Here is a 1080000-nt window from a genome sequence, read left to right on the forward strand (position 1 = left end):
TGCATTTTTCCAACACGTTCACTGTTTGAGTACCTCAAGCTGGATTCAGCCATGTAACCTATGGCATGATCACCCCCAAGAACATACACTGTATAGCTGCTATATGAATACATGCATGATGCAGTCTACAGGGGAATCAGGAGAATTTTAGCTATGTCGGTAAATTTCCACATTGGTAGGTAGCTGGTGATGTCCCAGTAGCATTATTAAAACTAGGCAGAACTATATGGGTACTATATGGGTACAAATTATTCAGAGAAATTATCCTAGGACATTTTGAAGTTAGAAAGAAAACAGAAAGATTTTTCTCAGATTTTTTTTCCCCACAGAAATCTGTCTTGCGGGCTACATATCAGCACATGTGCAAATGACATTCAGAAAAATTAACCATCCATTATCTGTTCACTTTGGTTGAAGCTGAGATGCAGAAGTTCATGGCCTGAAAACATACAAAAGATGGAAGACTGACTTTTAAGATAATCTTCAGAAAGAAAGTTATCAGAAGGGCCTATAGTAACTTTTTAAATCAATCATGTGCATTCTGCTGTACAAAGTGGCACTACCTAAAATGTTGAGGTACAACACTCTGCCTGAAAGCTGGCTGAAGAAAGAGACAGTGACCTTGTTAAAAGTATACAGGTCTAGATTTAACCAGTGCCTGAATGGGAGGCTGTTTTGCAGCTTTATACATTTCATAATGAGTTCTATTATAAAGGAATGTAACCAGTTAATAAAATGATTCCATGACCTGTTCCTGCCAGGCTTTTAAAAAATTCAGCACAAGAATACATTCATATTTTTAATCTTCATAATAGCTGAGATCCAGCAAAAGCAATAGCTAAGCATAAATAAATTGAGACATGCTTTCAGGCTCCGCATGAAAGAAAAAGCAACACAGATCAAAATAAGGATCAGCAGCACAGGGCATTATTTATTTTTCTCAGATTTATACTGTTTTTCTCCAGGGTCTCAAGGTGATTTCCTTTTATCTGCACAGGAACAACTGTGTAAGGTAGGCTGGGCTGAGGAAGAGGGACTGGCCGAAGTTACCAAGAAAGTTTCCATGGCTGAGGGTCTCTGCAGTCCTAGTGCAACCTCTTCACCACTATATCACACTGGTATTAAATAAGTAGTCCAAAATAGGGAAGGCTGATATATTTTTAGTATAATAATAAATAAAGGACTAGGATAGATTAGATGGGGCTACCAAGACAGGACGGGTGTGGTTTAATCTCTTTAACTGGACAGTGTGTTTTTAATCTATGCTTCTCATGCTATTCTCAAACAGTTGTGTAGGAGTGGTAGGTACACAGTAGGTAAGATATCTACAAGAGTTTAATCCCTTTGTTTGACCAGTAGAGGAATAATATTGGAATTCTAATTTTTATTCCAAAACCACTGGTTGCTTACACGTTAGTTTTCTTTTTTATAGTCAAGAGGAACTATTTATCCTTCTGTTAAACTATGTTCCAGGTTTTTCTCTTTCTCCTTTGTCCTTTTTCAATAGAAAAGCATTCTATTTTATACAATGCACTCTCCCAGAAAAGTAACATGGATTTCTTGGCTGCATATGCAAATTTACACAATTTGGATTATCTTCTATTTTTTTGCCCCCAGAGATCTTTTTCCTATGGAATCTAATGTGATCAGGGTTATATCTGCTTCTAAATTTACACTAACCTTCCACTTAATAATATCAAGTGTGATTAACTTTGAATGTTCAGAACCTCTGGACCAAGCACTTAACTGCATTCCTACATCTGAAATACATTGATTAATTTAACAGCCATTGTGGGGCAATTTAGTAATGTGAAAATAATTTCTTATTTTTCTGCTGGAGTGCACATGATGCTGCACTGAATAGATGGGACTTGTTTTAACATCCTATTATAACCTATTCTGACAGGTAAGGAATAGAATCTTTTGCCATAGTGATATTATGTAGAAGTACATATATAAAACAACTTAGTCCCAGTTACAATTCCACATCAGTAGCAACAGACTCACAGAGGGAAGGGAGGCAGAAGAGGTATGGATCAAGGCTCTTTTTACTGAACTTTCCAGCAGATTGTGGCAAAATTCAGACAGCCAGAGAATTGTATTTAGAATTGCTCCGTAACTCTACCATCCTCATCACTTCCCTACTTCTCCTGCTCGGAATTTCTTTAGGGGTTAAAATTGTGACTTTTCCTCTTGTTCCTGAGCATCATCAGTCTACAAAAAGTAAAATATTGCTGGATCATGTTCAATGTAGCAAATTCAAATTGTTGATTGTGCACAAGGTAAGTCTATCTCGTAAACAGAATGTAGAATTGTTCAGCCAAGCAATTTCTTTCATTTAGGGGAAAAAAAACAACTGAGAAATATAACTGAGAAAATGAGCAAAAGAAAACAGCCTTCTGGAATTTGTGTTTTTCCAACTGTTTAAAACTGGAAATCGTTTCTTTTAACTATCCATAAGGTAATAACCATTTTAAAAAATTGTGGCTATTTTAAGTCTCATCTTAATAAGATGCATTATGTTCTACAAGATAATGGTTTAAGTAGAAAAGCTAAATAAACTGCCACATATGTGCTGACAACATCAGACAATAGCAGATAGCAGAACCACAAATCATGGCAAGTAAAGCTTCTGACATCCACCAAATATATTTTTTTCCAAAATAGCTCATCTGAAAATTGAACCAGTAAGTGGAAATCAGGCACTGAGCTTGTTTTATAATGGAATGAAGTGAAATTATAACTCTCCCAGTGCTAGCAATGTTTACATTCTATAGAAACTAAAAAGCCATTCTTAAAGTGTAAAATGGCATTTTAACAATTTTGCAAGCTCCTTGTTTCTCACAGTTAAACTGTCACAGCATGAAAATATTCCCCTACTGGCTGATTTTTACCAACTGATTTTCTTTGTGGAAGTGTGCAAAAGAAAAAAAAATTGAAGTCATTATTGACATCTCATACAGTATCCTATATTTTATTAGACTAAAAATAGGAAGCAAAGAACGTGCTGTCAATCCAAAGGGAGGAGCAGTAGGGCTTTTAAAGTCTGTTGACTTTGATGCATTTCTGCATTTAATGCAGAAGAATGAAGCTTATTAGGTTCATAGGAGGCTTGATAACACAGAATCTAATTATTGGAAGTCTATTTAGTTGCCTGTTTGCTAAGGCAAAGGTTAACGAGAACAGTACTGAAAAAACCTCCTGTGGTATAACAAAGTATTTTTATGCTGTATGAAATGTAAATGAAAAGTATTCTAATCAAGTCTGTCTTTAACTCTTTCGCTATTAGAAGTTAAATTAATACTCTTGAAGAACTATCACTGAGACATCTTTCTATTAAAATTAAGTTATTTCCAAAAGCCTGGAATTTTAAAAAGGGGGAAACTAACACTTAATGCTAGAAACAGGCTTTATAAATAGGAAAGGAGGGGCAATTGTTCAGACTGTTATTACTAACATTAAATCTTCATAAATATTAAGTTGGAGGTTCTAAATTCAGATAAAAATTAATTATATTTTTGGGAGTAACACATTCAGAAATGTTTACACAGCTGACGGGGCTCAGCTGCAGTAGTTTCAAGCTGGGAGCTTTCTGGACTCATCTGCTTGAAAAGCAGATGACTTAACAATCACCAATTTCATTAAACTTGAAAAGGAAAAAGAAAATCACCTGCAACATTGTCACTTGTTAAAACAGAGTTTAAAATAGATTTGTGTGTTTTATTCACACTGGACATCCTATCATACAGAAAAGCTTTTCCTTTTTGTTTAGTTGGCTACTTTCCAAACAGCTGCTGGTATTTGGATTAGAAATCATGGGTTTTCAAATCCTTTCTGGCCTAAACTCAACTAGCAACAGATGACAACACACCAATATATTTCAGAAGCTGCAATTAACCTTGTCTATGTTTGTTTTCATCAAAAGCTTCAGTTCTACATCCAAAATAAGGACTAGCTACTTTCCTTGAAAATACCAGTGTGGCACTCTTCTGCCGAATGTACTGCAGTGAACAGCCTTTCTTTGCCCTTGGAATCTAAGCGAACTTAAAAAAAATGTGTGACAAGTGTTTTGTAACATGCTATACTCCAAATTGCAGATAATATGGAATGACTATAAAGTTAAAATCTGTACTACAGCCTGAAACATCTGTTTTAGGTGAATCTTCAGATACTTGCAAAGAATTGTCTCTTTCTACAAAAGTATAAGAAACAGTTTTTCCTCTTTCTTATAATGTTTTCATAAGCATTCTTGTAAACCTATATAAACAGTAACAAAAATGTATAAAACTGCACATGGCTTTTTAAAAAAATAGTCTCACATTTCACCAAACTTATTCCCTGGTAGATCTATACAGAATTAAACACCTATGGTACCTTCTTGCAGGAACATCATGATACAGAACACTGTATGGTACACTGATCTAGCATTGCCAAAGGTGGTTGAAACAGCAGTTTACCAAATGATAGCTTTGTATAATCATATCACAAAACATATCAACTGTTATTTCTACTGTATTAAGACTTTTCCTCAATGTTTTTCCTCTTGGTTGCTCACTGAGTACTAAGAGCCCTAAATTAGTGGTTCAGTTGATTTAGTGTACTATTAGCCCAGATGAATGACAGCACCTGGCCATCCTTGGCTGATCATGAAAATCTAAACAGAGTAGGATGTTTAGTAATTGGATAAAAGACCACCAGGAAATACCACAAAATCAAGAAAAGATCCTGGAAGAAGGTAAATGCAAACTGCTTCAGTACTAGCACCAAAAAAAGTACATAGGTGTGAGGTCAGCTGGAGTCCTTGGATCAAAAATGGCTTACTGAATTACAAACTTATTTGCAAAGAAATATTTTTTAAAAGTAACCGATATTTCCAACAGAAAACCACAATATGGATTAGAAAAATGCTACAGTGTTTATGGTAATGCTGAAGTAATTATGACTTACTGAGTCATCTGTAGCAGAAGCAGGCCAGCCTTCCCACAACTGATGACGAACAGGGATGCTAGTCAGGTCATACACATTTCGCTTAACCTGCAAACAAACAAACAGAGTTGTATATAATAATAGTGGCTGCCAATGGTTACTTTATATAACTTCAAACATTTCTGTTCAATAATTTAAATACTACTGTTTTTTATATACTACTGTTTTACATATGTTGCATTCGAGCTGAGAAATTGTGACTTTTTTTAAAGCAATCATTTTGACCTCTGATGAACTAGAAACAAAATTCAGTTACTTACTTCCACGCCTAATGTTTTACAGATAGAACCATCATGTTTTAAACACAGTACTTCAGTACTATGAAATTACTTGGACATAAATGTACCTGGTGCATATAGGAAATATAACATAAAATGTACCTCAAAAAGGAAATGCCACCTTATAAAAACAAGTGTTCAAATTTTGTTTAAAAGTGATCAGAGAGGTTGGTGACCATACATCAATGGTCAAATTCAGTATTTTCAATCCAAAGATCTTAATAGTGAAGTAGAATCTTTCTATTTTTCAAACAATTCTAAGGAATGGTAGACTGGGAAACATGATTTTAGAGAAAACTAGACAACCCTGTGACCTGCTGGGTCATCCTTTGAGAGAAAGGTAGTGCAGAATGATGTGACCAGAATGAACATTAAATTTTAGGTGGACCATATTTTTTTTAACCCAATGCTGGATGGTCCCATGGTCATCTAAGAAGAGTATATATCATAAATAGAAAAATAATTGTAGTGACAAATGAACTTGAATAATAAGTCAATATTTACTTATCTAAACAGATAAACAGAATCACCATGGACAGGCAAAAAAGCAGTGGTAGTGGGAGCAACTTTTGACTTCCTGCCAGCTTCCCCATTGACTTTCCTTGTGAGTAGCTGGCAGGGAGTGTTGGAAATCACAATCGTGTGACCACGAGGACACTGCAATGGCAACAAGTTTGTGAATAAAAGTGGTGTGAACATCATGGAAATTTCAATTCCACAGGAGTAATGGGACCTGGATTTTTAACATATTCTTTAAGTTAGTGGATTTTAGGTACCTTGATTCAAAAATTGTTGCAGTATAATGCAGCTTTTGGGCTAACTTGAGGGTACAAGCAGACAGATAAACACAATGAGAGTTTTAGTAGTATATAGATAGTGACCTTACAGTGGAAGAAGGGGCTGAGTTTACTCCTTGTGGCCAGACTGTCATTTTTGTAGGCTTCTACCTGGGCAATAACATCATGTAGCCCTTGAAAGGAGTCCAAAAAGGAATCTGGCCCACTGGCTGGAAAAAGTTCCCCATCCCTAATCTATGCTCAAGCCTCTGCGCCAATTTGTATTTCTTAGATTACAACACCTACCTGATGAAGTAAAAAATAAATTAACAAGGCCAGACTGGCGTTCAGGAATAACATACTACAGGACAGAATTAGAAGAGAGTCCATGGTTATCTACTGCTCCTAGTTAAAGCATTCTGTCACAATAGGTAGCAGCATCTGGCTGGCCTACTCTATGCCAGGAAACTTCGTTAATACTTGGATGAGGGACTATTAGGGAATAACAGGACTCTAGGCTAGACTGGGGAATTGAAAAACTTCCCAGAAGAAGACAGTTCCATAACTGTTTCCAAGAAAACTGCATGGAAGTATTCATGAAGTCATCAGGTGTTTAGTTTGACTCAAAGGAGACTTAATCTTTGAAAGCATGCTACTATGTCATGTATTATTTACAGTCACTCAGAACAATATTTCTCTCTCATACTTGTTTAAAACAGTAGTTCTGTCCATATAAGTAGCCTCAGTCCTAAAAGGTGCTCACTGCAACAGGCTGCATGTAGACTCCATTGTAAATTCAAAAACCAATTTTGTCCCTACTGAAGGATCTAAGAAAATCAAACACAACATTGCTATTTTCATTTGTTCATCTTCCAATATGATATACACTACCACCTGTTACTTTAAAGTGGCCACTGATGAATAGAAGGACTTCACTGGCAGACTCTATTGTGAGATCACTGAATTTTAACTTACTAAGTTCAGTTCTTTCACCTATAGCCTGAAACACAATGATTTTATCCGATTACAGATATTATTTGGCTAACAAATTATTATTAACACTAGATTGTGAATGGTCATTGTCAAACTATTTAGCTGCTCTCTAAAAAGAAAGTGATTGGCATGCCTCTGACAGAATTCTCTTTAGTAAGATTTATTGAGATAGATGGGATGAGGTTACAATAATTCCCACATCTGAATTCTTTTCAATTTAGAACTAATATGAATTTAAAGTTAATATGTACATTAGAATGGAGACTTTCTGATTTTCTTTCTTACAGCCTTCTGATGAACTGGTGAGGAAGAGGGTCTCTTTACTGATAATGGGGACATCTGCAGCTTGATAAATCTCTATCAGTCTGGGAACCAACTCTTACAGTCTCTAATCAATTGTATATACATTAAGGTTTTAATATAATAATAGTCTGTATTTTTTACATTTTATTTTTAACTCATTGCTTATATGTAAACAATCTCTCCCTCTCTTCTCTCCCCCTTCCCTGCTGTTTTGGAAAATGACACACCTGTTGAACTGGACTATAGTTCAAGAAAGCTTATGCCATAGTAACTATATTTAATATGCTACAAGATCCTTAATTGTTTTGTTTGAAAAGCTTAGAATGATTCCTAAGGAATTATTATATTTCAGTATTGTTTTTTGTGTACAAATTGAAATTTTATATTAGCTCATAATACGGTTCCAGCAATATTTGTGTTGTATTTTTATTTATTTTATTTATTATTCATATCTTGCTACTGCCCATCTCCCCCAAAAGAGGGACTCTGGGCAGTTTACAATAAAATTAAGACTATAATAATAAACAATTAATTGTATCATAGCTCAGGAAAAGTTATTACTCTACACACACATACACACACACACTCAACATAACACATGCATAGGGTGACCAAGAAAATCTTCAACGTTTTGCATTTTAGATTACAAGCCAATAATTCCAGAATGGGTGTTTTAACTAGTGTAGGATATACTCTCTATCAACTTGCAGAAAATAAGGATGAGCTTCCTAAACAGTTAAGAACAGTTTTAAAAACAGTGTCAGCATAGAAATAAAGGGCATTCAAAATATTTTTTCCTATTTATTACAGAAATTATTATTTTAATAATTAAGATACATACTATGAAGATAGGGAGTCTGCTATATCTAAGAAACCAACATGTTAGCCATATAATAAAATCTACTAAAACAGCAATAAGAGGTAAACAAATACTGTTCTTCAACACCAATGAAGTAAAAATAACTAAAATCTGGAAACTGGATTCCTTACATTCCATTCTAATTCCAAAACATAACACCACAGCATTATGAAATAAACAGTATTCTCCTTTTTCCATTCATTCATCTGTAACTCCACTGATTTCAATAACATTCCTTTGCTATTCTAAGCCTGAAAGGCATTTCTAGTTATAGTGTTATGTTGGTATAAAGCACAATGCCAGACTGATGTGCTGAACTAAAGTGATCAAAGTTTGAGTAACGTTAGCCAACACACAAGTATTATTCAACCAGAATGACATCTGTTGAGCAGCTTGTTGCAAAATACACTAGTTGTTAGAGACAGGCCTCAGCTGGGAAGTAATAGGTAAAATGTACTTAGGCATACAGTATGTTTGGTTAAACAAATGGCTGAGGCCATTTTCACAAATGCATTCTGAAAAGATGCCAAAGCCAGTCCTCTCTCGACTTGCAGTCAGTATTTTTTTTTTAGTTGCTCTCTCTGATGATGTATCAACTGGTCTAATTTAAAAAAAAATCTATCAATGCCATGTTCTAAAATGAACAGATCCTATGTTAATGCACAGAGGATTCTATGTTGAGAATATTTTATGTAAAATGAAGAGGTTTCGTACATTCCTATACAGCCAGGGCTTAGTATAAAAGTGGGAGAACTTAGAGGCCTGAAGAAAGATAGGCCTGCGGAGTAACATGGCAGCTTCTTGTAGTAAATATTCGGGAACAGTGGCAGCAACAGTGGCCCCTCTTCTTCCATTCCAAGTTGTTGTTGTTTATTTGTTCAGTCGCTTCCGACTCTTCGTGACTTCATGGACCAGCCCACGCCAGAGCTTCCTGTCGGTCGTCAACACCCCCAGCTCCCCCAAGGTCAAATCCGTCACCTCTAGAATATCATCCATCCATCTTGCCCTTGGTCAGCCCCTCTTCCTTTTGCCTTCCACTTTCCCTAGCATCAGCATCTTCTCCAGGGTGTCCTGTCTTCTCATTATGTGGCCAAACTACTTCAGTTTTGCCTTTAATATCATTCCCTCAAGTGAGCAGTCTGGCTTTATTTCCTGGAGGATGGACTGGTTTGATCTTCTTGCAGTCCAAGGCACTCTCAGAATTTTCCTCCAACACCACAGTTCAAAAGCATCGATCTTCCTTCGCTCAGCCTTCCTTATGGTCCAGCTCTTGCAGCCATATGTTACTACGGGGAACACCATTGCTTTAACTATGCAGACCTTTGTTGTCAGTCTGATGTCTCTGCTCTTAACTATTTTATCGAGATTTGTCATTGCTCTTCTCCCAAGGATTAAGCGTCTTCTGATTTCCTGGCTGTAGTCAGCGTCTGCAGTAATCTTTGCACCTAGAAATACAAAGTCTGTCACTGCCTCTACGTTTTCTCCCTCTATGTGCCAATTATCAATCAAGCTGGTTGCCATAAGCTTGGTTTTTTTGAGGTTTAACTGCAAGCCAGCTTTTGCACTTTCTTCTAACCCTGCTGCACTCCTTTCCCAATTTTAAACCAGTCCGTTGTTCTGTGGTCTGTTCTTACCATTGCCACTTGGTCGTTATACAGATTCCTCAGGAGGCAGACAAGATGATTTGATATCCCCATACCACCAAGAACTTGCCACAATTTGTATGGTCCACACAGTCAAAGGCTTTAGAACAGTCAATAAAACAGAAATAGATGTTTTTCTGAAACTCCCTGGCTTTTTCCATTATCCAGCGGATATTGGCAATTTGGTCCCTAGTTCCTCTGCCTTTTCTAAACCCAGCTTGTACATTTGGCAATTCTCACTCCATGAATTGCTGAAGTCTACCTTGCAGGATCTTGAGCATTACCTTACTGGCATGTGAAATAAGTGCCACTGTTTGATAGTTTAAGCATTCTTTAGTGTTACCCTTTTTTGGTGTGGGGATCTAAGTAGATTTTTTCCAATCTGATGGCCATTCTTGTATTTTCCAAATTTGCTTATGGCATGCATCACCTTGACAGCATCATCTTGCAAGATTTTGAACAGTTCAGCTGGGATACCATTGTCTCCTGCTGCCTTCTTATTAGCAATGCTTCTTAAGGCCCATTCAACCTCACTCTTCAGGATGTCTGGTTCCAACTCACTGACCACACCCGCAAAGCTATGCCCGATATTATTATCCTTCCTATACAGATCGTCCGTATATTCTTGCCACCTTTTTTTGATCTCTTTTTCTTCTGTTAGGTCCTTGCCATCTTTGTTTTTGATCATACCCATTTTTGCCTGGAATTTACCTCTGATGTTTCTAATTTTCTGGAAGAGGTCTCTTATCCTTCCTATTCTATTGTCTTCTTCCAATTCCACACATTGCTTGTTTAAAAATAATTCCTTATCTCTCTGGCTAACCTCTGAAATTTTGCATCTAATTGGGCATATCTCCCCCTATCACTGTTGCTCATCATCATCATTCCAAGTTACAGCCTTCCATATGCCATGGGATGGCTCATATTAACCTCCACTGTCCATTATGGCTTTGGTCAAATGATACTGTCATATAACCTTTTTTAGTAAGACAGAGAAGGTACAGGCTAGGATAACAGCCTTGACTGTACCTGTGCTATATGCAGCATTAATGACAGTACAGATCAGTTTTTAGCACATTTTGGCCAGTGTGTCACAAGAGCAACAAAGTAGTATTCCATGTAGGCTATGATTTCTAATCTATAGACTACTTGCAAGCCGACATATTGCTGCCGGCATCCTACCACTAGGAGATATATGCATACTGATATACTCATCATAATTCTGAACACTGATATTCCAAAGATCATTAGGTTCAAAGGGTACAGTATTTTGCACATGTGTGTTCAGAATAGATATAACATAGTAAAAGAGCAATCTGCATTTTTTAGCTTACACCTCTTCAATCTAAAAGCCTCTTATTTTGAACAGATTCCATATTAAATATTTGTTCCATGTAATACATCTTAAAATGGCAAATGTAAAACTTTATCAGTCTCAATTCCAATTATTTACTTATTTATCATTTTATATAGCAACTGCATTTCACACAAAAAACTGTTAGAAATGAATGTAAATTGTTAGTGAAATACAATATATTGTAGGATTTCATTTGGAAATATAAATTCAAGGACTTCTGGTGGGTACATGGCAGACTAACACTGGTGCCCTTGGTCTCAGCAGGCAGAACTGACAATGTGGCAGTTTTTTTGGGCTCAGGCAGGTTTTTCCTAAAGCCCAGGAGTGTTTTTCCAGAAAAAGGAAAACATCTGGAATCACCCCATCTGTCCTCCGGATGGCTGCTTGCAACGAGAAGATTGCAAATAGCATTTGCACTTGACTGGTAAGAGCTAGCCGGGAGGCTGGGACGTCACCATTTCCAAGCCACGCTGTAGCCCTAAAGGGACACTAAGACCAGCCACCCAATTTCTAAATCACCCAATTTATATTTCTTTTAAGTACAAATACCCTAAGAGGGGCTTTCTACAGCAAGGAGAAGCGGGTTCTCCTGGTGCTTATCGTTATTTTTGGGATCAATTTTTTTTAAAAAAATCTTTTTAAGTTTTGGACTTCGTTTTCCATCCAAATATTAAGGAGGATTGAGAGTAAATCATTGTCTCCCTGTTATTATTAGCATTTTCCTACATGTTGAATTGGCTGTTTTGAACTTTCAGTTTTCTGCTTCTACTTTCCCTGGGGAACTGTCTGCATATCTCACTTTCACTTATGTAAAAACATTGTGGAATTCTTTCATATCTTTGACTTTCACTGGTTAAACTCCTAGGAGGCGCCATAATCTACTGTTTGAGACATGGACGATTTTAAACAGACTGTCTCTGACTTCCAGTAAGATTTTAAGCAGATTCTTTCTGATTCCTACCAAGTTTTTATGCAAGGCACTCAGGAACATTGTGCAAAATATGAGGTCTAAAATGTGTCATCTGGTTGGGGATGTCATGGATGAAACTGAGGAATTTAACAGCAACTGAAATGTCTCTTCTAAGAGTGAGATTGGGACTTCTGTTGAAATGCTGGATGAAGATCAGATAGTCGAGCTGAAGAAATTAAAGGGAGAGATCGAGTTGGAAGCCGTAAGTGAAATTGATTTTCTGATGGAACACCATGGAAAAGAAGGGATTATGTATAGGAGGTCTCCTGAAGAGAAGTCAGAGTTTTTGAGGGGGGCAGTTGGGCTGTTTGATTTTTTAAAGAAAAAAGCTCTGTGCACATTGTGGGGATGTGTAAATGCTCTGGTTTATCTTGAAGTGGGATAAGGGTTTAAGAATATTTATCTGGATTGCTTTTAGGGTTTGACTGATTTCATTTATCTTTAACAATTTGGATTAAGATTATTAAGGTATAATAAAAAATAATAAATGTCTGGTTTTAGGTTTAATATGATTAAGATTATTAAAACTGTTGTATTATCAAGTACAATGGCAGACAATTTATACGTTTTCTAGTTTGATCTTTATTATAGTAGACAGGAATGTATAGAATAGTAGTAAGAAGGAAATAAATAAATGTTATATATAGGGGGGAGTTGATTAGTAATTAAAATTTCTATTTTTTTTTCTTTTAATATAAGGGGAGGAAGCAAATATATAGAGTGATTTTTATTATGTGCCAATGGAATGATTTATAGAAATAATGTGATTTTGGTTTAATATACTGTAGAGTAAGGGATTATGGGAAATTGTTGTATGTCCTTGCTGTTAAAAGTTGGAAGTCACCTCTTTTTGTAATTTTGAAAAATTTTCTCTTATGTTTCTACACTTTTTTAGTTTTTTCTTTTTTTTTCTTTGTAGTTTTTTGTTTTTCTATAGCTTTTATCTTGCTTGAAACTTAATAAAATTCTTACAAAAAAAAAGGAAATATAAATTCAAACAGCTAGTATAAAATAAATGACTCACTGACATAGCAAAAAGCCTGCCAATAAATGTTATCAAAAGATCATCTGCTTTGGGGGATAGGTAATATATTAAAAAACATAACATCAGGGAACTCAAGTTCCATAGCTTCTTCTGCCTACATGAAAATCATTGATTTTAAGAGTAAAATCAAAATATGTTCTCTATTTTGTAGATGTGGCATTATTATAAGATTACTGTCAGTGGAATAACATGATTTGTGCAGCAATGTATAGCTGAATGGTGTTTTTTAAATATCACATGCCCTGCCCCCAAAGGTTTGTTGTTTAAGGGCACCTGCAGAAGCACCGAAAACAAACAGATCAATAGAACAGACAAATGGAGTGGTGAAGGGTCATTTACGCAGGATTGTATTACAGAACAGGCAGGTTGCACAAATTCTTTTTTTTTAAAGACAGAGGAGATAAAAACAAAACATTAGACTGTGTGTTAGTCAAGAGGCTGCAGCCCTAAACTTATTTATTAGGAGGTAAATCCACTGAACACAGTGAATAACATGTTCTGGACTGAACTCCACAACTTAAAAGGATACTACAGAAAGTGTGCAAGACTGATTAAAGAGCAAAGAGTGCTCCCAAACATTTTTAGAGGCAACATCTAGTTTAAAATCATATACAAGACTTAATCCACATTGTATATTCCTTGACTAAAAAAAATAATAATCTAATTGGCATTTTTCCTCTTGTATCTCAGCTTTCACTTTTTCTTAAGCTCCCTCTCTCCTTGCCTGTTTCTGCTCCATCTTTTTCTCTCCCTACTACTCCTCCATTGCTCTTCAAAACTTGATCAGTGCAAATCAAGCCAGCTAGGAGAGCAGTTGGGGATTGGGTATAAAAATATACGGAAGGGCCAGGATGGTTATATGAGAGTTGATTTGGAAGTCAGTTAGAAAAAATACATTCTAGTGTGTTACCTGTTGCAGATGAAAGTTAACCACATCTAACCCTAGCCCTTGCCTTTCCCAATAGGACACAAAACATCATCTAGTTTTCAAGCTCCCCATAATTTTCTTTTATGACACCTAACCAACGTTTTCACATAGAAGTACTGTATGTCTGAAAAATGCTCTTTTTGGGGGGTGGGGAGACTTTGATAACACCCGAGGGAGAGCTCTCTTGTAAGGCTATAGCAGAACAATAGCATAATTATGGTAAAATGCTGGAATATAACTCTAGGGTTCCTCTCAATAAAATGACACATTCTTCCAATGCAGCAGGGCTGGCGGCCCATTATATTTTGAAGTAAGGGTAGTAAAATCTATTACCAGTAAAAGAGGGGACTCTTAAAATGTGAGTATAAAAATTCTTAATTTCACTTCTAGAAGCAGTTGGAAGAGAACTGCTTCTAGCAAGTTCCTCACCCCAGAATGTCCTTCTCTCGTGATGTAACCACAAAGACTGATTTATGAAAAATCAGTGTCTTCAGCTGCTTAAAAAGATAATTGATTGAAGGAATTTAAAATCTAAAATTTGACCCAGGAAATACAGAGGAAAAGAAGAGCTGCACATTCTCAAACTTAATTTCAGTCAGTGGAAATAATGAAGATACCAGACATGGTATGAAAGGATCATGAAAACTACCCCTGAAGCTGCTATTTGCCCTGCAAGAAAGAGAGATAAGTACCATAAAAATTTCTGCCATGACTTGTTCTCCATTACCCTGTGTCAGAACCAAGGTTGCCTCTGACTCAGAATTAGTTTCACTTTCTGAGTCAGAGGAGGAATTGGAAACGAACGTCGCTGGGATCAGAGAAATGAAACTCCAGCATGACTCAGCAGAGCAGGAAGAACCTACAAAGCTGATTGGGCGAGATCCGGAGGACGATTTGAATACGCCAATCAGCGTGTGCCAGAGATGGGCTGAAAAGCGTGCGAAGGAGAAGGCAGCCCAATTGGCTACAGGAGACTCCAAGCGCGCCAACGATCGGGATAAAAGGCAGCCACGCAGACAGCAAGCTGCTGGAGACAACCGGTCCTCTAAGCCTGCAGCTTCGGGAGAAGAGTCCTTACCGGTGTCAGAGTCAGCGTCTGTGGCTGAAGAGGAACCAGCATTCGAGCTCCACTCCAAAGACGAATCGAATCCTGCATCTGCTGCCAGCGAGGAATCAGCGTCAGCCGTGCCCAGTAGCCTTTGCCTAGCTTCCAGCCGTGAATCTCCGTGATATCCTCAGCAGCATGGGCAAGACTTGACTTTCCAGCACCGCCGCTTGTCCGCAGTTCTATGCAACCGCAGTTCGCAGACTCCAGCATGTTTCAAAGTTTCACACGTATCTTGTTCATGATTTGGGCTCGTGGTCCACGCGGTTCTTCCAGCCGAGTCCAGCCTAGTTCCCAGTTCCAAGCCTTGCCCCAAGTCTCCAGTTCAAAGAGACTTGACTACTCTGGAACACCCAGCCAAGTTCAGCCTTGCTCCAGTTTCAAGCCTTGTCTTCAAGCCTTCAGTTCAGCGTACCCAGCCTAGTCCAGAACCTCCAGCTGAGTCTAACCTCGCTCTGAGTTTGAGTCCTGCTCCAAGTCTCCAGTTCATCCCTGTCTGCTGTTCATAGTCCTTTTCCAGGTCCAGTGAGTCAGAGATTCAATGTCAATGCCATTCCAGTACCGTTCCAGTTCAAGAACTGTTGCCTCCAGTCAGCCCAGTTGGGCTAGCTTAACCAAGTATAGCATATCAAGGACTTCATTATTGTAAACAGTTACTTAATAAAGATTGTTCTTTGAGAACCTGTCTGGTGCTTAGTCTGAACAGGACACCCTGAACAAATTGGCCACAACTTCACCTGGAAGGAATCCCTGACCTCTCAACAAAATGACAGGAGAAATGCCACAAATCATATTAAAATAGAATATTTTGAAAGATCAAAATATCTGTCAAAATTGTTCTGTGATACTTTCAGTTTGCAAACCGCTATCAGACAGAAGACAGACAGACAGATACTGAGAGGATGACTGTCCCAAATGTATGAGAAGAAAAGTTTAGAAGTTTGGGAAAGGAGAGAAGGTTTGTTAATATGTGAGTAAGGTAGAGACTGTAAAAAGCAGGAATAAAGTTTAGGGTTAGCAGATGGTACTTTACAGGAAGCAGTGAAGCTGGAGGGAGGAAAAGAGTAAAGGTTATTGGAAAGGACTGACTAGCAAGTGGTCCACTCCTAGAGAGTTGCCTAGTTTATTTAAATTAAATAAAAGGAAAATATGAAATGCTACTTCACATTGCCTTTTTCACTCAGATTGCCAAACCTGTAGATGTACCCCTCATACCACTAGCACGAGATCTATACAGACAAAAAGTTAGTGGGAAGACCCTAGAAAAATATAGCAAACGATTCCCACCTGCTACCTGACACAATCCCTGTGCAAGTTCCTGGTTCTGATCTTGGGGCCAAAGTTCAGGTTCCTTTGTTTGGTGGTATTGGGTGACTCTAATCTTCATCTCTGTTGATGGGTCCAGGAAGGCTACTTGGGATTTTATGGCTTCCATGGCAACCATGGGCTTCTCCCAAATTATCTCAATTATACCCTGACAGACACAGGCAGCTACATACAGTACAAGCATTCCAATAAAGCATCTTTCCTACTGGAGACAAGGCAACAGTTGTCAAAATTGGTCATGTCTAGGAAGATCCTTTTGAGGAGGGGCATCATTGAAAGACTGCATGCAGCACCTCCTCAGTGATGCACTCCTATATCCAGCCAGTCACATGGAATGAAGAATTGGAATTTGAGAATCAATGGGTCTAGGTGCTAAAAACATGAAATACAATTTAAAAATGAAATCAATTCATCAGAAAAATATGATTTCATGTGTACTGGATCTCTCAAAGAATGTTTTAAAAGAGATGGACATTAAGGGTTTTTTTGTGTGTATGTTGATATTATGGTTTCAGATTATATGTACGTCAATACATTTTTGGGAAAGAATATTGTAGTTAAAGATCTCAATGTGATGTTGAACTATATTTCTAAAATATGGATTTTGTCATCTCATGCCTTCACTCTATTAAGCCAGGAGCATACCAAAGAAGATAATTTTACATAAGAGGAAAGAAACTTATTCTCCTGATTTTAAGGAAAGGATCCAGGATATGAGGTTTTTTTTTACCAATACCTAAAAGGTTTCTCTTCAGCAAAGGATCGTTACCTTGTCGTGGTGCTGGAGCTTGAGCACCTCAATGATGCCATGAGCTAAACCGTGAAGGGCCACCCAAGATGGGAAGGTCATGACAGAGAGGTCAGACTAAATGCGATCCCTGGGGAAGGTAATGGCAACCCACCTCAGTATTCTTGCCGTGAAAACTAAATGGATCAGTACAACCAGAGATATGTCGGTATACCATCGGAAGATGAGACCCCCAGGTCGGAAGATGGTCAAAATGCTACTGGGGAGGAACAGAGGATGAGCTCAACTAGCCCCAGACGTGATGACACAGCTAGCTCAAAGCCGGAAGGACGGCTAGCGGCCGACGGTGCTGGTGGTGAACGGCGAATCCGATGTTCTAAGGATCAACACACCATCGGAACCTGGAATGTAAGATCTATGAGCCAGGGCAAATTGGATGTGGTTATTGGTGAGATGTCAAGATTAAAGATAGACATTCTGGGCATCAGTGAACTGAAATGGACTGGAATGGGCCACTTCACATCAAATGACCACCAGATCTACTACTGCGGACAAGAGGATCACAGAAGAAATGGAGTAGCCTTCATAATTAATAGTAAAGTGGCTAAAGCAGTGCTTGGATACAACCCAAAAAACGACAGAATGATCTCAATTCGAATTCAGGGCAAGCCATCTAACATCACAGTGATCCAAATATACGCCCCAACCACAAATGCTGAAGAAGCTGAAGTAGAGCAGTTCTATGAGGATCTGCAGCACCTACTGTACAACACGCCTAAAAGAGATGTTATTTTCATCACAGGAGACTGGAATGCTAAGGTGGGCAGTCAAATGACACCTCGAATTACAGGTAAGTATGGCCTGGGAGAACAAAACGAAGCAGGACACAGGCTGATAGAATTTTGCCAAGACAATTCACTCTGCATAACAAACACTCTCTTCCAACAACCTAAGAGACGGCTTTATACATGGACTTCACCAGATGGACAAAACCGAAATCAGATTGATTACATCCTTTGCAGCCAAAGGTGGCGGACATCTGTACAGTCGGTAAAAACAAGGCCTGGAGCTGACTGTAGTTCAGATCACGAAATTCTTCTTGCACAATTTAGGATCAGACTAAAGAGATTAGGGAAGACCCACAGATCAGCTAGATATGAGCTCACTAATATTCCTAAGGAATATGCAGTGGAGGTGAAGAATAGATTTAAGGGACTGGACTTAGTAGATAGGGTCCCGGAAGAACTCTGGACAGAAGTTGGCAGCATTGTTCAGGAGGCGGCAACAAAATACATCCCAAAGAAAGAGAAAACCAAGAAGGCAAAATGGCTGTCTGCTGAGACACTAGAAGTAGCCCAAGAAAGAAGGAAAGCAAAAGGCAACAGTGATAGGGGGAGATATGCCGAATTAAATGCAAAATTCCAGAGGTTAGCCAGAAGAGATAAGGAATTATTTTTAAACAAGCAATGCGCGGAAGTGGAAGAAGACAATAGAATAGGAAGGACAAGAGACCTCTTCCAGAAAATTAGAAACGTCAGAGGTAAATTCCAGGCAAAAATGGGTATGATCAAAAACAAAGATGGCAAGGACCTAACAGAAGAAGAAGAGATCAAGAAAAGGTGGCAAGAATATACAGAAAACCTGTATAGGAAGGATAACAATATCGGGGATAGCTTTGACGGTGTGGTCGGTGAGCTAGAGCCAGACATCCTGAAGAGTGAGGTTGAGTGGGCCTTAAGAAGCATTGCTAATAACAAGGCAACAGGAGACAACGGCATCCCAGCTGAACTGTTCAAAATCTTGCAAGATGATGCTGTCAAGGTAATGCATGCTATATGCCAGCAAATTTGGAAAACACAAGAATGGCCATCAGACTGGAAAAAATCAACTTATATCCCCATACCAAAAAAGGGAAAGACTAAAGAATGTTCAAACTATCGAACAGTGGCACTCATTTCACATGCCAGTAAGGTAATGCTCAAGATCCTGCAAGGTAGACTTCAGCAGTTCATGGAGCGGGAATTGCCAGATGTACAAGCTGGGTTTAGAAAAGGCAGAGGAACTAGAGACCAAATTGCCAATATCCGCTGGATAATGGAAAAAGCCAGGGAGTTTCAGAAAAACATCTATTTCTGTTTTATTGACTATTCTAAAGCCTTTGACTGTGTGGACCATAACAAATTGTGGCAAGTTCTTAGCGGTACGGGGATACCAAGTCATCTTGTATGCCTCCTGAAGAATCTGTATAACGACCAAGTAGCAACAGTAAGAACAGACCACGGAACAACAGACTGGTTTAAGATTGGGAAAGGAGTACGGCAGGGCTGTATACTCTCACCCTACCTATTCAACTTGTATGCAGAACACATCATGCGACAAGCTGGGCTTGAGGAATTCAAGGCTGGAGTTAAAATCTCTGGAAGAAACATTAACAATCTCAGATATGCAGATGATACCACCTTGATGGCTGAAAGTGAAGAGGAACTGAGGAGCCTTATGATGAAGGTGAAAGAAGAAAGTGCAAAAGCTGGTTTGCAGCTAAACCTCAAAAAAACCAAGATTATGGCAACCAGCCTGATTGATAACTGGCAAATAGAGGGAGAAAATGTAGAAGCAGTGAAAGACTTTGTATTCCTAGGTGCAAAGATTACTGCAGATGCTGACTGCAGTCAGGAAATCAGAAGACGCTTAATCCTTGGAAGAAGAGCAATGACAAATCTCGATAAAATAGTTAAGAGCAGAGACATCACACTGACAACAAAGGCCCGCATAGTTAAAGCAATGGTGTTCCCTGTAGTAACATATGGCTGCGAGAGCTGGACCATAAGGAAGGCTGAGCGAAGGAAGATCGATGCTTTTGAACTGTGGTGTTGGAGGAAAATTCTGAGAGTGCCTTGGACTGCAAGAAGATCCAACCAGTCCATCCTCCAGGAAATAAAGCCAGACTGCTCACTTGAGGGAATGATATTAAAGGCAAAACTGAAATACTTTGGCCACATAATGAGAAGACAGGACACCCTGGAGAAGATGCTGATGGTAGGGAGAGTGGAAGGCAAAAGGAAGAGGGGCCGACCAAGGGCAAGATGGATGGATGATATTCTAGAGGTGACGGACTCGTCCCTGGGGGAGCTGGGGGTGTTGACGACCGACAGGAAGCTCTGGCGTGGGCTGGTCCATGAAGTCACGAAGAGTCGGAAGCGACTAAACGAATAAACAACAACAAAAGGTTTCTGTTTTCTAAAAAATAAAATGCAATGTTTCTATATGTCTAGATTTAATGATAATCTTGATTGAATTAACTTTATATTATTATCTAGAGTTATAAGAGATCTTTATTATGGATCCTTTATTATCTTTGTTAGTTTTATTTTTTTCTTTTGTCACATGTATTTTAATCATTATAACACATCTAGGTTTTCTTTTTTAAGTGTATAATTACTATGTATCTTTTATTTTCTGTTGGTATTGTTGGGTTTGTTTTTTGCATTTCACCATATAAACCAACCAACCAACCAACACTATCACCTAGTCTCTAGACTCTAACCTTCCTTTCCTTAGGAGGGTTATGTAGAGGGTGGTAGGATGACAGCTATCAAGCATTCTACAAGAACCAGGTAAACTGGATCCATTTTTGTTAGGATTCAGCCATGGGCATGGGACAGAAACAGCATTAGTCATGCTAATGGATAACATCTGCTGGGACCTAAATGGGAATAGTGCACTCTTTCTGGTCCTGTTAGATTTCCCAGTGGCATCTGAATATCATCAACTATAGTATCTTCGTGACTACCTACAAGGGTTGGGGATTGGAAGCATTGTTCTTCAGCAGTTCTACTTTTTCCTTAGTGGGCAATTTCAGTCGGTGGTTATAGGGGAAGAATGATTGTGCTAATCACTGTTCACATGCAGGGTGCTGCAAGTTTCCTTGGTCCTCTCCCCCTCCCCCCATTATTTAATATCTACATGAAGCCTCTTGGAGAGGTAATCATAAATTCAAAGTAGAGTATCATCAGTAAACTGACATCTACCTTTAAATTGCTATCCTGGCCTGAGCTGGCAATGCTGTGGAAGTCTTGCCCTAGTGCCTGGAAGCTATCAAGATCTGGATGAGGCAAAACAGGCTGAGGCTGAAGATGGAGTTGTAATTTCTACAATGAAGTTCTTACCAGCTCTGATGTTGTTTCTTGGTGGGGAAGCATTTTCTCTGAGGGAGCAGGCCCATACCTTGAGGGTCCTCCTGGATTCATAGCTATTACTAGATGGGCAGGTAGAGGCTATGTCCAGGAGATCTTTGCCCAGCTGCTGTGTCATCTGTAGCCCTATTTGAAGCACAAGGACCTTGCAAGAGTAACTTATGTCCTCATCCCCAAATGTCTACAGGTACTCAATGCAGTCTACATGGGGCTGCCCCTGAAGATCACCTAGAAGCTATAAATTGGTGCAGAATGTGGCAGCTAGTTTTGTCACAGGTACTAATAACCAGGAACACATTACACCTGTGTTCAAACCCTTGCATTGGTTGCCAATAAGTTTGGATTGCAATTCAAAATACTATTTTTGATCAGTGAAGCTATATATGGCTTGGCACCTTCTCCAACCAGACCTTTCCTTTATGCTCATTATGGGAGAAGCTCTTGAGGGTTCTGCATTTCCATGAGATAAGGAGGGGTCAAGCCAGGAGACAATGTTTTTCTGTTATGGGTTCAATATTATGGAATGCCCTCTATTTAGATATAAGGCTTGCTAAGTATTGGTCTTCTAAAAAGCATTAAAAACTTATTAACTTCGAGTTCACAGTGTTATTATTGCAAGACTGGTACAGTGATGTGGCAGCTGTGGTACAGTGAGGACAACTGGTAATTATTTTATATTATTGATTAGTTTACTTACTTCTACCACATTGCCTTTCGCTGCACACATTTCCAGTAGATAGGTAATTACCATGTCTGGAAATCACCAACAGTTAGTATTCAAGCTAAAAGTTATGAGTAGAGAATGTGAATACCTTTTTGGAAAATTGGATGAAGGTACGGATTTTTAAAGATATTGATAACATTTGTATATTTTCTGAAGGACTTCATTTGTTTTTATAGTTTGTATCAATGAATGTTGTTTTCCAGAACAGATTCCATTTTTCCTGGTATTTTGGTTGCAATTTCACGGGTTGGCTTATTCACAGATGGGCTTATATGTGAGACTATTTGGTAATATTAATACTGATAACACTACTGTTTGTCATTATTCCAAAACAGATGTACATAACCATGTAAAGGGAACAAAAAGGAAAAAAATCTGAAAAAATAAAATAAAATAAGATAAAATCAGTAAAAACAATATTAAGAAACTACAGTATATAGTTTTAAATTCCCTCCCATTGAATTTGACTAATGATTACACCAACATTTTTAGAAGTATATAAATTGCTTCTACTTACTGTTTTTACATCAATTATTTCCCCCTTAAAAACCATACTCTAATGTCTGAGTTTGCCTTGTTGGATGACATAAGAAATATACGGGACCCATTCTTGCTTAGATTTAGTCAAACTTCTGTTCTGAATGTATACTGTTAATTTTGCCATCGATGCGCATTTCCCAAGTTTGGTTTCTAGTCTGATACTGTTGACAAAGTGTCTCTTTTCCGATTTTGAGCTAGATTTGTCCTTGTAGCTGTCAGCATGTATCTTAATAAATTGTGATACTTTTAATTTATTTGTTCTGGAACAATTCCTAGTAGTAAAAACTGAGATTTCAGTTTAAACTTTCTTGGATAATGCTGCATATTTCTTTCTAGTACTTCTGAGGTTTTTTTACATGTCTACCACATATGATAAAATGTTCCATTTGTATCACAATATTTCCAAAACTTTTAATTATATGATTTATTTTTATAATTATTGACAAAGTTATATACATCTGTAAAACATTTTGAACCAATTTCTCTTAAATTATAGCATGGGTAAATTTTATTGAGTGTTTTTCCAGAAGTCTTCCCATTGTTGTAATGTAATTATTTAATTAAAATTTTGTATCCACTTTGTCATACTTTTTTTTTTACTTGTTCTATCTCCATGTCACATTTTAATAACAATTTATATATATGTCCTAATAAGTGGTCTTGGTTCTATATACATGTTTCAAATTCTGTCATTTCTTTTAAAAACCCTCCTTCTTTGTTAAGGTTGCTTTTTTACCATGGAAATTTTTATTGTTTATAACCATGTTGAATTGTCAATGTTTTAATTTTTGTTGTAAGCTGACATGAGTTGGTATGGATTTGGTGACATTAAACATTAAAAAATAAACATGCTATATGCCCAAGAAGCTATAAAAATATAATTACAGATATAAAATAAAAATATTATAGCTCACAGGTTCATTATAAACTTTTAGCATGTTCTAGTCCTGAATAAGTTACTTTCTCCATAGAAGAGAATAAGAAGCAATTGATGAATCTATCTATTCCATCATCTGTTTCTCACAGTAGCAAGATGTCCACAAGAAGAATATTGAGGAAAATATCTTTCCAATGTTGGTACCTGCAACTCCTATTCTACTCTATTATAGATAATAGCCCAAACACTTTATCAGTAGCAAAATAAAACAGAGTGAATGATCAATAATTGAAGTGCAGTTCCACAAAGGAAATAAGAGGATTGCTTAACAGAGACAGAAACTAGAATTCATAGTCTTACAGCATAACCACCAATATTCAGTGAATGCAACAGAGTGATTAATCTAGAATAGAAATGAGAACAAATGGCACAATTTTTAATGTTGACTATGGATAATATTTTTGGAGACACTTAGTTGTTTGTCACGTGTTTGGAAGGGCCAAATACGTTGGCAGACATGGTGACATTTTCCAGCTTGACAAACTATGGGCCTGGAGTTTGGTATAAGCCTGCAGAGTGTACTCTTTTATCAACAGGCTTTCAAACTGTGTTTATTTGGCTGCAGTACAGATAACACAAGAGTTGCTGGATATTCTAAATCTCTGGGGTCAGGAAGTAAAGAGGACATGAAACCTAATTTCAGACAATAAATAAAAATCCTGCCATAACAGAATGAAAGTATTCCAGAAAAATCTGGACTACCTAGTGAACAATAAGGTGAATGCATTGATTTCAGCAGTACAACACTGCACTACCACAACATGAAAATGGCTAAGTGTGGAACCTGGATGAATGTTCTAGCACTGGCTCCTCAGTCCCAGACTTTTGCATGTTGATGAAGTAGAAAGTTAAAGCAGCCGCAATAACCATATTCAAGTAAACGTGGCACTCCTCCATGCAAGCATAAACTCTTCTTGTGCATAGATTCGGATGAAATTGCTTCTGGACTTTTACTGTCACTCGTCAGTTCCTATGCATACCCAAATGGCATCTCTATATGTGCACAGAAGGCTGACAGAATGAGGGATGTTTTTCAGTATGTGCATTCAGCAAATGTTTGTAGCGTTCTTCAAAAAGGGGAGTAATTCCTAAATATGATTAAATGGTTGCAGTTCTTTTAAGTTGTTTAGAAACAGCTTGTCTCTATTTGACAAACAAAACCACAGGCCTCAAAATCAGTAACCCATATGTAAGAGTAACTTCCTGTGATACACCAAAAATGAAACAAGGTATTAATATATTTTGTTATGCCATATATATAATCAGGCCTTGGACTCTAAAGATACGCTTCCAAGTTGAAGGTTCTCCCTGGGTGCACAACACAAACAGATCCCTTCACAAATGAGAAAATAAGATTTCAAGAAAAGTCATAGAGTACTTTGGATCTTAAAATAAGAGATAAACACTGGAATAGAATGAACAGCAGGCTTGGGAAATGTTGTCAAGAAATGGTCCAGGCAAACTCTTAGTCATCCTTGAACTAATACTAGGAAAGCAATCAAGGAAGACAACTGGTACTCAAACTCATGGGCAGTTATAAGGTTCAAACAAAAAGTGCTGAGGATTCAAGTGACTTGGAGACTGTGCTCCAGATGGGCAGAATAAAGAATCAATAGGATGATCTGTCTGAATGAAAGGGAAGCACATGGTGGGTCTTAACTATTCCATTGTTTAGCTCTGATCAGTAAAAGAAAGCAATGCAGTATGAGTAGTGCCTAGGGGATATACACTGACCAGTGGATCTGTCTTAGTAATAGGAACATTTCAGAATTGTGTGGTTTCTTTTCTTCAAAAAGGCTCTGAGCTGACCAATTTATAGGTTGGTTGCATCAGGTTACATGGGTCAATTGGCTGGGTACTGACATGGCAGAGAGGCATTTAAAGATATTGGTCATACATTATAAGCAGTTCCTCTTTAATTTAATGAAGGAAGGAGCAACATAATTCTGACTTAATCATTATAGGAAATGCATAAATAACAAGATTCTGTCTCTTCTGTACTTCAGCAATTCTTTTGTAACAGCACATCTCTTGCTCTGTTATTTTCTCAAACATATCCATATAGATATGCAAACTACTTCCATTCATGAATCACGTGTGAAGCAAAGCTCTCACACCCCATTGACAAAACAGCAGTCTCATAGACACAAGAACTGACAGCTGACCAATGTGTCAGTAAAAATGCCTTTTCTCTCTAATTTTCCTTCCATCTAATATTTCCATTTGCTTATAATAATTAACATTGCTTGTCAGATGCTTAAGTTCCTCAAGATAATTGAAACTTAGTTCCATTGTAACCAAGAAGGGAAGCACAAAGAGTTTTTTTATGTTTTCAGAGGTATAACAAACAGTACTACAGGCTTCAAGAGTAAAACATTTAAGCCCATAACAGAAATTTATGCTTAAATACAAATACGTTTCATAGTGAATGTTAACATCTGTAAAAGTAAACATTCTAACATTACTCTGTTGTTGTACTAATAAGCAGTCCTAGTACATAGAAAGAATTCTTTTAAAAATGTATTTCCATTTAACTACTCACTAACAAAGCTATTCCTTAGCTCATCTCTGCCATAACCTCCTCTATTCAGAAACATATGGGAAAAGACATTAAATAACTACTGCAAAGCACAGACTTCTAGTATTAGTGCTACACACTGCATACCCCTATTCATTGTTCTACCTCCCCTATTTAATCTATCATTATGATTCAGTGACCCTACACTAAATTTAAAGCAGATCCTTCCTTCCTCCCATGCCTAAATGCACATACTTTTCTGGTTGTAGATGCCCTCAAGTATTACCTACTCTACAGGGTTTCTCTAATCTCACCTCTGAGCTATGCAGCGTTATACAATCAAGAAATTGCTGTGTACATCTTTAACTATGGAGGCTTACACCCAAAACAAAATTGAAATGTTTTCTTAGAAATGTTTTATTTTATTATATTCCAACATTAAAAACCCACAACAGAACTACACAATATACCATTCTAAATGCTTATGAACGTTCAGTTTTTAAAGCATATTCAAACAGATTATAACCCACCAACTTTTATTACATTATATTGATTGTAATGTATCCCATCCAAAATTTGTTGATCATATGTAATCAAGCAAATGATAATTTCTAAGAAAATAAAGATTAAATAAAAAGAGCAATTGAAGGATGATTTGTGCTTAGTTTATTGCAAATACATCTACTCTGTCACTTCCTTCAAGCCCTTTATGTTGTACTAGAATCTGGTCGAGAACTTCACTGGATTTCAAACCACTGGTTTGAAACTTGATTTGCTGAGCTTGCCGATCGGAAGGTTGGCGGTTCGAATCTGCGTGACAGGGTGAATTCCCATTGCTAGTCCCAGCTCCTGCCAACCTAGCAGTTCGAAAACATGCAAATGTGAGTAGATTAATAGGTACCGCTTCGGCGGGCAGGTAACGGTGTTCCATGTAGTCATGCCGGCCACATGACCACGGAACTGTCTACGGACAAACGCTGGCTCTTTGGCTTTGAAACGGAGATGAGCACCGCCCCCTAGAGTCGGACACAACTGGACTTAATGTCAAGGGAAACCTTTACCTTTACCTAGGCGGTACCCATTCAAAAAGCCCAACCCAAAACCCAGTAGGAATGAAGAATAAGCAGAATAATACTCTGGATCAAGCCCACAGACCCAATGAAATCCAGCACTTGATGAATTGCACTAGCCTTGCCTGTTAACTCACATGCTTCAGTACACCCTTCTATTTGCTACCTGACTTGAGGAAAAAAAAAGAATTGTTAAACATTTGGTAGGTCTAATATTCCAACAACCTATTCTTTCTTAAATCAAGAAGAAATATTTTTAAAATGACCAAAAATTGTTTTAAATAGAATTCATACAAAATGCATAAACACAAAGCAATATAACTATGTTAAGTCTTACAGAAAATGTGTTGTATCTAATACGTTCCTGACAACTACATTTAAAGATATCAAACTATTAAGTTAGAAAATAGGTTTTATTTTTATTAAAAAGCTATGTTGAAATAGCTAACATTCTTGCTCAAATACGTAGGTAAGGAGGAAAAGATATAGAAAGATGTTGATCAATTATTGAATGTGGACATATTCTATCAATATTACCACCTCCTGTCATTTCTCTTTTGAAGCCGCTGCTCAATTTATTGCTATTTAAATGGTACAGAGATGGGGGAAGGAGGAAGAAACAGAATGAAAAAACAAGTCACTTAAAAAGCTTGGCTAAAAAAATAACTTATCTAATGGCACAGAAGTGAGATACGAATTTGCCAATGTAACAGAACACTGTATCTTTCATCTGGGATTCTATCCTATGAAATTAATGTGCTGGTATTTGTTAAGAGTCATTTGATGGCCATATGGAACTTCATGTCTGCCAATTTCAGATAAAAGATTCAGATGAGGTCCCATTGAAAAGTGAGCAGGCTTACTTCTACAGACACTATACATAGATTTGCAAAATATAAAAGAACAAGATTGTTGCCTTACCCTAAGATTCAAAAGTTTTGATCAGGGTTTTATTATAGTTTATTATTATAATCTGCCCAATTTGTGATCCCTTTCTTAATTTTATTCTGAGCATTATCTTAGAGCTGTACATGCTACAAAAATGATTCAGAAGCGGTGTTCTGGAATGTGCTGAAGTGCAGACGCAGCATTTTAACAAGGAGTTGGATTTTTTTCAGGTTTCCATGTGAGCCTGAAAAAAGACACAGTTCATTTAAGTTGTCAATTAATTACAGTAGCCACATCCTTAATGAAGATACATCTGTTTTCAGGCTCTATTGAAACCTTTAGAAGGTACCTCTGCTTTGCATTCTGAAAATCTCTTCTGAATCATATATACACAGCCTTAATGTATATATTCCCAGTTCTCATTTTTATTCTTTTATCTGCTATGCAGTTTCAAACAGATGCACAATGAAACTCAACAAGACTGTGTTACAACTGTATGAAGCTATTTTATTTATTTAGCATTATTTACTGATTGCATTTCTATCTCAATTTTGCTGCTGAAAGGTCAAAGCTGCTTATGGCGTCTTTCTTAATTTAACAAACATAACAAATGTTATCCCCTATGAGGTAGTTGTGATAAATGGATCACCCAGTGAGCTTCACTGTGCAGTGGAGACTTGAACGGGAATCAGTCTTGTCCCAGCTTAACATCCTCACTACTAATAGAGGAAATTACTCCAAATTCTTTGCTCATCAAAAAAGCATTTTTAAAAACATATATAGAATTATTTTTCATTATTTTTCAGGCATAGGTGCTCAGTTGGTATCTATCCAGTGACATTAGTCCACTCTCTAAATTAGGTTTTGCATTAGGATATCTGTGGCCTTGTCTTTATTTTTGGCATTTTTAAACCTGGTACCTTTATCATTTCATCAGACCTTCATATTTATCCCCTTTCCTGCTTATTAATCTACTGTTTATATTTGACCCATGTTCTATGAAGATCTGCATTCACTTTTTCAATATTAAATTTTCTTTAAGAAGGACTGATTCAAAGCAGCTGCTATTATAATACTTGAATTACGCCAGCGAAGAGCACCAGTGCACCGACAACATTCCATAAACACACAAGAGTAGCTAGCTCACAATGACTGAGCAGTCATGAGTGCAGTTCACAAATCCACCCTGGCCAAGGGAGCACAACGGATGGAGGGGGAGGGAGTAATGGAGGACTAACACAGCCATCTGGTGCATAGAGACTCTCAGGCAAACATTAGGTCATAAAAGCTATAACAAAAGACTGGTATGCAATAAAAAACATAGACATACAAACATGATGAATGTGTTCTGGACTCCTCTGCAAGGAGTTCATAATACAGCATACACAGTGATACATGGAGTGCATCAACAGAGAAAAACAGCCACTGACATGAGCACAGGGGGCAACAGAAGCCTGGAGAACCAATTAGCTTAACACTGAAAGACTGAAGAAGCCTGAAGGTTAGTGACAGTGGGGTGTCGGTGGCTTTGAGGATGCTATAGACATTGGTATTCTGTGTTGTAGAGGAATTCTACACTCCCACAGTCCTGAACAATGAAATTCCATCCATAACATCATCACAAGCAGCTGCAACATTGAACACAACACTGTAGATGATTGTTCCAATGCAAAAAAAAACAACCACCAACCACCAACAACATGGATTTTAAAAGTTGAAAATGAAATAATTCCAAACTTCTCTATCCCCATTGTCCAACTCTAAAGAGCCAGATGTAGCCTTGGGCACAGATGTACAATGAAGTTAAGGGCTGCAAAAACATTAGCTATATAAATAACACAAGCATTACACAGAGAAAACCTGTTTGAGCATTACAATATGGTTCACTGGGCAGTCAATAAATGTATTTATTCATAAATTAGAAAAGCCCCATATAAAGCATCAGCAAAAAGCCATTACCTATTATGAATGTCCCTCCTGGAAAACAACAATTAAATGAAAAATGCTTTCAAATACTGTACATTTTGGTATTGCAATCCAAAACCAATTTATATCGGGGAAAAGGTTCTGTGAATTTAACTATGTATGTACGTACATACATATACATTCATGCCAAGGATCACATCTGAAATAAACTACAAAACTAACGGCAATATTTGTCATTCGCATATTGATTATGAAAAGGAAATACGGCATACACATGGATTATAATGATAGAGTACAATCTTTACAGTATACTGAAGAATATAATAGACTTAAATGTTATGCAAGTTCTTTTTCCTATATAAATCTACTATCCACAGTTATATTGGGTGTCCTGGGTTCCAAAATCCTATGAGAGAGGCTAATTTCACCCTGTCTATAGAACACATACTTTTGTAAACTTTTATTCATTTTTTCCCCCTAAACTGAACACTCTAAAATGTTTTAGCCTTTCCTCGGAAAAAAAGTAATTCCAGTATTTTGATTATTTTTGTTCCATGTATTTCTTAGTTTGTGGGATATGAGAAATACTATGTTTGCTTGCTAGGTAGTCTCTAAATTACAGGTGCTGCTTTGCAAAGTATACTGTTTGTGGCATACCAGTCAAAATACGAAGACTGGATTGTCTTCATTGTCAGCAAGGAAGGCTGCATGTAGCATAGATAAGCCTAAGGGTAGTATATATCTTATCTATTTGTCTCAAAAGCATTATGTAAAAGCCCCAACTGACTAAGCCATGATGGGCAGTAGAGATGGGGCTATCTGATGATGACCATTATATATGGAAGACTACTGGAGTGTATGAGGAGAAAATGATAAATACCATGGATTAACAAATGAATGAAAGAAAAAATATAAAAGATGCAGTTTGTTCTTCAGCAGGTTACTGATATATGAGACTGTTTATTGTGCATGTGTTAATTTAGAAAATGTATAGAATAGAATACTAGAATAGAAAAGGCTTGAATTATGGAATATGTGCAAATATGGAATTGAAGGTCTACTACTGAATGTGATTAAAATAGTATGTAAAGAGCATGTGCATAATAATAACATAATGATAATGGTAACAACATAATAAATTAACTTCTTAGCATATGGTACCGTACTGAACACAATAGGTCAAGAGTATGTGATGTTCTTTTAGTTGTTTAATGTATTTAAGTATAAATGTTTAAGGAATGCTTGTGATGACATCAGAGCTGTGCTGGTTGGGGAAATAAATGTGCATGTGCTTTTGTATACAGATGGTGCCATGTTGTTTGGCTGAGAACCTGAATGATTTGCAGTGAAAGTTACATGAACTATATGATGCAGTGAGGAACATGGATCTGAAATGTATCAATGTATCAAAACAGATAGCTGTGTTTAACAGATAAACTATTGTAAATGACTGCAGGCTATTATATATTAATAGATAATATTATATATTAATAGCCTGCAGGCTGAAAAAACAGTGTGAAAGGTCCCCTGTGCAAGCACCAAGTCATGTCTGACCCTTTGGGGGGATGCCATTTTCATGGCAATTTCTCGGCAGACTATATCAGGGTGGTTTGCCATTGCCTTCCCCAGTCATCACCTTCTCCAGCAAGCTGGGTGCTCATTTTACCGACCTCAGAAGGATGGAAGGCTGAGTCAACATGTGCTGGCTACCCAGAATCCAGCTTCTGCTGGGATCGAACTCGAGTCATGGGGAGAGTTTCAGTTTCAGTACTGCTGCCTACCACTCTGCGCCACACGAGGCTGTATATATTAATCATGGACTAGAACAATGAATTCCTATATCTTCATATATGAGGTGAATTCATATATCTTCATAGAATGGTTACTGAAGATGAGAAAATGGCTGGAGAAATTTTCAGGCATGCAAATGCTGGTAGAAAGATAATGTGTAGGATGTGGTCTGTTGTGAGGAATGGAAGTTTGGTGAAAAAGCTGTGTATAAGAGCATGCTTTTTCCTGCTTTTGTTATATGTGGTATGTCAGGGGAAACATAAAAGTTAATTGAAATGAGAATGGGGAGGTTTCTATGATAAAACATGGATAGGGTCAGGCATGAATGGGTGCTAAAGTAATATGGATCAAATGGAAAAGCAAGTGACTAGTTGTCCTGTTCAGACTATGACTCAGGCAGGCAGATTTAATCTCAAAAAATACTCTTTATTAAATAACTATTTACAATAAATAAGTCCTTAGAATCGAGAAGTAGACTGGTTTTGATCAAGATCAATTGGGTAGCAACAAGGAAACTGGCAAGGTTGCAGGGGGAGACAGTAGCAAAACAGCAGAGCAGGATTCTCTGGCGGAGGCTGGAAGGCTGGGAGAAGCTAGGGCATGTGGCACTACTGGAACTGGAATCGAATGACCATGAACTGGAACACTATTCAAACTAGGCGGGCACCAGAATGCTGGGCAAGGCTGAATGGAGCCCCCTGGACAAGTCTTGGTTCTGACAACAGGACTGGACTGGAGTTGGTGACTCAGGCTGGACTGGATACTCGGAACTGGGGACTTGGAACAAGGCTGAGAACTCGAAGCAAGACTAGACTTGGCTGGAGGCACTGGGCTGGGCTGGATACTCTGGAGTAAAAACTCAGAGCAAGGATGAGAACTTGAAGCAAGACTGGCTTCAGCTAAAGATTCCTGGCAAGGCTGGAAGCTAGGCACACAAGACTGACCTGGAAGTTCTGGACTAGGCAAGGGACTCGAGACACGACAGGACTAGATCACAGGTTCTAGACAAGGTTGCAAACCTAGTTCACAACAAGATAGGTGTGAAACTCCAGAACAATGTTGTGCAACCTGGGCGCGGCAAGACTGGGTTGAAGTTCCAAGGCAAGGCTGGAGATCGAAGGCACAATGAAGCTGTACTGGAGACCTTGGACAAGGCTGGGAGCTAGAAGCATGGCAAGGTTGAACTGGAGACTCGTGGCAAGGCTGCGGACTTGAAGGATGACAAGACTGGACTGGAGACTCTGGACACAGCTGGAAACTCAAAGCAAGACTTGAAGCACACCTGGAGCACACACAAGGTGGACACAGAGAACCGAAGCTGGACGTGAGACTGAGGTTACTGGGTCCAGTGAAGGGAAGATCCTTGTTGGCAGCGGATGCAGGATCCAAGTCCTGTCCAATAGGAAACACTGGCACTGATTCCTCTCCAGTTACAGATGCTGTTTCCGACGCGGGTAAGGACTCTTCTGCAGGAACTGCAAGCTTGAAGGATCGGTTGTCTCCAGCAGCTTCCTCTTTGCGTGTCTGCCTTTTATGCCAATCCTTTGCACACCTATTCCCTTCTGCAGCCAATCAGGCTGCCTTCTCGTTTGCGCACTTTTCTGCCCGTCATTGGTGCACACTGATTGGAGGATTCAAATCTTCCTCCAAAGACTGGCCAATCAGTGTTAGTGACTCTTCCTGTGCTGCTGACTCATCTTGGGTTTCGCTTTCCTGGTTTCAGCCGGTAAGTTCTATTACCCCCTCTGACTCAGAAAGAGTTTTGTTTTCTGAGGGAGGATGGCTGGAATCTCACACTAGTATGAAAGAGGTACATTAAGATGGTTTGGTCATACAGAGAGACTGAATGAGGATCCAACTGCAAAATAAATATATGAAGAAAAAATGAATGGGTTGAGAGGAAGACTGAGAAAGTTGTGGTTGGATGGAGTCAATGGGATCCCAAAAGAGAGAGGAGAAATGTTTAAAGAACAAAAGAACAAAATCCTTCTGGACCAGCTACAAGGGTTGGGAGTGGGAGGTACTGTGTTGTAGTGGTTCATCTCCTTCCTCAGTGGTTGGTCTCAATCAGTGCTGGTGGGAGAGAAGAGATCTCATTCACGGCCCATCATTTGTGGGGTGCTTCAGGGTTCAGTGCTCTTTCTTCTCTTATTTAACTTCTACATGAAACCACTGGCTGAGATCATCCAACACTTTGGGGTTCAGTATCATCAGAATGCTGATGATAGCCAAATGTACATCTCAACCCTGGGCTGCTCAGGTGAAGCTTCCAATGTACTATAAAGTGGCTGTGGCTCAGCCTGGGTCAGGGATGTTTTCACTGTTGGTTGCAACTTAAGGGTCCTCCTGGACTCATAGCTCCTGTTTGAACAGCAGGTGGCAGCTGTGGCCAGGTGGGCCTTTGGACAGGTTCATCTTGTGCGCCAGTTACTTCCTTTCCTTACTGGGAGGCCCTTCAGTCACTCATGCCCTGGTCACCTCATCACTGGACTACTGCAATGTACTCTACATGGAGCTGCCCTTGAAGACCTTCCAGAAGCTACAGCTGATATCAAACACAGCAGCATGAATAGTAATGGGCATTTCATGATATGCCCATGTGTCACTACTGCTCTGCAAGTTGCATTGGTTTCAGTTTGCTTCCAGGTGCAATTCAAGGTGGTTTGCCACCTATGAAACTCTTCACAGCACAGAGGCTGTGATTCTTTCTTGCCATCTTTTATCTTTTATCCTTCTATTGGTTTCATTGTAATTTCATTGTTTTGATTGTTGTGAGCCACTCAGAGTCATTGGGAGTTGGGTGGCATACAAGTTTAATAAATTACCATGTACACTTGTGTATAAGCCCATTCATGGATAAGCCAAAATACCAGGAAAAATATGCCCCACGCAGATAAGCCAACCTGCAAAACTGAAACCAAAATACCTCAAATTCTGTGACAGCAACAGAATTGTTCATCTTCTCCACTCTACTAATAACTTTTAGCTTGAAAGCTGCATCATATGCTAACCATTGGCGATTTCCAGACATGGTGATCACCTACCTACCATTACAGATACAATACAGTATTGCTATGGTTATTGTTATTGTTATTAAGACCAATCTAGCATTATTGGTCTAGAACATAAAAGAGATGTGGCCAGGCCATATTTGTGCTGAGGCTAGATGCAAGTGAAGAAGGGCCCTTAGTAAGAATTAAACTATTCAGGAGTTTTCCATGATATCATAGCAGTTCAGTGGCAATGGATTCTCAGCTAGGCAGTCTTAACTTACTATAAAATGTACATACAATTTGATCACAGTTCAAATATATTGTAATTACATCAATATTAGGGATGCCTTGTCCAGAAAATTTAATTGCTGCTGTTTCTAATTTCTAATTTCAGTGCTAATTTCTTTGCTATATCAACTACACTGCATCAAAATTTGTTTCTGGAGCCAGTAAAAGGTACAAGTTCTCTCTTTTATGTATCTATAGATATTTGAAAGAACTATCTCCTCCTTCTAAAATCAGTTTTAATACAATTTTCCGGTGAGTCAATGGTCTGACCAATATTTAAACTGCCATTTATTCCTTACTTCCTTCTGTTTGTTTTGCTTTTCTATTCTCCTTCAATTACTGGATTGCTTTGTTTTACTGTGTGCCATTTACATTTTCTAAAAGAAATGTTGATTATTTAATGTTTGTTTGTTGTAGGCCACTTTAAGCAGCTCATGAACTATAAAGGCAGAATATTAATATTTAACCAAAAATAAATAGTAAAACGGTTAAGATAGCCACCAGGGAACTAAGTTTACAGTTTGGGTTCTAATTTTGTTTCTGGGATTAACAATGATTAATACTGCTCAATCAGGAAGGGGGAAGGTCTTGTTTTGTACAGACACAATACTAATATTATCAAAAAGAGAATTGTACAAATACAATATACAAAGAAATTATTGTGTGCTTCTGATTATTGCCGTGCTGACTCCCTGCCAAACTGATGATGTGATGCTACTATTAACCTGCAATTATTGACTTACAAGTAGAAAACCAGAGAAACCTTACAGATCTAATTAACATCATGATACTTTTAAAATGCTATTATATATGAGTAGCTAATCCTCTATGTTCCTAAACCACCATTTCAAATCCATATACTACATACTACATATACTAATTATAAGAATCAGCAATGAAGGTACAGCATATTCAGTATTTAAAATTTAGCCTGTGTTTACTAATGTAGATTATTAATAAGAACTATGCAAGGACATAGGCAGCTTTTCCTGACCACAATGATGCCATAATTATAAAATATGCATGACATCACACAATGCAAACTCTATCCTTTCTTAAGTGGTTGGACTTTGTGTCTAGATGCACATTTTGTCACCCCCATATGGAATACCTATGGGCAAAAAAGCCATTTAATTTAACACAATTTGTGTTATATTGTTATTCAAATAACTGATCGATTATTGAGATTTAGTACAGTACATACAATTATTTTAAGGTTCCTAGTATAATTCTTTTCCTCACTTTCCTCTTCCGGGACCTCATGAACATGAGAAATTAAAAACAACAGATATTGTGTCTTATACTTTCTTCACATTTTATAATAGCAAAAATCTATCTGTTAGTAATGAAAACAAGCCTTGATGCCTGACATATTTATGCTAAGGAAAAGACCATGAATACAAAGTGCTCTAAAAATTTTCCTTTTTTTTTTTAATTAGCTGCAGCTTGTCATGTCATCCAAAGACAACAATAAGTAATCTTTACTGGGTTAAGTCTGAAATAATCAAGTTCCAATCTCCACATTATCTAGTTTGCCCATAGTTTTAAAATGATTTTTTCCTTCGTGCTCTAAGACACATTTTAAAACAAAATTCCATGTATAAATAAAATACAAAAAGAATAATTTAGAATTTAAAAAAAAACTAAAGCAGACAGAGCAGTAAGATGCTCTTTGGTGAACCCTTTGTTAACAATATTCTTATATATCTGGCCACTCTAGTTGACTTTGGAAGTTCAGGTGAGCAAGAAAGAAACTTACTAGATAATTCTTTCTTATGAGTTAACATTTTATATAATGCCATATTTTATTTAGAATACATTATATAATGTAATATTTTATATAATGTATTCTAAATAAAATATGGCAATTATGTGCCACTATATTTGGTAAGATTCTGGCAAATTTGGTAAGTTTCCAGCAAAATTTGTCCCCTAGAAATAGGTATAGTAAAATGTTAGTAATTACTGATTTTTAAAAGAAAAATACCTATTTCTGAAACTTTCCTCAGTCCCCATCAGAAGATACAACTGAAGTTGGCATGTTATTATATTTGTTTAAATGTACCTTATGAAGTTTGTTTTAAACATTATTCTCACTCTTTTCATAATATTATATTAAAACACTTTAATAATATGTTTGCCTATCAGACATACTAAAGATATTCAGCAATAAGATAATGATATGGATATTACAGTCCCGCAGGAACATTTTCTACATCTATAATAACCACACTTTTTTGCTTTTAAAATAATTCTCAAGTTCCTCATCCTGGCAGGTCTATGAATACTTTCAATTTTTGATTTTGCTAAGATACTGCAACCTAAACTGAAATATTATTTCTTCTTGTGCCAATTATTTCTCTTTCCTTACACTTCTTTATACATGATGCTACATATAAATATGCAAAAAAATTTCTTAATTTTATTATCCCAGCATGTCCAGAAAGCAATTGTAGGCACAGATGTAACAAAACAGAAAACAGTCACTATTGGATAAGATAAGGCATTAGATGAGAAACAACACTGTCAGACTTTTTAATTCTTGTAATCTTCCATTATAAAAATATATGTATTCTTTGTAAAAATATTCAGCAATAATGGCTTGTGTAGAGCCATCCATAAAATGATATCAGATTCTCAAGAGGATTGTTAACAGAAGAAAGGATAGTTTCACCAATGATCCTTTCTTTGCCACCATCTTTAATGTTCCTTGAGTCTGGGCATTTCAATCTTAGTGTATTTGGTTAGGTTGCGTGCATTGTGTAGTAAGGCCTGCAATGGATTCTTTCACTAGTTCTGGATCTATGGAAATGAAGAATGCTGTGACACCAAATGAAACCATAATTTCATCTTCTTCTAGATGAAATTCTTAGGAATATTCTATCAACCTTTGCCTCACCACCTACTTTCAGTTCAACAAATACATCAACAAATCAGAGGAATACTGTAATGGTATGTGGGAATGACCTTGGGAGACAGGAGGAAGAGCCCAGACTAGACAACAGTAGACAAGAGGCAGCTGAGACTGCAGAAGAAATGTGGGCATGGCAGACGTCTCAGAAGGGACCCTCCCTAATTTTTTGGACTGTAAAGGCAAGAGGGGAAGAGATGGACTTTCAGACTTGCAAGATTGATGTCAGCCTTGCAAGGTAGTCCAGACAAGAAGCACACTCAGAAGTACTAGCTCTAACTTATTGTAAGGTTACATTAACAGAATCCTGCAAGTCTGAAAGTACAAATACCTATGGGATCCCCACTCTCAGGATTTATAGCACAGACTGTGATGCAGCATCTGGAAGCCATAGCACTCCCACATATAAAACTAAAAGTATGGATCTATTATGTAGATGACACCTTCATCATGATAAAAAAGGAACAACTAGAGAAGACACATGAGTCAATCAACAACATCTTCAAAGGAATAAAATTCACAAAGGAAGAAGAAAACAACAACACACTACCCTTCATGGATATCATCATCAGCAGAGGAAATGATGGCGAATTAGAAACACAAATCTATTGAAAAACAACCCACACAACCCAAGTGCTCCACTACCAAAGGAACAACCCAACCTCCCATAAGAGGAGTTGTGTAAGAACATTATTCAGAGAGCACAAAAACACTTCAGCAACCCAGAATGCCAGAAAGAAGAAACAGATCACCCTTACAACATCTTCAACATAATGGAACCAACATACTTTATCAAAAACTGCCTGACCACACAACCCGCTACAGCACAACCAGTACAACCTATGAAAAGGATAACACTCCCATTCATCAAAAACATCTCAGAGACAACCAACAGATATTACAACTACTCGGCATCACTGTAGCACACATACCAACTGAAGTCCTCCAAAACATCCTAAGCAAACCAAAAGACCCAGTAACTCAAGGAAAAAAAAAAAGAGTCATCTACAACTGTAATGGTATGTGGGAGTGACTTGGGAGACAGCAGGAAGAGCCACAGCCAGGGGAATGGTCAGATAAAAGGCAGCTTAGCCTGCAACAGGAATGTGAATGTGGCAAGTGTCTCAGAAGGGCCACTCCCTCGTTTCTTGGGCTGTAAAGGGGACAGGGGACAAGTATACTTTCAAACTTGCAAGATTCTGTTAATGTAACCTTACAATAAAATATAGTTAGTTCATCTGGATGGGTTTCCTGTCTGGACTACCTCACGGGGCTGACAACAACATACAATGCAAGGACTGCAACAGCCACTATGTCAGACAGACAGGCAAGACTAGACTATCAGAGTGCAACCATGAACACTAACTAGCAATCAGATGACATGACAAACACCCCTTAATCTCACAACAGGACAGACTCAACCACAGTTTCAACTGGGAAACTATTAGCATTTCAACTCAAGCCAAATCCAAAAATGTTAGAGAATTCCTGGAAGCTTGGCATTCAGACAAATCAGCCATCAGTAGACACACAGAAATAAATCATATTTACATACCATTCGAAAGAGACAATACAAAACCTAGGAAGGACATGAAAAGACTAGAACATATCCCGTCCAGCAGCCAATACTCTGATAAGCAGGGATCAACACTAGACAAACAATCAGGCAGAAAACAATACTCTTATCAAGGAACCACCAAGGAGGAAGCTATACTCTCACCAAAACTGGCAGGGTAAGCTACTACGTATAAACAGGCAGCAGACCCCACGCTTATTCACACTGATTGTTACCTAGCTGGGTAATGAAATGTCTGCAAATAAACCACCAAGCTCAGAGAGCTGGTTCAAACCTGTGCTACATATAGTATATTCTCTTCTACTGGAGTTTGTAGTATTATTTGGGATGGAAGATATCAGAACTTGTTCCACTGTTCAGGTGCATCCTTATAACAAAGAAGTCTTGACATACCTTGAAGTTTAGTACATCTATTATTGTATAAGATTGTATAAGCTTTTGTGGATCACAATGCATTTCACCAGATGCATTCTGTATAGTCCTAAAAGAGTAGCATTATACATACGGTATGTATAGCTATTATTGGCTGGAAAAGAAGAGTTTGACTTATGAACTGCAATCAACAAGTTTATGCAATAATAAACTTATTAGTCTTTACAGTACATAAGATTAGCATTGCTACACTTTGGACCGTCTAGTACTTTTGATTTGCCATTTGTCAGGTACTATCTTCAAAACTTATTTGAAGATTATACAGTACCTAACAAATGCAATCATAATATTATGAATGTTCAAATATACCTAATTCTTTATTAGTCTTCTTCTGTTCAACCTTCTTAATATAATGACAAAGTTGTATATAAGTTTGCACATTCACACAGCCCTCGTGCATTCCATTGAAATCACTTGGTATGCTCTCATGATCTTATAATTTATGCTGTCAATGAATTTAATTCTAAGAAGAAGCTCTATAGACAAATATTTATGATTTCATATTAGATCCTTATATTATCAAAACTGAGCCAAATAGGATGTGAGTGATCAGAGCAGCTCTTGAATCTAATTTTTTTCACCTGAGGAATCATAGAGTTACCTATTAACATTTAATACAGTCATGTCTTAGTTTCTGGCTTCTAAACTCTAAACATCTTTTGTAAGTATTCCCCTATTGCCATAAACAATGACGCTATGTTACTTTCATTATCTAAAATACATCTAGACAATTTACATTTGTTTTGGGGTCTATTGTTCTAAATATGATTTTAATTACAAGTTATAAAGTCTTATAACAACCAAGTATGATTATATCACCTAGTGTTAGCCCTCTGAGGTAGTCCAGGCTAGGAAACCATAGTTATGAATGCTAATACTAATTTATTATAGGATTACAGTAGCAGAACCTTGCAAGTTTAAATGCGCCTCCCCTGTCCCTGCCATTATCCTTAAGAAAATTGGGGAGGGTCAAGTCTGAGACGTTTTCTCAAATTACATTTCTGCTTTGAACTCAGTTTCTTCTATCTGACCATTATACTGATTGTGGCTATTTTTCCTGTACCTCAAGGTTATTCTTACATCCCATTACACCTAGTTGGTGGGATGCTGGCAACAAGTTGTTTCTAGGTTAGAGATCCTTTCTTGTACAGAATCGTACGAGCATGTTTTAGATAAAGTGAGTTTGGGATATATTTCTGGTATATTGATAATATTGCATGTGGCACTAAGGCTGATAACCTAGTCCAGTGTTTCTTAAACGTTTTTCTCTCAAAAGCCCATCCCACTTTTAAAAATTATGGAGGAGCCCCAAAGAACTTTTGTTTGTATGAGTTATTGTGACAGTCCCAGTACCAGGATTTTAACTTAAGGAATTCTCCAGATAGTTCATTAGAAGCTTAAAGAATCCATTTATTAAAATCCGATTACACACAAGACAGTTTGAATAAAGTTTTGGCGCCAAAGCATTCAAAGTAATTCCTTTTCTGTGACATCATCCTTCCTCCCTGTCTGACAAACAAGCTCTTTCTCACTCCTGATCTCCCCTTCCCAGTCCAGGTGTCTTATCAGCAAAACCTTGGCTCTAATGCTCTGTGAAGGAATGTGTCATGAGTACTGATGGTGAGCAGGAGGGGGCCTCTATCCAGGGGGGAAAACGCATGCGTAGTACTGAGGAGTTAAGCAGCCATTCAAAGAGACACAGATGAGACCCGCCTTAACTTTTGGGGTTTATCTGTCTGGGTTTTTCCCACGCTTCTTCAGTTTGTTAGGATTTTGTGTCTTACGTAGCAGTAATAAACACTAGAGACCTACTCCTCGTCTCAGCGTGATTCCTGACTGTTAGGACAGAATGTGCTGAAGCATTCTCTCTGTGTGTGAAGCTGCAAATCTGCAAAGCTGACATGGGTTTGTTCTCCCTCGGCTGATACGTGTAGCAGGCTGATACGTGTAGCAGTGCTTTATGGCAGGCATGCGAAGGGAGCCTGACAGTTATATTTATCGATATCCAGGATTCCGAAAAATATAAAATTCCTGAGAAATGCCAGGAAGGAATTCCCACATGGAAACATTGGCTGTGATTACCAGCATGATTCCTCTTCTTTCAAGCTTGCAGCTTTGTTTTTATGTACTACAAAAATCGTCTCACATACCATTTGGCTAAAAGAAAATATAGTTTATCATTTACATAGAGATATTTTAACTGCTATTCATATTCATGTCATAAGGAGATTATGTCCAAATAATCTACTTCATTCCTATTTCATTCATAACTGTTTTCAGATACTACCACAGTTACTTTTTCAGGAAGGCTATAGGCTTTTAATCCCAACAAAATATTTGCTCGAAATCAAGAACCCAATGTTTTGGTAATAAAAATACAAATTTGCAATCTTTAAGGTCTGAACAGCTTAGAAGTTGGATACCTGAAATCAGCAGGAGAGATTCATCTGTCTGCTCCTTTTGTACCTTAGACATGTTTGTGGAGAAAACAGAAGTGGACTTTCAACATAGCTACACCAAGGCTGTGAAATTCCTTGCCCAAGCAAATTCTTTCTTATTGACATTTTCTACATTTTGAACATACATATATTCCAGTGAATATTACTTGGTTAGTTGTCTGCTTTTAATTAATTTTAATGTATATTTTACTATTCTGAAAATAATATTTATTAGCCACTCCTAACATGTTCAGATGGAAGAAGGGACAATAAAAAGATCTGTTGCCAGCTGTTTTATTGAAATACCTCCCAACAGTATTTCTAGCAACTAAAGTCTGAATACACTTGAGCTGTTACAGTTGCCAAATCATCAGTAACTTCACAAAAAATATAGGAAGACAGAATCTCATCTGTTGGTGAGAATAGCAGTTCCTGGGATATAGTCCCTAATTTCAGAGAGGAAAAAAAAACTTTTACCATAAATAATTATATGTTTGATGCCATATTGAGGTAAAACTATATAAAAAGTCTTTGTTTCTTTTGTCTTTAAAAAAATATTTACATACACCCTTCAGAGCCAAAAAGAGTTTCATTCCAATTCATTGTTTGTATCATTAATGCACCATCTCAGTCTCCTCCAACATATTTATGGCTATTTCCTTACACTCGTTCAAAAACCCTATAAAATAAGTTAAGCTGAAAGCAGTAGCTTTGGTCATAGCAAGTAAAGTCTCCATTTCATCTCCAGCTGACTACATAGACAAGTCCACACTGTTTTCTTGGCAACAGTACAGAAGTGATTTACTATTTCCTTCTTCTGAGATTTTTTTTGACAATAAACTAATGCATAATGTGGTTTATACAGTTTGGGCTTAGCACACTGTGTGGAGCAAGCCAATGAGGTTTGTGAACCATGGTTTATGGTTTAATGTGTTATATATGAATCCATCCACTTGTGGCTTATTCAATAAACTATGGCTCCATAAACCAAAACTCTGCACAGTCTATGAACCCAAACAGTGATTGGTCCAGTTTCAACTAAAGAGCTTCACTACACAACAGGGTTCTGAACCAGATCTCTCTTGTTGCTAGTCCAAATTCAACATCCTCTCCCATGCTTCCCCAGTCTAATGTTTGCAAATGAATCAGGAGTACAACTCTCAAAGAATTCTCAGTCGTGCTGGCCAATTCTGAGAGCTGTAGTGCCAGTACATCTGGCAGACACCATGTCAGGGAAGGCTGTTTATTTTTTTTACCTACTGCATATAAGATTTAGAAGATAAGATTCCTGGATGTGCTATTTCTTGATGATAAAATAGCTCATTTATGCTTACATATATAAGACTCATATTTATTATTTATTTACTTTCATTTATACAAATTTAATGCTTATTGACATTTGTGGAGCATTCTTTCCACAATATTTACATATAAAAGAAAACAGAATTTCTTTACTATCAGTGAGAGTTTTAATGTAAAGTCACACAATTAACTAGCAAACAAATTTCAGTTACATTTGGCTTTATATCGCATACTTTGGACCAGTGGGTAGGAAGTCAACATTCTAGAAGAAAATCAGCAACTAAATGTTCTTTTATTATTCATTTTTCCTGTAATATTAAGGGAAACTTCAGTGACAAAAACAGATGTCAAAAGGTTGCTGTAAATCAGCTAGATTTATATGGTACTTTACATGTGGCTATTATTACTGCCTAAGTTTCACAATAATTATATTAATTATATTAATAATTATATTAATTATATTAAACAAAATACATACCTATGTAAGAAATCAATTTGTTTCTTTTCCTTAGCACATTGCCTAGGCAAAATGTTACTTTTACATTTTACTTTCAAAATGATAGAAAAATTATTGTTCAATAATTTTATCTATATGTAAGATAAAATACTAGTATTCCTCTTCTAAGAGTTGTTTGGTTGTTGTTTTTTTCTGTGATGACCCAACACAAAGATGCATCCTCTTTACTTTATCTATCTGGCCATGTATGGTGACAGCTGCATTTGGAACAACTTAAATTTCATCTTAGTGGAATCTAATCCAGAGGGTGGTACAAACAGCATGGAAGAGTCAGTGTCAAAATTAAACAATGCCGGATTTTCCAAGAACAGATGCTTTTCGCTTGCAGCTGTAAAAATCTTAAAGCAATCCTGTACCACTCTGTCTGGTCACGCAACAACTACAAAGCAAAGCATAAATTTGGCCACTGATTGCAAATGTTTGCTCAGAGCTTTAAAAACAGTAACAGGGATTTATTGTGGGTGATTATGAGACTACATTACCTTTTAAATTAGTTTCATGGGAGTTTAATTTGCACCATGATTTTTCTATATTGACAAAGAAACAAACTTTGATATGTTGAGTTTTTAGAGCATTTTATTCTTACATGACAGCACTTCTTGAACTATTCATAATATCAGTTATGTGTCAATATCATTTTAAGATTATTTATCTTCTATTTATAACTACAGTAGTATTCTATATACAAATTGAGGTGTATTTGTGTGTTTTGTATACATGCACTTATGTGTATGTATACAAAAAGACACAAGCACTACTCACCCTATACCATACAGAAAGGGATACTGATATAGCTGCAACTGTACTGGTACTGAAGAAACTACTTATAGCAGAACAACCACCTGATAAGCATCCCACCTGTGATGTCATCCAGTATAAATAAAATGATCATAAGTCCATGGTATTTTAACATATTACATTAACATTCATTCTAAACAGGAAAAAAACCCTCTGAAATTATGCTTATCTGGTAAACAGAGAATATGGCATGAGATTAAGAGTCAACAGGATTTAAAACATAGAATTAAACTAGTCACAATCATACAAATAACAAAAATCTGATCATATTTTTAAAATATAATTCCAAGTTTATTTATTTGTTTGTTTGTTTATTAGATTTATATGGCTACCGGGTTCACAAGAGCAAATATGGTAGTATGTTCCTTTCAGATTTATTCTACTCATATTATTTCTATATTAATTTATTATCTTTACTTGCATATATTTAGGACACCTGCAAATTAACTTTAACATTAAAATATACTCAAGAAATACTTTCAAATCTGCAATTATTTTTAACACTGATTTACAGAAACTTTTGCTAGAATTAGCAGTTCATTAGCACTTCCCTACTTATCAATATAATTGGATTGTTTGATGGACTCATTGTTTGAAGAAGTCATCTTCTTCTCAAATCTACATTTAAAAAGCAAGGTGAAAAATGACCAGATTAATAAGTCTAAGTAATCATAATTATCTGAAATGGCATAAAAGATACCAATTTTACCAGTGGGAAAAGAAGATATGGGCTTGCTTCCCCTGCGTTTTAAATATATATTAATAGTGAACTTGTATTCTTTATCTCTTCTCCCTTACTTCATTATATCTATTTCACATAAATATTTAAAGATATATTAAGAGTTACCAGTAGAGATGAACTATGCACATTTTTCAATGCTAAGCGTATACATGCTATACAACATTTAAATATAACGATCTGCCAATGAAAGTATTAGTCAGAAATATTGAAACAAAAATCTCATATTTATATTAAGTTATAAGGAATACACATTTATTTGCAAAGGAAATAGTATTGTTAAGGTGATTATATCTCTTTGTGAACTGTAACTATTTACCTATTTTTTCTATAATTTTAAAACTGACACCCTTTCAGAAGTATTACTCCTGACATTTAAAGAACATTTCTGAAATGTAAGGCAAATTTTATAGTCTTTAATTAAATTTCTCTATAAATTAGCAGAATCAAATCCCAATTTAAAAGCCTCAAAGTCACGAGGTGCAGTTTTAAAGTCACGCACTAATTCAGTGACTTAAAATTCAATTTTTTTTCTATGTCCAAAAACAAGTTCCCTGTTAATGTATTTGTAATATAAGCAGCATAATCCTATATTCAGAAATAAACACCATCGATTTCACTAAAATTCACTCCCAGGTAAATGTATGCAGAATTTCAATGTAAATTATGTTTAAACTAGACTGTTATAGTTATATACATGCCCCTCTCCCAAGTAGCTATGTGCATCTGTAAGAATATATTATATGTGTATAAATACACAACATAAGTAAACATACAGGTGTGTTTGTGTGTGTACACCCACACAACATATACATATATACATACAGGGTTAGGGTTAAGATTAACAGATGTGTGACTTCTAATTAGTTATAATAATCTCTGCTTCAATGCTATTGGAAAAAGCTTCTCTTTTCTTTAGAAATTAACATGCTTTTTAATTTTGCTTTATGGATGTTTCAAAATCAGTGCTTTCTTTTAAAAAAAGCAATAAAGGTATCTGGTTTCTGTGGAAAATTTCAGATCTCTACAATGGTAAGTTTATCAAAAAATATTAAAATATAATTATCCTAAACAAACACAGTCCTGTGAAACTAACCTCACATTCATATTAAAATACAAGGAGCTTGCTATAATGAATTTGATTCATCCTTGGGACACAAAGCTTTACCACAGTAAACTCAGTCAACTGTTGCTCTTGCTTTTATATTCATGGTACTTAAATAGCGCACTTTAAAACAAAAACCAAAAAAACCCCACCACCAATTGGCTTTTCAGACATCCACCCTTCCCAAAAATAACGCAGTTGAAAAACCTAAAATGATATGAAAAGGCTTCAAGGCCTCTTTTCTCCCTTTCAGAGAACTTTTTTTTTTTAATTTCTGTTTGCAGTAATCTGCCTTTCACTTTCTCCTTGCTACAGAACAAACGAGGAGGCTCAGGACTTTGAAAAGGGGGCTTGATGTGTAATGGGCCCACTAGAATTAATTTAGTTGCACCAAATCCATTGAGCACTGAAGGGTTCCCCCCCTTCTCTTCTTCTCAAATCATTCGTTGGATGCAGCCCCCCAGCCTTTGTAATTCTAGTAAAGCACTTAAAGTGCACAGTAGGTGTTCATCAGGACCATCTGGTCAAAAGCAAAACAAGCTGCTGATTTTGCCTTTGAATAGAATGAAGCAAGTGTGAATTAGTCTCTTCAATTAGCACTATTACAACCTGTCAAGTGCATATTGTAAAACAGGATTATTACAGTATTGGTCACCAGTGCAATTATTTACTCTCTGCCTTTTCTTGCATATAAATATGTCCTGGTTTATTAGTTTCTGATACCTAGAAGTGGTTTATTTAAAGCTTATGCCTTTCCAAGACATCAGCTATACAAATTACAGGTGATTCTAGCAATACAATACTATATCAAATAATTAGTAGTAGAATGTTTTAAAAAGAAAAGACTTCCATTATATTGGCTTCATTGTTTCAATAATGTATTTAAAAATCACTATATAATCAGGACTACAAAGATATGCCTACACATATCCTTATCTACTAAACAACATTTTGATACCAATATGTCTTTATTACACTGAACAGATAAAGCCTACTTCATGTCAGGCTCAACTCCTGAAAACTATATGGACACAGGCATGCAGTTCTTTTGGCAGAGTTACAGAAGGGTTTGCCTTTGCCTCATTCTGGGAATTTTTCAATTTTGCAGTCTAGCCTACAGCTGTAGTATTCCCTGGTGGCATCCCATCCAAGTGCTAACTAGGCCCAACCCAGCTTAGATTCCAAACCTAGACAAAGTGCTTCAATGTGCTGAGCTGTCCAAGCAGATACAAGGATTTAAAATTAAACAAGAAAAAAATTCATTTGTAATTAAAATTGTTTTCTTATAGCTGTGCAGCACAGCCCAACTTACCAAACACATTTATCAATATAGTCTCTTTTTCAGGAAGCTCCTCTGGAGTAGGAGAAAAGAAGGCTATAGATTGTAACATTAGGGTGGTTCTCTTCATATCTTTGTTAGTATTCAGACCTATTTCTCATACTGCATTTATGGATTCTTAAAATGTGGATTTTGGCTTTTAACTGGTCAATGGACAATAAATTTAAAATGTCTTACATCCTTTTCTCTCACAGTAAACTCTCCCAGTTCCAGATAATTAGTTTAAAAAATGTGTTTTCTATTTAATTGTCTAACATATTTCAAAATCATATTTTTAATAAAAAAATATTTTATCCAAGCAATGCAAATACAGGTCATGATGAACCTATGGGAAGGTAATTTAGTGTATCTGAGGTCTACACTTTGCTTTCTTGAAAACTAGTCCCATATGCCAATTTGTAACTCTTTTATATAACTCAGAGTTGCAGAATCAAGTTGTGACATGGCATTGGAGGAATCTAAATTTTTAAAAAAAGCTCAATTTTTTCCCTTGGTTTTGAATTACGGCCATGGAACACTGACAAAGACATTATCAACATTCTGTTTGACTCTGGTACTTTTAGCAGAAATATTATGAAGCTAACTAGCAAAGCTATTTAAATTATTGGAATGGGTGCATTATTTTATGGCCTGATTCAACTAAGAAGTCGTATTACTCATGGAAGCTTGGTTCTGCATCTATACCTCTAAGGTGGATGGGAACTGGACATAACTCCACTCCTGCTACCAACAATTCCCCTGTTATATCCAATGGCAGAAATTAGGTATATATATGTAGCCCTGTTTGGATACTGTTGATCATCTATTTGATATGGAAAAGTCAGAACCACACTTAGCCCTACATGCTTTCCACTCTCCTGAACCGCTGATACAGATATCATACTGGAGCTATGATTGCTGTATGTGAAGAGTTGGAGCTGTACGTTCCTGTCTATTACGTTTTTTCACCTAGAGCAGAGCTTTCCAAACTTTTCATGTTGGTGACACACTAACACACTGCAGGTGCGGCCGTGTCACCGAAACAGAATCAGTTGTTTTGATGCGATTACGCATACTGCACATGCGCAGTACCTGTATGATCCCTCGACTAACACACTGCAGGTGCGGCTGCGTCACCAGAAGTCACGTGGAATCAGCTGTTTCGACGCGATTACCCATACTGCGCATGTGTAGTACCTGTATGATCCCTTGACCGCGCGACACACCTACACACTGCAGCCGACACACTAATGTGTCGTGACACATAGTTTGGAAAGCTCTGACCTAGAGGTTTCTAAAAATCTCTCTCTCAAAAAAAATCCCATTCATTCTATGCAATACTTAAACTATATCTATGTTTTTTGTAAGAAACCTCTGCCTACGTTTACTTAGATAAGAATCTATACACAGGGTTTTCATATTTTTGGTATACATTAAAAGTACTGTGTATATCATTTTGTTCCATGTATAAGTACATAGAGGCTTTCAAGTAAAATTTCCCTTTGATTAAGCTCAACTGGTGACTACTTGCACACATTCCTGTAGTTCTTTGGTAAGAACATGGAAACTGTTTGCCATCATCTTCTTCCAGGATATTGTTTTGACTTCCCAGTCTAGCTTACATCCATGGGATTCCTGTTTTTATACTTCCCAAAAGAAAACTAAAAAGAAAAACCTTGTGAAGTATCTTCCTATCAGCTGATGAAAACTTTACTGAAGTAATCAGTGTCCCTAAATACACAATCTTCTATGGCAAGATTATGGGTCTCATCAGTAGGAAACCAACCATAAAAGGGCAGCAGACTGTTGTTGCTTGAAAGAACAATTTATAATCTCAATTATTTCCCCATTTCCTCTGCAAGTTCATATAGCTTAGAGAATCCCCATTCACTGCAGTTTCATTTTAATACCATATGCAGTGAATTAAATCTTAATGTAGACATGGAAGGGGAGGTGTATCCTAATCAGGAGCATGTAAAGCATTTAATTGACATGAATGAAATCTATGTTCCTAGTTTCCATTGGAAAACTGTCCAACTTGCTCAGATACATGCGATAAAAAATAAACCAGCAAGTACAAAGACCACAAAATAAACCAAACGATATGGTAATTTCGATATATTAGAAATTCTCAAATTTTGAGATACTAATAAAATGATAAATTCATTTGTGTGATCCTGTCCCCTTGAATAAAATAGTTACTTCACTGGGATTAAGCAAGATATAAATATACCATGGATTGTTAATAATTTAATTTTAATTTCTCTAACACGGGGGTTCTCAAGATTTGCATTACCGTAACTGCCCACTGGGGCTTGTGCAGGCAAAGCAAGAAACAAAACCAGAGCAAGTTTTGAAAGCATTCCCATTCTGCTTGTGCAAAGCTATCAGCTTAAAAAATGTGACCCCTTCTAAGTTGCTTGTGATCTACCCAGGGTATCCTAACCCACAGTTCAAAAAGGCCTGTGCTGAAAGACATTGCAACATAATAAATTCAATAACTCAAGGTCAACTGCCACGTCTCAGTAAAAAGAAAATATGTATGTTCATGGCAGACTTCAGTAACTTAACTAATTGAAACACAAATCTGTGGACAGGAGCAGCAATACAGACTAGAACACTTAATCAGCATAACCAAAGTTCACCAACTTGAATTGGAAGCTTGGGAAAATGGATAGTACTGTACTGTTTAACATTTGCAACATTTCCTTAGCAAGGAAAAAAATCTCAGGATACCAGGTTCTGATAGTTTTCCAGATGATTGGTATAAAAAGTATATTTTGAGAGATTTGTACTAAAGTGTTTTCAATAAATACCTGGCTTTTAGTTTTATTGCCGAAGACATTACATTTCCAAATCAAGAAAGGAATTTACTATATGTTCTAACTACAGACCTATCTCCTTGACAACATTTTACATTTTGGATTCATAATACTATAATTTTTATTTTATTTATTAGATTAATATCTCATCTTTCATTCAGAAGCTGGTTCCTCCCCACCCCCCATTTTTACCAACAACCCTGTGAAGTAGGTTGACTTGAGAGTGACTAGCTCAAAGTCACCCAGTTATATGATTAATTCAGTTCCTAAATCATGGATGATTATTAATGGTTTGCCTTCTCCTTAGATACATTTATGTTAAGGAATACTAAAGATGCCTCTTTCTCATTTTCTTTTTAATTTGGCTTTAGAATGCCTTGCCTACATAATAACAATTTGTGAGAAAAATCAATGCAATTACTTTTTGACCCATTTGCTCATGAAAAGCTTTACCCATGAAATTCCAGTTTAAAAATGTTTGGGGGGGTGTAAACTGGGTTTCTTTCACAATATTTTTACTTTGAATCAACTCAGTACTGAGGAAGATTTTTTTTAACTTTTGCATAATTAAAAGATGAGTTTGATTTCCCCAAAATGCTTCTTAGCAATACAGTATATTCAAATTAGTATTTATTCTGTTTACTTGGGCCAGATACAATTACTACTTACAAAGTTCCACAGTGGTTAGAGATTTTGTATCAATCATCTGTACCTTCTAAGTAATTCTTCTTTATGGGAAGGTAAAGGAAGCTGATGAAAATTGTATTACTTACTTACATGATCTCTGGAATAATGATCTTAGATGTCTTGTTCCAGTAAACCAATGAGATTTGCATTAAACAACTTGAAACTAATTTCCTATCTTCTTAAAATGAAGTTCTACAAAAAAATTTTTTAAAATGGCTTTGTGTATACTGGATGTCTAGTCAACTAGCTTTAAACATTTAATTTAAGAGTTGAAGCATTAACCCAAACCCAGGTTTGGTCTTTTCCTATTGTTGTGTTTTGGACTTATATCAATAGGATTATTAACGTGACTCTGAATCAACTGCTATATGTTAAAGATGCATGTGTTCTACTTGGCTGTTATCTGTGATATTTAGATCTATCAAAATATCAACAAAATGCAGAATTTGGATGCATGCTAAAAGAATTATTATATAAAGTTGGAAGGAGACAACTGATTCCCAGCAAGGGATAGCTGGTATGTGCTTCTTGTCAACATCTGGATTACTGTAGTATTTTTTTTTTAAAAAGAGTTAGGAAAAGGCTTTCAAGCAACATGATCAACAGTTTTGGAGCTGTTCTGTTTATAACATAATTTCCAGGCATTTTTTCTTTTTTTCCCTTTTTTAATTACTAGGCTTATCAGTTTTGAGCTTGTGTTGACCCTTTAATGCTGTTGTATGTATTTTTCTTTTGCTGATTAGTTTAGGAAAAGAAAAGAAAAAAAGAAAATGTCTGATTCTTTATATTTTAAATGCTGGAAGGTATACAGAGAAACAGTACAAGAAATTAAGGATATTCACCTCAAGGCTTGAACATATATGAAAAGCTTTATTCTCTTATACTAATCAAAGATGCAGACAGGGCATCCAAGTGGGGAACATGGAAGAGCTGGTCTGCAGAATCCTGAATGCAACATGTTATAAATCCCCTATCTGTACTTTCTCATTATATATCCACAGCTCTGTCAGTCTGGAATAGACCTTGGATTCCTGACCAAAAAATTCTGGTGGCCAATTTACTTATGTTAATATTGAACTCTATACAATTAATGCAATGAATTCTTAGCCAATGGACCTATGGATATACCAAGCAGAGATGCTACTTCACCTTCCATGATAAGAAAAAAATCCACAGTGAGGAAAATCACAGTAAATTGAGCACATAACACCACAAACCTATTTATATAAATTATTTATTTTAAAAGCATACTAATAAGTGATTTGTAGGATTGCTGGGCTAGAAAGTCAAGAGTGCAAATTTGAAACTGTGAACATAATTCAAAAATTATTTTCAGTCTAAACCTCAAATCCAGCAGGTTTCAAATAACTTGAGGGGAGGTTAGTCTGCCGTAACATCTCCATATTAAATACTTAGATTAACTGGACCCATGGAAACCACTAAATCTCTCCTGGCTTTGTCATAAAGAACCCCTCAAGATATTTATATTATTGGAATTTTATTTTTTACAACTCTACCAATGTATTTAGAAGCTTCTCCATTGGGGGAAAAACTCAGTTAAAATCATGTTAGCAAATAAATTGGAAATTCACATGACGCTGTCTCTGAAGGTCTGTTTGTTAATCCATCTCTTGAAACAAAGGATTAATTCCAGCTACACAATATACTGCCATCACATTAGGTAGAAATACACAGAACTCTGAGAAGTGAGGATGAAATCTCTGATTTGGGAGCTTAGATTCTAAATGCCAGAAACAATCAAACCAATTCAGAATCAAGATATGTCTTTAAATTTAGCATGTTAGCATTTTACTTTGACATCACACAAATAATAGGACTGTCCAAATCCTCTTGCACAAATTCTGCACAAACCCTCCCAAGTTTTTTGTGGATGTGCACGCAGGCAAAGAAGTCACTTGCACCAAGATTGGTGGTGAAGTGGAAATTCCAGCAGAAGAAATGGCTGTCTACATGTACACATGACCATCAAATTAGTGCACCAAACCTTCAAGAGGACACAACTGCCTTAACATTTTAAGGAATGATGCTTCACTGCAAGCAGAGCTCCTCTCCAAATGATATGTGCAGACCTAGTAAATACAAACATGCCACCTTGTGCTGGAGAGAGTATGAAAAAAAGTGGGTCTTTACATCACAGGTGATGGTCAGATCCTTAATTTACAAGAAATTTGGACAGAAGAGTTTAATACTATTTCAGACATAACACAACAACCAGTCTTCCAGTTCCTCAGTAGCTTTGCTGCCATTTGTTAGACCTATAAAATTAAATCACACACAAGGAAACAGTAAAGCTTTTATTAACAGACATCAGGATGGAAATTGCTAAATATTGCAAAACTCCAAACACCCATACTGTCATGTTCACTGTTTCAATGTGCACTGTACATCGCAACGTTTCACATGCCATGGTGCTGACGCGCGTTTATGGTGGGAGGGAGCTGCTGTGAAACATTGTGCCAAGCTCTGTATCTGTGGAATGTGTTTGGGTTATGTGGTCTACTCAAGGACTTTTCCCGTGGACCATCAGGAGCCGTTAGGAGCACCTGGGATTGTGAACTTGGGAAGATTCTACGGGGGGAGGGATCTTGTTTGTACCAAGGGTTTTTTAGTTTGCATTCGGCGCGCTTTTTCCATTCTCAGCTTTCTTTGTGATCCTGCATACTATTCTTTAATAAATCAGATACCTTTATGAACCTGTTCATGAGTCTGATGGTGTTTAGGATAGGCAATCATTACACATACACTGTGTGGGTCATACAAATTTAGTAAGTAGCTCCAGCAGTAAGAGTAATCCATCGAACTGTATATATCAAATAAGAACACTTCCTAAAAACATTATGATTTTTCTCCTCTATCAAGAAAGGAAGATCCCAGTATTCTCTCATAGATGCATGCACCTTCTTTACGTTCCTTTATGTATTCTCCTGACTTATGATGAGATTATGTCAAAATCATTAGAACTTTATATCATTATTACAAAGAAAAAGAATATAGATTGTATTATCTTGCTGTTTATTGTTTATTCTATGTTGCTTGTCATTACCAGTAAATTTAAAGAGGAAAAAAATAAATCAGCAGATTACCTCAATTAACTATCTTACATACAATCAGTGGAAAAGATCCACTTCAGGCAGAGTTATTCATCCAATTTATGGCAGAGCTTCATGTCCCAGAGATGTGCTCCTCTTCTCAGCTATTTAAAGTGGTGCTTAGAAGTTTGTGAACCCTTTTGAATTTTCAATATTTCTGCATAAATATGACCTAAAATGTGATCTGTTCTCCACACAAGTCCTAAAACTAGTTAAAGAGAAACCAATTAAACAAATTAGTCAAAAACATTATACTTGTTCATTGATTTATTGAGAAAAGTGATCCAAAGCTACATCTTCGTGTGTGGCAAAAGTACATGAACTTTCAGTAACTAGTGTGCCTCATTAACTGCAACTAAACGTTTCTGATAACTGTTCATCAGTCCCGCATATCAGCTTGGAGGAATATGAGCCTATTCTTATAAGATTAAGGTCAGGACTTTGACTTGGCCATTCCAAAACATCAGCTTTCTTCTGCTTTAACCATTCTTTGGTTGTACAACTTGTGTGTTTTGCGCTGTTGTCTTGCTGCACGACCCACTTTCTCTTGTGCTTCAGTTCACAGACAGATAGTCTGACATTTTCCTATAGAATTTGCTAGTATAATTCAGAATTCATAGTTCCATCAATGATGGCAAGCCATCCTGGTCCAGAGGCAACAAAGCTTGCCCAAACCACAATACCTCCACCACCACGATTCACAGATGGGAGAAAGTTCTTATGCTGGAATGCAGTTTTTGCCTTTCGCCAAACAGAACACTTTTCATTCAAGACAAAAAGTTTTACTTTGGTCTCATCTGTTCACAGAACATTCTTCCAATAGCCTTCTGACTTATCCATGTGGTCTTTTGCAAACTGTAGACAGGCAGCAATGTTCTTTTTGGAGAGCAGTGGCTTTCTTCTTGCAAACCTGCCATGCACACTATTGATGTTCAGGGTTCTCCTGATGGTGGTCTCATGAACACTGACATTTGCTCATGCAAGAGAGGTCTTTAGTTCCTTAGATGTTACCCTAGGCTTCTTTGAGACCTCCCGGAGTATTATACACCTTGCTTTTGGTGTGATCTTGGCTGGTTGCCACTCCTGGGGAGGGCAACAATAGTGTTGAATTGCCTCCATTTGTACACAATCTGCCTGACAGTGGCTTGCTGGAGTCCAAACTCTTTGGAAATAGTCTTGTAACCTTTTCCAGCCTGGTAAGCATCAACAACTGTTTTTTGGAGGTCCTCAGAAATCTCCTTTGTTCAAGCCATGACACCCTTCCACATACCTGTGTTGTGAAGATCAGACTTCGATAGTGAATATCCAGAATTCTGTTCTTTAAATAAGGCAGGAACACCTATTATTATCCCATTGATATACACCTATTATTATCCCATTGATTGAAATACCTGACTCTAAGTTTCCCTTCAAATGAACTGATAATCCTAGAGGTTCACCAACTTTTGCCACACACAAATGTTTTTGACTCATTTGTTAAATTAGGTTCTCTTTATCTAGTTTTAGGACTTGTATGGAGAACAGATCATGCTTTAGGTCATATTTATGCAGAAATACTAAACATTCAAAAGGGTTCCCAAACTTTTAAGCACCACTATAGCTCTTAATTATGCTGATTCTGAAAGGGTGATTGCATTTCCTTTCAACAACTAATGAAGAATTTGTCAAAGCAGTTTTCCATATTAACCAAAACCAAACAAAAACAAAAACAAAAAAACCAATCTCCAGACTCTAGCTGAAAGGCTTAAGGGGCCAATTTGATATTACAGATTTTACACTAAGAAACTCTCTTTAAAACATTTATTTTATTTATTTAAATTTATTGGCCGCCCAACTCTGACAGACTCTGGGTGGCACACAAAACTAAAAAAGACATAAAAACAGCTAAAAATATTAAATCAACAGGCAGTCCAGACTAAAATGTCCTAATAACAAAATCCACAAAACAGGGGCCATTAAGCAAATAGCAAACATCAACCCCAGGTCTGGAACCAAAGCCAGGTTTTCAAAGCTTTCTGGAACCTTAGAGAGAGGGTTCTAGTTTTTAACTCAGTGTTGAGTAACACAGTTTCTGCAGAAAAAGGGTCTGTTACGAAGATTCTGACTGGTCAAGAAGTGTACTCTACAGAAAAAATTATTTTAAGATTACATTATTGCTTTTGGAATCTCCTATCGCTATAGAAGAAAACTTTTTTTAAGAATCAAGTGTGAAAGCTTGAGCAAGGGACAGGAAATGACTGGGCATGATTATGTCATGCTGCCTAGTATCTTGTTCAGGCTTCCATACTTGATTCTTAAATCTGCCTAATCAGTACAACTTCAAATTATTGATTTTCCATGTCAAATGCTGACCTTGCAATTATGGTCACAGATTCTCCAACAGGATTTCATAATTCCTACATTGAATTAATTTAGATTTATCTGAAAAAGATGACAAGTTACCAAGTAGCCAATCTTTGAAGCTGAAGTATTATTCAAATCCTATCAAGGCATTCTGTCTCCGACCATCACCTAAACTTATTTCCATTCTTTATGCTCCTTTGGGGGAAAGTACAGTCCTAGGTGATTCAGTGATGTCATAATGATACCATTTTCAGTCTCTCCACGTGGCAGTTATCATTATTTGGCAGTTACCAAGCTTTCATTGGGGAACAATGGCTGATTTCCCTAGGAGTACTAAGCTTGATCTTGTTCTCATTACTTAGTACTTGCTGTTTCTCAACTCTACTCAAGGTCACATCTAGTAGATTTAAAATAGCCTTCCTTAACCTAGTTTCATCTAGATGTTCTGAACCATTTATTTATTTATTTAGATTTAGAAGGCTGCCCAACTACCAAATGACTCTGGGTGACTTACATAATTTAAAGAAAACAACTAAAAAGAAAAACATAGATGACCCTGGACAAAACACCTATTACATGACAAAAAATCTGCCAGTGTCTCAATAGCCACTTTAACCACAGGCTTGAGAGCACATCCATTTTTCAAAACTTGTAGAACTCTTGTAGGATGGAAGCCATCCAGATCTCCAGGACATGCTATTTCAGAGGGCAGGAACCTCTGAAGGAGAAAGAGTGCTACCGGAGTCCCACTAGATGACATTGCTTGATAGAAAGTATCCAGAGTGCCCCCACTGTCCAATCTTACTGGACAGGCAGAAACCACTGGAGACAGGTGGCCCCCCAAATATTCACACAATAATCTCCAGCCATGCTCTTTTCTAGAGTCTCAAAGCAATTTATAAATGTGTTAATTGTGTGTTAGTTTGTTCATTTACCTGGAAATAAGCATAACTGAACACAACATGACTTATTTTGGATTATAATACATATAATATGTGCAGCAAAATGTATACAGAATAGACTAGTTTTACTTTATAACAATCTCAGTTGAGAAGCTATAAGTAAAACCATAATAGAGTAACTAGTGCATCAGCATTTTACAGAATAGAGACTTCTTCAGTTACACATTCATGTCCTCTGAGGCTGATGAAAAGTGGTAAAACTAACTTTTTATTCTGTTTTAACAAGGGGATTTGAATATGTTGGAATATATATCTACAAATGAGCTATGTTGTCAAAACATATGTTTTTAATAACTTGAGCACTGATATTCAACTAATTATGTCCATCATAAAATCTGTCCACTCACCCTAGGACTACTGTGCTAAATTCATTCATTCATTCAATTTGTATAGCCACCCATCTCACCTCAGTGTCTCCTGGCGGCTCACAACAATTAAAACAATATCCAAACTACAAAACAATTAATAAAAAAAACTTACAAACATACAAACCATCAATAAAAACAGCATTAAAAATAGAGAAATAACCATAATAGTGATGTGTCATCAAATACATGATTGTCAGTGCAGGAAAAGCACATATCTCCTTTTTGGAGTGAGAAATTCATTACCCAGCATTCTCTGTTACTCTTAGAGTCAAAAGATTAGTCACTATTGCCTTAAAGCAGGGGGTTTCACATTTTTTCAGGCTCCGAAACCTAATCTGAGACTGCTTCTAAAACATGCACTTCCCTCTTTGAGATGGTCATGGAGACCTCTAAATGCCCTAGAGGATAGGTTATCAATGTCTTTCTCTGACAATGGTCTCGTGACAATTTCCCCCTAGCTGCTCAAATAACCTTTTGTAACAAGTAAGATTGGATATTCTGCTCTGCACCAGTTAGTGGTCTTCTCACTGGAGCAGTCCAAAGAAGGTCTAGAAATAAATAATGCCTCCATAGAGAAAGGCAGAGCGTGTAGATTATATGTCTCCCTTTATATTTATTTACACCTGAAGATGCCCTTTAAGTGAAATGTATTTTTATATGTATTTATGTATACTGGCTTTGTAGAGCCGCAGATCATACTAGTAGTAATCATAAAGATAGCTGCAAATTTCAAGCTCAATATAATATGCTCTGTACTTTATTTATACAGTTTCCCTTGCCCTTCATTTTTTAGATTCTCAAAAAATCTGAGTAAAAATGTACCAATTCAATTTGATTCAAAACATCTTTATAAGATAAGCTTTTGAGATTGTCTGATTGATTTTACAGCCATTCCTTCTTTTATTGCTATTAAAAACCTCTACAAATCACCATGGAATATCCATGTAAAACTAATAATTTAGCTGTAGCTAAATCATGTTATAATGTCAGTAGGCAAATGAGTACTTTAAAAAGAGGGGATTATTATTATTATTTAGATTATATATTAAAACGTTAAATCATTCTGAATTCCCATTCATTTTTAAGTACAATATTTTTCCCTTCTATCGACTTAGAATGCCTATGTGTGCCCAACTGAATTTTCTGTCACAAAAAGGCAAAAGCTAAGCGTAGCATTGATTGCCAGTCTTCCATCACTGATGTAAGTGATACCTTATCTTTGCACAAAGGTTGACAAAAGTGATAAGGCTGCTTATCAAGGTCACCAGCTTCTTATTCTAATGGTAGGGAAATTGGCTTTATTCCTGTAACACCCACAATTTAAGGGTTGCAAAAGGATCACAGAAACTAGTCATGTCTGTTCAAATACGTTAATATTGCATTACAGCAATATTTTCTATGTCCAAGTGAAATAATTTAATGCCTCATATAGCAAGTTTGGGAATGGTGGTGTTAAAGAACTATTTTAAATAATCTATTCATATAAATGTTTTAAAATCAAATCTCATTAAAACTCTCTGTTCTGAAGTCCCATTTCATAAACATATAAAGTCATGTTTTAAAAATTCATCACTAGAGAACTGTGGAATCTAAACTGATTTTTTAAAGAAACAAGATTGTCCTTGATACATTATTTGGTCAGAAGTTACTGATACAACAAAATAGACCTGTGACATAAATTAATCTGCAATATAGCCAACAGAATTAATGTCTGGTAATAACTCTTATGTTCTTCACTCCGTTTAAATTCCATTTTAGAAAGGTTTACAAAAGAGGAAGATACCCTGCATTCATTATTTTGTTTTGTTTTATGTTAATGAGTTATGCTTTAAATCTTCTTGTATCAGTAGGAGAGAAGGTAATAAAAAATAACACCACAAAAAACAGTTCAAGTTCAATCCATCTTAAACCTGGGTGTTGCGGGGGGGGGGGGTGAGAGAAAGTATAGGATGACAGGAATAGAATATATGGTTTTAATTTTGAATTACAAGCCTGTACAGTAATGTACTTGAGGGATTTCTCAAGCAAAAAAAGCATCCATCAACAGATATTTGAATTTTCAGCTAGTTTCACACTTGAATTCAGCATCAGCAAAGCTACGAAGTCTGCCATCCACAATACTACCATGTTAACTCTCCTTTATTATATTTATTTTAAAAACTATATGGTTGCTGCCTTTCTGTTTATGCCTCTGTAGTCCAAACTGCAAGAAAAAGCAACTCCCATAAAGATATACCCTAATTTATCAACCTGTTATTCTTATTTAGATCAGAAGCAATTTTTTTAAACCCACCTCTCTCCATTTTAGTAGCTTTTCAATGTACATTTCATTAGGAAATCCACAAAGTTGAAACCAGCAAAATAATGTTCATTCATATTAACTAAGCTAACAGATCTTTCACTGCAAAATCTTTTTGACACCATTTTGTTTGGAAAAAACAAGAAAAAAATAAATAAATATTTATTAGTAGTATTTGCAAGCACTGCAGCAATATAATATGCTTAAATAACCTAAGGCAAAGAACCAGGAGAGATAGTTATATCCAATAGTTGTGGTAAGACCTGAAACATTTCTAGAATATTAAGTGCTTCTTTTAATAATTGATGCAGACATTTTGAATCTTTCTGCATAGGCTATCAGGTGCAAGAAGATTGCCTTAATGCTGCTTAAACATTTCGACTTGTCAGTATGGCTAACTCGATTTCCAAAGTATTTGCAGTATTTCCCATCGAAACAGTAATAAAGATAAAATAAATATATGCCATTGCTTTATAATAACTGAACATTAATGAATATTTTATATCTTTTAAAATCTCACTGTTTAATTTTAAAGGATGAAATTAAGTCTCCTTCACGCAATATGCCAATTATCTGTAAATCAAACAATAACTCAGCCATTATACTCATTTTTGTTAAGACACAGGAAGCTAATTTGAAAATACTGGCTAGCATTTTGGGAAAATAATTGAATAGTCCTTCCTGCCCTCTGGTGGTCGATAAGTGAAAATTGCAAATAAAATTCAATTACCACTGATTGAGAGTATATATTATTATTATTTATTATTTTATTTATTTTATTTTCTACCCCACCTTTATTATTTTTATAAATAATTCAAGGTAACTAACATACCTAATACTCCTTCCTCCTCCTATTTTCCCCACAACAACTTAACTTCCTAATTTTAAAAAATATTTGAATAAAATAAGAAAATTTAGAAGTAACTTCAGAAAAGGAGGGTTAGCAATTCAATTTAATAGCGTAATCGAAATATTAATTCCTATTTTTTAACTGAAAGAAAATATAGTCCACAATTATGACTCCTTTTGCATATAAACACCTCTCTAAATTCTAGACTATTGGAAATAGTTTATTGTGTGGATCCACTCTGAGTATCGTGGTGCTATTTTCTGGAGAATACCCTTTTGTTTAGTTCTGGGCAAAAGCAAAAAAATTCAATTCAGCCACAGTGATTCACAAAATTTGTAATACAACAAAACTTATCAATACCACCAAGTCAGTCCAGAACTTATACTGTTGCTACTGAAATTAATGACGTATTTACTGACAGTGGATAACATTCCAGTTCAAAGCTTGAAGGGTTGAGTAATTTCATTTTATATTGAGGAATGGGAGATAATTTTACATACCTTGGATAAATAGGGCAATCATGTCTATTTGGTGTTTTTAAGGGGCTTGATTTTCATTGAAATTCTAAATTTTGGTGCTTTTTGCAAAACAAGTCTCCATTTGTAACTGCATCACAAATAGTTGCAATTGTTTACTGGAAGTAACATATGATGCAGTTAACTGGTAATATTATAGGATGTCGGGGGGCTTCAAGATATATGTATCTATGTATGTATGTATATAATGGTTTTTATATAGTTAAAAAACTATATAACATACAAAACCATATTTTGGCCCATAGGTTATATTCTTCATGCTGCTCTTAGTAACAGTCAAAAAATTATGCAGAGGAGGCACCAAATTGATCTAGTATTATTGGTACTAAAAATGTATTCAAATAAAAATAAATGAAAAGAGGCCAATGTCCAAAGCATATAGTGCCATGAATACATATGGGCTTTTCAGTTGCCCCATTCAAGCAGCAGCTCTCACAAACCAAGCACATTACTAACACTGTAACACCATAAAATATAAGAATTTCTGGTATAAAGAAAAAAAGGCCATCAAAGTACAGATCATTTCGCATATGCACTGGATTCTTGAGAAGCCAGCCACTATGTTAAATGAGGAGGGGAGGTCTTTCATACAATAATGCAAAAAAAAAAAAATTCAAGAGAAAGACTCCCATTTGGAATACTCATGTATACAAATAGTTTGGAATTAGTAAGAAAAAAAAAATACTCCAAAAAGCTGATTGCTCCGTTTTTAGCATATAACAAGGTTATGACAATACTGAATTTCCAGTCAGAGGTAATTACTATTTTAGGAAGTGCACCTGTCTTTTCAGGACAAATCAGCAAGGAACTCTTCTTTGCAACATCACCCCTTGCTGGCTGTTTTACAGAATGGCAGTGAAATCATTTTTAAACAGAAACCACTTTTCTGCCATCCCATTCATGATCAAGGTTATGACAACTAGCAATGCACTTGATGAAAGAAGTATCTAAGAATGTAAGAAAACTTAACTGTGTACAATTTTAAAGAAAGAAAGGAAAAAGACCTATCAGACAACCCCACCTCACCTTTGGTGATGCATTTTGCTACTGTAATTCAATATGCTGACAAACACACTGCTGCTTTGGGGTAAAATTAATGCAAATGTTATATGTGGGTTACACCATCTGATGTACCTACTGTAATCTTTCATCATCCACTTAATTAAAAGCTAAAAACCTAATAACGAAACATGAAAGGAAGTGTGCAGCCTGAATACATAAGCCCTCTTTAACAAAGCTGACACTAGTTATAATGAGCAACATTTATTCTTCAGCTGCGAGACAGAGCTCACCTCCTGAATGGTACTGCTTCCTGAGAAGTTGAGGTTGTACTCCCGCTGGACTTCTCGATGGGTGACAATCAGCATGAAGTTTTGATTTAATGATTCCTGCAGGGCACTGAAAGGGTTGAAAGAAAAACAAGAATATCAGAAGCGAGCATGTTCTAACTTGCTTTACATTTAGCTGTAAAACCCCAGGAGTACCCTAAACTCTGCAGAGACAAGTCCAGGCACAATGTTATCATCATTTTCTTTTTTGCTCTTAAAGGCAAGGAAGCAACTGGAGAATGACCAAGGGGACTGACCTGTTAACTCCTTCTAAGGAAGTTGAGTATCTCAGGCTATATTTCAACTCCTTAGAATTTTCACAACACAATGCTTACTGCAATTATCACAATGTTCACACACACACACACACACAATATCTATCTATCTATCTATCTATATCACATATAACATGCACATACATTAAGAGATCACTAGGCTTTAAGTTCAAAATAAAAGCTTTGATGATACACTGTTTACATATATACAGATAATTATGTACTCATGTGTGCCAGATCTATGCAAGTTTGTATATGCATGTAACAGCCATGCTTTTCAGCTAAACTTGGTAAATGCTCATAACTGCTGTCCAATTAGTTGCCAGTTAAACATGCAGAAAATTCTAGGATTCACTGATTATCTCAAGAAACACCAAATGAATTGGACTCAATTTCACCCCCAATTTCAGGGTTTACAACTAACTGTTAATCTTTCCAAGGCAATCTGGGAGAAATCAGAAATAATAAAAATCATAAAACTCAGTTCTCAGAAATAGTAGGAATACTCATTCTTTTTTTTATAATTACGGACATTACTGCCTCAGATGTCAACTTTTTATAACTTAAATGATAACAAAAACAGGCTTATAAGTCAATTCCTGAACATTCTTGATTCGGATAAATGTTAGAAATAATTACATCAACTGTCCTTTGTTTGAACTATTTATTAATCTGAGTAAATACAGACTAATAAAACAATAATAGGTTCCAAAAAGCCCTAGTGAGTAGAAAGTATTTCAGTTTTCTCAGAAGGTTCAGAATTACTCTCTTATATATATCAGCTCAGCGTTCCATATTATATTTCATGCTGTTCCAGAAGGTCCCTCAACCCACAGAAGAAGGAGCTATAGTGGGAACAAGAATATAAGAGCCATGGATGCATTGTTACATAAGCAATGTTTCCCCTCCCTACACCATCTGGGAAAGATGTGGTTACAATATCAAGTTTTAACGCACATACATCCAACTGTACTTTCAACACAACTCTGGGATGCTTTACACTATTGTGGAACTTTCCCCAGTTCTTTCAAGTTATGGAGAGAAAGTAAGTCAGGATTACAGGGAGCTATTTCCTCAGATTCTAATAAACTGGACTTTCCATTTAATCTGACTCCAATAAAACAACTCATTAAATCACCTACTTCTTGACCAGTGTACACTGAATATTAAAGTATTTAGAATATTTTAGCTTCTTTATTCTTCCGAATAATCATAGCTGACAATAGATAAATATACATACTGGTGGAACAGATTACACACACACACACATACACTTGCACATATGCACAATTATAAATTAGGAAGCACTTTCAGTAAAATTCTGTTTCCTATTACCTTATTTTAACCATTTTTTCTACTGAAGTACTAAACATCTGAATACCTGGTTATTATCATACACAGCATGAGTGATGCAGATGTGGAAGCTAATTTCAGTAAGATTTTTCTGCTGGACAGTAAGTCTCACATGCAAACTATTCCATGTAGTATCCTCAGTACTAGATCTCACATGTAGATTTTCTGTACAGTTCTGAACAGGGAGTTGGGAACCATGCATATAGTACTGGAAAAATCTTCTTTATATGGGGCATGGGAAGAGACTATTAAGGATATATACAAAGTACATATGACCTTTCTATTCCACATTTCTTTTTACCACCAAAACTGCCAAATGTGAAGTTAATAACTCGTTGCTCAAAATCATACAGGAGTATCCTATTTGCTTAAATCACTGGAATGGAGTTGTTTTACTTGCTCGTCTGTCTGTCTGTCTGTCTGTCTATCTATCTATCTAGTTTAAAACTTACATATAAGTGTTAACTTTGCAGGATAGTTTTTATAAAAATAAGGTTTCTAAAAATTTCAGAAATTTAAAACATCCCTCACTGATACATAGCTTCATACAAGAGGCATTCAACATTCAGCTTCTCAAATAGTTAATTAATGCCAACAGAATTTCTGAAGAAGGTATGCTAAGGGCCAGAATAAGCACAGCATTAATTGTATAAATGCAGTTCATATACATGGATTTTCTTATATAAATAGTAGCCAGTGAGAAAGTGAGAAAGGAGTAATTATTTCCTTCATTACCTCTGTTCCAATAAAAATATCTTTTCTGATCTTTCTACTTGTATTTTACAGCCACTAAATATCTTCAGATTACTGGGCTAAAATTTAGCAGCAAAAACATATTTTTAGCTGCAGATTTTTAGCTTCTGCAAGACTGAACCCAGTCTTTTTCGATCTCATTCCCACCCACCCCCAAAATAACCAAAAATATTCAGCTATGCTTCTAGTGATTTCACTGGCAGTTCAGATCTAACGGAAGTTCTAGTTTAAAAAAAGCTCACTCTTTTATTATAAAATGCTCCTTCCTCCATGTGTTGATACTGTATGAGATTATCTTCTAGGACAAGAAATAGAGAATCTGTCACAATTGCTTTGAAACTGTGGAATGATTTTTCCAATGATATTTATCCTCAGCTTGCTTTAAAAAAAAATTGGATTCTATCTGAAATCATTTCTTATAGTAATAATTGAGCACAATTAGCAAGCTCAGTATCCTGTCTTCTCTCCTTAAAAAAAATCAGCTGTTTAGGAGACCCTCTGAAATTGTGTGGAAGATGGCACAAAGGGCTACAGATGATGAAAACTGTCTCCTATCCAATTCCATTGGAAGCCACAGCTAGATCCACAGAGAAAAATATCTCTTTTGTCTAGTCTGTATTTCCAAAGTAATATTTAGTGCAATATTTGATAACTCTATTATGATGCAATCCTATATATGTCAATTCCCTCAAATTCGATGGATTTTAATCTGAGGCAAATTAGTATATGTCATTAGTCTAGTTTAATACCACAGAAAATCTCTTCATGAATTTCAGTAGGAAAATATCTATTATTCATTATATCAATTCATTTTTCTTACCAAACATCTAAATTTTAACTAAATATCATGAAACATAATAATTAACATTTCCATTGCAAACATTCAGATTTATACAAGCTCATGTCAACAGTCATCCAAATTTGCTGTAATTACAATTTATTTACACTAAAACAAAATATGAAATCACTATGTAAATGTAATGTTTGTTGTAGCTAACGCAGCAAGCAATAGCAAATTAGTTTAAAACAGCAATCAGTCAGAAAGCTTGGCTAGTATGGAAGATGAGAAGAGTTTCTGCTTGTTTACTTTATATCCTGCATTTTTAAACACTGAGATTTTTCTAAATTGTCCAACTAAAAAACCCTAAACAAAGTTTAAATTTTATTCTCAATGAATGTTTTTAGGCTAATCCAGGGAAAAGCCAAAATGAATCCCAATAATAACATTTTTAATCAAAATCTTGCTACAATTAATCATACATTTAAGTATCCCCCCATAATCATTATTCCTAGGTTAAAAATAAATCTACCCCAAACATCTTTACAAATACAATGTTATAATAATATACGTATTATTATAATAATAACAATGCCCTTTGCATTCCTGATTCTGTTTAAAGTACCACTTTATCACACAGAAGGAAACGAAACTAAACCAATCTGTTTTGGTCTGTGCCCATTACCTGTTCAGACACTCTTGCTTGATATTCATTTGTGCTGCTATTTTAAGAATCTGAAGCAGCAATATTGAACTTCATAAAGATAGCATTCATTTCAATGCAACACCATCAATAACATATAAATGCTAAACTATTCAGAGGGACTGTAATTTGAAGGAACTCAATGGGTTTCCTGGATTTATGCAAGGAGTTAACCCTACCTAAGGGGAAATAAACCCAAATTCTGTACTTTCTCAATAGTTGGGACCTCACCAACCTCTACAATACATAAAAATATGTTTTCATTTCAAACCCAGCTCTTTTCGGTTTTGAAAGCAGCTCACTATCCATTAGGACATACTACTGTTCAAGAATGATGAAAAATCTCTCCTCTAACTAGCTGCCTGCAATCTTTGGATACTACCAATGTTTAATTTAGAGTATCTGAGTGTTTATTAAAATTTACAACTGAACGCAGTAAAAACCAGTAAAGAAAGCTGATTCATCAAAAATATTATGAGCCTTTGAAAATAAGAGTATGACAATACTTCATATGATATATAAATAATGTCAAAAACTCAGTTAATTTAATAAATGGGCTAGAAACACTACAGGAAGGCCTACTGAATAAAAAACCTTCCGATGTCAGTCATTCCTCCCTAGAGAATGCATTCCACATGCACCAAAATGTATGTAGGTAACCACACTGAGAAGACTTGGTCTCCAATTGCCACTTATTCACCCTGACCCACTGATGATAGGGCAATTCACTTAGCATTGCATGCAAAAAAGTATTTTAAATCCCTGACTTTCACTTTTCACAAATTTGAAAAGTGTAAGTTTTGTGCCATGGCTTGTTGCCAAAAGAACTGATCAATAGGCAAGATAATTTTATAGTCTGAGTAAATCCTGTGCTGTCTTTAGTTTACCCCATCTAATCAAGTTTTCGTTCTTTGCTTTGCATGCACACCTCCTTTCAAACTGCTTTAGCTTCAGAATTCTCACAACCTCCCTCTCCTTCATATTAATGGAGCACTGGCTGCATGCACAGACTTCATCTCATGTAATCTTAAAACTCATCAAATGTTCTTAATCACTCAAGTCCTATAGATTTTTTTAAATTGAAAAACTCACATCTATTACTTCCTATGGAGAAATTCTTCTGTCCTTGTACTAGAATACAAGTTTCTTGTATTCCAGATTGTATTTCTAAAGTTAATTTTCATATAGTGCTGCCAGTGGTAGCATTTTAATCCACATGCTGGCAACTTAAGTATTCCGTGCAAATATAGTATAATTGCACTTCAATTTATTCATAACTGTATTTCTTCTTTGTATCACAAATTTTCTAAAGCTATGTTTTTTACTACTGCTAATCTCCATAATCATGTTTTTTCAAGGGTAATCAGAGAAACTATGATCACAAAACACACCTATAAAAAAACTGCTGGAGAAGTTCTGTTGAAATAATCTGGAATGTGCGTTTTTCAGTATGATCTGCTTGGAGCTTCCTATAGCTTATGCTCTGTATTTTACTTGTAAAAAAAGATAAGAACTCTTAACTCACCCAGCTTAGAAAGTACAAGATGAAAAGAGCTAGAAGGAACCATACAATTATTTAACAAAATCTCCTGCTCTAAACCAGGATTACCATCCCAACTAGTAACTACCCCTCCATCGATTTATACTATCCAATTATTACTTGCTCCTGGAACAAGGTTTAAAAATCTAGTAATAAGTATGCTTTGAAAAATGCTTGCCTATATATAAAAATCTATTACAGGCCTGGCCTTTGCATATATATAGTTTAAAGATATAAAAACGTACAGGGCTTAGATAATTTTGAAATACGCTATTAACATGAACCCCTATAGGTTACATTCAAGTTCAGTTAAGTCTTACCCTGGCAGACTTGATGAAGATGGTGGCGGCAAGTCGGGTGTTAGGACATAGAGGCTGTTGTTTTTGGGCAAGTGTAGAGTTTTTAGAATAGTCTGCAGGAAAAAATATATTTAGAATTTAGAAGTGTCAAAATGTTTCCATCAGGTGCCCATATCTGAAACTAAAAACCAAACTGATGCAAAACTACATGTCATTAGCAACCACAATTCTGTGAGTTAAAAAAAAAGCAAGTGAGGAGGAACAATTAATAACAAGTGTAACAAGAACCTTATTCTGTTCCTGATGAAAATCTTTCTCCCAGAAAAAAAAAATCCCACTGGTAATATTTTAAGCATTTTATTCAGTTTGGCCCTCAGTAGGTTTCGTTGCAATACAATTGCATCTAATACATAATGTACAACGAAAATTGCTGCAAGTCAACAAGTTTTCTTCAGTCACTAAAGAAATCGACAAGTTTTCTTCTATCACTAAAGAAATTGACAAGCTTTCTTCTATGGCTAAAATCCATATTAATTTCTGAAGAAACACAGCAGCACTTCCTTCTATTTGAAAAGTCTTATAGTCAAAGAAGCTAATTAATATTATACATGTTTAATCTTCAATGAACCATGATGTTTGTGCAATATGAGAAAGTAACATGCCAGGCTTGCCTTATTTTTTAATAAGATAATTGGTACATTTTTACTAAGGGGGACTCCTATCCATTGCCATTTTTTTTCCATCAGAGAAAGACCAAACACACCTTGCAGATATTAGGCTTACTATACTGTTCTGACCAGATTGGGTGGCATTTTTAATGTAAAAAAATTCACAATGATTCATTCAGTTCTCTGATAACAGCATCTAAGTGATGCTGTTGATGTTCTGTCCTGGTGCCTGGAGGCTGTGGGTGTCTGGATGGAGAACAAAAGGCTTCAACTGAACCCTGGTAATACAGAGTGGTTTAGGACCTTACCATCTTTAGTACTGGATCGGGCTGCACCAGCCCAAACAGACCTGGAGCGCAATCTGGGGATCCTTCTGGACTTCGGACTCCTGCTCAAAGAGCAGGTAGCAATTGTGGCTAGGAGGGCCTCTGCATAGTGTTGTGCACATGTTGTGAATCAGTTGCACCCATTCCTGGATCATGAGGCTCTGCTCACAGTTACTAATGCTCCAGTTACCTCCCAAATGGACTGTTGTAATGCGCTCTGCTTGAAGAGCCTCCAGAAGATTCAGCTGGTACAAACTGCTTTGGCACGGGCAGTTATGTGTGCACCTAGAATGGCACACATTACACCTCTGCTTTGTGAGCTGCGTTGGTTGCCAGTTTGCTTCCGGGTTCAATTCAAGGTGTTTGCAATGACCTATAAAGCCCTACATGGCATGGGACCAGTTGTTTGGCCTCTCCCCGGTTACATCTGCCCCTCCCGTCAGGTCTGGCAGGAGGGGCATGTTACAGGTCCCATCTGCTAAGGAGTTTCATCTGACGGGATGGCAGTGGGCCTTTTCTGCCGTGGCACCCGCCTTTTGGAACATTACTCCCCTCCAGGGTGAAATTAGCTCCGACTTTACTGGCATTTAGGAAATCCCTGAAAACTTGTTTTCTTCAGCAGGCTTGGGGATCCCAAAGAAATGGGGAGCCTGCGAGATGTTACGCTGTATGTAGGATGCTGGTCCGTTCTCCTGCGGTTTTATTTTATTCTTATTCTTATCCTTATCCTTATTTGTAATGGTGTCTGTTTTCAACTGTTGTTTTAATTATTTTAAATGACTGTTTATTGTACGCAGCCCAGAGTCACATTTGTGAGATAGGAGGCTATATAAATCAGACAGACAGACACAGACAGAACAAGATAAGTTTGGAGCTCATTATGATTATTGATAAATTATTAGGGACTAAGAGTTCACATTTATATGCTATAATGAGGTCATCATTTTCTCTCACTGAAAATAATAACTGGGTAGGTATTTAGGAACTTGGGAGCCTGACTTATACTGAGTCAGATCACTATCTAGTTAGCAAAGGCAGAGTAATTTTCCAGCTTCCAGGCCTGATTTGTGAAGGTCTCCATAAATGCTACTTCCCCAAATGTTACTTCCCCAAATGTTAAATTTACAGCAAGTCAAGATTTTGTCAAAAAGACAAAATGTGTATTGTGACCCAAGCTCTACCCTTTATGAATTTCCATGCAGTGTCACAGTGCACACACTAAAGGGGTGGAGTTTCCATTGCAAGACACATTTTACCATTTGCCGCCTCTGCAGATGGCCACACAAGCCCACCTACTCTTTTCACTCAATGGGAAACTGCCACCTCAGGTATCTAAGGACTATCTGGCCCTTGGGTGAAAAAGGTTTGTTACTCCTATCCAGATCACAGATGACTGACAACAATTCCAACATTAGAGCTGTTTCACATTTATCTGGAGATCCCAAAGATTGAACCCAAGATCTTCACATGAAAATAGTATCTACTCTGCCACTAAGTTATATAGCAAATTAATTTTATGTTGCATATCACTGGTGGAGATATATAGTAGTGCTGCAACTTCATGCATGATTTATGAATTATAACATCAGAAGGTACCTCAGAGATCATCAAGTTTCCACACAACCACCACCTCACTCTCGAATGTAACTATTGCCATTCATTTTCTGCTTAAATAAATCAATTTATTTCAGCAAGTGGTACACCAGAAAAGATCAATCCTGATGGTTATTTTACCAGGACCAAACCAATATGACTATAAAACATTCTTCATTATTTAATGCTTCTCTTAAAAAAGGGCATGCTACAAACCCCGCTTCTTTTCTTCAGAGGAAAGGTGGGTTTATCAGAAAGTCACCAAGAATGCTCAGCTGCACACAAAGTGCTGAAGAGGAGTATTTAAATTTAGAAATCTAGGTGGGAAATGCCATTTCAGGAGGCAGGTGGATGGCTGTTGTGACTGGGTTATTTGATATCAGTTGGGCAAAGCCTATGGTGATAAAGAAGGTATGTCTTGTGATAGGACCTTGGGTTCTTTGGAGCTTGTGGAACACAAGGAAGTAGAGAGGGTCCTCTGCAGTCTGAACCCTGCCACCTGTGCCCGGGATCCACCTCCTCCTAACTTCTTCAGGCAGCTAGATGGGGCATGAATGGGCGAATCAAGAAGGCTATTAAAGTTTCTTTGAGGGAGAGGATGATGCTTTCTGCTTTGAATGGGATGGTTATGTGCCCTCTCTTGAGGAAACCATTCCTGGATGCAACTGTTGATAACTTTTGTCCTACCCCTTAATCTTCTTCCCACAGAAATATGTGCAGCCCCCACTATGCTGCAACTCCATAAACAGCTGATTAATAACTGGTTAATGTGCTTTCAATTCCAGTTGGCAGATTATGAATACCCATCTTGGATTTTATCATAGGTTCTGTTTTTGCTTTTCTTTTCTGGTTCATTTTTACATTGGTTTGGATTTAGTTAATTACTATTTTTGTTTAATGCCATACACCACCCAAAGTCTTTGGGATGAGGGAAGGTTATTTACTGTCAATAAATAAATAAATACTAAATAAACAATGAGGCAGCTATGTAGATAATAAGTATTTATAATGAGACAGAGAAATCTTGCTATTGCTACTTGGAACAGGAACTGAAGAAAGTTCTGAGAGGACCACTGAAGAGATCTGTTTTCTATAATCTTTTCTCAATCACTGATACTACATTAAAAGAAGTGCTATCGGAAAATACAATCCACCTTCCCTTAAGTTCTCAGAGCAGAGAGATACAGATGTGATATTATGCTATGTACAGAGTTTTACATGATTTCTATCCCCCCTTCACCAGGAGGGTGGGGAATTCTCTATTTTTACACTGTATATCCTGTGTGGAGTTTTCAGTGAGAGTGACCACCAGGAGGCGCCATGTTACTAGTTTCATCCTTATTGGGGATCTTTAGACATCAAACGTTAAAAGAAAAAACTTACACTAAATGAACAGAATTTACTGTACTGAATATTGTTCAAATTTCAAAGTTAAATGTTATCCTTCATAAATATTGTGCTTCATTGTACAAGCAACTGGCCATCAAATCCAGAATATTTTAGATGTTGCTGACACACTGGCACTAGTTGGCGGAAAACCCCAGTCGGTCCATTGGCAAAAAATCCTGTAACAAATATAAGAACTTACACTATCATCTACATCTCCAGTCTTCCAGCCCTTTAGCAACATTTTTGATGCAGGAATCTGAAGCTCATTTTCTAAAATATGTTTGATCTCTCCTGGAAGAAAACACAAAGAAGAATCATAAAAAAATATTTCTGCTTTTTCTGCTTTATCTTTATAAAGCATTTGCAAAATAAAAAGTTACATATAAGAATCCGAAGCACTACTCAGTCAATGTATTTTAAATATACGTTCAACATTAATGTCTTTAGGTATTTTAGTTTATCCCCATAAACATACATACATACATACATACATATATATTATAATATAATATATAATAGCATTAAAAATGGAACACTGAAAAATATTTTGGATGTATTTAAAGAAGAGAAGTGCAAAATAGTAAGGAAGATTATATTTGAAATGCTATTAAGTTCTATTGTTTTTCCCATCTTAGGTAAAATGGATTAAAGAAATTCATATCTCATTTTGTTGTTGTTTATTCGTTCAGTCGCTTCCGACTCTTCATGACTTCATGGACCAACTCACGCCAGAGCTTCCTGTCAGACATTGCCACCCCCAGCTCCCCCAAGGATGAGTCTGTCAGCTCTAGAATATCATCCATCCATCTTGCCCTTGGTTGGCCCCTCTTCCTTTTGCCTTCCATTTTCTCTAGCATCACCATCTTCTCCAAGGTGTCCTGTCTTCTCATTATGTGGCCAAACTACTTCAGTTTTGCCTTTAATATCATTCCCTCAAGTGAGCAGTCTGGCTTTATTTCCTGGAGGATGGACTGGTTTGATCTTCTTGCAGTCCAAGGCACTCTCAGAATTTTCCTCCAACACCACAGTTCAAAAGCATCTATCTTCCTTCGTTCAGCCTTCCCTATGGTCCAGCTCTCTCAGCCATACGTTACTACGGGGAACACCATTGTTTTACCTATGCGGACCTTTTTTGTCAGTCTGATGTCTCTGCTCTTAACTATTTTATTGAGATTTGTCATTGCTCTCCTTCCAAGATTAAACATCTTCTGATTTCCTGGCTGCAGTCAGCATCTGCAGTAATCTTCGCACCTAGAAATACAAAGTCTTTCACTGCCTCTACGTTTTCTCCCTCTATTTGCCAGTTATCAATCAAGCTGGTTGCCATAAGCTTGGTTTTTTTGAGGTTTAGCTGCAAGCCAGTTTTTGCACTTTCTTCTTTCACCTTCATCATAAGGCTCCTCAATTCCTCCTCACTTTCAGCCATCAAAGTGGGGTATCATCTGCATATCTGAGATTGTTAACATTTCTTCCAGCGATTTTAACCCCAGCTTTGGATTCCTCAAGCCCAGCATGTCGCATCATGTGTTCTGCATACAAGTTGAATAGGTAGGATGAGAGTATACAAGCCTGCTGTACTCCTTTCCCAATCATACACCAGTCCGTTGTTCCATTGTCTGTTCTTACCGTTGCCATTTGGTCGTTATACAGATTCCTCAGGAGGCAGACAAGATGACTTGGTATCCCCATACCACCAAGAACTTGCCACAATTTGTTATGGTCCACACAGTCAAAAACTTTAGAACAGTCAATAAAACAGAAATAGATGTTTTTCTGAAACTCCCTGGCTTTTTCCATTATCCAGCGGATATTGGCAATTTGGTCCCTAGTTCCTCTGCCTTTTCTAAACCCAGCTTGTACATCTGGCAATTCTCGCTCCATGAATTGCTGGAGGATACCTTGCAGGATCTTGAACATTACATGTGAAATGAGTGCCACTGTTCGATAGTTCGAACATTCTTTAGTGTTCCCCTTTTTTCGTATGGGGATATAAGTTGATTTTTTCCAATCTGATGGCCATTCTTGTGTTTTCCAAATTTGCTGACATATGGCATGCATCACCTTGACAGCATCATCTTGCAAGATTTTAAACAGTTCAGCAGGGATGCCATCGTCTCCTGCTGCCTTGTCATTTAGCAATGCTTCTTAAGGCCCATTCAACCTCACTCTTCAGGATGTCTGGCTCTAACTCACTGACCACACCGTCAAAGCTATCCCCGATATTGTTATCCTTCCTATACAGGTCTTCTGTATATTCTCGCCACCTTTTCTTGATCTCTTCTTCTTCTGTTAGATCCTTGTCATCTTTGTTTCTGATCATACCCATTTTTGCCTGGAATTTACCTCTGACGTTTCTAATTTTCTGGAAGAGGTCTCTTGTCCTTCCTTTCTACTGTCTTCTTCCACTTCCGTGCATTGCTTGTTTAAAAATAATTCCTTATCTCTTCTGGCTGACCTCTGGAATTTTGCATTTAATTGGGCACATCTCCCCCTATCACTGTTGCCTTTTGCTTTCCTTCTTTCTTGGGCTACTTCTAGTGTCTCAGCAGACAGCCATTTTGCCTTCTCAGTTTTTTTTTTCTTGCTGTCCTTTCAGCTTTGAGCTAGCTGCGTCATCACGTCTGGGGCTAGTTGAACTCATCCTCTGTTCCTCCCCAGTAGCATTTTGACCATCTTCCGACCTGGGGGTCTCATCTTCCGATGGTGTACTGACATAACTCTGGTTGTACTGATCCATTTAGTTTTCACGGCAAGAATACTGGAGTGGGTTGCCATTACCTTCCCCAGGGATCGCATTTAGTCTGACCTCTCTGTCATGACCTTCCTGTCTTGGGTGGCCCTTCACGGTTTAGCTCATGGCATCACTGAGGTGCTCAAGCTCCAGCACCATGACAAGGTAACAATCCTTTGCTGCAGATTTCATTTTGTAAATTAAAATAAATGGATCCTTTGATATGTTTAGGATATATCATTTGCAGTAGAACTTTGGTTTCTGTAATATACACCTTTGGGCTTTAAAGACCCTTCTAAATTGTTTGAAATGTTTAAAATTTACACCACTCATTTACCATCTTTCTCAGATAGTAACAGGCTATTGAGACCAAATGCCTTTTCAGCTTGGCACGATCCACAATGGCATGCCTTCTTTCTCATGCTAGTTACTTCAAACTTTTGAACAAGCAATCTGACTCTTGGCTCTTCTACATAAAAGTATTCTGTTCCATCACTAAAATTTGGCCCCCAATATCACTCACAGAGAATGTTCATTAACTGTTGTCATTGCTGTTAACAGAGCTAAAGGCCAAACTAGAGTAGAATTCTTTCCTTTAAAGTCTTTGAACTTCTTTTCTAAACCAAAATTACTGTTCTGATTCTAAGCTCCACAGACAAGTTTGTTATTTTATTCAAAACCCTTTCAAGCATTAAATTAACCTACAAGACAGAATTAGCAACTGTTGCTCAATAGCAAATATAATATGATCAAATGCAGAATATTAGTCACATGCCAAAAAGCAGATGTCATCCAAGCTCTTGATGATTTTAATTATTTCTCTATTCACATGATATATGTTCCTTCCACCTGGTGGACATTTTGTGCAATTGCATCACTAGAAAAAAAATAATAAGCATCTGACTTTGACAGAAGCATTTACGCACAAGGCCCACAACTGCTTTTGCAGGGATGTGAACGGAAGAACTTAATCTTGCTATTAAAAGGACAAGCTTGAATGTATAAAATAGTTATAAATAAATGTTCTACAAAATATGTTAATGTGGTAGCTAATCGTAGCTTCACTGAATGCATAGCTGATGGCCAATCCAGCTTTGTTTCCTTATAATGTGTGAATCAACCCTGAGCAAGATACAGATGGAAGGGATTAAAATACTCTTGAAACACTAATGAAAGTATGGCCTCTCTCTCTCAAGATATCCAGTCTAGTAAAAAGTGAAACTTAGGACATAAAAAAAGAATGGAGCCTGATTTTTTTTCACCCTTATCCTAATATACAGAGGTATATTTACATCTGAATCAACATAGCCTGCTTCACACTAGAGATACTTTGTCTAATGTTCTTACATATTTTCTCTTCATGATATATCTGCACATATGGAAAACTGCTTCAGATAAATACAGAATTATGTGAAAAATCTCTATAGATATCTATATTTCTGTTTAGTTCCCTGGGAAACTTTTTTCCTTTGGAGAAGGAAAAACGCACACTTTGTGGCCATGATACATATATTTCAGGAGGTATCGTATTTCATCCTCTCTTTCATGTCAACACAAATGTCTCTTATACCCTGCCACTTCTAGAAAATTAAGCATCAACTTGTATAAAAAAAAAATCTCCCAAAATGTAATAGTCCCCTGCCTGATAAAACATGAGCATCTTACTTATCTATTAACTGAAGGGATCTGAAAAACATTGATATTATTTTCTCATTTGGAACTGTGCAAAATCAAAAAAGAGACTGAGAACTTGGATTTCAACCAATTTCAAAACAAGGCACAACCCAGTGAAGAACTGAGCATAATAATGGGTAGGACATGAATAGCCAAACAACCTGCTCAGAAAAAAAAGCATATATGTGCCACTAGGTGTCACTCTTTGATTATATATTACATACTATTTTTTTTTTAACTTAGCTGATTCTGGGCAAATACTTGACACAATATGCATATTATTTTGATATAGCATCTCTAAACTAAATACTTATTTTAAAGGAACCATTTGTTTGCTATCCTAATCAGACAGAATGTGCAAAACGGTTTTAAACAAATAATAAAATTGCATCTTCTTTCTATCCAGTTACTCAAGGGAGGAAAATAAAGTATGAATATTATGGGATTACTAAAGAGAGAGGAAAATTAGGTACTGCAATACATAACACTAATTCTAGCACAACAAATACCATCTCTGAAAAGTGTAATGGTACAGTTTACAGCATAAAAGAAATCGCTGCATTTTGCAAATCAGTAACTCCAAGATGACTTTACAATGACAGCAGAATTCCCCCTTTTTTTCAGTCACAGTGATACCTCTCTTAATTCTGGCACCAATTCAAGCACAACATTTTGTAATCTTTGAGCTGAATTCAAAAGCATATCTGCTCTGTGATTCTCAAGTGGTATAACAGAGATATTGTACATTGCATTAACATGGGCTATGGTATTTTTGATCATTATTTTGGCCCCTGTCATACAATAAATTATTAATTCAAATATTGAAAGAGCTGATCCATGTTTTCTCCCACTCCTTGTTTCCTGAGAGGTAGAATAACACTAACTTTACAAGTGATACTCTTATATACCTTCCCCCGGCCCCTCAAAGAAACATGTCAGACTTCAGGTCAGTTATGCCTATAAATCTCTACTCTTTCAGGAAATAAGTAACAGCAGAACTTCAGAGCTATTAATTTATTTAAAAGATTTATGTAGCTGCCCATCTTATGTAACATAACCCTGGGCAGCTCACAGACAGTAATAGAACACTAAAAACAGGTATGAAAACCACTACCACTCACAAAAAAAAGCTAGATAAATTGCTTCTTTGCAGAAAAGAAATGGGTCGTATATACAAAGACCTGAGTACTACAGAACACACAGAAATCAGCCTCAAGGTTAAATTTTAAAACTTCTCCTCCTGCCTTTTCACGTGAATGGACTTTTGGCCATGCTTTTCCCATGCTAGAGATTGGAATGCACCTGCTGCATGTTTACACAATGGTTCTCTCTGGCCTGACTAGTGCCTTGTCAATTTCAGATCTTATACATATTTGTACTATAGTTAAATATACTTCTTATTTTAGTTTTGTTTTTTTCCTCAGTTTCTTACCAACTGTAGAACTGTCTTCAAGTACCACATCCACATTTCGGTCTCTGTATTCCACTCTGAAGTCAAGCATTCGTGGTTGTCTTTCCACTATTTGTCTGGATGGCACTACATGGCGAAATATAGACGAGGAGGAAGGTGCTGAAGATGATGACGAAGGATGACTAGCAGGACCATAGGCAGGCCTTTGTAAAGACTCTCCACTATAATCACTGAAAAACACATCAATCTGATTTCAAATAAAGACAGTTTTCCAAATTTAGGGCAATTTATGCATGCTCACATGATTACATGTATTATTGTAAATTATGTGTACTAGCTGGGGCAAAAGGCTTGGATTTGTACAAACCATTTAGAATATGCATAAGGAACGAGTAGAAATTTCTGAGGCAGTCACAAAGTAGTTGATAAAATGCTGAAAACATAAAACAGACAATATGAATATCCAAAAAAGGTCAGCAGAATAGAGAGTGTCTAGGAGTGTACTAAGTATCAGCAGAATGTGCTAAAGCCTACACCAAACCTCATGTCCTGAACCAGCCCATGAACAAGAATCAATCAGCAGAAGACTTCATGGCTACAAGAAGAAGTCAATCAGAAGGAAGAAGCCTGTATAGATACAACATGATGTCCTTATAGAAGAGGAAGGTAAACTAAGAACTGCCTTAGAATGTTGTGAGAACAAGCAAACTTATAAAATACCAGACAGCAAAGTGGCAAAGTATTCACATCTTCCTAAGCGTGCAACCACTAACAACAGAGCAAGACTTCTTGCCATACAGTATATGAAAGCATATACAAATGAAAGGTAAACAATAAATATTTGGGAGCTGGCCAAAGACAAAACATTGGGCAGCCAAACAAAGGGGAGTCCCTACCTCCTTCCTTCCCTATTCATCTTGGCAAATGATCAATCCAAGAACGAAAGAGATTCCATTTACAATCATGTTACAGCTGATGACCAACCCACATTCTGTACTCTGCCTCACCTTCACTTTGGGCTAGCTTCCAAAGTTTGGTGATATAAATATGAATGAATGAATGAATCCTGATTAATATTTAACACTAATGTTTAATATATATTTAAAGTTCCACTTTGCTTGGGTGCCACATTTTGTATCATCTGACTCAGTTATATCTTGTATAAATGAAATGGTATTGTATCATATTTGAGTTTTGTTCTGATATTTGGCATGCCATAATATCCCTCTCAAAAGATCCTGTAAGGAAGACTTGATTATTTTGCTTTGTTTGGGGAATCTGTTAAATAAATTTGTGTAGATCTTCCTAAATCTGTAACAATAGATAGGCAAGTTCTTCAAACAACTGGTTTCAGTTTATGAACACTATTTAAGGTTACTTCCATGAACAGTGCAGAAATGAAGCCACAGGTGGTAAGCATTTTGTTCCTGAACAACGACCTTTTGATTCTCAGAATTATTTGCCATAACTAAATAGACCTCCAATTAATTCTGCTAACATCCTGACCTGCAATAATCCTAACAGTTGTCAGGACTTACCTTATCTTTTTTAGTCTGGATGCTTTTTAAAAGCACCCTTGTAATTATATAATGAACTAGATGCTAAACTGAAAACACAGTTTCAAATATGCCTTTGTATTTGAAAACAGTGTAAAATATCAATCTGGATATTAAATAAATACAAAATACTGCAAAATGGTGGTATACAGTATATCATAGTAACTGACTTTTGTAATGCACTATCCCAGATTTGTTTATTAACAAATATGTAAAACATCTGATAGGACATGCTGCTTCATTTTGGTCTGATTTGCAACTATACAAATAAAATATACTTCTTCCTTTTCTTTCCCATATAGATATACCTAAAGAGTACTCATGGAATATAACTAACACTGAACATAGATAATACAGAAGACATTCCACCCACTGAAAACTACATTGGCTTCCTGTTTTTTCCAAGTATATTTTTATTTTGTAAAAACTACATGGCTTTGAACAGGGATGTACAATTTGCAGCCCCCCAGAATCCAGAACCTCTCCAAAACCTTCTACTATTTTTCATGCAACAGAAGGGGGAAAAATAAATGCTTTGATTATATTTAATATTATATTTAATCAACTGAATTATACTTTTTAAGGAGCTTTGTCCTGGCTCTCTTCACTCTTTTTGTCCAGGGAGTTTGGGTTAGGGTTAGGAAATACTCTGGTATGCATGCTCAAGTACTTAAGAAACATTGCACATTCTTGGCTTAAGACCAATTATCTATCAGAGACTCTCTCCTTCCCTTTGTTCTGTAATGCTCTCTTATGGTGTGTCATGGCAATGCCAGATAGGACTCTCTCTAAAAGAGAAACACCTGGCCACATACCTCCATAGGCTCCACTCTGGAGTCCCTTTCCTTTGGAAACATGCAGGAAGGGGAGGCAGAAAGGAAGGAGGAAGATACTCAATTGGGCACTATTATTATTTATATCTGAACAAAGTTTTTTCAGGGATCACAAGGAGATTATCTTCATAATTCAGACAAAGTATTTAATTACTTTTCCCTATTTCTAAATTGTAAAAAAAGATCATCAGCATGTCCTACAAGGCAAGGAAATCATGCAAAGTATAGTTTCTGGAATTCCTTCCAATCCTTTACTAACAATGGCCATACACTGATATATACAGGAGGGCTGCCCACACTCCCTCTGGGTCATATGATCAGAAGGGAGAAAGGAGGGGAACACAGAATGGAAGAGTCAACAGCATTCTGAGCTGCTTCCCACTGCCTCTCCCAGGGGGATGCCCTGAGGGATTTTTTTCTTCACAGCCCCCAACCTGACTCAGTCCATTTTCAAACACAATCTTTCTTTTGCTTCACACTAAATTTGGTCCTGTTCTCTTCAGTTTTTGAAAAGTTATTCAGGTAAAGGGCACACAGACCTGACCACCTTTACATAATTTATTTCCAACACTTCATTCAGCCAGGAAGAATTTTAAAAAGGAATATGATTTGAGTAAGGCCCTGTTCACTGCCACTCGTGCCTTTGTGACCTCCCGTTTGGACTACAGCAATGCACTCTACTTGGCATATGTAACACCACTACTTTGTGAGCTGCACTGGCTGCCATGTGCTTCCAGGTGCAAATCAAGGTGCTGGTTGTCACCTTTAAAGCCCTTCATGGCTTGGGGCTGGGTTACTTGAAAGACTATCTTTCCCCAGTTGTTTCTACCCATCCAATCCAGTCCAGCAGGATGGGCATGCTCCAGGTCCTGTCAGCCAAGGAATGCCAATTGGCGGGGCCCAGGAAGTGTGCCTTTTCTGCCATAGCACCTGCTAATAACATTCTGCCTCCAGAGATTAGGATGGCCCTGACTTTTCTGGACTTTTGCAAGGCCCTGAAGACCTGGTTCGATGTCCAGGCCTTGTGTGTGTGAAGGGTCCTGTCTTCTGGCTGTGATAGCAACTGTCAATTGTGATATCTTTCTTTGCTGCTGTGTATTATAATTTTTGTATTTGTGATTGGAATTGTTTTTAATTTATTTTAAGATTGTTCACTGCCCACAGTCATTTCTTGAGATGGGTGGCCATACAAATTGAATAAATTAATAAATATATAAATTCTGATTGTTACAGAATCATGAGGTATGTATTTAAAATCCTTAATATATTAATAAGTGTGCCAGCAATTTAAAATGTCTCCTCTCCTATTTATTTTTCAAAACGGGAAGCTTATATTGAACTTTTGGTTTTTCAGTTCTATGGTGCAAAAAATAAGCATACACTTATAAACAACAACTCAGTCACTGTTTAACTGAAGTACACAGTGAACTGTTGCTGACAAATCTGCACAATTTTAATATCAGAGCATTTGTCATCTTAACCATCAGCTATAGTAATTTGCATCATTCTGCATCACAAATTATGTTTGAATGAAGGGGAAACAAACAAAAAATAGAGCACTGTGATTCTTTTTTATACAAAACCCTCTTTTCTTTCTTGCTAATCAGAAAGAACAAAGAGTAATTCTCAACTCCAAAGCTATGGGCAGTTTCAGAGTTAAGATGAACAATGGGTGTGCTGTATTTAGGTGTATACATTTCCATGCAAAAATATATTGGCATGGAATTCAGAGATTTTTCTGTGCTGGAGTGGGAAGCAAGAAGACTACTGCTTGTGAAGATCTTTCCGGCCAGATGGTCAACGCAGTTGGCTTTCAAAACTAAGCAGAAGAGGAAAAGAGATCAGTCCTCATATTCCCAAACCACATTGATCTCTCTGTTTGGTTCTGAGTTTGTGTGTTTCCCTGTACATACGCAATTCAGAAACACAACACAAGCAGCCTGACTTTACAAGCACAATTCTCTTTCTCCACACAGCACTGATTTGCACTCATCACAGGGACAATATTTTTTCACTTTACACACTGTCCCACTAAAAGCAGGACAAAGCATATAAAGTGAATGTCACCTCTATTTAGGAAAAAAAATGCAATCAATTGGTGTTAAAATACTGGGGCTTGATGGCTAAAACAATAGAAATGGGAAATTTTAGGACATTTTCAACAATTTCCACTCTTTCACTGAGCCCCAATAAAACAGTCATCTATTGCTGTACTATAATAGTTGAAGCCAAACAGCCTCATACTGTCCAAAAGTACTTCTACAGGCACAGATTGGCAGCTGTAGTTTCTTACAAATTACAACACACTGAATGCTATTCTTTAGAGGAAACCTTCTGAGGTACATGGATATAGCAAAATTAAGAGGACTGAAAATCCAGGTATGTACACATAGTCCTTGGATGAGGTAGACAGATTGAATTTTATTTTTACCATTTGAGTTGCATTACTGTACAGCAAAATTAGTCTAATTTTAAAAGCAACTGAACATAATGGAATTTATTTTCTGGAAGAATCCTGAGCTATTATATTTGTTAATTCCATACACAGATAATCTCTGTTCAGCTCAACTCTAAAATGCTCAAAGATTTAATGCAGACTAACTAACATATATTATTAATTAGCTAGTTTTCAATGCCACAAACTTACAAATCAACGAAGACAGAAATTAAGAAACAAAACATTAAACAGAATATGCAAGCATAAAGTGAATACAACTAAATGGTCTCAAAAAATGCCATACAGTATATGAATAATTAACACTGTTTTTAGAGATACACTTTTATGGCAAATGGGAGGCATTTCAAGGGCAATAAGATAAATCCCTCTTCTGAAGGAAAAGTGAGATTTCAATCTCAGAGAGGTCCGATTTCAAAATTCCCTCTTAGCAAATGTTACCTTTCCAGTATCAGAAAGTAGGAATAACAATTAGCAGTTCAATGAAAGAGGCTTTGGATCCCCAAACTTCCCAGTCCACAAGCTTTCAACTTTGGGGGAACATTACAAGTCTTGCACCTGATATAAATAAAGACGTCTCTTAGATTTAGAAGATTGCGCTGCTATGTAAGCCATTACTGAATTAAAGGGACCAACTGAATGTTAAGTGGAGGAGGGTACATTTCTTGGCCTATCACCAAGAACATTTGACTGATCATCAACCTCACCAGTTTCAATCTTGATTTAGGGAAATGTGTTCATTAATTAGTACAATAATTTCATTGGAAGAAGTAAGATCTTACTTCTATTGAGCAAGATCTACTGAAGTATAGATAGGTGGTGAAATTTCTAAGACTAATTGACACTTAAGTATTGACAAATTAATTTGGACATTAATCTATTTTCCTTGTATTGCTTAATAAAAGCTTCATATTTAGATAATATGTATTTTAAAGCTCAATTGCACGAAGGAATTAGAAGTGCAAGTAGAAATTATTCCATAATACTTCCAGGATAATAAATAAATAAATAATCACCACTTACCTTTCTAAAATGCCATTTTCCTGTGGTATAACTCCATTGATAGCTGCCTGAAAAAGAAGCATACAGCATTTAATTTTCTAGACAAAAATGACAACTGTATAGTTTTCATGGCAACAATATGGAAGTGGTTTGTCACTGCCTTCTGGGATGTTTTCTGACCTCCCAGTCTAGCCTACAGCTCTGGTTTTCCTGAATCCCACCAAGTATTAATCAGCCCTGATCATGCTTAGTTTCCAAGGCTAGACAAGTAGTGTTGCCTGCTGAGATATGGATGTGTCCATGAAGACACTAGGACCTAAGTTCAGCTTAAAAATGGCCAAACTGAAGGTGAGAAAGCTTGTTTAAAAAGAAATGAAGAACTCTCCAAATACATTGTCTGCCAACTGTACAAAGCATCTGAAAGGAGCACTTCACAAAGTGTACTAGTCTAAGCAAAGCACCCTCTTTAAAGCCTTAGAGTAGCTCCAACATAGAAGGGTCAGTACAACTGCTTCAAAGGCTTTTTCCAGCAGTTTTCACATGGATTTGCTTGCACAGCTATTTCACTGGTGTTCCTAGCATGTTTCGTTTGTGCAAGCACATACACACAAGCAGAGAAAGGCTTAGGAGCAGCTGTCCCAATCCCCCCTCAGGTAACAACTGCCTTAATGTTACAAGTCCAATGTGCGTTTTGAAGCATTAAGATTAAACTGGGATACTAATTTTCTTTGCCAACAAAAATTTGCAGAATCATACTCTACATTTATGAAAAATTATTTTAAGTAATGAACAGACAGAATTGACAACAATACCCACTCAGTATTTCCAACTTGTTTGCACAGAAAATTGAATCTAAGGTGGACACATAGTGGCACTACCATTTTTTTATTTGCTTTTCCTTTTATAAAAGAAAAAAGAGAAATCCAGAGAAAATGTCAGACAGAAGGTAACTACTGATGATAACCAATGACTAGGTTATTTCCTAGGCAAAACTAGGAAGAGAAATGGGTAGGACAGTCTTGCTGTATTTCAGTGCTCAGTGTTCAAAGGCAGCAGTGGAATTATAGCCTATAACAGTATGTGGGAATGACCTTGGGAGACAGGGTGAAGAGATGCTGCCTAGGGAATGGTCAGATGAAAGACAGCATAGCCCACAGCTTCATAGTGGGCGGAGCCTCAGAAGGCACCCTCCCTAAGTTCTCAGGCTGTAAAGATGAAGGCGGGAGAACTGTACTTTCAGACTTACAAGGTACTGTTAATGTAGTTTTACAATAAAATAGAATTAGTTTATCTGGTCGTGTTTTTTGTCTGGTCTGCCTGGTAAGGCTGACATAACCAGTGGAGTTACAGCCAATGCCTTCCATACAGTTGCTAAGTAGTTGTCCCCTACTACTGACATGAGAGTATACAACTACATGAGAACAATATTCACTGAGGCTTTGTTCTCCACAGGAACAAGGACGCTGATGAAAACCAGCGACAGGGCTTCTTTGGTGACAGTCCCATATCTCTGGAATTCTGTCCCTAGGAAGCTGCTCATCTGTTAAAAGCTAATCTATTCTGATCCACGTTTAATCAATGTTTTATTATATCCCATTGCTATTTTGTTTTATTTGCACTTATTATTTATGTATTAAAGTCTGCTTTGTAGTAATCAGCAACTGAACATAATGCTATCTCCAGCACTTACCGATTTTCCTGCACATGTACACAGAAATATTTCAAGGGCTAATGATGAAAATTAAAGAATGGAAGGCCCTTCCACCCTTCTATAATCACACAATTGCTTCTAACCATCCCATTCTGTATATGCTTGCATGCAAGCAGAGGATCAATTAATTTTACAAATGGGTATTTATTTTACCTCCATTTTTAACTAGTAGTTATTTATTAAATTAATTTTACCTATTTTTTTTGTACTAGCCATATTCTTTTTTGAGAGTGGCTTCTCACAAGTGTGTATATGTACATATAAAAGTGTCACAACCACATACCCACACACTTAGGGATTGGTTTCAACTGGACTGAAGGTAAGGAAGATGGGCACCGCACAGGATTTTTGTGTCTATAATTTTTTTATGTCTGATCTATTTTAGGGGACAATTATTTTAAAATTGGGTTTGTTTTAGTTTCAAGCAAATGCAGTATATATCATTACTCAAGAAAGGAAATGTTAGGAAGAACATATGCAGATATTTGAAGATTAATCATATAGAGTTCAACGTTCTCACACCTTTTGTTTAGCATCTACTGGGTGACGTAATCCACTGGTTCAGGTTTAGTATCATCAGTGGGTTGATGACACCCAGCATTACGTCTCAACACTAGGCTGACCAAGCGATACTGTCAAGGTCTCATCCCAGTGTTCAGAAGCAACAAGGGTATGAATGAGGACAGGGCCACAACTGGGGGGGGCAAGTGGGGCATGTGCCCCAGGCGCCGCACTGGTGGGACGCCAAAATGAGCGCTGGGGGGGCGCCAAAATGGGCATGGAATCCATGTTTGCCCCGGGTGACACAGATCCTAGTTGCGGCCCTGAGTGGCGAACAACAGACTAAAGCTCAACCCTAGCAAGACCTAGTGGCTGTAGGTATTTGGGCCACCCAATCCCAAAAATTTTCAATTTTTAGTCCTGGATGGAGCTGACATTTCCACATTTGAGACTTGTGTGCAGCCTGTGTGTTTTCCTCGATTCACATCCTCTGCTTGAATACCTCTGTCCCATGATAACCCAGTTGGCTACCAGGTATAATTCAAGCTACTGCTTACACCCTATAAAGACCATTATGGCATAGGGCCTGGTTATCTAAGGTATAATTTATCTCCAATAGTTTCTGCCCATCTTGCCAATGAGAAAGAGTTGGCATGCTCCCAGTCCCCATTGATTAAACCATGTCTGATGGGAGCCAGGAAGCTGTTCTTTTCTCTCACAGCACCTGCCTTCTGGAAAAGCATCCCCCAGAGATCTGTATGGCTGTTACCTTGACTGCTTTTAAAAGATCTTGAAAACCATGGCTTCTCCACCAAGCCTTGGGCTAGGATAGGTGGTAAGCCTCTTATAGGATTCTGCATGTTAGTTTGAAATATCCTTCTTGTCTGGACATGCAACATTCTTTTCTTTGCTGCCTTGTGCCTTGATCTGTTTAATGTTGTTCACTGCTCAGTCTTCATGGGATTGCCGGTCTTATAAATTTGATAAATAAGTACATTAATAAATACTGGATGAGACACCCATATTAGTTTATTCAAACATGTTAAAACCACAAAGTCCCTATTTGATCAATTACAATATAATACATGAAAAGAAGTGTGACATCATGGACAGAGTGCAAGATTAGATTGGGGACTCCAAGTGAAACTCTCTACTGAAACTTAGCAATTGACTGGGTGAAATACTGTTTAGGTAGTATATTTTATAGAGGCACTTTATAGAGATAGGTAGAAGGGAAGGAAGAGTTAAATAAGAAAATGATGCAAATTCATCACTATTTACCCCGGTTTAAAGAATTTTTTTCAAGTAGGTGAAATAAAAAATATTGCTGCTAAAAGGATAAAAACTTCAATGATTATTTGAGCCCTGATCCAGGCAATTCATGGGCCCCAGACTTTTTTTTTCCAGCCCCTGGCACCCTTCCAATATCCTGGTATCAAAACCCAGCAGCAAACTGTTGAATCAATAATGGCAGGTTTTACCATGAATTTCTGGTAGAAATTGAATAAAAATTCAGGCAATAAACTGAGCACTGGCTTTTGAGGAGTGCCTCCAAAGTGTCTTTCCAAATATTTTGCACTACCCAATTGCTAATTTAAAAATTGAAAACAGATGTGCAAGTAGTAGTAGTAGTAGTAATGTTTATTGGTCAATGACCAGCAACATGAAATAAAAATAGCAAATGAAATCAGAATAAATCAAATGAGTACAATTATATATAGGCAACTGTAAATTAAAACAATTATACAAAACAATCCTCTGAAGCCTCTGATGTTATTTCCACACATCCTTTTTTTTAATAGCAATAGATACCTTTGATTCTAACACATACATTTACGCCCAGAAAGCGTGGACACCATTATTCCAAAATAATATTTTCTGTTATCTATAAAGAAGCAATATAGAAGAGTGTTTAAAGCAAAAATTTGGGAAATCTCATTTTAAAAACGTGTCATATCTACAGATCTGCTAAGATTAACATTAGAACACACCCTTTAACTCAGTCTCATAACAATATAACACTAGTCTACCATACTGCAAAGTAACAAGGCTTACTGAAAAGAAAAATATAAATGAACTACTCTGAACTCCCAGGAAAGTCTTTCTGTATTACTGTTTCTAATTTCAGGATACACAATGAGCCTTCTGAAAATCCAAAGATGACTTCTTTCCATTGTTTCCTTCCATGTTTTTTCTAGACATTTTAAAGACGTAAGGATGGATCCAGTACAACACTATTCTTCCCATCTGCTCACTTTCTAAAATATACATTTAGAAAGAACTTTAAGTAGTTCTTTCTAGGTTTAATATTAACTTCCCAAGAGCTGAGCTTAATATTTAACTGCCATCAGATATGGTTTTTAAAAAGAGATGATTATGCAAAGCACATGAAATAGCAATAAAATAATTGCGTACTTACAACAAATGTGGGACACAGAAGCATTCTAGATTAATAACATTAAGGTGTAATAAATTCAGCTGTAAAAACGTAAGATTCTTTTTGCCGTTAGACACTTAAGGTAGATATTTTGACTTTCAACAGGAACATAAAATCTTTCCAAATGGCTCCATCAGGCAATTAAAGATAGGCTGTTAATTCCTCCCTTTTTGGCCATGGCATTACATTTCACTTCTACAAATAGCCTGATGGCAAAGATGGATGAGGACTATGGATGAGGTTTGAAAAGGTTGTATTAATAGATCAGAATTTCAAATTGTAATTAAATCCAGTTTATATCACACACATCAGCATGTTGTTTCTTCTTCTGAGGGTCTTCAGTAGTTCAGTTGGGTATTTGCATATCAGCACACATGTATGTACTGTAAAGATTTATATAATGCATAGCTTGTCCTTTCATATACTGAAGCTGCTGAGGAATATTCTGAATTCCAAACATCATACAGTATATTGAAATATATAATTGTTTATAATGGGCTGAATTCAGACTCATTTACAGTATAAAATAACCCCTCTGAAATCATTTGCACTTAGTTATGACCAAAGTAAGTTCCAGTTGGTTTAGTCAGATATGAATAAACCTTATCTATTTAACTAAAAGAATATTTGATTTTGACTTCTCAGGGGACATATCCACTACATGCCATACCCTCATATTTTGGTAGAAGGCAAAACACAGATTTATACAAGTAGCGAATCTTAAGACAGGAACTGAAATATTAATATATTAAATACAAAATAATACATACTAGATCGCTTCCTATTTATCAGATGTGCAAGCATATCTCATCATTCACTGTTTTTAAAATTTCTAATGATCCTTGGGAATTAATATTTATTTGCATTTTTTTCCCTAATTCCCAGTAGCCTAGAGCAACCAAGTGGAGTCTACAATGTATCTATTATCTCTGATATCTCAGTTTTTCTGAGATCAAGTCTTAAAACATCATAGCCTTGCTAGTATGAAGTCACATTCATAATTTTAAAAAAATGAACCTAATGGCACTGGTCTTACTCTCACTGAAACCAAATCAAAGCTATTTTGAAATGCACTTAGCTGCATGCTTTTCTTCCTAATAAATATCTTGCAAGATTCTAAAAACATTTAACTTTCCCAAATTCCCAAACATTTAACTTTCCCAAATTCTCAAACATCACAACACAGTGTTTTCCTAAACCGTCTGCTTCAAATGGAAATGGGCTAGGGATGGAACAGAACACTGAAGCATTAGTTTAGTTATATAAAAATGTCATTATCAGGTTGAGACTTCTGGTGAAATAGTTGTAGGAGAGCTAAATGGAAGCTGATTGCAAGCTCCTAATCAATGCAATAGGAGCAGCAATACCGTCTAATTTCTTCCTCAGAAGCAGCCCGGTAGATAGAATGTGGTTAAGAGAAGACCATCCTGAGAACTACCACCCCCCAAAAATGTAATATGTGAACTACATGAAAGTGACATGTGTTATTCTGAAGATATTAAATCTAGTACCAAATGTTGCTGCAAAATCCAAATAATGTTAAGAGAGGCAACGTGCACTTCCATTCATGCCCTCCTATAAAATAATTTATTTCATGGTATTAACAAGTCTTCAGATGGGAGGGGAAATTATTGAAACTTCACATAACTGCATCACCGAAGAGCAAAAGGATTTTATTGTGCTAAATCTTATCAGTGGACCTTGGCAAAAGAAAGAACTATAGTTCTGCAGGTGGATTTTTTAGGGCTTTTTTTTTTTTTTAGTTTAAGCAAATTCCCTATATTCCAAAAGCCAGAAGCATCAATTAGCTAATTTAAAACAGTCAAATCTTGTACCCTTTGCCTAATTAATTCAGTTCTTGCTTTGGGGTAGTATTTTAATTCAGTTTTAAGTTTTATTCCTTTAACTGTTTAAAGCAATTTAATCACAGTTTACACAAATATATAAAATGCTTCCTACCTGGTTTAAACTTGGTACACTGAACATATGAATTTTTGATAAGAAATGCTAAACGAGAGGGAGAAAAAATGTTAGCCACAGAGTGCCAAGCACTTCTGTACTCTCAGGTGCTGCCTTTTGTGTGGACTATGAGTACAAAGAACTCTCTATTGCAAGAAATAGAGTAGCTTCTTCATAAAAAGAAATTGACATTTATTAGCCTTGCCGCTCACTTGATGACTCTGCATTTCTTGCTGGCAGCTGTGCAAGGATAATAGAAGTAGAAAGAGTTCATTACTGCAGTAATGAAATTTCAACTACTGTTTAGATAAGGTTGCATATGGTGCTTACATTACTTTCATAACTTTGTCACCAAGCTTACTTCTGTACTGATACTGTGCAGTACAGAAAACATTCCAGATTTATACCTACACAATCATGCATATTGAACATAATATTTAATAGCAAATTGGAAATTGGAAATAAGTTAGGGTTACAAAACTTCTGCCAGCACCTCAGTTTTTATCATGTTCCTAATTTTTTTTTTTTGCAAACAGCTGAAGATTTAAAAAACAAAACCCAAGCTAAAACTTTCTTTATACTGTAGGCCAGATTAACAGCATCCTTAGGCATTTAGCCTACCCCTTACCCAAATGCATAGCTACCAGATTGTTTTACTGCTCTAGAATATTTCAGTACTTTTCAGTTAACTGCAGTGTACATAAATGGAAAGACATAGATATGCTTATTTATACATTATTTTTCTGGCAAAATACTCGTGCTGCACAAAAGTAGGGTTTTTTCCATCAGTCATAGCATTGTTAGAAACAGATTCAGCTTTTGAATTCAACTTTTCTTGTATGTCAGTTAAGAGCACAGGAACTGTGCTAGAAAAACAAGCCTGGAAACTAAAGTTTTATAAATACGTTTTCTGAATTTTCCAATAGCAAGATAATAAAATTCTATAAATACCTCCAAAGCCATTGCTAAAGTATATATACACAGGACGTTAGTCAAGTTACCAGCTATAAACCATTTTATATAGGAAACATATGAGATAGTTCATACTTTACATAAAAAACTAGTAAGTGCGTTATGGAGAACATCAAAACTTACAGTGTTGCCTAGAAAGTTCTTCATGTTGACATTCTCTGGAAGAGCACACACTGGGGAATCTAGTTTGCCACTTTTCTTCCCTTGTAACTACAGTGACCATATATCCTTTATTTCAGAAAGCTGTCCTTTAGATTTATTTAATTTAATTATTTATTTTTCTTAGTTTTGCTCTTGAATTTTCCTTTGTAAAGCAAAGTTATAAACATAAACAATTAATTTTTTTAATCCTTATGAACCTCTTTCAGATTTGCCCCTTTTTCAGGTTTGTCCTTTATTTTTTCCAAGAAAATACAGTCACTGAACCTGTACAGATGCACAGTAACACACCAGTATACAATGAATACCATCTAGGAAAACTACATCTTGGCCAACAAAAAAACCTAAAACTTTGGGCACATCTGAATATTCTAATTCTTCATGATAAACATTTAGTAACTAGCAGATGAAAAAGTGTGGCATACTGCACATTTAAAAGTGTCTATGATTGATTGATTGATTATGTTCCATCAAGTCGTTTTCAACTTCTGGCAACCAAAGGTATCTGTACTTATGTTTTAATAGCATGTTTCTGAGAATACAAAGGAGAGTCTCCATTATCCAGGCCGAGGTATATGAAGTTCCAAATACGTTCCTCTTCTTGGCCCACATCACTGTATCTTCTATCTATCAAAATCAGAGCAAGGCAATCTACAGTCCCAATAACGTTTTTTGAAAGCCCTGCACTGCTGAAGTTTAGCAACAAATGATGAAAACTGGCAGCACAATTTTTTTTGCAGTAAGGATTGTTTAATGCTTTAAATATTAAACCTTAAATCCATAAGATAATTATATCTTATCTTCTGGGTATAAGAGATAATCCTCAGAGCATTTCCTTCCAAAAGTGATAAATTCAGAAAACTGAGGTTTCCCCAGTTTATGTGACATTACGCCACTGAATGTTCTCTTCTTCACAGAAAGACAACTAGATTTCCAATAAATTTCCAACTTTTCAATGTATCTCTGAAGATCTGAGTTCCTAATACAGATCAGTTGACACTAACCTCTTTTTTACAATTGTACAATATGAAATGTTATACCCGTTCTGTTTCTTATTTAACCTTTCTTTGACCCATGAAAATGCATTATCTTTATTGGCACGAGTATGTAGATTTGAGAATTTTTGGCAGGAGAGTTTGGCAAAGATTTGCTGAAAATTGAAGTACAGTAACAAATAGATGCTTACACATGCTTACTGTCCCACTCAGACTCTAGATATTTCTTATGAGACATGGTTTCACTTTTCTAAACTCATGCATTTGCCAAATATGTCATACTTTACTGCATATCTGAAGAACTTGATCTGAATAAAAATCTGCCTAGGACTGAATTCCCTCGGGACAAACAGACCCTGTTCTTAAAAGTCCAGGAAATTTACATTTTGTATGGATCCCTGAAAGGAATCCAAATCAGACTTGACTGTACATGTTGTCAGTAGTAGCCATGAGACTGCAATAAAAAAAACCAAAACACTGGACTAGAGGATGCTAGCATTTCTTTTTTCACTATAGCATACTCCTTCTCTCCATTAATTTGGAAAGAAAAGTTGCATCCTCCTGAAAGCATACTCTGTTGTATACTGTTACCCTTACTTCACTTCCAATACACAATACAGATCTCAAAAAAAAAAAAAGAAAAAAAGAAAAAAGAAAGCGCAGAGACATAGGATACTTGATCAAAGGTAAGGAAATACAACTGATGCTTTGTCACCATGAACAGCACAGTAAAATCAGAAAGCAATAATGATGTCCAAAACTAAATGGAATCCTTACAAAGATGTAAAAGGAGAAACTTCCATCCCTGCCCCAAGACCCTGAAAAAGGACAAAGCTACATCATGAGTAACATCACTCAAAATCAAAGGCAATGGGAAAACATTGCAACCAGTTGGGCCAATAAGAAAACTTTGGTTACTGCTCCTTGCAATGCCAAACTACTTTTTTTCAAAAGTGAAGGGCCTATTGTTCTTTGTAGCATCTACCCTGAACATGTATTTCTTGATTTAAGATGTTAACCTGTCTTTCATTCAGGAGCAAAAGGCAGGTTATGTTGTGTTCTCTCCTCTTATTTTTCCCCACAACAGAAAACCTGTGAGGTAAGTCAGGGTGAGAGAGAGTGACTTCCCCAAATTTTCCCAGTAAGCTTCCCTGGGTACAAAGGACTAGAGCCAGGGTTTTCCTCCTCCTAGTCCAACACTTTAAACCCACATCACATCTTCCATTGCTTGCAAATGGGGTGGCACATTTGACACAGCACTACACTAAGCTAGTGGATCCTTTGAAATTTCAGTCTTCCAGCTAGCCATGCTAGAATTCCAGCAATTTCTCCCTCTACCTTCCTACAGTCAATTGGTATTGTTAATACAAATTGCATAGTCAGCGGAAGCCAGAATATTGAGTCATCAATTTCTCACTGGTCTGACTTCATTACAGACACTAGAAAACAAGTCACCCTTGAACTCCCTTTGCAAATGTGAATTTGCATCCCTGTGTGCAAAATCTAGGAAGCCTATAGTACCATTCATTTTGCTGATTAGCAATATCTTTTCTGATTTTAAGCATTTTTACTGCATCAAACACATAACCAGTAAAATAAATACTTACCACTAAATCCCAGTTATTTTGTTCAAGTAAGGTGATAGCCTCATCAATATTTTCTATTCCAGTACATGCCTAAATAATGAAGAAGGAGAAAGTTTCAGCTGAAAAGGTCTCCCAAAAAATATTAATTTGTTGAAAATCCAACAGGTCAAACCACATTCAGCAAGATCACAGCCCCTTAATATCTAGACATCTCAAACATAAACATAGATTAAATGTAGGAGTTTAGACTCTATGATATGAATTCAGGAAATTTAGACATCTGCTGGTAAACCAAGAATGTTTTATCAAATTTGTAATTCATCTTATTAATCCAATGGCTAGCTTGGTGATATTAGACTACAGTAGTATAGCTGAATGTTTACACAACTCTTCCTATATGCAAAACATTTAACAATCATCAGGCAACAGTCTTTCAAAGAAAGCTTACTGTTCCCATTTTATTATGAGGAAAAGATCTCTATCCAGCCACATTCAGCAAGTTCCTTATATGGTGGTTGCCAAATATACATTCAGTTAGAAGGTATGACTCATCACAGCTTATCACATAAACATAGCTATCATCATCATGAAATATCTTCCTTGAAAGAAGGATACCTATACATTCTTTGACAATCAGTAAAAAGTAAAAGAATATAGCTCTATAACTGAGTGTTAACTTTGCATGCAAAAGGGCCTAGGTTCAGCTTTTGATATATCCAAGTAAAAGGATCACCATATTTGCTTTTTAACTGTTTTCATATCTATCTTCTCACACACAAGGCACTCAAGGCAAAATATAAAAACTGGAGGAAATAAAAATCATCACAAATAGGACTGGAAAAGCTATCTTCCTAGATATTTTAAAGAACTCTGCCATCCAGAAAATTGTACTTTTACTCCATGTCAAACTAGATAAAAAAGAAAATACATCCTTGCATTATTCTGCATGCATATATATTTTAATGTGCATGTAACAAAAAGCAGCGTTTAGTAATCATTGGGACTGTAGAAGATTTGACTAGGAAAGTTTTTAATTATCTGCAGCAGTCCTAAGGAAACTCTTCACCTTAAAGTGGCATTTACTTGTTTAGGAAAATGTTCATTAGCTGGTAAAATAATATCTGTATGTTAAGTGCAAAGGCACATATACTAGCCCATTTAGATTTGTTACATATTTCAGATATACATCTAAAACTATACAGTTGGATTTCATTCCTACCAGTAGAAAGGAACGAGAGTTGATTTGTACTTTTTTTTCTTTCCCAACAGCTACTTGCACTTTCCAAATAGCTACTGTGAAGGGCTGAAAGATCCCCCAAAACAAAATTCTCTTTTGAGGGAAAGGACTCAAGTGGCTATGAGAGAGAGAGGGATGGCAAAAATTGTTCCTCTTTTTGTAATTGGTACTGTTTTGCTGAATCAAACATCTTCCACAGATAACAAGCCTTCCATTTGCAAATCATGAAGGCAAACTGTATCTAAAGCAGAAATTAAAACCAGCTTTGATAGTATATTTCCTATCTAGTAACCCCAGTTTCTCTTCAATCTTTCTTTTTTCATATACAAAACACACTTTCTCCCTGATCCACATATAAAAGCAGACTTATGTACATGTCCCTGTAGCTCAGTAAAAAACCCAGGTGGCATACAGCTTCAGTTTTGTTTCCAAATTCTACCCCAGCTTTTGGAACATTTTACACCATCAAAATCTAAGAGAGGGAGGGAGAGAGGGAGGGAGGGAAAAAGAAGTGTATATTAATTATCATGTATTCAGAGTGCATCAGTATGTTAGATGTACTTCCTAATGGCAGGATATGGCCATGCTTGGATAAAACTGGGTTTGGGAGTACAGTAAAACTGGGCTTTGGTTGCATTTATAGCATACTGGGCAAAATGTGCCAATTCTGACCAGTATTATGTCCTCACTGTTAGCAAGGAATGCTGCATGTGGCACTGGTATACAACTAAGGCTGGTAAGCTAGTCTACTCTTTCTTTAAGTTATTAAAAAGCTCTACAGGTAGTCCTTGCTTAATGACCATTCATTCAGTGACTGTTCAAAGTTACAACAGCGCTGAACAAGTGGTAGTTACAACTGGTCCTCGAAGTTATGGCTCTTGCAGTGCCCATGCAGTCACGTGATCAAAATTCAGACACTTGACAGCCCACCCACATTTACAACCGCAGCATGCCCTTCAACTCACCGCACTCGCCCACTTCCCATCTTTGCCCTTTTGGCCGCCCTGTACTTCCCCACTGCCGCCTACCCCGCCACCCCCAGTTGACCTTTGCTGTCTTCTTCCTCCTGCTGCTGAGGTGCACCCAATACCAAGGACCCAATACTTCTAGATTAGCTATTTTATTGCAAGAATAAAGTATATTTACACAAAACATCTGCCTGATGCAAAACACAAAACAAGCCATATACACAAATCAGCCCCAGGGTTTAAATCTTAAGCCTTTTCCTCCTGCCCTTTCAGGCCAGGAGATTGTCAACTATTCCTTTTCCACCCTTGAGATTGGAATCTGTGTTTGTGTAATAATTCTGTCTGGTCTTGCTTGTTTCTCCCTTGCCAGCTTCAGCTGTTACATAGAATGCCATAGAAACATATGGAATATACTAATGGGAAATACGAAGAAGGATGTTTGGTGGAATGGTAAAGGGAAAGAGGTTGTGGATCAGAAAAATGCATATAAGAGAATGATTGCTATAAAAAACAAGGACAGTAGAAAGACAGAATACAGAGAGGAAAAGATAGTTGCAAGGAATATTATCGAAGAGAGCAGAAAATGGTTAAGACTAAAAAACAGAGAGAAAACACAATGCAATTTTGATGGAAGTTAGTGTTTTTGAAGTTGGTGAATAGGGCCAAACAAACTAAAGTGAAAGAATGCTGGGAGGAGTCTATTAGAGATTTGCATAGGAACAACAATGATATGTGAAGGAGTAGAATTAAAGCAAATGCTATTAATATTAATGTCCAAGAAATAAATGATGAAAAGGAAATCATAAATGCTGTGAGAATATTGAAAAAATATAAGGCTGCAGATGTAGATGCTGTAACTGGAGAAATATTAAAAAATAGATGTGGTTTGTTTATGGAGTAGCTCTGCAACTAGTTTTACATGTGGGTGAATATTGCATCTATTTTAACTAGGATTTGTTTCAGAACATAAACAAGAAACATCATAATTTATTAAGATACATGTTGACAGCTGGAAGGACAAAGCTGTCACAACATTTGAAAAGAGATACTTTGCCAATAACATTAGGCTGGGAAACCAAATTTGCATATACAACAATAGCAAAATTAACAGCATATATTCACTATAAATGTTTAACTAAATTCAAGGAAGATTGGTTCCTTTATATATCATATATTACATAACAAGGCAGACTTAGACTTAAAGTTATAGTTTCTAAGGGAAAAGAAAAATTGAGATAGATTAAAGGAAATTCAAATGGAAATCAGAAATATTTCCTAATATATCCGTTGCAATCAACAGCTGGAGTATAATGGGAAAGAAGGGTACAATTTGTAAATAAGTGCTTTTAATAATTTTTTGTGATTTCTACTTTTATATTTTGAATATTTATTATATTTAAGAGGTCTTTCCAACAATTTATATTTCTTCTGTGAAGAATCTAAAATACTGCTCATTGCCAAAAAAACAGACGTTAATTAATCTTCAGTCGGTTTTCATTATCAACAAATCTTCATGAAGACTTACTTAAGGGTGCAGCTTACACTCAGTATTTATATTCCTGTTCGCAGAGGATTTCTCCTAACTACCAACTGCAACTTTTCCATTAGAAAGCAAGAAGAAACAGAAGCGGGTTTTATAAAAACCAAGAACCATACTGAGCAGATGCTCCATATGCATGTTTCTTTGCAGCATGTTTCTTTACATTTTATGAAGTAGCAAACTTGCTTTTAATTAATGTGTTTATTATTCAATGGCCATTCTTAAAATATATTCAAAAACAGTTATTTCATTAAAAACATCCTACAGTTATGCTTCTGAAAGGTTACGCTTGAAGCTGTGTACCATAGTATTTTGTCATTAGTTTAATTGCCATTACAATTACTGCTATATTCTGCAAGACAGAGCAAAAGTTAATATGTCGTGATATAAAACAAGGAATCACTGTAGAGCGTCCACCAGAATGCCATCAGTGATAGCAACTTCACATATTAGTGGTATATTGGCATGGGGCAAATAGCAGGGGAACCTTCTCAATGGACAAGGTGAACCCACACATTCTAATATTAGCTGGCAGGCAACACATAAAACTTTCTCCACTATGCAAAGTACCTCATGTAGGAAAATACAGTCTCCCCTATCCCATGTTCTGAAATCATCTTTCATAATATTCTGCTATACATGTTGACAGGAAAAAAAGAAAGAGAAAAAAACTTTTGAACTCTGCTGAGGATTGGAAATACTCTTATCAAATGATCCTTGATGTTCTGGCATCCACAGCCAAAGAAGAAAATGGAAGATATTTTTTCCATTCAACACACTAGGAAATTGTACTGCTACATAGTTAAATTAATGATTTAAGAGAGTAATCTCCAGGGAGTGGTTGGAGAAATTAGTATTTTTTAAGTGCAGTAGATATTATACTTCCCTACTCATCCTTTAAGTAGCTTTGCTACTTTCTTAACAACCTATGTTCACTGTGAGTGATTGAGCAATATCTCAGCATGACTTCACAAGAAAAAAATGTGCTATCTGCAGCACAATTTGTTTGCTAGAATTCAGTCAGTTCTGTTCATGAACAATCCCTTCTACTTACATAATAGCCAGCCTGGATCCAGCCTAATAAATTTAGAAGAAAGCAAGTTGTCTGAAAAGAGGGAGGGGCTCCTCAACTGTCCAGATTAACTTTAGTATTCTTTCTACAACAACAACAACAACAACAAATATCCATTGTTCCTGCACAATTAACAAAACTGCAAAGGAAAAGAAGCATGGCATTCTTGTTAAAACAAAGTCTAATGTTTTCAACAAAGTAAACAAACACTTGATAAAATATTGAAGAAGTGAGGTACTGGCTACACTCCTCCACAGCTGCAAAGCAATTCTTTTTGTAGTCTATTGCCCTAAATACCTATATACCTATGTATTCTAGAATAATATCTGTGCTAGTCTATTGGACCAAACAAGTGAGACAAAGATTCATTACAAAATCAGGGGTCAACACATAAACTTCTGAACACAAGTAAAATGAAATACAGCTCATACACTGTAAGAAAAGACATATTACTAGTGTAGTAATATAGCCTGAGATAGCCAGATTTCCCATCTATAATAGGTTGTAATTCTTAAATTAAAATACCAAAATCACTCTCTCATATGTAATGTTTAGCTTCTAAATAATTGATTTAGGAATAATTACATATACATAAAACAAAATTGGAGCTACATGAGAGATATGTACAATATATCATATCCACCAATTTAAAAAGAATAAAGCCCCTCAGTAGACAACTGAACTGGATATGTATAGAACAAAATAAACGTAGAGTTCTTTTCAGGGCCCTAAGTAGATGTGCTGCAGAATCAGAGAAAAAAAAGTTTGAGCACCACAGTAAAACCTGCGCTGCCTTCTTATACAAACAGAGGAGTAAGAGTTGATTACAGTTGGTGGCTACTAAATGAATACCAATTACTTGTTATCTTCCAATTTATTTTTGCTCAAATTCGTTGCTTGGTTCTCAAAATACTTCTCCATTTTTTCTTGAGACCAGCAAGAGTCATGGGTTCACACTTACAACTATAGAAAACACTTCTGAAGGCTATTGTGAGGTTTCAGCCAGCCTCTGGCTCAGAAAACGAAACTCATCTGAGTCAGGAGGAGAAACAGAAACTTACCAGGCAGAAATTACCCAGAAATTACTCAGCAGCATGGGAGAAGTTACAGACACTGATTGGCCAGTCTTCGGAGGATTTGAATCCTCCAATCAGCGCACACAAAAGACATGCCGAAAAGCGCGCAAAGGAAAAGGCAGCCCGATTGGTTGCAGAGGGGAATAGGCACGCAAAGGATCGGCATAAAAGGCAGACGAGCAAACAGCAAGCTGTTGAAGACAACCAATCCTTCAAGCTTGCAGTCCCAGAGGAAGAGTCCTTACCTGAGTTGGAAACCTCGTCTGTAGCCCGAGAGGAATCAGCGCCAGTGTTTCCTACCAGAGAGGACCTGTATCCTGTAACCACTGCCACAGAGGATCATCTCCCTATCGAACCTCAGCCTCGCATCCAGCTTCGGACCTCACCATCGCCATTCTGCGCGTTCCAGGTGCGCTTCCAGCCTTGCTTCAAGCCATGCCCAGAATCTTCAGTCCAGCTTCGTCATGCTCCAAGCCCTCAGCCTTGTCCAGAGTCTCCAGTACAGTTTTATTGTGCTTCTAACCTCCAGTCTTGCCCAGGATCTCCAGTCCAGCCTAGCTGCGTTTCGGTTGCCCAACATTGTTCAGGAACTTTAGACCTATCTTGTTGTGAACCAGGTTCTCAACCTTGTCTAGAACCTGTGGTCCAGTCCAGCCGTGTTTCAAGCTCTCCACCTAGTAAAGAACCTCCAGTCCAACCTAGCCGTGTGCCAAGCTTCCAGCCTAGCCCGGAATCTTCAGTCAAGTCCAGCCTTGCTTTAAGTTATCAGCCTTATTCTGAGTTTTCAGCCCAGTGTACCCAGTCAAGCCTGGGTCACCTAGTTCAGTCCAGTCCTGCCTCTAGAGCCAAGACTTGCCCAGTGGTTCCAGTTCAGTCTTGCCTAACTTCCAGGTGCCAGCCTAGTTCGAGTGGTGTTCCAGATAGTGGACAATCGTTTCCAGTTCCAGGTGTGCCATGTGCCATAGCTTCTTCCAGTTCCACAGCTCCGGTCAGCAAATTCCTCTTAGCTGATTTGCCAGTCTCCTCCTGCAACCTTGCCGGTCCCTCCATCGTTGCCCAGGTGGGCTTGATCAGACCATAAGGACTTATTAATTGTGAATAGTTATTTAACAAAGAGTGGTTTTGATAATAATCCTGCGTGGCCGCCTCATAGTCGGTACAGGACAGCTATCATATATGGCTGCAAAAATGTGGACAGCCATTAGATGGCAGCAAAGAGTTAGGGTTTTCTGTTAATCTCTGACACTTCTAATGGTTGCCCAGATATTTTGCAGCCCATATCTGATAATCTAATTACAGCAACCTTCCAACAACAGATACATATGAAAATTATTAACTGATCTGAATTACCTCTAAAAATCTCTTATTAGCATTAATTTTCAAAGATAATATAGTAAGCCTGAAAACAAGAAACAAAACAGCCAAGTTCAAATGGCCTATGCCTACACCAAAACACAGGTGGTCAATCTAGACCTAGAACATATGTGTCCGGTCCAGACACAGACCTAGAAGATACATGTCCTGGGCACAAGTATTCTGGGGTGGAAACAGCAGTGTCCCCAGCAAATTGCAATGACATCATTAAATACTTGCTTACTGATATCTGATGCAAAGTATCAAATTTAAAAAAATATTACAAAGGCCACCAAAAAAAACCCAAACAAACCAAAGCCAACAACAGCCAAGTAAAAAAGAAAGAAAAATAATTACTATAGGAGGAACTTAGTCCTCAGGATGCATCATCTATTATATTCTTGACGCTAGGAAACAAAACTTGGTGATACTGTAGCAACTTAAAATTTTTTGTCCACATGATCATCACCTGATTGCCTTGGCATGATTATTTAAAAGGGAGAAAGGTCCCAAGCACTTCTTTTAAAACTCAGATGATGACAATTGATTAACAGCACTTGTTATGATTCTAGTATGCAAATTCTGTACTAATTGAATTCAATTAATGTGTTATGGCTCTGCCATTTAACTATTAGCTATTATAATAGGCGTGGGGAAACCTCCATAATACAGCATGTATTACAGCCAGTAGAGGCAGAGAGAGGCCCTGCCCTTTTCCTCCAGCCTAATTCAGAAATGTTCTATGCTCTCTATACCAGAGGAAAAAGAACAATCACCCCCACTTTCCCTTATGTGGAGAAAAAAAGAGCAACCATCCTCACTTTCTGTTGCATTGAGAAAGACACTCCATACAAATAGAGGGAGAAATATTGTCCTTCCTTCTCTTTCTGCATGGTTCACTCTTTCTGCACACTGGAAAGACTGGGGAGTGATTATTCTCCATACCAGAAGAACTGAGGGGACTAGACTTTGGCCTAAATGACAAAGGCTCCCCTTTCATTGGGAGCCCCATCTCTTTATGTTACCCAGTTCACTGGGGATGGAGAGGGGATAATCTGGTTAATGGTTCAGATTAAACCCTAATCCTCATTCCCATATTAGAACAATCAAGAGGTTCCCAAAATATAAATCACTACAGCCATGTTATATATGTCCAAAAATGGACCTGCTATGGTTAAAGAATACTGTGTGTCACCAAGGCTACCCACAGTAGTTTCTTGCAAAGAACTGGATTAAGAAGCTAAAAAAGTCATCTTTCTTACTTTCCAGGTGTATAAGACTAGACATCTTGTATCTGTCTGAAATAAAAAGAATTTCTATTTATAGTAGGATATATGTAAAATAAAATATTGTATACCCATTGTATTTAGCATCTTAAACTGCCAAGACATGTTTTGATTATATACTGAAAACGCGTGTTAAATATTACAGGGCTTTTCTTTTACTGTGTGCTGTTTCACAGTCAGGATGTTTCAATAATACATAAAGATCACACGAAAAGCAGAGATACCCATGTTGGTAAAAAGAAAATTCCAAATCCATATTAGGGTAATAATTTTATTAGTACAATTCACAAAAATGTGCTCACTTTTAAGGTCTTGCAGTTTAAAAGTGGCATTTAACACTGAGAACATGCTATAAAAAAGAAGGTAATAACAGGTCTGAAACTGTTTCAAGTAAAATCTCACTGAACAAAATATAGTAGCTATATTGTTAGTCAACTGAGACTTTCACAGATGCTCAGACATCCCTGATAAACAACCACAAGGAAGAGATACTCTTTTTATCATGCAGACACAGAGATACACCCCCAGCTCCTCCCTCTTTCCTAGAAATAGGAAAATTCAGAGTCATTTTAAAATGAGGCAGAAGTTGCTAGCCAGAGGCTACAAAACATCTGTGGTGTAAATCTCCCCAAACAGTCCCAAATAAATCTGTACTATCTCCAAGAAACTAAGAAGTCCAGGTAAACTGGAGCAGTGGGAAATTCTGTTTCTTAAGGAGTCTTCTTCTGTAGGAACAGATAAAAATGTAAAGTTAGGTTTTTGTGCTAATCTGTTTTCTTTGTAGGGGTAATTATCTTTATTTCTCTTTATAAATTTCACAATTGGGTAATTAATCCTCAGCCTGAATCTATCCTTCCAAGCTGTTCGCATGAAGTTATACAAGTTATACAAAAACACTCTTGTATCTTTACTCTTATTTATATTATTTATTATTGTAATTTTATACTGTATATTTTATGATTGTTGTTTTAATTGATTATTGTAAACCGCCCAGAGTCCCCCAATGGGAGGAGATGGGCGGGGACAAATTGGATAAATAAATAAATAATTGGAATTGTCTTATTATTGGGATTTCTTCTGAGGTTCCAGATGAAAAAGAGTCATTTGTGGCCAACTAGCAACATCTTGTGATCTGATTGGAGCATTGTTCTTGTTTTGTAATTCTTTTAACTTGCTATTCCTCACTGCAACAGTTTTGTTATTTATCTGTCCCAAGACTAACTATATTTAATATCTTTCTAACGAAATCTTATTTATCTCTTGTGAGATTGGTCTGGCTCCCAAGCAGAAGAGAGAAGAAATGCTGATATCTCTAGTGATATGCTTAGACATCAGATGGTCAGGAGGTGAAACTATAGAAATTATTTCATTTTTTCACATTTTACCTTTTAATTGCCAGTAAGGCCCCACAGGTAGTTGGAGCCCTCTCTAAAACAAACCAGGGTTGGGAGAGAACACTGGCTGAGGTATCCCCTGGCGACAGCTGTAACTACCAAGCAGTACACAAAGGCAGGAGGCAGGAACAGGGTGTGCTTCTGAGAATGAAGTTTTCAAACTTCCTCAGACATGCCATTACAAGCTGTAAAATGCTATGAGATGTAATCCCTTTTAAAATAACTTTATCTTAGTATCTGTTTCATGTAAAACCATCAGATATATCACAGTGTCACTAATTCACTAATAATGTTTGGCATTAGCTCTACAAATGCCTTGTTAACTGTTAAAATAATCTACTGACTACCTAATCCTTTCATAAGATTGTACTGCTTTAAAAGAATAATAGCAGAAAAAATGCAAAGCTATATGTGAATTTCCAGCATGACAGAGAGATGGGATTATTAATAACCTTGAATTAAATGGAAAAGCACAGGCACATTAAAGAAGATCTAACTATATACTGGCGTCAATGAAATAATGACACCATTCCAGTCTGATGTTTCAGTTCAACAGGTCATACATGTAAGGTCATGATTCAGGCAACATATCACCAATCACATCCCAATGTGAAACATATAGGGAGACAAAACCAAAAGTAATCAAATTCAGGATCTATATGTCTGCTAAAGGAAAAATACAGTCTGCTCTCTAATATGGGTACATAAAAACATTTCATCTCAAATGCCCAAGATAGAATTTTACTAAGCCCCATATAAAACCTAATCTTATTTTTCCCAAACTCTGATATCTGCCAGTTACAGAGGTATTTTAATAAACAGAATTCATTTCAGATTCATACTCTGAATAAAAAGGCTCATTGCCTTTATAAGTGATCAACTCTTCAGATAACATTTTTAGGAAAAAAAGGTGTACCTTCATTGTATGCTTTGGTAATTTTTTATTTTAAAAATGATCAATTTTTATTCAAGTTACAAATAGAAATACATTTAATTTTAGAAAAGAAGCATCTTCCTAAAAAGTATGACAGCATGATTTTTTCTCTGGCATGAATACAGCTCCACTAAGTCTTCTGAGAATGCAGCCTAAAATGTAAATCTCAATGATATCAAGCAGAAAGAAAACAGAAAACATACTTCAGAAATGAATATCTTAAAAGAGAAAATATTTTCACTTCTATATTAGTTCTTTATTTGCTTGAGATTTATATATTGTAAAAATAATATTTCCCTATAAATGGAAGCTCACATAGGAGAAATATTACTCACAATTTGAAACTCTCTAACAGAACTAAATAGTTCTAAAAATAGAACTTTATACCAAAGACATGAAACATCATGAAAATTACTGCAAAGCACTGCTATATAAGCCACATGACAATCAAACAGATGTTAATTCTAGAAGTTTTAAAACCAAAACAAATGGAAGCACAATACTCAATATTCCAATTAAAAGCTGTATACATACAGTAATTTAAACTTACACTGGAAAAGCACCCAAAGAGTAACATTAAATATTGCTGTGGGCAAGTAATAGAACAATGCACTGAAGCATGCAAGACCTGGATTCAATTCCTACTTAAGTCCTTAACAGTGCAAAACAGGTTCATTAAAAAATAAAACTTTCTAAATTCAATGGTAATTACTCCCTAGAAACCATGCATATAGAACTGTAACTTACTCAAAAAAGTTGTAATCCTGTTACATGTACATGAATATTAAGAAGATATCTAATTATATCTAATTAAATGGTGTTTTGGACTTTAGCATAAATGACTTTTTAAATTAACAGAGACTAAAATGAATAGGTCAATCCAATGCATGCTTACTCAAAAGAATGCCTTGCAATGATCAGTGAGTCTTAGTTGCAGATGCATGTTTATAGGATTGTGACCTAATCATATATATAGTACTATTAAGCTGCATGTCCATAGGACTGTGATCTAATCATATATATATATATATAATACTATTCAGTGATAAATCATAATTGACCTAAGATCTGAACAATTCTGAACTCATAAAATTCAGACAATCCAAAATTATTAGCAATACAGTTGAATCCACTGCTGCCCAATTATATTTCTGCTAGAAAAGCATTTGTAAATTGTAAATCTGCTCCAGAGAGGGAACCGTTTCCATCTGCTGATGCAAGAATGCTCCTGAATCCATCTTTTGATCTTAAATCCTATTTAAATCTGATAAAAATCAGTAAAAATAACATATCACAAACTTCATTTGTTTGGGATATATTACCTAAATCCTGATCCAAAACACACAGCATCATAGATTTTACCCCTTACCAAAGTGTAATGTCTCTCTTTTACAAATTGAAAACAGGTAGCATTTTTGTCTTTTATAAGGTATCTATTTCAACTATTGTCAGACTTATATCCTAAGTTTCTAAATCTTGATACACAAGGTTCTATACAAACAAGCATGGAAATATACTATTAAAATATACCACAAAAGTAAAGTGTAAAAGTTAAAGCCTAATATAGCAGAGCAAGATCAAAAAGTTCCTGTCCATAAAGACTGGAGAGTATCAGTAAGTTCAGCAAAATTCTTAATATTGCTCAATATAATTAGCAGGCTCCTGATCAGAAAAAAAGGGATCAGTATATTACTACACATAAAATTTCCTATGACTGTAATAATGTTTGCCACAAAGCGAAGAAAAGGAATTTGATTTTAACATTTTGTTAACATTTCAGCGAAGTTGTATCTGACCTTCATAGGGCAGCTCCTGGTCCTAAATAGATTCCACATAACATGTGATCTATGCAGGTTCTCTTATGTGCTAGAAACTATATCTGAGTACAACGTTCTACATACTATGTGATATATTTCACCCACCTTCTTTAAATCAGCATGATGCCCATTAAATATGATTTCATTTGCACACAGCAAAGCAGAAGTAATTTAAAAAGATCAAATAGAAGCAAATATTAACAAATTGTGACATCATTATTAACTTAAACAGAATCAGGCAATGTGCACCTGTGGACACTTCCATCTGTGCCTGTAATATGCTCTGCTGGTGCACATGATTTATTCTTTTTTTTTTCTCAGATCTCCAGAAATTATTTCAAGAGAAATATCAGACTCCAATTACCTTCCACATTTATCTCCCAATCTGCCTGTAGGTCTTGATGGACCCAAGATATGTTATTAGTAAATGAAGATCCTGGAGTCCAGTACTCCATTTTCAACTGCCAGAGAGTAGAAAAATAAAGAAACAAGTGACATCACTGCCATTGATTACATAAAGAAGGGGGAAGCTTGCAGATGATAACGAATGAAGAGATGAAAATGATTTTAAGGAGAACTGGAGTTGACCCCATATAGTAAGAAAAGTGGGAAAACAGAAGCTAGTATTATATGGGCAACAGAGGGCAAAGGGAGGAGTTAGATGGTTAGTGAGGCAACCCAAAGGAAAAGGAATAGAGTCTCTCTGTATGTGTTGGGGGTAAGAGAAGTTGAGGAATAACCCTGAAAGAGAGAACTGTGGGTTCAAAATGATTCTTTAGTTCGCATTGAAGTTTTCTTTACATAATCGGTTTGCTTTTCTATGAAATAGATACTTTCTGTGAAATAGATACACAGACATTTATGATACCAATGATATTTTCTGAAAATTCCAAATATGTCCAATAGCTCAAAAAGACTCTAGAACTAAAATTATTCATATAAGCTATGGTCAAAATATTTATAAAAGCCATATACAAATGAAATTAAGCCTGAAATTTTGTACATACATTCATGGAACTCAAATCCACTGAATTCAGAGACACTTGTTTCCCAACTGATTTATAAATATTACACAGAAACACAAAGAATCCCAATTCTTACAGACAAGAGGGCTGTAAGACAGGGCAAACAACCCAATGTTCTCCATATGTTTTGGACTACAGCTCCTATTATTCCTTGCCACTGGCCATGCCAGCTAGAAATGGTGGGAGGTGAAATTCAAAAAGCTGTTTTCTATATATTTAAATCCCAATAGTAATTTTATTTTACCTTAATTGCTGATTATTGCCTCAAGAGCTAAAATTATGGGAGAATTATAGCACATTACCATAAAAAATACCCAAACAGATAAACACATTCTATATATTAAGATAAATATTAGACAAAGGTGGGGGGGGGGTTAAGTGCAAAAGACAGTAAAGTTCTTTTCTAACCTTCCATCCAAACTCTTTAACACCTTTTCTTTATAACAGTAGATATGAGCTCTTGGAATGTAGGCAGGTCTTTTTATCATCACAGTATTTTACTTTCTGTCCAGTAGAATTTATTATTAGAAGTTTCTAGAGACAGTCAAAATGAACCAGTTATATGAAAGATAAAAATCTTTTTAGGTATAAAAAAACACCTCTGCCTCTGACTGGGATCATGTTCCTTCATCTCTTTGTGAGGACAAAGGTAGGTACGTTACTGCCAAGCAAAATAGCTTCTTTCATTAGTTAGCATTATTCATGTTTCTTGGATTATTCTTGTCTCTTGGATTATCAGATACAAAGAATAAACAGTCTCAAGCTTTATTATTGTTGTGGTTGCTCTACTACAGTATAGGAGCAGGGCTCGCCAATTCCAGAGCTTAAGTCCTTCCACAAAAGAACAAGAAGCAGAGAAGCCGGGAGAAAGGGAAACAGGAAGGAAGGGGGAAAAAAGAGGGAGGGAGGGAGATCATGGTTAGAATATGGCAGTGGTGGAATTTGAAATTTACCTGAAAATCAGCCAGTATCATTTCTCTATCCATGTTGGACGCTAATGCAGCCGGGAACGTCCCCTCCTCCTGCCTGAACTGTATACCTGGAGGCTGCTGCTGGCAAGAACGGGGCTCAAGGGAGTGGGGGGGTGGGGGGGGAAGAAAGGAGACTACGATCTCATCTAAACTCCAAACTTAGGTCAATCCCTCAGTCTGCTCCCCGAATGCTTTCCCTCTCCCCAAACCCGCTGTCCCGACCACTAGAGGGGCGGAGAAGGGAACTGGAATCTGAAGAGTGCAAGGCAGCAACCAACCCTGCCTTTAAACAAGGCGAAGAGGCTCTAAACCAGCTTCCTCCTTGCCTTGCAAGCGGCTGTCGCACATTTTGCCTGTCATTGAGGTCGCAAAGAGACGCTTTCCGGCTGCCACGTGACTGGTCCTCCTGTCAAATGCTGGCCACCGATGAAGCCGGGAAAAAAGAGGGAGGGGAGCGCATCGGGTTATTATGTAAGGGTCCCGATTCGGGGGCGGAAGAGGTGCAGAGAAGAGAAAGTGGGGGGAGGTTCCCTCCAGCGTTTTTCTTTGAAAAGAAGAAAGGGTGCGGATGGCGGGGCTGCAAAGGTCCTTCAGCAAATACCGGCTCTTGAATGAGGAGTGGGAGCCACGGAAAGGACGGATGGTGCCTTGCTTTTATGAAACTGTCGTAAATGCGCTTGCTTTGGCCATTTGGGTTGTCTGCCCCACGCCGCGGTGTTAACAGGTCCTCCTCGGCAGAGGGAGCCTTGGAAAGGGACAGAATGATTGCGGTTACTCCAAATGTTGCATATCTCTGGAAAAGAAGGGCTGCGATCCTGTTCCTTAAGAAGGTTGTTGTTATGCAACAGTGGAATTTACCTCCAAGTAAATATGCCTGTTTAGCTTACAAATTCAGTGGGGATTATCTCAGAGTAAGTAGAATAGGGCTCTTTGGGGTATAAGTTAGATCTACTTACTAATCTCTTAATTAAATGTGACTATAGTGAGTGCTGTAAAGTAGATCCTTATTCTGGGTGGATGTATACGGTCAATTGTCAGCTAGAGCCTAGAGATGCAACCGATGGCAAATCGACCTACTGAATTTGTGCGTATTGTGTTGCTTTTAAACAGCAGCCCTGTCTGGGTATGGTGAAGCAACAATCCTAACTAGAACAGAGCTGCAAAAATCTGGCCAACCGCTAGGTGGCCAGAAAGAGAAATAGAGAAACCTGGAAACATTTACTGCCATCTACTTGCCATCCAGAAATTTGCTCCAAAATCTAGTAACCTTATAAAAATATCAGTTCTCTGTAGTTCACTGTTGAAAGAAAGCTAGGGTAAGCCCATTGTTGTAAATGAATGGTTGCTACTATTATCATGCCAAGCCAATGGTTATCAGTAGTGTTCCAAATATTATAAATGATTGGCATCCACTACACATGATTAAAGGTGGACTACTCAAATTCATATTTCAGATCTACAGGGCATTGGTTATAAAACCTGGTGCTCTTCAAATGTTTGGAATAACTATTACCATACTGCTAATGGTAATTAAATTTAAATTGAAAACATCTGTAAAGCTCAAGTTGGCTATGCCTGTGCTAATAGAAGGTTGTAGAATGTCAGCTTGCAGTGAAATGATGGTAAGCCTTCTTATGAACTTTCATGGGGAAACTGAGGATAATGAAAACATAACTTAGCAGCAATACCCTGGGTGACTTGCAGTGGGCAGGGCCATGACACAGTGAGGTCACACAAATGGACAGGTCTGAGGTTTTCATGTGAGCTTTGGGACGAGAGGAGTTTCTTTTGGTTTATTTAGGTAAAGTTTTTAAAGACTTACATGCATGTTGTTTGTTTTTTTAATAAGAAATAACACCTCTGTAATAATAAGGTTTGCTTCTAAGTTTCAGCAATGTGACCTCTGGAGAGCTTCACTTGGTCATAGTCCAAGTATTGCTCACCCCTTAACTTAAACCAACTCTGTATAAAAGACTTTTTCTACTTCGATTTACCTTTTTTGTTTAAGCCCAGTACCAGAGGTTAAAAAAATGTGTGTATCTGAAGTTTGTATGTGACAGCAGCTCCCTCAGCTCAAACATACATGCCTTGTATGGCTTTTATGTTTCAACTCATAACAAAACTTAATACTGTGGCAGTTCTCAGAAGACAAATTCAAATCTGATTTGAAGTAGCTATGCTGGTCTATGACTGTAATCAAGATTTGATTTGATGTAGCTTTAATATTGGACTATGGCTGCATCCCCACTTATACTTAACCATGGTATAAACACTTTTGGAAATAACTTCTTTCTGCCATAGAACCATGATGTTATGCTTATCTCATTCTTAGCCTATGACTGAGACAGGTTTAAATTGTCCTTAGCTGTACAGATGTTAAAGTAGTATTTGCCCCTTGCATATGCTAAAGATGCTAAATCATTAGCATCCAGTGACAATTGCAAGGTGTGTAAAATCTGTTAAGTTTTGCTGCCCACTGAGTTGGAGATGTAGAGAGGTGCTTACTGGCCATTTCATGAGGTGCAGTCCCCCTTGTCTCTGGTCAGCATCATCTGCTGCCATTCTGCTGTTGCCTCCTTAATGAGCTGCATACCTCATCACTGTGCCAATACCCTGTCGGAACTGTATAACTGCTAGACTGCTAGCAGTACTGAAAGCACCTTAATTTTTTGGCCCTTACTGGATTAGCACAAGGCTGAAATAGTGGAGTGACAGGTCCAAAGTTCCCCAAATTGCCTTCTGAAGAAAACACAGAGGAATCTGAAAGGGAAAGAAATCCTGAGTAAAAAGGCTGCCTGTGACTCTGCTTCCTTTATAACTCTGATTTGGTTTTTGCTTTGTTTAATTTGTTTTCAGTTTGGGTTAACACAGAATGGGATGTATGAAGAAGGTCAAAAGAAGGAACCTAGCGGTAACACAGACTCCTGCAGTCAGATTCACCCCATTCCTGCTACAGTGCCATGATTGCAGATGAATTGAGCAGAGAAGACAGTAAAGCTGGCAGACTCATCCAGATGCTTTGTGTATCAAGCACTGCATTTGCATAATCAGGACAGCCTGTGTTGGAACAGAGCAGATGAAACGGAATAGGGCTTAGCAATGAATGAGAGCAGCAAATTTCACACTGGTATAGTCTTCTGCAACTCAAGGATGGGCAGATAGCATTTAAGACTGAAGAAGTGTAGAGAAATGGTAAAAAATATGCCAGAAGAGCTTAACATGAATCATGATTCAAGCCCACAGCTTATTTTTCAATAAAGATTTCACCTATGGAGCATATGATAAAATCATAAAAAATGGTTCTCCATATGCATGGAGTAACAACAAGCTACCTTTATCTAGCTTAATCACTGTCACTATTGACTGGAGCAACTTATCATTAAATAATGATATAATTTGCCCTTATATAGTAGAGAAAGTATGAGGTAAAAAGGGATGTCTGCAGCTACAATTACTGGCTTCAAAACTTAAGTTGTGACTAGGCAATCACTGTGCATATTTTAAAAAGGGGTGTGGCTTTGCCTACCCTGTTGCACCATTTTGAAGTCTATGAGCAGCACTACAGACACCCCTGTAAGAGTGCAATTCTAGATATATTTTAGCCTAACACCTCTCACTTCCCAAATTATTTATTGGATTTGAAAGCTGCCTAATCATTAAATGACTCCTTACAGGACTTTTATTATGCCGCAGTGTTTTTGTATTAGTAATCCTAATATCCAAGATTATTGTGCAAACTCATGCATAATTATTCGGAAGTCCCATTGAGGAGTGGAGTCTTATGGCCATTAACAAACTAACATCGTTTCTCCTGGTCCATTATATTATTTTGATGGATGATTCCCCTTTTTATTAGAAGCCTTCCATAGTAAATCTCTCCTTCCTATGTATGTGTTTGAAGAACCCACCATAAAGAAAATAGCTTGCTACTGACATTGGAAAGAGACACACAAACCATTTTTTTCCCTTTCTCTCTAGTCTTTCCCTGGTGATAGCAGGAAAATACATTTAGCTGGATAAAATGAGTCCTGCTGATTTCTGTGGAGCTTATTTTGTACATGAATGTGCTGACATTGTTTTGTATTCTACCCATACATGTATCTATTTAAAAATAAATCCAATAAATGGGGAAATATATGTGGATTACCTAAACTGATCTGGATTTATATGGTTTAATGGTTATATGGTTTAACTGATTTACCTATTGTATTAGAAGTGTCTCTAATATGCAGGGGGAAAAAGATGCCTTTAAGTGCTTTTGTAATTATGGCTATGTTCTCAAGCCACTCTAAGCAATTTTTTTTCTGGTTTGCTTCACTGAGAACAAGCATTAGTAGCGTGCTTCTAGTATAACGCCATTGGTAATATAATCTGTATCTGGGTGATAAAGATTGTACTACCTATGGTTTTCAATTACACTGACATTCTTATGTATTTGTCTTGGTGTGTTGATGAAGTTCTCCCTTGTTGAGTGAACTTGATTATCTTGCAAAGGTATTATACATCTTTCAGATGATGATAAAGGCTTCCTATTATTTCATGCCTATTTCCTGACAGCTACCAATGAGGCCTGGATTTACCTGCCAAGCAAGCTGAACCTGTCAAGCATAACGAAGTCACACTCCCCTAAGTGTTTTGTTTACATAGTTATTATATTCATGCATGTATTTTTAAGATACAGCTAGGGCATAGCAAAGCATCACCAATGCAAACAAAAAAAATCTCAATTGTCAGTTTGCTTGACATCTGTACAATGTACCTCTTTCTGAATGTTTTTCTAAATATGAACGAATCCTTATGGAGGAAAAAATGGAGGTTTATGCACCCTTCTTCTTTCCCTGGAAAGGCTGGAATCCCTGATGTTTAGATAAAGCAAGTAATTATGTTTTTCAGCTTCATATCCTGAGATACAGGTCTGATATCTTAAACTTAGAAATGAGAACTAGTACTTGGTGGGATGTTCATATCACTACAAAACTATGGTGAAAAGTCTACCTTGTAGAAATTTCCCTTCTAGATAATTCCTAAAGGTATAGAAGTTTTCTCAATACTATTGTTCTATGTTGAAGCCACTAAAAATTAGTTTTACATCACAGCTTTCAGTGTGGGCAAACCATTTACATTGTTTTGTGGAATTGCTTTAGGCTAGCAGAGCTCTAGTATTGGAATGATTCTCCACAAAATTAAGTTAAACGGCATAAGTGGCATACAAATATTATGGCTACATCACACATCAGCTCTTTGGATCTGGGCTTGGCAGCCCTACAAATAATAGAATGAAATGTCAATACCTGCTTCATACCTTCGTCCTGAAATGATGTCTTCAGCTTAAAAGGATTATGATCTATGGATTTGTCATAAACACTCTTTATGAAAGAAGAATACACAAGGCAGTGGTGGCAGCCAGTATTTCACAGGATTTCCTTGCTGTTCTAATGGCACTCAACCCAAAATAGATGACATATCTGATGCAAGCTTCTTACTACTTTTGTGAAGGGCATTGTGTTGATTTATTCTTAAAAAGTCTATAATGTGTCTAATTAACAGAATAATCCACAATTTGCTGGGCTCATATAACAAGTTATGACACAAACCCGTTTACTAGCAGCAGTTGTTAAATTCAAACATATCAAGCCAAAACCAAACTAACCATACAATAATTTGGCACAATGCATAAATCCATCCACTGATTCAAATATCTCTTTGATTTCCCTTCTGTTTTTTTGTACCAACTCAGCATATTCAGAAACAGTGAAGTTAATGGGTGAGAAGTGTTTTTTAGTAATAGTGGGCAAAAATGTCAAATTTGACTATCCTGAGCTCAGAATGCTCTGTTCCAATTTGAAACAGCTGTTCTGATCTTACTGGAAGCCTCCTAATGGTATTCAAGCTCAAAACACTTACATTGTGACCAGAATGGCATGGGAACATTTCCAGTAAAGTCAAAACAACTCATTTCAAATACAAAACACTTTGAATTTGAGAGGGTTTGTGTACCCCTGCCTTTTCGTTCCCATTGTGAAATAGCTTTTATGAAGCCCTCTCTGCTGTGGTTACCTATGTCTCTAAACTGTTTTATAAAATCTTTAAATATATATAAACAGCCTGTTTGCTTCATACCCACCTTGGTCTATCTTCTGTGCAATCTATGCTGAAAAGAAACCACAAAGCTCAAAACTAGATCAGTCACTAGCTGATTCTGAGAAGAATTAAAAAATGCTGCCATCAGATTTATGCCAGTCTTTTCTTTCCTGATGCTTTTATCAAGAGACATACAAACCCATTTGCTGGTCACATGCAAGAGAAAAACACGGAGTATGAAGGGGTTATAAGTTTAATTATGCAACCAGGTATGGCTTTACAGAAGCTGGTCATATTACTGGGTTCACAGTAAGCCACAATGTGGTTTATTTGGTTTTGGTTCAGCACACTGTGCAAACCCAGCCTTTGCAGTTTCCAAATGATGATTACATACACAGCATACCATGTGTGAACTTAGCCAAAGCAAATCATGCCATAAAGCATTGTGAATGGATCTGTTACTTACTCTATGGTGAGGACTGCTGTATAAAAGAGAGATTGGTTATGTGTAGTTGCTTAGCAACTTCATCATTTCACCATAAAGGGCCACTACATGATTCAAACAATAAAGAAGGCCTTCAAGACTCAGAATATTAACAAAAGCAACAAAAAAGTTATTGATGTAAGCCCCTATGACACATTTTGGATAGTCATTAAAAACTGCAGTTGATATAGCAATTACAAAAGCATTTTTCAGTTTTTAATATCAGTCAGTATTTGGCTTTAAACACATTCTGTAATACAACCTGTAGTTTTGAGTCAGGCTATATACTTAGCCTCAAACAAGTCCACCCACACGTTATTACAAAGTGTCCCTTTAAACAAATACAAAAAAAAAAGTTGAAAAGCAAGTTTTGAGAATTGGGTGAAAGCCACAGAGTTCCTGACAAGGCTTTAAAAGTGTTGCATCGAGCACAATGTTGCAATATCATCTGCAGGGAGCAGTAGTTGCATATTATTTAACTACAGTATAGCAAGTTAAGGTCAGAAAGGCTTCTTGCTATCTTACAACAGTAAAAATTAAATTCAGACAAATTATACAATAAAGGAATTAAAATGAGGTTAAATATAATATATACTATATAGCACAGGGTTTCTCAGCCAGGGTTCCGCAAGTGGCCACTAGGGGTTCCCTGGGAGATCACAATTTATTTAAAAAATTATTTCAAATTCAGGCAACTTCACATTAAAGAGGTAAGTTTCATTCTTTATTTGTAGTTTAAGAACACTGTTAATGCATATATACAGGCATACCCATGAAAATATAAATATAATTATTATATTATTATATTAATAATAATAAAATTTTGTAGCTTCTGGCCTATATTTGAGCCTGAATGTGCAGGGGTTCACCGAAGCTCGAAAAATATTTCAAGGGTTCCTCCAGGGTCAAAAGGCTAAGAAAGGCTGATTTAATATAGTATAGACCATCTTGGTCTATACTAAAAAAAAATGAAATTGTTTTCCTTCTTATTTAGTAAAGATATTAAATAAGAAAATGGAGGTGATACCAGTATTAACCAGCATGCTTTGCAAACTTACAATTGATGATGAAGTAAAGGTAGTAGATTGTAGATAGTGTGGACAGTGTGTTAGAGAAGTAGATTAGAGAAGAGCAGCAACAAACAGGCAAGATCCTGAAAGGTAAGGATATTTCTGTGACAACAAAGGTCAGAATAATTAAAGCAATAGTCTTTCAAGAGGTAATATATGGCTGGGACATACTGAGAAAGATGGAAGGAAAGAAGATGCATGACCCTGAATTATGGCATTGGAGTTGGTTACCAAGAGTACTGTAGGCTACAAGAACCAGTCAATCATTCCTCTATTAATTAAAGGCTGACTGCTTCCTTGAGATGAAAATCAGGAAGAAGAAACTCATATATATGATGTAAGTAACTGAAGGACTAGAAAATGATTATGCTGGTCATGTTAAGGAAAATAGAAGAGGAAAACAAGACAATAAGGTGGATGGAAAGGATCAAGAAGATTACAGGAATGTCTTTGGAAAGGTTACCATTTATTACTAGGAATGGATTAATATTGTATGCATTTATCCATGAAATCACCAGAAGTCAAGCCTAAGCCAACACAGTTAATTAAAAAGCTATATTATTTTCACAATTTCAGTGAAGAGAATATAGATTAATTTTTCCTTATTTATGACCAGTCCCCAACCTCTGTTTTCATCTCCTTCATAACATGATAAATCCCAAAATAAAGGTAATGTCAAAATGCTAAATATATTTAGTAATGGTTGTTGTAGAAGTTTATATATCAGGTAAATGATTACACAATGATATGTCAATAGATTTATCCTATGCATTTATTTCTCAGACACAAATTGCACTGAATGAATCATAAGCTTCAGCAGCATTAAAATGTTTGTAAGTAAATAAATAGAGGTGGTTTATTTCTGAGGAAGCATGCATAGGGTCAATCAAAAAAGCCACAGTGATTTATACTACATGCTAAACCACAATATGAACTACTTTGTTAACCATTGTTTATGGCTTTGTATAAACCTTGTCGGAACCACAGTCCATGAAATGAGTACTCATGTTTAGGACAACTATGTACATTTGTTTCTGCAATTTTTGTAATTTAATGTAAATGTTGAACATTGTTTATTGCAATTTTTGTAATGTTTATACAAAGTCTCATTGCCATTGCTTGCAAGAGAGTAATATAAAGAGATCAGAAGACATATAAAAATTATAATAAGAATATGGTTCTCAAACACATTTAATCCTTATGAGGTGCCAGGGATCCTTTATAGCCCCTGTTCTCCCTTCCTTGCAGTCTTCACAGTATAGGAAAAATCTCCCTCAAGTCAAGCTCAGTTCTTGAAAACTATATGGACATGTTGCATATTGTAATCTTGGTAACAATATGGAAGGAGTTTGCCACTGCTGCCTTTTGCCCCCAATTTTTCCTGTTTAGTTCCCTAACAATCTGCACTCCAGGTACCAAGCAAGTCCAAACCTGCTTAGTGATTTTGAGATCAAAAAAGGATGCTAGGTGCTGCCCTAAGTGCTAGCAGTCTCAGGCCACTTACAAGCATTGCCACCAGGTACTGTAAGAAAAAAAGCAGTAACAGCACAGAAATTCTAATGTACTCCTTTGGGTCCCCCCCTCCCCAGTTATTATTTCCACATAGAAAAATGTGACAGCAAAGATGAATTCATACATACTCAGTGATTGCAAAGCTATGGGATATCTGATACTCTTTAAACCATATAGCTATGGTTCATGCATTCAGCAATAATATTGCATAATGTGTGAGTCAGATACAGGACTACATGAAGTTCATATGTGGGCATATTCCACATTTTAGGAGGCAACTGAATTAGAGAGCCAGTTTGATCTAGTGGTTAAGGCTCCAAGCTAGAAACGAGACTGTGAGTTTTAGTTCGGCCTTAGGCGTGAAAGCTGGCTGGGTGATTTTGGGCCAGTCACTCTCTCTCAGCCCATGACATCAGGCCTAGGCAACAAGCCAATCAGTTAATTCCTGTTGCAACCAACAGATAACAATTGGTTGATCCAAAAAGCAGAACATGCACCAGCATGAAAAACACTAGGAAGAAAAAAAAATTACAATAAAAGTGGAAAAAGACTGCTGGAATTATTATTTTAATGAGTACCAAATTTGGACCATAATTTGATCTTTCTAACTAAATCAGCTAAACCAGATAAGCAAAAAAAAAAAAGACTTGAGTAACTGGTTAAGAAAAGTTTAGTTTTTACATTAAATTTAAAAATTATTAATATCAAGTATCTTGTTTTCAATATAAATCATTATTACAAATAACAGACTGCTACCAGAGAAGTTTGCCTACTCCACTACACTGAGAACAGGAGGAGATTAGCCTACTAGACTAGGAATAGAAAGGGAAACTGGTAGAAGATAAGTATGTGACAGCTCACCTCAGATCCCACTCCCCATCGAAAAGAAATGTAATAAGACAGTCTGGTCCCAGAGAAGACCAAGAAATAGTGACTTCTACTTAATAAACTATATTCTTCATCTTTTAACACATCTGTTTGAACATGATCTATCCGTAAACACAAGTTCGCAAATGACACAGGCAGCTGTTGATCACCATTCTTTGTCCCTGAAACACTACTTCCTGTGACCATGCAAGAATTTGCTATAATGAATTTATTCATTCCTGATAAAAGGTAAAGATCCCCGAGTCAAGCTTGTCTCCTGGTGACACCATGGACATAACCATGCCATTTCCTTGGCAACAGTGAAGAAGCAGATTGTCCCTGCTTTCTTCCTGGATATTTTTTCAACTTCGCTGTCTAGAATCCTTGGATTTGTTGCTGGTCTCTGATCCAAGTATTACTTAGTCCTGACCCTGCTTTACTTCTAAGCCTAGAGAAGGTCAGCAAGATGCTGCCACCTGCTGAGACTCTACCTTGATTAAGACTATGATATTTTGCCTCAGAGATGGAGTTTGTTGCAAGGATCAGCAGAGCTCCTCTCAAATTTGACGAAATACTAGATGCACACAACACATTACATATGCTAAAATGGGTTGGCTAATTTAAATCTGTGTACTGTGTGAATCTGGCCAGTTTGATCATTCATGGGTTAGTCTATTATGGGAGCCCAGGCAACTGAGTTAACTCAATATGCCATAATTCAGTTAACCATGGTTTATCACATTGTGAGAACAAAGACCATAAGTACTGAAAAGGGGCCCTTATAAGTCCTAAGTGCAATAGCTCCTGATCTCAGCTATGTCACTACATTACAGTAGATGATAAACTTAATGGAAATTCAAGAGAGCCTAAGGAAAGGTGGCACTGTAAGCTACTGCAAGGAACTCTATGTGCCATTTCAGTAGAGCTATCACTGTTTGGTCTGTCGGCCAATTCTGTTAGCTAAACTGAGAAGTAAATGTATTTTTTAAAACAATCTCTGCTTCAGCCGCTAATGTGCCCATGGGCATCAGCAGAGGGACAAATGACAACATACATGTAATTGCATAACCAGACATATGTCATGACTTACGTATATACTTGCATCAAAACTTGTGACATAATTCCAGTGTTTGCCTAATGATATCTTTATGCACATAATCATTTTGACATCACTGTGATATGTTATCTATGCCACTGAATAGGCCACTGTTTAATAAACCATAGTTAAAAGCCCTGGCATAGTACAATGTGTGAAATCAGCTGTGACAATTATATCTTGTCATTCACAAAACAAACACTGATGTTCACACAATACAGGTAGTCCACGCTTAACGACTACCCTATTTAGCAACCGTTCAAAGTTACAACAGCACTGAAAAAGTAATTTTACAACCGGTCCTTGCTCTTACAACAGTCACAGCCACAGTCCCAAGACCACCATTTGCACTCTTCACTGGCTTCATTGCCATCAAGCAGAGGCAATGAAGTCTGCAGTAAAATCGCAAGTTGTAACCATGTGATGTTTAATTTAATGACCGTGGCGGAAGTAAGGTTGTAAGTCTGTTGGGATCACATGTCTCACTTAATGACCGTCACTTACCGATGGAGTTGCCAGTCCCAATTGTGGTCATTAAATGACTACCTGTAATTCTGGCTTTGGAAGGACAATTGCATCTGTGGGGGGTGGTCTCAAAATCTGCAAAGTGGCAGGCATGATGTCATGATCCAAGCCCCACCCCTTTTGTACGTGCACAATGAAACAACAGGGAACAAGTTTTGTGTGATATAATTCTTGGTATTTCATAATTCTATCCCCCTCAATAAATAAATATAGAGAAGGCTATTAATATATACTGATTGATTTTGCATGAACCATATTTGGCTGGGTTCATGAAACATACTAAGTCATATCCAAATACATTCTGACTTAATCCACCCATGTCATTCATCTACAAAAACAAAAAATGGGCAAGTAAAATAGTTTTATAACAAACTGCAAATGTTGGCTTAGCCATGGTTTGTTGGATAAACCATTATTGGCTGGTTTTATACATTAAGCCATAATTCTGGTTGACAAACTAATGGCTATGTTCATGTGGTCCATTAAACCCAATCAAACAAAGAATGCTGCATCTTAGAATGATGAATCCAATTACACAATAATTTGTTATATTAAGTTCTTGGTATATTCTTATGATATAAACTAGATATGGTTTTACTGAGACAACACATCTTGAGTGGAAAACCTGTTCAGAGCTTACTCATGGATTCTAGTGTTCACTTGTTTGTTGCACATCAACTCTTCAAAATTTTGAGAATATAAAACTAGATCCTGTGTACAATGCTATTTATGCTCCTGATTTTTGGCTTGGCAATATTTTGAAATGCCACAACAAACTTTCTTCCCATTTTCTCCAAGGTGCAGTAGAAATAAGTGCATTGGGCTGGGGGGAAGAGAAGGTTTTTCATTTGCTACAGTTGCAGCAAGCTGACATTGACCCTTCAGCATGACCTTGTCTGGGCTGTCTCCTTAGTAACGGAGACCCAGAGAGAGAAAACCTGCAGAAAAACCTGCAGGCAAGCCTCCTTTGGCTACTTAACCGTTCTATCCATCCGCTATATTATGTTGTGCTCGAGGGCAAACAGACCCATGGTCGAGGTAGGCAGAGGAGCAGAGAAAGTCTGGTAGAAACTCCGATGAACGAGCTATTCTACTCCGGGGAAAGAGATCATCGCTGTACGAAAGGGCACGGTCTCTACACGTAGCCTTAACTTTTGGCCCGCCTCCTTTACTCTTCTGCAGTTCCCGCAGACCTGGCGTCAACAAAGATAACTACATTTCACACGCGCGCACCCACCCATCAGAAAGTAGTAAAACGTGCCGTGCGTCTTGGCTCGTTTCGTATCAAGGGAGAACGAGGAGCCCTGTGACATCATAATTGTATAAGGCGCCCAGGAGGTGGCAGTGGAAGGTTTAGCGGGGGAGGGGGCATAAATAGCCACGGGCTATATTGGAAAGAGGCTAATATTAAAGAACGGGGGGATGTCCTTAAAAGAGCAAATATAGACTCGCGTTGCCCCAGCTTATCTCCTCAGGCCCGGCGGGGTAACGGTGTGGGGAAAAGGGACGGCAAGGCCTACTGGCCCCGAACGGCAGCTCCGCGGCCTGAGCTGACTCTGAGCCCAGCAGAAGAGGCGAGGAGGAGGCGGCGCACTCGCTTGGACTCACCCTCCCGCCCAGGCCTTCCTGCTTTTGCCGGGAACTCTGTGGCGCCTCCTTAAATCTCTGCCGTTAAAATGTGGGCGGGTGTTTCAAGTCAAAGAGCGCTCAAATGTTTTTCCTTTTCAAAAAAAGCTGAGGAGGAGGTTAGAAGTTGGGGAGGGGAGAGAGACTCTGGACTGGAGGAGGAGGAGGAACCGGCTTTCTCGGCGGCAGCCCGCAAAAAATTCAACGGGCTTGACCCAGCGACGGCGGCTCCAGACCCCCGCAGAGCCGCAATCAACGCTCTCCGCAGAACGGAGGACGGCCCCGGCAGCGTCGTTGAAGAGTTGCTTTGGCGCCTTTTAGCCAGGCTGGGATTGCGCCGAAGGGCTCCTGTCAGAGGGGCGCAGCCGCCGCTGCCCCTCTCGCTACCGAAGAGGGCTGCCACAGGAGGCGGCGGGGACACGGTAAAAGCTGAAGCCGCCGCAGCCGCACCGAAGCGACCCGCGCGCCGAAGGATGCGGCGACCTCTTGGGTGCGATAATGTGCACAGGCTGCCCGGCGCTCTCTCGGGCTCAGCCCAACCCCGACCTTGCGCCTGCTGGGTCTGCCGCCCGCCCGCCGCCCCGGGGTGGGAGCGGCGAGTCCCACCGCAGCCCGCGGAGGAGTTTGGCAGCTGATCTCTTGCTGGCGCTGGTTAATCCCCTGGCTACCGCGACTCGATTAACCCCCTCGCTCCTACTGCGAGCCGTCCAGGGGGCTGCTGCTTGGGGCGAAGAACGAACTCAAACCTCAACGGGTCAAGAACGAAGCCCCAGCCTTCAAAATCATGAATGGAACTCGCGGCTTCAAAAGAAGCCTACCCTGGGTCTCGGGTGTCTCCGCTGGACAGAACGGTGGGTTGTGTCTTCCTCCTCTTCGCCACCTCTCCGCTTCCACCTTGTTCTTTGCTTTCTCCGTTTTCCCTTCCTTGCTCGGCTCGCGTTTTTCCGGGAGACTGATATGCTTGCTGAAGGGCTTGTATCAATTTATTCGCCCCGGCCAAGGTCCGGGGGGGGCGGGTGTTGTGCGCGTTAGAGGTGCAGAGATCTGCTTTTCAAGCGGAGCTGCAGCAGTATGTATGACGTGTGAACCAAGGGGCGGGCTCTTGGCAAGGAGCTTTTTTACGAGTATTTACTACAAGAAGGTCTACTCCAGAAGATTAACATCCCCGCTCCTGTCAGTTTCCGATGGCCATGCCCGGCTAAAAACAATAATAAGATAATAAAATACAAGCCCAGGTCTTCTGCTCGTTGGCGATCGTCATTCGCCCTAAGGAATGGCCGAACCTTTGGCGAATGAGTTGGCGTCCGCAGCTGCCAGAGGGGACCTAGCGCAAGTTACTAATTTGTTGGAAAATAATATAAACGTCAATGCACAAAATGGATTTGGGAGAACTGCGCTGCAGGTTGGTATCTGGGCGGACAGAGGCAATCGTTCACCACTAGGTGAACTGGTTTGACGGGGGAGAGGACCGTTTTAAAAAGGGGAGGAAAAAAATCAGCATTTTTTAAAAAGCGAGTTGGTTGCCATATTTTATAAGTTTCACGGCTCCAACTCCTTAAAGTGACGTACTTTAAGTAAAACCTGGTGAATAATGTTTGTCTAATCTCGGTATCAACCTTGTCTGCAAGACACCTCGTCTTTTTTTGAACAAACATTTTCTGAGACAGGGAAGCAAGTGGCGGAGGCAGAGGGGGAGGGAAAGGAACAATCCGGGCTAGGTCGTGTTTCAGAGCAGGTCGGTAAACACCTCATTTTTGAAATCCGGATTATATCTGTTTAGGTATCTGAACAGGGGGTGTTGTCTGGCTACTAAAAGGTGGCGGTTGGGGCTTCATTCTTTTCTCACCCTCTGGCGAGCATGTCCCCCCCAAAACTATCGCCACTAAATAACTGTGATGTACGGTAAAGCGGTGTGGCGATCTGGATCAAGAAAATCCAGTGCTTTGTTATTCCCCATCCTTCGGGTGCTTTTTGATAAATCGGTGGATCGCTTCACTGCGAGAATTTCCTTTCTGTAGGTATAACGTCGCATACACCCATTTCCAGTGTTTAGATTTACAGGCGGCTGCTGGAGCTTTTCCAGCTACTAAAACCCCGAACCCGCTGAAAGATGTTTTCCTTCGAGAACATTGGATAACGGTGCTGAAAGCGTTGGGGAGGGGGAGGTAAGGGTGCCCAGCCAGCAAGAGAAGTAAAAGGTAGGTGAAAATCTGGGAGGATTTTCCGGTGCGAGACCGTGGATCTGGTCGGAAGTACTGCGGACTACTGAGCAGGCTCCTTAAAGAAAAGCGATGTGTTGTTTAAACTACAGACAGCATCCACTTTCTGAAATTTGGGAGAGGGGTCCCTGTTGGTGAGGGCTGAAAACTCCGGCAACACAATCCCCTCTTTAAAATGGAAAGAAACCCTCTTGTAATATGACCTTTCATGGTATTCTTTTCCAATTCAGCTCAGTAATCCTAAATTATTTTCCAATTTGCAAGGGGCATAAATGCCTTGAACTCTTTTAGGTTCTTCTGCACCGTAACAGGTAGGACATGTTCAGAACCAATGATTGAATTAGGGCTGTTGAATAAGAACTGCACTTCATTTTCCACCTCCTTATTGAGCTGCCAATTCTTTTTCTTATTGTATAATCAGAACTAATGATTCCACCAGCCCCCCATCGCATGATTTACAGAGATACATCTCTGCTTACTCAGCCAAGGGCATGTCTTTTCCACCACCTACTTTCATTGCAGCTTCATCGTAAATCATCATTTGAGGCAAGCTACACACACACACACACACACACACTGAATAAAAGGTAAACACAACAGAAGAGGCTGACTGCTTATTTTCAGTATGTGTAATCCAGAAAGATCTAGTGGGTGGATGATAGGACTTGAGTTGATAGTCAATATTGCTTACCCTTTATTATACCAAAGAAAGTGAAAATACACATTGGCTTCTATGGTCTCACTCATTTAAATTACTTCTGTCTCTTCTCTGAACTTTTTTTTCCTCTCTTTTTTCCCCCTCCCCCCTTCTCCATTTTCAGATCAGGTGTTTATGAGCAGGCCTCCTTTTTTCAGTTTGGCTAAGAAAGGCTAGGCTTAGGCCTTTTCTTGCCTATCTCTGCCCTTCCCTTGTTAAAGCAATTCCACATCAGAAAAAAAAAACGTTTAGAAACATCTAAAACTCTCTAAAATAGGACTTTCTCATAGTTGGTATAGTATACTGTCTACCTGTTATATTCCACAGTAGGAACCTGATCCTGAGTTTTGTATTTATCCCAAATTATGAGTCTGACAGGAGATACGTGATGAGATCTAAAAGCTTAAGGAGTATATGTTCATTTTATTATAATGACTATGATATTATTTCCCAAAAAGCTAACTGTACTCCTACTATTTGCATTCCAGATTGGTAAACAAGAGGGCAGGTGATTGTATTATAAAGGAAGAGGTTATCTCCTAGTAAACTATCATCTTTATAGCTGCTGATCTACATTGAGTCTTATATTCTGTCACACATAATTCCTTAATATCCCTCTTGTTTTTATGACTCTTTCCAGTTTTGTTTACTGTAACTGTTCCCCTTTTGTATACTGAAAACAGAAGACAGCATTCCTCACAGGAAAAAAAAAAACGTATAAGGCATATAGCTATATTCTTTTATAAATGGGTAGGTAAAACAGGACTGAAGAAAAAATATTGCAAGTAAAGGAACACATCATCTTTCAAAACTGACTGTTCCCTATACCAAAAGCTCAACTAAGGTATAAACTTCAGTGTGTGATGTTGCTAAAGGTTTTGCTGTGGCCTTACAGACACAAGGATTAAAAGATTCAGGAAGCAAAAAGTCCAAGGGTCTCTAAGCTGGGCAATCCTAACTACGAAAATATAAGAAAATTTTATAAAGTTACTATATCAAGTCATTTTTTTCTTTAACCAGAAAGAGTAGAGATGACATTGATTCTTAAACTATGCTTTTAAGTGATAACAACAGAATGTTTACATAGAAAAGAAAAAGGATGTTTAGGGAAGCCAACAGCTTTTTAAAGCTTTCCATTCAAACTGAACATGAGAAGAAATAGACCTAGAAATATTGATTTGCATTCACATAACAATCCCAAATGAAACTAAAACTGCAAATGGATATTTATATTTCCTTGGAAGTAAGACCCCCTGAATTTACTAAAAAATTTTTTAAAAAATAAATGCATTTGATTGGTTAGTTCACAGATATGGGTCACAGGAAACATACCCATTCCTACTGATTAAAATGTGATCCCTGAGTAATCAAAGTATTAGTCTAAAATGTGATCATAATAGGATTACATTTCAGTTCCTTCCCAGAGCGGAAGCAACCGAGCTTTGTTTTTAATGGTGGCTTCTTCTCATTTCCCTTTTACCTCATTCATTCTGGTGGTTTTCCATGTTTGCTTGCACCCCCTTCTCTAAGAAAGATTTTAGATGCATCAAGGGTTGCAAAACACATTATATTCTAAATCTTCTGTCTGCCCTTTTGTTTAGGGTATATTTTATTTTGTTCTCAACTGCAAAGAGGGAAAGGCTTAAATAAGGGGAGAAGTGGAGCTGATTACATCAACTGTTTCTCAAATGTATATTTGTTAATAAGGTACAACACAGACCTTTTATTTTTCCACATCTTATTTGGACACATCATTAATTACAAATAGTCATTTAGGTCATCTGTCTTTAATACAGTTGGGATATGGGTCCCTTGAATTTTAGACCTATTTTCCATCAAAGTAGGACAAGACTATCAGTATTATAATGTACCTTTTATCTTAGCCAAGAACTCCATCCTTTTACTCCTGTCCCAGGATTTTTTATCTTTATCATACCACAACAGGAAATACATTTTCCCATCATTATACTTGTTTATTTATTTTAGTAATATTTATTTCTGCATGGTGTTGGTGGGTTTCAGAGCAATACCATTTGGACAATTAGAGGATCTCCATTGCACTCTTTCTCTTAGTTGCTGTCCCTTTTGCCACTTTTAAAAGTAGGAGTGCAAGAGGGGTTTTCCTGGCACCATGGGCTATTAACACTGAGGGCCAAGCAGGGCGCCAAAAATGCCAAATACACAGCAGAAGGCAGCTGCCGGTGCCATCCCAAAATACCCCTGCTTAGAAAGCCTTCCAGTAAAATGCTCTAGCCTTATATTCCTCTGCCCTGGGATACCGAAGAAGTAGGCATCCCATTTTCCCAGGGCTCTAGGCTCCCGCGCGAAGTTTCACATTGGCTTCCCACAGCCAAATCAGATGGGCGGCCATACAAATTTGATTAATAAATAAATCAAGCGAAGGCTCTGCAGGTAAGGCCCGACCAGTGTGTGGGGATACTACGCGTGTGCATGGGTGAACCCAGTCCAGGGGGAGGGGGCACGTTTCCCCTCTGGCCACCGCCTCGCTTTTCTCTTCCTCGCCCTCTGCCTTCAGGTGATGAAGCTGGGGAACCCGGAGATCGCCAGGCAGTTGCTACTGCGAGGCGCCGACCCGGATCTGAAAGACCGCACCGGCTTCGCTGTCCTGCACGACGCGGCCCGCGCCGGCTTCCTCGACACGCTGCAGACTTTGCTGGAGTTCCAAGCGGACGTGAACGTAGAGGACAACGAGGGCAACCTTCCGCTGCACTTGGCCGCCCAAGAGGGCCACCTGCCCGTCGTGGCCTTCCTCCTGGAGCGCACGGCCAGTCGGGTGGAGCATCGCAACAAGAAGGGAGCCACCGCCTACGATCTGGCGAAGCTCTACAAGAGACAGGACGTCGCCAAACTGCTGGAGAACAGCAGGCGGAGGGAGGGTGCCCTCAGCGGGGACTGAAGCCCACCCCTTGTCCCGGACTCCAAAACGCCTGCTTGTTCACCTGTCTCCTCTCTTTCTCTCTACACCTTAATCAAAATATACAAATAGATGGGGTTGGTCTTTTTCAAATGCAGACATAGGGGTGATATTTTTCCCTGGGGTGGGGGGGAATCAGGAAGCAAGCAAGAACCTGGGTGGGCGCTCGCTTTTCTTTTATTAATGCTTTTTCTTTTTTAAATGTGGTTTGCTCTTGCTGCTCACCCCACCCTTCATTTAAGGGAGGGTGGGGGGGGGAAAACTGTTGAAGATCTGTTTTTGTGCTTTCTGATAACTTTCTTTTTAAAGATCTGTAAAGGCTTACTGTGATTTCCTATCCCTGAACACCATCTAGCCTAACAAAGGTTAACATAATATGAAACAGTGCATGAAGGAGTGTATATATGAAAGACCTTTTGTGTTGGAAAGGGAGGTGGGAGAAAAAGAGAGACTTTTGGACGTGTGACTTGCAAATTTTTGATGAAGTTGATATTTCATTGTTACTTTTCTTCTATTTTTATTGTCATGCCTTGCCTCCTAAACATCTTTTTTTCTCAAGGAAGTTCTGCTGAAATCTGGCTTTCTTCTAGCTAAACATGTTTAGGACCCAAGGTTCAGTTGATTCATCACATTTGAGCAGAGAGGCAGAGAAGAAATCTCGATTTAGAGTACTTTGAATAGTGAAGATTCAATAAAAGATATAACAAAAAGTATAAGAATGAATTTATTGAGTCCAAAGTCACACAAGTGTGGGGATATGGTATTTTGGCTATTTGCACAAATACAACAGTTAAAATAGGTTAATTTATAAGATTAGATCATGTTTAGTGACTTGATAAGATTTTGGGAATGCTTTAGATTTTCTCAGATTAAGTTGCCAGACTAGTACCATTTACTTAAATTTGTTCCAGTGAAATTAATCCAGAATAAGCATTTATTTTTGTGGTTAAACTTGGGATTTTTGATCAAAGCCTATTTTACAGAGTCCACAAATTTCTAGGTAACAGTGTAGTATAGAACTTCAGAAACAAAAATGTGAATTAAATTTAGGCACGGTTGTTGAGTAGAAAAGTTGGCTATTGAAACAGATGTATTTTGCATGGGAATAAACTACAAAACCTATAACTTTATCAATTATTTAGAATAATCTCTCTCTCATCCTACTAGTTTTCAGATTAAAAACTTAAGTTTGTTGCAGTGGAGAGAATTTATTACTATTCGCCTCCACAAAGAATTCTTTGCATCAAGTGTGTCACAAGATGGGATGTGTGCCCCAGCTGTACTGTGGCTGTGAAGATAAGACACCTGGGAAAGTGTGATGTTTTATTTGACTCAGGTCTTAGATTATTACTTTCAAGAGGGGTGGCAAGTCCAGCTAGATTGGTCAGTTTCGGGACCTGAAAATTTGGCTCAAAAATAGAAATCTTCTTTTTTAAAAGAAAGGATTCATAAATCAGGCAGCTTCGTCCCCGGCGTTTCTCCTGCATTGTACAAGCTTCTCCTTTCCTGAACTGAGGTTTCAGAAGGGTCAGTTAAAAAACAGTGAGTTCCACTGCTAACAAGAACAGCTAACGTTTATTCAAGCGAGAATTTAACCCAATCATATCCTTTTAAATGATCTCTTCTAATGAATTAAAAGCTTCAACTTTAAAAAGCAAACAAGCAACTAAAGGAATTTGCTGTCTGTAAAACAAAACAAAACCTCACATTCTCTTTTGGGTGAACCTGCCCCTCCCATCCCCATGAGAGGTTTATTAAAAAAAAACACTTAATATTCAAAAAGCTAGTAAATAGGCAAGCTTCTAGCAGGTGATGGAGTTTGTAATGGGCTCAGAAAGATAGTCAAATTGTTAACACAAAAGAAACATCCTGAACTCTGTGGTTCCAGAAATGACTTGCATGGTTTCCCGAGTGTCAGGCCAAAGAAGGCAGGAATGCTTTCTCTTTTTCAAAAGCTAAAAAAGGGAGGGTTTCAGTAGTTAATGTGGCTAATATGAACTCTTGGTATTGTCAACCTAACAGCAAATAGCAGTAATTCGATTTCCCTTAAATATAATGCAGAGGGTGGGGAACTAATCACTGGAGGTTTTCTCAATAAGCCATATATTTATCCTTACCGGTGCTCTTTAACTGTCTTTCACTTGGCACCCACATAGCGAAAGATCGACGTAGATCTTAGAGATGGACAGTTACACCATTATTTCAGTCGGATTTGTTAATAGGTAAGCAGCATGAAGACTGGCGTCCAATCTGGAAGTGTCTGTTTCACTAGCGCTTGACGTCCGCCCGGAGTCCGAGTCAAAGAGGTATAATTTTACCTCAGAGCACTGACATTTGGATTCCCTACACCCAGTCCCATCTTTGAAGGTGGGCAGGTCAAGACTGAATATGAATGGAAATTCCAAAGCCGCCTTTTGAGCGCTTATGCATTAGGCGGCAAGGGCGTGAAAACTCGGGCTCAATAAACCCAAGTCGCATTTGTAGGTAACCGAGAAGATCTGTCAAATTTACTTCCATGGAGCACGTGTGCCGACCTAGAGCCCGTTTGCCTGAAAGAGGCCTCCCCTTCTCTCCCTGGGACGGGTGGGACTACCTGCCTACTGCTCAGGGAACAGAAAAGGGGACGGGACTCAGTAATACCCGGCTTCAAGGAAGCTGCGCTCGGCCAGTCTCCAGTCTTGTCGCCCTCCGTCTGGAACGAAGTGCCATTGACTTTCACAGAGCTTTCTTTGGCCACCGGAAACTTGGCCTTGGGAACTTGGACCTTAGGGCCATTAATTTCAGTGAGACTTGCTACTCCCAAGTAAAAATCGGGAGAGTTGAAGCAGCTTAATTGTCAGAAGTGCCACTGAAGATCACACACATGGAAGGAGGTAGAGGTCAAATTGGAAGAAACTAACGGGAAGGGAGGAAGAGAAGTAGGGATGGTAGGTGGGTCCCTAGCGTCCTAGATCTTTCACGCCCATATTCCGGATAGGTTTAGCAATGGCGAGCACGCTGCTCGAGTACGAAGTTAGAGGGACGATTTGAAAGCGATCCAAGGCACCCATTCTTGCCCCTAGCTCGTGTTTGCTAGATCCTGACCGTTCCCTCCGGGGAGCGTAATTTGGCTGCCGCAGCAATCCCAGCCGGATGCCCTGCGCCGCAGGTGAGCCGCTGCCAGGGCACACCAGCACAAGCACTACCACCCGCGGAGCCGAAATCTGCATTTGGCGGTCTGTCCTGGTAATCCCTGTGAATCCTGAGCTGGCTACCTCTATCTCGCCAGACGCACAAAACCGAGGTCAGGAAGGGAGCCACCCTTCCCTCCCAAGGGCCAGGAGCAAGTAGCGTGGCCCAGAGGCGAGGTGCTCAAAATGTCGGAGGTGTTCCTGGCCTCTGCGCCGCGTCCTTTCCTTAGCTCGGTGCTTCTCGCCTCTCCTGCTGGGAATCGGCCGAGGTTCCCTTCCGCCGCTGCGCCCGGCCCGAGGCCGGGGCCAAGCGGGGCCCGCGCCCAAGAGCCAAGCGGCGGGTGGGAGAGGAGGGGCAGCTTCAGAACCGTTACTTTGCTCCCCCCGCGCCTTCCTTCCCGTCCCCGTCCCCGTCCGCGTCCCTCCCCCTTTACGGTTTCTTTTCCCTTTCTCTTCCTGTCCAAACATTTTTAAATTTCCGCGCCTTCCCTAACAGTCTGATTGTACTGATTTGGCTTCTTCCTCCGCGGGCTTCGCCGGCCTTTGTCTTTGCCCTTCTGGTCAGCCGGGGGGTCCGCGTGCACTTCTCTCGCCCCGCGCGAGCCGCAGCCCCTTCCCCGGAACAGGCAAGGCAAGGCAGCAGCAGGAGTAGGAGCGACCTCTGATGCGCCCCGCATCCCCTCCTTCTGCCCTCGCCCACCTTGCCTCGAGGAGGTCTCTCGTAGCCGGTGCAACCTGCCGCGCTGGATGGGCGAGATCTGCGGGTTCTCTCCAACGCCGAAGTCCCAGCCCGAGCGGCCAGAAACGCCGAGGCAAAAACGCCATCTCTCCGCGGTTTTCCTTCGGCGGGGAAGATGCCGAGGGAAAAGGCGGTGTGCGTTTGCGCGTGTCTGGGAAGCTGCAGCTGGAACTGCTCCTTTTCCTTCTGGGATCGCCAAAGGCAACTGTCCCAGGGCGGCCTTCGCCTAAGAGGTGCTAGCCCACGGGGAAAAAAGGCGAGCGGCAAGGGAGGTACTGTTATTTTATTTTACAGCTATGTTACAGTTAATTCTTAACTTACTGTTTCTGTTGCCCATGTGCTAGTATTTCACATGGAATTCAGAAAGTAGAAAAGCACATATATGAATCACCTGGTCTCAGTATCAGCTCCGGGTGAATGATAGGGAGGACAAAGAGATTTCTCGTGTTCTGCTTTAGAGGAAATTCACCACTTTGTCCTGTTATTTTCCCAATTATATTAGCCAAATGGGACTTAACGATTTCCAGAAACCCCCTTATTTACAAAGCACTTACCAAAGAGATGTCAGCACTTTGCGGCTTTTGAAATGTCTTAGATGGAAAGAAACTTGTTAATGTGTGTTACAGTTATCACTGTTTAATGCCATCCTAAAGTTACAAGCCTGTATCAGTCTAAAAACTGAAAGCATCACCTTACAGTAGAACTTTCTTTTTCTGTTTCTATACCCTTAAATTGTTGGGGACTATGACTCTGTTTCCAAATCCTAGAAAAAATTAATGTGCTGAATAACGCTTCCACAAAGATCAGCCGTTTTATCTTACTTAAGCATTCCTATCCTTTTCAGACAATAGTGAATTTAATTATTGGAAGATCATTAGCACTCAGGAAAATATTCACACCATAAAGAATATTAACTACTATTACGAAGGAAAAACTACATTTTTCAGCCAACCTTTGTTCCTTTTAATAAGACATTTTGAAAATAAAGTTAGCCTGGAAGCTTAATTAGTTACCTCAATGCTCTTGGTTACATGTAGGTTTTAAGCAAGGAAATAGTAGTAAACATTTGGGTTCACTTTTTTCTACTTCTAAAGTATTAACTTTAATCAATAGAGTTGGGCTTTTCTAGTATTGGAAAGATGTTTCTCATACATTAATATGAATAATAAAACAAGCATGATTCATGTGGCAAATGTTAATGTGTATTTTTACTTACGATTTCAAGTTTAACTCTTCATGAACATAAAGATTTCTGCAAATTGATTTGTGCAGATGAGAAGAGAGTCAGTATTTGAGAGCTGGGCTACTTAACTGATATTTGAACAATTCTGTAGAGAAAGATGATATTTTTAAGACAGTAAACTTTGCATCCTTGTACAGAAGTAAATTTTAGACCGTCATACAATGCAATATATTATTCCAGTTGTTTTACCCCCATTTTCCCAAATCAGAACACAATAGCCATCATCATGTTCAAGTAACAGCCATTTTACTGGAGGTTTGAGTAGGAAGTACCATTTCAGGCCTTCTCTGTTTCTTATTCTAAATGACATTTAGATTCAGATTATGTTTATGCCAAGGAATTATATTCAATATATGCTAATATAAAGTTGGTGCAGCATATGTTTGCATAACTTTACCATATTATAATGGATATGGTTATATTGCAGTATATATATCACAGTATTTCTATTTTGGGATGCTGCTGAACAAGGAACACAAGATGTTTTAAAAGTTTCCAGTGGTTAAAGAGAAACAAAACTCTTGTGCTATTAATTAAACTCCCTGTAGTATTTCCTACATTCTAAAAGGAGGAAAAATAACATTTGCTGATAAAAGTCTACTTTAATCTAGGACAATTTAGTAGAGTTTACACTTGATGAGGTTGACAGTTCTATTTAGTCATTATCCATCTCCCTGAAATAGCAAAATGAAATAGCAAAATGGGATACAATGCATATTAAATATTCAGCTTTCTATTAACCTTAAGTACAGTGCACAATATTTTGAATCCTTGTTAGATTATCTAAACATAGATTAAGCTAAACAGTATTTAAGGATGAGGTTTTTATGTACTTTCTGATTCAGGCTTCCATTCCAAGAATTACAGAATGGGTGGGGTCCATTAGGACCATCAAACCCAATCTAGTACTCCATCACGATTCTAAATGAAAGCATCATTAGAAGATGGGTGTCCAGCTTTTGCTTGAACACATCCAGGAAACACGAGCTACCGCCCAACCCTCTACCCAGATAATGAGGGTTCCACCCTCATTATTAAGAACTTTATCTAACATTCAATTGGAATCTGCCTTCGTACAATTTAAATCCATTCTTCCTATTCTTGTGCTCTAGGATGATAAAGAACAGGTCTTGCTTTCTTTGTGACATCTTTTCAGGAACTTGAAGAATATTATCATACTCTCCCCACCCATCTAAACATTTCCAGTTTCTTCAAACTCTCTTCATAGGACTTAATTATCAATCCCTTGCCCTTCTCTGAATCTTTTCCAGGGTGTCTAAATTTTAAGTGTGGTGCCCAGAACTGGACACAATAATTTAGGTAAGGTCTGAGCAATGGTGCATGAAAAAGTATGAACCTTTATTGATATAGTTTCATACTGTATTTACCTTCAAAAGAAATTATTTTCAGTCAGTGACCAGCATTTACCATTTTTGTGCCACATCGCATTGCTTACTCATGTTCAGTTTGTAATCAATTGCTATTTTTGTTTGAAAGTAAAGTTTGTTTAGCTTTTAATGCAATTTCCACTTAAAATAAGTGGGTGTAATTCTGCTACTTGTGTATAGAACTAAAATCCTGGAAAACTAAATTATTAAGAAAATAGATACTAATCAGACAATTACCTCTAATAATCAAATTTGTATCCCTTAGAAGCAAAAAGCAACATATTTTAATTGTAGAAAGTTCATGGAACTTTACTGTTTTGTTTTTTCCAGTTTGAATAAACGTTTATATAATCCAGTGAAATCAGTAAGGCTCTATGCTATTTTGTTACACTACCAAAGGAATACCCTTTCCACTTCACAAACTAGAAGTTTATAGCATGAATTTTTCTGAGCTAGAGCTATTTTGATGGATGGATGGATGAGTGTGTGTGTGTGTGTGTGTGTGTGTGTATAATCATATATGCAAATATTACTATTATCCCATAAATGGGCATAGGCTGTTACTTTTTCCAATGTGTATTATTTATTTATTTATCATATTTTTATCACTGCCCATTTCCCCCACACGGGATATAAATATAAAAATTTATATATTTAATAAATATATTATTTATAATGTAGTCCAATATACACAGAGAAGTGGCAAATAAACTTACATTGGTGCATGGTATTTCAAAATAGTTGTTTGGTTTTCATAGGGAGATTCACAGATATATATATATATATATAAATATATATATATGTATCTATGTATGTATATACATACATACACACACTCACACATCTACATATATACATATACTGTGTGTGTATATATATATATATACTGTGTGTGTGTGTATATTCACACACCCACACACACTGTGTGTGTATGTGTGTGTGTGTATCTCCATTCATCCATCCCAGTGAAATTTTAAAAAGCATGTCTCATCATAATCCCAAAGACAGTCTTGAGAAAGAAAGCATATTGTCTACTTTATTAGTTGGTACTTCTTCCCATGCAGTTAATGGATCCATGGACATATAGACATTTTAATATAACACAGTGCATTTTGACACCCTGTGGAGCAAATTCTAGAACTGGTCATGCATGTCTATCCATTTCCTGCTATATATGCACAATCACACTGGGTGGCCAGTTTCACAAAAATGCTAAAGCACACTATAGATTATTTACCTTTGACTAAACTTGTGTGAACCTATCCATTATGACTTAGCATTAACCACAAACTAAGACACTATGGCTTGTTTAATAAGTCATAGTTTAAACCTAGCTTAGCATTATGTGTCAACACAAGTGTTTGCTTATTCTGCTGCATGTGCCTTTTTGCAGAGAAATACATCCCAATTCATTGGTCTCTTATATAGCTCAGTAGTTTTACTGTCTTTAAAGCTTCCTATCAAGTTGAAGCTATATTGCTTCAGGAAAAGGTATTACTATATTAGTTAAACAGAAAGACAATAGGTTTTAAACAAAAATGTTCTATGCTTGGTTTTGCTATATTTTATTGATTTTATGAAGTTAGTTAATACCATCATCTGAAATTCTTCTGCTGATGCTTCAGTTTTCTGAGATATAGTAAATGGTAGGGAGGAGAAAATTCTTTATTTTTAGATAGATACTGTATATGGTTGGGCCTACATTAACCTTACCCAGTTTGGTATCCTTAAGATATATTGAAACTCTGGATCCAAAATGAACATATTTTTATGATTTCCATTTTTAAGCCTTTATGAACAACTCTGTGCAATTACATTGTTTAATTACTATGTGGTTTCCGTTTGTCTTGTCTTGTAGTATTTTTACTGAAGCATCCTTAGAAGAATGGTGTATTGAACTGACATGGGATACCAATTAAATTTAAAAAGGAGAAAAGGATTTTTATAATCTAGGTATTATGAATGATTAAATTAGGCACAAATTTACTAATTAATATTATAGAAGAGCTATAGGAAGAACCCTTAAATCCATATATTCATATTCTTTTCAATTACATATGTACAGTCTGAAGAATATTCATGCATTAATGGGTCAGTTGTTTTGAAGAATGCTATAGCCTTATTAAATAAGGGGCAGAAACTACTTTAACTTAAAATCCTAAGCAGTTATATTTCATAATAATACAGCAACTTTATTTGAGCTGCAAAAGTTCCATTGAACTGTCTATAGGAGAAAAGAGGTAGAGCTTTCTGTATCTTTTTGCTGCCATCTAGTGGCCATCCAGATTTTTTCAGCCCAGATAGGGTAGCTCTTAGTAAAAAAGCAGGTTTTTTTTAAAAAAAATCTTCCTTTGCCTATTAACACATTAAAGAAAACAAACAAATAGGGGATGGGAGGGGAAAGAAAAGGATTTTCATAAACAAACGATCAAACTCTAGGCCTATAGTTGAGGTGGGCTCCTTTGTCTCAGCAATATCAAAATTTGCTGTTTTTAAATCTGTAAGTAAAGCTGATTTTTAAGGTGCAATACCACAGCTCTAAATGTTTCTTTCCTGAAAGAAACTGACTGTAGTACAGCTCAGCGAAAGAAACTGACTCTAGCACAGGCCAGTGTTCAAAAAAGTATAAGCTAAATTATGTGTATATATTTTAATTCCCCTACCCCTACATCTGGAATGTTCAATTTACTATTCAATCTTATGTTTTCTTAACTGGATATAAGTTTCACTGAAGTCAGTGGAGCTTCCTTCTGTATAGAATTGTATACAGGCTTGTCCTGTTAAGGGAATTGATTACTGCAGTAATATAAACATATGCATACACAAATATATCTAGTTGTTCCTGGACCATATAAACCACTTAAAGAACAAAAGTAGCACATTCTAAGCCCTTTACAGAAGCCTGTCTTCACTAGTTAAATGAGTTGACTATTGTTTCTCATTTTATAACACTATGAAATGATTTAATTGAACTTTAGATAAGATAACTTCAGCCACAGCTTATTTGAAAAAGAAAAGAAAAAAAAAAACACTTAACAGTGCCAGGATGCCTTTGAATGATTTTCTCAGCATTTAAGATTCATAAATGAACAAAATGGTTGAATAAGGCAAAAAAAAGAAAAAGTAATGGAATTCTATCTGATATTAACGATCTTGGAAAGCTATCTGTTTTATTTATACATCAGCATCTAACTAATCTCATTTTTTTAGAGTGGGATGCTTTGCTCATGATACCCAAGTCTCACTCAAAATGCAGAGTAAGTTTTTTTTTTTTACTGTACCAGTAAAAAAAAAACTGGCAGCCCAATCTTATGCCTGCGTATTCAGACGTAAACCCCATTTCAGTTCAGTTTGGCTGGATTTGTTACTAGGTAAGTGTCTACAGGACTATACTTAAGGCTTTTATGAATAATTGCAGAACCAGTATTTCCTATTTTGATGTTTGTTCTTTAAGGAGGCAGTCTGCAATAACGTTTTTAACATAATGTTTGTATGAAAGACAAACAAAACTTGGTGCTGACCATTCCTGTATTTTGCATGTACCGGGCCTCCTTTAAAATTATCAATCTCATAAAGTGGAATTGTTTTCCCCCTGCTTTCAAACTGTTGCATGTCACGTTTGTGCATTATTTGACGAACTTTCATGCTCTGAGGATTAGACTCTGCCTCCATTTAACAGCAGAGCATTCCCCAGGCCAGCAAGAGTTCTGAAAAGTCTTGTGCTTCCAGTAAACAGTTTTAGGGAGAGGCTTAGCATGTGCTGCTGCTCAGCCATGAAGAGGCTAAAGATCTAGTCCCCCCTGCTCCAGATCCTACCCTCCCCATTCAAATCCCACCTTCTTTCATGAAGGCAAGTGCTGACAGTGGCACTCATCCTCCAGTCCTTGCCCTCCCTGGCAACATGCCTAGAAGCCTGGATCTTTGCAACAGAGTGCACCATAGGGGGAGGGTGAAAGCTCCCAGCAACTCTTATTCTGAATACCAGTTTTCCCTACATACGAATAGTCACAAATAACAGCTTAAAGTGGAAAGCTAGAAATATCCTGATAATATTAGAGATACACTGTTGACTAATCCAGTAGGACAGAAAGCTCTTAATTCATGCAGTACCTGCTACTAAAAGCAGTGACGATGATGTCATTCTTAGAATGTGACAAAGGGCTAATAGTATATATGTTGTAAAAACAATGAGTCAACAGTTTCTGTGCCCCTGAGGTCAAGCTTTCTACAGACTGAAAGTAGCCTGTTCTTTTAACACCCAGGATCTGCAGTTATTGGCTACTGCATTATATAAAAATGTACAATGTCAAGATAACAGAGTAACACAACTTTTTTGTTCAGAGTAAAACTTTCTCAAAATGTTTATTGTCATAAAAAAAGACTCCTGCTGAAATTTTAGAAAGCAAATTCTTAGTATGTGCTCAAACTTCAGCTGTGTAAAACTGTCCTTCCAAAACACTGAAACATGCAGCGTTGCAAAATGGAGTCTTACTTATGCCAAGCATCCAATTTCAAGGCAAGTCTGGTTGCTTAATGCTGTAAATGTTTTTAAAGACTTCATCTCTATATAGATACCAAGAATAGCCAATAGTTTTCTATTGCTTTGAAGCAAGAATTTCCTTATTTTTCAAATTATGATGATATAGATATAAAAAGTTAAATAGAGAACCTTTAATACTTTAAGTTGTATCTCAAGCCAGAGTTTTTTATTTCCTAAACACACTTGTTGGGAATACAACCTATTGTTCAAATGTTGTCTGCCACAAGTTTAAAGACTGGTTAAATCTTTCAAGGCAGTAGTGCTCTATTGTTATATAATTTTAACAGGAAAAAGAACAAAATCCTGACTAGCCTCTATCAGAAAAAGAAAGGGGTGGTAAATCAAATTTGGACTGCTGATACTTATTTTGATCCATTAAGGAGATTGATACAAACCAGATCTGGCATCCTGATGGCTCATCTGCTTCATTCATATGGGGGCTTAGTCCTATTGGTTTAGGGTTTTTTTTTAATTGGAATTAAAAGAAATTCTCTCTTAGAAAGAGAGTTCCACCTGGTAGTAATACTGTAATCTGTTTCTTATTTATAATCGCTCTAAGCCCTTTTTACAGGAAATATTTAATAAATAATAAACCAAGCTAGCTGACCCTATTAATTAAAATTGTACTAATGAATAAAATCTGGAACTACATAGTTTATAAACAAGTAATGACTATCTTCATGTCAATTATCTTATAAATATTTAAAATAAATATTGCTATGGATTTCCTAAATTGCTTTGTTGTTTAATTAGGAATTAAAAAGAAACATTTTGCTTTAATTACAGCAGTGAAAAAACACAGTTTCCAGTTTAACGTCAAGACAGGTACAGCACTAATGGTTCCAGCTCCAATGGCCAGGTAAGCAAATTTCCCAGCTCTGTTTCTCAGCTGAGACTAAGGTTTTTACTGGCTCAGATAGGCCAGAATATCTACTTCACTGTGTGTGCAAGAGAATGCATAGTAATTTCATCTTAGTGAAGATTATTAAAATATCAGTTGTACCTCATAATAAACAGCCCTTACTTCTCATACTAGTGGGCCATGGGCTGGCCATAGAAATAACAGGAAAAAAAATCCAACTGTTCAATCTGTGACTTAAAAAGCTACAGATGTTGCATTTTTTAAAAAAAAAATAAAGTTTTTGTTTTACTGCTCCCCATAGTTTCAGATCTGAACTTAAGACATGTAGGCAATATTGTTTACTTTTCTTTCTTTTTAAGATACAATGCAATCAAGAGATGACACCCAGTTCTAATGTATACATTTGCACAATTAAACAAGAACAACAGTGTATGCTGCTGACTCAACTGGTGGTATAGTGTTGCTGCCTGAGGTACTGCTGTCATCAGACTGCTCTTATCATGAACCCTGTGCTGCCAATCATTTATTTACATTTCAGGAAAGTTCACTGTAAACATTAAAAATATATTCCTCAGGCCCATTGACAAGTAGGCTTTACAAAGCTCTTTGCAATGGAATTTGAAAGAATACTCTAATATATATTGTTTTCTGTAGTATCTGTTTCTGTGACTTGATGTCTAGGAAATTATTATATACTATTTCATTTCTTTTCTACTTTTGTATGTCCAATTTGAATGTATTTTTAAAGAGAACATCCTTTAAGGCCCATCATAACATTTACAATCTTCTTATAATCTATATTTGTCTGTTCTTGGTACTGTATAATTAATACTGTGAATGAATCAATTCTACGTTTATATTGATGTGACCTGTAAAATTAAATAAAAATAAGTAAATGCGAACATACAATTTAGTTATTTACTCACAGACATATTTTTATAAGTAATAAATTAAAATAACACAACCTAGTTCCTGCAGAAAAATCAAGAAACTATACAATAAATCATTGGACCAACATTTATAAATAAATACCCATAATCCTGCAAAGATTTATGTATAGTCACTTTCTCTCAAACATTTGTCATATGACCTTTATTGCATTCTTTTTAAAATCTCTGCTAAATTGAATGGAATTTGTCCATGCTCAAACTTCACCGTGAAGGTCTATCCTGGATTACTTTTAAAATAAATGTATAATTGAATGAAGTTAATATTCTAATCAGTTGACAGATTCCTTTTTATGTTTTTAGGGAAAAAGAATACATAAAAGATTTCTAAAATATAAAAATTACATAAAGAATGTAAATTTTTTTTTTAAAAATCTATTCTTACAACTCACCTTGATGATTATGTGCAATCAAGTTCGTGTCAACTCTTAGCAACTGCACAGATTTTCTTCAGGACAATCTGTCCCCAACCTGGCCCTTCAGGTTTTCGGATCTGAATACCTCCTCAGCTCCACCTATGCTGCCTTGTTGTGGCAGGAGGGTTTCCTTGGTGGTTTTTGGATTTTTCTGGAGGGGTGAGCAAAGAATGTCAAGACTGACCGCCAAGACTACATAATCCCAGCAGGGTCACCCAATGCATGAAGGTCATCCCAGCTGCCCAGCTAAAGCAAGCAGGCACCTATACTGAGCAGCAGAGACAGAAAATGCTGGGGCAGATAATGACTTTAGTGAAAATGGCAAAGGCATAATTTCATACTGTGTGGGAGCAGGTAATGGTAAACCACTCCTGCATTTTGTCAGAAAAACCACAAGGATAGACAGCTCATATTAGATTGGAACAAATATAAACATATAATAGTTTAGCACTTTAAGGACTAGCATTAGATCATAGGTTGATAAAACTTCCCCAAATAATAATAATTAACAAGAATTTCTAACTAATCTGAAACTGTCTATTTTTTATTTTATGACTAGAAAAAAACCTTGTGCTTTAAAATCTTATATTGAATGAAACTCAAACTTCAGATGTGGCAGAAGTTAATGTTAACATCAGACTTATTTTTTAGATACGAAGTTATTTTTTTACATAGATGCATGCCAATCCTCTAGTGAAGGGACTCATTCTTATGCCAGTTTTTTCTGAGTGTAATATTCATAGTAAATATAATATTTACCTTCCATTGATATTCCTATTGTTACATATCAATTGTCCTCTTTAAATTATGCATTCATTTAATCATGCAGTCTTTGACTTGATCAGTTTCTGAATTGTATTTCAGTAACACCTTATATAAAAACCTTTAACAGATGTTCTGAGTTTTATATTATAAGCATTGCAAATTCAATCAATTCTTTAAGAATGCCATCTTGTTTTGGTAGTTCCTTCTGAATAGGTTACTTCTTATCAGACAGAACAGTAAAATATATGGCAGTAGCTAACAATGTCAGCCACAAACTTGAAAACATTTAAAAACAACTGATTTTTCCTTCTGTAAAATATTTTGCACAATATAAATGCTCTATATAATGACTAACTTAGCCCACCCTCATAAAATGCAGTGTTGTAATCTATATAGATTTTAAGTGGTTTACAGCAATAAATATGAAACACAAAGTAAGATCAAAGCTTTTTACATACAGTCATCTTTATTTATAGCTGTTATCTAATCTGATAATTGGATGCAATTTGATTTATAAAACATAGTCAAACTGAGCATGGGTAAGCTTGTTATGCAAATATAACCTTAGGCATTCTTCTCCAACCTGATGTGATTGGAGCAACTAAAGTCCAAAGCATCTGAAAGTGTCTTGGTGAGGAAAGCTGCCTAAAGGACCATCCCATATGTGGTACAGAGCTGTTTCAGGTGCTGTCTTTTAGAATGATACACAATTTTATTTATTCTGCTCGACATTGGTCTTTGTTAAGTTCCTGCTGCTGTTTTTAATTTTAACAGGTGGATTTTACTAGCCTTATGATTGGATTGATTTGTTTATGATTTTACTGACAGTCATTGTTGTTTGTCTATCATGTTGATTCTTAATTCTGACAGAAAGGCAACCTAGAAGCTTACTCTTAACTTAGTTTAACACGAGGGAAGTGTAGGATTTTTTCCTCTGATAAAATTATATGTAATCAAGGAATATATTTATTTTCCAACAACTCAATATATTTTATGTTACATACATAAAGTACATAATCAATGACTGTTAATCTTTACCACATTGTTTCCATGTGTGTGTGTTTAAATACTCTGGAAGTTTACTGTATATATGCTCCTTCTCATTATTTGTAGCATTAAAAATAGCTTTACTTAAACTGAAATACCAATGTATTTGTTTATTAAACAACTAATATTGTACAAGTGAACTACCAGGATTTTACCTGGTTGGACAGATGGTATGATCTCAAAAACATACTGTAATTGTATTGGATAAAGAAACATACTCTTGAAAATGCAGTGAGAAAACAGTAAAAAGCAAAGACTTTAGAGCTACACTGTAGGTCATTCATATTTCCCCAAGGCAAGCAATATTTGGTTTATAAAATACTATCTGCCATACATGGAAAGAGAATACTGTACCATCTTTTTCTGTTCAAAAATAAGAATGAACGGGTTTGGGAAGCACACTGCTCTATTGGAGACTGAAGCACAATCTGCTTTTGATCAATTATCACAGTAATGACTCCACATAGGACTCAAACCGCCCAGAGGTTTTATTGTAAACCGCCCAGAGTCCCCCTTTTGGGAGAGAGAAGTGGTAATAGAAATTTGAAAAATAAATAAATAAAACAATGTTGGGATTTACTTTCTCTTTTGATACAGATCCTTAGTTTGGATAATTCATTCCTGAAAGCTTCTATACTGAAGCAGAGACATGCCCATACCTCAGCCTTAGAAGCAGGGAGTCAAGTGCAGTGTAGCAGATATAGCTAGTATTGATTGGGCAGGTATCAAAGGAATTGCAGAAACCCTCTTAGAAGAAGAATGGTGGCATTTTTCTTATTTTCAGGGCAGGATTAGAATTCTACATGTTTTACATTGTGTTTCTGTGCTTTCTTCTTTTCAGCTTTCCTTTGCAAAAGTTAGAGATTACCTCCCAGAGTTAATGGAGCTAGTTCCCAGACATATTCAACCCTATGGGCACTACAGGAAGAAATTGAGCAGTTGGTACCAAAGAGCAGCTGACAGTTGGGCCATGATAGGCAGAGGATGAGAAAAGACAGAAACTATCTCGGGAAGTGAAGAAGCTTTTGAAGCTGATACGGCAGCCTGATGCGCTGTTTCCCACAATAAGGCCCTAAGTTTCTTGCTTGTTTCATAAGCTCAACAATGTTGATGACTAACTTGTAGGGAAGTATTAATGACATATCCCTTGTACACAGCAAACAGAGGGAGTGCCAATATATAGAAGTCAGAATATTTATTTAATTGTTTATTAAAATGATTACAATTATATTTGTAAATGTATATTACATTTATTAATGAAATCAGTAAGATTAATGCTGTACCTCACAACTTTATGGTGTTTGGGTGGTCAAAAATGGACAGACTTGGCAGAAAGGTAGTATTTTATTTTCTTATTTTCTTTTTCCAGAAAAATCCAAAAACTAAGGAAAATATCAATAACAATACAACATTAAAAAAACCACTAATAACAAAGACTATATCTGCCTATACACACACTCACATACACACAAACTTGAGAAATACAAATATTTTAAACACCCATACTTTTTGTCCAAAACAACATGTGTACAGATGAAGGTAATTTAATTAGGAAAAAATTATAGCTAACAAATGGTGACCAAATTTTACTAAATTTACCATGAAGAAGAAAGTTTTAAAGAGTCCTTTGTTGCTCTCTTAATTTTTCAACCAAAGCAATTTCCCATATTTTAAAATAACACTGAGACAATGAAAGATGTACTTTTGTTTTACAATGTTTTACAATAATAAAGTCAGTGGTGAACAATAAATACTGAATCAATTTATTGTGCTGGATCAATTGATAAGTATTAGGAAATGTAGTCAGTAAACAAACATTGGTCACTAATCAAAATTAACAAAGTCTGTTTCTATCTGCATCTATCATCATAAAAAATATTACATAATTTTTTCATTCTTCAAAAACGTTTGACAAAAAGCATTATCAAATTTGGCATTGCCATCAAAGATCGTATCAATTTGATTATATCCTTGCTAACAGAATCTAGAAAGTTCCGATCTATATACCCAAATATCCACCAATAAAAGTTTGGTCGGGTGCAATATTTTCTGTGGTCAATTATTGATTACTTACTTACATAGAACTAAGAGCATCTTTGTTCTGTAAAGAATTCCAGTGAGGGTCAGCAAATTCAGCACTAAAATAATTTGTGCAAAGTTTTGTAATACTTTGAAGAGACTGTTGACTTAAAATACAATTTTATATAACTTTGATAAGATTTCCTCATTTAAAGTAGTATATTTATACCATTTTTAAATATTATTGACAGTCCAAATTGTCCCAATTTGTATATTTTATGAAGGAATGATTACGCTTAATTAAAATTAGGTTGGTACTTGTGTCCATTCCTTGAAAATACATAAGATTGCACTCTGCATTTAAATTCTAATTCTACAAAATTTGCTATCTTCCCATTCTTTCAGTTGAACCAGTTTGTCCTCATGGTCAAGGAATGGAAGAAGAGGAGATGGTTGAGGGCCAAAAGTTGTTTCCATCTTCTCCAGACTGCAATGCTGGAGAAGAACCACAACCAGAGAGAACTGAGCCACAGAGAACTGAGGGAATAGTTGTGAACTATTACTATTAAGGAGAAAGCACCTCCCCAAAAATTTAGGTTCTCAACATAGGTTCTATATGCAAGTGCAAATTAAATAAATAACAAAAATAACAGCAACACAGAATGCAAACAGAAGAACAGAGCATTTAAATATTAAGAGTTGACTAGAGTGAGGAATCTGACTGGGAGATTTGAAAGGTATTTGGAGTATTGAGTTTTGGATGCTTTTGATTATTTTAGCTACTTGGGTCGGTCAAGAAAAAGGAGCAGGTTTGCTCGAGAAACGTGGACTTTAGGCAAAGTTACAGGAGCATAAGGTTTACAACATTGTTAAAGCCAGAAAAGGAGTCCAACAAAGCATAAGGTTTATTGATAGAAAAAGAGATCAGTGCAGAAATAGAAAGTTAGAAAAATGCAAAATGTTAGTGTATACCTTCATTTCAAGGGAACTGGGATTAAAGTGTGGAAGGCTACAATTTGGGCAACTAGGGAAGCCTTCCTTAGAGACAGAAGAAAGGGTTCAGAAGTTTATCTTTTCTAAATATCTCAACTGACCAGTCAAGAGAGTAGCTGGAGAACTGAGGTACCCTGGATTTAGGCCAGAAAATAATAAAAGGTTTAAAAGGGAATGGCCACAGTACTGCAAAACTCAAGAATCCTTTTCCTGCCTTTCCTTGGCTGGAAACAAAACACTATAATGTACTTTTATACTGCAGCCTTTGAGAAGCTGTCCTTTACTTTTATCTAGCAGCCCTGCTTACTGCTCTAGGCAAGAGACCCAGAAATTTGGCTTTTTGGAGCGGAAAGCAGCTATAGCTGTACCTGGGAAAAGGAGGGAAATTACTCTCTGTCTACAATATATGAATCTCTCTGGGAACACCGAGACTTCTACAGAAGTAGTGGATCATGGTTCTCTGACTAGGATTACAGGGTCTCCAGGTTTCTCTGCAAAGTTGGAAAAATGGGGAGCAGAACTTTGGGACTTCAGGCTCTTTTGCTTGGCTGGGAAGAAGGAGTTGCCCAGAGTAGATGGATGAATGACAGATTGCTGGTTTGAGGAAACTGCCTTAATAAAACTAGCAGCAAAGAAACAAAGGCTGGAATACATTTTGATTAGCTTTAGCCCACCAAAACAAAGAGGCATTCTGAAATGGTGATGTCAGAGTAGGGGATGGTGGAAAGGAAAACTACTATTCAGAGATACTTGACCTCAGCTCAATTGACCTATTAACTGGTATGTGTGTCAAACCCAGGTATTTAACAACAGACACAGTTCAGTTAAGGCTCAGGAACATTATTTGGTTTCTCAGGAATGATATTTTAAAATTAAATTTAGCCAAGTGATTTTCTTTACATAAAGCAAATCTCTTAACTGGTAGAATTCAACTTTTTACCTTTTGACCTTACTTTTCAAGAATTAGAATGGGGGAAGAGGGCAGAATTACTTTTTACTATCTAGGCTTCACACTTCAATATCTCATTCATAGATACAGTGTAATCTTCACAAACTTAACTTGTTGTTAGTTGCTGTCAAGTCGTTTACGACTCACGGCGACCCCATGTATAACAGAATGAAATGCTGTTCAGTCTTGCGCCATATGCCTGACTGTTCCAATGTTTGCATCCATTGTTGCGGTAATTAAATAAATTAGTATTTATAGTAAGTTCTGTAAGCTGCCCAGAGTCCCTCCTTTTGTGGGAGGGGGGGGGAGATGGGCGGTAATAAAATTCAACAAATAAATAAAATAATTGTATGAATCCATCGCATTGAAGGTCTTCCTCTTTTCCGCCGGCCCTCGACTTTACCAAGCATGATGTCCTTTTCAAGTGATCAGTCTTTCCTGATGATGTGTTCCAAGTATGAGAGTCTAAGCCTAGTTATCTTCACCTCTAGGGAACCTTCTGGTTGTATTTCTTCTGTAATGGTTGCCTATCCCAAACACACTCAGACTCACAAGCAACGGCTTGAAACAAATCTGGTTTATTTAGAATAGTGTGCAAGTACAAAGAAAGCTGAGAATGAGCAGAAGCGCGCCAAATACAAAGTAAAAACCCTTGGTGCGAAAGTAAGCCCTCCCCCCGTACAACCGTTTCAAAGCTCCCCATCCCAGGTGCCCCTAACGAGTTCAGCTAATCAACGGGTAAGAGACCTTGGACACCAATGATAACCCAAACACATTCCTTCGGTAAGAAAACAGACATACAGCCTGGTACAAGGTCTCCCAGCAGCTCCCTTCCAACTGGAACGCGCGTCTGCACCATGGCATGCGAGATGTTACGATGTAAATCAGACATTGCAATGGTGAACATGACATACCGCCCCCACAAAAGAAAGCAAAGTAAAAGAAAATTAACGACGGTGAAAGACAGGGTCAAGCTGCAGGCTTGAAAGGGTAAGCGAGGTGAAAGCGGCGAACTAAGCGGGAGCATGGACGTGTCGAGCAGGCACCCACTCAGGGTGGGGGAAGTGCTTCCAGCGAACTAGGTACTGCAGGGAATTGCGAAGCTTGCGGGAGTCGAGGACCTCCTTGACTTCAAAATGTTGCTGGCCATCAGTCATGATTGGTGGAGGTGTAGGAGGTTGTGGATGCCAGCAAGTGGAGGAGTGAGCCGGCTTGAGCAAGCTGCAATGGAAAACGGTGCAAACGTCTTAAATTGTGAGGCAAATCAAGTTTGACAGTAACAGGATTGATAAAAGCGACAATGGGAAATGGCCCGATGAATTTGGGGGCAAGCTTCTTGGAAGGTTGGGGGGATTTGATGAACTTAGTGGAGAGCTAAACCAAATCCCCAACCTTAAAAGTGTGTTGTGGAGAACGGCGTTTGTCGGCGTGACGTTTGTAGGAGGCTTGGGCATCGTCCAGAGCTTGCCGAATGATCGGCCAGGAGGCAGCCAGCTGCGCAGCCCACTCATAAGCTGAGCAGGGGTTGAGGGGGTGCTGAGGTAGCTCAGGAATGGGAACAAAATCCTGGCTGAAAACAACCCAGAAGGGGGTCTGCCCAGTGCTCTGGTGGGCGGCATTGTAGTAAGCAACCCCTGCAAAGGGCAGGAGTTCGACCCAATTGTCCTGATGGTAGTTGGTGTAGGAGCGAAGAAACTGCTCCGGGGTGGAGTTAAGAATCTCAGTAGATCCATCCGTCTCCGGATGCGATGCCGTTGACAACACCTGTTCGGTGCCAATGAGTTTTAAAGAAGCCCGCCAAAATTGGGAGGTGAATTGTGTCCTGCGGTCAGTCACCAAACGGGAGGGGCAGCCGTGGAGACAGTAGATGTGGCACAGAAAGAGGCGAGCCAGCTGTTGAGCCGACGGCAAGGAAGCGCATGGAATAAAATGGGCTTGTTTAGAGAAAAAGTCTTTGACCACCCAAATGACAGTTTTCTTTTGACTGGGTGGGAGGTCAACGATAAAGTCCATAGAGATCTCAGCCCAGGGGTGAGATGGGTTAGCAACAGGTTGGAGGAGACCTTATGGCTTTCCCATTTTTTGTTTGGACATAGCACAGACAGGGCAAGAGGCAACATAGTCTTTGACATCCCGCCGTAGCGAGGGCCACCAAAATTGGCGGCGGACCAAATGCAGGGTTTTGACGAACCCGAAATGGCCCGCAACTTTATCTCATGGGAGCGTTGTAACACAGAAGTTCGTAAAGTTTCAGGTACGTAAAGGCGGTGGCCGATCCATGCGAGATCATCCTTAAAGGATACTTTGGCTCTATTAGCTAGCAACCAAGTGTCAGATTTCACTGCTTGCAGAAAGTCTGATTGTAATTGACAAGGGAGTGGCTGCTTGTGGGGCGGTGTTGGGGCATGCTCTGCGCAGGCGGGGCACGGGTTTGGCTTCGGGTGACAGCAGCCAGTCCCAATTGTGGTGAAGAGAGTACAGTACCAACCACTTGAGGGGTGTGGTCAAAGTCTTGCGGCAAGCGGGAAAAAGCGTCCGTGAGAAAGTTTTTCTTGCCGGGTATGAACTTCAGTTGGAAGTTAAACCGACTGAAGAATTGAGCCCAGCGAATTTGTTTGGGGCTCAGGCGGCGAGGGGTGCGGAGAGCCTCCAAGTTTCTGTGGTCCGTCCAAACCTCGAATGGGTAGGCGGCCCCCTCGAGGAGGTGGCGCCAAGTTTCTAAAGCAGCTTTAACAGCAAAAGCTTCCTTTTCCCAAACATGCCAACAGCGCTCAGTCTCAGAACATTTCCTGGACAGATAAGCGCAGGGTTTCAGGATGTCATCAGAGTCTTTTTGCAGCAATGTAGCTCCAATAGAAAAGTCAGAGGCATCTACTTGGACAACAAAGGGGCGTTCAGGATCAGGGTGTTGTAGAATTGGTTCCGCAGTAAAGAAAGTCTTTAGTTTTTCAAATGCAGCCTGGCATTCTGGAGTCCAATTTAACACTGCCCCAGGGTGTTTCACCTTGCGTGTTTCCCCCAACCCTTTCGTGCGAAGTAGGTCGGTAAGGGGCAGGGCAATTTCGGCGAACCCCTGGATGAACTGGCGGTAATAGTTGCTGAACCCCAGAAAACTTTGCAGTTGGCGTCAGGTGCGAGGGCGTTCCCAATTCAAGATGGCCTTAATTTTTTCAGGGTCCATTTCAATCCCCTTGTCAGAGACCCGATAGTCCAAATAGTCCAGTTGGGTTTTGTGAAATTCACATTTGGACAATTTGGCATAGAGTTTGGCTGCCCTCAGTTTTTCTAACACTTGCCTAAGAAGGCGTTCATGCTCTTCCTCGGTTTCAGTGTAGATTAGTACTTCGTCTAAATAGAATAAGACCCCCTTGAACAAGTGATCATGTAACACTTCATTAATGAGTTGCATGAAAGCTCCAGGCGCGCCAGCTAAGCCGAAGGGGAGGACTTTGTACTGGAAGGAGCCCAATGGGCAATTGAAGGCGGTTTTCCACTCGTCTCCAGCCCGTATGCGTATGCGAAAGTAGGCTTCCCGGAGATCGAGCTTAGAGAAAATTTTCCCTTTTGACAGATGGGCTAACATGTCTTTCATTAAGGGCAAAGGATATTTATCACATAGGGAGACTGAATTTAACCCCCGATAGTTTGTACAGAGTCTGAGGGTGCCGTCTTTCTTCTCTCGAAAGAGGACAGGTGCGCCCGCTGGGGAATTGGCAGTCTCAATGAATCCTCGTGCTAGGTTTTTGTCAATGAACTCACGCAACGCCTCTGGTTCCCTTTTGGTCATTGGGTAGATTTCAGGTTGAGGCAGCTGCGTGTTGGGGAGAATCTCAATTGCACAGTCAGTTTTACGATGGGGTGGTAAGTGGTCTATCTCCATTTCTCTGAAAACATCTGCAAAGTCTTGGTAGCGGTTCGGCGGCCCTTCGAGTTGCGGTACAATGGGGCGCAGCACTGCAATTGCAGCCCTGGCTCCCACCCCACATAAGGGTCTCCCCACTGGAGGGGCTTGATAAAACCCATCGCTAAAGGGTTCGGTGTTGCCAGTTTATATAGGGGTTTTGCCAAGTTAGCCACGGGATCCCTAGGATTACCATGGGATCGCCCACCGGGGCAATGATGAATTTTAAAGCCTCTCTGTGGCTCCCCATTTGCATCGCTACAGTCCCAGTAAAGTGAGTTGCTGGACCCCCCCCCCCCCCGCTGTTGAGCCGTCTAACTGGGTAAAGAGTAGAGACTGCTGTAGAGGGAAACTGGGCAGGTCTAAGGCAGTCACTAGATCCGGGTGAATGAGGAATCTCGAACACCCAGAGTCAACTAGAGCCCAAACTTCAGTGGTCCGGGTGCGGGAACCAAGTTTCACTTTTACTGCTAGGGGGGGGCAATCAGCACTCACCATCTCATTCTCACGCCCATCTTCCTCCACCTGCCCCAGGGCACCGTTCAGGGCAGGTGGCTGGCGTTTCCCGCCAGCTCTTTTGCTGCTTCCTCAACCTCTGCGTAAAATACAGGGCTTCTTCCAGACCTGTGGCTCCTTTGGCTGCGGTCGTCCAGCGTGACGGCTGGGGTGATTTAGCTGGGGCTCTCGTTGTCCGCTCACCTGCCTTGAGCTTCGGGCATTCAGCGGCTCTATGTCCTCCCTTCCCACAAAGGAGGCACTGCCCTCGCGCATAGCGACGTTCCTTCTCCTCATCTCTAGCTCGGTGGCTCAGTGGTGCAGCTGTTGCTCCGCTCTGGGGTCCCCGTGACCAGGCCGTCACCTTCTCGGTTTGACGGGTCTGCATGTAGGTGCACTGAGCATGCTCCACTTTTCCGGCCAGACAGATCCACTCGTACAGGGACTCCGGATCATCTCTGCCCAGCGCCCATCTGAGGACTTCTCGGTTGAGTCCTTCTTTGAATCTCTCGATGAGGGTCGATTGTGACCAGTCGGGAACCTTGCCCGCTAAAGCTTTGAATTCAAGGGCATAATAAGCTACCGACCTGGGTCCTTGGGTGAGGTCCTTGAGTGCCTCCTTAGCTCTGGCTTTCGCTAGGGGATCTTCAAAGAAGAGCTTCAAGGCAAACATGAAGTCGTCGAACTACCCGAGCTCTGGGGCGTCCGCTTTGGTCAGTTGGACATACCAGTCCTCTGCTCTGCCCTTCAGCTTAGGGGTGATGGCTGATATCTTAGCCTCTTCCGAGGTGAAGCATGACCTGTATTGCTTCATGTAGTTTTTCGCGTTGGTCAGGAAAAAGGAAAGTTTGGTGGGGTCCCCATCAAATTTGACTGCAAAGTCCTTTGCCACCTTCCCAGTTGGAGGGGGCCCAGCTGTGGGTTGAGCTGGAGGGGCCCAGGACACCCCAACGGACCCTCTCTGTGGTGAGGCCCCATCGCGATGTCTTCTCTGACCCCGCACCAGCTGCGGTCCGCTAGGAGGAGGGGAGGAGGGCTGTGGAGAGCGGGGGCTCCCGTCACGGCTTCCCTGATCAACTAACACCATTGATAGGGTCTTCAGTAGATCTTCCACCGACTCCATCTTCGCCTGCAACCTTCTCACCCTCTCGGGAGTCAGTGATTCTTCCCCTTGTTGGGTGTCCAGTCGCTGCTCTGGGGCCACTTTGGTCTACTCTCCCTTGGGAGTCAAAGGGAAACGATACTTCCAGGAAGTCCCAGCCGCTTTCTCCTTGGGTTCTCCCTCATTGCTGGAGCCCCCCAGCTCAGGGCTTGAGCTGGAGCCCCTCTGGTAGAATGAAAAGTCGGGGGGAGTGGGAATGGGGCTCTTCGGTGCTGGACCAGCTTGCGGTTCCAGCCCCTCGGATGTTGGTCTTGATTCAGTCATCGCTAACTAATTTCCTTGCAAGGAATAACCTTGGAAGGAGTTAACGGAATTACAAAGATTCTCAGCTTTATGTAATGGTTGCCTATCCCAAACACACTCAGACTCACAAGCAACGGCTTGAAACAAATCTGGTTTATTTAGAATAGTGTGCAAGTACAAAGAAAGCTGAGAATGAACAGAAGCGCACCAAATACAAAGTAAAAACCCTTGGTGCGAAAGTAAGCCCTCCCCCCATACAACCGTTTCAAGCTCCCGATCCCAGGTGCCCCTAATGAGTTCAGCTAATCAACGGGTAAGAGACCTTGGACACCAACAATAACCCAAACACATTCCTTCGGTAAGAAAACAGACATACAGCCTGGTACAAGGTCTCCCAGCAGCTCCCTCCCAACTGGAACGCGTGTCTTTACCATGGCATGCGAGACGTTACAATGTAAATCAGACATTGCAACGGTGAACATGATATCTTCTAAAACTGATTTGTTTGTTCTTCTGGCAGTCCATGGTATTTTCAGTAATCTTTGCCAACACCACAATTCAAATACATCAATTCTTCTTCTATCTTCCTTTTTTAATGTCCTACTTTCACAGGCATATGTGGCAATTGAGAAGACCATGGCGTGAGTCAGACACACCTTTGTTTTTAACTGACACCTTCTGAAAACTTTAGATAGGTCTTTGATGGCAGATTTTCTCAGTGAGATACATCGTTTGATTTCTTGATTACTACTTCCCTTGGCATTGATCATTGATCTAAGTAGACTGAAATTGTTGGTGACCTCAATTGCTTAAGTTTTCTGTTGGAAACCCTGTGGATTACAACAGAAAACTTAATCACTGTAATATGTAGACCATGATTTATTATTTAAAATAAACTGAAACTATTATTGATAAATATTATGCCTGTGTAGTACTTTGGATTTCTCTCTAAGGGTTCCTGTCTGAGGGACTCCTTATCTCCAATTGTTTCTGCCCATCCAATATGGTCCAGCAGGCTGGGTATCCTCCAGATCCTGCCAATTAAAGAACAGTATTTTGTCTTATCAACTTTGGTCATTTGAGCCAACTCCATCAATTTAATAATCCATTCTTCCGCTGTAGGTATTTGTGAATCTTTCCATCTCTGTGCATATAAAAGTCTGGCTGCTGTAATCATATATAAAAGCAAAGTCCCATATTGTTTCTCGAGCTGTTTCTCCATCAAACCTAAGAGGAACAGTTCTGGGTTTTTTTGTAAGTCCACTTTAAGGATCTTTTGAATATTAGCACATATTTGATCCCTAATTATTTTAGCCTTTTCACAAGTCCACCAAAGATGATAAAAAGTTCCTTCACCAAGAGAACATTTCCAACAAACATTCAAATACCTACAGCGGAAGAATGGATTATTAAATTGATGGAGTTCCCACCCAATGAAGTAACCTTCACTAATGTAAATTACTACTGCTAATCAGGTAGAAAAACATACAGAAAAATTTCAAATTATTTATTGTATGTTTTATGCTAATTGCCTCATCTCAAAAACTGGATGCAGATCAATTCCATTAGACTACTTGCTAATTTTGAATACAGACACAAGTGTGGTATCATTTAATGACAGACTCTTGACAGCATCTTGCTAAGGAAATCAGTTGGAAGCTAAAGTCTCAAAGGATAGGATAAAAGTTTTTATCCTTATTCATTGACCTCCCATTGAAAAACAGCCTAAGGAAGAGATTATTTATTAATTTGGTTATTCAGTTTATATGGCCACCCATCTCAAATTCCTGACTTTGAGCAGCTAGCAATAGTTAAAAACACTATAAAGCGCATAACAATTAAAAAACAACACAAACAAGATGTATAAAATGTTGCTACAGATGAATTTAGAAGATGAACAAGTTAAAGAATATGATTCAATGGGCTAAGAATTTTGGATATAATATTATGTTGGAGCAAAGGGAGAACATGTGGAACAAAGGTTTGAAATTTACTTTGAATTATAATTTAAAAGAGAATTTTTATAAAATTATGTATTATTGGTATTTAACTCCTTATAAGTTGTTAAAATGTTTAAGGGAATAATGAATTAAAGCAGAGCTTTAATTAGTTTTGATTAATACATCAATTGCATGTTTTCTTGGAAGAAAGTTACCTTAAAACTTTGATGCATGCACTGGTAACCTTTATGCTTGACTACTGTAAATTGCTGTATGTGAGTCTGCCTCTAGTCTGAATCTTCAATAGGTGCAGAACTCAGCAGCCAGTAGTCTCTGGAAGAACTGAGAGAGACACTAAAAGCTTTAATTAGCTGCCAATTTGTTTCTGGCCAAAATGCAAAGTGCTGGTTACTACTTCCAAAGTGTTATATGGTTTATTCAGGCTATTTCAGAATACACTTCTTTCTGTTTTCACCCCTACCTAGACTTGAGTTCATAAGAGGAAGTTTAGCAAAAGTTGTTGCAGACTTATCTTCTTTGTAGCTGCTCCAGTTCTTTGGAATGTACTGGTTTTGCTGAGTTGAGCAGCTAATTTTTTCATTCAATTTTTAAAAGGCAATTAAATAAATATATTAAGCAGGGTTTTAATTGATTTCAATAGTTTTAATTTTAATTTGTGATAGTTTTAGTATTTATACTTTTGGTTGATATTTGTTTTTCTTGGCTTCACTGTTGGCCAGTCATCATCTATACATTATAGGAACAATCGTGGAGGGAGGCATTCCTTCACTGGCATAAGGCAGGGTGGCAGCCATCTTGAGGCCTGCAAGGACAGGGAAGGCTCAGCTGAACTTCCTGTCTTTTAAAAAAACTAAACCTACTCATGCTCTTTTGCAAGACCAGCAGATGCCCACAGAGGAATACAGGCATTTGCCTAGGGCAGCATGATAGGTCGGTGGCAGGTAGAAATGGTCTCCAGGCAAATGTGACAGCCAGACACAGTGTATACTGACTCAGGTTACCGCTTGAGGACTACGAAGAAATGCAAACAGCTCTAACTCTTCTAGAAATCCAGATTTCTGCAGCACAGATCTGGTAGCCCTAATATTATTCTTTTTATAGGCCACTCCAATTGCAAATGATTCTCAGTGGATAATACAAACTGCCAGCATTATCCATCCCAAAGAGCCACTGCTGTTGTTCTTCCTTCAGAGCAGTTTGTATATCCAGGTCCTGGATGACAATTGTTATGGTGGGGGTGGGGAATCTCAGAAGTTTGCCAGAGAGCTCTACTCAAATACTTGGAAGTTACAAGTAGAAAGCAAATGGCTGAGATCCCTTCTCTCCAGATTCTTCCATCTGCCCTTGCCATGCCTCTTTATAATAATAATAATAATAATAATAAGAAGAAGAAGAAGAAGAAGAAGAAGAAATGTTTTCATATAACAGCATCTCAAAGTACCTCTCAATTGAAAATTGTTAGTTTGCATTTTAATTACTATATTGAAAGTTATAGCACATTAATTTTAATGTAATGTTATTCAGACATTCACTGGTTTTCTTCAAACACGTTAAGAAGTGGGAAATAGATACTACAACTATTGGCACACTTCTTTCCTGTGTTTAGAAGTAATGCCAGTAATCATAATACCACAATTACCAGAACATATAACTGGAAGTGTAGCGTTCTGTAAATCATCATGTATCATAATGAAATATAGACATCCTACAGGATACCACTATAGTTCTAAATTCCTTCCTGTTAGCAATGTGCATTTATAACTGAAGTGTTTGCTCTATATTCAGTAGAGTTGAGCTATAAGAATTCTAAAAAAAATAATACATTATGCTGAAACAAAGTTCACAGTTATTAACCCAAGCAGGGAGATCTCCTGAGGAGAGAGAAGGGGTAGAAGAGAAAGAGGAAGAAATGTTTTGTGGGAGATTTTAACAGGGAAGTGTGTGGTGGAGACTCCAATCAACTCCAAGCACTGTTCCAAGGACGGTGAAAGAAGCTTCATGGTGATCTGCAGTGCTTGTCCTCTTGCTGAAGAGACACTACACTTGCTGAAAGTGCAAGTTAGTATCCTTACTGGAAAGTGCAAACTAGTGTCATTATTGGAGAAGGTAAAGAGCTTGAGGTAAGAGTTTCTATTCTACAACACACAAGAAAAGGTGAGAAGTTCCTGGAGGGGCAAGTGAAGGGCGGGACATAGAAAGGAAATAAATGCCAGAGAATATGAAGAGGAAGATAAGTTGAAGCATGTGACTCTGAGAAACAAGAAGATAAGAAGGCAACCAATTATCAGCTCACTGTGGGGAAAAAATCTACAGCCAGGGCAGAAGAAACTTGGGTCAAAGAAATTCAAGAGACACTTCAAAAAAGGTGTTTTGGAGACAAACAGAACAACTTGAAATCCTAACACAGGAAGACAAGTATGATATCAACAGCATCATATGATGGGGATGCATATTTGATAGAAATATATCTCTGGAAGGCAATAACTTATTCAAAAGGAACAGACTCAAGAAAAAGGGGAATGTTGTGCTGTACATATAGAATGCATACATGTGTGCATAAATCCACAAATTGAAGCATGGAAATCCTGTTGAGAGTGTTTGAGTAAGAATAAAAGGAGAGGAAAAAAATGTTATTGTTGTTGAAGCTCATTATATACTACCTGGACCAAACTTTTAAAGAGGCCTGGAATAGTGAAAATGGGAGATTTCAACTACCTCTGCTAAGGTAACCAATTTAACTCGGCTAAGAGTCACAAATCCAACAAATTCCTGCCCTTTCTTGCTGACAGCTCCATTTTTCAGAAGCTGGAAGAAGGAACAAGGGGTCTGCTACTCTGGACTTAATCCTTACCATCAGGGAGGAATTGGTTGAAGAAGTTAATGTGACAGAAACCTTGGGAGAGAGTGACTCTGTTATCCTTGAATTCGTGATATCAAGGGGAGTGTCAGGGTAGCCTTACTTCGAATAAGACACGGACTCACTTAGAGGGTCTAAGGATTTCCGGGTTTATTGAAGCAGAATGCATACGGAGAAAAAGACGGGAATGCGGGTGTGGTAGCAGGGTACCCCGTTTATACCCTGGTGGCGGACCTTGTCCTCCTCCACCCCCCATTGTCCCCCAAGCCGGGTCCGGATGGGTGATTAGAGCTGGTATGGGTCTGACGATGGGCGATTCGGGCGATCTCCGATGTTTTCCTTTGTCTCTTTGCCTTCGTCCAGTGCAGGTGTGTCCCCCGGGGTAATGGGTGGGAGTTCCCCCAATCTGTTAATGGTTTCCAGGTCTTGTCCGAGGTGCGCTTCTATTGTCCTGGTGATTGATTTAGGAGTTTGGGTGCTTAAGGGATGATGTGTGTGTTTAAAGGATAATGGTTATCCCTTCCTCTTTCCTGATGTGCATGTTCCCCGTTGTGATGCACTTATGCCTTGCAACGGGGAACATGACAGGGAGGAAAATATGAAGTCAGATTTGTGTACTGGATTTCAGAAGAGCAGATGCTGATGAACTCAGACAGAAAAGAGGTATCTGGGAGGATGGGAAATCCTCTGGAATAAGCTATTGACTGTGCAGTTACAAACAATTCCCAGTAGAAGGAAAAATGAGAATAATTTAAAAATATTAATATGGATACACCCAGAGCTTTCTAAAACACTGAAAATTAAAAAGGAATATATAGGAAATGGAAGGAGACATTTATAACTAGATAGATACAAGGCTGACATCAGAAACTATAGAAATTATGTCAGAAAGGTAAAGATCAGAAAGAGCTGAGGCTTGTGAGAAATGCCTAAACCAAAAAAAAAGGGATCATTTGAGTACAAGAAAGAAAAACAAAGGAAAGACAAAATGGTTTTAGGTCCACTGCAAAGAGAAGGAGGTGAATTGGTAATGGGAGAAGGGAGACCAACTTAACTCGTATTTTATGTATTTTCAGAAGGGAAAAGAACCTGATTGATTGATTATCTGCCATCAAGTCAGTGTCAACTCTTAGCAACCACATGGGCACTGCTAAGTTCCACTATTAACCAGCAGAAGATATGAAGGTGGACACATCCTGACCAAGCTCTTGAACTGGCATGGTGACTTTACCAGAAAAATAATCTTGGGGAATGACCAATGTATTGTTGAGAAGTAGTGTTGGAACAGCAGCAACAGCAGTTGAATCAAGACTACATTGAAATTAAAAGGAGTTAATTCCTATGCCATGTATATACATGGAACAACAGGCTTCAGCTGAACCCAAGTAAGACGGAGTGGCTGTGGGTGGGGGGCTCCTCAGTATCCAGGAATTTAACATCTTTAGTTCTGGATGGGGTTGCATTGCCCCAGACTGATCCAGTGCGGAACTTGGGGGTCCTACTGGACTCACAACTCCTGCTCGAAGAGCAGGTGGCAGTCATGGCCAGGAGGGCCTTTGCGCAACGTCATGTTGTGTGCCAGTTACGCCCTTTCCTGGACCGGGAGGCCCTTCGCACAGTTACTCATGCCCTGGTCATCTCACCTATGGACTACCGTAATGCGCTCTACATGGGGCTACCCTTGAAGAGTATCCAGAAGCTACAGCTGGTCCAAATGCGGCTGCACGAGCAATTATTGGTACCCCTAGTTTGGCACATATTACACCACTGCTCTGCGAGCTGCATTGGGTGCCAGTTTGCTTTTAGGTGTTGGTTATCACCTTTAAAGCCGTACATGGCATGGGACCAGGGTACCTGAGGGACCGCCTCATCCCCATTACATCTACCCATCCCAACCGATCATGCAAAGAGGGCATGTTATGGACCCCGTCTGTAAGAGAGTTCCATCTGGCGGGGTCCAGGATGCGCGCCTTCTCTGCAGTGGCGCCTGCCCTTTGGAACATTCTTCCCCCAGAGATAAGGCAGATTCCATCTCTTGTGGCTTTTCGTAAACAACTAAAAGCCTGGCTCTGCCACCTCGCTTGGGGGAGAGGGGGAGTAATCACTCCTGGAGATGGTTAGTGCCCTAAATGGCCACTTAGATATATGTGACTGATTTTCTAACTAGCCTCGTCATCTGGATTTGATATTATATTTATTTGTATATTATATTTGTAGTTACATTTTTATGGTATTTTAATGTTTTATTCTGGTTGTAAACTGCCCAGAGTTCCCCCTTTTGGGGGGAGATGGGTGGTGGCAAAATTTGATAGATAGACAGATAGATAGATAGATAGATAGATAGACAGACAGACAGACAGACAGACAGACAGACAGACAGACAGACGGCGGGGCGGGGGGAGAGAACAGAGTTTATCAGTGTTGTTCTCAGACGTATGTAATGTAATGTAATCCTCTTCTCACTTAAACAGCTCTCTGCTATCCTGCTCCATCAAGGATATATGTTAAAATATTTTTTTTCTATATAATCTATGAAACAATACTGATCCAAATAAATATGTATTTCCTTTAACTTTAAAATATATCTGAATGTGGCTAGTTCCTATGGATTAGTACCCTGCACTAGACATACCTCTACTAACAAGCTTGAGATGAATCTAACTCCTTGCTCAGGTTAGATCTGCAATGCAGCATCACTTTTCTACTTAATATCTCTAGCAAAAAGGAAGGTATCATTTCCTGAACTACTCAGTTCCATTACCAAACAACTATCACTGTTAGAGGATGTCTAATATTTAACAAAAATCTGTTCCATACCAATTTCCTTTTATCGATTATGTTTGTATCCTCTGCCTCAATAAAAATTAAGGAACTAAATTAGAGAAACTGTAAAGATTTGGTCTTTTTGTTACTTTACTCTTATTGCCTACTGCTGTTACCACTTAAACATCCACATTTGTTCATTGCAGTAATGATGTTTGATTAAATTGCCCACTGTCATTGAATAATAGGTGTCTACATGGAATTCTCAGCAGTTGTCCTTCAGACTGGATTGACTGATTGATTTTACAGTATTTTTAGCCCGTACCTATCCAAACAGCTGTGGAGGGAGAACACAAAGCCAAAATAAGAACAGGACACATACAAAAAATATATAATTAATAAAAATAAGCAATGGAAATCTAATATATCACAAATGCCATTACGTTACATTAGCCTAAGGGCCAAACATTCATTGGAACAATGCTGCTTTGATTAGTTTTTGAATACACGTAGAGTAGGGACTGTCTGTTCCTCCAGGGGGAGGGTGCTCCATAAAATTAGGGTACTGTTTCTTTTCCCACAACAAAATAGATATGTAATTGAATATGAAATCATTTTAATTGTGTACCTCCAATAGAAGAGAATATATGTAGCTCAGGGTTGAACTGTGGAGTCCTTGATGCTCTCTGAGTTTGGTTGTTTGTTTGCAGACGTTTCATTACCCAACTATGTATCATCATCAGTGCGAGTGAGTGTGGGGTTTGCTCCCTTTTTCTATAGAGTAGCTTGTCCTGCCAGTTTTGGTCAAGGGGTAGTTTTCTCCTTGATAGTTCCTTGATTAGAGTATTGTTTTCTACTTGATTGTTTGTCTGGTGTTAATCCCTGCTTATCTGGGTGTTGGCTGCAGAGGATGTTTTCTGGTCTTTTTGTTTCCTTCTTAGTTTTTCTATTGTCTCTTAAAAGACAATAAACATAGAGCAAACCCCACACTCACTCACACTAATGATAATGAAACAAACGTCTGCAAGCAAACAGCCAAGCTCAGAGAGTACCAAGGCCTCCACAATTGTGTACCTTTTAGTACATGTAACTTTTAAAATTGTTGTTTTGTCATCTACATGTGAAGAAATGAGGCACGAGAGAGATCAAAGACAGTAGAGTAGTTGACATGTCATATTCTATTTACAGTTAATACAAAATGCTAGAAAAAACACAAATATATTGCCAAGAAAAAAATAGTTGGGATTCTGAATTGAAATATTGTATTGTAAAACTTTTATAGTGCAGGAAGGAAATTGGTTAACTGTTCAAATACTTTAAAACAAAGCCTTAATCTTATCTATGAAAAATAAAGCTCAAACATTTTTTGGACAAAATCACTTCAGACATACAAAAGTTTTATGTTTGAGAGAGCTCCACCTTGTGGGCAAAAATGATAACTTGTATAAAACTGGTAGAATTCAAATAATCTCTACAGTGCTGTGATTATTATTTCAAAAATAGTAATATTTATTACATTTAATATGAAAATACCAGGGCAGTACACTGAATATACATTAATTGTTCTTATTTGAACTTCTGGTCCTGAAGCTGTGTATCATTAATGTGGAACAGTAAAAAAAAATAAAAATATACAGTATTGCAGAGAATTCTGTCAGAAATAAATTAGCATCTTAACCAATCCTATAGATGTCTATTCAAAAGTAGTCCTGCTGAATTTAATGGGACTGACCAATAGGTATGAGACAGCATCCTAATGTTAGTTGTCAAAAATGACATTCTCATTGATTAGGGATATTTGAATAGCTAAACATGATTATTTTTTCCACAAAAACATTTCTTAGAAGCTAGCACATAACACTGTCATTTCAGTACTTTAAAGACTGGGAACATGTTAATTTCTGTTTCAATGAGCCTTTTACCAGGGTGTATATTAGGCCAGTAAGGCAAGCCTATTTGAGATACATAGATAAAGTATTTATATTTTTGTAGCCTTCTGAAAAATAATATGACCATCTTGGTAGCAATCCATGGGACTATGTTCCGTTCAAGAGAGAGTTCGGCTTTCTCAGAGCTGCACAGAAATTACTTCTTTGTGAAAAAAAATTTTGACCAGAAATTATAAATTCATGCAAAAAACTGGTCCAACAAACTGTACAAATTCAAGGGCATATGTATTCATCCTATATGGCTTTTCAGTGCTGATGTTCCATTATGAAGTAATAGCAAACAAATTCTGGGATACAGTCATCATTTGCCATTCTTATTCTCCAACATTTTTAATGTATGACCTTTGACTTTTTTATTGGGTTTGTTTTGCTTTTTTTGCTTTGTTTTAATTTTACCAACTTTACAGTGCTTCCTAACAGACACAACTTATATTGTACAGCTGTTTTCATTCTTATAGAGGGAAAGATTAAAGTTCTGGTAGAAAAATACAGAATAGTTGCAAATGGAAAATATTCCCATCAGGACCTCCATAAACTCAGTTAAATGAGAAAGTTTTTTTTTATTATATGCCATAATCAGTGTTAGTGACTGCACACATGGATTTTCTCCATGACAGTCTGTCCCTAATTTGGTCTTTCATATCTTCCAATCGTGCATCCATTGCCACTGTAACTGAATCCATCCACCTTTCCCAGGATTATAGACTTCCCAAGAGTTAAATCTTTGCATTATGAGTCTAAAAATGAGAGAGTAATGGCTAAAAAAGAGCCTTATGTGAACCTCTTTAAGTTACCTTCTTTCAGTGCTGCTTGTTAGATTGTTATTTCTCTGTATTATTTGTCTTAAAATTTTTAAAGTTTTAAACACTTCTACTCTTGAGTAGGAAATATATTAAATGCAACAGATATGCATATTACAAGAAACCAGAAGGGCGGGACTGTATAAGGGTTCGTTTACTTGAGGCTTCGGTCATTTCAACAGAAGCAGAGAACAGATTAAAAAGTAATTTCAAAAACGTGTATTTGAACCGTGTTAGGCGTTTCAAATACCTGAGCCTCCAATGCCACATTCTCGAGCTGCAATAGGACAGCGGGCTGCCGAAGCCCCGCCCCGCTCGCGCTACCTTAACGACAATCGTTGACAGCCCGCCAATTTCTTCGCGCGCGAGGTCAGAATCGTCGCGGGAGCATCTCTTGCCATCTCTCATGGCGTTCGCTTGTTTCTTCAACTCGAAGGGCCGTTAGAGCCGCCATGGCGGGCTGGGAGAAAGCCGTGCGCGGAGAAAAGCCATGCTAAGAGCTGGAGCCCTCATGGCCGCATTGCTGGTTCTAGTGCCGTTCACGGGTTGGTCTGTACGGGGTCGTCTGCTTGTCCTCTGTGAAGTTTGGCCGGGTGAGGACCGCATAAGGCTACCTTCTCCAGCTTGATGGCTGGGAATTATGGGTCTGTCGCGAAGGCTTATTCTCCCGGAAAGCGCCAAGTTGAGAGAGGCGTAGGGTCTGCGGGGAACGAGGAGCTTAGTCTGATACTTGAATTCCTTGTAATAAGAGTGTGAAGTTAACAGTAATGGCTTTAAGCTTGTAAATAGACACGGGAGAGAAGTAGTTTGGTTATCATTTTAAAGGCTACTGCCATTTCTGAATATAGAAAATTAACATAAAAGCAGTCTGTTGAAAGCTATGAATAACTTTAAATCTGAGAATAAAAGGGAACTTTATACTTTGGATTTGGAATTTTAATGACTTAGGTTTATACTATTTCTTGTGGTAGATGTAGCAAACCAGAAACTACCTGTCCTGGGGTGGAAATCAGAGATACTATACAAGAACTGGAATATGGAAAAATCCATTGTATATCTGAAATAACTGAAAAGTATCTGCATTAGATGGTGAATGTTTGATCCTTTTTATTGCAGCTGTTGTGATTACCAACTAGAAATTTTGATTATTCTAACTTCTCATTAAGTACTTGAAAAACCACTGGGCCTCGGTAAAAACTACAAAGAATTTGCAGTGTTACTTTTGTTAAAACTTAACACAACTAAACACACTGCATATGAGAAAAGATTGTACTGTAGTAGTTCTTAGAGAGACAAGAAGGGTATTAGCAATGCAGTCCTGTCACATCTGTTAAGAAATAAGCCCCATTATTTTAATGGGATTTACTCTCAGTGTATATAGGTTCACAACCTTTGTTTCAAAAAATAAACACACTTCTTGAATATTTATATGCAATTTGAAAATGCATGAGTTTAAACATTTCTAATAGTACGTTAGAACTGTTACAGAAAACTCATCTGCTAACAAACATGCAAGTGACAGCAGTTTTGCTGTATTCCCCTAAGGAGTCCTGGGAGTATTCTTATAACCTGGACAGCAGATCCTTGAGGGCCCTCCGGCTGCTGCTGCTTAACGCCAGGTCAGTTAACAACAAAGCCCCCCTCATATGCGATTTGATCGCAGAGGAGGGGGCAGACCTGGCGTGTATCACCGAGACCTGGCTGGGCTCAGAAGGGGGGGTAGCCCTCTCGGAAATGTGCCCAGCTGGGTTTCAGGTGTGGCACCAGCTGACATACCAGGGTAGGGGAGAAGGGTGGCTGTTGTCATCCGAGAGTCTCTGGTGGCCTTCAGGGACCCTGCCCCACAAGTGGCCGGGTGTGAGACCCTGTTCTTTAAGTTGGGTTCCCAAGAACAGCTGGGAGTATTGCTACTGTACCAGCTCCCCTGCTGCGTAGCAACCTCCCTGCCTGAGCTGCTGGAGGTCATCTCGGGTTTGGTGGTGGAGTTCCCCAGACTTGCGGTTCTGGGGGACTTCAATCTGCCTTCCCTGGGGCGTGCCTCAGAGGCAGCTCAGGAGTTCATGGCTACCATGGCAGCCATGGGCCTGTCCCAGATCATCCGGGACCCGACTCGAGTCAGTGGTCTCACTCCGGACTTGGTCTTCTTGTTGGAGCAGTGGCAACATAATCTGAGGGAAGAGCCGCATCTATTCCCATTGTCATGGTCAGATCACGCCCCAGTGGCCCTGTGATTCTCCTGTGCTGCCCCCCTCCGCAGGGAGGCAGGACCCATTCAGTTGGTCCGCCCCCAGCAACTGATGGACCCAGTGAGGTTTCAGAGGGAGCTGGGGGTGGTGCCCAGGGATCTGCTGCATGGTCCAGCAGAGGCCCTGGCTGCTGCCTGGAATAGGGAAGTGGCCGGGGCCTTGGACAGGATCGCGCCTGTGCGGCCTCTCTTGCCTCATCCAACCCGACACTCCCCGTGGTTTATGGAGGAGCTGAGGGTTTTGAAGAGGCATAAGAGACGCCTAGAGCGCACTGGAGGAAGACAAAGACCGAATCTGACCAAACACAAGCTAGAGCCGCTATTAAGGCCTACCTTGTGGCGGTAAGAGCGGCGAAATGGCAGTATTTCTCCGCTCTTATTGCATCTGCAGATTGCTGTCCAACGGCCCTGTTTAAGATCACACGTACCCTTTTGGGGAAGGTGGGCCCAGTGACCCACCTACAGGGCCGTGCGGAAGAGTTTTCTGAGCATCTGCAGGATAAAATCACTCAGATCCGGTCTAAGTTGGACTCCATGCGTGAAGCAGGGTCTGTGGAGATACCGAGGGAATGTTTTAGCCTTGTTATCTGGGAGCAGTTTGATCCTGTTGGACCCGAGGAAGTGGACAGGATCCTCCAGATTGTGAATGCCACCACCTGTTACTTAGATCCATGCCTCTCCTGGCTGGTGAAGGCAGCTCGGGAGGTGACGTGTAGTTGGGTTGGTGGTGCTTCATCTTCCGGGAAATTGTCATCCTTAGTTCTGGATGGGGTTGCACTGCCCTAGACAGACTCAGTGCGTAATCTGGCAGTTCTCCTGGACTCACAACTCCTGCTCAAAGAACAGGTGGCAGTCGTGGCCAGGAGGGCCTTTGTGCAACTTCGAGTTGTGCACCAGTTATGCCCGTTCCTGGATCGAGAAGCCCTCCGAACAGTCACGCCCTGGTTATCTCCCATACAGACTACTGCAATGCGCTCTACGTGGGGCTACCCTTGAAGAGTATCTGGAAGCTTCAGCTGGTCCAGAATGCAGCCGCGCGGGCTATTTTTAGTGCCCCTAGGTCGGCACATATAACACTGTTGCTGCGCGAGCTGCACTGGGTGCCAGTTTGCTTCCAGGTCCAATTCAAGGTGTTGGTTATTACCTTTAAAGTCCTACATGGCATGGGGCCAGGTTACCTGAGGGACCGTCTCATCCCCATTACATTGGCCCACCCCACCCGATCATCCAGAGAGGGCATGTTGCGGACCCCGTCCATAAGAGAATGTCATCTGGCGGGGTCCAGGAAACGGGCCTTCTCTGTAGTGGCCCCTGCTCTCTGGAACATCTTGCCCCCGGAGGTGAGGCAGGCCCCCTCACTCCTGACCTTCCGGAAGGCCCTGAAGACCTGGTTCTGCCGTCTCGCATAGGGCGGGAAAGTGAATAACCATTCTTGGGGGTGGCTCGCACCCTAGAGTCCCTCCCACCAGCCTGGATTTTATACCTTTCCTGGATTCTATTTATTTACTGTATTTTATAATAACTGTTTTTATGAGATTGTAATGTTTATATTTCGTGCTTGATTTTATTGTAAACCGCCCAGAGTCCCTCTTTTGGGGAAGATGGGCGGTGGCTAAATTTGATTAATAAATAAATAAATAAACCTGTACTTGTGTTTTAGGCAAATAGAACTTACTGGCAAAAGGAATGCTTTAAGTGCCATAGGGATCAAATGAGAAGGAAAATCTTCTTTAAAGGGTTCACAAAACTGCAGCTGAATGGGAACTTTATGTCTCTTTGTAAAACTAGAATACAACACCAAATTTATTATTTGTTTGATTTATATGGCTTCCCATCTTGAATACATGACTCTGGGCGGCTAACAATATTAAAAAGAGTAAAACCACATGAAAAAATATAAACAGCAGCTGAGAAAAAGTTATGAAAAAATACAGTCAACACAAGCAGGAAATGGGCTGTATCACACACCCAGTGGCCCTAGCGCATGTACAGTACCAAGTCTTCAAGGCCTTGCTGATGATATTCCAGAGATCAACTTGTCCCAGCTCCTGCTAACCTAGCAGTTCGAAAGCATGCAAGTGCAAGTAGATAAATAGGTACCACTTTGGTGGGAAAATAACAGGGACATGAAAGGAGCCCCCTCGGGCATCCCCCAAGCAATGGAGACATCACTGGCAAATCCTTTCAATACAGAAGCACCTTGGTAGGTGCTTCTGATACGGGAAAAAAAATATTCCAGAGGATGGGCACCAGGGCAGAAAAGCTCTCCTCCTGGGCCAAATGACACTCCTTAGCAGATAGGACCTGGAGCATGCCCCTCCTGCCAGACAGGTATAAACAACTGGGGAGAGATAGTCCCATAAGTAACCGGGCCCCAAGCCATGAAGGGCTTTAAAGGTGACCACCATCATCTTGAATTGCACCCAGACACATACTGGTAGCCAATGCAGCTCACATAGCAGAGGTGTCATGTACTGAATTACAAGCATCCTTAAGTGCCTGTCCTGCTGCATTTTGTACCAGCTGAAGCTTCCAAATGCTCTTCAAGGGCAGCCTCATGTAGAGCATGTTGCAGTAGTCCAATCAAAGGTCCCTAGAGCATAAGTGACTGAGCAGGGCCTCCTGGTCCAGGAATGGTGCAACTGATACACAACCCATAGCTGTGCAAAGGCCCTCTTAGCTATGGCTGCCACCTGTTCCTTGAGCAGGAGCTATGAATTCAGGAGGATCCCCAGACTGTGTGCCAGTTCTGTCCAAGACAGTGCAACCCCATCCAGAATCAAAGATGAAAGTCCAAAAACCCAGACCACAGCCTCCAGGCACTGAGAATCTCCATGGCGTCACTCAAACAACCTAGGGTAGAGATAAAGCTGAGTATCATCAGCATACTGATAATACTTCACCCTGAATCATAGGATGACCTTACCCAGCAGCTTCATGGAGATGTTAAACAGGAGAGGAGAAAGCACTGAACCCTAAGAGATTTCACAAAGTGGGGGCTGCAGGCTGGACCTCCCCCCATCAACACCAACTGGAACCGATCTAGAGAAAGGAAGCAAACCATGTTAGTACAATACAGCACTAACCATCCCCTACTCCCAAAGCTGCTAAGGTCAAGAACAAGGATAGACGCACCATCCCATCCCACTCACCAGAGGTCATCCAAATTGGTTTTTATAGTTATAATTTTAAACTTAAACATCTAAGTGCATCTAATGTAATGCCATTATAAATCTCTGAAAATTCTGCTGGGCATATAGTGTCACATAGCTATGAGGGAGCTATTCATAAATCCTGTCCAAAACAACTACTATTAAAATAAGTTTTAGAATGTGATCCTGGCCTTAAGATAATCAGTATTTAATGTGATTTGAAATATTTAATTAAACTAGGGTTATTTGCTTTATTGCAGGGCATTTAAAAGAGTATCAGCAATTATCAGTAGCAGCTGATAATGATTCATACAGAACATTGGTGAATAGAATCCTAGTACAGTCTGCACTGAAAAAGGACAACAGAAATTACAAAAGCTTCAGAACAAATTTCAAAATACATGGAAAAAATGCCTTTAAAAACAATCAACAAAACTATGCAGTTCTGTTTAGAATTAATCTATATTTACTTGCAGACAAAAAAACAAGCATACAAATTTCAAAAAAGCATTCAGTAATGTATGAAGTTATTTTGAGAGAAAGAAATTATTTAAGAAGGAGACTCAGTATTCTGATGAATGCAAATCTTGAAGACTGTGAAGTGAAAATGAATTGGCATATTAATGTGAGAAAGAAATCTGAAGGTAACAAATCACAAGTATCCTATTTTGAAAAGGGATATAAATACATGGAGACCAGGTCACCACTGACTTATATGGCACATCAGTCAAATATATTAAAAAGTGAAGAACAGTTACCAAAAAGTCAGAAAAGCTTGGGAAGTATTATAATATTAAAATTTGTGAAGCAACGTAAAGGAGAAGACCATATTGAAATGAAGATTCTAAAAAAGAAAAAATGTAAAAATAACATTGATAGACTATTAGCTTCTGTGAAAGAAAAATTTTGTAAAGTGAATACAAATGTGTACAATAAAAATCAGCACAGAATATTTTCTGATGGAAAAAAATTATTTAATACAGAAAGAAAAAAACAATATATAGGATTTAAAAGGTTACAACAGAGAAAAAACATTATTAAAGAAAAAATCAAGATGTGGAAACAGAAAACAATAACTAAAAAATCAGTTTATGACAATCAGAAACTTCAATTCAGGCATGTATTCACTTACCAAAGAAATAGTCATAGGCTACAGAAGGTATACTCAACTCATAAAAAGATGTTGGCTAACATTCAAAGAAAAAAAGTGCCTGCATTTCAAACAAAAACTTACAGAGGCAAACATTTAATACAAAAATGGGGCAGTATTCTCAGAGCTAGAAAAGAAAGTAAATTTGGAGAAAATGAAATGGGCATTTTGTCAAAAATTTACTATATGCAGCCTTTCATAGTAAATCTTAAGTTTCTAACAATTACAATGTATGTGAAGCAAGATTTTTTTAGTTCAGAGAAGTATCAGACAGAGCCATTAGTTCAAGTGAAAAAAATGTTGCAATATCTGTTGCCTTCTTCAGAGAGAGTTAAAAAGAAGTATTTTAGTCTTGGTCAGAAAGGACTTGAAATGTCAGCTTTAAAAACACTGATGGTAAAACGGCTTGTTAAAAAAGAGGGTTTTCCAGCCTTTTTCTACAACAATATTTTTAATGGCCCGTCGTCAATTGTTGAAAGAACCAAGCGATCAGCAAAAAATAAAACTGTACCAATATCAGTAGGTAGGTGTATTTTGTTTGTGATACATATTTTTAGAAAAATAGCTTTAATGCATAATTAAATATATGTTGAATAACTTTCTCAGTTTAAAAGTAGTGTTGATTAATTGACCAATAAACATCTTCAGTATAAATAATTTATCCAGATTTGTGAGTCTAAAAAGGAGAGAAACTGGGTTCATACCCTACAAATAGTAAATTCTTCATGCCAACCAACAAAAGGACTTCAAATCCAGTGAATTTTAGTATTGATTATGACCCGATGAAGCAAATAACATAAAAATTATATATGCATCATATGTACAGTATGTACGTATCACTTTTTAGGGCCAGGCTGAGTTCTATCAATCTTCCTCTTTCCCTTCATACTTCTGTACCAATTCCAAAGATCTTCCAGATCTGAAACAGATTTTGGGTAATGGGGACTGTAGAGAGAACAGTTGGAAAAGCTATGTTCTATGAAGTCTATTCCATTCACAGAAAGTATGTTAAGATTCAAGCTTTTATTACATAAAAGTAATATATGGCAATAAACCATATTAAAATATACAATCTATTATATTACTCTTCCCTGCCCCCCCATTACATTTGGAAGGGACTTTGTTATGCTCTACAGCAATATAGTTTATTTTTTATTGGAGATGCTTAGATTTTTCTTGCCATAGTATAGGTAATGCAGAGAGTTTGAATAAACTTGTTGATAATCTGAGCAAGGATGGGCTCAGATATTCCACCCTATTACAGGAAACTTCACCCTGCATTGTCTGCTCAGGTCATAGCTGTTTTACTTTCAGCAATAGAAGCTCTATTCTCCCTGATCCTATCTGGAAGCTCTCTGGGTCAGGAAGTCAAAGCTCCCTTTGCCATACAGGTACTTCAACAGAAATAACTATGTAGAAGGTAATTAGAATAATAAGATTTATCTTAATGCAGCTGTTTTCTCCCTCAGTAATATCAGTGGCAATTCTGGCTCACTTGACCTTGGTAAATGGGAAAAGAAGAACTAATGGAAGCAATCACCTCAGACTAGCTCTACAAAAATAATATACGACAATGGATTCCAAAATGTCCCCCATCTGTGGAAAATAGGGGAAAAAATGGACTCTTTGAAGGGGTTAAAGGGCAAAATGAGTGCTTTAAACCTTTCGTAGGCTTAAGATGTCAATTTCATCTCTTAATCTTCCTCCCAAAATGGGTTGGCCCTACCCACTTTTGAGTGTGGTCCCAACATATGCTATAGCTCTTGGACTAACAAGTTGCATTTTCCTGTATTATAGGAAATAAAGACCACCAACAAATTCTGATTAATGCTAAACTATCTGCCTTCAATACTGGCATAAAGTTCTATTAATACACGTTTCCGTCCTTACATATTTATGTTTGAATAGAGACCCTAATTGTTGCAAAAATTCAGAATGAGTAATGGAATTTATAAAATGCAGAAATTCTGAAAGACTGAAAGCTTGCTGTTACTTAGGCCAGGAGTTTTCAAACTTTCTGGCTGCAGAACTTGTTAATTAAAAAAAAAACCAAACCCCTGATCAAGAGGCAAAGCTCTAGTGATACAAAACTGGCAATGAAACTTGTGCTAAGTGCCACTAATTGTCACCTGTCCATACCAAAACCGCTGATTAAGAATCACTAACTGGAGGGAAGCTATTGCCTCATCCATCTAAAACCTTCCATTTGACCTTGCTTGTTTGACCTTGCTCAAGGAATGAGTGGCAGACAGGTCTGGGCCAGGATGACTTTGCAGAAGGCAGGGGAGGAATGAACAAAATGATGGCCCTGGCATTTATTTTTTATTTTTTGCAGAAGAACACTGCAACCAAGGCGTTTTCCTAGGTAAAGATTCTACCCTTTTGTTTGTGCGTCAGTTTTGTACATACAAACATAAAGGTGGGCTTTCAGTTGCACAATTGCAAACATCATCTTGACTCCCCCCCTCTCTGCAGATGCTGCTGCAGAGTGGTCAAAATGTACTGGAACAGGGGAAACCTAAGTTCAAATCTGCCCTCAACCGTGGAGCCACTGCAATTATGAACATACTTTCCTGGGAACAAAACTCATTGTCAGTAGAAGTTTTTGAATAACTATATGATCAAGCTATATATCCCATTTATTTTAGTGACTGAAATAGAAAATGTGGCACACAAGTACAGTTCTATTGTAATTAATCCAATGAATGGAACAACTGCACAGCTATAAAGAAGACATGAGGGTGATTGAAAGCCACAATGGATATGTTGAATCCTTTCATTGTTTTTGCCATCTTTACCATCCCCTTTCCAACCACATTTCTCTCATCTTGTTTTGCTTCTCATTCTGGAGTCCAGCTGGAAGAAAAAACTAGAAGGACAGTGCATTGAGGAAGAATGGAAGATAGGTGAAGAGTTCACAGTCCATCTCTCACCACCATTTCTTCACTGAAAATTGCCCTTATCTTCTTCACAGCTGTGCAGAGACAGGCCTTCGTTTAATCACATGGGTTTACTCTGAAGATACATGATTTAAAGGCAATTATGTTGGAAGATGTCTTTTAAAATTATAAAACTAAATTTAAGTGGCTAATATTTTAATATTAACTGTATTTATTTTTATTTATTTAGGTGTTTTGCAGCATTTAAGCTCTGCTCTTATAGCAGGTGCTACAATTTTTGGAATAGCTCTGTTTATTATTGTGTTAGCAGGATTTTACCTGTACCTTAAAAGAAGGTAAGTTAATGGCTTTACAGTTTCCTCAAAGATTTCAAACTTACAGCTGATTAATTAATACAGTATTTAAAGTTTAGTTAATACAGATTAATGTACAAGAGTACAACACCAATCCTAACTCTTATTTAATAATAGATGTCATTGAGATCATTTGGACAAAGGAATATTTTTAGGATGAAAAGTAATGCTAAATTAGATAAAATTTTATCTGTTGGAGAATATTGATTTTCCGGGTCAAACAGTATTTTATTTGAAAGAAGCTTTTGCTTCATAACCTTACATGAGATTACATTTTAATTCTGAAAACCACACAGTTTAATCAAAGCACCTTTTTTTCTTTTAACAAAATACATAATTTTAATCATTTATCTTGGAAAGAAGTAGTAGTAGTAATAGTTATAGAATCTTTATTAGAGTCCACGACCAGTACCTTGGAAGGTGAGAATCAGTGTATCTTTTCTATTAGACTTGCACTTACATTGCAGAAATATGGTATTTGGTAGCTTCAGACTTTCAGCCCAATGTTTCTCAACCTCGGCAGCTTTAAGATGTGGTCTACAACTCCCAGAATTCCCCAGCCAGCATGCTGGGGTTGAAGTCCACACATGCTGGCTGGGGAATTCTGGGAGTTGAAGTCTACACACCTTAAAGTTGCCAAGGTTGAGAAACACTGTTCCAGCCAATCCTAGTTAACATCTATTTAGATCTCCTATTTTATAGATGAATATTGCCCTGTTATTACTATTTAAGTACTCATGTAATTGTTTTTAATTTTCAAAAACTGACCACACTAACCTGTCATTCTCTCAACCATTTCAGTCATTTTCTTCATCACTGAAACCTGTTTTGATTTTTAAGGAAAATGGAAGCATGGTTTTCTGATGATAATTTTTATTACTTGGCAGGCCAGATGTTGAGGTTTATCAGATCAATGCTGTACACTGTAGATTTTGTGTGTATGTGTGTGTGCCTTTGAGTCATTGTTGACTCCTGGTGACATCCTCATCTAGTCCCTGCAGTTTTCTTGGCAAGATTCCCAAAGTGGTTTGCCATTGCCAGCTTCCTAGGGCTGAGAGGGTGTGACTGGCCCAAGGTCAACCAGCAGGCTTTGTGCCTAAGGAGGGACTAGAACTCATGGTCTCCTGGTTTCTATTCCAGTGCTTTAACTACTACTCCAAGCTGGCTTTCCTATTTGCAGAATGGGGATATGCAAAATATTCTGAGCACAAAACTACCATTTTGATGTTCTGAATTTGGAACAAATCAGGCAGTGTTTCAGAGTTTTGTTGTGAACTTGGGACAAAATGGGGGTGTCTTCACTGTGTTTTATGTATTTCAGCTGCTATGACTGGCTTTATTTATAAAAAATGTTCCAAAAATGGAGACCAGGAGAGTATATTAGCCAATAAAGTAACAAGTTCTGTTCTAGCTGCCATTTGTTAGCAGTTAGAAAAATGAACTATTAGATTGGTCTGCCCCAGGCAACTAATGGACCCATTTGGGTTTCAGAGGGAGCTTAGAGTTGTTCTGCTGTATGGTCTGACTGAAGATCTGATGGCCACCTGGAATGAGAGAGAGCAGCTGGGGTTTTGGATTGGATGATGTGTGAGTGGCCTCTCCATACTTATGGATCCTAGAACTCCCCCAGTTTACGAAGGAGCTTAGGGAGATGAAGTGGGTAAAGTTGCCTAGAGCACCACTGGTGGAAGACAAGGAGCAAACCTGACCAAACATGAGCTACAGCTGCTATTAGAGCCTACCTCATGGCAGTAAGGGTGGTGAAATGTAACTATTTCTCCACTCTTACTGTATCTGCAGATAGCCACCTTGCGGCCCTGTTTCAGGTGACCTGGACCCTCGTAGGTGGGAGTAGTCCTGGGATTCACCTACAGAACCATTGTGAGAGAATATGCTAGGTGTCTGACATAAAATCACTTGGATTCATTCTTCCTTGGACCCCAGTCTTGAAGCAGGGGCACTAGAGTATGGGGCTAAGTCTTGCATGGGTATCCGGGAAGAGTTTGATCCTGTTGGGCCTGAGGAAATGGACAGGGTTCTTACAGCTGTTAGTTCAGCCACCTCTGAATTAGATCCATGCCTCTCCTGGCTGGTTAAGGCTGCTCCATAAGGTATATGTAATTGGGTTCAGATGGTGGTTAATTCCTCTGAGGGATGGGGTGGTCCCACCGGCTTTTAAGGAGGCACTGGTGAACCCCATTCTCAAGGGGCCATTGCTCAACCCAACTAGCCTGGCAATTTTAGTCCAGTCTCCAATCTTCGCTTTTAGGGAAGGTTGTGGACAAGGTGGTCATGCTGCAGCTTCAGGGATTCAGGCCTGGATATGGGACTGAGACAGCGTTGATTGCGCTCTTGGATGACTTCTGGTGAGAACGGGATGGGGGTAGTACATCCATCCTTGCTCTTCTTGAGTTCTCAATGGCCTTCAGTATCATGATATCCTTCCCAACTGACTCTGGGAATTTGGGGTGGGTGGCACTGTGTTCTTCTTCTGGGGCTGGTTCCAGTCAATGTTGATGTGGTGGGGGGCAAGAGGCCAGCCTCCAACCTCTTACTTGGTGGGGTACCCCAAGACTCTGTTTTCTTTACCCTCCTGTTTAACATCTACATGAAGCCACTGGGTGAGGTCATCTGATGGTTTGGGATAAGGTGTCACCAGTATGCTGATGATACCCAGGTTTACCTCTCCACCCCAGGCCACCTGAATGATGCTGTGGATGTCCTATCTGAGCGTCTGTCTCTTTCTATATGAATGTTATGCTTGTAGGTTGTAAATTGTATTTTAAAAAGCACTGTAAGCAAATTTTTAAAGAAATGTTTAGAAATGTGTCTTTTAACAAAGGTAACTACTATGCTTTGTATCAATATGGAAACCATTTATCATACATAGATTCTCAATCAGATTCTGTGTCCTATGCCATACATCAGGAAAGGTGTTTGCACCCTCTAAGAACATTTTATTCTCCCCTTCCTGTGAACTACAGTCCCCTTTCAAATCATCTTTGCACTATCATTAAGTTTGAAAAATACTATTCACTCGGTTGCTACCTTTTTTCGAGCTTAAATTCTGCTGATGAGAGAATTATGTGTGTGAGAGAATGGGAGGATAGAAATTATTGGCTTTGACCTATACCATATGCTGCATGTGATGTCTTCATTGTGGTGGGAAATATAGGCACTGGTAGAAAAAGATACTCCACTGTCACCACAAAGTATAGGAGGTGGCTGCTGCATACAAAATTTAAAAGGTATACAATATGAAATATATATATTATTGACTAAAGTGAACAGTTTTTATATTATTATATTATATTTATAAATGTACACTCCACATTTGCAATATTTTGAATGATATTATTGTAGCATAGTATATATTTTTCTTATCTCATTTATGCAGTAATTCGTATGCTGTCTACTTGTGATTTCCAATATTAATACATTAAAGCATCATATAATAAAAAGTAAAAAAAAACGACCTGTTGCTGTCTTCTAATTAGAAGTCTTCATCTCCAAATGTTTATGGACAAGAACTGTTTTCACTAATTTCCTAAAGGATAGGAAGATGAGTGTAACCTGAACTCAGGGGCCAAGCTATTCCAAAGAAAGGGGGCTGTCACTGAGAAAATCATTCTTTGGGGTCCAACCTCTTCGATCTCTCACAGAGTATGTACCAGCAGCATCTTTTCCTGGATAGACTGTAGAGCAGGCAGGTTCTACCTGGGGTAGAGAGCCCTGAAAATAATAATGGCCCAAGATTTAAAGAGTGCCACCAATACCTTGAATTGGGCCCAAAAGCATATTGGTGACCAGTGCAACTTCCACAGAATAAGCATTGTACTGTCAACGAGTGGATAGCTGCATTCTGTGCCAGCTGCACTGTCCAAGTCATCTTCAAGGGCAGCCCTGCATCAAGTGAATTATTGGGGTCAAGCTGAAAGATTGCAATGGCGTGAGTCACTGCCTTCACTGCTTCCTGATCTAGAAAAGGACATAACTACAGACCAACTGAAACTGGCCCTAAGCTTTCCTGACTATGCCCTCTATGTGGATTCAGGACCCATTCCAGGAGAAGTCCCCACATGGCACAGCTGCTCCTGCAGGGGACCTGCAACCTCTTCCAGAGCAATAGATAGAATATCTGTGGAACCACATGGTTTCTGTACCAACAGTAACTCCATCTTCTTGGGATTCGGCCTGAATCTGTTCTATCCCATCCAGTTCTCAGCCTCCAAGCACTGGGTAAGGCAGTCTTTCTCAACCTTTTGACCCTGGAGGAACCCTTGAAATATTTTTCAGGCCTCAGGGAACTCCTGCACATTCAGGCTCAACTATAGGCCAGAAGTTACAGAATTTTTATATTCATTTCATGGGTAGGCCTGTATATACTCATTAGTATTCTTAAGCTAAAAATAAAGAATGAAACTTAACTCTTTAATGTGAAGTTGCCCAAATTTGAAACAATTATTTAAATAAATGATGATCTCCCAGGGAACTCCTAGTGACCTCTCGCGGAACTTGGGTTCCACAGAACCCTGGTTGAGAAACCCTGGGGTAAGGACATCCACTGCATTTTCTGCTCGGCCTGGGGTAGAGATGTGGAAGTGGATATTGTCAGCATATTGATGATCCTGACCCCAAACAGGTGACCTCCCCCATCATGCAGGTATTAATGTGTTGGAAATGTCTGAGCCCTGAGGGACTTCACATTGGAATGCCCATGTATTTAATTTTTCTGCCAGAACAATACTGAATGGAACATTTGTTCAGGAAGATGCAGAATCACTGCGGAACAGTGCCCCTGATCCCCTGGTCTGAGACTGCGATAAATGCCTCTGATACCCAATCCTCACAGGTGGTCCCCCAAAATACCACAGTACATGGTATCAAATGCTGCTGAGAGATCTAACAGATAAGGAGAGGAGTGTAGCTCCTACATCTGGGTCCTGCCACAGGTGATCCTTAAGAGCAGCCAAGGCAGTTTAAAGCCCAAGTCTAGGCCTGAACCCCCATATGTTAAACAACAAAACATCTAGACATATTAGAGTGCTGAATATATAATACTCTAAAAATACTGGCCATATCAGTGACAGCCAAGGAATGCAAAAGATGGAAGAACAATATTAATGCAATTTCCCATACGTTTCAGTATTCGTAGTTACCTCTTGATCTTTCCTAAAATCATATAAGATATTTGCCTGAATTATGCAGAACACAGCTATAACATTGTCCTGTGATTGCAATAGGAACTTCTTGAGAACCTTTTTCTTTGATGAAGTATTGGTGTAACTACCAATGAGCAAATTGCATTTGGGGGATGGACTTCCTCAAGACAATTTGCACAGGAAGAGTGCAGTATCTCTGCTTAAATCTTTTCTATTAATTGGCCCTTTTTTCCATGACTGGAACAGTTCTATTTTAAATCCACAGAGCTGCTGCTTTCACATATTACTTGAATCTTGGCAAGCCCACTGACTTTAATAATTGCCTACTCAGGTACATTAATTTAGACTTTACAAGAATTTAGGAGTAAACAGTTCTAAAAAGCATTTTATGTGACATACAATGTGGTAAATGTAGAATTAGATATATAAGCCCAGTTCAAGTTTTATGTATTGAATGCCATGTAAAGATTTTAGAATTATTATTTCTAAATTCAGCTCAGTAATTAACTTGAAAATTCAGCAAAGCATAATTCCAGAATTGTTTCTTAATTATATTGATTATTGCATGGCAGTTACTCATTCTCATTAATTTTATAATTTTTAAGGGATATACATGTAATTTTATATTCATTTTCTGAATCAGTACTGTATATTTAAATTGTGTAAGTTTATATACTGTATGAAAATGCTTTCATCCAAGTATGATCAACAAAATAAAAAAATATTTAGTGTTACACTTACTTAGTGTTTTGGTTACAAAATTTATTAGAAAAAATTTTATGTAATAAACTTTCCATGTGTAATCATATATATATATATATCTTTATATTTAAATATTTCAGGCAACTTTTAAAGTTTTTCAATACTGTTCTGAAAGATGGAAAGTCCCCTCCCAAGTCTAAATCTACTGATTCTCAAAGTTATGCACCTATTTCTGTTTCACAGAATTTTCATTTTGTACAACCAAAGGTAAGATACAGTACTTTTATAGTTATAGAAAATGAACCCATAATATATGTGGCTTCTGTCTTTAGATTTATAGTATTCTGAGGCTAATTACTGTAATACCCTAAACATGCCATTCACTATGGGAGATCTTTATTTGGGTGATATAAATGAATAGTCAGTACTATCTAGGCAGAAAATTGGCACATTGAGTATATGAATTTTGAAATCTCAGTAAGTGAATCCCAGTAGAACAGAGAATACTGCACCAGGTCCACAGGACAGCCAGTACAAAGCAACAGGATTCCAGAGATTTGGAATAAATCCAGGTGTTGGTAAAAATTCAAATCCAGCCTATAAGTACGTAAATAGGCAAAACAAAAGCTACACTGGTAATAATGGAACCATGCTGGGATTTGAAGCGTTGTATTCTTTTTTCTTTATTGTGTACAGGGTTTTTTTTTTAATTTAGATCCTATGAATTTTTAAAAAATATTTAACTATCAAATACAGAAATAGACATGCTAAAATGTTGTTTGTATATGTTACATTTAAAAAACACTTCTCCCTCCAAAATGATAGAAATTATTATTTTAATTCCAGTAGTAATTGGCACATCAAAATTAGTTTTGAAGACTCTGATACTTCTTTGTCTTGTCCAGTGCCTGGTGAATATGACTTGAATATTGCTAGAATAGCACTACAGGCTCTCCTATACCATGCAACTTTGTTGTGAAAGGAATTTTATACTGTGACTATAGAATATATGTTTTATACTCTATATTCTAAAAGCAGCACAGTGCATTTATTATCACTTAATGTTATTGCTAATGATTTATGAAATATCAATTCAGAATTATTCGTTATGTATGCTTTTAAAAAAAATAATTTTCAAAATATTTTAATGTATTAATAAAGGATAGGGTATACTTAACAGCCTTGTGTGGTGCAGAGTGGTAAGCAGCAGTATTGCAACCGAAAACTCTCCCCACGACCCGAGTTTGCTCCCAGCAGAAGCTGGATTCTCAGGTAGCTGGCTCAGGTCGACTCAGCCTTCCATCCTTCCGAGGTCGGTAAAATGAGCACCCCAGGTAATGACTGGGGAAGGCAATAGCAAACCACCCCGCTATAGTCTGCCAAGAAAATGTCGTGAAAGCGGCATCCCCCCAAAGGGTCAGACATGACTCAGTGCTTGCACAGGGGACCTTTCACCTTTCACAGGGTATACTTAATAACTGAAGCATTAGCAAAATTCTTAGTACAATTTACTAAATGTAAGATAGATGCTTTGATTATCTTATGTCTGATAGGACTCAAGAAAGAAACAGACAGCAGTGGCAGCAGGTATAAACATTTTCTAAGAATGCAATTTACAAAGAATATATATCGCTAAGAGTTTTGCAAAGTAAAGTAAATATAACGTTAAATGCAATTATAGAAGTTTAGATAAAAGAAATAAATATTTTCAATTTATTAATTTTAAAAGACAATGGCAAAATATTACCAATTAAATAGTTTGCTAATATTTTAATTAATATAAATATAAATCAAATATTATAGGATACAGAGTATACAGATTTCCAAATATATACAGGTGGTCCTCAGTTAATTACCACTTGTTCAGCGACCGTTCAAACTTACAACGGTGCTGAACGAGTGGTACTTGCGACTGGTCCTCAAATTCTGGCCATTGCAGCATACCCCACAGTCATGTGATCGTGATCTGGGTGCTTGGAAACTGGCCCGGATTCCCAACTGTCACAGTCTCAGATAATAGGATTGCAACGGGTGACCTTCCCTGCTGGCTTCCCATAAGCAAAGTCAGTACGGAAGTTGCAGTCACTTGAGGTCCTCGCTTAACAACCCTTGGTGATTTGCTTAATGATGGTAACTAGAAACTGCCATCATTAAGCATAAGCAAGGACTACCTGTATAACCATTCCTCATTATTTGACATGCTGGGAATTGTAGTTCAGGAATGTGGGAAGACATTGCTGAAGTAAGGATATGTGTCTTTAATTTTATTGAGATATAATTTTAAAGGTATCTATCTTTGGTTATATTTAAATCTGGTTGTGTTATCTGATATCAGATTTTCTTAGTTATTAGAAAGAGCAGATATAGAACATTTTGCTAAAAAAACCCCTACAATGTGGTAGATCCATATCTAACATTTGAAAAGTAAAGGATAACAAATACTAAAGATAACAAATACTAACTCACCAAGTTAAAATTTGATCATACTGTACTGTGCAGACTTTTCCTGGTGGATCAGAACTGAACAGACAAAGTATTGTGACACTGTTGATCACCAGTTTAGTTTGTTGGGTATTAAAATAAAATTTGGGACAACTCCTAGTTCATACAAAGATATTTGCATGAAGAACCATTACATGCATTTTAATAGATTAGGGTTAGAAAGCTAAATTCATATCAACTGTTATTTAACATTTAATTTTAAATAGTTTACGCACTGCAAAACTTAAAGAGCAATATTAATAGTTATTGTTTCCAGTGAATAGCCATTTCTAAATCAGAAGGGCACTGCTTGAATAAAAGCTTGAATGTGTTCAATAATTCCTGAATTAAGAGAGAACCCTCTTAATTTTTTTGTTCAATAATACATTGTTCATATTCTATCCCATAACTTTCTCTAAATTGTTTGCATTTCCATAGATGGTCACTACCTGTACTAATATATACTAATGCTTTATTTGGCTGTTATCTAGATCAGTGGTACTTAACATGGGCCATAGGGCCCCCCAAGGCCACAGTAAGTTTCTGAGGGGTCCACCCAAACTTAACTGCCAGGCATACGATCAATTTGTCATAATCCTCCCAACTCATTCTCTGTGCTAATTTCACCAGAATAGATACTGAATATTACTGTAGTCTACAATAAATATCTTAATGAAAAAGGCAGCCTGTAATAACTATGAGGGAGATCAGAGATTAATGAAGCTCAGAAGGGGTCCATGAGCAACAAAAAGGCTGAGAATCTCTAACCAAGATCATGTTTGAGAGCCTTTTTTGCAGCCCTAGCACTGTTTAAATTTGGCAATGAATTGCCAAATTACAATAGCACAATTCTCTGCTGATTTTAATTGGGAAACAGAAAGAAAGACGTGCTAATTCACCAACAGGATTAATGTACCTATTAAAGTTTAAAGAATCTCCTCACTCTCCATCCCCTCTGATGACATCATATCACTGCCACATTTTCTGCCATTGAAAACATTTGTTTGCTTGTTTGTTTGATCAAATTTATACACTGCCCAATTCACTATGCAAGTTACTAAAATTAAGGCTCCCAGGTTGCAAAAAGATTATTCACCTGTATTTTAGATAACAATTCCTGTAGCACCCATTATCCTGTGGCAGAAACTTATTTAAAAGGCAGCTTTTCAACTTTTCTTTTATTAAAAAAAAATTCCTTCTCACCTCTATGGGTGGCATGTGTCTTCCTCAACCTCAGGTCCTTTACCAGAGGCCTGGGAGTTTGAGGGTTCTGCACAGTATCTTAGCTGTTCCTAGCACTGCACTCTTCTGGACAAAGAGCTCTGATGTTGTTCCTGGGATCTGTTGGAGCCACTCTCCCAGCTTGGGGGGTCACAGCCCCAAGTACCCCTACCACCACTGGGACCACTTTGGCCTTCATTTTCCACATCCTCTCTAGTTCCTCCTTCAGGCCCTGGTACTTCTCCAGCTTCTCATACTCCTTCCTGATGTTGCTGTCACTTGGCACTGCTACATCTATCACCACCACTGTCTTCTGGTCCTTGTCTAGTACCATGATGTCTGGTTGATTGGCCAGTACCTGCCTGTCTGTCTGGATCTGGAAGTCCCACAGGATCTTAGCCTTGTAGACAAGAGAACCACACACACACACACATACACACACACACTGTATGTATGTATAACATTTGAAAAATATTTTTATGCTGTACACAATAGAGTTTGAATCCTAATAACTTTTTTAGTATACTTTTGATAAAAGTATTATGATATAGTAAGGGTGAGGGGAGATTCATGGAGCAAGGTGCTCCATATTCTTTGTGTAGCTATTGAGAAGGTCCTCTTGCTCTCAAGCATGCTTTCATGAAAGATGAACAGAGGGAAGGCCTCTCCATCAAATCTTACAAAGCAGGCAGGTTGATAAGGGAAGATAATGTAACATATCCAAAATATTTTTGTTCTGTTTCTGAGTTAGAGTTTTATTTTATTATTCAAATTTAATTACCGCCCATCTCCCCCAAAAGAGGGACTCTTTGTTTACTCTTTAACATGATGCATTGTGTTAACGTTAGAGACAAAATAACATAGAGAAGGAATTTTGGAATAATAGGTAGATATCAACTACTATTCAAATTAGTTTTACTATTATTAAAATAAATTCATTTTAACACATATATTTCTAATGAATAATATTAACTGTTTTATTACAGCGGTTGAAGCCTCTGCCAAAAAGAAATCTGATCGTGTTAGTGTAAAAGAAATATATGATAGCTCTGATACAGAAGGAAGTTCAAAAACGTCTCACAGAGGTTTGACTGTAAGATCCAGAGCATATGTGTTTCCATCTCAGTCCAGTGGAAGTCTACAATCATTCTGTGATGATGTTTGTGATGTTTACTCAGCGCAACTTTCTTTATCAGATGAAATTGTTGTGGAAAAATTGTGTTCAAATCTGCCCAGCACTACCCCAAAAGAAAAAAAAGCTGTTACTGTTGCATGTCAAACAAACTATTGTTCAAAAGATAATCAACACCATTGTACCAATACTGATGTGTCACCACAGCTCAAGCAACTGACTATTTCAAGATCAAAATCTGAAAATGATATTGTAAGGGCTTCCTCCAGTAATACATCACGCCCAGTACAGTCATTGACTCATGTTTCTAAAGTACAAAATCCATGATCAGTATCTTTATGCCACATTGAAAAGTTCAGATTAATCTTAAAATGTTGATGATTCTATTTTTTCTTAAAACAACAAAGTTTCTACCTGAATATAGCTACATTAAGCAATAGCACACAAAGTTCTGTGATAGAGTCCTGTTCCAGTTTTACAGGAAGTACTCCATCCTTGATGGTCTATTTTAAAGTCAGAGCATTTCTGGTTAGGTTAGAACAGGACATTTTAGATCTGGGAAATTTTGACTTCAAAATATTTTGTAGACCTCTCACAACTGTGTGTGTGTGTGTGTATGTGTGTGTGTGTGTACACAGATGCAACAACATAGCATCCTTAAAACAGCCCTTCAGAGTAACTTGCAGAATGTATTGTAGATGAATTATACCCTGTTAGAAGACCTCTTCAGGCTTTATTACATCAGGATAAGACTTGCCCTCTGGATGTTGTTCAAATGATTTCAAGCTCTCCAGAGCATTCATGCATTCAGTGCAGGTTCCTGTAAGAGGAAAGACTGCATGTTCAATTGCATATTTTCTGGTTCATGCAAGCAAGGATGCTGAGGCTTTATTGGGAGTGTTCTTGTGATAATTTTGATTAATCCCTAGTCAGAGCTAGAAGCTACCTAAGCAGTTCAAGCCCACCTGGGTGAATTCATGAGATGTGAACTGATGGCATTCAAGTGCATTTACTTGGGTTTTGCTCCTATGGGACATTGGCTCCTGTGTGATAGCATCAAGAGTGAAATCTGACACCAGTGAAGAATGTTTTGCTAATAAATAGTATACAGTGGCCTAAGATAACATGGTTTTTGATAACTGTTTACTATCATAAGGAAAAACAATTTTGATCCTCATGGGATTGAGACAGTCTTACCATTAATTTTTAATCAAAACCAAAATATTTTCATTTGTGATACCATGTCATGCAAAGTTTGGTTGTATTAACTTAGTTGCATAATTCACTAGCATATCGTGAAATTATCAAATAAAGTAGAAAACTTTTGTTCTTCCAAGGGAAGTTGAAGTCCCAACATGTTGGGGAATCCAAGTAGGAAATGTCATTGCACAGCTTGACAAAGGATGTGTGGTAAGGCATTGATCTTGGAGGCTAATTCTGGAATCTAGGTATGTGTTATGTAGCAAAAAGCACAGCAACCATTTTGGCTATGGATTAGCAAGCCTTATAAATAAACCTCCACGGTGACTTACTTACTTGTTTAAAGGCAAAAGGAATGCTGAGCTGCATTACAAAGCTGGATGGAGAGCAAGATGCTTTCCTCCTTTTGTGTTCATTGGGTTTCTATGGCAGGGGTATAAGAAAGATCGGGCATTTCCATCCCCTCCATCAGTTTTTAGTCTTTCGTTATAATTGGTAGGTATAACGTGATAACAAACACTGGTAAATAAAGTACAAGAAAAAGCCATAGACCAGGACTCTAAAGCAACCTGCCTATCAGGCCCAAGTAGAAATGCCCAGACCTGGAGGTTGCTCTGTGAGATGCTCTGTTTTTCTATGAGTCTGGTCTGTTTAAGGATATTCTGGTTGGTGTATTAAATATCACCTGCCAGTCAGACCCATGTGGAAGCAAAGCAGAGTGACCTGCTTGTTGGATCACTTTTTCTGCATAGGTCTGGCAGGTTGCTGTACAGAGGTCCTAATCTATTTGCTATCTTCATAGCAGCCCCACAATTGTTAGAAATCAGAAAGTTCACTAGACCAGAGTCTGTATAGCAACCTGCTTGTCACACGAAGATAGAGCAGTACCCATATTTAAAGTTTCTGATGGCTAAACCCACCACTATAGCTGACTGTTGGAACTTAGCTCTTCCCTGAGCTCAGGTCAGAGGGAGCAGTGTAGATGTTTATCCCACCAGCAGCAAAATCCACTAATCAGTATACAGCAGAAGCACTTGATAAGTAAAAGTGCACACAGGCACGGTATTGTGACTATTTTAAATCACACAATCTTACTGAATGGAAACTTCTAACAGAAATGTGTATGACATCAATTGCTATGCTAATATGGGAAAAAAAAGGCCTTAAGCTGAACACTCTTATTGGCATTCTGTAGAATTATCCACACCATTAGAATTAATTGGTTTTTGCCACTTAATAAATAAATTCATTAATTTTTAGGTACTGTTTTTAACAGCTTGATGTGAAGTATGTAAGACAAGTCAGGTTCTTTGGAAAAGTAGTGTGTGGCAATACTGCTCAGGACCTCGGACAACATTTAGTATGCCATTTTACTTCTAAAGGATTTTTGGATGGGGTAATGTCTAAACAACAATGAAAACACCCAAGATTTAAAACCCTCATTTTTAGTTCATTGGAGTTTTTTTTTAAAAATTATCTTTTGGCTTTATATATCCAAAACTCTCACAACAAAACTAATAGAAGAAATGTACCCTTTTACAATGCGCTCTTAGGCTTATTTACTCAAGCCCAATTGAATTATGTGACAAGTACTATAACCTGATTTCAGCTTTAACCTTGACTGTGCTCCAAGGAAGAAATGGTAGTAATACTGCGATGTTAACTAGAAATCATATTGGAATGAATTGTGCTTTTGAGTAAATATGCAAATGATTAAGCTTTTTACTATTTGGCTAATATGCCAATCGTTTAACAAAAGCTTGCCAGATGTTTTAGAAAATGCAACGTCCCAAAAATAAATGTACAGCTTGAGGTCTGCTGAGGCCCTACTTTTTAATTACAAAATTAATCTGTGATTTATTTCTGCATACGGAAGGAATATTCTCTCAGCACAGTCATGAGAAACTGTTTTCAGAAATCTAGATCCTGGGATGCCCGTTTTCCTTTGGCTCGAAGGGAAGGTGGGATTTAAACATGTGAGCAAAACCAGGCCCGTAGCGGCAGCTGGCATCAATGCAGGAGGAGGAGCTAGAGAGGCCTGCCTGACAAAGCTCGCTGCGTAGACGGCTGGTGACCAGGAAGAAGAACGTCGCTTTAGGCTGAGGGAGGAAACGGCTCTGGATACCTGGACGCAACCTCCCCCTTCCTCTTAGCTCCCAGAGGTCTCAGGAAGCTCTGGGCTGAGGCCCTGATGGTGCCCGAGGGGTGAAGCCTCTCCGGTTCTTTCCTGCTGCTGTTTCAGTGCTAGAGCGGTGACTGGGCATTCTGGCGGAAGGCGAGGAAGAGGTGGTAACTCCTTGGGGCGAGCGGACTAGAGGCTAAGCAGCTTAGGTCGGGTAGGGAGCTGGCATGAGCTTCCAGTGTTGGGTTGCTGCTGCCGCTGCTGCTGCTGCTGCTGCTGCCGCCCAGGAAAGGCCGAGGGAGAGCAGCCGCTGTGGCCTGGAGCTGCCATTGTGTCTCTGAGGAGGAGAAGACCCCCCACTTCCCTTTGGGGAAGATGGGCAATTGCTTGAAATCCCCCACTTCGGATGATATTTCTCTGCTGCACGAGTCCCAGTCGGACAGGGCCAGCTACGGGGATGGGACTGAACCGGATCAGGAGCCGCCGCCGCCATATCAGGTATTGCGGGAAACCTAGAAGGATTGGGTCCCGGTTGGGGCTGGAAGGGAGAATGAAATTCAGTGAGGGGAGATTTCCTAAGGGCTTAGCTGTAGTGATCGGCTGCAACAGGAACGAAAAAGAGAATCGTGGTACCACAACGAGTGACACCTTTTGTAATGACGTTCGGGGGGTTGGGTAACTGCGGTGGTCGCGAGAACAGCTTGGCCCTGTATAGTGCGGGTTTGACCGCAGACAGATTCAGCGGGAAGGGAAACATAAATTATAAACGCTGATGAACCGATGCAGATTTCCATCCGTTGATTTCGTGGGTGTGTTTAATTTTAAAAACAAAAGTCTGTTTTATTCTCTTGCCGGTTTGGAATAAACGACTACCAATGAGCAAACAAAAGTAATTAGGGGCTTCCTTTCACGTATGGTTACCACTAGTACTCTATTCCTGAGCCTTGAAATTTGACATTTGGCCAGATCTCTCTCATCTAAACCTCCTTCAGTCTGGAGGATTCCTTCCTTCCTTCCTTCCCTCCCTCCCTCCCTCCCTTGTTTGCTTTTCAAAAACTGTATTAAAAATACAAGCATATTTGTAGCTTTATACACTGGCCTTCCTTTTTAAAGGACAAACTATAAGCCACTTAAGCTTACTGGACAAAATACAAACCTTTTTTTTTTAAAAAAACAATCAAATGTCTATCTGAGTGAATTAAGATGTATCAGATTCTAATTATTCTTCACTTGGAATGAAGCTTTTAATATCAGTGAATTTTATTTTCAAGTAAGTATGTTTAAGACTGCATTTAATGGATTATAATGTTGGGTTGATCTGGTATTTAATTCTAGGAGTTTGCAGTAGAATTTTCAGACATAATTTTCATTATCTGGGTCATAAAAGGAGGTGCTAGTTTTTCAGCCTGGGCAGCTTCCTTTGTTTCTACACAGAGTGACATCACTGTCTGGTGTTGCTTCTTTCTTATTACCTTGTTAAGCCAATAACAATCTCTCTCTCACACACACACACAATCTTACATCTCAGTTCCTTTATTAGGCTTTTGAAATTTGTAATCTTAGTGATAACACATAATTTAGGGATTTCTGTGGCAATTTATCTTATTTCCTCTGTTACAACTGATATCAAACATAGAAAATATTTTATTCTTGATTTTCTACCATTCTCTTACCTTGTTCTCTTCTTTCTTCTTATCTTCTCTTGTGCTCTTACCTTCTGCTATTCTTCATAAACTTTTTTTGCTACTCTTGAAATATATGAATGATCAGTGATTGGATCAGAGTAGTGATAAGTGGAATTCTGCTTATGTTAGAGGAAAAGGGTAGGAAGGCAGTTTTCACAATCACTTCTCTCTGTAGCTTATGTTCCTCCTTAAAAATTGCTGTGGGGGGTGGGGAGGCTGCTACTGAAAGACATGAGACATGACCCAAGAGAACTGCAAAAGGTATGAGGATTGTGAAGATGGCTTTTCTGCTTCCTTCTACTCTGTGGAGATCCTCTATTTAATCCTGGAGTTTCAATGACCAATCTAGCCATTTCCATTTCTGTACTGATTAGAAGATTCCTGCACGGATAATAATTATTATTATGTATAGTAAAGGTAAAGGTTTCCCTTGACATTAAGTCCAGTCGTGTCTGACTCTAGGGGGCGGTACTCATCTCCATTTCAAAGCCGAAGAGCCGGCGTTTGTCCGTAGACACTTCCGTGGTCATGACTAAACAGAACGCTGTTACCTGCCCGCTGAAGCGGTGCCTATTAATCTACTCACATTTGCATGTTTTCGAACTGCTAGGTTGGCAGGAGCTGGGACTAGCAATGGGAGCTCACCCTGTCACGTGGATTTGAACCGCCGACTTTCCGATTGGCAAGCTCAGCAGCTCAGCCATTTAACCTGCAGCGCCACTGCGTCCCCAAAAGGTGAAAGGTCCCCTGTGCAACCACTGAGTCATGTCTGACCCTTTGTGGGGATGCTGCTTTCACAACTTTTTCTTGGCAGACTATAGAACGGGGTGGTTTGCCATTGCCTTCCCAGTTGTCACCTTCCCCAGCAAGCTGGTACTCATTTTACTGACCTCGAAAGGGTAGAAGGCTGAATCGACCTGAGCCGGCTACCCAGAGAGAATCCAGCTTCCGCTGGGATCGAACTTGGGTCGTGGGGAGAGTTTCGGTTGCAATGCTGCCACCTACCAATCTGCGCCACACGAAGCTCTCTATTATGTATATATCTTGCTTTTTTGACAGCATTTCTGGTTCTCTTCCTCAAATAACCTTGTGAGGAAGATGAGGCTGCAAAATCATGACTGGCCCAGAGTTCTGTCAGTAAACATCTGGATCTAGATCTTCCAAATCCTAGTTCAGCACTGCAAACACTATAGCGCCCCCCCCTTTTAATATAATTAATGCATAATAGTGTATTATCCTAGATTCAGTCCTTAGCCCTAGAAAATCAGTAAATATATTCTGAAAATCTAAGCAATAATGTTTAGAGATTTTATTAAAGATTTATGAAGTCTTGATTTATTCTCAATGCTTGCTTATTTTTTCAGGATATGGGATAGATGTTTTCTTGGGAAACTATTGATGAGCTACCGGTCTTCAGAGGTGAATTGTACTCACATCCTAAATATATACTCAGAATCCTGTTGAGTTCAGTGAGTTATATTTCCAAGTAAGTATGCATAGGATTGCAGCCCTTATATATTTCTTACAGTCTTCCATAATGCTGCTGCTAAGAACAGTAGTCAGAGTCCAGTGAAATTCTTCATGCATGTACAAAACATTGTGCATTTGATGTTCATCATTTATTTCCACCTAACGGAATCTCTACCACTAAACCACATTTAAGCTTTTAAGTTGTATTTTATTGCATGCGTATACTTGGCATGCATATATGCTGCACTGGGTCAACTACTCTACTGAAGAATCCATCCTCATGTCTTTGCATCAGGTGTAAAAGTATTTCAAGAAGTTTAGATTATTTATAGTAAACAAATTACAGGAAGCATTTAGCTTAATGCAATCAATTATTTTGTATGCTAATGCTAAATAATAGCTACAGTTGATTTATTTATCTGAATAATTTGACAGATAAATGAAAGAATGATGACTGGTATACAGTGTACTCTAACATTACACTCCTATGCATGTTTACTAGAAGTAAGAGTTGTTGTGGGATATTTACCAGTATTACTAGTGGTTGTCTGGATGTTTGTAGCCCTGATTGGTAGCTCTAGATATATGCCTTAATAACTCTCATTTCACCCAGTTACTGAAAGTAAACTTTACTGAAAACAGCAGAACTTTCTTCCACATTAATATGCACAGGTTTGTGCTATGTTAGAGGAATTCTTGTGCATTTTAACTTGAGTAAATCCCTTTCAACTCAGTAGGATTTACTTTGTGCATTGGATAACTATGGCTGCAATCATATGCATATATAAGGGAGTAAGCCCTATTGAACTTATTAAAACTGATTTGTAGGTAAACATACATAGGAATGGGATGAATAGCTGCTTGGAAGTAGTGTAAATGTTAATAAGATCAGTGGTAATTTGGATTAAATATATTTAGTATTGCACTGTAAGGCAAAAGCATTGCACATCATTGAGTAGTGTTTTATAGCTTAAAAAAGCAACAAGCTGTATGCTGCCATTTATAAAAAAATTTCTTAGCATTTCCAACATTGTAACAGCTACCAATATGCAGAATATCAAAGTACATTATTTTCAGAACTGCACATTTCAGGGCATATTACTAATACAAACTGAATGTTATTTGTATTTATAGTAAAAAAAATAAGATATTTATTGTTCTGCATAACTGAACTCTGATTTTTAGAGCTCAGTTTAAAAAAACAATATAATGCAATTCTCATTTTTGTTTCCTTTTTATGGATTGTGGACTTGGTGTATTATCAAGTGGTTCCTTAAGGTGGTGGAATATTCATGACAGTTCCTATAAAGCATCATAGATAGCTTTATGGTAGCAGTAGAGAAAATACATAACTCCAGTGCATATTTACTCACAATTAAATTGTAAATCTTAAGTTAGAATTAAAATTACTTCCTAGTGAGTTAGCCTATAGGATTCAAGTACCACAATTTTCGATTGTGTCTCAGAATTATTTCTGATTTTTGCTTTTAAGTCATTTTCCCCCTGTGTTTTGATGGTTTTTTTCTGTTTTATTTTTGATGATTTCTATACTCCTTCAGAATTGTGACAATGAGTATTTAGTCAAGCATCTCAAAGTGTGATGAATTTAATCATACCACTTCCTTATTTATTGTGATTCACATAAGCCTCACTGTATTTATGATCTATAAATGAGTAACAGGTAACTTTAGAAAAACATAGCACTGAAATCATCCCAGCTATTCATGGGCCTGACATCTGCAGGATCAGGTTAACCTCTGTCAATACTTAATTATGTACCAGTAAACAAATATAAACAATTAAATAATGTATTTTCCAATTCTAGCCATCTTCAGACATTTGAAAAATACAGAGGGAAGATGTGGTTAATACCTCTGATTCTACTCTTCATTGACTTTTCCATCTAGCCCGGGAGAAAAGAATGTTATGAACGTGGGGATATATTGTTGAATACATGCCTGTGTATTTTTATTTTTTTGTCCCTTCTGATGGAATATTTGCACACAAAGGAGTAACAGCATGGGAACTGAGGAAACTACTGATTACTTTATCAAATCAGACCACCTAAATAATAGTAGTAGTAGTGGTGGTGGTGGTGATGATGATGATGATGATGATCTGAAAACCAGAGTTGAAAGATTATGGCATAAACCAACAGTGCTGGTCCCGGTGATTATCAACACACGGTGGCGCTGCGGGTTAAACCGCTGAGCTGTCGATCGGAAGGTCGGCGGTTCGAAACCGCGCGGCGGGGTGAGCTCCCGTTGTTAATCCCAGCTCCTGCACACCAAGCAGTTCGAAAACATGCAAATGTGAGTAGATTAATTGGTACCGCTTCGGCGGGAAGGTAACGGCGTTCCGTGAGTCATGCTGGCCACATGACCCGGAAGTGTCCTATGGACAACGCCGGCTCCAAGGCTTAGAAACAGAGATGAGCACCGCCCCCTAGAGTCGGACTCGACTGGACTTTACGTCAAGGGAAACCTTTACCTTTACCTACCATACCAAAAAACCTTGGACAGCACTTAGAAAATCTGCACATTGACAGAATTTCCATCTTTCAATTACAAAAGGCCACACTGCTTGTATCCGCATATACTGTATACCACGCCGATACATTATGACATCCTAGGTTCTAGGAAGAAAGTGACTGGCCCAAATGAACTCCCCAGAATAGTCGTCATGAATAGCTCTATCTAACAGATTTAAGCAGTATGTAAATTTGGCTAAACAAAGCCCAACATAATTTGATTTTACATCTTTGGATTGACAAATCAGTGGATGATATTCTCCAATTTGGTGGAAGGGGGTGGCCCTGAAATAGGAGTAGAAGACTTCATCTATAGTCCCAACCTAACATTTAAATCTGCTATGACAAAATCAGTGTTTGGTTATAACTTACTGAAAAGTGCAATATAGGTTTCTAACTTTGGCCACACCACATTTACTTGTGATTGGGCTCTTTAAGATGGAATGTAAACATTTGTGATCAGTAGACTCTGGTGTTCCAATGTGATCAGTCTGGAGATTGCAAAATCACCACCATTTTATGACTCTACAATAGGTATTTTTAATTTGGTAGAAATAAGGATTGCAAGATCCCCTTTAAATCTACTCTCTGTTGTGTTAGGAATGGCTGGGATGGCTGATGAAACAAATCCATTCCAAAGAACCAGATGTGTAACATAATGGTGTGTTTTCCTGCCGCAGTTTAGAGTAAATCTCAAATTTCTCTGGTTCACTTGTGATCAGATCATTAGAGCTTTCAAACTGAGGGTACAAAATCCATAAGAGGTCTTGCTGTTTACATATTAGCATCTGACCATGGGAACTGTCAGGACTCGATGTAATTTCCTTTTGTTCATACATTGGTAGGTCTCCAAGAAAGTTAATTTTCTCAGCTTCAGATAGATCATCTGCCGGGATCTTTAAGTCATTAACTCTGTTTCTTGCTCTTGTCCATCTACCTTGTTTAAAGCCTCTTCTATCCATCTTTGTAATGTTTTAACAGGGCTGCAGTATTCATAAATGTTGTTAAAGGAGCTCTTTAGGGTATCTGGTCTAGAAATTATGTCCTTTTGAGTCGTTTGTGGCAGGTTTCTTCCTCATCCCATTTGTTGACATGCACTAGGTTTGTTAGTGCTGGTATCTGTGGCATCTCTGGATGACTTGTGGGGAAGAAAATGAGCAGATCTGATTAAGCAGAAATATTTTCATTTTCACCATCATCTCATGTTATTTTGGCCAGGTTCTCCAGACTTGATAACTACAACTATTTTTTCTTTTTTGTAGCAAAAGGGCAATACTAACATCCTTAAAGACAAAGTTTGGAATAATCTCATCCTTAAAGACTAAGTTTGGAATAATCTGAAAACTGCTAAAAAAAATAATCTTCATTTTCAATACCTTCAGTGGGGTCTTCCATGCCAATAAATACCTCTTGTTGCCATATTAGGCAGTAATCCAAGTAACTCTTTCCAAGTCTAGGTGGAAGGGCAGTCAGCATGTAATCTGCAGTGAAGAGGTTTGGATTGCTTTTTTATTGTGCCGTTTCCTCTGTTTGTGCTCTTCATTACTATCTGAAGCACCATGCTTATAGGTAAGATGATCCATGAATTATTGTTTTGAAATCCTCTATCTTGTTCCTGTTCTCGTCTGCTGTTGGGCCTTAGCTGAGATTGTTTTGATTGGAGCTTGGAGCCTTCAGGAATGGGCAGCATGCAAATAAACTAAATTAATACATGACTAAATAACTAAATAGGTATGCATCATGTTGGCAGGAGGAAATCTGAAGAGAAACTGTAATAAGGTCCTGGGAAACAATCAGGAATCCATCATACAGATTATTCTGACCATGTTCTGCTGGCCCTTTTTGTTTAGTCTGTGTTTTCCATCCAATTTTCTAACTAGTTGCAATCATTTTCAGAATATGTGATCATTAATATTACTATAATTATTATATCTTAGTACCTTTTTAGGGACAAACTCATATAATATTACATTACTACCATACAAAGGATACCTGTATGCAGCACTGGTAAACTTGTGAAGTTAGTGTTACAATTATACAACAGCCTGGTTTTCTACAAGATGCCAAAGATAGAAAAGGCCTCCAACTTTCAAATAAGTTTAAATGCATATACAGGACCTAAATTACTAATAGTGTATATTCTGTGTATTACAAAGAAGTTTTTGAAAAAAACATTTTTATAATGGTTTTCCTCTCCAATTGTTTGGAGGAAAAGATGATTATTTCTCTCTTATTTGCATGTATCCTAAAATAATTTAAATATTAAGTAAATGTACTTAGAGTATTGATTTCCACAAACTATTTTATGGTAACTTCAAGCATTAATATTAAGAAATATTAAGTAATATTATATTTCCTAGCTCGAAGGAGAAAACTGCCATGATTAGCCTTTTCAAACTAGGAATTTTTCAGATGTAGTGGCTGTGAATTTGAGGAATTGTAGCCTCCTTACATCTAGAGGACACCCATGTTGGTGGAAGCTGATCTTGAAAACCTTTCCCGGTGGGACATGTGGGCAAAAAGTGCTTTAATGTATAATTTTTTAATTTAAAAATCTAGTGATAAGAAGTTTCAGATATAATGGGATGGTTATGTGCTGGTTTAAGCAATAAGATGTCCCTCGTATCAATCCAAACATTAGGAGTATGATGATGTGAACTATCTTGTTTGAAAATAACATGTTTCCTGTGACAAGACTAATAACCCTTTGTCAAGCCAAGTTCCTCTTGAATCATTGGGTGTTGGAAGACATTGAGTGAGACAGATTTATGGCCATAAGCAACAAGAGACTGAATGCCTGTGTTGCTCAAATCAAAGAAGCATGACTGTAAGTAAGGTTGGATAAAATCCACATGTCACCTGAACTGATCTGATCAAGCTCTTTGATGTTCAGGAGACAATCTAGCTGGTTTCTTGCCACTCTCTTTTAACCAGAGCTCAGGACCACATCACACTTTATTTCAAGGAGTCATGTTCTTTCAAGGGAAATCTGGTCATGCTATCAATGGATGGGAAAGAACTACTCTACACTCTTTTTTTTAGGGTCATCACCATTTCACAGTCTTTGAAAAGTACTGCATTACTTTGATCCATAATTGGCTGGGTTCACATAACATGCTAAGCCAAAATCAAACCACATACTGGCCTAATCATAGGGCTTTTCCTCCTTACCTCACACCCATCCATACATTAGCAGATTAGTTCTTCAAACTGAATATCCAGTTCATTGTGTACCAGCTTTGCCTATTCCCATTGATGTTACATCAGGACACAATGATATATAATTTCATTCTATCTCAGCTGCTGTAACATACTGTATGTGAGATTGTTTTGAGAATCAGCTAGTACAAAATGCTGTGGCTAGTCTGGGACCACTTATAGAAAGCATGTGATTACCTTGTTACACCAGTTTTACTAGTTGCTGGTCTAGAGTAATACCTTCAGCTCTCCTGGGAAAGCATCTCAGGACTATAAGACATCAGATCTTTCACTGAGAGGGTGGAGAATTAGGCCGTTACAAGGGGGATCCAGGAGATGTCCTCTTCTCATTAATGCTCCCAAAGCAGCACCATATCTACATTGTCTAATGACTGAGTGTAGAATAAATAGCTCCCAGTAACCTCAATGTTAGATTTGCAAGCGAGACAGAGAGAACATAGCTCTTTCCTTTCTTTCCTATCTGATCAAAATGAGTGTAGCAGGGCTTTGTATTCTATAGCACCTGTAATATTGAAGCTACCATTGCCAGAGGTAGAATTCTTCTGCTCCAAAAGATTACATCCCTGTGGCTCAGAGAAAATTACGATAGTAATTCCCTCCCAAATATCATTTTGCATCCTGGAAAATCATTTGGATATCATGCATCATCATTCTCTCCCACCCCTACCAATACAAATGAATTTATTATGAAGCTATAGTTACGTTTTTGCTACAAACAGTGAGGATGCAATCTAAAATTTTTCTCAGGTAAAGTACTGATGTATGCATTTTATTGTCAGATGCATTGACTGGCACTGAATTATTTTGAGTTAGCATTTGATATTATTGATTTGTTGGATCTAATTTACCTTATACTTTAGCTCTTACATGTAAAGAGCCTTCAATTAAGCAATATTATTTTATTGCTGAATCTCATTATTATTATTATATTATTATTATTATTATTATTATTTAGATTTGTTAAGGCCACCCAATTCCAAAAAGACTCTGGGTGGCTTAGATACTATCAGATATATAGTAAAAACATACTGTAACATAGCAAAACATAACTGCCCAGACGAGACAACAATAACAATCCATTTTTATTCAGCAGGTCACAGCTTAATTATATAGGTATGTATATTTCATAATTAAGTTTAAAATCAATTCTAAGAAGTTCCTAGCCTCAAATAAGAATCTAGCAGGCTCAGGTTGACCATGCTGAGGAAAATCAAGGTAAAAACACATCTCATTAATGCTTTTCTTTGCACAAAACTTCTGTGTCCTATTTATTACCCCATCTGTCTTTCTACATGAGGCATCCTTCCTCAGGCATCCTTGAACCTTTTAGTTTGATACTGAATAGATATAAGAGAACCACAGCTTCCCTACTAAAAAGTATCATAAGGTTTTATTTTTCTGCTGTGTGGAAAATCTATATTGACAGATGAATTTATAGCCAAAGTGACATATTTTTTGAACTTGTAAAATTCTCTTCATGTATTCTAACAATATGTACTGGTTGAATTCCAGCTTTGGTGGAACAGTTGTATCCTGGCTAACTACAGCCTCTTTGCAGTTTGCTACAGAGCATCTGTTTTCAATCATTTCTTCATTTAAGATAAAATATCTTAAATTTTATTTCTCAAATTTCAAATATTGTGTCAAAATGTTTAGATTAGGTAGGTGGCTAAGACTGCAGTCCCCAAACTAGCGGAGAAGTGGGTCAATAATCCATGTTTTGTCTCTAGTAACCATTTGTGAATGGTGGACTGATTCTTGGCTTATGATGTAATAGCCCTGTTGTATTCCTAAATGCTTTAGCGGTTGTAGCACATATTATGTGAAGCATAGTATATGGCTGACTTGAGGCATATAGAGTTTGTTTTAGATACACAAATCACTATATTGGCTACCCTCTTACGAATGTACAATACTATGTGCAATTCCAGTTTCAGGTGCTTCTGTTTTTTAGAAGGAAATGAACAAAAGTCCCATCTTAGTGCAGAGCTCTGCCTTGCATTTTCTCCGGATCAGTTGAACAGGAACGGAAAAGGTACAAATTCACATTCACAGGGGAGGAGTCACTATTCTAAGTTTGCAAACTACTGTTTGCAGGACATGAGCATAACATCTGAATAGGCCTGAGGAGCTGAACTAGTAGAATTTATATATTTCTCTAGTTTTAGGTTTTATTTCTGACATCGCTTTATGTTGCGTTGATACGATCTATTTAGATTCTGCCAACCACAGCCACTTAAAACTTGGCCTGCTACTTTGTACGCCTCCAGCTTGAAGGCAGAAGAAACAAAGTGCTGTCTGCAAATTAGACTTTTAAAATTTGGTTTCTTAGACCAAACATCAGAGTATTTCAGTATTTTCATACATAATACATTGGAGTTGCTTAAATTAATACATGGCGCTGCTTCATGAATGACATGACTGTAATTCTTCTGAAACTTAATCTGTCTGCATACAAGTAGTACACACACAAAAATCACAAAAGTAATTCTTAGCTAACATTTCTTTTGTGAAAACTTAATGAGGAACAGAACCCTTGCATTTTTGCTGAATCAGAATAGAAGTTCTCTTGTTGTTACTGAGCATGATCTACCTGCTAACATATCATGGTAGATATTACTCCAGTGGTTGTCTCTTACCTAAAAAGTACCTATTTTATCCTTGTTATCAAAAAATCAGTATATTTGATATTTCTCTATATCTATCTATATCTATATCTATATCTCTGTCTGTCTGTGTTAGAAAAAACTAAAACTCATGTGGCTTAAAAATGATGCAAGATGAGACTAGGTTCAGTACACTAATACTCGGGTATGAACAAATTCTTCACTTTTTGAAAAAGGTGCAATATTTATCTATAATTTTTACAGTGAATTTAACAGTCCTAATTTAACCAGTTCAGAATGTATTTAGTAATGCAGACGTGGGAGCACTAAAACATCTTTTGCCTTTGTGTCCGAAGCACAGTGCAGCTTTAATGATCAGACTGTGATTAACAGAGCTTCTGTTTCTTGTGTGTATCTTCAGTGCAAACTTGGCATCTGTATTAGAAGTAGTTAATATTTAAATGAAATCATTCTTGGACATGTGCCCTGGGAATTAAAATTGCACAGTCACTGCTTGCATAGACAAGCGTTGGCTTATTGCAGACAGAAATATAGTGCAGTCTTGTCATACAGTATACAATAATTTATTGCAAACACAGAAGGGCCAGTGCGGTGGCAAAGGTTTTCTAGTTTTTTTTCTGTCAGTTTATTGTAAAAAGGCCAAAAACCTAGTTGTTTCAAAATGTGTTGTCCGAAGCAGCACCCTGCCTTCATGTGTACAATTACTGCAAGGTGAAAAAGAATATATGTCAGCCTTTACTGACCTGACATTTTATGCCTTTAGACCTTTATTAGCTACCACTTTGTTTTAATCAGTAGCAAATAAGACGATTTCCTATTTATGAGTACTAATAGCCAAATAACACAAATAAATGAGTGAAATTTATTACTCATGGAGTAATCATGAAGTATCATGTTAAGATCCTTGTTATCTCCTAAGTGTGTATTTATTTCATAGAGATCATTATAGTCTATACAGACAGAATGAAGCAGGTGGCAAAAAGAGAGTGCCATTCAAACAATGTCTATTTATGCAATTGCCACAGATACTCCACATTATATCCTGTGATCTATCCCTGCCTGTGCTCCAGTTGCATAGCTCTTCAGATTATGATTTCAAAGGCTTACACTTCATTAATGAAATATAACCTCCAGATTGTCCATGTGGAGCACCTTGGAGCCTGGACCTAAGTTATGTTGTTAAAGGAGGTTTCCCGGTGAGACCTGATAACAGGAACTTTTACAAAACGTACCACACCTGGTGAGTACAGGAACCAGGTGAAGCAGCAGCACTGGTGAGCAGCTGAGGGTGAAAACTCAGCTGGCTGGAATAGTCCCTAGGATATTATCTTGGAACGAGAGGAACATGCTGTGCAATAATTGAAGTGCAAAAAGTAATTGGTTGTAACAAGGAGATGTGTGGTTCATTAACAACTTTCTCATCCTCTTTTGGTTACTTTCCAATATTTTCAGTTGCATGGATAGTCATATTATAACCCAAATGATATTCCACTTTGTGGAACTTTACTTTGAAATGCAGGAAATAATATGTTTAGTGGTTTTGTCTAGCCTAAAGCAGAGTACATACATATTAGACATTGTGAATATCTAGCCCATATCAAGATGTTAATGCTTAGTTTCTGGGCAAAGAAGGTACAAGACAATCTTGAGATATGGAAAAAATATGGGCTCAATTTACTCCTTTATATAATAAAAACATATCCATAAACTTAGCTTCTCTTATATATAAAACATCCTTTATATATATCCAGTATAATTGCAGACTTCAGAACTTGATTTTTAGTATTCATCTACCTGTTCGATATTACTTGAAGTCTTTATGAAGTTTAGACAAATAGGCTTTGGCTATCCAGCAGTTTGAAAAATCAGTTTTATGTAACTTTCTTTCTTTATATGATTTTACTGCTTTTACTTTCTTTAGTCTAAGCAGTTTACAATAATAAATTACAGATAAATTCAGTAATCACATATAAAATACAATACATAACAATAAACAGAATGTTAACTGTATATATTAGTTAAAAACTCTGTTTTCCAAATCTAAAATGAGACGAAAAACTGTGGTCAGGTAATAAAGATCCAGATAATTACCCTTGGAGTAAGAAGCACATATGAGATTCTGAAGCTCTTACAAGAGCAACTGAAATGCTACTTAATTTCTGTTTTGCAAAGATAAACTCTGTACTCTAAGTTTTCTTTGTGGACAACAACAAAAGGAAGATAGGTACTGAAGCCATAAATACTAATTTAACCCTATATTTTATAGTACTTCATAACACTGGATCCACTTTGAGGTTGTTACTCGTTTATAGCTTTAACTAGAGGTGAATGTTCATGTCAGTAAATATCACTAGCTGTTTTACTTCTGTGTCCTTTCTTACTGTTTCTGTGGGGGGGAGGTTGTATATGCTCATTAGGCTGTCATCTGGAGAAGAAAGAAAGTGGTAGTATAATGATTGCCTATCCTAAACACCATCAGACTCATAAGCAGGATCACAAAGATATCTGATTTATTAAAGAATAGTATACAGGTTCACAAAGAAAGCTGAGAATGGAAGAAGCGCGCCAAATGCAAACTAAAAAACCCTCGGTACAAATGAGATCCCTCCCCCCGTAGAATCTTCCCAGGCTCACAATCCCAGGTGCTCCTAACGGCTTCTGATGGTCCGCGGGAAAAGTCCTTGAGCAGAGCACATAACCCAAACACATTCCATTGTAATGAACACAGATACAAAGCTTGGCACAAGGTTTCACAGCAGCTCCCTCCCAACAGAAACGCGCGTCAGCACCATGGCATGTGAAACGTTACGATGTACAGTGCACATTGAAACAGTGAACGTGACAGGTAGAGGTAGAAGTTGACATGCAGGCCAGTGCAACCATCATTGTAGAAATAACTATGATTTAGGATTCTATTGGAAAGGAATCGGTAACCGTATGTGATGGAAGACAAGTATACAAGAGCACCATCAAGTAGAACGGTCATGATCGTTAGTCTCAAACAATGGAATGGAGATCCATTGCTCGTGAAGACAAAAGGCCAAGGCTATCGCAACTGTAGCTGCACACCCACAGCCACACAATGTGAAAATCTACCAGGAATATACGGAAAGCAAGAAAGAGAGAGAGAGAGAAAAATAGAAGTGCTACTTCATTCACTAGATACACACTGACTACAGTCACACATTGTGCTAACCCACTGTCTGCCTAACTGGCCACAAGAATCACATGAATACTAAGCAATAAATCATAATCATGTTTTATGGACCATAATGGTTGGCTTCACAAAACTTGCTAAGTTAAAACCACATTATAACTTATCATGATTTGTGGTCCATTGAGATAGCAGCAACAAACATTAAGATTTTGCATGTGAGGGTTAATAACTGCAGTTAGAAAACAGTTGTAGTATTCATGATATCAGTATGATGGTTTCAAGGGCATATATTAAAATCTTGTCAGAAGGAGAAGCCCTGACTGATTCTGATTTCTTGGAAAATAGGGTTTCAGTTTTTGTTGTTTGCTCTTCTTGGTAACTTTGCTTTTCTTGAATTCCAGTTCCAGAATATTTATTTTTAGAAAATGGTAAGAAATGATATAATCAAATACAAAATAGGTTAGTTATTTTTTGAAGTTCTCAGTCCTGAGGAAAACCTATGAAATATAGTAGTGGCAAATCTCATTGTTCAAGCCTGAATCTGCCAAATCACAAACATAGTGCAGTGGTGCAATCTGGTGTAAGGAATACATGGAGAGCTGATCCCCTGCCGTTTATTCCTCCATGAGCTGATGCCCAAATTCTCTTTTCACTTAGCCAGGCCACAGTAGCAGAGGTCGTAAACTAACTGCTGGGACAATAGGCTCATGAGGAAGGGGGTTCCATCTTCTTGTAGGCAGGCGTTTTCTCCATTAATCAGCCCTCAGATTTATAGAGAAAGTTTCAACGTAAGATTTTACTGGTATTGCATTTAATTTGTGGTCCTTGTTGCTCTTAAACTCCACTTACTCCATTTACATGGAGTAAAGGCCCACCAGTGAGAGTCAAGAAATTTAACGAAGCCCTCGAAAGCCCTTTTTCACTTTGGGTCAGTAAATGATCACTTCTGGCCAAGAACAGATAGACACAAACAAATGCAAAATAGGGGCACACTTGCTTTCCTTGTTTGTAAACAGCATCCTCTGTAGATTAATTGCTATCTGTCTGGCATTTCTCATGTATCTGTCCATTCCAAATGTGAGGAAAAATTTTAATACTGTAATGAAATTGGTGCCAGTACATTAATGTTTGATCTTTGTCTGAGAATCATACTTGGCTTACAGGTTGGTGGTGGACATTGTGGGGTGTTTTTTTCCCCCCATTTTATATGCAACAGCAAACACCCATGGGAAAAAATTCACTACACAGCTTGGTTTTAGCCATTATGCACAAATGCACGCAGCTATGCAAAGCATTTGAAAGAGGCCTCTTGCAATGCATTTTATTGAGAATGAAGCAATTTTCTTGAAATTAATAAAGCAGCTGCATCCTTTGTAATGCTTGTATGGCTGCTGTAAAGACGGTTTGTCCTGGCTACTTTTTGGGGTTGTATGCATGCACCAAAAATAACATCCATTGGGATGTGGCCACTTCGTTGCTTTGAGGAGAGTTTAGGCTTTTTCTGCTCACTTCTGGTGTTAAAACCTCATGTCCCAAAACCTTTGCCTACAGCAGATGTAATTAATTGATGCAGTATCTTTGTTGTGATTACAGCATGGGTACATAAATTCACAGAGGTAACTGTCAGCCATCACTTGATAACCCTAACCTAACCTATTTGGTGGGGGAAAAAGTGCAAGACAGTTGAAATAAGTGGACATAATCAATTGGTGTGCAAAACTCAGTGGTAGGCAAAAAAGAGCAAGAGCCAAGGTTTGTGTTAACTTACTTTGCACAGCCAAGTTCATAACCTTAATACTTAAGAAGAAGAAATAGCCAAAGGGTTAAAAAGGAAGAGAGTAGATTGCTTTCACAGATGTGTGAGATTATAACAATTTAGTTTGTAGTTTCCATTCTAATCATGCTCACTAAAGAATAAAAGTAACTAAACATGCTATTGAGTAAACAGGCTTAAGATCATGTCACAAAAATGCTCTATGTTGTGGCTGCCAATTCTAAATTCACTTTCAAGGGTGTGCTCTACATTCAGATTAATTTATTTAATATGTTTATTACAGTATTAATTTGAAAAGGCTGGTGCTGTACAATTTAAAGGATTTTTAAACTCTTATTATGAATTCAACTTCAGAAATGCAATGCATTTTGAAAATACTGAACTAAATTAAAACCACTGAGACTTTACAAAATAATTACTGAGTAGCATCTTCCAGCTACCTAGCACAGTTATAATTAAACATAAATTCTGTTAACATAAATGGTTTTAAACCTAATTTGGTATCGAATTATAGTAGCAATGTATATTTGCTCATGCATTGCACAACAACTTCATTTTGTGTTATATTCTGTATGTCAAGATCAGTGGGAATGTCAATAGCATCTATGCATATGTGAACTCTTATCAAGCATGAGATGGCCAGTTGTCTGGCATCTGTATCAAAGTTGAAGTTTTGTTGTCCCAAATTTATACTATAGTACATCAACTTAAAATCTACTTCAGTATTTGCTTTTCTAGTAATTTTGTGGGATTTCTCTCATGTACTTTCCAAGTAGCATGCGTGAGGGATGTTTGTGGGGTGGGGGAATCCATTATTTAACTAATGTTGACGTTTTAATTAAATACTATATAACCGTTAAGTTCCTGTTTGCTTACAAGATGGATGTATTGGTCCTCCCTTTATGTCAATGTTACTCTACAAACCAAAGTTGAAAAATTCATCAGTGACAGCTTTTCTGTATTGGCAGAGTAAAAGTGAATCAATTAGCCAAGCCTGTAAGCAGGTACTCATGTCAAGTTTGTACATCTGTTTAATTAATCCATTGAGAACTCCTAGAGTCAAAATTAAATAGTCTTTGCAAAGAACAGCCTAAAAGAGATTCATGCCAGCAATGACACAGGCATCACTGTTTATTCAAACTTCTTTTTATAATTAAGCCATAAAACTGCGAGCAAGGAAGAAAGTGTCATGCGAGTAACCTTCCAGCAGAAAGAGAAATCGGAGCAAATCATTTCCATTCATTTCTGTCATCAGCTTAAAAATGGCAAAGCCAATTTAACTGCTTTTCTTTTCTTCTCCCATCCTCACTCCTTTTAATTTCAGGAACAAGTTCCAGTTTACCATCCAACTCCTAGCCAGACCCGCCTAGCCACACAGCTTACGGAGGAAGAACAGATTAGAATAGCACAACGGATAGGCCTTATACAGCACCTGCCAAAAGGAGTCTATGATCCTGGTAGAGATGGTTCGGAGAAAAAGATCAGAGAGTAAGTTGAAGAAATACCATTTTTGCTAGGAATCTCACCTAAGAGATGACTTTCACATACTTTTCAAAAATCTTGTTCCTTGTTTACAAAGGATTATATATAGTGCTTTTCTCTTGGCTTTTTTTTAAAATGGTAAGCAGATGTTTTCTGGGATGCTTCCAGACAAAACCTTTGTTGTGCAGTTGCCCTGCCTTATTTACAAAATTTTACAGTAGGCCCAGATGACCTTGTTTTTCATCTGTATTCTTTCCATGTTTTCTCACCACTTCTGGATTTTATTTTTCCTTACCACAGAAACTTTTTTTAAAAAGGGTGGAAATAGCTGTACATTTTCTTTTGCATAGTGAAATGTCTGAGAACATCCTTAATATATATTTTAAACATTTAAAACAGCCTGATCATTCTCTCTTTTCACATAAAATATTCTAACCCTTCTGTATCTGAACAACCTGTTTTATATTTATGCACTATACAACATGCAGAAATGTACTAATGAAGTATAGAAAATATTATTTGAACAATGCTTGTTGGTAGCTTGAATTTATACACTATATCTTTTCCAAACACACCTATGCCCTTTTATTAACATATATGCCTAGGATTAATTAAAATTACATATAAATTATGCAGTAAACATCAGCAAGCTAGAGTACCCTGTAAAAGTCTAAAGTCATGGTGTAGTGGCTAAGATGCTGGGTAGAAAGCAGGAGACCACAACTTCTACTCCACCCTTTGGCATAAAAGCCAACTGGATGACTTTGCTTTCTCTCAGCCCATCCCATCTCATAGGGTGGCGGTTATGGAGAAAAAAGGCCACCTTGAGTTGATCACAAACACAGTTGGGATAAAAACCCAATAAATAAGTACATGTACAGTGGGCAGGAGAGGGTCAGAAGTCAAGCTAACAATCCCAGTTCAAAGATAGTTAGCTGAACTTGCTTTGTTGATTATGTAAATGACATCATTGAACAGTAGCAACTGACAACCTCTGGATACTGTGATCCACTCCTATAAATATGTATTTTTGCTTGCATAGCGTTCAGTTAAACAGGAAGCCTGCTCTCCCTGCTTTAGGAACAAATTACACATTTCTCTACTTGGTACATTGAATCTTTTTAGATTTTTTTTCTGTTGCTATTGGGGGTTTTCTACCTCTTATCCTTTCAAAAAATTAAGGTTGAGTTATAGAATTACCTGTATGTTTAATTCTATGTAGACTTTAACTCAAATTACAATTTCCTTTACTATGAGAATAACGTAGGAAAATGAGGCTTACCTATCATTCTGCTTTGCTTGAGTGCTGTGGGCACCCAATATGAGGTATAAATGCTACCAGTCACAGAGAGTAGATGAATTTCATCATTGCAAAAGGATACTAAAACACTGTTTTGATTAGTGATTCATCCCTGGGTAGCATGCACTGCATTTTTTGTTCCTCTATAAACCATTCAGCAAAATGTACATTATCTTCTCTTTTTGAAGGTAGAATCTACAGGGAACAAAGTCATGCTATGGAAAATAATGATTGTAGTAGTCAATTTATTTCCAGAGACAATTCCCATTCATACTGATATGAGTTGCGTGGCAAAGCTTTCTAGTGCATATTTTTTTCACACATATAGAGCTCAGTTTTGCTACTAATAATTGGATTGAATAATTTCCATATTATCATGTAAAGCAGATAAACTACATAATTACATACAGGTAGTTCTTACCTAATGACCACAATGGGGACCAGAATTTTGGTTGCTAAGTGAAGCAATCATCAAGTGAATCCAAGCCGATTTTATGACCTTTTTTGCGGCAGTCGTTAAGTGAACCATGTGGTTGTTAAGCAATCACACAGTTCCCCATTGATTTTGCTTGCCAGAAGCCTGCTGGGAAGGCTGAAAATGGTGATCACATGGCCGCAGGATGCTGTAACAGTCATAAATGCGAACTGGTTGCCAAGTGCCCAAATTGTGATCATGTGACTTTGGAGACACTGTGATGGTTGTAAGTGCAAGGACAGGTCATAAGTCAATTTTTTCAGCACTGTCATAGGTCTGAACCATCACTTAACAAATTGTTGTTAAGTGAGGGCTACCTGTATACTACATAACATAAATTTAGACAGGTGTACTAGTATGTAGCAATACTGATAGAAATGGTTTCCCTCAAATTGATTGTGTCATTGCAACAGAACAGAAGATTGTTACATAATATTTTAATTATCTGCTTGGAGACACATTTCTAGATGTCAAAGCAGGCTTACAAATCCAAAGATGGAAACTAAGAACTTGGATACTATGTTACTGATTTCATTCAATTCAAAATCTTTCCTTTACAACTCAAACCAGCTATGATTTGAAGATATTAAAATAGAAAATACTAGAAAATGTCCAAAAGCCAGAATAAATTTTACAGATCTTAATCTGACAGTAGAAGCAAAAATCTACAATAGAACAAAACTAAAATTTATTTTTAAGAATATATCTGGATACAGATGAATTTATGGTTTTAAGCAATTCTCCCTTTCCCTAAGTATCTATTTTTTGGATTCAGAACAGTATTTATTTGTTCATCCATTTACTTATTCAGTTTATATGGCCACCCATCTGAAACAACTGATTCTGCACAGCTAACAACAGTTTAAAAAATCAGCAAAAAATCAACAAAAAATATAAAATAGACAGCCATCAATACAGATGCGATACAAATATTTCAACAAAACTAATTCATAAACTCCAGCAGACACTTCAGTCCCCAAACACAGGAACACAATGCAATCTGGGGGTCCTCTTGAACTCACGGCTCCTGTTTGGGGAGCAGGTGGCAGCTGTGGCTAGGAGGGCCTTTGCATACCTTCAAGTTGTGTGCCAGTTGCGCCAGACTTTGCTCACGGTCACCCATGGCGTTGTAACCTCTTGTTTGGATTACTGCAATGTGCTCTACATGGAACTGCCCTTGAAGAGCATTCAGAAGCTTCAACTGGTACAGAATGTGGCTGCATGGGTAGTAAATAGTGCTGGATATGAGACACATGTAACACCACTACTGTGTGAGCTGCATTGATTGCCAGTGTGTTTCCGGGTGCAATTCAAGGTGCTGGTTGTCACCTTTAAAGCCCTGCATGGCTTGGGACTAGGTTACCTAAGGGACCATCTACTCCCAATAGTTTCTACTGGTCCAATTCGGCCCAGCAGGTTGGGCATACTGCGGGTCCTGTCAGCCAAGGAATGTTGGCTGGCAGGGACCATGAGGCAGGCTTTCTCTGCTGTAGCCCCTGCCCTTTGGAACATCCTTCCTTCAGAGATTAGGATGACCCTGACCCTGCTGGCCTGTTGTAATGCTCTGTGCCCAGGCCTGGGGCCCTGAATTTGTTAAGAACCAGGGTGTTAGAGCCCAAAGCCACTCAGTCGGGTTAGGGTCGAGTTGAACTCTGTTTTGCCCCATCCAAACCTCCACAGGCTCCAGACACCAAGATAGAACCTCCACAATATCACATGGACAGCCCATCATGAAGGTATCTCACCCCATGCTGTTGGATGACCTCACCAGTGGTATCATGTAAATGTTAAACAGGAGTGGAGAGAGTATCAAGCCCAGTTACACCCTGCAATGCAGGGGTATCTAAGGTGGCATTGGTGTCTCCACTGAAAGAAGGAATTGGCAGAAATAGTTGTCCTGTTCCCTTCTCTGGTAGAGAATTCTACTGAATTCTGGTTCCTTGATGTAGCATTTTCATTTGTGAGAAATCAGTTAGGATTCAATCCATTGAGAACAAATTCAGTGTTTTGGAATGATCAGAGACCTAAACCCCATAGAAATATTGTTGGAGGATCTGAAATGAACAGTTTGTGCTAGAAAATCCTCAAATGTTAGTGAGTTAGAGCAACTTGCCTTGGAAGAATGGACCAAAATCACCCATTACAGTTGGTTATAGTTATTGTAGCTAATGGTGGTGTCACCAGTTTCTTAAATCTAAAGGGGGATTACCTTTTCATATTGGAACACCACATGTTGGGTGATTTGGTTTATGAAATAAATTAAACAAACACAAAATGTTGAGTGAACAAGTAACATCAAGTTTCTTTAAATATATGTAGAATCCACATGACGTGCTGATAACAGTCAGTGGCACAGGTATGAAAAAAAAATCTGAATATCCAAAAGGTGATAAATATTTTTCACAGAATTGTTCCAAGGTGATTTCAGATTGCACAAATGGCTTCATTCCCCCATTTTTAAAATCTTAAACCTGGCAGCATCTAGTCCAGAAATGAGGAGAAATAAAGTAATACGTATGAGCAAAACTGAGATTAATCTTAAATAAAAACTCATTAATAATAAACATGCATAACACTTCCAGGTGGCTTGAGAAGTATGTACTCTTCCCCAAAATTAAACTCTCAACAAGAAATTTGTTAAGCAACAACCATCTTGTTTAATAAAACTATTCTAAATTACTTAAACCGAAATTGCAAATCTTAAAAACAAGAAATAAAGGCAGTCTGTCTTCAACCACGTTATGATCTGGGTTAATTACAACAGACTCTATAGCAGGCTTGTGCGTAACGCTTCTTCAACCTCGTGTGCTCAGTGAGGCTTATTCTGAGATAAACATGCACAGAGTTGCAACTTTAATAGATCTCATGTGGATTTGCAGAGATTGTAATGTAATCATAATTTCTAGAAGTTTAACATCAAAGATTTAACAGGTAACAATTTTAATATATATTAGGAGGTAAATTCACAAGATTTTTCTCCATGTCATGAGAGTATTTCTGTACAATTTGCATTTTCTCCATCTTGTGTTTTTCTTTTTTTCTAGGTGTGTGATCTGTATGATGGACTTTGTTTATGGGGACCCTATCAGATTCCTGCCCTGCATGCATATTTACCATCTGGACTGTATAGATGACTGGTTGATGAGATCTTTCACATGTCCTTCCTGTATGGAGCCAGTTGATGCAGCATTATTGTCATCTTATGAGACTAACTGAGCCAGAGTGTCTCTGCTGACCTGTCAAGAAAACATCATTTTTAATGGATTATACCTATCATTCTATCCAAAGAACCAGAGATTAGTAAACAAAATCATGCACACAAAAAGCTCATTTCCTTAATAAGAAAATAATGTCCAACTAGCTGCAGGTAATTAATAATGAGAGGGAGGAAGAGACATCTTTTAGGGAATATAGACAAATAGGATGCTATTTTTATGTAAAGCCTTGATCCAGTGCTTAAAAATAGTTACTCTTTGTGAAAGCCTGCTAGCACACCCATCCTGAGGAATTGCGTGAAGGGTAATAGTAGATGCTAAACGTTAAATTGTGTGGACTCAAATTAGCAAGACATTCTGCTCAAGCATCGACTCAAACAAGAGTACTGCCATGAGAAAATGTACTCTGCTTGTATTTGAGTGAACAGAAGCAGTGTGAGATACACAGGTGTACTTGGAAGAGAAAGAGGTACTGAAACATCCTTTCTCCTAAAGAAAAGGGTATGTCTGCTCAGATTGCTCAGATTCCTGGTATTTGGGTCAGTGCTCTATTTACAAAAAAATCCTACATTTTTATAACACTGGCACAAAAATAGTTTTAAGCTTGTTTGCACAATTCTTTTTTTATCCATTGGAAATGGAATCCATTTTGCCTTAGGTCTTTTTAAATAGTGTATTCTTATGTTTGGGCTGGCTCTATGCTTGAAAATCAGTTTATTTATAACCTGTTATACAAGTGCTACATGTTGTTTGCAGTTAGGATTACGTGGACTTCAAAAAGATCTCCTAGCTTATAAGCAAATGTGAGATGCACTATCTCTTTTCTGGATGCGACACTGTAATGTCGAGGTGTTAAAAAAAAAATCAGAAAACAAACCAGTACTTTACCTTTTTAGAGTTTTTTCTTTCCCTGCCTTGTTTTTTCCTAAAGTTTGCTGAACTCAGATCCCAAGATCAATGTTGTTATTGGCAGGTGAAGATGGAGAATGTAAGCATGATAAAGAACACCTATCATCACAAAATTTGTTTAAATACCCTTCTTGGAGAAAGTATTAGATGGAACCATATAAAAAAGGATACTGCATCTCTCATTCTTGTAGTTCTTAGATTTGAAAGACCATACTGTGTCTTAGTCTATGTAATCAATGTATCCTTTGTATTTTGTTGGCTGGCAAAGCAGTCTATCAAGCAGATGTTAAATAGTCTATATTTTATTGTTTTGTACAAAAATGCAAAAACTGTATTTGGCACAGAATTACATAGGACTGATCAAGCGAGTGAACTGCAGCTGGTAAGGGCTGTTTCAAGTATTTGTATGTCTGAAACCAGAAAAAGGTGTGCTTGTTGAGAAAGTCATGCAAAGAAAGTGTAGTTATAAAAACAGCTGTCAATTTAGCATGTGGGGCTTTGTCCTATTGAGTGTTCTTTAATGTAATTTTTATACATTTGACTTAAAGCCAGTCTATTTAATTTAGCATGAGATACAGGCTCCAGTTAATAGCACTGTATTACAGAGGACTGGCCTTGTTTTAACACACAATTTTAAAAATTGTATTTAAACAAACTGCTGCACTGAAGACTGTAAGCTTAACAGTATAGAGTAATTAGATGTCAAATAATTTCTACAAGGTTGGTAGTATGCAAACATCTGAAATATGGCTTGTTTCTTATCCTGCAGAACCTTTCATTCAGAGGCTTCAGTCCGTATCCAAAGTGCACACTCGTCTATTCATACAGCTCCTATGCAAGCAGATTTCCCCTCCAAATTATAGTAAGCAAGGCATACTGAGCATGGTCAGAGTTAGCCTCACAAATGAAAAAAAAAAGAGGCTAGGGAAGAGCTCCATGTGTGCCTCAGCACCCTTGTCTGACTAGCAGTCTGAATAGCTCAATTTCAAGTCTGCATCAGATACAGGTTGTTACGGTGTGACCAGTGCTCTGAAGAAAGCCATTTAAAGCAAGTACCTTGTTAGGTTATTTACATTTTACAAGAAACTTTTTAGTGCAACCCCCTTCAACTGTTCTTAATTACTAGAAGAGAGATAAAAGGAAGTTGTGCAATATTTTCAGAGTAAACCTTACTACCTTATCATTCCATATGTTTTTTCCATAAATGTTAATGTCTGTCTTGTTAAGTATTATAGCCAGACTTTTCTTCTTTTACCTTGGATGTTAAATTGGCAAATGAACAATTTTTAAACACCTTTTTCATGTCCATTGTTTTTTTTCTATGAGTCTTTTTAAAGCGCTATAAGAATAGTATTAATTTGCTGGGAATTTATGTCCTTCTACATATTACCACTGAGAAGCTGGGGGGGGGGCGCAACCACAGCCAACATATGCCCCCTGGGGGACTTTGGTTTAGCCTGCAGCAGATGCTCACGACCTCTTCTTCTCCCTTGTCTGCCACTTCCTGATTTATTGCTGTTGCCGTCATTGCCAACTTTCTGAGAGACCATATTCCTGTAGAATCGGCAACCCCACAATACAATATCTTGACTTGTGTCCCTGGGGGGTCTCTGTGGTTGTTAGGCCACCTTTTATTGAAAGAGCCAGTAACCATAGAGCTTTTTTAATGCAGAAATCAAAGTGTGTGTCCAGAAACACTTTGTTTCTTTAAAACTCAAATCAGAGTTATGGATGTGAACATTTGTACAATGCCTACTTGGTCCTTTTCTGATCAGTTGCTCAGCAAGCCACTGTGATGCAGTTAGGCATGTGAGGAAGCTCTCATATAATCCCATTACACTTTATATGTTAAGCGGCCCAAACAATTTACTCTATAACTGGCAATCTTTTGTGCTGACTGTCTATTTAGGTCTCCCTTTGTGATAACCTTTCTTGCAGGAGCAGACATCTAGTGGACAAATTACCACTTAAGCCTTCCCAGTGTGTGCACTGAGAACAGCAGTCTCCTTTTGCGTATTTCGACTCACACTCTTACAAAGGAGGTTAACTGTGTCAGTTCCAGGATTCGTAAAATTCCTGCCCTTTGTTCTTGGCATATCAAGGGAATATATGGTACTGGTTTGTATATCAATCCATGGCCTTTTCCAACACAGACTCTATGCTTGGCTGATCACTGTTAGACCAACAGCAACAGAACTCTCCTCATCAGAAATTCCTGTGGCTCTTCCCAAAACTTTATTTTAAGATATGATTATGAAATAATTACTTAGATTAGCAAAGGTGATAAGTGTGTGTGTACACACTCACGCACCCCACATTCAGCACCAGGGGCATGATTACTGCTGGAAATTTAATTCAGTCCTTTTAATTTAGCTTTCCAAATATATTGTCATAATCATCAAAGCATATTTGTGCTCTGCTTCAAAGAAGCAATACTTACATTTAGGAGCAGGATCTGTGCCTTAAAATCACTGTGTACAATTCTGTACAAATTACATTGAGGAACAATTTGGTCAACTGGCAGATGACACTTCTCAGTAATAGTTAGAAGACTCAAGTACACTACAAGATGTACCTAAATCTATTGAATGTATAACTGGAAATAAGGCATTTACCTGACAATAATGTATTTCAACCAGAGCAATACAGTAATTGCTGTTTCTCTACAACCGATTATTTGCTTCCTAATTTGGGGACATGTTCTGGAAGAGAGTTAGGAGTTACATATGAAGAGCAAAAGAAATTATCTTTACACAGATGGCTTATATAACATTGGATTTTGCCCAACTGCCAGATAAATATACCTGGATCAAGTACTAATTCTTGTTGTTGTTTATTCGTTTAGTCGCTTCCGACTCTTCATGACCTCATGGACCAGCCCACGCCAGAGCTTCCTGTCGGTCAACACCCCCAGCTCCCCCAGGGATGAGTCCGTCACCTCTAGAACACCATCCATCCACCTTGCCCTTGGTTGGCCCCTCTTCCTTTTGCCCTCCACTCTCCCTAGCATCAGCATCTTCTCCAGGATGTCCTGTCTTCTCATTATGTGGCCAAAGTATTTCAGTTTAGCCTTTAATATCATTCCCTCAAGTGAGCAGTCTGGCTTTATTTCCTGGAGGATGGACTGGTTTGATCTTCTGGCAGTCCAAGGCACTCTCAGAATTTTCCTCCAACACCACAGGTCAAAAGCATCTATCTTCCTTCGCTCAGCCTTCCTTATGGTCCAGCTCTCGCAGCCATATGTTACTACGGGGAACACCATTGCTTTAACTATGCGGACCTTTGTTGTCAGTGTGATGTCTCTGCTCTTAATTATTTTATCGAGATTTGTCATTGCTCTTCTCCCAAGGATTAAGCGTCTTCTGATTTCCTGACTGCAGTCAGCATCTGCAGTAATCTTCGCACCTAGAAATACAAAGTCTTTCACTGCCTCTACATTTTCTCCCTTTATTTGCCAGTTATCAATCAAGCTGGTTGCCATAATCTTGGTTTTTTTGAGCTTTAGCTGCAAGCCAGCTCTTGCACTTTCTTCTTATAGATAAAAAAAATTAATAGATGCAACAATGAATTTTACTGCAGGATGTCCATTAAATAAAAAGGATATTTTGGAAGAACAATCAATTACTGAAGAAAATGACATGCTTCAAATTATTTGCTATAGTTTTTCAATTATTTTAATATTCATATTTATCCTAAAATCCTTTATAACTGGTCAAACTGGCAAAACAACAGTATCACACAGCTCAGTCTTCTGGCCCATCAGCATTCTGCTGGCAGCTTACATATTAAAGGAGAACTGACAGGAGGGAGGGAGGTTTTACCTTTTTCAACTATTTCACTGTGGTGAAAGTAAGCAAGCTTATAGGACTACACATTATTATATTTAAAGAAGTAATTTAACAGGTAATTAGGTTATTCTTTCATTATCAAGAAAACAAGTCCATTTAATAAGTCCTTTTAAAAATTAATCTCATCTGAATCTGATCAAGGTATGAGCAGAAGGTCTTTAAGCTTCTACTAGTTTATTTACTATTCCTTTCCAATTTAGCAGATGACTCCTCAGAATTTTTAAAATCAAAAATGTTTGCGCTGAACTTGAACATGGAAATCATCTTAAAGTATTGCCAGTAATATCCATCTGTGAAGGTCTGTATACCAAATGAGATGCTGATTAAAAAACAAAAAAACAGCAACATTACAAAACCACAGTTGCTATAGAATGATCATCATCATCTGGGAAAGATCTGGCTTGATGCAATGCAGCTTGAATTCTGAAGTGTGTCCTCGTTTCCATGGAATAATTCTTGTAATTTTGCCTTTAAAAAAAGATATTTGTGATAGGTTCATATCTACAATGCTTATCATCATCTATACTTAACAAAGCAATTTTTATACAGAAAAGGAAAAAAATCTGTTTCCTCCCAAATTCCGTATTGCTTCTTTTAAAAAGGGACAATTTACAGAACAATGCAGCTTGTTTATATGTAATTCCAATGCCTAGCACTTTCCAAGAAAAAATGTTTTCTTAAAGCTAATTTACTGGTATAAATAAAATATCTGATACATATTAGCAGGCTAACACCCCACTCTATGTATAACTTCTACTACATTCACTGAAATGGTGCAATCTTACTCATGCCTACTCAGAGCATAGTCCTACTGCATTCAATGAGGCTTTCTTTCAGGTAAGTATATATATGTTTGGTACCAGCCACAATCCCACAATAGAGAAAGGAGAGTAGCTTTCATTATCTAAGATTATCTGCTGGCATCCAGAGATGCTACTATTCAGATAATCAGATGTGAAACCTTACTTATGCACCTAGGTCCAAAGGGCAAGTTAGGTTTGCTACTTGTGTACTAGTCTACCTGTTACACAGTACTATCCCTGCCAGGGCTGCTCAACCTAATTGCTAGGGTGGCGGCACATTTCCACAAGCTAATGGTGCTCAGAAACTGTAATGACTGTATTACTCAATCTGCCATCAAATTCGATTCATACGTAATTATAGTAGAAATCTCTTTAATGGAGAGTAGCATACAGAACAGTGGAAAAGTTGTGAATGAAAGTTCCCACGTTTTCCCCAAGTTAAACAGCCAATGAATTCAAACCCCCTCCCTTTCTTAGGCATGCAGCCCCCCTCTTCATGCCAGACAGTTCAGCTCCATGCAGATGTCTTCAATGGCTCGGCAGCTTGACCTTGGATACCAGAGATAGTCCAAACAAGATGCTTTCACATTCCTGGCATGTTCCCCCTCCCAATTCTGCAAGTCCCAACATGTGTTAACTCCATTCATTCATGCAAGTCCAATCAGATGTTCTGGGAACGTTTGATTGGGGAGCGTGACATACTGCCCACCTAGAAAAAAATGATAACTATAGATATAATTAGTACAGGAAAGAAGAAGTGGTAGGATGATTTGGAGAGTTTGTGAGGTGGAGAAATTAAGCAGTAGGTTTGTTAGGGTATTTAGCATAGAATTTTTTGAGTAAAGCAGGTGCATTAACATGGCAACTAGAAACCCATTAATCGTCTGGAAAATGTTTCCAGCAGATTAAATATTGTAAAGAGCCACGATGCTTACGAGCATCCAAAATTTCTTGAACTTCAAAGTGTTGTTCGCCATCAATCATAATAGGAGGTGGCACGGACGAAGTAGGGTGCCACTGTGGCAAGTCATGAGCCGGTTTCTACAGGCTGCAATGAAAGACAGGGTGAATTCTTTTTAAATTGTGGGGCAATTGCAATTGTATAGTGACAGGGTTAATGATTTTAGTAATAGGAAAAAGTCCTATAAATTTTGGTCCTAACTTTTTAGAAGGTTGAGGAGAATGGAGGAATTTGGTGGAAAGGTAAACCCTATCCCCAACTTTCATGGGCCATTCAGAAGAGCGTTTGCAGTCCATGAACTTTTTATAGGTTTTCTGAGCATCGGTCAGAGCTTGTTGAATGATTGGCCAAGCTGAAGCAATCTTTTGCACCAGTCTGCTGCAGAGCAATTTTCAGGTGGAGATAGTGGTAGTTCAGGAACAGGGATGAAATCCTGGCCATTAACTACTTGGAAGGGGGTGAGTCCAGTACTTTGATGTACTGCATTATTATAAGCAACCTCGGCAAAGGGGAGAAGGTCAACCCAATCATCTTGCTGGTAATTAACATAGCAGTGGAGGAATTGCTTGAGAGTAGAGTTAGCTTGTTCAGTCAATCTGTCTGTTTGTGGATGGTTTGATGAGCTCAGTGATTGATTGGTGCCAATTAATTTTAAAAAAGATTTCCAGAACTTTGAAGTGAATTGAATTCCAGGGTCTGAAATCACATGTTCAGGACATCCGTGTAAGTGGTACACGTGTTGTAGAAACAGCTTAGCGTGTTGGGGGGCTATAGGGATCTTAGTATACAGTACAAAGCTTGTTTGGAAAACAAATCTATGACCACCCAGATGGCTGTTTTGTTTTTGGCTTCAGGTAAATCTACAATAAAGTCCATGGCCATTTGTTTCCAGGGTCTAGAAGGCTCAATCACAGATTGGAGAAACCCTTGAGGTTTTCCACCTTTCTTTTTGAACCTAGCACAAATAGTGCAGGTAGAAACATAGTCCTTGATATCTTTACGTAAAGTGGGCCACCAAAATTGGCAGCATATTAAATGCAAAGTTTTGACAAAAATGAAATGGCCAGCGGATTTATCATCGTGGGAACATTGTAAAATTTTGGCATGTAAAGGCTCGGGGATATATGGTTTCTCAGCAAAGTACCAGAAACCACTTTGTTTAGTTAAGGTAGATTTGTTAGTTTGTAACCAGGTATCATATTGGAGAGCCGCTCACAACAGTTGTTGCAATTCACTGTGCACTTTCACTTTCTCCACTGCAGTTTGACTGCGAGTTATGGCAGCAAGCCCCAGCTGGGTGGAATTAAAAACAGTATCTGTAATCTTTTGTTGGCTATTGTGCTGAGGAAGGCGAGAGAGGGCATCCACTAAAGTTTTTTTCTTGCCAGGGAAATAAGTTAAAGTGAAATTGAACTGACTGAAAAATTTTGTCCACGGAAGCTGCTTGGCATTTAGTATTCTAGGCATGCGTAAAGCTTCTAAGTTTTTATGATCAGTCCAAACTTCAAATGGGTGTTGAGCTCCTTCTAAAAGGTGCCACCAGGCTACAAGGGCTAATTTTACAGCAAAAGCTTCTTTTTCCCACATGTGCCATCTGCGGTGTCAGTGAATTTATGAGACAGGTTGATGCAGGGATGCAAGGTGCCTTGAGGGTCTTTTTGGAGAAGCACTTCCCCCACAGCCATATCTGATGCATCTATCTGGATTATGAATGGTTGCTCAGGGTCAGCATGCTTTAGTATGGGTTTGGCTGTAAAGGGTGCCTTAAGGCTTTCAAAAGCGGCTTGACATTCAGCAGTCCAATTTAACCATGCTCCAGTGCTCATGACTTTATGCGTTTCCCCTTTCCCTTTTGTTTTTAGTAAATCAGTCAAAGGCAACGTTATTTGTGCAAAATTGGGGATAAATTGGTGATGAAAATTTGCGAACTCAAGGAAACTTTGTAACTGGCAGCGTGTGCATGGGGGTTCCCATGCCACAACATCCTGAATCTTTGCAGGATCCATCTCTATTCCCTTAGTAGACACTCTATAGCCCAAATAGTCCAGATCCTTTTTATAGAATTCACATTTTGACAATTTAGCATACAGCTGAGCGTCACGAAGCTTGGTTAACACTTTCTTGACCAATTTAGTATGCTCGTGTTCATTTTGTGAGTAGGTTAGGATATCATCCAAATATACTAAGACCACTTTGTATAAATATTTGTGTAAAATTTCATTTATAAAATGCATGAACACTCCAGGACCCTCAGACAATCCGAATGGCATGACTTTATACTGGAAAGACCCCAAAGGGCAGTTGAAAGCAGTCTTCCATTCATCCCCCTCCCGCATGCAAATTCGGAAATACACTTCCCTTATGTCCAATTTGGTGAAAATCTTTCCCTTGGATAAATGAGCAAGCATGTCTTTCATAAATGGGAGAGGGTATTGATTTGTGGTGGAAATGGCGTTTAATCCCCTATAATTGGTGCACAATCTTAGTGAGCCATCTTTCTTGGTGCAAAATAATACTGGTGCAGCCTTTGGTGAATTGGCAGGCTCAATGAACCCCTGGGCTAAGTTTTTGTCAATAAATTCTCTAAGCACTTCCACCTCCTTTAGGGACCGCATACATTTTGGGCTTAGGGAGTTTAGCGTTTGGATCAATTTCAATTGCACAGTCTGTTTTTCTATGTGGGGGCAAGTGGTCTGACTCTCATTGAATACATCTGCGAACTCCTTATATTGGCTTGGGATTAATGGAGTCTGCTCACTGGAAACAGATGGGCTTTCTTTGATCATTATGCCTACAAATTCACTTTTTGGGGTTGGGGTCTCTCTGGATAACCCCGGATAAAATCCATCCTTGAATTGTAAACTTCCAACTTTCCAATCTACGTGGTGGTTTCGGCTTCATAACCACGGCAACCCCAAAAATATGGAATAGTTTGCAATAGGTGCCACAATAAATTGTAAAGTCTCTGTGTGACTACCTACACGCATTGCCACAGTCTCTGTATAATATTCCACTGGACCCCCATGGGCTTCTGATCCATCCAACTGAGTGAACACTATGGGTTGTTTCAGCTTTCTCACTAAGTCCAACCCTGTTGCTATAACAGGATGAATTAGACACCTTGTGCACCCCGAGTCTAGCATGGCTATTAAGTCAGTCTGGAGGTTAGTTCTTAAGTGTTTTATTTGTAACCCCACCAGCAATGGGCAATCATCACTTACCAGTGGATCTTCACACCCATCATTCCCCACTTGCCTGTTGGTGCGATTCAGAGCAGGCACGATTCACTTCCCGCCAGCTGGGATTTCTTATCTTCAGAATCCTTTTCGGAGTCCTCTGAAAAGAATAAATTCTCCTCTCTATGGCCAGTTGCACTGACCGTGGTCCCCTTGCACTTGACAGGTGGAGATTTTGCTACTTTGCTCCCAGCCGTTGTGGCTGCGGCCATCCCTGAATGGGAACAATCTGAGGCTCAATGACCATCTTTCCCGCATTTAAAAAACAACCCTTTCTTTGATTGTCATTCTCTTTCCTCATCCCATGGTCAACTTCGCTTTCTCATCAACGGTGGTAGACTGGCTGAAGCTCCTGTGTTTTTCCCCATAGCTTGAGCTCGCACTTGTCGTCTGACTTGGAACTGGGTGTTTTCCACTTCTCCCAATAAGCAGATCCATTCTCTTATGGTACTAGGATCCCCTCTTCCTAATGACCAATGTAACAATTCTGGTTGCAGTCCGCCTTTGAAGTAATCAACTTTTGTAGATTCCAACCAATTGGTTACCTTTCCAGCCAAAGCTTTAAATTCCATAGCGTATTCTGATACAGTTTTGGATCTTTGTCTAAGTTGTCGGAGAACTGTTTTGGCCCGAAGCTTGGCTAGCGGGTCTTCAAAATGGTCTCTTAGAGCCCTCATGAAATCATCTAAGTTACAAAGTTTGGGGGCTGCTGCATCATGCAGTTGCACCAACCAGTCAGCTGCTGGTCCTTTCAGCCTAGACCCCACTAAACTCACTTTTGAATATTCTGTGGGGAAGGTAGCCCCGAATTCTTCCATATAGGCCCCCACATTAGTCAGGAAAAAAGCCAATTGTTAGGGGTCCCCATTAAGCTTAACATGCAACTCACGGGGGGGGCCTTTTTTGGGGGAAAGACTTACGTGACCCGTCAGCGGCTCGCCCCATGTCACGGAAGGTCAGCTGCTTTTCTTGGTCTCTGATGTCGCGGATGGGTGCCTTGAGCCTGGAATTGGCTCAGGAGTTGAACTTTTGGATGAGATGCTGGATTCTAGTTCTGGTTGGTTTAACACCTGATCCAATGATAGCGAGATGTTTTGAAGGATTGTCTCCACAGAGGCTACCCAAGCTTCTAAGAATTGCATTCGCTCAGGGGTAACCCTTCATTCAGGTCCAGGGTCCTTAGGGTGGAATCTCATACCCTTTGATTGCATGTCCATTGACTGATGGATAGCCAGCATGACTCCGTCCTCCGTCCCATCCTCCCAACCTTGGGTGCTTTGCTGTTGATCACCAAGTGGCATCCATTCCACTCCCTTAAGATCTGGGTGATTGGGTGGTTGGAGCCAGGAGGCTGCTGCCTTGGACCCTCAAGGATCATCCAGAGTAATCAGCTCCGTGTCTACCTCCACAGTGCAACTTTGCAGAGGCATGGAGATTCCCACAGCTCCTTCTGTTTCCAAATCTCCATCAGATTCGGCCACAACTCAGCTACCGCCTCTGGTTCTATCGGTCAAGTCATTGTTCCTTCTTCCCCAATCGGTTGGGTTGAATCTCCAGATGCCAGTTTCGACATCCTGTAGGATTTTGGACTGTCTTTTGGGTACGAACGTTTCCAGGTAGAGTCAAACTTTCATTCACAACTTTATGTAATGACTGTATTACTCAATCTGCCATCAAATTCAATTCATACATAATTATAGTAGAAATCTCTTTAGTGGAGAGTAGCATACAGAACAGTGGAAAAGTTGCGAATGAAAGTTCCCACGTTTTCCCCAAGTTAAACAGCCAATGAATTCAAACCCCCTCCCTTTCTTAGGCATGCAGCCCCCCTCTTCATGCCAGTCAGTTCAGCTCCATGCAGATGTCTTCAACGGCTCGGCAGCTTGACCTTGGATACCAGAGATAGTCCAAACAAGATGCTTTCACATTCCTGGCATGTTCCCCCTCCCAATTCTGCAAGTCCCAACATGTGTTAACTCCATTCATGCATGCAAGTCCAATCAGATGTTCTGGGAACATTTGATTGGGGAACGTGACAGAAACTTCAATCTGCCTTACTTTGGTGAGGGGTCTAGAGTGGCCTAGAAGTTCATGGCCACCATGACAACCATGGATCTGAATCAGCTGAGTGCCTGACATACTTGACAGTTTTATATGCTAGATCTGTTTTTTGTCTTAGGGCAGATGTGACATAATCTGAAAGGGGGGTATTAAACTTCATCCTTTGTTTTGGACAGATCACTCTTTGATTGCTGTGGAATGTTGTGTATCACCCCACAGGTTATCTAGACCCTTAGTAATTAGGTTTCAGAAAACTGCATTGATTGTGCTTGTGGATGATCTATGAAGAGCAGGGAAGTGCATCTGCTTTCAGTACCATCAACCATGGTATCCTTTGGGATTGTTGTCAAGGGCATGGAGTGGTAGGCACTGTTTTACAATGGTTCTTCTCCTTCCTGGAGGGGAAGATCCAGTCAGAGGGAGAAAAGCCAAATGTAGAGTGCCTCAGGGCTCTCTCCTCCCACCACTTCTTTTTAACAACTACATGAAACTGGTAGGGCAGATCATGTGTCAACTGAGGGCCCAGTATCATCAGTATGCCAGTGATACCTAGGTATATCCCCAGGCCAAACAGGTGATGCAGTACAAGTGGTGACTCAATGCCTGGAGGCTGTCAAGGTCTGGATGAGGAGCAAGAAACTCAAGACTCAATCTCTCCACGATGGAGTGGGTTGGGTTTGGGGGCCTAATGATCCCAGAGAAATGCCATCTTTGACTCTGAACAGTCACACTCCTCCATTCAGAGGTACTTTGTAATTTGGAAGTCCTTCTGGACTCACAATTCCTGTTCAATGAGCAGGTGGCAGCTATGACTCTGAGGGCTTTTGTCCAGTTAGATCTTATACGTCAATTCAACCATTCCTAGATTGCAAAATCCTTCTCATCCCCCAGTCAACTCCAGCTTGGATTACTCTAATGAGTTTTACATGGGACTGCCCTTGAAGAACATTAAGAAGCTGCAGCTGCCTGGACAATGATGGCTATATCCTGATACGATCAGGTGATCCCACTGCTTAGGGAGCAGCAATGGCTGCTGTTTGGCATCTGAGTGTGATTCAGGATACTGTTTGTCACTTTTAAACTCCTACATGGCTCTAGGACTGCCTTCTCCTATATTCATCTGCTTATATGACCAAATCAAACAGGGTCAAATCCCTCCAGGACCCATCCATTTATGATTTCCTTCTGATGGAGCCTCATATGTGGACCTTTTCAATAGCCTTCCCCACAATTGCGAACTCTATTCCCATGGAAATTTGGTTGGCTCCGTTCTTCCTAGGCTTTAGGAAAGCTATTAAGACTCACCTGTTCCATCTACCACAGAAGGATGGAATGCACTGATTAGAAATGGGGTTGTGAGTGCACAATCGCTGTAATTTTCTTGTTTTATGACTTTTTTGTTTGTTTGTTTGTTTGCTTTTGATACTTATTTTATAATAAGATTGTTAGCTGCCTAGAGCCTTTTGGGATTGGGCTACACACAAATAAACCGAAGTAAGTAAATAAATAAATAAATAAATCTAATCTGATGGAGAATGGAGGGTAGCTAAAAATCGCTTCAAATAAATGATAAATAATGCAGACAAGTGATATAAAGTCTAGAGTTTTAGAAATGTGTGGTTATGAAAGCATCCATATGTTGCTCTTTGTTAACTGGGGGAAAAAAGGTAACTAGACTAGCCCTTAGAATGCAAAATAAACCCAACAGTATACAAACACAAAATACTACCTACTCCATAAAACAAATGATAGAACAATTCAGCAATTAACTGGAACAGAGGACTGTAAGTTTTCACTATATTCTAAATAAAAAAAAAACTTCAAACCACTTAAAGGTAAAGGTAAAGGTTTCCCTTGACGTAAAGTCCAGTCGTGTCCGACTCTAGGGGGCGGTGCTCATCTCCATTTCAAAGCCTTGGAGCCGGCGTTGTCATAGACACTTCCGGGTCATGTGGCCAGCATGACTCACGGAACGCCGTTACCTTCCCGCCGAAGCGGTACCAATTAATCTACTCACATTTGCATGTTTTCGAACTGCTTGGTGTGCAGAAGCTGGGACGAGCAACGGGAGCTCACCCCGCCGCGCGGTTTCGAACCGCCGACCTTCCGATCGACAGCTCAGCGGTTTAACCCGCAGCACCACCGCGTCCCTAAACCACTTAAAAGTAGGCCAATATGACCTCCTCTGGCAGGAAGATGCATAACCGTAATAGTACTACTATACTAAAAGTCTCTATCAGTCTCTTCTATTGATGTAGTAGAACTAGGAAAAGCATTCAGAGGAAATATTTGTGAGTAAAGTGGCTCACAAATGTGTGTATGGCACACACATGCATGTGGAAACAGCTAGGAGCACCTTTCAAAGTAGAAATGAGAGCCTTGCAAAAGTTACGGCTGCTGTAATGGTTTGAAGAGAGGTCCTTCACTGGTGCCACCACAAGTTGTGAAGTACCTTGTTTGAACCCTCTGCACAGTCCCAATGATGGTACATGCAAATTCATAATAGATGTGACAGTGTTGCTAGATTACCTGCAATACTATTTAAGACTTTATATTCAAGAACTGCAAATTGAACTGGACCAAAATGAATCTGAAAGCAGTGTAGTTGATATAAGGCTACTGTTATATGATTAATAAATGCATTCAAGTGTCCATCTTGCAGCCTCATTTTTAATGTTAAGGGAATACAAAATGAGTTTTACTTATGGAAATAAAAATGTCTATGTCCTACCTTGGACCGAAGAACCACGCCAAAACAATTGGTTGAGTCTCTAGTGTATATTGTTCTACTCTACTAGACAGAAAAACCCAGAAATCTAAGGCGGGTCTGCTCTGCGTTTCTTTGATGGGAGATTCAAAACTTCTAAACTACGTATGCGTTTCTCCCCCTGGAGAGGACCCCACTCCTGCTCACCAGCAGTACTCATGACAGTCTATTATGCATTAGCCAATTTAAGAAGGTAATTCCACTGGCAAATATAGTGACAGATCTAACGTTAAACTAATTAAGGTCTGGAACCTTATTTTCAACTGGACTAAGAAAAGCTGGACTATTATTTTTTCAGACACGTACGCTTTGACATGACTACACAATATATATCTGGCAATTTTCAAGTGAGAGAGCAAAGATGCTTAACAAATGTTAACACAAAACTGTCAATATAATGTACATATATCTCAAGGGGAGTAACTTAAAGAGCTGAACTTGAAAACTACTGGATTTTCTAAAATAACACAGGATGTGTCCCATATGGGTGGGACACATGAATATTAGAGAACAGCTGTAAACTGGATGCTGTATTCCGTACAAGCAAAGCACTTACCATTAGTTCAACACCACTACTGGGTGTGAACTGAAGAAAACAATTTACTATATGTGGTTTTATTCTTACATTATCTTTAAGTCAGTATTAGTGTAGCAACATTGTTCAATAAATGTGGACTGTCTTTCTCAACCTATAAGCTTAACAGAATTGGACCTGCCCTTCTTAGCTTGTGGCGACTTAATAAGAGTTTGTCCTTACAAGTCACTTTAACTGGCTTTGTTGGAAGCTCCAGTGCAAGCATTTTAGTGAAATAAAGCAAACTTCATTTCCGCATGTTCACACTCTCCTCAAACCTACCTATGCAACTGTAATTCTCAATGTTTATCATCTGTTCTTCTCCTTGTGGTTCAAGAAAAACAAAACAGTCCTAAGCTAGTTGAGAAAGCTCAGATACACAACAAGATTGAAATTGAACAGACGTATTACTTAATCTTACACCATGCCATACGGGGTGCCTACGTTATAGTGGGAGCTCGTAATATAAACAACATGCATCTCTTATAAAGCAGGGATCTCTAGCCTTTTAGCCCAATAGGCACATAAGGGCCTATTACAGGTCTCATAAGATGGCTGCCATAATGGGCATGGCCAGCCACAAGATACCCATTTACTAGAAAGGAAAGAGGTGAAATTACATCCCACCCACCTTTAGCCTCCTAGAATGTTCTCTTCTACCTCAGCTTTTCTTCATCTTCCTGGCTGGGCCTCTCACTATATTTTTTATATTGCCTGTGCGGCATATCAGGAGCTCAGAAATATTCCTTGAGATAAACGTTATGTTAGAGATCACTACTTTCTTTGAAATGTATTTATTTTTATTTAAGAATCATCTGCCATTATCAAGTGGGCTTGCTACCTACTAGATATGTTTAATAGGGCTGCAGCCAAGATAGTTTGATTCTGTTATTACAGACTATCCTACTTGCAGTCTTGAACACATGGACTAGCACGTTCCATTGAACACAGTGGGACCACTAAATAAACATTCATTGGATTGTACTATCTGGCAGCAAATTATCTCCAAAACTAGTTGTAGCATGATAGTAACAGAGATTTTGCCATTAAGAACAGATACTTCAGTTGTTCAGTTATGAGATTAGTGTAAATAACATAGATGCACAACCTCCTCTTTTTTAATTTTTATACTGCAAATTGTCTAGATGAGGTATCAAACACAGTACAAACATTCACAAATTTGCTCAAAGTCTAATACGTGACTTGCTTAAAAGACAAACAGAAATTTTAATATAATTTATAAATAAATAACAAAACATATGCTTCAACCCTCATTCAGTTATTGTAATTTAAAGCAAATTATATATCCTCAATGTTTATATACCAAAATGACTGAAAATAAGCACCACTACATGGTAAGACAGAATTACTTTTCACCAGGCCCCCTCTAAGAATTTTGCAGCAAACCAGCTTCAACCCGTCCCATCATCCTATCTACCCATAACTAATAATAATGAGAAAGATATATTTCATCAGGCTTACTTCGCTCTTTCCAGGTTCTTAATTGCTTCTTCTGTTTTACCTTGGTCCAGATGTAGCAAAGCAAGTTCAAGCAGTGCATTTGGAATTAAGTAATGATCATACTTGATCTTCTTTTCACTGTAGATTAAAGAAGAAATGACAAAGCACATGTAATTAATAACAATTACAGGCAAGAATAAAAAGTGAAGTTATTAAAAGTTGACAAGAAGAAATTCATATTGTTTCCATGCATTTTAGGTTAGTAAATTATGTACACTTTGACACAGAAGTCCATCATGATTATTCTTGCAATCACTCAAATATCTCTGCTTGAACTAATTATCTGTAGCATCTACAAAGAAAATGAGTGCATCAGATAAAATCCCCCTTCTTTAACCATTCATTTTAGGCATGTGATTTCCTGGGTTATATTAAAATTAAAAATAAATAATTATTTCTAATGTTTCTGAATTTTAACATTTAGAACTCCTCAAAGTTCAGGACAGCACAGGCTCTTTGCTGAAATAATGCAGCATGATCATATGGTCTTCCTAGGAAGTGTTGGAAGAAAGATAGCTTTTCACTAAGAACCCTGTGCTGCTGTAAATGTTAAAGAATGGAACCACCAGCCACCTTGTAGAGTAGATCAGGTCAATCCTCTGTGCATCTCTATGGATTTTGAGGCAGCAGGTTGCAAATGACTGCCAGATTTCACTTCTAGCTACCATTTGTGCCACCATGGATCTGTTGAAAGTGAAATACCTAAACAGAATTCTTTTCAATCCTAACAGAGAGCTATGCACTCAATGTTTCACTGCAGACTTAGCCTGGTCAGGTCAGACATTACATTTTCAAGGGGAAAAAAAAGTCAGTGCAGAAGCTCCATCCTATCTTTCCTTAAACTGTGCATGGGATTGCAGAATTAAGATGAATGCTCTGTCCTGTGACAAGGAGTGAAGGAAAACATATGCCAACAGGATGCTGTTACCTTTCCTTTTGAAAAACCAGACCACAGTTAGACCTTACAAACAAGACTTATAATATAGATGACTTTATACATACTTCTACTTCCACTTATAGGAAATATCTAAACTGAAGGTATGAACTATCCTGGACATGCCTCCTCTTCTTTGCAAAATCCATAAGCTCTTGACATTAAGCAAAAAATAATATTAGCAGATATGCTGACAGAGGAATCAAATTTTACAAACTGCTTCCTTCAATGCGGAACAACAGCGATTAATGTAATGCTTGCCCTTCATGTGTTCTATAGTACAGTAAATCAACTGTGCAACTGAGTTGTGGATTTGTAGTAAAATATGCTATATGATGACTATGCCTATATGTAACTCAAGCCACTTTAGCTATTTTTAAACTACAGGCTTTTTTGACCCTGATAGCTACCAGCCCTACCCCAGACTGACACAGCTACCCAGTTACCAGACAAATCATCTTTTGATATAGCCATTCTCCCAGGAAATGGCCAACATTCTTTCCAGAGTAATTTATATTCCCCTAAAATCCATCTCCTGGTCTAAAATGTGATTTAAAGTATAATAAATACATTGTCATGATCACCTCGCATGACAATACAGGGAAATGGGTCTCTGGCTGATTAAGGCAAAAGGCAACCATGAAACAAAAAGAAAGCAACAGGTGCTGGAAACTAAGTAACAACCAAAGCCGGCGGCGCAGAAGACAAAGATACAAAGTTGCCAAAAGGTAATTGACAAGACAACAGGAGAGGCGCGCCCGAGCTGTCAAAAGGGATTAAGAGCCTGATCGCCCGGCAATGAATCATTACCGTTCAGGAAGGCGATCGAGGCGACGCCCGGGGCACAGGGGGGCTGAACGACCTCTCACCTGACAAGGATGAAACCGGTGGGACTCGTGGGACGCACCTGGAATAAGGTGGGGTGGAGCGCTGACCGGCGCGGGCTATTTAAATCCTGTTCTGGTGCGCTCCCCTCACTCTCAGCTTTTTAAAGGCATGCACTCTGTTTTCTCAATAAAGCCAGAACCTAAGCCTACGCTAGCGCCTGTATCTTTACTGGTTGGCAGGCAGAGCATGACATAAAGCTGAGAGTCTCAAAAACGAACCTTGCCAGTCTCCACCGGGAAATTTTTTTTTCTGCGGGAGAAAACACCGGCGATGATGGAACCGGGGACGGCCATGGAGTCGGCGCTTCACACCAGAGGCACGAAGGACGCAATGCAAGAGGGGGAGACGACCCGACAGCTGCTAGAGTCGGCGCACCCGAGATGGGACACGGGCTCCCTCCCTGCCCACACCGCACCCCAGTTCCAGACCTGGAGCTTCAGCCCGGACTGGAGAGCCCCGACGGAAGACGAAGTCAGGGGCCAACAACTCCTCACATGGGACGGCGGAGCAGGACCCTGGACGGGGACATCCTACACCACCTGGAGACTCCACTACCCCCAAACGCCCGAGCAAGGAGTCGCAGGACTGCCGATCGGGCAGCAACCGGCAGCACCGAGGACAGACGACCCTGGCATACTGGACAGGGTCAGCACCCTGGAAGCCAAGGTATGAGCCCTGGAACACATGCTCCAGTCCATGGCATCGGTGGTGAGCGAACTCACAAAGACTGCTGCTGCACAGGGGGCAAGAGGGGATCGGGGCACCCTACCCACCCCATCGACAACCAGGAGAGGAAGGGGCCAAGCACGGGACTCTTTCACAGGGCTTCATGGTCCCAGCCCGGTGGGGGTCATCCCTAACCACCCACAGGTGGGGGTCTCGCAAGTTGGGGGATTTGCCAAGGACTTCCCTGTAAAGTTTGACGGAGACCCCACGAACCTGTCATTCTTCCTCACGAACGCCAGAAACTACATGGCCCAGTACGGACATTGCTTCGGGTCGGAAGCGTCCAAAATCTCGGCAGCGGCCACAAAACTCAAAGGCAGGGCTGGGGACTGGTACGTCCAGATGTCTGAGTCCGGAGCCCCAGCCCTGGCCACTTTTCACGACTTCCTGGCCACGCTGAAACAATACTTCGAGGAGCCCCTGGCAAAGGAAAGGGCCAAGAGTACCCTCAAAGGACTTCGCCAAGGGAAAAAAGCGGTCGCTGACTACGCCCTTGAGTTCAAAGTCCTAGCGGGCAAAATCCCAGAATGGCCTGAGGCCACCTTGATCGACATGTTCAAGGATGGCCTCAACCGCGAGGTGCTACAATGGGCACTCTATAGGGATGACCCAGACTCCCTGCACGGGTGGATTTGTCTGGCCGGAAAGGCAGAGCATGCCCAGCGCACCTTCATGCTAGCAACCACAAACGACAGGACCCCTCCCAGCGTGAGAGGACCCGTCCCACAGTCGGGCCCGACCTGGGACGCAGAGCGACAACGGAGGTTTGCCCGCGGGCAATGTGCCAGGTGTGGGAAGACGGGCCACCGGGTAGCGGACTGCTTCAAAGACAGGACGACGGATCGCCCACCCAGACCAACACAGACGGCGCCGCACAAGCCACCCAACCCTCCCAGACGGCTGACAGGAGCGCTAGCGACCCCGGACGAGGAAGCGGATGCCTACCTCGCAGGGGATGTGGATGACGCCCAGGAGCAGCCGGCAGGAAACTCCTCCCACCTGCCCTAAGCAGCGCCGCTGGGCAGGTGGTAAAGAAGGGGCGCGACAACCCCAGGGTGAGTGAAGATTGCTCCATCCTGGCAAGGCAAATAGAACTCACTTATGGCTCTAGAGCCATCATGGTCGAAGCTCTGGTGGACTCTGGGTGCTCCAGAAACCTGATCCACCCAGACATTGTCACCGCACTCAAACTGCCCTGCTCCCCCCTCCCTAAACTGCTGGTGTTCCAACAACTCGACGGCTCTACAGCGGGGGGGGGGGGGTGGGACCGGCCACCCAGAGTACAAGAAAGGTCACCCTGAAAACGGGCACCCACAGGGAGTCCATAGACTTTGTGGTAACCCCGGTGGGGAAGCCCATAGTGGTGCTAGGGATCCCCTGGCTAGCACACCACAACCCTCGCATAAATTGGAGGACCTGCTCTATCATGTTAGAAGACGGGGTCTACCAGGCACCAACAAAGGAGAAATCCTCTGCTCTGACTGTGGGGAGGGCAGAGACCATCGACCAAACCCACGCCCCCCCCCCAGAAGGACTGCCGGAGCAATACTTAGACTTCGCAGATGTCTTCGGAGGAGGCGGACCAATTACCCCCCCATCGCAAGACGGATTGTGCAATCGAACTGCTCCCGGACGTCCCATTACCCAAGCCCAAAATCTACCCCATGACCCAGAGGGAATTGGCGGCGCTGCAAGAATTTTTGGACAAAAACCTCTCCAGGGGCTTCATCAAACCGGTGAACTCGCCGGTTGGAGCACCCGTCCTATTCCGAGAAAAGAAGGACGGCACCCTGAGACTATGCACAGATTACCGCGGATTAAATTCTGCCTCCCTATCCAACAAATACCCCCTTCCCCTCGTAAAAGACATGCTGGCACACTTGTCAAAGGGAAGGGTGTTTTCCAAACTCGACCTCCATGAGGCGTACTAGAGAATTCGCATCAGGGAGGGGGACTAGTGGAAAACGGCGTTCAACTGTCCCTTGGGCTCCTTCCAGTACAAGGTACTGCCTTTTGGTCTTGCGGGGGCCCCGGGGGTCTTCATGCAACTCATCAACGAGGTACTGCATGAACATCTGTTCAAGAGCGTACTAGTTTACCTGGATGATGTCCTAATCTACACAAGGACTCAGAGGGAACACGAGAGACTAGTGAGACAAGTTCTCACTAAGCTCCGGAAAGCCAAACTCTACGCTAAGCTGTCCAAGTGCGAATTCCACAAGTCACGCTTGGACTACTTAGGGTACAGAATCTCTGACAAGGGCATAGAAATGGACCCCGTGAAGGTTCAGGCAGTTTTGAGCTGGGAACGCCCACGCACCAGGCGCCAGCTTCAAAGCTTCCTTGGGCTCGCGAACTTCTATAGGTCCTTCGTGAGGGGGTTCGTGGAAATTGCCCTGCCCTTAACCGATTTACTAAAGACCAAAGGCGTCAGGGAGAAGCGCAAGGTCAAAAACCCAGGGGCCGTGCTTAATTGGACTCCCGACTGTCAAACCGCTTTTGACAGGCTAAAAGCGCTGTTCACAGCGGAGCCAATCCTGTCCCACCCGGACCCCGAACGGCCTTTTGTGGTGCAGGTGGACGCCTCTGACTTCTCAATTGGGGCCATCCTGCTGCAAAAGGATTCTGCTGGAATCCTGAAGCCATGCGCCTCTCTCTCTAGGAAATTCTCAGAGACAGAGAGGCGCTGGCACGTGTGGGAAAAGGAAGCCTTTGCGGTTAAAGCAGCACTGGAGGCTTGGCGTCACCTTTTGGAAGGGGCGACTTGCCTGTTTGAGGTCTGGACAGACCACCGCAATCTCAAGGCACTCCATACGCCCCGGCGCCTCAGTCCCAAACAGATACGCTGGGCTCAGTTCTTAAATCCGGTTCTGGCGCGCTCCCCTCACTCTCAGCTTTTTAAAGGCATGCACTCTGTTTTCTCAATAAAGTCAGAACCTAAGCCTACGCTAGCATCTGTATCTTTACTGGTTAGCAGGCAGAGCATGACATACATATAGATTGTTGACTAACATGAAGAGACTCTGCTTGAAGGCTTTGATAATTTGATGTAGCCTTCCTGGTTTAGTGTTCATTAGCATCTTCTAGTCTGGAAACTTACTTGAAGTGAATGTAAGTAAAGTGGTCTTCTGCATCTGATATCTTGCCCAGATGTTTCAAGCATAGCCCTTTCAGAAGCTTTATCATACAACGATCATCAACAAGGAAATCTGTAGCTGAAAAATAAAGAAAGAAGATGCAAAGGCAATTTTGGATTGTGACTGACATCTTTTTAATTTTTAAGGTAGAGCACATGTGAAACGTATTTAATATTCTTATCTAACATCATTATACACATATAACTCTATTAGTTGTGAACATAATTATAATTATTGATGACACATATTCAAACTATCCATAAACAATATTTAGATATTATGATATGATATGATATGATATCCAATTATTTGAATTAGTCATAGTAGTGACTCCATAAATTATATTATCTCCATGGAGAATCTGCTATTATGTCAGTAACATACGCATTATCATCATATGACATAACTCACTTACTGGGTTCATATATACTGATAAGCCATTATGTGATTTCCTTGGTTCAGGCTTAGTATATCATGTGAACTCAGCTGTATTTTTTTCAACAAACCATGGTTAAAGGAATTCTGGCTTAGAAGGGTGTTTAAATCCAGTCAGTGTGTACATTCCAAGCTATTGGTGACTGCCTATGATCAATGGACCACATTCACTCATTCCAGTATTTGCTTCCCAAAGGCTGCCTGTTCCTATTACCATTTTTAACTCCTCCAAATAATGCCCAAAGTTCAGAAGAGGAATAGGAGTGGGAAGACTCTTTCACTCTCATTTCCACTCCTAATTGCCAAAAGCAAAAACATGCCTTTTTTTAACCACTTCCCTTCTGGTGATCCACTGCATCATTAGATTGCTTCCTCCTGCCCTTTAAAAGTGCAGTTGTACCCTCAAGCTTCCCAGAAACTGCCCTTCTGCCACTGTGAGCAATCACTTCCTGAGCTTTGTAACTAACATGTACAGACAGAAAGGGGGAAGGAGTGATATGTAATAGGAAGCAGAATTGTCTCAATTATAAGGAGCAAAAAAGACACTACCAAATGTTAATTATCAATCTATAAGGATATAAATTACATAGTTTATTGAACTGGAAAGAAAAAAAATATTTGTCATTGCGTGAGCTCCATTAGACACCTATACTTAAATTTTAAAAAGTTTGCCTTTTGCCCTCTTAGCCTTCTTAAATGTCTGCCTTGTGCTCTTTGAGAAACAGATACTGGAAATAAGCAGCTCAATCATGCAGGGATACCACAGCACCTTAAAGGACGGAGTGAACCATTCTTAAGTCAGATTTTTATCAAGTGAGCATACAAACAAATGCAAAAGTACTCCTAGAAGTGGTTCACCTCTCCCCAGACTAGCATAAAATTATGTCATGGAGGAGTAACTGAAAATGAAACAGGACAACCGGCAGTGACAAAATTACTACTATCATTACTACCCACAATTAATCCAGTCACTGACTGCAGAAGAATGGATGAACCTGTTTAACTTCCTAGAACTCTAAGACAAGCACAGTCTCTCTCACTGGCTACACCCTCTGCAACAATGCATCTGCAATGAGACCTGCTTACCTGGGCTTTTTTCCAGGATTGTTTCCGCATCTGCTAAGGATTCCAGCATGTTTTCAGTTAAGTCTGGGCACTTCCCAATCACTGCATAACCATTCCAGATATACATCATTTCCTAGAAACAATTAAAATATAATGTATGTTACTGTACACACTTTCTTCCAAAATATATGAGATCAGATAAATATTTGAGAGGTATTTTTGTTAAGCCTGTTGCAGCAAAATTTTATTTTTTCCTAATTTCCTGCATAACTCTGCCAACCAGCAATTCTTGATCAACAGATTGTCTGCCTCATTGATAGAATGTTGTAGGCAGAATCTGTTATTTCCCCAGATCTGCTTAAAAATTATTTCTTTCAACTATTAATCTTCTACTTTAAAAAGTGAAAACAAAACTAACAGTAGGTTGAATTGGATTAGGTGGAAGAGAATGTAACTCTCTCCATTACTAACCCTGTTTTTCCTACCCACTATGCAAGTCCAATCTGGAAGAAAAACAGTAAATGGGAGGGTGATTTTAAAATTGGGGAAAACAGAATACATGAATAGAATTAAACCAGTGTGCATCTAGATGTAATTCCATCTCCAGAATGAGCATTCATAAGAATGGATCTGTTTTCTTCCAAATGACAAGTAGATGGAAAATGATAGGAAAGCACTTTGAAAGGGATGAGCTTTTAAATCCAAGGAATGTGCATTTACATCTGTCTTTCTAGTTCAAATGTTATCAAGAATATTTGAAAATTACACAAGAGAACTACAATGACAGTCATTACCTCCTTCATTCAAAGGAGGTAAAAAATAAAATATTAGGATTCTCTGCCATGTTTTAATGGGACATCAAGTTTTATTAGACATAGAACTGTAGAGGTGGCAGGCTATCAAGCTCAATTCACTGCTTTGTGCAGAAATCGAAAGTAAAGTATCTCTGACTTGAACACAACCAAGGAAGAGAAGCTACCAGTTCCCTTTGTAATTGATTCTGCAGTGGAACTGCTGTTTTTTTTTTTTCATAACGTTTAACTGGAATCTGCCTTTCTGCAATATAAAACTATTAGTCCACTTCCTCCACAGTAAATAGATATTTGCACTGAAGTTCTGAAATTAATTACTTTTTAACATTTAAAGAACTTAAGAGATCGTTGAGAAATCCTAGTGAAAGCTTCTCTTTTTTTAATTGTTGTTAAACCCCAAAAAACTTATACAGTGATGGCTATCATGTCTCAGTCTCAACTTATTCATACTTAACCTGCAGTATAACATAATATTGGGATACCTTACAAGCTTGTGGAAAAACATAAAAAGTTCTGCATGTGGCATACTTTATTCCAAGTGCTACATAAATGCTCCAAAGAATGCCTTTCAACAACACATTTTCCAAATTATACTATAGAATATTTGAAATATATTCTATTAGTATTTGCAAAAAGATCAGAATGTTATAGTTAAGGAAACAATAAACAGAGCACTGGTGAATTTTCTTCTATAACTGGCTGATACTTTGTTTAAAAAACAAGTTTTCAAGTCTTGCAATTTTTCTAGCAGAAGAATGTTCAAGCTGCCTTTCTAGCTCATTACAACTAGTATCAGTTCTCAGATAAAACAGATTATCACACTCTTAATTACACAGAGATACCAAAACAGCCTTACCCCTTGTTTTATTAATCTGACAATTAAATTAGGGGCCTCCAAGTGAAATTGACTAGTTTATTAGCTCAAGTTGGAATATGGAAACCTTTGCATACACTGATACAAACATCTCTAGTGAGTTAAAAATGAAGAAAAAGAAGTGCATCATGGTAGGCAATTACACATAAATCTATTAAATGAGGAAAAAAATGAAATACAGTTACTTGCATAATAGAGCTGTGAAACAGGACCATTTTACTTTAGCCCCTAGCTGGCAGCATTTTGCATTAATCAAAACACCAAAATTTAGTTTTATTTCTACTGTGAGAAAAAGGGGGGTCGCAATGTTGTTTTTGCAATAGCTATTTCTATAAGATTGCTTTTCCAGTAGCTTGCAAAACTCAGCTTGCAAAATATTGAGGATGTGGGATATATGTGGTTGGGCAAGCAGGAGACTGTTCTTCCATAAGGGCAGGTATAAAGGAAGTAGGCTGTCTACCCAAGCTGAAAATATGCTCAAAACCAGTACTAGCAAGCTTTGTGGTCAGACAAGACACTGACCTACTTGCTCTAAGGGGGTTAGCTGTCTTATAAGGAAAAGAATAAATAGGGGACTAGGGGAGATAAAAAGTGAGGAATGGGAGATATAAACAAAGGCGGGACTTCCTGCAGAATCTAAGGCGTCTCGGATAGGCTGTAAACTCCTAAGTACCTATCCAATGGGGAACAGGAGGAGGGATTCCACCAGCCAGGGGTAGGGAATAAAACTGCATGCTTTGGGTGAAGGGGTGTGCTTATCTTGGCTGGGCACCCGTCCTTGCAAGAACGATAATAAAACCTTTTTGCTGCTTCTCAAGACTTTTGTCAAATTTATTCAGTGAGGGACTTTTTCTGAGCCACGTTTCTCACACTACTATCAGTTTTTTTTTCTTTTCAAAATCACATCTACATTCCTATTGCATTTTTGAAGAGCCCCTAAAACATGGATCTTTAAAAAGGCACCTGGAGACATCTGAAGATTCTGTTACCCTGAATGGTAACACAGCAGCACAGCAGCACCTTGCTGCTGTTATGTTTCTGAATTTATATTCTGTCTTTTGTGTTGTTACTTGTAAATCGCTCAGAATCTTCAGAAATGAAGTGGCAGGTAGTCAAAGCAAGTTAGCAATAAACAAACAAACTAGGAAAACCATCCCAATAAGAGCTGCCCATATTCCATTTTCCTTTTTCTTCTCTCCCCTTGCTGAGAAGAGATTTTCTCTCTTTACCTTGTAGAATTTTTCTTTCCTTCCTTTGTCTAGCAGAGAGACCTTGCTTTTTTGCTCACTGATTTCCCCACTCCTTGCCTAATAGAGAGAGCACTGCAGTAGGGCAAGCAGGCCCAGCCTTCCTCCTTGGCCAGCTCCTTCTTCTCCCTTGGGCAGCCTGCCTTTTCCTGGCCAATCCTCATCTCCTTGCAGCCCCTGCCTGAAGAGCCTGACACAGCCTCAGGAACAGTGCCCACCATGGTCTGTGAGAACAGGCAAGGGTTCCAGACAGGGGCGCTGCTTGATGCAAGAAGCTTGAAAGTCTTGGCTGTGTTGCCCAGCCAACTAGGTCTGGGTGTTGCCTAGAGGCCTGAGGGGCTGAGCCAAGCTGGATTGTGAGACCACTGTGCCGAGCCACTGATTCTCCTGGAGTACTTCCTGTGGCCCTGTTAAGCAGCATTCTCAATGTCTACGAAGTATTGTTGCAGGCTGCAGAAAATAACTTGAGAGGCTGTATGTGGCCCATAGGTCTTGAGTTTGAGACCCTTGCACCAAGTACACCTTTTACCAGCTAAACATGCCAAAATGGCACACATAAAATGATGCAGGGTTTTGTAAACTACTTGGTCAAAGGTATGTTCTCCTATTTTGTCATTTCCTTTCAGCTGCTTTTTGCTTTAGGGATTTTCAGAGTGATTTTCAATGGACTATTACATTCATGGACTGATAAGAACTCTTAGCCATCTAGACTCCATCATATTTTATTTTTAGTGTATTTATTGTATTGATTTTAATTTCGTTTTTATTGTAAACCGCCCAGAGTCCCTCCTTGGGAGGGAGATGGGTGGTAATAAAGATAGATAGATGGATAGATAGATAGATAGATAGATAGATAGATTGATTGATTGATTGATAGATTGATTTTCTTTGATAAGTCCTCCATAGAGTGGTGTTCTCCTTGTCTTCACAAATTACAAACCTCAACTGAAGAGTAGTCCCTCCTGTACATCAGTTATGCTGAGCAATCCCATAACTGAATGAAGAAACTGTATCAGTATCTTTCTTTAAATAGTAATTAAAAATTACAAGTGCAAAGATAAAAACTAATACAAACTAAGAAGAATAAAAAGAAAAAAATAGAAAGTGCAGAAGAGAAAAAAAGAAAAATAGAAAAGAAAAAATAAGAATATAATAAAAGGAAAAGAAATATATAAAGAAATGACTTCCCCCTTCATCACAACAAGTATAAACAATTTTAGAAAAGGATCACCTTCTCTTAAAATACAACAAATGATCTAGCAGTAGTATTAAAGTTTATTGTTGTAACCACAGGTCATAACATAAGAATGCAATAAAATACAATAAAATATAATGTTAAAACAATAAAATGATTAAATTATAAAATAAAACAATAAAGAAGCATTAAATACAAAAAAAGTTACAACAAAATAGAGCCAGAGCTACAACTAAGAACTTAAATATTTCTTCCTAAGTTTAAGTGAGAGCAGAGCAAAAGTAGCAACTTGGTTGCTAACAGTTAGAAACATGTCTGCAAGAAGATAAATCGGTTTTTCAAGGTCAGAGCCCTTGAGTTCATCTGCCATTAATAATTTGGCCCTGATCTCATTATAAATGGGGCAGTGGAGGACATAATGGATAACATCCTCCACTTGACCAACACCACAAGGACAGAGGCATTGTTTGACAGAGAGCTTACAAAACCTCCCTTTGAGATATGCAGAGGGCATGGTGTGCAGGCGAAGGGATGTTAAAAGCTCTTCTCAGTGCCACACTGGTTATGTTAACCAGGTACTGGGAAAGGAATCTATGTTTTTTATAATGATGGTACCAGGATGAAAATTTGGATGACTATACTGCAATTGCGTCTTTATTAGCATCCCTTTCAAAAAGCCAATCTCTAATATTTTCTCTATTCCAAGTTCTGAGTTCTCCCAAAGATAGTAGGGAATACATTTGTAAAATGGGTGACAAAAGTTTAGTCCACTGATTTCCACCTGTGTAATGGTGAAAACAGAGTCTGGCAAGATGGGATTCTTGAAGGCTTTCTAATTTCTTATAGTGGCCCAACAATGCAAGGTGTATTCTAACAGTGATGAAAGGTAGTCCTACCTCCATCCTCAAATAGGCAGCAGGGGTGCCCTGGGGGAGGCCCAAGTTCTTCCTTATAAAGTTGTTTTGGACTATTTCCAATTGGGCAACGACCTTCTCATCCCACCCCCAAATCTCAGCACCATACAGCATCTGGGCTATCACCTTGCCTTGGACAAAGTATGTGCTATCTATCTGGACTGCCTGGATATAATCACAGTCTGACCAATCCCTTTGTTGTATAATTCCTTTCGTATCAGCTGAAATCAAAATTGATAACCCACCACTTGCTCTTCCATACAAACCCAATTTAGTGGCAGGGATGTTATATGAGCAAAATCCTGATAAGAAAGGAGAAGAAATATCTGGGCACCATGTCTCCTGTAATAAAATGATGTTAAATTCTGACAGATACAGTTCAAAACAGGTGTCCACTAATTTATTGTGCCACCCAGCAATATTCCAAGAAATGGCTTTTATGTGACCTGGAACCTTAGAAGCAAGTCAATTGGTGGCATTCGAAGTGTAATGTTCTTGTCTCGGTGCAAGAAGACATACTGAAGATGTTGAGGTGATGTTCTCATCAGCATGGGAATCATTAGTGGGCAGCAACTTTGGGCTATCGATTAGATTGCAGTCTCTGGGCGTGGCTAGATTTGCAAGATGAAGATCTTGATTAGAGTGTGGTCTTGATACAACAACTTCCTTTTGTCCTTTTTTCTGATCAAGGCCCTCAGATAGTACGGTATGAAGCAAGTTGTCATTATCTGAAACAGAACAAGATGGAGTCAGTTTGGGCTGTTTTGGAATAGAAGGACATGCGGGCTTGCTGGGGTGTAGGTTATTTTCCTTCTTTAATGGAGTTGTTTGATTGCAAGGTTCAGAGAGTTTACAAAAATTTTCTGCAGAGTTGCTGTCAGATGAGAGGTCCAAAGATACCAAATCAATTAGAGGTTTAGCTGCAGCTCAGGTTAGCAGCAGTGTTTGTTTTAATTCATGCAGTTGTCTCAGTATTTCTTCTTGTTCGCAGTTTGGTAAGGCTTCGAAAGAGTTAATTAGTCCTGTTTCTAGAGCTTCTTCAGTGCCAATTTTTTCTTGCATCTTTTCAATATGATTATTTGGGCAGTGTCTTGTCAAGGACACTAAAGGTGCTGGGTTGCTGTGGTTTTTATCAATTGGCATGCTGCCTGTGGCATGAGGCAGGGGAGTGTCTGCTTGAGATGTTAAACCAAAAAGTGAAGTCCTTTTTTCATCTCGGAAAACACGCAGTGGGTGTATTTGAAAAGTGGAAAGAAAAGATTTCATTTTGAACAGCATACAGGGAATGGTGGAATGGTTAAAAGACAATAGAATTCGTTTATGTCTTGTCATACTAGGAAGCCATTCAACAGCATTCAGGTCAATCATATGATTCTGGCATCGAAGAAGTGAGCTAAATGATAGAATGATAGCTCTTCTGGTGGATTAATGTCCAATGTTAAATCTGTTGAGGGTAATCCTTAGAGCAACTTGGTTTGTTTGAAGTGTGCGGTTGTGCTTGTTTGGGCTTATCTCTTTGGTAGAAGGTAAGGCTGTAAGCTCTGCCTGTTTTTGGTTGACCTTGCTAATCTTAATTTGTTCTTCTGAACAAATTTGTTTCCTTTGGTTGTCCATAAACAAATCAGAGTTGGTGTTGATGTTTTGAGTTACTTTAAAAGCTGCTAGCTTATCTCCATAACTTTGCACAAAAGTTTCAAAGGCTATTTTTAAAGAGTCCACCTTTGTGTTTATGGAAGTTAAATATTCAAAAATTGAGATTACAGTTTGTGCAGTTAATAAGCATTGTCTAGCAGCAAAGCCTGTTGTAAATTCCTTTGGTGATTGCTTGACTTGCTCTTCCTCCATCAGAGATGTATTAACAACGGGGTAAGGTAGTAAAGACGGGGGTTCAATCAGATGGTTTGATGCCTCATGCAAAGTAGAGGACAGCTCTAATAATTGTTGTTTTTCAATTTCTGTTTCCAAATCCCAGTTCAGTATATCATAACTGTTGGAGGTAGGGATGGAATAGAGAGGATTTATTTTATTATTATTTTTACTCACAGTTTTCTTGTCCATCACATAGTCCTCAATTTTTGGCTGCTTTGTAGGTTTGGGTAGAGTTTGAGCGCCTAGGCTAGTCCTGTTGCATTTCTTGTTCTTCCCCATTGCTTCACTGTGGTTGTGTCTTAACTGAAGCCTGTATGATGTTTTAGGAACCTGTTTACTTTTAGAATATGTCTTGCAGAGAATGTGTTTATAAAATAAAGCTACATAAAAATTAAAATGTATAGCTAGGCTGTTTATAAAAAGGACTAAAACATAAAATATCATAAGGAGCTCAGCAGAGAAGCTGCTGCTCTGTCGCCTTCTTAGCTCCGCCTCAACGAATGATCTCTTCTTCCCATATCCCATCTCTTATCTATAAACAAATCCTTAATGTTTCATCGCTTCAGTCCTGATCAGCAAAAGTCCATTAAGAGTTACCAGAGATAACAACGTATCTATTTTAACCATTATCAAATAAACCACCTTTATATTCCTTCCTTTTACTTTTAATAATCTTGATCTTTAGTCCCTTCAAATAATGTCCTAGAACCTGATTTCTTTTCATTTTTTCTTTGTCCCTTCCCACAAAATTCTTCAAAGCTTTAACAAGCCTCTTTTGTAAATCCAATGTAGGAAAATTATCCAGGTCACTCTCTTGGTTTGTTATTTGTATTTCCCTTAATAATGATGTCTTAATAATTAAATTAAGACATCAGCCGGTTTCTTTTGTATGTCCAGTGTAGCATCTTTTTCCATATCATTCTTGTAGTCTGTCATTTTTATATCCACCTTCAGATCAGTCTCAATCTTGTCAGGTAAAACTTGTTCCTCTTCCATTACATCATTTAAAAACATATAGAGGCAGACACTCTTAAAATTAACTTTTGGGTCCATTCTTCAAAAATATCCTTCAATATGTCCACTGTTAAAATATTCTTCATTTTGTATTAGTAAATCAAATTTAAGTGTTTTTCTACTTTAATTGTAATCTTTAGTTCCTTCTGGTTCCTTCTAGTGTCTAACCTTCAAAGTCTCACCCTATCTTGGTTTTTTTTTTTAAGAATTCAAAACAAAAGCATTTTCCCACAGGAAGAATTCTTATAATTAATTCCACAATCTTATTTCAAATCCATCTGGAACCTTAGTCCATTTGTAACTTTCCAAAATCAAAGTTCTAATCACCCTTTTGCTGTTTATTCCAAAAAAAGTTTTTTAAGTCTTTAAATTTGTATTTAAGACTCCTTTCACCAAGGATTGAAGGAAACTCACCCAGTGTTTTCAGAATTATCGATCCAAAGGTTCCCAATAGCTAAAAAGCAGTTAACAAGCAATTTCCGAAAGTGATTAGAAAAGTATATGAACTGGGTGTCCATAAAGATACTGACTGCGATTGAAGCGAAGATGGCTTTCCCTCATCTCCCAGAGCATTAAACCTGCTCTCTTGCAGTCTACTTGCGAAGAGCAACTGTCAGGAGCACTTGTGGGTGAATTAGGAAGAGCGGTCTACCCGCCAGCTCTTCATTCTGCTGCAGTTGTTGGCTCCGCTTTTAGCAGGGCCATCTTCAGTTCGGCTTTTCTTCCCTGGACGTCCTGTCTGTGTCAGTAGCAATGAGCCAGGAGTTTGAAGAAACAGAACCACAACATAAAAGGCATTTTCTTCTGTACTCAAGTTAATAAGGACCCAGGTTAATAAGGATACTTCCAGAACCAAAATAGGCCTGGTGCAGCAGTTAATTGTTAACAGCCTGCTATAAATAGTGCAATTGCAGTTTCTAATTCCTCAGACTACAGTTTCATTATTAGTGAGCGCCATCTGCTGCATCTGTTGTGAAGTTCCAGCAAGAAAGACATACTCCATTTACAGTCAAAGAAACATGCTAACTCTCTCTGAAAAGAAATGAAGCATAGGTACTTCTTTGTTTCCAGCAGCTACAGCCCATGCAGATGTAGGTATTAGAAGATTGTAAGTAGAATACAAACTAAAAAATGAAGATTATAAGCCATAAATGAGACAAAAAGTCAGTTGAGAATTTCATTTTCTGAAATGAACAGATGGTTATCTATCTGCACTCTATAAATGTTAGCATCGCTTGACTTACTCAAGTATACCCTCCACCCATAGAGTTTTCCCCATTTGTATTATGGAGTGCTATGTATACAAGACGCTTGCACAGTTAATAGTCACCCAGTGTGAGTCACTGACTGGCTTGATTTACAGACCTTATCATTATTTTGTGCTCTTTTTTCTCATCCATGTACTGTATAATTGGGTATGTGGACTCATACATATGTGCATATGCTATTGGCCACATCTGACTTTTCCAATGTGATCCTCTCCGGTTGTGATGGACTTTAATACCATAATTCCTAGTTAGTATGTCCAACACGTTGGGATGATACCTGCTTGGGGAAGGTTGGTTCACATAATCCACGCCTTCCTTATTTGTGGTAAGCACAACAAAGCCTACCAGTAGTTCAAAGTTATGCACACAACAGGTTTTATTCATGCAGTGATAAAAGCATACTGGAATCCTCACTGAGTGTTTATCTCCAGCATCATCAAATTTAAAGAAATATCAGGAGAGTTTGTACATAATGTTGGCATCTATGTACAAATTCAAATCAAATCAATCTTTATTACAGTCGTAGACTAGCATATCTATGTACAAGAAAGAGATGGGGAAGAGGGATCTTTTCCAGCTTACCAAAACAGGCACAGGAAGTGGAACAGGATTTGGAGAAAGGTATCTCCGGGATTTCCGAATTGCAAATTTTTCTGTAGGCAAGGACTTTCCTGCTATTTTCAGTTTCAGACTAGGCACAGCCCTGGGAAATAAAACAGACACACACATTTAAATGATTTCCTGTATGATAACTGTAATCCTCTAAAAACTAGAAAAAGAAAGACAGGAGAAGTCAAAACAGAACAGGAAAAACATTCCTGTATTTTACCACAAAAGCATTTCATGCCACAGATAACCAAATTCCATCCAGCAATTGGAAGAATCTGAAGAAGTACAGTGAATGGCCTTCCCAGGGAGATTTTAGGCTGAGAATGGGCAGAGTTGTCCAGCTAGAAATTGTTCTTACCTTAGGAAAATGCCATTCTCTTAGCTCAGTCATGAAATTACCAGCAGCAGGGCAAGCATATGGTTACCAATAAAAGAACATATACCTTTTCCTGAATAATTATGACAAAATTAAACTCATAACCATGGAGCAGAATATTCCATTAGATCTCTCTTAACATTAAAACGATGTAAATATAAAATTCACAGGAGTACATCAAATGATGTTAGTTTTAAAATTTGATTGAACGAAATAAGTTTTTCTTCTCCCATTATCAATCATTATCTTCTATTTTGACACGTACTTTGTTTTCAAAACTCTTACCTAAACAGTGCAACTTCATCATCTCCAAAAGGTTTATAATCTTCTGGTCCAAACATGCTGAGGTATGCAGCTTTCATAAATACGTATGTAGCCTAAAAGAAAAACAATACTTTTAAGCTGTATTCATGTATCATCTCCAGTATACAGATCAGTAAAGTTGAAGCCATTAAGGAGCAGAAAGTGCACAATTTTCTAGCAGTGGGAAAAGAACTATTCTTGCCAGCAGGAAAATGTAAAATTACACAGCTAGAGCTGATTTGCAAGCAAATGAAGTACACCTCAGAATTTCTCAGCATTCAGTAAAGAACATAGTGTCTTCCTTAACAATATAATATCGAATGCAACATTATCATGGGCTCTTTTTGTAAGGTAATTATCCATTCATAATGATTTGCCAAGCATATTGATACACAGATGAATAGATATACAATTTATTAAAAAGGAATTTGCATCAGTTCCATTCCACCAAAAAAGAAATCCTGCCCATTTCTTCTTCTACTTAGTTACCTTTGTTCTCTTAATGTTGGTGTGAATTCATATGCTTACAAGCACATAAAAAGTACCCTAAGGTTACACTCTAGATTAACAGCACTCCCTTTTACATAGCTATCCTACTAGCATGTTATTCCTCTCCTTACTGGAACTGATAAATGTTTGGGCTTTACCTACGCAGACTTATATTGCAGAACTTATGACTAAATCATTTACACAGTTTCATCAACCATCGCTATTTATAGTGGGAAAGTGCAAACCATAATGAAGGGCGCCCATGTTGAGGAGGTCTGGTTTAAAGAAATCATAATGGGCTTGCCATTTTTAAAAGGAAACAATTAAAAAAAACCCCAGAAAATAGTAAAATATTTTACTATTCCTATATTGCCAGTTCTAAGATCTTAGGGCCAGGGAGGACTCAAGCTTAGATTTAAGTGAGTTATTTGCTCACTTCAAAATAGAAGTAATCACGTGTTGTCTCACAGCAAAAGAAAAAACAGGAAATTACTCTTGATTGGCAGATTTTAATTCAGATTCCTCAAACCTAAGAAAACAATTCACTTGTGTTTGTGGTGAGACAATTATCAATTGTATTGCTCATGGGTCTTAAAGTATATCAGATCAGTATGAATAAAAAGGGCTCTTACCCAATTAGGCAGAAGGGCTCTTTACCCATTAAAACTACCCATTCACTGATTGGGTTCACACATTATATTAAGACATGCTTGGTTAAACCAGGGTTTATTGAATAAGCCACAACTGTCTAAGTTGACACATTATACTAAGGATGCTAAATTAAAACCAAATAACATTATGATTTATTGCAATGGTTGAATGAAGTCACTAAATGGTAAACATGTACAATAAAAGGGTTGCACACATGTGATTCTTTCTTGGCAAGATAAATATTATATTGTATATTAAGAAGGATACAGGGAACTGAACATTTCCCATTTTAACCTATTTAAATTATAAATACTATTTGCTATTAATTAAAAAGGAAAAGTTAACCACTACTGTATGATAAAATCAGCAGCTTACATTCCTAAACTGCCCTTCATGAGGTTATCAGTCTAAAAATAGTGTTATTTTATTTTTATTTGGTACCTGCAGAAGTCAGTCAAAACTATTTTAAAGATCTCCTGGAATACATTTATGATCAATTATTTGATTTTCTTAGCTAACTTGCATCTTCTTTTGTTAAGTAGTCCTGCCGGCACCTTTGTTTTTAATTCACCTTTGACCAGGTGTTCTCTTTGCTAAGCAGATCCGCATAGAAGTATGCCATCTTCCACTGGCGTTTGTAAGTGAAGCACCACATCAGTTCCCAATAGCACATGTGATGGAACTGCTTCCAAAGCTGCTGGGCTTCACAGCATTCCTCAAACCTTCTGATGGCCTGAAAAAGCAAAAACAAATACAACCCTGACTGGATATTAATGCAACTTTAAAATACGTGTTCCAAACATTCATTAGTCTAAGAAATTAACACTAATATCCTGAAACAATTACTGAGAAAATAAAATACAACTGTTTGGGAAGAGGATACAAAATAAGTACATGGTATTAACCATTTTCCATACAACCCATTGTTTATTTATTGCTTTTTAAATTTATTCCACTGATCTGCCCAGAAATTCAGGATAATATACAGATCTTCCGCATGCTCCCTTTATCCTCACTGTGATCCTCTAATGTAGGTTAACTTGAAAGAAAAGGATTAGCCTAAGATTACTTTATAGTTGAGTGGTATTTTGAACCTGGATTTCTTAGTTCAGCAGTCTACTCCTGACATTCTAAGCTCAAATCAATTTCCAGTTCACATAATTTCCTAGAAATGTATTAATGCCATTTGCCCCATTTTAATAGTTGATGAACTTCAATGTTTCAGTTACTTATCATGAGTATTTATATATTTTTTTGAAGACAAAACAACTTCCAGAATTAAGGTAGTCCTCTTTTAGCAACCACAATTGGTTCTGGTGAAATGGTCACTTAGCTAAGAGGTCGCTAAGCGAACCATGTGATAGAGAGAGAGAGAGGGAGAGAGGGAGAGAGAGACGCTGCAAAGATTGCTGGTTGCTGCTGCCTTGTTTAGATAAAATATCTCGTGCAGCAATGCCAACATTTGTTGTCAGGCACAGAAATTTGGCATAAGCGCATACATTGGTTGGAAAATGTTTTTTTTTTACTACTGTTTACTACCATTTATTACTGTTGTAGTTGCTAATCGAGGACATAAAATTAACATAAATAAATAAATAAATAGCTGTAAATTAAACAAACAAAAATCTATATAGCAGAATAGATTTTGTTGTTGTTGTTTATTCGTTTAGTGGCTTCTGACTCTTCGTGACTTCATGGACCAGCCCACGCCAGAGCTTCCTGTCGGTCGTCAACACCCCCAGCTCCCCCAGGGACGAGTCCGTCACCTCTAGAATATCATCCATCCACCTTGCCCTTGGTCGGCCCCTCTTCCTTTTGCCTTCCACTCTCCCTAGCATCAGCATCTTCTCCAGGGTGTCCTGTCTTCTCATTATGTGGCCAAAGTATTTCAGTTTTGCCTTTAATATCATTCCCTCAAGTGAGCAGTCTGGCTTTATTTCCTGGAGGATGGACTGGTTTGATCTTCTGGCAGTCCAAGGCACTCTCAGAATTTTCCTCCAACACCACAGGTCAAAAGCATCTATCTTCCTTCGCTCAGCCTTCCTTATGGTCCAGCTCTCGCAGCCATATGTTACTACTGGGAATACCATTGCTTTAACTATGCGGACCTTTGTTGTCAGTGTAGCAGAATAGATTAGAATAGCAATACTGCTAAATAGCAGTAAAACTGAAGGACCAGAATGAAATAAAATATTTAGGCAAATAAAAAGATCTGCTTTGGCATAGGGGAAAAAACACTTTGTGCCAAGTGATCCTCCTACTGTATATTGTGTAACAGAGAAGAGATTGGACCATAGTTGGCCATCACAACCAAAAAGGGCTTATCTCAGATCAAAACTGACCTCATCTCAAAACTAGAGTGTAGTCCTGGAGAAATGCCTCTGAAGATAGGTTTAATGTTTTTTTGGGTTTCTGTGGATAATACAATGGATAATTGTGACAAGGAGCAGATGAGAGATTATCCATCATTAAAAATCACACTAACTAGCCAGACCCCTTTCTAGGCTTTTTGCTCTCACAATCCCTCTATCTGAGTACTTGGGTGTAGCTATTTCTCTCTCTCACTCTCTCTCTCATACACAGACACACACACATCCAAGAGTTCACTCATTTGCCACCACCAGTTCTTGAATAGGAAAACAGCACCTCTCATCTGGATGGAGCAGAACAAGAAAACCCACTTCCACAGGAACAAGTGTTTAAATTAATGATTCCATTTTTCCTTTTTTATTGGGAACCAGGGCCAAGCAATTACCAATTCAACACTGGGATAATCTAACTTTGAACAGGGTTTTTATTATAATACAAGCAACACAATAACCATTTGAGGAAACAGTTTAATCACAATTACTCACAACTGAGGAAAAGAACAATGGCAAGAAATAAAGAATCCTTCTTGTATACAGATACCTATCTGTATTTTCACTGCTAATTGTACCTTCTATTACTTTGGTTTCTGTTCTCCCAAGGCTTTGCGACTGACTTCTTCAACCCAGTTGTATGTAATCTATTTTCTTAGGGTGTCTGCTTCCACAGGGCATCCAATTAAGAGTCTCTGAGAACAAAGAAATTCCTAACTTCCTCTCCCCATGACTCACAGCCACCTGCAGTTAATTGGGGAGACAGTCAGTATGTTTAGAGTCCTTAAAAGACTCCATCTAGCCAGCAGGCCAACTATGAGGCCCACTTACAGCTGCTCAAAATTAAGAGTCCCCTTAATCCACTACAGTAATTATCTCCTACTCCACTTCTTGTGATCATAAATCAAAAGTTTTCCTAAACTGATATAATAGCATAGGAAGGGGGAAAAAAACTAGGTTACTTACTCCATCAATATTGCCTCTTATTGTTTCTATTCTCCCTGCAAAAAACAGGAATATGGCACCCTGGAAGAAATCAAAGAGAAAACATTAGTACAGTTTTCATGCATTTTTTTTAAAATAAGGCACTGCATGGCAGTACTTCAAAGATCAACTTAAGGTATATCTTACTTTTGGATACTGAGTCAGGTAAGGTTTGAGAAGTTTCTCTGCTTCTTCAACATTTCCTTTACCAGTCCCTAGATTAATTGGGATAAAAAGTATAATAAACTGAGGAACAGGGTTTTTATTATAATTCAAGCAACAAAATAAAAAAAAAAATGAGAAAAGGTTGGTAGCCAGAGCCTGGCTTAATTATAGAAATGAAACAGTAAATGATGTACTTCTAATATAATCAGACTCTTTTGACTGATTGGTATAAACAAATGAGAAGGCTTGTTCTTTTCACAAATATTTCATTTGTTTGTTTGTTTAACAATTTACATAGATACCTAGCTTGTTCTCACAACTCTGGGTGGCTAACCGTAGATTAAAAACAACAACACAGAAATCCAAAACAAAAGTAGAAAAAAAACCCTATAACAACAAACAGTCAAAACAATATTCAATGTGCCAAGTTCAACAAAAACTTCATTTCATCCCATATAGGTCAGATTCACCTAATGTCCTCACCCCAGCCAAAGGGAAGAACCAGATTTTTAAGGTTTTCCAAAAGGCTAATAAAACTGGGGCCATCTGAATCTCAAGGGGAATGAAGTTCTAGAATGCAGATGCCACAACATCTCCTGGGTTCCATTAGATTACACTGCTTCACAGAAGAGGCCAGGAACATGCCCACTTAGTCAGAACTTATAGGTGAGCAGAGACAATGGGAGCTAGGGGATCCCACAAATAACCTGGTCCTGTGCTATATAGGGCTTTATAGGTGATAGCCAACACCCTGTATTACATCCAGAAGCTACTGGGAGTCCAGTGCAGCTCACAGGGCAGTTGTGTTACAAGGGTTTCCTGCTATGTGCCCCAAACTGCCCATGCCACCACATTCTGGACCAACTGAAGCTTCCAATGTTGGTTAAGGGCAGCCCCATGTAGCACACATTGCAACAGTCCAAACTAAGTGACTAAGACATCAGCAGGCCTTCCTGGTCTAGGAATGGATGGATTTGTGCAAAGATCCTCTTACTCACAGCTTCCACCTGCTCCTCAAGGATGAGCTATAAATCCAAGAGGGCTCCCAAATTCTGCACCAAATCTTTCTGGGGGAGTGCTACCCATACAGATTTAAAGATGGAAAATCTGACTGGACGAATTTCTATTGCAGGATTTCTAAGCACACAAACACTAGCCTAATTGTATTGTATTTTTCCCATCACTTCATGCCTTTTAAATGACAATGTCCTATTAGATACTGTATAAAGACTAATCTAAATAATAATTAAATAATTAATTCATAACAGGTGAATTGATTTTATTTTAAATCTAAAATTTGAAGACATTTCCAGTAATATAGTGTTGTGTTTTATTGTAGAATATCTACAAAGGTAGGATATAAACTTCAATAAAATCCACATATACCCATATCACCACAGTATTAAAACCAAAGCCATCCTTTATAAAAACTTAGAAATGTAAGTACTAACCTAATAGATCCTAAAAGGCACCTCAGGTAAGTTGGTTTTTAACAGATCTTCTAAAGGATTAGTAAATGTTTAACAAATGTGAACTTCATTTTGGTGAATTCAATAAAACTGAAGCTGTGAGCAAAAAAACCCAGCCCAACTCCAATCTGTGTCTAGAATCAGCAAAGCCTCCACCCTACAGAGGTTATGCTACACAATCTCAATGATCGGAACGTTTGTTAAAAAATAACTTTAAAAAATTATATGAGGGGGTCTTTTTTGCTCGAGCATGGTAGCACAATAATTGGTCAGACAGAATTTGAGGAAGACATAAACAGAAAGGAACCCCATGAGAATAGGGGAAATCTTCCTTTTGCTCTCTTTTTCTCTTTAGCAACAGTTGGTGGGTTCTCTGTTACACACATATTTATTAATTTAATTTTTATCCTGCCTTTATTATTTTTATAAATAACTCAAGGTGGCAAACATACCTAATACTCCTTCCTCTTCCTATTTTCCCCACAACAGCAACCCTGTGAGGTGAGTTGGGCTGAGAGAGAGAGACTGGCCCAAGGTCACCCAGCCAGCTTTCATGCCTAAGGCGGGACTAGAACTCACAGACTCCTGGTTTCTAGCCCAGCACCTTAACCACTAGACCAAACTGGCAGGCACACAAATATAAGTGTCACTGCAAGACACTGGTGCTGGGCAAAACAATTGCTTTTGCAGAACCACTTTGAAAAGGCTACTTGGTGCTACCACACTATATAGCATATCAGCCACTCAGCCTAGAAATTTTAGCTACTTCCTCTTACAGAGCCATAAAATGTGGATGTGGCTGGGCAGAAGCTATAAAGTTTCATTATGGCATACTTTAATTCTAACAGTATTTCATGCTTAAAATCATTTCAATGTATTTGACACAAACCATAGCCATTTCAAAGTGCTTAGTACTTCCTGAAGATAAGAAAACTCTGAAGAATCAACCAACCACACCTGAAGAATTTAGAACTATTTTCAAATAGATAATTCATTAAAATAAAGTTTGCAATGAACACAAATCTTTCCCACTATGGATCATTTTAAATTTACGAAAAGTCAGGTAGAGAAAAACGGAAATTGTACCTAGCACAAAGGTCAGGAAGGTATGATAGCATAACAGTAGCATAGTACATAGCACAGACCTAAAGCCACACATTGATGCTCCTTCTTGAAGTTGCTGCAAGCCACATTCCTGCATCACAGACAGATAAATTGTTACAGATTAATTACATCTTGGCTTGCCTTGTTTGTTCTACTGCAACAAAACCAGAAGATTAATATCTCTCAATATACCATTCCTGCATCAGATAATCAAATAAGTTTACATAGCTCGCATAAGAGGAAATACCATCACCACTGTAAGTTGCCTTAACGATGATATTAGTCATCTCTTTTGTGAAATACCAGATGAACAAACTAGTGATTGCACAGGAAAAAACCACAATTGCTTACAATTTCTCTTACATATACGTAGAATAAATCACACAAAATATTGCTGTCTTTCTACTGCAGGCGTGTAGCTGCAAAGAACTGTTAAATCATGATCTGTTACATTTATGCAATCACTGCCCCATAATGTTTATGCATAAACTGTCATAGCAACTTCAAATAAATGTATTGATTACTGATCCATCCTGCTTATTTTCTTGGTTTATTGTTTTCTGATGGGAGGTTAATGATGAACAGCACTAGCGTCAGGTTTGAGTCCTTCAGAAGGAGGCTTAATTACAAATGTCCTCTTTTTGTTCTTAGTGTTATTTCAGTCTTTTAAAAAAGAAAATGATAATTCAAGCAAGCCAGCAACCAAAAACAACAAAAACAAATCCCCCCAAAATTTGCTCCTTAAAGCAGCAAAAGACAACATTAGCATAATTCAGGGAGAACTGAAGAGACAATTCATATCAATCTCCCAGCCAAGATCAATAATAAAGCAAGCAGGACAATATACGGTATATTTAATTATAACTTTAATGTCTAAATAGCATTTTGTCTATGCATACTGGTTAGGATCATGTTTTTTATTCCCCCCTACTTCCCTCCACAAAAGAATTCACCATGAATAAAATCTGAAGATACATAGGAAGCAAGTACAGAAAATACTGGAATCACAGACAAATAACAGCATTAGGCAGCTAGTGTGGGAGTCAGCACTGATAGTGAGTGGTTTTCTTAAGTAAAAAGCAGAATTAAGCTATTTAAATAATGGATAACCAAATAATAAAACTGATGAGTCTTCTGAATAATAGATTATCTAAAGACTGATTACAATAATTGATTTGTCTCTTGATTTGAGTCTCTTGATTTGAGAATTCACTTGCTTACTGTTCATAGGGATTTTTCACTATCATTCCAAAAATACAGTTCTTCCATTCATCATTAATACTGTAGAATTTTCCTCTTCTAAAGCCAGGGGTTGCAATCCTTAGATTAGTTAATTATGTTTTGGGTAAGCATCCCAGACAGTTGTTGCAAACTTGGATTAAGCAGTATGAAATTCAATTTCCTGTTAGGGCTTATTGAGTTATTTTGGATACATCTCTTTTTCCTGCCCTCTCAACATCAGGTTCCCATCTGTAAAATAGGTACTGAACAAATCATTTTAGCTAAGAATGGGGGTGGGGGAGGAGGAGAACAACATGCCCACTGCCTCATAACTGAGGAGCTAGCTCTGCTTCAAAAAGGAAGCAACAAATATCAATCAGGTTTTCTACAGCCATTTAGCAAAGCTAAATATTATTAAATGTATTCAATGGGTTCTTGAGGGAATGGAACTGGAACTATAGCAGCTTTGCATATATAATTTATCCCATCACTGAGCTAAAAAAAATGACATTCCCAATGCCTCAAGCATCTTGTGGCCCCATCCTTTGATATGCACATCCACAGGGCAAGGATTAAAATCCATGGGAAGTTGCATGTAAGCAGGAGCACTGTACTTCTGAAATTTTGATGAAGGTCTCCTCTGTGCCTTTTATATACTGATGTCAATGGGAGAGACCTGCCATTTGCATCCATAAAATATAAGCAGTAGCAATTACAGACATGTTGCACTTACATCTTACAAATAATAATATATGAAGTACTCTTTGTCATCTACGTGTTGTAAATTAAACTAAACACTTGCCTTATTTTCAGAAAAACCAACAAATTCCAGTAACCGTGCAATCCTTGTTGGTAACATAGATAGAGTCTGGAGGGAGGGAAAGAAAGGTAAAGAAACAGCTTGCCACCACTAAATCCTTCATTAATAAAAGAAGTACCTACAGTCTTTCTACTGCATTCTAGGTCATATCATCATGCTACTCTTTTATTATTCTTAAATACAGTATGGAAATTTCCTGTTATCACTCAGTGCCATCTCAGAGAGACTATTTGGTGTGGAGTAGAGTGTTCAAATAAGATTTCAAGGAAGCAAGCTGTTCTATGAACTGAACAAGTCACAAGTGGCCTTGAAATAAACAGAAAGATGGGGTATGCATTCAGTAGTAAGTGAAATGGACTCTGTAAGACAGCAGAATTTATGAGGAAGGATATCGTACTCTGCCATACGCTACTGCTCAGTAGAGGAACCAAAAGATTTTAATCCTTGTTTTGCTGCAGCACTGCCACGTGAAGCACTGCAGTGAAAGAAATTCACAAATGAAGCATATAGAGAAAATAACATTATGTGTTACAGAGACAGCATGGAAAGAACCACTGGCTCTCTACAGCAATGTAAACATCTGACAATTTTGCAGCTGTTGACTGAAAATGAGCTCCAAGATCCTACATAACCAATGCCAGCCAGTATCACAAGTACTGACTAATAAGGCAGTTGCTTACTAGGTATGCAGCTACAGCATGTTATCCTGGGAGTACTGTCACATGCTTCACAAGGAGTTTTAAAATGAAATACCAGGGAAGTTATTTCTTCACAGAGGTATTATTTTTCTTCAAGCCTTTTAATTTTTTTTAATAAAACAATCTTAATATTTGCTGATATCTTTGTGTGTTTACAACCTAAGGAATCCTCTAGATCTAAGCTAACGAAGGAGCTCCAGAATATAGCTGACGGAGCTAAAAATTCTACTGAGACTAAAGCATTTATAATTGAAGTTTTCTTCCTGTATGGGAGGAGACTCAGTATTGAAAGCTACCCTTCATCCAAGTGTACAAAATGCTGCCTATGAACCATTGCAATTATTGATAACTTTTTTATGATGGAATAGTTTGAACAGATCTCGGAAAGATATTCAAATTCAGTTTGAAGCTTTTGTTGTTCAGTTTCATACATTCTTTAATATAGGGAATATCTATACCAGTCCCATATATTCCTGACAGGTTACATATCTCTGATGGGACAATTCCAAAATAAGCAGCTCACATATAAGAGCCATTGCCCTGAATTACATTATGAAGGACTATTTGCCAGTGCTCTGCATGATATTAGCATCAGAATAATTGGCTCAAATTTAAAATAATTCAGTTTAAAAAATTATTTATTTAGAAATTCAGTACATACCAGATTAAATGCTCCAACTCCCAACTTTACACCACCTTCAAAATGGGGATAATTTTCTCCTTTAACATAACTGGGAGACTGTATTAGATTCTCCAGTTCCCTAGCAAAACAAAGTTTCTCATTATAAACAAATATTTAAGCATAAAAAAATAAAAAACAATCATACAATTTTTTTACGTTCATGGCAATTATTAAGGGCACCATTACTAAATCATTAATTTTGGATGTCAAACATGGTGCATGTGGTACCAATATGCAAACAGACACCTTCCTTGGCACATACTTGGTTCCCCATGTCATTTGACTTTTAGGAAATGTATGGAGTATTTCAATTTTAAAATGAATTGGAAGCTGGTGTACTGCAAAGCCAAGTGTCAGCCTCTAGCATGATTTCCATTTCCACAGGGCCCCCAAAAGCATTTGCAGAAAACAACAGTGAGGGTGGCTATAGGCCAATGCATTGTTTGGAAGTACATCCCCCTCCCAGAAAAAAAATATCTGAGAAGGTGAAGTATTAACATGAGTGTGGATATACCATCACTAGTCTGCTTGCTAGCGAGTGGATGTCATGCTACCATTCTGTGAATGAGAAAACTTCCAAGAGCAGTCATTTTGTAAGAGAGCCAGAACATGCTCACCAAATTCCAGAGATGCTTACTAGCCCAGAAACATGGTGAAAACCTGATTTTCCTTGTAAACAAGGAAGATTCACATTTCGACCTTCTTGGTAGGAGCTCCACAATATGAAAATCCCTTCCATGGGATGGGGAGAGGACTTTGAACTCTTTGTCTATTGCTTTTAAACATACCTAAAATCTTTTAAGTTATAACCCTATGTCCCCTGAAACAGCATTCCATAAGGTTCCTCAGATTCCCCTTAAGGGCTGAAGAGATAATTAACTCCAAGCTTTGAAAGAGAAGTTCCAATGATAGATTCTACCACTAGCCTCTGCAGCTTGCTCTTTCCAACGCTGTTGAAGTTCTCTTGATCTGAAGGACCTAACTAGCCTATTTATAGATGCCATGGAGCGTTCCAAATTAGCAGAAGCAATGGCTCTGCAAATAATTATTTTTAATTGTGATTTTGATTGGTCCCTGCACCAACTGTTTCTATTTTGACACTTTTTGTTTTACCGTTATATCTTTTTTCAGATTGTCTTACTATATTTATTAAGTGCTGTAAGCCTAACGAGAATTCTAGTCTAAAATTCAGTATTTAAACACATTAAATAAAACAAAATAGCAAATAAATTAACAGTAGCTAACTGCAGACAGCCAGGAGACGGCCTTGGAACAAATATTCAGAAACTGTTATGTAAGCAAAGAGCACAAAAGCATTCCTTAAGTCCTGGAAAGGGAGACAGTATTAAGAAGAGGCTCAGGGAGACCAGGACCACAACTAGGGTCTGTGTCACCTGGGGCAAACATGGATTCCGCGCCCATCTTGGTGCCCCCCCAGCGCTCATTTTGGCGACCTCCCCGTGTGGCTCCCGGGGCACATGCCCCGCTTGCCCCCCCCAGTTGCAGCCCTGAGGGAGACCTCTCCCTGACTTACTGGGGAATAAGAGGGAAGGAAGGAGAAGCACAGTCAGACTTACAAGATTCTCTTATTATAGCCTATCTCAATAAAGTGTAGTTCTGGCCTTCCTGTGGAGCGTGTTTCCTGAACTGGTCTACTTTGAAGGGCTGACATTAACAAGTAAAAACAATTGCTTTTGAGAAATATCTGGAATAATGCAGCTCTCTACTGCAAAAAATAATATATTCGAATACTACATACCTGTATGTTTGATAACTATTTCTTATTTTGATGCTGCCTTTCACAAAGCTAATCATGTTTTCATCCTAAGGAAAACAGAATAGATTATACATTTCAGTTTAGTACTAAATTAAATATTCTTGCTTCTGATGGACAGTGACTGAGTATGAGGCAATTAATTGGTAAATTGCTAAAACTCAGCCTTACTGTAATGAAGCAATTTCGCCACTATTTAACATCTCTTAATTTTGAGAGTTACCAATCTCATTTTTGATAAATTTGATATATTAACAGAAAGTTGAATTGTTCCTTGCTAGAGCTTATTAAGAAAATACCCAGTTCTTTCAAATAACTTTTTCATCAAAAACACACATGTACACATTAAACAGACACTCTAAGTGTCATACGGCTTGAGCAAATTTCCCTACTAAATTTTAAAAAATAGAGTAAGAATGTAACTATCTTATACATGTTTACCATAAATGATGCCACTCAGTAGGCTTTACTCTCATAGTGTGTATAAGATTGTAGTTTAAAGGTATTTTCAGAACAAATCTCCCCAGCAAGGATGGTGGTAAACTAGAAAAAGGAACAGGAAATACTTCATTCAAAAACCAAGTATCTTTTGGGGCTGCAGTTACTCTTATATAACACATTTTATTAAATTTCAAGAAAAGAGTAAAAACTACAAAAAACAAAAAAACTACAAAGAAAGAAAAAAAAACCTAAAAAAGTACAGAAACACATGAGAAAAAAAATTTACAGAAAGGTGTGGCTTCTGACTTTTAACAGCAAGGATATACAAAATTTCCATAATCAATCTCTTACTCCATATTAAACCAAAACACAACATTATTTCTATAGGTCATTCCACTCTAACACATAATAAAAATCACTAATTACTCTTCCCCCTTATATTAAAATGAAGAAAAAATAACATTCATATAAACCTCCTGAACATCTTTTTCCCCTCCAAAAGATTCTTATTATAGTAGACAGAAATGTATAGAATAGTGGTAGGAAGGAATAATTAAATATGTTTTTATTTAATTATTCCTTCCTACCACTATTCTATATATTTCTGTCTACTATAATAAGAATCAGATTAAAAAGCACATAAATTGTCTGCTATTATACTTAATACAATTATAATAATCTCAATATTTAAAACAGTGAATCCAAATCTTTAAAGGCAAATAGCATCAGTCAAGTCCTTAAAGCAAACCAAATGAACATTCTTCAACCCTTATCCCACTTCAAAATAAACCAGAGCAGTTACATGTTCCCAGGACATGCACAGAGCTTTCTTCTTAAGAAAATCAAACAGCCCAGCTGTCACCCTTCAAAATTCCAGGTTCTTTTCACGGCATTCCACCAGGAGATCGACCTTATTTATGGTTTGCAGATCACTCTCTCCCCTAGATTTCTCCAACTCCATTATCCAATCTTCACCCAGCATCTCGATAAAGATCCCAATCTCAATCTTAAAAAAAACTTTTCTATCACTCTTAAATTCCTCAATTTGATCCTCCACAACCTGATGGCACATTTTAGATCTCATATTTTCCACAATGTCCTGGATGTCTTGCATAAAAGTTTGATAGAAGTCGGAAGAAATCTGTTTAAGATCCTGGTGAAGGTCAGAAAGTAACTGTTTGAATTCCTCCATGTCTCACACAGTAGATTATGGCGCCCCCCTAAGAGCTTAATCAGCAAAAGTCAAAGATATTCGAAAATTGTTTACTTAAAGTGAGAGTGAATAGCAGACTGTTCTCAAGGGAGAGTGAACAGAAAGCTGAAGATTCAAATCAGCCAATTTGTAATGGTTGCCTAATCCCAAATACTCAGTCTCACAAGCCCGGGCTTAAAGATAACTGATTTATTAAAGGAATAGTATGCAAATACAGAGAAAGCTGAGAATGAGCCAAAGTGCGCGAAATACAAACTAAATACCCTCGCTTCAAACCCAATCCCGCCCCTCACCCCACCATAGTAACCACCCCCTCCCAGGTGTTGGCAACCGTCACACATCAGCCTGGGAAAGTAACCTTGAATACCTGTCATAACCCAAACATACATTCCTGCAGAACAGCAAGGAGATTACAGCCTGGCACGGCTGAAATTCCCCTCCCCGCAAATGACAGACACGAACAGGAAAGTGACATGTGAAACGTTACGATGTATTCAAACCATTGGAACGATGAACATGACACAATTCAACGTACAGGAAAATACTGGTATCTTCAAATTTAACACACACACACACACAAATAACAGGAAGACAATTATTTGCTCTCAATCTTTAGAATTTCCCTTGGAAGGAAAATGAAAATCCAAAACTTTAAAAAAAAAATAGTCCCCAAAATAACGTTAAACACCAAGAGGGCCAGCTTCTCCTTGCTGTAAAAAGCCTCTCTTGTGGTACATATACTTTAAAAAAATGCAAATTGGTGATTTAGAAATGGGGTGGCCGGTCTTAGTGTCCCTTTAAGGCTACAGCACAGCTTGGAAAGTGATAAAATCCCCACCTCTGGGCTGCTGTTACCCGTCGACCACGAAATGTTGTGATCTTCTCGCTGCAAACAACCATCCTGAGGGCAAATGGGATGACTCCAAGTATTTTCCTTAATTCGGAGAATGTTTTGGGGTTTCAGGAAAGCCTTCCCGAGCCCGAAAAAAAAGCCACTGTGTTGCCCACTCCGCCTGCTGATCCAGCAGGCGCAGCTGTTCAGTCCTCCATTCCCACCGGAAGCCTCAGGGCTGCAGTTACTATTATAGACTTTATGGAAGAGATGTTGTTCCCTTAGGGTGACCTTGGTCATGGGCTTTATAGTAAGGTCAGAAATACCATTTATAAATATGAGATGGTAGTTCACTCGCAGAACCCTAGAACCTTAACTTATTCCTGGCTTTTAAAGCTGCAAGATTTCCTCCCTTCCCTCCCTCCCTCCTTCTCCCTCTCACACACACAATTCTGCATCCATCTTTTCATGGTCCAGTTTCTTGTCAACAAAAGTTATTATCCAATTCCCCTAAAATCCTACAAAAAACAGTAATGCCCTTCCCTCTCTTTCTCTTGTATCTCAAAGACACCTCTTTCTTATACACTGCCTCAGCATCCTTTCCTTGTATCCTACAAACAAAAAAGAGACATAAAGAAGGAAGATACATGAACAGAGGGGCAGGCATTGCGGCAGCACAATGGGCAATTGTACAGTATACCTTAGGAGGGCAGGAGGCATCACAGTGAAAAAAAGCCTAGCGTGGGCAGGACTGGGATTTTCCTTAAAATGAACAAATGCCAGTTCTATTAAACTAACCCACTTATGAAGCCTAGAAACTAAAACATGGATTTCCCTTAATAATTGTATTGTTAGCTGCACACAAAATATCATAAAAATTGAAGCAATGAAATAAGTACTTTAACAAAAACTTTACTAAGAATTTCAGCTATTATTCTCTTTCACATTGATCAATATGGATCTTGATCAAGTGTCTATTATACTTTTGTACTTATTATCTACACATCCACTATGCTAAAAAACATACTACTGTAGAATACTGTATCAAGGGCAGTACCTTTCTACTCAATATCAGGATGGCCATTCCATAGTACAGGTGGAGTACATTATCTGTGGGGTTCTGTTCCCACCATACAAGCCCCCCACCGCAAAAAAACCACTCACAATAAGATCCTTTAAAAAGTATTATACACATGCACAAAAGACTTCCTCCATTTTGTACAGACATAAAATAATAAAATACAAGGGAATATGTGCAGGTAAGTGAAAAACTTTATTGCTTATACTGCAGTCTACCCTCTTTTGAGCAACCATGGATATGCAAAACCAGATAATACAGATAACAAAGGCCACCTGTATGATCTTAGAGCATTCTGATTTGTTAAACAAAATTTGCTTGCTGCTTCACTGCAGTTAGCTAGAGACTAAGACAATAATCAGCCTATTTTTTAAAAAAACCATCTACAAAATAATGTATTAATGAGGATGCATGGCCATCATAAGGAATTCTTTAGATCGTAACATTTCTTTCCAGCTCTCACATTCTCATGACTGCTTTCACAACACTGGTCCTGAAACATGTCCTTACCTGGAGGAATGTAAGAGCGGCTCTCTGAAGCAAGCATTCAGCATAACAAAGTTCTGCATGAATTTCTTCTAGAAAAGGAAAAAGGAAATGTTTCAAAGTTTATATCTATATATAATATAATTACTATCAATACTACTGTTTCTCATGCTGTAAAAAAAGTGTTCCTCAAAAAAGAAACTGAAGGACCACCTATCGCCACTTTAAGATGTTAAGAGGCCATCTTCAGGGACTAGCAAGTGATAAGACGACAAAAACCTTTCTAGTTGCCACACCCTTGGATCAGTTGGCCTGAGGACTGCCTGGTGAAAGCTCTTCTTTCTTTTCAGCCAAAAAAAAAAAAACTTTTTAAAAATAAAACTTGACTTTTTTTCTTGCATTATTTTCTATTTCTGTAAGTCTCACAAAGAGACACAGGTGATGTGATATACTGGGAACAAAATGTTCATAGCCTATAGTATCTGATGGTAACGGCCTTTCCTTCACCAGGATACACGAGATGGGAGGAAAACAAGTACTAATCGTATGGATTGGTGATAAAGAAGTAAAATTAATCAATCTGACAATGGTCTGAAATTAAGTCTTTTGAGTTAGGTCCTTCCCTAGGCCATCACAAATCTAGCTGTACTATAGCTATTCCAGTTGATTTTGGGATCCCCTCCCCCATTTCTGTTGGAAGTCCTGGCAAAATCAGCATGTAAATTAGCATGTAAATTGAGTTGTCCCACAATGCAACTCTGAGGAAGCTGTTTGTTGCCACACCCACTTCCTCTCTCTTCCTTCTTCTTCCACCCAGGGAGAAGCTAGCATGCTGCTTTGGTCTCCATTCATCAGGGCCATGTGCTCGGGCCTTGATGAAGAATTCTGCCCCTTTCTTCCACACAGCTCTTGGCAGCTATAGGGCTGAGGGTTTAGGGCAAACTAAGTATTTAGAAAGAAAAGAAGAACAAAGGAACTTCATCTCTTCCACCAAGATGGATGTAACAGAAGCAACAATAAAGTCAGTAAGAATTCTTTAACTTATCTTAACCTAATCTGTCTAAGAGTGTGATTCTTTATGCTTGGGAGGGCTGAATGCGTAAGATCAATAACCTGTATTTCTCTGACATGCTCACTGAAGCTATTTTAAGATAATATTCTTTTTCTGTGCCAGCTTCTCAGCTGTGTTATAAGCTCTGCTCCTCTTTGGTGGTTCTAGCAGGCCACTAAATTGGCTTCAATTTCTTATGACACATTTGCTTTGGATGGCCTTCAGCTTTTCTATTTTTGAGTCTGATCCATATTTTGCTTTACCTTGTGGATTTCACATACTTCAGAACTGCCTTACACGGCTAATCCATTTTTGTTAAAGCAAACTTACCATATTTCACCATGACAGCACCTTTTCTAGCTCTTCCTGGAGACAGAACCTGAAATCCTACATGCAAAGTAGGCACTCTACACTGAGCTCCCATTTTCTTTTCTTACCTAGCAATCCTTTGGGATAAATGCATACAGTAGTCGCAACATACAGGGTAAATCCTAAGTCAAAACACTTATAGTGTTCAAATTGCTCAATAAATTCACCAGAATCACAAGTAAATGTGAGACATCGTCAGAACCCACAATCAAAGAATTGGTAAATCATTTGATTGTGCTCTCTGCCATTGAGTCAATGCGTGTCAAGCTCCAGATGGGAGGGGGAGAGATGCTGAGAGTGAGAAAGAATTATGTTTCGTCTAATGGCTGGGTCCAAGGTTGTATCAGGCGGAGATGGCCAGAACTGGAATGCTGAACTGTTGAAGGAAGGGGGGATGGAACGTGAAGGGGGATTCTGACGTGCCTGTGTGCTTTAATTAGGTAGTTTACGTGGGAACTTTTTAATCGTGGCTTTTTGCTTTAATCTGTACACATCATCAATAAATCTGAAATCTGCATTTTACATGGATGCATGAGTCAGAACCTTATTGAGTCAACTGTGTTGGATCCTTAGAGACATAACATAATGCATGAAACATGAGACACAGCAGTAGTACAGAGTCAAGTAATAGGATACAAAACACTAATAAGTAAAATAGATGCATTTATTCTTTCTTTCAAAGGTGGAAAGTCACTCTGTCAAAATTCAGTGATTTGCCATTGAATTTCAGTGATGAGGGGCACTCCAGTAGCCACAAAGAAATAGGTGTGGATACATATAGTTTAAGGATTGCTCATTCTTTTTTCCTGTATCTAAATATTTCTTCTTAAAGATGCCATCTTATATCCATTCTCCTGGGACCTTGAATAGACCTATGTAACTGTATTCTCAGAATCCAAATATTTGCCAAGGTTTAACTTGTTGGAGGTCCTGGCAAATCCAGCATGCCTCATTAGCATGTGCATTAGCATGTAAATTGAATTCATCCCACAATGCAACTCTGAGGAAGCTGTTTGTTGCCACTCCCACCTCCTCTCTCTCTGTTTTTCTCCTTATTCCACCTACTGAACAGGCAGCATGGATGCTGCTCTCTTCATCAGGGTCACATGCTCAGGCCTTGATGAAGAATTCTGCCCCTATCTTCCACAAAGCTCTTAGCTGTAGGGCTAAGGGTGAATTGTGTTTAGGGACAAAAGAAGAACAACAATTTCATCTTTTCCACCAAAGATGGATATAACTGAACCAAGAATAAAAAGTCAGTAAGATTCTTTTTACTTTTAAACCTCTATGTCTAAGCGTGTGGTTCTTTATGCTTGGGATGGCTGAGTGTGTAAGATCAATAACCTGTGTTTCTCTGACATGCTCATTGAAGCTATTTTAAGATAATATTCATTTTCTGTGTGCAGCTTGTCAGCTGTGTTAAGCTCTGCTCCATTAGGTGGTCCTAGCAGGCCACTAAAAGGCCTCATAACTGACTACATAATTTTGTTTCCATCAAGGAAACAAAATTATGTAGTGGATTGCAACTTGAGCAAATTTTCCCTGCAGCAAAGTCATTATCACCCACATATGCAGACATCTGAAAATAAGACATGAAACTGTTTCCCAAACTTAGACAGACATTTAATGCAGTATCTGAAGCTTACTGTTCTGTATTTGTCAGGCATGTCAACAGAAATAATATAAAAGAGTGCTAACTTTTTGTTTCTTTACCTTCAGTTAATTGATCAAGATTGTGTTTGTGCACTAAGTTGTTGAAATAATCTGCCACAGAAGATTTTTTCCGAAACCTAAAGAAAAATCACAGAGGCTGAAGATTTAAAGTATACTTGTAATACTGCAGTTAAGCAAATAATTCTGGGGGTAGCAGTTCCCTATCCCCCCACCGTAGAGAAAATGAACCTCAAAGGGCAACTCTATATACGTTTACTTGGAAGTCAAACCCCACTTGATTCATTGCAATTTGGTATTTAATAAAAGCACATAGAGGTTTATTCTCAAGTCAATGCATGTACGTATCTTTTTCTTCTTGAAGGATATTGAAGGATATTTCCTGCCCCTTTTCTTCACTTTGTAACAGATTCATACCTATTATGAATATTGAAGTAAGATTCAAAAGCCTACCTAGTTGGCTTTGGTGCAGGAAATGAAAGGGGAAACAATCTTCTTTATCCAAGACAGCCCTGAGTTTAATTTACTGGTTCTATATCCATATTAAATTTAACAGAACTCAATTGTCAAAACAAAATTTGAAGCTATTTGCACACCCTGAGTGTGTCAGCAGATTAAACGTATGTCACGCAAGACTATGTTGACTGCAGGGCTGTTTTATTTATTTGATTGATGATTGATTGATTGATATTACCGCCCCTCTCCCCCAATGGGAGGAGATGGTTGCTAAATTAGAGATCCTAGCTTGCCTAGAACAGTTTGAGTAGACTTGGGGTAAAACTGTGCCTTAGCTGTTTTTACAACACAGTGGTTACAATGTGCCCAAACTGACCACTTTAAGATCCCGCAGGGCATATAGGTAAGGCTAAGCTAGTAAGCCAGTCTAACCCCTCTATTTTGCTTTTTTTTAAAAAGAGTATTATGTAAAAGCATTTCAAAGATACAATGGGCAGTAGAGATCAATATTTATGGGTCCACCGGATGATGTTATATTTGTCTTTCTTACCTGATGTCTTTGATTTTGCTTGCTAACTATTTCCTAACCCTTTTCTATAGTTTGTATAACGACATTTATGTGAAAGGGAATAGCATGTATATACGCACTCTACCTGCAGGCTCCTAAAATGTCTATTGGACTTTTTAAGTATGCTTCCAATTAACGTTACTGTAACAGCATCTTATGTTCTAATTGTACAGTTATGGCATTTTATGTGCTTACTTCTGACATACAACTTGAGCTTCTTTCATTGTGCTTCCAGCATACAGTATGTCCCTGGAGTCAAAGGTCATCATAGCCTGCATTTCCAAAATGGTAGCGTAAGTCAGAGCATGATACATGCTGTCCTTTGTTCTGTAGGAGAGAAGTTGGAGAAATACATACATAAGGCACAAAGGTAGCACAAGAAAGAAAAGAAGCTCATCTTTAAGAGGGTACAGGATCATTAGAGGCAATGCCATCTAAGACTGAAGAATATATCCTATTTTATAAATTAAATTTCATACTGAAAATCACAACCCTATCCACTTATTTTAGGATACGATGGCTCCCCTGAATAACCTAACATAGGCTTCCTTAAACTTTCAATTTTTGAAGTTCTGCTCAAATAAACTACTACCAAACCTAGCTCAGGTATCATAGAGGCAGGGAGGCTAACAAAATATTATAGGTACCCTTTTTAACATGAGCATGATGCCTAAGGAATGGTTCACATCTTTGTTTCATTGTATTCCTTATAACATGCTTGAAAGCCATTTCTTTTCACCCTGCAAACATTTACTGAAAGGCAGACATTTTCACTAAAACCTTGGCACCCAAAATGCCATTTTTATGCACCCCTTAGAAGCACCAAGGAGATGAGGTTTAGATTTTGCTAAAGGTAAGTTTGCTCCAGAGGACTTCCTGGTCATATTTGTTTGTATTTAGCATACAGTGTTTACAAAATATTTTACGTTAAATGCTCTTTTTTAAACCTCTGTGTCTTACATAGATTTTCCTCATTTATGTACAGTATGTCTGCCTGTATTGGGTCATAATGGCTCATCTAGACCATTCTCAAAGATGTGCAGCAGTACTTTCTTGTCTATCATTCTCCTTGATCAGTTTGATTTCATTTGCTAATAAATTACTTGCAAGAATTGCACAATTCATTGCACTGACATACAGACAACTAGATATTTACACGATAAAATTGGAAACGGCAAGACAAGAAACTGGGCTACCAGTCGCAAAGAATATAACAACAGAGACTAATCTCTAGATTCAATAAAACAGAGGCCTGTCTGGATTTTCTTTTCAGTATTTTAAGTGTTCTCTCTTCTTGTCTATTGATCCTATTTTACCCTCTATGAATCCTTTTAAAAAGTCCAAAAGATGCCGTTCATGTAATTTATTCAGTAATTTGTCATCCCAAAAGGGTTGTTCCATCTCTTTCATGTATCACTCCTTAATTTGAAGCAGCAGCGAGATTAGTGTCCTTGCATTCTGCAATGTTCTATTTAACACAGATACCAATAGGGTAAAATGTTAATTAAATGAGTCTCTTAAGTAAAGGAAAGGAACATCCATTATCTGAGACACTTAATTACATTAGATACAGCACAGTCAACTGTTCTTTGGAGAACAACATATACCGAGAAACAAAAGATGGGCCTGTGTAATTCTTAAAGAGGTCTTGAATTGAAGCTAATCATAGCAATCCCTAAAGTATATTCTCCATAACATAAGCATTTCCATTTCACATTGATAGCACTATAAATTTGAATTCATTATTATCCCATCAGTTTCTTGTAAATATAAAATATTCTTAACTAACACAGTATTTATAACTGAAAATAGTATGGATAAACAAACATGTATAAAATAGAATGCACATTTTAATTTATAATTATAGAATATGTATAATATAGAAAGCATATTATTTATCCAATTGCATATCTTGTTTTGTTTTTGAAAATTTACATTTTACTGTTTTATAAATTGTTATGTTTATGTTGTATATCTATTACAAGTCTTATATATTTTGTTCATTTGATTGAACCAAGCTTATTAATGGGGGGGGGCTTGTAAATAATACTGCCACCATATTTATTTTACCTTGTATGCAGAATATATCATGGGAAATACAGGATTAGAAGAAAGAAATTGGAATTAAAATTGCTAGGGGAAACATCAACAATCTCAGATATGCTGATTTTACCACTTTCATGGCTGGAAATGAGGAAAACTGAAGGAAACTCTGTTGAAGGTAAAAGTAGAGCACGCAAAAGCCAGTCTGCTACTCAAAATTTTAAAAAACAAAGATTATGTCAACAGACAATGACAACCCAATGCAAACAGGTGGAGAAGAAATTGAAGAAATAACAGATGTCGTCTTCCTAGGATTAAAAATTCACTAGGATGATACTGTGGTCATGAAATAAAGTGACATCTGCTATTTGGGAGAAAGACTGTAAGAAATCTAGACAAAAAATGAAAGTGAGACATCACAGACAATAAAGGAATGTTTTGTTAAGGCCATGGTTTTCTCAGTTGTAAGACTGACAAATTACATATTAAAAGTCATGAACAAGTCTTGTCAGGATTGAGGCTGAGCTTGTTTTCTCCCCATCCAAACCAAAACAGCCTTTAAACACTGGATCAGGATATTGACAGTATCATGTGGGTAGTGCAGGATTGGGATGTATAGTTTGGTATCATCAGCGTACTGATAATACCAGACTCCAAACCAGTGGATGACCTTGCCCAGTGATTTCATGCAGATGTTAAACAGGAAGGGAGAAAGCATCAAGCCCTGAGTCACCCTATAGGTGAGAGGCTGCAGGCATGACCTCCCCTTTCCAGTCAGCACCAACTGAACCCAGCCACAGAAGAAGGAAGGGAACCAAAGAATACAGTGCCTCCCATCCCAAAAACCCACAGTCAGTCCAAAAGTGTACCCTAGTCGACAGTACTGAAAGCTGCTGAGAAATCAAGGAACACAAGGATGGACATGCCAACTCCATCCAGCCTCCGCCAAAGGTCATCAACAAGTGCAACCAATTCTCTCTTCCTACTATACCCTGTCCTGAACCCTGACTGAAATGGGTCTAAACAATCTGCTTACTTCAAGATCCTCTGCAACTGCTGTCTAACCACCTTCTCAACTGGAGACTGGACTGTAGATGTCCAGAACTGTTGTGTCCAGTGATAGTACTTGAAGAGGGGGTACACCAACCCTTCCTTCAAGAAATGCTAGAGCATAAGAGAGGCTGAATGAAGAAAAACTGGTATTTGAATTGTGGTGCCGGTTACGGTTCAGAACTGTCAGCCCTTCAAGGTAGACAAGACTAGGAAGCCATAGGCTTGGCTTCAATTTGTTTTTAGCATTTCTAATTACTTTGCTCTGAAGGAAGAGATAAAAACAATTCTCTCTTCCCACCATTACTTCTATACCTCATTGTCAGGCTCTGCCTGCGATTCAGTAAAGACACAGACGCTAGCATAGGCTTAGGTTCTGGCTTTATTGAGGAACAGAGTGCATGCCTTTAAAAAGCTGAGAGTGAGGGGAGCGCGCCGGAACAGGATTTAAATAGCCCGCGCCGGTCAGCGCTCCACCCCACCTTATTCCAGGTGCGTCCCACGAGTCCCACCGGTTTCGTCCTTGTCAGGTGAGAGGTCGTTCAGCCTCCCTGTGCCCCGGGCATCGCCTCGATCGCCTTCCTGAACGGTAATGATTCATTGCCGGGCGATCAGGCTCTTAATCCTTTGACAGCTCGGGCGCACCTCTCTTGTTGTTAGTCAATTGCTTGTTGGCAACTTTGTATCGCTGTCTTCCGCACCGCCGGTCTCAGTTGTTACTTAGTTTCCTGCACCTGTTGCTTTCTTTTGTGTTTCATAGTTGCCTTTGCCTTAATCCGCCAGGGACCCATTTCCCTGTATTGTCATGCGAGCCGTTGTGATGTCACAAGCATCGCAACGGTGATCATGACACTCATACTGAAGTGAATGTCTATTTAAATTTACTGAGGCAAGAAAATAAGACTTCTAAACTACATAATGCAATATACATCTTGATCTTTTCATAAAACCAATGTTCATATTTTCAGGCAGACATTCCAATCAATATCTTTAGTATCATCAAGAGCGGCAGCTTTTGTTCTGACTGAAATCACAAGTTAACATCCAACAATCTAATAAACAGGTTTAATGTTTACCATAGTCTAAAATATCTAAAATGAAAAGTGTCTTAATCTACACTATTAAGGTCTGAAATCCCTTTGCCTCTCTATCATGGCATCTAAAGTTGAAAAGACATTTCTATATTCTTATTACATAACCACCTAACATTTCACAAGATGTTTTGGCTATATATCATAACTTCACAAGTCCACAAACAGAATGATTCCATCTTCAAGTTACATCTGCTAGGTGAGTCAGGATCACCCCTATGTCCACCACCCATGCTGATGAAGTCAAAGATCTGTCAATATAGAATCTACAGTATTCTGTCACAGGATGATCTGGTGAAAATTAACTAAAAATACAAATACACTAAAAATGTTCTGAGCACTCCATTGTACCTATTGCAACTGCTGGCCCACCTTCTATTAATTATTCCTGGCATTAAATAATTAGAAAACATAAACAGAATAACCCCTGGCTTTAGCAGAGGCACCTGTCTACATAATGCCTGACCAATCTTTTCTGAAGCACTTGTCAGGTGTTATTCAGGTTCCTTATAAACATGAGTTTTGCATTCTTTTGAAAGTGTGTTAAACTGTTTTTCAAACATGGACTTGGGGCTCTGAAAGAGCACTCTTGTAATGCTCTCTTGGAAGAACTACACAGAAGGTTGATTTAAAATAAGGAAGACAGTCAGGTTCTGCTAGTTGTGCATTCCTAGTTCCGTTAATATCGGGAACATTACTTGTTTACCACTGCTTCTCCCAAAGAGTGGCTTCATGCGGTCTTAAATATTGCTATTACTTTGATGGGGGGCACTGCCATTTTACCTACCCCATTCTGGTTATTTGGCCATCCATGAACTACTCCCGCTTGCTGCCAGCTACACGAACAGAACTGGACTTGCTGCCAGCACTGCTGTTCTGTTGCAGCACTAGGTCAAGGACACAGCTTACTCGTCATCAACAGCTCCCTCTTGCTTCAGTTCGTGTTCCTCCTCCGCACTTGTAAGCTGCACTATTTTTAGTCATATATTTAGCACCCTTTAAGAACAATGCTAGACCCGTGTCAAGACACAGCTTGATTGGTCATAGGCATGAAATACTTCCGTGCCTGCGGACTATTAGCTGGGCAACTTGACATGAAGCTAAAAAATGGTTTTCAAAAAAGGCTAAACATGCCATTTCAAGGACCCAGCTGCACTGGCCCTAACGTGCCCCATCCCATGTTAGGGAGCAATTGATAGTTGTTCTCCTGCCAGTAGGTGAAGCTTGGTAGGATGGGAAAAGATTGGGGGATCCATCCATTGATTTCCTTAATTTGTCTCACATTAGAACAGTAAAGGCCATATTAGTCAGCAGAACAGGTCACAGTGATTGGGGAAACAATTTTTATGCCAGCAGACTTTTCTGTCAGTTCAAGGACTTCTGGATAGCACTTTAATGTGGCCATTTGGCTGGAGCTCTTACCCAAGGACAGTCCATTCCAGCTGCTCACATCTCTCTCTCTTACCTCACCACAGGCAATCAGCCAAAATCCCCAATAGTAACAATATTAGCCATCTGCAGTGTCACATAAAGACAAGTGAGGCTTGCAGTAACATCCAGCAAGAAACTACTTTTCAGAGCCTTGTTCTTTCAGGAATCTTGAGTCTCTCTTAAGCACAGCAGGAGAGCCATATCCACCATGGGGATGCCAAAACAAAGAAAATGTATCCCCCACTGTTCTGTGCAGCCTTTTTTTTAAAGTTGCGTTTTAAACACTATCAATTTTACAAAATTCCTCAACAGAGAGAAATATTATAAGTAACAATACAAATTTCTGATCCTTAAAAAAAATATATATATATATATTCAACAGACACAGAATAGAGAGTTATATAACCATACCTATAAGGAAGACTGAATAGTACCACAATAAGAACAGATACTTTATGTATCATGAGATGCAATAAAATATGTTTCTTATTATGATTCAGTCTTCCTTATCAATCCAAGAAATCAATCAAAACATCTTTTATTCTGCAGTTAGCAGTGACTTTGCACAGGCTCTGCACCAACAGAAAGTGATATTGAAATACCATTCCCAGTGCTGCAAAGTACACCATAATTTACATCCAGTCCTCTACAGTTAAATAAATCAGTGTTTGAATTCTGGATAAATACTTCTTAAAATTTATTTTTATTTGTTTGGCACTAAGTAGGAAATATAAACATTTTCAAATAAGACACAGGATATTCTCCCAAAGTCATAATCTGGACTTCTGGCAAAATGGAATTACGCTAACTTTATATGTTACAGTAATCGCCTCCTTCATACCCTGTTTTTATACTAGTCAGTGTGTTTTTTAATGCACTTAATTGTGCACTAATTAGGTATTTCAAAATATTTATTTGGACCTCTAGAATGTTGAAGGATCCCAAAGTTTGCGCTATTCAGATTTTTACAGTGCATCTGTAAATATCACAAAAAAGATACATCAGGAGAAATACTTATAAAAGTGCACACATTAGAGTAAAGCATGCATTTTTTTTCTTATTGAAAAAACAGTTTACAAATAAAGTACAGAAACTAGGGACTTGTTTCAGGACATTTGGGAAGTACACAGGTTAACAGAGAACTGAATTCTGATCCAAAATTTATTCTAGCAGATGCAGATTCTATTGGTTCATATGCAGATTTGCAAATATGATATTCTGCAAGCATCCTTACATTACAACACTACAATTCTATCTCAGAATATTACTGAAATTGGGATACAAAAATCTGAACAGTTTTATCACTGGTGAATAATTAACCAATAGGTCACCAAAAATCTTCACCCAGAGTTACTAATTAATACTCATTTCTGGGAGTTGCTGTTTCCATATTGTTCTTAATTTCAAGAAAATTTAGGTTAAAATTATTACTTGAAAAAAGAAAAATCATATTCCCATTTTCTTCTTAAAAGAAGCTTTGATATTTAAAAAAGGGGATGATAAAATATTGAGATTTTCTATTTTTCCTAGGTTTCAGGAAAGAGATTTTCAGATTTTCCTTCTTTTTTGTTAACTGTCCTGGATATAGAGGTTATACTTACCACATTCATGTTTCTTAATTCAAAATAGCAGGAGAAACATTTCATCAGTTTTACAGTTATGTTTTGGAGAAATGGGGATGAATGAATGCGTTGACCACAGATTGGGTTGTCTATAGGGTCAGGTCAACACGCTCAAAAGGACAAGCGCAACCAGGCAATTGAATTTCCCCACTTTTGTAATGTGCATCACAGACATGTAAAAAGTGAGAGGGCTTTGATCATCTGGTCAAGCCCACCATTCTGATGTCACTGACACCCAGCAGATTCCGTGGCTGCAGATTCCCCATCTCTGAACAAAGTCATTGATAAAAGCAAACTAGGCAATGCAATTTCATATTCAAAATATCTTTCCAGTTTGTTGAGTAACATGGAAGCGCATATGAGAGTGCAATCTTTGAGACAACTTCTGCAATTAGGTGTAAATCTATTCAATGCTATTATTATATGTTAATCATATGCTAACTAAGGTAGTAAAGGACACCAGTTCAAATGTTTTGTTGTAATCAATATACACTGCATCTATTGTATCCATGCAATCCAATAAATTACATTAAACCCAACAGATTAATCTACCAGAATGTATTGTTGGTAAATCCATGCTGGTGATACTAAAAGCTGTGTTATTAAAATGTTTATAATTTCTTAATTTCTGAAGTCTTAGAAAGCATTTCCCTGTCTCCAAATCCTATAAGTATGTACGTTAATCATAACCAGAAGAGGAAAGATAGAAGTAGTGGCTCACTTAGTTTGTAGAGAAGTAAGGGCATCTTGGAACTTGTTATTCAGAAATAAATTCACAGCTACCATACATTCACTGAGGGCAACATTCAAATCTGTTGTAGATGATCTGGGGGGGAAAAAAGAATGAACACTTAGTTTTCTGTTTGCACAATCAAGAAACACTTTGTACATGGAAGAGCAACATGATAACTATCAGAATATAATCTGCACAGATGAATTGGGTTCATACAAAACAGGTATGTAAAGGTTGTTATGGCCACAGGAGATTGTGAAAAATCTCAGAGTAAGGGATAAAAACATTGCAATCTTATTTCTTTTTCTTATTTTACTGTCATGTTTTATATACTGTATTTGTTTTATTTGTTGTTAATGGCCTTGAGTGCTTATATAAGAACACAGGATATAAACTTAATAATAATACACTGATCTAAAATAAGGTTGTTTAAAGCTGATGTTACTAATGTAATATTGCAAGAGAGCCTAAAACTGCTGGAACCAATCTACATACCAGCTCTACTCTCACACTTCAAAGCAGACAGCTTTCAGCTGCTTGGGTGGAAGGTTGTTGTGCTCACCAATTCTCAATAAACAGATTGGCTGGAGAATTGTTGGAGAAAAAATGTCAACAGTCTCTCAGTTTGAATAAATTCTGAATGAATAGTTGGTTCCCCAAATTTATCTCACAAGGGAAATATTTTTGCTCATTTTAAGAAGACAACAATCATACCCCAATTTAATTTTTCCACTTGTTTTCTCCTTCTTGCCTAGCTTAACCAGCTACTATATGCATCCTCTTTGTGAGCTTTTGGAATGCAATCTTTTAATATGTTTTCCAATTCCTTGAGCATTTCTTGAGACCGGACTGCTACAATTTGGCAACAAGTCAGATATCAACAGTACAATTTCTATTTTCCATTGAAAAAGTGAAAAAAAATCAAGATGACTTAAACTTTTAGCAAACATCTCCTAAAATCAATAATGTCCCTCTGATGCTACCTGATCCTGTAGTTACTAGCTGCCAAAAATAGGCCAAAAACAGCAATTCCCAGAGATGTTTAGAGATTAACAGTTTATTTTCACATAAACATCCATGGCTCCCAATCTACTTCATCAGATCTATGGCATCAGATCTCAAAATGGGACTTTATATATTAAACCTAGCACTGTTAATTGGTCTCGGAAGGCTATTGCCAATCAGTACAGCTACTAGACTATGTGTAAAGCTGTAATAGTGGTTCTCCCTTAGTGTGTTCTGTACCAGTTTTAGTTTTTGGAGTCATTTTCCAAGGCATAGAGTGGTCTAAACATGTGGTGATAAGAATGTAAGTCACTGTTGCCAGGGCTTCCTGGTCCAGGATAGGCTGCAATGAGAGCTCCAGTTTACAGCCTTCATCTACTGCCCTGTCAGGAGCCATGAATCCAGGACATTCACCAAGTCTGGATGTGATCCTACAAAGAGCAGTCACCAGAAGTGAATCAGGGACAAGACATTTTGGAACAGTTTCTTTTTCTTGCTAAGATTCGATTCAAGCCTGAAGAAAAAATAAAACTGAGGGTTAAAAAGTCCTCACCTAATGACATACTTTCTTGAACTGGATGGCTATTTTATAATACAGTGTGATGAGAAGACCATCTCTATATAATCCATGAGAAAACAATATTAAATCCTCTAATGACTTCAGTTAATCAGTTTTAGATTCAAAACTGTCTTTATAATTTCATTTTTCCAGTACTTCTCTTTGAAGAGAGCCCAAAGAAATTGAAATGCTGGTTTTGGGCCATTTAAGTATACTCGCGGGATATTTAGATCCATTTATGCTTTTGTGCACCACTAGGACACTGTGGAAGGAAAAGGTCTGGCTTGGCATGGAAACAAATGCCTCACAGCTCCTCCTTTCCCTGTTGTTTTACGCAACTCCACCTGATTACACCAATGTTGCTGTGGAGAGAAAAGCAGGAATTTCCAGCCTAGCCAGGGTTTGCATGTGTTTGTGTGTCTGTGTGAGGGAGGGAGGGAGAGTGAGAATGTAAAACAAAGGAGCATGAGTGGTATGTAGATTTTGCTTCCATATTTGGGTTGGAGTGAGAGAATTAAACAATAGAAAACATTGATTACAGGTAGCATTCCACAAGTGGCAAATTTATGGGTTACGGCACTCCCTTTCCCAGCCAGGTTTGTATCTTTTCTTAAAACTTGCAAGTGTATTCAAGAACTTTCAGAATATGCTGTCTATTGTTTAGTTGCTGAAAAGGCTAGCTTTTGCACGTAAAAGAAAGAAATGCTTTTGGGTAAAAGGAAAACATGGTTCCTGAACTTCAAAAGAAAGCATGGATGCCATGTTAAAATGCAAATATCACCTTTATTAAAAAATAGCTAATAATGAGGCCTGAAATTCCAGGTAACACATATATTGTAAACCTTACTGCTGCCCAGTGCTGAATGGCCCAATATGGAGAGCAGCCTGAAAATATAGTTTCCTTCCTAATAGAGTTTCCTTCCTTCCTTCCTTCCATCCAATAGACCAACAACTTGTATTGGTCTATTGTATTAAGCCAAATTTAACCATAGTTCATTGAATATGCCACAGCAGGTTAGGTCTGCACAATGCTCCAGGCAATATATTGGTACAAATTATGGACAATGCTTTGGCACACTTGACTGAGTTCAGAGCAACCCAGAGTCCTTGCTTAACAGAGCTAGTGTGGTATTGTAGGTAAGATGTTAGTCTAAGACTGCACAGACAGGGTCAAGCCCATCCTCAGCAGAGGAAACTCACTAGGTGACTCTGGGCCAGTCAGTCTTTCTCAGCCCAACCTACCTTACAGGGTCATCGTTGTGAGGAACAAAGGGAGTTTCTCATATAGGCCAGTTTTAGCTGCTAGGGAAAAGCAGAATATATTTCTAACACATCTAAATCTAACATATAGGTAAATAATGGCTTTCAGACAGCATAGCTCTGTCTAAACCTTTTCCAAGACAGGAAGTTTTACAGGAAATATTGATAATCAATAAGCCATTTATAGTTTTATGACTGCATATTTGTAGTATCATTCCCTTGTTATCTTATGGAGCTTATGGTCCATTTACGTCCTGCAAAGGACATGCCATACCAAGTAACCATAAAAGGTTAATAACAGTATCTCATCATTCATACTGAGATCTGGTTTAATCTCTTTAAAATTATTTAATCTGACACAATGCAACTTCCAATAAATGGATTCTTCAAGTTTTGTGTTTCAACCTTCCTTGCATTTCTAAACATGATTATAGTTACTCTTTTCAGTTCAGAAAAATAGATACTCTGTATGTATGTATAAATATATAATAATTTTTGGAGTAACTTTATTCTGTGCTTCCTATCACTCTCAAAACCTGCCATAAGATTCTCTCATACATTTAGGAGACAATTTACAGTATTTTAAAACATTTTTACCAAAGAACTAGATGTGGAAGGCAAGATTTGTCTGGAGTGTGGGGTGGGGTGGGGAGTGTGTGTGTCTGGAAGAGCATAACACACTGAATTACAAATGGTCAACCATATGTTCATTTATTTCTGTATTTATTTACAGTATTTCTATACCATCATATCCCAGAACAAAACCCAGTAGTTCATATATAAAACCAAAACTAACTGTGAACAGTTAAAGCAATTCTGTCAATAAAATAATACCACCACCCACAGGTGACAATACCAAGTCAAAGGCTCTCTGACACATCATTTTGGCACAGCATACTGTGTGAATCCAGCCTATACAGTTAGTTTATAGCTGAATGTTTTAACTTCATTAGGCTAACTTTATTAACTGGAGTTAAAGAACCGATGTAGAATGCTGCTTAAGATGTTGGACTAGATCCAGATTCAAGTCAGCCTCTTTCCCAGCCCAACCTAGCTCACAGAGTTGTTTTTGGAGAGACTCCCATGTAACTGTCTTGAACTCCTGAGTATCAATCTAACCCTGGCTCACATTCTGTATGAAAGGTTTCCTAGTTGTCCTGATAATACCCTTCATAAGTAATTCAAAAGATGCTTTAGTGTTTGGGAAGTTAATTCTTGTCAGCTGAGCTTCAATGGGTAGCTGTTGTGTCTTTCCCAGCTGGAGTTGCTATGGAAAGATGAGCAAGTCAACTAGTTGCAACATCCTGAGGAGGAAGTGAATTACCCCAGCATATGATCTTGATTTAAAGGAACAGTGGAATTATTTGTTCAGCATTCAGGGGGAAAAAAGCAATCTTGGAAATATACAAAATGATGTAGAGCCAAATGAAGCATTTTGGCTCAAGTCAACAAACACAATTGCTCTATTAGGTTATGAGGAAAAATACATGGAATCCAGTCTCACACACATTACATTTTGTTCACACAACACAATTCCCAGCAGTTCCATTTGTACTTCCAAATCTGTCTTGAGACTAGAGGCACAAGGAGGAGGGAAAATGATCCCATTTCACCCAGTTCTGTAGATGAAAACAAACCATTGGATTCAACCAATCTTTTTGTACAGACATGCTATTTCATAGACAAGTTGATCTCATTCTCTAGTAGTCCATGAAAATAAGAGTGTATCAGATAAACTGTGATACTGAAATGACTTCTGGTTACATGATCTTAACTCAGCAAAATATAGTCCACCAGTTAAATGTTTTAAATCTGGGATCAGCAATGCAGCACCCATGGGTTATTTCTTACCATCCTTTTGGCACCTACAAAGGATTTCTGCTCCTCCAGATTAGGTTTAATATTAAAACCTTGGTTAACTGGAACTTTTCCCTCCATCTCCCCACTGTTCTAATAGGCTTCTAAACGCCACATGGGCCCCAAACATTGGTCAGAAAAAAGAGGGTAGGAAACTGGAAGACAGAGCTCCATTGTTTGGTTCCTTGCTAAGCAGCCAACCAACCTACCTACGAAAACAAAGGAAAGATAGGAGGAACTTCGCTGGTGCATAATGTGGGAGTGATCTGGATAAAGGACACGTCAGTCTATGAGGTAGACCACAACAGGAAACTGACTCCACAGGAAGTCAACAACTACACTTTATTGAGATGGGCTATAGTAACAGAATCTTGAAAGTCTGTGTTTTCCCTTCCTTCCCTCTTATACCTCAGGAGTCAGGAGAGCCAGTCTGAGTTTCTTCTAATACTTTCCTGCTTCTGGGGTTAACATATGCTTCAGCACCTATTATTGTCTTAACAGCTTCTGTATTATCTTTGTGAATGATGGCAAACCACAATGCATGTGATTTGGGAGTGATGTGGGGAGAAAATATCTTGAATATTGGCCATGCAGAGTGTAAGTTTTTTGTGTGTTTGATGGAAAAAAATGTTGACGCTGGCTTTAGACATTGATTCCTTCTTAATGGAGATTTTCAAGAAAGGAACCACTCTGATAATACAATACATGATCAGAGACATTAATTTGTCACACCTTCCTCTAAGACACAAGTAAGAATCTTTTTTTCAACTTCTACTTTTTGGAGTACATTTTATGGTCACAATAACTTTGAGAGCGTAGAATCAGCTCAACCATTAGGTAGACTGAGGTGGCTATTTCAGACAGCAAGTATATGGGAAGAAGGAAGCAGAATATTGGAGACCACTGTTGTAGCTCCAAATTGACCTGCCCCCACCCCCAAATTTAACATCTTACTTTCTGGTGTGATTATGAATGCTGTCTTGTTGCTAGAATGGAAGATTAAGCTGCAAGTCCAGCTGACTTCTCTGTGAGGCAGGGATGGGGGGGCATTTTGTATTTTGCCTTAAGCCGCACCACATTTTCCACTGGTTTTGCCAGTGAAGTACAGTAACTGGTGACTTAGCAAGTTTCATGAAGGAGTAGAGAATTGCACCTGTATTTCTCTGGTCCAGGTCTGTAGTATATCTACTACTCCACAGTGATTTGTAGGGTTCTACAGTCTAATTACAAGGTATATCTACTATAGATTTTGTGTGTGTGTGCGCGCCTTTGAGTCAGTGTTGACTGCTGGCAACTGCCTGGACAAGTCCCTGCAGTTTTCTTGGCAAGATTTTGGAAGTGGTTTGCCATTGCCTGCTTCCTAGGGCTGAGAGAGAGTGACTGGTGCAAGGTCACCCAGCTGGATTTGTACCTAAGTGGGACTAGAACTTATGGTCTCCCAGTTTCTAGCCTGATGCCTTAACTACTACACCACATTGACTTAAAATTTACTATAGAGAGCCAATGTAAAGCATAGCTATTTGGATACAGTTTTTTTCACTGAGTTTTACAACACTCATGACTTTTGGTGATTAAGCTCCACATCACTGCACACTACAGTTCTAGTAGAAACTGTGCTTGATTAAGAGTCAAAGCATCTATGCTATGTTTTTAAAATAATGTACAGTTTAACTACTATTTAAATATATTTAATAGTAATAGCTTCACCTAAAATGGAATAAATGTTTAGGACAAAATGATATGTGCTACTGCTATTTTGAAATAATTTTAAAAGCACAAGACACAGCTCTTTATACATTGGATCAAATCAAAATCAATTCATGTCTCTGCTCTTTAAATGAGAAAACTCTTAGACTACATAGTTGAAGAATATTTCCTCCAAGGGCCAAAACAATTTTAGCTTACAGGACCAATCCCCTTCACCTGTCTGCTGGCTCTATGAGAGCACAGCACTTTTAGCAATAACTTTATAACTGTTTCATGACTGCCAAAATGAGAAAGAAAATGAATCCACCACCGTTCCCTTTTATGCCCATTTAAAAATTTAGGAATAATTCAGTACATGAATAAACATGTTGAAATAGGCCTTGGTAAAAGACAGGATATGCCAGAACCTATTTAACATTTAATAGCCCCACATCTCCTCCTGTGCTTTGCAGAAAGCTGGCAGCAAGTTCAGCCTAGACACAGATACTCATACAGCTCAATTAAGCAATAAATTGGGCATCTCTCATTCTCTAGATGGAACAACATTCCAAGTGATTTTTTTTGGAGCAAAAGCTGCTTCCCAAACTGTCTCAGGTAAAACTAAAGTGTTTTCCAGAATATGCAAGGTGAGTTGGAGTCTAATAAATGCCCTGCTAGATAAAAGTAGAACTTTGCTATAGCTGAACTCTTAAATAGTTCTGATCCATCAGCCTTAAGACATGTAATATAAAGCATTTTAGCATAGTTTGACTATGCTATGAATCACATTTAATGTCACTGTAATTTGTATTTATATTATTGATTGTATATAATGTATGAACTGCATTATTTTTACTTTCAGCGTTACTGGGTTAGATCCAGAATGTTAACGAAGTCCTGACCTTTCAGGAGAAAGTGAATTGGAGGGCAAGGATTCTCTGGAGTAGCACAAGAGATGGTACAAGGGTTGTAGTGAGGAGGAGTGAATAAGTGAATACTGTATTCTACTCTCCTTCCTCCCACTGGGAATTTATGCTGAATCTTGCTGCTTTCTTGTAAATAGAAGCACTCCTCCATTCATGGCATGGCCAGTTTGGATCCAATCATATTGACCCAAGGAAAACAGAAGATAGGAAAGGAAGCACAGACAGAGACTGATAGCCAAAGAATGGATATTGTTTTTGTCATGCATACTTCAACTTAACAGTACAATCATTTTAAATATTGCACTACAAGGGGAAAAAAAGCCTTGAATAAGAAAATGGTAAACCATTTCCATATTATGCCAATTAATCGCCAAGGAGTGTTTATCTTTACTTTTAATCCCCCAATATTTGACGGAGCTTATGTTCAGGATAATGTGCATAGGAATGCAGCATCACAATAAATGGAGGAGTAGAGCACTTCAACTAAGAGTGATACTAATATGAACCCAGTTGTGCCAAAGGGAGCAGAGATTTCAGGATGATGTGAGATTAAAATCTATCATTTTCATACAGTATTATTGTAGGTAAAGGTAAAGGTTTCCCTTGACGTAAAGTCCAGTCGTGTCCGACTCTAGGGGGCGGTGCTCATCTCCGTTTCAAAGCCTTGGAGCCGGCGTTGTCCATAGGACACTTCCGGGTCATGTGGCCGGCATGACTCACGGAACGCCGTTACCTTCCCGCCGAAGCGGTACCAATTAATCTACTCACATTTGCATGTTTTCGAACTGCTTGGTGTGCAGAAGCTGGGACGAGCAACGGGAGCTCACCCCGCCGCGCGGTTTCGAACCGCCGACCTTCCGATCGACAGCTCAGCGGTTTAACCCGCAGCGCCACCGCGTCCCTTGTATTTGCATGCTTTCGAACTGCTAGGTTAGCAGGAGCTGGGACTAGTTGATGGGAGCTCACTCCGTCATGCGGCTGGCGCTCTCGGGTTTTGAACTGACCTTAATGTATTATTGTACCTACAATTTAATTGCTGAGGAATACTTCTTTTTACACCTTTCTTGCCCTGCTTGGCAGGACTAGAAGTGTAAGATGGAAATGGTCAGGAGAGAAACTTAATACAAATGCTGGTTAATTAGTGAAATAGCCTGAATATGGTGAAGGGCTGCTCTTGATATATTTAAGCAGGGACTGGATAGCTATCTACATATAGTTCATTCCCTCCTGCTGAAATAAGGCTGGCTGAGAAAAGGCCAGCCCTAAATGATAAAGCAGTGTTTCTCAAACTTGGCAACTTTAAGATGTGTGGACTTCAACTCCCAGAAATGCTGGCTGGGGAATTTTGAGAGTTGAAGTCCACACATCTTAAAGTTGCTAAGTTTGAATAACACTGATCTAGACTATTACTTTCACTTGTTGCCTTTGAGGTGGCTATCTTTGCTAGCTTCTACTTTGTAAGAGACTGCAGATAAGATACTGCAAAATACTGCGGTGATTGAGTTTGAAAGTATGAATTGATGAGGTTTGGACCAAACCATTGGCAAAAGCACTAGCGTTTAATAGATTGTATACTCCCAAATATCCTGAGACTTGGTCTAGGGAGCCCTTACTGCCCATGGTCCTTGTGGCAATAGTGATCAGAGGCATCCAAGAGTTGAGTCAAAGAAAACTAATATGGTGGCCACAACTATGCAATGCATGTAAAAAAGGGTGGAACTATGATAATGGATATCATGTTGACTTAGTTGACCCCCTTGCAGTACCCCCCTTAGTGCTGCCATGGGATACCAGTCCAAGAGGAGGTGAATTAAAAAACACTGGAAATCAAGCTCCTTGGCTAAGTGGTTAAGACTCTGAGTCAGAGGACCATTAAGGTCAGTTCAAAACCCGAGAGCGCCAGCCGCATGACGGAGTGAGCTCCCATCAACTAGTCCCAGCTCCTGCTAACCTAGCAGTTCGAAAGCATGCAAATACAAGTAGATAAATAGGTACCACTTTGATGGGTAAATAACAGGGACATGAAAGGAGCCCCCTTGGGCGTCCCCCAGGCAACAGTGACATCACCAGCAAATCCTTTCAATACAGAAGCACCTTAGTAGGTGCTTCTGATATGAAAAAAAAAATCTCCTTGGTGCTATTTAAATTATTATTAATAAATAATTATGAAACCCTTTTATCTCCATTAAAGCATTAAAGCTACGTATTACTACATTATTTTCTACATATAAAGAAAATGTGGAACCAATTTATACCTTACCTTTTTCAAATATTTAAGTGTGGTACTTTGTTTTGGGAATTATTACAGAGAAACTTCCTGATGTTAATTCCCCACTTAAATTGTACATACTATGCATTCCTTTCCTTCTCAACATGCACAGCAGGGAGAACAGGCACCCTGCTTGTCTACAATAGTTACAGGCTGGTACAGCTTCTCTGCCTCGACTTGACATTAACAGGGTATCTACAGCTATCTGTCCCTAGTAACCTGCCTTGAGAAGTGAGTGAAAAGCAAAGGCCTCTACCTGTAGTTCACTTCGCACCTCACAAAACTAGGGCTCCAGATCTGGGCTGCAAAAATCTGGACAATCACATGATGGCAGCAAAGAGCTGTTTTCTGTTCCACTTTGCTGCCATCTGGTGATCATCCAGATTTTTGCAGTCCCTATTTGGTTGCTCTAATAAAGGAAATTGGCAGCAAGCTTTGTTTTTCTCGGCTCTGGGTTAGCAACCAAACCGAGGTTTTCAGAATGATATATGCTGTCTGCCTTCCTTTAAATTCTCAGGGCAGGGAGATACAGACAGTACATTATGCCAGGCTCCCCTATATTGGGTTTGACAGCCCCTTCCTTGGACAGTAAGGGTGATTTTTAAAAAGACCACAACTGGCACAGTTATATCAGTTATGCTGATATTTACTGATATGACTATACAGTTTAGTTTTAATAATCTTAAATCAGCTACCAGGTGCTCCATGAATCCAAATTCCCAGAAAGTTGCTGTGTTCATGTGTTGTAGCAGAAAGAATTATCCATTAACTTACACCTTAATACCTAGCACATTTATCACGTCACCAATGTTTATTAACTATAGTCCACTTTATAATTGTCATGCCAGGCACATCCCAGCAGTAAAGACTGCAAAGAACCCACACCAAATTTTATAGCCCAATATAGTCTACTTCTTCCAGTAGTCCTGCACAGCTTGGATTCTCTTTGTCAAATGACTCATCAAGATACCCTGGTCTTATCTATGATCAAGTATCTCTCCAGCTAGGCTATGATAATAAAATACAGGATTGTGCTTACTGAGCTTACGGTCTCTGCAATTTTACCCTTAGATACACTTTGAATCTACTTCTGTATTTTAGCTTTATTCTTAGCACACTTGCTTTTTATTCTGTGCAAATTGTCCAGCTTCTTTCATTCTTATTTCCATAACTCTAATCATGGCGTATGACTTAAAAGTGGTCACTAACTGCAAGAAAGACATACTGTCACTATCTCCCCAGCCTTCCTGACCAAAAAATATTGGTTCAGGACCCCAAGGCCATCTACATTCTCTATTAACTAGTTCTTTAGTTAGACTGCTGATGATTTCAGTTCAATTGTATAGTTGTCACCTTTCTTATGTACATACGATTACATATTTATATATGTATTGTTTATAAGCAGTGTACATTAACTAGATCAAACTTTAGTTAGTTAACAATTTCTTCTCAATTTGTAATAATACACCGAACAAACTAATCACACTCTCCCTGGGTTCAAAAAACACAATAGGTTAAAATACTGTAGGGCTACTATATCCGAGCAGCAAAAATTCAGACAAGAGCTAGATAATAGCAGAGAGGTACAGAAAACTCATTAAAATACGGTTCATTTTTGTATCAGTATAGCATGTGAACACAGCCTTTCTATAAAACATTTCCTTTAACTATTTGAAGTAGCTTGCAATCAGAAAGAAGGCAAGGAAGGTGGAGAACAGCACTCAGTAACGCAAAATACAGAACCTCAAAAGACCAATAATACAAACATTCAACTAGTGATAATTCATCAATCCACTGCTAACCAAAGCTTCACCAGTTGATTTTCTGCCTGCCATCATGCGTGTGCTGTTGAAAGCAGAAGGCATGAAAATAATGAAAATAAAGAAATCAGCCTTCACCGCAAAAAAAGGAGCATCACCCCCATCTCCGTGTCCACCCTCTAGTATGTACCTGAGATCTTTTGCCTCGCTCCTACTTCTCCGCGTATGCTGCGCATCCATCGGCGCGGGCAGGGAAGAGCCCGTCAGCAATGAGCTGGCTGCAGGAGGTTTCCTCCGACATCCAGAGAGCGCTTGAAGCTGGCCCTCCTATTTCTTCCCAGCTCGAAAGCCACAGGCGTACAGTATTCATAATGCAAACGTAGCGAAGGGCGAGCGGCTCCGGAGCAACCCTCCTCCGGCCGGGCTCCACCTCTTCTGGCTTCTTCAAAGGAGCCGCTTCTAGAGATCGCCAGCAAGAAACTGCTGCTTTGAAGCGGCGTCTGGCCCTCCTAGCTCTTAAAGGGCCCCGCCGCTTCCACCAACCGGGCCAGGAGCCCCTTCGCGTCTGATCAGGGTGTGGCGCGAGTCCAGAGGGAGCTTTGAGGCTTGAACACAAAAGGAAAAGACCCAAGCGAGGCGTAGTCGATTTATTGCATGCATGAGATGGAGATTTCTTTATTTTCCCTTCGTGCGGGCGATTACACGGAACAGTTCCTGACTGGATCCATCTTGCAAGAGGAAGAAGAAAGCGTGCGATTCATTGAATTTTTAGTGTTCTCCGCATTGGTATTAAATTTACAAGTGGTGTATAATTGGGAGAGAAGGATAAATCCGTGAGGCTTCAACAGAACTGTATAGGTAGATAGCATAAAAATAAAATTCATATGAAGAGCTTAAAAGTTGTTCAGGGGAAAGAAAAACATGCACACAAGTCTATGCTGGATAGCCAATCCTGAGTCAAGCCATAGTCGTTCTAGCCAGTTTTAAAAATCATAACTGACCTCCTACATACATACCCATCATGCTATTCCCTTTCTACACCTACACAAAGGAATAGTGAGCCAAAAATTATCTAATTCCTTCTAATAATAAATTAATAGTATTGGAATAAAGGAATTAGATAAGGAAATATAGCTGAATCTAGTTTAGAACCATTCATTTATTATACCTCTCAATTCTTGTCTGTGCTTGCAAATCATCCTTTCATCCACCTTTTCCATGCATAGCTTTCGATGTCACCTTTTATTCTTAAATTTTCACCTTTTTCAGGATCTCATCAACTCTATGGAACCATGATATTCTCTGTCTTCTTCCTCTTGAGGCCTTCTCTCTTACTTTTGCTATATGACCAAACCCTTTCAATGCACTTCTTCCGTACTGATCCCTCACTTGTCTATTCAATCCATGTATAGTATGTTCCTTCAGCAAAGGATCGTTACCTTGTCGTGGTGCTGGAGCTTGAGCACCTCAATGATGCCATGAGCTAAACCGTGAAGGGCCACCCAAGACGGGAAGGTCATGACAGAGAGGTCAGACTAAATGCGATCCCTGGGGAAGGTAATGGCAACCCACCTCAGTATTCTTGCCGTGAAAACTAAATGGATCAGTACAACCAGAGATATGTCGGTATACCATCGGAAGATGAGACCCCCAGGTCGGAAGATGGTCAAAATGCTACTGGGGAGGAACAGAGGATGAGCTCAACTAGCCCCAGACGTGATGACGCAGCTAGCTCAAAGCCGAAAGGACGGCTAGCGGCCGACGGTGCTGGTGGTGAACGGCGAATCCGATGTTCTAAGGATCAACACACCATCGGAACCTGGAATGTAAGATCTATGAGCCAGGGCAAATTGGATGTGGTTATTGGTGAGATGTCAAGATTAAAGATAGACATTCTGGGCATCAGTGAACTGAAATGGACTGGAATGGGCCACTTCACATCAAATGACCACCAGATCTACTACTGTGGACAAGAGGACCACAGAAGAAATGGAGTAGCCTTCATAATTAATAGTAAAGTGGCTAAAGCAGTGCTTGGATACAACCCAAAAAACGACAGAATGATCTCAATTCGAATTCAGGGCAAGCCATCTAACATCACAGTGATCCAAATATACGCCCCAACCACAAATGCTGAAGAGGCTGAAGTAGAGCAGTTCTATGAGGATCTGCAGCACCTACTGGACAACACGCCTAAAAGAGATGTTATTTTCATCACAGGAGACTGGAATGCTAAGGTGGGCAGTCAAATGACACCTCGAATTACAGGTAAGTATGGCCTGGGAGAACAAAACGAAGCAGGACACAGGCTGATAGAATTTTGCCAAGACAACTCACTCTGCATAACAAACACTCTCTTCCAACAACCTAAGAGACGGCTTTATACATGGACTTCACCAGATGGACAACACCGAAATCAGATTGATTACATCCTTTGCAGCCAAAGGTGGCGGACATCTGTACAGTCGGTAAAAACAAGGCCTGGAGCTGACTGTAGTTCAGATCACCAACTTCTTCTTGCACAATTTAGGATCAGACTAAAGAGATTAGGGAAGACCCACAGATCAGCTAGATATGAGCTCACTAAGATTCCTAAGGAATATGCAGTGGAGGTGAAGAATCGCTTTAAGGGACTGGACTTAGTAGATAGGGTCCCGGAAGAACTCTGGACAGAAGTTGGCAGCATTGTTCAGGAGGCGGCAACAAAATACATCCCAAAGAAAGAGAAAACCAAGAAGGCAAAATGGCTGTCTGCTGAGACACTAGAAGTAGCCCAAGAAAGAAGGAAAGCAAAAGGCAACAGTGATAGGGGGAGATATGCCCAATTAAATGCAAAATTCCAGAGGTTAGCCAGAAGAGATAAGGAATTATTTTTAAACAAGCAATGCATGGAAGTGGAAGACGACAATAGAATAGGAAGGACAAGAGACCTCTTCCAGAAAATTAGAAACATTGGAGGCAAATTCCAGGCCAAAATGGGTATGATCAAAAACAAAGATGGCAAGGACCTAACAGAAGAAGAAGAGATCAAGAAAAGGTGGCAAGAATATACAGAAGACCTGTATAGGAAGGATAACAATATCGGGGATAGCTTTGACAGTGTGGTCGGTGAGCTAGAGCCAGACATCCTGAAGAGTGAGGTTGAGTGGGCCTTAAGAAGCATTGCTAATAACAAGGCAACAGGAGACGACGGCATCCCAGCTGAACTGTTCAAAATCTTGCAAGATGATGCTGTCAAGGTAATGCATGCTATATGCCAGCAAATTTGGAAAACACAAGAATGGCCATCAGACTGGAAAAAATCAACTTATATCCCCATACCAAAAAAGGGAAACACTAAAGAATGTTCAAACTATCGAACAGTGGCACTCATTTCACATGCCAGTAAGGTAATGCTCAAGATCCTGCAAGATAGACTTCAGCAGTTCATGGAGCGAGAATTGCCAGATGTACAAGCTGGGTTTAGAAAAGGCAGAGGAACTAGAGACCAAATTGCCAATATCCGCTGGATAATGGAAAAAGCCAGGGAGTTTCAGAAAAACATCTATTTCTGTTTTATTGACTATTCTAAAGCCTTTGACTGTGTGGACCATAACAAATTGTGGCACGTTCTTAGTGGTATGGGGATACCAAGTCATCTTGTCTGCCTCCTGAAGAATCTGTATAACGACCAAGTAGCAACAGTAAGAACAGACCATGGAACAACAGACTGGTTTAAGATTGGGAAAGGAGTACGGCAGGGCTGTATACTCTCACCCTACCTATTCAACTTGTATGCAGAACACATCATGCGACAAGCTGGCCTTGAGGAATCCAAGGCTGGAGTTAAAATCTCTGGAAGAAACATTAACAATCTCAGATATGCAGATGATACCACTTTGATGGCTGAAAGCGAAGAGGAACTGAGGAGCCTTATGATGAAGGTGAAAGAAGAAAGTGCAAAAGCTGGTTTGCAGCTAAACCTCAAAAAAACCAAGATTATGGCAACCAGCTTGATTGATAACTGGCAAATAGAGGGAGAAAATGTAGAAGCAGTGAAAGACTTTGTATTCCTAGGTGCAAAGATTACTGCAGATGCTGACTGCAGTCAGGAAATCAGAAGACGCTTAATCCTTGGGAGAAGAGCAATGACAAATCTCGATAAAATAGTTAAGAGCAGAGACATCACACTGACAACAAAGGCCCGCATAGTTAAAGCAATGGTGTTCCCTGTAGTAACATATGGCTGCGAGAGCTGGACCATAAGGAAGGCTGAGCGAAGGAAGATCGATGCTTTTGAACTGTGGTGTTGGAGGAAAATTCTGAGAGTGCCTTGGACTGCAAGAAGATCCAACCAGTCCATCCTCCAGGAAATAAAGCCAGACTGCTCACTTGAGGGAATGATATTAAAGGCAAAACTGAAATACTTTGGCCACATAATGAGAAGACAGGACACCCTGGAGAAGATGCTGATGCTAGGGAGAGTGGAAGGCAAAAGGAAGAGGGGCCGACCAAGGGCAAGATGGATGGATGATATTCTAGAGGTGACGGACTCGTCCCTGGGGGAGCTGGGGGTGTTGACGACCGACAGGAAGCTCTGGCGTGGGCTGGTCCATGAAGTCACGAAGAGTCGGAAGCGACTAAACGAATAAACAACAATAGTATGTTCAACACCAATTCATTTTTGATCCAGACTTTTCTTCTGTTAGACACACTTTAGTACCTCATTCACATACATTCAATTTCTATGTTCCTCTTACATACTGTCCTTACTTCCATAAAGCGAAGCGGGAAAGAGCACATTCTTAGCCATTTTTGCCTTTTTCAACACATATGAATACCCTGCAGCAGGCCACTACCTGCTTCCTATGTACATCTTTATAATTCTAATTTTTCCCATCTTTTGTAAACATTTTAGTAAATATACAGATTCATCTACTATGTCTAGCATTTTGCCAGTCATGATAAATTATATATAATTTGCAAATTGTTCACTCCATTTCCTGTCAAACTGGACTACCTTAGTTCTTCATATTAGTTGTTAGATCAGTACTCTTAATTGCATTACATATTTGCTGCAAATGTCCTGATTCTCAACCAGTGACATAGCATATTTTTTAAATTACAAGAATACAAGCTCACACCCCTATCAATGTATCTCTATCACCGCTGCAAGGATTCCTTACACATCCATCCAGAAATACATTATTAACAATCCAGGGACATTACACATCCATGTCTTACTATCACTTCTTTCTTATTCTTCAGTGAGCATTTTGTCCCCCATGTCTCACTCCTCATAATGCCAAATAATATTCTAATCCACGTTCATTAACTTTTCAATCTTGAAGCCTTGATTCTCTGTCTTTCATAATAAACAAACATTTTTAAATTTATTTTATTCCTATGCCTTAGGTAGAAAAGCATAGACATGTTTAAACCATGTATTCAAAATATCTAAGCTGATACTTACTAGTCACCATACTCATTCATTCTTGATTCTCTGAAATGCCCAATAATTTTGGTATTCTCTCACATAGTTCCCATCTATCCGTTCATATCACCTAACGGAAAACACACACACCATACATAATGATATTCATTCAGAATGTTGTACAATTTTTCCCCAAATTACTTTTGCTTCTTCCTTTATTACCATTAATTGGAGTATAATGCACCTATTGCCAATAAATGAATTCCTTTCATGCACATGCACAACAATCTAGTGATACAAAGTCATATTCTCTGACATACATTTCAGGCCTTTCATTCATACATCTTCTGTGTAACTCTACTGCACAAGGTCAGACCACATTCATTCAGATCAATTATATCTTTAATCTTTCTCTAGGCTTCATGGACATACAACTTCTTTCATTTATTAATTCATGTGGTTTACCATTTACTTCTCTTACATTCCAAGTTGCAGTCTTCCATATGACATGGTTGTCATCAGATGGACCCACAGATATTTAACTCTACTGCCTATTGTCTTTGATTAAACAAGACTTTCACATAATGCTTTATGGTAAAATAGAGAAAGTGTAGACTGGTTTACCAATCTTATACCTGACATTCCTCTGCTTTCTGGTCTATTGTTATACAGTAGTAGCTAATTTCCTCCAGAGTCATTCTTGTGGTATGGAGTCAAAGGCCACCGTGAAGTCTGTGATGGCTATGTAGAGGTGAAAATTGAGAAGCAAGATGCCAAAACAGATGATTGTCTGTTAGCTATGGCCTGCTGGACTCTAGTCGGGTCCTCAGAGTGTAACTTTACTTTTTCTCCTTTAAAAGTTTCTTATAATCCCATTTTTAGGGAGTAAATTTTTTCCTAAGGAGGAGAGTCATTATGGATGCAGGCATTCTTGTAGGCAACAATTACTGGTGCTTTAGCTATGTTGCATTCTTTATCAAAATGGGGTTTGGAACAGGAGTTACAGGGCTGAACAGGCTGTAAGTATTTCTGAGCAAGGCTACCAATTCCCTGATTGATCAAAATTATTTCAGTGTCGTCATTGGTTGCACAAATAGGCTGTTTCAAACAGATGGCTAGAGGGGCAACAAAAATTGGGATGAACTCATAGCCATACATGCCCTGCATTCCACCAGCTAGGAAGTACATTATGAAAAAGGAAAAAGCCCACAAAAAATACATTAAAGCTTAACATAATGTGTGAACAGAGTTGTCAGTATTTAATTCTCAGTTCTTAAAATAAGTAGTCTACTCTTTATTTATGAAGAGTTGAGAGTTACATTGTCATTCAGGGGCTGATGGTGTTATCAGTTATGTTTAACCAATTCTGTAGGACAAATCCCATGCTACTTCATTTACAGAATAGTTCTAGAAGAGACCCCAAATCAGTTTTTAAACTTCCTGTGTTTTATTATTGCTTTTTCTTTCTTTCTTAGCACAAATACATACAATTTTTAGATGAAAATGGAATAGCTGTTTGGTATCCTTTGACAGCCAAAAGAACTACCAGCCACTAAAACTGGATGCTTCTTTAGATAAAGGCAGAGTGGAATGATCAAAATCAATAGCACTAAATTTAGCCATAATTTAAATATCACCAAATCTGAACCCAACCTTCTATTGAGGGTGTTGCAGTGTCTGCATGGCATGTTATCATTTTTCTAGATTCACATGCAGTTTTTTTGGTTTCAGCTTAGTGCAAGGTATGAACCCAGCCACCGAACTGTTATTTATGCAGATGGTTTATGGCAGGCCATATCAGAACTGCATAATCATGTAACAAACTAAAATGTGACTTTTCAAAAGAAGATCAATTATAAAGTTACCATGTTTTGTAATACTGAAGTATAGATAAAGATACTGAAAAGCCCCTGTATTTATCATTTCTTTGCTTTCCATGCAATTTCAGAAAGAGCTTTCAAAATGGTATTATGGAGTTCCTACCATTCACCATCTTGGAATTGGTCAGTCTGCAAAGCTAATGCCATGCTAATAGGAGATGGCAGTTTACATCTGGAAGTTGGAGGATATCTCTGATGTTCAGAAATGTTAGTTGAACCATTTCTCTCTCTTTCTCTATGTATCAGGCAAAGTAATTTTTGAACAGTGGTCGAAAGTTGTGATGCTGTATGCCTTTCACAAAACATTAAAAAAAACTCTAGGCTTATCATATGTACTTAAACAGTTTAATTCATAATTACAGGCTGTATTTAGAATTTTTAAACAAAGTCTATAAATAGAGGTTAACCCCACCTGAAAAAGTTCTTACAAGCTGTTTAGACCTTTAGTATAATGCCAGTGAAACTGACACAGCAGTGGTTAATTGAGATATTTTGAGTAAAAGTTCTGTGATCTATCAGTAACATAAAATGTAACATCAGGTACCTCAGAACTTTTAACCCTATGCCTGAATGAATGAACGTGTGTGTACATATACATGTACATGTATATATACATATACATATGGGAGACAGATATTGTATTGGTCCACCAAGTATAAATTTTTAAGTAAGAAATGCGGTTAACCACACAACTTGTATGATTAATGCCATGAAAGTCTATGAGAAAATTAAGCTTATTAATACATGGCGAGAGGTTTTATTTTGTTTATTAGGTGTTTAAATTCTCATTTCTCAGTGCAAAAGAGAAAGTTTATCCAAGCTAATATTTAAAAAAATGAGGAAACACTACTTTCTTCAAAAGACTCTTGACAGCAGCATCCACAGGTATATGGAAATATTTTATCCTGACAGTGGTGATTATGGAATCCTTTGCAGCAGAAGAAAAAAAAGTTTTAAACAATTCAGTCATAAATACCATACCATGCATTGAGGTGGGGTAGTGGCATAGGACCACCAATTTTGTTGGCCTGCAGCCAAACTAAGCATGAACTGAGGGTAGATAGGGCGATATCTGGAATGAATCCAACACCCTGACTATGTAACACATTATACAGAACAGGTAATAACTTATTTTCTTTAACATTCAATCTTATTTTGACTTGGTGATCACGTAAGGGTATTTAAGGTGCAACCATCAGTTGGCATTCAATAAATTATACACAACAGCAACTAACTGTTGTATATTTTTGTGCAGTCTACTTCCTACCTTATTTCAAATTCAGCTCTCAATTTGTCAATTTTCTTGCATATTTCACAAAAGGAATTGGCTCAATTAGCAGTGGGGCAACAGAATTCCTGACCCTGAACTTGGCCAGTCTAATTTTATGATCTCCCTGGGAAAATTCTAAGTTTCTGTTCTTTAGACTCTTAATGGACATGCAAAAAGGTAGATAATGGAGAGAAAAAAAGTTCCTTTCTATTAGATATCCAGTCCAGTATTGGAGCTTCCAGTAAAAAGAAAAGAAGCATAAAGCATTTCATATATTTAGTGCGAAATGCCATTTCTGTAAAACATACAATAGAAATCTTAATACTGTAATGCCAGACATGAATATTTCAATACAAGGCAGGTTTATCAGAATTTTTAATTACCTGAATATTTGAAAGCTAGATTTTTCTTTTTTAAATAACTATAGTTATACCACCAGTTTTACTTACAGGCAAAATCCAGGCCACCTGGAAGAACTAAAATAATTCAGTATTATAGGAATTGCAAATATGGCCCTTTTGAAAAGACATAAAACATGCCACCTAAGAATATTTTAGAACATAAATCTCTTATATGTGACTTAGCCATCTTTAAAGGACAAATGTGTTCACACAGTTACACACACCTGCATTTTTAAAGATTTTCAACACTGCAAAGAATATATTAGCACATAGAAAAAAAGTACTTTGCATGAAACATATTTGTTTTTTGAGATCGTCCACAATAAATTGCTGTGCATCTGTATTCTAATTTTTAGAACTTAAGAGTTGTCAGGGTATTTTTTTTGTGTTAAAATAAGCTACTTTGGTGTAATAGTGTACAGTACAGAAGAATTCCAAGTTAAGTACAAATGGAAAATTGCTATATTAAACAGTTGCCAAATGAAAATAATGGATATGAAAAAGTTACAAATAAGATAATTGCTCAAAAATCACATTTGCAGGATTTAAAGCCTTTGACTTTCCCATTCATATGTAACTTCTGATTTACTTTACATATAGCTTAGATATCCAGAGAAAAGGAGAAATGTCTGAGGCAACTCTTCACGCTTCTGATATTTCAGATTTACTGAGTGCAATTGCGAGTTCTAAATCTTCTTGCTCTTGCTGTTTTAATCTTGCTAGCCGCTCTTTTTCCTCTCTCTCACTTTCTCTTTTTGCCCATTCAATCATATCTTCTTCAGTAGGATACTAAAACAGGAAAACCATGGATTTGTTAATGGAACAGCAAGTTAAGAGTTTGTGAACTTAAAAAGGGAGCACAATAATGTAGAAGTGATATGCCACTGCTTCTCCCCTGGATGTTTTCTGACTTTTCTGGTGATCTCCCATCCCAGTACTAACTAGGTCAGACCTCACTTAGCTTCCAACCCAGGGGAAAAAGGCCCAGGGACTATCGTTTGTGGAGTCTTAGCTAATATACAGATGAATTATTTTAAAATGCATCATATACTACTATTATAATTAATCACAAAAGGTAGAAAAATAAATTTTGTGAAGAATTCTGTATTATGTGGTCAATAGATTTAGAATGTTTATTACTTTTTCTCCACCTCTTTTAAGAAAATATGTCAAATGACTGTCATGCAACAGAGCAACTAAAGATCCCACAAACATTGCAGTCAGCTGCTTATTCAAATGCCTGGGCGGGAAACAGAGGATTGCTGAATGACTGGTAGCTACGGAAGGGTCAAGACTGCTTGTTGCAATATCAATTTGTATTTTTAAGTCCTGCGTAGTTGGTTTTCTAACAGCAACATTAGCATATACAGTACCCTTACAATTTCATATATGGACATTGTACAATATGCAATTTTGGCTAGATCAAAACATCAGAAAACTTCCAGAGTCACTATACTGTTACACAGTAATTAATATGTTACTGAAAGACTAACGAGACCTGTAACTGCCTCTATCTGTCTCCAAATACATCATGATGATGTATTCTTTAAGCAAGGCACTACTAATACACTGGAACTCATTCACATCTACAAGGTTTACAGGAACATGCACTGTTCTTACGAATCAAGTCATTATTTAACTGAATGTCTCCATACTTACAGCATTGAAATTAGCAAAATTGCCAGAATCCATCTCTTTGCATACACCACTCGGAGCAAATGGGTCCCCTTCCTGCCCTTTGCAACCATCAGAACTTTGGAGAGGCTGGAAAGGATCATTCAGTTTAAAAGAATCTGAAGACTCCAATCTGTTGATAGGTCTTTTTCCTACACCAAAATAAACAGTATAATTATGAACATGGCAAAAATATGTATTCAGACCCAAGTTCGCTCCCAGTGGAAGCTGGATTCTCGGGTAGCTGGCTCAGGTCGACTCAGCCTTCCATCCTTCCGAGATCGGTAAAACGAGCACCCAGCTTGCTTGGGAAGGTGACGACCGGGGAAGGCAGTGGCAAACCACCCCGCTATAGTCTGCCAAGAAAACATCGCGAAAGCGGCGTCCCTCCAAAGAGTCAGACATGACTCTGTGCTTGCACAGGGGACCTTTCACCTTTCACATCATCACACAGTAGTACACTACATTTCCTAAACTCATGTGATTTTCTAAAATATGCTAAACTTAGCGTATGAGGGGTTTGGGCAGGAAGGGTAGATGTTTGCCACTATTTTCATTATATGGGTGTTTCTGGGCATATAAAATGGGAGCTAGCCATTTAATTCAAATCATAGTGTTCGTATTAACCCATGTTAAAACTGGTTCAAGTCAGCTATCCTGATCACATTAAATTTGATGTCCAGGAACCAGTTTTTACATTACTGTTAAAGCAATTTAAAATAATAATTTCTTTTATAATGTATTGCTTTGGACATTTAAAAAAATACAACCAAAAGTTAAAAAAAATGTTAAAATTAGTTTGTAGTCAAATTGGGCATTCTTATAATGGAACATGGAGAAAAAAAATATAAAATGCTCCTTATATAGTTTCATTGCATCTGAAAAAGCTCACATAAACCTTAGCATTTATAGATTTAATGCTGTCTCTTACCAGGTGGGGGAGGACAAGGTCTGGTAGGCGTTCCAGTTTTAGGAGGCAAAGCAGGAGGAATATCTTCATTTTTGGCTGGAGGTTCCTCAAACAAATTTTTCGTTATAACTATATTGTTAACGGTACCTGTTGCAGATGAACTAAAAGGATCCTCATTGTTTGTCTTTAAAAAAAAGACAGGAAATAACTTCATTATAGTCAAGTTGTGATCTTTTGCTTAAGCTCCTATGAATGTCACTACCTGTTTTCTACCACAAAGCAATGCTTTAACATATCAAATGTTCCATTTTTAGAATATGTAAAGAACTCCGTAATCATATACGCATGCTTTAACATCTTCCTCAGAGGTGCTATTTGAAGTTTCAAGTTTATAGTATATTTATAGGACACAGACCAAAGGCTATATAGCCACTCCTTGTTTAGCGGCTATCTTGTTTCACAACCACTTGCAAATATGATGGTAATAATAATAAAAAAATCATTTTCTGAGCAATGCATGCACTTACAACCAAATTTCTGCACTTGACAACAAGGCACACTGGAGTGAGAATAATGCTGCATGAGAGAACTTTATCTGAATGAGATGGCAGCAACCAGTGATCTTCGCAGCATCTCTGTCATATGTTTGCTTAGCAACCATTCTGCTTCCAATTTAAGGAATGGATTGCGGTCACTAAATGTGGAGTCGGCGTACTATTTGATAGGTATTTGGGGTCCTCTAAGAAGAAATAATTAACTTCTATAGCTACTCAGCCCTTTCATCTTTGTTTACTATTACTTCTTTAAATATTAATGACAGACAGACAGAGATGTTTGCCACTGTAAGATCCTTTTGTTTCAAGCGAGGAGAACACGTTTAACAAAACATTTTAATGGCTTCTTCGGAAAAACTATTTTTTTGTAAAATTACTATATGGCCAGCAGATATATACATGGCCTTCAATGTTGTGTTTCTGTTATATCATTTCCCCCAGCAGTGAATGATGAAACTGAATTGACTGATCCAGAGCATCGTGATCCTAAGAAGAACTTATCTTCTTAGGTTGAAAGAGAGAGAGACACGAAGAGCCTTCTGCGTGGTAGCGATTTTCATCATCAATGCACCCATCCAACTGTGCACTCAACTGTGCACTCAGTTTCACTTTTCCAATATCACTCCTACTGCAACGAATCCAAGTCTGGCTTGGCTTAATGAATTACTACTATAGGTATGTACCAAATGTTACAGCTTCAGAAATAAGCTGAATATTGTCCACTCCAAAGATTACGCTTTGAGAATTGAATAAGAAGGAAGTCAGCTAATGAATAAGACTATATGAGTACTTATGAAGTAATTTCCCATTAACCACAATGCTGTCATTAAGAAACAAGTAATCCCATAGTTAATGAGACATAGTTCAGAATGGGAGTCAATTCAAGTTACTAACATCTGATTTGTATTAAAATATTTGCTGAAGTTTTAATCTCCAGGAATTTGTTTTTATTACCGCAACAATTTTATGCCTTTTCCACAAGTCACTCTCTCTCAGCCCAACTCACCTCATAGGGTTGTTGTTGTGAGGAAAATAGGAGGAGGAAGGAGTATTAGGTATGTTTGCCACCTTGACTTATTTATAGAAATAATAGAGGCGGGATAGAAAATAAATAAATAATAATAAAGTATTAATAATTTCAAATTACCTTTGACAAAGTGCTGAAGTCAGCAAAATCACACCCAAATGATTCATTCCCAAACAAAGATGCAAAGGGATCTGTAGCTGTAGTAAGCAAAGGAAAACATGAAGAAAAGAAGGTAAATTCAATGGACTACACATGTAGGGATTTAGTAACAGCCAGTCTGGTCTAGTGGTCGAGGTATCAGGCCAGAATCCGGGAGACCGTGAGTTCTAGTCCTGCCTTAGGCACAAAGCCAGCTGGGCCAGTCACTCTCTCTCAGCCCTAGGGGGCAGGCAATGGAAATTGCTGAAATCTTGCCAAGAAAACTGCAGGGACTTGTCCAGGCAATCGCCAGGAGTCAACAATGATTTGAAGGCACGCACGCGCACGCACACACGCAATACAAGATGAAAAACAGGAAACAAGTCACTTTATTTATTGAACTGTCAGCATTTTTCACCAGATATGAAGAATGCTTATATAGAGCTCACTACCACTTAGCTTACATTCACTTAATTATATGGAGTTAAACTAAAAAATGTCTCAAGAATGTTGTCAAAATATTTAGAAATTATTCCAAGAGCTGTTAGAAATAATTTTTGCTCATTATGTCCCTCAAAATGCACAAAGGAATTCAAACTAAACATCATGTATGATGAGTTTTAAAACATTTTAGTTTTCTATTTCACTTGTCTGTAGATTATTACAATGAGATACAGGATATCTGATGCTATTTGGAAGGCACATGAAAACGACTGAGGGTTCACTGCTTTATTTCTACAAGTCGATAGCTAAGTTACAGTTTCTTTTGACACAATTTTGCCGTGACTACTACCCAGTGGTAAATACATTTTTCCTAAAAATACTAACATGACCCCCCCTCCCACCATAGTCTGATAAATGTCCCAAACGAGTGTGTTAAGAAGGAATACAGTTGTAAAGAAGAGCGTTCAAAAATCTAAAAATCAGACTGGCTGGCAGGCACAAGCTTCTCATTGGTGGTTTTTGAACTAATTGTGCAGATACAGTGTCAAGGCCAACACACTTGTTGATTATAACCAGTTGGATTCTCTGGAGCTATATACAATAGATCTTCTAATGTTCTTAAATAGAGGAAGGAGAGGGTAGTTGGTAGATTTGCCTTCAACACAACCTGCAAGTTTAACTTATATATTAAGTATCATTATTTTTTAAAAAAAATAAAGGCTCTTTTTCTAGACAAAAGTCAGGTCTGTGTTTGTATAGCAATGAACACTGCATTGAAAAGTAAAGGTAAAAATAGTTTTGCAGGAATCACACAGGAAGTTGCAAACTCACAGAAGCATTACAGTCACTATTGGAAATAGCACTTCAGAACAGTTGAGGTTTCTTCTTGTTGATTTAGGATGTGTGGAAATATATTACAAATGAATAATTGCCTATTTTACAGCTAGTACTAAATATAATCTATGTCAGAAATTCAGCATGCATGGACACCATATGGGCTCTACCATCCCAAGTCACACCCATTAAATTGCAACCTCATTGATCTGAATACAAGCTCCAGGTATCATAAAAAGACAGCTTTGAATGTTTACCTCATAAGACATAGTTCATCATCAACATATTCGTACCACTGAAGTCCACCCTCTAGATGACTGGTTTTCATGGTTGCCTACAGTGAAGCTTCAACAAAAACACTAAATCTAAATTCTGTACTGCACTAAGTCAGTCTAACTCTTAAGGAATTATTCCTCTTCAGAACAAATCAGATATCCTGACTCAGTTTTCCAAACATTCTGATTTAAATATGTGATCTACTTTAGTAAAAGCTTATGTCACATCATGAATCATTTGGCCGATTTATTTTCAGAGATGACGTGGAGGCCCAGGTGATACCACTTTATGATCTGAGAACAGTTGATAAGGAAGAAACACCAGCTCAGCCCAGGCAGCATCTGAGCTGGAGGAACAATTGAGAACTTATCCAAATATTCATTTAGCCCCGAGAACAGCAGCATGTAGAAATTCAATGTCAGAGCTTTAGCTCTCAACTCAGAGCTGAAACAGATTTTCTGAGAACACTAAAATGTTATCTCTTACTGAGAAACAATAGGAACAGAGGAGTATTCAGAAAGGTTTTGACTATAAAAGCTTCTGAATGAGAAACAGTCAGATGCTAGAAGCAGTGTCATAATCTGCTTCCACTTCTGCTCTGTTAAATGACTCCTCAGCTCTTAGAATGTGTAAATGCTTGTTTGACTTTGCTGTTAGACATCAGAATTATGACTAGTTTGGTGCCTTCAAAGTATCATAATTAAGGATCTGTATCAAGTATTTCTGAAAACAGGTACCCCCAAATCCACTGCATAATCACCACCTTAATTCTAATCATGTTTAACACTAAGGATTTGAAATGTAGTTCTTGGGTTCAAACTTAAAATCAAATTTAGCATGTTTACAGAAGTTAATCCAAGGTCAAGAGAACACTAAAAATGTATTCTGGCAGATGTAAAGTCAAGTCATGCTTAAAATTATGTAACACATCAAAATGTATTAACTGCTTATTTTTGGTTAAAAAATAAAATAATTTAGCTATTTAAAATTGTTAATTTGACTGAGCCTGATGTATTTTAGAAACCTATAAAGATGCAGGTTTATCTAACACAATTAAGTTGGGATAGCTAACAAAACTCAGTAGTTTCTGTATTTATAACTTGGGTTGCCCATAACTATGGGGTCCTAAAGTATAACCTATGGACAACAAAATGCCTAAGGACACCTTACTTGGTGTCTACCAGGTTCCCCCTCCCACATTACATTCCTTTAATCTAACAGAAAGTTAAAAGGGAAATTATTAAACTGCATAATTTCACTAGCAAGCTTAACAACTAAAAACAGTCAGTTGCAGCCATAATCCAGTATTTTGAAAATGAGCAGACTTGCCTTGAAAAGAAAAAAACTAAAGTACGTTGGGCTTGATAAGGAGTATAATGGTGGACGAGGTACAGCAGGAACCATCTTCATCACTCTGCTTTCTAGTAAAGGGTCCTTGGTAATCCATGCCCACTGTGGCAGCCATTTTGTGTAAGCAGCTACAATGTAGTCTCAAAAATCCAAGTATGCCCAACAACTCAAATAGGTTAAGATTGTCATTATAATTTCTTACCTGGATCACTTGATGCAGTCACAGCAGTTCCACCAGGAGCAAAAGGATCATTATGTTTCAGTGTTTCTGTCTAAAAGTTAAAATTCATTAACTAGCTTGCTGCAAATTCTCAAAATCAAACATGCTAAGTTATTAAAACACCAGTACTGTAAAGAATACCAGTATTCTACCCCTGGGTGTCTATAAACACCAGTACTCTTAACCCTAGGGTTCTGCAAAACCTAATACATTAAGTTAAACTGGCCTTGAATTAAAGGAACTACCAAGTAGATTCACTTAAAATAAAACTTAACTTCTTAAGACACAATGGTTCTATTTAGCCATTGTGAAGTCTCATACCATCTAATAATTCTAGATTGCATTAAATACCAAGTGAGTCAGATTGTCTAAGCAAAGCCCCCAGGTGATCTCAAAGATTCATGATGCAGCTGCAGAAATAAAGGGTCTAATGTCTATTGCCGTTGACATACATGTGTCCATAGAGGACAAGAAACAAGCAGAGTTAATTAATATGAAACCTGATGGAGACATTTCGTATCAAAACCCACCATGCACATAAGATAATCTCTTCTCTCAGACTTACTGTGGAATCGTTGTTGCTGGTTGCACTGAAGGGATCAATATTCCCAAAGGGATCTGAGGATGACTGCTTAAAAAAGTTGTCAGCAGCAAAAGGATCTGAATCTTTAAATGGATCACTACCAAAAGGATCTTAAAGATAGTCAAGCCAAGACAATGTTATTAAAAGGTATGTTTAGTAGTCTCCTATTGGAAATATTTACCACAAAATCTATAAAATGTGCACAACTTTAATACCATATTGCTAGTTTAAGTATTCTCTATCAGTTAGAACACTAACTAAAGCTCCATGCCGCATGCGGTTCCCAAACTTAAAGCCGACTTCTATACACTCAAGTATTTAATGTACACGAGTCTTTTCCAAAATGGTGCCCCCCGAATGTTTGATCTACAACTCCCATCATTCCAGCTCCCTGATATACTGACTGAAACCAAAATACCTGGAGGATTTATACCATAAAAAACTCCACCAAGCTAAGCAGTCCCTATATTCTTTAATTATGTATTCACATCTTCAACATCTTGCTTCTGAATGATTAAAAAGGAAAGAAAACGAATACTCACCGATCTTGCCAAATGGATCATCCTTGAAAGGATCATCTATTTTAAAGAGTAAAACACTGCACATAAAAATCTTTCCCACCTTATGTGAAGAATATTAGGATAAAATAAAGGCTTATACTTATCTCATTCTGTGCCAGAACCTCATGGGGAATAGGGTCATGGAGCTTTCCAAAGGGCAAAAAAGGCTCCCCTTTACACAGCAATATTTTTTTAAAAAATTTCTCCACTGATATCCATTGAGAACTATTGAGACATTTGCCCACTCAAACTCTGAAGATTGCACATCTTCATTCTCCACAAATAGAAAAGGAGACAAGTGTAGCTCAACTATAGATAGTAGGGAGAATTACCTTGACAGAGATAAACAAGCTCTGTTGCCAAGGTGACAAGGGGTAAAACATATTTTAAGTCCACAATAGCTACTTAACATTCAAAAGTGGATCAGACAGACACCTCCCCAACTCAATGACCTATAAGTAGGAGAAGGAGGTACAGCGTAATCAGAGCAGCAAGTTCTTTTATTACAGCTGATCTCAATAAAATCAATTTTAGCTTTCCTGTGGAGTCGATTTCCTGGTCCGGGCTACCTAGTGGGGCTGACATCAACTGAGCAACAGTAGACAGATCTTCACTTATTTGGCTTTTATTTACTAATATGTATTTTTTTAAAAAAAGGCAAAACTTTCAAACAAAGGAAATTTAACTGGGGACAAGAATAATATACATAATATCTAACAAAAATCCCATATAGAATGATATAGATTTCGTTCAAACGCCTTGATCAGTGCAGGAATCCAAATTAAAGCACTTTCATCAAATGGTTATCCAATCTCTGCTTGAAGGCATCCAATGAAATTGAGCTGACCTCATTGGATAATTGGTTCAAATGTCAGTTGAAGTGTCATTATGACTCCTTAGTAAATTGTTATGGAAAGAAAACTGAGCATACTTACTCCCAACAAAGGGGTCAGACTCAAAGAAGTCCAAATTGGCTCCTGTTGTCTGATCAGAGTGTTGATGGGAATCTTCATTTACTAGATCCTCCTAGAAGAAAAAAAAAAAGTTCTGTTTTTCAAAAGTATATATATTGTCATTCATCCTACCATATAAATAATCTCTTCCACATACAGTATATCTAATTTAGGACAAGAAACACTTCTCCAAAACCAATTAAATCACACACACACACAAAAAAGAATCTTGACAGTACATGATTTCCCTAAGGTTAATTACATCATAATAAACTGGAGCTCAGATCCTGAGTACCAGGTAGTGGGTTTAGGCGTATGGATACTCCCAGTCTTGCCGTTAATATAGAAATTATTATCTGACATATGGTCCGCTTTGGAGGATACTTCAGAAGGGCATAGCAGGATTCCTATGGGGAAAAAAAGCCACTCCATGTGTAGGTTCTTTGCTAGCCTCCGTAAATTTAAGAAGCTTCTCTTACACTACTTTACAATGACTGATACCACACCAATCTACAAAATGTAGATGCTTCCCTGAAATTGTATATTAAAACGCTGTTCAAACGCACCTTTTTGGTAACATCCGATGGCAGGTCCTCTTTCTCTTCTTCTGTATCCACTTGTGTTGTTTCAGGGCTATTTCTAGCCTTTTGGAAAAGAAAACCAGTCCTATAAGTTCTCACTACAACATACTGGGGATTATGCATAATTTTTGTGCATAATCTTTTTCTATTGCCTATTATTTAAGAAAAATTGGCTTGACAAATCGATATAATGTCACTCCCTGATTATTCTTCATAATGTGCACAATTCTGACATGTACTTCTAGTATAAACAGTGTTCACACAAACTCTTTTAATCATGGTAAGGAGCAAACCTTATAAGGAAGAGTTTATGTACCTTTTATATAATTAACTGCAACTACACTGTGTAAAAGAGTAGATGCTGTATTTTTGAAGTATTTTAAGAGTTACATCTAAAAGGGCAATATAAAACCAATGTTACTCTGATAAAATCTATAGGCTAAAAGAACTGTGCAAACCTTGGAAAGAATTGAGATCATTCACATTTTTCTTTTGGAAGAAGAAAATACATGGCCCATACACTGTTCCCCTAATATTATGCTGGGCACTATGAATTGGGCAAATCTAAAAGAAAAAGTATAACACATTCAACCCTCCTTGCAATCTCTGAACTACAGTTGTAATTGAAATTATTCAACCCCCATTGCAAATCAGATTGATTGTCAAAATGTACAGACTTTCAGCTGTTTCAGCATCTTCAGTACTTAGTAGAGCACCCTTTTGCTGTTATGACCTGCTGCAAATGAGATGCATAGCCAGACACCAGCTTCTGGCAGCATTCCTGAGGAATCTTAGCCTATTCCTCAGGAGCAATGGCCTCCAGTTCAGTAATATTCTTGGGTTTGCATGCTGCAACTGCCTTCTTCAAATCCCACCAGAGATTTTCTATGGGGTTCAAGTCAGGTGACTGTGATGGCCACTGTAGAATCTTCCAGGTCTTCGTCTGCATCCAAGCCTTAGTGGAATTTGAGGTATGCTTGGGATCATTGTCCTGTTGGAAGATCCAATGACGCCCAAGCTTCAGCTTCTTTACAGATGGCATGACGTTTTCTCCTAGGATTTCCTGAAACTTCAACGAATCCATCTTGCCGTCCACACGCTGCAGGTTTCCAGTGAGAGAGGATGCAAAGCAGCCCCAGAGCATCATTGCGCCACCACCATGCTTAACTGTAGGCAGAATGTTCCTTTCAGCATATGCTTCATTCTTCTTCCTCCAGACATACTGCTGATCCATCGGGCCGAAAAGTTCCAGTTTTGTTTGGGAACAGAATCCCAAAACTTCTGTGGCTTATTTATATGCTTTTGAGCATATTGGAGCCAACTTTTCTTGTGCTTTTGCATCAGTAGTGGTGTACGTCTTGGAGTTCTGGCATGGAAACCTTCTGTGTTTAGTAAGCGCCTTACTGTGCTCACTGAAACCTCAGTGCCTGTTGCCACCAAGTCTTGCTGCAGGTCTTTTGCAGTCACTCGAGGGTTTCTCTCCACCTGCCTTCTCAGAAATCTGGTTGCAGCCGTTGACAGCTTCCTTTTTCTGCCCTGCCAGGTAGTATGACCACTGTTCTTTGAACTTGTGAACTATGCTTCCAGCGGTGTCTCTAGGAACATTCAGTGCCTTCGCTATCTTTTTATATCCTGTTCCTTGTTTGTGAAGGGCGATGATCTCTTCTCTTACCTTTTTGGACCATTCTTTTGACTTAGCCATACTGTATTTCTAACATGCAGTTAAACAAGACACTCAACTAACCCCTAGCCACTTCAGGTATTTCATGTGTTCCAGCTCAAGCACACCTGGTGCAACTAATGAAGCCCTTGATTAGTTGCATCGGGTGTGCTTGAGACAACACCTGTTTTGCATACTGTATGTGTGCTGTTGTGACGGATTCTGTTCAAGGGGTTGAATAATTTTGAGACTTGAGAAGTCATTATAAGTTGCATTTTCAGTTGACTTTGGAGACACCACTTGAAGCATTTGTTGTGTTGAGCTATTTCAATTGCTTTTCTTTGATTTGTTCATTGCAAACAGCTGAAAGTCTGTACATTTTGACAATCTACCTGATTTGCAATGGGGGTTGAATAATTTCGATTACAACTGTAGATAGCTGGTAACAACTTATTCAAAAATATTTTGATTAATTAATCAATCAATCTACATATACACTCTGGACTTGTTCTAGAACAAAACTTGGTTGCTGAATGGCTGTAGCTCTGAAACCCAAGATTTACTACACATTTTGATCAGATTTCATAACTAATCCAGGCACCACTTACAGGAGTTTCATAATTTACTTGTTCAGAATCTGCCGAATTCTCTCTTTCAGCATTCTCATTCAGGTTAACAGTTTCACTGCTGCTGTTGCTGAGGCTAGAGTGATCTGCATTCCCATTAATTAAGATGCCATGCGGCTGAACTTCCCAGTTGAATTGGCTATTTTCCAACTCTTTGAGCTCCAACAATTTTTCGTGCACCTAAGATGAAATCATCATCATCATCATCATCATCATCTAGCAAAAGGATGAAAACAACATGCCTAATATTCTACCGTACTCATATATTTAGGCTATTTTATGCTACGTTCCAACAGGGAGTATTTATTATTTAAATGTATACGGATGTCCATTCAACACATAACTTTGGATGGTTATTAATTAAAAGCAACCAATAATAAACAAACACAATTTAAAACAACATATCACACTTGTAGCAACTCATGAAGCATACATCCACAATACCAGCATGGGTTCATTCAACAGCCTAGCCCAATGCTTGGGGAAGAACCAGGTTTTCAGCACCTTACAAAAGGTGGGGCCACTGAAATCTCAGGGAGTATGCTGTTCCATAGGGGTCCCATTAGATAACATTGTTTAATAGAGGTGACTTTAATCATGCCTTCCCAATCAGACCTCATGGGATGAACAGAAATGACTGAAGATGTGCAGCCCCGCAAACAACCCGGCCCCATGCCATGAAGGGCTTTGTAGGTGGACCAGCACCTGGTTACCTACTAGGATTGCACCCGGAAGCTACAGGGAATCAGTACACCTCATGTTGCATTCTGGACTAGTTGTAGCTTCTGAGTACTTTTCATTCTTAATTTTTGTTGCCAGATGAAAAATATGGCATTGAACCAAGGATCTCTGCAAACCTTCCAAATGTCCTTCAAAAAACTCATATTCAATGAAATAAAAAATGGTATCAGTAAAAGGGAAAGCTGGTATTGCACTTCAATCCAGTACCACAGACTCTTATTTTCCAAGGTTAAAACAGAGGGGTTTTTTAAATCAAGCATCATGTGTTATTTTGCTCATCTATTAAATAATATTCATATAAATGAAGAACTCTGAAAAGATATACTATCTAGCTTTCTAGATTTCATAGTACCTCTGATCTCACTGTTTATAAAGTCACCAGTAACAAACCATATGCGAAAAGAAATTTCTTAAGCACTTTTTCCAGGATGCATTTATATGTGACATTGGGCCAGAATGGGGAGTGGACGAAGTGCAATGTGTGGATCTCTCAGCATTTAATACCTTTGACCATGACTGAGGTTGGAAGTGGGAAGCATTGCTTTTCAGCTATTCATGTCATTTCAGGTGCTATTAGAGGCTGGCTTCTGCTCAGTCCCCTGGGAATTAGGGGATCCCACGAAGTTCTATTTTACTTCCCATGTTATTGAACATATTCATGAAGTCACTGAAAAGGATAGTGCATGGGTTTGAAGCAAATGATATTCAGCTGCACTTCTCCTGAGTTAGGTATCCTGAGATACAGGGTTGGATATCTTGGGAGCCCCAATTTTGGGGCTGTAAAGGAATGGTTATAAAGAATAAGCTAAAGCTAAGTTTGTACAAGACAGAATTTGTTGACTCTGGGGACCTGACTTAGGATTTGGGAGATATGGATGATCTCAAATGGATCACACTTCTCCTTAAAGATTAAGTTTATAGCTTAGGGATCCTCCTCGATCAGCAGTGATACCTGACAGTCATATTATTCTGATGGCAAGGGGGACTCTTTTATCTACTTCAGCCAATTAACTAGAAGCAACCATTCCTACCAGATGGAGTCTCGGTGACAGTGTCATATACAGTGTCATGTACATTGATAACCTCAAGGTTGGATTTTTACAACATGCTCTTTGTAGGGTAGCTCTTGACGATGATCTGGAAATTATGACTGATTCAGAATCTGATACAAATGGTCATGAGTGGCGCTTACAGGATTGTCATATCAGCCCCCATGCTGAAACAGCTGCACTAGGCAACACCTGCTCTTAGAGCCCAACTTAAGATGCTCAGCATGGTCTATGAAGCCTTATATGGCTCAGGCCCTAATTACCTGCAGGGCTGCCTATCCTCTACAATCTATCTACACACTTAGATTTTTGACGAGGAACCTTTCTGGGTCCTGCCACAGATATAATATTGACAACTAACTCTTTTTCCTGTGGCACAGCTTGCATCATGGAACAACTTGCCACTGGAGATGAGTTTGGCCTCTTCTTTATTTCAGATGAGGGGACTTAAAAGGTGACTCTTTATCCAGCCATTTTTAATGTTTTTGATGCTGTTCGTTTTAATTGTTTTAACTGTGATGCTGAATTGTAAAATTAATTTTAGTTATTGTAAAGCACATAGAGCCCTAAAATAGTGATTTTTCTTTCCATGTAATCATGTCTGATTCTTGGAGGCTGCCTGGACAAGTCCCTTCAGTTTTCTTGGCAAGGTTTCCCCCCCACCCCAGAAGTGGTTTGCCCTTGCCTCCTTCCTAGGGCTGAGAGAAGGTGACCGGCCCAAGGTCACCCAGCTGGCTTTGTGCCTAAGGTGGGACTAGAACTCACGGTCTCCCAGTTTCTAGCCTGATGGTTAAGCACTACACCAAACTGGCTCTAAAATAGTGATTGGTGGCATATAAATCTTTAAATATATAAAAGAGTAACATAAACACACACATATTCCCCCTATCTTGGAATAATACCTCACATATCTGAACTATAGTCCATGAAACTGAGTGTGTACACTATAAATAATTTTCTGTTATGAATGATACAGCCATTAATCAAAAAAAGCCAGAAAAGGAAGAATGCAGCTTTAAAATTTGAGTTCAGGTTTATTTCTGAGTGCAATGTAGAATGACACAATAACATTGGTAACTGAGGAAATCCAACAGTGGAAACATGATGGAAAAAAAAGAACAATTTCAGGGGGACTTACTGAAGTGATTTCTTGTTGAGAGTCCTGAAGATCCTGCTGAAGAGGTACTAACTGCAATTTTCCTTCCTCTACACTTTTCTCTAACTCTGAGGTTTCCTGCTGTAGCCTGCTGAGTTCTTCTTGGGCTTTACTCAAATCATCCTTGTATCCAGAGATCTTGGACTCCTGCTCTGCTATTTCTTTCTTCAGAGATGTAGTCTATAAAGCGAAAGTTGAATACAAAACTAGCTAGCAATTGCACACATTCTCTCCATGAAAGGCCTCACCAAATCAGAAGCGTATTCCACTGTAGCATTCTAATAGTTGAATTATGAGATATGCTTTAATGGCATATTCAAGAAAAGAAGCTGTACTGCATAAATACTATCCCTGCTGCGTCATTTTACCAGATGGCCTAGATAAAATATTCCTGAAATGCAAAATCATGATTTGGAGAACTGAAAGTGTGCCAGAGGCTCCCTCCTCTGGATTTTTTATTTATTTTGTTTATTTATACTTCAAATTTAATCACCACCCATCTCACTCAAACAGTGCATACTTCATGTTTGTTTATTCTTAAATATAAAACATAAATCTGAGTGGATTTGAGTCTCCTGTTCTTCACGTAACCTGGGAAAAATCACCACGTTTTCCTGTTTCAACTGTTTCTTTCTCTCTTTATTTATTATACTATACCACTGACAATTAAAAATATGATTCATTTATTTATATCAGCACTCCCCACAGAAGAGCCATGCCTTCTAGCCTCAGCCCCCTCCACTCCCAGAAGTGTGGGGCTACAAGCAGTTTTTCCTTTCTGACTCCATTGGTTCCTTTGTTGCTCTTTTCCTCTTTTTCTGCTGTTTCATTTTTCCTTTGTTTTATTTAATTAATAAAGGCCAGACAAATCACAATACAAATACAATTAAAACTTCCACAATAAATAATGTAAAGTGCATACATCCCATATATAGTACAATAGTCCCACTGAAACTGTGCAGAAAACATGCAACTTTCTTCAACTGAGGGGTCAAGACTCACCAGATCAACTTCCTCTGTACATTTCTGCCGGATCATGCTGAGCTGCTCTTCAAGCTTCGCTTTTTCCTCATCCAGACCATTCAGGATTTCTTCTGCCTCCTGCTTCTGAGCCAAAAGGTTCTGCAGGTTATTGCTCTCCCTTCTTACTTCATCTTGAAGATCCTGAAAAGTGAAAAATACAGTCATGTATTTCTTCTTAATGAAAACATCCATCATATGTTTTAATGATTTCAACTTTGTGATGTAGGATGAAGGGGAGTGGATGTGAACGGATAGGTACATATTAGAAAAATTGAAAAAAGGAAAAAAAATAGTCTCAGCACACCTACATTACAGGGATTATTATGAAAAAAGACATATGAAATTTATAGGATACATTCAGAAAAAGAAACAAGAAAATTAGAGGAGAGGTTTAAATACAAAGAAGGGTATGAGAAAGAACTGAGACAGATAAATTGAAGAAAAATAATACTTAACCAAAAATATGTTCAGAAAAATTGTCTCTTAGTAACAAATGTAATGTTCAGTGGGTGGAAATGCCACATGGGCGACTTAAGGTAGAGAAGAAAATCAAGTTTAAACTTGATTAAACTTGTGGTATTTCAACCTCTTAGGAGAACAATTCGAATGTGAAATATTTTAAACCTGAAGCAAGTCTCTTTTTATGAGAACTTTTGTTGTTATGGGAATAAAATGTTGTTTTGTTCTAATTTCAAAGCAGATTGAGGCTTTTTTCAAGTGTTTGTGTTCTAATCACAGAAAACAAAATGGGCCATTGCAACTTCAAAGTGGGCTGTTCAAAAATCAGAATAAAATCTTCAGCCATTTTGATTTTAATTCTCTCAAATCACAGCTAACTTGATTCTTCTGATAGAACAATTGAGTTCTGTTATGTTCCCATTTTGTAAACATTCCTATTTCATAGTGGTCACACTGAACTGTTACATTCCTAACTGAGGCCTAAGGGTACAAAGACATGACAGAAAATGTATCTATAATAAATTTAAAAAGTCTTATCTTGGAAAGTGCCAATGTCTTCCTAGAAGAAAAGCATATGAAGCAAGCTGCTTATGTTGCCTGTATTACAATATGTTTCTTGAAAAGACTGCAAGTTTATTCTTAATATAATATTAACCAAACTATAGAGATAATTGTACAGAAACAAGCTGTTCATCAGTCTGTAACAGAGAAAAAAATTCAAGGGAAACCACTAGTTTACTTCAGTAGTGTAACACTCTCCTCTGCCAAAGCCCTTCTTCTAAATTTTAAAATTAATTTTCCATTACAATGGAACACTATTGTATAGTGTTGTGTGTATTATGTCCATACACACACAAAAAATAAATTTCCAGAGCCAAATAAATTCCTGATTGTGTAGTCCATGCACTGGTATGATGGGACAAATATTTTAGAAATCACTACTGAACAGGACTAAGTTATCTACTGAAAGAAAAGATAAAAGTCACAAATGGGAATTATTTTGCTAGCATTATGGAGCTACTTAATAAAATCTTAAGATTTATCAACACCTGTAGCAAAACTGTTAATTAACTAAAAACCTTTATGTAAGTTGCTGCTTCATTTTGCATGATCAGCAAATGGCAGCATAAGCAACAAAATACAGATTAAAAATAAATAAAAAGGCTCAATCCAAAAGAACTATTAAAAATATTTTCTTATGCAGAATTTTTAAGAACAAGCTGCATTTTGCTTTATATTTATTTCTCTTACAATACGGATCAAATGATTCTGCAAAAGCTCAGTAAGCATGATTAAAGAATGCATCTAGATGCAAATCCTTGTTCATATCAAGCAAAAACCTGAAGCTGTTATTCATAGGCATAGTGCTTGCATTCTAACATCACTGCCAAAATTGGCACCTAACAAAAATGCTGCATTTTCCCCTTAGCATATTTCCCAAGTAATATACACATTCATGTAATTAAACATGTCAATCTCAATCCCTAAGGTAACAAATATATCACAATGTGAATAAAACCTAATAATATACTTGCTTAAAAGGCTAATCCATTCACTGAAAGATATTTTTTTCAATAAGCTCTATTTATGTCAACCAAATCTGAAAATTCAAATGACAATTACCTGGACCTCACTTGTCCTCTGCTTGATTGTCTCCCCTTTTTCCTTTAGGTCTTGCTCCACACTGTTCTTTTCCCTAGAAGACCAACAAATAAGGCAGGAATATTTAAGAACATCAGTTACGCCCGGTACAGTTATCCAACCGCCTAAACCAGTCTCTCTTTTTAAATGCATAATTAAACATTTAATTTTTAGAAGACTAATTTTGTTGTTTTAGAAGGAAAAGCCAAAAATAATGTTCTGAGTAGGCCAACTATTGAAATATAAAAGATGTCTACTCTCCCAGGCATGGGTAGGTGGAAATAACAGCTTAAAGAGAAAGCAAAGGGGGGAAAAAATCAATGAAATACTGTCTTCAGTGATCTCACTGTTGCCATGGAGCAACTGTCTGGTAAAAAGAGGGAGGGACTGCATCAGCTCCCATGTACTTAACCCTTCTGGAATTGTATATATTGTATGTAATAGAGAAACCTGCGTGCTATCACTTCTTTTCTTTATAAAAATACTAAGGATTATGTTACTTGAAGCATGAAATCTTAGATAAGCAAGATGTGTACTTTTTTTCCATGCATTAGGAAGCAGTAGCTTTCAGTGGGTTTTCAATCATGGAATGAATCTGAAAAACCACAAATAGAACCAGTTCAATTTCACAATCCTCTTTGTTCGTTCATTCATTCATTCATTCATTCATTCATTCATTCATTCATTCACAAAAGCATTCATACTGCTATAGTACATCAATTCTACAGCAGCTTGTTTTCATTCATTAACAGTAAAGCAAACAGGAGAACATGTCCTTGCTTGAGTTTAGTGTATCATTTCCCAGGAGGCAAAGATGTCTCCCAACTAAAAAGCACCTTTGGATTCAGCTATATTATTCATGCATCTGTTTAGACATTACATTAATCAAACACACATTAACACAAAGGCTACTTCTAGTATTACCTTATTGATCCCCTGATCATGCACTCTGAATGTCTTATTCTACATCTGCTAGCATTATCTTCCATGTTGCTGAAGAATTATACTAAAACCAGTACCATTAAAGCTAAACCCTTCTATATCAGGAGTTGCAGTTACCCATAACACTAAGCCACAATATGTGTGTGGTAGGGTATACATCGCAATAAACCAAAACTAACAAGCCATGTTGTGACTTTGAGCAATATGTGAACCTAGTCTATATCTAGATAGTGGAATAGCAGGAAATGACACATAAACCAGTTCCTATTATTGAATTTCACTATAATAATGCTTTTATAGTGCTATTCAATCTACAAAATCAACAGAAACAATTTTTTTGCTTTTGTTGAAGAAAGATTAATAATGAACACTGAATACATTCACAAGATTTTAGAAACACATAGACAAATCTGCTTCAAAGTAAAAAATCCCAACTTACCATTAACCAAAAAGAATAGTAGTTTAAAAAGTATTTAAATTTTAAGTTGACTTTTGAGGGCAATAAACATCACTGTGCCTGAAGGTGCTTTGTTACTGACATACCGTAGTGAATACAGCTACTTGAAATCCTGTTTTTAACTTACTTTACAGGGCCTTTAATCACACATTAATAAATTGCTAACCAAATTTATTTGCTGGGGCTGATAAGTCACTCCAATCTGACAGGACTTTAAAATCAGAGTTAATGTACAATACTAAAGCCAGTTTGGCCTAGTGGTTAAGGCAGTGGACTAGGAGTGAGGAAACCTGAGTTCTAATCCTGCCTTAGGCATGGAAGCCAACTGGGTGACATTGGGCCAATTACTCTCTCTTCCCCCTAGAAAGAAGGAAACCACTTCCTAAGATGTTGCCTAGAAAGCTACATGGACGTGTCCATATCATTGTCAGGAGTCAAGGCAAAAAAGGGAGAAGTAATGTATAAATAATAAAAATAATAGGAGATTTTTTATTCACTCATTTCATAAACACTGTTAAAGAGGAAATTTCAATAATAATACAAAAGACTACAAAATTAGGGTTGACGGTGATTCAGGATTATTTTTATCTTGCTTAAGACAGGATAAACAAGCCTACTTTGTTGAACATCTGATTCAGAATTCTCCATCTTGTTCTCCCTCTAATTCAAGAGCTGTGTATTTCACAGCATGCCACATAGAGGAATTTGGGGGGGAAAGTACCTTTTGATATTTCTTCACATAATGCCTTTGTGGAGGTGGGAGATGGGAGGGAATACTGGATACAGGGTTCAACAGGCACATCCTGAAGTCAAAAAGATTTTTGGAATGAAAATCCAAATTGTAGCCTTTTACATGGATAGCGAGATGTGGGGGGGAGAAGTATAATGTAAAAGCTGTTCCTGTTGACATATCCCATTATCAACCAGATAGCACTTTCTCTTCCATGACTGTTCATGGGTTTTTTTTCCTGATTCACAAATGTCATTCTCATTCTCTCACTTGACCCCTTCTTGCTACTCTACTCTTCCTACCTCAAAATGAGCCATGGATCACCAAGATCTAGGTCCATCAGATGGAGATTTTCAATGCCAGCATGTATCACCAAACTCACACCTAAGCTACTGGCATCTGAAGGCCTGCTACTGAGACTGATTCCAATGAATTCTGGCATGAGTTCAAGAGCTGGCCCTTTATGACAAGGTACTGTCACATACCACTGGTGGCACCCTCCATGTAAGAGGTAGCCAAGGAGAATACATTATTCTAATAAATAAGTCAGACGGTCAAACAGGACACAAGACCACATACACAAGTAATGCAGAGCACCTTAATTTTATCCAACATTGGTGTGCTACAGAATGAAACAGAAAGAGACAGTGTAAATCAGTCAGTCATACTCCACTTTTCTGCAGAGAAGATACCCAATGACTACCTGTGTTCAACATTTCCCTTCAGCAAGGAAACCTTGCACGTAATTACTTCTAAAGTAGTTACAAAACTGTGAAATACCTAGGATGAATAAAAGTACAGCCAACAGGACCAAGACTTTAAAAAAGTTTTAGGAAATGGAATGGAGTTGAATGAAATAATTGCCACTTCATGTTCTTCAACTTCTCAATGGGGAACACATCTACAACAAGAGTCATGACATTTGGACTCAGCCTCTCCAAAGGAGATATGCAGGGACCTAGGAGAGCAATGCTATGGGAATGTGCTGCTACAGCCTTGCTTCTATTCTCTCTCAGTTAGTTGTCTAAATACAGTAATGCTCTAGTGATATATGAAACAGTAGCACAATCTGAAAGAATACTGTACTTCATTTCAGCTTCATTCAATAAAAAGCCACTTATTTGGGGGGAACCCCAAAGTTAGAGAACACTTGCTTTAATTTATTCAAATGAAGAATTATTTGATGATTTTAAATAACCCTTCTTACTTATATTCTTTTGATTTTATTTCCCACCCGTTAAGCAGCACCCTTGAACATAAATTCCAGAGAATTAATTGGTTATAATTTTAAAAAGGGAAAGAGCCAACCTGGAAAGGTAATATAATTTTAATTTTCTCTCTTATTCCTCAGTCTCTTCCAAATAAATATTTATACATTTCATTATTCCTCATGGCTAGTTCAGATTATCATTGGATCCATGGGTGATGAGATTCCTTGGTCAAAATATTCTACATAATTTAGAACTTTCTTGCACTTGATACTGATCAGTTGTTTCTCAAGAATATAAGAATATAAGAAAGAATAAAGTGTTTTATCAACAAACAGTTGAATTATTTGAAAGCCAAGACTACAAGTACATAAGAGTCTTCTTTTATTCTCCATGTAAGACAGAAGTTTTATTTACTTCTCAAATTGAGAACAGATGTCTTCCTAATATTACAATTTTTCTTCCTATTGTTTAGAACTACAGATATGAATGTACTCAAAGAGTTTATTTGGCATACAATAATTGTCTGGTTTTGAGATGACATTAAGTTAGTTTGTTTTTGTTAACTGAAGCATCGAACTATTTTTTATTGTCTGGTAACAAATTTATTTATTTATTTATAAATAAATTATAAATTATATTTATTTATAAATATTTATTTAAATAAATATTTTATGTCACCTTTTGAAGTAGAAATCTTTGTAACACAGTTTAAAAGAATAAATATAAAAAATAATAACACTGATGACGATAAAACAAATATTCCAGATCAAAATTCTCAGCTTGCTTTAAATATTTACCAAGATTTGGCTTAAACCTAGCATTTAGGTTTATTGTCCTTCTGTATCTGTGCCAATTTTTAAAATAAATCCTACATTTCAAGCTCACCGATTTTTTTTTCTTTTCTCCAACTATTCCTGTTCCACAAGCACAAGGCAGAATTCTGACTTCTAACCAACATGCAACAAAACTATACATTTCCCACAGAAGGGGAAATAATTCTCATAAAAAATATACAAAGCAAAATATATCCCAATGTAAAAAAACAAATTGTCCCCAAAAGATTCTGTGAGCAATACTTTATGGGTGCCCCCCCCAAATCCATAAAATGGGCAAAATAATATCCTCCCACAATCTCTCTGTCTCTCCTCCACAGGACCTCCCCAGCACAAAATAATATACACAAAATCAAACACACACCTCATTTAAAAAATCCATAATCCAAATTTTAAAAAACATAGTTACTGTACCCATGGTGTTCAGGAAAACATCTGTGCATCAGCAGAAGATGTGGTAGTAAAACACTCTAAGAACTGGCTGAAGTCAGATGCAAAAACAACAAATCATGGTAAAAATACATTTTGGTTTAGTATTACATGGAATCCTCTCCAAGCTCTGCTATGCTGCCTCATTGTGGTGGTGGTGCATTCATAGAAGGGATGGGCAAAGAATGCTGGGAGTGTGCACCAGAGTATATACTCCCAACAGGGTCATCCAAGGCTTGAAGGTCATCCCAGCTGCTCAGCTAATAGAAGTAAGCAGGCACCTATATTGGGCAGCAATTATATAGAAGCATGCTGGAGGCAAATGATCACTTTAGTGATAAAATAACTCAATTTCCAGCAAATGCTAAATCATATGAGGGAACAGTCCATAACATTTCTGCCCCTAAGGCCTGCTGGAAAAGCCAGACTTAACAGTCGTTTTAAATCCAGCACAGGATCCCAAAATCTTGTGAACATTTTTTTTCAATGAATATGCTCTGCTAATTCACAAAAAACAACAAAAATAAAAATCCCAAAGCAATCAAAAGGGAGAAAAGGGCCTGGAAATAAACAGAATAATTTTATATATTGTTCAAAAGTCTTTCTCTTTACCTCCATCTTCTGAGGAAAAAAAAAAAGACAAATTCAAATGCCACACACACCATTCAACAGTCCAGTGTTGCAAATCAGATACTGTATAGATTTCTCCTTCTGATGTTGTATAATAATTCATTTAGCCAATGCTCATGCCAGAAAAATCAACATTGCTGGATAGATTCCAAACACGGGGGACACAGCTAAGAAGAACACGTATATCTTTAATATACAACAAATGATCCACAGTCATATTAACAATTCTGTTGCTACCAGCCCAAAATGCATCAACAGGGCAAGACCAAATCATATGGGTTAATCCTCTAATTCCTAAGAGACATCTCCAAGAGCAGAGTAATTTTAACCAAACTTTTTTGAAGAGTCTGAGGCATCAAATATACACAAAGCATTTTTTTAGTTGTTATTTCCTAAACCTCATTCTAAAATTACAGGAAACTAATTTCATTTTGTATACTTCAGTGTTCCATTTGTTTATCAGGACAGGATATTCCCATTCATTATTTCAAAGGACACATAAATAAGTAATATCAATTTCATCAACTTCCTTCAACTTTCTATAAAGCAGGGTTACTGGTTTAGGAGCCAGGAGCTGCATTTAATCCCTCTAATGGATTTGGAACTTCAGAAGTAGCAATAGCATCTGGATCAAATAATCCACATAACAAATGCTTAAATTGAATATAATGCCAAGAAGCACAAATTGTTCCAGATAATCCAAATACTTTCGGAAAGGACAGAGCTCAGGGACTTAGACAAAGCTTATGAGTCAACACAGTTGCTGTGCAAAAGCATTTGTTGTGTATTTGAGAATCACAGTACGCACATGTACCACCTCTGCTACATGAGCTGCACTGGTTACCAATATGCTGCTGGTTGCAACTAAGGTTGCTAGTTACCACCTATAAAGCTGTTCATGGCATAGGCCCTGGCTATCTGAGGGACCACATCCCTCCCCTTGCTTCTGTCCACCTTGGAGGATCTGACAGAGCAGGCATACTTCATGTCCTCTCTGTCATGGTCTTTGGAATAACCCGTTCCCCACTGAGTTTTAGATTGCATCAACATTACACATTTTTAGACAATCTTTAAAAAACTGACTTTTTTCCCAAGCTCTGGGATAGACCAGTGTTCTACTCATTGGTGTGTAGTTTGTCTTGGCCTACCTGCCTGCCTGCCTGCCTTCATTGGTTTTAACTGTACACCACCCAGAACCTATGCTCCCTGGGGCAGCCCTTTAAGTCTAAGTCTAAGTCTAAGTCTAAGTCTAAGTCTAAGTCTAAGTCTAAGTCTAAGTCTAAGTCTAAGTCTAAGTCTAAGTCTAAATAAATGTTAAAAATCACTACAGTTTTAGCATAAATTCTAGAAACAATGTTGTTTATTACCTGAAAACATTAAGATCAACAACAGAAATAGAATTCTATTTACTTACCTTTGCAGGTCAATTATTTCATTGCTTAAAGTATCTAACTCTTTGATTGCAGAAAAATCCGCTACAGGACTTGGCCGTGGTAAATTCTGAAAAATAAACAAGAAAATATGGCTTGATCCTACTTGCTCCCAGAACACATAGTCTAATTTGTCTTGGTGGGAAAAAAAATCAAGTGGTTTCTAATTCAAGATCAAGGAAAATGCATAGCCTAAGTTTTTATAAGATTCAAATGTAAAGCCTACTTTGCCATAAGCTCCAAATAGAAGTTGGGTTTCCTTTGATTTCATCAGTTTTTGAGATGCTGAAACTCTATATAATACAGCAATCAAACAGACTAGCCTATTCTGCTACATATGTATAAACCTGTGTGTTTCCACAGAGTTTTCCATAACACCCATATTAATTCATTTATTGGCAATGAGTTCTCCTTAATAATGGTTTTCTCTCAATTGAGAATTTTTGTGTGGCTCATAATTCTGTACTTGCAAAAGTAAATTGCATAGTTGTATTTGTTAATATATATGGTTTATTACACCAAAGATACAAGGATATGTGCTATTATCTCCCTATACGAAGATGTGAGTAGTGAAGGAAAGGAATAAAGCCTAATTTACAATGCAGAAAGACATACAGTAGCAGAATCACCTTTTTAAAGTTGCATAGTTATTAATTTTTTTAATCATATTTCTCAGTTTTGATCAGGCTTATAACCTTTCTGCAACTATCAACAGTACAATTACAGCCTTATTATAGTTTAAGGATCAGTATGCTCGCATTTAGGTTCTATTACTCTTCTGTGTTAACACTTCACAGTTCATTCATTGTTTGATAATAACAATTAAATATTCAACTGAGGAGCAAATGCATCTTATTTTCAGGGCATATACTTAACCCCAAATAACTGTGAAAGAAATATAAATGTTTATGTCATATAGTATTGTTGTCAGCAGATGTCAAGATCAAGTACACAGCACAATATTCTGTAAATTTTTGAAATACATGCAACATCCCAGAGTGAGAACAGTGATATGAGAATAGCACAGCTCTTTCAGAAGTTTAAGCAGCATTCTACTGTTTAAAAAGAAAATGTGATGTGAAAAAGATGCTCATTACTAAACAGTCAATATTGGAAAAGTGAAGAATCTCTAACCTTGCGATGGCAGATTTAAGAAACTGACAGTATAATAAAGATGCAAAGCAGAATGGTGCAGAATGGAAAATATAGTCCAAACTAGGGAAGACATAGGAGGAAAGCAAACATATAAAAAGATTAGTAAAGCAAGAAATAAAAGCTATATTTTTCAAAATAAAGCAAAAATAAATCTGGTATTATAGAAGTCAAACAAAATGAAGAACTTTTGAGTGTAATTTCTTGCAAGGAGTTCAGTTTATTTTGGGTATATGGCTTAGCACAACCAAGAAGAAGCTCAATATCAAACAAGAAGAACTTTAACCTGTTACATTTTTTTTTATTGGGCATATATTATTTAAAAAGAAACAATGCCACCAAAGCACACAACATAGAAATGTATCCTTCTTTTACTGAAATTATTTCAGTTACGTCCTTGTTAAAATAAAGAGCTTAGGAATCATGGAGTTTCTTCAATACGAATATTTAAGAGTATGAAGGAGGCCAGAAATTTATGCTTAACGGCTTCTTGCATAATATGCAGAAGTTCTTATTTGCCTTTTCCACTGATTGCAATGTTGGGAACAATTCTGCATGCATGATTTACTGCACATGGAATTGACACTAATAATTTATTAACACTTAATCCACCTGGTCTTTGAACTGAATTGTTATCAGCTCTAAAGTATGAACAGGAAGATGTAACAGCACCCAATCAAGCAATTTTAAGTTTGCAAAAGTCAAAGAACATCCATTTCCTAATAATGTCTCCAAATTTTCATTTAATTTTAAACAAACTACCTGTATCTGCTTGGTTGGCTAGTGAGATGAAGGAAGGTTTATCAATAAAATGAGCAGAGTTCATGTGTTCTTGTTAATCAGTTTATATATCACTGTCTATTATTATCTGAGATACAAGTTCAAACATACAGTACTTTTAATTTCATCCTTTTGAGTCCCAATCTTTATAATGTTTTATGAAATGTCCCAAACCTCACATTTTGTAAAACGGTTCTCTCTGATGGAGGAATCATGTCTGTAGTTAGCACCTGAGGAGGATCAATGCCCTTTGTCAGCTTCTGATTGATTAAATGGAAGGCCAAAGCAAATTGTTCCTTGGAAAGTTTCCCACAATCTTTTGTGTCACAAAGAGCCCTGTAAAACCCAACAGAGAAAGAAAATAACTAAATAAATCCCTCATAGCACGAGCATGCTGTCTAGCTTAAAAATTACCTATATTCAATGGCTAAAACAATTATGTAACGCCATGTCACTATGGATCCTTTAAGAAGTTTTATATACAATAGTTCACACAGTACTGCATTGAACAGCAGCAGCAGATGGTATGGGTGGGCCAACATATGTAGACAGTCATCATCTTCCTGCCTAGTTGGAAAATTTTCAAAATAACTGGCTATTCTCTGTAAGAAAAAAGAATCTGGGACTAGACAGATCTTGGGTCTTATCCAGCAGTGCAATTCTTACAAGGAAAGGTGTCATCTTTCTTCAACCCAGCTAACAGCTACACTAGTTAGAAATTGTGGGAGTTGTATTCCTATACATCTAGTAATATTAAGTTGTAAAGTCTAAGCCTAATATTATTTTCTTTTCATACTAGATGAACATGTATCATACTTAAGAGACAACTTAAGAACTCCATCTTATTTTAAAACGACGGTGCACCAACAGAAATAACATTTCGGAAAGAATTATAACTCTGAAATGGTCTAAGAAACAGATTAGAGGTTGTACTAAAAGGCTGGCACTACAAAGCTATTTACTTTTGAAATCTAGTATCTGTAGTGTGGATTTTGAAGCAGGCAACTTATTTTATTATTGAGTTCTATGCCACTCTGCTCCAAATTTAATCTGTACTAGGTCTTTCATCTCAATGGTTGTTTTTTTTAATTTTCTCTGTTTAGTGCCTAAAGTGACAATACTGCCACCAAGAACAGTGTCATTAAACATGTACTTCATATCATAATTTAGGTTGTGCTTTAGAAAGAGCATCAAAAGTTGTTATTTCAATTCTTAAAAATATAACTCAAGTTAGAATGTACAATTGAATGCAGGCATGTACAAAGACAAAGATAAATTCTACTCCCATCTGCAAAGATAAATTCTACACTTAGAATAACTACTGTTATTTTTCATCAATTTTAAGGAAATAGATTTTTTTATTCTTTCCAAGAAATGCTGTGAAAACTCTTACCAGATGTGTGCAAGTAGAGCTGAAGGCAAACCAGTTTTCAAGAATAATTCTCTAGCTTCCACACCAGAGACAAAGCCATCCATGTCCTTGTCCGTTTTCAGGAAGATTTCATGGTATTTTATACTGTCTGCAGGTGATACAACCCACTACGAAGTAAAGCAATAATTAAGTTATGTTTCAATTACACTTCATGAACATACAGATTAAAACACTGCTCTTTGCCAAAGGTACCTGTGTTACTGATGATGTGGATGGTAATAGGTTGACAGGTAGCATGGACTGATGACACTCTTTGCTGGGTGTTGAAGGTGGCACTGACTGCCCAACACCTGGAATGCTGATACCTTTTCTTTTAGAAGGTGGCACCAACGCTGGAGGTAAGGACATTGGCACAGGTTCCTTCTCAAGAGCACAGTATACCAGGAACATGGCCTGAACAGACATTTTTGAAGTGGTCAAAAACATGGACAGAACCCTAAAATACTATAAAAAAACTAGAAGGAAAAAAAAACTATTCAAAAACAATACAACAACTATTCAAAAACTATAAAACACATGGGACCTGCCACTCACTCTAACCCAAGGCTGGGGGAAGAGTAAAGTTTTAACCAGCACCTTGAATTGCACCCAGAAGCCTGACAACCAGTGTAGCTAATGGAACAAAAGTATTATGTGGGCATGATGAGATATGCCCATAATTGTCTGTGCTGCCACATTCTGGACCAGCTGTGACTTCTGAGTGGTTTTCAAGGGCAGCATCATGTAGAGCACCCTGCACTAGTCTAAGCATGAGGTGACCAAAGCATGAGTGACTGTCTGAAGGGCCTTCCAGTCGAGGTAAGGGTGCAATTGGTTGACCAGACAGATTTGTGCAAAGACCTTCCTACCACAGCTGCCACCTATTCCTTGAGCAAGAGCTATGAATCAAAGACCACTCCTAAATTGTGCACCAGTCCCAAAGGAGAAAGTGCAACCCACATAAGACTAAACATGAAACATCCCCAGCACCAGGGAGGGGAGGCCTCCAAAAATCACAGCCACTCTTGTTAGGGCTGAGCTTGACCTTGACAGCATTACCTGGTCAGTCTGGGGCTGAGATGTTTAATTGAGTATATTCCACATATTGATGATACCTGATCCCAAACCAATGGATGACCATCAGCAGCCTCGTGTAGATGTTAAACAAAAGATGTGAGAGCATAGAGCCCTGAAATACCCCCCACACTAGGAGTCTTGGACACAATTACATAGAACACAACTTAAAAGTGTTATCTGCTTGGGCAAAATAAGTAGAATTGTATATTGGTTAAATATGCAATACATTTGTATAATTTTACATTCATATCCTGTGGTAGCTTATAACATTATAGTCACTGCTAACAAGGAAACTAGCTTTGTCAGCCTGCAGATAAAATGAATATGGCAGAATGTGCCTTAAACAGTAAACAGTAAATCTGCCCCTTCTGGGAGAGGATTTTGACTAATTTGCACAATGAAAATTCAAATAACTCTTCTGAAATAAAGTAGAAGCCATATCCAATCTGAACAAAATGTTTTAAAACACTTTACGGTGGCATCATGTGAAGGAGAAAAAATATCACATTAGATAAAAGGTAAATTTTGCATTTTTTAGAACTCATCACTGCTGGAACTTACATTTTCAAAATCCCTTAAATAGCTCTTCCTCCAAAAAAAAAAAAAAAATTACACTCAATCAGTAAGTCTAGATTATGCCTTCTTTAACTATTCTAATTACTGTTTCAAAATTTTGTAGTGTATAAAGGTATACTTACAACAGCAAATTCATCCCTGTCCAACATTCCATCATGGTCAATATCGCTTAACTCCCAAACCTAATAAACAAAAGCCCATCTTATCTTAAGTTTACATTTTCAAACTACTGTCAATTATAAATAATATTTGCCCTCTTAACATTTTTTTAAAGGTCAGACATACAGTATGTGGACGTGACAAATTCTCAGCACCAATTACCAAGTAGTTTTTAAGAGGTTAAAGATCGAAGTTAACCTTTAAGGGCAAATACCTTAACCTTTATCATATGTTTTTTAATTATTTTTTAAATTTTAAATTGAATAGTAACAGAAAAAGGAAAAGAACAAAACAAAGAAAATTACGATGCAAATACATACATTCTCAAGAAAAAAAAAGCAACACGTAAAAAGTGCTTTTAAAAAAGTGGAAAAAAAGGGCAATTGTATATCAAACCACCCCGTTATAGTCTGCCAAGAAAATGTTGCAAAAGTGACGTCCCCGAAAGGGTCAGACATGACTCAGTGCTTGCACAGGCGACCTTTCACCATTGTAACAGTTAACAGATACAATTCTCTATTCACTTAACTAATGTAAATATTATTCAAGTGTGTATATATTTATTTCTAACACACTTATATAACTATCATTCTTTTTTAACCTACTATATTTTGTATAAATGAGTTCCATATTGCATTATACTTGTCCATACAAAGTCTATGTCTAACCTTTATCATGTTTACTATTACATTTAATGGCAATAACGAAAACTCAAGATGCAGCACAGTGACCTACCAACCCTGTATTGTTAGAGAGGAATTACTCATTTCAAGACCAATCATACATTACATATTGTTCCATGAAACTTTTCCCACACATTGTACAACACCCAATCAAAGCTGAAATCAGGAGCAGATGAAAAGTAGCCAGGACAGAAATGTTTCCATCCATAAAAACACCCTCCCTTTTTTTCTCCCTATAAAAGATTTTCAAAGAAAACAATAGAAGGTAGAAAGGTTTTTCCCCCCAATGTGCTATTCTCCTGTTCCTGAATGCAATTTAAAGAAGGTCATTTTAGAAGAGGAGTAATTTTCATGGCATTTAGGTAACAATAAAGCATTAAACACCAGTCATTCTTATTGAGAAGAGGGTGGGTTTTTTTTTTAATTCACCTTTGACTCTCAATATGTTGCTGAAACATAATTCACACAGCATGGCTGGCGGAAGAAATATTCTGCAGCCCTGGAGTTCAGCATTATAGTTCAGTATCTGGAGCGCCAATTCCCCTACCCATACTTTCAACGTATGTACAACATGTACACGAGAGTGAGACCCTTGGGGCTAAGACTTCATATTAGTAGTATATCTTTATACTTTATCAGATATAGCATCAATAAAAAAAATAACTTTATAATTGGGGGGGAGCAACATATAGTTTTAAGAAAAAAATCCTAAGGAATGCATTATTTTTGGGGGGGTGCCTTCAAGTCAGTCTTGACTCCTGGTGACTGCCTGGAGTAGTCCTTGAAGTTTTCTTGGCAAGGTTTTTCAGAAGTAGTTTGCCATTGCCTGCTTCCTTGGGCTGAGAGTGAGTGATTGGCCCAAAGTCACCCAGCCGGTTTTGTGCCTAAGGTGTGACTAGAACTCACCGTCTCCTGGTTTCTAGCCTCATGCCTTAACCGCTACACCAGACCGACTTTCCTGTCAAAGCATAGCCCTTATAAATTCTCTTAGTGAGTAGTGACATTAGCTACCTGAAGGGAGAGCAAAGAATCACCATTAGCTACCTGAGGGGAAAGCAAAGAATCATATTTCCTCTTTCCACTCAAGTATAGGTAATCCTCACTTAACAACTGTTCTGTTTAGCAACCATTCAAAGTTACAAGTGCTGAAAAAGTAACTTTATGACTGATCCTCACAGTTGCAACTGTCATAGTGTCCCTGCGGTCACATGATTGAGATTCAGGCACTTTGCAACTGGCGCACATTTAGGGTCTCGCAGTCATGCAATTGCCATTTGTGGTTCACAGCTGGCTTCTGACAGAGTCAGTGGAGAAGCTGGCAGTAAAATCACAAGTCATGGTCATGTGATGTCCCACTTAATGACCACGGGTGATTCACTTAATGATTGTGGTGGAAGTGAAGTTGTAGGTCTGTTGCAGTCATGTGATGTCTCGCTTAATGATCACATCGTTTAGCAACAGAGTTGCTGGTCCCAACCGTGGTCGTTAAGTGAGGACTACTTGTACTCTGCTCAAGATCACTGGAATCCACAAATCTTGAGCCCAATTGCTAAGTCTAGTCTTCCTAACCTGATGACCTCCTTAAAACTGATAGGTGCTGTGAGAAACCAGTGATCTGCAAACATCCTCTTCCTGATGACACTCCTTAGGTGGCTGTGAATAATTGGTGTGTGGAAGGTGTAAGAGGGAGGGAGGGACGTTTGTAAGTTTCTTCAACCCTAACCTATAGAATCCAAAAGGATACAAATATTATGTTTTGCATTGCTATGTTATCTGTTGTTCTTACCCTTCCCAGGACATCAACTGGTAGCTTGGAGTTTAAGAGAACAGGTTTCACTTTATCACCTGACAATAATCCATTCACCGGATTCAGGCTATCAAAGATGGCATCATACTTGGCCTTGTCTTCTATCTGGTTATAAAGATATTAAGAAGCTACACTTAATTTACAACACTGATACACACAAAAATTGAGGAAGAACGTATTATAGAAAAAGTGCGGTCACCCTGGCTGGGAAATTCACTTAAGTATGATAAATGACAGGAGTTTCAAGAGAATTAGAGGAAAATTGGACAGCAAGCAACAAATCAGAGGGGCTATTCTTAGAGATTTTGCTTGAAATTCATTTTGAGTACTTTGAAACAATATAAGTATGAACATCAAATACTCCAAATACATTAGGCCTTATTTCTGTTCAAAAGATTTCATTGTTTTTAAAGCAAACTACAACTAAAACATAGATATTGCTTCCTCCTAAAGCATTCACTTACTGGGCTTACAAGCTATAAAAAACTGATTAAACAGCCACCGTGCAGATGTGTATTTTTTCTTTTTTCTTGAAACCTCACCATAAAATATGTCTATCCAATTCTAATGTCTCAATCTAGGATTATGTGTCAGAAGTTCTTCTCTCTTTCCCCCAGTGGCCAACATTCTACATCTGAAAGGTAGGGGATGGTCTCAATGGGCTATTTTGGATCTTTTTTAAATTATAAATGAATGTATTACTGCATACCTAAAGAATGTGTAAAATACGTAAATCACTGCCTTACCCCTAATTAACCTAGCTTTACTTCCAACATAGGATTGTTCAGATTCAATGCCAGGTGGGGAAAAAGTAGAATCTACATTCAGGTGCTACAACATACTTGTATCTCCTAAAAGCAGGGTGGCAGTTCCAATAGATTATTCCATTTCCTACCTGTTAGCTTTCCATTTTTCTTTTTCCCTTTTCCATCCATCCATCAGCACACCATCACTACTAGGCATACTGAAAGAGCTAAACACCTCAGTCTTCTTGAATGAAGCAGAACCTCCCTTGTTTCTCTGAAGCCCTGCTTTGGTTCCTTTTTTTGTGGTATTTACCACCCAAGGTTACTATTAGGAGTGAGTGACAATGGTAGCACCATAAATAAGCATTAATAAGGCTACCATTAATAAGCTTTAGAAATATAATGAAAAAATACTGCTCTTAGATTCAGTCGTATTTGACAGAAGGCAACAGAAGGGGGAAAAAAAGAAAGGAAGTTGTAAGCAAGACATCTACTGCAATTCTGGTAACAGGATGAGGAGACTGTATCACAGAAAAGTTAGGAGACTGAAGCAGCATTTAAAGAGAAGAGAGATACATGGTGTCCTAAAGGTGATCTAGAAAGCAGGTGTATTTCATAAGGGGAAAAAGGCAGAGTTACTCAAGACATCAACAAACCTTCCAAAAGGTATGGTCTATAACCTTGGAGAAGAAAATGTCAAGGTATAAAGATACTGGGATATGAATGCAGACATCCATAGTGACAAGGCTATGAAGGTTCCTGGACAATAATTTTATTTATTTATTTATCATATTTTTATCACAGCCCATCTCCCCCATACAGGGGACTCTGGGCGGTTCACAATAAAACAGTTTAAAATTCAATAAAATAATAAATAATATCATTCATCAATAAATATCAATATCAATAAATATAAAATGTAATGAGTTCCAAGTAATGGCAGATCTAATTCCACCCAAAGGGGGACAAGACCGATCCCAGCAGGACTAGGGAACCAACCAGCCCCAAGAGTGGCTCTTCCTCTCCCCACTCCAGGCACGACGACAAAACCAGATCTTCAACCATTTTCTGAAGTCCAAAAGGGAGGAGGCTAACCTCACTTCCGGGGGAAGGGTGTTCCAAAGGGTGGGAGCTGCTGCAGAGAAGGCCCACCTCCTGCTGCTATAAGAAACCTCTGCTGGTAGTACAGGAACTTATGGAGAAATGTCCATGAATATAGTGACAAGAAAGTGAATTATTTTGGCAGTGGAATAGTAGCCAGGAAGTCATAATCAAGGCCAAAAAATAAGGGGTTACATAAATCAGTTTTTATTCAAGAAAGATGTATTTTTAAGATGGGGCTACATAGCAGTTCATATCTGTCATAGTTTATGCTTTCATATGTGCTCAAGAACTAAGCAAAACTCCCCAGATAACCAATATATGTGAAATGGCTATGTCTTTATGCTCAGTCGCCAAATCACAGTACAGTACAGTGAGGCACCATCATTTAAAAAAAAACAAACCCTGTTTGCCAGGTTAGATATTAGCTTTTGCTCTGGAAAAGTGGGTCAAACACGGAAAGTGGAAAATTATTTCTAGAGAGAATTTGATATGGTGAAGCATATTCACTGAAAGCATTCACTTTAGACCAATTAATTCATTTACCTTAACAGACCAAGGGATATCAAGTGGAGCTCCCCCACATAATAATGGACTGGTGGAATCATTCTAATAGGAAGGAAAATATAAAGATTGTTTTAAATATCTGTTTTTTGCTATCTGAATTGCTTATTATAAACCTGTTTTTTCACATTCAGTGCCACCATTTATTTCAAATTCTTCATTCACTCCTGCCACAAGAAAAGAATTAGAAGATTCAAATGAATTATCTTTCTCTCCTAAGCTGCATGTGTACATTGTAAACCAAATCATCCTAGGTTACTACTGATTCCACAACTATAATGCATTTCTAATATTATCAAGTATGCAAAAAGCAAATACATCTGGAATATAGTGCATAACAATGGTAGCAAAATATTACATGCCACATTTATGTGACACATCACTATAGCAGGTGTCACAGTAATTGAGAGCTGCGGTAAACTCAAAAACCAACTCAGAAGTTATATGCACTCAAAACAAAATTTTCCATAAACTTTCAAAAACTGGCCAGCAATAGTAGATACACATACAGCAATCTAAGAATAGATATTCAAAATGTTCCCTGACAGGAACAGTGTTGTGCTTCTGAAGCTGTGTGTCACTCTAAATGGTACTAAAGAATTTTGTTGCTTTAACCAACTAAACTCCAGTTTCAACTCTCAGCCTCAAGGTCTGTGTTTGGATCTTCCTTAATAGGCTACTAGGATTATTTTAGATTATAAAAGAGTTAAGCATGCCACCTGTCAATAACTAGGTTATAGTCTAGAGAAGAGCATCCCACCAAATGACTTTTTATTCAATTTATTTAATTATCATCCAGTCATAAAAGAAAATACCACGTAAGGTAAAGAAAAAATATAAAATTATGACAAACCATGACACAATTAATAAGGAGGAGGTACCAGACGATTTCTGAAAGCTACAGCTGTTGATGGGAATTTTACAACCTTAAATCATAATAACAGGAGCAATTAAAATTACTGACAATTGGGGCTATATGTTTCATACGGGAAGTTAATGTATCTAGCAGTTTTCATCTTAATGGGTACGGTCCCAGTTTATGTCAGAGCCTCCTGTGAGGAATTTTTTTTTTAACGTAGGAACAGTCGAAGAAAGGGGGCATGTGCACTGTATAAAAAATGCAAAAACACAAAGTATTAATCCTCTGTTTTATAACTTAAAAACTGGGGAGTACTTGACAACGTTCAACTTTGATTTTATCAAATCCATAAACATTACACATACACATAAGTAAATATGCTCTTTTTGGAAGTAAATACAATCAGTGCAATTGATATGGGGAAATTACAAGACAAATATTATTATATTTGGACAAATATTATATCTAAAGTACAGTACACGCTTGCATCAAGCTTTTGAGCATTCTCTGCTTGCACATTCTATAAATAAATATGTGTGATAAAAATGAGACATTATCTTGCAACTGTGAATTGTGACTGGTAACATGACATAATGGTGGTTACTCTCAATTGCTACAAGAACTGGAAAATAAAGAACTATGATTATAACCTGTGAAGGACAGGATCCCAGAGTCTGCCAAGAGCTGCTCTGGCACAGAGCAACTGAGACTGCAGAGAATGGAGAAAAGTGGTGGACAAGTGATAACTCATAGAAATTATGTTATGACTCAGTCATGATATGGAGCACACCACAGCATATTCTAAAGATAATCCACTGTGGCTTTGGCACATGGAACAAAACACACTAATAAGAAAACTAGCCATTTTTGCTGACATTAGAAAAGATAAAATTCCTAGAAATCAGCTAGTGCAAGATCTTACAGAAAAGAGAGAGAGAAAAAAACCCCACTGAATAATGCCAGTTTTGCAATCAGAAAAGAACTGAGTGGAAAAACAGTCCTACCACATGAGCAATGTCCAAAGTGTCAGACTTCAGGACACGCATAGACACAAATCTTTATTCTTCTTGAAACTCAACCCTAGATTCAGGAACTACATAACAGCTGAAATTTCAAGAACATGATACTGCTAGATTAGCTGTTTTATTGCAGAGAAGAAAGAGATCGTAATTACGCAGATCATCTGCCTGGTGTGGAACACAAGAATCATCTGATGCAGGGTTTAAATCACTCTTTCGGGCCAAAAACTTTTGGTCATCCTTTTTCCAACCTTGAAATTGCAGTGCACCTGTTCTGTATCTATGTATGTATGTATTCATTCATCATATTTATATGGCTGCCCATCTCATGAAAAATGTGACTCCGGGCAGCGTACAATAAAAAACTATAAAGCAGTGATATAAAAAACAATTAACAAATCCAGAAAATTAAAAAATTGTGATTAAAAGGCAAAGAGAGGGCAGCAGATATTAACAGCAATGGAGCAATTTACGTAGCGATTTTGCCTGGTCTGAGCAGCACTAGCTCCAGCCTCAGCAGCTTCCAACCTTACGCAAAATGGGATCCTTCAGAAACAGAGAGGCTGCTTCCTTACTCTGAACACAGGAAGGTTCGTCCAAAATTGTCATATCAGGTTGCAGTTTTGGAATGCAGTACCGAAGGTATAGAAGCATCATAGAGAAAAGGCAACTAGGTTTTAAAAAACAGAAATAAGTTTGTCCGCGACACTGATTTTTTTTTCTGGATTTAGAACGATAGCTTTTTTGCATTACAGGCTGCTAGCTGGGTGCGTAATATTTCTTTATGATCTCTCTCTCTATGTAAATGTAACACTGTATAAAAAAAGAGGAAGGAATAACATTTTACCAAAGATTAAATTCAATTAAAAATCTTCCATCACTAAACAATTAAGGCACAATCCAGACATGCACAGCTACACAGCACAGTTTTTAAGTTGTTCGTTGAGAGTGTACGCTATGCAAGTCAGTGAGGGCTTTCTATTGTACTGTAATCGGTTAACTTATTTTTTAAAATGTCTTACAAATCTAGGTGGAGGAACAGGCAAGTTGAGACTACTCAGCGAAACATCCAATCCATTCTGTGCACAGGCTACAAGCCGTAAAGCCACAAAAAATTCCTATAAAGGAAAAAGAAAGTAACAAAAAACAGTTTTACAGAAAATGCATGGTTAGTTCAACTCTGAAATATCAAATAAATTATGCATTTTTTTTTGCACTGCATCATGCATTGAACTGAGGTCTGTCAAATTGTTTTTTCAAAATACTTTGCTAGCATAAAGTAACATGATTTGATTCTCTAAACCAGCGGTTTCCAACCTTTTTGGCACCAGGGACTGGTTTTGTGGAAGACAATTTTTCCACAGACAGGGGGGAGGGATGGTTTCAGGATGATTCAAGAGCTTCCTCTTTCTCCCAACCTTTTATTCTTTTTTCTTTGCGCCGTTTGGAGATAGCAGCCAATGGGCTTGCTTTCTCTGACAGGAGGCGGAGCTCAGGCAGTAATGCAAGCGATGTAAATTTACCAGTAGCTGTAAATACTCAGGCTGTAAATTCGCTTGCTCACCCACCTCCTGCTGGGCGGCCTGGTTCCTAACAGGCCATGGCCCGGTACCAGTCCATGGCGTGGGGGCTGGGGACCCCTGCTCTAAACAGTTTTTAAAGTATATAATTGGAAGCACACAGAAGGCTCATGTAATTAAGAGGATTTCATGTCTATTTATAAATTTTTCTATTCTAATACTGAGAAATAGTGCACATTTTCCAAAAAGCTAAATTGTGTAATTTATCATTCTCTAGCTTGTAGTCTTTCTATTTTGTCTTAGAGACATTTGATGATATACAATACACCCAACATATTTTGCTCCTGTGTATTAGGATCAACATTACGAGGAGTGCAGACTTAATGAGAGGATTTATTTGCATCTTTGTCTATCTTCTAGCCTATAAGAAGAGTTCTGATGAATCAGGCCAAAGGTCCATTAAGGTCAGCGTCCTATGTCACACAGTGGCCAAGCAGATGCCAAAATATTCCAGAAACAAATCCCCCAGTGCATTGCTATGGGAGAAGCAGTTGGGCAGGGCCTCAGAACATTGCTGACTACTCCATCTAAGCCCGCTCCCTCCTGGTTATATGACCCACAGCAGAGCATATACAGCTCACCTGTGCTTCCAAGGACACACACATACAGTGACAGGTACAAGATGAGGGGGAAGTGGAAATACTACTTTATTACACAGAAGCAAATACAGATGTCTCCTATGGCCATTGCTGGTAAGAGGGTTAGAAAGAATTCCAAAGGCCATTGTCTACACATGCTCCCTACCTTGTTAATAAATCAAAGGCAGAGGCTCACACTATAATTAGATACAGGAACCTCTTTAAACTATTGGAGAAATACTTTTTATGTTGTTATTTCTTAACAATATTTATATACAGAAAAAAATATATTTTACCTGTTTGTTTAAGATACCTTTGCCATCTGTATCAGCAAGATCCCAAACCTAAAATATAGTTAGATAGAAGAAGCATGTGAAGTGATGTCAGAAATCTCTTCTATTTACCTTATCAACCTATTTTAAAAATAATTTGTTATATTTATTATCAGCAATAGTTGCAATGCTAATACAACTTAATGGTTTAATGTTAGCTGACAGAGATTATTACAATTACCATAGCTCAATCTGAATTGTGTTTTTAGTTTTAGATTATCTTTAAACACAAAATATCTTCCATATATTTAGATAAATACCTTTAGATTACTCTAATCACCCCCTTGGAGAACCTTTTATACAATGAAGTCAAGAAATCACTTCATTTTCAATATGCAGCTACTGAGTACTCCTGGACCCACCCAATGTTGGGTTCACTCAACATTAAAATTAAAATGATTACTTTTCAAGGAATGAAGCTGTAACTCCTATAGAGAATGTAACACTAAAAAATTGTAACAGAATATGCAGAATCAAATCAAATCTTTATTTCAGTCATAGACCAGCATAAGATAACACCAATAAGAATTACAATAACAATGGAATCTATGAAATCTAAAAGATTCTGCGGATAACAGCATTTTTATTCTTGTGAAAGCCAAGACAGATTATCCTCTTATCTCAACATATCAATACCTTCCCAAGTATCAAATCTGCCAGTCCTGATTTCTTCAAAAAAACAGCTGCATCAGAAGCCAACACTCTTCCGGAATTACTAGGATCAACCTGCCAAAAGAGGCGATACAACTGATTGTTACAAGCAAATCTTTAAAATATACAGCTTTAACTAAACCTTATTAGCTCAGAAAACAAAGAATTATGGAATATTAAATTAATCATGTTGCATGCACAATAGAACCATATACACTGTATGTTAAAATCATGGCATTGTACATATATAGTTACAAAAATTATGTTTATGATAACTTTTAGCAAATGAATGTTCAAGCACATCTATCTAGCTCCAGGTGTTATAATTAGCTTTTAAAGCCCTATATGCCCTAGAGTCAATATACTAAAAATATCCTTTCCTTATCTACTGTATATTCATCAGATCCATCAGATTCCCTATCTATATTCATCAGCTCTATGATCAATTGTTTATACATGCAAGACAATGGTTCACCCAAGTATGACTGATTTCTTCATTACTAACCTCCAACAGCAAGAAGTAACATAGTTTTACAATTGAACTGTCCAAAACGTTAACTAGCTGTAATATATTTAATATATTACATATAAATGGCACATTTCAACATTCTGAATGTCATTCCTGGGTTACAACTTCTGTTGTATATTACTTTTTTAAGTATCTCTATTTACCATGACTTTTCAGTCAGGATTAAATTGATGGGAATTTTTATCATATCATATTGCCTATAACATGTATTTTGAGCTCCTTCAAAGACAAACTTTCATTGTGAGATGCTTAATGCAATCTAATAGTTATGTATAGTTACCTTGAATTAACAAGTCTACTTCCAGTTTCTTGGGAGCAAGAATAGCCATGTACAATTCATTTACTTGCTATGTTTACATACTGTCATTTTAATAAAAAAAACCAAGGCAGTTTTCCATTTCAAAGATGCCTTACATTCTAGTATACTATCTCTCTAGATGAGAGAGTGACACATTTCTTATGGCTGAGATCCCAATTTGATCTCCTAAGTCACCTACTTTAGTTATGCTCCAGCTTTCTGCCTCACTTCTTTAAAATAATTAAAAATGGAAAACTGATATTTTGAAAACCACTAGCTTCTATCAATTTGGTTTTCAGTACTGTCTCCCGACTCCACATGAGCCACACAGGCACTTGCAGAATATCAACTTCGTTGAATTTTGTATTATTATGAAGTATTATTTGTAACTGTTTTAATTATAATTTCTGTACAGTGCCTAGAGTCCCTTAGAGTGGGGTGGTAAAGAAACCAAGGGAAGGAGGGAGGGAGGAAGGAAGGAAAGCAGTCCAGTGCCTTGTTCTGAGGTCCAGAGAAAAGGCCAATATGATGGAAGCATCCTTGGGGGCTTCCAGCGGTAAAAAGAAGTATTCTCATTCTTCCACTTGGGAAGATATATATCATTAATTTCCTATGTCCCTGAGACATAAATAGCTAGAGATAATTGCTACTTTACCACCCTAGCAGAAAAACTCTTATTATAATGTAATCTATAAAAGCCTGAGGATTGCATAGATGAATGGATGCAGATGTTGGATTATGTGTCTGGTTTTTCTTTTATTGTTTGTGATTTGATTGTTGTTAACCACCCAGAGTTCTGTTCTACAAGATGGGCGGCCATATACAGTAAATCTTTGAAATAAATAAATAAATAAATTTACGCATTCATTTTTCAAAGCAAGTTCATTTTTCAAGACAATGACCACATGAGGACCAAGCAAGATATTCTATAATCTTGCAAAAGTTGTTTACTGTGTAAACTGTTTGGCGAGGCAAATTGGGTCTGGGTATCCAGATACTCTTGTGCCTCTCATGTACTTGTAGCTCATAGCAAACTATAGGAGTTAAGCATTTGGCAGAGAAAATAATTACTATTGTATGTCTGCAAGGGTATCCTCTTGTACCATTGATTTAGCACTTTAGATTTTAACGCTTAAGAAACTTACAGAGTTGAACTGCAAATAAAAACTGTATTACTAATATTAGTTGCATCTAAAAAGGTTTATTTTGCATTATGCATGTGTTGAGATACATTTCTCAGTAAAAAGAAAGGTATGGGGTAACAATCCTCAAAACTACAGTGGGCAGTGGGTGAGCAAAAGGTGCTGAACTAGAAATTATAACTGAAATTATTGACAAGACACTGACATTATTTTAGATTCTTCTTCATGGTGTATACAACCCACCAATTAAGGATGTGCAAAAAGTTTTGAATTTAAACTGCCCCATTTTGAGTTCAAAACAGGATGTGTCAACAATTCAGAAAGTTTTGAACTTGAAACACTTCCAACATTATCAAAACAGACTGTTTTGAATATAGAACAACCATTTCAAGCTTGAAAGTATTTCCAATTCAAAATGGGGAATTTCAAATTCAAACAGTTCAAAGTATTTTGCATATCATCACATCCACTCAGGTTTGTCTATAATAGATAACTTCTCCCTATTTGAAACGAATCTATTAACTATAATGGCACGTCTCTGACTTCTTCGTGAATGAGATTAGTATTTGCTTATATAATATACAGTATAGTACATAGGATGGGAATCCGTAATACAACACAGTCTCATTTATCCTTCTAGCTAAGTGAAAGGGCAGTTCCATCTTACCAAAATAGCAATCTCTAGGATTCACAAAAGTAATAACTGGAATCCATAGCCCTTCTGTCAGGCAAACCTATTTCCTCTTCCCCTTCATGTACTGAAAATCTGCTTCAAAAAGACACAGGATTCTTCAAAACAAATTTTGGGGGTCTGCAAGCAGAAGGGTATGAGTAGAAAGACTCACTGCACAAACTAGTTTCCAAATAATTAAATACTCTGTGATTTTATAGACCCTAACATTTCTATACATTACGCTCGCTGTAAACAAACGCTTGTTCTCTGTCACTTAAATGCCATAATTCTCAAGACAATAGACCTTTCGTATTTAACTTAAAAAAACCTCTTTAAACTGGTAGGCATAAAGCATCACTAATACCGATGAACTCTGTATTGAAACAAATCTCTTAAGCAGTGATAAACTTTTAATTGAGGTTATTCTGGATATGCTAATTTACTTCAACAAGGACTCATTATTATAAAACACAGGGTATTTTTTCAAATAAAATAAACTCATTATAGTCTTGTATCAGAAGTAGGTATTATAGAGAAATTATTTCTGGAATTGCTATCTATGGTCAATTGTTGCTGATCTCTAGTGCCAACAGTAATTTTTTGTGTTCAAAAGAAATGTAGTGAAACAAGGCCCATTGTACTCTGATGTCGTGCTAAGATATAAAATTAACTTTTAATATATTTCAAGTATTTATTTCAGTCTATAAACTACAAAATGAAGTGGATCATTTTATTCTGTTTAATACAATTACCGATAACAACCCAAGGAGAAATTATTTTACTCTAAAATAAAAACAAAGGAAATGAGCCCACACTTACCTGGCGATAATATTTTTCATATACCGGATTTGCACTTGACAGCTACCAAAAAATAATAATAATATAATATCATTGCTCAATTTTCTCAATGGCTTAAGTTTAAAAATATAAGTAAATAGGTTAGTACAATTAGATACAAAATCAAAAACAAAAGTTATGAGTATTTACATAGAATATACATAATTACAAAGTTGAAATGGGAATGGATTCCCTTTCAGATGAAACAACTACTGTAAGCTACAACAAAATATTATGATTAGCCTGAGCCTGTGCCACAAAACTATTTCTGCTGAGAGAGATTTCTGCCAAATTTTGCATTTAAGGTTTGACAGTTGTTCTGAAGTACGAATCTGGTATGGTATTCATGTCAAATATGAGATATTACTTAGGATATGAACTATTTAGTCCTTTTTTCCTATTTCATTTCAGTGCGTCTTTTGCAGAATAGCAGGTTTCAGTCCACACATTTCCCAAATCATAGTATTAAATTTTATAATTACAAAATGTAGTTAATCCCAAACACTTTAAGTGTCCAGTTGATACAGTTTACAGTATGAAAATCTCACAGGGCAATAGGCCATGTAAAACATGGCAATTACATATCATGAGACAAAATCACTTAATTGGCTATAGCACAACACTATGCTAAAACAACTCAACTTATCTATTTATTAGTGAATTACTGTGATCTGTTGGATTTCCTTCTCCTACAGGCACTTTTTGCATATGCTTCATTTCATAGCCAGTTTGAATTTATAGCTTTCTGTAGACAAACACAATGAAACCCACTCACAAAAAGGTAGCACTCATGCAGAGGTATAATTATTGGTACAACTATGTACCCATGGAGTCATTATTGTTTGTGCAATTGTAACAACACTTATCCAAGACAACTATAGATATGAAACAGTCCTTGGCTGCTTTATTGTTTATTGTAACATACTACGACTGAGCAAAAACCAATTTTTAACAGATACCATAATTTTGTTGACACAATTGAATTATGGGAATTTAGGATCAGCACTTGGGTGTGTGTCAAAATCTGCATACACCTTATCTTTGGGGCAGGGCTATACTCAGGAGAATCATAAATCTCACCATTTAATTTTGAGGGTGGTACATTATGGGGAAGAAGAAGAAAGATCATGTTTTATTTTAGGCTTAACACAACCCCCAAGTCCTATCCCTCCGCAAAGGATCGTTACCTTGTCGTGGTGCTGGAGCTTGAGCACCTCAATGATGCCATGAGCTAAACCGTGAAGGGCCACCCAAGACGGGAAGGTCATGACAGAGAGGTCAGACTAAATGCGATCCCTGGGGAAGGTAATGGCAACCCACCCCAGTATTCTTGCCGTGAAAACTAAATGGATCAGTACAACCAGAGATATGTCGGTATACCATCGGAAGATGAGACCCCCAGGTCGGAAGATGGTCAAAATGCTACTGGGGAGGAACAGAGGATGAGCTCAACTAGCCCCAGTCGTGATGACGCAGCTAGCTCAAAGCCGAAAGGACGGTTAGCGGCCGACGGTGCTGGTGGTGAACGGCGAATCCGATGTTCTAAGGATCAACACACCATTGGAACCTGGAATGTAAGATCTATGAGCCAGGGCAAATTGGATGTGGTTATTGGTGAGATGTCAAGATTAAAGATAGACATTCTGGGCGTCAGTGAACTGAAATGGACTGGAATGGGCCACTTCACATCAAATGACCACCAGATCTACTACTGTGGACAAGAGGACCACAGAAGAAATGGAGTAGCCTTCATAATTAATAGTAAAGTGGCTAAAGCAGTGCTTGGATACAACCCAAAAAACGACAGAATGATCTCAATTCGAATTCAGGGCAAGCCATCTAACATCACAGTGATCCAAATATACGCCCCAACCACAAATGCTGAAGAAGCTGAAGTAGAGCAGTTCTATGAGGATCTGCAGCACCTACTGGACAACACGCCTAAAAGAGATGTTATTTTCATCACAGGAGACTGGAATGCTAAGGTGGGCAGTCAAATGACACCTGGAATTACAGGTAAGTATGGCCTGGGAGAACAAAACGAAGCAGGACATAGGCTGATAGAATTTTGCCAAGACAATTCACTCTGCATAACAAACACTCTCTTCCAACAACCTAAGAGACGGCTTTACACATGGACTTCACCAGATGGACAACACCGAAATCAGATTGATTACATCCTTTGCAGCCAAAGGTGGTGGACATCTGTACAGTCGGTAAAAACTAGGCCTGGAGCTGACTGAAGTTCAGACCATGAACTTCTTCTTGCACAATTTAGGATCAGACTAAAGAGATTAGGGAAGACCCACAGATCAGCTAGATATGAGCTCACGAATATTCCTCAGGAATATGCAGTGGAGGTGAAGAATAGATTTAAGGGACTGGACTTAGTAGATAGGGTCCCGGAAGAACTCTGGACAGAAGTTGGCAGCATTGTTCAGGAGGCGGCAACAAAATACATCCCAAAGAAAGAGAAAACCAAGAAGGCAAAATGGCTGTCTGCTGAGACACTAGAAGTAGCCCAAGAAAGAAGGAAAGCAAAAGGCAACAGCGATAGGGGGAGATATGCCCAATTAAATGCAAAATTCCAGAGGTTAGCCAGAAGAGATAAGGAATTATTTTTAAACAAGCAATGCACGGAAGTGGAAGAAGACAATAGAATAGGAAGGACAAGAGACCTCTTCCAGAAAATTAGAAACATTGGAGGTAAATTCCAGGCAAAAATGGGTATGATCAAAAACAAAGATGGCAAGGACCTAACAGAAGAAGAAGAGATCAAGAAAAGGTGGCAAGAATATACAGAAGACCTGTATAGGAAGGATAACAATATCGGGGATAGCTTTGACGGTGTGGTCAGTGAGCTAGAGCCAGACATCCTGAAGAGTGAGGTTGAGTGGGCCTTAAGAAGCATTGCTAATAACAAGGCAGCAGGAGACGACGGCATCCCAGCTGAACTGTTCAAAATCTTGCAAGATGATGCTGTCAAGGTAATGCATGCTATATGCCAGCAAATTTGGAAAACACAAGAATGGCCATCAGATTGGAAAAAATCAACTTATATCCCCATACCAAAAAAGGGAAACACTAAAGAATGTTCAAACTATCGAACAGTGGCACTCATTTCACATGCCAGTAAGGTAATGCTCAAGATCCTGCAAGGTAGACTTCAGCAGTTCATGGAGCGAGAATTGCCAGATGTACAGGCTGGGTTTAGAAAAGGCAGAGGAACTAGAGACCAAATTGCCAATATCCGCTGGATAATGGAAAAAGCCAGGGAGTTTCAGAAAAACATCTATTTCTGTTTTATTGACTATTCTAAAGCCTTTGACTGTGTGGACCATAACAAATTGTGGCAAGTTCTTAGTGGTATGGGGATACCAAGTCATCTTGTATGCCTCCTGAAGAATCTGTATAACAACCAAGTAGCAACAGTAAGAACAGACCACGGAACAACGGACTGGTTTAGGATTGGGAAGGGAGTACGGCAGGGCTGTATACTCTCACCCTACCTATTCAACTTGTATACAGAACACATCATGCGACAAGCTGGTCTTGAGGAATCCAAGGCTGGAGTTAAAATCTCTGGAAGAAACATTAACAATCTCAGATATGCAGATGATACCACTTTGATGGCTGAAAGTGAAGAGGAACTGAGGAGCCTTATGATGAAGGTGAAAGAAGAAAGTGCAAAAGCTGGCTTGCAGCTAAACCTCAAAAAAAGCAAGATTATGGCAACCAGCTTGATTGATAACTGGCAAATAGAGGGAGAAAATGTAGAAGCAGTGAAAGACTTTGTATTCCTAGGTGCAAAGATTACTGCAGATGCTGACTGCAGTCAGGAAATCAGAAGATGCTTAATCCTTGGGAGAAGAGCAATGACAAATCTCGATAAAATAGTTAAGAGCAGAGACATCACACTGACAACAAAGGCCCGCATAGTTAAAGCAATGGTGTTCCCTGTAGTAACATATGGCTGCGAGAGCTGGACCATAAGGAAGGCTGAGCGAAGGAAGATCGATGCTTTTGAACTGTGGTGTTGGAGGAAAATTCTGAGAGTGCCTTGGACTGCAAGAAGATCAAACCAGTCCATCCTCCAGGAAATAAAGCCAGACTGCTCACTTGAGGGAATGATATTAAAGGCAAAACTGAAATACTTTGGCCACATAATGAGAAGACAGGACAGCCTGGAGAGGATGCTGATGCTGGGGAGAGTGGAAGGCAAAAGGAAGAGGGGCCGACCAAGGGCAAGATGGATGGATGATATTCTAGAGGTGACGGACTCGTCCCTGGGGGAGCTGGGGATGTTGACGACCGACAGGAAGCTCTGGCGTGGGCTGGTCCATGAAGTCACGAAGAGTCGGAAGCGACTAAACGAATAAACAACAACAACAAGTCCTATCCATATTGTGATGTCACAACTTTCCACTATGGCATTTCCACCCCTACCAAAAAAAAAAAAATGTGGTCCCTGTGGCCAAGAGGTTGCCCAATCCTTTCTTACAACCTTACAATAAAATAGAAATTCTTTCTCCCTGTAGCATTATCTTTAAAATTGCTTTTACCCTGAGAATCTATACATAAACATTAGGCAACTGTAAGTATGTGAAACTGTATAATATTCTAATGTTAATGCAAATACTTTAAATTTTTAATTTAATTTAAATCAACAAGTACATAGGGGCAAAAACTAAATTGACAAAAACTATAGTTCTAAGCTTAGTAGGGCATTAGAAGAGCCCTCCTAAGTCAGGAAATATGATTTTATGATGTATCTAGGCCAGCATTCCATGTTATGTAGTAGCCAACTGGACATATTTGATAAGCTCACAAGTCTAGATGGGAAGAAAATTGCACCCATCCTCTGTCACTCGCCAGCAACAGTATATTATTTATTTATACATTTATTTGTGGGGGTTTATATGCCACTCCAATCCAGGATGACTCCGATATCAGTAGACATGCTGAGTATAACTGCGGTAATAGTAAACAATCATCAATACTAACAGTCATTAGATGACTTCTGGGGGAGGTATGGTGAACTGAAGATGGCTCTATGAAAGCGGAGCCGACGACTGTGGCAAAGACCAAGGAACTGGTGAATAGACCAATTCCTTGGAACCCCTCTGGATTAGGAGAGGACAGGAAATGGCCCACATGTACTCCAGACAGCTGCTCCTCATGATGAGACCACAGGACAGCGGTTTCTGCAGGTTCGACTGCTGGGAGATGATGGGATTAGCCATCTTGCTCACAAATGCAGCAGAAACTTTTAGAGGACACTAAGTTAGCAAACCTCACTTTCTAATTACTTTTGGAAATTGTTCATTAACTACTTCTAAGCAATTAGAGACCTTTAGAATGACAAGTTGGAAAATGCCAGATGAGTCTGCCTTCAGTACTGAATGAAAGAAAATTTTAATCATAAGCTTAAGAATTTAAAGAATCTGAAATAAACAGCAAAACGCTAAATAAGATTTTGATCTTACGTTACAAACAGACTAAGGGTCCAGATAAAATTGGAATATTGAAACTTTTACAATAAGATTTTGGAATTAATTATAAAGAACAAACAGCTTCTCATGGGAAATAGATTCTGTTTTGGTTTTTACAAGACATAATAAGAAGAGCCAGAGTTGTCCAAAGACACTTCCGTGGTCATGTGGCCAGCATGACAGTCATGGGATGCTGTTACCTTCCCACCAAAGTGGTACCTGTTTATCTACTCCCATTTGCATGCTTTCGAATTGCTAGGTTGGCAAGACATAATAAAGATAAGCGATTTCAAAAACTGGACACTAGAGAGGACTAAAGTTTTTAGGTAGAGGAAAGATTTACAAGCCTGTAAAATGTTGCGAAACATTATAACAATAAAAATACTGACGGAGACTTCTGAAGAATGGAATCAGAAAATAGTAGCCATGATAGCAACAGTGTCACTAATGATGTCTGCTTCCTGGGACAGACTTTGTCCAAAAGATGTTATTGAAGAAATGACAGATGTAGAACAAATTTTATCTGAGAAGATAGAAATGATATCAAAAGTGGATTTACAACTGACAGGCCAAGAGAATGACTCAGAAAAGGATGTTTCGCTGGATCCACAAAAGAAACTAGCAGAGGCTTTAAAATTTCAGAGGGAAATACAAAATGATAATGGATAATTTTTTCCAATTGGATTTACAAAAAAAGGCTTGTTAAAGCTTTGAAGAACTCTGTACAATGGGACAAAGAAGAAATGAAGAGAAGTCCTACCACAATATTTGAATGAACTAAAGATTAAGACAGTTAGAAGTAAAAGGAAGGAATATAAAGTTGGTTTACTTGCCAAGGTAAAAACAAGTTATGTTGATACTTCTGGTGACCCTTTACAGACTTTCTGCTGACACCAGGACTGAAAGATGATGTTTTATGGATTCGTTTATAGATACAAGATGGGAAATGGGACGAAGAGATAAATGTTTGTAACCTTAGAGGGGGTGAAGAGTAGCTAAATTTGTTTATACGTGTTGTGGTGAAGGTTGGAATATATAAATATTAATAATCATTAATAGTCTGATTCTGCATGAAACTTTAAAACCTTCCAAATTGGCTGATTGCAGCAAATTCCGAAGTTTAGTTACACAGTGTGTGAAAAAGTATTTATTTCTGGAAGTTATTATCTCTCTGCATTTAGTTTCAATGGATGACCTTGAATTCTAATACTGTGTTTGTTAGAGAGAAAATCTCCCTCTCTCATAGTTAAATATGTCCTGCATGATTTTATAAATCTCAATCATGTCTCCCTTATCCTCCTTCATTCCAGTCCAAAAAACCTCAATTACTATAGTCTATCCCCATAGGGGAGTTGCTCCAGCCCTCTAGTCATTCTGGTTGCTTCTTTTTTCCACTATTTTCTAGTGCTATAATACCCTTTTTAAGAATCAGTGGCCAGGGCTATACACAATACTCCAACTATAATCTCACCATAGATTGTATAAGGACATTTTTGTATCAGCAGTTCTATTTTCAATTATTTTCCAATTGATTCCAAGCATGAAGTTTGCCTTTTTGTTTCTCCTTCTCTGCCCTAATACAGCAATAAATATTGTCACATCTTAGGCTAATTACAGCAAAGTCATAATTTTCAAACAAAATATTTGTTTAACTCTATTGTTACTTTTGCATAGGAAACGTATGCTCTTTCACATCCTGTACTTTAACATTCACTTTAACATCTCAAACTCTCTTTAGTCAGCAAATATGCAAAGAATAAGACTTGAGCAAAACTGTACCAAACTCTGTCTGTGTATTTGAATTATATGCCCTAAGCTACACTTCTCTTTTCAAATTTTTAATTTACAGATTTGTTTTTAAATAATGAAAAATGTTTGCTTAAAGCTTCTCCTCATCAGGATCTAAAGGCTAGAAAATGTACAGGTAATCCTCGCTTACAACTGCCCTGTTTAGCGCCCGTTCAAAGGTACAACGGTGCTGAAAAAGTAACTTTATGACTGGTCCTCACACTTACAACCGTCACAGCGTCCCCACAGTTGCATGATTGAGATTCGGGCACTTCACAACCAGCAGGCATTCACAATCACTGCAGCGTCCCATGGCCATGTGATCACCATGTGCTCACTTCACAGCTGGCTTCTGACAAGGAGAGTCAATGGAGAAGTCAGCAGTAAAATCGCAAGTCGCAGTTATGTGATGTCTCGCTTAACGACTGCAGGTGAATCACTTAAGCACCATGGCAGAAATGCGGTCATAAGTCTGTCATGGTCACCTGATGGCTCACTTAATGACTGCAGGTGATCGGGGCGGAAGTGCGTTGCAATCACATGACGTCTCATTTAACAACCATGTTGCTTAGCGACAGAGTTGCCAGTCCTGATTGTGGTTAAGTGAGGTCTACTGTATATAGTTTCAAACATTAACCAGCTGTTGTTACAGCTACACTTTGTTGTACATTTCAGATATTCTGTACCAAACACTTTCAAAACATCCTATTTGGCTTCCGACAACTTAACAGCTGCCACTCTTGAACATTTAGAACAGAGATCTCAGACTCAAATAATCATAAATGCCACATGAAAACTAGTTCATTTGTCTAAAGGCTGCAATACTGAAGCTTTTTTATACTTTGATACAAAAGTTGGCTATTTTTAATAATTAAATTTTAATCAGTGATTTGTGGTCCTCCAGAAGTTACTGAACGCAACTTCTGACAGCCCCAGCCAATCTGAGAGATGCTGGGCACTGTAGCTTTACACCATTAAAACAGCCACAGAAACACATGCCATCCTTCAAAGAAGGATCTCTGAAGGATCTTTCCAAGGAAGAAACTTTCCATATTTATTCGTTCATCATCACTCACCATCTCAGGCAACCTTCCAAGCCTTTTGCCCTGGAGACAAAAATGGAACCAATGCAAGATTTCTCTCCCAATGGTCTTCTGACAGATACCCCAACTGTGGTTGTTGCAGCTCACACCTTGTCTTCTTAGCTCCAATAGTGGCCCATAAATAAGGGTACCTTCCAGTTTTTGCTGTGCAAGAACAACCTGCTCACCTAACTAGCCCTTCCTATGGAAAGCTACTAAGCTACATTGAGTTTCCTTTTATCAACTCTGTTCATGCCTTCCATAGCCCAAGGTTGGGCTGCTTGGAATCGTGCCCTATTTCTCTTCCTCATTTTTTCCCCCTTCTGGGCAGAAGGAATTCTTTTCACATGATGGTTTGTTCCCCAAATCCCAAATTTGGGGAACAAATTTATTCCCTGTGAAGGAATTGCTTTGTTCTTCCTCCTAACTCTCCTTCACTGAGGAGGTGGAGGATGATCCAAAAAGGGCACAGAGCCCAATTTTTTTTTGCCATACTTGGGAAAGTGCTATTATGCACCCTTCAGACTCTCAAATTGGAGTATAGAACCAGTTTGCTTCTGGAGGCCTCTACTTCTATCTTCTTGGGAGCTGCAAGTCTTATGAGACTTTCTGCTGCAAGTATACTCTTGCCTGATTTACAACCTCCAGCCAGGGTGCTATCTTTGATTACACTGCTGTTTTGAACCTATTTACAACTAAACTAACAAAAGCTCTGTGAACCAACATGCTATTCATTCTTGCCTGTTTCAGCTGTAGCCTTGAACAGGACAAGTGTTACTGGCAGTCCAGTGCTGGGACAATGCTCCAGTCCCAGCAGCCTTGTCATGGCTTCACCTTCTTCTTCCGTGTCTGATGAGTGGGGAAGCTGCCACCATTACTTCAGTCCTCCCCAGCAGTTAGGCTACTGGCAGCAGCTGCCGGTCCCACAAACATAAGGAGCAGAATTTAGTAGCAGTGGCAGCTCTCCCTTTTCTATGCTAGCCAGATATTCTCCAGCTCAGCAGAAACCTCGCCAACAACCCAGCTGGCCCGCCAGATGCCTTTCTCACCTGTCTGCCCTGGTGACTTCTCCAACCTGGGATGCAAGAAGACAGACCCAGGGAAAAGGATGAGGCAGCACCTGTCTGTTTGGGTTCTCTGACCATCTGCTCCTCTCCAGAAAACTTCCAAGCCTTCTTAGAGGGAATGATTGTGAATGAGGAGATGGGAGCAAGCATCTGAGCATGCACCACCTGTTGAAGGTGGGGTAATGTGAGTAGATTTAGTGTTGCTACAGAACCCTATCAGACCACCAGAAAAGTCTTCAATTCCCCTCTGTTGGCTCAAGAACCCCTGCTACATAGAATTGCCCAATTATAGTTCTCTTTGTTTTTCAGCACTATTGCTGAGTAAGTATTATGCCCCAAACAGACCCAGTACACAATCTGGGGGTCAAAGAGCAGGTGGCAGTCGTGGCTTGGAGGGCCTTTGCACAGCTTCGTATTGCGAGCCAGTTGTGCTCATTCCTGGACCATGAGGTTCTGCTCACAATTACTCATGCCCTGGTCACCTCCTGAATGGATTATTGTAACACGCTCTACATGGAGCTATCTTTGAAGAACATCCAGACAAAATGTACAAAACGTGGTACAAAATGTGGCAGTGTGGGCAGTTATGTGTGTCTCTAGAACAGCACATTACACCTCTGCTCCACAAGCTGCATTAGTTACCAGTTTGCTTCCAAGTTCAATTCAAGGTGCTGTTTTTGACCTTTAAAGCTCTACATGGCATGAGATCAGGTTATTTGAAGGACCACCTCTCCCTGGTTACATCTACCTATCCCATCAAGTCTGGCAGGAGGGCATGTTACGGGTCCTGTCTGCTAAAGAGTTCCATCTGACAGGACCAGGAGGCAGGCCTTTTCTGCCATGGCATCCACCCTCTGGAATATCATCCCCTCACTCCCCAGGTGAGATTAGTTCTGACCCTACTGGCATTTAGAAAATCCCTGAAAACTTTTTTTTCCAGCAGGTTTAGAGAAATGGGGAGCCTGTGAGATAGTTACATTATGTGTCGGATGCTGGTCCATTCTCTAGCAGTTTGTTTTATATTTGTGTTTGTTTTTAATTGCTGTTTATTTGCCTTAACTGATTGTTTTATTGTATGCTGCCCAGTGTCACGTTTGTGAGATGGGCAGCTATGTAAATCTGATAAACAAACAAATAAATAAATAATAAAGTTTTGGGCCATAGAAAATGACTTAGAGGGTAACATGAAACCCATCGGCTGTGAATTTGAGACCCCTGATTTACAGTATGAAACTCAGAAGGCACTGAAGTTGCCACACTATAGGAAATGCATTTAGGAAAATGTCAGCCTTTTGAGGTTGTCCAGATCAGGAAACTATCTCCACAAAAATACTATAATTATATTTTATTGAGATAGCCTACAGTGACAGAATTTTGCAAGTCTGATTGTATTATCCCATCTCTCCCTCTTATACCCCAGAGAGTCAGGGAGGAGCCAGTGTTTTCTCCCTAATACTTTCCCTTCTCCCTAGGTTCAAGGAATACTTTTGCACGTGTCGTTTTTGTTAGAGTTTCTGAATAGTTCCTTCAAGGTCATCTCCATGGCTCCCCATAGTAAATGACTGGAAGCTAGAACTGCATTTCAATTGTATAATGTGTGCTAGTAGTAGAAAATGAGCGTGTGTGTGTGTGTATTGGTTTTTGGAGACAGAGACTGGCCCACTTTATTAAGCAGACAAAAGACACTAGAGATAATTAATGCAGGATCAACAGCCTTTATCGATCAACTTGCAGTCAGGATATGCATAGTTTTTATACCTGCCTCTATACATGTAAGAGCTGAGTTACATGTTGCACTAAACCAAAAATTACAGTTTATTCCCACATTAGAGCCCGCATTAGGGATTACCTCGTGGTGATAAGGACAGTCAAGCATCAGTACTTCTTTGCCCATATTGCATTCACTGATAGCTGTCCAGCAGCCCTGTTTAGGGTTACCCAGTCCCTTTTGGGATTACCCAGGCTATCTGGTCGATAAAATTGCTCAGATCTGCTCCAACCTGGACTCTAGGCAGGTCAGGCTGAGGTGCTTGAGGCATAGTCTGGTGATCTGAGATGGGTTTGAGTCAGTGAAACCTGAGGAAGTGGATGGAGTTCTCTGTGCTCAGTTCAGCCACGCGTTAACTGGATCCGGCCCTCCTGGAACATAAAAGCAGCCAGGGAGGTGACCTGTGGTTGGGTCCATGCTGTGATATCATCCTCCTTGATGGAAAGGGTGGTACCTCCTGCCTTGAAAGAGGTGGATATGCACCCCCTCCTCAAGAGGCCATCCTTGGACTCAGTGGTTCTCAATAACCATTGTCCAGTATTCAACCTTCCCTTTCTGGGGAAAGTTAAGGTGGTCAGACTACAGTTGATGAGAACCCTGATGAAAGTGGATTATCCACACCCATTTCAGTCAGGTTTCAGACTGGGATTCAGGACTGAGACAGCTTTGATCATGCTTGTAGATGACCTGCGGCAGAGCCAGGATGGAAGTGATGCATCCATTCTTGTGCTCCTTGATCTCTCAGCAGCTTTCAATACCATCAACCAAGGTATCCTTCTGAACTGGCTCCATGGGCTGAGGATAGGGCACACCATTTTACAGTGGTTCTCTTCCTTTCTCCGGGATGGGTTTCAATCAGTGCTGGTTGGGGGTAGGGCGGAGAGAGAGTGCTTCCTAGGCCCTCCTCTGTAGGATGCTGCAGGTTCTACTCTCCTATTTAACATCTACATGAAATCACTGGGTGAGGTTATCTGCCAGTTTGGAGTTTGGTATCATCAGCATGCTAATGACATCAAATTATTTCTTTTGACCCCAGACCGAACAAGTGAGGCTGTCGAGATTCTGTCCCAGTTCCTGGAAGCTGTGCAAGTCTGCATAAGGAGGAACTGTCTCCAACTCAATCCTACCAAGACCACGTGGCTGGGGATATTCTGTCTTTATTCTTAGATGGGGTAGCACTTTCCTATTCAAGAGTGTTGCGCAACTCCTGCTCAATGAGCTGGTGGCAGCTGTGCCCAGGAAGGCCTTTGCACAGCTTCATTTGCTGCGCCAAGTGTGCCCTTTCTGAGATTGTGAGTCCTTCAGACAATCACTCTCATCCTGGTCACCTGGTGGCTTGACTACTGCAACATGCTCTACATGGGGCTACCCCTGCAGACCACCTACCTTCAACTAGTCCCGAATGCAGTAGCACAGGCAGTGATGGGCATGCTTTGGTATGCCCATGTAACAACCCTGCTTCATGAGCTGTACTGGTTGTCAGTTTGTTTCTGAGTGCAATTCAAGGTGCTGGTCATTACCAGTAAGTCCTACATGGCATAGGAACTGGTTACTTGAGAGGCTGTCTACCACCCATAGTATCCGCCTGGCTGATTTGATCCAGCAGAGTTTGATTAAACAACGCCATCTATGGTGACCCTAGAAGTGTGTCTTTTCTGAAATAGCACCTGTCCTCTGGAATGAGGTGTCCCCTGAGATCCAGATGGGCCCCACCCTGCTGGTGTTTCAGAAGACTTAGTCCTGGCTCTTTGCCCAGGCCTTTGATGAGAGTGATTGATGCCCCCTTTTGGGTAGTGTGAGTCTGCTTCTTGTTGTTGCCCAGTTTTTGCCATCTTGTATTCCTTATTTTTACTATTGCATTGTTTTATTGTTTTTGTTTTTACCTGTGAATTGCCCAGGGTCACAGAGAATCAGATGGTGTACAACAACAACAACGTTTTCCAAGCCAGACAATTTTTAAAAAAATAAACCATGATTTATTGGATGTTTGAATCCAGATCATGCTACCGCTATAGCTTTCCTAATGCCTTTGTTCTGGTTCACAGGAACAACATTACCAGCATTTCCCTGTGGTACTTGTCAAGGTAAAGTTCTTGGACCTGCTGGTTTGTCATAATTCTGTTGGGTCTACAGATTTACTATAACTCCTCCTACTTGTAATTGTGATTGGTCTCCTTATTTGTGACTTAATTATGACCTTGTTCTTACAAATGATATTTCCATGTACTATATCCTCGCTGTTAGCCACTATTATAACTACCTATAACTGGGATTAAATACTGGATATAGCGACAACAATTATACAAACTGATGGCTGAAGTCCACCATAATGACTATAACTTAAAACAAAGTGATCTTAGAATAGACTAGTTTTTTCCCCATGTAGTACAGCCACTTTAACTAGGGCTTTTTGCAGGTAATGCATTAGGTCTTCATCCAAAACAGTAACAGTTCTGGCACTATTTTTTTTACATTAAGAAAGCACTTTCAGGGAACTGCAAAATTGAAATTGGGGAACTGATAAAGATCCATGTATTAAAATGCCTTACAATCCATTGATGAAGTGTGCCATGAAGTTTATTAGAAAAATAAATTCATTCCAAAAAGGAAGGGGAAATGAGGGAAATTTTAGGCTAGCTGAACGCAACTTCAAAAAAACTGATTCAGCAAATTATGATCTCTGTCACCACACAGTACCTCAATTATTCTTTGTTTTTAAAACACCAGTGCAAAGGATCTAGGTCATTCAATCCTTATTTTGTCACCATCTTTCTAAAATTATATAAAAGACTGTTAGCAGAGCTGATCTTCCTGTGCAAGAGTTTTCTGTATAAAGTCTTGATCTATGATGTACTTCAAAAAGCACCCCTGTATTATTTTGTAAGCCACCAGCTTCAACCAACTCTTAGCAGTTTACAATCATAAAATCAACACAATAAAAACATAATAAAAAATAGGCAACGTAACAGAAAATCACTGTGCTATGCAGTACAACCAAACTATTAAGCTCCAAATATCTTGTGAAAGAGCTCTGTTTTCAAGGTCTTCCTAAATGAAATCAGCGTAACTGCAGCTTTAACCTGTTCCATAAGGTGGGGGCCTATTACAGAAAAAAATTGGCTTTGGGACACTACATCTCTCTCCTCATAACAATGGAGCAGCCTAAGCTGACCCACCTGAGTACAGGACAGGTGAGAAGGCAGTCCTGAAAGTATCTAGAAGCCAAAGGATGCAAGGCTTTACAAGCTGAAACTAGCACATTGAATGGCCCTTGGAAATCTATAGGCAACTACTTAAATGCTTGCAACAGTGGTGTAATATGGCTGTAGTAGCTCTCCCTCGCAGTGAATTCCACACACCTGCTAACAGTTCTGTGCACGCATTTATTTGTTTGAACTACACATTATGCTGCACTAACACAAGGTGAGTTTGCTCAAAAACATTATTGATTCTAAACACAGCTCTTCCTCCTCAAACAGATGCTAATTTCTGTTAGCTCAAGGGCCACGGCAGGTTTTGAGCAGCATGCCAGGGGCCAAAGTCTCAAGATATTTGTAAGCACCTTTTCTTCTTTCCTTAATGTTTTAATTTAATTTTTATTTATTCTTCTCAAGCACTACTCTTTCACATTATATTTTAGTGGCAGTTTTTTTGCTAATATCAATATCCCCTCTCCTAAAACAAAATGCATCCTTGTGATCAAATTGCTGCATGTTATATATTTAACGTGTATTGCTATTAAGACTTTATTCAAAGGTAACAATCAAACTTAAGGAACACCGGATTGCTAATTAAGTCAGGATGTGATCAAATGAAATAAAAAGCTTCTAGCTTTAGAAAGATTGTGGCCAATGCTCATTCATTTCAATTTCTTCAGAAACATAGAAATGATTGCAAAAAATACACGGTATTTAAAACACTAGAGGTTTTTACCTGCAGCAATAATTCTTCCTTTACCCAGCTGATTTATGTATACAAATTTTTAATAAGACATTATTGAAGAATAGCGATCATGCTACCAGTGGAATTAAAGGTAAGGAAAATTTGTGACATATGCAATTTGGGTAACTAAGAGTTTCAGGCAATATCCCACTGCAACATTCCTTTCTTGATACCTTAAGGAAGCCTGGGAATATACTGGATCCATTCTAAGTCTGAATCACCACTGAATGTATTGCTTTGAAAAATGTAACTACCAGCTCATACATAGCTCATAACCAAAAGTCTCTCTAAAGTTTCTAATTTTGAAGCTGATTTCCAAGTCTTCATGCTATTTGTGTAGTGCTGTCATACCTGCTTTGTTCCTTTCTACTATACACATGCTTCACTTGCTTTCATGGAAAAGAACCAGTGCAAAATTCAGGAGATTTCCATACAGGTAACAAATACTTGCTGGAATCTTAGAAGAACCCATTTATTTTCTGTGATTTTCAGTTTTGCATCACTGCAATATACTCTATGAACAAAGTAAACATATTGTGAAATGCTAAAACATATGTCAAGTTTCAGCATTTCACATTAAATATGTCATCAAAACTGGAAAACAAAGAAATCTAACAACTCTTAAAATCTTGTGATATTCACAACTACAATTTCACCTTGAAGGGAATTTTCTCAGTTCAATAAATAGGATTTATGTTTTTTGCTTCTGCCAGGGCTTAACAAATGAGAGTAATATAGATCACACGTCATGACAATATTATGAAAAAGGTAAAGTAGAAAGAATAGACTGAAGTCAATACATACAGCCAAATGTAACAAAGGCTAGTTGGACATAGATTCTCTGACCTGATGGATGCAGTGAACTTAGGTGACGTTTGGCTATAGTAGAAGCAAACGTGTTTTCAGGGCAAAGAATATACTTTCAAAGAGTTTTACTAGAGTTAGATGAGAGAGACAGTTTGGTCTAGTGCTTAAGGTTCTGGGCTAGAAACCAGGAGTCTGTGAGTTCTAGTCCCGCCTTAGGCATGAAAGCCGGCTGGGTGACCTTGGGCCAGTCACTCTCTCAGCCCAACTCGGTGCAATGCAGACTAGCTTCCTCGTGGTGCACCCCAGGCAACGTGACTTGTCACGGCTAAATAGTCTACACATCTGGCTGTTGGACATCACAAGGATTTCCCAGCAAGAAAAAAGCAGCATGAACATCAAACTGCTATGCCATATGATAAAAAACAAACAAACAAAAAATAAAGTTAGATGTTTATTTTCACCTTAGTTGTTTCAAAAGTAAATAAAGTTCCTAAACTGTGATATTCATATCCACATCTAGTACTCTAAGTAAGTTTCAAATTCACATACTATTTAATTCCCTCAAGACTTCCTACTTTGAAGAGCATCATAGTTTACAGAGATCTGAGACTGTCAAGTTATAATTAGTACAAAACTTTTTTTTTTTTTGCTTTCAAAGCAGAATTATGTTGAATATATACAATATTCCCTACTCACCTCACAGGGTTGTTGTTGTGGGGAAAAATAGGGGAAGGAAGGAATATTAGATATGTTCCTCCCCTTGAGTTATTTATAAAAATAATAAAGGCGGGATAAAAAAATCTAAAAACAAAATCATGTACTTGACTAGTTGTGACTCAGTACGCTTAGGTTTCTGGTTCCGCATTTTGTATGAACACAGGGAGTTATGTTAATTCTGTAAACCAAAGTTCACTTAACCATAAATTAGTGAGTTGGAGTTGCTTTAAATTCCATTTCCTGTGAACAGACAGTGGTGGCTGCTTTAGGACTTCGTATCACATTTAAACTTATATCAGCTTCTAAACGTGCTAACAGGACCCCATGAGGGGGGAGTATAAGATGATAGTCGATATGATACCACTAACCGAGATTAATTTGGTTTAGTAAGTTGTGTAAACTGCAGCACAATCTTTATACTAGCCTCACATTTGCTTATATATACATCCCCTGATTTCATTCCCACTTCATCAGTACAGTAAAGACTCCTTTGAGTTGAAATCAACTCCTGGTGACAACATCTGTGCAGTTTTCTGATAAGCAAGTGTAGAGTAGCAGTCTCAAATTTCATTTGGTTGCTCCATTTGCTAGCACCTTATGATAACTGTGCAGCAGTGTTTCAAATAAACAACTATGTCCCTCTTGAAAAAGATAATTCAGAGAATAAAGCACCTAACTTTTATGTGAGCCCATATAAACTGCCTTGATCGTTTAAACCCACAGTAAGGTGGAGTATAAATTTGATACAAATAACATACATATGGAAGACCCCAAGAGCTGCAGCAGTAGCTAAAATAAAGAGCAAATGAACTATATCTATGATTGAACTTCCTGATTATATATAAAATTAACATGAAAGAAAGTAACCAAGATTTTACACCTCCCTTTCTAAAAGTTAAGTGTTCATATACCAACTGCTCTGAAATGCATGATTCATTTCTACATACATGAATTAGGAATTCATATACTTGAATTTCAATTAGGAACACAATTTGGAGTTTTCCCTCAGAAGTTCTATATTATCCAGGAGCATCTGGAATGATTATGATGAAAAGACAGTAATAATTTAAAAAATAATAAAGGTTGTTCTTGCTTGCTGTTATGTTAGAGAAACCTTGAAAAATAAGCTACTGTCCTACAATTATAGTCATGAAGCCAAACTTCCCCTTCACTTAATTTACTATTTAACATATCTATATTGTTATGAGATGCTTTCTGAGTAATATATTTAATATTTTGAACACCAGAAATCCTATCAGAAAAGCCCAAGTGGAAAAGAGAATATTTGGGCCTAGAATGAGTGTGTCCCTCCTAAGAAACTGAAGGAATTGATAAGAACAGATCACAAACTGAAAAGCAGGCACATAGAGGAGTATGGGTATGAAGGAAACACAGCAATATCCAGTGCCACAAATGTAATCACTGGACTGGAAAAGCCCACAGACATCCTGGAGCTGCACACCACTGCCCATTTTAAAGTAATTCATACAGAGCACAGGATATGGTAACATCCGCACAGTATTCATACTGGAAAAGAAACAAAAATGAATGCCCGCTAGGAATTGCAGGGAGTCCCCCGCTGGCTCTTTAGGAGCTTATTTTTGCGGCGGCATGAAGCGCTTCTGGAAGATCAGCCCACTTCAGCAGACGCGGAGGAGGGCCTGAAAGGTGGCAGGCGGGTACACAGGGCGTACGAGGCGTGGGCACGGCATAGTCGAAGAGGGAGGCTCGGCTCTCCGACTACAACGAAGTAGGAGGGGAGAGATCATGAAGAAAAAACAGAGAAATAATGGGGGTGATCTAGGAAAAATGGGAGCGGGAAAGAGAAAGATGCCACACATCGCCCAGGATGCAAACAATACGCTCGGTGCGAACGGGGAAGTCAAGAAAGGAGCCGGGCGGAAACCCTACGAGCAGCCGGGACAGAGAGCATGGGCCGGGGGAAGGACACGAAAATGGAAAGGGCTCCGGGCAGCGGGCTACTACGGCACTGCGAAGGAGATTCTGCGCCAGCGCTGGAAGCGAGACCCCCGCCGCTCCTCGCGAGAGGAGGCCAGCTCAGCGCCTTGGCTGCCTTCCACCTCCCCGAGCTAGCCCGGACCCCCAGCCCCCTTTCTGCCAAGGAAGCCCTTACCTGGGTCAGGGAGAAATGAGTGGCCATGCTGCTTCCATCATGCACCGCCCGAGCAGAAAGGAGAAGAGCGAAGACTCCCAACGAGGCCCGGCCGATCAAGCAAGCGCTGCCAGGCTGTCCTCGCTCGCTCCAACTTCAGCAACTTCCCCGAGCCAGCCCGTCCTGGCCCCGCCCTCTCGCTACGCGACAAATCCCGGAGCCGGATTTCCCCGAAAGTCCTTCTGGATCGGAGTCACCGATCAGTCCCTGGATTTGGCGTTACAACATTATTACAGTCCACGCTTTTCTGGCCCGGATGAGCCGGAACGGCTCCAGTTGGTGCAGCAATTGTAAATACGTGGCCTGGGTTTAGAGGACGGTGGATTGGAAATCTATTTTCCTTTGGCGAGTTAGGGTGAAGTCAGGGTGACCCGTGAGAGTCTTAGGCGTGTTAATTCAGCGTAAATCCCACAGCGTTTGGAGGCGTTCTCAGGCTAAGTAAACATGGAAAGGATGGTCGTTTTAGTACAGACCATTTCCTGGCAACTGAGAGAATATTAAACTGGCCTGTGATCCACAGATCCACTTTTCAGACCACTCTAGACCATTTGTGAATTATGCCTCTGCTCTTGCTGGCAGAAACTCCTTTGTCAATCTTCACTACTATGTATGTAATAGGACAGTGCAGTCCTATGCATGTATATTAATGTTTATATTTTATGGGGAATTTTATTGTAAACCGCCCAGAGTCCCTCTTCTGGGGGCGATGGGTGGTGTCTAAATATGAGTAATAAATAAATAAATAAATAAATATTCAAAAGTAAATCCTGTTTCAGTTCAGTGGGGCTGATCTTCACATCTCTTGAATAGTAAATTAATGCATAGTTTTTTAGATGAAGTCCTGCAAAAGCAATTTGAAACAAGGAACCTGAGAAAAGAGTACTCAGAGAGCCTCAGAAATTGTGTTAAATGCCCTCAACTTACAACCTCAGGTAGTCCTCGACTTACGACCACAATTGGGACTGGAATTTCCATCACTAAGCAATGCGGTCATAAAGCAAGACATCACATGACTGCATCACTTAGCGATTGCAATCCTGGCTCTTCCTGTTGCTATCATTAAGCGAATTCCACTGGTTGTTAACTGAGGATCCCCCAATCCAATTCCTGGCTTGGTCCCTCCCAGCTCCAAGCCTCAGTAAGGTAAGGGACTGCCTCCAACCCTCCCACCCACCTATCTCTCCCCATCTCTGCCCTTTTGGCCACCCTGCATCCTGCCTTGCAGGGCAGCAAGCAGCCCCAGAACTGCATGGCTCTGAGGCTGCTTGCCATGCCCCAGGAAGCCACAGCCTCCCCAACCCAGTCCCAGCTGCAGTTGCCCTCACCACCCTGCACTCCAAGCCCCCTACCACTCTGCACTCCACCATCCCAGCTGACCTTCGCCTCCTTTTTGCTCCTGCTGCTGCCAAGGCGTGCCCAGCCTTGCCCTTGGCGAGGAAACTGCCATGCATGACCTGGGGAAGAAAGCCTCATGTGGTCAGCAGCTGCCTCACTAAGGGCCGGGTCAGGCACGCTTTGGCAGCAGCAGGAGCAAGAAAACAGCAGAGATTCAGCTGGGGTGGCGCAGCCAGAAGGGCATAGATGAGGGGGAGATAGGCAGGTGGGGGAAGATGAAGTGCCCTGCGGTCATGTGACTGCAGGGGCACTACAACAGCTGTAACTTTGGGGACTGGTCGTGTCCCTTCATTCAATGCTACTGTAACTTTCAATGGTCGCTGAACGAATGGTCGTAAATCAAGGACTATTTGTATGCCCAAGCTCTATCTTGGGTAGATTAAGAAGCCACCTGCTTGTTAGATCTAGGTCCCTCCTGGATGGTGAAAACTGTCTTGGTTTTCTGAGGAGCTCCAGGAAATGAAGTGTGTGAAGAGATGCCTGGAGTGCTGTTGGAGGAAGACAAAGAGTGAATCTGACAGAGGAAGAGTAAGAACCCATATTGGAGATTACATCATAGTGATAATAAGGGCAGCAAAATGCTCTTCTTTCTCTGCTTTGACTACATTTGCCAGTAGCTTATTGGGCAACCTAGTCCCAGCTGGGGAGGGATGGGCCACAGGATCATCTCCAGGGCTGCTGTGAGAAACGTTCTTACCATTTGGTAGATAAAGTCACTCAGATCTGCTCAAAGTTGTACTCTAACTGGTCAGTTCCTGTTGAGGTGCCTGGAGCAAGGCCTTGTATAAGTTATCTGGAGTGAGTTGGATTCTGTGACTTCTGAGGAACTGGACAGATTCTCCAATCTCAGCCACCTGCTTGTTAGATCTAGGTCCCTCCTGGATGGTGAAAACTGCCTGAAAGGTGACCTATGGTTGGTTCCATGTGGTGGTGTCAGCATCTTTGAATAAGACAGTGATTCCGTTAGCCTCAAAGGAGGCTGTGGTGCATCCTCTCTTCAAAAAGCTATTGCTGGCCTCAACGTTCTTGGACAACTACTGTCCAGTCTGTAACTTTTCCTTTTTAGGGAAGTTGGTAGAGAGGATGGTTGGGCTTCAGTTCCAGAGGACTCTGGAGGAAGTGGATTATTTGGACTCATTTAATTTGGGTTTCAAGCCAGGGTTTAGTATGGAGACAGCATTAATCAGGCTTCTTGATGATCTGCAGCTGAGCCGAGATGTGGATGGTGAGTCCATTCTTGTGCTCCTTGATCTCTCAGCAGCTTTGATAACATCAACCATGATACCCTTTTGGGCCAGATTCAAGAGGTGGGGGTGGAAGGCACTGTTTTATGGTGGTTCTTTTCTCTCTGTGCCCAATTTTGTATTGGTACATCGGATAGATCTGTGCAAAGGCCTTCCTGGTCACAACTATGTCCTGCTCTTTGAACAGGAGCTGCAAATCTAGGATTACCAAATTGTGCACGAGTTCTTTCTGGCATAGTGCAACCCCAGTTCTTCGTGAACTCTTGGAAGAAACTGATAGCTGCCACCATATGTAATCACATGACTGAACAATAAGAGAATTAAGCATAAAAGAAGTGGTGATGTGAAATACTCTGCAGTAAGCTATACTTCTGAATCAGAATGCATACTGTACCTACCATGCTAAATGACAAAAAAGGGTTAACAAGGATGCATACTGCAACATCTTAGCTTCCCTCATCACGTAAGATTCATTAATGAGAGACTGAGCCTCAGCATATCATCTGAATGGATTTAAGGAATTCGAAATCAAACTTGTCAATTCCAGTTTCTTTAAACCACAAATGGCACAATGTATCAGGCCTACAATATTTGTCTGGGAAGAACTTTTGATGGGATGAATGGGAGAAAGGCAAAGGTTTAAGCTTTCCCTACCGTTTACTACAGAGGTGGTGGATTTTCCATCTCTGAAGGTTTTTAAAAGGAGGCTGGACATGTTTTTCTTGCACATTGCAGAGGGTTGGACTAGAAGTTCCTTGTGGTACTTTCCAATTTGACAATTCTGTGACTTTACACTTAACCTGTTTTTATTAAAAATTATAGGTCTTGGTTGTGATTAAATGGTGTGGCTGATTCATGTGTGTCTCTCATGACCTATTTCTTTTTCAAGCCAAAAAAATCACACAGAAAATCATCACGCATTTGGATATTTTTTACATAGCATTTCCTCATGCAACCTGGACACAATTAACAGGTAATGCACAAGGTCTCCTCGTATTTATGATATAGTATCTCAGTTCAGATTTCAGAGTATCTATGGACATTTTCAAAAAGTTACTCTCCCTTTCAATTCAGAAGTAGTTTAGTGCTCAGTGAATGTGATTTATGTGACTTACATCACTGCAGTGTACAAGTTTCTTCATCTATATGATCTCAGCAGATGTTAATGTCCCTTCTGAACAACAATAGAGTGTAATCTTACAGAGACTTATATGTATAAAACATACTATAGAACCCTATATATTATTACTGGGGTCATCAACAGCCACCTAGTAGTACAAAAATTGTCAGGATTTTCTTATCACCACTGCATTTTAGGGTAACATATTTAGAAAATAAGTACAATACTACCCAACAGTGATGAACAGTAATTATGCAATGGTTTGGTTGATCAGAGTTCATCTTTGAGACTGGTATCTTTTTTCTTTTCTTTCTTGATCTCTTTTGGCTTTGGCTCCTGTTCATTAATGTTTTTATACACTGCATCTTGTCTCTCCCGTCTCTTCCATTCTCTTTCCTGTTTATAAGAATAAATCATATAAGATTAATAAACTCAAACTTGAAACCATTTTGATGACCAAATTCTATCATTATACACAGTCCTGTCTTTAAAAGCATATAGTTTTTAAATTAAAATTAAAAATTGAAATCTCTATCATTTTTGATAATGATCTTCTGAATAATATTGACAGCAACAAGGAGACTTCCAGTGGGGACATGGCCGACTGAACAGCTGTGCCCGCAAACTCCACAGGCAGATCTGACAACGCGGGTTTTTTTTATGGACTAGGGCAGGCTTTTCCTGAAGCCCTAGAGCATTTTCATGGACAGAAAACACTTGGAATCATCCCATTTGTACTCCAGAACGGCACCTCGCAGCCAGAGGATCACGAACAGCGTTAGCGTTAATCCGGTAAGAGACGCTGGGAGGCTGGGACGTCACCATTTCCAAACCACGCTGTAGCCTTAAAGTGACGCTATGTCAGGCTCTGCCTGAGACCCAATAAAAACACAGACGCTAGAGTAGACTTTAGGTTCTGGTTTTATTTGGGAATAGAATGCATGCCCTTAGAAAGCTGAGAGTGAGGGGAGCGCGCCGGAACAGGATTTAAATAGCCCGCGCCGGTCAGCGCTCCACCCCAGGTGCGCCCCACGAGTCCCAACAGTTCGTCCTTGCCAGGTGAGAGGTCGTCCAGCCCCCTGCGCCCCGGGCATCGCCTCGATCGCCTTCCTGTGCAGTGATGATCCATTGCCGGGCGATCAGGCTTCTAATTCCTCGAAAGCCCGGGTGCGCCCTTCCGAACCTCGCCTGTTTGGTTGTTATTCAATTTCTTGTCAGTTACCTTTTATTGTTGCTTCCTGGGTTGCCGGCCTCGGTCGTTACATTGTTTCTTTAAACCCATTACTGCTTTTTGTGTTTCTCTATTGCCCTTGCCTTATCAGCCAGGGACCCATATCCTTGTATTGTCATGCGAGCCGTTGCGATGTCACAAACATCGCAATGGCGATCATGACATACTGCCCCCCCTGAGAAAAATCAAGCCGAGGGTTTGGAGGGATATGCAGTATGGAAGTTGCGGATTAGCTCGGGAGCCTGGATATCGCGGGCAGCGACCCACTCAGGGTGTGGAAAGTGTTTCCATTTTACCAGGTATTGGAGGGAGCCCTGCAGTTTGCGGGAGTCGAGTACCTCCTTGATCTCGAAATGTTGCAGTCCATCTCTCATAACTGGTGGGGGGGGAGTGCATGGGTGCCACCGGGAGGAGTCACTTGCCAGCTTGAGTAAGCTGCAGTGGAATACTGGGTGCAGCCGCTTTAAATTATGGGGCAGGTCCAAGCGCACCGTGACTGGGTTCACGATTTGTGTCACCTGGAATGGCCCAATAAATTTGGGGGCCAGTTTCTTAGACGGTTGCGGTGATTTAATGAATTTGGTGGATAGGTAAACCAGGTCCCCTACCCGAAAAGTTGGTTGTTGGCGCCGGTGTTTATCCGCCTGCAGTTTGTATGCGGCTTGTGCCTCCTTAAGCGCGTCCTTGATGACGGGCCAGGAGTCTGTGAGTTTTGAACCCCAGTCACAGGCGGCCACTGCTGGGGACGGGGGCTGAGGGAGCTCTGGGATGAGGATGAATTCCCGACTCAACACCACCCCAAAGGGGGTTTGTCCCGTGCTTTGATGTATCGCGTTATTGTATGCGACCTCTGCAAACGGGAGTAAGTCCACCCAGTCGTCCTGGTGGTAATTTATATAGGAGCGGAGGAATTGTTCCAGTGTGGCATTAAGGATCTCTGTAGATCCGTCCGTCTGGGGATGCCAGGAGGTTGACAGGGCCTGCTGGGTACCTATTAGTTTCAAAAAAGCCCACCAAAATCTCGAGGTAAATTGTGTGCCCCTATCGGTCACCAAGTGGGAGGGACAGCCGTGGAGGCGGTACACGTGTACCAGGAAGAGTTTCGCCAGCTGTTGTGCTGACGGGATCGAGGCACAGGGGATAAAATGGGCTTGTTTTGAGAAGTAGTCTTTGACTACCCAGATGACCATTTTCTTTTGGCTGGGCAGTAAATCCATGATGAAATCCATTGAGATTTCATCCCAAGGGCGTGAAGGTTCAGCCACAGACTGCAGCAGCCCCTGGGGTTTACCGACCGGTCGCTTGGCCATTGCACACACAGGGCAGGACGCCACATACGTTTTGACGTCCTTCCTCAGCGAGGGCCACCAAAATTGGCGTCGAGTTAGGTGGAGGGATTTTAGGAACCCAAAGTGACCAGCCTGTTTGCTATCATGCGACCTGCTGAGGATAGTCGGTCTTTGTGAATCAGGGACATATAACCTTCCCTCCACCCAGGCGAGGTCCTGTTCCATAGTCACTTTGTTAGGGTTGGCGAGGAGGCAGGGGTCAGATTTTAATGCTGTTATAAAATCTGTACGTAACCCACCTGGCATCTGTGGTTGCCTGCGGCTCGGGGCGGGCTGCGCCGGAGTCGTTTGCAAGGGGGGGGGAAGGCTGTCCCTGAGCGCGGCTCCGGGTGACAGCTGCTAGACCCAATTGGGAGTCAGAAAGCACAGTCCCTATGACGTCGGAGATAGGCTCCGCGTCCTGGGGTAGTCGGGAGAGTGCATCTGCCAGGAAATTCTTTTTTCCTGGGATGAACTTCAGCTGGAATTTGAACCAGCTGAAAAAGTGAGCCCAGCGTATCTGCTTGGGACTGAGGCGCCGGGGCGTACGGAGTGCCTCAAGGTTGCGGTGGTCTGTCCAGACCTCAAAAGGGCAAGTTGCCCCTTCCAAAAGGTGACACCAAGCCTCCAGTGCTGCTTTAACTGCAAATGCCTCTTTCTCCCACACGTGCCAGCACCTCTCTGTCTCGGAAAATTTCCGGGAGAGATAGGTGCAGGGCTCCAGGATTCCGGCAGAATCCTTTTGCAGTAGGATAGCCCCAATTGAAAAGTCGGAGGCGTCAGCCTGCACAACAAAAGGCCATTCGGGGTCGGGGTGGGACAGGATTGGCTCCGCTGTGAACAGCGCTTTTAGCCTGCCGAAAGCGGTTTGACAGTCGGGAGTCCAATTAAGTACGGCCCCTGGGTTTTTGACCTTGCGTGTCTCCCCGACACCTTTGGTCTTCAATAGATCGGTCAAGGGCAGGGCAATTTCAGCAAACCCTTTTGCGAAGGACCTATAGAAATTTGCGAACCCAAGGAAACTTTGAAGCTGGCGCCGGGTGCGTGGGCGCTCCCAGCTCAAGACAGCCTGAACCTTCGCAGGGTCCATTTCTATGCCCTTGTCTGAGATTCTGTACCCTAAGTAATCCAAGCGTGACTTGTGAAATTCGCACTTGGAGAGCTTAGCGTAGAGTTTGGCTTTCCGGAGCTTAGTGAGAATTTGTCTCACTAGTCTCTCATGTTCCCTCTGAGTCTTAGAGTAGATTAGGACATCGTCTAGGTAAACTAAGACTCCTTTGAACAGATGTTCATGCAGCACCTCGTTGATTAGTTGCATGAAGACCCCTGGGGCCCCCGCAAGACCGAAAGGCAGTACCTTGTACTGGAAGGAGCCCAACGGACAGTTGAACGCTGTCTTCCACTTGTCCCCTTCCCTGATGCAAATTCAGTAATACGCCTTGCGGAGGTCGAGTTTGGAAAGCACCCTTCCCTTTGACAAGTGTGCCAGCATGTCTTTTACGAGGGGGAGGGGGTATTTGTTTGACAGGGAGGCGGAATTTAACCCGCGGTAATCTGTGCATAGTCTTAGGGTGCCATCCTTCTTCTCCCGGAATAGGACGGGCGCTCCAACCGGTGAGTTTGCCGGTTCGATGAAGCCCCTAGCGAGGTTTTTGTCTAAAAAGTCCTGCAGCGCCGCCAATTCCCTCTGAGTCATGGGGTAAATTTTGGGCTTGGGTAGTGGGACGTTCAGGAGCAGTTCAATTGCACAGTCTGTCTTGCGATGGGGGGGGGTAATTGGTCCGCCTCCTCCTCCCCAAAGACGTCGGCGAAGTCCGAGTATTGCTCCGGCAGTTCTTCCGGGGGGGGGGGGGAAGCGTGGGCTTGGTGGTCGACGATCTCAGCCCTCCCCACAAAGCGGAGGATTTCTCCCTTGCTGGCGCCTGGTAGAACCCATCCTTGAATGTTATCAAGCGGGTCCTCCAATTAATGTAGGGGTTGTGGCGGGTTAGCCAGGGGATCCCCAACACCACTATGGACTTGCCTACCGGGGTGACCACGAAGTCTATGGTCTCCTTGTGGGTGCCCATTTTTAGGGTGACCTTCCTTGTACCCTGGGTGGCCGGTCCCCCCCCCCGCCGTGGAGCCATCGAGTTGCTGAAAGATCAGCAGCTTTGGGAGGGGGAAGCAGGGTAGGTTTAATGCGGCGGCAATGTCCGGGTGGATCAGGTTTCTGGAGCACCCAGAGTCCACCAAAGCTCCGACCCGCGATGGCTTTGGGGCCGTAGGTCAGTTCGATTTCCCCTGCCAGGATGGGACAATCCCCACTCACCCTGGAGGTGTTGCGTCCATTCTTCACCACCTGCCCGGCGGCGCTGCTTAGGGCAGGTGGAAGGCTTTTCCCGCCAGCTGCTCCTGGGCGTCCAACACGTCCCCTGCGAGGTAGGCGTCCTCTTCCTCGTCCGGGGTCGCTAGCGCTCCTGTCAGCCATCTGGGAGGGTTGGGTGGCTTGTGCGGAGCCTTCTGTGTTGGTCCGGGCGGGCGATCTGTCGTTCTGGCCTTGAGGCATTCAGCTGCCCAGTGGCCCGTCTTCCCACACCTGACACATTGCCCGCAGGCAAACCGACGTTGTCGCTCCGCGTCCCATGTCGAGGCCGACTGTGGAACTGGCCCTTTCCCGCTGGGAGGGGGTCTGTCTTTCTCGGTCGCTAGCATGAAGGTGCGCTGGGCATGCTCAGCCTTCCTGGCAAGACAGATCCACTCATGCAGGGAGTCTGGATCGTCTCTGTATAGTGCCCATTGCAACACCTCACGGTTGAGGCCATCCTTGAACATGTTGATCAAGGTGGCCTCGGACCATTCTGGGATTTTCCCCGCTAGGACCTTAAATTCAAGGGCGTAGTCTGCCACCGCTTTTTGTCCTTGGCGAAGTCCTTTAAGGGTACTCTTGGCCCTTTCCTTTGCCAGGGGGTCTTCGAAGTACCACTTTAGAGCGGCTAGGAAGGTATGGAAGGTAGCCAGGGCTGGGGCTCCGGACTCTGACATTTGGACGTACCAGTCCGCAGCCCTGCCCTTGAGTTTTGTGGCCACCGCCAAGATTTTGGCCCCTTCCGTTGCAAAGCAATGTCCATATTGCATCATGTAGTTCGTGGCGTTCGTCACGAAGAACGACAGGTTCGTGGGGTCTCCGTCAAATTTCACGGGGAAGTCCTTGGCGAACCCCCCATGTTGCGAGACCCCCACCTGTGGGTGGCTAGGGATGACCCCCACTGGAATGGGACCACGGGGCCCTGAGAAAGAGTCCTGTGCTTGGCCCCTTCCTCTCGGGGTTGTCGATAGGGTGGGTGGGGTGCCACGATCCCCCCCTACCCCCTGTGCAGTAGCAGTCTTTGTGAGCTCGCTCATCACCGATGCCATGGACTGGAGCATGTGTTCCAGGGCTTGTACCTTGGACTCCAGGGCTCTGAAACTGTCGGGTGTGACAGGGTCGTCCATCCTCGGTGCTGCCGGTTGCTGCCCGATTGGCAGTCCTGCAACTGACCTCTCGGGCGTTTGGGGGTAGTGGAGTCTCCAGGTGGTGTAGGATGCCCCCGGCCAGGGTCCCGTTACGCCGTCCCAAGTGAAGAGTTGTTGGCTTTCTACAGCCAGAAGAAGTGATCTCTTTTGATGCTTATTTTTTTGGATTAATTTTTAAAAATCTTTCAAAGTTTTGCCTTGTTTCTCCATTTAAATATTGAGGAGGACTGAGAATAAATCAGTGCATCCTTGCTCTTATTTTTATATTAAATTTGAAGAATTTGATTTTTCCTTACATCTGCTGTTTTGAATCATCAGCTTTCTGTTGCTACTTTCTCTGGGAAGTTGCACCTTATCACTTTTACTTTTGTAAGCATTGCCAGATATCTTCTATTACCTTGTACCTTTGTCAGTTAAGTATCTAGGGGGTGTCATAATCTACTGCCTGTAACATGGAGGATTTTAAGCAAACATTCTCAGAGCTTCATTGTGAGATCAGATTTTCTCTGATTCCTGTTAAGCTATTATGCAAGATATTCGGGACATTGTAGAAAATATCAGCTTTAAAATGTTGCATCTGGCTGAGGAGGTTGTGGAAAAAGTTGATTCTAATGATGATGGAGATGTTTTTACTGACAACAAAACTGAAGCTTTTGTTGTACTGGATCATGATGACCAGATTCTGGTGCTGAAGGAATTAAAGGGACAGACCGAATTGCAAATCACAAATGGAATTGTTGTCCTGGTGGAATGTTATGGGAAAGAAGAGACTTTGCTCTGTGGGAGGTTTTTTTGCTGAGAAGTCTGAGTCTGTAAGGGGGGCAGTTGGGCTGACTTTTTTATGAAAAATGCCTTGTGTGTATTATGGAGATACATAAATAATCTGGTATATTTTGAAGTGGGGTAAAGATTAAGAATGTTTATTTCAACTGCTTTTAAGGCTTGTATGATTCCTTTTTTAACTACTCGGATTAAGATTAATTGGATTGCTTTTAAGGTTTGCTTGTTTTTATTCCTTCTTAATGATTGCTAATATTGATAAGGTATAATAATAATTGTTTGGTTTTAGGGGTAAGAGGGTTAAGATTGTTATAGTATTATTAATTATAAAAGTAGACAATTTATACATATTTTTAGTTTGATTTTTATTATAGTAGACAAAAATGTAGAGAATAGTGGTAGGAAGGAAATAATTAAATAAATGTCTTTGGGGGAGGAAGTTGATTAGGAAGTTTATATATTTCTTTTTCTTTTAATATAAGGGGAGGGAACAATTGTATTTAGTGATTTTCATAATGTGCTAATGGAATGATTTATGGAAATAATGTGATTTTGGTTTGATATAGAGTAAGGGTTTGATCATGGAAATTGTTGTATATTCTTGCTGTTAAAAGTTGGAGGTTAACTCTTTATGTAATCTTTAAAATTCTTTTCTTGTGTTTTACACTTTTTAGTTTTTTTTTTCTTTTTGTAGTTTATTTCTTTTTTGTAGTTTTTATCTTTGCTTTAAACTTAATAAAATTCTTATAAAAATATTGAGGGCACCAAAAATTACAAAATAATTGTAATAATATATCTATTAAAGCTATAGTGAGCAAACTTTTTAATAAGCAGAAATATGTAACTTCTCTCTAGATTGTCAATGTCCTGTAAAAACATGATAGATGTATAGATAGCATACAAACTTCCTAAGCTCTACAAACCCAAATAATGCCACTCAAATTCAGAATATTTTCCCTAGCTTATTCAGTATCAGTAAATGTAAAGAAAAATCAATAGTGCTGGCATATATATTTTTTTCAGAAGTGATCCCAACACTTTATAACATAGCTTGATCATCCTTACTTCACCATACTTTCCTGCTATTTGATCCATTTTTCACAAAGTATGCTATGTTACTTTTGTTGTGATGTTACAAAAACACCATTGAGCAGGACATTTTTAATTTATAGGAAAAGCATAATATAATCAAAAAGAGTAGTTTCTGTTCTCTCTTTTTTTCTGTTCCAACCACACTGCTACTCAACTAATCTATTTTTTAAAAGTCCCACCTATAATGTGTGAACCTTTTTCTTAGTAAATTATGATCAATATAGTGGGAGATAGATAATGCAATTAAAAAGTATTTGTGTACATACAGTATTGCTTATTCCTCAACCAAATCAAGCTGGTGATTTTATAACATTCAGGTTTATTAATCCTCAACAGTTTTGTTCAGGCATTTGCCCACATGTATGAGGGATTGAAATTATGCAAGGATGGGACTAAATTATGTAAGGATATAGCCAGGCAGCCAACTCTTCAAATCCTGCTTTCCCCAGTTTTTTTGGACATTTGCAGGAGAGTTTACTCATCTCCTGAACAGTTCTCCACATAATCCAAGATCTAAATGGGTTTCAGACTATACATAGGACTATACCCAGGTTAAAATTTTGTTTACATTTTTTCACACAGAACAAGATGTGGTAAACAAAGGACAAAACAGAGTAGGACAAGGTGGTAGAACTAATCTGCACATATCTGCCCTTTTCAGAGTTTCATGCTAGCACACATTCAGACAAATGTCTAAATGGGCATTTTGCCCTATTGCTTTCAATACTTTGCCACATAGACAATAGATTATTTAGCAAAAGAATCCAGCAACAATATGTTGTGATATGGAGCACATTCACTATTCCAGTTACTTGGTCATGCTGTTATCCAGGATTTTCCCTTCAACCTCATTTTCCATTTCTACCCACAACAGACAGCATTTAGTAGTCACTGAGCTTCTTAGTTATGTAAGCAATGGCACCCAGAGAGTCAACATGTGAAATGTTGGAAATGTTAAATATTGTTTAAAGCTGTTCATACACAGAACATATGAAAATTAAGAAAGATTATGCATTATGATTAGACTTAAAACACAAATCAGTGAATGTTTCTTCTATTGCATTTGTTGCCTTCTATTTTTTTAGGACAATGTGATTTTGGTGGTTTATTAGATTATGCTTTATTTTATAATATTTGTATAATGCCTGATATTCATAAAGATGGAGGAGCAAATTTAAAAGTTGCAATAAATATACATTATGAAATGCTCTGAAATTACTTACATATGTGACACCCCACATTTCATTTCCAGCATCTTCAGCATAATTTTCATCATTTGTAATAAGAAAGTTATCAAATATGGTACCAGATTTTCCCTGTTGAAATAAAGAAGGACAGATTTAGTCACTTAATTACATAAAATCTTGTATTGAAGGAGCTGGGAATAGTTAGCTATGAGAAGACTAAGAGGGGATTTGATAGCACTATATCTTTATCTGCAAGGATGTGATGCAGAAGTTCAAGATCTGTTCTGTGTCATTCCAGATTATAGAATCATGGATTTAATTTATAAGAAGATAGATTCTGTTAGGAAAAAAAACTTCATAACAGTAAGAACAATTCAACAGTGGAGCCAATTATTTGAAAAGCGGATAAATTCTCATTCACTTATGTTCAAGCGGAAACCTGACAATCATCTATCTGGGAAATTTTAATCTGGATTCCTACATGAAGCAGTGGATGGATTTGGTGGCCAAAATAGCTGCAACTATTTATTTTGCGAACAGTGTATGTACTTTATTTCATAGCTACAACTATGAAATAAAGTACGAATATTGTTTTCAAAATAAATAGGGTCCTTAATAATGTTGTTTTCCTAGGCAAGCAAAGTGCAGGTAGCCTTGACTTACAATGGTAATTGGGACTGGAATTTCCATCACTAAGCAATGCGGTCATAAAGTGCAACTGCATCATTTAGTGACAGCAATCCCAGCAGTCCTGATTGCCGTCATTAACTGAATTCCATGGTTGTTAGGCGAACAAGTTCCTGCTGGCTTCCCACAACCAAGTCAGTGGGGAAGCTGGCAGGAAGTTGCAAGTCCCAGGTGGCTTGCAAGCAGGCCGGCAGGCAGGCAAGTGGCTGCTGCCAGGTGGGGGAGGGAGTGAGAGGGTGAGTGAGGCATGGCAAGGGTCGGGGAGGGTGTGTAAGGATGCAAGGGAGGTGTGGCAGGGGTCCATGGGAGGCATAGCAAGGGTCAGGGAGGATGTGTGAGTATGTGCAAAGGAGGCACAGGGAGGGTTGGGGAGGGTGCCCAAGGGTGCGAGAGAGGCATGGCAAGGGTTGGGAAGGGTGCATGAGGGTGTGCAGGGATTCATGAGGGAGGCATAGCAAGGGTGCATGAGAGTGCACAGGAGGCATGGCGAGAGTCAGGGAGGGTGTATGAGGGGGCAAGGGAGGTGCAGTGAGGCTCAGGGCAGGTGTACAAGGGTGCAAGAGAGGCACATCGAGGCTCAGGGAGGGTGTGTAGGGGTGTGCAAGTGGCCAGTGTGGTGTGAGCATGTAGGGGCTGGAGGAGGGTATGCAGATGGGGGAGACTTAGCCCAGGGATTTCTGACCTTCCCTGCTGGCTTTCCCACTGAATTTCTGGGAAAGCCGGCAGGAAAGGTTGCAAATGGTGATCACCTGATCGCGGGGCACTACAACCAGTTGTAAGTGCAAGCCGGTTGCCAAACACTCAGATCGCAATCATGTGACCAATTCATAACTTCAAATGGTCCCTGAACAAATGGTCATAAGTCGAGGACTACATGTAGGGTTTTTTTTCCCTATGATGGTACAAAATATCTCCAGGCATTATTGTCTGTTATGTTTATAATTTGAACAATAAATACATTCTACAAACTGTGTAATATACATACCTGTAAAATTTCTAAGCCAATGACACTAATGTTAAAATATTTGTAAAGATTAGGATCTGGTATGTATTCAGGGTTGTCAACTTCTGGCTGGACCCAAATGCCATTATAATTGGGGTTTTTAATTATACGAGGTTTCCAAATGCCCTAAAAAAATTGAAAGAAGTTTGAATATAACTTTCCAAACCCAGTTAAATCAAGGTGTATAAAACAGGCTGAAAATCTAGTGAGATAAAAGTAATACACCACTGACATTTTACTGAAATGATTTAAAATGTAGTTAAAACTTTAAAATGTACATCATGCTGAATGCTATCTACAACTACTAACATGATGGAAATAACAAAAATTAGAACAGGAAAAAAGAGGCATAATAGAAAATGTTGCAAGGTAATGTAGCAAACAAAACAAATGGAAAGGTAAAACTAAAAGTATAATCAGATCTGAGAAGTGAATATTTAAAAACGAAAATTTGAAATCTATACAATAATTTGGTAGGAAGCCAAGTAGGTAACTCAGGATAGCAGGTGACAAATTGAGATAATGGGAGAAAGTTGCGGCTTATTCATCAAATGATGCTTAAACAAATAACAGCTTAATTCCATGTGTGAACCTACACAATAAAAGTCCTTTCCTAATAAAAAGGAAAAGCTTACAAATGAGAGAGAGAGAAGGATAAGATAGAATACAAAGCAGTGAAGGTAAAAAAGAGAGTAGCTATAGGAAAGGAATTCTTAGCATCTAGTTGAGCTTATTCTACTGATGGAAAGTTAATGTCTGGAAGGGCATTCAAGATTATGAGATGATTCAAGGATTGGAAGTTTGTTCTTGAAAAAGTCAACAAGAAAGCATGAACGAATGATAGACAGAGGTAAGGAGTCAAGAATGATGAAGTGTAAATTTGTGTAATGATTGCCTATTCCAGAAATATTCTCAGACTCATAAGCAAAGCTTTAATAAAATCTGGTTTATTATAGAATAGAATGCAAATACAAAGAAAGCTGAGAATGGGAAAAAGCACGCCTAAATCAAACTAATTAACCCCCGATACAAATGAAGTCCCCCCCCCTACAATCGTCTCAAATTCACAATCCCAGGTACTCCTAACGAGTTCTGCTGATCTTACTCTATATTCAGGATTTGGAATCAATGGTGGTGCCCATTCCCCATCCATCTCTTCATCCCAGTCATCTGGCTTTGTCACATTAGGGTCAGGAATTCTTTCTGGTTGGTCCCAATCCTAAAATAGTATTCATCAAGATTACCAATTGTAACAGTTAGCTTCTACATGTATTTTGACAGGAAAAGAAAATTAGAAAATATTATTTCTTCAAAGAATCATAAGACTGTTTGCATCAATATTTTACAATTATTTTGTAATTGTAAATGTATATTTTATAGTCCTTTTTAAGTAAGTTCCTTCTATCATTCCATTTCAATTTTTGTGAATACTAGAATGTTAAATACTAGTCAATTTCTATTGCCATGATCCAATACTGATTTTAGAGTTTAGAGTCTAGTCCCAATTCCTACCACTATGAAATTAGTTCAAAGAAGCACCATTTAAACTATTAATCCCTTACCAAACCTCCCCCCAAAAAACAAAAACGTATGGATCATAATGTACAATGTTATTATAATTAAGAATCAGATAAACAGCTGCAACATCACTGGTTCCAATGTATGCAATAAGAGATTATCAGTGAAAAAGGGCAGGCAAATTTGATATATAGACTGTGAAACCATTCAGTTCAAAGTGAAACTATACATCTGGTTTTTTATCCATGGGATCTTCAATAGTTTCCCTTTCATCCCAGTATTCCGGTTTTGGCAGATCAGCATCTACTATCTTCCTTGGAGGCAGGAAATCCCAATCATCTTCTAGATGGCCAGCCTCAGCCACATAATTATCTATCTTCACTTCATAAGTTAAATCAGGACGTAAAATTAGAGTGTAGAGGTGGGTAAAGTCATCCGTCTTGAAAAAAATTAAAATAAATAAATATTGTTACAGATTGATAGGGACGTCTTTCCAGTGCTATACAACTGACAGTTTTTCTAGTTAAATTTCAAAAACCTAAAAAAACAATGAGTCTGCTACTGGTGTGATCCATTCTATCAGTGGGTGAACAGTGCAGTACCCAGGAAGATGATGATCCTAGAAAGAATCACCAAATCTCTTGCCGCGTTAGTATTACATGCAAATAGTTAATAACCATCTATTTATACATTAAAATAAGGAGTATTAACAGTAAATATTTGCTAACTTTCCAGATGACTTACTGTTAGCTTCTGACATTTGAAGTAACTTACAAAGATTTATAATTAGAATTAGCTAGATCTTTAAGCTACAGGCTTTGTTTTGTGGGATGAAGCAGAATTAAAGGACTACAAGGAATCTTAAACCTCCCAAACATTACTGCTAAAAACTGCAGCAAGCTGGATTAAATATTAATGATTCACAGAAAAGCATTGATCATACCTCACATGTGATGTTCTTTTTAATAAAATAGTAGTCATCTTTATAGTTGAAAATAACTTGCACTATCTTTTTATCTTCTCCACATATATCAGGCCCTAGAAGAAATGAACACATTACTTTGGCAGAATTATATGTATACAAGTCTAAATGACATCTGAATGGTACTTTCAATTCAAATTTGAGGCACTCATTTTCTTTTACTTGTATATTCTTTTTATTTATTTGTTTGATTTGTATGGCTGCCCATCTTACCACAGCAACTCTGGGCAGCTAACAGCACATAAAAATAGCAACAACAAAAAAATAAACAGCAAACAGCAATATACAACAATATAATTAAAAATATATCCATAATGCAATACCTAGACCTTTAAGGCTTTATGAAAAGCTGGCAGGCTTGGCGCCAATTTACTTTCAGAGTTATGGTGTTCCAAAGGGTAGGCACTGCAACAGAAAAGGACCACTTTCCGGGCCCCGCCAGGTGATAGTCTTTCATCAATTGGACCTGCTGGATGGCTCTCCTATTGGACATTGGATGGGTAGAAACAATTGGAGAGAGGGGCAGTCCCAAAAATAACTTGGCCCCATGCCATGTGGACTTTATAGGTGACAACCAGCTCCTTGACTTACACATGGAAGCACACTGGGAGCCAGTGCAGTTCAAGAAGCAGAGGTGTAACAATAAGTGCACCAAGGTGCGCCCATCACTGCTCAACCCTGCATTCTGGACTAGTTGCAGCTTCCAGATGGTCTTCAAGGAAAGCCCCATACAGAGCACCTTGCAATAATCCATTTGGGAGGTGACTAAGACATGAGTGTGAGCAATGCCTCATGGTACAGGAAAAGTTAAAATTGGTGCACAAGACAAAGTTATGTGTGAGAGCCTCCCCAACCAAGGCCGCCACATGTTCCTCAAACAGGAGCCACAAGTCCAGGAGGAGCCCAAACTGTGCACCAGTACTGTTTGGAGAAGTGTAATTCCATCCAGAACTAAGAATGGAAAATCACTGGAACCTAGAGGCCCTAGAATCCAAAGCTACTCAGTCTTGCTAGGGTTGAGCTGAAACCTGTTTTTTCCCATCTAGGTCCCCACAGATTCCAGACACTGAGATAGAACATCCATGGCATTGCTTTGTCAACCATGGAAACGTAACGCTGAGTATCATCAGGACACTGATGACACCTAACCCTGTGCTGCTGAACGACCTCCCCTAGAAGTCAGGTAGATGTTACTGTCAGGAGAAATGGCAAAGAAACCACACTGAGTGGTTTGCAACTCTAGCTTCTTTATTGTTCTTGCCACATACAGAATCTTGCCAAACTAAAGGTCTCCTAACTGATCTAAAAGGAAAAATACTCTTGGAAATCTAGGGCAGGGCTAGTCTTTCTTCCTCGGCCCCCCCATGCTCTCCAAGCTGTGAGAATGTTTATCAGCCTGGAATGCACTCTCTTCTCCCCCAGCTCTGAGCTCCATCACATCACCCCCCTCCTCAGTGACACATTCCATCACATCACCCCCCTCCTCAGGGAGACATTCCATCACAGTTACATAGGAATGAGGAGAGCATCAAGCTCTGGGGGGCCCCACAGAGAAGGAACTATAGGCTAGATCTCGCCCTCCCAGGATAGCACCATACCATCACTCTTAACCCCTGAAGCTGGTCAGAGGGATACCATGATCAAAAGTATTGAAGGCCACTGAGAGGTCAAGGAGAGTAAAGATGGGCACACTGCTCCCATCGCCTTCCTGCCAGAGATCATCCACAAGCGCAATCAATGCTGTTTCAGTCCTGCACCCAGGTCTGAAACTCAACTGGAAGAAGTCCAGATAATCTACTTCCTCTAGGGTTCTCAGAAGCTGTCTTGTCCCCATAATCTACATTTTATTATAGAAGACTATACCTTGCTTTTTCCCACTAGCTGGCCTTGAACTAAGACACATTAGTATTTTAGAAACATATAATAGTAAATAATAAAAATAAAAATCCATATAAAGAAAACCTTATACAGGAAATGTATTGAACATATCTCAAATTAAAAATATTCTATAAAAAATATAAATTACGTTTCAGTCAGACATCTGAAGAAGTACCACATAAAGGTGTGACAGGTATCTCCTGGAAAGTCATTCCATAATGTAAATGTCACCATAAAAAATACATTACTTCTATATTAATGTTTTACCTTTGGACTTTCATACCAATAAACTAAGGAACAAATTTAAAATAATGCTGTGTGCTAACTGTACAAACATTACAATCATTTTGCAATACTTTTTGTTTTAAGTCCATGTATATTAGATTCACATATAATCCTGTTTTATTAACAACCAAAATAGCTGCTCTTGACATTAAAAACTGTTCATTGCTAACAGATTATATAATTCTCATTATATCATTTGAAAAGAATACCTTAAACATTGGAAAAAGATTCAAAAGGAGTACCTAAAATGATCTACAGTTTGGACTATATCTGAACAGGGAATACTAATGCTTTGGCGGGGTGGGGGTAGGATTAGTTTAGGACAAAAAACAAGGTTAAGGGGAAAATGTAATGTACTTTTTCTAAAATTCCAAATAGCATACATTTTTTTTCTTCTATCAGTACACAAGAGCCGTATGGTACTGACCAGTAATAAGTTTAAAATGCATATAAGGACATATTTTTTCACATAAGCAATAATAAATTTATTGTATGGACATGCCAATACACTGATAATTATATATCTACATATTACTAAGTAACAACTATGGTTTTAATTAGTATCTCTAGTACTGAATATTCTTGACATACAACTAGGTTGAATTGTTGACTATATATCCCACCTGATGGGTTCCTGAAATTATCTAGCTGCCACTGTTAGAAACAAGATAGTATACTATATACTATACCAGATCCCTAAAATTACCCAGCAAATATCTTCATATTATTATATGGATGTTGCTGTAAAACTCATTTAGCATGCTTCACAAATATAAGGCAGCAAACAAAAATATTGAAAAAAATATCTCAGAGGAGCTCAGTTCCTCTGAGATTTGCACTAACATAGTATTTATTCTTGAAATTAATATTAATAGACATTGAAGAGAACGTACCAAACATAATATAATATGTTGAATCTTCATTCATGACCTCTTGATTCAGATCTGCAGAAAAAAGTTTGACATAGGCCCCACCACAATCAACACGTTGGTCATATTTTACTGTATACTGAAGCACTAAGGTCTGACCTTCGTTGTTGAAAGGTGGAAACCTTGCTGATACTGCATAATACTTAGTGTCTTCAGTTGTCTGCAGACCTATAAAAAGAAATGATGTTCAAATATCCAAATAATGCTACTAATCAAATGGTTTACTGCAGACATGTACTGCATATATTTCTATTATTCTTCCATGTGGGATTACAATGAGTTTGTGAAAATAATGAGATAGTATACCTCCTTGATTCTGATTTAGAGACTTATGTGAAATTTATTAATAAATATAGTTTAGAAGTACATTATGATACTTGCACTTGCTACATATTTTTTAAAGTATTTCTATTATATATATATATATGTATGTATGTATGTATGTATAACATGTAATATGCTATTATATTCTAATATCAAATAGTTCTGATAAAGAAAACTTTTGTTGAACTAATTACACATCTTCTCAGGTGTTATGTAAGGGATTGCAGTTTCATTGTGATTTATGTTTTATATACAAATAAATTCAGAGCTGGACAGTGATCCTGATTATTTGGCTCCATTTAAATCAAGCTTCCAATTTGACTTTGCAATGGATGCCATGCTGATGGATGATGTGCATAATGAAATAGACTGCAATTCTTTTTTAGTTTTCCTGAATCATTCAGTAGCTTACAATACCAATGGCTGGACTTCTGGGCCATTTCCTTAGTGTGGGACTTGGAGGAATAATTTTAAAATGGCTCCAGTACACCTGAATCCAGAAGGTGATTTCTGTTCTATCTGGAGTATTTCAGAATTCACTCTTCTCCCTTACACAGAAACAACACTGGGACAAGTCAACAGGAGATTTGGGGTGGATTATCCTTAGTAAACTAGTGGTAGATAGCTATAGTTATTTTTGTCATGAATCAAGCTCAAGAATATATTAATAACACTCAATATTTTCTGTACAGAAGAGAATAAACTAACCAAAGCTCAAGTCACCATTAATGCAGAAGTGACAGCAGTTTCTGAAAAGTTATTTTCAAACGTGAGAGACATTTGATATAATGCACAGTAGAATTGAGAGGGACACCATTTTCTACTAAAGGAAGGAAATAATCCATCCAGATGTGAGACAGCCTGTACTGTTAAAGCATATCCCTTAATTGCCACATGTAATGGCAGAATAGCAATTGGACAACTTTGTTTTTTATTCGTTTAGTCGTTTCCGACTCTTCGTGACTTCATGGACTAGCCCACGCCAGAGTTTCCTGTCGGTCGTCAACACCCCCAGCTCCCCCAGGGACGAATCCGTCACCTCTAGAATATCATCTATCCACCTTGCCCTTGGTCGGCCCCTCTTCCTTTTGCCTTCCACTCTTCCTAGCATCAGCATCTTCTCCAGGGTGTCCTGTCTTCTCATTATGTGGCCAAAGTATTTCAGTTTTGCCTTTAATATCGTTCCCTCAAGTGAGCAGTCTGGCTTAATTTCCTGGAGGATGGACTGGTTTGATCTTCTTGCAGTCCAAGGCACTCTCAGAATGTTCCTCCAACACCACAGTTCAAAAGCATCGATCTGTAATGGTTGCCTATTCTAAAACACCATCAGATTCATGAGTATGAATTCAAAGATATCTGATTTATTAAAGAATAGTACGCAGGATCACAGAGAAAGCTGAGAATGATGAAAGCGCGCCAAATTCAAACTAAAAACCCTCGGTGCAAATGAAATCCCTCCGCCCGTAGAATCTTCTCAAGTTCACAATCCCAGGTGCTCCTAACGGTTTCTGATGGTCTGCGGGAAAAGTCCTTGAAGAGATAACATAACCCAAACACATTCCATTGTACTGATTTCACATACAGAGCTTGGTACAAGGTCTCACAGCAGCTCCCTCCCAAACAGAAACACCCGTCAGCGCCATGGCATGTGAAACGTTACGATGTATAAGCTACATTGAATCAGTGAACATGACACTATCTTCCTTCTCTCAGCCTTCCTTATGGTCCAGCTCTCGCAGCCATATGTTACTACGGGGAACACCATTGCTTTAACTATGCGGACCTTTGTTGTCAGTTTGATGTCTTTGCTCTTAACTATTTTACCGAGTTTTGTCATTGCTCTTCTCCCAAGGATTAAGCGTCTTCTGATTTCCTGACTGCAGTCAGCATCTGCAGTAATCTTCGCACCTAGAAATACCAAGTCTTTCACTGCCTCTACATTTTCTCCCTCTATTTGCCAGTTATCAATCAAGCTGGTTGCCATAATCTTGGTTTTTTGAGGTTTAGCTGCAAGCCAGCTATTGCACTTTCTTCTTTCACCTTCATCATAAGGCTCCTCAGTTCCTCTTCACTTTCAGCCATCAAAGTGGTATCATCTGCATATCTGAGATTGTTAATGTTTCTTCCAGCAATTTTAACCCCAGCCTTGGATTCCTCAAGCCCAGCATGTCGCATGATGTGTTCTGCGTACAAGTTGAATAGGTAGGGTGAGAGTATACAGCCCTGCCGTACTGCTTTCCCAATCTTAAACCAGTCCGTTGTTCCGTGGTCTGTTCTTGCTGTTGCTGCTTGGTCGTTATACAGATTGTTCAGGAGGCATACAAGATGACTTGGTATCCCCATACTGCTAAGAACTTGCCACAATTTGTTATGGTCCACACAGTCAAAGGCTTTAGAATAGTCAATAAAACAGAAATAGATGTTTTTCTGAAACTCCCTGGCTTTTTCCATTATCCAGCGGATATTGGCAATTTGGTCCCTAGTTCCTCTGCCTTTTCTAAACCCAACTTGTACATCTGGCAATTCTCGCTCCATGAATTGCTGAAGTCTACCTTGCAGGATCTTGAGCATTACCTTACTGGCATGTGAAATGAGTGCCACTGTTCGATAGTTTGAACATTCTTTAGTGTTTCCCTTTTTTGGTATGGGGATAGAAGTTGATTTTTTCCAGTCTGATGGCCATTCCTGTGTTTTCCAAATTTGCTGGCATATAGCATGCATTACCTTGACAGCATCATCTTGCAAGATTTTGAACAGTTCAGCTGGGATGCCGTCGTCTCCTGCTGCCTTGTTATTAGCAATGCTTCTTAAGGCCCATTCAACCTCACTCTTCAGGATGTCTGGCTCTAGCTCACTGACCACACTGTCAAAGCTATCCCCGATATTGTTATCCTTCCTATACAGGTCTTCCGTATATTCTTGCCACCTTTTCTTAATCTCTTCTTCTTCTGTTAGGTCCTTGCCATCTTTGTTTTTGATCATACCCATTTTTGCCTGGAATTTACCTCCAATGTTTCTACTTTTCTGGAAGAGGTCTCTTGTCCTTCCTATTCTATTGTCTTCTTCCACTTCCACGCATTGTTTGTTTAAAAATAATTCCTTCTCTCTTCTGGCTAATCTCTGGAATTTTGCATTTAACTGGGCATATCTCCCCCTATCACTGTTGCCTTTTGCTTTCCTTCTTTCTTGGGCTACTTCTAGTGTCTCAGCAGACAGCTACTTTGCCTTCTTGGTTTTCTCTTTCTTTGGGATGTATTTTGTTGCTGCCTCCTGAACAATGTTGCGAACTTCTGTCCATAGTTCTTCCAGGACCCTATCTACTAAGTCCAGTCCCTTAAATCTATTCTTCACCTCCACTGCATATTCCTTAGGAATATTAGTGAGCTCATATCTAGCTGATCTGTGGGTCTTCCCTAATCTCTTTAGTCTGATCCTAAATTGTGCAAGAAGAAGTTCGTGATCGGAACTACAGTCAGCTCCAGGTCTTGTTTTTACTGACTGTATAGATGTCCGCCACCTTTGGCTGCAAAGGATGTAGTCAATCTGATTTCGGTGTTGTCCATCTGGTGAAGTCCATGTATAAAGCCGTCTCTTAGGTTGTTGGAAGAGAGTGTTTGTTACGCAGAGTGAGTTGTCTTGGCAAAATTCTATCAGCCTATGTCCTGCTTCGTTTTGTTCTCCCAGGCCATGCTTACCTGTAATTCCAGGTGTCATTTGACTGCCCACCTTAGCATTCCAGTCTCCCGTGATGAAAATAACATCTCTTTTAGGCGTGTTGTCCAGTAGGTGCTGCAGATCCTCATAGAACTGCTCTACTTCAGCTTCTTCAGCATCTGTGGCTGGGGCGTATATTGGGATCACTGTGATGTTAGATGACTTGCCCTGAATTCGAATTGAGATCATTCTATCGTTTTTTGGATTGTATCCAAGCACTTTAGCCACTTTACTATTAATTATGAAGGCTACTCCATTTCTTCTTTGGTCCTCTTGTCCACAGTAGTAGATCTGGTGGTCATTTGATGTGAAGTGGCCCATTCCAGACCATTTCAGTTCACTGACGCCCAAAATGTCTATCTTTAATCTTGACATCTCACCAATAACCACATCCAATTTGCCCTGGCTCATAGATCTTACATTCCAGGTTCCAATGGTGTGTTGATCCTTAGAACATTGGATTCGCCGTTCACCACCAGCACCGTCGGCCGCTAGCCGTCCTTTCGGCTTTGAGCTAGCTGCGTCATCACGTCTGGGGCTAGTTGAACTCATCCTCTGTTCCTCCCCAGTAGCATTTTGACCATCTTCCGACCTGGGGGTCTCATCTTCCGATGGTATACCGACATATCTCTGGTCGTACCGATCCATTTAGTTTTCACGGCAAGAATACTGGGGTGGGTTGCTACTACCTTCCCCAGGGATTGCATTTAGTCTGACCTCTCTGTCATGACCGTCCCGTCTTGGGTGGCCCTTCACGGTTTAGCTCATGGCATCATTGAGGTGCTCAAGCTCCAGCACCATGACAAGGTAACGATCCTTTGCTGAAGATTGGACAACTAATATGGATCAATTTTTTAAAATATAAATCACTTGAGTCACTTGGACAATGTACATTGAGATTAACATCTGTAGCACAGATAGTAGAATTAAGATCCCAGTTTAGACTATACAAATACAATAGATATAAACTGAAGATGACTGGAGTTTAATATTAGAGTGAAGAGTAAAAGACTCAACTAGTTGGAATAGGTCCAATAAATCTTGAATCTGACTAATCAGATTTTTTTAGTACTTTTTCTTCAAACACCAGATTCCGATATCAAATCACAAGTAACTTTTGAATTCTCTTAATTTTAAAAATGATGATAATGTTTTATACAGTTTTCTCTTTGAGGTATAAACCCTTTTTGAAATATATTATTCAGATACTTTAGCATTAGCCAACCTTATGTGAATAACTGCATAAAACTGAATAATAATATCCAGAAATGCATAAGAAAACATTTCACAAAAAACTGAAGTTTCAGAACTGCCTAAAAAAATATATGTATTACTTTACCTATATCTTTTTCTCTATCGCCATAAAATCTTCCTGCTCCTATCCGAAATTTACCATAATCATTTTTGTGTTTAGAGTGAACCCACCGTTTCTGCCATTCATCTGAAAAAGAAAAAGAAAATTTCAGTTTTTCAAAATACATCAGATCATTATTATTTCACTTTATGTGAAATTTGATTCACGTTATAGGATATAGTATTCAATAAACTCATGATTACATTATATATGAACTTATAGCAACATGACAAGAAAACATTTAAAAAATACAGCTTATTTATTACTGATACACAAGAAAATATACTAAAAATGACAGCTATTTTCTTCCTTATTCATGTTATATAAATCTTTTAAAGCAATGTAAGAAAAAGGCAGCAAATGTTTAAAAGTAATTCAAGTTTTATCAATAATATGTTTAATTAAAAACAACTCTTAAAATGCGTTTTACTCAGGAATGTTCAAAAGCCATCTGGAGGTTGAGATAACTGCCCCGACCCAAGGGATTACCATGCATGTTGAATCATGTCTGGTGAATTGCCTGAGCTGTTCCATGTTTAAATCACTGAATCTACAATTAAATGTGCAGAGATAATAAAAAAACTAATTTATTTAGTTTTTCACCTATTGTATAAGAAAATCTCACTAAGGGCAAAAGGTAATTCAAGTTGGAAATAATTTAGATAACAAAAACTCTTAGGTAGAGCAAATCTAAACAAAGGGATTTACAATTGTAACAACCTGTATTGATCTTCCGAAAAAAAAGTAAACTGGAAGAACTGAGGAAATGGGATGGAAAATGAATGAAGGACATACAATATTTGTTCCCATATTTTTATCTTTCTTTCCGTAGGAAACAAATATTCAAGAATTAACCAAGCTAAATCAATCCAAAAGCCAAAATCTAACATGCATTTACACATATTTGAAGTTATCATTATTTAAACTATTGCTATAAATAAAATTACAATCTATATAGGAGTGGTTAAGGATTGACATAAGGGAAAAAAACAGAAATTAGGGCAGTTAATACAAAATGATTTCTTTTTATATAGAAAGAACACATGCTACAGATGACATACCACTTTTGACATTTTGCTTTTAGAAGTTACAGAAAAGACATTGATACCTTTTAAAAATTTTTATTGTTTATTATTTTTCAAATAACTGTGAATTATTATTTAAGACACATGGTATAAGGGATCCTGGACACATCTCTTCACATCCCTTAACCATTCCTCTCCCTTCCCTGCATCATTTAGTACATTTGTAATATCCATCTAAAAATTCTATCCTATCCTCAGAAAAGTGTTGCTAAATCTAGACTTCTCTGTTTCTTATACATTAATACAGTGGTAATAAATGTGCATACAGGTCATTGGATGATATGATTTCATACAAAAATTAATTATGGTTCATCAATGTGAAAAAAAAAGAAATCAAGCAAGAATATGAGTCTGAGATCGAGGGACACTATGAAGAAGATTTAGAAGTCAACAGTTATATTCTAGGACAGAAAAAAAAGCAAAATATCACTTACCCTCATCATTAAACTCTTCCCTAAAATATTCTTTTATTACAGTATGTTGCTCTTTCTCTAAAACAGTGGAAGAACTATCAGCATTATCATTTAGTTTTCCCCAAACCAGCCCTATCAGAAAGTAACCTAAGTAAATCAGGTCCATCCCTGCGGTTATAGCAGTTATTTTAATACAAGTGGTAGGAGGCTTCTTTAAATAGTATAGAAATACTTGAATATCTTCCTCACTGAAATCTCTTCCTATTTCTCTCACACACATCACTATAACTGCTACTTACCGGTGAGGAGATAGATCTTTTCCATTGGCTAAAATCCATGAATAATAATGCTATAGGGACCAACCAGAAGGAACCACGCAATTAAGCCAACAGAAACTACTTAAAGTGTCTCAGAGGAAATTAATTTTTTATGCACAGATGCCTAAACTAATTCAAATCAATTCACACCCAGGAAATACATTGGCTTCCTCCAATATACAAGTTTATGGAAATGTAGTAGCATTCCAAAGTCTGAAATACTATGGAGGAGAAGGCTGCATTTTCAAAACCTGTAAAGCACTTTTAAATAACAAATGTCAATTAGATACAGCCATTCTATTCATTCAGAACATAGCCTATCCTCCCCCAATTTTTTTTCCTAGTGAGTTTGCAATTTCATACTATCTGCAGATATGAATCTGTTATTTTTAAGTGCCTTGTACTTTTAATGATTTCTAAATAAAACAAAATCACAACAGTATAGATGAGACAATTTCTTAAATAATTCCTTCTGTTGATGATAAGCTACTAAATTAATTATAAAAAACTTCCATGAGAATCAGATAGGGAAAATACTGCTAAGATGTTTGGGGAATTAGAGCAAGAACGTAACGAAGTGGTTGGGAAATATGAACATGCAAAATGGAAAAACAGATTAAGATTAAATATAAGTGGGATTTATGGATTATTTTTTTTCTATCACAGGGATCAAATTACAGGAAAGGAAAATGGAGATTTATTTTACTGAAAGTTAAATTTATCTCAAAATGCTTAGGAAAATTATGACATTTTAAAAGAGGCAGAAAATTTAATAGTATAAAATCATTAATTCTCTCTTAATCTTTGCAGATGACATGCTGTTGGGGGAGAGGAAAAAGAACCAGTGCTCAAGACAAAAAGGCCTCAAGCATCTACATTATCCATTGGAGTCTTTTATCTTTTTGCTGACTTAAGGCTGTTGTCTGAAAGGCAGGGAATATCTGGATGGCTGTCACAATTCTAAATAAAGTGTTATAATTAGTTATTTGCTGCTTTCTGAGTTTTCTTTTTACACTTGGCCTTAAGATATTAAGTTTGAACTGCATGTCTTAAAACTTGGCTGAGATCACACATTACATTAAGACATGTTTTAACTACGATTGAACAAACCACAATGGCTATATTCACACATTTTAAACTAGAGGATGGAGCAAATTCAGCCTGTTTGGTTAGTTTATAGTTCAATATATTATGCAAATTCAGATAATCAGGTTAATTGAATAAGCCACATTTAAGTTACTAAGTATAGTAACAAGAATAGCTTCATGAAAAGAAAATTGCCAGAATAAAGCTTTGGTTAATGGAAGCAGGTATTATGCTTGATCAATTCTGATTTGAGTTAATCAGGCATATACCTAAGAAAGCTGAATAAAAGCAGCTCCTGGACAATTTTGGTTGATCTTGAAAAAGCTAAGTGAAGTTAGATCTACTTAATAATTGGATGGGACACAAAGTATAACTGGGCATCATTAGGATATTGATGACACCTCTCCCATGCACTGTAGACACAAGATACATAAGCTCCTATAAAAATAAATGTGATAGTGCTTATAGCTTTTTGCTTCATTTTAAGTCATATCTCATGACTTAAATTGCAACCATGGAGCCCTAGATGCAGGCAATCATTAGAATTCAATATATCAGAATAGCTTACCTTACCATTACTGATGAAAAACAAGTATTCATTTCCAAACTGAATACCATTCTAAATTCAGACTAAGTTTTTGGCAGCATTCTGGAAAAAAAGGAAAAAGTGGAAGACCAAATTATGTGTTCACAATTTGACATTTTTATTAATATCTCCGTGGTGTTCACAAATCAAACTCACAAAAAGTAAAACAGCTGTCTTTTACTGAGTTCATACACAATATTAGGAAAAGGAGTGTTTAAGATGTTCTTGACAGATGCTGTGTGTTCTGGATCTGTACACAGCCCTAGCATGCAGATGCTCTGAAACTATTTGTACACTTATGTGTTGCACATGAAGAAACACTGCAAGGCTTTTATGTTACTTTTCTGTTCAGTGAAAATTGCAAAACTTCTCATTGCAGAGACCACACCCTAGCCCAACTTGGCACATTTTAACCAGTTCTGCAATTTCTCCTCAAAACCCATTTTCAACTTGGTCTGACCACTCCCTTTTTTGTATTAATATCTAAAACAAAACAGCAGCCTGAGTTTATGGAAGGGAAGGACGGACTTTGCTGTTTCCCGCCCCAACTGCCATCTCTTGACACTACCGAGGATGAGAGTTGAACTTCTCTGCTGACCTCGCCCGCCTTCTTTGACTTAACATATCACTCACCCCCCTACGCTTTTATTTTCTTTCAGTGGAAGAAAGGAAGGCAGATAATATTGCGTAGGGGAAGAGTTAAACTTCGTTCCCAAGCAGTATTGTTTTATGGCAGGTGTCCCCAAACTCTTCAGCTTATCGACCCGCAAACATTTATTATATGAAAATAATTTAATAAATACTACTTTAACTAGTACTACTACGAATAACAACAACAACGTCGACCTCTTGGAAAGCCCCATCGACCCTTGGGTATGATATTAATCACTTTGGGGAACCCCGGTTTAAGGCGCTTCAGCTGCCTGATGCTCTTGACTCCAAGAAACCTTAGTTCAGGAACAGGCTGAAACAAAGAGATTGTTTCCCCCTTTTCCTCTCTTCCCACATCTGATTTTATCCTGACTTCTTTGAATTCAACATCCAAATTCAGTATGCTTGGATCCCAATCTGAAGGGTGCCAACCGCGTAAACCAGGCAGCTTGAAGAGACTCCCGATCCATTTCTGCACCCTCCGCCTCACTTGAACGAAGGAGACCCACGCGCGCCCCCTTACGATTTCTTTGGACTGTTTCTCTCTCCCACACTATGCGCGCCAAAGCCACGCCCCTTTCTCTCTGTATGCCCTCCTACTTATTAGTCCCACAGCTTGTTCCTTCCGCGGCGGTTGCTTTGCTCCTCCTTGTCTCGCGCTGCTCCGCTCAGACGTCGCTCATTGACGGTGCTCGCGCCCTTTCCGCTCGCTCCCGCCCTCTCCCTTTCGCTTAACCCCCGCTCGCGAGACCGGCGTTCCCCTCAGTGGGCTGTTTGGCATCTTACCGGCTCCCAAGATGGCGTCTATCATGGAGGGTCCGCTGAGCAAATGGACCAACGTGATGAAAGGCTGGCAGTACCGCTGGTTCGTGCTCGACTACAACGCTGGACTGCTTTCCTATTACACGGTGAATATGAAAGGAGTGGCCGCGCCGGAACATAAACGAAGTGCGCAGTGTGTGTGTGTGTGGGGGGGAAGTAGCCTGTCAAGCTACGCGCTTGGTGGGGGTTTCTGAGAGAGGGCGTGTCCTATCGGAAGCCAATCGGGATGGGCGAAATCCTGCTGGTGGCCAATAGGGAGTTAACTTTGGAAGATTTATATGAAGTGGGCTGTGGGAGAGTAACATTTAACTTACGGCGACGGAAGTGGGGAGGACGTTTAAGCGCCTGGCCTGGTTCTTGGAACGCAGTTTAGTTTATGAAATGAGTGGGGCAACGCTAGTCCAAAACAGCTCAGTGCGTATGGAAAGTGAACTTTTTTTCTCTTTTGGCATAGGTAGATTTTCCCATAAGTAAAGACTGGAACAATTATTGTGATAGTATTTGAGGGTGAAATATTATATTTCTGCATAATGAGAGTATCCCCTAATTTGTTCCCTCTGTCAGTTTGAGTGTCTATTCCAGTGTTTCTCACCCTTGGCAACTTTAAGATATGTGGACTTCAACTCTCAGAATTCCCCAGCTACTCTTATTTAATTTAACTATCTTAAAATGCCCAGGGTTGAGAAACACTGGTCTATCCTGTGCATACAAACTTAAAATTAATCCCCAGTGAACTCTCTGAAGCTTCCATCTAAATAAGCCTGAAACTGAGTTAGGGTTTATTATGTCTCCTACTGGGATATCTTTGATAATAAATTTGTATATCATAGGTACTGAAACTAAGGTTTCTCTTGCAGAATGAGAAAACAATAAGAATAAATAGAAAGTACACAAAAAGTTACGCTGTGATAAAGGTTCTTAAGGTACCACCATGCTTCTCCTGTAGTAGTTTATGTCTGAAAAAAAGATTCATTTAACAGTATTCTCTGTACTGCAGTGGCCAGCAAAGCCCATTTACAAACAGGCTATAGTAAAGACAGGTATTTTTTTTTTTTGTCCTAGTGAAAAATAATCTATAGTAAGATAATTCACTCCTTAGAATATGTATCTAGGACTTCCTGTGTAGCTGGATTTTATTTTTATATATACATATACATATATATATATATATATATATATATATATATGAATGTGTTCCAACTACCATAGGAGGAAGAAATTAATTTCCCATTGCCTAATATTTTCACTGAGAAAATGTGATTGTTTAGTAATCTTAAGAGTATGATTTATAATAATAAAAATTGACTATGTGGAATATAAGTGATTACTGATATATATTGATTTATTATTGGTATAGAAGTTAAAGTAGGAAAAGATGTGGCAGTTGGATAAAATAATACTGGGTGAGATAGAAATACCCAATCTGATTCTTTTAGCACAATGTGATAGATGCTAGTTCCTAATGTAGGCTTTTGAGATCAAGTCCTACTTTAAAGAGAGTCCCTCTCTTGGGGGAGATGGGCGGTAATTAGATTTGAATAAGAAATAAATAAATAAATCTATATAATTTCTGTTCTCCAGGTATTTAGAATATACCTTCTGTTATCCTTGACTATCAGTCAAGATGAGGTATATGGGATTAATAGTCCAAAATACCTGGAAGCATTCATTTTTTTACTAGACTGTTGGCTACCTGTTTATCTATAAAGAACATAAATAATGTTATTTTAGGAAATAATAGATAATAACTTGCTCATCAATGTATGCTTGGTATATAAAGTAAAGTTCAATAAAGCTTCAGTTTAACAGGTCACCATTCAGTAGTCTTAGAATGGAACAAACTAAATTTCTGTTCAGATATCCCCCTCCCCCAAAATAATGGCCAAATCCTTTGCATCTGTAGTAGTCTGGACAACATAGGTCAGTGTACATTAATTTCACCTTAATGTTAAAACTAAATAGAAGGGACATGGTGGCGCTGCGGGTTAAACCGCTGAGCTTGCCGATCGGAAGGTCGGTGGTTCGAATCCGTGTGACGGGGTGAGCTTCTGTTGCTAGTCCCAGCTCCTGCCAACCTAGCAGTTCGAAAACATGCAAATGTGAGTAGATTAATAGGTACTGCTTTGGCGGGCAGGTAATGGTATTCCATTTAGTCATACCGGCCACATGACCATGGAAGTGTCTACGGACAAACGCCGGCTCTTCGGCTTTGTAACGGAGATGAGCACAGCCCCCTAGAGTCGGACACGACTGGACTTAATGTCAAGGGAAACCTTTACCTTTACCTAATGTTAAAACATCTGTAAAATTTGTCATTTCTATGTCATTATATAGTTACATGAACTTGTGTATTTACTACAAATGACGTAAGTTACTGAACTTAGATTTAGAAGATGCTAGGGGAGGGGTCTGGCAGGCTGGTATGGGTATTGATAGCAAGATACCCCCTCCTACCTCCTTTCTTCTCTTGTTATGTAAACTGAGATTCAGAACAAAGTAAACGAGCAGTTTATCTCTAGAATTCATCTCATGCTACTGATGTATAAAAGGAATTTCCAGATGGTATGGGGTAAATTTTCAATTTACTGAGGATTAAAAGCAATCAGCAAGCACAAAAATCCTGCAAGAACAGAAATGTGAAATAACTGGTTTCATATTCGGCACGTACTTTCTGCTTCAAGCTAAGGACCTTGATCTGAAGGCACATGAAGTATCAGGTTACTTCAAATAAAGGGCTATAACATGTCTGTGAGAATAGAAGGCAGTGATCTCATTAAGGAAAATTATGTAAGAATGCTTTAATCTGTTGTAACAAAGCACACTTCTACAACTTTTGGAAGTTTGAGAGAGAGAGAGGTACAGTCTATCTGTATTGTAATACTTTATTACAGTCACAGAGCAACTAAAAAATGACAAGTGTGAGATGGCAAGTTAAAACCACAATAAAAATGCATTATAAAACTGGCGTGGTCATGTATTTTCCAATAGTAAAACAAAACTTAGCCACATTAAGAGAAATAAAATTACACTGATTGGATAATAGGAACTGTACTTAAAATGGATCTGGGAGGCTTAGAAATCTGACCAGATGAGATGTTTTCAGCTGCAACCAAAAATCTTTGTAATGGGAACAAATAAATGCTTTGAAAGTGTTAGATATATTATTATAGAACTAAAAGGTTATCTAGCTGGACCATAAGGAAGGCTGAGAGAAGGAAGATAGATGCTTTTGAACTGTGGTGCTGGAGGAACATTCTGAGAGTGCCTTGGACTGCAAGAAGATCAAACCAGTCCATCCTCCAAGAAATAAAGCCAGACTGCTCACTTGAGGGAATGATATTAAAGGCAAAACTGAAATACTTCGACCACAGAATGAGAAGACAGGACACCCTGGAGAAGATGCTGATGCTAGGGAGAGTGGAAGGCAAAAGGAAGAGGAGCCGACCAAGGGCAAGATGGATGGATGATATTCTAGAGGTGACGGACTCGTCCCTGGGGGAGCTGGGGGTGTTGACGACCGACAGGAAGCTCTGGCGTGGGCTGGTCCATGAAGTCACGAAGAGTCGGAAGCGACTGAACGAATAAACAACAACAACAGAAAGGTTATCTAAGAGTTTATGTAATTGTGTCTAATACAAGGCAGAATAAATAGCCTGCCAGATCAGAACCTTTTTCCTGTGTCTGTTGACATTTTGAGAGGGCAACTCTCTGCCGTGGTTTAATAAATAGCTCCTTCAGAACTTCTCCTACTAGTGTAACAATATTGCTCTTTTGCACTGACATGTAGAGATAAATTGATTGCTCTTAATGTATCACTTTCAAATTATTCTTAAATTATTCGTAACTTTGTGAAATTTTACTTTTCTGGGGACAGAAAAGAATAAAAGTAAATTCCTTATGGAACTAAAAATAATAGGTATATATAAAAAAAATCTTCACTCATATGCGTGGTATGTGTCTTCCTCAGCCTCAGGTCCTCTACCAGAGGCCTGGGAGTTGGAGGGTTCTGCGTGGTATCTTAGCTGTTCCTAGCATTGCACTCTTCTGGACAGAGAGCTATGATGTTCCTCCTGGGATCTGTTGGAGCCACTCTCCCAGCTTGGGGGTCACAGCCCCACGTGCCCCTACCACCACTGGGGCAGTGCCTCAGTGCTGTATTTTAGTCCAGCCCTTTCCAGCCACTGGTAGGATTTCCCATTGTCAGCCACCTTAGCTATCTGTTGATGGTACATCCCATGCAGGGTCTTGTCTTGCCTTGGCACTTCCTCTGCTTGATCTTCCTTCCATGTCTGCTGCTGCCTCGGCATTCTCTCAACAGCTCATCTTTAGGTGCCATCTTACTGATGTATTCCTGGATGCTCTGGGTCTCATCCAGGACAGTAGCTTGGACACTCACCAGACCCCGCCCTCCCTCTTTCCGTCTGGTATACAGTCTCTGGGTGTTGGACTTGGGGTGGAAGCCTCTTTACATTGTGAGGAGCTTCTGGGTCGTCACATCAGCAGCCTCCATGTTCTCCTTTGGCCAGGTCACTATACTGGCAGGGTTTCTGACGACTGTCAGGGCATACATGTTGATGGCATGGATCTTGTTCTTCCCATTTGCTGGCTCTTTAGGACCTGTCTTATCCTTTGGTGGTACTTGGATGTTGCTGTCTTCCTTGCCTCCTCATCGTGGTTCCCATGTGTCTGTGGGATACTAAGGTATTTGTAGCTGGTCTGTATGTCTGCTATGTGGCTGGCTGGTAGTTCCACCCCATCAGTCTTAATTACCTTCCTTCTCTTAACTACCATCCGGCCACACTTCTCCAGTCTGAATGACATCCCAATGTCTTCACTGTAGATCCGTGTCAGGTGGATCAGTGAGTTGATGTCTGGTTCACTCTTAACATACAGCTTGATGTCATCCATGTAGAGGAGGTGGCTGATGGTAGTTCCACTCTTGAACTTGTATCCATATCCAGTTCTTGTGATAATCTGGCTGAGGGGGTTCAAGCCAATGCAGAACAGCAGTGGGGAGAGTGCATCACCTTGGTATATGCCACACTTGATGGCCACTTGTACAAGCTGCCTTGAGTTGACTTCCAGTGTTGTCTTCTACAGTCCCATTGAGTTCTTGAGGAAGGTCCTGAGTGTCCTGTTGACTTTGTATAGTGCCAGGCATTCACAGATCCATGTATTGATGAGTCCCATTGAGTATTATTACTAAGTATTAACAATAATAATAAATTATAATTATAATTAAATTATTATTAAGTATTAATTATGTATTAATGAGTCCCATTGAGTCATAGGCTTTCCCGTAGTCTATCCAGGCTATGCTCAGATTGGTCTGTCTAGACCTTGAGTCTCAGGCAACTGCTCTGTCTATGAGCAACTGATGTTTGGAGCCCCTGGTGTTGTTCCCAATGCCCTTCTGAGCTGTGCTCATGACCTTTACAGTCTTGCAGCTTGGTGGCTATAATGCCTGATAAGACTTTCCATGTTGCGGGGAGGCAGGTTATTGGCCGGTAGTTGGATGGTGGTGTTCCCTTGTTGGGGTCTTTCATGCTTAGCACTGTCCTACCTTCTGTTAGCCAGTCTGGGTGGGAGCCTGCTGCTAGCAGTTGGTTCATCTGTGCTGTTAGGCATTCATGCACTGCTGTCAGTTTCTTTAGCCAGTAGGTATTGATCATGTCCGGGCCAGGTGCTGTCCAGCTCTTCATGTTCTTGACCCACTGTTGGATTTCTGCTACTGTGATGGTGACTGGTTCTGTGCAGATAGCCAAAAAAAAGCATATTTTGGTTTTTCCTATTTTTAATTTTTTTCCACACATCGCTAGTTTGTGTTATGCATAGAGAAACATGTAGAATTTTCCTTGTGGTGTCAGTGAGGTTAAACTTCTGTTGCTACCCAACTCAACAGAAGCAGCAAGTCTACTACTGAAGAGATTAGGGTTTTATTATTCACATTTTAAAAGTTGCCAGCTAGGTGGCAGCGTTTCTGTGATCTTGGTTGTACTGTACTTGAAAAAAATTAATCAGGGTTGGATCTGTTCATTTTTGGACAGGACAACACCAGGAATACCAAAGCTATAGGCTAGACTGGAACATTAAAAAAAAATTCCTTTAGAAGAAAATGGCAAATCATTTCTCTGTTGCTACCAAAAAAACTACATGGATGCGTCCACAGAGTCACCAGGAGCTGAATTTGACTTGAAGGAGATTTATTTATACTGTTTTATTTTAAATATATGTGTAGTCAGTTTTAATCCTCCCCCACATGCTGTTCCCAATCAAAATTGCTGTTTCTTTTTTCCTATGGGGCAAGCAGTTTATGGAAACAAGTTTAATTGAAAGAACTGCATGAGGCAAGGGTTGAGCATTTCCACTGTCTTACAATTTGAGCAGCATAGTTGTGAGAATCAAGCTTCCTGTCTGTTCTCCGTTCTCATTTTATGAGGAAAGAGTTTATCGGGTAATTAATAATTATCGGGTAATTTATAATTTCTTGGGTAATTAATAATTTCTCAATAATAACTTATGGAACTGCTGATACCTAAAAATTTGCCATTGATATCTAAAGACCTGATTCTAGATCAAGATGGGGATACATAAAGAAAAAACAAATGATGTAGCTTTTTAGAATAATGAGAGCTTGTGAAAGCTAAATATATAAGCATTATTTGTACTGTGTGTGGGAAGATAATTTAAAATAGTAGTTCAATAATTTGCTTTTCTAGTAGTCCTAGCAGAAGTGTTGCCTATGCATGCATTTATGTACAGCTGGGGAGGCCTTTGAGGCAGCCTGCTGAGCCTTCTGGGGAAGCAGCTCTTTAATATTTTGAGAGGAGTACTTCACTCATGCCAACACATCTTATAAAGTATCTCTTTTGAATGCTTTGGACAGCTCTAAAACTTATTGAGCATACCAATGAGAGTGCCAAAATATTAGATTCTTTCAATATCTTGGCTTGGGAATTTTAAGACCAGTATTTTGTTTCTGTGTCTGCCCATCACATCAGTGCAGTTGACTAGTCAATGGATTCATTTTTCAAACTGTTTTATTGTTCATGTCCCATATTCTTTCATCCTTACTTGTAGTTTCCCCCCAACAGCAGATGAGGTAAACTGTTATGTGAGAGCTTGCATGCTGGAGGTGCTACTTGACAAATACTAAAAGCATGCTTGTGAAAAGGTTATTATGTGCATGGAATTGAAAATATATGAAAAAAGTGTTCAGTTGCATGAATCTCTTCTTACAGTCTGAATCGTAGGTTTATCTCATCATCTGTTGTTAATGTGAGCTGGATCAAATTCCTCTTGATAGGAATATGACACTTGTATATAGCACACTTAACTATCAATAAAACGTTTGGTGGTGTGATTCCTAATTATTTTGCATTTATCCTAAAGAAAGGTAAATATCTGGTACAGAAGAAATTGTATCATTAAAGCTATAGTTATAAAATGTCAGTGTTATGCCTTAGGTTTACTGTCTTTGGATCTCTGAAATTTATTTTTATATATTCTATGTAGAGGCAGCTGCATGAGCCCAGAAAATGATACACAGTAGTTGCTTTAAAGTGTTCTCAGCAGGAGTTACGTGTGCATGTAGGTGTACTCCAAATTACTTTTTCTGCTTGAATCTGGATCTCTGCCCAATTCTATTAGCTTTTCCTATTAACAAACCATGTAAATAGGACTGGGAAAAGTTTATATTGTGCTGCTATTCATGTCATACTGGGATAAATGGGCTTTGAAACATCTTCATTTAATTCTTTGCTTCAAACTTTCAGTGTTGCACAGTTTTGTTCAGTTTCAATTAATCTTTTTTTTTAATAGTAAGAAAAATTATGCAGCCATTTTTGTTCTGCTTGGTAGAACTTTCTAGATTTTACAGTGTCACAATATGGCCAGAATGGATATATTATGTGTTAACTGGTATATCTTCTTTCCATAATATGTACGCCATGTTAAGAACTACAACATTGACGTCAACAGTTGATGAACTTTTCTTAAGCTGAATATTATTTTTCTATTTCAGTCAAAAGATAAAATGATGCGAGGCTCACGCAGAGGCTGTGTTAGACTAAGAGTAAGTATTTCTTAGATATTTCTTTGTGGGCTGGAAGCTTGAGATGGTGTGTTTATTTCTGTTCATGGTCTTTTTAAAACATAAATCAACTTTACATTTCCTCTATTTAATATAAATACAGTTAATAATTACTCAGTTGCAAAGTGCTTGGGGTCTGTAGAACTGCATTGAGCAAATCTGGATTTACCAGTGGGCCAAATGGCTGCATCCATGGCCAATCTACTCAGCTTTCAAATAGAAAAGAAAGAATATGTCCAATTCACTTTGACCAAACTTTTTGGACTCCTGCTTGATTACTGTTCATAAATTGTTTCTGTTTCTATTCCTGGAATAATAATTGATAACAACAATGACAAGAGTTTCTATATTACCAGGAGGAAGGTACAGGTAGTCCTCTCTTAACGACCACAATGGGGACTGGTATTTTGATCACTAAGTGATGTGGTCATTAAGTGAATCCAATCCAATTTTATGACCATTTTTTCGGCTGTCATTGAGTGAATCACTTGATTCCCCATTGATTTTGCTTGCTGGAAGCTGGCTGGGAAGGTTGAAAATGGCAATAATGGGATGCTGTGACGGACGTAAATGCGAACCAGTTGCCAAGCTCCCAAATCGCAATCACGTGACTGCGGTGACACTGATGTTTGTGAGTGCAAGGACTGGTTGAAAATTGGGGTTTTAGAGCTGTTGTAAGTCTGCATGATGTTAAACGACTGGTCATTAAGCGAGGATTACCTGTATAGTAACGTATGATATTCCTGAAGTATAATAGTGCTCTGTTACTGTTAATTGTTTTCTAAGGGAAAAGGTTTTGGGTAGGCTGTGAAGTTAATCGGGTCTACACAGCAACTAGAAGACAGGAGATGACGCAGAGAATTGTGCTACAGTTATTTTCATACTTTGCCTAAAACATATTGAACAGAATTGGATTTTTAAAATAAATTATGTGCTATAAATTGGCAATTATATATTCTCTTACCTAGTAGTAAGAGCCAGTTGGTGTAGTGGGTTAAGACAGTAGGCTAGAAACCGGGAGACCATGAATTCTAGTCGCGCCTTAGTCACAAAGCCAGCTGGGTGACCTTGGCCAGTCACTTTCTCTCAGCCCTAGGAAGGAGGCAATGCAGCCACTTCTGAAAAACCTTGCCAAGAGAGCTGCAGGGACTTGTCCAGGCAGTCTCCAAGAATTGGACATGATTAAACAGATAATAATTAAAAAACTAGTAGTAAGTCTCATTAAATTCAATGTTATTTATTTCTGACAAGAAATGTATAAAGTTGCTATGCATTTTCTTTGCAGTGATCATTCAAAGATGATGGCATATTGATTGGACAGAATAGAAACACAGAATTTCTTTTTCCAATTTTGAATTTTTAGCCTGAGTTATAGGAATTGGTACAAAACTTGGTACATACAGGATGTTTTATGTTTCCACAGCATATGTATATAAACGTGTGTACCATACAGTACACAACAAACCATTTTACATGCTAAAATGGCTTAACATATAATTGTGTAAATGTTTACAAATGTATTTTTTTTAACCTGTATTTATATTCTACCTTTCCTTCAGAAGCTAAAGGGCTCATTTTTATAACAACCTGATGAAGTAGGCTAACCTCATAGATACTGATCGCCCAGGTAGAGCACATTGCTAGTTCACCTCAGGTAGAAAAATGTCTTGGGCTAATCCTGCTTAGCAGTGTGACCTTTCTGTTGTTCAGTTTGGCTATTCAGTTTGAATCTGACTGTGACTGGATTGTTTTAACAATGGTTTGTTAAATAAACCACACTTAGCTGGATTCATGTAGCATCCTAAGTAATAAAATGTGGTTTACAAATTAAGTATACAACATGCTATATCACAATACCTATTGTTTTTTGGTGTGACGTATGAACCTGTCTGTGTCTTGTTCTGAAATGTGTGCATGTTTGAATGAGTTTCTATGTACTTCCTCTCCTACTGTGCCTTGTGATATAAAAAGATGAAGATATCAATTATTTTAGTTTTCTATCATGGACAAGGTATTAATACTTTCCTTCCAGGACTGCACAGAACACAGTTCTCACAGTGCTAGTAACTTGTATATAAAATAGCTTTTTCTGAGAGTGTTTGTACATATGCATGATCAGTTTTGAAGTCAGAGAGGGAGTCTGCAATAGCCCATTAACCCCAACACCCGTCATGGTTATAATCAGGACTTGGAATTAAGAATTGTTATACATGTTACAACAGTTTTACTTGTTTATTTTTATATTAAAAGTCAACTGAAAAGTCTTACTGTCTTTAAAATAATGTCATAAATTTCCAATTTTGCCACTTCTGATTTAATTATCTCTAATATCATTCCAGAATTGACACTGGAATTCTTGACTATACTTTCACCTTTCCTTATTGATGGCATATGTTCAGGCTTGATGTTGGATTTAATAAGGCATGGGGTAGAAAAAAATGGTCAATTTACAGAAGTGCAAAATGACAATACTTTGGGAAATAAGCCTATGACTTGGGGGTAAAACTGTGTATTCTCCAAGAGGCCTATTTATTGATGAATAATACTGCAGTATTGCACCTGAGTATATTTGCCATTGAACCAAGTAATTGGTGTTTCTATATTCTATGTAGGCAATTTGCAGGTATATTTACTAGACTTTACATTGAATCTAAAGTCCTTCGTTTAAAGTATGCTTGTAAGTTCAGAAAAAAATAAAAGTAAATTTTTTTTTGAAAGGCATTAGTAGGGCAAGAAAACACTAATCACTAACAGAGAATTTTACTTTCTTTAATGTAACCAAAATATAGTGGTCTGATCTTTTGTTCTCAGCTTCTCTTGTTCTTTTTCTTGCTCTAACTTTGGTTTGTCTGTTATTTGAAGATGCCTATGTCTTTAAGATATTCTAGAGGTGACGGACTCGTCCCTGGGGGAGCTGGGGGTGTTGACGACCGACAGGAAGCTCTGGCGTGGGCTGGTCCATGAAGTCACGAAGAGTCGGAAGCGACTAAACGAATAAACAACAACAATGTCTTTAAGACTCCAACTAAGAGCTGTTTGAAATAATGATTGTATTTAGATTTTTAGATTTAATGCTGAATGGAATGAAGAATTTCCAGCCTGTAGGGCAACCTTTGTGACCCACTGGGCTTTGACAAACACTCTTCCCCTTGTGCAGGAATTTGTAATCATTGTGATTTATTTAATTCACATCATGGAATGCTAGCTTCATTTATGAAGATCCCAGAAATAATGTTTATTTTTTACCAAGAACTTGGTTGATCACAACTGGTATTTCTATAAAGAATTGTAAAGTTTTACTGTAAGTAAGTCAGGCTGGCATGATCTAATCCAGCCTTTCTCAACCTTTTGACCCTGGAGGAACCCTTGAAATATTTTTCAGGCCTCGGGGAACCTCTGCACATTCAGGCTCAAATATAGGCCACAAGTTTCGTTTCATGTGTAGGCCTGTATATATGCATTAACAGTGTTCTTAAACTAAAAATAAAGAATGAATCTTATCTCTTTAATGTGAAGTTGCGCAAATTTGAAATAATTTTTTAAATAAATTGTAATCTCCCAGGGAATCCCTAGTAACCTCTTGCGGAACCCTAGGGTTCTGTCCTAACAGCCAGGAAACACGCTGAGACAAGGAACTGGTCTCTAATGTTTATTGCTAGTACATAACAGGAATCCTAACAAACTGAAGAAGCGTGGGGAAAACCCAGACATATAAACCCCAAAGGTTAAGGCGATCCCGATCTGTGTCTCTTTGAATGGCTGACCAATTCCTCAGTGCTACGCATGCGCTTAACAGTCTGGTTGGGAGCCCCCTGCTCGCCATCCTTACTCATGACAGGTTCCACAGAACCTTAGTTGAGAAACCCTGTTTTGTTATTATCATAGAACATAGAACATGAACTACATCTTCTGGTTTCATCCTTCAAAGTATTATTCACTGTAGTTTGTAAGGTACATCTTCAAAACTCCTTTCATCATTTCAGAGTAGATTTAGGATCTGTACAATTATAGATTACATAATACAGGTAGTCCTTGCTTACCAACCACTCGTTCAGCGACCGTTTGAAGTTGCAGTGGTGCTGAACAAATGATAATTAGAACCAGTCCTCAAAGTTCTGGCCATTGCAGTGCACCCACAGTCCCATGATTGTGATTCGGGCACTTGGCAGCCAGCTCACACTTATGATGGTTGCAGCATCCCATGGTCATATGATTGCCATTTGTGACTGTCCCTGCCGGCTTCCCATAAGTAAAGACAATGGGGAGGCTGGCAGGGAAGGTCACAAGTCACCCTGGCAAGTCTGCCCTGGCCTTCACGTGCACCATGCCACACTGTCCTTCCCTCAGCCTCCCTGTGTTCGCATGCACCAGCATGCTCCTTCCCTCAGCCTCTGTGCACTCACACAGACCCATGCCCTCCATCCCCTAGCCTCCCCTGCTCTCACTGCACTATGCTCTCCTTCTCTTGGCCTCCCTGCGCTCACACCACACCCTCTATCCCTCGGCCTTCCTGTGCTTGCACACACCCGCACCCTCCTTCCCTCGGCCGCTATACCATGGCACCCCCTCCAACTTGCACACAGCCTGTGCCGGGCCTTCTCCACTCCCTGTGGCACTCCTGTGTTCCTTACCTGGGACTCCCGCTGCTTCCTGCTTAATGAGTTGCGTGTCTTGGGGTTACAATGACAACCAATACTGCCTGGATTGCAGTTGCTAAGCAGTCATGTGACGTTGTGCTTTACAGCAGCATCACTTAGTGACAGCAATCCCAGTCCCAAGGACTACCTGTAATGCTATGAACATATTTTTATGGAAAAGATACAGAGGACTATTGGTTAAAATATACTAGAATCACAGAATTGGAAGGGACCTCAGAGGTGACAGGAAATTATCTAATCCAGGGTTTTTCAACTGATTCCGTGGAACTCTAGGGTTGTGTAATGATTTGACTATATCTGACTATGAGGAAGTATTGTGTAAGAGTAATCTGAATCTTACAAAATTGTGAAGATACCTGGAAATCCAATATCCCAACCTGAAAGATAAAAGTATTTCAAAAGAAAATGTGCAGAAAACAGCATCTCTTACATTTTTGTTTAACAACAATGACAACAACAATAATATAATAATAAATTCCAAAGCATTTATATATCTGGTTAAAACATTAACCTTCCAAATAATTATAAAATTCAAGGTTTTTTATACATTGGAAATGTTAATCTTATATTTACAAGGTCATATACAGTCAGAGGGGTGAAAGAGAACAGGTCAACTACAATTTCTATGTGACATCCTTTAGAAATCTGAAGGTCGCTATCATAGCCCTCAGTTTTTTTATTTATACTTGTTGAGAGTTTTACAGAAAGTAAAAGACAAATCTAAAGAAAAAAAAGAAAAGTTGCAAGAAAAGAAAAGTAAACTATTTATGAAATATAGTGACTTCCAATTTTCTCTTTAACAGATATTGACAAACCTATCATCTCCCCTCCTCCTTATCTCTTCCAGAAATCCCTTTAACCCCATATTAAATTCTCATCTTTTTCAATCATTAAATCAAGAAACCATCATTTTACTTTTTTCTTCTTTTAGCAAAAAGTCCATAAAAGGTTTCCAGTCTTTTAAAAAAGCACTTGCTGTTTTCTCCCTGACCAAACAGGTCAGTTTTGTCAGTACCCATAAGTCCCAACAAAAAAAGTTCTGGTTTCTTTGCAATACTAATCTTTAAAATTCTTTGTATCATTGTATCTAAAAGTTCTTGGCTTTTTCACGTCCACCATAAAATGTCTCTTCAAGTTTTTCACATTTCCAAGATTGACTTGAGGTACCTTTATATATCTTGGATAATTTCTCTGGTGTCATGTACCAACGATACATCATTTTTTAATTTTTTCTCTTAAATTATAACACAGTGTAAATTTTATCCCATTTACCCACATTCTTTCCCATATATCCTTCTGTATATTATAGCCAAAATTGGTAGCCCATTTTATCATACAACCCTTAATTTGTTGTTCTTTAGTTTTAAATGTTAACAAAACTTGAAACGTTTTTGCAATTACACATTCATCATTTGTACATAACTCATTTTCAAATTCCATTTTATATTTTTCAGTTCCAATTACCCTCTTGTCTACAGTATATTAAATCTTTAATTGTGCATATGAAAATAATTGAAAACTATGATCCTCTGCAGTCCATTGTTCTCTTGACTTCATCTTAAGTTATTCATCTTCCTGTATTAATAAATTCTGATATGTTAGCCATTTCTCTCTGTCTATTGTTCCTCTTCTATAAAATGCCTGTGATGCTGACACTAGTAAAATTATTTTTGGACACAGCCTGGATTTGTATTTCTTCCATATTCTTCGTATGGGACTTCTCACATACTGATTTTTAAAATCCACATTAACTTTAACTATCATAAAAATCCATGCCCATCAAACCTCCAGTTATGTCCTTCCAGTTCTAACATATCCCTCAGTTTCCTCTTTGGTATGCTAAACATCATCCAGTTCTTTAGCCAGTTCTTCACATGTCACTTTGACTGGTTTTTTTTTAGACTGGTGCCCAACACTGGACATACACAGTAATTTCCAATGGGACTTCAGGTAGAGTAGAATGTGACAGTTATCTCCTGTGATCTGGACCCTGTGACCCTTTTAATGCACCCTAAATAGTGTTTGCCTTTTTAGCAGCTGCACCATATTGTTGGCATGTGTTCAATTGGTGATCTACAAAAACACTTAGATTCTTTTCACATATACTACTATCAAGCCAACTCTCCCCCATCCTGTATTTGTGCTGTTTTATTGTTTTCCCACCCAGATTATTCCTGTTAAATTTCACCCTGTTCATTTTGGCTCTATGGCCAAGCCTGTCCAGACTTTTTTGAGCCTTCTTACTCTTAAGTGTTAGCCATTTCTCCTAGTTCTGTATTGTCTGCATATTTGATAATCTCCTCAGTCCTTACTAGTAATGTAAAGCAAAACATGCTTTACATTACTAGTAAGTAGTTATTTAATCTAGTTTCTGGAGTCAAGTGCTATTCTTCTAGCTTGCTGTTGAGAATACCTTATAACAGGAGTACAGAAAGTACAACCTCTGATCAACATGCAGCCCAATATGGGATTTGGGTAGACTACCATAGCCCCTCACTACCCTACATCCCCCAACTTTCCTTCCCTCACCATGCCTTGTCACTGCATTTTTTTTCACCTGCCTTAGTAATGCATTTCTCTTCCAGTTTGAGTCTATTCTCCTATTCACTTCTTCCTTGTCTCCAAATGCCCCATCTCCTGTGTCTCCCTATGTATTTATCCCGCTCTCTACTTCACCTCAGTCTTTCCAACCTGTTCATTCTTCTCCATGACCTCCCTTGGCTGTTTTTCCCCAACATCTTCCTGATCTCTCCAATCTCCTTATGCTGCATTTCCCATGCCTGCCTGGACTTTCCAGCCCAACTGTGTTGCCATTTATAAAAAAAGAACAGCATTATAAAATGCCAGTTTCTATTGAGTGAAATACAGAAATATTGCTGATTTAGTTATGCAAATGTTGTTGATGTTACTCTCTCACAAAGAAACTTTGTGTAGCCTAGGAAGAAATGCAGTTATGACTGTCCTTGAATTTACTCTCCTCTAATCCTGCAGATAATTATTCCTATTGATAATGTTCAGTATACTGTAGGTATTGTTCAGTGTATATACTGTGGGTGAATGCTACTGGATATCAAAAAAGAATATAATTAAAAGTTATGTGGAATCCAAATTATTATGCAGTTGCAGACAGAAACAAGAGCATATTTTAAGCATACCATTTAAATTATCGTATGAGATCACTTTTATATTTTTATGAAGGACCCTAATTCTCATACACATGAACTACATGGCTTTCTATGAACACTCAAACCCATGTGAAATCAAGGATTTGAGGATACTTAGGTTATTTTAAGCTAAGCCTTCTTAATGCAAGAAAAGTAACTTATTTTTTCAGTTTGTAATTTCTAAAAATCACTATTGGTTGGGGTTTGAAATCAATGTTGCAGTCTCATGTAAGAAAAACTACAGTATAAAATCTGCATAAGGTACAATTAGTTTAATAAACATTGTGTTTAATTTTCAGATATTGAATCAGTAAGCCTTAGGAAATTTATCTGAATTTTGCATTCTAGTCGTGTAGGGGTAGACTGCATGCTGCTGATGTCACTGCTTTGCTTATCAGGATTTTTGCTCTTTGTTTCACAGGGAGCTGTGATTGGTATAGATGATGAAGACGACAGCACCTTCACAATAACTGTTGATCAGAAAACCTTCCACTTCCAGGGTGAGCTGAAAGAAAAGCTCTTTCTTACGTTAATTCCAATCACAGAAAATGCTCTGATTTTCAGTTAATGGAGTAATTTTAAATACTGAAGAAATTGGAGTGCTTGAAAGTGTACAGAGAACATTCTGGAGTCAGGAGCACTATGGGCTAGGCAGGGATTTATATCTGCAGTATATACATATGTGCTGGAAAAGGCTGTAGCTTTGGCAGGATCTGCAGATTAAAAATTTAAAGGCTGTATCAGTGAAGGGAGAGAGAATAATGGGCTTTTGCTGATGGGTTTCTTGCAAAAAAAAAAAAAAAAAGCACCACCGGTCTTTAATATCAAGAACTGCTATTGTGCTTTTCTGCACGGAGAGAGCCACAAGATCATGTAAGGTTGCAGCTTTTGTTGATATAGAATCTAAATGTGAGACCAGAGGGAACATTTGATTTAAAGGTGGACTTCTGATTCAGGATTTACATACTCTCATTTATTTCATCTATATTTCATTGCTCTTGTCAGCCAGTCACCATTCTGCTGCCATTTACCTTTTTATTCATATTTACTAACTCCAATGCCATCTGTTACTGCTATGTTTCGGCATTGCATGCTATGGTTGACAAGTAGAAAGGGTAAGGTACTGTGTTTTTCATTTGTACTTTGATGTAACCTGCAAAATATATTTTTGTAACTATACTGGTTTATAGTGTGAATTTTATATAATGTTTCCATTTCCAAGCTTGCTGTTTTACTTTAAATCATAATTGTTTCCTCTGATGCCTAAATTTTGCTTTTCATTCTCAGTAACCTTAAATTATTTACTTGATTAGTAAGCATTTAATTTTTTTAAAATTAGATTGATCCATTCTGCATTTTAAAAAAATCTATAGAGTTTACAATAAAGTATCTTTGTTTTATTTTTAGAAAATTCTAATATTTGTCAACATTCATGAAATACCTATAAAGATAAATCCTATGCTCCATATTGTATACATATGTAGACTGTATTCTCAGTGACTTGGCTGTCCTGAGGCTTTTTTTTTTAATTACGTTAAACACTGCACAATGCAAAAAAAACCATATAGCATTACAAGTTTGCAGTATTACTATGTATACATATTTCACAGTTGTAGAATTTCTGCATAACACTATAGTAGCAGAATACAAGCTTCTACTTTATTTTTGAGAGCAGAAAAATTGTTAATGTTAATAATCTGTACTCTTTGGAAGGTAATAGTTATGTTACATAGCTTGATGAATGTCATTTTCTACTGCAGCTATTAAAGGAACTGCAGTTCTACAGTTTATGTTACCTGCAGAAAGGAAATTGTCTTGAGACATAGGGACATTGTAAAAGAACAAAATAATTAATGTAGTTATATTTTTATTTTTGAAATATCTACTAAAAATAATAGTACTTTGATTGTTTAATTGAAATGTAACATTACTTGATTTTATTGTTATACTGGTATATGGCATGGGATGATGCTGCAATTTTTAAAGCAAGGACTAGATATCTCACAGGAAATCATTCTTATGTGGACTGATTACTAATGTATTATCAGTGACAAAATGGCCTATTATCAACATGAGAATGTTAAATAAAATTGCACATTAAAAAAGTTATATCTGTGTTTTAACACACATGCACAATGTGGTATGTTTATATTATGAAATGTAAAGTTTTCCTTTATATTTGGTTCAGTTTACCATGTTCAAGAGAAGTGAAATTATACCTGCACATTCTAAGAGCTGACTGACCTTGTTAATTTTAGAATTTATCTATCTTCAGAAACATACTGATACACATATACAGATCAATATGAAGATCTCCTACCTACACCTACAGATCACTTTGAAGAATCCTATAAGGCCAGAGATGTTGAATAGCTAGCTGGGTATGTGTGCTGGGCAATGGCTCTTTGGGTGAAGAGATTGGGCTTACATTGTGACAGTGATAGGCAGGGAGGATGCTGAGTAGGCCACTGCAAGAGAAGGGGGACCTGCACTTGTCCCCTCTTCTAGCCCAGTTGCCGCAACCCAGCACTCTGTTTAGATTATTCAGTGATTAAACTCAGGCCAGTGCTAGTAAATGCCAGGTCTGTACATACTAAAACTGTACCCATCTATGATAAAATGGTGATGAGCATGCAGACTTGTCATATATTACTAAATTTGGTTAGGCACTAATGAGGAAGTTCTCCTGTCATAGATTTGCTCTCACAAGTTTCAGGTCCTGCATGAGCCATGATGCCAAGGGTAGGGAGGAGGGGTGGCCACAATAATTTAGGAGATCTAGGTAATGACCAGTACTGCCCTGGTGCTAGCTGGATGCAAGTCACATTATGTGAGATTGGGACTGTGGCTCTAGACAAGGTATTGCTCCTTGAAGGAATGGGTTTGTGACTTGAGGTTCCTTTTTGACTCACAGCTCCTGTTGGATGAGGCTGTGGCCAAGCAGGCCTTTGGCTAGTTTTGGCTGGTGTACACCTTATAGCCCTGCCTGGAGCAGGAGGCATTGGCAACAATGACTCACACCCTTATCACACAATTGGGTCAATGCAGCACACTACATGGAGCTGCTAGATTTCTGGTGGGTAGAACACCTATTTTTTGGTTACTGCATTTTAGGCCCAATTCAAAATGCAGGTTATAACCTATAAAGCTTTATGAAGTATACTGCTAAGTTACAATAAGGACTGCCTTATTTACAATGAGTCTACCCATCCTGATAGCCTTCTTTTAAGAGGACTTTTCATGATACATCATTTTTTGTTTTTATTGATATTGTATGGTAAGATTGCTGTTGAGATTCTGCTGACTCACCCAAATTTAAGAGATCGGGGCAATATAAAAATTAAATAACATTCTCAGTTGCTCAGAATTTCATACTCTATATTCAGACTTGTACAACTTTGCAAGTGATAGTGGAGATGCTCAATTTCTTGGAAATGTTCATAGTTCCTTATTCAAAATAATTACAGAACATTATGTGCTAATACTTTGTTTCTTTCTTTTAATTGGGAATCTCATTGCTGTGTTGGTTATTATTCATAGGAATGAATACTGTAACTACAATAATGAATCTTATTTAGATAAGCAAATGTTTATGGATTTCATTGAAAACAGACCTTACAACTGTACAAGAGTATCATGTTTTTTAAAAACTACATACACTACTGAATCTGGATCTTGTTAGAAAGGGATTGAGAATACTAGGCTCTTTTCAGTTCTATTTCTTAACTGCATATTCTCCTCCTTGCCATGGCTGTAGCTAGACGTGGGGCAAAACCTGCTTTGTTGTAGTTTTTGAAATTTGGTCAGTGAGATCTGGTTTAATATAGTAAGGAGTTTTCTGCTATAATCTCTTGATTGCCTTCAGATTTTGGGGGGATGCATAGTATAGTCTTTAGAATTATATTCCAGTACTATCTTTGTCACTCTCAAAGAAGATTTGTAAGATCAATCGCATTTTAGTGTTGATATATAGTTGTACTAGTACATGATGGTTTTATAGTCCAGGCAATGATTAGCTTTGTTCTAAAACAAGATTTCTATTGCTATCTGGTGTTTATAAGTTTTCAGAGGGAAGAACTAAAGAAGAGGGGCTCGTAATTATCTCCTAGCTTTAAAGCTATAGAAATATGCTTATCTAGCTACCTTTCATATGTTTTATTTTCTGGAACTGAATTATTAGTATAATAATTTGGTGCTATGCAAGCCATTTGGGGGGCCACTTCATAAAGCACTTACTCAAACCTACCGCTCACAGAACTGAAATATCCATGTCTCTCAAAGGCAAGACATGACTGCTTTGAGACCCTTTCCTGGTTTTCTGACTGTGCATGTTTATGCACAGAAGACAATTCCACCAGGCCTACCACTGAAGCAATACATTGGTGAAGTTCCTATCTGAATGGTTCACACAGGCCTAATGATCATATTGTAAAATCCTGTACATTCAATTATACCAGAATTTTCTTTATGGGAATATATTTAATGTAATCTGGCAAGAAAAATGAACTAAACTCTTCATTAGTTCTGGTTTGATTTGAACTACAGTTGCAGGTAAAACATTAGTGTTTACGACATCAAATGTAAGTCCTGCTCCTGTTTGTGTGGATAAATATTGTTAATATTGGTGATATTTTGGGTGTGTGCTTAAAAAACGTGTGAAGTATACAGTTATTCCATTTCAGTTCAACTTGGTGAAAGACAGTTAGAAATCATTTTTTAAATGTTGGCTAGATTTATGAATTGATCAAGAAAGCTAGAACACTAAATGATATTTAGTTATATGAATCTGCTCAAAAGAAATTACATTTCTCCAATTATTTGTGATTGTCCAAGTTTTTCAGAAAATTGCTAAGCAAAGAAGGTTCTATACCTTTAAATGCACCGATAGACTTTGTTCCTTCCGGCCCTTGCTGTAACGTCCCTTACCCAAGATGTTGTTTGATATTTACAGTATTTGCAGTTTTATCGTGAAGTAATGTATATTCTCTCCTGTATAGCAAATAGCAGTTTCAGAGGAGTGTTGAACACACTGAACATGCATACATACCTACTATTGTAGTCCCTATGTTATTCAGAGCGTTTGGAGGCTGCTATTGCTTTTTTAAAAAATACAGGAGTTCCTTATCAAGACCTTTTCATATTATATAAAGCTTGGCCCTAGCAAAATCTGCAGGAGCATAAGAGTGTACAGTTTTATTGTTGAAAACCACCCAGAGTCACTTGCTGTGATGGGAGGCTATAGAAATCAAATCAAATCAAATAAATACATAAATTTACATCAGTCTAGAATTGCAGACATTTGATTCATTATGTGACTAAAACATTGGCATTTATTTCTAGAAATTTGAAATATTCAAGTCTGCAGTGGTAGTCCCATTGGTGGGTGGTGATCATTGTATAATTATTGCACTGTAAAAGATGCAGTGTTCATTCCAGTTTTGACTTGTTAAATGATTAGAAAGGGGACTGAATTTCCTAAGGTTGTCTGACAGAGTTGGAGGAATGAGAAGTTGTAGCCATGACCAGTGGGATGACTAAAAGGGTAGCATTTGCTTTTCTTGAGATATCTTGACTTAGGCCTTTAGTCTATAGTATCTGAAGAGTTCCCTTTTGAAGTCATCAGGTACTGGGAGCGTCTTTCTGAATGACAGTATTCATTTCTGTTATAGAGGTAGGTGAGATTTATTGAATATGATAAGGTAGCTGTTTATTATGGGGAGAGTACAAATTGATTTTTCTTTCTAAAATCTCCCCAAGGATGAAGTCAATCAGAGAAGGTGGGGGTCAAGAATAAAAGTGTTGGCCAGAAAAAAATAAAATCCAAATCCTCCTTCAGGTGTTATGCAGTGCTCTACATTTAGATAAAGCAATCAAATCTGTAGTATTAACAAATTCTGGAATAGCTATGAACTATTTGCAAGCAGACTTTTTAAACATTTGTTTCATTTGGCTAGAAAGTGAGGCAGAAAGGTTTACTGAAATCAGGTGGAAAAATTATTCATTTTTGAAAATTATATTAATTTGGTTAAGTTAATGCATGAGGTATAAACACCAGGCACAATTCAACCAACTCTGCTTTTTTTTAATTCTTTGGGAATCAGAGAGAAAGAGGAACTACCGCCATTCATATTATAATGAATCAATCCTAAGAACACTATACTAGGAATCCTAGATGCTGCATATTCAGTATAAAAAATACAAACCAGATGAATGAATTGCTTCCAACTTTTTATTCAACAGAAAATGCTTAAGGAAGAAAATATAAAAGGAGTATATAGATATTTTTAAAATATACTATCCAACCCCCCAAGAATATGTGAAGGAAAAAAACCCTTCCGTCCTTGCAGACACTTTAATACAAGAGATGATAAAATAATTAAAAATAGGAAAGGTTCTAGATCAAAATGATTTTTTGTTAAACACTATAAAACATTTGAAGAATTAGTCCCAATAATAAACAGATTGCTTACAAAATTTATGAGGCCATGTCTACTTAATTTTGAAATCAAGCAAAGATGCCCTTAGGTGCAGCAATTATAGCCCTATTTCATTAAATATGACTGTACACTTGAGGCACCTTCGGCTGATGATTTACTTAGCACAGGTGGGTTTTGTTCTCAAGAGACAGAACAGATCATTTACACATTCTGGTAAACATGGCAAAAGCACGACAGTGCCTTCTCTGTATATGATCCTTTATCTGAGCCTAAAGAGTCTTTGGTAAGAGTGCACTAGGTATATGCACACCAGGTTCTGGAGAGAGTGGGGAAGAGATGATGGCAATGGACTGGAACTGGAAGATCTAGATTCAAGTTCACCCTCAGCCATGGAGATTCATTGTGAGCAAGTTATTCTCTTTCAGCCCAGCCTATCTCAGCTGCTGTTGTGGTAATAAAGGGAGCATCCCATATAGCTGCCTTGAATTCTTGGAGGAGAACCAGGTTCTTAAATAAATAAATGGCCGTGTCCACTAATTCTATAAAATGGTTCAAAGTCTTGTATTAAGACTCCAAGACAGAAGTAATAACCAATGGATTCCACTGTCAGCCATGGTAACTAAGAACTCAAAGTGCCCAGCAAGAATAATGGCCAGAGGATCTCTTGGACTTTGTTGTAAAAGAGAGAGTAAAATAAATTGGAAACCTTGAACTATGAGTGCATATAAAATGTGTTACTCAGAAAACACCTGCCATGTACTTTCCCTCCCTTTGTGCTTTCTCTTTTCTTCCCTTCCCATTATCTTTTGTCTCCTGTGTATTTGAGCTGTTTGTTCTTGTATGTGTAGCTGAAATATATATTGTAAAATCAGTGCTAGTTGCTGATAACAAGTGCAGTTACTGTGGATGGTGCAGGTGAAGTAATTTTCTGTGGCTGGATATTGGTAATATTTTTCCTGTATTCAAATTAAAATTTTTAAAAACACTGATCTTGAAAAATTATAATCCCTCAGTTATAAACTCCTGTTATGTTACAGTATTTGATAGGAGCCTATAACTAGGGGTTCTCAACTTCCAATTGTTAGTTTTGTACTTGAAGTATGTGTGACTTCGTTATGTCATCTAGAGTATAGGTTGTAGTGATGGTGTTTTGCCAATACTAGCCAGCTGAAAGATGTAATCCTTTTTTGTTTTATTCAGATATTTTAGTCATTATTCATGCCTGTATAATACTGAATATCTCACAATAGTATTATATAGTGCTGTACATTCATATACATCTCCATTTGATTGCTCCTGAGAAAGTGTTATGAAATTGTACTAATCTATGTAGTTTGTCATGGAGATTGATTGATTCCTAGAAACAATATTATTGCTATAGGATCTACCCTAGGTTTCTACTGTATCTGAGGCATGTTTCAGTGTTCATCTTAAATTATATAGTAATTGAAATCCAGTATAACAGAGCAATACTTTTCCTGTAGCTATATTTTAATCCATTCCTAGTGATAGCTCTTGGTAACAGTGGTGTATGTTTGGTAGCTGTCAGCAAGTTTTGTCTGGGAATAACTGAAAGCATTAAAAAGGTTCAAGCAAGGTTTAGTTATTATGAAAAAATGCAAGTGGGAAAGGAGGGGCTTCTCTGTTTAATTATATATAAATTATCGTTAAACTTTTAGATGAAACAGTTACATTTCTAAGGATATAAAGTTGATTTAAATAATATATATTCAGAATATTTTATTTTTAGACTGGTAAGCAACAAGTAAAACATGGTAAACCCATATGTTCAATAGAAACACATATGAAACTGTAGATTTGTGATCCTACTGATTATTAAAATATACTATCTAGGAATCAAAAATAAAAATTGATTAAAATATCCCTTCTGGTGTTTGGAAAGGATAATTAACGTCACAATCAGGAAATATGATACTACAATAATTAAATGCAGTTGTCTTCCATTTTCATTATTAAATTGATGAACTGGTTGTTTATTTAATAAAGAAGTCTATTTTTAAATCAAGAGTGACCCTGTGACCTCCATTGGATATAATATATAGAAACAATATATTGGACATGATTTTAAAAAATATATAGACTTGAAGGTGATCTATACCTCTGCAGTAGGTATAATCCATACCTACTGCAGAGTTTGAATGCATTGTGATTTCTGAGTAAATGCTTTGGATTGCATTATTAGGAAGATCAAATATTTTATGTAAGTCTTTTGCTGCTAATAGCATGATCATCTGGAAGTTGCAACTGGTCCGGAATGCAGTGGCATGCACAGTTTTGGATGCCCCGCACTTCACCAAGTAACACTTGTACTGGCTTCTAGTTGCTTTCTGGGTGCAATTCAAGGTGCTGGTTATCACCTTTAAAGCCCTACATGGCACAGGGACAGGTTACTCGTGGGATGGCCTATACCTGAGGATATCTGCCCATTCTACTAGATGAGATAGGGTGGAAGTGCTCCAGGTCCACTCCCTTAAATGTTGTCATCTGATGGGGCTTTGGAAGCATACCTCCTCAATGGCCCCCCCAGCCCTTTGGAACAGCCTCCCATCTGAGATCCAAGGGATCCCTACCCTTTTAGCCTTCTGGAGGGCTGGGAAGACCTGGCTCTTCCCCCCAAGCATTGGATTAAGATGAGGGTTGAGCTGTGAGGATGATTGGTTTGGGGGGTACTTTTGTTTTTAAGTATGTTTTTTATGGATTGTTGTGAGCTGCCTAGAGTCATCTAAAGAAATAGCCATACAGTATAAGTCAAGTAAGTAAGTAAGTAAGTAAATATCAGAACAGGTATTTCTATACATCTCTTGTGTAAGTAGATTAGAAGTAATGTAAATCCAACATTTGAAACTTGTTTATAGCAGACTTTTCCCATTTTGTTAATGCTATTAAAATCTGATGCAATGCTTTAACTTTCCATACAGATGCTTCATAACAGTTTTTTGTATCTGTCTTATAAAATTTTACTATTTTAACACAATTCATAATCTCTTTTAATTTGAGAAATAATGGATATATTCAATAAAATACTAATCCAGTATAAAAATATCAACATCTGAAAAACATTGCCCTGCTTTCTCACAGTTAGCATAAACAACAGATGAGGGAAGATAGGAAGGGTTTTACAAGGAGGCAAGTGCATTATTGGCAACACTTCAGTGAAATTTTTACTGTAGTTCTACAAATAGTTTAGATGTTCCCCATTTATTTGTAATTACTTTTCATTTTGAGAACATAGCTTGCTGATAAGAGTATAGTACCTCAAAATCTTGGTACTATCCTCTCTACTTTTATGAATGCTGTGTGATTACCATCTGCCTTTCTCAACCTTTTGTCCCTGGAGGAACGCTTGAAATATTTTTCAGGCCTTGGGGAACCCCTGCACATTCAGGCTCAGATATAGGCCAGAAGTTACAAAATTATTATATTTGTTTGATGTGTAGTGTCATAATCACCGTTGCGATGCTTGTGACATCGCAACGGCTGGCATGACAATACAGGGAAATGGGTCCCTGGCGGATTAAGGCAAAAGGCAACCATGAAACAAAAAGAAAGCAACAGGTGCTGGAAACTAAGTAACAACCAAAGCCGGCGGCAGGGAAGACAAAGATACAAAGTTGCCAAAAGGTAATTGACAAGACAACAGGAGAGGCACACCCAAGCTGTCAAAAGGGATTAAGAGCCTGATCGCCCGGCAATGAATCATTACCGTTCAGGAAGGCGATCGAGGCGACGCCCGGGGCACAGGGGGGCTGAACGACCTCTCACCTGACAAGGACGAAACCGGTGGGACTCGTGGGACGCACCTGGAATAAGGTGGGATGGAGCGCTGACCGGCGCGGGCTATTTAAATCCCGTTCCGGCGCGTTCCCCTCATTCTCAGCTTTTTAAAGGCATGCACTCTGTTCCTCAATAAAGCCAGAACCTAAGCCTACGCTAGCATCTGTGTCTTTACTGGTTAGCAGGCAGAGCCTGACATATAGGACTTATATGCATTAACTTAAACCAAATGAATGAAACTTATTTCTTTAATGTGAAGTTGCCTGAATTTGAAATAATTTTTAAAATAAATTGTGATCTCCCAGGGAACTCTTAGTGACCTTTTGCGAAACCTAGGGTTCCATGGAACCCTGGCTGAGAAACCCTGGCATAGAATAACTTCATTGGCCCTTTAGATCAGGCTACTGTAGAGGAGTATGGAGATAGCCTTGAAGGAAATATGCAGCAGCCATTATAAAAACACCAGCTCGGCCATGAAAGGAAAGAGTGAGGAAGAAACTCAGAGTTGGCCCACCTTGATTCTCTTAGGTATAAGAGAGAAGGAAAGAGAAAGGCGTTCAAGATTCTGTTATTATACCATATAACAATAAAGTAGAATTTTTGATGATTAGAAAGAATAGGTTATAGAAAGGGAATTATGATGTAATCTTAGAGAGGTTTGATTAGAACTGTATGTATAACTGCTGAGAGAAAGATTGGAACCCACTTCTATATCTCTATATCTCTATCTCCATTCACGTTTTCTGCTCTGCTCTGTTCTTTTCCTTTTTCTATCTTTTGTCCTTTTTTTCATTTTCACATTTACTATATTTTTTTCTTTGAATGTATTTCCTATTATCTATGTAAAATCTTTAATAAAAACTATTTTTTAAAAAATGAAGTAGAATTATGTAGTTCTTGTGTCTGTTTCCTGACCTGGCCTACCTCAAATGGCCAACAGCTACAACCAATCATATTATGCTAAATTGTTATGTGTGAGTGTAGCCATAGTTCAGCAAACCAAAGATAAGCACAGTATAGCCTATTATTAATTAAAATTGCCCATTACTGATCTCTCCAACCAATCAGATTGCAGTTGCATAAGACTTCAACATTCTTTAAATTCTTTATACGTTGGTATATATTCAGAAAAGTTAGTTGTGAAAATATACTGATTTAACAGATAATATCACATTCTTGCAGATAAGCATTTGAGAGTGTTTACCTAATTTTGCCAGTCTTCATTTTTAATTTTACCTATCACACTCAGCTGTTTGAACAACCCAGTCACGTGATTACATATTACTCCATTTTCTTTTTCTCAGAATCCTATGAAATTTATTCTAAGCATTAATATTTAATATCATTTTCTTAAATACTAAATTGTTTAGCATGTATTCTTAAAAAAATGCACAAAAATTGCAGAACACAAAGTGGCAATCCCCATGTTAAAGTAGCTTATACATGTGTCTACAGTCATAGCTTAGAAGAAAGTTCATTAAAAGTGTGTCCAATTTTCAGCTTATTCTTATACCTATTAAAAATCAAAGAACTTTATGAAATGGCCTTTCCCAATTCTGGTGCACTACAGATGTATGGACTTCAGCTCTCAGATTTTCCCAACTAGCATGGCCATTGCTAGAATTTTGAAACTTGACGTGCATAAATCTGGAGGGTGTTCAGTGCTGAAAATACTATGATAAACCTGGGTAATAGCAGTGAACTCATTTTGATTGCTGATTACCTATTTTAGCAGATAAATATGCATTTAAATACACATTTCTTAAGAAAATTATAAAAATGTGTTTATGTAATTTTAACAGATGAGAGCCAGTTTGGTGTAATAGTTAAGATACTAAGCTAGAAAACAGGAGACTGTGAGTTCTAATGCCACCTTAGGTACAAAACCTTGGGCCAGTCATACTCTCTCAGCCCTAGGAAGAAGGCAATGGCAAACCATTTATGAAATCTTGCCAAGAAAACTGCAGGGACTTGTCCAGGCAGTCACCAGGAGTCATCACTGACTCAAAGACACACATATATAAATAAAATTAACAGAGATCTATTAACACAGATGTAAAAACAAAATAGGAAGTTACAAAAGAAAACATCCTGATCTGTCCTCCTGTGATTCAAGATGCAACAAACATTATTACAGTAAAAGGAAATGTGAGGACTTTTTTCTCACTGTTGAATGAGTAATTATAATTGGACCAAGCTCCTTTTTGACCCTCATATAAAGCACTGGTATTGTTTGCATGATAGCAGAATATTAGCTACTTCATTTGTGAATACCTGTGTATCTTTCAGCTAGGATAGTTGAGTTGGAAGATACAGTATAGTATAGCAGTATAGCAGATTCTACATCTTTGTTTACTTTCTTGTGATCCTGATTTTAGGAAATTAACATCTATAGTGAACTATTGTTATTATATTACCTATGTGTTTAACTGGTGTGCAAAGAAGCTTTACCATATGATTTATATTAAGTGTTCAGTGATTGATAAAATACTAGGAATGTGATGAACTGATACCAGAAATTTGGCTTTTACATATAGGATTTGGTAGCATACTTGAAGGTTGTTGTTGTTTATTCATTTAGTCGTTTCCGACTCTTCGTGACTTCATGGACTAGCCCACGCCAGAGCTTCCTGTCGGTCGTCAACACCCTCAGCTCCCCCAGGGACGAATCTGTCACCTCTAGAATATCATCTATCCATCTTGCCCTTGGTCGGCCCCTCTTCCTTTTGCCTTCCACTCTCCCTAGCATCAGCATCTTCTCCAGGGTGTCCTGTCTTCTCATTATGTGGCCAAAGTATTTCAGTTTTGCCTTTAATATCGTTCCCTCAAGTGAGCAGTCTGGCTTTATTTCCTGGAGGATGGACTGGTTTGATCTTCTTGCAGTCCAAGGCACTCTCAGAATGTTCCTCCAACACCACAGTTCAAAAGCATCGATCTGTAATGGTTGCCTATTCTAAAACACCATCAGACTCATGGGTATGAATTCAAAGATATCTGATTTATTAAAGAATAGTACGCAGGATCACAGAGAAAGCTGAGAATGATGAAAGCACGCCAAATTCAAACTAAAAACCCTCGGTGCAAATGAAATCCCTCCGCCCGTAGAATCTTCTCAAGTTCACAATCCCAGGTGCTCCTAACGGTTTCTGATGGTCTGCGGGAAAAGTCCTTGAAGAGATAACATAACCCAAACACATTCCATTGTACTGATTTCACATACAGAGCTTGGTACAAGGTCTCACAGCAGCTCCCTCCCAAACAGAAACACCCGTCAGCGCCATGGCATGTGAAATGTTACGATGTATAAGCTACATTGAATCAGTGAACATGACACTATCTTCCTTCTCTCAGCCTTCCTTATGGTCCAGCTCTCGCAGCCATATGTTACTACGGGGAACACCATTGCTTTAACTATGCGGACCTTTGTTGTCAGTGTGATGTCTCTGCTCTTAACTATTTTATCGAGTTTTGTCATTGCTCTTCTTCCAAGGATTAAGCGTCTTCTGATTTCCTGACTGCAGTCAGCATCTGCAGTAATCTTCGCACCTAGAAATACAAAGTCTTTCACTGCCTCTACATTTTCTCCCTCTATTTGCCAGTTATCAATCAAGCTGGTTGCCGTAATCTTGGTTTTTTTGAGGTTTAGCTGCAAGCCAGCTATTGCACTTTCTTCTTTCACCTTCATCATAAGGCTCCTCAGTTCCTCTTAGCTTTCAGCCATCAAAGTGGTACCATCTGCATATCTGAGATTGTTAATGTTTCTTCCAGCGATTTTAACTCCAGCCTTGGATTCCTCAAGCCCAGCATGTCGCATGATGTGTTCTGCATACAAGTTGAATAGGTAGGGTGAGAGTATACAGCCCTGCCGTACTGCTTTCCCAATCTTAAACCAGTCCGTTGTTCCGTGGTCTGTTCTTACTGTTGCTACTTGGTCGTTATACAGATTCTTCAGGAGGCATACAAGATGACTATCCCCATACTGCTAAGAACTTGCCACAATTTGTTATGGTCCACACAGTCAAAGGCTTTAGAATAGTCAATAAAACAGAAATAGATGTTTTTCTGAAACTCCCTGGCTTTTTCCATTATCCAGCGGATATTGGCAATTTGGTCCCTAGTTCCTCTGCCTTTTCTAAACCCAACTTGTACATCTGGCAATTCTCGCTCCATGAATTGCTGAAGTCTACCTTCCAGGATCTTGAGCATTACCTTACTGGCATGTGAAATGAACGCCACTGTTCGATAGTTTGAACATTCTTCAGTGTTTCCCTTTTTTGGTATGGGGATAGAAGTTGATTTTTTCCAGTCTGATGGCCATTCTTGTGTTTTCCAAATTTGCTGGCATATAGCATGCATTACCTTGACAGCAGCATCATGCAAGATTTTGAACAGTTCAGCTGGGATGCCGTCGTCTCCTGCTGCCTTGTTATTAGCAATGCTTCTTAAGGCCCATTCAACCTCACTCTTCAGGATGTCTGGCTCTAGCTCACTGACCACACTGTCAAAGCTATCCCCGATATTGTTATCCTTCCTATACAGGTCTTCCGTATATTCTTGCCACCTTTTCTTAATCTCTTCTTCTTCTGTTAGGTCCTTGCCATCTTTGTTTTTGATCATGCCCATTTTTGCCTGGAATTTACCTCCGATGTTTCTAATTTTCTGGAAGAGGTCTCTTGTCCTTCCTATTCTATTGTCTTCTTCCACTTCCATGCATTGTTTGTTTAAAAATAATTCCTTCTCTCTTCTGGCTAATCTCTGGAATTTTGCATTTAATTGGGCATATCTCCCCCTATCACTGTTGCCTTTTGCTTTCCTTCTTTCTTGGGCTACTTCTAGTGTCTCAGCAGACAGCCACTTTGCCTTCTTGGTTTTCTCTTTCTTTGGGATGTATTTTGTTGCTGCCTCCTGAACAATGTTGCGAACTTCTGTCCATGGTTCTTCCGGGACCCTATCTACTAAGTCCAGTCCCTTAAATCTATTCTTCACCTCCACTGCATATTCCTTTGGAATATTAGTGAGCTCATATCTAGCTGATCTGTGGGTCTTCCCTAATCTCTTTAGTCTGATCCTAAATTGTGCAAGAAGAAGTTCGTGATCGGAACTACAGTCAGCTCCAGGTCTTGTTTTTACTGACTGTATAGATGTCCGCCACCTTTGGCTGCAAAGGATGTAGTCAATCTGATTTCGGTGTTGTCCATCTGGTGAAGTCCATGTATAAAGCCGTCTCTTAGGTTGTTGGAAGAGAGTGTTTGTTACGCAGAGTGAGTTGTCTTGGCAAAATTCTATCAGCCTATGTCCTGCTTCGTTTTGTTCTCCCAGGCCATGCTTACCTGTAATTCCAGGTGTCATTTGACTGCCCACCTTAGCATTCCAGTCTCCCGTGATGAAAATAACATCTCTTTTAGGCGTGTTGTCCAGTAGGTGCTGCAGATCCTCATAGAACTGCTCTACTTCAGCTTCTTCAGCATCTGTGGTTGGGGCGTATATTTGGATCACTGTGATGTTAGATGACTTGCCCTGAATTCAAATTGAGATCATTCTATCATTTTTTGGATTGTATCCAAGCACTGCTTTAGCCACTTTACTATTAATTATGAAGGCTACTCCATTTCTTCTTTGGTCCTCTTGTCCACAGTAGTAGATCTGGTGGTCATTTGATGTGAAGTGGCCCATTCCAGACCATTTCAGTTCACTGACGCCCAAAATGTCTATCTTTAATCTTGACATCTCACCAATAACCACATCCAATTTGCCCTGGCTCATAGATCTTACATTCCAGGTTCCAATGGTGTGTTGATCCTTAGAACATTGGATTCGCCGTTCACCACCAGCACCGTCGGCCGCTAGCCGTCCTTTCGGCTTTGAGCTAGCTGCGTCATCACGTCTGGGGCTAGTTGAACTCATCCTCTGTTCCTCCCCAGTAGCATTTTGACCATCTTCCGACCTGGGGGTCTCATCTTCCGATGGTATACCGACATATCTCTGGTTGTACTGATCCATTTAGTTTTCACGGCAAGAATACTGGGGTGGGTTGCCACTACCTTCCCCAGGGATCGCATTTAGTCTGACCTCTCTGTCATGACCTTCCCGTCTTGGGTGGCCCTTCACGGTTTAGCTCATGGCATCATTGAGGTGCTCAAGCTCCAGCACCATGACAAGGTAACGATCCTTTGCTGAAGACTTGAAGGTTAGCGTTAATAATAATATATACTGCTTGCTTGCTTATTTATATTTATTTATATTTATTTATATATATATTATTTTATTTTTATCCTGCCTTTATTATTTTTATAAATAACTCAGGGCGGTGAACATACCTAAATCTTCCTTTTGCTTTCTTTTTCTCTTTAGCAACAGTTGGTGGGTTCTCTGTTACAGACATATTTATTTAATTTTTATCCTGCCTTTATTATTTTTATAAATAACTCAAGGCGGCAAACATACCTAATACTCCCTCCTCTTCCTATTTTCCCCACAATAGCAACCCTATGTGGTGAGTTGGGCTGAGAGAGAGTGACTGGCCCAAGGTCACCCAGCCAGCTTTCATGCCTAAGGCAGGACTAGAACTCTCAGTCTCCTGGTTTCTAGTCAAGCAGAGTGTATCTGGGAGGATAGGAGTGTGGCTTTTCTTTTTATATTATAAATAATCTCATATTGCTACATTTCCCCTTTGTAATACCCACTTTTTTCCTCTAAAAATTATAAGCACAAGTTGAAATTGGGTATAATAAAGTCTCCTTCAATTGAATGTAACTCTTGTGACTACATGTGCATGTAGTTTTCTTGATGTCAGTGCAAAAGTGTTTTATCATTGCCTACTTCTGGGATATTTTTTTTTCTACCTTCCAGTTTAATTTACATCTCTGCTATTTTATGGTGCTTTTCCATCAAAGTACTAGTCATGTCTGATGCAATTTCTCTTCTTTGAGATTAGACAAGTTCAGCTGGGTGCTAGTTAAAAAAAATTGTAGAATCTCCTAATTTAGCAAATCATTTGAGGGAAACCCAAAGATAACAATTCTTCTGCTCTAGAAGTGTAGGTAATTTTCTGAAGCATTTGGGGCATGGAAAATTGTATAAAGGAAGCAAAAGAATTCCCCTCACATGGAGTTGAATTTCACCATTCATACTGGACCTGTCACTAAATTTCCCTTGGATTTAAGTCATATAATGTATACAAATTTATTTTTCCCCACTATCTTCAAAGCAACTTTTTAATCATAGTGGACATTTGTCTTACACATTAATTTAGGTATGTTGTTTAACAACAGAGTTCACTGATGTAATAGACAGACATAGTTAGCCTTCTTGCTTTATTGTTGAATTAAGGCCACAAGTACATTTTTAATATTCTTTCAGCCCGAGATGCTGATGAAAGAGAGAAATGGATTCATGCTTTAGAGGAAACCATCCTTCGTCATACTCTTCAACTCCAGGTAAGTTCATTTGCAGTCTGCTTAAAATTATGAAATTGTTAAGAGTATTTGCTCAAATAAGCTCATAAAAATTGAATACATTCCAGATTATATTCAGAACTGAATACAGCTTTCTGTTGCAAATATACCAGTATTAATTATAAAATCAAGGCATTTAAAATGTTTCAAACAGAAAGCATTCCAGCTGAATTAAGTTTTAAATGGCACTGTATTGCCAATATGCAGAAGAGAAACTGTTCTCTTAAGATCTGAAGAATTAGGGGCATTGACTGAAAGTTATTTTCAAATATGTCTTATTTAATCTCTTTTCAGCAACAGGTTTGTGTTATAATTTGTATTTTTTGTTGAAATAATTGTCTTATATATTCATCCATATCTGCTTGTCAGGTTTGGAGACATAGTGCAAATTCTCTACGCTAGAATAGGGAACAGCTATATAAATACATTGACTAGAATATAAATAGTATTGTAAGTTTGCTGTTTTGTGAGCTTTCTTTTTTAAAAAAAATCAAAACAAAAATCTCAAAGCAAAATATAATAAGGAAAAAAGCATGAGTGTGTCTGTTTTCAGTAAAAAGAGCACTGTATCATAATTACAAAGTGTGTCTTATACACCCTTAGGTTTCTTCCTCATCTAAACATCTGCAGGCAAAGGTTTTGCCAAAATTTGTTAACTGCCTTCTTAAATCCTGGATTGTGTTTATAGCAGTCCAGTGGGGGGGGGGGGGGAAACAAAAGCAAAAAACAAAATCCAGCCCTGAAATACACCAAAACATGACTGACTGAGGTTGGGAACTTTCTTCTAATCTTTATAATTTGAAACTAGTGAGATCTGCTGCATGACATGTGTATTTGAACCCCTGAAATATACTTCCATATTACAAAGCGGAGTCTTCTTTTTAAAATTTTAGTCTTAAGTTGTAATACTGCACATTCACTTTGTGCTTGGTATGACTGAGTAAAAGAAGCGTATGGGTGTGCCACTGTATTTTAATGTCATTCCCAATAATTTTCAAACAAGAAACCCTTGTAAAAGCAATATAAAATAATATATAAAATATATTTAAAATTGTTTTATAATATATAAAACAATTATTTCAAACCTTAGATTTACAGCGACAGTTGCAGCCTACTATGTAGTTTTATTTGCAAGTCTATCCAACTCAGACTATTCGATTTCTTCCTACCTTTTGCCAACCCTGTTATTCTCAGTCGCAGAGACCCTATTAATTCTCGCCGCTGCAGGTCCTCCTGACCCCCCTTAGAGCAATTTTTCGGCAGCGGCATAGGAGACTCCAGCTGGGAGACTAAGAATGGGAAAGCTCTGGAGCGGAATAAGGCAGGCTCTGCTGAATTCTGTCAAATAAATATTAGGCAGCTATAACATTGTAAAAATTTAAATCCGTTCCGTAGTAGGGGATTCTGTATCCAATCCAATATGCATGCTAAACTGAAACCCGCTGAGAAGGGCGGGGAATCGAACTCGGCGGATGATCACGGTGGCCTGAAAGTGGGAAAGCGACGTAGGCTGTAGCCAATTGCAAGGAAGTTAGACGCATTTTAGAAAACAACTACAATGGGAGAGGTGGCAATCTGAATGGATTTGTGGCATCCTCAGCGCTGGCGCGAGAAGTTCTAGGCAGATAAATGGGTTGTGAACGGCAGAGCGAGTACTGTATTTTGCATGGTAATTTTTTCTAATTGTTCAATGCCATCTGAGTCCCTATACACAGGGACCGCAGCAGCGCCAAAGGAAAGAAAGGAACACTTCGACGCGGTTTGACTATTTGCGTTCCCCTTTCGATTACTCCGCGGGAGGGAGGACGGCTTAGGCTAAAGGACACCTGACCCGTAGCCAATCGGGTCCCACTTGGCGTTAAGACAATAACCGTGTGAACGGAGGGTTTGCGACGCGGCCACTCTACCGGGGGCGGCGGGGTGGGGGGGAGGAGGGAGGTCTTGTAAGACTTTCTCGAGAGGCGTTACCGGCTGTGGAACGAATGGCTAGTGTGAGTAGGAACAGATGTTGGGGTAGCGTCGTATCGTAACTGTCAGGAAAGGAATGGAAACCCTCTATCTGCTGGCCTCGAGGAGGCCCGCCCAACGCTTGAGTTCGCTGATTTCCCTGGTCTCTGATGTATTGGCTAGTAGCGTAGTTTTGCGAATGTCCCGCCTTGCGTTTGGCGTCAGGGTTGATGCTCGCTTGTAGAATAGGCGAGTAGGCAAGAGACCCGGTGGATCATCTCCACGCAGTTCCGAGCTTTAACTAGTTCCGCTCAGTGTGAACCGAAATTGAATGTTGGAAAGGAGGGCATCGTATGTTGGAGGTTCAGAGTTAGTTTACTTTCAGACTGAGCTGTGGATGACTGGCTGGTTACTGCCATTGCTGCTTCTGCTATTTAAATGGGCCTTTCTCTGGGTTTAACATCTGGACTGTGAGATAGACCATTTTTACTGAAAGCTCTAGAGTTGTTAATGATGTCAGGAGAATGATTCCTTGTCAACGTTTGAGATGCTTAACTATGCTGTAGATCTTAAAACTCATTTGACTTCCTTCTCTATAAATTTGCTAAATAGTAGACAGCAACATACTGATTGCTTTCAAGTTGCAAATCAACATGTAAGTAGACTTTCCTTGATGAATACATAATTAGACCAGCCTATTAAGGATGAATTCAGTTATCTGAGTTCTTTGCATAGCCAAACTTATATAGAGTGAGGAATTGGAAGGAGAATAGAATCAATTTTGCTGTAAGAGGTATGCCTGTCTGAAATGTCAAATGTGGATCTCAACTGTGGAAACCACAGTTGTGCAAGAATGTCATATGATAATTAATTCTGGGGGAATTGGAAACATGCTTACAGGGAACAAACAAACGGTATAGCAACCATGGTGGCATATAATCTTTTATAAAGACTGCAGTCACTACATAATTAATTGGATTATATATCATGCCAATCCACACTGTGGACTACATGGTAAATCCCTTTATTTTTTATACAGACATTTGTGTACTATTTACTTCAAAGGATTCCTATTTCACGGGAGAAAGCAACTTTTTAATTATGTGGGGATCGTACACAAACCTTTGACGATTCCATGCACTTTTAATATTTAACTGGTCTAGCTGGTCATTGATCTTAATTGAAGATTTGGTCAGCTTACAAATCCAGCTGGGTGATCTTGGGCCAGTCACACACTCTCAGCCCTAGGAAGCAGGCAATGGTAAACCACCTGTGAAAAATTTTGCCAAGAAAACTGCAGGGGCTAGTCCAGGTAGTCGCCAGGAGTCAACACTGACTCGAAGGCACCCCCCCACCAAAAGCAATTATTGAAATTGTGTGCTAAAGCTTTTTAAACACAAATTCTAGAAAGATCTGAGAAATAGGTAGGTTTTAAACACCCTTCTCATTAGTAATAAAGAATGGGCCAGCAGAAGACACCCAGCTGAAGACCTACCAATGCAGGGCAGACTGCATAGGATAATAAAGATAAAGTACAAAAATCATAGCATCACTTGAAAACCAAACATACAGATTATTGCTAATAGCTTGTTACCTTTTTAAAAGCCTTGGTCATAATTCTGCTAAACATAAGGATTTTTAAATCCTATTAATTTTTAAAACACTGCTGAAATTAATGGAATGTCTGTAAATATTGTCTAAATTATACTGTTGAAAAAAAATTAGTTCAATACAATAAAATAATAACTGTGACATTGGTTAGGTTTGCACATTGTGCCATGTCATAATGAGGTTGGTTTTGTTCTGTTTACAGTGTATGGACCCAGTCAATGTATTTTGTAAATCAAGGGTTATGGCTTAGTGTGATGTGTGAACCAGGCCACTGGGTATTTATTAGCTATGTCAATTCAGTATCATCTTATTTGTCTGTGATAGTTGTTTCACATTGTCTGTAAAGAGCAACAAAATTGCAGAAGGAGGGGATGAATGAGAAGAATCGTAGGATAGAACTCTCTTTTCTGGTTGTTTCTGTTCTTTCAGTCTTACACATTACAGTACCATTATTCTAAAAGTACTACATTAAACATGAAAGTTGATTTGGCATGTAAAATGTCTAAATAAAGGCATATAAACTATGAGTAAAAACATATCATATGAGTTTAGGTACAACAGTATACTACATGTTGTCAAAAGTTCCTTGCTAGACAGCCAAAAATGTCTTAACTTTGCATCAGTTTTGAGAAAGACTTTTTAAATGGAGTGGGTTCTAAATGAGCCAATATCTTCTAATACTCATTTTTTGAATTTAAAAACTTGTGGAAATAAGCACTGTTAAATACGATGGGACATTTCTGTTTTTTCCTTAACAGATTTGCACAATTAAGTCTGCCTTTATTTTGTATAATTTGAGAATGTATGAGTCCGACCTTAAATGTACAGGAGAGTACCTTTATTAAATAATTGTCCATAGGTCATTGCAGAAGAATGTTAAAACTGTTTAGCAAAGTAGCCACTCCTGCAACTACAGAGTACTGAGACTGCTCCTTGAGCTATTATCAGCTAGTTTCAACTATGTTAATAACAAAAATGCAGTAATTTATCCTTCATGTTCTTGAAAACCTATCTTGATAACTTACTTCATAGCTATTATTGTGTTGGAATATTAAAGAATTTGCTTTTCTGTGTGCCGGTAAACAAACACAAATTATTAGGCTAAATCTGAGATATTTTGATTATAGGGTGTGGAGCCTGGCTTTGTTCCAAGTGTCCAAGATTTTGATAAAAAACTTACAGAAGCTGATGCTTACCTACAAATTTTGATAGACCAGCTGAAGGTACGTTAACCCTGTAATGACTGTATTATAGATTTAAGTAAATTTCTGGTGATGTTATACTTTATTTTGTTCCTAAAATTCAGAAGCTCTAATTCTGTTGCAGATTATGCCAGAAATGGGAACGACATACATTTTTGTTTGAATTTTGAATTTATTTTCTTAAAAAGCAGTTTTCTAACCTTTGTTTCAAAATATGAAGGTAGTATGTTGGCAGTTCCTGCTAAAAGAGATTAGATCTGAGGGGCCTGGGTGGAAATTAGTATCTGAATTCTTTCACAGAATAGTTGTCCTAACAGCCAGGAACCACGCTGAGACAAGGAATAGGTCTCTAGTGTTTTATTACTGCTACATGAGACAGAAAATCCTAACAAATTGAAGAAGCGTGGGAAAAACCCAGACAGATAAACCCCAAAAGTTAAGGCGGGTCTGATCTGTGTCTCTTTGAATGGCTGCTTAACTCCTCAGTACTACGCATGCGTTTTCCCCCCTGGATAGAGGCCCCCTCCTGCTCACCATCAGTACTCATGACAATAGTCAGGTTCTAAGAACAGCAATGTAAAGCTTGCTTAAGTAAAATCTAAGGATGTGCAAATCTTAGTTTTGTAATATTTAATGAAAACTGAAAATCAGACAAAACCTAAAATAACTCTCTACTTAAAGGTTTCAATTTTAATGAGGTTTTGAATCTGGGTATTCTAGCGCATGAAAAACTCTGATGTTGGATAATTTATTTAAATAATTTTTTCTATAGAAAATATGTCTTCTTTTTTTTTTTTTTTGCATTACATTGTGTGTGTCACGGTTAATCTGTGGTGCCATAGATTACAACTCTAAGTTAAATTCACTTAGTTCCTTATCAAGTGGCTCATATATTTGATCTTGGAAATGAAGTAAATATTTGATAATAAAAATAGGAGAAGCAGTGGAATATTTTATTTCTAAAGAAATTATTTTGAAATGTTTTCTTGGTATATTGGCTTGACTTGAATATATGATCATCTATAGTTTGCAGGCAGGGGCATCCATGGGGGTGTTTAAAAAAAAGTCAAGATAGTGGTCATGATCAAAGCCCCACCCCTTTATGCATGGATGTGACATTGATGTGCACACAAAAGGGGCAGAACTGTGGCTCCCATCTTGAGGTTTTTTTTAAACATGCCTGTGGATGCTCCTGTTTTTGGTACTATGCTGTTCTTTCACATTTTGTTTGTAATGTTGTGATCAGAGTATATTCCTGTTCCCCACCCCCCATAACTGTGCTTTACACTTTGCAGTGAAAGTAAATGAGTTTATGAACTAATGGGAAGCATCAGTTTGTTTTAGATGAAAGCTATATTATTAAAGCCACTGGTAATATGAATATTATTTTTGGAAAGAGAGATATAACTTGTATTTGGTATACAGAAACTAACGTACTTTTTAAAGTGATTTGCTCTCTTGTTTGAATTATTAAAGTCCTTCCCATATTTTTAACAATTTTCTTTTTTTTAGCTCTTTGATGAAAAGCTTCAGAACTGCAGAGATGATGATCAGAGAAAAGCAAGTATATTTTTTGTACAGATGCCCTTAGAATACATATTTATTTCTAAGATGCAACTTTAGTGGGGGGGGGTTTTGTACAGCTAAGAAACACCATATATGTTACAGTTTTCTTTGATTTGCTGGAATGGAAAACACTTCTTACAATAATTTGGAACTATCCTTTGGTTGCTCTGCTCCTTTGGAGTATAATTACAGAAAGACATGAAACCCAGTTTGGAAAGGCCAAAAAAAACTGTAAAGGTTTCTTGTCCTTTTATTTAAATAAAACTTCTGCAGTTGAGAGTAACTTGCTCTCGTTATGTGAAGTATGTATCATGCAATGTTAGCACAGTTTATCTGTGAAATTATTATACATACGTTCTTTGATTACAATTTGTCACGACCAGTCTTTCCATTAGAACAATTTTGGAATTTATTTTTAGTAAGGTTGCACTGAATTAGAGAGTAAGTGAAGAAAAAATAGTGACAGATAATAACCAAGGATATATCTAATTCAAATAAAATAGTCACTTGTATGTTTCTCAGAGTTCACTGTGACACACAGAGTGGTCTTTCCTCAAGTTTTCTGCCATACTTCTTCAACAGGGTCATTAAAGTTTTGCCTGCAAAGAAGGTAATGTGTATTACTTTCTGTGCAGTCCAGGAGGAACCCTCACTGTGTGGATAGACAACTCTCTCCACTTTCCTTACCCCTTTAAACTTAGTGCTTGCAACAGAAGAGGACATTCTTTGCTAACTCCAGCACTGAGTTCAGTGGGGTAGGAAAGATCACATGCAGGATGTCAACCCAGGGCCTGCAGCAGGAGTAGAAGCTGTCTTCTGCTTTTCCCAGTGTAGAAGTTTGTTTTGTCTGGGCTGGAAGAAAATACCATGGAATATCCTTTCCTGCCGTAGGTGACATATGCAGAGCCCTGTTGGTTCCTTTGAACCTTTCTCTCTGCCTTTTCCCTGCCACCACTGCCTTGGGCTTGCCTGCTTGCTTTTCCCTCCTTTCCAGGAGCTCTAAAGCAAGCCAAAGTATTCTATGCACATGGTTGCATGCACATACTTCTGCGTGTACCTGCACAACTAATTATGAACATAATTGAGTTACCATCCGTTTTCTGTTGCCTGAGTGTACTAGTATCTCATACATAGGAGGATATTGACTGCCTGAAAGACTTGCTTTCATAAGATTGATATTCCCATTACTGAAGCAGAGCTAAACTGAATGGGAGGGGTGGTCTTGCAGTAAGCCAAGGTGAGCCCTGCAGCTTGTCAGCCTCGCTCAGGGCCTCCCTCCATGCAACCTAGATTATTTGCACTGGAGGTTTTATTGTGTTTTCTGGTGGAAAACACCATTTTCTTGCTGGACCTCCTTCCCCTGACAATGAGAGGCTGTGAGGATATGTCTTTTATAAAAGGTAAGTGCCATCTCAGAGCTGTTAATATTACATGAAATCAACTAAAATCAGGCACTTTTTGTATTTAGAACAGAGTAATATGCTGATTATGAAATACATTTAAGACAGTTTTTCTCAACCTGATTCCCTTTAAATGTGTTTGATTGCAATTCAGAATTCTTATCCAACATGGACAGAGAGCAGTTAGTTGAGAATTATGTAAATTGTGGTCCAAAGCATTGGCAGGGTGCTTGGTAGGGAAAGGCTGTCTTTCATAGGTTGAGAAAAGCTGTTTTAGATATTAAATAGGTGTTTTTTTCTCATTATATAATCTCACCAGAGGGGTGTGACCTTGTGATTACTTACATTCTAGTCTTTGTTGTAATGGCTGATTGATATTTTAAAGGATGATTGCTGATTTCTTCTCTGTGTGGCATTCAGCATTTAAAAGGCTGTGTGTCTCAGAAGAAAAAAGGTCAGATTGTTGTCATCCCATAATTTAACATCATGAATTCTAATTGGCACCATGAATTTTGATTTTTTTTTCTTTTGAACAAATCTACTAACACAAGAAAAGTAACAAAATCTTCAGCTATTTCCAGTAGAAATGTTTTGAATAAAATGTTGTTGAGCTATCATTTAAGCTTTTTCAGCCTTTATGGAATTTTTAAAATGACTTATTGACATAATTGTTGCACCTGTAAAAGAAATAAATAGAGGGAAAAATAAGTGGACTTCTGCTGAGCATGAATCTTGAACATACTATGACTGGGGAATGCGAAAGACTTATTTTAAAATTTTCAGATATGAGATGCTGAACAAAAATTTTCAGCAAAATGAATTATAACTAGAGGACTCTAATGTGTTTAAAATTAGCTATTTTTAAGAGTCACTTTGTTTACTTGTGGATGGAGTTGGCAGTATAAACAAAAAATAAGGTTCAAATGTAAGCACAAAATAACTTTACAGAAGAAAGCTACTGGAACAACAAGATTTGCTGAATATGCTGGCAAGTGGTAGGGTTTGCATTCTACCTGCTTGTTATTAAAGAAAAATAATATCAGGGTCATTGTACAGTAATGGAAGATGTATCTTTTGGTGATGCACATACTTTGGCTGGAGTCTGCCTGAGATCTCAGAGAGCTGTTGCATCTTGCCCTTCTGAGTTTGCAGTGTTCAGTTTTGTAGATAATGTTTATTTTTGGTTAGAGATAAACAACAAATCAATTTGAAGACTACCATTTCTACCTTGTTTTTAAAAATATATTTTTTTTTTGGTATATGGTGTTTGCAGAAGATTGAAAACCTCAAAGAAACAACCAGTGTAAGTTTTTGTTTTAAATCACTATGCACTTGAAATCAGACTTTCTCTATCTGATTCCCTTACAATGCATTGGAATGAACAGGGCCAGGTTGAAGAAGGATATCTAAAATATTTTTAAAGTCTTGTACATATTCATGTACATATTCATGTTTAACAATGTATTTACTAGTAGAACCCTTTAAATGAAGTATGGTAACCCACCTTCCACAAGTGGCTTGTACCATAGTGCTTCTTATGGTACATTAATGGAGACATATGAAATAGATGATTCACATCAGCCAGAATAATATTGTAGTTGTCCAGTTTTATTGCATTCCCTATGTTCTAAAGTAGGTGAATGACAATGTAGATTTAATATATATAACTATAAAAGACAAGGTCTCTTTTTATTAGGTAGCTATTAGAGTAGTATATTTTTAAGTGAAATCACTTATCCATAACTTGTTTACCAATAACTATTAATGACTTGTTTACCAATAAGTCTTTTATACACTTGAAATACTTAAGATGATAGCAAGCAATATTTTTTGCTGAAGTGCAGTGCTGATTTAAGGGGATTGCATGCTAGGGGGAAAGAGCACAACAGGACAGGGGTGGACTTGGCATAGAGCCAGCATTTTCCCAGCTTCCCTTCACTCATTTATATATGTACATGTCTACACAGTAATGTACAGATCTTACTTAAAACAGAACCATCTTTGATTTAGGATATAAGGAAGTTTTCCTCAGTCTGCTTTTTTCTGTCAAGCAAGTGCTGAAGGGCCATTTTCCCTTAATTTGTCTAAAATTGGAGGCACAGGCAATGGGCCCTATATAGTAAAGGTAAAATAGAAATTAATTTTAAAAACTGTGAAGTATGTCCTCAGTCATTAATAAGTATAACTGTTAAGGTCTTTAGATATTTATAACAATATCTAAGAAAAATAAGTGCCAAATTGGTAAAGTTTTCCAAGTATCTGGGATTGCTTTAATTTTTTAAAATAATTGAAGCTTTTAGAAAAACTTAAATATTTATTTTCCCTCCCTTAGAGCATGGTCGAATCAATAAAACACTGTATTGTGTTGCTGCAGATTGCTAAAGTAAGTATCTCTACCAATATCAGATAGTAGAAAATGTTTTTTGGAGAAAATTTTTATGTGCTGTTTGTTATGTTGTAGTAATGTTGTGCAATTTAAGAACTAGAAGGGCAGGTGTTTGTATGTGTGCACCACTTATGTTACATCATCTTGCTTTCTTAGTGTGGATTATTAATAAACATAAATTCCTAACAAATATTTCATGATTTGAGCACCTGAGAATATTCATAATACATAGTCCTATGACAGAGTTGACATACTCAGATGGTATACTCTTCATATTAAATTGATGGTGAACATACTTAACATTCTATTATGGCAGACTGCTATTGGTTGGTGGAACACTGGACTGCATGGAGGAGAAAGAATAGTACAAGCCACCCTGTGTATGTAGGCTTCCACTCATGCAAGTTCGCCTTTGCCCTATCTCCTTAAATTATCAGATGCAACAGCCTCTGGTTAATTCTGCACAAGACTTCAAGCTGACATTGGAAGAAACAAATGTTAACCATTTTTTTTCCTGAACTGGGTTGCAAATAAATAGTATGAATTTGAAAGAGAGATATTGAAATCTGTTGTGTTCAAGGGCTCCTCTTGACTATTTTTTTTCTCAGCATATTGATAATAGATTTGAAATATTTCACCTTTTCTTCATGGAACTTGGGACATATAATTGATAAAATAGGGTAGTTTTGGGGGCAGAGGTTGCATATGTATGGGTAAAGTCCTTACTTTCCAAATTACTTTGCATGTACTAGTGAAATAAAAATTTAAATTATTTTCTACCTTTAATGAATCTAATAATTACTAAACTCTTGCAGAGAAGCTCCTGCAATGTCAGATACAAAAAATCCCATTTAGTTTTGTGGGGCAACTTAAAAGTCCCTGCTGATATGGTCAATTGACTAATCAATAAAATTATATTACTAAAAATCCCTGCCATAAACTGGTGGTGGTAGTTGTTGGTGATGTATGCATGTATGTATATATGTCTGTATCTATCTTTGGTCAGAGACCAAAAGAACAACCATGTACAGTATAATCAGGTAATATGTAGGACAACAATTTAAAAAATGATTAATGTCGAGAATGAAATTTTTGACAAACTTCAAGCGAAAGATAGCTGATACCACGGGTTGGAGCCAAGTGCAGGCCCAATGTCTTCTAACCTCAGTTGCAAAAGAACAGAATTTAGTGATTTTCATAGAAATGGCTGTTTACTCAGTGCACTTGTGCCAAAATACATTTCAACAATTCTTCTAAGGTAATTGTTTTAAGTATAATTCTGACATAAGGGATTGACATGAGGGAGAAGAGGTGCTTGCTCTGGGAAGATAGTAGGGTAAAGTATATGCTGGTCTTTAGGGCACTGTCTGCAAAGCTAAAACAAGCATGAATAACATTCTTGAAATAATAAATGATTGCTGCAGAGAAATGGTGAAGTGTTCCTGATATTTTAAAACTTGGGAAATATTCCTTATTAGGAGAACAATTAAAATATGACAGAGTATTGGTAGTTCTGTTCAGTTAAATTTAAGATAAAATTATATTGGAAGACAAGGATAATTAGCAGCAACTTATTTAGGTATTAGTTCAAAGTAGAGAAATGTTAATCTTTCTATTTGTGTATTTTGAAGAGTTTTTTGTTTTGTTTCTTTCATATGTACCGCACTGTTAAAACACATGAAGATCACTCAGGATATTTGTTTTATTGAAATATGGAGTTTTTTATATACTGAAATATAAATATAGCTAAATTATTAAGAATTATTGTAGTGAAATACCCCAGTTACTAATATTGCTTTAAAATTAGGTTTAGTCATAAATATTTTTAAAAAACTCTTAGGAAACAACTTTGAATAAAACTTGTCATCTCCTCCTCAATCATAAACTGTTAGTATCTTTTATGAGATAAATACAAAGGTAGTCTATATTGTACAGACATACTATGATAATGTTCATCATTTATACCAATAATTATAATTTAGCTCAAACTTCCTAAACTATGTACACTATTAGTTTTTTTCCCAGTGGAGAAATAGAAGAATTTGTGTTCTAGCCAAATCTGGCAGTCTTTGTATGCTAACCAAACCTGACAGTTTTCCAAGCTGAAGAGAATTCTAACACAGAGTCTATGCACTAAATATTTTCAGATTCTGAACTGTATTCTTTGCTTTTTTGACTGTGACAGTTTCTGACAGTGTGATGGATAGGAACTCCTCAAGAAAGATGATTAATGAAGTAGCAAATTGGGACTGAAAAGACAAGAGGGAAACTATGCTGGTTGAGACCATGACTGTGTGTTTAGTTAGATCCTTTAACATGGGAGGTCTGTGGCATACTTGCAGATTGGCATTATTTATATGACTGCACCAGTACTCTATCATTGCCTACTGAGATTAAGTAAAAGAAAAGATTGCTCCTCAATTTCTGCGATTATGAAATCCTACTATGCTCTTAAACCTACTTCCAACTTTAGATGTAATAATAATTTTTAATATGTGCCTCTTTTTTCTAATTTGTCCACATATCTTAGTTCAAACTTCAGTAGAAAGAGAGAACTGAAGAAAAACGAGAGGAAAGGAGGGGACAATGAAGGGGAAAAAAGACTTATGTCAACCAAAAAAAAAAAAAAAATCCCCAAGCTTCAAATGCTTTTGCCTTCTTCCTTTGTAATTCATGCATAATGCCAATCTTCTTTATTTTTGTTCTTGGCATGTGTCATATTTGTCTTTCAGATGTATTTGTAGGCATTACTGATACAGGTTTTTGCACTTCACTGATTGTAGTTCAAAACTTCTAAGATGAGATTTGTATTTGTTCCCCATAGCTATGTTTTCTTAGTTCCAAACACAGAAGTTTTGAGTAGCAGTTTTTACTTGACCAAGTGAGAAACTTAGCACCTGTAGATCTGAGTTTTCATGAAAAATGATTTAAGATAAATCCAAATAGTTGCATTTCTGACTCCATCACAAGCCACCAAATGGCTTAATATTGTAAGAATGTTATGTACTATGATTAACATGGGGGGTGGGGGGAGCTTCCTTCCCTGAATAGCTCCCTGATTTTATGTGCAAACATTTTTCTATTCCCTGTTTCTTATACAAAGCTTGATCACTGTACATAAATACTGAAGAAATGACAGAGAATGTTCTATATGTCAGTATATTGCATTTTGAAAAGAAATTAATAACTCTAATTTCACAAGTATACATTATGTAATAAATAAAAGACTATGTCTGAAACATTTCTGTTTGGGCTACTAGTGCTATCAGAATGGTATATACAGGCCACTTTCCCTTAAACTCTCAGAGCAGAATGTTGCAGATGTTATATTATGTCATGCTCCATATACAGAGTTTTACATGATGGGATTTTACAGTGATCATCAGGACATGGTGCCTCCTGGTAGTCACTGTAACTGAAAAAACCACATTAAAGCTATTAATTATTATATTTATCTATTATGGTTGGTTTCTAGCATTCTGTTTTTGAATATGCATATGCTGGGACTATTATTATATGAAGTACTTGTTAGCAGATTGCTAGGAAAGCCTTTGGCCCAGGAGAGATCAGAAAAGTCACACACCAGGCATTTCTATAAAAATAATTTTATTTACAGAAAGCAAACATATTTACAGGGTCTCAGTGAGAGCTGCTTAACTCTCTACATGCCTACACAGAAGGGAAACTGAAACTAAAACAAGTCCAGGCAAGTTTTTCCCCCCAGGTGCAAAAATTAACATCTGAAAAGAGGACAATTAAATTCAACCTCTTGGCCAAAATGATTAGTTACCATAGTAACCTTAATCTGTAGTAGAAAACATATTAACAGTACTGCCATCAATTACAACATTATTGTAGAGCAGGGATGGCAAACTACAATTATACCTCAATACCCCAAATTGTATACTGAAATTTGGGAGCAAAATGGCCAGAATTGAGAGGGGTAACTTCAAGATCCTTAAGAATTGACATGAGGAAAGGAACAGTTTGCCTCTCAGAAACCTCTTCTTCCCATTTCCAACCTAACCCCACCATGAAAGGAAAAGACCAGGAAAAAAAGTCAACCCTGCCCCATTTAGCAATGGCTTGGTGTAATCAGACTGCCAACTGTGACTCTCCAAAAGATTGGAAGGCTGAGGTGCTGTCTACCCCATTAAATGTTGCCATTTGTGCTATAGAGGTTACTTCTGAAGATTCTGTTGATTTGCCTCAGTGAAGAGGTCTTAAAACACATAGAAGTACTCAATTCATGCTGAAATTTTAGGTATCAACAGCATTTTAACTTGGTTCTTCATGCAGTGCTGATGGTCTTCAGCTGTCACTGGCATTCTTGGTTGGTTTTTCTTTATGGTGTAAACAGATCTAGAAGAGATTTAGTATTAAGTCTCCTATTGCCATTTGGTCAACAAGGGAGATCATTGTAGGATGATTTTATGGGGTAATGCAAAGCAAGCCATATTGGGGGGAAAATCCACCAAAATTCATCTTAGGACAATAAGAAAAAATTTACTAAGTTCTGAGGTCTTCTAATAAGGAGAAGAAGAAGATTATTCAGTGCCATAATTGCTTTGCACGGGGGTTGGGTAAAAGGGCAGTAACCCATTCTCTTTGAATGATTTGGATAGTTTCACTAATTTGGATAGTTTCGCTAATTTGGATAATTTTGCTTCATGAAAAGGAAATTGAATGCCTATTGTAAAGCGTTGATTAACTTGGAAATTTACTATTATATTTGTAACTACAGTGGCTCTCCATATCCAGCAATTTGGATGTATTCCACTTACCCAGAGAGAGCATTTGAGTACAAGTGTAAAAGCATGGCGGGAAGCAGTCTCACTAGTTTGCTTTCTGTTAGTTTCTGACAGGCTACAGCCATTTTATTGATAACCGAGGTCTCCTGTCAGCCATTTTGTGAAAATGCCCATAATATGCACTCAACACTCAAAATGTATTTCATGAACCAAGAGCCGACCTATATTTCACTTCACACATTCTGTATTCATTTTAATATTCTGATCCGGCAGTTTACAGGTAGTCCTCATTTAATAGAGAATATAGATAGCTCAGGGGTGAATTGTGGAGTCCTTTGTGCTCTCTGAGCTTGGCTGTTTGCTTGCAGACGTTTCATTGCCCAACTAGGTAACATGATCAGTACAAATGAGTGTGGAGTTTGCTCCCTGTTTATATACAGTAGCTTGCCCTGCCAGTTTAAGGAGGGCAAGCTACCCTCCTTGAGAAAACTACACACCCACCTAAATGGAGGTCCTTAAGGAGGGCAAGCTACTGTATATAAACGGAGCAAACTCCACACTCATTTGTACTGATCATGTTACCTAGTTGGGTAATGAAACATCAGCCAAGCTCAGAGAGCACCAAGGACCCCATAGTCCTCGTTTAGCAACCACAATTGGGACCAGCTTCAGCTTCGTTTTACAGACCTGCCAAGGTCATAAATGCGAGAATTGGTCATAAAGTTCCTTTTTCATCACCACAAATTTTACTTACTTTCTTTTAAACATCTTATGGGCAGGCAAGAAGAGTGAAACAAAGCTCCCGTCATAACTGTTTTTTTGTATGTATACTATCACAATATTTTATTAAATGTGCAAAGCATCACAATATTGTGTTAAAACAAAGAAAACTTGCTTACACCCTGACTGTTCTCTTTTTCTGTTGGTCCTGTTTTTCGTGTGATGGGAGAAGACATAATAAGTCCTTTTTTTCTTGTAAAGGACTTTGGTTAATCTTAAAACCAAACTGGCTTGGATCTGGTTAGTAATTGTGTGGGAGATTATCAGGAAATCTCAAGGTTGTGGGTTAGATGAGGAAATAAAGCATCCTGGAGAATGCAATAACAAATGACTTCTCTATTGCTGCCAAGAAAACTATATGGATGTGTTCATGAAGTCAGCAGGAGTCAAGTTTGGCTTGAAGGAGTCTTCATTTATAAAGAAAGACCAGAAAGAGTCAGTGAATGGAGAATAGTAGAGGCCATCTTATCCAGAATTCCCTCAAACTGCCATTATCTTTGCTTGTATATAGTATTTATTGTGTGTGACATTTCTTTGGAGATTTTCAGGAATATTGTTTCTGAACTCAAAAAGAACAGGACACAGGAACCTTCTGTAGGTATTTATATGAATGTACTTCTTCATTATTTTTAGCAATTCATCTCTTACAGATGCATTTTGATGTGGCTTTTAAATGGCAGATCCATTTGCTAGAAAGAATCTTTTGTCTACTTCCAGAATAAGTGAACTTTTTAATGCAATATAATGAACAAAGTTTCTAATGAGGAAATTTTCCTTTCAAAAAAATATAATGGTAATTCCTTAAGAAGAACATGAATCTTATAAAAACAGCATAAATTACATTGATGACAAATTGTTATGTTAATATTTGTAACATTTTTCCTTAAGGACCAAACTAATGAGGAGAAGCACGCAGATGGACTTATAGTAAGTTTAAATGTAATCTATTATTTTCTTTTATCTCTGCAGAGCATTAAAGCTACAGTCATGTGAACACAGGGACTTGAACCTCCACTTTTCTTTCCTTCCTTTCTCTATTTTTTTTTCTCTCTCCCTGAAATAAATGTTTCATTTTCAGTATCTTGTCAGTGTTCTAAAGCTTCTAAATTCCACTTTTTCTTCTTATATTAGATTGCTGTTTGTTTCCTATTAATAAGGCAAAATTAAAACTACCAATATGAATGGGAAGAAATTGGGGTGATGATAATTGAATTGTCTGATATGCCAGAAAATGTGATTGTTGTCAGAATGGAAATCTTGTTTAAAAACATAATTTGTGGATCGCGTATATGTTCTGTGCCTACAATGAAGCCCCACCAGGAACCTCTGATAGCTGAGAACCTTTTGTTATGAAATAAGTCTGTTAGGAAACTGTCTCTTCATCTTGTGTGTAGAACAATACATCCCACTGCCAGGCAGGCAAGATCAACTCTTTATGGACAGAAGAAAAGTGTATCATCCAGACTTCCAACCTCTTTATTTAACAGTATGGTTGTTGTGATTGAAACGTTTGTGATTCAACTTAAAAAGGGCAACTGAAGTTTGCACTTCTTTGTACTGAATAAAGTAACAAAATAATATAAGAGGCTTTACCCTTTGAAATTACTTCTGTCAGTTCTCAGGGTGGGCTTTGGGAATATTTGCCTAAGGTTATAACTTAAATTATTTTTTGGAGATTATTCTTGTGGCTGAATTAGCTGCTTGGCTCCAGTTTATTTCTCTGTTCTTTGCCCTAACCTCCTTTAGATGAAGTTTGTTATTTAACCCCATACCTCTTTTTTTAAAGAAACTTTATTATATTTTCAGAATAAAGATAAAACATGAAAAGATAGAAAAAGGTTGAAAGAAAACTAAATAAAAAGTTAAAAACTAACAAGTGCAGAAACAAATAGAGATACAAAAAGAATGACTTCCGACTCTTTACAGCAAAAATATACATAAATACATCAATCTCTTACTCCAGTTTTAACTATAGTAAACATTATTTCTATAATCCATTACAACTTAATAACCAAAATTCAAAACTATAACTCCATTTTTTCAGTTACAAACAAAAAAACCCAAAAGCAGTTCTTTCCCAGAAACAAATTGAACTAAATATTATAACACATACCTATAGCCAGTTTCACCTTTTCTGCCAAATCTATTAACATTATCTTATTATTCCTCTAATATTGCCTTCCGCCACTGTATGTAAAATATCTTAATCTTATTATATATATAGAAAAATACAAATCAAACTGTTATTTCAAACTGAGTATTCAACAAACTTACAGGGGATAAATTCTGTTATACATTCAGTTTAAAAACCTTTGGAGACACAATACATATCTTTTCCCAGTAGTTCTTAACTTTCTTAGAAAAACAAGAAATACCTCACTTTATAAATCTTAAAAAAAAAAAAATTTTCTTTTTTAATACAACCCAAAGAGTATTTCCATAGTTAATACTGTTTTAAAAAGAACATCCTGGGTATTCATCTTAATCACCAAAATCCATACCAACCATAATCATAAAAATTTATCCCACCTCAAAAAACAAGGAAAAAAACCCTAAAACATCTTATTCACTTATTCATAAAGTACATATCCCAGTACTTCGTAACATTCTTATATATTCACTCTAAATAACAAAAAATATCTTCACCTCATACATTAAACATAGAAAAACCATAATACTAATATTTGGAAAATATTACAATTATTAATATCAATGTGACCTAAAGTGAGTATAACATCCTGGGCAAAGCAATCATGTTAACCACCAAAAATTCATCCAAACAAGCATATTTAGAATTTATCCCACCTCAGAATAAACCAAACCATCATTTACTCTCCTTTTCATTCTTACATATCTTAACTTTACACAGAGAACTTTCTCCATCTTCTCTTCTTTCCGTCCTAAGAACCCCAAGTTCTCTTCTGGGACCTTCCACATTTTTAAACCAAATTCCTTTTCTTCAAGCTCCAACAGTAAGGTCTTATTACTCTTTCTAACTCCAAATCTCTTTTTTCTTCATACTTTTTTCATACTCCAGCAGAACAGTCTTACCCAATTCTCTTTCTAGCTCCAAATCACTAATTTCCATTTTATTCTTTGAAAGTTCCACGTTGTCCTTTAAATATTTGACATCACTATCAGTTTTTTCCTGCTGTTGATCCACTTCCTCTTCCAAATCTTCTAAGTTATTTTTATTCTTCATATATTGAATAACTTTGGAAATAACTTCCTCAAAAATCAGTTTAAAATCTTTCAAGTCTCTTTATAATAATCTGTGGGGCCCTCTAGTGTCCCAGAATAACTCCATAAAAGTAAAATCAGATCGGAAAGCTAAAGTTATTGCCGAGAAAATGAAAGTTCTCCACTTACCATTATTTACATGGCTAAACCAATCGATGCAGCAGGAAATAATAACAACAAAAAAAACCTCTCCCACAGAACACCAAAACAAAAATGGCAGATTTTGGTTCCACTAAGACAAATTTGCTTAAAAAAAAAAAAAAGGAAATTGTTAATAAACCCAAAAAATTAACTTGCTTTTTAAAAAGGAAAAAGAAAATCTGCATTCTCAACTTTGGCTTTTTGCAATATATAGAAAGCACAAAGTTCCAAGCCGTTCCCTTAAACAGGAAATCCCAAAAAATAATGAAAATCACCAAGAGAGTCAGCTTCTCTTCCCTGTAAAAAGCCTCTGTTACGTAACAAATAAAGCATAAAAATAATGTGCCTTAGAAATGGGGTGGTCAGCTCTAGGGTCCTTTTTCCTTTGATGCAGCCTTGAATAAGATGACAGCCCCACCTCCCAGCTGTTCCACTCGTGGGTCAATTGCTGAAACTCCGTTTTGCAAATGGCTGTCCCAAGGGCAAAGGGGATGATTTCCAGGAGTTTCCTTGGATCTGGAGAATTCTTCGGGCTCCTGGAGCCAGCCCAAGTCCAGAAAAAAGCATGCAGAGTCAGCTCCACTTCGAAGGAGCAGGTCAAGCCTCCATAGTCCGCACTGGAAGTCCCCATACCTCTGATCACTGGAAAATGTATTTGAGTTAAAAGCCAGAACTTCCCTCTGACATGTTCTTCTATTCAAATCTTCCAATTCCCTCTTTCCTACTTGTCAATTGATTTAACAATACAGTCTGACAGTTTGGCAATTGAATTGGAAAACTGACAATTGATGAAGTGTTAGAAGTGATTTAAAGGGGTGAAGCACCTGCCATCTAGTTGTCTTATGACACAAAGTAGCATTGATTCTCTGATTCATGCAGATATACTCTTATGTAGATTCATTCAGCATCAACAATGCTGACCATAGGGATGTTACTGCCTGACCTGCAGTAATCCACTTGATTGAAACCTTTGACTTTTATCAGACATTACTAGCTTGACTCATATGCAACAGCAGATACTTGTGTTTGAGTCTTCCTCAATGAGCTTCTGTCCACCAAAATGAGCTTCTGCTTCTCCTATATGTCTGGCACACAGAAACTGATGAAGAATATTATTTACCTATAATTGTGGCTCTTCAAGTTGTCATCTGTCATCTTTCCATGGCTGCTTCAGTGGTCCTTAAAAATTGAGGGGATGTAAGAAGATTCCTAGTGTGCATGCATAGTATAGGCATAGTATAGTTCTTCTTACTAAACTTCTTTTCAGCTATAGAAGGTTCTAGATGAGACTGGCAGAGGTGTAGAACCCCTATGATTCAAAGAATTCAAAGAACTATAGTAACAGATAAACTGTTCTTTGAGTTTCAAATACAGATGGTATTGAGCTTTTTTAGAGTTCGCAAACAGTTCTGTATATAATTCTGGATGTGTTCTGTGATTATGAGTCTGTTTACTGAGGTTCTTGGGGTTATGGTACTGTATGCTAACATGTTAACATTCACATTTCTGAGTTTTTTATTTACACTTCATGCAGATTATCAGAATTCTGTCTTTTGGAGCATTTATTTGAATGAAAAAGATAAAACCTACAGTATCTTGTATTTTTCTGTTTAGAATCCTACAACAATACTGCTTAAATGTTCATGGTAATAGAGCTTCATAACAAATCTACATATCTAAAATATGTTTCCTTTTCAAAATGGAGTCTTGAGTTATATCATGGATATTTAAACAGAGAAATTCAAAACAGTGGGCATATCGTTTAGCAGTTAATAGCACAACAACTTGTGAAACTCTTATTTTCCTCTGTGTTTGACATAAACGGATTGAAATGTTTGCTTGTTATTATGTTTGGATGTGGCAAATTATATTTTGCCCACAAACCAGAATCACAAACAGTGGCTGCTTGTACACATAATCATGATTTAATATTAAACTTAAGAGGTATATATTGGATGATTACCAAAATCTTTTCTCTAAGATGTACCAACTTAGGGAAAAGTGCAATACATTATTTGAAAAGAGTAAAGGTTTAATTTTCTTTAGTGCAATAGATTGGTAGCTTTACAGCTTTAAATATCAAAGTTTGGTATTTTTCAAGTATTTAGGATCCAAATTACAAAATCAGGACTGTGAATTGATCCTGGAAGCAACCAGTGGACCTGTGGAAAATGAATATGTTACTTCAGTGGGCAATACTGAGTCAATTGAATCTTGAACATGGTCTTGAAGAGCGAACAATGTAAACATCATTAATTAACTTGGGATGAATCCAAGGTATTGAGCCCAGTTGATGCATTAGACAATATTAAGCAAGTAGATATAATCTCAGTCCAAGAATAAACCCAAATTTTGAAGCTGCTGTTTCTGGAGTATTCCTTGCATCTTAATTCAAGATCATCGCTCCCAATCTAAGAGTACTTTCATCTTGTGTGAGTTAATTTTCCAATGTGCATAATGTAGGATTAATTCAAATATATGAGTCTGATTATTTTCAAAAAAGAAGTAGCATGTAGAAATTGCACGCTTGGATCAATTCAATAATATAAAAGGCCAGTATACTTTTATTTCAGAAACTAGTAGTTGGTGTTGTTATAGAATGCATGATTCTTCTGTAACCTGTGCTAACGTCTGTCATACAGTTCTTTTGCTGTAAAAGTGTAAACATAATACATGAAGTGGGTAAGATGAATGAAATTTGGGTGCTTGAAAAAGAGAATTTTGGTCAGACTTAAGCTGCTTAAAGTTTACTTTAAAAATATAATACCATTTCTGTTGAATTTTTACAGTTTTTTTTCTGTTTGACATGAAACTCTTAACTCTTTTACAACTTTGGTTTTATAACTGAGAAATGGAGATACTGGCATGATGATGATTTTGTTGGAACAAGGGTTGAGGAATGGGTTGGAAAATTCCCGGAACAGTTTCCCAACTCTTGGTCCTTACTACTGATCTTCCTCAATTGATTTTCACTTCTCTTGTGATGAGACCACAATTTTACTTCCATGATAGAGAAATTACAGGTTGGCTCAGGGAGTTGGGGGTGGGCGGCGTAGTCTTGCGCTGGTTCGCCTCCTTCCTCCAGGGCCGGTCCCAGTCAGTGTCGATAGGGGAGGAGAGATCGGCCCCACGGCCCCTTCTTTGTGGGGTGCCGCAGGGATCAGTACTCTCCCCTCTCCTTTTTAACATCTACATGAAACCGCTGGGTGAGATCATTCGTCACCATGGGATGAGGTATCATCAGTATGCTGATGATACTCAATTGTACATCTCCATCCCAGGTGAAGTAAGTGACGCTGTGACCACCCTTTCCGAGTGTCTGGGGGCTGTAGGGGCCTGGATGGGGAACAACAGGCTTCGGCTGAACCTTAGTAAGACGGAGTGGCTGTGGATTAATGGCACTTTGTGTCCCAGGAACTTGTCATCTTTAGTGCTGGATGGGGTCGCACTGCCCCAGACAGATCCGGTGCGTAACTTGGGGGTCCTCTTGGACTCACGACTCCTGTTCGAAGAGCAGGTGGCAGTTGTGGCCAGGAGGGCCTTTGCGCAACTTCGTGTTGTGCGCCAGTTACTCCCTTTCCTGGACCGAGAGGCCCTCCGAACAGTCACTCATGCCCTGGTTATCTCCCATATAGATTACTGTAATGCGCTCTACATGGGGCTACCCTTGAAAAATATCCGGAAGCTACAGCTGGTCCAGAATGCGGCTGCGTGGACAATCTTGGGTGCTCCAAGATTTGCACACATAACACCTCTGTTGCGTGAGCTGCACTGGGTCCCAGTTTGCTTCCGGGTCCAATTCAAGGTGTTGGTTATGACCTTTAAAGCCCTACATGGCATGGGACCAGGATATCTGAGGGACCGTCTCATCCCTATTACATCGACCCTCCCCATCCAGTTATGCAGGGAGGGCATGTTACAGGCCCCATCTGTAAAAGAATTCCATCTAGCGGGGTCTCAGAAGCGTGCCTTCTCTGCTGTAGCTCCCGCCCTTTGGAACATCCTTCCCCCAGAGGTGAGACAAGCCCCCTCGCTCCTGGACTTCGGCAAAAGATTAAAGACCTGGTTTTGTAGACAGGCTTGGAATGGGAGGGCAAATAATTACACCTGGGTATGGCTAGCGCCATGAGGTGATCTGGAGGGACCTACCACACTGAAGGTCTGATTAAGATCTCTTCACCATGCAGATTTTATAATATGTATATTTTAATTGTATTTTAATTGTAATGGTTTTATATTTTAATCTTGTTTTATTGTAAGCCGCCCAGAGTCCCCCTGTTGGGGAGAGATGGGCGGTGAATAAATTTATAAATAAATAAATAAATAAATAAATAAATAAATAAAGTGATATTAGTCTTAATATTAGTCAGCAACATTAATTTTATAGATAAGGTCCTTCCTATAATTAAAGTAATTTAATTGCAATTAGTACCTTGCTAGTACTAATGGTACCCCATTTTGTCAACTAGCATAATTTTAGGCACTGAGATAACTAACTGCTTGCTGCTTAACATTTGTTACTTTTGCACTATACTTTAAGGCATAATTTGGTTTTGCACTAATCTAAGAACAAAGAGGAAATGAACAGAGAAAATATCATATGAGCATCCTGGAAGTAATAAAATACAAAAAAAATCATGATATGCAAGATTCTACAATATGTCTAGTTTATAAATGTCCTTGGAATATTTCAGATTTGATTCAGATACAGTTCTTTTGTAAACAAAGCAAACAATTTCTTCACTGAAAATAATGGACCATCATTGGTTTCTTCTTTTCCAGTTTGTAATTGTCATCTGACTTTATAATTTTATGTATATTAAAGCTGTTCAATTTTAAGTACCTCTTCTGGGAAGATACTGTTACTATACCTGCTCCCACTGTATGTTTTTTTAAGTAACTGGGACCTGGAATTTCTTTAGCTTTTTTATTTTTAGAATTGTGTCCAACTCACCAACTTAGCTATAAGCTTTTGACTACTTACTGTTCATTCTCTGAATAATTCATTTTTATTATGCATAGCTAGCATTCTTGCTAATAATTTGGGCAAAGATAACATGTTCTGCTTGTGCTACTCTTGAACAACTGTACTTTCCCTTCATTTCTTCAAGGGCTCTCTTTTACTTTTTATTGCTAATGCTGACTGCTGGAAACTCATGCTCTGTTTCCCCATTTCCATAAGAACCAAGTTGTTATTTTTCTGATTATTCTTTTGCTTTGATATTCAAACTTCTCCAATTCTAAGTAAATGCTTGGTTCAGTTTCCTAAATGTTTAAATTATTATTTATCTATTTGCTCTGAATTTAACTTATTTACTTTCCTGATAGTACATTCTGCAAATTGCAAATATAGATTACATCCTGCAAATTGCAAATATAGATTATATTAAGTTTTCTGAAACACTAGAAGTATTTATATTGCTTTTCAACTTGGAAACAACATACTTAGAACTGTGCTGCTAATGAAGTAGAACTGATTCCCTTCTGAATAACTGAAAAACAAATGCATAATGACATGGCAATTGTGTGCCGTTTCATTAATGCTGATGTGGGGAATCTGTAGCCTTTCAAATCTCTGAAATACAACCCTCAGCAGTCCAGCTAGTATGGTCATTTGTGATGAATGCTGGGAATTGTAGTTCATCAATAACTGGAGAGCCGTAAGTTCCGAGTCCCCAGTACTAGTTATATGATACAGTACAAGGGAATCTCTATACAAAATAACCCAATTCTCATAATTTTCTTCCCCTTTGAGTTTAGTTACCCAGCTGAATGCCAAATATATGATAGAGGACACATGGAATCTTCTGTCTACTAGTATATGAAACAGCCAATTTCATACAGTAGTTGTTTAACTAGGTGGAAACTTCACTGACTTTCTTTTCTTTGGAACTTCAGAACTTGATGTCATATGTTAATTACCTGCTTTATTAGAAAGATTTCATTCCTGCATCAGGATTTGGCCATGAAGAAGCTTTAAAGAATTATTTAGTCTGACAATTTCTTTGAATAAAAAAAGTCAGAAAAGGAGAGTGGTGAAGAGTTATGTTTCACCACAGAATAATGCAGTGTAGAACAAGATTAAGCGGTGTTTTTGTTTTCATCTAGTCTATGTGAGCTCTCATGGTCAGGCTGAAATACTTTGTGAGTCTGACATTGTATGTTCATAGTTGGTTTTCTTCAAGATGCTTGACAAAATTCTTTCAACCTCTTGATTGGTAGTGTTGTTGGGTTGCATAAGCAAAATAAAAATAAAACTCTATCCCTAAATTACTTGTAATTTTTTAGTGTTGCCGTCACATCAGCAAATTAAACTTTAAAGCTCGGAATCCATGGCTTTACAATACTAAAGCAACTAAATTAACTTTAATGTACTATAACCATTATTTTTATAGACTGCTTACGTCATAAAAGCATTTAGTTTTGTGTTTCTCCCAGGATTGACTTCCTGCACAGATCATATTTTATTGTGGTTCTCAAAAAGAGTTGACCTTGTTTTTTATGTCACAGAGCACTATTAATCCTGTTGATGCAATATATCCACCTAGTCTCTTGGAATCTTCAGTGAACAGCACAATGCCTACGCAGACTGTCTTACCTCCAGGTATAGTATTTTTAAAAACCTTGTAATGTTTATAAGCTAATACCTATTAAATGCTTAAAAAAAATATTTTCACTTGTTTCCATTCATTTTCACAGAATGTAGAAAGGACGTGGCTTGTGACATGTAGAATTGCCAATCCATTGTAAATTTAAATTGGAATTTCCTATGATTGTTCATGTTCTCAAGGGATCTATAAAAGTTCTGTCCATATAGTGGAAGCAACATAGTAGCATGAACTACTTTTGTCTCCACTTTTCCAATTTACCTTGCTACTGTACTCCTGACATTTTGGAGTAAATACTTTGCAGTAAGACTTTAGTACCTTAAATAACTTGAAAGGAAAAAAAAAGTTTCTGTACCAAAGTGGATTTTCTTCCAAGAAAATAGTTATAGTGGGCTAAAATCCTAATTCAGTTCCTCAAAATTACACTGCTCAGAAAATTGTTCACTTTCTCTAATTTTTAAATTGAATATTTTGCCTAGTTTCACAACTAGACTAGAAATTGATCAGAAATGATTATATCAGAGGACAGCATTCTTTCTAGCCAAGTGATATTATTGTATAGTGTAACATAATAGCCTGGCCACCAGAAAAACAAAGTCAGCTTCAGATATTGTAAGATTGTGTGATTTCTGATATCCCTTGGAGATTTTGGTGTTCTCAGCAAAGTCTCGAGGGATAGGGTGAATTCACTATTTCAGCCATATTTAATATTTAAAGTTCAGTTGTAATTTCATTTTGGGAGCGATGGATTCCCTGGTACTTGTGGGCTTGTATTGACAATGTCTGCATTATATTCCCAAACTTCCATTTCTTACCAGATGTAAGGTAAGAAGTACCTGTGTTGTACAGGTACTTGAAAGGCTCTCAAGATCCTGCTTCCTTTTCCTTGAGTATACAGTGTCTTTGTGAAAAGTTGACTGTAAGCATTCAATACATCTAAGACCAAATATCAAAGTAGGCTGAACATTTTACCAATTTTAAGACTTGACAAATCTCACTTGACAAATCTCACAAATCAGTTGTAAATCTTAATGGGACGCATGAGCTTGCATATAATATGAAGTATGTCATCTTTTGCAAGCTCACACATCCCATTGATTTATAACTGATAGATAGCAGAAGAAAACAATTTCTAATATGTAGACAGGAAAAGAAGCCAGTGTGGCTATGCAAAAAGCCTGATGAAGATCTGAAAATAAAAGATAAATTTAGGCAATGAAATGAGGGGCAGGTCATCGTAGATTTCAAGTGGAGAGCCTTGAACCATTGTGAGGGTATTAAGAAAGCTATGACTCAGAATGAGCTGAGGTTGGTGAAGAATGCTAACAAAAATGGCTTATTTTGTTAATGTGCAAAGTAAAAGAGAATCAGGATATCTGTTCAGTGAAGATAGCAAAATACTAACAGATTGCAAAGAAAGGGCAGAGTTACTCAGCTTTTGGTTCAGTCTCTTCCAACAAAAAAGTATGTGTTCTATCTGGAAATTTAGAATGAAGAGGCAGGATTGAAGATTGAGATTTATATAAACATCATAAGGGAATACAGTCTAAATCTGAATTAGATTTTGGGTGCTGAAGGAACTGGCTGATGCTCTGGTAAAACTTCTATGTACTTTCCCTGAAATCTTGGAGAAAAATGAAGTGCCAGATTATTGGAAAAGAATGAATGTCTTCAAAAATAGAAACATGAACTTACAGATATGTTAGTCTAATGTTGATACCTGGGAAAATTCTAGAGCAAATAACTGTTTTGCAGGAAAAAAAGAAGTGAAAAAAACTAGAGTGAAAAAATAATGATAGAAAGAGATAGTTATGAATCCTATATGAAAAAGCATTGCAAAATAGCTTAATTTTCTAACTGAATATAGTAAGATGATGGAATAGCATATGCTTGGAACAGAACGAAAAGAATTATGATATGAAGACTCACAGAAGTGTCTAGAGTTATGCTAATGAGAAGTTGCTTGATAAAATGATGAAGTGGAAAAAACTATGAGAACAATGTATATAAGAGAATCATAGTGATATGATGAGGTGAGATAAATCAAAATGTGTATAGAACTATTAAGTTCAGGAGAGGCAAAGAAAATGCAGAGTAATTTTGAGAGAAATAAAAAGGAAATGGAGGTGAATTAAAGGACTAAATAAGCCTCAAGTAGAGTGAGTAGAAGTAAGTAAAAGTATTGGGATTTGCTTTAATATTTTTCAGAACCAGCTCAACTTTGCAAATCAGAACAGCGACCATCATCCCTGCCTGTTGGACCTGTTGTAGCATTACTTGGAAATCATCAGACTCCAACACCAAATAGTACAGGTATAGCACAACTATCTTCTCTTGTTTTTTAAATATGGAATTTTATCTTCATGGGATATTTGTTGTGAAGAGTACAAGAATAGCTTTGTTTATGAAGCATGTTCTTTACTATAAATTCTTTAAGATAGAATAATCCAGAGCAGAGAATGATGATCCTGCCTTGCTTCAAATGTCCTCAGTCCTCTTTGGAGATGGCATTCCACACCTGCAAATGAAAGTTGCTTGAGTGTGGCAGGCTATAAATTAAATAAATAAAGAGCTATCTTTCTAATAGCCTCACACCTCATCTAATTTGGTGTAAGCATTTAGATAAGGGACTCTGAGGATCCTTTTATGGTATGGACAGATATATTTGGAAAGATATGAAACTTGCATCTGAGTCATGGAGATTTAAATGTTAATACCAGTACTTCGGTCCCAGAAATGGACTGGACACTGTTGCGAATTACACGCTAACATAAATGTGATTCTATCAGCCACTCCAAAGTGTTATAGATGTGAGCAGATTTATTTTTAAAGTGAGTTGCACACTTCTCACAGCATACTGAATTTAACAGCTGCCTAGCAAGGCAGGTGTTTAGAATGTAGGCAGGCAGGCAGGACTAATATCCTAGAGCAGAATAGATAACAGTTTCAGCTCTGGCAGTACATTTGGAATTTTGAGAGCAAATCACTGGCATTCTTACAAAACAGCTATTAGGCAAGATTTGCGTATTTACAAATTAGCTGAGTAAATGTGGCAGCCAACTGCAAAAAAAAGAGTTTTCTCTAGAAAACAGATTGGTGAGATTCTTCCCTGCCATCCCTTTTAGTCTTTTAGAATATTCCCTACCACCCCATCTTTTTTTGTGTTTTTTCTAAAGATGTAGGCATATTTGTCTACTGTAATTACCTAACTTTTTAGTGGCTAAAGAGGCTTATATGGGATCCAGAGGCATTTGTAGGAATAAAAATGCTAGCTTTCTATCAATTTTTTTAAAATAAATGGGTCTGTGAAGAAGGTGTATTAGTTACAGTATCTCTGTATTCTTTGCATTGATTTACTTGTTTAAATATTTGCCTCAGCTTTATATTAGTGTATTTGATTTGTACTGTTATGTGCTCAGAATATATTCTATTCTTAGTAGGTGAAGGAGGGGAGACAAAAATTTGCATATGTTTATCCATTAACAGTCTTTGCAATTCCCTGATTTATATTTATTTGCATAATTCCAAACTTGAATTCAGTACATTAGCATAACTTGAGTCACAGTAAAAATTAATGGCTTAAAAACCACAAACACTTTGGAATTCATTTGCATAATCTTTACAGGAAGTGGACAGTCAGCACCCAGCAGCAGTTTAACTTCTCCAAGCCACGTCAATCTTTCTCCAAATACAGTTCCAGACTTTTCTTATTCTAGCAGCGAAGATGAATTTTATGATGCCGATGAATTCTATCAGACTAGCTCATCCCCAAAGAGATGTTTGGAGTAAGTGATAAAAAAGTATGCAGAAAATTATTTTCTCTTAAGAATTTGGAAAGTTGTACATATATCAGCCCCTGAATCTTTTCTATAATTCATTGTGGATACTTAACTTTTTTACAGTCTCTGTGTGTACACATAAACAATTTTGGCTCTGAAATTCTCCACTGCTTATGCTACGTTCATACTGTAAAATAATGTTATTGTAGCAATTAACTCCTGGGAGGCATTTGACCAATCTCTCTGTGTGCACTTTCAAGATTGGCTTTTTATCCATGAGCTGATGTGTCACAGAGTGTGTGGTGGGTAGTTCAAAACAGTCTTGTATGTCTATAGATGTAGATATCATAAAAGAAGGCTTCTTAATTTTTTGGGTACAAATCCTTTGATTATTTGTTCAAACATGCTATACAAATGTAAACCATTTTTCTTTTGTCTCTGTTCTCCCTAAATGATATATTTATTCTACCTATTTAAGTTGGCATATATTTAAACTTTTTCTCAGGTATACCTTAATAGTATGAAAGATCCTTCAAACTTGGTCATGTTTGGAATTGTCTCAAATATGTTCTTTATTCAGCTACAAGAATTTTGTATTTTTCCATAGCCCCTCAGGATCTGAAACAATTCTAACACGTAGCAACACAGGAAGTAGCATGAAGCGCCCAGACACAGCAGAGTCCCTCAACTCTTCAGTGTCTAATGGGACAAATGATGCTGGTAAGAGAATTCACAAATTATTTAGGCTCTTAATAACTTCAGTACCAGTTTCAGCCTGCTGATATATTTTTTAAAATTATTTAATGGGATTTTAATTTCTTCTTGTATTTTTAAAATGTGGCCAAGTAATTACAACGATGCATTTATTTTTACAGATCTTTTTGATCCTCATGATGACAGAGACGATGATGCTGAAGGGGAGTCAGTGGAAGAACACAAAAGTGTTATCATGCACCTTTTATCACAAGTTAGGTTAGGAATGGACCTAACAAAGGTAAGACTCAGTTCTTGGAAAGGTTCAAGCATGAGGTATGTGAATCCCTAGAAGGTGGAATAGAAATTTCCATGCACTCTCTTTTTAAATTTTATACTTTTCAGGTAGAACTGACACCAAATCAAATCAGTTCATATTTCAAATTTTATACTTGTGTTTTATTGGTCTGACACCATAAATAAATGATTTGGTTTGGTTTGAACTGATGCCAGTGCAACACAGGAAGTCTAGAAGGCAGTCCTACATAGTAATGCATCACTTTCATTGAAATCAATCTGATTTTGAAATTTGAACTTACTAGGTTTTCTATGTATACAATTTTGTTTCTCTTTCCTCAGGTGGTTCTTCCAACTTTTATTCTGGAAAGAAGATCACTCTTAGAAATGTATGCAGACTTCTTTGCGCATCCTGATTTATTTGTGAGGTATTAAATTTTTGATCATATACTGGTTTTCTCCCTTGTTACCACATGCAAGTTTGATAATATTTTGCACTGCATACAGACTTATCACATCTATTTCATTGGCTACATTTTTATATATATACATATATACTGTATAAATATATATTACAAAGCAATTTGCCTTTCAGATAGGCATAGAAACATTTTTTTCCCATTTGGATTGATTGATTGCTTGCTTGCTTGATTGATTTATCCCACCTTTATTATTTTTATAAATAACTCAAGGTGGGGAACATACCTAATACTCCTTCCTCCTCCTATTTTCCCCACAACAGCAGCCCTGTGAGGTGAGTTGGGCTGAGAGAGAGGGACTGGCCCAAGGTCACCCAGCCGGCTTTCATGCCTAAGGCGGGACAAGAACTCTCAGTCTCCTGGTTTCTAGCGCAGGACCTTAACCACCACTTAACATCTTGATGAACTGTGTGTATTTAGTTTCAAAGTAATATCAATTTCTTGTGTTTTCTTTAGTATTAGTGACTACAAAGATCCAAAGGATCGTATGATTCAAGTGGTAAAATGGTACCTCTCAGCTTTCCATGCAGGAAGGAAAGGATCTGTTGCAAAAAAACCTTACAATCCCATCTTGGGAGAAATCTTCCGATGCCATTGGGTACTGCCAAGTGCTGAACAAGAAGAAAACATGGTTAGTAAAATGGCTGCACATCACTTTCAGCCAGAAGAAGCCAGAAAATAGAAGCCAATGTATCATATTTGAACAATATATCTGCCCGAAAACAAATCACAAAAGGTAGCTCGAAGCCATGGTGAGAGGAGCCACTTGGCAACAAAATTATACATGGTTATAGAATGTATCTCTGTGAATTGTGTTTTGTAAACACGGTTTCTACACTAAGTACAACTTCTTTTTCCAGCCATCTCTCAGTAGTTCTCTAATTTGAATTATATTTGAAGTAAGAGAAATTCCTGGTATATAAGCCATTCAGTTTTAAATGTGAATTTACTTGTTTAACATGAAACCATTATGTTACTTTATGCCATTTACCTTCTGCTCAAAGTTTTTTCATAGCCATTAGCTGGATTACTGATTATTTATTACATTTACGCTCAGCTTTTACTCCAAGGAGTTTACAGTGGTGTTTGTAGTTGCCCTGCCCTCCCATATTATCATGTTAATAACCCTGTGAAATCCTTTAGGCTGAGACATGGTGATCAGTCCATGGTCTGATAGGTGTCATGTCTAAGTAGGGATATATGCTGAATAAAATAATATAACAGAATTTTGGACTGACTTTTAGAAGTTCTTTTCAATTTCTTACCCAGAACAATTATCTGGCTTTTCCTCATACAGGGTAATGGAGTCTTTCAGTAACTTTCCAACTAGTACTTCATGAAGTAAATTTATAGTTAATTGATAGGTGAAGATCACATTTTCTATGTAATATTTTGTATATATTCACAGTGAAGAATGCCCATTCTGATTGTCAAGATGATGTGGAATGTAGTCTGGATGTGACTTTGTAGATATTTTTTCACTGGGCATAGTATTTTATCAGAATTTCACAAACTTGTCTACATTGTATGCTGATCATCAGACCTGAGAGTTATATAAGCCTCCATCATATTTTTACTAACAGCAAACTCAGCTTTCAAATGTTAAGTCAAGGGAGGGATAATAGAAAACTAGAAGGATGGAGAATTGGAATGGATTTTGTGGTTGGTGTGTGGTTGGTGAACTAAAAACTAACCCTGGACAGGAGCTTTTCATACTGTTAGAAGTTTTATTTTATGATGTCTACATAAGATGAAAGTGGTAGACTTTCTTATTTTTGAAGAATGGTGGTATTAATTTTATTTTAAAAACAAAAGGAATAACAATATTTTGTGACTAGTACTGCTTTTTTAAAAATGTGATTAAATCTATTTTATTAACCTCCTGGAAAGATAATTAGAATGCTGCACAAAATCAATATTTTCCAATAAAGAAAACTCCTTATACATTCAGATGTTGACATCTGAAGGATATTGTAACTTATCAGTGAGTTCTCTTTTTGAATAGCCTATATCAATACTGCTGTATTCCAGTTATTTAATTACCATTTTCCTAATAGATATCCTGTGATCTCACTATTCTAATATTAAGACAGAAGGATAGGAGACAATGAAAGCCTTAAGTCTTAATGACTTACAGTGCTCAAATTCTTCATTTTACAGTGTATTCCTAGATAGGCAAAATACACATCTTCCATATTACAGCACACTGAATAATATAACCAGTTGTTTATATACTTATTTTCAAAAGTAATACTTGTGTGGCATTGCTAGTTTGAAGGAAAGTTATTTTATTTAACCCAAGCCTCCTTTCAGTTCTTTAAGAGCAATGATTAGATATATGGCAGACTTTTTTTAGGAACTCTGTTACTGACATAAATTTATCTTTTCTGCTGTTTAATGAAACTTCAGATAGAGAATATTTGTAAATATCTCATGTGTACGAAAAGAAATGTGTAATGTTTGGAACCCTTCTTTGCAGGAGACAATTGCAGATGGACCGGTTCCATGGGTTTCCCAAAACAGTGTGACATTTGTAGCAGAACAAGTTTCTCATCACCCTCCAAGTAAGTTGTTTTGTTTGTACATTGTTTAAAAAACTATTGTTACTGTTTACATTTTCAAACTTCAGCCACTTTTTTCCTGTAAATTTCTTATTGGGAAAGCAAATATCTGCTTTGTGCTATAATTTCCTGCGTTATAGTTTACCATATTTATTTGTCCTTTTAAGTTTCAGCATTTTATGCAGAATGCTCCAGGAAGAAAATTCAGTTCAATGCCCACATCTGGACCAAGTCAAAGTTCTTGGGAATGTCTATTGGTGTTCATAATATAGGCCAGGGTATGTCTATTATATCTGTATTTTACCTAATCCTGGTTTCCAATTCTATAATTTTAAGGTATTTGTGAACACATATATACAGTAAGCATTTTTTTTTCCTAATAGAGATAGCATCTGAATGCTGGTAACAATACTTTAAAACTGTTTATTCTGAGCCCTTTGGTGTTTCCAGGCTCAGGTGTTTGTTAGAGGAATTTCTGTGACTTATGTAGGTTGTGACTTGTTGCTATTTTCTGTCTTTCTGTGCTAATGCAAGAAAATGTGGGTTGTGTAATCCAACCCAGGGACAGGCAATATCTGTTTTTTCAGTTACAGATAAACTTCATCAGCTCTAGCCAGTCTTGGCACAGTGATGACGTGCAACAGGAGTTGCAGTCCAGTAGCATCTGGAGACTTATATGTTGCTGTCACGTATTAGATTGTTATGGCTGATCCTTATCAAATTTGGACTTGATGAGCAATGAGAGCTACTATCATTGCTTGTCTGGTGTTAATCTGGAGCAAATAGTTCAGTATTCTCTTACAGTGGCCCCTATGATAGGATAAACCAGAATTCAGTGTACCGATGCATATTGCTTTGCTATTTATTTATTTATTTATTTATTCATTCATTCATTCATTCATTCATTCATTCATTCATTCATTCAAATTTCTATCACCGCCCATCTCCCCCAAAAAGGGGGACTCTGGGTGGTTTACAATAAAATTTACAATTTAAAACTATCAAGCACATAAATTACAATACATCAACCAAGATAAAAAATAAATATACATATAACATATAAAATCCAAGCAGTGCAGATTTCATTCAGTAGGGAGGACTCTATGACACCAGCCACCCCCAGGAAGAGCTATTGCCCTTCCCATCCCAGGTGAGGTGGCAGAACCAGGTCTTCAAAGCCTTCTGGAAGGCCGGAAGTGAAAGGGCCTGCCTCATCTCTGGGGCAGAATGTTCCAAAGGGTGGGCGCTACTGCAGAGAAGGCTCACCTCCTGGACCCCGTCAAGTGGAATTCCCTCACCTACAGGGTCTGTAGCATGCCCTCTCTGCATGACCGGGTAGGACGGGTTGATATTATGGGGATGAGATGGGCCCTCAGGTAGCCTGGCCCCATGCCATGTAGGGCTTTAAAGGTCATAACCAACACCTTGAATTGGACCCAGAAACAAACTGGCACCCAATGCAGCTCACGCAGCAGTGGTGTCACATGTGCCAATCTTGGGGCACCCATAACTGCCCGCGCGGCCGCATTCTGGACCAGCTGAAGCTTCCGGATACTTTTCAAAGGTAGCCCCATGTAGAGAGTATTGCAGTAATCAATATGGGAGATGACCAGGGCATGAGGCCCTCTGAAGCCTCTCGATCCAGGAAAGGGCGTAACTGGCGCACAGCCCAAAGTTGCGCAAAAGCCCTCCTGGCCACGACTGCCACCTGCTCTTCAAGCAGGAGTCGTGAGTCCAGGAGGACCCCCAGGTTCTGCACTGAGTCTGAATCAGGCAGTGCAACCCCATCCAGAACTAGAGATGACAGGATACTTAGGAGCTGTCAACCCACAGCCACTCTGTCTTACCAGGGTTCAACTGAAGCCTGTTGTTCCTCATCCAGACCTCCACAGCCCCCAGGCACTGAAAGAGGGCAGTCACTGCATCACTTACCTCACCTGGGATGGAGATGTATAATTGAGTATCGTCAGCATATTGATGATACTTCATCCCATGGTGATGGATGATCTCACCCAGTGGTTTCATCTAGATGTTAAAAAGGAGTGGAGAGAATACTGAACCCTGTGGCACCCCAAAAAGGAGGGGCCGAGGGTTGGATCTCTCATCTCCTATCACCACCGATTGGGACTGGCCATGGAGGAAGGAGGTGAACCAGCGCAAAACCACGCTACCCACCCCCAACTCCCTGAGCCGCCCCAAAAGGATACCATGGTCAATGGTATCAAAAGCCGCTGAGAGGTCAAGAAGAGCCAGGATGGATGCACTGCCCCCATCCCGCTCCCGACAGGGATCATCCGTAAGCGCGGCCAGGGCAGTCTCTGCCCCATATCCAGGGCTGAAACCTGACTGGAAGGGATCAAGATAATCTGTTTCTTCCAGAATCCTCTGGAGTTGTAACGCCACCACTTTCTCAACCACTTCCCCAAGAAGGGGAGGTGGGAGACAGGACGAAAATTGTCCAGCACAGTAGGGTCCAGTGCTGGTTTCTTGAGGGGGGGGTGCACCAGCACCTCTTTGAAGACAGCTGGAACCACCCCCTCGCTCAAGGATGTATTAACCGTCACCTGGACCCAACCACACATCACCTCCCAGGCTGCCTTCACCAGCCATTTAAGTTTAAAGGACTGCATTTTGGAGAAAAATATTATGGTTTGATAAAACACTTCAACCCTTAACCTATGATTTTATTGCTCTTAATATTTAACATTTTTCTATTTTTTCTTCTCTATTTTGCTATTAAAGATCACTTTCAGCTAGGTTTCCAAAGTAGCAATTTGCTCAATCATCACTCTAGTTTAGGGATGGCAACCTTGGCTGCTCTTTTTTTTAAGGGTTATGGGAGGCACGAGACGGTCATTACTGGAAAAGGCAACACTGAAGTTTTTCACTTGGGGGGACAGGGCTTGGATTGTGTGTTAAGTAAAATAGATAAATTTATCCTTTCAGAGCTGAATTTACCCATTCTGCTTTTGGCAATGCTGTGGGGGGAGGATTGAGCTGCAGAAACATAGGCAGCCCAAGTGGCCTGACATGTTATTCTTGTTCACTCGGTTTTAATCCTTGTTGTTTTTCTTTCTCTATATGTAGAAAAAAAAATGGTATGATCCCATACTGTTGTATTTTACAGGGTGTGTATCATGCTTAGATTATGATGAACATTACATTTTGACCTTTCCCAATGGCTATGCAAGGCAAGTAATACTAGTTTTCAGTGATTTTATAAGTGATAAATTGTTTGTTTCCTAGCTATTGAAAAATCTGAATCTGAAAAATCTGAATTGGTTTTCTTGACAGATCTATTCTCACAGTGCCATGGATAGAGCTGGGAGGAGAGTGCAGCATTAGCTGCTCGAAGACAGGCTATAATACTAACATAATATTCCACACAAAACCTTTCTATGGGGGGAAAAAGCACAGAGTTACAGCGGAAATATTGTAAGTATAGATACATGGATTGTAAAAATCAAGCTTATTTCCAAGTTCTGATATAAAAGATATAATAGAACTGCTGGAGACTACTTTTAATATTCCCTAATCTGGTGCCATCAAAATGTGTTAGTATAGCCATATTAGTTGAACATGATAATTGCAGTCAGTCATCTGCAGGGGACCAGTTTAGGGAAAGCAGTTGTCAGGATTTTGACAGATGCTCTCAGCAGGTGGCAGCACCTAACCAACCTTTTCTGGGCTTGGAAGCTAAGTAGGACTGGCCTGGTTAATACTGGAATGAGAAATGTTTAGGGAATACTACTGTAGGCTAGACAGGGACATTGAAAAAAAACCTCCCAGAAGAAGGCAGTGGGAAATCACTTCCAAGCTTTTCCCAAGAAAATTACATGGATGTGTCAACGAAATCACCAGAAGTCAAGCTTGACTTGAAGGAGTTCTGTGTAGCATGCTGAACTAAATTGAACTACACTGACATGAGAGTGGCCCCTGATTGTAATTCTTCCTTCTATTTTTTTAGTTCACCTAATGATAAAAAATCCTTCTGCTCAATTGAAGGAGAATGGAATGGTATCATGTATGCAAAATATGCAACAGGGGTAAAGTATCTTATTTTCTAAGTTTCTGGTTAATTAATAGATTAAAATATTTTATTGCATTTCCTCTTTTGTATTCCATATGAAAAAGTTTGATTCATTCCAAGGATGTCATTTGTTTAATTTACCAATTAATCAAGAATTCAGCTCCAAAAGTTGTATAGGTAGTCCTTGCTTAACTATGGTAATTGAGACCAGAATTTCTGTCAGTAAGCAATGTGGTTATAAAGCGTGACGTCATGTGACTGCATCACTTAATGATGACAATCCCAGCAGTCCCCTTTGCCATTGTTAAGCAAGGACCTCCTCACAACTTTCTGCTTATTTCCAAGAAGCAAAGACAGTGGGGAAACTAGCAGGAAGTTGCAAGTCCCAGGTAGCTCTCAAGCAGGCTGGCAGGTGGTTAAGTGGCTGCTGCAGTGCAAGTACAGTGGCGCTGGGAGGGACTGCTGCCGAGTGAGGGAGGGTGCGCAGGTGGCCACTGCAGGCATGCATGTGTGCTACAGAGTACAAAATCCCCAGGATCTCATACTCCATAGCCAGGCTCCTCGGGAGAAAAAGCAGGAGTGCAAGTGACTTACCGGAGTGTCTTGTGACCTTCCCTGCCGGTTTCTCCACTGACTTCGCTTGTAGGAAGCCAGCAGGGAAGATTACGAATGGCGATCATGTGACTGTGGAATGCAGCAACCGTCATAAGCGCAAGCCAGTTGCTAAGCGCCCGGATCACAATCACAGGACCACCAGGGTACTGTGACGGCCAGAACTTCGAGGACTGATTGTACTACTTGTTCAGCACCTTTGTGACTTTGAAAATAGTCGCTGAATGAGTACTTGTTAACTGAGGACTACCTGTGTAAGGGAATGAAAAAGATTAAGCCATTTTCAGGATACAGCATGCTTGGGGGTGTTGTTGACGTAATAGATGCTGTGCTATGTTTATGAAAAAATTTTTATGAAATTGCATTATTGGAGTGCTGATATTAGACTCCATTGTTTGTCTTTATATAAAGAAGTATAGATATGAGAAGTACTGATAAATATTTTAATGAAAAACAGATTGAAGTTGAATGTAAAAACTAATTTTTTAAGGTTTTCTTTCTTTAGGAGAATGTAGTCTTTATAGATACCAAGAAAATGCCTATCGTTAAGAAGAAAGTAAGAAAGCTAGAAGATCAAGAAGAGTATGAATCTCGCTGGTAAGCATTAATATACTTTTCTTGGTTTGCTATAAGATACATAGAAAATATTCTCAAAATCAAGTAATGATTTATTTGAACTAAATATAAGTAATGTCAATGAACATGGGATAAGATTATTTATTATTACAGTAATTTGTATGCTGCCTGTTTCAATTAAATTATCAGCAGTTCACATACATACAGACACCTTAAAATCAAAACAAGTACAAAAACATTTAAACATTTCCTTCAGTTGTAACGGTACAATCCCCCCATCCTCAAGAGACTTCAACTTCCCTAGATGGGGAGAGTGCACTGATAAATCTACATGTAGAACACATTGCAGTAATCCAGCCTAGTAGCTGATGCCAGGGCCTCCTATACTAGATAGGGCCACAACTAGTACACCAGCTGCTGCAGAGTGAAGGACACTAGCCATGGTCTCTGCCTGCCTATTGAGCAATTGCCATCAATCCAGCATGACATTTCAGTCATGGTTCTGCTCATTCAGGGGAGACCTGCAACACAATAACCAGAACCAAGAGAGAGTCATATGGCTTCTGGACAAATAGCATCTCTATCTTGCTAGGTTTAATTCCTCTATCTTTCTTCGCATGTAGTCCCTTAACAGCCTTCACACAATTCCACAGCATCTTTGGTCCAGCAGAGCAACATGAGTATCAGCAGCATATTAATGATACCTCACCCTGTACTGGCTGATGACCTCATCCTATAGTTTTATGCAGGGATGTAACTTTGGGAGACAGGAGGAAGAGCCTCAGTCAGGGAAATGGTCAGACAGATATCTCAGCCCACAGAAGGAATGGGGTAGAGAAAGCATCTCAGAAGGGACCCTCCGGAGTTCTGGAAAGGAGAGAGAGGAGAGGAGAGGAAGAAGTGCTTTCAGACTTGCAAGGTTCTGTTACTGTAACCTTACAATAAAGGTAGTGTTAGTACTCATGGTTTTGGTTTTCTGTCTGGACTGCCTCAAAGGGTTGACAGATTTACTACTATTGAAGGAACAGAACTACTGAAGCACAGTGCCCCTACTCCAACCCTTGCAAATAACGAAGGATACCACAGCTAACAGAATTGAAAACTTGAGATGTCTAATAGGACCAAAAGAGCACTGTCCCTCTATCCAGATTCTGGCAAAGATGATCTGCTGGGGGAATGAGTGCTATCTCTGTCCAGTGCAAAGACCTGAATTCTGACTGGAAGGGATCCAGATAATCTGTTTCATCTAGGAATTCTGCAGTTGGAGCCCCACCAGCTTCATGGCGACTTTCCCTGAAAAGGAAAGGTTGGAAACTGGGCAAAAATTATGCAAAATAGATCTTTGAGATCTGCACTACTGCCTCATTTAAGGTGGCCAGCATCACCTCCACTCTGAATAAGGCATTATTATCTTCCTTATCTAGCCACTCACCCCTCTCCTCACATCTTGGGCATGGAACTAGCACACAGGTAGCAGAGCTCGTACAGATCATCCTATTTCATTTTCCCAGAACTGATAAGCCAAGAAAAATTGCAGGTTACCCCACAAGATAATATCCCACTTACCTTCTCAGGTTATACAGAATCAGGACCTGAGTGAATTTGAGCAATTTTTATCAGCAAAACATCTCACAGTGGCCTCAGGGAGATCTTCCTGAATCTTGCATTCCCAAAAGGAGCAAATCCACCTAAATATGGCTGCCGAGGTACACGCCACTAATGCAGTGAGGGTGGGAGAGTAAGAATTCTTTGCCACCCTATTGTTACTATATAGGCTCCAACATGAACCCTTATCCTGTTCAGTCAGGTTCATTTCTGGTCCTCCTCTCTTGATATTCCAGGTTCTTTTCTCCCACTTCATCTTCTGGAACTCCTCAGTAAACTAGGGAGTGCCTCAGATTAGTGAGCAGGGAGAGGCCACCCAGGAGCAATCTCATCACGCTCTCTAGTCGCCTCTGCATTTCAGAGTTCAAGCAGATTTTTTGTGGAACTGCTTGCCAAATTGTTAGGACATTCACCAAGTACTTTCAGAAATCCATCAGGCTCCATAATGCAACTCCAAACCATTCTGATTGGACCCATGGATGTCCATGGTAGTGGTAAACCTCATTCAGATCAGGAGTGATCTGACCACAGCAGTGGACCAACTGTAACATTTTCTAGTTTCAAATCACAAATCGGCCAGATTTGACACCACATGTAGGACGGGATCACTAAAGCTTGGGAACAAACTTGATTGCTTTAATCATCTTTCCAGACTTCTTTCCAAATTATTAAATTGTGGGGGGGTTTTGCAACTTGATTGGAGCAGACTTGAATATTTTTGTATCATTTTTTTAAGCCTATGGAAAGATGTAACCTATAATTTAAAGATCAGAGACATTGATGCAGCTACTGAAGCTAAGCATAGGCTCGAGGAAAGACAAAGAGCTGAAGCCAAAGCCAGGAAAGAGAAAGAGATTCCATGGGAAACAAGGGTAAGTTCAATTCAGATGTCATTTCATGTGTAAATCTTTTTGCTCCTATGAAATTGTTAATGAGTCCTCTTCTCTTACAGCTGTTCCATGAAGATGGAGAATACTGGGTTTATGATGAGCCACTACTCAAGCGACTTGCTGCCAGTAAATATTAAGCAGGCCAGGCCTGTGAAGTTCAAGCCTTGGCTTAGTGGCACTAATTGTAATACTCAAGGACTCTTCTTTTGGAGAGCCTGTCTCCTCCAGTTACAGTTCCTATCTCAGGGATACTGGACTTGCTCATGTGGTGAACAATTAAAACAGGAAGAGCCCTGACTGTGTAGCAGTAATTTATATTGGCCTTTCCTGTCTGACCCCCCATGCTTCTAGAATAAAATCAAGGCTCAAGCTAGGCATACATACTAAGCACTGCTGTAAAAGGTGCAAAGAGGTATATGCCTCTTACATAGGATTCTGGCATTTACATAATACATTCACATGGCTTCACTTAATTAGAACTTGTTAATTTCTGTGTAAATATAAGGACTTCTTTTGCCAGTTTAGAAAACTCAAGGTAGAGTTTAACAAATAATAATTTTTTAAAAATCTGGCATTTGTTTCCCCAAAAAGACTTTGAATTTTTAGAAACAGAAATGTAATTATAGATTACCGTTCAGTTCTTGCAGATGCATCTATAATGCTTCATAAAATAGATTTTCAAATGTATGCATTGTTTTATTTTCGAGCAAATCATTTACAGGTAGTCCTCAACTTACAACCAAAATAGAGACCAGAAAATTCATCATTAAGCAGTGTGGTTGTTTAAATGAGGCATCATGTGACCACACCCAATTTTATGACCTTTTTGCCACAGTCATTAAGCAAGATGTCATGTGACCATGACTTGCGACCTTCCCTACTGGCTTCCCTATTGACTTTGCTTGTCGGAAGCTGACTGGGAAGATTGCAAATTGCAATCACATGACAGAAGGACACTGAAACTCTCATAAATGCATGAAGGTTGCCAAGTGCCCGAATCAAGATCATGTGACTACTGGGATGCTGCAAGGGTCATAAGTATGAGGACCATTTGCAAGTCACTTTTTTCAGCACCATCATAACCTCAAACAGTTGTTAAACAAATGATTGTAAGTCAAGGGCTACCTGTATAGTCTAAAATGCTTTGCTATAAAGATGTTCAGGACAGGTTGATCCTGTTCAGTAGATTAATTTGGAAAATTTAGTTGCCTGTATCATATACTGATTTATATCCTGAATGATGTAGAATGGAGACTGAGTGACCAATTGCTCCTGAGTACATCTGTTCTACCTTAAGGACTTGTGTCCAGACACAAAAAGTGATCACACGGAGGTCAGTGCTTTTTTTTTTCAGATGCTGGTGGTAGCTTTAAACTCGATGGGCTGACTTTACTGGTCTGTTTTCTTTTCCTCAGTTCCCTGATAACCAAGTTTAACCAAAACTTTAAAAATCAACAAAAATGGTGATCCTACAATTAAAATGGACAATCTATTTTAGGAGCAGTTGCGATTAAATAGTGAAAGCCTCTTTCATGTGTTTTCTAGAAAATTCAGGTAAACAACAATTGCTGTTGTTTTTTGCACTCTGTATTAAGGCTGCCTTAGTCTTTGCGTTGTTTTGATTGGAACAGGCATAGGTGATCAGTTCTGTGACTTGCCTTAAAAAACCCAGGAAATTCCAGATTGTAATTTGGCCTTCTAGATGTTACTGAACTCCGCTTTCAAGCTTCCTACCTACCCAAGCCTTAATCACTACTGCCGGTGATAAGGTATCTGGAGTTGCATTACCTAAACAACTGGAGAACCACATGTTGCTTTACCTCTGCTGCAGATTAAGAGCCTGTGCCATAAGCCTGTCAAGGGGGAAGTTGAGTTTGTATAACTGGGAAAGTTATATGCTAATATGCTTTTAATTTATGTGTAACATCACAGAACATTTAATACTGTTCTATCACCATTGTATAATTTTGATGTGTAGAATTGATAAATGTGTCCTGATTTTTCTCCCTCTTCCCCCCTCACTCCAAAAGCAAAGGGAGTGCAGTACAGGAGCAACAGCTTGTATTTGCCTTGTTTCCACTCTTAAGTTCTTGAAACTGTTACATGAATACTAGTAGTACAACTTACATGCCATATTCCATGCAACCAGTGTAGATAAATGATTTCTGCCTTAAAATATGCATTTAGAGACTGCATTTGAAGTGCAACGGAGTATTCAACTATTTTCCAGTTTTGCTTTTGTAGGGTTACAAAAACCCTGATCCTGAGTTTTTCTTCTTCAAGGGGCAAACTCTCCTTAAAAAGAATTGATTTAAAGTAGTCTTCAAATCTTTTTACCTTAACAATCTCACAAAAAACGAGAACTTAGGATTTCAGTAATTTATTGCACACGTCATTTTAAGAGCACTCATCCTGAACTACCTGATGGAAATGATTCCTATGAGCATCCTTAATATTTTTCTCTTGAAGCCAGAAATATTCTCTCTCTAAATTGCTGCAATACAGGCACATTCAGTTTTAAGTAATGTAATAGCATTTTCTGGATAGCAGGTAATACTTTACTTCTGAGATAGTCCTTAGTCTTTTTTCCCCACACCTGTTATGGCTAGCGAAGAAGCATTCCAGCCAAAAAAGACCCAGAATAATAGATTGCTAATGGGGGAGCCAGTTACTTCTATGAACACTTCCTATCTTTCTATACTTCCATTGCAATGTGTATTTTCACAAAAAATCCTTGCTCTTATGTATGCTTTGCCCGTTAAAAGACATGGTTGAAGTATGTACATTAGATTGTAGGGGGCAGTCAACTATTTTCCATAAAGCCTGGTAAATTGGAGTCTTAGAAGGAAAGCATACCTCCACAGTATTTAATTTGTACTACACATTATGGCAGCCTGAGATGAGTTATTTTAATATCTTATGGTATGGGAGAACATTGAGAGCTGATGTATACACTTTGATGTCCTTAATGCAAGTGATGTTGGTCAAAGAAGAAGGGTCCAAGAACATTAGTTGAGGTATTTCATTGCATGAAGGGCTGTGAACATTTGAAAGAGATGGAATTTCCACATCACCTTCATGTACACCAAATCCAGCCACCTGTAATTTCAAAATGCAAAACAGGAGATAAATTCTACAATAAAAGCAATAGTTCCCATTACTGCAGTAAGGGCTAAAACATTGCTTTTTGCCTGAGTAAACAACACATTAATGCTTAATTTTCAGGGGGGTACAGTTTTATTTTGTGTAATATTAACTAGAGCTAAATGAAAAATAGTTTTTCAGAAGAATCGATTTGCTAGCCCCATGTTCAAAGCCAAGCTGTGCTGCACAAATCAATGTATTTTATAACCAGACTAAGTACAATAGTACAGTATTATTGTATAATATTATTACAATACATTATTACAATAATATATTGATAATATTGTAATAAAATTATTACAACACATTATTGTGTTGTATAATAATAATATAGGTAAGGTTTCCCTTGACGTAAAGTCCAGTCGAATCCGACTCTAGGGGGCGGTGCTCATCTCCGTTTCTAAGCCATGGAGCCGGCGTTGTCATAGACACTTCCGGGTCATGTGGCCAGCATGACGACTCAGAACGCCGTTACCTTCCCGCCGAAGCGGTACCTATTGATCTACTCACATTTGCATGTTTTCGAACTGCTAGGTGAGCAGGAGCTGGGACGAGCAACGGGAGCTCACCCCGCCGCGCGATTTCGAACCGCCGACCTTCCGATCGGCAGCTCAGCGGTTTAACCCGCAGCGCCACCGCGTCCCTCATAATAATAATATACTAAGTACAATAGTATATTATCTCATCTATCTATCTAAAACTCAAGGTGATGAACATATCTAATACTCCTGCCTCCTATCTTCCCCACAACAACATCCCTGTCAGGTGGGTTAGGCTGAAAGAGTGACTGGCCCAAAGTCACCCAGCCGGCTTTCATGCCTAAGGGAGCACTAGAACTCAGTCTCCAGGTTTCTAGGCCAGCACCTTAATCACTATACCAAACTGGCTCTATATCCTAAAAATACAGAGGAATAAATGGACAATTTTGTAGCACAGGATTTTTCCATTATACCGATCATCTTATTTCAAGTTTTTGTTTTTTGTTTTCTCTCTCAAATCAAAAACAGTCTTGATCTTGGCTAGTATACATGGGCATTCTCCAAGACAAACAACTGCCATATCTAAGACTTCAGCCTTGGCATTTACCCAATTCAGTATAAGCTATTTACACATTTATCATAAATACTCACATGTATGCTAAGCACTTTCCTTTCTTTGTGTCTGTGTGCTTGAAACCAATCAACTAATTCTGATTGTGAAAGGGATTTTAGAGCATCAATCTAAAACAGAAAAAAAAGCTTAAAATAAAAATTAATTTTAGCATATATTTAAATAACGTAGAAATTGGCCTATACTTAAGCCATGTCCCTTTATCTATACATACAAGAGAACCTCTACAATTCTCAATTCTGACTTAATTTAACTAGAACTAAATATGGAAGGGAAAGATTATACAAAGAGGGTATTTAAATCTGACCCACGTAGGAATATTTACCTCCCGGACTAGTCTGTCAAATAGATACTGTTGAGTCACTACTTCTGTCCAGTTCCTATCCACTTCTTCACCAAGATGAGAATCTTCACATTCTTTTAATTTAATGAGCGCTGTGACCTAGTGCAGAAAATAGGGCATCACATTTTTAAAAACAGTACTAAGGCATCCCTATTACAGTCTAGTATTTTGAAAGGTAGTGTTCTAATGCACTGAGCTTTTATAAACTATGTGGGCTCCAATGAGGCCAATTTATATTGTCTTTATGTAAAAACAGATCTTCCATTTCCTACTACTTCCCTATGGATATGATAATCCTTACATATAAACAGGTATCGAAAAGTTGGGAAACTGATTTCTGGTACAGTCTTAATAGTCTAGTACCTGTTGTAGTTACAGTTTACCTGGCTCCAGATTCTGCTTTTAGATGTATAAATAGTTAATAGCCCTTTTGAATTAATCAGACAAAGGTGCTCCTGCATACTTAAATGCTGCATAATGATTTTTTTTTTTTACTCCTTGAGCCCTGTAGGATTGTGATAGCCTAAGTCCAGGACTGCCCTTTTATACTATTCTAGACTTCATAAACGTTGATTTGCAGAAGCATTAGTAAAACTAGTTTACCTGACTCTGGAAAACCAAAACTGCTGATCAAGCATTTATTGGAAAAGATTTCTAGAAAAGCAGTAAGAGGAGGTAATAACCATTACCTGAGTCTTGAAGGATTCTTCGGTCATATGTTTGAGTTTTTCCTCAAAACATGAAAGAAATTCTTCTATCTTCCCATCCACTAGTTCAGAACTGAGAAACAAATCACAAATACATATTCTGTCTAATATGATGCATTTAGCTGAATTCCAAGTTATCCCCTTGAATTTTCCATTGCTAAGTATTGAAAAACACACAGAAGGTGAAACTGACTACAGCTGCATGAAGGGCAAATCAAATGAAAAGCCACTGCCTGAAATGGGAAAAATAGGGTATTTTGTACCCCTCATAACATATTCTGCTGATGTCTTCTGCTAACATCTTACTGCAGTATTTCAAAGCAGATTTTTATTTGACGTTAAGTCATTGGCTTTGCTTGCATGACACTTTACTGTAATTTACTCAACCTAAACATCTGGCTCCAAAAATCAGGTTAAATTGTGTTGGCTATTTTGTGGTTCAGGATGTCATATGCACTGTGACTAACTTTGCTTTTTCAAGGCTTAAATTTGTTTAGCATCCTCATTTATGGGAAGTGGGGGGGGATCATAAAAGAGAAGAGTTTGACGTAGTTGTAGAAGGTCTCTGCTGAGAAAGACCTTCTCTAACCACAAAGTACCATTTGGCAGAACTACCACATTCAACAAGAAAAAAGCAAAAGCAATTGCAGAAGAAGGCAACTAAAATGATTAGGAGGCTTGAATACTTTCCATCCAAGAAAATGCTAGAATGTTTGTGACTAACTTGAAAAAAAGGAGACTGAGGGGGCATGACTGAAATGTATAAAATTATGCATGGAATGGAGAAAGTGGAAAGGGAGAAACTTTTCTCTGTCTCTTAATACTCTAGAACCAGGATTCATCTAATGAAACAAAAAAGAGATTTGGAACTGAGTACCTCCCGCCCCCAACACATAATTAAGCTATGGAATTCATTACAAGGAGATAATATCCATGAATTAGATGACTTTAAAAGAGGACTGGATAAATTCACAGAGGACAGCTCTATCAATGGCTATTAGTCTTGGGACTTGGTGTTATCTCTGTTTTGAGAGCAGCATGCCTCCAAATCGAGTTACAGGGTAACAATGGTGGTCAATGGCTATATTTGCATTACCTGCTTGCTAGTACTCCAGGGTTATCTAGCTTAGTACTGCGAGAAATAAAATGCTGGACTAAAATGGACCTTGACCTATTCCTAAATTCTTGTGTCATGGTTAAAAGCCACTGCGAAATACAAAATATGAATGGAGTAATGGAGTAAGGAACTCTTTGCCATTCCTGATAAATTAATATACTGTACAGGGGCACCGCTGATTCTGCCAACATTACACTTTACTGTATTAAGAAATGGACACATCCAGGAAATAGTTAAGGAAAGCTTCCTATTCTGGGGGTATTTCTCATAAAACATCAAGCCTGAAAAACCACTGAGTTTACAGGGCTGAGGGAAAAACAAGTGAATTTTATCAAATACGCTACTCACTTGTATTTGGTTGCCTGTGTTGCTACAGTAACAGAGAAGCCAAGGATCCCAGATGTATTCCTGCAAGTTGCGTAGACGTGATATCTAAAAATGAATTGAAAAAAAGAGAGAAATTCTATAAATTTGTTCATTACATTGCAAAAAAAACAAAAAACTGCCTACTGAGCAACTTCCATGTAGATAGTGGTATAATATATGCTAAGAATAGCTCTTGGCACTCCACCTGAACAATGACAGCTGAAATTAATTTTGCGTCAGAACTGCAAGCTATTTTAACAATTAGTGGAATTTTTTTTTTTTTTTTTGAGGGAGCAATTTTTGCTAAAGAACAAAACCCCAGATATTTTTACAATTTTCCTAGATTGATTAAAGCTCAAGTATTTCCCAAAGATTTTGTTTTCAGTTAAAAGATTATAGTGAGCAGACTAACGCTAAAAAATGAGGCATTATTTTTTTCCTCATGCAACCCTTGATGCTTGAGTGGAACCTTCTGGAATAGAAGACACCTGGTACAGGATGATCTCAGCAAAAGACAAAGACCATCCTCTTGCATAAATGGAAATGGTTTAATTCATTCTACATTAATACTGTACACATATTTTCTCTCTTCCAATATGGCAGAGAGTAGAACCTTACCCTAAGGTTTGCTTGGTTCGGAGAAAGTCAAAACAAGGCTCTTCCATATACATCTGAAATTCAATAGTATTTCAATTCAATATACCTGGTATATCTAAGACATTTTTCAACAAGGAAGCAATTTAAAACTTGCTTTAATTAACCTGTCACTTTAACAGATTTGCTAAGATTAAATCATATCTGGTATAAATAAAGGCTAAATCTAAATAGAATATTGTGAACAGAGAAGTCTATGCATGTCCCAGATAGAATACAGAAAACAGGTTATAGAATACTCTTAAGAATTATAGTGATTCCTTTCCCCTGTAAAAGTTGACTTGTCTTCATCCTACAAATTGTATTGTCGCAAAAAAAAAAAAAAATGGTGTAGATTGTTGTGTTTTGGTTTCTGAGTTGTCTTTCCACTCTGAGTATCTTAACTATACATTAACTTTACTATGATAGTTTCAGAATCTTTCAGTTACGGTGGGACTATGCATATAGTGGATCAGTCACAAAATTTTGCTTTGCTGTACGGAGCAATTACATACATGCTCTTCACTTATATTGTGTATATTGTCAAAACACAGTATATTATACTGTGCAGTAAACAGATTATGTGGAAGATGGAGGTTTCAAAAACATAGAAAAGGTGATTTCTGTACCTCATATAGTATTTGTACTAATCATCCTTTCACCACCCATCTTCCCAGAAATTTTTCATCACTAGCCTTATTAGAGTTTCAACACAAGCTCCTAACTATATAGTCTTCTATGGTGTACATTGTACATCAGATACCCACATAAGCTGACCCTCAAGATTTATATTGTTTGCCACATGTAATTTATGTAGTTCTGTTTTTAGGCAGTAATCCAAGCTTACCACAAGCAATTCCATTAAAGAATATTCTCTTAAGTTCCTGGCTCCCGACTAAAAAAGAAAAAAGGCAGTAATGAAGTCCATAATTTTTCAATTTTGTTCTGCAATTGCAATTACCTTTCAAAAGGGGTTGAATGGTCAAGTATTCAATAAATCCTTAATAAAATGCTACCCTGACCTTCCAGCCATTATTGGAACCTAATTAAAGAGTATGTACTGTGGAAGAAGTAGAGTAGGAGGTGTTAGGCACCACAATGCAACCCAGCAGGAAAGAGGGTTAGGAGGCAACTGGAAAGCTTTTAGTTGCATTGTAAACTGAGCACTGCTTGAAACGTTCCAAAACCAGCAATATTGGAAATGTGTGTTAAAGGTTTAGCGTGTGTTTAATACAATCAAAACCACAACTTCCCTAAATTTCCTAGCAATTATGAGATAATAGTAACATTTGTACCATGCCAACTTTCAGATGCCTCACTCTGTGATTATTTCTTCCAACTGTAAGTTTTTTAAATGGCTATTGAATTACTAATGTCTTTCTTTGTGAGAAATACATACCTTTTGTATGAAAAAAAGATGTATATGTGTGTGTGCATGTGGGATCCTCAAGCCACGGAACAAAAGGTGGAAGTGCTTCCTGCTCAGTATATCACATCAGATGATTATGGGAAGGGGAATCTCATTTCATTGGGGGGGGGGAAGCTTCACAGAAAAATGTCAGCCTAGTTTTCTCCACGGCAGAACTACTTTTATCATTGGAAATGATTGTTTAAAAAAATCAAATTTAAATATGTCCAGGATAGGTTATGTCAGTTACAAGCAAGACAGGAAGACCTGGTTTATTGCTCTAAGCCAATATTGGCTGAATAAATTATAATCTGGGTTTCATTTAAAATGTTAAGTCAAAATTAAACAAATGACATGGTATAGTGCACAGAGGAAGCCAGCCAAAATGTAGGGAAAATGGGGGAGGAGGAAGATAAACTAAATGCAGCAAGAGAGAAAAACAACACAAATCCAGCATCTTCTACAAAAATTACAACATTCATCTGAAAAAAAATACCCATCTATTCACAGATAGCCATATATCTAATAGCCCCTGTATGTGACGAAGGTAATAGTCCAAGTTATGCATGAAACACACTGAACAACAAATACATCACAAAACAGTTAATACATCCACTCCTTAGATCACAGCACCTGATAATAGACGGTCACTTCAGAATTGGCATCCCCTTTATTAAGCGTTTTCACTTTGCACAATAGATGGGCACATGGTAAATCCATCACTCGGAACTGAACTGGACATAGATGTACTAGAGGCAGGAACTGCAATTTCCTAAAAAGAGTTGAAAAATTGAAGTGTCAACTGCCACTTGCTCTTTCATTTTGTCTGTTTATTAACTCTGCCACTTTAACAGGATTAATAACACATTGCCCAGTACTTAGCAATAAAAGCTCCTGTGAAGGAGGGAAATATATAGGTCACCTTCTTCAAAATGCTGCAAGATAAGCACAGTTTTAGAACAAGCCTTCCACTTCTTTTAAAGACAACACATCTCTCTGTTGGAGAAAAATGTCGAACTATAATTATTGTTAAAGACTTGTACAGCCCACAAACACCCGAAGTTGGGTAAGGCTGTTTTGTAGATGATGCCTGTTAAAACATAGTGCATCATCTCACAAATAATATAATTATGGCTTCAGAAATACTGTTTATACCTATGTGCAAATTAGAATTCATAGGTTACTGATCAATTGACTATAATTCAGATGATTCATTAATTCAAATTAATTTAAATTAGCCCCAGTTTCTAACAATCATTATACTCAAACATTGGCAGCTGTTCATAACCTTATGGTTTTCAATGTAAAGTGTAAATATACTTACTCAACAACATAATCCAAAAATTCTTTTGATTCCTAAAATAAAAGATGTTAACATTGTGACTAGAAATAAAACAACGGTAACAGTGGGCATTACTATATTAATTGCATTTAGCATGGAGATAAAAATTACCTTTCTCTGCAGAAAAGAAGAAAGATCCTTCTCCCACCCTGTATATTCACAGCTACAATTATAATTCTCTTTGGACCACATACCAAATGATCATTCCCTTCAATATTACAATGGCAATTTTAATCTAACACAATCAAAACCAAGTGACAATGTAACTTGACAGCTCCAAGAGCAACTGTTTGTCACAGGCCAGACAACAAATATTTTACGAGTGACCAAAGTCACATTCTATCTGTGGTTGGAAAAAAACCTACACAGATGCCTTTGGAATATGCCACAGCTGTTACACAGTCTAGAAACAGCTGATATTAGCATTCAGACTGCACGTGTTACGCTCCACTATTTTTCATTACTTGCACAGAAAAAGGGCTCTTGTTTGTCAGCTGCACATTCACTCACCATATTCTGATTAATATTTACTTATTTGATTTATGTTGACCATAGTCTGTTAATGGGCTCTGTTTGGCAAGATTTGGCACCAAAGCAGCAAACAACAGATAAAACTGGCATGAAAGAAAGTCTATGATACGGTGTCATCCTCAAAGGTTAAGCAAGGAAAATCACATCTGTTATCAAGTGACAGGGTAGTTTACAGATGCAAATTAAGCTGTTGAAATTGTACTCACGCTGCTTGTAAAGTTTCCCTGGACAAGGCCCTCTGCAAAGAGCTGAGATTTGAAAGCCTTCACAAACAATTGCAGAGAAACTACTGAGAGTCCCTTCATAAGCGTCTCATATTTGTCTGTCATAGACCACCTACAATGTTCCAGGATTAAGAGACGTATATCTCTGTGGCAAAGGAGAAATACCGATCAATGCAAGTTCACTGAATGTATGTTGGCTTTAAAGCATCACCTATAAGCTACATCTGGGTCCAAAAATAAGTGCAATTGCATTTATTCAAACTTGGTTTTTTGCCTTTCCTTTCTATTATTAAGAGAGAGCATTATTCCGAGTACAAAACTCCATAATCAGGGGACAATATTCATACGTTTTTGTGTAATTCACATAATTTTTACATACAAAAACATTCTGTACATTACATATATCTGGATTTAACATGCATTTGTCTTTAATGGACACGTCCCCCCACACAGCTGAGTAAACATTATGTGGATCTTTAAATAATTTGGAGATAGGAATGATTAAGGGAAGAAAATCATTCCCCACCCTATATGCATGAAGGGACGGAGATCAAATCTGTTTCTATGAATGAAGGATAAGGAGAAATGAAAGAAAACTTCAGAGCAGTCTGTTCACAAAAGACAGAAGAGCTACACACACACCCACAAACAAAACCCAGCCTTGTTTCTTGAGTTGCAATTCTTTAGTCTTAGGTACAATTTTTATGTAGTTAAACATGTAATAAAACTTCCACAAATTTAAGGAACCCAGTGCACTTTTTCATACGGTATTTTCTAGAGCAACACAGTGGTTGCTCAAGGCGAATTGAGCGCTCAGATCCTTATTGCAGTAATCAACATGGAGACCACCTCCCAATTATTCTCACAAGTATAATGAGTCTCAATCCTCTGGTCCTTAAACATGCACTCTTTCATCCCTTCCTTGTTCTTATCACCAATTGTTACCAAAAGTACCAAGTATATCACTGGAATGGATGTCGCCAACAATTTTGGCCCTCTTTGGGTTTCTAAGGGGGCGGAATCAGGGATAGGTTTTCAGTGGTAAATGTCATTTTTGCTGCCAAATTTCAGCAGTGTTTGTTGTGCTAAGCCAGAAGCCACAAATTAGAAATTGCAATGACTAGACTCTTTCAAAGATGGACTAGGCAATTAACCAAAATCAAAGAAACCACCTTCCTGCATAGTGCAATGACTGACGTCAGCTTGGCTCATATGCTCCAGACACTTACTTGGCCAGTGTCTCTGGCTTGATAAGGATGTTGAAGTAAGTCTTCTTCAACTGCTCAGTTATCATCTCAAAAACTTCTGGAGTAAAACTGAAATCAGCTAAGTGGTCAATGATGAGTTGAAACAGCAACTACAACAGAAAGATAAACCAGTTCACCATGACGCTTCCTAAACAGGGCTTTTTCAAAAAGAACTCAAGGCCAAAATGGTATCAACACTTACAGGTAGCTTATGATTGAAGCCTTTCACACGAATGATCAATCCATGCTCTCCTGCTACCAGCTTATATTCCAACTGAGCAACATCAGCTTCATATGCAGGTTCAGCAAGGTTGTGTGCAAGGATGTTCACAAAAGTATCGAAGAGCACCACGCTGATCACATTAAGTTGAGACAGTGGGTGACAAAGGTAAGAATTTGAGAATGTTTCCTTGTGAAACTTTTTGGAATTACACAACACATTCCAAAACAACGAAGATATTACAAAAATCAACATATTTACAGAAGCAGAAGTATAGAATATATCAACAACTGTTTTATGCAATGCAGTTGTTGAAGTCAACATCTGAAATGTTACTATGCTAATGTTAGACTCCCATCAAGATTATGGTTGGAACTGGATCATCTGAAGTTTAAAAAGCACTTGTTTTTTATGAGTCACTTGAAGTTGCTTTAAAACTACTAAATTAATTCTGTTACTTTGAATATAGAGAGGTTAATATTATTTTATGTCATGGACCTTTTAATTAAGAGGCTCCTAATTTAATAAATTATAACTAATTGTAATATTGCATCAATTGTAGTTTTACTGTATACACTTAGTTATAAAGAAGCAAAATAAGAGCATGACTGCTTCTACTATCACCTACCAGTACTCCCTATCCCCCTTGAAGTTACTAATAAAAGAACACTCAGATACGCACACACTCCAAATCCATTACTTAAACCAGGGGTTCAGAGTCTTAGCATCTAGGAGTTCATTTAACATGTTGGGGTTGAGGAGGAGGGTCAAAGTAGGATGAGTTATGTTTTGGGGGGAGGGTTCTTTGGTTTGTAAAACTAAATCAAACCTATTTTAGGGCTTACAATATTGTGCCACCAATTTTTTTCAGAGAGCAATATGAGTTGTAACAGGAGCAAGAGGCTCTGAAAATTCATAACATCCATTTCCTAAATTAAAGCTCATTTAAAATACCTTTTACAGCAAGTCAATAAAATAAATCAAAGAACAGACCAAAACCTATAAACCTTACTTCTCAGCAGACTGTTGGATAAGTGGTGAGATCAGATGGAAACGGATATAAGCTGGAAAAAAAGGCATAATGAGCACAGAGGCAAACAACGGAGAATTTTTATGAAGACCATATTTCTCTTCCAGACCCCTGATAAAAAGAACAGCTTGACCTCAATGTTGATCAAAACCACTGGCCCTTCTAAAGAGGAGTCTTTTCAGCCCTAAAGTCTATACAGTCATTCTCACAGTCATATTATTCATCATAGAAAACTGCTGCACATAAATCAGACCATTTAACACTCTGGCTTCCATAATGAGAGTGCTCTCTGGTCACTGGATCTTGTCGAATGAAAGACTCTCCAGGAACTAGCAGCTGGAGCAAATATAGAGGCAGGGAGCTATGATAGAGCTGTATTAAAAATCCTGGAGTGAGCATTTAGAAAGATCCCAGAGTGTTCTGTCTTTTGTTTTAATATTGAGGAGGGAAACAGTTTTACAACCAATAGGAAGATTGAGACAGCACTTCTACAACTAGCAAACAGCAGGACATGTATATTGGTGGTTCGGCAATTCAGCTCAAATACTGAGCTTGTCATTCTAGTGCCAACATCAAGGGCAAGGTTACCAGAGTCTAAGAAGTATCTCAAATGAAAAGACAATGTTGAAATGACATATAGTTCAAGGGTTATCTTCATTTTAAAAACTGAAAACAGCTAAGGTGTAACAGAAATGGAATAGAAACCACTGGTGCTTTATGTATCAGTGTATTGCTTAAGATAAAATTTTCTTCAGGTCGTGCTTGATTACAGGTGGTTTCATGGATGAAACTTAAAGGCCAAAAAATTGAGGATTTAAAAAAAAATACTAAACCAAATTTATGTTAGGAAATTTATTTTTAACATTATTTTTAAATGTCCTTTCATATGTTTAAATTCTAAAACCTACTCAGTGCCAAGCTGATAGTAAAACTCAATAGGGGCAACAGACATGCAAAATGAAACATTTATATGGATTTAATGCCAGAAATTGCACACATGTATACCTGGAGTAAAACAAAAGTTGCCACATGAGAAGCCCAAAGGAATAGCACTGCCTAAACTATAGGTGGAGGTTCATTAGGAGTTTTATCCAAAGATACACATAAAATGGTTACCTTTAGGGATTTTGAATTTATCATCCTTCTTGTACCACAAACAACCTTGCTGGGTGGTCATTATACTGACCGGATATTCTGTCTGTGGACAATCAGGAACCTTCAGAGCAAAATCAGTTGCTAAAATGGTGAAAAATAGGGTGATTACTTCATATCCACAAATGAGTACTATCTGTCGAAAATGAAATGTTTAAACCTACTTGCAATTAAGCAAGCAAGTTGCTTGAACATTTTTGTAACACCTGACATTTCAGATTCTATGCAATTCCCCCTAATTCTTAGGGGTCCAACGTGACAGAAATCCTACAGAATAAATCTGTTCTGTTCACTTACAGTCATCTTTCTTTTAAAATGGCAAAAAAAATTAATTGTGTGTGTGTGTGTATACACGCAATAATTACATTTCTAAATAGTAGGAATTTATGTTTCACTCACCAATGTATCTATTTTCTTCTGGCAGGTGTAAGTCAGGATTTAATTTGAAGTCGCTGGCCCATATATCACTCCAGTGTTGATCAACATCTGTAAATATTAATATGACAAATAGCTTGGTAAAACCACACCTGATAAAAGATTATAAACCTAGTTGTAGTGATATGCATAGATAAGGTACACAGTTCTGATTCTTCTCTCATAACGTATATCAAATTGTCACAGATAATGCACTGGTTGAGTTCACATATTACACCAAACCAGCATTTTTAGGCCACATGCTGCTGAGCAAGTCATTTGATTATGTGCCATCAAGTCAGCGTCCGCTTTTAGCAACCACATAGATTTTCTTCAGGATGAGTAAGTCATAGTGATTTACCAATCAAACTATGCCACAATGGGTGGGTTTACACCTCACACCAAGCTATCAACAACCTCATTATGACTCAGTATGAAATAGGAATTAGGCAAATGTTTTCTGTTTGCCCATCATGCTAAACCATGGTTTAACTATAATCTTCAATGTGAAAATCACTTGTAGATGAAGAAAATAATTAAGGCTTGTTGGCTAATTTCCCGTTCTCTCTTTTTACCTGCCTTTAGCCTTGTATTGCTATGATTTAAAGGCAACAGCAAGACAAAGAAACTAGGGGAAAAAGCCAGAAATCCATAAACAGAAGAACTTTGACTGCGTTACAGTTTGTGTAAAATCAAACCCAGTCAAAGATTTTTTATATCCTGAACTTTAGTTCCTTAATTTAGGCAGATTGAACACTGTTGTACCTTCAACACTGTATTGTGTCCCAAACCACTTCTCCTTTAGATGACACTGGCCTTCATGGGAGGCAGATAATAAAATAAGATTGGCTCGACTGGGAGTTAGTTGGTTAAGTGCTTCAGCAATTATCTGTAAAGAAAAAGGATTCAAATGAAGCTTCCCTCTACTACACAAAATTCCAGATCTTTATTCCACTCCTTCACTTCGAAAAAGAATGGTAAAACAAGATCCTGGAGTAATTACATTTACCTTCTAAAACAGGAACTCATGGTAAAAGTATTTTCCTATCCTCCAAGGTCAGAGTCATTTTACATATTAATCAAGAGCTTAAACTTTTCTGCTTACCTCTGGCTTATATTCAAAGAGAAGCTGGTCTCCTGTCAAAATATCCTCCTTTGGAAAGAGCTGCATATTTTCACAAAGACTTTCTACATATTCAACTGGATCAGTCTGAAAAACAAATCATTTTGCTTCATGATATGATCTCTTTGAATATTTTTTTCCATTTAAGCTAACTTTAGAGATGAATATGGAATTGATAAATTTCCCCACAGTCTGGGCACTGACTTTCACAGTTGCTTTGAATCAAGAATCAAATTTAATTACCACAGAGAGGAACCCCAAATTCTTAAGACATATCAACAAAAAGTAATTCAAATCACTGTCATTCTGATCACAGCTATATTATTTCTATCTCTACCTGGCAGAACTGCCACTTGTTTCAGTTTCTTGGCTTCTGCCTGCTTACATTATTCAAGCATAGAGCCAGTTTGGTCTAGCGGTTAAGGCAACAGGAAGCAGGAGACCGTGAGTTCTAGTCCCGCCTTAGGCACGAAAGCCAGCCTTGGGCCAGTCACTCTCCCTCAGCCCAACCCACCTCACAGGGTTGTTGTTGTGGGGAAAATAGGAGGAGGAAGGAGTATTTGGTATGTTCGCCACCTTGAGTTATTTATAAAAATAATAAAGGCAGGATAGAAAGCAAAAATAAAAATAAAATAAAAACAAATATGACTGCATTGTGCTTGGCTATAGAACATGTTTGATTTCAGCTCATCTCAGACAGTCAAAAGCACTAATTGGGAAGAGTCTAAGATTCAGCCAAATGAAAAATGCTATTTAAACTGAAAAATACATTGCACATAGAGATACTGTAGCTTTGTAATTTAAATCAACCTGCACTAGAATGTTCTTTCACAGGAGTTAGTTACAGGATTCTTAGATCCAAGTAAAACATGGCATATGGGTAATGTACAAACTGATCAACTCAGAGCAGTAGTCCCAAAAGCCTCCCTCTTTCCCAATGTTGCTTGACAGCAATGAATACAAATCCAACCACAAAAGTAGACTAGAAACCTTTCAAAGTACACAAAGGAAAATAAAATGAGAAATTTCTGATTACATGAATCAACTGGCAGAGATAAAAAAGAGCCCAATAACAGGAAGAAAAAGAAAAAAAACAAGACACCAAGCTATATTTTGAAGTGTGACAAATTTATCAGTGACAGTATATGAATTCTCATTGTCCTTATTTTCTCAAAAGTATAATTCTTTTTCCAAAAAGTATGGATCCTTGCTTAATTAAAACTGCATCATCCATATGTGATAGAGTATCAACAGAAGCAGGAAAACCCAAAGTTTGTGGAAGCATAAACATATATACCCCCCACAAAATCTAAGAGATGACAACAAACAGCTGAATGAAACAGGATGTGCTCAGTGGCCACAGAATATTAAGTGTTAGTTTGAGTTGAAAAGCAAAAAAGAACTTTAACCAATTTAAAAAGATGTAATGACACAGGAGACAATACCACAACAAAATCATCAGAAGAGGTATGTTAACATTTTGCATGACAAAAACTTGATCATCTCAATACCTGTTCTTGGTAATGGAATTCATTAGCCTCAATCATCTGGATCTCTTCCCATATTCTGTGGATGATAACAGTGTATCTTCAATACATCAGCCATTTTTGTCAAGAATACAATCTATTTCCAGAAATACGATTTCAGAGTAAAAGCATAAATGAGCTTTCAAATACTTGACTATCATGCCAAAAAGGGGAACTTCTATCATTTATCATTTAGGGCAGAACATGTCTGACTCCGTTCTGGCCATACCAGGGGTCAAAGTATGCCTCATTCCCTGTTTAAAAGGTCTCAGCTGTTTAAAAGGTCTCAGGGGTCAGAATGTGACTGCCTTCCCACTATTTAGATAATCATCTGTCTAAAGTAATTTTTTGTTAATATTTTTATTCTCTGTTTCTTCATGCTTCATCAGGAACCATCTCAACTATGATGTAAGAAAAAGTGATTTACAAATAGTGTTTCTAAGTAATAACTGTATTCAGTCATTCTTTCTAATCTACTGCCTTACAGGTTTTTTAATTATACTCATCTTCAACCAATACAGCCAATGAGCAAGTTGGGGAACAGTAGATTGGACAAGGCTGCTATATGTGTAGTGCCTCTGAAGAGCAAATATTTTCACTCCTCTGAACTTCCAGTTTCTCCATATAGTTTTAACAGCTATGTACTATGCCTGCTTAAGTACAGGAAACAGAGAAAAAAGAAGAGGGGAAAAACATCAATAGCATCACCTGTTGTTTACTAAAATCAAACTGAGAGCTTTAGTTACCTTTGATCAGGTCCTGCTTGCTGCAACATCTTCAAATACTGGAATACAACATGAGCAACCTGAAGTGGGAAAGTTCAAAATTTTCAGGTCTAGGGCAGCTGCAAAAAGCTAAAAGGATAAGCACTCTAAACTGCAATTCAAATTTACCTCATAGAAATGCTTGTAACCTTCATCAGTCAGAGTCACGCAAATACTGAAGACAGAGTAGGTTGAGTTTTGCTCAAACCCTGTCTCGCCATTTCCTCCATACAATGCAAGTGCCCAGAATCTGAAAGAAACGTTTACCATACTCTTACAAAAATTAAGAACCACGCAGTATTAAAATTTTAATGTGTGTTTCCAACATACGACTGATGATTTGCAATAGAAAAACTGGTTATCTGTGCTACGGGATGAAAATGTAAAATATTATAGCAAATGAACTTCACATGGAGGCAATGACCTTGGCTCAGCCTTGAAAACTGTAATATATGTAAGGAAGTTATGTTGCTTATGCTCTGGGTGGGTGGGTATTTGTTGAGTTAGCTGGTATCTCTGATTTAGTCAGCTGTGTTTGCCTATTTTGAGTGTATACAGTACCTATTTGGCTTGGTTTAAGCAAATGGGAGTATAATTTGGGCTGGACTGGGTGTATTGTGCTTGGTTTGAAGGTTGCTTTTCTGCATGTGCTTTCTGAATCATTGCCAGTTTTTTTTTCCTTATTTGAACAGGCAAATATATTATTTACAATTAGGGACTCAACTCCCGGTGTTAATTTTGATTTCACTTTCTTGGGCACACTGTGTTCTTTTAGTATCGCTAGCTTGCCTTTTGCAAAATGGTTGGTTTTGTTACTGACAGCTATTTTGTGAATGAAAAAGTCCCCCCACCCCTACCATGGAGCTTTTCACATGACCATTCACAACACGCAAGATTCTGAATGTTCCAGACTCCCAAAATACTCGAGGATCCTTATCTGGGTGTTGTCATTCAGGCTTACACCAGTTTTACTGTCTGCAATTCTCCTTTGCTTGTTTGACATGTAAAGACAAGCCTAGGTGAAGCCTTGAAGGGTGGGTGGAGAGGCCTTCCTCCTTTGCTGTAGTTCCACATGCAGCATCCGATGTCTTGGCACCACATCAGAACCATCACTCTGGATCAATTTGGTTGTTTTGCTGCTTTCCAGTGGTCTTTTGTAAATATTTGGTGGAGCTACTTCAACACCTTTTTGCTGGAGGAGTCAAGGTAGAATGCCTCATGTTTTTTCCCCATGCTGATGTGCTGCCTTGAAAGGCATCAAGCCAGTGACTGGAATCCAGATGTTCCGTGAAATGAAGTGGCACCATTTCACATGTCCCTACTAGAGACTTCTCTAGACAGTTTCCAAGCAATCCTCTTCTTTGAATTCAGCATACTTAATAACCGTCTTTAACTTGGTCACTGAGCAAACTGGTGGGATCCTCAACAGTGTACACTACAGAAATAACATAACACTGTACACAGCTTTTCAATGTAGCAAATCGGATTCCTTGTTTTCACCATTTATCATGGCAAATACCAGCAATTTTCATTAGGATACATACTTTTTTCTAAGAAATGAAAGGACGCTGCCTTTGCCTTCATGTCCAACAAGCCAAGAAATATAGTGAAGTGGCTTCACTCTACAAAGGGAAAGAACGTTAAACGTAACTTGAAAATTCCAGTTTCCAGTCATTATAAAAAAATAAGCAGACAAAACAGGCAAACCCAAAATGGAATTGGGGGAATAATACTTTACAAAAGCCTCCTTCCTCAGTTGGCATGAGTAGAAGAGCATACTCATAACAGGTCGTTTAAACATAGATAATGCAATTATCAAAATTAAATTATCATCTTGCATATTCTATACCAGACTTTTCACCTAATTCGATTTCACTGTATACCCATGGAGAGAGCGGGGAAGGGAACAAGAATTTAAATTCACCTGTAATGCTGTTCTTGGGGAGGAAGAGCCCAAGTGATGTTTAAAGAGTGAGTTTTTCTGACTGGAACCACTAAAAATAAAGAAACATTCATTATGAATAAATAAAGTCAGGATAATTCCAGATTTCCTCAACATTTTCATATGCAAAACAACCAGCATGCATTTTAAACCGGGGAATTGTAAAAACAATGTGGATTCACAGGAGACAGCACTGCAGGAGTTACCCATCTTCATCACTCACCTCTGTAAAGTTTGGGAAAATCTGGAGTGTCAAAAGGATCTGTTAGATGGCCAAATGTTGGTCTGGGTAAATCACTTGAAAAGAAAGAAAATACGTATTTACACTCATACACATGCATCTTCCTAATCCAACAAGGACCATCACAAATCAAATCACTCTACGGGATCCTGCCCTACATATTTTTCAACACCTACTGTTAAGAGATTATTTGATTCCAGGTGTCAAATCCTTAGTCATAACAAGTTATCAATGCTGCCATTTCTTCAGCAGAAAATATCTGGAAGTATGGCAATACACACACAGCCTATAGTTCCGAGCAAGGATTCAGGGTCCCGTTCCAATTTATAAAAACAGCATGCAATTTCTCTAGGCCTGCCCATTCTGTCATATCTTAACCTCACAGTTGCACTCATAATTTAGCATGTACACGTGGAAAAGACAAGAGGGTCTTATTGTACAAACAGGTAACAAACCAAGCTCACTACACAGAGCAACATTTATTGTAATAACAGGAAATTTAGGCATGCTTGGCCAAGATGCCCACCCAATCTTACCAATTTCTTTTGAATAAAAACTTTGTCTTTACAATACAAAGGCAATTAACATATGAACAGGATTTGCCTATACATTATGTAAGTGTCCTCTCCAATCCATTTGAGTTATATGCGGAAATTGGAAAACCCAGACTAAATCAGATTAACCTTTTTTCTCCTTACTATTAATTTTAAACCGTTGCAGAGGAAAAAGAATGTAAACCAGCAGCAGACATGTGCAGAGGAAAGGATGAGAAACTGAAGAGCAGGAATGAGTAAATCAAATCTCTGGTATCATATAAGTTGCAGAATGGTGCACACAATTTAATATCCTACTTATTATACACAATAGGAAAAACTATCTTACTTATTTGGGATCTCTGAGAAGATTTCAGTCACCCATTTTTCCAGAGTATCCAAGATTTCTATTGAGGAAGAAAAAAAAGCAGTGGCACACAACTCAGGGAAAACAAGAAGCATATCATCAGGTAGCAAAATTTGAGTAATAAATAAATACTGTAAATAAAATGACAAGGAAGGCAAGAACCTGTTGTTCAAGCAGCCAATGGAGAGATGCCAATATTATAAAGCCCCCAGGCTGAATTCCCTTGGAATTTCCTGTGAAGCTGATCCAGGTAACTAGAGCAACATATACAGGTTTTTCAAAACTACCTCCTCATGTAGGGATACCAGATCTAACCTGTAATTATCCAATCAGTCACTAGATAGTAGCAAAGAGAATATTCTAGGTCTCTTTATTGCAATCTACTGGTCATCCAGGTTGTTGCAGCCCAGAACTGGTAGCCTCATCCTCATAGAGTTACAAAGCTAAAGACTAGTCCTTATGGCAAAATTTGAGGAAAGAGAGGTAGCTTTCTTTACTGAAAGAAAGGTATCACTACCTTAGATATAATAAACAAATTACTAGGGAAACACATGTTATGTTTATCCATCAGCAGTTTCAATTTTATAAACTAGAAAGGATTAAAAAAAATTATTAGGCTTCAGTAAAATACTGTAGGTATTTATAAACAAATTACCAAGAATTGTTACTAAGTTAATTTCCAGTATTAGGAAGCATGTTTTAGATTACTCAAAAACAGGGTTTAAGTTATGCAATTAACGAACCCCTACCAACAATCCCCCAAGTTATTTTCACTTAACACTTGAAATTTTTATTAAAAAAATGTACTTATGTGTAATCTAAAAGGAACACCTATTTCATCAATATTAATTAAAAATCACTATAGCAAAATGAAAGATAGGCCAAGTAATTACCTAGAGTCATCCAATTTATACTTAGTAGCACAATTCTTTCCATGTCTACAGGTAATCCTCATTTAATGACCACTTGTTCAGCAACAGTTCAAAGTTATGACGGCACTGAACAAGTGGTACTTATGACCAGTCCTCAAAGTTCTGGCCTCCTAGCACCCCTGAGGTCAAGTGATTGTGATCTGGGTGCTTGGCAACCAGCTTGTATTTACAACAGTTGCAGCGTCCTGTGGTCACACGACTGCCTTTTGTGACCTTCCTTGCCAGCTTCCAACAAGCAAAATCAATGGGGAAGCTGGTAGGGGAGGTTGCAAGTCACTCTAGTAAGTCATTTGCACCCACACCCATCCAGCTGTGCTCATGTCGCACCAGCCACCCACACACACTGCAGCCCTGCCACACTCTGTGCTTAATTGCCTGCCAGCCTGCTTGCAAGCCACCTGGGACTTGCTTAATGACCTGTGATCCTCGCTTAACCACAGTAACGGGGAGTGCTTAGATTGCTGTTGCTAAGCAATGTGGTCATGTGATATCGCGCTTTACAACAGCATTGCTTAGCAATGGAAATTCCAGTTCTAATTAACATTGTTAACCAAGAACTGCCTGTATTTTGAATTATATCATACTGAACTTAAATGGGGCTTATTCCCAGGACAGTGTGTTGCCATCTATAAAATGCAGTGTATCATAATTGGCATCTGTAATCTCAAATGAACAACCCTTACCTTTTGACTGCACAACTAAAGTCATACAATGCGCTGAGTAATATCGCTGCCAGAAGTCCCTCAACCTGGTATAGGTATCAATCCCATTTTCTTTGGGCTCATGTTTCAGTGTGTCTGCATTACCTGCAAATGAAGTTCAAAATGTAAAACTGCTTACAGTTAAGAAAATTCTGCTTGAAACTTTTATACTGATCAAAAGACCTAACTCTTATCCTCTGTAGACACACATGGATGTTATCACCCTGGATTTAAACTCATAATAATAGTCCTGCCGGATCATGCCAAGGCCCATATTAGTTCAGTGTTTCGTTTCTCAGTGTGGCCAACCTGATACTTCTGTGGGGCTCACAAATATGAGACAGAGACATATTTCACTGTAACAAGTATCTGGAGGCATGGTGTCCTCCAGTAATATTGAGCCCCAGCACTGGCTGGGGAATTCTGGGAGCTGAAGTCCACACATCTTAAAGCCGCCAAGGTTGAGAAACACTATGCTAAACTAATTCAATTTTTTGTATTTCAGTTTTGTACTCCTTACATTGATTTCTTTGTGGACTACAACTTGATAAAGACAAATAGCCCTCAATAGACTTGCCCACTGTGAATTTATTTAATCACATTTTCAAGCCATCCAAATTAGTGGCTGTTACCATGTCTTGTAATGATTCTACAGATTAATTTTCACTGTCAAAATGAAAATGACAATGTATTTGCCAAGTTGTCACTAAAAGCAAAGCTGTCATAGCAAAAAGTACTGAGTAAGGACTCTGCTTTCACAGAATTACTTAAATTTTATCTAGTCTGTGAGCCTCATTTACCAGGGGACACCTTCCTGTACCATCTGCCAGAAAGAAATGAAAAATAACAGGAAGAGTTCTCTCTTCTCTTTCCTCCAGCGTATTTTACTTTCCTCCCTTCTGCATCTGTACCCCTTCTTGATGCCTTCCTATATCCCTATCCCATTGGCTGAAACAAATTATGCAGACTGCAAATATATATAAGCATTTATGACGGAGCATTCTAAGAGGATCAATAGGGGAGAAGACAAGGAAGCCTCACTATTATCCACATACGAGCTGTAAGGGGATCTGCACAGGAACGGCATGTAACAAACATACTGCATTATTACCTCACAGTATCACACTACATTGACCATGCTGTTGTGCGTGCTATATCACCTATATACTAAACCGGTGTTTCTCAACCTTGGCGGCTTTAAGATGTGTGGACTTCAACTCCCAGAACTCCCCAGCCAGCACTGGCTGGGGAATTCTGGGAGTTGAAGTCCACACATCTTAAAGCCGCCAAGGTTGAGAAACAATATACTAAACTAATTCAATTTTTTGTATTTCATTTTTGTACTCCTTACACTGATTTCTTTGTGGACTACACCTTGATAAAGAAGTGCTAATGAACCTCCAGATTTAGCTGATTAATCTTTTGCATACCAAGACACTTCCCTTGCCAACACGCCTTGTTGTTTGTCTTCAATAATGCAATTGCTTTCAAGAAGGCTATAAAGTACAACTTATCCTCGCTCCCAGCTGAGTGGGCTCTAGCAACCAACATACATCTGTTATGTGATGTACTTTCCCATCAGCTTCTCCACCCCTTTTCCAGAGATCCCTGTTTAATTCTGTAAAATAATTTACTAGTTACCACTGAAGGATACTTAGGAGTCAGTTTGGAGTTGGGCAGTGCCAGAATCGAATCGAATCGAATCGAATCGAACCAAACCAAACCAAACCAAACCAATCCAATCCAATCCAATCCAATCCAATCCAATCCAATCCAATCCAATCAAAATGCTCAATTCCACTATAAGTAAACTGGTATATTTGCTTTTCCCTTCCAAAATGCAGTAGCATGAATTTAATTCATTTGTTTTATAAACTGAGCATTGTAAGATTGGCTATGCTAAACCATTCCTGGCTACACTGATCAAGATATAATTAGGAACAGAACTCAAAATATCATTTTATGATTATTGGTTTTACCTAATTCCTGTATTACTGAACTTTTCAGAAATATATATATTAAATCTGGTTGGCTTCAGCCTATGTGAATAGCACATATCTTCCTCTCTTTCTGCTTGTCTATGTTGCCCATGCACCCCAAATCTGCTCTAAAGGATCCTCTGACCTCTCCAGATTTCCAAACTTAATTGGAAGCAAATGGAAAAGGGTGACTCCATTTCAGTGATGGATGCTTCTGGATACAACAGCAAAAGGCTCTCAGATCTGAAATCAACCTGATACTGACAATCACACCAGGTATACTTACCCCAGAAAAACTTCTTCATAGGATGGTCAGATCTGGCTAGACTTCCAAATAACATCTCTCTTCTGTTTGCATCAGAGGGCCTTGCAAGCTGATATTCTGTTTTTTCAAAAAACAGTTTCAGATTCAAGGCAATCCTGGCTTACAACAGCAGCCTTGGCTGTAAGAATATGACCAAGCCATGTACACAAAAGCATTCATTTGCTTTTAATAAGAAGGACTAATGCTGTATTTTTTTAATAAGTCTACTTATTCACAAGGCTCATAAGTTTATTTTTCTTTCTAGAAAAGAAATAAAAACAATAAGACCGTGATCCAAGAAGACATATGTTGATCCAGACTAGCTGATGACAGTATGATTAAGTCTGACAAGCTAGCCATTTTGATTGGAGTTCTGTGCACACATCCCTGTAGAATTTATCAAAGTTGCCCTACATGCCTAATATGAAATAGGTTTATATGCACAGCACTTTTCTGAATGTGAAAGACCCAATCAAGAAGGTGTAGTTATATATGTATTATAAAATTTATATCCTAAATGTCCAGATGAACTCAAGGCAATACACACAGAATCTCTCATTTCCTCACAACTAGCCTTCAGAAAGATTGGATTAAGGGATAGTAACAGGCTCAGGGTCACGGTCATGCTCAGGATCACCAGAATGGGGGTTCTAACTGCAATCTCCCTGGTCCCAGCTCAATTATATAATCACTATACCCCAATGGTTTGGAGTTCTGAAATGCAGCACAGGAACTGCATATGAAAGCCATATTTTTGCTAGGGATTATGCTAGTCCTGGGGTTATGACAGCAACAGGACTGCCAGGATTGGTGTTGCTAAGTGATGCATTCATGTGATGTTGCACTTTACGACCTCATCCTTTAGCAATGGAAATTCCAGTCCCAATTGCCTTCATAACCTGAGGACTACCTGCAGTTCAGTTAATAAGAGCACCCTTGCATGGATGGAGGGATGCTACTAATATTTGCAGGCCAAGCAAAGTAGGTTTTTAAAAACTGAATATGAAATTAAAAGATAATTCAGAATTCTTACCACTATCCACAGCTTCAACTTCCCGATCAATTGCATCCCGGATCATTAAAGGGTGGATGAAAAACTGTGCCCACCTGAAGCAGATAATTATTGTAAACATAAATGTTGAGCCTGACATAAAATTAATTTCTAAATACAGAAACACAGCAATTAATGATATTTTCCATGTCCTAGTTTAAGAGCCATAATAAGAAAAAAAATTTAAATGGTCATATACACTGTTTTGACATGGTTAGTTTTTTTCCCCCTACATTCTATGTAAACCTTGAGAAATCTTCATTTTTTGTGCTTCAGTATGAATTGTCCCAACAGTATAACCATCCTGGCTTTCCTCTAACAAAAGTCCAAGGCATAGGAATTCCTGTTTAAATTTCACATTTTAATGTTTAGAATTCATTATCTTCCCTGTAAAATTAAACTCAATGTTGAACAACCCAGAAGATTCCACTCTTTAGGACAACTATCTTCCTAACTCAGAGGTGGGCAAATCATGGCCTCAAAAACCTTTTTGGAGGTCTTCAGAGATCCCTCCCAACCTAACTGCTGAAAATTGGTGGCACAGATCTTACCATTTTGGAATTAAATACAGACAAAGGATGTAATGCAACCCTTAAATAGGCTTGGCATAATAATAAAAAGCTCCCCCTCCCAAAGCACTGTTTCTAGTTAATATGCAAAAACAATTTTGTATCACTGCCCTGACATTTACAGCTCAAGTTGCCCATCCCTGCTCTACAGAACTATTTATTCATTTTAAAAAGTGAGTAAATAGTTCCGTCTTGCTACACTTAGACAATTTTTGTAAGCTTCTGGAGCAATAACTTTTACATTTATTTACAAAGTCATATATTTTCAAAAGATCTAATCACTAAAATACTTTAAAACTACTATTTTCAGTAGTTTACTTAAAAGCTGGAAACCCATTAAATGCTTTAACAGCTGAAATGTAGGGCAGTATCACTCCCACCATTTCACAGCTGAGTTACCTATCAAGAGCTTCCTTGAAATATTTTCTTTGTACATCAAATTGGAAGATGGTTCGTTCACAGTCTGTTGATGCATTGTCACTCCCACCATGTTTCTTCAGAAAGGCATCAAATCCATTCTCATCTGGATATTTTGAACTACCCATAAAAACCACTAGGACAAAATCAAAAATAGGAAGGAAATTATTAATCCTAATGGCAGAAGCATGTAAATACAACAGACGTTAGTAATCTTTTCTCTCCTTCTCTCTCTTGCACTCATACACGCAGAGGCCAGTTCACTCATTGCCAATCATAATCTGTTCTGTTTGGTTTTAACTAAGCTATTGTGAAGCCAACCACCATAATTCGTAAAACATGGATTATGATTTACCATGTTGCTTGAAACCAACCATGATTTATTTTTTTAAAAATCACACTTTAATACAAGGTGTGAATCCAGCCATTGTGTACAGTACTTCCTTTTGCTGGCCTAAGATGAGAGTAAGTTACTTGGAGGAATGAGGACAAGCTCTTCTTTACAGGATCCATGTCAATTTTGGCTGGAAAAAGCCAGTCAAGAGGAGAGCATGAATATTCTTTGAAGCAGGGTTGTACTCCAATGCTTCTAAAACAAGCATCTGCAGAATAAATCACCATGGGATTTTGCCATCCTAGATAATTATCAGCCATAATAGCCAGCCAGCCAGCCCGCCTTCCTTTCTAGTAATCTCCTAAATCAAGAAATGGCAGCTGAACACGTTTTCTATAAAACTGGTTGTCTGAATTGTTTTCTATCTGGGCTCATGATGTCAGAAAGACAGGGGGGTGCAGCAGTTACTAGGAGCAGAGAAATCCAGGTTGTAGTCTACCCTCATCCACAGAAGCTCCCTAGGTGACTCTAGCCCAGCCTGCTTCAGAGGGTTGTTGCTGCAGCAAAAATCTGGAGGAGGGAGCGCCATGCAGTGAGCTTTGAGCTCCTAGACTGCTGCTATATTTTTGGAAGCTCTGTGGTGTATAACATCATCAACAGAAACTCAACTTCAGGAAACTTAAGATATTGTTTTCCCTGAGACTATCAACATACTGACTATGAAATGCCTTACCCTAGTTAGGTAAATTTGAGAGAGACAATAACCATATTTGGTCTCTTAATGATTTTTTATATAAAAGTGATTCAGTTCTCTGAAACCATAGCACAATAATTAATGCATTGCTTTGAACTATTTTTTTTGGTCTACTGTCCCAAGGACCTTTTAGGGCAAAAAACAAATTACAACTATTTTAGTAAGAAAACATCATTAAAATTTTGTTTCATGTTTTGAAACAATTACAATATGAAAATGAAGAAATTCTATCTATGTGGTCATCAGGACTTGAAAATGACTTGATGGAACGTACAGGGTAGTCCTCAGGTTACGATGGCAATTGGGACTGGGATTGCCGTTGCTAAGTGATGCAGTCGTAAAGTATGATATCATGTGACTGCATCACTTAGCAACGACAATCCCAGAAATCCCCATTGCCATCATAACCCCAGGACCACACAGGTCATTAAGAGAGAAGAGGTGGGAGTCTCAGGCAAGGAGTGCAGGGGGTGCCAGAGGTGGGTGCTGGGGAGAGCTGGTGGGGGTGCTGTGGGCAGGCATGAGCTATGGAGCGTGGGCAGGCGGGGGAGTGTTACAGAGTACAAGATCCCTGGAATCTCATACTCCATAGCAGGGCTTCTTGGGAGAAAAACTGGCGGGAGCAACTTATGGGACTTCCCCATTAACTTTGCTTATGGGAAGTCATTAGGAAAGGTCACAAATGGTGATCACATGACCATGGCTCACTGTGACATCATAATCACGAGCTGGGCACCCAAATGCCCAAATCGCAATCATGTGACTGCAGGGACACTGCAATGGCCATAACTTCACGGAACGGTCGGAAGTCCCCCTCATTCAGCACCATCGTAATTTTGAAGTTGTTGAACGAGTGGTCATTAAGTCGAGGACTACTTATAATCAATCAATCATGCAGTGGATCCTTTCTTGTCCTCTGCATTCACATAGACATCAACACAACTTTTCTACAGGCTTTCCCTGTATTACCTAAAAATAACCTACAGAAAAACAAAACAATAACAATCTCTACTCAGAAGGATTAAACATACTGAAACAAAAATTAAGGCTAGTCATTAATTGTACTGTAGTTGATGAAATGGAATTCTGAGACCAGCCACTGCATAACGGCTTGTTTAAAATGAACTTATTGAAAATGATTTTAATGGCTATTTCATAGATAATTTAGATCAAGATTCTAAAAACAGTTGAAGATGACATTTAAAGCAAAACATACTATGTTCCAGAAAATGTGCCAGTCCAGGCAGCTCATTAGGGTCAGAGAAACTGCCAACACCAATACAAAGTGCAGCTGCAGACTGAAGAAAGAAGAGAAACACAGAAATATTTACAAAAACACCACTGGCTACTATATAAAACTAACATTCCTCCATAAACAAGATTCTTTAAGGATTTTTTTTCCCCTTTCAGTTCTGTACAACATAAAGAAGCCTATGCTGGTCTTTAGCTGCACATGCATAGAGCTATGTCAAAATGGGGGTTTATAATTCTACAAGCAAGATCTGTCCCCAGTATCTCCAGGTAGCTGACTTCTTGTACAGGCCATTGATAAATTTATCACAAAGATCAGAAAAGGGGCCACAAAGGTCCTGAATAAACTAGACTTTCTAGTAAGGCAGAAGAATTACTGTTACATCTGCCTAACAGATTCTTAATCACAGACAAAGCTTGCATGACTGTCCAAATTCCTTACCTTAGTTCATTTTTATCTATGACGAGGTAAATCTGAGGGGAAAAATACCTGAGTGCCTAAAATGCTGAAGGCTACTTATAAATCTGGACGTAGAACATACTGAAGTAATGCTCTCTCAGCAGAGGTGAAAAAGTTCTAAGTTAGGAAGTGGGACATCACTGTTTTGATTCATTCTCTTGCCTTTTGTTATTAATATACAGGTAGGTCTCAATTAGAGTGGTTAATGAATCCCATGAAATGGTTGCATTATTTGAATTTGCACTATTCAAAGTAGTATCTCCACAGAAAATATGGTAATTGGTTCCAGCTCGATGGAAATAGGCAATGAAAATTTTTAAAGATAAATTTGTATATATATTAATGAAATATTACAGTAAAGAATAAAATGAATACACTTACAATTTAAATTTATGATTAACAAAATCAGAGTAGTTATAGAAAGCAAAATAAAAACAAAAAAAATTCTACCGTAGATTCAGGCATTCCAACATCTTGTCCTATTTTAATGTTGCTATGACCACATTCATGTTGTTCAATTACATCAAATTTTTGCTCTAATGTAATAACAGGCCTGTTCTTTTTTAAACTTATACTATTTTCCTGATGGAATCTTCCTTTTCTCCATTTTGCAAACACAGAGATTAGCAGCATCTAAAACCCCAACCACAACTGCACATGGGCTAGCCTCAATTGCACACACACTAGCCTCGCATTCACTGAATGTTGGGTTGCATTAAATGCAACCTAGTACCAATTTACAAGTTGCACTAAACTGAGTATTGCATTATTCAAACTTTCACTAACTGTGACCTACCACACCAAACAGTATATGGCTGTAATCATTCTTCAATCCAAATTGAATACATTAATTAATTATACACACCTGCTTTTCTGTACAATTTCTTTTCCGAGTTTCATCTTTATCTATTAGCTCTTCTAATTCACTATCAGGATCTAAATCTTCATCATAATCACCACATTCATCATCATAGCCTTCTTGGTCATCTTCTATTTCTGCCCCAGAGTCATCATCTTCATCAGTTTCTTCTTCAGAGTCACCCTCATCTTCCCCTTCTGAAGACACCACACAAGGGCTACCATCTGGGTTATGCAAGTCCGAAATCAGCAAGACACATAATCCATTTTTTAGTCTGATGTATCTAGAAAGTTAAACAGACATTCAACTAGATATCCTTTTCACTGTCTTTAAATGAAAACGAAATATGGTATTCCTGGTATGGCATGTCTTCTCGGGGTCTCTTTAATGAACCATTAAAACAAGATCTTTTAATATATTCATTTGCTTTTAAAGACATTTTAAGGTATAATGAGTTGCTTCCAGAATGGGCAATGTGGCTCATCCCACCCACCATTAGCATACACTCCTCCATAGAACAGTTCCTTACCTTTGCTTTGGATTGTGTGGTACTCCATTTATTATTTGCTTGAGGCAAGAATGAAAAATACATACTTACCTAAAAATAAGCTCCAATTCTGACAGTGAGTTCTACTTTCATGTCAACATACATACATTCAGGGATCATTTGTATTTCCACACTTTCTTGAAAAACCTCATAGCACAGTATACTATGTCATTTTCTTCACAGATTAAAGGTACAGAACTCATTATTAAGTTACCTAAATATAAAGCAGAGTGTTGAATGCCTGAGCACAGCTCTGAACCTGAGTCTCTGTGACCAAATGCAAATCCATGGTTGGTAAAGTGATCCTGGGTGGTAATAATTCAAGAATCCACCTATTGGATTGGATCAGACCAACATTAATCATATCCAGTATCTTGTTTCACACACAGAGGCTGATCAGATACCCAGAGACTACTCACAAGCAAGACATGAAGATAAGAAGTCCCATGGCTCATCTGCAACTTGCATTGAGAGAGAGATTGCCTCTGAACAAAGGGCCTACTACTACAACAAACAACTAAAAGACTAACCCTGAATGTTTTGTTTGTCACTCTCCCTTCCTTTTCAAGTATTTAAGCTGTTGTGGTGGCCATACACACTTCTTTTAGAGCAATGAAATGGCGAAGGTGGCTTTCAGGAGAAATCAGCGTCTCCCGGTTGGGAACCTTCTAGATCTCTCCAAACATATCAGACTACCATCGCTACCTCAAGCCATATTGGCTGTGAGTGACAGAAGTTATAGTTCAGTGCTTCTGGAGGATCATCCGGTTAGGAAAAGCTGCTGGCTTTTAAAACGAGTAGGCAAATTCACAACTCCGACCCCCCCGCCCCCCGTCTTCGGCGGCCTGCTCCGGCATCTCAAAGTACCTGTACTGTTTGGGATCGCTGGGGGACTTGACAATCTCGGGATCACCCACGTTGGGGCTAGGCTCGCAGGTGGCGGCGAGGCCTCCGCCCTCCGCATCAGGTTCTTCCTGGACGGCGCCGGCATTAGCCCCACGGCTGCCCTCCAAGTCCTCAGGCTGCTCAGGGCCACAGGCAGACGAGGCCTTGGCCCTACCCGGCATGGCTGTCACGGTAACTGCGGAGGAACGACACACGATGGGCCTGAAGGCGAAGATCTTTCGGGCCCCGGCTAGATGGTCACTCAGGCCGGCACCACCACGACTGCTGAAGGGTTGCCCAACTCGCAGCTGACCTGCTCCTGAGCTCGCCCGCGAAACAGCGACAACCACCTTCCGCATTCGCCGCGGGCCAAACCCCGGCCCGGCCGCTCCTGCCTGCGAGATCACAGGCCAGCGCTAAAGACAGAATCCCCACTATTATCCAATCAGAGCCCAGGTTCTTGTTCACGTGGTCCCTACCAACAAATCCTGAGGTTCCTCGGCAAATCGCCTCTCTGATAGATTCATAGCGGCGGAGGAGGTGGGAGTAGAGCTAACCATTGCAGTTTTCTTTACGCTTCGGCCGAGGTGGACCGAATGTTGCTTCCTGGGCAAATGTGTGACGTCCGTTCTTACGAGGGGTTCGGTCAAGACATGCGAGTTCGGTGGTTGAATTGTTTGTAAGGGAAAATGGTTTTGGTTTTTCTGGAACAGGGATGAACAACTTGGGTATATTTTGATATTTTCGGACAGCAACTCTCGGCCTTCCGCACCCATGGCCCCATTGGTTGGGGCTGATGGGAATTAGAGTCCATCCACATTTGGGAGCCTGTAGATCCCCAACTCTCTAGGAAAGGAAATCTGTTTCCAGTTCTTATACTGGATATGATAGAAGTAGCCTACTTGCAGGGAGGCAAAAGTGGCATGTTAGCAGATGTAGAGATGGGGTAGAGATGGAAGGAGGCATGTTTGTCTCAGCCTGGGATAGCCAACAAATTCTCTGATCCCACCCGCTACTGAGCACCTGATATAGCCTCCCATATAAAGGGGACATGGCAGAAAAAGAAGTGCGGGGTGGTGGTGGTGGTGGTGGAGAAAGGCCCTGGGTTAAATTTTCATATAGCAAGATTGGTGTACATAAATGTAATTTGTAACTGAACAATACACAATTAATTGCAGTATTCAGATGCAGTTCTCTGAGGATCCTGTCTCCTCAGAGATACCCCCCAGAGTATCTGACTCATTCTTAAAACCTACCTATATTAAGACTTGTTTATTATTTTTATAAATAACTCAAGGTGGCGAACATACCTAATACTCCTTCCTCCTCCTATTTTCCCCACAACAGCAACCCTGTGAGGTGAGTTGGGCTGAGAGAGAGTGACTGGCCCAAGGTCACCCAGCTGGCTGTCATGCCTAAGGCAGGACAAGAACTCTCAGTCTCCTGGTTTCTAGTGCAGCACCTTAACCAAAAAAATATTTAAGTAAACCTAAGGCATCTGCAATCATCTTGAGTTAAAGCCATCCTATTGTAAAATGTAAGCATGGATTTAAACACCTGTTGTGTAACTTTCTCCATCTATTTAAATTAGTTGTTTTGCACAGGACAATATTCTTGGTACTTGGTGAGTTTAGACCCAGCTGTAATCTAATCTAGAATCTTCCAGTATATGAAATGTTGGAGATGTTAACACATCAGCATGCCTCATTAGCATACAGATGAGTTGATCCCATGATGCAATTCTCTGTGTGTGAGGAAGCTATTTGTTGCCACGCCCACTACTTCTCCCTCTCTTCCTCCTCTTTCCACCAACTGAGGAGGCAGCATGCATGCTACTCTCTCTCCTTCCATTATGGCCATATGCTTGGGCCTTGAAGAGGGATTTTTCCCATTTTCTCCACGCAGCTCTTAGCAGCTATGAGGGCTATGAGTTCATTAAGTTTAGGGAGCAGAAGAAACAAAGCATCTTCATTTTTCACCAAAGATGGAAGTAACTGAACCAAGAATAAAATCAGTAAAACTCTTTTTACTTTTAAACCTACTTTGTCTAAGCGTGTGAGTCTTTATGCTTGGGAGGGCTTTGTGTGTAAGATCAATAACCTGTATTTCTCTAACGTGTTCATTAAAGCTATTTAAGATAATATTCTTTTCTGTGAGCAGCTTCTCCACTGTGTTAAGCTCTGCTCCATTCAGTGGTCCTAAATGTCCACTAATGGCTTCATGAAGGTGATAAATCAGTTTTTCCCCCCAGTTTAGCCTATGCTCACTTTTATGTCTACTGTACTCAGAACTGAATGTAATGAGGTTTGCTCCTGAGTAGTGTAGCTAAGTGGCAGTACCTTCATGACCTTAGCAGATCTCTGGTTATTACTTAGTTGAGAGACCACCAGGAATTACTAATTCTGTAAGTTAAACCAGGAAGTAAAATGTATCCCAAAAGTGAGTGATGAGCCTTTTCCTGCTGTTGCCAAGAAAACTGCATGGAAATGCCCATAATGTCATCAGAAGTTGGGCCTGACTCAAGAATTTACTTCTGGGATACTGTTAATAGAATTACTGCCTTAATTTCATGGAAATTTATTTTAACTGACCTTGTTGTGTTATAATACCTTCATGCTGATGTATAATGTATTTCATTTTATTTTTATTGTGTTTTTAACCTGGAAACTGAGGAGACTGGTGGGTGGGGAGATAAAAGGTAAACTAGAAATTTATTCTAGTTAAATAAAATTTTAGTGCTTTCCCTACCTTGTTACAGTCTACAACTAGAGTAGTTCTCATATCAGAAACTCAAACTGTGTCAATTTTTGCATTTTTCAGCATCATTGTTTTTGGATCAACGGAGGGCAGTACTTATGTAAAATCAAGTTCTTTACCTTCAGGGTTTGAGGTTGATCTAGCAACTTTCTCTTTCATAAGCGGTACTTGAAAAATAAGCTCTCCCTTGATGTTAGCATTGTAGCCTTCCGGAGAACTCTACTTTTGGAGAATTCAACATGATTTGCACCCTTACATATTATATACATTGTGATATCATTAATATTGCCTGAATTTCCTTCTTGACTCTGTGTACTAGCTTTAGAAAGAGATTTTACCCTGGTGCATAGTCGTACATTTGAAAGAATCTCCTGTATTTGGAGAGGTTATTTGTGCCCATCAGCAATGTAAATTAGATAACCTGTAGTTACCAAATAACATTTTATTTTGTCAGAAACTTATCAAGAACAATAAGTACACTACAAGCACTATAAGACAGTACCTTCTAAACATCAAATCTTACATACAAGAAAATAAAACTTTTATTATAATTGATACCACAATGAGAAAAATTCACTCAGTCTACTGATTTTTTTTACTCACTCTCCATAGAATGGCTGAAATGAAATGAACGCTGTGTATGTTTATGCAGATTTTATGGAACTGTACAATCTTACTTAGGTTTCCAGAGTAAGCCTCGTTAAGCCCAGTTGGATTTATTCTGATAATAGTGAATACAGCAGTGCAACCTTATTTATAGCACAACCCCTTACATATCTCTTAATAAATAATTACCACTGAGTTCAGTGAGACTTACTACCAAATAACCAGATGTATTTGGGGGCTGAATGTTGGGATAAGGGTAGAAAGACTGCCTAATAATAATAATTATATATATAAATAAATAAATGGAGCTATGCAATGTCTTAAAATTGTCTCTGCATGTGCTAACAGTTCTGTTACCTGCTTCTGCTGTTAAATCCCTTTTAACATGCAGTCAATGTGCATCTTCATTATGGCAAGATGCTATTTCTTGATTGATGGTATAAATTGCTTACATTAAAATAATAATTAAACATACTTCAGTCTTAACAGTGGCTTCAGTCTTAACAGTGGCAAACAATGCAGAATTGTGTTTGAATTCATGTTGTCTGGCTCAATTATTAATAAAATTATTAGGAATGTCAAGCATAATTCAGAATGGGATAACACCAGAAAATATTAAACCTTAAGATACATTCTCAGTGGAACGCTAGCACTTACAACCACTTTTTATTTTATTCATAGCGTAGAACAGTGTTTTTCAACCTTGGCAACTTTTAAGATGTGTGCACTTCAACTCCCAGAATTCCCCAGCCACCCATGCTGGCTGGGAATTCTGGGAGTTGAAGTCCATACATCTTAAAATTGCCATGGTTGAGAAACACTGGTGTAGAATATATTACAGGCTTTTTGTGGACATTGAACAAATATACCTACTTCCACCAGCACAGACACATCCCTTTTTAAAGACAGTAAGTGATGATAAAACATTCCTGCATCAGAGAAAATTTTCCTACTGATTTTTGAGGCACTAACAGGAGCACTTCTGCTGCAGTGGGGGTGGCTGATATGTGAGACGCACATTCTTCCCCGCAGTAGCCTTCGAAGCTTCTGACTCCATGCTCTCTGACATCTTCTCACAAATGATGTCTACAAGACGCTCAAAGACCTGTCTCACGTTGATATTCTCCTTGGCACTAGCTTCAAAGTAATCAAAACCTAGTTTTCATTTTGGAAAAAAGTAGACAAATCAGTTATCAGGTTATCTCAAGACTGCTTTTCAGTACAACTTTGGAGTTAGATTTCTGTTCAGTTCATAAGCAGCTGGTTTCTTGTGAGAACAACACCTCAAGTTCAGAGCAGGTAAGAAGGTTTGTCATTGTCTCACAGTCTGCAGAAGAAAGTTTCTGAAATCATTTGACCTGTGAATGGTCCAACTGGGGGTATGCATTCCAGATTCTGCCCACTTGGGTTCTGCAAAGATTTCCCCAAGAGGCCCAGTGGCCCACCAAGGTATTTCAATGTACAACATAAGAATGCATACTTAAGATCCTTGCACTAGTAAAGTGTAACTAATAAGTGGTTCTGAGCGTGCAGTCTTGCTAATAACGTAAGAAACACCTTTCTAAATCACATCAAGATGAACTTAGTCCATATTTTTTTAGGAAGCTGAGTAACTAACAAGTATTTATCTTCTGCATACTTCTGGGAAATGCATAAGGCCTTCACAGGCTTTAAGAAAACTGCAGAAGATGTAGAAGCCTTTATGCAGCTAAGGTAAAGGTAAAGGTTTCCCTTGACGTAAAGTCCAGTCGTGTCCGACTCTAGGGGGCGGTGCTCATCTCCGTTTCAAAGCCTTGGAGCCGGCGTTGTCCATAGGACACTTCCGGGTCATGTGGCCATCATACATATTCCTGATTCTATTAGATTAGTGCATTTCCTCTCATAAAGGAGCCATTGGTGGATGCATCGTGATGCAGTTTTAATCACTGAAAGGCATTTGATTTGTGAGGCCTATGGATCTGGGGTCTTTTTCTCACAGACCACAATTGCTTCTTTGTCAGATACACCTTTCCACCTGGAACCTCTTGTGGTTATTCCCCACTTTGCCTTCCTATAGATGGCCATAAGTACCAATGATTTATGTGAGAGGTATAGTAACATATATAGTAGCAGCTATGGTAATGGGACCAAAGCAAAATACTTAGTTTCTTTCCTGAGAAAGGGATTGCTAACAGTAAGTATAGATCCATGACTTAAGTGCAGGCTCTTCAGTTCCCCGCTACATAGTAAACAATGGCAATTGCTTGTTTTTGTTGAAAACCTACTGATCTGTACTTCGTGATGTTTGAAATGTGACTTGAGAGCTATCTTTACACATTGTGTAAAGTTAAACTATAACATTTAATTGTGTAATATAGGTTTTCACAGCTATTGTTACTGGTTAAATGATTTCCATGAAATGCCTTGTGAGACTATGAATATATGGCTGACATTTTTCTAGCTATTCCACTACGTTCTTTGGCAACATCTCAGGTCCATAGATCCTGCAGTGGAGTGGAATGCCCACAACCAGTCATTAACTGCCATGTAGAAGACCGCTGATAATTTCCTCCTTATTTCAATTATTTGGATATTTATACATTTCTATTACTTCTCCAAGAATTCCAGAGAAACAGCTGTTATATCATGCTGGGATGCTGACAGGTGTTCAACCAAGGCTGACATGCATATATTTTTAAGCTTAATGTTCCTTTAATGTTCCTTGGTTCTGCAGTCTGTGGAGCATCCAGGTTCTTTGATATAACTGTCCTCGTATTTTAATTTATTTCATGTGCTTCTTCAGTTCTTAGTTTTTGAAGTTATCGTTAGATAAATATCAGATTATTATGCAAATCCAACTGTGTTTATTCAATAAAATATGGTTAAACAATCTATGTTTAGTATGGTGTGTGAACCCAGCATTTATTTTTATGTGTTTCAAGATACCTCCATTCCAAGTCTGCTCCCACTGATTACCTATTTGAGTGGCAGTGTAATTTATCTGCTGCGAAGTAGCAGAAAGACAGTGATAAGTATCAGACTAAGACTCTGGAACCATTACTAGGATAAACAAACAAAAAAACTGGAGATACTGGAACCTAGTTACATAGAGTTCAAACAGCAAAGTACACAGTGGGATTGAATGAGGGGACCTATAATTATGGAGAGAAGGGAGAAGAGTTTTTAGAATAATGATTAAGACCTGAACATTGAGGTAAACTGAGATACCAGACAGAATACAGGCATAAGTAGAAGGGCTGTTATAGTCATAATGTCAGGAGAAATGGGTCAAGTATAAATAGGTATTCTGGACAAGAAGAGGAATTTAAAAGGGAAAGCACAAAGCAGGAAGAAAGCATACAGTGAAATAAAGTTATGAGGAAAGGATCCCTACAGGCCTTACTTGAGTCAAATACTGGAGCAGGAAAACATTGCTATGTCCAATTTCATGTTTAGAAGAATAAAAACCTTAGAGAGACACAATGCCAGACTTAAGACTTTGAGATTCTTTCAACACTGGCTTGTCTTCTTTGATAATCATTAGCTGAAATATTAAAAACATTAGAGGTTTCGGAATGCTCTCTTGCAGCAAAATATTGCAGTGGAAGCCCAGAACTGGTGAACAAGCTAACTGATAAACACTGCTGGAGCCTAATGCAGATCTCTACATGGCTAACACTGAAACTGCTGGTGGCAGCATTGTAGTCCAGAAGCTTCTGGGTTTGGACCATCCATCTAACCAAGCTAATTACTGTAGTGACAGTGATTGAGCTTCCTGGAACTGCAAGATCTTCCTAAACTCTGGTGTTTTTCTCTTTTTTTAAATTCTTTTTTAGTCTGTGTTTGCATAGTGATGAAAAGGCGAAAGGTCCCCTGTGCAGTTTGCATGGTAGTCTACTGTAAAGGTCAATAATGATGGACATGTTCCTATCTAGCCCCATGTCATACTCAGCTTGTTAATCAGAGTCAGAAGCTTAAGTTTTAGCATATTATCCAGCCTGGAACTGAGAAAAGCAAAATTTGGAAGATGATGATATCTAGAATCTTCTCGGGTTTTACTTAGCTGGTTTGGTCTGGTTTGTGCACATTACTTGTTTCCATTTTTATGCACAACTTGGCAGGGCTGGATTTGAACCAGCCACTGTCCAAAACACACACCAAGGCTACACAGTGCCTACGGGTGAGGGAATACGTTTAGCAGAGTGAGTGGCCAGGATCAGTCTAAACATCATTCTTCTGTTCCTAATAACTGGAGTAAATAATAATCATGGTAATTATAATTCAAATACTGACCCTCTCCAGGAATCTTGGCACATATCAAACATAAGTCAAAATAAGAGGATTTTTCTAAGTCCCACTCCTGAATTATTGTTGGAACCAGTTGTCTAATTTAGGTAACACCCTTGCCTAGAGCCCTCATCAAATGTCATGATTAAGGCTGGACAACTGCAGTAAAAACTTCTCTTGGAGAAATTCATCAGATGGTGCTTGTATCTATAGCTTTTATAGGTATGTGAATTAAGAGTGCTTAAAAAAAATTAATCAGTTTTTTTAAATCTGCTGCCAATTAATCTTACCACTTCTCTAATAAATTAGAATGTTCACTATTAGAATGTTATGATAATACGATATAATTTTATATCTATCTACTGTATATATATAGTGCAATTATATAATAATTATTGATCATATGATCATGAAAAAACAAAAACTATATATCTGGAAAAGCCTGAAAAGATGAGGTGAGGCTTTAGGTCAGGGTGAAGAAAAGAGGGGGGAGAAAAAAGATAAAGTTGAACATGTACCCAACTGATCAGCCAAATGTTTTCCTTTTTCAATAGGAATGATTCTTTCATCCTCCATATCACACTTGTTCCCAACCAGAATAACTTGTGCATTATCCCAGGAGTACGTCTTTATTTGAGTGGCCCTGTGACAAAAGAAAGATTCTACAATGAGCACCATAGACAACAATATGACTTGATGTGAGTCATAGGTACAGAAAGCCATCAACCTTAAAAAAAAGCAGCTTGAAAACAACCAGTGTGGTCAACAACATGTTGCTGCCAATATTATTACAAACTACCTAGTTCCAGAAATTCCCATTAATTTATGTGTGAACCATAATTTGCTGATAAAATTCTTTGGCTAAGAGTGCTTTGAAAAATAAAATAAAGGATGATTAATAGTAAGTATTTTATTATCTGCTTTTAATTAGTGCTTTCTAAACATCTCATTCTGGAATTTGAAAACTATAGCTTAGGCTTCATGAAAGTAATATAACTAGATTCAGCTGGAAGTCATGCTGGAATTTTTCATAGTGGAGACCTGTCCGTGGTATACGTAAATGAATGGAGCCTAGTTCCCCACTGACTCTTTGGTGAGTCTAGCTTGTCTTCAAAGATCAGTAACATGGAAGGCTTTGATTCATTTACTCAGAAGTTTAATTAAAGAACCATTAAGTGGACAATTGTTTAATTTTTTAAAGCTAATTTGTTTCTGCGGTAAAGGAGCAATAAAAATAAAATATTAAAGACAGGCTTTCTAGTTTACAAGCAACAATGGGTGTTGTTTATTACACTGTAATCTGAAACTTCCATTTAGAAGACAGTCTATACCAAAGCTCCTTGTAGCATTCAAACTTATTTTAATTTGTTGTTTGCAACACTTACATTTCATATGACTACATTTACAAAAAAATTAAGCATTTACTTTCAACATAGTGACTGAGCTCAAAGCTTACTATGATCCTTTTGCTGCATTTAGCTTAGAATACTGTTTCTTAAGCTCTGTCCAGTGGAAGATCTCTATTCTCCAAGCCATTCTGCAAGTTGATCCTGTTTTGCTACCAAGTTCTTGTGCAGCTCCAGCTAGAAGGACTGCAAGCCTTTCTTTAACAATTCTCACTCAGATATTGATGAAATATGCCATCATAAGAAAATTCAGTTATCCCAGTAAGATTTATAATGTATATATTAGATATAAGGGGAACTAAAGTAGATTAAAACATGTTCTATTTCAATATTCCTTCTTTTTTCATACTTAGAAAAATAAGATTGTGAACTTGAAAAGGTTATGAAACACTGCTTTAGAAGGCATACAGTATACCAAAAGACAAAAACAGGCCCCTCTAAATCCAGCAGGGGGAGCCAGAAGATTAAAAACATGGATTAATTCAAGTAAGTCACACTGCCCTGTAATTCTAATATACTACAGTAAGTGAGCACTCTTACCGTGGACAATTTCTACCTCTGTTAAACAGAGCCCAGTTAATGGAATATTTCCTTATATCTCCTATTTATATTGTCAAAGGCTGAGCCTTTGATTGCTAATGGGGTTTGCTTTCTGATTTAGAAATATCATGCACTTCTGATTCATTCCTACAATTTTTTGGTTATTAGTGGTCAACCCACACCAAGCCTCTCCTATAAAAGCAATGTCAGTCAGTCAATGTATGCATTTTTGTCAGCAGACCTACTGAATATTCATCAGTAGCCTTACTGGTAAGGCCTACTGTAGACAAATGTTGGAACTGTGACAACCGATCTAAGAAGAGTCAGTTGCAATTTTTTTGGCACTCAGCATCCATTAATAATGAAATAAGCTTCACACTTCAACAGCTATAAATGTAATTAATGGCTAATGTTGACGGTGAATTCTCCCACCTGCAATCCTATACAAACTTACCTGAGAATAAGTATGGAACTCAATGATGCTTACTTCTGGGGATTCATTGAAAATTGCAGAACATTTTCATAACACATTTACGTTTGGATTTTTTCACAGCTGTTTGCAGTTGCATGTTATATTCATACTACAGCAGAGATATAGTTAAAATAATGTTAAGGCTAAATATTTACTAAGGAATTTTCTACACTGAGAGAAATATTATGCATTATAATACATACTATGATGTACTTGGCAGCCATTTCATGTTTCAACATTCCTAGTTATGGCTTCATTATTAGATTCTATTTCAATCAATGCAAAAATTATGGAGAAATAAAAAATAGCAATACTCTTGGAATATGATGCTGCAAATACCTAAATATTATATGTATACAGTATATAATATTTTAAGTTTCTTCCTTGCTGGCTCTGGGAAATTGTAGAAATACAAAGGTCTCACCCATACAGCTTTCTGAAATACCACAGAACCTTTCTCAATTTTGAGCAACTAAAAAGCTTTGACTGGAGTACTGATTTTATACGTCATTCAAAAAATAAACTTGGTCTCACTTTTGAGATGCCTGCATATATCACACAGCTATTGTTTTCTGTCTGATTAACTGCTTTAGCACTTTGGAAGGAGACACAGATGCCTTTGTTGTTTATTTTACACAAACCCACATTTCCACACAAGACCATAAGTGAGGGCACTTGCACACAGGCCTTTGGCAGCACTCCTGGAGTGATACTATGCCCCTGTGCTCCAGTGTGGATCTTTGGATTGGAAGGACAATTGGAGGAGGACAATTTTGCATGGGTGGGAACCTCCTAGTTCATCATCTCTTCTGCATCACTGTAAGTGAACAAGTGCTACCACTAAGTGCCTCTCAAATCATTTTAGCTGATGAAAGGGGGTTTGTCAACTCTAACCCTTGAAAATGTTGAGGTTTATTGAGGATTGTGGGCAGGCCAGGCTGTTTGTTATGCCCCACTGTTGGTTCTCAGTGATAATGAGGTTCGATTTGTCACTATCAGATTTATATCCTGCCGCAATCATAAAAAGAGTCTTTACTGCTCATAATAATAGACAAAATACAATAATGAAACAAACAAAAAATATTACAAGTGCACTGTAACATCCCTGAAACCTCTCTGGAAAAAGCTGTTTCCAACTTTTTCCAGAAGGCAGATAATGCTGGACGCAGGCAGACCTCTAATGAGAGGCCATTCCAGATAGCCAGCCACATCACGGAAATCTCTCCAAAACGGGGGACAACCAGTTGCTTCTGTTGGCATGATTAAAGTAGTCAGACCTTCTCTAATGGGGAGATGAAATCTTGCAGGTAACCTGGTGCATCTCCAGATTAAATTGAATCAACCCAATTGATATAGTTAAGGGGGCAAAAATGGCAGTGGCATGGAAACTGTGCTAGTGTGCAAGTCCCTTTCCTTTTTTCGGTGTCTATGCTCAATACAGTAGTCATTTTAAAAGCAGTATTTTAAATCACAAAGGCTTAAAATTATTGTCCCTGTTTTCCTGAAATGTTTTCTTCCTGTTTCTAGAAACAAATTAACTTAAATGAGAGTGCACCAACTCATTTATAGGCTCTAAAAACACTGTGGTGCATCCTTGAAGAAAGCAATTTCTCTGCAATAACCCCCTTCTCCATGCATGCATACGCTTTGTGGAAAGATCGCTACACTATATGTGTGTGTACACATATACATACATGTGGAGTCCTTGGTGTTCTCTGAGCTTGCAGACATTTCATTACCTGACAAGGTAACATCATCAGTGCAAGCAAACAACAAAGCTCAGAGAGCACCAAGGATTCCACAGTTCAACCCTGAGCCACATATATTCTCTTCTATTGATACACATACATGCACACACAAATATACTGTAAAGTTCCAGTTGCTGGAGATAGCAAACTCTGCAAGTCTCTCAACCATTTTACAAAATTGTTTTTTTTATATATAAAGGTGAGAAGGTGTCATGAGCACTGATGGTGAGCAGGAGGGGGCCCCTATCCAGGGGGGAAAACGCATGTGCAGTAGAGAGAATTTGAGCTGTCATTCAAAGAGACACAGAACAGACCCGCCTTGACTTTGGGGGTTTATCTGTATGGGTTTTCTCACGCTTCTTCAGTTTGGTAGGATTTTCTGTCTACTGTAGCAGTAATAAAACACTAGAGACTTATTCCTCGTCTCGGCGTGGTTCCTGCTTGTCAGGACAGAAGGTGCTGCAACCTTGTATATGTTTCTCAAAATGTCCAGGAATGCTTTGTGTTCAAAATTGGTTTTACAGATTGAATTTGCAAGTCGCTGGTGTTTGATGATGGTGTTGTTGTTGTTGTTTTTGTGATCCTTACTAAGTAGACCAGAGAAGGACATAAACTCCACCAGAAGACTAAAACTACTTTTCTTGAGATTGGCTATAATAACAGAATCTCGCAAATCTGATTGTGCTGTACGTCATCCTCCTCCTCCTCATAGTTCAGTGAATTAGGGAGGCATCTGTCTGAGCTGCTTCTGGATGTTACCTTATTGTTGTGGACTTAAAAAATGCTTCAGCCCCTTTTGCCTAGGTAATGGTTCCTGCATATCTCTGTCAAGGTCATCTTCCTTACTCTTTACAATTATGTTCTCAGTATCATAGTGGCAGCCTGATTTATTTTTTATATGAGATTTGTAGTAGTCTCTTATGTATACACAGGTTTATGGCATTTATCAATCAAGCAAAGGAAATTAGCACAAAATAACCTGTAAGCCATAGTTCCGTCCTTTGCACAATCTCGTTCTTTTTTTCCTGAGTAATGAGATTATAAAATTGAGCAATGCATTTGGCATTCTCTCTGTCACTCCTTTCCATTTTTCTAGCTGTGGTATGAAAAGTGTGGTTCAGCACTTCTTGGGAGCTGACTGTACACCTTGAAATTTTCATAGAGTGATGCAACTTGTGAAGTGCCTGTTCTATTAACATTGAACAAGTTTCAACCCTTGACACATTCTAGCTTTACAGGTTTTTTAATTAGGCTATTTTTTCATCTTATGTTCAGCTCCTGAATATTAGGGTTGATGTTAGTGTAGATAGGCCAGTGAGTTGGATGAAGATTTAATAATGCTTAAGGAAGATGTAATGAAATCAGTGGGATTTAAGTTAGTCATTTGTTTAAATGCCATTGATTCCAGTGGGTCTAATTCTGCCTAATATTCAGGACAGGGCCACATTCTGCTTAATACCCAGGAAAGGCAAGGGCTGCGGTTTTGGCAGAAATGCACAGGGAGCTGGAGTCTAACCTAGAATGTTCTGCTTTATTCCTGTTTGAGTAAGAGGTGTTTGTTTCTTTCTTATGGTTAATAATGTTAAGCCTATTTTAAGGCTTTCGCTACAGTTTCAGTGTTTCTCCCATCAATGTGGCATGAAACTGACCCATCAATAATTTTGCTGGCAACCAAAACTATAAAAAGGTGAGGGTGGTGAGGCTACAGCATATCACTCTGGGACCTCAGATTGCTCACCCTAGGCCTAATCAAAGTTTTCTGACTAAATCAGGATCCAATCCAGTGAGACTTTAGCAAATAACTTCCTTTGTGGAATACTTATATTCAAATATGACTATAAAATTAATGTAATTAAGGATTAAAGTGTTCGTGCATGAAGCAAAACAACTTCATATACTCAGATAATTATAGTAGTACTAATATCTAACCTTACATTTGAAGAAAGAATATGTTTCAGATGGACTTCACTTACTGAATGCCTTGTGCAGCGACCATCTGAAGTTATGACAGTGCTGAAAAAATAACTTTGCAACCAAGGGGCGCATTTATGATTTTCACAGCCTCTCTCTCTCAGTCACCATTACAGTCAGTTAGTACATGTTGTCCTGTGCCTGATCCATTTTTTTCCTCTTTCCCCTGCCTCTCAGAGCAGAGAGATTGCTTAAATAAGCAATCTCTCTTCCTGAGCTGCTTTTCTCTGCAGTGCAGTGCTTCCCCAAAAGGTGCTAACCACAAGTTAACAAGCTCACCTCTGTGACCTTAAATAGGTGGCTTGCAGCTGCTACCTGTAACTAACAAGACTTTAATCACTTTTGCACCTTCAGCTCTTGTTTGCCTCCTAAGCAGCAAGTACACTAGACTTGCTAGCACATGGTGCTAGCACATTCCTTTTGATGTGTATTCCTCATTGTGTGCCAGCTAACTCTCTTGTAATCCCTTCCTCTCCAATGAATGTAAATACAAACATTAATTCTCTTTTTGCTAATTATCCCAGCCTTAGGATGAGTATTCTAAAGGGCAGGGGATCGAGAGAAAGGAAAACTGAAATAAAATCATAAGCAGAGTTGCAGTCATGTGATTTTCCACTTAGTGACCAAGTTGCCAGTCCCAAATGTGGTCACTAAATGAGGACTACCTATATTCAATTTAATTGGGATACTATTTGCAAGATCATAAACAGATAAGATTCCTGAGAAACAATTTGTACCACTTTCTACCACTAAAAAAATACAAAGATACGTCTCAAAGAAACATTTCTGCAGTGTGGTAGAAAAAATCTATGAACGATTATATCAACCTCTACTTTCAAAAGATAAAGTCCTCTTCTAAAAGTGATCCTGTGTCATAAAATTAGAAGGGAAAAATATCCTTTCAAAAATGGCAGCATGATTTTGCTTCACCAAAATACCCTACCAGGAGATACTAAGTGAAAAATAAGTGTGAATTTCTCCTTCAGAACTGGTGGTATAAATCAACCTTATATCAGTAATTCAAAGAAAAATATTTATTTCAGAGCAGCCCCCAGCCATCTTAACAGTGGTCATAATCGATGGCAGTCTATTAAATGTTATTACAAACTGAAGTAACAAAACTGAAAAAATACAGAGCATACAGTAATTCCGTGTGTATAATGGAAGATTTCTGCTAAGCAGAGCATTGAGCTAGTTCTTCTATTTAGCACCATTCTAAAGAAAATAGTGACTATGATAGGTGAGAGTGATGTGGAAATTGGCTGCTTTGGGAGCTCATCATCACATCTTGCTTGCTAGGGCATAAAGATGCTTTACAAACCATTTTTGAAGGCAGGTCCTTATGACCTTACCTCCACCTCACTCCCAGCCCTGAGGCAGCCTTGAAGCATCTTTAATTGTTATGGTTTGGAAGGGGTGTTTCTCTTCTTCTCCCAACCGAAGAGTTCTCCTGCAGACAATCCAGGGTGCCTCTTGAATGAGTCTGGGGATGACCCAGTCAGAGCAGCAATCTACTCAACTCCTGTTGGCCTGGCAAGTCTGCTGTGGAAATGCCATTCCCATCTAGTCACTGGGCACAGTGCCTCCATGGCCATTTTGACTTTGGCCATGAGAGAGAGTAAACATCTCATCTGTTTCTCTTTGCACTGGAATAACAAACTCCCAGGAGACTGGTAGAGCTGTCAGCTAGGAATACTGCTATTTGGTGTGTGTGTGTTGTGTGTGTGTGTGCTGTGCATATTATAAAGCATGAAAAATATGTGACACACAGACACAAATGTGGATTGGACAATGAGATAGAGAAGAGTTCTTTGCATGGTCAAAAACAATTCACAGAGAAAATGGCTTCCGGAAGAAGAAAGGAATAAAAGATCCATAGGCACAAAAGCACCGGTTTTGTTTCTTCTGCTATATATTTCAAATCAGCTCTTCCAATCACTCAGGCAGAGTTTTGGTGGGGGGTGGGAAGTGGGCGGTGTTATCATTCTCAGAACAGGGAGGTTGGAATCCAGACAACCTCGAGATGGCACCATCTATGAAATCATTTCATAGGATTATCAATCTCTCGCAAGGAGCAAAATTCCTGTCAGAAGAAGCATTCAGGAAGTAAAAATAAGGCTAAATAAGTAAACAATAAAAATTAAGGACTGAGCTCCCAACCCGGTTCAACATATACTCAGGCCAACAATTGGTGGTTGGTTTTCCCTTTGGGACATGATGTTGGAGGGTGGGAGGGTGGAAGTTAGGGAATCTAACAGTTGCTGCCTTGAAATTATCCCACATTAAATTGTGTAAGAAAAGTAACATTGTGCAGCCTGGTTGCTGAGGTAGAATAAAGATAGGCTGTGGGGACAGTGCACCTTATACCAGTATGCATTTCTCCTGTCTCAAGAGTGGAAAAAGCACAGTAACATGGCCATGAGAAAGACCCCTTAGAGAATTACTCTCTTACTACACAGTGATTTCCCCAGTTCTTGCATGATGAAGATGCATTCACCCATATTGCCCTAAAATGTGTGAATTTAATTATACAGTTTAAACTGACAGATCCTTCCAATAATATTGCATGCTGTTTTGCTGACCTAGAACTATGCTGTTAAGCTTGCTAATGGGGAAGGTTTAACTCAGTCTGACTGCATTACAGAGGGCAATAGCCACATTATCCAAATTGGCATAGTACCAGTTTGCTACAAGAAGAAATATATTTCTCATTTTATGAAAAGTCGTAACTTAAATTAAAACTACTACTTGATGTGTGAAATAATTATTGCAAAGAGGTGTGATTTAAAGAAGAACAAGGATGTCAGCTGCCTGGGAAGTGGTGTATCATCACAGAGTTAGGGTTGCCACCGTCTTTTGACAAAGCTCCTACATCACTGATGGCTGTCTGGTGAGCAGAAAGACAATGGATGAGCATTCCCTATTACTGTCTCCCTAGGATGAGGATAACTACATTTGTTCAGTTATTGCCCTTTACATCCTGTGGTGTCAAAGACAGAGGAGGACTTCTTGTTTAAAAATAATTATGCAGGAACCTCATCATGGAAATTAGATATAAACTGAGGGCAAACAAACTTATACAAATTAACATGTTAGGTGCTAGAAGTGACTTACTGTATACAATTGACTGATGTTCATGTCCTCCCAACAGAATGCCATGGATTTGTGGGTATTTTGTATAATTTTATGCAGGACTACTCATATTTATGATAATCCTATGGAAGGGAACATCTAAGCCATCAAATCCAACAACTTACTCAGTGAAGAAATACAAACTAAAACATCCCTAAGAAATGCCTGTCTTCTCCCTTGAGGACATCACTAGGTAATTGTTCAACTTAACATTAGTCAGCCCCATTGATTTTAAGAGGATTTTGTCTCTGATGAGTGATGTAATATTGCAGCTTAACTTCTACAAGCAAGACTTTCTGGACAGTTAAATGGAGGTGAAGGGTAGAGGGATAATATTTGCATCTCAAAAAGCTGTAGTTGGGATCAATGTGAATAAAGCCCAGATATATGCAAATCTGAAACATCCATCTGCTGTTACCTGTGTTAAACTTAGTATTTCACAGCATTCATGGTTCATTTCAAAAGATGGATGTGGTTGAGAGCAATAATACTTTATCTCATGCATTTTATTGAGGCTGGGGTCCTTACCATGCCGACGCCAATAGGACCAAACCTATCCCTCTTAGTCCCTGCATGATTCTAATTTTTAAAACCTTGTTTTTAATTCTAAAATGGGAAAGTGGTAAGCTCCAGTCTCTAGTATTATCTTTATTTCCCAGACTGCTTTTGATCCTACATGGGCACCATCAGCATTCTCCACAAGTAAAAATGGCACGTGCTTATGGCCAAGTGCTTTTTTTGCAAAGAAAAAGGGCAAATATAAGGTTGGAGCTACCAGAATCACCCCGAGAAGCTGGGCTAGAGGGGAAGGAGCACTAACTTACCTTCTTGGAAGTGGGTATTTTGTTGCTACCTGCTGGCAGCCATTTAATTAAGGTCAACTTGTGCATAACAGCTGTCTGCTTGGACCTGACTGCTTATTTCACTTATTTAGACACTTTAAGGTGGCCTGAGCAGTGTACTTACTAGCTTAAGATGCCTAGCCTGAAAAGCATGCTTTGTCACCAAGACTAGACATATGTGGATACATCTTAGAGGTTCTGAAATTTGGGGTTTGTTTGGCTCCAGGATTTTTGACTAGTCTGAGACATGCTTCTCTATCCATAAATCTAATATGTATTCAAGTATATTGGATTGCAGCCAGATGTTTTGAATCAGAACTATATTGATAGGAATGTTGCTGCAGTGTTTGAAGTTTGGACAACGTACTGTCACACAGATGGTAAAGTGATATATAGCTTCTGGTAATACAGACACTCTCTGTATAATTAGAGTGGCTCTGAGATCTCATAAATAAACATTAGACAGGACTGATGTTATTCACTGACATTGTGAAATGAACTTGAGTTGACAGCGAATGCCATTAGTAGAATATTTGGACTGCAAAATAGTTCCAGGAAAAGGGAAAATTTTATGATGTACATTAATGGAGCATCTTTGAGGACATTCAACAATCCGATGCGTATTTATCTACAATCAATTCCGATCGCATTCAGCGGCAGCTCTCTCTCTGAACACAGAATTGGACTATAAATCTGAAATCATTTGACAGAATCAAGCAAAATAATTAAATAGAAGTGCATAAAATTAGATTAAGGCTTTTGTTAAACTGCTGGATTTCCTCCCCTGTATTACAAAATGTGGTGTGAGCTGATCTCAGACTTGATTACCTTTACTAAAACTGTTTTTGTTTTTTTTTAAAGACATAACACTGAACTGTTCCTACCAGTCTTGTATAGCACTGAAGGACTCTTCACAAGTAACATCATACATCAGGATAAATCCCATTGCTCCTCTGTAATAAGCAGTCGTAATGGTCCTGTACCTTTCTTGTCCAGCTGTATCCTAAGTAAAATAATCAGTAGAAACAGGTATTAGGTTTATGAGTTTTCCCTGGCCCTAATCCAGTTAATGATATGATAACCATTTCATGCGTTATGTAGACCCTGTTATCTAGTAAGGAGATTATTTTTCCTGAAACTTAGAGTAAAATGTTATTCCTGCTGGAAATTCAAGAATTAGGCAAGTAATAAAGATTTCATTGCATATTAAGTTTGCAACATTCCATTGATCTCTATTTAGAAACATATAATTCTGGTCTGACTTTGAAGTACAGTCAGTTTTATCAGACGACTTTTTCTAATGTGCAACTATCATAACCATACAATGAAAAGCAGCTTGTGAGTAAATCCAGCTGTTAAATGGGCCTTCCATGGATATCTTCCTATGAAATATTGCCCTGTGGAATGTATCAGTCTTCCCCAATTTACTGCTCTTGTGTCATAGTAAAGGTAAAGGTTTCCCTTGACATTAAGTCCATTCATGTCTGACTCTAGGGGGCGGTGCTCATCTCCATTTCAAAGCCGAAGAGCCGGCGTTTGTCCATAGACACTTCCGTGGTCATGTGGCCGGCATGACTAAACGGAACACCGTTACCTGCCCGCTGAAGCGGTACCTATTAATCTACTCACATTTGCATGATTTCGAACTGCTAGGTTGGCAGGAGCTGTGTCATGTAGAACCATAATTTCCATTAATTCTCAGACCATGCTTTCTTGGAATTGTAGTCCAGCACAACTGGTGCCCTCCAGGTATTTAGGATTATAATTCCCTGGATCTCTGACTATAAGGTATCCTAAAAGGGGATTATTAGAAAGTTGTTGTCCAGGTTGCTTCACCATCTAGTCCCCTGTTCTGTTCTCAGGCTTTCTATGCAGCTTACAGTCAGGAGTCTAGTAGCACTTTTCCATCTAACAAATGTTAATAAAAGGCAAAACTTTTGCTAGCTGCAGCTTACTTCATTAGATGCATAGAGTGGCTTGACTGAAACAAATTGTAACATTTTAAAAACCCATTGTATTTGCTGTAAGTTTTTGAAATAGTCTGAAACTTTTTGATATATTCAAGAGTTAAAGTTTTGTTTTGCTGTTAAAGTTTGCTTTAAAGTTAAAGTACTGTTACAGTTTCATTTTTCCAAAATGGCCATTTCAAGATCTGCAGCAGAGTGCCCTGGGCTTTGAAATGGTCCAATAGTACTTTGTCCTTGTTTCAAGTCCTATTATCAAACTTCTGTCTGTTAATTCTTTTGGGCAAAGTTTGTCCCATTTGTCCACTGTGCCTCACTGTGCATCTGATGAAATGAACTGCAGCTCATGAAAGCAGATTCCTTTTAATAAAACGAGTTAGGCAGAAAAGGCGCTACCAGACTACAATTTTCTGCTACTGTAGACTAACACGGCTCTCCACTTACAGTGGCTTGAAGCTACTGATTTGTTCCCCTTGTAGACATTCAACGTGTTATAAAAATACATTTGCTTTTTTAAATATTCTGTTTGCAAAGCTTTCAGCAGCCAGAGTGATACTGTTAAACAACAGTGTGCAAAGCAGCAGCCTTATCTGAGAGGCCCACACTTGGCATTACAGCAGCTTTTCCCCCCTGATGTGATCAATCTCTAATCTGGCAGTCTGCTGGTTCTCAATCTCAAATTTTTTTTAAAAACGTCTTTGCATCAGACATGATTAAGGGGAAAGTCTCCTCTTTCCTCTATCCACTCCTGGGAAATGCAATGTTCTGAATACAAATTCAGTTCATTCGGTTCTTATTGCTCAAATAACATTAGCAGGAAATTCAGTAACTTGCAAAAGGGCTTTAAGGCAAGGAAATCTACTGGTACAGGCTATAATTCAACTATGCAGGAAATGACTCTGCTGTTACTTTAATTATAGTGGAATCCTTTGTATATGTACCTGGGTGTAAGTCCCACTAGCTGGGTTCACACATTGTGGTAAGTCATGTCTTTCTATATCCCTGGTTTGATGAAACACACCATTGGCTAGGTTCACACAAGAAGTTAGTATAACTGATGGTTTAGAAACCACAGTGACTGAATTCATACATCATGCAAAGAAAAACCAAACAAATCATATTATAGTTTAGCTACAAGCTGAATTCAAGGTACTCACTTTTATAAACACCTTAAATTGGACTTAGAAGGCAACAGGCAACAAGTGACGCTGTTTCATCATGAGAGTAATGAGAGACTTCAGGGAACATCTGCCTACCTGTGTTGCTGTATTTTGGGCCAACTGCCAGTTCTGATAGTATTGCAATAGTCCAGTGATGGCGAACCTATGACACACATGTCAAAGGTGACACGCCACAATGTTTTGGGTGACACACCAGGGTTCACCCACACCTAACAACTATTCTCCCTGTTTGAGTTACCAAAGAAACTGAACAAACAAAAGGCAATAGTCCAATCTTAAAATTATCAATGGAAACACGATTTCTTTCCTTTGGATAGGATGTATCTGGTTTATCAGCCAAAGCTAATTAAAGATCCTCCTTGTCACTCATGCTATGTGGATATCCAGCATTACAGCTGGATCCAGGAAGATCCCCAATACAAACCTGTTCCTTACAACAGGACTTACTTCTGAGCAATATGCATAGATAAGATTGTGTTTTGTGGCTATCATCGTTAGCAGCTTAAACTCCATTGTATTGTAGTGGAGTTAGCCCCATCGCTCCTGGCCTTCCGGAGGAATCTGAAGACCCGGCTCTACCACCTGGCTTGGGTGCAGGGAGGGGAATAGTCACGCCTGGGGATGACTAGTGCCCTAAAATGCTCCTCCCATGCAAGGACTGAATTAGATCATAGCCATCTGGACTTCATCTATATTTATTAGTTATTTGTAATTGTATTTTATATAGTGTATTTTTATATATTGTAATTGTATTTTTATTGTTTTACTTATTATTTTGTTGTAAACCGCCCAGAGTCCCTCTGATGGGAGGAGATGCGTGGTGACAAATTTGATAAATAAATAAATAAAATAAAATATAAGCCTTTTGTAGATTTTCAGAATCACATGTTGCAACTGCAGCCTTTTCACCTACATGTATTAATTGTGTATTTGGGGGTGAGGTTTTTTTTTTTTTAAACTTTCCTAAAACAAAAGCCCAACATTTCATCTAAATTTACCTGCAGGTTTGGGCTTGTGTAATTGCATCCCATGGCAGGAAGACTACCAAGCTAGAAACCGGCAGACCGTGAGTTCTAGTCCTGCCTCAGCCACAAAGCCAGCTGGGTGACCTTGGGCCAGTCACTTTCTCTCAGCCCAAGGAAGGAGGCAATGGCAAACCACTTCTGAAAAACCTGCCAAGAAACTGCAGGGACTGGTCCAGGCAGTCTCCGAGAATTGGACACAATTGAATGGATTAAAAAAAAAAATTGCATCCCATGGCAGGGAGACGACCAAGCAACTATGAGGTGCATTGTGTAAAAATAAAAGCCTTTCTTTCATTCAATTCCAGTAAATTGATTTTTTAAAAAAATTATATGTGAATGTTAAACAGCTGTTTGTTAAATCCTTTCTTGAATCCTCTCATGCTCAGATCCTTTTTCTATCATATCAGTTCTTAGCCCCGATATCTTGGCATTTAGAGGAGCAACCATGAGTGATTGCTATCAGGAAAAAAAAACGGTTGCTCTTTGAGTAAACATTCTTTTCAGAAGCCAACTTCCCTACTTACAGAGATACTGAAGAATTCATTGTTTGCTATACCTGCTATCCATTCCATGCTATTTCATTTTAATTTGGTAATGTGTTCACACTCTAGAACCATAATAACTTCACCAATTCAAATTTGCCTATGTTGGTTAAAATCAGCCCTTATCCCCTTGTGCTTGCCTCTGCAAACAACATGAGGTGCAGACTGAATCTGTTATAAAACTGTACAACAGTTCAGCTACTAAACTCTGCTATACAGAACTGATATCTCTTATTAGGGAAAAAAAAGTAGAAATCTGACTTTCCCCCATACAGGTAGTCCTTGCTTAGCGGCCACAATTGGGACCAGCAACTCTGTTGCTAAGTGCTGCGGTCAATAAGCAGAAAATCACATGACTGCAACGGACTTATGCCACTTCCCATTCAGTTGTTAAGCGAGCCACTGTTGTTGTTAAGTGAAACATCACGTGACTGCAACTTACCATTTTACTTCCAGTTCTCCACTAACTCTGCTTGTTGCAAGCTGGTTGGGAAGCACACAAATGGTGATTACATAACTGTGGGATGCTGCTACGGTTGTAAATACGTGAGAGTTGTGAAGCACCCGAATGGTGATCCCATGACCACGGGATGGTGTGATGGTTGTAAATGCGAGGATTGGTCACAAAGCTGTTTTTTTACACCATCATGACTTTGAACAGTCACTAAACGAGGCAGTCAGTAAGTAAGGACTATCTGCATTTTCTTAAAAGAGGATATGGAGTCAACCTCTTTTTAATAATGAATATAAGGCATTCTTCAGATGTAGCAATTTCTCAGGTATCAGTTTGATGTGATAGCCAAACACATAAACCAAACAAGGTAACAGAGTAAATGGATATACAGGTTTCCTCCCACACACTTCGACAATTCTTCAATTGTCAGAAGACACTTATTCATAATAGTTGCATGCAAATCAACTAGCCTTATCTATTTATTTTTATTTATTTATCAGACTTATAACTTGTTGCAAACATAAACAGACTCTTGATGGCTCACAATAACAAAGAGCATAAAAATACTAGAAATATGTAAGAAAATGTTTAAAAACTCAACAATATAATACTGGTGTCAAATCCCAAAAGCCCTCTGGAAAAGTTCTGTTTTCAACATTTTCCAGAAGGCAGATAATTTCACGGATTATCTAATCAGGTAGTCTTGAGGGCATGAGCCACTGTAATCATGTCCTCACATCCCAAGTAGGGCTGCAACTGGTATATATAATAATAACTATCTAAGTAAATGTTTTTATTTTAAAAGCACTTTGAATTTCAAGTCTCTTGATTCCATTTCTCTCATAATGCTTTGTTTCTGCCCTGGCAAGTAAATACAGGTTCTTCTGACTGTCTTCTTTTCTATTGGGAAAAGAGAAAATTCACATTACTAATTCTTCCATTAAATGAAAGAATATTTAACTATAACATTATGAAGCCCTAAGCAGCTTAAAGACCAGTTATTTAAAAGACTTTTCCCCCCAATACCAACCAGCTTGTGCATTAAGATTAGCTGGGGAGAAGGCCCTAATAGTGGCTGCGCTGGCTGATTCACAACATAAGGTGATGGCCAGAAATAAGACTTTCTGAGTGGCATGGCCCCATTATACAACTCTTTCTTGAGGGGTATTTACTTGGTCTCTATGCTATCTTCTTTCAGAAAACAATTGAAGACATCATTGTTCATCCACCTATTTGTTCACCTAGAATTTTGCTTTTCATATTTTTTAAATGAACTTTGTTTAAAATATGCATGTACTGTTTGAAGCATTACTGTCTCTATGTTGATGGTTTTATTTAACCCTTATTTATTTATTCTCTTGTAAACTGTTCTGGTTTCCCTGATAGGAAGAGTGGTATAGAAACAAAACAAGAACACCATTGTAGTCTTTGAGTTATTAAAATAAAAGATGTCTTTGATTGTCCTCAGATAAAATGTACAAAAATAAGCAACAAAAAATTATGATGATGGTCACTAGTCAGCTACTGTGTTTTGATGCTCTAAAGGAGGAACAAGATGAGTCAGTAACATGATTGGAAGAAAATATGAATAATTTCCAAAGCCACTTTTTGATTTAATCTGCTAAAAGCAGCAAATTAACCCTCACCTCAGCCAGTCCCTTGGAGGAAGTGCAGAAGCACTGCAGAGCTCAGCTTTCCAAATAACACCTCACTTTAAGACAAAGAAGCATGGATTTCTCTGTTTCTACCTATTTAATTCCTGTACCCCAATAACATAGGGGGGAAAAGCCGATATCACATTTTAGGGTTTAGCATGATGTCTGGCTCAATAATTGTGGCTTGTTCAATAACCCATGACTCAGTGCAATGTAAGAACCCAGCCATAATGGAAAAGCCACTTGAAAGGGATGCTATAGTGTCAGATGATGGAGCCCTCATGTTGGATGCCACTTAACATGCTACTGAGGAAGAGCTGAGGATCTTTCAGAGTACTAATCTAGTTGCTGATGTTGCATGCAGGAATAGAAGATCCAAAGTTGCAAAGAGAGAATTACAAAAGATCAGGCTAATGGTAATAGGCACAGCAACTGGTCTTAGAATTGACAGTGAAGAAGATAATGTGGTGGATAGAGTCAATCTGCTTTTTAGGATTGACTGTCAAAAGTAAAGGAACCAGCAGTCAAGAAATATGCCATAGACTAGCACTTGGTAGAGTAGGAATGAAGGCCTTGGAAAGGATACTTAGATGTTAGGATATGTATACTGTATTACTTACAAAGATTACAATCAAGCAGTCCGTGGCTTTCCCTGTAACAATCTATGGAAGTGAAAGTTGGAGTTTGAAGAAGCCGGATAGCAAGAGTATTGACACTTTTGAATTTTGGAGTTGGAAAAGACTTCTGAGAATACCATGAATAGCCAAGAAAACAAACAAATGGATCTTTGAACAAATCAACTCAGAGTTCTCACTCAAGGTAGAAATGACCAGGCTCAAATTATCATACTTTGGACACATTATGCAAAGACCTGGCTCTCTGGAGAAGTGTATAATCCTGGGAAAAGTGGAAGGAAAGAGAAGGAGAGGATGACCAGCAGCAGGGTGTATTGACTCAATTATAGCAGCGATGGGTGCACTGTTGGATGACCTGAAGGAACAGTTGGAGACAGATCATCCTGGAAAAATCTATATAGTCCCTAAGAGCTAACACCAACTTGGTGGTACATAATCAATCAATGTAGAGAGAAAAAGGATGTTTTTGAGGGAGAGAGGGGAGACCATTACCAAAGAGACGAGAAAGAAAACATCGATTGTCCTAAACATATAAAAAGTGTGCTCAAACGTCTCAGGAAGATACCACATGGTTATAAAAGAGGGAGGAGGAGGACAATTAAACTTGAAAGATTACATCTTTAGTCTTCTACAGTCTTTAGTCTTCTGCGGAATTTATTTCTTGGTCTGATCTGCCTCTGAGGGCTGACAATCAATAATCAATCAGTCAATCAGTAAGTCACTTCTCTGACAATATCATGAGCCTAGGGAAGAATTTAGCTTGAACTAAGTATAGTTAAATCATACAGTCTTTGCACAGGGTCTTATTACATAAATAATGGCATGGAAATTGGGAAGTAGCAGAATACATGCAAAAGACTTAGGCTATTTAACACATGATATCCTTTCCATTAGTAAACAGCAGGTGCAGAGTATTTATACAGTCAATACAGGCTTATTTTATCTACAAGCTCTGAAAATCCACTCATGTGCAAACAGAACAGTATAGAAATCTGTGGTTTTTATGTATATTTTATGGATACAAAGAGGGAATGAAAACGGCACTGGAAGCTTCCACTTTTGCCTTTAAGCAACTGTTCTGCATTTTGTCAGGTTCAAACTGAAAGGAGAACCTTTCAAGTCATTTTTAAGCATTGAAAGGAAGAGTAGAGGGAAAGGAAAATGTGTGAATGCAAGTCTTGTGTCACATCATTCTTATAACACTAAGTGATTGTTTATCTAGAACTATCTGAATCTGGCCTGTGATAGTTTAAGCAGCAACAATTGTTTTCACAAAATAACAAGCCATTCTTTGTGTAACCAAGTTTACTGAGTAAATCACAATTGGTGGGTTCACACAGTACATCAAACTATAAATTGTTTTTGTTTGCAAACACAATAGCTGGGTTTATATAATACACTAAGCCACAAACAAGCAAACTCCATTCTGGCTTAGAGAGTTCCCTGAGGTAAACATATTATCGAGAATGTGGAATGATTCAACTGTATTGCAATTATTTTTTTTCTGATGTGATACATTTCCAATTTAGGTTCAGGCTGTGTTTCTTTGAAGAATAAAGTGGTTTTATTATACACTCAGGTCTCTCCCTGAGATGGGTCATGAATCATTCCTGTAATGCAGAATGCAGGGTGGCCTGAAAGATAGCAATATATTCTGTTTAGTGAGCCATACAGTCCACAGGAGGACTGCAGAGAAAACCTTGATCTAACTCAAATGTTCTGTCTACTGGGCTGTGGTTTACTGCTCATCATTTGAAACAAATTATGGATATGGGTTATGTTAACACATACCGTACATCTATTTCCTATTTGAAATCTTTAGTAAGGAGAAATGAGTCAGAGGCAAATGTCAAGCTTTCAGGTGTTTCTGATACATATAAATTCACTTGCTTCATAAATAAGTCAGGTAACTACACTGAATCCTCCCAGATCATGAGATGGTTAGATGCATTGTTAAATCTGTTAAAAGATGTATGCAAAACTATTGTTCATTTTTTACATATATATCCTGCCTTTCATTCCAAATTGGCAGGTGGCATATATAGATTCTCTCCTATTCTTAATTTTATTCTCACACTAACCCTATTAAACCAAATAGGCCGAAGGATGGTGGCTGACCCAAAATTGGCGTCAGAACAGAGTGGAAACTTTAACATTGATATCCTAGTCCTATCCTGATTCACTAACCACACCATCCTGTTGTCAATCAATATTTCCAACTATGGTTGGGTTAACCCCCATTATATTTTATTTTTGTTTAGCATATTATATAACCTCACCAACTGTGATTTCTTCAACGACTACAGTTAAACAAGCCATGTGGTGAAAGGTCCCCTGTGCAAGCACCGAGTCATGTCTGACCCTTTGGAGGGATGCCACTTTCATAATGTTTTCTTGGCAGACTATAGCGGGATGGTTTGCCACTGCCTTCCCCAATCATCACCTTTCCCAGCAAGCTGGGTGCTCATTTTACCGACCTTGGAAGGATGGAAGGCTGAATCGACCAGAGCCGGCTACCAGAGAATCCAGCTTCTGCTGGGATCGAACTCAGGTCGTGGGGAGAGTTTCGGTTGCAATAGTGCTGCCTACCACTCTGCGCCACACAAGGCTTAAACAAGCCGTAGCTAAGGACAAATGTGTATCTGGCTGGCTTTCATTATCCCATGTAGCTTTTGGTATAGCTCCAAATATATGTAGTCATGGAGACATTCTGTCACTGTCAGTTAAAGAAAAACCTTTTAAAAGTATAGCAACTAAACAGAATGAGATATTGGGGCAACTTTGAGTAAAATTAGTCTGTCTTGGTTGAACAGGTGCCATCAAAAACACATTGTCTCAGAATTTCAAGCACATTCTTTTGATTGATAATCGATTATGTGCCATCAAGTTGGTGTCAACTCTTAGTGACCACATATTCTCCAGGACAATCTCCCCAACCTGACCTTTCAGGTCCTCCAACTATCACTGTTACAACTGAGTCCATCCACCTTGCTGCTGATCACCCTCTCCTTCTCTTTCCTTCCACCTTTCCCAGCATGATGAATTCTACAGAGAACTAGGTTTTCACATGTGTCCAAACTATGATAATTTGGGCCTGGTCATTTGTACCTCAAGTGAGAACTCTGGTTGATTTGTTCAATGATCCATATGATTGTTGTCTTGGCTATCCACAGTATTCTCAATCTGCTCCAATACCACACTTTCTTTTAGATATCCTTAAACCTCTTAGAACAATTTAACAAGATAGCTGGCTTTTATAATGTCATGTCACACTTCTTCAGTTTCTTAAAACTGGATTCCCCAGTGTGGAGCCCATCAGCACCAATGTCTCTGCACACTTCTTTAACTTCTGGCAGATTTCAAATTAAAAGAACAAACAGGGAGTTGGCATGTAGCAAAGCAAAGTCCCAGGCCTCTATCTTTATTTTCAAGTATGCCTGCCTGCTCAGAAAAAAAAAAGACAAGACAAAGCTATAAGGGAGGTGAGGAACTAGACAGAGGATTTGGAGTATCCTAGGACATTAAATGTAGCAGTATTTTGCCCATGCAAAAGGTCGGCTTTAAGCCAACCCAAACTAGGATCCAGTTTTGTAAAGTGGGCAGGAAAAAAACAGTCAAAGTAATAATTGCATTCTCTCTCAAAATCAGTATGAAACAGGTCCTATTTCAGTTCAGGAATGGCCACAAGTCATGAATATAAAGCAGCTCAGATACCTTGGTGTTGTACAGAATCTCTGAATAACAATAAGATTTACCACACAGTAAAAGACTGCAATCTTTTTGTGCTGCTTTGAGGAATTAGCTACTTCTTGCTTGCTCAGTTTATCAAATGACAAGTGGGAGACAAATCCAGCTGTTTTGTTCCGAAAGATTTCCTCTAACGCTGGGATTTATGAAGCAGTGCTGTGAAAACACTGTTTCCTCAAAATTCCTGGTGAAATGAGAGATTAGGCATAACCTTTAAGGACACATTTAATACATCCTTGGACACATGAAATTGCTCAAAAACAAATGTGACTGGCTTCTATATAATTCATGTAAAATTAGACAAGAAGAGCACTGATGTTTTACTGCTGTCTTTAAACTGAGTGAAAAGGAGTTGTTAAAACCCCAGCAACTTAAAATGTATTTTTTCCCTCACTTGTATAGCCTCCAGCATTGAAGTATTCTGTGCCGGGAGATACAGAGGTATATTTCATCCTATTTAGGATTGGACTGGTTTGGTTTCCTGAACATCAAATCACAGTGGAAATAGTTATAAAAATTACAAGCAATACACAAGATAAATCAGCAGGAGTAGTCAAATTGCCTTGAAGCCATACTTATCTGATAGACAATTTCAACCTCTGAAACAGTACAACTGTATGCACAATATTGTATATAATAGATTTTATTTAAATGGCACACTAGTGAACACAAAGGTAAGAAATGCAAAACAAAAAATGTTCACAGTAAGCACTGGTTGTATCTGCAAATGGACATAGCTTTTGTTCACAGTTTGAATTAATGTTGTATCATGTTTGAGAAGTGCATTGTCCTAACTACCAGGAAACACACTGAGACAATGAACTGGTCTCTAATATTTATTACTAGTACTTAACAAGAATCCTAACAAACTGAAGAAGCGTGGGAAAAACCCAGACATATAACCCCCAAGGGTTAAGGCGGTCCCGATCTGTGTCTCTTTGAATGGCTGAACAGTTCCTCAGTGCTACGCATACGCTTGACAGTCTGGATGGGAGCCCCCTGCTCGCCATCCTTACTCATGACATGCATCATTTGAAGTTAATAGCTTCTCTTACTCAGGGTTGAGCAAGCCTCAAGCTTGTAGGATGTGCTATTTATTTATTTATGCATGCTAGAGACACCAAAAACACCCTATAGTGGCTCAGATGGGTGGACTTTATGCTACAAAAGAATTAAATAATGAGATGCTTCTGAACATGTACTCAGGCTAGGAATTTGTAATTAATAACTGAATTTGACCTTTCAACTACAGTTTTGAGAATTTCAAGGAAATTACTGGGAATTGTTTTCCTGAATTTTCATCCAGTGTTAAGTGGAATGCCATCAAGAACAACTCCGGTTCCAATCTAATTGATTTAATGTATTTACATCCCATCTTTCCAATTCTGTCTTGTTATTCTTATGATAGCCTTTGCACAGGTCAAAAATGGCTTTATAATTATGTGGAGATTTGAATCTAATCCTAACCATACACCACAAAGACTCTCAAAACAGATAACTTTCATGATGTAGAAACGAACATTACTTTGGGGGGGTGCTGTACGTTTGGAACAAATGTAGTCTATAATCCTGATCTTAAAATCTGAATTCTTATCTTCCCAAAATCTACTATATATTATACAGTAGTAGTGAAAGTTATGCTACTGTTGATTAAATATGTTCAGAAAAATTAGAATTGGAAAACTGGAAAGGAGATTTTAGCTGAGATACAACCCCATCTTCTAAAGTTTGGGGAGTTCTTGAAACATTTTAATAGTGCACCACCATTGCTAGCACTTAGGCTATATTCATATAACATCCTAAGGCATAGTTTATTTAACAATGGCTATTGAATAAACCACAACTGACAACAATGTTAAGGTATAAGCCATGATTTGCAAACCATACCAATTTGGTTTACACATTACACAAGCAAACTACTTTTTGACTTAGCATGTGCTATGAGCCCAGCTGTGTCATACAATTACAGTACTTTCCTCTCCAAGAAAGACTAACAGATTTTGTAATTTCTGTTAAAGGAAAAAAAAAAAGATAAAGGACATGGAAGAAATTTATGCATACAAAGAATGGGCAGAGAGGTTTTCTCCTGCCCTTGTATTGCTCAGTAGGGCTACCAGAACTGAACTGCAGAAACTCAGTTGACCACTAGCTGGCAGCAAAGAATAGCCATCCAGAGTTTTGAAGCTCAGAACAAGAACTCAGATGAAATCAGGACTAATGTAAGAAAGTTTTGGGGTTTTTTCCCCCTCCCCCCACACACATTGAGTAGTCCATCTATGAAATGTGCTGCAATAATAGGCTGTGATTGCTGCCTAGCTGGCTTTAAAAGACAATAGAAAAGATCAGAGGATCAGAGGAAGGAATCAGTCTATCAAGGGCTATTCAGAAACTCTGCGTTCAGCAATTGCTTTTCAGTTTGTTCAATCCCCTGTAAGAAGGGTTCCAGACCAAATCCACTTTTGACCTCTGGCTCTTATCATTTTAAAGTGAATTCCCGGGTAAATTCCACTAAAGGCTCTGAACCATTCTACAGCTCTCTAGACCAGTGCTGGCTGGGGAATTCTGGGAGTTGAAGTCCACACATCTTCAAGGTTGAGAAACACTGCTCTAGACAAAATTTGAAAATACAGCTTTACCACTGCAGTTCTTTTTCTTGTCGCCTTTAAAACTTTTCAGTCAGAATTACATAGAGAACAAAATTCAGGATTTCATCTTGTTATTGCAACTGTTGCTAGTTTTTGAATGGGAAACTTAATTTAAACCATAAAATATGTCTTGCCAGGCAATCTGGGGGGTGATGGGCGGTGGCAAAATTTGATGAATGAATAAAAAATAAAATACAGCATATAGTACTATAGTCACAGCTGTTTCTTCTCTCTTCTCTGCCCCACCAACCCCAAATTTCAGGTTTGAAGGTATATTTAGCTTGCCAGGTAGGCAAATGGAGCAGAACTTACCTTTCGGTTAGTATAATTTGTCTTTTTAAATTTTTTTCACATAAAAAGCTACTTTTTACATGAAAAGCATTCCTCACATCTTACAGTGATTCTCCCTGTTCAGTTGGCTGTACACAATGGTATTTTGTATAAAAGAAATCCACAAAAAGTTAAATTAGTGCCTTAAGGATAGTGTGCCTCATAATGTATTTGATTTTTCTTGCTTGGGAGCACCTGAAATCTTATCTCATATTTTTTATTCTCAATTCCATACTAAAGTCACATGCATTTGACAAAAACATTCTCATGGATATGACCAGAAATCTCAGATTCACCAGGTAAGATGTGTTTCCTGTACAGTAATCACCATTAACAAAGTAGGTCATGCAAAGAAAGAATTGGTTAATATATTTGATGCAAATTGTGAAGAGCACAGGAATAATATATGGGATGAAATGTGCTATCACACATCAGTTTGGTTCTCTGGTACAAAATTGCTTGCTTATATCACCTTTCTTTCCCTGACATACTTTATAATGAAACTTAGCTTAGCCTTCATTTCTCACACACTCTTTCTTCCTGCTATCTCCAGGATATATTTGGTTCACATATAGTGCTGAACCATTATGTGATTTATTGGGGGCCTTGATCATCGCTGAGCATGGTTATTTTCTTGCAGATGTTTCATTATCAGGCTAGGTAACATCATCAGTGGGAAGGAGAGTGGTCTTTGCTGGCTGTTTATATATAGCAGCTTGCCTGGCCGGTCTTGGGTGGGTGGGAGTTGTCTGTTTCCTTCCTGGGCTTTTCATTCAATCTTTTAAATGGTATGTAAATGGAGTTTTTTTGGCTTAGTGAGATATATATGAATCTATCCCAAGAAACAAATCTTGAGTTACAAACCACAACATATGGGTTTGTAAACCACACTAAGACCCCACCCTAAAGTCTTAGAGCATAATGCAGTGTGTGGCTGAGTTCATACACCATGCTAACCCAAAATGGCCTAGCAAGCTATATAAACTCAGTCATTGTGGATGATTTGGCCCATAAATCATATTCAGCTATGGTTTGTTTACTTATGGTTTAAGCTATAATTGATGAGGTTCAGACATGGTAAGCCATAAACTATGATTGGCAAACCACAGTGGTATGGTACTTTAAAGTTGGAGCTGATAAAAAGTTTTTAATTGTCTCTATCCTCAGATAGCAAACAGTGGTAGCATACAGTCAGTGATCATGACACCCATTTGCGTGGGGTGGCTAGGCAGAAAGACAGAGCGTCAGTTTGTTCATTCCATTGAAGCATCATGTTTATTTTTTTCTGGCTTAGTACACTTAGTGTGAATCCAGCAAATTGTAGTTTATTCTGTAAGTCATGACTTTAAAAAAGCCCAACACAGTATGTGAATCTGGCCAATGAAAAGCAGGCAGTGATGACTGTGTAAAATATAGGCAGTCTGAAAAAGTAGCAACAAATTCCAGATGAAAGTATACATCAGGTTTATGGCTGAGATAAATCTTGATACATTTCAAGTCCTGTTACTTCATCCGTGCTTTAGGCAGGCAGGAAGAGAAAGCTAAGCCCAAATGATCCTTAATTCTTGGGCTCTGATACATTTCAAATACTGAGAGTATAGCCAAATAATATGTATATTATCTGTTTGAGTCATTTAGCTCTGCTGAAGCAATTCTTTACAGGTGATACGTAGAAGTTAGTTTATTATTTATCATTATTATTCAAATTTTGCTACCGCCCATCTCCCCCAAAAGAGGGACTCTGGGCGGTTTACAATAAAATTAAAACTATAATAATAAACAATTAAGATGCTATAAAAACAATTTACAAATATAAAATACAATATAAATAAATATAAAATCCAAGAGGTTAAATATTCTAATCAGGTGGGAGGGGCTCTAAGGTCCGAGCGAACCCCATGAATGGTTGTCTACCTCCCTGCCCCACGCGAGACGGCAGAACCAAGTTTTCAGGGCCCTCCTGAAGGTCGGAAGTGAAGGCGCCTGCCTCACCTCTGGGGGCAAGGTATTCCAAAGGGCGGGGGCCACTGCAGAGAAGGCCTGCTTCCTGGACCCCGCCAGATGAAGTTCTCTTACAGATGGGGTCCGTAACATGCCCTCTCTGTCTGACTGGGTGGGGCAGGTCAATGTTGTGAGGATGAGACGGTCCCTCAGGTAGCCTGGCCCCATGCCATGTAGGGCTTTAAAGGTGATAACCAACATCTTGAATTGGACCTGGAAGCAAACTGGCACCCAGTGCAGCTCACACAGTAAAGGTGTTATATGTGCCAATCTAGGGGTACCAAAAATAACCCGTGCAGCTGCATTTTGGACCAGCTGAAGCTTCCGGATACTCTTCAAGTTGTATTTGGCCTGTGGATGTTTCTTCAGTTGTTTGCACTACAACACAACAGTTCCAAGATCAGTCACTTACCTTTGTAGAAACTGAAGGAAGCAGATGAAATCAGTATTTTGTTATTTACAAAATCTCTGAATAACAAATGTGAATAGTACCAGCTGAGCAGAGCCAACCCAGGAGCAATTGGAAGGCTGTCCTCTGCAGTTCAAAGCCCACATAGCAGACATGCCCTCCCTACTATGAACTCAGCAACTGACCAGGCCAATAATGGTGAAGGTGGTGTCTCTTCAGGGCCTTATAAACAGAACCTTGAACTTGAATCAGTAACTAACTAGCAGCTTCAACAAAGGAGCAATGTGTACTCAGTCATCTGTCACTCTTCTGGACCAAGGTCCAGAGTATCCCCACAGAGACTACATTACAGTAATCTAAGTGTGGCAAACAACAACCAAACTTTGTAGTGGTTGGAACAACATGGCAGCAAAGCTGAAAATAAATTGGTTTCAGCTCTTCCACTGACATGGGAGCACAGAGATTCAGAAGTCTTTTTAATGCATGGACATTCTCTGAGTATTGACATTTATGCACATAGGACTGGGATTATTTAATTTCGAATTTCAAAACTAGGCCAGAATTTTTAATGATGAAAGATAGTAGTATATTTTCACATAGTTAGACACGTACTTTAGAGAGTAATCCTCAGTTTGGGTAGGATGCTACTTCTTTTATTCTTAAGTCTTACTTGATTTCTCTCATAGACAACTTGGTACTTGGTTCAAAAAGTGAAACCAAATATTTGATATAAGTCAGTCTCCTCATACTTGCATGTATACTGTATAGCCTAGAACTAAAAGTATAGAAGTGTAAACTGTCTTACTTGTCATCCTGGAGCCTTTGATCTTTTCTGAAATGCTAAGAATAGATTCACAGTAAGGTCATTTGAATAGAAGACAAAACTGGTTTAGCATTATGTAAATAAAGCTTGGTTCATCAGCTCTCCCCACTACCCACCCCCTCCCAAATCTTTCTATCTATGTGGTCACTAAGAGTCAAAAACAACTTGATGGCACATAATCAATCAAAGATCAGGAGTTTTTTACAGCTTTTTTTTTTTAATGTAATCAAAGTCATTGAACATAGAGCTCTTTTTCTTTAAGAACCTGATTTTTCTTAGGAAATAGAACATGGGGGAATTTATATACATTACAATACCTACATTGGTATTCTTTGCTTCAGGCAGACAGCTCTTTTTCTGGGTTTTTTTTTTTTTTCCTGTCTGTCTGTCATGAGCACTGATGGTGAGCAGGAGGGGGCCCCTATCCAGGGGGGAAAACGCATGCGCAGTAGAGAGAATTTGAGCTGTCATTCAAAGAGACACAGAACAGACCCGCCTTGACTTTGGGGGTTTATCTGTATGGGGTTTCTCACACTTCTTCAGTTTGGTAGGATTTTCTGTCTACTGTAGCAGTAATAAACACTAGAGACTCATTCCTTGTCTCGGCGTGGTTCCTGCTTGTCAGGACACTGTCTTTCTCTATTACTCCATCTCCACACAAACACACAATTATACACACACACACACACACACTCAAAAATGGTTCTGTCCAGGCGCTAGTCACCTGTTGCCTTTCAGCAACCCTCTCTCATTCAGCAACCTCCATTTTTAAAATTTTTATTTTACATTCTTAGCATACACAATTAATAAAACAACCTTTAAACTTAAAGAACAAATAATAATGGAAAGCTAAAGAAAAAAAATTAGGAACCCCCCTCAAACTACAAAAGATTTTAAAAAGAGGGGGAAATCTACCTTATAGATTATATTTATCAGTAGTCACTGATTTACTAATAGACTATAATATAATTAGTACAAAATATTGTAAAGTATCTCAGTTTCTGGAATAACATTTTGTCCAAATCATAGTCATAATCCATAAAAAAATTCCAATCAAATTATTTACAATCAGAGATCAGCAATAGAAACAATCAAATAAAGTCAAACTACAGTATTAAAAGAAAGGGGAAGAGAAAAGATTCTCAGGTTATGCTTGATGCTGACTGTTGCCTCGTTTTAACTGCTGCAACAATAAATTTGGCTACCATGTAATGGTTTCATGATTTAAATTTGGAAGTAAAAAGTAAAAATTGTCTGTTCTCCCAAGTGTACTTAGTGAAAGGGGAGTTATAATGTCCTCTCAATATGTTAGCTGGTGTAGTCTTGCATGGGCACTGACGGTAGCTTTAATCAGGTGCATTGCTTCTTTATTGTTCAAGAGCATTATATTCTCTCTGTATTTGTCTTCTCGTTTTAGAAATGTTCTTCTGAGCTCCTCAAACTCCTTTTGTAATTCTTCTATGTTATCCTGTTTGTGATGCCAGGAGTTTTTTGTTTTTTTTTAATGACATGATTTTTACTTGCAGTAAAAAGCCAGTGAACACAGAGCCGTTTTTCTTGAAGAACCCATTTTTTCCTGAGAAGATAGAACAGAGGGAAATTTACATATAGTTCCCCCTTCAGCAGGCTTCACTTCAAGCAGACGGATTTGCTTTTGCTTTAGTGTCCTCTTCCATTGCTCCATCTTTTCATTTTTCGTGCTCCGTTGCCCCCACCAAGTCCCATCCATTCACCAAAGATCCATCATCTGTTGCCTCCTAGCAACCCTCTCTCATCCAGGTATTTCCCTGCTGAACCACCACCACCCCGCTGCAAAACACAATTAAAGGGAATAGTAACCATTTACATAGAAATCGGAAGCTTTTACACTAATTTTCACCAACTGATTTTTCTCTTTATACCCAGCTTGGACAAAATGTGACTAAATGCCTAGCTTTACCACTTTACAGGTAAGTATGGCCTGGGAGAACAAAATGAAGCAGGACATAGGCTGATAGAATTTTGCCAAGACAATTCACTCTGCATAACAAACACTCTCTTCCAACAACCTAAGAGAAGGCTTTATACATGGACTTCACCAGATGGACAACACCGAAATCAGATTGATTACATCCTTTGCAGCCAAAGGTGGCGGACATCTGTACACTCGGTAAAAACAAGGCCTGGAGCTGACTGTAGTTCCGATCACGAACTTCTTCTTGCACAATTTAGGATCAGACTAAAGAGATTAGGGAAGACCCACAGATCAGCTAGGTATGAGCTCACTAATATTCCTAAGGAATATGCAGTGGAGGTGAAGAATAGATTTAAGGGACTGGACTTAGTAGATAGGGCCCCAGAAGAACTCTGGACAGAAGTTGGCAGCATTGTTCAGGAGGCGGCAACAAAATACATCCCAAAGAAAGAGAAAACCAAGAAGGCAAAATGGCTGTCTGCTGAGACACTAGAAGTAGCCCAAGAAAGAAGGAAAGCAAAAGGCAACAGTGATAAGGGGAGATATGCCCAATTAAATGCAAAATTCCAGCGGTTAGCCAGAAGAGATAAGGAATTATTTTTAAACAAGCAATGTGCGGAAGTGGAAGAAGACAACAGAATAGGAAGGACAAGAGACCTCTTCCAGAAAATTAGAAACATTGGAGGTAAATTCCAGGCAAAACTGGGTATGATCAAAAACAAAGATGGCAAGGACCTAACAGAAGAAGAAGAGATCAAGAAAAGGTGGCAAGAATATACAGAAGACCTGTATAGGAAGGATAACAATATCGGGGATAGCTTTGACGGTGTGGTCAGTGAGCTAGAGCCAGACATCCTGAAGAGTGAGGTTGAGTGGGCCTTAAGAAGCATTGCTAATAACAAGGCAGCAGGAGACGACGGCATCCCAGCGGAACTGTTCAAAATCTTGCAAGATGATGCTGTCAAGGTAATGCATGCTATATGCCAGCAAATTTGGAAAACACAAGAATGGCCATCAGATTTGAAAAAATCAACTTATATTCCCATACCAAAAAAGGGAAACACTAAAGAATGTTCAAACTATCGAACAGTGGCACTCATTTCACATGCCAGTAAGGTAATGCTCAAGATCCTGCAAGGTAGACTTCAGCAGTTCATGGAGCGAGAATTGCCAGATGTACAAGCTGGGTTTAGAAAAGGCAGAGGAACTAGAGACCAAATTGCCAATATCCGCTGGATAATGGAAAAAGCCAGGGAGTTTCAGAAAAACATCTATTTCTGTTTTATTGACTATTCTAAAGCCTTTGACTGTGTGGACCATAACAAATTGTGGCAAGTTCTTAGCGGTATGGGGATACCAAGTCATCTTGTCTGCCTCCTGAAGAATCTGTATAACGACCAAGTAGCAACAGTAAGAACAGACCACGGAACAACTGACTGGTTTAGGATTGGGAAAGGAGTACGGCAGGGCTGTATACTCTCACCCTACCTATTCAACTTGTATGCAGAACACATCATGCGACAAGCTGGGCTTGAGGAATCCAAGGTTGGAGTTAAAATCTCTGGAAGAAACATTAACAATCTCAGATATGCAGATGATACCACTTTGATGGCTGAAAGTGAAGAGGAACTGAGGAGCCTTATGATGAAGGTGAAAGAAGAAAGTGCAAAAGCTGGTTTGCAGCTAAACCTCAAAAAAACCAAGATTATGGCAACCAGCTTGATTGATAACTGGCAAATAGAGGGAGAAAATGTAGAAGCAGTGAAAGACTTTGTATTTCTAGGTGCAAAGATTACTGCAGATGCTGACTGCAGTCAGGAAATCAGAAGACGCTTAATCCTTGGGAGAAGAGCAATGACAAATCTCGATAAAATAGTTAAGAGCAGAGACATCACACTGACAACAAAGGTCCGCATAGTTAAAGCAATGGTGTTCCCCGTAGTAACATATGGCTGCGAGAGCTGGACCATAAGGAAGGCTGAGCGAAGGAAGATCGATGCTTTTGAACTGTGGTGTTGGAGGAAAATTCTGAGAGTGCCTTGGACTGCAAGAAGATCAAACCAGTCCATCCTCCAGGAAATAAAGCCAGACTGCTCACTTGAGGGAATGATATTAAAGGCAAAACTGAAATACTTTGGCCACATAATGAGAAGACAGGACACCCTGGAGAAGATGCTGATGCTAGGGAGAGTGGAAGGCAAAAGGAAGAGGGGCCGACCAAGGGCAAGATGGATGGATGATATTCTAGAGGTGACGGACTCGTCCCTGGGGGAGCTGGGGGTATTGACGACCGACAGGAAGCTCTGGCGTGGGCTGGTCCATGAAGTCACGAAGAGTCGGAAGCGACTAAACGAATAAACAACAACAAAAACCACTTTACAGCCCATTGTGGACACAAGGTGCCCCAGGAGAGAGTAAATCTGGCCTGCTAATGCAGCCCTTCATTCTCAGCTCTTCCTCTTTTTAATCTACAGGCTTGGAAAGCATGAGACGTAGAAGGGAGTCAGCTTCCAAATATGACAGCTTTTGTTCCAATAGGAAAACAAAGATAATGCATAGAAATGTGCATCCTTTCAAAAGAAATATTAAAACAAAGTAGTATATTTTTTTGGTTTTTGTCAGCTCTTCAGAGAAACAGTCATACATATATTTGTACTGAAAATGTGTCCATTCTCCCTGAATATGTATTCCAGAGTCTTCTAAAACAGATATGGCTAAGCAAACTGCATTTTAATTACATCCAATATTACCTGCTAGGTTTCAAAAGTAATATAATATGTTTTCCAAAAATAATGTTTCTGCATACAGTAATGCCTTTCATTACTTCCTGCTATGGCTGTTATAAATCCATTAGTATCTACGCATAACTAGAGAAAAATGCTTGAAGTATTCTTAATCTTTAGTTCAAAAAGAATGGGTAGGATAGATAAACTAACAAAATTGAAAGAGAAGATTTAAACATAGATTTGCACAGTTCTTAAATAACATTTCCATAGCAGCAAGTCAGCAATTCAGTCAAAACAGTGCTGCTCTGCTTAAAAAGAAAGTCATGACAGGGCTACATACAAGAAATGATTCCCTGCCAAGCACTAGGTAACAATCAGAAATATTTTATCTTGAAACTAGTAGCAAGACATATATGTTTATTTGGAGGGGGGAACTCAGATCCTTCAGGAACTGTTTGCAACCCATGATACTGCATGGCCAACCTCTGAGTTCTACCACTAGCTTTGATGTAAGTCTTATTGTTTTCTTTTCAAAGCAAATTAAACTTCTTTTGGATCCAGAATTTTGTTTTGTAACAATCAGTCCTAAATAATCATTCTACTTACTCCCAAAATTTAACTCTGAATTTTATATTATGTGAAAAATCTTTCTGATAAATCATTTTTTCCTTTTTTTGAGAAACAAATTGTAGGTTCCTTTTTCAATTGTACAAAAATGTCCAACTGAGACTCTGCAATGGAATCTAATAAAAATGTTAATAACTGCCATGTTTAGATACTTTACCTAAAATTAGAAATTAGAATTCTAACTATTGGTTCAGAATTAGGTTTCTTGGAATATATGATAAACTGCTTACCAAAGCTTACAAATCACAGTGATTATCTGAGTTTATATAATATATAAGCCCATATCAAATTAACCTTATTACTATTTAATGAAATCTGTGGACCACATCATTGATTTCTGGGAATAACAATGCTACCCTTGTCCCCAAGTTTTGACTTTTCTCATTCTTTGTTCCTCTTCTTTGGGTCCTGCATCAGAAAAAAAAATCAGGCAATAATCTTTTCTTTGTAGGTGGCAATCCAACAGAATATGTGGTTGTACCAGTCCATGAGGAATTCTTTACCTCTTTACCTCTTTGAAAAACTTCTCCAAGCGTTAACTATAATCCTCTAAGAGCAACCATTTGGCTTCAGTGATACCACCCCTCCAAAACAATAATCCTTCTTGTGTTTTCATTGGTTCTTAACATTTTCTTCATTTCCACATTTTACTGAAAGATAAGGAGAGATTTGATCCCTTGTTTTATACTGGAAAACCTACAAATGAATGGAATGGAATCACCTATGTTGCATTTCCCTGTTATCATTTAATAATGTGGTGGAGTGATCCAATCATTTCCTTACATGCTATCATATCCTTTCAAACGATGAGAGAAACGTTTCCTGAAAAATGCATCTAAAAAGATGTCCAGAGCAAGCCTAATTTATAATAAGAAAGATAATAAATAAATAAATGAATGAATGAATAAATGAATAAATAAGTAAGTAAGTAAGTAAGTATCTGTAGGGCACCAGACTGCCTGGTTAAGTTGAGCGAATTTAATGGGAATAAAAGTCTCTTGACTCTGTATGATGAGTGGGTGCCCTAGCTTGCATGCTCTTTCACTGATGTCCAAGGGACTGCAACATTAAATAAACATGTACATGTATATTTCACAAGATGTTGGTGTTCCATATGAAATTTTATGATATTTCAAGTTATAACTCTCAAGATTTTGGCTACTGGAAAATACTTTTTTTATTTTTGTACCTGCACCAGAGCCATCTGTAGTGTTCTTGCAGACCATAGTAGTTTCAAGACCACAGTTTAAAAACCCTTCTGCTAAGCTATGTTTTACCTGATTGCAGCATAGGACAATAGGTGAACTCTCACCGAGCTTTGCAAATCTTGGTTGACTGTGAATAAACTTTCGAGTTTTAATTGCTACAACATATGCTAAGACCAAACTACTCTTTTATTTAGTACAATGTGTATACCAATCCATTATTATTTGTTTAATAAACCTTGGTTAAAAGAACTATTGCTTAGAATAATTTGTGAATCCAAACAATCGATAGCAAGTGATTTACAAAAAAGAGAAAGTGCATAATAGTAAGTTTGTCCATTGCATACTATACACAATGCCATAGAGAAACTGTGTTATTCATTAAGAAAAAAGCATTTGATAAAAACTACCTGGAAGTCCTGTTAATTCCAAGATACCCATTGTGAACAGAAATTCTGACAGAGAAGTATTGCCAGACACCTGCTGTGTGTGGATACATGTTTATAACTGATAGCTGAAGTTGTGCCTTGTTTTTTGCTGTGATCAGGAAATGCACAGGACTTTTAAAATAGATCTATAACAAAGTGAACCATGCCTTTAATAAGAAAGTAAGCTGAGTGATGTTCTTAATGTTTATACTGTGCTTGCCAGTCTAAAGACTAGTGAGAAAGGAGCAGAATGTTTGTGGAAGTAGGGTGATTTACAAAGGGTGAACTATGTGGTCTGTCATTTAGACCAGCTTTTGTTCCAATTTGGCTAAGAATCCTGAGATTTGTAATCCCACTATATCTGGAAAATGCTAGGTCTGGGAAAGCTGCTATAAACAACTTCTGAGTCAGAAACAAGTAGAGTAAGTCCCTACTGTGTGCCATATTAAGTTTTGGGTGAGACCTCTAAAGTATCTCCCAATCCAGCCTAATAGTTGGATTCAGAAATTCTAAGTTAGTACATTAAGTGTATTGTTTTTTGCTCAGTATTATGTGGTTTGTAAATTATGGCTTATGGCTTAGTGTTCTGTGAACTAGGCTGCTAATGGTTGTTCAAGCCATAATTAAAGCAAAAATAGCTCAGCATGATGGATCAACCCAGCCTCTATGTGGTACAGTCCACTTGTCACCATGACTAGGCCACAGAGCAGTAATGTACTACACACAGCTGCTGCCCTTTCTAATCTGGTGCCCTCTGTATATATTCCACCTTACTACATAGACTATGCTATAACCTTGGCAGTGATGTCCATGGAGAGGAGGGATCAAAACAGGCAAGATGCTAGCCACAGAATCACAGCTGAAGCCCTACCTCTCTGTATATGCAATATTGTTACCTGTTTTGACTCCTCCCCAGATGCTGCTACCAAGCATCATAGGGCAGTCTGTGTAGTCAGGTGGCTTAGAAATCTGCTTAGTTGAAATGAAGAATGCAAGTGCCTATTTTTCTTAGTTTTACTGACCTTAAAAAAATATAATCATCAGTAGATACATTGACTATTTTCATTTAAATGGAACAGTGAGCATTTGACTATTGCTGCAACACTTTCCATGTAATCTTTTCTTTGGGCCATTAATTAATCAATTCATCTCTTTGACAGTAATAATCCTGACCTTTATTATTCAATTTTTTTTCTTCTTTGTGAAAACTGTTGACCTTTTCTTGGGCATGCGGCCCCGCTTTTTCTTTAATGATCCAAGAAAAGATAACATGATTTTCACCATGCTTTGTCTTTGATGTTTATTTATGGTGAAAAGATATATGCATAACAGTTTCACACAGGCAAATTTATTTTGTGATTCTGAATCCCTGTCACCTAGAGACCATTCATCTGATAGGAAGGCAACATGACTAAAAAACTGAGACAAAAACAGGCAGATTTCAGAGCTGCTCTGTATGGGGAAAAAAGAGAGAGAGCTTGACAAGTTCAGCTCTTGATGTCACACTGGGGAGTGGGGGGCAGTTAGTTGTGACTGCTGTTAGCTGTACCTGTAAAGAACATCTTGTTTGGCAAGGAAGTCTGGCGTAAGAAATTGCGTATGTTAAAGTGTCTTCCTCTTTGAAGATGGATTTGAATCCATCAGGGGTGAAACAAGGCACTTGCTCAAAATGAATAGGATTTGCACAACAGCTGTCTTGGAGAAGAGGCTTTCAGGTTTTCTCCTGACTTAAAGACAAAGTGATGTCAAACTCACAATACATGTCACCCATTTATGGGCAGATGTTGTTCAGATGACTACTGAAAATACTTGACATGGTAGCTTATTAGGAAAAATGCAGAGAGGGAACTCCAATCTACAATCTACAATCTCCAATTTGTTTAACCAAATGTTGCAGAAATCAATAAAAGGAAGCCAAGATAAATATGTATTCCCTGGGACTTTTCTGATTCTACATTCGCTCTTGAGAAAAGCGCCTGATTACCTAGCAACAAGGCATCATATGATCAAGATGAGTGTCATTGTTTTGTTTTCAATCATGGTAGAACGCTTCAATATTTCTACCTGTGATTTAAAAAGCATTTGGTAGCAACAGTTCTACATTTATTTGCAGCAAAAAACGTTAAAGGGGGAATAGCTGCAGCAGGAGCCAACTTTCAGCAGGAAAATTATGCAGAAAAGAAAAAAAAACTGAACCAGTCTGGAGTCAGGTTATATATGCAAGGCCTTTAAAAGAAATGACCTGTACATCTCGGTGAATTTTCATATATCAAGTCCAATAGGTATACATCCCTGTTGAAGATGGATTGACAGAAAAATAAATTCTAGGGTAGCTTCCCCATAAAGAATACTTCACACCTACAATGTAAGTGTCTGAGAACAGATGAGCATTTCCTGAAAAAGTACATAACTGCTTTTCTTGGACAAAGATGTATTTCAAACCTTACACGACAAATGATGTGTGTAGAATTATAGCACTACAACTGTAGATTTTTTTAGTTCATTCAAAGAGGTAAAAATAGAGCATTTAGCTGCCATGCATTGCATAATTTGATGTTCCTCATGCCAGTAATAGAAAATGTATTTTGAAAAATGTTAACAGATTTTATATCTAGGTAGCTGCAGCCAAAATGATAAAAAAAAAAAGAAGAAAATGAAAGAAATAGTCGTTGAGCATAATTAATGGTTGTCAAGTTTCAATTTGCTTAAATTATTCTCACAAAAATAGTATGATGTTATGATTTCTACTTGCAGCTGTGTACACTTTCTATGGAAGCATACTTCTACCATTCATCAAAACTATTTATAACCTTTAGAAGTCAGTTCATTGAATATTTTTGTAATGAATATAGCTTAAAACTAGATTTTCAGCATGTCTCCAAAAATCTCATTAGGCTTTATTTTCCGGCTAAAACAATCAGACAGTTGTTAAATTTTCTGTTCATTTAAAGTCTCACAAAGAGTGGGGTAGAAAAAGCTACATATCCAGCAGGGGAAGTATGTGGTTTCCAGGACAAAATCCAGTTATAGAACCAATACTGTCAATTCCTTCACTGGGAAAGAAGAAATCTATCAAAATGCTACTTCCTAAACAGCTACTTCATATTATTTAGTATGCATCTTGGGTGCTATAACAAAATGTGTACCATAATAGACACGGCCAGTCACAAAAATGCTACTTCCTAGAAAGGCCAACTGGTAAGACAAAATTAATTACTTGCTCCAGAATATGAATAAAAGTTGATTTTTAAACATCCAGATATAGCCCATAACTTTCAAATCTCTATTCCCATGCACGTACAAATTCACATGTATTTTACAATATAACAGAATGAGGAATTATTTTACAGAAGTATAGGGAGCAGTGTTATATTGCAATGCATCACAAAATATTGCAATGCTCACAAAACGGGGGGGGGGGGTTCTAGATTTTCAAGGTAATGGGTGTTTCAAGTCTATAATATGCCATATTAAAGAGCTGCACATAGTGATGATGGGGGGTTTTATGATATTTTTGATCATTATTTGAGATGTATAGAAGCCCATTGTACAGCACAGCCAGTATGTGGAGGATGTGTGGGTGTTGTAAATTGTAAGCCTGCTTTCACAAACTGGAAGCCTGCTTGCCAATTTTTCTTGCTGCATAGGCTCAGACATCCACAATCCACATTCACTCATCTCAGACATGGAATCTACATCCGCACAAGGGATAGTTGTATGTCATGTACAAAGACTCAAGGCCCTCCTTTTCTGCTAGATAGGAAAAAAAACAAATCTTTGAAATCTGCAGAACACTGGGAGAAAAGGAGAAAGGAGCATTGTGCTGAAGTGGGGAGTGACAGAGAGCTAAGACCCTCCTCCTTTCTCTAATTAAAGTTGGAATTTGCAAGAAAAAGAATTTACCAGGTACAAATTGGCACACATAACATCTGTTCCAAGAGTCATCTACTCTCTAGAAGAATAGGAAAATGTTAGCTAAGAATGGCATTATATTTAATTTCTTTTCCTCTGAATTTTAGCCTAAGTTTGAGTCTCTGAAGATTATTGTCTCTACCAGTTTAGTCCTTGTGTGCTTATGTACTGTATTTTATTTATTTACCAACATTTATTTGCCGCCTACTCTACTCTACCCTCCTCTATGCAAATTGGTACCTCAGAGTTACTTGTAAATAGGCGCAGATCAGCATCGTCCTGGGATCTGCTCAGAACTTTATATTTTCCTGTACATTTTCCTGTTGGTGTTTCTTCTGAGATGTAATTTCAGCAGCTCTCTATTTTTCTTTCATCTACACTGATGATTTTGTAGGAAAGGCACTGTGGAACACATTTTCTTTCTATCATTTTTTTCCCCCTTTTATTTGCCAGTAAGGCACATAGGCTGTGGGACCCCTATCTCTTTCACACACAGGTTTATGGGAAAGGATGTCAGATAAAGGCATCTCCCCGAAAGGGAGATGGAGAACTTCCAAAACATCACACCCTGGTAGGAGACAGAGCTATGGTAAAGAGACCGAGGGGGTTTCTAGAAGAGGAATGTGGAGATCTCCAACCTTTCATCCTGTGGGCTCAGCCATGATGCTACAGGCAATATGTAGACAAGAAAAATCACAGGGAAGGATAACCAGTGCCTCTATTATAGTGTTTTTCAAACTTGGCAACTTTAAGATGTGTGGACTTCAACTCCCAGAATTGGATGCTGGCTGGGGAATTCTGGAAGTTGAAGTCCACACACCTTAAAGTTGCCAAATATGAACAACACTGTTGTACTACAAGGCAGTTAAAGCACTTTCAATAATAATTACAAAAGGCTTAATTGCTCTGACCCATTTTGACCACAGCAACAGAGCCTTTTGTAATCTTTGTCCAACGCCTCACTCCAATGTTCAGTATGGATACCAGTTATCTTGTCTCCAGAATGGCTGCATCGTGAATAATTAAAAGATGCCTAAGGGAAGGCTTCTCTTGTCTGGATTTAATTTCAGCTTCTTTCTCATCCTGCCCATTATCAAGGTTAGGCAACATTCATTGTTACCAATTGCTTCCTTAGACCTGGAAAGTGAGAAGCAGTAGAGCTGGGTACAATCTAAACTGCTGAATAACCTCCCTTACTGAAGGAGACCAAAGCAAGGTGATCAGAGAGGTCACAGTACCATGTCCCAGATAAAACTCCAGTTGAAATGGGTCCAGAAAATCAACTTCATTCAGATGCATCTGGAGCTATGGGGCAACACTTTCTCAGTCATCTTACCCCAGAGTGGAATATTTAAGACAGGGTTTCTCAGCCAGGGTTCTGTAAAAGGTCACTAGGGGTTCCCTGGGGATCACAATTTATTTAAAAAATTATTCCAAATTTGTGCAACTTCACAATAAAGAGGTAAGCATCATTCTTTATTTTCAGTTTAAGGATACTGTTAGTGCATATATACAGGCCTACACATGAAGAAAATATCATAATTTTGTAACTTCTGGCCTATATTTGAGCCTGAATGTGCAGGGGTTCTCTGAGGCCTGAAAAATATTTCAAGGGTTCCTCCAGGGTCAAAAGGTTGAGAAAGGCTGCTATAATTAGACTGGTTATCCAGGTTAAGGGAGGGCATTTTCAGTAAAGTTCTTATACAGTAACCTTCTTCTTTAAGCATGCAGAGGCACCACCTTACCTCAAGGAGGTATTAACCATGGGGCCAGTTCCAACCTGGCCAATTTAATTAGCCAGGAAGAATCAGGATTGAGCAAATGAGTGGGACCCTCATCTTTCCACCCACCCTGCCTATATTCTTAGCAGCTAGAAGTTAAAAAGAATCCATATGAACCTAACAGTTGGTTGCCAAGGTTATTTCTTTATGATCTACTCACTGGAGTCCAAATCAAGATGAATCCAAATTACTTTGTCTACAGAGAAGATGAAAATGGCCTCCCACTCTTCTAGCTGCTCTCCCCTAACATCTTAATGGAGAAGTGGCTATGCTGTATGAAAAAGTATCATCAGTGTTCTGTGCAGATGCAATAGAGATAGAAAAGTATGCCCTCTTCACTGCACGCGCTGCTGCAAATTAGGATTTCAAACAGGTCTGAAAGAGAGCTTCACTTCATATTCAGTCCAATTTGTTACAAGAGTTCCTTCCTTTGTGTTTGAACCATCTACTTATCTACTTCATTGTTTTCAGCTTCCTGATAAGGTGCCAATTAAGCTCTGCTAGAATTTTAAAGAAAAGTGCTTAGCAGTAACAGTGTCAACCGCCCAGGGGATCTCCGTGTTCCACAAATCAACCAGAACAGGGCTTTGATAGTATTTCTAATGAAATTCCTGAAACACATTCCAAAAACCATCTGGATTCCTCTGGCACATGATTTGACCATTAAACTGCTATATACTAATCCTTATCCATGCAGAGGTTTACAGCAGCTGCCAGTCTTAAAACTACTCTTGGTGATCTGTGCATGGCAATGGAGTTACAGAAAGCTCCTCTACTTTCAGATCCCCAGCACACACTGAACAGAACAGTAAATCCAGAATGCGCTATGTTGCACAAGCAGGGCTAGATACCAATTGGGTCAGGTCCATAGCCATCATAGTGAACATGGCATCCTGAACTACCCTGACTGCGTGACTTGAGCTTTGACAATGAAATCCCTCCAGAGAAAGTCCAGGGCAATCCTGTATCACATCAGAAATCACGCTGTCTAACTCAGGAAGGAAGCACTCTTCCAGCCACCAAATGCAGCAGCAAAGACTAAAAATTAGTAGACTGTCAATGGAACTTCTGATAAGTGAGATTGAGTTGCTGTTCATCCCCCAACCTCCAGTCCGAAACAGCTGCACCACAGAATATCCCAGTGGACAAAGTTGAGAAAGGTTGACTCTCCCCTCTTCTTTCAGTTGGGTCTCGGTAATACATGCCACATCAGCAACTGATGATGGTAACTTTAGCCTACCAGATTTTCAATGATAGCATTGGGCATTTATGTTAACTCCCATATTTTTTGGGATGAGACTTTGAATGCTTGGGCTCAACACTTTAAATAGGTTGATTTCCATGGTTGTTTTAAAGATTTCGAGAGATTGCATCCTGAGTTTGATATTTGCTTGGCAGTATATACTGTCGAAATACGTACTAACTAAACTGTTTGGCCTCGATGGTCTAGCAGCTTCTGAGGTACCTTGAATTTTAGTTTCCTTGAGAAATGCAGTGCTTGAACAGAAAACAACAGTTCAATTCTACAAGAAATTGAGAAGTGAAATAAATGTTAATATTATATTATATCTGAATTGTGGAATGAAGAGTTGGAATATCCAGTTTTGGAGAATCAATGGGTCCAGGTGTTAAGAAATATGAAATACATTTCTTATTATTAAAAAATGAAAGTAATTCATCAGAAAATATTATTTCATGTTTATCGAACCTCTCAAAGAATGTTTAAAAAGTGATGGACACTGTATTTTTTACGTTGGTGATGTAAGAAATTTGAAAGTTCTTTATCTCATATGATTTGGTCTTGCCCAGCTGTTTTTGGTTTCAAATCACTATATATGTTAACACAAATCACAATTCATGTTAACAGAAATATTATAGCTAAAGATCCAAATATGATATCGAACGATGTTCCTAAAACATGGAATTAATTATCTCCTAGAGAACTTTGCCTCTATTGAGTCTGGTGCATGGCAAAAAGGATTATTTGACATAATTGGAAAGGAACTTACTCTCCTGATTTTAAGGAAAGGATCCAGGATATACAGTAAGTTTGTTATCTATTTTTAAAAAGCCTCTGTGTTCTAAAAATAAGAAAATGACACAATGATTTAATGATAAGTTTAAGGACTAAAATAACTTTTTATAGTTATTATATGGATTTTTCTGGTTAATTCGTATTTTTCTTTTTTGTCATGTTTACTCTATTTTAAACACTATAGTATATTAGAGGGTTTTTTCTTCACTGCATAATCACTATTATATTTTTTTTTCTCTGTTGGTTTTGTATTTCACCATTCGGAAAAAAAAAAAATTAAAACCCTTTCATCTAGTTTTACCAGTGACAGACTTGGCATTAAAAAGCAGGATCTTTAGTGTGAAGGGTGCACCAGCACAGTTAATGATAATTCCACTGAAAATGTTGACTGTGAAATATAGCTTAGATTTACAGGGCAATCTTAGGTAGAAGCAAAACTGGAATAAAGCCTGACGGATTTTATGCTTCCGAAGTTCTGCTGGGGCTTGTCCTCAGCATGCATGGGAAGACATGCACAGGTATAGTACAGCATTTTACCCATCTCTCATGTGCAGAAAACATACTGGTACAATGTAATGACATCATTCTCTAAATGCAATTTTCAAGCAAGCGAATAAAGCACATTACTTCCAGGTAAAGAATGTGGAAATACCAAATGAATCTGCTTACGGTAAAGCAGTAAAGAATATAGAATCCATACAACTCCTTCCAAATACCTAAAAGGAAAATTAACCAAGAAAATCTTAGGCACACATACTGCCCACTGTAGGATCCAGCCACTCAAGAAATGTTAAGTGCAATTCCTTGATATTTAAAGGTTCCCCATCCTCTACAGTAACAAGCAATTAACATTGCTTCAGCCTTCTGTTGAAATGAAATACAGGCAAGCAAATAAGCCTTATTAACCACAATCAAGGAATGATCTGGAAATTATATTGGTCCCTTTATATCTGTGCACAAAGTAAAAGATTTGAGAATCACTGGTACTCACCCAAATCTGCAGTTTTACTCTCTTGTCATTCCTGTAAACAGTCTTCACTTTGAAGTCAATTCCCACTGTACTGACAAAGGCAGGTGTGAAAGTGTCATCAGCATATCTGAAGAGGAAGGAAGTCTTGCCCACGCTACTATTGCCAATGATCAGGAGTTTGAACATATAATCAAAGTTCTGGTCCGAAACATCCTTGTGTCCAGATCTGGCATCTGTTACAGAAGCCATCTAAAGAAAACAACAGCATCATTTTTAAGGACTCTGATTTTAAGAACTAAGTAAGGTCTTTGTGATCCTCTTTGATATCCTATTCCCCACAGCTTTCAGGACTGCTTGATAGTACTGAGTATATATTCCAGCCTTGGAAAATTTGGTACTCTGCATGTCTGTGGAATTCATCTCCCAATAGTCCTAGTCCAGCACACCTGGATGGCACCAGTTTGGGGAAATAATCTGTTCAGGAATTCATGCCCCAGTCCAGGACTTTATATGTACAACAAGACTCATGAATCCATCAAGAGGAGGTACAGGCTTTTTCATACATACAGAACCTGATCCAGAAGATGGCTTGTAGAAGCAAGCACACACACACATACACAGACTCAAAGATGGTTAAGTAAGACAATATGGCATAGTGGCTAGGATCATGGACCTGATTTAAATTCATACTCAGCCATGGAAGCTTACTAGGTGATTTGGGACTAGTCAATGTCTCTTGTCTGAATTTATTCCCAAAGAGTTATTACTGTGGTAGAGGATGAAGTGATATGAATGCTGCCTTGAGCCAACAATAACTAAATAAAGTCAGCTATTTATTTCTGCTTAGACTTATTAAACAAATATGTATGTAGTTGATCCAATAGTGCAGGTTCTAGTCTCAAAGGAGAAGGTAAAAGACCCTCTAGAGTCAACCTTGACTCTTGCCATGACTGCACAGGCCTATGTTTTTTTCTTGGCAGCAATATAGACATGGTTTGTCATTTTTTTTCCTTGGGATACTGTAGATAGCTAGGGAGGTGGCCTTGAAGCAGATATTCAGAAACTGTTATGTAAACAAAAAGGACAGAAGCATTCCTTACGTCCTGGGAAAGCAGATAGTGTTAAGAAGAGACTCTTGAGGACTCTTCCTAACTCACTAGGGTGTAAGTGGAGGGGAAGCAAAGCACAATCAGGCTTGCAAGATTCTGTTACTCTGCTCTACTCAATAATGTAGAGTTCCAGTTTTCCTGTTGAGTAGGTTTCCTGATCTGGTCTACCTTGTAGGGCTGATAGATAGATAAAGGAGATCCCTTTAAATCAGCAGAACCTTAATTTAGACAGAGACCCCATTGATTTCAGCAAGTCTCTAAGAATGCCAGTATTTGGATCCAACCCACCTTCTGTGCAAAAACTGATGCCATGTATCTATAAAAAGATATCCAGATAAGCTATGAATGCCTTAGAAATGGAGCTTACTGTCTTCCATATATGCCATATTCACGCTGCCACTAGGATTATGAATAGCTAACACATTTCAAAGATGATTAATCCTGCCTGCTGTAGGTGCTTATATGAACTGAACAAACTGAGTTTCATTATTAAAATTATGTAATTGGCAAACATTTTACAAGGAAAAAGAAAAAAATAGCTTAGTCTTTGCCAAGACTAGATAGGGCCACCTGGCTTCCAGATTGTGTTAATTACTGTATTGTTTACTGAATGGTAATGAAAGTGATAGATGCCTACTTGTGTGTCAATCCAAAGTGTGACAGATACGCCTCTATGTGAATCTGCCAGTGACCCTGTTGTCATATTAGTGTTTTTATATTTTGATACTCTTTTCCCTAAAACAGAAAGATATGAAATGGCTTCTCATTCATACAAGAAAAAATTATAACCTGCAAAATTTGGTAGTGGAAATCTCAGGTAGCATAAAACTGATTTATACCAGACCCATTTGAGAATCTTTGTTACGACTGAAGGAAACAGTTCCCCTGTAAAGTGGTGTTTTCTATTATCTAGTTAATTTAATCCTGGCATTTTTTGCCCTTAATTTCTCCTTGTACATTTTCCCACTGAGAAATTCAGTAGATCTGACAAGAGTGGCTTTATTATGTCACTTGTTGAGATGGGCAGCTTTACAAATCGATTAAATAAATATAAAGAAAATAAATGTCAGTTGCACTGCAAAAGCATCCTGCAAGGTGTATAATGTGAACATTTTTTTCCTTTAGGAAAAAGCCCCAATTTTCTTAGCAATGTCATGATAAAAGCAAAAAATAGTGACAGGGAATCTCTTAGGAATTTATCCATCTTGAATTTTTCATGGAAAGGCGGGACAGGGTTGTTGTTGTGGGGAAAATAGGAGGAGGAAGGAGTATTAGGTATGTTCGCTGCCTTGAGTTATTTATAAAAATAATAAAGGTAGGATAGAAAATAAATAAAAATAAAATATAAATATTCTATATAAGTAAATACCAGTATAATAAAGCTGTATTGTGCAGTGAGTCCTTATTCAGAACATTTTGGCAAACATGCTAAAAGGACCGGAAAAAAGTCATACAATGGTTACACATTACTGCAAATTATTTATGACAAGGATATAACTAGAAGATCTGCTTTTTTATATAACATTGTTTTCTGGCTGGAAACAATTACCTCAAATGACAGCTGGTCAAATACATAGAATGTATTGTGCTTGGAACTATGCATAATAGCATGCATGGAATTAAGTGTATTCATTTTGTTTTGTTGTATCTCATTCTAGCAATGTACATAGCTTCCCATCTCACAATACAGTGTCTCTAGGTGGTGAGCGAGGATTAAAACTGAAACAAAGACACAATATAAATAATAACCAGAAACAACAAAAGAAACAATAACATATGTGTGAGATCTAAGAACATTCCACCTAATCCTAGGATTGGAATCAAACAGATCAACCCATAGAGTTTACTTAACCTCCCAGCCCAAAAGCCTGCTCTGTAATGCTTTGCCAAAGGCTAACAGGGTCAGGCCCATCTGGATTTTCAGGTAGATGCAGTTCTACAGGGCAAGTGCTGCAGCAGAGAAGAAATGACTCCTATGTCCCACCAGATGACGCTCCATATTAAAAGGGACCTGGAGTATGCCCACTCTGCTGGCCCTGGTGGAGCATGCAGACGTTCAGAGACAGGTGAGGCACATTTCACAGACGTGCAAGTGAAAAGAACCCCTTCTTGGTGCTTGCTCCAAGACTGTGGCACTCCCTGCTAATGAAGGTCAGGTTTCCTTCCTTCGTGTTGTCCTGCTCCTATTGGGCAAAAAATGTTTTATTCGCTGGCTGATCTCAGTTTAACTAGGGGGTGCTATACAATTGCCTACAGTTCTGTAGCTCTGGAGCTATATTTTATTCTTAGTCCCCATGGGCACCATTTTTGGCAGAGAAGCAGAAGGTCTAAAGGGCCTACAAGCTTGGCAATCACAAATGCTGCAGCAGTCCTTCAGATCATTCTTTGGGCAATTCCACAAGGCCATTTAAGCTGCTTCTCCTGTGTGCTGCTCCTGAAGCCAATTTTAATAATTTCATTCTGGATTGCAGTTGGGGGCCAGGTTTGGGGCTCAGTCTGGTTTTCAGCCACTATAGGCCCTGATTGGTCACACCCTGCCTTTTGCTGTCTCATCTGTTGTGTGTAGCAAAGGCAAACCTTGATCGCTGGCCTCTGTGAGGTCCTATCTCCCTGGGCTTGCCTGTCCTTTTTAGCTATTGTTCCCTCCTCACCAGTTCTTGGCTTTTTTTCCCCTTTGCTTTCCTAAATGCTTGCACACATGGCTGCCTTCATTCATAGCCCCTTCCCAGGTTCTCCCTTTCGACAGCAAGGCAAACTTTCTTTCTTTCTTATTCCAACCCCCCACTTTATTGTACCATCATTGCTCTGACACTACAGAAACCAAAACAAAAGTTGTTCCTTTATTCCTACTTTTGCTGTAGGCCCACTGAAAGTTTGTGGAAAGGAAGAATTGATAGGTTCAGTTGTGCAGAAGCGAAGGAGCATTCCTGGAAACTTTTAGCTTTGTTCCAATGTGCCTATGTGGCATCTTAAAGATTTAGAAAAAGCAGGGGGTGGAGTGAAGCTCTGCAGTACTGTGGAAGAGTTGGGAAAGCAAGGGGAGCATGCTTAGCCTGGTAGCAACCAAAAACATCTCACTGGGAGACGTCAGGGTTGATTGGAGCAATGAGCTTCTAGAGGGGAGAAGAAAATGGAGGGTGAGGAAAAATTACTGACTTAATGGGCCATTGTTGGATCAATCACAAGATAATTTTTTTAATGGCTACTGTTGACCAGTAGAGGACACAGGAGCTGCTGGAGGGGAGGGGATGTGCCAGGCCTTGTAGCCAGTTGGATCTGGGGTTATCTCTAGATCAGAAAAAAGTGCTGCAAGTCATCTACTTGGAAGGTCTTAAGAAGGCTTAAGATGGAAAACATGGGCAATGCGTGCATCTGTGATTGGCTAGAAGTGGGTGGAGGATGATGTCATCTGTTCCTGCACTCAAGAAGCAATGGGTGGCCCGTACTGGCAGTGGGGCAAGCAGAAAGTGCGGATCTGCCCTTCGTTTCCCCTATTCAGATTCAGCACACAAAATAACCTCCTAATTACCAGCTTGTAAGAGCTGTTTCATTAGATATACATTTCAGCTTTAAACAAGTTATCAGAGAAATAAACTACTGATCAGACTATTTGTGGTACAACTATGAGTCATAAAAAGCATTATACATTTGACATCCAGTATTCCTGTACTAGAGGGCAGCTAATATAAACAAATTACGCTGAGGTACCATCTCCAATGTGACAACACATTTCTCTTGCTTTAAGCAAATAAAGTACTTTGGTCTTCACATCTGCCTAATTGCGTAGAAGCCAGAAAAGCAATAGTAGAGAGGTCAGAGCCAAAGCAGAGCTGAGAATGAAATGAAGCCCATAAATCCTAATTTGGTTTGGGCTAAATGTATTTATTGAGGCAATGCTTGCACCTACAAGATGATGGTGAACACAGCCACCTCAAAGGTGTGTGGGTGAGCAGCGAGCCTTGTGGATTCTCTCCTACAGAGCTCAGGACTAGACGGAAGGTACTGTATTTACTTGATAGTCTCCATAAAAACTAATTGGCCCATTTTGAAAAAGCTGACCCTAGAATGGCGTAGCGTTGAGAAGCATCAGTATATAATTTTCATTTCCCATCCTTTGATCATAATGGTAATGCATCATCTTAGGAGTCTGAGTTTTGGGAGATTTTAGCACTTACTAGGATTTCTGTAGAAGATACTGTTGGTAAGATAGGAAATATTTCATCAGGCTGTGGCAGGAGGAGATTAGATAGGAACCAGGGTTATTCTATTATCTCTGCTGAAAACCCAGCTGTTCCCAGATTCTTCTTCCTAAAGTTTAGGTTGCAATCAGCTGGTTTCTTATCTTTTCCCCATCCCTTGCCATCACTTTCTTTTTCTTTTGTTTCATGTCTTCAGACTACATAACTATCTTGCAATCATGACTGTACATATATTAATCTGGGAGCCCTTTCTGTCTGAGGAGCAAGATAAATAAATAAGTGCTGGAAATCAGAATTACCTGTGTAGACCGTGAGTTCTAGTCCCACCTTAGGCAGAAAAGCCAGCTAGGTGACCTTGGGCCAGTCACTCTCTCTCGGCCCAACTCACCTCATAGGGTTGTTGTTGTGGGAAAAGTAGGAGGAAGGAAGATTACTAGGTATGTTCACCGCCTTGAGTTACTTATAAAAATAATAAAGGTGGGATAAAAAAACTTATACATACTCATACTCATACACATACACACTTCAGATATTCCAATATCTTTCGCCTCACTGTTTCTTAGGTGAAAGAATCCACTAATCCAGGTTAGCACTGCATTTTAGCTAGCCTGGATGCTAATCAACAAAAATACCATTCCCCATCTTTAACACAGGATCAAGTAACCCATTTGGAGGATGCCTTCTGTAGGTAGTTGCTTAACAAATATTTTGAAATAATTTCACCTAGAGATGCATGGGTAGATACTAAAATAAAAAGTAATACTTCTTAATAGTATGTGTGCAGAAGCCATAAACACTTTTGCTCATTGAACAGATTCTTGAAATATTCTCATCTTTGTAGGAGCCCCTTCCAGGAATTTCTTACACAGCAAAAATGTCTGCATCACATTCGTACATATGGAAGTGGTTTCCTACATGGTGACCCACATGCTTCTTTATAACCAAGCTTAGAGACATCAATTATAGCCTTGTTACAATCGCCAGACAAACCTGATTAGCAAATTGGATTACCCACCATTTATGGTAATCCAATTTAACTCTTTATTATGAATTACTGTACTCTAGTCTTACAGTTCTTGAAGACAAGTGACCAAAGTCAGTCAATAAAAATCCCATGCCAGGGATAGGCAACATGGTGCCCAGGGGTACCAATATACCTGCAGATACTTTGTCTTGGCACATTTCCTTGCTGTATCTCACTTCAAATTCTTTTAATTCAATAATTATGCTAAATGGAAAGCTAGTATGCTACAAGCAAAGTGCTCTAGCATATTCTTTATTAGCAAGAATGCCTTTGGATTCCTTGTGGGCATCCTTGTTTGTTCTGTTTTTATTTTTGTTTTAGAAAAAGGACCATTATGCATGTTAGCAGCCCAGGACTTCATTTACAGGTGTCTCCTGCCCCCGATAACAAAGGTAAACTGCAGTAGTAAAGAACATCCCCAGGGAATTAGGAGGTATGATGGGAAGAATCCTCACAGTTCTTTTTGATAAAGGAATGTTCTGTAGCTAACTACTTGCACTATAGAAGACATTTTATGAAAACCTATTTAAGATAAGTACCTTCTCTTTTAGCGATATCCATAATTTGTTCCTGCTAAGTTTTTCTAACACAGTATCTGATAGAATCTCTGATCTTTAGGTTTTTGTGTTTGGGAAAATGAGACAACTCTAAGGTCTTCATTTATATAATGTGCGACCAGGAATAATTGGAACTTAATTGGTATATTGTGATTGAAATCAGTTTTAAGGGTACAAAAATCACACATCAGATGTATAATTTCAGATACAATCAGATTCTATTTCTGAATGCTTCCTATTGAAGACAGGCGGTTTCCCCTAACTTTCTGGTTTCCCTAACTTCAATTCTAACAACCATGTGTGGAAGAACATTCCAGCATCAGATCCAGGAATAGGCAACCTGATGCCCTCCAGATGTTTTAGACATCAATCCCCACTAGCCCAAGTGAGAGTGACCTACAGGAAGAAATTTTAGGAATTGTCATGTCATCTAAAACATTTGGGCAACACCAGGCTCTATACTCCTGATCCACCTACAGTAAAATCTTTAAGAGACTAACATGGCTCTAGTCTTCCTCAACCTCATGCCCTCCAGGAGGATTCCAGGTTTCATAATTTTGAGCCAGTATGGTCAACAGTTGTTTTAGTAGCTATGGAAGAAATCTTACAGTGGGCATTGGCAATAAGAAGTTAGAAACCTGTATTTGCCTTTTCAGATTCTTCCCATTTATCTACTGCATTTTCCATGCTTGTCCAGTCATCCTCCTCTTCCATTATATGCACTATGCACTGAGACACTGGCAAAGAGTTTTTTTTAATATGCTTCTCTCTCCCAATGTGAAAGCAACAGAGATTCAACACCCAGAAAGAATCTCTCTCTTGCACAGATGTACTGCCAAGCTATATCTGCCAACAAGTCACAAATGGGAGTAGCAAGCAACAGAGAAGTATAAGAGAAGAATTCTGCCAGGGTTCCTGTTGCATACTGCATTCACATGTCATAAGCCATTATTTCTTTAACCATGTTTTACTGAACAAATCACAACTTAACCATGGCTTTTTGTCTATTGGTTAAATTCCCATACTATTCTGTACTGTAAATCAAATAAACCATATGATACTTTAGCACAAATTGACTGAGTTTGTACAACATGACAAGCCAAAACCAATTAAACCATATTATAGCACAGTGCAATGTGTGAATCCACTCAATACATGTAATAATGTTGAAAGCAGTAAGTTTCAGATATGAGTTTTGATTTTAGAGCATAATGGCTTAGATCCAGATCTGCTGTTGAATTTATGGAAGTGACTCAGCTTTGCTGGTTGCTTTGCTAGACAAAGGCAGCGGATCTAGTTTTTGTCTATTTCCTTTCCCTTCTGCCTTGCTGCAAACTATCTCTTTGCTGCAGAAGTTCCCCCAATTGCACAGAGCAGATTTTTAGGCAGCAGAGCAGGCTGAAGGGGAACACAAGGAAGATCTCCTTCCCCCTTCAGCTGGGTTGGGAGGGGAACATCCAATTAATGGTGTTCTTCTCCACAACATTCTACTGTAGATCCAACCCAGTACTTCCAAAGAATGCTGCTAACATATACAATACTCCAGTTATAAACTATTATGAATATATCTAGAATGTGTTTATATACTGGAACAACCATATAGGATATATGTGATATTGATATCATCAACCATCTTATTCTTCTGAGTAACTTAGCCAGGAAATGCTTGAGAAACTTAGTGCTATGGCAAGAAGAGTCTGTTGTACTGCACGAACATTGACCTTTGGGTCTTATTTTGCCTCTGTTCCTTTTCATCCACATAAACTAGGTTGGAAGAGCCCATGCAGAGGCTTCCGCTGAAATGTCATCAACGTGTCTATACAAAAAGTGTCATTTATCTCTCTCTCTCTGTCTCTCCACCTAGTCCGAGGGAGGAAGTGGAAAATTAGATCAGGCATGTATATGTAATTGTGGAATGAGTGAAAGTCAACAAGCTGAGGCTTAATCCAGATAAACAGAATTACTGTGAATATAGAAATCCACTACTCTGGATGGAAATGTGGGATTTCTGCCAGACAGGGTAATATTCTCCTGGACTCAGTACTATTCATAAGATGCATATCATGTTGGTTACCAGGAATACCTTTTAATAGCCCTGGTTGGCCGGCTAGGTCTTTGCCTAGTAAAAAAAAAAGAGATACTCTATTGCTACAATCATTAACCCTAATCTGATGATACTCATGCTAATCTACTGTACTACATTCTTCATATTCTTCTTCATGTGAGATGCTGGAAGGCTTCCGTTCTCTACTGGTTCGCTTTTTTCTCATAAGCAACCTTGTCTCAGGGAATTTCAAATTCTGCTACAGTCACAGACATATTGAATTGTATATAGAGCCTTGTATTAATATTCATACATTACTATATATTCATTCTGAAACCCTTTTGTTTCAGAATTCTACAAAGCAGTCCTCCCTGCTTCAGAAAGTCTACTGTCATTTCACTTTTAATATGGCAAACCTCCTATGCATTATTTCAAGATGCTAACTCATACTTTACTCCTGAGATCAATTTTCATTAATGCTGTTTAGCACATCCATAGTACTTCTTGCTTTTTCACTGAACTTCACATATTTACACAAAGCTTTATGATGTACAATATAATTTATGAATGGAATTAAGGTTCTGCACAGTGTATATAATGTATTTTGAAAAACAAATCAGGCCCCATTCAAAACAAGGAGAAGTGATTATTAGGAATCATAACAATCAGTTATTTCAAATGAAGTGCTGCACGTTTCCTTTTTTGAAATGAAATCCAGGGGTGATTAACTCATTCATTTTAAGAAATCAAGACCCAACAAAGATCTGAATGATAATATTACAAATACTGATGATACTGTATCAACCAAAATGGCCTATTTAAAAATTAAAATAGTCTTCTTCAACTTGGTGCTTTCCAATCTTCTTAATTATCCTTTTTCAATGGCCACAATCTAGGTTAATCAGTAAGTTTGGAGGGCATCAAATTATAAAAGACTGATTCTAAGATGGTAATGAAATTGGCAAAACACAGTCCCTTCACACAATTGGTACCCTCCAGAGAAGTTGGACAACAGCCAACAGAGAAATGGAGTCAGATCAGCCACCTTTTGTTGTAGCTGCTGTTGATAGTTAGTTTGTACTTGATCTATTTTCCAAAGTAGAAAAATGAAGCACTAAGATACTATAATCCACTGGATACTGTTTAAAATGTACTAACTTCTTAATAGTAATCTGTTGGATACACTTCACTCTACTAACTCTACTTTTTTTTAAAAAAAAGTTCCATTCAGTCTTGTCCAATTCTTGGAGACTGCCTGGGCAAGCCCCTGCAGTTTTCTTGGCAATGTTTTCTGGAAGTGGTTTGCCACTGCATCCTTCCTAGGGCTGTGAGAGAGGGACTGGCCCAAGGTCACTCAGCTGGCTTCTTGTCTCCCGGTTTCTAGCCAGGTGCCTTAACCACTACACCAAAGTGGCTCTCTTAAGCCTATTTAGCAGGCTACTAAGTAGGGGGGGAGTTTCAAGACTCCTGTTAACTTTGACATCACCACCTTCAGGAAGCCCATTATTTGATCTCGCTAAAGAATGAGCCTAGAATACAAGCCAGATTCCGGAAATCAAATATTTAAACGAGAACGATCCGTGTCCCCTTGCCATTTCAGAAAGAGGAAGCAAGTAGCTTTGAGGCACTCTACATGTTCTCAGAGGCACTCTGAGCCAGCTCTTTTCAGGGTTCAGCACTGAGCACAGCTCCCTGGGCTAATTCGAGAGCACTTCCACTTAGCCACGAGAGATAACGGATCTTGAGAAAGGCTGGCCCGTCCCCTATCTCCTATCATCGCTAGGCGAGTTCTCTGCTGCTACCTCTTCAGCTATTTCCACGCTGTGCATTCACACTGTGACACGCGTACAATTCCAGGGATTGCCGGCCGATCGCGGTGGAAAGAACGGCGCAGACATCCTCCCTACCTCGTCCGGGAATGGAGAAAGTTTGGTGGGAGCGGACCGCGGCGCGCTCTTACCTCGGGCGCAGGTGAGGGAACCGCTCCTCGCCCGAAGCGAAGAAGGACCGAGATCAGCAAGGCGCGGCGGCAGCGCTGGTTGGAAGTTCCGCCGAGCCGAGCCGAATAGACGTCTGGGCAGAGGAGAGCGTGTGTCCAGCTTAGCAACACAATCAGCAGCTCCTCCGCGCCCGTGAAGGAGACGGCCGTCAGGGCGGAGCTACTGCAGGCCGCCCCCGCTCGCCTCCTCAGCGGGAGAAATAAACAGGGCCTTTCTGGCGACCAAACGGGAACCTTTACCTTTACTTTTTCTGGGGCCGGCGCACTCATCAAGTTGTCCTTTTCTCACAGGGATTGTGGTCCCATCACATAACGAACCCCAGGCTATTTCATCTGAGCCTGTGGTGCGAACCCAGCCCGTGCGGTTCCTTTCTGATTTAAGGTGTCCCGCGGAGTCTGAAAAGCAGGCTGAGTAATCTATGAGTCAACCGGGGAAGAGTTCCGCTTAGATGTAACCCTCGCGTCCGTGGCCTGCGATTTAGCTGTCGAGCTCTGGTCTCCTTTTAGCACAGCTCCAGTATGAAGGAAACAAACAGGTGACATTGTCAAACCGCAATTAATACAAATATGTTCCACACCCCCTCATGTCTTAGCATGAAACACAGGCCTCAGTCTTTCCCCTCACCATCAACTGTCATTGGCTTTCCATCCACACATCTGATAACCATGCAAATAAGGGTGCACTACCTACCCCTACTACTGGATGGGCTATGTTCTGTTTTTAGTTTTACACATGTCTCATGAGAACACAATTACGGGCTCCTGTCAGCAATACGGACTACACTTGAATGTGAACATGATTCTCACAAATGGACCAATAAACAATGTCACAATAAATGGAGAAGAAATTGAAGTCGTCAACGATTGCATTCTACTCGGATCAACAATCAGTGCCAAGGGAAGGAGTAATCAAGAAATCAAACGACATATCACGTTGGGAAAATCTGCCATCAAAGACCTATCTAAGGTTTTCAGAAGTAAAGATGTCAGTTTAAAAACAAAGGTGCATCTGACTCATGCCATGGTCTTCTCGATTGCCACATATGCCTGAGAGAGTTGGATATTAAAAAAGATAGAAGAACTGATGCATTCAAATTGTGGTGTTGGTGAAGATTATTGAAAATACCATGGACTGCCAGAAGAACAAACAAATCAGTTTTAGAAGAAATACAACCAGAAGGTTCCCTAGAGGTGAAGATAACTAGGCTTAGACTCTCATACTTTGGGCACATCATCAGGAAATACTGATCACTTGAAAAGGACATCGTGTTCGGTAAAGTCAAGGGCCAGCGGAAAAGAGGAAGACCTTCAATGCGATGGATTGATACCATTACAGCAACAATGGACGCAAACATTGGAACAGTCAGGCATATGGCGCAAGACCGAACAGCATTTCATTCTGTTATACATAGGGTTGCTGTGAGTCATAAATGACTCGATGGCAACAACAGCAGCATACGTTTTCCAGTTTCCCAATTATTTCACACGGATTTAACTTTCTTGCTTTAGGTAACCCTATAGCTTTTACATAGTGAAAAAAGTCAGTTGTTTTGAGCAGCTGCAAAGGTGTATAGTTACTGTATTCCCATCAGCCTCCTGAGATGTAAACCTCAAGATAAAGGCTTCTAAAACTTCTTGAACTCAGCATGTGCTCAGAAGCCTCGTGTCCCTTAATCCTCAATTCTGTTTACCTACTTGAACCTCTGGGTCTGGATGGTACTACAGTGAAAAACCAAAGTAGTTGAAACAAACTAGGGAAGTGTCCATGCTGTACTGAATAAATGAACTTCTTTGAAACATTTACAGGGATGTGAGACAGAAAATAGATTTGCTCTTTAAAATGTTTAGAGTAACTGCAATGTTCAACATGATTGCGCCATCTGGTGGCAAGTGAAGAGTTTTCTAGTGAATGGATTTGGACCAGAACTGTTTCAAAACCTATTTCCATTCTTGTAAGCTTCCTGGTTCTAATATCAGTTTTAGAAAGTGCTTGCATGGCATGCTTAACCTGGGTTAACTTAATCATGGTTTGTTACATTAAATCAATTTTCTGGGTTCATATGGCACAATAAAATGTGGCTGGCTGGTTTGTGGTTCAGTATGCCATACTTCTCTTTTCAGGCCTACCACTGAGGCTGGGTAACCAGGATGTTTTTCAGTGCTGGCCTACATGTGAGAATTTCCTTCCCCAAAGCTCCACTAGCCCCTTCTCCTTCAGTTTTTAAGCAGACCCCCCAAGGACTCTCTTTTATATTGATTAGTCCATCAAGGTAGAGATAAGCTACACATCCGGCCTCAGGCATGACTGATTTACTATATTTTAAGCCAGCTGTGTTTTTTTTATTATTATAGCCTGCCTTGAGTAAGCCTGTTCTGGAAATATTAAATTTGCTACACATACTAAAACCAAGAGTTCAAGATTCCATTCACTTATGTAAGTTTATATTCTTGCAGTCATACCATTCCTGATCTGAATACACACTTGACACTAATGTGGTTTGTTTAGTTTTGGTTAGTGGCTTTTTTCCCTGTTTAAGTCAGGATTGATTCCTGGGAACTGCCTGAACTGGTCCCTTGTTGCCAAGTTTTCTTGGCAACATTTTTGGAAGTGCTTTGCCATTGCCTTCACCCTAGGGCTGAGAGAGTGGCTGACCTAAAGTCACCCAGCTGGTTTCATGCCTAAGGCAGGACTGGAACTCAGTCTTCTGGTTTCTAGCTTGATGCTCTAAACCATTACATCAAATTGACTCTCTGGTTAGTGTATTACATGAACCTAATTGACAGAACTGCTACTTAAAAGAAAAATATGCCATGACATCAGCTCAAAGCAGAAGTTTCATACCCTTCAGAAAAGTAGCTGAGCAAAATTTAAGCTTGAGAAAGCTCTGAAATACATGCAATTTCTCAGCAAAATCACATTTGACAAAAAATTCATCTTATTCCCCAATATATAGAAGCATGCCAAGCTACAGAATACTTCGTGTGAAAAAGTGAACCAACCAATTGGACGCAGGAGAAATTTTATTAAATGCATCTGATTCAGATGTTAGTTAAGTGCTGAGTGGAAAAAAAACCCTGTGCATTCACAGTGCATACAAAATGAATTCTATTTTCAAATTTGGTAGAGAGCACACACAAAGCAATGTCAATGACCTTTTAAATTATTTTAAAATGGCACTCAGGCTAATTTGAGAGGAGCTCTAGATATCAAAAATAACTATTGCAAAATGTTAATTTTGAACCCTAACTTTGAGTGAAGAAAATGCACAGGTAAATTAACGGGATGTTCCCTGGTAAGACTGCTCACTTACCTTGCCTCATTCACATTTTATGTGAGATCTAAATAGCATGGTCTGTGTGTCCCTAAGTGTTAACACCAAACTGATGACACATAATCGAAATATTCTCCCACCCTAACTTCTACAGTCCTTGTTACTTACCACAAGAAACCCATCAAGCAGGAAGTCAGAGTAGCTGGAGAAAGCTGAGTGGTGGCACTAGATTCTAGCTAGCACACAGTATATTTCTCTCTTGTACTCAAGTGACTAAGTGCCCTTGGAAAAGACCAATTCCCCAGGTGAGTAAAGTAAGGTATGAATGCCCCTACTGATTTAGAAGCATTAGAAACAATTTTCTTTCATGATGAAGTGGCAGTCAAGACTTCAGAGCTGCCTAAGTGGAAGAAGAAATGTCCCACCGTATATTTCCACTATTAGCCAGGTTATTGGAACGCAGTAAAATTCCACATACCTTTTTCACTGCAGTAAAATATCCTAAGAAACCAACTAATTGTATACAACCTTTTCAATACCATTCTACTCTCACTAGCAGTATGGTTACCTTTATGACAAGAACTAAAGTTTTAAACCTGTTTTCTGTATTTCACTGAAGAAAAGTCCTTTAATGTTGAGAATATTGCATTAGCATCTTCACTATTGAAGAGAAAGCTATTTTTAAAACTACAGATTTTTTTCTCTTTTAATCCGTTCAGTTGTGTCTGATTCTTGGAGACTGCCTGGACAAATCTCTGCAGTTTTCTTGGCAAGGTTTTTTTTGAAGTGGTTTGCCATTGCTTGCTTCCTAGGGCTGAGAGAGTGACTGGCCCAAGGTCACCCTGCTGGCTTCATGCCCAAGGCAGGACTAGAACTCATGGTCTTCTGGTTTCTAGCCCAGTGCCTTAACCACTACACCAAACTGCTCTCTTAAAACTAGAGTGATATCTGATATCACTAAGCATAACCTTTCAGGAAATAAAGGACAGGTTATTCCCCAGTAATATAACTCATACCCTGAAATTTATTTATTTAGATTCTTTAATCCCACCTTTCTTATTTTTATAAACAACTCAAGGCGGTGAACATACCTAATACTCCTCCCTATTTTCTCCACAACGACCACCCTGTGAAGTGAGTTGGGCTGAGAGAGAGTGACTGGCCCAAAGTCACCCAGCTGGCTTTCATGCCTAAGGCAGGACAAGAACTCTCAGTCTCCTGGTTTCTAGCCTGGAGCCTTCCTCTTCTCAAAATGAAAGGGAAAATAAACAAAAATTAAAAATAAAATTTATTGTTTACTGTCCACTGGTACAAAAATACAGTACAGCATGCTGAAATAAGGCAACCACCATAAACATTCAGTGAGAGATTTTTTCTTCCATGAATAAAAAACTTGAAAGATGAATGCACAAATACATAAAAGCAAAGTTTGTCTAAATCAACCAAATGGAGTAACAGGCAATTCTATCAGGAAAAAGTACACATAATTGTATAATTAATATTTGTTTCATTCTCTCCTGGTGCAAGCAGAAAAACAAGCCTATATATACCACAATCCTATACTAATGTACTTGGGAGTAAACTCTATGGAATTCAATGCCTCTTACTTCTGAGTAGACATGCATAGGATTGCACTGTTAGGATAGTCTTCATAGCAGATTTATCTATTTAATAAATTTGACTTGAGGCTCATAGATGTGGTTCGAATTTAATCCTCAATCTGGCAATTTACATATGAGCCATAACTCCTATAATTTCCAGCCAGCATGAATTGTGGGAGTTGTATCCTATATATGCACAGCATTACCAGGATGAGAAATGCTGAATTTAGCTCACATTGAAGAGAAAAAAAAAACATCCTTTTCTCAAAATCTACTAAAATGAACAAGTTTTATTAGTAAGATAATATTTAAAAAGATCTTTACGATTAATGCCCTCAACATAATCATATATGTGTCCCTATAATTTGGCTTTAAATTCCATTGAAACCCTGATTTATCATGCAGTTAAGATTGAAGCATTTATTTGTTAAAGTATTTTAGCCATTTTTTTCTCCTATAAACATCCATTTCAATGTAAACAAGGGAGGATATACTGCTTTATTTGAATTCACTGTGTGAAAATTAGACAGCATTTGGTCTAATATCAATAGCATTTTTTTTCAGAGCACCAACAATTTTTATATGAAAAAAGTTAGGGAAGATAAAAGGTCATATCTAAATTTAGATGCTGAGCCTATTCAAAATACATCTTCAGTATATTATAATTCATCTCCAATATGTTTTTTCTTGAAGGCATCCCCTGTTAACTTCTCTTGGGCTTCCTTCATCCCTTGGATGACTGTAATATTAAAACACAAGAGATTCTTAGTATTTAGTTCAATTCAATTAATATAACTGAGCAAAGTTTTATTTTTCATAGGCTACTGCAGAAAATCTACACATAAATATGAATATTTAAAGCAGCAACATCATCCTCATAATATTTTCCTATTGTGGCTCCTATGCAACTCTTTTTCTTGATGACCTGCTTTCTTTTGTCAACATTTTCCCATACTTTGAAAGTGCTTAATTTATTCCTGAAAGTGATGTTTGTTAAAAGGCAGTTTTATAAAATTACAGACACATTCATTTATTAAATTTATATCCGGTCTTTTATTTTATACAACTCAAGGTAGAATATATTGTCCCCTCCTCCTTTTTAAAAATCAATTTACTGTTTTGCTAAACTCCAGTAGGGACATTATGTACCCAGCAGCTTTTCCTGACGTTCTCTTCTGGCTGCAATCTTTCATGGTGCATTAGATGCCATAGTTAAGGTTCAAAAATGGCATTTTAAGGATGTCAAGGCAAGGAGTCCTGGAATAAACCAAGATCTCTCCAGCTGTTATGTAGCTTTTTGAATGCCAATTGTCAATATTTGTTCAAGGCATTTTTTTTCTTAAGAAATTTTGAGCCCTTAGTATAAGATTTTCAGGGTACAAGCTCTGACTTCTTCATCCCCACATTAGAGGTCAGTCTAGTTTGACACTATAATTCAATTCTTCTTTAGTGAAATGCATGTTGCTGTAAAGCTACCAAGGGTAGGGTTGTTTTAATTTAAAACCCAATTTAGACCCAATTCATACATACCTTGGTCAGCACTAGTATAAAAGTACTTGTAGTTGGGGTTTCCTTTCTCATTTATGATCTCTGGATGGACCTTTCCACTGGGATCTGTATAAATGGAGAGACCAATCAAAACATCCAAGTGATGATAGCAATTTCTCTCCAACACAAATGAATGAACAACTATATTTATGTCCTACCCATGAAAAGAATTCTAGGAATGTAACCCCCATCAGGGCTAAAAGCTTCATCCTTAGGTTCTTCTTCATCCTGCAAATAAAATATAAAGTAAAAAACACATTAGATTTCTGCACGAATCCTCATTACTTACTGTATATCAAAATCAAAAGGGCCATTACAATAGTATAGCAATACTTTGCAAGTAATATGTTCCAGATTTAAGTATGTCCTCAGACAGCATTGGGGAAAAATCCCATTTTAAACCAGACAATACCTGCCTAAAAGAAATAAAAGTTTGCCTTATTGTAAGTCAATTCTTTGTTCTTAAAATAATTCCTTAATCTTGATTTTGAAAACAAGAACACCTTGAACTGAAGAACAGATTACATCTTCATATTTATCAATACAATTTCTTTACAAAAACGGCAGTGTATAAAATTAGGACATTTATAACACATGCATTCAATACTTTTGAGACTGCACAATGCAAACATAAATGATTTTCTTTTCAGAAACAAATCTTTTACAGCTATGTTTTTTGCTACATCAATTTTATAAATAGCATTCAAATGAAGAATTATTTCAGTATTCTAACTATCTAACTTACCTCAAGGTTAACCATCACAAAATTATGGGCAAGCTCAGAGATTTCCTTTGACTCAGCAAACTTTGGTTTTAAAGCTAATAAAATATAGAAAGGGAAAATTAATCAATAAAGAAGCAAATATGGTAGGGTTGGATTCAGACTAAGTTGGATGCACATAGATCCCACTGAATCCAGTACTGATAGTTGTGACTAATTCAGGGCTACAGTCTATGATTATATCTGATCACAATTTACATAAATGCCAATTTTCTTCCTTGACATTCAGAGCTAGAATGGTCATATTTAAACTGAAAATGGAAGCATAAATGAAATCAATACCATATTACTTTCCCATTAATGCTTGAAGTTGATAGTTCATCAGTGTACTAAACAGTCTTGGGAGTTTACATATGAAAGTGAAATACACACAGTATATTGATGGTAACAGTATGCTGTTTTCACAAATACAGTATTACATATTTTTCCATCCATTATTCCATGAAATGTCACTAACATTGCCTCTGATACCTTACCTTTGCAAGCACCACACCAGGATTTATGAATTATTATCATGAGAGGCAATCCACTAAAAAAAACACATTGAAATACACAATTAAAGTAATTATCAACACATAGTTCAATTACAAGTTCAACATGTAGTTAAAGCTATAATTCTAAACACACCAGAACAGGCCTGCACAATTCATAGGAAAGGGCCACATTTAAAAGTAATCATGGGGTGCAAAGGAATAGTTGGCACACAATCAGCTGTTCAGTGGCTAGTAGAACAGTGGCAGCAATGGAGCTGGTGGGGTTGGTGAAGCCTGGAGGTGCCCAGCGGTGTGTCTTTCCAGGAGCCAGAACCTTCTTGCATGGCAGCAACATTTGGCAGTGGAGAATTTTTTGGAAAATGCTGGAAAGCTGCACAAAGCTGGGCCCATATGTTGCACAGGCCTGCACTAGGAGATGGCTCACTGAATACCATGAGTGGGTTCATGTGTTACATGTCTGTTTTGCAGCATGATCAAACATCCTGGCTTAGCATTAAGACTTACTTTCAAGCATGGATATTAGTTACAGAATCTATTTTATATAAAGGAGGACATCCCATTGTAGTTGTATTTCCAGACAATGTTTTGTTGTTCTTATATATAAAATAAAGTATTTCATTTCCAAAAAAAAGAAAGAAAATGCCAAATCTCATGGGCTGGAATGGAGCTCACTCCCATATCAGCCCATTCTCTTAGAACAGTCTTCTGTGCTTCCTCCATCTACTCCTGTCCACAAATGGGACACAACATGGTGCAAGGGACTGTAGCAGGGAAGGGGGAAAATCAGTAAAAATGAATGAACAAGTTATTTTCCATTGACAAAGGTTCCTACACTTGAGAATAGATAGTTTCTCATTGCTCAGACCTCTTGGCTCATAAACAGCATGACCAGTTCAGCAGTAACAGACTTCTGTAATTGCACAACGATATTCATCAGCTGGATTCCACTCCAAGGCTTGGTCTTAGTACCAAAACTCTAGCAACAGACACCTTCCCCCCAAATCCTTTCCCGGTCTGAATGTTGTGGTTGAACTGCTCTGCATGCCTAGCCCAGAGCTGATAAAACCCAGAACATGTTTGTGCAGGGAAGCCAGAATTCTATTTATCCATCCAAACTGCATCTATGAATAGTACATTACAGTAGTTCAAATATGGATTCATAATAGGCAAGCTTATGAGGTCACACCTCAAGATAGCCAGTTTGGTGTAGTGGTAAAGGTGCTGGCCTAGAAATCAGGAGACTGGGAGTTCTAGGCCTCCCTTAGCCATGTAAGCTGGCTCAGAGACTTTGAGCCAGTCGCCTTCTGTCAGCCCAACCCACCACACAGGATTGTTGTTGTGGGGGAAAATAGGAGGAGGCAGGAGTATTAGGTATGTTCGCTACCTTGAGTTATATATAAAAAGGGCAGGATAAAAATCTAATAATAAACAAATGAGTTTGCAATTTACGATTATAACGTACCTGGCTGCAGCTTCCTTTTTCCCATCTTCTAGTGTTCTCCAGTGAATATGATCTCCAAAACCTTGGAAGGAAAGACTGAATATATACTGTCTGATTTAAAACATTCATTACAGTATGTAAAAATATCCATCATGCATAAAGAAATAGATCACTTAGCACAAACGACATTCCTTGGAAAGTCCTCAGTGACTCCATGAAATCTTATGAACTTAGTCTGGAGTGAGCAATTTTACATTTTCACCATGAATTGCATTATGTCCATTCCCTTAGAACTGGCTACTGAAATTCCACAGCAAATCCTATTACTTCAACACTGCTCTGTAGGTATATTACAAAAATTACAGAATTAAAAGAAAGCATGTTTTTAAGAGCCTCTTATAACAAAAAGTTGTTTACTGGAGCCTATGCGTATTTTTTTTTAAAAAAAATAACCCCTATTTTAGTACAACCAGACTTACATCAGGTACAGTTTTATAGCATTACAGTTTAAACGCATCTTACTACTTTCACTATTTGAAACTGAGTGAATCATTTTATAATATCACTCACTTTCTATACATTTGTAGAAAAGTATTTATAAATACTAAGGCTTCCAACATAGCCTTTATTGGAGCCCAGTACCTTGAAAACAAGCCTGTCCATTTTTACAATGGCCAGCTACAATCACATTCATTTTTTTTGGCTCCTTGTACCAAAAATTCCATATCTTTACCCCAAAGCACAATTTAAAAACAGCTTAAAGATATTCTAATCAATAGTTACTTTTCATGTCTTGCTTATAGAATAAAAACATTTATTCTTTGCTAGATAATTGCAAAATAACTCAAGCTACACAAAGAACAGAACTTTTCTTACTTAGAATAACCAATATTATGTTACTTTCTTTGTGGAGGAAAATATAGAAGTATCACATTTGTGCCTGAATACAGAAGCTGAGTACAGATGTCATTGACAATGAGGATTGTGGTGCATTAATTTCTATTTTACACAGCCAGCAAGCCTATTCTGAAATGAAGGTCAGATAAAGAAGAAAATTCTGAGAAATCATAATCAAGGAACAGGAAAACCGAAGTAAAATTTTAAAATAGTTCAGGTACTTCAATCTATACTCAGCAGGCAGCAGAAATCCCCAGGAGTAATTTGTCAGTGAATGATAGTTTATCCACTACTACCCCATCAAGTACTGAGTTATTTCCTCTTTCCTTGCTTAAAGTTTTAAAACATTAACTTGCTCTTCAAGGTAAGTTGTGTATAATGGCCAATGTGTGTGGCCATTAGGGGTGGTTATTCCTGCTCATCTTAAAACAAGAATGGTGTCTGCTCACATCACTTCATCATCCTCTAAATAGCATTGATACAATTGCAGACAAAGCAGGACATGGTCAAGGAAACCCAGGTTATATTTCAATTGATAAATTAGAACACATGCCACGTTACCTATCTTATTATCTTTAACTAATAGCAAACATCGAATTGACTTTAAGAGATAATTTAGCAGAGAAAGGTTAAGTAGCTAAATGCAAAACTGTGCAGTAGACTACCATTTTAGAGTTTTGATTTTTTTTCCATCATTCAAAAACTCTTGATCTGAACTTTGGAAACAAACATTTGGCAAATCCCTGAACTGTTGAACCTACTGTATTCTTACAAAGTGTTCAACAACCAACTCATGGTCTGTAGCGAATTTTCTTCGTGGGATCGAAACTTAAATGAAAAGAATTACAGGACAAACCCAAAGCTTAAAAAACATTTTGCAGTTGTTCAAACCCTCAATGCAGAAACTTTTGCTTGTTCATTTCCCCCCCCGCCGCCAAAGCAGGGTCATAAAAACGGAACAGGAAACATGGTTTCTGACCGTTTCCAAACGCTTCTCCAGCTGCAACCGCAACGAACCACTGGCAAAAAGAAGATAGAAAGAAAGGGGACAGCGCTGCAAGCTGAACCTTCATGGTGGCAGCCCGGCTCTTCTCCGGGGCTGATACGCCGACCAGCCTACCAGCAGCTCTCCGAACCCGATCAATCCAAGCCAGCCTTTTCGTGAAAAAGGAAGTGATGCTATGGGAGGGAGGTAGGAGGGATTTATTCAATCTGGGTCCGGGGTAAACTTAAAGGAAAAAATGCAAAAAAAAAAGAGTTCTCCAGCTGGAAGATATTGTTTCGGAGTCGACCTGCTGTTGTTTCTCAAGTATTTTTTTGTCTTTGAAATCGGAAATATCACCGGAGCTGCTTGTTCCTTTGAATGTGATCTACACTCGGGTCAAGGGCTCAAGAAGGGCAGCGATGAGATCGATGTTATACGAAACTGACTGATCTCGTTGAAGCGCTAAGACGCGTCGCAGTATGTTCGGTGGGATTTACGTCCCTACTTGCCTACTGAGCAGGCTTTATTCCCGCATATGAGGGTAGGGCGATGAAAGGAAGGAGTTGTGCGGCCAGTTTCAGAAGCTAAGGCTAAAATTTTATTCTTATCCACGAAAGAGCGATAGCATGCAGAACGTGGACAGGAATGATCCCCAAGAACGACGATCCCGCTTCCATGGAAGCAGTTCATTCTCTGTTCTCGCTTCCATGGAAGCAGTTTCTTCTCTGTTCTTTTTTGATCCCTACGGCAGGAACAGTTCGCGTACCTTAAAAATAACAAAGCGATCGACTCCGGTTTGTCATCTCTAAGGAAAACCACAACTCCCAGCACCCATTGCTGTAAAAGTACTTTCTCCCCTTTTCCTCTGGTCGAGCATCGTACTACAGCTATGCATTTGCTCCAAGCGGGAGGAATGGAAGGGTGGGGCTGCCGGCGCCCATCTTATACACCCGACTCGCGTTGTCCGCCAATCGGAGGAGAGGGGTGGGGCGATGGTCCCGTGGTTCCAGGCCTCCTTGGGCCAGACCCCTCTTCCACTCACCTGTCCGCCATCTTGTTGTTGCCGCGTGTTGCTTTTGGAAGGTTCGTCGGACTGAGGTGAAAACTTCCTGCTTGACTCTCTGTTGTTCTTGCGCCCCTCATGACCCCGCAAGTCGAACTGGTGATTCCTTGGCCGGCGAGCGGAGCGCCATGGACGGTGGGAGGGGCTGCTGGTAGGCCGAGGAGCGAGGGGGAGGAGAGTGGGCCTGGCAACTAGTCGCCTCCGGGATGCTCGGGTTGCCTTGGTACGCCTTGGTTGTCTTTTTTCACGTTCCGGGACCCTTTGCCTGACCGCTCGCGCTTTTCCTTTGTCAGGGTTGGTTTGTGTGCTTCCGGTCGTGTGAATGCGCCTTTCTGCCACCAACCCAGGCTAGCGAGGTGTCTCGTGGACCTTTCGCAAGCTCCACCTCTTCTCCCTAAACCACAACAGTGGTGATTCTTCTACCCCCAAGTGAATAAATACCCTTTCGGGCCCAGGATGTCACCTTCCCGCGAAGTCGCACCTCATTCTCTCCTTGAAATCTCCTCTGGATTCCCTCCAACCCTTCCCTCAGGATTGAATGCTTCCCTCCAACAGCTTAAGACCAGAACCTTCCCTCGTTGGGTGGGGGGAGGTGGTTTCATCGGGCCCCCTTCCCCGCTTTGGGTTTTGGAGTTGTTAGTATGCAGCTTTTTCATCCGCTGTAGATTCTATCACGTGTCTCTAGTTTTCTCCTAACCACTACCCGTATTTTTGATTTTGTACAGCTTGGTCTTTGCTGTCTTTTCTTCAGGGTGTTGATTTTTTTGTACCAAAGTCTGTGTATTGTAAAACTATTTTTTTACCTTTTGCAAACTGACATCCTTCTGGTGGTAATAGAAAAAAAGGTCGATTGGGTGTAGCACTATGTAAGGTACATTACTGTTAATTACCATTGTGAGTAACGTAAGTCTTCCATGCCATGACTAGGAAGATTAGCCATTATATCAGCAGTTAGACTTTTCTGACATCCTAGACTTGAAAGCAGAGAGGATCTTGGCCTTCTTAATATTTTCTTCTTGCAAAATAGACATCTATTAGGTTCTTACCCTGGAAGTACTTTCTGGGCTTGTTTCACCTACTTTTGATTACAGATGTGCCCCTGGTTTTATTCTTAAAGATTAAAATAAAGACTGTTCCAATACAGTCTATCTTTCTTTTCCATAACATAAGCAAATTTGTATTTTCAGGATTGAATATGTGGTAGGATCACTGACAAAGGAATTGAGTTTACCTGTTTCTGAGAACATCTTTCTCTCCTACACATCTTGAATCAGGGATTAAGTTTGTAGGGCACTTTTCTGCTTCCTAACATGCTGTCATTCTCAATTTACAGATATTTCAGTTCTGCAAAGATTTAAGTCAATTGTTCACTGAGAATTCTGTATAGTTCTGGTGGAATATGACACTTTGTTAATACTATAATGAGAAAAAAATGCACCCTAGCATTTAACTTTTCCTGGCACGTTCACACATTCTGCTAGGCACAGAATTGAATGTTTAGCATTAAAAGGCAAACAGATGTCACTGCTAATCCAGTGGAAAAATCTCTAAACCATAAGTAATGTTAGGTTTTAATTGTTGCATTTGACTGATGCTTATGTGCTGAAATTGGTTATTTTTAAGCCCATGGCCTGTTGGGGCAATGCTGGGAAATAATATAAGTCCAAGTAAATATAAATGTATAACTAGATGAGATGATTTGCTAAGAGTTTGCACAGATGTACCATGAAAACAAATGGCAACAGATGCATTATATGTAACATATTGAAGGTTAATAGGTATATATTTTATTTAGTGTATTTTATTTTTATAATGTATAACTTTGCATAAATAAATAAAATTAAACATGAAGAATTAACAATTTATAAAAACAGTTAAGTCACTCGTTCTGAAAAGGCCAGACTGCAGAGGAAGGTCTTGACTCTTTTTATAAAAGTGGAAAGGGGATGGAGGGCTCAGTGCTGTTCCTGAAGGAGCACATTCCATAGCTTGGGAGCTCTATGGGAGAAAGCACTCTGACCTACAGATGGCTCTCAGAAGGCATCTTGTTGATGTTAATATTTGTGCATGTTTATAACAGATAAACACTCCTTCACATAATCAAAAGGAAAATGGTCACATTGGCACTCTTGTGATATACTTACTCATACATCTCCTTGAGTAAGATGGGCAGTAACTAAATATGAAGTATAAATAAATAAGCAAGCAAGCAAGGTATATATATAACTAACTTGCATTTACATCCACTTCATCACATACTTTTATTTCTTTAATATTGTAACATGTCTAAGGAATGATATAATTATATGTACCTGTATAGACAGAGGTGGACTTAATTCTCATTAACTTTCATTTTTATGTGATAGATTTCTATTGCAATGAGGCAGAGGCAAAAACTTTAATTTTGCTCCAAATAATACAATTGCAAAGGTTACATATTTATCCCTCTCCCTGGTGCCTTTATTTTCTTCTATATCAGTGAATAGGTCCTGCTCACTGTTGTAGGGAAAACAAATGTTGATATTGAGGTCAATGTGTTGAGGCAAAACCAGTTATAGTTAGGAATGCAACTCCCTTTTCTTCCTGACTAAAGACAGCTGTACTTCCATTATATTTTCCCCCTTCAAACAAACTGGGTTCAGGAATAAATATGGATTTATTTTTGCTAAGTTGCTGATGATTTAAGATGTTAAAACAGATAAACTTGGTAATTTGAAAGACAGCAAATTATTTTAAAAACTAAATTCTGGATTTGTTGTAAGCCTAGCTAGTATATTTATTTTTCAGGTAAAGCAAGATGAATCAAGAAAAACTGGCTAAACTTCAGGCTCAGGTCCGAATAGGTGGAAAGGTATGAATAGTGAACATAGGAATATTCTGTAATTTATAATTACTGCATACATTTGTGTAGGAAGATATACAGTACAGATAGGTGCAAAATACTGATATAATAGAGACTTGTTGCACATTTCTATTTTCCACAGGCTGTTGTCCATTCTGATGCATTCAACAGTTATAGTCACAGTAATCCAGACTTCCTTTTTTTTTTTTTTTGGAAAGAAAAATGTGCAAGTTGCTGTTGCATGTTGTTATCTAAAAGCGGAACTGGTTTTCTCATTGAAAGATCCAGTACTATATATTAAAATAACCAGATCAATTGGCCTTGTGTTGCCCAAGCATCAATTAGTGGCAGTTAGCAGTCACATGAGATAGAAAAGAGTTTGCATGTCCTCTTCTTTAATGGAACAGAAACAGAGTTTGTCCTTATGAGTAGAACCACCTAGAGATATGAGGACTGCACACAGACCTCAGATACACACATTTAATGTATGATCATGTACTGTAATAATTGGGATACTTTGGCAAAAACTGGGATAAATTAGAATTTTCAACTGAGTTAGATAAAAATCTTTTGAAATAGGTTCCTGCTTACAAATCTCATGCTAAAAGGCATTTTATTGTAGTTTATAAGTCCCTTTTGTTTAAAAGATGTTTATGAACAACTTTTTAAATAAGTCAATATGAAACATTTCATTTGGACACAATTCATGTATGTGTATTTTTTTGTGTATCTCAGGGTACAGCTCGTAGAAAGAAGAAGGTAGTCCACAGAACAGCAACAGCTGATGATAAAAAACTTCAGAGTTCACTCAAAAAATTGGCAGTAAACAATATTGCTGGCATTGAAGAGGTACGTCAATATTAATATTTTATGTTATATTTGAATGCTTTATTTTCACGATCTTCATAATTATAATGATTCTATGTTCATAAAGATTATGGAATAGAATGGACAGGTAGTCTGTAGTTCGATAAAGTTTGTTGACAGATTCAGTTCTGAAATGCAACATTGTTTTAAATCTGTGTGGGAGGGGGAAACAGAATGAGAGGAAAACACTAAAGTTTGATGCGTTTCATATGTTAAGTCTTTGAATGTCTGAAAACATAGGTCCCTTGGTTCTAGCTTTATTATGTGAAGTGGACACCCTTAAAATGGTTGGTGTTTTAGTTAACCTATCAACGATACAGGGTAAGCAGTTGCTTATAATTTATATTAGCTAAAGTAAAGCAGTTGCTGTAACTGTTGAATCAGGCATACACTTGTAATATTAGTCTGCTTTATGTTCATGCAGTACTTTAAGATGTGCTAGAGAAACATCATGAATGATACATTTTAACATGGTGTTCAGTATTTTGATTAGACAAAAAGTACGCACTGAACATTTGAATAACTTTGGGATACATCTAGATAATATGCTGATACTAATTTGAAATCAATTGAAAAGTAATCCTTTCTTTTGAAAACATTGAGAATTACAATTTTGCAAAGAGTTTTTGTTGTTTTTGATGCCTAGCTCTTTCAGAAAAATATCTTAGACTTTTTTTGCAGTAGAATCAAAAGAAAGAACACAATTACAAAAAACAATTTTTTGAAAAAATGGATTTGTATTAATTTGTAAGCCTTTGAGGTGAATTGTCCTAATTTATTTTTGTATTGCTCAAAATAAAGGGGTCAGCATGCTAACAATGGAAGTTTCTGTCACCTGATACAGGTAGTCCTCAGCTTACGATCACAATAGGGACCAGAAAATTCATTGTTAAGCAGTGCAGTCATTAAGCGAGGCATCATGTGACCACACCAGATTTTATGACATTTTTTTTGCAGCAATTGTTAATCACCATGGTTGTTAAGTGAATCACATGGGGTCATTAAATGAATCATGCGGTTCCCCATTAATTTTGCTTGTTGGAAGCCAGCTGGGAAGGTCGCAAATGGTGATCACGTGACCCCGGGACACTGCAATGGTTATAAATATGCGCTGGTTGCCAAGTGCCTGGATTTTGATCATGTGACTGCAGGGACGCTGTGACAGTCGTAAGTGTAAGGACCGGCCCTAAATCACTTTTTCCAGTACCAACTTAACTTCGAATGCTTACTAAATGAATGGTCGTAAATCGAGGACTATCTGTACCTTCATTAGGTGTTAATCTAAATGTTTGCTTTACAAAATCTTATGCTAAAAGAGTATTGGATTTTATAATATATATATTAGCGGTATATAAATGTGTTTTAAGCTTAAATAAATGTATCTATCATTACCTGTTCTTATGGATATTTATTTTTATAGAATAAAATCTTAATTGATTATATCGTTTGTATAATAATTGGTTATATTGTTGGTATATTATTCAATATGCATAAATTTTAATAAATATATATTTAAAACAGGTGAATATGATAAAAGATGATGGAACAGTTATTCATTTCAACAATCCAAAAGTCCAGGCTTCACTTTCTGCAAATACTTTTGCAATTACTGGTCATGCTGAAGCCAAACCAATCACGGAAATGCTACCTGGTATTTTAAGCCAACTGGGTGCCGATAGTTTAACAAGTCTTAGAAAGTTAGCTGAGCAGTTCCCAAGACAAGGTAAGTACTGTACCTACTGGAGAGGACTGATAGAGGATTAGGTTTGCCTTAAATTGGAATCAGGTTCTATTCTGTAGAGTTACAGTACTTTTAAATTGAATTTAAAACCAACAGCATTATATGTTCATGAACATCTAGTAATAACTTTGCAAAAGTCTGCAAAGGAGTAATTTTTAAAAACTTACTTAAATTAGGCTAATTTTAATTGCAAAGTTGGGCTTTTTGCTCTGAAAACAAAGCACATGGAAGAGAAAAGCAAGAATGGACTTAGATCCTCTTCCTACAGCCCATCCAAAGCCTACTTCAAAGGTTGGTGGAGACGATCCTTAACAACTCCATTCAGTAAAGCAAAGCAGGCTACAGGTCTACATTTTGAAAATTTAGAATGTTTATATGGATGCATTTAGCAAGCTAGTGAATTTACAGCAAATTCACTTTACAGTCTAGTGAATTTACAGTCTAGTGGTTAAGGTGGTGGGCTAGAAACCAGGAGGCTGTGAGTTCTAGTTCTGCCTTAGGCACGAAAGCTGGCTGGGTGACCTTGGGCCAGTAACTCTCTCTTAGCCCAATTCATCTCACAGAGTAGTTGTTGTGGGGAAAAGATGAGGAGGATGGAGTATTAGGTATGTTTTCCGCCTTGTGTTATTTATAAAAATAATAAAGGCAGGATAAAAATAAAAAAATAGAAAAACTTTATAATCTGCATAATTAACTATGTAAATATGAATTATGTGAATTCTTCAAATAAATTAACATTTTTATTTTCTAGTGTTGGATAGCAAAGTACCAAAATCAGAAGATATTGATGAGGAAGATGATGATGTTCCTGGTAGGATTGTTTGGATTAATTTGAAAATAGTTTAACTTTTAGTGCATGACCCTTTGAATAGGTACAGGATGATTCTGGCCTTTAATTGACGTGAGTATTTCTCCACTCTAATTGCATCCGCAGAATGCTGTCTGACGGCCCTGTTCAAGATCGCTTGATCTCTTCTGGGTCAGGTAGATCCAGGGACCCACCTACAGGGCCGTTCAGAAGAGTTTTCACAGCATCTGCAAGATAAAATCGCTCAGATCCATTCTAAGCTGGACTCTAAGCGTGAAGCGGAGTCTGGGTTGATGCCAGGAGACTGTACTTACCCTGTTATCTGGGAACGGTTTGATCCTGTTGGGCCTGAGGAAGTGGACAGGATTCTCCGGACTGTGATTGCAACCACATGTCAGCTTGATCCATGCCCTTCCTGGCTGATAAAATCAGCCCAGGAAGTGACTTGTGGTTGGGTCCACGCGATGGTTAATGCATCCTTGAGGGATGGTTAATGCAGCCTTTAAGGAGGCACTGGTATACCCCCTCCTCAAGAAGCCATCCTTGGACCCTACTATACTGGGCAATTTTCGCCCTGTCTCCCACCTTCCCTTCTTGGGAAAGGTGGTTGAGAAAGTGGTTGCGTTGCAGCTCCAGAGAATTCTGGAGGAAACGGATTATCTGGACCCCTTTCAGTCAGGTTTCAGGCCAGGATATGGGACGGAGACCACATTGGTCGCATTTATGGATGATCTCTGGCGGGAGCGGGATGGGGGGACTGCATCCATCCTGGCTCTCTTGGACCTCTCAGTGGCTTTTGATACCATCGACCATGGTATCCTTCTGGGGTGGCTCAAGGAGTTGGGGGTGGGTTGCACTGGTTCACCTCCTTCCTCCAGGGCCATTCCCAATCGGTGGTGATATGAGAGGAGAGATCCGGCCCTCGACCCCTCCATTGTGGGGTGCCGCAGGGTTCGGTACTCTCTCCTCTCCTATTTAACATCTACATGAAACCGCTGGGTGAGATCATCCGTCACCATGGGATGAGGTATCATCAATATGCCGATGATACCCAGTTATATATCTCCATCCTGGGTGAGGTAAGTGATGCGGTCTCCACCCTTTCCAGGTGCCTAGGGGCTGTGGGGGCCTGGATGGGGAACAACAGGCTTCAACTGAACCCTGGTAAGACAGTGGCTGTGGATTGATGGCCCCTCGGGTTCCAGGAAGTTGTCTTCTTTGGTTCTGGATGGGGTGGCACTTCCCCATTCAGAGCCAGTGCGGAACCTGGGGGTCCTCCTGGACTCGCGACTCCTCGAAGAGCAGGTGGCAGTCGCGGCCAGGAGGGCCTTTGCACATCTCCAGGTGGTGTGTCAGCTATGCCCATTCCTGGACCGAGATGCCCTCCGAACAGTCATGCATGCCCTTGTCATCTCCCATATAGACTACTGCAATGTACTCTACATGGGGCTACCCTTGAAAAGCATTCGGAAGCTTCAGCTAGTCCAGAATGCGGCTGCGCGGACAGTTAACAGGTCTGTAAAATCAGCCCATGTGACACCACTGTTACACGAGCTGCATTGGGTACCAGTTTGCTTCTGGGTCCAATTCAAGGTGTTGGTTATCACCTTTAAAGCCCTACATGGCATGGGACCAGGGTACCTGAGGGACCGTCTCGTCCCCATAACATCGACCCGTCCCACCCAGTCAGGCAGGGAGGGCATGCTACGGACCCCATCAGTAAAGGAATTTCATCTAGCAGGGTCCAGGAGGCAGGCCTTCTCTGCAGTGGCGCCCGCCCTTTGGAACATCTTACCCCCGGAGTTGAGATAGGTTTCCTCGCTCTCAGAATTCCGGAAGAAATTGAAGACCTGGTTCTGCCGCCTTGCTTGGGAGGGGGAGAGAGATAGCTCCACCTGGGGATGGCTGGCACCATAGCACCTTTTAGTGATTGTGTTACATCTCCACTTGGATTTTACATTTGTTTTTATGTATATTTTAATGCTAATTTCAGGTGGTTATCTTTTTAGTGTTATTTTATTGTAAATTGCCCAGAGTCCCTGATTGGGGGAGATGGGCAGTGATATAAATAAATTAAATAAATAAATAAGAAGACTACTCCAAGAATAGAGGTATTAAAAAAAGTATTTCATGGGTATAACACACAAGGTAAGATAGAGTATATAACTATGATAGTGAGTGCGATTGAGGCAGTCTATAAGTTTGTTTCTAAGAAGTCCCTTTTATTTATTAAACCAATTGCAGGATTTTGTTACATATTAATTACGAAGTATGGATGTACATTATTGGCTTCATAACAGAATTGAGTCTAGGAGCTGTTGTACTATTCCATGGTTGGATGTAGGAGCAATTGGAAGTTGCTTAATGTAGAAGAAAGTGCCACATGATAATAGTCTGAAGAAGCAAAAGATGTTTTGTAAGCACTGTAAATTTTGAGGTTAAAACAAGTTCAATTTTATTCATTATGCTTTAGTCTTCTAAATAATTCATTTTTAATAATGTTTTTGACTCATATATATATTTCCATCTTTTCCAGATCTTGTAGAAAACTTCGATGAAGCATCAAAAAATGAAGCTAATTAATTCATTAATAGTTCTGGAAGTTGACATGGACTAGATTTAAGAAATCAGCTGTGTGGTTCCAAAGTTTTACAAAAACAGTGAACATTACCCGTTTAATAGTTCAATAATATAAAATATTTTGTATTTTAATTATGCTGTTTGTTCAGCATTTCCTGTCAGTTGATTTTTGCATTTTGCACTTACTCCAGGATCTACCTTTTCAGTTAAAAAGAAAAAAAAAAACACATTTTCAGTGCAGATTAAGGTGTGTGTGCGTGTGTGTGTGTGTGTGAATGTATGTGTGTGGCTTTATGTGCAGTTGAGGAAACTGGCGAGCAGATCTATTTGACTTTCCCTCCTCCCTCTAAAGTAGAAATAAAAGAAATCTTTAACTTGGTTAAAGTAACCTTTCTTATTGCGACCAGATGGTTCTTGTAAAATAATGAAAAAAGAGTAATGAATTCTGGACACTGCTTATTAATTACCATTTGGTTTTAATTTTCTGTGTTAACTATTATATTTGCAAATGTATTTTACCATATTGATGGTATATGTGTGTAGTTTCTCATCAGCCTCCTTTTGGTTTTAAACTGTACCAAAGATAGGATATCGGTATGCATGTTTATTGCAACTTTTAAAAATGTTACACTTAAGAGCTTCTCTTTCACTCTTAAAAGCTCTTCTCACATTCACCTTAATTATCAACTTGGGTTGCATTTACATGCTATCAGATACTCTACTTTGTCTTCAATAAGGCACCCCTTTTCTAGGTTGAGCCAAATATCAATGCTGCATCTCTGATACAATTTGTCTTGTCCTCTATAAGAAACTTGGTGATATACATAGTCACATTTACTGCGATAAAGATTGGAGGCCGCGTTCTATAGCATTACGTCCATTGCCTTGTTTTTTTCCTTGGTACAATTAGATGCCTTTCAGCTAGTCCCTCTTCAAGATGCTGTGTGCTGTTTCATCTCTTTATCTCAACTAGGCAGTGCTTTTCTTAACCTGGGTGTTTTTCCAGTAGTACTATTTTGCTTTGATAGGAGGTTAGTACTCTCTCTTCTGTTCATATTTCAATTAGGAAATAGTGCATTGTAATGCACAAGTAGCTTATTTTGTTAAGAAGCATAATAATCCTCTATTATAATTTTGCTCCTAAGAGCAGGTAGGCTTCTCTCTTACTTCTGGACGCTAAAATCTGGAAATGTAATTTGGAATCCATAGAATTCATAAGGAAAGAGCTAAATGTATTTGCATTAGCATTTCACAAAAAAGGTGTAACTCATCAATTTTGAAGGTATCCTTCCTTACCTTTATCGGCATTCTATTGTGGGTTGGTGTTGTACTGCAGTCACATCTGTAAACATAAGTCCTGATAGATAATAGTGGCAGTAAATGCTCTGTGAAACTCCTCAAACAAAGGTGCTTGATACAATCTTTGCAGTTGAAGCTTTTGGTGGTTCTTCAAAAGAACTTGATGTATTTGCAATGAAGTGTCACTGTAAACCTTGCCAAGGCCAATCGGGGCTTGGAAAAACCTTTTTTCACAGCTTATTTTGGTATATTTCTTAGATATGTCTGCTTTTTCTGTTGATATATGCACCCAGCAACTATTTTTTGAGGCATTCAGCATTCTAATAATATCAGGCTGATTTCCCAAAACAGATTTTGTAATGCCATCTGGACTGCTCACTTGATTTTATAGATTTTCTTGTTCTATTTTATATAATACATGGATCTTAATAAAATAATTCGAAGGAGGTGATGTTCCCTCATGTGTGTTAACTCTTCAAAACAACAGAACAAAATACGGATGCACAACCTGTTTAATTAGTAATACATTTACTGTGCCTCGTTTTTGAAAATGTATTCTCTTACTGTATACATGGCAGTTGATAAATATACTTTTTACATTGCTTTTACCCTAAGAGAACATCTAGAAACCTCTTTGCAGAGAACTTTTATTGATTAATGTAATGGTCGTTTAAAAGTTCATAGCAATGCAGTTATCATGTTTGGAAAAGAGAATTTAATGTAAATTCTTTATTGTAAATTGAAAGAACTGTTGTCACTTAATGCTTTCTTTTCCTGAGGTATTATAACTTACAGAAAATCATTAAACTGATAATAACTGAAGATATAGACCATTTAAGATTTTGATGATACTGCCCAAACTTCATTTGCTATTTATCTGGGGCTAACAGTATCCTGAAATAAATTATGAATTTTAGCTATGATACCATGGGAACAATTCACATGCAGTGATGGTAATTTTTTATTTGCTTATTTGTCCATAATAAGTAATTACCTCATCAAGTTTTTATTAAGTAGCAGTGTATTGACATATTTCATATGATGCAGTAGGCTACAGAAACATTAAAACATTTCATTGAAATATGAATTATATTGCTGGTACTCTTACATGATCCGTTGATATGACTTGAACCTCTTTTTGAGGCATTTCTTTAGGATCATAGCTTAATATATTGAATTACTTTAGACAGGTTGTCCAGTGATCGTTAGAATTTGCATAGTCTAAATCCATTGTATAGGGAGACCACTTCCAAACCTTTAAGAAATATTCTTCTAATTCCAGTTAAATGTGAACTATGGTACTAAATTATAGTGCTCAGATTTTAGCTTGTTAGCAAGCTTGTTAATTGCATTCCTGTAACATTAGCATCTTAGTGTCAAAAACTGATATAAAGAAATAATATAGGCACCAGATCCAGATAATCTGAATTGTTGATTATATATTTCAGATTATTTCAATGATCATATAGGGAGAAGGTAAATCATGTGTTAAGTGGAAAATCTAAGATATGGGTAATCTCTTTGGTTTCACCTTTTATTGGTCCTATAAAATTAAGTATTATTATTAGCAATAGCTTGAAATAAAACAAAATTCACTATTTAAGTTATTTCTAGCTTTTCTTTTCTATTGATTTAATGTTGGAGAGAAGGAGAAAAAGTCCAGATGGTTTAAATATTAAAAAGAACTATTTTTGTCAGTATGTAAAGAAATGCAATATCTTGGGAGAAAAAAATGTTTGTTTGAATATTTTCCCACAGTGCAGTTTCTTTAATACATAAGGCAAGCCACAGCATCTTTGTTCATATGTAATGGTAGACCAGGGTTGTTAAACCATAGTTTATTGTAGCCTGGTTTACAAATGTTACTAAGGGATAATAGGTAAGTTTGTTATTTGTATTAGGCCAAAACCAGCCAAAACTCATTATGCCTTAGTATTATGTGTGAACAAGGCTGCTGTGAAAAGTATTCTATGGAGAATGTCTGATTTGCTGGCTGTATTTCTTATTGTAGATGGATGTTTGATAGCACTACAAATACTAATAAAAACAACTAGGTGGAAATGAGTAGGAAGAGGATGTTTACTAGGTTGCTTATTTTAACTGGGTAGAACTTAATTGGCAGCCTTCTCTTCCAGAATTTGGTGTAGTGGTTAAGGCGTAAGGCTAGAAACCGGGAGACTGAGTTCTAGTCCCGCCTTAGGCACAAAGCCAGCTGGGTGACTTTCTCTTAGCCCTGGGAAGCAGGCAATAGCAAACCACTTCTGAAAAATCTTGTCAAGAAAACTGCAGGGACTTTTTCAGGCAGTCTCCAAGAATTGGACACGATTGAGTGGATAAAAATAAATTTAAAAAAAATTCTCATTGTAGATGGATGTTTGATAGCACTACAAATATTAATATGAGCAACTAGGTGGAAATGAGTAGGAAGAGGCTGTTTACTAGGTTGCTTATTACTTTTAACTGGGTGGGACTTAATTGTTAGCCTTCTCTCTTCCAGAACTTGTAATACAGCCAAGTTCAGCTTCCCACTATTAGTAGGAATGTGTTTGCTTGTGTCTGCATGTCTATATTGACAACCTTAATCTTGTTCCTTTCCCTGGTTGTCTGAATTCTAAGCAGTAGCCTGCTTTAAGAAAAGTATTAGGAGGTATAGTAAACACTGAAAAACATCTGATCCAACTTTTTATCTTCTGCTTCTGGACTTCCCTGTTAACCAAAATTTCACCTACTGCAGGATGAGCATTCTGTTATTAATACTTCATTATAAAACATGTTTCTTTGAAAGCAACTAATTGAACTGTTTAATGGTCCTATTTACCAGTATCAACTGAAAGCCAGAAAATAGTGCTTTATTGGAACCTCTCAGTCTGAAAATAAAATATTTGCAATCCCTGTTACTGCCTCCTGAAATGGTAGGTGGCCTGTTCTTGTTCTGTAGCTAGCAGGAAGTGTGGAGCAGCTCTATGTCTGCAGTTAGTATAGGGGATATTTATTGGGAATATCAGTTTTACCAGCTACAGAGGGAACAACATTCACAACAACTGAGTAAATATGTTTAGGAATGTGTTATTAAACTATTGATTATATTAGTTATACCACAAGCAGCTCTAGACAGCTTACAGTAGTACATTGAAAACATTCATAAAATCCAAAATATTAAAAACATTAAATATTTAAATGCTCTACAAACTCCTTTTTGTAAGAGCAAACCCAGGATCCCAGTTCCTAAGCATTATGAATCTGCATTCCTTTGCACTTTTAATTAGGTTTAAATTAAATTGAATTCCGGGGAAGGGGGGCTATTTTCAAATTAGTGTGCATTTATATAGCATCAGGAGGGTGATTTCAATTTCAGGAACGCAGATGAAAGGTTTGCTTTTATTTGAATGGAATTGCCGGTCTGTGTTCATTGCTTGGTTATTATAAGCTGCCCAGAACCGCAGTGAGCACGTTGGGTGGCCATATACATATCGTAAATAAAATTACAACTTACGTTGGGACCAAACTGTTTTGAGCACAATAGGACCACTATTCAACCTGCCTGCAGAAGGCGATAACAGAACTATAAAATTTATTCCATAACCATTCTAAAGCAGCTACAAACCAGCAGCAACAGACCAATGTCAATGATACAGAAATCAAATCCTGTATGAGCACGGATGGGAACTCTGTGGGAATACTTATTCTGGCAGTACTGTTGTGGCACTTAAAAGTATCACATCACCAGGAAACACACTTGCTCCTTCAATGTGGTACATGCCATCCTCTGTCAGAAGAAAGGCCAATCTCTACATAATAAATTGACATAATCTTACATCAGAAATAGCAGCAGCTAAAAACCAGCAAGGAAACATTTTAATTCACCATAATATTTTGTGACTGATATTTCAATGGCTTTCCTTGACAAAAGGAATTGTGAAGGCTTGTTTCATTGTGAAACACTGAGCCATGTTTTGTCAGGAAATTTAACACCTTTTCTCACAGATTCAGAGGACAAAACTTGCTACTCTACTGGGGTTAATCAGCTATCCTATTGCTTTTCATGCCTAACCATTGTTAAGTTAATTATCATTGCCTGTAGATAATTCTGTCTCACTGCTGTACTCCTAGCAAACACAGTGGATAGTATATGGTATATAGGATATAGCACACTATATGCCCCTTTCTCAAGACTGTTCTATGTATCTGGTGGCTGAGATCCATGAACACACTGCGTAATAAATGTTTTACTCTGTGAGGCACCTCAAGACTGGCTTTTGATGGCTGCTACTCTGGAAATTCTACATGGAGTCTTTCCCTACCCACTGCTAAAGAGTAAACTACCCATCTATCCTTCAGTCAACAGAAAGCTATACAGTACCGGCTTGAAGTATGTGAAACGTGAATAGAAAATACTGTAAAGAATACGTCGGTTAGCAAAACTCAAAAAACGTCTGATAGTCTGAAGACTAACACATTTATCATGGCAAGGCTACCATCTGAACCATGACTTTCAGAACTACAAGGTAGACACAAGCTTGGTGTGTGCATGTGTGGCAGGGATAGCTAATTTAAACCCTGAGATCAGAGGAAAACGGTGTGCCGAAAGACTAGATGGTGACAACCGGTATGAGGACTACCAAACCTGCAAAAAACCCCGACGAACATTAAAGGGCAGCAAAGAGTTGTTTTCTGCGTCCCTTTGCTGCTCTCTTAGTGTCACCGAAATGTGGTATCCCAGGTCTGGTAGACCTACCCAAAGCTGTGCGGATTGTCTGTTTTTTTGTAGACAAATTGTCCTCTCATATGTCCCCCTCCTGGATGCTTGTGTGGGTTTTGGTGCAATACTCCGGTTCAGAGTCCCCACAGACAAATGCCGCCGTGTGCGGGGCTCGCCGCCTCCGCGGAGGGAGTCCACAGCGGGACGCCGGGAACCCAGCGAGCGGAGAACACGCAATTTCCCCATCTCATCAGCGGCGTCGCTTTACCACGCAGCCGTGCGGCGGTGACCTGACGAGGCCGGCCAGGCGCTGGGTTCGTGCCGCAGTGCCGTGCACCGCGTCTGGAACCTGACAGGGGGCGCTGGTTACCGGTTGCTGAGGCAGCTTCCGAAGAAGTCAGCCAGTCCGCCCGCCAGCGGCCCTCGCGGTTGGGAACGGAGGGACGAGCAGCAGGCTGGTAGGGTCCGCGTCGGCCTTTCTGGTGGTCGCTTAGTGTAAGGCCCATTCAGGAGAGGGGAGATCGTCCCCGGGGGGACCTCTTCGCCATGCAGGCCCCGCGGCGCCTGCTGTTGTTGCCGCCGCTTTCAGAGGTGAGTGAGCGCCGGACTGTGTTTACCCACCGTTGGGCCGCTAAGGCCGGGCTACCCTCTTCTCGGGCCTGGGGAGGGCGTTGTGAGGCGCCTTTCTTAGATGAAGGAGCAGTTCGGAGATGCGTATCTGCTGGGCTTCCTCGGGAAGCCGGGGGGATGGTGGAAGAGGTGGCGAAAGGAATCCCCTCCCTGATAAAGGTTGGGAGCCTTTGCGTGTTGGAATCAAGAGAAAGGCGGGGTTTAAATGGAATAATAAAAAATGAAATGTTTGCCTCTGACTGGGAACTCCCTTCCGTAGTGATCTGCGTGTGTCTCGTTCGTCTGAGGGAGGTCGAGCCTTGGGACCCCGAAGGGAAAGAGGGAAGCTCGTCCCGGGTTACCTTTTGCTTCCCTTTGAATTACGAGGGTTGATGGGGCAGATAGCGTCCTCCTTTGCAAGGCTCCTACTTAATCGCTTTAAAGAGTTTGGGGCTCCTCGTTTATAGTATCTTTCTTCTTTGGCTTTTCCACATCTAAGGATGCCAGCCAGAAGACGTGGCAGACAACCCCCAAACAACACTGCCGTCCTAGTTACCTACTTATTTTGCTCCTCTAATGTAGCCAGGTGCCTCGATGTAACACTTAGGGCATCGTTTTCATATTCTTTGTTTGTGACTGCACTTTTGCGTTCTTGTATTCCATTTTTGTTGCTGGCTAACAAGCAATTACATTATGTGTTCATGACCCAGCTTTTGTAATTGTAAATCTGTCAAGTATTGTGTTTGCTATAAAATGGCTTATTTTGTAATTGGCCAGCATTGATTTGGCTACAGTAGTTGCAAATAATCTGTTCCATACTAACATAATTTGAAATGTATCATTGCTGAAGGAGAATACTTATCAGGAGGCAAGGTTACTTGTTTTTGTAATAGTGCTCATATGATCTTGCTGATTAGAATTAACAGAAGCCAAGTCTGTGTGATGGATTACAGTGCAAGGGCTAGTAAGTTAAATAATCACTACTAAGGAATAGTCTTAAAGTGAATACTTAAGTGTTTTGTATAGAAATAAACAGCAGTGATGTATTTATTAGTGATTTGTATGTAGTTTAGTTCCAGAATAAATCAGTCCCTTTGTAAGGTTCAAAATGAAAAATGTTAAAGAAACTTTTTACTATAGATGTTCAGGGTTAAACCTGCTCTCATGAGTGTATCTTGTTGGATACATCATCTTAACCTAATGGAGTGAATTTGGGAGATGTAGAGGTCATGCTAGAGGTTATAATGACATCAGTTTTATTATATGTAGAACACAGGTATTTAGAGGATAACTTCTTGATTATTTTAAAATAATAAAAGTGTGCAGGTAGGCAATGGTGGTTTGGTTTATATTGAGTATTGTGAGATTTTGAGATTTCATGTTAACTTAAAACTTAGCCATGCAAAGGACAAAACAAAACAGATGTATTAGTATTGCAGATGTGCTAACAAACTAATGTTTATTCCAAATGTGTTTAAATCTCATATCTCTTAATTATAATTCAGTCACCAAGATTTATCAAACTGAAAACGTAGTAATATTGGTAAGTTATTAAGCAAAGGTGAAAGAAACCTTTGTGTTTTCTTCCCCCTCTGGTAGGTCTAAAAATATGGAGGTATGAAAAACAATGGGAAAAAACACGTTTTTCACAGTCACTTCAAAATTTCTGGAAACCTTACATTTATAATGTTGGCACAGTATTAAAAAGTCTGCTATGTTAGCTGCAGTTGGCTAACAATTTTTTTCTTCCTATGTGAATTTCATTTCTTTAAAAAAAAAGAGCTCCCATTTGGGCAAAGCTTAAAAGATTCCGTAAAGACTTGCCTTTTTTTAATTTTAGCAGATTTTTCCCAAGCTTGCACTTTAGATGTGTTGAGCATAACAGAATTCCCAGCTAGAATGAACTTTGGAAGAATCAGTTAAAGAATTTATATAATCTAATGCAATGTAAAAAGTGATATGTAATCTGTTTTGATTTGGACTTGTGTCAGAGAGTCCCATCTACTCTGCTTGTAACTATTGTGAATGTCTGCTTTTTTTAAAGAAAAAATGTGGTTAAGAGTAGTTAATCTTTCTAACTCTTGGGTCTTTCAGTTTAAACAAATATAATGCATATGTATACTATTTGTGAGCTCCTGGGTATCATGTTTTTAAATAGAAATTACATATTTTTAAATAAATATCCCACAGAAAGATATAATATGAGTGTAAACCTTAAAAGTAATTTCCTTCAATTCCTGATCAGTCTTCTAAACCATTTCTGACAAGTGACTGAAATCTCTTTTCAAAGCCTCCAATGAGGGAGAGTGCATTGGTTTTTTAGGACACAGTCCCATTGTTTAACATCTCTTACTGTCAGGAATTTTCTCCCAATATTTAGCCTACATCTTCTTTTTTTTTAAGTTTCAACTTGTTGATCCTTTTCCTGTTCTCAGTTTTAATAGAGAACTAGTCCACTCTTACGTGTGACAGTCTTACAGATAATTGTAGACCATTATCACATCTCTATTTGTCATCTTTTTTGCAAGCTAAACATGTCCAACCCCTTTAACCATTCCTCATTGGGCTTGGTTTCCAGACCTCTTATCATCATGCTACTTCTCCCCTGAACCTGATTCAGCTCATCTAAGTCCCATTAAAGGGCAGTGCGAAGTGCAGTGGCCAAAACTGGTGAAAGTATTGCCAGCAGAGTACAATGGAATTACTACTTCATAATAGCTGGATGAAATGCTTCTGTTAATGCTGCCCACTATCACATCACCTTTTTTAGCTGTTATATCATACTGCTTGCTCAGGTTTAACTCTAATGTTCCAAGATGCTCTGCATCAAACCAGGATATAATTGAAAATCTTGTCAAATGCTTTACTAACATGGTGCATTACATCTACAACACTCCCTTTCATAGCAAACTACTCACTGCCATAAAAAGAGAGAATATTGGTCTGACATGACTTGCTCTTGAAACCTGTGCTATAGTTTTCTAGGTCCTCCCTCTTCTAGTTTTTGAATATTTAAATTATTTACAAAAGTGAAAGATGAAATATTAAAGTGGGCTACTTTTATTTTTATTTATTTAATTTTTATCCCACCTTTATTAGTTTTATAAATAACTCAAGGCGGCAAACATACCTAATACTCCTTCCTCCTCCTATTTTCCCCACAACAGCAACCCTGTGAGGTGAATTGGGCTGAGAGAGAGGGACTGGCCCAAGGTCACCCAGCCGGCTTTCATGCCTAAGGCGGGACTAGAACTCACAGACTCCTGGTTTCTAGCCCAGCACCTTAACCACTAGACCATACCGGCTCTCCTTCTTCATTATTAGTTTGATAGTTTTTCAGCATGCATGAAAACATGGTACTTATCACTGCTCAGTGTCCTCCTTTCCCAGTGAAAATAAATCAACAACATCCATCATAACATTTTCATTCAGATGGAACAATTTAGCAACAATATCTTCTCCAATGTCCGGAATACTCTGCAGGATAGCTTGACAGCACTTTGAACGGATCTCTTTTAAATCCTGATGGAATTCTAAGAGGTCTTCCTTAAACAACTCCATGCTTCAAATGGTAGATTCAAACAGTAGATTATGGCGCCCTCTAGTGACATGACTCACACAAAAGAGTTAATGAGTTAAGAGAAAAACTTCCATCTAAAATTAGCAAAAGAAAATATACTAGCAGACAAGTCCCAAAAGAAATGAACAGAAAACTTAAAATTCAAAACAGCTATCCCAATGTGTAGGAAGATATTCCTCCTTCAAGTTCAGTAGCAAAAATAATAACGGGAAGGCATTTATATATTTTCAATCTTCGTTGCACTTTAAATGGGAAAACAGGCCAAAACAGTAAAAAATTTAAAATATACTCCAGAAATAATGATACGCACCAAGAGATTTGACTTCCTCTTACTGTAGAAAGCTTCTCTTAGGGTACATAACTTAAAAATAATTTGGTGTTTTTGAAATGGGAAGGCAGGACTTACTGTCCCCTTAAAAGGCTGCAAGCGTGGCACGGAAGAGATGAAATCCCAGCTTCTCGGTGAAGTCTTGCCAATTGATCGCACACACTGTCCATGGTCTCTTGGCTACAGCTCACAGTCCAGAGGACAAATGGGTCAATTCCAGTGTTTTCCTTGCCGGGAATCATGCTCTGTGCTACAGGAGAAACCAGCCTGTGCCTCAAAAAAAGCCACAATGCCAGCTCTCCCCACGGAGCTTCCCGCAGGGACAGCTGATCAGTCCGCCATTTCCCACCGGAAGTCCTTTCCTAGTGAAAATAAAGGATATTCTAGTCTATAGGAATGAATGGATAAAATGTTAATTAATGGGTTATTAAAACAGTGCTGCTTTCAGCTCTGTCATAGGGCTTGGTATCTCATATGTAAATCTGTAGTATTATGGGAATTTATGGCACTTGAGATATTGTACATATTTGAAGGATGCTGGAGAATCATAGATCCCCAGTCCTCGGTTTTGCACGTATTTCTTATAATAGATACATTCAAAACTTGGGACTGGGAATCTATGATTATAATTGAAAAATGATGCCAAACCAATATTACAGATAAATATTTAAGAACAGAGTAGAAGGAAGAATAAACAAGGGATCACATAGTTTTTCACATATTTTTGAAAGTATGAATGGCACTTCTGAATAACTCCCAAAGAGAATTCTCAATCCAGTTGGGTGGCAGTCCTGAAGCCAATACGATGTGAGCTTTGTTAAATACTGTAGAATTTAATTTTGAGTAAAAATGCATAGGATTATTTTGTTAGAGTTGTTCAGCCCTGATTTGAGTGATCTGCTTTATCCATTCTGATAGTATTTTGGTTGAGGGTGTTAGGGCTATGCAGTGCTTCAGATTCAAGAGGAGAAATGCTATTTGGAACATATAAGCAAAAGAAGCTTCTTAAACCAGGTGCATCTTTTCTCAGGATTGTTTAACAGCTGCATAGTGCAACCATGCCAGCCCAGAAAAAGAGGCAGCTGCTTTATAGCATTTGTAGCGAGTGGTATTGCATGTTGTGTTCACCCCAAATCACATTTCTTCCTTCAGATCTGAAGTACCTTAGAGTGCTTCTATCCTGTGCTTTTAATGAAACTGCTCAGGATTACTCCCAAGAAATGTAAAATAACGTAAAGTGCATTACAGTATAATTTTTAAAAAATTCCTTTGGAATTGTTAAACTTCTGTCAGCTGTGTCAAAACTAAATATGGATGATGGGCAGCGCAGTTCAAAACATCTAAAGGTATCTGTAGGTTGTAAACAGTAGGACTGTGTAGTGCTTTGGATTTGAAGAATAGGGGAGTGCTTTGACATGTGCATGGGTATATGCATAGCACCTGTCAGCACCTTCTTAAATCAGATACATTTTTTCTAGAAATTGCATGACACCAGAAAAAAACACAGCTGCTTTAAAAAGTTTCCAATAAATACTATTGGACATCCTTTTAATTCCTCCTGAATCCAGAACACTGCACTGTGTAGCCCTTGTAAAGAATACTGTAAAAGTAATTATATCAAGTGCTTTTAATTCAACAAAAAATACTTCAAAGGATCAACATCTCAAAATAAGTAGACTTAAAAAATTAGTGTCGACAGGATTTGCTTACCAATAGGTAGAAATGCAGCCCAACTGAATGTTGATGTAAAGTTTCCATTGCTTGTAAAAAAATTGTTTTAAATCATGGATAAAAATGTAGTTCAAAGGTTTTTATGAGGCAAAATAATGCCTTGTGCTCAACTTCAAAAACAAATTTAGCCACTAATTCAGAATTTGACCTTTGCATTGTATTGCTGGCTAGATGTTTCAGTACAATAATAGCTCTGGAGAATGAGTGTCATCTATAGATTCTAGCCCTTCCTTGTTTTTATTTTTATTTATTTTATCAAATCTCCCCTTCCCTTTGCATTGTCTCTGTCCTTCCTATCAGAAATGGAGCGCAGATATTATTTTAATCCATTTACCAGTTTTTATGGTGAGATTCTCTACTTCATAGATTACTTTTTAAAATACTATACAGTCCCTTTGGTGGGGGAGGGGTACTTACCTAGTAGTGGGATGAAAAACAGCATTTTTGTCCTGCATACAAATGTGAAGAAACTTTTCAATCTATTGCAAACAGATGCTCATGCTGCAGGCTATACATAATGTGAGAGGGGAAAAAAGGGAGAAATTCAAATTACTTTGGCTTATCAATATAATCATGTCTTTTTCTTGGATAAGTCTAGAATGGTAAAGAATAAATGTATATCTCAACTACAGTACAAAACTATTGTCTTGCCACTAGAACAGCAGATGGGAAATCAAATTGTCTTACATTACTGCATGCATTGACCGCAAAAATATTTATTATCATCTTATGAACTTAAAGTTAGACTTTATTTATACTAGTTTTTAAGGGATGCAAAGTAAATTTAATGTGTTAATAAATTTAACAATTTTTTAAATGTATAAATGCACTCAATGTTTTAAAGGTATTAACACATTTTGAGCTAATGCAATACTTTGTAGAATTGTTTTGGTTATGGTGTTCTCTGGGTGTGTACATATATTTGGTTAAACTATTACTTATTTTACTTAAATACACATTCAAATGCATCCATTTTAATAACTCTTCTAGCATGTAAATGAGATACTTTTAAACATCTGTAGCTGTCAGAAACTTTGTTTTTTCTATCTAACAAGTAATATGGTTGATAAAGAAAAAAAAGTAATGTTTCTTGAAAGAGGCAGGATCAGAGTGCTTTTCAACACCATAAAAGATGTTTAGCTATTAGGTACTGCTAGCAAAATGAAATCAGAAAATGTGAAAATATTTACTTTCTCCTTTGATTTTATCCTAGCTTTTTTCCCTTAGTTATTTTTGCACTGATATAAAACAAATGTCAAATTAGTTGGCATCTAATTATAATTTAGATGTTCACATGAACTTTCTCTAAAATTCAGAAAACTAAATTTAATTACTCTGCATTTTGCTGTTCTCATGTATCTCTTGTCCTGTTCTGGCATTGGAAGAAAAACTGCATCTCTTACTGCTTTATTTTATCCCCGAATTGCTTTTAGGTCCTTTGTTGGATATACCATATATTGGATGAACATTAATTCATGGGAGATTTGCTCATGAATTTTTTTCTCTTAAAGATACATGGAAGTGCCAGTTCCTCACAATCCCTCAAGCCTTTTTTCTAGAAAACTGGCTTCTTACAACTGTACAGAGCATACTTCTCTCCACCCATACATACTATCCATTACATTGTTTTGGTAAAATCTCACTTAACTCTAATCTAATGTCCCTTACCCCTGCTCTGTTGGCCTACATAAGTATTGATGAGGGAGAAAATAGAGATCTACTATAAGAAAAGTATCCAGAATCCCATCAAAAATAAAGAAGTACAGTAAAAGCTACAGTGGAAGTAGGAAAATAGAATCATGTGCAAGAGTAATAAGACTGTGATCCCTCAGTTGGTCTATCTCTAAAGAGTATTGTTGTCAACTGATACACATATTGGATGACTGAATAGAGGGGTTTTCACACTTTTTTAGACTGCGGAACCAGTTAAAGTATCAGAATCCCTAATCAAGAAGCAAAGCACTAATAACAAAACATTTGCAAGGTAAACTGTTCATCATAAATGCAGAATTAACATTTCCAATGTATAAAAAATAAAACTTGAATTTCACAATCATTTGGGAAATAAAAGTTTTAACCAAAGAAAATAAATGTTCAGTGACTGGGATATGATTACTTTAAATTCAGTATTTGGACCAATTTATATTATTTGTAAGACAAGAGCATCTTCTATATTTAGCCTATTTCTATACTTTGTTGTTGCTGGTGGTGCACATAAGAAGAAGGCTGCCTCAGAAAAGTATGTTGTTGTAAACAATATATTTTCAATCCTTGACTGGCAATTTCAGCATATTCTTTCAAAAGCACTATCCAGAAATTTGTAAGTTCTACATGAAATGTTTGTAATGTGAATCAGTTGCATTTAATTTTAATTTCTTAAAGCATGTCCCCCATTGGGGGAGATGGGCGGTGATATAAATTTAATAAATAAATAAGCAGCAGCAGCAAAATCAGCAGCACTGGAAATTTGTTTTGCTTTTTCTGTTTTTACCTTTTACTTACCAGCTGCAATTAATCCAGTTTATAGCTGTATCTGGAAAATGTTCACATGATAAATATGTATTAGGTTTCATAAAAAATGATATGCATATACTGAGGGGTATATCGGATGGGTTTAATATTATAAGGCTGAAAAATTATGCCGGAAAATCACCATTTGTTTTTTTTAAAGAACTTTATTAATTTTCAGAGTATAGTTAAAATACAAAATGTAGAATGTAAAAATATAGAGTACAGAACTAAAGAAAAAAGAAAAACTATAAAAGTACAGAATTAGGAAGAAAACAGAAAGTGACTTCCGACCTCCTCCAATAGAGATATAAGTGCATTTACAAATATAATCAAATATAATCTCTTACCATTAGTTAAACCTTAGTAACATTATTTCTATCAAATCAAACTATTTAATCATCAAAACCCAGAATCAAAGCTTAGTTTTTTTCTGACACAAGCAAATAGTCTAAAAGTGGTTGCCAGATAGAGACAAATCCAGACATGGCATTTTCTCTTATCAGTGCTCTTAACTTGGCCATTTGGGCCAATTCCATCAGTTTAAACATCCATTCTTCCAGGAAAATCACCATTTGTGATGTTACTTAGAATGAATCCCTTACTTAGGAATGCTGATGGCATGGCATGGATTTTTTCCATTATGAATGCCTGGCTGAAGCTACTTAAGCACCCATCTTCCTCCTGCCTGCCTGCCTGCCTGCCTGCCTGGATATAATCCTCATATATGCCTACTCCAGAGGAGGTCCCTCTCCAAACAGATTTGAGGCATATGTGCACTGCAGCTGAGCAATGACATTCTAAGTATCTTCATTAATTCCCACACTGCTCATAGAACTTACTGCTAAGTAGGTGTGCACAGGATGCCACCTCGATAGTTAAGCAAGCTTCTTGGGGACACGTACATGCATATAGACAAATATGGTCTGCAGTATGGAAAGTGAAGAGGGAAGGAGAGATTCACCGCACTCTTGTGATGTTGGATTTCTAGCTATCTCTCCTTTAACTCCCTTAACTGCCTTTTAGAAATATGGTCTGCTTAATGCTTGGGAAAGCGTGTGTTGGAGTTTGGGGACAGACAGGAAGTTGGGCTTTGTGTGCATGCCCATGGGAAGAAAGAAGAGTCGAGTGATGGTGAGCAGTAGCTTCTGCTAATACTGGTGATAACTAACACTGGTGATAAACAGCTGTTGAGAAGAGAAGAGCCATAGTCAAGGGGGAGAGCAGATGGGATGGCTGGAGGTGTGTTTGAGACCAATGCATTTAAGGTTGGGAGTTTTGCCCTTAGCCCTCGTGGAACCCGTTCAGGTTTTCACAACCCAATTTGAAAAACTCCATCTTAACATATGACATTAAGAAATGTGATTTTTCAGGAGTGGTTTAGTGTGCTAAGTGAACCCAGATAATAGTGGTTTATTTAATAAATCAATTTAAGAGAACAATGGCTGTGATATATGTGGTTCTTTGGCCTTGGAATAATGTAGATAGAGGGCATAGAGGGAGTTTTACTTTCCTATGGATGCACCATGAATCTGCCATGGAGTTTTTCCTTCTTTGTAATTTTATTTGCTCTTATTTTGAAAAACATCTTTGGATACAGAAATTACAGAAAAGCAAGATTAACTGTGTGAGGTTTGTATTTTGTCCAGAGTTGAATGTTTAACTGTATTAAATATTTATATCATAGGGTTTATACTTATATAAATCTTTAAAAATTGGGTTTTTTTTAGTGAACTCTACCTGTTATGTGAGCCTATCAATATACATTTAATTAATATACCTTTTTATCCTACTAAGAAACTCTCATTGCTTGTCCCTCATACTATGTTTTCCAAAATTTCAGCGTAGTCAAATCCATCACTTCAGAATATATGTGAAAGAACATGATTAAATTTTCAGATCTCTGCTGAAATTCTCCCTGTATAACTCCTGTAACCTGATTCTCGGCCCTTCTGTCTGCTTCAGATTATATGTTACCTCACAGTTGTGCCTCCTACTGTCTCAGCTACCAGCTTTGGACTCTAGTTCTTTTTCTATCAGATTTCTCTCAGTCTGGAAGATGTGTTCTTTTTCAGTTGTGAGATCTGCTTCTTTTAACCACAAAACGAAACAATCAATCGCTCTCCTTATCAATGGACATTCTCCAACTGCCAAAGTGATATTTTTCTCATTTTAAACACTTTGCCAGCATCTTTGACTAGTTGTACTTGTAATGAGCTTTTAACTTCTATTGGGTGCTTGATCAATCCAAATGGTTCTTTACTGGCCCCTAATTAGGAGTGTGCATGAAATGGAAAATGTTTTTTTTTTTTAAACCCAAAACAGACTATTGCATTATGGAAGTTCTGCTGCACCACTTTATTTCAGTTGAAATTTGGCAGATATAAAACCCAGAACAATTGGGTTGTGCTAGTTTCAGTCAAAACAGAATTGGGATGGAACCAGAGTGTTTTACAGGGTTTTAGGGCAGAAGTAAATAGTTGCTTTTTTCTTTTCCTTTTCCACATGGATTATACAGTGGCTTCCTCCCTCCCCTCCCTCCCTCCCTCCCTCTCTCTCAGTTGCCATCTCTGATCTACTGCCCTGTGCATCTGTTACTCAGGCCATCAGTGTCTCAGCATAGCATATCCCAGCAGTCCATCCACCTGTCTTCCCAGCACCTTCCATTTCCTCCTCTGCCTGTCTGTCTGTCTGTCTCTCTCATTTCTCACTGCTGCTGCTGCCACTAATGTGTACGTACATCATTGCCAAGGATACTCTTCAGCCTTGGCTTTTTCCTATTCTTACACCTTTTCTTACCACCAAAACATTTCTGTTTGGAACAACCATACTTTGGTTATATTGAACAAAAAATCCCTGTTATGTTATGTACACTGACCATCCAACATTCAAAGCGTGTAAGTTTGGCTTCATACATAGAATGTTTTGCATAGCTCATAATAATTTTTAAAGCATTAGCTTTTGGCTTCCATTTCATAGCAGTTGTATCCAAAGGAATTATACTTTTGAGTATATGTCGGAATACAGTTTTTTGAATGCTTAAATATAAATGGAACACATTTTCTGTCTGCCAGATGAACCTAGAAATTACTCAGCATTTTGTAATGGCTAGGAATACTGGCCTTCATACAGTTACAGTTTCTACTCCCTATAAAGGTTAGGCTGGTATTGTTCTGATGTGGAATCTGGAACCAGATTCTATGCTGTTGATAATCTCTTGTATTTGTATACATAGTTCTGTGAATTGTGCAAAAGTTTTCTTCGAAGTTTGAAATATAACCGTGCCATCCTCACTATGCCCTTTCAATTCAGTTCCTTCCATGGCAGAGATCAAACAGAAAATCTTTGATTTGGATCTGAAGAATGATGGATCCTAAGTCTCAGGTCATTACTATGAGTGTGAGAGACTGTAGGGAGGCTGGGAAAGGATTGGAAGAAAACACAGACATACATTGTCAAGAGATAACTCATAAAAAGCAGCTTAGCCCAAGTGGAAAGAGATCTGAAGAAGTGTTTCAAATCACTCAGAGACTTTGCCTTAATTAACTCACTAAAAATGAGGCTGATAAATTTCTATTAGTTTCCAAGATTTTATATTTACCCTTTATTGGCCTTTAAATACATTATTGAAATAATGTAGTTGTTGCTTCATTGATCTTGTGCAGCTGTGTAGCAGTTGACAATGGGTGTAACGATTGCCTAAACCCAAATACTCAGTCTCACAAGCTCGGGCTTAAAGATAACTGATTTATTAAAGGAATAGTATGCAAATACAAAGAAAGCTGAGAATGAGCAAAAGCGCGCCAAATACAAACTTAAAAGCCTTGCTTGTGGGCAGGTCCCGCCCGATCGCCCGTCAGGACGCTCCCCCTCCCAGGTGCTGAATGCCGTTAGATGCGCCTGGGAAAGTAACCTTGAACAGGAGCGCAAACCCAAACATGCATTCCAAGCCCTCAAAACAAGGAAGGGCAACAGAATGGAAAAACCCCGGGTGAAGGGATACGGAACAGAGAATGACATGTGAAACGTTACAATGTTAACCAGACATTAGAATGTGAACATGACATATTGCCCCCCCAAAAGAAATTAGGAAGCCGGTTTGTCAGGATAGGCAGAGTGAAATTGGGCTACGAGACGAGGAGAATGCACGTCTGGAGCAGCAACCCATTCAGGATGAGGGAAATGTTTCCAGCGGACGAGGTATTGTAGAGTAGAGCGCTGGCGTCTGGAATCGAGAATAGATGCCACCTCGAAGTGTTGCTGGTTGTCGATCATGAGGGGAGGTGGAGGAGTGGGTTGTGGATGCCAACGGTCGGATGACAGGCAGGGTTTGAGTAAGCTGCAATGGAAAACAGGATGTAAACGTTTAAGGTTGTGGGGTAAATCGAGTTTAAACGTAACAGGGTTGAGCTGAGCAACAATTGAAAAAGGACCGACAAATTTAGGACCCAGTTTTTTAGAGGGTTGTGGGGACTTGATAAACTTCGTTGATAAGTAGACTTTATCCCCGACTGCAAAGGATGGTTCTGGGGAACGCTTTGCATCAGCATGGCGTTTATAGGCAGCTTGGGCATGTTGGAGGGCAAGTAGAATATTAGACCATGAGTCCTTGAGAGAGTCCGCCCAGCCAGCGAGGGTGGCTGGGAGCGGTTGAGGATGAGGAAGTTCAGGAATGGGAACAAATTCGCGTCCAAAAACTGTTTTAAAGGGAACTTGACCAGTGGTTTGATGAATGGAATTGTTGTAAGCGACCTCAGCAAATGGGAGTAGATCGACCCAGTTGTCTTGCTGGTAGTTAACAAAAGCTCTGAGGTATTGCTCTAAGGTAGAATTAACAGCCTCTGTAGATCCGTCCGTTTCTGGATGCCAAGCAGTAGAAAGTGATTGTTTCGTACCCAGAAGTTTCAAAAATGCGCGCCAAAATTGTGACGTAAATTGTGTGCCTCTGTCACTCACCAAACGGGCGGGGATACCGTGGAGACGGTACACGTGGATGAGGAAGAGGCGTGCCAGCTGTTGCGCGGTAGGGATAGAAGCGCAGGGGATAAAGTGGGCTTGTTTGGAGAAAAAGTCTTTGACGACCCAAATGACAGTTTTGCGTTGACTAGGGGGTAGATCAACGATAAAATCCATGGAGATATCCTGCCAAGGGACCGACGGAGTGGCTACGGGTTGAAGGAGACCCTGGGGTTTGCCCGGTTTGCGCTTTATCGCCGCACAAACAGGGCACGCAGTGACATATTCTTTTAAGTCTTTGAGTAAAGTTGGCCACCAGAATTGCCGGCGAACGAGGTGCAAAGTTTTCACGTAGCCGAAATGCCCAGCTAGCTTGTCATCGTGGCAGCGTTGTAGTATGGTTTTCCGCATAGCTGCGGGTACATAGAGACGATCGTTGCGCCAGGCAAGATCATCGGTGAAAGTTAACATGTGTCGGTTGGCTTGCAACCAAGTATCCGTTTTAAGGTGGGAGAGCAACTGTTGTTGCAAATCGGAGGGAATTGACAAGGGAGGTGAGCTGCTCTTTGCGCTCTCGAGGTTAGCGCTGGCCGGCTTTTGACCACCTCCCGCTCTTCTTCGCCTCCCTCACTTACGCGAAGTTGAGGTTCTGTCATCGCTAGCGTTCCCTATTATCCAAGGATTGGATGGGGCCAGCGGAAAATGGAAAAAATGATTCTCAGCTTTATGTAACGATTGCCTAAACCCAAATACTCAGTCTCACAAGCTCGGGCTTAAAGATAACTGATTTATTAAAGGAATAGTATGCAAATACAAAGAAAGCTGAGAATGAGCAAAAGCGCGCCAAATACAAACTTAAAAGCCTTGCTTGTGGGCAGGTCCCGCCCGATCGCCCGTCAGGACGCTCCCCCTCCCAGGTGCTGAATGCCGTTAGATGCGCCTGGGAAAGTAACCTTGAACAGGAGCGCAAACCCAAACATGCATTCCAAGCCCTCAAAACAAGGAAGGGCAACAGAATGGAAAAACCCCGGGTGAAGGGATACGGAACAGAGAATGACATGTGAAACGTTACAATGTTAACCAGACATTAGAATGTGAACATGACAATGGGGCTCTAGCAGACCTTTGGCTATACCTAATTATTTTTTTCACAATTCCTCCGTTCTGCACAGGAGGGCATTTTCTTTAGTTAGGCTTAACACTTTACTATCAAGTGTATTGGAGGGGAGATTTAATAATATTCCATATTTGGAGCATCTCTGTCATTGATCAGATGAGTCCATCAGAATAGTTCTGAATATTTTGTGCTGTCCCTTTTTTCGTACTTGGCACATTTAATACTCCCCCTTTTTACTACAGTAAATACATGAGATAACTTGAAAGTGGTTGTGCACTTTTTGTCAGATTTCTGTGAAAGTTGAGATTGCCATTGCCATTAGATATTGCTGGGTTTGAAATACGTTTAAGCTTGGATGGTTTTGTTACTTATGGCTTGCCTAGGAGATTGCTAGTATTTAAGGTTTGTCACTAACTTCTGTCCTTTTAATGTGTTAAATTCAAGGTAAACTCTTCATTGAATAATCAAAATGTTTTGGATTAGGTATAAGAGTAGTTGGGTGCTGGTCTATCAAATTCTGCTTCTGAAGAACATGATTGCATGGTAAGGCTCTGTTCCTCTGTTCATATTTTGCTTTGGGGTCTTGCCAGTTTGGATTTTTCATGCTTTCTCATACATTCTCGTGGAGGTAATATTCTTCATAGCACACTTCACAACCATTTTCCTATCCACTATTTTTCTTTTTATTGTTGTCTCTTTACCATTCCATTTCTGCTTCTGATTGGGTGAGCCATTATCTAGCATCACAACACCCTTTACTTTTCTGTCATCTGCTGTGATCTCATCAAATTCTTTTCCCACTTTGAAGGAAATCTCAGTGTTCTTGAAACTGCTCTCTGTCTTGATAGTTATAAAATCTCCAATGCAGCTGAAAATTACATTGGGCTTGGCAACTCCAGCTATTTTCCTAGTGGCAAAGCACATACCCAGCTCCTTCATGTTGTCATGAAACCTTTCACTTGAAATTAGTTTCCAAGTTCTCAAAAATGGATCACACATTGTGAAGAACTAAGCCTTCTAACACACTACAAACACCTTCCTAAAAACCTCGTAACCACCAATCATGTTAAATTCTCATTTTGTGGTTTTGGCTTATACCCTATTATTACTTTCCTTTCAGTTGTCAATCAAAATAAAATAAATAAAATAAAATAAATAACACGCTGTCACCTACAGTGCAGTTTATTAACTTCTAAGAGTTGCTATCATTATACAGTTATGTAAAGAATAATATAGTGCGTTGAAAATTGCTATGCAGCTTTGTGCATTGGTTTAGTTGCCTGTGAATGAAACGTTTGTTTACATTTCATATATATGTATGACATCAGGAATGACTTTGGCATTTTGTATAACATTTTATCACCTATCTAGTTTGATGGTATTCTTGTACAGAGCATGTGGTGGAGCAGCCACATGGTCATAAGCATATCTAATAGAAGATGTTCTGGTTTTTTAAAAATAAAATATTATTTCCTGTGATTGTTCTGCAAATTCATCTTGTCTTTATATATGCTTTTAAGTTGATGAGTGGAAGGACACCTTCACTGTTGTACTTATTGTTTACTTTCTGCCTCCTGAACATTGTAATATTGTTATTTTCAATAAATTCTGGTTGAATTTGATAGTTCTTTTATCTCTTTACTAGTGTGTGATAAAGTATAATTTTACACCATTGTACACCGATATTTTGTGAAAATTCAATATCCAGATCAATTTAGACAGGTTGAATAAATGTATGATGATGAGATGTCTTGTTTTTTAGGGAAGAGTCCTGGGTGCTAGATAGACTATCCAAAACCAGGAATATGTTCTGGTTTTCAGGAACTCATCCCAGCCAACTGATAACAGTAGCACCACCAGCAGGAAATTCATCCAAGTAGCAACAGGGTCACATAAACAACTGTTTAAATATTTGCTAATAGTGGTACCTACATCAGTACTTGAGGCAGAGTAAATAGCAGTAACATATGATCAAATAGCTAATGAAATCATAGAATATAAGTGTTGGAAAGATGTAGGGGATAATTTAATCCAACCTGCTGTCCAGTGCAAGAATCCACTAGTACAGTATTAGGAATGGCTTTTGTTTAAACACCTACCATTATTGAACAGAACTTACTGTTAGGAAATGTTTCCTGATGTTCAACTAAAATCTACTGTACTTCCTTGTGATTTAAATTTGCTGTTTCATGTTGTCTCTTCTGAAGCAACTGTGAACAACTCTGCCCCTTCTTTGCATGACTCCAAGAAAGTTATTTTATCATGTCTTCCCAGGCTTCTCTAGGCAAAACGCAATGGACATCTTCAAGCATTTCTCAAAGGTCTTTCCTTCTGTTCCCTTATCCACCTAGTTGTTCTCTTCTGGATATTTTTCAGTTTTTTAGTGTCTTTCCAGAATGCACTGCCCAAAATTGGATGCAATATTTTAGGTGTGGTCTGACCAAGACAGAATAGAGAGGATCAATGGCTTTTCTTGAAGTTGACATTATATTTCTATTGATGCAGCTTGGAATTACATTTACAGTTTTAGCAGCTGCATCACACTGTGATGTTATGTTCAGCTTATGATCCACCAAGACATCCAGATCCTTTTTGTACGTATTGCTGCTAGTATAGTCCACTATTCTTAGACTCATACCTTTGATTTTTCTTACCAAATTGTAAGTCTTTGCATTTGCCCTTGTTGAAGTTTTTGGGGTTTGCCTATTGTTTCAGCTTGTTAGGAGCTGTCAAACGTGCCTATACAGGAAGACCATATTCTCTTCCTAAGATATTTGCTATCCCTGATCTTTGTGTTGCCTGAAATTTGATAATCATATTTTCTAATCCTTCAAGTCATTTATAAATATGTTGGACAACATGGAGCCTTGAATGGAGCCCTACTGTATGCCATTGACATACACTTGTTGGGTATGAATATTCAGCCAGTTCTGTCTTCATAGACTAACCTACATTTTATCATGTTCTCTACTAAGACCTCATGGGAGATTTAGTCGGATGCCTTGCTGAAGTAAAAATATGCTCTGTTTTGCCACATTCCCATGGTCAACTAAATTGGTCACTCTATCCAAAAAAAAAATCAATTTTTTGGCATAACTTATGTCTAATAATCCCATGGTGAATCCTGCTAAGCAATGCAATTTTTTCTAAATGCTCAATAGTTATTAAGCATTTTCTAAATGACTTAAACTTGTTCATGTTTGCCATGTCTTCCTAACCATTTCTTTTCTTAATCTAGACTGCCATTCTGTGTCCTTAGATTTAGTTGAACACAGCTCCCTTTGGAAAGAAGACTTAAATAAAATAGAAGTAGGGCACTCTGCCCTCTCTGTCACTTATTACTGTCCTACATCTGCTTTAGGAAGTGGGCTTATCCTGTCCTTTTTCTTCCTTCATCAGCCCTTTTCGTTACTTTTAGCTTCTCTTGTGAGACTAAGTTCTTTTCTGACTTTCTGCAGATATTAGCTGTTTGGTGGTACACCTTCCATTTCCTGTACATGCTCTTTTAACACTTAGTTTGTGATTTCCTAAACTGATTCCTATTTTTTTTGCAGTTATTTTTACAGTATCTTTTTAGAAGAAGTTTCCAACCATCCTGTGCTCCCTCTGACCTGAAGTTCTTGCCCAGTACAGGCTCTTTTGAGGTCTAGGACATGTACAATTGTGCTACACTTTATATAGTATCTTGAACCCCAGGTTACATGGTCACTTCTTCCCTAGGTTGCCACTGCTTTTATATCTTCCACCACTTATTCCATATTAGTTAGAATCAGATCTAGGACAGGCAATCCTCTTGTCTGTTCTTCAGTGATCTGGAAATGAAACAATCAGCGTGATCACTGAGGAATTTTTCAGACTTTGCAGTCTTGGCTGAGTAGGTTTTCCCACAGATGTCTGGGTAGTTGAAATCTCCCAACATTACTATGTTTCTGTTCTCTGAAAGTTCTGCAATCTCTTTTGGGGATATCCAGATCTTCTGCCTAGCTTGACAGACTATAGTGCATCTCCACAATAATACTTATTTTTGTGTCCTCTTCCATGTATTCTTATTAATGAACTACAGCATATAACATCAGTTTATTTATTTTCACATTTGTACACACACTCAATAAAATAACAAAACAGTTGTCTTATTTATTGTATTATTATACTACTGGAGTATTTTATTTTTAAAAATCAATTATTTATTTGGATTTTTTGTAACTGTTGTATATTGTTGTATTGTTAACCACTGCAGATTGCCTTGCCTTGCCAGGAACATGCAGGTTCAGATGTGAAAATAAATACCCAATTGTCCTCAAACAGATCAGATTTCTGGACCTCAGTATGTATATGCAACTCCTTCACATGTAATGCCCTTCATTATCTCCTTTTCTCTGACCTATTCGTTTTCAGTTCTACATATTCGTCCTTGCATTCCACTCTTGAGGTTTCTCTGTCCAGTTTTCATTAAATATCTCTATTAAAGTATATTTGCCTTCCAGCACTGAGACTAATATTTTGTATGTTTTCTATGTGAGACTTGATCTCCGTAAGCCAAGATAACCTTAAATAAAAATATGTACTTCTAGTTTTTCCTGGTTGAAGACCTTAAGTGGTAAAATGGACTTTTTTTGCTTGTTGCTAGAAATTTTGATTCAACAAGGGTAATTATGAACTATGAATTAAAGGCACTGAGTGGGGCAGCTAAGCAAGAGTCAGAGCACAGCCCTCGTGCAATGTGGGGAACCCTAAAAGGGAATCTTCCATGCATTCACTCAGTGGCCCAGCCCTTTACTCCAAAACCTGATCCTTACCTAGAGCTCTGCCCTTTAAATAATACCTTGGCCCTTAATCCCAGGCATACTGAAACAGACAGTTGAGAGACACAATAGGAACCGGGTGGAGATATACCTCCGAACCTGAGACACACAAGGGAAGAGGGACCACAAATACCTACCCCACTTAACCCCTCTTGACTTCAAGGAGATAGCGTAAAAGTACTTGCTGCTGGGGTAGGGTCTCACCCCAGTGTTCTAGTTGATCCTGGACAAGCCCCCAACTGAAGGAGAAAATATTCCCCATGACCCAATTTATGAGTAGAAACCACATAGTCTGCTTGAGCCACGTTTATCTGAACAGCGCTGGAGACAGACCACAAGGTTCTGCCCACTGAAGGGGGTTACAAAAACCTTTATATAATGGTGTAATAAATGCTAACCAGCAATGATGTCAAATGCCAATCATAACATGGGTTAGATTTTCTGCTTATAGTGAGATAAGCAGAATAGTAAAGTGGAGGTTTGCACTAGTCATTTTTTGTGGTTAGTTACTTCCTAGTTCCCATTTAAAAATTCAAGTGCTGGTTTAAGATTACTAGTGAGCCAGCATCTGCAGATGCTTAAACCTCAATATTAAGGAGGCTTAGTTGTGTTTAGAGGCCTTGGTAATTTGGAGGCTTGGGTCTGTGTATTTGTTTTCTTCTTCACAATCACTTTTTTGCCATTGCAAACTCTTCTGCCACTGCAGCTAAATATTGTTCCCTAGTTTCTTTGATTCTGTCATTTAAGTTAACTTTAATATTTGAAAATTTTAATTATTCCTAAATATAGGAAACAGTTTACAAGGGCCAGATGGAATATATTGTCATCTACAGTTATGAAAGTCTGTTTTAGAAGTATACAGAACAATGAATGTATCTACCAATATGAAGCAGGTGAAGTACATTCATTAACATATTTTTCTTGCATAGTTTTATAGAGAGGATGTTTAAGATTTCTGTCTACTATATTAGCAAAATATACTGATAGATCCTTGCAGTGGTATCTGTGCTGTTTTTAACAGGTATTAAAAATGGTAGGCACATTAGCTACATTTCCGTTCTCTGCGTGAAATCTTATATATGGTGGCTGTTTCATTTTTAGGATCAAGCACAGCATAGAGATTCAACTGAACTATCTGACTGTGCGATGTATACAATGGATAGGCATTGGCTGAGTTGTTTCTTAATGCGTATTTAAGATTAAAGGTAAGGCATGGTAAGTGACACTGTACCTTGGAATTTTATATCTATTTTCTCATAATTCTTGTGTTTATATCTTTGAAATGTTTCTATAGGGCAATGCTATGGAGCCCTTCTCAAAAATAAACTTCACTGAGTTACCTCCTGAATGGATTACTGTAACGTGCTCTACATGGGGCTACCCTTGAAGAGCATTTGGAAGTTGCAGCTGGTGCAGAATGCAGTGACGCAGGCAGTTATGTACGCTCCTTAAGCACATGTTACACTTATGCTCTGCGAGCTGCATTGGCTTCCAGGTGCAATTCACGGTGCTGGTAATGACCTATAAAGCCCTACATGGCATGGGACCAGGATACTTGAGGGACTGCCTCTCCCCGGTTACATCTACTGTGGTATCTCATCAGATCTGGCAGGAGAGGCATGTTATAGGTCCCATCTACTAAGGAATGTCATCTGATGGGATCCAGGAAGAGAATCTCTTCTGCTGTGGCGCCTGCCCTTTGGAACATCATTTCCCCCAGTACTTAGATTGACACCTACCCTTCTGGCCTTTAGGACTTGACTGTGGGGGTCCAGCAATAGTGGTGAGCCTTGGCAATGGTTATATTAAATGGATGTACAATTTATATTTACCAGCTGACTGTGATTATGTTTTATTAAATTTTTAATTGTGGTTGTAGGATAGTTATGTGCTGTTGTGTTTCTTCATCTTTTACTGTTACTGTTGTTTTAATTGTTGTGAGCTGTCCAGAGTCACACTTGTGAGACTCTGAGACAAGCTTGAACTCTTTTTTTTTTTTAAGTATAAAATCACTGGTATACAAACTGTCTCAAGGAACTGCTGAAACTTTAACGTTCCCACCTAGAAACAAATTGGAAAGGTTACTCCTATGAGCTGGAAAATGTTTTAATTCTTGCTTGACTTAAACTTCTGAAAAAAACTTCTGGGAAATATTTGATCTTGCACATTATTCATAGGTGATGATGCACTGCAGTCATTTTATAATCAGTGAAGTGAAATAAAAGCATAGTTAGATGTATTTTTCAAAATTGATCACTTTTGATTTTATTTTCTCTGAAAGAATTTTTCATTAAGGCTTGCAGTAAAGATAGTATACTGATTGAATTTTATGTAACAAGGAAATGTATATCTTGTCTACTGTATATATTCAGCTAATATTAGAGAATTTTGTTTAAAAGGCTGGGGAGTAAAATTTCTGAGCCTTTGAATAATTGGCTTTTATCAAGTCATCTGAAATGCTTTCTTAAAAGGCATCTAAAGCATTTTAATACTTCAGGAGAAGTATTGGAGGATTGCATACTTAAGGCAGTTGGGACCAAATCTCCAAACAGGCACCACTCTGTTCTTCTCTTTATTTGTTGGTCATCTAATTAATTCATCTACCCATGGTAATTTCCTCTGTCTTTCACCCACATCCTCTTACATATGCATTTGTCTATTATGTCAGAGAGCAATATAGCCTCAAATAACCCTTCTTACCCTCTCTCATCATTTTTCACTCCCACAGACATACATCCTCCCATCCTTTCCTTCTATCTACATCTTCCCTTTCACACTCAAGGTCTACAGCTTTGTTTTTACTATTCCTGCAGTTTCTGTTACTCACATGCTGTTTCAATCAATGTACCTCCTATGATGGGTTGGAAAATAGATACTTCTTTCTCTCTAAGCTGTCAGAGAATAAAAGGAGGGCTGCTAATGGAGACAGAGAGGGCTGTTGATTTATCTGCTGATACCTCATTGGCTGAGATATAGGCCTTGGGCTGTACTGTATGGTGACAAGTATACAGTATAGCCATCATAGAGTATGCATGTAGATTGTTATGTGTGTTCACATACACAAATTTTAAAAGGTATTATTTCTTTCAACATTTGAAATGTGTGAAATTAGAGGCTGGTACAGTAAATATTAATAAAATTTAGTAATAAACAAATTTGAACCCTCCAGTGTTTATGAAGTTTGCCCCATTGACTTAACCCTATTTTGGAAATGGAACATTATTTATATTTAGTAGAACTATAAATGATGCTGCTCTCTTTTCCCACTCCCATATTTCCCCCCCGCCCCTCTTCCTTTCTGTTTGCAGGCCAGATCTCTGGTTGTTGTAATTTATAGTAGAATAAGATGAAGTACAAGGATCCTGATATGAGTGACTCTGCATATATTTTTCAACCAGTTGCCAAATGCTGTGGCAGTTAATTGTTTGATCCAGAAGTTACAGAATAGGAAACTTTATTTGAATTTTATCATCCAGTCTAATTTTTTTAGCATGTTAGGTGCCTTTGTTTTATCCTTTTCTCAACTGTAGATAAAGCTTTGTTCAGGAATTATGCAGCCAATATGTCTGTGCACTCCTAAAAATGATTCAGAAGAAGTGCTTCAGATCTTGTATAGTGTGATAAAACTCTGCTACTAATTAAAGCGGCCATATATTTTTCATGTTTTCATTTGAGCCTGAAAAATTATGTGGCTGCTTTAATGAGTCAGCTTATTAAAGCAACTCTTAAAATAGTGTTATCTCTTTTTTTGGGCTCATGCAGAAACCTGAACAAAGACATGATTACTATAATGACTAACAGAGTTCTTGTGCAATCCCTGAAACACCTTTAAAGTGTGCACAGACCAAGCAACCAGTGGGGGTTAGATGTCTTCTTAAAAATTGATATTATTATGCTTTGAAACAAGACCTCAGGAGGAACATAAATCCAATAAAGTGATCAGTGTGTTAATAATTGCCACATGAAGCAAGAATCCTTAATATAGTGCTTGCATATTTGTTTTATTATTTACAAGAATATGTGAAGTCATCCGTCAAAAGCAAAGTGTCTGCTCTGTGGACTATGGAATAAAAAATGGTGGATGCCATTTACTTCTGTCAGTTTCAACTTATTTCACAGTAAATTGGGATTCTTTGGGAAAAAGTGGAAGATACCAATATTTTTGGCTGCATCTGTGGTCTTAGAATTTTTCTGAAATTTAGTATTTGGAAATAGAGCAGTTACTAACTTATCTACCTCTATATCTTTCCACAAACCGGTCATGACTTAATTGCTTGTAACAAATTTAAGCAGTTATTCATTAATATTTAAATAATTCACATTCATTTTATATACATGCACAGTTAGGAAGAGAGGAATTAAAAATAATAGAATTTCATCATGTGATGCTTTTGAACTGCTGAAAAGTGCTTTGATATTTAAAGGAAATGTGTTTGGAGCTTGGTAATCTGCAAATACTGTCCTAAATTTTCATAACTCTACTTCACAGGTTCAAACAAGACGCTGGGTGGCATTCCTGACAAATGGAGAACTATTTCCAGACAGAGACTTATAACCTTGATAAGGTTTTAGATGAATTTGAACAAAATGAAGGTGAACAACTTTTGTTAGGAGACATAAACTGAATTTAGGTCTAGCGTTTGACTGTATTTCCCATCCACTGTAGTCACCTATCCATTTGCTGGAGAAAGAGAGAGAGAGAGAGAAAAAAGAAAACAGCGCTGGGCAACTTAATATTTTTATTAGGAAGAAATTAAATTACTAAAACACTTAAATTAATTGTTTTTACATTTTTAGCCTCATATGAAATATGCTCCCATATTCATTGCATAAGAAATGTGATAATTACATAAATCTGCATCTTGTGATGAGGACTAGGACAGATATAATATTAATTGGTTATAACTCAAAAGGTAAAGGATATAGTTCCTGCCATAAAGACTTGCATCCTTCTAACCATTATCTCATGTTATTCAAATTCACGATTATACTTAAGTGCTAATTCTGCTTAATACACAAAGATGTCCTTCTTCTAGCATTTATAATCATAGATTGCTAATTCCACTGCCTCATGATAAGCTAAGACGGGGGTTGAATTTTATGTAAGTTTGCACATGAGGTCTGGTAACAGTGGACTTCCCCTCTTTTTCTTCTTTTTCTTCTTTTTCTTCCCGTGGTAGCCCCTTTAAATTACACTGGGTAAAATTGTGGAAATCCTGTTATATAGGAAAGCTATAATGTCAAGGGCTTGGGGACATATAGGAAGCAATGTGATGGGACATGTGTACCAATTATAGGGAGAAGGGCTTAGGACTTTTGTCAATCCATTTTGTTTGCACTGGTCTTTCATATAAATCCCAGAATAAAAGCAAGGAATAGTTGGAACATTTTAAAATTTCGTCTGTCTTTTAAAAATCATTTGATGGAAATAGTGGTTGTGGTAGGTTTGCCTTTACTGGATGTATTCAAGACTGAACAATCATCTGTTAGGGATACTTTAAAGTACAATGGTTTGGACTCAGTGGACTCTTTGAAGGTAGTTAGTAACTAACTATACTGCTTAAGAAATATTCAAAATATAGGAAAAACCCACATGCTTAGGAAAGAAAAAAATCTTTGTTAAACGAAGTATGTATGTGTTTTTGCCATTAAGCAAAGATATAAAGCATTAGCTCTGTTCTGGATGTTTTTTTGTAGCACCAGGAAATATTAAAATTTCACAGTGCATTTTAACTTTAAGTTCCTAATTAATACATGCTTGCGATTGATTTAGTCTCTATTATTGTCTTGTATATAGCTGAGTTAGAGTTGCCTCCCATATTTTATTTTTTTCTCCCAACAGGAGGCCTTTATAATTCATTTGTTTCAGACTATTTTTCTGTAAAGGGTTTCCATTTTCTTTTGAAATTGCTGCTTTGTTTAACATTGTTGTGCTATGAAATTGGATGTTCCTAATTATGCTTTTAAACCATTGGTTTTATGACTGTTTAAAAAGTTTTTTGGTGAGTTTAACTTTAAAACATATTATATATTGACTTAGGTAAATGGCAGGAAGGGGGAACTAAGAACTAAAATTGAATTTAAAAATTCATTTGTAAATGTTGTGAGTTCCTCTGTAATGAAGATCTTAGGGTGGATAGGAATGATAATTTTGCAGATAGATAACCTTATAACTTTGTAGTATATCCTTTATATCCTTGCATCCCCTTATATTCTTATATCGTCTGTTACATGGAGATTTGTAACTTTGAAAGTATCAAACAAACAAACAAACAAAGTCTTGCTGGAGCACACCAATCATTCATCAAATTCGTCATTCTTTTTCCCAGACTGATTAACTATATGCCTCTGAGAAGCCTACAAGTAGGTACAAAAAGAATAGTCTGTTCCTAATTTTGCTCCCCAGGAACAGATATTGAGTGGTTTATTGCCTCTGAATCTGGAGATTCTATCTAGGAATCAAGATTAATAACTATTGATAGAAGTATCCTTCGTGAATTAGTATTTTAAGGCTATATAAACTAGTCACCATAACTTTATGACAGCAGATTCTTTATATTAATAAATATCAGTTAAGAGAAATATACAGCCTCTGGTGTTTAGCTATCATTTTCAGAATAATGTTTATTCACTAATTTGACTAATCAATTGTTTTTTCTTCACATAGCAGTAATGGAATGGAAATGGTTGTTTGTTAGCAGTAATGGGAATGTGAGTGTTATGTTACAACACACAGGTCAACTGATTCATTTTCAGAAGATTCATTTTCTTTTTGTTGTAAGGTTAAAGGTTAAAGGCATATATTATAGGGAGAACTGCTGGATAAATGGAAAGCAGCATCATTTGATCAGATGCATCTTTTGCTTCTGCTGTCTAAATTTTGTATGCCATGAAAGAAAGTTGGATGGGTGAAAGTAACATAGCTCACTACCTTTTTCCAGATGTATAGAATTCAGCAGTTACCACTCCAATCTTGATAATACCTTTGGAGTATTACATTTTGTCAGTGAAATAAGTGAATGAAGGATAACATTTAATTAAAGCTGTTATTCATTTTGTGAATAAAAAAATAAATTTTAACTGAATTTTAACTACAATTTTGACTGATATTTATTTGCTAACATTGTTGGACATTTCTCTGTTGCTTTGTAGCTTTGACAAAAGAAAAGTTACATATCTTTGATATAAAACAAGTTAAACTTGTACAAATTATGTAAATATTTCTATTTTCTATTTCTATTTCTTTTGTTTTATTTATTTAGTTGTATATTTTAGTATCTGTATAAAATTGGCTGAAAATTGACTTAGATCAACTTTGTTTTCTTTGTTAGATGAAGCTATTTCGCCTACATTGTTGGAAGCAAAGTGGAGTCAGATCCTAGATCCTCCTCCTCATCGGCTGACTTTAAACCCAGCTCTAGCCAATGTAAATGAATCAACAATTTCTAAGTGTCCAGAGAAATTGAAATCCTTTTCCCTGTCGCATATAGCCACTGCATCTATAGGAGGAGGAGATTACTGTTCTGATGGCAAAAATCCTAATATGAGCCAAGAAAGCACAAACATGTGGATTGATGACCAAGCAACAACAGATGATCAGCTCATTATGAGAAATAGTAATCAAAATATTCAGTGTAACTCTGTGGATGATGAAGGAAAAAAACATGGCAGTATAGACTGTTTACCAGAGGAAAAAAATGTTCTAGTTGTAGCAGTCATGCATAACTGTGACAAAAACACATTGCAAAGTGATTTGCTGGATTGTAAAACTTACAGCAGCCCTCCTTTAATGGATACTGTTAGCTTTACACTGGATAATGAAATCCAACAAACCAATCATCTTCATATTACTGTAAATGGGTCTGTTGAAAAAGATACAGATACTGAAAAAGAACCAGTACTAGCAAATAGGCTGAATGCAGATGAAGATTCTGTTAACCATGATATTGCTGCTGCTGCTGCTGCTGCTTCGGATTGCTCATCCAGTGAGTGTTCCTCTTCTTTGTTAAAGGAGAATGATAATGCAAATAAAGATTCTCAGTTCTCACAAACTGCTACAGCAGGGATTGTAATTCCCTTTCAGAGGCCATTTGACCCAAGCATTAAAATGCAAGAACGATATGCATCAGTTGAAGGTTTTGATACTGATGTAGTTGCTCAGAGAACAGAACTAGAAACCAAAAGTTCTTCACCTAGTTCCCACAATGATGGCTTTTTCTTAAAGACTTCAGTAACAGAGCAGATAGCCTCAAAAGTTCCGTCAGGGATAGCTGAGTTCTCTACAACATGTCAGTCAAATGTATTAGGAAGTGGCAATCATTGTGAACCTTCTGGTGGATATTTGACCTCTCAGGATGTTACTGCTGTTGAAAATGAAGCTGGCAAATACGAAAAAAAACTCAGCACAAGTAAATTATTCAGCACAGCTGCTCATTCATCGGACTGTCAGGAAATGACAAATGAAGAACTGACTCAACAAAATGAGATGAGAAAAATAAACATAGAAAATGAAGCACAGTGGCAAATACGTAGTATCAGTGCTGGTAACAGTGATGGCATGATAGAAATAGATCTTGATTTAAAAGAGTCATCTGTAAATGAGCTTAAAAATTCCAGTCCAACTGATGTCATGGGTGCATCATTGTCAAGTGGTCTACCCAATTATTGTGATTCCTATGGAATACAGAACTCAGTTATTGCTCATATTCCAAAGACTTTGCCCTCCAAGGAAGACTCTGTAACGGAGGAAAAGGAGATAGAAGAGAGCAAATCAGAATGTTATAGTAATGTTTATGAACAAAGAGGAAATGAAGCCACAGAGAGAAGTGGACTCACTTTGAACTGCTCTGGTGACCAAATGAAAAAAAAATGTTTGCGTAATCTCTGTAGTCCGATTCCATCTGAATCAAGTGAAGCATCAGCAAAATCAGCTAATTTACAACCTCTCAGTGTTCCTTTTGGTGGTGCCCGACCAAAACAGCCTACAAATCTTACACTGCAAATTCCAAAGCCATTATTGGATCATTTACAAAATGACTTGGTTCCTCCAAACTGTGGTGGGAATAGTAAAAATAAAAATGATATAAGTGAAAAAATAAAAATAAGCGAAAATGTAGCAACAAATATATATTCTGATGAAACAGTGCAGAATGCTCTGGTCACAGATGCTAGTGGGGAGCATGCAGATGAATATGATTCTGTGGTTTCCAATAGTTTGTGCCTTGCAACAGCCTCAGATAGCCCTGACAATGACCTTGGAGCTGGCCAGCTGGGTGTTCATACAAGAAAGCCATTTACTACTTTGGGTGAAGTGGCTCCAGTTTGGGTCCCAGATTCTCAAGCACCAAACTGTATGAAATGTGAGGCCAGATTTACATTCACTAAAAGAAGGCACCATTGCAGAGCCTGTGGAAAGGTACGTTCATATTTAATTGGAAAATGTTATAAATAATAGAAGGCCCAGAGCTAAAACAGCCAATTCTAGCTCTCAGGTTTTCTGAATGTTTTTGAAGTTATTTTTAACAATACATTACGTTTGTTCATTTTTTAAAGTTGCTGCAAGAAAACTAATAACTAATACAGATAACTACTGTTTTAATAAAGATGCACATTTGCTTTAATGTGATATTTATTTGAATTATTATTGTATCATTATTTTATTAGATTTAGGTGACATCCGACTCAAACATGACTCTGAAGACTCACAGTATTAAACAGATAACAAAATAAAAGCACAGTACAACATAATATGAATAAACAAGATGGCATCAGACACTAAATACATAATATGTACAAAGGGTCACCCAACAAGGGGACACCATCCACTGAAACTGAAGGCCTGGGAGAACAGCTAGGTCTTCAAGGCATTCTGGAATGCCGTTAGAGTGAGAGCCACATGGATCTTGGGAGGGGTCTTGTTCCAAAGGGCAGGGGTCACAAGTGTGCTAACTCTGCCAGGTTGTACTGTCCAGGCAGAAACCATGGGAGGTAGGTGGTCCCCCAAATAAGTCTGTATAGGTGATAACTAGCACCTTGAATTGCACCCGGAAGCATACTGGCAACCTGCAGTTTATGAAGCAGAGGTGTCACATGGGCATACTCAGGAAGGCCCATCACTGCCCATGCTGCTGCATTCTGGACCAGTTGACGCTTCTAGGGCAGCTTCACATAGAGTGCATTGTAAACGTTTAGCTGCGAGGTGACTAGGGCATGAGTGACTGTCTGAAGGGCCTCCCAATCCAGAAAAGGGTGCAACTGCCACATCAGATCAGGCTGAGTAAAGGACTTTGAGAAGGAGCTGTGGGTCCAAGAAGACCCTCAGATTGTGCACCACTCCTGAAGTGCAGCCCCATCCAATATTAAAGATGGAGAATCTCCAATTCTAGGGTACCCTAGTATTTACAGCCACTTAGTCTTAGGATGGAATTAAAGTCAGTTGCTCCCCATTCAGACCTGCATAACCACCAGGCATTGGGATAAGACCTTGACAGCACAACTTAGCCAGTTCAGGGTGGAAAGATATTTGACTGATTGATTATTAAACTTTTCTGTTGCCTGACCCTGAATAATTGGGTTTCAGCATATTGGGTATCAGCATATTGATGATACCGAATCCTGAAAAGCCATTGAAAATAATTGTGTTGACAGCTAGCTTACAGACTGTTTATTTTTATGTATCTACATTTCACTGTGTTGTAAATTCTCAGATTTCTATTGGTAAATGGAGTGATTATTATCATTACATAATTCCTTAGGTGTGCCAAATACTACAGATAAGTTTATGTGATCTTACAACTTTTTACTGGCAGACTTATTTTATTCCTTTATTTTATATTTAAGTATTTTGTTTTTATAGCTAAAATTGTAGTTTATTCATTGTTTTATATATAAGGGACACTGATATATTAAAAAATAGCAAGAAGATATTTTATTACAAGTAGTCCTTGACTTATGATGGCAATTGGGACCAGAAATTCCATCGCTAAGCAATGCAGTCGTAAAGCTCAACTGTATTGCTTAGCGATGGCAATCCCTGAAGTCCTGGTTGCTGTCATTAACCGAATCCCATGGTCATTAGGCAAGGTATCTTCTTGCCAGCTTCCCACAACCAAAGCCAGTGAGGAAGCTGGCAGGAAGTTGCAAATCCCAGTCTGGCAGGCAGGTAAGTGGCTGTTGCCAGGTGGGGGAGGGAGGAAGGGGGTGCATTGGGTGTGGGGGAGGCTCAGGGAAAATGCACGAGGGGTTGCAAAGGGGGTGCAGGTGGCCGGTGCAGAGGGGCTGGGGGAAGGTGCAGAGGAGTGGGGGCAGTTCCCCATTGACTTTCTGGGGAAGTCGGCAAGGAGGGTTGCAAATGGCAATCACATGATTGCAGGGCGCTCCAACCAGTTGTAACTGTGAACTGGTTGCCAAACACCCAGATCGCAATCAAACTGTGACTGCAGGGGTGTTGGAGGACTCCGAGGACTGTCATAACCACCATTTGTTAAGTGCTGTCGTAACATCGAATGGTCACTGAACGAATGGTCATAGCTCAAGGACTACCTGTATGTTCATATAGACTTGATGCAGTCATGAGTAAAGTGCTTATATTAGTAAAGTGTTGTATATATAAGTATATAAGTAAGTATTGTATATAGCCAGTTTGGTCTAGTGGTTAAGGTGCTGGGCTAGAAACCAGGAGTCTGTAAGTTCTAGTCCCGCCTTAGGCACGAAAGCCAGCTGGGTGACCTTGGGCCAGTCCCTCTCTCTCAGCCCAATTCACCTCACAGGGTTGCTGTTGTGGGGAAAACAGGTGGAAGAAGGAGTAGTAGGCATGTTCACCACCTTGAGTTATTTATAAAAATAATAAAGGCGGGATAAAAATTAAATAAATAAATAAATAAATGCTGTATTGTATTTAAGCAATTATAAATTGCTTTTAGGTTTAGAAAAAATAAGCACATTTCAGAACTTTTTTGTCAACTTTCCTGGAATGAACTCTGATTTGCACAAGTGATCATAAAACATAGAAATAAATTAATTTTTCAACTTTATTACAAGTCAACAATATATAATAACATTACATTTTAAAAATATTTTCTGAAAGAATACAATTGAATAAAGAGCTTTATTGCCTAGTCTGGCAATGAAACGTCTGCAAGAAAACAACAAGGCTCAGAGAGCACCAAGGACTCCATAAAGAGCTTTGTTTAAGACAGTCCATTTCAAGGTCAAGTCCATTCTTTGTCATGAAAGCTCTTGGAGGAGTTTGAGCCAATCACTGTCTCTTAATCCATCTTGCCTTGTTGCTGTGGGGAACATTTTTGTTGGAGGGTTACTCAGTCTGAAACCTATGCAATGACTTTACACTTGTATTAAGCAATTTTGTTTTATGTTCTTGTACTTCAATAATAGAAAAAACTGGAACATGCTTTTTCTTGGAAATATAGAGCATTCTGTCCAAATGATTTTAGTTTTATGTGACTTAAATATATTTTTCTTATTTTACTTAAGGTTTTCTGTGCAGCGTGCTGTAGTCTGAAATGCAAATTGCTATATATGGATAGAAAGGAAGCCAGAGTTTGTGTAATTTGCCATTCGTTACTAATGAATGGTAAGTAATATAGTTGAGACAATATTCAAGTTCCACTAGTTTTGTGGTTAGCGGAGCCTTTCTAGTATATGAGTGGGGGCTGTTGTGCAGTCCAGTTTATTTTATTTTCATATTGGATGTAATTTTAATAAGGAAACTATTTTCAGAATGATACCTATAATAATTCAATACCTAGAATGCACTATTGAGGTACCACAGAACTTTCCAATTTCTGAAAATTATATGTAGCATAAAGGTTGGATATAAAGGTAGTGGCTAGTGTTTAGTGTGTTGCTATGAAAAGGGTTTTGTCAAAAGAGGTGAAAATGGCTGTGTATAAGAACATGCTTCTGTCCACTTTGTAGAAGTGAGAGTTGAGTGTGTCTGGAGAAACACAAAGGTAAGTTGAAAGCTGTGTAAATGGCATACGTAAGAGGTGTGTATGGTAAAACAAGAAGAAATATGATCAAAACTGAATGGGTATTGAATGAATTTGGATGGAATGCAAAGGTAAGTGACCATGCAGAGAGATAAATAAAGATCACATCACACACACAAAAGAAAAAGTGAAAGTGGATGGGTTGAGAAGAAGAGGGAAGACTGAGAACACTGTGGTTAGATGAAAGAAAGAGATGGGAAGTTTAAAGAACAAAAGGCAGTAGAGAAAATGTGTACTGTACAGACATAGTGGGAGCCAGGAAGTTTGGCAAGGATGGGAAGGAATGGAGAGGTATATTAAATGGTTGCGGTGTAAGCTAGATTTAGCTTTATTTGGTTTCCTTTTCTCTCCTACCTTTAATTTCTTTTGCTCACTACTTCTCTCTCATTTTCTGCACTTCCTGTAATGTTGCTTACCCAGAAAGGGAATAGTGCAATGGGTGTGTATTTTCTACAGCATTTGTCATACAAGTAGATGTTGGCCTATAGTGATTGGATTGGATCCACATATTTACAGATCCAGTTGTCAGCCTATTTTGACTTGCTAATGAAAGATCTTCCACATTTGTCAAGAGTGAAAAATACTTATCACAAAGTACACATTCTGAAGCCCAGGTGCCATTATCTTTGCCCTTGGAACCTATAGCTGAAGTTCCTAGATCTCCTCAGATATTGTTACTAAATTGTAAGTTCAAATAATGATAAAAAGAGAAAAATTTAAATGCACACAGCATGATCATATTAACTCATTTCACCTGCCCAAAGTGGGTGGAACCATAAAATAGATTCAATTTAACAATTTATAACTGCATTTCAAATTAATTTAAGAAGTTAAAACAAAATCACACATAAACTGACATCAGTAACTCATGCCCTGATGTCCACCTGATTGGATTACTGCAATGTGCTGTATGTGGGGCTGCCTTAGGAGATGATCTGGAAGCTAGCTACAGCTGGTACTAAATGAGGCAGCGAAGCTCCTAGAGGAATAAGCCAAACACTGTTGAATTACACCTGTATTAAGTTGTTATGTTGATTGCCAGTAGACTAGTTGAATTCTAGTCAAAGTTCTAGTTGTTTCCTGTAACAATTAGCACAGTGTTGGGCTATATCAGGCATTGCCATGCCAGGGCCAAATCTACACATCTAGAGAATGCCTGCTGAAATTTGAGGGACCGGAGGTAGAGGTGAAATAGCACACCTTCTCTGTAGTAGCTTCCACTCTGTGGAATGCTCTCCATATATGGTCTCCATACTACCTAAAGTCTAAATGCAGTTTTCAGTCCCCTCCCACCTCAAGTTCTGCTCCTCTGCTTTATCAGGCTCTGAATTCATGGCTTCTCTGTTCAAGTATTGAAAAAAAATTATGTAGCAATCTTGACTACATAAGGACAAATTCAATTATAATTCAGCAAGCATTGTTTGAAAAATCTGGCAAAATTGCTCTTAAGAATCTGTTATTAACAGCCTTGGTGGTGTAACCCTAGTTCCATAGTGATAATAGTTCCATAACAGTAATCTGAAATAGCTAACTCTTCTAACTTAAAAACTTCCTTGCTTTGTTTGCCTTAACACCATCTTTACTTGCTATGGCTAATGAGTTCATTTGCTGTTGGACGAACACTACCTCTGTATTTCTAATAAAAGCAAAACAGTGACCTATTAAATTGAAGTAATTTAATTGTTGTTATTATTTGGTAACAGTTCCCTCTTTTGTATTTTTATCTTTCCTTAGCTCAAGCCTGGGAGAATATGCTGAGTGCCTCTAGTCAGAGCCCCAATCCTAACAATCCTGCTGAATACTGTTCTACCATTCCTCCCTTGCAGCAAGTCCAGGCTTCTGGAGTGCTGAACTCTCCACCACCTACTGTTATGGTACCAGTGGGAGTCTTAAAGCATCCAGGTACTGAAGGTATGGATCCTTAAAAAGTTATGCCTCCCTGGCCAATCCTGTTATTTCCATCAGTTTGTGAACTAATTTGAATCACATCATAAGATTTAACTTAGGCCAAAACTACCTGATTACAAATTACTATTGGACTATGCGTTTTCTCAGCAAATAATTCTGCCTCTTCTTTAAACCACAGAATCTTAGCTCATGGAATTGTATAGTCATCTTGCATATGTGTCAGTGATAATGAAAACATATTTGCATAATTTACCTGGGATGTAGTTCAAAGTAGTAACATGCATAGATTTGTTGGAATTGCACTTCACTAGTTCCTGTGATGTTTGATTAATTGCAGTCTTGGAACATTTATCAGTATTGTTCAGGTTGCATTAGAAAAGGTGCTGTTATATATTTCTGTATCACTGTTTTGTATATTAAAGGCATTTAGCTCCACTTCTCCTCATGCATGTATTTCTTTCATAAAGCTAATCTCATCTTTCTCCATAGTGGCTCAGCCTAGAGAACAAAGACGTGTTTGGTTTGCTGATGGGATCTTACCCAACGGTGAAGTTGCTGATGCAGCCAAATTAACAGTGTCTGGAACAACATCCACTGGAACGCTTGCAGTATCACATGATCCAAGCAAGCCTATAAGCAACAATACTTTGCCAGAAGAGGTGAATGACTGCCCTGGTTTATTATATAGTATATTGCACTATTCAAATGGCATGGGAAAGAAAATGCTTTAGATTTCCTTATATACAGCATAGAGCCAATTTGATGTAGTGGTTGAGACACCAGGCTAGAAACTAGGAGACTCTGAGTTCTAGTCCCAAAAGCACCCCACCAAAAAAAATCCCAAAACAACAAAACCCAGCATAGTTAATAGTATATAACAATGGCTGGATAAAGGAATGCCGTTCCTCAAACAGGGAGACTTCTTCCGTAAATGTTGAGTAATACTTGAGCAGCATGGGAGACGACAACAGTAATAAAAAACGTGTATGTTGCCTGACTCTCAACAAATCTGGGTGGCTCACAACAATCAAAAAAAGAAATTATAATCAAATCAGTAAACCATAAAAGATAATAGTAAAATATGCAAGCACAATGAAGTAGGGGGTCTCACTCTACCTCATCTAAATTTAATAAAATAACAATGATACAGTAATAATGTCTTGGTGGCTCTTCTAAACAACAGCAGAGTGGAGACCATCTGGATCTTGGGGGAGGGCAGACCCTGCTACAGAGAAGCCATGCTTCCAGGGTCCTCATAAATGACATTGTTTAATGAAGGAACCCAGAGTGCCCCAACAGTGCAGGATCAAATCAGCTGGCAGATGTTATGGGACACAGGTGGTATTTATGTAGGACTTTACAGGTTACAACTGGCTCTTTAAATTGCATCCGGAAGCAAACCAGAAACCAGTGCAGCTCATGAAGCAGAGGTGTTACATGGGCATACCGAGGCATGCCCATTACTGTTTGTGCCACTGTATTCTGGAACAGTTGAAGTTTTTGGATGGTCTTCAAGGGTAGCCCCAGGTAGAACACGTTGCAGTAATCAAATCGTGAGGTGACTGCTGATATCTGCTTGTCAAGTAGGAGCTGCAATTCCCAGAAGACCACCAGATTGCATCCCAACCTTGAAGAGGGAAGTGCTACTCCATCCATGGTCAAAAATGGAATATCCCCAGATCTGGGTGGCCCAGACACCTGCTGTCATGAGTAAGGATGGCGAGCAGGGGGCTCTCACCCAGACTGTCAAGCGCATGCGTAGCACTGAGGAACTGTTCAGCCATTCAAAGAGACACAGATCGGGACCGCCTTAACCTTTGGGGTTTATATGGCTGGGTTTTCCCACGCTTCCTCAGTTTGTTAGGATTCTTGTTAAGTACTACTAATAAATATTAGAGACCAAGTCCTCGCCTCAGTGTGTTTCCTGGTAATCAGGACACCTGCAGCCATTCAATCTTAATAGGATTGAGTCATATGGGAACGAGAAAGTAATGAAAATGGCCTCCATTCTTCCAGCATAACATTCATGGGAGCTCTAAATCATATTTTGTATATATTGAAAAAAAAATTGTATTTGTATCCATGTATAAGAAAGATGATTCTATCAGATTATAGATATATAAGAATACTAGTTGTCTTGGTCCTCTTACATAAGATCTTACTGTTGTGTTTGTACCTTATGTTTATAAAGTAAAGATTAGATTAAGTTTTACTTAATTTAAATTATCCAATTTAGACACCGCCAAATTCCAACTGACTTTGGGTGGTGTACAATAAAACCAACAGAATAAAAACAAAATACTGTAATTATAAAAGAATAAACAACAAAAAATGATGGTGGATCTGGTTGATCATACCCACAAACAATCTGGCAGTGGCCCCAAGAACCTAATCCAAGGCTCAGCAGATCAGTCAGGTCTTTAAAGCTTTCTAGAATGCCAGCAAGGTGGGAGCTACATGGATATCAGGGTGAATCTTGTTCCAGAGGGCAAGCACCATGACAGAGAAGGCATATATCTGGGACCCTGGTAGATGGCATTGTTTAATTGAAGGGACTTGAAGTGCACCAACTCTGTTGGATCGAACTGACCAGCCTGATACTATGGGAGACAGGTGATCCCTCAAGTAACCAGGCCCTATGACATATAGGGCTTTCTAGGTCATGACCAGCACTTTGAATTGCACCTGGAAGCATACAGGTAACTAGTGCAGCTCACTGGCAGAGCTGTCACAAGGCATGCTCATCGCTGCCTGCACCTTGCAATCTGGACCAGTTGAAGCTTCCGAGTGGTCTTCACCGGCAGCCCCATGTAGAGCCACTGCAATAGTCATGCTGTGAGGTGACTAGGGCTTGAGTAAGTGTACATTTACTTGTGCATTTACATAATGTTTGTTATATCTTGTAGACTGAAAATACACTTGCATTTTCGAGAAATATAACTCAGGTTGGAAGTCCAGTTGGCAGTGCAATGAATCTTATTCCAGAAGATGGGCTCCCTCCAATTCTCATCTCTACTGGGGTAAAAGGAGGTGTGTGATGAATGCTAGAGTGTAAATGAAAAAAATACAGTATTATATAGAATGGGTCTATTATTTCTAGTTTTGCCAACCTCAGATTGTCTTTTAGCTAGTGCTAGATAAGGTTATGCATCATGAGGTGTTACTATTTTCTTTTATACAAGTGGGAATTCTGTGGTAGCACTATATTTGTTAATGTATTAGAAATCTATGGAGACTATGGAAATGTTCATTTAGTATACAAAGTTTGACAAGTGCAAGAAAAGATTTCTCAGTATAGTTAATCAGCATAGTACCAATTTCTATGACAATTTATAATTGTTTAAATTGGTCTAACACTCCTCAAACATACTGTTTTCAAAGCTCTTGGGATTTTGCTCATTAGGGTCTCCCAGATCCAGACATTCGAGAAAAGTCATCTATGTATGTTTCCCATGTCAGTGTTCAAAGACAGTTTAAAATTAAACCTAATAATGTGATATTTAAAGAGTTAAAAGTAAATATTTAAAACCCAAAGCACACGTGCATACACATACCTGCATTACCCCTTCCACAGGTATCTTTAAAGTCACCATAGTTGATACCTCATGAATACCAGGTGGGAGAATATTCCCATAGAGAAGGCCCACTTCTGCATAATCGCCAGATGACAATGTACAGGTCATGATATAGTCAGGAAGGCCTCCTGAGGAGATTTGCATGATCACCTGGGTATATAATAAAGAGAATTACTCCAGGTATAATCTGGCCCTAGGTTTTTCAGAACTTGCAAAACTTTTAAATGTGACAGAACAGCTAATAGGTAGACTGCATACTTGTTTCAAGACTGACACATGTGTATATTCCTCGTCTCAGTTCAGCATTCAGCTGCTGTATTCTAGAACAGCTACAGCTTCCATACCTAATACAAGGATAGTCCCACACAAAGCTTATTGCAGTAACTTAAACATAATATTAATGCATAGTAGAAGCTAGGCTATTGTTGTCCAGAAATACATGTCCCTCTTATACAAACTAAAGGTCATAAAAAGTGATAGGATTATTGAAGATACATATTCCAAATCTCCAGAAGTGCACCTCCAATAGGTTCATATAAACACTGAACAACAGGAGAAAAAGAAAAGAATCCTGTGGGACCCCAAAAAGCCACAAATCATAATTTTTGGTTGTTGATCTTCCAGTAGGAGAGTAGAATCACATAACAGTATATATCCAATTTCTGAATCACTGAGCCTGATTATTTACAATGATTTATTATTTAGTAGTTTCTTTCTCACAACTCATAATTTTTAGCATATAAACTAAAATAATACAATCTTCCTTACCAAATTGTAAAATATATCTGTGTCAAATCAGTGCATATATTTCTGAGGTAGATTTATATTGTTATAAGCATATGCCCAGATATTTGAATTCTGTTTGCATTATCTTTATAACACAAACAGTGTTAAGGTCCTTCACAGTTTTGGTTTTACTGATAAAGTTTCATAGCCAAAGCATTCTATGATAATTTTTCTCATATTTGGTGTCAGTCTTGGGTCAAAAGGCTTTCCTCTGTCTCATACTATATAAGACCAAATGTTATTTCCTTGTATATTACATGTATTAGATTCACCAACCCTTCCTTCTTAATTAATGGTTTCTGTGTCACAACAGGTTGAAACAATAGGTTGGCAGGTTGAGCTTAATAAAGAAATAAGGAATGCCTGTTGATCTGGAATGAGTTCAGATCTTCAGAGCCAGAAGACTATTAGGTGATTGATAGTTAGCTTGAAAACTGTACTCAGCAACTGATCAAGAACTCATCAGTTTGGAGTGTGGGATAAAGTGGAGTGTCACTCAGTTCAGCCCTGGATCCAGTACTCTTCAACATGTTAAATGATTTGGGTGGACAGTTGGAGAAAATGCTTACAAGATTTGCAGATCATAAAAAATTAGGTAGAATAGCTAGTACTCTAGAAGACAGAAACAACATTCAAAATGATTTTGCTGAAGAAATGAAATTTAATAGGCACAAATATAATAGTACGCATCAAGTAAACAAAAATAAGACACACAGGTATAGAATGGGGGATACGATCTATCCTTAACCTGTTTTCTCAAGTCTCCCAGTGGTGCACTCATTGCCACTGTAACTGAATCCAGCCACCTTGCTGCTGGTCATCCTCCTCTTCTCTTTCTTTCCACCTTACTTAGCATTAGAGCCTTTTCCAGAGAGCTGGGTATTTGGGCCTTGAGTTAGAACTCTGGGTTGATTTGTTTGATGATCTATTGGTTTGTTTTCTTGGCTGTCCACGATATTCTCAGGAGTCTTCTCCAACACTAGAATTCAAAGGCATCAGTACTCTTCCTGTCCTGCTTCTTTAAAGTTTAACTTTCACTTCCACAGAGTGTCACAGGGAATACCATGGCTTGCATGATTTTGATCTTTGTAGGTATAGACACATCACAGCATTCAAATATCTTTTCCGAGGCCTCATGGCTGCCCTACTGAGTGCTAGTCTGCGGCATATGTCTTGACTGCTTGTTCCTTTACTGTTGATGGTTGGTCCTAAAAGGCAGAAGCTATCCACCACTTTGATATCAATGTGATATGGCTAATATAAAGTAAATGCAATTTTAGGCTGCATCGACAGAAGTACAGTTTCCAAATTATAGGAAAAATTCCTCTTAATTCTGCCTTGGTCAGACTTCATTTTGAGTTTCTGCTTGGGCATCATACTTTAAGGATTGAGAAAAATTGGAACAGAAGTACAGTTTCCAAATTATAGGAAAAAGTCCACTTAATTCTGCCTTGGTCAGACTTCATTTTGAGTTTCTGCTTGGGCATCATACTTTAAGGATTGAGAAAAATTGGAACAGCTTAAGAGAGTGTGATAAGGATGATTAGGGAACTAAAAACTAAATTCTATGAGGGGAGATTAAATGAATTAGGAATCTTTAGCCTTGAGAAGACCTGAGGGCATAGGTTCTATGAAGGAAGCAAGAGGGACCAAGTGATAAAACATGCATAATGATGTAATGATACAAACCCTGTGCTTTAGATACTTGTATTGGATGTCAGGATACAAAGTATGTAAGGGCAGATTTTGCAAATGCTCATGAGGTAGGATGAGTATGATAGCACTGTTCAGCTACTTGTTCTTTATTGTCCTTGAATGCAGGACTTGATATAATGGTCTTGCTTACAGATTTCAATTGAATGTTGGGAAGAAACTCCAAATGATCTTGTCAGGCAAAAGCTGGATAGACATTCGTTACAAATGCTTTAATTTGGATTCCCAACCCCCCTCCCTGAGTAGGGGATTGAATTTGATAGCCTGAATTGCTATTTCTAATGCAATGATTCTAATATAATAGGTATTCTTGTACATAAAGCCTTGTACATTTTCTGGTAAATGACACATAATCTTTCTTTGTTTTAGATTATACTGTAGAAGAAAAACCATCTCACATATCAGTGATGCAACAGCTGGAAGATGGTGGCCCTGATCCTCTTGTATTTGTTTTAAATGCAAATTTATTGTCCATGGTTAAAATTGTGAATTGTAAGTCCCAGTTATTTTGAATAGATAGCAAATATATAATGCATCAATTACATATTTTCTCTGTTGTTAGATTTCTGTTAGCAAACAATTATTCTTCAGTAATGGTGGGCTGGTTCTTAGTAGCTACTGTTTGCCAAAGTTGAGAAAAAGTTCGTAGGTTTTTTGGCAGAGGGTGTGGGTAAGGGACACATTCAGAAATTGTAAAAGCCTGCTTATATTGGTTCTATTGATTTCTTGGCTCAGGAATATGACAATAATGTAATAGAGAAGAATCTCCATTTAATGTTCTGAATAATAATGAAATCATTAAAATTGTATGTCTGTCATCTGTTAGATGTGCAGCTAGACAGCGTGCTTAATTTAAAATTTCACATAATTTTTAACATCTGCTGCAGAAGATACCAGATTGGATCAGAAATATGATATTATGTAGCACAAGTTTCTGTTTGGAAATATTTTAATTAGAAAAGTAGCAGTGGGAAGAAGAGTTAAATGTATTTAGGTGTTGTTATTAATTATTGTGGTAGTGGTTTTTATTTTTTGTTTTTATTATAAATAGCTCAAAGTCTTAATTGATTGGGGTGATTTATAAATACTGTAAATCAATAAATTCCTGACCATCCAGTGCAGTGTTTCTAATCCATATACACACCTCTTCTGGATAATGCCTATAAAATATCTATTTTGACAAACAAATAGTATTCTGTAGTATCTGAATTCACTTAATATTTCAAAATCATTATTTTTTGCAGATGTGAACAGGAAATGCTGGTGCTTTACTACAAAGGGAATGCATGCAGTAGGCCAATCAGAAATAGTAATTCTTCTCCAATGTTTACCTGATGAAAAATGCTTACCCAAGGATATTTTTAACCACTTTGTGCAACTTTATCAAGATGCCTTGGCAGGTAAGAGAATTGCCCATTTGAAAACTACGATGATTGATGGCCCCTTTCTTAAATTGTTAAATAGGCCTTTTGAGGTTCTGAGCATATTTGGAATATTATGGAAATATTTGAGGTGGTTGAGAGCATCCACCTTGAAATAATTGCCATAGTGTATGTCCATTCACAAATTAGGTGGAGCCATTTCAGGACTACCTGAATATATGATGCATTTCAGAATAGTACCAGCCTGCATTCTATTGGATTCGCCATTTGGCTGCATTGAAGGTTAGTTCCTGCCTTGAAACCAATTGACTGCGGTTGATATTTGAGGGGAAGGGGCACTATTTAAGAGTGAAGATGAGGAAGATCTTCCTTCTTCTTGCTGGGCACTATAGTGCAGGGATTTTTTTCTCACAGCTTTTTACAAGGCCTTGGAGGCATTGTTGGTGTTCACAGCTGGAGTGGGTAGAAATAGAACATACAGTGCTTCCTAAATGGTCTGGGGGAATCACTTTAGATTGGTGGCAGGCATGCTTGCAGTACAGCTAAGCTTTCATTCACTGTCTGCTATACCAAACTGCAGTAAGCTGTAACCAGTTAAGGCTATTTATTTATGTATTTTATTTTTAGTCCACTGCAATGAGTTGTCTCTCATTAGTATCTTAAAGCCTTGCTGGGTGGCAATGCCTAGCCAAACGTCTTTGAAGTCAAAACTAAAGTGTGTTGGACCTGGGAGGCTGTCAGGGTTATAGGCAAGTCAGGGAAGTTGAAAAAGAATCACAAAAGAAGGCAGTGGCCTTTATTCTCTGTTTTAATGTAGGGGAAATTACTTCAGTTTCAAAGTATACTTCAATATGTAGGAGTTCTTGTTTTCCAGCTTATTAAGTGTCTGGCTAGACTTGTATGTTAATGTGTTGTTGGAAATAATAATAAAAGGATGATGACTAAAGCAGGAGATCTTGACAAGTTTAATGAATTTATTCATAATCTAAGCATATATAATCCATACTATTTTACTTTTCTATTTTCCTTAAATACTAAGAGGCCCAGGTTCCATTTTCAGATGTAAGTCTTCTAAATATATGAATAATCTTTCTGGAGTAATAACGTGTTGGAATACAAGTTAGATGTTAAATATTGCAATGGTTTTTGATATTAAAAACTTCATATATATGAAAAATTACCAATCATAAAATTTGCCTTCCTAGTGATTATTTTTATGTATATGAAAGTGTATGTTTTATGAACCTAGTAACTTAACAGAAAATTCAAATGTATTTCACTGAAGTGTATTCTGAAGGAGAAAGAATATACCATATGCTTTTAAAGGGATTTGAATTAGTTCCCTAATTGGAAGATTAGCTAACTAGAAAAATTTGTGAAGCTTTAGAAGCATTATAAAGAAATACTAGTTCCTTGTGAAAAATTGGTTTTTAAAAAATGAAGAGCTTAAAGAGTAGTTTATTTCTTACATTTTCTTGATTAAATCTGCTCAATAACCTAAATATTCATTTTAAATATGCATACTAATAAGATGCTTGCATATGCACAATTGAATACTATGTTCATGCATTCACTGACTGACTTACTCTGTTAGGCCAGGAGGATAAATCTTTAATTCATTATTATTCCCTTGCAAGTCTGTTTTAGTTGTTATGTATGTCTAAAATTCATGCATGACTTTACATTGTAAATATTTCATTGTTGAAAACAGTGAAGGAAAAAATTATAGTATTATATGCAGAAATTTTCTAAATCAGGTTTGAAAAATAAAGCATTGTTAATTGAGTAAAAAATATGCTTTCTTTTTGCTGTAGTCAGTTGTTAATTGGAATTTAGTATTAGAATGCTTTAACATTAAATAATTAATTTTGCTGTATGATTATTAGCAGAATAAGGGCTACATGCAATTTTCAGTTCAAGTTTTTATGGTATATGTACCACTAAAATAACTATACTTTTGGTTTTGTAGGTAATGTTGTGGGCAACCTAGGACACTCATTTTTCAGTCAGAATTTCCTTAGTAGTAAGGAGCATGGTGGTTTCTTATATGTTACACCTGCATATCAGTCATTGCAGGACTTGGTGCTTCCTACCCCACCATATTTATTTGGGATTCTTATCCAGAAATGGGAGACTCCTTGGGCTAAAGTCTTTCCAATCCGACTGATGCTAAGACTTGGAGCTGAATACAGATGTAAGTCCTATTTCTTTCATTAGAAATACAGATTTGGCTTACGCTACTTTGGGGAAACATCTATGGAATGGCATAGAAAAGAACTTTAACTGGACTTGACTCTTTTTTTGGGTGATAACATTGTTAGTTTTGTATCCTGGCTCTATTCCATGAATGGAACAGAATTTTTTTCTGTTCACATAAAGGGATCACTTGGGGTGCATTAATCATCCCATGATGAGAGCTCTTATTCATGGACCAAATTGTTGTGATCCAAATTGACATTTTTAGGAAACTTTAAAATGGGATTCTGTTCGCTAACGTTATGTGTAATTTGACTTCCGTACATCCAATAATGTATAAAAAAGCATTGAAAATTTATTCTTAAAATAATGAGCCTGAACAAATCAATCATTTCATGGTAAATGGAAATGAAACTTAGAGGTAAAATATCCCCATACTTCAGCTGGAATTTAGATTTTAGAAACTGGAAGAAAACTGCTCAGAGACCTATGGGCAGGATTGTGAGAACTGTTACAAAGCAATACTGAGATGACTTATTACTAAGATAAATTATTATCTACCCACTTGTTGAAGATGTCAGTAAAAAAAAGGCTTCTATATCATAAATGTTGCAAAAGTAATTTAGTAAGCATAGAAATTAGTCATGTAATAACAAGTATATTAACATGAATATCCATTTGATCCAGCTTTATTTGTAAAATTATATGAAAGCATAAAATACTAATGCAGCGTTTCTCAATCTTGGAAACTTTAAGATGTGTGGAATTCAGTTCCCAGAATTCTCCAGCCAGCCGTTATCAAGTTGGCTAGAGAATTCTGGGAGTTGAAGTCCACACATCTTATAGTTCCCAAGGTTGAGAAACATTGTACTAATGTATGGTTACTGACATAAATATATTTATGTGATAAAAATGTACATTTCCTATTGAGTGAGTAAAAATAAAATTGGAATTTGTTCTATTTCAATATTACATACTGGCTTTTAGCAAATGCCAATGAAGCACTCCTGAAATCTTACCCAGATAATCTCCCAGTGCTCTGGAGCAGATTTGGGGAAGTACAAGGGATCTGTCATAGGATGGATAATACATTGCGTAGTTCTGTCCATTTTGCTTTAAAAACACAGATCTGGTCCCAACATCAAATTAAGCCATAATGTGGTATATTTGCATAATATGTTCTATGAACTACATACGTAAGCCACTGTGGTTTGTACGTTGTGCTTTATGGCTTAGTTTGATGTGTGAATCCAGCAGATTGTAATTTATTCAGCAAAACAGCATGAGAGCCAGTTTGGTCTAGTGGTTAAGGCAACGGGCGTCTATAAGTTCTAGTCCTGCCTTAGGCATGAAAGCCGGCTGGGGGACCTTGGGCCAGTCCCTCTCTCTCAGCCCAACTCACCTCACAGGGTGGTTGCTGTGGGGAAAATAGGAGGAAGAAGGAGTATTAGGTATGTTCGCCACCTTGAGTTATTTATAAAAATAATAAATAAATAAATAAATAATAAAGCAAATTATAGTTTAATCTTTAAGTCTTAATGTACTATGTGAACATAGTTTCTGTTTTTTTCTTCTTGGTTTGAATCAAATAACTTTAATGTGTCTTTCATTGAAAAAACTTTTAAGTTTTAAATAAATAAGATTGCATTTTTTTACTCTATGTATGCTTATAAAAAATACAAGGCAAAATTGGTTATAGAGCTGACTACATTAACAGCTTATTTCTTAATGAATATAGGGATTGAGACAATTGACACATTTTTTCAGATCTCTGTTCAGTGTTTCTTTTGTGTGTGTACTTATTTGTGAGGCAAATGAAACTTAAGCCAACTTGATAATTAAATATATAGACTAGTACAGAAATCAAGTGCCTAAGGAGTGATGGTACCAATATCTCTTCTTTCTATTTGCAATAAGTACTGTACATAGCAAGTGCTGCTGGAAAAAGCTGGTATTCTAACCCAATATATATCTGGTGTTTTAACTCAGCCCAAGGAACATTTGTTTCAATAAAAGTTCTGGCCACCAAAATGATGTAAAGATTCCAATTGACCTATTTATGTGTGACAATACAAGATTAATAGATAATAGCTATTCTTTTAATACTCCTGTTAATTTTCTATATTTACTTTTTTAACAATCATTTACAAGAGTCTTTAAGTAAACTTCTCAGAAGATAAATCTGAATTTGTTTGGGATTTCTTTGTAGTGTATCCATGTCCACTTTTCAGTGTCAGATTTCGTAAGCCATTGTTTGGTGAGACTGGTCACACAATTATGAATCTCCTTGCAGTAAGTAATAATTACAAGGGTTTTTTTCTGTTGCTCTGTCATATTGGAATAAAGAAACTGTGTATGTTTTGGTTTTCTCATTTACATACACAATTACATTGAGAAGTTTATATTACCTATATATTTCATCCAGAATTGAAATACTAGCTTTTTGTTTTATTTGTATGAAAACTAAAGATGTGACTTTATACATATCATAAGATTTGAGTTGTATCTTCATATAGCTGTAGATATACTGCTCATATTAGATACACTCATATTAACCCATACTTGTAAATAAATAAAGTTTTCCATTATATATTTAAAGTCAGAAGATCTAGGTTGCTGCCTAGTGGATTCTTTGTATGTTACCTAAATAAGACTGTTGCTTTCTGGAACCAAAATAATAATTTGGGTCTGTCATTTTTTTACATTTAAAGGATTTGTGCTAAATGTATACGCATTTATGCTAAATGAGTAGTACTTTCTCAGTCTTCAGGAAGCAGAGTTGCAGTAGGAAGGCAGGGTGGGGAGAAGTAGATAGTCACGTGGGTACTGTCTTCTAACTGCTTAACCTGAGGCATCTGCTTTTCACTCATCAGGTGAATATTTTAATCTAATTCTGTTGTATAGTTGCCATTTAAGAAACTATCTCACTGGAAACCTACTTGTCATTGTATATAGATCCCTCTTTGATTTTTCATCTTGCCTCTGAAATAGTTGTATTCTTTGATATTCTTTAGAGAATAATAAGAGGATAGTAGTTACAGGTAGTCCTTGACTTATGACCACAATTGGGACCAGAAAACGTGTTAAGCAGTGAGGTCGTTAAGCGAGGCATCATGTGACCACACCCAATTTTACGACCTTTTTTGATGCAGTTGTTAAGCGAATCTGGCTTCCCCATTGAATTTGCTTGTTGGAAGTCGGCTGGGAAAGTCACAAATGGTGATCGTGTGACTCCGGGACGCTGCAACCATCATAGATACATGCAGTTGCCAAGCACCTGGATTGTGATCACATGACCACAGAGACGCTGTGATGGTTGTAGGTGCAAGGACCGGTTGTAAGTCACTTTTCCCAGCACCACTGTAACTTTGAACGGTCGCTAAATGAATGGTCATAAGTCGAGGACTACCTGTATTGCAGCAGAATTAAATACAGCATGTTATTAAAATATTTCTGTATCAATTCATAATACATGGAATGTCAAAGTTTAACTATGGTCAGTAACTATCATGATTTCAGTTATTCTGTGTGTGACAGGACTTCAGGAATTACCAGTATACATTACCAGTTGTCCAAGGCTTAGTGGTTGATATGGAAGTGAGAAAAACTAGCATAAAAATTCCCAGTAACAGATACAATGAGGTATGTGGCATGAATAAATACAATACACTCAGTTTTGAAATCCAGTACAAAGATGATTTTATTAAATGAAATTCTGATTGATCTTGTTGTTGTCTAGGCTTCCATTTTTTAAAAAATGAATGACTTGTTTTACTATACTTTGTATGTAAATCATTTCTGAATTAATTTCCCTGTTAAATATACTACCAAATAATTTATGATGGAGAAATGACTCTTTAAAGATTGTGTTTTAAAGATTGGGGGTGGAAAAATATAAAAATAACTTAGCAATAGCTTTGAAATGATTTTGCTAAGGCTTTACAATGATGAGTTAAAGTTTGTGAACTGTTTACTGTAATCTTGTCTGTAATCCCATGGTACTGTGACCTTTAATGTGATCTGAATATTTAAGTTCTGTTTAAACAAACAACACCCAAAATACCTACTGTCATGTCATTATTGAACACACTTGAGCCATCATTCACTATCTTGGTGGAAAAAAAGTATGTGGAGCTTTAGAAATAGTAACTAGTGACACCTTTTTTGGCACAATGATTGTAGCCAAGCATTTTCTGTACCTGTTGATCAATCTTGCACATCAGCTTGGAGGTATTTCGACCTACAGTATTCTTCTTTACATTGATATTTGGGGGTTATATTGCATGAACTATTCACTTCAGGTCATGCTGCAACATTTCAAATGGGTTAAGGTCAGCCATTCCAAAATGTGAAATTTCATGTGCCTGGGACATTTTATTGTAATTTAAGATTGTTGTCTTGCTATATGACTCACATGTATTTCAACTTCAGCTTATGGATAGATTCCATCATAGTTGCTGATACAATCTAGAATCCATTGTTTCCCTTGATTACTAGCCATTCTGTTTTCATCACCATGCATCATGGTTGCGATGATGTTCTGTTGTTAGAAAGCAGTGTTTTGTTGCCTGACTGTGGATTGAGAGAGGGCAAAGACTCTGGCAGTGACACTACTGCCATTTCAACCTTGTGAGCACTGATGACACTTTTCTGAAGTCTGCAGAGATCTCTTTCAATCAAGGTATGATTCACTTCCTGATATGTAATTTTGTGGGTTTTTTGTTTTTGTTTTTTCTTTTTCTGTCATTATTTTAAAAAGCAGTAAATAAATAAACAAAGGTATGATTCACTTCCACAAATCTTTATGAAGAATAAACTCTAATTGTGGCACCCCTCAATCTGACTATCACACCTAATAGTCATCTCATAGACTGGAACATTTAACTGAGTTACCCTCTTAAATTTAAGAGGATATTTATCTTATATTTTACATACATTATCCAACAAAGACAATGAATGTAGCTCAGGATATTCATCAAAGAGAAAATACAGGATACTGCTTTGGGTGTTGTTTGTTTAACCAGAAACTCTTTATCTATCAATAGGATTTAGATGAAGCTCTGATCAAATTGTAGATCACTGTATATCAGGATTATGGAAAGTTCTGAAGGATTTATAATAATTCAACACTGTATATAGATTTTCCTCTAGAAATAATACCGGGGAGACATTTTCCTGTGTATCAAAATGTTTAAGTCACAGCCCATATTGTGCATTAATGGCCAATGCTCTATTTTGGGGGGTTTGTTGCAGATGATGAAAGCCATGAACAAATCCAATGAGCATGTCTTAGCAGGTGGTGCATGCTTCAATGAGAGAGCAGACTCCCATCTGGTTTGTGTGCAGAATGATGATGGCAACTATCAGACTCAGGCCATCAGTATTCATAATCAACCAAGGAAGGGTGAGAGTTGTCCACAGTGTTTTCTATATAAATGCTGATTTCTTGAATGATTTCCTTTAGTTTTTAAAGCTGCTATTGAGCCTTTAATTTTCTAAGTGTATGATTATACAAAGGCAGAATGCGCAAGTATTGATTTTTGGTAAACTAGCCATCAGACTGGCTGTTAATTATTTTTTGATGCTGGAATTTTGGCACTGGGCCTCCAGTTTGTTGGATGTTGGGTATTGCACTGATTCTATTTCTTTCCTATTCCCTTAAAAGTAAAGCATCACTAAGGAACATTTTTTTAAACTTAACAGAATAAGTCTTATGCTTTCTTCTCTAAAGGAATCTCGGCATATTTAAATTTATTTATTATTTTTGGTAGTCTTTCTCTGAGCAATATAATGCAGCTGGGTTCATAACCCAAACTAGTAAGTTTCTCAGCACTACTAAAAACTCTGGGCCTGAAGTGGAAAACAACAATAAATGTGCGTCTCACATAATAGATCATAAAATGGGTTAATAGCAATCAAGTCTTCTTTTAACTCCCAAAATTGCCAGAACATTTCAATTGGCCTAAAAATATATTACTCAAAAAACCTTTAGTTGAACATTGGATATTGGTAGTTGCATAATTTGGTTTTTGTTTGGATTATTTGCTGTTCTGTTATTGAATTAAATGGAAATGAGGTCTTGTGGACAAAAGTTTTTTTAACATGTCTCGTTGCAGTGACTGGAGCCAGCTTTTTTGTATTTAGTGGAGCTTTAAAATCTTCTTCGGGCTACCTTGCAAAGTCCAGTATTGTAGAAGGTAAGACTTCAGTCCTTTATCTGTTTGTTTGTTTATTCATGAAAGTATAAACAAACTGCTTCACAAAACAGGCTTCATAAAAACAGCAAGCCAATAACAATGAACAGTTGCACAATGATAAAGGTTGACTTTCTTTTACAGATTATGCACTGTTTCCTTAATCTCCCCTATAGAGTGATGTTTTTCTAGAGTGCAGTCCAGTTTAGCTTTCAAATAGCAATTCTTGCCAAAGGGAGCACTGCTATATTAGAGGCATGGAGATGATTTCTTGTTCACAAAGACAGACGTGGACGGGTACTGATGACTCTTTTGTAGAATAAGACTCTGATTTTAGAAAAGCAGTTGCTGAATGAGGGATTAAATGTATTTTTAATTCTGCATTATTTCTTACTTTACCAAGTCTGCCATTGCTTTAAAGATGAATAATAAGGCTAAAAGTAGATTCAGGTAATAATGGATATTAATATATCCAATTTAATGTTGAGTGTTTTTGCAAAAATTCTTCATTTTTAGACAATGCCACAATATACAAATTCAAGTCCTTTTGTCTTTGCAACCTTGTCAGAAGTAAGATGAAAAATATTTATCTGTCTGACATCATGTGAAAGGCTATATAATTTCTCCTGTGAATAATTTCCAAAGGAAATTGTGTTATTTCTACTGATGTTGACAATAATTTTTGAAAGTCTCCATTTTTAAACTGTTTTTCCATCCTGTTGCCTTCCATAACATTTTGGTATTTTTGTAGCACTGCCTTTTTGAAGAATCATGTATTTTTAATTAATACATTTAATTTTATATTTATTATGATTTAGAGGCTGTAAGTGGCTGTGTTATGAGTTCTCTTTTATCATTTTAGTGACCATTTTGGGGTTTTTGCATTAACTAACCAGTATATTTTATAGTAAAATGGGTTTTACTATTTTACATAGAATTTCTGGCTGATTTCTTGACATCCATCAGGATTCTAATAAAGAATTTTCTTGTATGTAAGTTAGTGTGTATGTATATGTTAGTGTGTGGATGGATGGATGGATGGATGTAGATGAAAGATATAGTAACTCAATTGAAGATGGACTATGTGAGTTAAATTTGATAGGTTGAGGCTATTGTAGATGTTTGCCACAGCAGATCCAAAAGAAATGGCTACAATACAATACATTTATTGACTTCAAGTCTGCTAGTTTTGTTGCGGCTATATGAATGGAAGAATGGTGATAATTAGAATTTATTTTGTTTACCAAATACTGAGTAAATTTAAATCTATTTTTAAATTAAGTAGTATGTTCCCTTAGAGTTTTTGAATGTAGCAAGCCCCAATGGACAAGTTTAAATAAATAAAGGGTTTAAAAGGGGTAAGAACTGCTCTTACGTTAGCAGGAGATTACTGTACTCCTGCTTTCTCTGTTCCTTCCCAAGACTTTGGAAGTTGTCACAAATTAAGGGTATATTCTTAAAGAAAAAAAATACAAACATTATTAATTAGTCATGTTTGCTAGCAGTACTATATATCAGATTAGATTAATCTTGCATTACCCCATTTAGAGGGGAATCGGGGCAATGTGGTCCATATTTAGGGAGGAACTTATTCAGGAACGTCACTGAAGCATGGTTTATAGCAGCCTTCTGCATTAAACCATGAGTCCCAGAGTGGGGAAGATTAGTTTGCAGAAACTCCGAATATATAACTTTAATAATTTAATTTATATATCACAGGGTTTTCAGATTTGCAGAATCACAATTGCCCATTGCAGGCTTTGGCAGACAAAGCAAGGAGCAAAACCTCAAGTTAGTTTAGACAGCATTTCTGCTTTACCTGTGAAACCTGATCAGGATTTTAAAAAAGGGTGTTCCCTCCCCTCCACAATTGCTTGCAAATACCTGGTGGTGAGTCCTAATTCAGAGTTTAAGCACCTCAATTATTTGTTATAGCTTCTGTAACACCTGGCTCTTGAAAGCTGAGGCTTACCTCAGCACTATCAAGGGTTAAAAAAATAAACATTACAGTCCAGTGACAGTGCCATCCAGGGGGGCTAGATTAATTCACATTGTCCCCAAACATTATCTTGAAGAGCCATGTCTCCACAACTGTTCAGAAGCCAACAGGGAGGGAACAGTCTGGATAGCTGGAGGCAATGTATTCCATAGAAGACAGGCCAACACTGAAGAGAAGCCTTTGTAGAGGGTATACATGTATATATTCATGCAACATGTATGCTCACCTTTCAGTATATACAGAAATTTACATGTGAATGAATAGCTAGAGGTTATGTTGTCTCATTTTTAAGTGATGCTTTGGATTTCTTTAGTGGTATGCATAGAACCAATTGTGGCAATCTTATCTGTATAATAATGTGTGACAAATGTGAAATTCAGTGGTCAGGATCCTAGGCTCTTGCCAAGGAGATTGTCCTTTTTCATACTTTACACATCAGTCCAACAATAACTATGTTATGTGTGGGTTTTTCTAAGTGCTTGAATATTTTCGTATGTAGATGGTGTGATGGTACAGATAACAGCTGAAAATATGGACTCCCTGAGGCAGGCTCTGAGGGAGATGAAAGACTTTACAATTTCTTGTGGAAAAATGGATGCTGAAGAACCTCAAGAACATGTGCATATTCAGTGGGTGGATGACGACGAAAACTTCAACAAAGGGTAACTCAATAGCTTTTATTTGGTTTTACTGAATTGTTTCACATGTATTGCTGAGTTATAATTATTGTGTGAACCAACAGAAATCTGCCTGCACATAATGCTCTGGTGAAGCACTTTTCCATTCTATTTCCTGCATAGCTAAAAGAAGGAATAAATTGCAGATTAGCTTCATTTTAGCAGATTCCTTGTTATTTCATATGAAACAGGAATTGCAGTTTAAAATAAATTCTAAATAATTGAATTGCTAAAACAAACCAACTTTTAGCAGTGGAGTTTCTTATAGTTTAACAAACCGTTTTATTTTAAACACTGTCATTTGTAATGAGAAGCCAGGGATCTGCTAAAACGAAATTCTGATTGTTCATTCTGTAGTGTTTGTCATAAATATTAATGCATGAAAACCTTCTTCCTTTTCTATATAATAGCAAATTGTGGCTTAGTATTATGTGTAAACTGGATCAATTATTGCATTTACAGATTACAATAAGCTAGACTTCTGACTTACAGTTAACAATCTCAGTTGCTGCTGCTTGGTTCCACAAAACAGGATTGCATTTTGTCTGTCTTAAAAAGCCAGGAACAAATTATGGTTTCTGTCTCTAACTTATTAGAGGAGCAAAGGCCTCCTAGTTGCACAATATTCTGAACAAACACTGTAGTGGGAAGAAAGACCGTAGGAATGACTGAATAGTATGCACTACCCTGTTTTTTCTTTATGCCCAGCCAGAGTTACTGTGTTTCCTGACAGTGCATGCTCATTGAAATATTCAAATTAAGTTAGGTAATGTGTCCTACTTAATATTCCATATACTGTGCATGTTTAAAGTCTACATAATTTCATTTACTAACTTATAGTACATGTATTTTGTTTTATATGTGGTAAACTAGAATAGACCAAGCTTAAATTAGAACAGTTGTTTAAGGTTCTCTTACATGGAACAAGCTATTTAATGCTATCATTCAGTATTACTCTCGGAATTTCTTATATATGGCAGAGGTGCAACCATACTCTTAACAGTTCTGTGGATGATTTTTGGCTCTTCTATAATACATGTTTAAACACATTTACTTGACAGGAAGTGGATGCTTGGATAAAAGCGGTATCACCTAAAAACCCTCTGGTGTCACTTCAGATAAGCTGTTTTAAATACACAGCATGTTTTAACTGCTCGTATTTCGATATGCCTCACTTTTCTTTTATATGAATTTATCTTGATGAACAGACTGTGTTTTACATCGTTTTCTAAATTGGATCAGTATTCATAAATACTTAAGTATATGAAAACATGACTTAAAGTAGTATTAAGTCCTGTTGCTAACAGAGCTGTCTCTTCCTTCCACATTCTAGTGTTCTAAGTCCTATTGATGGAAAATCTATGGAGTCCATAATAAGTGTGAAGATATTCCATGGGTCAGAATATAAAGCAAATGGGAAGGTCATTAGGTGGACAGAGGTGAGGAAATCACAGTTGTGTGTGTAAAAACTGGAATCTTTACTGGTTATAGTGTGATAGTAGCTCCTACATATGAGAGCCAGTGCAGTGTTGTAGTTAAGATGTTGGACTTGACCAGGGAGACTCACATTCAAGTCCTTACTTGACCACAATGCTCATTGGCTGATTGTGGGCTAAACTCTGTCAGCTTAACCTGCTTCATATAATTGTCAGGGTATACCCCCATGTATGCTGTCTTGAACTTTGAAGAGAAAAGGTAATATATAAATGCAACAATAAATTAGTAAATAAACTTTACATAGATGCTAACATGGAAAAATCCCTTCGTTCTCAGAAATGGCGCACCAAAAGAGTTGTATTATATTCTACCAGTTACTCCATGGTCGAATGTGAACATATTCCTTAACATTTATTTATGAGAAACCATTTTTGTGTGTTTTGGAAGGGCTGCAAGCACATTTATGTACCGTAGCTACAGCTTTACAAAACTTTATTAGGGTTACTCTTAAAGACATGTTTATTATTTATATGTAGTCATTTCCTTTCTCTTTCATGATACTAATGGTATGAACAGATGCCTTGGACAGAAATTTAGTTGTTTTTAAAGGCAAGTTTTTATTTATAATTGTGAAGAATACCTTGATATGTCACAATGTCTGTCAAAATAAAGTAGAAGGATTTTATTTCTGACATTAAGACATTTGACAGTCAACCCTTTTCACTGCATGATGCTTCATGTTTACTTGGTTGGTTACTATTCAGACTCCAACTCCTCTTAATTTTCTTAGACTGCACTTCTTGCCATTAACTGATTAAAAAAAAAAATTGGCAGTGTTCTTAAGTTGCAAAACTACTGTTTTGATGCAATATTATAATCAGTTACATTTATCGGGGCTGAATTCTTTTTATCTTAAGGTTTTCTTTCTGGAAAATGACGACCAACATAATGGCCTGAGCGACCCGGCAGATCATAGCAGGCTGACGGAGAATGTGGCTAAGGCTTTCTGCCTGGCCTTGTGCCCTCACCTGAAGCTGCTGAAGGAAGACGGAATGACCAAGCTGGGTCTACGAGTTACACTTGATACTGATCAAGTAAGTAACAATTCTGGGAGAAATACTCTTTGCTTCTTTGGTATGAGCAATGTACAAAATAAATTTACTATTTGTTTAATGAATAGGATCCAGTGGAGGCTCCCTGCTGGAGGAAAGGGGTGAGGTGGACTATAAGATCAGTATCAAAAGATAATGTAGAATCCAAATTGATATAGTACCAGTAATAAAGTTGTGTGTGTTTTAAAAGTGCTTCAGAAGTGTTTTAGGCCTTGAACAGGCGCCAGAGTTCTCTGTTCATTAGGGTAGCCTAAATTTTCCAGGCTTCTGCATGCTGCTGGTTTGAAAGTTGCTGCTGGTTTAAGGGCCACATTAACTTTATTGAGTGGATTCTTGAAAACAGTGGCACCATTTTTCAGACTTTCACAGAAGCCTGATAAAGTCTGATTCTGTAATGAATAGCAGAGCGATACTGCGTTAATGTGAACCATGTCCAGAGCATACACAGCCATAATCAGTAATGCACACAGTGGAGTATCAGTTCCAGCTCCTCTTGAAGTTGACCATGCCTGTAACTAAAGAGTATATACACATATTATTAACTCCATCTCTAATATTCTGTATTTATGATATGCAAAATTTTGAGGCCTATTTCTGAAATATTTTATGTCCATAATTGCTTAATGGGAAACCATGTCATCAGCTTTTTCTACACTCTTTATTCCTTAAAAATAATTTTTTGATGAATATCTTTCTTGGAAGGGCAATCACTTTAGAGGCCACATTTTCAGTACTGATGTACTTTTTGTTGAGGTTGTCCTACTAATAGATTATTGTGCCTAGTCATTTTGGCCGGGTGAAAAGGTTGCAAGTGATTGTCTCCTCTCACGTGCTTCATGCAAATCACCTGGGGGAGGAAACCTGCCCGGACTTGTTCTTACTTCCTTTTTTTCTCTCTGCCGGCAATGTAGGCGAGCAAGGCTTGCTCCAAGGGAGCTAAGTCCTTTAAATATGTTTTGCTTTTGTTTTGTTTTCTGTAAATAAATTATTTTATAGAAATGCTTGGTGTGTGACTTTTTTGACCTCTCCTGGGCTAAAGGCTTTCCCAGCATCTGCCAACACTTTTGTCATTTGCCTATTATGTTTCTGGAAACTCAGCAAAAGTTTCTTTTTGATACTGGATTATGATTTGAACATACCCACTCTTTTAAAGGCACACTTCAAGATAATATATTTGTAGACCAAATTTTGATGCTTCAGAAGGCACTTAAAACCATTTTTTTCCCAATGGGCATTTAGCCCAGGATAAATATGCTCTGCAACCATTGTATTTTTTATTATTAATTTGCTTTTACTTGTTTCTTTCTTATATACTGCCCAGGGTCTGTAGGATTGGGTTAATCTATAATTATTGTAAAATAAATAATGTTTCTTGATGCTCTTGCCCCATTCACTTTGAAGCAAATTATTTTCTTTTCTTTTAGGTTGGCTACCAGGCTGGAAGCAATGGCCAGCCCCTGCCCGTTCAGTACATGAATGACCTGGACAGTGCCTTAGTGCCAGTGATCCATGGAGGGGCATGCCAGCTGAGCGAGGGCCCAGTCATAATGGAGCTTATTTTTTATATTCTGGAAAACATCTCATAAGGGGACTTCATTTCTTTCAGACCTGTTCCAGCAGCAGTTGTATCTGAATCATTTGCACTTTAAAACTGGAAAATTAAGCTTTTAGTTAACACTATTGTGAGGGGTGGGGTGGGTGGGTGAGAACAGTTGTTCCATAATTCTGAATTGTCTATGCATCTGTCAACAAACAGGATCAGGGCAGCTTCTATGTTACAAAATGGCTATGCTATCTTTGCGGCTAATACACTTCTGTCATGAATAGAAATAGAAACCAATAATGGTCATGTTTTAAAGCAATTGCAGTCAATGCTCAAAAGGATGCAGAGATCACTGTGGAGTAAGGAAAAGAAATGTGTCAACATTTAATGTTTGTAGATAAACTTATTTTGAAGAAACAATCAAGACCTCCATTCTGACCTCATTATACTGCTGTTTATGGTTAATTTCTCTAGACGTTTAAGGCATATTGTTTACATTATTGTGACCATTTTATTGGTCAGAGTACCTCCAGGACATGCTGGGCTGTTCTACAGAGATGTACAGAAATAAAGACACCTGACAGGAAGATACTTTCTACACCTGCCCAAACAAAGCAGAAGTATTTCCAGAAACTGTATGTAAATTAAGCTTGCAGTTTGCTGTGTTTTACCTTATTTTTCTTTAGTTGTGAAATGGTGTCCCTTAAGAATGAAACTGGCCAATATCTGCCAAATTTTTTCTTCTCTGCATTTTTGAAGAAACCTGCCACAGGCAGAAGACTTACTAGTGTTAAAAGAGCAGTTACATGAAATTGCTGTTCTTTCTGACTGATCCTGTTTTTTTAAAAGGAACATATTTCTTAGTTTTTCTGATAGGTGTGTAATGTACTTAAGTGATCCCTTCCATTAAGCCTGCACTTATTAACACTTTATAGTAGCAGCACCATGTAAAGCTATCCTCTGAGGACTCTAGCAGGTTTGGCTGCTGTTCCATGGTTTGCTTTCACTGCGGGCTGGAAGGCTTGCACCCTGCCTCACCTGAAATGAACTCTGAGTGGACAGCAGGTTGAGCCTTCTTGCTGCGGTATATCAGGCTGGCAGTGACAGTCAGCAAGAGAATATGAGCATATTCCTGTTAACTCTACATTTCCTGAGAAAACAGTAACAAGCAGAGCTGTCAAAAGATTGAGAAAGTAAATTCAGATGTCATTTGGACAATGCTATCCAAATGATTAGCTCTCATTCACATGCAAGGAGATAAAGGACTGAGCTTTACTAAATACAGATTAAAAACTGGAGTAGCAAGTTTGTTTGTACTAAATGGCAAGTACGGACAGCAGTGTATGTAGCAGTGGCAGCTATGACTAATTTTCCTCTGTAGATAGCCATATATAACTGAACATATGTAGATTTCATTTTTGAATAAATTGCCACTGCATCCTTAAATTAGTAAAAAAAAATAGCACAGCTGATGTTAAACTGCAACTAGAACAAAAGATGACAAGGGAATTAGATCAAAGCCTCAAATTAAAGGATAGGAAAATGAATCTTCCAACAATTAAAATACAGGCTAGCCACATGTTCCTGTAATGCTAAAAATATATATGTTGTCCAATGTACTGCCAGGAAAGAGGGAACTGGACAGACATTAACGGACACCTGTGAAATCATGTGCAGAATAAGGGTCTTGCTAAGCAATTTTATGTTTCTTGTTCCTTCTTTTCCTTGCACATAAACTCAAGTTCCTTATAAGCTTTCTCTCCTTCTGTGACAGCACTGTTTTACAGGATGAATTGCCAAAATCAATACAGTTCTTTGTAACTGCTGTAGAGTCTTACTTTAGTAACTGCATCCCAGATTCCCCATAGAAGCAGGCTTTTCAGTAACTTAGCTTTGCATTAAAGTTATTGACAGATGGAGAAAGGCTGAACTTTTCATCCCTCTGCAGAAAATCATTTGTCTGGGCTACGTTTGTGCAAAATTCTATTTACTGACCGGTTTGCTTCAACCACAGCCTTTAAATGACCTTAAGATTACCATATTGTTAAGAATTGAGTACTTGTTTAAAGAAAAAAATGTACTTTTAAAATTCAGTTAACACTGCAAAGACTGCATATTATATTTTTATTTTCAACATGTAGTTTTGTATATTAAATTTATTAAAATTACAACAGAATGCTGCATTGTCTCCATTGACTTAAGACAGAAATGAATGCTGGCTGCATGGCAGACTTAAGTGTATGTATGAAGTCACACACACATTGTGAAAATCTTCTGCAACTCCCCTGCTGGAAGCCATGAAACTGGAGAAATAGAAAGATAATTTGGATCCCTAGTTGTGTGTTCTATTTAGGAGGCTGGCAACAATCATGTTGTACTTCCAGTCAAATTGTTCTGTATCTATTTGCTGAAGCAAGTTCAAAATCTTGATATTCTTGAACAGTAAACGGTTTTAGTTCTGCCTCAGTTAGGAGAAGAGCAAAAGGAATACAAAGGAGAATTAAAAAGGAACTATTAACTATCTCACATTTGACACAGGCTCCCCTTTGAAAAGACTTGTGCTCTAGACACACTTGAGCAACATGGATGCATATATGAAGAGATGTACAGTAACTTAAATCTTCATTGCAGGCAATGTAAAGAGATACAATCACAGCTGCTTAGCCTACGCTTCAGTAAACAAGACTATCATTATTCCATGGGTAGGAAACACACTATCTTAACTGCAGGTTATATAACACACTGGAGCTGCTGCATCATATCTTAATTATACTATTTATTGAACTTTTTTTGTCCACACTTACCAACATGTCCTTTATTTGCTCAAGTCAGCAATCACATTAACATTTATGTATTACCAACAATTTTAGCCTCAAGAAAGGTTAAAATAGGTCAGTCTCTTTGTGGATCAGAACCTTCATTCCTAGTAGTAGACTTACAAAGCTTACCAACTCATACTATATGATAGTTATGAAAATAAAGATGTTATGTTTAGTAGTGCATTCACTGAACATCTTTGGTGCTTGCAGAAACTCCATGTAAAGTCCATTCTGCAGCTTAGCATTCCTGGATCTGTGGGTGCAGGGAGGAAAAATTCAACATAATTTTATACATAAGAGAATAATAAAGCAACATCCTATGGCTATAAATCAAAATCTACCATCCATTACTGAAATGTAGTGACTTTCCACCATACGATTCAAAAGCAATTCCATAAAAATTACTTTTAGTGGAATGTGTTAATAAATTTGTTGATTATGTGCATCTCTAACAATATATCTGACCATTAGCACCACTTTGTGGTGGGTGGTGGTGATCTACTTGTATAATGTACCTTGATTTTTAGTGTTTTAAATCTGGACCACCTTCAGTGGTGAAGTGATAACAGCCTAAAGATAAAAGTATTTCTAAATAAAATACGTTTCACAAAAATCAAAGTGAAGTTACAGATCTGCCTATGAAAAACACTTACTGTTCAGAGTTAAAGGCTGGACTGAAATAATTTTTGCCACCTACAGTATAGGATTACAGAGGAAAGACAGATGTTCCTACCTTCGGCAGAACTAGTGTTCAAGGACTAGCCAGTTTTCTGTAATTGTCTGAAGATCTTGCCCAGTAAGTGGCTCCCTAAGTCTTACTTTTACTTCTAGTTTGCCTCCAGTAGGCTTCCTACTGTCCAAAACCTTAACATAGAGAGGAAAGACATAATTGAAACACAACCCAATTCCAAGATCTGTGCAACTGGCCTTGAACACACTAAAGCTTAAGCATATTTTTACGATGACCTATGACCACGTGCTGCACTGAGGATTGTTTCCTCCTTTTATTCAAATGAGTCAATCCATTCCTCTTCCCACTCTGCTTTCTGTCTTCCATCTCAACAGCCAGTTGTTTCTAGCCACTAAATATCTTCATGGCCTTTTTAAAAAGATATTCTAGGTCTGCTAAAAACACTAATTTGTGTGTGCATGATACAGTTTTGGCTATGTAAGTATTGGTACATACGGTTAAACCATATAAAGAGAAGGAACAATAGTGCAAAGTTACATGGACAAATTAGCATCGTAATTTAAAAGGTTATTAAACAAAAAGATTTTTTTTGTGTTCAAGCTTTCCCTTCTTACTAAGATTTATGACCTGATAACCATATCAGAAGGCTTATTAGGAAATAGCAAAATACTAATGTCTTACATTAATTAAGATATGCAATTCTACAGACCTTTAAGTACAAAAGTATGGATTGTGATCTGACCTAGAGTCAACTTCTTATGCATTTAGATTGCACAGAAATGTGCAGAAGGGGAGGTGATTACAGGAGGTGAACTATGTTGGCCAATGCATAATTTTTATAGCAAGCCACTCAACAGAAACATTGTTTGAAAATTTCAATAGAATTTCCTATCCACACAAAGACAGCCCCACTCCTCCAAATATTTTGGAATCAGCATACAGCAAAGATAATGTAAGGGAGTGAGGAAAAAATGCTATCAACTGCCAGGGACAGAAAGTCAGTTACAGTAAGTGTACCCTGTTTTACAATATGCCTTCAGAATACAAAATGATCCAAAGAAAATAATCACTTTATTATAATTCAGTTCAACGAGCTTGGAATTGTACCTCAATGATTTCTCTAATTTCACATTCAGATTCCAATTTGTCCAGTTTCAAATGTGCTGCTCCCACTTGCTTATCACTCCTGAAAAAGGACCTGGGAAAAGGGAATCATCAAAACCAGAATTAAGTTCCCTTAACAACTTGGGTTGGAAACAGCAACAGCGTTCTATATCAATTCGGGATATGAAATTATGACACAAATCTTTGGTTCATTTATTTCTTTGGAGTCAAATATGGATATAAAACACTGATAACTAGAAGAAAGCTGATCAACTACATGTTTTATGCTAAGAAATAATGGCCATAGCTTATTGCCAAATGGGCTAGGGGAGAGAGAAATGAGCCAGTTATTCATGGTCTGTATGCATCTCTCTCTCTCTCTCTCTCTCTCTCTCTCCCCCCCCCCCCCTCTCTCTCTCTCTCTCTCTCACACACACACACACACACACACACACACACACAGACATGGGGTGGGGGTTGGGACCTGGGCAGAGACATTTTACAACTTGGCTTTTTGTTGGGACTGTATTCCCTCAAGATTAATGTCAAGCACTTTAGTTCTTCTTTGTTATATATACCATAAGGATTATTCTCTGTCTGTTTTTCTTGAGGCATAGCAGGGCTTTGTAGCTTCTCTCCTTTAGTATGTTTCTTCTCTCTCTCTCTTACCTTGGGAGGCATTGGCCTAAGGCCTCAAAGGTATCCCTCCCCCTCTCAAGGTGCATAAACTGTGGAAGTCCCCACCCTGAACAGGGATTCTGTCTTTTTTCTACAAGCAAAGTCAATCTGGTCTTGGGAACACTGCTGGAATTCTATCGTACAATTACATGACAATAATTCATCCTGGGCTGGGCCTCACTTGAGTTACAACACTAACCTCTTTTCAGTGTCAGCCTTCAAGACTGACACGTCATTAAAGTTTGGGTTTGGCTCCAATTCTGAAAACCTCTTTATAGTACCACTGCCTTTGATGCTCAACTGCAACACCAGCAAAGGGCAGGGCAACCCTGCCACACCCAACAGCTACACCTCCCTCTCACTCCAGATTCCTCTGGTATTGCTACAGAATGTTGATCCTGAGCCACGCTGCCATTTGCTAAATCTTATGATTCTCAAATTTGAAGAAATAAAAGTTTAGCCTCTCAAACGGCTGGACTGAAAGCATCAGAACAAGCCTGTTTTTATAAGCAATTTGGACTCATCCACTTTTGGCTACCTTTTGGTTTAATCTACACTAACATTAGTGCTAATCTTAGTCCTTACTTCACTTCCAATGGCTATAGACTATAATGTCTTTGTGACATACCCTCAGCAGTTAAATGGAGATGGAGCCCAAATAACATACTTGTCCACTATCTGAAGTTTGCTAAACTAAGGTCTGTTAAACCAAGAGTTTACTGTATTTATTTTTTTCAGATATGGTAGGTTACTGACATTGATGTACTTGGTGGAATTCTTGTTGTGGACCCATCAGAAAAGCTCAGGTTTTAGAGCATTCCAGAACAGTGGAGAAGGTGAGAAGCCTGCTGCTCAGAAATAAAAAGGCGGGATTTGACTATGAACTTCAAGAGCACTGAGACTGTACTGCTGTGCTTCCTGCCGGGATTATTTTCATTTGAAATAGGCTTATGAAAAAGGAGTAATGTTACAGATTACTATTGCTGATAGACATTGGAGCAGCAAAGAAACTATTTCTATGTACCCTGAAGGGTGACAGTCTTCCATTTTCCCCTCCATCAAGAGGAGCCATGACATGTAGGAGTTTAAGGCTCCCCACCTCCCCCAGCCTTCACACTGTCAATGAGAAGCTTGTGTTTCTAGTTCTAGCAAGTCACACATTTGCTCTCAAGGAATAATACACAATTCTTGACTGTGATTTGGCCCAAATGCAGCTATCTAGAAGCAGCAGCTTTCAATCCCTCTTTCATGTAAAGTAGGGAGTATGCATTTTTAATGACAAATACTGGCTTGCCATTATTTCTGCATTAAACCCATGTGTGGGAGTTGCCATGTGAGACACTAAAAACAGGGGCCATACATAAACCCAATCTACCTACTCTACTAATGATTTATGCTTTAAACACATCCATATTTTAAATTATTGCAATCAGCTCTATAATGGGATAGTCCATGAAAGGTACTTAGACATTACAGCTGATAGAAAATGACATGGCCAGATTGCTTGTTATCTGATGTGTGTTTTGTAACAGCAGTATCTCCCAATTTTTGTACAAATCCCTAAATTCCACCAGGCCTCCCTAATGAACCTGCTACTAGACTTCTGGTCCTGCTCTATGTCCTTCCACCAAAGATCTATGGATTCCTGAGCAACCAGGACAGATTTTTTTTTGGAGCAGAATACTGACCAGGGAGATTAGACTGGTCTCACCTTTTAAGCTTAATGTAGGAAGGTAGAACACTATAATTGTATTTTTTTAAATGTGGAATTTTAAAAACTAGTTCTATCAAATGTGGTTTGTTTGCTTTAACATTTTGTTTTTATATTTCATCTTCAAAGTCCTACAACTGCTGAAAAGTGATTTATAAATATGTAAGTAAATAATCCTGCCGATGTTCCATTTTAAAGACATAACTCTGAAGCATGTTCCCATAAGGAGATCAAAGGAATGGTATTCCTTGCCACTTCATCCTTTTATTCTAAGCAATAAAGATACTAAGGCCAAAGATAACAAAATGTACATAATAGATAAAGTGTATTTCTTTTCTTCTTTTTTTTTGCCTCCATGAAATAACTTCTGGAAGCATAAATTAAATATTCCTCAGCATTTTACAATTATTATACACTATTCTTTATTTAGCAAATCCTTTTGGCCAAGGTATGATCCACTCATGCTTCAGTATTGAATGTGTTTCCATTTTGCACAATTGAGTGCTGAGACCATGCTGCATATAAGGGCCACTGACCTTATTAAATTTGCCCAAATGACAGCAATATTGTATCCCTATTTCACAATCTGCCATTGGGTGTTGCACTCAGGTTCACCAGTTTAACTGAATTAAACAAAAGCAAATGTTTAACAGGAAGACTGAAAAAAGTGTTGGAAGGAAGACATACAGCTTTCTGTATTTATCTGGATACTAGTTTGTGCCTGAGGAGCAGAACAGTGTCCATGGTTTACACGCACTGAATGCACTTAATCTCAGTACTTAGTAAAGAGTAATTCTATTTTTACAAGCAAACAAGGATTGGGGATCCTGCCAAACTGGTGTATCCAGCTTGTGGGGCTTCGAGCAAAGCCACCTTTCCCAAACATATCCTGTTGGTGTACTTGCAGGACTGGCTCTACTTCACTCATACCCCACCTTTTCCCTTAAGGGGAAAGCTGCTCTGCTTCATCAGCATCAAATTCTTCTTCAAGGGGACAAATGTCACATGAGTGAAGCTGGATGGATTCACTCCTGCAGGTTCACTGACCAAAAGCCCTTCCTAAATGTAGAAGGGAAAGACTAACAACTTTTGAAGTCCCTCTCTTCTCCAGCAAGAGGAAATGGATAGTGCCAAGGGATGGTACTTAACTGGTTGACACTGTCAAGCAGCCCCTGACCCCTGTCATCCTACCTACCTGACAAATGAAATCAGGGGCTGGATTAAACCATTTCTTCACTATTGCAACAGAGTAAAACACAGGAAGAAGCTTTATGGTTTGTGAAATTATTTAAATACCATCCTTTAGTTTTATATAAAGACATAGAAGTACAAAAGTCTAATAAATTTAATTATATTTCTATCCATCCATCCTTACAAGGTATTCAAAACAGTAAAATAAAATACAACGGTAAACTGATAAATCAGTAGACTATATTGAGATCTATACAGTTTTTCTCCAGATAACCAAATGTTCAAATACGATATGGCAAACATCTAAAAAAATCAACTATGCTCTATAACAAAGATCCTGCAATTTGATGGGTTGGTGGGTATATTTAGAATGTTGACAGCATGTTATGGGTACTGTCACAAAACTGCTGCAAAACTGGTAATTCCTTTAGCTTCCCAGGATGTACCACTTCTTCTCAACCTGGCCTTTCTTCTGGGAAAGTGGGCATGCTGTCAGCTAAAACAATGAACTGCATATGCTTCTGAGGTCTATGTGAGACCCAAAAGCTTTATTGATTATGCCTGACAATGGAGCTTTGCAGCACACTAGCTTCCCATTTTAAAATAAAAATTAATTTTTTAAAACAAAAATCCAGGCTCTAGCAATACGAGTGCTACAATTATTTGAAGGGAATATGGTTGTTGCAGGAAGTTGCTGGGAATTGGGTGGCATATACATTTAATAATTTATTATTATTATTAACTTTCCAAATCTCCATGCCTCTTCTTCCTGATTGTACATGATGACCAGGCCCCATAAAAGCATTCCAACTGCCACCAAAAGTAGCAAAATGCCCACTGCTATATTTATGCAAATTAGAAATGATAGTTCTAAATTTTGAAAAGCCACTAGTGTCCTAGAATGTGTCCCCTCTTTCTCAATGAGAACATTCTGATTCTGTTTCATGCAACTAACTGAATTGCCGTCCCCTGGGCATGCACTTACCCTTTGTGAAAAATCTCAAATTTAATTCCTTTGGTTTGAATTGCTCTTCGGAAACCTCTGTGATTTCGATTAATGTTCAACTTGAATAGCTGATTATATTCTACAAGCATAAAGAAAGATGCATAGAATACTTGGAACAGTTAAGAGCATCTGAAGTCATTCAAATCTCTAGCAGAACATGTAGCCAGTGGTGCAAAAGGAATAGATATTTTGCCACTTTATATGGAATGACTATAAGCTTAGTTCAGTTCTGCAATTTAAACAATATTACACTTCCACAGACAGAATCTAGATTACAGAAGGGATCCATTTCAGGAATCCTTGCATAAGCTGATATTTCCACATGTTTAGGTTATCATGTGTGATCCAATAGCAGCTGCCATTTTGCATATGCACAAAGATGACACTTGTTTTTGCTCCCATTGCTTAAGGTCAAGTTTATCAGGGCTTGTATAACCTGGGGATCCCCTGAACTTCTGGACTGTACTTTAATTTTGTTATTCCATGAACATATAACCATCTAGAATACCAGCTGAATGTTATCATTTGGTCTTTATAAATCTTAAATAATTTTTAAAAATATATATTATAGGATTTATGCTAAATAGTTGTAAGAATCATAGATCCAGGTAGAGATCATGCAGTTGGGGAAATTTTTATTTTATTTCTCTTAAAAAGAATTATATGGAAAATGGACAGTGCAGACCAGAACTTCTTGGATTTCTAATGGACAGAACGCAGAGTTCTAAATCCTTAAGACAAAGACCGCAGTCTGGAGGCTTATTAGACCCCCATAGCTCAGTACAAGTTCCCAGGCCTAGGGCTGGGCGATCTCTAGTTAAAAGAATCTCATTTAAGCCTCTGCTTCTGACTTTTGAAAGCCACTACTGAGCAGTAGACCAGTCTCCTGCTCTTGGCTCAGATTTAAAATGAAAACCTCTGGGGGTACCAGGTTTGGGAAGGTTGCAGTCAACAATATTGGGTTGACAGAGCTGAATGTGAAACAGAATTATCCCTTTTACTCTGGTTCTGAACAGCCACCCCTCAGAAGGCGCTGCTTCTCACCAAATATAAAAGAAAACCCAATGCACATACCAGGGCAGTTGGTATTTTTAACCACTGATGTTTTGCTTTTCTGGGCTTGCTCCTAGTTTTGGGGGAAAAAATGAAAATATTTATTTAAGAAGCAACTAAGCTAACCCTACATCAATATGTAAGATTTGTAAGATTTGATATGTTTTTATTCTGGAAAAATGAACCACACTGACATAAGTAAAATGTCCACAATTCACTGAAGATACAATAAAATGCAAAACTTTAAATAGACAAATATGGAGGTTAAAAAATAAACCAGTTGTAATGGAAACCCTGGATCAAATGGATAACTTTTGCTATGATTCAAACACGAAAATACTTTTCCAGTGGATTTGCCCTCCTTATCCTTAAGAATGGAAAAATTATGAAAGATTGATGCTTAACAAGATGGCTCTGTTAATAAGATGTGAAGAGTTATCGGAAGAAGGAAATAATTCCTTGTCTTATAAAACTTAACCCCAGTTATGTTCTAGGGCCAACATGAGGTATAAAAAGAACAGATTAAAAAACATCTAAAACCAGTGGTCTGTGAATTGGCCAATGTTTTTCATAACCCACTGCTGACTAAAAACTTACTGTCTTAATCAAACAATCAAACAGTACACTATACCCTAATCAAGGAACTATTAACTCAGCCGATCAACCAAGCAGCAAACGACAGCCCAATCAAGGAACGCCCCAGGAGAGAACAACACCCCTACCAACACAAGCAGGGCAAACCACGGTATATAAACAGAGAGCAAGTCTCACTCGCTTTTCACACTGAAGATGTTGCCTAGTCTGGCAATGAAACATCTGCAAGAAAACAACAAGGCTCAGAGAGCACCAAGGGCTCCATGGTCTGTCTGAAGCAAAAACCAACAAATGGAGGAAGGCTACTGAACATTAGCCAGGCTGCAGCTTTATTGGTTTTCTCACATTTGAAATCAAAAGAAAGCATAGAATATTCTGGCTGGACTAAGTGATTATGGTTCCTGGGTCCCCTTAGATTGCATTTGTAAATAGAAGAAATCTGGAGCATGCCTACCCTCCCAGACCTTGTGGAATGTGTAGGAATAATTGCAGGCAGGCACTCTGGTAAATAACCCAGCCCATAGCACACAAAAGCCCACTAAGTGCTACAGCAACTTGTAGCACAGAGGGTGTGGATGAACTGAGGGACACCCATAACTTATCCATGCTGTCGCGTTTGGGACCAACTACGATTTCTCAGTGGTTTTCAAGGTGAAATCTAGCACTTGAACTGCACCAGGAAGCCTACTGGTAACTAGAGCAGCACACAAAGCAGAGGTGTTACATGAGCATGCCGTGGCATGTCCTAACTTCCCAAGCTGCTGCATTCTGGATTAGCTGCACTTCCAAAAGATCTTATATAGAGCGCAGAGTGGATTGCAATGGTCCAAACAGGAGGTGACCCAACATGCACGACAGTAAGCAAGGACTCGTGGTCTAGGAAAAGGCATGACTGGTATATAAATGGAGCTGTGCAAAGGCCCTCCTAGCCATGGCTGCTCCTGCTCCTCAAGCAGAAATGGAGAATCTAGGAGCCCCTCTGCCCTGCTGATTGTGTACCAGCTCTGACTGGGGGAGTGCTCCCCCATTCAGAGAGAAAATGGCAACATCTCCATTCTGGGAGGTCCTAGAATCCATACACTCAGTCTTCCTTCCCTCTCCAGGCCCCTACAACCTTCAGACACTGAGGAAGTTCCTTGACAGCATCACTTGGCTTATTAGCTTGGTCTGCTACCCCTTTTTTCTGCGTCCTATAACATTCTTTCTTTGCACTGTAAGTAGTTAATTTACATTTTTTTTTTTTTAGCTTTTTTCCCTTTCTCAGTTTCCCCACTGATGCAGAAAACTCTTTCTTTCTTCCCAAATCTTATTCAGTATTCTCTGTTTTCTTCTTGTAATCTGGATATATTTCTTATGTGCCGAACAGAACGGTTATGAGGATTAATGAGATAATGTGGTGCTTAGAGTGCTAAGGAAAAAAAAAATACAATACTGTGCAAAAGTCTTAGGCCACCATTAGATTTGTTGTTTTAGCAATGGTATAATGACCATATATAATTATTTCTCAGTCTCTTTACTAGAATACAACCAGAAAATACAGAAAATTTGTATGCAGTATTCCGGAAGTTTGTATGCAGTATACAAAAACAGAAAAAAAATCAGAAATACTGTATATATATACTTTTGCAGAAGGGGAACAGGCTAAGATACGCTAAAGCTCTCTAAGATTGGAATGAGGATCAGTGGAAAAGAGTATTATGGAGTGATGAATCCAAGTTTGAAATTTTGGGGTCCAGTCATTGACAATATGAAAGAAGAAGAGTTGGAGAGAGATGGACTGATGAGTGCTTGCAGCCTTCAGTGAAAATTTAAACAAACACAATTTTCAGAACATCTTAGCCTAAAGAGACTGAGGCTGCAATCCTAGCCACACTTACCTGGAAGTAAGCCCCATTGACAGAGGTGTTTCAAAACAGTTATTTACCTTACTCAGAAATAAGCCCACTGTATTCAGCAGGAAGTAGGTGTAATACTATCCTGCTCACCAGAAACAAACACCTCTACCCATTGAGTATAATGGGCTTACTTCTGAGTAGACATGCATAGAATTGGGCTATGAGAAATAATTATATATAGTCATCATACCATTGCTAAAACAACAAATGTAATGGTGGCCTAAGATTTTTGCACAGTACTCTGTCTGTGTGTGTGTAATCACAAATATGAGAAACTAGGGTATGGCATCTCCAGAGTTCTTGGGCTTGACCCATTTTTCTCTGTTTCTGTCCTCTGATCAGCACTACCTCCTTCAATCAGGCAGTGGAGGACAAAAGTATGAATTCATATATACTACTTATACTAATTCTCCAGGATGCTGCTAACTGAACACCCAGAAAAAACAAAATAATAATCAGTCCCCAAATTTGGCATGTAAAATACTCCAGAAGTTAAGAATGATCACAAGCTTGATGCATACTTACTGTGTTAGGATAATGAAACTCAAATTTCACAAATGCATCCAAATCATTAGGCGCCACACCTGGGTAAAAAGAATAATCTGGCTGAGTGTAAAGTATGAGCTTCTTTATGGCATCAGCAACCTCACAGAAAATAATCATTAGTGGATTATTAAGGATGCTACTGGTTACATTCTAAATTGTTTGCAAAATTTTAAGAAGCTCAACTTTTACAGATTACATGAGATCTCGGCTGCATACCTGATAGAAGCAATAACTATGAGCCCCATTTGCAGTGGCTGGCTGTGATCCACTTTAGTAGATTCCAGATGTTCTGTTCAATGCAGCCCAATGTAAGATACTGTGTTTGTGCATACTTTTAACATTTCCTTTGCAAAGTAATCCCATTGCAATAACTACATCACACCCAATCCCTGGAAGACCACCTTTTTGAGGGAGGAAAAAAAGTTTGAACAGGGCTTTCAGAACATTAGCTATTACTACAGCTCTTCAATCCCACAAGAGAATTTAGAAGTCACCCAAAACAGGAACATTTTAATATTCAGCATCTTAATATTCAACTTTCTTGGAGTCTGATGTCGTTGAAGGGAAGCCAGTGCAGGAGAACACCACTTGGTAGAACTGAAAACGTACCCTTTGCTTATTCCTCTTTCTTCCTGAAGCCCCCCTCACCCCGCCATGCTGTTTGAAAGCCCATCAGTTTCCTAAAGCTGACTTTTATATAGTTTAAATAGAAATATGAAATTGGCAAGAAGCATTCTGCAAACAGAGCTAGGCATTCTTGAACCTGAAATACAGAGGTTTAAAAACAGATGGGGCAAACTTAAAAGGGAAGAATGGCTCCCAAAATTACATGTTGGCTGTGAATTACCTGCTGGAGCTGGTAGATTGATTCCTCTGACAATGATGAGATGCATTTCAGTGCTACTGAGTTCTGAAAATATTCTACAAAGCAAGTTAAAACAATATATGAATGACGTCACTTTCTAATTCACCCAAAGTTTTCAAAACCAGGTTTTCAAAACCAACAGAGGTGTAGAAATCCAAATTATAAAGGAAAACATTACATGATATGGAAACATTAAGCAAAATTGCAGCTACATAAGTTCTTGTAATGCTTCATTCTGCTATGAAATGAATATTTAGAAAAAAGCAGTTTTAAGATTTAGAAATGCCAATACAGAAGTCTACAGACTTCTAGACTGTATACTCCCAAATAGTTCAGAAGGGATTCATAAAGTTCATCAAAGTATATGACAAAAGATTTGCAATCTTATCACTGCCCACAGAAGATCAGCCCTTGGCTGTCCATACCTTACAATTTTAAAGGTTCGCTCTTCAAAGTGATGGCTTGGGGGATCCAGCCCCTGCTTCTGTGCAAGCTGTAAGATCTCCAGATCCTTTTTACAATACTGAGCTAGCTTTTCAAACCTGAAATACAGAGTAAGGAAATGGGACATATAGTAAGGGTGACAAACAGGGGAACTACATTTAGGAACCGCCTTTATTTCCTGGCAAGTATTGATAAGCATGAGATTTCAAGCTGCTAAATTGCTGGATAGCACTTCAAATAAGATCCTGGCTGTTGACTGAAACTAAAAGTGATGGTATCAAGGCTGATGAATAACAATCAAAGTGACTCAGCTTCTATTATGGATTTGGAAATCAACCATTTAAACCCAATTCTCTATTAACAAATATATATTTAAAACTGTACACGGTATGGAGGGAGTTTGGTTGATAAAGGGAAATACATAAAGCAAACAGATTATGCAGGCAGTAGCAGGAACTGGATAACCTCGAAGAAACCTCCTGAAGAAAACTCTAGCAACCCTATGAGTTGAATGACAATCCTGAACTGATCAGAACTGGTCCTTAGCTACAGATTAAGAGGGAAGGCTTATACCAGTGTTTTTCAAACTTGACAACTTTAAGATGTGCGGACTTCAACTCCCAGAGTTCCCCAGCCAGCATGGTGGTTGGGGAATTCTGAGAGTTGAAGTCCACACATCTTCAAGTTGCCAAGTTTGAAAAACATTGCTTTAAACCAACCATTTCCCCTTAGGAGTCTTCAGATGGTAGTGGATTATAGTTCCCATAATCCCTGAGAAAGATGCTAATTATAGTCCAATATCATTGGGGAACCTAGGTTTTGAAATAGTTTTACATTAAATTACAGCTCTAAGTCCAGCTAACTGAACAAAATTACAAGCAGGACACTTCCAGTGTCTAGTTTGGGATGTGTCTTAATGTAAGCAGAGTTGTCCCACGTTTTTCTCTTGGCAGATTTGCATAGGCCGTGAACATTGAGGGCTTTCAGTACCGCAGCAAAGGTTTTACCTGCTGACTTTCTACTTACATGCATCTGTTGAAGATACAAGAGAAAAAAGACTACTTCAAGTCGGAGGGTTCCCAGTGCTCACCTGGGCCTCTTGTGATGCAGAAAGTTTACATGACAAACACATCTGCAAGCATGTAAAGAACCTCAGAGAGCAACAAGTCCACTCCCTTATCTCCATTACTAGCTGTGCCTTGCAGACAGGTTGGGACTACAACTGCCCAAACTTCCAGTAAGCATAGAAGTCTTGTACAAATTTAACTACAAATCCAGACTAACATGCAAACGCTATGGCCAGTAGTATACAAAGCATACCAAACAAATTCCCCTAAGCTTCATATATCAAGGCAGAAGAAACAGCTTTCTTCCAAACAATTGAAAGCAAAACTTAGAACAAGAAAGGAAAATGTACTGCAAGCTCCCCCAAATTGCATTTGTATTAAGCCCCAGATTTTTAATGTTACTAAACACAACAAATATCTTGAACTACAAACCTACCTTGAAGTTTCAGTTACATTTCCCAGATGCATAAATTGTTTGGAATACTGCATACATTTCTATTAATGGAAAGTAGAACAAATGTTTAAAAATGATTTGAAAGAAAACACAGCATTGATCCAGTCTGATGTGCAGAATTCTGTTTTATTCCAATCAAGAGATCATACTGCTACATGTTGCTTGATTGCACCTAGTTGTTTCCACCTGCTTGCAAGAAAAGCTAAACAAACACACAAAACCCCAACCCCAATTCTTTTAGCTCCCTCATGTTACTCTGAGATCATGAGGCAGTTATGGGTATGAATGAAATGTGGAGCAAGAAAGATGCTGTGCTGCTCGGTGGCATTTAATCTACTTGCATCTTGGCTGGTGAGGAAGGGTGAGGCATCTGATTAGGCCTTTATCTCTCTGTACAAGTCTGTAAACTCCCTCTTTCCCCAAAGGAGGCCTAGCCCCATTTGCTCTACAATTAAATGAGAACAAATGATTACACAGACAAGGTGAAAAGGGGAAAAAAATCAAGTCACTCAAATGGGCTGCAGTTTCTCAGTGGATGACAGTATTCCATTAAGCAGAGAACAGCATGGCTCATTTCAGACATAATGATAAAACACAGTTTAGCACTATGTGCATGAGCAGTAGAGTCTCATAATCACGTACTTCACATTCTTTTGTTTTCAGACATGGCTATAGAGAGGGAAACAGAAACATCTTTTTTTTTAAATTGCCAGCTTGAGTGAATCTTGATTCACTGGAACTGTAGTTTGTAAAAAGCCAGGTTCAATGACCATGGCGATTCTGGCTTGTTCAAACAAGCCAAAAATTAAATCGGGGTGCAAAAAGTGTAGACCAACAGCATCCCTTTGAAGTCCCCAGAACTCAGGCCAATTTCTTTGTGGAATGAATAATTTCAGCATTTTTTTTAATTTAAATTTTTGAAGTTTTAAAAAATTAAGGGGGCAACAGTCTTGCAGAGATGGTACCTAACCTCACCTACTTTTGGAATGCAGCCCTCAAGATGGTTAGCCTGGTGCAGTCAGCCTTCCAGCTGGCACAAGTTGTGCACTCCTGAATTAAACCAAAAAGTGTTCCAAAGCAAAGCTGTACGTAAAGAGGAAGCCTGGCATCCCTCTGAATGCCACTTTTTTGCTGCCCTGGGCTGGAAGGGAGTGGGGGAGAAAGTACGTGACTGTGACTCCCAAGGCTTGCTAGGGAACTACGGTTTAGACCACTCCACCTACCTCATGCTGGTCTTTAAGTAGATTGATGAGCTGAATGTAAACCTCTTCTACTTTCTGAGACAGTCTGACATCCTCATGATGTATGAAAATAAAGTCACCCTCATCATCCGTAGGAGGCGAAGGCAGCTATACAGCAGAACACAGAAAATGTCAGAGATTCCCTGGAAAAACTGTTGCTGAGACAAAGAAAGGCCATTCATATTAGACTGAAAAAGACTGGAGAGAAAATGAGGAAAGGGCAACAGAATACATCTCCTGGAACACAATGTTTGATCTCAAGGCTCATGTGGGTACAATGTATCTGTTTTCTTGGGCTTGCAGGCAGTAACAGAATGTGATGCTACATCACACAGAAATGCTTTCAAAGGCCAGTGATGAGAATGCCATGAGAACCCCGGTAACTGAGGCTGCGAGGAACTCTAAATTTTATCATTGCTTCAGCTGCATGATACTTCTGATTGCTCTTTAGCATCATGCTAAGCACTGATACTACCATAATGATTGTCATCAATAATGCCAATGCATCAGGGAAGAAGATTCCAGAACAAATTGTACAGCTACCTCAGACTAGGATATCATGCAGGGTAAAAGTGAAGCCGCTGCCTCAAGCAGTAAATGATGGAGGGAGAAGGGTAACAGTGAGAGACTAAAAGACCGAGCTATGGATGCTATGCAGCCTACCCCATCTTTTCCCAAGGTTTTGTGGATAACACTTTTCAATTAGCAATTGTGAAGCAATATTCAACTATTGTTCAGGTTGGCTCCTATGCTGGAAAGGGGAAGGGATGTTATATTATCCTTTACCTCCTCAGCCCAAAATGTTTTGGACTCACTTTGTATCTATGTCACTGTACATTCAATGTGAGAACTTGCACATTACTGATTTTCAAGAAACCATGGCTTAAAAAAAACCCTGAATTATATGAAAATGCAACCACTAAAATATCTCCCTCCTCACCCCACCACTCAGTTAAACTGATCCAAACATGTTTCTACGAGCAATAAATTACATGAAGAAAACTGTAAAATCTCCCATTGAATGTTAATAAAAAGACTCACATAATTCAAGGTTGGTGAGAGGAAAACAGCTGGGCAGGTGGATAGTACAAATATTTTATTTGCCCCAACTTCAAAAGACCATCTTTCCTTCTTACTGGTGAATATATAGTATATATGAACACACACACACACACACACAAAATATGCCAGTTTTGCTAACCTTTGAAATATCAACCGATTTGCCATTTTTTGCCATCTCAATTTTTGGATCTAAGCTCTTGGCTGTTCTTAGGTAGGCCTTGGCTTGTTCGAGATCATTTTTCTTCTTCGCCTGAACTGCAGCCTTGAGGTATTGTTTCTTTCTGTTCTCTAGAAATTCAAGATGCTCCTTGGCTGAAAGGAAACAAAAAAGTTCCTCAGGTTAAAAAATGTTTCAGATGTCTATCTGACCCAACCAGCAGGCTTTCATGTTTTTGATTTAATCTCATAGGCAAATACACACAAAACCAAAGATCAAATACAATTGTACAAAAAGGCATTAAAATTACACCACACAAATGTGTGAATAATTTCATCTGTATGCTGATGGAAGATGACAAGTCAAAACACCCAAGTACATTTTCCGCTTCTTTTACCCATTCTGTTTTTTTGAACATTATTCCTAGGAAGAACCTCCAGATTCAGAGACTGAAGAAGGGTAACTATCTTTGGGCCTGGTCTCTGAGTTTCCCTGTAGCATCTGCTTGGAAGAAAGCAGGGGTGGATAATCTTTTGGTTCCTGAGAATCTGCAGCAGGTCTGACAATGATGCAGGTTGAGACATACTACAATTTCATGTGGCATTTTCTCCATTTCCGTCTTCTAAACTTCTGAAACTATATCTCTTTTAGGGCATCCCCTACAATTTTTATATGCTTCTCACCTCAAAAATTGTGGGAAAACATGCCAGCTGTAATTGAAATGGCTCCAGGGCTACAAAGAAAAGGGGCCAAATTGACTTACTTGATTAAACACACTATCTACATTTATTGCTGATTGGGAACCCCTTATAAACTTTTTGTGTGAAACAGAAAAAAATGAATGTATGACTTAGGGTTTTGATGATTAGAAAAAAAAGAGAGATTATAGAAAAATTGAGTCTCATGTTGTAACCATAGAGTAAGTGACTGTCTTACTTTGTCTTTCTTTTTAAAAATTTTAATAAAATTATTTTTAAAAAAACAAAGAAAAGGAGTTGAGAGTCATATGTGGAATGGGGACTCCAATTGCCCATTTGGCCTAAAACAACAGCACTGTTCTTATTATCACAATCTTATTGTGTGAACAAGAAAAACACAACTGATGGACAGTCAGCTATTTCCGCAAACCTTACCAGCTGAAGGGAGGTGCTCAGTGGATGTGGATCTCTCTGGTGCTGTTCCAGGGTTGGATGGAGAATTACCTTTCTCTGAAGTGGGCTCTTCCTGGCTTACATTAGATGGCACCACCAGTGGCTGAACCATTTGCACCGGTTTCCTAGGTAGCTGGGTGGGCTTTTTGGCAGCTGGAGCCTGTGTGGAAGACTCACCCTACAGAAAGGAAACAGAAATCAAAAGCCATGTGCGTGAAAGCTAGATATAAGAAGGTGACCAATACTGAACAAATAGATCCCATTACAGCAAATATCTGCTTGGGGTTGTCTAAAAAGGAAAGGCCTCATCCTTAAAAGGTGGCCTTTTAACCAAACGACTGAATGCAGCCTTCTCCAGTTTAGGCTTTCCACAAAGACTGGACTATAATTTCCAAAATTCCCACATGCATACTGGCTAGAAATTTTGGAAACTGCAGCCCAAAATATTTTGGAGGACATCAGAGTGGGGAAGGCTGGATTTTGAGTACTCCATCATGCAGCATGGGGTTAATGAGATGACAAACTAGTAACAGGTGCTCAGACATGAAGTCTTATTAACTCACATTAGCAAGGCAAGACTAATATTCTGACTGAAACCAGCACAAGGAGTTTTCATGATACTGTATGTCCTAAGTCAAAACAGGAATCTGTATCAATAGGTCACCAAAAGAACTGTAGGGTTAAGCTCATATTTATTTTAGTAATATACCTCATCATCATCATGATCTTTGTCATTGGTTGTTTCTCCCTCCTCTTCCATCTTAACCAGCTTGTTAGCATTTTCCAGCATTCCAGCAACTGTGCCATCACCATCTATAGGAGCCATTCCAGGAATTGGAGGAAATCCTAAAAAAATACAACAAACAAGTCTCAAAATAACTGAAGGAAGACACATAAACCACACATATTCAAGGAATCCAAGATTTTAAAGGGAAAGAGCTTAACATTTTCGGTCTATTCAAAAGTTTCAAGATCTTAGAGTTTGTGGGCTACAATAATAGCCCACAAAACAGACAATGCCCAACAATTAAGAATATCTCTGGAAAAGCTCTGACACACAAAAAAACAGCAATTAAGTTGAAGTTGAAGTTGAACTTTAATTTACTCTAAACAGGAAAATATGGATATTGAAAATCAGGAATAATGTTCTACATCCGTTTATACATAGGGCAACTTGCCCATATTAACTGTATGGTTTTAGATATAGGACAGAATTTTGTTCTATCTTATAATTTTATCCATTTGTACTATAATGCTTGTGATTACACCATTTAAAAAGATGCTAATGTTGCAACTTCATCCTTCAAACTTTGAAATATGAATGAAATATATAAGCAAATGTGAATTGCAAAGCCTGCTTTATAGGGCTTATTTCAAAAGAGTATATTCTCCAGATCACATGTAGGAAGGGTTTTTCACAGTTCTCATTGCCATAAAATCCACAATGATGACAACAGTAGAACAGGAGGGGTTGATTTGGGTAATTACAAGTTTTACAATTTCTGCAAATACATTAAGGATAAAGATCTTGAGGGAAGTAAAACTTTCAAGCATTTGTTTGTTGTTCAAACCATTCCCATGGTTCAGAGGTGACAACAGGCAATTTTTCTGCACATTCTGTAATGCTGTCTCAGTCTCACAAACAGGGCAGAATCTGCTGAAACATTTGTGGTACAGAGACAATGCTTATGTTAGGATATTTCACATTATGCACAGCCCTGATAGTTGCCCACTTACCAGGGGGAACTGGTAGTTCAGCAAAATTAACTTTTCTTCCTGCTTTATGGGCTCTTATGGCATCTTGATATTGCTGCAATCAGAGATGTTGTTTAGACTTGGCATTTAGGGACAGAATAGCTCTTTTAAGGGAGGGAAAATACATATTTATTCCTCATTTGCTGCCAGAAGTTAATATACCTTCTGAAAATTCTTTTGTAACAAGACAGAAAAATACTCATACAGTTGCATAGAAAAATTAGGTAGCCTTGGTCAAATTGTATGCTTCAATGAATCTCTAAGTAAGTTGACACAATCTTGACACAGTATACTTAAAAAAAAAGCACTGAATCAATTGGAAGAGTGTCCAATCTTCTGCACCTGCCATATTCACTGTTTCTTAGTTTGAATATGTAAACAACTTCATATAAATAGTAAGCATACATTCAAATTTGCGGAAAGATGCTACATTTAACTTTGTACCATGAACAAGTTGCGTCAGCTCCTGTTCACTCAGGGATTTGCTGGAACACACAAATTTGACCATGTAACTTTTGCATGCAGCTCTGTGTGGTAAAATGCTTCTGTTGCACAATTGCCACTGTACTTTTTTGGCAAATTACATTAACTTGTGTTCTTTGTGATTTAATTTCATTGTCCTTATACCTGCTTATTCAGAATTAAGCCTCACTAAATTCAATGGACCTTACTCTTCTGTAAGTGGGTATGCTATTGCAGTTCAGTATGAAAGCAGATGTTCATACCAGGTTATGTTGTGTTGTGCAGAAAACAAAGGATCCAGTTTGGTCTATTGGTTAAGGAGCTGGACTGGGAGAGAGGAAACCAGAGTCCCAGTCTTGCCTTAGGCCTGAAAGTGAGCTGAACGACCTTGGGCAAGTAATTGGCCCAGTCCTAGGAAGATGGCAATGGCAAACCGCTTCTGAAAATGCTGCCCAAATAACTGCATGGACTTGTCTGTATACAGGTAGTTCTCGACTTATGACCATTCATTCAGTGACCATTTGAAGTTATGATGGTGCTGAATGAATGGTGGCTATGACTGGCCCTCAGAGTTCTGGCCATCCCAGCAGCCCTGTGGTCACGTGATCACGAACTGGCGCTTGGCAACTAGATTGCACTTAAACCAGTTGCAGCACCCTGCGATCATGTGATTGCCATTTGTGACCTTCCCGGTTGACTTCCCCAGAAAGTCGATGGGGATGCCTGCAGGTAAGGTCACAAGTCACCGGGCTAAGTCTCTCCCTCCCACACCCTCCCCTAGCGCCTCTGCGCTTGTGCTGGCCACTTGCACACCCCCTGAGCACCTTCCCCAAGCCTCACTGCACCTCCGCTGCCACTTGTGCACCCTCTGTGCCACTTGTGCACCCTCCCCAACCCTTGCCATGCCTCCCTTGCAACCTCATGCACCCTCCCTGAACCTCCCCACTCCTCCCTTGCACTCACGCACCCTCCCACCCCCTCGCTGCACCTCCCTCGCACCTTCTCCATGCCTTTCTCACACACCCCCGCACACCCTCCCCAACACTTGCCATGCCTCCCTCACACCCTCGCCCCCTCCCCCACCCAGCAGCAGCCACTTACCTGCCTGCTGGCCTGCTTGTGAGCCACCTGGGACTTGCAATTTCCTGCTGGCTTCCCCACTGACTTGACTGTGGGAAGCCAGCAGGAAGTTGCCTCGCCTAATGACTGTGAGATTCAGTTAACGATGGCAACCAGGAAATTCCAGTCCCAATTGCTGTTGTAAGTCAAGCACTACCTGTAGTAGAGTTCAAGATCTGTATAGTTCAAGACTACTTTGGAGTAAAAAAAAAAGCAGAAAACAACCTTCCAATTATATTTTGGTGATAGCACATGAACAGTACTGCTGAACATGAGTCCCATGATGCTAAATCAATGCCTCACAGGACAGACATTAGAAACATGGAGCTACTCGTGGCATCAACCCAACCCCCACACCTATTTTTGTTTTAACCTTGGCTATTCTCTCGTGCATCCTACTTTTCCGACCATCACCATTTGCTTTGGCTTGAGCTGCTGCTGATTTGTACTTGTCCAACCGCTGCTGCAAAGCTTCTAGCACCGTTTTCGGCTGCTGCTGGCAACCTGTGAAATGGATGCCAAAAAACAAACAAACCCATAAGGACACAGCCATGGGATGTTTTCCTCTTTCTTTTGCTATAATCAAACCACTATTCCTTTTTGACAGAAAAAAAGCTGAAAGCAGCTTTGATTTTTGCAGTATGTTTGTTTTAAGGTTGCCCTTAAAGGTAGCCGTAACAACCGCCTCCATGTCCACCACGATAATAAAGCAACTGTGTTTCTAATCTTAATAATTCATTAGAGGGCCATATCTTTAAGACAGGTCTCACCTGAATCTTCGTAACTTTGAGAATCTGGTTTAGTTACCAGCTGAGAATTTTCCACAGGTGCAGATGGGGTCTGTACTGAGGGAAGCTGCACCTCTTCTGGACTTTCAAGTTCTGAAAAAGTGTTTATAAAGACAAAGAAAATGTCTGGCTACATTTCATAATAAGCTAGGTGTCATGTTCACTGTTTCAATGTAGTTTATACATTGTAACGTTTCACATGCCATGGCGCTGATGCACGTTTCTGTTTGGGAGGGAGCTGCTGTGAAACCTTGTACCAAGCTCTGTATCTGTGTTCATTACAATGGAATGTGTTTGGGTTATGTTCTCTGTTCAAGGACTTTTCCCGCAGACCATCAGAAACCATTAGGAGCACCTGTGAACTTGGGAAGATTCTACGGGGGGGGGGGAGGGATTTCATTTGCATCGAGGGTTTTTAGTTTGCATTTGGCGCGCTTTTATCATTCTCAGCTTTCTCTGTGATCCTGCATACTATTCTTTAATAAATCAGATATCTTTGAATTCCTGCTCATGAGTCTGATAGTGTTTTAGAATAGGCAACCATTACATAAAGCTGAGAATCACCAAAATTGTACCGTTAGCTCCTACCAAGATTAGTTTCTTGCGAGGGAAAATAGTTAACGATGGCCGAGTCCAAGTTTACAACCGGGGGACTTGAGGAGACGGCTACCTTGATGCCCGAGTCAACGGTCAAGAGCGGAGAATTGAGCCTCACCCCAGAACCTTCAGATTTCCGGGCGGAATCGAGTTCCAGTCCTGAGGTGGAGGAATCTGACGATGGGGGAGAACCAGAGCAACCGGCACCCAGCGAATCGCCCGCAGAGTTGATCACCTGGGATGAAGTGGGAGAACCCCAGCCAGGGACGTCCCAGGCGTTCTGGAAGTATCGGTTCCCGCTGACCCCAGACGTAGAATCTACCATGGTATCAACAGAGAGACAGCTAACACGCGAGGGAGGGAGGAATCTCAAACCCCTGAAAGGCTAAGAGTGATGGAGGCCAAAATAGAATCGATGGAGTACATGCTAAGAAACCTGTCTCTGTCATTGGGGAGGGGGCAGGGGAGGCGCGGAGAAGATCCCAGCTTCACGCAACCATCCCCCATCCTCCCATCCGGACCGCCGGCGGAGCAGGGCCAGAGATGGCTCTGGACTGAATCTCCACCCCGCAGGGCTCGATCACCAGTGTCCCCGCCGGAAGAGGGAAAGCTACTGTAACCTGGGGCCCAACCACTCAAGCAGCTGCCGATTCCGCTCCAACCAGAGTGGGGGTGAGAGACTTTTCTGTCAAGTTTGATGGAGTTCCAACCAAGTTATCTTTCTTTCTAACTAATGCTAAAAGTTACGTGAGGCAGTTTGGAGCATACTTCCCTTCCGAAGAGGCTAAGATAACTGCCATTGCCACCAAGTTGAAGGGTCGAGCCGCTGACTGGTATGTTCAATTAAGTGAGGCTGACTCCCCTGCGCTTGATTATTTTGAGGAATTCATGTGGGCGTTAAAGCTGCATTTTGAGGATCCTCTGGCCAAGACAAGAGCTAAGAAGGCGCTGAAGGATCTTACCCAGGGGCAAATGTCTGTAGCTGATTATGCCCTAGAGTTTAAGGCTCTAGCTGGGAAAATCCCCGACTGGTCTCAGTCAACCTTAATAGAACAGTTTAAAGAGGGACTCAACCGGGACGTCCTACGGTGGGCGTTGTGTAGAGACGACCCAGAGTCATTGTATGAATGGATCTGTCTGGCAGGCAAGGCTGAGCACACTCAGCATAACTTAATGCAAGCTAGATGATCTAAAAGACCACCCGCCACCATGAGGGCACCCCAAAGTGCTGCGACTGCTCCCCGGCCAAGCTATAGAGCCTGGGATGAGGAGAGAGATCGGCGCTATGCGAGGGGTCAGTATCTCCGATGTGGAAAGGAAGGGCATCGAGCAGCTGATTGCCCAAAAGCCAAGGCTGGAGATCGAGCGGGCAAGCCGCCGGCCAAATCACCCCCCCCCGCGGCGGATGACAGCAGCCAAGGGCGCAGCCGATGCTGAGGAAGTATTCTACTCCTCGGGAGAAGCTGAAGACGACTCTAAGGAGCTGGTGGGAAACGCCAGCCACCTGCCATGAAGAGCGCCTGTGGGCAGGTGGAGGAGGATGGGAGCGAGGATGCTATGGTGAGTGCTGACTGTCCCATTTTAGCAGTAAAAGTGAAATTGGGCTCCCGCACAAAAACTACAGAGGTCTGGGCTTTGGTTGACTCTGGATGTTCCAGGTGTCTAATTCACCGTGATCTGGTTGCTGCTTTGGACCTGCCTAGCTTCCCCCTCCAGCAGCCTTTGATCTTCACACAGTTGGATGGTTCAATGGCGGGGGGGGGGCAGCAACCCATTTCACTGGAACTGTTGCAATGCAAATGGGCAGCCACCATGAGACTTTAAAATTCGTTGTAGCACCTGCTGGCAATTCCTTGGTAATTCTGGGGATCCCCTGGTTGACCTATCGAAGCCCATATATATACTGGGAACACAGAACTGTGACTTTTAAAGATGGGTTTTACCAAGCTCCTACAGTGGAGAGAGCTGCACGTGCGGGGGTTGGAAGGGCTGTGATCGCCACGCCGCGCCCTAGCTTGGCACATTTAGAAGGCTTGCTCGATCGATACCAAGACTTTGCAGACGTATTTGGGGGAATGGAAGATCAGCTACCCCCCCCCCCACCGGAAAACTGACTGTGCGATAGAGTTGGTTCCCAATGCTCAATTGCCCAAGCCAAAAAATTATCCAATGACTCAGAAGGAGCTTGAGGCATTATGGGACTTTATTGACAAAAATCTGTCAAGGGAGTTTATTGAATCTGCAAATTCCCCAGTTGGGGCCCCTGTGCTATTCCGGAAAAAGAAAGATTGCACGCTTCGACTCTGTACGGACTATTGAGGGTTAAATTCCGTCTCAATTCTCAACAAATACCCTCTTCCGCTCATGAAGGACGTTAGCTCATTTGTCTAAGGGCAAGATTTTCTCCAAGCTCAATCTTCGCGAAGCCTATTTCCACATCCGCATACGAGCTGGGGATGAGTGGAAAACTGCTTTTAATTGCCCACTGGGTTCATTTCAGTACAAAGTCCTCCCTTTTGGGTTGGCAGGGGCACCCAGAGTCTTCATGCAATTGATTAATGAAGTATTACATGATCATTTGTTTAAAGGGGTCCTGGTTTATTTAGATGATGTTCTCATTTACACTGAAACCGAGGAGCAACACGAACGCCTCCTCAAACAGGTGTTACGCAAGCTTAGAAATGCCAAACTGTATGCCAAACTTTCCAAATGTGAATTCCACAAGACCCAACTTGACTATCTGGGCTATCGGGTGTCTGACAAGGGCATTGAAATGGACCCTGCAAAAATTCAGGCGATTTTAAGCTGGGAACGTCCCCGCACCCGGAGGCAATTGCAAAGTTTCCTCGGGTTCAGTAATTACTATTGCCGATTTATCCAGGGGTTCGCTGAGATTGCCTTGCCCCTCACTGATTTACTCCGTACCAAGGGCTTGGGGGAGACACGCAAGGTAAAACACCCTGGAGCAGTGCTGAATTGGACGCCTGAATGCCAGGCAGCATTCGAAAAACTGAAATCCCTTTTCACTGCTGAGCCTATTCTACAGCACCCCGATCCTGAACGCCCCTTTGTGGTCCAAGCTGATGCTTCTGACTCCTCAGTTGGGGCTATTTTGTTACAGAGAGATTCTAAAAATCACTTAAAAGCCTGCGCTTATCTGTCCAGGAAATTTTCTGAAACCGAACGCCGGTGGCATGTTTGGGAAAAGGAGGTGTTTGCTGTAAAAGCCGCTTTGGAAGCCTGGCGTCACCTCCTTGAAGGCGCTAAATGCCCTTTCGAGATTTGGACCGATCACAGGAATATGGAAGCCCTCCGCACCCCCCAGCATCTCAGTCCTAAACAAATTCACTGGGCTCAGTTTTTCAGTCATTTCAACTTCCAGTCAAAATTTATCCCAGGAAAGAAAAACTTTCTGGCCGATGCTTTGTCGCATTTACCTCAGGATTTTGACCAGGGGGCAGATGTGGTTGGGACTGTTCTCACTGAACCACAACTGGGCTTAGTTGCTGTCACTCGGAGCCAGACCCGAGCACGGGGAACCCCACCCCCAGCCCAGTCTGGGAAGCGGAAAGTGCAAGTTCCTTGTCAGTTACAGAAGGAACTGAAATCTGACACTTGGTTGCTGCATACTATTCTTTAATAAATCAGTTACCTTTGAATTCCTGCTCATGAGTCTGATAGTGTTTTAGAATAGGCAACCATTACACTAGGAAATAGTGATAAATTGCAGCACACTTTAATAAGACCCCAGGAAAACAAATCAGCATTAAGGACATCACAGATTAAAACAGCCCACTTAAAAAGGTATCTATGGGTGTGGTTGTTGCCTTGATGAGGCCCTGAGGAATTTTATTGAGACTGTTGTTTCTCCTTCTTGGATTTTATATTTTATATTTGTATTTTTATGATGAACCTGTTTTTATGGTATTTTAATCTTTTATTATTTGATCTGATTGCAAACCACCCAGAGTCGCTTTGGTGAGATGGGCGGTGAAGAAATGCAAGGAATAAATAAATAAATCTACCAAACATCCAAATGTGCCCTTTAACTACAACTAATTTTAGTAATTTGTTGGCTGTCCAAGCAGCTACAACTGCATGGATGTGAAATAGAGGCAATGGCTTATATTCATTTGTTTATTAAGAAAAACCAGAAGGTATATTTATTGGAAACAAAACAGCAATGGAAATAGAGGCAAGCAACAAGCATGCCTGAGGTACAAGATTACACACTTCCAAGCAATGAAAAATGTAAGGCATCCAGATTTAAGCTTAGGCATATCCAATAATAACCACCACCACCACCAGAAAAATGTTCAGCAAAAAAACCAGCATTGTGTCAGTACTTTTTGCAAGGGTTTTACAAACACAAGTGCGCAATGTCACTCACTCACTCACTCACTCACTCAATCTGATTTGTATAGCCGCCCATCTCATAAGAAGTGACTCTGGGCGGCTTACAACTATCAAATTAAAAACAACAATTATATAAATACAATCATCATAAAAATATAAAACAACTGTTACTAAAAATTAAAATATATTGAAAAGTAAAATATACAGAAAGCTAAAAGATCTATACGCCCTTTTCCAAATAATTCACAACTTAATAAGACGGATGAAAAAAATCACTAGCCATATTTACTATGTAGATCCAGAGTCGCTTTTTAGGTTCTGGAAACCAAACTGTAAGTTACTGGAAAATTTAAAACCTGAAAATCCAACAGCTCCAGACTCTCAGGGTTTGTATGGCAGGATATCTGAAGGTATATGACTGCAAGGTGGCCTACTGCCATTCTTCATACTTTATCCATTGTCTTTTTTTAATTACTGTGTTGGCTGAAAAATAAATTCTCTCTTACCTTCCAGGGCAGGAGGCATATCCCTGAGGTCTACTGGCTGCCCACAATCCAGTGCTTCTAAAACCAGACTAAATTTCTGAAATATAAAGATAAGGTCTCAGAAGGTTAAAAGATCTATATGCTCTTTTTCAAACAATTCACAAGGCTATACAATTCACTGATTTTACATAGGACCCCAGATTATTTTCAGAATCCTGAAAATCTACTTCCATTTAAGGTAAGACATTCTCAAGTTTCTAACCCTCCGAGTGACAAAGATTATGCTTTAAAAAATGAAGACAGAAACAATACAGGGTTTTAAAAATTAAAATAAATTTCACTATTGGCCTGAAGTCTTATTTTCCTCTCTCTCTGATAGAGACCCTAGACCCTATCATTCGTCTCCATCACAGGTACATTATATCTTATCTCTCACAGCATCATTGTTCTTGCAAACAATTCCTAATTATATCATGTCTAGATAAAGTGGACAGCTGAAAGCCAAGTGAAACACATACTTCTAATTTGGATAAATTATTCTGACTGCATAACCTATTTACTGTATCTGAACACCAAGTAGAGATTTTCTAGTGCATGATTCTGATACTATAAGGAGTTTTTACCCCATTATGACTTTCCTACAGCAGTACTAATACAAAATGAAATTTTATAGCTGGGTTCACACATTGTGCTAAGCTATAATGGAGGTTGCTTGGTTTTAACTTCGCACAGTTTTGATTAAAGCCATTTGAAATAAACCAGGCTTATTCAATTAATTGTAGATGAGCAAATGTTAAGCAAATGATAGCTTAGTGCATGTGTGAGCCCAGTTCCTGAGTCACAACTGGTACATATAATTTTAATTCAATTTCATGGTCGCTTTTGAAGAATGCTGAATATTTAGACATAATGGATTCTAATCCTTCAGCCAGCTCTACTTCCCAATACATAAGGAAAACAGTAGTCCTTGGGATCCAATAGCCATGATGTAGTTTATAGACTTGCTCAGAGGAGAGGAAACTCTACTGCAGTGTTCTCCAAGTCACTGCTGTCCAGATGTGTTGGATTACAACCCCATTCGTAATGGAGTTCGACAGCCTATAAATCAAACAAACAAGCTAACAAACAAACAAATCACCTTAACTGGGAGTGAGGGGTTCTGTAGTCTGGATTATTTTAATATCTAGGGGCCATCAAACTGGGGAAGTCAGGGAAGAATTGTCTAAAGATTCAAAAGCCCACCACAAATTCTGGATTGATAAAGCTGCCTTGACTTGTGAATAATGGAGTCTCACCTTCCCAGTCCTCATATATTCTTTTGCCTTCTCAAGATCACCTCTCTGTTTGGCTTTCAGTGCTGCTAATTTGTACTCCTTCTCTCTTATCACAAGCAGTGCCCGTGTGCCAAGGTGTTTGGAATCTGAACAACATAATAAAGCCAGCCAATAAAACATCTCCTACAGAAGAACAACAGTTCCTTCCTCTTGAGCTTGGCCTTGCCCCCACCCCGGAAGGGAAAAGCAGCAAGATGGTTTATTTTTGTACATATGTAGAATGGATCCTTCATGAAAAGGCATCAACTAAAACTACTTACTGCTTTCAAAAGAAGCCTTTGTTCTCAGAGCATCTGTATTTGCATCCTGACTCTGGACAGCGGTTCTGTTTATAGACAATTGCTGATCACTGGGATCCTTTAGTTTATGGGCTGCTGCAAGGCCTTCCTTTCCTTCTTCCTCAGGTAATGTTACATCAACTTGATCACTTGAGCTTTTAGGCAAGTCACTGTGAGGCATGGCTTGTGGCATAGACAAAGAGCTCTTCCCAGATGCTACAGGTGGTGGCATTTCTTCCTCATTCACTTTTTTGCCATTCTTCAGTGCAGCCAACATGGATTCCAGTGTCTAGCAGCGATTGCAAGATAATGCCAGCTGATAAGTGTAACATCTCTTTACAGATACCCTAATCAAGCTCATTCACTACAGATATACTGGCAACATATACTGAACTGTAGGTAAAGGTAAAGGTTTCCCTTGACATTAAGTCCAGTCGTGTCCGACTCTAGGGGGTGGTGCTCATCTCCGTTTCAAAGCCAAAGAGCCAGTGTTTGTCCGTAGACACTTCCGTGGTCACGACTACACGGAACGCCGTTACCTGCCCGCTGAAGCGGTACCTATTAATCTACTCACATTTGCATGTTTTCGAACTGCTAGGTTGGCAGGAGCTGGGACTAGCAACGGGAGCTCACCCCGTCACGCGGATTCGAACCGCCGACCTTCCAATCAGCAAGCTCAGCAGCTCAGCGGTTTAACCCGCAGTGTCACCGCGTCCCTTGACATATACTGAACTGTAAGCAGAGCAAATAAAAGAAACATACATTTTTAAAGCACCTCAAAATTGCTGTAAAACTATATTGTTCCAATTAAGACAACCAACCAATCAATCTGTGACCTATCATTAAATCATGAAATGGGATGCTTCCAAAAGTATTAAAACTGATGCAGATACTCTAGTATATCTGCTTTAAGATCCAATATAGCCATGAGGCAAGTATTGATTTTAATTGCTTCTGCTGGCACTCTCTGGAGCCACAGAACTTAAAAGAAAATTCTACACAAATCTGATTAGAAGTCCGTCCAATGCCAGCATGCGCAGGATTGCAGCTCGAACTCTTTAAGTGATCAGCTAGAAATTACATGCACCGTAGAAATCCCAACTGGTAGATAAGGATGAAATCAACAATTGAAATCAGCTACTAGCACCACCAATTTTTACAGCAGCAACTAAACAAGTGAAAACTTTACAGATGAAGGCACTCATTGAAATGCCCAGGAGTTACATTTCCAACCTGAATGGATACTTCAGGTTGCTCTGTGAGATGCTCAAATTGTCACCACAGTGTCATGGGAATAGCACTGGTGTCAGAGCACTGACAACTAGGAAAATGTTCCCAATTTACATACAAAAAAACGTAAACTCATTTATTCATGCATGATTACGTGGGCATACGTGTGGGCAGGACTGGGCTCTCCACAGTATACCCACATAGCACTGCTGCTTTGTGAATTTCATTGCCACCCAGTTGGCTTGGGGGTGCAATTCAAGGTGCTGGTTGCCACCTTTATAGCCCCACATGGCATGTACCAGGTTACTAGCATGACTGCTTCTACCCATCCCGTTAGATTAGACATGCTCCGGGTCCCACCGGTGAAGCAGTGTCACTGGGTGGGTCCTAGGAAGCATCCCCTCTCTGTCATGGCACCTGTCTTGTGGAACTACACCCCCCCCCACACTGCGATACAGACAGCCCCAACCCTGCTGACCTTCCAGAAGGCTGTGAAGACCTGGCCATTTCCCTAGGCAACACACGCACAGCCTGTTGAGGCATGTGGATCTTGTCATTTGGGGCTGGGGTGCTAATGGAGCTCTGGTGTGGATGCTAGTGTATTTGCTATGTTGCTAGTGAGATTTTCTTGGAGCCTCGACTTGGGTTTTTTTTTATGTAATGTAATGGATTGTGATTGTGATTTTGTTTTTATTTGTTTGCCACCCATGGTATCTTCGGTAGAAAGGTGGCAATATAAATATGTTAAATAAATACATATATAATTACGTAAATAAAATCTGCTGGCTTTAAAATACCAGTAATCAGTAGGAAGACATCTCTGCTCTCTTCTCCACTACATGTACATCAGATCTCTTAATATATCCTCAGCAACAAAATTGGGACTATCTAAATGATCAGAAAACATAAACTGTAACAGCAACAATCAAAGCTGCTCTAAAGCAAGAATATTTTTATAATTTAATTTGTGACACTTGGTTAAAAATGCCTATAAACTATTTTAACGTTAGACAAATGTTTAACATTTAGTCTTAGCTAATTTTAGATTCCCTCTATTTTTCCCCCAAATATCCCCTCTGACTCTTTCAGACATGGCCTATACTGTGCCTGTTACAATTATTGTTAAAGGTTATCTAAATATCCAGGGAATTATTTATTAAACTTAGCTCTACCAAAGGAAAATATACTGAATAAGTCATTGCCTAAGATATATATCCTTTTTATTTAATGCAACAGAAACATTAAGAAACATGTGTAATTTATCCCCAAAAGTCCGATCTGTACAAAATTATAACAGAATATGATTAGCCTCCAACTGAAGTATGAAACTAAAATGAACATGATGCACTTTGTTCTCAGCACATTCTGTGACACTCCTGGCTTGCTTGAACAATTCCTCCACAGGAAAAATACAGTGCTTCTGTCAATAATCCAACATACCTTGAGACCTCGCTCATATCGTCGCACTTTGGCATTCTCACCAGCCTCCTTCGCATTCAGTATTGCTGCCTTATAATTAGCTATCCTTTCTTCTACTGTTTTCTGCAATCCACTGGAAATAGCAGGAATCATCTCAAAGAAGAAAAATAAGAGAGAAAATAAAGGAGACAAGAATAAGGTCTAAATAGGCCACTCAAGCATCAGGGCAAAGCTGCTACTTCAAACTTGCACAGCTTGGACACCAGACATAAAACCAAAGATCTTGGACAGAAGAGCATTTGTTCCTCAGCACCTCTGGGCCTTTTGCCCAGGAAGCAGCAGAGAGATGGGTGGAGTACCTCCGGAAACTATGCAGCCACAGGGTAACTGTAGGGAGAGCCTGAAGAATCAAAGTCTCAGACATTTCAGGTAAAGGCTGGACACATAGTTATTTAGAGTATAAAAGAACTATTCTCTCTTGTAGAAATGAGAGTGCAAAATAGTTCTCAACATTATGTCTACTTACAAAATTATTTCCTTCTATTGGGAGGGAGAAAACCCAACAGGAAAGCACTATATTCAGCCACACAAGAAGAACTGGTGGCAATTACAAAAGTTCTGCCAAGAGACTGATAGCCTAAGTAAATACCATATCAGCATCACTGCTTATCATCAAAAAGGATAACAAACAGAACTCACAGAGTAGATTCAAAGGAAAAGCCACCACATCAGAGAAACACATCAACAAAAGAGACTATCCAGAGATGGTCATCTTCATTCATGTTGCCTACAGACTGCTTGAAAACTGACATCTTAAGAGGTCCTTGATCATACTTACTTGCAACCATCCAAAAGATGTGCTCTAAATACACTATCAAGATAATAAAACCATATTCTTGCCTTTTATTATTCCCTCCTTTTAAAATGCTAATGAACTTCAAAACTGCTTTAGAACAAAAGCTAAAGGCTATGTCCCAGTACAGAAGGCAGAAATCTTTTAAAGAGGAACAGGAAACCTCATGCCCTTCAGATGTTTTGGGCTATAGCTCACTTAGCTAAGGCCAATACGCCTAATAACTGAGAACAATGGAACCATTATCCAAGGGCACTAGATTGGGAATGTATTTATGATATGGTGAATGCACTGAACAATTTGGGGTAATAACTAGATGATCATGTTGTTTCTTTCAGCCGTTACCTGTGTCTGCATATCAGTGTGCTGCTCTGTGGTTACAGGAGACACTTCCATTGTTTCTGTATCTCTCTCCCTGGTTTCTCCTCCATGTTCCTCTCCCAGGACTTCCTGCAACTCTGCCTAGAGTAAGAACCAAAGCAGTTATTGCCGCAGAAGAGCTACTTCTATTCTTAGTCCCCTGTTAGAATGAACTACAGAAAATTTAACATACTGTCCCAAACTTGGTGCCCTCTAGGTGTGTGCACTTCAACTCCCATAATCCCTAACCATCAAGGGCAATAATGTAATACATGGAAATAAAAACTGCCTTAAGTGCCACTGATGTAATAATTTCTGGAAAAAAAATACTTTTTTATTTCAGAAATTATAAAAACCAGTATTGATAAACATATCATATAATATGCAACTGGTTATTTCAACTAGCTAAAAATTATTTTAGTTAAAACCTGGTATTTGGCATGGGAGGAATGGGAGAACTATTCTGGAATTTTCTTTTTCTAAATTCAGGTGAAATTTATTATTTAAAGGTATCTAATACATTTTTCAGTAAATTATGAAGCTGTGCAACACACTCCTTTATGGATTCTATTCACAACCAATAAAATGAAATATCACAATTCAGCACAGTTATTTCCCAGAACTGCTCCTGCATTAATTGTATATAGTCTTAAATAGTAGCCTTCTTGCAAGATTCAATTCTAGATGTGCCACCTCTTAAAGTTGCAGTTAAGAATAGTTTCCCCCCCCCAAATTCTAGCCCAGGCTCTCAATCGTGGTAACATTATGTCAATTCCCTAACATCTTTCCTTCAAAATCTTATGTTGACAAATATTTTAATTTGTTGTAGACATATTAAGATTAAGGGGAAAAAGCTCTAAAGAGCAGAAAGAAAAACACTACTTGCAAGTTTTATTTATTTATTTATTACTAAAATTTAGCCACCGCCCATCTCCCCCAGAAGTTTGAAGTTTTCAATTTCCCACACTTCTACATCCTTACTATCTTCTGCAGGCACATGAAAGGCTAGCAAAACTTGTTTCATATCTTAAGCTGTGCTTGCTTGTTATGAGACCAACCAGAAATATTGACACACTCTTCTTAAAATTCAAAATTCAAGAAATCATGTCTAAATTTATTACTCCTACAGCACACATTATTACATATTTCTATATTACATGCCCATGTGTATCACTTCTGTTCTTGACTCCCAGAAACATCATTTCAGAAAACGACTTTTGCTCTAATCTGATCCGATACTGTGGAAATTCTTGTGTTTTAATTAGTATAGCTTAAAACAAACCAGACGTTCTTGCATTTCCCTCTCAATACACCTCAAATTCAACCTTTGAGGCAGTAGAGTATTATGATATCCAATCTTCCTTATAAGGCATCCTGGTGAATTTCCAGTGAATTGGGCTTCAATTCCCATAATCTTCCAGCCAACAAGACTGCTTTCTCTTCTGGTTGTAGATTATAGGATTTGAAGTTTACTATAGCCTGAGAAAAATGGTGTAAAATGATGGGGCCCCTTTAGAACTAAGGGGAAGAAAACAGTCTTCCAACAGACTCCCATATATACCAAAAGTTCGGTATCTTCCTCCAGACCTTCATCATCTTCCTCATCCACGTCTTTCATGCACTCAGCAGCCATCTTTTCAATATGATTCATGGGCAGAGGGGCTGCAGAAAATCAAAACCAAGAAAGCTTAAGGAAAGGAACTCAACATTTACCGTTGCAAAGTGTAATTCCCATAAGTGAAAGGAAGAAGAGAAAGATCCATAAGATTGCAGCTGAAATACAATTCCCAAGCAAATGTTCTTAACTGTTCTTAACTGTTCTTAACTTTTGTCAGCATATGTCCTTACATTTTCCTTTTGGTTTGCTTTTTCCAGTAGGCAAATTCTCTCCAGTAATAGCTGCTAGCTCAGCTTCCAGATCCCCATCGTCTTCTAAATCTAGTATCATCTCTTCAGGATTTAATTCTACAAAAATACCCATCTGTTGACAGGAAAGTAAGAACAGAAGTACCCATGTTACACAGATGTCTATGCAGGAGAAATTAAATTGGTAGCACTGCTTTAACCTGTTTCACCCAACACTGGTATAAATTTAAGGAATGGGGATTCTGTAACAAATGCCATCTGCTTACAGCAGCCTTTCTCAACTTTCTGACCCTGGAGGAACCCTTGAAATATTTTTCAAGCCTTGGGGAACCCCTGCACATTCAGGCTCAAACATAGGCCAGAAGTTACAAAATTATTAAATTTGCTTCATGTATAGGCCTATATACATGCATTAACAGTGTTCTTAAACTAAAAATAAACAATGAAACTTACTTCTTTAATGTGACATTGCCTGAATTTGATTTTTAAATGAATCCTGATCTCCCAGGGAACCCTTAGTGACGTCTCGTGGAACTCTAGGGTTCCACAGAATCCTGGTTGAGAAACCCTTGCTTACAGAGTTCCATGACATTTAAGGTAATGTGAACTCTCTACTGAGATTTGAAAGGTATTGTGATTTTTATTTTTTGGAGCTACCATATTCATCTTTACCCCCAGCCAAATCAAATTAAAATCTATGCAATTTTTAAAAACGTTTCTCCATTTTTAACTTTACTTTACGATTTAAAACCAGTCAGCTTTAGTAAATATTTAAGTAATTACAGCAAAGGAAATACTTAAAACAATTAAGAACATGTACAGTTTTCTGAAGAATACATTACATGACAGGTATCACATTTTAATACTAACCTTCCTTCTAGGAGCAAAAAGTGGTATATCCAATTAAGTAAGTGGCAATTTGGGCTTAAGATTCTTGGGTTCTCTAATCTAATGTTCCTTAAATTGAAGGGGTTCCATGAGCTGGTCCCACTCTGCTACAAGTCACTCTTGCACATCACTGCAGCTCAACCAACAGCACCAGCAGGTTGTGCATACTTGACAGTTCCAGCAACCGTATCTCTATGTTTTCATTTAATTATTCTGCTTTTCAACTATTCGGAGCAAGAAGTAGAAATAATGTCTTGACTTTCATTAAGAGCTTGTACTCTGTGTCTGGGAGATCCAAACCTAACAACTCTTTCTAAGGCCTCTTCCCTCTCAAAGTCTGGGGTGAGGGATGTCTGTTCAGGTGGAAAGTCTGTACAACATATATTCCTTCTTTCTGTTGAGAGCTTAATACTTTTTTTAAAATTCCATCACTTCCACTCCCCACTTATTTAATGAATATATAATGGAACAGTTTAACTTTTTCTGCTTTTATAACCATTGCAGGGAAAATGAAGGCTTTGATTGGTGTTTCTGGGGCAGACAGGCCCCAAAGTTATGTTCAGCTTAAAGATTCTGTGGTGAAAAAAGGGCTTGGCGAATATTTAACCAAGAATTAACACATGGGCTTTGCTCATACTTAACGGTAGTTAACCACTTTTGGTTAGTATAAACCATTGCTTATCGCTGGGAATGATCCAAGTTCAGCATTGTAAGAATGAAACAAAATGAGCACTCGAATTGGAACTCATCAGACCACACCACAATTCCGAACAAGAGAGAATGTTATTATAAATCCCTTGCTAGGCTTTGATCAGGTTTGATTTAAATCTAAGAAAACCTGACATTACAAAGGGTCGGATGCATCGAACTCAGTCAGTGTGTGTCTCCCATCAGCAAGTGAACTTCTAATGAATTTACATGGTGGGTTATTGAAGAAAGCACTATTTCTCAAAGCATGAGGTCCTCTGTGGCATCTCGGAATCACAGTTATAAAACCAGACACCGTGTAAAGGAACTCATCCTTAACTGATACACAGCACACAGGGCTGACAGAAGACATATACCTGTTTTGCAGCAGCTCCTGCCTGACTCTTGGCCTGGGGGCTTTTCCTGGGTCTTCTTCCAAGCATGCTGCTTCACCAACAGCCAACAAAGCCAGGTTGCAGAGTGCAGAAAGTTAAAAGTTATCTACAGATAATGAGATCCAAATACAGCAAGATATATTTGCAAGAGCAGCATATAGACATTCCCAGTTAAAAAAACTAAAAGCCTCCTGACTGAAAGAAGTCATCAAGATACTAGGCTGCTTCCATTCCCACTTGTAGATCTTAATTCTAAAACACACACATTGTAAATACTATTTCCTCTAACCACAGCACAAGCAGAGGAGATGGGCATAATTGCTTCTGGAACATACTTATGCTTGGATTTTCTTGTTCTAACAAAGATGGAAAGCCAGAATTATCTTTTTAAGATCATGATCACACAACAACTCCTAAAACAAGACTCCCACACTCCAAACAGTTTACACATCCAATAGAATATATTTGTAAAAACTGTTTACAAATCTATCGAGTAATATGGAAGTGGAATATTTTCAGATTTTTGAGGATTGGGGAGTGGGCAGTCAGAAACAGGGCTATAGCTCAACAGTAGAACCCATTTGTTTAGGTGTTCAGAACTCAGTTCAATGCCAGTATGCCTAGTTAGAGAAACCCAGAATCCCAATGACCAGTATATACAGTAGCATGGGCTTGGCTTTCTGTTTATGCAGTAGGAAGCAGACAGTCCACAAAGGCACTACCCGGCTACTTTTCAGATGTGTTGGCCTTCAACTTGCATAACTTGCATATATGTCAGCTCGGAGATTATGGCCACTGAAATCCAAAAGGCACCAAGTTGCCTACCTATGTTCTAAAGAATTGCTTATCACATCCAAAATCAGTTTCCAAAAATCATCTGGGCTCAAATTAACCCTCATATCTTCAACATCAGGAAAGAAGGCCACCACTGCCATTCACACTAAGGACAGAAATTGGGTTCAAGCAGCTTGATGTGCCCCGCCCACTCCCACCTGAATCACTAGCCTACCAGATGACTTGCACATATGAAACAACCAGCACTCTCCGCGCAAGAGGCACAGCCTTCCTATCAGCTGATCTCAAACACAGGCCGATTTCAGGAGGGCGCTTTCACACGCTCAGATACACCCAGCAAAGTGCATGCACGTGTGAATCCACACACAGTAGGCTCTAACCGAGAAGGGGGCTCAGCAGCCGGCTAGGACTTAATCTTTCAGAGAAGACCAAGAACAGAGAGCTGCTGCTTTCAGTTCACAACAAACCTTCCCACTGAGGAGGGGGAGGAGGCAACTGTTCCCTCTCGGGCTCCAGGGAGACGAGAAGGCGGCCTATCTCCCTTCCACCAAGGCGAGAGGCGCCCGGGGGCCCGAGTCCACCTCTTGCCGCAGCCGACGGGCCGCCCAGCGGAACAGACAGAGGCCCCGGCGAGACGCGCGGTTCCCCTCCTACTTCGACTCAGCTTGGGGCTGCACCAAGGGGCCCCGCAACGCGCAGGCGCGGAGGTTTATACATTTAGAGAGCGAGATGGAGGCGCCGAAGTGGGCGGAGCTAGAGCGCGCGGGACCAAACAGGGTAATTGACTCTGAGGCCAAAGCAAGACGGAAAGATTGAGGGGTGGAAGGGGCGTTGGCCGAAGGTGCTGCGCCTTTCGGTGAGGTAAACGTACAGCTGTAGTTCACCCTTCTCAACCTCCAGATGCATTGGACTTCAACTCCCATCATCCTCTAGTCGAAATAGGGGTTATGGGAGTTGATCGAACACCCCTAGAGGATGCCAGGTTAGGGAAGGTAGTTATAAGTACTGCTCTTTATGTTTGCCTAATTGATTATATGGCAACTACGTTTGATTTTTTTGGTGAAGGGAATGATATTTCTGCTGCAGAGCCAGAAATTAGTCTGAACAGCCACTTCTGATAGAGTTTTTCAAGGCACTTCTACAAATATCTACCAAAAAAAAAATCTCCATAGGCCTAGTATTGATAAGCCCGTAGGATTATGGTTCCTGTTTCAGGCTGTCTTGAATAAAAGCAGCCTTAGATCTACCTTGCAATGGAAACTGGCTTTGCTGACTTAAGTTTATCTTTACAGTGGAGGTGCAGCCCAACTGATGTTTTTCTCTGTAGCTTTTCATACCTTCTTCAACCATATTCTTCAGGACACACTCTGGATTGATTGCAATCTTGACTGGGTTGTATATTGCCCTGTCATAATATAGCTTGAGTATGTACAGTATGAAGCCAACCACAATGGTTTGTAGAGCAAGGTTTATGAAGCAGTGAAATGTGTAATAATTCGATTTGCTTAGATGATTGATTCCACATAATGCAGTGGTCAAATGGTGATAACTTCCGGAAACTGTAATTGAGCAATATCTGGAGCGCCACAGAACTCTTCTTTATTCCATATTGTATTATTCAACATATATGTGAATCTGCTAGGTGAAGCCATCCCATGAGATGGATGAATCACCAATAGGCCCACAATGCACACCTTTCTCTTTTTCTCCCTCCCTGTTCAATATGGGTAAGAGTGTCAAATTCATGTTTCTAATTTGGCTTCTGTAATTTTAGCTTGGTGCGATAGGTTGTGATAACCTAACAAGGTGCTTTGTAAAGTAGTTTATGATTTAGTATTATGCATAAGCCAAAACACTTAAGGTTTTTCAACCAATCATAGTTAAAATAATGTTCCTGGTGAACCCAGTCAGTGGATGTCCTGAACCAGTGACAGAGACAGTAATATACTGGATGATGACTAATAACCTGAGAAATGCTATTAAAATGATCCCATTTGAATGAACTTCAGCAAAGGATTATTACCTTGTCGTGGTGCTGGAGCTTGAGCACCTCAATGATGCCATGAGCTAAACCGTGAAGGGCCACCCAAGACGGGAAGGTCATGACAGAGAGGTCAGACTAAATACGATCCCTGGGGAAGGTAATGGCAACCCACCCCAGTATTCTTGCCATGAAAACTAAATCCCTAAACCAGGGATGTGTTGGTATACCATTGGAAGATGAGATTCCCAGGTTGGAAGATGGTCAAAATGCTACTGGGGAGGAACAGAGGATGAGTTCAACTAGCCCCAGATGTGATGATGCAGCTAGCTCAAAGCTGAAAGGATGGCTAGCGGCCGACGGTGCTGGTGGTGAACGGCGAATCCGATGTTCTAAGGATCAACACATCATTGGAACCTGGAATGTAAGATCTATGAGCCAGGGCAAATTGGATGTGGTTATTGGTGAGATGTCAAGATTAAAGATAGACATTTTGGGCGTCAGTGAACTGAAATGGACTGGAATGGGCCACTTCACATCAAATGACCACCAGATCTACTACTGTGGACAAGAGGACCACAGAAGAAATGGAGTAGCCTTCATAATTAATAGTAAAGTGGCTAAAGCAATGCTTGGATACAATCCAAAAAACGATAGAATGATCTCAATTCGACTTCAGGGCAAGCCATCTAACATCACAGTGATCCAAATATATGCCCCAACCACAGGTGCTGATAGAATTTTGCCAAGACAACTCACTCTGCATAACAAACACTCTCTTCGAACAACCTAAGAGACGCCTTTATACATGGACTTCACCAGATGGACAACACTGAAATCAGATTGACTACATCCTCTGCAGCCAAAGGTGGCAGACATCTATACAGTCAGTAAAAACAAGACCTGGAGCTGACTGTAGTTCAGATCACGAACTTCTTGTTGCACAATTTAGGATCAGACTAAAGAGATTAGGGAAGACCCACAGATCAGCTAGATATGAGCTCACTAATATTCCTAAGGAATATGCAGTGGAGGTGAAGAATAGATTTAAGGGACTGGACTTAGTAGATAGGGTCCCGGAAGAACTATGGACAGAAGTTTGCAACATTGTTCAGGAGGCGGCAACAAAGTACATCCCAAAGAAAGAGAAAACCAAGAAGGCAAAATGGCTGTCTGCTGAGACACTAGAAGTAGCCCAAGAAAGAAGGAAAGCAAAAGGCAACAGCAATCAGGGGAGATATGCCTAATTAAATGCAAAATTCCAGAGGTTAGCCAGAAGAGATAAGGAATTATTTTTAAACAAGCAATGCACAGAAGTGGAAGAAGACAATAGAATAGGAAGAACAAGAGACCTCTTCCAGAAAAGTAGAAACATCAGAGGTAAATTCCAGGCAAAAATGGGTATGATCAAAAACAAAGATGGCAAGGACCTAACAGAAGAAGAAGAGATCAAGAAAAGGTGGCAAGAATATACAGAAGACCTGTATAGGAAGGATAACAATATCGGGGATAGCTTTGATGGTGTGGTCAGTGAGTTGGAGCCAGAGTGAGGTTGAATGGGGCTTAAGAAGCATTGCTAATAAGGCAGCAGGAGACGATGGTATCCCAGCTGAATTGTTCAAAATCTTGCGAGATGATGCTGTCAAGGTAATGCATGCTATATGCCAGCAAATTTGGAAAACACAGGAATGGCCATCAGACTGGAAAAAATCAACTTACATCCCCATACCAAAAAAGGGAAACACTAAAGAATGTTCAAACTATCGAACAGTAGCACTTATTTCACATGCCAGTAAGGTAATGCTCAAGATCCTGTAAGGTAGACTTCAGCAATTAATGGAGCGAGAATTGCCAGAAGTACAAGCTGGGTTTAAAAAGGCAGAGGAACTAGGGACCAAATTGCCAATATCCGCTGGATAATGGAAAAAGCCAGGGAGTTTCAGAGAAACATCTATTTCTGTTTTATTGACTATTCTAAAGCCTTTGACTGTGTGGACCATAACAAATTGTGGCAAGTTCTTAGCAGTATGGGGATACCGACTCATCTTGTATGCCTCCTGAGGAATCTGTATAATGACAAAGTGGCAACGGTAAGAACAGACCACAGAACAACGGACTGGTTTAAGATTGGGAAAGGAGTACGGCAGGGTTGTATACTCTCACCCGACCTATTCAACTTATACGCAGAACACATCATGCGACATGCTGGGCTTGAGGAATCTAAGGCTGGGGTTAAAATTGCTGGAAGAAACATTAACAATCTCAGATATGCAGATGATACCACTTTGATGGCTGAAAGCGAAGAGGAACTGAGGAGCCTTGTGATGAAGGTGAAAGAAGAAAGTGCAAAAGCTGGCTTGCAGCTAAACCTCAAAAAAACCAAGATTATGGCAACCAGCTTGACTGATAACTGGCAAATAGAGAAAACGTAGAGGCTTTGAAACTTTGTATTTCTAGGTGCGAAGATTACTGCAGATGCTGACTGCAGTCAGGAAATCAGAAGTCGCTTAATCCTTGGGAGAAGAGCAATGACAAATCTCGATAAAATAGTTAAGAGCAGAGACATCACACTGACAACAAAGGTCCGCATAGTTAAAGCAATGGTGTTCCCCGTAGTAACATATGGCTGCGAGAGCTGGACCATAAGGAAGGCTGAGAGAGGGAAGATCGATGCGTTGGAACTGTGGTGTTGGAGGAAAATTCTGAGTGCCTTGGACTGCAAGATGAAACCAGTCCATCCTCCAGGAAATAAAACCAGACTGCTCAGTTGAGGGAATGGTATTAAAGGCAAAACTGAAATACTTTGGCCACATAATGAGAAGACAGGACACCCTGGAGAAGATGCTGATGCTAGGGAGAGTGGAGGGCTAAAGGAAGAGGGGCCAACCAAGGGCAAGATGGATAGATGATATTCTAGAGGTGATGAACTTGTCCTTGGGGGAGCTGGGGGTGGTGACGACCGACAGGAAGCTCTGGCGTGGGCTGGTCCATGAAGTCACGAAGTCAGAAGCAACTGAACGAATAACATTTGAATGAAGCCTAAATTGAAATAGACTATACTTTCTCTAAAGATCAGGTTTATAATGGTTTGATCCAAGTGCAGGTTGCCTCTGTGGTTTGGCGCACATTTTTTTGACAGGATGAAAATTGATTTCATCATCTCTTGGATGACTTCAGTGCTTTATAAACAGAGTTGCCTTGGAGCTTAAACTGGTTCCAAACTAGGGCAGCAAGTTTGTTCACTGAAATTGGTAGGTACAATATTTCGTGTTTTGTTATCTGCACTAGCTATCGGTCTGTTTCCAAAGTACTGATACTACATTTAAACATTCTAAATAGCAGGTTACTCAAGAGTTACTATCTTCTGAGTACTTGCATGTACTTAGTTAAATGTTTTGAAGAGGCAGCACCTTTGTTGTAGCATGTTTTCCTCCAAGTTGTTGGGTCTTTTCCATGCTAGGTAGACTTTTATTTAATTCAAATAAAACGCAAAAGTGTGATTAGATGAATAATACGTCTGGAGAATATATGCTTTTCTCCACTTTCTAGGTTTGATTAATTAAAGCTTTCCATGATATTTCAGTTGGTAAGCTAATACTAGCATTTTATTTCCAGCTAAAATTGTAAATAGGTTTACAGTAATCAAAACTGAAGGCTAAGCATAGTTATTAAGTTTTTGAAAAGCATTTGAAAGAGGTGCTTTACGAAGTGTGATTACCATGTACAAAACATTAAAACAACTGTGATGGATTATCTGCATAGCTGCTTGAAGACTCAACAATTTTATGTACAGTACGCTTGCTGGGACCTCTAGAAAAAGCAGCTGTGCAGACAGCTCAGGACCTTCAAAACAACTGCTGAAAATGCAGGTCCTTTAGGAAGGGCTTTTTGCTCACACTGCTTTGCAATGAATCTTTTTCCAGTGTTTTGTGAAGGCCTAATATTTTGGGTATCGTATTTTGGAAGCTATCTAAAAATGGGACAGGGTGAATTGGCATGAACCTCCGTGGAGTGAAACCATGTTTTAACTAAACTTCAACAACTGGAGATAGATTTATAAATGAGAACATTCTGAACAATTGGATTATTTTTTAAATAGTTATAATTATAAACGTAATACAAAAATAGCTAAAATAAGTTTAAAAATAAAATTTCAAGTATTAACCAGCATCATTATTTAAAATAAATCTTATTAAAATTTAGCGTTTTTGGCATCCTGATCTTGCCTGAGTACATACATAACATCATTCTGGCTAACATTGAGTCGAACTCGCATGCTGAGGTATTTAGCACTAGACTCTGCTAGCAAGAGTTTAGAAGCACTAAGTCGGGAGGAAATTGCCATTATATCTGATACAGTAGGTGTTGGCAGGCCTTCAATTCTGCACAGCGCAACATGCTGATGAAATACCTAGAAGGAGAAAAAACAAAACTGAAGATCAAAAACAAGCAAGTCAAGGGAGTAATTTCTAATTATGCCCCTCCTCTTTCTATGGCAAAGCAACTAATGAGATACACCATTTTTCAGAATTGTATATATTCTGAAAATTATATTAAAGACTGTCAAATAGACTCTCCACATTGAATATATGCAATTTGGAAGAATTTATAATAGTCATGGTCCAGCACAAAGAGTTACATTCAAAATATAAAAATAATTTATGGGCTCAAGGAGGAGAACTGCTGAAGACCTGAAACACTAGGAAAATCTAATCAGTGCATATCTGTGAATTGGGATAAAAGCTACACTACACTGTAGTGTCCCAAAATATATTAAATAGTAATTTTCAGTGAAAAGGTACATCCCCAGAATATATGTAAAGCTTTCTTGAAAAATTAGCATTTATTTTTACCTGCTCAATTGTAGCTTCTTCCAGTCCTGACCTGTGAAATTCGGCAATTGTGGCTTTTAAGAAGATTTGCTCCTGCAGTGAAGCATTCCTGAAAGAGAACGGAACCCCAACAAGATTAGCAAAATAAAAAAAAGCACGTCTAAGTGTGCCAGTACACTACATATAGCTTCTACAGGGTGGGATGCAAGTAACAATATGTTGACTTACAGGGTAGACATGTATTCTGTATGCAATGTATGAATAATGTTATCTCAATGGTCATAGGTGCATATAAAAGTAGGAATTCATAGGTTGGTGGAGGTTTTAAGTTACACTCCAGTGAATGGTGATAATGGAAGGAACAAAGATGAGTTTGCGGGAAAAATGTGTAATGCTGCAAATGAGATCCAGGGAAAAGTTTTGCTATGTAACATGAGTAGATGGTTGGGACCAGGCTAAAAGAGTACAAAAAAAGGCACCCAGCTACTTAGAGAATCGAGAACGAGTGAGAACAGTGACTGTTTGGTGAGTATCTCCTTAGGAAAAGGTCTCTTTCAAATACAGGTAGTCCTTGGATTATAACGGCAATTGGGACCGGAATTTCCATCGCTAAGTGATGTTGTAAAATGCAACATCACATGGCCATGTGTAGCAACAGCAATTCTGGCAGTCCTGGTTGCTGTTGTTAAGTGAGGACCCCATGTGACTGTGACTTCTGACTTTCTGGCAGCTTCCCCATTGACTTTGCTTATGGGAAGCCAGCAAAGAACGTCTGAAATCGCAATCACGTGACTGCGGTTTGCTGCAACATTGTAATTGCGAGTTGGGCGCTGATTGCTCAGATCACAACCATGTGACCATGGGGATGCCGCAATGGCTGGAATTCTGAGGACTGCTTGTACATGGTTTAAACATAAATAAATTTTTGAGTACATATGAAAAAGGAATGAATTGAAAAGCATGACTGATTTGAGTATCTGCATTATTTGAGAAACACAGTAAAGCTTTATGCTGGGCCGATGTTGCACAGGCCAGATTTTCCTCTATGGCACTGAACAAAAGAAGATTTGCAGGTAAACTATTAAATTACCTAATTGTATTTATATATGGAGATGAGAACATTTCATCCATGGCTTCCATAACATGTGCCATGTTGACTAATCCAGAAATGCTTCTTTTGCTATCAAGTTCACAGATCTCAGTGGACCTTCTGCAGATATCAAGGCAACGTCTTGCATCACCAGACAAAGCTGCAACCTAAAATATATTGATTAAAAATGAAAGTTGATCATTTTCTCTACCCTGCAAAATCCAAAAAAAATTCTAAATTTTATTTTATTTAATGTGGAATATTCATCTCACCCAGATATTCCCCCTTCTCCATGCTAATTTGGTTTCCCCCATTTGTTGTCACCTGTAATGCTGAAATCTGGAAATTGCCTTTTGCTTAGGAAGATATATGGATATGATGTGGAATAAGCAAAATACAGGGAGGCAGACAAACACTACTAGGTACAAAGATGATTTTCTGATCAAGTTCTAAAAAGAAAAGTGATCATTTTAAACAGAGGCTTTCAGAATTCACACAAAATGTCTTAGTCACCTCCCAATTGGACTATTGTAGCAAATTCTATGTGGAGCTGCCCTTGAAGACCATTTGGAAGCTGCAGCTGGTCCAGAATGCAGTGGCATATGCATTAGTGGGCACGTTGCAGAATGACCATGTAACACCCACTACTGAGTAAGCTGCAATGGCTCCCAGTAGGCTTCCAGGTGCAATTCAAGGTGTTGGTTTTCACCCTTAGAGCCCTGCAAGGCATGGGGCCAGGTTAGTGTTGAGACTGTCTATTCCTGGTGGTTTTTGCTTGTCTCACAAGACCTGGCAGGGTGAGCATGTTCCGAGTCTCCTCAGTGAAACACTGTTACCTGGTAGGGCAGGGGAAGTATGCCTTTTCTGTCATGGCCCTTGCCTTATGGAACAGTTTCCCCTCAGAGGTATGGATGGCCCTGACATCCTGTTTGCTTTCAGGAAAGCACTGAAGGAAAAAAAAAAGATTTTCCTCCAGGAAGTGGGGCCAAGGTGTTGATGGAGCTGCCATTGTATGGTTTATGAATGCAAGTTTTATTGGGGCCTCAATATTGTTTTAAATGGCTTTTTGTTTTGATTATATTGTGGTTTTAATTTTTGTTTGCCACCCAGAGTTCCTTCTGGTAGATGGGCAGCTATATATGTTTACTAAATAAATAGAAATGATTAATTCTGTGGATTTGATGAATGTTGTCTTCACTGTCCTCAGAACCCCAGTGGAACAACAAGAGTGTATTTTAAATTGAGACATGATAATGCAGAATGTCTGTAGCACTTCTTTAAAATTTCACTAATTTATGATACAGAATTAGATTCATCAGCTCCGGTATATATATTTGTACTGCAGTTAGAGTTTTTAAGTATGTCATTAACTTTTAAGAGCAGTGTTAATTTCAAACATAAAATTCAACACAGCTGCTTCTATAGTAAATTTACCTTTCTAGAAATGAGCTGAACTGCATCCTCTTCAAATGCTTTTAACTGATTGATCCTGGAAGAAATAATTTGCTGTAGCTGTTTGTAGGTGTAGGGCTGGAAAGACATTCGGGTAAGGCCCTACAAGAAAGAAAACATCAAACTTCTTGAAAGCTGTTGAAATGGATATTCAATAAATCTTATAAGCTGTATGAACTCTGTCGTCTTGGTGTCCTGAACATTTTAGACACATATATTGTATAAATTGCAGGATGTGTATTCATGTCTTGCCTTATATGATGGTTTTTCTCTCTATCCAGAATGCTTTTTAATCATCTTATATGTAATAGAAACTGAAAATTCATTTTAGGAGAATTTCTGTGATAAAAATGAATGTCTTGCCTAGAATGATGTTTTTCAGACATTACCTGTTTTGACACCTGATGCACCATTTAAACAGTGGCAGAAGAATATATCTAAATGTATGTGGCAGGGGAAAAAAACCACAAATTAAATATAAGGTGTTACAAGATGCAAAGGAAAGAGGAGGATTGGGTCTACCTGATTTGAAACTGTATTTTGCAGCTTGCTGTTTGGTTTGGATGAAAGAGTAGGTGCTGCTGAGAAATAGAAGATTCTTGGAGTTAGGATACGATCTGAGATTTGGGTGGCATGGATATTTGTGGTACAACGAAGTCAAGCTTAATGTGAATTTTAAAAATCATCATGTTAGATGTGCCATATTGAGAATATGGAATAGATACAAACTCAGGTTGTGCCTGAAAACACCTTTGTGGATCTCAGCACAAGAAGCATTTTATAGATGAGAAATTATAGGCAAACACAAATAGCTAACTTATTGTGAGATACTAGAATTTTGTCAAGGGGAACGTAAAATAAAATCAAGAGAACCGGTGGCAGCGGGATATAGTTGTCAATGGTTCTCTTATTTACAATTATTAGAAAGATATAAAGTAGACAAAACAATTTATTGTTTTGAATATTGTAAGACTGAGTTTGAAATAGAATTGTGTACAAATGGACATGTAATTGCTAAAATATATAAACTTTTATTGAACTTTGAAACAGAAGAAGAACAAGTGAAAGAATGTATGATAAAGTGGGCTAAAAAATTTGGTTATAATATACAGAAGGAACAATGCGAAAATATGTGGCTGAAAGGATTGAAATTTACACTTATAATCTTAAATAGAATGTTTATAAAATGATGTACTTTTGGTATATGTCACCAGAGAAACTGTCTAGAATGTATAAAGGCACTTCACATTTATGCTGAAAATGTGAACAAGAAGAAGAGACATTTTATCAAGTTTGGTGTAAAAAAACCAGAGAATTCTGGATTCAAATACACACACTGATTCGAAGGATTTTAGAAATTAATATTCAATTGAGACCAGAGGTTTTTCTTTTGGGATTGATGGACAATCAATCAATTTCTTACTTTATATGAGCCTATTAGTTTTTATCTTCCTTCCTAAAATATTTAACATATATAGATATACAGTATACATATACGTGTATGTATATACGTACATACTGAAAATGAATTTTAAATAGTCATGCATTTTAGGTATAAAGTACTGAAATGTTTTACTCAGAATTTGTGATAATATTATTGCAGGTATTTTATTCCAGAAGTCTACAGCATTCATGCCTATTATTATGGCTTGAAAACTCCTACACCGGGACCCTTCCTTCTTCTGGCACCACAAAAACTCCCATGTTCGGAATCCGGTTCCATAAATGGCCAGCTTCAGAATTCCACAACATAGAAAAATGCAATAAGAAAATGCATAACCCCATTATTTAAATTCTTAGTAAATAATATTTACCAAACTTTTCTTCATTCAGACCATATCTAAAGTGGCACACACATTAGCAGTTAATTTGGTAATATATCTGGGATTTTTCTCATACCAATAACAACTGACTGAGAAGCACAGTAATAGCTCATTCCCTCCTTTTCCTTTAATCTCTGTAAGCATCATGAATGCAACAGAACCACAGTAATAGAGTTGAACACACATACCAGCCTGCTGGCTACTCTTTTCATCATCATTCTTTCAGGCAAATCCATAGTGTTAGCAATGGCCAAGACAATTAACTTGGCATTTTTCTGGGTGGGCCAGTCAAAGAGGTTGTACATCACATTTTGTTTTCGAGTCCACAGGAGATCGAGCTAGATTGAGAAAGAAACTGATACAAAGTTACAGTGAAGAGAAGATACGCAACAAAGACTTAAGACGGCTGGTTCCGTTGTTTTTTTTAAGTTTTGCATTAAAATGTTATTTTGGATTAACGCTATTCACATACACAGAATAATATGCATTATTTTTAGTTTTCTTCACCTACGGATAATACTGCATATGTAAGTGTATAAATTAAAATATATTTCCTTCTCCGCATCAGTACATTTCTCCTTGAAGAACAAGCATGTGTTAGGTAGCTGAAAGTGAAGTCCGGAGTTAATCCATAGAAATGTATCAGGTTAGGAATGAGTACAGAAAGTAGATTTTCCCTTTTGCTTTTGTGTTATATTTTTCAGATTTTAAAATCGGTAGAGATGGTTGTTATTTTTAATTAATTTTTGTAAGCCCCTTTGTTCAGCTGAAGAGAATAAAAATGTTTTGAAATAATTTATGGTATTGTTTTCATTCACAAGGATGTTTGGACCATTAAAATCTTCAACAGCCCATGGCTTTGAAATACTTACACAACAGGCTAAAAAACTGTCTTCTAGTATAAGAACTCCCACATTACCTCATCCACAACAAGTACTACAGTTTTCCTTTTTGATCCAGGTGTGCAAAACATCTTTTTCAGAAGTTCAGCAGCATGATTGGCAGTTGTCTTCTGGCCCGTCAGTAGCTAAATAGAGTTAAGCGGAGTCTGGAGTTAAGATCTTGTGCAGCAGTCATGAATTCTGCTATAGCAACAGTGTAATTCTATGTATGTTTATCTAGAGGTAAATCCTACTATATTCAATGTGGCATGTTGCCAACTTTGGAAGGACAGATGGAAGAATTCCTTTTGAAATGCACCTAAAAAACTATAATTTTGCAGAATTATATTACCTCCAATTTGTCATAATTGAGCCTAATATCCAGATAAACTTACTTTATATCCAGATATACTTCCTGTCTTTCAACATTAATTTTTTATGTTGCGTAGCTTCAGATTGTAAAGCCATAAACCCACTTGGAGCTGAAAATACTCAGATTAATAAAACAGACCTAATTATTTAACAAGACAGGAAGGGTGAAAGGAGATGTGCCAGATAATGGAAGGGCATAATGAGTTTTTTAAAAAGCTAAGCAAAGGCAATTGAGATCAGACTGAACCATCCTTGTAGTACTCCATTTTTAGGAATGTTTTTCATATGCCCCGTTATTTTTCTCCTGTGGGAGATGAGAAGACTTCTGTCTCCTCCTGCATTGAGAAATGCCAGACAACAAGTAGGAAAAATCTTTCCCCCTCAATATCTACTTTATCCAGCTTGCCCATAGTGGCCAGATCTTCATCTTTGCTTTAAATATTAAACTGTATTGTAAACTTTTCAAAATACTCTGAAAATGAAAGCTTGATGCATAGTTAGGATTTCAGATTGTTTGTTCATTTGCTTGTTTTCAGGAAAGCTTATTCCCATTTCTAGCGTTGTTAATGGTTAAAACATTTCTATTTGTTTCTTTTCAGGTACTATTTTACTTATAAAAGTCTTGTTATTTCATTATTCTCTCATATGTAGGCATGTTTTAGTAAAAAAAAATTACTTTGGATGCAAATAATTACTTTTACTATGTGTTGTGTGTTTTAGGAGTAAATGGTACATTTCAGGGAGGGATAATTTCATGCAACTATTCTATTTATGTTGAGTTGTCTTCAGATGTTTACAGAAAATCCCAGCTGCACTAACCAGATCTGTTACTTTATTCTTTAATAGGCATATCTTGGATTGTTGATGCAGTATATTTCCCCTTTACTTATGTGATTCAAGTATTGTTTGAAATTGTGCACAGATTGTAATATGCATCCCTAATCCTCCTTGCAAAATCTTGTCTGAGAATCTAGTCATTAATAAACTCCAAATATTCTCCTGGAATGGTAACGAAAATGGTGAAGCATATCTGTTAGCAAATATTCAGTCTTGCCAAATGCACTGCCTTTAATCCCTGTCATCTCCAGAAAGCAAAGCCAACAGCTGTTAATCTGGCTGGATGTAATGGCAGGAATTTTTACCCAACAGTCAGAAAACATCTACCTACCAACCTCTGCTGGACCAATGTGGTAGATTATGGTCTATAACCTTCAATGATGTGACCTTCATCCTGCAGATTGGGGCTGAAAACACTATCTGTCGCATATCAAGAAAAAGTTCCACACACAACTTATGGATTGTGTAAACACGAACACACAAAACACACACACATCACACACACCTCTATAGATAGGCAAGTTCACCCTTTGAGTTTAAGGAACTACTGAAATAGCTTCTTGCTTAATTGCATTTTTTTCAAGCATATTCACCTTTAAGATTAGCACATAGGCTTGGTGTGGATCAGTCAGTTTCATTCCATTAATCTCTATAAACTGGAAAGATGGTGTCTCTTCATTTTCTGCTGCCTGCTGAAGATAATGAATAGCTTCATGGACTGTTGCTGTTTTCCCTGTTCCAGGAACTCCAGAAATGTACATACACCTGAAACAAGAGAGAGCCAATACTAATGACTAAGATTTCTGTTTTTCTCATAGAAAGCTGCCTTATCCTACCTTAGACTAATTGTTCCGTTAGCCAGATTAAATATGATTAATGATTCAGCAGCAGCTCTAGCTGTGTTGCTTCTTCCTGCAAAGAAACTATCTAGGAATGAGTTACCTAATCCTACTTAAAACAGAAAATTGTTACTTAATCCTTAAAATAAAAACAATTAAGAGACAACCAAATTGATTTGAGAAGCTTCTAGATGGATAGTTCTACACACTGGATTGGGTAATAAAGGTGAGGATCTCAGAAATGGAATGTACTTAGCAAATAGCTGCTAAAACATTTCTCTGTATCTGTGTAACAAGAGTGTGCGACTTTCAAGAATTTTTAAAAAGTGTTGTAAGCTTAGAGAAAAAGAACTTCTAAGGGAAAACTTGCTATCACTGTTTTGGCACATCAGCATGACCTGGATTTCTCTTCTTCCTTTCTTCTTTAATGAAACTGAAAATGCATAAATAGCATGCTAAGAAACGCTCACCCTCCTGTCCCGTCAAGAAGTTTGCTTTCTATAAAGTTACAGATATCCTGGAATTCCTTTTCACGGCATGGCAAGGACTCTGGGACAGCAGACACATGCAGTCTGTTAATTAAAGCCAAAGAGGAAGAAAGAAAGGTCAGAACTAAAGGCCCTGGTTACATGATTTCTAAGCAAGCTGGTGGGCACAGAATAGATTAAGAATGGTTATGCAAATGTTCTAAGAATTCACTTCAAGATAGTGCCTTAACACTACGGCTGAAAAAAAGTGACTTTATAACTTAAACCAGGGTTTCTCAACCAGGGTTGTGTGGAAGTGTAGGGTTCCACGAGAGGTCACTAGGAGTCCCCTGGAGATCATGATTTATTTAAAAAGTTATTTCAAATTCAGGCAACTTCATATTAAAGAGATAAGTTTCATTCTTTATTTGTAATTTAAGAGCACTGTTCATGCATATATACAGGCCTACCCATGAAACGAATATAATAATTTTGTAACTTCTGGCCTATATTTGAGCCTGAATGTGCAGGGCTTCCCTGAGGCCTGAAAAATATTTCAAGGGTTCCTCCAGGGTCAAAAAGTTGAGAAAGGCTGACTTAAACATTAATCCAAACTAAAAATATTCTACATACAATCATAAAACAGGAAGAATGAGACATTCATAACAGAACAGGTATTTGTTTAAAGGTACCATTATATTATCTCTTGCTTTGATAAAATAAATACCATTTATTTATGTATTTATTAAAGTTGTCACTGCCCATCTCCTCCCACCAGAGGGACTCTGGGCGGTTTACAATAAAAGTAGTCAATTAAAACAATAGCAATAAAATAGAACTACAATATATAAAAATGTAATTACAATTAACTGATAAATATAAAAATAAGAATAAAATCCAAGCGGCAGAAAGGTCTAATTCAGTCCATGTGTGTGAGGAGCGCTCTAAGGCACTAGCCATCCCCAAGTGGAACTACTCCCCTCCCCGCCCCAGGCAAGGCGGCATTTATATCACCCTCAAAGACTAATTTTCAGTTTGCCCTCCTATAACTACAATATTATTTATTTCTTCCCTCATGAAATACCAGGAACGTTTTACTTCACCTCATTCTTGCCTCTTCTAGCACACTGGCTGGTTTCTGTGCAGTTTGGTTTCGGCTGCGAATTCTTGGGGTGGCATTATGTGGAGTTTTTGGAGTTCTTGGCTTAGACTGCAAGAAAAGTCATTCCCTTAAAATGTAATGCTGCATCTGCTGCATTGACTGTGTGCCAAGTAATAGCCCAACCAGCATTTAATGAAAAAAAAAAAAAAAAGGAACCAAGTAGTTAAAAATACCCAGGTCCTACAACAGATCAGACATTTCATTTATTACTTGCAATTAAATTTCAGGTATTAGCTCTCTGAAAGGTCTCTGAGAGGAGGCTCACTTGCATGATTCTCACCTTTCAGCTTATTTGCAGAAGTAACAAGCTGCGGTGAAAAACTAAATAAGCTGTCAGTTCTAATAGGACACTTCGTTCTTCTATTTCTTTACTTGTTACTAAACACGCACACCCCTTCCTCATTTCTGTTTAAGATGTTTATAAACACCCAGGTTTTTGTTTTCTCATTTACAAACCTAATTGTTTGCATTTTGTTCTGTTTGAAACTGCTGAAAATCAGAATTAACTGGAAAAAATTAAGCCAAACATTTTTAATGTTTAGCACATTTATTTGGCATCAGATTTAAACGCATATTCAACAGAAGAGTGGACTGAAAGAGGGAAAGGTCCCTGGAAACAGTTTTATATTATTTCCTTTTTGGAATTTTGTAGTCCACCTTGACCGCCAGTTTGGTGTTATGGTTAAAGGCACTGGGCTAAGAACAGGGAGACCTGTATTTTTGTTCTCCCTTAGGCACAAAAGCCAGCTGGGTGACTTAGAGTCAGTTACTCTCAATCAGACCTAGACCGGGAAATTTAAAAAAAAATCCCAAAGAAATATTGGCAAATCACTTCCGAAAATATTGCCAAGAAAACTGTATTGACTTGTTCATGTCACCAGGAGTCAAGACTGATTTAAATGACCATAACACACACAGCCTAGCTTGATGAATATGGTATTTTTTTTTGCCTGAAAAGGATGCAGAGAATGAGGCTCATATATTACTTGACTCCAAATATAGCCACTATCTGTTCTTCTCAGATATCTCCATTTCTAAATTCCATCCCTGAAACTTTAAAATCAAGACAGTTTATTTTATGTAAATATAATTGTTGAAAGTAATTACAGATTATTTTTAGAAATGCCTATAGCTCTTACAGTATTCCTTGGAACCTTGGTAGGCGTTCCAATGGATTGGTTCTTTGAGACCTTAGGAGTGAATTTCGTTTGCCTTTTAGGTGTATGGAGCATCTTGATGTCTTCTTCATCACTGCTCTTTGAATCAGAACTTTCCAAGGGAGTAAGACACTTCTTATCCTTGCCTTTATCTCCAGTTGCACTTAAAATACTAAAGAAAGAAATTAGATCCATCATATTTAGAATTTTAGACAATAAGCATAAAAGGAGACTCCTGGAGTAACACTGGCAGAAGACAAGGAGAGATGACGATCAGACAGATATGAACCCATGTTCAGGCCTAGACATAGTGACAGAGAATTCTGCTTCATCTGGGATTGAGTGTGTGATCTCTAAGGAAAGTGAGGATGGCTATGGGTTGAGCTCAACCACCTGTAAATTAGATCCCTGTTCTTCTCGATCAATATGGGTTGCTAGTGAGGGCATAACAACATGGATCCAGGGCATGATAAGTGTGCTTTTAGTGGATGAAACAATATCACAGGTCTTGAAGGAGGTGCTGGTGTGCTTCCTCTTCAGAAAGGCATGAAAGGCCCAACTATCCTAGAGAACTATCATCCAATCTCCAAACTACTATTCTGTGAAGGAATGTCTAACAGAACCTGGTAAAGCAGAGAGGGAAACAGGACTGTTGCAAAAGACCCCTCAGCCAAGGGAAGAGGAAGCATGAGAAAGACATTCAGAGTGACTTCACCTGAATCACACTAGGTATAGGTTCATCTGGAGAATTGTTTTGACAGGCTTTCAAGATTAGTATCAAGCCCTATGAGGCAAGCAAATTCAGGAAACAAGAACAACTTGGAATTTTGTAACTGTCTTTTTTGCTAATAGGGTGTTGGAAGAGAATCTTGTCAAACACTTTAGTGGGAGCTTTGGTAAGGGAGGTTAGACAACAAAGAACAGATGTCAGCAACTGGATGTCTCCATCAGGTATTTGGACTATACCTCCAATAATCCCTGACCAATGCTGGCAAATGGATACGGAAATTTTAATTCAAAACTTTGGACATAACATAATTGCCTACTCCTAAGTAAAAGAATAGAGGTAAGATTACATGCAACAATTTTCTGTTACTTAAACTTAACGTTACAGGGTAAACAATGTCCTGTGAATGACTTACAGTGAAGGTTATTGATCCAGATTTGGCCAATTATCTTATTTTCATTTACAGAAAGAACGATCAATTTTGGACCAACCTTTTCTGGAAAAAAAAGCCTTTCTATTAAACAACATATTTGTGAACATGCATATATAAAGCAAATATTTCCACCAAAAATTTGTTATGTGTTTTAACACACTAGGCATCTCAGGGCTATAAACTGTCTACAAAAATAATACGTTGTATGGATAACAGTCTCACCCAAGTTGTTCTGCGATTCGAGCAGCAGTCACTTGTGCACATTTTCTCCGTGAACGTGGAGTCACTGCTGGACTCCTTGTTTCCAATTCATGTTCTTCATCTAAACTAGAGAGAAATGTGACTATATAATTATATACCTTATGGAAAATACCCAACATCTTCACCAACAACTTCACAGTTCTCCATTATTCAAGAAACAGAGAAACATATAATTTTAAGACAATCTAGGCAGACAAAATTTAACCTAAGGAATCATATTCAAGTATAGTTATTATTAATCTGTTAATGTTATTCCCACTATTAAAAAGCTAACATTTCTGCATATCAGCAAATTACTGCAGAACAGAAGCAAATTCATATTAAACCCACAGAAGGCATCCATTGGGGATACCTGTGTCTTACTTCAAGAAAAACCGTATGTTAATAGAAACAAGAATAGGTTGTTCAAAAGACCACACTTCAGAATTTAGGACATAATGCTGGCCCCTACCCTTTGGCACTTTGTGTCACAGCAGAACACCTGATTTTCTGACTGGAATCTTGATTCCTCTGGCATGAAGTTGGTAAATTTGTTGTAGTCCTTTCAGGCTGCTCTTCCAGTGGTCTGATATCTAAAAGCAAATCTTCCTCATCAGAAGCACAAGGTATTTTTTCTGGAGAACCTTTAATGCCAGTAAATATTACTTTTCTTTTAAGGGCTGATCGTTTTGCAGTTTCAGTGAGACCATAGTCTAGAAGCTCAATCACATCTTGCTGCTCTGTAGGTATATTTCTAGGAGATTTTGAAGGAGCTAAAAGGAAAAAAAATCTCAGTTAGAACAAGATTTAATAGGACTCATTAGGTAATGATAATTTCTGAATACTTATGTCCCCCTGTAGCTCTGGGGCTAAATACAATCCTTAGCCAAATTTCTTCTGGCCTGCAACCTAATTTCTAAAGCCTTCTTCCAAGGAATAATTTCAGACCTTACTGATTTTTCAAATTGTTGAAAACCTAGTTGTCTTGGAGAACTTGAGGTAGAATGGTTGAGCCCCTTTAGGTCTTTTGGTTTAGATATTTTTCAGTTTTCTATTTGATGGGTCAGCCTTCTGGTTGCCAAAATGCGTTTAGTCAGGTTTTTGGATGTTAGTTAGTAGGGCTGCTTGATTATCCTTGTCCTTGTATTTATCCATATATGTTGGCTGTTTGGGGCCTGTTTATTGTTATAATTGTACTTTATGTATGTTTTTATAATTCTATATCCAACACTAGTAAACAATATTGTATAGTACAGTTTGTGGCCCTTTACATTGTTACTTGACCTTGTTGCTACCTCAGTCTTCTGATTGGCCATATCTTCTTTCTGTTATTATAAGTTATTTTTAATTTTAATGCATTATAAGCTCCCCAGAGTTGTTGTGGAGTTGAATGGCCTCGAAATTGGAATATCAAATTAATTAAATTACAGATTAACTTGCCCCCTTCTCTGGCATTTTGTCATTTGGAGAGGAAGGAGAGAAAAGAGTCAGGAAAAATAAAATTATCAGGAAATGAATGAATGGACTGAACTTGCTACTGCTTTCTTCAGTTCTACCTATTACTGGCATGCTGTCCCAGCATATTATTCCCAAAGAAATACAGCAGCCAAAGAAAAATGGTTCCTCATATCTAGTTTTAAAAAAAAATGCAATATATGAGCATTTAGCAGTATAGAAGTATCAAAGAAAGATCCACATGACATAGCTCAGACTCAAAAGCTTTTTTGGATTACATTAATAGGCGCTTTTTTAACTCCAAAGACCTATTTCTTTTTGCTTCTACATCCAACTACAGGTAGTCCTCAACTTACGATGGCAAGTGGGACTGGAATTCCTGTTGCTAAGATTGCTTAGTGACAGCAATCCCTGCAGTCCCAGTTGCTGTTAACTGAATCCCATGGTTCTTATGTGAGGTAACTTCCTGCTGGCTTCCCATAACCAAAGTCAGTGGGGAAGCCAGAAGGAAGTTGCAAGTCCAAGGCCAGCAGGCAGGTAAGTGGCTGCTGCTGGGTAGGAAAAGGAGCAAGGGGGTGCATGAGGGCGTGGGGGAGGTGCAGCAGAGGGTGCATGAGAGGCACCACGTGGATTAGGGAGGGTGTGCAAGAGGCACCGCATGGGTTGCGTGCAGTAAGAAGCCGGAGGTAAAGTAAACTACCCTTTATAACCCTTAAAAATTATAAAGAACTGTACAGTATATAAACCATATATCAGCTTCCAGAGCTCTATCTTCTAACAATGAAGACAGCAGTACTGAAGTACAGAATCATCTGTAAACATACTGTTTAACTGTAATCTTTTCTTTGCTCCAGGGATGTCACCACTGGCCAGTTTTGGGGAATGTCTCTGCTTAAACAAGGAAGACTTAGCAACTGAATGCCTCAGTTTTACTTTTGCAGCACTTTTATTGCTTCCTTTGGTACTCTGAGTGACATTTTCAGTGGTTTCTTCCAGAGAGCGGGAGGGAGTCAGGTGGCACTCAGTTGCAAAATTTATCTCATTCTTCATTTTCACAGAATTTTTCAGTTCTGCCAGTAAATTAGGCTGCAATGGTTTCAGCTTTTTTCCATCCCAGGATTTCCTTAGGAACATATTTTGCTTATCTTTTGATTCAATAGGCAACGTTTCACATGGCGACAAGGGAATAACCTAAAAACATAGTAAAACAGCACAAAGTTGTTCATTTTACACAAAAGATTCAAGCCCAAAGAACAGTGAAATAATGTGATCAAGCTGTCAAAACTTAGTATAGTTCAAAGAGACTAAACCTCAGTTAGTATTAAGCATACCAAAAGGTCAAATTAAGGAATGCATTCCTTCAAAATGTAATAAAAACTGGCTTGTCCCTTGAAGACAGAAATATTTAACAAAACAGTGGAAACTGTAACTCAAATTTTTAGAATTAATTCTCTGGATTGCTAATGGCAGCTGCATGTAATTCTCATACTATAAAAGATGAAAGCAAAGATGTTGTTGAGCCCAGTTACTAATGGCTGCATTGATGTAGTTTACTTGGTTGAATTAATGGGAATGGTTTGCTTTGTGGATTTTTGAAAAAATTTCCAAGCCTAGCTGAAAAGACTGGAATTCCTGATGGTGCCTAATCGAAGTACTAACCAGAGGGAAGCCAGCTTAGTGGCCACCTGCTGAAGTCATCCTATATACCTGGGGCTACTACCATTAATAAGCATATTTATGCAGGAGTATTGTGACCAGTGTTCAATCAGTATTTTGTCCAGCAATGAAAATGAATGTATAAATAAGTGAAGCCTCAAAACAGATGAAGTAGAACAGTCATGACCAATCCTATGATAGGCTATTTATCATAGAACATAATATTTAATAAAAGACTACTTCATATTCTTTTTAAAGTGCTGTTTTTCACATTTACTATTACATATCCAAGAAGAAATGTCAAGCCAGCCCTGAATCTGCCGGGAAAGAGCTATCTCGTGTTTATAATTATTGCAGAACCACATCATAGAATTCCTGAAGAAATTTTCCTTGCCTTCTCACATTTGAATTCTCTACTACTCACCACAACATTACTAACAATAGATGAAACAAATATGTCAGTGTCCCATTCAGCCTTTTCATTCAAAAATATCTCTTGAGAAGCTTTTTGTCCCAAAGATTTTCGGAGACCAAGAGGTATTTCTTCAATACGAGAGAACCACTCAACAACTGCATGTTTCTCCTGAGTACCTGGGGTAGAAAAAAAAAATTACTTTCCAAGATCCCTTGAAGAATTTTGAAACATACATTTCTTTGGTTTCATTAAATGTCAGTGAGAATAAGTAAGAGTTTCTTTCACGCTTTCTACCTTTTGCTATCAACTGATGCTAAGATGGTCCATTTCATTCAAGCCAATAGTTGTAGACAGGTAGACTTTCATAAATAGTTGCTTAAGATTACTGATCTTCTAACCAAAGAACACTTGACAAACTTTTAAGGAAACCAAAATTTTCCAGAGTGTACTTTGAATATCACTGACCAGTAGAAAATCAAGTAGATCTTTGCTATCTCATACTCAATTTTACAGATCTGCAGCATTTGGAAGTGGGCAAGGTGTTTCTGATCACTGTGTTCTAATCTGCTGGACCTGTCAGCTGCTCCTTAAAGGAGCTGGGCCTTTTCCTGGTCTCACATGGTAGCTGCACTAACTTAGGAAAATATGTGTTTGAGTCAAGGAGGCATTACATCTTCTAACTCAAATGAGTATTTCCCTGATACTGCGTGGCTATTTTGCAAGCCCAGGAAAAGACACAGCCTATTCAAGGAGCTGCTGTCAGGTACAATAAGAATGCCCATGCCAGATCCAAACATCCACAATCCAGTATTCAAAATTAGCTTAAACATAATCTTTCACATATTTCATGACTTTTCATTCCCCTTGTTAGAGCTACACTTTGTAAAAGGAAACAAAATATTGTTATTAGCTATTGTGAAATAAGCTAAAGCTAAAAATGTAATATATAACAATGATGAGGTAGTCCTCACTTAATGTCCATTCATTCAGCAACCGCTCAAAGTTACAACAGCACTGAATGAATGGTACTTATACCTGGTCCTCAAAGTTACGGCCATTGTAGCACCCCCCCCCATGGTCATGTGATCAAAATTCAGGCACTTGGCAGCCCACCTGTATTTACAGCTGCAAGGTGCACTTTAACTCCCCCAACCGCCCCATCTCCCCCATCTATGCCCTTTTGGCCACCCTGTGCTCTGCTGCCCATCACCCCTGCCACCCTGCATCCCCACCAACCCTATCTATCTATCTATCTATCTATCTATCTATCTATCTATCTATCTATCAAATTTGTCACCGCCCATCTCCTCCGACTGGAGGGACTCTTCACTGTCTTCTTCCTCCCACTGCTGATGAGACACACCTGGCCTGGCCCTTCATGAGGCAGCTGCTGGCTGCATGTGGTCTTCTTTCCAAGGCCTCAGAAAGGCCATGCATGGCTATGGGAAGAAGGCCATGCAAGGCCAGCAGCTGCCTCATGAAGGGCCAGGCCAGGTGTGCCTCATCAGCAATAGAAGAAGATGGTGAGGGACAGCTGGGAACAGCAGGGGTGGGGCAGCACAGGGCAGCGGGGAAAGCAAAGTGCCGGGCAGCCAAAACGGCAGTGATGGGGGGGAAGATAGGTGGGTGGGGGAAGTTGGAGGCTAACATGCCCCTGCAGTCATGTGATTGTGATCTGGCTTGTGATTATGACATCACAGCATTCTGCATTCACGTGGTTGCCATTTGCAACCTTCTTTGCTGACTTCCAATAAGCAAAGTAAAGGGGGAAGCTGGCAAGTGGCTGCAAATGGCAACCACGTGACACCCTTGCTTAACCTGTGGCAATTCACTTAACAAAGGCAACTGGGAGTGCCAGCATTGCTGTCGTAAATGGCACAGTCACGTGACGTTGCGCTTTACGACTGCATTGCTTAGGGATGGCAATTCCAGTCCCAATTGCTCTTGTTACCCAAGGACTACTTGTATAGACTATAAGACTGATTTATAAATAGAGTATGATAGCTATTACAGAAATAAGTTTGAGAGCTATACTTTATAACTCTATACTGGCTACAGTATAGAGTTCTATAATTCCTTAAATATGAATAGCCTTATATCCTCTCAATGATTCTGAAAGAATAATTCTTCAAGAAGAGGAAAATTCTAAAGGGGCAATATCAAAAATTTATGGTGATGTATTAAAAGTCTCTAAAATGAAAATACAGTTTGAAAATATTAAACATAAAGACATAATCAGTTTTATAATATTTGCAGCAAGGATACCTACAGCCTAGAAATGCAAACAAATTAGTATTCCAAACTTAGATCTTTGGTACTTTAATTAGGAATAGACTTAATGGAAAAACTCATGGATGCAACACATAAAATGTAGGGTATTAGGCATAACAATCCATTTAATCCAACTTGGAAGGACTTTATTCAGTTTGCTAAAAATTCAGAACCATTTAAGATGATGTGGGTTTTGTGGGGTGTGGTTGAATGATCATTTCAAAGTGCAGTATTTAAAGAGAAAGTCACAAATCAGCCATGTATTTTGGCAATAGTATACTTTTTATATATTTTTGTATTAGTTAATTACCTGAAGTTTTTAGATATTTTACATTAATCTGTTAATAGATAATGGTGTAGTTTTAAACCCATAATAAAATATTTAAAAAAATTAATTCACTGTGTAGCATTACATAGAATGTTTAAAAACTCAGTATTTTAGTATCCTATATTTTAGAATCTGATATACTTAACAGTTTAGTAATTTAATTACTAAATTTTAAAGATTTTCTGTAGCATTCTAATATCTGCATTTATATTCCATTAAGGTTCTATATCAGTCTTATGTTCTAACTTTATCTTAGTCATTTAGAAAATTTCTTTGCATCCTCTTATGAGTTCTGTAACTCTTTACTAAATTATCTACAATTTAATAAAATTATTTTTTTTTAATAAAATTAATTAGGATGTTGCCATCTTAATTGTGGATCAGATCCTTGTGCTATTATTATGGTTCTATAATTCTAACATGAATATTTAACATATATTTTTCAAAAACTGTTTAGCTCCTTAGTGTCATATATTACTTTTTAACCAATCTCTTTTAAAAATATTCAACAAAAGAGACATAGAAAAAACTTACCATCTTCGTATAGCTTTAAGAGTCGTGCCACAAAAAAATTATTGTATCCTTCTTCTTCTATTAAAATAAACTCTCCAGGGAAAATACAGATATCACTGATATTTTTTTCACATTTAATAGATATTCCCCTAAAAATGGATAAATAATTTCTTTAGAAGCATTAGATACCATTAAGATTGATTTCCTAGTCTTGACCATTTCATACCCACTAAAATTCCTAAAACTTCAGCTTTCAGGTGTGATAAAACAGTTATGTCATTCTTCTACTTATGCTTGAAATTCCTGCTTATTTATATGATATGTCTCCTCTTACCTTTAAATTCTCTCACTAAATGTTTTCCTTTGCGTTTTAGCTCTAAATTCCTGAATTTAAGCCTAAATATTAATTACTGGACACATATTAACTCCCATTTCCCATCTTCTTTCCCTCCATTGCCACCCTTTTGTCAACTTTTAGACACTGACTAGGTTTTTTTTTGTTTCTTCCTCCATAATGCACCATGCACACTGGCAGTACTATATATTAATTATTATTGCCATAGTGACTCATGTAGTACGGTTTTTATGTCTACTACTGATTAATTATCTGCACTATTAGATTATTACGCATTTTTCCAGAACCTACAGTTTGCTCCTTAACAAGAAATAACTAAAACAGACTGACACACCTATAATGAGAGATCTGCAATTGTCTGTCTGTAGATATAGCCTTGCCAACCCATGAATAGATGCGTTTTCTCTGGCTTTTTGTGCTCATGATATCTGTGAAAAACAAACACGAAAGATCAGATACGATATACATGATATGAGCAAAAGAGAAAAAGTAATTGAACATCCGGTTGCTTGGGCATAGCTCAATTCTCAGCTTCTCTGTTATTCTCCCCCAACCCCTACCATAATGGAGAAGTAGCTCAAGAGAACATAGAGTGCAGATTTATTTTTTTTAATCGTATGGCATAGCAGTTCAGTGTTCGTGCTGCTTTTTTTTTTTTTTGCTGGGAAATCCTTGTGAGGTCCAGCAGCCAGATGTATAAACTATTTAGCCGTGACAAGTCACGTTGCCCGGGGTGTACCACGAGGAGGCTAGTCTACATTGCACCGAGCTGGGCTGAGACAGTGACTGGTCCAAGGTCACCCAGCCGGCTTTCATGCCTAAGCCGGAACTAGAACTCACAGACTCCTGGTCTCTAGCCCAGAACCTTAGTCACTAGACCAAACTGGCTCTCACAGTGCAGATGAATCTGCCACTTAGTTTCAATACATTACTGTCCTTAGAAATCTAGTAATGCCATCCCCTTACGTGACAACAATTACCTCCACGAAGGGCTGCAATTCACTCTTTCAAGTCCGACGAAACTAGACAGAAAAATTCCAACCTGCGGCTCAGAGCGGCGACAACTTCCCCCTTCCTCCACGGAGATGAAATTTCGCGCCAAAGCCCAGTCGCCCCGCCCCGGAAGAGAAACTTGCACGATCCCATAGACGCCATGATTGTTTCTGGTTCTAAGAAGTCTCCATTCTTCTTTCCGCAGGGGGAAGAGCGGGCGGCGGAAGTGTCGACTAGCTGCCTCCGCTTCCTCTGGAAGTGATCCCCGAGCGGAAGTGAAAATGGAGGGGACAAGCGGCCCTGCTCGGTAGGCCGCCCTCTAACCCTTTTTTTTACTTCTCGAAACGCGGAACGCTTAGTGCTAAACTCGGCCATGGCAAACCGGACGGTAAAGGACGCGCACAGCATCCACGGCACTAACCCACAATACCTGGTGGAGAAGATCATTCGCACTCGCATCTACGAGTCCAAGTATTGGAAGGAAGAATGCTTCGGTCTCACAGGTGCGGTTTAGCGATGTGGGCATTGGACCCGAAGCAACGGGAGCGGATCGGGAATCAGCGGACAGTGTGAGGGACCATTGGGGCTTTCGGGGGATCGGTAGCGAGAGAGAAGATTTTGGAAGCTGGAAACAAAATGAGCGGTTGGTGAAACAAGAGGGCACCTACCTACCTCTGTTTTAATCAAGGGCAGTGGTCTCCTTCTTCCAGGATTGTAAAGCAACATTATTATTTTAGCCTCCCCAATAATCTAAACCATGTTAAAAGGGAATAATTTGTGCACTAAGACTAACTGAGTAGGAATTTAAACTAGATTCAGATCTGAGGTAACTGCTAAGTGAAGCTTTGGGAAATGCGCAGATATTTTCAAAATCATTATGATAGATCTGGAAGGAAGTGTGTAGGTCTCTTGAGTCCAGCCTCCCACCTCAGTGCAGGAATCCAAACTAAAGTATCTTTGACAGGTGACTGGCCTCAGCCTGAGCATACGTATATGTATGTATGGGTGCAGGGAACCCATCACTAGTGATGTGCAAAACTGCATGACCATTTACAAAATGTCATTTCAGGAAGAAAATCTTGAATGTTCCAAAAGGCATTTTGTGAGATTTAAAATATAATATAGCCCGCAAACTCCCATGTGTAAAAAAAATTGAATGTTCTAGGAAATGCAGTAATGGATCATAGTGCTTTGTACACCCCTGCCTATCATCTTTCTTGGTAACTGGTTTGACTGTTGAACTATTTGTAGTGTGTAGGAAGCTTTTAAAATATTAGTTGGAATCTGCTTTCCTGAAATTTAAGTCCATTATTCCATATCCTGTATCCTGTATTCTGAACATTCTTCTGTGTGATACCTCTTCAAGTTCCTGAAATTCTTTCATACCCATTTCCTTCAATCTCTGTTTAACCTGTAGTTCTTCCTGACCCAGTTTGTTTCTGTGAATGCTTTTTAAATATGGTCCCCCAAAATGGGCACAGTATTCAAGGTAAGATCTCACCAACACACAATAAAATGAAACAGTGATAGGGAAACAATATTTCTATTGATGCAGCCTAAAACTGAATAGTATGCTGCTGGTATGTGTTTAGTTTGTAATCAACTAATATTCCAGTATCTTTTTCACAAACACCATTACCGAAACAGATACTCTTTTTCTTAAGCAAAGAACTTTGCGATTGTCTCTGTTGAATTTCAGTTTATTTCCAGCCCAATTCTCTCACTTACCAAGAACATTTTGAATGTCATTTGCATCTTCTGGTTATCCCATCTAATTTTATATCATCTGCAAATTGAGTAAGTATTCTTTTGTCTCTTCAACCAAATAATAAACAAAAATATTGAAGGGCAGGGAACAGGACTGAACCTTGTCAGATGGTTTGCTAAAATCAAAATATATTATGTCTACATTTCCACTATCTACTAAGGAAGTCTTCTGATTTTGAGAGAGAGAGAAATAGTATGGCAGGATTTGTTCTTGACAAATTTATGTTGACTTTTGGAAACTGGTGTGGTTTTCACGATATTTACATATTCACTCAAGAATCTGCTCAAGAATCATCCCTGATACTGCTCTCAGACTGACTGATCTGGAGTTCCCCAGATCCTCATTTCTCCCTTGTTTGAAGATGGGGACAGCATTTGTCATCCAGACATCCAGATAATGGATAAAAATAAGATAGGGCTGAATCTTAGCATCTTTCTTCACTACCCTAAGATGTAATTCATCTGGACCTGGAGAATTAAATTCAAAGTAAAGACATTTTCCTTACCTATGTGTTTATCTCAAGCTTCAGTTCTTTTGATTCCCTGGTGGAACACATAACTTCTCAGATCTGGCTAAAACAGAAGTTGAGTAATTCTTCCTTTACTTTCTTATCTCATGAGCATTTTGCTTTCTTTATTGAGTAGCTAGTATATTATTTTCCTTTGATTTTGAACATATCTGAAAAATATGTTTTTCCCTTGTTCTTGGCAACTCAACTCAGTCTGATTTTCAGTCTTTTGGAACCATCTCGCAACTTCTGGGCCACCTGTATCTCCTCTTCCTTGGGTACTATCCCTCCATCTCCTATATGTATTCTTTTCAGAATCACATTGCCTTCTGTTGTATTTCCCCTTTCTCCCCCATTTCAATTGTTTGCAATTGTGCTTTTAATATCTCCTTTTTTAGGAGTTACCACCATCTTCAGCTCTTTTTCTTATTAGCTTTTCTTACCATTAATCCAACTTGTAATTTATACAGAATTTAACATCTACTTTTTTGAAGTCTAAGATACATCTTCAATACTTCTGATCCTTTAACAACAAGAACATCATATTAGATGGTCATTTTCCCCCAATGGTCCTGCTACTTACATTTCCCTGAGTAAATCTTCCCTGTTCTTCAGTATCAGGTCAAGGATAGCTGTTCCTATTGTAACTTCCTTCATCCTTTGAAGAAAAAAATTATCACCAAGGTAAGTCAGGACTATGATTAACAGAGCATCCCAACAGATAGTGCAGTAATTAATCATAACTGGAAGGTCTGTTTTGTACTGGAATAGAAACCTAGGCAGTATTCTTGTGCTGTTAGCACTGCAATTAAAAGAAGCTGTGAGACTGTCCCTTCCTCCTCCTCATAGCCTTTTTTGTTGTAAGGCACAGGAAGGTTACAAACAGAAAATAACATCTGGTTCTTATAAAATTACATGGAAGCCACAGACTGATTATATACATGTAGGTCTCAATTACTGCAGTTAACAAATCCCATGAAATGGTTGCATTATTTGAATTTGCACTATTCAAAGTGATTTTTCTATGGAAAATATGGTAATTCATTCCAGCTCAATGAAAATAGACAATGAAAAATTTTAAACATAATTTTTATATGTATATTACTGAAATATTACAGTAAAGGATAAAATGGATATACTTTTAATTTAAAGTTATGATTAACAAAGTCACATAGTAGTTATAGAAAGCAAAATAAAAACAAAAATTCTGCTGTAGATTCAGGCATTCTAACATCTCATCCTATTTTAGCATTGCTATGGCCATGTTCATGTTGTTCAATTACATCAAATTTTTGCTCTAATGTAATAACGAGCCATTTTAAACTTGTACTGTTTTCCTCTGATGGAATCTTTTCTCCATTTTGCACACACAAGAGATTAGCAGCATCTAAAACCCCAACAGCAACTGTGCATGCACAGGCCTCAATTGTGCACATGGTAGCCTTGCATTAACTGTATTTTGGGTTGCATTAAACGCAACCTCAATTTGCACCAGATCAAATATTGCATTATTCAAACTCGCAATAATCGTGACCTACCTGTAATGCACTCCATAATTATTGTGTCTTCTGATAAATTTTATCAAGATGGTTACTGGTACTGCCTCACTAAAACTGAAGCAACCAGATATATGATTCTAATATTAAAACCTGATGGACTTTTCATGATTTCTTTTGTAGCTGAATTGGTTGTAGATAAAGCTATGGAATTGAGATACACTGGTGGAGTTTATGGTGGAAACATAAAGCCTACGCCATTCTTGTGCTTGACTCTGAAGATGCTGCAAATTCAGCCTGAAAAAGACATAATTGTTGAGTTTATAAAGAATGAAGACTTCAAGTAAGAGAAAAGTAATATGGAGGTGTAATTTAAAGCAATTGGACTTTTATTGGTACTTGTTCATGGTTTTGCGTATCTCTGTTCGGTAAATACAAATCAGATTTTGTTCTCCATGGTAAAAGGTTTTGGGTAACAGTCATGTTTGGCTCATAGTTCTTATCCACCCATCATTTTTTGCAAGTGTAAAAGTACATATTGGGCTGCTGCCCAGGCATTTTTTTTTAGCAACTTGCTGCCAATCCCACCAGATAGCCTCGTCCTTGGTCTTCCTACCCTGTACCTTTCCATTTTTGCAGCAGTTGAGTCTTTTCCATCGGCCCACCCTGCCCCAATCTTCACAGTTCCCTCTCAACCATTTTTGGAGCTCCAGAATCACCCTCCCCCACCCCCAAATTTCATACATTCAAGGTTTCATTACGCCCAGCTATAGGCTGGAACAGAACCCCCATAAATAACAAGGATTGCCTATATACTGATTCACATTAAAACCTGTTTGGTATTTCTACATACAGGTAATCTTCACTTAACGACAGTAATTGAGCCTGAAATTTCCATCGCTAAGCCATGCGGTTGTAAAGCGAGATGGCATCACTTAGTGACGGCAATCCTGGCAATTCCCCTTGCCATCGTTAAGTGAACTTTACCTGTTGTTGGCCTGAGCACCCACCCCAATCCAAGCCGTTCTGGGCTGGGTTCTTCCCAGCCCCGAACACTGCCTTCAACTCCCCCTGCCTACCACCCCATCTCCCCCCAGCTCTGCCCTTTCAGAAGCTCTGCACCCTGCTTGTGGGGCGGCAAGTCCAGCCGCGGCTCACAAGGCCACCATCCTGTCCCAGGCTCACGAGGCCACCTGTCCCATCCCACTCATGCCGCACAAGGCCACCATAGTAAGCTCCAGCCTTCCCAGCCTGCATTCCTTCACCCAGCTGCCTCCTCTCCCAGTTCCCCATACCTGCCTTGCCTTTTTTTGCCCAGCTGCTGCAGGCGAAGCAGAAGCAGCTGGCTGCCTTTGCTGAGTCCTTTTCAGACCCAGCTTCTCTGGCAAACGTTTCCTCCACATGGCTCCCTTCAGAATACAGTCTTCAGAAGCTTACGCTATCTTCTCAGAGCCTTTGGAGCTCTGAGCTTTCCAAAGAGCTTTTCAGGAATGCAGGCTAGGGAGGCTGAAGTTTGCTATGGTGGCCTTGCGTGGCATGCGTAGGTTTGCCGCCCCACAAGCCAGGGTGCAGGGTTTCTAAAAGGGCAGAGATGAGGGGGAAATTGGTGGGTGGGGGGAGTTGAAGCACCCCTGCAGTTGTAAATGTGGGCAGGCTGCCAAGCGCCCGCATTTTGATCACGTGACTGCGGGGGTGCTGCAAGAGTCATAATTTCAGGCACAGGTTGTAAGGCCATTTTGTCAGAGTGGTCGTAATTTTTAATGGTCGCTGAATGGTCATTAAGTGAAGACTACCTGTATATTTGTTTATGCTCAGCTGCCTTGTTGTTAACATGGTGTAAATTTCTGCAGTCAAAAGTCCTGGAAGTTTTGTAATAGTTCTCAGAGGTACCATTAAATCTCCTGATCACAGATCTTCAGCTGTTGTAAATTTTGTAGTAGTTCTCAGAGGTACTCAGAGGTACCATTTAAATCTCCCGATCACAGATGGATCAGTCATTTCCCACAAAAGCAAAGTCTTGTACTCTCTCTCTCTCTCTCTCACACACACACACACACACAACTGATGTATGGGGTGGAAGTAAAGGAAGAAATAATACAAGGAGAAGTAAGGACTACCTATAGCAATTTGGTATGATGTGAACATTTCTGAATTAACATCCATAATGAAATAAGAACTCAGCAGTGAATTCGGATTGTATTGTACTGTAGAATATTTGTGTTTTCAGATAATTGCATTGGAAAAAGTAATTCTAAATTAATGTTTCACTTTTGCTACTTTTCAGATATGTGAGATTACTAGGTGCATTATATATGAGACTGACTGGGACTGCCATAGACTGCTACAAATATCTTGAACCTTTATACAATGATTATCGAAAAATAAAAAGCCAAAATAGAAATGGGGGTAAGTGGCCTGACTTTATTCAATCATTTATCAAGTCCATTACTATCAGATTTGAATGTGTAAGTAGCACCTATAGAATAAGGTATATATTCATCTGGTTGTCTTAAGTGGCGCTACATTCTTGTTTCATATTAAATAAATAATTTATTTATTTATTCATTCATTCATTCAAATTTTGCTACCACCCATCTCCCCCAAAAGAGGGACTCTGGGCAGTTTGCAATGAAATTAAAACTATAATAATAAACAGTTAAGATCCTATAAAAACAATTTACAAATATAAAATACAATATAAATAAGTATAAAATCCAAGAGGTTAAAAAATGTTTGCTTTGGAACACTTTGGACAATAATCATCACGTGTCAGTCAGGAGAAGGGAAGAAATGCATAGTATCATCCAACAACCCAAACTTTAATGTACACACACACACGCACATACCTTACTGTTGTTTTCTGCAATTTTATCATAGCTGTTTTTATCATAAAAATTAAGAATATTTCCCTTCTTAAACGCAGCCTCCTTTTTTCCCCAGAGTTTGAGCTCATGCATGTGGATGAGTTTATTGATCAATTGCTTCATGACGAGCGTGTCTGTGATATTATTTTACCTAGATTACAGGTATGTAATCAATTATATCATAAGGAAAATATAAATCAAACTTCCAGTACTAAAAAGGTTAGCTTTCTGTGTATACAGTGCACGATGGAATCTTTTCTGCATTGAGAAACTCTTTGTTCTCTGTAGAAAAGGTACGTTCTGGAAGAAGCTGAACAACTGGAGCCACGGATCAGTGCTTTGGAAGAGGATATGGATGACGTCGAGTCTAGTGAGGATGAGGAAGAGGATGATGAAAAGGTTTGAACCTGTGAAGTTTCTATTTTGAAATTGAAATTATATAGTGTATGCTGGCTTTATAGTACAAGAATATCACATCTGTTCTGTATGTTTTGAGGGAATATTGTGAATGGTGCTTATTAGCTAATGAGCTTAAGAACTAGAAGCTGAGGTTACAGGAGGATCTTATTTTTGTCCTCTTGCATCCTACACACATCCTCAAAATCAGATTTTTGGGAAGAAGAAATGGTTTATTTCCTGTTCCATGAGCTGAAGCCACTTCTGCTCATGGAAATATGTCACCAGATTCTTCCCAGTATTTCTGTCTTGATTAATCCCTTTTCCCTTCTATATATAGGTTATTGGAAATGTATTCAAAATATAACAATGAGTCCACTGAACCTGCTTGGGCATACATTTTGAACAAATTTTTGATCTCCTTTGAAATGTTGCATTGTAGTTTATTGTAGAATCTTTTATTCACATGTTTTCAGCTGGATAGAGCCCCTTCACCCGATCACAGAAGAAGAGGATACAGGGATTTAGACAAACCTCGTAGATCTCCAACACTGCGCTACAGAAGAAGTCGAAGCAGATCTCCTAGAAGGTAGCATTTTGGGATCTTTCCACTATTGCTGACCAACATATGCTAAAAGTATTGTAGTAAATAACATTTTGTCCCCTTCCCTTCCTGTTTAGGCGAAGCCGATCCCCAAAGAGGAGAAGGTAACCACGCGAGGTATTTGAATTGATATTTTTTTTAAAAACATTGCAAGCTTGTCACTAACAGATTACTCCTTAACAGTCCATCACCAAGGCGGGAAAGACATCGCAGTAAGAGCCCAAGGAGGCACCGAAGTAGATCTAGAGAAAGACGCCACAGATCAAGATCTAAATCTCCAGGTATTTACACTTTACAGAAAGGCAGTTTTGGATGGTTCCTTTGACATTTAACAATTTATTTGTAGTTTCTAGTAATACACAAACTATTTAATAAATAATAATAACAATAATTTATGTGACTGTATCAATATAGTTAAAAGCTTCATCCCCTCTTCACCATACAGTACTGTATTATTTTGGTTTGGAATATATGAGGACTATGTAAGTATGAGCAGAATCAAATCAAGATTTTACATCTTACCTCAACAGGGCACCATCGTAGCCACAGACATCGTAGTCATTCCAAGTCTCCAGAAAGGTATCTACTTCATATTCTGCTACTTCAAAATGATAGTATAACAGTTCTTCATAAAGCTTTTGCACTAGATTTGTCCCACTGGAATAATCAGTCTTTAAACTATGTGTTCAAGAAAGCTGGTGTGTATTTGGATCAATGATTAGATACAATCTTATTGTGCAAACTTGAATCATAACTTCTTGATTATGTGATTTTCATTGAACTCAAGAATCAACCAAACACTGAAAAGCTTTTATTCTTCTTTCAGATCTAAAAAGAGCCATAAGAAAAGCCGTCGGGGAAATGAATGACCTTAACCTGTTTCGTGAATTGGAGACGTGCACTCTCTTTTTTTGGCGGGGGGGGGGGGGTAGATGAGATCACATGGTAGATAGATGCTCCTCTGGCAGCTCACAGTGTTTTAGCATTCAGAGTTTCTTGGTCAGTATAAACCCTGTTAAGGTTCAAAGTGAGGACAGGACCATACATAGTGGGTTCTCCCTATAGCCCTCTGTGCACCACCCTAAGTCCCCTTACATTTCTGATCTCATTTGGTTTAATTACAGATTTTAAAAGACAGTTCTCTATATTCAAGGATTATAATCAGGAGAATTCTTCTCACACTCAAAATTCATACCTCTTCCCTTCAGACTTTCTAATCAACATTAAGGTTGTAATATGTGGTCACAGGGTCACTGAGGATAGGTCCGCTCCATCTGTTCCCATTCTGAATCCTTGCGCATTTAGGTAAATGACTGAACCAGACTGCACTTTTATTAATTGCCCTGTTTGATATCTTTAACTAAAATGGATGTCCTTTCAATGTATATTCTGATCCCTGTTTTTACAAGAATTATTGTAACTGTGGGGCAGGAAAAAAGCTTGTCTTATAATTTCTTTATTAAAAAAGTTGTACACAAGAATGTCTTTTTTAAAGAATTTTTTTTCTTGGACTGATTTAAATTACAAAATATTTGTAAAATGAAGGTGTTCTGAACCTATTCACTATTAATACATGCTGCAGAAAACAGGAGAGGGCAAATATCTGATTCAGTTCAAAAGCAATCCAATTGAACTGAAATAAAATTTAGAGATCTGTGAACCAGTTGCAACTTCTGTGTATGTACAGAAAGTTTTTTCCAAGTTGATTTGGATTGATTTCCACTTTGAATTGCAAATCTGATTCAAATTAATTTGAATTGGGCTTAATATGCCTATTCCTAGAAAATAATAATGCTTGTGATACAGATACAGGTCATTTTTATTAAAATGTACCACAGAGTTCCATTGGGATTATTTTGGAATAAGTGAGAATAAATTGCAGGTTTGAAAATATGGGCAAGTTTAGTGTTACATTTTTCACTAAGTTACTAAAAGGATTTGAACATGTCTTCTAATGCCTGGAGTTTGCTTTAGATACCATGTATATTTAATTCATTACAGCACCAAGATTTTCATGCTGGTAAATTTAGGTATGCTTCCACAGGTTAGAAAGTACTTTTTATGTATCAATCCAAGCCTCCAAGCGGTACTAGCATTCCGGAAACATTTGATTTAATGAAAATGGTCCTGTTATGTTACATTCCTCACCTTCTTTTAAAAGGCAACTGACATCTCAGACATGCAGGATTATGTACCAGACGTTACATGAAGGAAGGATAAGTCTGAATGTATATGCTGTCATGTCACAAATGGAGTTCAGAGAGTTAAATGGCCAGAATTTAAGGGCATATATGATGCTTCCTCTTTAATTTTTACTGCTGCAAATACCTTATGTAGACCTCTAAATCCAAAAAGTTTCTATATTCAAAATGCTAAAATAGATGCTGCTCAACCCTTTTCATCTGGTTTTTAAAAAACCAGCCATGTAGCATCCAACCACTAATATGAAAGGAAGTCTGGCTATGATTTAGGATTTTCCAATTTTATTTCTTTTCTTTTTAAAAAGTGTTTTGGCACTACATTGTTCAGTAAAGAAATCACAAGCTTTAACACATGAATTCCTTCTAATTTCTTTTTAGAATAGATATAAAGTCGGAACCAAAGTATGAATAAAGCTAATAGAAAATAAACAACTTAATTTTAAAAACTCTCTTTACAGTTTATCAAGATAAAATAAAACACAGTTCCCTTAAAAATAGGGTAATAAAATAGATGACATTTGTATCACTAATTCTTGTGATACTAGTAAAAACTATATTTTATATCTATGTACAAATTATACAGTTAAAAACAGTTTTAAATAATCTTTTATCTAAACATGTTGCATTAAGATTTTATTCCAACCTGATTTCTTCCCATCCCCTTAATTAAATCTCATTTCTTCTGCTGAATAAAATTCATGTTCAAGTGTGGGTGTCCTTGAGACAGAAGTGAAAACCGCTGGTTCTGCATCAGTAAGCCAGCTAAAAGAAAATGGGTTACAGTTATTTCAGTAGATATTAACTAAGTCCATTTTATTTATAGTGTAGGCTGAAAAGTGCGTCTAAAAATTCTTGGAAGCGCTGCTGCAGAAGGGCAATGGCTCAAAAGGAAATAGACTGAAACACTGCAGTTTGTGGATTAGACTTACAAAAATCAGCTTCAGTCTGATTCTTTAAATATCCACCTTGAACAACCAATGGTTTAATATATACATAAACCAGAAAGCGTGTATGTCTTTCTGGCATGTGGAATACTTGCTACAGTAAGGTAGGTTAATTCCATATAAAAACAAAGAATTTCTTTAAGCATCAGTAAAAATTAATGTAGCAAGTTAAACAAGGAGGCAAGTCATATTTATTCATATAGCATATTCGAAAGTTTACTCTATGCAAAGTTCTGTGTGTCACAAATTTGTCACGTGTTAATACAGACTCAAAAAGTCATACTGAGCCTTATTTCAGAATACATGATTAAGGGGGGAGCCCCAAAGAAATGGAAGCCGTCAAAGTTGTATCACACAGTTAAATGCTCCTAATACCTTGAGGATAGAAAGGTTTGTTCAACGGGTAACTGGCATTTCCCTGCTGCATGTAGTTTGGAGATAGATTGTAAGGCCACGTCCCTCGAAGGAGAGGAAAATGGGTAGTAGCTCCATGGTCCCAAGGCATAGGTGGAGGTGGATTTCCTTTACCAAATTGTCCTTGGAAGCCCTGATCTAATTTCCATTACAAAAGGAAGAGAGAGGAAACACTGCACATGAAATTGATCGTTTGCAATACACCAGCAAATAATAGCATTTACTCTTCGAAATCTAATACTTAGTATAAACATTGATGTGCTAAGTAAGATAGGATATATTATGTAGTTATTTTGTACAAATATAAATTCCAAGAATAAGCCCGGTATAAGGATAACTGATACCCTTGTTTTAGATTAAGATTTTTATCATACCAGCTATGATATCTGCAAAATCCCAAATCGAGGGAAACTGACAAGAAGAAACTATGAATTTTCAATTATTTTCAGATGTAAAAAAATTACATTTAATATTAAATTACGCATAATTGTTACACCGAGAATACTGAAAACAGCTATTTGCTTATGCAGAAAAAAAATTCTTCCAGTGTTTTAAAAAATACAGGAAATTTTACATCAACAAAATTATAGATAAAATTAAGCTATGGATCTGTTTTGAGGAATAATGGGCTTAATGCAAAGATTTTGAATAAACAAAATGAAGCCACTGTTGTTGATTTACGACATCTCCCATATGCATACAACAGGTAGATTCTATAGCAGCTCTCATACATTTAGTTTCTTCAACAATACCCTAGGCGAAAGTGCAAAGCAATCCTGCAAGTTAAAATCCTCTCATGTTGGACAGCATTTTTTTTGGAGTCAAAGTAATCCTTTGGCTCAAAAATGAATGAAAAAATAAATTGAACTGAGCCATTAAAAAGCAATACTAAGAACTATGATACAATCTCATACGTTATTTTGAAAGGCATATTCTGACAATACACTATAATTTATAGGTTGCTATGAACACATCTGTTTGGGCATCTTTGAACTATCAAAGACTTGTTTAGAGTGTTTTATTGTTGGACTGGGTGGCAGCAATGTCTATTCTAAGAAAAAAACCTAAAGTAAGCCATGGAGCCTTCTAGACTTATTCTTCTAGTTAGTGTAGATAGGAATCACTGTCAGATGACAACAGAACTATAAAACACACCAGCAGTAAACACTGGTGAGCCATTGAGGAGGAACACACATTTCTGACCAGCCATGAACTATAATAAATAAATATATGTTACTTGAATGCAGAAGTGATGGAGATGTAACAGCAAAGTTACATCTAAGAGAAAAGTTATAGAATTCATGCTTATCCATAAACTAATTTATCAAAGTCTCTTATTTGATGTATAATTTGACTCTTGCTATTTAGTGGGGAAGACAGCCACCTCATTCTGAGAGGCACTTTAATTTGTTTTTCAATCTAAGCACACCAGTGTTTTATGCAGGATCTTTAAATAAATTGAATGGAGTCAAAGGGCTAAACACAAAGATGTGCTCATACCAGGCCCACCTTTCTTCTACTGCATATAAAAACTCCCATCTGAAGCTATTTTTGATACTATTTTAGAGTAATATTAAGTGCAACATGAGAAAGTACAATTGGAAAAGAAAATGGGGCAAAGTGCTTTCTGCTTATGCCCAGATCTGAGGTTTTGGTTCTCTAATCCAGTTCATATTTGCTAGCAGTTTCTCACTAGAAGGCTATGTCTTCTCTCACTATAATGTTTGGATCTATAATGCAAATGTTCAAACAAACTTTCCAGCTATGTTAATATCTTGGCCTAAGAAACATGAGACAATCTTCCTTAAAAAGTTTTCTTATAAGCAGCCGAATAGCAGAATCAGATGAACAAGCTCAGAAATGGTTAGCAAAGAAAACATCAGTGTTTTTACAAAGCAAGTGACAATAGAGGAAAGTTACCTGAGTTCCCCACTGTGCCACTGTTCACCAGTGAGTTTAGAGTCACGGGGTTGTGCCAGGGTCCCTCATGAGAACTGCTGGGGATTCCCACAGACCTGGCAGCAGGCTGTGCAAAGATGATACTAGGATCATTCAAGCTTATGGTGCTCTGATTATTGGGTGGGTTGCTGCTGCCAGCCCTCACCGAAAATGGAACGTTTGTTGCGTGAGGAGGATTACCCGGTGCAGAGTGAATAACAGGCCAGGAGGTGTTAGGAAATGGCATTTGGTGGTGGTGGGGCATTTGAAATAGCCCCAGGTTAGGCAAGGTGGAATACTGACCTGGGGGAGATTGGGCAAAGTTAAACAAAGGCAGCTGGACCTGGTGAGGTGGCTGTGCCCCTTGTTGGGGCGGCAGAGTATGCTTAGACTGGGATATTGATTGAGGCTGAGTCTGGTTAATGGAGGCTGGTGGAGAGGAATTCTGGGCAAATTGCTGAGGCTGTGGAGAGTAAGATGACTGATGCGAATCGGACTGGAGAGGGGAACAAAAAGGATTGGGTTTGGATTAGTTTACCAGTTAAGTGATCCACTGAGCTCCTGATAGATAAAAAGTTATCATAAAGGAACTTTTACAGCCCCATCTTTACTATGTTTCAACTCAACAAAATGAACTAGATGGTTAGATTGTTTCACTGGTTTGAGCTTTATAAATAAGGCATCCACTAACAGAATATTTATCCCATGCACTCCACAGATCACACTCTCTTTTAAACAAACAGCTAGCTACCGCTAAAGTAAAACATGTAACTATAAACATGACCTATTAATTTTCATATTGCAGTAGCAAATTAATTCGTTAATTCAACTCTTTCAATTACTGAAAAAAATATCTTAATCTGTGATTTTTCAGTACACATTAATATCTAATAGCTTAAGTAAGAAATTTATAAATATAGGAAAATATAAACTACTGACATGTACACAAGATGTTTCATTGTTAAGAATCATCGTAAGTACTGTTGCTATAGTGTTTTACAGTCAATGCTTCTTGCTTATATAAAACATATTCATAAGAACCCTGAAAATACAACTTACACATTCTGATGGTTGTCTGGTACGCAAGGGTCTTTCCACCTGCTGTTGAATTGATCCAGTGACTTGCTGTGAATTTACCAGGCTTCTGACTAACTGAGAAGCTAAATCATAAAATATAAATAATCTGTATGTTTAATATAAATTAAGCAACCAAACAACAGTGCTCCAAATAAGTAATATGCATGCAAAGAAGAGGCACATTTACAACCAGAATTTTATTCATGGCTCTTCAGCAGCAGTGCTTTATGCTAGAGACAAATCACAATGAGTAGGTTGTTCTCCTACCTTTAGGGAGAATTACTACTCCAAAACAAGGCTGTTGCAATATTCCTAATTCCTCCTTGTTTAGATCCTGATTACACTTCATTCTTAAGTTACCAGTTATAATAATTAAAATAAACCTTCATTTATTAATTTGATTATAGCAAGATGTTACTAATTCAAGTTTGCTCAAGTTAATGAAGTGATGTTTTTTTAAATCTTTTTGAAAAAACATAGGGAAGGAGACCTGCTAAATCAGCAACATGAGGGGCTTTGAAGAAAGACAAGACATTGTGAAGATTAAAATCAAAGTATGGCTAGAAATTAATACTGAAGATCATGCAAAAATGGAGCACGAGAAATAGGCTAAATATATAAGCAATATATAGACCTAAATTTTAACAGTCATGACTGATAATCATGTATTTAGTTTGTAAAAGATGTTTAGGAAAAAGAAACTGTCCAGAATAATTATTATCAAATATTAGGTGGAAAGGATAATTTAAAACAAGATGGATAAATCTTTTTTTCTATTTAATCCAAAGATAACTGCAATAATTAGCTTTGTATTAATTAATTGCATTATAATTCTTTACTGTATTATAAAAAAGATGAATAAAATACATTGCTTGCATATTACTCTTCCTGGACTCACACTATTTAGATTTAAATAACTATTGATTAACTGGAAAAATAATTAACTATTCTAAAGACGTTAGCTGGTATAGATACACAGCTGCTTTTTCTATTAGTGTAGGGGCGATTGGGCATCACAACTGGTAATGTGGGGAACACCTTCTAGTAAGCACCATCTACTAGTTACTCATCTTACCAATCATTTCTAGGGCTAGGGAATTCCCTTGAAATTCCTGAGTGCCAAGTGAAATTATGCACAGGCCTTGATGAAAGACTATCTTAGCAAAAATCAGGCTTTTGTGATGGATCAGGAGAAAAGTACAAAAACAGAACTGGAAATACAGGATACAAATGTGAAACTGAAGAGTCTATTTTACCTGGTATACCATTGCTTCTTTGTCTTGTCTGCTTGAATTCAGGACAATCTCTTCTAACATGTCCCATGTCACCACACATAAAACACCTCTTTTCTCTGGTATCTCTTTCTTCCTCCTTTACTTCCTTTTCATCATCTCTCTCACTCTCTTTTTTCTTTACCCTTAAGGAGAAAAAATATGAAAGATATGCTTCAAAATATCCTCGAAAAGTATGACAAAATGTTAAAAAAGACAACAAAAATGTCAACGAGAGGGTGTAAGTGCAAAGAGGGAACAAATGTTTTGAAGATTTCAGGCTCAGCTTATGAAAAAGAGAGAGAGGTATGTGTTTTTACTCACCTCCTTCTTTTAGGGCAGTCCTTCATGTAGTGACCAATTTTACCACAGACACGACAACATCTGTCATTTGGGGCCAGTTCTCCATCAGTTAATACTTTGGAATTGAAAAAGTATTCCTGAAAGAGTTGGGAAAATATGTTTACCTAAAAGCATTCTGTATTCATTTTCCAGTAAGAGAGCACAGTGCAATACTTGCACTTCTTACTAATGAAGTCATTTACTAAGGAGAAAGGTGTTCCAACCAGTTATTCAAAACATCAGCAAAAAGCTAATGTATTTGCAATTTTCCATTTGTGTGTGTGTGTGTGTGTGTGTGTGTGTGTGTGTGTGTATCTATATATAACTATATCAAACTTTTACAGGCTTGCATTTCCAAGACAGCATGCACTTCTACCTAGTATTCATAGATAGATAGATAGATAGATAGATAGATAGATAGATAGATAGATAGATAGATAGATAGGACTGCAGCCAGTGGCTTCTGCGAAGCAAAGATCCATTTAAGAGAAGTTTTTAAGATTTGCAGAACAATCATATTATTTTAGTGATTTCATGAATGAAGAAATAAAACACACTTTGAAAAACAGAGTGCTGAGAAAAGCATGGTTCTATCAAGTAGAAGCTGCTCTATCAGCACAATACATATATCATCAAACCAATTAAATGGAGTATATAGTGCAAACTAAAATTTACTGTATTTGAAATATCTTATAGCACTAAAATAAAGATACTTGCTCATTTGTAATAAGAGCAGAAGAAAGGAGAACTTACAGCTTCTCTTCCTGAGATTGGATAGAAAGGGGTACCAAATAACTTTCTCCCGTTGATTAATGCTTTCATTATGAAATTGGTCACTTTGGATTAAAAAAAAGACATTTTTTTAAAAAAGCTATATTGGTTTTGAAGTTCATTCATGTTGAATAGTACTTTTTCTATACTTACTTTTTCTAGAAACTCCTGCACCAAGATTATGATTCAGGTCAAAGGGATCTGAGCAATGGTACAACAAACAACATTAAAAGAGGATTTAAAAAAAAAAAAAAGACAGTAATGCACATATTTCTTTATAAAAACTACAGGTGCAGGATAGACAGCTTTCAAATACGTTAGTATAATATAAATATAAATGAGGAAGACTCTTCAGAAGAACAAATTAATTTATTAAACAAGAAATATTCAGTAACTACCTTCAATAGCAATGCATTTGGATGTCCACTGTTTCTCAAATGTAGTTAACAGTTTCTTCTGCCGAATGCTGATGACATATTCTTTGAAGTCAAACTCTTCAGTATAAAATCTCAGTAACCCTAACCAGAGTTCTCCCAGTGACTCCGTGTTTTTCCCAAGAGAAGGTAAACGTTTTTTCTGTACAAAAGTTATAGCAGTAAAAGTATAAGAGAGCCAACTTTTTCTTAAAATAAATATAATGGTTTTAAACAGAAAGCTTCTAAAGTAGCACAGCGCAAAATATCTACTGCTGTCCTTTATGATTATCTGTTAACAGGGTTGGAGGAAAAAGTAATCAAAAGTATTTTTCTCCACATACAAAATTCTCTACTTATGCAAGCTCAAGGTAAGCAATCCCTCTCCCTTCCTAATGATCTTAAGGTAGAGACAAAACATTTCTTGGCTGAAATATGCATTTGTACTGAAAAGAAAATCTCTGCCTAAAATATGACACGGAGCACCCTATTTTCTTTTTGCTCTATTGGCTGATCATAATCTCTCTTCTGTGGTAGCCCTAGGTTGCTATATCTACATTCAAAAAACAAGGCACAGCATTTTCCTTTGAAAATAGAAATGAGGAAGCATGTAAGCCACACCACACTAATCTTCAGTACAAAAATAGCAATGACTCTTACTGCTGGTCCAATTCTAACCCTTCCCCATATTACCTCAGCTCCTTTGTCCAACAAAAAAAGACTGGGGAGAAAGTTCCTTTTTTAATTTCCAAAATGGTGAACATGTTGCTGGCACTTTCACCTACTTATTAAGACTATACATAGTGTAATTAAGGCAGAACTAAGAACTAATCGATTATTCCAGAATGGGAACTTTACCAGCTCATCGGTATCATCAAAGAAGAAAGCATTCCAACCATCAACCATTCTTTGAGGGATCTGCTGCCCATCAAATATCTACAACACCATGAAGAATAACAGCAGAAAATTAGGAAAACTGAACATATACCAAATACAAAAATATATATTTCTTTTTAAAACATATTACTTATCTGATTCTTTCTAAAACTATGAATAATAAAAGATCCTCTGCTCAAACATTCAAGAAGAGCTGACCCAGAATGACAAATATGTGCACCGGAGGGGTGGGGGAAGGTGGTATGATTGTGTTACTTAGTGGTAAGGGTAATGGAGCATAGTTTTGCTAATAAAGAGACTTAGAGTAAAAAAGAGTTATCAAGCAGACAACTTCATTTGATTTCAGAAATCAAGTTAAAATCAAATGCTTACTACTTTAGCAATAATAATAAAAACATAGTTTTTCTGCTTTTAGTTGTAGGCAACCAAGTCACTTCCAGATGTCTTGAACTACAATTCCACAATAGCTAATTATTAGCCATGCTGACTAGGGATTATGCAAACCAAAGTCCAAAATATCCAGACAGGGGGTTGCCTACTCCTGGTTTAGATAAAGTTCATACTTTTATTGAGAAGGCAGCTTTACATGTTATAAAAAAAACTATATACAACCCATCCCTTTGTTGAAATTAATATTCTGCTACATGTGTAATATCAATATGATTGTGTAATAATTGTGAATATTGATCTAAATATAATAGCAACTAAGAGAGATTTATGTGACAAGGAGAACTTGTGGAATGGCTGGGAAAAGATGCAGTCTTGATTCCATAATTCTTCAAAAAGAAGCCCAACCAACAGTAATCTCATAAGCCAATTAAATGAAAGAGAAAGTGGAAATCTCAAAACTGCTTTCCATCATAGTTTTTTTTCTTGAAAACCTACCTCTTGCAGTACTGGGATTACTGGTGGTTCTCTCTGCTGTAAGAAGTATAATACCATGAGGATATAAGCATATGAAGAGAGACTTCCTCTGGATGCATCTCCAATATCACAGCGCTGTTCAGTACATTTTCAATGCAACAAACATATAGCAAGTTATTTAGGTTAACAAATACAACACTGGAACAGAGATACTAAGAAAGGACATTTTATGATGCTGCTGCCAAATCAAAATATGTTTTCAGTAAAACATAACCAGAGTCAAATGCACACAACTTCCTATTACTGAAATTTCACACTTCGATTTAGGAATTTTGTTCTAGGATAAATTTTGTTCCACTGATAAAAAGTCCAGTCATTCACTTAAATGGAGTTGCTTCTAAAAAGATGCCAGAAAATGACACTGGCTGCCTGATGCCAAAGGCATCACTGAAATACTCAGAAGGTGGTAAGAGACTTATTAAACAAGGGAAAGGAAAGTCCTGGTGGGGGAAAAAAAAGCCTAATTCTGAAATGTTGCCACATCCCAACAATTTTTTAAAAATCAGAATATTGTAACTACCTTTATTTTATTTTCCCTCGTCTTTAGCAGATTGTATTTTTAAAAAACAGATCTAAGAATTATCAAGAAAACTACAAGTTTCCTTAAGATTTCTTTTTAAAACCAAGATAAAGCCCCTGCTTCTTTTGTCTTCTCCATCCCAACAATTCCACAACTATTGAGTCATGCAGCCATGAAACTGTAGGCACCAATAGGAAAATGAAGGCACCACTTGGCCTTATCATGGTCAAATCTTTGCTTGGTACAAACATGCAAATTAAAGGATCCCTAATTAAATTTATCTAGCCCTGCTTGAACACATGCTGCAAAGTGGAGTCCAACAACTCTCTTAGTAAAAAATTCAACTATCAAACATCTCTTACTGTTAGAATAATGAACTGTGTTTTGGTAACTTAAGACCACTATTCCACATTCTGCATATGGGACAGGTCATGGTCTTCTTGAATAACACCTGCTTTAGGTACTTGAGTAAGGCTATCATGTACTCTATCAGTCTGATAATCATCATTGCCCTTTTGACACCTGTTCAAATTTGTCTGAATCATTAAAATGTAATTTCCAATACCTGAGCTGGGATCTGACCAATTAATTGGAACAGTGAATTGAAAGGAAGATGAGAATTCCTTCCATCTTGTCCAAGTCTTTACAAATATTTAAAAGAACCTGGTCCAGGACAAAAATCAGCAGAACCCCATTTGATCACTCATTCCTGTTTAATCAGGAGCTGCTGACAAGCATGTTCTAACTAATGTTTTCAAGGTACCTAAAATACATGCCACCCAGCCTTTAGCAAACTTCCTAATCAGAATATTAAGGCACTATTATGGGGAATTCTGTCAAATGCTTTGCTAAATAAATACATACACATACACACAGAGAGAAAGATACATACACACCAGTTCCCCACAATCCACTAAAAAGATAAAACAAGTTAACTTTTACAGGGCTTGTTCCTAACAAATCCACTTTGGATTCTGGTATATATCACACTATTTCCAAGAATAATCATGTTATAACCTTCCCAGATATTAATGTCAAAAGCATGATCTACAGTTTCCTACCACTACTGCACACCTTTGAAAAATCTGCAGTTTTTGGAAAGCATTATTCTTCTATTTTCCTTTGTTGAAGACAAAATAGTACTGTTTTATTCCATTCTTCCACATAATCTCAACAGTGCCACCATGCTCATTCCTTTAGATGTATGTGCAGGTATGAATAACTTTAACATACAATACAATCCTTTCTCTTCTTCCATTGTTTCTGTTATTTTCAACAAGCTGTATCCTTCAGTAGCTGCCTACCAATCATGTGGATTTTCATCTCTTTCTTATCTCGTCTTCATACAGAATTCTGCTGAGAGTCTTTTGAACTCTTTGGACAAAATTATATGGGGGGCCCTTGTGTCTGAGATAATTTTTCCTTTAGCTTAGGGTTAATGAGGTTAGTAAAATATATATATTGATAGTGGGTATAGTAACAACACCTTTTTCTCTTCTATAATTTAGATTGATCTATTTGATACCCCAAAAACAGCAATGTACATTTTTATAGCTTGAATGATTGAGCTAGTTACTCTAATTTCATGTAAGTTTGAATGGTTATTCTAGCTAATTAATCTATACTCAGAAGTAGCTATTTCCCAAATTAGTGAAATTTATCACATTTTTGTGAAAGTGCAAGTGCAAGTTTGCATGTGTATGTAAATGGAGATCACACAGGAAAATTGTTCAAAGGCCTGCTTTGGATCCTGATTTCTATATATTCCATTTTGATTGAGCTCCTGACACAGGAAAATACTAGCAGTCTATTAAAACCATATTGAAAGACAGCCAATAACAACACCACCAAATTTCTAGCCCAAAATAATAATTATCTATAATAAGAAGACAAAGAGAATTTGAATTCACAAGAAGGGTATGCAAATGACACACTTGTACAAGTGATATATACAGCTCACTTCCATCACTTTATGGAGATTTTTTTTTTTGCATTTTTTAGGAGTTTTAAGGGGAACATGGGGGCCTTAAGCTTTGCAGTTTTTTAAGGTACTTATTTGACCGCTTAAAGTTCCTGAACCCCACTCCTAAAATGGCTTCTAGTCCTACCTGCTTTTGGAGTTTGGCCCTTGACATGTTGTTCATCCCAACTGAAGCTGCATGACATTCACTAGTGTATCTAAATCCAACAGTATAGCTGATGTACAACCATACAAACTTCCAACAATTCAACAGAGGACTCACCATAACTTTTAGTACCATTAAAAAATAACCAGTACATGAATTAACATCAATTATTTGGAGGAGGCACTGTTGAACACACACAGCTTGTATTTTAAATTCATACCATTACTGTATTTACCTTTGCAAAAACTTTCATTGTGTATCCCAAGTATTGCACTCTTGGATCAATGGCTGCATAAGTTGCGAGCATTCTTGTGTTATGCTGTGCCTAGAAAACAAGTCAAAAGACTTAAATATCAGACTGTAGTTCAATTCAGTAAAATTAATGTGTAATCCAATTATATGGATCATGTAATAGCTGAGACCAGAAAGGCAGGGACTAGCAGTTCCTAGGCTAGAGAACTGTAATGTATATGTATCTCTGCTGACTCTCAGAGCCATCAAGAAGTGAGACAAATATTTATAACTTGGAAGGGCAGGAGGGAAAAGCCTAGAACCTGGAACATAAATAAAGAGAAAGAGAGGGGTGGGAGTGAGGCTCTGACTTCTTTGCACTGCAGTGGACAATCAATTTTATGTTTAAGGCTTCATTCTTGTCTGCAAGAAAGATTCTAATCATAGACATCTATACCTGACCATACAGATACCAAAATGATGAAATGGCATTGTGACATCACAATGCAAGCTGTGCCCTTTCAAACTTGCATCCCAGTCTCATATGCAGAGGCAGAGTTTGCATCACATCACAACACACTGCCTTGCTTGCTTCCCCTGTTCCCCTGCAGACACCCATGATTCTAGCCTAGCTGACTCGTGCCTGAGAGTCTTCTTTTAATGGTGAATAGGGGTCAAATGTCTGGAGAGCTGTGATTTATTGCTAAGGCCTACTGTAAAACTTGACAGATCATCACAGAACAAGATTTTATGTGGATCTGATTGCTGTAAGAGTTTAAATATATGACACCCCCCCAAATTAAGAATACAATAAATGAATGATATTATGTAATAAGGTAAACAATGAAATCCTTTTCATGCTTACATAGAAGTAGCACCTTATGAGTAACATATAACTAATTTCTCAATACACGAACAGAACTGCAACTAGGACTCTAGGGTAAACTGCTGTTTTTAATTAACTTTATAATTCAATAATGTACATTAAAAGATTGTTTACTTTTTCTAGATACTAATTGCAAGTTTTAGACTTGGCCTGGGAATACACATCATGTTGCAGGGAAGAGGGGACAGCTTTGCCAGCTTAGGGGTCATGCCATGTTTTGCATGGCATAACAATCCACGTTTTAAAAAAGCGGAAGGAGTCTTAGGGATGTATCCTGAGAGCTAAGAGAGGTATATGATAGCATTCTACATATACCTGAAAGGATGTTACAATGAAACTAGTTTTCTCTCATTCCAGAATTCAGGATATGGAATAAAGGATTTAAATTACAGGAAGGCAGATTCCAGTTAAATGTCAGAAAAAAAAAACTTCTTAAGAGCAGTTCAACAGCACAATAAATTACACAGAGTGGATCTGGACTACCCTTTGTTAGATGTGTTTAAGCAGAAGCCAGATACACTTCTAACAGGGATGCTTTAGATTCTTGTACTGAGTTCACTCAATGACTTGTATGGTTCAATTTATGACTTCATGATTCCACAAATATTATAGAATGAAAAGACTGCCAGAAACATCTGTAAAACTTAAAGCACCAATTTTGCTTCTCAATCCCTTCCAAATACAAAACAGGGCCCAAACTTTGATCAAACTTGTGAAGGTGTAAGGCTCTGGAATCACAAAAGGGATGTTGATAAGTTGCCCAGCTCCCAGACTGCACATTTTTGCATCCCATCATAAGCCATGGCTTGTTTTAAACATGGGTAGCTGAGTAAGCCATAATTGAGTTGGGTTCACAAATAACATTGCTGATATGCTATACATCAGTGATGAATAATTTTTGATGGCAGGGATTATTATACCTAGCATTTTGGAAACCAATGATCTTTATATGTATATAGCCGAATGAGTATTATATGTAAAATGTTCATTGCATCTATGTGAAAATGCAGAAAAATAGCTTATCTATAACTTCATTATACTGAGTATTTTTCTTAATACATATTTTTAAAAGTTATTTTTAAATTAGTTTGTAACTTCCAAGAACATTCTGAAATATTAAGTACAACTGAAATGTTAGAGAGCATGCATTTCACCCCCTTATCAATAACAATATTCCCTAATATTCTCTTTTTCACCTCAATTTTCAATCAAGATATTAAATACTACTTGCAATTTTTAGCTTATGCAGAATTTGAACGGTCAGCCAAAACTGTTCACTACAATAATTGTATCTTAACTGAAAGATACTTGCCAGTGTGTTATATAAGCTGATATCACCTTCTAAGCCACTTTGTCTGTGTTCAAATTTTACTATAGGCACTTTGGCTGTTGTTATAGGCAGAATGTTTCTTAAACCTGAAAGGTAAGGTAATATTTCTTAACACTAAGGATGTTAATTATTATTTAAAACTAAACAAAATGTATAAATGCAAATATTATTCAATATGCAGTACCCTATAATTACCTGGATGTTTCTTAAGAACTTTCGCCAAGCTTTCAATAATTTCCTTACAATTTAATTTCTAGAGAAAATGAATAAAAACTCTGTATTATTATTTACGAAGTGTTGCAAATACTTCCAAGAACAAAAATATGCAAATGTATTTTCAAAAGAACTACCTCTGCATTTTCATAGCCTTCTAGAGTCATGCAGATATCCAGGTCACTATCACGGAATCCAAATCCATTCTTTGAAGAGCCAAACAGGCATAGCCTGGCCTTGTCTGAGAAAAATAAGAGTCAGAGATGCCCATAACGGACAAAACATTTTCACAGTCAAAAGCATACTCTTATAGTCCCAATGCAACCTACAATGGCCATTTATGAGCAGTTCGCTTTTTCCAGTGGCCTGATGCATGCTCTAACATCCATGAATATTTGATTATAAACTGAAACAAATAATGCTGTCTTAATTAATCATGCATATAAAATAGTACTTGTGAAATACCTCAGAATAATTTTAGTCTACAATGTTTAGTGATCAAATAAATACATTTGAAATGCAAAATACACAATTGAGCGGGAAAAAGTCTGATTGTTTTTATCTAGTTACTTTTCAAGTTTCCTAATGTACACATGCAGCAACCTACTGTAGTGCTAATCAGAATGTTTTTCACTTCGTAAAATCTCATTAATTACTGCTGCTTGTTGTCAACTTCTGTTTTATTCCAGTTTGAAAGCACAGAGCTTTTAGAATATTTTCTTAAAGGATGTGGAATGCTCAACATTTTCTTGGCACCTGTTAACTAAAATATTACCTCAGTAATGTTAAAGAGAAATATTAAAGTATAGGGCATTAAGGTGCTATTAGACAAACTGACAAGTAGACACAGAGACACCTCAATGTTTTAGAATTATGTGATTTTGATACTGTGTTGTTAATGCAACATATTTTTCTAACAAGACAACCTTGGACTGCATCTAACATGATGCAAACACATTTTCTTCTGAAGCCACAGAAATATCCTTTCTGTTCTTCCATCTAAACCCTCCACAATCCACGTTAACTCTGAGGCATCTTCCAATCCTTAGGAGCAAAGTCCATTTCACTGGAAGTTGAACAGAATTGGATATAACTAGTTTAAATATTAATGCATTAGACCCAGGTTTCACTAAACGTTTAAAACCCCACTAAAATCAGCAGAAATTATGGTACTTGTTATTAATATGACTAGATCTAAATACAATTTTATTTATTTAATATTTGTGGCAAATCACCTTAGGATCCCTGCTAAGATGGAAATATACCTTAACATAAATTTTTCAAAGGACTGCTTAGGTGACTATAACATATGCTTTTGTTTACATAAAGATTTCTTATTATATACCATTATATTCTTTCCGAATGAATCTTTCCAAACTTGCCAGAATCTGCTCTCGATTTTGTTGTTCTGAGAAAGGAGGTGACAATTCATCTAAACAAATAAAAATTAATTGAGGCATTTGCAGTATCTAGTATGAAGCAGTATCAAGCATAAGTATTTTACAATTAATTATTTTACATATCCTTTCGCTAGTTCCTGTAATTCACTATAGCTATCTGGTGGTACCATTTTACATTTAGAGTATGACCACAGTATCTATGAACTTGTACAATTATTCTGTATTATTCACAGTATTTTACAAGGGTTTCATACAACAGCTACTTGCAACCTCTCATTTTTCCCACTGTTGTATTAATCTTTTTTCTCTCCAGAAAAAAATCCATTTTGGAACTACAAAATCTGGTGACTTCAGCTACCACAAATACAAAATGTATCCTTGACAGTTTGATATGTATCATTGTCAAATACATGGCAAAGACCAAGCTATCACATTTACCTTAATATGAACACAAGTGTGTGTGCTATTTTTAGTAGTACATAAATATATTTCCACTGAATTAAGCAGGGAAAATCTCAGAATAATGGGAGCCTCTGCAAAAATTACAACATATTCAAAAAAGCAAAAATATTACTTACCAAAGCACCTTTTACATACAAGATCGAGTATTTCTCTAAATCTATTTGTCATTGGTGGTAGTGGGTTCAAATCAATTTTCTTAAAATCTTCTGGGCAATCACTTTTGGAATGGCCATCTCTTTTGCAGATACTGCATACTATAGTTGGAGGCTATGGCAAAAACAAAACAATAGTATTTTATAATTTAAGCTGCGCTATTTCTCTAAATGATACCTGTATGTGTCAATTTGTATATATGTATGATAGTGGAAATGTATCTTTGTATAGTTTAATAAGAAAATGAAAATTAAGTGAAGAAATAGTTTAATAAAATAATCTTAAAACGACTTTTGTTTTCATTTTACCTTTCCAGAAGTCAAAATAAATTTATCGAACACATAATGCATGTCTTCTGTGGTGACTTCATCTCTAATGTCTTGAATTTCCTCTACTGCTTTGCAATTGTGCGAGGTAGCTGATATGCTAGTGCCTGAGCACATGCTATTTGTTGGATATTCCATTACTGCATCCAGTCTTTCAGTGTCAGATAATTCACTAACAGAATCTGCATCAAGGGATTTATGTTCATTAAAAACACAACAGTGGCTTAGCTCTTCTTCAGCTGAAAGCTCTTGATCATCCTTTCTTTTAAGTGATTTTTGTTCTAATTCACAGCATTCATTAGTAAGAAGAGATACAGTTTCCTCTCTATCTCCAGAGTCTGTGTTTATAATTTCTGAGTTTACCAACAAGCTTTTAAGTTTCTCAGTACATCTCCTAGTCATAGATTCCATTTCACTACATTCATTAAACTTATACCCCTGTAAATTACATCCATGACCTGGTTTATGTTTCCCTGCAATATTGGCCTGCTGTGGAGGGCAACAGTTGATTACAGGTTCTCCAGTTCTTTTGCTACCAATTTTTCCCTTTTCCTTTTTCTTGGTATCCGGTTTGGGCTTAATCTCATCTTTACTCTGGGGACATGCAAAGTATTTATATGCTGTCCTGAACCTCTCCAGGATGTATTCAAACACCATCTGGCTGTTCAGACTCCGTGCAACATTTCTTTTTAGTGCAAAAGGATCTAAAAAAAAGGAAACAAAATAAATTTGATACTGCTTTTCAATTAGGAATTTCAAATATGATGTCAATATATTGCATTTTAAATAGGCCTGTAACATTTTAGTTGGTTAACTGGTGAAAACATTTTAACTTACTAATAAATTGCCTACAAGTAATCAGCAGATTTTTTTAAAAAAGATAATTATTTTAATATAAGCATTTATAAAAGCATTAGATGTTAACTGCCATCTTAAATGAAGTATACGAACAAGCAAAGAAATGCTTTTTAAAAAATCAATTAAAAATAAAACAATTATTCTTGTCATTTTCAGAATTTTTCCCCATATTTACTTTATCAGTTTTACTAATCAATTCTGTAGATACCCATGATTTTTTATAATTGATAACGATACAAAACATAGTTATCTATAGATCATAGGCAAAAAAGTTTTCTTCTTGAATCTCCTTTGTCACAAAAATATTAAAATATCAAAAACAAAGAACAAAAGAACAAAGAAAGGCTGCCATTCTCCTTAGCATGCATACCCCAAAATTTCCTGTTCTGTGTTATTTCTGTCTACATCAACATCGAAGTGTGAGGAAAGGGGAATGGAATAGTTCTTGCCCTAACAATTAATTACTTAACAGCAACCTAACATCATTAATCCTCTATAAGTATGATCTGTTTCGTTACAGAGACAACTGAATGCAATTCAGTGTAAAATTTTAAATTAAACCTTTCACTTATGAGCAGGCCAGCTCTGTCAACAAGGTCAAGAATGAAAATATGTACATTTACAAATTATAGTTAATACAGTATAAGTCAATATTTTATATATGCAAAATCAGGTAAGTAAGGCAATTGGTAAATCATTCATAAGAACTTCTACAAAATACAGTGCCATACCTTCAATGGCTATTCGCCTTTTAGGCCAGTTCTTGTTTTCTCTGGTTAAAAGTTCTTGTACCCGTATGCTGATAACATATTCTTCCAAAGCAAATTCCAGTGTATAAAACTTTAACAATTCTAACCAGAGTTGTCCCAGAGATACCTGGTGTGGTGTTTCCAATGCCAAGGGAGACTGAAAGAAGCAGAAAAAGAGCGCTTAACGTTTTTATTCTCAGGTCATTAAACTGTGCCAATTTAAGAAAAGAGTAATAACAAAAAGAGCACTTTGCAATTAAAAGGAATCACTTACATGGCCTTTTTTCTCCTTTGGATTATTCTGAACATCTGGCTCCAAGGCTGCTGTACTCTTGCTACCATTTCTGTGTTGTTCTCCTTTAGTTTTGCCTTCTACAGCATTCACATTTTTCCCTGCTCCATTATTTGATAGTTTGTACTCCCACACTATAAACTCCTTGTCTTTTATTCCCTTCAGTTGGTAATCATCAGCCTTCTTAGAATCAAAGCCTTCAATCTGAACAAACAAAGTACTTTTCATATGTAATCTTATAAGTCTTATATGATTAAGACTTATAAACAGCTATATTTTACTATAAATGATATCTATATCTAGTCCTGAGACAAATCCAAAAGCTTCTTTAGATATTGTCCTTGCAATTTTCAAATAACCCCTCTGTTCCACAGAATAAATCATATGGTTGAGTTAAAAGCTTACCCAGTTGCCTAAATAGGATGGTAGTATACGTGGTTCTCTTTGTTGAAGGAAAAATATCACCATTAAAGCAAAGGAATATGAAGGGATCCCACCTTCTGCCTGGCAGTCAATATGACATAGCTATAAAAACAGAGAGAAAAAGACAGATCTTTCTTCTGTTATGTACTATTTTTTTTCTTGTTTTTTTGCACACCTTTAATTTTCCAAGCACTTTTCAGTTATACGCTGAATATTTTAACTGTTTTGTGGTTTTATTGTTGTAAGCCACCCAGAGTCACTTGCTGAGATGGGGGGGGGGGAGGGAGGGAGGGAGGGAGGGAGGGAGGAAGAGAGAGAGAGAGAGAGAGAGAGAGAGAGATAGAGAGATAGAGAGATAGATAGATAGATAGATAGATAGATAGATAGATAGATAGATAGATAGATAGATAGATAGAGGCTATGTGCACCTGAAATTCCAAAATGGAAAAGAAGGCTGGGTATAAAAAATGAAACAAATATAGATACATCTGTAACCTAGAAACCTCACAGAGGTAATCAGCATACATTTAAAGAACATTTCCTTAACCAAACCTGAAAGAAAACTAAACATTTAACTAGTAAAAAAAATTGAACAGGTGGAATGCCATTACATAAGCAAGATTTAAATGGAAGGCACTCATTAAATTCAGAAATTCTCAGCATTCAGAAGATAGAATTACTGTACAGTCACATGCATAACATAATTTTATATGCCAGACTGTAGGTGTCAAAGACATCCCTCCAAATATAAACTAGATTATGGGGAGAAATTATTTTTAATCAGACAACTGCTCTTTTTCTTCATTATTTGCATTTACATTAATTTAACATTTACCCTCAGAAAACACTATAGCAGTGTTTCTCAAATGTGGCAATTTTAAGATGTGTGGACTTCAACTCCCAAAATTCCCTAGCCAGCTGTACTGCCCTCTGGAATAGCATTCCACAAGAATTCTATGTGGTTCACACGCTAATGGTGTTTTGAAAGTCCTTAAAAATCTGGGTCTTCTCCTAGGCTCTGGAGAAGTATGGCTGTTGAGCCTCTGTCAGGTGTATTTTGCGTACTGCTTGGAATTTACATGTGGACATGTGTATTTCTTTACTGCTTTTTATTCTTTATCATATAAGCCAACCAAAGTTGGTCTGGAGTCAGGCGGCCTTAAATCTAATAAATAGATAAATATATAATTAAAAGCATTGAAGTTCACTAAAAATTGATTAATTTTATCTATTTAGTTACAAATACTGGTTAAATGTTTTTGACGAAACTTTGTGTGTTTTGACTGAAGTTGAAGACAAATCCAACTATTAGTTACATTTCCAATAGGGGTGAAACAGCCACCATATTTAATTGCTATAACATTCCTATGTGTATTCTGATATGAATTTAAGCTATTAGGTTATACATTTACCTTAATATTTTGGCCATACAGATTTCATAAATTCATTATATTTTTTTCTGATACAACCCCTGCCTTTCATAGTATCTTGTTTAATAAAGATATTCTGGGAACACAAAAGGTTGACCAGAGTTTTGTGCACATTTGGCTAGCCCTAATAAAGGTAATACCGACAGGAAGCTCTGGCGTGGGCTGGTCCATGAAGTCACAAAGAGTCGGAAGCGACTAAACGAATAAACAACAACAAATAAAGGTAATGCCTAAGTAATGTTTTCAGATTGGTGGGGAGCGAACCACAGAACTTGCTTTATTTTATTGACACTTTCTGATTCAGAAAAAGAGATTTTCTTCTAACAGAAATATATAATTAAAATGACTGTTCGTTATGTTACTTACATTAGAATATTATCGTTACTATTTATATATTAAGTACATGCAAGGAACAAATACATATTTTAAAAACTTACTCTAGCCCAGTAGCGAAAAGCCAACACCAAAGGAACAAGGACTGGCTCTAGTTTGCTGAGTGCAGCTAGCAGGTCAGTTGTAAGGCAGGCCACATCATTTCCAGCACTTACTTTACAAGTTAGACCACTGACATTGAAACAAATTTTGAGAAAAGATGTAAGTTCTATCACTTCTTGTGAGTGAAATTTGAAAAAAACAAAAACAATAAACATGCAATTCTTTGTTTTACATATGCACTTTGCATTAATTTCTTTCCACATGGTGGTTTCTTCCCCCAGCAGATATTGAAATCTATTTTTTTTTTTTTAAAGCCCCAGTATTTTCAATGGAAAGATTATGAATATACCCAGATCTCTTCTTCTGAAATCAGTTTGTCAAGTGCTTAATATTTTGTCTGAACTGTCACTGTTGATTCTGTGGTAGTTGTAAATATCCTCCTTAACAAATTGAGAAAATAATTTTAAATTAAGTCCTTTGCAGTGCAAAATGTCCCACAACATTCTAAACCTAAGGTGGTATCTTAGCAATTTCCTTTTGAAGATGAACATATACAAAAAATACACAAACCTTTTAACATCTTTACAAAAAACAACAGGAACTTTGGCATGGAAATCTGATTCCACATCAGAATAAGATGCTGAAAGAGGAAAAAAAGTATATCAAGAAGTAATTGTTTCCATAGTACTCCCATACTGATTTAAAGTCATCTGAGTAATACATACATATATCCCTTTATTTTCTCCATAACAGATTATGAAGAAATTAAGCAAGAAATAAGGAAGGAGCAAACTTACCACTATTTTTTAAAATATCAAGCACTTGTATCAGAACATCTGGATGACTCATCTAAAATAATGAGTAAGAACGTTTGTTATTCTCACATTGATTCTATTGAATACAAGTAGTATACTACCCAGTCCTCTTGTTTCCTGGCACAAGTATCTTTTGTATGTACAAAGATGAAAATATGTCTACATTTAGAAATTTGATCCTGGCCTTCAAGAGTTGTACACACTAACAACTCTCCCTACAATGTTAACTCAGTGTCAGCCTTTTTCCCACCCAGCACACTACATAGAAACAATTGCTGCTCAGTTTAACTGGCATATAAAAAGCAGTACCTAAGTCTGCTAAACCTAACACTAAAAGGCTTGAAGCAAAGGCCAAGGGACAAAGTTGACCGAACTAATTCACGAAGGCTGGGAGGATGATGGTATCCCTGCCAGAAACAAACTGCATCAAAAGGGGCCAGAGGTCCAGACCTGGGAATCTTCAACCCTATCAAGTACTAAGAAAACATCAACTCATCCTACTTGTGTGGTTTCCAGTCATTCCAAAACAATCCCCACAAGGGACCAAAGTTTATATTTTTATTACTACTGTATTGATAACCCATCTGGCCCAGGTGGATGTAGCTGCTAAGTTATATTCCAAGTTTTTTATTTATTTATTTATATACATACATACATACAATCATGTTTTGCAACTTATATCTTTTGTTTTTTTGTAGTTGCATTACGCAATAACTTTTTAAAAAAGACTGTACAGATGGAACATAAGATAACCCCTTATTCAGAATCTACTTTGGAGATGTAAACAAAATCAAGGTGATAAGAGTTAAGAGTTTCTTTCTTACACTTCCCTCTTGCTCAGGACTGTGTAATCATTTCTGTAAATCCCTCCTTAATGGCTTGCTCATTCTTTCCTTATGGCCACAATCAATTCTACATTCCTTTATACCTCTATAGATTCCTATCTTAGAACTCCTAGATGTCAAGACCTTTCCTTGAAATTTGAATTAGTTTGTCTTTGGACACCTCACTTTCTTTCCTTTTCCTTTGCATGTGGTCTGCTTAATGAGTCTGCCTGCATATGAATGAAGCTTGAATTTACAATTTGAGGATTAGCCTAATAGATTCTACCACAACAAGGTAAGAATTGCCATTTGTGAAGCTAGGAAAAGACTTAAGTGAACACTGATGCCTGCATATGCAGTGCATTAGACTTGGGACCAAAACTCATATTTGGTTGTAAAAGTAAGTTCCTTAATGCCTCTACTTCTTTGTAAGTAGTTGTGAGATTTGGATGAATGCCTTTCACACAGTTTCATATATTTATAAAATGAATTATTTCCACCAAGCTCTGGTAAATGTACATCTCTGATGACAGTGGCTAGACTTAGTCATCCAGGCTCTAGAAGACTGATCCTTGAGGGGAGAAAAATGGTACGATGGGAAAAAATGACAGAGCATTTAAACCTTTGAAAAACCACGATCTCAGTGTTCATTAAGTATGACTGAGGTTTGAGTTTACTAAGTGCCCTGGAGATGAAGTGACTTGACAAAAAAACATTCTGGAGTCCTTTGGATCAGGAGGCATTTAGAGAACCTGAATCTCAGCTTGTCAATTACTGGCAAGGCAAACAGGACAAGATCCTTGATGGAGAGATGGGAATATGACCTGGCCCAGCCTATAATCTGAATCTGATTGCCAGCAACAGGACACTGAGAACCACTTAACATATTGAGCATGTATGGATGAAATTGTGTATTCTGTTCACGTTAACCCAATTATTGCCTCTAAATGACGGAAATAAAGTATGGTGCCTCATTTCTTAATTAGGAGAACATCTGTCTACACAGTACTTTCATCTGTAGTAGAATATGTCAATTCTAAGTTAAAATGCTGGAATTGCTCAAAAGTCCAATCAAAGCTATGATTAGATTCTAAACTATGGTTATTCCTCTGGTCTCTTGATCTCAACAATGAGCTTTTAGCCTGAGTAGTAACTATGATTCTTGTAGGACTGTGAATGCTATATCCCTCCATACTTCACATAAATGGCAGTAAATAGCAACTGAAGGGGGTAATTCCTGGCATTTTGTTTTAGTGTAGGGCTAGGTATTGCAGCAGGTGAAATGGATGTACCCAAATTGAAACTCCACAAAGAGGATCAATTTTCACATTCAAATGGCTATGCCTCTTAAAATTTGTGGCACCCCAAAAACTTGTCATTATCCTACTTTAAAACTAGGATAATGACCCATTTTTCTTTCAACAGATCTGTAAAGATAATTGAATAGATTCTAAGGATAATTTTTGAGTTGGATAGCGTCTACAGCTCCTATCTAGATATAGTGATTTCTATACACTGTTTTAGCATTTGGTCAGAGTCTAGAAGTCTGGAGATGGTATTAACTTAATTTGCTCCAAATATCTATGACACAGATTTCTCTGAGAACTTTTAGGTGAACTACTGAAGTCTCTGTCCAACAGAAGGTTGCAAATGTCAGAATTGCTGATGATTATCCCCTGTGGACTAGAGATGATTGCTTTCCAGAGGGCCTGTGGTAAAATATCACTTACATAGCTGTAAGAGCTATATTTGTGTTATCTGTATGATCTAACAATTTATGTAGCATTTCTTGTAACAGTGCATTAGTTTGCTATGTAAGCATTTTAATGTATGACTGAAGAATGAAAGCCTATTGATTATGTATTAATCATTCCTTATACGGATTAGTATATGATTGAACTTGCATTTGTGTTTTTACAATATACAGTATTAAAGCTTTTTAAAAAGATGACTGTGTGCAGACAGGGATAAGAGATGGAACACTTTCAGATGAACAGCAAAAACAAAAAACCACAGGGATCCTATGTGAAGCCTACTTAAGCAAACATTGATTTATAGACATATGCTGATTTCCAGAACCAGTTAATGGATATGACAGAATGTTCTTTGAGAAGATTCTAGAAGGTAGCCAGCTAATCAAAATTCCCTTGCTATAGCAAAAAAAAAGATTCCATCTGCAAAAATGGGTCCACCTGCATGAAATTTCATGTTCGGCCTTCTGTTAAACAATTGTTTTGGCCTAGCTTTTGAAAAGTGTAACAATGTGAACAATTGAATGAAGAGTTAGAATAAAAGATTATTTGGTTTTACAACAAGCTAAATTTCTATCCTCTGCTTTTGTACAGTCTTGCGTTGGATTGCTCAATATCCCTCTCTGTCAAACATGCAGTGAGAATCTGATCACACAGCCCTGTCTGGAAATAAAATAAATTATGCATACATCTCTAAATAACTTGGACAGAATACTGCTTTTTCCCCCCAAGAATCAGAGTTTGCATTTACAAGCACGTTTTCTATTTCTGCTAGAAAAACACCTTTCAGAATTCCAAGCTAAAATCCTCCCTATTAGCATGAGGTGTTTCCTCAATCTGTGATCAGATTGTTCACTACCTTCCTTGTCTGAAAACTTCTAAAGCTGGGACCTGTAAAATTAAATGTCAACATTCCCTGGGAACCCTAGCCTTTTGTATATATGGTTTCTCAGGAGTATGATGAAAGGATCTGAAGATTCAGCAGAACAGTTATCTGAGGAGAGGGATTGCTTTGGCAGATTTAGGTTAGAGTTACCACATCTAGGCTGCAAAACTCCTGATGAAAAACAGATGACAGCAAACACCAAGAGTTTCCTCTATCTAATGGTCATCAGATTTTTGCAGTAAATGTTATTTTCAAGTAAATAAACTGGACTGAAATCCAGATCCAAAGAAATATCTCTTATTGAGCTTGGTAAAGCTTCAAAGGGGATGCTATGATTCAAGATTGGATTGTATAAAATATCCTTCTGAAGCTGCTTCCTGAAGTAACTCTTGTTTCCACTTTTACAATTAAAGCAAAATTAGTATGTTGGTTTGTTTTGTCTTGCCTCAAGGCCTCATTCAGCAGTTACGGGAGCTGAACAAGGCTTCTCCACATACACAGAACCTCTTCTAACTTTTCTATCACCTACTAGAAGCACTGGACATAGCCTCAAATTGACATGGAGTGCTTCATCTGCACCACAAGGAAAAATCACACTAGCTCAAGAAGGAAAACTGCACTCCCTCTGTGGCATAAAGCTCCCTGCTGAAGCAAAACGGTCTCCTGGCACAGGCCTATAACTTGGTATGAAAAAACATTTGAGACCACAGATACAGTACATTAAATTACAGTTTGTCAAATAATGTGACAAATATTTAACTTACCGTAGAGGGAAATTTTATATCTATATTAACATCACTGGTTTTAAAAGCAAATCTAGTTAGGCAGGATCCATACATCCTCAATGAACACTCTAGAAACAAAGAAAGAGTTCTGTAAGTGATCATATGGCTGTGTTCACCTTTTCCCTCGAACTTTTATATTATTTCAGCTGTCACCTAATTATGTCAAGCCATAATTCACTGTTAAATGCATAAACAGGAAATACTTATGGAAGATGAAGATTCAGATACTCCATTTTTCTTGTTTCTTCCACACAGACAGGATGAATGAATCATAATTCAGTTTTGGCTTATCAGATTCCTGATTTTTACTGTTCTATGTAAACTGAAAATAGTGGTTTAACACAAAATCTGGAGATCCTTCCACCAGAAAAGGTGATTCTGAGACACTTCTATATGTGTATCCATATATGTATGTGTAGATATGTACTAGCAAGAGGACATATAAAAAAAAGGCAGTGTCAAGACAAAAAATAATTAGTGAATGAGTAGAGACTAAAATTAATGGCCCGAAAAATAAGGCACCTCATTTGCAAAATTAACGGATCCCCATTTATTTATTTATTTCAATTTATATGGCCAGCCATCTCAACATCCTGACTCTGGGCAGCTAACAGTTAAAAACACAGTATAACAATAACGTCACAATAAATAATTGGCAGCCAAAATAAAAAAAAAAACATCACAACCATCTGTACAACCATTCCATGGGCTCTGCCAAACCTCTCAGCTCCCATGCCCACTGATAGAATCAAATCTTCAAAGCCTTTTGAAAGGCCAACAGGATTGGGGCTAATCTAATCTCTGGGGGATGATGTTCCAAACAGCAGGCACCACAACAGAAAAGGCTCTCCTCTTGAGTCCTGCCACATAGCACTCTTTATAGACAGGACCCATAGCATGCGTTTCACGTCAGATCTGATGGGGTGGATAGACACAATTGGGGAAAGACATTCCCTAAGATACACCGGCCCCATTCTATGGATAGGTTTATACGTAACTACCAGCACCTTGAATTGAACTCAGAAACACATTGGCAATCAATGCAGCTCACGTAGGGGTAATATCTGCTGATTGAGGAACGCACATGACTGCACTGCTGCATTTTGAACCAGCTGCAGCTTCCAGATGCTCTTCAATGGCAGCCCCATGTAAAGTGCATTACAGTAACAGTACTCCATTTGAAGGGTGACTAAGGCATGAGTGACTGTGAGCAGAGCCTCTCAGTTTAGGAATGGGCACAACTGGCACACAACACAAAACTGTGCAAAAGTATCAGTCAGTCAGGGTTCGAGATATAAAGCTGGGTATCATCAGCATACTAATGATACCTCACCTGGTGCCATTGAATGACCTCACCCAGCAGCTTCATGTTGATAATAAACAGGAGTGGGGAGAGTGACGAACCCTGTGGGACACTGCAAATTAGGGATTGCAGGCTAGATCTTATCCCCTATCAATACTGACTGGAACTGGCCCCAAAAAGAGGAAGAAAAGCAGCACAACACAGTGCTGCCTGCTCCCAACCCCCAAAACCAATCAAGGATATGATGATCAATGGTATTGAAGGCCACTGAGAGGCCAAGAAAAGCAAGGATGGATGCACACCCCCATCCCTCTCCCACCAGAGGTCATCCACCAGCACAATCGATGCCATTTTTTTCCCATGCCCAGGCCTGAATCCCAACTGAAAGGGTCTGACTGAAAGGGGGTTTTCTGTATACCCTCACATGCAAACTGTTCTCTCCCACACATTCACATGATACACAGAAAACACACAGAGAAACATAGAATGTAGAGGATAAGCATGTTTAGAACTTATAGTTCTGCTCAGTCACAGAGCTAGACTAGTTTTATCTTGTTGCTCTATACATGAAGATGGAAAGTGTCTAAAACGAATAGCCTCTTTATCCATGTGGACTCTAAACTGATTGAAAATCCTAACTTTTCAAAGCTGTCATTCACATGCAGAGTCTCTGTACTTGAAGCAACAACAGCTCCTCCTTGTGTTTCACCCACTTAGCTTCATTAATTGCACCACTTTCAATATCTTCCTCTATTATTGTATTTTTAGCAAATGTACAAATATACCCTCTGCCCACTTTTCTTTTCATGTAAAAAGGTAAAGGTTTCCCTTGACGTAAAGTCCAGTCGTGTCCGACTCTAGGGGGCGGTGCTCATCTCCGTTTCAAAGCCTTGGAGCCGGCGTTGTCCATAGGACACTTCCGGGTCATGTGGCCAGCATGACTCACGGAACGCCATTACCTTCCCGCCGAAGCGGTACCAATTAATCTACTCACATTTGCATGTTTTCGAACTGCTTGGTGTGCAGAAGCTGGGACGAGCAACGGGAGCTCACCCCGCCGCGCGGTTTCGAACCGCCGACCTTCCGATCGACAGCTCAGCGGTTTAACCCGCAGCGCCACCGCGTCCCTACTTTTCATGTAGATACAGCAAAATATAATTAGAATGAAAAATGTTTGTCTAGTACCTCTTTAGGAAAGACAATGTGCTTCAATATTTGGAAACAGAAACACAATGTGCACTGTAAAAAGTTGTTGTTTTATAAGATCACTATTATTATCAGCAAACAATACAATTTGCAACTGTTTCATTTCATTTAACAACAGGTCATGTAACAACAGATTAATCAATGCCTTGTTGATATTGCTTTCTATTATAAGCAATCTTCTTAATTTTGCTATTCTAATTCTAAAATGCCCTGCTAGGTGGCAGCACCTAGCTAACGGTGCTGATCTCAAAAAGCTAACCATGATTAGACCTGGTTAGCATTTAGATGAAAGATACCATAAAGTTACCTGGTAAGTATTGCTGAATTATCTTTTCCATATCATATACAATTTCTTGGCGGACTTTTAAATCATCATCTGATATTCCTTGTTCTTTTGCTGCCTCCATCAGCATAAAATTCAAAGCAATAACTTGTGCAGGGGAAGGAGAAGGGAGGGCACGGAGCTCATTTTCTTCTTGCTTTTCCTAATGAAAAACACAAGTTAAAAAGTAATGTTTTGCTCTTTAACACAAAAATCTTCCAAATGTCAATTTAATGCTTCAAAAACCAATTTAGTTATTTATTTTGGTATACTGATAAGTACTGAAATTTCTAGGCAGTCTGCAGTTTAAAATCTAGACACTAAAATACTGTAAATAGCAATTGAAACAAGAAGAGTTAACAAGTAAAGGTCTATTGAAAAACATGTGTTTTAAGGACTTTTTAAAATTTTAATAAAAAATATTATGCCCTCAATTTTGGAGAGAGTGCATTCTAAAGGAATGATAACTGAGAAGGCTCATTCCCAAACTGCCACCAGATGAACTCACAGCAATAACAGGCCAACCACTTCAAATGATGTCAGTAACTGTGGGGGCACATACAGAGAACTCACTACAAAAGTCAAATAGGGAAGTTCCCAGCACTACAGCTTTCTGGTAATTTTTTTTCCAAAAACTGATGCAGCTGCTCTACCAATCAAAGCTGATAAAAGGCACTGCTGATGTTGCTTGAATCTGGGAAACCAGAGAGAGATTTGGGTTTAGAAGCACTCCCAAACTGCATACACGCTCCTTCTGGAAGACTGCAATTCCATCCAGAACATATAGATCTACCACTTTTCTGAAATTATGGTCCTCACAAAAAGCACCTCTATCTTGATTGGATTAGTTTCATTTTATAATCCCACATCCAGGTCATTACTGTCTGCAGGTAGGCATTCAGGGACGTCACTCCATTTCTTAAAAAGGTTAGAGAGAAATAAATCTGGGTGCTATCAGCACACTGATACCAACCAGTTCCAAATTTCCTGATGATTTCATTAGATTCTGAAAAGCTCTGGAGTTAGAATGAAGCCCTAAGTTACACCATACAATAGCTCCCATTCTGAGGCGAAGATGTCTTCAGTAGCACCAACAGATAAGAATTGAACAATTCCAAAACCATGGGCTCATTCCCCAAATGTTCAGGCAATTCAGAAGGATACCAGAGTTGACAGAATCAACTGAGAGATCAAAAAGAGTCCACACATTCATACTCCTTCCTGTAATAATCCCCAAAGATTTTCCATCAGATACGAGAAAGCCTCAGACCAAAGACAGAAGCCAGACTATCATCATCATCACCACCACCACCACCACCACCACGCCAGGGTGAAATACGGAGATTTTATAATAAGGTGCAACCAGGCTGAAAGGAGCAGTTACCCAAGGCACACAGCCTGAGAGAAGAAGCAATGACAAAAGGGAAGTACTGCTAGAATGCAGAAAAGGAGAAGGACCAAAGGGGACAGAATAAAAAACCAATTGCTCAATTGTATACATATGTTTCAAAGGACATGAGGCTAACAAGGTGCAAAATAAGTAAAAAAAAGAAAAAAGAAAAGGGGCCTTCAGTCTCAGCACGTGGGCTGCAGTGCTACATATAAAAGGAGAGAGAACCAGGAGGAAACTGAGAAGCCTCAAGATCCAGACCTGACATCTTCCAACACCCCAGGCTCTGTCTGGCCAACAAGTCATAGGGATGTGTGGTGGGTATTCTGCATATCTGTGAGTGTGTTTGAGGAACATAACTTTGCTTTACTTTAGTAAAGAAACACTAATTATTGGAAAAATCTCTCATCATCCCTTGGGAACCTTAATGCCAAGGGAGTATTTTACTTATAAAACTCGTGAGCCCCTTGAATGTGAGAATGTATGTTTTCCAATAAATAATCCCATTGTATACCAGGATTGGGCATCATTCCTCTCTCTGCCACCTCCTGCTCTTAGGACAGGCAAAAACCTGTGACCCTTAGAGTAAGAAAAGCAAGGGGGAGAGGTTGGCATTCATGTCCTTACGGTTAGTGAATGAAATATGAGTGGGACAGGGAAAAATTTGTAACGCAGACCAATCACAGAAGTCTCAACCCTGTAGCCTGTCTTTAAGCCAGTTTGAAATGGTCAAGATAATCTGCTCTCTCAGCTGTCTGCAGTTGAGAAGACACCACTTTCTCAATCAGCACCTCTTAATCATGGAAAGTTAGAGACTGCTCTATACTGCCCATCTTAAGATCCAGGTTCTTAAGAAGATATCTAATAATTGTTATCCTTAAACAAGGAGACATTCTCCCCTCCTCCCCCTGAGGGACATTTATGAGGATAACTAAGGCGTCTCTAAAAACCGCTGGGCTAGACATTATAAGCTAAATTGGGCAACGATCCAGAGGGTATGTGATGAAATATATTGTTCCAAGCAGCCTGCCCACTTCCTCAGGTATCATGAAAATGATCCACTATAATTATACAAGAGCAGTTAATAGATAACCTCATAAAGTTGAGGTTCTGATCATTCTGTACATGAGAGATTTTATCTGCCAAAAAAAAAAAAAAACCCACTGAAAGTGTTGCAACAAGTCTTTGAGAGTCATAGGGATGTGAACTAGGACAGGAGGAACAGCTGTCAGTTGCTTCACAATCCAAAACAACTCACCGGCTTTAAGCTTCCTGATGCAGTGTGTGCAGAAAAAAAATGTTTCTTTGGTGCACATATCACCTCAGAATAAACCTTCAATCAGGCTTTAAGCTATGTCTTAGGAGATTTGAGTCAGGTCCTCCTCCACCTGCACTCTACTCATCTACCTTGCTGCTTTAATTCCCACAGTTCATCTGGGGGAAAGCAGGTAACAGACTACTTATGGGAAACTGTGTCAACCACTCTAACAACCTTCCTATCACAAGAACCAACCAGGGCATTGATAGCACCACTGGTAAAAGAAGCTCCAAGACCTTTTGGAATCCAACTAGATTTAACTGAACCCAAAAATCTTTTTGGGCAGGCTATGCTAACAAGTTCTCTACCCTAGGTGGGGTATAGCTACATATCTAATCTTAACTGCATGGTTAAGGTTGGGGAAACTTGAGGTATCTTCACCCATAGAACACATATCTAATTCTAATCAGAATAAAATACCAAATTGAGTTTGTGCCCTGTGACCAACTGGAATAGGCCCATGGTTGTCATGGCTGCTATCAAATCCTGAGCTACAGCCCAAAGTAGACACTGAAATCCCACAGCACCATAAGCCTAGGAATCTCCAACATCAACTCTGAGACCAGCACAGCTTAGGCAGGGATTCCGTTAGGCAGCAGGTTAGGTATAATAACCAAATCCCTAATCTATCCCTGTTCACAAATCTAGGAACCAGTTCTTTCACAAATATCCTGGTGAGACACTGTTCTCAGGGATCACACCCACACTTCTGTCCTCTGGCTTGTAAAGTACAAAATAGCCAGACAGAAAAGCAGGGCCCATACTTGTTGGTATTTGTTTTTTCTGCTTTTGGCTGTAGAGACATTAAGGTTACTATGGTAACAAATCAATCTAGCAGAGTCAGAAGGTCAAACTTAAGTATCCTCAATTTGGAGGTGAAAAGGCATGACCATATAAGGTAAAAGCTCCTGATTTGCCTGGAGGGCAGATTGCCTGGGCTCATTAGTTTCAGTTTCCTTTCTACCTGCCTTCCCCCCAGTCCTCTCTGAGCACATGTGAATGCACAGCTTGTAAATATGTTTTGTGCTTTCTGTAAATAAATTTATTTTTATAGAAATGCCTGGTGTGTGATTTTTCTGATCGCTTGGGCCAAACGTTTTCTAGCACTCTGACAATACTGGCCCATTTATCTTTCTCTGCCATTTTCGTTACATGTCAGGTAGATCAATACCAGTTGGAGGATCTTTTTTTCACCCTCAACCCTATTCTTATGAGTACAGCCCTGTACCTATTCATCTTGTTTGCTATCAACCAATTTTTAAAAATTGTATCATGCATTTAAAACCAAGAGTGAACTTCTCAGCAAAATTTCAAAACTTATTTAGCACTTACCATGATATTCTTTTTATGGCGTTTTTCTTTAATATGTTTATGAGCTCCCTGGATATTTTCAATGTGAACTGAACACAGCTTACATAGGTACTGGCAATTAGAGTACTCTGGAGAGCACTGTGGAAGAAACCACATATTTAAGATTCAGCAGCCACTTAATTATGTTTGTTTTTTTCCATCATAACAATAGAATGCTACCAAGTACATTTACCACAGAAGAGCAAAGAGACTGTCCCAACCTACCATACATAGTTGCATTTTAAAATATTTCAGACATACATCTTTCAGTTTTCAGTAAAGCTACCCAAAGGGCTAGCTTGGCAAATACTGAGAAGCTATAAAATATCGAGAACCTGTATTTACTACTATCTATCATGTGCATCAATATTCCAGAGATGTTTATGGAAAAATAAATAGAAGAGTTTAGGATCATGAAGACCTAAACCAAACAGTGACCCCAAAATTAAGAACATAAGAACTGCTGGATCAAATCAAAGATTTATTTAGTCAAGCATTCTGTCAAAAAGCCCCTAAGAAGAGTATGAGTACTTGTGATTTCCATCAACTAAGTTTGAGAAGTATACTGCCCCAGGTGACAGCAATATATACTAAGCTATATACTTGCTATTCATATACTTACCCATGTTTTTTTCTAACTGTTCTTTAACATCATCCAAGTTTATAACCCTCACTTATCCTGTGGTATCATCTGCATTCATTTCATTTATTAAATGTATAAGGCTGCTCAATTGTGGCATACAATATTAAAACAATTCAAAAATACAGACAAAATAATAACAGGTATCTAGAAAAACTTTTCCGAAGTTTAATTACATTAATAGATGAGAAAGTACTTTTTTTCTCTTTAGACACTCCCAACTTTCAGATACACTGGCTATCCTGCTTCTACAATTATCAAAGGGGCTTCTTCCTATAGACCTTTTCTCCATAGCAGAAAAGCACCAAAGTTGAAAATTTTCCTCTTGAAAACTGTCTTGCCCGTTTGTCACGCTGACTGCCCTTTAATGCTCCTTTTCTATATTTACAATGCTTTTGAAAGGTTTGCTGATCAGAATTGTATGCAATATTCCACGTATGATCATACAATCAATTTGACTAAAAGCATTATGAAAATCAGAGGTTTTATTTTTAATTCCTTTCTTAATGATCTCTCCAATATGAAATTGTATGATTCCATTGTACAATACAGGTAGTCCTTGGCTTATGACAGCAATTGGGACCGGAATTTCCATTGCTAAGCGATGCGGTCATAAAGTATGATCACACTGCTTAGTGACGGCAATCCCTACAGTCCCAGTTGCCATCGTTAACCGCATCCCACAGTCATTAGGGGAGGTAGTGTCCTGCCAGCTTCCCACAACCAGTCAGTGGGGAAGCCAGCAGGAAGTTGCAAATCCCAGGCCAGCAGGCAGGTAAGTGGCTGCTGCCGGGTGGGAGAGGGAGCAAGAGGGTGTGCGAGAGGCACGGTATGGGTCAGGTGTGCAAGGGAGCGAGGGGGTGCATGGGAAGCACAGTGCAGGTCAGGTGTGTGAGGGTGTTAGGGAATGCATGAGTCGCAGGTCGGGGAAGGGGGGTGAGTGAGCAGTGTGGCACAAGCACAGAGGGGCTGGGGAAGGGTGCGCCTGTGGGAGAGACTTATCCCAGCAACTTGAGACCTTCCCTGTTGGCTTCCCCATTGACTTTCTGGGGAAGCTGGCAGGGAAGGTTGCAAATGGCGATCCTGTGATTGTGGGGCCCTGCAACCAGTTGTAAGTGTGAATGGTTGCCAAGCACCCAGATTGCAATCATGTGATTGTGGGGTGCTGGGATGCCAAGGACCAGTCGTAACCACCATTGGTTCAGTGTCATCGTAATTATGAACGGTTGCTGAACAAATGGTCATAGCTCGAGGACTACCTGTAAAATGTCCCATCCTAAAGTAGAGTAATTGTTTCAATATATAAACAATAAACTATTTATGCTTATGTACACTGCGTGCACAATTATTAGGTAAGTTGTATTTTTGAGGATCAATTTCATTATTGAACAACTACAGTGCTCTCGGTCAATCCAAAATGTTAATAAACCTCAAACCTGAATATTTAAGAAAGTAAAAGTGAGGTTTTGGCTTTCTTAGGAGCATATCTATGTGTGGACAATTATTGGGCAACTATTAGTGTGCAGGATTATTATGCAACTAAATGAAAAATGAAAATTCCCCCAACTCACTCATTTATTTTCATCTGTTAAAGTGAGAATAATAAACAAGCAACTCAAAATTTACAAATAAGCGTTTCTGACATTTCAAACAAAAAATCAGTGACCAATATAGCCACCCTTCTTTGCAACAACAGTCATAAGCCTTCCATTCATGGAGTCTGTCAGTTTCTTGATCTGTTGACGATCAACTTTTTGTGCAGCAGCAACCACAGCCTCCCAGACATGGTTCAGAGAGGTGTACTGTTTTCCTTCACCGTAAATCTCCTGTTTGAGAAGGGCCCACAAGTTCTCAATAGGACTTAGGTCAGGTGAGGAAGGGGGCCATGTCATTATTCTTTCACCTTTGAGGCCTTTACTGGCTAGCCACGCAGTGGAATACTTCGATGCATGTGATGGAGCACTGTCCTGCATAAACATCATGGTCTTCTTGAAAGATGCAGACTTTTTCCTGTACCACTGCTTGAAGAAACTGTCTTCTAAAAATTGGCAGTAGGTTTGGGAGTTGATTTTGAGTCCATCTTCAACCCGAAAAGGTCCAACTAGCTCATCTTTAATCATACCAGCCCATACCAGTACCCCACCTCCACCTTGCTGGTGTCTGAATTGAAGTGGACCTCTGTGCCCATTACTGATCCAGCCACGGGCCCGTCCATCTGGTCCATCAAGAGTCACTCTCATCTCATCAGTCCATAAAACCTTTGAAAAATCTGTTTTCAGATATTTCTTGGCCCAGTCTTGCCGTTTCAACTTATGTGTCTTGTTCAGTGGTAGTCGAGTTTCAGCCTTCCTTACCTTGGCCATGTCTCTGAGCACCGAACACCTTGTACTTCTGGGCACTCCAGGTAGGTTGCAGTTCTGGAATATGACAGCACTGGAGGATAATGGGTTCCTGGTAGCTTCACGTTTGATTCTTCTCAAATCTTTGGCAGTTAATTTGTGTCTTTTTTTCTCAATACGTTTCTTGCAACCCTGTTGACTATTTGCGACAAAACGTTTGATGGTTCTGTGGTCACGCCCCAATATCTTAGCAATTTCAAGAGTGCTGCATCCCTCTGAAAGACTTTTTACAATTTTTGACTTTTCAGTCAGTTAAAACTCTTTTTTGGCCTGAGGAAAAGAAGCTGCCTAATAATTATGCACACCTTGATATAGGGTGTTGATCGCCTTAGGCCACACCCTCCCTCATTACACAAGTACACATCACCTGATATGCTTATATCCAATAAGCATTTAGGTTTATACAGCTTGGAATTGGAAAATATGCATAAAAATGATGATATGGTCAAAATACTCACTTGCCTAATAATTGAGCACACAGTGTACATGAAACAGCAAGATCAAACTTAGATATAACAAAGCCAATGAAAAACAATTTTTCTGCAGTAAACATTGCTAACCAGGATTTATTTGTTCCTACAGCACATGATAGTCATGGAAAAATACTAGAAAAATCTGTGCATGTTGATTTCCAATATACTTCAAGCCCGATATGCACAAAATCAGCCCAAATACTACATTCAATGTTTCCTGACATGTGACAAAGCAAAAGTATACATAAAGTGATATTATGCACATATGTTAATGCTGTATCACCAACTATGTATAGTGTTTACCATGAACTTCAATGTTTACCATGAACCCAGAAATGTATATAATTCCTTCCAGTTAAGTGAAAAATTATCTATGGTCTCATCTACTATAATAACATGAAGGGCAATTCAGAAGTATGCTTCCTGCCATACTAAAAAAAAATAATCCAGAATACAATTTAGAAGAATTTTCCAATTTAGGAAAATAATTTCATACTAGAAAATTTAAAGACAAAGCCTTTAATTAAATTCTTCTTTTAAACTAAATATGCAGTCTAGCTTAAACAGTCTATAGTAGACATGAATACAAATTCAATTCTGAACTTACTTTTTCCAAGCGGATAATATAATCTCTTTCCAGTCGCTCTTCAGCTTGTTTCAAGCCTAACTGCTCTTCTGCCATCAGTGTTGATTCATCCATTACAGCAACATTTTCTAAATAATCAGCTTCTGACTTACTTTCTTTAGCAGAGTCAGAATTCTTTATTTTACCTTGCATGAGAAGGATGAAGAGAATGTTTAACACATTTTTCACAGACTACCATAAATCTAAGTTAAGGGACAGTGGAATGTACATATACTTTTTCTTAAGAGAATTGTGGAAATTAAGATTGGAAATACTCACAACTAAAGTTTAAAATTTAGATTCAAAGTTTTATTGGATGATTCTCAGTATTATTCACAAGGATCAAATATAAGACAGTGGTAAAGATTACTGAGATAATCTTTATGAATGTCTTCAGAAATTAGGAAAAGCATCAAATTACATGACTATCACTCATGTATAGATGCAATTATGGTAGTAATTTTAACACACAATAGCGCAAACACCTTTTGTAGTTACACTCACAATTAACTCATAAACAAAATTACTTTTTATTTCACAGATGATAAATTTAAGATAAAGAGATTTGTCCTTGGCTACTTAGTGAGCAGTTGTTTGAGGACATTATCTTCAGCCTAGATTTTGCCTTTTAAAATATACACAGGTAGTCCTTGTTTAGCGACTGCCTCATTTAGCGACTGTTCCCAGTTATAACAGTGATGAAGAAGTAACTGTATGACCAATCCTTGCATTTATGACCTTTGCAAGTCTGTAAAGCAAAGGAAAGCTGGAGTAAGATCATAAGCACAGTCGCAGTTTCACTTAGCAAGCACTTCACTTAATGACTAAGTTGCCAGTCCCTGTGGTCTGTGTTTAACTGTGGTCGCTAAACAAACACTACCTGTATATACCAAATCCACTGCTCCTATGGTGCACACAGGCAGTTATTGTTACCTTTAGTAATGTGATACATTAACAGACAAGGGAGAATGTGAAGATAACAACTGAAATTTAATTAATTTTTTTGCTGATGGTCAGCACCTATGCAGTAATTTCCCCCTACTACTTCCATTTGTCCTCAAAATCTCCTTCAAGGAGTTGGGAGACCTCCAGTAAAGATCATGGGGCCTGCATGAAGAAGAGAGAAGGTTTTGTCATATGAGTGGACTTTCACTCATACAATAGTTGATCCCATTCTAGAATGGTCATTCTTCACTTAGCGTAAAGAGAATACTGCATTTAAATTATGGCTCTATAGCTTTTTAAAAAATTCCTTCAAGTATAGAAGCAGCAAAGTATGGAGAAATAACTTAAGCTAAAAAATGAACAATTAGAACTAGCTGGTTAAATTAAGAAATTACCATAGCACCAAAAATGTAGCAAAATGCAAGAGAGTATTTTCAATCAGAATTAAAATGATTTCTATACAGATCCACAGAAAAGCAGTATTTTTTAAAGTTTCCTAATTTACATTAAAAAGAAGAAATCATACTGTTCCACTTAATAATGTATATGCAAGTAACATGAGGAAAAAGTTTAATTTCGCACAGGATTGAAAAAAACACCTGAATGCACACTCACAGTAATCTTCAGACTTTTGTTCTACTGGTCTTAGATCCAAATCACTTTTGTGTGACTCATTACACCAATTAGTATTAATTTTGGACGTATCCTCTCTTAGTGGATTTTCCAATTCAGGAGTCCCTCTCTGGGCAGTTGATAAGGTTTCTGTGCTGGCACCATTCTCTAAAATCTGAGAAGTTGGAAGGTTTTCATGCACATGCTGAACTTTTAATTCTTTCAGATTTTCTACTGCTGTTGATACATTTGGTAATCTTTTTCCTTTGCTATGATTTTGATCCTGAAGGCCTGATCCCATGTCTTTATATCCAGGAATACAACTATTTGTCTTACGTGATTTATTTTCTCCTGACTTTTCAGGACAAACATCATTTTGCTTATTCTTTTTGAAACTGCTACCACTTGAAGAACTTTTCCCAGCTTCTTTTATAGATTTGTCATTTCTGTTGGTTTTATAATTTTGATTGGTTACAGCTCTGACAATCTTGCTTTCTTCACACACAATACGGGTGGATTTTCTTATGTCATGATTTCCACTTTTTGGAATCTTGCCTTCTTCCATTATTGAGAAGACCTGCTTTGTCTATCACTTGAGATTATTTGAAAAGTAATTTTGCAACAATTTGGATGGAGCAAAATCCTCTGTTCAAGCAGGGTATCTGGATGATTGTCTGGAGGAAAAAAACAGTTAAACATGTAAATATATTACCACACAAAAAGCAATATTCCTGATTCTGATTTCATGAACTAGGTACAGACACATGAAACAGATGGGAGTAGCTTCTACAGCAACCATGCAAGCCTGGAAAATGATGAGGCTGCTTTAACAATTTCAAGAGGCGCTTCATAAATCCTCCTCTGTGCTTCAAAGCATCTCTAACTGAAAGACTTCTGCAGGTCTATAATTTTATACTTCTTTCAGCCAAAATTAGTTTCCTATCACTATAAAAAGATTTATATCATTATAATACGGAAGGGACTAGCCCCTGGAGTCTTAACTAAGAAAATAAGAACATAATTAGTCTTAGCAGTATGGCAGGTGGCTGCATCCCATCATAGTTTGCTTAGACAGACAGACAGACAGACAGACAGACAGACAGACAGACAGGAGCATTGTCCACAGTTAAGAAGACAGGTTCATGTTATCCTTAGCTGATAAAAGTTGAGGTTCTCTTTACGTGAGCAGAAATAATATATTACTAGATGAGATAATAAACTGTAATGGTGTTTTTTTTAATTTATTCTACTGAAAAACATAAATACAACTATTTAAAATTTAAGAAGGAAGAAAAGGATTCCTTTTCAAATATAGCCAAATATAGTTTTTTTGAGAAATTTAAACTATTTTAAGTTGCAATAATAAACTACTTTGAATTTAAACAACTAAAAACCATCAAGTTTATATTTTGTTTCCTGTCAGTTGTTAGGTTTCATATTGCATTATCTTCTACAAACATCTTCAACTAGGTAATATGTCAGTATTGGAAAAAAAGCACACTACAGAAATAGAAGCAATACGTTCTTTATAAAGAATTATCATATTTACTTAGAAGAAAAATTATTCTCTCCCAATCCCCCAAAAAGTAAGATTACAATTTTTAAAAACCCTCTGTCTCATTACAGTCCTCCAATTTTAAAGGCAAATGATCAGGGGAAAATTTCCTTTCAGACAAATACTTGTCAAGTTGCCAACTGCACAATTCTGGGTAAAGTCACCACTGCTTAAAAAGTTGGAGTCAAGTGCTATGTTCATACCCCGTGCAGCCCTAAGCATCTTTTTGGGGAAAAGATCTGAAATCTGAAGCACTGTACATCTATAGCATATGGTTTTAAACAGCTAGCAAAACTGTTCTCAGTGATGGTTTTCTGATTTAAGTTTAATTCCTCATGCTGGTATTAACTGGATGTAGTTAATTTCAGCTCCAGGCAATTATAATTGGCGAAATAACACAGAATTGTGTTTAGTTTTGAGAGACAACATTAAAAATGATTTATTTATATTGAATTAAAATAGAGGACTGTTAAGGCAATTAGATCAAAGTACACGAAGAAAATCATTTAACAGAAGCTCAGTGACAATGTGTTTATAAGGCAAGTAGATATAAGGATTCCTTATATCCATAATTTTATAACTTACAGTGAAGATATTGAACTAGTGGATAGCTTCAGAAGCAATTATCAACAGTAAAGGAAACAGCAGTCAAGGACCCTGTTAGACTAGCACTTGTTAAAGTAGCAATGGAGGCCTTGAAAAAGATATTTAGATGCCTGAATATGTACACACCTATAAAGATCAGAATGGTGCAGACAATGGTTTTACTTGTAACAGTCTATGGCAGGGTTTCTCAACCAGGGTTCCATGGAACCCTAGGGTTCTGCAAGAGGTCACTAGGGGTTCCCTGGGAGATCACAATTTATTTAAAAAATTATTTCAAATTTGGGCAACTTCACATTAAAGAAGTAAGTTTCATTCTTTTAGTTTAAGAACACTGTTAATGCATATATACAGGCCTACACTGAAACGAATATAATAATTTTGTAACTTCTGGCCTATATTTGAGCCTCAATGTGCAGGGGTTCCCCAAGGCCTGAAAAATATTTCAAGGGTTCCTCCAGGGTCAAAAGATTGACAATGACTTACCTAAACACTAGCAGATCCTCAAAATTACAAAAAAATAAAAATAAATCCAAGATCTTGCTACTGGAATAAGCTGTAAATGATTGTCCAATTGATTAATTGTTCAAAACAACATGAAAAATGGCTTAGATTTCACAGAAGAAATTCAAAGAGCGAAAGATAACACAGAGGAGAGGCCAAACTACAAATGAAAACAGCCATATTACACATTTAATTATAAAGAAAGAATTGGGGAAGACTGTATTTAGAAAGGGAGATACAGGAAATAAATTCAGGACCCTTCTCCCCCACAAAACCTTGATACCACTAATTCTGTCCACAGTTGGGATAGAAGTACTTGCAGAGGTTGCCTATCACAGACAGGTAAGTTATGAATGAGGCTGATGCGTCCCTTTTGCTTTTAAAAATCAGATTTACTGTTCTTTCATATATTAATATTTATTTCACTTTTTATATACTGATCTTCCCCACATTCAGGTAGCTCCATATTTAAATGCACAGATTTATTGAATTATATTTAGGTTTTGTTATCTTTTGACCATATGTTTTGCTCATAGCTGTATGGATTATATTTATTTGAAATACTTTTATACTATTTCCTAATTAAAGATGTTAATAGCAAATGCCCTTGTTTTATATCCATTAGTATATGGATTTATACTAATATGTTCTACTCTTTTCTTAGTATAGTGCAAAAGCAGGCTGAATATCAAACCTACTTACATTTGAACTCAATCTCCCACTTAAAAGTCAATGTTAGCATAAGACTCTGATCCTTTCTGCCAATTAACCAAAATACATTCCACTACATAAAAACTGACATTCCACTGTTGTCTTAAGAATACATTTATATAACTTTTTTGGGAATTAAATAATAAAATTAAAAGCATGATAGTATTCCCATCACTATATACAACAGCATTAAAAAAAACACTGCTTTATTTTGTTTAAAATCCAAAGATATATTGTAATAGGCAGTTATACTAATGCAATAATACTCAGATACTATCTAATCAACTAGTAAATTCAGCTAATGAGGCAGACCTTAGCATATATTCAAGCATGGGAGCAACTGTTTCCTGAAAATGAAATACCATATAAGGTGCAGTAAGATAAACATATCATGCAAATGGCCTCAGAATAACATATAGAAGGAAATTTGGAGAAGATATCATATAAACCTATTCACTTAAAAAAAAACACACACGCACAGTAAAGGGATTGAAAGGACTTTACTATTTTCTTTGGAAAAGTGGCATCTGTTGAAAAAAAGCAACTCAAAACTGGCATACTAAGACTTCTTAGTATTCTGCTGTAAGTTGACTATCATGCATGATATTAACACTGTTGCATAGTTAACCTGATCTTGCTTCTTAAATTCCTTCAGTCTTTGGAAATATAAAAATGCCATGAACTTATTGCAAATAAACATTAACACCCAGAAACTGGGAAATAACTTTAACAGTGTTTAGAAGAAACACTTTTTCATACAAGGAATAATAAAATTACAAAATTTGCTACTATCAGATGTGGAGATGTCTACTAATTTAGATAGCTTTAAAATATAAATATAGGGCTATCAATAACTAGACTTGATGTCTGATTCACAGGCAATATATTTTAAATACTAGCATCCTGGAAAAACTGAGTTGGAAGGCTATTACCTTTCTATACATGCTTACAAGCTTCTTGAATACATTTGGTTGACTACTATGTAACAGACAATGCTGTACTCAACAGGCCTTTGGCCTGATCCAAAAGATTTCTTAAATTCTTATGATTAGAGTTGTCAGTAATTAAGAGTTCTTGATCTCTTATACAGTATGCACCACTTAGTGCATACCATAATATAGCCAAATAATATCACACAAAGAGAACAATATTATAACTTGTAAATTTTGTCCCTATTTGTGTATTTTGCTATCCTAAACATTTTAATAAAAAAAATCTATCCTTGTTGCCTGACATCAACTTACTTGCCATCAAAAATGCAGTTATACATTTCTAAAAGCTCTCTTCCATTCTTATTTTAATAGATGACTGACTCTTAAACCTATTACTGTTTCTTTCTTTAACACTGAAGTAATCATGCACACTCCTATACAAATCATATACAGTAGAGGGATCCTGCCAGAAAAATATCAGATCCTTTCAGCCAAGGGAGATTTCCCCCCCCCTAGTTCCCTGTTGGGCTATCACATAAGAAAGAAGACTAACTCCTGAAAACACTGACACAGAAAACGTTGACACAAACTCCCTGCAGTTTTAAAAGTGTTTTGCCAATCTTCATATGGTTTCAAGAATATCACAGTGGGTTAACATTAAGTAGGAGCACAAAGAAAAGCATGCCCATATGAAAACTTTTTAAAATTTTGGCTTGACTGTGAAACTGGCCATAGCCATTTCACCCAACGCAGTGAAAACAAGTACATGCACATACTGTACTATATACAGAGTCATGACTCCTTACCTAGTGTTTTTGTGGTGTACAAAGCAGGCGTGAGGTAAATTTGTAACATTTGGTGAAGTGGAATGCCTCAGTTTTCCTGTTTGCAAAATGCAGATAATTAGCTTTTTAACTGGTTGAAGACAGGAAAACTTTTTATTATGAGCATATTTAAAGAGAAAACAAAGTAAGGCTATGGCAGAAAGCCTTAACCATCAACAACTTTAAATATAATGTACGACTGCTTCTCATTTTTTACACAGTAGGCTTAAGGAAGGGATCTGATTATTGTTCACGGAAGTCTTTACAGACCCCACTTGTCTTTATTCTGCTCTACTAAGGGGCTTGCAGAGATCTGAAATTCTAAAATCAACACGTAAGACCCTAGATTTTAAAGAAAAAAGCCCTTGAATATGCCCCAGGAGCAATTCTAGCAAAACCTTCAAATAGCATTCTCAGATTACTCTTCTGTGGCAACATCGCAACTCTTCATAGGACGCAACACTAGAGAAAATCCCCCACATCTGTAGGGAGTCTTCCATGGTATATATCTCCCCATGAACCCCCAAAGTACATGTGCAGATCAAAAGCGGCGATTTTCAGTATTCTGCATTCTTCCAATCAGTAACCCCCGAACCCCCCAAACATCCTCAGCTAGGCATGCATGCCCGGCTTCGCTCAGGCCTTTGATTCAAAACCTTCTCTTCCCCGCCCCCAGAAACAAAAGCAGGGAGAGGAAAGTGGGGTCCGAAGACCTTAGTTGGGAGGACCTCTGAGGAAACAGGGGACCCGGTTCTGGATCTGTCCCCTCAACAGAGACCCTCCAGGACGACTTTAAAGGAGGTGGGGGCGAAGAGTTCGCGTAATGAGACCCACGACCCCTCCCCGAAAAATACTTCAACCCCAAGGAGGAAAGAGCCAGCAGGGGCCAACGCATGCAGGGGCGTTCGGCAATAGCGGGGTGGGGGTGATCGTCTGTGGCCCCCTTCTCCCTCTGGGGCGCAAGTACCTGGCTGTCACCCCAGGGATGTCCCGGCCGCGTACCCCTCCATGTCTTGCTCCGGCAGTTGGAGGCCCCGACGCGAGCGCCTCAATCTGGGCCGGCCGCCATGTCAGCCGCGGCGCGCGCTGCATTGTGGGGGAGGGGAAAGGACGGGAACACCGGACTGAAAGAGGAGAGGAGGCGGCAGTGGCTCCGTTCTGCCGGGCTACCTCGGGGCCGAGAAAGTCAGACGGCTCCCTTAGCTACAAAAGAGGAGCCTCCTCCTCGAGTTGAAATTCTTTCTCTTTCCACCCGGGAGGCCTCCAAAACAAGGGAAACGCCTGGCGCCGGGACAGGAGCTCCTACTCTTGTCGGAGCAACCGCTTCTGGCTCGCCCCGCTGCGCGAGGCCTCTGGGCGTCCGCGGCGTAGCTCCCATCGGCCCAGAGTTCTTCCCTGGGTTTAATTTGCCCTCTTGGTGCATCCGCCTTCGAGGCAGTTCTAACCCCACGGAAAGTGCGAAAGAAGTAGGCAATAACAAACGCTGGATTCAGTGCCTGATGTTTTTCTAAAGGGAAAGCACGGTTATCTGCTCCCGGGTTTGGAAACTTGTAGCCAAGAAACTACTGGAAGCACACTTCCCACGGTGGTTCATGGAAACAAATCGTTACCCTCCTGCCCATTATTGATTGATTTATAAAAAGACATAAGTACAAATGTCATTTTTAAATGCATTCCGAGGGCCCCTGCAGATAGTTTGTTTTGCTGCAACCAAGTACAGTGCAACAACTAATGTATCCTACATTAAAAAAATTTGTATTTATCTAGATTTTTCTTTATTTTTTCTTATTTATTTAATGCATTTATATATTGCTTCATATATTGAAGCATCTTAACGAGTTTAAAATAAAAAATACCCATAGAATATGTAATAAAACAATGCCTCAAACAATATAAAAGAACAGTATAAAACATTAAGAAAAGCAGATTCATTAAAATGTGCAGGGGAGGGGAGAGTTATTTTCCCAACATTCATACCTCAAAAACTAGATGAAGAGATAAACTTCTTTAAAAAATAGGCAGATGTGAAATATGCAATAGATTTCTATAGAGTGCAAGTCAGATTAATGACAATACAGTACTGCACTAGAGACAGAGAAGAAAGATCAGCAGGATTTCCCGGCAGGCTGATTAGGATGCAGTCCATAAAGAGAGATGCAACATGTGATTAAGTGATAGTTTTGTCAGATCAGAATGTGAGGGCCATTAGATACTTTAACCACTAATGTGGTGTTATTGTAGCTATAACGAAATGGCAGTGTGTTTTAAAGTGTTTGAAACTGATTCTATGTATTTTTATTCTGCAGTAAATTCCAAAGAATTCAATCACTTGTTCTTGTAAGCAACAGCATAGAAGTGTTGATGTTGGCTTGATTGCCTCCATCAGCAATCAACAGATTCAAGCTAGGGTAGAGGTGTTTGGTATGATGATATCCTCCAACACATTATTCATTCATTTACTTCACCTTCAGCACTGCCTGACTCCAGGCTGACATTACTGTATTAACATTTGTATTCTTATCCATCACCCACTAAGACTTCTGCAAACAGGGGGTTACTGCTAATAGCCTAATGCAAAGGTTCTCAAATGATAGGTTGGAACCTCCCCAGAAGGGTTGTGTGGGACATAGAGGTGGGGGGAGGGGTTTACCATTTTTGAAAAAAAATCTGTATCCTGCTGCTTCATAGCTGCCTAGCTTGCCAATAAGCTTCCAGGTGCAATTCAAGGTGCTGGTGGTCACCTATAAAGCCCTATAAAGGCTTGCATGGGCAAAGTAGGAACACAGTAAAAATTCACTTTACTCCTTGCTTTATTCATGCAAGCCAGCTGCAAATCTGCCCAAAGTGGAAACAAGTTTTGACAATATTCTGGGCTTTGCTCTTTGTTTTACTTGTACAAAAGTCCCAGAGTGGACAATTATGGTACCACAAAGTTTGAGAATTCCTATGATATACAAATTAACATGTAATTTATTGATTATGTGTCATCAAGTTGTTTTCGACTCCTACAACCACATTCAGTAGACTGATTTTCTCCACATGTTATTAAAAGTAAATGGTTTTTTACTTCTCATTCAACCACAATACCAGTGTGATTATTAGTTTTATTCATAGGGATATTATTGAAATTAATTAAAATTTTAGAGTAGTGTTTCTCAACCTTGGTGACCGGAAGATGTGTGGACTTCAATTCCCAGAATTTCCCAGCCAGCATCTTCCAGTTGCCAAGGTTGAGAAACACTGTTTTAGAGATTGTGGTACCCCAAGTTTTGAGAAGCACTGGCCTAATGAGCTAGATTAGGCAGAGTCAGGCCAACCAGTGAATTACATGGCTAAGAATATTCAACCCAGAGGTCCTTTCCTCACTTGCCCTGATCTCTCCCCAACTCATGAGTGAGTTAGCTGTATCAATAAAGGATGCATTCCTACTTACTGCAATACCAGCCAAAAACAGCTTCAAGGTGTATAAAAACTATTCTGTTTTACCACCCATTACTTTGGAGGCACAGTCAGGTGACCAATGATGGGTGTGATCAGAAATGTGCTTTGGGAGTGTCAGGAGAAAGAAGCAAGCCTGCTCCCTCTGGTCACTAGCCAGCTTTTTTATTTTTCTGTCAGCATTTGCCACCCTCATTAGCACTTTATTTCCTATGTTCTTTTCATAGCCATCATCTCCACTTACTTTTTTGGCTTCAAACAAGGAGGATGAGAAGACAGCAGTCCTCCTCTTTTCATTTATGGAAGAAGAGGGAGAGTGCTTGTGTTTATTTGCCAGATTCCCTGGATGTGTCATTTTCAATCATAGCCCTGTTGTTGTTGTTGTTAGTTGCCATCGAGTCGTTTACGACTCATGGCGACCCTATGTGTAACAGAACGAAATGCTGTTCGGTCTTGCGCCATATGCCTGACTGTTCCAATGTTGCATCCATTGTTGCTGTGATTGTATCAATCCATCGCATTGAAGGTCTTCCTCTTTTCCGCTGGCCCTTGACTTTACCAAACACGATGTCCTTTTCAAGCAATCGGTCTTTCCTGACAATGTGCCCAAAGCATGAGAGTCTGAGCCTAGTTATCTTCGCCTCTAGGGAACATTCTGGTTGTATTTCTTCTAAAACTGATTTGTTTGTTCTTCTGGCAGTCCATAGTATTTTCAATAATCTTTGCCAACGCAATTCAAATGCATCAATTTTTCTTCTATCTTCCTTTTTTATGTCCAACTTTCACAGGCATATGTGGCAATTGAGAAGACCATGGCGTGAGTCAGACCTACCTTTGTTTTTAAACTGACCTCTACTTCCCCTAAAATAAGGGAGGTAGTTTACCAGCAGGTAGTCAATTTCAGTTTTAGCTAGTTGCACAATCATGGTCACCCATCCTTTAATTTCACATTATTTTAACTTGGGAGTTACCCAAATGTGAGATGGGATGGAAAGAACAGCCTAAAGAAGACATACCTCTTGACTGGATTACTGCAATGTGCTTTATATGGGGCTGCCCTTAGCTCCACTGGTCCAGAATGTGAATAGTTATGGGTGCCCATGTATCCCACTGTTTCATAGCTGCCCTGCTTGCCAATAAGCTTCCAGGTGCAATTCAAGGTGCTGGTGGTCACCTATAAAGCCTTTCATGGCACAGGGCCTGATTACATGTGGAACCTCCTGTCTCTGATTATTTCTGCCTGATATGAGCTGACAGGGTAAGCATTCTCTGGGTCCTATCACTCAAGCAGTGTAATCTGTTGGGACCCTGCAGACATTTCTTTTCTGCTGCCACAGTTGTCCTATGGAGAAGCACTTCTCCTGAGATTTGGATGGCTCCAACCCTGCCTGCCTTTTAGAAGATCTATTTATCCCCCAGGCACGGGGTCAGGACGTTTTATGTCAATTTTGATTGCTTTTGGTTATTTTTAGTTGTTTGAAGTTGCCTCTGGTGCACTCTGTTTTATCATCGTTTGCTATTTTTAATCCTGTACAGGGCCTGAGTTGCACAGTGATTGGGCAGCTATATAACTTAATCAAATAAATAAAAAAATAAAAATCCAGTTTGAAATCCTCACTGGGTATTGTAGTCAATTACTCTCCCAGCTTCATCCATTCTGCATTATTGTCATAAGGGGAAAAAATTGGAAAGGAAGTTATTTATGCTGCTGTGCATTCCTTGAAAGAAGTATGGATAAAATTGCGTGAAATAAATTGGATATCATGTATCATAACACCACTGATCTTTAGAGTGGGTTGGTGGATTTTCTGGACTTATATGTTTGTTTCTTTTTTGTTGTTTAAAATGTAAATAGAACATGAAAGAAACATAAAAACAGGAAGAGAATATGCAGGAGAAGAATGGAGGGGAAACCAGATAAGCATCTGCCCATCTACCATTTCCTTTAAGGATGGTTGTCAGGGCCGCAACTGGTGGGGGGGGCAAGCGGGGCATGTGCCCCAGGTGCTGCGCTGGGGGGTGCCAAAATGAGCACGGGGGGCACCAAAATGGGCACGGAATCCATGTTTGCCCCGGGTGACACAGATCCTAGTTGCGGCCCTGATGGTTGTTACAGGGCATACTGAATCTGAAAAAATTTAAGCTTGCTGTACTACATCCCACTGGCTACTATTATGCATTCATCCTACATATAAATGAGTGCTTGTCTTCTGAGGAATTCTTTTTAAGTTACTGTGATCATCTCATATTTAATAGATGATGATGATGATGATGATGATACAATCAATGGCACATGTAAGAGACACTTAATGTAGATTTCTGCCTGGTTATCATGACACAGTCTTAGTTATATCCAGATTGAATTAGCATAACATGTTGTACATGGGACTACACTTGAAGAGTATACTTTAAGGATTTCTTCTTCCTGTTCCCACTGCTGAAGAATTGATGGAGAGGTCATTCTCTTTATTGCAAGTGAGATGGAGCAACATTTCCTTTGGAAAACAGGAAGCTGCATGTAAATATTATAAGGTTCTGTTCCATACATTTTAGCTCTTATACCATGGCCAAGTCTGAAAGTATTGAATTCATTATTTTTATTAATTGGCTCTTCAGCAAAGGATCGTTACCTTGTCGTGGTGCTGGAGCTTGAGCACCTCAATGAGCCATGAGCTAAACTGTGAAGGGCCAACCAAGACGGGAAGGTCATGACAGAGAGGTCAGACTAAATGCAATCCCTGGGGAAGGTAATGGCAACCCACCCCAGTATTCTTGCCGTGAAAACTAAATGGATCAGTACGACCAGAGATATGTCGGTATACCATCGGAAGATGAGACCCCCAGGTCGGAAGATGGTCAAAATGCTACTGGGGAGGAACAGAGGATGAGTTCAACTAGCCCCAGACGTGATGACGCAGCTAGCCCAAAGCTGAAAGGACGGCTAGCGGCCGACGGTGCTGGTGGTGAACGGCGAATCCGATGTTCTAAGGATCAACACACCAATGGAACCTGGAATGTAAGATCTATGAGTCAGGGCAAATTGGATGGGGTTATTGGTGAGATGTCAAGATTCAAGATAGAGATTTTGGGCGTCAGTGAACTGAAATGGACTGGAATGGGCCACTTCACATCAAATGACCACCAGATCTACTACTGTGGACAAGAGGACCACAGAAGAAATGGAGTAGCCTTCATAATTAATAGTAAAGTGGCTAAAGCAGTGCTTGGATACAATCCAAAAAATGATAGAATGATCTCAATTCGAATTCAGGGCAAGTCATCTAACATCAAAGTGATCCAAATATACGCCCCAACCACAGATGCTGAAGAAGCTGAAGTAGAGCAGTTCTATGAGGATCTGCAGCACCTACTGGACGACACGCCTAAAAGAGATGTTATTTTCATCACAGGAGACTGGAATGCTAAGGTGGGCAGTCAAATGACACCTGGAATTACAGGTAAGCATGGCCTGGGAGAACAAAACGAAGCAGGACACAGGCTGATAGAATTTTGCCAAGACAACTCAATGTGCATAACAAACACCCTCTTCCAGCAACCTAAGAGATGGCTTTATACATGGACTTCACCAGATGGACAACACCGAAATCAGATTGACTACATCCTTTGCAGCCAAAGGTGGCAGACATCTATACAGTCAGTAAAAACAAGACCTGGAGCTGACTGTAGTTCCGATCACGAACTTCTTGCACAATTTAGGATCAGACTAAAGAGATTAGGGAAGACCCACAGATCAGCTAGATATGAGCTCACTAATATTCCAAAGGAATATGCAGTGGAGGTGAAGAATAGATTTAAGGGATTGGACTTAGTAGATAGGGTCCCGGAAGAACTATGGACAGAAGTCCACAACATTGTTCAGGAAGCGGCAACAAAATACATCCCAAAGAAAGAGAAAACCAAGAAGGCAAAATGGCTGTCTGCTGAGACACTAGAAGTAGCCCAAGAAAGAAGGAAAGCAAAAGGCAACAGTGATAGGGGGAGATATGCCCAATTAAATGCAAAATTCCAGAGGTTAGCCAGAAGAGATAAGGAATTATTTTTAAACAAGCAATGCACGGAAGTGGAAGAAGACAATAGAATAGGAAGGACAAGAGACCTCTTCCAGAAAATTAGAAACATCGGAGGTAAATTCCAGGCCAAAATGGGTATGATCAAAAACAAAGATGGCAAGGACCTAACAGAAGAAGAAGAGATCAAGAAAAGGTGGCAAGAATATACAGAAGACCTGTATAGGAAGGATAACAATATCGGGGATAGCTTTGATGGTGTGGTCAGTGAGCTAGAGCCAGACATCGTGAAGAGTGAGGTTGAATGGGCCTTAAGAAGCATTTCTAATAACAAGGCAGCAGGAGACGATGGCATCCCAGCTGAACTGTTCAAAATCTTGCGAGATGGTGCTGTCAAGGTAATGCATGCTATATGCCAGCAATTTTGGAAAACACAAGAATGGCCATCAGATTGGAAAAAATCAACTTATATCCCCATACCAAAAAAGGGAAACACTAAAGAATGTTCAAACTATCGAACAGTGGCACTCATTTCACATGCCGGTAAGGTAATGCTCAAGATCCTGCAAGGTAGACTTCAGCAATTCATGGAGCAAGAATTGCCAGATGTACAAGCTGGGTTTAGAAAAGGCAGAGGAACTAGGGACCAAATTGCCAATATCTGCTGGATAATGGAAAAGGCCAGGGAGTTTCAGAAAAACATCTATTTCTGTTTTATCGACTATTCTAAAGCCTTTGACTGTGTGGACCATAACAAATTGTGGCAAGTTCTTAGTGGTATGGGGATAGCAAGTCATCTTGTCTGCTTCCTGAAGAATCTGTATAATGACCAAGCAGCAACAGCAAGAACAGACCACGGAACAACGGACTGGTTTAAGATTGGGAAAGGAGTACGGCAGGGCTGTATACTCTCACCCTACCTATTCAACTTGTATGCAGAACACATCATGTGACATGCTGGGCTTGAGGAATCCAAGGCTGGAGTTAAAATCGCTAAAAGAAACATTAACAATCTCAGATATGCAGATGATACCACTTTGATAGCTGAAAGCGAAGAGGAACTGAGGAGCCTTATGATGAAGGTGAAAGAAGAAAGTGCAAAAGCTGGCTTGCAGCTAAACCTCAAAAAAACCAAGATTATGGCAACCAGCTTGATTGATAACTGGCAAATAGAGGGAGAAAATGTAGAAGCAGTGAAAGACTTTGTATTTCTAGGTGCGAAGATTGTATTTGTATTTCTAGGTGTTGGAGGAGAATTCTGAGAGTGCCTTGGACTGCAAGAAGATCAAACCAGTCCATCCTCCAGGAAATTAAGCCAGACTGCTCACTTGAGGGAATGATATTAAAGGCAAAACTGAAATACTTTGGCCACATCATGAGAAGACAGGACACCCTGGAGAAGATGCTGATGCTGGGGAGAGTGGAAGACAAAAGGAAGAGGGGCCGACCAAGGGCAAGGTGGATGGATGATATTCTAGAGGTGACGGGAACTGGGGGTGTTGACGACCGACAGGAAGCTCTGGCGTGGGCTGGTCCATGAAGTCACGAAGAGTCGGAAGCGACTGAACGAATAAACAACAAAATTAATTGGCTAAACAATTAAACTCAAGATACATTTGTAAAACGGTTTTGTATCTGTAATATTATATTTATATTTGATATGTTTGATATATTTCATGGATATTTTGTGCAGAAAAAAATATAGCTCCACGTTGGGCAATTTTGCTCATTGACCATTTAAGTTACCTAATCATGCTGCTTAAGCATCTGTTATATAAAGCTCAGACAGGATTTAGAGAACTGCTGGTGACCATTAAGGAGCTAGTTGACCCTGAAAATCATGTAAATATGTGACTCATCACTGTCAGCCCAGAACTGATTTGGATAAACTCTGAGCTGACAGTCTCACTGAAATTTGAATTAATGCTTTATATTGATTAAAGGAATATATTTCTTAATATAATATGGCTTTATGAACTAGACCAGTTTGGACTAGTGGTTAAGGCAATGGGCTAGAAACCAGGAGACTGAGAGTTCTCATCTCTGATAGAGACTGCCCCCTCCCCACAGGCAGTTGCTGCCAGCTCAGCCGCTGAATGACTTACACAGGAAGGAGACATGAACCTTAACTCCAAATCCCTGAAAGAACAAAATGCACTAGACTTTATAACTAGACACAGCCTATTGACTGCACAGACTGTCCTTTCAGTTTTTGACCTGCTGACTACGATTAAAAACAAAGTTGACTCCCTAAAAGAATCCTTTATGAAATTTGAGAGCCAGCCAAATCACACTGTCCACCCTACCAAATTAAATGAGTTGTACTTAAATTGTGATTTACAAACAGCCGACAGAGGAAAGGAAGATTTCTAAATTTAAACCTTTAACAGGAAGTGTCAGCGAGGAAAAGGAAAAGATAAGCAGATTCACAGAAAAGGAGTGAAGGATGAAAAGCTTTCAATAGGTAAATGTCTCCTACAAACTCATAAGATAACCTTGAAAATTTTAAACAACAGAATAAACAGAGGCAGATAGGGATCAAAAAAGCCATTATTCAGTCCTTAAGCCAGCTATTACGCTGTGAGAGACAATTCATAGACTTACAAAATGCAGAATGGCTTCCATCTAGAGGCAGTTATGTCTTGTTGACATTTGGACAATCTGTGGTACCCAGCATGCTCTTTAAAATGAAACCTTTCTTGAGCACCTTTTCAATCTTTACAGTTTGTGTTTTTCACTCTAAAGAAGTGAAAAACTTCTTTCGCTTATGGCTCAATGCAGCCTAGAGGGTACGGGCACTGTAATATACAACAGCAAAACTTCTTCAGATAATCTCAAGGACTTTTATCAACAGAGCCTCCGATAGGGAAAAACCTAAGCAAACAACTTGTTCAACCCATAACAACACAGCTGCCAAATGATTCACTGGAAGAAAGTTTGATTAACTCCTTCAGTGCCTTGTCGGGCACAAGACAGGCTGATATATTTAAGAGACTAGATGATCTAAGAGAGTCCCTAATGACAACCTGTCAAAGCCAAGCCGTTAATAAAATTCGCCTTACAAAATACACAGTCTGATAATTCCCATCACAAGCAACAATGTGAGTGCACTCCTGGAAAAGAGCAACCCTCTTGCACTCTTACAGCTGACATGAAAATTCAAGATCTACAAAAACTTATGGTAGTGCCTGATATGGAGGACCTCTCCACGCTTAACTCACGTCCTAATAGTCCTCTGAATCTACTAGAAGCTTCAAAACCAAAAACTCTTGTAGTCGCGCAGGTTCATGAGCAGCCCCCTGAAAATCTCAAGCCTGAATCTCAAGAAGATAAGTGTATTGGTGGGATCCAGCAGGATCAAAAGGAGGACAATGGTAGTTCAGGGCCTATAATGCAGAAGGTATGACATTATGTGGACCAATGCAAGGCAAATACCCTAAAAATCCTAACATGGAACATAGCTGGTTGGTATCGCAATAGAAATCTCAATCACTTCGAGCCCTTGTATGGTGGCTTTTGCAGGAAACATGGACAGCTGATGACCTCCTATTAAATGGATATCATTCATATAAACTTGAAGCAATTCCGGGCGGAGGACCAGGGCAGATGAAAGGTGGTTTGGGTATTCTCATTTCTACCTCTTTAAGGGCAGTACCCATATCTATTCCCCCACTAAGACAAATAGCTTTGGCATTACTGCTTGACTTAAGCAACACCTTAGTGATAATTATTAACATTTATCTCCCACCACTACTAAGAAGAGCTGAGGTCAGCACATCTTGGGTGGAGTTGTAGCAGTACATCAGTGATCTTCTTTTGGAGCATCCCAAGGCAATGGTAATTGTTGGGGGTGATTTCAATGCTAGGAAGGGTCCTGATGGTTTTACATTATACACTAAATTCCAACAGTACCCACCAGCTTCAGAGAATAACTCAGTTTGCACCCTTTTCACCATTTATCCAAAGACAATAATTCTAACTATACAGGTCTTTGCCTTGCAAAATTGGTGAATAAATTCAATCTACTCACACTGAATGGATCCATTGAAGGAGATTACCCTGGTGAACTTACATTTATCACAGGGGCTATGACAAGCACTATCGACTACATGATAATTACCACTAATTTGTTATACTATGTGGAGAATTTCAAAATATTACCCCATTTAGACAGCTATCATCTCCCACTCTGTTTATATTTGAAGCCCCTTATCCGACAGATATATCTTGAGGCTTATTTTACTCCTGCAATTTCCCCAGCAGGACAAGCAAGATCCTGTGCTAAATGGACCTTGCAGCTTGACCAAAAGATGAAGAAGGCAGAGGATAAATTGCAGATATGGTGAATTACTTTCATATCAACTAATTTCACTCAAGATCCTCTGAATCTGTACAAAACCTTAGCACAAAAACTATAACGCTTATTAGCTTGTGACCCCGATTTCTCGATTAAAAGATCCTCAACTGCATCAAAGCCATGGTTTGATAAAGACCATGTAGAAGCTAAGAAAGTTCTCACCACTGCCTACCATCTGTATAAATCAGAGTCAGGGGACATCAATACAAACACTGAGACCCTTGAATATCTACTCTGTCTTAAAAAACAATATAAGCATCTAGTGGCTGATAAGAAAGACATAATAACTACCTGGAAACGACTCACCGAAGCAGCAAAGTCAAAGAACTCCTCTCTTTTCTGGCATTTAATATCCCACCAGGTGTCTAGAACTTCTACCACAATAGAGTAATGTTGCATTTTGACAATTCTGCACAGTTTTGTTTGGCTGGATTTAGATTTATAGTTAGATGTACACTGAAATAAATGGGTATGTATTAATTAAGGTCCAATATATTGTAGTGGATCTTTTCTAAATATGGCTAAATGTTTTTGCTTTTGTTAAGCCTATTCTGAACCTGCAGGTTGATGTGAACTTGTGAACTGGTCAAGTAGTAGAGATATTCTATTTCTTTGAGTTCTTATTAATTAACATTAATCCTTAATGGTTAAAGTGAATTGGATATGATGTTTAAGCCTAACAGTTCACCCCAAGACAGGCACCTAATGTCTGAAATTATAGGACTACTGTCCCAGGATGACAAACCATGGCTTCACCGGTCATAATCTATATCAATTTAGCTGAAAATCATAAAGCAAAGTTTCTACACAACTCGCCCATCATTGTTCAACACTCTTGCTGGATAAAGAGTGCTGAAACTCAATTGCTTGTGCAGTATAGCATGCATTTTCAATTGGCATTATAAAAGAAATGCTTTGCTATGAAATTTGGCTTTTTCTTTACAAAATCAAGTCCTTGCTAGACGAACTCCTTGACCAAGAAGATGATTCCGTTATATCTAGAAAAACCTGCTTTATTTCTTCTTTCTTTCCTTCCTTCCTTCCAGCAGCCGTAACTTCTTTCCCGCAATGCTTTGCGGTAGTGAGGACGTCAGTAGAAAGCTGTGCAGTATGTTAGATCCTGAGGACAGCGCGGAGCACAAAATTGGCTCTTCCTTTCCTAAATTTTTTCTCATCGCCATAGCCATGCTGGTGGTCGTAGGAGGACTGCTGTTCTTGGCGTTTTCTGCCTCCGAGCAGAAAGAGGACAATTTTTACTCGTTTAAAGTGGTCAACATCAGGGACAAGCTAGTCTCCCTGGAGAAATACAGAGGCTCGGTAAGTCTGCCAAGGAGAGCCGCCTCTGCTGCACCAACTAACCAGCGAGCCTTCTCTGCATGCCTGCATGACGGACGGGAAAAAGGAGAAGGCGCACTGAACTGGCTTGGAGGGTTTGCGGGATGGGGGGCCTGTCTGCGACTTGGCGTCTACGGTTCTGTAAAGCTCTATTAAAAAGTTTACGGTCGGCTCTTTTCCCCTTCCTTTTTCTGCGTCCGCGCGCGCGAGACTCCCTCTGCTTTTTGTGAACAGCCGAGTCTGCGTCTACGTGGCAGGCGGGCAGAACTCCCTGCCTTGCTTTCGAGCGTGTTTCTGACTGACTGTGCGAGAGGAAGGCGTAGGGTTGGAATCGACTCGTAATCTTTTTTAAACGATTTACTGAGCTACGTTGCAAACCATCTGTTTTCTTTAATACAAAACAAAACAATTGATTCACTGGGATGAAGAAAGACAGAGGAGTGGGTATCAACGAAACAAAGACAGCTGCCGCATCAGAGTTTCTTTAAGCTAATAAAAATAATCGTTCATTTGAGTTCTAACGCTGGGTGTTTATGTGATATAGAAAGTCTGAAGAAAATCCACGAAAATTAAATCGCCTAGAACTAATGATTTAGAACTCAGAAATTGAACTTAACACTCTCTAGAGATGCAAATTTAATTAAAACTCAAGAAGTTTTTACCATATAGCAGCTAAGAAACATATATTTGATACTTACTGTTAAACAGCACATGGGGTAAAACCTGCCTGAAAACTGTTTTTCTTTGTGAGTCTAATATTGAAGTTGCAAACATCACTTTATTTCTACTGTACTAGATACAAAAGTATCTTGCTCTTCAGATGTTTTGAACTACCATTCCCATAAGACCAAGCAAGTACAGCCTAAATTTAAGGATTATGGATTTATGGTCCAAAACATCTGGAAGACACTGGGATGCTTACAGCTAGTCTAGATACAGGCCTTTCAAGATGTTTCTAGAAAGAAAGAGGCTTGTGGCACCTGAAAGATTATCAAATTTAATTTAATTTAATTTACCTCCCTTTTTTCTTATTAAGAACATTCCCAGAGTGGAATGATTATGTCATAAGTTGTTGTGAAATAGAATCTGGTTTATCACATTGACAAAGCCTTAATCCTAAATTACCTGTACATGGACGGGAGGAGAATAGGAGCAATTGGATCAAAGAGTAGTAAAATGCATGAGTATAGACAGCTGTAAATGTTGTTATTTCTCAGCCTGTTGAGAAATTCTCCATTAACCTAATATAAATGTGTGCCAGCTCCTACTTACCTATTGCAAAGGGGTTCGTGCAGAATACTTTCTCAGTATGTTCCATAGGGCTCCAAGCTGGCTGGAGAATTCTGGGAGTCCATACATCTTCAAGTTGCCCAGGTTGAGAAACCCTGTCCTAGTTAGAAATTTAGAAGTAACATGGAAAACACAAATACTGTGTTTGAAGTAGCATTACTTCTAATAAATTGCACAAAGAATTATGGTTCCAAATCCATGCAGATAAGTAAAGTAATCCTGTATAAAGTAATTTACCATAATGTTCATTTATCTACATTAAAATTTATTCATTACTGCCTGCTGAAGCTCTTAATTACTAATATAAACAGGAGGTGATGATAATGGTGATGACAACATCTTTATTTAAAATCTGAAACCGAATAAGTAAATATATATTCCAAGGTCTTAATTTTAATTTTAAATTAAAGCCTAATTAAGAATTTAATTTATTAGGACTCAGTGCATAGAAAACCTACTGTAGTTCATTAAAGTGAATTTTTGAATGGATTGAGAACAACAGTAACTGTTACTATCTTTACTCCTGCATTTATTTTCCTCTGATGTTACTATATGCCCAAATATGTAAATATAATTCACTATACTGTAAGGGTAAATTAAACCAGGATGCATGGCTTATATGTTCTGTTTCTTCCGCTTTCTCTCTCCCTTATGCATACACACACACACACATAACCAATAACGCTACCACTTATTAAGATGTTCCTGTGGAGAAAAAAAAATAGTGACAATGAGATGCTTTGGGGCATTTATCTTGCACTTTGGATACTAATTTAAGAGCTCAAAAGTACATTACTATAGTTTATCAATCTATAAATAAGAAGCTTTTATCCAGTCTTTGATGCAAACAGTCTGATATAAAACTGGTTGTTTACACTAACCAAGATTAATCATACAGCTCTCGATGGTTTATGAAAAATGCATTGGGACAGGATTCACTACCCAAAGTATTTTCCTTATATCATTTTGGATGATCTTTGTTTTATCAACTCTTTAATATATTACTTTGCCAAGATAGGTAATAAAATGTATGACCTTGGTTGGTCTCAGAAGCTAAGCAGTATAGCATACAGTTTATAAGTGCTTGGGTAGAACATCAGGAAATCACAGAGTTGTAGTCTAGAATGAGAAGTTAAAAAAAACAAACCACCAATCCAAGATGGCCAACTGCTTCTACATCATTATCAAAAGGACCATATGGATGTGTCCATGAAGTCATCTGATGTCAATCTTGATTGAATGATTGATTGATTATGTGTTGGCTCTTAGCAACCACATAGATAGATTTTCTCCAGCATAATCTCTTCCCAACCTGGTGCTGTAATTGAATCCATCCATCACCCTCCTTTTTTTCCCCCTCTTTCCCAGCATTAGACATTTTTCTAGAGAGCTTTGTCTTCATATAATGTGTCCAGAGTATGATAATTTGAGCCTGGTCATTTGTGCCTTGGTGAGAAGTAAGGGTTGATTTGTTTGATGATGCATTTGTTTGTTTTCTTAGTTATATTCTCAGGAGTCTTCTCCAACACCAATTCAAAAGCATTGATACTCTATCTATCTGGCTTCTCCAAAGTCCAACTTGTTCTTCCATAGACTGCCACAAGTAATATTATTGCCTGCACCATTCTGATCTTTGTAGGTATAGACATCTCCCCACATCTGAATATCTTTTCCAAGGTCTTCATTGCTACTCTACCAAGTGCTAGTCTGTGGTGTATTTCTTGACCGCTTGTTCCTTTACCCTGGATGGTTGATCCTAAAAGGCAGAAGCTATCTATCACTTCAATATCTTCATTGACAACAAAGGAGGTTACTTTTACTTTAATAGACTTCTTTAGAATACTTTAGTTTCTACCAATACACTTTTTACATTTCTCACTGCCCAAGAACGTAACATTTATGAACACCTTTAATGAATTTGTTACATTTATATTCTCTATTTCCTCTAAGGAGTGCAAGGTAGCATTAATAGTCAATCCTTACTTTCATTCTCACAACAGTAACTATCTCAAAGTCACCCACTGAGTTGCAAAGTACTTGGCTAATTCCAGATGGAGGCTTCCTAGCATTACTATAGTTCAGCTATTCCATCTTTCTCTCCATGGTAGATTTTGTAAAAAGAAAGAAGAAATACAAGAGTTGTAAGTTGAAATTGGCAACTTCTCATAAAGTCACTTGTAAAATCAGCAATTGTATAATGAAAGTAACACCTGAAAGAAAAAAAATAATGTATTGTTTACAATTTCACAGCTACTTCCCATATCTTGTCCTTTTTATGATACCAGCTGATATATTTTCTAATATTATATGCCCTGATCATTTCTTCTTGTTCCCTCATATATCTACAGAGATAGTTCAAGTAATCAGAATGCTTGGTAATATACATTCTGACCACAAATTAAATGTAGTGAATATATTGCTTTGCATATACAGTAACTAATCGTTCCCTTTTCCTAGGTTACAAACTTATAGTATGCTTTGTTTCATTCTCAACTCCTTGTTTTAATACACGCATTAAATGCACTCTTTCAACATGTTTAGGAGTGCAAAGTGTGAGAGGTTACAGTGTCCACTAGATGGCAGACTTGATTCACATTCAATTTGGATTTGTTGCCCATTAGTAGTAATTTAACTCTCAGCTGTTATCATGAACTTGCTCCCTCCTGTAGTTACTTCACTTAAGGGCTAAGCCCTCCACAGTCTGGCACTCTCAAGCCATGTGGGATGACAAATCCTATTATTTCTAGCCAGCATGGCTGCTGGCTTCCTTAGACTGAAAAGGAACAATTAAGAGATAGGGAATATTCTACATTCACAATTTCTTTGATGGCATATCAAAGCACGGATTTTCCATATTTATCATCCAATACTATAGCTGGTCCTTTACAAATTCTGGTTAGCCATACAGTAACCTTCCTGTAATGTTGCTTTCCAGATAAGCTGCCACCTGCCCCCAGATTCACAATGCAACATAGCAGCTGATGATGCTGAGTAGGAATCCTGGAAACTGTAGTCCTAATACATGGCAGGCTTATCCCTGGCACACTGGATTGGGAACAATTCAGTGCCACACAAGAATCCAGGAGCTTCTGATAAGGAATCTTTCTTATAGAGGGCCAAGAAGCCATTGCAAAAGAATTCCAACCCCTGCTCTTTATCTTACAAGAATTCAGTGACTCAGTGAACTCAATGTTTCTCTATTTACTGGACAGCTTTCACTTTTGAGCAGAATGCCTGATTTCTGTCTGTCTCTTTTTTTTGCTAATGGCCAAATGTGGTATCAGGTGGTCTTCCTCTGACCATATGAGAAATAACTCTATCTGAAGAATAGCTGGTTGGGATGCTATTTGATATATTAAAGTCATTCAGATATAGACGCTTATTGGCAAATTAGAATCCTTCCTATTTACTTATTTAGTCTCAGGCCATAAATAAAGTTGTTACGATTGTTGTTGTTTTTGGTATTACCTCCAGTTAAATTAGGAGTTAAGAGCTTCAGTGTCATTTAGAGAAACACAGTTAAAAACACTGGTGATTCCAGCATAAAAATGTTCTGCCCCCACGCCCCAAATCCTATTACCACTTCTGTTACTTCACATAGTTTACCCCCAAAATGGCATATGAAATTAATCACAGGTAATTAATTGCACAATGCAGTTGTATGTAAAAGTGTAGTTACCCCCTGATTAAATTGATTGTTTGAATTAAACTGTAAAGTGAACAGAAACTGACACAACCTTTACATGATATAAAGTTATATTTGTCACCTTCCTGCAAATTTGATTACATAACTACTGTTTAGGCAGAGTTGTTTATAAAATCAAAATTAAAAAAAAACAGTAAATATAGCAGTTATAGCTGGCAGTACTTCGTAAAACCTTCTTTGGTAGAAAAGAAATTTTCCTGTAGCCAACTAAGAGCTTCTATTCTTTTGGATGTTTTTCCTATTCTTCCTTGCAGACCTCTTGAGATCTCCTTTCAGTTTTTCAATAATAATCAAGTTATTATGGGAAACCCATTTAAAAATTATCTTTCTTTCCTCTAAGTACTTTAGAGGATACATTTTTGCAGTTGAAATTGCTAGCTGGAAATATTTAGAGATTTTTTTAAATAACCTCTGCTTTGTAAGAGTGAATTGTCTTTGTTTTCAGGTGCTCAGAAAACTACTTAGAGGAGACCCTGATTGTTGAAAGGAGACAGACCAACATTCACAACCTGCAGGTTTAGAAAAGTTGGGGTATTTACTCATCAGTAAAAAATTCCCAAAGCAAAAATAAAAAGACCCTTAGCTGGCTACAGGAAATGTTTAGAAGCTGCTATTTTACCAAAGGGGGTGTTACAAAGTATTGGCTGAAAGGGTCTCCAGACTTCTGCATCTGCCAGGTTTTTACTCTGAATTTGTAAATGACTGCACATAAATAATAAGTATGCACTCAAATGTGCAGAAAGATATTATGTCTAACTCTGTACTGTGTAGCGGTTGTATCAGCCTCGGTTCACTTAGGGAGGAACTGAAACATACAAATCGATCAGCGATACCTAAATTTTGGCATGCAACTGTAATTCGGGTATGTGAATATCCAAATCAGAATTAAAAGTTTTAAATCTCGAAGTAGCTTTTCTCTCCTTATCCCTTTCTCCAACTTCCAATCTAGAAGGAAGGAACTGCCATTAGGTGTGAAGTCAAACTGTTTCGCTGCGGCCTCTTCAGGAACACTAGCAAAAGCTAACACTGAAAATAAGTATTTTACTGATAATGAATTCATTACCTTCATTTCTGCTAAATTAATTATTCAATAACTCTTCCTGTATTCTGATTCAGGAATTTTACTCTTTTAAACCTGATATAAGAGCTAGTGGGGTATCATGGTTGAGCTGTTGGACTATGATTGGAGAGAGTCAGGTCTATCTTCAGCCAGGAAAGCTGGTTGGGTGACTTTGCTCCAGTTCTCCCTCATGTTCCAGAGTACTAGGCAGGGTTGTTTTGTGGGGGAAAAGGGATGCTGCCCTGAGTTCATAGTGAAAAGGAAGATATAAATCCAATAAATAAGTAAATGTTGCAGAATATTTTTTAAAGTCACAGCCCTAGTGGATTATGTAGTTGAATGGCTTTTTCATAACTCTGTTGGTACATGAAAATTCCATGTTTCATTTTATGGACTGCAAGTGCATAACAGATTATTTATTATCTCTTCAGATAAGATTCTACATTACCTACCTATTATCTAGGGGGGTTTGAACCATTTGCAACCATTTCTAATTGTTGCCTTACTAAAAAATATTTGTTTAGCTATGCAAAGATTTATATGGCTGCCCAACTCACCAAAATGTGATCACAAGCACAATACAAATCGTAATATCCTAAGGACAACAACAAAAACCCCAATAAGAAAAACAAATAATACAGTTGGGGCATAACCACATACATTCCATCTCCCAGGACAAGCCCACCTAACATCCTGGCCCAAACACCTGAGTTGTTTCCACTCTGAAGTGGAAACCCATGGATTTCAGAAGAGCACCAATAGGGTCCATTTAATCCAGATAAAGAAATATTATTATTCAGAAAGAAGATAAAATGCCACTGATAGCCTTGGTTACAATGCAAACAAATTTCTAGCTGAGGGTGGGCAACCTATGTCCTAAGGTCTACAAAAACATTGGTTGACTCTCCTTTAGTTGATGCCTAAAGGTACAATGGCTGATTTAATGAATAGGTATCTCGCTAATAAACGGACTGTAGCATATTAGAGCTTTTAGGAATGACATTTATTTATTTATTTATTTATTTATTTATTTATTTATTTATCCGTCCATCCAATTTGTCCCCTCCCATCTCCTCCCTTTGGGGGACTCTGGGAGGTTTGGATTGCCATCATGGGCATCCATGAGGGGTCAAAAAAGTCAAGCTGGCAATCACAAGCACACAAAACCCTGCCCATCTTATGCATATTTGTATCCATATCACATGCACGTTCAAAGGGGCAAGGCCATAATTTTTTATCTCTCCTACACCGATAACTCTGATTTCCATACAGGTATTCATCAGTTGAACTTCAAGAATAAAGCTGTGTTGTACAGTAAAAACTTTACCAGACAATTACCCATTTGATAAGACAATTGTCCATAGAACAATGGCTAATGTGTTCCATTGATGAAGAGAGGGGGAAAAAATAATCCGCAAACATATCCAGTGTCAAACAACTTAGATATGGGTCTCAGAAGGATCCAGTTAATTACTTCATCAGTATGTATGTATTACAGAAATTAGCAAAACAGTCACAAGCACACAAAACCCTGCCCCTCTTATGCATATTTGTATCCATATCACATGCACGTTCAAGGAGGCAAGACAAAGCAGTAATTGAAGTCTAAAAGCAAAATATTATTCTTCTCAAGCTGCTTGGATGTATAGGAAGTAAAGGCTGCAATACTTCTGAAAGGACAATGCAGAATGTGTTATGACTTGTATTTTTGTTATTTCTTCCATTAGGTATCATTAGTTGTCAATGTTGCAAGTGAGTGTGGATATACTGACAGTCACTACAAAGCCTTACAAAAGCTGCAGAGAGAACTTGGCCCCTATCATTTTAATGTGCTAGCATTTCCCTGCAATCAGTTTGGACAGCAAGAACCCAATAGTAATAACGAAATTGAGAGTTTTGTCCGACAAACATACAGCGTTTCCTTTCCTATGTTCAGCAAGATAGCAGTGAAGGGCATCGGGGCAAATCCAGCCTTTAAATATTTAATTGGTGAGTACTGCAGATAGGTTGAATCAGCTGCAAATACTAACTGTATTGTTATTCCTTGAAAACTGTAGAAGTTTATGATAACTATCAATGATAGTTTACATTTGAGAGGTTGGGGAAGATTAGTAACTGAGTTCAATTTTTTAAAAATTTATTATTAGATTTTTCATCCTGCCTTTATTATTTTAATAAATAACTCAAGGCGGCGAACATACCAAATACTCCTTCCTCCTCCTATTTTCCCCACAGCAACAACCTTGTGAGGTGAGTTGGGCTGAGAAAGAGTGATTGGCCCAAGGTCACCCAGCCAGCTTTCGTGCCTAAGGCAGGACTAGAACTCTCAGTCTCCTGGTTTCTAGCCTGGTGCCCTAACCACTAGACCAAACTGGCTCTCAAAGTTAATTAAGATTACATAGTAAAATAAATGATGTTTTGAATTGATAAAATACATAGATGACACATACATTAAAACATACATAGATGAATGATCAGTTGCAGTTGTAAGGTTCTATTTTGCTGAAATGTTCCATTAAAATGCTTAAAGCACTGAGTACTTTTGTCTTCCAAACCAAAACCAACACTTCTAAGATCTGGGATATCTTTATTTCTATATTATTTAATATTTGTTTTCCTTTGGACAATCAAATTTCTCTTTTTAATCTTGCATGTCTTTTAAGATTGGAAATATGCAACATTAAAACATTAGAGGTGATTCCCACCTCTGATATTTATACTTTATTTTTTTATGTAGAATCCACTGGAGAAGAGCCAACATGGAATTTCTGGAAATATCTTGTGGATCCAAGTGGGAAAGTGGTAAATGCTTGGGACTCTACTGTCACTACTGAAGAAATAAAACCTTATGTGATCGAACTTGTGAGGCAACTCATTCTGAAGAAAAAAGAGGAACTCTGATTTTTTGAAAACACACATTTTTGTATTTCTATTTTTGGATCATTGTGGTAGTTCTTCATATTCCAACAGAGAAATAACTTTGATCAACCTCAGTTAAGCTTCCATCCCCTAAATATAAGTATTTGTTTCTCTTACAGTATGTTCAATCCATAAATAAAGTAAATCATAGTGAAATTGATACCTAAGAAAAGTAAAACTAATGAAAGGACAGATTTTATTTATTTTCCTTATAAATCACTGATTTTAGTGAAATGAAATGTCACGCAGGATTTCTAGGCAGCAAACTTCAGTTCATATAGAATTCCCTAAATAAATCTTACTGGTACCTACTTTCTAACATGAACATTATCATGAGAGCCATTTATAAAACAGAAACCAGAACAGGAAAACTTGATCTTAGCCTGAGTGTAGCTATAAGAAGCAATGATTATGCTAAGGAAATATAGTACACTCCCACATAAGCTATGTTCTCACTTATTGAAAGCTTTCATTCACCCATATATTCCTGAAAACCAGTACATCTCAAGAATCCGTGAATGGAATTTCATTCACTTATAGGCTGCTCCAAAAGAATACTAATGCTGTGATTTTCACTGATTCCCCTTTCCCTTTGTGACACTCAGATTTGCTGTGGGAGATTATATCAAGAACAGCATATGAGATATGTGGAGGGAAGTGGCAGGGAAGGATGAATTGCTGAAAATAATCTATCCCATTGTCTGAATCAAAGGTTCTTCTGTTCTTGGACAGAGTTCTTTATGAATGAAAAGAGACTGTTGAATCCATACCATTAAGAACCGTCCTTTTTTCCAAGGACTTTTTTTCTAAAAAAAATGTGTCGCAATACTGCTTTTGTCATTTGCTCACCTGATGCCCCTGCAGATGCATGTCACTAACCTACAGATTCAGCATGACAGATGGACATGAAGCTAGAGTAGTTGCTAAATGGTATGGAAAAAGGCTTGCCCTGGTGAAGCATTCATTTATAAAAATATAACTTTGTTGTCTAGAATTGTCCACACTTTTCTTCCATAGTAATGATGTTACTAAAAATTAAGTAACTTTATTTGGAATGGGACCAACTCTGCTTATAACACTGTGAAAAGACTGGGGAATTTTCAGTGATTGAACAATAATAAAAAGAGGTTCTTACGTATGAGATCTGTGTTTGTGAGCTTCTTTTGCATTCCACAGACAATAAAAATCTTTCTACCATTAAAAGGTGACAATGGTCCATTAAATAAACGTTTGAAGAGATGTCTTTAAAAAATCTTGGCAGTGTTTCTCATTTTAAATTGAAAGAATAAAAATACTCTTTCGAGAATATATGTACCCTATATGCACAATTGTCAGGTAACACATGCAAGGATCACAATGTAATAAACGAACAGATTATATACATGAGACAGAGAAAACACCTATTTTGTTCAATGTGCTTCTAAGAAGCTTTGAAGTACAGCTGTGATGTTCAGTAAATTCTCAGCAAGGAATTACTAGAAGCCCAATGATCCATATATGGTTCCCCAGAAGTGTAATACTACGTAGTGGACTATGTTCTATGGTATTTTTGTCTTAAGTACTGATTGTTTTTATATTGTTTCATATTGTTTCACAATATAAATTGCTTTTCATTTTAACTGATGTATAGAAAATGGGACGCGGTGGCACTGTAGGTTAAACCGCTGAGCTGCTGAGCTTGCTGATCGGAAGGTCGGTGGTTCGAATCTGCGTGACGGGGCGAACTCCCATTGCTAGTCCCAGCTCCTGCCAACCTAGCAGTTCGAAAACATGCAAATGTGAGTAGATTAATAGGTACCGCTTCAGTGGGCAGGTAACGGCGTTCCGTGTAGTCATGCCGGCCACATGACCACGGAAGTGTCTACGGACAAACGCCGGCTCTTTGGCTTTGAAACGGAATGAGCACCGCCCCCTAGAGTCGGACATGACTAGACTTAATGTCAAGGGAAACCTTTATCTTTACCTATAGAAAATGGGAAGTCGATATGTGCAATCAAAGAATTGTAACTGCTGGACCCAGCAGAACTTTACTAGTGTATAACCTGGTTCATATAGTGCCCTAACCCATAGCTGACTTAAACCATGGATTATTAAATAAACAGCAATTAGCCAGAATCACAGACAAGTTGCAAAGTCAAAAGTCATATTTTCTATAATTGAATGGTTTATATAACACTCCAGGGACACATTGCAATGCAGTCTACCAAACCATAAGCTAGCAGAAGAGTATGTCAGGATAAAATGTGGTGCCCTGATTGCCATCCCCTGTTCTAACACAGTCACAAGGCCAGCGACTGATGCTGTCCTGACCATTTTAACAGGAAACCAAAGAAAATTGATTGGTGGCTTTTCCTGGCTAGGCTTCCTCTCCCTCCAAGTGTCACCCACAAGCAGAAAAACAATAATCAGTCTCCCTAAAGTATGTATGACAGAGTTGGGCAATTGTAGGTTTGTGCTTGGAATGTGTATTCAATGATCTGTCAAGTTGTCTTACCATCAGGTTTCAGGCTTGGAGGTATTTGTGCTTGTGTTGGTTTGGTTACTTCTGAACACAGATCTAGCATCCTTCTGGAAGAGCACTAAACCCATGTCCAAAAAAGCTTGGCTGACAAATATGAGCATGGAGTAAAGCAGGAGGGAATAACTGGTAACACATGAGCTTCAGCCTTGTCTAGTGCTGCAAGGTAATGGCAGAGCTGGCAGCATGGCAGCAAGTCTTTTTTTTTTTTTTTTGTGGCTAGCAGCACCTGGAAGTAGTTTGTGGAGAGCTGTAGAGCTGGAATGGAGTAGACAAAGTTACACTGCCCTCTTTCACCAAAGTAATAAAAACAGTAAAGTGGTGACTGTGTGAGGCCCCTTGTTTGCTAAAGCAGCAGAAAATCTGTAATGTACTCACTGGTGGCTCAGTGGACTTCCTTGCACAGTTGGTTGGCCACTGTAAGAATGGTAGGCGGGCCAAGGGTCTGACCCAGCAGGGCACTGCTTATATTCTTATGTTCTTAATAGCAATACACATATGGCAGAACACAGCTCCCTTTCCCAGTTAAATCAACCTTCTATACAGCACAGGACTGGTCATCTTCCAAAGAATACTAAACCTGAGTTTATAAGGAGCCCACGTAAGATTTGACTACAGCTTTGGAAAGTGCTGATCAGGTATTACACATATAGATGCCTCTTTGGAAGCCATATGTCTAATCTCCTTTGTATCTCAAGCCAAAATTACATGGAGGACAGTTCCTAGCAATCAAGGGAAGGGGATTTGTCTGCAGCAGCCAAAAACGATCAGTAAGAGCTGAACAGTTCCCATCCTTGACTGCTTCAGCAACCATATCATCAGTGAAGTGCGCTAGATTATATCCATGGTGAACGCTGTGTTAGGAGAAGAGGGGAAATGTTACTTTAAATAACATTTGTAAGTAGCTTTCAGCCTATTGGATTTGAAACAGGCTTCAATATAAGAAATGCAGTATGTAAAATATGAATTATGGTATCCATGAATGTAGTCATAAACAATAACACTGTTAAAATGGCTGAGAACATTGAAATTGTAACATGGTGACCCACAAATATATGGCAACACTAACAATATTTCTGATCTGAATGTGAAAGTTAATATTCTTTTAAGCTGACCTAAATATGCTGCCTTGGAGAATAATTGTATTTGCTTATCAGATCCCAGGTGTCTAAACTTGGAGTCTAAAATATGGCTGCATCTATACATTCACATTCTACTATCTAAGCCCTGTTATTAAGACTGCAAACTATATGTAGTTAAGTAAGAAATTTCTTATTGGAAGATAGGAAACACACACAGTAAAAAAAACCTGGGAATTAATAGATTAATGAATAAATGATTTTCACATGTATAGCTTTATAGCCAATTTCACTGACTAGTTGAAATGCTACATTTTTTTTACAAAATATATATTCTCTCTCTCAATGGATTGTCAGTTCTATCAATGTTGTATCATTTTACAATAATGTCAGCAAAAAATGGGCTAATGATTTAACCCAGGATCTTTCTTTAAAAGTCCAGGGGGCTGAGAGGAGGAAGAAATGGTCCAGATGAATTGCATCACATTTTTGCTACTTTTCAGTTAGCTAATTTGAATAGATCTTATAATTTATGCATCTCTGGAATAATTCCATTTTCCTTCCCATTCTTGATCATCTTCATTGTCCTCCACAGGAGATGTTTCAATAGGGTGATGAGAGGCACCCTCTATGTCACTCTGGAGAGAAAATGTGCGGAAAAGATCAGATATGGGCTCATCAATGTATGTTTCACTTCGGACTGTTTTTGGCGAGGGGGTTTCTCTGATCCCATTGGACAGCTGACTCCTCCTATCTGATTGCTTACTTCTCTCAGAGTAGTAGCTTCTTACATCCTGAAATATACAGAAATATATAATGCCTACATATGCAGAAATTCACAAATATAGACATACATGCATATATACTCTCACATATCCATGTTTCTTATCCACCAAACTGAATAATGTAAAGATCTTACATATGCAACATACGGAAGAGCCCTTTGCCTTAATTCCAGAAAGATAAAGGAATAATTTAGCAAAGTTAAAATAATTAGTTCGCTCTATCTAGTTAAGACAGAAAGCAACCTTTAAAGCACTCTTGAACCGCTGGCTGGGGAACTCTGGGAGTTGAAGTCCGCACATCTTCAAGATGCCAAGATTGAGAAACACTGCTTTTAAGGGAAGGACATTACTCATGTTGACCAAGGTGGCAAGCCTTTTCCCAGTTACTTAAAAATAAACAACATTAAAGGCCTGCCTCTGAGCTATAAGCTCATCATTCTGAGGAAAAATATAAAGTCAGTGGGTAGATCACGCTTGAGAATGTTTATGTGAAAAGATTCTCCATACATCCTATATAATATGAACCCTGCATAGGTTTGCTCTGTACATAAATTAAATCTTAGGAGGGGGAAAAGCAATATATGTGAGGGTTCTATCACAACACCGTAACATTCCCTCCTGCCCTCATCCTTGGTGTCTTCACTTTCAGTACAGCAGCTATAAAGTGTACTGTGTAGCTGCATTCATGTAGGTGCTCTAGAAGTACTGCACAATCAGGGTTGTATACTGTATATGGGTTCCCTTTACTGTATAAATGTTTCACTGAAGGTACAACCATCAGGGTGAGGCTAGAAAAATCAGCAGATTGGCAAAATTAGCACAAGCAGTCCTACTCTGTACATTTAGCTTAACGGGGAGCATCTCAGCTGGATGGAGAATTTTTATTGGCTTTTCCCAGGTGCTGAAAAGAAACACAACTGGGTGCCATAGTTGACTGGCAGCAGAGGATAAGCAGTATAATAATCATCATGGACATATTCAGTCTAGGGATAGTGGGAACCAGTAAGGTTTATTACCTTTAAAAATATTATGTCAATGACAGGAAGAAATCTGAATTTGGAATCATGAAGCAGAACAGTTTAAATGCTCAGCAGAAACCTAGGGATGAACTAAAAATAATTGCAATCACCTGTGCTATGCCTACTTAAAGATCTACCTTGTAAGTCTAATAAAGCAATAATTCATAGAGTGAAACGAAGGCTTTCCAGTATTAAACATGTCAGTACATTTATCATGAACCTTCATGAAGCATTATACCTTTTCATCATCTAAATGTACTTCTGCTAGCATTTCGTCAGGTGCTGCATTTTGGGCTTCCACTGGAACTATCTCTTCCAAGAGATTTGGCTCCACAGCAAAGAGTATTGCATCATGCAGAGTAGGAAAGAACCGGGCTTTAGTAACACACTGGTCAAAGAAATCATGCTTTTCAAAAGTTTTTATTACAGTGGCTGTGAGATAAAAAGGCAGAAATATTACTTGCAACTGTATGATTTTTTTAAAAAAGGGGGTTTATTTATTTATTTATTTATTGGTTCATGCTATGAACCACAATTGCTGCATAGATAGTTACTGTGCCTATACTCACGATGGCAGGCAGCTATCAGGACTGTGATTCCGATGTTCTGAAAGACATGACAGAGCTATAGAAGGAAGCCATTATATGATAATTAGTAATAATTTCACTTTCATAGGCTGATACAGTCTGATAAAACAGCCTTCTCCAATCTGATGCATGGGGACTAAGTCTCCCACAGTTCCTAACCAGCATAGCCCTATTGGCTGTGATTTTGATAGCTGAGTGGACTCCCAGCATGATGAATCTATTTTTCTTTTGCAGATCATCAGCCCAAACATCTGGTGAAGTTTAAGTTGTGTCCTGTATGCTCAGGGGTGTTATATGAATTCTTATACCTCTTCAGTAAACCATGTCATGTATGTGATGTCCAGAAACAATGCACCTTATATTTCTAAGCCAAATATGTTTTTTGATATAACTTAGTTCACTTGGTGGGGACGCGGTGGCGCTGCGGGTTAAACCGCTGAGCTGTCGATCGGAAGGTCGGCGGTTCGAAACCGCGCGGCGGGGTGAGCTCCCGTTGCTCGTCCCAGCTCCTGCACACCAAGCAGTTCGAAAACATGCAAATGTGAGTAGATTAATTGGTACCGCTTCGGCGGGAAGGTAACGGCGTTCCGTGAGTCATGCTGGCCACATGACCCGGAAGTGTCCTATGGACAACGCCGGCTCCAAGGCTTTGAAACGGAGATGAGCACCGCCCCCTAGAGTCGGACACGACTGGACTTTACGTCAAGGGAAACCTTTACCTTTACTAGTTCACTTGGCAAATATACCTGAGGACTGTTTATGTCATAATAACAGCCAAATCCCCCATATTAAATAATTCACACTTATTGAAAGTAAGATAGTTGATTACTAAATACCCATGCAAATCTACCAAGAGTCCAAATAGAAGCAGTGTGGGTAAACTGCTGAATATGTTCATTTAGTAGCATGTCTTTAAAACGCAAATCTATTTTTTATGAAAACTTGAGGTGGATCTGTGTGGTGTGAGTGAGTGTCTTTGCAACTGTCATAAAGACCAGTAATTCAACCTTCACAACCAGCATCTCTAGATAGCAGAAAGAATTGGATGTTTCTGTGATTGATTTCCTGCAATGTATTGGGTTATTGATGCTGCTGGTAGATTAACCAAAACCTACTTCTCATTCTAGTGACTTGTTCACTGAGGTGGAAAAGATCCAACCAAGGTCATATGTTTCTCTAATCAAAAAGGAGTCAATGTGGATTCATCCTGGACCAGCTGCTCAAATTATGCACTAGACAACATCTCTGTTCATATTTGGACAAACAGTATTCTGTGCTTCCTGCATGAAATTTTTGCTTTAGGTGGCTTCGATAATAATCCCAGAATTTTATACCCGTGGTATCTGAACATGAAAGATTCATTCCACTGTTGGGCTTCTATTCTAGAGAGAAACTAAACCAATCGAAATTCATGTCAGAAGGTTGGCTAAGGTTGAAAACCAGGTTAATGCTTTCTTGCTTAAGCTATAGTAGAAAGCAATTAATGAAATGTAATAATATTAACACGATAGATCCATGATAATGTAATGCATAATTTGTTAGACAAACCTACCATTACAATGTATGCTCTTTTTGGTTTCAACTATTAACGAATTATACTGGTACTGAAGCTATATAAAATGAAAACTGTATACAGTTGTACATTATTATTATGCTGATGGTATAACTCCTTTCAGTATCTATTTCTAGTTTCAATGTGTTAGAATATTTCTTTTAACATTGCTGTTGTTCAGTTTTTATTTTCTGTCTTTTCTGATCAAGTTACATCATCAGTATCAGCAGATTACCTATAGAGTTTTAAAATATGTGTTCTTTAAACCTTTATGCTATAAATTAGATGTCTTAACATTTTGGGGAAGCATCAATTTTGCTTGTTATTTGGAAGATATCCAGTTTCCATATCGTCCAGTTTCTTCATCACTTTGTGATTTTTTTGAGATTCATAAACACATTATTTTAAAACACTTATTGCATATTTAGCTAGCTAGACCATATACTTTTAAAAGGAAACCTTCAGATCTGGATGGCTAAATATAAGTAGGCAGAGCATCTTTTTGTTGGTGCAAGAAAAATAATGTATAGATGAAGGAACTGTAAAAATAAACATATTAGTTATATTTGGCCATGCTGCTTGTAGCTGATCTTGCTTATTAGATATCCACCTATAAATTTCAAACTGTCAACTTCATATGTATACTAAATAGTTATAGATTAATAAAATGATAAAGCAATACAAGTGACTTACCTCCCGTAATAAACAAGAAGCTTGTAAATCAACAAAGTGCACCATGCTGAAGTCTAAAACAATAGTGTGAATCATATGCATTGTATACTCTGAGTCAAGAGTGTACAACTGAGTTGTAGATCTTGCTAAAGGAGGGTTTGTACAAAACCACATTTTATTCAGATCTTCATTCCTCTTTGCATACTCATATGCCCTTTCTCTTGCTGGGGTTTGGATGTATTGTACATCAGAAGAATATCTACTCTCATTTCTTGACCAACGTACCAAGGCCAAAGAAGAAGCAGAAAATGATTCATTAGCAGTATGAACTCTCTTTAGAAGTTTCTCTCTATAGGGTACCTAGAATGCAAGAGAGTTAGAGATTCTAGAAAAGAATAGGGTGATATTGTAAATTATTTTGTATTTCCTGTTGCTCTTTACAGACTCAGCATTTTCATATGCTTAGATATTCTGCAACTCTCAATTTAATGCCATATTTATCATCTCAGCTACAAGATTTCTCAGATTTCTCCCTTAGAGGTTGGAGAAAGGGCTTTAACTTTTGGGAGGAAACCTAACATCAGAATTCCCTCCTGCTTCTTGATCACCAGGAAGAAATTCTGGGGACAGGAAGATTAAGAAGAAACTGTGGAGTGGCAAGGGGTAAGCTGAGAAGGGTTAAGGATCATCTGAAGTCTTTCCAGCCCTTTGCCATGTTCCTGATTGGAGAGAGAATTTTCAGGAGCCTTTGGGTGATCCATCCAAAGTAATTCCATCCCACTGAGGAATAATTCTTAGGAATAGCAGGGAGGGCATTCCACCTGCTGGTCTTTCTCTGCCAGGTATCTGGATTCACCAGAAGACTGGAGTTATGATCTTCCTTTCATATTGGGACAGGGCTTAAACTGTCTTCTAGAACCATAGCTTGGAAAAGTGGGTGGGTTTGCTTTGGGGATCATTAGCAAAATCACACTTTGGGCAACATAGGGTTATTCTATGGAGGAAAGGATAGGCTAAATACATTCTTGATCTTTTCTCATGTATTCCCTATTTATATGACTGTAGGTTTAAGTGTAAGGAAGTTGAAAGCATCTGCCTCACTACTATTTGTTTAAGAATTATGAAAGGATTTGAGTACAACAAGTGCATGCCCACACAGACAAGAAACGCCTCTGACCCTCGGTAGTTGTTCTGGTGGATCACAAACACAGGCACAGTTTAAGTCCTTGTGCTGTCCTTTAACACTGGACATACTGACTGAGATCAAGGCTCGCATCTCATTTTCATCCAGGGGGACTGCCTTCATATCCATCTGAAACAGAAAGGGGGTTAGACTGATGTTTTCAGGAGTGCAGAGCTTCTGAACTGCTTTATTAGGAGAGGACAATTTACCTTTTTCAAAATGTAGGCTTTGAAATGTTTCATGTTTGCAAATGAGATGGAAGCACAGCACTGGAATATTTTCACACCCTGAATTTCCATGGCCTAAAGAGCAAACAAAATAGAACTCTTTAGATGTGGAGCCTTTTCAAAATGTTACCATGTGGTGTGGAATTCTTTGGAATTCCTTGGAATTTCAGCCTATAGTGCATACTCCCAAGCTGCTACACATGATTGCTGAACATACTGGATATCCCCCAAGTATCATGCTATTATCTCCTTCTTGCAGGTACACGATGCCACTTTGGCTAAATAAGGATGCATGCTTGGAAAACACACACACACACACAACACACACACTTGGTCTTGTCCCTGCTAGGAAAAACAAACAAATGAAACTATGAATTGCTGACTCTGGAAATCTGTAGTAGGATTTTATTATAGAAAGATAATGTTTTAACAAGTATCTAAATAGGTATTTTAAGATTTAAGTACATAACTATTTTAGCAGTTTTCTTGAAATTATTTGGAAATGAAATGGCAGTTTGTGTAGAAAATCAATTCGTACTTTTAACATACTCTAATACTAGGTACATTGAGGCATATAAAGCAACATTTAGATGATGTATAAATCAAATATAATAAAATTGGTATTAATAAAATCTATTTTCATGGCTGATATTAGGTTAAGAAGATGATAGGAAGTTGTACACATTATAACCATTAACTATAGTATATTAACCATTAACTAAAGTCTATATGTTTTTCAGTGTTGCTGTCAGAATGCCAACAACTCTGCTTTTTGAAGTATGACATTTCTTTACCAATCATAATTTTTATTTACTTATTTTATTTAATTTATATCTGGCCTTTATTATTTTTATAAAAAACTCAGGGCAGAGAACATACCTAATACTACTTCCTCCTCCTATTTTTCCCACAACAATCCTGTGAGGTGAGTTGGACAGAGAGAGAGTGACTGGCCCAAGGTCATCCAGCCAGCTTTCATGCCTAAGGCAGGACTAGAACTATCAGTCTCCTGGTTTCTAGCCTGTTGCCTTAACCATTAGACCAAACTGGCTAATAATAGTAAAAATAGCTAATAATAGTAATAATTATATATAATGCCCTGTCAAAATAGGAGTCAGGGCTCAGTTAGTGGCTGGAAAATTCCAGCTTAACCTGATGGACTTATCTGAATGGCAGAGCTGAAATGCAGAGAATATACACAAACATCTGTCATAAATGAACATTATGAGCACTGGAGATAAGAGGAAATCCAAGTCTTGACTTCAAAGAGTGCAATAGGTTTACAATGCACCTGGGTATACAGTAAATTCTAAGCTACCTTTCCTGCTCACTCAGAAGCTGTCAACTGTTATGGCTATCATTTCATGAAATGCAGTTAAAATTGTTTCTAGCCATGTTCATCACTGTCTCTGTGTGAGCCTGATGCTATCATTTCTGAAATTAATTTATCTGGACCTGTCAGCTGTTGGTATGCTATTAATGGAAAATGATTATAGCAAATATATATATATATATATATATATATATATATATATATATATATATTCTCCCTCTTACCTCACTGTAGTTGGAGAAACTGCGATAAATATTGGTGTTTGGAATCTGACCCAACGTCATCATCTTCATTCTGAAACAAGGTATAAATTGGATCTCCATTCTCCTTAGAAATAGAACAAAGCCAATGGATCCAAATTTTACAACCCATCTCCCCACCCTGGAAATATGTCTGAAATAATTTCCTTAGAGAAAAAGGAGAAACAATGATAAACACAAATATTTGAACTATGAATGTGTTTATACATAATGCTATACTAGTCTAGATGAGATGCAGATCCCTTTGTATTATCTTTCCCACTTGCTTATCTACATGGAGAAGGGGCAGGAAATAGCCTGATCCTATTTTCTCCTACCCAATGAAAACAGCTCATTTGGTGAAACATAGAGAGGCCTTGCTACTGTGAAAAAGAAATATATTATGGTGTTGCTCTGACACTGAAAGTTAGTCATTTCTTCTGCATTAGGTTACCAGCAATCACTGGTGCTGATTTTTTTTAAAGGTCTGCATATCATACAAGAGCACTTCACAAACAATGAAGTATAGGACTGCTAAATACACCTGGTGCTACATGCTAAGTGTTTTGGTATTTGTCCCAAATAATTTGCCACAAAGTAGAATAATCCTGCAGCTAATTATTCTAACAAATGGCAGTGGAGAAGAGATTGGGGACTGGGTTAATTCATATAGGACTGCCCTGGAAAGCCCTGTTTCTTTTGCCTTGCTCAAAATTTACCATGGTTCTGTTTATATTTTGACAAAAAGACTAAGATGTTGTTCTGATTAATGCATCATAAACAAAAGTTACAACAAGAGAAAGAATCAGGTTATCCACTGGTTCTATGGCTCTAATGAACATTATCACATCCTATGCCTGCTCCTCCATTTGATGTATTTACATTAAAAATGCAGGATATAATTTTTTAATACAAAATAAAATTGTGATAATGGGAGGAAGGATAATTTAAAACCTCTTTAACAGACACCTTGCTTCAAAGTTTTCCCAGTAAATGATTTTTCTTATAGGCTGCCATCAATCAGTCCTGACATAACCTAGTTTTCCAAATGGGGACTTTTTGTCCTTTCAACCAAGGGTTTCTTCTAGAAAAAAACAGAACTAAAAGTACATCAGAACTTCCTGCAAGAAATACAAAACTTAATGAAACTAGTATCAGTTCTGAAACACATGGACTTCCATATGGGACAGGTTTTAATGAGAAATGTCCTTATTTACCCAATAGAGCCAAATTTCTAGGAGCATTCTGGAAAAGGAAAATATAGGGAAAGCACAGGAAGTGTCATGAGCACTGATGGTGAGCAGGAGGGGGGCCCTATCCAGGGGGGAAAACGCATGCGTAGTAGTGAGGAGTTAAGCAGCCATTCAAAGAGACACAGAACAGACCAGCCTTGACTTTTGGGGTTTATCTGTCTGGGTTTTTCCCACGCTTCTTCAGTTTGTTAGGATTTTCTGTCTTATGTAGCAGTACTAAACACTAGAGACCTATTCCTCATCTCAGTGTGGTTTCCTGACTGTTAGGACAGGAAGGCAACAATTAGTACATCAGTTAAAGTAGTCACTTATTTCTACCTTGAATAAGCTCTTAGGTTTCTGTATATGCTCAGAGTTCATTATAGAGAGGATAGCTAGAGAAAGAAAGTCTGAGCATCCCACTCAGATGTTCTTAGGCAAGCCTTCCTTGTTCCTTCTTTTTCTTTCTTTTTCTGAGATGTCTCAATTTTAAAGAATGCAAAGGATAAGGGAAAGCCAGCATTTGGGGGAAGACTGACTGTGGCTATATCTAATCAAGCAAAATTCTCCATCTCTAATGTCGTGAGGCTGGCCAGCAAATCAGAAATGATCTAGCAGTTAAGCCAACCTGCCTAACAACTTTGGTGGAAAGATACCAGCACAGTCTAATTTCTACAGCTCTAGTTTTTTATAAATGGGATTATTTAGGAGAGGCTTTTTGGAAGGCCTCTCAGCATGGGGGCTTTTAACATAAAATAAAATAGCTTAAAGCAGATACAGTAATTATTTCTGAGATAACATTTTTGTGTCAATCCTATCCATTTCTCATATTCTGAAAACCACAGAGCAGAGAGAATGAACAGGGTAGACGTAGGGCATGAAATGAAGGAGAGGATTCAGGGAAAAAGACCAAGGATACTATCTTCTCAACTTCCCAGTGTATCTACACTTAGAGAACTAGACTAGACTATTAACACAGAAGATTACTCTTGAGTCATATTATTGAACTAGCAATCTCATTCTCTCAAATATGTCTTTGAACATGCAAGTTTCTCAAGGAAGTATATGTTAGTACATTAGTTTGGTGGGATAGATAATCTTTATGAAACAATATAAGAAAAGAGGTCTCTCCTAAAACAAATTGGATTAAAAAAAAGGAACAGGAATGGCACTGGCCAACTAATATTACCCCCTGCTTGGTGAAAGAGATCCAGAATTAGAACAGCTCCAACAGATGGCAGATTATTATCTGCTTGCTGATGGAAGGGAAACTCTCTTAAGTATTTGGTTTTATTACAAAGCTGTTGTTACCATCAAATATTTTTTCCAAAAGTTCAAGTCATCTTACAGCAGAATGATCAGAAAAGGTTAACCTTAGAACTTGGCATGTGGAGTAAAACAACAATATAGTAGGACAAATACCTGTGTGATCTGACACTTATTATAAAAAAGGCAAATCCCAAAGCAATTGCTAAGCCAATGTCCAGACCAAGGCAGAGGACAACCAGAAAGGTCACAATCCAAATTCCCTTAAAAGATAAAAACAGGAACATTATTATTAATAACTTAATAACCATAAAGCAAAGTACATTGTTGGTATGATAAAGCTCCATTTCTTGCAGTTTAATTATAACAATTATTCTCAGAGTGATTATAGCTTGTACCACTATACACAGAGACAGGTCCAGACAAAATACATACCACATTTAAAAAAGCCAGCTGATATATACATTTTAAAAAGAGGCAAGGAAATACACAAAAACACAGTACAAGGAAAATACTTTCCTTATTCACCTTGATCTCTCTAGCACTCCCTGGAAGCACCATTGCTTTGCAACTTTTTTTTTCTCAATTTTTTTCCACTTTTTTTTTTTTTTGGCCACGTGAACATATTTCTGAACAGAACACTGAGCTACAGTATCCAGATATTTTATTTTTTAAGAATGTACGTGGGGCCTGTGTGGGACGTAGAGACATTAATGGGAATATAGCATGCTAAATGTCTATTAACTGATTCTTAAAAGTTAAAGCAATATAAAAAAATTAAGATAGGGCAGGGAGCCTTGTGACGCTCAAGGAAAATGTCTCATGGACACCACTGGGGACTTATCCTTAAGGAGTTCTTTCCCACTGCAATTCTGCTTCAATACAGTTTATGTGACTAAGTCATTAACTAAAGCATGTCTTAAGGACTAGAGCCTTCACACGAAGGCGCAGGGTCTTTCTGATAAGCTAGAACTTGGTTTCTCCTGCAAGTTAAATAGCATTATCTGTGGAATAAAGCTCTACTCTCAAAATTTCTGTGTTGGATACAAGAGGTTTTGAGACTTTATTTCCAACTGTTTCAGTATAAGCAATGGTCACGTTTGAAGTTAAAGCTTATATAACACTCTTGTATTACTTCATGGTAAAAAGCATGAAGCACCTTGCTCATAACTAATGTTCTAATTCATTTATTTGGAGGTATCTCTTTCTAGGAGATCAGGAAGAACTCAGAGAGGGCTCTTTGGTATCACTGGAGTACTGTACTTTGGTCAAGGCTATGTTGGAGAGGACTTGTGGCAAGGAAGTAGATCTCATGAAGCAAGTTGTTAGGTCCATTAACTGCTTCATTGGGAATGCTACCTTGTTAAGCAAGGCTAACAACTAAGATTGGAGATCAAGAAAGTTGAATAAATTCTGGTTAAAGTAGTGTTGCAATAGTGTTGCAGTGGTCTAAACTACTGTATGTTGCAGTCTCAATGTACAATGTACATCTGATCTCAATCATCTTATCTAATTTAGTACCAAATTCATTCTTTTGACTAGCAAATCTCAAAGATCCAGGGTATTTGGCATACTGGCTCTGCTCCACTGGAATGCTAATTAATCTCCTACCCAGTTTCATCTGACTCTCTAGCATTGTTGCATAGATCACCCAAAACTTACAAAATCATATTTATCTTGTTTCCACAGGTAAGGGACATCCATAAATTTTTCAAGAAATGGGAACATGTTGACCAGTACAATGGCAGCCAAAACAGCCTGGGCAAATTAAAAAAAACAGTGATACTTTTGTTGCCAATTCTGGATAATATTATGCAAAACATATACAAAATACTAAACTGTGTAGTAGCAACTAAAAATATTTCTGCAGGAATTAAGTTTGATTAGCTAGCAAAATCATAGAATTATATGCTTTTGCAAAAGTCTAGAAAGTTTATCATTATATTTACATATTCCAATTTTCCAGAAATATGTAACCTCCAAGTACCAAGCTCTTGAAAAGACCCTTCATCTATAATCTATCATCATCATCATCATCTATCCCTGTCCAATAAATGACTTTTTTTCTATAATAAAAAGGGAGTTCTTTGGATAAAAAGAAAAGTGCACAACAAATTCATTTAATTCACCAACTGTTAAATCTTACTTTAAGATTTAGTAAGTAGGCATAGGCATTTCTATCAAATAAGTAAAACTTTGTAATGGTTATAGATATAACTCAGATAAGGTTTCAGATAGATAAACATTTATCCTCTTAGTATATACCCAAATACCTATCAGTATCAGTCATTCTGTCCATAATAGTGACCTGACAGGGTATCCTTGTCTCTAGGCAGCAGAATCTGGCAACTATGTAGGTAACACTGGAATCTCAATCTGCTGTAAAGTAACATATAAAATGTCTCTGGCAATTTTTTTAGCATCAGTTTTTCTCAGCTTGGAATAAAACTCACAACATAGAAAAACAAATTCCCTCGATTTGTGAGGGAATGAAGATGGGATTGCGATCTGTACTTTGAAAAAGCAGCTGTAGCCAGGCAGAAGTGCTTCCCACATGCATCCACACATTCACTCACAACTTTACTCACAAGCATCCATGTCAGTGTTACAGCTGCCTGTGATAATTGAGCCACACCCTGGCATTTTCAGGGACTTGCTGACATCCAGAGGCAGCCTCACCCCACCTAGGTCTTTAGCTTACAAAAACAAATGTTAAGACAATGTGGAGAGGGGTGTAGGAAAACAGGTGATAAGCAAGCAGCATGCAGATGGAGAAGCAGAGGTGATGTCTGGAGATTGGCAGCTATTGCAAACAGGCAAGAGGACTATCATTCAGCTGCCAGGACCACAAGTTATGGTAAGCAGCATGGCCTAGTGGGAGTCCTGCATGGAGCTTTGCCGGGAGCTCGGCAGCAACTAGAAGAGGAACAACCCCACTGAAGCAGCATCTCATTCCAACTAGAGTAAGAACATTTGGAAGAAGGCAAAGGTTATATGTCACTTTACAGACTAATAGACTTTTGCTTGAACTAAGTATTAAAGATACATTTACATAGCAACATCACCTTGCAAGTCCTAGAAGGGTGGAGAGCAATAGTCTATTGTTGGGGAAAGTGTGTGCTGCAATGAAGCATTGTGTACAGGTTTGCTGCGCTGTGGTGTGTCCAGTCCTTGGAAAGCAAAGAACCCTCACAAGATTTGGTATGGCCTGAGCCATATGGCATAATTTCCACAGATAATGGGAGTTTTACTGAATCTGTTCTCCAAGACTGCTGAGGGGAGAGCAGCAAGAAGGCCTACTGGTAGTTATAGTAGTTTTAAAAGGGATAAAACACTTTTTAAGTCCAGAACAATGAGATAACATTTGGAAGTAGTTCAAGCAGATGCCTCCCTAATTCACTGAACAGTGAGAAAGAGGAGGGAGTACAGCACAATCAAACATGCAAGATTCTGTTATTATAGCCAAACTCAATAAAAGTCACTTTAACTTTCCTGTGGAGTTAGAAAAGTTAAAAGTTAGGACATTTCCTGATCTGGTCTACTTAGTGGAGCTGACACCTTGAGAATTTGGCATCTCATTAAAAAAATATCCCCCAGTCATATAGAATGTGTCAATATTCTGAAGACCTAGACTTTAAAGAGAGCAATCTACCATACTGGCACAACATTTACATATCCATTTATTTAGATTTTCACTTTAACTTACGTTTGGAAGGGTCTGGAAGTATTTCCCCAATTTTAGTGCTATCACCAGCATTAAGGAGACGCCAATCAGAGCTGCAAGCTAATTTTAAAAGTGGCATTAGAATGTTGATCTGATGCTAATACTTTTTTCCCCATATTTTGTAAGTCAAAACAGTCCACCTAACTCTATTTTCCTCAGAACATTTACAGAATGACAAGTACAATGCTGATTAATGTGATGAAATTTCAATTAGCATCAGATTTATAGATTCTATTAATTTGATCAAAATGTCTGCTCTCGATAATGTGCCTGCCAATTCCTTGTTTTGACCTTGGATTCCTAAATCTATTCATGACTTGCCTTCAATAATTTTTATTGTTTTGAACTTAGATGATCTTGACTTGAACTCAAGGTGTTTCCATATGCCAGGGATTCTCAAACTTTGAGGTAGGATATCCTACAAGCAACTTGGAGGGGAGGGGGAAGATTAGTAGATTTTTAAAAATCTGATGAGGCTTGTTCAGGCAAAAGCCATTCCAAGCTTTGCTCCCTGTTTTCCCCAAGCAAAGTAGAAAGATGTTTTGGTAGCACTTATGATTTGTCTGTGTAGGCAAAGCAGGAGCCATGTCAAGACTCACTCTGCTCTTTACTCCTCATTTTGCCTGCCTAAGCCTACAGAAGGCAGTTGTGGTTTCACAAAGTTTGACAGCCTTTGTGATATATAGATTAAAATTTAGTTTTTACATACACATGGTGTATTTATTTTTTGGGCTTATTTATTGGAGAAGAATGTCATACAAATTAATTTACCATTTTAGAAGTGATGTTACCTCAAACTTTGAGAACTTGGTTGAATCAGGAAATCATGTCCAGACTGCAAAATCCAGGATAGGACTAGATGGCTAACAACAACAACAACAATAATAATAATAGAATGACTGTGGCAAAAGAAAGCAAGGATAGTACCAATAGTAATAGGCACTTTGGGTGAAATTCCAAAACATCTGGAGCACTTGAACACCATTGGCATTGACAAAAACACCATCAGTCAATTGCAAAAGGCAGCTTTACTTAGAACAATTCACATCCTGCAACGATACCTTTAATATTATTAAACAACAACATCTGCCTATTCCAGGGCCTGGGAAGGACTTGATAGGTGGAGAAAAATGCCAAATTCAAACATCTGGCTGACTGTGTGACCAACAATAATTTATTAAATGTATATGCCACCTGACTCCCAGTGACTTTGGGTGGTTTACAAATCATTGAAAACATTTAAAAACAAGGAAACAACAGAAAATAAAGATGGCAGAAATGCCAAAGCCAAATAGGAAGAAAAAAGAAAATGGGGCTTCAATCACTCTCGCAAAAGGCCTGGATGAAGGGCCAGGTCTTCAGGGCTCTTTGAAACACAAATAGAGGGGGGCCATTTGAATCTCGATGGTGACCTCATTCCAGAGGGCAGGCACTGCTACAGAGAAGGCATGTTTCCAGGGTCCCAATAGATGCCATTGTTAAATCAAAGGAACCCGGAGTGTGCCAACCCTGCCAGACCATATCAGCTGGTGTTGATTGTGTTAGCTATAATTGGTGTTTTCTATAGCTTTTTACTACCATCTAGTGATCCTCCAGAGTTTGCAACTTAGATATGATATGCCTGTTTCCTGGTTCAGCCTTGGACCATTTGCCTCATTCCTGACATACCACCCTACCTGAATAGCAAATTCTTGAAAATGTTCCATGCTGACCATCTATTTCTTAATCTATTTGTTCTTTAAATGTTTTTTAAAACTAACATGAAATTCTTATTATGTTTTAAATATTTATTTAGATGGCAATACTTAGTCAATCTTTCTTGATTTCAAAGAGGTAAATGTTATCAGACTTGTTTATTTCTTGGATGGGAGCCTAAGAAATATCACACAAATGAGTTACACTGAGAAGTCAAAAAGACATTCTGAAAGGTGGCAACTGTAAAACATTTCTGACAGTTGCCATAAAAACCTGCCAATGAAGTCACCAGGAATTGAGCTTGATCTGAAGGAGACTTCACCTGTCCTTCTGTTTTAAATACGATTATATTTTGTAATAACGCTAATCAAAATTTATGAAGGGTCAATTTGCAACTATGTAAGTGTAAGATAGGATCCCACTGGAGTAAAACAGACGTCTGCTGATGACTGCCCATGGGCCTCTGGGACTGATAATAATGCATCAAGGGCAGCCTTTGAAGTGGCTTTACAAATCTTCAAATGCTGTAGTTGTTTAACCCTTTGCTCATGCTAACAAACTCCATAAAGCAACCCTTTTGCATGCTTCAAATGGTGTCCTAACAAATACACGTAAATGACGATTTGACACAAGCAATGGCTTTCAAATCCATCTAACTCACCTGCGTTTTTCCACCTGTCTTCTCCTGAATCACAGTTGTAGAAATTGCACAGCTGACAGAAAAACTCTTAAAAAATGAACTGAAGACATTGCATAGCCCAATTGCCATTAAATCCTGTATATGATAAATAAAAATAAACCTACTGGTATTCAGATTACTATACTGTGAAAACCTATGTACCACAGATATTTCCCACAAGAAAAAATAATGATGACACACTTCAAAAGACCAATATATACCTGCCATTTGTAACCAAAAGGTATTGCTGCTTTAGGGAGACATTCGGTCATTAAAGTTAATGTAACTCTTAAATCCATAGTCCCATTTTGGAAAAATGGCTCCTGCTGCTTTCCTGAATATGCTTAGGTTTGCACAATGCCTGGAGTGCTCAGAGGAGTCCATAGGGAGGGTCAACAGCATCACAATGGTGGGTGTGACTTCAGCAACCAAAGTCCCTTTCTATGTGTATGTGATATGTGCAATGCTTATTCAGGAGGAGATCAGCTTTGATTGCCAGGTTCTGTCTGCAATTTTGATGCTGTTGACATGCCACTGTGGATGCCCCTGGAATCCTGCTTAATCATTTTAAAAATGTGTACAATATAGCCTAATGGATATGATCACCCTCTCCTATCAACCATAAATAAAATAAATGAGGTTAAGCTGGGTGAGTCATCTGAATAGGCTGGCCAATAAAGTTATGTTGCCTGATATTGTCCACTACCTAAATCATGAGATAGTTGTTAGCTACCTGGGTCTTGAGAAGAACAGTTGTAAGACATTGCTCTTCAGAGAACATTGTGACAAAGTGTTAAAGAGGAACACATTTCCTTTCTTTCTTACTTTTAGTTTAAATTCCGCTTTTTTAAAAAAGAAAAAGATATGAAACTATGCCTATCTAATCAAGGGAAGAGAAAAAGAAAGCTAAGTGGAGGAAGAACAAAATACTGTGTCCCTTTAGTGGGGTAAATGAGGTAACTCTGCATATCCTCTTTTCATGAGCAAGAACTAGATTTCCATAAATATCTCTGTCCTGATAGATGAAGCCATACTTTTAATGGGCAACTGGATTCTTTTTTTTTACTTGTAACTTTGATATGATTTTATGTGTTGTGGTGGGCTTAAAGACTTTCAGAATGGTTTAATTGCATTGCTGATGCAGTTGCAATTTTAATCATGAGCAGCCACAGGAATTCAATTAATTTAATTAATTTAATTTAGATGCCGCCTGATTCCAAACAACTCAAGGTAGCTTGCAGTATAGCAAATAGAATAATATACAATACAATTCAAAACCAAACCAACAAAACACAGACAAGAAAGCAGATAAAGAACAAGAAGGCAAATCTGGCCACCAACAACATTCACAAAGGGGTACAAACCTCCCATGGTCTGGGAGAAGCCAGGTCTTCAAGGCCCTCTGGAATCTATCAGGGTGAGAGCCACCTGGATTTCAGGGGGAACTTGATTCTGGGGGACAGACACAACAGAGAAGGCATGCCTCCTGGGTCCCAAAAGATGACACCGTTTAATTGAAGGGACCTGAGGTGCACTAACCCTGTTGGCTTGTACTGGCTGGGCAGACACCATAAGAGATGGACATTCCTTCAAATAACCAGGCCCTATGCCATCTAGTGCTTTATAAGTCATAGCCAGAACCTTGAATCACAACCAGAAACAGACATGTAACCAGTGCAGCTCACAGAGTGGATGATGTATGCCCGTCACTTCCCATGCTGCTGCATTTTAGACCAGTTGAAGCTTCTGAGGGCCACCCCACATAAAGCACATTGCAACAATCGAGCTGTGAGGTAACTAGGGCATGAGTGACTGTCTGAAGGGCATCCTGATCCAGAAAAGAGTGCAACTGGTGCACCAGAGGAAGCTATGCAAAGGCATTTTATGAATCAGTTAAATTAGTTGATCAATAAGCAAATAAATACTGAAGCATTGCTTTGTTTTTCATATATCCCAATGTCTTTCTAATGTCCTTGGAGACAAATAGTGACTACAGAGCTGCATCCCTTCCATAGATCCTGCAAAACTATGGAAAAGTATATTTAATTACAATTTCTTTATTCTCCCAGAGCTCCATCAACTTCTTGAAGCTTCTGCCATGTGATATATAACTATTACCTGAGTGTGTCTGATGTGATAGTTGTGAATACTTGCATACTTCTTTCCTACAAAAATGAGAAGGAAATAGCTCACTATTGCCAGAGATAAGGCATGTAGCACAATTCTGTTCAGTTTTGAGAAGTCAGGTGGTGTAGGCTTCAAAAACCTGAAACAAAAGAGATGCTTTAATCCTGTGTAAATTGCACAAAGAGCGTCCCTGAACACTCTGATCAGGACATAAGCTACACAAGCTATTTATTTACTATCTTCTCTTTCAACCCACAATTTTGTGCACCAAGCAAGTGGTGCTAATGGGATATGTGCTGCTGGGTTTCAAACACTGAATTTTATGTACTTATTGTTAGCCATCTTAGAAACATTTTCTGAAAGCTAAAACAAGTAAATAGTTTAAAATTTTAAACTGAGAAATAGAAATCTTTTCCAGCAGAACCTAGATGGCCTGTGCAACACTTCAGATTTGATTTCCAAAAGGTGCTTTAGATAGCGAACACAACACCTCTCTGCACTCAGTAAAGCAGCTGTCTCTTTTTCAGGGATCATGCAACTGCCCTTCACAGCTGCCACATAATCCTGGAAACGAGAAAACTGTTTTAAGGTGTTCCACAGACATTCCCGTGTACTCTAAAGCACCTTTCAAAGATCAGTTTTGACATTCTGCACAGCACTAGAGAAGAGCCAATTTGTATAATACATTATTATTCTTAACTCATGTTAAGAAATATACAGTAATTACGGTTCTTTATAAGCACTGATGGTTCACACATGACAGTATGGCTGGAACAAAGAATCTTTACACAGATCAGTAAACATTAAATCCTTTCTCCATTGGGGAGCTCTCAACAGGGAAATTATACATAATACTTCAACACTGTTGGCTTGACTACATGCAGCTGACATGCACATGGCCACCGTAGCAAGTAGAGGAAGGCAGCATGGATTCGAGTGACAAAATTGGTGACACTGAAATGTTTCTGTGAATAAGATTTCAGGTTCATGCTTTGGCAAACATTTTACAGGAATTTCAAAGTGGGGTGTTATTACCAAGAACACTTCTTTACTCAGTTCTTCAATTTCAACTGAAATTGCCTATATCACAATTTAATATAGTAATACATTTCCTTTTCCTTTTTCTTATTTCATTATTTTAAATTCTTTGATTTATTATTTCTTATTCCTTTTCTCTACCCTGCATATCTTACCCTGAAAGGAAACAGCATGATGGGTGCATATTTATATATGCATGAATGATACATACTACTAGATTTAGATCACATACCTGTGGGGAGTCATTTTAAAAATTCCCTGACTGGATTCAGCATATAGATGTGTGTGGGTAGAAAGTATTGCAAATGTAATAATCTGTAAAAGAAAATAACTTGAGCTAAATATTATTTATTTAAATTTACTAATATATTTCATTTGTGTACCCCAAATTCAACCTTAACTCATGGCAATTGTGATGTCAATATCTGTCTAGGCATTATGGATTAATAATTGTCCTGTTTTGGCCAGACATTGAAATGGATTGTAAGAATAGTATATTCAGTGGTATAATGGCAGACTTTTGTTTAGTTACCACAGGCAGTAGGACACAGTAACCTGTGCAAAAACTAGTATTAGGAGGAAAAAAAGCTAAATGGTCAGAAAAGCATTTTTCCCCACAGCAAGTTTTGCTGATATTGAAGCTTAAGGCAAAATGTTTAAACCCACAATCCCCAACAATGAATTTCTAAGAATAACAGACTACAACTTCCTTAGGTAAAATTGGGTTTGTCAGAACCTTGGACAGAGCATTCTTCCTGTGTCTGCAGAAAAGGCAAAAAAAAAGGATGGTGTAGTAGTCTCTGAATTGGAGGAAGCTGATAAAACAAGTTCCTCTGACCTGAAATAAGTTATAATAAGGGACAATGCTTCTTTCAGATGCAATGTGTCCATATCCTTCTTTGTGGAGAACTTAATGCCAATTAAGATACCCCAAACAAAACAGTAGCAAAATACTTAAAATGCATTCCAAGAAGTTCTGTACTAAAGAAACACAATGTCTGAAGGAAACTGTTCTGTGGATCATTCTACGACTTCAAGTCATTTACAAAACTGTTGCCTTTGGGGGCATAAATGTAATTTTATTGACAAATGTCAGATATTTACCAAAACAAGCTCCATTGGAAACTCAACAGGATAGTGTTTATAAGTTATTTTAATGCATTTGCTGACCCTCAGCATTAGTAAAGAAAGCAAGAACAGCAGGATACTGGTGGAATTTGCTTTAGGGAGACCCATACAGTAGTATACCAAATTCTGAAAAAAGAAAATGTCAGCAAAAATGTTCAGAATTATTTCTTGAATATTAATTTGCTGCTAATAGGATTAAGATAAACACCAACATAGTTTTTTAAATAACAGGTTTTGCTCCAGAAATGAATTCAGCAAAGTGGAAAGTACTTCACTATGTTATTATAACATATAACAGCTTTATAAATGCTTCCTTTTTTAAACAGGAGATATCTTTATATATTGTGCATTGTCCATGAAGCTCACATCTTCATATCCCACATAAGTACCCCAAAATTATTTATTTATGTATTTATTTATTCAATTTATATAGCCACCCATCTCACATGGCTCTGGGCAGCTTACAATTAAAACATAAACAGTACAAAAAATAGAAAAAATAAAACAGCCATGCAAACAATACAAAGGTTAAAAACAATTAAGCACTTAAAAGCCATACAGTACAATCACTGGGAGAGCACAGCCATTCAAAAATGGTACAGCCATTTTATGGGCCCCGCTCCACTCTCTGATCCCCAGGCCAGATGGCAAAGCTGGGTCTTTAGGCTCTTCCAGAAGGCCATCAAAGTTGGGGCCAGCCTGACTTCAGGGGAATTTATGTTCCATAGGGCAGGTGCAGCAGCAGAAAAGGCCTTCCTACTGGGTCCTGCCAGGTGACACTATCTAGTGGATAGAACTCACAACAAGCTTCTTCTGCTGGACCTGATGGGATGGGTAGATGTCACTGGGGAGAGGTGATCCCTCAAATAACCTGGCACCAGTAATGAAGAGCCTTGTTTATTTATTTATTTATTTATTCATTCATTCACTTTATATTGCCACCCATCTCAGACTAGTGACTGTGGGTGGCTAACAACAATAAAAACAGTCATAATATAAAACAATAAAAACAATAACAAAAATTAAATATAAATATAAATACAGCCTAGCATATGCTACAATTCTTTGATACTATTCAGAAGTTAAGTCCCACCATGTTTAAAGAGGGTTGATTTGTCCTCACCATTTTAAGAAAGGCAGTGGCATGTCATGTACAAAATAATAATATCTAAGAATGGGGAAGTTAAGTCCCTGAATGGTCCCTGAATGGTAAGACATATTCCAGTTAAGATTCCTCATGTGTTGTGACCACTTGTTATTAGGTCAATTCAAATGAAGAAATTTGATAACACTTTTAACTAATATCTAGCACCTCTTCAAGGGAAATATATTAATATAGAGTTCTACTTTTCCCCATTCCTGTCAAGAAACAGGAATATTAAAAATGGTGGATTTACTCACATAAAAAAATGACAATGGGCCTGAATGAAAGTCAATTACAATTCCAAAGATGAAAGAGAACTGTGATATAATCACATGTAATGCTGCTGCCGTAAGATAAGCATTCATGAGACTCTCTGAGACATATGTTGTGACAAATCCCAAGCCAATGATGCCCAAAAGTAGCTAGAAGGAACAAAAGAGATGGTTAAAATAGAAAAAATAGTATTTTAAGGAAGTCATAAACTTCAGCTTGCCACAATACTGTCCCTACTTCTGCAGGAGTTTGATATTACACACCTCGAGTTTAAAGAAGCTATGCCTTCTTTCTAGAATCCAAGTGAATATTTTGCAAGGACAGAAAAAGTCATCTGTTTTATGTCTCCACATTAGTCAACTTTCTGAGATAAGTTTAAGTCAAGGGTCAGTAACTCTTCCTGGCCCTGAATACCAAAAAACATACAAACAAAACTCGTGAAATTTCACAAGATAACAGTGATCTTGGGTGAAATCTGATGAGCTCTCATATGAAATAGTTGAAACTTTGTGTAATTCTGGTGAACTCTTGAATGATTTCAATTTCAACATCCTCATGCAAATATCACCAGATTTTAGCAGTCTCATGAGATTTCAGCAATCATGCAAGGTGAAGTGTCCCTGGGTATTAGATAGTAATCCCTAAGTTCGTCCTCTCTTCCTTGCTCTCAATTCAAGATCTAATTTTCTTTCCTTGTTATTCTTAACCCTACTATAAAATACAGTGTACAAAGAATAAAAAATAAATCATATTGTTAAGGAACTAGAAGGCTTGTACAATTTACTTATTTTTTTCAGTACATCAGAATCAGAAATAAAAACATTACCTAAAAGTACTGGTACAGAATTAGTATAGAATTTTATGCATCCAAAAAAGAATAATGGAATCTAAAAATACTGAGATTTTAGCAAGTCAGTTGTGGATTACTTTATTAGACTCCTTCCACAATCCTATATTTGTTTACTCAGAGGAAAGGTTCTCTATTTTCAGTAGTGCCTACCTTCAGGAACACATGACTCAACTCCTTAAATGCTAAGATTTAATTTTCATTCAACTTTTGTGTTCAAATATGTATCATATACTACATGTTACTGAAATCTTTTTTCTCTCTTTGAAAATACCAAGAGTTTCCACTCTCCATGAGGTGAGATGGAGGTAACTTAGAAGTCAGCATTCTCCTACCCTTATGGAATCAGAAATAAGATTAGTGTCCTTGTCACTCTCATGCAGAAAACTTTTTAAGACCAGGGTGTTTATGCAGATATTTGGGGATTTAGGAGTCAATGGAGTATGTACCTGAGATGTTTGTGGGTGCTGCTCCTTATTGCTTTATTGCTATTATTAATGTGCATATATATCGACACACTCCCCCACACCCCACACACACATATCTACACACAGACACAAACACACACACATATAATATGTACACATATGCACACACAGCATTATTAACTTGACTAAAGTGGCATAAAAGCACTTGTAATAAATAAATAAAAATGTGTTAAGAAAAAGAAGTGATAATTCAAGTGCGTTTCCTACCTGAATAATCCCAACTAAAAATGTTGTCGATGCAGCGTAAGTTATTGCTTCCATATAAGTCTGCATAAAATTTTCATCAGAAATGTTGGCCAGAGTAACATTACTCGGTAATTTAATATTGAAATTAAGACTTCTCTGAAAATTTGCTGCCATTGCATTCAGAATACTGAAAGAACCTGTTGCCAGAAGTGGAAATTCAAGATAAAAGCCAAAGCCAATAGAAATTCAGCTGCCATATCATTTATCACATGGTAATTCTCACCATTTCTCCAAAGAGATTAAGGTATAAAATGCTTTCAGGATGTTTCATAGGAAATATAAATAGTTTCTCTGCATACTATTCCCTCTAGAATTCTGATGTCAGAAATTACATCGCTGGAACTCAACAGCAGTAATTCTCAAATTGTTGTCCACAGATCATCAGTAATTCAGAGAGATTCACCCGATGGACCACAGTATCTCTGTGTTCACCCCAGTCAGTTGGCTAGAGCCTGGTCCTTATTTAAGTCTCCACCCCCAGCTCATGTTCAGCATTAGTCAACTCCTTTGATGCTATATAGTTCTTCTAAAGTGCATCATACGATTTTTATTTTAATCAAGAAATTTGTGGGGTTTGTAGACTAGTGGCACTCAACTGAGTATTTTGCTTTTTACTATCTAGGGTCAAGAGACACTTCTGGGCATCTGCAGCTCTGGTTGCTTTCATCAAAATAACAAAAGCAATATCCTGCTGTAATGCCACTAGCTCTGCAACTTTTGGATGTACATGCAACATCACAGTGCACCTACAAAAGAGTGGGGATTGTGTCATGATGGCATGACATTGGTTTTATCAAAGACGTTGATAAATGGTTCATTAATTTGACCAATTTGACATTTCCCTCCTGCAGGCACCACTGGAAACACTATTGGCAACAAGGAGTATGAGACTGTGATATCTTCTCAATCCCAAGCTGTCTGATTTCTAAAAGTGTCAGAATAGTTGCTGTTTTGGTTTTCACAATTTTTAAAAATGTTTTTTTGAGGGTCAACTTACCATCCTGGGTTATTGCTACCTGTTTGCAAAAAATGACAAAAAACTGGTTCATTGAAACACAGAAATGATAAAACAAATAACAATATGAGCACTGAAATTCAGAAAAGTGGTAACAGGGAACAGGTCTTAAATGATGTCATTAACTGTACATCTACATATGCTGTGCTAAGCAGAACTGTGATCTCACATAAGCAATGTGAAAAGCATAAGTAGGAAATATACTGAGGAAAATTTAAAAACACAAATTTATTGGCTGGAGATCCACCTCTCTTTAGGGCAGTGGATTAACTTGTCAAATGATGCCCTGAAACTGCAAGCTGTTATTATATGGCATAAATAATTCGAATGATCAATATTTAATCTTGGATTACATTTTAGGGGTACAAAATGTAACTTCAAAAGGCCTTTTAACATGAAGGGGATGGGAAGATACATACAAAGGGAATTATAACAATAACTTTATTGCTGAAAAATCTGAATTCCCATTCTCTTAAAGGAAAAAAATGTATGGAGGGTACTTTTGTTTAATAGGGAAGTCCTTGTCTTTTTCAATATTTGTTTAGTGGCCCATGAATTGCCATTGAACTGTCAGAAAAACCTAATCATTTACACTTTGATTCATTATAATAGTAACCAATACCTCATAAATTAGTGTTATTTAGTTGTCAAAGGCTCAAGAAATTTGGCATTATAGAATCCCAGAATTGGAAGGAGCCATTATGCAAGCCTTCCATAACTTAGATTCATTATTTTGTATCCTGCCTTTTGGAATGTAGAGAACATATTCATGGAGATAAATTGGTCCTAAACTAAAAGTAATTCAGTTGCTAGAAATATTGTAAGATCATCCCATTCATCTCAATAAATCTTGTTAAAGAAAACTCTGTCAGAATTGTGCTTGGAGAACAATCACTTTTGGTTCTCAAACAGCTGCCCAAAAGACTGAGAAGCCTATTGACTGAGGCACAGCAGAGTGGAAATGAGAATAGAAATATACATGTAGCTTTCTTTTCTCTTCCCATGTATAAGGGCTGAAGTTGGCAAAGCAGGAACCAGTAATTTCCTAGGCTAGAGAATCATTACATAAACATTTCTCAGCTACCCAAGGTCATTAAATCAAGTATCCATTAACTCGGAAAGAACAGAGGGAAAAGCCTAGAATTTGCAACATAGATGTATACAAAGGCTTTGACTTCTTTATATTGCAATAGACAATCAACTTCATTTTTGTCTGGAAAACAGATGCTAATCTAGCCAAGTCATGTCTGAGAATCTTTTGCCAAATCAAGTGATGAATAACGAGTTAAGTATTTGGAGAGCTGTGATTTACTGCTGCACTCTGCTGTGAAGCATTAAACAGAGGTGTTTTTGAGCGTGAAAAGGGTGAGAGACCCTTTTCTCTCTCACCCACTTTTGCCAGCAGTTATGCCTGGACTTCAGAGAAGAGCCCTTTACAATTTATTCACCTCACAAAGAGTGTGAGGTGAATAAATTGCAAAGAGAGCAATCATTTATTTAAGTTTGAAATGTTTACAAATAAATCCATGTATCTAAATTTAAATAAGTGTAAAATACTGCTAAGAGAAGAATCATGGGGAAATTACAAGAATCATTCTGTCATAAAAAATAATCAGTTGATTGAACAGATAAATCAGACCTGACGTAGTGGCTTTTTTCAATATTTATACAATTTTTTTAACCTAATTATACAGTTATTTGATGACAGATAATAAAAATATGGTATGAACAGAACACTTAGAGATAAATAAATATGAAATAAAAGTCAGTATGTTTGGAAGTCTAAATAAAAACAAGTTTTTAAATGAGTCAGTATATACTTCTAATGACAAATAACCCCATACACCTTTAAATTAAATTAACAGAGTAGCATAGTACTTACCAATAGACATATGTTGTGAAGTTCCAAATATAACATATGTTAAAGAGCAGCAAAACGCAGAATAAAAATTATTCATAACTGGAATTGGTAATCCGGTTAATGCTATTCCTGACAATCCTATAAGGAATGTATGTTTAAAAAATATACTCTTAAAACTGATACAAAGCAAAAAGTTCATTACACACTTGTAGTAGGGGGAAAGCCAAACTCCCCTCTTTTATTACAACTTCTTATTTTAATCAGTAATCTGTGATCCATTTGGCCTAAGATCCTGCTCCCTAGAAATCAATAATTCTGGGAAAGGTGGAAGGAGGACAACCAGCAGCAATGACAATGACAATGACTGCACTATTGGAAGACCTGAAGGACCAGGTTAAGGACAGATTGTGGTTGTTAAGAGTCCACACCAACTTGACGGCACATCATCAGTCAAGCAATCTTCATTTGGCCCTGTCTTCATTCTCCATCAATTGGTTCCGCAATACGTTTTTATTTCTGTCTGCACTCTGATGTGCTGACAGAGTTATTTGGATTAGTCTGATACTTGACGTATTTATGTGGCTTGTTTAGTAGCTAATGTTAGAGATAATTTAGTATAGGGTTTTTTTTGTTTTAATAATTGAATGTTATATTTCTGTTTATAATTTCTTTACCATAAGTGTCATGCGCTGCCTACCTCCGAGTAATACACAGACGCTGATTCCGTGAAACAGGCTCTGGTTTATTCGCAGTGTAGATACAGTATAGGAAAAAAGCTGAGAGTGACAGGAGCGCGCCGGTGTGGGGTTTAAATACCCCGCGCCGGTCAGCGCCCCCTCACTCGTGGTTACGTCACCCCCCTTTGTCCAACACGCTGTCCTGCCAGTAGGTGAGGGGTTGCGAGGCCCCGCTGGCGTTCCGGGATCGCCCATCATCGGTTTCCCTATTCCTCCGGTGATTGCTGTCAGCTGGGCGATCTCCGTTGCATTAGCGCTAACAGCTTGGGTGTGCCTCGCGATCCGCTTAGCCATTGTCTCTTGTCCTTCAGTCTTTGTAAGTTGATGGCTACTTATCTTGAGCCCCTTCCCCTGTTTCCTTGTTATTGTCATGTGTGCCATTGCGCTGATGTCTTCAGCTCAACAGCACTCATGACATACTGCCCCCTGTCCGAATAGTGTCCCCCCCCCGGTTTTCTGGTTTTTTACCAGGAGAGCTGTCAAAATGGTTTTTTTTTTTTTTTTAATTTCCCGCCGGAGTGTTTTTGGCCCCTCCCTTTGTTCCGCCCTCTACCACGTGTCTCTCTAGGGTGTGTTCTTAGTGCGCATGCCCAGGTCACACCCTGGGCGTGCGCATGCTCCGGCCACACCCTGTTTGTTTGGCTCAGTTCGACGAGGAGAGAGGCGTGGCTGGTCGGGTGCTTATCAGCTCCAGGTAGGGCCCTTATTTTTTATTCTAAGTGCGTCGCCTTTGTTATGTGTGCTCCTGGGCGTTGCCCCCAGGATGCACTGTTGACTTGCTTGCCACTCCCCCGTGGGCCCGGGGCGGGGGGAGGGTGCTGGCGACCGCTTGTTACTGCCTCGTGGGCCCGGGGCGGGGGGGGGGTCCCGGGGGGGGAGGTCCACCCAAGTCGCGGGCTTGGGGGGGCCCTTTCCCTTGGGGCACGGTAGGCGGGGGGGCCCCGCGGGGGAGGGGTTATGCAGGTGATGGTTTGCTAGTCTTGGTTTTGGCTTGTCGGGGTATGCCCGGTGAAAAGCCCGGGTCAGGTCAGGCGCGTTAACGTTGTGCGCCGCCACCCATTCTGGGTGGGGGAAGTGTTTCCACCTGACCAAATAGTGTAAAGTTCCCTGTTGCCTGCGAGAGTCGAGTATGTCCCTTACGTCAAAGTGATGTTGCCCGTCGATCATCACTGGTGAGGGCAGTGGCGTGCTTGGGTGCCATCGAGAGGTGGTTGCCGGTTTCAGGAGGCTGGTGTGGAACACCGGGTGGAGTCTCCGTAGATTGTGTGGCAGGTCCAAGCGTATTGCCACCGGGTTCACTATCTGCGTGACTCGGAACGGCCCAATGTACTTAGGCCCCAGTTTTTTCGAGGGTTGGGGTGACTTTAGGAATTTGGTGGATAGGTAGACCATATCCCCCGCCTGGAACGTCGGTTGTTGGCGCCGGTGCTTGTCGGCCTGCTCTTTGTAGGCCGCCGGTGCATCCTTCAGCGCTGCCGTGATTATTGGCCACGATTCCGCAATCTTCCGTCCCCAGTCGCTAGCGTCCACCTGGGGTTCCGGGGGTTGTGGTAGCTCCGGTATGGGGACGAAGTCGCGCCCCGAGACTACCTCGAACGGAGTTTTCCCCGTGCTCGTGTGGACGGCGTTGTTGTATGCGACTTCGGCGAACGGGAGCAGTTCGGCCCAGTCGTCTTGATGATAGTTGGTATATGAGCGTATGAATTGCTCTAGGGTGGCATTGAGGACCTCTGTGGCTCCGTCCGTCTGGGGGTGCCAGGCAGTGGATAGGGCCTGTTGGGTCCCCGTCAGCTTTAGGAAGGCCCGCCAGAATTTAGAAGTGAACTGTGTGCCCCTGTTGGTCACCACATGTGCGGGACATCCGTGTAACCTGTACACGTGGATGAGGAAGAGTTTGGCTAGTTGTTGTGCGGACGGGACCGACGTGCAGGGGATGAAGTGGGCCTGTTTCGAGAAATAGTCCTTCACCACCCAAATGGCCGTTTTCTTCTGGCTGGGTGGGAGGTCCACTATAAAATCCATGGAGATTTCCTCCCATGGGCGGGAGGGTTCTGCCACCTGTTGTAAAAGCCCCGCGGGTTTGCCTGGTGCCCGTTTGGCCCTGGCGCACGTTGGGCAGGACGCTACGTATGCTTTCACATCTCGTCTTAGCGCGGGCCACCAGAATTGACGCCTTGTTAGGTGTAGGGTCTTGAGGAACCCAAAGTGTCCCGCTTGCTTGGCGTCGTGGGCTCTATGCAAGATCGCTTGGCGTTGCGAGTCCGGGACATAGATCCTGCCTTCCCCCCATGCCAGGTCCTGTGCCATCGTTACCTTGTCGGGGTTTGCCAGGAACCAGGGGTCGGTTTTGAGGGCGGCGGCGAGGTCCGTGCGTATCCCCCCTGGTAGTTGCGGTTGGCGTCGTCTGGTCACAGGTTGTCCCGCCGTCGGTTGCGCCGTAGAGTCAAGCTGCCTCCGAGCGCCGCTCCGGGTGGTCATGGCCATCCCCAGTTGAGAGGCGGATAGGACCGTCCCAATGGTGTCTGGGGCGGGCTCTTCGTCTTGGGGCAGTCGGGAAAGGGCGTCGGCCAGGAAGTTCTTTTTACCCGGCATGAACTTCAGCTGGAAGTTGAAGCGGCTGAAGAATTGGGCCCATCGGACCTGTTTTGGGCTGAGGCGTCTGGGCGTTCGGAGGGCCTTGAGGTTCCGGTGGTCGGTCCAGACCTCGAATGGTTGGGTGGCTCCCTCGAGTAGGTGTCTCCATGTTTCTAGCGCCGATATTACCGCGAAGGCTTCTTTCTCCCAGACGTGCCATCGCCTTTCTGTCTCGGAAAATTTCCTCGACAGGTAGGCGCATGGTTTCAGGAGTCCTGTGGGGTCCTTTTGGAGTAGGATGGCCCCCAGGGAGAAGTCTGAGGCGTCGGCTTGGACCACGAACGGCCGTTCTGGGTCCGGGTGCGCGAGGATTGGCTCCGTGGTGAACAGCGCTTTCAACTTGTTGAATGCGGTCTGGCACGCGGGAGTCCAATTCAATACTGTGCCCGGGTTCTTGGCGCGTCGGGTGTCCCCCACCCCTTTGGTTTTGAGGAGGTCTGTTAGGGGGAGGGCTATCTCTGCGAACCCCCGGGAGAATGACCTGTAAAAATTTGCGAAGCCGAGGAAGCTCTGGAGTTGGCGTCTGTTGCGGGGGCGTTCCCAGTTCAGCACCGCCTCGACTTTTGCGGGGTCCATTTCTATGCCGTCTCCGGAGATTCGGTACCCCAGGTAGTCTAGGCGCGCTTTATGGAATTCGCACTTTGTGGGTTTGGCATAGAGCTGCGCCCTTCTGAGTTTGTCGAGGACTTGCCTGACTAGGGTCACATGTTCCTTGTGCGTTTTAGTGTAGATAAGGACGTCGTCTATGTAGACAAGGACCCCTTTGAACAGGTGTTCATGCAGGACCTCATTGATGAGCTGCATAAACACCCCGGGGGCCCCCGCGAGTCCGAACGGCAGCACTTTGTACTGGAAGGCGCCTAGGGGGCAGTTGAACGCAGTCTTCCATTCGTCCCCCTCCCTGATTCGGATGCGGTAGTACGCCTCGCGAAGGTCCAGTTTGGAGAAGACTTTGCCCGTGGACAGGTGGGCGAGCATGTCTTTCACCAGGGGTAAGGGGTATTTGTTGGACAGGGAAGCTGCGTTTAGGCCCCGGTAGTCGGTGCAGAGCCGTAGGGTGCCGTCTTTCTTCTCCCGGAATAAGACGGGGGCTCCGACCGGTGAGCATGCTGGCTCTATGAATCCCCTCTCTAGGTTTTTATCGATGAACTCCCGGAGGGTTGCCATCTCCTTCGGGGTCATCGAGTAGATCTTCGGTCTAGGTAAGGGGACGTCGGGCAGCAGGTCGATCCGACAGTCCGTCTTGCGGTGGGGGGGTAGTTGGTCAGCTTCTGCCTCTCCGAAGACCTCGGAGAAGTCGGCGTATTGTTCCGGTAGGTCTGCTGTGGTAGCTGCGTTGTCCTGTGTAGTCGCCTCTGCTCGTCCCACAGTGGGGTTGGTTCTGCCCGCCGGAACTGGTGCCCGATACTCGCCGTCGCCAAATGTGAAGGTGCGGGTCCCCCAGTCGATGCGCGGGTTGTTTGTCGCGAGCCATGGCATTCCCAGGACTGCAATGGGTCGTCCGATGTGGGTGACGACGAACGATGTGCGTTCGGTGTGAGTGCCCATTTGCAGGGTGACCGGCTCAGTTTGCATCGTGGCTGGTTTCCCTCCCGCTGTTGAGCCGTCCAGCTGGTGGAATGCCAACGGCGTGGGGAGGGGGAAGCAGCGGAGGTCGAGTTTGGCGACTAAGTTGGGGTGGATGAGGTTTTTTGAGCACCCCGAGTCCACTAGTGCCGCGGCCGTGGTGGCTCCGTTGCCGGCAGAGAGTTTGATTGCCGCCATTATCATGGAGCTTTCGCCGTTCCGTCGAGGTGGTCCGCGCTGCTGTCCCACCGCCTGCCTCGCAACGCGTTTCAGGGCAGGCGGGGAGCGTTTCCCGCCGGCTGGTCTGGGTCTACGTCGTCCTCTTCCCCCCAGTGGGCGTCCCAGCCTTCCTCTGGTGTCGCTGTGGCTCCGGTCATTCGGCGGTGAGGGGGCGGTGGCGGGTTAGGTGGTTTGGGGCTAGTTTTCGAGGTGGGTTTAGGTACACTGGTCGGCGGTCGGTTGGCGAAGCAATCTGCTGTCTTGTGCCCTAGTTTTCCACACCTCCCGCAGGGCTCACAAATAAATTTCTTCCTTGGGTATGTGGGGCCGGCCGTCCCCACGTGTGGTGCGGGTACCTTTTTGCAGGTGTTGTTCGTGTCTTCCGTAGTTGTCATGAGGAAGGTGCGGTGCGCGTGTTCTGCTTTCCCCGCGAGGTGGATCCACCCGTGTAGAGTTTCTGGGTCGTCGCGGTAGAGGGCCCATTGAAGTACGTCGCGGTTGAGCCCCCTTTTGAATATTTCCAGCAGGGTGGTCTCGGACCAGTCGTTGACCTTCCCCGTGAGGGCTTTGAACTCGAGGGCGTAGTCTGGGACAGTGCGTGCGCCCTGTTTAAGTCTTTGGAGTGCGCTTTTCGCCCTCACTTTGGCTAGTGGGTCCTCGAAGTAGCTTTTCATCTCGTTGATGAAGGCGGGGAAGTTGGCGAGGGCGGGGGAGCTGGACTCGTACAGTTGGACGTACCAGTCCGCCGCCCGGTCCTGTAGTTTGATCGCCACGGCAGCGATCTTGTCCGCTTCGGAGTCATAGGAGTGTCCGTGCCTCCCCATGAACTCCCTGGCGTTCGTGATAAAGAACGACAGTTTCGCGGGGTTCCCATCAAAGAAGATGGGGAAGTCCTCTGGGGCCCGGGCGTTTTGTGCCCCCCTTCCTCTCGCTTCCCGGCCTGTGGTGTCGTCCGCCTGGGCCGTTTGTTGACCTTCATTTGGCCCGTGGGGGTTCGGCGCTTCGCTCGGGGTGTGGACCTGTGCGGGGACGTCGTTGGGCGGCGCGGGGGGCATCAGCGACTGAAGCATGGTCCAGAGTTCCTTCAGTTGGGTCTCCATGGCCGCGAGTCTAGCTTGTGCGTCCTCGTCCGCGATCCGCGCCGCCGCTGGGGCCGGTTCCGTCGGTGTGTCGGCGGGGGTGGGTTGCCGGTGGGGTTCAGTCTCTCTCGGCCGTTGGTCCGCTTCCTCCGCCGTCTGCTGGGTTGCTTCTTCGTCCTCCCCCGTGCTTACCGCCGTTGGGCTGCCGCTCCACGCCCGTTGCTGGGGTGCGATGTGGGGCGCGGGGTTCTCCGCTGGTCTCGGGAAGTATGTTGCTCCCTCCCATGGCCGGGTTGCCTCCGTTGCCATCTCCCCTTGGGGTTGGAGCTGAGGCTCGGGTTGGGTCGGGTGGGCGTCCATGGCTCCGGGAGTCCGCGGTGCCTCTGGCCTCGATCGGTCCTCCTCTGCTTCTTGCCGTGCGGCTCGCCCCCCTTGTCTGCGTCGCGCCGGCCTCATCTTCCTGGTCTTCTCGCCGTCTACTCCTCCCGCGGCTCGTTATCGTCCGGTGGGGCTCGGCGAGGCTGAGTTTATGACTCTCAGCTTTATGTCATGCGCTGCCTGCCTCTGAATAAGGCTCAGACACTGGTTCGATGGATCAGGCTCTGATTTATTCACAGCGCAGTTACAGCGTCGGAAGAAAAAAGCTGAGAGTGACAGGAGCGCGCCGGTGCGGGGTTTAAATACCCCGCGCCGGTCAGCGCCCCCTCACTCGTGGTTACGTCACCCCCCTTTGTCCAACACGCTGTCCTGCCGGTAGGTGAGGGGTTGCGAGGCCCCGCTGGCGTTCTGGGATCGCCCATCATCGGTTTCCCTATTCCTCCGGTGATTGCTGTCAGCTGGGCGATCTCTGTTGCGTTAGCGCTAACAGCTTGGGTGTGCCTCGCGATCCGCTTAGCCATTGTCTCTTGTCCTTCAGTCTTTGTAAGTTGATGGCTACTTATCTTGAGCCCCTTCCCCTGTTTCCTTGTTATTGTCATGTGTGCCATTGCGCTGATGTCTTCAGCTCAACGGCACTCATGACAATAAGCTTCTTTGAAAATGACATGAAATTCTCTAAAATAATAATAATAATAAACTTAGAGCATTTTCAGAAAAACAATTAACATATCAGTCCTAAATTGCAAAGACTTTCAACCATGACTGCCTTAGGCTGCTTGGCCTTAAATCTGGGAAAAACAAAGAGAACATCCACCACTGGTATGATGTATCTAAGTAGAAAGCCTGCTTTCTTCCCTTCCAAATCTCTCTGGATGTTGCCTACCTCTTTCCTTCCAACTATCTTGTTAGTCACACATAAAGGGGAGTGTAAGCAGCCCAGCTATTGTCTCTTCTTGTGTTCTTCCAGCAGTGGAGAGGGGGAAAAAACTGTGGCAGTTGAGTGATGAATACCAGAGGTGGGAAATTTGGAGGGTGGATTGGAATGAGCTTTTTAATCAACCTTTCCTTGATTATTTGCAAGCCTGGAATAGCTCAGAATGATTGACTAGCTGAAGGGGCATTTTGGACACAGATGAGATTTAGATTCAGATCTTCACTTAATCATGAAATCCATTAGGTGGTCTTGGATACATCAATGTCTTGTGAGAATAAAATGGGCAACTCTTGAGAGTTGACTGGAAAAAGGGTAGAATGTAAACATATTAGACATAATAAACATTTATGTTACTACTACTACTACTGCTGGATATGCGTCAAGACTAGAATGATCTCAGTTGCTGCAAACACATAAAACAAATATTTCCAATGAAATAGCCATGGCATTTTAGCAGCAAAAAAAACCTTGGACTCTTATGCTGCCATTTCATTACCCAGTTTTCATGGATCAGAGTCCACTTTGTCAGATGTATGAAGTGTGGCCCTGAAATAACATTTTATATGTACACAATTGTCGGAGACAGGAAGGGCAGGGGAATGGAGGTTTTGTGCCCACTGCAGTCTCAAGTTAATTGCAAGGCAGCAATTTTTATTTCTATTGGAACTAGAACTAAGAACCACTAATCTTTCTGGTGAGCTTGCCAGCAGCATTGATGACTGTGAGATGAAAAGTACAATTAGTGGGTCCCATGCTACATTCTTTCTCTTGCTGTATCTGGAATACAGCACACAAAAAAAGATAACTTTTTCTGTGGCAGTAGATTATAGTGCATCATAGGCTACATTCAGATGTTCTTTAATAATGTATGAGCAAATGTTGTAGCATGTAAAGGGAATTAATTTTTTCCAGACAATCTATAAAGTATCTTAATTTTCAGAATCAGAAATTGGTTTTTTTTATATTGCTATTTCATTTTAACATACTTTGGAATCCATTGAATTAATACTTGTTTCATTACTTGAAATAAGAAAAGAGCGTTCTTATAGATTAATACAAATTTAGTCACCAGGAGCTGAGCTTAGCTTGAGGGTGCCTTTCTTTTTACAAATCCCTTTGGTTTTTTCTTTTTAAACTACCTTAGGCTGTTTTTGTTATCTGAGACCAATCCAAATATACTTCTACTTATTATAGAGCAGTAAAGAGGGCTCCAGTCTACTGTAGGATATACTGCCATGTATGGCAAAGAATGGAGAATTATCCACCTTGAAAGCTTTTAAACAGGAGAAGATAAGAAATGGACTTATTTACCTTGAAACATCTGCACCATCCCTACATTTATGCCAGCGTGTATGTCTCCCAGAATCCATTCTGTAACACGGTAAGTACAAAGCCAGTTTAAAACAGGAAACATCTTGACTATGAATTTCCTGAACCGTGCATATGAGAACCTGAAATAAATTTGATTGTTCAGCAAGACAATCTTTTACCTTGAGGAAAAAAAAGGCTTAGCTGTTTTTATGATACATAGTGAGGCAATCTATAAACCAATAAGATACTCTGGCAGTTGTCAGCACTGAATGTTAAATGATAGCAAAATTAAGAGATTTATAATTCAGATTGTAATCCTATCTACACTTTCCTCAAAGCAAGACTTGTTAAATATAGTGGAAACTAATTTCTGAGCAAACACATATGGGATTGTGCCAAATGAGAATAATTTTAAAATGACATATCTGTATTCCATTCTAGTTATTTATTAATATTTTGTTGTGTCTTATTATTTTGATAGTGCTTTCCTGCTAAAAGCCATCACAAAAAAATTACAATCTTTGTAATTCGTGAACTGGAAGCTATACTACATTAATTCAAATTAAGATTAATTCTTCAAAGACTTCTGAACATGTATCTTCTAAGTCATGCCCCTTTCTAAATATAATAAATCCTAACAAATCTGATTCATTTATAATTTTTATGTTCATGGCTGGCTGGGGAATTCTGGGAGTTGAAGTCCACACATCCTCAAGTTGCCAAGGTTGAGACCACTGCTCTATGGACTATGGTAGAAAAAAAGTGCTTGTAAAACCAACAGGGACACACTGCCCTTCTCCAGGTCTCAACACAGATCAGGTGACTCAAACTTGTGGCCCACAAGTTGCAAGCAGCCATCCAAAGTATTTTATATGGCCTGCAACAATACTTGGAAGAAAGAGAAAGCCCTGTAATGGAAATATCTCTCAGCTGGAGGGGTGTAATCCAAAAGATGTTTGCACAGACATCCCTGCCTATTTCAGTTGGTATAACAAGAGAAGCAAGACCAGATTAGACTGATGGGCTGATAGAATCAAGGAGGGGAGGAGAAAGGCTTGCCCATGATCAAGATGCTTTCTATTGAAGCTTCTCACTCACCATTTACACTGCAAGAAAGCAACCGCTGGAATTAGAGTAGCAGCTTGCCAGTCTTGGCCAGGTACTGTGAATCCTCTCCAGGGCCATAGCTGAGTACAAGTGACTGGTGGTTATGTACATTCACCAAGTTCAGTGCAGACACTGAGGCCAATTACTCAAGCTGAGAAGAAAGTGCAGCCCAAGGGACAGCTATACTCCTAGCCCTGCCTGAGGTGCCACTGCAGCCAGGGCAAGACTGGAGCCTGCATTTCCTCATGTACTTCCTCCCTCTGCCATTGCTGCAGCTTCTCCTTGCTACTAGTGGTAGCTCTCCAGGGACTACTCTAGGGACTAGAGACTTTTATATCTGTGTACGGAAAGACTTCAGTGCTGTGGCCTACGAGTGAATGAACTTGTCCTAATGTGGCATTTGTGATGATTGAGTTCTGGAGCTCCTTCAAGGCAATTAAACACTTTATGTCCCCCGAGCTTGGTGGGGTTTAGATAATCCATATTGATCAGAACACTTGGAGCTGGGAAGCCACATGTTCCCAAGCATCATACCCAGGTACATCTTGGAAGCAGGCCAGCAAGTGTCCAATATAGAATCACTTTAAGGATTAACAACAGATTTCTCAGTAAGCAATGTGGTCAGCAGCTGCTAATTCTGCCTTACCCAATGCTGCCAATGAAGGGGCAGGACTCTCTGACAGGTGATATGCCATGGAATATGTCATCAGTGGTGCCCTGCTGTGGAGAAAACTCTATCACTATCTAGCCCATCTTAAACTGGAACTGGTTTTTCCACAAATTTTCCACTGTTGTCTCTCTTCTCTTCATTACTGCATTTTTATTACTTCTGATTTCTTGGACCACTGGGGCTAATTTAGCTCCACATAAAAGAGAAGAAACTGTTTAAAATGCATTTGAAACAGTTTTAAAAGAGCTTACCTTTTTGTCAAGGGTATCTATCTACCTACCTACCTAAAATTACTCCAGAATAAACTTGGAGGGATATACATGTATACACTGGTAATCTTAAAGATACAAAAATTTAAATATCTTATTCAATTATTTCTACCCAAAATGTCATTTATATAGATGGAGGTAATTTATAACATTTTAATTAACGAATCCATTCATCCATTAATTAAATGTTATAAATAAGTTAATAATTTTGATTTATTAATACATTAAACAACTGTAATAATATGCCAAATTATTCATTAATAATTTATTTGCTCAATTTATTCCTGCCTCATTTCAAGAGAATGCTAGGAGGTGTATAGATATTAAAACATTATAAAACAACAACAATAATAATGTTTTATAATATATTAATACAATATAATAGTGTAATACAGGTGCCAATGACTCTATAACTAAATTCCAAAGGCTTTCCGGAAAAGCCAAGTTTTTACCAGCTTCTGACAGGCTATTGGGAGTGGGGTAGCTTAATCCAAAGGATTAAATAAGATAAATAATGGAGATCAATTTGAATAAAACAATAATCACACTGCCCCCGGAGGTGAGACTGGCCCCATCACTCCTGGCCTTCCAGAGGAGCCTGAAGACTTGGCTTTGCTGCCTTGCTTGGGGCGGAGAGGGGAATAGATGTTTGTGGGGATGGCTGGTATCTTAGACCACTCCTCCCACATACGGGCTGTATCGGATTCTTCTGCCACTTGGACTTTATTCTTATTCTTATTTTTACTCTTATTTTTATATTTATTTGTTAAGACTAATGCTATATTTATATATCATATTTATACTGTATGTTCATTGTCTTAATCGATTGTTTTATTGTGAACTGCCAGAGTGCCACGATGGGAGGAGATGGACCGGGACAAATAAAATAAATAAATAAATAAATGAAATTAACTAAAGAATTATTCAAGATTCTTTGCTGTATATATTAATTTTTCAGCCAATATTGTTTCCCATACTTTTAAATATCACTGAGCCAAGAAAAATGTGCTTTACTTTTTCAGTGTTTTTTTATAGTAAATCTGGAAGCTAATGGCAGAAATTGAAAACTTACTTCTGGTTTGTATAAAGGAACTTCCTTTATGCACAGATAAAGTTTGTAAATGGTGATAGCAATTTCTAATATGATACAGAAAATGGGGGTTTATAGTGTGATCTATAAACATAAGCAAGCAATTGAGCGTTATCTTGAGAGGAACCATCATCCTGACTAATCCTTACCTGCACTGGATCCTTCGTCCAGGTTGAGGGGTTTCGGGTTCCTTGTTGAATTGGGAATACATATTTTGGTCATGCTCTTGTTCAAATTCTTCTTCGTTGTACACCTTTCTATTGATGTTATATGTCACTCTTAGTGGCACTCTCTCATTGACAATAATCATATCTGGCTCCATTTCATGATACTGTTCCTGACAGTTTAAAATAAACCTATTAAATGAGAGGAACGTTTTATTTTGTGTCTCTTTTATGCTAGTGTTTCCTGGCCCACAATACCTCTGAAACCCAAAGACTCATGCTCAGACAGAATGAGGCTGGTTCCTACCAATTAGCCTCATTGTAACCTAAGAAACATCTGTTACCAGAATTAGAAAAGCATTAAGGAAAGAAATCATTTGTGAAGTCATAAATACAATTTAAAACAAAAAAGTGGAGTGTCACCACTGGAGCTCTCCCACACCTCATGCTTTTTCTTAAAAGAACATTTATTTAATGCAATGTTATTTTTTATATTTTTTGCTTTTAATCCACAGGATACTCAGAAATGGGTCCCCTTTGACCCAAAGCATTCAGACTATGTGAGAAAGCAAATAAGAAAAAAGCAAAAACATTTCCCCGCTTTTGCTCAGGAGTGAAAACCATTCTTAATTACATGAAAGCAATTAATGTGGAAGTTTTAAAAATGTCAATAACTTGAGAGGGAGAGGCAGACCTGGGGAAAAACCCCTATTAGAACTATGCAACGCAAGGGGAGTTTTAAGCATGGCTAAAAATGTCTCCCTCTAGCTTGGTGTTTCTCAGCCTCAGCAACTTTAAGATGTATGAACTTCAACTCCCAGAATTTCCCAGCCAGCCATACTGGCTGGGGAATTCTGGGAGTTGAAATCCACACATTTTAAAGTTGTTGAGGTTGAGAAATACTGCTCTAGCTACTAGGTGATATTGCACAAATTGGGTTAATTGACTTTGGGCCTTTCTTCACTTCAAACTATCATGGCACAAACACTGGCAACATTTGCCATATCCTCATGACCTTTATCTCCTCCCCAGGTTATAAGAGAGCCACTTGTTAAAAGGTTAGATTTGAATTTCTTACTCAACATAGGAAAACAAAGTTGAGGGGTCCAGAGGCAGCCAGAGCTGAGCAATCAAAGCCTCACCCCTTTCTTGACATGCGTCATGTTGGGCATAAAAAGGGGCAGGGCTTGAATCACGCTACTGCAGCCACCATCTTGATTATTTTTCCCCCACCCCACAGAGACCCCTGAGGCAAAGTGAAGCTGCTGCCTCTGTTGGCTGATGTAGGCTAAATCGTGAAAAGGTAGCAAAATTGTAAGTTACTTGAACTTACTGAATTTTTATTATCAGAACAAGGTTTTTGATTTTCTGCCATCGGTGCCAAGATATTTTCCTATTTACTTTTTTTTCCAGACTTTTTTATATCTCCTGCATAAGAAATACAAAACCATTGTGAAAATGCTGAACATATTTGAGAAAAGTAATTTTTGTAATGTTGGCTTGTTTGTAAGATATATATCCTTCAGGAACTCAAGGGAATGTGCATAGCACCCCTTCTCCCTGTTTTTCCAGCGATAACAACCCTGCTGAGAGAAAGCCGCTGGCCAAAGTTACTTTGTAAGCTTCCCTGGCTGAGGATGGACTTGAACATGGATCTTCCCAGTGCCAGTCCAACCCAAGAATTACTATACGACCCCACACTGTCTCTTATTGTGTGGCTTTTTCTATTTTCTCCTCCTCCAAGAAAAGTAATCTTAATTCCCCCAGCGGTGCATGGGATACAGCCCTGTGGGTCTGCTCCTTTAACAATGATTATAAATTTAATTTGGCCTAGAAGAGAATTTTAGTGGATATATTGTTGACCTAGGGCTTTTCAGGGCTTTGGCTGTTCATGGGCTTCAGTCAAGCTAAGATGCTGCTTAAACAGTGAGTACAGGGTACGGAATGACAACAGAACCAACCCTAGTTTCTAACAATGTTACCCCCTAGAGGCAGAATCTGAGTCTGCAGCCAGCTAAATATCTTACTGGTCTGAACTGCCCAATGATTGCTCATCATACTCACGCTGCTGAAAGGCAGATTTACTAGGACTCCTAAGAGGTCTTGCTATATTGTGAATTCTATATGGATTCTATATGGATATACTGAATAAAATATTGCAGAGATAGTATATCTGTACATTTGCTCCTTATCTGGCAATGGGTGTCCCCTGCATAAAGAGGCAGTTAGAAAGAAGTTCAGAGGAATCAAAACAGCCCTGCCTTAATGTACATACTGATAAACAGGGTGCTAAAATACACATATCCAGTTTCCAAGATTCTGTAACTTAACCCCTTTTCCTTTCAATAAATCTGATTAATGAAACTCTGTAAGAGTCTAGGTTTCTTGGTTGTGAATGACTGTTTGGGGCTTGACATTTTCTTTCAGACAGGTAGTTTGCTACTACCTATAAGATAACTAATTTTGTGAAGTGACATGTACAGTGCAGTAACAGGTAACAAGGAGACACCATCAAAATGGGAATCTAGCCCCCACTCCAGTTTTAGCTGATAATCTCATACTGCATTTCTCTTACTTGCCTATTTTACTAAGCATGTATTGTATTATTTACTAGGAATTTCAATACTGTTGTTCTGCCTGGACTTTCTAGTTCCTGCAGAGTTTTTTTCTTAATTGCTAGCCTTTGGCTATAGTAACAAATTACTGTAATTCATTCATTTATATGACACAGTGTAATTCATATACTTCCACTTCAAAGTATTTATCTTTAAAAATTGTACCTGCAATTTTTTTCTCCCAGAATTCAGTTGTAAAAGAAAAAGAAAGCAAAATATGATGTAAAGAGCATATAAAAGTCAGACAAACTATATTTGAAAGCATGGTTGATCAATGAAATAGAAACACAGGGAAATAATTTTAAAAGTCCACAATTGCAATTTCAGGATGACCTTAGATTGATCAGCAGTTGATATTTGGGCTCTACTGATCTATTGGTAATTCATGATGAATATATTTTTAAAAGAACCATTTAAAAATAATGAAAATGTCATCCATTAATTTTCAGATATTCTTGTTTCTAGAAAATGTATTGAATGGCTCCTACTAACCATTCAGAATTTCCACCCAGTAAAAAAATTGTTTATGGCAATAGCGTCTGTGTAACTGAAAAAAGAAATCCACTGGATTTATGCAAGAACTAAGAAAAAATAAAGTAATAGGGCCAATCTAAACCATTTTGTTATTTGAAGTGAAGCACAAGATGCCTTTCACGAAAAATTCTACATATTGTCTATCAATTACTTCAGTAGTGGCAGATGACTGGCCCTGAGTATTTGCATTTAATCTTACTTTCTTTCCCCACTGTCAAGACATTTTATTTGCTCTTCTGGAAAATGAAAAATCTTTAACTCCTTGGATAATTTGTTACTACATAATGAAAACTGGTGGCTAGAAGACTGCTCATTAAATAAATACTTTAAGAAAGGTTCTATTGTGATTCCAGCCTGCATTCACAAGAACGACAGCCAGTTTCGTCCAACTGGGAATACATATCCCTGTCTCAGAATCAGCATTGGGGAAGGCATAACTTTTGTCACATAAAAGCAAAGGCAGATACCTCAGCCCCTCCCTCTCACAGAGAAAAGCTTTGTTCTTTTAAAATGAGAAGTAGAACCACAGAGAAATGGAGAAAGAAGTTGCTGGGCAGGCCTGAGCTGGCTTATACTCCATTCCCCCAAGTTTTGATAAATTGCTGGAATTAACCCCAGAGGTCAAGGGAAAAGAAGTAGGGAACTTTGCTTCAGGATTTAGGTTACATCTAAGTATGGTTAGGCAGAAGCTGCCTTATAGCTTAATTTCTTTTGTGTGTGTGTATGCTTAAATTTGGTATTCTTTATTTCTCTGTATATATTCTATACACTCTGTATATAGAGAGTAAGAAAGATGACCTTGAGAGAGATAGGCCAGATGTATTACCAGAGAGACAAGGGGAAAAACATGGCTTTAGTCCAAAACAAGAAGAAAGCATGCACAAAAGACTCAGGCAGACACTCCCTAATTCACATGAGTAGGGAGGGGGAGTAAAGCACAGTCAGATTATAGCCAATATTAATAAAAGTAATAGTAGCCTTTGTGTGGAGTAGATTTCTTGGTTTGATCTACATAGTGGGGGGCTGACACTGTATAAATTCAGTGAATGGGGATGCTTCCTTTCTTTCAAATCACTTAAGACCATAATTTGTCTCTGAGAAATTCTTTGAGCTCTGTAAAACTCAGAGCCTGGGATATTTGTATCAGATTTGTGCCATCTTCTGGTCTTATGGACTTTTTAGGCTAACCAAGTTGCCTAAATTTACGATTAAGCAGCTGACTACTCTTGCTGCTGCAACACTACATATTTACAAGTTTACTTTATATTTTTAAAAAAGTATAAAGCCATACATATATATGTATGTATGTATGTATGTATGTATGTATGTATGTATTCTCCTCTCTTTTCTTTTAAATAAAGTTTGGTTTTCTTTATCTCTTGTGAGATTGGTCTATCTCCCAATAGTGTGGGGGAGAAAGGGCTGATCCCTTTAGTCATACACTTTGACACTATAATGCCAGGAAATGGCACCATAGCAAATATTTCATTATTATCTTTTTACTTGCAAGGATGCAGAACTGGTCTCTCTCATATTCACTAGGGTGAGAGCACCAGTAAGTAGCCCTCTTGGAAGATAAATAATACCAGTCAACCCACTATCCTGGGGCAGGAGGTCAGGCCAAGGTGTGAAGACTCAGAAAGTTTCTGGGAGTGGAGCCTGCTGCTCAGGTCTGCTTGCTACAAGCTCTGTTTTAAATGATAAATACAATAAGCATTTAATTTATAGAGCCAATAATTAGAATAAGAACATGAAATAAAATAATCCACAAAAGTTTAAAAGAAAAGTGTAATTTTTAGTAACTACTTATGAGGTGTTTATCTGTTATCATTATTTTATAACAATTGCAATCCTGTCCTCCTTTCTTTTTATCAGTGATCAGCTCAGACTGTCTTACAAAATGAAAGCTTCTGATACAGAAGTTACTTTAAAAAAGCCATTAGTTAGGCTTTTTTTTCTGAAATGGACTTTGAAGGTATTTTTTAAAATGATAAATAAGTTTTCCTACAAATGAAAACTCCTATCCTAGGCAGAAACCCTTGCTCACTATGGAGTTGGCCCTGTTTCGTTGCCTGCTGTTTGTCATGAAGCTATCTCATTCCTCATTAATGGGAACAAGTAAGGACCTTCAGCAAAGTATGGAGATGTGTTTTGTGTTACATCTATGACTGATGCTATAGCAGCTCCAGTCCTAGGAATGAGAAAGAGTGATGGAAAAAGTGCCTGCATTGTTCCTTTTGTTAACAAGGGGTCTAATTTATAGCACTATTTGCTCAAGGAATTGCAAGTAAGAGAGACTTTTGCTAAATTGAGGCAGCTAAATCCTTGTTCTATGATGTAAATCCCCGTGCTTTGATGGAGCTGGAGATTTTTATTCTGTTTCTGTAAGAATTTGCTCCCTCTTTCTTTTTAATAGTAGCAATTACCTTTCTAAAATAATTTACCTTTTTTTTTTAGATTTGGTTATTAATCTGTTTATACATCCCACTTCTCCCTGCCCTTCCAACCCCCATTGTTCACTTACCATTTTTGATCCAACTTTGTTCTCTTTTTTTTCTTTACATGGTTGATGTTGCTGGTAACTTGGTAACAGTTAGAACTGTTTAGAACCTCTGGTTTTTTCAAAGTATTATCAATGCCTGTCATTCTCAGATGCACACAGATTAAACATTCTATTGTCTCATGAGAAATGACCAGCTTGTTTAGCTTTATGCAACCGTATCCTCCAGGGCCAGGATCATAAAGTGCAGTCAGTTATCTCTATGTTGAGAGTCTATTTGGTAAACATGATATGGAAAAATGGATCATATTTGTATTATCTTGTAGAATTGCTGTTATTTTTAAGTGTTACTGTCCTGAAGCACTGTGTTAACTGGGGGGTGAACTGGGATATACTTTTCTTATATGCCACCTGAGAGCTATAGAACAAATTACCTATGTATCAAACCCTTTAAAGCCAAGTATATCCCAAAACAAGATTCTCACAGTGGCATTTCCAGGGGCACAGAATCATGACTGAAGCTCCATTCCTTTTGTACATCCATCCACATACAGACAGTGTGGGGCATTGACTGGAAAGTTGTACCTGCCCTCTTGCAGATTTTGACCACATCTTCACCCCTGAGCTTCTCTAACCAAATTCATTAAAAGAGAAAAGGGATTAGATTCCATCAATCTCAACAATGGAACACTTTCAGTTCTAGAACCCAAATTATCTTCAAGTTTGCTAGGGCAAGCTTTCTTCATTCTCTTGATAATGACCCCTTAGTGAACAGAAAATCTAGGTATCTATTTTCCAGATAAAGTAAGAATGTGCAGATGTTCTGAACTTACAGTCTATTTTCCAAGCCACCCCCTCTTTCCAAGGCACCAAGAAGACCATAATAACAGGGCTGTCAGTGATGGTATCACTTAACTCATGACTTTATAGCTAGAGCTCCACAATGAATTTAACCTGTAATATTAGATGACCTTAGGACAGACAGATAATCTGGGGTGCTAGAAAAGAACAGCAATGACTAGATGTAGCGTTTTTACAATCTGGGACGAATAACGTAAAAACAATTCAAAATGTAGCTCTAAACTATGAAGGAAAATGTTTTTCTTTCAGCTGAACATTTTGCAAAGTGAGTTGACGTTTTCTCAGATTTTTCAATGAGATTTTCACTGATTGAGTTAACTGATCCTTTCTGGAAGCTTTCCCTCTGATTCTTAAACATTATGCACCAGACAGTGGGGAGTATTCATTGTTCTACCCGAGGAAGCAGAATTTGTAGGGTGGCCTCTATAGCAAAGAAAGAAGTTCCACAAAGAAACTGGAAGCTATATATATAAATGGAAAACTGAATGAAGCAAAGTTCCTCACCTAGACTCAACTTTAGTGTTGGACCATTTTTATGTGAGTACCAATTAGAACTAAAGCCACAGCCTAGAATAGCCTTATATGGGTAAGTTGCACTGTGGGGCATTTTTCTTCCATTTTCTGAAGCAAAGGAGAGAATGGGAAAAACAGCAGACTTTATCCAGCTCCTGAACTTGCAGAATACATTGGGTGCAAGGTCTGTGAGCTCTCCTACTCCTCTCCTGTCACTTTAGTTTAAAGGACACAGCAAAGGATTCAATAGTCGCATTAAGGTACCTTTTGGGATCAGATTTTGATACTGCGTGGGATTTTGCTTCCTTGGATACTGAACTTGTTTGGAGCTGAGCTTACTCCTTTTCAAGGACCATGATCTGCAGTTTAGGATATAAATTGATCCAGCTTTATTATTAGAGATCCATGTGGCTTCTCATAGCTCAGTGATGCATTGGTTCTTTCCTTGTCTAAATAGAGTTCAAATCCTGAAACCTCCAGGATACATTACAGTAAAATATTGTATGAGAGGCTGCCTTGGAAGACTCTTCTGGATCAGTAAATGAGGCTGAATATTTGGGACATATTTTTCAGTGCTTAAATGGATTCCTGTCCATTTCCTGATGTAAATAACAAGGCTGGGGCTACCCTTCAGAGCCTGGAAGTGAGATACAGCATATGAATAATCATCTATGCCTCCCCTTAGCCTACCTGTATTGTCTCTGAAGCTCTCATTATTGCTGAAGCCCATCAATCAAAGCACAGAGGATGTTGACAGAAAAGGCTCTCTTGTCAGTGGTGGCCCTAAGTCTGTGAACACTTTTTAGGGAGGATAACAGATAATTGACCTTCTGAAGACCTGTTTAGGCCTCACAAACAAAAGTGTTGATCATTAATTGTCATTAATTGTTAATTGAAATGTCAGGCTTATCTTCTAGATCACAAATCCAGTTTGAGTGTATGCACATGAAGGCTTTCTTAGAAGGACAAGCAGAAGGAGAACTATTAACTCAGGCAATCAACCAAGCAGCAAACAACAGCCCAATCAAAGAACTCCCAAGGAGAGAACGACACCCCCACCAACACAAGCAGGGCGAGCCACCGTATATCAACTGAGAGCAAGGCCCACTCCCTCTTTGCACTGAAGATGTTGCCTAGTCTGGCAATGAAACATCTGCAAGAAAACAACAAGGCTCAGAGAGCACCAAGGACTCCACAGTTCAACCCTGAGCTACAAATATTCGCTTCGATTGGTACCAGAAGAAGAAAGCCAGACATAGACCAAGTCTATTTTTCAGAAGACAGTCCAGTGGCAAGGAAACTTCACGACAGGAATTGATACTAGGCTCTCACAGCAGCATTGTTCAGATAGATCCAGCTTTTTCAAACTATTTCAGAAATAGCAACAGCCAGTAGCTCCTATTAAGCACAGTTGACCCTGGCTGTTTCTGGACTTCTCACAGATGAACTCTGCTGGCTCTCAGTGTGTCAAAATATTCCTTTCTACGATTCTGCCTTCTATAGTTCTCTTCTCTGGCACCAGAGTTTTTCTGGGCCGGGTAAAAGGGGCTCTTGATCAAGATCAGTCTCTCATGTCTTGGGTAGCATGGTAGAGTTGGTTCGTAGTTCCATCTTTTTGCTGGGCCATGACAGCACGGGTAATCCTCTTGCTCTTCTTCCTCATTTGAGGATGATGCCTGAGACCAGGTCATCCCAGAGCCTTTTTTTTCAAATCTCCCACTCCATTTAATAAGATTACAAAGCCCAAAAAACCTTGAATTGATTGATTGGTTTTACCCACTAATGCTTTTATCTCCTCTTCTTTCAAATACAATCTTGTGAAAAATAGGCTAACTTGATTTATAGAAGACCTGCTTTTAAAGGGGGGGGGGGTTGCATAGTTAAGACCCTCCACCTCCAAAGACCAGACTTTCTAATTAAAGATCCTCCAGATGTTGAGGCTACAGATCTAGGTAAGTTACTAGGCTGCTCTTATAGCCCTGGGTGTCCATACGGGAATTGGCAACCAGCAACATCTTTCTCAGACTGGATTTTTTAGGACGGAAAACAGAAAACGCGCTGTTGGACGTCACCCGGTTCTCTCTTAGCTTCGTCTGAAGTGGCGGCCGGCGGGCAAGATTGAGACGGAGGGGCGGGGCGCTGGGCAGAGGGCGGGGCGTCGGGAGAGGCTGAAAGGAGCCTCTTCTCCTGGAGAGCCGCTGGCCGAGGTGAAAGCGGAGCCCCAGAAGCACACAGCGGCGAGGCGATTTCTGCGCTGCCTCGGCTCCGGCGGTGGCTTCGCTTCCAGCCGTTTCTCGTTCCCGAAAGTAGCCACGCGTCGAACCGCTCCGCACGAGGCTCCGCTCCCCCGGGCGGCCAGCGCACCATGAGCGCCGATTGCAGCAGCTACATGAACGCCGACAAGGTGCTGGTGGGCTCCTTCAGCTGCCCGCGGGAAGACGGCGAGGCCGGTGCGATCTATTGCTGCGGCTTCCAGGATGTCAAGTATTGTTGCGACGACCCTAACAGCTTTTTCCCTTACGAGCACAACTACATGTGGTGGCTCAGGTGAGAATAGGGAGCGCGTTTCCCCGGTTGTCCTACCCCGGAAGGTAGACAAGTTGGAAAAAGGGAGTGCTTGGAAAAAGGAGAAAAGGAGGTGGTGGCTGCTGCTGCTGCTGCTGCTTTAAGAGCAGGAGCCGAACCACGGGGGAATAAGATGAAATTGTTATGCACTCTGCACATGCTCAGAAGGGAGATATTACCTTGGTGCCGAGAGTGAAACCAGAGGCTGCGCTCTAGCACCAATCCAGACGTGGGAGTTGCTGATCTCAGTTCCGGAAGGAACAGAATGTGGTAGATGGTTCTAATGTTATTGTAAAGCAACAAATGTAGGGGATGTGAAAATAGTAATTTGGAACCTATTAAAATAATCTTCCCTATTCCTAATGCTCTTAACATGGCTTGCTTTTCTAGATGCGTTGGATCACACTTCCCATCATCCCCACCTACCAAAAAGAATTCTAACTGCAGATGATAAGATTCATAATCTAACACACAGTGGTGCATGGAGAGGGGTTAGATTTTGTGAACTTATTGCCATGAAAGTTTGGAAGTTACCTGAAGTGGGTGAATTTTCCTTTCCTGGCTGAGGATGCAAATAGTTTCCAGAAGGAATAGAATGAAGTGAGCAACAGCATAAAATAAGTATGCCTAGGAGATAACTTAATGTAGAATAATTATCCTTTTCCTCTAGACTTCCAATGCAAGCTTTAAAAAGCCAATGAAGCTTGAATGTTAGTAAGATAGCTAAAGAAATCAGTAAGGGGTCCTTGGTGCTCCACAGTTCAACCCTGAGCTACAAGTCAGTAAGGATCACAGACAGTAGAAGAGATAGCTTTGATGTGAAAATATCCCATTTGGAGCATTGGTTGAACAAATACTGTAGTCTTTGTGTAGTCCTTCTGTACTTGATCAGCTAAAGGTGATTCATAATTACTACAGGCAATGCCATGAATAGTTATTTAGAAGACTGCACAAATTATAGTACAAGAAATGTGAAAAACTGCCTAATTTCAGGACTTGTTCCAGCACTCCAGAAATAGGAGATCTGTCTGGCTCAGTCTGAGAGTAAGTCTGATCTCACTCAGTAACTGATCAGAATGAGATTCAGAAAAACCTAAGCGCCCACTCTCCTGTCTTAGAGCACAGGAAACACAAATTTGGCTGTTTGTTTTTCCAATCAAGATGAGCAGACTTTGCTGGCAGACTTGATAGTTATGAAGATATAAAACACAGGAAATTTCTTAGACACTGTTGCAGGGGTTTGCAAGATATAGTTCATTAAAATATCAAATGCCTGTAGCTTTGTTGTTTTGAGATAGACTATGGAGAAATTTACATCATCCATGCTAAATATTAGTCAAATAGGTGAAGGGGATTTATGCAAAGGGGAAAGAAAAGTCATAAGGATTGATGGTGCCCCATCCTGAATGGGATGAAGCTGATTGTCTCAGACTTAGTCAACCAACTCATGGGTCTTTTCTATAAATTAAATTTGCTTAGTTTTTGTAAGCTGTTTAGTTTCGTAGTCAATCCAGCTCACAAAATTGGTATGACCTTAAGATGATGCTATCAGACATACTGTCAGTGTGGCGGTTTGCTGGTAGGCGTGCATATTGTCTGTGACTGGTTTGGGCTAATCAACACAGTCCTATGACAACCTTGCAAATGGTATGATTGAAGTCAAGAAGAGCAGCACACCAATTCCACACCCCAGCATGATTGATCAGAAATTTCATTTTAGTATTTCAGTTATACTATAAAAGAATAAGACACTGTCCCACCCTAACCTATTATCAGGGAAAGTGTTATCATTTCACACAAGGAGTGGGGAGTCTCTACTTTTCATTAGACAATTTTCTGGTGGTGAACTATTAATTTAGAAACCTTTATGAGCATGTGTGTTTATTAAAATCATAGACTCAAAGGCAAAAATGGGGGGAAAAATAACTAATCTGTTTGTTGATAGTCAGTTGCCCATACTTTCTGCAGATCAGTTTACTAAATGTTATCTGCTTTATCTAAAGCAGATAAAAAGTGCTTTTCTTTTCATTAAGTTCCCTCCAAAACAATTCTTCCAGATGACTAAAGGAAAAGAAAATTTTAAAAAGGCAGCCTGTGCAGGGGAGCACACTACTTGTATATTTACATCTTTACAACTCATTATTCTAGTCTAATATCATATTTAATTTTGCACTGGAGATACACTTGGTAAAAAGAATGCATACCCGATGCTCTGTGTAATTACAGATAGCCATAACTCTCTTTTCCCCTAGTGATTCACAGTAATCCAAACTGCACTATATTTTTGCTAGCTTTAAATGATGCATATTAATTTTCTCAAGGAACTTTTCCTTCTAACATCAGCCGATTTCCTTATTCCCAAATGGTTTGCCCAAATATTGCAGAAAGATTTATTCTTATTGGATAATTCTGAATCGAGTCTTTTGCTTGTCTTCAGGGTATATCAACAGTACAGTCAACAGTACAGAATGCAGATTCATAAAGCAAGATTCTTAAATGACTGTGACGATTCAGATTGTTTTGAATAACAGAAGCCTCTCTTTTGCTTCATCTAAGTACCTTTTATTAAGTCTTACTTAAACCTTCAGCCCACTTCTCCCTCTAAAGCATTCTATGACTATATGGAAGCCAAATCACCATCTAGAGAAGTCTTTGCTTCCTCCATTTCAGCTTCTTTTTCCACAGTTCCCATTCTACATTTCTTGATGATGGGTGCTTTTTTTTCCCTACACATTAATTCCTCAGCAATATGTATCTCCTTTTTTCTACATTCCTGTTCTCTGCTGTTCACAAACTGAGATGTTCAGCTTTGTCTTTGAAATGTTGGTCCATTCTACTAGAAAATTCTAGGAAATAGAAAAACTGGGTGCTTCCACCTGAGATGTTTGCATCACTCTGGATCAGATCCATGCACTTGTGATTTTACTCAGGGCCTTTCCATTTGTGCCTAATCACTCTTTTAGAACAGTGCTATCCTGACATATCAGAATATCGAGCGATCAACTGATAATCAGGCTCCTTTCAAATGAATTTGAGCAAAACACTCTTGCAACACCATCATCAATTTTGACAGATGCCTAAACCAGCCAGTCTAGCCATCTGTCAAATCCAGTTATCCCTGTCTTAATACGCCCTCTACACAGTAAATAAGGACAGCATCATTTCCCAGCATCGTGTCTAGGGCAGGCTAGGAATCACCAGCAGGTATAGTTATGCTGGTATGGTTTACTAATTGCTCAAGGACTGCTGGATAGCCCTCTAAATGAGACATGAGGAAGAGTCCAGACATATTTCTTCAGGAGTGGGGCTGATTTACAACTCTGAAGCTTATCATATTGATACCTGCTAGAATTGTAATATTTTCTTGAAATTTTCAGCTTGAAACACTGAAGCTGTTTGGAACATGACCTAGAGCTGTGGGGTGGGGCAGTGTAGAAATGGTTGTAATAAATTAAAATAAATAAGTAAACATACTTGAGGTGGGAACTTTTGCCTCTCTCTGGCTTGGCTTCTGAGCTTCAGCCACCCTTGCAGCCCCTATAAAGAAATGCAGATTGAAGGGAGCTTTGTATCTTCCTCTTAGGCATTCAGGTGAAGCAAGGAGGGGTGAAATGAGCAAGATTCTTTCAATTTTCCCCTTCTCTTCAGCAGATGATGTTGCTTAGATCCCCATTCTTTTCTTTCCCCCCCCTTTTTTTGGTATGGAGTATGTATGAGGGCATTTTTTTCACTGCATGACTAGCAAGATGAGGCAGTGATTTTTGTTCCTTTTTCTCAGCATTTCTCAACCGGCAGGTGTGAAATGATTTGGGAATTGAAGAACTGATGGTGTGTTGCCCTCAAGCAGGAATTATATTGTATGAGAGGCAACCACAGCCTTCAAAGCACTAAGGCAATGGATTGGGACAGTTTATTCTTTATGACGGCTATCCCAAGACTCTGGTAACTACACCAGCAAAGGATCTAATGTAACTAAGGATCCCTTTATTCCCCTCCCCCCTCCCCCCAGGATAAGGTTGGAAGGAAAACTGGTAAAAGGACTCTGTGAGCAGGAAACTCTTTAAAATCAGAATGGAACATGACTGAGTTTGAAAACAGGCTGAATATAGCTGGGGGCTATGGAGAAAAACATTGCGGGGGAGATCCCTTCAATGGATCCCTGGAGAAGCAGTTTGGCAGCAGCTCAGAATGCTGCTGACTGCTCCATTCCACTCCCCACCCATCCTAGTCACCTCATTGATAATGATCCTAGTAGATCTGTAGAAAGAATTAGAGAGAATTAGCCATTACATTGCATAGGTGAATGAAATGACAGGTAATAAGAAGCTACAGTATTTGTATACTAATTGCAGGCAAAGTGTGACTACAAACCTGTATGAATGCAAGTCACCCTGGACCTTTCTTTGTCATTAATTTGGTGACAGAATGGAGCCTGAAACATTAGGATTAAGGTGACTGTGTGATATTTTTGTATGTTTTGAATTTGCATTGCTGAAGATTTCATGCAGAGAAGAAAAACAGGGACAACCATCACATTGAACGAGGAAAGGCAGAGTTAATTTTATACAGAATTCTAACCAAGGACTCCATGACTGCCTGACTTTAGCATTTCTTCCTTTGTGTAACAAGTTCATGAGCAACCCAAAGTTGCAATCTACAGTATCCCTGTGAGATTTAGCCCTTGGCATTTTATGATCAGTGTGTAAACAGTGTACAGCCCTTGCAGGGTCACAGGCAAATGTTTGGTCTATTGTAGTGGTTAAAAAAAAAACAGTAACCAAGAGTTTAAAGAGGAAATTGGGTGTGCTGATCTCAGGAAACTGATTCCAAGGCAAAGATTAAAAGGATCAGAGGCTGGTGGACTATTCCTGGTCAAGCAGAAGGTCAGACTCTGCCAGGGAGAGTACAAGAAGTCTATACGGCTTGTCTTTAGTAAGTTGCTCAGATGGAATGTTCAGACCTAGGCACTTTTTCAGTGGTCAACTTACTTCTCTGGTCTGAGAAGTTCTACCTGCCATTATTTGACCAGTAAGCCTCACCAGAGTCATTTCATTCACCTACATATTGTCCTGTGGTGCAGGTAGTAAATCACCTGGCCTTGCTGCTTTTCCATAGTTTGATCCATTGGTACCTTAGAGCAGTGGTTCCCAGCCTGTGATTTGGAGATGGCTGGTGATCAATGAAGAGAATGCAGATAGTCTCTTATTTAAACACTTGACTCCTTAGGTATATTTTAATGGTAAACATCTTGTGATGTTACAGTATCTCATGAGCGTTTGGCATTCTTGCCTAAATTGCACCAAGATTTCTGGTGGGAACATTACAGTCTTATGAGATGTGGCAATCTCATGGGATTCTAGCCATTTAAAATATGTATAAACAAATGATATTTATTTTTATTTGATTTTGGGATCACAATTCCAGGTTTATATGATGTTCTTCAGAAACTATATATGACAAATATAGTGGTCTGCATAAATTGGAAAATAATTGGAGATTAGCAGTGTGTGTAATTCTCCCAAATTTTCTGTAGTTCTTGATATCTTTCTGGATTATATGCCTGAGATGAGAATTGGGACACCTTTTATGTACTTTTTTTTTTTAACCTATAAGCTGGGCAAATCCAAAAGATAGTGCTGAGGGATCAAGAGTTGGCAGAATTGCATTTCTGCTGTTTTAGTCTACAAGGTTCTCTATTTTCCCCATTATGATTTAACATCTACATAAAATAGCTGGACAGAGTTGTTTCGATTTCTGCAGTAAAGGGCCATCAGTTTTATTTCTTGTTTACATCACTTGCAGAAAATTTCTATAAAGAAAAATTCTATAAAGAAAAATTCTATAAAAATATAGAATGCTGAGACATTGGAGTAGACCAAGTATACTCGGGACCTCTAATGCCATTTTCAAGTGCTGTTCAACAATAAAAAACTTTTTGAAAAAGTAGATCACTGCAATAGGCCAAAGGGCTCAATTTGGGTTTTTATTCACAATGTGGAGAGTTTAAGTGTTCAGTTCAACTTGCCTGTTACGTGCAAAGATGTTAGTATACTATGTTCTTAGGCTCTGTGATTTTTAATTTTGGTGGATGGAAACTATCTAGTGGAATGATATTTAACTTGCTCAGACACAACCTAGATTTGTAGGGTAGTCATATGTATCATCAGCATGTACGTGCCCTGTAAAGAAGAATTGGGGGTCTATAATACTCTTTATACAAAAAAGAAGTGTGCAATAAAACCTATGTTCTCTGCTTTTCATAGTTTCTGTGGGGGTTTTTTTGCTACTTTTATGGTTTTCCTCCCAAGTATGGATTGCTCTTGAGAGCAACAAAGTAAAACTGGATGGGTTGTATTCTCCTTCTCTTGCCTTTTTTTTTTGCTATAGTAAGTAAACTGCCATCTTGATTTATATCCAAACAGAGCAAATACTGGCTTTAGATATATACAAGTCCCCCACCTGTATTTGTTTGGCCAATGGGTGCAATGGATTCTGCATTCAGGTTTTCATTTAGTTACGAAGCCATTGGATGAAGTGATGTAAATAATTCTGAGCTTCAATCCTGCTCAGAATGCTACCAACTACCTCATTGGGATTTATAAAAAAAATACATGAAAGATCATCAACACTTTGTTATCCTTCTGGTACTCCAAAATCAAAGCTAAAAGGCATTACTTAAATAATTGATAATAATTGTTTACTCTCTCTAGACTTACCGAGCAAAGCTTCTCTCTGTTTTCCATTGATTTATCTTGCTTTATTTTACTTTTGATTCTTTGCAAAGTTTACAGATGTGTATGCAGAAGGGAATCCTTTGCCTGTTTGAAATGTTTCAAGAGTGTGTAGACATTTCCTCCCTTTATCCAATTATCTGTTTGACAGAAGACAAAGATTTAAGAAGGATTTCACCTAAATTGATTTTACCTGAATTTAATTCCACAAGTTTCAAAGGTCCTGATTTATACATGTTTAGCTAAGAGCAACATCAAGCGCAGTAATTCAAGGTAACTCAATAAAAGCAGCACCTTAGATGAAGCTTGCTCTACAAGTCTAATCTGGCCGGAGAAGGCTTTTGGTGAACTGTTACAATATAATTCAGCCTCTACGAGAACATGCAAGGGAAATCTGTATGCTCCCATAGTGTCTAAACATCTGTCTTTCTCCATTAAATACATGCAGCACTGATACCTTTCAAAGAGTTTGACAATGCTCTTAAACTCATCAGTTCATTGCTTTTTCTTTTCTCAGCATTGGAGCACTTATTGGCTTGTCAGTCGCAGCAATGGTCTTGCTGGCTTTTCTCATCACTGTGTGTGTTCTCTGTTACTTGTTTATCAGCAAGAAGCCACGCAACAAATTGGATACAGGCTTAACCTTAAGCTTAGAAGCAGCAGGTAAGATCTCCCTGTTCTGTGGAGAACATTCAGACATCTCCTCAATTAAAATCATTCATTGCTAACCAGTTTCCCATTTCACCTGGATTTGAAAGTGTTTCAACACCCACATTTCTGTTTATGAAAGCACTCAAGGAAGTTTGCAACATTCAAAACAAAGATGCAACATGTAAAACAAACATTAAAATTAGTAAAATTAAAAATCAATCGACAATTAAAAGCTTGGTAAAATAGATTCTCTTTACTATTTTTCTAAATACTGGTAGAGTAGGAGCCAAATGCACCTCCATAGGGAGATCATTTCAAAGCCAGAGAGCTTCCCTAAATCAAAAGCAATTTCTCTGATCCTCCCCAAAACAGATGGAATGAGGCAACAGTTACTCTTCTTGTAGTTCTGGAACACCTCAATCTGGCATCTGCCAGATGTGCTGGGATTGCAAGTCTCAGAATTTCCAGCCAGGATGGGAGTTGCAATCCCAATACATATGGAGGTCATCAAATTGGAGAAGGCTGCTGCAGGGAACCTAAATAAAAGGAAGAACAATCATTTTAAAACACTGCAGGAGACATCTAACAAGAGAACATGGACCCAACAGTGTTAGACAACTTTTGTCCAGTCTCCAACCTTCCCTTTTTAGGGCCCTGGATGAAGCGGACTATCCGGACCCTTTTCAGTCTGGGTTCAGGCCAGGACACAGCATGGAAACAGCATTGGTCATGCTTCTAGATGATGTTTGGAGAGCTCGGGATGGGGTGGTGCAACCATTCTGGCCTTCCTGGACCTCTCAGCTGCTTTCAATACCATCAGTCATGGTATCCTTCTGGACCAGCTTTGGGGGTTGGGGGTGGGAGGCACTGTTTTGCTGTGGTTCTCTTCCTTCCTCCATGGCCAGTTCCAGTCTGTTGGTGGGGCAGGAGAGGTCAAGCCCAAGGCCCTGCAATGGGGGGGGGGGTGCCTCAGGGCTCAAGTCTTTCTCCTCTGTAACATCTACATGAAACTGCTGGGGGAGGTTGGCATGAGTTGCAGTATTATCAGTACACTGATAATACCCAGCTATACATCTCTACCGCTTGCTGGGCAGGTGATGCTATTGTGGTGCTGGCTAAGTGCCTGGAGGCAGCAAGGGACTGGATGGGGAGAAAGCAGCTTTAACTCAACTCTGGCAAGACGGAATTGCTCTGAGTCTTTGGCCCCCCAGGCCTGGGTGATATGTAATCTTTGACTCTGGATGGGGTGACACTCCCCCAGACTGAGCTGGTGTGCAATTTGGGGGTCGTCTAGACTCATGGCTCTTGTTCGAGGAGCAAGTGGAAGCTGTGAATGGGGCCAGTTGCGCCCTTTCCTGGACTGGGAGGCCTTGCTCAGTCACTCATGCATTGGCTACTTCCCGCTTGAATTACTGCAATGCACTCTACATGTGACTGCCCTTGAAGACCACCCAGAAGTTACAAGTGGTCCAGAATGCGGCAGTGTGCACAGTGATGTGCACAGCCCCAAGTTCACCCACATTACACCTCTGTTGCGTGAGCTGCACTGGCCCCCGGTTTCCTTCGTGTACAATTCAAGGTGCTGGTTATTACCTTTAAGGCCCTATATGGCATGGAACAAGGTTATCTGCAGGACTGCCTCTCCCTAAGGACATCTGATCATCCTACCAGATTGGATACGGTGGGCATGCTCCTAGTCCTCTTCCTTAAATGTTGCCATCTTATGGGACTGAGGAAGCATGCCCTTTCCCTGGCAGCCCCTGCCCTATGGAATACCCTTCTGCCTGAAATTTGGCAGGTCCATACCCTTTTAACCTTCCAAAAAGCACTCAAGATCTGGCTTTCCCCGCAAGTGCTGGGATAGGGTGAACTGTGTGAGATGAACCTGTTGTGAGCTATATGGGAAACTTTAGCTATCGTGCCAGGTCTTTTGGTTTTTAATGTTTTTGGTTTTAACATTTTCATTGTACATAGATGTGGTTTTATCTCTTCATTGTGAGCCACTCAGAGTTTGGTACAAGATGGACTGCTATATAATGTTTTAAATAAATAAATAGCATGAAATCCATTCGGCAAGAACATAAAAAAATACAAATCACACTGAATCATCATGAGTCTTCCATTTGTTGCTGACTGGAAAAAAAGGAATTATTGTTGCATTTTGTGTTTGACAATAAAAGATCAAGAAATGCTCCTGATAAAACAGCCACTGTGGTAAAATAATCATTGTTGAATCTTATATCAGAAGAGGATGGAACAAGCATATGTAGATCATTGGAGGCATGATATTGATACTTCCGAAACTGCTTTTGGCTTTTGCATTCTTTCCCTTTCTCAAAGACTAATTACTTTAAAATAAACACCACTGACTCCATTTGAATTAAAAAATATTAACCTTGTGAAGCTTAGTCATAGGAAATCTGATTTCTTTTGCAGTGGGTAGCCTGCGAATCTTAACCTGCTGAAAATCAAAATAATTTTGCCTTATGAATCTTCTCAGAACTTCTACTTGCGTCCATTTCAGACATAATGGTTACCTTGATTGAGAAATTAAAACATCCTAGACTAGCTTGCAAATATTAAAGTCAGTATATACTCTAGAAAGCAAGTGGGTTGAAAGTTACATACAGGCAAAGAAGCCTGTACACATTTAAAAACAATTTGGTCTGCATTTTGATTCTTCTCTTTTATCTACTATATTCTTTGGGTTGCTGTTATCATTTCTAAATAACCTACTGTATACTGCTTTTACTGTCTCATTTACTGTTCTCTTTTTAAATTATGTTCTACGATAGTTATTATTTTGGCATATATGCATATTACTTTTGATATTGATCTGCTGTCTGCATGTTCAGTGTAACAGGCAATTAGACTTTCATAAAACCCTGTCCTCCCTTTGCTGATGAACAAACATTTCTTAGACACTTAGGCTTTTCAAAGCAGGGGATGATCTAGATAATTATGAGACTCAAGATGCAGGCTTTCTCCTAAAATGCACATGCTTGTTTGGTTTCACCTGCTAACCATGTTGCAAAAATTGGAGAAGCACAGATCTTGAAGGATAAGTGACTGTATTGCTTTGAAAATTAGACACACGTTTCCATCCCTAATCCAAAAGATGCACATCTCTAATGAGTTGATCTGGCTTCAGCTGTAAACGAAGACCCCCATTGGTTTTAGAAAGTTCTGGCCTGGGTAGGTCATTATCTCCCTTTGCTGCAAATAAAGCTTTTTAAATTATTGAGTTGCAGAAAATTTCCAAAATGTTTGTGCATTAGAATTTTCCACATTGTGGTAAATTACGTTTTATGATGGAAGACAGAACTTACTTATAAAAACAGATTCTTGATTTTGTTGCCAGTGACAGGCATCTTAAACTAGGCTGCAAGGAATTAAATCATTGTATTTTAGATTGTACAAGGGAGATAAAATTTCCTAACATCAAATTAGATGCAGAAGAGAAGAGAAACAGGTGCAGTCTGTATTTTATAGATCTTAAGGGCAGTGGTTCTTGATTTTAATTAGCAAATACCACAATCTTTTTTGGCAGGGAAGCATAAGAGCAAACCATTTTCCTTATTCTCTTTTATTAAGGACTCTTAATAGAAAGCTATCGAAAGATGCTAAGCAGAAAACCTTCCTAAAACCTTCTCAATCCTGGTATCCTCCTCTTATTATTACAACTATTTAGTTTAGGTAAAAGCCTCTGTTATCTGAATTGGGAATATAAAAACAAAATCCATAATCAGCCACTTTGCAACTATTTTACCTTTTCAAAATGGAGAGTTCTGTTTTATAATAGGAGTACTGAACAGCATAACAGTTAACCAAGAAGTAGAAAAAGTATCATCCACCTTGATGCATGTGACTTGTGAGGAACATCTAAGCATGTTCACATAAAGAAGGTTTCTAGTGCTTGTACTTGCAAATAAATACTGCATTTTGTGGTCTAAATACCACTTTATAGTACACATGAAAATAACTCAATATTAATTAGGTTTCAATCTGATACTTTTCAGAAATATTGTATATAGTATTGTTTCAGCTTTGGTTTTGTGTGCTAGATCATGTCCACTGTTTGCCTAAAGAGTCCAACTGCAGTCTGATATCTATGACTACAGAAACAGATAAATTCAGATTGCAATTCTTACCAGAGATTAAATCTCAGTGAACTCAAAGGAACTTAAGTCTGAGCAAATATCTATAAGACTGCACTATCAGATACAGATGGGTTTATTGACTTCTGATTATATGCGTCTCTTTTGTTTGTAGGATAAATAGTAAATTATTTGAGAACTGTTTTCAGGGCTTTTCTACTTTGGTTTATCCTGTGCACTTGCAGGCTTTCTGATCATCTCGAATAAAACAGATTATCTGTGATTTTGACCCTGTTTATATACTGCTGAGGTCCCTCCTGTGTGATGAGTGGGTACTCCCTCCCTGGTGTGAGAGACGGGGAGGGAGCCTGAGAGTGGATGAAGAATGTGTGTGGGGATCCTCCCTCCTTTAGTGAGAATCGGGGGAAGGAGAAGCAAGTGGGGTGCCCCCTGCTGGTGAGAGAGGCCGGTGAAGGGGGCACAGCAGATGTGCTGGGGAGCTTGCCACCACCCCATGGTTGTTTGGTATATGTCTGTTGATGTATGGTTGGATGGAGGGACCCCTAACCAGGGAACCTGGAGGGCCGGGATTGGAAGGAAATGGGAGCTCTGAGGGATTTAGGGTGGGTTACTTTATTCAGGTGGCATGGTGGGAGTCAGGTTGGGGTGGCATGGTGGGAGTCAGAGGGCAGGTCATCTTCAGGGAAGATGCCCCCAGTGTTTGGTACCAGTTGTGTGTTCCTCTGCACTCAGACCTGGGCCCTGGACAGCAGACCCGTCGAGGCCCTGGCTTTCAGGTGCTGCTTCTTAACGCCAGGTTGGTTAACAACAAGGCCCCCCTTTATACATGATTTGATCATCGAGGAGGGGGCAGACCTGGCGTGTATGCCCGAGACCTGGCTGGGTCCTGAAGAGGGGGTGTCCTTTTCAGAAATGTGCCTGGCCGGGTTTATGGTATGGCACCAGCTGAGACCACAGGGCAGGGGAGGAAGGGTGGCTGTTGTCATCTGGGAATCTCTAGTGGCCTTCAGGGCACTGTTCCACAAGTGACTTGTTGCAAGACCCTGTTTCTCAAGTTTATTTATTTATTTATCTAATTTATCCCCGCCCATCTCCTCCCATCAGAGGCCTCTGGGCGGTTTACAACAATCGATTAAAACCATCACAATAATACAAAAAGTAAAATACAGTAAAAAATACTATAAATAGAAATAAAGAATAAAGAATAAAAAATCCAAGCAGTGATTTTTTGGGCTCTGAAGTTGGGCTCCGGAGAACAGTTGGGAATGTTGCTACTGTACCAGCATCCCTGTTGCGTAAAAACCTCCCTGCCTGAGCTGCTAAAGGCTCTCTCGGGGTTGTCAGTGGAGTTTCCCAGACGTATGGTTCTGGGGCACTTCAATCTGCTGTCCCTAGGGCGTGCCTCGGAGGTGGCTCAGGAGTTCATGGCCACCATGGTGGTCATGGGCCTGTCCCAGATTATTCGGGACCTGACTCAAGACAGTGGCCTCACACTGGACTTGGTTTTTTTGTCAGAGCAGTGGTAATGTGATCTGAAGGGAGAGTTACAGCTGTCCCCTCTGTCATGGTCAGATCATGCCCTGGTGACCTTGAGATGCTCCTATGCTGCCTCCCTCTGCAGGAAGGCAGGACCCGTTTGATTGGTCTGCCTCCGGCGACTCATTGACCTGGCAGTGTTTCAGAGGGAGCTGGGGGTTATACCTGAGGATCTGCTGCATGGTCCAGCGGAGGCCCTGGTTGCTGCCTGCAATAGGGAGGCGGTGGGGGCCTTGGACAGGATCGCGCCTGTGCAACCTCTCTTGTCCGATTGAACCCGACACTCACCATGGAGGAGTTGAGGATTCTGAAGAGGATTAAGAGATGTCTATAGTGCCACTGGAGAAAGACAAGGACCGAACCTGACCGAACACAAGCTAGAACCGCTATTAAGGCCTACCTTGTGGCAGTAAGAGCGTCGAACCATCAGTATTTCAACGCTCTTATTGCATCTGCAGAATGCCACCCAACGGCCCTATTTAAGATCACCCGATCACTTCTGGGGAAGGTGGGTCTAGTAACTCACCTACAGGGCCATGCAGAGGAGTTTTCTGGGCCTCTGGAGGATAAAATCTCTTGGATCCATTCCAAGTTGGATGTCAAGCATGGCTTGTGGAGATGCCTGGGGAGTGTACTTACCTGGTTATCAACAGTTTGATCCTGTTGGGCCTGAGGGAGTGGACAGGATTCTCCGGTCTGTAAATGCCACCACTTGTCAATTAGATCACTGTCCCTCCTGGCTGGTAAAGGCAGCTCGGGAGGTGATGTGTGGGTGGGTCCAGGAGATGGTGGATTCATCCTTGAGGGAGGGAAGGTTTCCAGCTGCCTTTAAAGAGGTGCTGGTGCACCCCCTTCTCAAGACACTGTCACTGGATCCCACCATGCTGGACAATTTTCATCCAGTCTCCCACCTCCCCTTTTTAGGGAGGGTGTTGAGAAAGTGGTGGCGTTGCAACTCCAGAGGATCCTGGATGAAACGGATTATCTGGACCCTTTCCAGTTGGGTTTCAGGCCTGGATATGGGATGAAAACAGCTTTGGTAGCATTTTTGGATGATCTCTGGCAGGAGCAGGATGGGGGCAGTGCATCCATCCTGGCTCTTCTTGACCTCTCAGTGGCTTTCGATACTATCGACCATGGTAACCTTTTGGGTCAACTCAGGGAGTTGGGGGTGGGCAGCATGGTTCTATGCTGGTTCACCCCCTTCCTCCAGGGCCAGTCCCAATTGGTGTTGATAGGGAACGAGAGATCTGGCCCGCAGTCCTTCCTTTGTGGGGTGCCGCAGGGTTTGGTACTCTCTCCGCTCCTTTTAAACATCTACATGAAACTGCTGGGTGAGATCATCCGTCACCATGGGATGAGGTATCATCAATATGCTGATGATACTCAATTATACATCTCCATCCCAGGTGACCTTAAGTGATGCTGTGACCACCCTCTCTATGTGCCTGGAGGCTGTGGGGGTCTGGATAGGGAACCACAGGCTTCAGCTGGTAAGATGTGGGTCAGGGGCTCCCTGGCATCCAGGAACTAACCATCTTTAGCTCTGGATGGGGTTGCACTGCCCCAGACAGATCTGGTGCAGAACCTGGAGGTTCTCCTGGACTCTTGACTCCTGCTTGAAGGGCAGGTGGCAGCCATGGTCAGGGGAGCTTTTGCACAACTTCGTGTTGTGCACCAGCTACGCCCCTTCCTGGATCAGGAGTCCCTCTGGTCAGTCACTCATGCCCTAGTCATCTCCTGCATAGACTATTGCAACGTGCTCTACATGGGGCTACCTTTGAAGAGTATCTGGAAACTACAGCTGATTCAGAATGTGGCCATGTGAGCAGTTTTAGGAGCCCCGAAGAGGGCACATATAACACCCTTGCTGTGCGAGCTGCACTGGATGCCAGTTTGCTTCGGGGTCCAATTCAAGGTGTTGGTTATCACCTTTAAAGCCCTACATGGCATGGGGCCAGGTTACCTGAGGGACAGCCTCACCCCCATTACATTGACTCATCCCAGCCAGTCAGGCAGAGAAGGCATGTTATGGACCCTGTCCATGAGAGACTGGCAGGGTCCAGGAGGAGGGCCTTCTCTGCCGTGGTACCCGCCCTGTGGAATAAGTTACCCCTGGAGGTGAGGCAGCCCCCCACTCTCCCGGCTTTCCGGAAGGGGGTTAAGACCTGGTTGTGTCACCTCGCTTGGGGTGGGAGCGGGGATAGCCAATCATGGAGGTGGTTGGCACCTTGATGGGACCAATGATGAGATGGTTATTTGCCATTTGAACTTTATATTATATATTTTGCATTTTTATATTTATGTGTATTTATATTTATATTGTATTGTTTTAACGATATTTTAATCTTTAATCTTTAATTGTTTGTAAACCACCCAGAGTCATTGCAATACAAGATGGGCGGTAAAGAAATGTGATAAATAAATAAAGACTAGTAAAATTTACTTGTCCCTGAAAATCTTTTTCCTCAGTATTCTTATAAATGAACTTTCTGCTAATAGCTTAAAGCTACAATCCTATACCTACTTACCTAAATATGACGGAAAAAATAATTACTTCTGAATAGAGATTATGGGGATTTCTTCTTTGGTGCCCTTCTTTACCCTGCCCCCCTTCAGTAATTTGTCACCCTGAAAGAAATGTGAATTTTATTACTCACACTGATTGTATGTAATTGTTTAAAATTATTTATTTTCCACTTTATGAATTGTATCATTTGTTGCAGAATTATTGACTCATAGATTTGGAAGGAGTCAATTAAACCAAGTTCAGCCCCCTGCTGTGCAGGAAGCCAAGTTACAACATTCCTGACAGATGGCTGTCTAGTCTCAAACAGTGATGGGAAGCCTACCACTTCTCTGGATAACAGTTGAACTGTTCTTACTTTTAAGAAGTTTTCCTTAACATTCAATCACAATTTGTCTTCCAGTAACTTACATTCATTCTTTTGTGTTCTGCATTCTGTAGCAATGATGAACAGGTCTGTCTGTCTGAATCCTTAAAGTATGTTGCTCAAACGGGACACATTACTGGGGAGAAGACCGATCAAGAGGAATTATTGCTTCCCATAATTTGGAAACTGTATTTCTGTTGATGTATCCTGAAATTGCATTTTCCTTTTTTGCAGCCACATTATACTGCTGACTCATATACAGTTTGCAATTGAACTACAATTCCAAGAACTTTTTAAAGTACTACTGCCAACCAGGTATCTTCCATCATATACCTGTACATTTGATTTCTGTTTCTTATGCGAAGAACTTTGCATTTGTTTCTGTTAAATTTTATTCTCTTATGTTCAGCCCACTTCTCTAACTATCAAGAATATTTTCAATTTTATTTCTGTTTTCTGGGTGTTATCACCCAATTATTTTTGTGGCCTACAAATCTAATAAGCTTTTCCTCTACCACATCATCCAAATCCTTAATAAAACTTCTGAAGAGTATAAGACTCAGGACTGAACCTGGACTGGATAACACATTCTAGTTTGATGAAGAACCATTAATTTTCAAGTTAATTATGTATCTATTTAATTGTCATGTCATCCAGCCAACACTTAACAAGCTTAATAATCAGAATGTCATGGAATATCTTGTGAAATATCTGGTTGAAATCAAGGTGTATAACATCTATCACATGGACATATTCTACTAAGGAAGTTATCCAATCAATTAATAAGGTAAATTTGGAATGGCAGAATTTATTATGACAATTCCATGCTGGTGGCTGCGATTATCACATTCTTTTCCAAGTGTTTACAGATCAATCTCTTTCAGATCTGCTCTAGAAACTTCTCACTTACTGATGGTCAAACTGATTAGACTTTACTTCATTGGAATCCTCTTTCTCTCCTTTCTGAAGATTTTGAAATGTTCCTGTCTGCCTCTTCACTCATTCTCCAGGATTTCTCAAAGATAATATACATATTGCATTGAACTTGTGATAATGTGTTTCTGGAAAGTTAGATCAAAATGGTTTAGAGTGAGCTATTTGAAAAACAGGATCAAGGTACAACTTATATAGAGGAAATAATTATTAATATTTTGGGAAAAGAAGAGTTTTCACACTAAAAACATTAATCCTGACTCAGGACTATTTAGTCAAGAAACTACTTCAGTTAAGATCATTAGGCCTTGAGGAAAGAAGAGGGAGAGATGGGCAATGATAGAAATTTGAAAAATAAACAAATAAATAAAATAACGCTTAGTCACATCACATTCAAATAAAATTAGAAAACCACTGAGACATATTTTCATTTTTGTGTGTGTATGTGTGATGCATAATGTGCTGTTATTGCTTGTGTACTAAAGACAGTGCACATCTACTATCAATTACTGGAATTTTAAAACACCAGACTTTAATTTCTATTTCTGAACAAAGGTCAATCGACTAGTTACTGATACAACTGCAGGCATTTTCAAGGGAATTATCATTTCTCAGCATCTTATGTGTCAGGAATTAATGGTCAGAGCTGGAAGGCCAATGAGTTCATGCAGATTTCCGCAGCAGTTTTTCAAACTTTTTTAGGCTGTGGAACCTGTTATTAAAAAAACCAAAATTCTGGAATCCCTGGTCAAGAAGCCATGCTCCAATTATAGAAAATTGGCTCCATCCAAGTGAACATTTGTTTGTTTTGCCCATGTTCTCTCATGGAATCCAGTCAAGTTTGAAATACCCTGTTATAGAGTCAAAAATGCTTTCCAGCAGTTGCTGAGTTACTATTCCTGTCAGGTTCCCAGCTCTGGCCTAGCTACTCGGCTGCTTTTTCTAAATCTTTTTAGTCTATTTATGAGGTGCTGACCCTTACCAAGGTCTGATTTATTCCAGTTTGTCTGAGAACTGGATTTGTATTGTTGTTTTTCAGGTAGAGAAATTAGAAGAAATTCTTCAAGTTGAAAAAGATATACGGAACAGGACTGGTACAACTGAGTTCTGCAAGCAATTAGGTACAGTGCTTTTTCTATGTGCTTAACTCTGTAGCTGAGATCGCTTTGCTTTTGAACCCAGGAGAGATGGCATGGTCATCCTGAAAGTGATACAGTGGGAGAGGTGTTGGAGGGAAGGTAATGAGAAAGTTGCATTGGCCATAAGCTCCATCCCTTCTGTATGTGCTTGACACTGCATGCTTGTATGAAAGCTGCAGTTCTTGTGTTGCAATGATTCAACTTGGTTTTCATCAGTTTGATAAAAGTATTGGATCCCGCAGGCATCTCTGTGTAGTGGCATTCATATAGCCCTTTGGTTTGTATAATGAATTAACTTTGGAGGGAGGTTCATTTGAATATTGCTTTTGTTGTGGAGATGAGTTTGTGGAGAACCAATACTGGAGTCATATTCTACATATCCAGATTACAGCTGTATGTCTTTAATTCAGGCCAAATGTTAGCTGTCTTTGAAATTCAGGGACTGAATTAATTTTGTTTGGTCATCTGCTCATGAAGAAAGAAAGATTGTGAATCGTTTTGAACATATGGCTGCACAATGGATTAATACTTGCTACAAATAATAGTTTTGGCCTTCATGTAGAACTGAATGTTCAGGATGCTCCAAGTTTACTCTCAATAGTTCTTACAATATTATTGTCAATGTTACTGCTATATTGGTGCAATGGTGCAACTATCATTAACTTATTTTACACCCTTTAGTAAATTTATGGCAGAGGCAGGATTTGCTCCAGCAATTTGTGTGGTTCACAACTTAGTCTCTCATCAACTCACTAAGCTGTACAAGCTGCCCCTTGCTTTGTTCCTTACTTCCACATGTCTTCCATACATCTGTAGCATCAATTCTGTTTATCGATGACTCTGGTATTGGCCAAATTAAAAATACATCTATTATATATACACACACACACACACATACACATATACATATATACATACATAATCTTATTAAGGATTTTAATTACAATAGTAAAATCTAATACGAACTAAAAGAAAGAAGAAGAAAAAGAAAGTGACAGGTGCAAAGGAAAAGAAAAAAATGTAGAAAATAGAAAAAAGACAGAAAAGTAAGAATATAGTAAAGAAAAAGAAATATATAAAGAAGTGACTTCCAACCTTCATCACAACAGGTATAAACAATTTTAGTAACTTCACCCCTCACTTAGTTTACAACCAATGATCTTTACATTCCATATCCCATCTCTTATCTATAGACAATCCATTAAGCATCACTTTTTCAGTCCTGGTATCAGCAGAAAGCCCATTAAGATTTACCAGAAATAACAACATGTCTTATTTCAACCTTGATCAAATAAACCAACTTCATATTCCTTCCTTTTCCTTCTAATAATCTTAATCTTTAGTTCATTCAAATAATGTAGAATTTGATTTCTTTTCATTTCTTCTTTGACCCTTCTCACAAGATTCTTCAAAGCTTTAACAAGCGTTTTTTTGTAAATCCAATATAAAAGAATTATCCAGGTCACTCTCTTGGTTTATCATTTGTATTTCCCTTTTGATTTTTAAAACATCAACCAGTTTCTTTTGTATGTCCACTGAGACATCCTTTCCCATGTCATTCTCATAGTCTCTCATTTATAGATCCACTTTTGATGCCATCTCTGTCTTGTCAAATAAACTTGTTCCTCATCTGCCATTTCTTCCATAACATCTTTTGGACACAGTCTATCCATAGAAGCAAACATTGTTATTGACATTGTTGATACTAACTTCTGATTCCATTTTTCAAAAGTGTCCTTCGGTATTTTCAATATTATAGTGTTTTGTGTCATTTTAAAGTCCCAGTTAATTAGCTGTCGATCCGGCTTATGTATTTTTCTCCTTTAACTAAAATCTTTAGTTCTCTCTAGTGTCCAATTTTTAAAATTACTTATCTTTATTGTGTCTTGCAAAAAGTCCAAACAAATCCATTTCCCCCAGAAGGATTCTTTATAATTAACTCCAAAATCTTATTCCAAATTTATTTGGACTCTTAATCCAGTTATAACTTCCCAGGATCAAAGTCTTATTTAGCTTTTTGCTATTTATTTCAATTTTTTAAAAATTCTTAAGCTTATGATTAAAAAATTTTTTCATTAAGAATTGAAGGCAAACTCACCCAGCGTTTTCAGACTTGTCGATATGAAGGTCTCTAATAGCTTAAAAGTAGTTAACAAGCAATTTCCGAATATGATTAGAAAAGGAAGTTTGAGAACTTAGTGTCCTTTAAAAGAGGCTGACTGTAGATTGTTATTTCTGTCGTCTCCCAGTGCTCAAAGGAACCACTGTCTTGCGGTCTCCTTGCAAGAAGCAACTATTTGGAGTGCATGTTGTCCGGAGAGATTCCAAAAAGCCGGTCTACTCACCAGCTCTTTGTTCTTTGCCATGGTTGTCGGCTCCACTTTTGTGTAGCCATCTTCAGTCCACCATTTTTTTCCTCCGGAAGTCAGCAATACACCTATATTCTAACATAAAATAACATGGGGAATAAGTTCTGTTTTTCTTTGGAGGTGATCACAGCATATTTTTGGCATGGTCACCTCTTTTCTTTCACTGTTTCCATTGTTTTCTTCAAACTGGCTCCCCCATTTATTATTATTATTATTATTATTATTATTATTTTATTAAACTTATATGCCACCTGATTCCCACCAACCCTGGATGGTTTGATAGTTTGCTTGTAGAGAGCTTCCTCTGTTTCTGTATCTCCATGTAAATAAATTTATCTTTCTATTTTTTTTCATCCTGCTATGATACAATAATTAAAAAGTTAACAAAAATGCAAGAACTGATATTCATTATGGAATAATTCAGTAAAGCTTTTTTCATGAAAATTATTCTTTCGTACTAATTTAGAAAGTGGAACCAGGGTAAGGAAAGTGAATAATGAGATATAGGTTAAGTAATTTAGCATTGTTTTACTTCCTAAATACTACAGAATAGCGAAGATAGTCATTAGGGAGAGAAAGCTAAGTATTTCAGTCCAGTTCTTTACTATAGCCATTGACTAATATGAAGACAAAATATAACAAATAATAAACAACATACAACAGTTTGTATAGTCAAAAAGAGAGAAAAAGCCATAAACACTAAAAAAAAGGAATTGTGAATATCGAGCCAAATGATATTCACAATTTATAGTGCCCTGCTATAGTCTACTATTAAGATTTACAGCTAAGATAGTCAAAGAGAAATAAATCAACTCTTTACTGCATACAAATTCTGCAATTTACAAGATATATGTAAAAATTGTGTACATTAAATATTTAAATTTTAATTAGATAACAAATAATGGCGATAGGATTCATCTGATCACCCAAGAAAAGGGTTAATAAGCAGCACTAACAACCTATTGTGGAAATTTGTGTACAAATCACAGTATAATATGGTGTGAGGCAGTACTAGAACAGATTACAGCATTATAAAGAATCTCTCTGAATCTACTCTCAAATACTGCTTGAGACTAAGAAGGGAAAGCCTAGTAACATAAAGGTGTATGGTATTGGTGATCAATGTACCCAGCTGGTATAAGCCCACAATTAATAGTCTCTTGGGAAAATAACCAGATTGCAACATCAAAATTGGTGGGCCAAACCCTGCAGGAAAAATGTTAGCTTTAACTAGTAATTAAAGATGGTGATCTATGCCCTTGTCTCAGCTTTGCTCAATCCGTCTTGTGAATGGAGTATTTCGGATACAGCTTGTTGCCTGCAACAGCTTCTTCAAAGCATAGATGGAACAACAGGGCAAGTTTAATACATGGGCTTAATTGAATCCCATAGAGAAGATGTATGAGCACCTTGTCCTCTAATAGTGTAATCACAGTAGGGACATATTTGATTACTCTAGTTATTAAAAAAGAAGCACATAATTGCCAGTATGTTCCATAAAGCATTTGGAAGCAGGGCTTTACACTTCCCTGTGACTTGGAAAACCATCCCTAGCTATTTAAAGCTGCTTGATCCTATCCCCATGGTCTAGGTTAGCTTTTTGGTCTTCTTGCAAAGTCCATGATCTTGATTTTATTAAAGTTAATCTATAGCAAATGAGCCTTACAAAAGAGAATCAAGGCCCTCGTCACCCCCCCTTAATCCTATTGGGGTCCAGGATACAATAGCCCTGTAATATATGTGTAACAGGATTGCTTTTTGTTTATTTGCTAGCCTTAGGGGGATGATGTTCCACTTTGTCTACATAATATTGTAAAAAAGTAACATTCAGGCCCAGCTGTCTGCATCAGACAGTTGTGATTCAGGAGGGTTTAGCCTTTAGAGGGAAGCTATGTAAATAAACACTGATTCATGTGGATAGAAGGAGATTACTTTTGTAGCAGCAAAAGATCATGACTTCGTATCTGAGCAAGGATTTTTCAAAGAAACACAGCTTTGCAGATTAGTCTATAAGGATTTAGAGTTTTAAAAATGAGAAGCACTTTTTCTAACAGAGGAATGTGTTCCCAATCTGATTTTCAGTTCTTAACCAAGAAATGAAATATGCTGCTTTATGGTAAAATGTTAAATGTTGTGCAATTTCAGTCTGTTGTTTTCCTTAGCCTTCCCCGACTGGGTGGTCTCCAGATGCACTGGACTACAGCTTCCATATTTCCTAGCTAATACAGCGTTGAGCATGCTGATCAGAATCATGAGAGCCATAGAGCTGTAGTTAAACACTTGTGGAGGCTGCTTTGTTAGGGAAGACTTTAGTTCCAATCTGAGTGAATCAAGCAGATAGTAAGGGAAGAAAGAAAGTATTCTCTAACGTTCTCTTGGGAGTAGTAAATCAATGTTACCCAGGGGTGGTATAAGACTGCACTAGAACCAGTAGAAACATGACATTATCAGATCCATTATGGAGAAATGCCCTTGGTGACGTGTAGAGGAATAGAAACTAATTTTTTGTATCCAGCTCTGCAAGAACTAAAATCTGTTCAGGAAAGAATCTGAATCCTGATTCACTTCATTTCTGTTCTATTTTGTAGCAATGAAGCATTGCCATGGTGGTGCATTGGGGATATATCTTCTAGTGCTGCCCAGAAGGCTATGTCATTCTGTCTCCCAATATGATTTGGGCTTGCTGTTGAATACAAGCAAACTAGCTGGAATACCACCCCTGGGTAACATTGATTTACTACGCCCAAGAGAACGTTAGAGAATACTTTCTTTCTTCCCTTACTATCTACTTGATTCACTCAGATTGGAACTAAAGTGGACGCCGTGTAGGAAATCTGTGAATAAGGACTTAAAGTAAATATTTCTCTAGTCTAGATATGTTAAACTTTAAGTCCCATAATTCTTACCCATCTAGAAGGCAGCACATTGGGGAAGGCAGTTCTATTGTTTTGTTTTCATATTAGGTGTCCCACAGGGTTTTCTTGCATATGGGGGAAGCACTCGATAGCGGGGGTGTGGATGGGGAAATATGGTACAAAAATGTTCTTCCTGATTTTGCATTCTTTTGGAGTTACAATAAAATTGTATCAGATAAATGGCATGAGATGAAGTATTAAACAACATCTACTTGGGAGCATTTCTTCATGAGAACTTTGCACCAGTTCAGAGCCAGACTTATCTGATCATCCAGAGTTGGTTGCCTTTGAGAGCTGAATTAGTTGTGAGAGCTGAAAGCTGAATCTGCTGCCTTTTCTTTGAAACATACCTGATATTTTCTTTGACATTTTGTGGCTCAGTGGAGCTTATCCACAATCCATTTCCCCATTGGCTTTTATATGGAGGAGATAGATGGTGGCATGGATTTTTCCCACTTTTTTTTACAAAAGACTTTTCCTAACATAGCTTCCCATCATAGCTACAAGGAAGCTGGCCATTAGGAAATGTTTTTTACTCTACTTTTGTATGAGGTATTATTCCAGTTTGTGCTTAGGTTCAGTGACCATGAAATGCGTCAAATAAGTTTATTTTCACTCCTGTTGGTTAGCAGAAGGAAGCACTGTTTGTTCATGATGTACCTGTGCTTCAGGTGAAGATGATTGGCTTTAAATTGGTTTGGAAGGATTAAGGAATGAAAATAATTCTGGTATGGAAGTGCTCTCACACCTCAGAAAACCTTCAAATCAATCCTATAGATAAACTTTTTATGTGATTTTAATGTTAATGTTTATGTTTTGTGCTGGATTTTGTTGTAAACTGCCCAGAGTCCCTCTTTTGGGGGAGATGGGCGGTGGCTAAATTTGAGCAATAAAATAAATAAACAAACAAACAAACAGACAAACAAACCTTTTAGTAAAACAAAAACCAAGAATGGTTTTCCTACATCACATATGATTTGGTCCAGCCTGATTTGTTAATCATATTCTGTGTTTCATCTAGAATTATTCTGTCGATCTTTGTCGAGGGGTGGGTGGGAACGTGTTTTGAAAAATGCATGAAGCCGTTCCTTTAAATAGCTAGTCCATCCCGCTCTGCCTTATTCAGATGTAAGGACAGCACAATTCCCTGACTTTTCAGCTGGCCTACTAATCCCAGGGCATTTGGAGGGTACTGGCAGGATGAAGGCAGGGCTCAAGTGTTTCTAGGTAGAAAACTGTGGTTCAAAGCCCTGTTCAGCCAGTTAATTTCAGTAGGGGTAATGGTGGACTCTCACAGTGTCATTTGGCAGTACTGCCTTCATAAAGTTATGATAATTTAAAAAATCCTTGTATGCTCTCCTAAACTCTTTGAAGGAAACATAGTTTGTATATGTGTTTATTGTGCTTCCTGTTTATGTGAAATATGTGTTTATTGTGCTTCCTGTTTGTTTCCCTAGCAAAGAAGTACATTTGTCCAAAGGCACCAGCAAAGTGTTCTATAAATGAAGGCATTCTCTAACTTCAGACTGGACTTTGAAAATTCAGTGCAAAAAGGGTACCAGTGTACGTGTGCACATGTGTATGTGTTTGTGTACTCTCTTCTTGTTTTCTTGCCATGGCAGTTGTTACTTATGCTCAAGGTCAACCTGAATATATGCCCAGAAACATAACATGCTTGTTACTATTCATTTGGAATGTTAGGCCCTGATCCTGTAATCCTGAAAAGACCTATATTGCCTTACACAGGCAAAGCAAGAATCTTAACCATTTTTAATAATCCAGCAGTTGTTCAAATACGTAGTAAAAAGGATACTAAACAAAATCATACTGTACATGTCATTACTTCTGGGCCAAAAAGTGATGGTTTCCTTGGATTGTATACTTTTTTGTAAAAAACTACAGATTTATTCCTGCACATTTGCGATCCTTTGTGATAAGCAGGACTAGGTTAAAACTTGTGGGGGAATTGGGGTAAGCAACTTGTGAGGCCCTGCCAATAACACTTCAATGGTAAATTACACACTGTATTATTAGACAGTAATGTTAGGATAACTAGATTTGGCTCTGTTTCACTTACAGATATTATTTTTTTTTAAAAAACTAAATTGTCATTTACTCTCTTGGCAAAGTTAAAGGAAACATCAAGTACTGTGGATAGTATATAAAAATTCCCCCCCAAATTTCACATATCATAATAATTAAGAAAACAATCTTATTTTTTTAATGGTATTGAATAAAAACAAAGTGGGCTAAAATACTTTTCATCAATAAATTATTATTATTATTAGCAGTAATAAGGAGTCTGATAGCACCTTTTCAGACTAACACATTAAAAGGGATAAGCAGGACTCCTGATTTTTGGCTATCATAGACTAACATGGCACTCATCCTACAATGTCTCTTATTAGCAAAGTAATTAACAGAATACAGAATAATATACAATGAAACTACATACATAAACCAGCCCTTGAAAAGGAAAAGGAAAATGCAGTCAAGATGCTTAAACAATGCTTTCGTTCAGCATTAGATCTGTAAAGGCTCCAAATTTATAATGTTCAGATTTTTCTCTGAGAACTGTGACGAAAAAGGCCGTGCTTGCTATTTATCCTGAGAAAGTTGCCAGAGCAGGAATTATTCAAAAGCAGGGCTTCTCCTGGGCTCACCAGGCATTTTATATCCAGCAGGAGCTTTTGATAGTGTCTTGCTTGTTGTATCTGCATAGACGTTGGGGAGATCGTTGTATATTCCTAAAGCCTTTTCTCCTATGCAGTAGATCATCCCAGCAGTTTTATTATCCTTTGACTTCCTCAGCTTTTCATGAACTGTAGATAGAACTGCATTTTCATTTTCTCCAATGTTCTCCTACATTTCCTGCCAAATTTAACTAAGAGGGTAGTTTAATAGGCTCCATCTTTTCTTGCAACTGACTAAAGCCCTGGAAACTCTTTTTTTCAGGTAGGCTTGAGAGAAAAAGTGTCCTGACTTTTGACACAATGTAATGTCTCTTAGGCATGAGAAATACCAGGGAGGATTTGCCTGCTCTGCTTATTTCAGCCAACACACTGCAGGCCTCAAAAGCTTCATAACAAGTTCCTTTATTATTCATTACTGTGCAGTAGATGGAGAACATCCAGTCTCTAAGAACTCTCAGGCAATTCTGCCTTGTTCCCAAGTACCTCAAAATGAAATAGGAAAAGGCCTCACTCAGGCTTTGGGAAGGAAAATATGCAGGCCTCTAATCTGTGTGCACACATACAAACATTACACCCACCTTTATTGCCCTGCACCTTGTTAAACATTTAAATATGTGACATTCCACAATGTTATGGAATATATTATATGCCCATAACCCTGCCTGGGGGGGCAGGAGGTGGGTTCATTGGAGATCCTTGAGCAAGCACCTTAATAGCCCCCATTTAATCCCACCCTGAGGATAGGCACATGGGTCCTTCAGAGAAAATAGTTTTCCACTCCTTCTTGATACCTTATTCATGATGTCACAGTGTCTGTTAAATATATGTTGATGATTTTTATAAAAGGTTTCCATTTTTTAAGTTGACATGGCAGTTCTATTTCATTCCAGGATATATTGTTTAAAACTCTAGCATAAATTACAATTAAGCTGTATTCACATTCCAGAATTGAAAAGAATCTAGATTTGTTACACAGTTCTGTACAGAAATTAAATTGGCAGTAATGAACAATTTAGTGGAAATTGTTTAATATAATTATCAGCTAATTTACCAGTTTACAGGAGTTTCAGCTGATTGCCAGATGTGTTTCAGACCGAACATCAACAGATCTTCACTGGTTTGTAATTGAATCCAATATAAGAAAGACTGTTGTGCAGCCTTTTCCATCATGACCAAATTTAAAATGTTGACTTAGAGTTCAACAGATAACCTTATTCAAAACATACAGATGGAATCACAGAATAAAAACAAATCCAAAAACCATTTGCCTTACTGTTCAAAATAATTCTGTCTTTCAAAAATAATCTGACATAGAATTTAATTCTATTTGGAAACCATTTTGGGATTATATTATATGCAGGTTTACACCACATCTGAAATTTGTGTTCTTCTTAGCATAAAGTCTTTAATTGGTCAGACAGAAATTACTGTAATACTTAATCTCATTATATGATTTACACTGTGCTGACTATTGCTGTTGATATTCATGTATTACTTGGATTTTAACAGTGATTTGTAGTTTTTAAAACAATATTGTACATTCAATAACAACACTAATCAATGAAATATTGCAATTTTAACTTAATTCTATAAAGCATGTAAATTCCCTGTTTATCTACTTTGTGCTTTATTTCTCTCTCTCTTTTTTGCCTCTTTTCCCCCTTTTTTGTGTATTTTTTCCTTTTTCTAAAACTGCTTGATAAAAATATAATTATAAAAAATCTTGCTTGATTGCCTATCATGCTTCTGTGAATTTTCTGCAAATGATGTAAACATATGAGTGTGTAAATAAAAAATTGGAAATCAGTGATTGTCTACCAGCTTTTTTGCTCTGATGTCAGTGTTGAAAAAAACAGCAGAATCACTGTTGAGATATGCATCCATTAACTAACATTATAAACTGGTAGTTTAAAAAAATTGTTGGTAACTTTATATTCTATATTTGATTTATACCTCTGGAATTCTTATGTCTGCTCTTAATGATGGAATAACTTTTAAAATGCAAAAGCAAAGCAAGCAAGCAGCTTGAACCAATAAATAAGCTATTCTTCAATGGAATTCTTCAATTATTCTTCACATCCTTTTTCCTTCAGTCTAAGATTGACATAATATTTATTCCACAAAGGAAATACATTTGTAGCACTTTCAGGTAATGGCTTTTCTATTTTTGTCACTGTATTTATTTATTTATTTATTTTACCCTGCCTTTATTATTATTTTTATAAATAACTCAAGGCAGTGAACATACCTAATGCTTCCTCCTCCTCCTATTTTCCCCACAACAACCCTGTGAGGTAGTGTATAACACCCAGAATTTCTTGTGATTTCTGCATGGGAAGATCTGTTTACTTCAGAAATATTAAAACCATATTTTTAGGCACAAAAATGGTTATTGTTCCTTTTGCAGATCTATAAACCATTGCTCATATTCCACAGCAGTGACATGTGAGTCTTGTAAAAGTAATTATAAATGTTTGCTCTAAATAATGTTTTGGGTTCCCTTGACAAGGGAGCTAAGTGTGATTTAAGGAATACTATTTGGAGCAAAAAACCAATTTTAATAAAAAGCTCAGTATGGTCAATGTGGGGAGATTCACCTTCATGAGGTCCAGATAGTGAAAAGATAAATGAAAGTAGGCAGATGATGGATGGGTAGAGACCATTGAAGCCAGGGAAAATCAAATGCCAAGGAGACAATCAAAAGGGTGAGTTTCTCCTCTCAGGTGAGCTTTTAAAAGAAGGGCAGCTTCCATGTTATCCCTTGTCTTTTAGGGATTGTATTTTCTCATCCAAAGCTATTGAAAAACAAAGAGCTGCAGCAACCAGGCTGGAACCTAGCAAATCTGGTGTTAATTACAGTATAGAGTCTCTTTTATTTTATGAACTGAGATCTGGCTGTGTGAAGTTTTCAAGTGTATGTGCTTGTGTAAGGTTGGGGGCTGAGGAAGCAGCTAGTCTTTGAGCTGACAGTGACTAAGGTCAATCTCTTCAGACTGCAATCGTTCATTCCTGCTTCTTTTTCTTTTCCAGTGTTCTTCTAGGTCTTTTATTAGACATAATAATTCTTAGTGAACAGTGGCACTCATTCTGGGGAAGGGATCTAGCCTTTAGCGCACATCAGGTAGGAAACTCAAGGATGGGGGTTGCTATTTGTCTTCTCCCTAGTAAATCAATGGCAGAGAGGTTTTATCTGGAGTAAAGTGGAGCAAAGTGTCCCCAGGAAATATAAGGAAGGTGCAGGAGGGTTGTGAACAGTTTGAACAACCCTCATAGGAATCAGCACAGGACCAAGCCACCACACCCAATGTGTCTGCACCCTACTACACTCAATGATTCAATATGTAACAGGTGCACACAGGCATAATAAGATAACAATTCTACCACTGCTCCAATATCCTCATTGGCTACATATACCTGCAAAAACATCATTTGGTTCAAATTACATCAGTTTTGGGTTGGTTCTCCTCACAGATTTTTTCTTTTGAAATGGTGTGCTATAATTTTGATCAGTTGGCCTACAAGGCAGCACAACATCATCACTGTCTGAGGCCCTCCTGGGTTGGAGGCCTCTGATCAATGTCTCTTTCTAATTGTCTTGACCAGTGTGATGAGTCTGCATGAGTTCAATGCAACTTGTACAGCAAGCATGAGGGTTTTCCAGGCAAAAGGTTTCTGTGTTTCCTGGAAACTTTTTAATGTCCTCAATTAAATATTTAAATGTCATTTAATAACATTGACATGTTTCTGTAATTCAGCCAAGATGGAAAGTCTAAGCTTTGTTGTTGTTCTTGCTTCTCCTTAATTCTTCCAGTTTGCTTCTATCTTTTTTGCATCATGATGTGGTATCATTCAAATAGAAAACAACAAAGGAGATATAAAATTAGTCTTGAGCAGAGGAAATGTACCTTCCCTGTTGACAGAGAATGCATTTTCCAGGTCAATATGTCTCAGCTGTATCTAATCCATTATGCACCACAGTACATGTACAAACACAGTGTTAAGATGTTAAATAGCAGTGGACATAAGGGATATATACATATATATACAAACCAAAAGAGTGACCTGGGTAACTTTCCTATATTGGATTTACAAAAGAAACTTGTTAAAGCTTTGAAGAATTTTGTGAGAAGGGACAAAGAAAAAATTAAAAGAAATCAAATTCTAGGACATTATTTGAAGGAACTAAAGATCAAGATTGTTAAAAGTAAAAGGAAGGAATATAAAGTTGGCTTATTTGATCAAGGTTAAAATAGGTATGTTGTCTCTGGTAACTCTTAATGGGCTTTTGCTGACTTTAAGGATTTGTTTATTGATAAGGGGAGATGGGAGATGGGAAGAAGAGGTCATTTGTTGTATTTTAAGAGGAGGTAATAAGTTATTAAAATTGTTTATACTTGTGATGAGGGGGAAATCATTTCTTTATATATTTCTTTTTTTCAGTGTCTACTATATTCCTATTTTTTCTTTCTTTTCTATTTTTCTTTCTATTCTTTTCTTTCTTTTCTGCACTTTTATCATTTTTTCTTTTTTAGTTTGTATTAGTTTGTATCTTTTTAGTTGTAATTTTTAATAATATTACTATAAAAAAGATGTTAAAAAGCAGCATAATTGCTGTACTTATATTTTATTTCTAGAACTTTTTATCCTCCAACTATCTAGACTGCTTTGATATTCTGAATGCACAAAAGTGTGAGGATACAATAGAAGAAATCATTATAAAACAGCATATGATAGGATGGGGTCAGGGAAGAGGATCAACATGATGGTAAATCACTAAACTTCAATAACCTGCTAACAACCTGAGCTAAAATAAATCAATGCAGCACATAAATGTATATCCACCCTGAAATAGGAAATGCCAAATATAGTAATATAAGCCTCCAAATCTATAGTGGGATTGGGAAGTAGCACTAACTACAAAGGGGAAAGAACATGTAAAGGATTACTTGTGCTAGTTGGCACACTGATGAAATGGATTCTGGAGAAAATATGTAAGCATGAATTGGAGCATAAGCCAGAGACACGACCAAAGGACAGGTGAGCTAAGCTAAAATGAAAAAAGATAGTTGAAAATACTCAGGAAAAGACACACATGAATAACTTTGCTCAGCATTTAAATATAGGTAGTCCCACAATCATATGATCACCATTTTCGACCTTCCCAGCTGGCTTCTGGCAAGCAAAATCAATGGGGTACCATGAAAATCACTTAACGACCACGTGGTTTGCTTAACGACCATGTGATTTGCTTAACCACCACCGCAAAAATGGTCATAAAATCATGTCAGATTTGCTTAACAACTGCATTGCTTAGTGACTGAAATTCCGGTCCCAGTTGTGATTCTTAAGTGAGGACTATCTGTATAGCCATTTAAGGAATATGTTGTACAATGTTGAACATCTTGATTTCAGCCGGTTGCTGAAAAGCTGAAAAGTACTGAAGAAATTGCTATAAGTTTAGAAAACAAGTCATAAAATTAAAGTCAAGGGAGGATATGGTGTTACCTTTTGAACATAAAAAGTATTTATAAATAAACTGGATCTTAATTTTTATCTTGTTGGATTAGACCAGTGGTGGGCAACTCATACTCGCCCATTCCTTCTGATGCCTACCTGATCAGGCTGCAGCTGAGTGGCCGGGCCCAGATTGCTGGTTCCCTGTTGCTGATAACAATGGAAACCAGTAAACTTGAACAGAGTCATGGGGAGGGAAGGAAGTTTACAGTTTGCTTTTCGCATCTAGTAGAGGTCCATTTTCTCTAAATACAAAGCTTCTATTTAAGCAATGTGCTAACAAAATTGGCAGACCGATAGATCTGTATTCCTTTTCAAAAGAAATCTTTGCCAGCAGTCACTGGGTTTCCAAAATTTGGCAATGAATACTAAAAAAAAAATTCCTTGGTTATCCCAAGTGTGTGCTATCCTATAATATCACTGTGAATTGTAGTTTTTGTTGGAATTATCAGGGGTCAACTCAGCATTGTCTCATAAGCATAAGGGGGTCACTCTAGTAAACGCATCTCTATTGTGCTTGTGGGATGTCACATGAATCACCTGATTTCCACTTCCTCCTTCTTCTTGGGTTTGGGGATTAACAATCTCCATTACTCTTCTGGCAGACCTGCTAGCAGGAGGTGCTGCATGCAGCTCCTCCCACTATCATCTTGCCTGCTCGCAGACATTTCTATGTTCATAGAAATGTGTCTACAAAGAATCAGTGATGATTACGTGAACCTACCTGTATCCAGATCTACTGAATAAAAGTAAGCTATCTTTTTTTTTCTTTTCATCTAACTACAGTGTGAAGACTGAATTTATTTTCTAAACGCAATTAAGCTTAAAGTGCAAGTTCTCTTTTAGTTCATGCTTCTACTCTGCAAGATTGCTGTTAGCTGCTTGGAGTTCTTTTACTAACCTTTAAAAAAATCCATCGAGGGTTATGGGCCCAGGACAGACCAGTGCAATCCAACAGAGTCCAGTATACTGACCAAGAACTGACTTTTGAAAAGGCTTTGGTCTCTCAACCAAAAGAACAAGAAAAAAGAAAGAAAGCTGCTTGCATATTTTAAAAGGCAAAGTTCAGAAAAGTTTTTTTTTCTTCTCTCTGAACAATGGAGAAAGAAGAGGGAGTTTCCCCCATACCAAGACTGACTGAGGATAATTACTCAGCATGGCTATTCAAATTGAGGATGCAGCTAGATTTTGAAGATTGTTTAGATGCTCTGGATTTATCCGAACCTAAACCAGAGGATGGGGAGGAAGCCAAAAACCAGTGGAAGAAAAAGGATAAGAGAGCTAAAATTCTTATTGCTAGGTCTCTTCCAGATTACAGATTAGCAGAGATTAAAAATATTTCTACTGCTAAGGAGTACCCTATACTCAGAAGCTGATGATCAGAAAGTGATTTGTTTGTTAAGAGAACTGCATGCATGCAATTTGGAAGACAATGGAAATGTAAATGACCACCTGATCAGGTTACAGGCAGTCTTTGATCAGCTGAGCACAGTCCAGAATCTCATGAATGTAAAACTTAGGTGTCTTTCACGCTGAGTACTTTACCAAATATCTTTTTTCCATTTGTTGCTGGTCTGCATATAGAAGGGGAAAATCTTTCTCAAATTTTTGGAGCAATAAGATCAGAATGTCGAAGGCAAAATTTGCATAACAATAGAGAGCCTGGCAGAGACATTGATTACCTAGCAACAAAGGGTAGACATGAGCCAGAGCAATCAGTGACACATCAGAAAAACAAAAGGAAAGAAAGAAAAGAGAGCCATTATCTGTGATTCATGTGAAAAGCCAGGACATATTGCAAGGTTCTGCAGAAATAAGGAAAAGAAGGATTTTTTCAAGGATAAATCCAAGGAAAAATCTTTTAAAAGTGAAAAGGCTTTACATACTGTTTTAAAGCTGATACCAATAAATGTCCTAGACGATGGGTAATCAATTCGGGGCCCAGCAGGCACCTATGTGGGAATAAACGTGACTTTTGTGAGCTAAATGAAACCACAGAAGGAAGCATAACTCTAGCAGATGGCAATTCAACTTTGACTCAAGGAAAAGGAAGTGTGCCATTGTGATGCATCAATGGAAGTGAATACAAAGATCTCATAGCAGAAGATGTTTTCTATGTGCCAGATTTAGAAGTTAATTTACTAAGTGTCCCAACATTGAATAACAAAGGCATTGATGTGATTTTTAAAGCTAATGGACAATGTAAAGTCACCACTGGAGAAAAGATTTATGTTACAGGTTTTCAAAAGGATGGTGTCTACCAGGTGCACTGCGAACAACCGCCACCAGATGTCAGCCTTGCCTGTCAGCAGCAAAAGGAGGACAACAGCGCCACCACCTGGCACAGACATTTTGCACACCGTGATTTTAACGCAATTTTTAGAATGAAAACTGAAGGTATGGTAAGAGACTTTGAAATAAGCAACCATTATAAATGTCAATCAATGTGTGATATGCATCAAAGGAAAAGCAACAAGACCAGCCATACCCAAACAAACAGAAAGGTGGGCAACCAAGCCACTCGAACTTATCCAGACTGATTTGTGTGGACCTCTTCAAGCATCAGCAGGCGGAAATAAATATGTTTTGTGCTTTATAGACAGTTTTTCCAGATACTGTGTGACCTACCTAATGAAGGAGAAATCCCAAACAGCGGACATGCTGAAAGTGTATGTAGCCATGGTGACCAACAAGTTCTACAGAACCCCTCAAGCCCTCCAAAGTGACCACGGAGGTGAGTTTATTTCACAAACCATGCAAACATACCTAACACAACTAGGTATAGAACACAGACTAACCACTCCATACATACATGAACAAAATGGAGTTGCAGAAAGGAAAATCAGTCACTAATGGACATGGTAAGATGTATGCTTTTAGAAGCAGATCTGCCTGACAAATACTGGGCAGATGCTGTTTTAACAGCAACATACTTACAGAATAGACTGCCAACCAAAGCCAACAACGTAACACCTTTTGAGCTATGGCATGAACACAAACCAAGTGTAAAGCTTATGCACACATACCAAAAGAGAAAAGATCCAAAGTAGACCCCAGAGCTGAAGAAAGTATCATGATTGGTTATGCTCCAGGAAGCAAGGGATACAGAATCCTGAACCTGAAGACAGGAAAAGTAAGCACATGCAGAGTGGTGTACTTCAATGAATGAGAGAGAGGCTACCATAGTCACGCTGATGATGACTGAGCAGAAACCAACAGTGGCAGTTACCAGCTTGAGACATTTAGCCCAACATTCAAAGACACAACCACCGCACCGACCCAGAGGGAGATAGAAGCCCAGGCAGAAACTCCACCAGAGTCAGATGATGAGGCCACAGATGCAGAAGGGGTTGAACCACCAAATGCCACTCCTGAACCTGCTCCAAGACGCTCATCATGACCCAACAAAGGAGTTCCAGCCAAAAGACTAACCTACCACTCAACGTCGTTGTTACCAAAAGAACCTGCATCATGGAATCCATCAAGTCCATCAAATGCCACCAGATGAAGCAAGCAAGTGGAAGAGAGCAGTGCAAGAAGAGCTAGAGGCTCTACATAAGAACAAAACATGGACTTTGACAAAACTACCAACAGGCAAGAAAGCCATAGGATGCAAATGGGTTTTCAAAGCCAAACAAGATGAAAATGGGGAAGTACAAAGATACAAAGCTAGACTAGTCACAAAAGACTATTCACAAAAGTATGGATTTGATTACAATGAATGTTTTGCTCCTGTTGTAAAACATACCACAACCAAAATGCTCCTTCTAGCAGCTTCCAGGAACATGAGTGTTGAACACCTAGATGTAAAGGCTGCATTTCTACATGGAGAGATAGAGGAAGAACTGTACATGCTACAACCTCCAGGCTTCACCAATCCCAAGACACAGCAACTCGTTTGCAAACTTCAGAAGGGGATTTATGGCCTGAAGCAAGCAGCAAGAGCGTGGAATAAGAAGTTGAACCAAGTACTTCTTAAGCAAGGTGGTCTTCTCATCAGTTCCTTTGTGATCATTTATTTTTAAATTGGAGTTGAACTGCAAAGCAGACTACATGGCCAACCTCGATCAGTACAGATCTCTCTTATATTCAGGACATCCTACGTCTAGCAGTTCTGATACTTAGAGAGTCTCTTTGGTTTTATTGTTACTAGCAGGCTCTGTTCTCATGAAAAGACTGCATTTTTTTTTTAGTAGTAGTAACTTTATTGATTAGTCAAATGACCGTATCAGAAAGTTGGGCATCAGTCACTATAAGATATAAAATATAAAATATGATACCATAAAACAGCTAAAATACAGTAAAATTAGCTAAAATATACTATGGTGAGATAAAATACGATAAAATACAGTAGGATAAAATAGAGATAAATTTGTAAGATAAAAATGCAAGATATAATAAAACGAGTAATAAAATACAGAAACAATGTGAGTTTCTGCATTTCAAATCAACATCAAAAGCAAACAAAGAAAAACAGTATAGGAAAACCAGTCTGACGTCCCAAATCAAAGTGCTTTTCTTCAGCCTTCGATCCAGGGAGAAAGAAAATGAAGGTTGACATACTTCTCATAAATATTTTACTTGGAAATGATTTGCTGAGTCAAACATTTGCAATAATGAAGAGTTAAAAGGAAAAGAAAATTATGTTTTGTCCCTCACAAAACTCAATATTTTAAAAGCCAGGCAGTAGCTTAATTAGCCAAGCTTACGGTATGAATAAAAAATCCCTATTGCTCCTAGCAGATCAGCCAAAAAACAGCAGTTTAAAAACTATAGAAATAGATCTACTGCTTAATGAAGTGTTACACAGATGGCTGTGTGCAGTCTGGATCCTGTGGGAATCAGCAGACTTAATTGCCATTAATGATAACTGTTGCAGTTATTCTTTCTGATTTGGATCTTTTGGAGGGTTGTGTAATTGACAGCATTATAGGCTCACAAAATTCCTTTTTCACACTCCAGAAAAGAAACCTCTTAGGGATAGTAAGATTTTGCATACAATCTCCTGCTGATAAATAAAACTATTTACAGGAAGGAGTTCTCCATGCAAATAGTGTTCTTGCTTCCCTGAAATCTGTGTCAGTAAGGAGGAAACAAAAGCAGATGTCAGATTAGGTGGCAGGAATAGTGGTGCTAACAGGTAGTGAGCAATGCTGGGGTTGATCTCACAATTATTAAAGCAACTGCCCCATCTCAAGGAGCTGCTGCATGTCGCTGGACTCCAAAGAAGAATAAGACCTGAGATCTTCTGAATATTTTTGCGTTCAGTCAGTCGGCAAGACAATCAGAGGACTGAAATGATGAAATGTGACAATTCATGCCAATCTTGATATGAACACATTTAAAGCAAAAGGATCAATGTTTTGATGTGCCTCAAGCATTCAGGAACATGGTGATTTACATTTCTTACACACTGACACCCTGGATTCCCATTTTACCTGACAGCTGGAAGCTACCTTAGGGGGCATAGGACATGTTGATTATGATTCAGTACCTCTAGCAATAGCTCACTATGGTTGTTAGTTATATTAGTTTTCTGTTCTCTGTGAAGGTGCAGTTTCCATTAGTGAAAATGTTTATTTTATTTTGTTATCAGAAATGAAAGTTCCTCTCTGTTTTACACTAGTCAAAAATAGACAAGGAATACATCCAGGTGGCAAGACTTTTAGATGCTCAACATAAATGTAAAGTTCAAAGGCAGGCTGAGAGGAAGAAACTGCTTATTATTTCCAAATACAGTTTCATGCAGGTAAACAGTCTCTGTAATTCATTCTATGATTCCAAATTCTTTTGACAAAGGAACAATTCAGGAAAGGAATACACTAACTCCAGAAGAACTATAATTTAATCTTGAACAGTACTATGGAAATAATAATTTCCTGATGGCGTGACAGAGTCACAGTAAATTCAAGTACCACTATTGTGACTGTAAAGAGAGAAATACACAAATATGTCAATAAAAATGTACTACCGTTTCTTTCTGGAATGTATGCTATTATTCCTGGAATGTATGCTACTATTCCGAATTTGATGAGAATATGTGGACAGAATGAAAGCCATACATACAAAACCATTTCATAGGTATTCTATAATTCTACATTTAACACTAAGTTGGTTGCATCACTTTCTAAGCAACTTTGAAATACTACATTTTAGGCTATTTAATACATTTATTTTATTTATTTTATTATATTTGATTTATCAAATCTATATAGCCACCCATCTCACAAATGTGACTCCGGGCAGCGTACAATATAACAACATTTAATAAAATCTTTTAATGTGAATGCTAGTTAAGGGAAATTTTTATTATATACTTTTTACTTGTATTGCAGGAACCACAGACACCCATCACTCTCCTCCTTTTCTGTAGGATATCCTTGAGATCTGTTAGGACTACTAACAATACAGCAGATACCTATGTGCATGGATGTTCACAAATAGAAGAATATAGACATTTGCTAAATATGATATTAGAAAAAAATCACAATATTTAGCTTATTTCTTTCAGAATCACTACCTTTGTAATACAGAGATTGCAGTTCCTGTCTAATTTGTAAAATGGTTGCAAAAATTACTAAGGGGGTGAGATGTGAAACTGATTTTAAGCATTTAGGGAGAACAGTGCTATGTGTTTAATATTGTACTGGCTCTAGAATTACAGGGCTGAAGAAAAGTCCTGGCCCCATCCACCAGCCAGAATTCAACTGTTGAATTGTGCAGGTGCGGGTCTGTGTTGTAAACTGCCATTTGAATTAATTGAAAGGTGGTCCATAAATCTTCAGAATAGGTAATTATACTTCTACAGTATAAGAACCTATGTGCGTTCACCCTTAATTTACAGACTGCCATGATCTATTAAATGTGTTATGGAGAAGACATATTTTAGGCAGATTTCCTTCTAGCAAGATTAGAAAATATACGTAAGTCTTTGCAGGTAATTAGGTTTTATTTAAGTTTGCCAGCAGCCATTCTACTGATTTAAAATACAGGCACAGGGAATTATTTCCCAGAAGATGATAAATGTTTTTAAATATTAACCAGACAGCACAAAAATATATTTTTAAAAAGGGCCAGGAATGCACAGCAGGTGAAATAATCCCCAACTAAACATAGATATTATAGAATAAAGACTTTTGCTTCTTTTTTAAGTGTTTGACTTTAAAATGATATATGACCAGGTAGATGAATTATTTCTACTGGCTAATGAGGATTAAATTTGGAAAGCCACAATACTTAAAGAGATTAAACTGGCATTTATAGGATTTGACCAAGCCATAGTTAGAAGGAAATGCATGGAAATTTTGATTTGTTGAATATGCCACTACTGGCTTTTACTACGTTACATTCAGCAAAAAACAAATCAAACAAATGGTAGCTTAATGTGAACCTGGATCACAATTTGGAAAACAAAGGCATGCTACTATGTTATTAAGCTGGGAGTGTAACATAGCTCAAACATGTTATCTATATGTTATGTTTACACCTATAAAAAAAGGGAAGAAATTAAATATGCTGTTATTTCATTCTCTTGGCTGGAGTGAAACATTAAACATGAAACATACCTTTACAAAACAAAAAACAAAGAAGTTCCTCAATTTGTCAGAGGGTTGGACTATATGATCTCCAGGTTCATTTCTATCCTTCCATTCTATGGTTCTGAGATATTTTTAGGTTACAATGAATCTATTCAATTAAAATAATTTACTCAATATCTCAGTGGAATTTTTGATTAAATGAACTTACAGAGTAGACAATAACTTCCTAAAATGGGAAAAAGTGGGCTTTAATACATACAGAAACAGATGAAAGCAGGACTGGAAATGGGAGTGATGTGGATTGCATTCAAAAGGCAGACAAACAAGCAAGTGCAAATTCAAAGCAATAGCTCATCGTTTAAATGTCATTTTCTTACTTATTGTTGTAGTAAAATTTTTTTACTCCTGTGTCCCATACTGCACTGGAGATAATATAATCTGGCAATTAACATAAAGATAATGGGCAAATAGATCTTCTTTCCTGACCAGGAGTTACTCAGCCTGAAGGAAGAATTCTAGTCCCCTTACCTGATTTTCCAGTTGTCATGCTAGAGCCATCAGACCAATAAGGAGGTCAGACTGGGTTTGTAAACTGGGGATCCTCCTAGACTCACTGCTCCTGCTTGAGGAATAGATGGCAACTAAGGCTAGGAAGGCTTTTGCACAGCTTCATCTTTGCACCAATTATGGCCTGTCCTGGATTGAGAAAATGCTCATGGTCATTCATGACTTGACCACCTCTTGTTTGGAATTCAGCAATACATGGGATTGCACTCTACATGGAGTTGTACTTGAGGACTACTTGGAAGCTACAGCTCATCCATAATGTAGTGATTTAGATAGCTATGTGTATTAGTCAGATTACCAAAGTAACACCGCCATTCTGAGACTTGAGCTATGTAAAGTTGACCTCCAGATGCAATTCTTTTTCTTTAATATAATTTTTATTAGGAATTTTAATTACAGTAGTACCTCCAGATGCAATTCAAGGTGCTGGTTGTTATCTTTAAAGTCCTCGGTAGCTCAGGAATATCCTACCCCCTTGGAATATCTCCTGCAGAGACCTCAGGAGCTAGCATTCTCTGTCACTATTAAGATCTGGCTATTTCTGATCTGAAGGATGGAATAAATCCCTCCTGTAGGGGAATGTTCGCTGGTTAACTGAGTACCAATTGTGTTTGCTAAGCAAGGACTACCTGTATTCATACATATACATACATACAAACACACACACAGACACTCACAGACACACACAGACACAGACACACACACACACACAAACACTTGAAGAGGTGGAAAAACTCTGGAATAACTTGTCAGAAACCCCATATAACAAATCAGTAGTTAAGAGTTTTAAAGAATATCAAGTATGTTTCTTATAACCTTAAAATAAGATTAATTCAACAACAGATTTTCTTTCATACTCTCATTATGCTGGAAGTGTAAAATGGGTGAGGGGACATTCACCCATATGATTTGGTTTGTCCCATTATTTCTCCATGTTGGTTTAATTTCTATATGTTTGTTAATATGATGTTACAAGAAGTAATATGGTTGGAAGAAGTTAATATAATTTTGAATTACATCCAACGTTTGGAGTTTAGCACTGTTTGAAAAATTATGGATTTACCATGCATGGGGGGCAGCAAAAAAGGTTATTTTTTGATGATGGAAAGACGGTCCACCACAGGATTACAATTTTGGATCAACGGTATGTGTCGACTTTCTTTCTGGAACTGACTCCTTATTGGCCTAATGGAAAGGCTGACCATGTAGCCAAGGTTTGACAATATGTTAAACAATTCTGTGTAATAATATTTTCTATATGTAATGTAATGTTTTGTGGATTTCTTTTTCCCCTTTCTTCTTGTAATTTTTATTCTATTTTCTTTTTCTATATATTAAAGGATAAAAATAAATTATAATAATAGAAAAAATAACTTCAATATACTGTAACTAATAAATACTTCCATTTTACCACAGCAAATAGGACCCAATGCTTAGTTCTTGATATTGAAAATAATATTGAGTAACTTCTGAACCAAACTAATAGTTAAGAGAAAAGTCTCGTAGAAAGGAAGGTTAATTATAAAAAGGCTCAAGCGATACTTTCAGTAGCCTTGAATTTTCAGATTCCATCTTAATCTCACCCACTAAGGCATAGAAGCATCCTTGTTTTCTTCCATGAAATGTTGGGGGCGGAGGTATGACTTCGTACAAAATTTTTTTTTGCAGAAAATGCTTCTTGTGCATGGAAAATTAGGGGAAAAAAGAGGTTGGCATCATGTGAATCTCCACCTGAAGTCTGAAGCAATTCAGTATTCATAAATTTACAACAGGCCCTCGTGTGCTTAGTTTACGAAGAATATAATGCTTAGAGACAAAAATACAAAATGAAATTGAAAGTATGGGACTGTTTTTTGCACAAAGTGTCCTGCACAAACTACTATCTCAAGGGACTTTTCATTGCCTCTGGGCCTTCCCTGTTGAATAGAGAGTATCAAAATGTTCCAAATACAGCCAATTGCTAAACCTAATCATCATTTTATTTTCTCACCATGTCCTTGATGTAGGGAACTTTATGGAAATCAATTGGCTGCTCTGTACTATAACAAACTTTATGCTGCATTTTCCAAAAAAGGAAAGAGAGGAAAAAAGAAGAGAGGTGGTGCAAGCTGTGGGTCCTGGAAGCTGCCCAAGCTTGCAGGTTGCTGACATCAGCCCTATGAAGTTGGAGTACAAATACACACATTTGCTGGCAACTCTGATTAAGTGACATCAATGTTCCTCTTGCATAATAAGCTTTGGATCTAATCACTATGCTTCTAGGTGTCTGTTGGGAAGAATCCTGGACATTTGAGGTGATTGCTATTTGGAAAACATCATTCACAAATAATAGTATCAGTTCATTAGTAAAACTTGTCCAGTTCCAAAATAATAAGAACTCATTTTACTCATATTTGCAGGAGTTTGTACTGCATTGTTTGATGCAATGAGTCATTTAGTCTTGGTTTTTGCAGAGTTGCTTTTGTAAATGTTCATTTTCAAAGAACATCTAAAAGTCAGTGTTTCGAATGTCACAATCTACTTCTTTGTACATGTATTTACAGCACCTTACCATAAAAAACAACAATCAGAGAATTAGAATTCTGATGTTCCCACTCTTCTGAGCAGTGATTTAAAAATTTGCCTCACTGGAACTATTTTCAGCAACAATAGCTCTCTTTTCTTCATGCATTAAAAAAGGAATAATTTCAAAACATCCCCATGGAGAGAAGAACATATATAGCAGTTACTGTTGGTTCAGGTAGAGAGCAGCTTGTTCTGTGCAGTGAAAAGTAATTTTCTATCAGTTGTTTTTTTTTTCTATCTTACTCATCATCTCCGCTGCGATCAGTGAGATGACATCTCCTGTATGTTTGTTGGCATTGCATTCACAGGGTTCTCTTTTTAATGTTTTACAAAAATATAACCAAATTTGTTGGATGCTTCATATTGCTGCTCAGTTGCAATATCACAACAGAAATCCTACCACTTATGTTCTTCCCTCCAACACTGGGATGCACTTATAAAAGAGCGGGTTTGTGTTGGGATGTTTGGTCAATTTTCCATCATCGTAATTTGGTACGGAAGGCTGTGATTCTCAGTTGTGGTGCAAGATGAACACCATACTGATCAAATGGTGTTGTGACCCGGATTGCAACTGTACAAAGTCATAGTATATATTTATTTATTTCTGTGGATGAACAACTTCTTTTCAAGATGGTTTATTTATTTATTTGATTTATATAGCTGCCCATCTCTATTATATGACTCTGGGTGGCTTTTATGTGACTCTAGGTGGCTTACAATAAAACAAATACAATACACAATATAAAAAGCAAAAAGAAAACACATAGCAGCCAGGCATATTCTAACTAATCATCCACACAACCCAGGAGATGGGCTCTAACCCATGCCCAGGGCCCCAGGCTCTGGTACAAAGTCAAGTTTTCAAGGCCATACAAAAAGCCAATGTAGGGACAGGGCAATCCAATCTCAGGGGGAAAGATGTTCCAAAGCAGGGTGGGGGGGAGGAGTGCCACAGCAGAAAAGGCTGGTCCCTCCAAAACTGAAAAGCTTTTTCTCTTTAACCTGTTTGGAAGAAAATAGATAATTCCAGCTGGTTTATGGTTAATTAACTCTGGACAAGTTCACAAATGAATGCCTGACTTGGAATACACGTTATAGTCATAGAATTATAGAGCTGGAGGAGGCCATTTAGGCCAGTGAATCCAAGCCCTCACTTAGCGCAGAAACTCAAATTAAAGCAACCCTGACAGATGGCTGCCCAGACCCTGCTGAAACACATCCAGTGAAGGGAGCCCACCACTTATTTGGGAATTGGTTCCACAGCTAAAACTGTTCTTAACAGTTATAAAAGTTCCTTCTAACATTCAGTCAGAATCTGGCTTCCTGGAACTTCAATCCGTTATTCTAGTCTTGAATTATGGAATGAGAAACAAAAGGTCTTGACCTTCTATGTGTACACACAGAATCAGAAAGAAGGAAAGACAAGGAATAGATCTGCAAACATACAAAATAGACCAGGTTAATCTTGGGTACAGTTTGTACCAGGGCCGCAACTAGGGTCTGTGTCACCTGGGGCAAACATGGATTCTGCGCCCATTTTGGCGCCCCCCCCCAGCATGGCGCCAGCGGCACATGCCCCACTTGCCCCCCCACCCCAGTTGTGGCCCTGGTTTGTACTGGAATCAGGCCTGTTGAGAAACAGTAAGGCTGGTCGTCTAGAAGTGACCTTAGTTCATTGACCTTAGTATTTAATAAATTCTACTTCTCCAATTGTACTTCATTCTTAGTGCTTCAAACTCCTTTTGATTTCAGATATTCATATATGATGAATTACTCATGGTCTTTGCCCTCTACTGAGGACATCTAAGTCAAATCCTCACATAGCCATAGAGCTCACTGGAGGACTTCGGTTTATACACTACTACACTGTTTCTCAACCTCAGCACCTTTAAGATACATGGACTTCAACTCCCAGAATTCTCAAGTCAGCATGCTGGCTGGGGAATTCTGGGAGTTGAAGTCCACACATCTTAAAGGTGCTGAGGTTGAGAAACACTGCACTAGAATATACTGCAGGGTTCTTATGATAATAAAACTGGATGAGGAGTATATATGTACTGCCTACAGCTCCTGGGAAAAATGCAAGAAAGAAACAGAATAAATACTTACTGTATTTACCTCATTTTCATTTAGGTATACACCTGTCACCATCCACTATTGATGTTTAGATATTCATTTATTTTATTGACATGAATTACTCTAGGACGCAACTTTTGCCTGGATGCCAGGATAAAAATAGAAAATTAGAATATGTCTTTCCATGAGGTATACTGTATCTTGACTATGCATATGAAAGGAAGATATCAAAAGTAGTGAAGAAAAGGGAGAATCAAGTGGTGGTAAAATCAAGGACAGATTTTTAATCTATCTTTAGCCATTTGGAAATGGGTTCATTTTGAATACTAGTTTTGAAACATCAGCCTAAAATATCTCCAATTTCATATATTGGTTCTCTACCCAAATTTACCTTCTCCTTCCACAGTACTTAATAGCGGAATAAAAAAAACAAAAACAAGCTATTACTTATAAAAGCTTTTATAAGTTTGTATGAGTTATTTCAAGAATACATTAGTAGCTGCTCCACACTGAAATAAATTCTAAAGTGCACTGCTGAAAATGGCTAAAATGCTGCTATTAGGTCATTATGTAAGTTCAGAAATGAAGACTGCATTGTTTACAAAAAGTCAAGTGTTTCAAAAGGTCAGTCTACCTGTAACGCGTGATGTAGGATCCAAAGTTAATCTGAACCTTTTCATTATACTTGGGTATAGAATTATATTAGAATTATAATTCTAATTATATCAGAATAGAATTGTCAAGGCAAGGAGTTACTCAGCTGCAGAATGACTGTGGTGGAGTTAAGCCTTCCCTACCTAGCCTGACAAACCAGTTAGCCATAGACCAGTAGAAGACTGCTTGTATATAGGCTGCAAACTAAAGGCTGAGCCAGACAGCAACAGTAATCATGTGTTTCCTTTATGTCCTTGAGAAGGGAGGAAAGCATGGTGGTACCAAAAACACTATACCCTGAGGCACCCACAAAGTCCAAGTGTTTGAAGAGAAAGGTGTTGCAATGCAAGCTTCCCCACCCACCCTCTTACCTTTGAGCATGTGACTCTCAATATGCACACAAAACGGGCAGGGCTTGCATCATTGTAATGCCCACATCACAGCCTATGAGCAGCATTGCTGACCTCGTATAATAATAGTTTCAGGACAGCAATCAGTGACTTCCTAGCTGGTGGTAAAAGGCAGGCTGTTCTGTGTATGCAGAGTCCCCCCTAGGACAGCCACTTCTTTTCTTCCACTTAAAGCATCTTTATAGCATCACTCCACTGTGATTGAAATGATATAAAACCTTACTCTTATTTGGCACTCTAATGGTCAGATGACTCTAAAAAGATGATGTAAGTCACTAGTGTGGAAGGAGTCTTAGTTAGATGCCATCCAGTTGGGTTCAGTTCCTGCTGTCTGTATGGACAATGCTTGCTATTGCAGCCCATTTATGATAATAACTCGCAGCTTTCCCACAACATTCCAGTAATCTCTTTGATCTGCCATCCATCTTATTCTGCTGTCTTCCTTTCTTCTATTTCTATCAAACTTGCCAAGCATGGTACTTTTTCAAATCATAGGGTTGGAAGGGATCTTGGACGTCTTCTAGTCCAGCATCCTGCCCAGGGCAGAACTCCTCTTACTATCCCAGAAAAATGGCCTGTCCAATCTTTGCTTCAAAACTTTAATTGATGGAGTTCCCTATGCTTAATAGCTTAATGGCACTCAAAGTCTGGGATTCCCCTTTATTCTGAGTTTTGATCTCCCTCTGTAAAGCTTCTCCCTATTAGTTCTTATCATACTTTCAGGAACTATGGGGAATAAATCTATATCCTCTTCCTTGTGACAGCCCTTTAAGTATTTGCAAACTGCTATCATATCTCCCGGTAGCCTCCTTGTCTTTAGGCTAAACATACTCAGATCCTTTCAACTTTCTTCATAAGATTTGCCCCCTAAGGTGCTCACCATATTTGTGGCTCTTCTCTGCACTCTTTTCAGTTCCTTAGGATCTTTCTTGCATAATGGTAATCAGTATCCCAGGTACAGTATGTGCAATTCATCATAAAACAGAACTGTTGCTTCCCATAATCTTGACACAGCATCTCCATGGATGGAGCCCAATGTTGCATTAGTTCTTTTGGCAGCTGCAGCACACTGCTGGCTCATACTTATCTGTGGTCTCCCAGGATGCCCAGATTTTTCTCACAAGTATTCCTGCCAAGCTAGATATCCCCTATCTCATACCTGTATGTCTGTTTTTTCCTACTTAAGTGCAGAACCTTACGTGTTGTGTCATTAAATTGCATTTTGTTGCATAGGGCCAATATACAATTGCATTAATATCCTTCTGAATCCTGAACCTGTCACCCCCATCTTTGTGTTGTCTGCAAATTTGATGAACTTCCCATTAATCCCCTCATCTAAATCATGTATGAAAATGTTGAAGAGCACTGAGCTCAGGACAGAACTTGATACTTCCTTCCATGTTGATCATTTAGGGTATGTGTTGGGTACAGCTTTCTGTCTAGTTCTGTATTGACATCAAAACAAGTGGATAGTCAATGATGGGCACCAGAGTTTTGATGGTTTACTATTTTAGGAAGAGTTGATGGATGAAGGCTGTGGATGGAACAGAAGGTCTTCTGGTGCCACTGGAACTGTTAGTTAAGTTAGTTTTAAGAACTTAGCAACAGTAGCAATAGATGCTGGAGTAACTAGGAATGGCTCTGCAGGGAGCAGGCTCCCACATTTGCCTGGAATAATCAAAATTGGTTCAGGAGCCAGTGAACAGACCAGAGCGAGAGGGAACTGGCCATGGAACACACTGAATTGAAGGTACCACAGATCAGTTGCTTGGTGGCAGGACTACAAACCAGCAGTGGCGGACAGTGTCTCGTTACTGTACATTGTTTACTGTGTATCTGTGGCATCAGAAGAAGCTAAGACTCAACAGGACTAGGATTTTCAAACAATGATTTAGAATAGGCTGACCATATGTACCGTTTTTAATGGGACAGTACCGTTTTTTTCACATTTTCCGACCGTCCCCGTCATTTTAATATAAATGTCAATTTTGTCCCGTTTTTTAAAAAACCTTTTTTTTAAAGGGGAGGGAAGGGGCTCACTTGGCTTTGTCCGTCTTTTTTTTACTCTTTTTCTTTCATTTTCGCAGCTTTTCGACTGCTTCCTCGGCGCTCCCCCCAGCCTTCTCCCCCCTTCACCCAACCTCTTCACCCACCCTCTCCTTTTTTTGTGTGTGTGCTTTTGGTATGCGGATGCCGAAGGGGGAGTTCCTGATGTGGTCGCTTTAGTGGCTGATCCTCGCGCGGACTTTGGCATGGCGAAGCTGCTTGGATTGGAGGCGGCAGCGGCGGTGGCACGGCAGTAGCTCTCCCTTCCCGTTTCTCCTGCCGTTTGTTGGTGGCTGCTTCCTTCTTTTCTCCCCCCCCCCCTGCCCCTGATAAATCCCTTTTGTTTGGCAGTTGCTGCCGCAGCTGCCCTCAAAGCGGGAGAAAATGCTCCTGGATGCTGGACCGCAGTACCGGGCCATTGATGTGATGGCCTTCAGCTCCTCTCGCCATCACCCCACGGGCGGGTGAGGTGGGACTGGGCATCAACCCCTTCGCTGACGCTGGCATGGGCGCCTTCAAGCTCAACCCCAGCAGCCAGGAGCTGGCCTCCCAATGTCCCATTTTTGTCTCAAGGAAATATGGTCAGCCTAATTTAGAAGGATTGTGGGGGGTGCTTTTTTGGACTGGAGATAGCTGAGGAGATAACAAGGATATAGTTGTCAATGGTTTTCCCATATACAGTTACTTGAAAGTTTTAAAATGGATAAAAAGATTTATGGTATGGAGCAAAGTAAGTCAGAATTTGAAATACAATTGTGTACTGATGATGTGCATGTAATTGCTAAAATATACAAACTTTTGTTGAAATTTGAAATAGAGGAAGAACAGGCTAAAGAATGTATGATAAACTGGGCTAAGAACTTTGGGTATAATTTACAGATGGATCAGTGGGAAAATATGTGGTTAAAAGGAATGAAATTTACATTTTGTTATGATCTCAAAGAGAATTTTTATAAAATGATGTATTGCTGGTACATGACACCAGAGAAATTATCTAGAAAGTATAAAGGCACTTTAAATGTATGTTGGGACGTTTTATCATGTATGGTGGACATGTAAAAAAGCTAAAAAAAATTGGATTCAAATACAGTACATACTTTGATACAGAGGATTTTAAAGATCAATATTCAGTTGAAGCCAGAACTTCTCCTTTTAGGATTAATGGACAAACAGTTGGAAAAAAGCCATGGAAGATTGTTTCAATATATGATTACTGTGGTGAGGTTACTATATGCACAGAGATGGAAAGATTCGACAATACCCACTGTGGAGGAATGGTTGGTGAAGTTGACAGATTTTGTTGAAATGGATAAATTGACTTCTTTGATTAAAGATAAGACACTACCTGAATTTACTGGTGACTGGAAGCCTCTTATGGACTTTTTGTGTAAAAATGAAAAAAATGAACTTGTGATTTATGGTTTTGATGATTAGACAAGATAGATTATAGAAAGAAGAGTAATATGATGTACCGTTAGAGAGAGAGGTTAATATATGCTGTGCTTATAACTGCTGTGAAGAATATCGAAAGCCACTTCTTTATATCTTTTTCTCCTTTTTTCTATTTTTCTTTAACTTTTTTTTCTTTTCTTGCACTTTCTGCTTTTTTCTTTGATTTATTTTTTTCCCCTTTTTCCAGCCATAACCACTCTACTTTTTGTCAAACACCTGGATCAGGTTGAATAAATCTTAGTCTTATCACTGCAGAACCCAGCAACATCACTTTGAAAGATTTTTGATAGACATTCCTATAATCAATATTTTTAATAATTTGTTTTACTCAAGCAACCCACTTAATTTTGTTTCGAGCATTCTCTATCATACTTTTGATTAGAAGACTGAAGACCACATTTCCTTTTGAATGTTCAAGGTTGCTTATTAATTTGTAACTCCATTCCATTCAGCTTTACCCAAGAATCAAGCTTTGTTCCTGCTATGACAGATTCTAATTTTATAGCTAGACACAACTGCAGCTTAAATTACTATTACCTTGAAGAAAATAACATTTTTTCCCCAAATGTCCTCAGCAATCATATGTTTGCTCAAGGACATGAGATGAAATAAAGACAACATTGACCCTGAAAGCAGAGGTGAATTGGTATAGCTATAAAGAGGACATATGAAATAAGGTTCTTAGATCAAGTCACAGAAGTTGAAGGAAGTTTAAAATCCTCTGGTTTCTGAACTGTTTGGAATCCAGTGATACGTTTCTGATAGTTAGCTAATTATTTTTTACTTAGCTTTTAATTCAATCCATAATGATATTCACGGAAGGAACGTTGGCTATTGCAAAGTTTGTGTATGCTAATGGATCCAAATCTGAAAGTAATAGAAATCAGTAAATCTCAAGACTGGTACAGAAATTGGCCTGCATTAAAGGGAACAAGGAGTTTGGCCTGCTCATGTCTGGAGGCTGTGTGGGTCTGGATGGGCAGGAATAGCTTAGGCTCAACCCTGACAAGACTGAATGGCTGTGAATATTTGGACCTCCTGAGTCTGGAGTGGTTAGCTGATCTTTAGACCTGAATTGGGTCATATTTCTCCCTTCAGGGCTAGTGCTTAATTTGGAAATCTTCTGGGACTTACAACTTCCTACTTGAGCAACAGGAGGCCAGGAAGGCCTTTGCCAAGTTCACTTAGTGTACCAGTTGTGCCCATATCTGGACCAGGAGGCTTTTCCAGACAGTCACTAAGCTTTGGTCATTTTGCATCCATAATATTGCAATGTGCTCTACACAGGGCTGCCGCTGAAGAGTACTTAGAAGCAGCAAGTCCAGGATGCAGTAGCAGAAGCAGCTGTGAGCAGATCATGTTATACCCACGTAATGCCTCTACTTTGTGAGCTACACTGGTTACCAGTTGGCTTGGGGTGCAATCGCTCCTTATCACCTATAAAACTCTTCATGACATAGAGCCTGGTTATGTGAGGGATCACCTATCCCTGTAATTTCTGCCCATCCCATACATTTTGACAGAGGTGGCATGTTCTAGGTCTCAGTGTCATCTGATGGGACCCAGGAAGAGAGTCTTCTCTGTCATGGTCTCTGCCTTCTGGAACAACATTTCCCCTGCAATTCATTACCCCCCTCCCTGCATTTAAACAAGCCCTCAAAATCTGCCTGTTTCCCCAGGCTTTGGATGAGAGTGGATGACGGATCCCTTGTGTGGTGTTTTGGTTTTTAGCTGGTGTTGTTTGTCCAGATTTTTCATTTTAAACTTTATGCCCTTGTGCAATAGCAGTAGTTCCTAGTACTGAGGACACATCAGTCAAATTGTATTACTGTAGTGAGTTTTAAGTCAAGTGAAAACACCCCTGAGTCAAGTTGTAATCCTGATGACCACATGGACGTATCCATGCAATTATCTTGGCAGCAATATGGAAATGTTTTCCCATTTATTTTTTCCAGAGGCAGTCTTAGGCAAGCCATTATCTCTGTGCTTCAGCCCTGTATCTATGATGAGAGCATTCACACTGTGTGTTTGTGTGTGTGTGTGTGTGAGAGAGAGAGAGTGAGTGAGTCAGAGAGAGAGAGAGAAGTACCCTCAGTATTTCAGAAAATGTTCTGCATAAATTCCAAATATTAATATTTCTGCATTAATGAGATGGAAATGTCAAATTCCCCCAGTGATGTCTTTTTAGTCTGTATAAACATTTGTGTCTGAGAAGTCCTGCATCACAGCAAAACTAAAAGCAAGGGTTTGTTGCAAATAAATTGTGCCAGACTAACCTTACCTCCTCCTTTGGTAGAATTATTAGCTTAGAATCCCATTGAATGAGTGTACCTGAATTTCAGCAAGATTTCAACAAAGTCTGTCATGATATTGTCCTTGGTAAAACAGTGAATATGGGCTAGGTGATACTACTGTTAGATGGACAGTTGGCTGAGTGACAACACCCAGAAAGTGGTTTCACTTCAGCTTGGAGTGAAGTACTGAGTGGAATGCCACAGGCATGTGTCCTGAGTCCTATAATATTGAACAGTTTTATCAGTGACTTGGATGAGGGAGTTGAGGGGATATTTATCACATTTGCAGATGACATAAAACTGAGAAGTGTGATTTATACCATAGAGGAAAGAGAGAAAATTAAAAAAGGAAGTTCTACATCTGGGTAGCAAAAATGAAAGGCATTAGTATAGCATAAGGGAGAGGTGGCTTGGCAGTGGTTGATGTGAAAAGGATTTGGGTGTCCTTGTCAACCATAAGTTAAACATGAGCCAGCAGCGTGAAGTTGCTAAAAAGGTGAATGCTAACTTGAGGTGGATTAACAAGAGCTAGAATCTAAATCATGGGAAGTAATTGTTCTACTGTACTTTGCTCTGGTCAGACTTCACTTGGAATACCATGTCCAATTCTGGGAATCATCATTCAGGAATGATAGTGACAAAATGGAGCAAGTTCACAGAAGGGCAACCTGGTAAGGGCCTGGAAACCAAGCCCTGTGATGAGCAATTAAAGGTATATAACTATGTCTAGTCTACAGAAAAGATGACTGAGAGGAGATACAATGGTATACTTCAGCTACGTGAAGGGTTGTCACACAGAAGAGGGAATAAAATTATTTTGTATTGCTCCAGAGGGAAGGACCAGAACTAATGGGTTAAAATTAGAAGTAGGTTCAGGCTATCAGCCAGTGAAACAGACCACTACATGAAATGGTGAGTTCGCCTTCATCAGAGCTCTTCAAATAAAGGCTTCTGTTGTCATTTGACAGAGATGCTGTACTGGATCCTGCATGGAATGAGGGGTTGGACTAGATCAGTATTCCTCAACCTGGGCAATGCCCAGCCATGTTCCTTAAAATTTTCAAGACTGTTAAACATTTTGAACATTGGATACACTTATGATGGTTTCTTTAAAAAGGGGGGAAATGAATATTGAAATAGAATTTATTAAATAACATTATTTATTTTCCTTTATATTTATACATCAATTAAAAATCTTAACAGGATATTTGAGTTTGCATAATGGCATATTTCATAAATGTCTGCAGTGAGATTTTAACAGTTTATTTCACTATTCGGCATTTGTTATAGTGAATACTAAAAATCTATTTTCACAAAGACACATGAAATGGTAACAGGTAGTTATGAGCGGAAATGCCCCTTCTGCATAACTGTAGCATCTCTACCTGTTTCTATATTTTTAGGCCTTGCTTTGCCTGTCCAGTCTCTTCTACCCAATTTTTAAATCCAGATTCCACTGATAGCTGTTATATTACTGATCTGTTTTTTTTTAATCATTTCCATTTCCTTGAACCAATTAGCTATATATTTCCTCCTGCAGAGCTTTTTCATTGATCCTCTATAATTTGCTTTTCAAGGGACTTATTTAATTTGCTCCTATGACGTGTGTCTCTTCTTCTTACCTTCCCTCTTCAGTTATCAAGAGAGCAAATTACAGGTCATACTGCTAATAGTTTTAGCTTTTTCCTAATGATGTTGACAAAATACATTAAACTTAAATGGGAGAGGACACTGTATATGAATAAAAGAAGCAAAGCATTTAAGAAGTAGAAGGCAGCAAAAGGAACAGCTTATACAGGTGGTACGGTCAGGGCCGCAACTAGGGTCTGTGTCACCCGCGGCAAACATGGATTCCACGCTCATTTTGGCACCTCCCCAGCACTCATTTTGGCACCTCCTCAGCACTCATTTTGGCGCCCCCCCCAGCGCGGCACCCAGGGCACATGCCCCGCTTGCCCCCCCCCCCAGTTGCAGCCCTGGGTACGGTTTGTGGATACAGAATGCTAATAGATTTATGGAACAGTCCATCAATTACAGTACAATGCCTTCGTTTCCCCCTCACGAAAAGTAGTAACCACATAGTTAAAAACTTGGGATATGAAACTGTTGAATGCTTAAAATTAGTTCCTTAGTTCCAAGCCTAATCATTATAAATTGCAGTAACAATCATGTTGCAGATTGGCCTGTTCTTTCTCACATTTGAAATCAGCCTCCTGAGCACGGGCTATAAAGTACCTGTTGTGTGCAGATTTTAAACCTTGGGTGCCTCCTAGTGACAGAAAAAAACACAGAAGCAGACTATCCGAAGACTGTTCACAGAAACACAGAGCTGAAATGAGCCATTTAGGGTATCAGATTCAACCATCCCGCTCAATGCTATTCTGAACAAAATAAAAATAAATTAACGAACGCATCTTGATTTAATCTGCAATTTTATACAGGTGCCACTGAAGTTGTGGGGGGGATTACTTCAGAGCAGACAGGGTATCAGGACTTTGCTATACATGGATCACTAATTTAACTATTTCAACTAACTATCAAAAATAAGAAGATAACAGAAATATATCAGATTATTTTCTGAAGGGTTATGTATACAAGCTAATCTCCCAGTTTATTCAGTAAGTATTCCAAACTCATGTCAGAGAGAGAATATGGAGAAACCTATTGCCTCCACTCCTATTTTTGTAGCAAGAAAACTCAGGAACTATTTCTTCATATTAATGCATACTTGGGTGTGGCTCCCTATTATATGAGCTGGCCCTGAATTTTAAAAGAATTATTAGCATCTCTACCTTGGCAGTTTCTATACGAAGCCATATTTTCTTTAGTAAGACTGCTCTTAAAAACAGTCACCCATTCATTAATTGCAGATCTCGTCGTCTTAATTTCTTCAGCTATATTTAAGAAACAATCCTCTGAACTGAAAGCATTTTAAATTGTTCTGGGGGGTGGTGTGTTTCTGAAACCGGTCTGTTTCACCTACATTACATCTGGAACGCTTTGAATCACTTCCAGTTTGAAGTATTTACTTCCAGAATATGCCAAAGTGTCCTTTGTCCCCAGGATGACTTAATTTGAAGGAGGTCCAAAAGGAAACCCAACATGTCAGATTTCTCTTGAGTGGTTGGTTCCTGAGTTGATGAATTTTGCACATCCTATATAAGAGACATACAGCACTATTTTCTACTGTATATTCTTCTCACAATATACTTATATGGAGAAAAATAAATGCTGATTTTCTTGTAAAAATATGTATTACAGTATAATTCATTGTAACCCAAAACATATTCCTATCAAAGCTTCTGATGCTGAAATTACTGTAATAAACTTGGTACCTTAATTTTTGTACCAGTTGCAGAACCATTCTCCAAGGGTGACCAACAGCAAGAAAAGGTCAGTGAAGCTCCAGCCAAATATAATTGTCTGATTATAACACCCCATTTTCTTCTAGCCTATAAAGCTGATTGTGCTCCTCTACCAAATATTTCCAGTCCCCATCTCCTTGATGTCTTGTCCCCATTGATCTAGATGTGGGTAAGATTACTGCTTCCGTGCTGCTTTTCAGATCTGTGCGTTCAAGCACATACAGTGGAACCAAGGACTAGCTTCCAAGATGTATTCTAAAGAGTGCTTCAGTGCGGTCTGAACTGAATAAAGGGCTTTGCTACAGACTACAGAATACAGTAGCATTTGCTATTTGAAAGGAATAGGTCCTATTGTCTTGCATGCATTTCTTGCAACTAAGACTTGAACAGTTAGTTTTCTATGTGTAATTTCAAAGTGCATTTTCTAGAAATAGTTCTCCGTATTTTAGTTTAAATATGTCCTTCCCACATGCTGTCCTTTACAACAACCAAAGTAGGGAAAGCGTGCCAAGCATGGCTTTTGGAAATCTTTGGTTCTGTTCTATTTTAGAAGATAATAGGCAGAGACCCCAGACCTTTACAGATTTATTTCCAACATTCCACTGGGTTGGAAAGAATAAAAAGTAACATAAAGTTCAGATATTTTTATTGCATTAAGGAATAAATTATACAAAGTTACATTTTAAGAACTTACATCTTTTGCGCATTCAAGAGAATAGATTTAGAGATTAAATATCTGCCCTATTTAACCAAATACACTTCTTCAAAAAAACTGTAGATTACTGGTATGGGCTTACTGACCAAATGTTAAAGTATTTACAGCTGTGTTCTGTTCTTTGTGTAAGGCTTCTGCTCTGTTCTTTAAGGTTTCTGCCTTGGCATCATTCTTCTCAACTCCATCCCCCAGTTTGTACATTCGGCTAGCATTGGCACATGCCCACATGTGTCCTAAGTCACATGCTTTCAGAGAATACTGCAGTGCTTGACTCATATCCTTTGGTATCCCAGGGGCTCCTTGAAGGTAAATAGTACTTATGTTGAAACAGCTGGGGGCAAAATTACTGTCACAAGCTTTACTATAATAGTCCCTGGCTAGAGGGACATTGGGCTTCTCATCATCATTTCCTTGTCCATCTTGTAACAGTAATCCAGCACTGTGACAAGCTTTGATGGATTTCTTCCCACCTTTTTCACAAGATTTTAAAAAACATTTGTAAGCAGTTTTCACATCTCTTGGAAGCCCACCTGTAAGGAAAAAGCACAAGTTATTGAATAAAACTATAATTGGTTGGTTCATACAACCTAGTAAGCCATCAACCATGGTTTACAAAATACAATTGGATGAGTAGACATAAGCCCAAGATAAACAAATAATTTTATGGTTTAGAGTGATAAATGAATTCAGCTTTGTTTTTAATCACAGTCCTTCACATATATTAGTACTATAACATCCTCATGACATACAGTACTTGTAAGTGCAGGCTGGAACCATAAATAAAAATTACTGACAATGGCTTTTGTGAAATTTCAATCAGGGAATTTGTGATTTACAGTTCTTTCTTACAATCATATCACTGATCTTCCACTGATCCACACATATTTTCTCAACAGCTTTATTTGAATTGTCTTTTCTTTTACTTTAGAGATTATCTCAGAAACAGAAAAGGAAATACATTATCACCTTTTCCAGTCAAATAGTAAGTTCCAAGTTTGTAGCAGCTCTCACTGTGCAGATTATTCTCACAATTCTTCTTTAGAACTTTTGCAGCTCCTTCAAAGTTAGCTTTTACTCCAGCTAGATAATCAGCTAGACGATGGCACCCTGAAATTTTTCAAGGAAACAAATCTAGGATAAATTGTTACTGTACTACAATGCTCTTTGCAAGCTTGTTCCCGCTCTCTTTTTAGCTTTTTTTTATACCATTATAATCATTAGAACAATCGTGGCTGTATCCTGCCAATGTGGCCAAAGATATAATATACTATAGTTGTATTCTGGGTTGGAGATTAAACTGATCAGTAGTTACTCAGTACATGAATGTTCAAAAACTAATGATACATGCAATTTTAGTGTGGCTAATTATATTTTGCTTAATAAACTTAGATATAAAAATATTTTGTCCACATGTAATGCCCCTTCACAACTCTTGTCAGAACATGATCAAAACTGCCATTAAGCCATACTTTCCTTCTTCATGGTTTACTTTCTCATCAGTTTTGGAACAAGCTATTATGTTAAATTAGCTTCAAATCATGGTGTAATATAATAGCTTATTCTAAACCCAATAGCCATAGTTCTCTGATTTAGAAAAAAGGAGATAATATGAGTAATGGTTATATTGTTTATCACCAAGAAGTAACCAAATTATGATAAACTGAATTTCACCAATACACACTTTTAAAAAAATGTAGAGGAATAATGATTTCCCTAGCTCTCCATTTTTTGCCTATAATTCCCAAGGAAGTTATGTAATTATAAACATGTATCTATTTGGAAGCCCTAAAAACTCATTTGAATTTCTTTTAGTGTAAATGTACTCAAGTTGCTTATTCTGCTACTCATTCCATACTAAAGATCCGAGAAAAGAAAATATAGTTATGCCTGAAAACAGGTAGAGGAGTTAATGCTTATAAAGATAATTAAATCATGTGAATTAGCATGAAAGGCAGACCTGCCTTCCTTGTAGAAGCATATTTCTGTGATAATCCTTTACTAGCACATGCAACAAAATAACAGGAATTCATAATTCACAATAGCAACCCAGATATTAGATAGCATCATATCTCTATACTCTGGCAGATCTCCTGCACCATAAGAAGCAAGTGAACTGATGCAAATCCACTCTGTCTCCCGGAATACAGGTACAGAAATAGAAAAAAAGAGAAATCTTTCATCCATTAAATTCAGCCGGTAATCCTAAACTGAAAGTGAATCGATTTTAAGAGCATTTAGATAACATTTCCAGAATTAACAGCATAATCCTGTTGAGATATAAATTGCACTGCAGCCTTGATGATCATCAATTTCTAGCGCTGCTCCGACCTTACCGTCAGGATCGTGTTCCTTGTAGCACTGGAAACTATATTCTATTCCCAGATTTTCCAAATAAACTTTCACCTCCTCTTCATCTTCGAAGTTGACCAGCCCAGCCATTTGTCTTCAGCTCAGAAAGATAAATGGGAAAGAAAAGCACACCCCACCCGCGCGCTAAAAAGTGAAAGCGTCCTTGAACCCCCACCTTCCCGCCTTGCTTACCGGAAGACAATAGGGGACGGACACAGTCTGGATGGCAACTTCCTCTACATAATTTTACAGGAAAACCAAGATTGGATGGGAGCACAAAGAATTGTGGTTATACGTTCGACTAGGAAGTAGAAAAATTACATCGGAAGTGGCAACGTAGTTCTTCCTCCCAAAAATTATATCGGGAGTTGAGCTTGACTAAGGGAAGTTTTTAATTTCATTTCAATAAGCGTTTACAGGAACACTGTAAAGTGCTGCGCTTAGCAGCAAATTCCTGGGCAATAGTCGTGTTACAACGCTATCTTATGCATGCTTACTCAGAAGTAAATTTTTCGGTGGGCAGTGGCTTTTTCGCCCAGAAAAGTGGGAATAAAGCACACCAGTTTAACAGCAAGCTCTTTTGAACTGCTGCTTATGATTATCAGAAAGGGGAGGGAGCCATCATGGTATTAATTTTAGTACAGATTGCCTTTAGGAGAATAGAATGGTAACATTCTGGGGAATTCAAATATTTCTTCATTGTGATCTATGGTTTGGTAATAATAAAAGTACATTACTGTGGCTTTTGAGTGTTTTCTCTTTGGTTCTAGATTTACCTTCTGATTTAGTATAATCTGAGTCTGAAGCAAAAATAGGGAGAAAGCTAGAGGTGTTTTTCCTGGCCTAGTAGGACAGAAACATCATTTCCAGTTTGAGTTAGTATATTGTGCTTGTTCCACTCTTGTTCTGTTCATGTTAATCAGAATTTGGCTTTGCTTTTCATCATCTACTCCAGTTTATATATGGGTTATACATTTGTGTTGCAATAAGTAAAATATTACTGCTAACAAATGCCTATGGGAGAATTTTGTGAATGTATGAAAAGATTACCTGATAAACTTATTCATGTAAATCTCATTCTACATGCATATCTGTCCAATATACCTGTGCTTATAAAATGGGTTCTTCTAGACTCTGGGCTCCTTTATGCTACCAACCAAAAGGCTCAGGCCACAGGAATGTGCTAGGATGTTTTTCTTGGATGTTTTTTCTGTGCAGCCTTCAGTTGATTTTCAAATTTCATCTTTTGTCGACTTGGTCCCATTCTGTTCTGATTCTGGAGAGTTATCCTGTTTGTTCAGAAATGGATGAATGGACGGAGCCCTAAGCCCTTCTTCATAATTTCCTTCCAACACATTCCAAAACATAATTTTATGCATATTTTTCAGCATGAAGCTTGTGTGTCCTAGACTCTAGCATGCAAGTTACAGACTATAATGCTTCCATTGACAGAGTAAGAAATCCTGTAACCACCTTGGATATGCACTGATGCCTACCTTCTGATGCCATTTTTTTAAAATCCATTCAATTGTATCCAATTCTCAGAGACTGCCTGGACAAGTCCCTGCAGTTTTCTTGGCAAGTTTTTTTTCCCCCAGAAGTGGTTTGCCATTGCCTCCTTCCTAGAGCTGAAAGAAAGTGACTGGCCCAAGGTCACCCAGCTGGCTTTGTGCCTAAGGCAGAACTAGAACTCACAGTCTCATGGTTTCTAATCTGGTGCCTTAACCACTACACCAAACTGGCTCTCTTGGCCTTTGATTACTGGAGGTGAACCTAAAAGAGACCATCAGGTGGCAGTACCTACCTGCTTTTGGCTGTCCTCTGAATTTAAGAATGGTTAATCATGGTTAATACTTGGATGGGACATCCATGTGGATTTTTTTTTAATCCATTCAAAGTGTCTGATTCTTAGAGACTGCCTGGACAAGTCCTTTCAGTTTTCTTGGCAAGGTTTTTCAGAAGTGGTCTGCCACTGCCTCCTTCCTAGGGCTGAATGAAAGTGATTGGCCCAAGGTCACCCACCTGGCTTTGTGCCTAAGATGGGACTAGAACTCACTGTCTCTCCCAGTTTCTAGCCTGATGCCTTAACTACTACACCAAACTGGCTGTCATATGGATTGTAGCTTAGACTAAATAGAAAATAAATGCCTGAAAGCAATGACAAATATTGCCTAGAAAGTAACAAATATTGCCTAGAAAACTACTTGAATGTGCCTGTGAAATCACCAGGGGCTCTGATGGAAGAGTGTTTTGACCTTTAAACCTACAAGTGGGCCTCTTTAGTGGTGGCAACTTGTCTGAATGATGTTCTTCCCCAAAAGATCAAGGAGACACCAATATTTTTATTGCCTGGAAGTGCTTCCAAGCTTCTGTTTTTTTAAAAAAAATCTTTTAAGTCTAACTTTGCTACTGACCATAGCTACGTTTTCCATGTTTGCTGAAATTTAATATTTTATGTACTTCAAAATTCCTTCACAAGCTACTTGACTACTATTTGATGAAAAAAGACGTGACCTAGAAACATGATGTGCACAAATCTATGGAGGTGCCGTCCAGGATACATTTCCAACTCAGGATTCGCTTACTGTGGTTATTCAGTAGCGAGGGGGGCACTCTGCACAAGTCCTGGGACGCTCTTCTTTTATTAATGACATCAGAGATCCCAGAGCTGAACAGAAGGAGGGCAACCGTCAATCATTCCGCCTGCAATCCTACACTCACGCGAGGCTGAACTCCAGGGAATTCAGGGCGACTTACCTCTGAGTATGTGTGTTTGGAGCACTCCGAAGCTTTTGGAAAAAGCCCAGTTTCTCTAGCACGTCTCCTTTAAGGGCAAGCAGAAGCTCCCTGTGTGCTTATGTATATGCGCGCGCGCGCGCGCGCGCGCGCGTGTGTGTGTGTGGATTTAACGCCGACTCGGCTGAGGCAAATTCACTTCCAGGTCGAGGGTGACAGCTAGGTTGGGGGGCCCCGGCTCGCTTCTGCACGGTGGTCGGGGCCCGCCCCACAATAGCACAAACGGGAGGAGAGAAGGACGCAGCTGAGGGGTCCCTGGCGCAGAAATGGTGAGTGGGGGTATTGCCGTGGCTGCCTGAAGAGGACAGAGAGCGAGCGCAGAAGATCCACATGGAGGGAGAAATTGAAAGGCCCCGGGGAAGCATCCCTCTTTTAGCTTCGGACTTTGGAATCTGGCATAGCTGTTTCCGATTTTTTCCCCTCCCTATCTGTCACTATTGCGGATCTTGTTTTATTTATCTCCAGCAACCGGGCGAAGATGTCTCTGGCTGTTGGGGGAGGGGATTTTGCTCAGCTTTACTCGGCCTAATTGGGTAAACAGATGGGAGGGTAAGGGGGTGTTGTGGTGTCTCACCCCTGCCTGGTACCCTTAAGTACGGATCTAGTGGAATGAGAATAAATAGTGGTAGAAATCTGTGATTACAGCTTCTACAAGTGATTGGAATGTCTACCAGTGGACAGCAGCAGCTATTGGATTCCACTATAAGAAAGTAGGGCTACATGTGGACCACAACACCGTGGATGACCACTAAAGGCAGCAGACACATCCCACTGCTGTCATCTAGTGGTCATTTGGATTTTTGCAGCCCAGATATGATAGCCCTAAGTAAGATATATCTCATGCTCAGGAGAATCTGTCCTTGCAACTCTGTTGATGTATTTGGGCCAGCAGATAGCTCACTTCCATTACTACGTATCATATTCATAATTGCTAAAGTGAATTGGAATCAGAATTTCTCATATATACATGCACTGAAACTCAAGGGAAGAGACATGCATTCTTTTTTCACTGTGACTGTGAGAACAGCTTGTTGTTAAATTATAATGAGTAGTAATCTAGATCATTTATAACAAAGTAGGTAGGCTGGCTGGTTTTTGTAAGGTGTGTCAGAAATTGATACAGCATAGTTTTAGTTGACAGTAATCACTATGCAGTAAGAAAATAATTGCCAGCCTTACCTGAAATTGTGTGTATGATAGAGAGATGGACAGAGTGTGGACAGACAGGGATTGATTGATTTATCACATTTCTCCACTGCCCATCTTGTGCAACATGAGAATAGATGGAAAGGCAAAGAATGGGTTTATGCAATACAAAGAAATTGAGACTTGTAGCCATAGGGAAACCCTTGCTGTGAAACCAATATAAACCAATGTGTTGCATACAATATAACCTACTGTATAGTATGAGCTTTGTTAGGTATAAGGAATAGGGGGAAACTATACAGTATTTATTGAGTTATCTCTTTCTCTGTAACTCTTAAACCTATAGGTACATTGTCCTTCTATATTGTTGGCTTTTGCCAAGCTATGATGATCTGCCAGTCTAATCCACCCTTCATATATCTGATGTGTGATATCCTCCTGGTTTTGTAGTTCAAGGCAGGCAGACAGCAAAAAAAACCCAGAACAAAACCCCTCTATGAAGCCATACATGACTGGTAGTTTGGGTTAGGCTTTGAGCACTACAAGCTACGTTGGCATAAATTAAGGCAAAATGCTCGCATTTACTTTAAGAATGTGTTGTGAGCTTTCACACATCTGCCATACACTTCTTGGTGAGGAAGAACAATGAACAATAGAAATCAGAATGTAGTTTTGGTGTCTGAAAACAATTTATATAAGAATATTTGACACATATTATAATATCGTAGTATAAATGATGTGTGGATTTTCTGGTGTATGCTTATCTGTAAAGTGGTTCTTCCAATGTGCTTTTTAGTATAAAAAACCTGCAGTATCACAGTATTATGGAATACACATTATCAATAAATACCAGACTGATTCTGGAATAACCTTATATAAGAAAAAAGAGCACCCACTGTGTTCTCAGACAAATGCAATGATTACCTGGTAGTGTTTATAACTTGTAAAACCATTAAAAAGTTGTATATAATTACCTTCCTAAACACCTAAAAAAGACACTCTGCAGTATGTAATAAACAGGCTTACAATCTTAAAAACAGACATAGGAAGTAAGAAAAATGTATTTAAAAAGACACAGGAATAATTAAAACTAAGTTAAAATCTCAGCAAATTAATGGAAGCCTAGAAGAATAGCTATCTGAGGAGTTTCTAAAAGGACACAAAAGCATATTAAAGAGTCTGAAGGCAATGAATTCAATGGAAAAAATGATACAAAAGAATTTAGACAGGGTTATCAGACAATCCATGCAATCTGTGATCTAATATATTGGAGGTTCTGAAAGGAATGTAAAGACTAGTGAAAGAAGGGATTGAAATAGGGAAATGAACTCATAAAAAAACCATTTGAGTTTATGTATGGTCATCAGCCCAAGGCCCATCTTAGTCCAGCTGTTGATACAGAGGCCAATCAGGTAACTATGGGATGCTCACAAGCAGAAGATGGAGATACACATTTCTCTCACTGTTGTTCTCTTACAACTGGATTGGGAGGCATGCTCCTGCCAATCTAGGAGTAGCACAAGTCTTCAAGATTAATTGAACTATTACTTGATCAATCTGTTCGCCATGAACTTATCAAATCCCATTTTAAGTCCTCCAAGTTAGTGCCTATCACTATGTCTTGTGCCAATGACTTAATTATGTGCTGGTAATTTTTATTTTTACTCATTTTTGTTTGTTCTAAATCTCCTGCCAGTTGGTGTTAATGGTCCTGGTGTTTTGAGAGAGGGAGAACATATTCTCCTTGCCCACCTTTTCCATGCTATGCCTGATTTTCTGTATTTTGATCATGTTGCCTTTAGTCTCTTTAGGCCAGTGTTTCTCAACCTTGGCAGCTTTACGCTGTGTGGACTTCAATTCCCAGAATTCCCCAGCCAGCTTGCTGGAATTCTGGGAGTTGAAGTCCACACAGCTTAAAGCTGCCAAGGTTGAGAAACACTGCTTTAGGTTGAAGAGTTCCAAACATTATATCCTTTTCTTCTAAGGAATATGTTGAGCTCCCTGCTAAGTTCAGTTGTCCTGCATTTTTCCAGCTCTAGTGTTACCAAACCACCTCATTTACAAATTGAATTGAAAGGCAGAGTATAACTAACTAAAAAAAATAGGACAATCACTTCTGTACACAGTAAATATATGTGTGGGTGCGTAAATGTAAGTATGCATATACTGTATATATACTTTTAAAGAAGTAATTATTTAAAAAGGGTCAAAACAAAAGAAGAATGGATATGAATTGAATTAATCATGACTGATTGAAATTAATTTCCTATAGTATAAGATGCCCCATTTATAACATTAATTTATCCCTCATCTGCATATACCTGTCAAATGCTGAAACACACAAGTACTTGCAAAAAACATCCACTCATTTCTTTTTTTCTTTCCATCCAAAACAGCAAACAAAAACACAGATTAAAAAATGGGTGAAGGGAAGAGGTGGCTTCACTAGGAAGGGAGAAAAAAACAAAACTGGCTGGAGATAAGGCAAGGTGAAATGGTAGCAGAACAGGGAAGAAAGAAAAGAGAGAAATCCTGTCTAGGCACAACTTAAAGAAATGAAATTCCATAGGCAAGTACCCCTCCCATGTCACAGGTAATCTTCATCTGAAGGCATCTATGCCTTTCATCAGCATGTTTTTAGCCTTTTATACCTACCACTCATTTGTTTCTTGGAGAAAATTGCTTCCCTCAATCCCGATTCCTCCATCTTCCTAGAAGGAAGATTAGATAGTACTGAAGTGCATGTGAGTGAACAAAGAATGAAATATTTGCCATGAGTAGTACATAAATAAGGGGAACAAGAAGGTGAGCCAAATTCTGAGGTATACTTTATAATTGCAATGGGAAAAAATGCACACACGGACATACACACACACAAGGCATGCAATTTATACATCTTGGGATGATTCTAATCTATATTTGCAAATGTAAGTCTATTATAATCAGACCACTTTATTTGTTAAATGGGTAGAAATAAACCACTAATTGTGGAGATCAGTACTTTATACTGAAAATATGGGCATGTAACACCCTGAGAAAGACAGACAGAGAGACAGGCAATGTGATGTAGTGATCTCAACCTTTTGACCTGGAGGAACCTTTGAAATATTTTTCAGGCCCTGGGGAACCCCTGCACATTCAGGCTCATATATAGGCCAGAAGTTACAACATTATTATATTTGTTTCATGTGTAGGCCTGTATATATGCATTAACAGTGTTCTTAAAGTAAAAATAAAGAGTGAAACTTATCTCTTTAATGTGAAGTTGCCTGAATTTGAAATAATTTTTTAAATAAATCGTGATCTCCCATGAAACCCCCAGTGACCTCAGAATCCTGGTTGAGAAACCCTGGATTAAGGTGTTGAATAGTCACCAGGAAGACCCAGGTTCTAGTCTATTCCCAGTCACAGAAGTTTATTTATTTGGGCCAATCATTCTCTCTCAGCCTATCCTCCCTCATGGGGTTGTTGGAGAGAAAACATGAGGAGAAAATTCTATGTACACTGCTTTAAACTCCTGAAAAAAAAAAAGGATATAAATCTAACAGATAAAGTAACAGTGTTTTTTCAGAATTAATTTTTAGGTGCTTCTAGTTAGAAAGCTCCTAATCCTATCCATTAATGTTTCATTGCACTGGTTTTTCCCCCCTTATTTCACTCTTTAAAAGATTGCAGAAATAAAAAGATGGAAACATTGGTAAGAACAGACAGTATTGGGTGGTTACAAATGCAAGATGATGCCATTCAGACTGATAGTAAGATTATGTGAATGAAGTTGAAACAGTCTTTGGTTTGACCCAGGAAATTGACAAGCTGATCATGACTAATTTAAGTGCTGCTGATTTCAGTGGGCCTACTCTAGATATGTTTAACCTGGAATATATAAAGGACTGGTTTTTAGTGCTAAGAGTGTGTGCCTGTGTAAGAGGAAGAGCTTAGTTTGATTGCTGAGCAGAGCAAAAGTAAAATAATAAATATTTGAAAGATATTATAATCAATATAAACAGAAACAGATACATTAGAATATAAGACATTTGTGTACATAGGAGATGTAAAACTAAATTTAAAACAGAATTGCTTGTTAAATAATTGTGGGGGAGAATAGTATGCATTTAACAGCTAGATAAAATATGTTTCTGGCAGTTCTGAAAGTAGAAAGAAGCTGCTTATACTGAATACTGACAAATAGGGATTAAACTCTGGGTCTGCTGCTAGACACTTCCCTGGTATAAACTTCAAGGCAGTGTTTTCCATTTCAAAATGGAAAAAACTTGGGTGCTTGGCCACATTTCCAGACCTAGTTTTTTGGGCTTTCCCCATGCTGCAGCATGTTTGCCAGCCGTGCCCCCTTAACCCAGTTTGTGTTCTTCTCCCTACAGAAAGTGGGAACAATGCAGTCTTGGCCTTACCATGGACCCCCTCCCTTCCCCAGTTGGGTTTGAAACAAACTTCTCAAACTCCCAAAGTTAGTCTGCAGTCCTCTTGAAGATCATTCTTGGAAGAGATCCAGCACCATGATAACATCATTTGGAAGTTAGCACCAGGGAAGACAAAGCTGGAGAAAGGCAGGCTGGTTTTATAACACTTCCTTATGCTTTGCAAATCCAACAGATGGTGGCATGCCTGGGGATTGTGTCAGAAAATGATCCACCTAGCCAAATATAGTTAATGCTAACTCTGGGATATCAGGTAGGAGTTTTTTCAGCCTTACCTGGAAATGTTAGGAATTGAACCTGAAACCTTCTGTAAGCAAAGCTTGTGTCAATTTACAGAACGGAATTAAAGAGACTTCATGTCTTTTCTATGAACTCAGCTACATTTAAAGTCATTTTTGGTCTCCGTCATTTTTATGAATTTGGGAATAATGTGCTATGTCCATAGATCATTTTATAGTTCACCAAAATAAATGATTAGTTGCTGTCCATTGATGTTACATAATAAATAGTGAGGCAAACACTTCACATTGAACACTTCCAAAGAATTGTTCCTGAAACTATTGTGAAAGTAACTTGTCATTCCAAGACAGCTTTTCCAGCCTGGCTGTCTTCAGTTGAGTAGAATAATGCTGAGTGCAATCCCAGCATATCTGGTGGATGCCTGATTGAGGACGGCAATTTTTAAAGTCCACCTTGTCTTAGACTGCCTTGAACAAGGTCACTTAGCTGTACTGTAGTGAAGTAAATCTGTTCTATGCTTTACGCTTTCTCCATAAAAATCTGCTACAGGACAAGCACTAGATGTCTGGTTTTCCCACTTAAATTTTCTGAAAAAGGAATATTCCTAGTCCATTCCCAAATTACTTGTTAGAAACAGGCTGAGAATATCTTTCAGTCAGAAAATTATTAATAATCTAGTTTTCGTTAAATTTTTGCAGTAGAAAACACTCTCTTCTGGTGTTAGATGAGTAAGACATGTTGCCAAGAGACTGAAACTTTTTTTCTTGATTCACCCTGACTATAACTTTTAATCCATCTTGCTGGCTTTACTGATATTTTATCGGGTTGGAAAAATACTGGTAGTGGGGGTTCTACTTCATATGTTATTGCTGCATAGCTGTTTGGTCTATATGTACAACCTCTAGATTGCAAGCTGTTTTAGTGCCATCTGTGTGCTTCACAATGACAACAGCAATAACACTGATAATTCAAAGTAAGCCATCACTGTATAATTAGTACGATAGCAATAGGAACTGTTTCTTTCCCTTTTCCATAATTTCGCTCTCTAGTTACTGTTTAATAACATTTTCTAGAAGAATGACAACACTCCTACGAATTAAATGTGTCAAATTAAATTATCTTATGTGTACAGCTGAGAGAATGAACCAGGTGTTGCATATGCTATTCTTTAGGTATGCTTTTTGTGAAGCCAAAATGCATTTCATTTTAGCTCATCTGAGTTCCAAGATAAGCTTATATGAGGCAGATAAATGAGGCAAAATTATATACAAAATTTCAGAGTGAAATAAAAGAGAAATACTACTGCTGAGCCAGACTGGTGCATTGGCTTGGAATTAAATTTTTAGTTAAATAATTGGTACAACTATTTTTAAATTTTTCTGTGGGAGTATGGAGCTTGCTTTCTTTTGTCTGCACTGAGAATGAGTCACAATATTTGTGTTACCCCTGTAAGCTACTGAAAGCTTAATTATTGAAAATGCTAGACTTGTATGTAGAATATAGGAAGAAAAAAAGGAAAAATACATGGATAATCTGAATAAGAAAGTGATCTGCACATCAGTTCGTGAATACCTTAGTTATTATAAATGATGTACTCATTTTGCAATATGTTACCATAACAACATGAACCAGTGCAGAAGAGATGAGGATAACCCTAAAACAGTCATTGTTCAGTTTCAGTGTCCTCTATGTCCATTCTAACATGCTTCTTCATCATGAAGAATAAAATTATAGTGTTGTGCCCAAGAACTAATAGTCCACAGTCTGAAATAACTTCTTAGTTTGTACTATAAAAAACATGGACTTGGAAAATGATTGGTTGAATCCACCTTAAAAACGACAAGTGTGGTAACGCTGTTCAGCCAGTTTTGTTGAACAGATTACTCTTGCTTGATGAGTCAGGCCTCAGCTTAAGGCAGAAAAGGGTTTATTTTTATTGCTTTGTATGCTTAAACACTATTTTATGTGTCACTCTAAAGTAATGTAAAGTAATTGTTAAAATTAGCTAGACATTGTTTACCAGAGTGTTGCTTCTCTAAATTTTAATATGATACAATAGAATCTATATAAATTACTCATAAATTAGGTTATCTAATGATAGTTTCTGAATTGGAAATCATTTTTTATGATCTTCCTTTGGCTTTGAGTAATAAATGTGATCGGTATATTGTATGGTATGTCCATAAATTTTGTTGCTTTGTTGTAATGATTCTTGTTAAGCTTGCTGAGAAGTGGCTTAGCAACTGACCAAGTAAATGTATACAATGCCAGAATTTGGTAACAGATGTTGTATCTCCCCTTTCACTACTTGACAGATTCTTTGATATTTAATGAGCTCTTCTCCCACTAGATATCAAGCATTTGTGTGTCTGTGTGCTTCAGCATGTATCTGTTTGTGTGTGGCGGGTGAGGATTTAGGAAAGAAATTACCTAATACAGAAAAACTACAATTGTTGGGGAACAAAACTGGATTTGGAAGGTGTGTAGCATATAGGATGGCCAATTATACATGCCAAAAAGGAGAAGATGTATCACCAAAAGGAGGACAGAGAATCATCAGACGTGGATGTGATAATTTGTATGTGGAGGTACAGTTTTGAAAGAATTACTGTAATTTAAATAGAAAGGCGGAACCTGTCAAGAGAGATAATAGCTGGTTCACTTCTTTGCGTTAAGCCATAATCTAATATGCTTCTTTTCGTCTTAGCAGTGTTGTATGTATTTACCCATTAAGTGTGGGATCCAGCCAGTGTGGCTTACTCAACATATCATGATGTCCAAATTCAGAACTTAATATCATGAGTGAACCAAGCCAATAACTAAATAACTTTTGTATCTTTTAGAAGCTGATACTGGCCATTATTTGCTATGCCTTCTTAGGGTTCTTTTTCTTTAAAATGCATTTTAAACAGTCTTCAAATAGAGAGACAGTCTTCAAATAGAGAGTAGTCCTTTATAAAATAGTACACCTGTATACAAGCACACCCACACCCACTGGTGTTGTGGTGAGTCCAGTTTCCCCTCTTCTTCCATTTGTATACTTTTAGACCCAAGACTAAAAGTAAACCAGTTGATATGCTATCGCTTTTGAGGGTGGTGTGTATGTTTAGGCTTTGGCCTTTGCCAATTCTGATCTTTTGATATTTTCCCACAAAAATAGAGATCAGAGTAGGAGATACTTCTTTAGTAGTGAGCCAATTAGTAGTGAGAAAACTCCTTTCTTGCTTTCTGCCCATTTAGGTCTATAATTGTCAGGAACCAAGCCAAGAACCAAGTTGAGCCAATACCTCCAACTCTAGTTCTTTATTGTTCTCACCATATAGACAGAATCTTGCCAGACTAAAGCTGTTCAACTAACCTAAGGGGAAATAACCTAGAAGGGCTCTAGGGCGGAGCTACCTTGAACCTCTTAACCTTCCCAGCAACAGTGTCTGGGCTGCGAAGCCTCTTATCTGTTTGGAACGCACTCCCTCCCTGGGAACCAGCAGCAGCACTGGAATCCACCACAATAATTTCACTTTGAAAATAAATTACTTATAAGTTCATGATTTGGAACTACATGATTTCAGCCAACAATATACCTCTGTAATAGGGCACTTATTACAATACAGATTCTCATCACTGACATGAAACAACTGCTGGTACCAACTTCTGCCCTCTAAATTTATTTTCAGTGGTGATGAGAATTGCAAATGCAGTTCTCCCTGCTCCCTTCAGTTAAACTGTGATAAATGCTGACTTTTTGAATTTCAAATGTTAGACATTGGACTTCTTTCTGCAGGAAGAGGCTTCACCATACTCTCTGCTTGACATCTGCTTAAACTACCTAACTTCTGATCTAGAGAAGTTTTGTACAGAAAGGCACGATGGGACATTATGCTTGCAAGAGCCTGGAATATTTCCACAAGAAGTGGCTGATCGATTGCTGCGGACAATGGCATTCCACGGTAAAATAATCCATCCAGGTCTGGTAATTGGGGACTCAATTTAAGCAGAAAGAAAGCCACCTTATTTAAACTAGGGCTTGATTTCCCTGCCTTTTACTACCACTGTACCACTTGATTTGGTACAGACATTTAGTTGAAGTGATGCAAAATTGGTGCAGTTAAGAATTAAATGGTATTCTGCACCAAGCAAATAAAATAGAATCAAAGAATTCTCATTTATTAACCACTGTAAATTATTATACAGCATTTAAAGGTGTTTGAGGCATAGCAGTTTTTGTGAGATTGGAGAATAGAAGTGACACAATAAAACCCATTGTGTAGAAATGCTCCAGCAATGGTACCATGCAGAAGAGGAAAGGATAAGATGGCATTGTAGCTTTCCAGTGAAATAAGCTTGTTAAAATCACACACAAGACCAAAAGAAAAAGAAAAAAAAAGCTGGGGATGGGAAGGAGAAAGAGGATGCTTGAGAATAAGGAGTGCAACTGATTCCTACTTTCTCCTTTGGCAAGCATGTCTTTTCCTTCTAGCCTGGGCCATATCCCAAAGCTGAAGAAATTCCCTTAGTTGTGATATCTGGCTTGTTTTCACTTTTAAAACAATATATGTGATAGGTCTGGTACTCTTCCCTCCCCTCAGGACTGCTTAATGATGCAACGGTGGGGATTTTTCGAGGCAATCAGATGCGTTTGAAAAGAGCCTGCATCCGTAAAGCAAAAATCTCTGCAGTGGCTTTTTGGAAAGCATTCTGCCACCATAAGTTGGTAGAGCTTGATGCTACTGGTGTGAATGCAGACATTACAATCACAGATATAATCAGTGGACTTGGCAGCAATAAATGGATCCAGCAGAACCTTCAATGCCTTGTGCTGAACTCATTAACTCTTTCACTGGAAGATCCCTATGAAAGGTGCTTCAGTCAGCTGATTGGTCTTCGTGCTCTGAGCATTACCAATGTTCTCTTTTACAATGAAGATCTGGCTGATGTGGCTTCGCTTCCAAGACTAGAAAGTCTGGATATCTCCAACACCTCGGTCACCGACATAACTGCCATCCTTGCCTGTAAGGATCGCCTCAAATCTCTTACCATGCACCACCTGAAATGCTTGAAAATGACAACCACTCAGATTTTGGATGTAATACGAGAGTTAAAAGTCCTGAATCATCTTGATATTTCAGATGATAAGCAGTTCACATCTGATATTGCACTTCGTTTGTTAGAACAGAAAGACATCTTACCTAACCTTGTATCTTTGGACATCTCGGGGAGGAAGCATGTTAGTGATGAAGCTGTTGAAACATTTGTTAAACAACGGCCCTTAATGCAGTTTGTTGGACTTCTAGCTACTGATGCTGGCTATTCATTATTTCTCACTGGTGAAGGGAATTTGAAGGTAGGTATCTATTTGTTACAGCAGTTATGACATAGATTTGCTTTATTTAATGAAAACAAATCATGGTTAATGAGGAATGGGCCAGTTCTGATGTTTTAGGGTAGGAGAGAATTATGGGGGCACATCCAGATGATGGCAAGAACAGATACTTATCAGGCTCCAAAACCCATCCAATTACTCTAATAATATTCCCTTTCAACACTGATAATTGCATGGGGTGCTTTTTAATTTTTTTTATAATAGTGAAATCAAACAACTATAACACCAGCAGAAGAAAATACAGTAGTGGCTATCCAGTGAGAAAAGAACCTACATACATTGTGATGAGTCTAATAAACTAAATATAGCAAAAAAGAAGAATAAAAACAAATGAAAAAAGAGATCCGTGTAATACCCATTATTATTAAATCTAGATCATATGGAGATGTATTGCTTCACCTTCTCATTTTTAGAACATAAGGACTTTTCAAAAATAGATAACAGACTCCTATCCTTGAATCCAATCCTTACAGTAGTATCAGGAGGATAAACTTCTTTCCATTTACTTTAGATTGTCCTCTAACAAATGACAGATTCTGTATTTTAGGGATGTACAGTTACTCCTCATTTAGTGGCTACCTCAGTTAGCTACCATTTGCAAATATGATGGTAATAAATGGTAGTAAAAAATGAAAAAAATGAATTTTCCCACCAGTGCATGCTCTCATGACCAAATTTCTGTGCCTGACAATAGTGCATGCAGGAGTGAGAGTATGCTATCTATTTTTGAAAAGTCCTAATGGTGTAAAATATCTGATAGGAATTAACATTGGAATCCCTCTTAAAATATACGTTGATCTTGAAGTATTATTCATTTTAATTACATTAATCTTGTCCCAGAGGATTAATGGAAGTTTTTTCCATCAAGTTATATCTGCTGAAATTGCATCTGTAGACATATTTAATTCAACATATTATGATATATTTGGAGAAAGATATAAAACCAAGTATTTCATGGAGTCTATAAAAATTGTAAATCCTACTATCTTGCAATAATCTACTGTATAGATATTGGAGATCCCAATCTACAATTGTACTTAATAGAATTGTACTTTTTACAGTTGATTACATAACCAAAGTATAAACCTTAATTTTGTACAACGTTAATAAGCTTTAGTAATATCTGAGGTATTGAGAAGATGAAGTAAAAATGTAAGAACTAACATGGCTTTTCCTAAACTCCAACTTCAGATCCTGGAAGTGATGGAATGGTTGTTGGTGTGAGCCCAGAATGGTTCCTGTTTTTCCAAAATGGATTCTGGCAAATCAAGCTCCTACTCATTCTGACTCTCAGTTACTCAGCTATTTCTTCATTAATTTCCATGTTTTGGAATTTTTCATAATCCATTTCACTCTAGCACTCACCTGTTTGATGTGAAATCTGCTTCTTCTTTTCCATAGATATTATATATTGTCTTTGAGACTGATTTACTTCTATTTACTTTTCTTTCATTGTAAGCTGTCCAAAAGGCTCATTGGAACCATATGGCTGAGTATAAAGTTATCTTAAAAATACACATTGTTATGTATGTGCAGGACACATGAGGGATGTACTATGGCCAAAGAAATTGTTTTTTACAACTTTCCTCAGTATAGTTTAAAAAGAAGCTGCTATAAAACAAATAAGAAAAAATAAATGACTGCTGTATACATATTATATTCCTCTGAGTAATTTTCATTTTTAAGAATTCTGAGTGTAAAACCTTTTTATAGTGTGGAATATCTTCTGCTTAGAGAATATTGGAGTTTTCTAAGTATTCTTTAAGTTCTTTAGGGAGGATTCAGAAAAATGGAGTGGCTCCAGAGATAATTTCCCATGTTCACCCTTGTATATCACAGCATGTGAGTGGGTGGTCCAAAAATGTATGTTTATTTTTTTTTCTGTACCTCCATCTGTCACTTGCTTTTTCCTTCAGTGTATAAAATAAATCACATTGCTCTTAAACCCCAATATCAGAACAACAACAATTTCACCTCACTTTTAGTGTTGCTAGCTAGTTTGTTGGTTGGTTATTCCCACCACTTCCAATGTGCAGAACAATGAGATGTGGGTGGTGCTGCGTTTCTCTCTGCAAAGAACAGAGAAATTCTTTCCAGCCCAACAATAGGGCTGATCTGTGAAACAGCAATTCTCTAGTACAGTTCTGGTTTGGAGAGGTGACGGGAATTGTATTTTAGAGGGAGCTATGCAGTTCAATAACTATTCATGGCTGGATTTACACATTGCTGTACTGCAAATGATAATGTGGGTCAGTTTTGGCTTGGCATGCTGCATATAGCAAGCTATAATATTGTAAATCAGTTTGTGGCCTGTCATCTGTACAAATCCAGACAATTCTGGTTACTGAAATAAATTATTGTTAAACAATCAACTTATTGCAGTGTTCAAACCAGATCACTATGTTCTCCTGTGGTTAGTTCATTAATATTGGTGATATATTAAACTTTCTATGTTTAGTAGTCTTAAAAATTTATATCAAGGAATTCCTCATCTTTGGTCAGTAAGCTTATCTTTCAGTTGCAGTTTATGATTATCAAAGATCAGCAAAATAAGCTTATACATGGAAGCATTTTATTAACCGTGATTATAAAATTATAATTGACTAAGAAGAACAAAGATTTGCACTTGTTTATCATATTTAACTTTCAGACTGGATAGAAAGTAGTGACCTGTTCAGTACAAACTGCTTATAGTGCCAGCCCTAGTATAGTTGAATCTCTTTTTAAAATATTTAATTTATACTGGTGTTTTAGTGCTTTCACAGTTCTTTCTAAACAATGCTTGTATGGGCTAGGTTAGCACAACAAGCTAAGTCACAACTCGTGGTTTGCAAATCACAATAGCTGAATTCACACATGCTAAGCTAATTCCAGACAAATGTAATCTGTGAACTAGGTCCTGAAATCCTTCCTAAATGTGGCTGACAGGCCAATTCTGTGCACATCTGTTCAGAAGTAAGTTTCACTGACTTAAGTGAGGCTTACATTGCTATAATGGTATGTATATCTGTTTCTGTGTGTATATGTTGAGATAAATATGCATGCACATGTACACAAATGTATACTATTTCTTTATTGAAATATTTAAAAACCACTTCTTAGAAAAGTGATTTATTATAGAGTTAAAGCCTCAGTTAAAGAACTAGACCTGTTGTAAAACTCTGATACAGATTGACTCTGAGGATGCTTGAGCTGATAACAAGGGTCGCAATAATTTTGGGATATTCAGTGAATCTGTTATTTTGCATGGAAGTTAAGAAGACTTGAAGTACTTGCTGAGGAAGATCAAAGATTATAGTCAGCAATACGGACTACACCTGAATGTGAAGATGAAGATACTCACAAATCGACCAATAAACTGTCAAAATAAATGGAGAAGAAATTGAAGTCATCAACAATTTCATTCTACTCGGGTCAACGATCAATGCCAAGGGAAGTAGTAATCAAGAAATCAAATGACGTACCGCACTGGGAAAATCTGCCATCAAAGACTTATCTGAAGTTTTCAGAAGTAAAGATGTCAGTTTAAAAACAAAGGTGCATCTGACTCATGCCATGGTCTTCTCAATTGCCACATATGCCTGTGAAAGTTGGACATTAAAAAAGGAAGATAGAAGAAGAATTTATGCATTTGAATTGTGGTGTTGGCAAAGATTATTGAAAATACCATGGACTGCCAGAAGAACAAACAAATCAGTTTTGTTTGAATGTTCCCTGGAGGCAAAGATAACTAGGCTTAGACTCTCATACTTTGAGCACATCATCAGGAAAGACCAATTGCTTGAAAAGGACATCATGTTTGGTAAAGTCGAGGGCCAGCGGAAAAGAGGAAGACCTTCAATGCGATGGATTGATACAATCACAGCAACAATGGATGCAAACACTGGAACAGTCAGGCATATGGCACAAGACGGAACAGCATTTTGTTCTGTTATATGTAGGATCACCATGAGTCGTAAACAACTCGATGGCAACTAACAACAACACCAGAGTTGTCTACTGGCTTAGAATTTGCAGCATGTTGGAAAGCAGATGTGCTGATACACCATTTGTCCAGTTTATAGATAGTGTCATGGATGTGCCTCATTAAATATAATGATTAGGATGAGGCTGGCATGGAAAAATAATATAAATACTGTGTGAATATTGCTTAAAGATAGGTAATTTGTTGTAAACTAAACTAAGTTTCAAAGTTTAATTATTTATGGTCATAGACCAACACTGGGGGAAAATATCTGAAAACCCTAATACATTTGGGAAAATTCTGTCAGCTCTGTTGGCTTGGCTGGAATGGGTTGTGTTTTAAAGGCTAAAACCAACCTTTTATGCTGCAGTCCCATGTTGTCTTACCTAAGAAGAACCCTTGTTGAACTCAGAGTGCTTTAAAATTCTCAGTCAGCATATGTAGGCTGATTCCCAAGCCTACTTATATATAAGAATAATTCAGAAAAAGTAAGTATGTGGAGCTTTTCAGCAGGGTACATAACTCCCAATGTTTTCTCTTGTGGTGGAATAAAAATAGATAATTTGGAAATATTTCTGTTACCTGTATTTTTGTCATAATTGCAAACTCTGGTACATTGTGTGTTCTGTATCTTGAAGGTTTCTGGAGAAGCAAATGAAACTCAGATTTCTGAAGCTCTGCGGCGTTATAGCGAGCGGGCATTCTTTGTGAGGGAGGCACTGTTTCATCTCTTTAGCCTTACGCACGTTATGGAAAATACCAAACCAGAAATTCTGAAGGTAAAGCTACTTAAACTGATGAGGCGTCTCTCTAATAGTATCCCAAAATGTGACATACTTTAGGAAAGCAGAGAACATGGAAGGTGTATGCACTGACAGATTTGGAGGGGTGATAGAAAAGAGAAATGCATTTTAGCAACAATTCAGAAGCTGTAGTCATCATGTTTACATAGGTTATGCTAAATTTATTTGTGGAGGAAGCAAGAGGAGTTGCCTGCATCCCCAAAGTAGAACAGATATCTGTAGTTGTAGAGTAGGGATCTATTCATTAATTGTCAAATGAAATAATATCCAATGAAATTGATTAGCTTTCCATGTTGTGATGTGACCAGAACTGTGAATAGAATTAGGGCCTGTGAATATGGGTTGCTACAAAACAGCAGTAAAGTGGCAAGGTAGGAAGTGACAGTTTTCCTGCAGATATGAAAGGAAAATGAAGGAGAAAGAGCTTTCCCTCCAAAAATTAGGAGTGCACTGCTCAGCCCTTTAATCTCTCCTCTAGTGGTTCAGTTTAATTGCTAAAAACCAATAAAATTGACACAACCCATGTTATTTATATCATAATATAGATAGCAGTAGGCAGCTCCAAAGGTTTTTTTGGGGTTGGGGCACAAATTTGTGTGGCGCATTGGGAGACCACTCAAAGTTGTGTTTAGTAAGTTTGCCTCAGGCCAGAGAGCTGTGTCCCTTTTCTGTCCACTTTATTCAGTAGTAATATTAATGTTAATGTTCCTAGAAAACAAGGTGGAGGAGAGAAGGGGGGCAGGCCTTCTGACGTGTTGACTTTAGTCATGGAAAGAAAAAGTTGGTTGGTGTCCTAGCTGGAAATGATCAAGATAGGTCTGTGGGTTGGAAGATACCTGCCAACTAGTTTAATGAACTTTGGGTATGCTAAACTGATTCTGCTTTGGATATGATAGCTGTTTTCATTGTAGATGATAAGCCAACTCACACTTTCCTCTCTTGATTGTTCATCTGTTTCAGCTTGTAGTTGTTGGCATGAGAAACCATCCTCTGAATTTGCCTGTGCAGTTAGCAGCAAGTGCTTGTGTGTTTAACCTGACAAAACAAGATTTAGCTGCAGGCATGCCAGTTAGGCTTCTGGCAGACGTTACGCACTTGCTCCTTAAGGCCATGGAGCATTTCCCCAACCACCAACAAGTAAGCCTTTCCATTTTTTTTCAAGATAACGGACGTAGCATTTTCGGATCCTGAACTAGTATACTGGGTTTTTTTTTTAAAATCCTGTCTGAGATGAGTCCTGAAATCTGTGGGGTGACCTGCAGAGGGCTGTGCCCAGGAGATGCCCTCGCAATCTGGCAGATTTGGAGCGCTTCTGCAAGGAAGAGTGGGCAAAGATTCCCAAGGCAAGATGTGCCATGCTGATAGACTCCTACCCCAAAAGACTGAATGCTGTCATAAAATCCAAAGGTGCTTCAACAAAGTATTAGTTTAAGGGCGTGCACATGTATGCAAGTACGTTATTCTAGTTTTTTTTATTTTTACTTTTTCCCCTAAAAGATTTCAGTTTGTTTTTCAATTGTACAGCTTGTATGTTATATTAAAAGTGGAAAAAATTCTGAAGTGATTTATCTTGGTCTGATTTTTTTACATCTCAAAAACCTGGCATTCTAACGGGTGTGTAGACTTTTTATATCCACCGTAGATATAGAGATATATAGATATATATCGCTATATAAATTGATATCATATGCATTGGTATCACAATATATGTTGCTACAGCTGAATATTTATAAGCATCCTAAATGCTGGTGTAAAAAATAAAATGAAGAGACTGATATTTATGAAAACATATGCACATTTCCATCATTTCTTTTTGTTGGATTTCATTTCTAAATAACAATGTTTGTAAATGATAATATCAGATCTTTAAAGGAAATGGCAAGTTATCAATACATTACAAGATTCATTTGGGAGGAATGAAATCCTGTCCTGGATGTGAAATATTTTGTGCTGTGTTTTTCCCCCCTTATAGCTGCAAAAGAACTGTCTTTTATCACTGTGCAGCGACAGGATACTTCAGGACGTTCCATTTAACAGGTTTGTTTTATTTTCCAAATTATGAAGAAAAGGGAAGGGAATTTAAGATTGCTGTCTAAATGCAGTCAATTTGCTTCTTCCTTGGGGAAAAAATCCGACAAATTTAGGAACAAAGTGTGACATTTGAATAATACCAGAATGTATGCATTTTGTAATATTATTACATAATATAGCTGTGCAGTGATTTGGACTTAATTCTGAAAAAGTGATCTGGAATGCACAGGAACACAGATGTAGCACTTGTCAATGACTAGCTAAAGCAGCTACATTATTTTCAGGATTGCATAGCCACACAAGCAATAGCTGCAGTGGAGGCCTCCCCACAAGAGCCATGCTATCCTGAAAAAATTACTCTATCCCACTGCTGAATAATTTTAAATAACCGCCCTTATTCATAGCTAATGGATGGATTTTCTATCCATCTTGGCACTTCTGTAAAAACTAAATTCTGTCTGTCTGTCTGTCTATCGACCTGTCTTAAATGCCAACATTTTTCTAAGTAGGTATTAACACAAAATTTGGTAATTTATTCATTTACCATTTTTAAATGTTGCATATTCAAGCAACACAGGATTCTAACCCTAGTCCTAATCCTAGATAAAAAAAATTAATCTGATAGCTTGCAAAGGATCTTACGAACATTGTCTGAAAAACACTTGGAAACCAGAAGGGGCTGAATATGTTTTCCAGTAGTTAGGGAATAACCCCCGACTGTGTTCTATGACTGCAGTTTTCTAGTGCCTGGACCTATTATGCCCTTTTTCATAAACTACGCTCTTTATTTCATCCTTACCTTCACCCCCACATTTTTTTCCCCAAGCACATTTGGATGTACAAATATATCTATGGGCCTGATAAGTGAGATTTTTTATACAAGTGAGAAGTGCCATGTAAAATAAATAAGAGTTAACTAAATAAATAAGAACTAAAGACAACCCATTAAAGGTTGTACAATCTAAAGGTTAGCCTGTGGGTAGTAGGTGTGAAAGAGTTATAGGTTGTGCCTTGAATGGGAGAACAAGGACATTGAAGACTTTTCCTCAGTTTCATTAACAGCAGTGCTAAAGTGTTCTCCATCCATGTATGAACAAGCAGAGAAGTAAACTGGCATAGATTTTCCCATCCCCATTGCCAATCCCAATTACCTCCGTTCTGGCTTACAGCAGAAGACAGTGTCTTCATTTCCCTTGCAGGCAAGATGGCCTTTCTTCCTTTTCACCAATTCGCAGGAGAACCATCCGCTAACCACAGCACGTGCTTGTGCTGTAAATGGCAAAGAGAAAGCCGCTTTGGAAGAGCATTCCCCTTAACCTGCCTCTTCTCCCAGTCCCAGCACCTGACTGCTAAACCTGAATTAAAAAATACCCCGAAAACTGACAGGCCCGGGGAAGTGGAATTGCATCGAGAAGCAAGAGAGAGAACCAGCTTACATAATCCTCCCATATCTGTCATCTGTTGTTTGGGCTGCTTTTTAGTGCTCTTCTGGCCAAGGGCTAAGCCATCTGAAAGCAGCCTGAATCACAGCTGAAAGACAAAGGGGATTGCGCTGTGAAGCAGTAGAGAGAAAGCCCACTTTCTCTGTCCTGTAACACAGCATGCACACACACACCACTCAGCTGCTATTTGGCCCAGTCCAGGATTCTGAGCCAGGGATTGTCTTGGAGATTTGGCAGGGAAGGTGGGAGAGCTGGGTCTGAAAGTACCAGATTGACCTGTTGCTAAACAGAATAGTCTTGAAGCATAATGCCCAGGGACCAGAGGGAAATGATGTGCCAATTTCTGCCTGAAGTGGCCTAAAAATGCTGGACTGATCCTATCCACTGGGATCACCAACTATGGTACCATCAAATTATATCCACAGCTGGAAGAAAATACTACTTTAAACCAGAAGACATAAGGTTCCTTTTGATATGAGTTTGGGATGAAATGAAGGCAATATCATGCTGATATGGCAGGAAAAAAAAGAGGTTGCCAGGACCTATTTGTGCTGTGGTTTAGTGCAAGTGGGGAAAGGCTCCAAATTTGTCAATTCTTCCCAAGCCAGGCCATAACCATTGTGAGAGGTTTTTTTTCCTGACCACAAGGAATTTAATGTGATGTCAAAGAGAGAGGATATTGGCAAGCAGTTCCATCCAGAAAAGTTATGGTGATGTATAAAACACAACACAGAAACCACATTGTGACTTTAAGTCACAATGAATGGTTATGAAAATTCATGCCCATCTGCAAACCAGGGAAAAATCCCTTCCTGGAGCCATCAGCCAGTGGTGAATTGGCATCTGTAGCAGTCTCTGCCAAGTACTAAAGTCTAGACTAGTGTTGGCTGGGGAATTCTGGGAGCTGAAGTCCACAAATCTTAAAGTTCCCAAGGTTGAGAAACACTCGTCTAGACCTTGAAGATAAAGATGGGCAGATAGACATATTACCGGCCCAAAGTGGCCAATTACTCTTAAATCCTGGCAAGGAGAAGTAGAAGGAAGTTTTTTTGCTCACTGTAAGCAGCTGATGCCAGCTGGAGGCTTTATTGTAGTTCTATTAAACATTACATTATTCCTTTTGTTCTTTTTGGCTGAAATGTGGTAGCTGGAGTTTTTATTTGCCCTTTCCCAAGATTTGTTAACTTTCTGCCTGTTTTTTTCAGGTTTGAAGCAGCTAAACTTGTCATGCAGTGGTTATGTAATCATGAAGATCAAAACATGCAGAGGATGGCAGTGGCTATTATTTCCATTCTTGCTGCAAAGGTGTGAGATTTTAAGTTTCATCACTTTAGCCTTTGAAACTTGCTTAATTCCCAAGCCGACAATACCTACAGCAATCTGACATTTCTCTGTGTTTGTTTTCTCTGTTTGTTTGTTACTTAAAGCTTTCGACAGAACAAACAGCTCAGCTTGGTGCAGAGCTCTTCATTGTCAGGGTAAGCAAGGAGAATTATTTGAAATGGCTGAAATGCTAATGTTGACTAAGTTCACACATTACAAGAATGTTGTTTGTTTGATTTCAGATGGGATGCTGCATGAACTGTTATAAATTCTTTATACAGCTTATACATTCTATAAATAAATAAATAAATAAACCCAACCATTGTGCCTCTGAAATCATGTTTTGCTTAACAGTGTGTGAACTCAGTCTCTGTCTGCAACACTGTTAAGTGAGAATGCTCAATGTTCTTCTTGCTGAAGGAGTTTTTTAAAAAAAATCTGGTTACTTTGACATACACAACTATTGCACCCCCTTCTCCCCCAAAATTAAAGTGTGCTGCTACTGCTTCAAATTCAAGGGATCAATTAAATCAAATCCATTTAATTTTAATTCTTACATTTTGTTTTTTGATCAGATGCTCTTACACAGCATCTGATGAAGTAGAGCATCACAGATGTATATCAGTTATGTACTTCATATGCAAAATTAGCAATATCAATTGCTTTATTCCTTTTCTTCCCTCTCCAGCAACTTCTTCAAATTGTGAAGCAAAAAACAAATCAGAATGTAGTGGACACTACTCTGAAGTTTACACTGAGTGCACTTTGGAATCTCACTGATGAGTCTCCAACCACATGTCGGCACTTTATTGAAAACCAAGGGCTGGAACTCTTCATGAAAGTTTTGGAGGTGGGAACTGAAGGATACATGTCAACATCTATATAGCTATTATTGTATCTGCTTACTTCAGTTTCCTTGTGTAGATACTGAAATTTTTGAGTCATGCTGCAATATCTCTACTTGTGATAGGCTTCTTATTTTCACAACCTGCAGTCCTCAAACCAATTAACTAAGATTGTCCATACAAATCTTCTCTCTTCTCTCACCTCAGCTCAAAAAACCATGACACCTCTCTCTTGTTAAAAGGATTAAAAGTCCTTTAGTATACTTCCACTGACACAAATCCCTCCTGTTTTGGACAGCAGTGACTGAGAGTTGAGCCTGTACTCTGAAAAGAATAATTATTTAATTTTGCTTTCTGATATGTCTCAGTGGGATCTGCTTGTTATCCAATATTAGCATGGATCTTATCACTTATTAATAGTTGTCTATATTTTATTTATATTTACAGTCTTTTCCTTCAGAGTCTTCTATCCAACAGAAAGTTCTTGGCCTTTTGGTAAGATGAACAGAATAGTATTTATTTTACCTGGATGTGGGCAATGCATGCTTTTCCTATTATCTTCTCTCCTGCTCCCTCCAACAATCTACACTACTTTGAATACATTATTTTTAATGCCATTCTATTAACTTTGGGTCCAATCAGACCAACCCTGTTCCTTCACAATCTCTATTTGTTTCATCTTAAGAGGTTAGCATTAGAACACAACAACCCTGTTGAATCAGACAATGGATTAATCTAGACTAGCATCCTGTTTCCAACATTATTAAGGCTTTCTTGAGGACAGTCTTCTCCAACCCACTGTCCTCAAGATGCAATAGATTGCAATTCAACCAGCATGTCCAATCTAAAGGTTAATATGTTGAGAAAATTGTTCTACAAAGCCCAGAGTGGGACAGAAATCAAAAGCCATGTCCACAACAGTAGCTTTTCAGGAATATCTGGAAAAGTAGCTTAATTAGGTACAACTGTTTGGCTGAAATCCCTCCCTTTTTTCATTTAGAACAACATTGCAGAGGTTAAAGAACTCCATTCTGAGCTAATGTGGGAAGACTTCATAGACCATATCAGCAAGTTGTTGCACAGTGTTGAGGTGGAGGTCAGTTACTTTGCAGCTGGGATTATTGCTCACTTGATATCGCGAGGAGAGCAAGCCTGGACATTAAGTCGCAACCAGAGAGCCTCACTCCTCGAAGAACTGGTATAGATGTGGCTGAAAAATATTTCCTACTTTTCTCTCAGAGTTACCTTGTAAACATTTACAGTAACATCTCTTTCTTTGTTTTACAGCATTCTGCCATTTTGAATTGGCCTACACCAGAATGTGAAATGGTGGCATACAGGTAACTACAGATTTGACATAAATCCTGCAAAAAATATTAATTCAGGTTCTGCTTAGTTTGCTGCACATAAGACTCTTTTGCCAGAAGTGTCAACAGTCTGCTTGTCCAAATGTTCTGGCTCATGACAAAATCACATTTCTTGTTTTCAAAGATATAATAATGAGATGTTTTAGGTTATAATCCTGCATATTACTGGTGAGTAAATCCATTGAATTCAGTGGGATATTCTTAGTAGACATGTATTGGGTTGCTTTGTTAGTCTGCCATATTCTATCATGCTCAGTGGACTTAAAATTGATTTATTCTCCATTTTAACCTACTGAAATTAGTAGTACTGTTCCTGAGAGAGAAAACTGAACTCTTGGCAGCTTTTGTATTAAAACTGATCCAAAAGATGTATTTTCATGTGTATTTAGAATTAGTCTGTTGACACCAGTGCTAAAACAGGCTGAAGCTTTTAGATGATCAGATTTGGTATGGATAAATAAGTAGCTGTTTCCCATGATCTGTGTGCCATTTCTGAGTGTTGTGTTTCTGTTGTCTAATTATTGCTTTCTTCCAAACCTCCCAAAATTACAAAAAAATTAGATTACTTTTATCTTCTTCCCCACTCCTCCTAGCAGACAGCAAACCGGTAGGAATCGTCAAGTGTCATGGTTTCCTATTAGGAATTGCTTGTGATTCCACTAACAAAGAGCTGTAATGCCATCCTATTCCTACCCTCTTCTCTCCCACTCCTCTCTTTTCCTTTTGGAGGTTATGTGCTTCCCACAATATAGTCAGCAACAGCATTGTTTAGTTTTTTGTGGGGATGTGTTTAAATAAATCCAATTAAGTATTAGCAACAGTATTCATGTCTCCACAGCAAGAACTCTCTAATGGAAAATAGGTTAGTTAAAATTGCATAGGGAGATTTTCTAATTGAACACTTGAAGAACACTTAGATTAATATTTAGTAGAATTACTGATATTTCCCTAAGGGGCAAAAGTATGAACTTGGATAAATTATTTCATGGATTGATGTAAAGACGTAATGTAAATTACGTCTCTACATGGTTTGACGTAAATTAATGTAATTTAATTTTCTTAAATTAAAAGATACAAAATAAAATTGAGCAGTGGTATGGTAGGGGTAGATTTAAGAAAAGCATGGACATGCTCCACTGGCAATTTTTCTGTTCCTCCCAAACTATTTTCCTCTTCACAAATAGAAAGATACACATAGTTTGCTCACAGATTATTCTTCTGTTCAAAGTTGGAAGCCTTTAATACGATTTGTTTGGTTTTAGTTTAACTTGTTCTGTGAATAAAGCTTTTGGTCTGTAAACATATGGCTTAGCAAAAATGTAGCCAACTGTACTTTATTTCATAAACTGTGATTAAATCATGGCTTAATGTGATGATGAACCCAGCTTCTTTGTGCTTCCTGACTGGAATATGTAGAAAAGTCTATCAAAAGACAATATGGCAGTATTTTGTGTTTTCCCCTTTAACAGATGTTCTATAACGAAGAATAAGATGGAAGAAATTTGCTTTGGAATTTGTTTTGAATGATGAAAAGGAGGTTAAAATTATAAGTACAAAAATAAGAATTGGTTGGAAAAGTCTGCTGTTCTTATCTGGAAAATTCTGTTTAGAAAAGCCATGCATCATCTTTTCTGCTGGAATAAGTTATTTTCTTCAACTTGGTTCCAGCTGGAGCAATATTCCCATGTAGTAACCTTAGATTAGGATATATCTTCATACCTTGGACTAAACTATTGCATGTCAGTTTAATAGAGAAAACAACTGGCAGATCTCTTATGAGCTATGGAGACTGAGAGAAATGTGTGAAGCAGGGGAATGGTAAGAGCCAGTTTGGTGTAGTGGTGAAAGGACTGGACTAGAAGCTGGGAGATCATGAGTTCTAGTCCTGCCCTAGGCACAATACCCAGCTGGGTGCCAGCCCTAGAAAGAAAGCAGTGGCAAATCACTTCTGAAAGTGATGCCAAGAGAGCTGCATGGATTTGACCATGTCATTGTCAAGAGTGGCTTGAAAGTGCTAAAAAAAATGGTGTGGTGGTAGTGAATGCTCTACTTGGGGTCAGAATCTCAGAATGAAGGGCCTTTCCTTTTTCTCTTCCTAAATAGGTCATTCAACCCCTTTTTCCCCTTGCTTGGTTGCTTCATGACTCCTGGGGTACAGCTGTGGGCTGTATGGGCTATGCAGCACGTTTGCAGCAAAAACCGTATGTATTGACAACAAACTCTGCGTGTTAAGCTATTCTTTCAACATGGAGTAACTGGTAAACACCAGATAATTCTCATGATATCTAGCAACACAGATTTATTTCAAATAACTTCAGGAAATGGGGAATCAAAACCATCTTGTAGCAATTCTGTCATAGGCAAAGGACAAGTAATGTGAGTGGGTAAGTGAGTTGTGAATGTTCTGGGTTTTAGCAGCCAATGGTGGTGCAGTGGGTGGTATTTTGAACTTGGAACAGATCTAGCATGGTCTTTAACTGATAAATCACAGTCTCTATCTAACAAATCTCACAGGATATTTCTTGGCCTCTTCCTCTTACTGAGTTGAAGTGCTCTCCATTCACCCTTGAGTAAACAGAAAGCTCTATCAACATGAAATTTGCCTGCCCCCATTGTCAATCCCTATCCTGCCTCTATTGCCTCTTTCTGACCCCTTGCTAAATGATGCTGCTCTGATTATGCATGTGCAATGCGTGATAGGTAAAGTAATTGAGCCTTCTGGCTTTGCTGTCCTCCATCTTCTATATGTCACCACCTGATGGGGAAAAGACCCACCAGTCACTGAGCTGCAACAGGAAGGAAGGAGATCTGATTGCAGGAATTGATCTGATTTCTCTAGGCTCTTTTGGGTGCCCTTATTCCTTCACCCCATTCCATTGTGATCCAAGCTGGATAAAGCTTTTTTTTTTTTAATTGTTATCAAGGGTTGGTAATGGTTGGTAATACCAATGAATAGTATGGCAAAAAGTAACAGATTTTGCGTACCTTGCAGCTGCTGTCGGATGCCAGTTGGTTAAGGGAGAAAATACTTGAACAGTGTTAAAGCTAAAGCTAACTTGAGCCTGTTGCTTCATGCCCTGGGGATGAGATGAATGCAACATGAGGGGAACACCGCGGAAAAAAGATACTGCCAGGGCATGTTTGTGCCACAGTTAGGTGATATAGATTGATGATATAAATTAGACTGACGAACAGGATCACTTGCTTAGCGCTGAGTCACCTTCTGAGACAGAACATAAGATTAAAATATATTTAAATCAATGTTTCTCAACCTTGACAACTTTTAAGATATGTGGTCTTCAACTCCCAAAATTACGTAGCCAACCATACTGGCTGGGGAATTCTGGGAGTTGAAGTCCACATATCTTGAAGTTGCTAAGGTTGAGAAACACGGATTTAAACTAATCTCTAGGGAACCGCTGAGATCCATGCAGAGCAGTTATTAAAATAATTCTCTGTAAATGGACAGTTAGTAGATACTATGGCTCTGGTATGGGTAACTGGGAAATAACAGGACTGGGGTGCCTGCTAAAAGCTGTAAGAGACCTGAGCGAAGTTAAATTGAATGAGTTTTGGAAAGGAGAAAAGGCTTCTGTGTATAGAAATAAGAGGAGAATACACGGAGGTAGATTAGGTTGGAATGCTGAATGAAGTTGTTCTACACCTTCTCTTCACTTCCCAATCCTTGGAAATAGGAAAATAATATGATGGGGACATTGCACAATGTACTGCCCTTCCACCATATATAGAATGGATATATAATCCTATTACTTTCTTTTTTTTCCTATACAAAACCTCTTCCACAGTCTCCTCTAAAGTCTTGGGATGTAGAAGTACTTATCTGTACATGCCATACGACTTTACATCCACCATCTCTCCAATAAGCAAATAGTACAGCAGAGAACTGAAAATGCCTTGCCACAATTACATTTCGCAAAATAATTTTGCTAAATCCATATGCAGCATGACTGGAATTTGAATTTGTAAAAGTTGTATGTGAAGATTGATGGAAACAGGCAATGAAATTCTAGACTCTTAATTTTACTGAATCTTTCTCTTTCATTTCAGCTGCCAGGTACTGCAGCATGTTAATTGAAGAAGGTGGATTGCATCATTTGTTTAACATCAAGGAAAACAGCCAGACCGATCCAGATGTTCAGCGAATTGCTGTCTCAATCTTAGATAGCTTAGAAAAACATATTTTGCGACATGGGCGGCCACCTCCTTATTAAAAACCAAACTGAATCTAAGCCAAATTGATTGAAAACATGTAACAGGGAATAGATGTGCAAATTATCCTCTAATAATCCCTTACTAAAATGTCTCTAGTTGGAATAATGTTGATAAAAGTGATCACCATTAATTTTTTGGCAGTTGGTGTGGAAGCAGGGCTGGTACATATTATCTTTAACAGCCTTTGGCATTTAAGGGTTTTCAAGAGGATCCAGAAAAATTCCTAACTGGTAATGTCTACTGGGATCACCGCTGGCTGTGGAAAAGTGGAAATTGTGCCATTCAAATGCCCATTCAAAATTAAACCTGTAGACTGTGTGAGTTCATCAGAACAGTGTTTCTGCTTGCTTCATCCCTTCAAAATAGTTGTGTTTTAATAGAACTGTCCACTGATTCAGTATTGGAACAAAACTGTGCTTGTAATGTCAGCACTATACAGCTCAAAACACTGTCATATATCACACATTAGGACCCAGCAGATTATGAGTAAGGTGACCAGGGATGTTTGTTCCTCTGTGGACCTTTTAAACTCACGAAACCTTCAGATTCTACTAATATTTCATATAAGCTCTTTAGCAGAAACATCTGAGTTTCAAATCAACAGGTATTTTATTTCTGTAATATACTATGATGAGAATCTCCTTAGAGGAAGAAATATAGGTTCTGCTCCAGGGAGCCAAAGACTAGGAAGGGAAAGAGTGAATTATAATTACAAAAAAAAAAAAAGAATATATTATGTTGCTACACTTGTTACTAAGTGTAAATTTGAAAAAAAAAAGTACAGTAGAGAAAACTAAGGTTTTCTACCAAAAGAATTGCTGGGAGAAACTTGTTCAATTTATGGAATTGTACATCTGATCACCTTATTTATGACAGACTATTAATAGCTTTGTTCTTTCTCATAAATACCTTGTCAGTATTTGTGCAGTGAACTTTATGTGGAAAGCAATGCCATACAAAATCTCATCCAACATTTTATGTAAAGTCTGGTGTAAATTACATTCTTGTGTGGTCTATTAAAATTTTTTACATAAAACATTCCATGATTAAAAACTCAGTGCATATATGTCGATGCTTAATGAAATAAGGTGAAAATAGCAACGATATACAAAGTCCACTTTAAAATAGAATAGATGTCAGCAAACCATGTTTTAAACTAGGTTTACTTCCAAAGAAAATAATGTTCTTCACCCAGTTGGGGTGTGAGGAAGCTGCATGATGTCTAACACTAAATCATGGAGAAGCCAACTTGGTTGCAAGAGAAATAACAATAGTTTTCTATCTGTGAGAAGCTAATTGTGTAATTTTATGTATGTTAAGTTTGAAGTTCAATGAAACAAACACTCTTGGAAAGTTTGCATAGGATTGCATCCTAAGGCTACAGTCTTGAACTTCATTTATTTGGGAGTAAGCCCCCCCAGAAGAGAAAGAAATGTAACTTCTGAGATAGATTTATGGGTACCTATGTGTAAACCAGGGTTCCATGGAACCCTAGGATTCAGGGTTGCCTGGGAGATCACAATTTATTTAAAAAATTATTTCAAATGTGGGTAACTTCACATTAAAGAGATAAGTTTCATTCTTTATTTTTAGTTTAAGAACACTGTTAATGCATATATACAGGCCTCCACATGAAACAAATATAATACTTTTTAAACTTTTAACCTATATTTGAGCCTGAATGTGCAGGGGTTCCCTGAGGCCTGAAAAATATTTCAAGGGTTCCTCCAGGGTCGAAAGGTTGAGAAAGGTTGGTGTAAACTATAGACATTCTTCTTCATCATCATCCCAGCATTTTCCCACAGGTGCAGAGTCCGCTTTTTGGATCAATAGGATAAACTATTAACATTATGGCCCCCTATCCTGGTTTCTTTTGATAAGTTATATAAAAAACAAAACAAAGGATGCTTCCCAACAAGATTTAATTGTAGAATTTGCCCTGCCCTCAGACATGGGTCCAGATGATTCTTCCATTTATAAACCTCCCATGTGTCCCATTATTTCTGTGCTAAAAAAAACTGTTAAAAAGGGGAAAAAAACAGTACACAATACCTTCTGATTGATATTAAGTCTCGTTTCTTCTATTCTGATTTTAATTTCTAATATGGTATGCAGTAGTCTATCTTTACTAGCTGAAAACCCATGTGACTGAATGAATCCCAGGAATAATTAAGCTTTGTCTTTTGATTATTCTTAGTATACAGGTAGTTCCCACTTAATGACCATTTGTTTAATTAGAGTTTGGAGATATGATGGGGCTACAAAAGTTAATTACAACTTGTCCTCAAAGTTACAACCATTGCACCATCCACACGATCATGTGATTGTGATTAGGGCACTTGGCAACCGACTCACGTTTACGACCAGTTGCATTGACCTGTAGTCATGTGATCTTGCGACCTTCCCAGCTGGCTCCCAACAAGCCAAATCAATAGAGAACCACTGATTCGCTTAATGACCGGGGTAAAAATGGTCGTAAAATCAGGTCTGGTCACATGATACCTGGCTTAAAGACCACATTGCTTAGCGACCAAAATTCTGGTCCCAATTGCAGTTGTTAAGCAAGGAGTACTTGTAAGTGATAAGTTACCTTTATCCAAACACAACACTTTGAACTAGCTAAAAATATTCACCTTTGCTTTCAGAAGGGAAAGCTTTTTTATGGTAGACTGAAATCCTATATACATTTATTTAGCAGTAGCACCTAACTTGTCTTGGTTGTTCTTGAAAAGCTAAGAGGATCATGCATGGTTAGACTTAGATTTGACACCACCAAGAAATCCTGTATCTGTAGTCTAGATTAGGACATTTAAAAAGAATCTGCATGGGTGGCAAGGTTAAACCTCTTTCATGCTCTTGCCGAACAAAGAAGATGGTCATGTCCATGGAGTCACCAAAAGTGACTTTGACCCTAGGGAGTTTTTCCTTACCACTACTGAACTTTGCATTACCACCACATAACCATGATTATGATCTGGCTCCCAAGAATTTGGATAGAATGGGCACCAGATTTTGAAGGAGCTCTTAGGGAGGTGCCTTCTGGACCTGTCTTCTCATGGGCAGCAATATACAGACCACTGCTGAGAACTGTCAGGTACGGTAATGTTAATTTTCACCATCACATCTCTAAAATGATATTCACAGACTCACTGAGGGGAAATGAAAATGGCTGAGCAGAGCCATCTTCATTACAGGTTTAAAAAGCAAACGGTATAGTGACAACCAATGTCTGCCTCAACTAGTCTTCTGTGCCTCAACGTGTTTATTTTTTTTTTAATCCTGCCTTCTTTTCTTCAGGGAATTCAAGCTATATCTCAACTTGTAGGAATGTCCCCTTCAAAAGGATATATCCACACTTTTCTGATAGGTGTACTACACCTTATGTTTGTATCCTGTCCTATAAATGCAGCACCAAATTCCTGGTTTAGGCTGTAATGGTAAATATCATAAATAGGTATGATAGGATACAATGGGACCTCTAAATTGGCATGCTCAGGAATGTGCTAGAGAAACCTGAAGTGATAAAACCCCATCTCAATTTCACTTAATTTTAAATTAACCATCATAACCCTAGTCATCATAGAAGTTCGGATTAAGCAACACAGCTTCCCAACCTCAATATTTGTGAAAAATGAAGCCATTATGCTTCTTTAATAACAATGTATACATTCCTGGTACATAGTCTGGCTGCACTGGCACAACACACTGAACCACACAGTAGTCAGCCACATCTTAATGTAACTTGAGAATCCAGCTCTGTGGCTAATTCAGGTTTCAGAGAATCGTGCAAACCCAGAAAACTAGTTTTACTCAAATTAGTAAAACCTCTTCTCCTTCAAGTTCAGCTTCCCTCCTGGTGATTCTTGGACATGTCCATTTACTTGGTAATAATATGGAAGTATGTTGACATTACCTTCCTCCAAGATGTTTTTCAACTTCCCAGTCTAGTTTACAGCTTGGCACTTCCGGGTCCCGTCTCCCATCTAATCTGTGTTAACTACAATTAGGTACAGTAGTTGGAAACTCAATTCTTGAAGACTTCATACACACGTCCATTCAATTTTCTTGAGAAATGGTTTGTCATTGTCTTATTCAGGAATGTTTTGACTTCTCAATCAATCCTACATCCCAGATCCTTGGTACTTCTGACAATCTCTCATCCACGTCCTAACTAGGACTGCCTCTGCTTCATTTCCCGAGTTCAGAAAACTATTTGCCACGTGCAAAAAACCTACTAAAACCGTTCCTGCATCTAAAAAATACCTGCATGAAGTAATCCTAACCAAGAAAGGTATCTCGCAAGATTCAATCTCCCTTATTTCTTTCCAGCCTAGGCCCATCTTAGCAATACAAGCGAGAAGCAATTATATTTTTACACACAGACACAACCCGTTCAAGGAAAACAATTTCGGCCGTTTCCGTCTTCTTTCACGAACGACCTCGTTCATCCATTGCTCGACATTCAACTCGGCTCACTGTCCAGCGAGACATTCTTTCCACCCCCTACAACGAATATGCGCCTGCGCTCTAGCTCCGCGGCTAAAGATAGTTCGTTTTCAGGCCGTGTTGCGCCTCTTCCGGTTGTTTCTTTCGCCTTCCGGTCTAGGGGAGTTGATGCCGGTTCTTTGCAATGGTGCGCTTCCTGCACATCCAGAACCGGCAACGAGCCCCGCTCACCATTTGTGGAGATTGCCCGGCCGTGCAGGTGAACGGGGCGGGAGGCGGCTCCACGGAAAGACGCGGGCGCTTCTAAATTCCGAGCGAGAAGGGAGAGGGAAGGGACAGGATGAGAGGTAGCGCGATTAGGAAAAGCGAAAGAAGCCAAGAAAGGCTGATTTCGAGTGGCGAAGCTCCTCTGAGGACGAAAGAATCTCCTCCTCGGAGAAGGACATGTCCGGAAATCGGTTGCCGGGGCAAAGGAGCGGCGGGCAGGGGCCTGAGCTCATTAAAATACTTGCATGCTGGTTGCCAAGCTCCCCAGTCATGATCACATGACCGTGGGTGGTTCTTCCATGCTTGAGTTGTTCTTTGTAGTAGGGCAAGGAGAAGGCAAGAAGTATTTGAGAAGGTGCCCTCGCTCGCCCTTGTTTTCCGGTGGCATTGCAGCAATATAGGGCTTGAGTCATGGTGTCTAATGTGCAGTCTTCAGGTTTCAAGATAAGGAAATTACCAGGGAGCAACCATAAGAGGTCTGCTTTTGCTTTCTGCTTATGACTATTGCTGGTCATACTGGGTTAAGATGTGTATCAACAGCATGTTACTACTACTGTACTACTACTAATTTATTACTGCCTTGGTGTTGCCCAACTCTCAACGACTCTGGGCGGCTCACAACAATGAAAGAAATTACAATAAAATCAATAGAAGATAAAGATAAAAGATGGCAAGCATGATGAAGCAAGGGAACTCCCTCTCCCTTGCCAAAGGCCTAGATGAAGAGCCAGGTCTTCATGGCTCTTCTAAACAACAGCAGAGTGGGGGCCATCTGGATCTTGGGAGGGAATCTCATTGCAGAGGGCAGTTACTGCTACAGAAAGACACGCTTACAGAGTCCTCATAGATGACATTGTTTAATCAAAGGAACCCAGAGTGTGCCAACCCTGCAGATTCAAATTGGCCAGGCAGATGTTATGGAAGACAGGTGGGTCTTCAAGTAACCAGACCCTATGCCATATAAAGCTTTCATCGTACCCGGAAGCAAACCGGCAACCACTGCAGCTTGCAAAGCAGAGGTGTTACATGGGTAAACCAAGGCATGCCCAATACTGCTTGCACCACCACATTCTGGACAGTTGGACTCGCAGGAGTTGCGAGTCCAGGAAGACCCCCAGACTGCATAGCAACCTTGAAGGGGGAAGGTCAAAGATGGAATATCCCCAGTTCTGAGCGGTTCACGGCCACTTGGCCTTGGTGGGATTGAGTGGTTTAAAATGTTGGTTTAAATGGACTCTGGTTCAGTGAGGATCTTCTTTAGAACAGAGGGTCAATAACTAATTTTTGATAAGAGCATTTTACAGAGTTTAGCTTTGGCAATACACATTAAAGGAAGCTAATGATTTTGGGGTTTGAATTGAACAAGAGACTGAATTGAGTCTCCTGTTGAAAAGTTAAAACTTCTGCCTGAAAGATATGCAGGAAAGGCAATTTATGAGCACACACATAATTTTGTTACACTGTGACAATCTTTTCAGATTAAGAAGGGGAAGCCCAAACTAAGAATCAGCATTAAGAATAAAAGCATTTCTTTCTGTTGGTATATCTGACATAGTAAGTGTCTCCTGACCCAGTTTATTTGTTCATTCATTCATCATATTTATAGACTGCTGAATCCCTAAGGACTCTCAACAATACACTGAAGAATAAGTAAAAAAAAGAAGGCCCACAAACTAGTGAAAACATAATAAAACTAAATTAACTAAACCAAGCTATAAACAAATCGGGATAGTATCATGACTCAAATACCCTCTGGAAATGCTGTGTTTTGACCACTTTCCAGAAGGCAGTCAGGGTGAGAGCCAACTGGATGTGCACTGAAAGACTGTTCCAAGGGATCCACGCCACCATCAAAAAACAGTGCTGCTGAGCCTTGGTCCCCCTCATCTCCCTAAAGTGAGTTAAATAATTACAGATACTCCTTGCTAAGCGACCACTTGTTCAGCAACTGATTGAAGTTATGATGGCGCTGAATGAGGAGACTTAGGCGGGTCCTTTGAGTTGCAGTCATTGCAGCATTCCCACGGTCATGTGATCATGATTGGGGTGCTTGGCAACCAGCATGCAGTTATGACAGTAACAGCGTCCTGCTGTCTCATGATTGCCATTTGCAACCTTCACTGCCAGTTTCTGACAAGCAAAGTCAATGAGGAAGCTGGTAGGAAGTCACAATTGGTAATGTGATATCACACATAACGACCATGTGTGATTCACTTAATGACTGCAACCAGAACTGCCATCTTAAATTGGCACAGTCACATGATTTTTTGCTTTATGACCACGCTTAACTGTGAAGATCTTGGTCCCGATTACAGTTGCTGAGGTCAACTTGTAAACCAATTACAAGTAGTCCTCACTTACCAACAGTAATTGGGACTGGAAACTCTGTTGTTAAGTGATGTGGTTGTAAAGCGTGATGTCACATGACCATGCTGACTTACGGTGACAGTTCCAGCAGTCCCACTTGCCGTCATTAGGTGAATCCCGCATGGTTGCAATGTTCCACAGTCACATGATCACCATTTGTGACCTCCTGCCAGCTTCCCATTGACTTTGCTTGTCAGAAGCTGGCAGTGAAGGTTGCAAAAGGCAATCATGTGGCCACAGGATACTATGAAGTAATTGTGAGCTGGTTGCCAAGTGCCCAAATTGTGATCACATGACCGCAGTTACACTGCAACAGCTGCAACTATGAGGACCGGTACTAAGTCCCCCTCGTTCAGTGCTGTCATAACTTTGAACAGTTGCTGAATGAGTGGTCATTGCCTCTGACAGTGTTGAAGCTGGATAGTTCATATCTATATCATGACTATTTGGGGATCTTCTCTTATCCTCAGGATAATAAAAACCTGGCAGTGTAATAAATCCTTGGAACTTTATTTTCTGGTTGATGTGATGATGTATTTTATGTAAGACAGGCAGAAGCTTCTCCATATTCTCTACTTGACATCTGCTTGAATGTCTTGGTTGCTGATCTGGCAAAATTCTGTACAGAAAGGCCTGATGGGTCACTGTGCTTGAAAGAATCTGAAAGGCTTCCTCAAGAAGTAGCTGATCGATTGCTGCAAACAATGGCTTATCGAGGTAAGAGATTTCTATGCCGGAAGTGAGAGAATGTTAATGAAGCATTGTTCTGAATATGGTGTTGCTCATAAATTAGAACTCTTAATTCTGTTTATATCACATTTTTGTGTCTGAACGATCTAGGGAAATAGTCCATGGTTCAGTGGCACATATTTATTTATTTTATTAATCAAATTTATCACCACCCATCTCCCACGAAAGGGATTCTGGGCGGTTATATAGTTACTTCATATATGAAGCATGCACATTTAAACAGTTTTAGTACTATGTAATACTATATTACATAGTATTACACAGAATTATTTATCATATGCTTATTTCAGGATTCAGTTTTTGGCAGATAATACAGGTAGTCTTTGCATACCAACCACTTGTTCAGTGACCGAAGTTGCAACTGTGCTGAACGAGGGGTGCTTACAACCAGTCCTTGAAGTTCCAGCTGTTGCAGCACTGCCATGGTCACATGATCGCAATTCAGGCACTTGGCAACCAGCTTGCACTTACAACGGTTGCAGCGTCCCATGGTCAAGTGATCACCATTCGTGACCTTCCCTGCTGTCTTTCCACAAGCAAAGTCAATGGGGAAGGTCTCAAGTCACTCTGGTAAATCCCCACCACCTTCCTATGTATTGTGCTGTGCCCTCCTTCCTTGGGCCTCCCTGTGCTTGCTTGCATGCACCTGAGCCCTCCTTCCCTGGTCCTCCTTGCGCTCACACACATGTACCTGCGCCCGCAACACCCCCCTCCCCAACTCACACATGGCCTGTGCCAGGCCTCCCAGGGCCTCCCCTACCCCCCCCCCCCCGGCACCCCCATGCTCCTTACCTGGGACTCCCACTGCTTCCCGCTTAATGACCCTCACATCTTGGGGTTACGATGGCAATCAGGACTACCTGGATTGCTGTTGCTAAACAATGTGGTCATGTGATACTACGCTTTATGACCACATCACTTAGCAACAGCAATCCCGGTCCCAATTGCTGTCATAACTCGAGGACTACCTGTAGTCAGCTTGGATTATTTTGAAAATATAGGTACCATTTATTAATAGCAGCTGGCAGTACTTAGCTAACCTTGGCTGATTTTGGAAACTGAGTATCTTTGGTTCTAGTTAGTGCTTGGATGGGGGAACCACTTGGGAATTCCAGTGCTATTGGTTAGCCTGTGAAGTTGCAAAAAACATCCTAGAAGAAGGCAGTAGTCAGCTACTTCTGTAGTGCTGCCAATAAAGTGACTTGAATGCAGTATCAGGAGCCATGGGAAATCTTTACCATTCATATACAGTACAAATAGGAAACAGTTGAACTCATTTCAAAACTTTACTTGCTCTGATATATATATATTTTTGTTCTTTACTGCCAGAGTTGTTAAATGATGGTACAGTGGGTATTTTCCAAGGCAACCAAATTCGTTTGAAGCAAGCTTGCATCCGCAAAGCAAAAATCTCAGCTCAGTCCTTCAAGAAGGCCTTCTGCCATCATAAGCTAGTAGAACTGGATGCTGCAGGAATGAATGAAGCTGTTACCGTTGCAGATGTTGTGAATGGACTGGGAAGCAGTACATGGATCCAGAACAATCTCCAGTGCCTTGTCTTGGACTCGTTAACCCTTTTTCCTACGAATTCCTATGAAAGATGCTTTAGTCAGTTCCCCGGTCTTCGTTCTTTGAGCATTACAAACGTGCTGTTCCGGGATGAAGATCTAGCAGAAGTTGCTACCCTGCCAAGATTAGAAAGCTTGGATATATCCAACACTTCTATTACAAACATATCTGCACTCCTTGCCTGCAGGAATCATCTGAAATCTCTAACTATGTACAGTTTGAAATGTTTGAAAATGCCTACCACAAAATTCTTAGATGTAATAAGAGGACTGAAGTATCTGGTTCACCTTGATATCTCAGACGAGCAGCATTCTGTATCTGATATTGGCTTTTGTTTGCTAGGGCAAAAAGACATTCTGCCCAATCTTGTATCACTGGACATTTCGGGGAGGAAATATATTACTGATGAAGCCATAGAAGCGTTCGTCAGACAGCGGCCGAGAATGCGGTTTATAGGTTTATTAGGTACAGAAGCTGGATACACAGAGTTCCTTTCAGGACAGGGAAATTTGAAGGTTGGAACCACTGAAATGTACTGCAGCTACAGTGATAATTGATAGTCCAGCAGATTGCATGATTTGAAAGCCTAACTTTAGTTCTAGTTAATTTGTTCATTCGCAGCACAGAAGTAACAACACTGATATTACTACAGTTTCTTTCTTTAAAATGATTATGTTATTTTAAAAAATGAGCTTAAAGAAAATAACTAAGTAACTAACAACTTACACAACTAACACAAAAGATTTGCTTTTATGACTTTTGCCTGTTGATCTCAAACCAGAAAACAGATAAACCTGCTGCTAGCCGGAAAACTATTTTCTTCCTTCTTCAACTGAAAAAGGATCTGATTTAAAAATAACAAAACCTGAAGGCTGATTTTTATGTTATTGTACACATGCTGTATAATTCCTGAAGTTCCTGTAAAATCAAACAGGCTGCCCCAAGTTCACTTTTAATAAAGGCAAAAACTAAGTGAGCAATAAATATGGAGGGAAAGTAATGTACATCACAGAACCTTTGGATCAGTTTTTGTCTGAAGCCTGTGCCTTGGTCAGCCTCGCTGATTAACTCGTAACTTAGCATGCCTCAGTACAGTATACCTTTTCAGCCTAGTGGAAGGTTGACATCATTTTCTGGCTTGAAGTACTGCTTAGGATTGGGTGTTTGCCTCCCAACTTTATTGTGCAAGACTCATGTTAACTACGAAATTTATTAGATATGAAATGAGAATTCTGAGCAGAGTTACGCTAAAAGAATGAAATCTTCATATGTTAAAAGGTATCAGGGGGAGAAAATGAAATGCAGATTTCAGAAGCTCTCAAACGCTACAATGAAAGGGCAACATTTGTGAAGGAGGCCTTTTTTCATCTTTTTACGCAAACCTGTTTTATGAAAATTACAAAGCCTGAAATTTTAAAGGTAAGGGACTTTATTTAAAGAAATAATTGCTTGCCAGTTGTTGAAATTTTGACCATATCCAATAAATATTATTTAAAATTTTCACTGGCAACTTAATATTACCATCTGTCTGTTTCTCAAAAGATACAGATAACAGGTTGTACCCTTTTATTTTTTTCCTACCAAAGCATATATTGTATTAAAGTTGTTCTCATTGTTTTTTCATCTTGCAGCTTGTGATTATTGGAATGAGGAATCACCCTTTAGATTTGGCAGTGCAGTTGACCGCTAGTGCCTGCGTCCTTAATTTAACTAGGCAAGGCCTAGCAGCAAGTATGCCTGTTCGCCTGCTCTCCAGTGTCATTCAGTTGCTCCTGAAAGCCATGGAAACATTTCCTGAACAACAGCAGGTAAATATATAGACTAGGACACATTGTACAAATACACACAGACACACATGCACATACCACTCCTCCATACTTGGAGCAGCTGTTGAAATTTTGCTGAGAGGAAAAATCCATGGAGGTCCTGTTTTATTTCCAGTGACAGTGGACATACAGTGATCTTTTAGCTTCTGTCACTGGGAGGAAAGTGCAAAGCTTTTGCTTGTGTTTTTCACTCATCGATGTGCTGCATGGAATTCTGCAGATTCAAAGCATTAAAAGCATGCACTTCTTAATTGACCATTTTTTGAATAACTATTTATGAATAATTCTGGTTCTGAATGTCACATTTTCATAATACTGAATTTTTTTCTTCTTCTTTTCATACAGCTCCAGAAGAATTGCCTTCTTTCATTATCTAGTGTCAGGATCCTCCAAGATGTTCCATTTAATAGGCAAGTGACATTCTATTTGAATGTTTTACAATACGGATGGTCAACTGAAAGTAAAGCCTTAGTCTGGCTGAAAGAGGTTTCCCTTTTTATGCTCTAACATCAAGCTGTCTTCTTACATAATCCTATTACCAAATTAAAATTCAGAGCTCTCCTTTTTTCAAGCATATATACTCTCTGCTTATTAATTTCCTCTCTTCCCAATGGAAAGACTAACAGAATGTTGAGTAGATTCTGTGTTCTAATGTTCATTCCAAGACCAATTTAGATGCAATGCCAGTAAACTAAAACTGCGTATTTGTGGCATTTCGTGTGACTGGGACATCTCACCAAACTTTAGCTATCTAATCTGAGTATGTAACATTGGAATGCTAAGAATCTGGACTAAGTGGTTGGCTTATTGATGAAGCCTAATTTCCACATATGCAACAAATACTGTACCTTAAATGTTGATGTACCTTCTGTAGTTGTTCACTCTGGGCAAAAATTTAAAAATCCCTTAGCATAGATTTGATAGAGGACCATTGTTCAGTGGTTAAATTTTGTATGCATGCATTGTAATTATTAGCATCTATAGATAAATAGTAAACGTTGTGTGGACTGGATCATTAATTCAGTTCTGAAAAAAAATGGTTTCTGTGCAAAAGGCCACTGAATTGTTAGATTGATTTGCAAGTGTTCAATTTGATGGTTCAATACAAATAAACTGATCCAGAGATTAGATAAATGCTTTGAACTGAATCTCTGAATTTAATTCTTAGCAGAGCTTATTAGATAGGCATATTTAGCAGTGTTGTCTTAAGAGAAAAAAAAGTAAAGCCTATTTTGAACCTAATTCAGTTCAGCTCAAAATACGATACCTACCAGAACTAAGTGTTATGCAGCAGTATCATATCATATTCCTGGGTTATGCATAGCTCTGACCTTAGAGGTCTTGTAATTCAGAAAACTTAGTTTTTCTTTTATTTACTTATTTATTTATTATTTTATTAACTAGATTTATAAGACTGCCCAACTCAAACAATTGTAGCAAAAAAGTTTTGTTTTGTACTTCTAAATATAATAGAAGACAGATTTTTGTTTTAAATAAACAGTTGCTTAAAAACTGCTGGATGCGATGAAAGAATGAAATGTTTTTAAATTGTAGGTTTGCGGCTGCCAAATTTGTTATTCAGTGGCTTTGTAATCAGGAAAATCAACATATACAAAGAATTGCAGTTAATATAATCTCTATCCTGGCACTTAAGGTATGTAGTTTTACTTTTAATCCAGTATTGTCACTAGGTCTCCAGTGTATTACTTTAAAAAGTCTGGCTTGTTTTCAGCTTTCAGATGAGCAAGCAGCACAACTTTCTGCAGAATTCTACATTGTTGTTGGGGTGAGTCCTATATATCTCCCCTGTATAATAGTTGAGTTAGCATGTTAAGGGGACAAGGGATTTTCACTTTCCATATTTTTATATTGTGATATTTATAGTGCTATCCTTTTCCTTTACAGAAACTGCTTGAAATAGTTGAACAAAAAACAAATCAGAATGAATTAGATACAACTTTCCATTTTACACTTAGTGCACTTTGGAATCTCACAGATGAAGCTCCAACTACATGTGCACACTTCATGGACAACAGAGGACTGGAACTTTTCCTGCAAGTTTTAGAGGTAAACAGCTTAGTTGCTGTTCTGATAGATAGAACACTACACAAGTTGGTAGATAGAACACAACATAAGTTTAGTTGTTAATTTTTTCTTTGCAGATTTTTTCTTCTGATTCATCTATACAACACAAAGCTCTTGGCTTGCTGGTAAGATCAGAATCAAGTGCAGCATACAAAAATCATTTCATAAAATAGACATGGATTTTATTTTTTAGGGTGTAAATAGATCGTTTATGAGTGGAGTATTTTTCCTTGCCTTCTCTGTTCCAGCCATGACAAAAAGCTAGGAATACTAACTGAAATGAAGAATCTCCAAAAGAGGTTTCCATAAAATTTCTCTTCATTTGCCTTCAAAAATTCATAAAGCTTTATTTTAATTCAGAACAGCCTCCCACACCTCAGCTGGCAGCCTCCAGAGCCTCCTGAAATGGGCCAGCCAAAATTTGGCAGCAAAATGGCCAATTTTGAGCAATGCACGTTTTAGGAGGAAAACATGCTAAAATAAGAGTAGAATGGATGTATTAAGGCTCTGCAAAACCAAACACCTATTTCCACCTTTAACTCCCCCCCAACCAAAAGTAAAATACAGGCAGTCCACATGTAGCGACTGCCTCGTACAGCGACCGTTCGCAGTTGTAACAGTGATGAAAAAGTAACTTTGTGACCAATCCTTGTATTTATGACCTTTGAGGCTCTATAAAGCAAAGGAAAGCTGAAATAAGATCATCAGCACAGTAGCAGTTTCACTTAGTGACCACTTTGTTTAATGACCATGTGGTCACTAAACAAGGACTACCTATATAGGTAATTGCTTGCAGGTGCTTGCAGGCTTGTTTTCAAAGTTGTATTTTTTCCTCTCCTAATAAGAACAATGTGGCAGAGGTGAGAGAGCTGCATCCCAAGCTAATGCAGAAGGACTTCGTGGATCATGTCAGTGAACTTCTGAACAGTGCTGAGATGGAAGTCAGCTATTTTGCAGCTGGAATTATTGCCAATTTGCTATCTAGAGGTGAACAAGCCTGGACATTGAGTCAAACACAGAGAAGATCCCTTATTGAAAAGCTGGTATAGTGGACTTAGTACTGTAAATCTCTTGAGCATTTTCAAGGCTGACTGAAGTGTTAAAACTTAGTATTCTCTGTTACAGCATTCAGCCCTTTTGAAGTGGCCAACACCAGAGTGCAAGATGGTAGCACTGCCTGCCTATAGGTATAATGTTTGTTAAAATAAATCTTGAACAACTATTCTATACTTACTGCTTACATCCTTGCATGTTGTCTGCATGTGCTCATGTGCCAGTGGACACCTTTCTTGGCATATGCCAAGCTTCCTATCCCACATGATTTTTAAATATTCTGTTAATTAAACGTAATTAAAACAATGAAAAGCAAGTACACTGAGAACAAGATGTAAAACATAAAGCTTTAATTCACATATGTATTTATTAATCTAACACTTATGAACTTAATAGATTCCAAGGCCTTAAGAATTTTACTGGATCAAATGTAAGGCCACACTTACGTATATCTATAAAGCCAAGTGCAATCAAAGTGCTGGAGATTATTGGCCTGCAAGTTTGAGTGCCCTCATCTCTCTAGTACAAATTCTTCCTATGTCTTCTGTGCCAACCTTAATGCTAACCAAGATTTCCTTGTAGAAGCTGCTTGGCAAACTCAGATTAGCATTACCTGCTACTTGGGGAGTAGTTTAATACTGATATATAATACAGAAATACAGGGTGTGAGAAGGAAGTAAGCAGATGTTTATGTGAGCCATTTTTGAAAATGATCTCTCCTTGGGGTCACTGTAGTGCAAAACAGGGATCATCTGTTGAGCTTTTTATTCCTTTTTTCCTCCATTTACGTTATAACACCTCAGTATTTTATATTCTTCATAGCACTGATTTAATGGGTTAGGCATTTGTACAAGTCCTGTCATTAACTGTACTTCTAATTCAGGATCTTAGTAATCCAGACTGCCACCCACAGCTATTTGCATATTGCACTAGTAGATAATCACAAGGTGTCTTAGAAATGCAAAAGGATATTGTATTGTGGCTTCACTGACTTCATGATTTAAGAACTTGTCAGGATACAAATACCTGATGGCACAAAATCAATCAATAACATATGCTTATGTTTATGTTTTTATGACTGATAAATTTGCAAGATATTCTTCAATCCTCAGATCCCTCAAGCCATTTTACCCACTGCTTGACTGCTTTGCATTACCTGGAGTACAGATCTGGGCTGCATGGGCTATTCTGCACATCTGCTGTAAAACCCGTATGTATTCTTCAATAAGCCTTTAATCTTCCGTTTTTTTTAAAGCTTGATGTTTATTTAACTTTTTAAACTTAAGGTGGAACTATGTATCAATGCATAATTAATGCCAAATATAACACCCCTGCTACATGAGCTGCACTGGTTGCAGAGCAGCTTCCGGGTGCAATTCAAGGTGCTGGTTACCACTTACAAAGACCTACATGGCTTAGGGCTGGTTATTTGAGGGACTGCCTGTAGTGTTCAGCCATCCTATGTGCTCCTGCAGGCTCAGCTTGCTTAAGGTCCCATCAATTAAGCAGGTTCACCTAAGAAGTGAGTCTTCTCTGTCACTGCTTCTGCCCTTTTGAGCGGCATTACCTGGAGATCTAAGCCTTGGCTTAGGATGTTTTTGGAGGGCCCCTTTTAGTTGAGGATTTGATGTGGATATAGAATGTTTTTTCCCCAGGAGACTGTTTTCATTTTTTAATAGAATGTTCTTTATTTGAACTTTGTGAAGCCGCCCAGAGTCATTTTGAAGTTGGGCAGCCTAGGTACAAATGAAAAAATAAGTAAGAGTACTTATGAGCAGTGGGAGAAGTATGTGAACCGGAGGGGTATTTCCAAATTACTGAAATGTATTTGCCTTATGTCTGAATCTTGATTGGAACTGTAATCAGCACGATTTACAGGTTTAGTGATAACTGAAAACAAAGCCAAGTATGGTGCAACATGCAGTGTTTTTGACCTAATTTCACAGCCTCTAACACCCATATTTCAACACTGTCCTGTTTATGTGGAATGTGCTAATTAATGGTTTCCTATTTCTCCTTAGCTGCCAGATACTGTGCAATGTTAATAGAAGAGAACGGACTACAGCACTTATATAATATCAAAGAAAGTAACCAGAGTGATCTTGATGTCCAGTATCTAACAACCGAGATATTAAGTTATGTGGAGACTCATGTGAAGTATTATGGGAAGCCTAAACATCTAAAGGAGCTACAAGCCAAATCAAATGGATAACTGAGGGCATATCTGTATTTCTGCTGTACACTGTTGACAGGCTATGCTGGTGTTCCCTTTCACAGTCCTTTTAATCAAGATGGCCCTTCTTGTATTGTTTGCAAGTCATCTGTAAGTGGTCTTAACTTATGGCTCCTTGTATTTTGACAGATGGAGCAGGGTACCAACTCTAAAGAAAACTGCGTAATAGTTTAACATGCAGGGCTTGAAAAAAGACTGTTGCTTTCAAGGTGCCAGTTTTCATAGAGGTAGTTGGGATGTCCAAGGCTGTGCAAATGGAGGCTTTGAAATAACTTTTCTTGCTAGGAATCTCTTTATTTTACTGACCATTCCCCATCAGTAGTAGAATTGGTATTGCTAATTGCTGAGACAAAATAGGAACAGCTTAATGTTATTGATTAAGGAAAAATTCTTTTAAAATTGTCAATTGTAGGGGGCAAGTTCTGGATAAGGAAACATGGGCTTGTTTCTATTAAAACAAAAACAGTAAATATGCAGCAAGTAATGAGGTCAGTCACAAGCCACTATTATGCACTTACAGGTGGTGACTTTGTGCATATTCTAAAGAAGAGATTCTGGCTTTAGTCAATTGTACATCAATTTTTGCCATGATGTAGCATAAGCCACTGTGTTACCTCATATTTTTCTATGTATACAAACTATTTTTCTATGAGTGAGGAAAATCTTTCAAGGGACTTTTAAAGTTTTTATGTAAAATAAAAGGTATGTTTAGTGATGGCACTTCAAATTGATAGGTTTTTATCTTCAAGAAAATTGGTTATAATGCAAAACAGAGCTTTCATAAGGGTCAGATTATATGGTGTGTACACACACACACACACACACACAAATAAAAATAAAAACATGTTTAGGTGAGTTTTATTTTTACTGTTCTTATTAGTGGCATTAGATATAGTAAGTCAATCAAAGACCAGTATAGAACAAAACAATTATTATGGAATGGGGCCTATTTGCAAATGTATACACAATATACACAAGAATGTATGGACTTTGTCCCTGGTCTCAGGAAGATCTTTAGATCCTCTACCCACAACACTCCTGCATGTTCCCACAACTCCTTGGTAAAGCTGCCACCTTCCACTTTCTTCCAGAGAACGTCCCTCTTTGTGCTGGTTTTCTCAGGAGAAGGAAAATTACAAATTTCCTGCTTTTCTTTTCTGTAGATGAATGAACTGCAAGGGTTGGGAATATGTGTTCTGGATATAAAGTCTTTTCAGAATGAGGGGCTGATTGGATAATCAATGCAGGGATTCATTATCAACATCAAGGATAAAGAATGACACAGGAGGCGATGCCAAAAGGAGAAAGGAAATGAAATAACAATTGACATCATCTGAGTTTTACCCTCTGGCTGTTCCTCCAGCCAGGATCAGGGGGGAAAAAAACAGGCAGAACAAAATAGGACAACAGATAATAAAGGCATTGCAACTCAGATCATTTCCCCCCAAATAAGTGAACATCCTTATCTTCCTGTTCTTGACTGGATCTTTAGCAGACTTTCCCAGAGATGGATTGCCTTTGGCCACTATCTAGGGCAATGTTTCTCAACCTTGGCAACTTTAAGATGTGTGGACTTCAACTCCCAGAATTCATGTTGGCTAGGGAATTCTGGGAGTTGAAATCCATACAACTTAAAAGTTGCCAAGGTTGAGAACCCCTGATCTAAGCAAATTAAATGTGAGTAACAGCTCAAATTTTCTTTTAACTCTTTCGTAACTCTTGAATCTCTTGGGTTTTTTCTCCATGGGCTATATCCTACATACCTGCCTACTTGTACATTAAGCTTGGGATCCCTAATATGGTATACTTGGCTGCCTTGCTTGGTGCTTGGCCCACCCCAGCCTCATTTTATTTCTGACTTCATTAATGTCCACATTTTGTTACTAGTAGAATTCTTTCTGAATCTTCCTTTCTAGTTTGGCAGCAAAAAACGTGTTTGGTTAACTGGCTCTACAAATAAGAATAGCCATACCAGATCTTACCAAAGCCTATTTTAGTCCAGCATTTTGTTTCTTACAGGGGCCAACAAGATGACTCTTTGACATTCACAAGCAGCAGGTGGAGACGTAACCCTTTCCTGCTGCTGTTCTCTGCAACTGGTATTTGGAGAGATGTTCCCCCCACACCCATTGAATCTCAGAGCTAATAGCCACCGGTTCTCCATAAATTTAAATCATTCCAAGTTAGTACCAGCACAACATCTTGTACAGGCAAACTGTGCTGTATGAAGCACATTATTTTGTCTGTTCTAAATTTCCTTCTAGTGAATTTCATAGGATGAACCCTGGCCTAGTGCTTTGAGAGAGGGAGAAAAACACACTTTTCCCTTTCTCCTTGCCATGATTTGATATTTCAATCATTCCCCTACCAACACCAACGTCCCCGGTTGCCTTTTGTTCCATGCTCAGGAGTCCCAAACATTTCAGCCTTTTCTTGTAGGGAAGTTGTTGAAGACCATGACCTTTTGGCTATTCTGTTCTCCACTTTATAAATATTTTTCAAATGCAGCAAACAGAACTGTACAGTTTTCCAGATGCAGCATAAGATGGCTTTGTATAGGCCATTACGCTGTTGGTAGTTTTCTTTTCAATCCCTTTCCTATTTTTTTCTACCACAGAATTCACATTTTTCACAACTGAACACTGAATTGACATCTTTACTTCACTATCCATTATAACCCCAAGATCTTTTTCCTAGTTACTATATATGTGAAGCTACATATTTTTTTGCCCAATGTGTACAACTTTACAATTACTTAAACTGAACATTTGCCATTTGATTGATAATTGTGTCTTTTTGCACTCCAAAATCATACTGGATTTTTTACCAGCATGAATAGTTTGCATGATCTACAAACTTCACCAGGACAGTTTAACTCCAAATCAGGTATTTGCATGCTGTCTGAAGAGATCACAACCTACTCTCTGATTTCATAAGAACAGTCGATAACAAATTGTCAGCAAGCAAGTCTGGAGAAATTAGAACTACCCACTTTTAATAGATTGAGCAATGTTTGTGCTGTAATAAAGCAAGGGAATACTTACTCATTTTCAGTTCAGTTTTTAAATTCTGAGCTTTATGTAATTCAGTAACTTAAAACAGTCATATAGCTCTATATTATTTTCTCACAGATAATTGAAGTGCTTCTTAAAATATCTGGGGATTACATTAAATTCTGTGTTTAATGGCAATTAAAAAAAACATCCCCAAAGGTGACAATGGCAAACCACTTCCATCTATACCAAGAAAATTGCATTGGCTTATCCATATAAATTATCAGGAGCTGAGCTTGGACTCAGCATGACTTTACTTTTTATACATTATTTATATATTATTATAAATGTTCTTCTGAGAAAAATCTTATCTTTTGTACATTGGTTATAAAATCTAAATGTGGTTGGTTGCTCATCGGGATGATATACAGTCTCTCCTAGTTTAGCAGCTGCAATCCGTTCCAGTGAAATGGTCGCTAAGCAAACAACATGACAGAGAGGGAGATGCTGTAAAAATTGCTGGTTGCTGCCGTGTCATTTAGATAAAGTTTTCAGCAACGCATTACTCTCACTCCGGCATGTGCTGTGGTTAGGCACAGAAATTTGGTCATAAGTGTGCGCATTGGTTGGAAAATGATTTTTTTTACTACCGTTTACTACTGTTGTATTTGCAAATGGTCACTAACTGAGGTAGTCACTAAACAAGCATTGGCTGTATACATGACATTGGGAGATGGTACAACTGTAATTCTCCTTCCTTTCTGTGGCCATAAATTTCTTAAAAGCTTTTGTGGAATGCCTGCTGAAGATATCTATGATGCCAATGTATCAAAAATTAAAGTCTCAATTTTTAAGATACCATAACAGAGAATGCTGACTATGACCAATATGTGCTATCAACAATTGTGAATTCATAATTGTGTATTACCTGAAAAAGGAACTTGTATTCATTTATGTTGCACCTAACAGCCTGCATAGACACTGCTAGAGGATTCACCTGACCATAGACTGCAATGATGAAACCACATTTCACTAAGAGCAAAATTCTTTGTAATGTAAAAATAAGGATGCATGAAACAGTTTTTACATTACTGATGGGGGGGGGGAGTTTCAGCCTTCTAACAATTGAGGTTTCAGTGCTAGCGTCCACAATCATCCCAAGAACATCCCTTTACATTATTGTTTAGTTCTTATATCCAAAACCGATTCCAAACAAAAACAAATTGTCTACTATAAAGTTTATAAGGAAAAGCTTCCTAGTAAGGCACAGCCTTACCACTTCCTTGTATTGTATTCTGGCACTGTCGTGTTCCCGTTCCGATGTTTATGGTTCCTTGTAACGTTTCACATGTCATGTCTGCAGTTGCGTGCCTGCCTGGCCACCATAGGCAACCGTTACAGGCACCTGCAGAACTGGTGTTAGCATCACTTGCCACTGAACTTCGGAGGTCGCTTTTCAATAAAAGCAGCCATCCCCTCCTGCCGGTCTCTGGTAGGGAGATTCTGCATTTAAAATACAACCATTTAACATTTCATCTCTTAACCTTTTCAAAAGTTTTCAGCCCTTTCATTTGATAGGCTAAAACTTCCATCCCTTCAAATTGCCCAACTTTGTCGGCTTATGATGATTGGGGCTGCAGCCCAAGACTTCTAGAGTATAGCTCTAGTTTCCAATTCCCATTGTCTCTTTTTCTAATCAAAACTCCTAACAGATGGCCTCTATATTTCAGAAATAAATAAATTCTCACTGGATTTTTAAATTGTTTTTATTTGATCTAAGCCGTCCAGGGTCATTTTGGAGTTGGGGGGGGGCTCCAAATATAAATAAATAAAGGCAAACGCAGATGTAGTTAGGGATGTGTGTGTGTATGTGGATACACACAAAACTATAATTGAGTTTACAGATTTTTTATTTGCCTGGTGTGGGATGTGTGTGTTTGCTTATATTATTCAGAACTGAAGAATGGGGAAAAGGAAAGGATTCCAAATCTCTGAGAAGTAAGAACACCCACTGAAGCTAAAAAATAGAAACATCTGGCTCTTCTTTGTAATCTTCACAAATTGTTACACCGCTAGAATCCCTAACTTTTTTGGGGGGGGAGAAGAAACAGATTTAAAAAAAAGAAAACCCTGGGTTACCTGGGCATAGCACATTCTTTCAATAGCCATTCCTGAGGCGATATCAACCTGAAAAGGAAGAAATAAAATATTTTTGCACACTACCAAGCTACCAATTCAGAAGTAATATGCTAGAATATGGCATTAATGAATTATGATCAGCCATGCTGGACTTCCCCTATGTTTCATCAGTGATCCAAGACAAGGTTCTCTCTATCAAGCAAAGCTTCTTTTGGCACATTAGCATTAACAGATTGATTGTAGAAGCAGCTACATTAGATAGCCTCATCTGATAAGGTTGGATTGGGCCAGAGATAAAGAACCTTGTGGGAATTTCAGTATTGGGCTTGACCTGTGCACTTGCTATGCGTGCACATACACACTATCCATGTCTCCTACAATAACTCCCGTTATCCCTCCTGACACCCACCAGTACGTAAACTCAGGATAAGGTTCTATAGTAATAGTAGTTAAACCCTCATTGCTACATGGAAATGGGTGGAGGGATATTATTTCTTTCACCTCTCTATCCTGGTGCAGCATTACAGATCTTTTTCCTGCTGAGTGCATTAATACTGAAAATGCTGCACCAGAATGAAGAAGCAAAGGCTGTCATCTGGACATTTCTTATCCCTACTTCTGATTCAGACAATGAGACAGGTCTGTCGTTCATGTCAAGCTACTAGATCTGGGCTGCAAATAAACAGATGGCCACTGGATGGCAAGAAAGAAATACAGACAACTCAAACTCTTGCCACAGTATTAGTGGTGTGGATTTCTGCAGCTTAGATCTGGTAACTCTAATAAAGTGCTGTGTGTCTTTTTAGAACATTATTTCTCTAACTTTCTGTGGAACCTTAAATATAAACTGAAGAAGCCTTGTAACAAATCATTACCTCAGTCCCTTTGTTTATAGCCATTTTACCCAGTCTCACAGCTATTGGGGCCTTTGAAAAGAAACATTTTTGAATCATCAGAAATGTGCTTGTTTGCATGTACACATACATATATTCATTACATTAATTCAATCCCACTCATAACTCTAATCTGGACAAAGTACCTTATGAAGGAACTCATAACCAACAAGTCCTATAGATAGCAATACATTTTCACAATGAAGAAAGTAAATACGGGACTGCCTATGGTGTATTGCATAAATTCCTAAATGAACAGAAGACTTTGATTTTGCAGGGGGTACCCTATTCAGGAAGGCATCAGGAGTCTTTTTTATTTTTACTTTGTAAAAAATGAAGACAAGACTCCCTCAAGACCCCTGATGCCAAAGAAAGCTGAAACTGAGGAAATCTCAGGGTTGTACCCTAAACTGAAAAGTTTAGACTGCTATCCTAGAAGAAGACAATGGCAAACCACTTTTGTATTGGCACTAAAAAAACCTCACATGGATATGTCCATGAAGTCTAGGAGCTGAACCCAATGTAAGGAGACTTTGCCCTTATTTAAGCAGTCTGCACAAAATTCTAGCTTCAGCCATGATTGCCTTGGAGTTGTGGGAAGAGGAGGAGGGAAAATAAACAAATGGGCTATAAGGTCAACTTTTGGTGATGAATTGGGGTCTGCTGACACAGAAAAGGCAACTTGTATTAACATGATAATGAAAGCAAATTATATTCAGCTTTACATACTGTTTTCAAGTAAATGCTGGTGTTCTAAAAATAAGATAACACAAATAGCAACTATGTCAAGAAATATACTGCACGAATTAGGGAAGGATCTCTTTTAGCACAGAGCAACTTTAAATTTGCAGCCATTTGAGAATTGTTTCCTTTCAGTTATCTAAGTGGAATTGACATACAAAAAATACTTGTTCTTTACTTAGCTTATGCACTTCTCCTTACACCATAAGGCAATGGTCTCAGATGTTACAAATTTTCACAGGGAGAGACTAATCAAAAGATAGCTATATTCTTCTTGCATTTTGTGAGTTCTTTTGGTTCACCTAGGTGTAAATCACTGAAACAAGAATAGTGAAATATATTTTTGGTGTAGTAAAGCCTTTAAATTTTTACTGTTCATTCAGGAATTATGGGAATCCAGTTAGAGGCTATCAATGGACATGGTGTCTTATAAAACAAAAATAAATCTGTCATCAAGAACTTTAGCAGCCAAATATAAATATTTGGGACAGGTTGAATTCAAGATTTCATTTGGCATAGTCTTTAGAAAAGTTCAGTACAGTAAAAAGTATTCTAATTTTTTTTTAAGCAGAAAAATATTGTTTCTTCAATGATATAGAGGAGGGTGAAGGATACACTAACCCGAGGAACAATTTCTTCAGCTAAAGTCAATGCCTTTTGGTATGCGGCATCCCCTTCCTCGTTCTGTGGTACCGTGTGATTAAGTAGCCCCATGGAGAAGGCCTCTTGCCCATCAATCTGTCTGCCAGTGAAAATGAGCTCTTTGGCTAGGCCAATGGCAATACAGCGTGGTAAGCGCTGGGTTCCACCTAGACAAGAAAAAAAACCAGCAAAATTCCTAAAGCAGATTTTACAGAAAGCTGTTATATGCCATGGTTTCCATATTTAATTCCACAAAGAGTCATTCATATTGCTGAAGTTCGAAGTGGTGATTAAGGTGCTTCTCCTAAATTCCTTTTCGAGATTTACTTCTTACTAGCCTACTGACATCAAACCAGGCTGTTGTCAGCCCTGTAAGATAGGCCAGATCAAGAAACAGACACAGCAGGCATTCCAGGAATGCTCTTTATTGTGGAAAGGTAAAATAACATAATCTTGGAAGCCTGGCCAAGTTTCTCTCTGCCCCATGTGATACTCTCTTTCCACCTGGACAATGGAGGGGTTACAAAAATCAACGGCAGGTCAATTTTCCACCCATTCTCATTTTTACTTGGCTATATTCATTTCTGTAGCAAGGAAAAAGAGGGGGAAAACCTCTGTGCTGGAGGGAGGGTAGTAGCAGACCTGCTTCTCTACTTGACAGAGCAAGAAACAACATGCAATAGCAGCTTGATTCCTGGGACAGTTGAGGAACCTGGAGGTGGTTCCTATCATGGGTGCAACCCCTTTGTAAAGAAGAGATCTCAGGAAAATATATATAACACATTGATTTATGTCATATTGCTTATAGGAGAAGAAACTATTGGTGTTCCCATATTGGAAGAACAGGAATTATACAATAGGAAATTATAAAAGCTTTTGCTTGCTTTAGCACATTACAGTACAATTGTATGACAAATGAGAAAGCAGCAAGAAAATTCATGATGCAACATTACCTGCACCAGGGAAAAGTCCTCTGGTAGTTTCAATTAAGCCCATTTTAGCTGACAATGCTAATTTGAAGAAAAAACATATACATTATCAAAACGTTAGACCAGCAGAAATCCAGTGCTCATATAACTAGTCTTTAAAATACTACAGTTTGGCTGGACCAAGTTCACAAGACAGCAATAATGCCAACGGTTAGCTTATGACTTTTCAATGCTACAGTTTGAATTAAGATACCTGTTCCCACAATAGGAACAGAAAGTATCAGTTATACTGGTACTCACCTATACTCACCTGCTACTCGGAGATCACAAGCTAGTGCCAGTTCCAAGCCGCCACCCAAGGCATAACCATCAATTGCAGCAATAGTTGGCATTGGTAATGCAGCTGCAAACATTACAGAACAGGATCATAAAGTGCAATCTTAACAGAGTAATGAATAACTCTACCCATGGATGGCAGTGTAGATTTAGCATGGATTAACCCTTTGGCTTTTCTACTCTTTAATCTATAAAAACAGATTTCTTCAAACAGTCATCTGGATGTACTAGTCCTAACTAGGATCTGCATCTAGGATTTGGAGACAACAGCTATTCATGGATCCTTAACACTACTAGATAACAGATGGTAGTGAAGTATGGTGCTTAAACAACTCAATGACGCTCTGAGCTACATCATTGGGAGTCCATGCTCTCAGAAGGGTCCCCCATGGTGAGCAGGTACATAGATGAGGAATCAGACTACGTATGATCCACTAATGAAAGAAATGGCAACCCACACCCGTATTCTGCTAAGAAAACCAAATGAGCATTTACAACAAGGACAATGTCAACACAATACTGAAAGATGAGTCTCTTAAGTTAGAAAGTATCCAGAGAGCTATTGGGGAAGAACATAGGGCAAGGACCAGTACTGCTGGTACTTGTAATAAGGCTGGATTAAAGGTGAAAGGGCATCCAGATGCCATTGGTACTGTATATGGGGTGTCAGAAATATAAACTAGAACACCCTTGATGTTATCAGGGCACAAACGTCAAAACTGAATATTGACATTCTGGGACAAAAATGGATGAGAATGGACCACATCCCAGGAGCATCTGATCTTCTATTGCATATGAGAAAATCAGAGAAGAAATGGATGTCCAAGTCAGTGTTCAGACACAATCCCCCAAAAGATAGTAACCAGAAACACTCTGTCAACAGAAAGATCATCATGCTAATTATAGGGAATAAAATAGCATCTGGCATAATGAGAAAACTTGATCTTAGTATGTAAGACAAAGGAGGACTCAGACACAAATGCTCAAACTGCTCAAATTACTAAACAATTGCAGTGATCTCACATGCTAGTAAGATAATGTTCAGGATATCTGGAATGAGAGATACCAGATGTACAAGTTGGATTCAGAAAAGGCAGGGCACCAAGATCACATTGCTGACATCTGATGGATAACGGAAAAAGCAAGGGAGTTCCAAAAATACCTATTTTTGCTTGACTGATGACACAAAGGCTTTTGACTGTGTAGTTGCTTTGTATCAGAAGACTGATTCAAGTGTGAACAAGGGATCTACCAGGTACTTACCAATGTTGTCCATTAAACTTCTGAGCCTCTGAACAAAATGGTCAGCTTCAGCATCACTCATCCGAGCACGCTCTTTTAAGTCAGCACCTACATTTGCAACACCGAGGTACAATTTGGGGAATACAGAAAGGGAAATGCTTGAAGGTAGTGTTTCAAATGCATCAATATCTTCTCCGTGAACTACAGAAGAATCATATGACAGTAGAAGTAAGGACACCTAATTCTCCATAGAATCAAGCAGTTCAGTGCTGATATATCCAAAATTGGTTACAATCATAGGGTTTTAGGAACAGTTATCAGTTTTAACAATCTTTCAATAAATTCTGATGGATTTCTGTATCACAGAGTAGACTACCTGAATTTAAGACAATCTTCCCCCAAAGGGAAGAGTAGAGAGAAAATCCTGGGCAATACCTAGCTTTGCAAACTTACAAACCTAGAGTTTCCAACTCCATCTGAAATGAATCCTGGAAATACCTCACTCCCCAGTAAATGGGTGTGTGTGACATAATGATGTGTAATATATGTATGCATATAATGCCAGAAGCCACACTTTCAAAACAAGCAAGGCGGGACAAAAAAATTAATTTATATAAATTGAACTACTGATTAAAATTGTCCATAAAATAAAAGATTAAAAAAAATAATGAGAGCCAGTTTGGTGTAGTGGTTAAGGCATTAGGCTAGAAACCAGGAGACTGAGTTCTAGTCCTACCTTAGGCATGAAATTGTCTGGGTGACCATGGGCTAGTTGCTCTCTCTCAGCCCTGGGAAGGAGGCAATGGCAAACCACTTCTGAAACACCTTGCCAAGAAAACTGCAGGGACTAGTCCAGGCAGTCACCAGGAGTCAAAAACTGACTTGAGGGCACACACAATAAAATATGGTAAGATACCCCCTCACACACAAAGGCACACCAGTTCATGTGGACACACAAACTCCCTTCCTTTGTTCCAGCAAAAAAACATTGGGATGAAGATAGGGTGAGAAGAGAAAACTGGACAAAAAGTGAAAAAGAAAGAAAACCATTTTAGGCATTCCCCATAGAATTACATTCACCAGGTAAGCAGCAGCTAATTTTTGGCTAAACTTCAAAGTCATTCAGAAGTGATGTCTTTAATCATTTGCACCTCTGCTTGTTTTCAACAGTATCTTCTCAGGGAATGTAGGACACCAAAACTCAATTCACAGGTAATTATTTGGGAGAAAACTCCCGATAAATTGGTATTCATTTTCTCTCCCACACTTACCTACCCATCTTCCAAGAACATAGCCAGTATATTCCTATATAGAATTCTATTCTCAGTATCAATTGCAGAAGTTAAATGAATGTTCTATAAGAGTGTATTTTACAAGGTTATTGCAGTTCTGGTGTAGCTTCAGAACCAGCAATCAAATTCAAAATGTTTAAGAGTTCGAAGTCAAGATTTCAACACCTTCAACTTTACCTGATAATATAATCTCAGGAAAATGAATGAAAGTGTATCTGATCTAAACAATAACATTACTGCCAAAAAAAAGTAAAATAAAGAACCAATATTCCTTAACATATCTCATATTACAAATACAGTAATTCGGTTTACGATTCTTGGTTTGAAATCAGCAATTTCTGAAATGGCAACAATATATAATGTAAACAAAATATGAACTGATACAGGAAATATATTTTATTAATCAACCAAGTAGAAAGGGTAGGTCAGGTGATGTATTTTCTTCCACTCATTCTCATTTTTCTGGCTTTGCCAAATCAGAAAACAGCTTTACTTACCAGCACAAAAAACATCTTTTACTTTGCTTTTGACTATTACAACGCGGACACTTTCATCAAAACGGAGAACATCAACGGTTTCATATAACTAATGAGAGAAGAGAATAAATCCAAAGTTCAATTCAATGAAAACTTTCCTTGAGCCCACAGCTGTGTGTTTATATGTGATCATGCTTTAGTTGATAAAGTACATATAAGCTGGTGAGTACATAATCTATTTTTGGTATGTGGCCTCTATTCCAAAATGTGTACTAAGATCTAGGGAACTACCACGTCACTGACAATTATAATGACTTTGGACACTCATATACTTTTAGATAATATTTATATAATGGAAAATTAAATAAATAAATATCTTCACTTACTTCATTCACAAACACTTTCCCCAGGGCATTTCTGGCATGTGGTCTGTTCATCTGAATTTCTGCAATACCTTTACTCCCAAAAAGAATGATAAATAACATACTTTTTAAAAGAGATTTTGTGTTTGAATTAGTTCTTACTTAATCAAAAGCTTTCCAGACCAACATTCAGCTCAAGCTTTCAAGTCAGCTCATAATAAAATATTAGAAAATTCAAATACTCTGCTCCAGGTTTTGTTTTGTTTTTAAAGCACACTCATCTCAAAGAAGCCTAAAAAACAAATCCAGAAATAAAAGCAGCAGTGAAACAAAATTAATCTTGTGGGCTCAGAAACTAATTAAGGTCAGTGTTGGATGGGAGACCACCAGGGCATTCCAGAGCTGTACGATGGACAAGGAAGTCACTTCCAAGAAGAACATAAAACATTTCAATGTTGCAATGTCTAAGGAGTTACAAAAGCAAAGCTGCCTCTTTACCTTTTTAATACACCCCTATGTATTACTGACTTTTGTGGATTCTTTTCTTCCTCTATTATGCATGGATATTTTATAGCTTTGTGTGTGTGTGTGTGTGCATGCATGCGCACATGTGCCTTTGAGTCAATCTTTACTCCTGGTGACTGCCTGGACCAGTCCCTGCAGTTTGCTTGGCAAGATTTTGGAAGTGGTTTGTCATTGCCCTCTTCCTAGAGCTGAGAGAGTGGCTGGCCAAGGTCACCCAGCTGGCTTTGTGCCTAAGGCTGGTCTAGAAACCCATGGTCTTCCAGTTTCTTGCCTGATGCCTTAACCACGACACCAAACTGGCTCTCTTTATAGCTATACTGCTTCATAGCTATACTGACATATTAAATTGCATTCGCTACAGTTAACCGTATGACAAGACTCTCTGCAGTGGGGCACTGGTTTCCTTACAGGAATCAAACATTTTCATGTGGCCAGGATCAGACCAAGGATCGGGCAACCTTGTTTGGCTTTGCAGGTTGTTCTCTCCCAGGCCTTCACAGCTACAAACGTGCCAAGGCGTGTTCTTCAAACTTGAAAATTTTTAAGATGCATGGACATCAACTCCCAGAATTCCACACATCTTAAAGTTTCCAAGTTTGAAAAACACTGTTCCAAGGGAAAGGTCATGGAACCACTTGATGAATACAGTTCCGGTCTCCGCTAAATTCTCCGGTGAGGATTGGCGCCTTCCCTGCATAGCTCATAAAGGGGTACGGCCCTGCTGTCTTCTGCGAGTGGCCAACGGCCTACAAGTGTCCTGGATCGCCAAGGGAGGAACCGTGTTCTGTGCTGTACCTGCTTTCCTATCGCTCAGCGGTGGCAAAGGGGAAGTTTCTTCTTTCGTCCCAGCGGGCAGGCAGAACAATGCCCAGCCTTTCCCACGGCCAGGCACAAAGTCCCTTTTATTGCATAGTTTCTGTGGACTTGGCGAGCCTCCAGGAGCGACCTAGGCCTTACTTACCAGAGTCTGCCTCTCCGTGCACGTGTAACAGGATCTCTTTTTTATTCTCTCCGGACGCGGATCTTCTCGGGAAGCTGCCTACCGTCCCCAAGACGCTCTCCGTAGAAAGTAATCGCAGCACAGCGGTTGCTTGGCCCAGGCGGAGCATTTTAGACGTGGCTTTCTTGCCTCCCGTAGCAGCCGGGCTGAATTAAACCAACAGTCCAGGCTAACCGAGGCTCTGCAATTAACGAAGCAAGGCTGGAGGGCGAGCGAGCCCCCGCGTACTGTTAGGGTTCAGTTAAAATAACGCTTCTACCTTGATGCAAGCTGAAACAGATCTCTACTTTCTGAGCAGCCAAAGTACAGCCCCACTTTAGGAAAAAGTACTAGCGACCTCTCTCGACCACGAAATGTCTTTTATTTAAAAAAATAGAATAAACAGTCCCTTGGACTTGAGTCCGACTCTTGGTGATCTATGGACACGTCCGTAGACTTTTCTCGACCACAATGCAAAAATTGATTGCCAGCTTGGGGATTCTCAGGTGGTCTCCCGCCTCAGTACTATCCAAACCAGAGATTAATTAGCTTGAGTCCAGAAAGGATGAGGTGGAAGGCGCTGCCGTCAGCTGCTGAGACTTTGTTTTATATACGGTGGGAAGGAGGCTTTCCACTACTTCGATCTGGCTGCATCAAGAGATTGTAAGGTGGTCGTAACACCAGCGCAGCCACCGTCCTGTTCTTTGCAACGTGTAAAGCAGCGTTTCTCCAACTTGGCAACTTTAAGATGTGTGGACTTCAACTCCCAGAAATCCGAGCTTGCTGGCTGGGGAATTCTGGGAGTTGAAGTCCACGTGTCTTAAAGTTGGCAAGTTTGAGAAACGCGGATGTAAAGCAATGCTGGCCTTGAGATTCATCGGCAGGATAAGCTTCTTTTAAATGTTTAAAAGCTGAGAAATCATTTTAAAAATCTGATAAATACTATAGTACAAATACTCGCCCTTTCCCCTTTTCTTTGTGGTGTTCTAGGTCAGACTTCTAATCCACTGCTTTTTTGTTCATTGTTGCAATTACCATTTTTCACCAAGGAAACGTTAAAAATCCAGATCCTTCCCTAGATTGTATGTCAATCATTGTGAGACAGTTCAACTCTAAAACAATGAAAATGAGAAACAATTATTTAAACGACAACAACATGGGCATGTCTTTTTTTCTTTTTATGTTTGATGTTTCTTGAATTGTTACATGATTTTAATTGTTGCTATGCTTGTAAGCCACCCAGAGTCACTTTTTGTGAGATGGGTGGCTATAAAAATTTGCTAAATAAAAATAAATAAAAAGCAAATGCACATTTTGCTTTAACCTCTGCTCTTTGGAGAGCTAGAGACAAGCTCTTACTTTAATGAAAGCTGGGATCTGAGGCATTCCAGCTTACTCAGAGATAAGCACGCCCCACCTGTACTTCGGACTCATGAGTTTAGGCTGGATTTGCGGAGGACTGATGCTACCGCTTTAAGAGGGCGGAGAGGCGGCCAGTAAATGAGACCCGGCGCCGCCCCGCCTTTCGGCATTTACTGGGGGGGTGTTGTCAAAAGCCCGCGAGGGGAGGAGAATCGGGGACGGCTGTGCATGTTTTCCCCGTGTTTGTGGTGCTACAGCCACGCAAGATCCTGGGCATCAGCATGGGCAGGAGCAGCAGCAGCAGCATGGGTCCGATCCGCGTCGGGAAAAGGGTTTTTGTTATCGGAGTGGGCATGACCAAGGTAACTGGACTGGGCCGGGATACTTTGGGGTGTGTTCTGGGTTCCACGGTGGGACTACAATAGCCATCATCCGTGGCCACGTCTGGAAAACCGCAGGCTGCTTCAAAGGGTTGGTGCAGCTGGCGTGGAAAAATGGGAAGGGGGCGCTACCGGTCTCCGTTTCTCAGCGGGTCTTGTCCGTCGTCGGTCACGTGATCAGCCCAACATTCTCCCAAGAGACGCGGCGCAGCCTCTCCCATCCCTCGGCTTCGCAGTACGTGTGTGCGCCCGCGCCTCCGAGTCAGTTTTGCCCCTAGTTGAACCAGTCCTTGCAGTTTTCTTGGCAAGATTTCGGAAGTGGTTTGCCATTGCCTGCTTCTGGGAATGGGCTGGGAAAGAGTGACTGGCCCAAGGTCCCCCAGCTGGCTTTGTGCCTAAGGTGGGACTATTCACAATCTCCCAGTTTCTAGCCTGGTGCCTTAACCACTACACCAAACTAGCTCTATCTTTACACAAAAGTAAATCCCTCTCACTTCATTGCCGCTTCCTTTCCGATCATTGTTTAGGTCTTTATCCTTACAACAGCTCCGTGAGGTAGATTAGGATGAGAGAGGGTGGTGGCCTGTCCAAGCAATTAAAAAGGTCGAGTTTACTGTACCTGTTCTGGCATGGGGTGGGGGGGTTCTAGAGTTTTATTTAGCATCTTTTTGGAGAATGGCTGTGCTCAGTTGGATTTTTTTTTAAAATAACTTGAAGGATGGTCTGGATCCCCCCTGCAAGATCACTTCTGGACTGGGAAGTTGCACTTCTATGGGGGTCCCAAGCTATTATAAAAGTTTATGGTTTTGTTCCCTTTGAGAGTCCTTGGCAGCATGTTTTTTAAGCATTTCTGGCAAGAGCTCTCTAAGTTGGTTCCTGTACTACAGACGGAGACTGATGTTGCAACCAGTTGCTGTGCCTTTTGATACTACCTCTCCTGCTGCACTCAGGACTTTATATGTTAATATTTAATTTATTGTATAACCTGGGGAAGCTGTGATCTTTATGGGCTGTTCAGGAGTGCAAAGGCAAAAGCAAGTCCTTATATTCGATATTCAGGTAGATTAGCCTTCTCCAACCTGATGCCCACCAGAAGTTCAGTTTTTTAATCCATGTTACCTGAGAGTTATGGACTGATCAATATTAACAAAACTTTTGCATTCTGTGTTCAGGACAGCTGGAGAGAGAGAGAGCAAGCCAGTTTGGTGTAGTGTACAGTGACCACACATCCTTTATTATAAAGGACAGTCCTTTATTTCAGAAAGCTGTCCTTTGGATTTAGTTAATTTAATTATTTATTTTCTTGGTTTTGCTCTTGAATTTTCCTTTCAGGAAAGTTCAGGAAAGCAAAGTTATAAATATAAACATTTTTTTTTAATCCATATGAACCTCTTTCAGATTTGTTCCTTTTTCAGATTTGTCCTTTATTTTTTTCCAAGAAAATATCATCACTGTAGTGGAGTGGTCAAGGCTCCAGGCTAGAAACCAGGAGTCTGTGAGTTCTAGTCCCGCTTTAGTCACGAAAGCCGGCTGGGTGACCTTGGGCCAGTCCCTCTCTCTCAGCCCTCAGGGTTCCTGTGGGGAAAATAGGAGACAGGAGTATTAGGTATGTTCGCTGCCTTGAGTTATATATTTAAAAAAGGCAGGATAAAAATCTAATAATAATAAATGAGATCTGAAGACTTTTTTGGTCACAAGCATCTTTTCAACATTTGCTTTCCTTTTAACAGTTTGAAAAGCCTGGCTCCCGTGAAAATTTTGATTATCCAGACATGGCAAAGGAAGCAGGTAACATACTGGCTATTGTATTTAAAATCTCAGGCATGGCTAGTGGGCTATATGCTTGGCGCTCCAGGCACATAGCTAGTGGCATAAACAGTCAAGCAGTACTGTATTGCCAATACTTATACAGTGGCCAAGTCTTCCAAATCAAGGAGTTTGGGGTTCAGCTGCTTATGCTAGAAAGGTATAAAAATGTAATTATCTGCAAAAGAGTAAGACAGGGAATAGAAGGGTTGCTTTATTTGTGAACTTTAACTAAGTTATCTTCATTTTATAATGTTCCCTTTCTGATTGGGCCTGTGCTTCAGAAACAGTTGGCAGGGTGCAATAAATACCTCTGTAAAATACTTATTTTTGAAAAAAATATTTAGTTAAACATACTTTAAACACTGCTGATCTTTTAAACAATGAGCTGAATTCATTGGGGCAGTAGTGAATAGTTTGTGCCCCACCAGATGTTGCTGAACTACACTTCCCAGCAACATTGCCAGAAGTAGGGGATATTGGAAGTGGTATCTGGAGTGCCCGTATTAGCATAACAAATTATATGTTGATTCCTCTGAAAAACAGGTGGTGGTCTGCTAAGTTTAAATGCTTACCTTTGAAAGATAGAGGATTGATTACCTTTTGCTGCTCTGGGAGATATCCACGTAACAGTCCCAACATTTGAACAGAGCAAGCTTCTGTTAATATAATCTGTTTTTATACAGATACAAAAAGATAACGTTGAGCTTGGTTGTTAGTGACTGCATTCATGCACTTTTCTTGTACTGTGAAAGTGATTTGCTGGTGACTACTTCCATGATGTTTTCTAACTTTCTAGTCTAGTCAACAGTCCTAAAATTCCCAAATGGTTTCCTGTCCAAGGACTAACTGAATCCATCCCAGCATAATTTTCAAGGTCAGCAAAGATCAGCTAGATTGCTACCCCTCACCAAAGTACCAATCTAGAGCTATAGCTGTTTCAGGAATTGGTAGCAGTTTCCATGGTTGCTGCATGGAGATGTTGCTCCTGTATGATAGGCACTGTATCCAGATATACAAAAAGTTACGGTGACAATAGATGCCTTGTCTGAGCTGACCCAAAGTTTTGAAACTAGCAGCTTATTTTATCTGCCCAAGAGTGGTAAGTGTGTTTGCACATTCTTCACTTTTGAAATCTGGCCCCCTAAACACAGCTTAGCTGTCTGTTCGGAATATCTTGTAAGTTTCCAATCAAGATTTTGTAATTTGTTTTTTAACTTTGTTTAGGTCAAAAGGCTCTTGCTGATGCAGGCATTCCGTACTCATCTGTAGAGCAGGCATGTGTGGGCTATGTATATGGTAAGCAAAAGTATTAGTAAAGGCCCAAATTTCACCCTGGTCCTTCTTTACCTTTTTTAAGCTTGTGTTCTCCTTCTTGACGCAGAGTTTATGATGCATTTATAAACCTTCTAACAAACTCAAGTGTTTCGGGCTGCCTTGTAAGTAAGAGGCAAAGCAACATTTGAGCTACTGTGAGACTTGCAGCATGAGGAGAAACTTTTGTGTCTTTCAACATGTTGCAGAGCAAGCTCTCTATAGTGCTAGAATTGCCGACAGCCTTTAACCTTTCCATCTGTACATGTGATTGTAAAATCTATAATGAAAGAGAAGCTATTTTTATTGCAGTGGTTTTTGCAGGCAAGTTGATTTAACTCCACAGGCTTGAATTTTACTGTTGCATGATTAAAAATTTACTGAAGAAATATACTTGATCAAGATACAGATAAATTGTGACATTGAATATCGGTTTTTATCTACCTAAAATTGAGAGTCTGAATGTTTCTCTACAGTTCTGGATAAGGATCTTCTTCTATTAGAAGGTGCCTGACTAGTTCATATCTCATACTAAGCCATGGCTACCACAGTAGAATAAATCACAGGAGGTTGGATTCATACAACTTGCTAAGTCATAAATCCTGGCAAACCACAATGGCTGGATTCCCGTACCCTGTTGAGCCAAAATTTAATGAACCACTTTAGTCAACATGAAAAAAATTAGCAGTATTTGAAAGGGGTTAGAGAATATAATGGTATAATATCAAAGCTGACTCTGCTTACCTTTTTTTTAATCTAAAGGTGATTCAACTTGTGGTCAGCGGGCTATTTATCACAGTCTGGGTCTAACAGGTATCCCTATTATAAACGTTAACAACAATTGTGCTACTGGATCAACAGCTTTGTTCGTAGCAAGACAAGTAATACAAGGAGGTAAGTTACATTTGCTAACCCCCAGCAAATACAGTTGCATTTGACCCCAGTCAGAACTGAAGCTGACACATTCTCTAAGGTGTACTGAATTAAACATTACATCTTTCTGCACGTTTGTATGCATACTCACTATTCATGTACAATCATTTACAGATGTAAAATAAGAAAATGGTGAATATGGCATGGGCAAGAGTTTGGATACCCTTTCAGCCAGTACTTTATAACACCTCCTTTGGCAGAAATAACAGCTTCTAAACATTTTCTGTAGCCAGCTAGGAGTCCTTCCATTCTTGCTTTTGGAATTTTTTCCCACTCTTCCTTGCAGAACATTTCTAGCTTAGAAATAATCTCAGGTTTCCTTGCATGTACTGTATATTTGAAATCTCCCCACAGATTTTCAATAATATTCAAGTCTAAAAGCTGAGAGGAAAAATATTAACAATTTGGCTTCAGTCAACATCCATGTATGTAATAACGATATACCTTATGTACTTGCAGAAATGGAGAATTTTAGGTGCCAAAATACACCCAAAAAATTGGGTTCAGCTTATCTGTGGATGGGCTTACCTGCAAATATATAGAGTAATACTTTTTGAAAGTACCCATATGTCATGAGTGCCGTTGAGCTGAAGTCATCAGCGCAATGGCACACATGACAATAGCAAGGAAACAGGAGAAGGGGCTCAAGATAAGTAGCCATCAACTCACAACGACTAACGGCCAACAGACAATAACTAAACGGATCACGGAGCACACCCAAGCCATCAGCGCCAATACAACGGAGATCGCCCAGCTGACAGCAATCACCGGATGAATAGAAAACCCGATGATGGGCGATCCCGGAACGCCAGCGGGGCCTCACAACCCCTCACCCACCGGCAGGGCAACGTATTGGACAAAGGGGGGTGACGTGACCGCGAGTGAGGGGGCGCTGACCGGCGTGGGGTATTTAAACCCCGCACCGGCGCGCTCCTGTCACTCTCAGCTTTTTTCTTCCGACGCTGTAACTGCGCTGTGAATAAATCAGAGCCTGATCCATCGAACCAGTGTCTGAGCCTTATTCAGAGGCAGGCAGCGCATGACACCATATATCCTGTATATACTCGCATATACTGTAAGCCCATCCACAGCTAAGCGGACCCTTGCATTTTTAACCAAAATACCATGAAAAATGTGGGTCAGCTTATCTGTGGATGGCATATTTTCATGGTATTTTGGTTAAAAATTTGAGGGTTGGCTTATCCGTGGGTGGGCTTATATGCAAATATATATGGTATTCAGTTCATAGCATTATCCTGCCAGTGGTTCTGAGGCCTCCCCTAAATGGCTAAGCATGCCCCTAGCTAAGCATGTCCCTCGCCACCCAAACCTACCTACCCTGGTCTATAGATTTCAAGCTTGTAGGGTCTGTTTTGTTTATTACTAGAGATCTGCCAAATAGAGCAAAAGAGATACAGTATCTCCAACATTTCAGGGCTAATGGACATTTGAAAACTTGCAGGTGCCATCACAAAATGACTGGACACAGCTACTTGTGAAACACCCATTTCACAGAACAAAGAGGCTAAAAATGAGACAGAGATGAGGCTGAATCACAGACCACAAGCCCATCCCTTTGTTCCCATGGTCTGTTCTTCAAAATTGCCCTCTTTTTATTTTCTATGCTCTCAGAACCTCTGTCATTTATTTCCTCCCCAACTGATATACTTTTCCATGCATGTGCAGCAGAACCTGTAGGTTTACATTTTCTCTTCCCCCAGGGTGTCCATGTGGGCCTGTGTAATCCCTCCCTTGGTCTCCCTGACTGTTTTCCCCAGGGTTGGCCCATTCCTTCATTTTTGCACAGCTCTCAATGATGGTCTTATCCAGGGGATCTGGGGTTAATAAAAGCTTTCAAGCAAAGGCCTGGTTTCTGACTGTTACCCATCTTTATTTCTAAGAACATGTCTTGCTCTAGTTTGGACCTGGAGGCATTCAAGGGAATTAAAAGGTGAGTAGCTGGAAACCAGACTTTTGCTTCAAACTGAAAATTAGCAGGGCACTCAACTGGTTTAAGAGAAATTGTATCACAGATGTCATATTGTCTTCTCACAGCATAAACTTAATACACATAATTCCGTGTCTTGAATTTGTTTTGAGGGGTCACAGTGAATAGAACTCCAAATCCTTCTGCACAAAAATCCACTCCTGGTCATCCCAAGCTTTTCTTTTTTTCAGCAGTTAAATTTTGGGCAGCAAGGAAAGAAAAAGGTGACAATCCTTGCTTATCTCCTACAAATTATTTAGAGAGCTACCAATAGATCTAACTTCTGTTCATTAAAGCTTAAATTGTTATCCAATAATTTTTATATTTAAGGTTTGGCTGACTGTGTATTGGCTCTTGGCTTTGAAAAGATGGCACGTGGGCCCATTTCAGTATCTCAAGTAAGTGTTCAGGTCTTTGTCGTGCAGGAAAAGGAAGTTATGTTTAGTTTGGCATGTTTGGAAGATGGATGGTGTTTCATTTCTCTATCTCCCTCACTGATGTCCTATCTATAATTTCTTAACTAGACAAGACAATTTTTAAACATTTATTAGAAAATGAAAAGATGCTCTTATTGGGGTACTTATCTGTTACTAGACTGTAACAGAAAGGATATAGATTCCCCCCCTTCCTGTCCCCTTGTGCAATCTGTGGCATTTGTGGACGTTTCTCTGTTGTCACATCAGTTGTAAGAGAAATACATTTCCCCAACATTCTAAGTGTTACTTATGATTGCTGGAAAAATGTAAATTTCCTACCACTAACACTCCCAGTTCTTGTCACTTCATGCAGGGGCATCTGTGGGGGGGGGGGGGGGAAGGGTAAAAAATATCAAGATGGCAGGTGCAACCATGTCACTTTTTATATGCATTAACAGACATGCCTGTTATCTTGACTTTTTTTCGCTCCCCTCCCCATCTGCTATGTCTGGGGCTACTCTCAAGGCTTAGTCTATATCTGGGTTTCTCTGAAAGGATTGGGGAAATCGGGGGTAGGAGGAGACAGAGCAATGGATCTCTGTTTGGCTAAGAATGTGGGGTTGAATGCCAAAGCGCTCTATAAACTGCAGTTACAGAGCTAGCAACAAAGATTGGAGCACCATGTGATCTGCTTTAGCCCACAAAAAAGAAAGAGGCATCCTGAAAGGTTGAAGACCTGGTGAAAGGAGAGAAAATTAATGTCTCAAAAGTAGTTGACTGCAGCTTGATTCTTTACTGGAAAGCCAACTCTTGGCTGGGCTGGCCCACAATCAGGAGCCCTGATAAAGCCGATATGATCCGACTGATCAGCCAGGGGTCTCCCTGAGCGTATGTTTGTCACAGCTAGGTATTCACCAGCATACATAGATACTAAGGTTTGTTCATTTTTTTTTCCTTTTCTAAAAATACTATTTTAACCTTTTGAGAACTAAAATGATAAGACTCTTTTCCCCAAGCAGATCTCTTGACTCTGAGCATTCATTCCAATTGTCTTTTTTACTTTCTGACTGCTCCTTTCCAGAGACGTTTTTGAATCTAAGCCGCCTGTTAAAAGCCTCATATTTATTACATCATCTTCAGAAAGGCATTGACGTGCAACAGCTGTCCTGAGTGATCAGTATGGATATGAAAGTAGAGAAAATACAGGGCAGAATGCATTAAGATAAAAATTTAATCTTAAATCAAGAGACTCAAGAACAAGAATTAGAGAACGGTGGTAAAGTCAAGTGAAAAATAATTGTCCATATTATTTTGATGTTCCAGCTTATAGATTTCTCTGATTCTATGAAAGACCCTTTCTTTATTTGAGCCATTTGTATTCTTCTGTTGTTAGCTTTGTCCAATGTACTGTATGTGTATGCTGATTTGTATTTGGCTCCATTACATAGCAGCATTTTGGTTTTTCATATGTATGGTATGGATACATATACAATAAACATATGTTTATTGTTTCTTTGAAACCCATGACACGATAATGTCTACACTCTTACCTGGAAATTAACCTTATAAATTGGGCTCACTTATAAGTTAGACACTTGACTTTGCAGCAGAAAATTAATACATTTGATTTTTATAAATTGTTGGATATATCTGCCTGCCTATATGTCTGGTTCAGAAGCAAATGAAATGATGCAAACTGATAAGGCCATATGGCTGATAACCAACAAGAGAACTTTCACAATATCTTACCCTTTTTATATGTGCTCAATATAAGAGTCTTTCGGTATGCATAATACACATTTTGTCTCTTTCAGTTGAGTGATAGGGTGATTCCAACAGACAAGCATTTGGAAGTTATGATAAATAAATACGGCATAGAAGCAGTCCCAGTTGCTCCACAGTTTTTTGGGAATGCTGGCAAAGAACACATGGAGAAATACGGTATGTTAAAAATATTACTGTTCTAAAGAACACACAATGAAGACATTTTGTATAATGTTGTTGTTGTGCTGGGTCACTATGAAGATCTTTGTGCCAAAACCACTGATTTCTAAGGGGGCACAGTTTTGCTGCAGTATACAGTCTGCTGGAATTCTGTCAATTGTTTTGGCTTCTGTCAGCCCTCCCAGGTAAACCAGACAGGAAACATGACTAGGTGAGCTAATTCTACTTTATTTTAAGGCTACATTAAGATCATTCCTAAGTTTCTTTCTCTGGCCGTTACTCTGTTGCGGGCTCCTTTCTTTTCCATCTGATCATTCCCTAGGCAGCATCTCTCCCCCACCCACCTTCACATTCCATCACAGCTTCTGTGTCTCCTTGAAACATGGTTCTTATATAATCTCTAGGAGAGGCTTTTGAGCATCTGAGATCATGTAGCACAGCACATTATTGCTTTAAACTTTAAACCAATAATGTGCTGTGCTTTGTGATCTCAGATGCTCAAAGTGCATTTTAAACTTCAAACTGATTTAAACCAACTTATGAAGTCAGCATTTTTAAGGACTTTGAAATTAATGTTTATATGCTTTTGTTTATCTCAGGGACAAAGCTCAAACACTTTGCAAAAATTGCCTGGAAGAATCATAAGCACTCAGTGAACAATCCGTAAGTACAATATTTTAGGTAACGTATGTGTTAGAATCCAGGCTAAAAAACAAGTGTTGTGGTTTAGAAAAAAAGCAATGAAGAAGCTATTTAAAATGGGAGGTGGCCAATAGATTTCAAACATTTCCATGCTCAAAAAAGGAGGGGTTGTAGACATAAAATCATGAAGGATTAGTATGTAAATGGGAGATACCTATAATCTCTAAGCTTGTGAGCTGAGCCAATATTCCTCTGAATTTGAATACACATCAGAAAAGAGCCATCCTTTTCTTGTACTTCCTGTGGAAGCAACAAAAAATTGAGTCTGCTGCTATTAGGGGGAGAGTATTAAGGCTAGGTAGTCCTTGAATTGATCTAAGCAAAGCTTAGATGAGACTACAAAAATGACGCAGTTTCTAAACTTGTTGAAGGAGTTGGCAGAAGCACCAGCAGATGTTCACTGCTAAATCATATGATGATTTGACCTACTGTGTAAAGATACGCTTATGTTTTTTTAACAGTAAAGGCTCTGTTTTTGAACTGTTCTGATTGTATTTTTTTCTCCCTATTTTCTGTAGAAATTCTCAGTTTCAAAAGGAGTACAGTTTAGATGAAGTGTTAAACTCTCGCAAGGTTTTTGACTTCTTGACACTCTTACAGTGTTGGTAAGAATCTAGCCCTATCGTGCTTTTGTGACCCTATTTCTCCTTTTATAAAAAAAGCTTATTCTCTTCTGCTTGATTTTTTCCTCTTGGTTGTTTTCTTCTGTTTCTCTGGAGCATCTCCTTTTGGCTAGAAATCATTTTTTTCCAAGTTTTTTTAATTGGAGATTGAAGTTAGGACCTTCTTTACACCAAGTATATGATTAACCACTGATCTATGAGTTTTACCCAAACATGTTAACTTATGACCACTTCAAAAGTTACAGAAGTGGTTACCTAATGGTGATACATACTATAGGGGTCTGGATAGGGCTTCAGCTGAACCCTGGTAAGATGGAATGGCTGTGGGTTGGGGGCTCCCGGGTATCCAGGAATTTACCATCTTTGGTTCTGGATGGGGTTGCAGTGCCGCAGACAGACCCAATGCAGAACCTGGGGGTTCTCCTGGACTCATGACTCCTGCTCAAAGAGCAGGTGGCAGCTGTGGCCAGGGGAACCTTTGCACAGCTTCGTGTAGTGCCCCAGCTATGCCCTTTCCTGGATTGGGAATCCCTCCAAACGGTCATTCGTGCCCTAGTCATCTCCCACATAGACTACTGCAATGAGCTCTACATGGGGCTACCCTTGAAGAGTATCCGGAAGCTTCAGCTGGTACAGAATGCAGCTGCGCGAGTAGCCTTAGGAGCCCCAAGGAGGGCACACATAACACCACTGCTGCGTGAGCTGCATTGGGTGCCCATTTGCTTCTGGGTCCAATTCAAGGTGTTATCACCTTTAAAGCCCTACATGGCATGGGTCCAGGTTACCTGAGGAACCACCTCACCCCTGCTACATTGACCCATCCCACCCGGTCAGGCAGCGTTGGCATGTTACAGACCCTGTCCGTGAGGGATTGCCAATTGGCAAGGTCCAGGAGGAGGGCCTTCTCTGCTGTGGCCCCTGCCTTTGGAATAATTTACTCCCAGAGGTGAGGCAGGCCCCCACTCTCCTGCCTTCAGGAAGGGAGTTAAGACCTGGATGTGCCACCTCGCTTGGGGCAGGACGAGGGGTATTCAATCTTGGAGGTGGCTGATACCCTGATGCGGCCCCGGTAAATTTCGTTAAGGCCATCTTGGACTTCATATTTTATATTTTATGTTTTATATTTTATATTTCACATTTTATATTTTTATATTTATTCATATTTATATTTTATAATGAATCCCTATTCTTTTATTAATTGTAAACTACCCAGAGTTGTCATGGTATGAGATGGGCGGTGGAGAAATTTAATAAATAAATAAATAGGCAAAATAGCATGTTTACATGTTAACTGCAAGTCTCTGCTATGGAATTGCCTTACAACTAACTAAGCAGTCTTAAGCCTCATAGTTTCAGTGGTACAAATTGGAGCATTTGTTGAATTCTCACGTGCTACTGTAAACTTTTTAAAGTATTTCAGGGGAAAACGCTTGCATGGCTAGATATTGTAGTGGGATGCCTTAGTCAGAAATGGAAATCCTGGCTTGAACCCAGCCTGTTTAACTGCCTTTTGGCGCTTGGTCGGTAAATCAGCTGCTGGGCAGTCTCAGGTGTAGCAAATGTAATTGCTGCCAAGGCTTTGGTCAGCTCCTTTTGCTTAGGCAGCCAACATCTCAGTGCTTCATCTCCCACTTAGTGATTCTTTCCTTACTGGCCCCCATCATGACCTCATAAATCCACACCTTGATCTCCAACCTGAAAAATGGTAAAGCTGTTGGAAGTGAGTTGATAACAGCAGAACTCTTAAAGTAAAATCCAGAGTGGTGGCCCCTGTATTGGTGTCCCTTTTTACACATATAAATTGTTCAGTGAGTGGAACAGTCCATAACCATCCCTGTTGTGTGTTTTAAGCCCAACATCTGATGGTGCGGCAGCTGCAGTCCTTGCTAGCGAAGACTTTGTGAAGGAGCATGGATTGGAGCCGAGAACTATAGAAATTTTGGCCCAAGAGATGCGGACTGACTTCCCAAGCACATTTGAAGAAAACAGCTGCATTAAAATAGTAAGCCTGATCTTTTAATGTATAGAGTAGCATGTGCTTTACATGAATATTTAATACCTATGAAATACATAAAATAGTTTAAGGACTCTGCACAAACTGAAATGATAAAATAGCCCCTGCTTGCTAGCTAACAATAAAGAATATATTATATTTTTAAAGGAAAAGGAAGCGGGGAGGAAAAAAGGAAGCAAGCATTGGAGCTGGGACTCTTGTCTCTGGCAAACAGCTGCCTGTGAAGAGCAGGAGATTTTCTAAGCAAAAAGGGTACCTGCAGTGGACACATTATAGGATGGGAGATCCATGGGGAAAAGGTTATGAAACAAGAAGCCAGTGTTTCTCAACCTCAGCAACTTTAAGTTTTGTGGACTTCAACTCCCAGAATTCCCCAGCCAGCCATGCTAGCTGGGGAATTCTGGGAGTTGAAGTCCACACATCTTAAAGTTGCTGAGGTTGAGAAACACTGCAAGAAGCATTCCATTTAAAACCCATGCTCCAAATCTAACTAAAGAATACCAAATTGCCAAAAGAGCACCTCTTGTTGCACATGGAAGGATCATAGAAAGAGCGAGAATGAACAGGTATAAAATGATTTGCTCATTACTTTTAAAGAAGTCTAATTTTGCACTTTCATAATTCATTGAATATATTTAATAGAATGCTTGGTAGACTGACTGTCCTACTTTGTTTCAGCCATGTCTAAAATTAAACTTTTCCTGGACATGTAACAGTATAGCTTAATTCAAAATAAAAGTATCCCATTTTGAGCATCTTGGAATAGCTGGATGTATATTTTTAACTTGCTGCTGCTGCTGCTTTCAGTGCATTTATTTATGCACATGTTGCATTTTGATGCAAATTCACTGAAAATGTATATATTCATATAAAATGATGGAGAATATGTACAGTGGACAGCTCATTTATTATGCATGGTCTTCAAGCATGTATTCACACATCAGCACACTTTATCTCTCATAATTTCTTTTTTTTCTGTTGTCTCCCCAAAATAGTGCTTCTTGATTGGGGCAATGTCTTAAATACTAACAGACTCTGCATATGCAGTCTATTCGTATTTGTCCATGTTTCTGGTTATAATATTCGAAATGGTTAGTTAGTGTGCATGTGTATATATTCTTAATTTCCAATTTTAAAAAAAGCCATTATATTCATCAGACAATCAAGTGGAGTTCAGAAAACAAACATTATTCAATGAAATGCATTCTGGTTGTATTTTGTTTCTCATAGATTGGTTATGATATGACACAGGAGGCTGCAAAATGTTGTTTTTCAAAAACTGGCCTAACACCAGAAGATGTGGATGTGATTGAACTTCATGACTGTTTCTCTGCTAATGAATTAATTACATATGAAGCTCTGGGACTCTGTCCTGAAGGTATTCCTTAATATTAAAACTACTAGACACCTTCGCCATAACCAGCATACAATTAAGTGCACTTTACCCCATGTTTAATTCTTCAAAACTGACCTCTGGAGGGAAGAGGAGTTGCAGAAGCTTCCAAGCTGTCCTATTCCCCCTCTGAGGCCTTCCTTCCACCACCCAGGTAAAAAGAACACAGTGGTCTGATCCTCTTTGTTAATACTGCCTTTGAAGACGGTACTAGCCTTTATGTATTAGAAGGAATAGATTTAATTACAGGATTCTGTATCATTCTCTTCAAAGTCCAATACAGGTAGTCCTTGTTCAGCAACCAAAATTGGGACCAGTAACTCAGTCATTAAGCAAAGCAGTTGCTAAATGAAACCGCGACTGTGTGTATGATCTTACTTTAGCTTTCCTTTGCTTTACAGACCTGGAAAAGTTGTAAATGCAAGGATTTTCGTAAAGTTACTTTTTCATCATCATTGTAACTGTGAACGGTTGCTGTACAAGGCAGACGCTAAACGAGGACTACCTGTACACTGTGGTATTGTAAGGATATTGGGTTGAGTTGTGGAAGTGCTGTCTGAAATGAGGCTGAAGTCAGACAGCGAGCATTGGGTAGAGACATGAAAAAGACTGGAGGATAATGCAGGAAGGGACTAAGAAGATCTTGACACATGCTAGCTGTTTATTTAATGTTGCCTGTACATCTGTCAAAGAGTGTTCTTAGCCATATAACTTGCCTTCAATATTTTTGAATGGGAAATGCAGCAATATAGCAGAGCAGAAGGAATTTATCCATATGAAGTTAAGGAAAAGAAAACATTTTTAAGTAGAAACCATTGCACAGATATTGTTGTGCTGTCCCTGTTAAGTAAATAACCATTCTGCCCTATTAATACCACTTTAACCAAAAGCTGGAGAACGAATTGTGGTGAAGGGAAAACACCCTCCTCCTTGTAAGTCAGCCATAGCTCCTGACTGTCGGTGCCTGTGGACTCAGGGCTGGCTAACCTTAAAGGCTGCTTTGTCAAGAGGGCAGGTATGAGGGTTGGAGAAGAAGGTGGAGGAAGATGGCAGATACCAGACAGCAAAGTCTGCAGAGGAAATTCTCTTAAAAAGGCCTGGATGAACAGAGTCCCGCACCTGTCTAGACTACTTATTTATTTATTTAATTAATTAATTTGTCCCCGCCCATCTCCTCCCAGCGGGGGACTCTGGGTGGTTTACAATCATTGATTAAAACAACAACCATACAATAAAAATAAAACATACAAATATAAAATTACTGTAATAAATAAATATAAATAAGAGTAAAAAAGTAAAAAAGTCCAAGTGGCAGGAGAATCTGATATAGTCCATATGTGGGAGGAGTGGACTAAGAAAGCAGCCATCCCCACATAGATCTATTCCCCTCTCCATCCCAAGCGAGACGGCAGAGCCAGGTCTTCAGGCTCCTCCGGAAGGCCAGGAGCAATGGGGCCAGTCTCTCCTCCGGGGGCAGCGTGTTCCACAGGGCCGGAGCTACTGCAGAGAAGGCCCTGCAAAGAAGGCTGCCTGGCTGGGACCCGGCTCATTTGCCAGGCCCTAAATAGAGCTGGTTCCTCTATTGGAATTCCTTATGGGAGGAAAAGAAGGGGCCAGAGGCCTCACAAGGAGGGATTTGCCTGTCTGCTGAGACTGGGACACCCATTGGGTCTTCTGGTGTGAAGGAGGATGACAAGCCTCAAACTGCTGCTGCCTGTCCCATTTTTCTCTCTTGATTTAAATATTTTATGCTTGGACTGCTGACATCCCAAAGAGACTCTTTTGTTTTCAACCGCTGACTCTGAATGCTTAAGGGTCTGGGAATAATAAAGTGCAGCAGGTTTTCCACATCTTTGCAGTCCAGGGTTTGTTTGGTGGCACTCACAAGTCAGCTCCGCACCTCTCTGTCTGCAAGGGGCTTTGCCACATGAGTATGTAATCACCTACTATAAGAACAGCCCTCAATTAATACAGTGAAGGTTGCTAAATTAGACTGCTAAATTGTGTCCTATTGCATCTCTGCATGTGATCAAACTTAAAATAGGTTTTGGTACTAATTTTATTACTGTAATGTTAATCCTTCTAGGATATTAATGGGGACATCTTTTTTTTTACGTTTGTGTTGTGCTGAATGCCAGCGTATTATAATTAGTTATCAATTATGTCTGGAATGAGTATTAGAAAAGAGCAGAAGTTGCTCTTCAGAATTGAAGGTGAGAGTAAGACAAGCAAAGAACTTAAGAAACGAGGCAAGAATTATCTAGGAAACAGATAGGCAAGAAGAATTACTTAACATCCGTCTTCACTCTGAAAGACATTAGAGAAGAGCCTCTAACAGAATATCTAAATTATTAGTGTAGAGAGAATACTTGAATACCAGAAGTGTGAGGTAATAAATAAACTGTAAGATAATGGGTTTGCTGCAGCTGCTACTGTTGTTATTACTACTACTACTACCATCATGATTTCTGTCCTGCCTTTATGTCCACAGAGACTTCAGAAGTTTGAATTTAGGAAGTAGGAGGTATTATATGCATTAATAATTTCCTTTTTTTCTTTTAAGGAAGAGCTGGTGAGCTGATTGACAGAGGAGATACAACATATGGTGGAAAGTGGGTTATAAATCCCAGTGGTGGTTTGATTTCAAAAGGACACCCACTGGGTGCTACAGGTAATTCAGTCTCTTATAAGGCTTTTAGTATCTGTATAGAGGAAATGTGCAATTTTATTTAAAGAAAAAGCTAAACTGGGCGATCTTCACTGTTGGAATCAGTCATAAATAATTACCCACATGGACCTGCCACTTTGACAAGATGGTATAGCAGGTAACATTTGCTGATCTTATGCTCATTTATCTGGCAGTAAATCCTACTTGAATGCACTGTTATGGTGAAATGTCCATAACCACTTTAAATGCACACAAACCCTTTCTGGCCACTTCAAAAGACAATTCCAGCTAGCTGGAATATTTGGCAAGGAAATTGGTAGGCCTGGTAGTATTCCATAGGGTTTGCTAAGAGCTCTTTGAATTGTTCCAATCTTTCTTCACACCTTCATCTTTTCACTGTGAAGATAGTTCTTTATCTAAAAAAACCCTGCAATGCACGCGTTTCTTGTTATCACAAATGTACTGGTTTGAACTGAATTGGGGGGGAAATGTATTTTTTTAAAATTGGCTTACTCTGACCCCACATCGCTTTTTGAAATTTGAAAATTGTAATGCTTGTCTTCACTTTGATTTCAGTGTATATACAGAAAGATGAATATTCGTAATCCCTAAACTGAGAAATGTTGGTTAATATTTTTGTTAGAAATAAGTAAGTTCTATGTGCTCATAATCTGATTTAGAGTACTTCTAGACAAGAGTTGGTAAAGTCAGTCACTCAGACCACATACCATTAAATCCATACCCAGTCACCCAAATAAACAATGAAACTGGGATAGATTTGCTATGACACTCCAGTGTTCAGTATCCATAATATCACATACTTAAATTCTTAAATGTTCTTGGGATTAAGAGTAAAAATCCTATGAATGGAATGTGTAGACATTTTACTATGTTTTGCAAGTCAATGGGAGCTTCTGAATTTGAGTGACATTTCAGTAAGATGTGGCAAGGGGCTCTGCAGTTTTCTATTTTAAAAAAAGGATGTCTCTCTCCAGGGCATGCCCAAATCCACAAGATATCTGGAGTGACTGTATGCCCAAGCCTAAGCATTTACAATATTACAAAACTTGTGAAACTAGTCATACTGCATTACAAATTATGCTGATAGGATTTCTAAAACTGAACTGTCTCTTGAGTGAAGCTCACATCCTTGAGTCTGCATCAACATGTCCATGTTATTTTCTTAGCAATAATGTGAAAGTGTTCCAGAATGCTTTTTCAACTTCCCAGTCTAATCTATAACCCTGGTATCCCATCCAAGTACAGCCAGAACCTACCCCACTTAGCTTGTCAAGCTCAAACAAAGTTGGCTGGATGCTACACATTATCTCCCCATGCAAGCCGTTTCTTTGTGTGTTTTCATGTTTGCTCACCTGGTTATGAACTTGAGTTTAGCTACTGATCCTAGGAGTCTTGCACTCAGGACAGATTATATTTTTACTTTTAGTCAAATATTGTTGATCAGTTGGTGATGTGCCCCTCTAGTCACTTTCCTCTTTAAAAATTGAAGGAATTCATTTGCAGATCATTTGTTTAAAGTCATTCATGAACTGCCTAGAACTGCTATCCATAATCAGTGACATGGAACAACTCGTTAGTTTATTCTTCTTGGCTAGCTTGTATATTTAAAGCATATTTATCATGTTTATCTAAAAAAGCAACTGTAATCTGGCTGTTGAGACCTCAAATATTAAGGGTATGCAAATACAGAAAATGCTGTCTTAATGCCAAAAGCTAAGTTTTAGTCTGTCATTCTGTGCAAATATATTGACATTTGCTTTGATTTCAGAGGGGAATGTAACTGCTCTTTGAACAGGGTGATGAACTCTTTTTATTGCTTAGACTTAGATCAGCTTTTTAGTTATTTCAGCGTGATTGCTCTCTCCTATCTGCTGGCAACATCCCAGAGGGACCCCTAAGAAGGGAGAGGGAAGTTACATTTATACTTTGCTTTGTAATGCAACCTAATTCCTAGTTTCCATAGTAGGGATCTGCATCACTACTAGAAAAAAACTCAAATGTTGTCAAGTCTTGCATGACTTAGAGCAGTGTTTCTCAACCTTGGCAACTTTAAGATGTATGGACTTCAATTCCCAGAATTCCCCAGCATGTGGGAGTTGAAATCCACACATAAAGTTGCCAAGGTTGAGAAACGCTTAGAGGCCTTATTTGCAGGAAGGCAGATTCTGATTAAATGTTAGGAAAAACTCTGTATCATTAAGAGCAGGTCTACAGTAGAACCAACTCTTTGGGAAGTGGTGAGTTCCCCTTACTGGATGTCTTCATGCGGAGGCTGGACAGCTTTGTCCAGAATGCTTTAAGTTGGCCACTAGTACTGATCAAGGGGTTAGCTTTGATGACTTGAATGAACCCTTCAAATTTTGTGATCTTATCAGGAAAAGACATATTTTGTTGTCATTTGTAATAAAGCACTTTGAAAAGGTAAACACAAGGGGGATTACTTGGAGCCAGACTTAATTGGTTCTAATTTATATTTTCCCTTTAATGAATAACTGTGGAAATGAGTTTGCATGGTAAAAAAAAAAGGCTCTTTAACTCTCCCAGTGGCATGCAAGCAGGTCACAAAATGCACACTTTCAGATTAAATTAATATCTGCTTGCTTGCTTATTTATTATTGCTATTAGCCCTGCACAAAATACCTTGCAGCACAGTAACAGGTTTAATGGTCAGGTTTTCAATATCAGATGGGATAATACTGCATCTTCATTGTAGTGTTCATGGCCACTGTGGGATAATGGTTAAGGTGCTGGGCCAAACCACCCCTAGGCACTGGGTTACTTTGAGCTAGTCCTTATTTCTCAGTTTAACTTTTTTTATGGGTGAAGTTGGAGGATTTACTATATATTCTGCTTTGAGCTCTCAGGAAAAGGAAGAATATAGATCTAATCCATAAATATGTTTGATTCCATGCTTACCCTGAATTAGCCCTCATGATTGAAAGGGTAAATTCACACTGCGTTATTTGGGACTGTTGCCGGTGCTGGTGTCAGGGCTTAGCATCTCCAAAAATTTGCTGCTTTGTTGGAGTTCTGCCACCAAGGACACCCAAGCTCCTTTTACTATAGCTTTTTTTTTTCCTATTTATTGACCCAGTCACCCTTGTGCTCGATGAATCTATGGGTTATTGGTGACTCTCATTGGCTTGTTCCTGCTAAGTATCTATTCAGTCTCATTTCTGCTATGAGAAGAAATGAGACTTTTGTCTGGCCCATTTTGACATCTTCCCCACAGCTATATTGGAGAATAGATACCAGAAAACCAGAGATGTAGATCTTGCTTGGCTAATACATCTTGATGGCACCAAGTTGGCATAAAATTGCACTAAGTCATAATGCATTGCCATTTAATTAGTACAACTGAACTTAGTAATGGTTTTTCTTGGTCCCTGTTTATGGGGTTTTCAGCAAAAGCATCATGTCATACTGAAATTCCCTCTTGGCTGCCAGGTGTTCCTCCTCCTCCTCCTCACTACTTTTAAGTTCATGGAAAGTAAGCAAAAGACAGCTGGCTGCTCCCTCTCCTCTTTACCAAGATATTTCTTCACTTACCTCTATGGAGCAACAGAGCAGAGGCAGAAAGTCCACTTGTTTTCTAAAGAGGCCAAACTGTTAAAGAGAAACATTTGAATCCACAGTCTTTGTTTTAAAGTGTGCTTTTATTCTTAACTGGTTTTAGAGTGATTGTTACTAAGTTTTCTTTGATGTTAAAGATATGTCAGCTGTTCTGAAGTACACTCACAATATTTTTATCACAAGAACAATAGTAGAACTGTAGAATCCAACACCTTGAGAAATTTTGGGAACCCTATTTTTTCCAGTCCCTACACATGGAGAAGGATATTCCATTTAAAGACTAATGTTCACAGTGGTGGTTGTGATGCAACTTTTTAATAGAAGGCTTAATCTTCGGTTTCAAACACACCCATTCCTTTCTTTTCTTTCAAGTTGGGTGTAAACTAGATCTTGCAATGCAGTTTGATCTACAGACTCTGTGTTTGATGCGTTAGGTCTGGCACAGTGTGCTGAACTTTGCTGGCAGCTCAGAGGAGAAGCCGGAAAGCGGCAGGTTCCTGGTGCAAAGATAGCTTTGCAGCATAATTTGGGCCTTGGTGGTGCAGTTGTAGTATCTCTCTTCGCAATGGGGTTTCCAGAAGCTGTAAGGTGAGTGCTGAGTCACCCCTTGATGAATTCCTTCCCCTGTGCAATATATGTCGTTTCTACTGTAGTAATTTCAGCCAGTTAGTCTCAGCTTTAAATATGATTAATGTGCCTGCCGTAAATAACCAAATTAATGTGCCTGCTGTAAATAACGTATTTCTACCATTGTTTCCCACTCTAATTCTTGCATAATTAAAATAGGCGGTTAGAAAACATCCTGCTTACAACAGGAAAAATATTGGGTCATGGATGAAAAGTTCTTGCTCAGAATCGTTTTTTTGAAAGAGCAACTTGTTTTGTCAGCTACTAGAAATTTTGCATATGATTTTGTTCACGGATCAAAGAGTCTATCTTAATTATGTCTTCCAAGTCTGGTTCCATATATATTTTTTCCCTTAAAAAGCTTTAAAAAACCGTAAAGTTAAAAGAATGTATAGAACAAGTTTCAGTACTCAGAGATAGTGAAGTTGTCTAGAAAAGATGAGGACCAATTTTGCATGCATAATATTATGATTTGAATTAAAATTACTCATGCTTTATAGCCTGTGGATTTTTCGTTTAGGCAACTGTTAAGGGTATCCAAATTACTTCTGACGGTTGTGATAAACAGCATGGAAATTTAGATTGCATAAAACTTTTTTAAGCAGTTAGTAATTATTTCCTGGGGTCCTGTGCTTATTTAAAAATCTCCTATTTTCTGCATTTTTTCACCTTATATTTTACATGTGAAAGAGAATTGCCTACATGTTCTTAGTACTTTTTCTTGCTAATTATAAGGTGGGCAGCAAATTTCTTGGTATAAATAATGGTTTATTTGTTAGATTTATCAACTGCATTCCCAGCTCCACAATACTTTTTCCACACAATGTTGCAAAACTGGCCTGAGAGATAGAGATAGTGATTGACCGGTCACCCAGTGACCTTTCATAAATGAGCATAGACTTGAACCAGGATCTCTATGGTCCTAGTCCAACATGTTTAACTACTACAGTACATCAAGTACCGGTTCAGTACACAAATTAACAACAGTGGTCCTGTGGAGGTCTTTCCAGTTAATAAGCAGCCTTAGTGTAAGGTAAAGAAAATGCATACAAGGATAAAATCTTTAGAAATAGCAGATTATGCTGAGTGAGACTAAGAAATTCTTGGTGGCTTTCAGATTCAGAAAAGAGTACTTAGGTTCCCAGTGTGAAAAACCTAATGGGAATAGTTACCAGTCTGAAACCAGCCTGGATTTCTGATGACCAGCTCTTTGAGATAAGCCAGGCCAAGAAACAGGGATGGCAGGGATTCTGGGAATGCTTTTTATTGTAATAAGGTGGTATAAAAGAATCTCCTCCAAGTTTTTCTCTGTCCCATTTTATACTAAACAAACTCAGGATGGGGTTATTTTGAGTTTCTATGCCCCACTTCCCTCTTTCTCAGGACTGTGTCATCTTCTCTGAAAGTAATGAATTTAGGAGAAGTTTGTTGAACTAGTAATACCTGAAATCTGTATTATTATTTCTCAAAGTGAATTCATCTTTCCTCACATTGCCATGTGTGGTAATTATCTTGCTCAATTGGAAAATGAAGCATTTCAGCTTTTATGTAAATTGCATCCCACCGAGGGCTTAAGCTAGATTGCATTATTTATATCTTTATCCTGTTTTATTTTTACAGTAATCTGTGGAGAAGGTTAGTCTGAGATTTTGCTCATGGCAATCTGAGGTGGGGGTAGTGGGCTGAGTGAGGAGATAAAGATGAACTCAGACAGAAACTATCTCAAGTACTTTTCAAAGAACTTTTAAATTTTACTTATACTGTTAATTGTTTTTCTTCTGGTCGTGAGTATGTTGCAAAATTATATTGCTAAAATCTTACATGATCAGTCAGCAAGGGTATGTATGCAAGTGGAACATTTGGATTAGCTATTGAGTAATTAAGAAAAAGGTAAACTTGCTTCATCATTTTCATTTTATGGTGTTATAACTATTGCCAATAGATGTTTTGGCCAATTTACATATAGTAATTCGTAACTAGTATAAAGTTCAGCATTTGTTTTCTCATCACATCTAAATTGTTTCTATTTCCATTCACCTCTCAATTTTGATTAGACTTTTTTCCTCCAGAACACAGTGTATTTCTTCTTGAAAGAGGAGAATGTATAAAATATTCTCTCCCCCCCCTCTCTCTCACACACACACACACACACACGCACAACCCTCTGCTTCATTAGTGAAAGGGCAAGCACTTGGTCACAAACAGGATTGGAACTTAGTCTTTCTTACCTTGCTATCTCACTTATGGGAGATCTGTGAAGAGATACAAAACTGTGTCTGAATTGTTGGTAGAATTTTATCATTACAGTTCTTTCAAGTTTGCAGATTGTAGGGGTGGTTCGATTTTGACTTAATGCTTTTGAGGCATTGTACTTCGTAAACCATGATTATGCTTAATATGTGTGAATCTAGCTGCAACACATGCAAGCACAATCATTAAAGGGAAGACTGCATGGAAAATTGCTTGTTGAAATCTGCTTATATTGATATTAAGTTACTTTTTCCTATTTCAGGAATCGGCAAATCCAGGCCATTCCCACTAGAGCAGTGGTTGATGGATTTAAATCAGCACTTGTATTCAAAGAAATTGAAAAGAAACTTCAGGAGGTTTGTAATTAAATATGCTTATAAAATAAATTGCCGAATAGTAACTTGCGTGCTGGCAAGGAAATATTTTAAGTACACAAATAATTATTTTCTTTGAATCTGGCTGGTCTGCCAAAATTAGGTCTTTTTGATTGTCAGATTAATTTTCCTCCTAATGAGTCCTTTTCCCATACAAAATAAAGAAAAAAGAGGTTAGAACCAGGAGACAGAACAGCCTAAGACAGCATAATTATTTTTGTCTTCACCTTAATAATGGCTGTAATAAGTTTCTGATATACAAACTGAGCTAATTTTTTTAAAAAAATTATTGGCCTTTGGTACTGGAACTATGAGCCTTGGGTCATTAATATAACTTTATGTGCTGGAATTTCATGAGTAACCTTGGAACTAGAGATCCTGATCGTGTTTTGGTGATATTATAAATCATATAATAGGAACTATTGGATTGTTAAGATCGCCACTTCATACTGAGGATAGGGAGTCATATACTTGACTAGTCTCCCATGTTGTGGAAAAAAAGACTTTGCATGTAAGCAAAACGTTCACAGTAAAGTGTGTTAATCTACATCTCTCTGTTTGCCTTGCCTGTCTGCAATTGTTTCAGCTCTTTTCTAGGCTGAAAATGAAATCTGGGACAGGGCAAGATTCAACTTGATTACTGGTAGGCAAAATAATTACCTACTATGGTGTAGATTCTGGAGATAAGTATTTGGTAACTCAAATAGTTACGTCCATTATATTTAGTACTGCAACCTGAAGCAATTTACTCAGAACGAAGCCACTTTAAGTTTCAGAGGTGTTACTTCCTTGACATTGTTTAGTAGCTTCCCACTACGTCTCCCAAAAGAGCATTTTTCAGGAAAGAGTGCTTGTACAGCATTAAGGAAGGAGCTGCAGTTCAAAAACTTGCAGTTCTTTCTTTCAAACTGCAAGAATCCTAGAGGTGGATGATGTTATTGAGGCCAACAAGTCTAACTTACTGCTCAACATACAAATCCAGTTTTAAGGATCTCCAGCTTTTTGTTCCAGCAAAAATGATCTCATAATTTCCTTGGAAATCAGTTCCACTCTGAGTCTACTCTTTCTGTTAGCAAGCTTTTTCTCAGCATTCAACTGGAATATGCTTGCCTATAACTAAAACCATTATTCCATGTCCTCCACTCTGGGATAACTAAGAAGAGGAAATGAACTTCTGAGTGACCATTCTTCTCAGTTCTTCACTAGAATACTACTCTCATATCCTCCTTCAGCTGTCTATTCTTAAAGCTAAATACACCCCTCAACCTGTCCTCATTAGACTTAATTCCTAGGCCTCTGATCATTTTCGTTGCTCTTCATTGCACAGATAACAGTTTTTCAATCCTTATTAAAGGGTGAAGGGCAGAACTGAAAGAGTGTGACTATTCCAGTGTTTACCTTTTGGCAGCCACATAACTGCTAACTGATATCAGCTTACAATTATCTATAATTACATTTTTCCCCACAGGTATTACTCATGTATCACTCATCCTCTGCTCATGTATTTGATTTAATTTGTCTCTGTTAAATAACTTTGTCTCTATTAAAATTCACTTTGTTATTTTTAGCCTATTCCTCTAACCTGTCCAGGTCATTTTAAATTTTGTTTCTGTTTTCTAGACTAAGCTATCCTGTCCAATTTGGTATTGTCAGAAAAATTTCTGCCTTTCATTTTTTTCCTTGTTGTAATTGCTTGTGATTGGCCTTTTAATACTTCCTTTTTAAAATGTTCCCATCCACCTTGGATTTTTTCTAAAGCAACCTTTCTCAACCTTTTGACCCTGGAGGAACCCTTGAAATATTTTTCAGGGAACCCCTGCACTTTCAGGGTCAAATATAGGCCACAGGTCACATTACTATATTGGTTTCATGTGTAGGCCTGTATATATGCACCAACAGTGTTCTTAAACTAAAAATAAAGAATGAAACTTACCTCTTTAATGTGAAGTTGCCTGAATTTGAAGTAATTTTTTAAATAAATCGTGATCTCACAGAGAACCCCTAGTGACCTCTCCCAAAACCCGAGGGTTCCACGGAACCCTGGTTGAGAAACCCTCTTCCAAAGAAATAAAATTATCACTGCCCTTGGCAGTGGGTGTGCTAAATCTTGGCAACAACTCCATTACATTCCTGATCAGTAGTCTAAAGCGATAACGATATTTTATGAACAGAGGTTCTGGAAAACACACGTTCATTCTGTTCTTCATATTAGGTAGTCACCAGTTGTTATAAATCCGCTGTCTTCTTCCAGTAGTAACTGTGGCCACTGTGCTTTTCAGGGCCCCATCTTCTTGTCTTTTGTTCAGCATGATTTCTTGTTTCTCTCCTGGAAACATACCATATTCCTCCTGTGAAAGCCTGAAAGCTATTTCTGTGTTCCAGCTGTACAGAGGGTTTTTTCCCCCTAGTCACTCTCATTTATTGGGTTGACTCCCTTCATTGGTTCTCTTCCTTGTAGAGAGTTTCTTCCTCTGTCAGCTTCTATTGTGGCAACTCCTTTAATCCAAGAAATTTTCATCCTCCTTGGTGTCTCCACTTGCTCCTTCAAGTCTCTAACTCAAAGCAGTGATATCACATTTGCTTATGTTATTTGGAATCTTTAACCATTCATTCAGGATAATGACTGATGTCTGCAAGGCTTTAGCACAAGCTGAAAATGTCATGCATACCCAAATTAAGATCCTCTTTCAACAATATGTAAATATTACTTTATGATTATAGGAAGGAGAACAATATGTCAAGAAAATTGGTGGCATTTTCGCCTTTAAAATAAAAGATGGCCCTGAGGGTAAAGAAGCCACTTGGATAGTCGATGTGAAAAATGGTAAAGGTTGTGTGGATATTAACTCTGGTGAGTGGTGGTTTTTTTTTAAATAAAATGTTCTTAGATTGTTGGACTAAAAGGTAAATTATATCCACACTATGGGTGTGGATGAAGTATAGGAATGGACTTAATTAGAGAACGTAGCATTAGACCTGCAAGAAAATGAATGTAGTGTGATGCAACTTTTTAGTACACATGGAAGAGTAATATAAGCTATGTATTCTCGATGTAATGCTTTCTTGCGACTGGCCAATTTTGAAACACTTCTGAAACTGAAATATAAGGCAGAGGAAAATGTTTGAAATATTTCAGTTGTGCTCCCTTTTCCCTCTCAGTTCTTGACACAGCATTCTTGGCTTTTCTGCCTATTAGTTGGCTACATTATGAAAAGAGCTACTGATTAGAGTACTAACAGTAATCAAGTAGGTGACTAACATATTTTTTAAATGTAGACCACCAAAATGTTGTGTGATCACCTAGCCTCACTAAAAATTGCCATTGGAATATAATTTTGTAGGTGACAGAAAGAGAAAATTACATGAGGAGTAATTATATGAACCACAGTGCATTATATTTAATTTTAATTATATTTAAATTCAAACAAATTTTGTTTTTGTTCTGGCCCTGCTTACTTTTTTTGAGTATGACTGCTGGTATAACACTCCAAGATCAAATATTGGTATCAGCCCTGAAAAGTTATATTCCTCAATCTAGAATCTGTCTTGCTGTGGTTTCCTGAAGCTTGTAGGATTGATTGATTGATTGATTATGTGCCATCAAGTCATTTTTGACTCCTGGTGACCTCATAGATAGATTTCTCCATGATGATTTGCTCCTAATCTGGTCTTTCAGGTCTTCCAACACAATATATAAATCACTAATTATTTTTTTTATCCGAAGTTATTACATAAATTGAGTGATGTGACCTGGTTAATACTTAGCCCAGACTCTTAATGGTTGTTTTTTACTAACAGTTTTTCTATCATAACATTATCAGCTATAATTTTGACTTGTCTGCCATCAATGTTGACTTTTGATATCCTACTTTTAGCTAGTCATCCATAATTTGAAAGTAGAATATCCCCAAATACAGAGATCATGTTTTAGTAATTGGTGTCCTACTCAATATTCTAAATATTCTTTTTCTGGCCAATGTGTCTGCTACTATAGATCAGAAAGCCGACTGCACAATTGTAATGACTGATGATGATTTGCTGGCACTGATGACTGGCAAGATGAATCCTCAGACAGTAAGTAAAATGCAAAAGAAATCATACTACCTTCTGTTCTATGCATCTTTTATTTTATTGTGGAGGAGTAATGAAAACAGCTTTCCCTATTTTCTCCTCTCAGTTATTTTGGATTAAATGACAGTTAAAATAATTCTAGATGTTGTGAGTTCATGCTTAGTTCAGCGTTGCTAAACATGGCCAACACAGGCTACTTCCATAAATACATTTTCCTTTTTTTTAAATAGTAATTTTATTGAAAATTACAATTGCAAAGATAAAAACTAATACAAACCAAAAAAAATTAAAAGAATAAAAAGAAAAAAATAGGTGCCGAAAAGAAAAAATAAGTGAAAAAGAAAGAAGAAATAAGAATATAGTAAACACATCTCTTATCTATAAACAAATCCTTAAAGGCTCGTCATTTCAGTCCTAATCAGCAAAATTCTATTAAGAGTTACCAGAGATAACAACATATCTATTTTAGCCTTAATCAAATAAACCAACTTTATATTACTTCCTTTTACTTTTAACAATCTTGATCTTTAGTCCCTTCAAATAATGTCCTAGAACCTGATTTCTTTTCATTTTTTCTTTGTCCCATCTCACAAAATTCTTCAAAGCTTTAAAAAGCCTTTTTTTTTTTTTTTGTAAATTCAATAAAGGAAAATTATCCAGGTCACTCTCTTGGTTTGTTATTTGTATATACCTTTTAATTATTAAGACATCAGCTGCTTTCTTTTCTTTGTCCAGTGTAGCATTTTTTCCATATTATTCATGTAGACTGTCATTTTTAAATCCACTTTCAGATCATTCTCAGTCTTCTCTGGTAAAATGCGTTCTTCTTCCATAGTATCTTTGAAACACAGTCTCTCTATAGAGGCAGACACTCTTAAAATTAACTTCTGGGCCCATTGTTCAAAAATATCCTTCAATATGTCCAATATTAAAATATTTTTCTTCATTCTGTATTAGTAAGTCAAATTTAAGTGTTCTTCTCCTTTAATTGTAATCTTTAGTTCCTTCTGGTTCCCTCTAGTGTCCAATCTTCAAAGTCTCATCCTATCATTTTTTAAAATTCAAAACAAAAGCATTTTCCCATGGGAAGGATTCCTATAATTAATTCCAAAATCCATCTGGACCCTTAGTCTGTTTCTAACTTTCCAAAATCAAAGTTCTAATCATCGTTTTGCCATTTATTCCAAATAATAACAATAATAATAATTTTTAAGTCAAACTTGTATTTAAAACTTATTTTGCTAAGGATTGAAGGAAACTCACTGGGTGTTTTCAGACTTGTCAATCCAAAGGCTCCTAATAGCTGAAAAGCAGTTAACAAGCAATTCCCAAAAGTGATTAGAAAAGCAAGTATGTGAACCCAGTGTCCTTTCTGAAGGCGCCGACCATGGTTTCAGCAAGATATTTATTCCCTCATCTCCCAGAGCTCTAAACCTGCTGGAGACCGCTGTTTTGTGGTCTCCTGGCAAGGAGCAACTGTCTGGAGCACTTTTGGGGATCTCAAGGAAATACGAAGGCCCAGTCTACTCACTGGCTCTTCATTCTGCCATGGTTGTCAGTTTGCCATTTTTTCCCCAGAAGTCTCTATAAATACATTTTCCAAAATAATTTCTATCTGGCAGCAAATTAAGACTAGATTGAATTTTTCTTATCCTGAACATTTTAAAAAAAAAATAATCTCCCCTGCTGTTAATTGTGATTTTGGGATAATTATGATCAAAGTGGCTTTTGTATCAAAGCATCACTGAAAAATTATTTTGCCTAAAAAGGTAAAATGATTTTCCTTTTTGATCAAATTATTTGCTTTGTCTCCCATTTATATAAATTAAGTCTGTAGACTGATCTACCTGCATTTGGGAAAGATAACCTAAAATAAAATCACCTACTTAGTAGCCTCATTTTATATGGCTTCAGTCTTGAGAGGCATGGTCTTAGAAGATACTTCATTTAGAATTTAATGAAAACATTAAAAAGTAAAATGTAATTCTGTTTTGTTTTTAATCTAGGCTTTCTTTCAAGGAAAGTTGAAAGTTTCTGGGAATATGGGCATGGCCATGAAGCTACAGAATCTACAACTCCAAGTAAACAAAGCTAAGCTTTGAGCTACACTGACTGAAGGATGGAATGAAAACTTGGAAAACAAGTTCCTTAAGAACTAGGCTGGAACTAGATGTTGGAAGTAGCACGTTTTCCAGATATGTGTGTTTTACACTACCTTTCTTGAAGCATTAGTTTAATTGAGATTTTGGCATTGCCTTCCATAAAACCATTACAAAATTGATAAAATATTAACATTAAAATAGTCCAAGACTATTTTAAGAGTAAAGACCATATGGTGTGTAACAGACCCTGGTGCAAATCCATCTAAAATTACTTTTAAATATGTAAAATGAGGGATCAGTTGGCCATATTTTTGTATAATTTTTAACACCAAGAAGGGCAGCAGGAAAGAGAATGTAATTTGTTGGCAAAAATATCTCCACAATTTCATTTTTATTCTTTTATACTTTTCATAGCAGCTCAAGAAAAACTCTTGTATTTTGGCTGGAATCCAGTGAGCTGTTTTAAGCAGGCCCAGGTGCTCAGACATCTCTAGAGGAATCCCCCCCCCCCCCCCGGCAGATATACACATATATACAACCCCCTTCCATATCACAAATGGCTTTGCACATCCCAGTTTTTTCCAAAGGTGATTTGGAATTGGCAGGGAGATGTTGAAGTCCAAAGCTCCCACAGATGAGTAGAATTAACTGTATTTTTCTTTGGATCTAAAAGAATCTGCTGCTTCCTAAATTAACAAATAACGATTTTATTTGATTGGAAATCAATTTGTTTGCATTAATTAAACTAAATAAGGTAGCATTAGTTGTAATTAATATTAATTCTAGTACTTTTCTGCATATTTATAAAGACAAATACAAACATTTTAAATACTTGATTGGTTTAATTATGATATACTTAGATGTGGAAACTGGTGATTCTTTAATAAATTCCTTTATAATATGCTATTTTTTAAATCCATTCTGGCTGGAGGTAATGTATTCTGTTCTGCAACTTTCCTAGTAAATTTAAATTGAATCTTCTGTTTGCCTCTGTGGCTTCTTTTTTTTGGTCATATTGATTATAATAAAATAACTCAGAGAAGTAGTATAACTTAGTCATGTTAAGCATCAAAACAGCACATTGAATAATAACAGTTGCTTTGCGTATTGAAATAAAAATAACATACTTTATAGGTTAAGAAGATCTGTGTTACAATTCATTGAGTATCTGGCTTAAAACAGAAACTAATAATGGGTTTTTAAAATAATGGTCAGGACTAAAAAGTATATCTGTTTTATATATATATATATATATATATATATATATATATATATTTACTAAACTTTTAAAAAATAAATACAAACTAATATAAAGTAAAGAAGAAAAGAGAAGAAGAAAGCAAAGAGAAAGCAAAAAGTGCAAGAAAGGAAAAAAAAGTAGAAAAAATAGAAAAAAAATACAAAGAAGTAGCTTCTGATCTTATTTACAGCAGTTATAGGTACAATTATAAATTTGTCTCTTACTTGAGGGTTACAACTTAACTCTAATCTTTTTATAGTCTGTCCTGTCTAATCATCAAAACCATAAATCCTAAGTTCATTTTTTTCTGTTTTACGCAAAAAGTCCATAAGGGGTAGGAATAACAGAATTAAACTGTTTTCACAAGCAGACCATACGTTATGTTCAACTTAGGAATAGGTACATATAGTTTCACTTAAATGAGCATCATAAATATGCTAGAGAAATCTATTTTGTCTTTTATTATATACACAGATGATCATTTATGCTCCTAAAGATAAATTTAAATCAGAGGGATAGATGGACATGAAGACCAGAAAACGGAGCCACTATGTCTGCATATTTTAACTGAGACAAGTCTAATTTTGATAGATGCAGTTTTCACTGAAGAACACACACAACACATCAATTTTACAATATTTTTAAAAATTGTACAATATAATAAATAAATATTTTAAAAAATAGATGACACGTTTAGATCCAGATAGATGAATGTCATGTATCTATATATCAGCCTAATTTGAAGTCTTCACACTATATTTTTATTTTACACGGCGGGTTTTCCCAATTCAGTTTCAACATCTTCAAATAATATTAGCGGGACCCAAGCAAATTTCAGAGTTTCTAAGGCATATGATGATGATAAATGATTTATAGCGCTGCCCATCTCACAACAGTAACTCTGGGCAGCTTACAATGTTTAAAGCCACCATAACCCATGATCCCCTGGCTAAAACAAGAACCTCCCAAACAGTCATATCACCAGCAGAGCTCACCAAGCTTGTCCCAAAATGCCTGGCAGAACAGCCACGTCTTCAGACTTATGAAAAGCTAATGGGTTCCATGGCCTTTTCCAGCAGCCTCACCTACTGCATTAGTTACAGCTGCAGGGCCCCTTGCTAGGCATCACCTGTTTGCCTGCTTCTGGCCTCCAGTACCAAGCCCATTGACAAGCCTCTGCAGTGACATCGTGCTTTACGACCACATAACTTAGCGACAGAAATTCCAGCCCCAGTTGCTGTTGTAACCCAAGGATTACCTGTACAGCAAAATAGGTTTTGTATTTGACATTGCTAGACTTAAATCTTTGGACTGATAGGATACCTTTGTAATCGCTTTCCATTTCATAGCATCCTGCTGATTGCTTTGGGTTTATTCTTAATGTCCATTGTAGGTTTTTATGTTTTGTTGATACTCTTTTTTATTGTTTTTAATGTGTTGTTAGCTGCCCAGAGTCATATCTGCAAGATGAGAGGCTATGTACTGTACATCAATATTATTTATCATAAGCAAGGCTTTAAACCTTGCCCATAAAAAAAACTTCTATATTTTGCTATTATCAAAATAGATAAGTACCATTTCTGGATTTTAGAATTCAGTACCCTTCCTAAATCTCATTGGCAACATTTGCCATTAGAAAATGTTCTGGAGGTCATCCGCTGAAAGGAATTAATAGCATAGGAATCTGACCTTGCTATTTAAATTATGGTGAACAGGCATAGTGTTACATTTGATGTTATTTTTTACACTGCGTGGCTACTTTTAGGCAGCTAATGAAGTCACAAATCACCAGCGACTGACACATTAGGAATTTCACCTCTGTAATTAAAAATTATGAATAACATATTCTCTAAAAAGGTTAATGACATATTTATTCAGTGTGTAAATATTTATACTTTTGAAAATGTTAGTGGATATTGTCAGATTATATACTTGAGCTTTTATCAATACAACTACTTCCAACTTTTTGATCACCTACAGCCTCCTTTAGTAGCTGTTTCTGCATTTTAGTAGACCACTTTTCCTTAATCTAATGACCTCCAGATGTGTTAGACCAGTGTTTTTCAACCTCAGCAACTTCAAGCTGTGTGGACTTCAACTCCCAGAATTCTGGGAGTTGAAGTCCACACAGCTTAAAGTTGCTGAGGTTGAGAAACACTGTGTTAGACTATAACCATCATCACTAGTCATCCTGCCTGGGCAAGATAAAGGGTAGATTTTAATACATCTACAGCCACAGATTAAATGAATTAACCATATTTAGCTGATGTACCATATATGTCCTGTGAATATTTGGTATATTTTCTCATTTTGCGTAACTTTAAGGTTGGTAAATTGTATTCTCTGATTTTAACCAAAATCTAGAACAAACTGGCCTATGGCTTAAAAATGCATTAAAATGTGATCAGGATAATAATTTCTAATACTGCTCATTAATCAGTTTTAGGAACACTGCCACACACTATGTTGTATTTCCTGAAACATCCTATAGATAAAACACTTTTTGTCATACTCTGCCTGTCAGCAGAGCATTAAGTTATTCCACCAATGATATTTAGTGTGAAGCTGTGGTCCCCATAATACCCATACCATCTCTAGATGGCGCCAACTCACTTCTAGATAGATTTAATAGCAAAAATAGTCATACTGTATGTGCAAGATCTTTGTTCTTACCTGAACAACAGGAAGCCTTTTTTAATCTTCCTAAATTATGCTTGTTTTTTGGCCATTGCTGATCCTAGTTGTATAAACAGTCCAACACACATATCCTTCATACAGAATTGGTTTTCACTTAATCACCATTGACAAATCAGTTACCTACAGTGGAACAGGTTTTGTCTAACTGACATTGGAATGCCAGTTGTGCAGATTACTGTGGGATGGGATTTTCAGAGTTGCTTCACACACAATTTTTTGAGCTGTGTTCCAATCTTTCCCAATCAAGGAATCCTCCAGACCAAAATTCCCAGAATTCTCAGCAATGACCATGTTAACTAAGGAATTCTGGGGTTTGAAAACAACACATCTGGAGGATGTCCAGGTTACATGTATAGATATACATTCAACAAATATTTTGGAGATGTATATAATATGTATATATTCACCAGATGACCAATTTAGCTTTACCAATTCCTTTTAAACTATGTTGACGTGTTAATAACATAGAGTGTTTCTAAGTAATCCATCGCTTGAGTCAGCATGGAACTATGAATTTTATTTTTAAAAAATTACGCAAATAAGTGAATGCCCAGTCAAATAATTTATATGCAAAGTCCAAAGTAGTCCTTTAAAGCTGTGCTGAGCAAATTTGGGGTTTGGGAATCAGATTGATATTAACAATAATAAGCAGAAGCAAATTCTTAAGTACATACCTATACTAAAGACTCTTTGGCAGTCGTATTTTAATGCCTTGTTTGTTTGTTGTTTTGTTTTTTGTGCCTTCCTGGTGACTACCTGGACTAGTCCCTGCAGTTTTCTTGGCAAGGTTTTTCAGAAGTGGTTTGCCATTGCCTCCTTCCTAGGGCTGAGAGAGAGTGGCTTTGTGCCTAACGCAGGACTACGACTCATGGTCTCCTGATTTCTAGCCGGATGCCTTAACCACTACACCAAACTGGCTCTCAAAATTCCCGTTTACTAGAAATAAATTGCAAGGTTTTTAACTAATTTTGCCTATAGGTAAGTGCATATTAGGTTGCAACTTTAATCAACACGTTTAAAAGCTTGTTGTTTATTCATTTTGTCGCTTCCGACTCTTCGTGACTTCATGGACCAGCCCAAGCCAGAGCTTCCTGTCGGTCGCCAACACCCCCAGCTCCCCCAGGGACGAGTCCGTCACCTCTAGAATATCATCCATCCACCTTGCCCTTGGTCAGCCCCAATTCCTTTTGCCTTCCACTCTCCCTAGCATCAGCATCTTCTCCAGGGTGTCCTGTCTTCTCATTATGTGGCCACAGTATTTCAGTTTTGCCTTTAATATCATTCCCTCAAGTGAGCAGTCTGGCTTTATTTCCTGGAGGATGGACTGGTTTGATCTTCTTGCAGTCCAAGGCACTCTCAGAATTTTCCTCCAACACCACAGTTCAAAAGCATCGATCTTCCTTCTCTCAGCCTTCCTTATGGTCCAGCTCTCGCAGCCCTATGTTACTATGGGGAACACCATTGCTTTAACTATGCGGACCTTTGTTGTCAGTGTGATGTTTCTGCTCTTAACTATTTTATCGAGATTTGTCATTGCTTTTCTCCCAAGGATTAAGCGTCTTCTGAGTTCCTGACTGCAGTCAGCATCTGCAGTAATCTTTGCACCTAGGAATACAAAGTTTTTCACTGCTTCTACATTTTCTCCCTCTATTTGCCAGTTATCAATCAAGCTGGTTGCCATAATCTTGGTTTTTTTGAGGTTTAGCTGCAAGCCAGCTTTTGCACTTTCTTCTTTCACCTTCATCATAAGCCTCCTCAGTTCCTCTTCGCTTTCAGCCATCAAAGTGGTATCATCTGCATATCTGAGATTGCTAATGTTTCTTCCAGCGATTTTAACTCCAGGCTTGGATTCCTCAAGCCCAGCTTGTCGCATGATGTGTTCTGCGTACAAGTTGAATAGGTAGGGTGAGAGTATACAGCCCTGCCGTACTCCTTTCCCAATCTTAAACCAGTCCGTTGTTCCGTGGTCTGTTCTTACTGTTGCTACTTGGTCGTTATACAGATTCTTCAGGAGGCAGACAAGATGACTTGGTATCCCCATACCGCTAAGGACTTGCCACAATTTGTTATGGTCCACACAGTCAAAGGCTTTAGAATATTCAATAAAACAGACATAGATGTTTTTCTGAAACTCCCTGGCTTTTTCCATTATCCAGCGGATATTGGCAATTTGGTCCCTAGTTCCTCTGCCTTTTCTAAACCCAGCTTGTACATCTGGCAATTCTTGCTCCATGAATTGCTGAAGTCTACCTTGCAGGATCTTGAGCATTACCTTACTGGCATGTGAAATGAGTGCCACTGTCCGATAGTTTGAACATTCTTTAGTGTTTCCCTTTTTTGGTATGGGGATATAAGTTGATTTTTTCCAGTCTGATGGCCATTCTTGTGTTTTCCAAATTTGCTGGCATAGAGCATGCATTACCTTGACAGCATCATCTCGCGAGATTTTGAACAATTCAGCTGGGATGCCGTCGTCTCCTGCTGCCTTGTTATTAGCGATGCTTCTTAAGGCCCATTCAACCTCACTCTTCAGGATGTCTGGCTCTAGCTCACTGACCACACCATCAAAGCTATCCCCGATATTGTTATCCTTCCTATACAGGTCTTCTGTATATTCTTGCCACCTTTTCTTGATCTCTTCTTCTGTTAGGTCCTTGCCATCTTTGTTTTTGATCATGCCCATTTTTCCCTGGAATTTACCTCCGATGTTCCTAATTTTCTGGAAGAGGTCTCTTGTCCTTCCTATTCTATTGTCTTCCACTTCTGTGCATAGCTTGTTTAAAAATAATTCCTTATCTCTTCTGGCTAACCTCTGGAATTTTGCATTTAATTGGGCTTATCTCCCCCTATCACTGTTGCCTTTTGCTTTCCTTCTTTCTTGGGCTACTTCTAGTGTCTCAGCAGACAGCTATTTTGCCTTCTTGGTTTTCTCTTTCTTTGGGATGTATTTTGTTGCCGCCTCCTGAACAATGTTGCGAACCTCTGTCCATCCTTTGCTGAAGGATCTGTTTAAAAGCTGGTGTGAAATTAAAACCATGTCAGCCACTTTTCAGGCTGCTGGGAATTCTAGCAAGGTTGGAGAACACATGGCTCTGTTGCTGATGAATGATGATACTAGTAACTCACCGCAGACTTCACAGGTTGAAGCTTTGTGGAGCTGTAATTCACAGCAACTGGAGGGCTACTGGTCACACATTTCTCCCCTAGGAAGTAGAGAATATGAGAGTCCCAGGGCTTTGTTCTGTCTGTCTTCCTAGAGGAGACAGAGAACTGTTTTGTGAGGAAAGCATTGAACCAAGAGGCAATGCTGGCAAAAATGAATTCTTGTGCATTGATGTTGTACCTTATTCCCATCGTACAAAGATAAAAAAATCAAAGATTCACCTCTTTCTCTATAGTCCCTAATACTGATATATAATTCAGGCTAGGGGCTGTTAATTTCTGATTGATCTAAACATTGATGCATCAAGAACAAATAAAATATCCAGATTTTTTTTTTGAAGGGGGAAGGAAACCCACGCAAAATCAATTTCACATTTTCTGGAACCAATTTTTGCAACCTTGCAAACAGATGTCCCTCTTGTACAGATGGTATGATGCCCTAGTCTGAATCTTGTCTGCTTTAATGCAAGCCTCCATAATGTGTGAAAAGTGATATCTTAAAACAGATGCATTTGGTTTTCCTTGCCAAGCTGTGATATCCTCTTCTACAAATGGTATGGAGGGAGTTCAGCAGTGATCAACTGTGTGGGGCAAAAGCCTCATTCAGCCCCCCAAAATTGTAATTTGGTTCTCCAGATATTCATGCATGTATAAATCAATATATGCATATTTCCATTTTTTACAAATTACAATGCCCTGCAAACCCTCCCATCATGGGTAGTGGGGGCAATTGCAAGGCATTATATATTTTGTTTTGCTTAGAGTGGAAAGGATATGTTTGTGTTTTTCTTGAGGCTCCACATTAGGGGGCTTCAAACTGATTAAACAGCATTTTCAGCACTTTTCCATTAATCGACTGAAGAGAGTACTGATTGGCTTACGGAGTTTACAACATGGTCCTGGGTTTCAGAACTGGTGACAGTGAAGACAGGTTGCTTTCAAACTGGTTTAAGGGAGGGAGGCTTTAATACCAGGGAAGAAAAAGATGTCACCATTCAGTCTTTCAAACCTAACCTTAATCATAAATTTTAATCTTAATCTTAAAAGGGCTTTACGGATTGTCCTGCTAGCACAATTAAAAACTGCACAGCAGAAAGAGTATAGCTTCACCAGCCACTTCACCAAATACCTCAAGATCCTTTGAAAATGAGAAGGAAGAAATTGGAGCAGTGATTCTCCCACATTTATAAGCCCCATGTGGGAAAGCAGCCTGGTTAACAATGTCACTCCTCAAAAAAGTTCTGCGGGTTGCTTCTTTCTGAAGAAGAGGTGGTAATGGAAAAAACTAGATTCCCATACTATAGCTGCAACTCTGGATTCCTTGGAAAAAAACAGATGAAGGAATGGTAGTGATAATGAAATGTAAGGTTAGAAATACAAAGGCAGAGTGTGAATCAATAGGACGATGCGACAGAGGAATCCCTTATTTCTCTGATACACATTTTGTATTGTCCTCATCCCACCTGCCACCCCAGCAATCTTTCACTTATTCTGGAGGTGAAACTGGTTAGAAAAACTGTTTTGAAACATGAAATGATAGTTTGGTTTTCTTTTTGCTTATCTAGAAATTTTTATTTGAAACTGTGTCCCTGCATTTTTTTTCATAGTTAAGCAAGCAGCAGACACTGTAAGATCACATGTGACAAAATGCCTTAAACTGTTGCTTTCCAGCACTGGAGGATTTCTATCGCCATTTATGCATTGGGAGTATAATGTGTAACTTACTTATTTACATCCTGCATCTTGCAAATATAGCAACAGTATTTGGCTCCTGCAGAGTTCATACTGCCAGATCTATTATTATGTTGCTTAGCAGTTTCTCTGGCTACGAGTCTGCAGGCATTTCCTGTGGCTCCCCTTTTTATTTTTTAAATTAAAGTTAGATCCTAATTCCTGCTCATACAAACCTCCTAGGCAGCTTGCCACTATAAAGCAAAACATAAATATGACAGTAACATCAATACGATTAAAATCAAACTTAAACTACTCAGCATTAATAAAATCAATTAATGATCAGGACTTGGCTGCTAAGGTTGTTAGGAAACTACAGTATGGGACGGACTGCACCTTTGTTGAAAGGGAGTAGGCACTGTCTTCTGGGGAAGGGACAGATCCTACAAGCGCCTAAATACTGGGTGTCCTAGAAGCAGCTCACTTTCCAGGATGCTTCCTATTCTGATCTATCGTTGGGAGAATAGAGATGATAATGTACCACAGATTTAATCGAGCACTGCCCTGGAAGGCTTTTAATAACCCCTTTTGTAATATTTTTGGTTGCCAGCGGCTGCAAAGAAAAGCAAGATGGAATCCCAAAACTGGGTGGGGCAATTTTACCCCAGGTTATTTATTTGTTTACTTAGACTTCCAACATTTCCATGGTTTGGGGGCAGTTTTACATACATCAAGCTTATCAGAAGGCTTAATGCACCTGATCTTGATTGTACAAATTGGTGATACATTATGCCACAACTGTGCAGTGATTTGTCACTGAATTTTGACAGTGGGGGTTTCCAGGGGGCTCAGGGCCACACATTGTCTATTCATTTAAACTTTCAAAATACAATGCAAAAACACTTTCAATATAATCTGAACTTAATGTCTAAAAATGGGCAAATACTAGAGAGGAGGGCCATATCTATGAAATTCAGTAACTGGGGATTACCTCTCCAATCTTAATACAATTTGCCATTAATAACTATTAATAAAAAAAATAGAACAGACTTACCCATTAGACTACATAGCAAGGCAGGAAAAAACATCCTGTGTTTGCATTGCTTCACAAGACCAGAAATTTACTAGGTAGTAAATTAGCTAAATGTATTAATTCCTTCTTTCTGAATGATTTAGCAGCTTTCACAAGATTTTGACATGCTACATAGATAAAAGAGGCAGGGACCAAAAATTGGATAAATCTTCAGGTATGTCATAGATTCATTTCTTGCCTCCATAAAATGTACGTAATCCCCATCCTCTGCCCATTCCTTCATTCTCCTTACAGGGTGTAAAGACTCCCTGTAAATTACTTAAATACTACTCAGTAGCAGATACGTGTGGGGCTATATATATTCTTCAAAACATAATCAGAAATAAAAATCTTAATACAATCTATATATTTTGAAAGGCTAGGGTGAACTTGCTGGTGGTCCATGAGATGCTTTACAGGCCAGATGATGTAGAATTCTGAAATTCTGAGACTGACCCGCCCACTTTGTCAGAAGACAAGTAGCAGCTCTAGAAGCAAGTTCTCTTTCTAAGGTCTAAAACTGGAGTTACACAAGGTCTAGCTGCTGCCATCTGTTGGAAGTCCTGGCAAATCCAGGATGCCTCATTAGCATGTGCATTAACATGTAAATTGAGTTCATCCCAGGATGCAACTGTCCTGCTGTTGCTGAAGCTGTTTGTTGACACTCCCATTTCCTCTCTCTCTCCCCCTCCTCCTTCCACTGAGAGAAGCACATGGCTGTGTGCCGCTCTCCTCCATTTCTGAGCACCATGCGGTGGGCCTGGAATTCCCCTTTCTTTCAAGCAGCCCTTGGCGGCAAATAGGGCTGAGGTTTTAGGGCAAACTAAGTATTTAGAAAGAAAAAAAGAACAAAGGAACTTCTTTTTTTCCACCAAGGTGGATGTAACAGAACCAACAATAAAGTCAGTAAGATAATCTTTTACTTATCTTAACCTAATCTGTCTAAGTGTGTGATTCTTTAAGCTTGGGAGGGCTGAGTGTGTCAGATCAATAACCTTTGTTTCTCTGATATGCTTACTGAAGCTATTTTAAGATAATCTTTTTCTGTGCCAGCTTCTCAGCTGTGTTATAAGCTCTGCTCCATTTCAGTGGTTCTAGCAGGCCACTAAAATTGGCTTCACCATCATCACTGCCATCACCTTTATTTCTTCTTTTCTTGCTCTGTTTTATCCTTCTTAGGATGCTTTCACACACTCATCTTTTCTGCTCTGCAATCCCAGTTTAAAAATGTTGTGGGATTGCCTTAACTTCTGCCAACTCAGAAGTGCTGAGAAAAAGGGGGGAAATATCACTGCTCACCTTGAGGTGTCCAGATCCTGCAACCCCAATATGCCCTTTCCCCATACCACACAAAAGGCCCTACCTACAAATGGATGCCCTGAAAACTGTCACTCATATCCTTGTCACTTCTTCCCTGGATTACTGCAATTAACTCTACATGGGACTCTCCTTGAAGACCATCCAGACTGTCCAGCTGGGGTAAAATGCAAGAGCTTGTGTGCTGACATGACACTGCAGTTATGGGGGCTACATTGGCTACTGGTATGTTTCAAGGTACTGGCTATTATCTATCAATCCTTAGAAGGCTCAGAGCCTGGGTATCTTAAAGATTGCCTTTCCCAAGTACATTCTGTCTGCCTGACCTAGATAAAGGGAGAGTACCTGCTGAAGTTTCACAACTATCAAGGGGTACAGCAGGAGGACACAGGTGGCCATTCTTGATAGCTGCTCCCCTCCATGGACCTCTGTTTTATGGCCTTCTGGAGCAAAGTTAAGGCCTGGCTTTTCTAATTAAGCAGCTAGAGGAAGATCTGTGCCATTCCTGTGGTTGGTTGATTGATGTATTGTTACCCTGTACTGCCTTCTGATTTTGAACATTGCTTAGAACTTCTGGAATGTGGTGGTTTATAAACCTTGTAAATAATTGATAAATAAATGGGAACATAAGAAATAAAAATAAACAAGGCCGCAGCCTTGCGCTTTGCATGGTGCTAATACCCTGCCAAAGAGGAAGAACGGACAGAACGTAGTGTCAATTCCCCTCCTGCTCCCTCAGTTCTACTAGGAGGGAGAGGCCAAGCTTTTCCTGAGGAACAAGAGCCTTAGAGGGGTTTGTTGCCCACTGCAGCTGGGATGGAAATGAATTGGCTGAACTGGTGAAGAAAGAGTACAGTGTGAGATCACAGGATGTGAAACCGATCCAGGAGCAGCTCGAACATCTTGCATGGAAAAGCCCTTTCTCTCACACCATCAGGTCCTTAAGATTAATTGGCAGGTCTGATTTTTCTTCAAAATTTTTGCTAATCTCAAGCTTTCTCATTGTCTTCCTCTCTGTTTTGTATAGTTCCCCAAAGATAGCAAGACCAAACTCAGGTTCACCTTGCCATTCTTCCCTTATCTTTCCATCCCCCCAAGCCACTCTGTTCAAAACTTTAGAAGTCTGTGATTTCAGCTCTCATAATTCCCAGCCAGCATCATTTCTGGAGGGCTGACTAAAGTATTTTATGTGGCACCAGTCAGTCCATTCAATTCAAAATAGAATTTCAAGGTAGAAATCTAAACCAGTGGATGAATGAGACAGAGAGTGGTTTTTTAAAAAAGTCACAGCTTTGTTGATTCATTGGGAAAAATCCAAAGTCCATAGTTGGATAACAACTGTATTATGACTAACTTCAATAGACTAAAAGGGTATATAAGCTTTCAAGTTCCCTTTGTCCTAAAAGAATATATGTATTTTGCGCTGAAATGTCTTTTTTCCCTCTTTCCCATAAGTTGTTTTTGAAAGTAGCACAGTACTCACTTTGAATGCCTGGCGGGCAGAAATTAGTTATAACCACCACCTTACTTTTTTTTGAAGCTACCAGCAATGTAGACTGAAACAAATAGTAACATGAGAAACAAAGGGTATGTCATATTTGGGGAATGGTGGTGGTGGAAAAAAGTCTACTGGTTAAGCCTCCTCTTTTGATGAAAACTTTCCCACTCTCCAAACCCCAGTACTTTTCTGAAACTTGAAATAAATGCATTTATTCTGCTTTCTTGAATCTATGTTGCATGTATGATCCTGGATTCCAACCTGTAGAGGCAGAGGGTATAAAAGAGCAGAATAAATTTTACATGCTGAGTAGTTTTGCATAAAACAATCAATACATTTGATGCAAGCATTCATTTCCCTGTTGGCTTTTGGGAATCACATATTGTCCAATCCAGTGAAAATAAGCCAAGATCTGGAAGTGGTGATGTTTAAACAGAAATTTAAACACAGCCAAATAAACACAGTGGATTTCAGAAGGAGGAGTTGCAGAATCTCAGTTTATATAATGTGCTTCATTATACAACCTGATATAAGAATTTGCATAATTCCCACAGGTACCTTGCCAGTCAACCCAAGGGCTTTTGTTGTAACTTGTTGATTTATTTTAAAGCTGGTCTCAAAGGAATTATTTCACTCTTCACCTGTACTTAATCTGGAAGTGTTGAAATGACAGTAGCTGCCTCAGTTCCATGAAGAAACTGAACTCTCCCTGTAAAAAGAGGTGAATAAGATGGCATTCCCTTGTGGTCATATCCCACATAAATGTGAAATAGGTCAGCCTGCCATTGAGGAGGATATCAGGTGGACTGAAAACCCCAAGCAATGAGAAAAGATGAGGGAAACAAAGGTGATCTTCCCCTGTTTAAATTCAAGAAGCATATGAGGCCACATGTAAAGTACTTGGTGGGAATCAAACTTGGGATTCGGGCATCAGAAATATTCAAGTGGCAGAGCTATTAGGAAAAGGCAGTGCTTTAAGAATTATTTCCTTTGCTTTTTAGGCTGCCTAGGATAAGTTGGCTGCTTTCTTTCTTGCTTTCCCTTATTCCCACAGCCTCTGCTGATAAAAATGACTGGGAGTGCCCAAGCCGCATCACAACTATGAATTTCTCCCATATTTTCTCCTCCATTACATTCTTCAACCCTGTTCACTTACATTTTCCCATATGGTGACTTTGGAAAATTCCTCCCTGCATAGAAAAGGACAGGAAATTCTCTTTGGGAGAGAAGTTGCTTTTTTCCCCCCCCTTTCTCTCTCTCTCTCTCTCCCCCCTCCCTTTCTAGTTCTGCTGATCACATCTGGAAAGCCTCTGACTCGGGAAAGGGGGAAAGTGTTCGGCACTCGGCGTGTATAATTGACATGGCATGAGCAAACGGAGCCTTTGGTGGGGGGGACAAGAGAGACACTTTTTTCCAGACACTATCCACAAAGTCGAGGTGAGTTGATTTCTGCACTTTAACTTTGTAGTTGCCTGGTAGTTGGAGATGGTAAACAGTGACTTGACTTTGCTGCAGCTCTTTGGAAAGTCATTATGATCACACAAATCTGCATAACCTGATAATGCTGAGCAAGCAATACAGGAAACAATAAGAGGCACAGCAGAGGCCTGGTGGCGCCAGAGTCATTGACAGTTTATTTTCTGTGCATGTCTGATTGCTTCCTCCCCCCCACCCCACCCCAGGAGACAGGTTTCAAACAATTCCTTACATATCCAAGCACTACCAGAGACATCATTCCTACCCACGGTGCTTTCCTGATACAGGGAATATAAGGCTTGATTGGTGGAGGTTCTGTTTTAGAGCTTGAGACAACTCCAAAAAGGTTGTACCCGTTAAACTAGTAACTTTATACTGTGCTTGGTCGAGTGTCACAGGATCTTAGCCAACCCTTGGTGAGGTCTTGGCAGAGGCTTGAAGTGAGGACAAGCTTTGAACGAGGCACGTTATATAAACTGAGCTTTTCAAAAAGCAAAACGCCTCAAGATTTTCTCTGAACTAAGAAAGTAATTGGAATAACTTGCCTGGTTTTATTACCTTCTTTGTGAAACCTAGCAGATGTTTCTTTATTCCAAGCATGTCCCAGGGGTAGCAGAGCAGCTGTTGCTTCAAAGGAGGGGAAAAATGATGCCCAAAGCATGAGTATCTTGTTCCTTGCTGGCAGAGCCTGAAACAGTGCTTCTAAAAAAGCTGCTTTCATCTTCTTAGTTTTTAAAAATATCTAGGTAACCCATCATGTTACATACCTGTGTGTGTGTATACTGTATATCTATATCTACACATATATATGATGTATATACATATGTATATGTTCTATATATAGGATGTATATATGTTTGTGCATGTAGAGGATATATGTGTGCGTTTGTGTGTGTGTGTGTGTGTGTGTGTTTGAGAGATAAAGAGATCAAAGAAAAATACAGACACTCGGCACCCTTTAAGGCATATAATATTCCAGAAATTTCACTGATAGTGGAAGTCATTTAAGGTTTGACGATCGAAACTGGAGTGTGGACAACAAATAGCTTGGACCAGTTTCTGAGGCTGAAGTCAGAATTAAATCCTATGGAGGTCTCTGGAAAAACTAATGTGGAACATAAACTTAAATATCAGAAGGCTTGCATGGTTTTGGGCAATAATATTCTGTTTGAAACAAAATATTATATGCTTATGAATTTTGGCACTTGGTCATTCACAAGCATGACTTGGGAACACTTATTTTTTAACATTTATTTTTCTGCCATGACTTGGCCTTTATCTTGTCTCCAGCCCCTGAGGGAAACTTCAGTCATCCTTAACTAGATCAGTATTGAAGTATTATTTTCTCCTTCATTCTGACTTCATCCAAGGGCAACCTCAAGGTGTGTACAATTTGTTAAGTCTTTGTCAGTTATCAATTTGGAGGGAAGACGGGAATGCAATGATGCAAAACAGAGGCAACAGAGGCAGGATAGGGTTTGGCAAGGGGCAGAGTAAATTTCATGGTGGTTTAGTTTTTTTGCCTACTCAAGGAGGGGTGAGAAGCACTTCAACTCCACGGAGGACAGAGGATTTAAGTAAGTCTGCCAAAGATCTTACCCATTGGTTGGCTTTCAATACAGTAAATTAAATGCCCCATTTTGCTTTTGAAAAGTTGTCACTCCTTCAGTTCATTCTGTGGACTACATCTTAACTGCCATACTCTGAAAAATTAAACACTGAAAAACTGTCAAAGTTAAGAGGCGGTGTGGTGGAAAACACCTCTAAAGGACTTACCAAAAAAATGGAGAGGATCCAAACAATTATGTTATTGAATACAATAAGTTGTTGGACCCTAAGCCTTGCAGGAGAAAAAGCTGCCATATAAGGTTACTATGAGTAGTTAAATGGGCTACATACATACAGTATACATGAGATGCACAGTAATGCCATTAGGCAGTGATACAAGTTATTGCTTGGTAACAAAGGTGAGATAACAATTTTCTGATGACCCCCTAAATACTTCCTCACAGATAAAAAAATGGGGCCCTGCACTTCTCAGTCATGCCTAGTTATACAATTAGAAACGTAAGCAGTATCTTAATATGAGATAATTTTATCAATGAATATGTACCTAGAGTACATCTATAGTGTATTGCTATGCATCTAATCATACTTGATTAAATTGAGTCTATAATACATCAGTTTCCAAATAAAAGAATTCAATTGACAAATGGCATGCTTCCACACTGGGAAGAAGTGAAAAGGCTGTGGGTAACCACATCTGGAACGAAAGCAATTGTCCTAGAGAGCAGCCATTCCAGTTACTTAGAAGGTGTAATGATTGCCCCCCAGCCCAAATACTCAGACTCACAAGAGGCTGCTATATGAAATCTGATTTATTAAGGAACTTAGGGCAAATACAGAGAAAGCTGAGAATGAGCAAAAGCGCGCCAAATACAAACGTATTGGTGCAAACGTATCCCGCCTCCCTCACCACAGCCCCGCCCGTCACAGGTGCTAGCAATCGTCAGAGCTGCTAGCCTGGGAAAGTAACCTTGAACGCAGTAGATAATGCAAATACATTCCAGAGCAAAGCCAAAAGATAAAGACTCCCATCCTCCCGAGAAAGATGAAACACGCATCCAGCTAATGACATGCGAAACGTTACGATGTATCAAAGACATTGAAACGGCGAACATGACAGAAGGTAATAAGCGAACAGGGGTTGTGCATATGGTCGACATCACATTGTGGGCACTCTGGTTGCCACAGTGTGAGGGGTTGGGTACTTGCCCACCTGGAAGATGGTGGAACTAGAATGGCTAGTCACAAAGCGAAAAAGATGTGAGGCCTGGAGTTGGATTGGCACCAGGGAGACCAAGTTCAGATCCACCCTCGACCATCAAAACTCATTGGTGACTTTGGGCCAGTCACTCTCTCAGCTAGCCCACCTCACAGGAGTGTCGTTGTGGGAAAAATGGGAGCAGTTCCTGAGTGAAAGGCAAGATATGTATATAACATATACTTATCTTAATGAAATAATATAAATAACATCAGTAGTGGTTAAGAAAAGTGTACAAGGTAAGAAGGACTTGAGAAGATGAGAAATTTAGTTATGAACTGCTGTAGCCTTGTGCTATAAGATTAAGAAAAAGTTCATCAACAAGTGTTTCTTCCTTTACGTATGTACTAAGATAACAAAGCTCCATCTTCCGTTACTATAATTAATTTTAGAAGTTGGATTTTGGGACTCATGGACATATTTGGAAAGTTTAGGTCATGTTGTGAACAGTAGCGTACAATGGCTGCTATGTTGACCATTATTAATCACAAAACACCATGTATCAGTTGGCATCCTAGCCAAGTTGCTCCCTGGAGCCAGAATCAGTCTGTTGTTTTTTTCAGGGCTGACGGGCAGCCTTCCAAGCAAGCGCTGGGATGCAGCGACCTACCATGACATTTCTAAGAATGCTTATGGAAATGTATGCAGCCCAGATGCATTATTATAAATAAAAGCTGATTCTTCGTTTTGTAGCATGCCACCTTAAAAAATTAAAATAATCTAAAAAAATAAATCAAGGCTGCAGGAATAGGAGCCTGATGAGCATAAAGGAGCTCTACAAAGGCCTGTTTGTGCCCACAGGCACATACCATTCTGTGTGTTCTTGTTCTATTTTGAAAAGTGGAAGCAGTTAAGCTGTAAATTTGATTTGCAGATTTTTGTAGCCATCTTACAGAACACTTGATTGATCATGCCTGATGGTGAATTAGGTTTACCTGCTTGTTTTCACAACTTCCATGTGAAATGTTTTGCCATGATAGAAGACTGTGCCTACTTATTAAAAACACCTAGCAACAATCCCCAACATACTGTAATGTTTCCTTGATTTCAGTGGAAATGTACCTGAAGTTCCTATTCCTGTTTCCTGTGCTGTGGCTATTGGTACTTAACTTCAGCAGGATTCAAGGCCGGAACAACGAAGACAGCAACGAGTTCTCAGAAAATTTCCCTGAGCTACTCAATCAGCAACATAATCCCTTGGCTCCAGATTGTCCTAAAAAATGCACTTGCAACTCAGAAGGGATTGTGGATTGTGGTGGATTTTCACTGAAAGAATTCCCCATGGATGTCCCAGAAATGACAAGCCACCTTTCCTTACAGGTATAGGAACATTAAACAAGGACTGACAAACCTTTGATGAACCAAGACCCCTTGCCCTATAGTCACCTGTAATGTTTGTTCATGCAAAGCTTGTAACTGTATTATCAGAACTGATTAATGGGAAAGGCATTATAGGTAGTCCTTGTTTAGTGACCACAATTGGGACCGGCAACTCAGTCATTAAGTGAAGTGGTCGCTAAGTAAAACCGCAACTGTGCTTATGTTCTAATTTCAGCTTTCCTTTGCTTTACAGACCTGCAAAGGTCGTAAATGCAAGGATTGGTTGCAAAGTTACTTTTTCATCACCGTCATAACTGCAAATAATCACTAGTAAACAAGGCAGTCACTAATGAGGACTACCTGTAATTGAAGTCTATTTACCTGGCAAAGTCACTGTGGTCTAAGACATTTGTCGCTTATTGTACTATTGTACACAAAAAGCTGTGGTGGAACAGCAGCTGCCCAACCCTGGGGAAAATCTCAGAGTTAGGGTGCTATGTTTTCACCCTCACATGCTCCAAAGCATCTTTTTGCCTTCATATCTAAAGTGCTGCAAATCACTAAGAGTAATAACAACAAAATTTTTAATGGTCATGCCCAAGCTTTTGAGTGGATTCATAGGAATTCTTTCAGTCTTGGCCCTATTTTGATTTATTAACCTATTGCAGCCACAGCCAAAATTGAACAGTCGACTAGATAGTGTTACCCTATAAGCCCATTCAAGAAAGGTCTCCTTGCCATTCAGGTGATCCTGTTGTTTCAAAAGAAAACTTGTGCAATCAGGTTAACTATGGGTCAGATGCTTTTAGCTAATGTCTTTTGCTTTTAATCCATCTTTTCTCTTCTTCCAGAACAACCAGATAGAAAAAATCATTCCAGAACAGCTTGCACGTCTCCATAGGCTAGAAACATTGAATTTGCAAAACAACAAACTCACATCCAAAGGTAAGCTAGAAAAAATCCAAAATAGCTTCAAAGTAAACATAATAGCCAACAAAGACAATATTACAGAGAAAACTGGCCATACATCATATTCTGGCCCACTATATTAAGGATACTTCAGCCACCAACTTCTCTATGGTTTTTTTTCCCCTGGCAACTTATTATGTTCCTGAGGAGCTTCACTGTGATGTGAACTATCAGTTTGATGGATGCACTTCCTAAATTTGGAGGGGCTATTTACGTATCACCAAAAAAAAAAAAGGTTAAAAGAAAAAAAACCCACTCCTGGCACAAAATTTGCAAAAAAATCATTTCTGTATAGATGCAAAATTGGAAGAAAATATTATGCTTTAAATAAAAAATGTCATCTGCATGGGGAAGACAGTGTAACCAAAATAACTTTTTTTTTGTATAAATCTGATATTTCTGGTAGTTTTCAAATAATACCAGCAATAACTAACATCATAGCAGAAAAAGAAATATTTCAAGAGCTAAAAGTTCTCATGGTTACTGATTGTCCAAATACCATATCCATATTCTTTGAAGGACTTCCAGAGAATACATTTGACCAGCTGGAGAATCTGAATTACCTGTACCTTGCAAATAACCAGGTAAGCAAATGTTTCAAGAGCTGCTATTTCCCCCAACTTGGTGTCCTCCAGATATGCAGCCCTGTGACTCCCATCTCCCCCAGCTTGAATAAAAGGTACTAAAATGGGATGTAATCCCTTGACAAGTACAACCTGCTGGTTTTGAAGTTTTGGGAATTGGGGGAAACTACTAGTTAGATTAGCTCCACAAATGCTACGAAAATTACTATCAACATAAAGAGATTTAAGAGGTTATATGACACACATTTGTTCTTCGGAAGGATAAAAAAAGCCTGAACAGAGCAGCATGTTTTTATATATTATCAGATTAAAATTGTATGTACCTTTCCACATAAGAACTGTATTGGTTGCAGATTTCAAACAGTTCTCTAAACTCATGAGGATATGATAAGAGGCAAATATTTTCTTTCTCCTACTAAGGTCTTAACTTTTCTTTAAAGTTACTGTATGTTACATTAAGGGGAAATTTACTATTCTCTTTCAGAGTAAAGTTATTGTATTTAATATTGTTCCTCCTTTATTTGAGGATCTTCATGAATTTTATGTATGTATGTATGTATGTATGTATGTATGTATACATATGGATTAGAAAATTAGAGAATGGGTTTCTAATTAGAAAAGTCCATCAAATAAGATTCAAATATTGAAATCTTAGGTATTTAAACTGTGGGTTCAGATAATCATCCAACAATGGAATCTGCTTTAAAGCATTTCCAGCAGATGGCTGTTCAGCCTCTGCTCAAAGCGCCCAGTGGAAGGGAGCCACCTCTCTGAATGATTTCAGGAGAGGGGAGAAAACTGTTGCCTTATTTGAAACGTATGGGAAATGAAATTACACAAACACTGATGTCTGAATCATATGATTTGACCTTAGATCAGCATACGGCTAGTGTATAATAGTCTCCATCATAATGGAGTGTGAAACCACAAATCTCTAATTGCAGTAACTGCAGCAAAACAAGAACCACATTGAAAGCTTTAGGCTTAAGATCTGGTTATTCTGTTTCTAATATTCTATAATTTTCTATCATTAGCACTAAGTTCTTGTATTATCGGTTGACCAATAAAAAATACATTAAATATTTTCTTGCTTCCTTCCTAGCTGATTTACTGCCAGTCTCCATTAGAGATTCACATTTATGCTATTGGCCAAACCTCCCTATTCAAACACTAGGCTTTATTTTATTTATTAATGTTATTTAATCGGTTTATTTAGCTGGCCTACTCAGTACAGAACTCAGTGATAAGTGAAGGGGACCATCTTAATTTTGGAGTTCAGCAATGAAAGTGTGCATAACTCTGGAAACCACACTGCTCCACAGTATTTGCTAGATCCGGGTAGCTGATAATTAAGAATTTGGATGGCCATCATCATATAAAGAGAAACTTCAGAAACTCAGTTTTGTCAAACAATATGTTATTGCTGAGGTACTGTACCAAACTGCTTATCCAATAACATTATGTCCTTTCCTCCATTTACAGCAATTTTCCATGTAACAGTTTTGGCAGTGAAGTGGGCTCCATCAAAGAGAAATCCAAGCCAGGCTGTGACTAATATTCCAGAATTTTTCTGTCCATTTTTTTCTCTGAGATAGAATAGCCATTATTGGCCTTTCCTGGTGCTGCTGTTGCTGCAAAAGGAAACTGATCTAAATAATAAAGCAAACCTATTTAAAAGAGGACTCAGTGAAATATCAGAGATAGGCAAAAAATACGGCTTTACATATTCAGGAATAAGAGACTGAAATATATTTTCCAGTGCGGAGGCTTTAGCTGAGATTCATCTTCAGCAGAAGGGCAGGGATAGGCTGGAGTTATTGTCCTCCCCAGTGAATCATTACATTCCTAGCCTTAGTTAAAAAACTACAGATAAGTCTTTATAATAATGAGCATTTATGAGGAACAATAAAACAAAAACATTTAAATTAAATTTTAAAACCTACATCAGGAATTTCAGATATATCCAGGAAAATGTAGCATTGGTGAATAAGGATATTTACAAGTAGTACTTTTCAACATTTTCTTGAATAACTTGGATGAAAGTGTGGAAGGAATCTCAGTCCACTAGACTCAGCAACGTACTGCCCTCCCTCCCCACCCCTGGTTGCCTTTTCTTGCACCCGTTCCAGTTTGTCTAAATTCTTTTTAAAACGTTGAGACGAGAACTAGATACAGTATACAAAGTGGAGTTTCCCTCTAGCTTTAACTTTTATATATTGTATATATGATCAAGCAGAGGATGAACAGATATTGCCAACAAGAGTAAATACTTTAATTTGGATTCCCAAACTGAGCCTTGAACTTAATGTCCTAAATGGCCTTGAGCTGGTCCATTGGCCTCTTCCAAGCATGTGATTCTCTGATTGAGGTGGAGCCAGCAGCAAGATGTTGCTTGGTGAAATGCTCCAGATTAGCATTCTAGCCTCTCAACCATACTCTTGCCCAGTGTTTCTCAATCTTGGCAACTTGAAGATGCATGGACTTCTACTCCCAGAATTCCCCAGCCAGCATGCTAGCTGGGGAATTCTGGGAGTTGAAGTCCACGCATCTTCAAGTTGCCAAGGTTGAGAAACACTGCTGTAGCTTTTGCTCACTGAGCATGCTCAGTCCTCACTGGACTCTTCTGTTCCCAATTCCTAATTTTATTTCCATCAATTATCATACACCCTCAATCTGCAGTGATTGTTGGATGCATATTTGAAGTTAATTAAATAATATTTCCCCATACTATGGGAAATACTATGCAGATATTTATTAACTTAAAATCAAAAAGTTCTACACTTAGGAATTTTGTAACAAAACCCTACTAGAAGAACACACATTTCTTTCCTTTTTTAAAACAAATCTTGGTAAGCAAAATAATACCAGAAGCCCCTTCTCTATATGCAATGCATTTGTTTCATTATTGTTGCCCCCCATCCAATGTTCAGTGCACAACTGGCCCAAAATAAATGTTAAATAGTCTTCATAGTTTTCCCATTGCATCCCCACAGGGTTACAGCAGAGTCAGAAGTACCTAAGTGGTTCTCAAAGGTAGCCTGAGGAGCAGCCTTCTGCAAAAAATTATGGCCTATTTATATTGCATTCTGCTGGGGATTGTGGAATTAATGTTTAGGAGGTTTTGGTCCTGGCATCTTGCCCATGAAAGAAGACTGAACTATTTCTGGAAGGACATACAAACAGCGCAGAATATATTTGTTCTCTCAATCTGTCCTTCCCATATACCCGTTGAGCCCAATAACCATGTCTTTCCAAGTATATTGAAGTGAAAGCTTAACTGCTTTCTACATGGGTATTTACTGGTATTAGGGAGGAAGGCAGAAATCCTTCATTCTGAGGGAACTGTTATCATGAAGCAACTTCTTGGTATCTGCCATAATACCTTTCCTGGCTGGAACAAATAGCCATTTAATATTCTGAAGTAAACCCAAAGATGAGTGTGTTTGAAGCCTTTATGTCTCTCACAATTATTTCCTTCTCTGGCCTTGTCTCTTTTTTTCCAGCTCACAACAGCTCCAAAGTTCCTTCCACGGACTTTGATCAGTGTGGATTTTGCCGCCAATAATCTCACTAAAATTTACGAACTCACGTTTGGACAAAAAACAAACCTGAGGTAAAGAAAGAGGCTTTGAGGAAAAGGAAGGGGGTTTAATGCACCCTATTTCTGCAGTGGACAGATCATCATCAGCAACAGCTGCTGCCATGCAATGAATGTTTGTAAGAAGAGTATTGTTTAATGTGGAAAAGATCCAAACAAACAAACTTATGTTGGCATCTTTACTGGATGTTGCTTGCTTGCATGCAGATCACAATTGCACTAGAAAATCTCTCAGAAAACAGGCCTTCACTAGTTCTGAGATTTTTTGTGCACATGGGATGCTACTTTTTCTCTTAGCTTCTTTCTTACAAGAGGTATTTCAATCGCAAGGATAAGGTAGCTCAAATAAGAAAGGTGACATAGTTACATGCACTCTGTTTCTCTGGGTGGTGAGAAGTTCCAGGAACACAATATTCATTCATCTTGGATTCCCTTAGGAAAGAGGGCTTAGAGATATGTTGCAATATTTGTGTTTCTTATACAAATATGACAGCAAAGGCTAGATGGAAGAATAAACTAAAATCGGGTCAGAAACTTTTCAGGACTTCAAATTATTATGTGATTTTGCATGATGTTGACACTATAAATAAATATATAAAATATTATAAAAAGTTAGAAGGGCTGACATCTTGCAAGATATCCTGCAAGAACACAGAAATCTTGCAAAATTTAATTACGTTTGTTTTCACAATTATTTTGTTTAAGCTTTTGAGTTAATGGATGACACAGTAATGATTTTTGGCTTAAATGCTTCAATGGTTTCCACATCATGTATCCAGGAAAGCTACAGCATTCAAAAATGTTTGTAGTTGAACAGAATCCAAAACCTCAGTCCTTTCTCTCTCTCACCTCTAAATGTAAGAAATTCTCTTGCTCAATTTAGAGTAGAAATCCCTCAATTTCAGCATTACTTACTTTCACTGGCCATGGCTCACTAAGGAGTCTTGCCTTCTGTTGCCTGAAGATGCTGTGATTGAACCTGGGTTTTCTGCAGGTCTGTCACTGAGCTTGCCCTCTGACTCAAACTGCCCCAAATCAAACTGCAATCTTCTGTCATTTTCACAAACATCTGGATTACCACATATTTCACTGGGAAGGGTGAGACCTACCCCCTTCTCTGATTGTTTTACTATTCAGAAAATTCCAGAATAGTTTTGTGTCATGAAAGAATTTGTTATTTAATCCCTGTGGTAACATTTGATTGTCAGGGACTTGGCCCATTCACTGTTTTTTTTTAAAAATCTGACTGCAAGGCTCACATAGATGATGTCCTGGTGAAAACAACATAGAAATATAATTCCCTAATATATTGCTGAGATTAATTTCAGATTGGGGGAATTTTCAAGGGAAATATTTCTCTGATGGGCCTGAGACTGTCCTCATTGTTGATCCCTGTTCTGCACTGTTCCCCTCTTCCCAGTCACTGTCTGACTTTCCTCCATAAGATAAAGGCTCATGGGTGAGAAACCCAAATAGATTTTATGAATTTGGAAAGTGCCCTTGGGCAGTGTTGGAGTAAGGGGAAAATGCTGTTTCAGCACCAGTACAGTACATCAGGCTATCTTCTCACTCCTTGGTGGAGATGCAATGAAGGCAATATCATGGGGAAACCAGAGAGGAAAATGGTTGCCAGGACATGTTGGTCCCAGGGTTAAGGGCAAGTAAGGAAAGGAGCTAGAAAAAGTGAAGCAACGGGCAACTGAGTTGATTTGAGAGCAACCTCTCTATGAAGAAACGTTGCAATAATTGGAGTACTTCAGTTTTTAAAAAGGCAAGTGGGAGGATGAGAGAATTGTATAGATTATATCTGGTGGGAAGAAGAGAGTAGATAGCTGCTGACATAACTAGACTGAGTAGTTGAATTATATTTCTGACACAACTAGATTGAGTAGCTGATATAAAAGAGTGCTCATTTTCAGAAAACTTTATGAGATAGCAATCAAGCAGTACAGCATTGATTCCCAGCCTTGTCTCTCTCTCTCTGTCTCTCGCCACCCCACCCCACCCTTTTCTTCTGTTAGATCAGTCTACCTTCACAACAATAAGCTTGATGATGCCGGATTACCAGAAAGCATGTTCAACGGTTCTGATAACGTGGAGGTCTTGATCATGTCCAGCAACTTCTTAAAATATGTTCCAAAGAATCTTCCACAAGCACTGTATAAGCTACATCTTAAGGTAGCATATCAGTTCCATTGCATGTCAGGACCTCAGCCTCTATAAAGCTGAATCTTTTGGATTCTTAGCCCATGAATACATCTGCTGTCTAGCTATGGCATTTATGGATCATTCTGTCTGCCCAAGAATTCATAAAATTACAATCCATAAAACAATTGAAAAAGAAACCCACCTGATAAGAGTCTTAAAAAAACAATGGCATCACCAAAGTTGCATTCTAGGCAGCAGCCAGATTGTACCAGCACACTGCCAAACAAATCTCGGGAGGTGAGTCAGACTATTGTCAGTTTTGCTGCTTAGGAAGTTCTTCTTCATCCACACTTTTGATTTAGCAGGCTACTGCAGATGTTAAATAAGCTTAAATAAGTTTCACATAGTTTTAATGGTTTGTTGTTGGCAATGTTGTATTTCAAGAATTGGAGTTTTGTATTTTTAATTTGCGTGTACAGCATGCAGTTCTGTGGAGGAAGAGCGTCCTAACAATTAATAAAATAATAATATTTACTATGAAAATACAGTAAGGGAAGCAGCCCAGCAGAGGTCCTGTGGAATGTTCAGGGGTGTCCAGAGGGGAGGTCAAAAAGTCAACATGGCAGCCACAACCATGTGATTGAAAGCTCACCCTTTTTAATGGGTGATGTTATGCACATGAAAAAGGGATGGGCATTTGATCACATGGTTGGCTGCCATCTTGACTTTTTTGACCCCTTCCTGCAGATATCCCTGGGAATGATGTTCTACTACAGTATAAGCACTAGAACAGAAAAAGGCTGGCAGGGAATTCCGGAGATTGTCTTATGTTCGCTGAAGGTCACCAGGGTGGGGAACTACCTGGCTTTTTTTATGGCCTCTTCCTGTCACTGCAACCAACTTAGAACATCCCTCTTATAATCTGAGGACTGAAGCTTCAGTGAAGATACTCACACTCTGTTCCCTGTGTTTCTGGACAGAATAACAAATTGGAGAAGATTCCTGTAGGAGCTTTCAGTGAGCTGTCAGAACTTCGAGAGCTATATTTGCAGAACAATAAATTAACTAATGAGGGAATGGACAATGAAACCTTCTGGTGAGTTTGTTAGTCTTTAATGGATGCACATTTAGTATCTAATAGCAGCTGGGTTGCTTTACATGGTTGTATTTCCCTGTGATCTTAATAGTAATCCTGTGGCAAAGGTCCCAGTTCCATTTACAAATGCCACCATCTGATAAATACATACTTGGGAATAAACCCAGTGGGCTTATTTCCACAAGAAAATGTTTCTGATTAAAGCTCACATCCAACTGCATTTCTACTTGTTTAACAACTATCGATACTTTAAGAATAACATAGACAATTCCAGTTTCATGCAACTGTGATGCTCCCTATATTTACTAGAGATGAGCATGCTTCCTCTTGCTTGCTCTTGAAATCAAGCAGTTTATTTCTGAAAAATTCAGAAACTGTATAGCACATATTCTGAGCAAGTCCAAGAATGGAAAATACCCCCTCTCCAGTTCCTAAGGACCCACTTCCTGTCCCTCCAACTCCTAGCATCAGTTCCTGATTTCATGGCCTGCCTTTGAGGATTAAAGTACAATTTCCTGGTTTTGATAGAAAGTTCTGGGAACATTTTATTATGACACATGAGAGAGAAGGAACACAATTTCACAATGTTCCCTTTTAGTATAATCATATACACCTAAACAAATACATTAGCATTGTATCTTGTGATGAATCTTTACTGTAAACTGCTTTAGGACCCAAGATTTAGACCCAAGCATAAATGCAACAATCATAAAATAAATACTTACATACAGTGGTGTGCTGGAGCTGCTTGTACTGGCTTGCAAGAACCTTTTGTTAAATTTTCTGGAATTTGCAAGCTGGTTGAAAGCAGAGCTGAGCCCCTATGCCTAGCTCACCAATCAGCTATTATGTGGCCAGCGGTGCAGCACAGCATGGTGGCAGCAATAGTGCCCGCAGAACTGGTTCTTAAACATTTACCACCATAACACTGGTATCCCCAGTTATATAGTGGGGATATATACTCATGCTCCATTTAACTGTTACATCCCCCAGCAGACAACCTCTCAGTTTCTGCCCAGGCTGAGTGGAGCATGCTCCCCTCACTTTCCCACCCTCTGTCCACAGTCCACAGTGGGGAGATCCACATTGTCTGCTTGGCCCATTGCTGGTACAGGCCATTCACAACTTCCCGAGTGCATAAACAGATGAAGTCATTCTCCTCTAATCTCCCAGCCCACTTCCCATGCTCATTTATCCAGTTTTGTTTCAAAAGTGATATTTTCCAACCCGAGCTGTCTTAAGTCCTCCGGAGCAGATGCCTTCAGGACTTTGTGCTGTTCTAGTAGCAGCCCCAGCTCCAATTGGCTACCATGCCTGGCTTATCTCTCCCCTCCAGTGGCTGGTCACTGCCCTGAGAGCCATTTTGCCCTGTTCATTGTGTTCTCTGTTCCTCTGCAGATGTTTTTTTTTTAATTACAATTGATCCAATGATGGTCCATTAAATCAATGAATTATCCTCAACTCTAGAAACTCATGCTCCATTTAACTGTTACATCCCCCAGCAGACAACCTCTCAGTTTCTGCCCAGGCTGAGTGGAGCATGCTCCCCTTACTTTCCCACCCTCTGTCCACAGTACAAAATTTCCCTTCTCTTCCCTTAAAAAAAATCCTTATAGTAGGAACCATGCAATTTTGTTTCTATGAAGCTAAGCTTCAGTTCTTCCTTGCTACAGTTTCCATAGACCTTCATTAGGAATGAAAGGGAACAGCCAGTTCCCTATAGTGTTGATTATTGCAGCATTGGAGGGTCCCATAAGGGAAAGAGAGAGAAAAGAAAAGAAAAGGTCTGCTAAAGGAGATAATATGGAAAGGGGGTGGAGGTGGTGATGAATTCATCCATGTGGACAAACATCTGAGAAAGCAAAGGAAAGGCCCAGGGACTAGTGAGGAGGGGACAGTCCCTAAAAGGAAGAGGCAGGCACTGCAGACCAGTCCACCCAGGAGCTAGCCAGTGAGGCTTGCCTTACCTGCACAGATTGAAAGGGCATGAAAGAGTCAAACAACCAATTAGGTCTTGTATTGGCCATAATCCAAACTGAACACCATCTGGCTCCACTGCCAACCCACTTCGATCCAGAGTGGAACTTCTGAAGTTGATTTAAGAAATACACAAGAGCACCATGGAGACAAACAGTTTAGGCTGTGGACAGAATTGGCCAATGTCTTTCACCTTTCGTTTTTCTCTTTCCGATTTTTTTTTCTTTCCTTCCTGCTCAAGAAGGAAATAAGGAATAGATGTCTGGTATTTTTTCACTGTTGTGGTCAGGAACTACTTTATCAAGCACTTGCTGGCTTGACTATAAAGCAGGGACCAGTGTTTAACTGTTCACTCAGTAGAGTGTGGATTATGTGGCAATCCACCTTCTGCTCCCTCTTGCAACACCATTTCTTTAAACAAAGACTACACGGGTAACAATCAGGCCAGAATTTACCATCCACATCTAAGGCTACTTCTTTGTGACCTTGCCCTCTGCAAAAAACAAGATACTGTAGGAATTACTTGGAAAACACCTGACCCAAGTCTTTCATGATTTTTGACTGATCAGGTTGAATTCCCCTGCAAAGCACCTACTTCTACCTCTAACCTCTAGACATTTCCATTTTGTAAAACCCACTTTGTTTTCAAACAGTTGGCAAAGGGTAAAGGCCAGACGATAGTGTGAAGTCTTAGGGACTCATACTCATCTTAATGGTTTAGGGATCCAAGTTTGTTTTCTTTTATTGTAAGATATAACTGGCTATTTTGACTCCTTTTTGTCTGATCCTTTGATTAAGGTACTGAACTGGAAACTGGAGTTGATAAAGTCTTGACCAGTTTGGAAAAATGCTTACCTCGTTCTTAAGTAGATTAAAAGGGCAGCTGACAAAAGGAGGCTTGTCTTCAAGAGTGTCTGCAGAGCGTGGTCAAAAAAGTCAAGCTGACAACCATGATGGTGTGACTGAAGCTCCACCCAGGAGTTTTGATCATATCGTCATGGCTGCCAGCTTGACTATTTTGACCACGCCCTGCTTGTGTTGCTTTAAAGGTGTAACCATTAGGTGTGGATTCTTGAACTGGAGTTTATTAATCATAAACTGTATAAGTAGCAGCAGTTTTTATGTATATATATGTAAAAAGGTCTGGCAGAGTTGCAGTGTCAATTGTTGCAGTGATGAGGAACAGAGGCAAAGCCTATTCCTTTCCCCTCTACTAACACTGTGTGTTTTGCTACTTAAAGACTTAAAAGGAATTCCTTTTTTTTTCCCCCAAGGAAACTCTCAAGCCTTGAGTACCTGGATTTGTCTAGCAATAATCTTTCCCACATCCCACCTGGTTTGCCTCGAAACATTGTTCTTCTCCACTTAGAGAAGAATGCAATAAGATCAATTGGCAATGATGTCTTGATCCAAATCAAGAACCTGGAATATCTACTGCTTCACAATAACAAACTGAAGGCCCGAGAGATCCATCCACTGGCTTTTCATGGTCTGAAGAAATTGCACACTGTTCATTTATATAACAACCTGCTGGAAAAAATCCCCAGTGGGCTGCCCAGACGAGTAAAAACTCTTATGATTCTCTACAACCAGATTTCAGAAATTGGCAGGGAGGATTTTGCTACCACTTATTTAATGGAGGAACTAAACCTGAGTTACAATAAGATCACTAGCTCACAGATTCATCGGGAGTCTTTCCGTAAACTGAGGCTACTGAAGTCCTTGGATCTTTCTGGCAATAAACTCCGCACCATGCCTTACGGCTTTCCCAAGAATCTGCAAAGCCTGAAGTTAAAAATGAATTTGATCAGCTCCATTCCCAAGGGCACACTATCTGGAATGTCAAAGCTACGGGAGCTGTATCTGAGTGCCAACAAATTGAAAGTCAGTTTAATTCACAGTGGATCATGGAGAGATCTCACCAGTCTTAAGGTACAAACAGACAGAGATCTAGATCTAGAGATGCATATAAATTATATCAAAAATAGTATATAACTCTTTCATATAGATAGATCTATGGGAGAAAAATTAAGCTGCATATCCTGAGAAAACTACAGTTGAATAGATACAAAATGAAGGAATGATGCAAGTCCATGCAATATGAAAAAAATAAATATGTCAGTTTACCACAGAATCTGAAGCTTTGAGGGCAGTATGGGCAGGAAAAAAGGGGGGAAAATAAAGGAGCACCAGATGTATTGAGGTGGATTATTAAGGAATCAAATACATTCCCATCCTCTAACTGTGGAATGAACATGCCCTACTACACATTTCTAAAGTCTTCATGACCTTGCCTTTGACTCACCTCCAGTCTACAAAGACGACAATGTTAAATAGACTTTACCTGTTCCAGTTTTAAAATAGTGTTCCCCTCTACCAAATTGTTGTGCCTGGCATGTAATGTTTGGGGGGACTCCCTTGGTTCACCTTTGGGAGTGCAGCACCCCATCCTCCTCTTTGGGTGTCCTCAGCCAAATCCATATCTGGAAGGGCTTTTCATCTGTCATCCACTAACACCAGAAGGGGAGAGGGTGGGAAAGAAGTGGTGGCACACAAGTCCAGCACATCATCCTGTCCCGGGGCAAATTCCTCTGTTGGGGCTGACAGTTTAGGCAAAGTAGGTTACTTGATGTGGGAGGATACTTTCTGGAGATATAAACAATGAGTCTGGAAAACAGTATCCAGTTCACATTGGAACTTTCCAGGGTCCATGGGTATAGCAGGGAAATTACTAGTCATATTTACATAAGACTCTTAGGGTTAGCAAACAATTGGCAAACAGTTATGAATGCAAAAAAGGAGGAGGAGGAGGAGGGGCAGTGGTGGCAGCCCTAGATAAGATTTGACTAATCCAAGAAATGGCCATTTCTATGCACTGTGAATGCTATTCTTCCACCAGATTCAGTTTGTCCCTTGGAAATTGTGTGTGCTACTCCACTTTCCCAAAATTATGGAAGGTGACAGCATTTTGGAAGATTAGGTGAAATTAGAGAGCCAGTTTGGTATTGTGGTTAAAGCACCAGGCTAGAAACCAGGAGACTATAAATTCTAGTCCCGCCTTAGGCACAAAGCTAGCTGGGGGACCTTGGGCCAGCCACTCTCTCTCAGCCCTAGGAAGGAGGCAATGGCAAACCACTTCTGAACAAAACTTGCCAAGAAAACTAAAGGGACTTGTCCAAGCAATCACCAGGAGTCAAAAACTCACTTGAAGGCACAGAAAGAAAGAAAGAAAGAAAGAAAGGAAAAAATGTTTCTGCATAAAAAGAAGTAAAAATTGGTGAACATATTTCAGGATGGTGGCAAAACTATCGATTAGAAAAAATGCAGCAGTTTTTTTTAATTGCAGCATACTTGTTTAATACAGAAAAATCAGGCATTGTATAATTCCACAAAAATGTAGCTAAAAAGGATTTTTAAAAAAACCTTCAGGATTTTGAACCAATCTTTCAGTTTTCTAAAAGTTGTATTAAAATGGAAGCAAAGTCAGCTTTTTGAACTGATTTTTCAGTTTGCTATAAGTGATATTGAAAAGGAAGCAAAGTCAGCTTTTTGAACTGATTTTTCAGTTTGCTATAAGTGATATTGAAAAGGAAGCAAAGTCAGCTTTGACATGCATTTTATTATGGTAATTGTGTTGCTAAACTGTATACTAATAGTTCAGCTGAAAAGAACAAACACTGCTGCAAGCTTTTCAACTTTTTCTTTTATCAAAGTGGTTACTTAATAGGCACATATTTCATCATCAGCCTTGGAAGAAACTGGCTAAAATAGTGAATAAATGAATATGGGTTTCAGTATTTTCCATGACCTTTTTAATGTTTTATTTTCCCCTTTGATTGCTTTTGTTAGTTTTAGTTGGTATTAAAGGCCAAAATGATCAAGTGGCATATTTAATCACAAGGCTGTCAAAATGTGGTTTTGCATGACAGCATACTTACATATGATTCCTAGTTCTATTTTTCCCAAACCAAAACACTGAATAGCTGATTATTTCTTTAGTCTGCTTGTCTTATTCCAAAATAGTCATTTGAAGAATTAGCTTTGGCCAGCCTGAACTACAGAAAAACAGAATCTTTTAATTAATACTTCAATAAATTAGACATTTTATGAAATGTTCTTTTAAATAATAGCATCTCTGAAGGACACTGGCAGGATACTTGTTTAGCACACAGAAGTTCCTAGTTTAACTTCTGTGATTTCCAGTTAGGGCTGGGAAAGACTACTATATCTGGGCTGCAGAATCCAGATGATCACTAAATGGCAGGAAAGAGATACAGGAACTCAAACTCCTTGTTGCCATCTAGATGTTGCCTGGAGTTTTGCAGTTCAGAAATAGTGCCTAAAACTCATTTGGGGTGGGCAAACATTTTTTTCCCCTTGTCCTGTATTAGATTTCCTTAGGGGTAATTTCTTGGAGGCTGTATACTGGGCTGACCTGAAGAAAACTGTGTGTGTGTGTGAGAGAGAGAGAGAGAGAGAGAGTGCAGAGCCAAAAATGTACGATGATGCCCATTCTCTCCTTGATCTCTGTTTTTCTTCTGCTTCTAACAACTTTTTTTGGGGGGGGGTCTTCTGAGGAAGAAGTAGGGAAGGTACAGATAATTCTTAAATATCTGAGCATATCACTTATGCTAAGTTCTGAAGTTGGGGCAAGGGCCACAGGCAGCTTGAGGGCCACAGGTTGCTCAAACCTGGATGTATATACTGTTGAGCTAGATGGTTTGACTTGGTATGAGATGGCTAATTCCTTCATAGTTGTATGGAAGTACAGTATATGGAATATTGAAGTTCAGTCACAAGCCATGAACAATTAGCAGTGACAGTAAGCAATCGCAAGCCATGATCAATCAGATCTGTCCTATCTATATGGCCAGAATTTGAAGCACTGGGCACTGTGCTATAATGCTGCAGATTTAGCAATAGCTATAGCTGTTGCCATTCAGTTTGCCAGCTTGCCAGAGCAAATCCGCAGCAAGCAAAACCAAAAGGAAGAAAACAGAGGTCAAAGACAACCCCAAAGGAAAAGAAGACCTACAGGTCACCTGCTCTCCAGCCCTAGCTCATGTCCACAGCTGTGTTTCAATGCACCTGTGAAAGAATTGGGACTCCTCTTGATAACATGATAGCTGACTGGGATGAAAGAGGTGAATGAACAAAGGGAGGTTAAAAGTAATAGTACAGGTCAGACAAATGGACCTGTGCAATATCCGAAGTGATGGTGTGTATGTGTGTCTGTGAAAGAGAGAGGATGAGAAGTATATCCACAAGGGAAATAATGTTGGATTTGCTGGGAAGAGGTAAGAACTTACACTCAGCTATTGGGCACTGATGGTTACAGTATTGTGGATATCTCACTAGTGCAGTGTTTCTCAACCTTGGTGGCTTTAAGGTGTGTGGACTTCAACTCCCAGAATTCCCCAGCCAGCTTATGGGAGTTCTGGGAGTTGAAGACCACACACCTTAAAGTTGCCAAGGTTGAGAAACACTGCAGTAGTGTGTTGAGTAAACACACCAATCTACTGTTCCAGCACCTACAAAATGCAGATCTGAGTGAATGGAAGGATGTGGGGTTTATAGCAATTTACCCTTTTCAAAGCATCAGAATGACTTTTGTTAATTATTTAAATTAATATTCTCTTGTGGATCCTTTTCCAGATACTAGACATGGCTGCCAATCATCTGACTTCTATTCCATCTGGTTTACCAGAATCTCTTGAATATCTGTATCTTCAGAGCAACAAGATCAGTACTGTGCCAGAGGATGCCTTTGACTCCACCCCCAATATAAAGGGAATTTATCTCAGGTCTGTAGCCAGGAAAAAGACTCTCAGAAAAATATAAATGTCTTCACAAATGTAAAAAATATATTTTCCTTTATATATGAACTCTATTTTAAGCATGTTTCATTATGTGTGCTAATAGTAATATGGACAAGAAATTGTACAACTGTTGTACTTATGAATCCTCGTCAGGTATACAGACCTTTCTAACCTTTATGCATACAGAAATCTCCTGAAATTGTAAGACATCATGAATGAAGAAAGATAGGATGGATGGAGATGAAACACAAACACTGAAAAGTGAGCAGAAAATGGAAATAAACAAACTAACCTCCTTTCTCATTATAAAAGGCCATTTCATGGTGTATGATCCTTTTCTTAATATAGGATTTACCAGACAGGGAAGGACATTGTAATAAGTATTTGGAGGTAATTCTATTCATTTTCTTTCCTTTAAATTTCAAGGTTTAACAAGATTGCATTCAGTGCTGTGAAAGAAAGCACCTTCCAAAGACTGAAGCATCTGCAAGTGCTGGACATTGAAGGAAACTTTGAATTTAGTGACCCTTTGAAAAATGAGGATCATTCAGATGAGGAAATGGAAGAAGAGGACTAATGGGAAGTGGAGTTAAAATGAAAACAAATATTTACTGACCCAAACGTATCACATGGTAGAAGGTTAAGTTAAATGCTTTTCTAAGGACACACCTAAATTATCTCATTTACTCAACCCACACTTCTGTGACAAAAACAAAGCTCTTTATGGCCCTATCCCATGAGTGGCTAAGTTAGCAAATAAACATATAGTTCACAAGTCTACAACATCAAAATTGGTAACATCACAGATGACCAAGTGAGAGGAATAGTATATCTGCATTGGCACAGCAGTGTCACATCCATCATGGCTTTCAGGTACATCACACCATAGGTTGATTCTGCACTGACCAGTTCTGGATTTTGTGGCTCAGATATATTGTATTTACTTGATAGGAAGGCAAAGTGTGCTTTTTTTCATCCAAATAATTACCTGTATTGGAAGGGAGGATGTCTTAGCATTGACTGAGAGTAAAGGAGGCTCACCTTTAAAAATAACTCCTCATCTATCTGAAAAATTTGGTGACATCACCATCTCATTACCTGTGACCCACAAGGTGGTTAGCAAGATGAGTTGTAGCTTCCCAGGCTGAAAAATGCTGCCCCAGTCTAAAGGCCCAGAAAGTCTCTAGAACTTTTTTAAAGAATCATATCAATGACTGAACTGCAGAAATGGGCAACCAGTGGGCCTCCCTATTCTGCTGAATTAAAATACTGTATCACTCACCATCTGCAATCTTAGTTAAGGCACTAGAAATTGAAGTTTGGTGCCATCTGGAGAGCCATGTTGACCATTCTTGCTTTAGCTGTAAAATGGTTAAATATATAAGTTACTTTGACTATGTGCATTTCAGAGTATTATTCACTCTGAGTCACTGGGTAGATCAGGCTTTATAAAATTTAAACAGATTACTAGCATGATCAGCTTTTAAGTGGCTGTCTCCTATTTGCAACTTGAATCTGTTGTTGGCTGATTGCATTTTGAATGGTAGCCACTGATATTATGGATTGGGATAAAAATGAAACAAACTATTTCCTCCCTACAGATTTATAGCATTGCTGGAGTGACAAATCATTAATAAAATGCTGTAAGTCAGTAGTGAGCAAATGGACAAATAAATTTTAGGGTGAGATAAAATGTAATGATTACATAAATAACATTCTGATTTCATATTCATCAGGAACTAATTCAGCAAAATGGAGTGTCTCCTTGGATTGTCTATCTGTCTCAGTCTGTTTCTCCCTGATGGTCCATAAAGATACAGAGCACTTAACAGGAAATGCAGTGAATCCCATGAAAGTATTCAGCCTTTCTGATCTTTTGCCAAGCTAAGCCAAGACAGTCTGCTAATATCAGGGCAGTGAGGTGACCCTCCTCAAGTCTTACTATTTCTACTTCATTTTTTGAAGTGCTTCTTGGGTAATCAAGGAATTTTGTGAGAATTTACAAAAGCTGGCTTTTGTTTACTTCAAATCCCCCCACAACTTCCATCATTTTCACTTATTAATAAAAGTTAGACTCTTTAGCCTCAATGCAAGGTTACTGGGTCAATGCATTTCACTGAACAGCTACACTCAGTCATGGAAGGAGGGAGATCATCTCCTGTGGCTTCACTGTAAGTCCCATGTGAGGTATCTCAGCCATCAAATGGCAACCAGGTCAACATTGCCACATTGGACGCCTGCTCAGTATGTATATATTTGGATTTTAAAAAAGGAATTATATTATGGCTGGATCCCATTTTTTTAATTTATCCCCATTCCCAAAGCCAGAAATATGCCTCCATCTGAAGATTTAAAATACCAAATTATTCTGTTTTGTGAAAATTAAAATATATGTTTGCCTTTGAATGATTTGTCAAATTTATTTTGTATGTGCACGTGCAGGATCTTTGCTAACGACATATGAGCCTGATATTTATCTAGTGTTAGATTTAACTTGATTGACTAAATTTAAACAGTATTTGTACCAGACCTTGGGCCAGGCATGGCTATTAATCGCTATTCTTTTAGTAGCTGAGCCCCATATTCAAGAGCTAGCTAACAGGAGAAGTTTTAAGGACATGACACTGCTAGATGTGTTGTTTAATTGCAGGGAAAGAACCCGTATATGTGCAGAGGACTGGCCTGCTGCAAACCCTATAGCCCCAACTTATGCTTTTTTTCCAATTGTTTCCTGTTAGCTGATTGTTAACTGCTCTTCCCCCAACCATAAGATTACAGTAGATCTGATCAATGTTTATACAATGTCTTTCTCTGAATGTTCAACTTGCCACCTTCAGCCTTTAAAAGTCCCACTAAACAAAAATAGCGATAGAAGAGAATATCTGCAGCTCAGGGTTGAACTGTGGAGTCCTTGGTGCTCTCTGACCTTGGTTGTTTGCTTGCAGACGTTTCGTTGCCCAGCCAACAGAAATTAAACAAAAATATGCATTCCACTTTCTGTGCTGAAAATAAAAGCATATGAAAAGTTCCACAATTTCTTCTGGTTTTAAAATTGTAGTGGATATATAATAGTTTTAAAAGATGAAAGAAAGGTAAATGTGACTTGACAGAAACTTTGCTTTCCAAAGGATACAGTATTATGACATGCCTATTTTTTTCTGGGCAAATGGATGTTGCATTTTTTCAATATACAAATCCCTTAATTCTGTTCACCATAGAAAAAAGTTAGATATGTCTATGCAACACAAGTCACAGTTCCTTATTCTAAACCTAATCATATTTCTTAATTTTTTTTTCTTGGAACTGAACTACAAAAAGTCAGGAAGATCACTTGGGAGCAGATGCCTTGAACATAGAAAGTGTTGTAATTTTCAAACATGAGTTCATGCTGCAAAACTCCAGCAATTAGAGTGGCCACTTACACTTAACCATTCTTGGAAGAGAAGATGTAATGTGTTTCTAAAAAAGAAGGTTCAGATTTTTCTAAATTTTCATATGCTAATGCAAGATTGTGGCACCAACAGCTCCAGGGTGGCTTGTTATTTCAGAACCCTGACTTTTTGCACTTCCAGGATTAAACCTAATTCAGTTCTTTAAAAGGAGGGGGGGAGTTGGTCTAAAATCCTACATGCACGGTACAAGGTTGCTTCCTCACTTTGGGCTCATCCCCCACGTGTTAAGCATTTCTTGTTTCCTAACAGTTGCCTCTGCTGTGCTAACATATAGCTTACTACAGAGGAAAAGATGTTACATTTAAGATCCTTCTTCTCTTTCCTTATGGTTCTTGATACTGGACTTTGGGCTACCCTTGAAACCTGGGATGCTCTAAAGTACACTACCTGGCCGTTCTATCAGCAAGGCTTCGCCAGTCCTATTAGATTGCTCTTTCCTACCTGCTGACTTTCTGAAGCCGCCTAACTAGTTCTCTGGCTACAGCTATGTGGAAATCCAGTTTTTACATTTGGCAGTTGTTCTTTTAACCATGCATAACTTTACTTGAAGTTCCTGTACATAGTTCCTGCTCTGTTTTTTGAATAGCCTTTTATGAATTCCTCTCATTCTTAAATTTTACCAATGCACTCCCCTTATTAGGGGAATAGCTGCGCTTTTGCTGAGACCTAACAAAGAACTTGGCAAAAATGGAGCAGTTACAATCCAGTTTTTAACTGTAGATCAGTAGGGAAAACACCTGATAAATATCTATGCCAACCAAACTTGCCAAGAAAACTTTACATCACGATGGCCATTTACATCCTTCCCATAATGGGCCTCTCCAAACAACTGCATTATTGCACAATACAAATCCAGCTGTTATTCCACTGGGGACAGGATCTGGGGACAGAAAGTAATTTAGACAGCTTTTACAAAAGCAAGAGCTTCTGTTATGGGGAAATCAAACATTTTTAACATTTACTGTAAATTGCAATAATTTGTTGGGGTAGCTTGATATTTTCCAGCAGCAAAATGTCCCCTTGAAATCTGGGGTGATTTGTAAAATAATGGTGCCAAAGCAGTATTTTTCAGAGACCTGTTTTATCACTAATGCACAATTTAAAAGTTGTAATTCACTTTGTCAGATTTGTAACTACAATGTTGCATACATCACATATTAAAAATACATCCAGTGGTACATTCCAGCCATCTATTTCTTAAAAACTGAAGGGTGGGGGGAGAGACAGACACAGTTGCATAGGAAAATTACAATTGAATAAAATAATTTGTCTCTGTTCAGTTAGCTTTATCCAAATCAAATCAAAACATTATCGAAAATAACCAGACTTTTGTGTCAATCTTGTTTCCCCTCCATTAGGACCATATAGTGTGAAACAACCCAAAGACTGTTGGCACCTGAAATTGGATACTTAAGACCCGGAATGCATAATTCAATATTCCTATATCTGTTGTTATCAGGAAGTTCAGTGGTGATATTCTTACAGTGCCTCCTATGTAAAGCTAGGAATGGCACATTTCCAGAATGTGTGTCTGCTAACAATATTAGTCTGCTATTATTAGTAAAAAAAATAATCTATATATTACATATGGATTAAAGGAAGTCCTCTAGGAATATGGCTTTTCTCCTGTTTTGTTTAAATGTTGGGAAGAAAACACTGTGATATCAGATGAAGAAATTGAACTTCCTCCATGAAAGCCTAGTCTGAGTAAAGGTCTCTAATACTCTACTTTTTATGAGCAGAAAATGTCTTATTTTTTTCTGTTTCCAAGGGAGAGCACAGGACGGTAAGAAGAATCCTGCTGATTTAGACCAAAAGCTTACCTAGTCCACTTTATCTTCCACTGATAGCCAACTAAATTACTAAAAGTCAACCAAGGTATGATGGCAGTAGCACCTGCTTGCTCATGTTGTCTAGTAAATGGTATTCAAAATGCCTCTAACTCTACAATAACAAGAAGGATAATGGACAGTGAGGAAAGCAGTAGAAGACATGATGCACTAAGCTAGTCTGTTGATTTCCAGCAAGCAAAATTAACTAGATATGTTGGCTACAATTTGAGGAGTTGAACAAGGAAACAGAAATCAGAGTCTCCCAGATTAGCCACATTTACCATTCCCCAATTTTTCTTGATTTTGCAAAACTTCACTTGTCCTAGTAAAAATATTCTATGATTTTTTTTCCCCACAGCCAGTGTGATTACTATGATTTTTATAAGAAAAATTACACATTTATTTCACATATTCTTTAGTGGTCACCCTGCTGTAAAATCTCCAAAGGAATATATTTGATTATCAGGAAATGCATTCATATATGAAAATATGCCAACTGTGCAACATATCATTTCAACCACACAGAAGGGCTCCAGTAAAGCTCTGTATGCACAAATTACAGTCCGGATGTTTAAAGCCATTAAACAGATGGGTGGAAAATGTTGTTTATCTGAATATTCACCTAATTTTGAAGTGCTCTTTAAAAAAGTTATGCTTCTTAAAACATTATTGTTCAATACTGCAGATGAACTTTTTTAATAAGGACATTTCAAAACTTATTTATAAAGTGCAGTGTTGGAATTTTAATAATTCATTCTAGATTCAAAGTTTTACCAAAAAGGAAGCACAAGTATCCTCTTTGAGATCTATATGAAGTGAAAGACAATATTCAGTTTTCTTGGTAAGAAGTTGTGCTGCTAAGATTAATTTTTTTCCCATGTTTTGGGTTAACAGAACTGTGCTTGGCCTTAATTATGAATGGATGCAATCTTTTTCTTGAGTCTTGGGCAACTCTTTGCTGTCAATTTTACAAAAATGTAACATACTGTAGTTATTTTTATTGACCTAGGGCATCTAATGATAACCTCACTTTATTAGGCAAATGTTGTTCTGAGGCTTAATTCAGGCAATTCATCATAGCAAATGTTACTTCGTAATTCCACTGAATATGAAATTATGCCAAAAAAAGACATCTGATGCAGTGCTACTTAAAAACAACTTTTTAAAACATGGTTATTATTTCCTGGATCAACCTACTCACAGGAGTGTTTTAATAAAATTGGAGGAGGGAGGGAGAATAATCAACTGCTGGAGGAAAAGTGATGATGATGATGATGATGATGATGATGATGATGATGATGATGATGGACGATTTGGATTAATCTACACGTATAAGTATTAGATGAGAGATGGTGACTGAACACTTGGAGAACTTCATCATTCAATTGCAATTTGAATGAGTTGATCTTCTCTTAGTCCAGTACTCTAATTCAGCTTTGTGAGTGAAAGCACTTTCTTATTCTAGAATAATGAATAATGTTCAAGAAGTACTGTCTGAATAATGTTCAAGAAGTACTGTTTACATGGGGAAAAATTGACAGCATGGCTGCAAATGCAACCAACATTCCTTTACACCTTTAACATTCAAGCGGAAAATCAGTACTTACAGATAAGATTGCATTAGGTCATTGTTTATTATCTTCTCAATGAGGAATTTAATAAGAATCTGGAAAACAGTATTTGTAAAGCATTTGATGTATAATATTTGACTTCACTTGATTGGCATAAGCAGTGGTATTCAATATTTGGCTATTTATGGATAGAATGTGATGGTTGTAATTGGAAAGCATTTTCTCATGCCATACTGCATATGGCACAAATGTAGAAAGTGGTCCTGTATTTGTCAGCTTCCCAGACTTTATATCCAACAAAGCAGTTGAGAGATGCATTCAAAATTAAAATTTTAAAAAGAAAATGTCAAAAGCATTTAAAATTAAATTTTACAGTGAAAATGTTTACATTCAAATGCAGATTTGAATTATGCCCAAAATATCTATTAAAAGAACTTTATACTTTGAGAGGAGATACTCTTCTCAAAATATAATCCCCACAAAATATAATCCTTCCATATTTTTGCCAAGAAAACTACATGGTCGTGTTCATTAACTCACCAGGAGTCAGGATGATTCAAAGGAGATTTTACCTTTTATGCTAAAATAGAAATTCATTAAATATGTGATTTCTTTAAAAAAAGAAATGGTTTCAGTCTAATAGTACACAGACAACCTTTTTTCCACAATGACATGTTTATTAAAAACATTTTTTTGCTGGAAACAATTTTAACAAATACAGAGTTCACTTGGGATCACTAACATAGAAGCTATTTTATAATGTAAGAATACAAGAGAGAAACGAAGAGAATGAGCAAATTCCCATAAAAATAAAAATCTTAGGGTCAGTCCATAAACATTTTCCCTCCCAATTGGCCCCATCTCTCTTTCTTACCAAACTAGCTAATATAAAACTTCTTTTTCTCTCCAGTAAGGAATAAGGCAGGGGTAAAATAATTGCAAGAATAATAAATGACAGTGGAAATAAACATTCAAGACATCAGTGATAGAACACTGAAGAAGAGAGAGTGAAAGAGGTCACCCAAGGACTTGGAAGCCAAACCTTAACAGAAAGCCTTCTTCCATGACAGGCACTGAAAAAGAGAATTGCTTCCAGCTGCAAACGGAGCCAGATTTCCTTGAACACAATCACAACTTCTTTAGTCGTTTGCCTCATGGGAGATACACAGTCTTAGAATCCAGCCCATATCCATTGCCGACCCGGTAAAGGCCACTACTGATGATTCTATGGAGCTATACTGCATCTAGACTGTCCAAAGGTAAAAGAAAAAAAGTTTCTGTGCTTTGGACACTTCTTCCAAAGGAAAGGCATGCTTAAAAAAATAAGAAATAAGTTTAAACATTGGCAGATATACCTCATCATAAGGGGGAATAAGCTACGGCTGCCAAATTCTAAACTTTACTGCATGCTATTTTATTTTCCCTTGCAAACCACACTGGTGGCAAACAGCACCTTCCTCTATTTTATTATCGCAATATTTCTCTGTCATGAATGACGATATTTGATCCACTTTCGGTAGATGAGCTTCATAGCGGACAGAGTGCTCAGCATTACTCTTTTTAGTCTCAATCCAACATTTCTGTTAATGTGTCATCGTGACAGTAAGCATAGAAGACATTCCAACTTCTGCACAAGTATTAAAGCTAGAAAAGCCCTGATTTCCCCTAGCCCCTTTCCATCTAATAGGCTACAAGATTGGCACTGCAATTCAAAAGCCACAGCTCTGCTTCCAATCTCGAACTTGCCTCAAATTGCTCCAAATGGAAGCCATTCCCAAATTAAAAGCACAAGACTGTAGAGTTGGACATTTGGACTGGATCTGAAGAAAGTTAACCCAAGATACCTTATGTAGTGTGGGGGGTGGATGGGGGGGGGAGCATGATCAGTAATTTGGATTTACAGGCAGCAATCATAAGAACATTATGAATCAGAGTATATCATTACAATGAAATTGTGTCACAGTTATGTATGCTGGATTCTAGCCTATGTTTAGTCTGCTCTCAGTCCACAAGGGACTTGGGCCGTAACTATCATACATAGAGGCTACACAAATAACAGAACATTATGTACTCTTTTTTAGCACCAATTCTTCTGGTTTGGGTTTTTTATAATTTAGACCAGTGTTTTCAACCTTGATAACTTTAAGACGTGTGGACTTCAACTCCCAGAATTCCCCAGCCATCCAGAATCCCATACCTGTACATCTTAAAGTTGTCAAGGTTGAAAAACACTGATTTAGACACTATGGATACTAATTCTTACAGAGTTGGATGTGGAAGAAAGACAGGAAGGAGGGGGGAAAGGGAAGGATGCATCTGGCACTTGGAAGGCAAACATGACGGGGAATTTTTTAGAGTGTGGCTTAATACTTAATTTTTAGGGGTCTTAAAAATAAGATTCCCTTCTCTACTACCACTGCCCATTAAACAAAACACTTAAAAATCTTACTTAGTTAAAAAATATAGTATGATAATATATACACTGTAAATCTTACAAAATAATATGTAATAAACAGTGTTGGTTGCAATTTATCTCTCCAAATAATAAAAAGTAAAAATGAAAGGGCTCTGAGGATCCTTAATATACACTGGTATTTCTATACATTATCATTATAAGTTGCTACCATCACAGTCAAAAGACTATCTAAACTACTACTAGAAACTATTTGAAATCCACGTGGTTGTGGATACACAGATTATATTATCTCCCTTCCTTCCCTCCTTCCTTAAATTTTTATACTGCCACATCAAGTGACTCTTGGAGGATTCATAACAATTATAAAATGCAACACTAAAACATCCATGGTAACTTAAAGTTAAAATTAAGTTACATTAAAATTAAAATCACATAACACAGCCCCAGTGATATTACAATTCACCCAAAGTCCACCAGTTTTAACTAGCTTCTAGAAGACTATTACTGACGGAGCCAACCTTGCTTTTGGAAAGGCCATTCCAGATGACTGGGGCCATCATAGAGAAACACCACCTCTGAACCTCAGTTCCCCTCGCCTGCCAAAGTGGGGTGGGGGGATAGTACTAACGGTTTCTCCTAGGAGAGAGACTTCAGACAGGTCTCACGTGGTTGGAGGAGGCAGACCCAAAGGTACCTAGATATCAAGCCATATAGTGTTTTATAAATTAAAGCCATCACTTTGGACTGCAACCAGAAAGATAATATTCACATAGAACACTGAACAGAATGAAGTTGTAAACAAGAATGATTTGTTACACAACAGTTTTGGCCCAGGTAGCATGTAACACCGAATCATAGTTTAGTGACAGCACAGGGCCACTGAGTTCATGCACTGCTCTCTCCCCTTTCATCTGTGCAGCTGTAGAAGATCAGAACCAACCATTTCCATTTTAAACTAACCACTGCTTAGTATTACAGTATGTCCAAATCAGGAGATTAATAGCAATACTTTGTTAACGTAACTCAGGATCAGTAACCATGACTTGATACCATCCACAGTTTATCCTTAATCAAATGTTAGCTAGTAACACATTTTTAAACTGAGGATAGAACATTAATTAAATTATGGTATATTCATTCTGATTAGTAAGACAGAGAAAGGGTGATTTAGCAGAAATCATTTTAAATGGATCAGAGGGTTTCTTCTTTAAAAAGTCATCATATCTGTTTGCCTGAAGTAAACCGAATTTGTCCAGCAATTAATTCCTTTTTACTAAATCAACCAACCAATGGAACACATCTTCCCTGAAGCCTTCTGTCTTCACAGAAGGTGTCCACAGCTATCTTATAACCTCAGTTCATGCATGGCAGTCCTTGCATGCCTTTCCATTCAAGCAGAAGACCATGTCCCAATTCTACTTACAGGCTATTCCTTTGTTTTCAGATACCTTCAGGAGTAACTGTCAGTTACACATTGGTTTCCAATTCATTGATTTCAATAGTACAGTGGTCTTTATTGCTGGATTTCTCTATATAACTTTCTGAGTGATTTTCTTCTTGTTCCACTTGAATAGGTAAGTGATGCAGTATTGTTTTGACTGGTTCAGGTCCACACATTTTACTCATGGACTTCACACAGCCATTTTTCTGATAAGCAATAATCTTGTGGATGCTAATGGGTTTTGTTTCATTGATCAAAGGTACCTATGAACAGAACAAGGAATTTAAATTATCACTACCCTTCATTATTCCAGAACACTTTTCCTTTCTTTTTTTCTATACTTATGTTTAATTTTAGCATAGAAAAACACTGGTAGAACACACATAGAATGTCTCTGAGAGAGAAACCTAATTATCTCTGTTTTGTAAAGTGATTCCTCAAAGTATCTCATCAGTTTTCTCCTACCTCAGATCCATCTGTGGTGAATTCTTTTCTGCAAATATGTGCCATTATTCCGGCAGCAAGAGCGTCCCCCAGGACATTGATCATTGTCCGAAATCTGTCCCTGTCAAACAAAATGAAGGCATTAAAAGAAAGTTTCCTTTTCTTTGTTATGTAAACGTTCCTCAATCTACATAGTTATTTGTACAGAAAGTAACAGTACATGCACACAATCTGATGTCATGTTTACACAATAGGTAATATAGTACAGGGATAGGAGTAAATGCACCCAGTGAGTTTAAATGTGTAGGCCCCCACACTATGTCAGATCAAATTGGTCCAATACAGAAATCCCCTGGATTAATTTTATGGTATGAAAGCATGATGCCAACAAGAAATAAAAAACACTCCGCATTTGGGTGTCCCTTTTCCTAATCTGTTTCTATGTCATAAATGCCTATTTTATTTTGCCCTCTATTTGCTTTCCTATGTGCTATTCAGAACAAGAAATAATTGAACAAAAAGGAATTTTGGGGATAAATAAGTAGCTACATGTCCCTAAATACTGTAGAATTCCCCAAACCCAACCAGTATTGTACTTCTGGTCTCCAAATTCTATTTAATTGGCATCAGGAACCCCCAAGAGAATCGATTTGGAATTTATTATATAGTACAGAATCTGGTGCAACAACTTTAAAGAGCTGGGAAAAAGAAAGAAAGAAAGAAAGAAAAAGAGAGAGAGAGAAAGATAAATTATAAATCTTTTATGAATAAAGAAGCAAGATTAATTGCTTCTTTATTCATAAAAGATTTATAATTTATCTTTAAAGATAAAGATTAAGCCAAATATTAAATAAAACTGGAATATGCTTCTAGACTAGACTAGATTATATGGCATATTTTTTAAAAAGAAAGAAAACAAAGATGCAAGCAAGGGAGCTGTTAAACCAGTCCAAATGGAAAGTAGAAAACATTTGGATTTCAACTGGAAAAACAATAAGGTCTCAACATTTATAGCAGATGGATATATAGAAGAATGTAGGAGAACTGAGGAATAAATTGGTAGAAGACAAATAGAGAACAGAATGTCTGATGCTACATTTTAGATTACTCTCTCTTCATTGTCTGCATTTGCTGTTACGTAAGCTTGGCAACTTTTTTAGATAAATGCACAGAGTTGGTTTTAAAACTAAGAGAAAATAAATTTCATTCTGACTTGTGGTTTTCACAGACCAATGCTGAAAAAAAGAAACATTTGCCAAGTACAGCTTTCAATTGATTTAAGGAACTTAAACTTAAAAACTGAGAGGGAAAGGCAGGTGTATTAGCTGGAGTTACTTTTAATGCATTGTTTGAAGCTGACTCAAGTTCATTTGGCAGAGGCACATTAAATCTGAAATGCATCATATGATTCCTTTATTTTTTCAGTGCAAATGAGCACATCTGAGAAGTCAATCACAATGGTTATTATATTGATGTGGGTCATAAAACTGAAATTCAGGAACATCCAGATGTTTGGCTTAGAAAAGTGAAACATGGTCCAAAATCAGCAATATCCAGATTTTTCTTTAGCAGAAAATTGAGTTGAAACAGGAAGATTTTTATTTGCCACTAGCTAATGAAAGTGCAAATGAAGACATGGGTCTCTTATTTTCACATTTTGTTTTGCCTGTAATCCCCATTATTGTTGTGCTAAAATCTGCTTTGCAATCTCTTGTAAGTTTTCTTCCCCTATAAAGGAAGCTTCTGATTCTTGGGTTCCCTGAAAACTTATTTTGAATTTCTCTTGGTACATGTTTTTCCTTTTTGTTGTTGTTGTTGTTGTTGTAAGCTTTCCTTAATGTTGGAAATTTTAGAACTATAGCTGTGTTAGTCTTTTGCAGCAAAATACAGTCTCATGCTCTTCAAAGACTAGCAAATGATTCATTGCCTATATCTTTCTGGATCATTGTCTACCATGTCCACCCAGAGAGTTAAAAATAAAGAGATCTTCAGGGCACATTGGTCCCCAGGAACATTCTTCAAGCATTCTGCATTCAGTTGTATGCAAAAATGTGGTTGTAGACTTGTTGCAATATTTGTTTGTTAAATTTCTAGTTCACTCAACTCCAAAAGAAGTCTGGAAGGCTTCACAAGATTAAAAGACAACAACATTATAAATAAAAGAAGCACACAAAATTATATAAAAGCACCACAGATCTATGCATTTCAACATCACCCCTAATTAAAAGGGGCCCAAATATCCAACCTCTTTTCAGCTTCAGTTTCTTCACTGATTGTGGGCTAGACATTGTCAGAAAGAAACCTGTTCTCTGACCTCAACCCCAAAATTGTCATCTAAAATATACATAAGAGAACTTTGATAACCCTAAAACATTTTGGAACAAAGTACTTTGGACTGATAAAATAAGAATAGAATTGTTCCACCACAGCCATGCAAGATACATTTGAAGAAAAAAGGGTGAAACATTGGCAGAAAATGTTTGCTAATCAGTAAGCATGAGAGCACTCCATTATGCTCTGGAGTTATCTGGTAGCCAGAGACCCAGGTAATATGGTGGAAAGAAAGATGCATTCAATTGCTTTGATGCAAATATCCCATAGTTAGTAAAGAAACTGAAGATGAAAAGATCCAAAACATATCTCCATTATTACTGAATATCTATGAGGAAGATCTCAAACACGCAGTGCATGCTAGGAGACCTAGAAATATTTCTGAGTTGGAAGACTTCTGCAAAAAATGGGGAAAAAATTCCAGAAGGATGAACAGAAAGACCGTTAGTTAGCTAAGGAAATATTCAGGAGCTGTTATGTTTGCCAAAAGATGTGTTACAAAGTACTAACTGGAAGGTTGTCCAAAGTTTTGCACCCGCCATATTCACTCTTTTTTATTTTGAATCTATATACAACCACACACAAATGTTGTTGTTTATTCGTTCAGTCGCTTCCGACTCTTCGTGACTTCATGGACCAGCCCACGCCAGAGCTTCCTGTCGGTCGTCAACACCCCCAGCTCCCCCAGGGATGAGTCCATCACCTCTAGAATATCATCCATCCACCTTGCCCTTGGTCGGCCCCTCTTCCTTTTGCCTTCCACTCTCCCTAGCATCAGCATCTTCTCCAGGGTGTCCTGTCTTCTCATTATGTAGCACAAATAGTAAGCATGAATTCAGATGCGCGGAATGCCTTTAACTCTGTCAGCTTATTTTCACTTAGGCATTCACTGAAACATACAAATTGATCAGAGGTGCCTAAACTTTTGTGTAGACCAGTATGATTAGACCTACCCAAAAGAGATAACAGAGTGTTTACTCATTATCACCTACAGCCAAAATTACCAGTGATCCATAGCCCAAATGAGAACAATGACATTTCCTTTTACAGGTTTTGACTGACTGGCTTGTATTTGCTTACCAACATAAAACAACCAATCAGTAACAACAATTATGGGGACCAATATACATTTTATCCTCATATTTAATCTGGCAACATTGTTATATTGCCTAATAATATTAGGGAGCTTCCTCCAACATAATATATGCCATATCTTTCCAAACTTGACTTTACATTGGATCAACAGGCAAGCTCTATGCAGACAGATAAAGCTACACAATCTGATAATATACTGTAGGAAAACCAGCAGGACAACTTTTCAACTCCCCAAAACATTTTGTCTCCAATCTCAAGGTGGCTGTCCTTTAAAAAAAGGAATTACAAGAGCTGACTTCATCACAAAAGAGTCCAACTCAAATTCATTCAAAGATTGAACATATGTCTCATGAATTAAACAATGATCAGGATGTCTTATCACACTACAGACACACACACACACACATTATTCAATGCAAGAATATCTGTAACAAGTCTAAGTGCTACTTTATGTTTGGTCATTTCTAAAATAATTCTATCTCACACCTTTTCTTCACTATTCTCTGATGGCAAAGCTCCTTTAAGGTAAGGACCTGGAGTGAGCCCTCTCTCCTAGATCTTCCTAGATGGCAGAAACTATTTGGACTAGACAGCCTTGCAGGGAGAGTTACAGCTGTCCCCATTGTCATGGTCAGATCACACCCTGGTGGTCCTGAGATTCACTTATGCCGCCCCATTCCGCAGGGAGGCAGGACCTATTTGACTGGTCCGCCCCCAGTGACTGATGGACCCGGCAGGGTTTCAGAGGGAGCTGGGGGTTATACCCGAGGATCTGCTGCACGGTCCAGTGGAGGTCCTGGCTGCTACCTGGGATAGGGAGGCAGCCAGGGTCTTGGACAGGATCGTGCCTGTGCGGCCTCTCTTGCCCCACTGAACCTGACACTCCCCATGGTTTACAGAGGAAATGAAGGTTCTGAAGAGGGTTAAGAGATGTCTAGAGTGTTGCTGGAGGAAGACAGAGACCAAATCTGACCAAACACAGATTAGAGCCACTGTTAAGGCCTACCTTGTGGCGATAAGAGCAGCGAAGAGCCAATACTTCTCCGCTCTTCTCGTGTCCACAGAATGCTGCCCAACAGCCCTGTTTAAAATTACTTGATCTCTTTTGGGGAAGGTGGGCACAGTGACCCACCTATAGGGCCGTGCAGAGGAATTTGCTGAGCATCTGCAGGACAAAATCGCTCGGATCCGCTCCAAGTTAGACTCTAAGAGTGAGGCATGGTCTAGAGAGATACGGGGGAGTGTACTTACCCAGTTATCTGGGAACAGTTTGATCCTGTTGGACCTGAGGATCCTACGGACAGTAAATGCCACCACTTGTCACCTTGACCCGTGCCCTCCTGGCTGGTAAAAGTGGCTCAGGAGGTGACATGTGGTTGGGTCCACGTGATGGTTAATACATCCTTGAGAGAGGGGGTGTTCCCAGCTGCCTTTAAAGAGGTGTTGGTGCACCCCTTCCTCAAGAAACCATCGCTGGACCCTACTGTTCTGGACAATTTTCATCCAGTCTCCCACCTCCCCTTTTTGGGGAAAGTGGTTGAGAAAGTGGTGGCTTTACAGCTCCAGAGGGTTCTGGAGGAAACAGATTATCTAGACCCCTTTCAGCCAGGTTTCAGGCCTGGATATGGGACAGAAACAGCATTGGTCGCATTTATGGATGACCTCTGGTGGGAGTGGGATGGAGGCAGTGCATCTATCCTTGGTCTTCTTGACCTCTCAGCGGCTTTCGATACCATCGACCATGATATCCTTTTGGGTCGGCTCAGGGAGTTGGGGGTGGGTGGTGTGGTTCTGCACTGGTTCACCTCCTTCCTCCAGGGCTGGTCCCAATTGGTGGTGATTGGGAGCAAGAAGTCCGACCCTCGGCCTCTCCTTTGTGGAGCGCCACAGGGTTCAGTTCTCTCTCCACTCCTTTTCAACATCTACATGAAACCACTGGGTGAGATCATCCGTCACCATGGGATGAGGTTTCATCAATACGCTGATGATACTCAATTGTACATCTCCATCCCAGGTGAGGTAAGTGATGCTGTGACTGCCCTCTCGCGGTGCCTGGGGGCTGTGGGGGTCTGGATGGGGAACAACAGGCTTCAGCAGAACCCTGGTAAGACGGAGTGGCTGTGGGTTAATGGCTCTTCTGTATCTGGGACTTTTTCATCTTTGGTTCTGGATGAGGTTGCACTGCCCCAGACAGACCCGGTGTGTAATCTGGGGGTCCTCCTGGACTCACGGCTCCTGCTCAAAGAGCAGGTGGCAGCCGTGGCCAGGAGAGCCTTTGCGCAGCTTTGTGTTGTGCACCAGTTATGCCCTTTCCTGGATTGGGAAGCCCTTTGAACAGCCACTCATGCCCTTGTTATCTCCCACATAGACTATTGCAATGTGCTATACATGGGGCTACCCTTGAAGAACATCCAGAAGCTACAGCTGGTCCAGAACGCAGCCACACGGGTTACTTTTGGTGTCCCTAGATTGGCGCACATAACACCTCTACTGCGCAAGCTGAACTGGGTACCAGTCTGCTTCCAGGTCCAATTCAAGGTGTTGGTTATCACCTTTAAAGCCCTATGCGGCATGGGGCCAGGTTACATAAGGGACCGCCTCTTCCCCATTACATCAGCCCATCCCACCCGATCAATCAGAGAGGGCATGCTGCGGACCCCGTCTACAAGAGAATTTCATTTGGGGGGTCCAGGAAGTGAGCCTTCTCTGCGGTAGCTCCTGCCCTGTGGAACATGCTGCCCCTGGAGGTGAGGTTAGCCCCATTGCTCCTGACCTTCCGAAGGAAACTGTAGACTTGGTTATGCCATCTTGCTTGGGGCAGAGAAGGGAATAGCTCCGCTTGGGGAGGGCTGGCGCCCTAGTGTGCTCCTCACAGACATGGTCTGTGTTAGATCTTCCCACTTGGACTTCATTTTTACTGCTATTTTTATAGTTATTTATTAATGCTGTTTATATTTTTATATATTGTATTTTTTTAATATATTTATTTTAATTGACTACTTTTGTTGTAAACCACTCAGAGTCCCTCTGCATGAAGGAGATGGGCGGTGACAAATTTGATAACAAATAAAAATAAATAAAATAATTTCCCACAATGCAAGGGACGTAGGAATCCAGTAGAAAAAGACATAGTAAAAATAAAACCCTGCATGCATCAAGACATGAATTATATATTTGCATGATTTTGTATCATGACACAAGATGATGCATGTACAAAATTTGTGTTATTTGCATGATGATGTCATGACATATCCAACATCATTTGCTTCCCACATTGACATCCATTGCCAGGAATATTGTGAGGAGTTTAAAGGTTAGTTTCAAGCCATGGCAGGACCAGTGCAGCAATGTGCCTGCTGCAATATGCAGTCTCTGGCAGTTGTCTGAGGATGTCACATGCTAACCCAGAGCATCTGTCCACTTCATACAGAGTGGGATGCATGGCTGAGTAACAAGAAAGGAATGGACAAGTGGTGGTGGTTGGACCCTGGTTCAACAGCCTTCTTTTCTCTGCTTCTCTGAGTCTTCAAGAAAATACCCCTACTCTGTTTTAAAACATGAACATGGTAGATTTTGGAGTCATTTGTGTTTTGGATTTGGCTGTTGGTTTTGACGATAGCAGTAATCCATGCCTTAAACTGCAGGCTAATGCTCATTTATGAGTGAGGTAAACAAAAAACAGTACTGAACTCTGCTTTTTATTCTATACTTCCCATCCCAACAATTCTGCCAAGGTTGAATAGACATTCAAACAGCTCAGATGCTGAAAACACTTAAAGGATGATTTCATTACTGCTCCTTTTCATAATAATTTAGTTATATCTAGTTGATCATGGTTGGAGACAATGCTTTGAACTAGACTGCTTTGGTTTGATTCTGGAAGAGTAATTCTTATATTTACATGTATCCATTTTACAGATGAAAAACTGAGCTGTGCCATCCCTTGTCATGACCATGTACTCATTCATTGTTGACATCAAAGTGAGTGGTATCTCCCCGTAAACTGAACCATCCAATCCTCACACATCTAATTAGAAACATGCAAAGAAAAGAAAACCTTTTGTGTTACTTACAGAGCCCAATCAACTGCAATTATTAGAGTGATGTCATCTGTAGGCAGCCCCACTGACGTCAAAACAATTACCATGGTCACAAGGCCAGCTTGTGGGATTCCAGCAGCCCCTATGCTGGCAGCCGTTGCTGTAATACTTTTATAAACAAGCAGAAAGATAATAATGAAGATGATCATCCAAATCTGGTTCTAACATAACTGATTATTAATGCAAAGTATTTGGCATAAGAATCAAATATGCTTCACCCTGAATTCAGTTGCACAGCATGTCCCTGAACAAGGTAGATAAAGCTTTTGATGTGAACAGGAATGTCCAATGTGAGTAAGACCAACTGCTGCCTGAAGCCAAATTCTCACTAGTAGTGCTGGGCTAGGGATCCTTCTTCATTGATTGGGATCATGGGAAATAAAATGAATGGAAAAGCAACAATACTGAAATTTCACAGGCAGAAATGTAAAGGTATCTGCCACCAGCTGTAAGGTTAGGGTAAAGTAGATGTGTCCTTAACTTCATCACAGCAGTTCACATGAATATTTTGTAGAGCAGCCTGAGGAATCTTGGGACCAGGAAGCTGAAGCGAAGTTTACTCTTTCTACCCTGCCACCATCTCTGTTTCTCAGCCTAGTACTTGTCTTTCAAGGGAATTTTTATCTGGCATCAGTGGGAACTTTTCCCAAATGCAGATAGCAGTGTCATAGCGGATAGAGGAACACCACCTCAAATAGAAGAACTAATGGACTATAATTTTATAGTAACCATAATTTTATCTTTTGCTCTTCAAATTCAAATCATTATAAGAAGGGAGTGGTGTTATGAACACACATACTTTCACATATGTTTCCCCTCCCAAGACTCTCCACGCTTAACTATGACTGCTATTTATCCATTTTAAGTGAACCTGCACAATAGTTTGACTACCTAAATTGAACTTTTTGAAGGTTTGCTGGAAATTTATGGAAATGGTTAAATTATCAGGTTGCACATGCCCCAAGCTGGTAATTGTCTGCTAGTGGTGGCAATCAGTTCAAAAAATAGGTCTCTGTAGATGGCATGAGAAACAACCGGATTCATGGACCATAATCTGCAGAATTAAGCACTCCTAAATCCACTAAAATAAATGGGCTTTAGTTACTTAACATTGGATTGGATTGCAGGCTCCTGTACGATTACAATTCTCTTAAATCTTTGAGATCCAGCAGTCTTTAAAGATATTATATATAAAATAATTCAATTAACTTTATTAGAAAGAATGAAATTATGTCCAAAATATACTGTTTTGAAGGCTGTTGCAGAGATAGAATTGAGTCTTGATCTTTCACTAAATCCTTATCAGCTTTTATGTGATTGAGCCACCAGCTATGTATTGTGACTTACTGTACCAAAGCTGTTAGACTGTATAGCATTCAGCTGTATTTGATCTGTGCATCATATATAATGCAAGCCTTCTTTAATGTGCCATTCAGTAAAGAACAAGGCAATCACTGCACTTCATCTAGTAGCAGGAATCTCCCTGCCCTTAACAGTAAATCCCAGCATGGGGCAGAATTGAAACCATAGCTACATAAGTATGGATTAATATAAAGCTGAATAGACTGAATTGGGATAGAGTAACAATATGTCTGATCTAGCAACAATGCAATAAGCTATTTCAACATTTTGTAAGAGAGTTTTTGTTGTTTTGATCTGATAATACTGTTTTATGGAAACCTGTCAAATTTGCACAGATCCCAACTGCTTGATGTTCTCTGCTAAGCAGTATAGCAAATATTCTCCAGATGGATCTGTTCTTTTCCTCTTTTTTTTTTTTTGCATTTACAAAAAAAGAAAGCTAAACAAATATTTACAGAAGAAAAATGATTGTTTAAATTATACATTCCATAGTTGGGGACCTCAGCCTCTGAAAGCTTCTCAAATGTAAGGAGTCTAATATGATGAAAGGCTTCACTGGCCCAAAATCAGTCATGAATACTGGATTCAGTGCTGGTAGATGCTGAATAAACAAGATGCTGGATAATAAGAAAAGGAAGAATATGTTGTGAAACACGTACAGAGTTTCTTTAATTACTCTGTCACCTCTCAAATTGTTCAATGAAAAATCAGGAAGAAAATTGATTTGTAAAGTTCACGTCCTTCCTTATTTATATATTAATACTCAGATAATGGAAAATAAACAAGATGAGTTTGGGGTCCCAATATAGGAAGCCAAATATGTTTTATAGTTTTAACTGAGACTTGGTGGGATGATTTTCAGAGCTGGAATATAGTAATTGAAAAATACAAGTTATTCAAAAGGAACAGATGCGGCAGAAGGGGAAGAGGAATTGAATTATTATGTTAAAATATCCACGTATGTATAGAAGTCCAAGGGAATGAATAAGGTGGCATTCTTGAAAGCCTTTGGTAAAATAAGTATAAGGATGAATAAAGCAGTACCACTTTAGGTGTCCACTAACATTTAACCAACCAAAGCGAAGTTGTGGATAATGTTTTCCAAAAGAAAACAGCAGATCTTTAAAAAGTAATGCAGTTGTAGTAATGGGGTACTTTAATTACTCTGACATCTGTTGAGAAAACAACTCTTCCAAAAATGTCTTTCCAGGAAATTCCTTCTCAGTCTTGCTGACAACTTTCTCCTTCAGCTGGAGAAGCATGTTTTATTTACATGAAGGAGTGCTACATAAAAGAAAGGAATCATTTATATGCACTTCTTGTACAGTTCCAGAATCAGTTTTGGATTTTTGTGTTCCCACACACTGAAGCCAATTAATTTGTAGCTCAATGTTAGTGTACCCAAATGATCGATAAAAACAGTCTTTCCATTTGCGATGGGGAAATGCAGCAGAGCTTCAGGATGAAATGTTTCCCACTGGGAGTAACTCTTGCTTGAAGTAATTTTCAACTGTTGTAGCTTTCTGTTTACAGGTTAAGGAAAAGTGGCTTCACAGGTCCTCTCACCCAGCAACCAACCACAGTTGTTTTACATACAATCAGAAAAAAAGTGCACCACTCTGCTGATTCCACTTGCAGATGCAACCAGAGACCTCTGTCTACTTTCCCAGTCAGAGTGCAGATGACGCACTGAGTAGGTATTTTGGGTATGTGCCTTGTGACTGGGGTGAATGTTAGAAATTTCCTTTATTTCCCTTTGTGTGAGGTGGAATGAGAGGGAAGGAATTTATTTTCTTCAGGAACTGCTTTCTATCCCCCATGAGCAATCTTCAGTGTCTTATTATGACACTGATCTGTAGACATGATTTAGCATGCATCTCCTCCTCTCCTCCATTCCAGGCCCCACAGCAGCATGCAGCCATGGTTTCAGCTATTGGGAAAAATGCCTGGTTGCTGATATGATTTCCCTTCACCATCATGGCTAGCAACAGGCCTTTAAATACAACAGAGGAAAGGTGGCTTGGTGGTTTCCCAGCTCCCCCTTTATAGTGACTGCTTAGACTCATTTGCAAATGGTCAAATGTACACAATAGATTCTGGAAATGCAGGTGGAGGATATGGTTAGCACATTATTTTTATTTCCTTTTTGCATGGTGTGGTGAGTGAGGGGATTTTGTTGTTTCAGAACCTGCAGCAGCTTGGGCAGTGTATTGATTTAACTGTTTTTGCTGTCTGCTACTGGCTAACTGGATGGAGAGTACAAATCGGCTCATTGGATTCTCTGCCTCTCTCTGCATTTCAGGTCTGCAGTGGTAAAGCTGATTGCATAGCCAGCTTCAAAATAGATCAGAAAAAATGCCATGTAGAAATGCCCAAGACCAAGACCTGTTCTCTGTCATCCCAGACAGCAGAATATGGAATAATGGTCAAATTACAGGAACACAGATTCAAACTGAACACTATGAAAAGCTTCCTAATGGGAAGACCAGCTAGAACTAATTATGAGAGAAGGCACGTGAAGGGGAAAAGCCAGACCACCATCTGTTGGGGATGCTTTGGTTTGAGTTCCTGCACTGAGTAGGCCATTGGTGTCAGTGACCTAAATGGCTCCTTAGGTATTGATAATTCTGTGAAGCATCTGTGAAGCAGCTACACTGATCTTGGATTATAGGAAAGAGCTTCTAAGTCAGAAGTTGGGGGTTATAGGCTCATCTGAATCTCAAGGCTTTTCGTTTTACAAAGATAAACTGGAAACATAGGCATCTGCAGGACAAAAGCAGAGTTGCACTGTTGAGATACAAGCTTCGCCTAAATGCAACTCAGAAATTGCATACCATTTCAGTGAAATATCATAGCAAGTACAGGATTGTTTATTTTCCCACTAGACTTTTTTTTCCCTATAGTCCTTCTTCCGAACTATGAAGCCCATTTTATTAACAGTTTTCATGACAATCATGCCTGACACAGTTTGCTGCAATAAAATATTATATTTTAGGAAGCTTAGTTTCAGGAAAAGCAACATCCTGGGCTTCAGTGTCTCATGGCAGGGTCCAGCACAGCAGATAATAGGCAACAGTTCTGTGAAATAATACTGATAAAATGTAGAATATACATTCACAGTGTAGATGGAAAATCTTAAACATCATAGGTTTATGCTTGCTGGTTAAAAATAACTCTTCTGTGGGCTCAACAAAGAGTTACAAGGGTATATGGAATCAGGAATACAAAACCTACTGAAGCATCACAATATTAACAGAGAGATTGACTGTGAGACAGCAACATCTCACTTTTCTACCACCAACATTTGGCTCGATGAAATTGCTGACAGGTTTTATTGAAAAAGACCTCAATGCTAAATATGCAAGATGGGCCCTTTTTAAATGCATTGTTTTGAGCCTCTTCTCACAGATTTCCCCAGTTTTCTCCCCAAGGACAACAATAATTTTGTCCTCCTTCAGCATCTTTGGTCTTCGGCTATTTTACAAAGCATTTCAACAAAATCTGGGATATCCTGTGGCTGATTCCCATCCTTGGTACTTGGGATTGTTCAATGTATGCCACACAAACAATTGCTCTTGCTCATAAACACAAGAAGTACCAAGCCTGATGACAACCATTTATTGTCCAAGGGAGCAGAGGAAGAATCTGCAAAACAAAAATTCTCAGTTTCTGTGAAATCAGCGGGACTACTTTTTCATAAAGTAATAGAGGATTAAAATGCTGCTGTAATTCTCTGATCAAATTCCTCATTCCCTCTTTTTCAGTGTGTTTGATGAAGTAAACCAGTGTTTCTCAACCTTGCAACTTTAAGGTATTGGCTGGCTGGGGAATTCTGGGAGTAGAAGTCCACACATCTTAAAGTTGCCAAGGCCGAGAAACACTGAACTAAACTATTTGGATGACAGCAATATCCTCGTTATTTGATCAGGAAAAAAATATCCTATATTTATAATGTGAAGCCTGTGGAATCAGGGACCCCATCCCCTCCCATTTTACCTTATGGTGATGATCTGTCCAAAATCCAACTCATAATTGTTTACTTGGGCAATGAAAATAGCCGCTACTGCTTCATATAGAGCTGTTCCATCCATGTTGATTGTAGCCCCCACTGGGAGCACAAATCTAGCAATCCTTCGGTCCACATGGTTATTCTCTAATAAGCACTTGAAGGTTATAGGCAAAGTGGCTGAACTGCAAGAAAAATACAGAGTAGTATAGACTGAAGTTAGCAGAACAATGTGGTTTAGAAATTTGCTTTAGTAAGATATTTAAGGCAAAATTATTTGCTCTGATGTTCCTGAAATGTTATTGGGTACAAACTAATACATAAATGTCCTGATGCATTCAGTGCCTTGGCTGATAATAATAAAGCTATGCAATAAATGAGTTATATTATTTAAGGGGAAGAGGTGCACAAGCTGTGGTCCACCAGAGTGTTGGGAATGTCTCCTATTTCCCAGAGTTTCTTGTCACCAACAAAGTATTCCCCCAACATTGATCTTGCCTCTCTGTTTTGTTCTGTTGCTTTTTCCCAATACATGAAAATTATGTGTGTATAAGTATATAACATAATGTGTTTTGGATCTTTTGCTTTTTTTCACATGCTTTTTAATTTATTTTTAAACCTGGGAGTCAAATAAAATGTGAGGGAATGGGAATAATTATAAATGTACTGTAAGGAAGATTTTAACCAATTACATTTTAATAATAAAAAGTAATAGGTTCACTTTGATTTTCATTCCTCATCCATTTCTCACAATTTAAGTGGCCGCCTCCCCTGACTGCAATACAGCACCTGAAATTGTGTTCAGCTGGACGATGGTATCCTTGGCTCATTAAAATTTGCATACCAATGCATTAAGAGAGCCAAAAAGAGGAAGGGCTTAAATTTGTACAGCTTTCTCCCAATGCAGTTTCCCCAAAAGATCATCAAGGCAGCTAACTTGATCTGCAACCCAGAGTGAAATGGAACTAGGTAATGGACTAGTGGAGTCAGTCCTTCTGAAGTCTCATGTGCTAGGATTAAGCACATATGTAGTGTGGTTGATCCTCTCAGAATAATTGAGGTATGTCTCTGGGTGGCACGGACTACAACTCTTAAGTCTGAAAAAGCAGAATCCAGACAGAATAGGTACAAATGACTTTAACCAGAAAGCACTTAGCCCATAAATTACTGTCGAACAGCAGATGATGGAATTTGGAATACTGCCGAATATTAGGGTTATGTGGTATTTAGTAGCATTTCTCTCCCTTTCCTGAAGTAGTTTTGCAGAGACACATCTGCTCACCAAATTTTCCTGGGCCAACTGGATTCTTTATCACAGTCTATATCATATCTCACATTTTACCAAATAACCATACAGTATGGTTGGAATTTAGAATCATAGGGTGGAAACATTAGAATTTAGGAGCTGAGGATTAGAAACCTCTGCAGCATGAGGGTCTAAGGGACAGAAATTGGAAGGACTGAAAACAGAATTAAAAACAGGATTGCAAGATTCCAGTGATGATGGATGTTTAAAAGTTGTCACAGCAACTGGCAGTGCTTACCCGACTTTTGCTAATCATGAAAAAGATAAGAAGTGTTGGACCAGGATACAGGAGGGATGGATAACTGCCAGGAAATTGCAGGACCATCGACTAGACTGGGAATTGAAACAACCCATTGAAACAATTCAGTGGCAAACTACTGCCATATTAGTGCTAAGAAAATTACATGGATGTGTCCATGATATCACCAGAACTGAAACATGATTTGAGGGAAACATCTTTTTTCTTAAAAATTAAGGAAGTATTGCTCCAGAACTTCACTCACTGCATCAAGTACCTGGATGATGTGGCCAAGGCAATAAGCAGTGCTTGAAGAATCCCTCTGATAAAGACAACAGGATTCTTCTTGGTGATGAAGAAATACATCATTGGCAGAATAAAGAGTCCATGAACGACTAGTCCACAAACTACAGTAATAGCATAAAATCCTAGTTTCTTCCCAATGGCTGATGGATCATCCATTTCCAAGATCTTACCAGCAATAAGGAATACTATTCCAAATGGAAAATACCTAAAGGAGAATAGAGAAAAGAATACATCCGCATAAACAAAGAAGGGGGAAAAAAACAAATGGAAATGTGGGAAAGTGTGATATTTTGGTGAAAGTATTGCAACTGGACTCCAGGAACCTAGGCTCAGGTCCCCACCAGAGCAAATATTTGCTGAAGGACTTTACCCAGTTCTACTCTCTCAGCCCAATCTTCCCTACAGGACTGTTATTATGGCGATAAAATACAGAGAAATCCCCATATAGGTTACCTTGACTTCCTAAATGAAACAAATAGAAATGCAATAAATAAATAAATGTATCCTTGGTATATTATTGCAGGACAAAATAAGTCTTACCCAGCAAAGTACTTTGGCCTATCCAGCTGTACATGTGAATCTCCCTTTTGGCAGAAGTGGTATAGATATATGTCCCTGTGGTAGGGACTAATCACTTGTAGCTTGATTAATAAGAAATAATAGAATAAATTTTGAAACAGTGTGCTGAGGAACCCTAATTTCTATTTCTTCCATATGTGCAGAGTTTTACTTTTGTTGTTGTTTATTCGTTTAGTTGCTTCCAACTCTTCGTGACTTCATGGACCAGCCCACGCCAGAGCTTCCTGTCGGTCGTCAACACCCCCAGCTCCCCCAGGGATGAGTCCGTCACCTCTAGAATATCATCCATCCATCTTGCCCTTGGTCGGCCCCTCTTCCTTTTGCCTTCCACTCTCCCTAGCATCGGCATCTTCTCCAGGGTGTCCTGTCTTCTCATTATGCGGCCAAAGTATTTCAGTTTTGCCTTTAATATCATTCCCTCAAGTGAGCAGTCTGGCTTTATTTCCTGGAGTATGGACTGGTTTGATCTTCTTGCAGTCCAAGGCACTCTCAGAATTTTCCTCCAACACCACAGTTCAAAAGCATCGATCTTCCTTCTCTCAGCCTTCCTTATGGTCCAGCTCTCACAGCCCTATGTTACTATGGGGAACACCATTGCTTTAACTATGCGGACCTTGGTTGTCAGTGTGATGTTTCTGCTCTTAACTATTTTATCGAGATTTGTCTTTGCTCTTCTCCCAAGGATTAAGAGTCTTCTGAGTTCCTGACTGCAGTCAGCATCTGCAGTAATCTTCACACCTAGAAATACAAAGTCTTTCACTGCTTCTACATTTTCTCCCTCTATTTGCCAGTTATCAATCAAGCTGGTTGCCATAATCTTGGTTTTTTTGAGGTTTAGCTGCAAGCCAGCTTTTGCACTTTCTTCTTTCACCTTCATCATAAGGCTCCTCAGTTCCTCTTCACTTTCAGCCATCAAAGTGGTATCATCTGCATATCTGAGATTGTTAATGTTTCTTCCAGCGATTTTAACTCCAGCCTTGGATTCCTCAAGCCCAGCTTGTCGCATGATGTGTTCTGCGTACAAGTTGAATAGGTAAGGTGAGAGTATACAGCCCTGCCGTACTCCTTTCCCAATCTTAAACCAGTCCGTTGTTCCGTGGTCTGTTCTTACTGTTGCTACTTGGTCGTTATACAGATTCTTCAGGAGGCATACAAGATGACTTGGTATCCCCATACCGCTAAGAACTTGCCACAATTTGTTATGGTCCACACAGTCAAAGGCTTTAGAATAGTCAATCAAACAGAAATAGATGTTTTTCTGAAACTCCCTGGCTTTTTCCATTATCCAGTGGATATTGGCAATTTGGTCCCTAGTCCCTTTGCCTTTTCTAAACCCAGCTTGTACATCTGGCAATTCTCGCTCCATGAATTGCTGAAGTCTACCTTGAAGGATCTTGAGCATTACCTTACTGGCATGTGAAATGAGTGCCACTGTTTGATAGTTTGAACATTCTTTAGTGTTTCCCTTTTTTGGTATGGGGATATAAGTTGATTTTTTCCAATCTGATGGCCATTCTTGTGTTTTCCAAATTTGCTGGCATATAGCATGCATTACCTTGACAGCATCATCTTGCAAGATTTTGAACAGTTCAGCTGGGATACCATCGTCTCCTGCTGCCTTGTTATTAGCAATGCTTCTCAAGGCCCATTCAACCTCACTCTTCAGGATGTCTGGCTCTAGCTCACTGACCACACCATCAAAGCTATCCCCAATATTGTTATCCTTCCTGTACAGGTCTTCTGTATATTCTTGCCACCTTTTCTTGATCTCTTCTTCTTCTGTTAGGTCCTTGCCATCTTTGTTTTTGATCATACCCATTTTTGCCTGGAATTTACCTCCAATGTTTCTACTTTTCTGGAAGAGGTCTCTTGTCCTTCCTATTCTATTGTCTTCTTCCACTTCTGTGCATAGCTTGTTTAAAAATAATTCCTTATCTCTTCTGGCTAACCTCTGGAATTTTGCATTTAATTGGGCATATCTCCCCCTATCACTGTTGCCTTTTGCTTTCCTTCTTTCTTGGGCTACTTCTAGTGTCTCAGCAGACAGCCATTTTGCCTCCTTGGTTTTCTCTTTCTTTGGGATGTATTTTGTTGCGAACTTCTGTCCATAGTTCTTCTGGGACCCTATCTACTAGGTCCAGTCCCTTAAATTGATTCTTCACCTCCACTGCATATTCCTTAGGCATATTAGTGAGCTCATATCTAGCTGATCTGTGGGTCTTCCCTAATCTCTTTAGTCTGATCCTAAATTGTGCAATAAGAAGTTCATGATCTGAACTACGGTCAGCTCCAGGTCTTGTTTTTACCAACTGTATAGATGTCCGCCACCTTTGGCTGCAAAGGATGTAGTCAATCTGATTTTGGTGTTGTCCATCTGGTGAAGTCCATGTATAAAGCCGTCTCCTAGGTTGTTGGAAGGGAGTGTTTGTTATGCAGACACTTGAGTTGTCTTGGCAAAATTCTATCAGCCTATGTCCTGCTTTGTTTTGTTCTCCCAGGCCATGCTTACCTATAGTTCCAGGTGTCATTTGACTGCCCACCTTAGCATTCCAGTCTCCTGTGATGAAAATAACATCTCTTTTAGGCGTGTTGTCCAGTAGGTGCTGCAGATCCTCACAGAACAGCTCTACTTCAGCTTCTTCAGCATCTGTGGTTGGGGCGTATATTTGGATCACTGTGATGTTAGACTGAATTGGCTTGCCCTGAATTCAAATTGAGATCATTCTATTGTTTTTTGGATTGTATCCAAGCACTGCTTTAGCCACTTTACTATTAATTATGAAGGCTACTCCATTTCTTCTGTGGTCCTCTTGTCCACAGTAGTAGATCTGGTGGTCATTTGATGTGAAGTGGCCCATTCCAGTCCATTTCAGTTCACTGACACCCAAAATGTCTATCTTTAATCTTGACATCTCACCAATAACCACATCCAATTTGCCCTGGCTCATAGATCTTACATTCCAGGTTCCAATGGTGTGTTGATCCTTAGAACATCGGATTCGCTGTTCACCACCAGCACCGTCGGCCGCTAGCCGTCCTTTCGGCTTTGAGCTAGCTGCGTCATCACGTCTGGGGCTAGTTGAACTCATCCTCTGTTCCTCCCCAGTAGCATTTTGACCATCTTCTGACCTGGGGGTCTCATCTTCTGATGGTATACCGACATATCTCTGGTTGTACTGATCCATTGAGTTTTCACGACAAGAATACTGGGGTGGGTTGCCATTACCTTCCCCAGGGATCGCATTTAGTCTGACCGCTCTGTCATGACCTTCCCGTCTTGGGTGGCCCTTCATGGTTCAGCTCATGGCATCACTGAGGTGCTCAAGCTCCAGCACCACGACAAGGTAACAATCCTTTGCTGAAGGTTTTACTTTTAGTGTAGGCAAAACCCCAGGGCACCACAATCTCATGCAGTGGGCAAGACAAACATCGGGACAATATTCACACAGAATTTGACTTCTGACTGAAAACATCCTGCAAGCAAAGCTTAATTTTTTTTACTCTTCTTTAAAGCAGAATGCACACAACCCTGTACATGTTATTTAGAGCCCTTGATTACTCAGCAACCATTCAGTTTATGTAACCCGATTTCACCACTGATCGCATACTTTTACTTGCTAATATTTATTTCCCCTGACATTTACTTACCATACAGCCACAGCCACTATCTTCATGACTGATTCATTTAAACACTGGCAAAAACTGACCAAGGGAACTCCACTGTCACCCATCCTGCCCAGCATTATTCCTGCAAGTATATAAATGTCTTAGTTTCATCTTATTTATCTTCATTTGAACTTCTATAATATACTGTGGGCCCTTCCTCACTTGCACCAAACCATGATACAAACATGCCCTGGCAACAGGTTTTTTTCTGCCATATTCTCACAACCCATGTTTCTCAGCTTTGGCCACTTTAAGATCTGTGGACTTCAACTCTCATAATCCCCCAGCCAGCATGATGGTTGAAAAGATCTCTTTCTGGTTTTGAAACAACAATTTGAAAGCGCTGCCTGCTAACAGCAGCTCTCTCCTTTGTGCACTGCTGTCTCTTGGACTGGCCATGTGACACGACTGTCTGGTAATTCCAAGAAGTACTTAACAAGGCCTCCTGCATAAGCTCAGCGTTGCTCTTAACACACAGTTTTTATAGGGGAGGCTGGGTTTTCTTTGGGGAGGGGGAGGTGTTAAACAGAACTAGGAAAGAAAGTCTCATGGCTACCAAACAAAAAAGGAAGACAGATTCTTTCAACAGTATGAAGCTGCCGCTAAAATGCTAGGCTTCTTAAAAATTATGTCTGAAAAGAACCCTCAACCACTTTGTCCATTAAATACAGGTAGTTCTCATTTAGTAACTGCCTTCTTTAGTGACTGTTCACAGAAACGACAGTGATGAAAAAGTCACTTGACAACCAATCCTTGCATTTATGACCTTTAGGTCTGTAAAGCAAAGGAAAGCTGAAGAAAGATCATAAGCATAGTGATGGTTTCACTTAACGACCACTTTAAGGACCGAGTTGCCAGTCCCAATTGTGGTCACTAAATGAGGACTACCTGTAAATGTCAGAAAAAGCTCTGTTAAGCCTAATTATTCAATTAAAAAGTCCCCTTGAAAACCTTTGTACAGTCTTCAGGCATCTTGCTAGGAGTGCCAAAGGACACGAATTTTTGATTGATTATTATAGTTTCCTGTCATAGAAGTGGAGCAGCTGTCTGGATTCAGAACGCATCTTCAGCTGAAAAAGCTAAAGTGATGCCTCTGCAGATGGAACTGCTACATGCTTGCTCCAAATGCTCTAATGTACTGCTGGATGCCTTGAGATGTCCCTCTTTGGATGATGTGGTCCTCTTCCATTTGATCATTCCAGCTAAGTCTAGGCTTTAAATAAAATTCACATCTTTCAAACCAGAGACAATCCAAACTGGCTATAAATTGTGCTAAGCTAGTCAAATGTTCTGCTGCTCTCTAGAGGACATTCTAAAAACTGCTGGACTGATTCTCCCAGGGCAATTCAATACCATTCTCTTTAAAGCAAACTGGGAAAGATGTTTCAGGGTTTCATGTCAGTATTCAAAAAATGGCAAAATAGAGAAAAGTTAGACCCATGGTGTTTGAATTACAGAAGTGCTTGATAAAATCCACAGCTGCCCCCAGTGTTAGAAAATCATACAAAAGGCAAGGAGCTCTGGTCTCCCCTTTAATGTGAACTCTAAAATTTAAAAAAAAATCTCTAAAATTTAGAATTAGTGGAGTAGGACTAAATGGAAGTACTCCCTAACAAACATGTTCTGTGGAAATGAATCATGATTAACTTACTGACTGTATGCTATCTTTCCTTTTGGTATGCATGTCTCCAAGCCAATCTTGACTCCTGGCAACTGCCTGGACAAGAACTTGCAGTTTCCTCAGCAGCCTTTTTGAAAGTGGTTTACCATTGTCTGCTTCCTAGGGCTGTGAGAGCGCGACTGGCCCAAGGTCACCCAGCAGCCTTCGTGCCTAAGGCAGGACTAGAACTCATGGCCTCCCAGTTTCTAGCTTGATGCCTTAACCACTACACCATACTGACTCTCACTTTCTCCCCTATCAAACATGGTAAAGCTATATCTTTCTTTTGCAATAGATGTTGCCCTTGTGCAGGTCCCACCCATTTCAACGGGGCAATCCCAAGACAACGTCCCCAATTTTTTCATGTTACTCAGGAGTGTTATTTAAGCAGTCCCATTTTGCTATTTAAATTATATATTTTTGTTCTTCATAAGTGTCTCCAAACAATAAAATTAAGAATTAGCCAACCAACTGATATTTCGATATGCAAGTTCCCCTTTTGGCTGAAGAACCAAATGGCTTGTTGTTTGCAGAGAGGTATGATTTATTCTTAGAAAAAGATATACCAGCAAATGAAGGCAAGTATCCATGATTCTTGTTGAGCAGCACACACTTTCACCCATTGGGTTAACTATACATGACCTAGCCACAGATACTGTCAAAAACAATATTCTAGCCCAGGGTTCCTCAACCAGGGTTCTGTGGAATCCTCAGGTTCCACGACAGGTCACTAGGGGTTCCCTGGGAGATCACAATTTATTTAAAAAATTATTTCAAATTCGGGCAACTTCAGTTTAAAGAGGTAAATCTTTATTTTTAGATTAAGAACACCGTTAAGGCATATAGACAGGCCTACACATGAAACAGATATAATAACTTTGTAACTTCTGGCCTATATTAGAGCCTGAATATGCAGGGGCTCCCCAAGGCCTGGAAAATATTTCAAGGGATCCTCCAGGGTCAGAAAGTTGAGAAAGGCTGTTCTAGCCACAAACATGCTTTGCTCCTTTTCATTTAAATTTCTCATAAAAACTCTAGGAATTACAGAGGGAAGCAAAAAAAGCAAAAACAGTTAAAGAAACCAAACCAAAAACTCCAGCTTAGGAAAAGGAAGGAAAAAAATGGGGCTCTGTAAGATTAACATTACTCTAACACAATTAGAAATATAGCTACAGTACTTAAATTATATTGAGAATTGTGAAATATGTTTTTCCAAGTGGAAGTTTTGAAAGCTAGTGAGTTAGGACATCAGGAATTCTAGAAAAAACAATTTTTCTATATCAGCCTGCTTCAGTGTGGCACCTTTTAGACGTCTAGACTTCAATTCATAAAATCCAATAAGCATAAATAACTGGAATAATATAAAGTTGTTGCGCAACTTGTCTGGAAGGCATCAGGTAGCACATTGGTCCATTTCATGGAATAACTTCATTTGACATCCAATTTAACTGATTTATCTGATTTAAGATTTTTTTTAAAAACTTACCCATGGTAGCAGAGAATATTACAATTCCCAGCACATTCATGCCTTCACTAGTGCCTGGCTCTGACTTATAAATCACTTCTGGTGATGGTGTGATATCTAAGGCAAAATTTTGGATGTTGGATCCATTTTCATCCTGCACACCATAGACTATAATTCGGCGAGTAATACTTTCAGATGGTGCTTTGCTTGCTTTGACAACTGGAATGCTTTTGGTTCGGTACTGAAAGAGCAGAGATCATCTGGGTTATGTGCAAATGGATACTCTATTGCAGTCAGGCCCACAACTAGGGTCTGTGTCACCCAGGGCAAACATGGATTCCGTGCCCATTTTGGCGCCCCCCAGTGCTCATTTTGGCAACCCCCAGTGCTCATTTTGGCACCCCCTCAGTGTTCATTTTGGTGTCCACTCAGTGTGGTGCCCTGGGCACATGCCCCGCTTGCCCCCCCTAGTTGTGGCCCTGATTGCAGTGAGGGGATGGAAAGTTATAAATAACCTATATCAGTGTTTTTCAGACTAGGCAACTTTAAGATATGTGGACTTCAACTCCCAGAATTCCCCAGCCAGCATGGGAATTTTAGGAGTTGAAGTCCACACACCTTAAAGTTGCCAAGGTTGAGAAACACTGCTCTATTGTCTGAAATTTAAGATTATTTTAATATTTTCATATCTTCATTGAAGAAAGCAATACAACTGAAAAACAACATTCTAATCCATACAATCCAACTGTGGAACAACTTCCATATTCAACAAAATTCAAAACATTTCCATAGTTTAGCATGTCAAAGATACTTTTAAATTACAAAATTTCAAAGTTTGTAAATGAACGCAAAACAATACAGTAATAATACTGTAGCTCCTCACATTTTATCCAATACCATTTCATGGGTTTCCAAAACAGAAAAATGGATTTTTGTGGTAGAATGTGGTCTAAAGAGAGACAGAAGAGGCAGAAAACCTCACTGTGTTCTGTTCATGGGAACAAAATTAGGATCACAGCTCCAATTTATCCTTTTCCACTAAGTGTAACTTGCAACGGGGCAAAATTTTACGTGGAATCCAGACATCATTCCCTCCATTAGTAGCACCTCTCTCTTTTCCCATCACTTTGCTGTCATGTTTCTTTCCAGAGAAGCTGGAGGAAATGGAATTTATATATTAATGGCTTTAACAGGTATTACAAGCCTGGAAGCATACATATATTTTGGCTGGGAGATCATTGTCATTTATTATTGCAAAGATTAAGAAAATATTGATTTTTCCAAGGGGGATTTGAGAGTTCTGGCTGTCAATTTGCTCTCTGCACCAGAACAAACGACTCAGAGGGTGCTTTTGCATCAGATAGATGACAGACAGACAGACAGACAGACAGACAGATATGGTGAGTTTTTTGAAGTCTGATAGGCTGCCATGTATGGTTTCTGAACTGCATTTAAAAGTTATACAAATCTGTTTGGAGCCAAATCTACTCAGACCTATATAATGTTAATCATGGGAACATAAGACGTTGGCTGCTAACAAGTCAAGCTCTCTTTTTCAGTGTTATCCATAGCAACCTTCCCCAAACTGATACCTTCTAGTTGTATTGGGGTTTGCACTGGTAGTATATCTAGAGGGAAAAAAGTTGGAGAAACTGTAATTGCTACCACTTTTCTCCAGCTGAATCCCTCCAGATATCCTGAATTTCAACCTCTCTTTGAGGAACACTTACTTAGATAGAATCTGATTTATACACTACCCAGCAATAACTGTTAAGGGTTGTAGACAAGAGACCTTCCTGGCTCCAATTGGAGATACCACAACTGAATCTGGAACACTTTGCATGCAAAGCTCATGCATAATACAGAACTCTAGTAAACAGCTTGGCATTCTCCACATATTTTAAATTTCCATTCCCATCACGGGAAGCAACCGTGGAAGTTGCCGTTCATAATATTTGGAAAGCTCCAAGCCACCTAACTTGCACATATTTTTAAAAAAATCAAAACCATATTTCACTTATGGGACTTTGAATAACTGAGAATTCTACTACAGGAATTCCCCCTTCTGCTAGCTCCCATATTTCTTAACATTTGCTGTTAAGAGTAATAATGAATTTCTTAACATTTAAGGCTATTAGGAAGAGTTCCCACCCACCCCCGAATCTTAGTCAACACCTTTTAAAACCAAATAATACAAATCGTGGTGATTCTAGAGGTTCTTATGGCTTGTCTGATGAACTGTATATGGCTTATCTATTTTTTTTTCCTTATGAATTGGAAGGGAATATTTTTTTAGGGTCCAAAGTTAGAGAGAGCACCAGATTCTCACCTGTATAAAAGTGGCTTCCACAAGATTGGCAGGAAACATGTTCCTGAAAAGACAGAGAAAGCTGGTCAAGGAAATAAGCAGAATTTTAAACACAAAGCTTCACAAGCTACACCCTACTTTATGCAGTCATTTATATTATAACAGATGTTTATCTGGCTAATAAGATAGCTTCAGATTCTTCATGGGCTGAGTGATTCTCCCATTTTTTCCTGTTGTAGAACCTTGGCAACAAGAACTTGGGGCAAGATTGGATCAATGTGATGTTCTGTTAATTGAAGGTTATTAATTAATATTTCTAAGCCTTTACAGTAAACATCAAGCAAACATCCTGGCATAAAAAGCTGAGAGCTGGGAAAAACTTGAAACCATCTGATATAATACTTCTATGCCGCAATGTTAATCTCTCAGGTTATCTTGCAACTATACACCTGGAAATTCACTCAAGGCTTGTTATTATAGGCTAATACTGTATGTGCCAGCAGGTTTCCTTAGTTTGGCCCAATTAAACATGATCTGTACAGGTTTACTGATGGATAAAGAGATAGGTTGCACTTGACATCTAATAAATCCAAACAATTCATATCACCCATGAACCTGGCAGTGCATTTTCCCCACACTTCAAATTAAAAATTAAATTCGGAATCAGCATGTGATGAGAAAGACATTTTACCAGAAAAAAAGGTTGTAATTTGAGTGATGGAAAATGTGATTTTGTTGCAATAAATGTTTCATTTTTATGAAAGGTTTTTAGTTTCCCCCATATTATTGTTTAAAAGGATACATGCCTAGTACATGTATTTCCAATTGCCCCAAGAGATCTAAAATGATTCCCTTTCAATTGCCTTTTAAAGTTCCACGTAATCCTGACTCCTCCATACAATCAAATCATCTGGCATCCTAGATTCTATCCATGTACATTAGGAATTTCATTAATTAATTCCGTTTGTGATGTGATTTAGATGAAAGGTGCTACAGACATACAAAGGATTCCTTTGATGATTAAATGATAGATTAGCAGTTTATGATGGATAATTAATCTGGAGCAATTGTTGGGGCAGGCTGCATTCAGACTGAAGAGGAACTAGGTACGTGGGTCATGGCAATCTTTGGGGTTGTAACCTGGTGAACTGAAATGCAATTAGGATTACATGGAAGAAGAAACATCTGTCAGATAGTCAATAGGTGACCTAATATTAGAAAAGTTTTAGGATTCTAATATTTTATTTCTTCATTATTCTTTCTCTTTCAGGAATTAGGACTGCTCCTGTTAATACAAGTGAGTGGAACTCTTCCAATATATTTTAAATAGACTGCTGTTTACCATGGTAAATCATTCTTCAAGATTAGCTTTGTTGAAGTGACCAGAAGATAAGATGATATTTCACTAGAACAGCAGCTTAGGGTCACTTCAATTTTAATAGAGTACTGGTCCTCACAGACAATCTTGATACACCACTAAACAAATTAGCCTGTGTCTGGTGGCAATAGTTGTGTTGTGGGGGGAGATGCAGTTAGTTTGCACTGGAGCCCTTTTTTCCATTTTGTAGAAACAGCTGTGAGAAAAAAGCAGCTGGCATATAAAACTGAGCAGATATTTTTATTAGCTCCATCAGATTCTTGGAAAAACTGCAAACTCCTGAATTTGAAGTATCAGTGAACTGATACAGAAGGAACATGTGTAATGCTCGAAGCCTGGCTTATCAAGCATATAGGATTCAGGCTTCATGTGGGCATGTTCCTCATCCCCAAAGTGGCTGTGGAGAGCAGCAAACAGTGACAAAAGAGGATGGGACAGGCTGGCAGCTCTGTACAGCAATCAGTAGATTAAAGATGTTGCTTAGGACAAATTATAGTGCAGCAAGTAATGGCAGTCTAAGTTGGAAAACACCACTTTGGAAGTAGAACAGAAAAGCGGAGGGCTATAGCATCCATTCAAGACCTTTCAATAGGATTGGTGAAGCATTGCCCACCTTCAGAAGAGCCCTATGTCTACGGCAAGCCCATCTATTTCCTCTTAAATCCTCAGTTTGCCATTCTGATCACAAAATTCAATTCAGGGCAGCATGCTTTGTAATAAGACTGCATGCCATTGTTCTTAGATTTTCTGTTTCCAGTCATAAGATATGAAAAAATTCTACAGCTTCATTACATCTCTCTGTATCATTGGCCATGGAGATCATGGGCTACTGCTGCAATATATAACTACATTTGGATGCTAGTGAAGATATGTGGACATGTCCATGTCAGGTATCTATGTTCAACTATCTATTGCTGCTAATTAATATGAGAATAAGGGTGCATTCAGGGACATACAGTTAACAAACATGTCAACTGCATACATATTGTTCAAATGGCTCAGGACCATAAAAAAGGCTCACTTGCTGCTTAATTCTAATGGGGTCTAAAAAATCCAAGTTATATTTGCACATAGCTCTGCTTCCTGCTATAAACAGCTTTAAGTTTGATTTCCAGATCTGTGCAAACTGAACCAACAAACAACATTCTCACTGTCATCACTGAGAATTCAAAGTTTCTCTTACAGATAGAAATACATTTATGTTCAGTTTGTAATTTACTCTTAGTCTATAAGAGAGAGAAAGAGCCCAAAAACAAATGAACATGGAGAGCTAATTAAGGATCTACAGAATCTTTCATTATTTATTATTGAATTAACCTAATTTTATATGGGGGAAGAATAAAATACTGGTGAAGAGATCATAATTGAGTAGTAAAGCTGATGTTTCGCATGTACAAACTCTCAGCTTCAATTCCTAGCTCCTTCAGTTAAAAAGACTAAATAGCAGGTGATAGGAAATCCCTCTACCTGAGATTAGAGACCAGTTGGCATATGTAACTAGATATGCAAATAATCTGAACTATCAGGAAGAATTTGGGGACAAAAAATCGATTCACAAATGCAACCATCTTAATGTGCATTTGATTTAATGTGATTCCATTACTTAAAATATTGCTAGATAAGAGAAGATAATAAAATGGCTTTCTCTATACTAAACAGGAAGGAGCTGCTGACTCAGCTCAGCATACAAGAGGCAGCCTGCAATGTGTCATGCCTCTCTTTTAAGATATTTATAATTGGGCATTCTACTTCACAGGCATACAGTTCTTCAGGCTTCACATACAAGTATATATGAAGAATTATAACTTGTAATGAGAAAAAGAATTAGTCTTCCGTGAGTGAATGTACAAAAAAAAACTGTTCTAGGGGATCATAATAAAGAAATCTGGGGCAACAACAAGCAACACTTGTTAATTACTGCTGTGCTTAATAAACCATTTTGTTGGGGTTTGATGCATGCTTCAGTTTCCAATGGGCTCAGGCAGTTTTCTTTTTTGATGTAAAAAGTAATGCAAGAAAAATTTATGTGCTTTTCAGCAGGTAGTAGGACAGATTTTGATTGACAGATTTAAAGCAGAGGCATGACTATTCTTCACTCAGAGTGAAGCTTAGCCATCCATATAGGAATGACATACGGTTATGACTGTAGCAAACTACAGCAATCATTAATTGAAGACAGGGCATTTATACAGAGTGAACTATATCTAGAATAATGCATTTTAATATGATGTTAGGTCATTTCTATTCTTTTCTGTAAACTTACGCAACATTTCTTGCCACTGTTCCCTGTTTCTCCTTTGCTTCAACTCAATTTGTAGACTTTCTTCATTTCATAAAAACAATGGAGGATTTCAGAGATTATTTTTTAATCCTTAAAAGACAGGGGGTTCTCAAAGATCATCTAGTCCTATTCCCTGTACAATGCAGGATATGCAGTGTGGGATGCCAGTATCCAACCTCTTCTTAAATATTTCAGTCAAGATGAGCCCAATTCCTCATGAGACAATCTGTTCCACTGCTCAGCAGTTTCTACTATTAGGAAGTTTCTGCTAACATTTAGGAAAAGCTGGTTTCTGTCTACTGCTTCTAGCTTTGCCATTGGCACTAACAGGAAAACTCAGCCTGCCAGTCTTTGGACAATCACTGTCCTTCTTCCTCTTAACATTTCTCTTCTACAGACTAACATGCACAGCTTTTCAATTGCTTATCATATTATAAATTTATTTTCAAGCCCATATGTTCAGTTATTTAATAAAAGTCTACTTGATCCTTTGTCCTTATCTTAACCAAGCGCTGTACTAGCTTATCTCCTTCCTCAATCCACCCACTTACATTACCTTGGAGACTTAAAGAATTTCCAAACCAGAAAGGGGGTTTACTGATAGCAGCAGAACAAAAGGATAATAAAGAAAAAGACCCCTACAAGAGGGACGATATGCAACAGGGAGGAAGAGCTTGACTTTTTCAGAATTGGCTGCCATTGATGGAGGGAGACTAAAGGGTTTCAGGGAAGGTGTTCTCAGGCACCTCGATGTCCACAGCTATGTTGGGACTTCAGATTAGTCCTGTACAGTAGTAAATTTCACTGCCATGAATATGGCAATCAGATGAAGCATAGTCATCTGTATAGAAGTTCAGGTATAACTCTATCAGGTTTGATATCTGTTCGTCAGTTAAGATGGTGCTATGTTTTTCTCCTTCTACCACCTATGAGCAGTCTGGTTGCCCATATTACAAACCAGGTGATACTTGTAATTTTCTTCTAAGTGTATACATACATTGCATCAGTATTCAGGCCAAGCACTTATTCTTATCCATAGGCATCTATTACTTACTTTTAGCTATTAGGGCAAATGGTGGCCATGAAGCAAGAAAGGATAAATTCACACATGCTAAAATATTTTTCAGCTTAGTGGTTAGAAAAAGGGAGCTCCAGTCAACTTTCACTTGACCATGAAACTCACTAGGTGACTTTGGGCCAATAACTATCTCTCAGCCCAATCTTCCTCACAGAGTTACTTTTATGGGGATAAAGTGAGGGAATGAAATGCTATAAATAAATAATCTATATCAGTGTTTTTCAAACTTGGCAACTTTTAGATGTGTGGACTTAAGCTCTCAGAATTCCCTGGCCAGCACGCTGGCCGGGGAATTCTGTGGGTTGAAGTCCACACATCTTAAAGTTGCCAAATCTGAAAAACACTGATCTATATCTTTTTACTATGGCAAGCAGTTTCATGGCAGCAGCTATGTGTAGAGAGACACAACCTAGTAAGCTACTTAGGTTATTTCCAATGAATTCATTATTGACCCTCAGCATTCATGGATTTCAAAACATATCTTTTAAAATGCAATCACTCACCACAATATAATTGAATATGCAACATCTGACCCTTCAAAAAATCAGTAAGAATGAATGTTGTTACCGAATTAGGTCCAGCAATGCATCTGCAGAGCTCATGATTGGCTTCCTACTCTCCTCGGTATTTTCCTTCTGGGCTGCCCCACCAGGATGGATAATGGAGACCATAATGATTCCCACAATCACAGCCACAAATGTAGTCCAAAGGTAGTATGTGATTGTAATGATGCCTAATCGACTAGACGTTTTAGCATCGAGAGCTGCTAGTCCAGACATCAGGCTGTTGAAAGAAAACATAAAGTATGTCTTTTTTCCCCTCATACTTATTCAATTAGGTCTCTTACTATATCCAGTGAGACGGCAACGAATTCCTATCTAACCTTCTCTCTGAGCAAAGATGATCAAAAGAAGACTTGCTTTACAGTCTTCTTTTGCAGGAGACTATAGGAAGGAGCTGGCCAGGAAAGAGTTAGCAGAAAGCAGAAAGCCACATTTGAAACCTTCATAGAAGGTTCAACATTCACAATTTATGTGGTTGATCTATACACTGTATTCAGGTTTCAGGGTTTAGGTCAAGTAAGAAAATGCAACCACATTAACTCAGCTCTAAAGATATGTTTGTGTTGTGTATTTGACACAAGCAAGAAAGTACTCTAATTTGTTTTAAAACAGAACAATACATATATCTTTTTAGCCTCAATACAAACTGCCTACTTAATGAATGTCAGAAAGAAATCACTAAAGTCTAATTATCTTTAGTTCCAACAACTTTAAAATGCAGGCAACACCATAAACCACCCATTAACTGAGATCTAAGGTCATGCAAGCAAGCAAAATATGCATACAGATGGCAAGCCATAAATAATATCATTTGAAGCATCTTAATTTTATACCATTTATTCTGGTATGGAATTATTATCTGAGTAAACAAATGTATTAACCTCTCCCCACCCCACCCCCAGCTCTTTCTTCATTTTTCTTTTTCACTATCAGTTAAACATACAAAATGGGCTGATATGTATATAACTGAGGCCAGACTCCTTCCAAACAACACACATATACTCTGCATATATAGTACACATTACAGCACATCTAAGTAAAAGCATATTTTGCAACCATTAAGTACCTCTAAGGCCTGAGCCTGCTACCAAATAAAAAAAGCATTTTACAGCTATTTCATCTGCTTGATCTTTGCAGATTGATGTAAAAAAATGGAGGTGGTCATGGGAAAACATGGAAGAGTCGCATATGAAAGATAAGGACACTGTAATATTATGTGAATGAGGCAGAGCAATTGATTATAAAAGCCTCATGCTGAAGCATAATCCACATTATACATGAATTGTATTTTTTTTGCATATCTATAATTTTTACAGGCTTGGAAGGCTGTAAGAATCCAGGTCAGTCCAATATGATGATGTAGTTTTATAACATATACAGATTAGAATGATTGTGATGCTGGATTAATTTTTAGAAAATAATTGCTGGATTTCAAATTTAGGACTCTAAATTAGGCAAAATAATAAGACACCTGTGGCTGATCTTTGAGCCACGCCTGTACCAGGTTAAATCCTTAGATGGAATGAAAAGGGATCTCCAGTCCTTGCTAAGTACAGAGGGGATCTAGGCAGCATTAGGACTCTCTCAAAACCTCCTGAGAAGAAATAAGAAGTCCTCCAAAGTCTGTAAATCCAATAATACTGGATTTGTTGGATGTATCTCAAAAGGTTGAAAACTGATTATTTTTAACAGTAGGAATTTATACTGTACACATTATATGTGTTTTGTAAAAATTCCTGTTGCCCTTATAAAGGTTTTAGCCATACAGATTTTGGATTTTCTTTTTCCTGGCCAACATGATTATTGTTGGTTTTTAATTGATTAATTTTGTTTATCTTCTCATAGAAGTGGCATAACTCTTAGAGGCCTGCAAGAATAGCTTTCCAGTGAGGGATATTCAAAAGAACATCTAACTATCAAAAGACAATCTAGCTGTCTTTATCAGTATAAGTTGCAGCATGTCTGAGATGACACCAGGACTTCCAAAGCTTTCAACACAACACCCTATTAACAGTAGCCAAACTAACAATTATTATCAGTGGTTTCTTCTTCATAATGTAGTGACTGTCATTTGATGAAGTCATGCTGAAGTACAGCTTATCCTCTATCATAAAATAGTGAAAACCTTGTATCCTGAAAATTAGTAATTAGGCCATTTATACTTGTCAATTTCTAATCCTCCAGGTTTTGTTTGCAGATCATTGTAAGGAAAAAAAGGATTTCACTATAAATTAGCATATGCCCACTTTTCTAGAATCTTTATTCTTTAATATCAGATACTAGAAAATTAGCCATGATTACAGTTACATTATAACTTTTCAGATGTTGAGTATAATAGAGTGCTCTTTCCAGTAATGAGAAAATAATAGTTGATCCCTAAGAGAAGACAATGCTTATTGGTTATTTGTTAAAACCAATGCAATGGTTATTAAAAAAAACAAACATACAAATTGTTGCTTAATTCAATGCATTAAAAATAGCGGATTTACTGTTCAAATAAAACAGGCAAAAATAAGAGATCAAAAAGCTTCTTTTAGAAGAAAGTTTAGTTGGAGGGACAGAATGTTCCTAAAAACAGATAAATTAGTCACCATAATTCTTCCAAAAAGCAGTTTAGGGCATTTCAATTGCTGAGGACATATATCTGTTCTCCTATCCATGTTATAATCTAGCCTTCCAGTTTACAGAGAGAGAGAGAGAGAGAGAGAGAGAGAGAGAGAGAGAGATTATAAAGTAAGATTTAGTGTAAAGTAATGATTCTTGCTTCAAGTTAAGCCAAAAGGATAATCAGACTTGAGTACTATGGAAACTAGTTGCAGTGAAAACAAGCCATCCCCTTCCCCAAACTAATGACCTTCAGATGAAAATCCTACAATAATTCCAAGACAAATTGACCTTTATTCGGCATTAAAAAGTAATAGTTCTGTTTCTTCACAATTCCACATCCCTCACTTTCAACCAATTATAGAGCCTTGTTTATTGAACCGCTCATGCTAAAACTAGTTCAAAACTGATGCTCCAACATCCTCTTGTTAAGTCCTCTTGCAGTATCCTGTATTTATTGAATGTATACTTTATGAGCATAAACCATATTTAGTATTTTCAACTTCCTTTGATACTTAGTAGTCTTGTACTTCAAAACATACAATGTGCAGCTCAGATGTGGCTATTACTGCACAGGCATGCTGTTTCCTTTGTTATACATCACACAGTTAAACTATGGAATTTGCTGCCATTAGAAGTGGTGATAAGCCTCATTTTAAATAGTTTTAAGAGGTGATTAGACGAATTCAGGGATATAAAGGTTTAAAGGCCTGTGAGATTCCCAAATGCTGTGGTCAGCTGCTTCTGGGATTTTTTTTTAAATTACTGAGCCTAGCCTACAATCCTGGAATTTCCTGATGAACTTACATCAGGTACTTACTCTTTTCCAAGATCAGCTAGGCACTGTCACCTCTTACGATACATATTTTATACTGAACAAAAAAGATCCAGATGGCTTCTGGTGGGGGAGGGAATAGAAAGGCATGAGCTGAATCGGTTTATGGTCAGCCCCTTATGTTTCCCTTTTCCAGAGTTATTACATTTGAAGCTTCCACCATTCAGAAATTGAATAACTAAATCTAATTGCCAAAGATAGCAATTAAGTCTACCACATACAGAATTTACTTCTTACAATGGATACAATTTTCTACTCCAACACCACAATAAAGGAGAAATGAGCTACATTAAACTCTGAACTCAAGTGAAGGCTACTGCTCATGTTTTGCTTTTGTTTCAAGTATTTATTGAAAAGATGGAAATGGAGCTGAATTTTATAAAGACTTCTTAAAGATAGGTTCAATAGTTTGACCATGACAGCTAGCAAGAACCTTATTAAAATGGTGACAATACCTTTCTATTCCATGAGGCTAAATAAGGTGTTTGGAGCTTGGCAGATGTAAATAGCTTCAGTGCTAGTTTAGAAAATTTGCTAGAATTTTCTAGAGCAGCCATCATTAAGACAACATAGTTCAGGGTTCTCAACTGTTCCATTCTTTCTGAATAGTGGCAAGGAAACTAGCTGGAAGATTCACAAATCTGATATGTATATTGAACTTAGGTTTAAATCATCTGTGCTTATAGCTCCCTGCTTAGTTCACTGTCTCAGTTTCTGAATGGTGGAAGCTTCAAATGTAATAACTCTGGAAAAGGGAAACATAAGGGGCTGACCGTAAACCGATTCAGCTCATGCCTTTCTATTCCCTCCCCCACCAGAAGCCATCTGGATATTGCTTTGAAATGGATGGATTATAGATGGACCTATCAGAGGGGATTAGAGTGATTAGAAAGACATTAATCTTGTCAAGAAGTAATGGTCAAGCATTAACAACCAGCAGTTGCTACAACATACATGTCTGTTTCCATTCATTCACCTCTTGGTTATATTTTCATTGAATTTCACTTCATAGTAGCTTGCTATGGAAAAGCCCCTCCAAATAAATTGATCCCTTCTTTGTTAAAACAATGTTAGCAGTATTAGGTGTAGCCTGATTGTGGGTTGGCAGGACAAAAATACCAACTTCTGTGGTGTAACATAATTATCAGTTTAAAAATTGTCTCATAAATATAACTGGATATTGTAACACTGAACACTATACTGATATTTAGGAAACAAATACCTTATCAAAATTACAACACCAGCCTTGTTTCAGCAAACAAACAAAAGGTGCTTGAAAGCTTGGCTCTAAAAAGTGAAAAATAGAAATAAAACTAGGAAATGAATCAAATGCTCTACAACTGACTAGGTAACTCTACCCAGTTTGGCTCTTACTGCCTTCAACTTCTAGATTCTGTATTTTCTAAAATGGAAATTAGATCATTTTTGCTTTCCTTTATCCTAGAAATCTCTGGGATGTACTAAAGCAAATGTCAAGAATGACTACCAAAAACAAAGTAAACTCCTAGAAGGCTAAATTAACATAGAATGTTGTGCCAAAATAAATGCAGAAAAACATTTGAAAAAAGGTATGGATCCTGACCAACAATGGGAGGAGTCACAGAAAAGGCCACTTTAATACCTATACATGGGCAATGACAAATACATGGGAAATAGATGGGAAACAATCTATGAAGAAATTGGAATGATGGTCTCTGAAACTGGAATGTGGACACTGGAATATCCCTAGGCCTCTCATCCAGTTTGGAGGGACCTCTCTAGACGGGAAGCTGAAGCTGTTTCTTAAACACCAGGTTGTGATGAGCCATGACAGATCTTGTTATCAAGCAGCCCAAAAAAACCTGGAGTGCAATAGGGAAAATCAGCCAGAGGAGTCCAACTCTGAAAAGGCAGTTCCAATGACAACTTCATTTAGCACTGGCTCTGACCTGTCTGACAGAGCACTTATTTCAAGAGCTGAGTCATCTTTTTTCTGGCTCTGATAGTTTCTTGGCGACCCTGGAGTTTCTGGGCAGTCTGTTCTCTTGCTTCTGACTCCCAAGTTCTAAGCTCAAGGAAGCCACCCCACTTCAAAGTAGCCATTTGAAAAAGCAAAGCAAAAATATGCAGCCTGGACCTCTGCCAGCTAGTCTTCTGCTGAAGAGAAGGGGAAACAGGAGAATTCTTGTTCCACAGAGACCCTGATGGTCTTCTGAAAGTTGGTCAAAACGGAGCTCTTTCCGAGGGCTTTTAGTTACAGTAATTAGTTAAGAGACCCATAAAAGGATTAACTGTTATTGGCATGCTGCTGGTTTAATTTAATGATTTTTTTATGGTTTCACTACTTTGTGTTGTTGCATTGTGGATGTTTTTATTTCTGTACACCACCAAGAGTCACAATATTGTGCCAGTTTAAAAATCAAATGAATAAATAACTCAAACTCTTCATTTCAGTCTAGCTCCACTGACTATTTTGGAAGAATTGCAGAGATCTGCACACAGTTATTTATTGATTTTTTTAAAAAGCCAGATCAACCATGGCTGCACTGGTGTTTGCCTTCACTGCTTAGGACTTACTTCCTTTATTCTGCCACTCTGGCCACTATCTCAACATGCAACCATGGTTAGAGAAGTTAGGAAAAGCATCTGGCAGCAAAACTATTGCTATGGTATCATTATACCTTCAGAACATTTATATTCAAAGTAGTCCAGGCAGGCACCAGGAGTCAACACTGACTTGAAGGCACAAAATAAATAAATAAAGTTATGGTGAAAAGATGGCTTAAATGTTTCCTTTTTCCCTATAAACCATAGTGTCAGGGCAGCCTCGCCTCGAATAAAACACGGACTCACTTAGAGGGTCTAAGGATTTCCGGCTTTATTGAAACGGAATGCGTGCAGAGAAAAAGACGGGAATCCTTATGTGTTGACAGGGTGCCCTGTTTATACTTTGCTGGCGGACGTTGTGCTTCTCCACCCTCGAGCCATGACCGGATGGGTGCTTGGGACTGTGATGCGTCAGCTGATGGGCGATTCCGGCAATCTCCTTTGTCTCCCTGCCTTCATCCGGACCGGGTGCATGCCCTGGGGAAATGGGATGGCATTCCCCCGATCCTCTGATGGGTGTTGAGTCCGGTCCGAGGGGCGCTCCCCTTGTGTTGAAGATTCCTCTATGGATATGGGTACTTGAGGGATAAGTGAGTGCATCCCCTGGGGAAATGGGAAGGCGTTCCCCCTATCTCTTGATGGGTGCCCATTCTGGTCTAGGGGCTTTTCTATTATGTTTGTGATCCCCTCCTGGATATGGGTGCTTGGGGGATATGTGAGTGATTAAGGGATTACGCTTATCCCTTCCTCTTACCTAATGTGCATGTTCCCCGTTGTGATGCACAAATGCCTTGCAACGGGGAACATGACACATAGTCCCATACATAGCTTCCTAACAAATATATAGTTTTGGATCATTTTCCCCAGTAGACAAATGAATGAGCACTATATAATGTTTTTGACTCATTTGTTTAATTGGGTTCTCTTTATCTAGTTTTAGGACTTGTGTGGATAACAGATATGTGTGGATAACATGATCAATATTTATGCAGACATATTGAAAATTCAAAAGGGTTCACAAACTTTTAAGCACCACTGTATATAATGGAAAACATACAACAAGCAATGAATATAATGCTACAACTACAGCAGAAGTGAATTCATGTAGACATTTTAAGGTGGTTATTTTGTTGTTGTCTGATAATGCATGAACACCTTTGCCATTGTGCAGTTGTGAATAGTAGGCTGAGCTATTTCTCACAATTACAAAACTCCCACCGAATAAAACCTGACTGATGATCTGTCATCAATCCCAAACTCAAAGAAGAAAAGGAAATTGTGAAATATCACAAAATTTGTTCCACAGTTTTAAAGCCATTCCCAGAAATAAGAATTATAACAAAATTACAATGGAACACAGATCACTCAACTGTGCACCAAAATCACGACTAAAAAGTCATAGGAGGGTTCTGATGAAAAAAAATCAAAGAAAGATAAATTGGGGAGGGTATCATGCACTGTGGGGGTAAGCCAAACTTGAAAGAGCCTTTCTTAATGGACCAAAAGATATCTGAATTCTGCATTCAGCTTTGGGGAAAGATATCCTGCTCGTGGCAGTTTTGAGTATATGGCACTGTGCCAGATGGTATTGTCTGTTACAGGATAATGTTGGTCTAGCCCAGCATTTCTCAACCCTGGCAACTTTAAGATAGGTGGACTTCAGCTCCCAGAATTCCCCAGCAAGCCTATCCAGCCTATCCTGCCAAGGTTGAGAAATGCTAGGCTAGTCCCAGGTGATTATGCAATGAGCCCAAGTCTTAAAGCTCTGCACAGAAAAAGTGGAATTGCAAGATGCTGTTAAAAATGGACTTAAAATGCTCTCTAAAGAATCTCATGTGTTGCTCCAGGTGCTGACAGATGAGCCACTGCCCCATAAGAGCTGATAGCTTACCACTGAAAATTCCTAATACCAAATTGTGCCTTGAATATTTTTGTTTTTCTTTTAACTTGACACATTTAAAAACAGGATAAATAACCACAAAAAGGAGAAAAGAAAAAAGGGATTAATAAACGATAAAATATCAGTAAATAAACAGGGAGTTTCCAGTTGCCATACAAATTAAAGTTCAGTGTTTAATTAATTTGATTATATAGAACTGTGTACGTTGTATCGTTTTATAGAATACTAAAAATCTCTATAAGACTCTGTACAAAATGTTAATATCACCACTATTTATCATTATTCCAAGGATAAATACACATGCATAATAAAAAGAAAGAAGAGGAACCCCCCCCCCAATAAAAACGTTATTAGAAAACCACTTGATTTCAAATTCCCTTACATTGAACCCTGATTGATAATTGCAATCAACATGTTTATAAGCATTTAAAATGGTTTCTGATTACAGTCCCCACAACAATTATTTTCCCCTAAAACCATATTCTACATTTCTACTTTTGCCTTGTTGGGTGATGTATAACAATGGGGAACCATTTTTGCTTAAATTTGGTCAACCTTTTGTTGTGAATATATACCATTAATGTTGCCATTACTGCATATTCCCCAAGTTTGGTTTCCCAGTCTGATATCATAGGCAATGTCTCTCTTTTCCCCAATTCCCCAAAGCCCGGCATGCTGGCTAGGGAATCCTGGGAGTTCAAGTCCACACATCTTAAAGTTGCCAAGTTTGAAAAACACTGGCTTAGAGTATCTGTAGTGTCCCAGAACTGGGACACAGTTTTGGAACCAAAATGAATTATCTCTAATAATGTGCTATCTGCCTTAAGACTGTCTGTTCGCCTCAATATATTCTCCTTGTATATTTGTAAGTAAAACAAATGACAAAATCTCAGTTAGTCAAGAACCAAAGCAAAGCAGCTGAAAAATACTGTTTCTGGAACTTCTCACCAGTGGATCTTGGGAATGCAAATTTATAAATGCTGAGATTCAGAATATGTTAGGATAATAACTGTACACACATTTGTATGCAATAGAAACAGTAACATCTCCCACTGAAATATGTGTTGTGTCTACTATCACAATCCTAGAAAGGCCTATCAAAAAGCAAGTCCCACTGAACTCAGTCAGACTTATTCCTAGTAAAGTGGGTATAAAACTAAAATCACAGAGGAACGTCAACAGAGATGTGCCAGTCCTTAACAACAGGATCGGAACTTTGGACCTGAGCTCTAAAACAGCCTAAATGTACAAATCTAAACATATTGGTTTAAAAATCAATGATTTTTTTAAAAATCTGGTTTAAAAATGTTAATCTCTTTTTGTACAAATCCTTTAAAAAGAGATTAATTTTTGTTTGATTAAAAAAAATAGCTACAACTTTAGGTACTTGCTGCCACAAGCAGAGTGAGTGTGAAATATGAGTTGGGAGACAGGGAATGATACCTTTTAGCATAGAAAGCCACCCAAAGTCTTATGGAGTTGGTGGCCTCTAAATCAAATGAATAAAGAAAGAAGCAAGCAGGCAGGGTTTCTAATTTAAAAAACAAAGCGTAGGAGAGAGATGCTGGAATATCATTCCAACCAATGCAGAGGAACGGAAGAATGGGGAAAAAAGAAAAACGGATTTCCTGAGGTTGCAGAGCAGCTGAACCTTTTTCTGCTAATGGTGTTCCAGCAGTGGTTTGCAGCTGGCAGTGTGGCTGACATATAAAAAACAGATGCGAGGTATACATTTCATGCAGAAAATCTCCATATAAATAAATGCCTGCCTGCATGAATATATGTACTGAACAATATTTCTAGATGATCCCAGTTATGAAGGACTCTGGGTGGTGTATAATAAAAATTTAAAATTGGTATACTGTAGTAGTGGTAATGAGAGAGAGAGAGAGAGAGAGAGAGAGAGAGAGAGAGAGATGTCCCCTATTATCTCAGTCTGAAGACACTTTGAAAAAGGATACTTTTCACTTGCTTACAAAAACCAGGGGCTGTATGCATCTCTGTAGGGATGGAATTCCACAAGTGAGGACTACTATTAAGATGACCTTCCATCTTGTCCAAGCTCCATGAAGCTCAAGGAAGGGAGACTCTCAGCAGGCTCTCTTTAGGCAACCATACCAGACAGACAGATTCCATCCTGGCAAAGCACTGTCTGATACACCCCAGTGTTCTACCATGTAATGCTTTAAACCACTAACCCAGTGTCGTACCATGTAGAGCCTTAACCACCAAGACTCTTGACTTGGGCTCAGAAGCCTATTGGTAATCATGGAATAGGTGTTATTTAGATTGGCGGGATGGCCCTGCCAGTAATCTTGCTGCTGCATTTTGAATCAACTGCAGCTTCTGGGTTGTCTTCAAACGTGGCCCCATGCAGAGTGTGTTGCCATAGTCTGGCTGTGTCATGAAAAAGGCATGAGTTTCCATTGCCAGGACAAATAAAAAAGACTAGTTGGAGGTAGAAGCAGAAGAATCCAACTTTTAATCATCAAAATCTTAGCCGATTATCTTGGTGTAAAGAATTAATACCCTGATACAACTTGTTAGAAATTGGTGGGCTGCTTCCATATCAAGTGACTTTTTAAACAGAACCGTAACACTAATAAGAAACATACATTCAAACAATTAAATAATGAATGAAACACAGCTGCAACTACTGTACTTTCATAAAAAAATAGTATAGAATTCAAGACAATTACTGTATAGGGGACTCATCTAAAGTACTTCCTCCAAGAGTTAGTTCCATTAGACATTTTGTTTCATTTAAAAATATAAAGAGAACTATTCCTATAAAGCAAGCATTTCATAATAATGAGGGACAAACGTTACATAATGTGGAATCATACGTGGAAGAGCATTATTTTTGAAAGTTATTAATCACTAAATAAAATCCATTTAGATTCACTCATTAGGAAAAAAGGTAATACAAATCTAGGATTCATTTGGGCTCATGGAAACTGAGGGAGTGAATAGAGTTCTCTGTGGCATGAATGTAAGCGCATGTGATCTGGACTCATGCCCTTTCTGGCTCCTTTGGGCAGTGGGGGTGAGTGGGAGTGACTGGATCTTAGAAGTGGTCAATGCTTCTTTGAGGAAGGCTGTGACGCCACCTGCCTTAAAAGAGGTGGCAACGTGTCCTCTCTTGATGCAGCCTTGCTGAAGAACTATTGCCATCTCCAGCCTCTCCTTCTTGTGAAGGTTCAGCTACAGAGGATCCTTATGAAGCAGATTATCTACACCCATTTCAGTCTGGATTCAGACATAGGCAAGGGATGGAAACAGCACTGGCTGCTCAGGTGGTACACCTAGCTGGCCTTCTTGGAGGCTGCATGTAGTCTGTGGCTTGTCCACTACTGATATAATCATATATGTTAACTTAAACCCTTCAGCTCAATGAATTGTAGCTAAAAGATATCTCTACTTAATGCATCAATTGTAAATGAAGCCAATGAGATAAGTACACATTTATGAGCAAATGCACATTTTTTTTAAAAAAAAGAAGTCACTTTAATAATGAACGGTTGAGAGCAAAGAATTAGTGCAGGGGAAAAGAGGCACAAAGTTTTCCCTATATCACCTCCTTCCCATACTTAGGTTTCTACCAGTGTATATTGTCTGGCCTAAACAAGCAAGCTAGTAACTGTTTCTGCCAAAACTATTATTTTGTATGAATCACCTGAAAACAAAAATGCTTGTACAAAAAGCAGTTGAACTGATATGGGCTAACCTACCTTGAAACAACCAGAGGCAGAATCAACATTTTCAACATTCTCATCAATAACTCTCCAGGAAATTGGAAATAACTAATTTCCTAAGAAAATAAAGAAATGGGTCAATTTTTTTTAAAGCATTTGCCACAGAATAGTAATATGCCGTGATCTCTATATTATTACTCTCTTCTTTATTACCACAGCGTAAGAAACAATGGATGGAGTGATGAGAAGATGAACACATGTTGAGGCTATTAATAATTGGCTTGCTTTGAAATGGTGATTTTAATACTCACTGTGTTGTCAGATGAATATTAAGTTTAGTATAAAAAACTATGAATCTGGGAAAGAATTTAGCTTAGGAGTTGTTAGGAAAAAAACTGACCACCAGACTTATCTTGCATATCTCTGTTAAAACAAACAGAATCAATATAATGCATCAGAGGGCATCAGAACCTTAAAGTAACTACAGTTCTGTATGTCAAAAACTCAGAAGGGATGAAGGAAGCAAGTGTGAAGTTCATAGTTTGGGTACTATAGAAGAGTCTTACATTCCTAGTTTTTCTTGGTGGTGGGACATACAGCAGAAGCCGGTGAAGAACATAAATTATGAACACATCCATAAGAGGGGGCCTGGTCATTCGGATACCTTGGCCACAGATTATTTAAGGTTTTATAGGTCAAAGCCCCCAGTATCCAAGAAGCCTCATCTCTGTGTCTAGGTTTTCACAGTGTTAACCTCCCAAGTTATCTCCCCATTTCACATATCAACTTGGATGCAATTAGATCACTAGCTATACCAGCTAAATAGATGGCAAACCAGAAGAATCTGTATGCTGTCATACTGTCTGCTTCCCAGATGTGTACTTTCAGATTTTGCCATGCTATACAATTCCCGTACGATGTGAATGGACTCATGATAGATAATTGTGACTCTATTTCACTCACAATAGGTGGAGCAAATTCATATTTCTCATCTTCAGCCAGCATCTTTGGGGCAAACATTGCACAACATTTTCTTGTTTTTTTTAAAAAAAAGATAAAATTCCTATTACTTCAAAAAATAGTTAAGAAACCATTTCTATCAAGCTTGTCCAGCATGAATTGTACACTGTAGAAGGGGGCAAGGTGGGAGGAAGTGCATGGATACTATAGAGAGATGCTCAGGTTGCTCTAAAACATCCTTTCTAAAATGATGTCATTGCTAACAAAAAGAAACGTTAATTCTGGAGAGCTTTCCCCACAAATGTATTAGGATCAACAAAACTAATTCAAAGTAAATGGTTTATGGAGTATGTTATATATTATAAAAGAACATACATTAGCTTTCACTGGGAATAAGGTACTCAAACATACCAGGAATTTACAACAATGCAGGTTTTTTTTTAATATTAAGCTTCTTGTCTGTTCCATTTGAACAGCTTCAGTGTCTAACATTTTATGCATACATATAATTTTGCAATGGCTCTTGCAGTTGTGATGATCTTATCAACCATTAAAAAATCTAGAAGACAGCTGTAGTTTCAGAACAAGAGGTCTTGTTTTGCAATATATATGTTTAGCAAAATGTCCCACAGACCAACTCCTATTTTATTTTATTTATTTTATTTTCCTTTGTTCCTCAGTGATGCTACACCTGCTTGTATCACTGACCTGCTGAGAAAGGCGCCTCGTCCTCAGGAAGAATCCAAGGAGACATCCCACTATGACAGACAATACTGAGAGAATGAGTAAACCATTCCTTTTACAAACATCCTTGATCCGACCTAGCATTGCTTCCAAAGTCACTGCCATGGTGTCCTCAGTGATCTCCAGAGGGGAATCAACATCCCATAGAAACAGAGTTCTTCCCAGCCTGTCCCATTAGAATAGCAGGCACAGATTAGATGAAAGCATTTCTGGTGCTGCTCAGCTGACCTGCAAAGTCGCTCTACTGCCTGTAGCCACCAAGCATGTATTTCCAAATTAATACCCTCAATCCTATTAGTGACTACATCAATACAAACCACAAGGAAGATTAAGAATTCTGGAAAATGAGAGCAGAGCAGAATAGTATTTTTGAAACCAGTGATCTTGGAGCAAAGGAATACCCAGTATGAAAGGAAGGTAATATAATTGTGCATTATTAAGCTGTGATAACAAAGGGTCCTTAATAATGGAGGTATAAGAGGAATACAATCCATACAGTAAATATCTTGTGTTTTCATTCAAAGCGAATAAGTGAATAGCACTAGTTTATCACAAGACTAAACTTTAAATAATGGTGGCTTACTTTTCACTGTTAGCAATTTTAAAAAGTCTGGAAATTTTGGAAGCAGTGGAAAAAAGTTTTCTCCCCGTCAACATCTTTTTCAGGGAAAGCTGATTTTTTTTTCCAGATAATTGAAATATATGCAATGGTATGTTTTAACTTTATAAAATGTATTATGTATAACTTGCTTTGCTTGTAAATGTATGTTTGATATATGAAATTGAAAAAATATAGTTTATTCAGTTTACTGATTGACTTTATTTTCTGTTGCAAAAGGAGCCTCAAATGGCTGAACTTGCATCTCTTTATTCTCATCTGTTAAGAAGAAGCAGACAGCTAAAAATTGCAGTTGAAAACAAAAGAAACCATCAACATTGTAGCAAAATGAAACATTTTCTCCTGCAGTGTATCAAGTACAAAAAAAACTTTTTAAAAAGGATGGGATAAAGACTCAGCATACACATTTTGCCACACAAAATGTTACCTAATTGGACTCATTTTCTGAATATTAAGTGCTATCCTTCAGCAGTTCTACCACTTCTGAAGGTTCACTTGTATTGAGATAAAATGTTCTGCTCTGTTATAAACTGGATTATTTCTTGATTTTGGTGTAATTCCAAATACAGACTTTTTTAAAAAGCACCTTAGCCATGTTATTTATTTATTTATTTAATTCAACTTTGGTGTCACCCAAGTCCAGACTGACCCTGGGCAGCTCACAAAATATAAAACAAAACACAAATAAAATAAAATACATAAAAATCCACTAAAGGAATTAAACAAATTAAACAAAATGGCAAACCCAGACAACTAACATCAGAGCATATGCAGCATATGACAAACAGATCTAATAAGGGGTTCCATCCATTCTACACCAAGGCCAGGGGTAGAACAGCCAGATCTTTCCTTTTTTGACTTTAAAATAAAACATTTGGATTACAACATATTTCCCTTTTGCCCCAGTTTTCCAATTTGGGGGTGGACCTTGAAGAGGGGGAAACATCTTTTTCCTGAATGTTTGTGGGTGTTTTTTTTCCCCAGACATACACATCTTGATTCACTATTGGTTTTATTTTGACAAGTAGACAAGTCATAAATGCATGATTAGATAATTATTTACAAATTGTAAAAATACGTTGCAGTCAAATATTTTGCAAACTATAAAAAGAATCTAATTTCTCAATACACTCTAAAATTTAAAAAAGGTTAGGATGCTACAACTGAAAGCAGGAATGGATATAGTACAAAATACCAGAAGATCCCAAGCATTATCATTTATATGATGTGATCATGAAAGGCGTCTTAAAGGTGATGGCTGTGATTATGCTTATATTGATTAATTATTTTTAGTGATTATTTAGAAAGTTAATCAACCAGAACAAGAGCAGGAGAAGAAACTGTAATGCTCAGTAAAAAGCTTAAGACAAGAGGCAAAACAAATAAGTGGATAAAACCACAATAAAATGACCTGGAAAAAGAGCAGCATTTATTGAAATGTACATCTACAGACATTAGAGCAGGTGGCGGGAACTAGCTGTTCTTGGCTGGTCTCAGAATGCTCAGCAGAGTTGGATCTTATTGTTACTTGGACAGGGAACTACCGGCTGATCCTAGAACTGTAATCTAGACTAGGAAATAACAGCAACAGCAGCAACAATAACAACCTGGTAAAAGGTTTGTGGCTTGCTACCCAAAAACAACATGGATGTGACCATGTAATCAACATGCCTAGAAGTTGTTTTTAGGGAGTCTTTACTTTTATATGCATGAACGGCTGTTCTGCATGCTACCTTCTTCACAGATGAGGCATAACCAGATCCTGATAGATTCTGTCCCAATGTGTTTGAGAAAAAAACTCACCAAATAATTGTTTAGTTGCCTATGCAACTCTTGGGGCAGGAAACATTACATAACACATTTTTAAAAGCATGGTTCCCATACAAGGATTTAAACTGGCTGCAAAGCCCTATTTTTATATAATGTTTACACAGATTTTCAGAGACATATTTATGGGTGCTTGGAGGTTGCATGCAGCCTATGGGTTGTCCACTACTGATATAATCATATATGTTAACTGATATTCTTCAGCTCAATGAATTGCAGGGCGGTTTTGCACTCACTGTAAATGCATAGAAGCAGTTGCATTAAAAGTGAGTTTATCACTTCAAACATGCCAGCAAACAAAGCTATACATTTATATAGCAAGAACTGAGTATTATGTACATTGCTTGAAGTCCAAAAGGAGTGAAGTGTGAATGCTCTTAAAAACACATGTAAACTATAACACTCACTTACAGAACGCTGAACAGTTATACAGATGTCCAATATATATATGCAGTACAACACTCAACGTAATCAAAATCAAGAATATTTAAATGACTTTTACAGCAATCCTCTGCAGGTCTACTCAGACTACAACCTCTTTTAAAAGGTTTCATTTAAGTGAAGCTGAATGCAATGTAACTTACTCCTAGAAAAGAGTCAACAGGATTGCGACATAAAGGTTATCATCCTATATTTACTTTCGTGGAAGTAACTCCTGTTGAACTCCACAAAAAAATCATGCTTTTTCTGGCCCAGAGAAAAAGGGAGAAACTTGGTTTCCTCAGGGATTAAGCAGGCATTAAGAAAAGGGAAGAAGGCTTCGGCAGGAAAATTAAATAAGGAATACAAAAAGGAAAAAAACCTCTCCCGCACCCCCATCGAGAAAGAAGCGCTAGTTATTGTCCTCTTGTGCTTTCTCGGTGGTTGATGGGTAATTTAGTTTTCCTATAGGGTGCTGCGAGCAAAATCGCGAGCCGTCCGCGGTTCAAGCGATTCCGTCACGAAGAAAGGCAGAATCTACCTCGCGGTTCCCTTAATTACCAAAGAGCCCGCCCTTTTATCAAACTCTGCAGCTCAGGCTACGCTGCATCCCACCTGCCAGCTTTTGTCTCAGAAGAAACTGGGAAACGTCTTCAGCTTCGGTTTCTCCCCACCCACCAGTTAAACCAGCGTCTCCTGTTTGGCACCCTGCAGGTGCGTTGGCCTGTCTCCTGAAGGGCGCCCCAGGTTGGAGAACGCCCTCCCCCTTCTGCGCCTGGCTTGTACACTTTGTGGAAACGTGGGTGGGCGCTGTTACTTCGGAGAGACTGGCTAGCTTATAGCGTAGAGCGAGCGCGTTCGGCTATCCCATCTTGAGTGTTCAGTTCGGGGTCCAGACTGCTATGCAAACTTATGGTTGAGTTAGCAGAGCGCTGTGCCACGAAAATGACCTGAAACTAGCAACGCGTACCCTCCCTCGGCTACTAAACCGTTCAGAGTGCGCGACCTACGGACGGAGCCTTCCCACTTCTTCCGATCTGAAGTAACTCCTCCCAGGGGCGGACACCGGCGGGTGGCTCTCTCCTTTTCCGCGATCGGGAGGAAACGTGTCCAGACCGCCATGGTGACCGGGGCGCTGCTATTCTCTTCCTTCTCCCACTTCCGGAGGGCTTGGCTCCCGCCTGTCCTCACCGGGCCGCGAAGAAGCTACAGCCAAGACGATGCGCTCTCCCAATACTTGCACCGCAGCCTCGTCCCCACTATGCATTACCAGAAGAGCCTGCCCCGGTAAGGAAGTGCCTCCTCGGGAGACGGGGGTGAAAGAGCTGTGCTTGCTCTCTGGTCCCCGGAACTGCTCCGGTGGCCCTTCGGCCTGGAACCCTCCAGCTTTGCTTGTTTGGTTTGTTTCGTTTCCTTCGACTGCGCTTCTGAAGTGGCCTCTGGTCCTTGCGTCCAATTCCCTACCCTCCTTCAAACAGGAAGCTAGGTACAAGTCAGTGTGCCTCTCCTTCACTCGCTAGGTTTGGGGAAGCTGCAAAATTAGCTCGTATTTTAAGCCGCACAGGGAAGCTTCCTATATCCACTCAGAATTCCTTAGAAAGGATCATACAGGTTCATTCTTCCTACAGCACTTGACACAAACTCTACAAAGAGCACATAATTTGTTCCAGACCATAATTGGTCTCTATAAGGAAGCAGGCTAGTCGTGTGGTCCTTAAGAGTTTCATGCTGGAGAAGTTAAGGTGCAGTGACGGATGGGTTTCTTGCTGTGGGGGTCTGGGAGCATTGGCCAATTGCCTTCTTAAGGTGAGCTTGGAGAGGAGGCAAGTTTCAGCAAATGGGTTTAGCCATCATCTGAACTTCATCTGTGGGGTAAGTGGGGCTTTTTGCTCCTGCTCTATCAGGAAGCCCCCACCCACCCTGAGGTTCACCCTATAGCCTGATCTGTTGGGTGGAGTGAAGACTGCCCTCCACTGCCCGGGGGCAGCCTCTGTCACCCCAGCTGATGGATCAGGCAGTGTTTGGGAGTTCCCAATAAAGTAGGAGAGTCCCTGCTGTGATCCACTGCAGAGCTTGATTCATGGGTGCAGGTTGCTGGATAGGGGTGATCTGCCTATCAGTTGGGTCTCACTCTGCAGGGCAGTGCAGAAAAAAATGTCATTAGGCAAGTTGCTGTGTGGGGTGGTATAGCTGCCTTTACCCTCCCTCCCACACAACCAGCTGAAATCAGCCAATAAGATCCCAGTCCTGCTGAGTCGTCATCACGATCCCTGCCAAAGTGCAACACATCATACAAGGTTTGCATTGGGAGATGGAAAACACCACTTTCACATTGTATCAATGGCGCTGCGGGTTAAACCGCTAAGCTGCCGATCGGAAGGTCGGCGGTTCGAAACCGCGCGGCGGGGTGAGCTCCCGTTGCTAGTCCCAGCTCCTGCTCACCTAGCAGTTCGAAAACATGCAAATGTGAGTAGATCAATAGGTACCGCTTCGGCGGGAAGGTAACGGCGTTCCGTGTCGTCATGCTGGCCACATGACCCGGAAGTGTCTATGACAACGCCGGCTCTAAGGCTTAGAAACGGAGATGAGCACCGCCCCCTAGAGTCGGACACGACTGGACTTTACGTCAAGGGAAACCTTTACCTTTACCTAAGACAGATGATAGAGATATAGAGATCTGCACACTCTGTGAAGATGAAAGGTCTCCTGTGCAAGCACCAAGTCATGTCTGACCCTTTGGGGGGACGCCTCTTTCCCAATGTTTTCTTGGCAGACTATAGCGGGGTGGTTTGCCATTGCCTTCCCCAGTTGTCACCTTCCCCAGCAAGCTGGGTGCTCATTTTACCGATCTCGGAAGGAGTCGACCTGAGCCGGCTACCTGAGAGAGAATCCAGCTTCCACTGGGATCGAACTCGGATCGTGGGGAGAGTTTTGGCTGCAATACTGCCGCCTACCACTCTGCGCCACACGAGGTTGTCTCTATACAAGGCACGCTCTATACATGTATACTATACAGTATAAGCCTTCGAACAGAACATAGCTTGCACTGAAATTAGTCAATGCATGTTTCTTCTGTATTCAAGAATAAATGGAAAACTGCATCTACATCATTTTTGCACAGGGATGTTCAGTTATCTTGTGGTATTTGGATACCTGATAGGTTGCCAGGGACTCAAAGCTGCATAGGATGCTAGTTCATCAGAGGCGGTGGACATGTTCTGAGTATTCAGGTGAGAGCTGGTTGTCCTCATGATGCAGCTTGGACCTAGATATATAAATTTGGTTCTTCTTGTTCAGTCATAGCAAATCCCAATGAGTTTGCTGCAATGGTTAATCTGAGGCAGCAGTGCTAAAGTTTTTTTTGACATACAGTACAGTATGTATAATGTGCGGCCTCAGAACAAAAGATTTTAACTTGCCTTAATAGCTGGATTGAGCTGACACTGGCATATTATCTGAACTCAAAAGAGGGCAGGAACCAATATTATTTCTGCACAAGCAGCTCTGGAGATGCTGAGAAAAAGTATGAATCTCTTGTTTAATTCAACTCCAGATTAAAAGAATGTTCAGTTGGTTTGCTCACAAGAGTATTTAAGGTGAAATGTGAGTTGCGGTATTCTAAGTTACAGCATGACAAGAGTTGTGTTAGGAGCTCAAAATGAGAAAGGGAGAAAGCAAGAGCTTGCATTGCAGTTGGTAATGAAAGAAGACCAGGATAAAATATGGTATGTAGGTGAAAGGGTAGTGCTAAAAGCAGGACATGATTCTCATCATTGCTATTCATACTTAAATATGTATATATTGTTTAATCTTTTGTGCCTTCAAGTCAGTTTTTGACTCCTGGTGACTGCCTGGACTAGTCCCTGCAGTTTTCTTGGCAAGGTTTTTCAGAAGTGGTTTGCCATTGCCTCCTCCTTAGGGCTGAGGGTGACTGGCCCAAGGTCACCCAGCTGGCTTTGTGCCTAAGGCAGGACTAGAACTCATGGTCTTCCGGTTTCTAGCCTGTTATCTTAACTGCTAGACCAAACTGGCTCTCTATGTATCTACTTAATTACTACTTAATGCCCTTGTACCTATTTCACTGATATAGTTTCTTGACTTTATGCATTGTTCATTTCTAAATTGAGAGCCAGTTTGGTGTAGTGGTTGAGGCACCAGGCTAGAAACCGGAGACCATGAATTCTAGTCCTACCCTAGGTAGGAAGCCAGCTGGGTGACCTTGGGCCAGTCACTCTCTCTCAGCCCTAGGATAGAGGCAATGGCAAACCACTTCTGAAAATTTTGCCAAGAAAATTGCAGGGGCTAGTCCAGGCAGTCACCAGGAGTCAATACTGACTTGAAGGGACAAATTTCTAAATCAGCTTACCTAAGATCATTCCATTAAGGTCAAAGTGCACTATTTAGTCATCTAAATAACAGTGAAATCAACAGAGCATACTTTGGACTATGCCCAATATATTTTTACTGTTCCTGCTCAATGAGTTACCTACATGTAAGTTCATGTGGCAAAAAAAATAGAGATCATCTGATATACCTTAAGTATTAATTGAAATGTTGGTCCTGAAACATTTGAGCCAGTTGTGTATTATTCAGTTTCATTTCCTGTCTCCCATTTTCCATTCCCCAGTTGTCAATATGCAACAGTAGGCATATTGTTCTTGCTCAGTTACCATGCTAAATGCTCATTGGTTTATTTGTGGGGTTGGGGTTTGTTTATGCTTTGTACTTCTGCAGACCTGTTGGTACTGTTGTTTTACGTCTTGGGGGCATTTTTCCCATGTAAGAATTGCTTTATTATAAGTTCCGGTTAGTAGACTCTCTCCTTAACTTTGTTTCAGAATTAGTTTGCTCATTTCAGAGTAGCTGAATACTTGATAAAAAAAATGTATTTGCTTAAATTTTAGCTAAAGGTTAATCTGCCTGAGAGGATTATTAATATACTATGCATAAATATAAATATAGTAAGTCTTATGAGCTGCTTTTGGGCTCGTATTTAACTTAAAATCTTCTTGACCATTTAATCTGTCAAAAGTTTTTTTTTTTTGAGAGTATGATAACATGTTTTAAACTCACAGGCTCCATATTTTATTTCTTTTGTTATTAGTTTGCCCATTCCAAAACTTGAAGATACAATTAGAAGATACCTGATTGCTCAGAAACCTCTTTTGGATGAAGATCAATTCAGGTAGGAACAAGGTTCCATCTCTCTGATATCCTGTCAGGTCCCTTTCTCAGCCTGGTTGCCTTGAAGATGTGCTGCCCTACAGGTCCCATTCTCCTGGCTACTGGTTGGGCTGGCTGAGACTCATGGGAGTAGTGATCTGACCAGTCTCAGGAAAACCTGCCAGGTAGCACTGACAGAAAACTTCTCTTCCCTTTCCACTTCAGAACGAAGAGTTAACTCAAATGCATATCTGCATAAATACTGCAATGTGGAATTAATGACACCTTTTAATTCTTAGCTAGGAACTTCAAAGGGACAAGGTGGGGAAGGGAATGGGGTCAGCCCCACTGGGTAGACCATACCAGGAAATCAACTCCACGAAGGCTAAAACCACAATTTCTGAGATTGGCTATAATAACAGAATCTTGCAAGTCTGCTTGTGCTGTTCCTCCTCCTCCTCCTCCTCCTTCAGTGAATTAGGGAGGCATCCGGCTAAGCCTTTTCCAAACGTCATCTCGTGGTTCTGGACTTTAAAGATGCTTCAGCCCCTTTTGTCTAGGTAATAGTTCTTTGCATATCTTGGTCAAGGTCATCTTCCGTACTCTCTACAATGGTCAGGTCACATCAGGGTAGCACAGCACTATTATCCAGCAGCATACTTCACATTTTCACCCAAAGTATTGTATATATCAGAGATACACTAAAGTTCTTTCTCCTCTTATTTCTTTTTTAAATATAGGAAAACCGAACAACTTGCTGGCAATTTTGGGAATGGCATTGGTAGAGAATTGCATGATCAGTTGGTTGCAAAAGACAAGCAAAACAAACATACTAGTTACATTTCAGGTAGGAAAATAATTGTGAAATGTTGCTTACATTCTTGATGTCTTTTCCTCAAACTGCTCAATTAAAAATCAGTTCTAATCTGGCGCATGTCAGAGGATGGATCTTCGTTTTCATTAACTTGTGCTGAAGCCGCGGGTCTGGGACTGATTTTGGTGCTTGTTTGCATCTTTGAACAGTTAACATTTCATTTCAAGGTGTGCATGGAATGGAGAGTATGCTTCCTTTCAAACCAGGAACAAACCTTTGTGCTCCAGAAGTTTTGTTGAACCATTTCAGTTCAGCAGAAGCAACAACTGGAAGGTTTTGGTTGTTCCAGGTTTCAGACAAAACTAAATCTGGAGGGATCCTGGAGTGATTTTGTGCTGGGACTAGGACAAGGCCAGTACACATTACCTCCTGTCTCCACTCCTCCGCTTAGCAGCTCACAGCACGGCATACCCTCCTGGCATGCCCCCCTCAGTCTTCAAAGTGCCTTCCCATCCCTCCCTCCACTCACTGCATGGCCTATCTCATTGCTTACCCACTCTGCTAGTCTTCTCAGTGTCTTTCCTCTCCTCAAGGATGTCTGCTGATGTCCTTGGCTGTTTTTCACTCTTACCTCCCCTAACCACTTCTGCCCAGAATGACTGCATTTATAGCCCAGACACAACATTCAAAACATTTGTATCAGTTTGGGCTATTAGAAACCATCTGCTCCATGCATGGAATTTGTTTGGACAATTTTATTTGGTTCAGAGCTGAATGTGTGTAACCACAAAGGGCTGGGTTGCAATCCTGCACCCCCAGAATAATTTCCAAGAGGACCTATAGGGTACATTAGATTTCCTCTTCTAGTTCTAGAGAATGGAAAAGAATACAGTGGATTGGTAGAACAAGCATCTCTTTCCCATATAGAAGGTCCCAGGTTCAACTTTTGGCATCTCTAGGAGGAAAGCAGGGTGACCTAATTTACCAAG

General features: G+C 38.5%; 29 protein-coding genes and 1 long non-coding RNA gene across 55 annotated transcripts in view; 15 read left to right on the forward strand and 15 right to left on the reverse strand.

The window, feature by feature from the left end:
- The window catches only part of FAF1 (Fas associated factor 1), a 203682-nt gene extending 93366 nt beyond the window's left edge, over nt 1-110316 (reverse strand). For 2 of the 3 annotated variants that reach the window (XM_063297914.1, XM_063297913.1), the window contains exons 1-8: nt 109941-110315; nt 95307-95375; nt 84987-85033; nt 79141-79349; nt 73503-73594; nt 69349-69440; nt 63591-63696; nt 4948-5034 (exon numbers count right to left, since the gene is read on the reverse strand). In XM_063297914.1, coding sequence (XP_063153984.1) covers nt 4948-5034; nt 63591-63696; nt 69349-69440; nt 73503-73594; nt 79141-79349; nt 84987-85033; nt 95307-95375; nt 109941-109973 — 735 coding nt within the window. In that variant the 5' untranslated portion in view covers nt 109974-110315. Of the gene's footprint in view, nt 1-4947; nt 5035-63590; nt 63697-69348; nt 69441-73502; nt 73595-79140; nt 79350-84986; nt 85034-95306; nt 95376-109940 lie in introns of all 3 variants that reach the window. The other variant, XM_063297915.1, reaches the window with a different exon arrangement.
- A 13017-nt stretch (nt 110317-123333) lies between these two features.
- CDKN2C (cyclin dependent kinase inhibitor 2C) lies at nt 123334-130267 on the forward strand. 2 transcript variants are annotated; one of them, XM_063297917.1, is made up of 2 exons: nt 123334-124070; nt 128672-130267. In XM_063297917.1, exons 1-2 carry the CDS (start codon nt 124008-124010, stop codon nt 129050-129052), a joined length of 444 nt encoding a protein of 147 aa, XP_063153987.1. In that variant the 5' UTR covers nt 123334-124007; the 3' UTR covers nt 129053-130267. The 2 variants fall into 2 exon arrangements, with proteins under 2 accessions (XP_063153987.1, XP_063153986.1); XM_063297916.1 differs by lacking the exon at nt 123334-124070 and adding an exon at nt 124086-124621.
- An 8629-nt stretch (nt 130268-138896) lies between these two features.
- On the forward strand, nt 138897-145370 carry LOC134494875 (uncharacterized). The gene is made up of 3 exons (XR_010067715.1): nt 138897-138981; nt 140937-141009; nt 145029-145370. It is a non-coding gene; the product is annotated as an uncharacterized LOC134494875 (long non-coding RNA).
- A 19280-nt stretch (nt 145371-164650) lies between these two features.
- On the forward strand, nt 164651-185623 carry LOC134493407 (uncharacterized protein C1orf185 homolog). 3 transcript variants are annotated; one of them, XM_063297918.1, is made up of 6 exons: nt 164651-164872; nt 169937-171349; nt 173956-174061; nt 180084-180210; nt 181497-181530; nt 184632-185623. In XM_063297918.1, the coding sequence occupies exons 1-6, from the start codon at nt 164770-164772 to the stop codon at nt 185102-185104; spliced, it is 2256 nt and encodes a 751-aa protein (XP_063153988.1). In that variant the 5' UTR covers nt 164651-164769; the 3' UTR covers nt 185105-185623. The 3 variants fall into 3 exon arrangements, with proteins under 3 accessions (XP_063153988.1, XP_063153989.1, XP_063153990.1); XM_063297919.1 differs by having other exon boundaries at nt 180187-180210; nt 184632-184695; XM_063297920.1 differs by lacking the exon at nt 169937-171349 and having other exon boundaries at nt 184632-185612.
- Nucleotides 185624-188037: 2414 nt separating this feature from the next.
- Nucleotides 188038-213240, forward strand: RNF11 (ring finger protein 11). Of its 2 annotated transcripts, XM_063297922.1 has the most exons (4): nt 188500-188597; nt 191149-191203; nt 205886-206049; nt 210863-213240. In XM_063297922.1, the coding sequence occupies exons 1-4, from the start codon at nt 188506-188508 to the stop codon at nt 211032-211034; spliced, it is 483 nt and encodes a 160-aa protein (XP_063153992.1). In that variant the 5' UTR covers nt 188500-188505; the 3' UTR covers nt 211035-213240. The 2 variants fall into 2 exon arrangements, with proteins under 2 accessions (XP_063153993.1, XP_063153992.1); XM_063297923.1 differs by lacking the exon at nt 191149-191203 and having other exon boundaries at nt 188038-188597.
- A 2878-nt stretch (nt 213241-216118) lies between these two features.
- Nucleotides 216119-285698, reverse strand: TTC39A (tetratricopeptide repeat domain 39A). 2 transcript variants are annotated; one of them, XM_063297925.1, is made up of 18 exons: nt 285444-285698; nt 273920-274024; nt 266157-266288; nt 264980-265056; nt 261871-261938; nt 257782-257846; nt 256002-256101; nt 254625-254690; nt 252584-252692; nt 250011-250078; nt 249846-249905; nt 247091-247252; nt 245362-245453; nt 244674-244794; nt 234920-235031; nt 233362-233476; nt 227675-227791; nt 216119-216258 (listed from the first exon to the last, which is right to left on the reverse strand). In XM_063297925.1, the coding sequence occupies exons 1-18, from the start codon at nt 285491-285493 to the stop codon at nt 216138-216140; spliced, it is 1740 nt and encodes a 579-aa protein (XP_063153995.1). In that variant the 5' UTR covers nt 285494-285698; the 3' UTR covers nt 216119-216137. The 2 variants fall into 2 exon arrangements, with proteins under 2 accessions (XP_063153995.1, XP_063153994.1); XM_063297924.1 differs by lacking the exons at nt 254625-254690; nt 256002-256101; nt 257782-257846; ... (3 more) ...; nt 273920-274024; nt 285444-285698 and having other exon boundaries at nt 247091-247278; nt 252643-252870.
- Nucleotides 285699-292877: 7179 nt separating this feature from the next.
- On the reverse strand, nt 292878-356859 carry EPS15 (epidermal growth factor receptor pathway substrate 15). Of its 2 annotated transcripts, none has more exons than XM_063297928.1 (25): nt 356690-356859; nt 337875-337916; nt 334399-334488; nt 333727-333774; nt 332295-332390; nt 329377-329439; nt 326963-327088; nt 324457-324516; nt 322895-323095; nt 322664-322809; nt 321450-321606; nt 319323-319408; nt 312659-312731; nt 310556-310717; nt 309536-309733; nt 306608-306787; nt 304307-304384; nt 303723-303813; nt 302770-302805; nt 302210-302337; nt 301627-301696; nt 298503-298579; nt 296823-296985; nt 295877-296043; nt 292878-295006 (listed from the first exon to the last, which is right to left on the reverse strand). In XM_063297928.1, the coding sequence occupies exons 1-25, from the start codon at nt 356714-356716 to the stop codon at nt 294860-294862; spliced, it is 2712 nt and encodes a 903-aa protein (XP_063153998.1). In that variant the 5' UTR covers nt 356717-356859; the 3' UTR covers nt 292878-294859. The 2 variants fall into 2 exon arrangements, with proteins under 2 accessions (XP_063153998.1, XP_063153997.1); XM_063297927.1 differs by having other exon boundaries at nt 306590-306787; nt 356690-356858.
- A 3418-nt stretch (nt 356860-360277) lies between these two features.
- On the reverse strand, nt 360278-387329 carry LOC134493414 (calreticulin-like). Of its 3 annotated transcripts, XM_063297933.1 has the most exons (10): nt 383794-384031; nt 382260-382361; nt 376982-377050; nt 376847-376897; nt 373752-373846; nt 373038-373247; nt 372396-372509; nt 371273-371416; nt 369637-369729; nt 360278-360883 (listed from the first exon to the last, which is right to left on the reverse strand). In XM_063297933.1, the coding sequence occupies exons 1-10, from the start codon at nt 383936-383938 to the stop codon at nt 360758-360760; spliced, it is 1149 nt and encodes a 382-aa protein (XP_063154003.1). In that variant the 5' UTR covers nt 383939-384031; the 3' UTR covers nt 360278-360757. The 3 variants fall into 3 exon arrangements, with proteins under 3 accessions (XP_063154003.1, XP_063154006.1, XP_063154002.1); XM_063297936.1 differs by lacking the exon at nt 383794-384031 and adding an exon at nt 387199-387329 and having other exon boundaries at nt 376847-377050; XM_063297932.1 differs by having other exon boundaries at nt 376847-377050; nt 383794-384036.
- OSBPL9 (oxysterol binding protein like 9) lies at nt 387210-462285 on the forward strand. 3 transcript variants are annotated; one of them, XM_063297929.1, is made up of 24 exons: nt 387210-387320; nt 395258-395308; nt 403570-403648; nt 420740-420816; nt 425520-425615; nt 427107-427154; nt 429834-429863; nt 430893-430943; nt 437366-437404; nt 446369-446462; nt 448675-448779; nt 450092-450251; nt 450853-450965; nt 451121-451239; nt 451578-451663; nt 452171-452345; nt 454194-454278; nt 454443-454553; nt 457403-457466; nt 457570-457710; nt 458243-458321; nt 459423-459514; nt 461835-461970; nt 462051-462285. In XM_063297929.1, exons 1-24 carry the CDS (start codon nt 387210-387212, stop codon nt 462123-462125), a joined length of 2217 nt encoding a protein of 738 aa, XP_063153999.1. In that variant the 3' UTR covers nt 462126-462285. The 3 variants fall into 3 exon arrangements, with proteins under 3 accessions (XP_063153999.1, XP_063154000.1, XP_063154001.1); XM_063297930.1 differs by lacking the exon at nt 437366-437404; XM_063297931.1 differs by lacking the exons at nt 387210-387320; nt 395258-395308; nt 403570-403648; nt 420740-420816 and adding an exon at nt 422802-422825.
- A 2067-nt stretch (nt 462286-464352) lies between these two features.
- Nucleotides 464353-494931, reverse strand: NRDC (nardilysin convertase). Its single transcript, XM_063297926.1, has 31 exons — nt 494498-494931; nt 493090-493366; nt 491730-491811; nt 489408-489561; nt 488422-488495; nt 487371-487466; nt 485088-485210; nt 483455-483512; nt 482555-482628; nt 482314-482383; nt 481934-482011; nt 480519-480639; nt 480372-480430; nt 479611-479665; nt 478082-478186; nt 477742-477865; nt 476962-477048; nt 476527-476646; nt 475393-475444; nt 474363-474513; nt 474143-474270; nt 472896-473058; nt 472141-472172; nt 471450-471588; nt 470256-470303; nt 469394-469446; nt 468758-468841; nt 467275-467365; nt 466568-466684; nt 466263-466352; nt 464353-465087 (listed from the first exon to the last, which is right to left on the reverse strand). The coding sequence occupies exons 1-31, from the start codon at nt 494872-494874 to the stop codon at nt 464893-464895; spliced, it is 3477 nt and encodes a 1158-aa protein (XP_063153996.1). The 5' UTR covers nt 494875-494931; the 3' UTR covers nt 464353-464892.
- A 2767-nt stretch (nt 494932-497698) lies between these two features.
- Nucleotides 497699-556449, reverse strand: RAB3B (RAB3B, member RAS oncogene family). Of its 2 annotated transcripts, none has more exons than XM_063297937.1 (5): nt 556198-556449; nt 545326-545553; nt 513140-513258; nt 502663-502787; nt 497699-499033 (listed from the first exon to the last, which is right to left on the reverse strand). In XM_063297937.1, exons 2-5 carry the CDS (start codon nt 545551-545553, stop codon nt 498846-498848), a joined length of 660 nt encoding a protein of 219 aa, XP_063154007.1. In that variant the 5' UTR covers nt 556198-556449; the 3' UTR covers nt 497699-498845. The 2 variants fall into 2 exon arrangements, with proteins under 2 accessions (XP_063154007.1, XP_063154008.1); XM_063297938.1 differs by having other exon boundaries at nt 498945-499033; nt 502668-502787.
- A 4329-nt stretch (nt 556450-560778) lies between these two features.
- On the reverse strand, nt 560779-567461 carry TXNDC12 (thioredoxin domain containing 12). The gene is made up of 7 exons (XM_063297939.1): nt 567250-567461; nt 565395-565455; nt 563915-563967; nt 563403-563476; nt 562816-562885; nt 562640-562723; nt 560779-561848 (listed from the first exon to the last, which is right to left on the reverse strand). Exons 1-7 carry the CDS (start codon nt 567341-567343, stop codon nt 561769-561771), a joined length of 516 nt encoding a protein of 171 aa, XP_063154009.1. The 5' UTR covers nt 567344-567461; the 3' UTR covers nt 560779-561768.
- Nucleotides 567462-568203: 742 nt separating this feature from the next.
- BTF3L4 (basic transcription factor 3 like 4) lies at nt 568204-579542 on the forward strand. 3 transcript variants are annotated; one of them, XM_063297940.1, is made up of 6 exons: nt 568204-568353; nt 571106-571169; nt 571896-572009; nt 573549-573750; nt 574520-574579; nt 577113-579542. In XM_063297940.1, exons 2-6 carry the CDS (start codon nt 571116-571118, stop codon nt 577157-577159), a joined length of 477 nt encoding a protein of 158 aa, XP_063154010.1. In that variant the 5' UTR covers nt 568204-568353; nt 571106-571115; the 3' UTR covers nt 577160-579542. The 3 variants fall into 3 exon arrangements, with proteins under 3 accessions (XP_063154010.1, XP_063154011.1, XP_063154012.1); XM_063297941.1 differs by having other exon boundaries at nt 568295-568417; XM_063297942.1 differs by lacking the exon at nt 568204-568353 and adding an exon at nt 568518-568541.
- Nucleotides 579543-583566: 4024 nt separating this feature from the next.
- On the forward strand, nt 583567-642493 carry ZFYVE9 (zinc finger FYVE-type containing 9). Of its 2 annotated transcripts, none has more exons than XM_063297943.1 (19): nt 583567-583745; nt 603887-604000; nt 607275-607378; nt 610117-612200; nt 615278-615377; nt 617530-617706; nt 618193-618362; nt 620610-620733; nt 624147-624269; nt 625022-625177; nt 627129-627353; nt 629565-629647; nt 630893-630997; nt 632609-632759; nt 633472-633552; nt 636048-636210; nt 637559-637664; nt 638580-638756; nt 640199-642493. In XM_063297943.1, exons 3-19 carry the CDS (start codon nt 607309-607311, stop codon nt 640358-640360), a joined length of 4257 nt encoding a protein of 1418 aa, XP_063154013.1. In that variant the 5' UTR covers nt 583567-583745; nt 603887-604000; nt 607275-607308; the 3' UTR covers nt 640361-642493. The 2 variants fall into 2 exon arrangements, with proteins under 2 accessions (XP_063154013.1, XP_063154015.1); XM_063297945.1 differs by having other exon boundaries at nt 603887-603990.
- Nucleotides 598570-598982, reverse strand: LOC134494876 (fatty acid-binding protein, adipocyte-like). Its single transcript, XM_063300129.1, has one exon. It carries the CDS (start codon nt 598980-598982, stop codon nt 598584-598586), a length of 399 nt encoding a protein of 132 aa, XP_063156199.1. The 3' UTR covers nt 598570-598583.
- On the reverse strand, nt 642425-680405 carry CC2D1B (coiled-coil and C2 domain containing 1B). 2 transcript variants are annotated; one of them, XM_063297947.1, is made up of 26 exons: nt 680181-680405; nt 679641-679713; nt 678901-679024; nt 676931-677063; nt 676644-676744; nt 675068-675184; nt 673891-674022; nt 671203-671509; nt 670904-671028; nt 669630-669705; nt 664153-664263; nt 663756-663886; nt 661784-661856; nt 660756-660892; nt 660029-660224; nt 658878-659050; nt 657659-657784; nt 656418-656476; nt 654896-655012; nt 654453-654526; nt 653585-653643; nt 650592-650643; nt 649497-649596; nt 644935-645025; nt 643870-644000; nt 642425-643389 (listed from the first exon to the last, which is right to left on the reverse strand). In XM_063297947.1, the coding sequence occupies exons 3-25, from the start codon at nt 678964-678966 to the stop codon at nt 643881-643883; spliced, it is 2676 nt and encodes an 891-aa protein (XP_063154017.1). In that variant the 5' UTR covers nt 678967-679024; nt 679641-679713; nt 680181-680405; the 3' UTR covers nt 642425-643389; nt 643870-643880. The 2 variants fall into 2 exon arrangements, with proteins under 2 accessions (XP_063154017.1, XP_063154016.1); XM_063297946.1 differs by lacking the exon at nt 679641-679713.
- Nucleotides 680406-685572: 5167 nt separating this feature from the next.
- On the reverse strand, nt 685573-706116 carry ORC1 (origin recognition complex subunit 1). Its single transcript, XM_063297948.1, has 17 exons — nt 705980-706116; nt 705334-705427; nt 704666-704793; nt 701542-701708; nt 700286-700652; nt 698509-698779; nt 697989-698093; nt 696589-696778; nt 695391-695497; nt 694291-694392; nt 693575-693746; nt 691811-691918; nt 691080-691229; nt 689051-689170; nt 687617-687783; nt 686548-686635; nt 685573-686105 (listed from the first exon to the last, which is right to left on the reverse strand). The coding sequence occupies exons 2-17, from the start codon at nt 705420-705422 to the stop codon at nt 685887-685889; spliced, it is 2550 nt and encodes an 849-aa protein (XP_063154018.1). The 5' UTR covers nt 705423-705427; nt 705980-706116; the 3' UTR covers nt 685573-685886.
- A 202-nt stretch (nt 706117-706318) lies between these two features.
- On the forward strand, nt 706319-714894 carry PRPF38A (pre-mRNA processing factor 38A). Its single transcript, XM_063297952.1, has 10 exons — nt 706319-706495; nt 709948-710107; nt 712049-712170; nt 712705-712790; nt 712917-713027; nt 713501-713613; nt 713706-713732; nt 713812-713909; nt 714159-714207; nt 714455-714894. The coding sequence occupies exons 1-10, from the start codon at nt 706366-706368 to the stop codon at nt 714495-714497; spliced, it is 939 nt and encodes a 312-aa protein (XP_063154022.1). The 5' UTR covers nt 706319-706365; the 3' UTR covers nt 714498-714894.
- Nucleotides 714895-715430: 536 nt separating this feature from the next.
- On the reverse strand, nt 715431-760598 carry TUT4 (terminal uridylyl transferase 4). Of its 3 annotated transcripts, none has more exons than XM_063297951.1 (31): nt 760395-760598; nt 759410-759485; nt 754302-754972; nt 752724-752887; nt 748587-748703; nt 744532-744709; nt 741695-741783; nt 737452-737503; nt 737225-737294; nt 736657-736783; nt 734772-734891; nt 734349-734570; nt 734057-734231; nt 732450-733171; nt 732105-732255; nt 731472-731558; nt 730264-730367; nt 730109-730166; nt 729896-729999; nt 727702-727791; nt 724782-724895; nt 723858-723935; nt 722985-723162; nt 722740-722787; nt 722569-722651; nt 721798-721913; nt 721459-721619; nt 720185-720285; nt 719429-719621; nt 717149-717325; nt 715431-716591 (listed from the first exon to the last, which is right to left on the reverse strand). In XM_063297951.1, the coding sequence occupies exons 3-31, from the start codon at nt 754861-754863 to the stop codon at nt 716503-716505; spliced, it is 4530 nt and encodes a 1509-aa protein (XP_063154021.1). In that variant the 5' UTR covers nt 754864-754972; nt 759410-759485; nt 760395-760598; the 3' UTR covers nt 715431-716502. The 3 variants fall into 3 exon arrangements, with proteins under 3 accessions (XP_063154021.1, XP_063154019.1, XP_063154020.1); XM_063297949.1 differs by having other exon boundaries at nt 719108-719621; nt 760395-760574; XM_063297950.1 differs by lacking the exon at nt 759410-759485 and having other exon boundaries at nt 719108-719621; nt 760395-760574.
- An 11731-nt stretch (nt 760599-772329) lies between these two features.
- GPX7 (glutathione peroxidase 7) lies at nt 772330-782351 on the forward strand. Its single transcript, XM_063297954.1, has 3 exons — nt 772330-772567; nt 780369-780630; nt 781379-782351. Exons 1-3 carry the CDS (start codon nt 772361-772363, stop codon nt 781540-781542), a joined length of 633 nt encoding a protein of 210 aa, XP_063154024.1. The 5' UTR covers nt 772330-772360; the 3' UTR covers nt 781543-782351.
- A 3336-nt stretch (nt 782352-785687) lies between these two features.
- On the reverse strand, nt 785688-832389 carry SLC26A8 (solute carrier family 26 member 8). The gene is made up of 20 exons (XM_063299847.1): nt 832139-832389; nt 823661-823867; nt 820376-820515; nt 811539-811655; nt 808603-808778; nt 807045-807209; nt 805620-805769; nt 804748-804830; nt 803469-803616; nt 801333-801446; nt 798959-799036; nt 796915-797010; nt 795409-795515; nt 792740-792809; nt 791165-791257; nt 790950-791084; nt 789794-790132; nt 787531-787585; nt 787200-787393; nt 785688-785951 (listed from the first exon to the last, which is right to left on the reverse strand). The coding sequence occupies exons 1-20, from the start codon at nt 832387-832389 to the stop codon at nt 785688-785690; spliced, it is 2982 nt and encodes a 993-aa protein (XP_063155917.1).
- Nucleotides 832390-833034: 645 nt separating this feature from the next.
- Nucleotides 833035-844922, forward strand: SHISAL2A (shisa like 2A). The gene is made up of 3 exons (XM_063299848.1): nt 833035-833245; nt 840512-840657; nt 844918-844922. Exons 1-3 carry the CDS (start codon nt 833064-833066, stop codon nt 844920-844922), a joined length of 333 nt encoding a protein of 110 aa, XP_063155918.1. The 5' UTR covers nt 833035-833063.
- A 43430-nt stretch (nt 844923-888352) lies between these two features.
- LOC134493424 (cytochrome c oxidase assembly factor 7) lies at nt 888353-890969 on the reverse strand. Its single transcript, XM_063297955.1, has 3 exons — nt 890772-890969; nt 889405-889545; nt 888353-888968 (listed from the first exon to the last, which is right to left on the reverse strand). The coding sequence occupies exons 1-3, from the start codon at nt 890875-890877 to the stop codon at nt 888517-888519; spliced, it is 699 nt and encodes a 232-aa protein (XP_063154025.1). The 5' UTR covers nt 890878-890969; the 3' UTR covers nt 888353-888516.
- Nucleotides 890970-893678: 2709 nt separating this feature from the next.
- ZYG11B (zyg-11 family member B, cell cycle regulator) lies at nt 893679-921850 on the forward strand. Of its 2 annotated transcripts, none has more exons than XM_063297956.1 (14): nt 893679-893852; nt 903187-903352; nt 903992-904746; nt 909388-909528; nt 910513-910689; nt 911525-911589; nt 914231-914330; nt 914453-914503; nt 915037-915198; nt 915641-915688; nt 916194-916391; nt 916481-916533; nt 918664-918761; nt 920629-921850. In XM_063297956.1, the coding sequence occupies exons 1-14, from the start codon at nt 893850-893852 to the stop codon at nt 920790-920792; spliced, it is 2181 nt and encodes a 726-aa protein (XP_063154026.1). In that variant the 5' UTR covers nt 893679-893849; the 3' UTR covers nt 920793-921850. The 2 variants fall into 2 exon arrangements, with proteins under 2 accessions (XP_063154026.1, XP_063154027.1); XM_063297957.1 differs by having other exon boundaries at nt 916194-916289.
- Nucleotides 921851-925382: 3532 nt separating this feature from the next.
- Nucleotides 925383-938109, forward strand: LOC134493426 (protein zyg-11 homolog B-like). Of its 2 annotated transcripts, none has more exons than XM_063297959.1 (14): nt 925383-925498; nt 928425-928590; nt 929953-930707; nt 931471-931611; nt 931824-932000; nt 932364-932428; nt 933573-933672; nt 933751-933804; nt 933924-934085; nt 934181-934228; nt 934949-935146; nt 935229-935290; nt 936269-936366; nt 937178-938109. In XM_063297959.1, exons 1-14 carry the CDS (start codon nt 925424-925426, stop codon nt 937366-937368), a joined length of 2292 nt encoding a protein of 763 aa, XP_063154029.1. In that variant the 5' UTR covers nt 925383-925423; the 3' UTR covers nt 937369-938109. The 2 variants fall into 2 exon arrangements, with proteins under 2 accessions (XP_063154029.1, XP_063154028.1); XM_063297958.1 differs by having other exon boundaries at nt 928429-928590.
- Nucleotides 938110-940433: 2324 nt separating this feature from the next.
- Nucleotides 940434-951353, reverse strand: ECHDC2 (enoyl-CoA hydratase domain containing 2). 2 transcript variants are annotated; one of them, XM_063297960.1, is made up of 10 exons: nt 950921-951345; nt 949459-949526; nt 949094-949181; nt 947326-947412; nt 946037-946129; nt 945751-945807; nt 944777-944964; nt 943397-943447; nt 942522-942569; nt 940434-941885 (listed from the first exon to the last, which is right to left on the reverse strand). In XM_063297960.1, exons 1-10 carry the CDS (start codon nt 951066-951068, stop codon nt 941808-941810), a joined length of 906 nt encoding a protein of 301 aa, XP_063154030.1. In that variant the 5' UTR covers nt 951069-951345; the 3' UTR covers nt 940434-941807. The 2 variants fall into 2 exon arrangements, with proteins under 2 accessions (XP_063154030.1, XP_063154031.1); XM_063297961.1 differs by lacking the exon at nt 945751-945807 and having other exon boundaries at nt 950921-951353.
- Nucleotides 951354-952482: 1129 nt separating this feature from the next.
- SCP2 (sterol carrier protein 2) lies at nt 952483-982479 on the forward strand. Its single transcript, XM_063297963.1, has 16 exons — nt 952483-952662; nt 954411-954468; nt 955714-955785; nt 956563-956694; nt 959051-959118; nt 960951-961077; nt 961680-961743; nt 962301-962387; nt 964257-964407; nt 965650-965797; nt 968376-968483; nt 972509-972662; nt 975214-975307; nt 978047-978176; nt 979320-979399; nt 981403-982479. Exons 1-16 carry the CDS (start codon nt 952582-952584, stop codon nt 981496-981498), a joined length of 1650 nt encoding a protein of 549 aa, XP_063154033.1. The 5' UTR covers nt 952483-952581; the 3' UTR covers nt 981499-982479.
- Nucleotides 982480-994339: 11860 nt separating this feature from the next.
- On the forward strand, nt 994340-1018372 carry PODN (podocan). 2 transcript variants are annotated; one of them, XM_063297965.1, is made up of 10 exons: nt 994340-997013; nt 999507-999775; nt 1000627-1000720; nt 1001264-1001328; nt 1004832-1004941; nt 1006948-1007104; nt 1008055-1008170; nt 1011422-1012079; nt 1015803-1015951; nt 1016393-1018372. In XM_063297965.1, exons 2-10 carry the CDS (start codon nt 999512-999514, stop codon nt 1016541-1016543), a joined length of 1764 nt encoding a protein of 587 aa, XP_063154035.1. In that variant the 5' UTR covers nt 994340-997013; nt 999507-999511; the 3' UTR covers nt 1016544-1018372. The 2 variants fall into 2 exon arrangements, with proteins under 2 accessions (XP_063154035.1, XP_063154034.1); XM_063297964.1 differs by having other exon boundaries at nt 994340-995592.
- A 7160-nt stretch (nt 1018373-1025532) lies between these two features.
- Nucleotides 1025533-1071119, reverse strand: SLC1A7 (solute carrier family 1 member 7). Of its 3 annotated transcripts, XM_063297966.1 has the most exons (12): nt 1070133-1071119; nt 1069428-1069497; nt 1068501-1068580; nt 1056849-1057064; nt 1051566-1051608; nt 1049258-1049477; nt 1046094-1046193; nt 1041838-1042071; nt 1040007-1040201; nt 1034622-1034756; nt 1027144-1027243; nt 1025533-1026941 (listed from the first exon to the last, which is right to left on the reverse strand). In XM_063297966.1, exons 2-12 carry the CDS (start codon nt 1069482-1069484, stop codon nt 1026705-1026707), a joined length of 1617 nt encoding a protein of 538 aa, XP_063154036.1. In that variant the 5' UTR covers nt 1069485-1069497; nt 1070133-1071119; the 3' UTR covers nt 1025533-1026704. The 3 variants fall into 3 exon arrangements, with proteins under 3 accessions (XP_063154036.1, XP_063154038.1, XP_063154037.1); XM_063297968.1 differs by lacking the exon at nt 1069428-1069497; XM_063297967.1 differs by lacking the exon at nt 1034622-1034756.
- A 2966-nt stretch (nt 1071120-1074085) lies between these two features.
- Nucleotides 1074086-1080000, forward strand: part of CPT2 (carnitine palmitoyltransferase 2) — a 13336-nt gene continuing 7421 nt past the window's right edge. The window contains exons 1-3 of the mRNA XM_063297969.1: nt 1074086-1074321; nt 1078139-1078219; nt 1078938-1079044. Of these exons, the coding sequence (XP_063154039.1) occupies nt 1074155-1074321; nt 1078139-1078219; nt 1078938-1079044 (355 nt within the window). The 5' untranslated portion in view covers nt 1074086-1074154. The remainder of the gene's footprint in view (nt 1074322-1078138; nt 1078220-1078937; nt 1079045-1080000) is intronic.

Source organism: Candoia aspera, chromosome 3 (genome assembly GCF_035149785.1).
Source record: "Candoia aspera isolate rCanAsp1 chromosome 3, rCanAsp1.hap2, whole genome shotgun sequence".
Lineage (NCBI taxonomy): Eukaryota > Metazoa > Chordata > Lepidosauria > Squamata > Boidae > Candoia > Candoia aspera.

Coding starts and splice junctions, on each gene's coding strand:
- ZFYVE9 (XM_063297943.1), top strand. CDS start 607,309: ATGGAGAACTATTTCCAGACAGAGACTTATAACCTTGATAAGGTTTTA. Junction 627,354..629,564: donor ACTTGGAGCTGAATACAGAT/GTAAGTCCTATT, acceptor ATTTCTTTGTAG/TGTATCCATGTCCACTTTTC. Junction 633,553..636,047: donor AAAGTCCAGTATTGTAGAAG/GTAAGACTTCAG, acceptor TTTCGTATGTAG/ATGGTGTGATGGTACAGATA.
- LOC134494876 (XM_063300129.1), bottom strand. CDS start 598,982: ATGTGTGATCCATTTTTGAGAACTTGGAAACTAATTTCAAGTGAAAGG.
- GPX7 (XM_063297954.1), top strand. CDS start 772,361: ATGTTAGATCCTGAGGACAGCGCGGAGCACAAAATTGGCTCTTCCTTT. Junction 772,568..780,368: donor TGGAGAAATACAGAGGCTCG/GTAAGTCTGCCA, acceptor TTCTTCCATTAG/GTATCATTAGTTGTCAATGT. Junction 780,631..781,378: donor AGCCTTTAAATATTTAATTG/GTGAGTACTGCA, acceptor TTTTTTATGTAG/AATCCACTGGAGAAGAGCCA.
- TTC39A (XM_063297925.1), bottom strand. CDS start 285,493: ATGGATGCGCAGCATACGCGGAGAAGTAGGAGCGAGGCAAAAGATCTC. Junction 244,795..245,361: donor GATGAAGTTGCACTGTTTAG/GTAAGAGTTTTG, acceptor TTTATTTCCCAG/GGCTGTGCCTAGTCTGAAAC. Junction 216,259..227,674: donor AAGAACCTGGAAAGAGCGAA/GTAAGCCTGATG, acceptor CTTTTTTTAAAG/GCAAAATTACAAGAATTATT.
- NRDC (XM_063297926.1), bottom strand. CDS start 494,874: ATGCGGAAGGTGGTTGTCGCTGTTTCGCGGGCGAGCTCAGGAGCAGGT. Junction 483,513..485,087: donor TTTAGTTGTGCAGTCAAAAG/GTAAGGGTTGTT, acceptor CTTCCTCAATAG/AAATCTTGGATACTCTGGAA. Junction 478,187..479,610: donor AATTCCATTACCAAGAACAG/GTATTGAGATGA, acceptor TTTGTTTTTCAG/ACTGATCCAGTTGAATATGT.
- CC2D1B (XM_063297946.1), bottom strand. CDS start 678,966: ATGCTTGGAAGAAGACCCAGGAAAAGCCCCCAGGCCAAGAGTCAGGCA. Junction 677,064..678,900: donor CAGGAGCTGCTGCAAAACAG/GTATATGTCTTC, acceptor TCCTGTCAACAG/ATGGGTATTTTTGTAGAATT. Junction 654,527..654,895: donor CGAACCTTTAAAATTGTAAG/GTATGGACAGCC, acceptor CTTGCTTTGTAG/AATATTTTCAGAACTCAGTA.
- LOC134493414 (XM_063297932.1), bottom strand. CDS start 383,938: ATGGACCTGATTTACTTAGGTTACTTTCTGATAGGGCTGGTTTGGGGA. Junction 373,847..376,846: donor AACATATTATATTATGTTTG/GTACGTTCTCTT, acceptor CATTTCTTCTAG/GGCCTGATATATGTGGAGAA. Junction 369,730..371,272: donor TTGGCTTAGAAATTTTACAG/GTATGTATATTA, acceptor TTATTTCAACAG/GGAAAATCTGGTACCATATT.
- PODN (XM_063297965.1), top strand. CDS start 999,512: ATGTACCTGAAGTTCCTATTCCTGTTTCCTGTGCTGTGGCTATTGGTA. Junction 1,000,721..1,001,263: donor CAACAAACTCACATCCAAAG/GTAAGCTAGAAA, acceptor TATTCTTTGAAG/GACTTCCAGAGAATACATTT. Junction 1,007,105..1,008,054: donor TGTATAAGCTACATCTTAAG/GTAGCATATCAG, acceptor GTTTCTGGACAG/AATAACAAATTGGAGAAGAT.
- EPS15 (XM_063297927.1), bottom strand. CDS start 356,716: ATGGCCACTCATTTCTCCCTGACCCAG. Junction 334,489..337,874: donor ATGAAAAATATTATCGCCAG/GTAAGTGTGGGC, acceptor CTCTTTTGGCAG/GTTGATCCTAGTAATTCCGG. Junction 333,775..334,398: donor CAGATTTGATACTTGGGAAG/GTATTGATATGT, acceptor ACTATATTTTAG/GTTTGGGATCTTGCTGATAC.
- CDKN2C (XM_063297916.1), top strand. CDS start 124,493: ATGGCCGAACCTTTGGCGAATGAGTTGGCGTCCGCAGCTGCCAGAGGG. Junction 124,622..128,671: donor TTGGGAGAACTGCGCTGCAG/GTTGGTATCTGG, acceptor CTCTGCCTTCAG/GTGATGAAGCTGGGGAACCC.
- TXNDC12 (XM_063297939.1), bottom strand. CDS start 567,343: ATGAAGGTTCAGCTTGCAGCGCTGTCCCCTTTCTTTCTATCTTCTTTT. Junction 563,968..565,394: donor AAAAAGGAAGCTGCAGCCAG/GTACGTTATAAT, acceptor TGTTTTTTTTAG/TGGATTGCCTCTCATGATAA. Junction 561,849..562,639: donor TTATACTAGTGCTGACCAAG/GTATGTATGAAT, acceptor TTAATATTACAG/TCATCCAAGGGATGAAGGAA.
- OSBPL9 (XM_063297929.1), top strand. CDS start 387,210: ATGGCGTCTATCATGGAGGGTCCGCTGAGCAAATGGACCAACGTGATG. Junction 446,463..448,674: donor GCAGACTGTCTTACCTCCAG/GTATAGTATTTT, acceptor AATATTTTTCAG/AACCAGCTCAACTTTGCAAA. Junction 457,467..457,569: donor TTTCCCAATGGCTATGCAAG/GCAAGTAATACT, acceptor TTTTCTTGACAG/ATCTATTCTCACAGTGCCAT.
- ECHDC2 (XM_063297960.1), bottom strand. CDS start 951,068: ATGCTCCGCCTGGGCCAAGCAACCGCTGTGCTGCGATTACTTTCTACG. Junction 945,808..946,036: donor TTGTGATCTCCGAGTAGCAG/GTGAGTATAGGT, acceptor TCTTCAAATTAG/CATTGTCAGCTAAAATGGGC. Junction 942,570..943,396: donor CTATAAACAAAGGGACTGAG/GTAATGATTTGT, acceptor CTTCCTTTTCAG/GTTGATATCGCCTCAGGAAT.
- LOC134493407 (XM_063297918.1), top strand. CDS start 164,770: ATGCTAAGAGCTGGAGCCCTCATGGCCGCATTGCTGGTTCTAGTGCCG. Junction 164,873..169,936: donor CCTCTGTGAAGTTTGGCCGG/GTGAGGACCGCA, acceptor GCTTTATTGCAG/GGCATTTAAAAGAGTATCAG. Junction 174,062..180,083: donor TACCTGTACCTTAAAAGAAG/GTAAGTTAATGG, acceptor TAAATATTTCAG/GCAACTTTTAAAGTTTTTCA.
- ORC1 (XM_063297948.1), bottom strand. CDS start 705,422: ATGAGCACAAAAAGCCAGAGAAAACGCATCTATTCATGGGTTGGCAAG. Junction 698,780..700,285: donor GAAAAGATTACAGTTAAACA/GTATGTTTACAG, acceptor TTTTCCTTTTAG/CTCCTTCAAAATCTCCTAGA. Junction 695,498..696,588: donor CCAAGGTTCCAAGGAATACT/GTAAGAGCTATA, acceptor CTTTTCTTGCAG/TCTAAGCCAAGAACTCCAAA.
- SCP2 (XM_063297963.1), top strand. CDS start 952,582: ATGGGCAGGAGCAGCAGCAGCAGCATGGGTCCGATCCGCGTCGGGAAA. Junction 952,663..954,410: donor TCGGAGTGGGCATGACCAAG/GTAACTGGACTG, acceptor TCCTTTTAACAG/TTTGAAAAGCCTGGCTCCCG. Junction 978,177..979,319: donor TTGTGTGGATATTAACTCTG/GTGAGTGGTGGT, acceptor CTGCTACTATAG/ATCAGAAAGCCGACTGCACA.
- TUT4 (XM_063297950.1), bottom strand. CDS start 754,863: ATGGAAGAAGGCAAGATTCCAAAAAGTGGAAATCATGACATAAGAAAA. Junction 732,256..732,449: donor TTATTTTGACTTCTGGAAAG/GTAAAATGAAAA, acceptor TTTTTGCCATAG/CCTCCAACTATAGTATGCAG. Junction 722,652..722,739: donor TGCAGGAGTTTCTAGAAAAA/GTAAGTATAGAA, acceptor TTTAATCCAAAG/TGACCAATTTCATAATGAAA.
- BTF3L4 (XM_063297940.1), top strand. CDS start 571,116: ATGAATCAAGAAAAACTGGCTAAACTTCAGGCTCAGGTCCGAATAGGT. Junction 571,170..571,895: donor AGGTCCGAATAGGTGGAAAG/GTATGAATAGTG, acceptor TGTGTATCTCAG/GGTACAGCTCGTAGAAAGAA. Junction 574,580..577,112: donor GGAAGATGATGATGTTCCTG/GTAGGATTGTTT, acceptor CATCTTTTCCAG/ATCTTGTAGAAAACTTCGAT.
- SLC26A8 (XM_063299847.1), bottom strand. CDS start 832,389: ATGACCTGGTCTCAGGCATCATCCTCAAATGAGGAAGAAGAGCAAGAG. Junction 805,770..807,044: donor GCCCATTGTCATTTTTTTAT/GTGAGTAAATCC, acceptor TTCTTTTTTCAG/AATTTGGTATACTACTGTAT. Junction 792,810..795,408: donor ATAAGTGTCAGATCACACAG/GTATTTGTCCTA, acceptor ACCTTGTTTCAG/AATGAAGATGATGACGTTGG.
- ZYG11B (XM_063297956.1), top strand. Junction 911,590..914,230: donor CAGGACGTTCCATTTAACAG/GTTTGTTTTATT, acceptor TGTTTTTTTCAG/GTTTGAAGCAGCTAAACTTG. Junction 914,504..915,036: donor CAGAGCTCTTCATTGTCAGG/GTAAGCAAGGAG, acceptor TTCCCTCTCCAG/CAACTTCTTCAAATTGTGAA.
- LOC134493424 (XM_063297955.1), bottom strand. CDS start 890,877: ATGGCTGGGCTGGTCAACTTCGAAGATGAAGAGGAGGTGAAAGTTTAT. Junction 889,546..890,771: donor CAAGGAACACGATCCTGACG/GTAAGGTCGGAG, acceptor GAAAAATTTCAG/GGTGCCATCGTCTAGCTGAT. Junction 888,969..889,404: donor TTACTATTTGACTGGAAAAG/GTGATAATGTAT, acceptor TTTTCCTTACAG/GTGGGCTTCCAAGAGATGTG.
- PRPF38A (XM_063297952.1), top strand. CDS start 706,366: ATGGCAAACCGGACGGTAAAGGACGCGCACAGCATCCACGGCACTAAC. Junction 706,496..709,947: donor AGAATGCTTCGGTCTCACAG/GTGCGGTTTAGC, acceptor TTTCTTTTGTAG/CTGAATTGGTTGTAGATAAA. Junction 713,028..713,500: donor AGGAAGAGGATGATGAAAAG/GTTTGAACCTGT, acceptor ACATGTTTTCAG/CTGGATAGAGCCCCTTCACC.
- RNF11 (XM_063297922.1), top strand. CDS start 188,506: ATGATATTTCTCTGCTGCACGAGTCCCAGTCGGACAGGGCCAGCTACG. Junction 188,598..191,148: donor AGCCGCCGCCGCCATATCAG/GTATTGCGGGAA, acceptor TTATTTTTTCAG/GATATGGGATAGATGTTTTC. Junction 191,204..205,885: donor TGAGCTACCGGTCTTCAGAG/GTGAATTGTACT, acceptor TTTTAATTTCAG/GAACAAGTTCCAGTTTACCA.
- SHISAL2A (XM_063299848.1), top strand. CDS start 833,064: ATGAGCGCCGATTGCAGCAGCTACATGAACGCCGACAAGGTGCTGGTG. Junction 833,246..840,511: donor AACTACATGTGGTGGCTCAG/GTGAGAATAGGG, acceptor TTCTTTTCTCAG/CATTGGAGCACTTATTGGCT.
- LOC134493426 (XM_063297958.1), top strand. CDS start 925,408: ATGCCGGTTCTTTGCAATGGTGCGCTTCCTGCACATCCAGAACCGGCA. Junction 928,591..929,952: donor GCAAACAATGGCTTATCGAG/GTAAGAGATTTC, acceptor CTTTACTGCCAG/AGTTGTTAAATGATGGTACA. Junction 934,086..934,180: donor TTTTCCTGCAAGTTTTAGAG/GTAAACAGCTTA, acceptor TTTTCTTTGCAG/ATTTTTTCTTCTGATTCATC.
- RAB3B (XM_063297937.1), bottom strand. CDS start 545,553: ATGGCTTCTGTAACAGATGCCAGATCTGGACACAAGGATGTTTCGGAC. Junction 513,259..545,325: donor GAGTAAAACTGCAGATTTGG/GTGAGTACCAGT, acceptor TATTTTACTTAG/GATACAGCTGGACAAGAAAG. Junction 502,788..513,139: donor TTCAGTGCTATACAAGACTG/GTAGGAACAGTT, acceptor CTTTTGTCACAG/GGCCACTCAAATAAAGACGT.
- SLC1A7 (XM_063297968.1), bottom strand. CDS start 1,070,273: ATGGCAGTGACTTTGGAAGCAATGCTAGGTCGGATCAAGGATGTTTGT. Junction 1,068,581..1,070,132: donor CGAGGCGCCTTTCTCAGCAG/GTCAGTGATACA, acceptor TTATTTTCTTAG/GAAATTAGTTATTTCCAATT. Junction 1,026,942..1,027,143: donor TCACCACAGATGGATCTGAG/GTAGGAGAAAAC, acceptor TTCTGTTCATAG/GTACCTTTGATCAATGAAAC.